Here is a 1,131,279-nt window from a genome sequence, read left to right on the forward strand (position 1 = left end):
ACATGCTGCAACTAAAGATCCTGCATCCCACAACAAATACTGAAGATCCTGCATGCCTCAGCTAAGACCCAGTGCTGCCAAATTAAAAAAGTGAATGGAAGAGGAGACAAATTGAGGAGAGATTGCATTTGACCAGAATAGAATAATAAGGAGATAACATCAGAGGTGTAAATTCTGAAATTCCTCATTCTTGGTATTTATTACTCATTTATTTAAGAAGAAATTGCTTCTACGAGTTTAGTATGCCATTGACAAATAAATGGCCATGTTGCACTTTTTCCAAACTCAAGAAAGATGAGATAAATTTGAAGTCTTATATTTAAAAGTCCTTGTTAACATTGACATTGGCTTTAAAAGATGGCTTAATACTGAAAACGTTGGAGTTGCAGTAATTCTGGATTTGTTCAGCTTCAAATTAAAATTTATTTTCAAATATTTATTCTCACATTTCATCAGCTGAGCTGGAACTGAAACTCAGTAACATCATACAGGGAAGTAGTTGGAAATCCTAGATTTATGACCGAAGATATCATTAACCCTATCTTCAAAGTATCTCGAAATGTTCTCATTAAACGAATTAATTTTGTCTTTCTTCCAAGTATTGGCCGTCAGTCATTAGGTATAGCATGAATTAGAATAATTAGCAACTATATTTGTATTTTACTCAGAAGTTTTAAGGTTTTTTTTTAGTGAAAGTTGGTAGGTGAGTCTTGCTATTCTTTGCTGTTTTATTGGTTAAATGTTTCAGTGGTGGTCTCTTCACATGTTTGACTAGCCTACACCCATACCCATGAAGAAAGGTTATCGTTGTTTAGTTGCTAAGTCCTGCCTAACTCTTTGTGACACCATGAACTGTAGCCCGCCAGGCTCCTCCATCCATGGGATTTCTCAGGCAAGAACACTGGAGTGGGTTGTCGTTTCCTTCTCCAGGGGATCTTCCCAACCCAGGGATCAAACCCACATCTCCCGCATCTCCTGCATTCGCAGGTGGATTGTTTACCACTGAGCCCATGGAGAAAGCCAGAGCTGCCTTAACACTGGTCTACAGAAAGCACATTCTCCTTTAGTGAGCAGTTGAGTTGACCTGTCATCTGTTTGGCACCACTGTTTAGAAGTGAAGGACCTAGTAAGGCCTGCAGGAACCAGGACGGATTTTAGTTTTTAGGAAAATGTGATCGGAAAGCATAAGGGAATCAACCCATCTATAGAGGCTTGCAGACCTATTTTTCTTCACTGTCTAGATAGTCAGACCTGAGTGTGGCCATCTTCCTTAGGCTAAAGTAACCTAACTAAAGACTCCTAACACAAAGTTTCTGCTCCCAGGGGTTTACATTTGATAGAGAAGACAAAGCAATCCGTAAGAAACATAAAAACAGAATTCCCTGGCAATCCAGTGACTGTGCTGTCACTGCTGAGGCCTCAGGTTCATTCCCTGATTTGGGAACTAAGATCCCACAAGCCACGCAGCACAGCTCCAAAAAAAGAACAGGACAGTACGCTTACTAATTTTAAAAAATTGCAAGATCTAGGATTAAATTGGTAGGTGGAATTAGACCATGAAGATTACTCCAAAGGAGGAAAAGTGTGACTTGGGACAAAAAGTCGAGTTGTGTCTGTAGGACAACTTCGATGCGGGATTCGAAACTGGAAAAGTCAAGACCACAGTGTCGTACGTGGAATGGGCATAACAAAGCAAGCTTGGGGTTAAACAGTAAGAGGTGGGCTATAGCAAGAGCCCATAGGACAGGGTGGAAAGCTGTGGGGCCTAGTCTGAAGTGTGCATGATTTTCAAATATCTGTTTATTCAGGGTCAGAAACAATGGAGGGCTTCCCTGGTGGCTCAGTGGTGAAGAACCCATCTGCCAGTGCAGGAGATACGAGTTTAATCTCTGACCTGGGAAGATCCCGCATGCCGGAGAGAAACGAACGATTGAGCCTGTGTTCTGGAGCCCGGAACCGCAACTTCTGAGCCCACGTGCTGCAACTACTGAGGCCCATGCACCCTAGAGCCTGTGCTCAGCAAAAAGAGATGCCAACACAGTGAGAAGCCCGAGCTCCAAAACTAGAGAGTAGCCCCTACTCCTCGCGACTAGAGAAAAGCCTGCTCAGCGATGAAGACTCAGCACAGCCAAAAAGTAAATAAAGTTATTTTAAAAAGAAAGAAAAGAAACAACTGGAGGGCTGTTTTATTTATTTTTTTCCCATTTTCTCATTTTAGCCTCTGGAGAGTTCAACTTCATAGATTTCTGATAGAACCTGATAGGGTTAAAACAAAACCCTCCCAGGTGATTCTGATTGCAGTCACCTAGCCATTCAGCTGTTCCCGGGTTAGGGATCACTGAACTGGATGATGTCCAAGTGTCTTGGGAGATCACTGAAGGACTGTATAAAGCTGTGATAGGCTGTAGTTAACAGGTGTGGAAAATTGTGGCTCTATGTCACAATAGAACAGTGTGGGGATGGGGAGCAGCTGGGAGTAAGCAACAAGAAGGCTGCTTGTTCATGAGTAAGGAAACAAGGGCCTTGGCTGTGGGGACAAGCAAGAAAAATAAGCTCATACCTTGTTATGAAGGGAACCACTAGATAGCACAAAGGACTGTTAGGTCTTTTTTTTTTTTTTTTTTTTAAGGACTGTTAGGTCTTAATGTTCAGGCTATTTTGAAATCTCTGACCAACTTTCAAATATGAGTTGACCTGGGAAAAAAATTACTGAAATATTTTAGCTTTGTCTAATAGTCCTTGTTTTAAAAAGAGAAAATACGATGAGCAGCTTTTGGTTCAGTATGTACATTCCACAGCATACATGATTATATCATTAAGTCACCCAGTTTTTTGAACAAAAGCTGCTGGGGTGGGGACATGTGTCATTTCCTGCCCTTCCCAGAGCTAGAGCTGGTTATTGCTAGGTTTATTACAGTTTGCTCTGAGCCAGGAGAAAGTCTTCAGCTCCCAGAAATATCCCCACCAGATGCTTCTCTAATTTTCCTTGCAGAGGAATGTGTAGGTGAAGTCATGGAGGCAGAGAAACTTACAGTATATATGAAGGTGAGTCCAAATATGTGCTCAAATACAATGTAATCCAACACAAAAATTTCTGCTGGCCTCTGTGGAAGACACACATGCACATACAATTTAGTCAGAAATATCTTGCACAGTCCCACCCAAAACACCGAGGCTGCTCTTATTTTCATATCCTTAGACTCCTCAAGAGAGTATGTGATTCTTGTTGCAGCTAATATACACTTACCACCACAACCATCACCAAAAAAAAAAAAAAAAACTGTCACGAAAACCACTCTAGACCAAACTTCTCTTGAAACTCTAACTCAGAGTAAATAGGAGGAAGAAGCAAGGGCTTTCTGTGTTTGCTTTAGGTCTGCCTCCTAGACAATATTTTGTTCACTGCCTGTCTACCTTTATTGGACAAATCTTTACTGCACACAGCTCTTGGAGTCTCAGTTCTGTTCTTTGGGTGCCTCCAATTCTGAAATGTGGAATCTCCTCTGAGATTTGATCAAATCAAACAGTGGGAGAGTGTAGGAAAAGAGCAAATTAGCCAAGACGGCGGTGGTCAGGCTCTCTTGACCCACACCCTCTCGCTCTTGCCCCACGTTTTGTAAATAATGATTGTGTAACAGTTGAGATCACTTATAGCACTGAGCATGCACATCACGAGGTACTGGCTTGGCCACGGGCTACGCTTGTTCTGTAAGCATATATAAGCTTCACCTGAAACCCCCTCAGGGCTACATTATAGCTGCATTATGGTGGTGAGGCTGCCTTTCAGCTGTGTCTGCTGGGTCAGCCTTGGGAAGAGAGAATACAGCGTGTCTGCTGCTATGGCTGCCGTGCCAGTCAGGAGAGAATAAATGTGTTCGCAGGTCTTACAGTTCCTTGCACTTTCTTCCAGTTTCCCTGCTCAAGCTTACCTACCCTGGGTTCAATGAACAGAGTGCACAGTGAGATATAACGAGACAATCGGCGTAGTTGGCAGGGTAAGTGAGACAGAGTGAAAGGAGGTGAAGGACAAGCAGTATTTCAACCCCTTGGTGAACAATAATGTTTAAATATGAGCTTGGAAAATGCCTGAAAATAGACTGATTTGGTGTGAGTGAATGTAAATCATGAAAATGTCCAGTTTCTTACAATAACAGATAACCAACCCTCCAAAACACTTAAAAAAAAAAAAAAAAACCCACGGTATGTTTTGGCTGTGCTGCACAGCCTGTGGGATCTTAGTTCCTCCAGCAGGGATTGAACCCACACTCTTTGCATTGAAAGCTGGGAATCTTAATCACTGGACTACCAGAGAAAGCCTGAAACATTCTTGAGGACATTCGCATCAAAAGCATGAGCCCAGGGACTTGTGGGCCAGCGACTGAGACTCCACGCTGTAAATTCAGGGGACCTGGGTCTGATCCCTGGTCAGTGCACTAGATCCCAAGTACTGCAACTAAGACCTGGCACCATCAAATATTTTTTTTTTTTCCAGTGGGTTTTGTCATACATTGATATGAATCAGCCATGGATTTACACGTCTTCCCCATCCCAATCCCCGCTCCCACCTCCCTCTCCACCCAATTCCTCTCGAAACATCCCACCCTCGCCTTCTCCCACAGAGTTCAAAAGTCTGTTCTGTACTTCTGTGTCTCTTTTTCTGTTTTGCATATAGGGTTATCGTTACCATCTTTCTAAATTCCATATATATGTGTTAGTATGCTGTAATGTTCTTTATCTTTCTGGCTTACTTCACTCTGTATAAGGGGCTCCAGCTTCATCCATCTCATTAGGACTGGTTCAAATGAATTCTTTTTAATGGCTGAGTAATATTCCATGGTGTATATGTACCACAGCTTCCTTATCCATTCATCTGCTGATGGGCATCTAGGTTGCTTCCATGTCCTGGCTATTATAAACAGTGCTGCGATGAACATTGGGGTGCACGTGTCTCTTTCAGATCTGGTTTCCTCAGTGTGTATGCCCAGAAGTGGGATTGCTGGGTCATATGGCAGTTCTATTTCCAGTTTTTTAAGAAATCTCCGCACTGTTCTCCATAGTGGCTGTACTAGTTTGCATTCCCACCAACAGTGTAAGAGGGTTCCCTTTTCTCCACACCCTCTCCAGCATTAATTGCTTGTAGACTTTTGGATAGCAGCCATCCTGACTGGCGTGTAATGGTACCTCATTGTGGTTTTGATTTGCATTTCTCTGATCATGAGTGATGTTGAGCATCTTTTCATGTGTTTGTTAGCCATCTGTATGTCTTCTTTGGAGAAATGTCTGTTTAGTTCTTTGGCCCATTTTTTGATTGGGTCATTTATTTTTCTGGAATTGAGCTTCAGGAGTTGCTTGTATATTTTTGAGATTAATCCTTTGTCTGTTTCTTCATTTGCTATTATTTTCTCCCAATCTGAGGGCTGTCTTTTCACCTTACTTATAGTTTCCTTTGTAGTGCAAAAGCTTTTAAGTTTCATTAGGTCCCATTTGTTTAGTTTTGCTTTTATTTCCAATATTCTGGGAGGTGGGTCATAGAGGATCTTGCTGTGATTTATGTCAGAGAGTGTTTTGCCTATGTTCTCCTCTAGGAGTTTTATAGTTTCTGGTCTGACATTTAGATCTTTAATCCATTTTGAGTTTATTTTTGTGTATGGTGTTAGAAAGTGTTCTAGTTTCATTCTTTTACAAGTGGTTGACCAGTTTTCCCAGCACCACTTGTTAAAGAGGTTGTCTTTTTTCCATTGTATATCCTTGCCTCCTTTGTCGAAGATAAGGTGTCCATAGGTTCGTGGATGTATCTCTGGGCTTTCTATTCTGTTCCATTGATCTATATTTCTGTCTTTGTGCCAGTACCATACTGTCTTGATGACTGTGGCTTTGTAGTAGAGTCTGAAGTCAGGCAGGTTGATTCCTCCAGTTCCATTCTTCTTTCTCAAGATTACTTTGGCTATTCGAGGTTTTTTGTATTTCCATACAAATTGTGAAATTCTTTGGTCTAGTTCTGTGAAAAATACCGTTGGTAGCTTGATAGGGATTGCATTGAATCTATAGACTGCTTTGGGTAGAATAGCCATTTTGACAATATTGATTCTTCCAATCCATGAACACGGTATGTTTCTCCATCTGTTTGTGTCCTCTTTGATTTCTTTCATCAGTGTTTTATAGTTTTCTATGTATAGGTCTTTTGTTTCTTTAGGTAGATATACTCCTAAGTATTTTATTCTTTTTGTTGCAATGGTGAATGGTATTTTTCCCTTAATTTCTCTTTCTGTTTTTTCATTGTTAGTATATAGGAATGCAAGGGATTTCTGTGTGTTAATTTTATATCCTGCAACTTTACTATATTCATTGATTAGCTCTAGTAATTTTCTGGTAGAGTCTTTAGGGTTTTCTATGTAGAGGATCATGCCATCTGCAAACAGCGAGAGTTTCACTTCTTCTTTTCCTATCTGGATTCCTTTTACTTCTTTTTCTGCTCTGATTACTGTGGCCAGAACTTCCAACACTATGTTGAATAGTAGTGGTGAGAGTGGGCACCCTTGTCTTGTTCCTGATTTCAGGGGAAATGCTTTCAATTTTTCACCATTGAGGTGATGCTTGCTGTGGGTTTGTCATATATAGCTTTTATTATGTTGAGGTATGTTCCTTCTATTCCTGCTTTTTGGAGAGTTTTAATCATAAATGAGTGTTGAATTTTGTCAAAGGCTTTCTCTGCATCTATTGAGATGATCATATGGTTTTTATCTTTCAATTTGTTAATGTGGTGTATTACATTGATTGATTTGCGGATATTAAAGAATCCTTGCATTCCTGGGATAAAGCCCACTTGGTCATGGTGTATGATTTTTTTAATATGTTGTTGGATTCTGTTTGCTAGAATTTTGTTAAGGATTTTTGCATCTATGTTCATCAGTGATATTGGCCTGTAGTTTTCTTTTTTTGTGGCATCTTTGTCTGGTTTTGGAATTAGGGTGATGGTGGCCTCATAGAATGAGTTTGGAAGCTTACCTTCATCTGCAATTTTCTGGAAGAGTAAGATAGGTGTTAGCTCTTCTCTAAATTTTTGGTAGAATTCAGCTGTGAAGCCATCTGGTCCTGGGCTTTTGTTTGCTGGAAGATTTTTGATTACAGTTTTGATTTCCTTGCTTGTGATGGGTCTGTTAAGATCTTCTATTTCTTCCTGGTTCAGTTTTGGAAAGTTATACTTTTCTAAGAATTTGTCCATTTCATCCAAGTTGTCCATTTTATTGGCATAGAGCTGCTGGTAGTAGTCTCTTATGATCCTTTGTATTTCAGTGTTGTCTGTGGTGATCTCTCCATTTTCATTTCTAATTTTGTTAATTTGGTTCTTCTCCCTTTGTTTCTTAATGAGTCTTGCTAATGGTTTGTCAATTTTGTTTATTTTTTCAAAAAACCAGCTTTTAGCTTTGTTGATTTTTGCTTTGTTCTCTTTAGTTTCTTTTGCATTTATTTCTGCCCTGATTTTTAAGATTTCTTTCCTTCTGCTAACCCTGGGGTTCTTCATTTCTTCCTTCTCTAATTGCTTTAGGTGTAGAGTTAGGTTATTTATTTGGTTTTTTTCTTGTTTCTTGATGTAAGCCTGTAATGCTATGAACCTTCCCCTTAGCACTGCTTTTACAGTGTCCCATAGGTTTTGGGTTGTTGTGTTTTCATTTTCATTCATTTCTATACATATTTTGATTTCTTTTTTGATTTCTTCTATGATTTGTTGGTTATTCAGAAGCGTGTTATTTAGCCTCCATATGTTTGAAGTTTTAACAATTTTTTTCCTGTAATTGAGATCTAATCTTACTGCACTGTGGTCAGAAAAGATGACTGGAATGATTTCAATTTTTTTGAATTTTCCAAGACCAGATTTATGGCCCAGGATGTGATCTATTCTGGAGAAGGTTCCGTGTGCACTTGAGAAAAAGGTGAAGTTGATTGTTTTGGGGTGAAATGTCCTATAGATATCAATTAGGTCTAGCTGGTCCATTGTGTCATTTAAGGTTTGTGTTTCCTTGTTAATTTTCTGTTTAGTTGATCTATCCATAGTTGTGAGTGGGGTATTAAAGTCTCCCACTATTATTGTGTTACTATTAATTTCCTCTTTCATACTCGTTAGTGTTTGCCGCACATATTGCGGTGCTCCTATGTTGGGTGCATATATATTTATAATTGTTATATCTTCTTCTTTGATTGATCCTTTGATCATTATGTAGTGTCCTTCTTTGTCTCTTTTCACATCCTTTATTTGAAAGTCTATTTTATCTGATATGAGTATTGCGACTCCTGCTTTCTTTTGGTCTCCGTTTGCATGAAATATTTTTTTCCAGCCCTTCACTTTTAGTCTGTATGTGTCTCTTGTTTTGAGGTGGGTCTCTTGTAGACAGCATATATAGGGGTCTTGTTTTTGTATCCATTCAGCCAAACTTTGTCTTTTGGTTGGGGCATTCAACCCATTTACATTTAGGGTAATTATTGATAGGTGTGGTCCCGTTGCCATTTACTTTGTTGTTTTGGGTTCACGTTTATACAACCTTTCTGCATTTCCTGTCTAGAGAAGATCCTTTAGCATTTGTTGAAGAGCTGCTTTGGTGGTGCCAATTCTGTGAATCTTTGTAGGTGACTGGGCTACGGAGAACACTCTGGGAACAGACAGCTGCGTAGATCTGTCTCTCTCCTCTTGAGTCCCCCTTTTTCTCCTCCTGCTCATCTCTATCTCCCTCCTCCCTCTCCTCTTCTTCATGTAACTCTGTGAACCTCTCTGGGTGTCCCTAATGGGGGAGAATCTTTTAGCCATTAACCTAGAAGTTTTCTTATCAGGGCTGTATAGTTGGAGAAGTCCTGAGACTACAGGAAGAATAAAACTGAAATCCAGAGGCAGGAGACTTAAGCCCAAAACCTGAGAACACCAGAAAACTCCTGACTACATGGAACTTTAAGTAATAAGTGACTGTCCAAAAGCCTTCATACCTACACTGAAACCAACCACCTCCCAAGAGCCAATAAGTTTTAGAGCAAGACATACCACGCAAATTCTCCAGCAACGCAGGAACATAGCCCTGAACATCAACATACAGGCTGCCCAAGGTCACACCTAACACATAGACCCATCTCAAAACTCATTACTGGGCACTCCATTGCTCTCCAAAAGAAGAAATCAAGTTCCACGCACCAGAACACTGACGCAAGCTTCCCTAACCAGGAAACCTTGACAAGCCAATTGTCTAACCCCACCCACTGGGTTAATCCTCCACAATAAAAAGGAACCACAGACCTCCAGAATACAGAAAGCCCACTCCAGACACAGCAATCTAAACAAGATGAAAAGGCAAAGAAATACCCAACAGGTAAAGGAACATGAAAAATGCCCACCAAGTCAAACAAAAGAGGAGGAGATAGGGAATCTACCTGAAAAAGAATTTAGAATAATGATAATAAAAATGATCCAAAATCTTGAAAACAAAATGAAGTTACAGATAAATAGCCTGGAAACAAAGATTGAAAAGATACAAGAAATGTTTAATAAAGACCTAGAAGAAATAAAAAAGAGTCAATTAAAAATGAATAATGCAATGAATGAGATCAAAAACACTTTGGAGGGAACCAAGAGTAGAATAACGGAGGCAGAAGATAGGATAAGTGAGGTAGAAGATAAAATGGTGGAAATAAATGAAGCAGAGAGGAAAAAAGAAAAAAAGGATCAAAAGAAATGAGGACAACCTCAGGGACCTCTGGGACACTATGAAACGCCCCAACATTCGAATCATAGGAGTTCCAGAAGAAGAAGACAAAAAGAAAGGCCATGAGAAAATACTAGAGGAGATAATAGCTGAAAACTTCCCTAAAATGGGGAAGGAAATAGCCACCCAAGTCCAAGAAACCCAGAGAGTCCCAAACAGGATAAACCCAAGGCGAAACACCCCAAGACACATATTAATCAAATTAACAAAGATCAAACACAAAGAACAAATATTAAAAGCAGCAAGGGAAAAACAACAAATAACACACAAAGGGATTCCCATAAGGATAACAGCTGATCTATCAATAGAAACCCTCCAGGCCAGAAGGGAATGGCAGGACGTACTGAAAGTAATGAAAGAGAATAACCTACAACCTAGATTACTGTATCCAGCAAGGATCTCATTCAGATATGAAGGAGAATTCAAAAGCTTTACAGATCAGCAAAAGCTGAGAGAATTCAGCACCACCAAATATTTTTTTAAAAAAAGAGTATGAGCACATTCTAGTTTGTATTAGTTCCCCTAGCCTCTGTTGGCATCTTTCTTTGAACTCTCTACTAGTACTGATGGTAGAAGAAAGAGATTCTGAGGTCAGAGTATCACAGGGTGAATCCAGGATGCATGGCTTATGAATGGCATAAGCCACTGTTAAATTTGTTAAATGGGGACAATAGTAGCAGATATCCAACAGGATTGTTGGAAGGATTGAGTTTTAAATGTGTAAAGTGCTTAAAATGGTGCCCTGCATTGATAAGCATTTGATCATGTTAGCTTTTTTTTTTGCTATTACTATTAAAAAAAAGAAAAGGATACCCTCCTTATGGCCTTGTCAGAGCTTTCCAGTTAGATTGAGGTCTAACATAACATTTGAGGTGAATTACCAGCTCCCCAGAACGGAACACAAAAGCAACTAATGAATTACCAGGCTCTTATTGATTTATCTGTTAATACATCTATTCCTGGGCCTTCTGAGCCTTAAGACCTCCTCTAGGAGTTTGTTCTTGAACACCAAGCAGAGTTTTGAGCAATTCTTCCACGTGTTCAGAAGGTGTATTTGACCTAATATGGTATTTGGCAATTGAGATACTCTCCAGTTCACTATCTTGTAAAAGTTATACTGAACAAGAATAGATATGTTTTCAGTTTTCCGAAAAATTATGCCCCATGGCTAAAACTTATGTTATTCTTGAATTATTTAAAGAGGACTTCAAGCACCAGGCTGTTCGTCTTTTCAAACCACTAGGTATAGGGAATGAATGAGGTTATAAGGTGAGGCACATGGTAGGTTAGGCACTCTTCTCAAAGAGTTTGTTATAAGATCATAGGATAAAATACCTTAGAATGAAAGGTACTATAGGAAACTATGTAGGAATTCCTTGGTGGTCCAGTGGTTAGGATTCTGTTCTTTCACTGCAGAGAGCCTGCGTTCAACCCCTGGGTCAGGGAAATAAGATCCCACAAGCTGCACAGTGTGGCCAAAAACAAACTATGAGATGTTCTTTATTCATTGTCCACCCAGTAGCAATTCCTTCTTCCAAAGAAAATGACATTTTACTCTAGAATCTACCCATCTTCCATACTCAGTTCCAGGATAGTACTAAATGGCCTGAAGATAATCCCATCGTCTTTGCTTGTGATTGGTTCAGAAATGACCAGGTGATACATTTTGGACCACCAAGATAAGAGGAAAGAATAGCTAGAGGCTTCTGGTAATGATTGACCTTAATTTTTCTATGAGAGGTCCCAAGGTGATCTCCTTTTTTCTTTCTGAAAGTGCTTCTATAAACACAAAAGCCTTACTAATGATTTTATGCCTTAAGCTACCACTGAATGTCAGAATGGCCCCCAGAAAGAACCTGGGCCCCTCATAGTATTGGTGACCTTTTGTTGAATCAACCCTGAAGCCTAACCTGCCTTTCTTTGGACTTCCAGTTAGGTGAACCGATCCATTTCCTTAATGTTTAAGCCAGTTTGAGTTGGGTTTCCTGTTAATTAAAGCCAAAAACATCTTGAGTGCCAAGATAATCTTACTATCATTGTTATTATATCATCATGTTAGAAAAAAGTAATATACAAAATTACATACCATGATTGGAATTATAAGGTTGTTAAAAGAAATTGGAAGGACATATACCTGTGGGTGAATTTTTTTTTGGTTCCTATGAACATATACTTTATTTTATAATACGATCCCGAATAATGTACACAGGGAAGAAAATACACAAGAAGTAAGATTAGATTACAAAATGGTGGTTAAGGTTTTGGAATCTTGACATTTTCCCCTCGTCTCTATTTTCCAATGTTTTTATAATATGCTTATGATGTTAGTTTTATATTAAAAATGTTTTATAGTTTCACTGAAACTTAAAAAGTTTTAAACTTTTTCTCTTGTTTCCCTCTTTCCTGCATGCACAGTGTTCCTTTTCTCAGTTTGTAATTAAATATTTATTAGTGTGATTAATTGATTAATGCTTGTTCTCAGCTAAGCTCAAATGCAGTACTCTTGCTTATCAATGTCTTGTATTCCCAGTACCTGTCATATGATAGAAACTAAATTTAAAAAACTGTTTTGGGGGAGTGAGGCTCACAAAGGAGAGGGTATATATGTATGTAATTATGACTGATTCACATCGACGTGCGGAGGAGACCACCGTGACACTGTAAAGCAATTATCCTCCAATAATAATAATAAAGTCTTGACTAGTGAATAAATGAAAGACAGAATCAGTCGGTCTAAGCATTGCTTTTGATATATTTTCAGTTAAAGAGTCAGACTTATTCTCAGCACTAAAAACCATCAACTCTGGTGGTTATTGTCTTAAATACTACATTTTAAGAAGAAAATAGGACAAAAAGAAAAGACTCTCAGTCTGGAGCCTGGAATCTAAATTCTTTTAATAAGCATCTCAGATGATTCTGAATCAGATGGTCTAGGACCATATCTTGGAAAACATGCTGTGCGTGTGTGTGTGTGCGTGCACACACACGTGTGCTCAGTCGTGTTCAACTCTTTTCGACCCCACGGGCTAAAGCCCGCCAGACTCCTCTGTCCATGGAATTTTCGAAGCAAAAATATTGGAGTGGGTTGCCATTTCCTGTTCCAGGGGGATCTTCCAGACTCGGGGATCAAACCCAACTCTCTTGCGTCTCTGGCACTGGCAGGCGGATTCTTTACCACTGTGCCACCTTTTGGAGTCTGAGTGTTCACATCATTCATCGTCATCCAGCTTCCAAGAAAATCATGCTGAACTCATTGGGCCTATTTAATGTGAATCAGTCTTTATTCCGCACTTGTGTGGTGCATTAACAAATTCAACATACAAGATAGCATTACATATTGTAGGTTAGCATTACAGCATTATGCAGTTTCACACAATTCATGTTAGCTTTTTCGATTTTTTTCTTTTTTTTTTAATTTGACACATTTATTTTTGAGTTTCATTTTTACAAGAGAAGACACAAGGTAAAGAAAGACGACCACATTGGAGAAGGATCATGGTGAGGGCAATGTCACTATTGTGGCCATAATAAAAGCTTTCCAAGAAAAAGGACTTGCATCGTTCCCTCTCCTGAGCAAGCCGCCCCTGTCCCATGAACCAGTTCTATCTGTTCTCATATCCCGAGCACCGCTCCTAAACGTGTACATCTTGGCTGTGCTCCACTGAGATGAACTGAAGGAAGGACTAACTCATAAAGGGACTTTTTGTTATTAAGAAAAGCTCTTTTCTTCCCAAAGGAATCAAGATATCAGCAGAGAAGGACTGACTCTTGGAAAATCAGAAGTGACCATTCCCTAACCTATTCCTGATCATGAGTGCCTAGTGCAAAAGCTAGAATGTGACTCTCTTGTCTTTCCACTGACTCTTAGGAGTAGGCATTCCTCCTCCACCCTTATCAGTTAGCTCTGGGAGGAACAAATATGAAAGCCGAAGTCAGCTAAGAAACTTTGGGATGGCTGAGTCAAGGGCACAATGGATCAGGCCTGAGGTAGGAGGGAGGAACCTGGTACTGTCTGCCTCTTTGCCTTTTTCTGAGAAAGACACCGAGGCAGTTCCTAGGCTACAGAACTATGGGTCCCTCTCCTGCCACCTCCACCCACTGCTCAGTAGATGCAAAGAATAAAGCTACAAGGAGATGGGTAAGAGAGGAGTCGGGTGAGGCTGTTTTCCCAGACTTATGTCAGGAGGAGCTACAGAGGCACACACAGCAGGGCAAAGTCCACACTCTCTCCACCTGTGGCTTCGCATTGTTTCTGGGAAGGAAACAAAAGCGGGTTGCTCAGCAGTCTCTGATCTTTAGACATTAAGGCGATGAAGAGGAACCATTTAAAATTTTTCCTAATGGGGCTTCAGAATGCTCCTGTCAGATTTACATTAAACTATCTCAAAATGCATTTTTAGAAAACAAAAATTATTTTTGTCTACGTATGATACAGTATTTACATTCCATGGAGTCTTGGATAGAAACCGGTGATGTGAACCCAGCTGATGGTGAGATTGTGAGTCAGATTCTGGGGGCTGGGGGATGACAGGGACAAGAACAGAGAGTAGGCTCTGTGCCTGCTCAGAACTGCTCTGCATTGTCAAGAATCCAGGTTAAAGAAAAAAAAAGAATGGGGTTGGGGGATCAGGGGACAGATTGGTTTTAAATCCACAAGAGTTATGGAACGGCAGAGGCAACATCACCACTCTCTCCATAGAGACTCAGTTTTTCAACTCTCTTCTCAGAAGCAAGTCAGATAGTGATGTTCTTGTATGAATGTGAAATTTCTGTCTCTACTAATCTTTCAGGCCTTGGTTCAAGCTGCTGCTTACCTGAGTTCCTCTTCAGGCTGGCAAAAATATCTACTGCCTATCCAGGCTTACTTATCATCCATGAAGTCTCTGCCATCTGAAAAGTCTCAACTCTAGAGACATGGCTGGACTAGGGATAAGGAGACGTCAACTCTAAAAAAGAGGCTGAATCTCTCTCAAGCTCTACTGTCCACTGGCAGATGGAGGACTAAGCTCTGTGGTTTCCCCATGCCTTCATTGTACTTTGAGATTCAGGAGTCCTAAGAACTAAGCACTTTGTTTACAGGGAAAGGATGCTCTGAAAAATCCAAGTTATCTTTATTACTAATTTGTCATGTGCTCATTTTACTCATTTAGTTATTTTTCAGGGCCATTATTGAAAAATTTGAGGAGAAAGAATAATTTCTGAAGGTCCTTTTCCTTATGAAGTAAAACTAACCTCACGTAAACTACTTGAGAAGACTCTAAAGCTTCTCAGTGGTCAGCATTTCTGGAAAAACAAAGGCCAGTCTAACCTTTCAAACCACAGATGATTCCTAACACATCAGCCAACAAATGGCTATCCTTCCAAACACAGCTACAAAGGGCGAGGCACTCATCTCATTTTCCTTGTCGTCATACCTGCATTTGGGATCAGCTAGATACAGTCAATGGTACTATCCTGTAGCTGAATTTGAAGTCCCAAAGCTCTTTCTAGAGAAGTCATCTAGTTTTGTAAACCCAGATTCTACCTAAAAGTCTGATGCCTTCGCGTAACTGATTACATATTAATCAAAGAGAGCTTTTTACCCCTTTCCAGCAGAAGCGCTGACAGCAAACATACCTCATTTCTCAAACACTCCTGCAAACCCTGCCTTATCCATTCCACCTCTGTATCTTCGCCTACTGCAGACCTCTGGTCCTTAAGCTCAAAGAGCGGAAATGAAAGTGGTAATAGGGGGGAAAGATAGGAATGATGAAAACATGAGGTTTTACAAGAGCAGAAAGATTCTTCCACAGAGGTGGGGCGTGAGAATAACTCTCCAGAGAAGCCCAATAAAAAGAGACCAATTTCAGGTAATCAGCAAATACAATTCGGCACAAGACACAATTTTCATGGATTAAAATCTGTACCTTGATATTGGCAGTTAGGCTAATTTCTTCAGTTTGTATTAGACATGCAAGTATAAGGTTACATTGTTATATATAGACTTTTAGAGGTCTTTCCCTCTCTTTTTTTCCCCATTTGAAAAAAAAAAAAAAAAAGGATTTCCGAGTGCCTTGCAAAGGAGAAAAATCATCATTGCTAAGAACTGAACTGCAGCTGTGGTCATGTGGGGTGTTCTCTGTGGGGTTTGTGGTGTAAGAAATTTTCTTCTACAACTAAAATGAGGTTTTGAGTCCGCTCCTCTGGGTCCTCTCTCCCCCCGCCATGTCCCCGCCCAGCCTGGCCCCAGGGTTAGAGGCGAGGAGAGGATTAGTACTCGCTCAGACTGTGCCACTTGGCCACGGGCTTGCGGGGGCTCTCGCACACCTCTCTCCAGTGTTCGGCACCGCTGGCGGTGACACTGTGCGCCCCCAGGATCAGCCTGCCCACCACCTCGTTCTTGGTGGTGCGATCGAAGTCGATGACCAGGAACTCGATGCTGATGTCGGGCAGGAGGTCGGTGGGGATGTCGTAGATGAAAGATTCGTTGAAGACTGGGTTCAAAGTGCACTTCTTCACGTGGGTTTTCTTCTTGGCAATGCGCTTTCTGCCGTAGTAGACGTTCACCTTGACATAAGGATCTGGGGCCCCCAAAGAAAAAAGGGAGACAGGCCTATGACACAGTCCTCTCCTATACAATGTCAGGGAGGAGGGGCTTCTGCTGTTCATCCCCTTGATGTCCCCTCTCTCACCTCGTGTGGTCTTTGGTGGGTGCACACCCAGTGTACATTGACTGTGTGCACATCTGCCCGCCTGGACAAGGGGTCAAGGAAACCAGGCAGACGAGGAACAGGAAAACTGCCTCGAATCAGGGCTGAAGAAACGCCGTGACACCAAGAAGCATTTTCAGGGGGGCAGAGGGACTACCAAAAGCTGCAGGCTTTCTGAGAAGTCTCAGCTGGAGCAAGAGCACAGAGGCTGGTGTGCATACCCCTGTGAATACCTCGCCAAAGGTAGAGGCCATTTGCTTACCCAAACACCTCCCTGGTGACATTCATCAGGAAGAGAATGTAGACAGAGAAAGGAATGGGTAGAGGGTGAGAGGTGCCAGGGGTCCTGAAAGGTGGGCGGGGGGAGGCGTCTGGATCACAGGCAAGGGGCGGCGGTGCGGGGAGGGCAGACAGGCAGAGATGGGTTGAAGTAAATAGCTGCTACCTGAGAGGCCGGTGATGTCCATCTTCGGCAGGTGTCTGGCTTTGAGAACCACCACCGTCATTCTCTGCGCCACAGGCTGGTATGACAGAGACACCTGGAGCTCGCCTCTGCTCATGCACTTCTGTGGAGGAGAACCAGAAGGTGAGAAGCCCAGCCGAGGGGGCAGGCCACGCCACAGAGAGTGCGCAGGGCGAAGGAGATGTTCTCCTCACAGTCCTGAGAGTAAACAGGGGCTTCCTGGTGGTCCGGTGGTTAAGATGCCACACTTCCACTGCAGGGGTGGGGGTGGGTTCGATCCCTGGTCAGGGAACTAAGATACCGCATGCCACATGGCGTGGCCCAAAATAAAATTAAAAAAAAATCTTATCGTAAATAAAATCCTTTGCATGGAGAGGCAGCACAGCACAGACTCTGCAGCCACTCTGGCCTGGATTCAAATCCTGACTCTACTGCTTATCTGTCTGAGCTGGGACAAGGTCAGCCCGACTTGACCTCTCTGGATTTCTGCTTCCTCTTCTGTAAGATGGATATGAAAACAGTAGCAACTTCCCAGAACTAGGAAGAGGATTCGGTAAATTAGTGTGTACCAGAGACACGTACTCTCTCCTGTTCTCTCATTTGGTTCTTGTGATAAAGTTTTGAAGGGAGATAGGAAACTCTCATTTGAGTCTTAACTTTGTCACTTACTCACCAGCTGGCCCCGGGCAAGTACCTGGACTTTCTAGAGCCTGTGGCTCCATTTCACAAGGTGAATATCCATACCTGCTTTGCCTGCCCCAGTGCGTGACCTTCAGAGTGTCTTCTCTGGCCGCCCTGGATGCCCATATCTTTGTTTCCCCACCTTGAAATGTTATGCTAGGCTCTATTTTGAGCTTGGAAACAAGACAAAACAAAACAAAAACTCTAGTCCTCCAAGAACATTTTAAATAACATTTGAATACTAATTACATGCCAGGTGCTGGGAATTCAGAGCTAACAGGACTCAGTCATTGTTCCCAAGGATGCAGTAGAAGATTCAGAGATGTAAACAAACATGTTTACTTGTCAGGAGAGTGAGAAGCCTTGGAATTCCCTGGTGGTCCAGTGGTTAGGTCCGGGCTATCACTATTGAGGGCCTGGGTTCAATCCCTGATCACCGGACTAAGATCCCACAAGCTGCACAGTGAGACCAAAATAAATGCTTCAGTGCTGCTGGGAGATGAAGGGGAGGTTTTGCCAGCTGACATCAGGGCTGAGCTCCTGGGGGGTGAGAAAGAGACACTGAGGCAATGGGCAGAGTGAAGATCCTGCATGGCAGGGCTGGTCTGGGGCTGAAAGGGTAGGCTATGTTCAGAGAATGGGGAGTGGTGAATGTACCTGATGTTGGAGTGCTGACAGGAGGGATGGGCCAGGAACCTGGAGAGGTGGGTTAGGTGGGGGTGAAGGGCATGGAGTGCGGGGGGGGAGTAAGCTAACCAAACAGCAGAGCCAGCAGCAGCAGTCAGGCGAAGAGGAGGTCTGTAAGCATAGGAGCGACTTCTGTAAGCATGATGTTACTGCTGTTGTTATTAATAATCATATTATTCTAGTTAAAGCTGAGGAAGGAACTAAAGACAAAAGTCAGAAAACTTGGTGAAGAGGCTGCTCCCAAAGGCTAGGGAAGAGAGGGTGAGGGCTGCAACCAGGACTGTGGCAGAGGAGACGGACCTGGGACAGGTTTCAGAAAGAACTGTCAGGATTTTCTGGGTGGGGGCGGCTAACTGGATATAAATATAGGGGAGAGGGAAGAGAGGAGCGACTGTTTCTTGTGTTTCTTAGGAAGTGGGGATGAGGCTGGGATAAAGAAAACAAAATGTGGCAGCACAGGAGGAATTTAGGACATAATAAGTTAAATTTGAGACAAAAAATTTTGAGACCTAACCATTCCTCCACTATCAAATTTTATTCCTTATACTCTTCATAGCCCCAAAGGAAGGTCATCAACTCGACTTCTTAGATTGAACAAAAATAGACCAAACTTACCACCAGCCTTACAAATGCCACATACCCACCAAAATGACTTGCTGTGCATTAAGTGCCAGGCAATCTGCTAGCAGCTAGGGCTGAAAAGATGCACCCCTACCCTCCAGAAGCTCACAGGCTAGTGCTTGCTCAGGAAAGAACAGCAGTAAATGATTTAATTAGCTCATCAGTGAAAAACAAAGGAAAAACCCTAATAGCTTATGCTTTGATTGATTATAAGTCGTCACCTCAAGGAATGAACTGTGATAATATTTCCACTTGGTTTAAAAAATTTCTTGAGGCTATGTTTCATACCAGGAGCATATGGAAATGTCTTTCATAGGGTACTGAACGTGACTAAACTTTAAACGTAGCCATTAGCTTTTGGGATTGAAGTACAAAAGAAAATAGGCTTTAGAAATGATTTTCATGGTTTCCTCTGCTAGATGAAGCCCTACATCTTTTCCTTACCCAAAACATACTGTCGGCTCTTGACTATGTCCACAGGACGCACTCTGAGCCAGTTTAAAATCACAGGCTGGTTGCTCCTGCCAATCAGTATACTTCTGGGTCGCTTCCTTTGACATAAGTCAGAACACAGAGAATGTGCACTCATTTTTACTATCAGTCACAGCCCAAAGGCATCAGGAAAGTAATCCCTCAGGAAAAAGAAAATACCTTCCAAAATGTTCAGAACTAAACTGCTCAATACAGTAGCTGGTAGCTACATGTATCTATTTAAATTTTAATTCATTAACATTAAGTAAAATTAAAATGTTAATTCCTCAGTCACACTGGCCATATTTCAAGTGTTCAGTGTTCACACGTGGCCAGTGGCTATCATGTTAGATACATGCAGATATAGAACATTTCCATCATCATAGAACGTTCCAGTGAACAGTGCTGATCTATCTAGAAAGAACTTTTGGATTATTTGGGTCACTGCTCCCCTCCATTTCCATGAATAATGAAATGTTAACTAGTTTTGATATCTACATCTGGGACCATCCTTGAATATTGGTATCTAAATATTAAAAATACAATCTTTTTTTTTAATACAATCTTTAAATATAATCTAATTTTATATACAGAAGAAGGTTGGGGAGGGTAAAAAGGAAATTTTGATTTAAAAAATAAAGTTTATTTGTAAAAATAACATCAATTACAAGATGATACTTAAGTTTTCTGATTATTTAAAACTGTTTAAAAAAAAACAAACTGTTTCCTAAATCATCCATTATAGCAGCATAATCACCCTAATCAAAGTCCCGTGTGCCTTCCCTAGTTCTTTGGGAAAGTGGACAACTTCTGGTCACCTTCACAATCCTTTCCTCCCCTAAAATCACTCCTCTGGCAACTGTTCTCCATCTGACCCACCCTCCCCTCTCACCTTTGACCATTTTACATATGCAGAATGCCCATCGTCATTCAGCTGCCCCTTTGGGATGCCCAAGTCTGCCGCCACAACACCACCTGAATGCCATTCTATTCTGCATTGAAGGCCAGAGTTTCAAGTCCCCCCTCCCGCCTCCCCTTCTCTTTCCACCCAATTCCCATTCCAAGCGGCATTGTCAATGGCTCTTTCTCAAGGGCTCTTTGTCAAGGGCTGGGAGCGAACTGTTTCCCAGCCCCTTCGCCTAGTGAGGTAAAGACCCTGTTGCGGGGTGGGCGAGCAGAGGGACAAGGGGGAGAAAGGGTTTTATCCATGCCTGACAGAGCTGGGAGGCTTTGCTCTCAAGAGTGCAGGATCTTTTCTCAGTCCGTGGAAAACAGGAACAAGGGCAATGGTCCTAAAGAAGACGTTAGGCTGAAGGAAATACTTAGGCGAAGGATAAGTCTATTTCTTATAATTAGCAGAGCCCCTACGGAATGACTTTTTCTAGCCAGAGCATCTTTGCAAAGCGGAGGATTCATGCATCCTCAATAAACCTTTATAGGGACTAGAAGTTCTCAGTGCTACCTCCACATAAATCACAGCCATGAGAAAACAAAAGAAAAAAAGCCTGAACATTCAACCACATCCCTCCTTGTCTTCTCTCCAATACACATACACAGCAACTTCCTTTTTTGGTGTGTATGATTTTATTTTTCTATAGCAAATTTCTTTATTGTTTATGGAAAACTGACATTCCTGTTCTTTCTTTCTTTTCACTCCCTTTTGACTAGCCTGGATGACCTCCAAGGTCTCTTGTAAATCTGAGATTTTAAGAATCCTCTCATTCCCATGACCACTGTCCCAGGTCATGAACACCAATCTGGCAGTAGAAAGACAGGAAATGGTTTGGGAAACAATGACATGAAGAAATTAGGAGGAGTCTAACAACTCTCTATTATCCACCCTGTAAATCACTTCTTTCCCACTGTCTCTTCTTTAACCCCAGCCCTCTCTCAATCACTTCCCTTCTCCTTGTGGGGGGTGTATTATGGAAATGTAAATTCACTTTCTTTCTTTCTGAATAAAATACTAGGGGGAAAAAGCTGCCACTAAAGGAAAAAAAAAATCCAGTTCCAAAGTCCAACTCAGAGAGTTTGGGGGTTTGGAGTTTATGCTGTAAACTTCTTTCACTAATAGTCAAGTGTTAATTTTTAATGCTTCTTATCTTTCTGTATATTCATAAGAGCTGAGAATGCTCTCCAAAGTGACCCCATTAGCCTTCATGATCCAGCCAAGACGGAGACTGAGACCCAGAGAAGGTAACTGCATACCCAGAATTAGGCAGTGAAATGGACAGAATCAAAAATCATGACCAGTCCTGGCTTCTTTCAACTGGATTGCACTGCAATAGCGGAAAGGACAAAGCTGAATTTTCTGCTAAAGGTCAGGAAGTGCAGTTAGGGGTTGGGGATTGTCTAGAGAAGTGCAGTTCTCACCAGTCTCCACCCAGGAAACTTTGATCCCATTACTATAAAGGGATACCCTACCCAGATCAGGAAAAGACTCTTTACAGTGTGGACTCTTCCAAAGCAGCTCTAGCTGATGAGCCAAGGGGAGACCCAGAAAGAGCAGACTATTGGCTACAGTAGGGAGGATTTAAGGTGGACATTTGGAGGCTGCACTGCTAGGGAATCAGGGGTACAAATGACTAGGGAGATGACAGCCATGACCCAGGATGAAACATAGCCCTGCCCACTGGCACTGGTTGGGGAAAACAGGCTTAGGAAGCCTGGGAGGCTACAGGTCTCTGGGTGTCCTGTCTGGGGCCTCATCCAGGGAATGTGTTGCTCAGGATCCCACCCTGGCTTATCCCTTCTGAAGGGAGTTAATAAAGTGGAAAGAAGCTTGGCTGTCGCCAAGAGCCCCTGGCAGTTTAGCAAATGCCATTGTCTATGCTCCGTGCCCAGTGTCCTGGATTTGAGGCTTGTTTTGTTCCCAGCCAAAATCAGTCCCTCTCCTTGCCAGTGTGTCTTCCCAGCTGCAGCCTGGCACAGAGCCATCCTCCACACTCCGCCGTGGGCTGAGTGCATGAGCCGTGTGGAGGAGTCCAGCTAGCTGGTGGCTTTACCCAGGCTAGTACTCCAGGGAAGGCTGTGCTGAGAAGAACTGCCCGGTAGGAGAGCTGAATGAAGGCAGTGGGTAGGGTACTGGAGCTGCTATAATGGGGAGTCAGGAGTCAGGGGAGCGGGCTGGTAGAATCTGGAGGAAAAGAAATGGAGGGAGAAGGGAGGGGATGCAGGGAGATGAAACCGGTCACTGCTGCAGCTTCTGTGTAGGCCTTCTGACTCCAACCTCAGAGGATGCGAGAAGTCCTGCTGTGTTGGACTCAGAGGTGTCTCATTGTATCCTGGCAAGGGACCAGTGTTCATGCCCTGACCAAACACCTCTAATATTCTCTAAAGTGTTCAGACCTCTCCTGGCCCTTGTGAGCTAAGCGTGCCACGTGGCAACAGCGGTTCTCTGGGCAGTGGCATGGCTGGGCTGGCTGCAGTGGGGCAGGCAGAGATGGTGCAGGAGCAGAGATGGTGAGAACACAGCGCCGGGGGAAGGGCTCCCTGCCTCCCCTCCCCAGCCTGGCGCGGCACAGCGCCCTGCAGCAACGGCCAAACCTGCTTCCCTGGAGCTCACTGCCCGCTCAGCCCTGCTGGCCTGGGAGCCTCCGTACATTCCTGAGCCTCCTGCCTCCCCACTGAGTCCAGCACGGGTTTGCAGCCGGAGAAGGCAGTAACAGAGAAGGAAGGTACCTGCAGGCAGGGTTCTTTCTGGAAAACGTGCAGGTGTTTTTAGTGACCCTGATATCCTTTCCAAACCTTCTACCATCTTCTCCACTGATCTAGCCTTCCTTGTCTTCCTTTATCAAAACAAAATGTAAATATCGTAAAAAAAAAAAAAAAAAGTAAATATCTACAAATCACATATCTCTCCCAGGGATCAAACTTTAATAATTATAATCCTGGTTAACATTTATGAGAGTTTACTATGGGCTAGGGACTATGCAAATGCATCATTTTAATTCCTTATAAGAAACAGAGACTTAGAGAATTTTTTTTTTTTTTAGACTTAGAGAATTTAAGCAGCTTGCCCAAGGTCACTGGTAGAATTTAGATTCAAACTCAGGTCTGACTTCAAAGTCCCTGCTGTGCTATGCTTAGTCTCTCAGTTGTGTCCGACTCTTTGTGACTCCACGGACTGTAGCCTGCCAGGCTCCTTTGTCCATAGGATTCTCTAGGCAAGAATACTGGAGTGGGTTGCTCTGCCTTCCTCCAAAGGATCTTCCCAACCCAGGGATCGAACACAGGTCACCCGCATTGCAGGTGGATTCTTTACCATCTGAGCTACCAGGGAAGCCCAAGAATACTGGAGTGGGTAGCCTATCCCTTCTCCAGGGGAACTTTTCAACCCAAAAATTGTACCGGGGTCTCCTGCATTGCAGGCAGATTCTTTACCAGCTGAGCTACCAGGGAAGTCCCAAAGTCCTTGCTATCAATTCCTTATGTTAAATCCTGAAAAAGGAATGAAACTCTTAAGTGTAAAATTTTAACAACCTCTTTCATAGCACACTCACTATATGATAAATGCCAAGATTTCTTTTTTGTCTTTCTCCTCCACTAAGTAAAAGCTACATGAAGGCAATAAGATGCCAGGTATATTATTCCATTTGATCCTCATAACCCATAAGGAAGGCAATATTATCAGTTCCATTTTACAGATGGGGAAATAGAAGTTGAGAAGAGTTAAGTAACTCACTTACATCATACCCCTGGAAAGTGGTGAGCTGGAAGGTGAAGCCAGGCAGTCAGATAAGAGCCCTCCTGCCAAACCACAGAACTGCATTGCCTCCCCAGTTGAGAATGAAACGAATGAACTAGTGTGGCTGGGAACACAATTCTTGCATCCCTGAGAGAATTCAAGAACCAATGCGAGCCCAGTGGAGAGAAGGCAGGATGGAGGGCTCTCATGCCCCTCTTAATGCAAACAGGGATGAGAGGAGGAACGGGGAGAGAAGTATCTGTGGCAAAGGTTTCAGCCTGCGTAAGGGGCCTGAAAGGTAAAGCAGCTGTATGCTATGAATGCTAAGTTGTTTCAGTCATGTCCGACTCTTTGTGACTCCATGGCCTGGGACCCACCAGGCTCTTCTGTCCATGGGATTTTCCAGGCAAGAATACTGGAGTGGGTAGCCATTTCCTCCTCCAGGGGCTCTTCCTGACCCAGGGATCGAACCCGTGTCTCTTACATCTCCTGCACTGGTAGGTGGGTTCTTTACCACTAGCAATACCAGGGAAAGCCAAAGCAGTTGATGAAGCTGCATTTATAAAATGGTTGTTAAAAGTCACACAGATGCAAGCTTACTTATATCTCTAGATTTGGGCTGGGAAGGGGAAGCTGAGGGGAAAATTACTGAACTACTTCCATAGTTTCTCAGTTGTAAGGAATAAGTTCACAAGAGGAAGATCACACATTTTGGAGAAGAAATTGGCTCCCATCTGTCTGAAATGATGAGGTCTAGGACTGGAGGGTCAGCCTGCTCCAAGCAAGCTGGATGCAGCATCAGGACGTCAACCACTAAGAGCAATTTCAGAAGGCGTTCGCCCTTTTCTCTTCAGGAAGTTGCTTCTTGGAGGAGGCCTAACCTGCCAGGCTCTGTGTCTTACTTTGACCACTGCTCAATCTTAACATACAAGAGCTTCCTCTCTACAGCCCGTCCTTGCCATCCATCCCACTTCTCCCTCCCATTCATCCCCTTCTCTCCCCCAACCTACCATCCCTCCCCAACAACTCCTCCTCCTCACCTGGATGTTCCTTTTGATGATGTCCCTGGTCAGCTGTACCTTGCCCGTGCTGGGGTCCACCCCTGCCAGCGGCACCATGACCTCCCCAATGACGTCATCCCGGGAGAAGCGGTCAAAGCTGAGGACGAGGAAGTGCAGGACCAGGTCTTGCAGCTGGCTGTATGGGATGCCATAGAAGGTGAAGGTTTCATCAAACACAGGGTCCAGGGTCTTCCGCAGCACCCTGGTCTTCACCCGGTGCCGTTTGTCGGGAAGGATGGTCATTTTGATGTAGGGGTCAGAGCCCTGGGTCTGGTCGTCCATCACGGGCAGCCCATGAGCCTCCTGGATTGTCACCACCAGGGCTTTTTTCGGGAAGTTATAGTCCACTGAGAAGGTGAGGGATCCGAGCATGACATCCTCCTCTGGAGAGGATGGAGAAGTGGTTTTGCTTTCCCCGGGGGTCAGGCTTGCAATGGGGCTCCTCAGTTCTTCCCCATAGTCCATTTTGATGGGTAATTGGTCTACACAAGATCCAGAGCTAGGTCCCTTAGGACTCTTGTCTTGGCCCAGCAGGCCAGCCTCTGCTGCATCTACCAACAGGTTCCCACGTCCACCTTCCCTCCCGGGGCCGTCTTTGTCTCTCCGCACTTTGATGATCTTCTTCTTGTTGCTGAGGGTTTCTGGGTATATGCTGATGCCTTTGAGCATGTGAATGAACTTGTATGGTGGGTTCTTGTGCTTCTTCTCTGCCTGCTGGTGGCAGCACGTCCAGACAAAGACGGTCACGGAGACACACACCACCAGCACAGAGGCCCCGATAAGGCCGGCGACCACCGGTGACACATCTGAAAGTGGAGACCAAAGATGTGTCAAGGCGGGCGGACCTCAGCCTCTGCCAGAGCACCCCTGCATGGTGCCTCTGGCTGGAGCCAAGCTAATCTGCAACTTACCCTTCTTCAAGGCAAAACTTGCTCATCTAGGCTTATGAACTTCTCCCCTCTCTTAGAGATGCCCTCACCCATCCCTCCAACCCATCCATGGCTCTTTCTTTCCATCAACCTGGATGAAATACTTATCTTCTCTAGAAAGCCTCCCCTGCAGTGCCCCACCTGACTGCCTGTTCTTTTCTTGGCCTTGCCTCTGCACTTATGGACTTGGTTTGTTCATATTGATTTGTGTTTCACATAAAGTGGCCCTGTAAGTGTAATAGGTCACCCTTCTACATAGGAACCATTCACCTCAACTGTTCCACAAGGGCATGAGCTGTGTCTGGTTTCAGGAGGATATTCCACAGCATCCAGCACAGGGTTTGCCACAGTGGGTTTGTGCGGACTGACTGATAGGTAGGGTGGGAGGATGTGGAATTGACTTTGGATGGTTTTGGTAGGGTGCCCAAGGGTGATAAAAGTAGGTGAGTGGTAAGAAGCAGAACTGTGGGCCTAAGTCCTTATTTGAAATATGTTTCAAATTTCAGCTCCCAGGTATTTAAAATACTTGTATTTTAATGTAAAATACAAATATTTAAAAATAAAACACAAGTATTTTAAATAGGAAGAGATAGGGACCATGGAACATGTCAGACCTTGTCACCTTCCTAGTAAGGTCTTCCCTGACCACCCTATTTAAAAATGTAACCTTTTCCACCCTTGAGACCTACCCTTCTGGCCCCGCTTAATTTTCTCTAAATGACATGACATGAGTTCTCTCACAAATACACACACACACACATATACACAAGAATATATACAAACACTCACATATAACTGTATTAGTTATTGTCTATCTTCACTATAACGTAAGTTTCCTAAGGACAGGGATCTTGTTTGTTTGTGTGCTGTGCTGAATCACTCAGCCATGTCCAACACTTTGTGACCCCACTGACTATAACCCACCAGGCTTCTCTGTCGATGGAACTCTCCAGGCAAGAATACTGGAGTGGGTTCCCCTGCCCTTCTCCAAGGCGTCTTCCCAATCTTCTGGGGTTGAACCCAGTCTTCTGAATTGCAGGTGGATTTTTTACCTTTTGAGCCACAGGGGAGCCTTTTGTTCATTTCGTTCCTTTCTATATCCCCAGCACTAAAAACACCTAGGAGGTACTTAATATTTGTTAAGTAAACAAATAACTAAGGAGAAAGAGGTTTTTTTCCTTCCCTTCTCTAGTCTTGTCTTTTCCTGCACAAATTGGGCCCCCCCCCCCCCCGCCCCCCGACTTAGATAATTAGGTTTGGGGATTTCTTCTCCCTTAAATGCACTGAAGCTAAATTGGGCTTAGGCCTTAAAGATCTAGATAAGGCCTATAGTTATCCATACTATGCATTAGGGTAAGTCTCAAGTAGGGCAGGAGGAACTTAGGAAATAAATGTGATTGTTGCATATTCTAGATTTTTCCTAGAACGTCCTTCTATCAGGCATATGCCTGGCCTGCTGCCTCACTGCAGGCTTTTGTTCAAACCTCATTTTATCAGAAAACATTTCCTGTCTGTTCCAAGTAAGATAGTATCCCCACTACTCTGATTTATTTCTCTTTGTAGCACTTATTACCTCTGGCATATATTTACTTGTCAGTCTTCTCTTACTAGGTAATTTAATAAGAATAGTGACTGGCTGTTTTGTTCACTGCTACAGTCCCAGGTCCTAGAACCACGTGGTACATAGTAAGTGTTCAGTGAACAAATGAGTTTGTGAATTCAAAACAGCTTCCACTTTAGGAGTTTGGGATTAATAGATAACAAACTACTATTTAAAAAATAGATAAACAGCAAGGTTCTACTGTATAGCACAGGAAACTATGTTCAATATACTATAATAAACCATAATGAAAAAGAATATATACACACACATATATATATAATTAAATTATTGCTGTACATAAGAAACTAATACAACATTATAAATCAATGATACCTCAATAAAAAAATTAAAAAAAAAACAACCCAGTTTCCACAGATTGGAGAAAGAGGATGAGGTCAATATGACTACATATAACAGGGATAAATGTAAAATTCTATTTAGCCTTCAAAACCTATTGATAGGAAATAGGAGACCTTACTTGACAAATCTGAGTAGAAACAACTTAGTAGTTTAAGTGATAACAAGCTTGGAGTATACCTAGGCTGACATACTATCAGTACAATGTTTAGATAACAGAGGGGCAGTAAAATTTCATCTGCTCTGCTCATGACACATATGAAGTGCTCTATCTATTTCTGACAAGAATAAAAATTGCTGTTTTTGTGTGCCAGTATGATACCCCTGCCAGACACTGTGTTAGAGCTTCCTCAATCTGACTCAAATAACTCACTGAATAGGTCCCATTAATAGCCCAGTTTTACAACTGAGGAAGCTGGGGATTCAAATCTACCCTAGACCACATAGAAGCAAATGACAGTGATGAGATTTAAACCCTGGTTTATCTGACACCAGAATGTCTCTACATTATGGATAAGCAGGATAGAAGAGGACCTAGAAACCATATTAAATGAGGAGAAACTTAAGGAACTGAAGCTGAAGGGTCTGGGAATAACAACTTTCTTTAATTACTTAAGGTACTTTACTGGAAGAAGGTCTGATCTGATTTTACTTTGGAGGGCAGGTCTGATAACAATGCATACAGGCTACAAGAAGACAGATAAATTGAAAGAACTGAATTATTGTTAGAACTGCCTCTCGATGGCCCAGATTGTTTCCAGAGGCAGTGACTCTCTGAAGATTTTCGGAGACTGGATCACCTTGGTCAGATATATTCTAAAAGGAATTTTCTTAACAAGGATTGGAATCAACATCTCTGAAATTCTCTCTGCCTCAAATATTCAAAGTTCTATGAATGTTGGGACCAGGTAAGAAAAGAAGTGGTTACATTTTGAAATAATATCGATGACTAAATCCATTTAACAAAAAGTATATCAAGGTGACTGTGTCCATGGCCATACTGAATAATAATAGCATTTATTTTCAGAATATCAGGTGAAATAAAAACTGTTAGGCAGAGGTTTCACATAATGGGAGCAGCCTTGACTGTAAGCTCCTTAAGAGAAGGCAGAAATTACATTCTATTTAGCTTTGAATCCCCGAGTCTCTTGCATCTAACAAGAGCTCAGTAAATATTTGCTTGAACAATTGACTGGGTTCAACTGTAAATCAGAATGGGCACAATCTGAAAAATTGGCTCTCCATTCACCTATGAGAGACTTTCCTGAAAACTGTTTGCTACTGATTCATAACACTGAATATTATCTCTACAAGAAGAGAAAAGCAAGAAACTACCAGGACAGGAATATTTTTGAGAATGATTTGAAAGGGAGTCTAAAGTTCAGGGTTGAGAGACATCTGAGTGATCCTTTTGGCTCTACCATAAATTTACTCTATGATCTTGAGAGATCCCACTGCTGCTTACTATGCCTCAACTTTTACTGCTAGAAAGCAGTGGATCAGTAAAAGAGAAGATGAAGGATGCTTATCTTTCAGGAGGGTAGAGAAGGAAAAAGAGACAGACAGATGAATGGTTAGATAGCATCACCAACACAATGGACATGAATCTGAGCAAACTCCAGGAGATAGCAAAGGACAAGGAAGCCTGGCGTGCTACAGTCCATGGGGTCGCAAAGAGTTGGACATGACTGAGCGACTGAGAAACAACACAATGCCTCCACCTTCCCTTCCTTTCCCACCTTCGCTCTACTTTCTTCTTCATTTTAGTATCTGTTAATCCCTACGTCTCTCCCCTACACCCAAGGCAGTAAACTAGAAAAATCAGAGATGTTGAAACTCAGGACCCTCTGTCTAGTTTTAGTCAAAAGCTTAGTGGGAAAAGTAAGTTAGAACTAAAGGCTGAAGTGAGTGTTTTCAAGTTGTTGTAAATTGCAGTGACCTATGCTGCTTGCTCCTTTTGTCCTCCGAGATCAAAGATAATTAATTGAGTGTTGGCTTGGAGTATCTCACAAGGGCTATGGAGTTTGAAATGAAGTACTCTATGAGATGTGAAAAAAGTCAGAAGTTCTACAGGGAGTTCTCGGCGGAGACCTTCCATATGGATCTGACAATCTATAAGACACATCTGGGTTTGTCCAGCTCTCTCAGCCTCTGACCAGACATGCTTATTGACACTTCCTTTGCAAAAATAGCCTTTCCTGGTCAAGTAGGCCAGCGTGACACAGTGAAATAAGAGTGAATTTTGCCATCAACTGGAAATTGGTTTAAATCCTAACACTAGCCTAACTAGTTTGACTTTGTCTCCCTTAGCCTTGGTCTCCTCATCTAGCAAATATATATATATATATTTTTTTATATACATATAAAATAATGAATACACTAGAGGGTATTTATATGTCTTTTAGTATGTAAAAGATGGATATAATTTCTTTTGTCCACTAATATTTCCTCTAAATGACATCACTATATTATGCTCTACAACAACTGGTTGTAGACAACTGATTTTCAAGGAATCTGGAGCTGCAATTAGAGAAAAGAATATAATGGAAAGGAGGCATAAGAAGAAAAAGAAAGAGCAAGAAGAAAATCACGGAGTACTCATGTGATCGGAAAAGGGACATCAATTTTGGAAATTTAGGACTCAAATAATAAAAATGCAGATGAAGTGGAAGAAAAATATAATCAAGATTTATCCTTGGGGAATCAGTGTGAACCAGTAGTAAATGGGTGTGATCTGTTGTCTGTATACTTTCTCTGATCTGATGTCTTCTTCCTGACATTGAAGGGATAGAGCAGGCTGGGTTCTGTTAATTTCCATAAACCTTCTAGTAGGGAGTGAGAAAAGCCATTTCCTAGTTGGATGTGACCCCACCCTAAACACTGGAGTCTGGATGCTTAAACCTTCTGGATTGTCTGAGACATAGAGTCTCTTAAGGGAATTGAAGGAACCCAAGGCTGACAGCAACTCTCACCCGCTTCTCCCATCCAAACTGGGATAGGACTTAGGCAGAAGCAGGGCAATTCATTTTTCTTTGGGGGCCAGGAAAACAGCACAGGAAGTTTGCTATCTCAGCACATTTTGGAGGAATCCCCCAGAGGTAAAACTTGCATCTCGAGCTTTTCTTTCGCATCTGCTTCCCTATTTTCCACCCCACTCTCTGCTCCAGGGAGTGTAACTGATCTTGGAGCCTGTAGGGTTGGGTCTGGGACCAGCCGCTCGAGATGACGTAATGCTTTCTCTGGTACACAAAGCGGCCTCCCCCGGGCTCGGCCTCTTGCGCCCCTCCCCCTCCGGCCCGGATCGGGCCCCCGCCAGCACCAGCGCGGGTGAGTCCCCCTTTTTGAAAAGCCAGCCTAGGGAAACAGGGAACAAAGGCCTGAGAAGAAGAGCCTAGGCGCTGCCAGGAGGCCCAGAAATAGACATCACGTCATCCCCCAGCCCAGCAGCGCCAAGCGCCATTTGGTAGCATCGGACGGACCCCACCATTACGATGCAGAACAGACACGGCAGGGCTCACGTTTCCTCCCAGCCCCAGCATCCAGCTGACCGGCCTCAGGAGTGGCTTCCTTTTTGCTCTCCACCCCCGCACCCCTCTTTCCCCAGAGGCCGCCGCCTCCCCTGGCTGCCTGCCACACAGCCCACGGTCTCCAAGCTGCCATCTTGATGCCCCATCCCCCTTGCCACCCCCCTCCCCCGCAGCCCTGAGCAGTGGGAGGGGGAGGAAGGGGCACCGCCCTGCGTGCCCCAAGGGGGAGGGCTCGGCCTGCCTCACCTCTCCTCCCCCCGAAGGAGGGACTCACGTCCTTCGCAGGCTCTCTGTTTCCCACCTCCAGCGGCACTGACTGTGCACCGTCCAAGGTTTTCGCATCCTGGACGTCCCCACCCTCGGTGTGACTCCGGCCTGCTCAGGTCCTGCAGCCCATGGCTCAGGTTCGGACGCTGTCCACTGCCCGCGATACCACCACCGTGGGCCCGATTCTACCCACCACCACAGGCCCGATTCTAGAGGGACTGGCACTTGAAGGCCTTGATCTGGGCTGCACGCTCTGCCCAGCCGCTGAGCTCCCTTGGCTTGGCAACGGTTTCACCTACCCCAGGCTTAGTTTGCCAGATTTCTACTTACCAAAGCTAGGTCGGATGTTGGTGATCTCAGCCATGTCGTAATCAGAGGCTATTGCTATAAATGCTTTTGCAATGGTCAGACAAGTCTGGGACCTCCGGTAAGTACCGGAGGCCGCCTCTGCAGAGAGCTAGGTCAGGGGAGGGGGAAGGTATCTGGTGGATGCCTCCTGCGACGGTCTGGTCCCTGGTTGACAGCTGCGGTCGCCTCTTAAGATGCTCCAGGGATGCTCTGAGCTAAGGATGCAGGTGCAGCCAGACTGGTCCTGATGCGAGGTAGGCCCCGCCTTCCTCCGAACGGCCCTCGGCAGAAGACTCCGCCTCTGTCCGAAAAGTTCCGGAAGGCAAGCCCCGCCCCTTTCCGGAAGATCCCTGGGAGGGGACCCCTCCCGTTGCCAAATTTTCAAGAGAATGAGACCCCGCCTACTGATGGGCTTGTGGGTCTGTAAAGCGAAAACCCCGATGCCTGACTAAGGAGAAGTTGTATAAGATTCTTTAGATCTTGTGATTCCGATTCCCCAGGCTTAATATAGCAGCAGAATGTTCTGGGCGACAGGGAGGTAGGATTTTGAAAAAATAAAATTATATATTGCCTGCTTTTCAGTATCAATTACCATTATTGTTTTGCATTTCTGAGACCACTAAATATTATTATGGAAACTTTCTTAAACTTCAGAAGCTCTGATTGAAGACCAAACCTGGTGACGGTTGCACAACCCTGAAAGTTTACTGAAAATAATTGAATTGTATAAGTAAAACCTCTTTGGTGGCTCAGACGGTAAAGAATCTGCCTGCAACGCGGGAGACCCAGGGAAGAGCTGACTCATTGGAAAAGACCCTGATGCTGTTAAACATTGAGGGCAAGAGGAGAAGGGGGCGACAGAGGATGAGATAGTTGATGGCATCACTGTCTCACTGGACATGAGTTTGAGCAAACTCAGGAAGATAGGGAAGGACAGAGAAGCCTGGCGTGCTGCAGTTCATGGGGTCGCAAAGAGTTGGACACGACTTAGCAACTGAAGAACAATAAGTAGGAGGGATTCTGTGATGTGTAAATTGAAGCTTCTTTCTTTTAAAAACTAATGAAGGTTGCCAATAATTAATCGGTGTTGGATATTTCCCTTCTAAAAGCTTCAAATGCATAGAACAGCTTAGATGAGAAAGAGATAGCAAACCAACAGGCCTGTGTATTGTGTAGTTTCAAAAAGCAGAACACAAATGAAAAGCCAAGCTTCTAGAGACATCTTTGGAATGGAAGAGGTAGTGTGATTCACATTAGAGTCAGACTGCTGGCGGTTATCTCCATGATTATATCAACTTCACCATTTTGAGCTGTGGATCCTTTTATTTTGTAGATTCTGTTTACAGACAAAATCAAGTCAAATAAATTACTTAAATATATAAATGTTGGTGGTTCATCTGTAAAGTGAGAGAGTTGAATGTACTTTTCTAGTTTTGACCTTCTGTCCTTCTAGGAAAGAGAAAAGAGAACATCAAAGCACATATATTGAATTTATTGGCCTTCGACTATGCCCCAAGTACCTCCCTGGACACCGGATTACTGCATCAGAAGCGAGAGTCAGGATACCTGATTCCATCTGATAGCTGTGTATCTTTGTAAAAATCATCTACCCAGCTGAGCCTAAAATGTGTCCTGTATAAACCGGAAGGTATAATAGCCATTGTCCCATAGAATTTATTGTAAAGATTAAAAACAAAAACAAAAACAAAAACAAAAAGCCACCTTTGATAACGTAAGTGAAAGCATTTTGTAAGGAGTGTATTATACAGATAAGAATAATTACTATGGATTGAATTCAAGACTACCTTCACTTTATTCAGGAAACTGCACTATTTGTAACCCAGGATTTCTCTTTCTTAAATTTTATGAATTCTCCATTTCCTTGGTTGCATATTCCAGGTGTCTTGTAGTGAGTACTGTCAACTTAAACCACTGAACCTTAAACTCCCAGCGTTGTTTTGAGTAGGATAGCTCAGTGGACAGAGAAAGCAAGCTAGTGCCTTTAAATATTTTTGCCAACAACGGAAGTACTCGCGCTTTCGCTTCATTGTGCCCTAAAATAGAATGGCGCCTGGGCTGGGAGCGTGCTCCTTGACACCCCGACGCGGCGCACCGCGACCCGGGGACGCGTTAGTAAGTGGCTGCCGTTGTCTGACTTCCGGTGATGAGGAAGCTGAGCTTCCGCGGGAGCCGGCCGGCTGGTGAGGGCGCGGGCTGTGTCCTGTAGGGCGGGAAGAGGCAGTGTGGAGCGGACGTCCGGGCGAAGGATGTTCAGCCTGAGGCGGTCGGGTCTGAGGGCTGGTGCGGGGTGCGTGACAGACGTTGGGGAGTGAAGACGTCTAGCTGGGAGTGGGGACTGAGTCAGCGCTAGGCGCTGAGTTGAAAAGCGCAGTTTGTACCACTTTGTGAAATGTTTGCCCAGGAGGGGTTCGCGCTGGGGCTGCCTCCGTGTTTGCATTCATTCACCCTGCTGGTTTGACTGCAGTTCCCGAAGAGGGGGCCTCTTTAAACCTCTTTTGTGTTTGAAGTGCCTGAGCTGATCTCTACCGGCTACTGACTGAATTGTAGCTGCCTTTCTTCTTTTCATCCCCTGCCCCCCCAAGCCCCGCCTTTTTGGACCTCAGTGATTTATCTGCAATATGACTTGCCTAAACTAATGCCACGATCCTTAATTCTCCCTTACCATTCCCTTATCAGAGGAATCTTTACTTGTTAATTCAACTGTGATTATCAAGATATGGACAAAAGTTCATTTGGTCTGGGCTGGGGAATCTCTCCCAGTGTCCTGGAGAAACGGAATTAAAGCAGTTTAAAACTAACCTTATAGTTCAAGCTGTCAGAGAGCACTTTTATGTTGCCGTCCTCTAGTCCAGGTTTTCATCTACTGCCTCGGTAGATGGGCATTCAGGCCTTACTTGAACATTGTTAATGATAAAGAACTCACTGTAACACAAGGCAGCATGTTCTATTCTTGGACCTATCTTATTGAGAATGAAGTTTTTTGGGGGTAGTTTTCATATAATGCTCTTGGTCCAACCTGCATAGAGTATGCACAAAACAGGAAATTCACACACTCATTCATTCATTCAGGGAACAGTAGTTACTGATTGTCTCCAATAGGGCAGATATTGCTGAGTACTAGGGGTACTCACTGAAAGAGTCTTTTCCCTCAAAAAGCACATAGTTTGTGGGGGGCTGGTGGGAAAGAGCCAAGAAGCAATCATAAAAGTGGTACGTACAAAAAAAGAGGTTTGCAAATAGATGCTGTAAGAACATATGAGAAGATAACCTCCACTTTAGGTTAGTGTTGCCATTAAAGTGTGATAATTGGAATTGAAGTCAGCTGTTCAGAAATAACATAGTATACACAAAAATTAGGAATCTCTCTTGTTTTCAATACAAAATTTTTGTTAATATAGTCTAACCTTTTTAAACAACCACACTTTGCTTTTGGATTCTTTTTGTTAAGGGAAATACCTGTTTATAAAAGCAACAATGGCAAACATTTATTGATCTAATAAATGACGGAAGTGCTATTTTTATTTCATTTTGAAGAAATGAAATTCAGGTAAAGTAACTTATGCAAGGTCACAAAGCTTACTTGGGAAACAAATACAGATGGTTTGACTCTACAGTTTGCTCTCAACATCACGCTATCCTACCTCCCTGATGGTAATAGTAATAGCTAACAGTTACTAATCATTTACTATTTAATTCTTATAACAACTCCATAAGGTTAGACAAATTATTATCTTTTATAGTTGAGGAAACCAGAATTTGGATAGGTGAAGTCACTCAGGCAAGATAACACACTGATCAGTAATAGAGTTAGGATTTGAACTCACGCATTCTGTCTCTCACTTCCCACCTAATGGGAGATTGCATTTGGTGTGAAGTACAGTGTTCATGTTTGAAATTGAATAAGTAAAAGTATATCTGAGGGAATTTATTACCATTAATTAATAGGAAGGTGATAAGAACTTGCCTTTATCCTTTCAGGATGGAACAAAAGTGGGACTTGGAAAATGTTGCCCTGTAAGAAGAGAAGAACTACGTTGACAGAGTCCCCACAACATCAGGGCAGCCAGGAGGAAGATGACTTAGACCTTCAGTCAGCTGTTAAACCAGAATCTGACCAAGTTAAAGACCTGGGGTCAGTGTCCCTGTCCTGGAGTCCAAGTCATGGCAGAGCAGCTGACCTTGAAGTGCAGGTTGCCAGAATTCAGCTTGGTATGGAGGACCCATCTTTGAGCTCTAGGATGCTCACCGACAGCACAAATGTTGCAGTTCTGGAAGCTGTGGATGTGGCCATCTCTCAGGGAATCACCCTACCTTCCTTGGAGTCTTCCCAGCCTGTAAATACACACATTGGTAAAGGAAAACTTCAGGCCACTAGCTCAAGGAGAGGGAAGAAAATTACACTCAGACCTGGGTCGGTTACTCAAGAAGACAGAGGCGATCATCCTATCCCAAGGGAACTTTTTTCAGAAAAGCCTAGTGAAGAAGTCAAGGAAGAAGGAGGTAAGACATGGAAGATCTTTGGCTTACATTTACCTTGTTAGTACCAGCTTGTCATTGCACTCCCTGCAGTGCCTTTACAAAATAGCATTTCTGAAAGGGGATGCTGGTTGGGTTTGGAATTGGAGCCTTATCTTTGTAAGGGTCAGCACTGAACATTATGAATGGGTAGAAACTTTCTTCTCCCCTCCATTTCCTTGATCATCTTCCGTATTCTTTCCTTTTTTTTTTTTTTTTAAGATTTCTTTATTTGTTTGGTTGTGGTGTGTCTTTGTTGCTGCACACGGGCTTTCTTTCGTTGCAGAGAGTGGGGGCTGTTCTCATTGTCATGTGCAGGCTTCTCACTGCAGTGGCTTCTCTTACTGTGGAGCAGGGCTCTAGGTGTAGTCAGTAGTTGTAGCACACAGGCTTAGTTGCCACGCAGCTTGAGGGATCTTCCTAGAGAAGGGATCAGGAACCGGTGTCCCTTGCATTGCAAAGTGGATTCTTAACCACTGGACCACCAGGGAGGCCCTCTTTCCTTCCTTTTTATCTTTTCATCATTTCTGTAGGGATGAACTATGTATGGCCTACTGATATTTGGTGGCTGTTTATGAAGTGGGCCTTGAGGAGGGGCAGCAGCTATAAGGGAGAGACGACTGCCTATGGCATTTGGTAAGGCTCTCCAGAGATGCCATAACCCTTAGGCCCTGAAGGATGAATTGTGACTTGATGGAATGGTGGCATGGAGTTTTCTTAGCTGAAGAACAGTCTGAGCAGAGGCAGGAGAGATAGTGAAAGATGACTTCAGAGTGTTAGAGTGTGTTTAGATTGTGATGGGTTTTTTTTGGGGGGGGGGCGCTTTGTTTTTTATGCTTGAATGTTTGAACTTTCCCTGAAGGTTATAGCTCACTAATAAACAAAAGAAGCAGAAGGCATACTTCTGACCTCAGAACGCTTATAATGTAGTTGGGAAGAGACACAAGCACCTAATTCATTTGGTGCAGTTTAAGACAATATGTGATTGAATGGAAGTGAGGTACAGGTAATTAGGATTTTTGAAACTGGATCTTGGTGGATTGATAGAATTTGATGGTTTAGGGTAAAGGAGTGGAAATAGAATAGCATTTTCTACAAACATGTAAAAGTGCTGTGTTTGTATGGGAGTGTAACATGGTTTCAAATAGAATAAATTCAGATTACTATACAGAGTCATGCTGTTATGCCTTTGAGACCTTGTAAAGTATTGATGTAGGATGTTGGTGGTAAGGATAGAGAAGAAAGGGTATGTCTTAGAGACATTAGAAAGAAAGAATTAATATTACTCAGAGACTGATAACATTTAATTTGTCTGGGTTGGGGGATGTGAAGCATGCCTTCGTGGGGAGGTATTTGAGGGGTTAAAATGAGTTCAACTTTAGATATGGGGAGTGTGAGGTGACATTGGGCCATTAAGGAAAAATAGAAAACTGAGATTGAAGTTTGATAAGAGGTAGAACTAAAAAAGTTTTGATTGTGGTTCTTCTCATGGAAAGGAACATGGCAGAAGGTGATAGAGAAGGGAAAACTTGAGAAGTATCAATAATAGTGAAAGTCAAGGAGGCAGGAGAGTTTTAAGTGCAGGTACTTTATATAAAACTTAGTGACAAAGGAGATACATTGATACCTGAGAAAAATATTACATTTAAAGGTTGATCATTGAGAGTAGATTTAGGAGAGATTTTGGGAAAAGGAAATCAAATGATGAAATTAAAGAGGGAAGGATGAAAGTCCCAGTGATAATTTGTGCAGTGGAGTGGAAATGGAAATAGCTAGTCTTTCAACCACATGACTTAAATTTTATCCTTGGCTGTGGTGTGTTTGTGACATGAAGACCAGAAGGAATGGAAGAAAATGCAGAATTAAAGGGCTAGAGATTAAAAAAAAAAAGTGCTAGAGACAGAAAGTGAAACTAAGTAGGGGTTCAAGGGGGTTTAATTGTCAGTGAATATCCAAGAATAGATAAAAAATATCAAATGTAGATAAAATAAACATGTTTGTTTTAGTATTATCAGTAATACTACTACCCCTCATTAATCTGGATAATTGAAAGTTGATTATCCCACCTTGTAATACTTCTGTTAGCTGTATGTACAAGTAATGCCACCATCTCAGTGGCTCTGTGGTGAAGAAAATCTGCCTGCCAGTGCAGGAGATGCGGGTTTGGACCCTGGGTCAGAAAGATCTCCTGGAGAAGGACATGGAAACCCACTCCAGTATTTTCGCCTGGGAAATTCCATGGACAGAGGAGCCTAGTGGGCTACAATCCATGGGGTTGCAAAAGAGGTGGGACACAGCTTAGTGACTAAGCAAATAATACCAGTCAAAGAAGTACATTTTGACTCCCTTTTACCACCACCCCATCCCCAACTCCCCCCCCACCCCAGCGAAGTAACATTTTTTGGTCAAATAGACATAATAGACATGTCACATAAAAAGCAGAAAGGAAGAAAGAAGAAAGATTGAAAATTCATATATGTGCATTTTGGAAAAGATTGAAAAGTTGAAAGAAAAAATAAAAATCACTCATAATCTTACTACTCAGAGTGAAAGTGAAAGTTGCTCAGTTGTGTCTGACTCTTTGCAACCCCATGGATAGTCCATGGAATTCTCCAGGCTAGAAATACTGGAGTGGGTAGCTGTTTCCTTCTCCAGGGGATATTCCCAACCCAGGGATCAAACCCAGGTCTCTCGCATTGCAGGCAGATTCTTTCCCAGCTGAGCCATCAGGGAAGCCCAAGAATACTGGAGTGGGTAACCTATCCCTTCTCCAGGGATTTTCCCAACCCAGGAATCGAACTGGTGTCTCCTGCATTAGCAGGTGAATTCTTTACCAGCTGAGCTACCAGGAAAGCCACAGAGTAGTTGCTGTTATACTTTAGTGCCTATTCTTTTTGTTGTTTTGCTTTCGTTTAAGTAACATTTTGGTTTTTTGATTATGATTATGTGGGGAAAAAAGCAGAAAAACATTTAGGTAATTCTGAAGTATCAGCATTGTGTTACAATTGATATACATTGTTAAATTATGTTTCTAAAAAAAAATATGTTTCTAGGCTGCAGGTGTTAGTGATTAAACCTTTCTCTGGATTGGTGTTTATTCTCACAGAATTTTAATTGTTCTTTTAAAATTGATTTACATACCCTAATTTCTCCTTGAGTCTTTTTTTCTCCTTTCTTTGCCTTCTAAAAATGATTAACTTAGGTGGATTTCAGCTTACAATCAGTTGGTTTTTACAGTTTTCAGCTAATTATTTTCATGTTACCAATTTGAAGCTGTTAGGCTAGCAGTAAGCAAATTACTTCTTGGATTGATCCCTTGATCATTATGTAGTGTCCTTCCTTATCTCTTGTAATATTCTTTAAGGTCTCTCTATGAGAATTACTATGGAATGTCTTTTCCCACCCTCTCACATTCAGTCTATATGTGTCTCTAGGTCTGAAGAGGGTCTCTTGTATTCAGCATGTATATAGGTCTTGTTCCTGTATCCATTCAGGAGTCTGTGTCTTTTGGTTGGAACGTTTTATCCATTTACATTTAAAGTAATTATTGATACATATGTTCTTGTTGACATTTTCTTAATTGTTTTGGATTTGTTTTTGTAGGTCTTTTCCTTCTCTTGTGTTTCTTGTCTATAGTAGTCCCTTTAACATTTGTTGTAAAGCTGGTTTGGTGGTGCTAAATTCTCTTTTAACTTTTACTTGTCTGTAAAGCTTTTGACTTCTCCATCAATATTGAATGAGATCCTTGCCAGGTAGGGTAATCTTGGTTGTAGGTTTTTCACATTCAGTACTTCAGATATAGCCTGCCATTCCCTTCTGGCCTGCAGAGTTTCTGCTGAAAGATCAGCTGTTAATCGTATGGGGTTTCCCTTGTGTGTTGTTGTTGTTCAGTTGCTAAGTTGTGTCTGACTGTTTGTGACCCCACAGACTGCAGCATGTCAGGCTGCCCTGACCTTCACTATCTCCTGGAGTTTACTCAAACTCATGTCCATTGAGTAGGTGATGCCATCCAACCATTTCATCCTCTGTCTCCCCCTTTTCCTCCTGCCGTCAATCTTTCCCAGCATCAGGGTCTTTTCCAATGTGGCCAAAGTATTGCAGCTTCATCTTCAGCATCTGTTCTTCCAATGAATATTCAGGATTGATTTCCCTCAGGATTGACTAGTTTGATCTTCTTGCTGCCCAAGGGTCTCCAAGAGTCTTCTCCAGCACCACCGTTCGAAAGCATCAATTTTTTGGTCTCAGCTTTCTTCATGCAGCTTTCTTCATGGTCCAACTTTCACATCCATACATGACTACTGGAAAAACCATAGTTTTAACTATACAGACTTTTGTTGGCAAAGTAATGTCTCTGCTTTTTAATATGCTTTCTAGGTTTGTCATCGCTTTTCTTCCAAGGAGCATCTTTTAATTTCATGGCTGCCGTCACCGTCTGCAGTGATTTTGGAGCCCATGAAAATAAAATCTGTCACTATTTCCACATTTTCCCCGTCTATTTGCCATGAAGTGATGGGACTGGATGCCATGATCTTTGTTTTCTGAATGTTGAGTTTTAAGCCAGGCTTTTTCACTCTTCTTTCACCCTTACCAAGAGGCTGTTTAGTTCCTCTGCTTTCTGCCATTACAGTGGCATTATCTGCATATCTGAGGTTGTTGATCTTTCTCCCGGCAGTCTTGGTTTCAGTTTGTGAGTTATCCAGCCAAGCGTTTCACATGATATACTCTGCCTATAAGTTAAATAAGCAGGGTGACAATATACAGCCTTGATGAACTCCTTCTCCAATTTATTTATTGCTTTTCACTTGCTGCTTTTAATATTTTTTCTTTGTTTTTATTTTTTCTTAGTTTTGTTAGTATGTGTCTTGGCTCGTTTCTCCTTGGGCTTATCGTAAATGAGATTCTCTGTGCTTCTTGGACTTGATTGACTATTTTTGACCATGTTAGGAAAGTTTTCAACTATGATCTCTTCAAAAAATTTCTCAGACCCTTTTTCTCCTCTTCTTCTGGGATCTCTATAATTCGACTGTTGTGTTTAGTATTGTTCCAGAGGTCTCTGAGACTATCCTCAATTTTTTTCATTCTTTTTCCTTTATTCTGCTTTTCAGCAGTTATTTCCGCCATTCTATCTTCTAGCTCACTTATCTGTTTTCTACCTTAATTATTTGAGTATTGATTTTTTTCTAGAGAATTTTTAATTTCAGTAATTGTATTGTCTGTCCCTGTTTATTTTTTAATTTCTTCTAGGTCCTTGTTAAATGTGCTCATTGATTCTGTCATTTTTTCCATTCTGCTTTCAAGGTTTTGGCTCATCTTTACTATCATTACTCTGAATTCTTTTTCAGGTAGTTTGGCTATTTCCTCTTCATTTATTTGGTCTTGTGAGTTTTTACTTTGTTCCTTCATTTGCACAGTATTTCTCTATCTTTTCACTTTTTGGTAAGTTACTGTACTTGTTCGTTTTGGTTTGTGTTGTGTTCCTCCTTCGTTTTGGTTTCTGCCCTCAGTGGATGAGATTGGTCCAGTGGGTTGTGTAGGCTTCATGTTGGGAGAGACTTGTTCGAAGGAAGGAAGGAACTTAGGTTAGTAAGGAGAATAGGTGAGATGAATCAGCTATGGGAAATGAATTGTACACTGGCAGTGAGGGAAAAAAAGAAAGGCTAAGTTGTGTAAAAACTGCAGAATAGGGAGTTCCCTGGTGTTCCACTGGTTAGAAATCTTTGCTTTCACTGCTGTGGGCCTGGGTTCAATTCCTGGTCAGGGAGCTATGATATTGCAAACCTCCTGGCATGGTCAAAAAATAAATAAAAGATAGAATCTTCAGAATAAGTGTGCTATATTGGAATAGATTCTTATGGGGCTGAACATCTTAAATATTCTTTACAGAGATGAGTTCACGGTTGGGAAAAAGTGTCTGAAACATTTTCTTTTCCTAGAGAAGGCAAATGATGACAATCCAGAATATAATTTCCTGGAAGAACTTGATGAACCAGATGCAAAGGATTTCTGCACTGACCAGGCAGTAAGAATCACCAGTGAGTCTGTGTTTATTATGAGTCGTGCTCTTGACTTTTCCACATCTACTTTTGTTTACTTTGCAGATTTTTGAGGGTGAAGCTTGTAGCCCACTTAGATTAAGACATTTAAGTTTCCCCTACCATTTATTTCTATAATTCTTTAAATTTACATATATATTCAGGAATCCTTTCAGTTACTCATTTATACACCCCACAGTCACATATTGAGTCCAGTATTTGGCAGCGATTGTACCGAAATGAGTAAGACATGGCCTCTGCCTGTAGGATGTCAGCTTAGCAGGGGGATACAGACAGAAACAGCTACAGTACACAGTGATAGGAGCTATAATAGCTTGTGTATAAGGTACCCTGGTGGCCTAGAAAAGGGTATATAGTGTCCTATGTATACTATGGCTTAGGGAATGATTCACAAAATGAGATGTTTCATCTTAGTTTAGAAGGAGCAATAAGAAATTTTTGGCAAATGGGGCCAGAGAAGGATATTGCAAATAGAAGAATGTCTGCAGACCATGAAATTATGAAACAACAATACATGTGTTTCAAAAATAGTAAGTTTGATTTAGTTGTCTGAGTGAGTGATGATAGAAAAGTTAAGCAGTGTTCAGGTCTTGGAGAATCTTAGATTTGATTTTTGATCTGTCAAAAAGGAGAGATCAAAGAGTTTTAAGCAGGAAATCAGTAGGAACTGACTTGGATTCTAGAAACATCACTTTGATTTAATGCCAGTTTAATTTATTGATGTGGTAGGTAAAGAGAGCAAGATTGGAGGCATGGGAAACAGATAACTTGGCTTGAGTCATTTTAAAAAAAATTATCCCATTGCTAGTTTGCCAATAATGGATAACATGTTTCAGGAACTGTTGATTTGTATCCCCTGTCCTGGGATAGGTAACACCACATGGTGCAGGTAAAACGTTGGCTGTTGACAAGGTTATGAAGAAAGCTTTATCAGTATGCCAAAGTGTTCATTATGTACCTAAACAATGCAAGTCTTTGTCCAAAGAGAATTATGTGAGCGCAGTCCTTTAGGACTTATGTTTTGTTTTGTGCTTTAGTTCATCTTTCATCTCAGTTTTGAGATTAGACTGCCTTTTTTTTATGAAGGTCTTCCATTTATTTTGGCATGTTGTGACAGTTAAGGTTAGAGGAAGAATCAAACAAAAAGTGTAGAAAGAAAAGGCTGGAGGATTCTTGCAATAAAGTAAACCAGAGAAAAGGAAATGTTATTAAGAAAATCATAAGGAAGACAACTACATTTGTAATACTGTATTTATTGATACTCTAAGTTTATGTTGTCTGTTTACAGGATAAATCATCTGTCATATTAATATTGTCTTATATGATACAGAACAGTGTAGGCATATGTGTCAACTGGACATGAAAAATGAAAAGATGATGTGATAAAGAAATTCGTATTTATTTACTGGTATAAGGATTCATGCATTGATAATGAAGAAGCAACACTATGATGGCTTGGTGGTAGCCTAGTGTAATTGATAGGATTGCTTCATAGTACCCTGGCCTATGGATGAATGAATTGTTACAGAAATTTTATGGCATACAGTATTATAGTCCTTAAAAAAACTAAGATCATGGCATCAGGTCCCATCACTTCATGGCAAACAGGAGGGGGAAAAGTGGAAGCAGTGACAGATTTTAGTTTCTTGGGCTCCAAAATCACTGCGGATGGTGACTGCAGCTATAAAATTAAAAGATGTTTGCTCCTTAAAAGGAAAGCTATGACAAACCTGGACAGCATATTAAAAAGCAGAGACAGTGCTTTGCTGACAAAGGTTCGTATAGTTAAAGCTATGGTGTTTTCAGTAGTCATGTATGTTTGTGAGAGTTGGACCATAAAGAAGAGTGGGCATTGAAAAATTGATGCTTTTGAACTGTAGTGCTGAAGAAGACTCTTGAGAGTCTCTTGGATGGCAAGGAGATCAACCCAGTCAACCTTAAAGGAAATCGACCCTGAATATTCATTGGAAGGTCTGTTGCTGAAGCTGAAGCTTCAATACTTTGGCCTCCTGATGCAAAGAGCCAACTCTTTGGAAAAGACCCTGATGCTGGGAGAAATTGAAGGCAAAAGAAGAAAGGGACAGAGAGGATGGCATGGTTAGATAGCATCACCACTCAGTGGACATGAGTTTTAGCAAACTCTGGGAGATAGCAGAGGACAGGGAAACCTGGCCTGCTGCAGTCTGTGGGGTTGCAAAGACTCAGACATGACTTAATGACTGAACAAAAGTAACATTTAGTCAATATTCATGTACAGGATTGTAAACATTGTTACATTTTAAAAAATATGAGAGGCTGATACAAGGTTTCTCTGATTACAAGAGAGAGGCATACTATACGTAATGTAACTCTTTGAAAGCAAAGTTATACATCAGTAATAAAGCTAACACATTGTTAATTTTATATTAAATATCACTTTATGTAAGGGTAGGCTATTCATTTCAGTATGTCTTGCACATGATGTTCTAATACTTAGGCAATGATAATGATGATGACACAAAAACATCTTATACAGTTCTTGCCATACAGTTATTAGATTTTCACAGAAAGACACACATATATACACAACAGGTAAGTTTATTAACTGTTGGCATGGTGACTATTTACTGTTAATTAAGTAGAAGTGGATCATGAAAAATGCCTTTATCCTCCTTGTCTTCACATTGAATCAGCTGAAGAGGAAGAGGAGAAAGAAGGGGGGTTGGTCTTGCTGTTGCAGGGGTGGTGAGACAGAAAAGGTGGTGGAGGCTGATGAGGAAGCAGAGAATGTGACATTGTGGAAATACATTGTAATTTTTGTCTGACTTTTTTGCTTTTTCATTTCTCTAAAAATGTTTCTGTGTGGTACCAATCCATCTCCCACCATGTGCTTTGGTTTCAGAGTGTGTAACATGAAGTCTCCATGTAAAAGAAATGAAAAAAGAGTCTTGAATAATCAGAACTCTTCTGCCAGATTGTCTTATATTAGTTTGTCTTATATCAGTGCTCATTGGCACTGGTTTGGAAGCACTCATCTCCATCAAGTCATCTTCTGTTAATTCCTGTGGTGTGGTGTCTGTTAGCTCTTGAATTTCTCTAAGATCCAAAACTTGAATCTCTTTACCCCCATCTCTTTGGGGCCATATTCACAATCTCTTTCATGATTTCCTTGATTGGCTCTGTCGTAAATCCTGTGAATTCATGCATGGCTTCTGAACACGGTTTTCTCCAGTGGGGATTTGTTGTTGCAGGTTTGATGGCTTTCTTGGCTTTTTCCCTAACAGTGTTGCCATCTTCCATAGTGTAATCCTTCCTCCAGACTTACGTGATGTTCTCTCCATAGGGGCACTTGTGTATTGGTGATAATCCTTTCCATAGAATATCATGTGTAGGCTGATTCATGTCAATGTATGGCAAAAACCACTACAATATTGTAAAGTAATTAGCCTCCAACTAATAAAAACAAATAAAAAAAAAAAGAATATCATGTGTAATGCACCTTTAAGGTCCTTATGACCCCTGATCTCAAGGTTGAATTGGAGACAGGCTTGGAGGCAAGTAGACCACTAGATGCCTTCAGTGTTGAATTCATGGGGTTCTGGGTTGCCAGGGGCACTGTCTGGTATGAAAAGAAGCTTAAAAAATAAGGTATTTCCTGACTTCAGGGACAAAGCATTGATAGAACCAATTCAGAGAAAGGGCCTTCTTTTTTTTTTTAATATCCAAAGACTGGTAGCTTCTGTTTTATCTTTTCCTTTCAAGGCTCTGGGGCGAGCAGCTTAATAGAGAAGGGCAGTCCTGGTCATAAATCTGACTGCATTTTCACAGAACAGTAGACTTAGTCTCTCCCTTCCTGCCTTAAATCCTGGTTCTTGCTTCTCTTTCTTACTAATTAATGTCCTTTGTGGCTTTTTTTCCCCTCCTCCAGATTAGGGCATTTTCATCTGCACTAAAAACCGATCAGGCAGATACTCCTTCTCCTCAATGATTTTCTTAATGCCATCTGGGAACTTGTCTGCTGCCTCTGCATTAGCAGAGGCTGCTTCTCCTGATATCTTGACAGTTTTTAAGCCAAACCTCTTTCTAAAATTATCAAACCATCCTTTGTTGGCATTAAATTCTCTAGCCTTATGTTCTTCACCTTCCTTTTGCTTTAAATTGTATAATGACTTTGCTGTTTCTCAAATCGTCTCAGATAGATATGTCTTTCTTATAGCAATCCTCCACCCACTTAAAAGTTGCATTCTCTTTTTTTTTTTCATTTTAACAGTTTTTAATGAAAGCTGTAGACAAGATGACTTTATTCCTGCGTCTTCTCAATTGTTTCTTCCTTATATTTGCCCTTGTCCTTTCCTACTTGATAAAAAAGTATTTTGCAAAAAGCGCTAGGTTTTTGCACCTGCTTGCATAGCTTCAGCTATGGCTTCATGAATTTCCTTTTCTTTTTTACAAAGGTCCTTAAACTGGCTTCGTTTATCTTGAAGTGGTAGGAAATCACAGCTGCAGACTGCAGTCTCTGGTACCTATCAAGCAATTCAGTGTTCTCTTGTAATGTCATGACTGTGCTTCTTGGGAGCACTTCCCAGCATCACTAGTGGCACTTCGTATGGGTCCCATGGTTGTTATTCAGGGTCTGTGGTATTGTGCTAAACTTGATGAAGAATACTCAAGAACTGTAAGAGACCACTTTTTACTATAGTATGCAATCACAGAGTTTGGCAAGCTTCCCGTGGTTACATATGTTTTCTTCCCACGTAAGCATTTTCATGGCCTCTCTGATGTGGCCTTTGAATCTTTTTGGGGAACAGATGACAGGGAGTTCATCAATTCTGCAGATAGCGTGTCCTACTCTCAAACACCTCCTCAGTTAACGTTTTCCTTATTGAACTTGAATCTATCTTTTATATTTCTCTTTTTGTCCATTGTTGCCAAGAATGTGATTTACCCCCAAATGTGCATAGTATGTTTCTTTTCCTACATTTTTTTCTTTACTGTGCCAAACATACCAAGTTTCTTTAGTTCTCTACATTTCAGACTTTCCACACTTCAACTCCCAAGTTAACCTTCTTCTGGATTCTAGCCTTTGTTTTTAAGAAAATTTCTCCCTCATTACATTTTATTATGAAACTTTTCAAACATATGGAAAAGTTGAAAGAATTGTACAGTGGACACCCATATTCTCACCACCTACTTTCTATAGTTAACTTTTTATATATTAATTATGCAGCTCTTCACTTATTTCTCTATCCATCTCCTAATCTTTTTTTTTTTTTAAAGCATTTCATAGTGAGTTGTAGATATCTAAACATTTCATCATGTGTATCATGAATTAGGGGCTTCCCAGGTGGTGCTTGTGGTAAAGAACCCACCTGCCCATGCAAGAGACATAAGATACCACAGGTTCAATCCTTCGGGAAGATCCCCTGGAGAAGGGAATGGCAACCCATTCCATTATTCTTGCCTGGAGAATCCCATGGAAAGAGAAACCTGGCGGGCCACAATCCATTGGTTTGCGAAGAATCAGACACGACTGAAGCTACTTAGCCCACATGCATCATGAATTAGAACTGAATATTTGTTTACAGTTTTTCTTTTTAGGTATGTTTATACACATTATTGTATAGAAATCTTAAGTGTACTATTCAGTGAGGTTTGATGAGTGAAACCCCTAACAAGATAGATATTTATCACCCCTAAAGTACCTACTGGCCCCTCAAGATCAGTTCCCTGACCATTCTCTCAGGTGCAACCACAGTTCTGTTTTTTTCTATCACAGATTAGGTGGTTGCCTGTTTTAAAACTTCGTGTAAATGGAATCATGTAGTATGTGTTGTGTTGTGTAAGGCTTCTTTCACTTAGCATGTTTCTGAGATTCATGTGTATTGCTTGTATTATTTAATTTCTTCCTTTTTATTGCTGAGTTGGATTCCAGTGTAGAAATATACCAATTTGTTTATTTTTCATCAATCCCCAGTTGTTGATGGACACCTAATTCTTTCTAATTTCTGGCTGTCTTGAATAAAGATAGCTCTGAACTCTCTTGTTTTTTTTTAATTTATTTTTTAATTGAAGGATAATTGCTTTACAGAACCTTGTTGTTTTCTGTCTGACATCAACATGAATCAGCCATAGCTGTGCATTTGTTCCCTCCCTCCCGAACCTCCCTCCCATCTCCCTCCCCATCCCACCCTTCTAGGTTGATACAAAGCCCCTGTTTGAGTTCCCTGAGACATACAGCAAACTCCCGTTGGTTATCAATTTTACGTATGGTGATGTAAGTTTCCCTGTTACTCTCTCCATACATCTCACCCTTTCCTCCCCTCTCCCCTTGTCTATAAGTCTGTTCTCTATGTCTGTTTCTTCATTGCTCCCTTGCAAATAAATTCATCAGTACCATCTTTCTAGATTCCATATATATGCTTTAGTATACTATATTTAACTTTCTCTTTCTGACTTCACTCTGTATGATAGGCTCTAGGTCCATCCACCTCATTAGAACTGACTCAAATGTGTTCCTTTTTATGGCTGAGTAATATTCCATTGTGTATATGTTCTCTTGTTAGTTTTGTGAACAAATGTTTCATTTCCTTTGGTCAGCTCTCTAGGGAGGAATCACTGGTCATACAGTAGCTGTATATTCTGAGAAATTGCCTTTTTCCAAAGGTCTTTTATATTCTTTTTAGAGTTCCAATTGATTCATATCCTCATAAACATTTGGATTTTAGCTTTTTAATGCCCTCTTAAGAAGGGCTTTTATAGAAATGATCACAGTCCTCTAGAATTGATCTGAAGGCCAACCAAAAAAATTGAGGCCTTTTTCAGATTAATTGTTTTTAAGCCATGTTACCTTTTTGTGCACTTAATAAACTGATTTTTGAAAATCCTAAATGTATGACTTGTTTATCCCTGTTCCATTTCATCCAGTTAATTTGAGAAAACCTAGAATTTCGAATCTGTCATTGGTTGGTTTGGTGATTCCTTTCAGCTTTGTATCATTTACAAATTTGATAAGTGTGTTTTCTGGGTGTTTTCGGTTGTTAATAGCATTGCTGGTCCAAAGATAGAGTCCTTTGACACATTACTGGAGACTTCTCTCTTGACTCCATTCAGTAGGATAGGCCAGCAGACTATGAATTTATCTCATAAAATCATGTAGGACTTCCCTGGTGGTCCAGTGGTCGAGAATCCACTTACCAGTACAGGGGACATGGGTTCAGTCCCTGTTGCGGGAAGATTCCACATGCATTGGGGCAACTAAGCTCATGCGCCGCAACTGCTGAGCCAGTTCCCTCAAGCCTGTGCTCTGCAACAGGGGAAGCCACTGCAGTGAGAAGCCCATGCCACCACAAACTAGAGAGTACCCCCTGTTCTCCGCAACTAGAGGAAGTCCGCACACAGCAACAAAGACCAGGGTGACCACAAATAATAAATAAATTAAAAAAAAATTGCCTACCTTATGTTTTTGTTTGTTTTCCCTCTAGAATTTAAGCTTCATTCATGAGAGTTTCTGTCATATGTCTGAGCATCTAGAACAGGGATTAAGGCATATAGTTGTTGTTCAATAAATGTTTTCAAATGAATGAGTGAATCATGGATATTAATACATTTGAGGATTTTGTCAAAAGCCTTGCTAAAAATAACTCTCTTTGTTTTCCTGGAATTCCCTGTATTGCAAAATGAAACAAGTGTGTGCCAACAACATACTATTTGGCTTTTTTGCAGAAAAGGACATGAATGAACTGATGGAAGAGTCGTTTGAAACTGTGAGTAGTGATCTTTGAACGAGAACTCTGGACACGAAAGATGGATTCTCCAGCAAGCTCTGTCCTTTGGTCTCAGGGCCTCTCTCTCCAGAACAGTGGTCTGACCAGGTCTGACCAAGCCATTCTCCTGTCAGTCCACCCAGGAGAGAATATAGTGACAGGAGAATTTTGGTAACTAATGAACTTTGAATATCCATATCTTAGTAATGTTTTCCTTATGAGCTTTTACATAGCATCTTCAACTGTCATATCCTTAAAGATTGCAAACTAATTATAATTTCTTTTTTCATAAATTTCTCTCTTGAAAGATAATCTGATCATTTTGAGTTATCCATGCTCTGTCTTTACCATTACAAGTTGACCAAGTGAGAAAGTTTTTTTCTGGCATGAAAATTATGCCATGTGCTGGACTGGTTGAGCTCAGAAGTGAGAAGGGATCCAATGCAAGTTCTTTCTGTGTGCCAGCATTATTAAAGTCCTATAAACCAGTCTGCATTTTCCCCTGTCACTGTTGGAGTGACTTTTTTTTTATTTTTTATTTTTTTGGTGTTGGAGTGACTTTTCCATGCCCATTCCCCAAGAAAATCCTTCTTTTCCTTTGCTGTCAGTTTCAAGATGAGATGGGATTCTCCAGCATGGAAGATGATGGCCCAGAAGAGGAGGGACGTGTGGCTGAGCCTCGGCCTAACTTTAACACCCCTCAAGCCTTACGGTAGGCTAACCAAAGACCTTGAGACCTGGAGTAGAGGAAAAATGTATGTCTGAGAATGTTTGGAGAAGTTTTGGTTAACAGTTTCTCATCCCTGACTACCTCCTGTTACTGATATAAGGACGCTGAGCTCCATGGGGGTGTTGGGTGTGAAGTGAATAATTCTCCTTCTTATGGGGCAGTGCAGCTCCAGACCAAGCTGTATCTGTTTGGGAATGGAGGAAAAGCAGTATCTGGCATCCACAGCAGCTTCTCCAGGTGAGTGGTGCTGGAGAGGTGTGTAGGACTCTGCGTGGCCAGCCACAGAAGCTACCCCAAAATTTAATATCCACTGTGTCCCTTTTGTTCTTCTGTTTGCTGTTAACATCTAGTAAAAGTTAATGAACCTTTGTTATTCTCCAGGGCATTAATTGAGCAAACCATGAAGCGCCTGCAGTAATGCCCTGGAGTCTCAAAAGTGTATACTGCCCTTTTCACATGAATTAGCCCTTCTGTTGTCCCATCTAGAAAGTAGAGCTGTTGTCCCATCTAGAAAGTAGAGGCTTTAATCCCCCCCCCCCCATATTTGTGTTGAGTTTGCAGAGTTCATCCGTACTTTGTTGTTACCCACTCTCAGTAGCAGCATACTATCATTAGGTCCTGGCTAGATGTCAGGGCATGGTTTGTGCCGTGGGTAGAAAAAAGCAAACTCCAGGACTCATAGCCTTTAATTAGTCCTGTGCTTTCCCTTGACAGCATTACCTAACTAGAGAGCTTAGGATCCACCTGAGAGCTAGACCTTCAGGTAACGTGCAACTTACTGAAAAAGGCTAGGTATACTAACCAATGCGTAAAAGTCAGGAGTATCAGTCATCAATTCAGTCAGTTCAGTCACTCAGTCATGTCCAACTCTTTGTGACCCCATGGACTGCAACATGCCAGGTTTCCCTGTCCTTTACCAGCTCCCTGAGTTTGCTCAAACTCATGTCCATCAAGTCGGTGATGCCATCCAACCATCTCATCCTCTGTCGTCCCCTTCTCCTCCTGCCTTCAGTCTTTCCCAGCATCAGGGTCTTTTCCACTGAGTCAATTTCTTGCATCAGGTGGCCAAAGTATTGGAGTTTCAGCTTCAGCATCAGTTCTTCCAATGAATATTCACTCATATTCCATTATAATAAATACCATAATATAACCACAACAGAAATCTCAAGAGTTCCTTCCCCCCCCCCCGACTTTGTTGAGTTTTAATTGATAGATAAGTTCTCAAACATTGAAAGTACACCGCGTGATGATTTGATATACATTATGTATTACAAAAGGATTTTACCCATGAAGTTAATGAATACTTCTGTCACGTCACGTATTTACCGTTTTTCTTTTTTTGAGAACATTTTCAAGGTTTCTTAGAGTTTTTTTCTTTTTTCAATTTTATTTTTATTGATTTCTTTTTAACACCAAAAACATTTTCTATTGTGATATAGCCGATTAACAGTGTTGAGATAGTTTCAGGTAAACAATGAAGGGACTCAGCCTTACATATACATGTATCCATTCTCCCCCAAAGTCCCCTCCCATCCAGGCTGGCACATAACTTTGAACAGAGTTCCATGTGCTGTACAATAGGTTTTTGTTGGTTATCCATTTTACATATAGCAGTGTATACATGACCGTCCCAAATTCCTTAACTATCCCTTACCCCCCAGCAACCATGAGTTCCTATTTAAAGTCTGTGAGTCTCTTTCTGGTTTTGTTTTTTTTTTTTTTCATTTATTTTTATTAGTTGGAGGCTAATTACTTTACAATATTGTAGTGGGTTTTGTCATACATTGACATGAATCAGCCATGGAATTACATGTATTCCCCATCCCGATCCCCCCTCCCACCTCCCTCTCCACCCGATTCCTCTGGGTCTTCCCAGTGCACCAGGCCCGAGCACTTGTCTCATGCATCCAACCTGGGCTGGTGATCTGTTTCACCATAGATAATATACATGTTTTGATGCTTTTCTCTCGAAACATCCCACCCTCGCCTTCTCCAACAGAGTCCAAAAGTCTGTTCTGTACATCTGTGTCTCTTTTTCTGTTTTGCATATAGGATTATCATTACCATCTTTCTAAATTCCATATATATGTGTTAGTATCCTGTAATGTTCTTTATCTTTCTGGCTTACTTCACTCTGTATAATGGGCTCCAGTTTCATCCGTCTCATTAGAACTGATTCAAATGAATTCTTTTTTTTTTTTTTTCCTTCAAATGAATTCTTTTTAACGGCTGAGTAATATTCCATGGTGTATATGTACCACAGCTTCCTTATCCATTCGTCTGCTGATGGGCATCTAGGTTGCTTCCATGTCCTGGCTCTCTTTCTGTTTTGTAAGTAAGTTCATTTGTATCATTTCTTTTTAGATTCCAAATATAAGGCATGTCACATGATATTTTGGGGAAGGCAATGGCACCCCACTCCAGTACTCTTGCCTGGAAAATCCCATGGACGGAGGAGCCTGGTAGGCTGCAGTCCATGGGGTCGCCAAGAGTCGGACACGACTGAGCGACTTTACTTTCACATTTCACTTTCGTGCATTGGAGAAGGAAATGGCAACCCACTCCAGTTTTCTTGCCTGGAGAGTCCCAGGGACGGGGGAGCCTGGTGGGCTGCCATCTATGGGGTCACACAGAGTCGGACAGGACTGAAGTGACTTAGCAGCAGCAGCAGCACATGATATTTCTCCTTCTCTGTCTAACTTACTTCACTCAGTGTGATACTCTAGGTCCATTCATGTTACAGCAAATGGCTTTGTTTCATTCTTTTGAATAATATTCCATTCTCTGTATATATGTATATATGTAGGTATATACATATGTATGTATGTATATACACACATGTATGTATATGTATTTGTGTGTGTGTGTGTGTGTGTGTGTGTGTGTACCCCTCATCTTCCCCTGAAGGAGGGCATGACAACCCACTTCAGTATTCTTGCCTGCAGAATCCCCAAGGACAAAGGAGCCTGGTGGGCTACAGTCGATGGGGTCACAGAGAGTCGGCCATGACCCAGGACAGCAGCAGACCACAGCTTCTTTATCCGTCCCTCTTTCAGTGGACATTTAGGTTGCCTCCACGTCTTGGCCGTGGTAAACAGAGCTGCAGTGAACATTGCGGTGCATGCATCTTTGGGGGCCATGTTTTTCTCTGGGTATATGCCCAGGAGTGGGATTGCAGGGTCACATGGTAGCTCTGTTTTTATTTTTTAAAGAACTTCCATACTGTTCCTTAGAGTTTGTATTTGACCCACTTACTTCACACCATGTTTCATAGAAAAAAATTCTAGTGTAGCAGAATAGAATCTGAGCACCTATTATCATGGGATTTGATCAGTAGACCTATTTCATTTCCACTACACACCTCTGTGTGTCAATTTTTAAAATTTCGGAATTACATAACTACTTAAAAAATTCTTATTCAGTTCAGTTACCTTCTGGTATTCTGCTTAGGCTGCTGCTGCTTTTCTTTTAGCTGGAAATACAAACCTAGCTTATTATTTGATTATAAGTAAAATATCACATGGAAAGTAGGTTACTTGTGCTCCCCTTATCAACTGTCCATCGAGATAATGCTTCTTAGAATCAGGTACAGCTCTTTTTGCATTATACTTTTTTTCCTGCTTCTGTTCTTGTTCCTCTGCTAGGTATGCAGATACTCAAAAGAGTTTTCAGTTCTCAGTAAAATTGTACAGAGGACAGTCCTATGTCTATAGATTTTCATCCTGGGCCTGCCCATACTTGCAATAAATACTGTTAAAGGAAACATAATGTGTATCCCCAGGGGCTGTTGGAACAAAGTTATGATCATTTAACTATTGTACAATCTAGAGGATTTATTGAATTAGGATAACCTGCTAGTCATAGCTGCTTGAGCAGTTTGTATGCTGATTTCATAGAGTAGCGATTTTTGCTTAATCACTTGAGTGTTTTCCTCTGTGTCTACCTCAGAACTAGCATTTGGAGTCTTACTTCAGCCCCTGACAGTCTCTATCTGTCTCTTACAAAGTGGGGGTGGGAGGGTAGCGATAGAAAGCTTGGAGGAGGAATTTAGAGGGCTATTTTCATGGAGATGAGTAGGGTCATACTTGAACCACCTTCTCACTATTCATCTAAGCTGCCATGTGCTCTAGGGCTTCCCAGGTGGCACTAGTGGTAGAGAACCCGCCAGCCAATGCAGGAGACTGCAAGAAATGTGGGTTCAATCCACATTTCAGGAAGATCCCCTGGAGTTAGGAAATGGCAACCCACTCCAGTATTCTTGCCTGAGAAATCCCATGGATAGAGGAGCCCTGTGGGCTACAATCTGTTGGGTTGCAAAGAGACAGGATGGAAGTGACTTAGCATGCATGTAAGCACCATATGTTTTAGTTTATGCCCTTTCTACTCCATGCTAGAAGGTCTTTGAGTTTTTATGAAAGGAAGTCAGGGCAGCCTGAATGACTAGGAGGTGGAGAACAGGAAAAGCTAGACCTGGGGTGGGAGTAACAGCTAGCTTAGAGAACAGAGGCTGTGCTTTGGGAAGATTCTGTATCACCATTAAGAATAAGCCCCAGATTAATGTAACTGTCAGCGGGATGCAAAAATCGTGGGTTCCCATTAGCTCCTTGGCTGCTTTGTTATCCAGACATTACCCTATGTTTAGATTTTAGTTTAATTTCACCTTCATTAGTATATTACTTAGAGTACTGATTGTAGGAGAATGGCAAGGGGATGATTCAGAACTATCTTATCTGAATCTATTTTGGGAGAAGATTTGGGTAGGCTAGGAGTTTGCCTCTTGGCTAAAGTGAGACTTGAGGATTAGCAGTAGATGGAAGTTGCTCAGACTGGCTTAGCCCATGGTAGGAAGGAACTGGATGTGTTTTGGATCCGTGAAAATATTCAAATCCAGCCATCTCCCTGTGGGGGATAGGTTTGAGGAACCACTGGCCAACTTACTAAATGAGCAATATCACACCATGAAGGAGCTACTTGAACAGCTGAAGATGAAAAAATCTTCAGCCAAACAGCAGCAGGAAGTAGAGAGGGTTAAACCCCAGAGGGAAAAGGTTCATCAGACTGATTCTAGACCCAGCACAGAGGAAGAGGCTCCAGCAGCAGATGCAGCAGGTAAGACTTTTTTTGGTAATGTTAATATTGGATCATCTTCATCTTTTGAGATGAAGCCAAAAATTAGCAGCTTGTGAAAGTCAGAAATAGGTGTCTTGGTAACCATTGAAACCACAGGACCACAGCATCTTCATGTCAGTCAGGACCTTGAAAAGTCACCATGTTCATGTCTTTATGGCTCAGATAAGAATGCATGTAAAAGGACTTTCCTGGTGGTCTAGTGGTTAAGACTCCAAACTTCCAATTCGGGGGGCACAAATTCTATCCCTGGTTCGGAACTAAGATCCTGCATGCTGCACAGCATAGCCTGAAAAATAAATGAAAAAGAATGCTGTAAAATTTCAAAGAATCTTTAGTAATCCCTTCTGAATTGAACAGTCTTACGCCAGAGTAGTTTTTGTTCTTTGTAATCTCAGTTCCTCTGCTTTGAGGTTAAACTGCCTTTGATTCTGTCATTTTGCTGAAGTAGAGCATATCTGAGAAAAAAATTCATACTGGCATAACTTTGTTGTTCTCATAGTCTCCCTAGAAAGTGAAATGTGTTTGATAAAGTCACTGACATTGGTCTTCTGGGTTTCTGAGATGACAACATCATAACATGTCACACTGTATTATTTTCTTTCCCTTCCCAGCATGTTCAACTCATGACACAAATTCACCTTCTCACCAGTTCCAACCCCAGTCTCAGTTCGCAGGCCAGTACCACCAGGATATTTCTTGTAAGGTTTCAGATACTCCTAAATCTGAAGAATTGTGTATTCAATTAGTTAGGAATCACAGATACCAAGTCATCATGAGCTATATTAATTCTTCTCTCCTGCAAGTTTTGGTAAATATTTGTATGGCTTCCTATGCTTGCTGAGAAAACATAAGTTACTGCTTCCCAGGAAAGGACAGAGTGCGTATTCAATTTTCTAAAGACAGTTCCTCTTACCTTTTTATTGGGTGCTCTTCCTACCTGTAGTTCCACCCATCTTAGGCTTTTGATACTTCTCTTCTTTTTATTGAATTCATTATTTATTAAGCTTGATATCATTGTTTTATGTATAAAATTAATTTTGCTTGTGGCATTTTGAAATATTTTGGAGGAAAGGCTTTTAATTTCAAAATTTTGGGAATTCCCTGGTGGTCCAGTAGTGTTGGATTCGTCACTTTCACTGTCAGGGCCCAGCTTCATTCCCTTATTGGGGAGCTAAATAAGATCCCATGAGCAGCAGGGAATGGGCAAAAAATTCACATTTTAAAATCTGAACTTAAAAAAAAAAATCTGAACTTTGGGGCAGCAATAAGGATATTCTTTGCCTGTTGGGTAAGTCTCTGGAGTCTGAGTTGACTCATAATCAAATCTTCCTTGGATAGTCAATGGAGTATGTTTCTCTCTTATTGTGTTCAGAGGATCACGAGCAATACTTTATTCTGAGTGTTATTCAGAGAAACAAATAAAAAAATTATTTATTAATTTTTTAAGTAATGGCGCTCACTCTTGAGAATTTTAATTCCATCTGGGGAGCTAGAACATACATCCAAAAGGCTGAGGAACACTCAGACTGAGAATAAAACAGGAATAAATTAGTGTATCAGAGATCCTCAAATATCTGAAGATTTAGTAGAAGAGCTCTCTTAATGGAAAAATGTTAATTATGAAAGATATGATGATTTTAACCAATTTTATCCTATTGTAGGAAGGACAGTTTTTCTCTCAGAGTCTAAGAGCTACTGGTATCAATTGTCTGGAACTCACATCTCCTTTGTGTCCTGTTTTCTCAGAAAGAGCTGGGAACCTTTGCTCAAAGCTCCATCGCCCTCCATCATCAGTTCAACCCCAACTTGTTCAGACCTTGTTCCAACCCTGTAACCTGATGGGAGCTATGCAGCTCATTGAAGACGTCAGCACACAAATCAGCGTTGACTCAAGTCCTCGTAAAACTGTCATGAAGACTGGTAGGGAACAGAAGGGTCCACTTTATAAGTTTTTATTTGCAGTGTGAGTTGGGTGTCTTACCCCACAGATCATTTCCTAGGGATAATTTCCTAGGGTTGGAAGAGACGGGTATTTGTAATTTCTTTCTTCTCTCTTTTATCCTCCCTGTGTGTTCATTACCTAAGTTCTAGAACTAGGTAATAATACTGGGGTTTAAGTAGATGATAGAGTCAGTGAACAGGACAGGGAAGTGGGAGGTAGAGATGTGGGACTCATTGCTAATAATTGGACTTAAATAGATATGAGGGTAAGTATCAGGAGTCAGGTCAAGACCACCGATATCAGATAAAGATGGAAGTCAAGTGGTAAAGTGAGGTTATATTTAGGATTTTACTGTCTTCTTCATTAACATCATTTTATTTCCCATAATAATTATAGTGGTGTCTCCATTTTGAGTGAAACATTGATTTGGGAGTTAGGAACAAAGTAAAAATGTTGTGCATTTGCCATGTTCAATAGTTTAAAGACATCTTCAGGTTTGGTTTCTACTTTCATTGTTTTTTTTTTTTTTTTTTTTTTTTTTTGTGAAAATATTTCCTGTTCCCTTAAATCAAATATTTACTTCTCATTTCTTCCTGGTTTAACACATTAATTGTGGTTTGCTCTGGATTTGGACTTTGGTCTTCATTTTAACTCCCACTCTTATAATTTAATTGAATATAAGTACATTATGTCACAGACACTGATCTCAAACTGCGTTATTAGTTATATGTTGGTAATGAAAACTTAACACCAGACTACAGTTATGACTTGGGCTTCCCAGGTGGCTCTGTGGTAAAAGAATCCACCTGCCAATGCAAGAGACGCAGGAGACACGGGTTCGATCCCTGACTCGGGAAGACCCCCTATAGAAGGAAATGGGAACCCACTTCAAGGATTCTTGCCTGGAGAATCACATGGACAGAGGAGCCTGACGGACTACAGTTGATAGGGTTGCAAAGAGTTGGACACAACAGAGTACGCATGTGGTTATAACTTACATATATAGTGACCTGTGTTTTTCTTCTGGGGATGTAAAGATTACATTTACAAAAGGAAAAATATGACTATAGAGGTGCTTATCTCTGAAAAGGCAGAAGTGCCTGGAATTGGGAGGCTTAGACAGCAAGACAGAAACAAATGAGACTGAATTGTCTCATTCTCTTTCTGATTTTTTTGTCCCAACCTCAGGAAGAATCTGGGAGAACTTAATGAAAGTTAAGTAAGAATAAGTGAAATTTGGAATACCAGAGTTGTGAGGGAGATTAAGGAAGTTGGAGTCTTATCCTGGAAGAAAGAAAACATTGTTGAAGTTCACTTACCTTTCAAGGATTTAAAAGGGAAAGGAGGTAAAAATTTTTTGACCATAGAGTATCTGCCAGGTGTTACTTGGCACTTTATAAGTGTTTATGTTATTTAGTGTGTTAAGTGTTCCACACAGGAAAGAAAAAGACAATCAACTTTTAATAACGTTGAATGGGACTCCTTTTAGGTACATGTTAGGCTGAGAATGATTGTGCAAACTTTGGGGAGAGGGGTATGTGGGTGGATACACACGTTATTTAGGGTCAGCTCTCTCTAAATGCCAAAATGCATTCAGAAGCTTTTGTGAAGTCCTCTTTTGTTCTGGAATTTCATTTACAATGAATTTTCTTCTTACAGCCTATAGATTGCCCTATTTGCCAAAGCAAGTGGCTTGGATCCTAGCCACAAGCAAGGTTTTCATGTATCCAGAGCTACTTCCAGTGTGTTCTCTGAAGGCCAAGAATCCCCAGGTTAAGAATTTCTTCACCAAGGCAGAGGACAGGTAAGGACTTAGTGTAGCAGAGAAGAAAATCAGAAGATTTGTGTAATAAGAAATGGAAACAAAAGACAAAGAAAAGCCGTGTAGATGGACACAGTTCTATAGTATTTTCCTGTTCCAGCAGTGCTCTTTTTAGGGATTACCTATACATTTTGGAAACATTTTATGTTGTAATTTGTGTTTTGTTTATCATACAAACTAATCTGACAATACTGTTGGAGGAAAATTTTAAAGAAAAAACATTTGTATCCATTATCCTCACCAGCCCAAAGACAATGAGTTTTTCTTTTTTATTTCATACATAATTATTGGCAATTTGAGTTTAATTTTGTTTTGCTTTTTTTAAGCTTAACTTCTTGAAATTGTTTTTCTATGTGCCATAGTGTAACATTGTCTTTTTTTTTTTTTGTCTCTGTATATTGTCCTTCCAGGCAGTGTTAATGGCCCTATCATAGTCCTTTTATTTGCCTCTTTTCCCTCCTTCTGTTGTTTGGCTGTTCTAAGTGAGGCTTCACCAAGGATCTCTGTGTATAGAACTTTTGAAACTCTTTGAGTTTATCTCTTTGGGTAAATTCTCAAGAGTGAGATTATTTGATAAAGGTTTGCCATCAGCAAATATGTATACAGGTAACTAATTGAGTATGTTATGTTGGGAGGTACTGTTGGTGTGGATTTAATATGTTTAACATGGTGCCCAATATTCATTTTATATTTGTTTTATTAGAGCCATTCTCCTTCCCTCAAACTTTGTTTTTATGATTGCTATAAAACACATCATGTTGTGACATTTATTAGCAATTTATGCCTGGTTTTGCCTCTTATCACTTGATGGGAACACCTCACTGAGTCTTACTTGCATAGTACTTCTTAGCATTCAGTGAATATCTGAAATTTTCTATTGAGTTTCCATTAACTTGTACAAGAATTAGCTGTAAAAAATCTGGGTTGCAGAATGTGGAGTTCGTCTGGGAGGCTTTTCAGCAGGATGGACTGTCAAGTGAGATTGAGTGTCCCCGCCCCCTTCTGTTTGTTGGCTTTAGGCCTGAAGCACTTTGAAGGGACGGAGTTTCCCAAGCCTCTGATCAGCAAGTACCTTCTCACTTGCAAGACTGCCCACCAGCTGACAGTGAGAATCAAGAACCTCACAATGAACAGAACTCCTGACAACATCCTTAAAGTAAGTGCTCCCTGCACGTTCCGCCGGGCACCTTGGCTGAGTGCAGTCATTCTTGTCTTTTTCTCAGATTCAGTGAATAGCCTTTTATCTAACGCTAGTCCCTCCTAACTGCACACTAGCCCTCTTTTCCTTTCTAAGGTCATTGATCTATTCTTTTTGTATGGAGTATCATCTTCTTCCCCTGTCATGGATATTTTTGCTAAATGTAAAACTGTTCAAATGTAAAAATACTCCTCAAATTTGTTTTCCTTTAGTTATTTATTCTCTTCTTCCACTCTAACCTTCTTCAAAGGGTAGGCAACAATCCACTTATATCCTTCTGAATTCTTTTAATTTAGATGTTTATATCAAAGTTATAAAGTATACTTTATATACTTTATAAAGGGGTCCCCAGCCCCCAGACCACAGACTGGTACTGGTCCATAGCCTGTTGGTAACTGGCTACACAGCAAGAGGTGAATGGCAGGCTAGTAAGCTAAGTTTCCTCTGTATTTACTGCCATTCCCTGTTGCTTGTATTAATGCCTGAACTCCACCTCCTGTCAGATCAGTGGTGGCATTAGATTCTCATATGAGTATGAACCCTATTGTGAACTGTGCGTGTGAGGGATCTAGGTTGCCACCTTCTTATGAGAATCATCCTAAAACCATCCCTTGGGTCTCCTCACCCCCATCCTGTGGAAAAACTGCCTTCCACAGAATTGGTCTGGTGCCAAAAAGGTCAGGGACTACTGCTGTAAAGAGTTAAATACCTCTGTGAGTCTTGTCATGAAAAGCAATCATTTTTCTCCCTATTTCCTGCTAGGCAAGATTTCTGCAGGGATGGTACATTTACCTCTAATCTAGGATCTAGGTAGAATGCTTAGAATTGCTATCACTTGACTTTTCAGATTTGCGCCTTCTCTATTAAACTGAAACCATGGAAGATGAAGACAGTTCTCTCCACACTCTCTCACTGCTTCACCGCAGTTGTATCACAGTATAAGTTGGATTTTTTCCAGAGTTTACATTATAAACAGTATGTAAAAACTCCTGACAGCTGATCCATGTAGTGTATCATGATTACTTTGCTTTTCCTGCTGAATATTTTGTTTCTCCTGGAGTTAATAATTGCATTTTTGGAGGGTGAGTGGGACTTGGTTTTATTATGTATCTATTATCAGTTTAACATTGAAGTCTGCTTAAGTTTTATAAATCTCTTTTCAGTGTGTTCAGGTATTTTAGGGTCTCGGCTGTCACCTTCATCGTCCGGAAGAAGTCCTTCCCAGGGCGCTCTGATCCGGCTCCACTCTGCCCATGCTGCTCTCTTGGCTTGCTGCACTAATGTCTTTGGCTTTTTCTTCACGATTTTCCTGGGGTTTTGTTTCACCTCTTACTTGTGTTGGATCCTCTTATTTCTGTCTTTTTTTATTTTTTGTTAATAATTTTATTTATTTATTTTTTGGCTCTGCTGGGTCTTGGTTGCTATGTGGGCTTTTCTCCAGTTGCAGCGGGCAGGGGGATACGCTCTCGTTGCGGTGGCGTCCCTTCTCGCTGAGCACGGGCTCTGGGGTGTGCGAACTTTCATGCTGGCAGTTCAGGGGCTCAGGATTTGCAGTTCCCATTCTCTGGAGCACAGGTTTAGTTGCTCTGTGGCGTGTGGGATCTTCCCGGATCAGGGATTGAACCTGTGTCTGTGTCTCCTGCATTGGTAAGTGGATTCTTAACACTGAGTCACCAGGAAAGCCCTCTTTTTTTTTTAAAAGAAAAGAGTTGTTTTTGACTGAGCTGGGTCTTTGTTTTGTGCAGATTTTCTCTAGTTTTGGAGGGCAGGTGCTTCCCTTTAGTTGTGGTATATGGGTTTCTCTGACACGGTTTCCACTGTTTCCCCATCTATTGCCCGTGAAGTGATGGGACCAGATGCCATGATCTTAGTTTTCTGAATGTTGAGCTTTAAGCCAATTTTTTCACTCTCCTCTTTAACTTTCATCAAGAGGCTTTTTAGTTCCTCTTCACTTTCTGCCATAAGGGTGGTGTCATCTGCATATCTGAGATTATTGATATTTCTCCCAGCAATCTTGACTCCAGCTTGTGCTTCATCTAGCCCAGCATTTCTCATGATGTACTCTGCATATAAGTTAAATAAGCAGGGTGACAATATACAGCCTTGATGTACTCCTTTTCCTATCTGGAACCAGTCTGCTGTTCCATGTCCAGTTCTAACTGTTGCTTCCTGACATGCATATAGGTTTCTCAAGAGGCAGGTCAGATGGTCTGGTATGCCCATCTCTTTCAGAATTTTCCACAGTTTATTGTGATCCACACAGTCAAAGGCTTTGGCGTAGTCAATAAAGCAGAAATATTCGTTTTTCGGGAACACTCTTGCTTTTTCGATGATCCATAGGATGTTGGCAATTTGATCTCTGGTTCCTCTGCCTTTTCTAAAATCAGCTTGAACATCTGGAAGTTCACAGTTCACATATTGCTGAAGCCTGGCTTGGAGAATTTTGAGCATTACTTTACTAGCGTGTGAGATGAGTGCAATTGTGCAGTAGTTTGAGCATTCTTTGGCATTGCCTTTCTTTGGGATTGGAATGAAAACGGACCTTTTCCAGTCCTGTGGCCACTGCTGACTTTTCCAAATTTGCTGGCATATTGAGTGCAGCACTTTCACAGCATCATCCTTTAGGACTTGAAATAGCTTAACTGGAATTCCATCACTTCCACTAGCTTTGTTCATAGTGATGCTTCCTAAGGCCCACTTGACTTCACAGTCCAGGATGTCTGGCTCTAGGTGAGTGATCACACCATCGTGAGTATCTGGATCATGAAGATCTTTTTTGTACAGTTCTTCTGTGTCTTCTTGCCACCTCTTCTTAATATCTTCTGCTTCTGTTAGGTCCATACCATTTCTGTCCTTTATTGAGCCCATCTTTGCATGAAATGTTCCCTTGGTATCTCTAATTTTCTTGAAGAGATCTCTAGTCTTTCCCATTCTGTTGCTTTACTCTATTTCTTTGCATTGATCGCTGAGGAAGGCTTTCTTATCTCTCCTTGCTATTCTTTGGGACTCTGCATTCAAATGGGAATATCTTTCCTTTTCTCCTTTGCTTTTCATGTCTCTTCTTTTCACAGCTATTTGTAAGGCCTCCTCAGACAAGCATTTTGCCTTTTTGCATTTCTTTTCCATGGGGATGGTCTTGATCCCTGTCTCCTGTACAATGTCACGAACCTCCGTCCATAGTTCATCAGGCACTCTGTCTATCAGATCTAGTCCCTTAAATCTATTTCTCACTTCCACTGTATAGTCATAAGGGATTTGATTTAGGTTATACCTGAATGGTCTAGTGGTTTTCCCTACTTTCTTCAGTTTAAGTCTGAATTTGGCAATAAGGAGTTCATGATCTGAGCCACAGTCAGCTCCCGGTCTTGTTTTTGCTGACTATATAGAGCTTCTCCATCTTTGGCTGCAAAGAATATAATCAATCTGATTTCGGTGTTGACCATCTGGTGATGTCCATGTGTAGAGTCTTCTCTTGTGTTGTTGGAAGAGGGTGTTTGCTATGACCAGTGTGTTCTCTTGGCAAAACTCTACTAGCCTTTACCCTGCTTCATTCCGTACTCCAAGGCCAAATTTGCCTGTTACTCCAGGTGTTTCTTGACTTCCTACTTTTGTATTGCAATCCCTTATAATGAAAAGCACATCTTTTTTGGATATTAGTTCTAAAAGGTCTTGTAGGTCTTGTTAGAACTGTTCAACTTCAGCTTCTTCAGCGTTACTGGTTGGGGCATAGGCTTGGATTACTGTGATATTGAATGGTTTGCCTTGGAAACGAACAGAGATCATTCTGTCGTTTTTGAGATTGGATCCAAGTATTGCATTTCAGACTCCTTTGTTGACTATGATGGCTACTCCATTTCTTCTAAGGGATTCCTGCCCACAGTAGTAGATATAATGGTCATTGGAGTTAATTTCACCCATTCCAGTCCATTTTAGTTCGCTGATTCCTAGAATGTTGACATTCACTCTTGCCATCTTCTGTTTGACCACTTCCAATTTGCCTTGATTCATGGACCTAACATTCCAGGTTCCTATGCAATATTGCTCTTTACAGCATTGGACCTTGCTTCTATCACCAGTCATATCCACAACGCGGTATTGTTTTTGCTTTGGCTCTATCCCTTCATTCTTTCTGGAGTTATTTCTCCACTGATCTCCAGTAGCATATTGGGCACCTACCGACCTAGGGAGTTCCTTTTCCAGTATCCTATCATTTTGCTTTTTCATACTGTTCATGGGGTTCTCAAGGCAAGAACACTGAAGTGGTTTGCCATTCCCTTCTCCACTGGACCACATTCTGTCAGACCTCTCCACCATGACCCGTCTGTCTTAGGTGGTCCCACACAATATGGCTTAGTTTCATTGAGTTCGACAAGACTGTGGTCCGTGTGATCAGTGTCAGACTTTATTTTTTTGGCCTCCAAAATCACTGCAGATGGTGATTGCAGCCATGAAATTAAAAGACTCTTACTCCTTGGAAGGAAAGTTATGACCAACCTAGATAGCATATTAAAAAGCAGAGACATTACTTTGCCAACAAAAGTCCATCTAGTCAAGGCTATGGTTTTTCCAGTGGTCATGTATGGATGTGAGAGTTGGACTGTGAAGAAAACTGAGCACTGAAGAATTGATGCTTTTGAACTGTGGTGTTGGAGAAGACTCTTGAGAGTCCCTTGGACTGCAAGGAGATCCAACCAGTCCATCCTAAAGCAGATCAGTCCTGGGTGCTCATTGGAAGGACTGATGCTGAAGCTGAAACTCCAATACTTTGGCCACCTCATGTGAAGAGTTGACTCATTGAAAAAGACCCTGATGCTGGGAGGGATTGGGGGCAGGAGGAGAAGGGAACGACAGAGGATGAGATGGTTGGATGGCATCACTGACGCGATGGACATGTGTTTGAGTAAACTCCAGGGGTTTGTGATGGACAGGGAGGCCTGGCATGTTGCGATTCTTGGGTTTGCAAAGAGTCGGACACGACTGAGCGACTGAACTGAACTGAACTGATGGGTTTCTCATTGCGATGGCCTCTCTTGTTGTGGAGTACGGGCTCTAGGCTGCTCAGGCTTCAGTAGTTGCAGTGTATTGGCTCTGGAACACGAACTCAGTAGTTTTGGTGAATGGGCTTAGTTGCCCTGTGACATGTGGAATCTTCCAGAAGTAGGGATCATACCTGTGTCTTCTGCACTGTCAGGCAGGTTCTTAACCTTTGGACCACCAGGGAAGTCCAGATCCTCTTATTTCTTTAACCCCACATCTCTTTTCCCTTGTTTTAGTGGAGCACATCCTAGTCGCATTCTGAGGTTGAGTGCTTGAGAAACAAATTTTTAGATTTAAACTGCTTGTATTCATCGTGTATTATGACATGACATGACCCATATTATAATTTCCTAGTTTGCTATTGTACTGTATACCTGTTTTGTATATATAACTATTGTTACTGTGTAACAAGTGTACATAAGACCTGTCTATGAATCTATATTTACTCAAAATTAAAAGTTTGAACTATGTCTGTATGTCTGTTCTCCCACATCAGTGGGTCTAACATTCTAGGTTGAAAATCACTTTTATCAGAACACTTTAAGGACTCCATTTTCTTCTAGTTTCTAGCACTGGCTCTTTAGAAATTTGATGCCCTTTTGACTACTGAACCTTTTTATGATACGTGATTTTTTCTCTCCCTCCGGCAGTACGTAGGATTTTTCCTGTTTCTTCAGTGTTTTGAAATTTCAAGATAATATGCCTTACTATGTGTCTAGTTTTACTAATTACGCCAGGTACTTGATAAACTTTACTTCAGAAAATTATAGGTTCTGGTTTTAAAACTCCTATACTCCTATCTACTGTGATACTAGGACTTTTATCTCGGGCTGCTCTCTCGTGAACTCTGCCCTTAAATGTCCGTGTTACATAGTAGTTTTGCAGCATGGGGTCTCCCCCAGATTCATGATTGTTGGTGTTCTGTCTCTTCATGATTTTCAGATCTGTGTCTTTGGCCCAGATTTCTCTTCAGAGGTCCAGAGTAGTGAAGTCAACTGTTTCTAGGAATTCTTGGCTCAGTTGCCTCACTGACTCCTCAGACTGAACTGTATGTTGCTCTGCAGCCTCCGATTGTTGCCACTGCTACCACCACCAACAGCTAACTCCCCTCCCCCAATTACACTTTATTGGATCTGTTCTTTGTGTACGACATTACTGACTAGACATTTTCTCGAGCTATAAACCTAGGAGTTGTCCTTGACTCCTGCTGGATCCTTACCATCTGTCTGTCTGTCACTAAGTCCTCGGCATTCTTCCTCTGTTTCCTGCTCTGTTGCCTGTGGCCTTGGTTGAGCACCTGAACTAAGTTGCACCTACATTAATGTAGTATTTTTCTAACAAGTGTCTCTGATTCAGGCTCCACTGATTCCATCCTTCACATTGCTGCCACAGCCACCTTTATTCCTTTAGCGTAGAGTGGAGACGGCTTGGCATGTGCAGAAGGCCTCTCCTGTTTGCCTCTGACAATTCTTTGACGGTAACCAGACTGACCTCTTTGTGTTCTTTAAACACATTTGTGATTTTGAAAATGAAGTATATTTTGTCCTCCCTTGCTTCATTTAGCAAACTCTGTTTCTTTAAGGTTTATTTGTAGTTGGACCTAGTCCAGAAAAATCTTAAATTTCTATGTTTGAGTTCTGTGTCATTTTTTGTGCCCATCTGTAACCTTTCTTTTTTTTTTTTTTAAGGGAGACTGGAGTTGCTTTTTTATTGACTTGGTCGTGGGTTTTGCAGTAGAGCCCCTTTGGGTTTAAGAGCATTCTGCTGCTTCCTTTTTTCTTCCTGCAACTTCTCCTGCTGTCTGAGCTGCCATGCCTGTAATCCAGCATCCATTTCCTGTGACAGCAGTACAACTCGTCTCGCAAACTTTTCCCTTTGGGCTTTTCTTCGAAGCTGGCCTTTCATTGGAGGAGCAGGGCGGCCATCGGAGTCGCCACTGGCTGCCTGCCCGAGCCGCGGCGCCGCAGTGCAGTCTCCGGACACCTGTAGAGAGCAGTATACCCAAAGCAGCCATGCTGAGGCGCAGGAGCCGGAAGTACTGTAACCTTTCTTACATAGAATGTTATTAGTGGTTTCTTTCTTTTTTAAAAAAAATTTTGGCATCATGGGTCTTTGTGCAGGCTTGATCAGTAGTTGTGATGTGCAGGTGTAGTTGCCCTGAGGCATGTGAGATCTTAGTTCCCTGAGCAGGCATTGAACCCTAGTCCCCTGCATTGGAAGGCGGATCGTTCATCACTGGGCCACCTCATCGTTGGTTTCTACTTGACTGTCTCTTCCACTGTGAGCTCCTTGAGAGCAGGAACTGCCTCCTTATTTGTATGCTTGGCTTGTAGCACAGTGCCTAGTGCTTATTGTCAGGGTAAGCTCAGTTCCCCTCTTCATTCACTCTTAAAAGTGAGCTGTCTCAGTCTCTCTGTTCTTCTTTCCTTCCCTCCCAAAGTTCCTTGCACCATTATTTGCCTAAAAGGAAGCTTCCATGTGGCCAGGATAAGGATTAATAAGGCACTTCCATTTGCAGGAACAAATTTTAGGTGAGATGATTCTGACCATCTGCTTCCTTTTCTCTGTGACCTAAACTTTTCCCTTCTGGTGACCAGAATGGAGCTTATCAGAAAATACTAAGTAGTAATAAAATATTTATTAATTGGAGATTAGCTTAATTTGAAATGCAGAGCAGTCACTATATGCTGTTTGTGTATATATATATATGTATGTGTGTGTGTGTGTGTGTGTCTCAGACCACGGCCCACCACACTTCCCCAACTGATGAATGCAGTGTTTCTGGAAGGAATGTGACTCATGCTTTATTTCTTCACACTCAGTGTTATAAGAAGACCAAACAGCTGCCCATCTTAGTGAAGTGCTGTGAAGAGATCCAGCCGCATCAGTGGAAGCCGCCTGTAGAGAGGGAGGAGCACCGGCTTCCGTTCTGGTTAAAGGTACAGCCCTCCTCCTCGGTGTGTCGGGAGCAGAAGGTCACCATGAGCCCGGCAAGAACATCAAGGAAGGGCTGCTTTCCATCTCTGCTGCTTTAGCTGTAGAACTAGGACTTAAGAAATCTTCAGTCACCTTTCCTCTCCTATTTCTCCACCCCACTTCACCCTGATGATTCTCTAACCTTTTGAAAATAGTGGTTAACATGATAGTTTCTTAAAGGAAATTCAGAGGGGAGTTTCTAGAGTAAAAAATCAGGATGTAGTCTTTTTAGAAATATGTGTTATCCTGCAAAAAAAATCCTTCTTAAAAAGATGTCTTGAGACTGTCCTGGAAAGGCACATAATATCTAGAAAACCCAGTTATTTTTTTATTTTTCTCTGATTCTGGCATGGGCTAGATCTGAGTGTTCTTATTCCCAATAGGCCATCTACCGTCCATCCAGGAGGAACTGCGGCACATAGCTGGTGGTGTCAGAGAGGTAGGAAATGTGACCGGAACCACTGAGATCAACTCAGACCCAGGCCTGGGAAAAGGCAGCTCAGAACTGGAGAGTGAAACTCGGTATCCACTGCTACTGCCTGAGGGTGTAGTCCTGAAGCTGAAGCCAGTTGCCAACCGTTTTTCTAGGAATGCCTGGAGACAGAAGCCGCTGTCAGCCCTGAAACCTCTCCTTATCAGACCCAGCCCCTGTTTCCTGCCTAGCTTCAGCTCTGAGATAGACACCAGCTAAGTCATCTCACTCAGAAGCCCCTCCAAGCAAAATGGTGGTCCGGATTCCTCCCCTGATCCAGCCAGCCACGGTCTTACAGGCAGTGCCAGGTGGCCCTCCTCTGGGGGCCCCCGGGGGGGACAGTTTTGAGTCTCCAGCAGCACTGCCAGCTGCAGCTGCTGAGGCCAGGACCAGCTTCCCTCTGCCTGAGCCGCAGACCCTGCTGTCCTCCGCCCCTGTGCCGAAGCTAATGCTGCCTTCACTTGCTTCTTCGAAGTTTCGAAAGCCATGTGTGAAACGGAGAGCCTCCAAGAGAAAGGGACCCAAGGCCTCTCTCTGTCTGAAGCCTGCCCCTCTCATCCACCCTGCGCCCGTGTTCTTCACTGTTCCCGCCGCGACCGTGAAGGTTGTGAGCCTCGGCAGCGGCTGCAACATGGTGCAGCCCGTCAGTGCAGCGGTGGCCCGGAGTCCTCAGACCATCCCCATCACCACCCTGCTGGTTAACCCTACTGCCTTCCCCTGTGCGTTGAACCAGCCCCTTGTGGCCTCCTCCATGCCCCCCTTAATTGTCTCTGGCCCCTCTGTGAATCTCTCTGTACCATCCACCCCTGAAGATAAAGCCCCCGTGAATGTGGACACAGGTTGTCCTTTGGCTGAGGGGAAAAATGCCTTTCCAGGCCTCGAACCCAAACTAGAACCTCGGGAACCGTCTCCTGTCTGTGCTGCTGTCTTCCCCAAAGAGGAGCACAGCCCAGGGCCTCTAGCTACAGACAGAGCGTGCCAGGAGCAGCTGTCGGAGAGCAGTGCCTGTGGCTGGACCACTGTGAAAACGGAGGAGGGGAGGCAGGCCCCTGAACCCCTGCCTCAGGGCTTCCGGGAATCTCTGCACACTTGCCCTGAGGATTTAGAGGAGATCGTTAAGACGGAACCTAAAGACCCTGGGGAGGACATCTATGGTAGATCCCTGGATCAAGATATCCATTATGAAGTCAAAGAACCCTGGGGAACTGGACACTGGCTTCCCAAGTGAGGAGTCAAGAGGGTCTAGAGAGGTGAAGGAACAGGCCTACAAGAGGAGGAGGAGTCATCCAGCTATTGCTGCTGCTGCTGCTAAGTCACTTCAGTCGTGTCCGACTGTGTGCGACCCCATAGATGGCAGCCCACCAGGCTCCCCCGTCTCTGGGATTCTCCAGGCAAAAACACTGGAGTGGGTTGCCATTTCCTCTCCAATGCATGAAAGTGAAAAGTGAAAGTGAAGTTGCTCAGTCGTGTCCGACTCTTTGCGACCCCATGGACTGCAGCGCGCCAGGCTCCTCCGTCCATGAGATTTTCCAGGCAAGAGTACTGGAGTGGGGTGCCATTGCCTTCTCTGATCCAGCTATTAGGTTGGTGCAAAACTAATTGCACTTTCATATTGTTGAACTTCGCTATTTGATATTGGAATACATTCTTAAATAAATGTGTGTATTTTTATACATCATTTTAACCTGAATTTCTTGTTTTATGTTTTTTGCTAATGACATTACTTGCTGTGGATTTTATGTTTATTTTAGACTAGGAAATGATGTTAGTCAAAAAGCAAATTGTTATTTGAGTTTGAAATGGGTTGTAAAGCAGTGGCGACAACTCACAACATCAACAATGCATTTGGCCCAGGAATTAATGAATGTACAGTGCAGTGGTGATTCAAGAAGTTTTGCAAAGGAGATGAGAGCTTTGAAGATGAGAAGGTAGTGGCTAGCCATCAGAAGTTGACAACAACCAGTGGAGAGCAATCACTGAAGCTAATCTTAGAGCTATAGGAGAAGTTACCAAAGAATTCAACGTCAGTCATTCTATAGTTGTATGACATTTGAAGCAAATTGGAACAGTGAAAAGCTCAGTAAGTGGGTATCTCATGAACTGACCACAAATCAAAAATATTGTCATTTTGAAGTGTCGCCTTCTCTTACTGTGTGCAACAACAATGAACCATTCCTCGATTGGACTGTGACATGTAATGAAAAGTGGATTTTATATGACAACCGATGAGGACCAGCTCAGTGGTTGGACTAAGAAGAAGCTCCCAAACACTGCCCAGAGCTAAAATTGCACCCAAAAAAGGCCATGGTCACTGTTTGGTGGTCTGTTGCCCATCTGATCCGCTACAGCTTTCTGAATCCTGACGAAACTGTTACATCTGAGAAGTATGCTCATCAAATCAGCGTGATGCACCAAAAACTGCAATGCCTGCAGTCAGCATAGTTCAACAGGGCCCAATTCTTCTCCATGACAGTGCCTGACCGCACATCGAACAACCAACCCTTCAAAAGCTGAACGAATTGAGCTATGAAGTTTTGCCTCATATGCCATATTCCCCTAACTTCTCACCAACCGATTGCCACTTTTTCAAGCATCTCAATAACGCTTTTGGCAGGAAAAATGCTTCCATAACCAGCAGGAGGCACAAAATGCTTTCTAAGAGTTCTACTCCTGAAGGATGAATTGTTATGCTACAGGAATAAACAAACATATTTGTCATTGGCAAAAATGTGTTGATTTTAATAGTTCATATTTTGATTAATAAAGGTGTGTTTGAGCCTAGTTATAATCATTTACAATTTACAGTCTGAAACCACAATTACTTTCTCATTAACCTAATAAAATCCTTTCAGCTTCTCATGAGCCTCCTGATGTAGGAAATTCAAGAGATGTAACCAAAAGGTCCCCAAGGGATACTTCATCCTCCACTGACCCTGAAATGGTAGCCCCCCAAGGAAGGTGGTGCTTCCTTCCCCAAGGAAGCCTGAAGACTTATCCAGAGTTGATGGTCAGTCAGTGGGACCCAGCTGGGCCAGAAACTGCAGGGAGAAGGATGGGCCAGAGGAAGAAGAGGACTTTGACGACCTTACCCAGGATGAGGAAGACGAGATGTCATCAGCTTCTAAGGAATCTGTGCTCTCTGTCCCAGAACTCCAGGCGAGACTTCAGCAATATTCTTCAATATTTTGTGGATTCAGTAGTAGATTTAATTTATTGATAGGCCACTTGCTTGCTTTTTGCACTAGAGATAGTCCTAAAATCATTTTTGTCTTTGGTGAGAGGAGAGAGAAAGAGTTAAGTGTTTCTTATTATATTTGATTTAAACTCATTTACATTAAATTGAATCACCTGAGCACAATGTAAATAACCACAAAAAAGAAAAAGGATCATAAGCATGGACCCTGGCAAAGGACAATTATCTTCAGGGAGATGTTTCAAAACACATCTGCTCAGGAATTCCCTGATGGCCCAGTGATTAGGACTTGCCGCTTTCACTGCTGGAGCCTGGCATCAGTCCCTGGTCAGGGAACTTACATCTCTTAAGCTGCACAGCGTGGCCAAAAAAAATGAAAAGAAGAGGAGAGAAAAAAAAAAAAAAAACAAACCTCCAAAATCCCCGGGAAAAAAACCCATTGTCTTCCAACCTCCCTCACCAATTAATTAACCTCAGTTCCTTCTGAAACACTCTATAAGCAGCCCATGGTGAGCCCTTATATCCCTCATGCATACTGTTTGGGGGTTTTTCAGGAAACAATGGAGAAACTGACTTGGTTCACAGCTGAAAAGTACATGAGTCAGGAGGGTGAGTCTGAGGAAGAGAACTCCCAGAAGACAACTCAGCCTGAGAAAGAAGAGTAGGAAGAGGCAGAAAGTATGGAAATCCTGCAGAAAGAGGATGAAATGATGGATGAAGCCATTGGAGACCTTGCCAAGAAGCCACCTGTTAGCTGTGCCTCCCCGAAGGCCGCTCCAGAAGTGGAGACCAGCAGGACCCCACTGGGTGAGTAGGACAGGCCTGAGTGGGGACAGGTCTCAGGAGGCCTCATTGACTCAGGGACATGTGCAGAGTGACAGGCTTATAAAACAGGTTCCAGTTTCTAGAAGAAACTGCCAGTCTCCCTACTCCCAAATAGATGTTTAACCTGCTGCCATTGCAGAGAAGAGATTCTCAGAAATTAAAAATTTGTCTCTCATCAGCTGCTAGATTTCTACTCTGTTCATGCAGGGTTTTCTACTGGTTCTTAATTCATCAGTCATATATGAGGCCAAGAGCAATGTTTATTTCAGAAAGTACTGCTTGTTCCTCACCAGGACATAGTTCTTTGAGAGCCCAGCATCAGACCACACTTAGACTTCTGTGTTCAATATGCAGTAGCTAAGCATCTAATTATTATCCCAGTTAATGCAGTCATGCTGTTGACTCTCCATAGAGCTGACTTGACAGGGACAGATGTCACCTATCGTAGCATTTTTCCAGCAGCTTTTCTGCCAATTTACTATGTAGTTTTGAATAGGACTTGGATGGGGGTGGGGTGCCGCTGGTGGGTTGGGGAGAGCAGAGGGCGCAGGTACAGAAAAACAGCTGTATGCTAAGGAGAGAGCATCAAAGCTGCAGGAAAGGGCCGGAGTAATCATCGCGCTCGCAGCAAGCGGGGCAGTCGGGCCCGGGCCAGCAAGGACACCGCCAAGCTGCTGTTACTGTATGATGAGGACATCCTCGAGCGAGATCCACTCCGGGAGCAGAAGGATTTGGCCTTTGCTCAGGCTTATCTGAGCAGGGTAGGCAAATGCTGCTTCCTGTTCCTACCAGCCCCTCCGTTTTTAAAATGAAGTCTGCCTTTCAGGCTGCACAGTAGCCTTCTGTGCTTCTACCTTTATTTTCCTGGAAATACCAAAAGAACTGTGAGTGAAACCACAAGGACACCAAGTTTAGTCATCAACAGATTTATTGTTACTGCCCAGGCATACCACCCCTCTGTTGCCCCAGAAGTGAGGAAAGGTGATAGCCACCATCATCAGTGTGAGGGTGGGCTAATAAAGACTTTAACTGAGCCCTTGGCTGGAGAAAATAGACATTTGGTACACTGACCAGAAAGTGGACCTCAGTGATCTTCAGAGTCATGAACCAGCCTGTTTGTGGCAGCGGTCCCTATCTCATTCTTTTGGTAACCACCTGGTTCCTTTATACTCCCAGCAAAGTGGAGTCCTAGCAGTGATTGTCATGGTTTTTCTTGTCTCCTGATATTTTACTAACATTCCTAATTTACGTATTATTTACCCTCAGATGATACCATGCTGAAATATATGTACCAAGCACTCCTTATCTATTTCAACATGGAGGTGAAAACCAGGGAGGAGAGGTCCAGGCTGTGAGCTAGAGAAAAGTTTACCTGATTTTGCAGGTAGCACTGTGGTCCCTGGAAAATGGAAATTTTTCCACTCCTCACTGTCAGAAAAAGAGCTCTGCCCTGCTCATGGCCCTGTGGCTTCCATTAATCATCAGATCTAGGACCTGTCAGAGGAGTAGCCTCTGACGGATTATCTGGAGCTCTTTAACAGTAACTCTTCCTCCTTCTCCCATCGTTTCTTGGGGCCCAATGAAAGGGGACTGGATGATTGAAAGTCCTCTCATATAGGTCCGAGAAGCCCTGCAGCACATCCCTGGCAAGTATGAAGACTTCCTTCAGGTCATCTATGAGTTTGAGTCAAGCACTCAGAGGCAGACAGCTGTGGATCTCTACAAGAGCCTGCAAATTCTGCTCCAAGACTGGCCTCAGCTGTTGAAGGACTTTGCTGCTTTCCTGTTACCTGAGCAAGCACTGGCCAGTGGATTAGTAAGTAGAGAGGGGGGCAAAGACCACACACTAGGATCCCTGGGTCAGAGCAAGACTAGGCTTGGGTAGTGTTGATCAGGACTGTTCCAGACGCCTGGCTGTTTCCATAGATAGCTTTCCCTTAGTCCAGGGTCACAAGAGCCTCCTCCTTTTCAAGGGATGGTCTCCCCAACTCCTGTTATCTCCATATAGAGTGAAGGGTTTGACCTTTGTTGCCAGTGGAGACCTTAGGTACATCGTAACTCTGCACCTCACTGTTGCAAAATAGGCTTTTGTTCAACAAATATTTATTAAGTACCTGCTGTTTCAGGCAGAGTTCTAGGTATTGGAATGTAGTAATTATAAAATAATAAAATCCTTGCCTTCATGGAGCTTATATTCTCATGGGGAAAGTCAAGTAGTAAACAGAATATTGTATATTGAAAAAATATATATATTATAAAAATGATAAAATATATAAACAGTAAAAATATATCTTGCTTTATAGTGATTATGTTGCAGTTTTATACACAGTGGTCTGGGAAGGCCACTATGGTTAGGTAACATTTGAAATGTTTGAGAATAAGTGTTTGAACTTGAAGCATATCCCAGTAGTTCTGATTTTCTTGTCATGATGGGTAAACACAGGAATAAAGGATATGATATTAAACTGATAGTCTTTAAACAGTTAAATGGTGATCAGATGATTATACATAATTTTCTGTATTATTATGAGGATCAAATGAGTATATATGTGAGAATTCTCTGTAGACTGTGAAATGTGTCTGATTGCACAGTTCTGGAAACAGTAAGCAACTTGAGATATATAACTCTGGAATCTTTGATTTCCATTTTAGTTTTCTTGTGTTCACAGACCCCAGAAACCCAAGGTGGATAGATGCTAGGGTCTTAAGAAAGATCTCACAAGGAATTCTCTGGTGGTCCAGTTGTTAGGACTTGACACTTTCACTGCTGGGTCCCAGGTTTGATCCCTGGTTGGGGAACTAAGATACCACAAGCTGCCTGGTGAGGCCAAAAAAACAAAGATCTCATCTTTGTAAACCAGAGCCTGTAACCAGGAAAGGTTAATTTTGGCTTCATGCTTGATCTATGACTTTAACCCTTGTTTTTGCTATTTTTGTTATTATAAGCATATGTAACGGTCTGCCTCAGAGAACCCTGTCCCATCTGCCTGACTCTTAAACAAAAATACCTTTGTTTAGCTCACAGAGAGATAATCTGACCCTGCCCACCTGTGAATGACTGTAAGGAAGAACTAATACCTCGCCCTGCCTGAGGCTTGCCATTCTAGGAGATACTTGCAAGAATTAAATGATCTTCTTACTTTGTTTCCTCATCTCACTCATCTCTGATTCATAGAAGAACCTGGCAGCATACCCTGACAAGATGGTTATTTTGAGATTATTAGTCTGCCATCTTCTTGGTCAGCTGACTTTCCAAATAAAGTTGTAGCCTTTGCCTGAACACCTCATACCTTGGATTTATTGGCCTCTCATGTGGCAAGCAGAGAGATCTTGGACTAACAAATTTAGCAAGCCAGTCCAGAAGCCTTGCTGATCGTGGCTAGCCAGCCCCTATCAAGGAGAATTGAGATAAGGCCCAAAGTAGCTGCCAGAACCATTTGTTTTGAGGACCTCTATTTTGAGGTTCCCTGAAATGGTGCCAACTGCCCCAGTGCTTGGCAGTTGAGACAAGGAACCAAAAAACTGCATTTTTAGGCTAAATCTACCCAACTTGATACCTGGTTCATTTGTTTGTGGTTTTGTGTGCCCTTTTTGTGTTATGAGTTGATGACCTCAGTTTTGTAGGGTAGATTGCTTTGGTTTGCACACCAGGAACATATTCCCCCCTCAATTTGTGCTTTTTCCTCTTTGATACAAGCCAGTTTGATTGGGGTACCCTGTTGTGGTGGGATGTGGTGGACCACTTCAGTTGGAACCAGTTCATTGGGAACTAGTTCTTCTGGGGGTAAGCCTACCCTAATTGGAACTAGTTCATTTTTGTAGGGGCTTCACAGGTGGCGCTTGTGGTAAAGAACCCACCTACCAATGCAGGAGATGTAAGAGAAATGGGTTCGATCCCTGGATTGGGAAGGTCCCCTGGTGAAGGAAATGGCAACCCACTCCAGTATTCTTGCCTGGAGAATCCCATGGACAGAGGAGCCTGGTGAACCATCAGTCCATGGAGTTGTAAAGAGTCAGACATGACTGAAATGACTGACTTACCCTACATTTTTGTAGGGTAAATTTATTTACCAGAATTGACAACCCATTCATCTGTCCATCAATGCAATTTGTGCTGTTTGTGTTGAAATTTGCCTATGTCTTTTGTGTTTTAGTGTTATCAATTTTAAAGAATGGGAAATATTTCATCTCTCTTGAAGGAAAACTCTTTGGGGTGCATATATTACAATCAAACAGTTAGAAGTGCCTTGCAAAGGAGAGGAACACTCTGATAATGAACAACTCCGAGGATTCCCTTGGACTTGAGATGTCCAATTTGAATTTCCCCTACAGGAGCCCCAGGTAAATTTGTCAGTGGGGAGCTTCAGCTCCAGTTTGGGGAGCTTCCCCCGTGAAGGAAAACTGACCTTTTGGAGGAAGATCATAGGTCTAATGGGTCTGGGAAGTCACATTATAGTGACTTTCTGACTGGCTAGGTTTTGTTTTTTTTCTGGTTTCTTTGGTCACGCACAGATATCTGGTACTAACGGTTTCCTCAAAGGCTTCTTTTAAAATTTCTTGCTTCTTTCTCTTGGAACCCTCTGCGAACAGGTGAATAGCTATGGAAGCAATTGAGGAACTCTGGCCTGGCTTACTCTTCTGTGTATTCCAAAGGTCCACCACGCAGTGTGCCCCAGTAGCTGCCGCCCAGGAGATGAGGGCTCTCTTTTCCTCTTCCTCCCTTGAGCTAAGGACCAGACCAATTAATATCATGTGGTTACGGGTCAGACACTTAAAAGCCATTAGGGAGTCTGCCGCTTGAAGATTCCATGATAGGATAAGTGGGATGTGGATCGGATCAGACAGTTGATGTCCGCCCCCAGCAAGACAGCTTCCAAGCAACTCAGGAACATATTGGTTCAAGCAAAACACTGACCCCATTTCCCCCTAGCTGCCACTTTTCTGGCAAGATTACAAGGCAGATTCCTTAGCATGTCTTCCCTGTTGCCTTTGTCTTTTTCCCCTTCAGTCTAGATAGATTTTCAGGAGCATGGGTGTTAACTTCTGGGCCTTCCTGAGAGGCCTTCTACCCCTAGGCTAGAGGAGGAGGAATGAAGCTTTTTAGCATGGGTGAATGGCTATGTCAGTCCTTTGGTTTCGTTGGGGTGGCCACTCAATTCTTTCCGGAAAGGAGAGGAAAACAAAGTTTTCCTAGGAAGAACTTGCCTATATCTTTGAGATGCAAATTTTAAAATGGGGAAATAAAAATCAGCTTATCCAAGGCAAACAAATCTTAAATGCTTTTTCTGCAAATATTTAGCTGTCTAGTCAAGTGAGCTTGAATTGTTCCATCTGTAAGAAAGCCAACTTCTAATCCAACCTCTTTGTAAACTGATGGGTTTTACACTGCTGTACCTGACTCAGGATTGAAATCTTCAAATTAGAACTGAGGCCTCGTGTGTCTGTATGTGTCTTTGTCTTTGGGTAAGATTGCCACGGTTGATATGTAAAAGAGCTCTATGTGACTGGCTTAAACAAAAGTTAATACTTACAAACCAAACGATTCTAAATACAAGAGAAATTAAGCTACATAAATTTCAGTTTCATGTGAATTGGGAAATATTCAATATTAAATTAGTACCTAGTATTCATGTTTAAGTCAGTTGATCTGATAGGCATGTCTTGAGTTATCAACATTAAATATAATAATAAGTATAATACTTTCAGTGTGCCTAGGTTTAATATAAGCTAAATAAGCAAATTTGTCAGCAAGGATAATAACTCAATGTAAAGAAACTTTTGAAAAAAATACATAAATAAGTGTTTTTGAGTGAACCTTTAGAAATATATGTTTTAGATCTCTCCAGATATTCTACAACTTAAAAGTTAAAATTGTACTAAAATAAAGTGATGAAAGGTTTATGAAAAATGGACCCCAAGGGGGTACTTCACTGGTAGTCTAGCAGATAAGACTCTGCTCTTTATGCAGGGGGCCCAGGTTTGATCCCTGGTCAGGGAGCTAGATCCCATATGCCGCAACTAAGACCTAGTGCAGCCTAAATAAATAAACAAAATATTTTTTAAAAATGGACCCCCCAGATGGTTTTATACACTACCGGTCAGGATTGACTAAGTTTAAAACAAGTTTAATGGAGTAAATGACTGAAGTGATTTAGCACACACAATGGAGTAAATAGACTTGTAAAGTAAGCTGGTACAAAACGTAAATCTGACTTTTCTCTCTGTTAAGACAGGTTTCTGAAGATGCTAAACTGACTTTGATAACAGATTTTCAGTTTATATACCTTTTAAGTAATCTATATTTGCTGTTGAAATCTTTTATTGTCACTTTGGCCGAGTTTCACAGTGACCTATGGTCCCATTTGTATTTTAAAATGTCTTTTTAGCTGTTCCTTTGACTGGGCTTCCCAAGTCAAATTATAACAAAGTTCCTAATTTTGGGGTGCTTCAAAGGGCCCGTTAGGTGACCAAGGGGAGATACTTAAACTAATTAGTTTCTCTTGGTCTATTAAAGTACAAGGGATGTGTTTTCAAATGGGTAATAAACTTTTAAGTTATATGGTAAATGGTACAGATATTCTAGAGATTGTATGGAGTTCCTGAGAATCTGATGTATCCTGGTAGATTGTTGTCAGTCAGAATTGTAGTTATTTTCTGAAAGTGTTGTGTCACAGCAGTGGTTGGACTGCTTTGTTAATTGCATTGTAATCAAATTTCAGCTATGCTTTTTTTAAGGTTTCTTTGTGGGCAGTTATGCTTTCACAGTAATGCCTTTGCAAAAATGTCTCCTCAAGATTTGTAAAAAGAACTTTAAATACAAGTTTCTGATTTTCAGACCATAATGCTGCACTGAAGAAAGAAATTGATGAATTCTAATGGGAAACCTGATGACTTTACAAAGCTGTTAACAAAAAAGATTAGTTATGTAAGACTGAGTAAACTGGTAAATATGGTTGTAATTTTTATGGTTTCTATCTAAAAGGATTATTGGTTTAAATATGTGTTCTCCAGGTATATGAAAAACTTTCTCCGTAAACTAATTATGACTTACAGTAACTTGGTAAATTGTACCTTTTATGAGAGAAATTGAAATACTTACCTTTTCCTGTCTGGTTGATCCTGCCAGTAGCATATGCTTGTCTCAAAGATTAAGCCAGGTATGTATAGGTACACACTGCCAGTATAGTGAAACAGCTAATAGCTCATTGAATCAGTTATGACTGCTTTGGTCTTTCAGTTATTGTAACTGGATTACAAAGTTATGCTAATCATTGTTTAAATTTGTTCTTTGTTTTCAAACCATGCTTTTTGTCTTCTGACTGCACTGTCATTGTCATTGTTACTAGCTGCATTATTTATATTCTGTCTAATTTATAAGACTGTTATCTCTTGCAGTAGCCAATGTGTAAATCAGGCCTCCAACAAAACTTCTATGACTAAACACTGTTTAAGGAATAATTATAATAGTGTGATTCTGGGCATGGGAAGAAGCAACAAGAGAAAATGTTTCCTGGATAATATTAATAGTTAGACAGGATCCAGAGAATTTTAATTTTTGATGGGGCCTGGTCCAAAATTTAACACCCAGAGTGACATACCAAGTATTTTTGCCTGATCTAGGATGTGCCTCCCAGCACCATGGGACAAAATTTGATTATGAAGTGCCTCCCAAATATTGATCCAGTTCCTGACCAAGAGGGGAGAATCTGAGAAATGGAGTATTTCCCACAATCAATGATTACAACACTTCAGCGTGAGCCAGTGAGCCCCAAGGAAGGGAAATCAGACTGCAATCACTCCCTATGGTGAATTCTGAGGAAACTCTGAGACTGTAGGATTATAGGCCCCAGATAGCTGAAATGCATATATATATATATATATATACATACATATATATATATACGTAAATGATTTAATGAGCCCTGACTCTTGGCGTCTTCCCATGGCTAGAAAAGCACTAAATTTGTTAACTTGAGATGCTGCCCCTTGGGTTTAAGTTTAGTATTTCTAAGTCTATAGGTGTAAGGTGGACACTTTTCCAGGAGGAATAAAGACAGACAAATCTCAACATCTGGAGCCCTGGCACTGATGGCAGACACTCCCAGAGAGATCCATCTGACAAAAAGAATAGTTGTCACCTGCTTTTCCCACAAGATTGTGGGATGGACATTGACAGTGGGGAATTCTAATCAGGAAGTGTTAATTTTGACTCCATGCTGGATCTATTTCTTTGACTGTAACCTTTGTTTTTCCTGGTTTTGTTATTATAAACATATATAGTGGCCTGCCTCAGAGAACCTTGCCCCTTCTGCCTGACCCTTAAGCTAAAGTGCCTTTGTTTAGCTCACAAAGAGATACTCTAACTCTGCCTGAGGCTTGCCATTCTAGAAGATATTTACAAGAATTAAATGGTCTTTTTACTTTGTTTCCTTATCTCCCCCATCTCTGATTCCTAAAAGAACCTGGCATGCCTGCCAAGAAGGTTATTTTGAGACATTAGTCTGCCATCTTGGTCAGCTGGCTTTCCGAATAAAGGCATATCCCTTACCTGAACACCTCCTCCCTTGGGTTTATTGGCCTCTCATGTGGTGCAGAGCAAGCTTAGACTCAGTAACAAGCCTTGTCATTAGAGCCCTCAAGTCCCGGTCAAGCTGTATAGATGACTCCTCTTTTGCCCTCTTTCCACTCTGGTTGTTTGAAGAGCAGCAGGCTTTTGAGAAGAGTCACAAGTTTCTTCAGCAACTGGAAATTTACTTTGCAGAGAACCCCTCACACCACCAAAAGACCATCAAGGCAGGCCCTCCAGAACTGTGCAGACTGCTTTCCCCAGGAGATCACTGAGGTAATCTGTCTTGTCCTGCTTCCCTTCCAGGGGCCCTGTCTTACCTCTAGACTGGGCAATCACCATCCATGACCCCCTGTACCCTCCAGTTCCTTTCTTCTCCTGGGGGCCCGCTCCATCCTCTAGGGTTCCCCTCCCTCTGGGCCCCCCTCAGCACTCCAGGCCAACCCACCTGCCTTCTGGGGACACAATTCTGTCCTCTAGGGTTCCCTCTGTCCTCCAAGGTCATCTCTGAGGGCACCCTCTGCCCACGAATGTCCTGGAGGTGTAGGAGGGAGGGGAAACTGTTCGGGGCTGGCTGGGGAAGGGTCCCCATGGGTGTGGAGGTGAAGAGAATCCATGTGGTGTCCCCCCACCTATAGCCCCGGGAATCCTGGGGACCCCATGCCTTATCCTCTGCACCCTAAAGCCAGAGGCACTTAAGAGGCCCCCTTGGCTGGATGAAGCCAGGGCTGCCCCTCACCCTCACCCAGCCTTTTCTGGAGGCTTGGGCTTGAATTAGAATCCCACCCCCACCTAAATCCCACCTTCACCTAAATACTGCCACTGTCTAGCCCTTCCATACCTAAGTCCAACCCTTCACAACCAAGGTTTTTTCTACCTTTTTGTTTTGTTTTTACTGTTTCCCAGTGGAGTTTGACTTTATTCTCTAGTGTAAATATGTATTCTTATTTTTTCTACTATTTCTGTTAGTTTTCTAAACTTATTCTATTATTTTTTTAACGCTTGTTATTATTCTGCTCACTCTTATTTTTCTCATTTTTTATTTATTTGTGTGTATGTGTGTGTATATATATATATTTTTTTTCTTCTCTTTGTTATTGGAGTCCAGTTTTACCCTTCAGTGGTTATCTTATTCTTTGTTATTGTTCTGCCTCCATCCCCCCCCACTTTTTTTTCCTCTTTCTCTCTTTTTTCTCCTCCACACTCCACAGTCTGTGGGATCCTGGTTCACAGGGCCAGATATCAGGCCTTAGCCCCTGAGGCAGGAGTACTGAGTCCAAATTGTTGGAATAACTGAAGATGTCAGGCCCCAAGGAATATTAATCAGAGTGAGACATCACATAGGCTCACATATCAACACCAAGACCTGGCTCTACCCAACTGCCTGCAAACTCCATGCTGGGAACCTCAGGCGAAACAATAATAAGACAGGAACACAGTCCCACCCATAAAAAAAAAACAAAAAACTAAACACGGAAAGACCAAAAAAATATGTTACAGATGAAGGAGCAAGGTAAATAAACTACAAGACCAAATTAATGAAGAGGAAATAGGCAATCCATCTGAAAAACAATTTAGAATAATGATAGTAAAAAATTTTCAAAATATTGAAAAAAGAATTGATAAAATGCAAGAAACGTTTGACACATTTAACAAAGACCTAGAAGAAATAAAGAATAACCAGTGACAACACAATCACTAAAAATTAAACATGCTCTAGAAGGAATTAATGGAACTACTGAGGCAGAAGAATGAGTAAGTGAGTTGGAAGATAGAATGATAAAAATAACTGCCAAAGAGCAGAAAAAAAAATGAAAAGATTTGAAGACAGTTTCAGAGATCTCCGTGACAATATTAAACACAAACATTTGAATTATAGGGATCCCAGAAGAAGAAGCATCTTCCCTGGTGGCTCAGATGGTAAAGAATCTGCCTGCAATGTGGAAGACCTGGGTTTGATTCCTGGGTTGGGAAGATCTCCTGGAGGAGGGTATAGCAATCCACTTCGGTATTCTTGCCTGGGGAAACCCCATGGACAGAGAAGCCTGGCAGGCTACAGTCCATGGGGTCACAAAGGGTTGGACACAACTGAGTGATTAAGCACAGCACAGAAAAAGAAGAGAAAAACACATGAGAAAATATTTCAGAAGATTATAGTCAAAAAATTCCCTAACATGGGAAAGGAAATAGCCACCAAAATTCAGGAAGCCCAGAGAGTCCTATTTAGGATAAGCCAAAAGAAAAATACACCAAGACACATATTAATCAAACCAACAAAGACTAAACACAAAGAAAAAACATGAAAAGCAAAAATTAACATGCAAAAGAATCCACATAAAGCCAACAGCTGATTTTTCAAGAGAAACACTGCAGGCCAGAAAGGAGTGGCAGGATATCTTTAAAGTCATGAAAGAAAAAAACCTACAACCCAGATTACTCTACCCAGTAAGGATCTCATTCAGATTTAATGGTGAAAATTAAAAGCCTTATAGACAAACAAAGTCTAACAGAATTGAGCACCACCCAAGCAGCCTTACAACAAATGCTAAAGGAACTTCTCCAGCAGGAAACACAAGAAAGAGACTCACAAAAACAAACTCTAAACAAGAAAATGGCAGTAGGAACATACATATCAATAATTACCTTAAATGTAAACGGTCCTTAGCACTGTGGACTTGGTTTGCTTATACTGATTTGTGTTTCACATAAAGCAGCCCGGTAAGTGTTATAGGTCACCCTTCTATGTGGGAACCCATTTACCTCAACTGTTACATAAGGCCATGACCTGTGTCTGGTTTCAGGAGGATGTTCCACAGAAGGTCAGAGACATCAAGGGAACATTTCATGCAAGGATGGGCATGATAAAGGACAGAAATGGTAAGGATCTAACAGAAGTAGAATAGATTAAGAAGGGGTGGCAGGAATACATAGAAGAACTATATTTTAAAAGGTCTTAATGACCTGCATCACCACAACGATGTGGTCACTCACCTAGAGCGAGACATCCCGGAGTGTGAAATCAAGTGGTCCTTAGGAAGCATTACTGCAAACAAAAACTAGTAGAGGTGATGGAATTCCAGCTGAGCTATTTAAAATCCTAAAAGATGATGCTATTAAAGTGTTGTACTCAATATATTAGTAAATTTGGAAAACTCAGCAGTGGCCACTGAACTGGAAAAGGTCAGTTTTCATTCCAGTCCCAAAGAACAACAATGTTCAGCAAGGCCAAAGAATGTTCCAACTGTCATACAGTTGCACTCATTTCACATACTAGTAGGTTATGCTCAAAATTCTTCAAGCTAGGGTTCAAGCTAGGCTTCAGCAGTACATGAACTGAGAACTTCCAGGAGTACAAGCTGGGTTTAGATAAGGCAGAGGAATCAGAGATCAAATTGCCAACATTTGTTGGATCATAGAGAAAGCAAGAAATTCGAGAATAACATCTACTTCTGCTTCATTGACTATGCTAAAGCCTTTGTGTGGATCACAACAAACTGGAAAATTCTTAAATAGATCGGGAATACCAGACCACCTTACTGTCTCCTGAGAAACCTGTATGCAGGTCAAGAAGCAACAGATAGAACAACAGACTGGTTCAACAAGGCTGTATATTGTCACCCTGTTTATTTAACTGATATGCAGAGTACATCATGTGAAATGCCAGGCTGGATGAATCACAAGCTGTAATCGTGATTGCTGGGAGAAATATCAACAACCTCAGATATGCAGATGATACCACTCTTATGGCAGAAAGTGAAGAAGAACTAAAAAGGCTCTTTACTTATTTATTTTTGGTTGCACTGGGTCTTCATTGCTGTGTGCAGGCTTTCTCTAGTTGCGGCAAGCAGGTACAACTCTCTAGCTGCTGTGTGCGGGCTTCTTATTGCAGTGGCTTCTCTTGTAGAGCAGGGGCTCTAGGGCAGCATGGTCAGTAACTGTGGCCCATGGGCTTCGTTGCCCCTTGGCATATGGACTCTTCCCACACCAGGGATTCAACTCATGTCCCCTGCATTGACAGGCAGATTCTCAACTACTGTACCACCAGGGAAGTCCTAAAAAGGCTCTTGATGAAGGTGAAAGAGGGGAGTGAAAAAGCTAGCTTAAAACTCAACATTCAGAAAACTAATATCATGGCATCTGGTCTGATTATTTCATGGCAAATAGATGGGGAAAAAGTGGAAACAGTGACAGAGTTTCTTTTCTTGGGCTCCAAAATCACTGCGCACATTGACTGAGCCATGAAATTAAAGCTGCTTGCTCCCTGGAAGGAAAGTTAATGACAAACCTGGACAGCACATTAAAAAACAGAGACATTATATTGCTGACAAAGGTCTGCCTAGTCAAAGCTATAGTGTTTTTGGTAATCATGTACAGATGTGAGAGACCATATAGAAGGCTGAGCACTGAAGAATTGATGTTTTCAAGTTTTGGTGCTGGAGAAGATTCCTGAGGGTCCCTTGGACTACAAGATCAAACTAGTCAATCCTGAAAGAAATCAACCCTGAATATTCATTGAAAGGACTGATTATAAAGCTGAAGCTCCAATATTTTGGCCACCTAATGTGAAGAGCCCACTCATTGGAAAAGACCCTGATGCTGGGAAAGTTGGAAGGCAAAAGGAGAAGAGGGAGGCAGAGGATGAGATGGTTAGATGCCATCACTGGCTTAATGTACATGAATTTGAGCAGACTCCAGGAGATAGGACAGGGAAGCTTGGCATGCTGCAGTCCATGGGATCACAAAGAGTAGGACATGACTTGGTGATAGATGAAGAAGAACAAGAAACCATAATGAAAAATTATATATATATACGTGTATATATTTCATTTAATTTGCTGTACATAAGAAACTAACAAAACACTAAGTCAACTATACCTCAATAAAATTTTTTTAAAAATTCCAGCTTCTGCAGATTGAAAACAGGATGAGGTCAATATGATTACATATAACAGGGATAAATGTAAAATTCTATTTGACCTTCAAAACCTATTGATGGGCAATAGGAGACCTCACTTGATGAGTCTGAGTAAAAATAACTTAGTTGTTTAGGTCAAAACAAGCTAAAAAAAAACAAACAAAAAAAACCAAGCTTGGAGTATACCTAGGCTAATGCTGACTTATACTGTCAGTGCAAGGTCCAAATCACAGAAAGGGTAATATAATTTCATCTGCCCTGGTCATGACACATAGGAAGTTCTCTATTTCTGATAAAAACAAAAATTCCTGTTTTTTTGTATTCTTCTGCCAGGCATGTTTTAGAGCATTCTCTAAGGAAAAAGAAAAGCCATTTCCTAGTTGGATTGTGGTCCCACCTTAAACACTGGAGTCTGGATGCTCAGACCTTCTGGATTATCTGAGACATAGAATCTCTTAAGGGAAATGAAAGAACCCTCTCTCACCCGCTTCTCCCATCCAAACTGGGATAGGACTTGAGGCAGAAGCAGGGCAATTCATTTTTCTTTGGGGGCCAGGAAAACAGCACAGGAAGTTTGCTATCTCAGCACATTTTGGAGGAATCCCCCAGAGGAAAAACTTGCATCTCGAGCTTTTCTTTCGCATCTGCTTCCCTATTTTCCACCCCACTCTCTGCTCCAGGGAGTGTAACTGATCTTGGAGCCTGTAGGGTTGGGTCTGGGACCAGCCGCTCGAGATGACGTAATGCTTTCTCTGGTACACAAAGCGGCCTCCCCCGGGCTCGGCCTCTTGCGCCCCTCCCCCTCCGGCCCGGATCGGGCCCCCGCCAGCACCAGCGCGGGTGAGTCCCCCTTTTTGAAAAGCCAGCCTAGGGAAACAGGGAACAAAGGCCTGAGAAGAAGAGCCTAGGCGCTGCCAGGAGGCCCAGAAATAGACATCACGTCATCCCCCAGCCCAGCAGCGCCAAGCGCCATTTGGTAGCATCGGACGGACCCCACCATTACGATGCAGAACAGACACGGCAGGGCTCACGTTTCCTCCCAGCCCCAGCATCCAGCTGACCGGCCTCAGGAGTGGCTTCCTTTTTGCTCTCCACCCCCGCACCCCTCTTTCCCCAGAGGCCGCCGCCTCCCCTGGCTGCCTGCCACACAGCCCACGGTCTCCAAGCTGCCATCTTGATGCCCCATCCCCCTTGCCACCCCCCTCCCCCGCAGCCCTGAGCAGTGGGAGGGGGAGGAAGGGGCACCGCCCTGCGTGCCCCAAGGGGGAGGGCTCGGCCTGCCTCACCTCTCCTCCCCCCGAAGGAGGGACTCACGTCCTTCGCAGGCTCTCTGTTTCCCACCTCCAGCGGCACTGACTGTGCACCGTCCAAGGTTTTCGCATCCTGGACGTCCCCACCCTCGGTGTGACTCCGGCCTGCTCAGGTCCTGCAGCCCATGGCTCAGGTTCGGACGCTGTCCACTGCCCGCGATACCACCACCGTGGGCCCGATTCTACCCACCACCACAGGCCCGATTCTAGAGGGACTGGCACTTGAAGGCCTTGATCTGGGCTGCACGCTCTGCCCAGCCGCTGAGCTCCCTTGGCTTGGCAACGGTTTCACCTACCCCAGGCTTAGTTTGCCAGATTTCTACTTACCAAAGCTAGGTCGGATGTTGGTGATCTCAGCCATGTCGTAATCAGAGGCTATTGCTATAAATGCTTATGCAATGGTCAGACAAGTCTGGGGCCTCCAGTGGGTACGGAGGCCGCCGCTGCAGAGTATTAGGTTAGGGAGGGGGAAGGTATCTGGTGGATGCCTCCTGCGACGGTCTGGTCCCTGGTTGACAGCTGCGGTCGCCTCTTAAGATGCTCCAGGGATGCTCTGAGCTAAGGATGCAGGTGCAGCCAGACTGGTCCTGACGCCAGGAGGACCAGGCATCCTCCTGGTCCTTCATCCTCCTGATGAAGGAGGTAGGCCCCTCCTTCCTCCGAACGGCCTTAGGCAAAAGACTCCGCCTCTGTCCGAAAAGTTCCGGAAGGCAAGCTCCGCCCTTTTCCGGAGGATCCCTGGGAGGGCATCCCTTCCATCGCCAAGATTTCGAGAGAATGAGACCCCACCTATTTAGGGCTTGTGGGTCTATAAGGTGAAATCCTCAAGGCTTGATGAAGGAGAAGTGTATGTACTTTATCATATGAGATCCTCTAGCTCTTGTAATTCGGATTCCCCAGGCTTAATATAGCAGCAGAATGTTCTGGGCGAGGGGAAAGCAGGATTTTGCAAAAATAAAATTCTGTATTTCCTGCATTTGAAATATCAATTGCATTATTGTTATGCATTTCTGAGACCACTAAATGTTATTATTGAAATGTTTTTAAACTTTAAAAGCTGTGATTAAAGACCAAACCTGGTGACGGTTGCACAACGCTGAAAATTAACTGAAAATAATTGAATTGTATAAGTAAAATGGATGGATTCTGTGATGTGTAAACTGAAGCTGCTTTTAAAAAAAGACTAATGAAGAGTACCAAAGTTAATCATTGTTGAAAGTTTCAGGTGCTGAGAACTGCTTAGGCGAAAGAAAGCGCACAGGAGAGAGAGCAAACCAACGGATCTACAGGACAGAAACTAAACTGGAAGCTTCTAGAGACTTCCTTGGAATTTGAAAGAATTAGGATGATTCTCGGTTAGAGTCACTATTGGTGGTTATCTCCATGATTACATCAAGTTCGCCATTTTTGGCTGTGGATACTTTCATCCCGCTTCAATTCTGTTTACAGACAGGATCAGGTCAAGTAAAGTATTCAAATTTGTTGTATTTGTTGGTGGTTCACCTGTAACAAGAGCGACATGAATGTATTTTTCCAGCTTTGACATTCTGTACTTCTAGAAAAGAGGAAAGAACATGGTTTTAGGAGTTATTCATTCAAAACACATGTATTGAATTTATTGGCCTTTGTCTGTGTTCCAGGCACCTTCCTGGAAACCGGATTAATACATTAGAACCTGGAGTCAGGATATCTGATTCCATCTGATAGTTGTGCATCTTCGTGAAATCACCTACACAGCTGAGCCAAAATTTTGTCTTGTTTAAACCAGGAGGTATAATAATAGCCATTGTCCCATAGAATTTATTGTGATGATTGAAAATAATCACCTGTGATAAGTGAAAGCATTTTATAAGCAGAGTATTATACAGATATTAATAATTACTGTGGGTTGAATTAAAGACTTATTGTTGTTCAATCAGTTGTGTCCGACTCTTTGCGACCCCACGGACCACAGCATTCTGGCTTCCCTGTCCTTCATTATCTCCCAGAGTTTGCTCAAACTCATATCCATTGAGTCAATGATGCCATCCAACCATCTTATCCTCTGTTGCCCCCTTCTCCTCATGCTCTCAAATCTTTTGTAGCATCAGGGTCTTTTCCAGTGTGTCGGCTCTTCCCATCAGGTGGCCAAAGTACTGGAGCATCAGGTTCATATCAGTTCTTCCAATGAATATTCAGGATTGATTTCTTTTGGGACTGACTGGTTTGATCTCCTTGTAGTCCAAGGGACTCTCAAGAGTCTTCTCCAGTGCCACCATTCAAAAGCGTCAATACTTCAGCGCTTATCCTTCTTTATGGTCCAACTCTCACATCCATACATGGCTACTGGAAAAGCCATAGCTTTGACTATATGGATCTTTGTCAGCAAAGTAATGTCTCCGCTTTTTAATATGCTGTCTAGGTTTGTCATATCTTTTCTTCCAAGGAGCAAGAGTCTTTTAATTTCATAACTGTAGTTACTGCCCACAGTAATTTTGGAGCCCAAGAAAAATTCTGTCACTGTTTCCATTTTTTCCCATCTGTTTTCCATGAAGTGATGGGACTGGATGCCTTGATTTTAGTTTCTTGAATGTTGAGTTTTTTTTCTTTTCTTTTTCTTTTTTTTTTTTTTTTTAATTCTGAGCTCAGATCAAGTGTAGAAACCTTCATAGTTATATAAAGTTCTGCAGTAAAAACTTTTCATCATTGCTCAGAACTGATCAGCCTTTCATACATGTACACCCACAACCCTCACTTACCCATCAATAAGCCCCTTAATTATCCAGTCACCTTTATACACACACACCCAAACACACACACACCCAAACACACACACCCCTTGTTTTAAATTATTTTGCTTCTCAGAACTACAGAGATCATGCATCAGGTACACCGGGTGGTCGTCTGATGCTCAGATTTGGCTACTTTCATCACTGATCCACTTTAGTAAGAGCAGATCTCAGAGAAGAATGTTGAGTTTTGAGTCAGTTTTTTCACTCTCCTATTCCACTTTCATCAAGAAGCTCCTTATCCACAGCAAGCCTGCCACACTTGCCCCAATAAAGGCAATTCCAACCTCAAAAAAAAAAAAAAAAAGAAGAAGAAAAAAGCTTTTTGGCACTTTAGTACTTCTTCCCTTTCTGCCGTTAGGATAGTGTCATCAGCATATCTGAGGTTATTGATATTTCACCTGGCAATCTTGATTGTAGCTTGTGCTTCATTCAGCCTGGCATTTAGCATGACATACTCTGCATATAAGTTAAATAAGCAGGGTAACAATATACAGCCTTGATGTACTGCTTTCCCAATTGTGAATCAGTCTGTTGTTCCTTGTTTGGTTCTAACTGTTGCTTCTTGACCTGCATACAGGTTTGTTAGGAGACAGGTAAGGTGGTCGGGTATTCCGCATCTCTTTAACAATTTTCCGGTTTGTTGTGATCCAGACAGTCAAAGGCTTTGGTGTAATCAATGAAGCAGAAGTAGATGTTTTTCTGAAATTCCTTACTTTTTGCTTTATTCAGGAAACTGTACTATTTGTAACCCAAGAATTCTTTCTGAAATTTCATGAATTCTCCATTTTCTTGGGTCCCCTATTCCAGGTGTTTTGCGGCGAGAAGGACTGTCAACTTAAACCACTGAACCTTAATACCCAGTTTTGCTTTGAGCAGGATTGCTCCGTGGACAGAGACAGACAGGTATTTCCTTTAAACTTTTTTGCCCACAACGGAAGTACTATCCTTTTGGCTTCATTGTGCCCTGAAATAGAATGGCGTCTGAGATTAGCGCATGCTCCTTGACTCCCTGACGCGGCGTACCGCGACCCGGGGGCGAGCACGTCAGTCGCTGCCGTTGACTGACTTCCGGTGATACCGAAGCTGAGTTTCCGCGGGATCCGGCTGGCTGGTGAGGGTACTGGGTCGAGTGCGGTGGGGCGGGAACAGGCAGCTTGGAACTGTACGTTCGGACGAAGGATGTCCAGGCTGAGGCGGTTTGGTCTAGGGCTGGTGAGGATTGCTTGACAGAGGTAGGGAAGTGAAGGTGTCTATCTGGGAGTGGAGACTTGGGCCAGCGTTCCGCGTTGAGGTGAAAAGAGCAGTTAGGACCCCTTTGTGAAATCTTTTTCCAGAGGAGGGGTCCGCTCCATGTTTGCCTCCGGATTTGCCTTCATTCATGCTGTTGGTTTGATTGCAGTTCCCAGAGATTGGGCGGAACCTCTGTTGTATTTGTTGTTCCTGAGCTGATCCCTGCGTGCTACTGACTTTGAATAGTAGCTGTATTTCTTTTTTTCATTCCCCCTCGCCACCCCACCTTTTTTTTGACCTCAGTAATTTATCTGAAATGTAAGACTTGCCTGAACTAATGCCACTACCCTAATTCTCCCTCAGCTTTCCCTTTTCAGAGGAATCCTTACTTGTTTATTGAAGTTTAATTATCAAGTTACGGACAAAAGTTGGTTTGGCCTGTGCTGGGGAATTAAAGTGGTTTAAAACTAACTTTATAGTTCAGACTCTTAGAAAGTACTTTATGTTGCCATCCTCTAGTCCAGGTTTTCACCTGGTGTCTGGTAGATGGGTGTTCAGGCCTTACTTGAACATTATTAGTGATGAAGAACTCACTGTATCAATCACAAGGCTGTGTATTCTATTCTTGGACCTAGCTCAAAAACCTGAGAATAAAGGTTTTTTGGGTAGAAAGGTGCAGTTAGTTTCCATATAATGCTCTTGGTCAAGCCTGCATAGAATATGCACAAAACAGGAAGTTCACACACCCATTCATTTGGGGAACAGTTATTGAGTGTCTGCAGTAGGGCAGATATTGCTGAGTATTAGTAGAATTCCTTGAAAGAATCTTTTCCATCATAAAGCACATTGTGGGGAGGGTGATGTGAGAGACAAGAAGTAATGGTAAAAGTGGTAAGTATGAAAAAAAGAGGTTTGCAAATAGTTTCTAAGAACAAATGAGAAGATACCTCCACTTTAGGATAGTGTTGCCATTAAAATATGATAATTTGAATTGAAGCCAAGAGTCCAGAATTTTCATAGAAAACAGTTTTTGATAAAAAAAGTATATTACTAATTTTGTAGATGCAACTTTTGTTTTCAGTACAGAATTTCTGTTAGTATAGTTTCACCGTTTTACATATCCACGCTTTTTTTTGGATTGTTTCTGTTGATGGAAATACCTGTGTATGTAACCAACAATTGCAATCATTTACTGATCTAATAAATTACTGTCTAATTTCATAGATGCAACTTTTATTTCACTGTAAAGCAAACAAACAGATTCAAGCTAAATAATTCATACAAAGTCACAAGACTAGAGAGAAGTCTACTTGGGAAGCAAATGCTGGTAGTTTGACTCCACAGTGTACTCTCAGCATCATGCTGTTCTCCCTCCCTGATGGTAATAATGATAACTAACACTTATTAATTGCTTACTATTTAATCCATATAACAACGCCATAAGTTTAGAAAAATATTTTTTACAGTTGAGGAAACCGAAGTTTGGAGAGGTCACTCAGGCAGGATAACACACTAACCAGTAAGAGAGTTAGGATTCGAATTCTGCTTTTCTAACCTGTCTCTCACTGTCCACCTAATGGGAGATTGTGCATTTGGTGTAGTATACAGTGTTCATGATTGAACATGAATAAGTGAAAATATGTTTGAGGAGATGTTATTACCTTTAATAAGAAGGTGATAAGAACTTGCCTTTATCCTTTCAGGATGGAACAAAAGTGGGACTTGGAAAATGTTGCCCTGTAAGAAGAGAAGAACTACGTTGACAGAGTCCCCACAACATCAGGGCAGCCAGGAGGAAGATGACTTAGACCTTCAGTCAGCTGTTAAACCAGAATCTGACCAAGTTAAAGACCTGGGGTCAGTGTCCCTGTCCTGGAGTCCAAGTCATGGCAGAGCAGCTGACCTTGACGTGCAGGATGCAGGAATTCAGCTTGGTATGGAGGACCCATCTTTGAGCTCTAGGATGCTCACCGACAATACAAATGTTGCAGTTCTGGAAGCTGTGGATGTGGCCATCTCTCAGGAAATCACCCTACCTTCCTTGGAGTCTTCTCAGCCTGTAAATACACACATTGGTAAAGGAAAACTTCAGGCCACTAGCTCAAGGAGAGGGAAGAAAATTACACTCAGACCTGGGTCAGTTACTCAAGAAGACAGAGGTGATCATCCTATTGCTAAGGAGCCTTTTTCAGAAGAGCCTGGTGAAGAAGTCAAGGAAGGAGGAGGTAAGACATGGAAAATCTTCAGGTTACATTTTCTTTGTCAGTACAAGCTTGTCATTGCCTTTGCACTTGTCATTGCACTCCCTGCAGTGCCTTTACAAAATAGCATTTCTGAAAGGGGATGCTGGTTGGGTTTGGAATTGGAGCCTTATCTTTGTAAGGGTCAGCACTGAACATTATGAATGGGTAGAAACTTTCTTCTCCCCTCCCATTTCCTTGATCATCTTCCTTATTCTTTTCTTTCCTTTCTCTTGCCTTTTCATTATTTCTGGAGGGATGAACTGTGTATGTCCTTTTGTGATTTGATGGCTATTTATGGAGTGGACCTTGAGAGATTACTGACTTTGCCATTTGGATAGGCTCTCCAGAAATGCCATAACCCTTAGGACTTGAAGGATGAGTATGGTTTGATAGAGTGATGGCATGGAGTATCTTAGGCCATGAAGAGTCTGGCAGAAGTGGAAGCAGAAGAGGTATGGGTGATCACTTGAGTGGTAGATTGTATTTGGCTTGTGAAGGGCTTTTTTTTTTTTAAATTTTTGGCTGCACTGGGTCTTTGTTTCTGCGAGCAGGCTTTCTCTATTTGCAGTGAGAGGGGGCTACTCTTTGTTGTGGTGCAAAAACTTCTCATTGCTTTGGCTTCTCTTGTTGCAGAACATGGGCTCTAGGTGAATGGGCTTTAGTAGTTTTGCCACAGGGGCTTAGTTACCCTGTGGTATGTGGGGTTTTCCTGGACCAAGGGTCAAACCCATGTCCCCTGCATTGGCGAGTGGATTCTTAACCAAAGGACCACCAGAGAAGTCCCAGAAGGCTTTGCTTTTCATGCTTTAAACTTTTCCTGAAGGTTATATCCAGTTAGTAAATACAAGAAGCAGAAGGCATGGTTCTGATCTCAGAAAGCTCTTCTAGTCTAGTTGGGAAGACAAGACACGAGCACATAATTCCTTTGGAACAGCTTAAGACAATATGTGGTTAAGTGCTAGTGTGGTACAAGTAATTAGGATTTTTAAAATTGGCATTTAGTGGATTGAGAAGATTTGATAGGTTGGGGTGAAGGAGTGGAAGTAGAATAGCATTTTCTACAAATACATGAAAGTGCTGTGTTTGTGAGGAAGGAAAGCAGGGTTTCAGATAGAAATGATAGATCCAGATTACTACACAGAGCCATGCTGTTATGCTATTGAGACCTTATAAAGTATTGCTGTAGGATGTTGGCAGTAAGGATAGAGAAGAAAGGTATATCTTAGACATGTTGTGACTTAATTGCTAAGTTGTGTTCAACTCTTAGCGACCCTATGGACTATAGCCTGCCAGGCTGCTTTGTCCATGGGATTTCCCAGGCAGGAACACTGGAGTGGGTTGCCATTTTCTTCTCCAGGGGATCTTCCTGGCCGAGAGAGCCAACCTGCATCTTTTGCATTGGCAGGGGTTTCTTTACCAGGGAAGCACAGAGACATTACAGAGGAAGAATTAATATTTCTCAGAGACTGATACCATTTAAGATATCTGGGTTGGGGCATGGTGAAGCATGCTTTCCTGGGAAAGGTATTTGAAAGGTTTAATGAGTTTAGCTTTAAATATGTGGAGTGTGAGATGACTTTGGGGCCATCAAGGAAAAATGGAAAACTGAGATTAAAGTTTGGTAAGAGGTATGATTAGAGAAGTTTTCATTGTTGTTCTTCATAGAAAGGAACATGGAAGAAGATGACAGAGAAGGGAAATCTGGAGAAGTATCAGTAGTGAAAGTCAAGGAGGGTAGGGAGTTTTAAAAACAGATACTTCATTTAAATTTAGTGACAAAGGAGATATAATGATGCATGAGAAAATACTACATTTAAAAAAAATTTTATGAACCTGAGTCTGCTGCATTGGCAGGCCAATTTTACCACTCAGCCACCAGGGAAGTCTAAGAAAATACCTCATTTGAGGGTTGATGATTTTTAAGAGTAGATTTAGGAGTTTTGGGAAAAGGAAATTGAATGATGGCATTAATGAGGGAAGGATGAAAGTCCCAGTGATAATTTGTGCAGTGGAGTGGAATTGGAAATAGACAGAGGGCAGCAAAACTGTTGAATATTTTCCTTGGCTTGGTTGTATTTGTGACCTGAAGGCAGGAAGAGATGGAGGAAGATGTGGGATTAAAGCACTAGAGGAGGAATGTAAAATTAAGCAGGAGTTTAAAGTCTGACCTGTTGAAGAGTGGAGGGTAGAGTTTTTACTTTTTAGTATAACAACATAGCCAACTGCTGAGTATTCATGACCCCGAATTGACAGTTGTTAAGATTTTGTTGCATTTTCTTTTAGTATTTATTTATTTGTTTGGCTGTGTTGGGTCTTAGTTGTGGCGTGTGGGACAGTTTTTGCATTATGCGGGCTATTTTGTTGCGGTGCATGGACTCTGCAACTTTGTCGTGAGGTCTCAGTAGCTGTGGCACACAGGCTCAGTTGCTCTGTGGCCTGTGGAAATCTTAGTTCCCCTACAAGGGATCGGGCCTACATCTCCTGCATTGCAAGGCAGATTCTTAACCACTGGACCCACCAGGGAGATCTCTAGAGTTGTCTTTAATGGTAAGTTATAAATGTTCAAGTGTAGGTACAGTAAAACATTTTTTAGAGTTTATCTGTAATACTGTTAATACTACTCCTCATTAAGCTGGGTCGGAATTCCCTAGTAGCTCAAATGGTAAATAATCTGCCTGCAATGCGGGAGACCTGGGTTCAATCCCTGGATCAGGAATATCCTTGGAGAAGGGAATGGCTACCCACTCCAGTATTCTTGCCTGGAGAATTCCATGGACAGAGGAGCCTGGAGGGCTACAGTCCATGGGGTCCCAAAGAGTCAGACAAGACTGAGTGACTTTTACTACCACCACTACTACCTTAAGCTGGGTAAATGAAAGTTGATTCTCCCACCATATAATATATCAATTAGCCATGTATACAAGTAATGCCAATAAAAGAAGTACGTTAGGACTCCTGACTCCTTTCTCCCCCGAAGTAACTTTTTTTTGCCAAATAGACATGTCACATGAAAAGCAGGAAGAAAAAAGGGATATTGTAAATTCATATATGTATATACATTTTGGAAAATATTGGAAAATTGAAAGAAGAAAATAATCACCCATAAGTTTACTACTCATAGTAATTACTGTTATAATTTAGTGCATATCTTTTTGTTGTTTTGCTTTATTTAACATTTTGGTTTTTTGATTATCAAAATAAAAAAAAAGAAAAAACATCTAGGGGAAAAAAGCAGAAAAACATCTAGGCTATTTGGAAGTATCAGCATTGTGTTACAATTGATACATATTTTAAAATTGTCTCTAGACTGCAAGTGCTAGTGATTAGACCTTTCCCGGTAATGGTGTTTATTCTCTAGAATTTTAATTGTTCTTTTAAAATTGATTTAATTTTTCCTTTGTCTTTTTTCCCCTTTCTTTGCCTTCAAAAATGATTAACTTAGGCAGATTTCAACTTATAATTAGTTGGTTTTTACAGTTTTCAGCTAATTATTTTCATATTAATTTGAAGTTTCTAGGCTGGCGGTAAATGAGCTAGAGCCATGCTCTGTAATAAGGCTTTTCCTTCTCTGTCTCTTATCCTTCTTGACTTCTCTTTCTAAGGTCTTCGGTATCTAGCACATTGAGAGAGGAAAGGAAGAGTGGGATCCTGAGGAGTTCTGTGAGAAGGGAGTTAAATTGAGAAGCACTGTGATGGGATCAGGGAGAAAAGTAATGCAGAGAAAAGGAACTTTTCCTCTATGTAGAGTATGTTGCAGCTGATTAACTGTAGGGGCAGTTTTGGAGTCATTCCAGATGTTTGAGGTGGAAAAAGTATTATTGGAAGCTCTATCTACCAAACTGAACTTTTGTATTTTGGTTAGATGTAAAGGTTCTGGTATGTTTGTTTTAAAAAATCATTTGTGTCAGTTCAGTTTTTAAATATTAGACATTAATTCTAAAAATTGTTAAAGATTGCTGATTAATGAGAAAGCTCTACTGTGTTACTGATTGAAGTTCCTCCCTCTTACAAGACATTTGCCTGAGAGGAACTTTTGATTTGTTGGATTTAGGATTCAACTCCTTGTACAGTCCCTGTTAAAGCCACAGTTTTTAACCTTTTTGACACTGTGAAGTAATCACGACTCCAGAAGTAAAGGAAATAAGATTAACAGTAAATAGAATTAAGGATTGAGTCATGCTTTAGTTGAAAGTAAAGGCTTTTTTTTTCTTTGTTGGAGGGAAGTGTCCTCCCATTTAAAATCTTGTTTATGTCAGTTGAAGCTGCCAATGTTGATGGGATAGCAGTCTAAACAAGTACTATCTATTTTGAATGGAGTTCAGTATTAATAACAAATAACTTGATCTTTTTTTGAAAAAAAAAAAAAAAATTTTTTTTGACTGTGTAGTACACAAACGTGAGAAAAAGTTCCTAAATCCAGAAAGTGCACAGGGAGGAGTTAGGCACCCTCTCACTTCGTCCTCTTATTTTCCAAGTCGTCTTCTCAGAAGCAATCACTGTTCAACAGCGCCTTGTGTGTATTCTACAGATCTGTGCACACACAGTCCTGGATATATTCTTTTCCCTATGAAATCAGATTTTAATGTTTGCTTTTGCTATTGCGTGAATGTTTCTTTGTCTTTTTAATGTCCCTCATGGAGAAAGGACAGAAAGGTAGCACTTATTAAGAGTTGACTTGAGGAGGGAATTCTTTGGCTGTTCGGCGGTTAGAACTCCGTGCTCTCACTGCCAGGTCTCCGAGTTCATTGCTGATTGGGAAGCTAAGATCCCGCAAGCTGTGAGGCTTGACCAAAAAGACCAAAAAGAGCTGAGGTGAGGAAAGGAAAAAGTTGCATAATGAACTGTGTAACCATGTGTTTACAGTGTTATGGTGATTTTTACTCTAATGCTCCGTAAGATTGATTTACAGAGTCAGAAAGTTTAGGACATTTTTTATATATGTATCATTTATAGTTGACATATAATCATTGATATATATTAGATATGTATAGTTGATACATGTATCGTTTATAGTTGATTAAATGTGGTATTAATGATCATCTATACAAAATGTCGCTTTGTCATCAGGAGCACATTCCCTGTCCTACAATTATGAATATGATTTTTTCATGGGGAAAAAGTGCATAGCTCAAAAAATATATTAGAACTAGAAAGATCTTAGCAATTACTTAGTTCAGTTCCCTGACATTAAGGGTGAGTAAATAGCACCTGAGCTTTGATTTCAGTATTTTTCTTAGGACACTGTCTTTAAGAGAGAGGAATGCCTGTGTAGTAAATGCATCATTATTGAAGTAATCTAACTACAAAGGACTTTATAACAAGATGCTGATTTCTACGACAGAGTATAATGGAGAATGGACAAAATGTTGAGCAGTATTTGTGATTCTTTCAGGAAAATCTCAAATGCATTCTGGAGGGGAGATGCCTACTTTGCCATCAGACAGCCACTCTGCAAAACCTGCAGCCTCACCTAGGAAATCATCTCAGCCAGATGTCTGTGCCTCTCCTCAAGAAAAGCCACTCAGGACTCTAGCTCACCAAGCTGAGGAAGAGACAGAGGATGGTGGACTCTTTATTCCAATGGGTAGGCTTTCTTTTCTTTTCTTTTAATTAAAAAGCCCCCCTCTTTATTGAACTATAATAGGCCGAAAACTGCAAATATTTCAAGATACCCAAGTTCACTGAACTTTCAAAGGTTGAATACACCCATATAACCAGCAACCAGATCAAGAAATAGAGTATTACCAGTACCCAGAAGTCCTTCCTTTCAGTTATCACTGACACCTCATGCATGGGTAACATTATCTTGACTTCAAAGCAGCATAGATTAGTTCCCCTGTTTTGTACATTATATGAATGGAATCTTATGAATGTATGTTTTTTGACTGCCTTTTCCATTCAACATTATGTTTAAATGAAATTGGTCCACATTGTTGCATGTGCTTGCATTTTCATTGCTGTATAGTATTCCATTGTTAGAATATTCTACATTTTCTTTATTCATTCAACTCTTCAAAAAATTTTTTTTCTTTCTTTCTTTATGGTTGCACTGCATCTTTGCTGGTGTTCAGGCTTTCTCTAGTTTTTGTCAGAGGGGGCTGCTCTTCGTTTTGGGCTTCTCACTGTGGTGGCTTCTCGTGTGGCGGAGCACAGACTCTAGGTGTGCAGGCTTAGTTGTCCACCAGACATGGAATCTTCCCAGACCAGGGATCCAACCTGTGTCCCCGGCATTGGCAGGTAGATTCCTAGCCACTGTACCATGAGGGAAGCCCCCTATTCATTCAACTCTTAATGAGTATTTGAATAGTTTCCAGTTGTAGGCTACTCTGATTGGTGCTGCTGTGAACATTGTACTAGAAATCTTTTGGTAAACATTGGTGCCTGATATTTGTTGGGTGGAACTGCTAGGTCATAGAATTAGGCCTCCTAAAAGAAAAGAAAAAGAATTAGGCCTCCTTCAAGTTTTTTTGAAATATATTTTTATTGTGAAATATAACATATACAGACAAATGAGTAAAGACTTCTTTATTTAGCATAACAAACAGTTTTAAAGTGAACACTTCTGATTTCTTTTTCTTGTTGCAAGTAATAGACCTCCATTGCTGTGTAAATTAGAAGCTGTTAATAGTAGATATCCATGTCTTGTTTCTGAACTTGGGTGAAGGTGTTCAGTATTCCTATTTATGTATAATGATAGTGATAAGCTTTTTATGGATATATTATTGTATCAGATTACAGAAAATTTTTCCTGGTTTTCTGAGCATTTTATCCCATATTGAATTGTGTTAAATGTTCTTTAAAATGGAGAAGGCAATGGCACCTCACTCCAATACTCTTGCCTGGAAAATCCCATGGACGGAGGAGCCTGGTAGGCTGCAGTCCATGGGGTCGCTAAAAGTCAGACACGACTGAGCGACTTCACTTTCACTTTTCACTTTCATGCATTGGAGAAAGAAATGGCAACCCACTCCAGTGTTCTTGCCTGGAGAATCCCAGGGATGGGAGCCTGGTGGTCTGCCGTCTATGGGGTTGCACAGGGTCGGACACGACTGAAGCGACTTAGCAGCAGCAGCAGCAGCAGCTCTTTAAAAATCTCTGTTAAGATGATCATATGGTTTTTCTCCTTTATTTTTTATTTTTGTTGTTTTTGCAGCTGGTCTGCACAGCATGCAGAATCTTATTTCCCTGATCAGGGATCAGACTCTTTCTCCCTGCAGTGGAAGTGCTGAATCTTAACCACTGGACTGCCAGGGAATTCCCTCCCTTATTCTGTTAATGTGGAGAGTTACATAGATTCTTTTTAAATGTTGAGGTTTATTGAAATGTAATTTCCTTTTTTTAACTAAAAATTTATCTTTAATTTTTTAAATTTTTGGCTGTGCTGGGTCTTCTTTGCTGCTCTCGGACTTTCTTTTTGTTGAGGCATGAGGGCTTCTCACTGTGGCGGCTTCTCTTCTGTTGTGGAGCACAGGCTCCAGGCACTTGAGCTTCAGTAGTTGAGGTCGGCAGGCTCTAGAGCATGGGCTCAGTAGTCGTGGTACAAAGGCTTAGTTGCTTCATGGCTTGTGGAATCTTCCCAGACCAGGGATCAAACCCATGTCCCCCACACTGACAGGTGGATTCTTAACCACTGGACCACTAGGGAAGTCTGAAGTAGGATTTCAATACAATAAAATTTTTTCAGTGAGTTTTGAGAAGTGTATATATTTGTGTAACTACTACTACAGTCAATATATGGAACATTTCTCTCACTCCAAAAGTTCCTTCATCCCCCTTTGCAGTCCTTCATTCTTAGCCTTTGGGAACCACTGATCTCAATTTTTTTCTTATAATCTTGTGTTTTCTACAATGTTATACATTGGAGAAGAAAATGGCAATCCATTCCAGTATTCTTACCTGGAAAATCCCATAGAGACATGAGCCTGGTGGGCTACAGTCTATGGGGTCACAAAGAGTTGACATGACTGAAGTGACTTAGCACACACAGTGGTATGTATAGATGTTATATAGTATGTATGGAACCTTTTGCATCTGGTATCTTTTTGAATTTTTATTGAAGTATAGTTGATTTATAGTACTGTGTGCATCTGGTATCTTTCACTTTGTGTAATGCTTTTGAGGTTAATTCATGTTTGTTCTTCTTCATCGCTGAGTAGTATTCTATTGCATAGGTGTACCACAGTTTATCTGTTCATCAGTTGATGGACATTTTGGTTCTTTCTCGTTTATACTTGTTACAATTAAAGCTACTGTAAACCTTCACATACAGTTCTTTGATAGAAATAAGTTTTTGTTTTTCTTGGGAAAATGACTGTGAGTGACTTTGCTGGGTCTTACAATGAGTCTATGTTTAACTTTATATGAACCTGCTAAATTGTTTTCCAGAGTAGCTGTACCATTTTACATTCCCAACAGGAATGTATGAGATTTACAGTTGGTCCACATCCTTTTTCACATAGATGCAGAAGTAATTTAATGGGGAAATAAATCTTTCCTTGTGAGCAGTTAACATACTTTTTAATTCTGTCTCTTCTACTGGGTGTATTTCCTTATGGTTTAACTTGCATTTTCCCAATGAATAATGATAGAAAGCATATTTTCATGTTTTTATTGGCCATTTGTAGATACTTTTTGGTGAAATGTTTGTTTATTATTCTGTTGTTTGCCAATATTCCATTTGTAATTACTACATATTTTGCACAAGATACTTTGAAACTATGCATATATTCTTATTTCTCCTCAAACTTAACCCCCCCTAGTTTTAGCCGCTATTGATCACCTGCAGCAGTTACTGTGTTGTTCTAAAGGTGATTTTTATTTCTGTCATTCCTTTTACGTTTAATAATTGCAATTTTTCTGTAAAGAAGAACAGCCTCTTCTCCCTCATTTATTTATTCAGTTTTTATATGAGTGTGGACTCATGCATATTTGTTTCATTATTTGAATTACAGTGCCATTTATCATGATTTATTTTGCCTGAATTGTTAAGAGTGTTAGCCATGGGGAGCTACTTCAGGTTTTACTTTTATGGCTTATGCTTTCCTATTGTGTCAAGGAACATTTGCTTAATCCAAGGCTATGAAGGCTTCTTTCCTGTTTTCTTCTAGAAGTTGTAGTTTTACACATTGCATTCAGGTGTATATGCTCCATTTTGAGTTAATTTTTATATAATGTGTGAGGTATATTTGAGATTCTTTTTTTGCTTATGGATGTCCAATTGTTTCAGTGCTATTTGTTGAAAAGATTTCTTTCCCCATTAAATTACTTCTGCATCTATGTGAAAAAGTCATTTGGCAATTTTGTGTGAGTCTTTCCTGGACTCTCTGTTCTATTCTGTTGATCTATGTATTAATATTTAAGCTTTCACCAATATCACACAGTCTTGAAATCAGGTAGTCATAAATCTTCCAACCTTTTTTTTTTTTTAATACATTAGGCTATTCTAGGTACTTTGCATTTCCATATAAATTTTAGAATTGACTTGTCATTTTCTTCAAAAATATTCTCTATGCTATTGATTGATAATGAATCTATGAATCCATTTGGGAAAATTGCCATTTTTTTGGCCATACTGTGGGTCATGCAGGATCTTAGTTCCCCGACCAGGGATTGAATCTGTGCCTTCTTCATTGAGAACACAGAGTCTTAATCACTGGACCACCAGGAAGTGCTAGGAAAGTTGCCATCCTAACAATACTGAGTCGACTAATCTGTGAATAAGTTATCACTGTAGTGAGAGTGGTCATCTTTTCCTTTGTTCCTGATCTCTTACAGGAAATGCACTCAGTTTTCACCACTAAGCTGTAGGACGTTGGTCTATAGCTATTGTTTATCAGACTGAGGAAGTTATCTACTTACTATTCCTGGTTGCGGAGAGTTTTTATCATGACTTGATGTTGGATTTTATGAAAAGTTTTTTCTGCATCTCTTGAGATTATCTTTTGTTTTAGTCTGTTGATGTGAATTATCTTGATTGATTTTCAAATTTCAGAGCATTTTTGCATGGCAGGGAGAAATCAACTCTTGATCATGATATAGGTGTTTTTTTTTTTTAATTGCAGGATTTGATTTGCTAATATTTTGTTAAGGATTTATGTGTCTGGTCTGTAGTTTTCTTGTAATGTCTTTGGTTTTGGTATTAGGGTAATGCTGACCTCATACAATGAGTTGGAAAGTGTTCTTTCCTCTTCTGTGTGTTTTTTTGTTTTTGTTTGTTTTTCGAAGAGTTTGTGAATTGATTTTATTTCTTCTTTAAATGTTTTATTGAATGCACCAATGAAGCCATCTGGACCAGGAGTTTTCTTTGTAGGATGTTTTTAACTATGAATTCAATTTCTTTAACAGATAAAGGGCTATTTAATTATATATTTGTTCTTGAATGAGCTTTGACAGTTGGTGTCTTTCAAGGTATTTGTTCCATCTAAGTTGTTGAATTTATTGGTACAAAGTTTTTCATAATATTACTTTGTCGTCTTTATTTTGTTTAAGGTTTATTTATTTCTTTATTTTCTGGCAGTGCTGGGTCTTTGTTGCTGCTTTTGAGTTTTCTGTAGTTGCAGTGAGCAGGGGCTCCTCTAGATGTGGTGCCTGGGCTCCTCATTGCAGTGGCTTCTCTTGTGGAGCACGGGCCCCAGGCGGGTGCATGGACTTCAGTAGTTGCAGCGCGTGGGCGCAGTGGTTGCAGCTCATAGGCCCCAGGGCACGGGCTCAGTCATTGTGGCTCATGGGCTTGTTGCCGAGGCATGTGGGATCTTCCTGGACCAGGGATCAAATCTGTGTCCCCTGCGTTGGCAGGCACATGTTTAACCACTTTTGTCATCTTTTTAATGTCTGCAGGATCTATGATGGTATCTGTTCTTTTATTCCTGATGCTGTTAATTTATATCTTTCTCTTAATCACTCTAGCTAGAAGTTTTTCAAAGAACAAGGTTTTGGTTTCATTAATTTCTCTACTTTTCTGTTTTCTATTTCACTGGTTTTTGCTGTTGTCTACTATTTTATTGTTTCCTTATTTTGGGTTTAATTTGGTCTTTTTCTAGTTTCATAAAGTGGTAGCTTAGGTCACTGATTTGAAACTTTTCTAATACTACTACAGGATGTATCAGTTTTCCTTTTAAACAACAGAAATTTATTTTCTCACAGTTCTGGAGCCTGGGAAGTCCAGTATTAGGTGCTGGTAAATTCAGTTTTCATGAGAACTTTCTTCTTTTGACAGCTGCCTTCTTGTTATAACTTCACACCACCTTTTCCTTGGTGCGTGTGTGTGAGAGAGGGAGTGAGCTTTCTGATATCACTTCTTATAAGGACACTCATCCTGTGGGATCATAGATTCCCACTCATTTAACTTGTGGACTCATTTAACTTTAATTACTTCCTTAGAAGACACATTTCCAAATATAGCCATACTGGGGGTAAGGCTTTCAGAGTATGAATTTTGTGGGGGACACACACATTCGAATTTTCTGTACAGGATTGGAGACAGGGAAGCCTGGCATGCTGCAGTCCATGAGCTTGCAGAGTCGGACACAACTGAGCGACTGAACTGAACTAAACTGGAGTACTATTCTGTGTTGTTTTAGAACCTGATTTTGTTAAAGTAATTTTTATAGTTACAGAGTACCATAAGGCTTATAATAGTAAAACAAAAATCCACTGGGACTTTTTAGGAGTGTGTTCTTTCATTTTCAAATATTTGAAGACTTTCCAGTTATTTTTTTGTTACTGATTTCTAATTTAATTCCCTTGAATTCACATTGCACTTTGTATGATTTTAGTACTTTTATATTTATTGAGGTTAATTTTGTGGCCCCAATATAATGTTTATTGGTAGCTCCTCCCTATGTATCTGAGAAGAATATGTATTCTTTTGTTTTGAGATACACTGTTTTATAAATGTCATTAGGTCAAGTTGATTGATAGCACTGTTCAGGTCTTCTCTATTTTTACTGATTTTCTTTTGGTCTATTCTGACAGTTATTGAGAAAGGCATATTGAAGTCTCCAACTTTAATTGTATATTTGTCTATATTTCCTTTCAGTTTTGTCAGTTTTAGCTCTACATGTTTTATTTATTTATATTAATTTTTTTTTTTTTTTTTTACTTATTTATCATGTTTTGGCCATACCGCATGGCATTTAGGATCTTAGTTCCTGTACCCCCTGCTCTAGAAGTGCAGTCTTAACCACTGGACCACCAGGGAAGTTCCTAGCTCTCATATTTTATTTTTTTAAATTAATTTATTTTAATTGGAGGATAATTACTTAACAGTATTGTGATGATTTTTGCCATACATCAACCAACATGAATCAGTCACAGTTTACATGTGTCCCCCATTCTGAAACCCCCTCCTTCTCCTCCCTCCGCATCCTATCCCTCTGGGTTGTCCCAGAGTACTGGCTTTGGGTGCCCTGCTTCATGCATTGAACTTGCACTGGTCATCTGTTTTACATATGGTAATATACATGTTTCAGTGCTATTCTCTTGAATTATGCCACCCTTACCCTCTCCCACTGAGTCCGAAAGTCTGTTCTTTGTATCTGTGTCTCCTATGCTGCCCTGCATGTAGGATCCTACTATTTTTCTAAGTTCTGTATATATGCTTTAATATACAGTATTTGTCTTTCTTTTTCTCATTTACTTCATTCATTATATATAATAGGCTCCAGTTTCATTCACCTCATTAGGACTGACTCAAATGCATCCCTTTTTATAGCTGAGTAATATTCCATGGTATGTATATACAACAGCTTCCTTCTCCATTCATCTGCCAGTGGACATCTAGGTTGCTTCCATGTCCTAACTATTGTAAATGATACTGCAGTGAACATTGGGGTACATGTGTCTTTTTCAATTCTGGTTTCCTCTGGGTGTATGCCCAGCAGTGGGATTGTGGGGTCCAATGGCAGTTCTGTTTCCAGTTTTTTAAGGAATCTGGACCGGCTACAATGTCTCCTGCCCCTGGGTGGGTGGATGTGCCAGGGCCCCCAGTGGGGAAGGGCGGGGTTGCCCCCTTGTTCTTCCGCGCCTCCATGGTGGCTCACAGTGCGCTCATGCACCGAGCGTGGGCAGTCGGCCGTCCTCGCCGGGGGCGGGGCAGGTCCCGTGGGCCCCTGGCATCGCCTTCCTTACCCCTTCCTCACCTTGTGGGTTTCTGCCGCGGCCACATGGGGTGTGTTGCTCCACACCCCGCGTCCTGCACGCCCGGCCCTTTGTGTTCCCCTAGGGCTTCCCTGATAGCTCAGCTGGTAAAGAAGCTGCCTTCACTGCAGGAGACCCCGGTTGGATTCCTGAGTCGGGAAGATCCGCTGCAGAAGGGATAGGATACCCACCTCAGTATTCTTGAACGTCCTTTGTGGCTCATTTGGTAAAGAATCTTTCTGCAATGCGGGAGACCTGGGTTTGATCCCTGGGTTGGAAAGATCTCCTGGAGAAGGGGAAGGCTACCCACTCCAGTATTCTGGCCTGGAGAATTCCATGGGGTCACAGAGAGTCGGATATGACGGAGTGACTTTAGCTTTCACTTTCCACACTATTCTCTGTAGTGGCTGTACCAGTTTGCATTCTCACCAACAGTGTAAGATTCCCTTTCTCCACACCCTCTCCAGCATTTATTTTCTGTAGACTTTTTGAAGATGGCCATTCTGACTGTGGCTCAGATCATGAACTATTTATTGCCAAGTTCAGACTTAGAAGAAAAGTGGGGAAAACCACTAGACCATTCAGGTATGACCTAAATCAAATCCCTTATGATTATACAGTGGAAGTGAGAAATAGATTTAAGGGACTAGATCTGATAGAGTGCCTGATGAACTATGGATGGAGGTTTGTGACATTGTTCAGGAGACAGGGATTAAGACCATCCCCAAGAAAAAGAAATGCAAAAAAGCAAAATGGCTGTCTGAGGAGGCCTTACAAATAGCTGTGAAAAGAAGAGACATGAAAAGCAAAGGAGAAAAGGAAAGATATACCATTTGAATGCACAGTTCCAAAGAATAGCAAGGAGAGAATAAGAAAGCCTTCCTCAGTGATCAGTGCAAAGAAATAGAGTAAAGCAACAGAATGGGAAAGACTAGAGATCTCTTCAAGAAAATTAGAGATACCAAGGGAACATTTCATGCAAAATGGGCTCAATAAAGGACAGAAATGGTATGGACCTAATAGAAGCAGAAGATATTAAGAAGAGGTGGCAAGAAGACACAGAAGAACTGTACAAAAAAGATCTTCATGATCCAGATATTCACGATGGTGTGATCACTCACCTAGAGCCAGACATCCTGGAATGTGCAGTCAAGTGGGCCTCAGGAAGCTTCACTACGAACAAAGCTAGTGGAGGTGATGGAATTCCAGTTGAGCTATTTCAAATCCTAAAGGATGATGCTGTGAATGTGCTGCACTCAATATGCCAGCAAATTTGGAAAAGTCAGCAGTGGCCACAGGACTGGAAAAGGTCCGTTTTCATTCCAATCCCAAAGAAAGGCAATGCCAAAGAATCCTCAAACTACTACACAATTGCAGTCATCTCACACGCTAGTAAAGTAATGCTCAAAATTCTCCAAGCCAGGCTTCAGCAATACGTGAACCAAGAACTTCCAGATGTTCCAGCTGGTTTTAGAAAAGGCAGAAGAATCAGAGATCAAATTGCCAACATCCACTGGATCATAAAAAAAGCAAGAGAATTCCATAAAAACAGGAATTTCTGCTTTATTGACTATGCCAAAGCCTTTGACTGTGTGGATCACAATAAACTGTGGAAAATTCTGAAAGAGATGGGAATACCAGACCACCTGACCTGCCTCTTGAGAAACCTATATGCATGTCAGGAAGCAACAGTTAGAACTGGACATGGAACAGCAGACTGGTTCCAAATAGGAAAAGGAGTGCATCAAGGCTGTGTATTGTCACCCTGCTTATTTAACTTATATGCAGAGTACATCATGAGAAATGCTGGGCTGGAAGAAGCACAAGCTGGAGTCAAGATTGCTGGGAGAAATATCAATAATCTCACATATGCAGATAACACACCCTTATGGCAGAAAGTGAAGAACTAATGAGCCTCTTGATGAAAGTGAAAGAGAAGTGAAAAAGTTGGCTTAAAGATCATCATTCAGAAAACTAAGATCATGGCACCTGGTCCCATCACTTCATGGGAAATAGATGGGGAAACAGTGGAAATTGGCAGACTTTATTTTTTTGGGCTCCAAAATCACTGCAGATGGTGATTGCAGTCATGAAATTAAAAGACGCTTACTCCTTGGAAGGAAAGTTTTGACCAACCTAGACAGCATATTAAAAAGCAGAGACATTACTTTGTCAAGAAAGGTCAGTCTGGTCAAGGTTATGGTTTTTCCAGTAGTCATGTATGGATATGAGAGTTGGACTATAGAGAAAGCTGAGTGCCGAAGAATTGATGCTTTTGAACTGTGGTGTTGGAGAAGACTCTTGAGAGTCTCTTGGACTGCAAGGAGATCAAACCAGTCCATCCTAAAGGAGATCAGTCCTGGGTGTTCGTTGGAAGGATTGATATTGAAGCTGAAACTCCAATACTTTGACCACCTGATTTGAAGAGCTGACTCATCGGAAAAGACCCTGATGCTGGGAAAGATTGAGGGCAGGAGGAGAAGAGGACGACAGAAGATGAGATGGTTGGATGGCATCACTGACTCAATGGGCATGAGTTTGGGTAAACTCTGGGAGTTGGTGATGGACAGGGAGGCTTGGCGTGCTGTGGTTTTTGGGGTCACAGAGAGTTGGACGTGAATGAGCAACTGCACTGAACTGAACTGATTCTGACTGGCATGAGATGATAACTTCATTGTAGTTTTGATTTGCATTTCTCTAATAATGAGTGAAGTTGAACATCATTTCATGTGTTTATTAGCCATCTGTAAATCTCTTTTGGAGAAATGTCTGTGTAGTTCTTTCGCCCACTTTTTTATTGGGTTGTTTTTCCGATATTGAGCTGCATGAGGTGCTTGTATATTTTGGGGATTATTAATTCCCCTGGTGGCTCAGATGGTAAAGCATCTGCCTACAATGCAGTAGACTCGGGTTCAGTCCCTGGGTTGGGAGGATCTCCTGGAGAAGGAAATGGCAACCCACTCCAGTATTTTGCCTGGTAAGTCCCATAGATGGAGGAACCTGGTTGACTACAGTCCATGGAGTCGCAAAGAGTTGGACCCGACTGTGCGACTTCACTTTCATTTTCACTTTCTTTGTCAGTTTTTCTGTTTGCTGTTATTTTCTCCCATTCTGAAGGCTGTCTTTTCACCTTGGTTATAGTTTCCTTCCTTGTGCAAAAGCTTTAAAGTTTAATTAGGTTCCGTTTATTTATTTTTGTTTTTATTTCTATTACTCTGCAAGGTGGGTCATAGAGGATCTTGCAGTGATTTATGTCAGGGAATGTTCTGCCTGTGTTTTCCTCTAAGAGTTTTATAGTTTCTGGTCTTTCATTTAGGTCTTTAATCCATTTTGAGTTTATTTTTGTGTATGGCGTTAGAAAGTGTAATAGTTTCATTGTTTTATATGTAGTTGATCAGTTTTCCCAGCACCACTTGGAGAAGAGACTGTCTTTTCTCCATTGTATATTTTTGTCTCCTTTGTCAAAGATAAGGTGTCCATAGGTGCATGGATTTATCTCTGGAGTTTTTATTTTGTTCTGTTGATCTATATTTCTGTCTTTGTGCCAGTACCATACTTGCTTGATTACTGTAGATTTGTGGTATAGTCTGAAGTCAGGAAGGTTGATTCCTCCAGTTCATTCTTCTTTCTCAAGATTGCTTTGGCTATTTGAGGTCTTTTGTGTTTCATACAATTGTGAAATTATTTGTTCTAGTTCTGTGAAAAATACTGCTGGTAGTTTGATAGGGATTGTGTTGAATCTATAGATTGCTTAGGGTAGTATACTCATTTTCACTGTATTGATTCTTCCAATCCAAGACATGGTGTATTTCTCCATCTATTTGTGTCATCTTTGATTTCTTTCATCAGTGTTTTATAGTTTTTTATATACAAGTCTTTTGTTTCTTTAGGTGAATTTATTCCTAAATATTTTATTCTTTCTGTTGCAATGGTGAATGGGATTGTTTCCTTAATTTCTCTTTCTGATTTTTCATTGTTAGTATATAGGAATGCAGTGGATTTCTGTGTATTAATTTTATATCCTGCAATTTTACTATATTCATTGATTAGCTCTAATAATTTTCTGGTGGCATCTTTAGGGTTTTCTATGTAGAGAATCATGTCATTTGTACGCTAAGAGTTTTACTTCTTTTGCAGTCTGGGTTCTTTTTATTTATTTTTCTTCTCTGATTGCTGTGGCTAATCTAAAAACCTCCAGCAAAAAAAAGCCCAGGACCAGATGGCTTCACAGATAGCTCTATTCTTTGGTAGAGTTTGGTGAACTCTACCAAAAATTTAGAGAAGAGCTAACACCTATCCTACTCAAAGTCTTCAAAAAAATTGCAGAAGGAAAATCCCCAAACTCATTCTATGAGGCCAACAATACCCTGATACCAAAACCAGACAAAGATGCCACAAAATAAAACTACAAGCCAGTATCACTGATGAACATAGATACAAAAGTTCTCAATGATATTCTGGCAAATAGAATCCAACAACGTATTAAAAAGACCATGCATTGTATATTATCTATGGTGAAACAGATCACCAGCCCAGGTGGGATGCATGAGACAAGTGCTCGGGCCTGGTGCACTGGGAAGACCCAGAGGAATCGGGTGGAGAGGGAGGTGGGAGGGGGGATCGGGATGGGGAATACATGTAACTCTATGGCTGATTCATATCAATGTATGAGAAAACCCACTGAAATGTTGTGAAGTAATTAGCCTCCAACTAATTAAAAAAAATTATACATAAAAAAAATAAAAAAATAAAAAAAATTAAAAGACCATGCATTATGACCAAGTGGGCTTTATTCCAGGGATGCAAGGATTCTTCAGTATTTGCAAATCAGTCAATGTGATATACCATGTTAGCAAATTGAAAGATAAAAACCATATGATTACTGAATAGATGCAGAGAAAGCCTTTCACGAAATTCAACACCCATTTATGTAAAAATGCTCCAGAAAGTAGGCATAGAAGGAATATTTCAACACAATAAAAGCCATATCTGACAAACTCACAACAAACATCCTCAGTGGAGAAAAATTGAAAGCATTTCCTCTAAAATCAGAAACAAGACAAGGGTGCCCACTCTTACCACTACTATTCAATATAGCTTTCATATTTTAAAACTCTGTTTTCATGTACATATGCCTAATAACATACATTGATTGTTTTGGGTGTTTTTTTAGTATTCATTTATTTGGCTGCACCCAAGTCTTAGTTGAGACATGCAGGATCTTTAATTGTGGCATGCAAACTCTGAGTTGCTGCACTGTGGGTTCTAGTTCTCTGACCAGGGACTGAACCCATTCCCTGTATTGGGAGGACAGAGTCTTAGCCATTGGACCACTAGGAAAGTCCCTACATTGATTGGGTTCTGAAGTTAAAGCAAATTAGCATTTCATGGATAAACCTGTTTGGTCATGATGTATTAGATTTTCTAATATACTGAGGTTTTTGTGTCTTTGTTTATGGAAGATATTGGTTTTAATTTTCTTTTCTTTTTCATGTGTTGGTATTAGGATTATGCTGACCTTATAAAATGAGTTGGGAAATTTTTCATCAGTATGTATTCTCTGGAAGAGTTTATAGAAGACTGGTGTTATTTCTTTCTTAAATGTTTTGTAAGAATTAACCAAGAAAGCTAGCTAGACCTGGAGTTTTGTCAAAAGGCTTTTAAGTTTTGGATTAAATTCTTTAATGGTTATAGGATTATTTAGATTTCCTGTTTCTTTTTGTTTCCATTTTGGTAAGTTGTGTTTTTCAAGGAGTTTATACATTTTCTCTGAATTGTCAAATATGTTGATACAAAGTTGTTTGTAATACTCATTTTGGAATGTCTTTAAGATTTTTATTGAGGTCATCTTTTTATTTCTAATTTTAGTGAAGTCCTCTTTTTGTGTCTTATTTTTTTGTTGATAAGTTTGCTAGCAGTTTATCAGTCTTTTTAAAGAACCAACTTTTTTGCTTTCTTTTTAATTTTTTATTTGGAGTATAGTTGATTAACAGTGTTAATTCAGATGTACAACAAACTGATTCAGTTATACATGTACAAGTATCTGTTCTTTTTCAAATTCTTTTCCCATTGAGGTTTTTATGCAATATTGAGCAAAGTTCCTTATGCCATACAGTAGGTCTTTGTTGGTTATCTTTTTTTTTTTTTTTTTGGTCACACTGTGTATAGAATGTGAGATCTTTGTACCCTGACCAGGGATTGAACCTGTGCCCACTGTAGTGGAAGTGTGGAGTCTTAACTACTGGACCACCAAGGAAGACCCTATCCATTAAAACATTTTTTTTTTTTAATTTACTTACTTGACTGCACTGGGTCTTAGTTGTGGCATGTGGAATTTTTTTTTTTCAAGTTTTAGTTTTATGTTGGAACATAGCAAGTTAACAGTATTGTAGTAGTTTCAGGTGGACAGCAGAGGAGCTCAGCCATACATACACATATATCCATTCTCCTGTGGCGTCTTTGATCTTTGTTGCAGCATGCAGGATCTTTTAGTGTGGCATGTGACATGTGGTCAGTTCCCTGACCAGGGATTGAACCAGGGCACCCTGCATGGAGAGTGTGAAGTCTTAGTCGCTGAACTGCCAGGGAAGTCCCCATCCATTTAAAACATAGCAATGTGTACATATCAGTCCCAAATTCCTTAACTATACCTCCCCTCCACCTTCCCCCACTGGTAACCATAAGTTCATGTTCATCTGTATTGTTTTTGTTTTGTTTTAATTGCACATACAAGAAATGTCATAAGATGTTTGTCTTTCTTTGTCTGGTTTGCTTCACTCAGTTTGACACTCTCTAGTTCCACCCTTATTGCTGCAAATGGCATTATTTCATTTTTTTGTAATGGGTGAGTAATATTCCATTGTATGTATGTTCCATATCTTCCTTATTCATTCGTCTGTCATGGACATTTAGGTTGCTTCCATGTCTTGGCTTTTGTAAACAGTGCTGCAATGGAAATTGGGGTGTATGAATCCTTTTGGACCATGTTTCTCTCTGTATATATGCCCAAGAGTGGGATCACATTGGGAGGCAGATTCTTTAACTACCGAGAGAAGTCCAGTTTTGTCTTCTTTTATTTTTCTTTCATATGTTGCTCTATATATTAACAATATACAGTCTTTGAAATTACTATAGTCTATCTTAAATTAGTACTTTTACCACGTCAAACAGTGTAAGAACTTTGCAACAATTTTATTCCATGTATCTGTTTCTGCCTTTTGTGTTGATACTGTATTTTACTTCTTCATTTGTTTTAAACCCCATGATACTTGTTTTTTTTCTTTTTCATTGAAGATTTATCTGTTTGTTCTTGGTTGTGCTGGGTCTTCGTTGGTGCGCCGGCTGTTCTCTGGTTATGGCGAGTGGGGACTACTTCACAGTTAGAGTGTGTGGGTTTCTCATTGTGGTGGCTTGTTGAGGGGCGCGGACTCTGGGGTCCTCAGGCTTCGGTAGTTGCACTCCCAGGCTCTAGAGCACAGGCTCAATAGTTGTGGCACATGGGTTTGGTTACTCTGAGACATGTGGGATCGTCCCGGACCAGGGATTGAACCTGTATCTCCTGCATTGTCAGTTGGATTCTCTACCACTGAGTCACCAGGGAAGCTTCTGAAAACCAGTGGGTTTTCACTTTTTATCTCTTTAAGATTGTAGAGTTACTTGAATCTGAGATTTGATATTTTCTCAGTTAAAAAAATCCTTGTCAGTATTTTTAAAATATCATTTCTATCCTTCTTTTCTTCTGGTATTCCAGTTATACATATGTTAGATTTTTTTCACCATGTCCTGTATATATTTGTTTTTCTCTATATTCTTTTCTTTTTTCCTTCATGCATCAGTTTCTGGTGTTCTGTAGTCTAGTTCGCTAGTTCTTTGTTTTACTGTGTCTACTTTATTTAATTTTTCATGCCAATTTAGCACTGGATTCTGTGTTTCTGGTGAAACTCTCCATCTTTCCTTTATTTTCTTGAATGTATTAATCATAATTATTTAAAAATCCCTTTTCCTGCATCTGACTCACCCACAGTTCGTTCTTGTTTTTACTGTCACCTGTCACCCTCCTCCACCCCCTGGTGTTTTGGCCTTTTGGTTCTGTTTTTACTATGCTGTAATTTTCAATTGGATAGTGGACAATGTGGCTGAAAAATTCTAGAGGCTTTGGTGTTGTTATCTTTCTCCAGAGATGATTATGTTTTCCTCAAGCAGGCAGCTAATTTTGGAGGGTGAATAAAATTCAGCCTAGTGTTTGTTTTATGCTATATTAAGACTTCTTTGTTTCAACTTTCTACTTATTTCTAGATGGTGCCCTGTATTTCTAGTGGGTGGCTCCTCTGGGGTTTCATCACTTAGTCCAGCAAGAGTGCTGCCTTCAGCTTGGATTCTCCTTGTGTGATTCCCTTTTCTGAAGGATGACAGCGCCTTAAATCATGTGTGTAGGGGTTGTTATCCAGTGCCTTCAGACGTTGTATATATTTTATTCTGCTTTAATGTGATTTTATAGATTTATATAATTCCACAGTTGTTTTTGGCACGAAGGTTTCATCTGATAAAAAAATACATTGTTGTGGCCAGAATCAGAAGTCCTGGCTGTGTGACAGGGCTGTTAAGCAGCTTTTTTCATATACCAGAGCAGCTTTGGTGATGCAGGTATTACAGAACTCACCCATATTTTTATTGAAATCATCCACTTTACAGTACATTTACAGTGTAGATTTACTTTCAATTTATTGCTTACCTCATTAAATCTGCTCCTTAGTGAATACCTTGTTTTTTAGCCACATCCCACCTTTTTCATAAAAGGAAAAACTAGATTTCCTTCTTTATTCTAGTCTGATTTTTATGGAGCAGCTTCCTTTTAAAATTTTTTTAATTTCAGTTTTTTTAAAATTCTTAGAGTCAGTGGTATCCCAGTATTTTAAAAGTAAAATAAAAGGTTAGTTCTGAAACAGAGTAAGAAGTAATTGGATTATCTGTTCTTTCTTGGATTGTCTGTGCAGTGTATTGGAATGTATTAAATTTTCCTTATAGACTCACATTCTCTATTAAACTCAGCCTTAAAACCAGAAATCAGAGGAGAAATATGTGTGATGTGATTTAGGAGGATGTAGTTGATTGGGATGGTTTTACCCCACATTCATTACTTCGATTTTTGTAAGATAATTGTTCTAAATGGGAGTTACGGTTAACTCCAATGCTTTTTCCATTAAAAAATATTTTCTGTAGTAAATTTTATTATTTCCATTTTAATCCTGTAATAACTTTCTTCTCAGTTCTTTTAATTTGTTTTCTGATTTGTCTTTATTGTATTTTTATTGGGGTTAATAAATGTTTTTCAGTGTGTATTTTAAAGCAGTATTTCTCAAAATGTGGTCTGAAAACCAGTGCTAGTTGAGAACTGTTTGTTACTGGTTTGAAACAAATAATTCATGGAAACAGAGTAAAACTTTAAAAATTTGGCATTCATAACATTGTAAAAATTGTAACATTTGACAGTATGGCTATATTCTTATTTTATAAAAATGTGAGTCTACAGTGGATTCGCCACAGAGAGTTTGAGAAGCACTGTTTTAAAGGATAATGTGATTACTCATCAGCTGTCTATATATAATTTTATAAATTTTTAGCTGCTTCCATTGTAAATTTTCTTTTTTTGGTCTTCTATGAACTTTGGTTACATTTTTTAGGTTAAATTTTGTAGTGAAGATTTTTAGTTATTAGGTTACTTTTTAGCTAATAACATACTTTATTATTTCTAGTATAATAGTTTTAACACAAGTAATAGTTTTAACTTGTGTCTTTCAAACTTTTTTCTCCTGAGTTAGTTTTGCAGTTGACAGTGTTACTAAGAACTGGTAGGTTATGAATATGAAACTGAATCAAAACTTCCTCAGGTGTCAGAAATCCTTTTCTTGTTCTGCAACTACTGGGCCTTTGTTTAAGTGCTGATGAAATGAGGAGGGAAAGGTGGATCACAGAAACCAGGAACTGGCTAGATTGGCCTGCATGAGAAAGGATGCAAGAGGGCCAGGAAGAGCAAAGAGGAGATTTAAGAGTGGTGAGAGAGAGAGGAGTTTCGGAGTTTATGGAGAAAAGAGATAAATGAGGTGAGAAGAAAGACTTTGGGAAAAAATACAAAGGTTTTAGAAAGTTTTGTTGTGTATTATGCTACATGATTCCCCTTTTGCTGCTTTCTCAAATGACCATCAGTAAAGAGCTTTGTCACTTTATCACTTCTGATGCATTCTAGAGTTTTATATTTCTTTTGCATCTATCACTGTGTTGGGATGTACCTCAGGATAGTCCATTTTAGTTTGTTACACAAATATAAGGTGTGTATGTTTGAATTCTACCTTTCGTTTCTTAAAAATCATTACCAATTTTTTTCTATATTACTAAAAATTCTTTGTAGTCATTTTTAACTTGTCCACTCCACCCCACCCCCCAGGCTCACGTAAAAGGGCCTGATCCCAGTGTTCGGGAGATGTTTCTAACTGACCTTCATGCCAAGGCAGCAACAAAAGCCTCTTGAAAGATGAGGGGGAGGTGGGTGGCATGCATGCATGCATGAAGTCCATTCTCTCCATTCAACATATGGTTTTTTTTTTTTCATATGGTTGTTTTTAATGGCTCAGTTACAGTCCAGTATATGGGTGTACCACTTCACTTAACTGTTCTTTTTTCATATTGCCTTTGCACACAAAAAGTGGTACCTGCCTTTTCAGTAAAGAATGAATGAAAAAAAAAAATGAATGAATGTTGTTTACTGTCAACCCACAAGCCACTGTAGCCACAGCACACTCCTCACCCCAAGGGTGTGCCCTGAGGGGAATTCAGGATAGAGAAAAAAGGATATTGGCCCTAGATAATTAAGATGCATAGCTAATAACTCCAGTGAACCGACAACTCTTGCATCTTCCTTTACATAGAAAAGCACTAAAATCATTAACTTGAGATGTCATTTTTTGCAGTTAGCAGTAATCTTTTGATGTTCAATTACATATCTTTTTGTTCCAGCAAAAACTTAAGTATATCCTGGCTTCTCCTTTACCTCTATGGTGCAGCTCCTCAGAACCATCTGAGAGGCTGTCTTCAAGGCTTTAGTCCTCAGTAAGGATAATAAACATAACTTGCAACTTTCAGGTTGTGTGTTTCTCTTCAGTTGGTGTTTAGGTGTTTTCCAGGTTTTTGCATAAGTAATTGATGTTGAAATAAATAACTTAATTAGTCTTTACGTGTGTTGTTTTCAGTTGCTCAGTTGTGTCCAACTCTTTGCGACCCCAGGGACTGCAGCATGCCAGGCTTCCCTGTCCTTCACCATCTCCCAGAGTTTGCTCAATAATTACATATGTAGTTATTTCCTTAAGAAGAATTATTGATAGAATGTTATGAGCATTTACCAAATTCTTCATATATATTCATAAGTGAAGAAGCAGTTGTTTGAAGTTACTAATTTTCATAGAATAAATATTGCCAGAGTGCAGCTTGCAGGTCGTAAAACCTTTTTAAACCAAGAAGATTGTCTTGATGTTAATTTTCTCTAATCCCTTGTTTTATTTCGGTAGTAGACCAAAATGTTTCAGAGAAATGAGCACCTCATTTTGGTATTGTGTGATAATCTACCTCAAGATTTACGAGAATTCTACAAGCCAGTCTTCAACAGTATGTGAACCACGAACTTCCAGATGTTCAGGCTGGATTTGGAAAAGGCAGAGGAACCAGAGATCAAATTGCCAACATCCGTTGTATCATAAAAAAGCAAGAGAGTTCTAGAAAAACATCTGCTTTAATGACTGCGCCAAAGCCTTTGACTGTATGGATAACAACAAACTATGGGAAATTCTTAAAGAGATGGGAATACTAGACTATTTTACCTGCCTCCTGAGAAATTTGTAGGGCGGTCAAGAAGCAACAGTTCGAACTGGACATGGAACAACAGACTGGTTCCAAATGGGGGAAGGAGTATGTCAGGACTAATATTGTCACCCTGCTTATTTAACTTATATGCAGAGTACATCATATGAAATGCTGGGCTGGATGAAGCACAAGCTGGAATGAAGATTGCTGGGAGAAATATCAATAACCTCAGATATGCAGATGACACACCTTTATGGCAGAAAGTGAAGAAGAACTAAAGAGCCTTTTGATGAAAGTGAAAGAGGAGAGTGAAAAAGTTGGCTTAAAGCTCATCATTCAGAATACTAAGATCATGGCATCCGGTCCCATCACTTCATCATGGCAAATAGATAGGGAAACAATGGAAACAGTGACAGGCTTTATTTTCTTGGGCTCCAAAATCACTGCAGATGGTGACTGCAGCCATGAAATTAAAAGATGCTTTCTCCTTGGAAGAAAAGCTATGACCAACCTAGACAGCATATTAAAAAGCAGAGACATTACTTTGCCAAAAAGGTCCGTCTAGTCAAAACTGTGATTTTTCCAGTAGTCATGTATGGATGTGAGAGTTGGACCATAAAGAAAGCTGAGGGCTGAAGAATTAATGCTTTTGAACTGTGGTGTTGGAGAAGACTCTTGAGAGTCCCTTGGACTGCAAGGAGATCAAACCAGTCCATCCTAAAGGAGATCAGTCCTGGGTGTTCTCTGGAGGGACTGGTGTTGAAGCTGAAGCTCCAGTACTTTGGCCACCTGATTTGAAAAGTTGACTCATTGGAAAAGACCCTGATGCTGGGAAAGATTGAAGGCAGGAGGAGAAGGGGATGACAGAGGAGAAGATGGTTGGATGGCGTCACCAACTCGATAGACAAGAGTTTCAGCAAGCTTTGGGAGTTGGTGATGGACAGGGAAGCCTGGCGTGCTGCAGTCCATGGGGTCGCAAAGAGTTGTGCATGACTGAGCAACTGAACTAAATAATCAAGAGGCTTTTCCTTTTATCTGGTTATATATGTGCTCCTTTCTTGTAGAATAGAGGTACTTCATCTCCTCCCCCCTTTTTAATATGATTCAGAATGGATGTTTTTATTGGTTTACTCCTTGTTTTTCTGTTTTCTAAACTCAGTAATATAATAATAATAATAATGATAAATTATGTTTATATAATATTTCATGGGTTATAAGGCACTTTGATAGGTATTATTTCACTTAATCTGCATGGCATCACTGATGGGAAGATATCTGTATTTTACAAAAGAAAAAAATTAAGAATCTGTTGCCAAGGTAACCCAGTTAAGTTGTAGATTTGAGACTTAAGCCTTGGATTTCTGATGTATTACCTGGGCAGTATAGAGTAATAATTAAGACAGTTCTAGAGCTAAAGTGCTTGGCCTCGGAACGTGGCTTTGTCATTATTAGCTCTTGGGGAAGTTTCTTAATCTTTCTGCCTCAGTTTCTTCCTCTGTACAGTGGGGAAAAGAACAGTCCCTACCTCGTATGGTTGTCATGAGGAGTAAGTGAAGTAATGTGTATGAAGTGTGTAGAAGAATGCCTGACCTGATAGGAGTATTCAGGGAATGCTAGGTGTTACTACTGTGTTATCACCGCCTCTGCCATTCTCACCACTGTTCCACCCTAGGCTTCTTTGGTTTCCAGGACCAGACAGCTGGAAGGTGGTTTTTCTTTCACTGCTGACTTCTTGGGTTGTGTTCTGGGAGCAGTTGCCTTGGTATTCTGGTGATGTTCTTGGTTTATTTGCAGAAGAGCATGACAGTGAAGAAAATGAGAAAAGGCGAAAAAAGAAAAAGGGTACCAAGAGGAAAAGAGATGGAAGGGATCAAGAAGAAAGGACTTTGTCTTGTGACCTGAAGCTGGATGACATGCTTGACCGCACCTTAGAGGACGGCGCTAAGCAGCACAACTTGACCGCAGTCAACGTGCGAAACATCCTTCATGTGAGTACGACCGGAGCAGTAGTGTAATGGGAACACAGCTCTTTCACAGGAAGCAAGTAGAAATAATTAGGAAGGTTTGCAGTCTTGGTATGTTAATTACTGATTTTATGAGTTCCTGGTGGTAAAATATTCTACATTTCAAGGTAGCTTTCTCTTTGCATTTGGCACAAGTTTGAAATGTGAACACACGTGAAAGAGCTTAATTGGGAGGACAAACTGTTCCTCAGCTTCCTTCCACTGATTTGATTGTTTCTTGTTTAGCAGATTGAAAGATAATGGGAGATGATAATGTTCAAGTTGGATTTACTCTTGTGGGTGGATGTGTCTGAAAAGATGCCCAGTTAACAGTTTACAGTACTTTGCATTCATAAGCAAATTCTCTTCTTTGCTATGTAGAAGTACAACTGTTTATAAGACTGCTGTTGTTTATTACTGTTTCTCTTAAGCAGATAGTTAACTGGAGAATTTTTTTTTTTTTTTATGTGCGCCATTCCTGTTAGTGTCAGCTAACGAGGTTGATGCATTTGCTTACTGCATTGTTGAACGCTGTGTGCTTCTCCAAAATGTGCTTCTTTGCTTTCAGTTGCCTTGCTTTACCCTGATCTGAAGCCATTTGAGTATCTAGCTCTCATTTATCCTCTACATATATCTAGCAGAGTTATATAGAGATGAGTATTATCTGGATAATACATCTTTGTTTCATAAAGTGACATTTCCTTTCCCCAGGAAGTAATCACAAATGAACATGTGGTAGCTATGATGAAAGCAGCCATCAGTGAGACGGAAGATATGCCAATGTTTGTGAGTAGTTCTTGTTCTTTGAATGTCATGAGACAGAGCTATCTGTAAATTGGCAAAGTATAGGAAGGAGGTCATTTGGAAGTTTGTAAATAATGTAACAGTTAGGGACAAACTCAGTCACTCCATGATTTTTATTGACTATTTTCTTCTCATTTTCCTTCTTAGGAGCCCAAAATGACACGCTCTAAACTGAAAGAAGTGGTGGAAAAAGGAGTGGTGGGTGTTCTGTTTTTTCTTTGTTGTATATTTAGCTTTGTTAATATTATCTAATTCCAGGTTATTTGTAGGGCAATTATTATGATCTAGGTTTTCCTCCTTAAAGAAATAGTTGTAAAAGGCAAATAGACATGTGGAGATGGAATATATGACATTATTTTTTTTTTTAATTCTTTTTTTTTTTTTTCATTTATTTTTATTAGTTGGAGGCTAATTACTTTACAATATTGTAGTGGTTTTTTCATACATTGGTATGAATCAGCCATGGATTTACATGTATTCCCCATCCCGAGCACTTCCAAAAAAGCAACTGAAACAAAAATAAACTATGACGATAATGTCATATATTTCAAAATATATGACATTATCGTCATAGTTTATTTTTGTTTCAGTTGCTTTTTTGGAAGTGCTAGGTAGATAACTTTTGGAGTATTTGAAAGCAGTGAGCGAGGACAGTCTTTCTATTTGTGGCGTGAGAGATGTGGCAGAGTGATTAAGGTAGTATATTTCAAATTGAGTTTCAGGGACAGTTTTATCACGACCACCCTAGTATGGGTCCCTCATGAGTGCTTACTGAAAAATGCAGATTTGGGGGCTCACCTCAGACTGAAGAATCGGGACCCATGGGTAGGGCCTGGGAATATGCATTGTTGAATACTAAGGTATGAGAGCCACTTGAAGATTTCTAAAGCATTCTGATGCAGCACAGCAAGCTCTTTGATGCTGGGGACTGTGTTTTCTTCTGCTTCACAAGCACGTGTCCGGCTTGTGCTGACCTTTTGTGACAAGGCAGGAGGTAGTCCTGAGGGAGTCCATTCTGTCTCTGATAGTAAGGAAGATTTGCCTCCTGGACCCAAAATACCTATTATAGTTTTTGTCTGTCTGTCTGATTCTGTTGCCCTGTAGAGGAAATTATCTGCTCCTCTTTCATATGACCTTTCCTCTAGTTGAAGAGTATTAGTATATCTTCTTAAAACATTCTTTTCTTGCTAAATGTCCCCCAATTAAAAAAAAATTTTTTTTTTGGCCATGTTGCACAGCACATAGGATCTTAGTTCCCTAACCAGAGATCGAACCTGAGGCCTCTGCATTGGAAGGTGGATTCTTAACCACTGGACCACAAAGGGAAGTCTCATGCATTGGCTTTTTTTGAGAATCACATCATATATATGTGTATATATATATATATCTGTCTAATTGACTAACTCTGGTTGCATAAAGTGAAATTTCATCTTTGGGAAAGTAATTACAAATGAACATGTGGTAGCTATGATGAAAGCAGCCATCAGTGATACAGAAGTTATATGAAGTCTGCCTGACATAGAATATAATTAACATTAATTCTGTATTTGACTTGGGGAAAAAAAACAAAAGGATATCCAAATCAGGCTCTAGATTATGTTTACCACCCATGTATATTTGCATAGAAGGTGGACATCCCAAGACTGTGGTTTATGTGGGGAGCAAGGTTTAAAGTCCATTTCTCTTGCTTTTTAATGCTTAGTAGACTGACTCCTTCCTGATGAATTTGGCAGTAGGGAAATCTGTTGGTTTAAAAACAAACATGATTGCCTGGGAAATCCCATGGATAGAGGAGCCTGGAGGGCTACAGTCCCTGGGGTCACAAAGAGTTGGACATAACCCAGCAACTAAACAACATAAACAAGACTCTGATTTTAAAACTCTTGACTGTAGGCATCCGGTCTAAAAAATCTTTATGCAAGTGTCCTAGGAATCAGGTATAAGAATGTGTATTGAAGCATTTTTTGAAATAATAATAAATTAGAAACAACATAATTGTACATAAATGAAGAAATTGTTGAGTTAGTACATGTCAGCTCTTACCATGCAATACTCTGCAGCAAATAAAAACAGGTTTATAGTGTGGACATGAAAATACTTGTAAGACAAAGTGCTATGGAAAACAAGTTGCACGATAATATTTAATTGCAGTCTCCTATTTACATACATATGGTTTTACGTACATATGGAACTTGTTTACATATGTATGGCATATGTGTGTCTGTGCGTGTCTAGAAAAACATTTGTAATAATGCATATCAAGCTGTTGATGGTTTCCTTTGCCCAAGGCACTAGGATTGGAAGAGGAGGAATGAAAAAAGGGCTTTATATTATTTACTCCATTTACTTCTAGGTTATTTGATCTTTTTATAATCATGTTTTTGTGGATGACAAGTAATTTTCTTTATCACAGAAAACTTGGAAAATGCAAATATATAATCTCTAATACTGTAAAAAAATAAAAAATAAAAACAAACATGAGACGAACTATGGACCTGAATCACATTACTCCCTTCACCCTATATTGGGCCTACACAGAGCTAGCTGAATAGCTACAACATAGCAGGGCTGAGAAGATATGGAGGACCTAAGGATTCTTGTAGAGACAAAACCTAATGACCTACTGGAGTTTGTTCATGATGATTTTGTTTGGGTCACCATGAGATGGTCAAGAAATTATACAGTCCAATTATACACTCTAATGGCATTTTCTCAGGAGATTTTAAAGGATTTAAAGGATTCTTTAAAAAACTCCCCCCCCACCAACTCTATTCTTTAAAAATTAAGAAAAAGTTAAAAGAATTTTAGAGTGACATTTTGTCATATTTGCTTTATGTGTATATATATCTATTTTTTTTCCTGTACTGTTTTGAAAAGAAGTTGTGTGCAAATTGATACTTCACCCCTAAATCCTTCCCTAAGAACTTTCAATGGCTGGCTGTTTGGAAGCATACTTATGGTAGCTTTATGTAATTGATTAAGAAAAATTACAATTTATGTGATTGATTGTTAATTGATACAAATGGCTGCTATTGCCTATAGTATCATAGATTTGTGTACTGTGGTTGTTTTCACATTTATTATTCTATGTGAACCCAAGCTATAATATAAAGTAGGCAAGACAGACACTTTGTTCATTTATGGGTAATACAGATTATTATTAGGTTTAGGACAGAAATGCTAATGGTGGGAAAAGATTTGTCTCTCCTTTTCTTCTGCCAAGCTCTGACAAATACTTGAGAGTATAGATCAGTACCCCTACATCACTGTAGTTACGTGTGAGTCCCATGGTTCCTCGTGATGGTAGAGAAGTAAAAATGAGAAACAGTCCATTTAGTTAAGAGAACTTACCTATTTATATTCTTTGTTGGTAGGTAATTCCAACATGGAATATTTCACCAATTAAGAAGGCCAATGAAATTAAGGTAAATTTGGAAGAGGTAATTCTGTTCTTCTCAAGAAAGACTTCATCAGTCTCAAAACCCTTTTATTTGTTAACTTTTTTTGGACCTATATATTTAGTTAAATTTCAGCTTTGGCTTTTTCCATTCTATTACTCTTGGGCTTGACTCTCATGCTAGAAATTAAAAATTGTTTTTTAAAGTTTATTTATTTATTATTTTATTTTTGGCTGTGCTGGTTCTTTGCTGCGAGGGCTTTTCTTGAGTTGCGGAGAGCGAGGGCTCCTCTCCAGTTGTGGTGCACAGGCTTCTCATTGCAGTGGCTTCTCTGGTTGAGGAGCCCAGGTTCTAGAGCTCAGGCTCAATAGTTGTGGTGCACAGGGTGTGGGATCTTCCTGGATCAGAGATCGAATCTGTGTCTCCTGCATTGATTGGCAGGGGGATTCTTTACCACTGAGCCACAAGGGAAGCGCCTAGAAATTTTTTTTAACTCCTGACTTAACTGCTTGCTTTAGCTGCTTATGCTCTTAGGATTTCTTTTTACCTGCTCTGTTTTCTCCCCTTTACTTTCCAAGTACATATGATTCATATTTTCTAATCAATTTATTTTATTTGTTTCTATAATTATGTAGCCGCCTCAGTTTGTGGATATCCACCTTGAAGATGATGATTCGTCAGATGAAGAGTACCAGCCAGATGATGAAGAAGAAGATGAGACTGCTGAAGAGGTCAGTGGTTACCTGTGTGAGTGTTAGTTGGTAATATAGAAAATTTTTGGTTCCACAAGGCAGACTGTACTTTGCTTCCTGAGTAATATCACTTGTTCTATACAGAGGGTTGAAATAGTACTTTTTCAACTCCTTTCTTTACATAAATCTAAGACTATGACTCCTTTTCGTATTCCCTTGAGTTTTTTCATGTCTTGTATTATGAAATATAATACACATACAATGTGTAGAACTGTACATAGGATAAAACAAAACTATATAGCTTGAATAACTATAAAACTAATCCTCATTAAACTTCCTTAAAGTCATTAAATGTAATGTTGCCAGACACCTCTTATCACAATCACTTCTCTTCCCCTACAAATAACCACTATCTTGACTTTTTGGTAGTTACTTCCTTGCTTGACTTGGGTTCCATCCCTGGGTTGGGAAGATCCCCTGGAGAAGGGAAAGACTACCCACTTCAGTATTCTGGCCTGGAGAATTCCATGGACTATACAGCCCATGGGGTTGCAAAGAGTCGGACACGACTGAGCAACTTTCACTTCATTTCCTTGCTTATCTTTATAGTTATATCACCTAAATATACAGCTCTACCACACTATGTTCAGTTTTTTATTGTTTCTGAAACTTATTTATGTAAATGGAACCATTAGTGTATATATTCTTTTGTGGGGCCTTTTTAAAGTTTGATTCAACACAAGTCATTTGAGATTTTATGTTTGTTTGTGGCTGTAGTTTTTTCATTTTCATTATAGCTATGTAACAAGTCTATTTTTTAATGTGTTCTTTGACTTGTTTGTTAAAGGATTTTAAATCAGTGCCTTACAGTTTTGCAGAGGTTATGACACTGATGAGTATAGTGATCAGATCCCTGTTTCTACTTCAGAAAATTAAGCTTCTATTTAAATTTTATTCTTTTACTCTGACTAATTCAGTGATTGATATTTTATTATTCATTCTATTGAGATACCTCAGACTCAGTAGAATGAGGTAGGGGCATAAATATGAAAGTGAACTGGATTTGTTTTGTAGAGTTTATTGGAAAGTGATGTGGAAAGCACCGCTTCATCTCCACGTGGGGCAAAGAAATCCCGATTGAGGCAGTCTTCTGAGATGACTGAAACAGATGAGGAGAGTGGCATATTATCAGAGGTAAATCCATACCATGCTAATAAGATAAATTAGAAATACTGTATAAGTAGATTATTTAACTGTATAAATAGATAGTTTATCCATGGTGATTCTGAGCTGTCACCTTTTGCCAAACATGATTCAAGATCAGTAACCATGCCATTATCTTCCTTGTATTTGTGACTAGTTATAACTGAATTTCCAAGTCCCTTAAGTCAGTGAAGGGTTAAGAGAAAACTGGAACTCAGTGACAGGCAGAGAGATTTTTTGAGTTTTTGTTAAGGGTCCAAATATGAGTGACTGGCAGGGTTTCTTTTCTTCCACCCTTCTCTCTTTTGTATGTGTTTTCTAATATTCTAAAGCCATTTTATTTTATTTCCCATTTTCAGTAACCTAAGTAGCATCCTGTTGGCTTCAATGGAAATAGGATGAAACCTGTTAGATTAATTTACTTGACAATGTCTTTATTTTTTTCTTTACCTCTGTCTGGCTGGGAAGAGAAAAATCGCTAGCATGTGGAAGATGTGCTTCTCTCTTCCTGCTTCTTTTTTTCCTTCCACTTTTCCTCCCCTTCCCCCTTTCATTTTTTAACATAGTTGCCTCTTTCAATTAGGCTGAGAAAGTCACCGCACCTGCCATCAGACACATCAGTGCTGAGGTAGTGCCCATGGGGCCTCCGCCCCCACCAAAGCCCAAACAGACCAGGGATAGTACTTTCATGGAGAAGCTGCATGCAGTAGATGAAGAGCTGGCTTCCAGTCCGGTCTGCATGGATTCTTTCCAGGTGAATGTAACTCTAAATTGCTGAGAAAGCAAATGGAGTAATCAAATTGGGAAGGGAGAACGGAAGATATTAAATTCTGATATAATAAGTTCGTGTCATGAAATTATAGGTCTTTGGTACTATTTGGTTTGTACTATTTTAAGTGAGAATTGAGAATGGCAGTTCCTAAGGAAGGGATAAAGGTATGTGACAGAGCATTTTTCAAAAAAAAATTATTTGTCTGCACTGTATCTTCGTTGTAGCATGTGGAATCTTTAGATGCAACATGCAGACTCTTAGTTGTGATGTGTGGGATCTAGTTCCCTGACCAGGGATTGAACCTGGCCTCCGGCATTGGTAGTGTGGAGTCTTAGCCACTAGACGACCAAAGAAGTCCCACAGGGAGAATTTTTAAATGTGGAACATAGAAACAGCCTTCAGCCGGATTCCTCAAAATTAAACTTTACCAGAGTTTCTTTAATATCTTCTCCTTCTTTCTCTTTGTACACATATTTTTTTTTTCTGAGTCACTTGGGAGTGTGCTGCAGTAATGATGCTCTTTTACCCCTAAATACCTTAGTGTATATTTCCTAAAAATGAGCACATTTGATTATGAAAATAAGGATGTATAATATTTTATATAAAATCTATTAAAGTTCTTATTTGGATTTTACCAATTGTCCCAATAGTCTTTTGTATAAAGCCAAAGAAGAACAATTTTTTTGTGATCCAGGATCCAGTTTAGAATTCCATATTGTATTTAGTTGTCTCGTGTCTTAAGACATTTTTAATTGGGAGCATTTTCTCAGTCTTTCTTTGTCTTTCATAACCTTGACATTTTTGAACCTTGTGAAGAAATTATTTAGCAGACTATTCCTCTATTTTGACTTTTCTAATAGTTCCTCATAATTTGATTCAGGTGATATAATTTTGGCACAGATATCCCAGAAGTGATGTGTCCTTTTCAGTGCATCATATCAGGAGGCACATGACTTTTGTCATGTTAAATTTGATCATATGGTTAAGGTGGTGTCTGCTTTTTTTCCCCTTGCTGTAAAAATGTTATTTTTCCATTTTAAAATCAATTAATATGTATTTTTTTTGAGGTAAAACATCTTTTACCCGCTTATTTTAGCATCCATTGCTTATTCTTTTCATCCACTTATTTTAGCATCCATTGCTTATTCTTTTCATCCACTTATTTTAGCATCCATTGCTTATTCTTGATTGAAACAGTCATTACTATGGTTATTGTCAAACGGTCACTTTCTAAATCCCATCATTAGCTAGTTCTCTGTTTTGATAAGTTTAAGCATGAACTTTATTTATTTATAAAACTTTATTTCATATTGGAGTATAGCCAATTGACAATGTTGGGATAGCTTCAGATGCCCCAGGTAGTTCCTTTTAATGTTTAGGTTTTCCCCAATAGTCTTGCCAGTCAATGAAAAATATGTCTGTCTTAAAATTTAAAAACAGAATATTGAATAAAACAGCTCTGAAAGGACCATTTAATTTTTTAAATTTTTATTAAAAAAAAAAAATTTTTTTTTGGCTGAGTTGAGTGGCATGCAGGATCTTAGTTTACCAACCAGAGGTTAAACCCATGCCCCCTGCAGTGAAAGTGCAGAGTTTTGTTTTTTTTTTCTAGTATTCATCTTATATATTTTATTTTTATTTTTTTTTTTTACACTTTTTTTTTTCATTTATTTTTATTAGTTGGAGGCTAATTACTACAATATTGTAGTGGTTTTTGTCATACATTGACATGAATCAGCCATGGATTTACATGGGATGGGGAATACATGAAAGTGCAGTTTTATAACCACTGGACTGCCAGGGAGGTCCAAAGGGTCACTTAATTTGATCACCCTGCTTTGGAGTGAATGAGTAACAGTGTTGGGATATAATAGTTTTTATGTAATAATTTATTCATACACATACTGAATGACTGAAGGTAGGGAATAACAGTGTACGAGACAGAAAAGGTCTTTCCTCTTGGACCTTATAGTCTGTTGGAAAGAGATAAACTGTAAATGCATAAATTATTTCAGAGATGGGTAAGAAATGAACTAACTAAAAGCAAAGAAATAAGGTAGTGCCTTATGGCAGAAAGTGAAGAGGAACTAAAAACCCTCTTGATGAAAGTGAAAGAGGAGAGTGGAAAAGTTGGCTTAAAGCTCAGCATTCAGAAAACTAAGATTATGGCATCTGGTCCCATCACTTCATGGGAAATAGATGGGGAAACAGTGGAAACAATGTCAGACTTTATTTTTTTTGGCTCCAAAATCACTGCAGATGGTGACTGCAGACATGAAATTAAAAGATGCTTATTCCTTGGAAAGAAAGTTATGACCAACCTAGATAGTATATTAAAAAGCAGAGACATTACTTTGCCAACAAAGGTCCATCTAGTCAAGGCTATGGTTTTTCCAGTGGTCATGTATGGATGTGAGAGTTGGACTGTGAAGAAAGCTGAGCACCGAAAAATTGATGCTTTTGAACTGTGGTGTTGGAGAAGACTCATGAGAGTCCCTTGGACTGCAAGGAGATCCAACCAGTCCATCCTAAAGCAGATCAGTCCTGGGTGTTCATTGGAAGGGCTGATGCTGAAGCTGAAACTCCAATACTTTGGCCACTTCATGTGAAGAGTTGACTCATTGGAAAAGACCCTGATGCTGGGAGGGATTGGGGGCAGGAGGAGAAGGGGACGACAGAGGATGAGATGTTTGGATGGCATCACTGACTCGATGGACATGAGTTTGGGTAAACTCCAGGAGTTGGTGATGGACAGGGAGGCCTGGAGTGTTGCGATTCATGGGGTTGCGAAGAGTCAGACACGACTGAGTGACTGGACTGAACTGAACTGATTGTGGTGCTGTACATAGGATGATCAAAAAAGTCCTCCTTGAGGAGGGCACATTTGAGCTGAGATCTAAATAAGCAGGAGGCAGGCATCCAAAAGATCTGGGAACATTTAAAAACGCTTTTTTATGATATTTTCCGATTTAATGTTAAAAATGTCCCTTTGGCTAAGATGTGGGAAACGAACTATAGGAGAGCAAGAGAGGAAACAGAAATCTGTTGGGATATTATTGCAGTAGTCTAGGGAGAACTTTTTAAATTGATCTACAAATTCAGTACAACCCCTTTCCAAATGTGAGCTGCTTATTTTGCAGAAATTGACAAGCTAATCCTAAAATTCACATGGAAATGCAGGGGACCCAGAATAGCCAAAACAGTCTTGAAAAAGAAAATAGTTGGAAGTCTGTACTTAGTGATTTCAAAACTTATTACAAAGTTACTATAATCAAGACAGTCTTGTACTGGCATAAGAATAGACATATAGACCAGTGGAACAGAATTGAGTGTAAAAATTAACTCTGAAGACTTCCCTGGTAGTCGGTCAAGAGTGCACCTGCCATTGCAGGGTAACAAGACTCAATCCCTGGTCTGGGAAAATTCCATACTCTGCAGGGCAGCTAAGCCTGTGCGCCATAGCTGCTAAAGCCCACATGCTCTAGAGTCCACTTGCTGCAACTACTGAAGCCTTCATACCTTCAAGCCTGTCCTCCACAAAAAGAGAAGCCATCACAATGAAGAGCCCACGCACCACAACTGGAGAGTAGCCCCCGATTACCGCAGCTAGAGAAAGCCCTTGTACAGCAGTGAAGACCCAGTACAGACAAAAAATAAAGGAAAAAAAATTTAATTAAAAAAAAAAGAAAACAACCCTCTTAATTTGTAGTCAGTTAATCTTTTAGGACTTGCCTGGTGGCTCAAACAAGGAGTCTGCCTGCAGTCCGGAAGACCTGGATTCGATCCCTGAGTCAGGACGATCCCTTGGAGAAGGAAATTGCAACTCACTCCAGTATTCAAGCTTGGAAAATTCCAAGGACAGAGGAGCCTGGCGGGCTATAGTCCATGGCGTTGCAAAGAGGCGGACACGACTGAGCGACTTCACTTTGAACTTTTTAATCTTTAACAAGTGTGCCAAGACCAATTAATGGGGAAAGAATAGTCTTTCAACAAATGGTGCTACAGTAACTGGAAATAAGTTCGTTTGTGTCTTTTTTTTTTTATTATTCCATGTATGGGTAATATCATATGTTACTTGTCTTTCTCCACCTGCCTTGATTTACTTAGTATGTCCATCCATGTTGTTGCAAATGGCATTATTTCATTCTTCTTAAAAATATACTGTGAGTATCTTTTAAAATATATATATATATTTACTTGGCTGCATCAGGTCTCAGTTGTAGAACATAGGATCTTTGTTGCATCATGCAGGATCTTTCACTGTGGCACACGAGCTCTCTAGTTGTGGCATGTACGCTCAGCAGTTGTGGGGTGTGAGCTAAGTTGCTCCACTGGGATCTTAGTTCCCAGACCAGGGATAGAACTTGATTCCCTTGCATTGTAAAGCAGATTTTTAACTACTGGACCACTGAGGAAGCACCCATTACTTCATTCTTTTTTTTCTAATGTTTTATTTTTTTAATTTTTTGGCTGCACCATGCAGCATATGGGGTTTTAGTTCCCTAGCCAGGGATTGAACCTGTGGCCCCTGCAGTAGAAGCCTGGAGTCTTAACCACTGGACCACCAGGGAAGTACGCATTATTATTATTATTTTTTTAATGGCTGAGTAACATTCCTTTGCGTATATGTACCACATCTTCTTTATCCATTCATTTGTCAGTGGACATTTAGGTTGCTTCCGTGTCTTGGCTGTTGTAAACAGTGCTGCAGTGAACATGGGGGTGCATATATCCTTTTGAATCTTACTTACAAACCAGAAACAGACTCACAGTCTTAGAAGCAAACTGACAGTTACCAGGGGGAAGAGTAGGAGAGAGGGCTAGATTGGGAGTTTGGGATTGACAGGTACAGACTGCTGTATTTCAAACAGGTGACTAACAGGGACCTACTGTATAGCAGCAGGGAACTCTGCTTGGTATTCTGTAATAACCTAAATGAGAAAAGAATTTGGAAAAACAGTAGAAAATAAACAAAATACAATTGGTGCTGCAACAACTGAAAATTCATATGTGACAGTATGAAGTTTGATTTTACCTCAAACCACACTCAAAAGTTAAAATAGATAACTCACCTAAATTTAAGAGCTAAAACAGTGAAACTGTTACAAGAAAACAGAGTAAATCTTTGTGACCTTTGATTTGACCTTTGATTACAATACTGTAATAAGTAATGAACCTCTTATAACTCAACCATAAAAAGACAACCCAATTAAACAATGGGGAAAAATATGGATAGACATTTCTCAATTCCTTTCCTTTTTTCCTCAATAAAAAAGAATGAAGTACTGATACATGCTACAGGATGGATGAACTTTGAAAACAGGCTAAATGAAAGCAGCCAGAGACAAAAGGCCTCATATTGTATGATTCCTTTTACATAAAATTTCCATCATAAGCAAATTCATAGAGTCAGAAAGATTAGTAATTATTAGAAACTGGGATCAGGGAAGAATGGGGGGCATCTGCTAGGAAAAATGGAGTTTCTTTTGGGGGTGATGAAAATGTTTTAGAATTAGATAGTGGTGGTGCTCACTCAAGTGTAAAACCTACACAATTATGCACTTTAAAAGAGTGAGTTTTATGGTATGTAAATTTTATCTTAAGGACAATAACATCAAGTTTTCTGTTCTTTTTTTGTTGGTGGTGGTGTTGAAATTTTGGTTTTAAAACTGATGTCATTATAAGATACAAGGATATATTATACAACATGGGGAATATAGCCAGTATTTTATAATAACTATAAATGGAATATAACCTTTAAAAAAGAGAGAGACTGGTACTACCACCACTAACAAAAAACAAGAAAAAATAAAAAAACAATTGATGTCATTGTCCTTAATGTTTTCGAAGAATAATAAACCCAAATGATTTAGAGAAGAGACCTTATGGTTTAAGCTAAGAAGAGAAGCACATAGGATGTGATGAAGTTTGGAGAAACTGAAAGTGTTAGGCATCCAGTGATAGATTTTTGTTTCCTTCTCCATTGTCTAGCCCATGGATGATAGTCTGATTGCTTTCCGAACTCGCTCTAAGATGCCACTGAAAGATGTTCCCTTGGGGCAGCTAGAAGCAGAGCTCCGAGCTCCAGACATCACCCCAGACATGTATGACCCCAATACAGCGGACGATGAGGACTGGAAGATGTGGCTGGGAGGACTTATGAATGATGATGTGGGGAATGAAGGTAACTGCTTTTGTTTGCATTTACTGTCCTCTCTGTCCATGGTCTCTATGGTAAAATTTTCATTAGTTAAAATCTTAAGGGATGTTTTCAGTTGATTTAATTTTGTATTTAACAATATACTCTAAATCAGTAGTTAAGTCCCCCCTCCCTTTTTTCTGTTAAAAGAGTCTTGGGGAATCTTTTGATTGCTAAGATTCTGCCTCTGAAACATAAATGTACATATAATTTTATATATGATTGCATGAGAGCACATTGTTTTACTCAAAGACTATCGTGTTAGTTAAGATTCTTCCTGATGCAAGTGGAAGAATCCTAACTCTCAGCTTGCTGAAGGGCAAATGAAACCAGACTTTGGAAAGGGCAGAAAAACCTGCAGTGGAATTGAGGCTCTGTTTAGACCCACTTTCTCTCTCTACAGCTGTTATCTCTACTTCTTTTTGTCAGTCAACTCTATTCTTAAACCTACTTTTCTACAAGGCTGGAAATATGATCATAAGTACACCATTCACTTCTTGTTTTGTTCCCACATCAGAAGAAAACTCCCCTACAGGCTCCAGTTTGAAAAGTCCAGAGGAGCAACTCTGATTGGTTTGGTTTGATCACATACCCACTGTCTTGGGGTTGCATGGTTTTGATAGGAAGACTGTTTAAGCATGGAGGCCTGTGATTGGCAGCACCTCATAAACAATGTGGTTGGGATAAGCAGTTACTCAAAAGAAGTGATAGTGTTTCCAGAAATAGGGAAGGAGAATTGATTAGACACAAGAAACGTTGACTACAGTCATACGTGGTGTGAGAATCTTTGCTGCAACCCTTATTTGTTTTAGAATATAAGTAAAAGTTCTGTCTTTAAAACAGTGAAATAAAGATTGTTAAAATTGTTTTTGGTGATTTTTTTTAAGTGTACTATAATGAAAATCAGGTATCACTCATCATTTTGTGCAGTGTTTCTGTAAATGTAGAGGAAATGAGAGATTGCCTTAGTTTGTAGTGATTTCCAGATGATTCCTTTACCCCTTTGAGAATGTGCCACTCCCCGGAAAAATGTCCACATCTACATACATGAAGCTTTTTTATGTCACTTTTTTTGGGGAGATTTATAATTTTCTTGAAGTTCATTTATTGACACTTCCTTTTTCTATCAACCCATCTCAAAGTTCAAGGCTCACAAGGCTCAAAAACCTCTGCAGAAAGGAATGAACAGGGACAAAGATAATTCTATCCATTTTATAAAAGTCTCAGAAATTCATTGTGTTACTTTGTGTTTCAGAATCCGTGTGTTACAATGCTAGAATTAGAACCCAGTTTAGTTTTCTAGGAACATGTCTCAAAGAAGTCTCAGGGGGCATGAACGCATTTTTTAAATGCATATGATACTTCATAAGCAAGCTCTGCATTTTATCCTTAGACCTAAGCTAAGACAAAATATCGATAGAGATTACGTCTCGTGGGTTTATTAGTGGCTTTATTAGTTCAGCAGCTTTGGTGCCTTAATTGTTAACACCTTGGTTGAAAGAGCTGAGATCCTGGCTATTGCGGAGGAAAGGCCAGACTGGGTTGGCTGTCAGGATTTTGGGAGCTTAGACAGTGTTTCTCAGAGTTAGTGTCTAGAATTTGAATCCGAATCAGAGTGGGTAAGGATGTTTGTGTTGGATGGTGTTAAGATGTAAATTCCATTCCAGGGCCTTGCCCTGTACCTACTGAATCAGAATCTCTAATGGGTATTGTCTAGGGATCTAATTCTCGTGTATCCTAAAGGTTGGAAACCACTGGCATGGGAGGAATAGAAGAGTATGATGAGGGTCAATTGAGGAAATGGAATAATGGTTAGTGGGGAGGGTGAAAATCTTTTCTTTAAAACAGAATTGTTTTGTTTCCTTAGTAGGATCTATTTCAAAAAGGGAATATGAAGCCAGTGACTGGGGTAGATTTAGAAACCACATCTACCAGCTGAGTTTATTGAGTGCTGGTAAATAGGAAGTAATGCTAGATATAGATCATAGATCAGCCATATGCTGGTTTATTTTTGTAGTATTATGTGGTTATTTTCATATATTCCTAGTACCATCTGCTCTTCATATTATTAAGAGTCTCATTTGCAAAAAATAATTTAAGAGGTCTGCTAAAGGAGTTGGTACACCAAATTGAGATCAGCTGGGTAGATGCTGACATTGGGTGTTAATATCAGTCAACAAAGTAATTAGACCCAGAGGTTAGGTTCCACAATCAAGGTACTAAAAGCCAAGCAGAACTCAGAAGAAACCTTCCCAAGTGATTTTTCAGCATGTTTACCAAATGAATTCTCTGAGAATATTGGCTGGCCCACTTGTATGATACAACCAGAAGCCTTCTTTGTAGATCTTGCACCTAAACAGATGGGGGTCCAAACGTGTGTACAGTATCCATTTGATATAGGCTTTCTCCGGAACTTAAGTTATTCAGCAGCACTTGTAAAGAATCTGCTCTAAAGAGGCTTACATAGAAAGTACTGTAGAGATTAGGAAGACAGGATTCCATTCCTAAGGATTTAAAACATTTTTATTGGGGAGATGACCTATAGATGGGTGAAAAAGACTTCACATTTAAATAACTATATACAAACAATGCAGATTTATATATTGTAAACATAATAAATGTTGAATGAAGAATATCACGTTAGCTAACACAACATTGTAAGCTAATTATACTCCAATAAAAATGTAAAAAAAAGATTATCAGGTTAGATTGGGGTTTGTCAATACAGATTTTTCAGTGATGGTGAATCAAAGATGTGTGTGTATATATTTTTATTTTTAATGAAAGATACTCATTTGTTGTGAAAAATGAAAACATTACGGAAGGGCACAAAGTGAAAAGGACCAGTTCTGTTCTTCAGTTTTTGTTAATTCTTTCTAACTATTTTCTGTGTATCCAATCAAGCACATATTTATCTTTTTTTCCATGAAAGGCATCATACTATACATGTCATCCTGCATCTGCAACTTGCTTCTTTCACTTAATATAATTTAGAGATCTTTCTATTGTAATGTATACAGATCTCCCTCTTCTATTTAATGGCTGTACAGTGGTAAGGTGTTTTTGTTTTAATTCAGTTCCTCAGTTGTGCTAGCCACATTTCAGGTTCTCAGTTGCCTCATGTGATTACTGTTGTACAATGCATATGTATTAGAACATTTCCAACCTTGCAGAAAGTTCTGTTAGATGATGCTTATCTAAAGTTGTCTTGGGAAAAATTTCACCTTAATATAACAATTCTGTATTTTATTGGCTCCTTCACAATTTGTATTTAGCAGCCTGTAGGGAAAGAGCAACGGAGAAGGCGATGGCATCCCACTCCAGTGCTCTTGCCTGGAAAATCCCATGGATGGAAGAGCCTGGTAGGCTGCTGTCCTTGGGGTCGCTAAGAGTCGGACATGACTGAGCGACTTCACTTTCACTTTTCACTTTCATGCATTGGAGAAGGAAATGGCAACCCACTCCAGTGTTCTTGCCTGGAGAATCCCAGGGACGGGGGAGCCTGGTGGGCTGCCGTCTGTGGGGTCGCGCAGTCGGACACGACTGACGCGACTCAGCAACAGCAGCAGCAGGGAAGGAGCAAATCGGCCAAGATGGTGGTGGGCAGGCTCCCTTGCCCCACAGCCTCTTGCTCTCGCCCCACGTTTTGTAAATGTATGGTTATGTAACAGCTGAGATCACTTAAAGCACTGTGCGTCACAATGTACCTTCTTGGTCATGGGCCACTTTTGTTCTGTAAACACATAAAAACTGCCCCTGAAAAGCCCTTGAGGCTGCATTATGGCTGTGTGTCAGCTGCGTCAACCACGAGAGGGTACAGCGTGCCTGCTGCTTCGGCTGCTGTGCCAGCCTGGAGGGAACAAACAGTCTGCAGTTCCTATGACTCCTTGAGTTTTCTGCCGGCTTCCCTGCTTGCGCCTTGCCTACCCTGGGTTCAGAGAACAGTGTGCACAGTGAGGAACAGCAAGACAACTGGCGTAGTTGACAGGATACCCAGGAGGTAGAGGAGCCTGAGGCGCCAACACATAACATGTGTTACCAGGTGGCCGCAGTTCTCTTCGTGTGGAACCTGATGGAAGACTGGGAAGCGGTGGGTAGTTCACCAGATAACACTGAAAAGGCATGACAGGTGGTGAGTTCCCGTTTGCCTGACAAGGCGGCTGGCACCGTGGGGTGGATTTTCCTAACTGCCCTGAAGGTGAATATGGATAGTGCCCTCTGTGATGCCACGCAAGTGTGCCAGTTGCAGAGACAAGAAGAGTTGGAACCTTGCGTATGTACGCTGAAACAAGAGATGCATGGCCTTGAGGAGGAACCCAGTGCCTCGGACTATGAAGTAATGAGGGACGATGATGATGAACATTGTGAGACCTTTGGTCCCCACTTGGCAGCAAGGCCCTATTTACAGCAGAAAGTGAAACATGAGCACCCTGTGGCCCAGGGGGAGCATCCTCAAGGGGCCCCCAGGGTGACTGAGTTCACAAGATATCACCCATATACACAGGTGGAGTTGGTCGACTTGGGTAAGCAGTTTCAGCAAAAGCAAGGAGAACCCTTGGCAGCATAGCTTTTGTGACTCTGGGACACAGGAGTGTTTGATATCCTTTGTTCCGGGGACAAAATAGAACAGTTGGCATGTATAACCACTCACCCCTCATTGAGACAAAGGTTGCAGAATGCTAGGTGACTCATGCAGGGGGTGCCTAACCAAACACATACCCTGATAGAATGGATTAATGCCGCCATCCACACCATGTGGATGAAGGCAGGAGAACTCCCAGACACTAGCTATGGAGGCAGCTGCAACTGGAGCAGCAGTTTACCAGGTGTGAGAAGCACCCAGAGCAAGAGATACAAGCAGTTACATGAACTCATGATGTGAGCTGTAATCCTGAAGATAAAGGTTCGTGATTGAGCTGTGAACGCCACAGAAATCCCATCTCTGAAGGGGTGGGCCTGCCTCCTGTGGGAGGATTTTGTGAGTCCTTACTGAGAGAAGTAGAGGGAGAGCATACAAGACACCAGTTTGAAAGTGTGAAGAGCCTGAAGCGGGCCCTAGCTGGCAGGGGCCGCTTTTGGGTTACACAGATGCAAATGTGGGCTGATTTGTGTGAAGGTATACTGTAATAGCTATGTCCTGTCTTTAGATCTAGCTGTGTCCTCTCTCGCAGATTTAGAACAGGGTACTGTGAAGGCTGTGTCCTAGATTTAGAACAGGGTACTGTGAAGGATGTGTGCTATGATGTGTTACTAACTTCTGACTCTGTTGCAGATTTGGAAGTGTGAAAGCATTTGGAAGGAATCATGTGGGTGGGCTGTGAATGCTGCAGAAATCCCTCTTTGAATGGGTGGGCCTGGTGCCTGTGGGTGGTTTTGCAGGTCCTTAGTAAAAAGCCCTGCAGGGGTGGAGTTGCCCCTGCCGAGGCTTTCCTGCAGTCTCACAAGGGCAGGTGGTGGGCTGGCGATGGAAGATAAAGGCACTCCATATGCAGTGGGTGGCTCTTCTAGCCCCGTGAGGGCAAGGACTGCAACATGAGTTCCAGGTGATACTGGGCGTTGGGTTTTGCTCTGCTTTGGGGATGTAACTGTTTGTTGTAGCATCCGCTGCTGTTGTAGAATGTGGGTTCGTGGGTCTTTGTTACCTCACCAAGGGAGTATCGTGGAAGATGGACTGCATGTGGATTGTGAGGCGAGAGACCCTGAAGGGGTGGAATGTCAGGAAAGAGCAGATTAGCCAAGATGCTGATGGTCAGGCTTTCTTGCCCCACGGCCTCTCACTCTCGCCTCATGTTTTATAAACACACGATCAGGTAGCAGCTGAGATCATTTATAGCACTGTGCATGTATGTCAGATGTACCCACTTGGCCATGGGCCACTTTTGTTCTGTAAACATATGAAAACTCCACCTGAAAAGCCCTTGAGGCCGCGTTATGGCTGTGTGTTGACTGGGTCAGCCACGAAAGAATATAGCGTGTCTGCAGTTCCTATGACTCCTTGAGTTTTCTTCCAGCTTCCCCGCTTGTGCCTTGCCAACAGTGTGAGAACAGTGAGACAGAATCTAGAAGACATGATAGCATCAACATTAGAGAAAATTATGAGGGAGAAAAATATCCATATTTCTGTATTCTTATATAACAAATGTTTAGTATTTTTTGTGTATTTTTAGTTATTTCTGAGTCTTATTGTAGGGATATAACTTTTCATGTTTATGAGTATTATATGAGTATCGTGTTGTACTTTTGTCATGTATATATTGATCATGTATATAATGCTTAAATTCTGCATGTATCTTCTATCTTAATTATAGTCATTCCTTAATTATTGTGAATTAGGGTTTTTTTTAATTTTACTGTCAATGCCTTTGTATAAAGAATTTTGCAAAATAATTTTATTTTAATGAGATGCACTACTCTAAGTGAGTTTACTGAGATAAATTATATGTTCACTTTTTTGCCTTTGGCTGCATTTTGAGAACTTTAAGTCTTGTTTGGAGGAAGGAAGGAACTTAGCTTAGTGGGGAGAATAGGTGAGATGAGTCAGCTGTGGGAAATGATCTATACACAGGCACTGAAGAAAAAAAGAATAAGTAGTTTAAAAACTTCGGAATAGGTAGTTCTCTGGCAGTCCACTGGTTAGGACTCTGCTTTCACTGCCAAGGGCCTGGGTTCAATTCCTGGTCAGGCAACTAAGATCCTGCAAGCCACATGGTGTGGCCGAAAAAATAAGTAAAAAAATTAAAAACTTCAGAATAAATATGCTTTATTGGAATAGATTTCCTATGGTGCTGAACATCTTAAATATTCTTTAGAGATATGAGTTTACAGTTGAATAAGTGTCTGAAACTTTTTTTTCCTAGATGAAGCAGATGATGATGATGATCCGGAATATAATTTCCTGGAAGACCTCGATGAACCAGATACAGAGGATTTCCGCACTGACCGGGCAGTAAGAATCACCAGTGAGTCTGTGTGTGTTATGAGTCCTGCTTTTAAAGACTTCTCCACATCTAGCTTTGTTTACTTTGCAGAGTTTTGAGGTTGAAGCAGCCCACTCAAGACATTTAAGCTTCCTCTGCCTATTTATTTGTATAATTCTTTACATTTAGCATCTATATTCAGGAATCCTATCAACTTCGCACAGTCATGTATTGAGTCCAGTATTTGGCAGCGATTGTACCAAAATGAGTAAGACATGACCTCTGCCTGGAGGATGTCAGCTTAGTAGGGGGATACAGACAGAAACAGAGTACAAAATGATAGGTGCACTCTAATAATAGCTTATGTATTGGTGGCCTAAAAGAGGGTATAGTGTCCTGTGTACATTATGGCTTAGGGAAAGACTCAGAAAATGACTCACCTGAGCTCAGAAGGAGCAGTAAGAAGGCTTTGGTGAATGGGGGCAGAGGGATGTCGTGAATAGAAGAGTGTTTGCAGAGCATGAAATTATGAGACAGCAATACATGTGTTTTGAAAATAGTAAGTAGTTTGATTTAGTTATCTGAGTTGTGGTAGAAAGTTAAGCAATGTTCAGTTTATGGAGAACCTTAGATTTGATTTTTAATCTGTCAAAAAAGAAAGGTCAGAAAGTTTTAAGCAGGAAATCAGTAGAAACTGATTTGGATTTTAGAAATAATATTTTGATTTAATGCCAGTTTAATGTATTGATTTTGGTGGGTAAAGAGAGCAAGATTGGAGGCATAGGAAATAATAACTTGGCTTGAGTCATTTTTTTAAAGAAATTATTCCATTGCTAGTTTGCCAATAATGGATAACATGTTTCAGGAACTGTTGATTTGTATTGAGTGTGTGCCAGTCCCTGTACTTGGATAATATCCACCGTATGGTGAAGGTAAAATGTTGGCTCTTGACAAGGTTATGCAGAAAGATTTATCAGTATCCAAAATGTTCATTACCTACCTAAATAATGTAGGTCTTTGTGCAGAGAGAATTATGTAAGCACAATCCTTTAGATGTTCTGTTTTGTTGCTTTAGTTAATCTTTCATATTGTTTTTGAGATTAGAGTACCGTTTTCTTTATGAAGGTCTTCTATTTATTTTGGTATCTTATGACAGTTAAGGTTAGAAGAAGCCTTGAAAGGAAAGCACCAAGAATCAAAAAGAAAGTGTAGAAAAAAAAGGCTTGAGGATTTAGATTTTGAGAAAACTGTGTAGGATTGTCTAGGAAAGTATGAGAAAAACCAGGAAAGTCTTGTGTTTCAGAAACAAGGGAAGAGTCAAGAAGGAGTGACTGGTCCACAGTGTCATGTGCTGGTGGTTATGAAGCATTATTTGCTTGAAGCAGAAAAGTAGGAGATTGCATTTCAGTTTAGTTCTCATCCTGGAATACGTTTGCCTTCCCCTTTTGTTTGTCTGTTACTTTCTTCAGTTGACCTTGAAGAACTTGGGGGCTAGGGGTGCTAAACCAATGTGCAGTGAAAAATCTCACTGGAAGTTTTGACTGTCCCTAAACTTAACTACTAGTAGCCTACTGTTGAAGGTTTAGCAATTAATAATTGATTAACATGTATTTTGTATGTAATGTGTTTTATGTACTATATTCTTACAATAAAGTAAGCTAGAGAAAAGAAAATGTTATTAAGAAAATCACAAGGAAGACAACATACATTTTTATACTACTGTTTTATCCATACCTCCTAATGTAAGTTTGTGTTAATCTGTTTACAAGATGAATTATCTGTCAGTAGTATTATCTCACATGACACAGAATACTGTAGACGTACATGTCACAAGCACTGGATATGAAAAATGAAAAGATAATGTGAAAAAGAAATTCATGTTTATTTACTGGTATAAAGATTCATGTATTGATAATGAAGAAACAACACTGACAGCTTGATGATAGCCTAGTGTAACTGATAGAATTGCTTCACAGTACTCTTGCCTAGAGATAAATGAATTGTTACAGAAATTTTATGGCATACAGTATTACAGTCATTAAAAAATTAAGATGATGGCATCAGGTCCCATCATTTTATGGCAAACAGAAGGCGCAAAAGTGGAAGCAGTGACAGACTTTATTTTCTTGGGCTCCAGAATCACTGCGGACAGTGACTGCAGCTATGAAGTTAAAAGATGTTTGCTCCTTGAAAAGAAAGCTATGACAAACCTAGATAGCATATTAAAATGCAGAGACATTGCTTTGCCGACAAAGGTCCATACAGTTAAAGCTAATGAAGAAGCAGCAATATGATGGCATGGTGTAATTGATAAAATTGCTTCACAGTACCCTGCCTATGCACTGATGAAAGAATTGTTACAAAATTTTTATGGCATACAATAATATTATACATAATATTACATAATACATAATATTACAGTCATTAAAAAAAACTTAAGATCCTGCCATCCACTCCCAATGACTTTATGGCAAATAGAAGGGGAAAAAGTGGAAGCAGTAACATTTGTTTTTTTGGGCTTCAAAATCGCTGCAGATGGTGACTGCAGCCATGAAATTAAAAGACATTTGCCCCTTGGGAGACAAAGTATTAAAAAGCAGAGACATCACTTTGCCGGCAAAAGTCCATATAGTCAAAGTGTTTCCAGTATTCATGTATAGATGTCAGAGTTGGACCGTAAAGAAGGCCATGTGCCGAAGAATTGATGATTTTGAACTGTTGGGACTGAATGGAGATCCAACCAGTCAATTCTAAAGGAAATCAACCCTGAATATTCATTGGAAGGACTGATGCTGAAATTGAAGTGCCAGTACTTTGGCCACCTGCTGTGAAGAGCTGACTCATTGGAAAAGACCCTGATACTGGGAAAGATTGAGGGCAGAAGGAGAAAGGAGCAGCAGAGAATGAGATGATTAGATAGCAGTGGACATGAATTGGAGCCATCTCTTGGAGATAGTGGAGGACAGTGGAGCCTGAGGTGGTGCAATCCTTGGGGTTGCAAAGAGTTTGATATGACTTAGCACCTGAACAACAACATTACAGTCATATTCATGAAAAGGATTGGAAACACTGTTAAATTTTTTATAATTGTGATAGATTGATACAGGGTTTCTCTAATTACAAGAGAGAGGCATACTGTATGATAATGTAATTCTTTGAAAGTGTAATTATAGTGAAGTGAAATGAAGACGCTCAGTCGTGTCCGACTCTGCGACCCCATGGACTGTAGCCCACCAGGCTCCTCCATCTGTAGGATTGTCCAGGCAAGAGTAATGGAGTGGGTTGCCATTTCCTTCTCCAGGGGATCTTCCCAACTCAGGGATTGAACCTGGGTCTCCTGCATTGCAGGCAGATTCTTTACTGTCTGAGCAACCAGGGAAACCCTAGCACATAGTTAATTTTATGTTATATCACTCACTTTATGCCTATGTAAGGATAGGTTATCCATTTCAATACAAGTCTTGCACAAGATTTTCTAATACTTGGGCAATGATAATGATGATGACACAAAAACATCTCATACACTTCTTGCCATACAATTATTAAATTTTCACACAAAGGCAAACACATCCACCACAGATAAATTTATTAACTGTTGGCATGATGACTGTTCACTATTCATTAAGTCATAGTGGATCTTCATAAAGGCCTTCATCTTCTTTGTCTTCACATTGAATCAGCTGAGGAGGAAGAGGAGAAAGAAGGGGGTTTGGTTTTGCTCTCCCACGGGTGGCAGAAGCAGAAGAGGTGGTGGAGGAGGAAAGGGTGGCCGAGAGTATAACTTCATGGAAATACATTTATAATTTCTGTCTGACTTTTTGCCTTTTCATTTCTCCTAATATGTTTCTGTATGGTCCAATCCCTCTCCCCACTACATGCTTTGGTTTCAGAGTCTATATATCATGAAGGCTTCATGTAAAAGAAATCAAAAGGAGTCTTGAATAATCAGAACTCTTCTGCCAGATTGTCTAATATCAGTTTGTTTTCTGACACAGCTTCTCCTCTGTCTTCTTGCTCATGGTCTGGCACTGGTCTGGAAGCACTCATCTCCATCAGGTCATCTTTTGTTAATTCTTCTGGTGTGCTGTCTGTTAGCTCTTGAATTTCTCTAAGATCCAAAAGTTGAAACTTTACCCCCATATTTTTGGGCTATATTCACAATCTCTTTCATGATTTCCTCGATTGGCTCTGTTGTAAATCCTGTGGATTCATGTATGACATCTGAACACGGTTTTCTCCAGTGGGGATTTATTGTTTCAGGTTTGATGGCTTTCTTGGGTTTTTCTTTAACAGCGATGGCATCTTCAGTAGTGCAGTCCTTCCTCCAGACTTACATTCTCTTCAGCGAGGACTCTTCTCTAGCATTTATAATCCTTTCCATAGAGTATCATGTATAATGAGGCTTAAAGATCCTTATGACTGCTGATCTCAAGGCTGAATTAGATACGTGTTCGGAGACGAGTTGACCCCTTAAGACACCTTCAGTGTTGAATTCACTGGGTTCTGGGTGGCCAGGGGCATTGTCCAGTATCAAAAGAAGCTTAAAAAAACAGGTATTTCCTGACTTCAGGGACAAAGCATTGATGAAACCAATCCAGAGAAAGGGCCTTCTTTTTTTTATATCTAAAGACTGGTAACTCCTGTTCTATCATTTTCTTTCAAGGGTCTGGGGGTGAGCAGCTTTATAGAGAAGGATAGTCTTGGTCATAAACCTGACTGCATTTTCACAGAACAGTAGACTTAGCCTCTCCCTTCCTGCCTTAAATCCTGGTGTTTGCTTTTCTTTCTTACTAGTTAATGTCCTTTGTGGCTTTTCCCCCCGCCTCTTCCAGATTAGGGCATTTTCATCTGCACTAAAAACCTGTTCAGGCAGATATTCCTTCTCAGTGATTTTCTTAATGCCATCTGGGAACTTGCCTGCTGTCTCTGCATTAGCAGAGGCTGCTTCTCCTGTTATCTTGAAAGTTTTTAAGCCAAACATCTTTCTAAAATTATCAATCCATCCTTTGTTGGCATTAAATTCTCCAGCCTCAGATACTTCACCTTCCTTTTGCTTTGAATTGTTATATAATGACTTTATTTTTTTCTCAAATCATATTAGATAGGCATGCCTTTCTTATAGTAATCGTGCACTCACATAAAAGCTGCCTTTTCAGTATGAGATAAAAAGGTGTTTTCTGTAAAGCACAAGGTTTTTGTACCTGCTGGCATAGCTGCAGCTATGGCTTCATGAATTTCCTTTTCTTTTTTATAATGGTCCTTACACTGGCTTCATTTGTCTTGAAATGGTGGGAAATCACAGCTGTAGATCACAGTCTCTGGTACATATCAGGCAATTTAGCGTTTTCTTGTAATGTCATGACTGTGCTTCTGCACTTCAGCTAGCAACAGGAGGTAACTATGAAATTATTGCAGAAGTACAGTGTATGCCACAGTTAATTTTATGCAGTTATGATTTCATACTGAATCTTTATGTTTGTATTTCCCTGAGTGGCACTTTGTGTGGTCTGTGTTTGCATAGGTTTTGATAAATTTTAACTTTTAGAGTCAATTTGTGTATATTTTAATGATAGTTAATGATAAAGTAGACTAGTATCTACATGTAGTTTATGTGTTCATGACATACCTAACTTTCTCTTAAATGTTTTGTATCCTAGACTGTGGTTTGTCTGAGAGTGTTTTCGAATTGTTGCACACCCCCTTCCATTTTTCCAATAAATTTATTGAAAAAACTCTGCATATAAGTGGACCCATGTAGTTCAATTCCATGTTGTTTAAGAGTCAGCTGTAATTTCTCAGTGAGATCCACCTCATTGAGGATTGACTTTCTTGCTTTGTATTCCATATGATTTTATATGTCCTTTTAAATGCTCATCTGTCTCATAATTGCTTATTTATATCTTGTCTTCTCTGCTAGACTGTGAGTTTCTCATGAATTTTGTATTATTTATTGCCTTTGAGCAAGTGTTTTTCATGGTGCTGACAATATTTGCTGAAGAATAGACTTTTCTGGGATGCCTGAATGGAGGGTCCTCCTTTCTAGTCATAGCGTTCTGTGATTGTAAGTAAAAACTGGGATAGAATTTTAATTTTGTTTCTACCCCTTGTTGTCTTATGTTATCATGTTTAATTACAGTCCTTTTAAGAGGACTTATGTGGATGATAAAAATTTAAAAACAAAGAAGCTTAGAATCACAGAGTCTGGAATGCTTCTGTGATTATGTATGTTTTCCTCCCATGTAAGCATTTGTTCATAGCTTTTCTGATGTGACCTTTCAATCTGTTCAGGAACCTCTGGTGACAGGGAGTTCATCAATTCTGCAGATGCTGTGTCCTTCTCTTGAACACCTCCTCAATTAACATTTTCCTTACTAAACCTAAATCATTTATATTTCTGTTTTTCCTTTGTTCCTAAAAAATGTTACTTACTACCAAGTGTACATAGTATACTGTTTCTTTTCCTACATTTTTTCTTTACTATGCCAAACATACCAAGTTTCTTCAGTTCTCTAAGTGTCAGACTTTCCACACTTCAACACCCAAATTGCCTTCCTCTGGATATTAGCCTTTATTTTTAAGAAAATTTCTCCCACAATACATGTTTGTTTTTTTTTTTAATTTAATTTATTTATTTTTTCATTTATTTTCATTAGTTGGAGGCTAATTACTTTACAGTATTGTAGTGGTTTTTGCCATACATTGACATGAATCAACCATGGATTTACATGTGTTCCCCATCCCGATCCCCCCTCCCGCCTCCCTCCCCATCCCATCCCTCTGGTTTTTTATGAAACTTTTCAAACATGTGGACACCCATATACCCGGGCTTCCCCAGTGGCTCAGCAGTAAAGAATCTGTCTGCAGTACAGGAGTTGCAGGAGATAGGGTTCAGTCCCTGGGTTGGGAAGATCCCCTGGAAGAGGGCGTGGCAACCCACTGTAGTATTCTTGCCTGGAGAATCCGATGGATGGAGGATCCTGATGGGCTACAGTCCATAGGGTTGCAAAGAGTTGGACACAACTGAAGCGACTTAGCACACACACACGCACCCATATACCCACCGCCTAGCTTCTGCAGTTAAGTTTTCATATATTAATTATGCAGCTCTCCATCTATTTCTCTATCCATCTTTTAATCCTTTTTTTTTAAGCATTTCGTAGTGAGTTGTGGATATCTAAACATTTCAGCATGCACATCATTAATTAGAACTCAGTATTGTTTACAGATTTTAGGTAAATGTATACATACTGCAGTATAGAAATCTTTAGTGTACCATTCAGTGAGGTTTGTCGTGCCTCTTTGTTAGGGGGTGTACTCAACCCCTAGGAAGATAGAGATTCATCACCCCAAAAAGCACCTACTTGTCCCTCCAGATCAGTCCCCACATCATCCTCCCTGGTGAAATCACTTCTGTTTTCTTGTATCATAGATTAGACTTGCCTCTTTTAAAACTTCATGTAAATGGAATCATAGTATGTGTTATGTATTCTATGTATGTAATGTTATGTAATTCTATGTAATCATAGTATTCTGTTATGTAAAGCATCTTTCACTTAGCATGATGTTTCTAAGATTCATGAATATTGCTTATATTACTTAATTTCCTTCCTTTTTATCGCTGAATAGGATTCCAGTGTATAAATATACCAATTTGTTTATTTGTCATCAATCCCCAGGTGTTGATAGACTCCTGGGTTCTTTCTAATTTCTAGCTATCTTGAATAAAGATAGCTCTGAGCTTTCTTTAAAAGTTTTGTGGACAAATGTTTCATATATTTTGGGTCAGCTCTCTAGGGAAGGAATCATTGGTCATAAAGTAGATCTATACTTAGTTTTCTGTGAAATTGCCAGACGTTTTTTCAAAGTGTCTTTCCTTGTACATTGTTTCTAGAGTTCCAGTTGCTGCACATCCTCACCAACATTTAGATTTTATTTTTTTAATGTGCTCTTGAGAAGGGCTTTTACAGTGATGATCCTACTCTGCTGTGATTCAGTGATATGCTTGCCTTCTTGGTCACAAGCACTGTTTTGGAGCCATTGTGTCATATTGATCTTTGTGTGCACTTAAGAAACTGATTTTTCAAAATCCTAAATGTAAGAGTTTAAATTTATCCCTATTATATTTCATCCAATTAATTTGAGAAAATTAGAACTCTGAATCTGTCATCTGTTGGTCTGGTGATCCCTTTTAGCTTTATATTATTTGTAGATTTGATAAGTGTGTTTTAGGTTGTGGATGGGATTGCTGAATAGTTCAGGCCCATAGATAGAGTCCTTTGACACAGTACTGGAGACTTCTGTCTTGATTCCGTTCAGTAGGATAGACCAACAGACTATGAATTTATCTCATTATAAAATCATCTAGCTTACATTTTTGTTTGTTTTCTCACTAGAATTTAAGCTTCATGAGAGTAAGTTTCTGTCATGTATCTGAGCATCCAGAACAGAGATTAAGGCATATAGTTGTTCAATAAATGTTTTTAAATGAATGAGTGAATGATGGATATTAATACATATGAAGATTTTTGTCAAAAGCCTTGCTGAAAAAAGCTTTCTTTGTCTTCTTGACATTCCCTGTATTGCAAAATGAAATAAACATGTGGCAACAACATACTGTTTGGCTTTTTTGCAGAAAAGGAAGTGAATGAACTGATGGAAGAGCTGTTTGAAACTGTGAGTAATGGTCTTTGAATGAGAACTCTGGATACTGAAGCTCTGGATTCTATACTAAAGAACTTTGGATTCTAAAGCAAGCTCTGTCCTTTGGTCTCAGGGCCCCTCTCTCCCGAACAGTGGTCTGACCAACCCATTCTCCTTTTAGTCCACCCAGGAGAGAATGTAATGACAGGAGATTTTGGTAGCTAATAAACTTTGTTTATCCATATCTTAGTAAAGTTTTCCTTAAGCTTTTAGATAGCCTCTTCAACTATCACATGGTACATCCTTAAAGATTTCAAACTAATTTTAGATTATTCTGAGCACAGATCATTCCCTTTCTTGTACATTTCTTTCTTGAAAGATAATCTGATCATTTTGAGTTAACTGTGGTGTGTCTTTACCACTACAAGGTGATAGACTGAGAAACTTTTTTTCTGGCATAAAGATGTGTGAAACTGTGTGAGCCTAGAAGTGAGAGAGATTCCAATGCAAGCTCTTTCTGTGTCCTGTAAAGCAGTCTTCATTTTCCCCTGTCACTGCTGAAGTGACTTTTACATGCCCATTCCCCAAGAAAATCCTTCTTTTCCTTTGCCCTCAGTTTCAAGACGAGATGGGATTCTCCAACATGGAAGATGACGGCCCAGAAGAGGAGGAACGTGTGGCTGAGCCTCGGCCTAACTTTAACACCCCTCAAGCCTTACGGTAGGCTAACCAAAGACCTTGAGACCTGGAGTAGAGGAAAAGTGTATGTCTGAGAGGGAGTTTTGAGAAGTTTTGGTTAATAATTTCCCATCCCTGACTACCTGCTGTTACTGATATAAGAATGCTGAGCTCCATGGGGGTGTTGGATGTGAAGTGAATAATTCTCCTCCTTATGGGGCAGTGCAGCTCTAGACCAAGCTGTATCTGTTTGGGAAGGGAGAAAAAGCAGTAGCTGGCATCCACAGCAGCTTCTCCAGGTGAGTGGTGCTGGAGAGGTGTGTAGGACTCTGCGTGGCCAGCCACAGAAGCTACCCCCAAATTTAATATCCACTATGTCCTCTTTGTTCTTCTGTTTGCTGTTAACATCTAGTAAAAGTTAATGAACCTTTGTTAGTCTCCAGGGCATTAATTGAGCAAACCATGAAGCACCTTCAGTAATGTCCTGGAGTCTGAAATATGTTTACTGTCCTCTTCACATGAATTAGCCCTTCTGTTGTCCCACCCAGAAGGTAGACGCTTTAATTTTTCCCCCTATATTTGTGATGAGTTTGCAGATTTCATCTGTACTTTATTGTTATCCATTCTGAGTAGCAGCATACTGTCATTAGGTACTGGCTAGATGTCAGGGTATGGTTTGTGCCATGGGTAGAACAAAGCAAAACTCCAGGACTCATAGCCTTTAATTAGTCCCGTGGTTTAACTAGAGAGCTCTGGAACCACCTGAAAGCTAGACCTTCAGGTAATGTGCGATTTAGTGAAAAAGACAAGGTATACTAACCAATGCGTGAAAGTCAGAAGTATCAGCCATTATCCATTACATTAAATACCATAATATAACCACAAAAGAAGTCTCAAGAGTTCCTTTTTCCCCCTCAGGTTTGTTGAGTTATAATTGGCAACTAAGGTTGTAAAGCATTGAAAGTGCACAGCGTGATGATTTGATATACATATCAATTGCAGAGGATTTCCCCAATGAAGTTAATTAATACTTCTGTCACCTTACATATTTACCTCTTTTTTTTGGAGAACATTTTCAGGATATCTTACTGGTATTTTGACCACTTCTCCCAACATTTCATAGAAAAAAATCCTAGTGTAGCAGAATAGAACCTGAGCACTTTTTATCATGGGATTTGATCAGTAAACATATTTCATTTCACTAGTCACCTCTGTGTATGAACTTTTAAAATTTGGGAATTACATAACTACTTAAAAATTCTTATTCCAGTTCAGTTACCTTCTGATATTCAGTTGCTCTGCTTGGGCGGATGCTGCTTTTTTCAGCTGGAAATGCAAACCTAGCTTAATATTTGACTAAATAAAATATCACATGGAAAGTACATTAACTGTGCTCTACTTATTAACTGTCCATCCAAGTAATTCTTACTAAAATCAGGTGCAGGCTCTTTTTCATTATCTAGCTTTTTTCCTGCTTCTGTTCTTCTGTTCCTCTGCTAGTTATGCAGATAATCCAGAGTTTTCAGTTCTCAGTAAAACTGTACAGAGGACAATTTCATTCTTTAGATTTTCACCGTGTGCCTGCCCATACTTGCAGTAAATACTGTAAAAGGCCTCCAACTAAAAAAAAAAAAAAAAAAATACTGTAAAAGGAAACATAATTTTTATCCTCAGAGGCTATTGAAAAAAATATATTATCATTTAGCTATTGCTACAATCTAGAGGATTTTTTGAATTACAATAACCTGCTGGTCATAGCTGCTTGAGCAGGTTGTATCCTGGTTTCATAGAATAGCAGCCTGAGTGTCTTATTCTGTCTCTCCCTCAGAACTAGCATTTGGATTCTTACTTTGGCCCCCAACAGAGTCTCTCTCTCTCTCTCAGGAAGTGGGGGTGAGAGGGTAGCAATTGAAAGCTTGGAGGAGGAATTTATTTACGGGGCTAATGCTTGGTAGGGTAATGCTTGAACCACCTTCTCACTATTTATCTAAGTTGCCATGTGCTTTAGGGCTTCCCAGGTGGCACTAGTGGTAAAGAACTGCCAGGCAATACAGGAGACGCAAGAAACGTGGGTTCAATCCATGTTTTAGGAAGAGCCCCTGGAGTTAGGAAATGGCAACCCACTCCAGTATCATTGCCTGAGAAATCCCATGCATAGAGGAGCCTTGTGGGCTACAATCTATAGGGTCGCAAAGAGTCAGACAGGACTGAAGTGACTTAGCATGCATGTAGGCACCGTATGTTTTAGTTTATGCCTTTTCTACTCCATGCGAGAAAGTCTTTCCGTTTTTAAGAAAGGAAGTCAGGGTAGCCTGAATGGATAGGAGCTGGAGAACAGGAGAAACTGGACCTGGGGTCCAGTTTGGGAGTAGCAGCTAGCTTAGAGAACAGATGTGCTTTGGGAAGATTCTGTATCACCATTAAGAATAAGTCCCAGATTAATGTAACTGTCAGTGGGATGCAAAAATCATGGATTCCCATTAGCTCCTTGGCTGCTTTGTTATCCAGACATTACCCTATGTTTAGATTTTAGTTTAATTTCACCTTCATTAGTATATTACTTAGAGTACTGATTGTAGGAGAATAGGTGGGGGATGAGTCAGAACCATCTTATTTGAATCTGTGCTAACCACTATGGGAGAAGATTTGGGTAGGCTTGGAGTTTGCCTCTTGGCTAAAGTGAGACTTGAGGATTAGCAGTAGATGGACGTTGCTCAGACTGGCTTAGCCCATGGTAGGAAGGAACTGGATGTGTTTTGGATCCGTGAAAATATTCAAATCCAGTGATCTCCCTGTGGGGGATAGGTTTGAGGAACCACTGGCCAACTTACTAAATGAGCAACATCGCACCGTGAAGGAGCTACTTGAACAGCTGAAGATGAAAAAATCTTCAGCCAAACAGCAGCAGGAAGTAGAGAGGGTTAATAAACCCCAGAGGGAGAAGGTTCATCAGACTCTGATTCTAGACCCAGCACAGAGGAAGAGGCTCCAGCAGCAGATGCAGCAGGTAAGACTCTTCTTGGTAATGTTAATATTGGATCATCTTCATGTTTTGAGATGAAGCCAAAAATTAGCAGCTTGTGAAAGTCAGAAATAGATGTCTTGGTAACCATTGAAACCACAGGACCACAGCATCTTCATGTCAGTTAGGACCTTGAAAGGCCACCATGTTCATGTCTTTATGGCTCAGGTCAGAATGCATATCAGGACTCTGATAGTTTTCAGAATGATAGATTTCAAAGAATCTTTAGTAATCCTTTCTGAATTTCACAGCTTAACTGCCAGAGTAGTTGTTTTTTTTTTTTTCTTTTATAATCTTAGTCCCTCTAGTTTGAAGTTAAATTTCCCCTGGTTTTGTCAGTTTGTTCAGGTGGAACACATCTGAGAAAAAACATTTATACCAAGATACTATGTTGTTCTCATAGTCTCTCTGCAGAGTAAAACATGTAGGATAAAGTCACTAACATCTTGGTAAGGTCTTCTGGGTTTCTGAGATGACAATATCATAACATGTCACACTGTATTATTTTCTTTCCCTCCTCAGCATGTTCAGCTCTTGACGCAAATTCACCTTCTCACCAGTTCCAACCCCAATCTCAGTTCGGAGGCCAGTACCACCAGGATATTTCTTGTAAGGTTTCAGATATCCCTAATCTAAAGAATTGTGTATGCAATTAGTTAGGAAGTCATTTCTCACAGATGTTGACTCATCATAAGCTACATTTATTCTTCTCTCCTGTTTGTATTGGTAGATATTCATATGATTTCCTGTGTTTGCTGTGAAAACATAAGTTACTGCTTCCCAGGAAAGGACAGAGAGTGTATTCAATTGTCTCTGACTGTTTCTCTTAGGCCTTTTTATTGGGTGCTCTTTTCCGCACCTGTAGATCTTCCCATCTTAGGCTTTTGTACTTCTCTTCTTTTTATTGAATTCATTATTTATTAAGCTTGATATCATTGTTTTATGTATAAAATTAATTTTGCTCATGGCATTTTGGAATATTTTGGAGGAAGGGCTTTTAATTTCAAATTTTTAGGAATTCCTTGGCAGTCCAGTGGTGTAGGATTCATTGCTTTCACTGTTGGGGCCCAGGTTCATTCCCTTATTGGGGAGCTAAATAAGATCCGGTGAGCAACAGGGAATGACCAAGGAAAAGTCACATTTTAAAATCTGAACTTTGGGGCAATAATAGCGATATTCTTTGCCTCTTGGGTAATTCTCTCTGGAATCTGAGGTGCTTCATTGTTAGAACATCCTTGGATAATCAGCAGATTATGTTTCCTTCTTACTGTGTTCAGGGAATCATGAGAAATACTTTGTTCTAGGTGTTATTCAGAGAAACAAATGAACTATTATTATTATTATTATTATTTTTTTAAGTAATGGCGCTCACTCTTGAGGATTTTAATTCCAGCTGGGGAGCTAGAACATACATCCAAAAGGCTGAGGACCCCTGAGACTGAGAGTAAAACAGGAACAAGTTAATGTGTCACAGATGCCTAAACATCTGAGGACTCATCAGAAGAGCAGTCTTGATGGAAAAACGTTAATTAGGAAAGTCCTTTTGATGATTTTTATCTGTTTTTATCCTATTGTAGGAAGGACAGTTTTTCTCTTAGAGGCTAAGGGATACTGGTATTATTTGTCTGGAACTTAGATGTCCTTTGTGTCATGTTTTCCCAGAAAGAGCTGGGAACCTTTGCTCAAAGCTCCATCGCCCTCCATCATCAGTTCAACCCCAAGTTTCAGACCTTGTTCCAACCCTGTAACCTGATGGGAGCCATGAAGCTTATTGAAGACTTCAGCACACATGTCAGCGTTGACTGGAGTCCTCGTAAAACTGTCAAGAAGACTGGTAGGGACAGATGGGTCTGCTGTTTTACTGGCAGTGCGAGGTGTTCGTCTTACCCCACAGATCATTTCCTGGGGATAATTTCCTAGGGTTGGAGGAGACAGGGTATTTGTAGTTTCTTCCTTCTCTCTCTTATCCTTCCTGTGTGTTCATTACCTAAATTCTAGAACTAGGTAATAATACTTGGGTTTAAGTAGAGGATGGAGTCAGTGAACAGGACAGGGATGTGGGAGGCAGAGATGTGGCACTCATTGCTAATAATTGGACTTAAATAGATATGAGGGTAAGTATTAGGAGTCAGGTCAAGACAGACTGGTATCAAGATAAAGATGGAAGTCAAGTGGTAAAGTCAGGTTGTGTTTATTAGGTTTTTACTCTCTTCTTCATTAAGATCATTTTATTTCCCATGATTATAGTAGTATTTCCAATTATGTTGACTTGGGAGTTAGGAACAAAGTAAAAATGTTGTACATTTGCCTGTTCAGTATTTTAAAGAAATTTCCAGGTTTGATTTCTACCATTCATTGGTTTAGTATTTTTAAGTAAATATTTGCCATTCCGTTAAATGAAATATTTGTTTCTGATTTGTTCCTAGTTTAGCAAATTAGTTGTGGTTTGGTCTGGGTTTGGATTTGTCTTTAGATTTGATTTTAAATCCCTGACTCTTACAATTCAATAGAATATAGTTGAATTTAAGGGCATTATGTGATAGACACAGACTACTTTTTTAGTTATATGTTGGTAATGAAAACTTAACACCAGACTACAGTTATAACTTGGGCTTTGAAGGTGGGTCTGTGGTAAAGATCAGCCTGCCAGTGGAGATGCAGGTTCAGTTCCTGGGTCGAGAAGATCTCCTGGAGTGGGAAATGGCAACCCATTCCAGTATTCTTGTGTTGGAGAATCCTTTGATGAGAGGAGCCTAGCGGGCTACAGTGATAGGATTGCAAAGAGTTGGATGCAACTGAATGTGTGTGCATAGTTATAAGTTACCTGTGTAGTGTCTTGTGTTTTTCTTCTGGGGATATAAAAATAACATTTCTGCAAGCAGAAATATGGCTCTAGAGGTATTTATTTCTGGAAAGACAGAAATGCCTGGAATTGAGAGGCTTAGACAGCAAGATAGAAATGAATGAGACTGAATAGTCTCATCCTCTTTATGGTTTTTTTTGTTCCCAACCTCATGAGGAATCTGGGAGAATTTAATGAAAGTTAAGTAAGAATCAGATAAAAATTTGGAATACCAGATTTGTGAGGGAGATTAAAGAAGTTGGAATCTTATCCTGGAAGAATGCGTTGTTGAAGGTCACTTTTCCTTCAAGGATTTAAAGGGGGAGGAGGTAAAAATTTTTTGAGCATACACTATCTGCCAGGTATTACTTGGTACTTTATAAGTGTTTTTGTTACTTAGTGTGTTAAGTGTTCCACATAGGAAGCAAAAAGACAATCAATTTTTAACTTTTAGGTACATGTTAGGCTGAGAATGATTGTGGAGACTTTTGGGAGGTGTGTGTGTGTGTGTGGAAGGGCATCACGTTAGGTAGGGTTGGCTCTCTTTAAATGCCAAGATGCATTCGGAAGCTTTTGTGAAGCCCTCTTTTGTTCTGGAGTTTCATTTATTATGCATTTTTTTCTTATAGCCTGTAAATTGCCCTGTTTGCCAAAGCAAGTGGCTTGGATCCTAGCCACTAGCAAGGTTTTCATGTATCCAGAGTTACTTCCAGTGTGTTCTCTGAAGGCCAAGAATCCCCAGGATAAGATTTTCTTCACCAAAGCAGAAGACAAGTAAGGATTTACTGGGTGGGGATAAAAGTACAAAATACACTGAGAAGACCTGTATAATAAGGAATGGACACAAAGGAAAGCAGTGTAGATGGACATAGGTCTGTAGTATGTGCGTGTTCCAGCAGTGCCAAATACAGCTCTTTTTAGGGGATGACATACACGTTTTGGAAACATTTTAAGTTGTTTTTTGTCTTTTACAGTAAAAAATAACCTCATAATCCTGTTAGTGGATAATTTTCAAGGAAAACATTTTTATCCATTATCCTGACAACCCTTACATAATAATTTTTCTCTCTGTATTTCTTATGTAACTGTTGGCAATTTAAGTATAATTTTGTTTGCTTTTTTTAACTTAATATATTCATGACCTTTTTTTCTGCATTCCATGCTGTAGCATTGTCTTTTTTTTTTTGTCTCTGTATATTGTCCTTTCAGGCAGTATTAACGGCCCTATCATAGTCCTTTTGTTTGCCGCTTTTCCCTCCCTCTCTTGTTTAGCTGTTCTAAATGAGGCTTCACCAAGGATCTTTGTGCACAGGGCTTTTGAAACTCTTTGAGTTTTTATCACTTTGGGTAAATTCTCAAGAGTGAGGTTATTCGATAACAGTTATAAACACTTTCCTGGCTCTTGATGTGTGTTTCCCCACTGCCATCAGCAAATATGTATACAGGTAACTGTAATTGAGTATGTTATGTTGTGAGACTTAGTGTTGGTGTGGACTTAATATGTCTAACATGGTGCCCAATATTCATTTTATATTTGTTTTATTAGGGCCATCCTCCTTCCCTCAAACTTTGTTTGTATTGTTACTGTAAAGCACATCATGTTGTGACATTTATTAGTGATTTACGCTTGGTTTTCCCTCTTCTCACTTGATGGGAACTCCTTATTGAGTCTTATTCTCATAGTCCTTCTTAGTACTCAGTAATTATCTGAAATTTTCTGTTAAGTTTCCATTAATGTGTACAAGACTTAGATGTAGAAGTAGGTTGTAGGGTGGGGAGTTTGTCTGGGAGGCTTTTCAGCAGGATGGACTGTCAAGCGAGATTGAGTGTCCCCACCCGCTTCTCAGTTTGTTGGCTTTAGGACTGAAGCACTTTGAAGGGACGGAGTTTCCCAAGCCTCTGATCAGCAAGTACCTTCTCACTTGCAAGACTGCCCACCAGCTGACAGTGAGAATCAAGAACCTCAACATGAACAGAGCTCCTGACAACATCATTAAAGTAAGTGCTCCCTGCACACTCCACTGGGCACCTTGGCTGAGTGCAGCCTTTCCTTTTCTTTTTCTCAGTCTCAGTGAATAGCCTTTTATCTAACGCTAGTCCCTCCTAACTGCCCACTAGCCCTCTTTCCTTTCCAGTGACATTGATCTATTATTTTCCTATGGAGTACCATCTTCATCTGTTATGGATATTTCCGCTAAATTGTTCAAATGTAAAAATACTTATCAAATTTGTTTTCCTCTAGCTATTCATTTTTTTTTTCCCACTCTAAACCTTCTTCAAAGAGTAGGCAACAGTCCACTTATATCCTTCTTAATTCTTTATACTTGGACATTTATATCAAAATTATAAAGTATACTTTAAAGTGGGGGTCCCCAGTCCACAGACTGATACTGGTCCATAGCCTGTTAGGAACCGGGCTGCACAGCAGGAGGTGAATGGCAGGCTAGAGAGCTAAGCTTCATCTGTATTTATAGCTGTTCTCCATTGCTCACATACTGCCTGAGCTCCACCTCCTGTCGCATCAGCGGTGGTCGTAGATTCTCAAAGGAGCACAAACCCCACTGTGAACCGCATGCACAGGAGGGTCTCAGTTGCCAGCTTCTTATGAGAATCATCCTAAAACCGTCCCATGGGTCCCCCACCGACATCCTTCCACAGAATTGGTCCCTGGTGCCAGAAAGGTTGGGGACCACTGCTCTAAAGAGTAAAAAAATCTCTGTGAATCTTATCATGAAAAACAATCATTTTTCTCCCTATTTCCTGCTTAGCAAGGTTTCTGCAGGGATGGTCCATTTACCTCTATATCTAGGATCTAGGTAGCATGCTTAGAATTGCTACCAGTTGATTTTTTGGATTTAGGCCTTCTCTGTTAAACTGAAATCATGAAAGATGAAGACAGTTCTCTCCACACTCTCTCACTGCTTCACCTCAGTTATATCACAGTATAAGTTGGATTTTTTTCCAGAGTTATTATAAGCAGTATGTAAAAACTCCTCACAGCTGAGCCGGGTAGTGTATCGTGATTACTTTGCTTTTCCTGCTGAATATTTTGTTTCTTTTGGAGAAATGATTGCATTTTTGGAGGGTGAGTGGAACTTGGTTTTTTTATGTATTTATTACCAGTTTAACATTAACGTTTATTTAAGTTTTATAAATCTCTTTTCAGCGTTTTCAGGTATTTTAGGTTCTCTGCTGTCACCTTCATCTTCCTGAAGAAGTCCCCAGAGCGCTCTGATCCTGCTCCACTTTACCCATGCTGCTCTCTTGGCTTGCTGCACTAATAATGTGTTCTCTGGCTTTTTCTTCACGATTTTCCTGGGGTTTCATTTCACCTCTTACTTGTGTTGGATCTTCTTCTTTCTTTCTTTAAAAATATTTTTAATTTATTTTTTGGCTATGCTGGTTCTTCGTTGCTTCACAGGCTTTTCTCTAGTTGTGCAGAGTTGGGGCTACCCTGCAGTTGTGGTGTGTGGGCTTCTCACTGCAGTGGCTTTTCTTGTTTTAGGTCATGAACTGCAGGCCATGCGGGCTTCAGTAGTTTTAGCACGCGGGCTCAGAAGCATTGGCATGGGACTAGTTGCCCTGCAGCATGTGGAATGTTCTAGGAGTAGAGATTGAACCTGTGTCCCCTGCATTGTCTGGTGGGTTCTTAGCCTCTGGACCATCAGGGAAGTCCGGATCCTCTTATTTCTGAATCCCACAACTTTTTGGCCTTGTTTTAGTGGAGCACATCCTATCTTTGAGAAAAAAATTTTTAGATTTATATTGCTTGTGTTCATGGTGTATCATGACATGACTTGACCAATGCAGTTTCCTAGTTTGGCTATTGTGCTGTATACCTAGTTTTTATATATAACTATTGTTACTTTGTAACAAATGTACATAAGACCTGTCAATGACACTATAATTATTCAAAATTAAAAGTATGAAATATGTCTTTGTTCTTTTCTCCCACTTCAGTGGGTTTAACATTCTAGGTTGAAAATCACTTTGGTCAGAACAATTTAAGGACTCCATTTTCTTCTAGTTTCTAGGACTGGCTCTTTCGAAAGTTGATGTTCTTTTGACTTTTGAACCTTTATATGACACGTGTTTTTTTCTCTTCCTCTAGGAGTACATAGGATTTTCTTTTTTCTCCAGTGTTTTGAAATTCATGATAATATACCTTGCTAGGTGTCTGGTCTTACTAATTATGCCAGGTACTTGATAAACTTTAGTTTGGAAACTCACAGGTTCCAGTGTTGGGAAATGTCCTTGAGTTTTGCATTGCTGGTTTCCTCCCCTTCTTTTGGTCTGCTGTCTCCTTCTGTGGCTCAGTGGTCAGATGGTAGACCCCTCGGGCTGGTCTTCTCATCTTATCTTTCTTCTTTTCTCCCATCCCTCTGTCTTCTTGCTGTATTTTCTGGGATATTATTTCATCTTTTTTTTCTAACCCTTCTGCTGAGGTGAGTCGTTACTTCTTCTGTCATAATATCTGATAGCTTTTCTTGTTGTTTAGAATATTCTTTAATAGCCGGTTGCAGAGGCCTGTGGGTTATCTCTCCTTTTAGACTTTTATCTTTAAAAATTTCCTATCTGTTATTTTCATGGGGATTCAAGAGGGAATAGAGACAAATGGATGTGTTTAATCTGCCTGTTTGTTTGTTTTCTTTTATAATTTACTTATTTATTTTTCTGTGCTAGGTCTTTGTTGCTGTGTGAGCTGTTCTGTAGGTTGTGTTGAGTGGGGGCTACTCTAGTTGCTACACACAGGCTTCTCATTGCGGTGGCTTCTCTTGTGGAGCACAGGCTCTCGGGAATGCAGGCTTCAGTAGTTGCTGCTATTGGCCTCTAGAGCACAGGGTCAGTAGTTGTGGTGATGGGCTTAGTTGCCTTGAGGCATGTGGGATCTTAATTCCCTGAGCAGGGATTGAACCTAGTCCCCTGCACTGGAAGGTTGATCCTTCACCAGTTGACCACCAGGGAAGTCCCTCATCATTGATTTGTACTTGACTGTCTCTTCCACTACCTGTGAGCTCCTTGAGAGCAGGGATTGCCTCCTTGTTTGTATGCTCGGCTTGTAACACAGTGCCTAGTGCTTATTGTTATTGTAAGCTCACTCTGAAAATGGAACTGTCAGTCTTTCTGTTCTTTCTTTCCCTTCCAGTATTCCTTGCACCATTATTTGCTTAAAAGGAAGCTTCCATGTCGTCAGGATAAGGATTAATGAGGCACTCCCATTGCAACTGCTGAGAGGAGCAAATTTTCCATGACTCTAACCATCCGCTTCCTTTTCTCTATGACCTAAACTTTTCTGGTGACAAGAATAGAGCTTATTAGAAGATACTAAGTAATGATAAAATATTTATTAATTGGAGATTAGCTTAATTTGAAATACAGAGCAGTCAGTATATGCTATTTGCGTGTGTGTATATGTTTCTCAGACTGCTGCCCACCACACTCCCCAACCTGATGAGAGCAGTTTCTAGAAGAAATGTGACTTTTCCTTTATTTATTTCTTCACACTCAGTTTTATAAGAAGACCAAACAGCTGCCCATCTTAATGAAGTGCTGTGAAGAGATCCAGCCGCATCAGTGGAAGCCGCCTGTAGAGAGGGAGGAGCACCGGCTTCCGTTCTGGTTAAAGGTACAGCCCTCCTCCTCGGTGTGTCGGGAGCAGAAGGTCACCATGAGCCCGGCAAGAACATCAAGGAAGGGCTGCTTTCCATCCCTGCTGCTTTAGCTGTAGAACTAGGACTTAAGAAATCTTCAGTCACCTTTCCTCTCCTATTTCTCCACCTCCCTCCCTCCCCCACCGGTGATTCTCTAACCTTTTAAAAATAGTGGTTAAAATGATAGTTTCTTAAAGGAAATTCAGGGAGTTTCTAGAGTATAAAATTGGGATATAGTCTTCTTAGAAATATCTGCTATTCTGCAGAAAAATCCTTCTTAAAAGATGTCTTAAGACTGTCCTGTAAAGGCACCTAATATCTGCTGCCAAGTCACTTTAGTCGTGTCCGACTCTGTGCGACCCATAGACGGCAGCCCACCAGGCTCCCCCGTCCCTGGGATTCTCCAGGCAAAAATACTGGAGTGGGTTGCCATTTCCTTCTCCAGTGCATGAAAGTGAAAAGTGAAAGTGAAGTCACTTAGTCATGTCCGACTCTCAGCAATCCCACGGACTGCCTACCAGGTTCCTCCGTCCATGGGATTTTCCAGGCAAGAGTACTGGAGTAGGGTGCCATTGCCTTCTCCACCTAATATCTAGAAAGCCCAATTATTTTTACCTAATTCTGGCATGGGGTATATCTGAGTGTTCTTATTCCCATTAGGCCAGTCTGCCGTCCATCCAGGAGGAACTGCGGCACATAGCTGGTGGTGCCAGAGAGGCAGGAAATGTGACTGGAACCACTGAGATCAACTCAGACCCAGGCCTGGGAAAAGGCAGCTCGGAACTGGAGAGTGAAACTCGGTATCCACTGCTACTGCCCAAGGGTGTAGTCCTGAAGCTGAAGCCAGTTGCCAACCGTTTTTCTAGGAAGGCTTGGAGACAGAAGCGGTCCTCCACCCTGAAGCCCTTTTTTTTCGGACCCAGCCCCTCTCTCCAGCCTAGCTCCAGCTCTGGGAAGACACCGGCTAGATCAGCTCACTCAGAAGCCCCTCCAAGCAAAATGGTGGTCCGGATTCCTCCCCTGATCCAGCCAGCCACGGTCTTACAGGCAGTGCCAGGTGGCCCTCCTCTGGGGGCCCCCGGGGGGGACAGTTTTGAGTCTCCAGCAGCACTGCCAGCTGCAGCTGCTGAGGCCAGGACCAGCTTCCCTCTGCCTGAGCCGCAGACCCTGCTGTCCTCCGCCCCTGTGCCGAAGCTAATGCTGCCTTCACTTGCTTCTTCGAAGTTTCGAAAGCCATGTGTGAAACGGAGAGCCTCCAAGAGAAAGGGACCCAAGGCCTCTCTCTGTCTGAAGCCTGCCCCTCTCATCCACCCTGCGCCCGTGTTCTTCACTGTTCCCGCCGCGACCGTGAAGGTTGTGAGCCTCGGCAGCGGCTGCAACATGGTGCAGCCCGTCAGTGCAGCGGTGGCCCGGAGTCCTCAGACCATCCCCATCACCACCCTGCTGGTTAACCCTACTGCCTTCCCCTGTGCGTTGAACCAGCCCCTTGTGGCCTCCTCCATCCCCCCCTTAATTGTCTCTGGCCCCTCTGTGAATCTCTCTGTACCATCCACCCCTGAAGATAAAGCCCCCGTGAATGTGGACACAGGTTGTCCTTTGGCTGAGGGGAAAAATGCCTTTCCAGGCCTCGAACCCAAACTAGAACCTCGGGAACCGTCTCCTGTCTGTGCTGCTGTCTTCCCCAAAGAGGAGCACAGCCCAGGGCCTCCAGCTACAGACAGAGCGTGCCAGGAGCAGCTGTCGGAGAGCAGTGCCTGTGGCTGGACCACTGTGAAAACGGAGGAGGGGAGGCAGGCCCCTGAACCCCTGCCTCAGGGCTTCCGGGAATCTCTGCACACTTGCCCTGAGGATTTAGAGGAAATCGTTAAGACGGAACCTAAAGATCCTGGGCAGGACACCTGTGGTGGATCCCTGGAGCAGGACAGCCATGATGAAATCAAAGAAGAACACTCTGTGGAGTTGGACACTGGCTTCCCAAGTGGGGAGTCAAGTGGGCCTAGAGAGGGGAAGAAACAGACAGGCCTACAACAGGAGGAGGAGAGGAGTCAAGCAGCTCAAACCCTTTCGGCTTCTCAAGAGCCTCCTGGGGAAGGAAACTCAGGAGATGTGAGCAAAGGGTCCCCAAGGGACGCTTCCTTCTCCACTGACCCTGAAATGGTGCTTAGCAGCCCCCTGGGGAAGCCCGAAGACCTATCCAGCGTTGATGGTCAGTCAGTGGGGACCCCAGCAGGACCAGAAACTGCAGGAGAGAAGGATGGGCCAGAGGAAGAGGAAGAAGAGGACTTTGATGACCTTACCCAGGATGAGGAAGACGAGATGTCATCAGCCTCTGAGGAATCTGTACTTTCTGTCCCAGAACTCCAGGTGAGAGTTGGGCACTCTTCTCCAATATTTTGTGGATTCAGTAATAGATTTAATTTATTGATAGGCCACCGGCTTGCTTTTTGCACTAGAGATAGTTGTAAAATCATTTTTGACTTTTGAATGTATTACTGAGCATAGTTTGGGGGTTGAGGTGAGAGGAGAGGGAAAGAGTTAAATGTTACATATTATATTTGATTTAAACTCATTTAAACATTAAATTGAATCTCCTGAGCACAATTTAAATGACTAAAAAAAGAAAAAGGATCATAAGTATGGACCCTGGCAAAGGAAAATTACCTTCAGGGGAGACCTTTCAAATCTACTCAGGGACTCCCTGGTGTCCAGTGGTTAGGACTGGGTGCTTTCACTGCTCGGAACTGGGTTCGATTTCTGGTCAGGAAACTGTTGACTGAAAAATTAATCACAACCTCAAAGTAGAGAGTTATTTTATTTGGTGGGAATGTTAAGGATTCTGAGCTTGGGAGGCAGCATCTCAGTTCTCTGAGAAAACTGTTCTGAAGAAGCAGGAGGGGGAGTCAGGCTAGATACAGTTTGCAACAAAGAGGGTAGGAAATCTAAACATCAAAGATTATTATTAAGTAGTAAGGAGAACCAGATATCAAGTCAAGTTAAGGAATTTAGTGTTCTTCTATGTGTGGCAAGATGGAGCCTCTGGGCTCACTGAATTCATTGCTTTCATATGCACCTGACCTATCCGGGACCAAATCCTGTTTCCTGTCACCTTAAAGGGTGGCAAGGATGGTGGTTGGCTGCTCTTGCATGACACCCAGTCCCCTCCAGTTCCTCACCAGTCACCGGGCATTGGCATCTTCTGGATCGTAGGCCTTGTGTTCACTTTTAGAGCCCTCATTCACATTAGGAGGCCATGAATCACCGATAGCTGTGACATTTTTTGTCCCCCGGTACGGCAAAAAATATTTCATTTCACAGAACTAACATCCTTCAAGCTGTACAGTGTGGCCAAAAAACAAAACCAAAAAACCCCAATAACCCCTAAAACCCATCCGCTTCTCACTCTCCCTCACCAGTTGATTAGCCACAGTTCCTTCTGAAAAACTCTGTGCAGTCAGCCGGTGGTGAGCTATTACAGCCCTCATGCACACTCTTTGGGGGGGGTTTGCAGGAAACAATGGAGAAACTGACTTGGCTTGCATCTGAAAGGCGCATGAGTCAGGAGGGTGAGTCTGAGGAAGAGAACTCCCAGGAAGAGAATTCTGAGCCTGAGGAAGAAGAGGAAGAAGAAGCAGAAGGAATGGAAAACCTGCAGAAGGAGGATGAAATGATGGATGAAGCCATCGGAGACCCTGCCGAGAAGCCTCCTGCCACCTTTGCCTCCCCAAAGGCTGCTCCAGAAGTGGAGACCAGCAGGACCCCACCAGGTAAGTAGGATGGGTCTGAGTGGGGGCGGGTCTCAGGAGGCCTCATTGACTCAGGGACATGTGCAGAGTGGCTAGCTTATAAAACAGGTGCCAGTTCCCAGAAGAAATCCTTTGGATCCCACCTGCCAGTCACCCTTCTCCCAAATAGATGTTTTAACCTGCTGCCGTTGCAGAGAAGAGATGCTCAGAAATTTAAAATTTGACTCTGCTATCAGCATATCAGCTGCTAGATTTGTACTCTGTTTATGCAGGTTTTTATACTGGTTCTTAATTCACATGTTATGTATTAGGTCAAGAGCTAGGTTTATTTCAAAAAGTGCTGCTTGTTCCTCACCAGGACATAATCCCTGAGAGCCCAGCATCAGACCACACTCACTCTTTAGACTTCTGTTTTCAATATGTAGTAGCTAAGCAGCTCATTATCATCCCAGTTGATGCAGTCATCAACAGTTGATGCTTTTCTCCCAGATTACTATGTAATGATGATTAGGGGAGTTGATGGGGAGGGTGCATTTGATGAGTTGGGAAGAGCAGAGGTTGCAGGGATAGAGAAACAGTTGTTTTCATGTGTATCCTAAGGAGAGAGCATCAAAGCTGCAGGAAAGGGCCGGAGTAATCATCGCGCTCGCAGCAAGCGGGGCAGTCGGGCCCGGGCCAGCAAGGACACCGCCAAGCTGCTGTTACTGTATGATGAGGACATCCTCGAGCGAGATCCACTCCGGGAGCAGAAGGATTTGGCCTTTGCTCAGGCTTATCTGAGCAGGGTAGGCAAATGCTGCTTCCTGTTCCTACCAGCCCCTCTGTTTTTAAAATGAAGTCTGCCTTTCAGGCTGCACAGTAGCCTTCTGTGCTTCTACCTTTGTTTTCCTGGAAATACCAAAAGAACTGTGTGAGTGAAACCACAAGGACACTGAGTTCAGTTTTCGGCCGATTTATTATTCCTGCCCAGCATACTACCCCTCTGTTGCCCTGAAGCCGGGGAAAGGTGATTTCACCATCATCCCTGAAAGAGTAGATTGATAAGGACCTTACCTGAGCCTTTGGCTTTGGAGGAACAACATGTGGTACACTGACCAGAAAGTGGACCTCAGTGATCTTTAGAGTCATGAACCTGCGTGTTTTTCGCAGTGGTCCCTATCTCATTCTTTTGGTAACCACCTAATTCTTTATACCCCCAGCAAGTGGAGTTCTAGCAATAATAATCATGGGTTTTCTTATTCCTGATATTTTCCTAACATTCCTAATTTATGTATTATTTACCCTCAATGATACCATGCTGAAATATATGTACCAAGCACTCCTTATCTATTTCAACATGGAGGTGAAACCTGGAAGGAGAGGTCCAGGCTGTGAGCTAGAGAAAAGTTTACCTGGTTTTGCAGGTAGCACTGTGGTCCCTGGAAAATAGAAATTTTTCCACTCCTCACTGTCAGAAAAAGAGCTCTGCCTTGCTCATGGCCCTGTGGCTTCCATTAATCATCAGATCTTAGGACCTGTCAGAGGAATAACCTCTGACGGATAATCTGGAGCTCTTTAACAGTAACTCTTCCTCCTTCTCCCATCGTTTCTTGGGGCCCAATGAAAGGGGATTGGATGATTGAAAGTCCTCTCATATAGGTCCGAGAAGCCCTGCAGCACATCCCTGGCAAGTATGAAGACTTCCTTCAGGTCATCTATGAGTTTGAGTCAAGCACTCAGAGGCAGACAGCTGTGGATCTCTACAAGAGCCTGCAAATTCTGCTCCAAGACTGGCCTCAGCTGTTGAAGGACTTTGCTGCTTTCCTGTTACCTGAGCAAGCACTGGCCTGTGGATTAGTAAGTAGAGAGGGGGGCAAAGACCACACACTAGGATCCCTGGGTCAGAGCAAGACTAGGCTTGGGTAGTGTTGATCAGGACTGTTCCAGACGCCTGGCTGTTTCTGTAGATAGCTTTCCCTTAGTCCCGGGTCACAAGAGCCTCCTCCTTTTCAAGGGATGGTCTTCTCAGCTCCTGTTCTCTCCTTTTCTTTCCATGTAGAGTGAAGGGTTTGACCTTTGTTGCCAGTGGAGACCTTAGGTACATCATAACCCTTTGCTCCTCACTGTTGCAAAACAGGCTTTCCTTCAACAAATATTTACTGAGAAACTGGTGTTTTAGGCAGAGTTCTAGATATTAGAAATGTAATAATTATAAAACTAAAATCCTTGCCTTCATGGAGCCTATATTCTCATGGGGAAAGTCAGGTGTTATATATGTTATAAAAGTGATAAAAGATATAAACAGTAAAGTATATTGAATGCTTTATAGTGATAATGTTGCAGTTGTTTTTTTTTTTTTTTTTTTTTTGTAAATGTTGCAGTTTTATACACAGTAGTCTGGGAAGGCCCCGGTGGCTACATAACATTTGAAATATTGGAGAATAAGTGTCTGAACTTGAGGGATATCCCAGTAGTTCTGGGTTTCTTGTCACAGGAATAATGGATATAATATTATTATATTATTGTTTTCATATTGTTATTATATTAGCCTGATAGTCTTAAAGCAGTTAAATGGTCATGGGATGATTATACATAATTTTTTCTTTATCATTATGAGGATCAAATGAATACATATGTGAAAATACTTTGTAACCTGGCATGTGTCTGATCTCTCAGTCTCTGAAAACTGTAAGCAACTTGAGATACATAACTCTTAAATCTTTCATTTACATCTTAGTTTTCTTGAGTTGGTAGACCCCAGTAACCCAAGGTAGATAGATGCTAGGGTCTTAAAACAAAAAAAAAAGATCTTACAGGGAATTCCCTGGCAGTCCAGTGGTTAGGGCTTGGTACTTTCACTGCTGGGGCCCAGGTTCAATTCCTGATTGGAGAACTAAGATCCACAAACTTTGTGGTGAGGCCAAAAAAAAAAAGATATCACCGTTGTAAACCAGAGCCTTGTCATCCCCTATGCCTCCAGCACATTTTTCCTGGGTTTTACGCTTAGAGCCCTCAAGTCCTTCTCAGGCTGCATAGATGACTCCTCTTTTGCCCTCTTTCCACTCTGGTAGTTTGAAGAGCAGCAGGCTTTTGAGAAGAGTCGCAAGTTTCTTCGGCAGCTGGAAATTTGCTTTGCAGAGAACCCCTCACACCACCAGAAGATCATCAAGGTCCTCCAGAGCTGTGCAGACTGCTTGCCCCAGGAGATCACTGAGGTATTCTGTCCTGTCCTGCTTCCCTTCCATTGTCATCTTGGCCTTTGGCCTTTCATTCTCCCTTTCTAAGCAATCCTCTGGCTTCTGAGCAATGGACTTCTGGAGGGGATGAAGATGGCAAGGGGTTTTTAGGCTTACCTAAGGCATAAAACTTGTGGCTCAGACGGTAAAGCGTCTGCCTACAATGCGGGAGACCTGGGTTCGATCCCTGGGTCAGGAAGATCCCCTGGAGAAGGAAATGGCAACCCACTCCAGTACTCTTGCCTGGAAAATCCCATGGACGGAGGAGCCTGGTAGGCTGCAGTCCATGGGGTCGCTAAGAGTCGGACATGAGTGAGCGACTTCACTTTCACTTTTCACTTTCATGCATTGGAGAAGGAAAAAGCAACTCACTCCAGTGTTCTTGCCTGGAGAATCCCAGGGATGGGGGAGCCTGGTGGGCTGCCGTCTGTGGGGTCGCCCAGAGTCAGACACGACTGAAGTGACTTAGTAGCAGTAAGAGCAAAGAATCTGAAAAAGTATATATGTATATGTGTGTGTGTGTGTGTGTGTGTATGTGTGTGTGTATGTATATGTATGTATGTGTGTGTATATATATGTATGTGCATGTATATGTATGTGTGTATATATGTATATGTGTGTATATGTGTATATGTATGTATATGTGTATATGTATATATGTGTGTATATGTATGTGTGTGTATATATGTATATGTGTGTATGGGTGCGTGTGTGTATGTATGTGTGTATATGTGTGTGTATGTGTGTGTGTGTGTATGTGTGTGTGTGTGTGTGTGTGTGTGCTGGACACCTGAAACTAACACAATGTTGACCATACTGTGAATCAACTGTATACATCAGTTAAAAAAGTAATAATTCAGGCATACCTCAGAGACATTGCAGGTTCAATTCCAGACCATCATAGTACAGTAAATATTGCAGTAAAGTGAGTCACATGAATTTTTTGGTTACCTAGTGCATGTAAAAATTATGTGTACACGATGAAGTGAAGTGCGTGTGTGCTCAGTGAAGTATGTGTATCTGACTCTTGGCGATCCCATGGACTGTAGCCCACCATACTCCTCTTTCCATGGAATTTTCCAGGCAGGAATACTGGAATGGGATGCCATTTCCTACTCCAGGGGTTCTTCCCAACCCAGGGATTGAACCCACATCTCTTGCGTCTCCTGCACTGGCAGGCAGATTCTTTACCCACAGTGCCACCAGGGAAGCCCAACCATAGTTTATTAAGGATGCAGTAGCATTATGCTTTAAAAAATGTACATATGTTAATTAAAAAATGTTCACAATTTGTAAATCAAGTATATTTCAACTTTCAAAAAATGCTAGGGAATTCCCTGGTGGTCCAGTGGTTAAGACTCCAAGCTTCCATTTCACAGGGTACAGGTTTAATCCCTGGTCAGGGAACTCAGATCTTGAATTCTACACAGAACAGCGGAAAAAAAATGTCAGTCAGCATCCAAGTCTTTAGCAAGTTGTCATCTTTTTGTTGCTGGGGGGTCTTGCCTCAGCATTGTTGGTGCTGACTGATCAGGTAGTGGTTGCTGAAGATTAGAGTCGATGTGGCAACTTTTTTTCTTTCTTTCTTTAAAAAATATTTATTTGCCTGCACCAGGTCTTAGTTGTGGCATGTGGGATCTAGTTTCCTGACCGCCGATCAAAGCTGGACCCCTTGCATTGGGAGTGTGGAACCTAAGCCACTGGACGACCAGGGAAGTCCCCATAATTTCCTAAAACAATGAAGTCTGCCCCATTGATGGGCTCTTCCTTTCATGAATGATTTCTCTGTAGCATTTTATTTACAGTAAAACTTTCAGAATTGGAGTCAATCTTCTCAAACCTTGCCATTGCCTTATCAACTAAGTTTATGTAATGTTCTAAATCCTTTGTTGCCATTTCAACAATCTTCATAGCAACAGCTTCACCAGGAGTAGATTCCATTTCAAGAAACCTCTCTTTGCTCATCTGCAAGAAGTAACTTCTTATCCGTTCAGGTCTTATGTGGGATTGCAGCAATTTAATCCCATCCTCAGGCTCCACATCTGTTTTTAATCCTCATGCTGTTTCTGTCACATCTGCTGTTACTTCCTCCATTGAAATCTTGAACTCCCTCAAAGTCATCTGTGAGTGTTGAAATCAACTTCTTCCAAATTCCTGTTAATGTTGATTATTTGGACCTCTTCCTGTGAACCACAAATGTTCTTAATGGTATCTAGAATGGTGAATCTTTTCCAGAAGGTTTTCAGTTTTCTCTCCCCGGATCCATTGGAGGAGGAATCACTATCTGTGTTGGCTGTAGCCTTATGAAATGTATTTCTGAAGTATTGAGTCTTGAAGTTAGAAATGACTCCTTGATCCATGGGCTGCATGATGGTTCTTTTGCTAGCAGGCACGAAAACATTAATCTCCTTGTACATCTCCATCAGAGCTCTTGGGTGACCAGATGTATGGTCAGTGAGCAATAATGTTCTCAAAGGATTGTTTCCTGAGTAGTAGGTCTCAGCAGTGGGCTTCAGATGTTCAGTAAATCATGTTGTCCACAGATGTGCTGTCATCCAGGCTTTGTTGTTCCATTTAAACCAGCAGAAGCAGAGTAGATTCAGCATAGTTTGGAAGGACTGTAGGATTTTTGGAATGGTAAATGAGCATTGGTTTCAAGTTAAAGTCACCAGCTATGTTAGCCCCTAATCAAAGAGTCAGCCTGTCCTTTGAAGCTTATAAGTCAGGCATGACTTTTCCTGTCTAGTTATGAAAATCATAGATGGCATCTTCTTCCAATAAAAGTCTTTTTCTACACTGAAAATCTGTTGTTAGTGTAGCCATCTTTATTAGTTATCTTAGACCTTCTGGATAACTTGCTGTAGCTTTTACATTAGCACTTGCTGTTTTATCCTACACTTTCATGTTGTAGAGATGGCTTCTTTCTTTTTTTTTTGGCTTCTTTCTTTAAACTCTGTGAATCACTTTTTCTAGCTTCAAAATTTGCTTCTGCAGGTTTCTTCACCTGTCTCAGCCTTCATAAAACTGAAGAGAATTAGGGTTTGGGGGCTTCCCAGGTGGCTCTGTGGTAAAGAATTCACCTGCCAAGCATGAGAGTCACAGGCGACTCTGTTTCCACCTTTGTGTCAGGAAGGTCCCCTGGAGAAACAAATGGCAACCCACTCCTGTATTCTTGCCTGGGATATTCCATTGGACAGAGGAGCCTGGCGGGCTACAGTCAGTCCTTGGGGTGGCCAAGAGTCGGACATGGACTGAGCAACTAAACGACAAGGCCTTTTTCTGGTATAGGCTTGACTTAATGGAATGTTGTCACTGATTTGATCTTCTGGTTTGATCTTAGACCACAAAACTTTCTCCATATCAGCAAGAAAGCTGTTTTGCTTTCTTATCATTTGTGTATTCATTGGAATAGCACTTTTAACTTCCTTCAAGAACTTTTCCTTCGCGTTCATGGCTGTTTGGCACAAGAGGCCTAGTTTTCAATCTGCCTTGGCTTTAGGTGTGCCTTCCTCACTAAGCTTGATCATTTGTTGCTTTTGACTTAAAGTGAGAGGTGCGCATCTATATCTTTCCCTTGAACACTTAGAGCCTTTATAGGTCCAAAGTATTCAAGTGAAATTGGCTTAATTTCAATATTGGTGTCTCAGGGAATAGAGAGGCCCAAGGAGAGGGAGACAGATGGCGGAACTGTCCGTCAGTGGAGTAATCAGAACACGTACACCTTTAAGTCCGCTGTCTCTTTTGGGTGAGATGCGTGGTGCTCCCAAGCAATTATAGTAGTAACATCGAAGATCGATGATCACATATCGCCGCTATAGACATAATAAACAATTCTGTAATATTGTGGGAAGTATCAGAATGGGACACAGAGACACAAAATGAACAGATGATGTTGGAAAATTGGTGCTGATAGACTTGCTTGACCCAGGGTTGCAATGAACCTTCAGTTTGTAAAAAAAAAAAAAAAAGAAAAAGCAAAATTCTGTATCTGAGGTGTGATAAAGCAAAGACACTAAATCAAGGTATGCCTATACTCCTGTGTAGGCAAGCAAGGAGGGAGAGGGAGTTTAGGAGTTCTTAATCAAAGAGTATCTTCTGTGTGTCTCCCAGTTGATAAGGAAAGTAGCCCTCAGAAGTATATGCGATTGATTTGGAATGGTGGTCTAGAGAGGCTCTAGAGACTTCATCTTTCCTTCTGCCACTCTCCCCAGCTCAAGACACAGATGTGGCAGCTCCTCAAGGGCCACGACCACCTACAGGATGAGTTCTCCATCTTCTTTGACCATCTGCGCCCAGCAGCTAGCCGGATGGGTGACTTTGAAGAGATCAATTGGACCGAGGAGAAGGAGTATGAGGTACAGGCCTTGAGGCTGCAGTGGGGGTGTGAAGGGGGAAGGTCATATGTAGGAGGGACATCTGCCCAGAGTCTTTGTTGAGTGGCACCAACTCCTCCCCAGTTTGATGGCTTTGAAGAAGTGGCATTGCCTGATGTGGAAGAGGAAGAGGAACCTCCCAAGATACCCACAGCCTCAAAGAACAAAAGAAGAAAAGAGATTGGGGTCCAAAATCACGATAAGGTACGCTAGGTTGTTGGGGGTTATCCTGATTCAAGCCTTGCATTTTCTGTCTGAGTGGTTCTCTGGTGTAGGGTGGCGCTAAGCCTCTGTGATCTGCGGCAGCCGTGGAGCAGGAGCCACAGGTCAGGTCAGGCTGCTGTGCCGCACACCCTGAGCCCACGGGAAGAACAGTGCAGTGGCTGAGGAGGTCCCAGCCTTGTTAACTCGTTAGAAGGATCTGTTTCTCTTGCTCAGAGATACTTCTCTTGCCCTTGGGTCTTCTTCCTTTCTGTTCTTGTGAAAAAATAGAACCAGGATTCCTCATTTTAGTAATGACAACAACTGACACCTAGCCGTATTCCAAAGCATCACGTATCTCTTATATTTTACATGGGTTGTTCAGCTAATTCTCATGGTCACCCTGTGAAAAGATTGTTTTGTTTGCGTTTTACAGAAGAGGAAACTGAAGTGCAAAGAGGGGCTGTTCCCAGGGCCTCATGTTAGTCAGGGACGAGTTGGTTGGCCCCAGAGCCCACCTATGCTCACTGCTCTCTGTTGTCTTCAGGAAGTAGTCTTTTAGTCACTGTCCCTTTGCTGCATGTCTTGTACTCTTTCTTGGGGAAAACCACTTCTTAGTACCTGAATGACCTTAGGCAATTTATTTAATCTTTGTTTCAGTTTCTGCATTGTTAACGGGGGTAATAATGGTACTTATGTCTTGGGTTTATTGAACAGAGAGTATCATTGAGTGAGCCTTCCATATGTACAAAGCCCTCTCTCAAGGGGATTGGAAGAGAGGGGAGAGCTCCAGGCACAGGGCAACAGAGACAGAGGCGGACGAGTGAGTAGATCGAAGCCCGCAACGGAGCTCTCCGTGACTTAGCCTGACGGCACCACTTAAATGTGTCCTGAAACGTCTGGGCGACTGGGGTCTGTCAGCCTGTGGGTCATTTACAGATTGTTTCAGGGATGCATAGTAGGCTTTAATTGAGTTTGGCCAATTGTCTCCCCAGGCAGTGTGAAGAAATGGTATATAATAAAAGAGAAAGGAAGTTGGGGAGGGGGTCAGGGGGCGGACTTGTTCAGATGGCTCACAATTGGCTCCCTCCTGGTACCAGAAATGTTTGACAGCTAACCAAGCCCAGGTGTCTCCTAGGAGGCTGAGTGGCCAGATGGGGCCAAGGACTGTGCCTGTTCCTGCCATGAGGGAGGTCCTGACTCCAAGATGAAGAAGAGCAAAAGGAGAAGTTGTAGCCACTGCAGCAGCAAGGTGAGGAGAGAACTGGTACCCAGGGGTTTCAGAGTTGCTGGGGCCAGCCCCAGGTTGCTCTGCTGTTTGGGTATTGTTACCCCAGATCTGTGCATTATTGAATTCCTAAAAAGATTACACGTGAATAAATAACACGCTGTATACATACTCATTAGTGTGTGTATGCAAAATAAATAGAATCTTTAAAAATATATGTAACAGATTTTGCTTTTTAAAGGTAATCTTTTAGGTAAAGTTTTGAAATAGGGAAAAATACCAACCAGTTCATATATTTTCCCTCTAAGATTTTCTTTTTTTAAATGAAACAAACGTGTGTGAGGAAAACAGCCGAAAGGTAGTGCTGCTTCTCTAGGCTTGGTTGCCAGCAAAAATACAGTCCTTGGTTGGAGGAGGAGTGGTAGAATGCAGCACTCTATTTTGGGCCCTTTAAAACCCTTGGAGCAGGCATGCATGTTGCTTGACTTGCTGAGCATCGTGCAGGGCTTCTTCCTGTGGTCAGCCCCCAAGACAAAAGAGGTCAGGAGACCCTTGACCCAGAAGGCCATCCCTGCAGGTCTGTGACAGCAAACCCTACAAGAGCAAGGAGCCCCATGAGTTGGTGGGCAGCAGTCCCCACCGAGAGGCCAGTCTTACGCCTGGTGCTAAGGAAGCTGGGCAGGGCAAGGACGTGATGGAGGAGGAAGCCCCAGAAGAGCGAGAAAGCATTGAGGCAGCCCAGAGCAGGACTGGCAGGAGTACCAGGAAGGGAGAGGTGCCTGTTGCAGGTGAGTGACCCGACTGCCAGCCCAGCCTTTCTCCCTTTATTTCTGTCTCATTCTCACGTGCTTCACGCAGGGACGTCTTTGAGCCTGGATAACATTGGTCTTTTCAGGGATAGACTACCACCTCTTTTACTAATAAACCAGTAGGAAACTCTTCTCCTGTCTAGCCTTAATTTTCTCTCCTGTGGCCTCAGTCCTCTTGTAGAATTAAGAGTGCATAACATCCGCATGATCCAGCATTTTCTTCTTGTGTTCCCATTCCTGAACCCCTTCTCCTTATCTGCAGATCCTCTATGATCTGTATTCTAAAGACTCAGCCATTCTCAGCTTTGGCAACGGACTTTATATCTTTATATAAACAACTCTAGCCCCTACCCTTGCCTCACTCTTGTACATCAGAACTTTGTCACAGTAGTTTGCCAGAGTGACCCCATGGTAATTTGTAGTCCTTAGATGCAGTGTGACCCTTAGGTCCTTATTTTCCTCCTAAATAGGATTGGCAGCGGGGAGCACTTTGCCATCCCCTAAAGAAGTGACTTTTACAGACCAGCTCCTCCTTGATGGCCTGCCACCACCCTGCTCACCAGAGCCTCCTCAGCTTCCCTCCACAGCTGGAACTGTGCTGTGCACTGTCAGGAGTAACCAGGCTGAGCCTGCAGCTCTCCCCTGCCCCAGGGCATCCCCCGGACCTCAGGATGAGGGGGAGGGCCACAAGCCAGGGGCTGAGCTGGAACAATCCATGCTGGCCTGGGATGCCTCCGAAACTGAGAAATTGCCTGGAACTGTCGAACCCCCTGCCTCTTTTCTGAGTCCTGTTTCCTCAAGGACTGGAGACTTCGGGAGAAGACAGGTGCCTGGGAAACCAGACACAGAAGAGAGCTGGCTGCCTTCCAGCAGAGCTGGGGCAACCACAGCAGACAGGGTGTCCCCTCTCCATGGAGCTTCTTCAGCAGGAGTTGACACTTCAGAGACTTCTCCTAAAGTCCCTAGAGGAGGTTTGGCTAAAGACAGTGGACTACAGGGCAAGGGTCCAGCAGGGGAGCTGCAGACGAAGGCCACAGAAGCTACAGTATGTGCCAACAACAGCAAGGTCAGCTCCACTGGGGAAAAGGTGGTCCTGTGGACAAGGTAGGTGCGGACAGAGGATGTATGTGTGTTTGGAAAGCGCGTGGAACACACCAGGTTACTGATTGAGATTAATCGCCATGTGTGGATTCCAGGGAAGCTGACCGGGTGATCCTGACCATGTGCCAGGAGCAAGGAGCACAGCCGCAGACTTTCAGTGTCATCTCCCAGCAGCTGGGAAATAAGACCCCTACTGAGGTAAGCAGGGTGAGCCTTGCTAGAGCTTCAAGCCCTAGAGGAACCAAGGAAAGGGTTTGGCAAGAAGAGGACAGTTGGCCAACCAAGATATGATTGGGGATTGTAAGTTCTGCCCTGAGTAAGACCTGGACTTGTCAGCATGGATAGTAGTGGCTCTAGAAGCGAAAGGGCATTTTTGAGGGAGAAGCCCCAGATTGCATTTTAGTTTTTAGAAGGAATGTGACTTTGAGTGGTGTTTAGTCTCTTGACCCGAGTTTCCTTATCTGTAAGGAGGACTCAACCCTCACAGCCTGTGTGCAACAAATCAGATGGTTCATGTTGGTGTATCATATAGCTTGCTTGAGTGAGCGCATGCCATGTCGCTTCAGTTGTATCAGACTCTTCACAACCCCATGGACTGTAGCCTACCAGGTTCCTCTGTCCGTGGGATTCTGCAGGCAATAAGTGGGTTGCCATCCCCTTCTCCAGGGATCTTTCTGACCCAGGGATCAAACCTGTGTCTCCTGCACTGGCAGGCGGGTTGAAATGTTAATGTGTTACTAACTTAAGAAGAGTGAAGTTAGGCCCCTCACTCTCCTCCTAGGTTTCCCATCGTTTTCGAGAACTCATGCAGCTCTTCCACACAGCCTGTGAGGCCAGCTCTGAGGACGAGGACGACGCGACCAGTACCAGCAATACAGACCAGCTGTCTGACCACGGGGACCTTCTGTCTGAGGAAGAGCTGGATGAGTGAGACCTGGAGTGTGAGGGTGTCATCTGAGCATTGAGCCCACCAGGCACCCTGGTGATCAGGGAGAGGGTGGGGTGCTGCACCTCGCTTTTGCAGCTGTTGAGTTCAGTATGCGGAGCTGGAGGAACAGGGGCCAGGGACAGTGACAAAGGCAGGCTGGGGGTCGCACGGTCCTGCCACCCTGTGCATCTTTTACGAAGACCTTAGAAATAGTTGTAAAGAGCATTGAGGGAGAGTGGGTCGCAGTTCCTTTTCTGTGTTGTACTTTTTTCTGTCTGATGGTACATATTTATTGTTGTGTGATTTGATCACAGTGTTTCTAAATGTAATAAATGCGTGTGTTGGTGTAGCCAGTCCCAAGACACTGAGCTCCTGCACCCAGCAGTTTTTATTGTAAACAAGTCCTTTCCTTTTCTTGGAGCTTTAGTCCATGAGCCTGTCGTTGCCACTCTCGTAGCACTGGGCCAGGTCTCGCAGATCCTGCAGTGTCTCCTCTAGGTCATCCTGTTCCACTCCAGCGTCCATGAAGCTGGCCCAGCGTCGCAGGTCAAGTTTGGAGAGATCTTTGGCCAAATCTCCCAGGGCCCGGTTCAAGGAGGAAGAGGAGCAGAGGGCCCCGAGCACTGGGATGCTCTCCACCGCTGCGGAGAGGGAGGATGGGAGCTGTCCTACCCTGGGGCTCTATCGCTCACACGGGGAGGCCTGGGCCTCTGGCAGACTTGACTGTAGTCAACTATACAGCGTCCTGTCCCCTCTGTACACCAGCAACTAGGGGAAGAACCCTTCTCTGAGGAACCACAGAGTGCATAAAGGAGTGTTGCCCAGTACTTTCATTCATGAAGGGATACTGTAAAAGTTTCTCATGCTTGAAAACCTCTGGGTTTTCTTCACCTGCTACATACCTGTCCCTGCTGGAGGAGCATCGAGTAGCAAACCGTGCTGGCTGAGGCGTGAGGAGAAGAGGTAGGGGTAAGGAGGGACTGCCTTGCAGGGAGTCAGCAGCAGATGGGAAGAGCTGTGGGGGCGAGAGCACAGCAGCTGAGTGAGAGAAAGTCAAGGGAGGTCTGAGGTCTGGGAGGAGAGGAGCAAGCATTCTACTGACCTCCTGACTCTAGGCTGCTGCTGCTGCAAATACTGGGCCAAGACTTCTTCCCCAGTGGTGCACGTGTGGAGCGGGGAGGGCAGAGGTGTCCCGGGGGTGAGCTGACTGCCAGAACAAAGCCAAAAGCACCTTTAAACTGTGGCAGCATGAATGAGAAACTAGGACTTAGGTTCTCAGGCCATCAGCTTGATCAGGATGCTCAGAGTCTGTTTTACCAATAAGTGGGGCAGAGGGAAGGCGAGCAGGGCAGTGCCATTAGGCTGTCCGGAGGTATCCGGGAGAAAAGCATGTGAAACGGAAGTCTGACAAGGGCTCCTGAGGACCACCTGTCCTTACCTGGTGTGGCGTGCTCTGTCTAGACCCCTCAGCACCACCGACTGGGCAAAGCAGCATGTCCCAGAAGGGTCCCCACATGCAGACAGTGGGGTCCATGGGGTGGCCTGTCCAAGCTGCATTAGGGTATCAGGGAGGGACTGGCTTGGAACTAAGGGGAAGGGGATAGTTGCTCCTGCTGTCACCACCTAAAGGTAAGAAAGAAATCAAGTTACAGAGCCTTTCTCAGCTCTGACCCAGCTCTTCACAAAGCTTCATACCTTTTTCCCAGAGAAGTTCAGCATATCAGCCAGATGAACCATGGAAACTGGTGAGGACCGTAGGCGATAAGGAACAGTGACTGTGTCCAGGGCTGTAGCTAGGATGGCACCACAGTGGACGGGCAGAGCGGCCTGTAAAGAGGATAAGAAGAAAAGCACTTGGCCTTTTGGGTGTAGAAAAGAGGCTGTGTCGGCGGTAGTAACGGCAGAGATGTCTGTGTGCTTTGGGACAGAGCAGGGGTGTGTTTGGCCCCGGGCTGGACAGGCATAGGACAGTGTCATCTAAGAGGCCACATCAGGGCCGAGTTCAAGATGAGGCTTCAAAATAGATCCAGTAGCAGATAAAGGCTGATTTGGGGGGCGGGGGTGTCTGTGTGTGTGATGTCCTTTCATTAGCTATAAGTCAGAACAAGAGCATCGAGTCTTACGTCATACTGCAGGAGAGGGAAGCTGACGGGCGGCTCAGGTCGCAGCCCCAGGCTCCCACCCAAGGATAAGGGGCAGACCAGAGAGCTGTGAGCAGACAGGTGTACCAAACCGAAAGCTGTGTTTAACAGACGGTAGATGTTTTTTTGCAGCTCCTGGTGAAAGAAATGAGGGCAGTTTGATTTAACCAATGTTCTCACTGGGCATTCCTTCATTTCTCCATGGGGCTCTTCCTCCCACACCCTGGAAGAACTACTCACCCCAAGGCGGTACGGACCAGGGAGCAGGCCCCAGGTGATTATTCCCCGCCCTGAATACTCGTCTTGTAGCAACTCCGCAGCCTTGGCGCCCAGCCCAGAGAAGCCATCGTGCAGGTCACACAGAATCTGGAAGCCCTGGAGAGAGGTGAAAAGTGAAAGTGGCAGGATGAGGGATGTTTCTATACAGTGCCCGCCGTGCCCCTCAGCTACCTGCAGGTAGTCACACTCCTCCACGTAGAAATGCAGCCTGTCCTCCAGCTCTTCCAGGTACTTGGGTTCCTTCAGGATGCTCTCCCCTTGGCCAAAAGCCTCCAGGCGGCCTGCTTCCCTGCCGTGCAAAACCACAGTCTGGGACTTACAAGACTCCCCCCACTTTCATCTTTCTGCCTATGATCTTGTTTTGGAGGAGGGCAGGGAAGATGGTCTCAAGAGCCTCATCCAGCACTGCTGGGGACCCAAATTCTTGCCTTACAGCCTCTAGCTCCCCACCCCACCACCACCACGCCTCGTACCCATCATGGTTGTATTTGTGAATCATACAGATGCTCCGGGGGTGGAGATGGACTCTGAGGAAGTCTGACCAGACTCTGATACTGCCCTCTGTGGGCATAACTGGTTTTGGAGTTCTAGCGTTGGTGAATGGTGGGGGACCTGAAGAAAAAAAGGCAGTGTGCCTTTGTGTTCCTGCACCGCCCAGTCCCCACTCTGCAGTCCCTGGAGAAGTCTCACCTTTGCCATTGGGAATTGATTTGACCCTCCAGGTACCATCACTACTCAGCACTCCCTGGGAGGGATGAGAAAATCTACATTTAGGTCCAGGCAGTCTAGAGGCGAACACTGATTTATTCTCCCTTTTTTTTTTTTGCTGGCCACACCCTGTAAACCTCCTTCATGTTCTCGTAGTAGTCACAGTCCTTCAGGAGGAAAAAAGTGCTTTTTCTTAAAATACCATTCTAGGGCACTGAGGGTGACCAAAATTCTCTTTTTCTCTGCCCCAGTGGAGGTGCACTGGTTGTAGCACTGGGCTTACAAGTTCAGGACAGAGGTCCTCACCTCTGCGCTCAGAAGGTCCTGGAGATAAGGGTTCTTGGGATAGAGTTCCTCTGTGTGTGTGGTGAGCTTCCCTTGCCTGAAAGAAAGTGGAAATTGATCATAGTGGCAGCTTCCTTGAGTTCTCCACCTTCCTGTGCTCCTTCCCAACTCCTCTCCAAAATCACAAATACCATGCTATTGCAGCATCTAGCTGTTTGTCCCTGTAGAGTCCACCTTCTTGCTTTAGGGAGCTCAGACTACCTGTACAAAAATAATAAGCAATTAGGTAAATCCCAGCCCCTCCCGTCCTGCAGCTAACCTTCCACTGATCACCTGATAACCTGCCGACACCCTCACTCCAGCACTTGGCCTTTCCAAGCTTTCTTGTAATATACATGGGCTAGAAAAAACCCTTGCATAGGAAAATTTGGATTCCATCCTTCATTTCCCAGCTTAGTCATTAGCTGTGGAACCTGGGCAAAGACCACAACCAGCGGTTCTACGGGAGCGCCACAGCTGAGCATCTCGCTGTCCAGGGACAAGAAGCCCATTCCAGAGATAGCTCTTGAATGGAATAGTTTTCCTTTTTTGCGTCCCCTCAGGTGTCGGCATACTGTGGTTAGCTCTCCCTATGGCTCCTCATCTCTAGTCCCACAGGCTAGTACAGTAGGAGTCAAGGATCTTGACGCGAACCGCTGCTAGAAACTCCACACGCGAAAGGGAACTCGGGTAACTGGCCGACCCGGGCCACCACCTAACCCTTCAGATCCATGAGGATGAGTCTCGGCGTGTAGGTCTCTTGGCCATGTAACGTCCGGCCGGTCCTGTACAGGACGTCGGGGCACAGCTCTCCCGGCGGCTCTTTGGCATCGTTCGGCCTGCACAACGCAGCATCCTGAGGAGGCACAGAGGAAGGACTGGACTCGGGCGGCGAGAGGAACAGGCCAGAAGCAAGGACTTCTGGAGACCCGGAAAACTCAGCTGAGGCGGCCAAAAGACCTTACCTGCTGGTTCCACCAGTGCGCTCCCACGAAACCCGCAAAATGTCCCAACTGCAAAGTGAGGACCTCCCGGGCCCCGCCCGCCATGCCGCGCGGCTCCGCTGAGTAGAACGGCCGCTCCCTGCCCACCGTTGCTCCTTGCGGATTGGCTCAGCGGGATGTGGGTGGGGCCTCACCCCCGGGGTCCTATTGGTGCATAAACACATCCTTTCCCATAGGATAAAAGATTCGTTGGCTTTAAAGACCCCGCTTATCATACCCCGCCTCTTCCTAGCGTGGACCAGTCCTGCTTACCAGTTGTCGTCCAGGGGCGGGGCCCCGCGGCGTTTGCCGGAAGTGGTAGGCAGGCGTGCTCCAGCGCCATGCTGAAGCGTTTTTGGTTCGGAGTTCTCTGCGTCTCACGTGGGGTCTCTGGCGTTGCTCACTGAAGATTCTCATACATACTCCTTGCGGCTCTTGCAGCTGTTGTTTTTTCTTTCAGAGGATACTTAATGCTGGCTAATAGCGCCTCAGGCAAAAAATAAAACCTTGCCAGAAAACAGACTCCTGGAGGACGAAATGGTAACCCACTCCAGTATTCTTGCCCCTGGGAAACCCCATGAAGAGAGGATCCTTGCGGGTTACAGTGCAAAGGGTCGCAAAGAGTGAGACATGACAGAGCACAGCACAGGAAATAGACGCTTACTTAAAGCCTCACATGGCGTTTTCTTCTCTCCAAAAGTCATAGCCTTCCTGACTTCTGACCTAGTGACTGACTCTCTCGCTCTATTATCTGTCTGTTATGTAAGTCAATCGGAGTACGTATTCTTTTGCGTTTGCCTTTTGCTCAGTATTGTTAAATTCTTCCCTGTTGTTGCATATACTTAGCGTAGTTCATTTTCATTGCTTCAGAATTCCATCTTACGATTATACCTCAAGTGATTCTCTGCAGATAATAGACTTTGAAGTTGTTTCCAATTTGGGACTAGTAGGTGCAGCGGTTAACATTCTTGTGCATGTGGACATGCACACATTTCTGTTGCGTAAATACCTAGGAGTGTAATTGTTGGGTCATGAGGATGGATATTTTTGGATACGGTAAATAATAAACGTCTCTAACTTTACAGTTTCACCAGCAGTATAGAGAGTTTTCAGGTGATGTTCCATAACCTTGCCAACATTAAACAATTTTTGTCATTATCATTGATTTTATTTTCTTGAGTATTGGTGAGATTGAGAGTATCTTTTTGTATGTTCATCACCTTTAGAATAGTCAGTTTTGTGAGGTATAGAGCATGTTCAAGTCTCTTGCTCGTGTTTCTTTTGGGTTGTCTCACCTGTTTGTAGGGTAAGTATTTGGTTCTGTTGAAAATATCTTCTCCCACCGAATTATATTAACTCTTCCACTATGTCAGTTTTTGTTTTTTTTTAGGCTATGTTATTAATACATACTACTTTATATTTCCTGATGGATTGAAATTTCCACCATTACAAACTATCCCTCTTTTTCTCAAATAATGCTGTTTTACCTTAATACCTGTTTTGTTAGTAATACAGATGAACCAGCTTTCTTTTGGTTAGTGTTTGCCTTGTATAATTTTTTTTCACTTATAACTTTAATTTGTATTTTGAAGACAGTATAGGCCAGAAGCAAACACCAAGATGGGAGTATACATATATGTGCCTTGTCAGGGAAATGCCTGTGTGGAAACATCTCAGGGAACCAGAGGAGGCTGGGAGTCTCAGGCCTTGAGGAAGGTATGAACCAAATGAACAGTAGAGTGAAGGAAGAAGTGTGCAGTTTTTTTTTTTTTTAACCCTTATTGAGGTGTTATTTATATACATTAAATGATTTGAGGTGTCATTTATATCCATTTTAAGTGTTTGATTTTGTAAATACAGAGCTGTGCAGTTATTACCATAATTCAGTTTTAAATAATTTACATCATCCCCAAAAGATTCTTCCTGTGTGATTACAGGTAAGCTCTGTTCCTACCCCTAACACCAGGCAACCACTATAGTCTACTTTTGCCTTTATAGATCTGCCATTTCTGGACGTTTCATATAATTATACAAAGCTGATCTTTTGTGCTTGGAGTCTCAGCATAAGGTTTTTGAGTTCCTATGTTGTAGCATGTGTTAGTATTTTGCTCATTTTTGGTAATCCATTTTTAAGTTGATGAATAGTTGGATTATTTTCACTTTTTAGCTGTTATGAATAATGTTACTATGAATAGTCTCATGCTGCTTGAACACAACTCTTGTGTGGACATATTTTCATTTCTTGAGGGTAAATACTTAGGGGTGAAATTGCTGGCTCATGGGACAACTTCATGCTTAACATTTTTAGGAACTGCCAAACTGTTTTCCAAAGTTATATTTCCATTTTATATTGGCACTTGAAATGTTAGAGGGTTCTTTTTTTTTTTTTTTCCCCCTCCGGTGTGGTGTGGTTTGTGGGATCTTAGTTCCCTGACCAGGGATTGAACCTGGGCCTGCAGCAGTGAGAGCATGGATTCCTAACCCCTGGACTGTCAGGGAATCCTGATCAACGGTTCCTTTTTCTTCACATCCTTCCCACCACTTAGTTGTTTTCTGATTTGTGGATATTCTAGTGGGTATGAAATCGTATTTTATTGTGGTTTTAATTTGCTCCTAAATCACTAGCGATGTTGAACATCTTTTCATTGTCTTGTCAGCTACTGATATGTCTTCTTTAGAGAAATGTCTATTCAAATTATTTATTTATCTTCTTATTAATGAGGGAATTGTTTTTTATATATTCTGGGTAAAGTCCTTTATCAGACATATGATTTACAGATAATGGCTCGATCTGTGGCTTGTCTTTTCATTTTCCCAGTGAAAATAAGTTTTAAAATCTTGATAAAATCCAATTTATAAAATTGGATTTGTATAGCTCACATCTTCACATGGAAGAAATATTTGCCTAATTTTTATATAAATCACCGCTTCAGATGAAAGAAATATGTGCCTAATTCAAAGTCATAAAGATTTCTTCATGTTTTCTTTTAAATGTTTTATATTTTACTTTTTATATTAGGTCTATAATCTATTTTGGATGTCTAATGTGAGGTAACAGGCAAAATTCATTTTTTTGCATGTACATATCCAATTATGTCTTTATGTCTTGAAAATCAATTGACCATAAATATAAGGGTTTGTTTCTGGACTCTCAGTTTTGTTCCATTGTCTTCCTTATGCTAGTGCCTTTGACTGTGTGGATCACAATAAACTGGAAAATTCTGAAAGAGATTGAAATACCAGACCACCGAACCTGCCTCTTGAGAAACTTGTATGCAGGTCAGGAAGCAACAGTTAGAGCTGGACATGGAACAACAGACTGGTTCCAAATAGGAAAAGGAGTACGTCAGGGCTGTATATTGTCACCCTGATTATTTAACTTATATGTAGAGTACATCATGAGAAACGCTGGGCTGGAAGAAGCACAAGCTGGAGTCAAGATTCCCGGGAGAAATATCAATAACTTCAGATATGCAGATGACACCACCCTTATGGCAGAAAGTGAAGAACTAAAGAGCCTCTTGATGAAAGTGAAAGAGGAGAGTGAAAAAGTTGGCTTAAAACTCAACATTCAGAAAACTAAGATCATGGCATCCGGTCCCATCACTTCAAGGCAAATAGATGGGGAAACAGTGGAAACAGTGGCTGACTTTATTTTTTTGGGTTCCAAAATCACTGCAGATGGTGTTTGCAGTCATGAAATTAAAAGATGCTTACTCCTTGGAAGGAAAGTTATGACCAACCTAGACAGCATATTAAAAAGCAGAGACATTACTTTGCCAACATAGGTCTGTCTAGTCAAGGTTATGGTTTTTCCAGTGGTCATGTAGGGATGTGCGAGTTGGACCATAAAGAAAGCAGAGCACCGAAGAATCGATGCTTTTGAACTGTGGTGTTGGAGAAGACTCTTTAGAGTCCCTTGGACTGCAAGGAGATCCAACCAGTCAATTTTAAGGGAAATCAGTCCTTAATATTCATTGAAAGGACTGATGTTGAAGCTGAAACTCCAGCTGATTCGAAGAGCTGACTCATTTGAGAAGACCCTGATGCTGGGAAAGATTGAGGGCAGGAGGAGAAGGGGATGACAGAGGATGAGATGGTTGGATGGCATCACCAATTCAATGGGCATGAGTTTGGGTAAACTCCGGGAGTTGGTGATGGACAGGGATGCCTGGCATGCTTCGGTTCATGGGGTCGCAAAGAGTTGGACATGACTGAGCGACTGAACTGAACTGATGCTAGTGGCACTTCATCTAAATTACTATACCTTTTTAAAAAAATTATTTGGCTGCATCAGGTGTTAGTTGCAGCTTGTGGGCTTCTCTCTAGTTGTGGCGTGTGGGTAGTTGCTGCTTCTCAGTAGTTGCTGCATGTGAGTTTAGGATGGCATGTGGGATCCTAGTTCCTCAACCAGGCATCAAACTCGTGTCCTCTGCATTGGAAGGCAGATTGTTAACTCCTGGACCACCAGGGACGTCCTTTAATTACTGTAGCTTTTCTTTTTTAACTGGAGGATAATTGCTTTATAATGTTGTATATTACATTCTGAAAATAGGAAAAGTCCTCCTGCTTTGGTCATTTGAAAAATCATTTTGGTTTTATTTCTGTATCAACTTTAGATTGGTTTGTCAATTTTTGCAGAAAAGCCTACTGAAATTTTAATGTTGATTGTATTGAATTTTTGGTTCAGTTTGGGGGAGAATTAATGTCTTAACACTACAGAGACTTGCAGTCTATGACCATGGACTCTCTTTTCATTAATTTAGATTTTTAAAAATTTCCTCAGTAATATTTTATAGTTTCTGGTGTATGTCTTGCACTTCTTTTGTTCAGGTTGCCAAGTACTTTATTTTCCTGTATTTTTGGAACAGAATTAATTAATTTCATTTTTGGATTTTTCATTGCTAGTATAGAGAAATACAATTGGTTTTTGTATAGTAATGTTGTAGTATTGTGACTCTGTTGAACTTGTTTTTGGTTCTAGTAGATGTTAGTTCTAGGAGTATGTTACCTGAACATAAAGATAGTATTGCTTCTTACTTTTGATTCTAATTCAATCCACTTGAGTGATGAAAAGCCCCCAGAGACCAGCTGTGCAGCAGGCCTAGCATGGAGGCAGTAAAACTTGGGCCTTAAGGATCAGGTCTGCAGTAGAAGGATCTTAAGAAGCAAAGGGGACTTGATAGGGTAGATGATAGAGTATTTGGAAAAAGATGATTTCGTATTTAACATTGCAAAAGTAATGAAGCAATTCTTCAGTAAGGATTTTGTACATAAATGATAGTATACCATTCCACATTCATCAAAGGGAATGAAGCATATTGATTATGAGCTTGGCCTTCCAATGATGAAAGCATTCCCTGGCCTCATGTGCAGTGAAGGATCAGGCTTGCAGTCGGTTCCTGACCAGTAACCATCTGGTAAGGGGAAGCGTAGTGACCTCTTGCTTTTTTGGGAGGGAAGGGAAAGTCCTGGAGTTTTTAGGGGCTAGCTGCCATTGTCAGGATAGGCTGTATTGTCAGTGTTCTAGTAGCCCTGCTGACTTTATCACAACAGCCTCCCCCCAGCCCCGCCCCGGGCGGTTAGGATGTGGTCAGTGGCTGCTGACCTTGTAACACTGTACGTCTTGGAGGTCCTGTGTGCTACCTATTTCCTTTTCTTTTTCTTTATATATTTATGGCTGTGCTGGGTCTTCATTGCTGTCTCTAGTTGCAGTGCATGAGCTTCTCCTGTTGCAGAGCAGGGGCTCTAGAGCGTGGGCCCAGTAGTTGTGATGCACTGGCCTAGTTGCCCCTCAGCGTGTATAATCTTCCTAGACCTGGGATGGACCCTGTGCCCTCTGCATTGGCAGGCGGATTCTTAACAACCACCAGATCACCAGGGAATTCCTTCCTTTTCTTTTTAAATTCCTTAGAGCAGGCATTGGATTTATAATTAAAATTGACAATTTCCAAGATATGCAGAAACAGCAAGGTATAAAAGAGTACACTACTGTGTTAAAAAAAATTTTTTTTTTAGAATTTTTTTCTCTAGAACTTGGTTGCTTCTAGGGAGCTGAGAGGAAATAAACCTGATATTTCATGAAATGTTTTTGTATGGTTTAAACTTTGTAACCCATTGTTGTTGTTCAGTTGCTATGTCATGCCTGATTCTTTGCGACCCCATGGACTGCAACATGCCAGACTTCCCTGTCCTTCACTTTACCTCCCGGAGTTTGCTCAAACTCATGTTCACTGAGTCAGTGATGCTGTGTAATCATCTCATCCTCTGCCGCCCCCTTCTCCTCTTGACCGTAATCTTTCCCAGGATTAGGGTCTTTGGCAAAAAGACATAGTGAAGCCAGTGAATGACATTAAGGGAACTGCATGGTGTGCTGTTTAGAAAGCCCACTGAGGCAGCCTGGTGAAAGATGGACTGGAGGGAGTAACCAGGAGTAGTTAGGAGCAGAGAAACAAATGAGCAAATGATAATAGTAACTCAAACAAGAAGTGGTGGGGTTATGTAATAAGGATGGAGAGGAGGAAGTGTGTTTGAGCTATCAGTCAGAGAAGCAGAACCATATTATTCAATAAAAAGGATCTGTTAAATGGATTCAGGGTTTCCAGTTGTGGCAGCTAGTTAAACAGTGTGTGTAAGGGTGCTTTCTGATGCTCTAACAGTCTAGCTAAACTGGGGGTTGGTCAGGGATGGAGTTTCATTTTTGATAGGGAATCCTTGAAGAGGTGGTTTAGGGTAGGGATAGGGACAGCTGGCTGTCTAGTGAAAAATGCGGATATACATTCAGACTCTCTCATGGTAATAGTTCAGATAAAGCATTAATAAAATCCAGGTTATAAATGGTAGCTACCTATCATTTAATGCAGACCCACTATGTGTGAGACACGTGACATATGTGATTTAATTCTCACAAAATCCCTGAAAGTTTAGCATTATTATTACCTTTACATAAGGTGAAACAGAGATAAGGTAAAATTAGAGAAGGAAATAGGGTAAGACAGATAGCTAATAAGTGGCTGGCTATGTCACTTCAGTCATGTTTGACTCTGTGTGCCCCATGGACGGTAGCCCTCCAGGTTCTTCTGTCCATGGGATTCTTCAGGCAAGAATATCGGAGTGGGTTGCTGTTCTCTTCTCCAGGGGATCTTCTCAACCCAAGGATCAAACTGATGTGTCTTAAATCTAACCTGCAGGTGGCAAGGTTTCGTGGTAAACCTGCATTTACCACTAGCGCCACCTGGGAAAGTCCAAAAAGGGGGAATCAAACTTCTGACTCTATAACCAGCCACCTGGACCTGGTGAGAGAATCAGACTCTTCTGAAATTGATGTGAATCTGTTTTCTCAAATCTCAGAACGATGGTAACAGATAATACTATTCTATTAACGTAGGATTAAAGATGTTAATTCATTACATATGGTGTATGCTGTATGGCAGTGGTCCCCAACCTTTTTGGCACCAGGGGCCAGTTTCACAGAAGACAGTATTTCCACGCTGGAAGAAGGGGAGGGAGGATAGATTTGGGGCGATTCATGCACATTAGAATCCACTGTGCACTTTATCTATCTGTGGCCATGCTGGGCCTTTGTTGCTGTGCACCGGCTTTCTCTAGCTGCGGTCAGTGTGGGCCACTCTTCATGGGGGCGCGAGGGCTTCTCATTGCAGTGGCTTCTCCTGTTGCAGAGCACAGGTTCTAGGTGCTTCGGCTTCAGTAGTTGTGGCTCTTGGGCTCTAGAGTGCGGGCTCAGTAGTTGTGACGTCCGGGCTTAGTCGCCCAGTGGCATGTTGGATCCGGTCAAGGGACAAGGGATTGAACCGGTGTCCTGCAAACTACAAGGTAGATTCTTAACCCCTGCACCACCAGGGAAGCCCTATTGTGCACTTTATTAGTATCACATCAGCTCCACCTCAGATCATCAGGCATTAGATCCTTACAGTTGGGGACCCCTGCTCTGGGGGTTTAGAACTTCTTTCAGGAAGCTGTAGAAAGGGGCTGTACTATACAAAGCTGCCAGACTCAGCTGGAATTTGAGGAGATTTCTCAGGGACCATGATAAGAGTAAACAGGAAGTGAATGGTCTGGGAGAGAGAAGTCAAGCTGTGGGCCCCAATCTCATAAACTGAATAAAGACTGGAAAATTTCTGTAGAATTTAGTCTCTTCAGACCCTCAACAAGCAGAATGCCAAAGAAATTCAATTTGGCCAATTCCAAATAGGCTCTTTCCATCTTATAACAACAGTTTAAGAAACATACTTAATTTTTAAGAAAAAGCTACATGATTATTTAAAATGTGAAAACCACATCTAATAAACTGGTGTTGGTTTCAGGACATCTTGTTGCCATCATAGTCCGATTACAAGGAACCCACGACAACAAAGGCTGGAGCTGACTGCAGTCCTGTGGGCCGCTCTTGTGTCCTGGGGGGCCTCCCACCTGACTGGTCCATTAGAGAAACACCCACTGTCTTCCGTGCACTTTGTGACCATGGCCTAGAGGTAGGCACACAGCCGCTCCAGCAGCCCGGGATTCCTATTGCTTAGGAACAGCAGCTCCTTCTTCCCTTCTTCTGTATGAGCTAAAATAGAATCAAACATAGATACTTGGCAGATTTCTCCTGCAGCATTGTTACTCAGCAAAATCTACAGTCAGAGGCTTATCCAAGTTATATTCTGATGTAATTAATACTCCCACGACCTCACTTCTAGACCCTTTATTCAGCCCCCCTACCCAAGTATTATTTTTTCTATGCATAATTTTCTTTTCTGTCTGTTCCTCCGACCAGCATCTAACCCTCCCTCTGTTCCAAAACTATACTCTGGACTTGAAGACCTCTTGAGAAATCTCACCATTGTGCCTCCTAACTCATCATGCTGCAGTGACTTCATACACTCCCCCTTATTCCTCTAATAACCTATCCCATTTGCAGCTAATTCTCTATTATCTAGTGATAGAACAACCTTTCTTTTTCCTCTACGCCCTACTCCACACACCCCCAGAACTAAGGCCAAGGATAAAATGAGCAGCTAGAACACTTTCATACACAAATACTAGGACAGGTATAGCAAGGCTTTGGTCTGGTGCTGGAGTAACTTCTCACACGGTTTCAGTTATTCTGTGGTGTCCCAGCACATAAGCCTCTCAATGCGGGTTTCTGAATGCTGAGTAAGTGCCACACCGAGAGCTGGCAGCAACCAGCACCTGGAAACTGCCAGTGGCTGCGCTTGGCCCGACCACCTTATTCCAGAATAATACAAGAAGTTTAGGGAGAGATATAATGTCTCATATAAATTCAACTTTAACCACCCTCCAACCTCACACTTTCTTTACCATCTAATCAGCCAGGAAGAGGTCAAGATAGAAGGGAAAAAAGCTGAAAAACAAGTTATAGGCTGCTCCTGAGGGAAGAAGAGATCAAGGGTCTGACTCAGTGGGGTTCTTCTGTGAGAGGAAAAAATTAAGCAACTGACCTTTCTCATGTTGAAGCCAATTGTTCTCCAAATAATACTGAATACAACCTTCAAATTCCTTTGGGTTATAGTTGGAAACCAGGATGGGAATAAAGGGATCCAGGGTATCAAATCCTTCCTGGAGAAGAAAAAGGATAAAGAAACAGTATTCATTAAGTGACAAATTGGTGTTTAAACACTTTTGAGGGCAAGGGCTTTGCTTTTGTTCTGTTCTATTCTACCTGATTTCACATTCTCTGGGCCTGGTTACTGTTGTTCTACCTGGCCACACACAGTATGTTTAAAAAAGAGAGAATGCTTGAGACAGGGGGGCAAGGGGGCGCCACTTATCTGAGAGTATAATGCATAAACATATACGTCTGCAACTTTTTGCAATTCTAACTTCGTCAACAATAGTTTTGATACTTCATATACTCCAAAACAAAAAAAATAAAGTGACAAGGATGGGGGGAAAAGATCCTGAATGGCATATAAACCAAAACAAATGAATCAAATTGTATTTTAAAGTTCAAACATAACACTGAAGGGAGAAGGGAGCTAACAGAAACTTGACTTGTGAACAGAGCATTTGAACTAAAGACTGGCTCCTGTCTGACTCTTTGCAGCCCCATGGGCTGTGCAGTCCCTGGAATTCTGCAGGCCAGAATACTAGAGTGGGTAGCCTTTCCCTTCTCCAGGGGATCTTCCTACGATCAAACCTGGGTCTCCCCCATTGTAGGCAGATTCTTTACCAGATGAGCCATGAGGGAAGCCCAGGAATACTGGAGTGGGTAGCCTATCCCTTCTCCAGCGGATCTTCCCAACCCAGGAATCAAACTGAGGTCTCCCGCATTGCAGGGGGATTCTTTACCAACTGAGCTATCAGGGGAGCCCAAAGACCCTTAGGCTAAAGATAAAAACTGCACTAAAACTTAGTGAAACTAAATAAAAGGAAAAAAAAAATTTGCGCTCTAATGTCTGGCAAGGAATGTCTCCTTGCCAGTCAGGGCCAAGACCCAGGCTTGCTGAGAGCAGAGGCCCTCCCAGTCCCCAGGCTGATCTTAAGAGGAGGCTGCAGAAAGCTGGGCAGCCACCATCAAGAAGGCCCTGCCAGGGGCCAGAACTCCTTTGCCAGTGTAGATTCCTCAAGTCGGGACTGTAAAACTAAACCAGTTGCACGTTTTTTTTTTAAAACAGCTTTTTTTTCCCCAAAAATGCTTTGTAGTTGTGTGTGCAGCACTTTGTCCTGATATGTGTGCTGTACAATAAGAACCAACCCTGATATATTTTTTGGGGAAAAAAACAAACCCACTTCTTACTTATAGAGAGGCAAGGGTTAGCAGTTCTGAAATTACTTTTACTATAATCTAAGATTGAGCTAATATGTAAATACACTGTGAATGAGAGCAGAGTTCTTACTACTGGAGATGAGGTTTTCAAATATAGAAAGCGGGAAGGATATAATGAATGCTGTGATGCTAGCCTGGAATTACAAGTATGAGACTTCTGGTTTTTTTAATACAGAGAAACAGACACAGACGTGTGTGCTTATGTATATAGAAACACGTGTATACAGAACATATACACATATAGGTATGTATGTATATATGAATAGTGTATACATCTACTTACTGACTCTGCTAGAGGGCCTAGAAGAAGTGATACCCACATCCTAGTAGCAGTAAGTATACCCAGCACTCAAGTCTTGGTTTCTAAATACCATTCTCCTCCAAAATGAACCAAAGCTCCTTGAAGAAATGGCTGATTTTAGCACAGGAGCATGGAAAATACAAGATGAATCTGGAACATATTCTTGTGCCTAAGGTAAAAGAAGTGCTTAGAAAAGATGGGGACAGAGGAGGAACGGTATGGAGAAAAATGATGACGACATGCTCAAGGGACACAGAAGCCAAGACAGCTTCAAGGGTACCTACTGGCCAAGTCTGGGATAACTTAAGCACCAAAATAAATAATGATAGTCAAGGTTTGTGTGTGCATGTTCAGTCGTGTCCGACTCTTTGCGACTCCATGGACTGTAGCCTGCCAGTCTCCTCTGTCCATGGAATTTCACAGGCAAGAATACTGGAGTGAGTTACCATTTTCTCCTCCAAGGGATCTTCCTGACCCAGGAATTGAACATATGTCTCTTGTGTCTCCTGGATTGGTAGGCAGATTCTTTACCACTGTGCCACTTTTAGAATCCATTAAATAAGAATCCACATTCTTATGTGTAGCAACAAATATATAAATATATAATGCAGAAAGGAAAATTCTTAAATATAAGAGAGGGTCAACTGATACATTTAGTAGTAATGATGGAGCTAGAAAATATCCATCTTGTAACTGTCATGCAATTTAGGGCAAAATCACTAATGAAAACTAAAACTGCTAAAGGGAAGCTTGAGAAATAAAGTCTCAAAGTATATCTTCATGAGATATTTATTCATTACGAAAGGAAAAGAGTAACTTTGCTAAAGAGAAATCAAGTGGACAGCATCTTAATAACCAAGTGTTCAAAGTTTATACTGCCAGTAACAGGAGAAATAAGCTTTATGTGCTTTCAGATATTATGCACTGAGAAGACACAATATAACTTTTAACATCCCATATACTCAAGAAAAACACATCAGACAAACCCATAAAATAACCCAACATAAGATAAATAACATATACTCTTCAAAAACAGAGATATAAATATGAAGGTTATAAAAGATAGGATCTGCACCAGATTAAAGGAGACTAAAGAGACATGACAGTAAGTACAATGCATTATCCAGGGCTTTCTTTCCCTGTAAAGAATACTAGAAAACTGGCAAAATCAGAATATATTATATAGATAACAGTCAATGCTAATTTTCTGATTTTGGTAATTGGGATGTGGTTATACATTAGAGTATCTTTGATTTTAGAAAACATGCATATAACGAGGGCTTCCCTGATAGCTTAGGTGGTAAAGAATCCACCTGCAATGCAGGAAACCCTAGTTCAATTCCTGGGTCAGGAAGATCCCCTGGAGAAAGGCTAGGCTACCCACCCCAGTATTCTGGGACTTCCCTTGTGGCTCAGCTAGTAAAGAATCTGCCTCCAATGCAGGAGACCCAGGTTCGATCCCTGGGTTGGGAAGATCCCCTGGAGAAGGGAATGGCTACCCATTCCAGTATTCTGGCCTGGAGAATTCCATGGACTGCACAGCCCACGGGGTTGCAAAGAGTTGGACACAACTGAGAGACTTTCACTTTCACTTTCAAGAGAGAAAAGAGGGCATCATATCTCAGGTTACTATCACATAATTCAGGAAAAAAAAAAGATGGAAAGAGTAAAGCAAACATGGTAAAGTGTTAACATTTCAGAAATCTAGTTAAAGTGCAGAGGAATATGATTTTTTTCCAAGTCTGAAATTATGTCCAAATATATATATGTGTGTATCTTCAGACAGAATGACTAAGGTAAACAAACTTTCCAGTGATCGGACCTTTCCCAGCAACTCCTGGGGCAGATAGGCTTTCCGGGGCTTAAAGAGAGACCCAGTCTGGCTCACAGTCAACACAATGGCACCTCCTTGCTGAAAGAAAGGAGAAAAAGCTGAATTTCAGCAAGACAGAAAAATGCATTTTAATCATCTGCAGATTTTTTTTTGGCCATATAGAACAGTTAAATGGCAATTAAATTATTAATTTGCGATTTGACTCTGACAATAAATTGCTACATGATCTTAAATTTATCAAAATCCTCTCCAAAGTTGGTAAGAAATAAAAACACCTTGAACAAATGCACTAAAGTGAAATTATGCCAATATTTAAAAAAAAATGGTTTTGATTAAGTGTACTCCAGTCAAGTGGTGAGATAAGCCAAATTACAGACATTAAATAAGATAGAAGAACTTTCTGTCCATGTAATTAGAGACTGGTAAATATCAACAATGAAGCAATCAAACATCTTTAAAATGAAAATACATTTTTTTTTTTTCTGAAATGTGTTAGGCATTGCATGTACTTACCCAATCATTTTTCACCATTTTCCTCAGGTTGTAAATAAGGGCTAGTTCTTCTGGGGCAATCTGCGTATTGGTCAATGTGTGAGAGGGAGGAGAGAGGAAGAGAAGAGAACGTTGCTTGTTTACTTAGATGCTCTTCTGAGACAGCTGCATTGACAACAACCAAAAAATCCTCAACTGGGATTTCTCTGGTGGTCCAGTGGTTAGGACTCCGTGCTCTCACTGCCAGGGGTCCAAGTTCAGTCCTTGATTGGGGAATTAAGATCTCAGAAGCCATGCAGCATGGCCAAAAAACAACAAACTACATAACCGTGTACCTGGAGGTACAACTCTGGGATAAGCTACGTGGCCACTGGCCCTCAAACTGCCATGCTTCTGGAAATTAAAACAGTGGAAAAAATAACCACTGCCCCAAACCACTTATTTCCTTGATGCTTCTGATCGTCTCTGCTTAGAATAGGGAACATAATTTTGAAAAGAGAATAGAGAAAATTGTGAAAAGGAAACACAGCTTTTGCTGTCATGCTCTTGGTGTTCAGTGGATGACAGAACATGGCATCACCTTGTCCTTCTGATACATTTTCACTACACATTTCATATATTCCAAAAGCAAGAAAATACGCTGCCTGGTTTAAAAGGCTATTTCCCAGCCTACGTATATAATGATTCCTGAAATCAGAGAAACCAAAATAGAGAAACTTAGTGTTCCTACCAGGCTTTTATCTTCTCTTTTCAGTGTGGTCCTTCCCCAGAGAGCATTGACTCCATCCACTGCTACCAGGAGGCGAAAAATACCCTGAGAACTTTGCCTCTTTAGCTCTTTAAGCACAATCCCAACTGCATCTGTGGCATTCCTCACTCGCATTATGCCCTGTGGGGGAAGAGAGACAGTGGACTGCAGTTCTACAAGAGGCTGTCTCTGGTTATCCTAGAGTATATGTTCAGTCTTTTTTTAATACCTGTTCAACTACTTCTGCCAGAGGACTGCCTTTCTCAGTGCTTTCTCGCTTATTCCAGACATACGTGTCTTGAACTTTTATCTAAAAATAAAACAAAGACCCAAAAAGGCCATTTAGCCTGATGATGAACCCATCCCTAGCTAGGAAGGTAGGGTAGGAGGTTAAGATTATTAGTAGTCAGCTTTGATCTATTTTTCAAGCCGAGTAAGAGACCTCAGCAGGAAGTGAATGCTTTCTAGCCCATTTCAGCCTGGAGAAAAAAGAAACACAAGAAAAAACATAAGGGATTCTGATTAAAAAGGCCCAGGAAAAAGCCTTGCTATCTGCATTTTTAACAAGCTCCTAGGTGATTCTGACTTACATCAGAGTCGAAAACCCCTAGCCTAGAGACTGTGAACAAGAATCACTACAAAATAATTTTACGAATGTTTCTGGTTCCTAAAAGATCTAATCTGGAAAAAGTTATGTAGTTGAAATGTACGTTAGAGGATTTTAGGCTGTCACCTTGGAAAAGTCAAAGAATCTATCTGGACTTCCTTTTGCTACACACCGGATGCAGACAGCTTATTGCTGCCTCTATTTCCCATGCATAAAAGAGTTTCAGGGTATGGACTCGCTGTGAATAAATGTATCAAAGAAATAAAAAATGGTATAGTTATCCCAACTACAATATTAGTTCACCATAGTTTGCTGGTACTTAGGGCACAAAGAAGATAAAATCTTAAGGGCTGTCCAGCACCAAACTTCTGGGAATCTAGTCACCTGACTCAAGAAACGCTCATTTGCAGTTTTGAAATTCTTCAGCCAGATTGAAGCCTCTAAAGGTTGGTCAAAGCGCTGTTTGTTGTAGGTGGACTGCAGAAGATCCCGGCAGTTTTTGACCCAAAGATGAGCTAATCAAAAGGCAAAAGAAGACAAACTAGGTAGGAACTGACTGTAATCAACTCAAAATACTCCATGCCTCTTTCTGTTACAGGAGATGACTTTAGATTCCCATATATATTTCTTAAAGCCTTCCTGCTTCAGAGGTTTATTTTTTGATCTAGTCCATCATAAATATTATCACTATACACAATACACAAACAAATGGACTAAAGGTCATCTTAGCTTCTTGGCAGTGTTAGTTAGAATATGTCGATGCAAACAACACTGAACAAGACAAGGAGAGACAGGGACTTCCCTGATGGTCCAGTGATTAAGAATCTATCTACCTGCCAATGCAGGGGACATGCGTTTGACCCCTGGTCTGGGCAAGATTCCACATGCTGCAGAGCAACTAAGCTCATCCTCTGTAACTACTGAGTCTGCACACTGCAACAAGAGAGGCCACTGCAATGAGAAGCCCATGTACTGTAACGAAAAGTAGCCTCTGCTCGCTGCAACTAGAGAAAGCCTACACACAGCAACGAAGACCCAGGGCAATCAAAAATAAATAAAATTCTGTATTAAAGAAACAAAACAAGGAGAGATATGTTAAGTGTGAGAGGTTAATTTCTAAAATTCATGCTGACAGCCCAGAATGCTGACAAGCAGTGAAGGCTCTGTGGGTCTCAAAGTTGTTAGCTGATGGCATAAAGCCTGTGGTGAACACAAAGGTGGGAGTTGATGCTCATGGGCATTAGGTAACTACCAGAGGACTGCTGGGCCAAAATACTTCATTCTTATTATCAAAAGGTTCCCGAACTAGCTCACACCAATCTGCCTCTGGAGCAGAGACCTCTCCCTTAGTTGTCAGAGCCCTGCCAGAAAACTGAAGTCACAGTGCCACCACAGGAACAGAGTGACTAACCCAACACAGTGAGGGGAGGACGTTCTTACCATCTGGAATATGCAGTATCAGCCAGTCTTGTTTTGCACAGAAATGAATAATATGGCAAAGACTGAGGGTTTTTCCTGTTCCCTTCTCGCCATCTAAAGCACTCGCTGTTAAAGAAAACACTACCAAAAGGGATACTCCCGCTGTCAACAAATAAAGCATTTCTTCTTTCCAACGTTTGAGGGAGGAAAGCACTGGCTCAGACAGCCCAGGCAAGTAGGAAAGGATACAGAGGACGTATCGTACAGCTGGATGAGCAAAATTGGTGTTTTTCAGGTAATGCAGAAGCTCGAGGGCTGGTTTCCTTACCATCAGGCAAGCTTCATTGAATGTCTTCACCTAACAAGATGGGAAAAGAGGGAGGAAAGGGTGGGGCTGGAACTTCTAGCCAGTTTTTGGTAATATACACTGAGCCTAATACAGCAACCATAGAATCAAACTGCCTACTTCTCATTTGTTCAGTTAAAGGATGGTGGTATTGAATTTGAAAATTTAACCATGTAATTTAGCTAAAAATTAAAACATATCATCCCACACCAAGCACATAACAGTCAGCTTTTGATTATTTCTGTAAATGAAGCATTAGTTGATTGAAATTTACAAATAATTGTGACGTCTCATAACATAACTATGCAAACTACTTAAGGCTGATACAAATATTACAAGTGTGTAAAATGCTGAACAAGGTATCTGATACATGGTAATCATCAAATAAATGTTAATTCTTTAAAATTTATTTTTATCTAGTTCTTACTGTAACCACCTAGACTTTTCCCTGAACTATATATGTACCAGCTCAGGTTTGCCCCAGCTATGAGGCCATACGTGACAATACCAGCATGTGGATATATCAGAGAACTAACATACAAAATTAATTCCTTTTTTAAAAAAATTAATCTCCTTTTTGCCACCAGGAATAGTTCGGTGGAAAAATTTGGGAAGCAGTGATATGTGTGAAAATGGTTTGCAAATAAAGTATTTAATAATATGTATTGATAAAAATAAATAGCTAACAAATACTACTCACAAGTATGTCAGATAAGGGTTAAAATAATGTTGTTGTTGTCGTTTTTAAATCCTAACCAAACAACTGGATTAGAAAAGGACTTTGACATGTTAAGTTCAAACCTAACAGAAAGTGAAAACTTCAAAAACATGATACAGATATTAAAACAGAAATGCCGTTATTAGGCAATATGACAGTACTAAATACACAGACAATAGTGAGGGGGTTGGCTTTTTACGGAAATGGAAGCTATGGAAAGAAAGTATGCGTAATTCCCTCCAAAGCACTGGTGGGTAAGCCATTCTGAAAGCAACCTAGGATAAAGTTAGACCCTCAGAACCATGTTAGAGATTGCACTATGAATGTCTTGGAACAGTTTAAAGTAATGATTTCTTCTAATTGTGTCCTATTTCCAAACAACAAAATTGTTGATGAGAGTCTATGCTTGAGAATTAGCTCCTTTACTGGTGTCTCATCTGATTTCTTGAAATAAAGCACACTGAAGAAATGACATCCTCTGACTTCTAAATATCACCTGCACATTCAAGTTTGATAATAAGAAGGAATAATTTCTGAAACTGAAAATAATTGAGCAGGAATTAGCCAGAGAACCAGTTTTGCCAATAAACCCTGCTTCCAGTTAATTGAATTCTTTCACTGGCTATTAAGGCAACCCAAGATCACATTCTTTGGGTTGACGTTATGACTACAAAACTATATTTTCTGAAAACCCATAAGACTGAAGAACAATGAGTGATGCATATCTAATTCATATATTGTTTCTGACTCATGAATACGTTTTTGTTTTTCTACACATATTAACTATTTTCAGGATATTTTGCTAAAGCAAATATTAAGCTAATTTTTAACAATTTTTGAAGGCTGAAGTTCGTAGAAATCTGTTGGTAACACAAGAAAAAAGAGTGGGGTATTATTTATTTACTTAAGAATATTTTGCCTGGCTTCGAAAAGGATTTAAATTGGTTAACTTCAGACCTGCTTAAAGTAATAATAGTAACAGCACTATTCACAAAAGATAATCAATAGCTGAATTTATCTTTTTGAAGATTCAAATTAAATCTTGTAGTTTTCTACTCATTTAATTCTACGCCTCTGCCATCAACGCCTTGTGCCACAAGCCCCCTCCAAAACCCTCCCGTTGTGAGCACCTGCATTGCAAAGCGAGGAGGCAGGCCGTGGGGGAACACGGTCTTCAGCTCTTGGACAGATATGCTGTAGTGCCGACCCACATGCTGCTCCCCGTGCTTGGCCTAGGAAATGAAAATGCAAACAAGTATAACGGAGAGTGACAAAGACTTTAAAAAAGCGTCAAGGGCTTTCTAGACTCTACTGAGGAAACAGTTCTCAGAACTGGAAAAGATATTCTATTCTTTCATATCTTATCTTAGACAAAAATGTTCATTGTTGTCCCCAAATCCACAGTGCATATGTTGAACATAAAGCTTATATTGGCCCGAATGATGCAGTCAGTTGCTCAGCAACATAAACCCTAGATGTGGAGGGAGCAGAGACAATTCTTGCCATCTGGATTCTTCTGTGCTGTGTATAGAGATTCTCCAATCACGTGACAAGATCATCTGCATGCCACTGTTGCCATAGAAACCCCAGAGGAACTGGCAGATAAAGGGACTACAATTACAGGGAAAAGCTGAAAGGCACTTCAATGACTTCATTCACTTATCCTATTTCATTTTGTGCTTGTGAAAGTAGATGAACGCTAGAGACATAAATACAACACACCCTGCTGAGATGGTGTTTTGGGTAATGAGTTATGTTTTTTCCATTCCACATGTGCAGCATATGTTAAGATGCGGCAACTCAGAGGGCAAGGGTAGGAACAAAAAGGGAGAGAAAAACTATTGGTTCCCTTCACATTTAGGCACAGATCACACAACTAATTTCATTTATAAGAGGCAACAATAATACTGAGGAATGAGAAGTAAGTGTTTAGCCTAATGGGACCTGAAGTAGAAAATGCAACCAGATGGATTACTAGGAAGACTGTGTTCTGGACCTGCCCTGCTATGTGATCCTGGGCATGTAAGTTGATTTCTTAGGATTCTCCAAACCAGGGTTGGTAAACTATGACTGGCTATCCATTTTCATAAATAAAGTTCTACTGGAGCACAGCCATTGGTTTATGGCAGAGCTAAGTAGCTGTAACAGAGATCACTAAGTAGCTGTAACAGAGATCACTCTAAAATATTTATTATCTGGTCCCTGAAGGAAAAGTTTGCCAACCCATCATTCAGTAAGATCAATAATAACTACTAAATTTAACTTCTAAGATATTGAGTATTTAAGTGTTTACTAGGTACCCACTCTATATATAACAAAACTGATAGCATGAAGTGAGTTCAATGACAGACATTAAATCAGAACAGATACAGACTGATCTGCCTGAGTTGTATTACTAGAGTGTCAGACAGGGATGGGGAAGATGAAGGTTCCAGAATGCTGTCTCAGGTACATTGTCTGACTGTATGTAAATCTGCTTACCTTCCTTTGGTTTCAGTTTTCCTGATATATAAAACAATGGCAAACAAATTATAAGCCCTGAAAAAAATCCATACACATATTAGCAACTCACCGGATTGTTCTCAAGGGTGCGGGAAATAGCTCTGGGACTCTCATTTGGAACCTGGTTATTCAGATGAGCAACAAGGCACTGGGGTGCCTGGGTCCCTAAGTGCAAAAAACGTCCAGGGTCCAACTATAAAAGAAACCGTTTTAGTTTTAAATTATTAGGCTTTTTATGCTTGCTGAGGTTTAAAGCCATATCTGCAACGGGGAAAATATTACCAACATGCATTTTAGTTTTATGTAAAACAGAACCTTGTTATTATTTATAATTCTCTAAGTCCAATCACATTATTCATACTCTGAATCTGTTCCAGCTGGTGCTGCTATGTCTGGGCACTGTCCCACATGGAAACAATTCCATTAGAGACTATTCAGGAGTATAGCTCAGCCATTAACAACTAGACTCAGGAAATTTCTTTTAATGCTCTTGCCCAAAGTAATGAATGGTGGCCAGTATTGTACAATTCCCAGCTGTCTAGTAATCCTAGTCACCTCAGTTATTAGGGGATTAGTGCAATGTTCCTATTTGTCAGGTATAATTACACTTCCTGCAACAATGTGCTGGCTAGCTTTGCCCTGAAATAAAGAATCTTTCATTAAGGACGAGTAATGAGGGAGTGTGTAAAGCATCCAGCTAAGTGAAAATAAACTGCTCTACAGGCAAGTTGGTGAACTGCACATGGAAACCTCAAAACTGGGGGAAGGCTGGGAAGAGGATGCAATTTCAGGAGATAAATCTAAGAAAAAGCTAACTGGAGAACTCCTGAGCTGAGTTAGGATAACAGGCATTGTTTACAAGCAAAGAGATGCCAGTTACAAGAGAAAGATTAGAGTATGGATCCAGCAGAGTCAGGAGGACAGGGATGTGAGAGATGGTTATATTAAGGGAGTTTCTTGCTAGGTCATTAGGTAATATGAAAGCTGCCTGTATTTATATTCAGTCTCTCTAAGCAGCTGCATGAATGCAGAAAATGTATATTATTTTTATACTACCTTTTGTAACACTTTTATCCATTTGTAAGACCTTTAACTCTGTAACAGCTTTTTAACTAGTATCTTTGAATCTTTCACAGTCCAAAAGATTTGTCCTCCAGAACAGGTTTCACCTTCAGCTAATGAAAACGTTGGGATGATTCTCTATTTCTGTTAAAATAAGTCTCAAAGTCCTTAACATGATAATTAAGGCCACTGCTGTAAGTTCAACCTACCTTTCTAGTCCCACCCCTTTATAAAGTCTATACTCTAGCCAGCCAACTGTGCTAAAACATGTTATTCAGTTTTATGCCTTTATAATTCTGCTCATTCTACTTCATCTTCCCTCTCTCCCTATTTAAATCTTACTCATCCTTTAAGACTCATCTCAAATGTCATATCCTTTGTGAAGATTTGCCAGACACCTCCAGGCAAAAGCAATTATCTTTCCCTCTCTATTGATAGCACTTTCTTTGTACTGCATGCATTTTTACTCTACCTGTAACTACGTTCATGGTTTTCATTAACTGAGTACCTAAAAAATGCTAGGCAACACATATACACATTATTTTTGAGCCAAGAATCCTAGAAGATAGGTAGAGTACTACACTGTTTTATTATGAGGGAAATCATGGTTCAGGGAAGTTAGATAACTTTGTCTAAAGTCACTGAGTTGAGAGGTTTTGAAACCAGAATCCAAATCCAAGTCTGTCTGACTCGAAAGTCTTTACCTTTATTCATCTTACATGTAAGTTTGTCTCCCATTTTAGGCCACACACACTTGGAAGAGAAGGGACTAGGTATTGTACATCTTTGTATCTACTTCTCTGGGAATCTAATGCACCAAAAATGCTTCATGCTTGTGCCCTGGAATAAAAAATCTTTCTCAGAGACACGTGACGGGGGAGTACAGAAACCATCAAGCTAAGTGAGACTAAACCGCACTACACTACAACTTGGTGAACTGCACATATAAACCTCTGAACCAGAATTCGCATACATTAATATTGAGTTGGCCAAAAGGTTCGTTCTGGTTTTTCTATAACATCTTATGGAAATTTTTTGGTCAACCAAATATAAAGTAATAGAGTAAAGTAATACAGTTGCTGCAATTTTGAGGATGCAGAGACAGCAATGTTTATCACATATCTAAATACTCTAATCTCCCAGCTTCCTTTGCAGATAGATTGGGGTCACATAATGTGTTCTGCTAATAAGCTCTAAATGGAAATAACTTGGGTCACTTCTAGTCAGGAAGCTAAGAATGGGTAAAAATTCCCTTTTTCTTCTGCTGTGGCAAACTTAAATCTACAATGTGAGATCAGTTCAGTTCAGTCACTCAGTCATGTCCAACTCTTTGCAATCTCATTAACGTAGCCTGCCAGGCTCCTCTGTCCACAGAATTCTCCAGGTAAGCATATTGGAGTGGGTTGCCATTTCCTACTCCAGGGGATCTTCCTGACCCAGGGACTGAACCCAGGTCTCCCACTTTGAGAACAGATTCTTTACCATCTGAGCCATTAGGGAAGCCCCCATATCTGCTTATAAACCAATTTTTATTTTTTGGCTGCAGCGCAGAACATGTGGAATCTTAGTTCCCCGACCAGGGATTGAGCCTGTGCCTCCTGCAGTGGAAGTTCAGAGTCCTAACCACTGGACAGCCAGGGAATTCCCTGCCAGTAACCGTTTCGGAAATATAGCAACAGCAAGAACAAAACAAAGCACAGACACAAAACACACAAAAAATACACAAAAAACAATATCAAGTGCTGAGTTAAGCCAATGAGAATTCAAGGTCTGTTACCTCAACGTAGCATCTGAACAATGCACCTTACTATTGATAAAATTTTTTCAGTTCTACTGCAGAGAAAACATGTCTCCAAATAAAGTAGCATTCAAATGGAAAATTATATTCAAGGACCACAAGGTGGTGCTATTTCTACAAGAAACCTATGACATTTTAGTTAAGTGTTTTTTTGCAGCAAATCAAAAGCTAACAAAATGGACTCCTTACTCCTTAGTGTGATACATGGCATCACCTAGCTAACCTCTCATTTCCAGGGTAAACCACCACCTGTACAACTGCTTCTGCACTGTTCCAGAATGAAAACCATGCAGTTCTTCAAAGAACAGCATTCATGAGCCAATAAAGGTTACTCTAAACCAATCTACAAAAAGCATAAAAATTTTCTGACATTCCTCTGCAGTTTGGACTCAAGACTTTCTTGTCTGCTATTAAGGAAGAAGAAATTGTAGCCTTTTAATATAATTAGTTGGGGCTAGAGTCCATCCATTTGTTGATTTTTCCTTTCATTTTCATTTTGTTTTATAAAAAGGGGTTATTTTATGCATATAGGTTTGTCATGAATCTCTGGGGAAAAGATGACTCCCATAAGAAGAAGGACTCCTTTTTAATGAAATCTAATCTGCAATTAAATGATCAGATGGGAGTGACTAAGCCCTTCTGCTCAGTGCTCATCCTTCAGGGTTTAGCTCTTTAGGATTTCCTCTGGATCCTACTAATCCAGTTAGGTGCCTTCACCATACTATGACAAAATCATTTAATCATGATTCTGCTACTGGATTTTGAGGTCTCAAAGAAAAACATGGGCCATAAAATGCAATACAGCAGAGTGGTTAAGGTCATAGCCTTTTAAGTCAGACAGACCCGCTATCTAGTCTGGGCTTGACAACTTCACACCATGTTACCTCAGGCAAGTTACTTAGCCATTCTAATCCTCAATTTCTGCCTCTGTGAAACAAAGATATTATGTACCTTAGGGTTGATCATGAAGATTAAGAGAAATAAAGCACTTAGCACAGTGTCTGGCACATAATGAATGCCCAACAAACAGCAACAGTTATTAGTGAGATGAGTCATCTAGAATCCCGAGCATCTGCCTTATGGAATGTGCTGAAAAATTATTTGCTAATTAGAAGACAGAATGAAGTAAAGTAACAGAATTGTCTTTCTTACATATGACTGTTATTTAATCAACTATCAGAAATTGGCAACTTATTTTTTTTTCCATACTTCATTAAGGGATGATAACTCAACTAGAGAATAATAAAAATTAATAAAGATGACTGTGCTTAAGCTTATTTATCTACTAAAAAATGTTAATTCTCCTATGATAGGATAAAATTCCATGGACAACTATTCAACTATTACTGGATTTTTAGGGCAGTTAGGAGCGAAGTGTATGGCAGAGAAAAGGAATTGTGAATGCTTTTTTATTGAGTGGTCAGTCAGCTCAAGTTCACCAGAGCATTTTATTCTGGATACAATCAATTTAGAAAGGAAATCCACCTAATTAAAGACAGTTTGCACAAAGCATTTAAGTCAGTTAGGACTCACCTTATGGACCCTGGAGACAAGCCTTGTCATTCCTTTCAGCATTATCCCTGTGCTTAAAAAAAAAAAAGTGAAAAGGTAAGCCACAACGGAGAAAAGATATCTGCACAATGGGTTAGTACCTAGAATAAAGAATGCCTAGACATTGATTAAAAAATGATCAGAGGCCATGAACAGACATTTCACAGAAAAAGGAATACAAATGGCTAGTAAATCCATGAAAAGAGTTTCACCCTGATGACAAATCAGAGAAATATAAATTAAAACCACTACAAAGAGATTTCCACAATCATATTGAGAAAAATAAAAAGGACAACAGCAAATGCTGAAGAGATTGTGGAGCATTGGGAACTTTCCTATACTGTCAATGGAATCATAAATACAAATATCTTAGAAAACAAATTTGAAATTATCTATAAAGTTGAAAATGTACATAACTATGGCCCAGGTATTCTACTCTGTATTTATTTTAGAAAAACACATATATAGGTACACTGAAAAATATGTATTACAATGTTTATAGTAACAGAATATGAATAATCAAAAACTGTAAAAAGCACAAATGTCCACTGATACAAAAGAGTGTATAAAGAGAGATACAGTCATACAATGGAATACCATAAAAAATAAACTGCAGTTACATGTATGGCATAGATGGATCTCAAAACTAATACTGAGGGCACACTGTAATATATAACATGATATAATTCATATGAAACTCAAAAACATAAATCCTCTTTGGGGAATACACTTATATGTAGTAGAGCATGATAAACACATATTTAGAATAGTATTTACTCTTAGGGAAGAGATAAAGGGACAAGATTGGGGAAGGGCACACAAATTATAATGATCTACTTCAAATGATGGATAATGAATATATGAGCATTTCCTTTTTTATTTTTATGCCATATGTGTTATGTTTATTCATTTGTATGCTGGAAGTATTTAACAGAAAAACCTTAATCATGTGAAGTAAAAAACTGTTTAAGATACTTAAATGCAACTCTCAATATTGACTAGTAGATAACAAAGTTGCACTCATTTATTCAACAGCTACAGAGCACCTGTTATATGCCAGGGCCTGTGAATAAGATGGTGAACAAAGCTGTTATGGTCCCTGACCCAAAAGAGCTTATAGTACAGTTAAGAGATGACATAAATGCCTATGAGTTTTATTTCCTTTTAGTTCTCAAATTTATTTTTTCTCTTTTAGAAACAGTTTACTTTCCATCAACCTCTTTCCATTTTAGCTTGTGGAAGAACACCTTAAGACTACTCAGTGGTCGTTCCTACATCTTCAGGGGCCTGAGCAGTGGGAGCTGCACAGTGGTCTTCAGGTGCAGGCTCAGCACTCCAGGCTTCAGCAGGAAACTGCCGAACAGGCACCCACAGCACGTGCACGCCTTCAGACCAGTCTGCCACCTCAGGTTAAGCAGCAAAGAACTTAGGAGCTGACGGGGTCTATTCACTGTAAAATTCCTCCTTGGTCACAGCCTTCTCAGCTGCCTCCTGCTCTTCTTTTTCAGTCTCTTCAGGATCTTTGTAAAAGCAGAGATCAGGCATGACTTCCCATCGGTGTTCACAGGAGATGGTGCCATGAATGCGCAGAACTTCCCCAGGTGAGTATCCACCACATCAGACCCACCAAGTCAGCTTTCTTGTTGCATGGGATGACAACGTCCACTCTCCTCTCCTCTCTGCACAGAGTCTGTGTTACACAGAGCAACGGTGGGCAGGTGAACGCAAGAGGTCTCTGTGAGCAGCTGTAACCACCAGAAATTTAGGCTCCTGGAAGGCTGCCCAGATCTAGTTAGTGAGGTTCTGGGAGAGAAGTGGCCAGCAATAGGAGTGTCTCCAGGAGCAGCAGCAAACTTCAGCACAGCTTCCTGGAGGATATGACACTCACATCAGCTGGACCTTCAATGGCAACAACGGCACGACCTGCCAACAGAAGTTCCTCCCAGGTTTTCAGATTTATGATGTAGATGCCATTACTTTTCCTTTTGTAGATATACTGTTCCATTTGGGAGTCAAGCGTGGGTTCCAGCTGCAAGAAATTTAAGGATGTCCTCCCCCTTCATCTGCAGGACATAACGTATTCTAGACATTGTGAAAGCTTCCCTTTAAATTAAAATGGGAATCCAGAACATGCTGTATGGATCCTTGTCTGGGCAGTGTAGAAAAGTTAACTTTTTAGTAAAGATGCCAAAGCATGCCTTAATTCAGTCATTCCAAAACGTGTGACGCGCTTCTACATGCCCACATCATACAGAGCATTCAGTGGTGAACAAGACTGGCATGGTCTCTACTGGCCTGCTTCCTGTTTACATGTGGGATTCCAGGCTCCTTTGCTGTGTTTCAAAACCAAAAGTTCTAGAGCAGCAGCTCACAAAACGAGTTTGGTGAAACTAGTCATAAAATGCATCAATGTTCTCTGGCCAAAGAAACTTGAGAATGCTATATAGTTATTCACTTCTTGAATAATTACAATATATGTCTATATTTGCATATTTTAAAGCTTTGGGGAAAACTATAGTAAAGAGGAGGGGCTTCCATGGTGGTTCAGTGGTAAAGAACCTGCCTGCCAATGCAGGAGATGTGGGTTGGATTCCTGGGTAGGAAAAGTCCCATGTAGAAGGAAATGGCAACCCACTCCAGTCTTCTTGACTGGAGAATGCCATGGACAGAGGAACCTGGTAAGCTACAGTCCATAGGGTTCCAAAGAGTTGGATTTGACTCAGTGACTAAAACAAAATAAAAAAAAATAGCAAAGAGAATTTTTTTCCCCTAAGGTGCCCTGGGTCTTCGTTGTGGTGTGCAGGTTTTCTCTGTCTGCAGCCCAAGGGGGTTCTCTTGCTGTGGAGACAAGAATGTGCGGGCGCGACAGTTGCAGCCTGTGGGCTTAGTTGCCCCAAGATCCTAGTTCCTCGACCAAGGATCAAACCTGCACCCCCTGCACTGGAGGGTGGACTCAACCACTGGGTCACCAGGGAAGTGCCCAAAATCTTTTTAATCCAAATTTACTTGGTCTTAGAACCCTTGGAACTCCACAAAACACTATTAATTACATTCTCCTGGATGTGAGTGGAAGGGTTGCTGCTGTGGAATAATCATATGCCCAGGCCTGAAGATGAATTCGACTAGGCCACAGGCAGAGCTGAGGTACCCTCTGTTCCCCAGTCTCCTTAGCTCTGCCTTCAATGCCTCCACTGCTGCTCACCACCGCCCAGTGCCCACCAACACCATCACCACGCGCTACCTAATCCAACTGCGCAGGAAAGAGCTGCAGCAAATGATTACACGCCCCGCCCCAATTAAACACCCCGGGCACCGAGACTGATAGTTTCCCCGGGTGGCAACATCTCATGTGTTGTCAACTTTTTGCTGAAGGAATCAAGTGTGTCTTACACGATTCTACTGGGAAAGGACTCCTGGAAATTTATACCTGGTGTCCTCCAGAACTTGCCCAATGTGTCTTCTTCCCGTACTGATTTTGATATATTATCTTTTTGCTGTAATAAGTCATAGCTGTAAGTACAACTATATGCTGACCTCTGAGTCCTTCTAAGGAATCACAGAACCTGGGGGTACTTCTGGCAACCACCAACACAACAACCCAGTGCCCAAAACTACCCAGCACTGATTTCCACCTGATACAACCATTACCTGGCACCTAATACCACCATCTCTGACCAGCTCAATTTTCTTAACTTCAGTTCTCATTCCTTCCCTATTTCAATTACCTCAACTCCCTGCCTCCCATCTGTGACAACCAACCTCCATACCAATTCTAACCCTCCATGTCAGCTGATTTCCAACCCTAAGCCCCCCACCCAACGTCAACTTTTCCAATTCCCAAACTACTTATGACCCAGTGTCACTCCAACAGTATCTAGCCTACTCAACCTTGCTCCTTGTTTCTTCTCAATGTGCCCTGGTACCACCACTAATGTGAGACATCCGTGGGCTGCAGCTCTGCAGGGAGGTTGGGTCCTAGAAAGAGTGGTGACATAATCCTGAGGGTAGTACTTTCTCCATGTATGCCTGTGGTCACTGAGGCCATTACTCTGGCTATGTTTTAGAAATTATGGGAAATGCTGGTCAGGAAAATGTGACCAGCTTTCCATCTTTTACCCAGTCATCTTGTATCTTACTAGCCTCCATCCTTGAACTTCTCCAATCCATCCTTTCCACTGAAGTCTTGCTCTTAAAACCCTTCAATATTTTTCTACCGCTTTTAAAGGTAAAGGACACGGACACACACACACACACACACACACACACACACACACACACGGCTTATATAAGAATGAGAGAAGATATTTTAAGGAAAAAAGGAGGGTGAATCTCAAAAGTATAATCTCAAAGCAGACAATCCAGACTAAACCACATTTTCCAAGTCCTATAAAATACCTTTAAGTAAAAAAAAAAACCCCAAAATCAAATGGACAGGCCAAATGAAAGCAGAAAGAATAGAATATGTGCTCACTCTACATTCCAGTTCAGTTCGGTCATTCATTTGTGTCTGACTCTTTGTGACTCCATGGACTGCAGCACACCAGGCTTCCCTGTCTATCACCAATTCCCGGAGCTTGCTCAAACTCATGCCTATTGAGTCGGTGATGCCATCCAACCATCTCATCCTCTTTCGTCCCCTTCTCCTCCTGCCTTCAATCTTTCCCAGCATCAGGGTCTTTTCCAATGAGTCAATTCTTCACATCAGATGGCCAAAGACTGGAGTTTCAGCTTCAGCATCAGTCCTTTCAAAGAATATTAAGGACTGATTTCCTTTAAGATTGACTGGTTGGATCTCCTTGCAGTCCAAGGGATTCTCAAGAGTCTTCTCCAACACCACAGTTCAAAAGCATCAATTCTTTGGTGCTCAGTTTTCTTTATGGTCCAACTCTCACATCCATACATGACCACTGAAAAACCCTAGCCTTGACTAGATGGACCTCTGTCAGCAAGGTAATGTCTCTGCTTTTTAATATGCTCTCTAGCTTGGTCATACCTTTTCTTCCAAGGAGCAAGTGTCTTTTAATTTCATGGCTGTGGTTACCATCTGCAGTGATTCTGGAGCTCAAGAAAATAAAGTCTCTCACTGTTTCCCCATCTATTTGCCATGAAGTGATGGGGCCAGATGCCATGATCTTCATTTTTTGAATGTTGAGTTTTAAGCCAACTATTTCACTCTCCTCTTTCACTTTTATCAACATGCTCTTTAGTTCCTCTTCGCTTTGAGCCATAAGGGTGGTGTCATCTGCATATCTGAGGTTATTGATGTTTCTCCTGGCAATCTTGATTTCAGCTTGTGCTTCATCCAGCCCAGCATTTCTCATGATGTACTGGCATACAAGTTAAATAAGCAATACACAGTCTTAACATACTCCTTTCCCAATCTGGAACCAGCCTGTTGTTCCAAGTCCTTTTCTAACTGTTGCTTCTTGACCTGCATACAGGTTTCCCAGGAGGCAGGTATGGGTGGTGTGGTATTCCCACCTTTTAAAGAATTTTTCACAGTTTGTTGTGATCCACACAGTCAAAGGCTTTAGTGTAGTCAATGAAGTAGTAGTAGATGTTTTTCTGGAATTCTCTTGCTTTTTCTATTTGATCTCTGGTCCCTCTGCCTTTTCTAAATCCAGCTTGAACATCTGGAAATTCTCAGTTCATGTATTGCTGAAGCTAAGCATGGAGAATTTTGAGCATTACTTTGCTAGCGTGTGAGATGAGTGCAATTGTGCAGTAGTTTGAGCATTCTTTGGCATTGCCTTTCTTTGGAATTGGAATGAAAACCGACCTTTTCCAGTCCTGTGGCCACTGCTGCGTTTTCCAAATTTGCTGGCATATTGAGTGCAGCACTTAAAAGCTGTTAGGATTTGAATTAGCTCAGCTGGAATTCCATCACCTCCACTAGCTTTGTTCATAGTGATGCTTCCTAAGGCCCACTTGACTTCACACTCCAGGATGTCTGGCTCTAGTGATCACACCATCGTGGTTATCTGGGTCATTGAGATCTTTTTTGTATAGTTCTGTGTATTCTTGCCACCTCTTCTTAATATCTTCTGCTTCTGTTAGATCCATACCATAGCTGTCCTTTATTGTGCCCATCTTTGCATGAAATGTTCCTTTGGTATCTCTAATTTTCTTGAAGAGATCTCTCGTCTTTCCCATTCTATTGCTTTCCTCTATTTCTTTGCACTGATCACTTATTAAGGCTTTCTGATCTCTCCTTGCTATTCTTTGAAACTCTGCATTCAAATGGGTATATCTTCTTTCCTTTTCTTCTTCGCCTTTAGCTTCTCTTCTTTTCTCAGTGCTTTGTAAGGCCTCCTCAGACAACCATTTTGCCTTTTTGCATTTCTTTTTCTTGGAGACTTTTTTCTTTTGATCACCGCCTCCTATGCAATGTTACAAACCTAGGTCCACAGTTCTTCAGGCACTCTGTTTATCAGATCTAATCCCTTGAATCTACATTCCAAGATAAATACAAATCAGGACACTTAAAAAAAAAAAAAAAGGCTCAAAGGCACTAATACTATGAGAAAACTTAGTAAAGATTTCTCCTTTCAGTTTTTTCATATCCTTTGAGTGCTGATTTGCAGAGCACAAGTTAATCACATTGTTACTGGAAGGCAGATAAAGGACCGGTTTCCTGATGGTATAAGGAAAAGAGTTATGGAGATGAATGGTGTGACTGCTGCACAATAATGTGAATGTAAAACAGCATGGAACTGTACCCTTAAAAATCGTTATGATGAAAAATAAATGGTTATAATGGTAAAGTTTATTTTATATACATTTTACCGCAATAAAAAGTAGGAAAAAAAACCATAAGAAGACTGAAGGTGAAAATTAAAGATAAATAATTACTGCAAGTTTTCTAGGAAGTAAAGATGGAGGAAAAGTTTCCCAATGACGTCATTGAGATGCGTCTCTGATACGGCTCCACTGCCGTCACCCTGAGACTCTGCCCACTGTCTGTTTCTACTGTTCTAGGTGGAAAAGTCCTTCTTCCAGTCCTAGTCATGCATGCTTTGTTTAAGGGGTGGATAAAACAAGCAAATCCCAGAGATAAATAATTATAGAGTCTTTAAATAACTTGGAGCCTTTTCAGGTATACTTGGAAGGAACATTTACTCACTACTTTATTGAAAGTTCTGTCACTCTTTTGATGAAACTTTTTGGATAGTGCTAGGATCCTCTTTTTTAAAAAAAGTGTTCTCACATAGGCCAAATGTATACTGAAAATGAAATCAGAAAAAGCCTGTACCAAACTTACAAAGCTCTCCCAAAGATTATGTACTAACACTTCAGTGGTCACAAAAATGATTTTTTAAAGTAAGCATTTACCATTGAGACATTGGTAGATTCACATGCAGTTGAAATAAGTAATACATGTTCCATGTATCCTTGTGGCTCAGATGGTAAAGAATCTGCCTGCAATCCGGTAGACCCAGGTTTGATCCCTGGATCAGGAAGATTCCCTGGAGAAAGGAATGGCAACCCACTCCAATATTCTTGCCTGGGAAATCCCATGGACAGAGAAACCAGGCAGGCTACAGTCCAGGAGGTCCCAAAGAGTCAGACTGGACTGAGTATCTAACACAACAACAATGGATCCTTTACCCAGTCTCTTCCAATGGTAACATCTTGCTAAACTATAGTACAATATAGTACCAAGACACTGACATTAACACAGTCAAAACACAAAACATTTCCATCACTTTAAGGATCCCTCACATAGCCCTTACATAGCCTCTTGCACCTCCCTTTCACAACCTTCCCATTCCTTAACCATGACAACAACTAGTCTGTTCTGTTTCTATAATTTTGTCATTTCAAGAATGTTACATATATGAAATCATACTATATGCAACCTTTTACTATCAGCTTTTTCCAGTCACCATAATTTTCTGGAGATTCATCTGGGCTGTGTGTTACATGTATCAATAGTTCCTTCTTTTTTAAAAACTTTTTTTTTGGCCATGCTATGCAGCTTGTGGGATCTTGTGCTGCATTTGGTATCTTAATTCCCTGACCAGGGATCAAACTCATGCCCCAATAGTTTGTTCTTTTAATTCTGAGTACAATTCCATGGTATGAATGTTTATTCATAAACTGTTTGTTCATCCACTGAAGGTCCAGGTTTTGGCTATTATAAATAAACTGCAATTAAACATTTGTTTACAGGTTTTTGTGTAAAGATAATCATAAATTCTTAAGGTTAAGGTGATCTACTTCATACAGAGCTCATTCAGAATTGAATTAATACTACAATGATCTTATTCTCAGTTTTTCTTTTTTTCCAGAAACAGGCACTGTATTAAGCAATTTATAAGCACTGTCTGACAACACAGTCCTATGAAGTAGACACGATTAAGTACACATGAAAACAGGGATGGACAGACTAACTTGCTGAAGGTATATAGCCTAGAAGTGACAGTTCTAGCATTCAAATCCATGTGTGATTCTGCATTCTTTCCCATTAGCCACTGTATTGTCAATTATCAAGTGCCTGAACATTGCCACTGATGGGGAACTCACTAAGCAGTCCATATGGTTTTCAGCTTTTATGGAAAGTTCTTTCACAGTCTGAGGTAAAATGTCTCCTTGTAGCTTTCAATCCACTATCCCAGTCTTTCTGTTTGGTTTTACAAGCCACCTTTCACACAATAAATTGAAGATAGTTATGTCCCCTATTTTATCTTTCCCTGGGTAAATGTTTTCAGTTTCTCAAAGCAATCATCATACTAGTCCTTTACAGTACTCACCAATACTCTTCAGGTATCACATACTGTTTCTAGATTTTATATTTTCAAGAGTAATTATTTTGTTATTCTGTAACACCAGTGTTTCACTGAGAACACGGTTCACCAATATCATCAGTTCTTTCTTTTTTAAACAAATATTCCTAAGTCCTAGTGTTAGTCACTCAGTTGTGTCCGACTCTCACCCTAGGGACTGTAGCCTGCCAGATTCCTCTGTCCGTGGGATTTTCTAGGCAAGAATACTGGAGAGGGTTGCCATTTCCTTCTCCAGGGGATCTTCCTGACCCAGGGATTGAACCTGGGTCTCCTGACTGCAGGCAGAAGATTCTTTACCATCTGAGCCACCAGTGGTTATGAAACAAATATTATTATCTAGCAAAATCCCAGCAGCCTTTTAATGGAAATTGTCAAGCTGATCTCAAAATTCATATGAAAATACAATGAACTCAGAATAGCCTATAAAACCTTGAAAAAAAAAGAAAAGTTGGAGGGCTTACATTCCTGATTTCGAAAGTTATGGTAGGAGCATATGCCTATAGATCTTATGTCTGACCTATATGCCTACAGATAAATGGAACAGAGTTGAGAATTCAGTAATAAACTCTTACACCACAGTCAGCTGATTTTTAACATGAGTGCCAAGAAAATCCAATGGGAGCAAGAACAGTCTTCAAGAAATGGTGGGACAGCAGAATATCCACATGTAAAAGAAAGAAATTACCACTCCTACCTCACATCACATACAAAAATTAACTCAAAATAGATTACAGACCTAAATGGAAGTGCTAAAACTATAAAACTCTTAGAAGAAAATACAGGAGTAAATCTCTGGGACTTTGGATTATGCAATGGTTTCTTAATGATGCCAAAAGCTCAAATAACAAAAATAAAAATAGATACTTGGACTTCATCAAAATTAAAAATTTCTGCTTCAAAGGATACTATCAAGACAGATAATTCCTCAGCAGTTCAGTGGTTAGGAATCAGTGCTTTCATAGCCAGAGCCAGGTTTGATCTCTGGTGGGGGAATCAGCCAAAAAAAAAAAAAAGAGAGAAAAGAAACAAACAAAACACAACAAAACAAAGAAAGTAAAAAACCCACAGAATGCCAGAAAAATTTGCAAATTATGTATCTGATAAAGATATATCTGATTATATATCTGTATATCCATATACAGAGAACTTAGCAATAAAAAGAAAACATAACTCAAAAATGGTCTAAGGTCTTAAACAGTTGTTTCTCCAAAGAAGATATATAATGACCATTAAGCACATGAAAGGACTCTCAACACCACTAGGAAAATGCAAATCAGAAACACAATGTGATACAGGATTTCCCTGGTCCAGTGTAAAAAGTGTAAAAAGCCACCTTGCAATGCAGGGAGCATGGGTTCCATCCCCGTCAGCGCACTAAAATCCCCCATGGCTCGGAGCAACTAAGCCTGCGCACCACTACTCCAGAGCCCATGTGCTACAACAAAAGATCCCATGCGACTAAGAACCAAGGCAGCCAAAGAAATTTTGTTGTTGTTCAGTTGCTCAGTTGCATCAGACTCTTTGCAACTCCATGGACTGTAGCACACCAGGCTATCCTGTCCTTCACTATCTCCCAGAATTTGCTGAAATTTGTGTCCCTTGAGTTGATGATGCCATGCAAACATCTCATCCTCTGTTGCCCCTTTCTCCTCCTGCCCTCAATCTTTCGTAGCATCAGAGTCTTTTCCAATGAGTCAGTTCTTTGCATCAGATGGCCAAAATACTGGAGTTTCAGCTTCAGCATCAGTCCTTCCAATGAATATCAGGGTTGATTTCCTTTAGGATTAACTGCTTTGATCTCCCTGCAGTTCAAGGGACTCTCAAGAGTCTTCTCCAGCACCACAATTCAAAAGCATCAATACTCATAAAGAAGTGCTCAGCCTTCTTTATGGTCCAACTCTCATATCCGTACATGACTACTGGAGAACCCGTAGCTTTGACTATACGGACCTTTGTTGACAAAGTAATGTCTGCTTTTTAATACACTGTCTAGGTTGTCACAGCTTTTCTTCCAAGGAGCAAGTGTCTTTTAATTTTAAATAATTAAAAAAAAACACAATGTGATACTACTTCACACTCACAAGGATAGCTAAAATCAAAAAGAACAGACAATAACAAGCATTGAGGAGGATGCAGAAAAACTGGAATCCTCATACATGCTAGGATTGTAAAATGGCTGGCACTTTGGCAAACTGTTAGTCATTTTCTCAAAAGTTTTAACATGGATTTACCAAATAACCTAGCAATCCTTCCCCAAGAGAAAAGAAAACATTTGCACACATAACCATTTGTGTGGAAATGCTCACAGCTGCATCATTCATAATAGCCAAAATTTAGAAACAATCCAAATGTCCATTAACTGATAAACAGATGCGGTGTAGTCATTCAATGGAACATTATTCAGTAAATAAAAAGAAATAAAGCTCTGATACATGTTACAACATGGATGAACCTTTAAACAAAAGGAATGAAGTCTGTCACAAAAGATCATATGTAGTATACTTCTAATTATATGAAATGTTCACAACAGGCAAACCTCCTGAGACAGAAAATTAGATGAGTGACTGCCAGAGCTGGGAGAGGGAAGAATGGAGACGGATGACTGGTGGGTACTCCTGGGGCAATAAAAATGCTCTAAAACTAGACAGTAGCAATGTTCATGCAACTTTGTGAATATACTAAAAACTGACTGAACTGTACACTTTAAAGACACTGAGTTTAACTGTACGTGAATTACAGTATGTCAACCTCAATAAAGCTATTAAAAAATATTGTTTTAGCCATATTAAAACAACCAAAAACAGAAGCTAAGATGCAGTGATTACTATATGCCAGACAATGTACTAATATATATTATATGCTTTATGTTATTTTAGCATCACAGCAGCCTCTGAAGCATTTTATCAGCGGCTGCTGCTGAACAAACTACCCCAAAACTCAGTGGCTTAAAATAATAACTATTATCACTCAGAAGTCTACAGCTACAAGCTGGTTACTTCTCTTGCTCTGGACCAGATCTGGCTATCTTTGAAGTACTTCCTCATGCATCTGAGGTTGGTCTCAACTAGGATGACTGATTCTACTCAGCTTCTTTGCAGAGTGGCCTGGACTTGTCACAGCAGTAGCAAAGGTTCAAGACAACTAAAACACTTTAGATCCCTTCAAACCTGGCTCAGACCAGTAAAGACTGTTGCATTCTATTGCAGACCATGATAGGCCAACTAGATCAGGGTTCAATCCCTGGGTTGGGAAGATCCCCCGAAGTAGGAAATGGCACCCCACTCCCATATTCTTGCCTGGAAAATTCCATGGGCAGAGGAGCCTGCCGGGCTACAGTTGACAGGACTGCAAAGAGTCGGACTCGACTGAATGCACATGGACAGTTATGGAAGTTACAGGTATGGTGTCCTGTGTTTTTAGTCCATGGGGCTGCCAGGAGTCGGACATGACTGAGCAACCTAGCACACGCATATAGTCCAGGTTGGAGTCAAATGGTAGGAAGGAGACTTTACCACTTTATGGGAGGGTCTGTAAAATTAGACCACAGGGTCGCAAAGAGTAGGACACAACTGAGTGACTTTCATTTTCACTTTTGCTGCAAAATTACAATTCTTCTAACAAGTGGAAACCACTGTACTGTTAAAAAATGGAGAAGCTTGGATCTAAATATGGTTATTGGAATTGAAAGTAAATATTCCTCATCACTATACCATTTTTCTTCCTATGTAGCCTCAACACTTTATTTGTGCAGCTATTTGTTGATTTTGACCTTAGTTAAGAATAACTGAATTATTAAAATTGTTTGTTTTGTAACTTTTTTGTCAATATTATCTATATTAATAGAAGTTTTTGAAACTTCACAATTTTATACATTTAGTTATAAAGTTAATCAATGAGAACTAAAAGTTGTTTTGTTGTTGCTTAGTCACTAAGTCATTCATGTCTGACTCTTTTGTAACCCTGAATAGTAGCCCGCCAGGCTCCTCTGTCCATGGGATTTCCCAGGCAAGAATACTGGAGTGGGTTGCCCTTTCCTTCTCCAGGGGATCTTCCTGACCCAGGGATCGAACCTGTGTCTCCTGCTTGGCAGGCAGATTCTTTACCACTAAGCCACCTGGGAAGCCCAAAATTGTTTTGATAAAATTCCAAACCAGAAATTATTGAATAGAGTTGCAGTTTTCATATCAGTTTCAGCATCAGATGAAATTTGACTTTATTTTGTATGCATAATATTAGAAATCTTGAGTCACACAGGTAGTTTCAAGGGATAAACATTTGTAATAGTTTTTTAGTTTTTATTTTTAAAAACTTTGGGCCAAAAGAACAGCAAAGATAGTACAAAGAGTTTCCTTACACCCTTCATCCAACTTCTCCTAATATTAACATCTTACATGCCCTTAGCACAATTATCAAAATTAAGAAATTACTATTTGTTACAATACTATTAACTAAACCATGAACTTTATTTGGATTTTGCAAACTTTTTTGATAGTGTACTCTTTCTGTTATAGGTTCCAATTCAGGATCCTACATATGGAGATTTGAATGTTTTTCTGAAATCTACCACCAACATATTACCTATCCTTTAAAAATTGTGTGAGAATTATAAATTTAAAAATATATCCTCAGCTATTTCATTCAAGTAACAATTTAATACGATACAGTTATCTGAAGAGTTCTGTAGCATAGCCTAGGTCACTAGTTCTCAATGTTGGCTGCACATTAGAATCACCTGAGTATAATTAAAACTCTGCTGCCCAGATTGTATCTCAGACCAGTTAAAACACAATGTCTGGTAGTGAGATTCAGACAGGTATTTCATAAGTATCAGAGTTACCTAACTGATTCCAACGTGCAGCTAAGAGTGAGAACCACTGCAAAGATGTCGATGGTTAAGGGAATTTCAACCCATTTAAGAACAGGTAGTCTCTGGGTATGGTTATATAACCAATTCAGCATTCAGTACATATTTCTCCAAAAAGCCATGAAATTATCAAATGTCTTATATTAATGAAGATATTATATATATAAAATGGCATTATTTTGGTTTACTATTCAAGGAATTCTGACAAAAGACAATATGTTAGTCTGCCATAACTTTTTCTCTATTGAAATTAGACTGATTTCCCAATGATCAGTAATTCTTTTTCATTCATGTATTTATTATTTTTTGGCCATGTCATGTAGCATGTGGGATCTCAGTTCCCCGACCAGGGATAGGGATTCAATCTGCGACCCCTGCATTAAGAATGTGGAATCCTAACCTCTGGGCCACTGGGGAAGTCCTAGGAATCTTTTTTCTAAACCGGCACCTTTGCCCCCGTGAAACATCTGTCAATGTCCGGGAGGGGTTTGGATGTCAGAACTTCGGGGAGAGATGCTACTGGCTTCCAGTGAGTAGAGAGGCCAGGGTTTCTGTTAAACATTCTGCAATGCACAGGAGACACTCCCACAACAAAGAATTATCCCAGCCCCAAATTTCAGCAGTTCCAAGGTTGAGAGACAGTTTTCTAAATCTTGAGTCCTGTAGGAAAAATTTGGTTCTTGTAGATTATTCACTGCAACACTGTTTCTAATACTGCAAGAATGGAAAGAGCCTAATTCAGCAGATAAGCGGCATATCCATACAATGGAATACTATGCAGCTGTTTAGAAACAAAACAATCCCAGAAGCTCTCTCCATATTAATGAGGAAAAAATCTCTAATATATATTAAGTGAAAAACAAAACAAAAACAAAATGCAGAACAATATATACAGCAAGTTATAATTTATGTAAAAAGGGGAAAATCTATCCAATTTGTTAGCAAAAAGGTGAATATTTTGAAGGATATACAAAAATTGATAATCCTATTTGCCTTCAGGGAAAGGAAATGGTTTCTTGTGGGGGCAGGAAGAGAGACAGTAGTGCCTTTTATACTTTTTGACCTCTGAACCATGTTGCTGTCACCCAGGGAGAAAGTAAATTTAAAAAAAAAATTAAATCAACAAACGCCTAATGAATCCTTTAAGTTAACAAATAGCTTTTCTGTATGAATTACATTACTCTGTTTAGAAAAATCCTGCTGCATCCAATTGTGTTAGGCTGAGGTTAAAGATAATAAACAGTGGGGCCCCATCCCAGCAACACATCTCAATCTACCCTAGCAAGGTTTGGTAAACCCTCAGGTTTCTCACAAGGGTACTTTTCATGTAACATTCTTCACAGGAAAAATAACATTGTTTCAAGCTTGTAAAAACATCTCCCCCCCTCCCCTTTACTCTGTAAGCGGAAGTTTCCTATCTGTAAATCAAGAGCAAGGACTATAGTAGTGTTTTCCAGACATTTTCCCTTCCTTTGGTAATGTAACATTTACCAAGCTAAGAGCAATTTAAAATACCAACATATAAAAAATATACAAGGGCTGTACTGGGAAAAACGGGAATAAGGAACATCTGCTTTGATGTTCACTTTCTTCCAGTACAGAGAAAAACATCTAGGGTTCACAAAACAAAACAAAACAACCTTCAGCAACCACAATAGCAACAGCTAACATTTACTAAACATTTTCTGTAGATCAGGCACTGGTCTGAGTGCTTTATGTAAATTAACTCTGTATATTTTCAAAACAATTCTATGACGTAAATATTATCTCCAACTTACAGAGTGGCAAGTATGGCAGAATAGTTAAAAACATGGACTCAAAAATAACTTCTTTTAAAAAAAGAATCTAACTTCTAGGATTTGAAAGGGGGCTCTCCTACTCAATAGTTGTGTGACCTTAAACAAGTTACTTAAACTTTGTGTTGTCTGTTTCCTCATTTCTAAAATGGAGAAAATGGTAGTATTTACATACAGGATTCTTAAAAGGATTAAATTACTTAAAAAAAAAAAAAATTGGTTATTACTATGACTAGTTTCTACCCAAGTTTGCACAGCTACCAAGTAAAAGAGTTAGGCTTTGAACCCAGGCAGTGAGGAGTGTACACTTCTACTTTGCTAAAAGGCAATTACCTGAAACATGAGTTTAAAATCATGGTACCCAAACAAAAATTGCAGAGTTCTTCCCTTGGTAAATAGAAAATTGTTTATGGACTAATAATATATATATATATATATATATATACACACACACACACATATATATGTAACTAATCATATAAGAGTTTGAAGCTCTATATTTTTATAGTATTTACCATAACTTGTCAAATGTAAAGTTAACCCTGATGATGCTCCAGTAGGTTGTATCTTTAAATGTTTGAAACTCTGCCTTGGAATGTGGGGAACTCGGATTCAATCCCTGGTCAGGGAACTAAGATCCCACACATCTTCGGGTAGCCTGTGAGCTGAAACTAGAGAGCCGGTGTGTGACAACTAAGACCAGACGAAGCCAAATAAATAAATATTTTTTAAAAAGTGTACGCTGAAAAGCTTTTCCTGCTAATCTGCACTCCGCTGTTCCCTGCTGCAACATCCCGGCAAGGAAGCATCATGAGATAAATGTTTAATGACTTCTATTCTAGTGGGGAAATCTGAGCTCAGCCTAGCTAAGTCTGCCGCTGTACAGACAGCATAGAGCCCAGCTGTCTATTTACAGCGTGAGGACGGATGCCAGAGGCAGAGCAGTAGGGAAACACTGGAAACCTAGGCAGTTTTGCTGAGGGCCTCTCACTGTGCTTAAGGAAAACTTTCAGTTAAATCTTACCCTCTTTTAAATTAAAGTACAAAACCACCATCCAAGGCAAAGTACTCTGGAGGTAGTCGTGATTTGGCCCCCTTTCTGTGTTTCCTATTGCTGCTGTAACAAATTATCACAAACCTGGTAATAATAATAATAAAACAACGTAAATTTGTCATCTAGAGTTCTGTGGTTTAGAAGTCCAAAATCAAAGTGTCAGCAGGACGGTGTTCTTTCTGGGTGCTCTTGTAGAGAATCTCTTTTCTTGACTTCTCTAGGTTTTAGAGGTTGCCCTTCATCTTCAAAGTCTGCCTGCAGCAGCTGGTCAAGTCTATGTCCTACTGCATCACTCTGACACTGACTCTTTGGTCCTCCTCTTCCATCTTTCAAGAACTCTTGTAATTGCAGCAGGGTTACCAGATAATTCAGGGTAATCTCCCTATTTTCAGGTTAGCTGATTAGTATCCTTAATTTTCTTTTGCCATGTAACATAACACATTTACTGCTTCCAGGGATTACAACACAGACATCTTTGGGGGAACCATTACTGTTTGCCATGCTTTCCTTGGTTCAAATAATTCAAGGTTCATTCATTCAATAAGGTCATTTTATTGAGCACTTAATATATTTTAGTCTCTGGTAGGCACCCAGGGCATACATAAAAGAATTGAATACTATCTTATCTGTCTATACTTAATGGGCAATTCATGAAGTGCAGTTACCAGAAGTTAGTTAAAGGCAGAGACTATAAGTAACTCTCTTTATATACAAGTGTAGTGGAATTGTATTAGAAGTGTTTTTTCTTTGTAGCATATGCAATTATGTTGCTAAAGAGAAATTTGCTGTGAAGGCAATGTGATATAGTGAAAAAAGTTACTTTTTTTAAGAGCCAGGCAAACTAAAGTCTAAAGATAGTTATCTGATTTTTTTGAGCCTCCGGCTTCTCATCTGTAAAACGGGGATAATATGATCTATTTCAAAGTGTTGTTTATTTTAAGAATGAAACAGGAACGCAAGTTCTCCTGGCATAGTATTTCACAATACTATTCACAAAAATTGCTAATTTTCTTTCCCTTCTAATATTTTAAGTATCTAAAATTCATTTCAATATTTCCATGACTTGCTTTACACTAAACTACCAAAGAATATAAAAGAAATGTTAGATATAGTCCCTGACAACAAATTTAAAATGCTTTTGGTAGAGCAACACACTTGCGTACATGGCACAATTAAAAAAGATCAACAGCTCCTAAACAGCTCCCTGAAAAAGTTGGGACTTAAGGTTAGGAAAAGCAAATATAGTGAGGTAACTGAGGCGAATTTCCCTTTAAAAACAAAACAAAACAAAACAAAACAAAGCAAGCAAACAAAACCAGACCCATATATTGAAATACGGTAAGGAGGAAATTTAGGAGTGTCTAACTTTAGAGCTTGAATGGCCTTGGAGATTAATCTAGTACAGTGATTTTCAAACTGTTCCCAGATCTCTAGAAGTCCACAGATGTGAAAGAAAAGGGAAACCTAAGTGGATCCCTTGCCTCATGTATTCAGCTTTGCCTACAAGGTGAAACAAAAGATTACTACAAGAGAGCTTTGGAATTATCTGTGACTTTTAATAGTCCATATTTCTTTTGAATTCAATCAAGAAAAAGTAAATGTTCATGCAGAGTTTTGAGACACAAGTATCAGTAACTATGGAAATCTGACAGACCTAGATTTGCATTGTTTTATTAACGATTTGGGAGAATAGGACACAAACTACCAATTACATCCACAAACCTTATCAACATCACCGTGAACGATAACATAACACTGCACTTTCCCTGTACCTAGGAGTTAATTAGACTCTACACATATTATTTCATCGCACATCAACCCTGAAGGCAGATTAGGGGCTCACTAATTTCTATGCTCAATTTTTCGTTTCTTGTTGATAAAGAACTAAGAAAAATAATTTTCTGAAGGACACACAAGACACGGCAGATACGAGTCCAGACCTGAACTTGATATATATGGTATCCTTATTCTCTAACCAGGCTGCCTAATGGGGTTTGAAAACATTTCATCCATTCATCATCCACCCACGAGAAATGCGTAAAAATGCACAAAAAACGTCATCGCATATAAACAGTAGGGTGAAATTCGAGAAATTTAAGCTGGGTTTAAAAAAAAAAAAAGAAAAAGTCGACCATTGAGTGGGTTCTTTCCTGGGTTCTAGGTCCGCCAACACAGAGCCCAAAGGGAAGCCCCCTAAGGACGGTCGCCCGCCCCACTGGTCTCACTCCCTACCTCATGAAGGTTCGGAACCCGCTCCTTTCCCTCATGGGTACAACCCCCGAGCCGGTCCATTTCCTCACCGAGTCACAAACCAGCGCTCCCCGCCCGGCAAACGGCAGACACTGTCAAGCGCTGTCTCCACGCCGCGCGTCCCGCAGCGGAGAAGCAAGCTCGCGTCGCGAGGCAGGAAGCTGCTCAATGCGCAGCCGCCGCGGCCTCCAACCACCCGCCAGCGGAGGGGCGCTAGGCCGCCCCCGACCCGTTCTCCGCGGCCAGGGCAAGGCCAGACAAGGAAGCCGCGGCGCCGCCAGCGAGGTAAATAGCCACAGGCCTCTCTCCGTCACTCGCGGTAATTCGCGTCCTAACGGCAAGCTCTGCCCACTTCGCCTGTCGTTTTCTCCCCCGCTCCTGCAGCCGACGGGAATGGAACAGGCCCGCGGGGGGGATTGTGGGAGGCGCACGCGTGAGGGGTGGAGGGTATGTCGGGGGGGCTGGAGGAGGGGGAGGCCGCGGCGGCCGCGGCGGCGGTTGGTGGCAGTGGGGGCGGGGAAGGGGGGAGGAGAGGAGAGGAGGTGGAGGAGGAGGCTTGGGCTCGCGCTGCTGAAGGTACGCGTGAGGGCCCGCGCCAGAGCTGGCTTGACAGGGGCCGAGGGGAAGGGGAGGACTGTGCCAGAAGGCGCCCCGGAGGGAGTGCGTACTGGCTGGCGGGCGCGCGAGGCGGCCGAAGGCGGTGGTTGGTGGGAGCAGCGAGCGACGAGCCCAGATACACTCTGGCGCGTGCGGGCGGGCGTGCGCGCTCCGCCGCCCGAGTCGGGTGAGGGGGGAGGACGAAGGGGGAAAACGCGAGGAGGGAGGAGTGGGAGGTGGGGGGGCACGAGGCGCCCTTCGCTCCCTCCCTCCCAAGGAGCTGCCGCCGCCGCCGCTCTGCCGCCGCCGCTCCCGCCGCCATTTTGGGTTCGCTTTGCGGAGGGGGAGAAGATCCCCGTCTCGGTTGCGGGACCCGCCTCCCCTCAGTTTCCCCCGCTTAGCCCCACGCCTTTCCCCTCTCCTCTCTCGCATTTCCGTCAGTCCGCTCACCCGCTGGCCGCCTCCTGACAAGCGGGAGGGATCCGCTGTGGACCAAGGGAAGCGGAGGAGCCTGGTGGCGGCCGCCCCCTCTTCCCCACTTCCCTGCACTCTCATCTCCCTCGGCCTCGGCCTCTGACACGGTGAGTAGAACCGTCTGGGGAGGCCTTTGGGCCTAAGTACTTCCTCAGCGACTCAGTCCTTGGCTTCCTGGGAGCTACTGTCATCTCCCGGACCTGGACCTCCGGGAGAGCGGTGGTAAGGATGGGGGAGGGGAGAGCAGGGAAGGGGATCCTGAGCTTACCGGGAAGTCCCTTCTGGCGGGGGTGAAGGGGTGTCCCTGACAGGCGGGCTCCTGCCTTGGGGGAGGGGGCGGGAAAGTAAGCGAGTGGAGGCGGAGTCGGCTGTGCCCCTGACAGGTTAGTTAGTGTCTTGTGGAGGAAGGATTGGAGCATCCCCCATAGTCCTGTTTGTTTCGTTTAAGGGATAAAAGTGGCAGGAGGGAAGATTTTCCGTACGGTCAGATCTGTGGTGTCTCTGACATGCTGAACTGCAGGTAGGGACGACAGATTGATCTCAGTTTCGTAAGTTTAATAAATGTTACTCGTTGCTTTGGGCATTGAAAGACATGTTTTTGGTCTAGAAGACAGATGGTCTGTTGGTGTATAGCGGCTGTGTTTGTGTGAGTATACAAGGAAGGAAAGTGTTCCGGAAGAGTTTGCTTGTATTTTTACAAGTGTAATGGAGTTCCCCTTATACCAGCTTATTTTTAAAATAAAGCTTGGGATGTTCCTTGCTGGTTGATATGTTTGTGTATTTTAGGGTTTGGGATTGCCTTAATACAAGCAAAGAGAAGTCATGGCAGTATTTTGGGAATATAGCATGTAAGTGGTGGGGTCAGGAATAGGAGAAACTTATCATAGTCAGCTATTCTTAAGAATAGTTTGTTGCTCAGAATAGAGTGAATTGTTTAGATGTGAAGGCCCAGAACATCTTTACTTGAATAATGTACTGTGAGTGTATAAAGAATGGATGGAGTTTTTGTTGACCTGACTTCGTAATAGAATATTAACACTTCGTAATAGAATAAAGCTTTTATATTGTTCAGAATGCTCTTTCAATTTGTTTGTAATCATAAATAAATCTCTGTGGAAATGGTGGGATGAGTGTTTCCTCCCATTTTACAAAATAGGAAATTGAGGCATAAAGACATCATTTTTTCAAGGTCATATTAAATTGGTGACAAACTTGGGGCTATAATAGATACTTTCGACTCCTAGTTCAGTAGTATATTCATCGTACCATGACATCTCAGGAGATCTTTGTCAGGCAGATCTGAGTTTATTGGAAAGATAGGGGCATATTGAATGGTATTTGGTAGAGATCAGTTGTGCCAGACAGAACATAGGTTGTCTTTGCCAGGTTGGCCTGTGAGAGAGGGGTATTCCATGAGGATATTACTTTTTGTTTACGGAGGAAGCAGAGCGTTTCTGACACTTGAGTTTGTTTATTTGAGGGAGGGATATTTAACTGGTAACATAGAAGCAGGGTGGGGGCTGACAGCTTAACTTTAAGGGAGAAAGGATCTTTCATTCATTCAACAAATGTTTACTGAGTAACTACTCAATAAATGGTCCCTGCCTTGGGGTGAGAATAATCAAGGTGACCCTATTGAAGCAGGTCCAGTACATTTGTCTTGACAGTGATAAATACTGAGGCAGTGATACATATTGAGTCGAGTGAGGCAGACAGGTCAGTGTGGAGTTGAAACTAGAAAACCTTCCTCAAAAGTATACTCAGTTTGGAGGGAATTTAGATCTTCCAGACGTTTTACTGTGGAAGGATACAAGTGTGTTTAAGCATCTAATAGGGTGCCCAGTTTGTGGTAGAGTGTGCTGCCTTTTGCATTTTCTTTTGGCATTTCCCAGTAAACTGTTTTTGGGATCTGGAATTGTCAATATATGTGCCTGTGAATATTGGAACTTTTTGGCTGTGCTGAAGAAATTCTTCGAAAGACTAATTTTGTGGTAAGGATCCCCTGTCTGAACATGAGAGAATACTTGAGTTAAGGCAACTTAACTGTATTTCTCTGGAAAATAGAGTGTTTTTGATTTGCTGGATTAATGGTTCTTAGAAGTTTTTTGGGAGACCACTTATTCTTCTGAGAATGTGATGAAGAAACCTTCACTGTAGATAATGATGGGCATGAGCACAATCATACAAATTATGCATACAGTTTTCAGAAACTTAAATTGTAATGAAGTAGAGCCAATTTATATTTAAGTCTCATTTAAAAGTCTTTTTTTAAAAATAGTTTTGTTTGGGAGTGGAGACGTTGGTATGAGTTTAAGATGAAAGATTTTTTGACAGCATGCTGACAGTAAGAACTTTAAGATCTTTTTTATTCTATTTGTTTTATTTTCTATTCTTTGTAGATTGATTTCTGCAGTGTTAAAACATGATTTTAATTAGGTGATCAGAGAATGTGATATAACACAAATGTTTCTAGATTTATTCTTTCTCATAATTATTTGTATTCTCAAACTCATTGCTTTCCAGTTTTGCATTGGGACTGAGGAGTTTTGAAGCTTATTTCTTGGAGTTTATCTTAGTTATAACAAATGTTATTGAGTTGTTTTTATGCAGGGGACACTAAGGCCTTTGTCCTTGAAGCTATTCTAATTCAGTTGAAGTTATGAATTGCATGTTAGTGGGAACCTTTAAAAGGGCAAGGTGGAGGGAAGCATATTTCTAGAAATTGATATTTCATGACTTAATTGCCTAAGAGGTTTTGCTGTTATTCTTAGGAAGTTACAAAGTCTTCACATTCTGTATGCAGCTTTGCACTTAAAAAATGTGTTTTGGTATCATTTGATGTTTTGAGATGAAGGAACTCTGGCTTGAAAAGGATGCATATGTTGGTGGCATTTCTTATCTTGTTTTGGATGTATTTCTGTAGAGGGTTTACATAAAAAGGTCTTAATGTCATTTTTGGATATGCATGTATCTAGAAAACACTCTGCTGTGATTTGAAAGACTACCCCTGAATCTAGTACTGAAAATTAAAAATGATTACTGAATTTTTTAAAGGAAAAAAAAAAAAACAAACTCAGGTGTTTTAATGGTACAGACTACAGGATTCAGTAAGATAATGGAAAGATCTTAAGAAAAATGATCTGATTGTCTCTATTGTCATGTCCTCTGGGTAAGAAGTCATGTAAATTTGTGAAAAGCTTATTTTTTCTAATTTTTAACTTGGGTAGTAGGTTCCTACATTAAAAAAAATAACATGTCATTTATATGTGTGTGTGTAGTGTGTCTATATCTTTGCATATGGATAACATATGTATATAGTCTCCTCTATGTATGAGATACTTCACAATTTAAAAAAACAACTATTGCAATAATTACAAAAAATACACAGGATCTTTAAGGATCAAGAATAGAGTGATTTTCATGTCCTGTTCTTGGGTTGTATTCTAAGATATGAAGCATAACTTCCGTATATCTTGCTCAGTACTGTATCTTTATAGTATTAGAGGTACCACTTGAGGTTTTATTCTAAGTCTGTCATGCCTTTATGAATAAAGACTTTGGACACATTCAGTCCTGCCTAAAATAATCTGCCTGCACATGGTGGGAAAGTTTTACCATGTGTGTAGGTGATGAGTCTCCAATAAATAATTTCGTATTTTTTTTTCAGTTATGCATGTTGATTTAAGTCTCTTAAAGATAATATATTCCCTTATATTACCACAGTGCAATCCACTGTGAGGTCTACTTTGTGCCAGCCTTTCCAGAAGCATGAGCTAGCTTAACCCTGGCTATCATAAGAGAGGGAAATGAAAGTAGTTTTTAAGCTATTTTTTTTTTTCTTAGTGTCTATCTTTAAACTACTTGTAATTTATTCTTTCATTTGGAATGGTTAGATTTTCATGCTTATGATTTGTTATCTGAGTTAATAACTGTCATTTCATGTTTTAGAAACCACTTTCTTAGTGACTCTCTGATTGGGTGTGTTGATGGCAGTGTGATGTTGACACAACATAATAAATTATGGCTTTAAGCAATAATGAAATTTAGCTAATAATCTTATTGCTGTTTCAGAGTTATATTTCCTTCATTGAACTTGTAACTTTTTTTATGTTTGAAGAATATATACAATTTTAGTTTTAGCATTAATTGTTTTTGCTTTCCATAGTTTTTAATCATTTACTCTCGGGTATTTGCAAGTTGATGACAAGAGTTTTTATTTTTTTTCCATTTAATTTTGTTCTTTTTTTGAAGTGTGGAAAATTTCTAACCTAGAGAGCAATGAAATAAGTAACATGAAGTTCTCATGTATTCAACATCCAGCTTCAAAAGTTATCCAAACTCAGTTATCACACTGTATCCGTATCAGCTAGCCTCTCTTCCTCCTCCCTTCCTTTATTTTGAAACAGGTCTTTCAGATATTATATCATTTGATCCATAAATACAGTGTATACACTATTTTCACTTTTAAATGGGGAATTATTTTCCCTTAGTTAGGTTTATATAATTTTTTAAACAAACTGTCTGATGATAGTTGGAATTAAACTTTTCATACTGAATATTTACAGTCTGTATTACTTGTCAGTAGGGATTCCTCTGCAACATAAGAAATGAACTGAATAGAACTTTACTCAATTGCCTTTAGATGTTTGTATTGTAAAATGCAGTTGGTTCCTGTGTTTCCTAGAAAAGTGTATCAGCTTTTTTTTCAAACACACAGTGAGAAGTAACATCTCTTAGTTTCTTCAGTTTTTTTTAGTCATAGTGACAAGTTGCTGAAAACATTTTCCAGATCCTTTTAGTTTCTCTTATTTTCTAGCTAGACCCAGTTATCACAAAGAAATCAGATGATACTGATGATGTTGAACAGGAGCTGAAACTGGTCTAAAATCAACATGCTTTTTAAAGAGAATGAAATACACCTTGTTTTGAGTTTTGAAATTCCATTTGTGACCATTTGAAAATACATGTCATTGCTTAAACTGCTAAAAATAAACCATGCTACAGAGCATGATGAATAGAAATATGATAGAAAAAAAAAAAAGAAATATGATAGAAAAAGAAGGTAAATCCTATTCGAGTTGTGAAGAAGAAACAGAGAATAGAGATTTGAAGTGATTGCTAGTTAAGTACAATATAGGTGTATATCCTTTTTTTCCAGAAAAGGCTGACAGATGAATGTGAATTCCATCATTAATGAAAGTTTGGTTAAGTTATCTTCTAATTCTGCAATAAATAAATCATAAATCTTTGACTTAAACTTGTTTTACATTTTTTTCCCTATCTTTTCCACAGTTGATACCAGACCACTCCTCTCATTCAGTTTTATTTGTCCTAAGATCACAAGTGGACACTGTCTGATTATAAAGTAGCTATATCATGGCTTCTTGGTGTAAATGACATTGAGAATGTGATGGAGACATTCCTTATGATAAAAGTTTCATAAATTCAGCACTGATGAAAATGAAAGCCCTACAGTTTAAGGACAAACATGTGAAGCCTAACAGAATTTAATGGAGAGAACTTAAAAGATTGTCTTTGAAAGAAAAACTGCCAGTTCTGACATTTGAGAAAATGGGGAAGTGAATTAAGCATGTATAATCATTATTGAATGAACATTGTTTTATATATATATATATATATATATATGTTATATATATATTTGAGGGTACAAAGATAGGGAGATAAGAATTTCAAATAAGTAGAGATTCTATGTGTACAATTGATAACTAAATAATAACACAGATTGGAAAGTTAAAGCTTAGATGCAGAAGCATATAAAGATGCAGACGCAAGAAGAAAGAAGAGGACTCACCTTGAAACTGAAATTAGTTAGAGGTTTAAGTTAATTTTATTTTTCTGTGTGTGTTTAAGGGGGAAAAAACCCTCAAATAAATGTCGAACAAGATCAGAGTTTAATTTTTTCTGAATAGTATTTTTTCTGTTCATTCATTCATTCTTCATTCAGCCAACTAACATTTTTTCAGTACTTACACCATTCCTATTTCTGTGATTAGGTGTTGGGAAAAAAACTAGAAATTTTTTTTTTTTGGTTTGTTTTTTCTTTGAGGAGAGTTGTGAATCTAGTAAGAGGAACATCATGTTAATAAACATATTATATGATGTAATACCTTTCTTTCTCCGAGGTAGAGAGCAGAGCATTTTTAAGTCTGTGGGGAGAAAGGAAAGGCTAGGGATGGCTTCTGATCGGTGTGAAGAGACAGGTTTTAAAGGATAAATACGAGTTATTCAGAAGGGTATAGTGAGGGCATTCTAGGTAGAGAAAGATCATCTGCAAGGATATGAAGTGAATATAACAACAGAATGAGTTCAGGAGACTGTAATTTGAATCAGTATAGTACTTTCTACCATTCTCCTGTGATTTCCAGTGACTTCAGTACTATATAAGGTTGGCCTTTGTGCTTAGAGATCATAAAAAAAATAAAGATGAAACTATGTTCAATATACTCTACTTAGAGAAAATAGTGTATTGTTACAGTTCAAGGTAATTTTAACAAAGATTAAAATCAAGAAAATCATTCTTTTTAGTTAGTTTTTTTTTAATTGGAATATAATTGCTTTAAAATGTTCTGTTAGACAGGAACATGAATCAGCCATATGTATACATATATCCCTTCCCTCTTGAACCTCCCTCCCCACCCCTCTGGGACATCAGAGAACAGGAAGCTGAGTTCCCTGTGTTAAAAGGCAGCTTCCCGCTAGCTATCTGCTTTACACATGGTAGTGGATATGTTAATACTACTGTCTCAATTCGTCACCCCTTCTTTCACCCTCTGTGTCCACAATTCTCTTCTCTATGTCTGCACCTCTATTCTTGCCCTGTCAATAGGTTCTTCAGTACCATTTTTCTAGATTCTGTATGTATATATTAATATACAATATTATATATTGTATGTAACTATATATATGTATATGTATTGTAATATATATGTATATTGGTTTTTCTCTTTTGGACTTAGAAAATTTTTACTAGAATACACCCCATTCCTCCAGCATGTTAGTTAATCAAGCCTTGTCTATAACAGGTATCCAGCCAAATAAAATAATAATTGCTTTTCATAATAATGAACAAATCTGCCAGTCTCCACACTGGTATATTTCTCCTTCATTTGTTGAAAATTTCAAATAGTGATTAAGATTGTGGACTCTTAAAATCAGATTGAGGGATTTCCCTGTGGTCCAGTGGTTCAGACTGTGTGCTTCCACTGAAGGTGACATGGGTTGGATCCCTGGTCAGGGAACTAAGATGCTGCAGCTGTGCAGTGCTAACAAAAAACTTATTTGTAACTTTTCTCAAAATAATTACGGTCTTTGGTTTCCTTGACTGTAAAATGATAATTGTTGTTTAGTCACTAAGTCGTGTCTGATTCTTTTTTGACCCCATGGACAGTTGCCCCCCAGGCTCCTCTGTCCAAGGGAGTTCCCAGGCAGAATACTGGAGTGGTATTTCCTTCACCAGGGGATCTTCCCAGTCCAGGGATTGAACCCACGTCTCCTGCATTGCACTTAGATTCTTGACCCCTGAGCCACCAGGGAACCTCAAAATGGTAATAATACTTCTGCTAAAGTTTGTTGGAGGATTGTATGAGATAATATGTGTAAATGCTTAGCGTAATTTGTGTCATGTAGCAGGTACAAAATACACATTTGCTGTTAATTTCTCTTCTTCATTTCCTGAAAAGAGAAATTTTTTGAGGAAAACAAATGACTTTCTTTATGCATATTTTCTATAGGAGGTAAGAATATGAAAAATACATTTGTGAAAGTGTATATAAACATACACTTATTTACATACATACATATTTTTTCCTAATTCTTGGTTTATCTTATTTTCCTCAAATGTGAACTCTACTTTTGTATTAATTTCAGGCTAGGCTTTTGCATTTGGCTTTATTTACTTGGCTGCCTTATATCTTAGTTGTGGCATGCGAAATGTTCAATCTTCATTGTGGCATGGAGGATCTTTAGTTGTGGCATGCGGGATCTTTTTTTTTTAGTTGCGGCATGCAGAATCTTTAGTTGCGGCATGTGGGATCTATTAATAGTTCCCTGACAAGGGATGGAACCCAGGCTCCCTGCGTTGGGAGCATGGAGTCTTAACCACTGGACCACCAGGAAAGTCTCCTGCTTGGCTTCATCTTACCTTCTTCAAGGATTTGTTTCTAAAGTGAATAAGAATATATATTATTGTGTGAATATTTTGGGGTGGAGAACCTTAAGTCTTTGTACAGTGTTGGCTTTAGTTATGATAGTTCTCTTTTTAAAGCTGATCAATATTTCCTTTTATTTTTTAGGAGCCCTTTGTAGTCTTCTAAAGCAGAACCCATCTGTTTTATTAAATCACCTCATTTGATTGAGAAAAAAGACCAACATATAGTCATTGAGTGATTATTATGTGCCAGGCACTAGGATTCAGTGACAAACAAGGTTCTTGGGCATTTTTCTTTTCATTTTCTAGGACATAATCTTTCAGTATTGATGTAACATATTGCTATCATCATATTACATGTGGTTCAAGCAAAACTTGTTCTTAAGATATAATAGAGATCTCTGAAGAAATGTCTTGGGATGTGCTATTTTATGCCAGAGCAAATCAATTCTAGGAAGAAAATCCCTTAACTTTTGAGGAATCTATATTGTCTCCTATGTTTTATACAGGGAGTCTGTTGGGCAGTTAGTCAACTCCTCTGCTCAGAGTCAAATAAAAAACAGCTTTTTGCTTCCTGTGCCTTCCAACAGAAGGCATTCAACAAGTATTGATTGTATATATTTGGCCTTCTGTATCCATGGGTTCTGCATCTGCAGTTTTAACCAATCACAGATCATCAACATTTGGGGGGAAAGAAATTCCAGAAAGTTCCAAAAAGCAAACATGAATTCGCCTCATGCCATCAGCTATTTATATAGTGATTATATTGTAGTATTTATAGCTATTTACATAGCATTCACATTGTATTGTGAATGTACTGTAAGTAATCTAGAGATGTGTTGAAGTGTAGAGGAGGACATGCTCAGGTTATATGCAAATACTGTGCCATTTTGTATAAGGGAGTTGAGTATCCCTTGGGTTTTGGTATCTGTGAGAGGTCTTGAAACCAGCCACCTGCAGGTACCAAGAGAGGACTAAACTTTATGCCAATACTGTATTAAGCCACCCATTCTAGTATCCTTGCCTGGAGGATCCGTGGATAGAGGAGCCTGGCTGTAGGGTTGCACAGAGTTGGACATGACTGAAGCAACTTAGCGCATGCTTAAGCCCAGGGCTTACAGCAGCGAGTGATGGTCAAAAATCACCGCCTCGTGGTGCCCACTTTCTAGTGAGTAGTGAGATCATTGTATAAGTAGATGTGATCTTATGGCATTTTGTGATAAGTGTTGTAAGAGAAATGTAAACAAGGTAAGAGGGTGAATGTTAGGTAGTTTAGAGAAGTCCTTTGAGCTAATAGTGTTTGAACAGAAATGGGAACGATGCAAAGGACCCCATGAATCTGTCTGAGGCATAAGTGCTGAGGCAGTAGTGTGTGTGGTGTGTTTAAGAAATAGGAATGAGATAGAACAGAGTGAACAATGTGGGGAAGAATAATAAAAAATAAGGAGAAGAGGTAGCCAGGGCCTAGATAATGTAGGGACTTTTAAGACTTGACTAAGTGTTTAGGTTTTATTCTGGATTTGATTGGAAGCTATTGAAAGGTTTTGAGTGGGGAGGTGACTTGGTCTAATATATACACTTTGAAAGGCAAGAGTGATGCAGTAGAGTGGTAAGTTATATGGCAGTTATAGTATTTGAGTCAAGAGATGGTTTGGAGTTGAACCTAAAGTGTGATCAAGAAGATGGGTTTAAGATATATTTTGAAGACAGTAGTGATGATAATCTGTGTTGGATGTGTGATCTGAGTAAAAGAGTAAGTCGAGAATGACTCCGAAGATGGCCTTAACAGTTGGATGCCAAGTACTGAGACGAGGAACACTGGCAGAAGCAAGTTACAGGAGTGCAGATGTTAAAAGAGTTTGGTTTGGATATATTGGCTTTGAGTTATCTATTAAATGTTTCCAGTGGAGATACATTGAGTAGGCAGTTGGATATATAAATCTTGAGGTTGGGATAAGTGTAAATTTGGGACTTGATCAGTGTAGAAATGCTTATTTACAGCCATGGGACTTCCTGAGATTACCTGGATAGTGAGTGCAAATAGAGAAGAGATGTTCTTGTATTGAGTTGTGGCATATTCTTGACACTTAGTAAAATTGCCAGGGTTGAAAGAATATTTTGATACTGTAATTTTAGGAATAATACTTTCCTAACTAAGAAAACCTAGCAAGTAATAACTAGTCAAGACATAGAGACAAAAATAAAATGGTTGAGAAACAAATTGCCATTCTTTTACCTGTTAAATAGCTCTTTGTGTTGCAGAGCTCAGAACACTCACTTTATGTGAAATTAAGGGCAGGAATGCCTGTTTCTACTTGATTACTCTGAAAAGATGGCCAGGATGGTTATTAGTTTCCTAGATGTCCATTGTGAGAGGCAACATAAGGTTAAACAAACAAGTACAAGTTTATAAAATAATGAATGAGGTATCAAAAGATGTTAAGGTTCTTACTCATTAATATGATACCCCTTTCTAGCTTTGAAAACTTACAGAGTTAGAGTGAGATCAAGCGGTCTGCTAATTTCTTATTTAACTTGTCATTGGGCATTGTTAGACCTTCCTTTTTTTTTTTTTAGACCTTCCTTTTAAGAAGCTGGTTTTTCATCTGTGAACTTAGTCAACATCCTAGAATACATATATGTAACTATTAGGGGCTTAATACCATTTAGGTTGACTTACTGCATTTTGCAGGTTTTTCTGGATGTGGGTGAGGATCTATTTAAATGTATTTGAGGTGTCAGAAATTGGAAGGAATAGAAATAAAAGGTGATAAAAGCAATCACAGTCTATAGATTTTGTTGTTGATAATTTGAAAACCTGTCAGAAATCCTCTTAGCTAATGCATGAAACATATTCTCTTGCTTGAGCATATGACTTCACACTTGCCAATCTACCTCTACCATTAGGAAAATGAAGGGCCCATCTGTTGAATTGGCACTATGCCTAAAAGACTGCTAGTGTTGGACTCTGTCAGTTCAGGAAAAGGTATTAATTCCAGAACATTCAGGGGAAACTTTTCTAGTAACAACATATCCCCTAGGGTTTATTTGATTGCTTGTTGGCTGTTTTATAGAAAGCACCTGAGAATTAAGGATCCATAATTTCTTTTTTCCTAAGTCAGAAACATCATTTGTATGTATTTGAGACCCAATTCTCTTCCATATAAATGGCATCCTTAAGAAACATTACCAAAAATTTCCAGATAGTTAGAAGCATTCTTATTAAGTAGAATTGAGATGTTTAAAAAAGTAGTATGATTTGGGATTCAGATAAGCCCCAAAAAACATTTCTAGGTGAATCCGTTCCACACAAATCCGGAAACTGTACTTACTGAGACTTAGAACTAGGTGATTAAAAATGGTGACCTCCAAGTTTCATGGGCATCCATTTTGTACCTTACCTGCGAAGCTGGCCTTAAAAACAGAGGATCATAACTCTCTTGGTGGTGGTGGTGGTGGTGGTGGTGGTGATGGTGGTAGTGGTCATGGACCCCATTTAGAGCGTAATGAAACCTTTCTAACCTTTCCCCAAAAGTGCACATAGGCACATAAGATTTTTGGCATGTAATTTTGGGGGGTTCTTGTGCAATTTTAATTGTAGGCCATTATACTTTGTTTCATAAGAATCTTAATTATGAATTGTTATGTAACAATAGTTGCATTCTTTGCCTGTTCTTTCAATAGGGGTTGCATTTAAAGATGGAAATAAACTCATATGGTATCATGGTTGGATGGTGGTTTAAGTAAATCTTTGCCGGACTGTCTGTTATCTGTCCACTTTCCTTTTCTCTTCACCATTTTGGTAATGCAATAATTTCTGAAGAATGACTAGTTAAAGCAACATGCCAGTGTTAGAATGGCAGGCTGGATTTAAGAAAAGCAAGTGTCCAAAATTGGTAAAATGGCAGCAAAGTGATAACCATCTATCTGTGCCCTACCCTGGATGGCTTCCACCTAAGTTCCCTAGCTATATCCCACACACTCTGAAATGCATGCAGTTTCTGAATCCAGACCTGACCGTGTGTCTTGACAGGACATACTCTTTAGCACTGTTAGGATCCTGCCTACTTCTTTAGTTTTGTGTCTCATTGGGCCTCTTACCCTTGTGCTTCAGCTGTTTGGAACTGTCAGTCATTCCCACACACAATTCGTTTATATCTCCATGACTTTCATGTTCCTCCCAGTGCCTGGCTGCTTAGAGAACACCTACCCAACTTCTGAGACAAAGTTCAAGTTGATGCTCTGAAGCTTTACCTGGCCATCTCCCCTCTTTTGGTGAACAGTATGCACTCATTTCTCTTTGGCATATACCTAGGAGTGGAATTGCTGGGCCACAGGGTAAGCATATTTTTATTTTTAGTAAATACAGTCAAACAGTTTTCCAAGTTTTATTGTATGACTTTATAACTTTATCAGGCTCGACATCTTCCCCAGTTTTTAGTGTTGCCATTCTTTTTAATTTTAGCCATTTTGGTGGGTAATAGTATTTCATTGGTATTGCTTTGCATTTCACTGGTGAGGTTGAGCATCTTTTCATGTGTGTGTTGGACATTTGGGCATCCTCTTGTGAAGTCCTGCTCTTAATGTATATTCTGAATGCAATTCCTTTCTCAGATCTGTGCATTGCAAATACCATCCCATGTGTGGCTTCCGTTTTCACCCTCTTGGTAGTGTCTTTTGATGAACAAAAGTTCTTATTTTTCGTAAAGTCCAATTTGTTTTCTTTTTCTGTTCTAGATTGAAGAAGCATATAGTTGCGGGTAGAAGGAAATGGAGAATTACTTAATAGGCATAAAGTTTCAGTCAAGCAAGATGAATAAACTCTAGAGATTTATTGTACAGATTGTACATATAGTCAATAATAGTGTACACTTAAAAATTTGATAGATCTCATATTGTGTTCTTACCACAATAAGACAAAATAAAAGATAAAAGAGGTGTGTTCTTGGTGGTAGTCTTGAATGGAAACAAAAAGGAGAGAATTATATTAAGAAAGTAGCACTTCAGAAATTTCCCTAAAGGTCCAATGGTTAAGACTCTGTGCTTCCAGTGTGCAAGGTGCAGATTCAATCCCTGGTTGGGAAGTAGGATCTCACATGCCTTGTGACAGAGCCAAAAAAGAAAATAGCTAGTCGGTATTAAGATAATAGAGTTAGAAAGTCCATCCAAAAGCTACTGGGTTAGATTTCTCGATTTTCTGTTTATATGAACAAGACCTGAGAGGTGTGTGCGTATGGTAGTGATGGTGGTGGTTTAGTTGCTAAGTCGTGTCTGACTCTTGGCAACCCTGTGGACTGTAGCCTGCCAGGCTTCTCTGTCCATGGGTTTTTCCAGGCAAGAATACTATATATGGTAGCTATGTATATTTCAGTATATTTCAGATTTTTAAAAAATATGTTTTTGTTGGATTTGTGCTTAATTATAAAACTAATAAACTCTGTAATAGGTCAAGGAAAAAATATTTTTAAGTAATTTTTTTCCCTGTTTACTTTCAAACCTTTTTCCCTAAAGGTAACCAGTGCTCTCAATTGGTGTATAATCATCCATTCATATTTGTTTCTTTGTGCATACAAATACATATGTTTTTTTTCTACCCTTTACAAATATGAGATCATGCTTGCATTTTTACTTAAAAATAGCACATGTGGCTGTATATTTGTGTGTGTGTGTGTGTGTATATATTTAACTGTGTGTGGCACATCAAGGACTGCTATAATAGCCTTTCATTGGTGCTTTTATTTTTCTGTGATAGAAAATACTACTTTCCAAACTGATGGTGGCCACTAGTGTCCCTTTCCCACCTTGCCAGTATTAGTTGATATCAGTCTTAAATTTCAACCAAAGTAATGAGTGAAAAATACCTTGTCTTAGTTCGCATCTTCCTGAGTACCAATGAGGTAGGTCATCTTTTGATGTCAATTGTTTGTGCATATCTCCTGTATATCTTTTCTTTTGTTTTAGCTTGTAGAGATGACTTTGTGTGTTAGAGATATTAATCCTTTTTCATATTTTTATATCTTCTCCCAATTTGTCTTTGATTTTATTTACATTTTATGTTACAGGTATATAATGCTTTTATATAATCAAATCTGTCCGTATTTTCCTTTGTGGTTTCTAGTTTCCTGATTTGCTTTAAGGTTTCACAACCATAGGCTGCAGAAATAGTCACACTCTTCAAGTACTTTTATTTTTACATATAACTCTTAAATGTATGAGGAAATTATTCTTGTGTTTAAAGTGAGGAATGGATCTTTGTTTTCTCCAAATGGATAGCTAATTAAGTCAACATGCAGCAAACGTATATCAAATAAAGTAACTTCGTGCCATATTGAAATGTTAACTCGGAAAGATTTTTTACAGGGACTTCCTGGTGGTTCAGTGGTAAGACTCCACAATCCCAATGCAGGGGGCCTAGATTTGATCACTGGTCAAGGAATTAGATCGCACAGGTCACAGCTAAAGAACCTACATGCTGCAACAAAAATTGAAGATCCTGTGTGCTGCAACTAAGATCCATTGCAACCAAAAAATAAATGTTCTATATGAGCCTGTAAATTTTTTTTTTTTTTAAGTTTTTACAGGATCGCCACTAGTGTATTGTTTTTATGCAAAGCAGGAAGGGAATCCCTTCCATAAGACCCTTTATTTTGATCTGCCAGAAAAATGTTAATTCAGCTTTATTGAGGTATAATTTATTGAGGTACTGTACAATTCACTAATTTGAAACACACAATTCAGTGATTTAGTATATTCACATAGTTCTACACCCATCTCCACTATCTATTTAAGAACATTCATCTTGGTACCCACTAGCAGTCTCTTTCCAGTGCAGGTATTCCCCATTTACCCTAGCCCTAATTACCAGGGCTGTCAGTCCACTAATCTACTTTCTTTCTGTATGGATTTGTTTTTTTTGGACATTTCATACAAATGGAACGTACAGTGTTTCCTGTTGCTGGCTTCCTTCATTTAACACAGTGTTTTCAAACTTGATCTATGTTATAACAGGGATCAGTATATCTGGCCTTCAGTATCCTTGGGTTTCACATCCTCACATTCAACTGTGGATTGAAAATGGGCGGGAAAAAGTCCAGAAAGTTCCCAAAACCAGAATTTGAATTTTCTGCATGCAGCTATTTACACAGCATTCATGATATATTTACAACTATTTATATAGCACTTACTCTGTGTAAGGAATGAGAAGCAATTTAGAGGTGATTTAAATGCATGTAGGTTATATGAAAATACTTTGCCATTTTATATAAAGGGCATCAGTATCTTTGGATTTTGGTATCTGGGGGGGAGGTTTGAAGCCAATCCTCTACCTATACTGAGGGATGACTGTATGCTATTTTTTAGATGAATAACATTTCATTGTATGGATAATGTTGCTGTGAACAGTTATGTAGAAGTTTTTGTGTAGATAAATATTTTCATTTCTCTTGGGCGCACACACACACACACACACACACACACACCCCTAAGAGTGAAATTGCAAGGTTATGTACACACACACACACACACACACCCCTAAGAGTGAAATTGCAAGGTTATGTGGTAACTCTGTTTAGCGCGCGCGCACACACACACACACACACACTTGCAAGGTTATGTGGTAACTGTTTAGCGCGCGCGCACACACACACACACACACACACACACACCCCTAAGAGTGAAATTGCAAGGTTATGTGGTAACTCTGTTTAGCGCACACACACACACACACACACACACCCCCAAGAGTGAAATTGCAAGGTTATGTGGTAACTCTGTTTAGCGCGCACACACACACACACACACACACACAAACCCCCTAAGAGTGAAATTGCAAGGTTATGTGGTAACTCTGTTTAGCGCGCACACACACACACACACACACACCCCCCCAAGAGTGAAATTGCAAGGTTATGTGGTAACTCTGTTTAGCGCACACACACACACACACACACACACACACACACACACCCCTAAGAGTGAAATTGCAAGGTTATGTGGTAACTCTGTTTAGCGCACACACACACACACACACACACACACACACACACACACACACACACCCCCAAGAGTGAAATTGCAAGGTTATGTGGTAACTCTGTTTAGCGCACACACACACACACACACACACACACACACACACACACCCCTAAGAGTGAAATTGCAAGGTTATGTGGTAACTCTGTTTAGCGCGCGCGCACGCGCACACACGCACACACGCACACACACACACACACACACACACCCCTAAGAGTGAAATTGCAAGGTTATGTGGTAACTCTGTTTAGCGCGCACACACACACACACACACACACACCCCCTAAGAGTGAAATTGCAAGGTTATGTGGTAACTCTGTTTAGCGCGCACACACACACACACACACACACACCCCCAAGAGTGAAATTGCAAGGTTATGTGGTAACTCTGTTTAGCGCACACACACACACACACACACACCCCTAAGAGTGAAATTGCAAGGTTATGTGGTAACTCTGTTTAGCGCGCACACACACACACACACACACACACACACCCCCAAGAGTGAAATTGCAAGGTTATGTGGTAACTCTGTTTAGCGCGCACACACACACACACACACACACACACACACACACACCCCTAAGAGTGAAATTGCAAGGTTATGTGGTAACTCTGTTTAGCGCGCGCGCGCACACACACACACACACACACACACACACACACACCCCTAAGAGTGAAATTGCAAGGTTATGTGGTAACTCTGTTTAGCGCGCGCGCGCACACACACACACACACACACACACACACACACACCCCTAAGAGTGAAATTGCAAGGTTATGTGGTAACTCTGTTTAGCGCACACACACACACACACACACACACACACACACACACACACACCCCCAAGAGTGAAATTGCAAGGTTATGTGGTAACTCTGTTTAGCGCACACACACACACACACACACACACACACACACACACACACACACCCCCAAGAGTGAAATTGCAAGGTTATGTGGTAACTCTGTTTAGCGCACACACACACACACACACACACACACACACACCCTAAGAGTGAAATTGCAAGGTTATGTGGTAACTCTGTTTAGCGCGCGCGCACACACACGCACGCACGCACACACACACACACACACACACCCTAAGAGTGAAATTGCAAGGTTATGTGGTAACTATGTTTAGCGCGCGCACACACACACACACCCCCAAGAGTGAAATTGCAAGGTTATGTGGTAACTCTGTTTAGTGCACACACACACACACACACACACACCCCTAAGAGTGAAATTGCAAGGTTATGTGGTAACTCTGTTTAGCGCGCACACACACACACACACACACACACACACACACACACCCCCCCCCCAAGAGTGAAATTGCAAGGTTATGTGGTAACTCTGTTTAGCGCGCGCACACACACACACACACACACACACACACACACACACACACCTCTAAGAGTGAAATTGCAAGGTTATGTGGTAACTCTGTTTAGCGCGCACACACACACACACACACACCCCCTCTAAGAGTGAAATTGCAAGGTTATGTGGTAACTCTGTTTAGCGCGCACACACACACACACACACACACACACACACCCCTAAGAGTGAAATTGCAAGGTTATGTGGTAACTCTGTTTAGCCTTTTGAGTAACTGCCAGACTGTTTTCCAAAGCCACTGCACCATTTTACATTCCGACTCCAATTTTTCCACAGAAAAGTTTTATGAAAAACAAATGTAAGATATTTACAAAGTAAATGGTGCCCTCTTGGAAGTGACTCTTGTTTAGTGTATAACCAAGTGGATTGGCCCTAAATTGACAGCCTTTAATCCTGGTCAAAGTGTAATAATTCGTTAATGAGCAAATCTTTCTGATGTTAACTGGTACTGCCCTCCTGTTGCTATTCTAGAATTCCCTAGGGATAGAGATCACTGTCCCTGCACATTCCTTGCAATCATGGACCCATCTCTCCTTTCTTAAAAACAGAATAGAAGTTATATATATTTGATCTTTGTTAACTTTATTAGGAAGAACTAAAGTAAGCTTTGATTAGATTATCTTCCTGACAGGCAGTTGATGAGTATAATTTTTTCCTCAGGATTAGCTTTGGGAATTCTTTCTGTGTGTATTTTACTTTTGTGGCTTACTAATTATAATTTACATCTGCTATTTCACTTTCCTGTTCTAAGTTTCTGCAGTAATTTGTTGGTATAATATAGTATTTCTTTGGTCATGAGAGACATTCTTTCCTCCCCGCTTAATGTTTCTGAAATTAGGAAATAACACAGCTGATAATTACATTTAATGTGGTAGTAGTTTATAAAAAATTTTCCCCTAGAAATGTGGTCATTGATTCGTGAAACCTCTTAGCATCAGTAGCATCTTGGAATTTAAGAAATATCTACAGTACATAAATATAAAAATAGCTAGATTTATTGCTCAATTGTAGTGTGTTAGGAATTGCTGGTGATTGTCCCTGTCTTTTAAATGAAGGGTTGTTCTGTAGTTGAGTAAAAAAGCTTAGTTTGTCCAGCTTTGTAGTTTATCTTGTGTAAATGATTTAGGAACACAGTTCAAATTTTGTTGGTATCTTCATGAAGATATTTTAGTTCTTTATGATTTCAGTGACTTATGTAATGTTCGTGATTCAGTGGTTTAATGTAAAATGTCTTAAACCAGTTAGGACACTGCTTATGCTTTTACTGGTAATATACATAATGCTTAATTTTAGTTGTTAAAACAGTGTGAGAAGATTGAATAGTGTCTAAAGACAATTAAAATACCAATTCTTTAGTATTTTGATTTTCATTTTATCTATTTTCTCTATACATGATTAAAATACAGTTATATGCACATTTGCTTATTCAGTCACTAGGTATTTATTGACTATCTCTTATGGTCCAGGCACTTTACTAAGGATAAAGCAGTGATAAGGCAGACAGGATTCTTATTATTATGAAGCAAATGGTCTCATGTAGAATATGGATATTAAGCATGTAGCTTACTAGTATAAGTTGCTGCAGGACTTACAGTATGCTATATGACCCTCTAAAAGGGAGATCCCCCTGGTCTAGAGGTTTAGGAAGTGTCTGCCTGATGAACTGACCTTTAAGTTGAGATGGAAAGGATGAGTGGTAGTCGACCTAGAAGGGAGTGGAAGAGAGTTCTAGGCAGAGAGAACTATGTGTCCTTCTAGAGGGAGGAAGACAGACACATTTGGGAAACTGAAAAGTTCTTAGAACACTTAGAACTGTTTCTATGTCATACATATATTACTGCTTTCGAGGGATATATTTCGAGGAGCATTTGCTCCTGCTCTGCTCACAGAAGAATGAGAAATGATGTGGTTAGAGTTAGGTAGAGGAAGATAATAATAACAAAAAAGTAAACACTGTGTGTGTTAGAAGTACTTTTGTAAGTACTTCTCATAGACTAGTTCATTGAACCCCAAAAACAGTTTCTGTTCACAGATGAGACAACAAGGCATGGAGTGCCTTGCCCAAAATTAATCTACTAGAACCTGGGATCTGAGCCTGTGCATTCTGGATCCAGTTTGTGTCCTTAAATACTGTACCATATTGAAAATCTAAGTTATAAATTATGTTTAGGATTAGGGACTTTTATATCCAAAGGTCAACATGAAAACTTCAAAGATTTTAAGCTGAGAAATGACATAATTAGATTATTTTTAGAAATCTTTCTGACTGTATCTTGGGGAAAAGACTGATGGAGAGCAAGATGAATATACAAAGAAGTTAGAAAGCCAGTATTATATTTTGGGTCAGAATTTTTTTTTGGACAAGTCAGTGGCAGTGGAATTAGAATTATATGTAGTCAAAAATTATTTATATGGTTTTCACAAGTTTTAGTTGTTAGGTTGAGGAGTCAAGGATGATCTCCACGTTTCTGGTAGTACTGTGATTACTTAGCCAATGTGATATATTCTAAAAAATATTATGGTCATCTATAAGAATTTTAAAGAGCATGAAACCCAAGACAGATTAAAATGCATGATGAACTATAAATTTGTAAAAGCCTCATATAGTTAATTTGTATCTGGTTTTGAATGTTGAGATATAAAGTAATGATTACAGTCTCTTAACTGTTTAGTAAAGACCACAGAGGAACATGAAAATTTATTATAGATGACTCAAGCAAGATTTTACTTATTTTAAGCTAAAAATCAGCAAACATTGTTTAGTATACAGTGTGGTAATTTTAAATGTGTACATATCTAAAAAGGGAAAAGAATATTGTTTTTACGTATTAAGGAAAGTTAATAAGATAAATTACTTTTCTTTCCAAGTTAAAACAAAAACTTATAAAATGCCTTTTACTTTATATTCATATGTTATAGTAGCTTCCCTGATGGCTCACTTCGTAAAGAGTTTGCCTGTAATACAGGAAACTGAGGTTCGATCCCTGGAGAAGGAAATGGCAATCCGCTCTAGTATTCTTGCCTGGGAAATCCCATGGACAGAGGAGCCTGGCTGGCCACAGTCCAAAGGGTCATAAGAGTTGGACATGACTTAGTGACTAAACCACTACCACTGTATATATCATGTATATATATTTTTATCTGCCTGCTTGATCTTTCTATGTAAATGTTTCACAGGCATCTAAGATTTAAGATATTTATTACTGAACTCTTGATCTCACTTTTCTCATCCTGGCAAACAGTTTATAGAATGTTAGCCCCATGAGGGCAGGATTTTTGTTATGTTTTTTTGCAAGGTTATACAGATTTTTGTTACATAGTGAGCACTTAGTAAATATTTGTTGAAGGAGTGTCTAAATGATATACCACCAAAGAATTCTCTAGTTGCTTAAGTCTTCATATTTCCTTTCCCTCTCCTCCTCCTCCTTATTGACAAATCATTTCAGTTAATACCTCTAAAATATCTCTTAATTCATAAATTTTAAAAAAGTTTTCAGTGCTACTGCCTTAATATGTCAATTTTATGATTGTTATTTCATAATCAACTCTTGCTGTCTTTCTAATTATTATTCCATAGCAACCAGAGGCGTTTTCTTACAATGTAAATTGTATCTTGTTACTCCCTACTCAGAGCCTTTCTTTGCATTCCATATCTTTCACGCAGACTAAAAAGGCCTTCTGCAAGCTATTTTTACTTATCTTTCCATTTTCGTTTTGTACTGTTCTCCCTTTGGTTTACCTTTACAATATCAGGGAGTTTTTACACACACCATTCCCCTATTTTTGGATTATTTTGCCTGGCTAATCCCTGCTCATACTGGGTTTCAGTTTATAGTTACATGCTTTTCTAAGATGTATTTCCCATCCTTCCAAGTTTCCTTGATATACTACTTCAAATAGTAGTACCTTCATGTTTATTAGAAGTTAAATACATTTATATGATTAGTCATTCATTGGTCTTCACCTCTAAAATTTAAGGTTCATGACACCAAGGACCATATTTGTATTACTTATGACTATCTACTGTAGATGTCACAATCCTTAAAACACGTTTAGAGACTCTGAAAATATTTATTGAATGGATGAAGGATTTATTGAGATTAAGAATTATGAATCCATAAAGGAAATGATAGAATGGTTAGAGAGGTATTTGGAGAGCCAGTAGAATGTGTGATCTTAACAGCCAGATGAGAGTTTCAAATAGCAAATGTAGCAGAGAGGAGTGATAAGATCAGGACTAAACATGATCTTTGAAGAAGGAAATGGCAACCCATTCCAGTATTCCTGCCTGGAGAATTCTGTGGACAGAGGAGCTTGACAGGCTGTGTGGTCCATGCGGTCGCCAAGAGTCGGACACGACTAAGTGACTTAACATTAAACATGATCTTTGGGAGGCAGTATAACATAGTGTTTAAGTTGAGCCAGACAGACCTAGACTCTACCTTTTAATGACTATTAACAAAGAGTCGGATACAACTGAAGTGACTTAGCACACAAACAGGCACACCTGTTTTTTCATCTCTTAAAAAGAGGGTAATAATAGTAACTGCCTCATAGTTGATTGTGAGGCTTAAATAAAATAATCTATATAAAATTTATAGCATAGTGCTTTGCATGTATTGAGAGTTTGGTGAAATTTAGGTATTTTTATTATTTTTAAATTGCTAATGCTAAGCCCACTGTAAGGACTCAATATTTGTAGTACTTAGAAAATATTTTTAGTACTTAGAAAATATATATAGCTGACCCTTGAACAAAATGGGGATTAGGGGCCTACCCCTCCAAGTGGTCAAAAATCCACAGAGTTGGCACTTTGTATATGCAGTTCCTCCACATCTGTGGATTCAGCCAACTGTAAATCACATTTATAGTTGTATACTGTACTGTAGTATATACTGTTGAAAAAAATCTTTAAGTAGACCTGTGCAGTTCAAACTCTTGTTTAAGGGTCACCTGTAATTAGTAATTTTCTAAAAACTTTGTTCACAGATAAAATGATCTGGGAAAAGGAACTTCATGCATATATTTAATGTTGTTTCTTGAATTTGGGCTAGACGTTTTGGGATTGTTTCAGTGGTGTGAAAATATAAACCCCAACGTTGCATATTAGATGAATGTTGAATTTGCCTCTTTGAGCATGAATGAAGACATTCTAGCATTCTTAATTCTCTGTTTCTCCTTGAAACTGTGTTTTAAATTGAATATATTATAGTAAGAACCAAAATAAATTGTGTAACAATATGGAATCCTTGCCCTGAGATGGAAAACCTAGGTTGTATAGATACATCTTTCCAAAAGCTGAAAAAATATGATTCACAAAGAACATTGCTTTAAAAGTTCAAAAACAACATTCTGGCAGCTGTTGTAGGGACTGCTTTTCAAGCAGTTTACGTTTAGCAGATAAAAAGCATTCTTTGTTGTGCAGTATCTTCAGAACTTGGATTTGTTTTTACTAGACACACTTAAATTTGGTATGTGGAGTTTGCCAGTCATGATTTTCCAGTCTTCCTAAATGGATTCACAAAATATGCCCTTAGGATTTTCTTTTTTCCTCCTTGATGAAGTTAAGGAAACATAATATCTCTCTATTCTTACATACATTTCTAGGGTAGTGGTCAGTATTTTCAAATTAAATTTCTTTTCCATTTATTGCTGTTCTGTTAATAACACCAGTTATTATGTCACTTGGTTTCAGTTTTTTCTGTTTTTAAAATGAACAGAGTCATGTTCTCCAAACCCTTCTCTGGAATGTTTTGGAAATAAGTGCTGGTAAAAAATGCTTTTGAGTTCTTTGGAAGAAATACAGGAATTCTACTTTATATTTGTAAATGTACGTTAAAACTTCTGGTATTCTTTCATTATGAAGATTAAAAAATGTTGGGAAATTTTAAAATGTGTATACTTTTGAGTAGTGAGTGTAAAAGCAGTTGTTTTTGAATAACTTATTATTTATTTTTATTTCTAAAAGAATTTCTTTTTATAACTAACAGTAAGATATTTGGCAGGCCCATCAGTTCACCATTAGTAACACGAAACCCTGGATTGGCATTAGAATTTAAGAAATAAGAAAGAAAGAGGAGGGGGAAGAATAGAAAAGGAACAAGTTGAAGCCAATAAGATGTAACCCACATAAGGCATGGAATTAATTGAAATATTTATTGAACACTACCTATGTGCCAGGTACTGTTGTTGATGCTGGAATACTCCATTGAACTAAACTGACAAAAATCTATTTCCATGTGGACTTTACATTCCAAAGGAAGGGTGTAGACAATAAATAAATACATTGTACACCAGATGGTGAGAAAAGCGCAGGAGAAATAAAACAGGATAGAGTGTGAGAAGATGTGGGCTGGGTGTTTTCTGTTTTATAGGCAAAGACATAATAGAAATGACAGTGCAAATCATTCAGTGATCTGGGGAAAGGGTGTTCTGGTCAGGTAGAATAAGTGCAAAGACCCTGAGTTAGGAGTATTTTGTCTTTCAAAAACAGAAGAATTACTTGTGTCCCCACCTCCTTGGAATTAAACAGGAAAATTGGTAGGAGAAGAGGGAGTAGAGGAAGAGAAGTAGAGGAGATTGTAGGGCATTTAGACCATTGTGAGGACTCAAAGATTTTGCTTAGAGTGAGATGGGAAGTCATTGAAAGGATTTTTCAGTGGAGGAGTGGCATGGTATGATACAGCCTTTAAAGGGATTACTATGCTGTTGAAAAGGCTCTAAAGAGATACAAAGGCTGAAGCAAGGAGCCAGTTAGGATGTTACTGAATAGTCCAGGTCCGATATTATCAGTTGGATTTGATACGTAGCTGTCGAATTAGTGAGAAATAGGTTCTGCATGATTTTGAAGGTGGTGATGGTGGTGGTTTAGTCACTAAGTCGTGTCCAACTCTTGTGACCTCATGGACTGTAGCCTGCCAGGCTCCTCTGTCTGTGGGGATTCTCCAGGCAAGAATACTGAAGTGGGTCACCATTTCCTTCTCCAGGGAATTTGAAGGTAAAGTAGGCTTTTCTGACCAAGTGGACATATGGGGCATTTAAAAAAAGAAGGAATCACAGATGATTAAAATTTTTTGGTCTTAATATTTCTGGTTGGAGTTGCATTTATTGAGATGAGTAAACCTGTGGGAAGAACAGATTTGAGGGGCTCAGAAAAGGCAAATTGACTTTGAACGTGTTAAGCTTGAAGTACCTAATTATTAATTATATAGTCAGTGTGTCAAGTAGCATTTAGATAATATGCATTTAGAGTTCCAGAAGGAGTCTCAGCTGGTCTCTATCTGAAGATAGAAATTTTGGATCATCCATGTTAGATGGAATTTAAATTTAAAAGACTGGGTTTCCCTGGTGCCTCAATGATAAAGAATCCCTCTACAACACAGGAGACACGGATTCAATCCCTGAGTCAGGAAGATCCCCTGGAGAAGGAAATGGCAACCCACTCCAGTATTCTTGCCTGGGAAATCCCATGGACAGAGGAGCCTGGAAGGCTATAGTCCATCAGATGGAAAGAGTCGGGCATGACTTACTGACTAAACCACTACCACCAAATTCAGTAGACTGAATCTGGTGATTTAAGAACTGAATGTAAATAGAAAAGAAAAGGCATACCCTGGGACACTCCAGTGTTTAGAGTTAAGGGAGAAAAGGAAGAACTGGCAACAAAGACTCCTTAATCACACACTTTATTAATTGTGCATTAAAGTATATGCCTGTTCACAGAAATTGTGGTAATTAAGACCAAAATGGATTCAGATCAGGTCAGGTCACATTTTCTCACTTAGAGTATTATGAAAAAACTTTTAATTTTTTCAGAGTTCTGAATTTCAGAATGTGAACACATCATTAACACAGATATTAAGAGGAGGTGGCAAGAATACACAGAAGAACTGTACAAAAAAGATCTTCACGACCCAGATAATCACGATGACGTGATCACTCACCTAGAGCCAGACATCCTGGAATGTGAAGTCAAGTGGGCCTTAGGAAGCATCACTACAAGCAAAGCTAGTGGAGGTGATGGAATTCCAGTTGAGCTATTTCAAATCCTAAAAGATGATGTTGTGAAAGGCTGCTCTCAGTATGCCAGCAGATTTGGAAAACTCAGCAGTGGCCACAGGACTGGAAAAGGTCAGTTTTCATTTCAATCCCAAAGAAAGGCAATGCCACAGAATGTTCAAACTACAGCACAATTGCACTCATCTCACACGCTAGTAAAGTAATGCTCAAAATTCTCCAAGCCAGGCTTCAGCAGTATGTGAATTGTGAACTTCCAGATGTTCCAGCTGGTTTCAGAAAAGTCAGAGGAACCAGCGGTCAAATTTCCAACATCTGCTGGATCATCGAAAAAGCAAGAGAGTTCCAGAGAAACATCTATTTCTGCTTTATTGACTACGCCAAAGCCTTTGACTGTGTGGATCACAATAAACTGTGGAAAATTCTGAAAGAGATGGGCATACCAGACCACCTGACCTGCCTCTTGAGAAATCTGTATGCAGGTCAGGAAGCAACAGTTAGAACTGGACATAGAACAACAGACTGGTTCCAAATAGGAAAAGGAGTACGTCATGGCTGTATATTGTCACTGAGCTTATTTAACTTATATGCAGAGTACATCATGGGAAACGCTGGGCTAGATGAAGCACAAGCTGAAATTAGATTGCTGGGAGAAATATCAATAACCTCAATTATGCAGATGACACCACCCTTAGGGCAGAAAGTGAAGAAGAACTAAAGAACCTCTTGATGAAAGTGAAAGAGGAGAGTGAAAAAACTGGCTTAAAGCTCAACATTCAGAAAACTAACATCATGGCATCCGGTCCCATCACTTCATGGCAAATAGATGGGGAAACAGTGGCTGATTTAATTTTTCTGGGCTCCAAAATCACTGCAGATGGTGATTGCAGCCATGAAATTAAAAGACTCTTACTCCTTGGAAGGAAAGTTATGACCAACCTAGACAGCATGTTAAAAAGCAGAGACATTACTTTTTTAACAAAGGTCCGTCTAGTCAAGGCTATGGTTTTTCCAGTGGTCATGTATGAATGTGAGAGTTGGACTATAAGGAAAGCTGAGCGCCGAAGAATTGATGCTTTTGAACTGTGGTGTTGGAGAAGACCCTTAAGAGTCCCTTGCAAGGAGATCTAACCAGTTCATCCTAAAGGAGATCAGTCCTGGGTGTTCATTGGAAGGACTGATGCTGAAACTGAAACTCCAGTACTTTGGCCACCTGATGCGAAGAGCTGACTCATTTGAAAAGACCCTGATGCTGGGAGGGATTGGGGACAGGAGGAGAAGGGAACAACAGAGGATGAGATGGTTGGATGGCACCACTGACTCAATGGAGATGAGTTTGAGTAGACTCCGGGAGTTGGTGATGGACAGGGAGGCTTGGCGTGCTGTGGTCCATGGGGTGACAAAGAGTTGGACATGACTGAGCGACTGAACTGAACACATCATGGAAAAAATAGAAAGCACACAGCACTGAAGAGAAGTGAACACGTTATGTTAGGGACAGTAAAAAAACCAAAAAGCAGAATTGACTAAATCATAGAGGGTGTGTTTTAGGAAGTAAGAATAGACAAGTTTGAATAGTTAGAGCCAGATTATGAAGAACCTTAAATGCCATTGTGAAGTGTTAATATATGAAATAGTAGACAGCAAGAATTGTCATATGTAAATGTCTTGAAAATTACTCTTTCAACTGTTTGTGTGAATGAATAGAATAGGAACACACTTCATTCAGTTGCCAGTATTTGTTGAGTAACTACTTAAAATGCTGCTAGTACTACTAATAAAATTGTTGGCACCTTCTATTGAGCCTTGCTATAATAGGCCAGTCATTGGGCTATGCATTCTTTTTACATTTCTTGTGTGTGTTTTAAAAGTTATATCATACGATATTTGCTTTGAAAGTCCTACAATCTCATTGGAAAGAAAAGTCTTAAGGCACATAGTTTAAACTATAAAATATTCTACTTCATGTGCTAAATCGCTTCAATTGTGTCCAACTCTTTGCAACCCTGTGGACTGTAGCCCACCAGGCTCCTCTGTTCATGGGATTTTCCAGGCAAGGATACTGGAATGGGTTGCCATGCCCTCCTCCTGGGGATCTTTCAAACCCTGGGATCTAGCCTGGGTTTGTTTCCTGCTTTGGCAGGCAGGTTCTTTACCAGTCACACCACTTGGGGAGCCCATTCTACTTCATAAATAGAACTTTCTAAGGGATGTGAAGTGAAAGTCACTCACTCGTGTCTGACTCCTTGTGACCCCATGGACTGTAGTCTGCTAGGCTCCTCTGTCCATGGAATTCTCCAGCACAGAACATTGGAGTGGGTAGCCATTCCCTTCTTCCCAACCCAGGGATCGAACCCAGGTCTCTCTCATTGCAGATTGATTTTTTACCATCTGAGCCACCAGGGAAGCCCCTTCTAAGGGATAGGATGTTCTTTTTCTCACCCAGATGCAAGTTTTGAATCATATATTCAGATTCATGCTTGAAAGAAAAACTAGTTTGTCAGTCCTCAAGAATAGTGAATTACTTTGGTTTTATATTCAGTAGTCATTAGATTATATAGTAATATGGTTTCTTGAGAGTCTTTTTTTAGAAGGGGTTGCCGTGTGTAGATTATTCAGATTCTCTGGTAAGGTGTACCAGCTATTGTAAAACAATAAATCTGCATTCTGGGTTTTTTGTTTTTTTGCATTCTTGTTTTAAAATATTTTATGGATTTGGGAGATTGAATTGTAACAACTGACTGTTTGCTATTAGGAAAACTTTTGAAAATATACTCCTGGATTTTAGAATTTTTATAGCAGTTCTAAATAATTTATACAGTTATTTAATGTTTGTCTTTCTCACTAGGTATAATGCTTATAAATTTAGGAACTGGATTTGTTTTTTCCAATACTTTAATTTCCAGGGTGTTGCCCAGTGCCTGGCATATGACAGTTGTTTAGAAATATTTTTTAAGGAATGAATTCATGTGTATATGGATTCAGAGTTGAATAGTAAACCAGCATTAGAGATAATTCCAGCCCAAGAATCTTAACCTGGAAAACTTACCACTTCTTAATAAATAAGATTGGAGTGCTGAAACTAGCCCAAAATATGATTCTTTACCTTGAATGAAATTGATTTTAACTAAAATGTAAGAAATACATTACTTTGAAACTGAGGCATGTTGAAATATATATTATTTTTATCTTAGACTGTGTTTGCTTGACTGTCAGTTGCAAAAGCTTGTTGGTTGAATTTTAACAGTGGTTCTTAAACATTGATTTGCACCATACTATTGCAGCTTGTTTATAATATCTGGAGAATAATAGATGTATTCTGAAATATAAATTTATTTGTAACTAAGGGAATTTAACCATTTTGAACTGCATTTTGATCCGTTTTAACTGCGATTTTGGGTTCTTCCTGTCGTTCTTATCTCCTCTCTATACCCATTTCTTGTGTTAATCAATAATTGCCTCTGTTCTGATAAATTTTTGTTATGGTCTATCCTGCAGAGAAAGAGATGCTGGTTGCAAGTTTTGGAGAACCCTGTTTTTTATGGAACTCAATTCTATAAAATTTTCAAAAGATTCCTTGGCAATAACATACACTTGTGATGGACCTTAGAAATACTGCTATGTTAGGATTGGGTTCTGATTCCGAAGGATTTTCAAGAAAGAGTCCCTCTGTCATCAGTACGGGCACACTGGTCAGCAAGAGAGAAGTAGAGCTAGAGAACAACACAAAGGAAGAAGAAGACCTTCGCAAGTGGAATCGGGAAAGAAACATTGAAGCAGGGAAGGATGATGGTTTAACTGATGCACAGCAACAGTTTTCAGTGAAAGAAACAAACTTTACAGAAGGAAATTTAAAATTGAAAATTGGCCTTCAGGCTAAGAGAACTAAAAAACCTCCAAAGAACTTGGAGAACTATGTATGTCGACCTGCCATAAAAACAACTATCAAGCACCCAAGGAAAGCACTTAAAAGTGGGAAGATGACAGATGAAAAGAATGAACACTGTCCTTCAAAACGGGTAAGTAGAAGTCCTGACAATATATGATCATTAACACTATTTGGACTGATACTAATTTTTATTGAACCTACGTACATATTTCAGGAATTTTTATTTTAATCTTTATGTTATTTCTACATAGTCTATTTTGGGAGCCTCAAACAGATTTTGAGGCTTGTAAGAGATGCAGGTCATAGTATAACTATGCATGTATTTGAATTTGTAAAATTATGGCAAATATTTTAAATGGGTATATCCAGATTGCTGCTCCTACATGGCCAAGTGAAAGGAATATTGAATTTTTAGTTAGAAAACCTAGACTTGAATCTTGCCCTCATACTTACTAACAATATGATGATAGACAAATTATTAATAATAGAGAAGAAACTGACACTCAAAGATACTAAATGATTATACCACCTACCTTTCAGGATGGTTCTATTCTTGCTGACCTCGAGAATTTTCTAAAGATGAATTCGAAAAGTTTTTTATCTGGACCTTTTTATGTGAAACAGTGTTAGAGCTTGTTTTGCACAGCTGATTTTTAAAGGGCTTCATGATGATTGTCTTTAGTAATCTTTCTATAATATTTTTTAAAATAGTGCTAATGATGAGGTTTTGTACCAAAAAGATTGCACCCACAATATGTACTTATTTTTAATGTTTAAGTAGTTTATATCCTGCTTATATTGTTTATAGCAGAATATGGTTTTTGGTTCCTGAGGAAAGCTATCTGTATACTCACAAAATTGTTGGTAATGAGTATGTGCTTATTCTTCCAACAGTTACTTTAAAATAGTATGTTGACTATGTTACTACCCTCTAAATTAGTTCTTCATAAATAATGGGAAGAGCATGAATCACGGAGTCAGAAACAAATTCAAATCCTGGCTTAATAACTGCACACTTACTGAGCTGTGTTTTTTCATTTATAACATGGAACTGTTTATGCCTATAGTAAATGGATATATAAAGAATTAAATTTCGATAAACAAGACTTGGAAACAACCCAGGTGCCCATCAACAAACAGTTGACTTAAGAAGATGTGGTGTCTGTATATATGTGCATATATGTTATGTATATGGAATATTAGCCATAAAAAGAATGAAATATTGCCATTTGCATGGATAGACCTAGAGAATATTATAGTTATAAATATATTATAGTTAGTAAAATAAGTCAGAGAAAGACAAATATTGTATGATATTACTTAAATGTGGACTCTAAAAATAATGTAAATGAATCTTTATAGAAAACAGAAACAGACTTACAGAAAACAAATTTATGGTTATCAAAGGGGAGAAAGGGATGGAAAGACAAATTAGGAGTATAATCAAGAATTGTACATGAAGTAGATATGCAGTATGGATTTACTGTGTAGAGCAGGAAATTATGTTCAGTACGTTATGATAACCTATAATGGAATGTAATCTGAAAAAAACGCTGAATCCCTTTGCTATACACCTCAAATGAACACAATATTGTAATTCAGCTTTACTTCAATTTTAAAAAATAATTACATTTGTATATAGTATTTAATATGAGGTAAATTCTTGTAAGTGTTCTATTCTCCCTTTTTACAGCCTAAGATATGGCTATATAACCTGGGATCTCTGGAAAGATTTGTTTTTTTATGGTTGCTCTCGGACTATGATAATCTGTGAAGAATTTTGTGTTCATTTTGATGCATTTTTACATAGCTCTTAGCAGCTTTACCAAGGGTTTCATGACTCCAAAGAGACTGAGCCTCAGTGGCTCAGGAGAGAAAGCTAGACTGTTGTGAGGCATGTTGGTAGTCTAAGAAAGCTTGTGGAGCGGAGGTGGGGGGAGAGGGAGTTGTTTTATTTATTTTAAAGCGAGGCTTTACCAAAACAACCAAAACATTTCCCCCCCGATTCTTCAGAAGTAGTTGGGTTTTTGTTAGTGCTGATGTTAAAGCATTTTTAGGCCTTAGATTTCTAGTAGAAACATAGAAATACAGATCATATATTTTATTTCTTAATAGAAGTTTTCTTTTGGCAGTGTTCAGAGGGCAAAAATAATTGCCCTGTGAAAAAATGTTTTGCTAGAATGATTGCTGTTTATGTAAATTTTTTTTTTTTTTGGCTGTGCTGGCTCTTCATTGCTGCGCACGGGCCTCTCATTGTGGTGGCTTCTCTTGTTGCAGAGCTGGGGCTCTAGGGCCCATGGGCTGCAACAGTTGTGGCACCTGGGCTCAGTAGTCATGGCACCTGGGCTTCTAGAGCACAGGCGCAATAATTGTGGCACATGGCCTGCATTGACAGGTGGATTCTTTACCATTGACCACCAGAGAAGCCCAGTTTATATAATGGCAAAATATAATGGTTCAGTACCTTAAGTGAAATTTTCCCTTTCTCAAATTATGTGACATACCGTTAAATTTACAGTAGTTGACGCATGGACCCTATTATTTAGAGCAATCCAAATGTGTCATTTACTTTTTTAAAAAATTTAATCCAAAATTTAGGAATTGTCACATTAATAACTAAAGTTTAAAGTTTAGTTCATTCCTTTGAGAAGTATTAGATACTTTCTGTATCTTTTAGTTAAAGTTGTAGAAGTTATAGATTTTAAGGGTCCTATTTTTTTAAATGTATTTTCCCCCAGTTTTATTGTGACAAGATTTGACATATAGCACAGTGTACAGTTTAATATGTATTTGGTTTATTTTTAATTACTTTTGAGATTTATCTTTCTATATTACATTTTGGCAAAATTAAAACATTTTGTAATGTTCAGTGTTGGCAAGAACATAGGGGAAACAAGCACTCTCAGGCACTGTTGGTGGAGAGTGTATTGATACTGTATTTTTTCAGAGCAGGTTGCTTGTATCTGTGACAATTTAAAATGGACAGTTCCTTGATTCCACAGTGTCACTTCTAAGAAACTATCTTACAGAATACTTGCAAGTGTGTAGCAAGATACATGTGTAAAGTATTTATTAGCAGTATAGATTCCTGATACTTTCTTAGTGGTTCTGACTCAATATGTCAGGGTATTTTTAAAAATGTCTTTATTGAGGTATAATTCATGTATCATACCATCCACCCATTTAAACTGTACAGTTTGTGGTTTTATTATTGATATATAACATTATTAATTTTTAAAAGCTGTAAAGTATGTTAATATAGAATTTGCCATTTTGGTCATTTTTAAGTGTAAATTCAGTGTCACTAACTCCATTCACAGTGTTGTGCAGCCCTCGCTGTCTCTTTCCAAAGCCATCTCATCGTACCAAATAGAAACTCTGTAACCATTAAAAATAATAACTCTGTATTGTTACAGAGCCTGCTCCCCCAATCTCTGGTGATTGATAATCTACTTCTGCCTCTATGAAATTGTCTTTTCTAGGTACCTCGTATAAATGGAATCATGCAGTATTTGTCCTTTTGTCTCTGGCTTATTTCACTAGCATAATGTCTTCAAGTTCATCCATTTGTAGCATGTACCAGAACTTCTTCATTTTTGTGGTTGAATAATATTCCATGTACATTTATGCCCCATTTTGTTTAAAATTCATCATCTGTGGATACTTGGTTTGCTTCCGCGTTTTGGCTATGGGAAAACATGCTACAGTGAACACTGGTGTACAAACATGTTTGAATTCCTGTGTTCCATTTCTTTGGGTACTAAGGAGTAGAATTGTTGGATCCTGTGATGTCTTTGAGGAACTGCCAGACTGTTTTCCATAGCAACTATACCATTTCATAGTCCCACCAGCAGTGCATGGGGGTTTCAGTTACTCCAAATCCTCATCAGTACTTGTTATTTTCTCTGTGTGTTTGTGTGTAGTATGTGGTTTTTAAATAATAGCCACTCTAAAGTAAAGAGTATGAAGTTGTATCTCACTGTGGTTTTCCTTCCTTTTCCCTGATGACTAATGATGTTGAGCATCTTTTCTTGAGCTTATTTGATTTGTATATATTTCTTCTTTGGAGAAATGTCTGTTTAAATCTCTTGACTATCTTTGAATTGTGGATTTTTTGTTGTTGTTGCTGAGTTTTCAGGGTTCTAGATACATTCTGTATATGACTTGCTAATATTCTTCTACTGTGCTGTTGAGTTGTCTTTTTCACTATCTTGATAGTGTCCTCTTATGCACAACTGTTTTCAATTTTGATGAACTCTAATTCGTCTATTTTTTCTTCTATTGCCTGTGCTTTGGTGTCATAGCCAAGATATCTCTACCAAATCTAGCATCATAAGGATTTTTCCCCTATGTTGTCTTCTAAAGGTTTTACAGTCCTATCTCTTATGTTTCAGTCTTTGAGAGATTTTCAGGTACCTGTCTCACCCTGAACTTGCTCTCAATTGATTACTATAGCAAAGAATACAGAAAACTGTTGCAAATTTAATGTCTAAGAGTATGGATAGTGCAGCTTTGATCAGTATTACACTTCTGTGATTCAGACTTTAAAAGGCAAAAAAGGAAACAAACATTATTACCATCAATATACCTCTCTTCCTTCTTTTTAGGCAATCATGTGATAACCCCCATATAACACCTAACTAAGCAGAACATTTCTTAATCACAATGAAGAAAACTGTTCTGTATAATGAAGTTGTCTTACTTGGAAAAAAAAAAGTTGTTTGGAACCAAAATTGCTGCAAAGAAAGTTTTAGGAGTTTCTAACTCCAACATCAGTGCCTTTGATAGCTACCACAAATGTATATGTATGTATACAAACAAATACATGGAATCCCACCCTCCCCATTTAAAAATATAATTGGTACCATACTGTACACACTTTTCTTCATCATTCATTTTTCCACTTATATGGCATATTAGTATATTCTGGAGGATTTTCCTGTACAAAAACTAAGAGAGCTTCTTTAGCCCTTTGAAATATGGTTAATAAGTGTTTTTTTTTCCAGTTTGTCATTTGGCTTTAGATCTTGCTTATTGTTTATTTTGCCATGCAGAAATATTTAGTTTTTTAAAGAATTTAATTAATAAATCTTTCCTTTTATGGCTTTGAGAATTTGACATATCACTAAAAAGGCCTTCACTTCAAGTTTATTAAAGTTCTTATATATTTTAATGTTTCATCTTTCATTATTATTATTTTTGGCCATGCCACAGAGCTTGCAGGACCTTAGTTTCCCAACCAGGGATCAGACCAGGATCTATAGCAGTGAATGCTTAAGTTGTAACCACTAAACCATTGGGGAATTCCCTAGTGTTTCATTTTAAATATATAAATATTTGATCCATTTGAAATTTACTATGATATATGAGTTGTGGATCGAACCTTATCTTTTTCCAAATAGCTACAGGTTGTCCCAATACTTTAAGAATGTTTTTTTTTGTCCTCAGAATTGAGACACTACCTTTATCGTACACTGAATTTCTGTGTGTACTTGGGTCTGGTCTGATTTCCCGCTTTGTGTCATTGTTCTCTATTTGCCAGCATGATAGTTTTAATTATTATGTTTTATATCTGGTAGGGCTAATCCTTCCTCATTATTCATGTTTTAGAGTGTTCCTTGCATTATTGCATATTGGTTTATAAACTTTATGTGATTTTAATAAAAACAATTTTTTTCTAGAACTTGTTCACTCGATTACAAAGTTCATATTTCGTTCTTTTATTTTTTTAATCTGTGGAACCTATTTGGTAGATGAGTAGCTCAGCTGGTAAAGAATAAGCCTGCAATGCAGGAGACCCTGGTTCAATTCCTGGGTTGGGAAGATTCCCTGGAGAAGGGAAAAACTGCCCACTCCAGTGTTCCGGCTAGGAGAATTCCATGGACTATACTGTCCATGGAGTCGCAAAGAGTCGGGCATGACTGAGCAACTTCCAGTTCACTTCACTTCTTTGAGAAACTCTGAATTTGCTTTGCCAAGATTTAAGGTGTTCAGATGGGCTCCTGAGACCCTCCCCCCAGCAAAAGGCTGCCTGCGTGCAACTCATTCTGCTGGGGGTGGAGCTAGAGGGTGTATGCTAGACCTTGGACTGGCAAATAGATGCCTGGTGGTGGGGGGGGGCGGGTGTCAGTGTGCCAGAGTTTCTTCCCCAACAACAACTGAATTTTTAAAATATCTGAAATATCTTCCTGGTGGCTCAGACAGTAAAGAATCTGCCTCCAATGCAGGAAACATAGGTTCGATCCCTGAGTCGGGAAGATCCCCTGGAGAACGAAATGGCAACCCACTCCAGTACTCTTGCCTGGAGAATCCCTTGGACAGAGGAACCTGGTGGACTATAGTCCATGGGGTCACAGAGTCACTGAGCGACCTTCCCCCCCCCCCCCCCACTCTAACACCTCTTCTTTTTTTGGACCTTTGGAGATTTTCCTTACTTCCTAAGAAGAACTAAAGAGCCTCTTGATGAAAGTGAAAAAGTTTGCTTAAAGCTCAACATTAAGAAAACTAAGATCATGGCATCTGGTCCCATCACTTCCTGGAAGATAGATGGGGAAACAGTGGCTGACTTTATTTTTCTGTGCTCCAAAATCACTGCAGATGGTGATTGCAGCTATGAAATTAAAAGACTCTTACTCCTTGGAAGGAAAGTTATGACCAACCTAGATAGCATATTAAAAAGCAGAGACATAACTTTGCCAACAAAGGTCCGTCTAGTCAAGGCTGTGGTTTTTCCAGTGGTCATGTATGGGTGTGAGAGTTGGACTACAAAGAAATCTGAGCTCCGAAGAATTGATGCTTTTGAACTGTGGTGTTGGAGAAGACTCTTGAGAGTCCCTTGGACTGCAAGGAGATCCAACCAGTCCATCCTAAAGGAGATCAGTCCTGGGTGTTCATTGGAAGGACTGATGCTGAAGCTGAAACTCCAATACTTTGGCCACCTGATGCGAAGAGCTGACTCATTTGAAAAGACCCTGATGCTGGGAAAGATTGAGGGCAGGAGGAGAAGGGAACGACAGAGAATGAGATGGTTGGATGGCATCACCGACTCGATGGACATGGGTTTGGGTGGACTCCGGAAGTTGGTGATGGACAGGGAGGCCTGGTGTGCTGCAGTTCATGGGGTCACAAAGAGTCGGATACGATTGAGTGACTGAACTGAAGAGGCCACAGTGCAACAACCATGGTATATTATTGCTGAATTGAATTATTTTGTTTTGGTAAACATATTTATGGTGTTTAGCCTGCCATATGGCTAGACTGGAAATCACATGATTGTTTTATAAGAAATATATTGATTATTAAATGTATAATAGATCTTCCTGTCTCATTTTTGTTTGTTTATAGTGGAAAGAAATGTTTTCTTTTGAATTTCATATAAAAGTTTGGGTTTGGCTGTCTTGTTACTTTATGTAGTGTCTGTGTCATCTCCTAAGTTGTCAGAATGGTATAGTCATGCTTCTGTTGCAGTATTTTAGAAAGTAAAAGTAGAGGTAGAAGTCATAATATTTACTTGTATTTATCACACACTAACTTAAAAGGAAAAGAGGCAATGGTACATTCCTTTTTAGTATTTAAACAAAATTCCAGCTTTGGAATTGTGCAGCATAGCTAGTTATATGTGATCTTAGCTTACTTAGGATACTAAATTGAAACATGCTGTTTTGTAACAAATGAAAAATAACTAAAATACTTATTTCCTGTAGCAAGTGATTGAAACTTGTGTGAGAGAAAAGGGATTGGGGGGATATTTCATACCACTGTATACTGATTTTATGTGTGTGTGTGCACATGTGCACTTAGTCATGTCTGATTGTTTGTGACCTGATGAACTGTAGCCCACCATGCTCCTTTGTCCATGGGATTTTCTTCTTACCAGTACTGGAGTTGGTTGCCGTTTCCTCCTCCAGGGGATCTTCCGAACTAGGGATTGAACTGAGTCTCCTGCATTGCAGGTGAATTCTTTACTGCTGAGCCACTGGGGAAGCCCTCATTATAAATTAGGTCAAATAAGATTGAGATTTGGTGTTAAGTTTTTGTTATTGAATAGTTTATTTGATGTCATTTTACCATAGTTGAGTGGATTGAATGAGCAAAGTGAATTACAAACAAAATTTACAGCTGTAATTATAATTTCCCTGCCAAAAGATACTTTTTTGCTTGGAAAAGAAACGACTATGCTGACTCAATAGATTATTTAAGAAACAGTACATTGTAGATATAATTTTGAATTTCACTGATGTAATTTTTATGGAGACGTATTAAAACCCTCATTGAATCCAGGTATTCTAATTAGGGCTTATTGGCCTAAGATTTTTAATGTAGTTTCTTTAGTAAGAAAATATGCAGATAATATTGACAGTTATCTCTATTCTTGCTCTGTCCTTGGTTAATTTGCCTAGTAGTCTTTACATTGTTTCACACAGATTCCAATTGTTTATTTATATATTTGACTGTGCCAAGTCTTAGTTGCAGCACACAGGATCATTAGTTGGGGCATACAGGATCTTTAGTTGCAGCATGTGAACTCTTAATGGCGCATATAGGATCTAGTTGCCTGACCAGGGTCCCCTGTGTGGGAAACAGGGAGTCCTAGCCACTGGACCCCCAGAGAAATCCAGTAGTTTCTTTAAATTATGCCATATATTAGATTAGCTTGGTTTTGGATAAAATGTGTATATTTTTAATTGTATACAATTCTAACACTATTGAATTTCCTCTTTTAAAGTGTGTAGTTCACCCATTATACAGAGTGCAGTAAGCCAGAAAGATAAAGAACATTACAGCATACTAACACATATATATGGAATTTAGAAAGATGGTAATGATAACCCTATATGCAAAACAGAAAAAGAGACACAGATGTACAGAACAGACTTTTGGACTCTGTGGGAGAAGGCAAGGGTGGGATGTTTTGAGAGAACAGCATCGAAACATGTGTATTATCTATGGTGAAACAGATCACCAGCCCAGGTGGGATGCATGAGACAAGTGCTCGGGCCTGGTGCACTGGGAAGACCCAGAGGAATCAGGTAGAGAGGGAGGTGGGAGGGGGGATCGGGATGGAGAATACATGTAATTCCATGGCTGATTCATGTCAATGTATGACAAAACCCACTACAATATTGTAAAGTAATTAGCCTCCAACTAATAAAAATAATGTTCAGTGGTTTTTTAGTATATCCCCTTATATATTAGCTACATACAAAGGTGTGCAACCATCACCACTAATTTCAGAACATTTTCATTACCTTAAATATGTGTTTTAATTTGGCTATTACATTTTAGAAAACTGATCACAGGGCTAATGTTTTTACTTTCTACTTCACAAAGGAGGGTCAAATTTTGTATCCCTTAATTTTGAGCATAATCTCTAATGTAGGCTTATAGCAATGTTTTATTTATTCCTCCATAAAATATTTGATTACCTGCCCTGTGCAGTAAATAAGTAATTATGATATAGTATAATAACTTACAACAAAGTTAGTGGAGGTGATGAAATTCCAGCTGAGCTACTGAAATCCTAGAAGATGATGCTGTTAAAAAGTGCTGCACTCAATATGTCAGCAAATTTGGAAAACTCAGCAGTGGCCACAGGACTGGAAAAGATCAGTTTTCATTCCAATCTCAAAGAAGAGCAACACCAAAGAATGTTCAGACTACTGTACAGTTGCATTCATATCACATGCTAGTAAGGTTATGCTCAAAATCCTTAAAGCTAGGCTTCAGCAGTATATGATTCAAGAACTTCCAGATGTACAAGATGGGTTTAAAAAAGGCATAGGAACCAGAGATCAAATTGCCAACATTCATTGGATCATGGAGAAAGCAAAGGAACTCCAGAAACACATCTACTTTTGTTTTATTGACTACACTAAAGCCTTTTGACTGTGTGGATCACAACAAACTCTGGAAAATTCTTAAAGAGATGAGAGTATCAGACCACCTTACTTGTCTCCTGAGAAACCTGTATGTGGGTCAAGAAACAAAGTTAGAATCTTACATAGAACAACTGACTGGTTCGAAATTGGGAAAGGAGTATGACAAGGCTGTGTGTTGCACTTTGCTTACTTTTGTACAGAGTACATCTTGCCAGATGCAGGGCTGGGTGAATCATAAGCTGGAATCAAAATTGTTGGGAGAAATATCAACAACCTCAGATATGCAGATGATACCACTCTAATGGCAGAAACTGAGAGGAAAAAAGAGCCTCTTGATGAAGGTGAAAGAGGAGAGTGAAAAAACTGGCTTAAAACTCAACATTAAAAAAACTAAGGTCATGGAATCCAGTCCCATCACTTCATGGCAAAAAGATGGGGAATAAGTGGAAACCGTGACAGACTTTATTTTCTTGGGTTCTAAAAATCACTGTTAACAGTAACTACAGTCATGGAATTAAGATACGCTTGCTCCTTGGAAGGAAAGCAATGACAAACTTGGACAGTGTATTAAAAAGCAAAGACATCACTTTGCCATCAAAGGTCCATATACTGTATTTTTTCCAGTAGTCATGTATGGGTGTGAAAGTTGGACCATAAAGAAGGCTGAGTGCCAGAGAATTGATACTTTTGATCTGTGCTGTTGGAGAAAACTCTTGAGAGCCCCTTGGACTTCAAGGAGACCAAACCAGTCAGTTCTACAGGAAATCAGTCCTGAATATTCATTGGAAGGACTGATGCTGAAGCTTCAATGCTTTAGCCACCTGATGTGAAAAGCTGACTCACTGGCAAAGACCCTGATGTTGGGAAAGATTGAGGGCAAGAGAAGGGGGCAGTAGAACGTGAGATGGTTAGATAGTATCACTGACTTAATGGACATGAAGTTGAGCAAACTCCTGTAGAGAGTGAAGTATAAGGAAACCTGGTATACCGCAGTCCGTGGAGTCGCAAAGTGTCAGGCGTAACTTAGTGACTGATCAACAACAACAAATGGTAACTTCCATCATAGAAATACATATAAAGTGTTTATAGGACTGTTTGGAGAAGGTAATGAGCAGGAGAGTATGCATGGAAAGCTTTACAGTGGAACTTATATTTAAAATTAGATGTTGACATTTTTGTTAGCATTTGCTAGACAAATTCTAATTTGAGGACAAAGTAAATGGTAAAGGGTAAAGGTCAATTTAGCGTGTCTCCTAGATGTTTATGAATTGTGCTGTCAAAGAATTTGACAGACCTTTAGTGTAGGGGGGCACTAAGAAAATAATAAAGAATGGAGGACAAGTGGGGAACTTAACAACTCTTTGTATTGAACTCAGAAGTTAAAATTGCTTTTTTGAAAAGTTTTTCTATTTGAGAAATTTAGGATTACTTGTAGTAAGTAAGAACCCTACCATTTGTAACTGTAAGATTAAATCTTACCAAAGACATAGTACCTGAATTTTATTTTCTAAATCTGTTAATAGCTGACTACCTTGGTCTTCATGCATACTTAGTCACTTCAGTCGTATCCAACTTTTTGCAACTTTTTGGACTGTAGCCCACCACCAGGTTCCTTTGTCCATGGAATTCTCCAGGCAAGAATACTGGGGTGGGTTGCCATGCCCTCCTCCAGGGCATCTTCCCGACCCAGGGATCAAACCTGTGTCTCATGTCTTCTGCATTGGCAGGCGGGTTCTTTATCATTAGCACCACTTGGTCTTCATGCAGGAGTGAAAGTCAAGCAGGAATAATATTGAGGCAGGTTTGTAGACTTTCTTGAGAGCACAAAACTGCAACAGCAGGGTAGAGAGGGAGGTGGGAGAGGGGATCGGGATGGGGAATACGTGTAAATCCATGGCTGATTCATGTCAATGTATGACCAAAACCACTATCATATTGTAAAGTAATTAGCCTCCAACTAATAAATGGAAAAAAGAAAAAAGAAAAAAAACTGCAACAGCAGATGGCATTAGAGATCAGGTTTAAGGATGAGTTGCAAGGATTTAAGTGTTAAGGGGGGAAGGGAAATGAGGTGCAAAGATTTAACTGTTAAGAGGGGAAGGGAAATGAGGTGAATTGGGGATTCAGAGTATAGCTGGCAAAGTTCAATATGACCCTTGGGCGTTGCTGGTCTGTTTAAAGGTATATCTGTAGTTTTTTAAAACCAACTATTTAAAAAATCTAGCAATTAAGAATTCTCTTCCAAGAAGAAAAGGAAATTTGTGTTGTATATCTAATAACTCCTTCTCCCCCAACTAAAAAAAAGGTAGAAAAATATGACAGTGGCATACGGTGGTCTATTTGATAGCCTTAGCTTCTTTATTTTAACTATCACTTTGCACCAACAAGTGCCTAATGTTAGATGTTAAGAGTGGTATATCTGACTGTGTAAAGATTTACCTGGGAAAAGGGGCAGTAGTTTGCATGTTAACTGTGGCTTCTTGGATATAAATATGAGTCTTTCTTCAAACTGGATTTATGGTGTTCCTAAGGCTTTGGTTTCTCCAAAATCTATTTTCTAAAGAGGGAATACGTATTAGCAAAAGAAGATAATGTCTCAAAGATGTCAGAAATAAGTAGTGTTAAAGGGAAATAGTAATGAGAGCCCACTCTTTAAACAGAATAGGTTCTGAACTATTAAATTTGATCTTTTTTTCCTCTTTATTTTTTAACGGTCAAGTTCTGATCTATGTGTATTTTACCTTCATTTTTGGAAAACATTTCAAAGTTGATTTGCAAGTCAAGAATTTGTAATAAAGGCTCCTCTGTTAAGAAGTTGGAGTTTAGGAGATGTGCAAAAGCATTTTGACAAAAATTCACAGATGGTAGATATATACATTACAATATTTTAACTGTTTTTAGCCAAGCTACATAGAATTACTAACATCTGAGTAGGTATGTGAAAGTAAAAAGACAATCCCAGAATTCAGTAGTAACTTTCACAGTAAAAACGGTGAAAGAAGATAGACCTGAACCCCCACCTTTTCATTTTCTGTCTTAATTGCTAAGTATGATTATCCTGTAGTTCCTTGTCTAGTCCTTGATTGCATGGATAGGGAGCTACAGAAGACTGCTGAAGAAATCACGGGTTCTGAAAATTAAAAGCCAAAGGCAGGGGAGCTTGGTAACTTTTCTTTTTAAACTGTTTGTTAAGTATGACTGTTAGGAATTCTCAAAGAAGTGGAAAATCTCCTAGGCATTCTTGGTGACATGTTTTTCTTCTCTTTCAGCCTTGAAGTAAATTGTCTAAGATAAAGATGAGAAATTAGAAAAGTAAGTTTAAGATTACTAAGTTCCTAAATAAAAAGAAAAAAAGTTTCAGTATACAATAGAGAGAAGAAGTAGGATGATGGAGTGGAAAGACTCAGCTCAGATGTCACCTAGCTCTTTGAAATGTTACCTGAACCTTCCCAGGCAGAGTTGGTTACTCTAACTTCTGTGCTTCCATTGCATATATTTCTCTGTTTTTAACATAAATCACATTATATTGTAATTATTAATTTGTCTTTTACTAGTGAATGCTCCTTAATTGTTAAGGTGACCTTTTTAGTTTTTGCATTTCATGATCAACACAGAACATGCTTTAAAAATAGTTCAATAAAATTATAGACTGTGGGTTTATCTATAAGCATAAAACAAATACTGCCACCACCACCAAAAATACTGCCATTAAGATCCAGCTTGGGGATAAGAGAATTTGTTTGCCTACCCCTAAGATAGTGCTTATTCATGTAACTTTCATAAGTGAATTACTCATAAATATTTTCTCTTCTTTCATTTACTTAAAGTATGTACATATTAAAACTTATTAGGTTCTATTGTGATTAATACAGTCAATAGGTCATTAATTTTAAGAAGTCAGTATTATTGGTAGTAATGCTTGCAACTGTGGCTGTTTCATGAATTTCCTGGTAAGGCACAGCTTTGGTAACTACTCTTCTAGTAGGTCAAACAAAAAGTTTTCTTTGTTTTGTCACAGCACAGAGAGGTGAGCTAAGTTGTCTATGTTATCTCCATTTAAAAACAACCCCCCACATTAGGCTCTTAGTTTAAGAAAATATTTTTAGTAGTCAAATACCTTTTGAATGCATCTGACATATCTTAGTGACTCACCCAGTAAAAGGTGGTACCAGATTGTTATCAACCAAGGGCTCTTGTGCCCAGGCAGCAACACTAGGGGGTGTTAGCATCAGAGTAAGAATTTATTTGCAGGGCACCAAGCAAGGAGAATGAGCAGCTCATGAACTTTCTTCTGATTGTTTGGTGCTAAGGTAACAGGGTAATGTTTCAGGAATGTCAACCATCTGGTTATAATCAGGCTAGGGTCTGTGTGCTGTGCCCAGCATGTAGTCACCATCTTCCACCTGGGTAGGAGTCTTAGTTTCTACAGAATGCTCAAAGATATACACCAGATCGTTAGTTATGTCCCTTCAGGAGAAACCTTGAGATCCCTGTGACACTACTGCCCTAATGGTTAACTGCTTGAGCCTACTGTTTGGAACTCCTTGAAGGCCTAGAAGCTTTTTTTTTTTTCTTCCTACAAACAAGAAACAGGAACACAGAGGTGCTTTTGTACCCAGGAATGCTCCACTGGGTCCTGGTTGGTTTCATTATCTTCTTTTCTTTGATACTTCTCAATCCTGAGAACAGGGGCAGGACAAGAAAAGAAATAAAGCTTTAGATTGAGAGGTTAGTCATAAACCCTATATGAAGCTGGTTTTAGGGAAAGTTTGTCTCCAGATGAACCCCAGGTGAAACTTTTATTCTTATTGCTATCTGGTTTATGTTTACCCAGTGCTTTTTTTTTTTTTTACCAATTTTTTTGTATTTAGGCTCCTTAGTTCTTATCAGTGAATTCAAGAAGTGAATTGCTAAGTAGAAGATGGTCACATTCTTCTTACTTGTAACTTGTGAGCTGAGTGCCATCTATGAGTATAGTCTTTCTTATATCAACTTATGGGAAGCTTCAGAATACAAGTCCACATTATCCCACTGTTAACTTTTCCATTGCCATGTTCTTGTTATAAAGGTTATTCAAGCAGGAATACCTTATGGTATATAAGTATCTCCAGGTTCTGCTTTGAATGGAATTCTGTTTTCTTACCTTCATACTGATTGTTTGCTTTGAAAGCTGCTTGAGCTAGAATTACTTTGTAGTAGAGAGGAGAATGGTTGGCATAGATCCTAGCTTCTCCAGGGCAGAGGCTATTATGCAGATTTCCCCAGTTCGTCACATTTCAATAAAGCCTTCTTTTCTCCCTTTAACACACACAAAATAGACTGTTAAGGGGGCAGCCAAGATCTGCCCTAAGCCTTGAAGATAAAATAAGGTCGGTGCCACTCTTTTCCCAAAATACCATCAATTGTAGAAGCTCCCATCAATGCTCCCATAAATGGAGGGGAAAAGCAGATCCCTTCTATTGCACAGTGCAGCCTCTGCTATAAATGTACCAAGAAGATTAAAACTACCATAATTAGTTTCCTCAGGCTCAGCTTCAGTTCTTGCTTTCATTATATAGTTGGAACTTCTTTAATCAGCGTTGCTTTTGGCTGATTGAGCAGTTTACTTTCTTTTAAAGTGTAGCATGTTAGGGCTATCTGCTTGAGTCTGTATTGTGGTTTGTTTTAATGGAATACATAATAGGATATGCTAAATGTGAAAAATATTTCTCATTTCATTGTTGATTTTGCTAATGGAAACAGTCATTATTGAAACAAATTGATAGAAGGCATAACTTGCTTAGTCCCAGAGAATTAAGCCTGAATATCATCATATTCACTCACTAATTCACATACTGCTTTTTATGGTTGTCTATTCATATCTTAATTTCATTTTAATGACTGTATATCATGCCAGAGGTGTTTACATACAGACTGCTCCATAAGTATATGTTGCTAGTAAATTCTGAGGTACAGCAGCTTAGAAGTGAAGATTTTTGGATTATATCAGAATTAACGGCCCTATATGAGGAGATAATAAACCTGGAGCTTTTATGAAACTTTGTGAATAGGGAGAAAAGGTTGAATACATGATGAAAAAAGGTGTTTTTTTTTTTCCTCCTGACGTCACTTAGTGAGTGTAAACCACTGAAGGCATTTTTTCTGAATTGTTCCTCTTTCCCAGTTAGTTATATAGGGATTTATGGGGAGAAATCTTGAGAGAAAGAGTATAGATTGATTTATATGTGTGCTGTGGTAGTGATTTTATTGATTTTACACTTCAGGAGTAAACTGGGTATAAAGAATTTAAAGACTTCTTTTCCTCTGCTGTTAATACCTAGGACAGATTGGTGTCTTCTGTTTGTTGCTTAAGTTATATTCAATAGCAGAAAGAGCCTCTACATATCATTATTAATATTCTTTTATTATAGTATTCTCTGAAGGAATTAAACTTCCTCTAGTAGTATATGTTGGTTGACTTTTTAATGGGAGCGATATAGTATAATAAAAATGAGCAGGTGCAACCACCTAATTAATGGTTATGTAATTTAAGAAAAACCCATAGTGGTCTGCTTTTGAAAAGAAAAACTTGTGTGATATTATATTAAAATACTTGATATAATTATCTGTATGTTAAATTTTCTTTAATTTTCTTTTGAAACTTCCCCCCAACCCCCATTCTCAGATGTTTTGGTTCTCTCTTTGATTGTATGCCACAAACTGAACCTTTGCACATTTATTGAAGATGTTTTCTCAATATTTTTATAAGTGGACTTAAGATTCTTCCCTTACTTACAGTTCTTATTTTTAACATAATTTTGCAAGTAATTTCCATTCCATACAGTCACTTGGGAAAAACTGTCCGTAAACATTTTTCTTTATTTTTAGCGATTGTCCTAGAGTTTGCAATATATGTTTACAACTAATTTAATTAACCTTGAAATATGACTGTTTTGCTTTACAGATACCTTGTAATAATAAAATAGCACAAATTCCTCCCTTCCTTTCCTTGTCTCTTGTATCATTATGGTCATTCATTTCATTGTAAATAAAGATACACATTCACATCATCATACTTTATTGAATACATTGTTGCTATTATTATTGTAAATAAACTTATCTATTAAGATTAGATAAAAATAAGAAAACTAAGGAATTCCCTGGTGGTCCTATGGTTAGGATTCTGCACTTCTACTGCAGGGAACACAATCCCTGATAGGGGAACTAAGATTTCCCCACGCCTCTCAGTGCCACTAAAAAAAAGAATAAAAAAAATAAAGTTTTTATTTTACTTTCACTTCTTCTCTCGTGGTCTTTTATTCTTTATATAGATTCAAGTTTCTGACCTATTAGCATCTTCCTTCTCTCTAAAGAACTTCTTTTAATTTGCAAGACATGTATACTAAAAACAAATTCCCTCAAATTTCTGTCAGAGAAAGTCTTTGTTTCTTCTTTATTTTTAAAGAATAATTTCACAGGTTACAGAATTCTAGGTGTTAGTTTTCTTTTTCCTTCTAACACTGTGAATATTTTAGTCCACTCTCTTCTTGCTTACACAGTGTCTGAGGAGAAGTTGGATACAATTTTTATTTTTGCTTATCTGGAGTTAAGAGGACAGTTTTTTATATTTTGGTTAGCCTGTACCTCTAGATGGTGAACTGGGACTTCTCTGGGGGGTCAGTGGTTAGGAAACCGCCCTGCAGTAGAGGGGACGCAAGCTCAGCCCCTGGCTGGGGAGCTGAGATGACACGTGCTGCAAAGCACCTCGAGAGCCCACAAGCTCTGGAACCTGAGTGCCACAACTCGAGAATCTGTGCGAAGCAATGGAAGATCGTACATGATACAGTGAAGACCCCACATGCTGCAGCTAAGACCCGATGCAGACAAATATTTAAAACAAAAAACCCAAATACTTCTTGGTGCCCCCTCCCTTCTTAGAGCAGGATGGCTAGAGTGTGCTAGAGTTGGATATTTCCTCCCACCAGGTCGATTAGGCTTTGATAAATCCCAGCAGGTTAAGCTCTGGTTAATAGTTTCTCCTGAGGGCAGACATTGTTAGAATGGCCTGGCATATTTCAAAACGGTTCCTTTCCCCCTCTGCAGGAATTAAGAGGGAATTTTTGTCATTGTGCCAACCTAGTGGAGATCCAGAAGATAAAACTCTTAAAAGTTTGTGGGAATCACAATAATTGAGTTCTGGAGTTTTCAACTCTCAAACCTAGTAAACATTGAGCCTCCAGCAGTTTGTCACTTTAGAGTTCCGGTTTCCCTACCCTAGCACTCACTTGCTCCACCAGGGTTTCTGCTCTGGTAAATGATTCTCCATCAGTCACTTCAGTTTTGGGGCCTGTAGTTTACTCTGTGACCTCACTTCTGTTACGGATACAATTGTTTATTCTTTCCATTTAACTTTTCACATGTTGTTGGGATAGAATGTTAACCTCCATACTTCTCCATAAATGATTTTTTTTTTTAAACCTATTCGATTTTTTAAAAATATATATTTCATTTATTTATTTAGGCTGCTCCAAGTCTTAGTTGTGGCATGTGGGATCTAGTTCCCTGACCAGGGATTGAACCTGGACCCCCTACATTAAGAGCACAGCCTTATCCACAGGACTTCCAGGGAAAAGTGAAAGTCACTCAGTTGTTTCTGATTCTTTGTGACCCCATGGACTATACAGTCCATGGAATTCTTGAGGCCAGAATACTGGAGTGGGTAGCTGTTCTCTCCTCCAGGGGCTCTTCCCACTCCAGGGATTGAACCCAGGTCCCATACATTGCAGGCAGATTCTTTACCAGCTGAGCCACAAAGGAAGCCCAAGAATACTGGTGTGGGTAGCCTAGCCCTTCTCTAATGGATCTTCCCGACCCAGGAATCAAACCGGGATCTCCTGCATTACATGCAGATTCTTTACCAACTGAGCTATCAGGGAAGTCCCTCCATAACTCTTTGATCAACAAACATTGTAATAGGAGTGTGTATGCATGCATGCTCAGTTGATTCAGTCATGTCCAACGCTTTGCGACCCCATGGACTGTATACCATCGGGGTCCTCTGTCCATGGGATTCTCCAGGCAAGAATACTGGAGTGGGTTGCTGTGCCCTCCTCCAGGGCATCTTCCTGGCCTGGGCATTGAACCTGCATTGAGGGCAGATTCTTCACCCACTGAGCCACCTGGAAAGCCCAGAAGTGTTATAATTGGTTTGTAAGAAGATGAAATCGTGAATTTCCATTTATATCTCAGCTTTCATTGCATGCAGAGTAGTTTCAAAATCTTCCATGTACTAAAATGATAGGAGGATCTTTCTGGCACATATCATGTGTAAACGAATATATAAACTCCTAAGGCACATTATTGTTTTAGTGGATTCCAGTAAACTACTTTGAATAAGTTTTCCTATGTTGATATTGTTATCTATAGAGTGTAACTTTAAAGCTTTCCTTTGCTCAAGTGCTCTTTTTTTAACATGTAATAAGGCTGTCCTTTCCTGCTTCATTAAGTACATGACAAGTTAATTTCAGAATCTCTTAATATAGCAAGAATGATGAAAATAGCCTACTGTATTTCTGTTTACAGACTAGCTCTGTAACTGAAATTCTGTGCTGTAATTCTCTAAACACACAACTTGAGGATTTGAACAAAACGTCCTATTCTTGGTTCCAAAATCTTATGAGCACATAACCTTCACTATGTTTGTTTGTTGTAAGTACCAATTAAATAATAATTTAAACTATCTTTTCCTTTTTTTGACTTCCCCGTGAAGTCCCCTGAACCACCAGAGAAGTCCCAGTTTATAGTCTATAGAATTTTGCGTTGGGTACAAATTTTTTTTAATGGAAATTCTGTTGTTTTGGTTTGTGAGTTGCAGATACCTTTCATTCAATGATCAAAACAATTTTAATTTTATCATCCTGTGCTGTCAAGTATGTCTGATGTGTGAAGTACAGAAGTAGCATATTTAATTATGTCATTAACATTTTGTTCTGAGCGGAGTGAGATTTTAGGAACAAGTTTTTCAAGAAAATGTTTTCTCAAAAGGAACTGAGCAAATCTCAAAAATTTTTTGTCATCAACTTAGAGGTTATTGGTAATTTGTAGAAGCACTTCTGAAAGCTTATTCATATATTAGGATTCATGAATCGTCTCCATAAAGACATTTTTTTTAAGGTTAAAAAAAATATTTATTGGCTGCACTGGGTTTTCTTCACTGCAGCATGCAGGTTCTTTAATTGCAGCATGCAGGATTTTTTTTCTAGTTGAGGCATATGGGATAGTTCCCTGACCAGTGTTGGAACCCAGGCTCCTGTGTTGGAACACAAAGTCTTAGCCAACTGGACCACTGGTAAAATCCCCATATAGACAGTGTAAGGCTTTTTTTTTTTTTCTTTTCATGGAATGAGAATAACCCTTGTTTTAGATATTTAGTTCTCCTCTAACATTTTCCTCTTTTTATACTATTTACTATGTCCAGATTAAAGTTGAATTATAATGAATAAAGGTGATTTATTTTGGAGTTTATCTCATGAAATTTTGAGCTAAATAGACATTTTTCTTTTAATTAATTTTCACACAATGTAAAGAGTTCCCAAAGAGGAATTTTCTTGAAAGATTCAAGGATTGCTAAGAGTTAAATATTTCACTTAAAGGCTAGTATTAATATGTTTAATGTTGTTTAGCTTAGTGTGCTAAAATTTTAGGAAGATTAGAATTATGACCTAAATGTAATTCTTATTGTTCTCTTATATGATTATTTAAGTATTTTTTCATGATCTTTTATTTATTGATTGATTATACCATGTGGCATGTGGAATCTTAGCTCCTGAACCAAAGATCAGCCCCGTGCCCCCTACAGTGCTGGAAGAATGAAGTCTTAACCACTGGAACACCGGGGAAGTCCCCATGATATCTTTTAAAAGGAGATTTTTTTTTTTTATTTTTATAACTTTTTTCATGTCTCCTTGTTTGTAGGTTACCCTTTAATTAGATTCTGTGAATATATTTACAGAGGTTTTATGTATTTTTCTTAATTCTCTTGTACTTCTTGGCAATCACTCATAATATTGGCAAAATATGAAATCCCTTATTTAAAAAACACATATACTTTCTTTTACTAGTGATTTTGAACATTTTTTTCTTGTTCTGTTAATCAGTTCTCTTTGAATTGTCTGCCCATATATTTCCTTGTGTTTTATTTTGAGATATTGGAGGGCTTTTTTTTTATTTTTTAAACTACATCTGAGTCTTTTCCTTTATATATATATATCTTGTTATTAATACCTTTCTCCAAGAAAGATTACCTCAAGATAGAGAAGAACTAAAAATTTGCCTACAATATTCTAAGCCCATTCAAGGTGTGGAGTTGGGACTGGGATTCCTCAAGGTCTGTACCCTCAGTGACCTGGCTCTTAAGAATGGCTCAGAATTGGACATGAAAAACAAGAAAGTTATTTATCATGAAAAGCAACAGGAGGTAGACACAGCTAACAGCAGGATTAAATTTTGCAGGAACTTCAAATAATATATTTGTTGGATAAAGAATATAAAGTAAATTTATTTGAAATGCTTAAAGACTTAAAGAAGAATAAGCCTTTAAAAAATGACCAGGCAGATTTTCAAAAAGAGGCCAATGTCATATATTTTCCAGATATGTAAAACTGTATTTTCTTGATGAAAAATGCATTCATTGACATTTAAAACTCAGTGAATAAGCATCTAATTTAGACACAGCTGTGGAGAGAATAGTAATCCAGAAAATAGCATTGAGAAAATACCACTGTGGGCTTCCGAGATGGCTCAGTGGTAAAGAATCTGCCTGCCAAGCAGGGGACACGGATTCGATCCCTGGGTTGGAAAGATCCCCTAGAGAAGGAAATGGTTGCCCAGTATTCTTACCTGGGAGATCCCATATACACAGGAGCCTGATGGACTCCAGCTACGATTCATGGGGTTGCAAAGAGTCAGAGACAACTGAGCAAGTAAACAACCACAACCAGTTACCTTATAAAAAGGATGAAGGGTGAAACAACTGTACACGAGCTTGGGAGACAGAGGCGTGTAAAAGCACCCAAGGAGACAGACAGAAGAAAAAGACCAGCTGTATAGAAGTGAGATTAGCAGCATCACATGTGAAACAGTGGGAGAGGGAGAACAAAATGGAAATGAACAAGATCCAAAAGGTTGGGAGTGTGATATATATGAAAAAAAGAAGAAATACAATATATGCATAACTGATATCTTTAAAGAAGAAGGCAGAAATTTTAAACTGTATCAGTAAAGCATAGAGCCTCTTTGTGAGCCAGGTGAAAGGATCAAATTACCTCCTGAGGATAAAATTCAAGATGTTCTCAAACATCAAAATCCAGAACCAAAGAACAGTGGGGCAAAATCCATAATGTCCTTAAACTGGACGGTTTCATCTATACCAAAATGATAATGACAGACATTTTTGAACATCTCATTCTTCAGGAAATTTTAGAAAGCAACCTTCAATCTTTTTGTTAGCCACAAAGGAATGTAACATGCTTAGTTGCTCAGTTGTGTCCAACTCTTTACGACCCCATGGACTGTAGTCTGCCAGGCTCTTCTGTCCATGGGGATTCTCCAGGCAAGAATAATGCAGTGGGATGCCATGCGCTCCTTCAGGGGATCTTCCCAACCCAGGGATTGAACCCAGGTTTCCCGCATTGCAGACAAATTCTTTACCAGCTGAGTCACCAGGGAAACACAATGTGGAAATGAGAGAGAAAATGCAAGTCATTTTAGTATATACTGATCTCTTCATTTAATATAGTAGGAGTCAGACAATGTCACTTGTTAAAACTGATACTGTAAGAAACTGGTGTCGTAAAAAAATTATATATATATGTCTAATTGGATAGTGAGGCGGCAACAGGAAGAGAATGCTGATTTAATCACTGCTAATAGTGTCAGCAAATATTGAAGGCTAAGTATATTAAAGTTACTATTTTATACTTCTCTGGAGCACAAGTATACATGTCTCAGACTTTTTAATGTAACAGAAAAATAAGCACATATGTGCCGTTTAAACAAAATGCCAGTCTATGAAAGGTCAAAGTAAAAAATACGGTATAACTGATTCACTTTATAGAAACTAACAACATTGTAAATCACTTGTACTCCTATAAAAAAATTTTTTTTAAGTAACAGTATATGATGATGTGCTATTAGTCTATCAGGGACAAATATCACAGGCCAAGTAGTTTAAAATCATGAATTTTATTTTATCATTTACTGTTTCTGATGAAGGCTTTTTTCCTGGCTTAGGGACAACCGATTTTTCACTGTGTCCTCCCATGGCCAAGTGCAGGTGTCTGCAACCTCCAGGCCACAGACCCGTTACCTCCTGTCTCATTGGCAGCATTAGATTAGAGATAAAGCGCACAAAAAATGGAATGCGCTTGAATTATCCAGAAACCATCCCCCCTGCCCCCCCACCCCGACTCCTGGTGCCAAAATGGTTGGGGACCACTGGCCAAGTGCAGTGAAAGAGATACCTGGGCTCTCTTGCTTGTAAAAGGAAATCATTTTCATTGGATTAGGGCCCCAACTTTATGACCTCATTTAACGTTAAGTAAAGGCCTCCTTAAAGTCCCTATCTCTAAGTTCAGTCACATGAGCATTAGGACTTTGACATTTGAATTCGGGGTTATACAATTCAGTCTTATAACAGGTGGACACTCCCAAAAATTGCACATGTGGTAAACTACCACAAGAAGTAAAAAATAATATCTTCTAATGACAATGCAGAAAAACTAAATTAGTAAAACCAGATAGTGAAAAATTTTATGGTCGTGAACTTAACTAAATCTCAGAATTTCAAGAAAATTAACAAAATAACTCTTAAATTTTTTATTTATTTTTATATTTTTATTTATGTTTTATTTGCTACGTGTTTTTGGCTGTGCTGAGTTTTTGTTGCTGCACAGGCTTTTCTCTGCTTGGGGCAAGTGGGGGCTATTCAGTTGTAGTGTGCAGGCTTCTCATTGTGGTGGCTTCTGGTTGCAGAGCATAGGTTTTAGGGTGCTTGGGCTTCAGTGGTTTTGGCTCCTCGGCTCTAGAGCTCAGGCTCAGTAGTTGTGGCACGTGGGCTTAGTTGCTTTGTGGCATGTGAAATCTTCCTGGACCAGGGATCAAACCCGTCTCCTGCTTTGTCAGGCAGGTTCTTTACCACTGAGCCACCAGGGAAGTCCAACAAAATAACTTTTTATTTTCATGGAAAGCTGTAGTAAAAGGAGCAATACCTTTAAATATTAAAAGAAAATAATAAAAATAAATGGAATAAATCATCCCTCTCTGTAGTTGCCAAGAGAACAGAATCATCCTGAGAAAAGAAGACTGAGAAACCTGAAGGCATAGGTGAACTAGTAGACAGAGGCAGTAATTATCCAAATGGTGGTTCCTCTGGGGAGAAATGAAACATATTCAGCAAGTCTAACCCAGAAATAAAGAAAAATTAGGGAAAACAATATATAAAATATGTAGTGGTAAAAATCTTAATAATTCCAGATACAGTAGAAGTTAAAAGAAAACTGTAAAAAAATGTCTGCTTAATTATATATGCAAGTAAATGTGAAAAGGAAAAGTGATCTTTGGAAAAAAGATATCTGAGTTCAGAAATCAGAACATTTTAACTGACCAATCACCATAAGTATATTAGAGAAGACCCTCAAAAAGCTACTACCCTTGTTAAAAAATGCTGGTCTTAGGTGACTTTGGTTTAATTCTATAAAATCTTTAGGAAAAGATAGTTTCAAAATTAAGTTAAACATTTCAGAGCATAAAAAAGGGAATGTGAGTATAAAATTAATCCTAAAGATTCTTTGGCCGGGAGCTGACTGTGGCTCAGATCATGAACTCCTTATTTCAAAATTCAGACTTAAATTGAAGAAAGTAGGGAAAACCACTAGGCCATTCAGGTATGACCTAAATCAAATCCTTTACGATTATACAGTGGAAGTAACAAATAGATTCAAGGGATTAGGTGTGATAGAGTGCCTGAAGAACTATGGATGGAAGTTTGTAACACTGTATAGGAGGCGGTGATCAAAACCAGCCCCAAGAAAAAGAAATGCAAAAAGGCAAAATGGTTGTCTGAGGAGGCCTTACAAATAGCTGAGAAAAGAAAAGAAGCGAAAGGCAAAGGAGAAAAGGAAAGAAATACCCATTTGAATGCAGAATTCCAAAGAATAACAAGGAGAGATAAAGCCTTCCTGTGTGATCAATGCAGAGAAATAGAGGAAAACAATAGGATAGAGAAGACTGGAGATGTCTTCAAGAAAGTTAGAAATACCAAGGGAACATTTCATGCAAGGATGGGCACAATAAAGGACAGAAATGGTAAGGACCTAACAGAAGCAGAAGATATTACAAAGAGGTGTCAAGAATACAGAGAAGAACTATACAAAAATTATCTTAATGACCCAGGTAACCTATGATGGTGTGATCACTCAACTAGAGCCAGGCATCTTAGAGTGTGAAGTCAAGTGGGCGTTAGGAAGCAACTCTGACCAAAGCTAGTGGAAGTGATGAAATTCTAGCTGAGCTATTTCAGAATAATCCTAAAAGCTGATGCTGTTAAAGTGCTGTACTTAATGTGCCAGCGAATTTGGAAAAACTCAGCAGTGGCCACAGAACTGGAAAAGGTTAGTTTTCATTCCAGGCCCAAAGAATGGCAATGCCAAAGAATGTTCAAACTACCACACAATTGAACTCACTTCACGTGCTAGCAAGGTAATGCTCAAAATCCTTCAAGCTAGGCTTCAACAGCATGTGAACCGAGAACTTCCAGATGTATAAACTGGATTTAGAAAAGGCAGAGGAGCCAGAGATAATATTACCAACATCCGTTGGATCATAGAAAAAGCAAGAGAATTCCAGAAAAGCATCTACTTCTGCTTCATTGATGACGCCAAAGCCTTTGACTGTGTGGATCACAACAAACTGTGGAAAATTCTTTAAAGAGATAGTAATACCAGACCACCTTATTCTGTCTCCTGTGAAACCCATATGCAGGTCAAGAAGCAACAGTTCAGACCTTACATGGAACAACTGGTTTAATATCGCAGATCCTTTCCAACCTTAGTCATTTGTCTTCTTTTATGCTCTGATTTTCTCCACAGCACATTTCACTATCTGATATTCTGAATGTTTTACCTTTTTATTGCCTCTTGCCATTCTCATGCATTAGAATGAAATTTCTGTATTGAAGGGAAGTTTTTTATCATTGCTGTTATTCCTAGCATTTAAACAGTAGGTACTTTAAAACTATTTGTTGAAAAACTGAATTTCTGATGAAGCAAGAGTTCAAGATTATATAGTAAATAAAATCAGTAGTGTTTTTGAATACCATCAGTTTAGAGTTAAGAAATGTAACAAAAAATTTATTCACAGAAATAACATTATTTATAAAATATTCAGACATAAACTTGACAGCAAGTGTTTAGGGGCTATATGAATAAAATTATCAATATCTAGTAACACCAATAAGCTTGACTAAATAGATAAATTTACTTTAGTTCTTGTGGAGCCAAAGTTAATGTTGAGATATCTTTTCTCCTAATTTAATATATAAAATTAATGCCACTTGGAATTTTTCAACGTTTTATATGAACCTCAAGGTCATCTAGAAGTATACATATACAGAAATAACCAGGAAGACTTATGAAAATGTTCTAAAAAGTAATGGTTATGGCTGTACAATTCTGTGAATATACCAAAAACTTGAATTTGTGCTCAGAAAGGGTAAGTTTTATGTTATGTGAATTATATCTCAAAGTGTTAAATAACCAAGGAATTCCTATAGGATTACAAGAAGTCAAATATTTTTTTAAGTATTCAAACATATTGTAAAGTTATAGTGTCAACATATTATTGTATTAATGGCTCAGGAATAAACATAAATGTGAAAGTAAAGTCACTCAGTCGTGTCTGACCCTTTGCGACCCCATGGCCTGTAGCCTACCAGGCTCCTCTGTCCATGGGATTTTCCAGGTAAGAGTACTGGAATGGTTTGCCATTTCCTTCTCCAGAACATAAATGTAAATGAAGAGAACAGTATGAATATTATCTATAGTGAAACAGATCACCAGCCCAGGTGGGATGCATGAGACAAGTGCTCGGGCCTGGTGCACTGGGAAGACCCAGAAGTATCGGGTGGAGAGGGAGGTGGGAGTGGGGATCGGGATGGGTAATACATGTAACTCCATGGCTGATTCATGTCAATGTATGACAATACCCACTGCAATGTTGTGAAGTAATTAGCCTCCAACTAATAAAACTAAATGAAAAAAAAAAATGTAAATGAAGCAAAATGGAGAGTTTAGACCCAAATATAAATAAAAATATGTGATAAATGTATTTTAAGCCAGTGTATATGAAATGAGAAATGGCAAAACTGTTAGAACAATAGACAAAGCCTTTTCAGGTATAAGTTGTTTCCCTACCATAGATTATGTTTTAAAAATCCAAAATAGACAAGTAATTTAAAAGTAAGAATGAAACCATAAAAGCATTCATTGAAAATATGGTGAAGATTGTCATCAGTAGGAGGATATGATCGTGTCAGTTATGCTATGAAAACCAAACTATAAAGCTAAAGAGACTATTTTATCCAGTATAATGGTTAAGAGCTTTAGCTCTGAAATCAGACTATGTTTAAAGGATATTTTAATCACTTAATGATTAAGTGACTTTGGTTAGGTGACCTAGTTTCTAAACTATGTTCCCTTGTTTAAAAGTAAATAAATTTAATGAGGATAATTGCATTAACCACATCATATGGTTGGATCAAATGACAGATTATGTGTGGTAGTTAGTACAGTTTTTCATATGTTTTTGAATACATTGAACTTCTTTTTAAGAAAAACAATAGGAAGTAGAAAGACAGCCAGTAAACTGAGAGAGAAATGTGCAACATCAGAGAAACAATTATTATTTCAAGAATATTAAAGGCTCTTCTAAATGTGCTGTGCTTAGTCGCTCAGTCGTGTCCAACTCTGCGACCCCAAGGACTGCAGCCCACCAGGCTCTTCTGTCCATGGGATTCTCCAGGCAAGAATACTGGAGTGGGTTGCCATTTCCTTCTCCAGCTCTTCTAAATAAGAAATGATAAACTCCACAATTTAGAAAAATGACATAGGTCAAGAACTTAATCAGCTATTACACTGCTGAAAAAATATACAAGAACTACAAAATCACATAACAAAAAATGTCTTGTTCAGAATACCAGGCAGTAAGTGAAATGTAAATAGAAATGCTTCAAAAGTGTATCTTAAACAGGTTGTGAAATCTTAAACACTGATAATGAGAGTAAAAAAAAAATATTTTCTTTACATTCAGCACATTGACATTTCACAAAAAGAAAACTCACATAGCTTAATGTGAAAATATTACAAGCCATATAAGAATACAAACCAACAGTAGAAAAAAAAAGAGTCAGTAGATGAGTATAGCCCTCACAACCAAAGAGCTGGAAATATTGAAACCATCTGAAAGATTTTGAAATGGTTTTTGGGCAAAAGGATAACCATTTGATAAAAACAGGACAATAAGAAGTGGATTTGAAATGAACCAAATAGTAATTAATGTAATGACATTTGAAATGAAAACTCAGTGAGTGTATTGGAACAGTAAATGAGAGAATATTGTTTTCTGGAGATAGATATAACCAAATCACCCAATTGTCAAGGTTTGGGAACATTAAGATTGACATGAATACTGTTAGTCTGATGTTTAATTCAAACTTGTCAGAAGCAAGGTTGTTAGTTGTTAATGCTTCTGCCATAAAGAATATCATAAGTCATAAGATATTATCTTGGGCTACAGATGTAGTGTTTTATAATACTCTGAATTTTTATAATAAACTTTTTTCCATTAAAAAAGTCTTGATACAGGGCTGTCCTGTTTGTATAATTATTAATTGTATATATCTTTTGCTATGACAAACCTAGACAGCATATTAAAAAGCAGAGACAGGTGTCCGGATTATAGAAATGTATAAAATAAAAAAAAAAAAAAAAAGCAGAGACATTACTTTGCCGACAAAGGTTCGTCTAGTCAAAGCTATGGTTTTTCCAGTAGTCATGTATGGATGTGAGAGATAGACCATAAAGAAGGCTGAGCACCAAAGAATTGATGCTTTTGACTTGTGGTGTTGGGGAAGACTCTTGAGAGTCCCTTGGACTGCAAGGAGATCCAACCAGTCCATCCTAAAGGAAATCAGTCCTGAATATTCATTGGAGGGACTGATGCTGAAGCTGAAGCTCCCAATACTTTGGCCACCTGATTTGAAGAGCAGACTCATTAGAATAGACCCTGATGCTGGGAAAGATTGAAGGCAGGAGGAGAAGGGGACAACACAGAACAAAATGGTTGGATGACATCACCAGCTCAATGGCCATGAGTTTGAGCAAGCTCTGGGAGATGGTGAAGGACAGGGAAGCCTGATGTGCTGCAGTCCATAGGGTTGCAGAGTCGGAGACACCTGAGCAACTAAACAGCAACAACAGATACACCCTTCAACCAAGCAGTTCCACTTTTCGAAGTTAATCTGAAGGAAATAATTGGATGAATAGACAGATTTATATAATTAGATGTTCATCATCATATTACTTACAATAACAAATAGGCAAGGGACTTTCCTGGTGGTCTAATGGTTGAGAATCTACTTGCCAATGCAGCAGACAAAGGTTCTGTCCCTGATCTGGGAAGATTCCCCCATGCTGTGAAGCAGCTAAGCCCTTGTGCCACAACTATTGAGCCAGTGTTTAGCCTGCGAGCCACAACTGCTGAGCCCGAGCTCCTAGAGCCTGTGGTCCACAGCAAGAGAACTTACCTCAGCGAGAAGCCTGTGCACTGCAGTAAAGAGTAGCCCCCGCTTGCTGCAACTAGAGAGTGCCCACATGGAGCAACAAAGACCCAGCGCAGCCATGAATAAATAAATCTTTTTGGGGGAAAAAAGTGTTAGAAGAAGAATTTAAATTAAAAAATAAATAGCCAAAAATTGTTTAAAAAGTAGCCAGTGTGAGTTTGATTTTATTAATTTTGAACTATTATGAAACCATTAAATTGATAGACTGACTCTTGATTTATTTGCATAGAAAGGCATCTTCCTTGCTTTGTTCCAGTGGGATATGAAACCATAATCATTTTTGGTCCCATTTTTAAGAAAGAATGTACATGTGTTTATTTGAGTATATCATGAAGTATCTGAAATGTAAAATTGTTTATCTGTGGATGGTAGTATTTATACTTTCTCTTTTCTAATGAGAATACTTTTATCTTTGTTTTCAAGTTGAAAAAAATTATATGCTGGAAATTATATTTTGATACAGTATCTTTTTCATTGGCAAATAATATACTCTTAAAAATGATATCTCTTACCCTTATCAATCCAGTTCAGTCGCTCAGTCTGACTCTTTGTGACCCAATGAATTGGCAGCATGCCAGGCCTCCCTGTCCATCACCAACTCCCGAAGTTTACCCACACTCATGTCCATTGAAAGGTTGTCATTTTAAGAGATTCTTAGAATTGTCAGAGAGTAATACCCAGTACCAAATGTAGTTTTCAACATATTATTCTTTCTCACTCAGTTTCAGTGTCAGTATTTGGAAGAAAAAACTCTTTGAAAACAAATTATCTGTGTTTTCTGTTTTATTTTTATTTTTCCCTTCTTTAGTCATAGACCTTTACTGATAGCTACTGTGAAATACTAACTAGTTTAGGATGATTTTAATTAATCTGAGACATTTATTTCTGACAAAGGTGAAAAACCAGATTTCAATATAGTCTTTTAGCAGTTTACGAGAACTGGATTTTTTTACTTTTCTTTTAGGCAGAATTTTTAAAATATCTTATTGAGGTGTAACATAAATGTAACAACTCAGTGAATTTTCACAAAGTCAGCCACCCCTTGTAACCAGTATTCAGTTTAACAAATAAAACTTTACCAGCACCCACTAAGATCTTATGCTTCTTTCTCATTACTACCCCACAGGAGGGGTAATCATTTTCCTGACTTTTATTATCATAATTAGTTGTACCTCTTTGTGAACTTAATATTCAGTATAAATAGAGTTATAGAGTACATAGTTTTATTCTTATTCTGTATCCTTTCAGTCTTGTTTGTGAACATTATCTGTGCATAGTCATAGTTTGTTCATAACAGATTTTTAAAGGTAAGTTATAGCATTTTCAGATACAAATATATTTAAAAATACTTAATAAAGCCTTTTATTAAGCCTTTAATTTTTAAGTTTTAAAAAGTAACTGTAAAAGTACAAAATAGAAATATGGTTTTTTTAATAAGATGGAAAGAAAATGTGCTTCTTTAATTATAAGCTTAATATAATTCAGTTGTATATGAGACTGTCAACAAAGCCAGTTTCCTTTTGGGCAAAATTATGAGAGTCCAGTCCAAAACAAGATAGTTCTCTTAATTCTGAGTTAGTCAAATATTGGTCATATTGTATTTCTTCCCTCATAGATTTTCATTACATTTTAGTTTATTCTTCCAGATATGTACATATTAATATAGCCATATTCCTTTATCCCTTTCTTATACAGAAGGTTTTCTTATAACAACTGTTGAAATTGTTGCTTTTCTCTTTAATAATACATATTCTAGATCATTCCATAGCTGTGTATCGATATTTCCTTTTTTCCCCCCTGTTTTTTGACACTCCATTGTATAATATATTTTGATTTATTTAGCCAGCCCCCTGTAGGTAATTATTTAGACTTATTTTCAGATTTTGCTATTAAAATAGTGTTACATTTTTAGCCTTTTGCAAACATTAGATTTTTGCCAGCGTGTCTTGGGTGTACCACTGTGTCTTCTGACCTAAAAGTGGGCATAGGAATTAATTAATGTGTGGTACTTTTCTAGCTACAGAATTATACCATTTTTTTTATACAGCACTTTTCCATATATACATGGATTCGGTTTTGAGTTTTCTATCCTGGTCCATTGGATCTTTTGTCTTTTCGTGCACTGTACTATTTTTGTGATAGAGGCTTAAAAAAAAGTTAACATTTGATACAGTTATCCCCTTCTTTTTAGATTTTGCTCGGTATTCTTGCTTATGTATTTTTCCTAGTGAATGTTAGTAACTTTTCTTATTCCTGAGAGACTCTTGTTTGATGTTTTATTAGGATCATATAAATCTGTAAATTTGCTTAGGGAAAACTGTCATCTTTATGTCTTCCTATCCACACACACAGTATGTCTTTACCTTTGTTCAAGTCTTTCATTTGTCATTTATACCTCAATTCTAAAAAATCTTTGCTGAAACATGAAAATAATCTTTGTTGTCCAAAAGTAAAGCATATTGTTGTGTGAAGTGATAAATTCATTTGTAAAGTATATAGTGAGGATTCATGACTTTTATATCAATTTATATTATGATTTAAAAGTTGCTTCCAACTCTTAAGATTTTATATAAAAACACATTCTAAAGAAAACATGAATATATTGTCTTTTCTTCTCACATGAAGAGAGAACTTGACTGTTCATTCAAGATTATAATAAAGAATGTGTTAAAGGAGTGAAAGTTAAGTCAGAGATTGACCTGTATTGGTTTGAAATCATTTAAATCAATTAAAGAGATAAGCAGTGAACCATTGTTTTGAATGAGGACCATGGGATATTGTTGCTAACAATATCTATCTTTTCAAAAACTAATTCATATGGTAATGTATATTTAGTCCATCTAAAGTTAGGTGAAAGTAGACTGTTAATTTGCCTTTTTAAAATAATGTAAAAAAATATCAGGGATATTTCCAGTAGTATATATGTTCATGTGGTTGAAAGTCAAGAAAGACTGCATCTTGATAGCCTCTGATATAGTAGTAGAGGAAGTAATATACTGTGACATTAGTGTAACATTAGTTAGGTAGGTTTTTTTTTAAAAAAGCACTACTGCCTATCTTATATCTGATGTGTGATCATCTAGTTCTATTGTAATGCTAAACTAAAATGGTATATAAGGTTTACTGTCTCTGAAACCCTTTTCTTATTCAAATTTTAGGATCCTTCAAAGTTGTACAAGAAATCAGGTGATGTTGCAGCCATTGAATGCCAGTCTGAAGAAACCCTCCATCTTCATTCACAGGGAGAAAACAATCCTTTGTCTAAGAAGCTTTCTCCAGCACACTCAGAAATGACAGATTACATTAATGCAACATCATCTACTCTTATTGGTAGCCGGGATCCTGATTTAAAGGACAGGGCATTACTTAATGGAGGAACAAGTGTAACGGAGAAGTTGGCACAGCTCATTGCAACTTGTCCTCCCTCCAAGTCTTCCAAGACAAAACCGAAGAAGTTAGGAACTGGCACTACTGCAGGATTGGTTAGCAAGGATTTGATCAGGAAAGCAGGTGTTGGCTCTGTAGCTGGAATAATACATAAAGACTTAATAAAAAAACCAACTATCAGCACAGCGGTTGGGTTGGTAACTAAAGATCCTGGGAAAAAGCCAGTGTTTAATGCAACAGTAGGATTGGTCAATAAGGACTCGGTGAAAAAACTAGGAACTGGCACTACAGCAGTTTTCATTAATAAAGACTTAGGCAAAAAGCCAGGGACGATCACTACAGTAGGACTGCTGAGCAAAGACACAGGAAAGAAGCTCGGAATTGGCATTGTTCCAGGTTTAGTGAGTAAGGAGCCTGGGAAGAAACTGGGACTCGGCACTGTGGTTGGACTAGTTAACAAAGACTTGGGCAAGAAATTGGGTTCAACTGTTGGCCTAGTGGCCAAGGACTGTGCAAAGAAGATTGTAGCAAATTCAACAATGGGATTAGTTAATAAGGACATTGGGAAGAAACTAGTGAGTTGTCCTATGACAGGATTGGTCAATAAAGATGCCATAAACCTTAAAGCGGAAGCACTGCTCCCCACTCAGGAACCACTTAAGGCTTCTTGTAGTACAAACATCAGTAGTCATGAAAGTCAGGAACTTTCTGAATCCCTGAAAGACAGTGCCACCAGCAAAACTTTTGAGAAGACTGTCACACGGCAGAGTAAAGAAAGCATATTGGATAAGTTCTCAGTTCGAAAGGAAATCATTAATTTGGAGAAAGAAATGTTTAATGAAGGAACATGTATTCAGCAAGACAGTTTCTCATCCGGTGAAAGGGGGTCTTATGAAACCTCAAAGCATGAAAAGCAACCTCCTGTATATTGCACTTCTCCAGACTTTCAAATGGGAGTTGCTTCTGATGCATCTACAGCAAAATCCCCTTTTAGTGCAGTAGGAGAAAGCAATCTCCCTTCCCCATCACCTACTGTGTCTGTTAATCCTTTAACCAGAAGTCCCCCTGAAACTTCTTCACAGATGACTTCTAATCCGTTACTTTTAAGTCCTACCACAGAACTAATGGAAGAAATTTCTGAGTCTGTTGGAAAGAACCAATTTACTTCTGAAGGTACCCATCTGAACATTGGTCACAGGTCTATGGGTCATAGCATGAATATTGAATGTAAAGGGATTGATAAAGAGCTAAATGATTCTAAAACTACACATATAGATATTTCAAGAATAAACTCTTCTCTGGGAAAAAAGCCAAGTTTGACTTCTGAATCCAGTATTCATACAATTACCCCTTCAGTGGTTAACTTCACTAGTTTATTTAGTAACAAGCCCTTTCTAAAACTTGGTGCAGTATCTGCATCTGACAAACACTGCCAAGTTGCTGAAAGCCTAAGCACTCCTTTGCAGTCCAAACCCTTAAAAAAAAGAAAAGGAAGAAAACCTCGGTGGACTAAAGTGGTGGCAAGAAGCACATGCCGGTCTCCAAAAGGGCTAGAATTAGAAAGATCAGAGCTTTTTAAAAATGTTACATGTAGTTCACTATCAAATAGTAATTCCGAGCCAGCAAAGTTTATGAAAAACATTGGACCATCTTCATTTGTAGATCATGACTTCCTTAAACGCCGATTGCCAAAGTTGAGCAAATCTACAACTCCTTCTCTTGCTCTCTTAACTGATAGTGAAAAACCATCTCATAAGTCTTTTGCTACTCACAAACTATCCTCCAGTATGTGTGTCTCTAGTGACCTTTTGTCTGATATTTATAAGCCCAAAAGAGGAAGACCTAAGTCTAAGGAGATGCCTCAACTGGAGGGCCCACCTAAAAGAACTTTAAAAATCCCTGCTTCCAAAGTCTTTTCTTTGCAGTCTAAGGAAGAACAAGAACCCCCAATTTTACAGCCAGAAATTGAAATTCCTTCTTTCAAACAGAGTCTGTCTGTGTCTCCTTTTCCAAAAAAGAGAGGCAGACCCAAGAGGCAAATGAGGTCACCAGTCAAGATGAAGCCACCTGTGCTATCCGTGGCTCCATTTGTTGCCACTGAAAGTCCAAGCAAGCTTGAATCTGAAAGTGATAACCATAGAAGTAGCAGTGATTTCTTTGAGAGTGAGGATCAACTTCAAGATCCAGATGATCTAGATGACAGTCATAGGCCAACTGTCTGTAGTATGAGTGACCTTGAGATGGAACCAGATAAAAAAATTACCAAGAGAAACAATGGACAATTAATGAAAACAATTATCCGCAAAATAAATAAAATGAAGACTTTAAAGAGAAAGAAACTGTTGAATCAAATTCTTTCAAGCTCTGTAGAATCAAGTAATAAAGGGAAAGTGCAATCCAAACTCCATAATACAGTGTCAAGTCTTGCCGCTACTTTTGGCTCTAAATTGGGCCAACAGATAAATGTCAGCAAGAAAGGAACCATTTACATAGGAAAGAGGAGAGGTCGAAAACCAAAAACTGTCTTAAATGGCATTCTTTCTGGTAGCCCTACCAGCCTTGCTGTTCTTGAACAAACAGCTCAGCAGGCAGCTGGATCAGCATTAGGACAGATTCTTCCCCCTTTGCTGCCTTCATCTGCTAGTAGTTCTGAGATTCTTCCATCACCTATTTGCTCTCAGTCTTCTGGGACTAGTGGAGGTCAGAGCCCTGTAAGTAGTGATGCAGGCTTTGTTGAACCCAGTTCAGTGCCATATTTGCATTTACACTCCAGGCAGGGCAGTATGATTCAGACTCTTGCAATGAAGAAGGCCTCAAAGGGGAGGAGGCGGTTATCTCCTCCTACTTTGTTGCCAAATTCTCCTTCACACTTGAGTGAACTCACATCTCTGAAAGAAGCTACTCCTTCGCCTATTAGTGAGTCTCATAGTGATGAAACCATTCCCAGTGATAGTGGAATTGGAACAGATAATAACAGCACATCAGACCGGGCAGAGAAATTTTGTGGGCAAAAAAAGAGGAGGCATTCTTTTGAGCATGTTTCTCTGATTCCCCCTGAAACCTCTACAGTCCTAAGCAGTCTTAAAGAAAAACATAAACATAAATGCAAGCGCAGGAATCATGATTACCTCAGCTATGACAAAATGAAAAGGCAAAAACGAAAACGGAAAAAGAAATACCCCCAACTCCGAAATAGACAGGATCCAGACTTCATTGCAGATCTGGAGGAATTAATAAGTCGCCTAAGTGAAATTCGAATCACTCATCGAAGTCATCATTTTATTCCCCGAGACCTTCTGCCAACTATTTTTCGGATCAACTTTAATAGTTTCTATACACATCCTTCTTTCCCCTTAGACCCTTTGCACTACATTCGAAAACCCGACTTAAAAAAGAAGAGAGGGAGACCCCCTAAGATGAGGGAGGCAATGGCTGAAATGCCTTTTATGCACAGCCTTAGTTTTCCTCTCTCTAGTACTGGATTCTATCCTTCTTATGGCATGCCTTACTCTCCCTCACCCCTTACAGCTGCTCCCATAGGATTAGGTTACTATGGAAGGTATCCCCCCACTCTTTATCCACCTCCTCCATCTCCTTCTTTCACCACTCCACTTCCACCTCCTTCCTATATGCATGCTGGTCATTTACTTCTCAATCCCACCAAATACCATAAGAAAAAGCATAAGTTACTTCGACAGGAGGCCTTTCTTACAACCAGCAGGACTCCCCTCCTTTCCATGAGTACTTACCCTAGTGTCCCGCCTGAGATGGCCTATGGTTGGATGGTTGAGCACAAACACAGGCACCGTCACAAACACAGAGAACATCGTTCTTCTGAGCAGCCACAGGTTTCCATGGACGCTGGCTCTTCCAGATCTGTTCTAGAATCCTTGAAGCGCTATCGATTTGGAAAGGACACTGTTGGAGAACGTTATAAACATAAGGAAAAGCACCGGTGTCATATGTCCTGCCCTCATCTCTCTCCTTCAAAAAGTTTAATAAACAGAGAAGAACAGTGGGTCCACCGGGAGCCTTCAGAATCTAGTCCATTGGCCTTGGGATTGCAGACACCTTTACAGATTGACTGTTCAGAAAGTTCTCCAAGTTTATCCCTTGGAGGATTCACTCCCAACTCTGATCCAGCCAGCAGTGATGAACACACAAACCTTTTCACAAGTGCAATAGGGAGCTGCAGAGTTTCAAACCCTAACTCCAGTGGCCGGAAGAAATTAACTGACAGCCCTGGACTGTTTTCTGCACAGGACACTTCACTAAATCGGCCTCACAGAAAGGAACCACTGCCTTCCAGCGAAAGGGCAGTACAGACCTTAACAGGTAAGAGGTTTATTTTGTTGCCTGTTGTTTGTGTTAGAGAAATGGTGTATTTTGCCTACTGGTTGCCTGGTACATGTACATGAGCTTTGAATAGCTCTAATGTTTTTGTTGTTGTTTTCATAAATTTATTTTGAAATGTTATCTTCCACCATTTTGTTTTCAGTAGATGTGAGAAGTAAGATAAGGCGTGTCTTTGAGTTAATTCTTAATTTTGAGAAGAGAGATCATTATCAACGAGATAGTACTCAACTTTTGGAAGTCAGGAAAAATTGCTTTCTTATGCAAAAAGGCCGTTACAGTTTCTTTAGGGAGATACGGCTTTACAATGTTGTGGCTCTCTGTTAACAGCTTTGCAGGATTTTTAATATATACTGTTTTTTTTTTCCTTTTAAGTATAATTGATTTACAGTGTTGTGGCTATCTGTTAATAACTTTGCAGGATTTTTAATATATACTAATTCAATTTATAAGTGTTTCTATGTTATACGAAGAATATGTTGTTAAGTCTGTACGTCTCATAATAAAAATCTAAGCATTCAAAACTATGAATTTTCCAGCATTCCCTGGGATCCAATGGTTAGGACTCTATGCTTTCACTGCTGTGGACCCAGGTTTAATCACTGTAACAAGCCATTGCAGTAGGGCCAAAAACAAAATAATCAAGTTTGTAAAATTTAACTGAATACTTAACAGGACTTCATTTTCAGAGTACCTTTAGATATCTTCATAAAAGCTGCTTTAGTTGAGTAAAATGACATGAAGCAAATTTAGATAATGCATTTGTAATGTCTAAAAAGTGTCTTGAGAATTGAAAAGAATATAGAAAACAAGAAAAAGGAAGCATTGCCTATTCATCTATAAGATATCTCTAAGTCAGGAGTTTTTTATCAAAGATCTCAACTTTGCCAGTTGATAAATTAACTCCAGAAAGTTCATGAAACCTCTGATGTTGTAAGTAAAGTTACGTGTATGTGCTGTGTGTGCTGTGCTTAAGTCATGTCTGACTCTTTGCAACCCTGTGGACTGTAGCCCGCCAGGCTCCTCTGTCTATGGGATTCTCCAGGCAAGAATGCTGGAGTGGATAGCCATTCCCTTCTCCAGGGGATCTTCCCAGTCCAGGGATTGAACCCCAGGTCTCCTGCATTGCAGGCTGTCCTTTACCATCTGAGCCACCAGGGAAGCCACCAGGAAGTATATGTATGCTTGTGTGTATTTTTCAGGAGAATATCCATACATTTGATCAGATTCTCAAGGTAAACCCTCTAAGCCTCAATATCTCTTCTATAAAATGGAATTAGTAGTGTTATTATTAGAAGCAGTAAGTGTGATTATAGTATTTATTAAAATGATTTGCACATAGTAAACACACAGATGTTAATATTATTCCTCCAAAAGATTAAAAGCTTGTGCATTAGAGGAAATGATAAAGCCCTCAAAGAGAAGAGTTTTTGTTCCTGAGTTTAATTATTTGTGAACTTTTGAAAAATAGAAGCTACCTTGATAGAGAAGCTGAGTGTTCTTTAGTTTTTAATAGTGTAATAAGGAGGGAAAAAAATCCTAAACTCTAGGTTCATTCAACATCTTTTTTGATAAAAATTAATCAACAGCAGCTAATGAATATCTGATGTCTGCCAGATATTGTACTTTGTGGACCTTTGTAACGTAATAGGGAATAAGGCACACAGGTTCATTGTTCTCATTGAACTTAATATTGGAGGAGATAGGTAATAAACAATAAAAGCTACAAATTAAATGTCATAAAAATTGTGACAGTTTATAAATACACACACACACACATATATATATGTATATTTTTTAAGAAAGTCCAGGGTTCTATGTAGGTATGAAATGGGGGCCTAACTCAGGAAGCCTTCCCTGAGAAAATGACCCTAGACTCTTACTTGAATGAAGGATGAACAGTAGTTATCTAGGTGAACAGAATTCCCCTTATTCATCTATTCGTTCATTCATTTATTTATTGAATTGCAAAACATCTAGCATTCTTCCAGTCACTTTTGTATAGTAGAGGGTAAAGACTTGATACCTTGCCTCATTAACTTTCAGCTTGGTGAGAGAGGACAAACTGTAGAGTGGTAAACACACAAATAATGGCATAATTAATTTAAAAAATGCTGTCAATTAATGTAACAACATTAGAGTAAATAAGGGGAGAGGGGTACCTATTTTAGATGGAGTAATTAGTTATAGCCCAGGGATGAAAATTTAATGTTAAGGGGTATGAAACCACCAAGCTTTTCAAGCTGAGGATTGAGTGAAGACCACATTTGAAGATCTTAAAATGTTAAGGAGCTTAGACATTAGAAGAAGTAGGGTAGATAGAGGTCAGAAGGTTCATTGTGGTAGGAGAGGGAATACAAACAGAATGGTGAGAGAGTTGTGAAAGAAAGAAGCCAGGGTGTATGTTAAAGATTTTGATTTTATAAAAACCAAAGCAAAAAAAGCAAGTTTTGATTTTAGATTTGCATTTTTGAAGATCATTCTAGCTCATGTGTGAACACTGAATTATAAATGTAAAAATAGTTATAGGGAAACCAATCAGTGGACAATTGCAGTAACCTACATAAAATGGTATTTAGACAAGGGTGTTGGCAGACTCCTTCATGAATATTTGAGAGGTTCGTGCATTGTCCTGATATAGAGTAGACTAGAAGAGGAGGAATTTTGAGAGAGCACAGGTTTGCTTTTTAATATTTATAAACCTTGAAATGCCTTTATAAAATTCAAATGGTGATGTTGAGTGGGCATTTGGGTATCTAGTTCTGGAGCTCAAGAGAGATGTTTGGGCTAGAGATAAGGGCATTTCACTCTGAGGTTTTGAAAAACGTTGGTGATATTATTCACTAAAGATAAAGGGGTATCTGGAAATGATACACTTTGGAACAGACTCTCAAAACCTATTAAACTTTGTAAACAGAGCACTAAGAAAAGCAATAATTCTGGAAAATACCAACAGCAGGTAAAAATATGTGTTAAATTGTTCAATAAGTAATGAAATACTACAGTAAACATAGGACTTTTAAGAAAGATGAAAATAGCCTGATAGAAGCAGATATAAAGAAGGGTTAAAGCTGCTCAATGTAGTTAACATGTTAGTCACTCAGTCATGTCCAACTATTTGTGACCACATGGATTGTAGCCCACCAGGCTCCTCTGTCCATGGAATTCTCCAGGCAAGAATGTTGGAGTGGGTTGCCATGCCCTCTGCCAGGGGATCTTCCCAACCCAGGGATCGAACCCAAGTCTCCCACATTGCAAGACAGATTCTGAGGTCTGAGCCACCAGGGAAGCCCAGTGTATATCACAAATATAAATTGATGCCAGAGAGTTGGTTCTGGTTTATTGTCCTTATTTGTTTCTTTTGCATTAAGATTGAGGGAAACATACAATAAGCATTTGTAGGAATATCTGTGACCAGTTGTTCCCAAAAGGATGCATGGACATTCTGAACAAAACTACATTGCTCAACGGTTTACTGCATTTAGTTTGTGTTCATGTAGTCTTCGTTTAGCTGCTAATCCTGTGTTTCAAAACATTAATGTACTTTGAAAAATCATGTATGTACTCATACAACTTCTTTGTCATTCTGGAGCTGTTTAATGCTGTAGAAACACTGTAACAAAACAGACTATATATCTATGAATCCTCTGATCTGTTTATCGGCATGTCATCATGAGAAATTTCCCTACAGAGAATACAGAGTGAGAAAAAAAGAGCGCCTTGGGTATCTTTGAACAATTTAATTATTTAAAGTAGTGGTTAAAAACCATCGACCTTTGGTTTGTATATGACCCATTGTAGTGATTTCTATAGTTTTTTTTTTTAATGCTGAAATTTTAAAATCTGGAGATTTCACATAACTGTTCAGAGTTCTACTTTTCTTTGAAAAGAAATCAGAACATCTGACAACACTTAATCCATATTTCCTGGATGACATTAAGGTTGGGTCTCAATAATGGCAACCCCTTCCCTCTCCCCAGGTCTTTAGTCGGGGCATGCAGTCTTCAATTTGCCTCAGTCTTGACAGTTTCCTGATGTGTGTTTTATCTAACCCAGTTCAACTATTTAAGTGGTTTATCTGGCTCCAAGGGATATTAAAGCTGTGGCCCCTAATTTAAGAGTTGTGAGAAGACGCTTATAACAAGTGGGGAAATTGAGGTGAAAGTGAAGTGAAACGACAGGTTAGTTTGTTAAATATGTCCAGTATATCACCTTCATGAGCAATAAAGTCACGCGAGAGGACATTTATTGGGGTTAGAGTGGAAAGGATGGATCCACATCTGGCTTCAGGGACCTTAGGGACTGAGATAGCAGGGAAATGTAACATATGCAGAAATATCTGCTTAATGAATAAGAAGCTGTCTTATTTCCTTCCTTTAAAAAAATAAAAACATATTAAGACCTCTGTGAAGAGTGAAAAAGCTGTCTTAAAAACTCAACATTCAGAAAACTAAGATCATGTCATCTGGTCCCATCACTTCATGGCAAATAGATGGGGAAACAGCAGAAACAGTGAGAAACTTTATTATATTTCTGGGCTCTGAAATCACTGCATATGGTGACTGCAGCCATGAAATTAAAAACACTTGCTACTTGGAAGAAAAGCTATGACCAACCTAGATAGCATATTAAAAAGCAGAGACATTACTTTGCCAACAAAGGTCCATCTAGTCAAGGCTATGGTTTTTCCAGTAGTCATGTATGGATGTGAGAGTTGGACAGTCTCTCACAATCTGATCAATTCTCTGTCACCAACTGGGTTTCCTCTAATTTGGATCAATTCTGATACTAATCACCTTGAGTTAGAGAAGACCCTATAAGTTAAGAGCAAAGATTTTTTTTTGAAGACTGCCCCCACTTAAGATGCCAGCTGCAAGTTTCAGTGTCACCAATCCACCCACACTTCTGCCCTATCTGCCACAAGTTTAGGTCTTACCACAACCCTTCATTAAAAAAAAAACACCTGAAATGAGTTATTTATTTTATTTTTGGCTACATTGGGTCTTCATTACTGCACGTGGGCTTTCTCTAGTTGCTGTGATTGGGGACTACTCTCTAGTTGCAGTATGCAGACTTCTCATTGCAGTGGCTTCTCTTGTTGCAGCTCCCAGGCTCTAGAGTGCTTAGGCTTCAGTGGTCGTGGCACAGGGACTTAGCTGCTCCATAGCATGTGGGATCTGCCTGGACCTGGAATCAAACCTATGTCTCCTGCATTGGCAGACAGATTCTTAACCACTGGACCACCAGGAAAGTCCTAAGGCCTCAGTTTTGATAATTTGGTGAAATGGCTCACAGGACTCACTGAAACCACTGAAATTACAATTGCAGTTTTATTATAAAGGATACAGATCCGGAATTGAAGAGATGAATAGGGCAATAGCTGGTGTGGAGAAGGGGACACAGAGTTCCCATACCCTCTTTCTGGAACATGGGTGTGTCATCCTCCCGGTAGATCATTATGTTCGCCAACCAAGAAACTTCACAAGGCCTATGGGTTCAGAATTTTGATTGGGATTTCATTATAAAGGCATGATTGATTAAATCATTGACCATATGTTTGCATTCAGTCTCTAATCCACCTCCATCCTCTGCAGGTTGGGCTTACCCAGAGTTTCAACTGTCTAATCTTGTGGTTGGTCTCTAATGACCAGCCTCCATCCTGAAGGAAGCTTAGGGTTCACCTTAAGTCACCTCTTAGACATAGCAAAGACACTACTATCAGGAAATTCCAAGATTTTTTTTTGAAGTTTTGTGCCAGGAATCAGAGTCAGAGATCCCGTGTATTCTTCATTCTATCACAAGTCTAATTTAAATTCTTTTGTTAATTGATCTGTACCTTGGAATCTCTCTTCTTCATAGTTACTCTTTAGTTAAGTGGGTAAAAATGTGTCTTGATCTACCAACAGGGTTTTTTTTTTCCTCAGGAGGCTAAAGAATGAATAGGAAGTAATAGGGAAATGTGGGCATATAAAATTCTTACAGCTTTGACAGACATGAAATTCTTAACAGACATGAAAATTGGCTTACCTGTTCACAGAAAACCAGCTGAGAAAAAGATTTTTAATTAAGGAAAATAATAAAGAAAAAATGCTAAATCATGGCGTATCTTCTAATTTGATCACTGAAAGTCAGAATTTGTTTTATTTAGGCAAAGCTTAAGAACTTGGTTTTTTTTTTCTTTCTTTTATTTTTTATTTTTATTTTTTTCACTTATTTTTATTAGTTGGAGGCTAATTACTTTACAATATTGTGTGGGTTTGTACAGATGTACAGAACAGACTTTTGGACTCTGTGGGAGAAGGCGAGGGTGGGATGTTTTGAGAGAACAGCATCGAAACATGTATATTATCTATAGTGAAACAGATCACCAGCCCAGGTTGGATGCATGAGACAAGTGCTTGGGCCTGGTGCACTGGGAAGACTCAGAGGGATTGGGTAGAGAGGGAGGTGGGAGGGGGGATCGGGATGGGGAATACAAGAACTTGGTTTTTTAATCTTAACTATTATGATAGCTGTCCGTTCAGCAGTTATTTTGTGTCTATTGTTTGCCAGATACAGAGAATACAAACAAAAGGAATAAGATATAATTTCTGCCTTCAGAGAATTTATAGTTCATTGGAGTATATGAACATGTATACAAATAGTAATTGATAACTCCTAAAATTGAGGTACTCACAGCATATTTTAGGGTGCAGAGAAGAGAAGTACTCACTTAAAAGGAGCCAGGAAGATATTTTGAGTTTATTGTTTAAAGAATAAAGGGTAAAGACTATTTTTCATAGAGAAGTAAGCTTTGGAGGATTTTGGAGACGTGATTCTGTACTTAAGTAACTGAAAATAGTCTGATATGAGACCAGGAAATGTGTTTGGAAAGACAGAGCCTCTTGTTTATGTAGGATACCAAAGAGTTTGGAGTTTACCTTATAGGCAGTGGGAAATTAAGGGTTTTAAAGTAGAATGATTTGCTAAGATCATATGGATAGCACTTTGATAGATAGATTAGAGAAAGATCAGGTAGACCAGTTTGGATATTGTCTCAGTGAAATATTATGGGGGCCTGAACTAAGGTAGTGATAGAGAAAACAACATTCAGAAGAAATAGATTTTATAATTTTGTTTGTTTATTGTTGACTGGGTCTTTGTTGCTGCATGTGGGCTTTCTCTAGTGGCGAGCGAGAGCTACTCTCTGGTTGTGGTATGCTGGCTTCTAGTTGAGGAACATGGGCTCTAGAGCACAGGCTGTGTCGTTGTGCTGCATGAACTTAGTTGCCCTCAGCATATGGAATCCTCCCCAACCAGGGATCAAATCCATGTCCCCTGCATTGGCAGGTGAATTTCCAACCACTGGACCACCAGGGAAGTCCAGAAATAGATTTTTTAAAGTTGTAAAGAAAAGAAAGATTGAAGATTTTAGAATGTCTGTAAGATACCTCTCTCAGGCAGTTGGTTGAATGGTGATGTGGTTAAAAGAAAATATTAGTTGTTCAGTTATGTCCGACTCTCCAACCCCATGGACTGTAGCTGTCCAGTCTCTTCTGTCCATGGAATTCTCCAGGCAAGAATACTGGAGTAGGTAGCCATTCCCTTCTCCAGGGGATCTTCCAGACCCAGGGATCGAACCTGGGTTTCCTGCATTACAGGCAGATTCTTTACCATCTGAGCCACCAGGGAAGCCTAAAAAGGTGGTATGCAAAAGGAGACTGGAGATGGAAAATGGATTTGAGTTTCTTGCTGTTTAGTGGGATATATGAATCTGTAGCTCAAAAGAGAAATCAAACCTGAAGGTAAAGTTTTAGATCCGTGGTTGTTTAAGCAAAGAAATTAAGAGCAGGAATGATAAAGTTCAGGGTGAACACACTGGGTTTCCTAAGGGGGTTTTGTTCTAAGGAGTGTCAGGTGCTGATCATTCAGATAAGGACTGGAAGGAGACAGTTTGCTTTAGCAGATTATCTTCTGTAATCTGAGAGCAATTTCCATAGTGACAATTGTTAGATTTCTGGAGGTTAAGGAATGAATGGGAAATAATAGGGAAATGTGGGCAGTTAAAATTCTTACAGCTTTAAACATTGTAGCAGTCTTGATTGGTTTATTGTTTACTCTTTCCTTATAATTTTGTATTCTGTGAAGGAAATAACTGCATCTTCTCGATGTGTAATTGTCTCTGTCAAATAGTTTTCCTTCTTAAAGTATAAAAAGAGCATAACTAAACTGCATGTAATCTTAAATTGATCTTCTCGGTCATCAGTTTGATAATTTTTCCATACATAACTTGGAGATAGATTCATTATACATAAATTGCTTTCCTGTTAAAATGTCTAAAAACTATTTACGACGTATTCCGGAATGGTCAGTTAGCTTTGGGACATTATTATCCTGAAACAGCTGTCCAGTGCCCAAAGCTGGAACAGTTTAAGCAACAAAATAATGACATTATGCAATTATAACCTAAGGAATAAGGTAAATGTTCATGAGTCCGTGCTGATAGAAATGATTGATTAAGTAAATAAATAGAAAGTGAAAGTGATTTTTCTCAGTTGTGTCCAACTCTTTGGGACCCCAGGGACTGTAGTCCAACCGGGCTCCTCTGTCCATGGGGATTTTCCAAGCAAGAATACTGGAGTGGTTCATCATTACAGAAGTATTCCAAATAATGTATGTAGACTATTCCCCTCAAGAAGGTAAAAATTAACTCCTGAATATGAGCTGAACTTCGTGACTTAATTCCCAAGAACAGATTATGGAAAGGGAAAAGTAGTAATTTTACAGTGAAGACCCATAGCAGACAGACAGCACTTTAAACTGAGTGAAAGTATAATTTCACCAATGATAAGTCATGATGGTAACATGTATCCTCTGATATAATGTGATAGAAGGGAACTTCATTCCTGTGTTACTCTGTGCAAAAACCCTTAATCTCAATGTAAACATACAAAAACATCAAAAAAACAAAGAGCAGGAGTGGAAATATTCCACTCCTGTACAAAATACTTGGCCAGTACTCCTCAAGAGTATCAAAGACCTGGAAAAACAAGGAAAGATTGAGGCAGCCGTCACAGATCAGAGAACATTAAGGAGACTTGATAACTAAATACAGTGATATCCAGATTAAAATCTGGAACATGAGAAGAACATGAGTGGAAAAATTATTCCAATGTCAATTTCATAGTTTTGACAAATATAAGTAAAACATTAACATTAAGGAGAGTTGAGTGTAAAAGACATATGATAACTGACTTTGTAACTTTTCTGTAAGCTTAAATTTATTCCAAAACAATGTTTAGTTTTGTTTTTTTTTAAAGTAGTGATTGTCAAATGAAGCCAATCTCTAACTGATTAAGGAAAAAATAAAAAATATTCTTTACTGTTTGTGTTGAGTAGATTTATCATAAGGGTTAGTTAAAATAAAACAGGCCTATTTGATCATTTATGTTGAATAAATCAGATCAGGGCACAGGCAGAAATGATAGATACACAGTCTGGAACACGGCATTTAACCTTTCCTTGTTTTCATAGTAGGGAATCAAACTGATTTAATCACTTCAGCAGTTTTGAACTAAACAAATCTCAGAAAGCTTTGAAAAGAAAACTAGTTATTTTATAAATGATAGCTTAGTTTTTAATTTTTATGCTGTTCTATTAATACACTTATATAGTAACAGTCTAAAATCAGCTTGATGCAAATAAACTTGTAGTAAAATTATACTCTTAAATGTGGCCAGGTTTCTGGTTTCACCCAGTTGTTGATAACTAATTCTGTTTATTTAAGTATCTTTGTTAAGTAGACATGAAATAGGACTGGTGAGGAAGTTTCTGACTGGAGTGTCAGACACTATCAGTGCTTTTCAGCATTTTCACTTCATAGCTAACTGCATGTGCTAGAACCTGCAGTCTGTTCAGTTCAGTTCAGTCGCTCAGTCGTGTCCGACTCTGCGACCCCATGAACCGCAGCACGCCAGGCCTCCCTGTCCATCACCAACTCCCAGAGTTTACCCAGACTCATGTCCGTTGAGTCTGTGACGCCATCTAACCATCTCATCCTCTGTCGTCCCCTTCTCCTCCTGCCTTCAATCGTTCCCAACATCAGGGTCTTCTCAAATCTTTTTGTTTGGAAAAAGTTTATTTACTATAGTAGAAGCATAATGGTTGAAGCACGGTATATTGAGTCTTACTTTCTTTTTAACTGAATGTGAGCATTGATCAGAATTTTCTGATTTCTTACAATTTCTCTAGGGTGATGTATAAGATATACTTGTAAGTGAAGTGTGAACATGTGGCGATGAAATCAGAAAATTTATTGTGGTGATTAGTACAGTTCTGGGAATTTCCAGAGGAATTCCATTTCAGTGAATTATCTGATTTGGACACTGAGAAATAACCTAATTGGAAGGAGAAAAACACGGACTTTTTAGCATAAAAATCGCCAGCACAGACTCTGAATCATTGTTGTACTGCATTTAATTGATGAGTCAGATGAAATGTATTGCTTTCAGTAAATAAATTTCCCACAATTGGAAACAGCTGTTTTTATTGTGGAACCAGTTCTTATCTCAGCATTCAGCTCATTCAGAAGAAGCTTCCGGGATTCTTATGGTCTGTGAACCATACTGAAGGATTCAGAACTTGAATCTGGAAACAAGAAGACTTGATCAGAGGTTTCCACATGGTTGATATTTTATGTTCATATTCTTCTCCTATGGTGTCCATTTTAGTTGTAACCAGTTTTGATTCAGTCACCATTTAACGAACATTACCAATAGTCTTGACTTATAAATAATAAAAGAAGAGGAATTTCTTAAAATTCAAATTTTGGGACATGCTTTAGTTTTGGTGGGAAGGAGCAATTTAAATTTTAGAAATTACTTTTTAATGTGTTATTTTAAAATAAATTTATAGTTATCTATGGACTAATTACTGCACAGTGTCCAAGTGTAGCGTGGTTAATCTATTTTTCCATAGTTTACCCAAGGATACGTATAGCATTAGAAACCTGAAACAGTTTGCTTATTCAAACTATTCCCTAGTTACTGTCAACAGAGTATAACCAATACTCATACTAGGTTGTTAAAGTTTTAATAGTAGATTTAGACTAAAGAAATGCCTGTTTTATCCAACCAGCTGTCGGTTTCATTCACTGTGTTCTTTTGCTAGCTTACATTTGGAAGTTGCTTGTTTTTTAGCCTAGGACATTCAAGGCTTCAGTGAAGTAATTACGTTGAATCTTTTTTCCAATGTTTTGTGATATCTTCCACCTCTCCTGCACACTGTATCAGTAGGAATTTTTTCTATTTATGCAGATATCTTTGCCTGTATGACTCTATCCTCACACTCGGGCATCTGTAAATGTAGTTATTTCTTTTTTATCTTAGATTTGTTTCAGTTTCTCCTCTGTAGACATCAGTCAAGATCTCTTGTGACCAGTCAACTTGAGAACAGCTTCTTGGTTTCCACACGTTTTTGTGTATAATATAAAGATTTCCAGATTCTTAACCCCTTTTAAATGTAGGTATGTTCTTTTTTGCTTTCTTAAGTTTCGACATTCTTATCCATGGTTTCATCTTATGACTTTGCTATAAAAGTACCATCTTTTTTGTCTAATTTGGTGCAGATGTTTCCCCCAAACCTGTCTTTGTCTTTAAAAGTTCATCCAATAATGGTCAGATAAAAACCCAGAGATTCCATAGTCAAAACCACTTGCAAGGCTTCCTCACATTTCCAAGTTTTTTTTTTTAATTCTTAATTTCCTTATTATTATCCCAATTAACAGTATTGTCTCTCTTCAGTTTCCTTCCTTAGTAGTAGTCCACCTTCTTTTTTACATGAATGTCTCAACTGACGGAAAAGAATTTACTTGTAGTCTTCACCTTACATTTATGTTAAATTCCAGTTTTATTTACATACTACTTCTATGATTTATCTTTAATTTCTCTTTCCTTCATTTATATGTATAGAATTCCTAAATATATTTCTGAAGCTGTTATCAGAGTGATGAGATGCTCAGTAGGGTTTCTACCAAATAGTGAATTGAGGAATTCCTATTAATATTCTCTGCTTGCTTCTGAAGTAATGAGAAATGAGAACTCATTTCCGTGAGAATTCTCCGATATTTAGAATTATATGTCTTCTCCGTGTGTATTCTTTGAGGAAGTATCAGATTTTCATGAATTGGAATACAAACAGACCTCCTGTCTTGTGAGGAGTGGAGAGTCTTCACTTATCCCTCCTGGCAGATCTAAAATGACCGCTGATGCTAAAGCCATACCACCCTGAATGTGCCCAATCTCGTCTCATCATGAAATGACCCCTGATGACACATGAACAAATATTCGTCACAGGATGGAGATGATAACAGAGCAGTAACTCCTTTTAGGAATCAGCCGTGATTTAGAAGAACCAAAAAGCCAAACAATAGAAGCAGAAAACTACTTTCTCCACTGGTACAGAGCTGAACAGAGAACCAAACACTTTCTGGTTCTGACTCATCCGTTGAGCACATCTTATTTTATTGATAGAATCCCAAACCTGGAGAAGCTATGATGAAGAGTCAGTGAATTAGGAGATACACTTCAGAGGAGCTTTTTCCAACCTTATGATTACCCACCAGCCCTGGAGTTACCTATCTTAATAGTAATTCTTAATTAGAGGTACTTATTTTACAAGTACTTCTTTATGTTGAAGATAGATGCTTGATATTCTCCAATAGTTCTGGTTCCTAATTGGATGTAAGGCTCTGTCCCTCTTTAATTTTAATGTTGAGTGGTTGTCTATGCATATCAGTGACATCATTAAGTATTTAGAGTCTAAAAGTTCTATGATAAACCTAAGGAGCCAATTAGTATAACATCGGTCAAAGCCTTCTGAACTTTTTACATTATCTCATTTTGGAACTCACAACAGCCATGTCAGTTAAGAATCCTTTATTAAATGCACATTCCAGTGTGTTTACTTGCCTAGATCTTGTTTTTCAATTCATAGCAGTGCCAGGAGTCAAACTAAGGATACTGTGCTCCATAGTTCATGTACTTAACACTGCTACACTCAACTCGACATTGCATTCTGAAACATAAATATGTTGGTCTCTTGAAATGAGCATACTCATTCTCTGGGCATTGTCTTGTTCTCCCCTATGCACCCAATTGCATAATGGCACTTATAAAACAGTGTGTTTCTGGTAGTATTAGAGAACATGTTTTATGATTTCTGTTATTAGGCCAGTTTTAACATGTTTTTGAAAGTCTTTAACAGGTTGTTATTTAGCTCTTTCAAATAAGTTTATATCATCATTTTCTAGTCTTAAACTTGATTGCTTTACACCATTAGTTAATGTTTTTTTCCGTCAGGTATCCACACCCTCCTCTTCTGACTCCTCCTGTAAGCAATGTTTTTGAGTGAAATGAAGGTCTAGATCAGCTGATTATCAAGCCCTAGAGATCTGTATCTTCAGGGATACAACTTTATTCCCCCTTAAATATGAAAAATTATGAGGAACAGCTCTACTTTATATGAACAGGGAATTCAGACTTTTTAACATGAAAATTGAGGATCTTCCTGGATGAAGTTTTATTCCAGTTTCCTATTATATCCTAAAAATAGGCTGCTGGCCTCCATTACTTTCAGGAAATGAAAAATGGCTCCAAAGCTAAGTGAGCTAAGCCATCTCTCTCTCAATTGTTTCAGTTTCTCAGGAATTGCTGTACAAAGCTGCCAATAACGGTCTCCGGGGATCTGACCCCCATTCCACCTCCCACTGCCTCCTCTGCAGCTCCAGATGCCACCAAAAGAAGGAGCTTTGAAGAAAGTGCCTGTACCCTCTTTTACCCTGAGGTGGGTGAGGCCAGGCAGGGTGATTCTCAGGATATCCTGATGATCAAAGGTATAGTTGAAGCCTTCATCAAGACTTTCTTGAAGATGACCAAGAAATTTGGGAAACGTTGCCAAATAGCCTAGAAACTGAAGACGGAGCTCAAGAATGGATGGCTCAAATGCCACCTGAAGTGTAATACATGATAGCATACAAGACCCTAAATAAGCTCCTTGAGGGCAGAAACTATTACACTGTTTTTACTATCTCTCCCTTGCCCACCTCTACAATGTCTAGGATAGTGCCAAACATATAAACTATACTCAATAAATGTAAGTTTGTAACTGAGAGAGAAGACTTTATAGAAAGTGCTCTCCAATCCCTTCTTTCCCTAGTGCTTAATCTAAGATTGTTTGCCCATTCATCAGGAGAATAATGATAAAGAGAGTTCAGTGATGTCTCAAGCTTCTTGGCCACTGTTGTCTTCTGTCTTGGCTGTGTGTCTGAGTAGGAAATACTTATCTGTCCTGTCCAGTATAGGAATTTTTCAGTATTAATGCTTAAATTTATGTCTTTGCTGATGCCTGGGCTTTTACTTTTTAGATATTTTATTGTAATAGTTTAGCTCTTTAATGGAAATCTTATCTGAACCACATTCTAGGGGGATTTATTGTATTGTTGGTTTTTAAAAATCCCTTTGTATCTGTTTTTAAGATTCAACAATAAACAGACTTGCTTCTTAATTATAGCTTAACAGTAGTCATCACTGTGTTTCCAAAGTGGGATATTCTATCATAACATCAATTTCCCCCAAATGTAACTTGTTACTCTTGAATGGCAACACATCATCTTATATCTCACCAGAGCAATGCTAAAAAAGCCTGCTTGAAAGAATATTTATAGTGATGTGATTTAAGACACTGAGTGATTAAAACAAAGTTCATGGTTTACTGTTTTTCTTCCAGAAACAGAAATATTAGAAACTTAGCTCCATTGAGTTCTTCTATCCCCACGTTGTCCTGTTTGTCAGTCATTTAGTCATTTCAATAAGGAGTTAATTCTGATTTAGAAACAGATCTTTAAAAAAATCTCATCTTCAGATATTTAATTTCTTGTACATTTTGAGCCTCCAGTTATGTGTACGACTTTGTTTTTTTAAGTTAAAAGTGAACATTTCAGACTGCTACTAGTTTTTTGACAAACAGTTGGTCATTATGTATTCTCAGCAGGTGGCTTTTTTAGGGTATAAAAAGTCCAGTATCAGAACCAAGTATATTTTATTCAGGAAAATAATCTTTCCTGAATGACATACTGTCTCTTGAGTAAGAGTTTTGTAAATTATGCTGCATTTATTTGAGGTTTTTGATAAGAGTATGAGACTTTTTTTTTTTTTAAAGGAAATGGAGTTTCTTTATCTTCATGAACTTTTATGTGTATAACCAAGGAACCTTAAGTGTAAGTGATAAAAGAGGTTTAGTCTGTTGCATAGATAATCACAAATTCCTTCTGAATGATCTCTGAGGATTATATGGCATGTGTGGATTTGAGGTTCAGCTCTTTTAATTTTCATCTCTGATTCCATTAAGTAAAATGCTCAGGTTGGACCTGCTTTTCTCGCATCAGTTGTTCTTAATTAATTGCACTGTAGTTTTGTCAGTTTATACGATGAATTTGAGTCAATAATCAGGAACAGAGTTGATCAGATTATTGCTAGTGATTTTTATTGCTAAATATCTTAATAATATGTTTGATAGTGGTAATACATAAAAACTAAATCATATGTTTTTTCATCCTTCCACTATAACTAGTTTTTCCTCTGTTAATGTAAATTACGTATATGAGACCTGTGAAATTCTGTGTGCAACATCCAGTGTGATTTCTCCTTCGAGTAATGTACTCTTACTGTCAACTTGAAAGTCATATTATTACAGAGAATTGCAGTGGCAACAGCTAAAATATTACAGTTCTAACACAGAACGGTTTCACATTATTTCTGGACTTGGATTTTCCTATGATTTCTATCTTTTCCTGTCTCTCCAGGTTCCCAGCCAGCCTCAGATAAGTCTTCCCAGCGACCATCAGAGAGCACAAACTGTAGCCCTACACGAAAGAGGTCTTCATCTGAGAGTACTTCTTCAACAGGTAAGTGCTATTGTTTTAATAGACTCTTAAGATAATTTCCCAACTGTCACTTGTGAACAGACTTGCAAAAAAAAAAAAAAAATATATATATATATATATATATTTTGGCCTTGCCTTTCTATGTAGCATGAGAGGACTCAGTTTCCTGACCAGGGATTGAACCTCTAGCCAAATCCTAACCTGCTAGACCACCAGGGCAATGGCACCCCAGTCCAGTACTCTTGCCTGGAAAATCTCATGGACGGAGGAGCCTGGTAGGCTGCGGTCCATGGGGTCGCTAAGAATCAGACACGACTGAGCGACTTCACTTCCACTTTTCACTTTCATGCGTTGGAGAAGGAAATGGCAACCCACTCCAGTGTTCTTGCCTGGAGAATCCCAGGGATGGGGGAGCCTGGTGGACTGCCATCTATGGGGTCGCACAGAGTTGGACATGACTGATCTGTCCAGGGAACTCCCTTACAATAGATTTACACTATAGACTGCAATTTAAATTGGCTCGCAGTATTATACTATAGAAAAAACAAGTAAATGGTCCTGCAATATGAGAATAATAATGTATATTGTAAAATAGGGCTTCTCTGGTGGCTCAGATGGTGAAGAATCCGCCTGCAATGCAGGAGACCCGTGTTCGATCCCTTGGTTGGGAAGATCCCTTTGAGAAGGGAATGGCTACCCAGTCCAGTATTCTTGTCTGAAGAATCCCATGAGAGGGAGCCTGTCTGGCTAGTCCATGGGAACACAAAGAGTCAAAGCTGAGCGACTAAGCACCCACACATTGAAACAATAAAACAGTAGTCCCCTTTTATGACCAATTAAGCATACTCCGAGAGATATAGTGATTTTATTTTTTTCTTCTAGTTTTATTGAGATATAATATACACTGTATAAGGTGTACAACCTAATGATTTTACTTACTTATATCACGAAAGAGTCACCACAATAAGTTTAGTGAACATCCATCATCTCATACAGATACAAAATAAGAGACATTTTTTTCCTTGTGATGATAACTCTTAGGATTTACTCTCTTAACAACTTTAATATATAACATACAGCAGTGCTAATTTTACTTATGTTGTGTATTGCATCCTTAGTATTTAATTTATCGTATAACTGAAAGTTTGTAGAGGTATAGTGATTTTGATGTAGTTTAGAAGGAATAATTCAAAATGAATAGTTACAAAGATAGGCATACACAAAAATAGAGATTTTGAAAGTGGAATTGAGATAATGGGGTATGTAATATAACAGGGACTGTAGATTGGAGCTATCTAATAAAGACAGATATATATAAAGTTGTTTAGTAAAGTGATGGTTTCCAGTAGCATTTACACATCTTTGAGATTTGTAAAACAATTTGAGGTTGTAAGAAGAACCTCTATTAATGTTTATTTCAAATCAACCATTAAAAATTGTCATTTATGTATTTTAATATATATAACCTCTTCCTAGGGCTTCACTAGTGGCTCAGACAGTGAAGAATCTCCCTGTAATATGGGAGACCAGAGTTTAGTCCCTGGGTTAGGAAGATCCCCTGGAGAAGGGCATGGCAACCCACTCCAGTATTCTTGACTGGAAAATTCCACAGTCAGAGGAGCCTGGCAGGCTGTTGTCTGTGGGCTCTCAAAGAGTTGGACATGACTGAGCAACTAACATTACAGTAACCTCTTCATACAGTATAACATATCTCTATACTTTATACAGTATACAGATTGTGCTCTCAGTTCTCTTCTTACTGATAGTATGTGTGTTTACCAAAAAAAAAAAAGTAGAGAATGATATATGTCTTCTACCTTTTTAGAGGATTGGAGAGTAGGAAATCATGGAGTTTTTTAAAATTAATTTTTAAGTCGGAGGATAACGGCCTCACTGTGTTGTGTTAGTCTCTGCTGTACATCGACAGGCATCAGCTGTGAGTACACACACACCCCTCTCTGTGGAGCGTCCCCCCTGCCCATCCCCCGCCCCCCCTTAGGCCACCTGGAGCACCGCGCTGGGCTCCCTGTGCCATGCAGCACTTCCCACTGTTTCACACATGGTGTGTGTGTACGTCAGTGCTGCTCTCTTAGTCTGCCCCGCGCTCTGTCACCCGCTCTCTCCACAGGTCTGTTCTCTACATTTGCATCTCTATTAGTAGGGAATCATTTTTAATTTATCAGTATTATCAGGCAAAATGGGGAGTCTCATTCCCAGCAATGGGGGTAATATATGTAAAGGGGAGAGCTGTAAGTTTAAAAAATTAAGGAGCCAGTGTGGTTGGAATACAGACAGCAACTGAATATGAAGTTGGAGAGGTATGTGAGGACCAGTCATGTAGAGTCTTATTGATAACACTTAGAAGCCTTTGAAAGTTTTAGCAAGGAAGTGACATATTGTTTCTTAGCTTTCTGTCCATGTGGTTTTGCTTAGCAGATCATTTAATGATGTATGATTGTGATGCATGGTGGTGTCCGACTCTTTACGACCCTATGGACTGTAGCCCACCAGGCTTTTCTGTCCATGGGACTCTCCAGGGAGGAATACTGGAGTGGGTTGCTATTTCCTTCTCCAGGCATCTTCCCAACTCAGGGATTGAACCTGCATCTCTTCTGTCTCCTGCACTGGAAGGCGGGTTCTTTACCACTAGCACCAACATCAGAAAATTTCATTTCTTCATCAGCATAAGGCCTCAGTGTCAAATTGTATCAATATGGTATTTAATTTTTATTTGATGGTTATCTTCACCATATTTGAAGTTTTTATTAGTACCATAGTGCCAAAGATACAGTGGAGTTGAAATAGCAATGATAGTTTTGTCTCTCATAGTACTTTGTGGTTTATACTACTTGGGCGAGACTTTTAAACTCTTTCACAATGAGTGACTACTTTTGATGGGATCAGCCTAGACCAGGGTTCAGCAAACCACAACCTATGGACTAAATGTTGTCCAAGGCCTCTTTATTGTGCAGTCTTCAAGCTAAGAATTGATTTTACATTTTTAAAGGGTTTTTTTGTTTTCTTAAAGGGAAAGAAAAAAGTGTAATATGTGCGAGAAATTGTGTGTGTCCTCAAAAGTCTAAAATATTTACTATCTTTTTAAAGAAGAGGTTTGCCAACTCCCAAAGAAAAAAATGAATTAGATTTCAATAAGAGACACACCTATGAAGAAAATCACCAAAATGTTTTATTTTAGTAAATAATATTTAGGGTTACCATATGTATAAAGCACTGGGGATACAAGCATGAATAAAATAAGGTTCCTGCCCTCAAGGATTCAGACATATTCACCAATTAAAAAGTATTAAGTTTTGTAACAGGCCAGTATACAAACTGTTATGACACACAGAGGTACGCAACTACTAACCACTGACGTACTGAAATTATGACCTGTATGCTACTATAATTTAAGGAGACGGGTGGGACAAGGACATGAAGTTGTGAAAGAAATAATGGGTTTTATTAGATATGATGTATTTACTTATGTGACAGAATTGAGATATTTTTATAGATGGAGTTGGGAGCTATCAAAGGATTTTGAACAAGGAAGATGAAAAGTATTTGATGTATTGTATCAACCAGAATAAGCTAGCTTTTGCAGTGCTTAAAAAAAAAAAAAAAATCCCAAAATTTCAGTGACTTAAAACAACAAAGACATTTTTTGTTCATGCTATATGACCATGATGGTTCTGCTCCATGTTATCTCTAGTAGCAAGTCTGATGGAGCAGCTTCTATGTATCTGGAGTGTTACTTGTCTTATGAAAGAGAGTGAAGGACCATAGTAATGCACTAACTAGCTTTTAAAAGTTCTGTCCAGAGGTAATATACGTTAATTCTCATATTTCAGTGCCAAAGCAAGTGACATTGGTTAAGTCTTATGTCAAAGAAGTATGGGAAGTATAATCCTACCAAGGGAGGAGCAAGCAGATATTTATGAATAATAATATAGTGTGCCACATGTGCATTTTAGAAAAATGCATAACGTTACAGTATGGAGAATGAACTGTTGAGTGAGAAATGTGTAGAGACAGTAGATAATGGCTTTTGGTTTGGATATATTAAACTGCCTTTGGGTTATTGAGATAGAAATGTTAGCCATTTGGAAGGTGTGGTTTATAGTTTATGATGCCTGTGGTAGAGGTACGGATCTAGCAGTGTGTATATAAACTTAAATCTGTCAGTGAATGAGGTTGCCCAGAGAGAAAGTGTAATTTGAAAAGATGACAGAGTTGGAGATTTAAGATACGTTAGATTTGAGAAGAAAGTGGATGAAAAGATGTCAGTGAATGCCATAAAATTTTAAATAGTTTTTTTAATATAAAAAATAAAGAGGACATGTCATAGAAGCCTCTTAATGTCAGATGTCATATGGAAATCAAGAAAGATGTAGACAGAAAGTGTGAAATGATTGTGGAAAAGATTTTTAGAAAAACAGGTGTAAAGTGAGAGCAGTTTGGAGGCTTTAGGTGAGGAAAGGAGACTATTGGAATTCAGGTTACATTGAAATAAATTAGAGCTCTTTATTTCCACCAGTGTGGTAGATTAGATGTGCAGAGTAAGCAATCTTCTTGATGCCTGAAACTAAGTAAAATGTGGGAAACATTTCTGAATACCTTGCTTAACTTTGAAATAAGTAAATAGAAAACCAGAAATGTCCAGAAAGCTTGATTCAACAAAAACAAATAGCATTAGAGGTCTTTGACACCTACTTGAGTCCTGGTTATATTGAGCCTGCTTATTGGAGCACATTCAGTTAATAAGAGACAAAGAACAAAGCCTAGGGCTCTAGCAGACAGAGGTTTCCATCAGATTTCCCTTCATGAATGTGTAACACCCTAATGGTGACTCCAGTGTAAGATCAGATAGAAACAAATCTATCACAGAAGTTGGATCCTTATTTCACTTTTATCTTTGGGTAAAGCGGAAAAAAGAGTTCCTGAACACAAGCTCACACTCACCTTCTGTGTTTCATGCAGATGTATATTGCCTGTGAGACAAAGAAAAAGTTGAATAAAATTTTGTTGTAGATTGGTAGCGCCTCCAGTTGCCTTGCAGAGCCAAAGGCGAGTTTAACTTGTCTTCATCATAAAGCTGAGTTTCTTTTTTGATTAGGGTATCCTTGATCTTGATTTATCTGGCATTCTCATTTACTCCAGCAACACAGGAATGCCAGCCTTTATCTTGCAATTGAAAGGCAGATGAATCAACCAGAACTATGTATATTCAATTTCTCCAACTTAACATTTTAAAAAGGAAGACAGCAAAATCGAAACACTTTAACAATGTATCATTACAGCATTTGGCATCAATCAAAAATTAATAGACATGCCAAGAAGCAAGAAAATATGACTAAATAGAATATGGAATAATAGTCAGTGGGAACTGGCACAGAAATACTATGTGATGGAATTAACAGACAAGTAAGTACATTAAAATAGCTATCCTTGAGGATTTAAAGGAAAACATGAATATAGTGAATAGTGAAAATGGAAGCTATTTTTAAAATCCAAGGTTAACTTCTTTAGATGATAAATATCTGAAGTGAAAATTTCATTGAATGGGATAACAGCAGATTAGACACTCCAGAAGAAAAATTCTTTGAACTTGGAACAATACTATTAAAATCTATCTAAAATGAAGTGTAGGGACTTCCCTGTTTGTTCAGTAGTTAAGAGTACACCCTCCCAATGCAGGGGACGCAGGACGCAGGTTGGATCCCTAGTCGGGAAACTAAGATTTCACATGCCTTGTGGCAACTAAGCCCACGCACTGCAATTAGAGAAAGCCCAAATGCCATGACAAACTCCCAGCACAGCCAAAATTTTTTTAAAAAATAATAAAAATAAAGTGTAAATGCGGGATAAGAAGACTGATATAAAATGAACACGGTTTTATTAACTTGTGGTACAATATCAGGAAGGCCAACATACATAGGATCTGAGTCTTACAAGGAGGGAGTTAGGTATAAAAAACATCTGAAAAATAATCTTCCATAATTAATTAATAGCTTAATGAACGTTGTAAACCCATAGGTCCATGAAGTTCCACAAATCCTAACCAGGAAGATAGTGAAATGATGTCTTTAAAATGCTGACAGGGAAGGAAAAAAGAAAACCAAACCTATCAATTTAAAATTCTTGAACCAGAAAAATACCCTTCACAAATGAAGGCAAAATAAACATTATCAGAAAAACAAAGTTAAAGAATTTGTTGTCAGCAGATTTACAGTACTAGAAATGTTCTTCACACAGAAAAATCATGCTAGTTGGAAACATGGCTTTACCAAAGAATTGAAGCATTCCAGGAATTTTCAACAAGTAAATAGACAACACCCTTTTCTCATATTCTTTTGAAGTTCATGTGAAATTATACCAAGATATTATCATACTCTGGGCTGTAAAACTTCTTAATAAACTTTAAAAGATTGAAATCATAGTATATATTTTAAGAACACAGTGAAATTGAATTAGAATTCAGTAACATAAGGTATCTTGACATTCCCCCCCAAAAAGTGAAAATTTAGCAACACACCTCTTTTTAAAACAAAATATTCATGTATTTATGACTTTGCTGTTTCTTTGTTGCTTCATGAGCTTTTTCTGTAGTTGCCGCAGCTGGGGCTACTCTCCTTGCAGTGCACAGGTTTCTCATCACTTCTTGTTGTGGAGAATGGGTTCTAGGAGCACAGGCTTTAGTAGTTGCGGTTTATGAGCTTGGTATTTGTGGCACATGGCTTAGTTACTCTGCGTTGTGTGGGATCTTCCTGGACTGGGGATCAAACCTATGTCTCTTGCATTGGCAGGTGGATTATTTACCACTGAGCCACCAGGGAAGCCCAACAACACACTTCTAAATACCCCATAAGTCAAAGAGGAAATCACAGATAAAATTTTTTTAAATTTGTTTAAATGTTTTGTTTGTTTGTTTGACTATGATGGGTCTTTGTTGCTGCACAAAGGCTTTCTCTAGTTTTAGTGAGCAGGGACTACTCTTCATTGTGCTGCACGGCTTCTCCTTGTGGTGACTTCTCTTGTTGTAGAGCACAGGCTATAGGTGGGTAAGTTTCAGTAGTTAGACTCATAGACTTAGCTATCCCTCGCCATGTGGAATCTTTCCAGACCAAGGATTGAACCTGTGTCTCCTGCATTCAGAGGCAGATTCTTATCCACTGTACCATCAGGGAAGTCCAGAAATATCTTTTAAATTGAATGAAAATGATAATACATAAAAATTTATGGGGTATAGCTAAGTCTGTCTTCTTAGCTTTAACAGCATAGAAAATTTACTGAAAGCTTATACTGGTTTACTGGGTATACATTCTTTTTTAAATTATTTTTTTATTGAAGGGTAATTGCTTTACAGAATTTTGTTGTTTTCTGTCAAACCTCAACATGAATCAGCCATACGTATACATATATCCCCTCCCTTTTGAACCTCCCTCCCATCTCCACATGCTGGCCTGTGAGGAGAGAGAGTCTATAGTGATGGCTCCACCCCCTACACATGACTCAGCAGTATCACCTTGCTTCCATGGCTGCCGGGCTTTCCTCCACAGGCATTTCCCACCACAGTCTCCTCCATCACATCCCCTCAATCCATCTCTCCGCAGTCAACAGCAACCCTCGTCTGGGATTGCTCCGCAATCCCTAAACTCCAGCTCCCAGCCGCTGTGCTTTCCAGGGGACCTGCTTCCCTGTCTGGGGTATGTATGGCTGCAGCAAGGACTTTCTGATTCTCATTCCACAGGTGTGAATGAGAACAGCCACAGATCAGCTGTTTCACTCCCAGCCTTAGATGTTTCTCCTCTGACTCAGACAGTTGCCCTGATGTGGGGGTCAGACCCCTGCTTCAGTTCCCCCACACGCCACGGGCACCTCCAGTCCTACTAACACTCCTGTTTATCCCCCTAGTTCCTTCCTCCTCCTGAGTTTTGCCTGGTTCTATATATTTTCCTTTGGTCAGGTACTCTTATAGCTGGTGTTCTGCATGCACTTCTGTGTCTGAAGGTGTATTCCTTATCTGAAAATCTTTTTAAAAAATGTGAACTCTAGCCAAAAGGATTAAGAAAAAAGAAACTGAGTTAACAGCATCAAGAATGAAAAAAAAGGATATCACTGCAGTTGCTACATGCCACAGGAGGATAATAAGGGAGCATAATGAACAGTGTTTTGCCAATAAATTTGATAAAAAGAGAAAAACCATTAACAAACTCAGGAACAAATAGCCTAAATAGCCTCATATCTATTTAATAAATTCAACCTATAGTTTAAAACCTTTCTACAATGAAAATTCAAGACCCAAATAGTTTTAATCATGAACATTCAAGGAAAAGAATACCAGTTATACAAAAACTATTCCAGAAAGTAGAAACATTTTCCCAACGTATTTTATGAGGCCACCGTTACCCTGATTCTGAAACCAAGCAACACACACATTACCAGAAAACTATAGACCATGTTTCTATGCATGAATGCAAATGATACAAAATATTATCAAATTGAATCCAGTATGTTGAATGATTAGCATACCATGTCCACATGAGTTTATTCCAGAAATGCAAGTTTGGATTAACATTAGAAAATAGATTATGAAATTAACAGCTTACTGTTAATAAAATCACAATTGTCTAAGTACCTAAAGAGAAAACATTTGACAAAATCTGACATCCACTTGAAAAGCACCAATTCTTTCACATATTAATCAAACTAACAAAAATTAAACACAAAAGCTATTAAAAGTAAGGAGAATTTAGCACCACCATACCAGCTGTACAACAAATGTTTCTCTAGGCAGGAAACACAAGAGAAGGAAAAGGCCTACAAAAACAAACTCAAAACAATTAAGAAAATGCCAGTAGGGATGTATATAGCAATAATTACTTTAAGAAGAAGTCATAAATGATGAAAAGACAGCCGTGAGAATGGGAGAAAATAATTGCAAATGAAGCACCTGACATAGGATTAATCTTCAGAATACACAAGCAGCTCAGGCAGCTCAACATCATGAAAACAACCCAATCAAAAAATGGACAGAAGACCTAAACAGGCATTTCTCCAAAGAAGACATTCAAATGTCTAATAAATACATGAAAAAACACTCAACACCTTGCATTAGAGAAATGCAAATCAAAACTACAATGAAGTATCCCCTCACACCAGTCAGAATGGCTGGCCATCATCAAAAAATCTACAAACGATAAATGCTAGAGAGGATGTAGAGAAAAGGGAACCCTCTTGCACTGTTGATGGAAAAGTAAATTGATACAGACAATATGGAGAACATTATGGAGATTTCTTACAAATAGGAACAAAACTACCATGTGACCCACTACTGGGCATATACCCTGAGACAGTCATAATTGAAAAAGACACATATGCCCACAATGTCCATTTCAGCACTGTTTACAGTAACCAGGACATGGAAGCAACCTAGATGCCCATCAAGAGATGAATGGATAAACAAGATGTGGTACATATATACAATTAAATATTACTCAGACATAAAAAGCAATGAATTTGAGTCAGTTCTAGTGAGGGGGATGAACCTAGAGCCTCTTATACACAGTGAAGTCAGAGAAAAATAAATAGTTTATTAACGCATATATATGGAATCTAGAAAAATGGTACTGATGAATCAGCCTATTTGCAGGACAGGAATAGACACTTAGACATAAAGAACATACTTATGGACACAGGGGGAAGGAGAGAGTAGGACGAATTGAAAAAGAGTATCACTGAAATATATACAATACCAATGTAAAATATATAGCTAATGGGAAGTTGCTCTATAGCGTAGAGAGCTCATCCTGGTGCTCTGTGACAGACTAGTAAGGTGGGATGTGGCGGCGGAAAAAAGGAGGGAGTTTTAAGAGGGAGGGGACATGTGTATACCTGTGGCTGATTCATGCTGAAGTGTGGCAGAAACCAGCACAACATTGTACAGCAATTATTCTCCAATTAAAAATAAAATTTTAAAAAATGCCCACCCCAAAACCCCAGTTCTTAGGAATAAAAGGCATACAGGTAAGACAGGAAGAAGAAAAAAATTCTATTTACAGATGATTTGATGCATAGGAAAATTTCTAAGAAATCTGTCAGAAAAAAGCTACTATACCTAGTAAATGAGTTTAAGAGAGATATATAAGCTAAACATAAAATGTATTTCTGTGTACCAGCAATGAATAATTAGCAGTTGAAATGTAAGCAAAATATGGTTTACAATTGTATTAAAAGTTACAAATATATAAGATCTATATGATAAAAAGTATGAAGCATTATTAACAATGGTTAAAAGATTAAATAGATATTCTAGATTAATCATTTGTTGGGAGGAATCAGTATTGTTAAAATGTCACTTCTGTCAAAATTAAGTGATAGATTTAATGGAATCTCAATCAGAATTCCAGCTGGCTTTTTAAAATATAAAGTTCCAAGCTCTATAATTTATATAGATACATAAAATATCTTAAAAGGTAAAACATGTATGCTCTTTTTGAGAACAAAATTAGAAGACTTCTACTAACCAATACAAAGACGTACTATAAATTATTCAAGACTGTTTTTGGTGAAAGGATATATAGATCTTTCAATGCAACAGAATAGACACTGGAAAAATAGACATTCCCATAGATTTTTTAAATTGATTTTCTGCACATATACCGTATTTTTGTGGAGCAGGGATAATCTTTTGTACCAAATGGTGTTGGAACTGCTGGATATACTTATGGAATAAAAAGATCGTTGACCTTATACCATATGTAGAATTTAACTTGAAATAGAATATATACCTGTATGTAGTTTCTCCAACTATAGTACTTTCAGAAGTACACTTAGTAGGAAATCTTTATGACCTTGGGGTATTCAAAGATTTCTTAAGTAGGATAAAAAGCACGAACTATTAGAGCAAAAAAGAAAAAAAAATTAGATAAACTGAGCTTCATCAACTTTTTAAACTTTTGCTCTTCTAAAGACATTTAGAAAATGAAAAACACACAGAAGTAAAAAGAATTTCTAACTATGCATGGTAATGGTGATGATTATGCAGTATATACAAATACCAAATCATTATTACTCTTGTACATGTGAAACTAATATATGTCCTATGTCAATTATATCTCAATAAAATTTAAAAAAATAAAAATAAAAAACAAACCAGTGAAGGTACCCAATGAAAATAATGGGGAAATTTTTTGAATAGCATCATTTCAAAAGACTGCTTATGAGTTGCAGTGAAGCACATGAAAATACTTGATGAGACACAAGGGCTCTGCTCGTGACTCAGATGGTAAAGAATTTGCCTACAACGTGGGAGACCTGGGTTTGATCCCTGGGTTGGAAAGATCACCTGGAGCAGGGCATGGCAACCCACTCCAGTATTCTTGCATGGAGAATCACCATGGACAGAGGAGCCTGGCAGTCCATGGGGTCACAAAGAGTCAGACATGACTGAGCGACTAAGCACACATGAAAGTACGCTCACTTATTAGGAAAATGCAATTAAATTCTTAGTGAGATATTGTTTCATATATATTAGATTGATTAAAGTTAAAAGGGGCTTCCCTGGTAGCTCAGTTGGTAATGAATCTGCCTGCAGTACAGGAGACCCAGGTTCAATCTGAAGGTTGGCAAGACCCCTGGAGAAGGGAATGGCAGCCCACTCCAGTATTCTTGCCTGGAAAATTCCATGGACAGAGGAGCCTGGTGGGCTAGAGTCCATGGGGTCAGAAAGAAAAATATCTCAATGACCCAGTTAACCACGATGGTGTGATCACCCTTGTTGTAGAACTAAGATTCTGCATGTCATGCAGTGTGGCCAGAAGTAAAATATAGCATGCCCAGCATAATGTCCTAGATGAAGCAGACTCCCAAAACAAAACAAACAAACAAACAAAAAACAGAGAGGATTTCCCTGAATCCATCTGCAAATGCAGGAAACAAAAGTTCAATTCCTAAAAAAAAAAAAAAAGTTCAATTCCTGATTTGGGAAGACTCCACATTTCACAAGATAGCTAAACCCATGCACCACAACTACTGGACTCATGCTCTGGAACCCACAAGTCACAAGTACTGTGTTCACATGCTGCAACTTTTGAAGCCCAGCTTCTAAAGGTTGTGTCCTGCAACCAGAGAAACCATGGCAATGAGAAGGCTGAGCACTGTAACAAAGAGTAGCTCCCCCTCGCCACAACTAGAGAAAGCCCTTGAAAAGTAAGGAAGACTCAGCACAGCCAAAAATAAATTAAGAAAAAAAAACAAAACTGAGAATTGGCAGGCTAGAATTTGGTAAGATGGAATCAATTTATAAAGTAAGGTGTGAGGTAGCCCTAGGTGAGTGGCTCAGGAATGAAATTCCAAACAGTATACCCATTTTAAGATTCTGTTTTAAATTTATTCTTAAGAATTAAAAACCTTTGGTATTTCTGGGCAGTTGATGATAGGAAAGAGCAGACAAAAATAATTTTCGGGATTTTGAACCCAGGAATTATTCTTATACTTTCTTGCAGTGTGGAAGCTGGGTTCCAAGGGCATGTGTCCTGAGAGAGACCCAGGTGAAAGCTGTGTTCCTTTTCTAGCATAACCTTAGAAATCACCACATTCATATTTCCATCAAATTCTGTTAGCTAGAAGCAACTTACTAAGGGCAGCTCATATTCATGGAAGGGGAATTAGATACTCTCAACTTGGTATGAGAAGCATCAGAGGAGTGTATACATGTTTTAATAGCCCTGCAAGCAGTTTAGGGCAGGGAGATAAGATTAACTTGGTCTTGAGTTGTTATAGTAGTATGAAGAAAAGTAGATAGGGTCAAGAAATCACACTAACATAAGACAAAAGTTTATGGCTTGTGGGGAGCATAAGTTAGATGATTTTGTCTGAGCTTAGATCAGATGATCCCAGCCACATGATTGGTTCTCAGTATATATAATCTTGAATAGTTGGCTTTATGGTATCATTCACTGAGAAAAGTAATCAGAAGGATTACTTTGAAACTATGAGAATGAACATTTCCCCAGTGGGGAAGTAGGTCTAAAAGGTAAATGACAAGTAATTAGGATTGAGGATCTCTAAAGTTAATTCAGTCACAAGTAACTGGAAGGTAATCGAAGTATGTTATCATAAAAACGGTGGAGGCAAGATTTTAAAGAGTGGTGATATAAAACATAGCTGAAAGCAGGAAACTTGCCCAAAGCTCTTTGATAGTCTCATCCACCAGATAGAGGGCAGTCAGACGAAGCAAGAAGAACTGAGTCCCACAACCTCCAAAACAAAAACCACAGTTATAGAAAGTTAAAGTGAAAAGGCAGAGAATTATGTCCCAGATGAAGGACTGTGATAAAACCCTAGAAAAACAACTAAATGAAGTGGAGATAGGCAACCTTCCAGAAAAGGGGTCAGATTAATGATAATGGAGATAATCCAGGACCTCTGAGGGAAAAAAGGAGAAGACATAAGAGATGTTTAACAAAGACCTAGAAGAACCATAGAACAAACAGACAGAGATGAACAATACACAGGAAGAAATCAATAACAGAATAATTGAAGCAGAAGAACAAAGTGACCTGGAATACAGAATGGTAGAAATCAGTGCCACAAAACAGAATATAAGAAAAGGAATAAAGAGAAATGAAGATAGCCTAAGAGACCTCTTAGGCTATTAAGTTAAGTTCACCAACATTTGCATTAGAGGGGTCCTTGAAGGAGAAGAGAGAGAGAAAGGACCCAAGAAAATATTTAAAGAGACCTAAATAGACATTTTTCCAAAGAAGACATATACATGGCCAAGAGGCACATGGAAAGGTGCTCCACATTCTTAAGTATTAAGAGAAATGCAAGTCAAAACTACACCAGTTAGAATGACCATCATTTAAAAAAAAAAAATCTATAAACAACAAATGCTGGAGACAGTCTGGAGAGAAGGGAACCCACTTGTAATGTTACTGGGAATGAAAATTGGTATAGCCACTGTGGAGAACAATATGGAGGATTGTTAAGAAGCTAAAAATAGAGCTACACTATGACCCTGGAATCCCATTTCTGGTCATACACCCAGAGAAAAACATTGTCCAAAAGGATACACACACTCCAGTGTTCATTGCACCACTGTTTACAGTATCCAAGACATGGAAGCAATCTAAATGTCCACCAACAGAGAAATGGATAAAGAAGATGTACATATATACAATGGAATATTACTCAGCCATTACAGAGAATGAAATAATGTCATTTGCAGCAACATGGATGGACCTAGAGATTGTCATACAGAGTGAAGTTAAGTCAGAAGGAGAATTAGTATATGACATTCCTTACATATGAAATCTTAAATGATTGTAAGAAATGAACTTAACAGAACTCACAGACATAGAGAAGGAACTTATGGTTGGGGGGCTTACGACTGGGGAAAGAGATAGCTTGGGAGTTTGAAATGGACACAACACTACTGTATTTTGAATGGATGACCAACAAGGACCTACAGTATAGCGAACAAGTGAGTGAGTGAGTATTAGTCGCTCAGTCATGTCCAGCTCTTTGCAACCCCATGGACTTGCTTGCCAGGCTTCTCTGTCCATGGCATTCTCCAGGCAAGAATATTGGAGTGAGTTGCCATGTCTTTCTCCAGGGAATCTTCCCAACCCAGGGATCAAACTTGGGTCTCCTGTATTGCAAGCAGATTCTTTACCAACTGAGCCATGAGGGAGGCCCATATAATGCACATGGAACTCTGCTTAAAGTTATGTGGCTGTGTGGATGGGTGGGGAGTTTGGGGGAGAACAGATACACGTATATGTATGGCTGAGTCCCTTTACCATTTAGCTGAAACTATCACAGCATTGTTAATCAGCTGTACCCTCAATAGAAAATAAAAAGTTTTCTAAAAAAAAATACAGCTAAAAGTTTGACATTTTAAAAATACTGAATTTAAATGAGGCAATTGGATATATTTGAAGGAAGATGTTGGTAATTTGAGAAAAATTTCCTTGTAGTCTGATGAGATTGTAATCTAGAGTGGCTAGAATTTGTAAAGGAATAACTAAAATAGTATCACATTTTAAAATGATATAGATTAGAAATCCATTGATTAACTTTGAAGAAGTGTAACCGGTGATCACTTATAGTAAACTCGGCATCTTGGGAAATGACCTATTATTTTTATAACATTGTAACACTAATATAGCTTGCCAGAGGAAATTGAAAATGTCCCACATTATTTATAGTCTTCAAAAGTTGCTGTAGACACCAAACAAATACCACCAAATTGTTGGGGTCTCTAAGGTAAGGTTTATCTAAGACCATTTGTTTTTTGCTTTTGCTTTTTATTGAAGTATATTTGATTTACAATGTTGCATTAGTTTCAGACGTACAACAAAGTGATTCAGTTAATCTGGTAATCCCAAACTCCTAATTTATTCCTCCTCCCCACTTTGGTGAAGACAATGGCACTCCACTCCAGTACTCTTGCCTAGAAAATTCCATGGACGGAGGAACCTGGTGGGCTGCAGTCCATGGGGTTGCTAAGAGTCAGGCACGACTGAGCGACTTCACTTTCACTTTTCACTTTCATGCATTGGAGAAGGAAATGGCAACTCACTCCAGTGTTCTTGCCTGGAGAATCCCAGGGACGGGGGAGCCTGATGGGCTGCCGTCTATGGGGTCGCACAGAGTCGGACACGACTGAAGCGACTTAGCAGCAGCAGCAGCCCCACTTTGGTAACCATAAGCTTATTTTATAGGTAAGATGACTTGTTTTCAAATCTTACCATCAACATGTATTCTTTCTAAAATAGTTTTTAGAGATGTTTTCTATCATAATTTTAAACCTTTTCCCAAGAAGAGAATTTCTTTTATTCCTTTGCACTTTTAAAACATTGTCAGAAAAAGCACTGAACTATCTAGGTGGCGCTATTGGTAAAGAACCCACCTGCCAATGCAAGAGGCGCAAGAGTCTCGGATTTGATCCCTGGGTCAAGAAGATCCATCCTCTTGATGAGTAATTGGCAACCCACTCCAGTATTCTTGCCTGGAAAATCCCATGGACAGAGGAGCCTGACGGGCTATAAGTCCATGGGGTCGCAAAGAGTTTGGACACAACTGAACACACACTGTTGTATTATAGAAACATCATATGTATTTAAAGTTTTAGTTCTTTATTCAATATTTAGCTGTCATATCTCTTAACTGAACTTTTGTTTTTAAAGAAATAAATTCTAGGGACTTCCCTGGTGGTCCAGTGGTTAGGAATCCACCTTCCAGTGCAGGGGACCTGGGTTCAAACCCTGGTTGGAGAACTAAGATCCCACATGCCATGGGGATCTAACTAAACCTGTGTACCACAACTAGTGAAATGCCCGAGCACTGCAGCAAAGACGCAGTGCAGCCAAAATAGTAGTAATAAAGAAAGAAACTCTTCTTTCTGCTCCTCATCTCAGAGTAAGAATTGGTTTTTTACCCATGTATTATTAGGGAACCATGGGCCAACTTTGAATTTACTGTGGTTATTGTAATACCTTATTCAGGAACCTTGCCCGTGAAAGACAAATGCGTATGATATTATGATATTTAATCTTGCTGTGAATAATACGGTGGTATTCCTTATCTTTTATCTTCTATAAAGTTATTTGAGTAACTAGCTGTGTTCAGTTTTTATCACATGTGATTTGTTGTCTTATTTAGTGAATGGAGTTCCCTCTCGAAGTCCAAGATTGGTTTCTTCTGGGGATGACTCTGTGGATAGTCTGCTTCAGCGAATGGTACAACATGAGGACCAAGAGCCCCTGGAGAAAAATATTGATGCTGTGATTGCATCTGCTTCTGTGCCACCTTCCTCCAGTCCAGGCCACAGCCTCAGCAAGGAGCGAACCCTAGGAAAACCAGACAGCCTTCTAGTGCCTGCAGCCCCCAGTGACTCTTGCAGTAGTAGCCTCTCACTCCTTTCTGAAAAGTTGCCAAGCAGCCATTCTCCCCATCATATTAAGAGAAGTGTGGTAGAAGCTATGCAGCGCCAAGCTCGGAAAATGTGCAATTATGACAAAATCTTGGCCACCAAGAAAAACCTGGACCATGTCAATAAAATTTTAAAAGCCAAAAAACTTCAAAGACAGGCCAGGACAGGGAATAACTTTGTTAAACGCAGACCAGGTCGACCTCGGAAATGTCCTCTCCAGGCTGTGGTATCAATGCAAGCATTCCAAGCTGCCCAATTTGTTGATTCAGAATTAAATGAAGGCGAAGACGGAACAGCCCTGCACCTTGGTCCTGATACAGTTACAGATGTTATTGAAGCTGTTGTTCAGAGTGTAAACCTGAATCCAGACCATAAAAAGGGATTGAAGAGGAAAAGTTGGCTGTTGGAAGAACAGACCAAGAAAAAGCAGAAGCCATTCCCAGAGGAAGAAGAGGAGGAGAATGCTAAAAGGTAATTCCTCATTTAAGGTTTTATTTGTGTAGCGGAAACTAGCTTATGTACAAATTTAACATATCTTTGCAGTTGAATTGTTCAGTTGATCTAGTAACCTTTCACTACAAAAGACCTGTTCTGTTCTAAGTGTTCTTACTTCTGGTTGTCAAAATTATGAATAATTAACAAGAAAGGGGAAATGTAACAATGTAGCCAAGGCGCTCACTATACAGATGAGGAAATCAAGACCCAGAAAGATTATGTTGTATAACTATGTGAGCAGAATTATTTTTACTGTCAGACTATCTTATCTCCTCTAAGCTCTAAACTTGTCATCCCTGTCATCAAATACATTTTCTAAGTCTTCGTGCATGTTAGATTGTTTTTTAATGGCTTCTTTTTTATATTTTTACTTTTTCCTGAAAGATGTAGGGCAGAAAGTCAGAAATTACCCCCTGGAAAGATCATTTAATCCTTTTGTTATATATCCAATCAGATTCTTTCCCTGAAGATTATTTGATTTTGTTTTGTTTTTTGGTCTTGCCACGCAGTGTATGTTATCAAACCTGTGCCCCCTGCAGAGAAAGTGTGGAGTTTTAACCACCGGACCACTGTTTACAGAGGTTTTTTTGTAGCTCTCTATGCATACATCTATAAAAAAAACTTTCTTATAGAGATTTAAACTTTTTTCCTGAGAGAATATGTAGTTATAAATAAATCTGTGAAACTAGAAGTGTACTGATTCAAGAGTTTTAATTATCTTTTCACATAATCTCATTTCTTTTCAAATCCTATTCTTTTCATGGATAAGACTATTAACAGTATATTGTGGGTTTTTTTACTCTTCTTGATGCATTTACAAATACGTACATATACAAGGCTGTTCTATGTAAATGATAACTTTTTATATATCTTGAAGATCTTGTAATTTAGTATATATAGTATCATATTACTGCATGCTAAGAATATGTAATAATTTAATTATTCTTCAAAGGATTATATATTACTTTTTTACATACAGGTCTTAAATCAGTTGAAATTTACTCTTGTATAAGGTATGAGTTAGTGCTGTGTTTATTACCAGTTATTTATCAAGATTGCATATAATATGTTGTTTCTATAAGTTATATTCCCAATGGATTTTTGTAGTTTTTTAAATTAAAGTATTAAAAGTATTTAGAGCTGAATGAATACTGTGCTACCTATGGAAACTTTGAGATGTATCAAAAGAGGTACCTAGAGGGATATTTATAGCCAGTAATGCTTATGTTATTTTCAAGAATGCTGAAGATTTATGAATGAAGATATTACTGAACAAAACTGGTATCTGATTGCCTTTACACAGTAAAGTCAAACTACTGACAGAGAGTTGTGGTAAAGGAAAGTGCAGCATTGATTATAGAGTGCCAGGCAAGAAGTTCAGGACAACTAGTGCTTAAAAAACCTGAACTCCCTGGTTGGTTTTAGGAGAACATGTTTAAAGACAAGGTGATGGAAGAGCATCCTAGGGATATGATCAGCTCATGCACAGGAGGTTACGTTATCAGTCCTTAGGAGCCAGGAGGTCTGTGGTGTTCAGGATCATCAAGAAGTTAATTTGTTTCATTTGATGGTCGTTTTACCATCTGTAAAACAACTTCAGGAAATGTGCATCAGATGCTATTTTCTACATAAGTTTAGAGAAAACTATGTAAGGGAGGGGTCTGTCCTGGGAATGCCCCACAAGCTCTTGCTTGGTTACAGAGAGTCCAATTAAGAAATCAGAAAAATTAGAATAATTTCCAAAATGTGACAGAGATAAAACATATACATTAAATTAACAAAATAATACTAAGTTATAGTAGAGAGAATCCCCGAAGACCAACATTAGTAATACTAATGATAATTAATAAAATATATAAACTTCTGATAAGGTTGATCAATAAGAAAAAAAGGGAATAATAAAATTAGGAACTAAAAAGGAGTTAAACTATATGTGAGAGATTAAAATATGACTACTATAAGAACTTTATGCCTAGAAAATTACAAAACTCAGTTTTAGATATAGAATGGGTGAATATATAGAAAGAGCATTGGTAATATTCCATGTTCTTTCCCAGTTATACCCCACTTCCTTGCCAGTAGCTATAATCAGTCTTCTGATTTATACCTTTTTTTATACCATTTAAGTATTCAATGCTAGACAATACATTGATACTTTAGTTTATCCTTCCTGAACTTCACTGAAATGGAATTACATAGAATATATGCTTTTGTGCCATTCCTTTTTTGCTTAACATATAAATGTAAAACCATCTCTGTTTTTGCATGTAGCTGCAGTTACCTCTTTTTTGTTGTTATGTGTTATCCACTGTTTGTGTATAATATAGGTTTTCTGTAAATTATTAAAATATAGGTGATCCATCAACTTCTGCTGCACAGCAGAGTGACTCAGTTATGCATATATGTGTGTGGGTATATTTATGTATATATTCTTTCTCGTTTTCTTTTCCGTATTGTTTTATCACAGGATATTGAATATAGTTCCCTGTGGTATACAGTAGGACCTTGTTATTCATCCATCCTATATATATTAGTTTGCCGTTGCTAATCCCAGATTCCCAATCCTTTCCTTTTCCATCCTTCCTCCCTCTTGGCAACCACAAATCTGTTCTCTATGCTGTGAATTTTTCTATTTCATAGATAGGTTCATCTGTGTCATATTTTAGAGTCCATGTATAAGTGATATCATACGGTATTTGTCTTTCTCTTTATGACTTACTTCATTGAGTATGATAATCTCTAGATCTATCCATGTTGCTGCAAAATGTAGAGTTTTCTGTTTCACTGTTGGGTTATTTTCAGCTTGGCACTGTTATCCAAAACTATTACTCTTAACATTCCTCTAATGTTCACTGCTGGATAGGATACTAATTTCTCTAGGGTATATACCTAGGAGTGAAGTAAAACACCTGATTTGCCCTAAGACTTATCGATTTTAAGCTATGGTTTATTGAGCCAGGGGCATCCCTGGTTGCTCAGTGGTAAAGAATCTGCCTGCAAAGCAGGAGATGCAGGTAACTCAGGTTCAGTTCTTTGAGTTGAGAAGATCCACTGGAGAAGGAAATGGCAACCCACTCCGATATTCTTGACTGGGAAATCCCATGGACAGAGGAGCCTGGGGGGCTACACCCGTGGGGTCACAAAGAGTCAGGACACAGCTTAGCGACTAAACAACAGTGTTGAACTAGCATATAACTGGGTATAGAACTAGGTAAGAGAAACAAGATCCACACATGCAAGCTTGTTCATATGACAGAGGTAACCCTACATATCAATAAAGAAAGAAAACAATATTCAATAAATGGTGCCCCCAAAGTTTTTATTTTTATTATTTATACTTTTTTATTGGAGTATAGTTGCTTGATAGTGTTGTGTGCTTCCAAATATTACATTGCATAAGAATGGGAATGAAATTGGATTCTGCCTTTTTTTTTTTTAAGTTAATTGTTTAAATTTGCCTGTTGCTGCACATGGGTTTTCTCTAGCTGCGATGAGCGGCAGCTACTCTCTAGTTGGAGTGTGAAGGCTTCTTATTCCATTGGCTTCTCTTGTTACAGAGCACAGGCTCTAGGGTGTGCAAGCTTCAGTAATTGTGGTGTGTGGACTCAGTAGTTGCAGCATGTGGGCTCCAGACCTCGTGCTCAGTAGTGGTGCTGCGTGGACTTAGGCTGTCCTGGTGCGTGTGGGATCTTCCTGGGTCAGAGGCTGAACCCGTGTGCCCTGCATTGGCAGGCAGATTGTCAACAGCCGGACCCCCAGGGAAATCCTGGATTTTGTCTTGATCCATGTATACAAATCAGTTCCCAGTTGGTTAAATAAATACATAGCATAAAAAGTAAACCTTCTAATTTTAAAAGTTAATACAGAATGAGGAAAACTTCATGACCTTCTTTGTTTGAAAGGATTTTATGAACAAGATGTCAAAAGCAGTAAGCATACAGGTAAATACTTATAATACTGTATTATATTAAAATTAAGAATTTGTTTATCAGACATCATCCACGTTAACATATGAATACTTTCTACCAACTTGGAGAGGAAATTTATAACACAATTTATAAGTTTTGGTATCCAGAATAAGTAACCAAAAGAATGTTTCAAATCAAGTCAGTATAATCTAGCAATTACCTTTTAAATAACTTAGAAAAACTCTTGCCCAGCTATCACCAGAAAGCATTTTTTGTAAAGGTGTAGCAAGATTTATTATAATATATAGAAACTGGAAATATCCCAGGTTAACAGGAAAAGGAGTAAGTATATAGTAGTTTTTCATGCAATGGACTATATGATATGGTAATAAAAATTAATGAATTATAACTGAAATGTAATGATAATAAATGATCTTAGAAACAAGAGTTTAAGTGAAACAAGACCCTAAAAATTATATACTAACTGATACTGTTTTTATAAAGCATAAAAACCTATGAAAAATAAACAACATATTGTGTTACTGTAGATAAATATATCATAAAACCTTTTTTTATTTTATTTTATTTTTATTTTTTGGCCATGCCATGCAGCTTATGTGATCTTAGTTTCCCCATCAAGGATTAAACCTTGACCAGACCAAGGGAGCCTCAGTGCCAAGTCATAACCACTGGACTGCTAGGGAATTCCCATAAAGCCATATTTTCAAATACCTTACCTGTCTTCTTTCTCTTTTCTTTCCTGAAGAATTCTTAAAGCCATTAAGTAAGTATCCATCTGGGATGTGGAAACCATGGTGATCCTGAGCTGGATGTTGGAGCCTTAATGATGTGAAGACTTGGGTTATGGGATGAGGGAAAGAGAAAATCATCCCAACCTAAGTTGTCAAAGCCCTCGTGGGATGAAAAGGACACTCATTTGTAATGAGAGTGCCCAATATGGAGTATTATGGACCAGTTAGGTTAGATGTCCATCCTAGAACTCCTTAATAAGAATTTTAAAAATTCTATTTGTATTTTCATTTCCATCATAAGCCCCCAAGGTGATTCTGATATATTTGGTCTATAGATAGAACTTGGGAAAACATGGCACTTGAAGAATTTATCTATGTAGAATATATATAGACACATGTAAGCAGGAAAGCAGATAACATTTTTGAATGAAGAAAGAAGAAGCATAAGGTAAGATGAAAGAAGTAAAAATGAATCTGTCTGATAAAGAGAATCAGTTCAGTTCAGTTCAGTCGCTCAGTCGTGTCCGACTCTTTGTGACCCCATGAACCGCAGCATGCCAGGCCTCCCTGTCCATCACTAACTCCTGGAGTCCACCCAAACCCATGTCCATTGTGTCTGTGATGCCATCCAACCATCTCATCCTCTGTTGTCCCCTTCTTCTCCTGCCCTCAATCTTTCCCAGCATCAGGGTCTTTTCAAATCAGTCAACTCTCTGCATCAGGTGGCCGAAGTATTGGAATATAAGGAGAATAGGAAAACATAAATAATAAAATATGAAATCTGTCCATCTGTCTCATGACCAAGTAAGATTTCTCCCAGGTATATAAAACTTGTTCGACATTCAAAAATCAATTAATGTGATTCATTACATTAATGAGTAAAGAAGAAACATCACATGGTCATATCAGTAAACGCAGAAAATTTTTCTATAAAAATCTAACATGTTCATGATTATAACCTAGAAATCTAGGAATAAAAAGAAACTACCTCAACCTAATAAAAGCTGTATGTAAAAAACCCAAAGCTGAAAACTTCAGTGGTAAAAGACACAGCTTTTCCATTGTTATTAATAACTAGGAAAGGAAGTGAAGAGAAAGTTGCTCAGTCATGTCCGACTCTTTGCGACTGCATGGACTATACAGTCCATGGAATTCTCCAGGCCAGAATAGTGGAGTGGGTAGCCTTTCCCTTCTCCAGGGGATCTTTGCAACCCAGGGATCAAACCCAGGTCTCCTGCATTGCAGGCAGCTTCTTTACCAGCTGAGCCACAAGGGAAGCCCAAGAATACTGGAGTGGGTAGCCTATCCCTTCTCCAGCAAATCTTCTCAATTCAGGAATGGAACTGGGGTCTCCTGCATTGCAAGTGGATTCTTTACCGACTGAGCTATGTGGGAAGCCCCCAAAGAAAGGAGGCCCACTTCAATTCAACATTGTGTTGAAATTCCTAACCAGAGCAGTTAGGCAAGAAAAAGAAAAGTCAGCCTGTGTTTGGGGGTTGAAAGACTTAAGATATCAGTGCTACCCAAAGTGATCTACAGATTCATTGCAGTCTCTGTCAAAATCCCAATGATGTTTTGTGTTAAATAGAAAAATCCATCCTAAAATTCATGAGGAATCTCAAGGGAGTCCAAATAGCCAAAACAATCTTAAAGAAAAGAACAGTGTTGGAGGACTCATAAATGTTTTTCTTTTATTGTCCATTTTCATCATCTAGGACCTTTCACTCTGATGTTATATTTAAGTGATGAGAGCAGACATTTGTCCTACCCTTTATATTGTGGAAACTGTATTCAGCCTTGCACTATTAAGTGAGTGGCAAAAAGGAAATCTAGAAAATTCCCTGGTGTGTCATTGTTTTGGTCCCAAGGGGCCCAGCCAGTCTGTATGCTTATGTTTATTTTATAAATATAATTTCCAAGGATTTTAGTTTTGCTTAATGGGAGGATAGGTAGAAGTGTCTATTTCATCCTTGCCTCGTTCTGTATTCACCTTAATTTTTAAAGGTGTTTTTGATTGATTTAAAATTCTCTTTTGACAGGCTCCACCCTTCCCCTCCTTTTAGCAATTATAGATGTTTTTTCATTGCCTTCTAGCTTGCATTATTTGAGACATGAAATCTGCATTCATTCTTATATTTTGTCACAATATAGATTGTGCATTTTTTCTCTTACTCCTTTTATTTTCTTTGTCAATACTTTCCAACAAGTTTATTATGATATGCCATACTTGTTTTGGCTTATATTGCTTATGGTTTGTTTAACTTCCTGGAACTTTGGGCTCTTTTTATCAAATTTAGAATATTTTGGTCATCGCTCTTTTATTTTTTCATTTTGAATTTTTTAGTATTATAAATGTCACATTATTGTGTGTCTGTTTTTGCTCTTTTTTATAGGTTTGATTTTATTTTGGTAGTCAGTTAAATTACTTGTGGATAGGTTTGGATTCTTTTGAAGATAATTTTTAAGCTTTATTAGGACTGGCTTTTACTCCAGAGATAGTTGTCATATAAAGATGGATAATGTTACCTTCTGGGATCTCTATTGAATGCCCACAGTGTTGGGCAGTGTCTTTCAGTCTCCCGAGTGGATTCTGAGTATCTGTCATCATGTGTGAGCTCTGGAAATTGTTTGGGTTGTAATACTCTGGTGGTTCTTTGTCCAGCCTTATGGAATTTCACCTTGCACATATACAAACCTAGTACTGATAGATAGTGTACTAAAGAAGACCCTCACACAGATTTCTAAAGTTGTTTTTCTCCTTTACTCTCTTCACTCCAGTACTCTGCCTCATGAATTCTAACTATCTCAACCCCTCCATAGTCTGATCTCTCTTTTCAGCTCATTAAGTTGGCCATTCTCTGCTTTGGGTCTACTCTCTCCACCTCAGTTGTTCTTATAAAGGCAGATTATCTCTTTCTATTTTTTTTTTTTTTCCAATTTTCTCAGTAATCACAGTGCTGCAGTACAATGTCTGATAATTGTTTCATAAACTTTCTCCAGGTTTATAGTAGTTTGCTGTGTTTCTATTAGTTTCTATCAGGAGGACAAATCTGGTATCTATTACTCCACCATGACCAGATGAGAAAGTCCCCATCTCTCTCTTTTTTTTTTTTTTAATTGCTGTGATGTTTTTTTAAATAGATAATCATTTGTAGGGGGAAAAAAATTCACCATAAAATTATCTTTAAACTTCTCTTTCTAGCTTTACTGAAGCAGCAGTTGAGATTCCCAGTCCTCCTGAAACCCCAGCCAAACCTCCCGAACCTGAAAGTACCTTGCAGCCTGTGCTTTCTCTCATCCCAAGAGAGAAGAAGGCCCCACGTCCCCCAAAGAAGAAGTATCAGAAAGCAGGGCTGTATTCTGATGTTTACAAAACTACAGAGTAAGTAGTGGTACCTGTCAGTCGACATCCTTTGAAGACCTGTTATTCTTCCATGTTTTAAATAATACTTTGAATATCAAGGGAAAAAAAAAAACCCAATACAAATGTAATATACACAAATACAAATCTCATCACCAGTACCTCAGTGTTCACTGTACTCATGATATGTTTTGGGGGGCTAATTATTTTCCCTGATCTTTTATCTTCTCTCTGCCTTTCTAGATTATATTTCTATAGTTTGGATTCTAATGGTGCCTTTTTTGTTAACTGAAAATAAGACAGAGAGCATGTATCTAAAAATAATCTTGATGATTTTCTACACTCATTCCTCATTTGATTCCTCACTTGTTAAATGCTTTCTGTGTTCCAAACTATTTGCCAGAGGAGTAAAATACTCCTTACTTTTAAGAATTTCATATTCCCTTGGGAAAGTACAGCTTAATAAGTCCTCTGAGAATTTTTAAAAACCCAAAGAGCTATCAACTAACTATATCATTGAGTAAGAAGTGGTTCACAGGGGTATAGATAGCAGAGTTTGGTTTTGGAGGTTCAACAGTAGTCTGCAAGATGGAATAGGGCATTCCAGTTAGATAGAATATCATGTACCAAGGCACATACTAGGATTCAGAAATTTTTCGTATATTAGAACGACTCAGAAGTTCACTTTTTCTGAAATGTAGTGGTGTGGAAAGTAAGCATTGTGAGATAGGGACCACAAAACCATGGACTTTACTGACTCAAGATATTTATCCCACTAAGCTACATGGAATTTAAAATGCTGTTTTTTAAAAAAGGAAGTGAAAAGTGCAACTTTGTGTTTTAAGATAACTCTGGCTACAGAGTGGAAAAATGAATGAGGGAGTTACTAATGGCAGAAATTGACAGTAATTGTCAAAGGTCATGAGGTCTGAATTTAGTCAAGAAAGGAATGAAACTGAAAGAGGAACGGTTATGTTTTAGAGATACATCTGACTTGATGTGGTTAAAGTGATCAACATGTAAACTACAGTGCTTTATTTTGCATTGAAATGACCTTTCATTAATTTGTCATCAAGATAGATATCACATAAACTCTTTGAGTCCATTTCTGCTGCTTGTGTTGTGAAAATGTTTTATTAGTTAAGCTTAGTTTCAGCAGCCAATGATAGGAAATCCTCATAAATAATCAAGACTTTTTAAAGATAAACATTTCTTTTCCTTTAGTTTATAAGAAGTTGTGAAGTACACAGTTCAGAGTTAACATGCTATCTTCACAGTATCTTCAGGGACCTAGACTCCTTTTATTCTGTTCTTCCATTTCAGCACAAAGCTTGCGTTCCTATGGTTACATTTTGTTCCAGGATAACTATCATAAAGTCTTCATTGCAGAAAGTATAAAAGAGGAAAGGGAGTAAAAAACATGTACCTTCTTTGTAAGGAAGCATTGTGAACTGAATGTGTCTGCCTCAAATTTAATATATTGAATCCCTAATCCCTAGTGTGGGGATATTTGGAGATGGGGGCTTTGGGAAGTAATCAGATCATGTGGTGGAGCCCTCCTGAATGAGATTAACACCCTTATAAAGAGAACATTGAGAGAGATGATTTCTTTCTCTACCATGTGAGAGTACAACAAGAAAGCAGTATCTGCAAGCCACGGAAGAAGGCCCTCACTTAGAACTGAACCCTGATCTTGGACTTCCCATCCTCCAGAACAGTGGAGATAACATTTTGTTATTTAGACTAGCAAATCTATTGGTAATTCGATATAGCAGCTAATCTAAGAAAGGAAACTTCAAAACCTTATAGTTACTGACCAAAATATAGACGTGTAACCACACTTCAGCCGCAGGGAAGGCCAAGAAGTAAATGGTCATTGTTTCAGATGACAGTGCAGAAAAAAAATTAGCGTTCTGTCCTTACAAATAAGAAAATGAAAATATATTTTGGGAAGATTTTACACAGTTATGGCTTTAAAGCAGTGTTTTTGCTGAAGAGAAAAGCAGATATGTGTGAAATTTTTTGCTAAAATTTAAGTCGTACTTTTTTACTAATGTGCTTTTCCTGGATTAAATTCTGAAAAATGGGAGATTAATAATAAAATCAGTCTATGCCTCAAAATACCAGTATCATCAACTACATCAGTGTTTTAAAATGTCTCTAGTCAGGCAAAAGTTTCTCACTCTGGAAAGGACCTCATTTATGTTAGAACTAGTTCTTCATCTCATATAAATAAATAGTAAGAAAATGGTTTATTTTGGATTTTTTTTTTAAAACATTGATCCAGTAATACATGTGTGCATTCTTAAAAGCTACAAAGCCAGTATATTCTTGTAGGCTGGCTGTTTTTTATTGGTAGCAGTTAGGATGTAGGTTATTTGTTTTGAAAAAAATAAACAATTATTTAGAACAGTTTTAGGTTCACAACAGAATTGTTGGAAAGTACAGAGATATTGCATTTATCCCCTCTCCTTATGCATGCACAGCATCCCCACAATGGACATCCTACACCACAGTGGTACCTTTATGACATGACAGTCAATGAACTTCTATTGACACAGTATCACTCAAAGTTTGTAGTAGACATTTGGGTTCATTTTTGATGTTGTACATTCTATGGTTTTGGTAAATGTATAATGACAGGTATGTACCATTGTAGTAGCACAGAATGGTTTTGCTGCCCTAAAAGTCCTCCATGCTTGAGAAATTTGGTTTTTTTGGTCACAGAATGAGACAAGACATTTCCAAGTTTATTCTTTTTTGTATAAATCATTATTGGTTTTAAAAAGTTGTGAGGGGAGAGTGTGAGTCAATTAGAATTGAATCAAGATAAGACCACACTATCAGTATGGAAGATGAATTACATGAGGAAATATTAGAAGGAAGAAGACTATTAGGATGTAAGAAGACTATTAGGAAGCAGGTTATACTCTGTGGTTTTCCAAGATAGATTTGATGTGATAGCAGTGGCTAGATGTTGGAAAAGGTGGACTCTTGAAATTTTTTGACATTAAAATTGAAATGAATTAAACACTGGTTGGTTGGTAGGGAGTAAAGGACTGGGCTAGAGTCAGTGATAATCCCAGTGTTTTGTTTTGTATTCCTGGGTGTGTGATGATGTCATTAATATTACTGGATGAAAGTGGTATAGCCAGTATTCCTTGGATTAAGTGAGCCTCTGTTACCATGAACATGACTATGTACATGTACATATATAGGCACCAAAAAATGTCTTTGCTTAAAGCTAGTCAAATTATTTTATAGTCCCTGAGGTTAGAAGTCTGAATTGAATCTCTCTAGGCTAAAGTCAAGGTGTTAGCACAGCTGTGTTCATTTTAGTGGCTCTAGGGTAGAATTCTTTCTCTTCCCTTTCCAGAATCAAGAGGCTACTCGAATTCCTCAGCTTGGGGCCACTTCTGTCTTCAGAACCAGCAACAGTGACATTGAGATCATTGAGGTTCAGTCCTCACATTGAATCACTTCAGCCTTGGTTCTGTTTTCACTTTTTTTTTTTTTTCCCACTGACTCTACCTTATTTATATTCCTCTTCCATTTATAAGAGCTCTTGTGATTAAGTTGGGCCTACCCAGATAATCCAGAATAATCTCCCTATCTTAAAGTCAACAGATTAGAAACCTTAATTATATCTACATATTCCCAGCTTCTGGGAATTTTTATTTGAGGAGAAGGTTGTATATTTTTGTACCTGCTATACACTTCTAGCTTATAGGATTTGGAATGGGTTACAGGGTTTTCACTTCTTATTTTTTATATGTCTTTTATATATCTTGTAGTTGTAAAAATGCTGTATTACTTTCGGAATTTAAGTTTTATCTAATAGGGATTTTAAAGAATATGAAATACCAGATATACTTCAGGTGAATTGGAGAGTGAACTTTGGAGCGTACATTATGGTAAAATAGCTTAATGTCAAACATTAACACTACTTTGTTTTGTTTTGTTTTTTTTTATTAGTTGGAGGCTAATTACTTCACAACATTTCAGTGGGTTTTGTCATACATTGATATGAATCAGCCATGGATTTAACACTACTTTGAAAGGGAGCTTTTGCTTCTTTTGTTGGGGGAGGATTCTGCTTTTAGTTCAATCACTGTCACGTAATGTTTTGGGCAGACTGCTTAGTTTCCCTGGGAATGGTAAAAATGAAACTTGATATATAAAGTGAAGCTATTGAACTACATAGTTCATATCTTAAGACTATCCTGACTCAAAAATTGTGACTTCTGTGTTTTATAAAAATAAAACATATGCTTTCATATGCTTTCTTTGATTTATAGGCTCCTTTTGAGTACTAAATCTGTTATAGGATATAGTATAACTGTAACTTTCAGGCTTACAGAACATTGCATGGGAATTAATATATATGTAAAACATAGATGTATTTATTAAATATTAAGACTATAATAAAAAAGACTATAATATTTATATTATGTGTATAATACATAATGTTTACACTTAGCTGTCATTTCCTCAAAACAATATGTATCTTTGGAAATAAAATGAAAGCATGGTACCATTTTATATATGATATATTATTTAAATTTTTAGAATGCTTTCATATTAAATCTGTGGGAAACAGTAAAGTAGATGGTTACTATCTACTGTTTAAGAAACTGACACAGAAAAGTTAAAGAACTCAAGTTTACAGAATTTATCATCAAAATAATTATTGGGATCTTTAATGCCTAGAGGTTCCACCACTCTTATTTCACCAGTAAATCATGCTGCTTTTCAGAAAATGAGGTTCAAGGAGTCCTGGATTAAAGTTTCTTGTAATAGATAATCTCATGGTTACAGTTGGATTAAATACCAGAATATGATTCATTTTCCCCTGAAATTCTTTAGGAACATTCTAGGTCTAAATTCAGCTTAAATAGGAGTACAGACTGGATGAATGCACACCTCACGCCATTCCTATTTAGTATCAATAGAAAGGCGTGCCTGTGTGCTTAGTCGTGTCTGACTTTTTTACTGCCTCATGGATTGTGGCCCACCAGGCTCCTCTGTCCATGGAATTTTCCAAGTAGCAGTGCTGGAGTGGGTTGACATTTCCTCCTCCAGGGGATCTTCCCAACCCAGGCATCAAACCTGTGGCTCCTGCATTGGCAGGCAAATAGCCACTGAGACACCTGGGAAGCCGTGGAATAGCAATAGTTTTGAATTTTTATTGTTAATTAATAAACTTTTTTTAGAGCAGTTTTATGCAAAATAGAGCGGAGAGTACAAAGATTCCCATATATCGCTTGCCCCCATCCACACTCAGCTTCCCTCATTTCAGCTAGACCTAATCCTTCATTTGACAGATGAGAAAACTGAAGCTAATAAAAGGCTAAATGATTTGCTGGAGTCCCCCAGATCATTTTTAACAAAACAAGGTAAAAATTTCAGTATATCTGATTTTATCTTAATCACTAAGAAAGCAAAAATAATGGGTGTTTGTTTGTTGAGGTATAATTGAACCACAAAATTGTATTGGCTTCAGCTATACAACATGATTAGGTATTTGTGAACCTGCAAAATAATCACATAAGTGTTGTTAAATGTCTGTCACCATTGTTGTGTCCGACTCTTCAACCTCATGGACTGTAGCACGCCAGGCTTCCCCGTCCATCACCAACTCCCAGAGCTTGGTCAGACTCATGTCCATCGAGTTGGTGATGCCATCCAACCTCTCATCCTCTGTCGTTCCCTTCTCCTCTTGCCTTCAGTCTTTCCCAGCATCAGGGTCTTTTCTAATGAGTCAGTTCTTCACATCAGGTAGCCAAAGTATTGGATCTTCAGCTTCAGCAACTGTCTTTCCAGTGAATATTCAGGATTGATTTATTTTAGGATTGACTGGTTTAATATCCTTGCAGACTGAATAATAGTCCATTATTTATTTGTGTGTGTGTGTATATATATATATATATATATATCTCACATTCATCTCTCAGGAGACACTTAGGTTGTTTCCTTATCTTGGCTGTTCTAAATAACACTGTAGTGAACATGAAAGTACAGGTGATCTTTTCAAGATAGTTTTTTTTGCTTGCTTCGGATTAATACCCAGAAGTAGAATTGTTAGGTCATTGGTAGTTCTAGAATTAATTTTTTGAAGAACATCCTTACTGCTTTCCATAGTGGCTGTGCCAGTTTACATTCCTACCAGCAATGTGCAAGGATTCCCTTTTCTTTGTCTTTTTGATAATAACCATCCTGACAGTTTGAAGGTGATAGCTCATTGTTGTTTTGATTCGCATTTCCCAGCTAGTGAACATACTGTAATGTACCTATTGGTCTTCTGTATGTCTTCTTTGGAAAAATGTCTATTCAGATCATCTGCCCATTTTTAAATAAGATTGTTTATTTATTTTTGCTCTTGAGTTGTGTGAGTCCTTTATAAACTTTGTGTACTAACCCCTTATCAGATATAATTTGCAAATATTTCCTACCGTTAAATAGCGTGCCTTTTAGTCTAGCTTGCGGCTTCCTGTGCTGTGCAGAAGCTTTTTAGTTTATCTTGGCTTTTGAAGACGCCTTTGCTTCGGGTATCAAAGCCAAAAAAAAAATCATAATCAGGAAATGTTCCAAGTGAAAGTTTTTAAAACAAAAGTAGCTTCATGTTTAAGATTTTTAATTAACTGTATGGTGGTTAAGTATACATGTCATAAAATTTACTATTTTAATCATTTTAAGTGCACCATTCACTACCATTAAGTGCATTACCTTGTTATGCAAACATCACCACTGTCTACCTGCAGAACTTTTTCATCATCTCAAACTGAATGGTTTTATTTCTAAAATATGAATACTAGTATGGTTTCCCAGATGGCTCAGTGGTAAAGAATCCGCCTGCCAGTGCAGGAGCCACAGGAGCACTCCGTCCGAAAGATTCTGTGGAGTACTTAAGTGTGATGATATATGCAAAATGACTGGTATACAGTAGACACTCAAGAGTAAATCTTAGCTGTTTCTTCTGCATCTCACTCTTCCAAACAGTTGTTTCATATCTCCTAGAGGATGTTTTCTATCCTCTTTTTTTTAAGTAAACAATTTTACTGAGGTATAATTCACGTATACAGTTAGCCTATTTCAATGGTACAAGTCATCAGTTTTTGGTATATTACATTATTAATTTTTTTAAATCTGAAATACTTACAAAAGGTGTCATTTTAGCCATTCTTAAGGTTATATTTCAGTGGCATTCATTCACGGTGTTGTGTAACATAACCACTATTTTCAAAATTTTTTCATTACCCTAAATAGAAACTCTTTAATAGTTAAACAAAAACTTCCACTCCTACTAAAACTCTCCTCAGCCCATCATAATGTCTCATGTACTTTCAGTCTCTATAATTTGCCTCATCTGGATGCCCCATGTTAGTGGAAACATACACAATATTTGTGCTTTTGGGTCTGGGTTATTTTATTTAACATAATGTCTCTAACTTTCATTTATGTCATAGCATATATCAGAACTTCATTCCTTTTTATGGCTGAGTAATAATACTCCATTATACATACATACCACATTTTGTTTATTCATCTGTTGGTGAGCACTTTGGTTATTTCTATCTTTTGGCTGTCGTGAACAGTGCTGCAGTGAACACTGGCATTCGTTTATCTGTTCAGGTTCCTGTTTTCAGTCCTTCATGTATAAACTTAGGGGTAAAATTGCTAGATCATATGGTGATTTTATATTTAGCTTTTTAAAGAACCACCAAACTTTTCCACAGTGGCTGTATTGCACCATTGAGTGTTCATCATACAGTTAATTTACTGATTTGCAATCTTTCTACTCTGTTAATTTGTTTTCACATATAAATTTTCCTCTTAGCACTGCTTTTTCTGCACCACATAAGTTTTGTTTTGTCCTGTTTTTGTTTTCATTCATTTCAAAGTGTTTTCCAATTTCCCTTTTGATTTTTTTATTTGATCCAGTTGCTTACAAGTATGTTGTTTAGTTTCTCATGTAAGTGAATTTTTCAGTTTTATTTCATACTAGTTTCATTCCTTTGTGATCAGAAAAGATATTCTGTATGGTTTTAATAATTTTTGATTTATTGAGTTCTTTTGTAACCTAACATGGTCTTCCTGAAGAATCTTCAGTGTGCACTTGAGAAAACTATGTGATCTTTTGTTGTTAGGTGGAATGTTGTTTCTGTTTCCGTTAGATCCTGTTGGTTTATAATGTTGTTCTAATATTTATTGGTCTTATATGTGGTTGTTCTAATATTTATTGAAATTGATAAGTTGAAATTTGCCAACTGTTATTGTACAGGTGTCCATTTCTCTCAAATTCTGTCCATGTTTCCTTCATATATTTTGGATCCTCTGGTGTTTGGTGGATTTTTTTAATATATAATTGTTATAGCTTCATGGTGAATGGGCTCTCTTGTCAATATTTAATGTTCTTCATTGTCCTTGGTAACGTTTTTTTACTTCTCTTATTTTTTGTTCCTATCTTTGGATCTAAAGTGAATCTCTTATATATAGCATGTATGTAGTTGGATCATGCTTTCTATTCATTTTGTTCCTCTGTACCTTTGATTGGAAAGTCTCATCTATTTACATTTAAAGTAGTTACTAATAAAGAAAGATTTATGCTTGTCATTTTATTTGTTTTCCATATGTCTTACAGCTTTTTGTCCCTCATTTCCTCCATTACTGCCTTCTTTTGTACTTAGCTGATCTTGTAGTTACCTGTTTGACTCCCTTCTCAGTCTGTTTTGTGTATATTCTGTAGCTGTTTTGGGCTTCCCTGGTGGCTCAGATGGTAAAGAATCTGCCTGTAATGCAGGTAACCCAGGTTCAGTCCCTGAGTTGACAAGACCCCCTGGAGAAGGGAATGGCAACCGACGCCAGTATTCTTGCCTGGAGAATTCCATGGACAGAGGAGCCTGGTGAGTCCATGAGGTCTCAAAGAGTCGTACACGACTGAGCGACTAACACTTCACTTATCGCTATTTTGTCTTGGTTACCATGGAGATTACATATAACTTCCTAAAGATATAAATTTGTAATTTGAATTGATACCAACTTAACTTCAGTCACATGCAAAAATACTATTCCTATAAAAAGCTCTATGCCTCATTTTATATTATTGACATTACAGATTACATCTTTATTCATTTTGTACCCTAAAACACATATATAATTATTTTTTATGGATTTATCTTTTAAATCCTGTTTTCTATACTCTCTTTCTCTGCAGTCACCCATCATGATTAAACTATAAGAAGAGCCTCTAGCTTCTTTTGTCCTAGGAAAAATCTTTTTTTTTTTTTTTTTTTGGCACCACGACATGTGGTATCTTAGTTTCCCCACCAGGGATTGAACTTGTGCCCCTGCATTGGAAGTGCAGAGTCTTAACCACTGCACCATCAGGGACGTCCTCAGAGTCTTTTTTTTTCCTTTGGCTGCACTGGGTCTTCGTTGCTGCGTGTGGACTTTCTCTAGTCAGGGGCTACTCTTGGTTGCAGTGCTCAGGCTCTGCTGCAGAGCGTGGCTCTGGAGCACACAGGCTGCTGTGGAGCACGCAGTAGTTTTGCACACAGTACAGTCTGGAGCACACAGCAGTGGCGCACAGGCTGCATTGCTCCCTGGGACATGGGGTCTTTCCAGAGCAGGAATTGAACTCATGTCTCCTGCATTGGCAGGCAGTTTCTTAACCACTGTACCACCAGAGAAGACCCCTAAAAGTCATTTTATGATGAGAATACTAATAATAAATAAAGATTGCATTAACAGAGCTGATAAAGAACTCTCCACATGTGATTTAGCTCCTGATGTAGGGTAAAACATACCAGATCATCACTGTTTAGTCTTAGGAATTATCATGATTTATGAAAGTTCAGTCTGCCACTTAGAAATGGAGAAGCATTGGAATGGAGTCCATAACCACATTTATATTCTGTCCTGTTTTTTATAGAAGCTTGCATGTGTTTACGTGCTCAGTCGTGTCCCAACTCTTTGCAATCCCATGGACTGAAGCCATCAGGCTCCTCTGTCCATGGAATTTCCTAGGCAAGAAAACTGGAGTTGGTTACCATTTCCTCCTCTAGGGGTTCTTCCCACCCCAGGGATTGACCTCGAATCTCCTGTATATCTTGCATTGGCAGATGGATTCTTTACCTCTTGAGCCACCTCGTTATGTACAAATATGTTTGTTGCTGGCATTGATTGAATAGGCAACAGCTGTTGTTCTAGCTCCCTCTAGTGATAATACATTCCTGATGGACTTCTAATAACATGATTTACTATACTCTAATAAAAAATAAGATTTAAGATACTTCAAAAATTATATCCCATTCATACAATGGAATATTATGTAGCCTTAAAAAAAGAAGGAATTTTGACACCTCCTACAATATGGATGAATTTTAAAAGTATTCTTTCAGGTGAAGAGCCAGTCACATTTGACTACTCTAGGTACCTGTCTTTCCACTTACGACAGGTACCTAGACTAGTCAAATGCATGGAAACAGAATGGAGAATGGTGGTTACCAGGGGCTGGTGGCAGGTAATGTTCAGTGGGTACATAGATTCAGTCTTAGAAGATGGAGTGTTCTCTGGATAGATAACAGTGATGGTTGTATAAAGTATAACTGTGAATGTACTTAATACCACTGAGCTATACACTTAAGATTTGTTAAAATGGGAAATTTTACGTTATATATATTTTACCAGGAAAACTTTGCAGGAAATCCATTACCTCAACTTGTGAGATATTCCTCCAATCTGTTCTTTAGACTGGAAAATTATATAGCCTTCCCTTAGGAAATGTGTGTCTCAAGCTCTAAATGCCATCAGAATTCATGGAAGAGATAGGAAAACACAATTTTGTGATGAAAGTTGGAAATTAACATGTCTTAAAGTGTAGAAATTACAAAGTACATCATCATTGCTATAGCAATGATAGTATTGTAAACTAGAAATTTGGAAAGTGAAGTAATACTTTTTAAAAATACTTAATACACATGTAGTTATTTCTTTCTCTGTAAAAACACAGTATTAGCATTTTCCAACCTGAGCATATCTTAGAAATTACCTAATTTACCTCCCTTAAGACCTCGATCAGTAAATCTTGCATGCAGTGATACTATCTTCCCAGGTTAATCTGTTGGGGTTTTTTTTTCCCCCCACAATGGTTTTTGTTTGTTTTGAAAATACTCAAATCTCTGGCAAAACTAACACCTGTATACCTTACCCAAATTTATCGACATTTTGCCACATTTGCTTTATGTCTGTCTATACACACATACACATTTTTGCAGAGGAAAAAATTTTTGTCCCTTGAAAATTTTGAAAGTAAGTTGCAGACATTCAGCCCTCTGCATTTTAGCAATTAACCCCTTCAACTAGGATACTTTCCTAACTGATCACAACACCATTATCATATCTTAGAAAATAAATAATATATCAGTAATATCATTAATATACAAACCACATTTATATTTTCCCAGTTGTCCTAAAAGTCTTTTATTTCAGTTTATTCTGTTTTCTTTTAATCTAGAATCCAAACAGTTAACATTTGTTACATGAGATTGGCTATGTCTATTATTTTATTCTAGAATGTTCCCCATCTTTTGTTTTTTATGTAGTTGATGCTTTTTGAGAAACTTAAGCTTATTTTATAGAATGTGCTACATTCCACAATTTTTAAATTATTTCTTCATAATTAGATTTAGGTTAAATCTTGATGTGAATATTACATATGTGACATTTTTAGTGATGCCATATTGGATCATTTGGTTAAGGTGGTATCCACCAGATCTCTCCAACATAAAGATACATTTTTATTATTGTAAATTAGTAAGTAAACCATGGGTGATATTTAAAGCTGTGACTTGTTCTCTAGCAGTCTTTTTTTTTTTTTTTAATCTAATATTTTAGCATCCGTTATGATCATTGCCTAAACTGCTGAGTACATTTTTAGTTGCTACCTGGTAATTTTCTAACTCTGTCATTTCTTCAGCACATATTAGCTGGTACTTTTCTCTGAACATGAGCTTTGGCTTTTCCTCCTCTTGCACTCTCTCTGTTTTTCTTCTCTTTTGAATATCATATGGACTCATAAAATTTCTAATATATTAATATCATAATCTATTGCCATCATTTTGTGGAGAAATGCTCGAATTTCCCATATTTTTTCACAGGAGACACTTTGGCTGGATCTTGTTTCTTTTAAACCTAACCTTATTCATCTTTGCGCATTTCCCTACTTTCTTTTTTTTTTTTCTTTTTAGTTCTACCACTTTATTGCTACCAACCCATTTCCCTCCACCCTCGTGCACACATGCTCAGTCATGTAATCCCATGGACTTCAGCCCTCCAGACTCCTCCGTCCATGGACTTTTCCAGGCAAGAATACTGGAGTGGGTTGCCATTTCCTTCTCCATCCCTACTTTCTGTGACAGAAAGGTATCATTCACCCAGGTCCTTTTGTTTTGCTTTGGTTGTTTGTTTTTTACTTCTTTGCTGCTGCTTTTTCAGATTTACCTTGTACTTTCCTTGCCTCAGATTCTGCATCAATTATTTGACTCAAGATATTCTGGTTTCTTTTAATTAGAATTATTATTTGGAAATCAAAATCTGGGTACTTGACATGTTGTTTGCTGCTAGGTTGTCATTGTTATTGAGGTGTAGCAATGCTTTTAGGCTTGTTCAGAACCACCAAATAAGTATATATTATGTACACATATACATGTATTAATTTTTTATTACTGTGTAACAAATTGCTACAATCTTAGCAGCTCAGAACATTACCCATTTATTAACTCACAGATTCCCTGGAATTTCAGGAGTCTAGACATTTCTGCTCTGTCTTAAAAAGGGAATCAAGATAGCAACCAAATCTTTGATCTCATCTGAGACTTGAGATTCTTATCTAGGCTCTCTTTTATTTTATTGGAGTTGTGGAATTCAGTGGTGGTTTGCTTCTTTTAAGCTACTAATAGAGACAAAGTCTGCTTCTTCAAGTCTCTGAGTTCAAGGAAAGGCTAAGCATTTATTGAGATATATTTCATTAACAGTTCACCCATTACAGCATCTGTTCAGTAACGTTTAGTATATCCACAGAGTTGTACATCCATCACCACAGTCAGTTTCAGGACAATTTTGTTATCCCAGAAAGAAACCCCACATTCTATGTTGATTAACCCCTAATTTCCTCATTCCTCCCAGGTTTAGGCAACAACTCTTCTTCGTGTCCCTGTTGTTGTTGTTCAGTCACTAAGTCACGTCCTGCTCTTTGCAACCCCATCCTCTGCAGCATGCCAGGCTTTTCTGACCTTCACTATCTCCCTGAGTTTACTCTAACTCATGTCCATTGAGATAGTGATGCCATCCAACCATCTCATCCTCTGTTGCCCCCTTTTCTTGCCCTCAATCTTTGCCAGGATCAGGATCTTCAGTGAGTCAGTTCTTTGCATAAAGTGGCCAAAGTATTGGAGTTTCAGCTTCAAGATCAGTCCTTCCAATGACTATTCAGGGCTGATTTCCTTTAGGACTGACTGGTTTGATCTCCTTGTAGCTCACAGGACTCCAAGAGTCTTCTCCAGTACCACAGTTGAAAAGCATCAGTTCTCTGGTGCTCAGCTTTCTTTATGGTCCAATTCTCATATCCATACGTGATACTAGAAAAACCATGGCTTTTGGCTACAGACCTTTGTTGGCAAAGTGATGTCTCTGCTTTTTTAATGTTTGTCATAGTGATTCTTCCAAGGAGCAAGTGTCTTTTAATTTCGTGGCTACAGTCACAATCCACATTGATTTTGGAGCCCAAGAGATGAAATCTTTCCCCCCACCTTGTTTTTAAGTGTTAATATATAAGTGTTCCTTATATATTAAGGAGATTTGTCATTTTATAAATTGCAAATATTTTTTGTCGGTTTTTTAGTTTGTTATTTCTCTTTTGTACCTATTGACTTTATGTCTGTTATTATCCCAGTAGCATACTGTGTTGAACACTGAAGTACGATGCCTCTAAGTTTGGCTATTCTGGCTTCTTCCAACTCTGTTTGGCTAATTCTCAGTTCCTTGCTTTTTCCATATGAATTTTAAGATTACCTTGTTGACTTCTGCAAAAAAGACAGCTGGAATTTTGACCCCCCAAAAAATGTATAGATTAACCGGGGGAGGGGTATATCTTAACAATATTAAGATTCTGATCCATGAACACAGGATGTCTTTCTAGTTACTCAGTTCTTTTAAAATTTCTTTTAACAATGGTTTTCAATATGTAAGTCTTGTACTTCTTTTGTTAAACATATTCCTAAGCATTTTTATTCTTTCAGTGTTATTGTAAATGGAATTTTAAAATCCATATATGTATGTTTATTGCTCATATACAGAAATACACTTGATTTTTGTATATTGATCTTACATGGTGCAAGTCTCGCTGAACTCACTAAACAGTCCTAATAATCTTTTTTTTTATTACAATATTATCTTTATTACAATGGTTTGAACTGAACTAGCAGTATCTTCAAGATATACCTGTATATTTTTTGTGAGATGCCTATTCATATCATTGCACATTTTAAAAAATTTGTTTTTTAATTGAAGGATAATTGCTTTACAGAATTTTGTTGTTTTCTGTCAAACCTCAGCGTGAATCAGCCATAGGTGTACATACGCCCCCTCCCATCCCCTCCCCACCCCACCCCTCTAAGTTGACACAGAGCCCCTGTTTGAGTTCCCTGAGCCGTAAGGCAGATCCCCACTGGCTGTCTGTTTTACATATGGTAATGTAAGTTTCCATGTTATTCTTTCCATACAGCTCACCCTCTCCTCCCCTCTCCCCATGCCTGTAAGTCTATTCTCTATGTCTGTTTCTCCATGGCTGCCCTGTAAATAAATTCTTCAGTACCATTTTTCTAGATTCCATATATATGCGTTAGAATATGATGTTTAACAGTCCTAATAGTCTTTTTATGGATTCTATGGTTTGACTCTGAAGTTTGCATATGAAGATAACTTTTATTATGCACTATGCTCAGTCGCTCAGTTCTGTCCGACTCTGCAGCCCCATGAACTGTAGCCCACCGGGCTCTTCTGTCCGTGGAATTCTCCAGGCAAGAATACTGGAATGGGTTGCCATGCCCTCCTCCAGGGGATTTTCCCAAGCCAGGGATCAAACCCAGGTCCCCTGCACTGCAGGCGGATTCTTTACCAGCCGAGACACTGGGGAAGCCTCATTTATTCATACACAGGCCCGTTTTCATGGAGTCAAGTTTTGTTTTCTCTTTGTTTGTATCGTGCCTCTGGTTTTGGATCATTATAAGAAAGGCTGTCCCATATCCAGGTTTTAAACACAGTAAAAAATTCAGCCCTGTTTTCTTCCAGTAATTGTTGAATTTACATTTTCACATCTAAATTCCCTGATTTATTCAGAATTTTTCTGGTATGCAGTATAAGGCTAAGGTACAATCATTGGCTATTCTGAAGAAAGTTCAGTTCAGTTCAGTCGCTCAGTCGTGTCCGACTCTTTGCGACCCCAGGAATCGCAGCACGCCAGGCTTCACTGTCCATCACCAACTCCCAGAGTTTACTCAAACTCATGCCCATTGAGTCAGTGATGCCATCCAGCCGTCTCATCTTCTGTCGTCCCCTTCTCCTCCTGCCCCCAATCCCTCCCAGCATCAGGGTCTTTTCCAATGAGTCAACTCTTCGCATGAGGTGGCCAAAGTATTGGAGTTTGAGCTTCAGCATCAGTCCTTCCAATGAACACCCAGGACTGATCTCCTTTAGGATGGTCTGGTTGAATCTCCTTGCAGTCCAAGGGACTCTCAAGAGTCTTTTCCAACACCACAGTTCAAAAGCATCAATTTTTCTCCTCTCAGCTTTCTTTATAGTCCAACTCTCACATCCATACATGACCACTGGAAAAACCATAGCCTTGACTAGATGGACCTTTGTTGGCAAAGTAATGTCTCTGCTTTTTAACATGCTATCTAGGTTGGTCATAACTTTCCTTCCAAGGAGCAAGCGTCTTTTTTTTTTTTCCATTTATTTTTATTAGTTGGAGGCTAATTACTTTACAATATTGTAGTGGTTTTTGCCATACATTGACATGAATCAGCCATGCATTTACATGTATTTCCCATCCTGATCCGCCTTCCCACCTCCCTCTCCACCCGATTCCTCTGGGTCTTCCCAGTGCACCAGGCCCGAGCACTTGTATCATGCATCCAGCCTGGGCTGCTGATCTGTTTCCCCTTAGATAATATACATGTTTTGATGCTGTTCTCTCGAAACATCCCACCCTCGCCTTCCCCCACAGAGTTCAAAATTCTGTTCTGTACATCTGTGTCTCTTTTTCTGTTTTGCATATAGGGTTATCGTTACCATCTTTTTAAATTCCATATATATGCGTTAGTATACTGTATTGGTCTTTATCTTTCTGGCTTACTTCACTCTGTATAATGGGCTCCAGTTTCATCTATCTCATTAGAACTGATTCAAATGAATTCTTTTTAACGGTTGAGTAATATTCCATGGTGTATATGTACCACAGCTTCCTTATCCATTCGTCTGCTGATGGGCATCTAGGTTGCTTCCATGTCCTGGCTATTATAAACAGTGCTGCGATGAACATTGGGGTGCACGTGTCTCTTTCAGATCTGGTTTCCTCAGTGTGTATGCCCAGAAGTGGGATTGCTGGATCATATGGAAGTTCTAATTCCAGTTTTTTAATTTCATGGCTGCAGTCACCATCCGCAGTGATTTTGGAGCCCAAAAAAATAAAGTCTGACACTTTCTACTGTCTCCCCATCTATTTCCCATGAGGTGATGGGACCAGATACCATTATCTTAGTTTTCTGAATGTTAAGCTTTAAGCCAACTTTTTCACTCTCCTCTTTCACTTTCATCAAGAGGCTTTTCAGTTCTTCTTCACTTTCTGCCATAGGGTGGTGTCATCTGCATATCTGAGGTTATTGATATTTCTCCCAGCAATCTTGATTCCAGCTTGTGCTTCTTCCAGCCCAGTATTTCTCATGATGTACTCTGCATAGAAGTTAAATAAGCAGGGTGGCAATATACAGCCTTGACATACTCCTTTTCCTATTTGGAACCAGTCTGTTGTTCCATGTCCAGTTCTAACTGTTGCTTCCTGACCTGCATACAGGTTTCTCAAGAGGCAGGTCAGGTGGTCTGGTATTCCCATCTCTTGAAGAATTTTCCAGTTTATTGTGATCCACACAGTCAAAGGCTTTGGCATAGTCAATAAAGCAGAAGTAGATGTTTTTCTGGAACTCTTGCTTTTTCGATGATCCAGCGGATATTGGCAATTTGATCTCTGGTTCCTCTGCCTTTTCTAAAACCAGCTTGAACATCTGGAAGTTCTTGGTTCACGTATTGCTGAAGCCTGGCTTGGAGAATTTTGAGCATTACTTTACTAGCATGTGAGATGAGTGCAATTGTGCGGTAGTTTGAGCATTCTTTGGGATTGCCTTTCTTAGGGATTGAATGAAAATTGACCTTTTCCAGTCCAGTTAATCCTTACCAAATGCCCACTTTATACAAATCACTTTACTAAGCACTTTACATATATTATCTCTTAATCTGTTCAACTCCCTTGTGAAAGACCATATACAGTTATTGAAGAAGCTAAGCCTCAAAGAGATTAAACAGTTTTTCCAGTGTTACACAGCTAAGAAGTGGCATGTTGTTATTTCATTGCTAGGTCATGTCTGACTCTTTGCAACCTCATGGACTATAGCTCGCCTGGCTCCTCTTTCCTTGGAATTTCCCAGACAAGAATAGTGGAGTGGGTTGCCTTTTCCTTCTCCAGCAGATCCTCCCAGCCCAGGGATTGAACCTGGGTCTCACTCACTGCGACTTCCCTGGTGGCTCAGATGGTAAAGTGTCTGCCTGCAATGCAGGAGACCTGGGTTCAATCCCTGGGTCGGGAAAATCTCCTGGAGATCTTATTTTTCTGACTTCACTCTGTATGACAGATTCTGGCTTCATCCACATCACTATTTTTGACCAATTTTGTTCTTTTTATGGCTGAGTCATATTCCTTTGTACATATGTACCACAGCTTCTTTATCCTTTCACCTGTCATTGGACATGTAGGTTCCTTCCATGTCCTAACTATTGCAAATATTGCTTCAGTGAATATTGGGGTACATGTATGTTTTTGAATTACGATTTTCTCAGGGTATATGGGATTGCCAGGTCATATGATAGTTTTATTCCTAGTTTAAAGAAATTTACTCTTATTAAACATTAAGTTTTTGCTACCAAAGTATATTAATTTATTGTAAAAATTGTTTAATATTTCCAAAGGCACAACATATATTTTTTATTTATCTTACACATGGTGGATGATGACTTAAAGAAGATTGCAAGATTTTACAAAAGCACTAATATGGTTCACCCATGTTCATCAGATGTTGATTACTGATACATTTCTTTCTCTACCTCTCTCCCTGCCTCCCATCTTTCCCTCTTATATACACACAGACATATTTTTTCTCAGTTTTTTAAATAAAAAGTTACATTTTAACCAATGACTCAGAAATATTTCAGAATGTATAGTTCCTATGAACCAGGAAATTTTCTTCAGAATCTTAACATCACTACACTACTAACATCACTACACTACTAATATACAGTTCATAATCAAATTTCACTAATCTTGTCAATTACGTCCTTTATAACAGTTGCTTTCTGTTGTGATTCAGGCTCCAGTATATAATTATGCATAGCATTTACTGGCCATGTCTCTTTATTCTCCTTTAATTTGGAGTACTTCTCCAGCCTTTGTCTTTTATCATACTGACATTTTTTTTAAGAGTGTAGAGGAATTGCTTCATAGTGGATTCTTAAATTTGATGTTTCTTCTTGAATAGATTTAAGTTGTGTAATTTTGTCAGGAATACCACAGAAGCAGTGTTTTCTTCTCAGTGAATCAAATCAGGAAACACATGATGTCATTGTGTAATTGATGATATTAAATAACTGATAGTTCACTGAGACATCAATCCAGATTATTTTATGATAACTTAGGGCAGAGTTTTCCCTACAAAATGATAAGTAATATTGGAGGAGATGCTTTAAAAAATTTTTAATATCTTATTCCTTATCAGACTTTCACCCAATAGTTTTAGCATCTATTATTGATTCTTTCCAGAATGAGTAGTCATTTTGATATTACTATAAAATGGTTATATTATAAATCTATCATTTTGTACATCTATTAATTGGAATTTTTCTATAAGGAAGAACATCCTCTTCAGTCTTATCAGTATGAACTCACAAATTCTTATTTAATAGGTTATAATCCAGTACTGTTGTTACTCATTTTCTTGCTCAAATTGTCCCAGATTTGACCAACGACAGCCCATTCCAAGTTTGGTCCCATCATTTTTACTAACACTTCCTTACTCTCTGGCACTCTTTCAAGAAACCAGATAAACAATGATGAGTGGGTAAGAGAAGAAAATATTTTGAATGGAGACATGAAAAAGCAAAGTTCTAATTTTAGATTCTAGGTGATGGACATAAGGATTTTTTCTTGGGTACAGTTATTTTAAACTCCATCTGTGTGTGGAAAGGCTTACCAGAAAAAAAGCTGGCAGGGAATCAATAGAACTGGTAGGAACTATATCATGTGTCTTGTGTATTTGAGCAAATGAGTAATTATGCTGCTGATGCTATTGGAAACCGTGCTCTTTGAAGAAAGAGGAGAACTATAGAATGAGGGAAGATGATGAATAGCCATGTGGCATTGGATTAGAATATAGTATAAATTTATATATTTCTAATTTCTAAATTTTACACACCAGTACTTTTTAATTGAGATATAGTTGACATATAACATTATGTTAGTTTCAGGTGTACACCATAATGATTTATATGTACAGTGTGAAATAATCACAGTAAGTCTAGTTATCATCTATAGTTACACCACACATAGTTACAGATTTTTTTTTCTTGTGATGAGAACATTTAGGATCCACTCTTAGCAAAATTCAAATATGCAATACAGTATCATTAACTATAGTTACCATACTACATGACATCCACAGGAATTATTTATTTTATAATTAGGAGTTTGTACCTTTTGCCCAACTTCACCGTTTCATCCTTCCCCATCCTGCACTTCTGACAACCGTCAGTCTGTTCTCTGTGTCTATAGTTTTTGTGTTGTTTTTGTTTTGGTCTTGTGTTGTTGTTGATAAATTCTACATGTAGGTGAGATCATGTGGTGTTTGTCTTTCTGACATTTCATATAGTGTAATGCCCTCAGGGTGCATCTGTGTTGTCTCAATGACAGAATTTCCTTCTTTTTAATGACTAAGTAATACTCTGTTCATCTGTGTGTCTGTTTTTTATGCCAGTACCATACTGTTCTGGTTAATTTAGCTTTGTAATATAGTTTGAAATCAGGAAGTGTGATGCCTTGAGCTTTGCTCTTCTTTTCTTTTTTAGCTTTGTTCTTCTTTCTCAGAAATCATTTTAGCTGTTCAGGGTCTTTTATGGTTCCATACAAATCCTGCAAATAGGATTGTTCTATTTCTATGAAAAATGCCATTGTAATTTTTATTTTTATTGCATTGAATCTGTAGTATTTGGGTAGTTATGGGTATTTTAACAGTATTAATACTTCCAGTCCATGAGCATGAATAGCTTCTCACTTATTTGTATTTTTTTCTATTTCTTTCATCAGCATGTTATAGTTTTCAGCATACAGGTCTTTCACCTCCTTGGTTAAATTTATTCCTAGGTATTTTATTATTTTCAATGCTACTACAAATACAGTGGTTTTCTTAGCTTCTCTTTCTGATAGTTATTAATATATAGATGCACAGCTGATTGTTGAATTTTGATTTTACTAAACTTATCATTTCTGACTTTTTTTGATGGAGTCTCTGGGGTTTTTTACATATCATCTGCAAATAGAGACAGTTTTATTTCTTCCTTTTTATATTTGGATGGCTTTTATTTCTTTGTCTTGCCTAACTACTCTGACTATAACCTCAAGTGGTATGTTGAATGAAAACAGTGAGTGTAGGCATTTTTGTCTTATTCCTGATCTTAGAAGAAAAGCTGTTTGATTCTTTCATAATTGAATATGATGCTAGTTGTGGACTTGTCGTCAGTGTTCTTTATTATGTTGAGGTATTTTCCTTTACCCACTTTATTGAGTGTTTTTGTTGTAAATGGATGTTGAACTTTTTCAAATGGTTTTTCTTCATCTGAAGAGATGATCATAGGCTTTTATCCTTTATGTAGTTGTTCTGGTATAGTACATTGATTTTACAGATGTTAGACCATTCTTGCATCCCTGGAATAAATTCTACTTCATCATAAAATATAGTCCTTTTAACATATTATTGAATTTAGTTTGTTAATGTTTCATTAAGGATAGTTGCATCACTTTTCATCAGAGTTATTAGCCTATAATATTGTTTTCTTGTAGTGTCCTTACATCGTTTTGGTATCAGGGTAATACTGACCTCATAAAATGTGTTGAGTCGTTCTTTCCTTCTCTTCTGTTTTTTGGAAGTGTTTCAGAAGATTTATATTAATTCTTCTATGTTGTTTGGTAGAATTCACCAGTGAAGCCAGCTGTTTTAGTGATTTTTGTTGCTTTTGTTAGGAGGATTTAACTGATTCAATCTCCTTACTAGTAATCAGGCTGTTCAGATTTTCTCTTTTTTCACGATTCAGTCTTGGTAGTAAGATATGTGTTTCCAGGAATTCATCTGTTTCTTTTAAGTTGTCCTATTTATTGGCATATAATTGTTTGCAGTAGTATCATACAATCTTTTGTGTTTCTGCAGTATCTTTGTAATATCTCCTTTTTTATTTTATTTTATTTGGGTTTTCTCTTTTTTGGTTGAGTCTAGCTAAAGCTTTGTTCTATTTATAATTTCAAAAAGTCCATTCTTAGTTTCATTGACCTTTTCTTTTGTCATTTTAGTGTGTATTTCATTTATTTCCAATCTGATCTTTGTTACTTTTTTCCTTCTTTGGTCTTAGTATTTATTTAATTCCTTCAGTTGTAAAGTTAGGGTGTTTATTTGAGATTTTTCTTGGTTTGTTAATGTAGGCATTTAATTGCTGTGAACATCCCTCTTAGAACTGCTTTTGTGGCATCCCACAAGTTTTGGTACATTGCTTTTTGATTTGTTTCAAGATTTGTGTTTTTCATTAATATTTATTATTTATTTATTTGGCTGCACTGGGTCTTAGTTGTGGCGTACAGACCCTTAGTTGTGGCCTGTGGGGTCTAGTTTCCCAAGCAGGGATTGAACATGGGCCCCCTGCTTTGGCAGTGCAGAGTCTTAGCCACTGAGCTACCAGAGAAATCCCTCAAAATTTGCTTTACATATCTCTTTGATTTCTTCACTGACACTTTGGTTGTTCAGTAGCACTGTTGTTTAATCTCCACATATTTGTAAATTTTCTAGTTTTCTTCTTCTAATTAACTTGTTCTTTAGTACTGTTATGGTGGGAAAGATGCTTGATATTACTTCATCCTTCTTAAATTTTTTAAGATTTTTGTGGCCTAACATATGGTCTGTCCTGGGGAATATTCCATGTACACTTGAGAATAATATGTATCTTGTTGCTTTGGTGTTGGAATATTTTGTATATATGTTAAGTCCACCTTCTGCTGTGCTTAGTCGCTCAGTCGTGTATGTCTCTTTGTGACCCCTTGGACTCTAGCCTATCAGGATCCTCTGTCCATAGGGATTCTCCAGGCAAAAATACTAGAGTTGGTTGCCATGCCCTCCTCCCGGGAATCTTCCAAACCCTGGGATCAAACCCTGGTCTCCCATATTACAACTGGATTCCTTTACCATCTGAGCTATGAGGGAAGCCCTAGGTCCACCTTAGGTGTTTAATTAGAAGTCCACCCCTTGCCTACAGAAGGAAATGGCAACCCATTCCAGTATTCTTGTATGGAAAATCCCATGGACAGAGGAGCCTGGCGGGCTCCAGTCCATGGGGTCACAGAATTGGACACAACTGAGTGACTTCACTTCTTCATATGTGTAATCTTTAGGGTTTTCTAGATATAAGATCATGTTGTCAGTGAATAGGAATAATTTTACTTCTTCCTTTCTAATTTGAATGTCTATTTCTTTTTCTTGCCTACTTGCTCTACCTAGAACCTCTAGTATAATATTTACTAGAAGTGGCAAAAGTGGACATTATTTGTAATTCTAGGGGGAAAACTTTTAGTCTTTCGCCACGGAATATGTTGTTAGTTGTGGGTTTTTCATATATGGCTTTTATCATAGTGAGTTTCCTTGTATTTCTTGTTCATTAAGTGTTTCTATTGTAGAAAGATGTGGAATTTTGTTATTCTTTTATTGCATCAATTGAGATGATTTGGGGGGTTTTTCCTTCATTCTGTTAAGGTGACATACCACACTGATTAATTTTTGTCTATTGACCCATTCTAAAATTCCAGGAATAAATCCCACTTGGTCATAGTATATAAACCTTTTAATGTACAACTTTGGTTTGCTTGTATTTTGTTCAAGATTTCTGTATCAGTATTTGTAAAGGATATTTGTAATTTTCTTGTAGTGTCTTTTTGCATGTCTTTCGTATCTGTGTAAAAGTTTACAAAATATGTTCTGAATGCCAAAAAAAAAAAAAATCCACCCCTTGAGGCTACAGCTATGAAATAATAAGCCTTTTTCTTGGAAGGGTTGGACGTTTCTGTCTGCTGTCTCTTCTCTCTGCCCTGGGGGAGGAAGAGGGGTAGTTAGGTAAAAACTGTTTCTCTGTTTGTAACACTTCCCAACCCGGGATTCAAACTGTGTCTCCTGCATCAATAGGCAGATTCTTTACCATTGCCCCACATGGGAAGCCCCTCAGTTGCCTCTCAGTCATGGCTTTCTCTCGCCGGCTTCTCCCCTGACAGGCATGACTTTCTAAGATGTGCTTGTGAGTATCCTCCTCCCAGGCTCTGTCTGGTGCATCATCCACTCTTCCCTCCATGTCTTCACTTTCTTTTGGAGGAGTTTTTTCTTGTGAAGGGCTTCCCTCATGGCTCAGAAGGTGAGGAGTCTGCCTGCAATGCAGGAGACCCAGATTCTATGCCTGGGTCAGAGGGATCCCCTGAAGAGTGGAATGGCAACCCACTCTAATATTCTTGCCTGGAGAATCCCATAGACAGGGCCTTGTGGGCTACAGTCCACAGGGTCACAAAGAGTCGGACATGACTCAGCGATCAACATTTCATTTTTTCATTTCAGTGAGCCTGTGATCAGAGGCTCTGCCACCCGTGAGAGCTAGGTGATTAAGGGATGTTCCCTGGTTGGCAGCTGCCAAAACCAGGGCTCCAGTCATGTGCACAAGGTCCTTTGCAGGGGATACAATTGACCTGGAGTGAAACAGGGATAATACAAAGAAGGCACTTAACAGTCTCCGCAGTCTTTGGAGAGTATTTTAGTCTGCCCCTCCCCGCCAAGATTTGTGTTACATTAGATGCCTGACCCTCAGTTCAGACATATAAGATAATTAAATGGCCCCTTACACAGAAAGCTGGATTTAGGAAAGGCAGAGGAACCAGAGATCAAATTGCCAACATCCGTTGGATCATCGAAAAAGCAAGAGTTCCAGAAAAACATCTACTTCTGCTTTATTGACTATGCCAAAGCCTTCGACTGTGTGGATCACAACAAACTGTGGAAAATTCTTCAAGAGATGGGAATACCAGACCACCTGACCTGCCTCTTGAGAAACCTGTATGCAAGTCAGGAAGCAACAGTTAGAACTGGACATGGAACAACAGACTAGTTCCAGGAAAGGAGTACATCAAGGCTGTATATTGTCACCCTGCTTATTTAACTTCTATGCAGAGTACATCATGCGAAACGCTGGGCTGGATGTAGCACAAGCTGGAATCAAGATTGCTGGGAGAAATACCAGTAACCTCAGATATGCAGATGACACCACCCTTATGGCAGAAAGTGAAGAAGAACTAAAGAACCTCTTGATGAAAATGAAAGTGGAGAGTGAAAAAGTTGGCTTAAAGCTCAACATTCAGAAAACTAAAATCATGGCATCTGGTCCCATCACTTCATGGCAAATGGATGGGGAAACAGTGGAAACAGTGACAGAGTTTATTTTGGGGGGCTCCAAAATCACTGCAGGTGGTGACTACAGCCATGAAATTAAAAGATGCTTGCTCCTTGGAAGAAAAGCTGTGACCAACCTAGATAGCATGTTAAAAAGCAGAGACATTACTTTGCCAACAAAGGTCCATCTAGTCAAGGCTATGGTTTTTCCAGTAGTCATGTATGGATGTGAGAGTTGGACTATAAAGAAAGCTGAGCACCGAAGAATTGATGCTGTTGAACTGTGGTGTTGGAGAAGACTCATGAGAGTCCCTTGGACTGCATGGAGATCCAACCGGTCCATCTTAAAGGAAATCAGTCCTGAATATTCACTGGAAGGACTGATGCTAAAGCTGAAACTCCAATACTTTAGTTTTAGTTTGGCTACCGGATGCAAAGAACTGACTCATTTGAGAAGACCCTGATGCTGGAAAAGATTGAAGGCGGAAGGAGAAGGAGACGAAAGAGGGTGAGATGGTTGGGATGGCATCACTGACTCAATGGACATGAGTCTGAGTAAACTCTGGGGGTTGGTGATGGACACGGAGGCCTCGTGTGCTGCAGTCCATGGGGTTGCAAAGAGTTGGACACAACTGAGCGACTGAACTGAACTGAACTACACAGAAGAACTTGAGTGTGCCCTGGGAGATTTGCCACAGTGAATCCATGCAAACTCTTTAAGAAATGTTTCTCAGTTTGTGTCTCATGGATAGAAGCCCCATTGGCTTTCAGAACTAGATGTTTTGGGGGCCCATGTCTCACTCATGTCCAGGTCTTAATAGTTGGGTAGCCTGGTATGGGGTTCAAATCCTCTTCTCCTTGGGGAGAAGCTTATATTTGTGAGTGCCTTCCTACGTGTGGGTTGTTGTTCCATGAGTGAGATTTTCTGTAAGATGTGCAACCTCTCCTCATTTTGATGTGATTTTTTTCTTGTTAGCCCAATGTGTACAAGTTGCTGAGCTACTTTTAGGCTTCTTGAAGAGGGAATTTTTCTTCATGTAGCTGCAGGTTCCATGTGTATCTGGAAGGAGGTGAGTTCAGGATCTTCTTCATCTGCATCATGAACCAATATCCCTACATACATTGTTTGCTTTCTTGTCTATTTATTATTGAATCATAAGAAATTTCCATTTTTCTCCAGCTCTGTTAGCTGAAGGAACCTAGAAAGTGATATCCCACCAGTCATGAGCATACTTAGTGTATACAGTTTGGTTTCTAAATACCATTTCCCACTAAGAGAAACTAAGCTATGGAGAAATGGCTGATTGAGGGATGGGTCAGGGAAAGCACAAGATGAGCCTGAAACATTGTGTTTATACCAGTTTTGCTGCAAGTTGGTAATGGAAATAATGTTTCACTGAAATGATAAATAGCCAAATTAACCTGTATTCTACGAAAGGGCATCCCACTACAGTATTCTTAACCTGGAAAATTCCATGGACAGAAGAGCCCAGTGGGCTACTGTCCATGGGGTCACAAAGAGTTGGACATGAGCATGCATGTGCACACACATGCAAAAATGTAAACTTCAAATTGCACTTCTGCCACATAAAAAAATTAACCCAAAATGAATTAGACATAATTGTGAAGCTTAAAACTGTAAAAGTTTTAAATAAGACAAGGGAGAAAATATTTATGACCTTGGGTTAGGCAAAGATTTCTTACAACAGAAAAAGCACAGTCCATAAAAGAAAAAGATTGATAAATGGATCATTTTTAAAATTAAGAATTTTGGCACTTTAAAAAACAGTTACAAGAATTAAAAGGTAAGCCACAGACTGGGAAGAAGTACTTGCAGATTTCCTATATGATAAAGGAGTTGTATACAGAAATATTATAAGGTCTCAAAACTTAATGATAAGCAGAAAAAAACTTTTAATCAATCAATTAAAAATGAGCAAGATTTAGATAGCACCTCACCAAAGAAGATTTATGGGTATCAATAAGCACATAAAAGAAGTTCAACATCATTAATCATTAGGAAAGTGAAAATTAAAGTCACAGTGAGATACCACTACCTACCTGTCAGAATAACTAAAAAAAAATTAATTGCTAATGTCAAATACTGATAAGGATTCAGAATAACTTCAACTTTTATACCTTGCTGATGGGAGTGCAAAATGGTACAACCACTTTTGAAAACAAATAGTGTCTTATATTCTTAAATATATCTTATCGTAGGACACAGCAGTCGCACTCCATTTCATTTATCCATGTTAAATAAAGTACATGTTCACACAAAAACCTGTACTTGAATAGTTATAGCAGCTTTATTCATAATCTCTACAAACTGGAAATGCAATTTCTAAACAGATAGACAAACTGGTATATCATATAATGGGCTTCCCTGCTGGCTCAGATGGTAAAGAATCTTGTCTGCAACGCAAGAGACCTCGGTTCGATCCCTGCATTGGGAAGATCCTCTGGAAAACTGAATGGCAACCCACTCCAGTATTCTTACCTGGAGAATTTCATGGACAGAGGAGTCTGGCGGGCTACAGTCAATGGAATTGCAGAGTCAGACACAACTGAGCAACTAACACTTTCATGACAGAATATTACACAGCATTATACAGTGAAGAACTACTGACAGAGTGAACAGCATGAGTGACTCTCAAATGCAGTGTGCTAAATGAAAGAAGGCTACCTACTGTAAAGTTCCATTTATGTGATACTCTTGAAAAGGAAAGGCCACGGGACTAAAGAAGAGGGCCTGGAGTTGGGAAATGGGTTTGGCTATAAAGAGGCATAAAGAAATTTTGCAGAATGATGAAACTGTTTTATATCTTGATTGTAACATGACTTATGCATTAGTCAAAACTTGTAGAACTCACCAAAAAGGATGATTTTTTTTTTTTTTTTACTGTTTGTAAATAATACATTAATTTAAAAAGTGTGCTGAGGAGGGGGCAAAAAACATGTATTCTGATTTTGTGGTATACTTCATGCTAAGTTTCTTTTCTACCTTGAATCCAAGTGAAAGAATTTACAATGACAGTATTTTATTTCTTAAAAATCATCTATAAATCCAGATAATTTTTTGCCTCAGAACTCTTTTGTTGCCTTTTTGTTCATAATTCTCATATAAGTGATAGGTTCATAATTTTCATATATAAATGACTATTCACATGGGTAGCTAAATTTGTAAATTGTATTATGACGAGTGGGGCTTCCCAGGTGGCATGGTGGTAAAAAATCCACCTACCAATGCAGAAGATGCAAGAGATGCTAGTTCAATTCCTGTCCAGGAAGATACCCTGAAGTAGGAAATGGCAACACATTGCAGTATTCTTGCTTGGAAAATCCCATGGACAGAGGAGCCTGATGGTTACAGTCCACAGAGTATCAAAGAGTGGGACACGACTGGGCAACAGAGCACACACACACATTATGATAAGCATAGCTTTTGATTTCTTAGCTTTTCAGTGTTTATATTTAGGAATATATAGTTGATTTCCCATTTTTAATCTTTTTCCATTTTGTCTTTGATGAACAGTCTACTCTGCTTGACTTTGTTTTGTGTTTTAACATCTTAGTGATACTATCTTTAGCTAATGTAACAAAGGTTGTAGAATCCTGTTCAGAATTTTAGTGGCTGTCTATTCACTGAGAATATAGTGCAGGTTGCTAGGTTAAAGCTTTCATTTGCTTTTTGAATTCCAACTACACTGTGGAAGCTACCTTTGTCACCAAATGACTTAAAACTAGTGCATGTTCTAACCTATGAATTTCCAAGTTGTTTCTCCACCATTTACTGTGAATGATGTCTGATAATCCATTAGCATTTAAAACTTATTCGGAGTCACTTCTATAATAAACCAGCAACAACAACAAGAAAAACAATATTATTAACCCTATATGCAAAACAGAAAAAGAGACACAGATGTACAGAATAGACTTTTAGACTCTGTGGGAGAAGGTGAGGGTGGGATGTTCTGAGAGAATAGCATTGAAACAAGTATACTATCAAGGATGAAACAGATCACCAGCCCAGGTTGGATGCATGAGACAAGTGCTCAGGGCTGGTGCACTGGGAAGACCCAGAGGGATGGGATGGAGAGGGAGGCGGGAGGGGGGATCGGGAACGGGAACACATGTAAATCCATGGCTGATTCATGTCGATGTATGGCAAAAACCACTACAATATTGTAAAGTAATTAGCCTCCAACTAATAAAAATAAATGGGAAAAAAAAAAAGAAAAAGAAAAACAACATTAATGAAGCTTATCTTTGTTATAGGAAGACCAGAGACAAAAAATACACACACATATATATGTGTGTGTGTACACATACATATATAATTCCATTAAAAGTTTTGCAAGTGGGATCCAGGTATTAAAATAAATATTCTTGTGCCAGTACCATACTGTCATGATGACTATGGCTTTGTAGTATAGTCTGAAGCCTGATTTCTCCACCTCTGTATTTCTTTTTCAGTAATGCTTTGGCTAGTCATGATCTTTTTTTTTTTTTTTTTATCCTGACTTCACGTTTTAACATTTTTGGATTTTCTTTTCTTTTCGTTTTTTTTTTTTTTTTAATTAGTTGGAGGCTAATTACTTCACAGCATTTCAGTGGGTTTTGTCATACATTGATATGAATCAGCCATAGAGTTACATGTATTCCCCATCCCGATCCCCTCTCCCACCTCCCTCTCCACCCGATTCCTCTGGGTCTTCCCAGTGCACCAGGCCCGAGCACTTGTCTCATGCATCTCACCTGGGCTGGTGATCTGTTTCACCATAGATAATATACATGCTGTTCTTTCCAAACATCCCACCCTCACCTTCTCCCACAGAGTTCAAAAGTCTGTTCTGTACTTCTGTGTCTCTTTTTCTGTTTTGCATATAGGGTTATCGTTACCATCTTTCTAAATTCCATATATATGTGTTAGTATGCTGTAATGTTCTTTATCTTTCTGGCTTACTTCACTCTGTATAATGGGCTCCAGTTTCATCCATCTCATTAGAACTGATTCAAATGAATTCTTTTTAACAGCTGAGTAATATTCCATGGTGTATATGTACCACAGCTTCCTTATCCATTCATCTGCTGATGGGCATCTAGGTTGCTTCCATGTCCTTGCTATTACAAACAGTGCTGCGATGAACATTGGGGTGCACGTGTCTCTTTCAGATCTGGTTTCCTCAGTGTGTATGCCCAGAAGTGGGATTGCTGGGTCATATGGCAGTTCTATTTCCAGTTTTTTAAGAAATCTCCACACTGTTTTCCATAGTGGCTGTACTAGTTTGCATTCCCACCAACAGTGTGAAAGGGTTCCCTTTTCTCCACACCCTCTCCAGCATTTATTGCTTGTAGACTTTTGGATAGCAGCCATCCTGACTGGCGTGTAATGGTACCTCATTGTGGTTTTGATTTGCATTTCTCTAATAATGAGTGATGTTGAGCATCTTTTCTTGTGTTTGTTAGCCATCTGTATGTCTTCTTTGGAGAAATGTCTGTTTAGTTCTTTGGCCCATTTTTTGATTGGGTCATTTATTTTTCTGGAATTGAGCTTCAGGAGTTGCTTGTATATTTTTGAGATTAATCCTTTGTCTGTTTCTTCATTTGCTATTATTTTCTCCCAAGCTGAAGGCTGTCTTTTCACCTTACTTATAGTTTCCTTTGTAGTGCAAAAGCTTTTAAGTTTCATTAGGTCCCATTTGTTTAGTTTTGCTTTTATTTCCAATATTCTGGGAGGTGGGTCATAGAGGATCTTGCTGTGATTTATGTCAGAGAGTGTTTTGCCTATGTTCTCCTCTAGGAGTTTTATAGTTTCTGGTCTTATATTTAGATCTTTAATCCATTTTGAGTTTATTTTTGTGTATGGTGTTAGAAAGTGTTCCAGTTTCATTCTTTTACAAGTGGTTGACCAGTTTTCCCAGCACCACTTGTTAAAGAGGTTGTCTTTTTTCCATTGTATATCCTTGCCTCCTTTGTCAAAGATAAGGTGTCCATAGGTTCGTGGATTTATCTCTGGGCTTTCTATTTTGTTCCATTGGTCTATATTTCTGTCTTTGTGCCAGTACCATACTGTCTTGATGACTGTGGCTTTGTAGTAGAGTCTGAAGTCAGGCAGATTGATTCCTCCAGTTCCATTCTTCTTTCTCAAGATTACTTTGGCTATTCGAGGTTTTTTGTATTTCCATACAAATTGTGAAATTCTTTGTTCTAGTTCTGTGAAAAATACCGTTGGTAGCTTGATAGGGATTGCATTGAATCTATAGATTGCTTTGGGTAGAATAGCCATTTTGACAATATTGATTCTTCCAATCCATATTCATGGTCTTGTTTCCATTTAAATTGTAAAATTTTTTGTTCTAATTCTGTGAAACATGCCACTGGTAATTTGACAGGGATTGCATTGAATCTATAGCTTACACTGGGTAGTCATTTTCACAATATTTATTCTTCCAGTCCAAGAATATGGTATATCTGTTTGTGTCATCTTTTATTTCTTCTTTGGAGAAATGTCTGTTTAGATCTTCTCATTTTTTGACTAGGTTGTTTGGTTTTTTGTTATTGAGTTGTATGAGCTCTCTGCATATTTTGGCAAGTTTTGTATCATGCTACCTTAAATGTTCTAGTAGTTGTTGTGTGGAGTCTTTATATAAGATATATCATGTCATCTGCATCTAATGAAAATTTTACCTCCCTACCAATTTGAATACCTTTTCTTTCTCTTATCTGATTGCTGTTGCTAAGATATCAAATACTATGTTGAAGAAAAGTGGTAAGAGTGGGCATCTTTGTCTTGTTACAAATTTTAGTGGCAAGGCTTTCAGCTTTTCACTGTCAAGCATTATATTGAATGTAGGCTTGTCATAAATAACTTTTATTGTGTTGATATGTTCCCTCTGTACCAACTTCGGTAAGAGTTTTTATCATGACTGGATGTTGAATTTTATTGAATGCTTTTTCTGCATCTTATCAATGATCATGTGGTTTTTGTCTTTTAGAGATGATGTGATATATCACATTGATTATGTACCATCCTTATGACTTTGGAATGAATCCAGGTTGATCTTGTTGTGTAATCTTTTTTATGTGCTATTGGATTAAGTATCATTACTTTGATGTAATGGCCTTTAAGTCTAGTTTTATTTACATATATTGATTAATATACAATGGAAAAATCTCCTGTAGTATGATTTCAGCAGCTTGAGCGACATGCTTCTAAGGCTTCAGAACCTGCTATTGTTTGGAAACCTTTACAAAAGTTTTAATTTACTTTTGTATCAAAAGTGTTTTATTGTCCTTATAAACTCACCTACCAAGGTGAGAAATCAAAAGCCTTCCAACTTTCCTCTATCAAATTTCACATGAAGGACCTATAACGGTTGGAAAAACCTCTTACTCTAAAACCCTCATATTTCTCAATGATCCTGACCTGCCAAGAGAGACATTACTTAACTCTCTTTAAATTTTAGGATTCATTTTTAGTTCCTCTTCACTTTCTGCCATTAGGATGGTATCATCTGCATTTCTGATGTTATTGATATTTCTCCCAGCAGTTTTGATTCCAGGTTGTGATTCCTCCAGCCTAGCATTTCGCATGATGAACTCCGGGTATAACTATAACAAGCAGGGTGACAATATACAGCTTTGATGTACTCCTTTCCCAATTTTGAACCAGTCTGTTGTTCCATGTCCAGTTCTAACTGTTGCTTCTTGACCTGCATACAGGTTTCTCAGGAGGTAGGTAAGGTAGCCTGGTGTTCGCATCTCTTGAAGAATTTTCCATGGATAGCTGTGATCTACACAGTCAAACGCTTTAGTATAGTCAGTGAAGCAGAAGTAGATGTTTTTCTGGAATTCTCTTACTTTTTCTGTGATCCAACAGATGTTGGAAATTTGATCTCTGATTCTTCTGCTTTTTACATCTGGAGGTAAAAGCTTGTGCATTGGGAAGTTCTTGATTCACGTACTGTTGAAACCTTGTTTGAAGGATTTTGAGCATTACCTTGCTAGCATGTGAAATGAGTGTAATTATATGGTAGTTTGAACATCCTTTGGCATTGCCCTTCTTTGAGATTGTAATGAAAACTGACCTTTTCCAGTTCTGTGGCCACTGCTGAGTTTTCCAAATTTGTTGGCATATTGAGTGCAGCACTTTAACAGCATCATCTTTTAGGATTTGAAATAGCTCAGCTAGAATGCCATCACTTCCACTAGCTTTGTTCATAGTAATTCCTAAGGCTCATTTGACTTTACACTCCAGGATATCTGGCTCCAGGTGAGTGACCACACTATCATGGTTATCTGCATCATTAAGACCTTTTTTGTACAGTTCTTTTGTGTGTTCTTGCAACCTCTTCTAAATATCTTTTGCTTTTGTAAAGCAGTTATCTTCAAATAAAAATAGGAAGAAAGGGGGAAAAAAATAATGGAAGTCTCCATAAAATCCTAATAGTATAGAGTTCAGCGAGCTTCCAGGTTGCTAAGCAGTTGAAAGTACAAGGAGAATGATACACCCAGAGAGGTTAGGGCTGTCACATATTAATCAGACCTGAGAGAAGAGGTAATGGGGACCTCCAGTTTGTAGGATATAACTTATGGGTAACCTGGGAACTTAATGTTTTCAACTGACATCTGAAATAGAGTGAAGGCAGTCTTTTGGGACTGAGCCCTTCACCTGTGGGATTTAACAGTGTCTCTAGGTGGATAGTGTTAGAATTGAGTTAATTTTAGGACACCCACCTGGTGTAAAGAGAATTTGTTGGTGTGTTGAAAAACTTCCACACACATGATGACCAGAGGTGTCAGCAGTCATGTTCTGTGTAAAAGGAGGTACGCAGAAAGAAACAGCAGGGAAGCACTGGGTGTTTGCTGCATAAAAGGAAAATGGGTTCTTTTTCTGAAGAGGAGCATAAAAAGCACTTTACATTATACATGCAGGCGTATCACAGAGATACTGCAGGTTTGGTTCCAAACCACTGCGATCAAGTGAATGTTGCAGTGAAGGGAGTCACCCGGAGGCTCTGCTTTCCCAGTGCGCATAGAAGTTATGTTCCCACTGTGGTGTGGTCTGTCAAGTGTGTGGCAGCGTTACGTCTTTTTTAAACATATGTGCCTGAATTAAAAGTATTGTCAAAAAAATCCACCATCATCTGAGTCTTCAACAGGTTGTAATCTTTTTGCTGTCAGAGAGTCTTGCCTTTATGTTGACAGCTGCTGACTGATCAGGGTGGTGGCTGCTGAAGTTTGGAGCAGTTGAGGCAATTTCTGAAGACAAAGCAGCAGTGCAGTTTGCTACATCTTTGTTCCTTTTACAAATGATTTCTCTGCAGCATGCAGTACTCTTTTTTTTTTTTTTCATGCAATGACATTTTACCCACAGAACTTCTTTCGAAATAGGAGTCAATCCTCTCAAATCCTGCCACTGCCTTAGTAACTAAATTTATGTAATATTCTAATTTGAGCAAAATCTTCACAGCATATTCACCAGGAGTAGATTCCATCTCAAGAAGCCACTTTTCTTTTCTCATCCGTGAGAAGCAGCTCATCTGTGAAAATTGTGTAAGATTGCAATTCAGTCACGCCTTCAGGTCCCCCTTCTAATTCTAATTCTTTTGCTGTTTATACCACATCTGCAGTACACTACCTACAGTGACGTCTTGAACCCCTCAAAGTCATCCATGAGGATTGGATATGTCTTCCAAACTTCTATTAATGTTGACATTTTGACCTCCTCCTGTGAACCGTGAATGTTCTTAATGAGATCTAGAGTCTTTTCCAGAAGGTTTTCAGTTTCTTTTGCCAAGTTCCATCAGAGGATCACTGTCTGTGTAGTTGTAGCCTTATGAAATGTATTCCTTAAATGATAAGACTTGAATGTGGAAATCGCTCCTTGATTAGTGGGAAATCTCATTGATCCCAACATCCATAGGATATTGCGCTAGCAGGCATTAAAATAATAATCTCATTGTGTATCTCCATCATGGCTCTTAGGTTCAGTTCAGTTCAGCTGCTCAGTTGTGTCCAACTCTTTGTGACCCCATGGACTGCAGCATGCTAGGCCTCCCTGTCCATCACCAACTCCCAGAGTTTACTCAGACTCATGTCCATTGAGTCGGTGACGCCATCCAACCATCTCATTCTCTGTCGTCGCCTTCTCCTTCCGCCTTCAATCTTTTCCAGCATCAGGGTCTTTTCAAATGAGTCAGTTCTTTGCATCAGGTGGCCAAAGTACTGGAGTTTCAGCTTCAGAATCAGTCCTTCTAATGAATATTCAGAACTGATTTCCTTTAGGGTGGACTGGTTGGATCTCCTTGCGGTCCAAGGGACTCTCAAAAGTCTTCTCCAAAAAAAAAAAGGAGTCTTCTCCAACACCACAGTTCAAAAGCATCAATTCTTCGGTGCTCAGCTTTCTTTATAGTCCAACTCTCACATCCATACATGACTACTGGGAAAAACAGCTTTGACTAGATGGACCTTTGTTGGCAAAGTAATGTCTCTGCTTTTTAACATGCTATCGAGGTTGGTCATAGCTTTTCTTCCAAGAAGCAAGCATCTTTTAATTTCATGGCTGCAGTCACCATCTGCAGTGATTTTGGAGCCCCGCAAAATAAACTCTGTCACTGTTTCCACTGTTTCCCCATCCATTTGCCATGAAGCGATGGGACCAGATGTCATGATCTTAGTTTTCTGAATGTTGAGCTTTAAGCCAACTTCTTCCCTCTCCACTTTCACTTTCATCAAGAGGCTCTTTAGTTCTTCTTCACTTTCTGCCATAGGGTGGTGTCACCTACATATCTGAGGTTATTGATATTTCTCCCAGCAGTCTTGATTCTAGCTTATGCTTCATCCAGCCCAGCATTTCGCATGATGTACTCTGCATATAAGTTAAATAAGCACGGTAACAGTATACAGCCTTGACATACTCCTTTCCCTCTTTAGAACCAGTCTGTTGTTCCATGTCCAGTTCTAACTGCTGTTTCTTGACCTGCATACAGATTTCTCAAAAGGTAGGTCAGGTGGTCTGGTATTCCCATCTCTGGAAGAATTTTCCACAGTTTGTTGTGATCCACACAGTCGAAGGCTTTGGCATAGTCAATAAAGCAGAAGTAGATGTTTTTCTGGAACTCTCTTGCTTTTTGATGATCCAACGGATGGTGGCAATTTGATCTCTGGTTCCTCTGCCTTTTGTGAAACCAGCTTGAACATCTGGAAGTTCACAGTTCACATACTGTTGAAGCCTGGCTTGGAAAATTTTGAGCATTACTTTAAACTGATAGTGGCACACAAATAAATACCACAGAAAATGCCAGGAATGTTCAGAATCCCCAAGACAAATGGACAGAAACTACTAAATTCTCTCTGTTAATATCATGGAGCAGAAGCAGAGTATTTAAAACAGAGCGCCTTCTGTGTTGTAACCAACAGGGAAATAAATAGTTACGTCTAAATTAGAACCAAATTCAGACTTGACTAAGAACTAGGAAAACAGTTTCTCACATGATTATCTTATCCATGATGATGTCATTCGTCTTAGATATCAGCATTGCAAAATCAGGGAATCAGTTTGATTCTTTTAGGGAGTCTGTAACTGATGGGATGTATTCAAGGTTTTGGTTGGGATCTTCTAGTGGCTCAGGTGGTAAAGAATCTGCCTGCAGTACAGGAGACACAGGTTCTGTCCCTGGGTTGGGAAGATTTCCTGAAGAAGGGAGTGGCTACCCACTCCAGTGTTCTTGCCTGGACAGGAGCCTAGCTAGCTACAGTCCATGGGGTCACAAAGAGTCATACACAACTGATGCACTAACAGTATCACTTTTTTTTTTTTTCAAATGAAGGTTTCATTTATTTGAAGGAGTAAAACTTTGAAGGTGACCCTGACGTTATGTGTGTGTGTGTGTGTGTGTGTGTGTGTGTGGTTTTGTTTGTTAACTTCAGGTTGCCAAGTATTCTGTTTCACAACTACTGCCCCTTGTATGCTTGCTTACCCTTTTGGCACCAGGGTAAGATACTAGTTTTGCTTCCATTCCTGTGTTAGCTAAAAGAAAGCTTTTATGTTATCTGTTTAATTGGTTTGGTTAAATTTTAAATCTAATAAAGTGTAAACCAAATTTTCTTTCATACAGAGTGCTTAGTTCTAGACACAGTTGTTTTCCTGATCTTTTTTGACTTTGACAGTAAAGAAATACAGGTTTTGGTTGGTTAGAAAATTCATATTTCTGGTCACAAATCACTTCTTGGGTCATTTTTTAAAATGAGAAAAGTGATCTTTAGATATAAATAGAACAGTCTAGTATCTTTCCTTTCCTTCTTTGTAACTGTTCCCCAAACTTTTTACCACTGCCTTTAAACTTCATATGACCTAGTTTCTAACTTCACCTGGACTGCTTCAGTCTCCTTTTATTTCTTCTAATGCTCCAATCTCATTTAAACTTTCATCTTATACCAGCTATTTCCTCTGCCTGATTTTCCTTTATTTTCCAGATCCTCTCCTGAGTGTCAGTAACATTTACATTTTAGCTTAATGTTACTTCCTCAGAAAAGCCTTCCCAAATAACTTGCTGTTCATCACATTTTAATTATTTGCCTAGCATTTATTATTTTCTGGGTTTTTTTCCTCAGGGTTATTAGTTTTTCTTGTTTCCTTTTTGTATGCCTACCCAGGTAAACTGTCTTATTCCCCACTCTTTCTCAGCACTTGGAACAAGGCCTGGACTTAATGAGTGTTCAGTAATTGTTGAATAAATAAATGAAGGATTCACTGAAAAGAACCAGTCTGCTAATAAGAACTTTGGGTTCTTCAAATAACTTAATATTTGGACCTCAGTTTTCTCATCTGCAAAATGTGTATATTCACATACCTAGTTGTTACAAGATAGAATAGACTAGACTTGTTTGGAGAAAGTTAGTATGTCATAACTCATGAAAGAAATATATTCACCTTGCCTTATTTACTGGAACTTTGAGCCAAGATAAAATCAGAGTCGACTGAATGAGGCCCTCTTCTTTATTTCATTTTCTTTTTTCTCCCTTCTTTTCTTCCTTTCCTTTTTATTATCTGCTTGAGATTTTTATCTCACAACAAACATTAGGAACACTGACCCAGTAAGATGAGTGGAAGAAGTAAAAAATGATGAAGCATGATAGAATAAAATAATAAGAATAGTAATTGAATAGGAGTTTAGCAAGTAACTGAGGTTTTCATCTTGAATCTCTTTACCAGCTAGTCAGCAGATCAGCTTTGTAGACCATCAGTTTTCAAATCTGTCAAACATTTCTTGCCTACTTCACGGGATTGACATGAATAATAATATCTGAAAGTACTTTATAAACCATTAAGCAAATGCACAGCAGTCATTATGATCATATCTGAAATTTAGGTTCCTTCTGCAGAACTGTTGGAGAATGCTAATGAGGCTCTTTCTTAGGTATAATTACTATAAGGCAATTCCAAAAATTTAGATTTTAAAAATATATGAAAGTGCTTAGTAACTCTCGCGACAAAAAGTATACATTAAAATTGAAGTCATTGTTAAAACAAATACTCCCCCCCCCCCACAATTTTATTTACAAACCAGGTATGTATATAAATCATCTATTTTTGACATGTAGAACAAGTCAGACAGAATAGTTTCTTGCACATAAACCATTTGTTACCACTTATTTTCTTTGTCCCTAATTAGGAGATTCACATGAAATGACTAGTTTGGGTTCAAAATTATAGGAGGAAAAAAAATACATTTGTTTTGTAGGTAAACTTTTAAAAATTATCACTCTAAATTGTGAATTTGGAATTTTTGCTGCTTTATGAAATTCAGTGGACATGAACTTAGGCAAACTCCAGGAGATGGTAAGAGACAGGGAGAACTGGCATGCTGCAGTTCATGAGGTCTCAGAGTCAGACATGACTTAGTGCCTGAACAGTGGCAACAACAACATTTTGTTAACTATTTTTGCATAAATTACTGTGAAGCCAAGTGCATTCTTTATTATATTAAATAAAGGTGATTTTTAATTCAAAATAGCATTGCATTCTCTTTTTTTTTCCTCTCTCTCTCATTTAAATTTTACTCATTTATTTATTTTTGGCTGTGCTGGGTTTTCATTGCTGTGAGGGCTTTTCTCTAGTTGCAACGAGTAGGGGCTACTCTTGTTGCAGTGCACAGGCTTCTCAGGGCAGGGTCTTTTCTTTCTCGGAACGCAGAGTGTAGGACCTGCGGGCCTCAGCAGTTTTGGTGTATAGGCCCTGTAGTTTAGGTCCCTAGGCTTTAGAGTGCAAGCTCAACAGTTGTAGCATATGGGCTTAGTTGCTTCACAGCGTGTGGAATCTTTCTGGATCAGGGATCAAACCATGTCTCCTGCCTTGGCAGGTGGATTTTTTACCACTGAGCCACCAGGGAAGCCCAGTATTGCATTTTCTTAAATTGAGTATGGTTGACCTACAACCCTCTGTTAGTTGCAGCTGTGCAACATAGTGATTCAGTGTTTCTACAAATGATTAATTACCACTAAAACAAATGCTTGATAGAGTGATTTTTTTTTCCTGTATTTTTCAATTCTCTTGCCTTTGACTATTTTCCATTCTTTTCTAATCACAGCCCAAAGAGCCGACTGATCCAATTAAAGAAAGAGAAGCTGGAATATACTCCAGGAGAACATGAATATGGATTATTCCCAGCCCCCATTCATGTTGGTGAGTACTCAGTATACACAATATATTTCCAAAAAGAAATGGTATTTCTTGAGTTTAGGTGAAATGTAATTAATGTCTTTGTGTTCTGATTATTTCTGTATCTCTAGGAGGTCAAGTCTTTACCTTTTAATTTGTATTCACTCTGAAGAATTTTGAAAACTCTTTTGCTTTCTAGGGGTCAAAATAACATAAATCTTATTCACTGAAGTGTCAATAGCAACACTATCTGTAGCATTTGATTCTCTAAGTGAGTCCTCTAGGAAAACCCAACTATTTCATTACTTCAGTTTCTAATTATTTCTGTGTTCAAAGGGAGATGACTTGTGGATATGTAATAATCAAAGGGGAAAGACCCACTGCTTTTTTGATCATTTATATTCTTGAAAATTTTATCTTTCTGTTTATTTTTGAAGCAAATGTCAAGTCTTTGTTTAGCATTCCAATAATAATACCTTCCAGAATCTTACCAAATAAGTAAAGTATACCTGGAAGTCATCCTGGATTTCTTTCATTCTTTCAACTCGTCATCCATTCCATCCCCAAGTTCTGTTATTTTCATCCTTGAATATATCCTGCTTCTATTCAAATCCCATTGCTGTTATTCAGGTCTGTGCCACTATTATCTTTTGCTTGGGCCTTCTAACAGATCTGTCTACTTTCATTCTTACTCTCTTCCAATCCACTCTCTACTCAGTAAAAAGAAAAGTCATTTTATAATTTAAATCATCTTTAAAACCTCTCAGTGGCTCACCATTAAACTGTAAACTCCTTATCCCAACACTTGGGAATGATCTGGTTCCTGACTACCTCATTATTCTGCCTCTGCTGTTTCCCAGATTTCCTTTATTCACTGTATTATGTCATGCTGGTCTTCTTTCAGATTCTAGACCATTCCAAGCTCTTTATAGCCAAAAGATTGTTTTGCTTATTATTACCTTTACCCAAAAAGATCTTTCCACAGTGAATTTCTTCTCATCCTTTGAGTACAGGCTAAATGTCAGTACCAGCTTAAATATTATTTTCTTTAAAATTGTTTTCCTGATTGTCTTACCATATAGGATTCTTCCCTCTATATCAGTTCTGTATCACGGCACCCTGTTTATTTTTCTATCATCTTTAATTGCTGTTTTTATTTACTCATTTACTAATCTGTCTCCTCCACTAGATTATAAGCTTCAGGAGCACAGGATCATTTGTGTTTCTTTTTCTCCTTTCATTTTCCAGTATGTGGTGCCTAATAGAAGGTTAATAAATATTGGATATACAAATGAAAGAAAAGAAGGAGAAATCAGAATAAGTTAAATGTAAGAAGAGAATTTTTTTTTTCAAGAACAACTTAATTGTGTAGTAAGATGTTGATCCTGTACTATTAGTATCTTCTTCACCGGTGACTCTCTTGACTGTGGTGCTCTTCTCTGTGTTATGATTATTTAGTTCCTTTTTTCTCCCCAGAAGGCCCAGCACCAGCAATGTATTTAAAGCAGCAAGGATAGACAAGTTATGCAATAAAGATTAGTTTGCTTCAGTTATTCTGTATTGGGTGGCTAGAGAATAGTTTAACTACAACATAGCGTTACAAGCATACCTTTCCACCTTTCGGGCGCCTGGATCAGGAAAATTCTCTGGAATAAGAAATGGCTAACCCCTCCAGCATTCTTGCCTGGAAAATTCCATAGACAGAGGAGTCCGTGGGATCGCAAAGAGTCGGACACGGCCGAGTGACTGAGCACAGCACACACCACATTACAGGGTTTGATTCTCAGCTAGATAACTGTACCGTGCTTACTTAAGAGAGGTGAGAGGAAGTTCCGTATTCTTTGGGCTTACTACCAAAGTTCTTTTGAAGGAGCCTTTTGCTTTTAGTAGTGAAATCATGACAGTGGAAGAAGATTCTCAGCAGATTTATCTATTTCCTAGACTGCTAGTGATAAACAGGCTTTGAAAATAAGAGGTAATTCCATGTAAAAGAAAACATGACCATTTTGGTCTTACTGGTTTTCCTCTGGATGGGAAGTTAGCTAACTGATAACTCATGTTTTGGAAAGAAGTTCTAACTTTTCAGGGGGTGATAGAGTCAGTTAGCTCCAAGGGAGATGAGATGAATGATGGGTAGGCCAATATTAAGTCAGATATCTGGCATAAATAGTGTTTAAGAGGTCCAGAATGGAAATAAGTTAATTTATTTATTAATAAATTAATAATTTATTTAATTAATTTAAAGATTTTCACTCTAAATCCCCACTTCAGTCTCTCACTAAGACTAATCTGTACTCAGTGGTCTAAAATTAAGTAAATAATGGGAAAGCCTAACCAAGTAGTGGGCTTTTTTCCTGTGAAACAAGATTTAACATCAGGCTGTTACAGGACTGAATTTTTTTTTTTTTTTTTTTGTGGACAGTGTTGTTTTGTTGTTCAGATAATTTAAGATTAGGATACAGGATGAGGCCTGTCAGCTGTTTGAAACAGGTCACTTCCAGTATCATGTAAACAAAGAGCATGACTTTGAGTCAGCCAGTCCTACATTCATCTCTGTCTTTGCCATATTAGTTATCTGAATAAAATAGTTAAATAAAATAAAAATGCACCCTGTCATCAATGGAGTAAGTGGAAAATAATATTTTAAAAAATTTTTTAATGAAATCAGGTTTCCTTATCTCTTCAGAGAATTGAATTTCAAAGAAATTTTACTTTTTATGATGAGTACTCATTTATCAAAATGTATATTTTACCTTCACATATTTAGTCAATTCATTGTTTGCAACAGTTCTACAATAAGTTCAATAAGGCAAGCATGATCTTTTCAGCACATGGTTTCTATGATAGCTGGATATACCCATACAGAAGGATAAAATAACTCAAAATGGATCATCAACCTAAAAATACAAGAGCTAAAATTATAAAACAGTAAATTTTTGTGACCTTGCATTAGGTAATAATTTTCTTAAATGTCTGACACCAAAATCATGTACAATAAAAGGGAAAAAACACAAATTAAACTATGTTAATATTTAAAATTTTGTACTTCAAAGAACACCACCAGAAAACTAAAACAACCCACCAAAAGGGAGAAACATTTTCAAATAAGAGGCTTGTATCCAAAATCCCATATATATAAAGAACTGTTATAACTCAATAATAAAAAGACAAACAGTACAATTTTTAAGTGAATAAATTATTTGAATTGATATTTTCCCCCCAAAAAAGATGGAAATGGTCAATAAGCATATGAAAAGATGTTCCACATCATTAGTCATTAGGAAAATGGAATTGAAAACCATAACAAGGGACTTCCCTGGTGGTCCAGTGGTTAAGAATGTGCCTTCTAATGCAGAGGACTCCAGTTTGATCCCTGGTCAGGGAAGTAAGATCCCACATGCCAAGGGCCCACTAAGCCTATCTGCTACAACTGAGAGAAGCCTAATGCTTGCCCAGCAGAAGATCCCCTGTGCTGTGACTCAGGCCCAATGCAGCCAAATAAATAATAAATAAATATTTTTTAAAAAAACCATAACAAGATATCACTTCACACTCACAGAAATGGCTTTAATTAAAAGATTTATGATAATGTGAAGAAACTGGAACCCTCATACATTGCTGTGAGAACATGAAATGGTATAACCTCTTTGGAAAACATTTTAATAATCAATCAAGTTAATGACAGATTTAATATAAGACCTAGCAATTCTGTTGCTTAGGTATGTACCCAAAAAATTGAAGATATATGTCCAGAGACCTCCCTGGCAGTCCAGTGGTTGGGACTGCGCTTCCACTACAGGGGACCCAGGTTCCATCCCTGGTCTGCGAACTGGGGTCCTGCATGCCACGCACATAAGCAATATGTGATGTACACAATGTAATACTGTTGGGCAATAACAAAAAATTTAGTTCAGAGACATGTGCCATATAAAATCCCATGTCTAGGTTTGAATTGAAAATCATGTCATTCCAAGAACCAGGGAGATTGCAAACTGAATTTTAAAAGGCATCAATGTATGCCATTACCAAGATAATAGAATAATCTGACAACTATTTTACAGTAGTTATAATTTGTAAAAAACACTTCAGACAATTATAAACATACTTAAAACATAAAAAGATAGAGCCTTGACAAAGAAATGAAAGATAGGAAAAACAAGTAGAAATTTTAGAATAAAAATATGCAGTAACTGAAATACAATGCTCAGGGATAGATTCAGCAACAAAATGAAGATACACAGGGAACAATCAGTGAACTAGATGATGTAATATTACCCAGTCTGAACAAAAGAAAAAATAGACATTAGGAGAGATAGGCTGTGGGACCATGACAAAAGAGCTCATATCTATATTTTTGGAGTTCTGGGAGGAGATAAGAAGATAGAGATGAAAAAGTGCTTGGGTAAATAAATGGCTTGAAAGCTTTCCACATTTGGCAGAAGACATATAAACCTTCTGATTCAAGAAGATGAGCAACCCCAAACAGAATATATGCAAAAGAAATCCAGGCTAAGACACATCAAACTTCAGCATGCTAAAGACAAAACAGTTTTAAAACAATGAGAGAAATGGCTCTTATGCATAGGTGTAAATCAAATCAAATGACAGTGGATTTCTCATTTGAATTCATGTATATGGCACATTTTTCAAGTACCGAAAGAGAAACTGTCAAACCAAAATCCTATACCCACTGAAAATATCCCTCCAAGAATTAAGAGAAGCAAAGGCTTCTTAGGTGAAGGTTAACTAAAACAGTTTGCTGCCAGCAAACTTACCCTGTGAGTAAAGGAAGTTCTCTAAAAGGAAAGAAAGAAACAACCTTGGAACATCAGTAAGGCAGAAAGATCCAGTCAGCAAAACTATGGGTATTTACAATAGGCTTTCTTTCCTTCTTCTTTTGAATTGAAAGACTTCCCTGACAATCCATTGTTTAAGAACCCATGCTTCCACTGCAGGGGACACAGGTTCCATCCGTGGTCAGGGAACTAAGATCCTGCCTCCCAGGTGGTGCAGCAAAAAAAAAAAAAAATTAAAAATAGAACTTCCATGTAATCCAGCAATTTCACTTCTGGGAATGTATCCAAAGAAAATGAAAACAGTTACTTGGAAAGATGCATGCACACACATGTTCATAGCAGCATTATTTACAACAGCCAAGATATGAAAACCACCAAAGTGTCCATCAAAGCAGGAATGGATAAAAGAGTTGTTGTATGTATATCATACTATAATACGCGCATGTGCACATGTAAACACAATGGAATATTATTAATTCAGCCATAAAAATGAGGAAATCGTGCAGTTTGCAACTATGTGGTGGGCCTTGAGGGCATTGTGCTAAGTGAAATAAGTCAGACAAATACTGTATGATCTCACTTATATGTGGAATCTTAAAGTATTTGTGTGTGTGTGTAATAGAAAAGGGGATCAGATTATGTGTGGTTACCGGAGTGGAAGGGTTGTGGGAAGAGGAGGCGGGTAAGAGATCAAAAGGTACAAACTCCTAGTTACAAGATAAGTAAGAACTAGGGATATAATCAACAACATGGTAACTATAGTTAACACTGCTGTATGTATGAAATTGTACGAGAGTAAATCCTGAGTTCTCATTGCAAGGAAAAAATGTTTTCCTTTTTTTTTTTTCTTTCTCCATTTATTGTCTTTGTAAGAGATAATGATGCTAACTCAATGCATAGCTGTAGTCATTTCACAACATACGTAACTCAAGCCATTATGCTATACACCTTAAACTTATACAGTGATATATCTAAATTATATCTCAAATGAAACTAGAGGAATATTAATTAATGAACCAAGCCAAAAAAAAAGAAAAAGATTGTGCTTAGGAAGAAGAGAATTCAAGAAACTTAGGAAAGATGATAATATTGCTTCGTGGAGTTAAAAGAAAACAATTGGTGGAGTACCTCAAAACTTAAGCCATGGAATATATCTTTTCATTTCATTAAAAAATTTAAGACCTGCTCTTTGATCAGGCAGTTTTCTAGATGCTTGGGATACATCAGTAAACAAAATAGTAAAGATCCTTGTCTCTGTGGAGCTGACATTCTTCCAAAGGGGAGATAGAAATCTTTCTTTCTGTCTTTCTGAATCTCACCTGTTTTTCCTCAGGCGGATAAAACTGAAAACTTGAATCCTTGTATTTTGTTTAGTGAAATTTAAACAGTTTCATCTTGTATCTTTTATCATTGTTTATAACCCCTTTGGTGGCACACATTTCACTCAAACACTACCACTGCAACTTTTCTTTGGATGGTATTGGGACCATTTTCATAGAATAACAAAGGAAAAGTGAATAATTCTAATCTACTTATAGAGCGATATTATAACCCAATACTCAGATTTATATATAAATGAGCTGAACTTTTTCTGAAGGTCAGTACCTTATTTAGGGGACAAAAAAGGCTAAATTTTTGTCAGATTTTAAGGTATCTTGAAAAGAGGTAGAGCCATTATTACCTCTCTCCTTTTTATTGAATAGCTCCCTCTCCTTTGGTTTCCTTGTTTGCCTAGCTACTTGATTAACAATAGAATGCTTTTGTGAAATATTCTTCCTCCTTTTGTTCGTATCTTTTTCATATTAGAATTGGTTTTATAAAAGAAATCATCATGGACCTTTCCCTTTTAGATTTCAAGGTCAACACAATCTCCTGTCATCTCTTCCTTGAAATGACTTTTTTGGCCCACAAAATGAGTTTTATTTCAAAGGGAAAAAGTAAAGGATTTCTTTGCTCCTTTCCTAATAGTCAGTGGCAGGATTTGAGATCTCAAGGTTCCAGTATACAATAAGAAAAATCCACAAAAGATATGATTTCATCTAATTTTCAGGTGAAAGTGATTTTTTTTTTCCATTTAAAAAATGAGGATTAGTTAAAACAGTATTTTTTCCAAATGATGAACTCCTGAATACGTTTTTCTAAGGTATCATCTCCAGCAGAATTTGACAAGGATCTTTTTAGGTGAGTCTCACATATTAAAAATGAATTACCTGGCTCTGGTTTCAAACATATTAGAGGAAAGGAAAGACTGTCTCATCATTTTTTTCCCTAATTCTTAGTATATGGATTAGAGAAAACTGAAGGTGAAAGTCGCTCAGTCGTGTCTGACTCCTTGCAACCCCATGGACTATATAGTCCATAGAATTCTCTAGGCCAGAATACTAGAGTATCCTAGTATCCCCTTTCCCTTCTCCAGGGGATCTTTCCAACCCAGGGATCAAAGAGAAATACAAATAATACCAAGAAAGGCAACATATAACATCTGTGGAGCTGTTTCTAGGAAAACTGAAAATGTTGGACAGTGGGGAAAATTGTGTTTTTAAAGTTAGTTGAAGTATGGGACTTCCCTGGCTGTTAAGACCCTATGCTTCCACTATAGAGGGCGTGGGTTTGATCCCTCATTAGGGAACTAAGACCCCCACGTGCTGTGTGGCCAAAAAAAACTGACGTGAATAATGGATGCTTCCTTTCTGGAAGGAGAAAAGTATTCTTTTTAAATATTCAGAACTTACTGTCCGCTCCTTCATACTTTTACAACCTCTTCTCTACAGAAAACACACTAAGAAAAGAGTTAACCCTTTACATCAAGGGGTTTGTCCTGTCTTCTCAGAGCCAATTTTGACTTGCTAAAAAATTATATTTGTTTGATTGTTGTTAGAAGCAGTACATACTCATAAAAATTCCTAATGTAGAAAGATATGAATTGAAAGATAAAGTTCCCCTTCCCAGAAACATACTAGTTTAGCATATACCCTTTCAAACTCTTTCATATATATTTATATAGCTATTTTTTCCTGATACTTTGTTACCAAATTCTTCAGCATACAGAAATTTGAAGGAACTGAACACAAAATATCCCATCACAAAAAAAAACCATCACCTAGATTTTATCATTAATATTTGCCTGATTTATCATGTATTTATCCATCTGTTGTTCCATCCTGTTTTTGGATACACTGCAAAGTAAACTGCAGGCATTGATATACTTCCAGCTAAATAATTCATCATAATGTCAGAATCAAGATCTCAGTATTTGTTTATAGGGTTTTTCTTTTTATTTGAATTTACCCTTGATAGAATCCACCAATCTTAAATGTACTTTTGCTCGATTTTTAAATTTTTTCATACTCCTCTATAATCCAGACCTTTCTCAAAAACATTATCATCATTCCAGAAAGTTCCTTTGTGCCCTTTCCTAGTCAGTCCCCACCATATATAGTCATTTAATGGATTTTTTTTTTTTTTTAAAGTCAGCCCCTGTTCTAATATTCTTCTGCAACTTGGAAAATAAGTTTTCACATGAGTAAATATATACCTCGCTTCATTTAACAGCTGCACATTCATTATTTAAATATACCAAAGTTTACTTCCTTGTTGTGCTTCTTATTACAGACTTTGTAGTTATACATTCACCTTTGGTTTGTCAAGATATGGACTCCAATCTTCTACCAACTGTAACCTCAGACAGCAGCTTGTTATATTAACCTCCATAAGTTATTTCTCCTTAGATAGAACTATAATCCATATTGCTCTGTCATCAGATTTATCAGATGAATAAATTCACTGCATGTTATTACATGTTAACAAATAATATTTTTATTGAAAATCAGTTCAGTTCAGTCACTCAGTCGTGTCCAACTCTTTGCGACCCCATGCACCACAGCATGCCAGACCTCATTGTCTATCACCAACTCCCAGAATCCACCCAACCCCATGACCATTGAGTCTGTGATGCCATCCAACCATCTCATTGTCTGTCGTCCCCTTCTCCTGCCCTCGATCTTTCCCAGCATCAGGGTCTTTTCAAATGAGTCAGTTCTTCGCATCAGGTGGCCAAAGTATTGGAGTTTCACCATCAACATCAGTCCTTCGAATGAACACCCGGGACTGATCTCCTTTAGGATGGACTGGTTGGATCTCCTTGCAGTCTAAGCAACTCTCAAGAGTCTTCTCCAACACCACAGTTCAAAAGCATCAATTTTTCGGCGCTCAGCTTTCTTTATAGTCCAACTCTCACATCCATACATGACTGCTGGAAAAACCATAGCCTTGACTAGACAGACCTTTGTTGGCAAAGTAATGTCTGCTTTTTAACATGCTATCTAGGTTGGGCATAACTTTGCTTCCAAGGAGTAAGTGTCTTTTAATTTCGTGGCTGTAATCATCATCCGCAGTGATTTTGGAGCCCAAAAAAATAAAGTCAGCCACTGTTTCCACTGTTTCCCCATCTATTTGCCATGAAGTGATAGGACGGGATACCATGATCTTAGTTTTCTGAATGTTGAGCTTTAAGCCAACTTTTTCACTCTCCTCTTTCACTTTCATCAAGAGGCTCTTTAGTTCTTCACTCTCTGCCATAAAGATGGTGTCATCTGCATATCTGAGGTTATTGATATTTCTCCCGGCAATCTTGATTCCAAATAACTCCCCCCTATTTTTTTGAGGGCAAGTTTATTATGTTTTCGTCTTAGTCTGAATGTGGTAATAACTTTCCTCAAAAATTTTTAATGAGAAAAGTGACTTTATTTTACATTTTTGTAAATCTCCTTGATGTCTGGCTAATATAGGACAGTTGAATTTTCTAATCTGTTTTTGCATTCTATTTGTTGTGCTGTTATTATGGTTTAAATATATGAAGAAATCTGACCTCACATGGGTAAAAAGTTGTGAAAGAGAGGAAGATTTAATAATTTCACATAATTGTAGATATTCTTTGATATTATAGCAACAATTCCTTAACTTTCTACTTAACATTCTAAGGAACACTGTTCCTTAACATTCTACTGCTGGAGTATGAAATCAATGGATTTTTTGTATTGTTGCCTTAAAATCCATTGGTCTCTCTTCTAAGTTAAATGGATTTTTACCCATGTATGATTTTTATCACTTCATGCATTAGATGTTGGAAAATATTAGTTCACTGAATTATATTGCTCTTCCATTTCCTGTATGTATCCATAACAATTCATATTTGTGAATTGCCACTTGTTTCATGAGAAAAACTTAAGTATTGGAAAACAGAATCTCATAATTAGTAGACACAAGTTTTGCAAAATTCCAGTGTTCACTTCAAACTAAAATTTTATCATTGGAAACATATTTTCAGTTGGAGTTCTTGAAGTAACAAGTTCACTGGATTTATTTTCAGTTCCTGGGTTAGAATAACCATTGTCTGTCAGTTCTTTTAAGTAAAAATGTCATTCTATGAAAAAAGCCAACTAGTTCAGCATTGGGTCATGCAGAATAAAGATTTTGGTTTGTGGGTCAAGATTTAATATTTTTCCTACTTTATCAAAAGCATTCTTAGATAATGCAGTAATAGTTCATTTCTGCTGGTTTCATTGTAATAGAGATTTGTGCCACATGCCTTGATTCATACTAAAACTACAGTTTTACCCACTATTCCTTTTACCCCATTAGTACAAATGTCAGCGTAATGAAAACACATATAATATTTTAGTTGTGTTACCAAAATAGTTTTGACCTCTCGGATCCCTTGGGGTAAGCAGAGCACACTTTGAGAACTGCTGGTCTGGAGACCATGATAAAACACATCCAGGTAACAAGGAAAAGTCTAAATCCTGCAAGAAGTGAGTCCAGCATCATAGTGCTTCATGAAGAAAAAAATCATATAGAGTAAAGAAGTTGGGGGCAGGGTGCCTCTTTATGGTAGAAAAGGGCTTTGAAACTGGCTATAAAAAGTAGTAGTATTTCAGTAGGTAGGAAGAAAAATGTTAACAGATCATAAATTTACATGTAAATACTCTTGAGTTATTTAAATTCAGAGTTTCCTATTTTGGAAAAATTTTATACTTCTTTTGTAGTTAGCCTTAAATTATGTACAATAATGTAAAAAAGATAAAAGATGCTCTGGTTAGTGATTTTAATGATTGACCAATTCTTAATATTTAGTTTGCTTCATATTGATGACTTATTTTGCAGTAAATTTGCTATGCTAGTTGTTTTATGTAAGCTAAAATTAAAACATATCTTTAGCATATACCGCATGGAGCACAGTGGAAAAGAATAGCAAAAATTAAAAATTGGTGATGGAAAATTCATAAAATTTCACATGAAATGTTTATTTTTTTTACTCGGTGCATGTTAAAGCTTGTGGCTCTTTGACCCTTTGTTTAAAATAAATATTGAAATGGATAGTATTGTTTTGTTTCAGGAAAATATCTAAGGCAAAAGAGAATTGATTTTCAGCTTCCCTATGACATTCTTTGGCAGTGGAAACATAATCAGGTATGAGCCTATCTTACCATATTTCATTCTTAAGTGCTAAATGGGGGAGAGGGAGATGCAAGTCTTTTTCTCTGCCTCCTTGTTACGCTCTCATCTTAGGAAATACAGAGAAGTGTCCCTGTGAAGGTCAGAGACTAAGAAAAATGAATTTGCATCCATATTTAATATGACCTATTTGCCTTTACTCATAACTTCAAAATAGCAGTAAGTTCCTGCTTCCTTAGGAAACCTTCAGTTATTATTCTGGACTTTTATTTTGGTAGCAAAGATTCTGTTCTGTAAGAATCCTGTTTGATGCAGGTCTCAAGAGAATTTAGATGTACTGCCAGCAGCATTAAGAAATTTCAGGCTTTATTTTTGTTGGCTCCTTCCCATCAGTTTGGAATTTATTTTTCACATACAAAAGAGAATCTTCTACCAAAGGAAAGAGGGAAAATATTTAATACTTTTGTACTTTTAAATATATTGGGAACTAAAACTGGGAAGGTGCTGTTTTTCTTTCTTACTTACCTAATTGAAAGTTTCCCCCAGTAATTTTTATATTTAGCAAAGGCCCCCGGAATCCATATTGGGAGCTACCATTGGGAAATAGAAGTAGTCATGCAAATGAGGTAAATAAGCTCCTGAGTTTTGCCAAAATTCCACCAAAGTTTAATTTTGGAAAGCCAAAAGCAATGAACATTCCCATCTGCATTCTCTTCTCTGTTGGTCTTTCCTGAATTTTAAGAGGGTCAGTATATTAGATATTTATCTCAGAGAGTTCATAACAATAAAGGAGATAGTGTTTTGACTCACTGTACCCACTGAAAAATGATGGTGGGATTATTCTTATAGATTAGTACACTCTAGCTTAAACATCTTAAACCAAGCTCCTGTTTGTTTTTTGGTAGTGTCTTCTATAGTAAAACACTGACAGACTGACTAATACATTTTTTTCCTAATGCATTCTTTATTGCAGTATGAGAACACCATTATCCTGCCTGCCATCTCCCCTTTGTTCACTGAATTAATTGCCTTAATTAAAATGTAAAATGTGTTTTCCTACAACACTCACCCTGAAAAAGCTGGATACTTATCTTTTTTATATCATATACCTACCCTACCCTTCTGAACAAGCCCTGTGCAAGTTTTCCTTTCTTTTCATAGAGGGAGATAAAATCTTAATTTATCCAAATGAATAGCTTTAATCTGCAGTGTGGTAGTCATTTAAATCTGTCCAATAACTTGCTGAAGAAACATCTAGCAAAAAATGCATTTTCTTTAATCTACTTATGATTGCTTCTGTTGAATATAGTTCTCTTACCCTGATCTGGTAGTCACCTTTTATTCCAGGGTAAAAAGTGATCACACCTCAAATGTATCCAACCCAGAAAGTAAGTGTTTCCATATGGGCAGAGTACATGGATCATTTCTTTATTTTTAGTGATTTATACTGTTTTCTGGCATTTGAAGTTGAATGCTATATCGGGATTTTTCTGTTTTTTCTTCTAGCTGTACAAGAAACCAGATGTCCCACTATATAAAAAAATTCGTTCAAGTGAGTAAAGTGGGAGCTGTTTTTTCTGCCTCCATACGATCAATGTTCTCAGCCTGGCACTTAAAAAATTACTCTATATGTTCACAAACTATTCTTTGCTGTCTTCTCTCAAGATGTCTACGTTGATGTCAAACCCCTTTCTGGTTATGAGGCTACTACTTGTAACTGTAAGAAGCCAGATGATGACACCAAAAAGGGCTGTGTGGATGACTGCCTCAATAGGTACTGTACTAAACTAATTCTGTAAGCACAGGCTTTAAGATCTGTAAGACACTTCATTTAGGGGAATTCCGTGGTGGTCCACTGTTTAAAACTATGTGTTTTCACTGTCAGGGGCCTGGGTTCAATCCTTAGTTGGGGAACTAAGATTCCACAAGCCACATGGTGTAGCCGGGGAAAAAAAGACTTCATTTAAAGGAAAAGGTTAAGTAGACTCTTTGATTTCCTCTCAAGAAATCAAAAATGATATATGAAACCTAACTGATGGACTCGGTCTGCTTGGGCTGCTATAACAAACTATCGTAGACTTAAATAGAAATATATTTCTCACAGATCTGGAGGCTGGGAAGTCCATGGTAAAATTGTCAGCAGATTGAATGTCTAGTGAATTCCTAGCTTATAGACAGATGCTTTCACCCTGTATACTCACATGGCCTCTCCTCAGTGCATGCTCATGGTATAAAGATACTTCTCTCTCTTCCTCTTCCTAGAAGGCCACTAATCCTGTTATGAGGGTTTCTCTGGTGGCCCAGTGGTAAAGAATCCACCTGTCAATTCAGGAGCTACAGGAGAGGCGAGTTTGATCCCTTGGTCAGGTAGATCCCCTGAAAAAGGAAATAGCAACCCACTCCAGTATTCTTGCCTGGGAAATCCCATGAACAGAGGAGCCTGATGGGCTATGGCATTGCAGAAGAGTCAGACAGGACTGAGAGATTAAACAACAATAATCCCATCACGAGGCTCCCACCTTCATCACCTAATAAAACCTATTCACCTCCCAAAGCCCCTGCTTCCAAATAGCATCACAGTGAAGGCTGGGTCTTCAACTGAATTTTGAGGGGACATATTCAGCCCAAAATGGGCTCAATAGAGTAACAGGAAACAACGTCATCTAGAGTGTTATGTACTCAGGTTTAAATCCTCTTACTGCTATGAGACCTAAGGAAAGTTCTTTAACCTCTCTAATAAAAATAATACTAGTAGACGGTCATGATACATTTGGGTGGAAACTAAGTTGATAGACATTAGGGTATAGCAGATATATTAATACACATGATGATTGAGTCAGTGATGCTAATGAGAGATAGTAAGGCTGTTGTCAGAGACAGGAAGTGTGAGTTCTCAATGAGATTGAGATTTCAAAATGAAAATGTCTAATTGAGACAAAGGATTCTATCTCTATTAACCTTAGCAGATATGTAGCAAAGGAGAATTAACGAACTTCCCGTCAGTGTTCCTTGTTCTAGATAGCTTTCCTAGACAAAGATAGCTGCTTCTCCAATCTTGATCTCTAGTCAGCTGTCCTGTGGGCTGAGGAAAATCGGTGTTTTTGCTTTAATGTGCCACCTGGGAAATTCTACCTTACCTACATCACTGTAAATTTTCATCTTGTCATTGTACATACATAAATTGTACATAGTAGTAGCTTGGTTATTTAGGTAGTCGATGTTTTATGCAGATTTTTTTCACTCAGGTATTTTCTGTATGTGCTTTTATGTATCATTGTAATCCATAAGCTCATCCTTTTTAGATTGATGTCACAGCTTGCCATTCTTCTGTTGTTCATTATTCAAGTTACTTTTAATATTTTGCTATTAAAAATGATACTACTATGAAACTGTGTAACTTCCTTTTTTTAACCCTTAGAGTATATTCTCAAAAGGAGAAAAATACCTGTATAAATTATAAGAACATACATATGTATACATATATACATGTATATATATGTAATTCTTATATATACTTTCTAATAGCGCTCATAAAATACTGAGTTACTTTTTGGTATCACCACCAATGTATATTTATTTCCCCTTAGCTCCACCTCCTTTAGTTACTGACATTTAACTTTATTTCTAGTGCTTTAGTATTTCATTGGTTTACTATTTCAGAGTATCATATGTCCTTAAAGTTGTTTAAATGTGCATCTCTTTAGATGCTAACATTTCTGTGCTTTTTTATATGATATTTTATTTATTGTCTATGAAATTAATATAGCTGCCTCATTGCTTATTTTCTTTCTTTCTTTCAATAGTTCAGGAAGTTGTTGTTGTTCTTTAATTGCTTAGTCGTGTCTGACTGTTTTGTGATCCCATGGACTGTAGGCCACCAGGTTCCTCTGTCCATGGGATTTCCCAGGTAAGAATACTGTCATGGGTTTCCCTCTCCTTCTCCAGGGGTTGGGTCCTTCCCAACCCAGGGATGGAACCAGAGTCTCCTGCATTGGCAGGAGGATTCTTTAACACTGAGGCACCATGGAAGCCCTCATATATTAGTATAGAAATAAATATGTTAGTGTTTGCCCAGGATGCTGAGTGGACAATTAATTTATTAATTTGCAAGAAGCATCAGTGTTTGCAACTTGACTTGGATATTTTCAGTATTACTAACTTTTGAATTTAGACATTATTACCTTGTTAATAACTTTGTTACCAATCTAACCTTATTAAAATAAAAATTAATTTTATGCATTTTTTTGGCTGTGCTGGGTCTTAGTTGCAACATACGGGATCTTTTAGTTGCAGCACATAGGCTCTTAGTTGCAGGATGTGGAATCTTTTTAGTTGCACCATGAGAAAACTCATTTGCAGCATGTGGGATCTAGTTCCCTGACCAGGGATCAATCCCGGGCCCCCTGCATGGGGAGTGTAGAGTGTTAATCTCTAGACCAGTAAAGAAGTCCCTTTGAATTCATTTTTTAAATTCCTATTTAAAAAAATGGGTTCATATAGATGGTATGTGGTGTTAATTGACATGTAATTATTCCTTTTCTTTCTAGAATGATCTTTGCTGAGTGTTCCCCCAACACTTGCCCCTGTGGCGAGCAGTGCTGTAACCAGAGGATACAGCGGCATGAGTGGGTGCAATGTCTAGAACGATTTCGAGCTGAAGAAAAAGGTTGGGGAATCAGAACCAAAGAACCCCTAAAAGCTGGGCAGTTCATCATTGAATACCTAGGAGAGGTTGTCAGTGAGCAGGAGTTCAGGTACAGTGGTAAAGCATACTCCAGTAAAATGGCAGAGGTACCAGATTAGAATGGAAAATGAAATATTTGAAATTTACTTTCAACTTTTAATCATTAACTGGGTTTTAATCATTTCTCTCCTCTTTAGGAACAGGATGATTGAGCAGTATCATAATCACAGTGACCACTATTGTCTGAACTTGGATAGTGGGATGGTGATTGACAGTTACCGTATGGGAAATGAGGCCCGATTCATCAATCACAGCTGTGACCCAAATTGTGAAATGCAGAAATGGTAAGAAAACAAGGGAAGGTGAAACCCAGCAGAGCAGAAAGCATTGAGGACATCCTGAGATTGATCTTAATAGTCAGCTTATACAAAGCAGCTCAGGCAATTCTCTGTTATGACATATCCTCCCCGGTAGAGAGTAAGCTCATACTGTTTCTTCACACTTCAACCTTACTACTCCCAGAAGAATGTAATATTTATTTGTGTGTGTGTGTGTGTGTGTGTGTGTGTGTATACATATATGATAATACCTACTATTTATTGACTGCTTACTGTGTACCAAGCACTGCTACATGGTTCTCATATCCATGCATTTAGCATGTTTATCACATCCTCACTGGATTTGTCACAATGATAAGTAAAAATACGTGAGATAGATTAGAATCTAATTGAGAATGAAAAAAATACATCAAATATAATCTCACCTTTTGAAATGGCCCACACTCTGTCTCTAGAGTGTGTTGTTGTTGTTGATTAGTTGCTAAGTTGTGTCCAACTCCTTTGCAACCCAATGGACTATAGCCCGCCAAGCTCCTCTGTCCATGGTATTTAAAAAATAAAATTAAAAGAAAAAGAATAATTCAGAAAAGATAACACGATAGGGGAGGATTCTAAAAAAATGAGAGAGTAGGAAGCAACAAGAATCTATCTCCCTTTAGACAGTTGCACTAGCAGAATCTGTCTGATAGAACTCTTTGGAACTCTGGAGTCTGTTGAAGGCTTGTAACATCCAGGAGATGTTTTAGATGGTCAGTTGTGGTTCATTTCAGTCAATTTGAGCTCTTAACACAGTAGCAGCTACTCATCCCTACCCCCAGCCACATGGCAGGCAGCTGTGCAAGTACTCCCGGAATAGCTCACATACACCTTGCAGATGTTAGGGCAGATAAAAGGGGCCCCTTTCTCCAAATACTGAATATCTGTACTCTTATTGCTGATGCTGATCACAGAGGTGCACACAAAGAAGCAGGGAGCCACTGTTGTACCTCCCATTGTTGCACGTCCCTCTCCCTCCAGCTGTAGTGACTTTCAGGAGATTTTAAGGTGCCCTCTTTTGCCCACCTTCATTTTTCACTTTTTGTCTTTTAGGACAGAAATTAAAGACTAAGACATGCCAAAACAACTACATATATTGCGGAATATAGTCAGTGACTACACATATCCAAGGGAAGGATCAGAAAAGACATAAGACACTAGGTTTACACTTGAGGCTGATCCTTGAAACAGAAAAATAATAATAACAAAAAACAGCAAATAGGAAAGGGGAGAATCTAATTCCCAAGTTACCACATTACTTGATTCAGATGTCCAGTGTTCAGAAAAATCACAAGGAATATAAAGACACTAGAAAATATGGCCCATTCAGAGAAAAAAAAAATAATTAAAATAATAGTAATAATTCAGTAGAATCAGTCCCTAAAATGGGCTAATGGCAGACACATAAGACAAAGACTTTTCAACAATTGCCCTGATGACGCTCAAAGAACTAAAGGAAATTGTCATGAAAAAGTTTCGTGAGAAAGTCATGAAACTGATATGAAAAAAATGGAAATATCAATAAAGAGATAGAAAACCTAAAAAGAAACCAGAAAGGAATTCTGGAACTGAAGAAGTACAATAATTGAAATGAAAAATTTACTAGATGGATTCAGAGGCAGGTTTGGACAGGCAAGAGAAACAATCAGTGAACTCAAAGATGAGGTGAAGTGAAAATCACTCGGTCACGTCTGGATCTTTGCAACCCCATGGACTATGCAGTCCATGAAATTCTCCACGCCAGAATACTGGAGAGGGTAGCCGTTCCCTTCTCCAGGGATCTTCCCAACCCAGGGATCAAACCCAGGTCTCGCACACCACAGGCAAATTCTTTACCCACTGAGCCACCAGGGAAGCCCAAGAATACTGGAATAGGTAGCCTATCCCTTCTCCAGCAGATCTTCCCGACCCAGGAATTGAACTGGGGTCTCCTGCATTGCAGGCAGATTCTTTACCAGCTGAGCTACCAGAGCAGCCCATAGGACACTCTGAATTATCAAGCCTGAGAAAAAGATAAAGATTGAAGAAGAGAGAGCTCTAAGTGGCCTTTGGGATACCATCGAGCAGAATATGTATTGTGGATGTCCCAGAGGGAGAAAACAGAAAGAAGCAAGAGAAAATATTTGAAGAAATAATGGTTGAAAAGTTAACTGAATTTCATGAAAGATGTGAGTATAAATACCCAGGGTACTTAACAAACTCCAAGTAAGATGAACTCAAAATGAGACACATACCAAGACATGTTAAAATCAAACTTTCAAAATATAAAGAGCAAGTCTTGGAATCAGCCCAAGACAAGCAAATCATTACATACAGTGACATTTTGGAGGCCAGAAGACAGTGGGCCAGTATATGTAGTGTGCTAAAAGAACATGTCTACCAGGATTCCTATATGTGGCAAAGCTATCCTTCAGAAGTGAGGAGGAAATAAAAACATTCCCAAATAAAAGATGAGGGACTTTTTGAGTGTTAGAACTACCCTGCAGAAATGCTCAACAGTCTCCTCCAAGGTGAACTTACAGGACACCAGATAGTACTTCCATGCCATATGGAGAAATAAAGATCTTAATAAAGGTAAATGCATGAGCAGTTATAAAAGCTAGAATTAGGAGACGGAAATGGCAACCCACTCCAGTATCCTTGCCTGGAAAATCTCATGGACAGAGGAGCCTGGTGGGCTGCAGTCCATGGGGTCGCAAAGAGTCGGGCATGACTGAGCGACTAACACTAGAGATCTCAATCATAGCATCTCATTTTCAGAGGAGCCTGTCCTGAATTTCTTGACCAGATTAACCCACATTCCCTCCACCCAGCCACACACACAGTACCCCCTTTCATATTCCTCTCTGTCATAGTTCTTATCAGAGCTGCACTTTCAGTTTCCTTTAAGGTTGTTTAATACTCTCTCTCAACCTTGTATGGCCTATGAATTACTTCAGAGCTGGGACTTAAGCTGGGTTTTGCTTATCATGATATCCCTTCTATCTACCCTGATGCCTTAATAAACATTTTGGAAGGAAGAGATGACACTCCAAAAAATAATAATAATAATAAAAGCTGGAATTAATTTGACAGTGTTTTGTAGCTGTAGTTTTTTTTCTACACAGTTTAGGAAACTAATGCCCTTAGTGGAGTTGTTAGTTTATTTTTTTGTGCACATAATATAAAAAGATGTAATTTTGTGACATCTGGAAGGAGTAGAAATGGCTGTAAAGGAGTAGTGGTTTTTTATGTTATTTAAGTTAAGCTACTATAAATAAAATTATAGTTTTATAACTTAAGGATGTTCAGTGTAATCCTCATGTTAACCACAAATGCAATAGCTACAGACATGTACAAAAAGAAATTCAGGAAGAATGTAAACATTTCACTCCAAAAAATTAACTAAACACAATAGGAAGCAGGAATTCAGGCAACGAGGGACAGAAACCTCTAGGGTATATAGAAAATAAATTGTGTAGTGACAAGTAATTCCTTATCAGTAATTAATTTAAAGGTAAATGGATTAAACTCAAAAAAAGAGAATGGGATTCAGCATCATTTATGATTTAAAAAACTCTCTACAAAGTGGGTAAAAGAATGTATCTCAGCATAATAAAGGGTGACTGTGACAACCAACAGGTGAAAAATTGAAAGGTTTTCCTCTGGAATCAAGAACAAAACCAAAACAAGGATGTCCACTCCTACCACTTCTATTCAACATAATACTGCAAGTTTTACCCAGATGAGGTAGGCAAGAAAAAAAATTAAGTAAAAGGCATCCAATTGAAAAGCAACAAGTAAAACTGTCTCTATTTGCAAAATTTGCAAATAGTATTACATATAGAAAAATACTATATATATTACATGTATAATATAGAAAATTACATATAGAAAAAGTAATGTTTGCAAATAGTATTACATACAGAAAACTCTAGCAATTCCCATCAGAAAACTTTGTAGAACTGAAGATTTAGTGAAGTTTCAAGACACAAAATCAAAATATAAAAATCAGTTGCATTTTCATACATGAATAACTATCAGAAGTTAAAAAACAATCCTTTTGCAATAGCATCAAAAAGAATAAAATACCTAGGAATAAATTTAGCCAAGGAAGTAAAAGACCTGTACACCGATAACTGTAAGCTGCTGATGAGAGCTTACAGGAGACATAAATAAATGAAAAGATACTCTGTGCTCATGGATTTGAAGAGTTATTACTGCTTAAATGTTTGTACTTACCAAAGCATCCTACAAATTCAGTACAGTAAAAATAAAATTCCAATGGCACTTTTCTCAGAAGTAGAATAATCCTAAAACTTAGGTGGAATCACAAAAAATCTCAAATAGTCAAAACAATCTTGACAAAACAAAGCTGAAGGCATCACACATCCTGGTTTCAAACTATATTACAAAGCTATAGTAATCAAAACAGTATGATACTGGCAGAAAAACAGATACAAAGATGAATGGAAAAGAATAGAGAGACCAGAAATAAACCCATGCATGTATGGCCAATTGATTTTTGGCAGAGGAGCCAAGAGTATACAATAGGGAAAGGGCAGTCTCTTCAGTAAAGGGTGTGGGAAAACTGGACAGCCATATGCAAAAGAATGAAATTGGATCACTGTCTTTCAACATAAATAGAAATCAACTTAAAGACTTGAATGTAAGACCTAAAACCATGAAATTCCTAGGAAAAAACAGAGGATAAGCTCTTTGTCATCAATTTTTACAGTGATTTGTTTGTTTGTTTGTTTTAACACCAGAAGCAGGGCATTAAAAGCAGAAATGAACAAGTGAGACTGGTCAAACTAAAATGTTTCTGTACAACAATGGAAACCATAAACAAAATGAAAAAGCAGCCTACAGCATGGGAGAAAATATTAGCAAATCTAGTAAGGTGTTAGTATTCAAAATATATAAGGAAAGCATATGTCAATAGCAAAAAAAGTCCAATTAAATATAGGTGGAAAATCTGAATATCCTTTAAAAGCAGACATACAGATGACCAACAGGTACATTAAAAGGTGCTTAATGTCACACTAACCATCAGGGAAATACAAGTCAAAACCACAATGAGATACCACCTCACACCTATTAGAATGTCTATTCTCAAACAGATAAGAAGTAATAAATGTTAGTGAGAATGTAAAAAAAAAAAGTGGGGGGAACCCTTGTGCACTGTTGGTGGGAATTAAAATTGGTACAGCCACTGTCAAAAACCATATGGAGGTCCTTGGAAAATTAAAAAGAGAAGTGCCATACAATCCAGCAATGCCATTTCTGGGTATTTATCTGAAGGAAAAGAAAAACACTAACTCAAAATGATTATCTGTATCCCATGTTCATTATAGCATTTATAATAGCTGAGACATGGAAACAACCTAAGTATTCATCAGTGGATAAAAAAAATGTGGTCTGTAACTACAGTGCAGTATTTAGCAACAAAAATGCAGGAAACACTGCCATTTGTAACAAAACAAATTGCCTTGTTATGTTAAATGAGACAAAGAGAAAGACTAGTTCCATATGATCTCACTTGTATAGAATCTTTTGGGAAAAAAACTCATAGATACAAATTGGTAGTTGCCAGATGTAAGGGTTTGCAAGCTTGGGAAAAATAGGTGAAGGTGGTCCAAATAAATAACAGCTGAGGATGTAATGTACAGCCTGGTGACTATAGTTAATAATGCTACATTGTATATTTGAAACTTGCTTAGAGAACGAATCTTAAAAATCTTATCACAAGAAAATAATTTGATACTATGCTTGGTGATGGATGTTAACTAGAGGCATTGTGGTGATCATTTTGCAATATATACATGCAATGAATCATTATGTTACACCTAAAACTAATATAGTATTTTATGTCAATTATGTCTTAATTTTTTTTTTTTTAAAGATTGGCAGAATAGATTACAAGCACATGATCCTGAGGCTTCCCTGGTGGTCCAGTGGTTAAGAACTCACCTTGTAGTACAGGAGTTGCAGGTTTGATCCCTGATCAGGGAAGTAAGATCCCACATGCTGCTGGGCAGCTAAGCCCACTCACCGCAACTAGTGAGCTCGCGTGCCACAACAAAAGATTCCATGTGCTACAACAAAGACCCAATGCAGCCTAATTAATTAATTCAAAAAATACATCATCCAGCTGTATACTGTGTATATAAGAGACTCACTTAAGATCCAAAGACACAATCAGGTTGAAAGTGAAAGGATGGAAGAAGAAATTCCATGTCAGTAGATGGCCAAAAGAGAGTGGGAGTGGCTAAAAGAGACTTTAAACCCATAAAGGTTAAAAGAGACAAAGAAGGACATATGTTTCTTAAAAAGATTCAGCAAGAAGATATAACAGTTGTAAACATTTACACACATGACAGAACTTCAAAATATATGAAGCAAAAACTGACAGAGTTGGAGAAATAATTCTGCAGTAACAATTGGGAGACTTCAACTCCCCACTCAGTAATGAAAAGATCAACCAGAGAGGTAAGTAAGGAATAGAGAACTTACATAATTAACCAACTAGATCTAAAAAAAAATACCAAGACCCCACCCAACAACAACAGCATTTATATTCTTCTCAAGTGCACATGGGACATTTTGTTAGGCAGAAATTAAGTCTCAGTAGATTTTTGTATTTTTTGGCCATGCCACACAGCGTGCAGCATCTTAGTTCCCAGACCAGGGATTGAACCCACACCCCGTGCATTAGCAGTGCAAAGTCTTAACCACTGAACCAAAACCGGGACACTGAGACACTGATTTTTTTTTTTTTTCTTTTAGGCCACACTGCATGGTTTGTGGGATCTTAACTCCCCAACCAGGTCAATAGGTTTTTATTTATTTATATTTTTGGCTATGCTCGGTCTTCATTGCTACGGGCTTTTCTCTAGTTTTGGTGCGCAGGAGCTACTCTCTAGTAGCAGGCTTCTCATTGTGGTGGCTTTGCTTCTTGTGGAACATGAGCTCTAGGGTGTGCAGGCTTCAGTAGTTGTGACATGTAGGCTCAGTAGTTGTGGCTCATGGGCTCTAGAGCCCAGGCTCAGTAGTTGTGGCTCATGGGGTTAATTGCTCCACGTCATGTGGGATCTTCCTGGATCGGAGATTGAACCCATGTCTCCTGCTTTGGCATGTGGATTCTTTAGATATTATAGAAGTTATCTTCTCTAACCACAACAGATGGAAGTTAGAAAATCAGTAAGATAAAGGAAACTGGAAAATTCATGAAACTTGAGAAAGTCACAAACTTTTAAACAACCAGTTGGTCGGAGAAGAAATTACAAGGGAAATTATTAAATACTTAGAAATGAATGAAAATAACTTAAAGTACCAAAAACCTATGGGATGCAGCAATAGCAGCACTATGTGGGAAATTCATAGCTATAAATGCTTACATTAAAAAACAAGAAAGAGCTCAAATTAGCAACCTAACTTTACAACTTAGAGTGGAAGTATTAGTTGCTCATTTGTGTCCGACTCTTCGTGACCCCATGGATGCCAGGCTCCTCTGTCCATGAAATTCTCCAGGCAAGAATACTAGAGTGGGATCCATTTCCTTCTCCAGGGGATCTTCCCAACCCAGGGATTGAACCTGGGTCCCCTGCATTACAGGCAGATTCTTTACCATCTGAGCCACCAGGGAAGCCTACTTTACAACTTAATGACCTAGAAAAAGAGCAAACTAAAGTTAGGGCTGGAGAAAACCATGGACAGAGAAACCTGGCGGGCTACAATCTGTAGGATCACAAAGAGTTGGAGACTACTGAAGCGGCTTAGCACATGCACAACACAAATCTAAAGTTAGCAAAAGGAAGGAAATAATAAAGATGAGAATGAGAACAGAGATAAATAAAATAGAAAAAACAATAGAGAAAATCAGTGAAACCAAAAGTTGGTTCTTCAAAAAGATAAAATTAACAAACCTTTAGCTACAGGGATGAAGAAGAAAGGATTCAAATTACTAAACTCAGAAATGAAATGAAAGTGGGGACATTACTACCAATTCTACAGAAATGAAAAGGATTAAAAGAGAATACTATGAACAGATGTACACCAAAAAATCTGATAACCTAGTTGAGATGGACAAATTTCTAGAAACAACAAAACCTACTACAACTAAATCATGAAGAAATAAAAAATATGAATAAACCTGTAACTAACAAATATATTGAATCAGTAATCACAAATCTCCCAACAAAGAAAAGCCCTCGACTTGATGGTTTTACTGGTGAATTCTATCAAATTAGTACCAACTCAACTTTTTTTGAAAAATTGAAGAGAAGGAAACACCTCCTGATTTACTTTATGAAGCAAGCATAACCCTGATACCAAAGCTTAGCAGACTCCCCAAGAAAACTACAGACCAATACCTGTCATGAACATTGATGCAAAAATCCTCAGCAAAATACTAGCAAGCAATTCACCAGCATATTAAAAGAATTATGGACAGTGACTCTGGAATTTCATCCTGGAAGGCAAGGATTGTTAAACATAGGAAAATTGGTCAGTGCGATACACTACATCAGGAAAGTAAAGGAGAAAAGAAGTCACATGGTCATCTCAATTGATGGAGGAAAAAAGCATTTGACAAAATTCAACTCCCTTTTCATGATAAAGATACTCAACAAAATAGGAATAGGACTGCCTTAACATAATGAAAGCCATATATGAAAACTCACAGCCAACATAATACTCAGTGGTGAAAGACTAAGCTTTTCCTCTAAGATCAAGAACAGGACAAGGATGCCCACGTTCACCACTTTTATGTGTAACAATTTTGGAAGCTCAAACCAGAAAAAATTAGACAAGAAAGAGATATAAAAGGCATCCAAATTGGAAATGAGAATAAAATTATCTTTGCATATTGTATGGTCTTCTGCAGTTGCATTTGTATATACAAACATTGAGCATTTTGAAAAGGAAATTACAAAAACAGTTCCATTTGCAGTATCATGAAAAAAGAATGAAGTACTTAAAATTAACTTAATGAGGTGAAAGAATGGTGCAATGAAAGCTATAAAACATTGTTAAAGACATAAATGAATGGTAACACATCTCATGTTCATAGATAAGAAGATTTGATTTTATTAAAATGGCAGTATTGCCCAAAGTGATCTAGAGTCAGTGTAATTCCTATCAAAATCCCCATGACATTTTTTTTCCAGAAATAGAAAACTTATCTGAAAATTCATATGGACTCTCAAAGGACCCCCAGATAACCAAAACAATCCTAAAAAAAAGCAGAAGTGGAGGACTCACACTTTTTTATTTGAAAACTTACTACAAAGTTAGAGGAATCAAAACAGTATGTACGGTGTAGGCATGGAGACAGGCATATAGACCCATTAAATAGAGTAAAGAACCTTGAAACAAACCCCTGCATATATGGACAAGTGATCATTTACAAGTGTGCCAAAACTGTATAGTGAAAAAGGGATACTCTTTTCAGTAAAAGATGCCAGGAATACTCAGTATCCACCTGCAGAAGTATGAAGTTGGCCCCTTACCAAACACTGTTCAAAAATTAATCCAAACCAATCAAGAACCTAAATGTAAGGCCTAAAGCAATAAAACTTGAAGAAGACATAGAACAAAAACTTCACAACACTGGACTTGGAAATAATTTTTTGGGTATGACACCGAAGGCACAGGTAACCAAAGAAAAAATAAATTGAACTTCATAAAAAAAAATCAAAAGACACTATACACAGAATCAAAAGGCTGCCCACAGAATGGGAGAAAATATTTGCAAGTCATATATATCTGATAAGGTATTAGTATCAAGAATATATAGAGAACCCCTGAAACTCAACAACAAAAAAACAATTCAGAATGCACAGAGAACTTGAATATATTAATATGTTTCTCCAAAGAAAATATGCAGATGGCCAATGAATAACTAGAAAGATACTCAAAATGACTGATCATTAAGGATATGCAAATCAAAACCATAAGATACTACCTCACACCCTCAGAACGGCTACTGTGGAAATGACAGAAAACAATAAGTATTGACAAGGATATTAAGAAATAGGAACCCTTGTGCTCTATTGGGAATATAAAAATGATATATCTGCAGTGGAAAGGGTAGGGACGTTCCTCAACAAATTAAAAATACTCTATAATCCAGCAGTCCAACTTCTGAGTGTATATCCAAAAGAAAGGTTCTCAAAGAGATATCTGCACCCCCATATTTTAGTAACATTATTCATAGTAGCTAAAATGTGGAAGAACCCAGGTGTCCATAATGGATGAAGGGATAAGGAAAATCTGGTTTTTACATACAATAAAATTCAGCCTTTAAAAAGAAGGAAGTTTTGCAATGTTCTACAACATGGATAGACCTTGAGGACATTATGCTAGGTGAAATAATTCAGTCACAAAAAGACAAATACTACTGTGTGATTCCACTTACATGAGATATTTAAAAGTAGTTAGAATCATAGAGACAATAGAGTAGTGGTTGTCTGAGGCTGGAGGAAGGAGAGTTTGAAAGTTATTGTTTAATAGGGACAGAGTTTCCGTTTTACAGGACAAAAAGATGGGATTGCACGGTGGAGTTAACTATACGACAACATGGATGCTCTTTTTTGTTTCCTTTTTCTTCTTCTTTTGGCCACACCTCACAGCATGTGGGATCTTAGTTAGCCGATCAGGAATTGAACCTGTGCCCCCTGCAGTGGAAGCATGTAGTCTTGACCACTAGACCACTAAGGATGTCCAGTGTAGATGTTTTTAATACCACTGAACTGTACATTTTTAAGTGGTTAAGGTTATAAACTTTGTTACATGTGTTTTAACCAGTTAAAGAAAAATAGGCTCATATGAACAACATTCTATAAGAGTATCCACTGTCACCACTTCTCTTCCACTTCATAAAACATTAGTCACCTAGAATAAACTTAATGAAAGTTTGTAGGACATCAGTACTGAAGACCACCAAATATTATTGGGGAAAAAGACCACCTAAATTAACAGAGAAATACACCATGTTTATGGATTATAAATCTCAATATTTTTGAGATGTCAGTTCTTACCAGGTTGATCTATAAATTCAAATTAAATTTTTATGGAAATTGACAGGCTGATTCCAAAGCATACATCTGATTGTGAAGGACCTTAAAAAGGTAAGATGATCTTGAAGAAAAAAATTTAAGGACTTAAACTACTAATTTCAAGACTTACTGTAGAGGTACAGTAATTAAAAGAGTAGGTGTTTGCTTGGGCTAGATTAATAGACAAATGGAATAGCGTAGGGAGCTTCCTAGGTGGCTTAGTGGTAAAGAATTCTCTGCCAATGCAGGAGATGCAAGAGACACAGGTTTGATCCTTGGGTCAGGAAGATCCCCTGGCGGAAGAAATGGCAACCCACTCCAATATTCTTGCCTGGAAAATCCCATAAACAGAGGAGCTTGGTGGGCTACAGTCCATAGGATCACAAAGAGTCAGACATGACTGAGCACACATAGCAGCAGCAGGAATAGAGAGTCCAGATAAAGACACACAAATGCACTGTCGCCTAATTTTATGACTTAGGTTCCACTGCAAGTCAGGTAGGAAAGGATGGATTTTTAATAAGTGGTTCAGAGTCATAGGCTCCTGCGTCAGTACACACACAAAAATTTAGATGACTCTTAGACCTAAATATCACCATCGCAACAATCATATTTCTGTAAGCAACATGGGCGAATATTTATTAAATTTACTTTTTATTGAAGTATAATTGAATTACAGTGTTGTGTTAATTACTGCTCTACAGCTTAGTGACTCAGTTATACATACATATATTTTTTCTTTTCCGTTATGGTTTATCACAGGATATTGAATATAGTTCCCTGTGCTATATAGTTAGGACCTTGTTGTTCATCCATTCTATATAAATCAGTTTGTATCTCCTAATCCCAAACTCTCAATCCAGTCCTCTGTACTCCCCTCCACCTTGGCAACCACCAGTCTATTCTCTATGTCCCTGATTCTGTTTCTGTTGCATAGATAGATTCATTTGTGTTGTATTTTAGATTCCATATATCCATAGATGATATCATACGGTATTTGTCTTTCTCTTTCTGACTTCTTTCATTTAGTATGATAACCTCTGGTTGCATCCATGTTGCTGCAAATGGCATTATTTGATTCTTTTTTAGAGCCGAATAGTATTCCTGTGTGTGTGTGTGTGTGTGTGTGTGTGTGTACACACACTACATCTTCTTTACCCATTTATCTATCAGTGGACATTTAGGTTGCTGCCATGTTTTGGTTATTGTAGATAGTGGTGCTATGAACATAGGGGTGTATGTATCTTTTTGAATTATAGTTTTGTCTGGATATATGCACAGGAGTGGAATTGCTTAATCATGTGGTAATTAGTTTTCAGAGGAACCTCCATACTGTTTTCCACAGTGGCTTCACCAACTTATATTCCCACCAACAGTGGAAGAGGGTTCCCTTTTCACATGGGAGAATATTTTCATATACTTGAAATAGATAAAATTATCTTAAAATAGCTATAAATAGCACTAAAGATAAAAGAACTGATAAAATTAACGATTTCTGTTCATCCAAAGGAAACTTGAGTGTAAAAGCACACCATACACTGCAAAAGGGGTGTTTACAATGTGTTTATCTGACAAAGAACTTACTTCTGGATGAAATTTAGAATCTGTGAATCAGTAAGAAAAAGACAATCCAATTTTTTAAAAAGGTAATAGACATGTCAGAAGAATATAAAAGTGGTCAGTAATCAAAAGGTGCTTAATATCTTTAGTCATCAGAGAGGAATACTAATTAAGCCATATTAAAATTCAAAGTGTTAACAAGGGTATAGCACAACGTGAATGGTCTGTTTTGTTACTGCTGGTGGAACTGTAAATTGGTATGACAACTTACAAAAGATGTTTGTACCTGCCAAAGCTAATAAACACATCTAGTAACCTAGCAACCCTACTCATAAATATATCCCCAACATAAATGAGTGTTTATATTAAAAAGACAGATGCAAAAAAATAAAGAAGACATGTGCAAGAATATGCACAGAAATTTTTTTTTAAGGCTGTGCCATGCAGCTTGTGGGATCTCAGTTTCCTGACCAAAGATTAAACCCAGGCCATAGCAGTGAAAGCCCAGAATCCTAACCGCTAGGCAACCAGGGAATTCCCCAGGAATTTTTTTTTTAATAATAGCTAAAAACTGAAAATAGTCCATTGTTTATCAGCATTAAAATAGATGGGTAAATTTTGCTTAATTCATATAATGGAATACTACACAGCAGTAGAAAGGTATACTACAATAGAGTGCAACATTGAGTCAAAGAAGGTAGGCATATTTGTACATAATATTGTATATTCTGTATGATTCCATTTAATTGAAGTTTAAAACAGATGAAACTATAGTCTCTATGGAGATAGAGATTAGAATGGTGGCAATTCTTTGGGGGAGGGCACTGACTGGGAAAGGTTACACAAGTGTAGAGATACATAAAATTCAACAAACTATACATTTAAAATTTTGTATTCTGGTAAGTTATGCCTCCCCCATGTTTTAAATAGAATATATTTTAGTATAGGATCAAATTTTAAATGTTATGGAATGGAACAAGGGTCAGCAATCTTGGAATGTGGCTGTGTGCCAATAAAAATTTAGAAAGACCTGGGGGGAGTTTGTCTGCCTCCATAGTTTCCCAACCACTGATAATAGACTAAAAATAAATAAATGGGACCTAATCAAACTTACAAGCTCTTGCACAGCAAAGGAAGCCATAAACAAAATGAAAAGACAACCTAGGAACTGAGAGAAAATATTTGCAACTGATGCAACCAGCAAGGGCTTCATTTCCAAAATATATACACAGCTCATATAACTCAATTACAAACAAAAAAAAATCAGTTGGGCAGAAGAACTAAATATACATTGCTCCAAAGAAGATGTACAGATGACCAATAAGCATTTGAAAAGATGCTCAACATTGCTAATTATTGAAGAAATGCAAATCAAAACCACAACAAGGTATCACCTCACACTGGTCAGAATGGCCATCATTAAAAGGTCTACCAGTATCAAATGCTGGAGAGGGTGTGGAGGAAAGGAAACCCTCTTATTCTGTTGGTAGACATGTAAATTAATGCAGCCACTATGGAAAACAGTATGGAGGTTCCTTAATAAACTAAAAGTAGAGTTGCCATATGATCCAGCAGTCCCACTCCTGGACATATACCTAGAGAAAACACTTAATTCAAAAATGTATGCACCTTACTGTTCATAACAGCATTATTTACAGTAACTAAGACATGGAAGCCATCTAAGTGTTCATCAAGAGATCAGTGGAATTTGCAGGGCAGCAGTGGAGACACAGGTACAGAGAACAGGTTTGTGGACCCAGCAGGGGAAGAAGAGGATAGGACGAATGGAGAAAGTGGCATGGAAATGTATACACCACCATATGTAAGATAGATCGCTAGTGGGAATATGCTGTATGACTCACGGAGCTCAAACCAGTGCTGTGACAACCTAGAGGTGTGGGGTGGGGTGGGAGGGAGGTTCAAGGGATGGGACATGTATACCTACGGCTGGTTCATGTTGATGTATGGCAGAAACCAACGCAATATTGTAAAGCAGTTATCCTTCAAAATAAATAAATAATAATAAATAAATTTAAGATGAATGAATAAAGATGCGTGCTTATATACGCTGTGTGTGTGTGTGTGTGTGTGTATGCTACTCAGACCTAAAAAAGAATGAAATAATGCCATTTGCAGCAACATGGATGGACTTAAGAGATTATAATACTAAGTGAAGTTTAAGTCAGAGGAAGAAAGAAAAATACCACATGATATCACTTATATGTGGAATCTGCGCTTCCCTGATGGCTTAGATGGTAAAGAATCTGCCTGCAATGCAGGAGACTGGGTTTGATCCCTGGGTCAGGAAGATCCCCTAGAGAAGGGAATGGCAACCCACTCTAGGATTCTTGTCTGGAGAATTCCATGAACAGAGGAGCCTGGCGGGTTACAGTCCATGGAGTCGCAGAGTCGGACACTACTGAGCAACTTACACCTTCACTTTTGTGTGTGGCATCTAAAATATACAAATGAACTTATTTATAAAACAAAAACAGACCCGCAGGCATAGAGAATCTTACAATTTTCAAAGGGGATAGGGATGGGGAAGGATAAAATAGGACTTACGGATTTGCAACTATAAACTACTATATATAAAATAGATAAACAGGGCTTCCCTGGTGGCTCACTGGTAGAGAATCTGCCTACCAATGTAGGAGGTACGGGTTTCATCCGACTCAAGAAGATCCCACTTGCCATGGAACAGCTAAGCCTGAGAGAAACAACTGCTGGAGCCCACACACCCTAGAGCCGTGCTCCACAGAAAGATAACGCCACTGCAATGAGAAGCCCTCGCACCACAACCCCTGTTCACCACAGCTAGAAGAAAGCCTGTGCAGCAACAAAGACCCAGCAGAGCCAGAAATAATTAAATAAACAACAAAATCCTACTGTATCGTACAGGGAACTATATTCCGTATCCTGTGATAAACTATAATGGAAAAGAAAATGAGAAAAAGCACTCAGTAAATGTTAGCTAAAATTATATGTTAACTCTATAAAGCATCTAGAACAGTATATGATACCTTATTAATAAAGCAGGTAAACTAGAACAAAAGAGACACTTGTGTACAGGTTAGAAAGGTAGGGATCAGTAGAAACTAGAAGATTTTTATGGGTCATCCATAGGAAATAATTGTAATTTGTTTAGTAAGTAAACTAATGCCCTTTGTTAAAAGGACTTCGAATACCAAGCAAGAAAAGTTTGACCTTTGACAGCAGAAAGCATGTTTTCCAGAAAACTGGTTTAGGACTATTTGTCAGTATTATACAGACTAGATCGAAGGAGAGATTAAAGATTCAGTGACTGGCCAGGAAACTTGAGTGATTGGATACAGAAACAGAGGCAAATTTGAAATCAGTATACCAGCCTTTCTGGTTCTCAGGCGTGGTATTATGAATCTCTGCCTTTAACTCTTGTCCCTTTCTCTATAGGTCTGTTAATGGAGTGTACCGGATTGGACTATATGCTCTTAAAGATATGCCAGCTGGTACTGAACTCACTTATGATTACAACTTTCATTCCTTCAATGTTGAAAAACAGGTAAGAATGATAAATTCAAGAGGGAGTTTGAACTTTATAATAGTACTCTATATAACATGAGCCTTCAGTGAACATTACTGATTTGTAGCCACTAAGAAATACATTGGAAAAGATTCACTCTTTGTTTCACTTACGTAGGATACATATGTCACAGTTATTCTTTCAGAATAACTGCTGAGTTATTCTGCTCAGTTATTTTTTGTCTCCAGTCAGTTCTTAATTTTTCTCGTGAAGTTTTTCCAAAATTTAATCTTTCCTTTCTACTACAGTGGAAACCATTTGTATTTATTTTACTCACAATGAGTTGTGTTCCTCTGTATGAAAATTTCTTGATTCAAACTTATTATTGGGTGTCCAGATACGCAGGCATTCTATTTAAACTTTTAGATTAGACTACAGACTAAAAGCATTATTCTCTTTCCCTTCAAAGCAACTGTGTAAGTGCGGCTTTGAGAAATGTCGAGGAATCATTGGGGGCAAGAGTCAACGCATGAATGGACTCACCAGCAACAAAAGTAGCCAACCAATGACCACACATAAAAAGTCTGGACGGTCAAAAGAGAAAAGGAAGTCTAAGCACAAGCTGAAGAAAAGGGTAAATAATAATCTCATGGTTTTCTCCAAATATCTGCATATAGGCAATTACTGAAATAAGAGATGTACCAGAGGGTGGCATCTTTAGAGTGGTTTTCATATTCTTTGAGGTGATTTATGATGTTTCGTGTTTTTCCTACAATCTAATCCATCTGTTTTTTAGAGAGGCCACCTCTCTGAGGAACCCAGTGAAAACATCAACACTCCAACAAGGTTGACCCCTCAATTACAAATGAAGCCAATGTCCAATCGGGAGAGGTAAAAAGAAAATTTTCTTATCTGAACTCTTTAAATTATGTGACTTGCTTGACAGTTTAAAAATTATTAAACATGTATATAGTTGAGACATTTGTTTTTTGCAGGAAGACCTTAAACAAGCATTCAGGCTGAACTTGGGTGGAGGAAGGAACTAATTTCTAACTGAAATTTAACTTTTTATTAAAATGTGACTGAAGGCCAAAGAAGAAGATGTATGTGTGTATATATAGTAGTTGCAGTTTCTATGAATTTGTCACCAATATTTGCACTTTCATATCATGTTATAGGCATTACAGATAACTCAAAATATCGTTCACACTCATCTCTACCTTAAAATTACTGTGGTCATTAAACCCACCACTAGATCTTGTTATGTGTTAAAAATTAATGTTCATTTCTGTATCACAACTTCAGGGTTTTTGTTTAATATTCTGCAAACTGTATCTCAGTTTATTCAGTTTCTTTTTAATCCTGTATACTAAAAGTTTCTTAAAATTTTAAATACTTTTAGTTAACATCATTGAGAGGATTACATGTGCTTCACCAGACTGCCAAAGGAATGCATGGCACAGAAGAGCTTAAGAATCCCTGTTTTGTTGATAAATTAACAGCAATAAAAAGGATCTTTAGTAGTCATCTTTGCTTTTCCCTGTATTGAGATATTTGTCCATGTCTGAAGTAAGAGAAACAAATATGTGTGTCCTGTTTTTCAAATTGTCTTGGGACATTTCCTGCATCCTCCCTGACTATGTATTCCAGTATCTTAGCAAGTTCATCCTTATCTATAACTTTACTATAATTTTAGCCCCTTTCATCCTATTTCACTTTGAAACATAAAAATTTTACATTTCAGTAAAAGAGAGAAGTCCAGTGGTCTCTTCTTTAGCTGCATAGCAGCTTAGGGAGCTTTTTAAAACTCCTTACGCCCAGGCCACACTTCACACCACTTACATCAGAATTTTCAGAAGTGGAACCCAGGTATCAATAGTTTGTACAACTCCCCAAGTGATCTCAATGTGCAGCTAAAGTCAGGAACTATAAAATTAGTCTAGCCTCCCTTTACTGAGGCTCATAGTTTGAGACTTAAGGTCCCATCTGTTTACATGTGTGTTAGAGTGAAAATCAAATTATGGAATCATCAAAATTCTGTAAAGTTAATCAAGGTGCATATAACTCATTTAAGTTTAGAGATCCATGCAGTAGCAGTGTACCTAACATGGTTTGCCCAGTGCCTATCCATCTTAAATATCTTTACCTACATCTGACAGTCCAGTTCTCCTTGTTACAGCTGACCCTAAGCCTATACTTCATCTTGGCAAATTCCTTTAGAATTCTACAAATACTGCATAAAGCTGTACCTTCAAGTCAGCATGCTTCAGTTGCCAAAATTGTTGCAGCTTTTAGGTGGTGTTTGTCAGATATTTGTAAATATTATAGAGAAATGTTTTGTGTTATGTGAAAAAAATCAAGATGCAAAACTGAATAATGTTTCTCCATATGTAGTTCTCCTTAAAATAGCTGATTTCACTGATAAGCATTTATATCATCATACCAGCAGCTTACATAGAGTAAACTACTAGTTAATATTCATTGGATGGATGAATAAAGGAGCTCCTTTCTTCCTTCCTTATAGAAACTTTGTATTAAAGCATCATGTGTTCCTGGTCCGAAACTGGGAGAAGATTCGGCAGAAACAGGAGGAAGTAAAGCACACCAGTGATAATATTCATTCAGCATCATTATATACCCGTTGGAATGGCATCTGCCGAGATGATGGGAACATCAAGTCTGGTAAGGACCAGGAGACATTCTTATTAGTTTTCAGGTATCAGTCAACCATAACCTGTCCATCCCAACACTTAACTTCTTTGTCTCTACTCTAAGGAATAGGAAGAAACCCCTTCCACCAGCCTTCCAGACATCACCTACAGTCTTATAATTACTAGATATAATGGATCCTTTGTGTTTAGGATCCTTTCCTACCTAGAAAATAACTTGCAGACAGGATAAACGGTGATGCCAAATGCAGGAGAAAATGACATCAGTGTTAATTTCAGTACTTTGTACTTTTCAATACATTCAGATCAGCGTTATACAGAGATGTTCAGATTTTCTTTTTCTGACTTTCATGAGTGAATAATGTACCAGTACTCCAGAGTTCAGATCTGTTATGCAGAACAGACCTTAAGCAGAAAATTTTACACATCCAAGCATCCTTTCTAACTGAAAATTAAGTATTAAAAGCTCATGCTCTTTTTTTTTTTTTTCCCACACCACCCTTCGGCTTGAGGGATCTTAGTTCCCCATCCGAACAGGGATCAAACCTCATGCCTTCCTCAGTGAAAGCACAGAGTCCCAACCACTGGACCACAAGGGAATTCCCCTCATACTGTTCATTTACTCTTTCTTTCCCTCAAAAAGAAGCAAGGAATTCCTGGTGGTCCAGTGGTTAGGACTTGGTGTTTTCACGGCCAGGGCCCAGGTTTAATCCAAGTTCAGAGAACTAAGATCCTGCAAGCAGCACAAGATACCAGGGAAAAAAAGTAGAAGCTGTCTGCATGGTATATGAGGCAACATGTTGAGTGGGGACTAGATCGATTTAGGAATTTGCCCAAAATCTTATATCTTCTCAGTGATTTGATTAGCACAAATTCTGTGAACTTACTTTCCAATTAGTTCAAGTCTTCTGAAAATAACAGCAGTTATTTCCTGAGTATTTATTATAGGTCAGGCACTGAGCTAAAACATATTAAAGGGTTATTCCATTTAATCTACACAGATTACCTCTCAAGGGAAGTACAGACATTGTGCTTACTTTACTGTACTTTGCAGATACAGTTTTCTACAAATTAAAAGTTTTGTGGCAACCCTGTTTGGAGCAGTCTACAGTGCCATTTTTCCAAGAGCATTCTGTCCCTTTGTATCCTCACAGTATTTCAAACTTTTTCATTATTTGTTACAGTGATTTGTGATTAGTGATCATTGATGTTACTATTGTAATGGCTTAGTGGCACCTCAAACCATGAACTTAATAAATGTTGTGTGTGTTCTGACTGCTCTGGCTGGCTAGCCTTTCTCTGCTACCCTCCACCCAACCACACCCCATCTCCTGGCTCTCTCCCTATCTTCGGGCTTCCCTAACATCTAAGATACAATAGTATTGAAATTAGGCCAACTAATAACCCTGCAGTGGGCCCTAAGTGTTCAAGTGAAAGAAGAGTTGCACGTCTCTCACTTTAAATCAAAAGCTAGAAATTTTTTAAAAAGCTGGAAATGATTAAGCTTAGTGAAGAAGGCATGCCTAAGCCAAGACATGCTAAAAGCTAGGTCTCTTGCACCAGTTAGCCAAGTTGTCAATACAAAGGAAAAGTTGTTGAAGGAAATTGAAAGTGCCACTCCAGTGAACACACAAATGATAAGAAAGTTGAACTGCCCTATTTTGGGTTTTTCTGTTGTTGGTTTTTTGGTTTTTTCTTTTTTTTTATTGAAGGATAATTGCTTTACAAAATTTTATGCTCTATTGTTGATACGGAGAAAGTTTGAGTGGTCTGGATAGAAAGTCAAACCAGCCACTACATCCTCTTAAGCCAAAGCCTAATCCAGAACTGTCGTCAGTTCTATGAAGGCCTAGAGATGTGGCGAAGCTGCAGAAGAAAAGACTGAAGCTGGTAGAGGTTAGTTCATGAGGTTTAAGGAAAACTCTATAACATCAAAGTACAAGGTGAAGCAGCCAGTTCTGATGTAGAAGCTACAGAAAGTTATCCAGAAGATATGGCTAAGATCATTAACAAAGGTGGCTACACTAAACAACAGATTTTCTGTGTAGATGAAATAGCCTAATACTGAAAGATGCCATCTACTTTGCCTCTGCTGTTTTAAAGAAATGAAGTGAAAGTCGCTTGGTAGTGTCCGACTCTTTGCGACCCCACGGACTACAGTCCATGGAATTCTCCAGGCCAGAATACTGGAGTTGGTGGCCTTTCCCTTCTCCAGGGGATCTTCCCAACCCAGGGATCAAACCCAGGTCTCCCACATTGCAGGTGGATTCTTTACCAACTGAGCCACAACAGAATCTAAACAATAGCACATCTGTTACAAAGTGGTTTACTGAATATTTTAAGCCCTCAATTGAGACCTACTACTCAAGAAAAATTATTTCCTTTCAAAATACCACTGCTCATTGACAATGTACCTGATCACCCGAGAGCTCTGATGGAGGAGTGCAATGAGATTAATACTGTTTTCATGCCTGCAAGTGCAGCATCCACTCTGCAACCTGTGGATTGAGCAGTAATTTCCATATTCAAGTTTTATCATCTAAGAAATACATTTCATAAGGCTACAGCTGCACAGATACTGAACCTCTGATGGATCTGGGCAAAGAAAATTGAAAACCTGGAAAAGATTCTAGAGCCCATTAAGAATATTCGTGGTTCACAGGAAGAGGTCAAAATATCAACATTAATAGGAGTTTGGAAGTCATGTCCAAACCTCATGGATGATTTTGAGGGGATCAAGACTTCAGTGTAGGAAGTAAACTGCAGATGTGGTAGAAACAGCAAGAGAACTAGAATTAGAAGGGGGACCTGAAGGTGTGACTGAACTGCTGCAGTATTGTGGTAAAATTTTCATGGATGAGGAGTTCCTTCTTAGGGATGAGCAAAAGAAAGTGACTTCTTGAGATGGAGTCTACTCCTGGTGAAGATGCTGTGAAGATTTTGCTGAAATGGCACAAAGGATTTAGAATATTACATAAGCTTAGTTACTAAGGCAGGGGCAGCAACAGGGTTTGAAAAGGTTGACTCCAATTTTGAAGTAAGTTCTATGGATAAAATGTTATCAAAGAGCATTGCATGAAGAAAAAAGAGTATTGCATGCTGCAGAGAAATCATTTATAAAAGAAAGAGCCAAAGATGTGGCAAACTGCATTGCTGTCTTGTCTTCAGAAATTGCCTCAGCCACCCCATCCTTCAGTAGCCACCACCCTGATCAGTCAGCAGCTATCAATGTCAAGTCAACAACCTCCACCAGCAAAAAGATTATAACTTGCTGAAGACTCAGGTAATGTTTAGCATTTTTTGGCAATAAAGTATTTTTTAATTAAGGTATATATGTTGGTTTTTTAGACATAATGCTATTGCACACTTAATAGACTACAGTATAAAGACTTTTTTCACATGCATTAGGAAACAAAAATCTCTGTGTGACTCTTTTTTTGCAGTATTCACATTACTGTAGTGTTCTGTAACCAAATCTGCAGTATCTCTGAAGTACCTGAACTACCACTATTCTCATTTTATAGTTGAGAAGCTAAGACACAGAGTTTAAGTATCTTTCCCCAAACCAGACAGTAAGTAGTGAGACCAGAATTCAAAAGCAGACACACATATCTGAAACCCAGACTTGGAACTACTATACTCTGTTGCATCTGGCCATTAGTAAGATCCCTCTAAATTGTAGGATTTGTCTCTCTAGTAAACCTGGTGTTTTCTTATTTTTCTTTAAGGAGGAAAGAACAAACTCCATAACCAGTAATCTGCTTAGTCACTTCAAGGAAAATAGAGAAAATAGCAGGAATCCATTACAGAAGAGAAAGCCACATAGAGCTCCTCTTTTCCTGAAACTAATTTTTACTGTATCCTTGCAGATGTCTTCATGACCCAGTTCTCTGCCCTGCAGACTGCTCGATCTGTTCGAACAAGACGGTTGGCGGCAGCAGAGGAAAACATTGAAGTAGCTCGGGCAGCTCGCCTAGCCCAGATCTTCAAAGAGATCTGTGATGGCATAATCTCTTATAAAGGTACCCCAAATTCTTTCTTATGAGCTTTTTAAAAAAATTATATCACTTTCTTCACCTGAGATATCCAAGACCAGGAGCGCATGACAGTTCAGGACTGTGAACCAGGTTTACTTGGTGCTCCCCTTGTCAGAGTGCGGACCTAGAGGGCTGATCCCAGCCTTCAGGGCTTGTTAGTGCTCCCCTTGTCAGAGTGCGGACCTAGAGGGCTGATCCCAGCCTTCAGGGCTTGTTAGTGCTCCCCTTGTCAGAGTGCGGACCTAGAGGGCTGATCCCAGCCTTCAGGGCTTGTTAGTGCTCCCCTTGTCAGAGTGCGGACCTAGAGGGCTGATCCCAGCCTTCAGGGCTTGTTAGTGCTCCCCTTGTCAGAGTGCGGACCTAGAGGGCTGATCCCAGCCTTCAGGGCTTGTTAGTGCTCCCCTTGTCAGAGTGCGGACCTAGAGGGCTGATCCCAGCCTTCAGGGCTTGTTAGTGCTCCCCTTGTCAGAGTGCGGACCTAGAGGGCTGATCCCAGCCTTCAGGGCTTGTTAGTGCTCCCCTTGTCAGAGTGCGGAACTAGAGGGCTGATCCCAGTCTTCAGGGTTTGTTGTCTCTGAATCCTTGGCTGTTAATAGGTTAATTTTTTGTATTTATTGGAATGTTATCATAGTTAAGCACTATGTTTAAAAATCACATATTTTAGCTGTAGGATAGAAGTAGGTCTTTCTCTTGAATATAATTTTCCTGAATGAGGTGATGAATTAGCAATTTAAGAAAAAGGTATTAAAAATGTATGACATCAGTGGTTCTTATCTGTCAATCGTCTGATTGACAGATATCTTTGAGAATAAAGTTGTGGACTCCTATCCCAGAAAAATATTATATACCTAATTTTTCATATATTTTGGAGGGTTCACAGGCCCTTTCTACATTAAGGAAAGGATATAAAGTTACAAGTAAATTACTTTTGAAGCATTTTCATGCAAACATTTACCCCACTCTTTTCCTTTTCTAAAATACATCTCTTGGGAAAAAAAAAAAATACATCTCTTGGATTTGTGTTAGGAGAGAGGGTGGAGAAGGGGAGAGTTTTCAGTTTAGGTCCGTAGTTTGGTAATGCACATGACTTTTTCTAACCACGAAATTTGTAGATATTTAAAATGAGAAATTTTATTCTGCTTTTGCCTTCAACTTTTTCCTGTTTTTTTTAATAATTGAAGTATAATTGATGTACAATATTATGTAAGTTACAGAAGTACAGTACAGAGATTCATAATTTTTAGAGGTTATACTCCATTTATAGTTATAGAATATTGGCTATATTCTTCTGTAGTACAATATATCCTTGTTGCTCACTTTATACATAATATTTTGTATGTCTTAATCTGCTGCCCCTATATTACCCCTCCCCCATTCCCTCTCCTTACTGGTAATCACTAATTTCTTCTCTGTATCTCTGAGTCTTTTGTTATGGTTGTTAAAATCAGCCATCAACTTTTGCTTCCTTCCTTCCCTAAATTCTGAAGAATTTGGGTTTCTTTCTCTTTTCTTTCTCTGTCTACTATTTATCTTCATATTTTAGTGGTTTTTTTGCCATTTATTAACCTCAGCATAGAGGAAAGGGCAGACCAACCTATCCTAATATGTAAAGTTTTGTGACACCTGGTCCCTTTACACTCCCTAAAGATCACACTCTGTATTCTCAACCAGCCCTATCTGATCTAATATGAAATTGCAGTAGATGTATCTGTATGTCATTATATTCTAGGCATGAAACAATAGGCTTTTTCTCTCTGTGTAGTGAGTTATTAGAACGTAAGAGAGCAAGTGAGAAGCAGCCCCACAATATGAATTTTATTTTTGTAATACAGACCAACTGTTGCAAGAAGATGGATTCCAGAATATATTTACAGTACTGAATTATTCATTATCTGGAATCTAGTTGAATCCAAACCAATATTAACTGTGGGCAAATAGTAAGAACTGAAAAACATTTTTTGAATGTAGTTGAGTAGGAATTTGCCTTAAGCATCCTAGCTGCTGCGTTAAGTTCCCATATCTCATTTTTCTTAGAAAGTTTTCAGTACCCAGCTAATGCTATTTTACATTTCAAGTATATATATATATATATATATATATATATATATACACACGTAAACACACTTAAACACACACACTGTATCTTTCATATTCCAGGTAATCCTGAATGCAGCTTCTGATCTCTGCCTTTAACTACCCACATTGCTGAAAAGTCTTTTCATTTTTCACTGATCTCCAAAAAAAAACTTAGATTTTTTTTTTTTTTTTCCTAACTTTAAATTTTGGGGATTCTACTTTTTCAGTTAGGAGTTAATACCTGCCTCCCTGTAGAGTCAGTCCATCTACTAAACCTTGCATTTTTTTGCAGATTCTTCCCGACAATCACTGGCAGCACCACTTTTGAACCTACCCCCGAAGAAAAAGTAAGTTCACATATGTGGGAACTGTCTGAGTTTTTAGAAAAGTCCTAAGTGTACCAGACTGACACCCTGGCTTTATGTTCCAGGAATGCTGATTATTATGAGAAGATCTCTGATCCTCTAGATCTTTCCACCATAGAGAAGCAGATCCTCATTGGTTATTATAAGACAGTGGAGGCTTTTGATGCTGACATGCTCAAGGTCTTTCGGAATGCGGAGGTATTTTTCACTGACTTCAAACACAGATTTAAGAAGTTTGTTCTGAAGAGATCTACTCTACAAGTTTAAGATTTTTACCCTCTTCTCCTAGCATCCTTCATATTTCTGATTAAGAAAGGCAACAATTTTTATCAAGTACCCTTAGGGTAAATTCTGCTTACTTGAAGTGCCTTGCTGTGTGCCTGCTAAGTCACTTCAGTCTTGTCTGACTCTTTGCAACCCCATGGACTGTAGCCCACTAGGCTCCTCTGTTCATGGGATTCTCTAGGCAAGAATCCTGGAGTAGGTTGCCATAGGGTTATAGTTTTCTAAATATTGGAGCTATAGTAAATGGAGATAATATGACTAGAATGAAAGGTTAAATCATAGTCCCAAAACAATTTTTGTAAAAACTTAGTTTCGTATTGAACCTTTACATTTACGTAGTAGACATTTTGCTACATTTAAGTCGTATCTGTAGGCTCTACTCAATAAGTATATGTGAAATACACAGAAACATATATAGGCAAATAAATATATATCTTAAGGATGAATCGGCATATAGTACACTAATATATTGTAGAATAGGTGAAGCTCATTTGAGGAGAGGTGGGCTTGAATTGATATAAAGAAGAAGATGTAGAATATTGTATGATACGTAGAGGATATTATTCAGTGATTTTGAAATACCTTGGAGAGGTGTTTGAAGGTCAAAAGAGACTACTAGATGACAGAGGAATTGAGACTGAAGAAATGAGAGAAAGACAGATGGGAGAAGAATTGGAGCAGTCTTGAATTGTGACATGCTTTCTCCTGAACCCAGCTTCCAAATATATTTAGACTTGTAGCTTTGTGTCCTTAGTATCTATAAGACAAAGGTAAATGGAGAGATTTTCCACATTATTCTTGTGGTACTTAATCATGTTCCATGGTACTTAATCATGTTCCATAATTATCCTTGTGGACAGTAAGGTCTGTGACAGGAGTTGAATGACAGAGCAGTGAGCAAATGGGAAAATTACCATGCAGATTCTAATTTTAATTAATTTTAGTTGAATTTAAGTTGTTTTCAATTTTCTGGCACCTATATTTGATGGTATTAAAAATGTATTAACCAAATGGGAAGATAAAGAAAATCCTGCCACCTCTTCAGTTATCTTTTTAAGCCAAACATGATTTCTTTCTCCTGCTTTCTTCAGAAGTACTACGGGCGTAAATCCCCAGTTGGAAGAGATGTTTGCCGCCTACGAAAAGCCTATTACAATGCCCGGCATGAGGCATCAGCCCAAATTGATGAGATTGTGGGAGAGACAGCAAGTGAGGCAGACAGCAGTGAGACCTCAGTCTCTGAGAAGGAGAATGGGCATGAGAAGGACGACGATGTTATCCGCTGTATCTGTGGCCTCTACAAGGATGAAGGCCTCATGATCCAGTGTGACAAGTGCATGGTGAGGGTCGAGAGGTGAAGCAGAGGCCTTGTCCTCATGAGTGTGGTGACTGTGTTCAGAGCGTCAGCCCCTGCCTCTTTTGCCTTTGCTTGGCAGGCTATTTATGAACTTTAACTCTGCCTCAGTTTCTGTTACCCCTTACTCTTCACCATATTGTCCTTCTCCTTTTTTCTCTTTCTCTTTCATTTTTTCTTCCCCTTCTTTTTCCTACCTCCTGTTCTATGTGCCTACTTTCCACTGCATACTTCTGATGTAGTCTGGATCAATAAGAATGATAATATTTAAGGTAGTGCTTTACCTGAAAAACACTAGGGGTACTACAGTCAATATAGCATTAATGTAAATGGAATTCAGTATATAGAGCTCCTGATGAAGGAGTCAAGGCCTGGATTTGAGCCCTAGTATCCCCATTTGATACATCTGAACTCATTACCTTATGTAAAATGGAACTATGAGTAACGCATAGGATTGTTAGGAGAATATAATCAGATAAGAATCAGTAAAAACATTTGGTAACTGTAAAGCCTTCCACAGTGGCTGTATTGTTGATGCATATTACTTTGTAAGTAATAGCTTGGTACTGTATTCATTCATCCTTCTGTTCTCTATCCATCTCCTTATTTTGTTTGCCCAGATTCATGTATTATAAATAGTTTGTATACCTATGTTCAGATAAGTCCTCATTCTTCTTTCCTCCTACTTTACCATTTAGCTCTAATTTCTTACTTAACTCCTTAACCCTTAGTTCCTGTTTTACTTTACCCTGTCCTGTTGCTTTTCTTTATTTTTTGTTTTGCTGCAGCTTGCAAGATCTTAGTTCCCCAACCAGGGATTGAACCCAGGCCATGGCAGTGAAAGTGCCGACTCCTAACCACTGAACTGCCAGGGAACTCCCGCAGATTTTTTTTATTCTTAGTCCCCAAGACTTCTCTCAGTGAGTCTTAACTCCCTACATACACACACACTTCTTTTTTTTTCTGCAGGTATGGCAGCACTGTGACTGTATGGGAGTGAACTCAGATGTGGAGCACTACCTTTGTGAGCAGTGTGACCCGAGGCCTGTGGACAGAGTAAGTTGCCTCCTGATAATACTCTAATCTAAAAGTGGGAGAAGTGGCACATGGTATTTTATCTGCCCTGCTCCTAATGCACTGAATTTCCTTTGATAAGTTATTCAGCCTCCCTAGCCTTTCTTACAGTTTCTTACACTTTACATTGAAGGTAATAATTCTGCCCTTCCTTTTCTCAGGAGTGGGACAAAAGGAAGAATACTTAGAAATCTATGGAAGAAATGATACTGTATAAAAACCGTGGTTTTTATAAACACTGTCTACTATCCATAAAAGAAGTAGCTTACAAAGTTTAGAACTTGTGTACTCTAAATATCACTTATTTTAAGCAGCATTTAAGGAAAAGAGCTCTGGACTCAGAGTCTGGAAAAAGTTAGTCTCAGCCCCATGTTTTGTTTTGTTTTGGCCATGCTGGGTCATTGTAGCTACATACGGGCTTTCTCTAGTTGCAGCAAGCAGGGGCTCCTCTTTCGCTGGTGTGCAGACTTCTCATTGCAGTAGCTTCTCTTGTTGGCTTCTCTTGTCTGGCTCTAGGGCATGCGGGCTTCAGTAGTTGCAGCTTTTTGGCTCTAGAGTGCAGGCTGAACAGTTGTAGAGCTCAGGCTTAGTTGTTCCACAGCATGTGGAATCTTCCTGGAGCAGGGAGCAAACCCGTGTCCCCTGTGTTGGCAGGAGGATTCTTAACCACTGGACCACCAGGGAAGTCGTTAAGCCCATTTTTTAAGAGAGTAGGTAGGTTGGGTAACTTGCCCAGTTATTAAATGGGTTTTTTTCTTGGCTCTGCCATGTTTATATGTGTGCTCTTCTATAAAAGGAGATATTTAGGCAATATTTCTTAATAGTGGTGCTGTTGTCATTTTGAGTGGACCGCTCTTCAATGTTGTGAGGTTTACATTGCAGAATGTTAGGCTTTCTTGGCCCTTGGGCACTAAGTCCTAGTATAGCTTCCTCCAGTCACTGTGACAAAGTCCCCCTTCACACATTTTCAGATGCACTTTAGATGGCACAGAGCAACTACAGAATTAGTGCTCCATAGGGTATAGTTGGGGATATTTAGTCTGTCAAGTTTGTCCTCTGTGTTCACATTTTCAAGTTTAAAAACTCTTGATTGCAGTCACCTTTTTTAATATCTGTGCTGTATTGAAATGACTAAGCAGTAAGTCTTAATTGGTTGGAGATTCTAGGTTTTAGTTCTTTTTCTCTTAAATAGAGAGGCTGGAAATAGTAGTCACAGCCCTTATCTCTTGGCTTTCTGCTCTTACCAGGAGGTACCCATGATCCCTCGGCCCCACTACACGCAACCTGGTTGTGTCTACTTCATCTGTTTGCTCCGAGATGACCTGCTGCTTCGTCAAGGTGCATACACAGAAGCTGACTCTACTTGCCAAAGCTGACCTTTCTGAACAGTAGGGAGTATCTGCTGTCTGCATAATAGTCCTTGTCTCCATATGACCTTTAACAGCAATAGAATATAGGTTTTTTTATATCCTCAAGTTACTTAGGCTTACATACATCTATCTCCACCAAATAATATTTAAGGTAGTGTTTTAAAAACTGAAAAACATTATGCTAAAAATAAATTGGAGAGACCAGAGTGTTACAAAGCTAGTTTCAGGACTGGGAAAGACACACAGCATTCCAAGAGGTAGACCACCTCCCTCATGTCATTCTCATGGTCTCAAATTGATTACCATCACTATTATACTGCTGGTTGTAGTTATGTATTTCTTGTTTTAGATTTTAAGTTCTTTGTATTTAGACCTTGGTTCACACTAGTGAATACCTAACATAATTCATACAGGAATCATTTTAACCTTCTGCTGTGTTCTGTGCCTTCTGTGTCTTTAATCTTCTCCTGTGCCTTCCTAGGTGACTGTGTATATCTGATGAGGGATAGTCGGCGCACCCCTGATGGCCACCCTGTCCGTCAGTCCTATCGACTGTTATCTCACATTAATCGAGATAAACTTGACATATTCCGCATTGAGAAGCTTTGGAAAAATGAAAAGTATGTGTTGAGGTCCTATCTCTTTTCTTCAAGCTGTACCCTACTAGAGCAGTGCTGGATATTCACTACAATCTTGATAATTTAACTTCTCCCTTCTCTTTTTTTTTTTTTTAAAAAGAGAGGAACGGTTTGCCTTTGGTCACCATTATTTTCGTCCCCATGAAACCCACCACTCTCCATCCCGTCGGTTTTATCACAATGAACTATTTCGAGTGCCACTTTATGAGATCATTCCCTTGGAGGCTGTAGTGGGGACCTGCTGTGTACTGGATCTTTATACATACTGTAAAGGTAAGTGATTTGCACTACCTAAAAAATGAGCTCCTGGCTGCCATTCATTGATCCATCCATATAGTCTCTCTCTGATAAAAGATTGTCCAAGGGTGGCTTTGAAGCTTCAGAGAGCTATATAAAGTTTTTTCTTCCTTTTACCTAGTGCTTGGTACTCAATAAATGTTAATTTTCCTTTTAATTCATCTTTTTCATAATGTGTATTTAGCACTCTATTAATACTTGTGGGAAGATAAGTTATTAGGGTCGTGCAAACATAATTGTGGTTTTGGACTTTGACTTTTAAATCATTATAACTAGGTTCACAAAATAGGAACTATAACAGTCAACACATTTTTGCCAACAAGAAGTAAGTTTGTTTATTCCTATAGCATAAAAATCTATGCTTCAGGATTCAACAAACTCTCGGAAAGCATTTTCTGCCTCTTGCTGGTTGTGGAAGCATTTTCCCTGCAAAAAATTGTTGAGATGCTTAAAGAAGAGTAGTTGGTTGGCACGAGGTCAGGTGAATATGGTAGATGAGGCAAAACTTCATAGCCCAGTTTGTTCAACTTTTGAAGCATTGGCTGTGCAATGTGCAGTCCGACATTGTGGAGAATCGGGCCCTTTCTGTTGACCAATGCTAGCTTCAGGCATTGCAGTTTTCAGTGCATCTTATCACTTTGCTGAGCATACTTCTCAGATATAATGGTTTCACCAGGATTCAGAAGGCTATAGTGGATCGGACCAGCATCAGACCACCAGACAAGTGACTGTGACCTTATTTTGGTGCAAGTTTGGCTTTGGGAAGTGCTTTGGAGCTTTTTCTTGATCCAGTCACTTAGCTGGTTGTCCCCAGTTGTCATATAAAGTCCACTTTTCATCACAACATCATAATCTGATAGAGAAGTGTTTTGTTGTTGCACAGAATAAGAGAAGACAGCACTCCAGAACAACAGTTGTTTTGATGGGCAGTGAGCTTGTGAGGCACCTGCTTATCCAGCTGTTCACCTTTCCAGTTTGCTGCAAATGCCCGGCAACCATAGAATGGTCGACATTGCGTTCTTTGACAGCTTCTCATGTAGTTGTAAGAGGATCAGCTTCGATGATTCCTCTGACTTGGTTGTTGTCAACTTCCACTGGCTCACCGCGCTCCTCATTTTTAAAGCTCTCATCTAAAAAAAAAGTAATAATAATAATAAAGCTCTCATCTCCTTTACAAAACTTCTGAACCACCACTGCACTGTACATTTGTTAGCAATTCCTGGGCCAAATGTGTTATTGATGTTGCAAGTTGTCTCTGCTGTTTTATGACCAATTTTGAATTTGAATAAGAAAATTGCTTAAATTTCCTTTTTTGTCTAACATCACTTCACTAGTGTAAAATAAACAGCAAGTAATGTCATTAGCAAAAAAAAAACATAAAGCAAGAAATGTGAATTAAAATGATATATAACATAACCACATTTCAGAATGTATTTCAGTATCAAACAGCAAAGTTCAACAATGCAAAAACTACAGTTACTTTTGCACCCACCCTAATACTCTTTCCCCCCAATTCCAAAATCCTTACGGCCGTCATCAACTCGCTACATTAAACAAACAAAAAAAGCACAACAGTTTCATAAGGTTTGTGGCTAACAGTAGAATCAATCTAATTTCAGATTCCAGTTTCAACAGTTTTTACCTGTGTGCCCTTGGGCAAGTTATTTAACCTCCTGAAAACAGGGATTAGTATCTATTTTAGAGAGTTTTGTAAAGATTAAATGAAATAATCTACAAAATCACTAAGCCACAGTAAAACTCACTATATGTTAGTTATCATTAGAAGCAGAGTTTAGTTTCCTAGGTCTTTCTCTTAGCATCACAGCAAAATAGTCCAGAAGAATTCCTTGCAAAAACTAAGTGCTTGAAGCTCCATGCTACTGATGACTCCTCCATCCCCTACTTTATATAAAATGTTCATTACCAATGTGCTTCCCTCATTTGAAGTGTCTTTCTTTTCTTATAACTTCCCCATAATGTGCTGTTTTTCCCCTGAAATGTTCTCTCAAAAATTCCTGCAGCACTCAGTGTATGTTTCTGGTTTCTTTCCATCCTGTCGAATGCCCTTTGACTCTTTGATTCCCTTTCCCCTTTCTTTGACACCAGTGTCTCCTTTCTTCTGCAATCACCAAATGCTTGCTTGTTCCCCCTCTCAAAACAGCTACCATGTTTCCCTGTTAGGAAGTCTCCCTTCTCTCCCACTGGTATGTGATGGGCAGCTCAGGGTGAGGGAAGGGAAAATAGGGGGAGTGTTCTTTAACAGTGTTTGGCCTCATAGGGAGACCCAAAGGAGTGAAGGAGCAAGATGTGTACATCTGTGATTATCGGCTTGACAAGTCAGCACACCTGTTTTACAAGATCCACCGGAACCGCTATCCTGTCTGCACCAAACCATATGCCTTTGATCACTTCCCCAAGAAGCTCACTCCAAAAAGAGATTTCTCAGTAAGTCTCCTTCTCTCTTCACTATATGTGTCAGGACAGTCTAGTTCATGCATGGAATTCACAGAGTGAGAATTTTCAAGTGGCTCTCTGCTTCTTCACCCCGTTTCTATCCCAAACTGGAAAACTCCCTCTCTGTGGATGTTTGAACAGGAAAAATACATTTATTCCCATTTCCTGGCAAGGGCTATGCCTCAGGGAATTGTTATTATATTTTAGATAGGTTTTCCTCTTTTTTTCTCTCTTATACCTCTTTACCATCTTTGCCCTTGAGCCCCATTTTGTAGTTTTTTGGTTTCTCACACCCATAATTTTGAGAAACAAAAAGAAAATAACATTGAGAAACCTTTGGTGAAAATAAGTTAGTGCTTTTTATCCTTGGATTTAAAATATAAGACATTATTATCACTATATAAAATTTTAGAAGTACAGAACCATTAAGAAGTAAAAATTGTTTATTATCCTACTACACAGAAAGTAACTGCTGTTTTCATTTTCAGCCCTTTTCCTATGTGTTTGTTTTGTTTTGTTCTGTTTTTTTCAAATTGTTGTGAACATATTCCTCCAGTTATTTTGTGCCATTTGTTATCATTTCATAAAGTTCATAAAGTTCTGGTTATCCATCTATTTGCTACAATGAAACCCTGGACTAAACTCCTCATCCATGAGTCTTTTTTTCAGTGGGCCTGTCGGAATTCAGAGTTGTCATCCTAGAATGCTTAGAAATAGTCTAACCAGAACACAAACCTTTATGTCCCTATTTTTCCTAGTATTATTTTTGGATTTCTGTGGATCATATTTCTTTTATATTCTCTCCCGCCCACCACCGGGCCCTGCCTGTCATTCTTTGGTCTTGCTTGCTCAATCAGCAGCTCACTGTCAGCTTTGAAACTCCAACCTTAACTTCTCAGAAGTTGGGATGGGACAAAAGGAATTGTGACCCTTTCCCTTCTACTGTCATTCTAGGCTTATAAAAGTCTAAAAAAAAAACAAAAAAAAAACCATTGTGTCCTACATATTACTAGAAGGACTGAACTTCTGACCTTAAAACACAGTCCTCCAACTTGTAAAGGATTTAGCCCAGCAATGCCTTTTTTTTTCCTTTACTTCCTTGCCTCCCCACCTCCTTTATCCTGAGTTAGCCCCAGATCATCTGATTCAGCTTTGCCAGCATTTGCAATACACTTACCAACTGACCACTTCAATGTCTTCTCTGCAGCCTCATTATGTCCCAGACAACTACAAGAGGAACGGAGGGCGGTGAGTCCCACTGGGGGGATGTGATGAACCAGTAGCTTGAATGGAGCTAGAGAAGAGCCACTTACCCATTCAGCCCCAGCCCTAGGATTGAGACGGCTCTGACAGAGTAGCCCAATATAGTGCCAAGAATAATATGGAAGAACTGCACTTCGGTGGTTGTGGACTCATTATGGAGCCTTATTTGGGGCAGGGAGGGAAATTTGTAAGATCAGAGAAAGAAAATGATTTGGAACAGAACTCTTGACATATTTGGAAAAATCTTTTAAGTTTCTGAAAGCTTTCCCTATTACCTCAAGGTGTATCAACTCTTAGGTCTTCAAGGAACAGAAGTAGCTAGAAGTGCATGGTTTTAGCTGAGCAGTTTGGACTCATAGTTTTTATTTGTGCTTGTTTTGTACACAAGAGGGGTATTCTGGTGGAGGGAGGACCACACCCTGTAGCATGTGGGATCGTAGTTCCCCAGTCAGGGGCTGAACCCATGCCCCCTGCAGTTGCGAGTGCAGAGGCTTAGCCGCTGGAGCACCAGAGAAGTCCCAAGAGGGGCGTTGTCAGAGAGCACCGGGGGCTTCGCTCAGTTTCCTTTCCTACTGAGTGGCAGTGTGACAGTCACTTTGCCTGTATCAATAGCTTTTTTTTTTTTTAGGAAATCAAATATATTTCTTTTTTTTTTCAAATATATTTCTTAAAAAAAACATAATAGATGAGAGAAATTTAAGAAAAGTAAAAACTATTTAAATGCTTATTGTAGTTGAACTATTGGTATCACAAGTTTGTGCCATACTTCTGTGTACTCATGAAGCAGTCAGAACTAGCTCAGCATTTTACCAGCTCTGGTCTATATTATGGATTCCTGAAAGAATTTATAAATAGAAATTAAATTTCAGAGAAGGTTGGTGATTTTTTCAAAAAATAGTAAAATGAAGACCATAGGGACTTCTCTACTGGCCCAGTGGCTAAGACTCTGACCTCACAATACATGTAGCCCAGATTCAATCCCTGGTCAGGGAACTAGATCCCACATGCCGCAGTGAAGATCCTGTGTGCCACAACTAAGACCCAGTGCAGCCAAATAAATAAATTAAAATAAACATTTAAAAAATAATAAAATGAAGACCATAGCCAAGTTTCTTACATCTTGAGCCAACCCTCTAACAGCTAGCCTACAAGATCCAGAGGTCTTTACCCTTCATTCCCTTTCCATCCCCAAGTGCCCTGCTTAGCCTTCCTCTCTAAATTCATATATCCTTCTGGCAGATCATCCTGGAAGTCTGAGCGCTCAAAGCCACCCCTGAAAGACCTGGGCCAGGAGGATGATGCTCTGCCCTTGATTGAAGAGGTTCTGGCCAGTCAGGAGCAAGCAGCCAATGAGATGCCCAGCCTGGAAGAGCCAGAACGGGAGGGAACCACTGCTGAAAACACCGAGAGTGAAAAAAAAACAGAGGAAAGTAGTCAAGAACCGCAAGTAACCTGTACCCCTGAGGAGCGACGGCATAATCAACGGGAACGACTCAACCAGATCTTGCTCCATCTCCTTGAAAAAATCCCTGGGAAAAATGGTAAGGAAAATCAGGCTCCTACCTAGGGTTTAAGATAAATGCGATATTAGCAGAGAGGGAATGAAAAAGAGCAACTTCTGATTATTTGCCTAGAATGGAAAATATTCTTTAAATGGCACAGTTTTTTCATGGGCCTGGTTTTTTCCTGGGCCTGTTCTTAAATTCCTCTTGGGAATGAAACTGGGAGGTGAAAGGATCTCCTCACTGGAGGGTAGCTTATTTCAGTTTGGCCTGGAGGAAGGCCTAAATTGCTGGTGGGTTGGCAAAGAATCCATTGAACTCCTGTGATTTCCTGAGAGCTCAAATCTGGAATAAGGAGTGGGACGGTAGAGTTTGATGAGCCTCCTTGGTTCTGTTTTCAGCCATCGATGTGACCTACTTGCTGGAAGAAGGATCAGGCAGAAAACTTCGAAGGCGTACTTTGTTTATCCCAGAAAACAGCTTTCGGAAGTGAACCTCAAAGAATGAGAACATCAAGCATCTGGGATCCAGTGGAGCCTACAGTCCTGCCTCCTGTTCTCTGAGTGCAGACAGGGGTGGGAAGGGTCCGTCCAGCAAGGGGAATGGGGCCATGTCGTTGACATTAGGTACTTAGTAAACCTTGGAGCTAGTGGAGAGGAAGAGGAAGGGGATCTGTCCAGACAGTTCAGCTTAACTTGTTTTCCTCTCCATTGCTTCACCCTGAGGGTTAATAATGTAGGGTGGAGGGCAGAGCACATTGGGGATGACCAGAATCTTTTGGTACTTTATAGCACTTGCCCCTCCCCTCAGCTTGGGTTTCTCTGTGTCATCCTCTGATCTTGCAGGCACTGCTAAGAAGCTGCTTCCTATACCCAGGTATAACTCAGACTCCAAAGGGACAGGGCCAGGATCCCCACCCCTACCCTGTCTGTCCTCTATAGGCTCCAAGAGCTACCCCTAGAGACCTAAAACACAAACAGTAGCTGGGCCTTGTTCCAGATCCCTGACTAGGAAAAGTATCTCTCGCCTCTTTTCCCCAACCAGGTCAAAGTAAAATGTGAGTTGACAACTCAAAGCACTTGTAACTGCTGCCCCCTCCCTACCTCTACTATCCCAAATGGAATCATGGAATAGGGAAGGCCCCCATGGGGTCAGAAGGGCACAGTCCTTATTGTAATTATTTTTGTTTTCACCTTCATAACCTGCCGACCGTATGTTTTTCTAACGAGAAGGCCAGGCCCCCGCCAGCACACGTGCTGTTTATGCGCTGTGGTTCTTGTGTGTCTGCTGTGCTGTGCGAATGGAGACTCATTTCAAAGAAAATTCATTTTAAAACCTGCGTAAAAATGAACTCTAACCACCCCCCAACAAAAGTCACTACATAAACTGTTGAGCAGTATTCACCTATCAGAGTATTTGTTGTGAGTGTAGATTATCAATTGAAAACACTACTTCTTGTTTTACTTGTACAGTTTTCAATGTCCATCTCTTAAAGAGACAGTGTGTCCTCCCTGCCCCTAGTCCCATCTTCCTTCACCTTCCTGATGACTTCATCTTCAGGAGGGATATCCAGGGTGTCACCTTCCTTCCCATTCACTTGACCAGGAGTTACCAGATAAATTGTCTCTTTAAAAATAAAACTTAAAAAGCTTTGCTTTGTTGTCTTCTCAGACATACATATGCATATATGTTTTAGATGTTCTTATAAGAGAAAAGATGGTTTTTAAATGTGCCAAGTTGTGTGTTGTATATATATATGTATGTATATATATATATATATATATCTGCTGCGTGATTAGTAAGCAATACAATAGTTAAACATTTCCCCATTACTTTTTCTAATATTGGACCAATGCTGTCCTAATTGTACATTTCCTCTTAGGATGACGACGCTCTGACTTGTTTAGGTAGAAACATTGACCACCTTCCATTCCATTGAATTTTTCTTTTTCTCCTTTCTGTGTCAATCTTGAGGGAAAAAAAAAAAAGTAAAAGAGACAGGGGATGCCAAAGATCCCCTTGAACAGAGAAAAAGCAGAATAAATATTTTATTAAAGAAAAAAGAGAATTAAGAAAATAGTTTGGAGTATTTTCTTACTGTAGAGAAGCACTGTACATTACTAAGAGACCTGGGTATAAGATACTCACGTGTGGAGCTGGGAAAATCGCATGTCCAAGCCCGATTGAGTGGTTTCTTTTGGTTTTCATTGCAGGGAGCCGGGTGGGAGGGAGGTGGGAATAGGGGCACTTTGGGGGTCTCCTTTTAGTCAAAGCAGGAAAATGACAAGAAAGAGATTAAAATTCAATATTTCCTTTAATAGTGTTAAACACTAAAATTTTAAAAAAGTCTCAAAAAAAGAAAAAATAAAAAAAAAAACTTTGTAAAATGCGAGAACAGAAGCAAAAGACACTACGCTCTGTCATTTTATCTTTCTTTTGTTGAAAGACTAAAAACTGAAATGTTTTTTAGACAATCAAATGTTAGGTAAGTGCAAAAACTTGTTTTTTCTTACTGGTGTAGAAATTAATGCCTTTTTTTATTTTTCGGTTATTTTATAATAACAAAAGAACCCCCTAGCTGCCAGGTGGGTTTTGGTGTTTGAAATGCGGGGCAAAGCACTACATCACTGCAAATAGATACAGAGTTAGTCTGCATGTCTGTAGGCTGTGTGATTGCGGAAAATATAAATGCTGCTAATATATTTCCTTTTTACAAAAGCATATCTAAATAGATGATTGTTTTGATGTTAATCTTTGTAAATTATGTATTACCAATTTTAACATTGGATGTAATTGCATAAAAAGCTTGCATCTCAATCCTTGAAAGTCTAGTATTAAATGGAAAAAACTTTTCCTAACTACTGAGTGGTGAGCTTGCTATTTTTTTCCTCTTTCCTATCCTCCATTTATATTCCCAGGATCTTCCTCATCCTGTTTCCAAAGAGATCTGCTTGAAACCACAGCAGCAGCATCCTAGGCCCCACATGGGCACTCCAACCACTGTTGACTGTTGGATAAAACCTTTTCCTCAGCACTTACAGCCTTTTTGGTCTGGGCCAAGCCTAACCAATCAACATAATAACACACCCTTATAACACACAGAATCTACTGCTCATTAACAACCTCTAAGGTTGGCAGTAAGTTTAGACTACAATTTCTAGGCCACTATGTTAGACTGTTTCCATTGTAAGCAATGTACATGTATTCATTTATTTCATCTTCATAACAGCCCTTTTGGTAGGTACCAAAACCAAATTTTACAGATGAGGAAACTGGAGCAACAGAGAGGTTAAGTAACTCACCCAAGATCTTATAGCTAGTTAATCCTCATAATAGTCCCCTGTAGTTATTATTCCCGTTTTCGTAGAAGTAAAAACTGAACCTCGGGAAGGTTAAGTAAACTTGCCAGATCATCTAGAACTAGTGTTGGAGCCAGAACTCCAAAATCTTTTAAGTTCATCCGCAAATAGCAAAGTTGTCAGAAATAGCCAAAGCCTGCCCCTACTAAGGAAGATAAATCTATTCCTGCCAACTGAAAGACCTAACAAACTCTTGTCCTAGACAGGAATCAGACATTTAATCTTTGAGTTCATCTAGAATACAGTTGCTCAGAAGCCTTAAGACAGTTGACTACAAGAGCTCAGTCTCTACTCCTGCAAGAACTTTGGGTTTATCCCACTATTACATAAACAGTCTATCCATGGCTGCAAAAACAATACCGTAGCAGTTAATTTAAGGTTTCTTTAATCTTTATTTAACCTTTAATATCCCTTTAACATCTACGTAAAGCTATTCTGTTTGGATAATATATAATGATAATATCATAGAACTAATTTTATATCAATCTGTGTCCTATCTCAAGATGTTTTGTTACCTGATAACCATTAGGCTCCAGCTGCCAATATCACCAGGTCTCATTGATGCTCTGACAATATTGTTCTAGGACTCCTCCCACTTTTGAGGATTACCCACTATAAAACCAAGCACATAGGGATAAGAGTCAGAAAAAAGGAGAGGGCAGGTTGAATCATAGGAAATGAAAGCTGTGTACAAGAAAAGGGTTTCTGAAACTTTAGAATCATGCCCACCCCACCACATACACCAAAGATCTCACTTTAAGAAATACTGGTCCCAAAGTCATAGTCTTCCATATCTACTGTCTTATAACTTAAAATATTATAAAAATAAAACTTCTTTTGCAGTAGTAGTTTGCAATTGAAGAAGCTTCATAAACTTGAGTACTCCCACTCTTAAGAATATATTGAACAACTAGTAATTCTCAGAGGCAGTCAGAATCCAGTTTGATAAAACATCACCTTAGAAAACACCTGAAATGGAAACTGAGGTCTAAAGCTGAGAGGACCGCCAAACACAAAAAGCAAAATTAAAGCAAGGAGCAGATGAATATCGTAAATGGCCAGGAATAGGAAACATTAAATCTTGGAAAATGGCAAAAGTATGACACAGCTGAGTCTAACCAACCCTACCCCTGAGTATTTCCAAAGCGTCAGCTCTTATTTTCTCAAGTCCTTTCTCCTAACAGCAGCCCATTGTGCTTTTAACCAAGTTTGCAAAGATGAAGGAAAATTTAAAATGTTCTTCTGTTTCACCTCAGTTTCACCAGTTCTCAGCTGCCCCCTAACCTTCCTATTGACTGATTATAGCTTTCTATTCTTCTAACCTTTTAGTAATTCTCCTGTAGGCAATCATTTGTAGTGATTTCTATCCCCATCCTCCAGGCTCTAGAGCATTTAGCTATTCTCATTTCAGAAGACTGAAAGGAAACTCATTAACTCCTAAGAAAGTAATAGACATCAAGTTATTATGCTTTTTCCTAAAATTATATCACCACAGAATGGCGATATTAAATAGAGGGGGAAAAAGTGTCCCTTTTTAACACCTTTAATCTTTCCCATCACCTCAGCTATGAAGCTTGTAAGTACAATTTCAGGGACTGTCTTCCCAGCTCTCCCATATCTACTCAGCCTCCTACTATATCAGTCTAAGCAAAGCAATCAAGTCTCAGACTAGAGATGTGCTTCAGTGAGTCAGGCACCAATCAGGGGCTACCTTTCAAGGAGCAGAACTAGACCCAGCTAGGAAGGAAGCATCTCCCTTGGGTTCCCCATGACACAGCCTCCCTCCCCTCCCCCATAGCCTATGTCCTGAAACCCACAGTGACAGACACATTCAACTCCCACTCTTTATTGGGACAAAGGAGGAAGGAGACAGACCAACACCACAGGCTCCCCCACCAGGGGTGTCCAGACTTCAGCACCTAGTCCAGCATGAGTACATCATAAATACAGGCAACGTGGGATGGGTGAGGTGGGGGAAGGTTCCATACACAGGAAGAAGACTATAGAGGCCCTTCAAGTCTTGGAAACAGGCATATATAGAGGTGCAGTCCACTTATGGAGGAAGAAGATAGAGGAGGGGCTAGATTTCCATTTTGCAGAATACAGGTTGGAAAGAGGAAAGAGATGGCATGGAGGGAAATTCCTTTTTATACATGTTGGAAGAGCAGATTTCACCTTATAGATGGGTACAGGAGGGAAGGAAGAAAGTTTATTTTAGATATTAGCAGAAATGGCTATGGGAGGAAAGTGTCATTTTGCAGACAGGGAAAGTACTTTAGGGACAGTCAGTATACATGGGTGAGTATTCACAGGCCATTCCATTCCCAGGTGACAGAGGGAGAGAGAGGTGCAGGAAAGGAAAAGGTGCTAGGCCTAGAGAACAAGGGAGGTATACCCCACGGGTACCAGCCCCTCCGCTCCATCCCTCCCACAGCGGAGCCAGTCCTCATCCACAGTGGCGATGACACGCAGCACTTCCCCTCGCTGGAAGCTCAGCTGGTCAGGTCCTGCAGCAGTGTGGTCACAGAGAGCCCGGACTGCCCTGTGAGGAGCCAGAGGGAGATGCTGGGATGAAGTGAGGTGGGGGTGCCTGTCGCCAGCCTCACCTCCCCACCACTTTGGTATGTATGTCTCTGTTGATTCAGCTCAGTAGACATCAGCTGGGCTCTGGGAGAGACATGGGGACCACGTCTCTTCAACATGTTGATTTGTTTGGGGCCCCAGCCTCTCCTAAGCTCCAGACCCACTCTTTCGCTCCTTATTGTAATTGGCACTTCTCTGGTGCTTCATATTCAACTTACACAAACTAAATGACTCATCTTAACTTTCCAAACTAGTCCCTCCTCTTAGGTCCCCTATAGTGGTAAATGGCATCACCTATACAGTTATTCCTAGTAAAAAAACAAGGGATCTCAGTCTCTACATCCAATCAATCAGCAAAACCTGTTTGATGTTGGTTTCTCCCACCACTCCATTTATCTTCAACTTCACTGTCATTGTCTTAGTTTAGGCCTCTATACTCTCTGGACCACTGGCATATAATCTAACTGGTCTGCCTGAATCCTGACCACCCTCTCCATTCTCCACACAGCAGTAGAGATCCTTCTAAAACTTACCATCCCTGGGCTTAAGACCCTTTAATGGCTCCCACTGCCTTGGAGTGATACCCAGCTTCCTTCACTGGTCTACTGACACCTCTGACCTCCCCATCACCACTGCCAGGATCCTTCACTCCAGCCACAACCAATCATGTACTCATAGTTCCTCACTTACCACACTTTGACTTCTCCACCTTTGCATCCTGTTCCTTCTGCAAGATGCAAAGCCCGCACCATCACTAGGCTTCTCTGACTCCCCAGACCTGGGGAAGAAGCCCTGTCTGTATGGCTTCAAAAGACTATCTTCCTTTCCCAGAGTCTTTAGCACACAAAATTGTAAGTGCTCATTTATTAACTGGTATCCCCACTGGACTATAAGCTTCTTGAGGGCAGAGATTCCAACAGGTTTCCCTTCGCATTCCCTCCTCCAGTATAATGCTAAGCACATAGTATGTACTTGAAAAGTACTTGAATGGAAGATCAAGAAACCTGATTCAGGGGTTTCCCTGATAACTCAGTGGTAAAGAGTTCCCCTGCCAATGCATCCTTTTTGATGCTTTCCACCCCTGATCCGAGGAGATCCCTCATGCCACGGAGCAGCTAAGCCCATGCACCACAACTTTTGGGCCTGTGCTCTAGAGCCCAGGAGTCACAACTACTGAAGCTGTTGCATCCTAGAGCCCGTGCTCCGCAACAAGAGAAGCCAGGGCACTGAGAAGCCTGTGCACCACAACTAGAGAGTAGCCCCAGCTCGCCACAACTAGAGAAAAGCCTGAGCAGCAACGAAGATGCAGAACAGCCAAAAAAAAAAAAAAGAAGCCAAATTCAATGGATTGAGAACCTAAAAGAAGCCAGACCCTAAAGATGACCAGCCCCTGGTGCCAAATTAGAAGGCCCCACTAAAGGGAAGCCCAGTCCCCCAGGGGACACACACGCGTTCATTCGTACACTCGTACAGGTACAGTAATAAAACTGACCGGTAACTGGACAGCTTTTATGTGACTAATGCCTTTATAAAATCACGTTTAGTCTTCACAACAACCATAAGAAAAATATAAAGTATCTTTTTACAGAAAAAGAAACTAAAGGTTCAGAGAAACTAGTATCACAGTAATAATAAACAGCAAAGATGCAATGCAAACCAAGCACTGTCTGACCTTACATCACCTCCCATCCACATTGTGAAGACAGAAAAACCCACACATGGAACATAACATGTGCACACCAGTGCTTTCTCCCTGCCCCTCCTTACCTGTGGGTCTGCACCATGCTGGGTTCCGAGACCTCAAGCTCCTTAGGAGATGAGGGAGCCTCAGGAGGTGCCGCCCGCTTCACCAGAGCCAACACACTCACTGTCGGGGGCAACCAGCTGGATGGTCTCCTGGAGGAAAGGATGCAGGATCACAGAGGTCACCCCACCTCCATAAAAAGAACCAAGTATCTGGGACTTTGGAGGGAGGGAGAGGCTGAGGGACCCAACTGCGGTTCAAGAGGTCAGGAGTTGGTCACTGCTGAGGGCAGAGTGACCGGCATGGGACACAGTTACCTTTAAGGTGATTAGGGAGGTGACAATGAAGGTCTACCACACCAAAAGCCACAAAGGGACCTACAGAACCAGCAGGCTTAGCTCCAGAGGGTCACTAAAGAGTACCTGAAGCCATTAAGGGGCCACCAATGGTCAAACCCTGGAGCAGGAGTCCGCAAATATTTCCTTTTTTTCTAAAGAGCCAGAAAGTACTTTTGGCTTTGAGAGCCAAGAGGAAAAATGGACAATATCATGCAGGTATTTAATAACTGTTAAAAAGTTCATGACTTGAGAATATAACCATCATGGCTGTAGAAAAGCCAGGCTGTCAACCTCGGACCTAAAGGATCCCTACTGAGTTTCAAACTAAGAGTGACTGAGGGAGTTCCCTGGTGGTCCAAAGGCTAGGACTCTGCCTTCACTGCCAGGGCCTGAGCGCAATCCCTGGTCAGGATCCTGCCAGCACCCAGTGCACCAAAAACAAACCAATTGGGCTGACTGAGGGCTCTGAGATGGGGTCAGAGGTCATGGAGGGGGCCAGGGACCCCATTACCTGGACTTAGGGGCTCCACTCTCAGTTTCTGCGAGGCCCCCAGGCACTCCAAACAGTCTCCCCAGCCACACGCCTCGGCCTGGTGCTGCTTCCTCCGTGTGCAGGGACCTCTCCGGTGCGGCCTCAGCTGCAGGCCGGGTGCGCCTGGATCCCCACCGGGGAAGAGGCAAGCCCTCGGTGCTGCCAGACGCATAGACCCGGGAGGCCTGGGTCAGCTGCTCCCACCAGCTGCAGGGGCTGGGAGAGCTTGAGGGGGCCGAAGGGCCTGGAGGGGCCTCCCCAGAAGCCCCCCGGAGGCTCTGGGCCAGCCGACCCCCCCAGTGCAGCACAGCTTGCACAGTCTGCTGCAGGGCTGGAGGCGAGCCTGGGGGCGGTGGGGCCTGAGGCGGTCCCAGGGGCAGGTGGTGGTGGTGTTCAAAGAGCAGGTCCAGGTGGAAGGTGAGCACCGACAATGGCTGCAGCAGGAGCAGCAGCTCCGTGGACAAGGAGGGGCAGCCAGCCCGGGCCAGGGAGAAGAAACCAGTGGGCAGGTACAGGAGGGACAGCAGGCCTGGGGAAGAGCAGGCTAACATCAGCCCCTGCTCTGGGCCTCGTCCAAGGGCTTCAGCTGGCCAGTCAACAAACACCCTCCTGGGCCTCGCTCTAACTGGGCACTGGGGCAGAGAGAGGGGGACTCAGCAGGATACAGGGCTGCCACATCCCTGCTGTGGAACCACCGCCTAGAGAGGGGTGTGGCAACAAGTAAGCATGCAGGCTGCATCGATTCAGTCGTGCCCCTTTGCAACTCCATGGACCATAGCCCGCCAGGCTCCTCTGTCCATGATTCTCCAGGCAAGAATACTGGAGAGGACTGTTGTCCCCTCCTTCAGGGGATCTTCCCAACCCAGGGATCAAATCATCTCCTGGGTCTCCTGCATTGGCAGGCAGATTCTTTACCTTTAGTGCCACTTGGGATGCCCAGTGGCAAGTATATAAGTAACAAAAATGAGGACTTGAGGGCCATGGGAGCAAAATGGGTGAGTGGGGTAGGGAATGGGGATGGAGCCTCACTGAAGAAGGACCCAAAGGATGAATGAAAGTTAATGAGGGGGCAGGAGGAGCAGGAAGCCCTACTCAAGGAGGAGGCACAGCAAAAGTAGGGCTCTGGGGCAGGAAGAACTGAAAAGGAGACTGTTGACCAGGGAAAGCCCCAGACCTGAAGGCAAAGGCCAGATAACCAAGTCTTTGGAGGTTATAGTGAGGATTAGGGTCATTCCTCCTATTAATAAGACTCCTTAAAAGAGTTCTAAGCAGGACATTCCTGGTGGTGCAGTAGGTAAGAATCCACCTGCCAATGCAGGGGACACAGGTTCCATCCCCTGTCTGGGAAGATTCCACATGCCACGAGGTAGATAAACCCATGTGTCCCAACTACTAAAGCCCAAGCACCCTAGAGCCTGTGCTCTGCAACAAGAGAAGCCACCACAATGAGAAGCCCACTCACAGCAATGAAGCATAGCCCCCGCTTGCTGTAACTAGAGAAAGCAGCACAAAACAATGAACACCCAATGCAGCCAAATAAATAGTAAATTAATTTCTCAAAAAGAGTTCCAAACAGAAGAGTAGTAAGATTGGAGATCTGGATCAAGAGCATTCTGGCATCAGGAGGAACCATCAGAAGAGATCCCTTTTCCCACTTCCCCTAGTCTAGCAAGCCCATCCTCTCCCATTTGAGCCTCTGACCTGCATCTTCCTGGAGACTGGAAAACCACAGCTCCAACTGCTTAGTGCTGGGGGAGAGAGGGGGGAATAGAAGTCAGGGACACCAGCCCCTGTGGGTGGAGGATGGGAAATAAGACTAGGACAGGGAAGGCCTTCTCTGGGGACACGGGACACCCACCATATGTCCCACCCAGGACACCCCTGCAGTCCCCAGGCTGTGGGAGGGACACCAGAAAGAAGGCCACTCACTTGAGGAGGCCCAGGATGAAGGCGTGGAAGCGGCTACGGCTGCTTCTCAGCGGGGCCAGACGGCTGACCTGGCTATACAGGGTGCCGAGGGAACGAGTGCTGGAGCCTGAAGACACAGGGCGCTGTCAGCCAGCCCCCAGCCCTGCCCTCCGCCCAGTCCCACACTCGCCCCCTTCACCTGGCTTCACAGACGCCTCCACCACACTCCAGGGGCTGCTCCGCCGCTGCCCAGTGATGAGGTCTTTCCGGAAAGGCTTCAGCCCGTCGGCCACCAGGGCATGGAGGGCCGGACAGAGGGTGGTCAGTACCAGGTGCCCCACGTCTGGGCTCAGACGGCTATCCCCCAACTGGGCCTGGAGGCGGCGCAATGGGCATGGGTCCAGGGATACCTCCAGCCTTCCCCTGCGCCCTCAGAGCTACATGCCCCTCCTCACCCCCCAACACCCTCCCTACAGGCAACTTCACCTTCTGAACCAAGTTCCGGGCGGCCCCAAAGTGCGAGATGATTTTATCCACTGAAGCACTAACAGCTATCAGGAGACCTGGGAGGGGGACGGGGAAAGAGAAAGAAGCGTCAAAGCCCCTTGTCTCTTCCCAGGCAAACGGTGAGGGACTCGGAGAGGCCAGTTCACACAATTTGACCCTGAGAGAGGAGGGCCTAAGTGAGGGGAAGTTGATTTCCAAACCAAGGGTCAAAAGTCAAGGTGTCCTACCTTTTTTTTGCTCCTGCAGCTGGCCAGTCCCACTCTGGGCTTCTGCCATCCACAGTCGCTGGGCCCCGGGGACGCCGGCGAACGACCAGGAACTACGGACTGGGATAAAGCAAGAACGCACTGACACCAGGAGTCACCCTCCAAGGACTCCAGGCTTTCGCAAGGGTCATCTCCTATGGGTCTAGACACCCCAGCCCCTGAAGTCTTGGGAAAGGGAGCCTAGGGCTGCGGGGAGCACAGGGCAACTCCCGGAGTGGAAGCCTGCTCGTATCTCAGTACTGCCGCCCTGCCCCCCACTTCTCGGTTTCCATTTCCCTTCCTCACGGCCCAGCTCCCACTCCTCGATCCCGGAAGTCCCAGCGTGGGGCAGCCTGGCTCACCTCCCTCCCGCCTGCCAGGCCGGGCCCTGAAAGGCGGGAGATGACAGGCAGGGGAGGGAGGGGCAGCCTTGTGCCCGCCACTACCCCCACACCCTGGCGGGCGGGGCGGGGCGAGGGGGGACGTCAGGTCCGCGGGGACCCAGGGAGCACGTGGGGAGCCTGGACCAATGGAAAGACAGACAGACGGGAATGGGAGGGGAGACGGAGGGAGAGCAGACCCAAGGATTGGGAGGCTGGAAGGCGCCGGAAAGGGGAGACCTGGGTCCTGCGCCAGCTAGGCGGAGGGCCCCTCGCTGCAACCCACTGGGGCTGGTCCCAAGGGGAAGGAGTGACCAGAATCCCCTTTGGCCAATGAGCTGAGCGAACTTCACCCTTCACCCTTCCCGTACAAGGTGGGGGTCAGGCTCGAACTGCACTGGCCAGGGAATTCCACAGAGGGTGTGACCCAAGGTCCTTAACAATGGACTTGCTGGGACCCCCTTAAGCTGTGTGTGGAAGCCGGCTAAGCCTGTATCCACTATGTCCCGGCCACGCAGGTGGGAAAGCAGCAAACTTCACCCAGCACGGGGAGTTAGCAAGGCCAGACTCCCCAGGACCAATGATCTTGGAATCGCCCAGGTCGAAGGGCTGGACCCAGCCGGGTAACCCGGGAAAAATCTAAAGCAAAGGTCTGGCCGAGGATGGGTGGGGCTTTGAAGTGGGCGGGGCAGCCCCGCCTGAGGCGTGGCCCGCGGGACCGGACCCCATCCGTCTTACGTAGCCTGGGCGGAGGCGGTGGGCTCCTGGTCCAGCGAGGGGCCTTCGGCGGACGAGGTGGCCGTGGCAGCGGAGGGGCGGGTACCTGGCGGGGTGGGGAAGCCACGGGGGGGAAGGTGCTACTTCTGGGAAAGAGCGGGGACAGCAGCAGTGCCAGCTCAGGGCTGGCCAGGCAGGGAAGGTCCCCCCTAGCCGGAGGCGAATAGGCCCCCACCGGGGACAGGCGGACGGGCAGCAGCTGCTCCTCCGGGGTACTCGGTGCCCCCAGGAGCCGCAGCCCAGGGCCTGGCCAGCTGGCCAGAGGCGCCAGGAGCAGAGACCCAGCTGCGGCCGCGCTCCCACCCTGCAACAGGGGGCGCCCGTCAGCCGAGAACCGAAAAACCAGGGGCCGAGGGAGCAGGAGGGGACCGGCTGCAGGCGGGATTGGCGGGGCAGATGCGGAGGGGAAGGAGGCCAGCGGGATGGGCAGCCAGGCAAGGAGGGGCGGGAGAAAGAGGGAGCAAAGAGTTAGTCCCGTAACCCAAGGACCCACCCAGTTTCCCTTTCCCGGAGCGCTCCCGGTAGCAGGGGACGGGAAGGATGGGTGGGATGGGTCACACAGAATGGAGGGGAGACAGGGGGTCGGGTCGGAAGCTTTGGAGGTGTGGGGAGGCCGAAGGCCAGCCCTCCTCTCGCCGCCTCCTATGGCCACCTACCTTCAGTGCCAGCCTGAGGACCTGGCTGCTCCGGCTCCTTTGAAGCTGGGGCCTCCTCACCAACAGCTGGGCTGCCCACCCTGCCCTCCTCGGGCTGCCCCTCTGCTATAGGCTGCAGCCCAGGTCGGTTCTTCTTCCTCCGGGGAGGGACGGGTGGCGGTGGGGGCCGAGGTGGGACCAATGCCCAGCCAGCTGGGGGGTCTCGGGGCGGGACTGGTGGGGGCGGAGCCCGGCTTCGGGACCGGAGTTCCTTGAAGGTGGTGACTTCCCGGGGAGGCGCCTGGGAGCTGCCGAGCGACCCTGTGGGGGGCAGCTCGGTGTCCGGAGAGAAGACGATGAGCCAGTCACTGCGGTCTTTCTTGGCCTGCGGCACGAGGGGCAGCCCTGGGCCCCGCTTGCGCTTCTGGGCCAGCTCGTGGAAGGACGTGATTGTCCGGTGGGGCACCGGCTCTTCGCTGACGTCACTTCTCCATCCCCCATCAATTTTCCCTGCATCAGTTTTCGAACCAGAATCAGTTATTCCTGTATTGGTTTTCCAACTGGAGTCGAATTTTCCAGGTTCAGTTTTCCAACATTCAATAGTATTCCCATTGACTTTCCAACCGGAGTTATTGTTCTCCGTGATTTTCCAGCTAGCATCAGTTGCCTCTTTGTCAATTTTCCAAATGGGGTTGATTTTCCAACTGGGTTCGGTTTTCCCAGCATCGATTTTCTCATCAACCTCTGGGAGGTCAGATGTAGGGAGGTCCTGCTCCTCGGCCTCCTCCTCTTCCTCTAGCCCTGGGGAAGGGAGGTCCTGGCCAGTGGTCAGGGCATTACAATTGGAGTCCAGGCCTGGACCGGATGGAGAGGAAGCTTCAGAGCAGGAATCCGGAGAGCAACAAAAGCTGTCTGGGGAGCAGGTGCCTGGGCCTGCAGAAGCCAGGGGGGAGCCTTGCTCCAGGGGAACGATGCTGGGCTGAGGGTGGACATCCTCGTTGCCAGGGAGGTCCCTGGAGTAGACTGAGATGGGGGACTCATCGGGGCTAAGATCTGAGCAGGAGCTGAGAGAGGAGGAACAGCCGGGGTCTGAGGGAGAGGCAGCCCCCTCCTCCTCCTGTGCTAGGTCCTGCCGGTTTTCTAGGCCTGGCGCATGCTCCTGGCAACATCGGCAGGGCACGGCTGGGCTGTTGGAATTGGCGTCCACCAAGGTCCCACTGCAGGGGCCCCGGCTCTCCTTGCCCCCAGTGTCCCCTGGGGGCGGGGATGTGCTCAAGGGCCCCTCCCGGAGCTCCGGACGGCGGGACAAATGCAAGCCTAGAGAGACATGCTGGAGGTGGATGTGGTTGAGGTTGCAGAGTAAAGCCCTCTGAGGGGACAGCATGGTGCCGGCGGCGACAGGATGGCCTCTAGGGAATGAGGAGGATCAGGCCTTTCACATCCACTTGCCTGGCAACCGCAGATGCAGCCCTAGAAGAGAGGGATAGTGAAACCCAGCCAGCGAGGGTGCGGGCCGCGGGAAGGACACCAAGGTGACTTAGGTGCTGGGGCAGGCTTGGAAGGGCGCCTTGGACAATATTTAAATGAGATGCAAATAGACATCGAATGGCTATTAGTTTCCGCTGCAGTGTTTGCAGGTGGAGTCGAATGTAAACCCCCCCCCTCCCCGAGAATGGGGCGGGGAGGGTCAGAGAATGCGGCTGCGCCCTCGATCTCCTTGGAGGTGCAGAGGCTTGTAAAAGGATGGGGCCCAAAAGGGACCCTGGGTCCTCTCTGCTGCAATCTGCCTGCCCCTCACTCCCAGGGGAAGGGGTCGAGAGGCCCCGCCCAGATGATCTGAAATGGGGCGGGGGGAGGTGCGTCCGGCTGGTTGAAGCAGGAAAGGGGCAGGCGTGGGGGAAAGGACCGAGCTGCAGGAGCAACCGTCAGCCTGTCAACTCCACCGGGCAGGCCGGCCGGCACGGACCTCGGCTCCGGGCTCCGGGCTCCGGGCTCCGGGCTCCAGCCTACAGCCGCGGTGCACCTTCACCCTGCTGCGAACACCAGCATGTCTGTCCCATTCTCTCTGCACTTGTCTGTATGGTGCAGCGCCAACCCACCCCTTCTCTATTCATTTTTTACTGCTCCCCTCTCCTGCCCCACCCCGCGAGCCCCAATCCATCCATCCACACCCGCAGGCCAAGCCATCCTCACCAGGGTCTTCCTGCAGCCGCTCCGGCGTCTGGAGCCGCGTCGGGCTCCGCGGCTGCGGTCCCCGCCCAGCCCGCACAGACTGGAGGGGAGGGGCGCTGGGAAGACCCGCCAGCGCTGCGCAGCCGCGCCCCTTCACGCATGGGCGTGGCGAGTCTCAGACCCAGCCCCCAGCGCTTGACGCTTTTGCCTGTGTCACCCACCCGGACCCAGCTCAATGGCTTTTGATGCATCCTAAGGTCCCACTGCAGGGACCTTTGAGTCCCAAGGGGGTCCTGAAACCAAAGCCTGAGGTTCCGGCTTCCATGCAACTGGCCCCCACCCTGCCCATTCTGGACAAAGCTGCGCCCCTGGCTGACACAAGCAGAAACGGAAGAACCACAGGTTAGACGTTAATTTATTGAGAAGCCTCCCTTCCCCACCTTCACAGACTCTAGGTCACTTTTTCCGCTTGTAGATCTTTTGTGCTAACCCCAGGAAAATGGCTGGGGGCAGGGGCGCAGCATACTGCTCGATGAGACCCATAATGTGGCTGTAACTGTCTTCCTCGTATTGCATGTACACAGCCGACAGATTCATCTCCTCGTAGAGCGCCTTCACCCGGGCCACCTTCTCAGCCTCCTTCTGCCCATAGTTCTCCTGAAGGGTCGGGGGTAGGAAAACGGGCTTATTAGCCTTCCCCCAGCACCTCTAGGTCCCCTCCACTCCTGCATCCAGGTATTCCAGAACCTCTCCAATGCCATTCATTCATTCATTCCATTCCTGCCTCCAGTTTCAAGGGTCTCTGAGTAGCTAAGATCTCGAACTCCCCACTCCCCCCCCCCACCCCCCCGCCATACCAAATGCTCAGTCAGTGGGGTTCAGGCCTCAGCTTCCTCTACCCCAGGGTTTCTCAACCCTTGGCCCACTTGAAATTTCTGGCAGATAGCTCTTTGTGGGAAGCTACTGTATGTGTGGTATTTGGCAGCATCTCTGGCTTCTACCCACCAGGGATCCCAGTGGCATAGGCACACACACACACACCAAGTTATGATGACAAAAAAAAGTCTCCTGACACTGTCAAATGCCAGGGTGAGTGGGTGTGAGTGTGTGGCAAATCACCCCCACTGAAAAACCACTGCTCTTTCCCCTACTCCACAGCTTGGGGGTCCACAGCACACCCTAGGGCACCTGCAGGATTTGGCGCTGCTCTGGAGAGGCCCGCTGCAAACACTGAACCACCAGCCAGCTGCACTTGTTGTCCTGGATGTCCGTGCCGATCTTACCCGTCACGCTGGGGTCCCCAAAGAGATCAAGGTAATCATCCTGGGCAGAGGGGGTGCAGAAAAGGAGGAATGAAGAGGCTGTAAGGCAGGGAAAGAGCAAAGCTGGAGCCTGTTTCCTGCCAGTGCCCCATGCCTTCTTACCTGAATCTGAAAGAACTCTCCCATCTCCAGCAGGATCTTCTTGGCATTGGCATGCTCCTTCTCCCCATTAATGCCCGCCTACAGTGAAAAGGGGGTTAACAAATCATACATCAGAGGTGCCTGCATCTTCCTGGCTGCTTCCTCCCACAAAGAGGGTCTTGCCCCAGTACAGCCCCCCAAGTTTTCTCTCCTTTCAGACATCCTTGGCTTCCCTGATAAAGGAAGTCCTGGCTGACGGTTCACCTTCTATCCCACTGATTTTAGCTATGGGTCTTCTTGCAAGTCACAGCAGAGGTGAGTCCATTTTGGAGGCCCTCAGACTCTTCTCTCACAAGGCTCAGTCCCTGAGTCGCTCTGATCCTGCTTCCTAATCTTTTTACCATTTCCAAATTCTTTCACTATGGAAAGGAAACTTGGAGAAGGTCAGCATAGATAGTTAATCCCACTGATTGCCTTTGAATCTAGTCTTCTCCCTCAGCCTGAATTATCTCCTCCCCACTCCTACTACTGTACACAGATGGAGAATTCATTGTTCCCCCTAGATGGGCTGTCCACTTTCATGTAAACCACTCGGCTCTTTTTATAATTAGTCCCACGGGTGGGGATTTTATCCTTATCTCTTATAGCTGAGGAAACAGACTCAGCAAGATTAAGTAACTTGCTCATGATCACTCAGCCATTCATAGTGGGGGCATGTCTGCTCCGTGGCCTCCTTAATGAAAGGCCCATATGAGCAGGGCAGCAAGGGATGAAGAGGCTCACTCACCATATACATGGCAGCAGCTACAGGAAGGTAAAAGGAGTAGAAAGCTGTCTTGTACTTGACAATAGACTTATACCTGAGTGCAGGGAGAAGAGAAACTCCTTAGAAGGGTTATGCATCCACCCACCCCACCCCACCCCCGCCCTCCCTCTCACTGTCCAGATATGGTTCCCATGGTCCTTCACCTCTTTTCTGTGAATCTGCCAAGATCCACGTTGTGCTGGGGGGCTGTGATGAGGTCCAAGGTCTGCCCGATCTCAGTTTGATAAGAACTCTAAGGAGCAGGAAGATGGCCTGTGAACTGGGCTTTCTCCAGGGCGGGAGAACTCTGAAATCTTGGGCCCTACATCCCATAGCAGTTGATAATTAGGTGGTCAGAAAGACAGGAGGAAGAGAGAGAGCTCCCGAACTCAAGGCCCACACAGTCACACACATGCCCTTTACCACTCCTTTCAATCACACAGACACAGGGAAGCTGCCCCACCACCTGCCCCAACCCCCTCCCTCAATTACTTCCCCTTCCAGGCAAACCTGGGTATCACCCTAAAACAAGAATGTCCCATAGAAGACAGTGAGCATGGCATATCTGGACAAGAATGTCCCATAGAGGCCAAGGCCACGTGGGAGCCCTAGTCTGCAGCGCACCTGCAGGAAGAGCTCGATTAGGTCCAGGTAATAGGGCTGCTCCCGACAGTACAGCTTCAACAGGCGGTAGATGGATGATTCCAGAAGGAAAGCATCATTGATGGCATCCAAACCTATGCCTGGCTGTCAGGGACACAGAAAAATAAGCAATCAACTTCTGGCCTAGACTCATACCAAGAACCTGTAACACCTCCTCCATAGGCTCCATGTGACCCTTTCCCAGTAGTCTGTTGCCATGCCCACCGCTACCTTCCCACCTACTTACCTTCTGATACCAGCAGGTCTGCCCCCGTCGGGTGAGGGATGAGTCCATAATGTCATCTGACACCAGGAAGAAGGCTTGGAGCTAGGAGGATGGAAAGTGGAATGAGTTCCAGGGCTCCTTATGATTGTTCCTTCTACCAGCAACAGAGATGCTGCTTTTAAGAATCACTGAACAGGGAAGGTAGGTCAGGATGAGGCCAAGGACTGTTTTTTTTTTTTGGCCACATTGTGTGGCATGTGGGATCCTAGTTCCCCGACCAGGGATTGAACCCATGCCCCCTGCATTGAGAGCATGAAATCTCAACCACTGCACTGCCAGGGAAGTTCACTGAGGACTTTTAATCTAGGCTGTAAGACTTTGGAAAATTGTATGACTTCTTTGGCTCAGGCTTCCCAACTATAAAAAGGGACAAAAAACTCCCTTGTTTTCAGAGTAAGAGACATAACAGATCTCCAGACAATCCCTGGTATCAGGGAGATGATGAAATATCTTCATATACTGTACTCCTCCCTGGCGAAAAGCTTCGGGGAGGGTTCCAAGAAAGCTTTCTTTATGCAGTGTGACTTTACACAACTTCAGGAACAAGAAAGACCAGTTCCTGCATTCTCTCCGGACACTGCTTACCCACTCCAGCAAACAGGAACAAAACCCCACCTCAGGAAGCTTACTTTGGAGCCCGGGTCTAATAGGGTGGAACTGAAGTCTGACTCCTGGTAACTTTCACCCATGGCTCTTAAACATCCTCAAAGGGCTTCCTCTGCTGAGTGCCAGCTTACTGGAAAGTACCAGACTATGCTGGCTCCCTGCAGGACTGTGAACTACCTTGAGGCAGGGACGAGGTATTTGACTGCATGGCATTCGCAAAGCCCAGCACAGTGCTGGTCCATAAATGTTGTCTAAGAAATACATGTGAGAGTGAACCACCGTAACTTCTCCCAGGGATACTTCTAGCAGCCAGGCTACACATTCTGGCTCCCTCAAACAGCTTGTGAAGACATGGTTTGTTGTTGTTTTTTTTTTCTTTTTGGCTGCACCACATGGCTTGTGGGATCTTAGTTCCTCGAACAGGGGCTGAATCTGGGCCCTACTTCAGTAGTGAAAGTGCTGCACCCTAACCACTGAACCACGGATAGGAATTCCTTGAAGACACGGTTTATAAACCTTCACCCCACCCTGATCCCTGTGTGCGTCCCAGTGGATCTGCATGGCCCAGAGGAAGTGCCCACCACTACCCACCAGCTCAGCTGTGTACAGTGCAGACAGGGCTGTTGTCGTTCCAGGCCAAGTCCCCGGGGAAAGAGGCCTCCATCTGCACCTTTCCCTCTGACCTCGCCCTGGAGTGGGGCCTAGGCTCTCCACAGCGGGGCACACACTTTATTTCCAATGTGTCCATGTGGAGTGGCATTGTCCCTGAAGCCACGGCCCCACTGCCTCCCCTGAGTGGCTACAAGGGCCAGCTGGTTTCAACCAGCACCACTCAACCAAGATGGTCTCTGAAGGGCATTCATTCCTTGGCCTCCTTCAATCTCCTCTGCCCCTCAATTGCATTTTCTATTTATTAGGAAAACATTAAATCTACAGGGATTTTACCACAGTACTGGGTTGGGTTTTTTTAGTAATCTCCCCAGGTATGCGTTACAGTGGGGAGTAAGGAGAAACACACCACATTACCCATTCTGCATCCTTACCAAAATGTCTACCCTATTTCCTCTAGATACTAATCAGACTGGGCTGTGAGCCACTCTATCAAATAATTGGCCTAGACTTTAAAAAAGTCCATTATGATGGAGGAAGTTTCTAAAGACTGAAGAAAAACTAACAAATGCAATGCATCACTTCTGCTTGGATCCTAGATGTTTAAAAATAAAAAAACACCTTATAGTAGATAATTGGGGAAGAAATATGAATATTTAAATATGGAATATATGTTAGATAATATTATATCAATGTTAACTATCATGATTGTTGCTCTGATTTGAATGCTTCCCCCCAAAATTCCTATGTTGAAATCCTAACCTTCAAAGATATTGGTATTAGAAGGTGGACCCTTTGGGAGGTGCTCAGATCATGAGGGTGGAAGCCTCATGCAAGGGATTAGTGCCCTTATAAAGGAGACCTCCAAGAGCTCCCTTGCCCCTTCCACTTGAGGACGTAGCAAGAAGATGCTGGCTATGAATCAGGAAGAGAAGTCTGACTCCTGGTAAGACCCAGTCATGTGGGTGCCTTAATCTTGGACATCCCAACCTTCAGAGCTGTAAGAGATAAATTTCTGTTGTTTATAAGTTACCCAGTCACTGGTATTTTGTTGTTCAGTCGCTAGGTCGTGTCCGACTCTTTGCAGCCCCATGGATTGCAGCACGCCAGGCTTCCTTGTCCCTCACTACCTCTCACAGTTTGCCCAAGTTCATGTCCATTGAATCGGTGACGTTATCCAACCACCTTATTTTGTTATAGCAGCCCAAATAGACTACGACAGATGTGAAAATGGTATTGTGGTTATATAGGCATATGTCCTTGTTTTTAGGAGGTAAATGCTGAAATAGAAAAGTAAGAGGCTGAAGGAGATGTGGTAGAAGTGGAAGGAAGATAAAAGCAGAGATTATAACAAAAATCATCCAAAACAATGGTGGACTGCTCAAATGGGATCTTAGGGGAAATGGTCACAGTACAGCTGCATTTAAGGAAAACATGGGAATTCCCTGGAAGTCCAGTAACCACTGAGTCCAGGACTCAGCATTTTCACTACCAGGACCAAGGGTCATCCCTCGTCAGGAAACTAAGATCCCACAGGAAGCACGGTTTGGTCAAAACAAACCAACCCAACCCCACAGTGCAGCTAAGGTTAGTAACAACTGATTTTACCAGGTGAACTGCTGGGCCCCCCACAGCTCTGCCCTTATCCTCCTGCCCTTCACTCCTTGCCTGCTGTCTGTGGCTATGGGCTCCTCAGCACCACCGATCCCTAGAAGGGCACCTCTGTCACCGGGGCCCCATCCTCAGTGAGGCCATCATCCTTTTACCCCCTTGGAGGCAAATCCCTACTGTATAGCCCCATCTCCCTTACAAGCTCTAGGTTGGAAATTCCACCACCTGCAGGACAGACAGTTCCACATGATCTGCTCACACCAAGAGCAGCATGGCCAGTGCTGAGCTCATCACACCCTCCCGCAGGCCAGTCTCTCCTCTCCGCAGGCCAGGATCACCCATCATTCACCTAACCCACAGCATCTTCCCTCCTGGGCTCATCTCCCCACTCCTCAGGGCCTAGCACTCCCCAACTCCAGAACCTAGTCCCCCAGGAAGCCTAAAATGGAGACATTAGGCCAGGTCAGCAAACCATATACCTTCAAGAGCCAACTGAGTTTGGAGACAGGAAGACTAGAGCAAAACAGAGACAGACCCACCCAAGAGAGTCCATCTCCAGTCTTGGGGAAGCGGCTTCAATTCAACTTCGGCCAACTGTTGCTATATGGGACTCTGGACACATATCTAGCAATTTCTCATGTGATACAAGACATCTGGGGTTTCATGTGAAATCTCTTCTTTTGTTAGATTTAGGGAACTTAATTTTAAAATATTTTCAAAAACTACCAATAGGCTTCCAGTTTTCAATCTCTGCCATAGAATAATCTTCTAGAACTATCTCACTTTCGTGGCTGTCGTCTGCTCAGAAGAGCAAGCTGACAACTTCATGGCCAGTTCCAAGGTGCAGGCCCACCACTAGAGTACAGGTCAAACCTGTACCTACTGGTAAAAGAGCCTCCCCACATTTGTTAACCCTTATTCACTAAGTTTGGCCCCAGCACACCAGGGGCACAGAAACAGTGGAGAAGCCGAGTTTCAGGCCCATCCCTCCTGTCCCACCCCATCCCACCCAGGGCTCCCCCACTCTAGTAAACCTCGTCTTTGCCTGCTGTTCCCCATCCTTCTCACCAGTTCCACACACCAGCCCACCGTCAGGGCCCGCTGGAGACTGTCAGCATCTTGTTTCCTGGGCTCCACAAGCTCCCGGAATGTTACCACCACCGTCAAACCCCGATTGTACTTGCCTCCAATGGCATTGTACTCCAGGACCTGGGGAAAGAGCAGAGGGGCAAGGTATCAGGAGCAGCTATTCTGAGATTTCTCCTTGTTTTCGCCCACTGGCGACCAGGGAACCTAACTTTATCCTCCTCAATCCCAACCCCTCCTCCAGGCAGCCTCTGAACTACTACTCTCTCGGCTTCTTCCAAGTTGTGGAGCACAGCTGGAAGTTCCCCAGTCCCCAGGCTCTCTCTGTGTTGTCTTCTTCAGAACACTGCAAGGCTCCATACTGGAGATTAAAATCTGCTCCCAAACCCAGACAGGGCTTGAACCCGGGGAAAATGCTCGTGCATACCAAGGGAATGGCTAGCTCAGGTCTCTCCCATCCCCAGTTCTCCTAACTTCCTCTTCACAGCCCATTCCTCCTTTCTCAGCCACCTCCTCTGAGCCCCCCTCCACAGTTGAGCCTATCTGCAAATAAAAAGCCTCTCACTTAACTAAGACAAGCCCCCTCCTCCCCAAGTTAACCAGAGGACAGCTTGGAGGGGACTTAGGTTGGGGGGACCATCCGCTACTCCTTCAATGGCATCACCTCCTGCTGGGGCTTCTCATTTTGCCTTCTGCTGCCCTGTTGTCAACCAGATGGAATTCATTGGGAAGAGACTTCCCTTTTTAATCTCCATCCCAGTACAGACTTCCTTTTCCTTAGTTTCCCTCAGACAAATGAGACAGGATTTACAAAAAGAATTACTAGATACTCCAAAAGAATAAGGCAACTTAGGTTATCTCAACAAACAGTTCCTGCCCTAGAGGAGGGGTTTCTGATGGAACACTAGCTTCACTCAGCCCCACCTCAGACTGCCTCCTCCCTTCCTCCCAGGTTCCTGCCAGGGTGGCCCCTTATGATTTCTGGACACCTAATTCCCTGTCTCAACAAAATCAAAGACCTACCCGGTTCAAGGCCTTCACCCCCAGGGCCCTCCACACCTATGCAAAGCAGTATATCTGGCCTACCAGAACCACAAAGCTGGATTGATTGGACCTGCCCGGGCTCCACCCCCTCCAGAATGGACCCAGAGTCTCTCAGATAAAAGTCTGTTCCCATATCTGTCAAAAGTCACTCCAGAGCCAGAAAGAGACCCCACACATGCACAGAGATTGCAAAGGTTCACCCTCTCAAGTTGTAAATTCCTCACCTCCTTGAGTCGGGTAATGGCATCGCCTGTCTCTGGGTGCCCAATGTCCTCCTCAGTCAGCACCTTGACAATCTGGGAGAAGTGCTGGATGAAATTCTGCCTTTCTTGGGTGTAAGCATCCAATTTCTGGTCTCCATTCATTCTGAGGGAGGAGTAAAATGCTCTGACAAGAGGGAGGACAAGTCAGAAACCTAATCAGCTGCTCCCCTCCCCAAGGCCCCTCACCCCTGCCAAACTCACCGAGGCTCCTCTGTCCGCGCTTGCCACCAGCAGCGGGCACTGTGCCAGGCCCCCAGGACTGGGCACCTGTGCCCCAGGGTGGGTCGCCGCAGGGGACCCAGCAACCTGTCCTGGGGCACCCAGCAGGGGGCTGGCAGCAAGAAGACCCCCACAGATCTCAGCCAGCGGGACAGGGGCAGCATGGGGGGTGGCATAGGGAGGGGGCATTGAGCACTCCCTGCAGGGGCAAGCACCAGAGGCAGATGCACGCTGTCAGCTCCCCAAGTCACCCTCCAACCTTTCACCTCTGTACCCAGAATGCCCCACTCTCTTCTGGGCTAAGCAGGAAGGCATTTACAGAAAGAAACACAGGGAATAAAAAGTATGGCTGGGTAACCGAGACTCAGCTGATCACACTTAAAATAAGAAGGCTAGGACTCAAAGCCACCTAACATTACCCGGTTGAGGAACCGTCAAGCCTCCACCAGGGAGCCTCTGGAATTGCTACACTCTTGCTTTCTTCCTCCAAATTCTGGAGCACAGACAAGAATCCAGAGTAAAGGACCTCAGGACCGGGGGCTGGGAGGATCTTTAAATCACCTTCTTTTATAGAGGCCAAACTGAGGCTCTAGGAGGTAGGAGGATACCCGGGGAGTGGCAGCGCCAAATCTAGAACCCAGGTCTCCCTCGGTAGGCAGGGAGAGGGGAGCGCCGGCTTTGAGATGTGAAAGCAGAACCCCTGGGTACTATGGACATGTAGTCTGGGGTTCTGGGACTGGACCCTCACAGAGCCAGGACTGCTGACAGCCTCGGAGCAAAACTGGGTGGGTGGGTAGGGTTCGCAGCGGAAGAGCAAAGCAGGGTGCAGTTATACTGGGATTCCAGGACAGCACATGGCAGAGTTCGGGAGTTTCTGCACATCCACGGTGTCAGCCAGTCGGTCCCACCAACTCCCCAAACGGGGGAACACCGACACAACAGACTTGACCTCCTGTGCCTTAAAGTTGCGCTACAGAGGTAAGACCGAGTTTGTACCCCTGCCTCCGGCCCCAGCCCTCGACCTCTCTCACCTGTTCCCGGATGCCGGTTGCAGATCCAGATTGTTGGAGTGGTACTCCTAAAAGCTGGACCGCTCGGCGCTCGGGTCGCTGGATCTAGTAGTTCTCGACCTCCTTTCACTATAGGCAGCAATGCGTCACTAGACTACAATTCCCGAAATGCCACAGGAGGGGCAACGATTACGCGATCTAGCGCGGGCGGGCTGGGCGAAAACGAGCCACATTGATTGGCTACTTCCTCTCGTATGAGCATGAGGCCCTGTAACCAACAGCCAATGGAAGGGCTGCCCCCCCGGGACCTAAAGCTAAGAGGGCTGGAGTGGGCGGAAGATGGGGTGAGGTTGCAGGGAGTCGTAGTGAAAGAGAGACAGGTTTGGAATCCCTTGAACTCAGGCTCTCAGTCATTGTTTACTACTCAAATTGTCATTATTTTCCTGTGCAGTTGAGTCGCACTTTACTAAAACCCCAGGGGCACCAACATGGCTACTTAACTGGTTGTCTAACTTGGGCAAATCATACAACTTCTGAGCTTCAATAGACTTCTTTGAAACTCTCTTCCTTTATTTGTTAAATTAGGATAACACCGTGGTATAAAGTATATGAAGTGCTTTAAGTGCTCAACAAAGCGAAGACTCAGGCAGAAATCAGAACCCTTATCCCTACACACACGTACACACACACAGTTTACCCACCCACCATGGGTAACACACACATACACACAGTTTACCCACCCACCATGGGTAACACACACACACACACCTTTTACCAGCCACCATGGGTAACACACACACACACACACACAGTTTACCCACCATGGGTAACACACACACCCCGTATACACACACCCCTTAAACACACACAGACTTTACACATACACACACACCCGTTACCCACCCACCATGGGTAATTATATAAAAACTGAAACCATAAAATAGAAGATAGCATAAGGGTAAGCCTTCATATTTGGATTTGGCAATAGATTCCTAAATGTGACACCAAAAGCATATGCAATGACAACAACAACAAAAAGGCAAATCAGACTTCATCAAAGTTAAGAATGTTTGTATATTAAAGAGCACTATCATGACAGGAAAAAAACACTACAAAACGGAAGAAAATATTTGCAAATCATATACTGCATAAGGATTCAACATTCCAGGATATATAAAGAATTTCTAAGATTCCACAAAAAAAACACAACCAACCCAATTAGAAAATGGCGAAGGACTTAAGTAGACATTTCTCCAAAGAAACTGCACAAATGGCCAATAAGCACTTGAAAAGAGTCTCAATACCATTAGTTATTGCTGCTGCTAAGTTACTTCAGTCGTGTCCGACTCTGTGCTACCCCATAGATGGCAGCCCACCAGGCTCCCCTGTCCCTGGGATTCTCCAGGCAAGAACACTGGAGTGGGTTGCCATTTCCTTCTCCAGTGAATGAAAGTGAAGTCGCTCAGTCATGTCCGACTCTTAGCGACCTCATGGACTGCAGCCTACCAGGCTCCTCCATCCATGGGATATTCCAGGCAAGAGTACTGGAGTGGGGTGCCATTGCCTTCTCCGACCATTGGTCATTAGGTAAATGCAAATCAAAACCATAATGCGATACTACTTTACACATTAAACTAGCTATAGAAAAAAAAAAAACCTGAAAATAACAAACATCAGTGAGGACAGAGAAATTTGAATCCCCATAAATTGCTAGTGGGAATGTAAGGTGGTACAGTTGCTAACAAAAGCAGTTTAATGGTTCCTCAAAATGTTAAACAGAGAATTACCATATGACCCAGAAATGCCCCTCCTAGGTATATACCCAAAAGAAAATAGAGATACAAACAAACTTGTATGCTTGTGTTCATTGCAGCATTATTCATAACAGCCAAAAGGTGGAAGCAACCCAAGGGTCCATCAACAGATGAGTGGATAAACAAAATGTGGTATACATTGATACATAAATGGATTATTATTGAGCCTTAAAAAGGGAGGAAATTTTGACACATGATACCACATGGATGAATCTTGAAGGCATTGTGCTAAGTGAAACAAGTCAGACACAAAGGAAAAAATATTGTATTATTTCCCTTACTTATACTTATGATTCCACTAGAGTAATCAAATTCATAGAGACAGGAAGTAGAATGGTGGCTACCAGAAACCGGGGAGAGGGAAAAATAGGAAATTATTATTTACTGGGTACAGCATTTCATCCTATTGAGATTTTACAAGTTCTTGAAATGGGTAGTGATGATTGTTGCACAACAGTGTGAATATACTTAATGCCACTTAACTGTATACTTAAAAATGGTTTAAAATGATAAATTTTATGTTAAGTATATTTTATGACAATAAAACTTATTGTACCTACCTGGAGTAGGACTAGGGAGCAGTCTAGGAAAACATCATTACATAGTAAACTACAACCCCAGTAAGGAGGGTGTGACATTGCTAACTTTCGGCAGGGTTGTGTTGCTAGGCCAGCCTGCCTTCACCTTGAGACAGGACTCTGTAAGGAAAAAAGCAGAACCTCAAAAGAAATTAGAGATCAGGTCAACAGAATCTCAGGTGCTAGGAAATTCCTCAGAGAAAGACACAAAGCTTTGGCCTTTGACCAAAGGAAAGTCTTATTTCACTTTCCTCATCCTATACCATGATGTTCCCCACACCCAAATCATCCCACCATTCCCTTCTCAGCCCCACACAGCTGGCCAGGCATACCTATATCATTGTAGGTCCACATGAAATAAGGTCATTGAGGAGAAATTCCCTAGAGTGCACTTTGTAGCAGGTGGAGCTCCTAGAAGGCCAGGAGGAAGATGGCTAGAAAGTTGAGATCAATGCTAAGGGGGAGGGGACTGGGAAGGGATGGGGTGCGGGGTTAGCAGATGTAAGCTATTATATATAGAATAGATAAACAACAAAGCCCTACATATGGCACAGAGAACTATATTCAGTATTATATGATGAACCATAATGGAAAAGAATATTTTTAAAAGGTGTATTATATATATATATATTATATATATCATATATAAATGTAAAAGTGAATCATTTTGTTGTACAGCAGAAATTATCACATTGTAAATCAACTATAATTCAAAAAAAGAAAGGGAAAAAAAGAGAATGGAGACCAAAAACAAAACAATACAAAATATGGACTTCCTAGGCAATCCAGTGGCTAAGACTCCACGCTTCCACTGTAGGGGGCAGGGGCCCGACCACTGGTCTGGCCTGGGAGGATTCCACATACTGAAGGGCAACTAAGCCCATGTGCCACAACTACTGAGCCCGCACTCTGGAGCCCATGCCTCGGAGCAAGGGAAGCCATTGCAATGAGCAGCCCCCACTCGCTGCAACTAGAGAAAGCCCATGTGCAGCAACAAAGATTGAGTGCAGCCAAAGATAAAAACAATTAAAATTAAATTTTTTAAAACTAAAAAAAAAAAAGAATCCAGAAAGTGGAGACAAGGGCCCAGGGTGAGACAGTCCCTGATAGGCAGCCTGGCTCTTTGAGATGTGCAAAGCCTTCTTCCCTTTTTTCTTCTCTACACAAACACTTTATTTATGGAATAGCTATTAAGTCACTGGCGTTTGAAATCTGCACTTCCACGTATATTTTATCTCACTGAACCCTCCCCTGTAAGATTTCCCCCTTAATGTGAGGACTTCAGTCAAAGCTTTCCAGCCCAAGAGTGACAGAGCCACATCCAGAATGTGATTCATCTACCTTTAAGTCTGCACATCTCAACACAGACACCTCTGAGGAGCCTGTGGATCCTTCCCAGAGCCATGTCTTCCTTCTGTCACCACCTCCTGTCAAGGCTCTGGGTCGCTGCTCTCCTGCTCTGCTCCTTGCCTGGTGGGGTGAGGAGGGGGAAGCATTAACAAAGGATACAGCAGTCCAGGAAGCAAGGAATAACTTCAGGAAGAAGTAGGAGGCTCACTGGGCCCTGTGGAGGCTGGATCAAGGACCCTTCAAGAAGGGGCACAGCCTGCTAAACGATGTGCTGAAGGAGGAGTGAGAACTCCTGGAGAAAGTCCCATTGAATTCCCACCTGGCTTGTCTTCTGTGGTCTGATGGGAGTCAGGTATCAGGGACCAGCTAACTCACCCCGAGAGAGAAGAGCATTGAAACAGGCCAGGGGACTTCCTTGGTGGTCCAGTGGTTAAGAATCCACCTGCCAATGCAGGGGATACAAGTTCAATCTCTGGTCCAGGAAGATCCCACATGCCTTGGGGTTGCCCACGCTCCACCACAAGAGAAGCCACAGCAATGAGAAGCCTGCACAAGGAAGACTAGCCCCCACTCACCCCAACTAGAGAAAACCCACGTGCAGCAATGAAGACCCAGTGCAGCCAAAAATAAATAAATGTTATTTTTTAAAAAGAAAGAAATAGGCCAGGAAGGGAAGCCAATTCCAGGCTCGTCTTCCCTGTTCTTGCCAGCTAAAGTGGAACTCCCGGAGTCTAAGTGCCGCCCGGGTGCAAGCCGTGATTCTACCCGAACTAGCTGAGTGAACTTCAACAAGCCCTGTGACATCTCTGAGCGGGTTCCAAACTGCTAATTGAGGATATCAGTGTCATTCATGTCATCTGTTTTTGTTATTAATGACTCAGAGGATAAATGTGTGTCTCATCTAATTAGCTTATAGAGCAGAGTTGAGAACCAAGAGTGGGAAGTAAGGAAAAGCTCTTATAAGCATTCAAGTCCATTTAAGTCCAAGGAACAGTCAAGTACAAATTGGCACTTGCCAAGAGCATTTGCCAGTGATTGAACAACAATAAAGGCATTTGCCATCTGCCTTTGAGGAGACTGAACTCTGTGCTGCTGCAGGTGCCAACCTTCAACACCCCCTGAGGGGGATTCAGTGTGGAGACTGAGGTATCTGTACTCCAGGGAAACATTTGAAACAGGTCTTGAGATTATCCCAATCCTTGCATCTCCTTATATGTAGAAAAGAACTAAATCCCTTCATGGTGGCACCAGCTCTTCGTGACTAGCTGAAAGCCTTTTATAAAAAAAAAAGTGCTTGATTGCACTGAACTCCCGCTTCACCAAAATCTTATATATTGACCCTCCCCCACCTGCTTCTTTGGAGCAGTCTCTCAGAGCTATCGGAGGTGCTGTCTCCTGGGCTGCAGTCCCCCCAAATGAAACTTACCTCGCAACTCTCACGTTGTTCATCTTTTTTAGCTTACAGAATTATTAATTCGCTCTCATTGCAAACTCCAGGTTCAGGAAAGCGGGGATGAGACCTGGGATTGAAGGAAACAAGATTGATGGGAGAGGCCATGTCTCCCAGAACTAAAGCCTCTAATTTCCCTATATCCAGTCTAGGACCTCCCAGAGTGACCTTCCTAACAGAACCCTGGGGAAATCAGGAAGAGAGCCCCTAGCCTCTCTGTTGTTCACTCGCTCAGTCGTGTCCAACTCTTTGAGACCCCATGGACTGCAGCACACCAGGCTTTCCTGTCCTTCACCATCTCCCAGAGTTTGCTCAAACTCATGTCCGTTGAGTCAGTGATGCTATCCAACCATCTCATTCTCTGTTGTCCCCTTCTCCTCCTGCCTTCAATCTTTCCCAGCAGTAAGGTCTCCTCCAATGAATCAGCTCTTCACAGCAGCTGACCAAAGTATTGGAGCTTCAGCATCAGTCCTTCCAATGAATATTCATGATTGATTTCCTTTAGAATTGACTGGTTTGATCTCCTTAATATCCAAGGGACTCTCAAGAGTCTTCTCCAGCACCACAGTTTAAAGGCATCAATTCTTTGGCACTTAGCCTTTTTTATTGTCCATCTGTACATGACTACTGGAAAAACTAATAGCTTTGAATATACAGACCTTTGTAGGTAAAGTAATGTTTCTACAAGAATTTCTAGAACTAACATCAAAAAAAAAATGTCCTTTTCATCATAGGAGACTGGAATGCAGAAATAGGAAGTAAAGAGATAATTGGAGTAACAGGCAAGTTTGGCCATGGAGTACAAAATGAAGCAGGACAAAGGCTAACAGAGTTTTGCCAAGAGAATGTGCTGGTCATAGCAAACACCCTCTTCCAACAACACAAGTGACGACTCTACAGAAGGACATCACCAGATGGACAATACCGAAATCAGATTGATCATATTCTTTGTAGCTGAAGATGGAGAAGCTCTATACAGTCAACAAAAACAAGACCAGGATCTGACTGTGGCTCAGATCAGTTCAGTTCAGTTCAGTCGCTCAGTCGTGTCCGACTCTTTGCGACCCCGTGAACCGCAGCACACCAGGCCTCCCTGTCCATCACCAACTCCCGGAGTTGACTCAAACCCATGTCCATCGAGTCGGTGATGCCATCCAACCATCTCATCCTCTGTCGTTCCCTTCTCCTCCTGCCCTCAATCTTTCCCAGCATCAGCGTCTTTTCCAATGAGTCAGCTCTCCACATCAGGTGGCCAAAGTATTGGAGTTTCAGCATCAACATCAGTCCTACCAATGAACACCCAGGTCTGATCTCCTTTAGGATGGACTAGTTGGATCTCCTTGCAGTCCAAGGGACTCTCAAGAGTCTTCTCCAACACCACAGTTCAAAAGCATCAATTCTTCGGCGCTCAGCTCTCTTTATGGTCCAACTCTCACATCCATATATGACCACTGGAAAAACCATAGCCTTGACTAGATGGACCTTTGTTGACAAAGTAATGTCTCTGTTTTTTAATATGCTGTCTAGATTGGTCATAACTGTCCTTTCAAGGAGTAAGTGTCTTTTAATTTCACGGCTGCAATCACCATCTGCAGTGATTTTGAAGTCCAGAAAAATAAAGTCAGCCACTGTTTTCACTGTTTTCCCATCTATTTGCCATGAAGTGTTGGGACTGGATGCCATGATCCTAGTTTTCTGAATGTTGAGCCTTAAGCCAATTTTTTCACTCTCCTCTTTCACTTTCATCAAGAGGCTCTTTAGTTCTTCCTCACTTTCTGCCATAAGGGTGGTGTCACCTGCATATCTGAGGTTATTGGTATTTCACCCAGAAATCTTGATTCCAGCTTGTGCTTCCTCCAGCCCAGCGTTTCTCATGATGTACTCTGCATATAAGTTAAATAAGCAGGGTGACAATATACAGCCTTGATGTACTCCTTTTCCCATTTGGAACCAGTCTGTTGTTCCATGTCCAGTTCTAACTGTTGCTTCCTGACCTGCATACAGGTTTCTCAAGAGGCAGGTTAGGTGGTCTGGTATTCCCATCTCTTTCAGAATTTTCCAGAGTTTATTGAGATCCACACGATCAAAGGCTTTGGCAGCAGAAATAGATGTTTTTCTGGAATTCTCTTGCTTTTTTTATGATCCAGCAGATGTTGACAATTCGATCTCTGGTTCCTCTGCCTTTTCTGAAACCAGCTTGAACATCTGGAAGTTCACGGTTCACGTATTGTTGAAGCCTGGCTTGGAGAATTTTGAGCATTACTTTACTAGTGTGTGAGATGAGTGCAATTGTGTGGTAGTTTGAGCATTCTTTGGCATTGCCTTTCTTTGGGATTGGAATGAAAACTGACCTTTTCCAGTCCTGTGGCCACTGCTGAGTTTTCTAAATTTGCTGGCATATTGAGTGCAGCACTTTCACAGCATCATCTTTCAGGATTTGAAATAGCTCAACTGGAATTCCATCACCTCCACTAGCTTTGTTTGTAGAGATGCTTCGTAAGGCCCACTTGACTTCACAGTCCAGGATGTCTGGCTCTAGGTGAGTGATCGCACTATCGTGATTATCTGGGTGGTGAAGATCTTTTTCGTACAGCTCATCTGTGTGTTCTTGCCACTTCTTCTTAATATCTTCTGCTTCTGTTAGGTCCCTACCATTTCTGTCCTTTATTGAGCCCATCTTTGCATGAAATGTTCCCTTGGTATCTCTAATTTTCTTAAAGAGATCTCTAGTCTTTCCCATTCTATTGTTTTCCTCTATTTCTTTGCATTGATCACTGAGGAAGGCTTTCTTATCTCTCCTTGCTATTCTTTGGAACTCTGCATTCAAATGGGTATATCTTTCCTTTTCTCCTTTGCTTTTCGCTTCCCTTCTTTTCACAGCTATTTGTAAGGCCTCCTCAGACAGATATTTTGCTTTTTTGCATTTCTTTTTCTTGGGGATGGTCTTGATTCCTGTCTCCTGTACAATGTCATGAACCTCCATCCATAGTTCATCAGGCACTCTGTCTATCAGATCTAGTCTCTTAATCTACTTCTCACTTCATGAACTCCTTATTGCAAAATTCAGACTTAAATTGAAGAACGTAGGGAAAACCACTAGGCCATTCAGGTAGGACCTAAATCAAATCCCTTATGATTATACAGTGGAAGTGACAAATAGATTCAAGGCATTAGATCTGATAGACAGAGTGCCTGAAAAACTATGGACAGAAGTTCGTAACATTGTACAGGAGGCAGTGATCAAAACCATCTCTAAGAAAAAGAAATGGAAAAATACAGAATGGCTGTCTGAAGAGGCCTCACAAATAGCTGAGAAAAGAAGAGAAGCAAAAGGCAAAGGAGAAAAGAAAAGATATACCCATCTGAATGCAGAGTTTCAAAGAATAGCAAGGAAGGATAAGAAAGTCTATTTAAGTGAATATTGCCAAGAAATAGAGGACAATAATAGAATGGGCTCTCCTAGGCCCAGCCTAACCCCCGCTGGGAAACACTTAGCAGGTCCAAGGCCAAGGCCAAGGTCTCCTAAATGGCACTAGGACCCTAGGAAAAGAGAAAGTGTCAGAGCCACCCCTGCCCCAGTCATCAGGAAGTCTCAAGTACTCAGACAGAACACAGCTTTGCAGTCAAGCAGCCCTGGGTTCAAACCCTGCTTTCAATCTTCACTAGTTGTATGGTTTAGGATTTATTATCTAAATTCTGTGAAGGTTATTTTTCTCCTCCTTCAATTGGAGGTAATATGTATCTCACAGTTTGGCAGCAGCCCTTCTTCCTCATGTGGCTGAGAGCAAATGCTCCAGCTTTCAGCTGCATTATGCCTGGGGTGAGCTCGGAGACCACAAGAAGACAGAGATAGCTAACTCAGTAAGGGGAGGTCTCCTAAAGGACTTAGATTTGTTTTTCGTAATAAGAGACCACAGACTTGAGTTGGTCAAAAATTTGGACACTAGGGCTGTATTGGCATAGCTGTTATATGGAGTTGGCCAAAAAGTTCACTCAGGTTTTTCTTCTTTTTAAAAAGTTTATTTTTACTTATTTATTTGCTGCATCAGGTCTTGTGCATCATACAAGACCTTTCATGGTGGTGCACGGACTCTCTAGTGTGGCACGCTCTCTAGTCTGGCACATTCTCTAGTGTGGCACGCTCTCTAGTCTGGCACATTCTCTAGTGTGGCACGCTCTCTAGTGTGGCACACTCTCTAGTCTGGCACGCTCTCTAGTGTGGCACATTCTCTAGTCTGGCACGCTCTCTAGTGTGGCACGCTCTCTAGTGTGGCACGCTCTCTAGTCTGGAACATTCTCTAGTCTGGCATGCTCTCTAGTGTGGCACGCTCTCTAGTGTGGCACACTCTCTAGTACGGCACGCTCTCTAGTCTGGAACATTCTCTAGTCTGGCATGCTCTCTAGTCTGGCACACTCTCTAGTCTGGCACGCTCTCTAGTCTGGCACACAGGCTCTAGAGCGCCCAGGCCCAGCAGTCACAGTGTGCAGGCTTAGTTTCTCAGTGGCATGTAGAATCTTAGGTCCCCGACCAGGGATAGAACCTGCGTCCTCTGCATTGCAAGGCAGATTCCTAACCACTGGACCACCTGGGAAGTACCCTCATTTGGGTTTTTCTTTAACAGCTTGTGGAAAAACCTGAACAAATTTTTGACCAACTCAAGTTTATGGTCTCTTGTTACAAAAAACAAATCTAAGTCCCCTAGGAGACCTTCCCTAACTGGGTTAGCTATCTCTGTCTTCCTGTGGTCCTGGAGCTCACCCCAGGCATAACTCCGATCACTGAATATAGTCAGCACCTGAATTCTTGTCTGTCTCCTCCACTGCGTGGAACTTCTGCAGGACAGGCACACTTCTTTGTTGTTGTCCCCAGAGCACAACACAGGATCTGCCCCAACAATAAACTTACATGGAATTTATTCTGATTTTTTTTTATAACATACACTAACAAGTTTGAGAAATACTGTATTCTAATAAACCCTCAGGTAACTGTCACTCAGATTTCACAATTGCCAACATTCTGTTCATCTGATTTTATTAAACTACTTCCCTCTTCTTCTCCCTCTACAAACCACCTTTCTTTGCTGGAATATTTTTAATCAAATCCCCAACATTAATATTATCATACCAACAAACTTTTCCAGATGTATTTCTAATACATAAGGAATTTTTTAACACAACACACAAAATTAATGGTAATTCTTTAATATTGCCTAGTGCCCAATCCATGTTCAGATTTCCTGAATAGTCTCCAAGGTATCCTTTGCAATTGGTTTGATCGAATCAGAATCCAAATCAGGTATACCCATTGCATTTGGTTGGTATGTGTATAAAGTCATTTTAAAATAAACACTTCCTCCTTCACCCCCTTATCCATGCTATCTAATTGTTGATGAAATCAGGTCATTTGCTTGTAGAATTGCCTATATCTGGATTTGGCTGATGGCATCCTCAAGTCTTTGTTTAATTCTTGCCTCTATTTCCTATAAATTAGTTAGGTTGGAGGCTTCATTAGACTCAGAATTCTTCTGAGGCATATACTCATTCCTGTTCTATTCTATCTCGAGGCACACAGGTCTTTTGCCCCACTTTTATTAGTGCCAAACCTAATGGTTTCAGTAGCTCTTGATGTGTGTTTTAAATTTAACTGAATGGAAGTAGGAGACAAGAAAGCCTATCTAATGATGCTGGAGAGCTGGTGAAATCTAGATGGTTGAATAGGAATTTGATTTATCAGAGAAAATAGGGCAGGTATAGGGAAACATGTGTGCAAAGGCAAGACCCTGAGAGGAAGTGCAAGGATTCTGGCATGGGCAGAGGAATGGGGAACTGGAAGATACAGTTAGAAGTGATCGGGGTCCAGACAGTAAAGGCTTTTACATGCCCTGAGGAATCAGTGATGTCCTTGATCAGAGCAGGCAGATCAGACCTGATTTTTAGACAACTCTGGCTGCAGTAGGAGGCTCCCATGCAGATGGGGACCTACCAGTGATGAGACTCCAGGCAGGAGAAATCTGGGCAATTAATGAGCAGAAGCAGGCCACAGTCCCTGGGAGTAAGGGTGCATTTGGAAAACGTTTGGAATTGAGAGATTTGGTTGGCTGATGTTAGTTGTGGGTGGTGAGAGTCCCCCAGTTTCACTAAGATGCAGAGAGAGAGCTGAGGGGGCAGTGTAGGATGGGGTGAGGGTAAGGGGTATAAAAGAGGTTGCTTAGCGGCAGCAGAAGGTGCAGGGTGGAGAGGGTCTGACCAGTCGAGTGTGGCCTCTTCCATGGTGGTAAGAGGTGAACTGTTGGATGTGAGGGTCTGCAGCCCAGGAGAGCGGCTGGGGCTGGCTGGACCCTTCTGAGTCACATGGACAGCTGGGCCCCCTCATTCATCAAAGTTATTTACTGAGCACCTACCAGGCACTAGGAGTAAAGCAGAGGACAAAACAGACAAAATTCCTTTCTTCCTGGAACTCTCTAGGTGGGGTGAAGCGAAAGTCACACAGTCGTGTCTGACTCTGAGATCCCATGGACTACAGCCTGCCTGGATCCTCTGTCCATGGAATTCTCCAGGCAAGAGTACTGGAGTGGGTTGCCATGCCCCCCTCCAGTGGATCTTCCCGACAAAGGGATCGAACCTGGGTCTCCTGCATTGCAGGCAGATTTTTTACCAAATGAGCCACTAGGGAAGCCCCTAGGTGGGATGGGAACACAGTTAACAAGTGACATGTATAAAAGTTGAGGAGGGAAAGAGAGCAAAGCAGGAAAGGGGAGACTGCAGTGTTAAGTGAGTGATCAGAGAAGGCCTCACTGGTAAGGCGACACATGAAAAGAAATCAGAAAGAAGTAATAAGCAAGGTGGGCTTCCCGGGTGGTTAGTGGTAAAGAATCCACCTGCCAATGCAGGAGAAATAAGAGCTGCGGGTTCTATCCGTGGGTCGGGAAGATCTCCCGGAGGAGGACATGGCAACCCACTCCAGTATTATTGCCTGCCGAATACCACGGACAGAGGAGCCTGGCGGGCTACAGTCTGTGGGGTCACAAAGAGTCGGACACGGCTGAGCGACCGAGCACAAGAGGGGGACGGAGAGGGAGCAAGGCCTTGTGAGGACTTTGGCTTTTACTCCGAGAGTGGTGGGGCTCATCAGCGGTAAGCCGAGCGTTCTTTTCTCAGCCTCCACCTCCTCCTCCCCAAACCTCAAAGTACGGCTCTTCCACTCACCCATGTTCCCACCAGCGTGGACCCTCTGCCCCGCCGCAAATGCAACATGAGACCTAGGCCAAATAGGACAGGCCTTCACAAAAGGCTCCAGGAGGAGGAGGCAAAGACCTGGGCCCATACACCCATGTTCATAGCAGCATTATTCCCAATAGTCGAAAGACAGCAACAACCCAAGAGCACATCAACAGAGGAATGGATAAACAGTGTGATATATACATACGATGGAATATCATTCGGCCTTAAAAAGGAAGGGAAATCTGACGCATGAAACCATGTGGATGAATCTTGAAGGCGTTGTACTAAGCGAAGTAAGCCAGGCACAAAAGAAAAAATAATGTATGAGTCCACGTATAGGGGGTATCTAGAATAGTCAGTTCATACAGCCGGAAAGTGGAATAGTTGTTGCCAGGAATTGGAAAGAGGGAAGAGCAGGGAGTTACTGTTTATTTGGTATAGTTTTTCTGTTTGAGTTGATGAAAAAGTTTGGGGAATAAAGGGTAGTGGTTGCCCAACATTGTGAATGTACTTAAAACCACTGAATTACATGTCTCAAAATGGTTAAAACAGTAAATTTTATCTTATGTATATTTTTCCACATCTTTTTTTCAAAAGAAAAAGGAGACCTGGGCCCAGATTGGCCTCTGCCTGTAACTCCTCTCTGGCTAGTATCCTCCCATGCAAATGAGGGATTCCATGGATGGACTTCAGGGAATCCCTTACAAAATCTGTAAGCAAAATCGACGCCTCTCTTCAGATGCAAGAAGCCTAAGATCTACTTTAAGTGGGAAAAAAATAATGTTCAGAGTAGAATGGGTAGTATCATACTGCCACTTAAATAAAAAAAGGAACAACTAGGGACTTCTCTGGTGGTGCAGTGGATAAAAATCTGCCTGCCAGTGCAGGGAACATGGTTCAATCTACTGAGCCCATGTGCTAGTGTCCAAGAGCCCCAACTACTGAAGCATGTTGGCCTAGAGCTGTGCTCCTCAACAAGAGAAGCCACCTCAATGCATACTGGGAGAGGCCTGCATACTGGGAGAAGAGTAGCCCCTGCTCCCCACAACTGGAGAAAGACCCAGTGCAGCCAAAAATAATTAACAAAAAAATTAATAAATTAATTGATTTTTTAAAGGGGGAACAATTATATATTGTTTGTACCTGCATCCATCTATTTCTTGGAGAACACATCTATTTCTGGTAACCTGCTGGGGGGAACTCAGTGGCTGGACAAGGAGTTGGAGGAAGAAACTCTTGACCTATACTCTCTATCTTTGAATTTTAACATTGTGTAAATATCTAAACAAATAAACCTAAACAGGACTTCCCTGGTAGCTCAGTGGTAAAGAATCCGCCTGCCAGTGCAGGAGACACAGGTTCGATCCCTGATCCGGGAAGATCCCATATGCTGCCCAGCAACTTAAGCCCGTGGGCCACAACTATTGAGCCTGTGCTCTGGAACCAGGCAGCCACGGACTAGTGAGCCCACGTGCTGCAACTACTGAAGTCCGGGCGCCCAAGAGCCGGCGCTCCGCAACAAGAGAAAGCCACTGCAACCAGAAGCTTGCTCACCGCAAGGAGAGAAAACCCCGCGGGGAGCATCCAACACCCAGAACAGCCAAAAATAAATAAAACAAAAATAAACCTAAATACATTCTGGGCGAATTCGATGGCACTTCCGGAAATAGAGGCAGGGCCCCACCCCCGATACTCTGCTGACTACAGAGGCAGAGAAGTCATCACGTTTGCCCGAGAACAAGAGCAGTATCTCCGCGCTCTCTGTTCGGCAGTGCTCGCAGCAAGTCCCCGGACGCTATCGCGTGGAGAGCTCCGGAAGGTTTATTATCTCGGTTTGCAGATGACGAAACCGAGGCGGAGAGAGTCTCCGCCTCACCTTGGCTCCGGGTGGGGACAGGGGAGCGGGCCAGGGACCTCCTTCTCCCAGGGGCCCCAGCCTCGCCCTTGTGCCTGGCGGGCGGCTCGCGCGCGCCCCTCGCAGGCCTGCCGGGAGCCTTGTATCGGATGAGGTGGGCGGTGTTCTCTGGTTGGCAGAATAAAGGCACCTTGGGCTGGGGACAAAGCCTAGACACTCGTGTGTGTGTGTGTGTGTGTGTGTGTGTGTGTGTGTAAGAAAAAGTGTGTGAGGTTCCAGTGTGTCTGAATCTTTGTGACTGAATCTTTGTGAGTCTGCTGTATGCGTGTGCGCCGGCGGTGTGTTGACTCTGTGTTAGAGTTGGGGGTGTGTGTGCATGGGTGAAATGGGGGTGTTTGTGTACATGTGTGCTCATGTGTCCAGCGCAGGGCAATCTATGTCCTTGACAATACTGCTCTGGTATCACCTCTGTGAAACCACCCTGACCTCCCTGGCCAGCATCACTCAGTCTCTCTCCTGGTGCCCTCGTCCTGGACACAGCTCCATCACCCCGCCTGACACACATCCTTTATTAAACCTTACTGCTAACATCCCTGTCCCTCTCCTGTCTGGGCAGGGAGCCGAAGTCTGCACGGGACAGGGCACATGATGGCCCATCATGTGTGCATGTTTGATGTCACATGAGAGGCCTGTGTATGTTGGAAGGTGTCAGGGGGTGGGGAAGGGTCCCATCTGACAAAGTTAAGTACATTCACTCTGTTTGGATGCTGGGGGGCCTATAGTCCTTCTCCCAGATTTCTCACCCACAGGCCTCCTACTCAGAGCTGCCCAACCCCATGACAAAGGGCAGGCCATCTCTCATGTGGTTACTTATGGACCCAGGGTCAGCCAGACTGCTTTTCCTCTGTGGCCTGATTTTAGGGCAAGGCATCTGTCCATCAGCTGGATAGGACAGGGGCTGCCTTGGGACACTAGTCCCCACCTCCTGTTGGCCGCTTGGGACTTGGATCTCTGGGATTCTTGTCCTCCCAACTGGTCCTGGAGTCAGTTCGAAATTGCCAGATCAAACTTAATGTCTCTCTCCAACCCCCAAGCACAAGGCCTGAATTCTCAGTCCCTGAGGTCTATTATGTTATGTTCACTCTAGTAACAGCTGTTGTGCATTTTTATTTGTTCTGTCTTCTGTAGATAGAGCCTAGGTCTCCAGGATCATTCCCCCTGTTAAGGAGAAATCCTTCCTCCTGTTTATCTTCTTTCTTTTCCAATCAAGGTCTGAAGCTTCTCCCCTTCTCTTCCAGAAACAGTGCTGAAAGGGAAGAAATAGAGCTTAAATGGTTACACTACTCAGACTCCAGAACTATGCTCTCTGGAGTGGTTGGCCCAGCTCCACCAGTGGCAAGATTTTTAGCTCCAGGCAAGTGTGTCAGATCAAAGTCTTTCTCAAATTGGATAATTCAAGGACTGTTTCATAAAAGGATTATGTGCAAAGGTATGGGCAGAGTATTGGTGAACCACAAGGAATAGTGGGTGCATTACCCCCAAGCTAGTAGCAGTGGCTTAGTTACCGCCCTCAGGGGCCCAGGAGATGGAGGGAGCATGGTTCCTAGAATCTGGAGAGAGAGGGGCCCCCCAGAAAGCAGACGGCAGGTGCTGTGATCTACAGCAACCCCACAGAGGGAGGGCAGGGACACACCCAGACTCACTCTCCTCTAACTCATCTCCTGTCAGTGCCATTCTCCAGCCAACCCCTACAGAAGTCACGGGACAAGGCCCTCAGCCTCCTGGCTGCAGAGCAGAGTGGAAAGGCTAAAGAAAGGATATGGAGTGGCAACAGAAGTAATCCAACACACCCTGCTAGCCTGAGTTCCCTCATCGGTAAAACAGGCTATTTAGGGGAATTCCCTGGCAGTCCAGTGGTTAGGACTCTGATTTCACTGCTAGGGCCTGGGTTCAATCCCTGGTCACAGAAATAAGATCCCACAAGCCACACGTGCAGCCAAATTAACTTAAAATGAAACAAACCGGGCTATTAGTCCCATCTTGCCTCTAGATTGTCATGATGATAAAAGGTGAGGATGTGTATGAGGCCTTGCATGTTGTACCAGCACATGCTGTGTGCTCAGTGAACAGATCCAATGGCCTGCCTGTTGATTTTAATGATGAAGTGACATGGCAAACTTGTGTGCCTCCTAAGTCGATTCAGTCGTGTCCAACTCTGTGACCCTATGGACTGTAGTGGCCAGGCTCTTCTGTCCATGAGATTCTCCAGGCAAGAAGACTGAAATGCGTTGCCATGCCCTCTTCCAGGGGATCTTCCTGACCCAGGGATCGAACCCACGTCTCTTATGTTCCCTTCATTGGCAGGCGGGTTCCTATCTAAAACAGAGACCTTGAATATTTTCCACTGCAAATCTCTCTCCCCTTCCTTACCTGAGTGCCATGCTTTTGGGTCTGGAAGCCTTGCTCTGCCTCTCCCCACATGGCACCATCATTCCATTCTGTCTGCTCTTCTCCAAAATACATCTCAGATCTGGTTCCCACTCTCCATCTTCACTGCCACTTTGCTAGTCCTCCCACCTCGATTTCCCCTAAAACTCCTCACTGGTCCTCCTTCATCTACTGTCTGGTCTCTAAAGCGTCAGTAGATTGCCAGCCTCCTGGATGAGCCCACTGCCCTCCAAGGCCCTGCTTCTGTCTCCAGTTTCACAGGGACTATGCTCCTCTCCTCTCTCTGCAGCTTGCCCTCGCTAGCACCAGGCTTTTCCTTCCTCAGAGTCTTGGCATATGTTATTTCCAACCCCACAGAAAACTCCTTGTGCCAAATTGTCCCCACTGGTTCTTTCTCCTCCTCCAAATCTCAGCTTAAATATGATCACTGCAGGGACTTCCCTGGTGGTCCAGTGGTTAAGATTCCATGCTTCCAGTGCAGGGGGCCCAGGTTCGATCTCTGGTCAGGGAACTAGATCCTGCATGCTGCAGCTAAGACCTGGCATGGCCAAATAAAGAAATGCCGTTAAAAATATATGATCACATCAAAGTGGCTTTCCCCAACCACCTCATCTAAAACACTTCCCCTTCTCCTCACAGGCTTCTCTGTTCCAGCACCATGATGCATTTCTTCATAGAATTTACAAAGTATGTAGTTATATATTTATTTGCTTAACACTTGTTTATAGTCTGTCTTATCACCATACTAAAAATGCCATAGAAGGGCACGGGCTCTATTTTGCTTACCACTGCATCCTCAGGACCTGGCATAGAGTAAGTGCTCAATAAATATTGCAAATGGTCATTGAGCAGACAGGAGCCAATGTGATAATGACAATGATGCTATCAGAGCCCTTCTAGAGAATCTCACTGCGTGATCAAAATGTTCCTCATCCCCTTTCTTCAACCTCCAGTCCCTACCCTAGATCCCCTGCTTCCTAGATCCATCTAGGGCTAACTTCAGCAAAGTACAAAGGGACCATGGTGAAAGTGAAAGTTGCTCAGTTGTGTCTGACTCTCTGTGATCCTCCCATGGACTACACAGTTCATGGAATTCTCCAGGCCAGAATACTGGAGTGAGTAGCCATTTCCTTCTCCAGGGGATCTTCCCAACCCAGGGATCGAACCCAGGTCTCCCGCATTGCAGGTGGATTCTTTACCAGCTGAGCTACCAGGGAAGCCCCTCAAAGGGACCATATTACTGGCAAAAAAAAAAAAAATCTCTATTCAGGTTGATGACCAGACAGAATGGATGAATTAAAAATTTATCAGGAAAAATGGATGGCAGAAGGGCGGAATGCCAGAAGACAGGGGCAGAGAGCCAGCAGGTCCAGGGGACGGACTCTGCATGGGGGTAGGGGTGACCCACTGGGTGTGCCCCTTTTCTTTTTTCTGGCTCCTTTTGATAAGACCAGCAGTTTTGTTATCCTCTCCCCGTTCTCTCTCCACAGTCCGGGAGGCTGCAGCTCCGAATTTTGAAGCATGTCAGGGCAGGAGAACATGCCCCCCAATTGGCTCTGGTCATGGCTTTCTAAGTCCCAACGGGATTTATTGAAGTCCATCCTGACTGGGGCTCCAGGAGGTAAGAAGGGGCACCAGATGCCATTGAAGAGAAGGGGAGAAATGCTGCTGGCTAGGAGGTATTTGGGGAGGATCTGTGTTCAGAGTCTCCTCCATGTTAATTTATAGACCCTGGTCTGGGCCTCTTCTCCCAACCCCAATAGGCAGGGCAGAGGGGAGCTTGCAGCCTGGGAGCCAAGGGGCATTCTCATGACTGCTGGACTCTGGCCCCTGGTGCACAGGACTTCCAGTGAGAGGGGAGGCACTGGTGACACTTTAACCAGGATACAGAGCTGATTCCCCGCCCAGCCGGCCTCCTGCCTCCAACCATTAACAGTAGAGAGCAGATCCCCGGAGACAGACAGGTGTGCATGGAAGGTGTGGCTGGTACTGGGGGTCCTCTTCCTCTGAGCTGGGCTGGGGCAAGCTACAGAGACTTCAGGACCTGGAGTAGCACTGAAGGGGCTGAGGAAACTCAAAGGAGGGAGTGGGAGGCCAGTCAATTGTCAGGGGATGGAGGGAAGAAGACAGGAACCTTAGGAAGGGGAACTGGGTGTTTCTCGGCCTGGAAATGAAGGGCCACTGTGGACTAGATATCAAGGGGGGCTGAGGCCGAGAGAAGTCAGCAGCTAAAGGGCAAGAAGTCTGAGGTTATGAGGGACCAGATAGCTAGGTGATCAAGAATTTGAGCCTGGAGTTAGTCAGACCTAAATGGGAATCTTATCTCTGTTCATTAGAAGCTATACAACCTTGGGCAACTGATTTAACCTTTCTCAGCCTCTGTTTCCTTACCTAGAAGATGGGGCTAATTACAGAGCATATAGCAGTACCTGCTTACTAGCATCCTGGTGGCTAAATAAGATAATGTATGCACAATGCCCAGCTCATAAGACTCAACAAAAACTGGAGAACTGAGGGAAGGAATAGAAAGCGTGCTGAGATGAAAGGATGGGGACCAGAGGCAGGTGCCCATGCAGCCCCTTTCTACTGCAGGACCAGCGGGGTACCTGCGGCGGGCTAGTGTAGCCCAGATGACCCAGGAGCTGGGCAATTCCTTCTTCCAGCGGCAGCAGCTGCCAGCCGCTATGGCAGACACCTTCTTGGAACATCTGTGCCTGCTGGACATCGACTCTGAGCCTGTGGTCCCTCGCAGTACCGGCATCATTGCCACCATCGGTAAGCACCCCCACCCCCCCTGCAGCGTCACATGGCCTCGTGTGTGTTTCTCAAGGTGCTGCCTCATCTTTTGTGTTCTTTGAGGCTTCTCCTTGTTTGACTGAGGGATAAATAAATAAATATATATTTAAAAAATTTATTTATTTACGGCTGCACGGGGTCATTGCTGCAAGAGGGCTTTCTCTGATTGCGGAGGGCAGAGGCTACTCTCTAGTTCTGGTGTGCAGGCTCCTCACTGCGGTGGTTTCTTCTGTAGAGCATGGGCTCTAGGACAAGTGGGCTCCGTCTCTGTGGCTTGGAGTCTCTAGAACAAGGCTCGGCAGTCGTGCTGCATAGGCTGAGTTACCCTGAAACATTTGGAATCTTCCTGGATCAGGAGTCAAACCAGAGTCCCCTGCATTGCAAGGGAGATTCTTAACCACTGGACAACTTCAGAAGCCCAACAAATATTTGTTGAGTGCTTGGTAGATAAGCTTCTGGGTCCTGGGAGTAGGTCAGTGAAATGAAATAAACAGACAGGGACTTCTCTGATTAGGATTCCATGCTTCCACTGCAGAGGGCCCAGGTTCTGTACCTAGCTGGGGAAGTAGATTTCACCTGCACAGCATAGCCAAATAAGTAAAAATAATTATTTTTTTAAAAAGAGACTCCCCTGGTGGTCCAGTGGCTAAGACTCCATGCTCCCAACACAGGAAGCCCAGGTTCAATCCCTGGTCAAGAAACTAGAACCCACATGCCACAACTAAGACCCAGCATAACCAAATAAATAAATATTAAAAAGAAAAAACAGACAAAGATCCCTACTCTTGGGGAGCTGACAATCTAGCTGGGTGGGGCAATAGTAAATATAATAAGTTATTTACAAAATAAGGAAAGTAGTATATTAGAAACTGATAAGTACTATGGAAAAACTTTTTTAAAAAATCAAGCATGAGAATGGGCATTAAAATGCAAGGGCAGGAGAGAGGCTGTAGTCCTAATAGGGAGTCAGGGTAGCCATGGTTGAGAAAATTAGACCTGAGCGAAGACTTGAGGGGGATGAGAAAACGAGCCATGCAGATGTCTAAGGGAAGAGAGTTCTAGACAAAGGGAATAGTCAGTGCCAAGGCCCTAAGTCAAGGAGGCTGGAAACCATCAAGGGGAAGAGCAGCAAAAATGAAGAGATTGGAGGAAGGGGAAGATCATGGAGGGTTTAGTAGGCCATTTTTAGAATCTGAGTTGAGTTTCACTCCAAGTGCAGTGCGAAGCTGAAACCACTGTAGTTTTGAGCAGGAGTTACATGCTGTTACTTGGGTCTTAACAGAACTGCCCTGGCTGCTATATTGAAAGTAGACTGGGGTTGGGGATGGGGGTGAGCGCAGAAGCTGCTCTGGCAGTATCTCTGGTTTTGACCAGGTGGTGGCTGTGGAGCTGCTGAAGGGACAATATTCTGAATGTATTTTGAAGGTTGAGCCAACAGGATATGATGGATTGGATATGGGTGGGGGTGGGGGTGAAAAAGGAGTCAAGGACTAGTCCCAGTGTTTTGGTGTGAGGAGCTAGAAGAACCCATTATCAACTGAGCAGGAGAGACTGTGGTGGAAAGGTTTAGAGGAGAGATCAGTTCAGTTTGGGGCTTGTTGAGTTTGATTACACATATTAGACACACAAGTGTGGTATAGAGTAGGCAATCAGATACACAACTCTGGTTTTGGGAGAGGGGTCTAAACTGGAGATGTAAATTTGGAAGTTGTTGATGGTGTGTAAAGCCATGAGACTAGTTGAGACTACCAAGGGAGTGAAAGTAAAATGAGAGAAGAGGAGTGGTCATCTAATGGGAGCTAAGGCTGAAAGGGAGCAGCCAGTGAGGTAGAACTAAACCAGGAGAGGCTGGTGTTCTGGAGGCCAAGCCAAGAATGCATGTCAAAGATGTGTGTCAAATACTGCTGACAGACCAGCCAAGATGAGGACTAACCACTAGATTTAGCAACAACACAGAGGTTGTTGACTAGAGATCTCTTCAAGAAAATTAGAGATACTAAGGGAACATTTCATACAAAGATGGGCTCAATAAAGGACAGAAATGGTAGGGACCTAACAGAAGCAGAAGATATTAAGAAGAGGTGGCAAGAATTTTGTACAGAAGAACTGTACAAAAAAGATCTTCACGACCCAGATAATCACGATGATGTGATCACTCAGCTAGAGCCAGACATCCTGGACTGTGAAGTCAAGTGGGCCTTACGAAGCATCTCTACAAACAAAGCTAGTGGAGGTGATGGAATTCCAGTTGACCTGTTTCAAATTCTGAAAGATGATGCTGTGAAAGTGCTGCACTCAGTATGCCAGCAAATTTAGAAAACTCAGCAGTGCCCACAGGACTGGAAAAGGTCAGTTTTCATTCCAATCCCAAAGAAAGGCAATGCCAAAGAATGCTCAAACTACCGCACAATTGCACTCATCTCACACGCTAGTAAAGTAATGCTTAAAATTCTCCAAGCCAGGCTTTAGCAATACGTGAACCGTGAACTTCCAGATGTTCAAGCTGGTTTTAGAAAAGGCAGAGGAGCCAGAGATCACATTGCCAACATCCGCTAAATCATCAAAAAAGCTAGAGAGTTCCAGAAAAACATCTATTTCTGCTTTATTGACTATGCCAAAGCCTTTGATTGTGTGGATCACAATAAACTGTGGAAAATTCTGAAAGACATGGGAATACCAGACCACCTAACCTGCCTCTTGAGAAACCTGTATGCAGGTCAGGAAGCAACAGTTAGAACTGGACATGGAACAACAGACTGGCTCCAAATGGGAAAAGGAGTACGTCAAGGCTGTATATTGTCACCCTGCTTATTTAACTTATATGCAGAGTACATCATGAGAAACGCTGGGCTGGAGGAAGCACAAGCTGGAATCAAGATTTCTGGGTGAAATACCAATAACCTCACATATGCAGATGACACCACCCTTATGGCAGAAAGTGAAGAAGAACTAAAGAGCCTCTTGATGAAAGTGAAAGAGGAGAGTGAAAAAGTTGGCTTAAGGCTCAACATTCAGAAAACTAGGATCATGGCATCCGGTTCCATCACTTCATGGCAAATAGACAGGGAAACAGTGAAAACAGTGGCTGACTTTATTTTTCTGGACTCCAAAATCACTGCAGATGGTGACTGCAGCCATGAAATTAAAAGACACTTACTCCTTGGTAGGAAAGTTATGACCAACCTAGACAGCATATTAAAAAGCAGAGGCATTACTTTGCCAACAAAGACCCGTCTAGTCAAGGCTATGGTTTTTCCAGTGGTCATGTATGGATGTGAGAGTTGGATTATAAAGAAAGCTGAGCGCCGAAGAATTGATGCTTTTGAACTGTGGTGTTGGAGAAGACTCTTGAGAGCCCCTTGGATTGCAAGGAGATCCAACCAGTCCATCCTAAAGGAGATCAGTCCTGGAAGGACTGATGTTGATGCTGAAACTCCAATACTTCGGCCACCTGATGCGAAGAGCTGACTCATTGGAAAAGACCCTGATGCTGGGAAAGATTGAGGGCAGGAGGAGAAGGGGACGACAGAGGATGAGATGGTTGGATGGCATCACCGACTCGACGGACATGGGTTTGAGTAAACTCCGGGAGTTGGTGATGGACGGGGAGGCCTGGCGTGCTGTGGTTCATGGGGTGGCAAAGAGTTGGACAAGACTGAGCGACAGAACTGAACTGAACTGACAGAGGTTGTTGGTGACCTTGACAAGAACAGATGTAATGGAGAGTGGTTACACGGAGAATAGGGCGAGGGGATACAGAGATAACTCTTGTCATGAATTTTGCTGTGCTGGTGAGCAAAGGAATAGGGCTGTGTAGCTAGAGGGGGAACTGAAATTAGGAGAATTTGTTGTTGTTGGATGAAATAACACCAGGCTTACATGCTGATGGGAGTGATCTAACAGAAAAGGAAAACATTGATGACATAGAGAACTGGGGGAACTGCTGAATCTGTTTTTGATCAGGTGAGAAGGAGACCCAGTACACAGTGGAAGAACTGGCTTTGGGAGGGACTGGAGAGGCTGGTCAGCTGGGTCTCAGTTACTCAGCTGTCCTACCAGCAGGAAAGCAATGGAACTCAACTCTCCTCAGTCCAACAGGAAGGAGGCTCCAAAGCGTGGCACCCATCCCCTTCTCATTCACTGGGGTTTCCCCCACACTGCAGCACATAACATCAAGGACAGCACTGTCGCCTCAGGCCTGGCTGAGCCCACCCTTCTAGGGCCTTGCAGTGCAAGGAGGCGGGTCTTAGCTGGAGAGGTGAACGTGGTTTCCGATCTGTGTGCAGGGGTGGGGTCAGGGGACAAAGATCGGGTGACAGGACTTCTGCGGCCTGGGGAGGCCCCGAGGGTGATGATGGGTTCGGTCGTCACTCAGGTTTGGTGAGAAAGTTGTCTGAATCGGATCTCTGGTTCCAGGGCCGGCATCTCGCTCCGTGGAGCGCCTCAAGGAGATGATCAGGGCCGGGATGAACATCGCGAGACTCAACTTCTCCCACGGCTCCCACGAGGTTCAGGGCGGGGACACGGGGAGACGGGTGGGGCTAGAGGATGCCCCGAGGTCCCGGCCAGCTTCCCCTGAAATCCTCGCTTTGTTCTGGTCCCTAGTACCATGCTGAGTCCATCGCTAACGTCCGTGAGGCGGTGGAGAGCTTTGCAGATTCTCCGCTCAGCTACCGACCCGTGGCTATCGCTCTGGACACCAAGGGACCAGAGATACGCACTGGGATCCTGCAAGCGGTGAGAGAGGACCCGCGACCCGCCCTGTTTTGGGGCCGGCGAAGAGGGCGGTGCGGCGTGAAGGAAGTTGTCCGTAGGGCGGAGCATTGGGAGGGGCGGGCCCTGACCGCCGCAGGCCGAACTCAGCTTTCCTCTGGCCCCGCCCCTAGGGCCCGGCGTCAGAAGTGGAGATAGTGAAGGGCTCCCAGGTGCTGGTGACGGTGGATCCAGAGCTCCGGACGCGCGGGGACGCGAACACCGTGTGGGTGGACTACCCCAATATAGTCCGAGTCGTGCCGGTGGGGGGCCGCATCTACATTGACGACGGGCTCATCTCCCTAGTGGTCAAGGAAATCGGTGCGCACGAGCCTCCTGTCCTGGTCCTGCGCAGTGGGCCCTCTTCCTTTCGGTCCCGCCTTCGCCCTTCACTCCCACCAAACCTTCCCGAGCCCCTGGCATCCAGACTCCTGGGCTGCCCTGGGCTGGGGCTGGATTGGCGGGTTAGAAGTTTCTTCCACAGACGTCCACCCTGCGCTATTCGGTGCAGAGCCCAGGCTGAGCGTGAAGAAACAAATAAGACATCATTCCGTTTTCTTGCGGGTCCAAGCCCGGTGTCCCCACTGCTGTGACTATGCCCCCGGCCTCACCCCTAACCTAGGCGGACTCTTTCCATACCCGCAGGTCCAAAGGGGCTAAAGACCGAAGTGGAGAACGGTGGTGTCCTGGGCAGTCGGAAGGGCGTGAACTTGCCAGGCGCCAAGGTGGACCTGCCTGGGCTGTCGGAGCAAGATATCCAGGACCTGCGCTTCGGGGTGGAGCATGGCGTGGACATCGTCTTTGCCTCTTTCGTGCGGAAAGCCAGCGACGTGGCTGCCGTCCGGGCTGCTCTGGGGCCGGAAGGACAGGGCATCAAGATCGTTAGCAAAATCGAGAACCACGAGGGCGTAAAGAAGTGAGACTTGGTCTTTGTTCCCATCAGGCCCTACGCATCCCCATCTTCCTCCTCTTTCCCTGCCTGCCTCTCTCTGGCTTCTCTTGGGTCTGTCCCAGCCCTGACTTCCCCAACCGCCCAGGTTTGATGAAATCCTGGAGGTGAGCGACGGCATTATGGTGGCACGGGGTGACCTGGGCATTGAGATCCCAGCCGAGAAGGTTTTCCTGGCTCAGAAGATGATGATCGGCCGTTGCAACTTGGCGGGAAAGCCCGTTGTCTGTGCTACACAGGTCTGCCACGAGCCCTGGGGGCAGGGCCCTCTATGAGTCTGGGGACACCGAGGGTGAATACGCACACCTTAGGTCTCTAGCATGTTTTGCTGTCCAATGTTTGACCCTCAAACAACAAAGCTAGGAAGACCTACTGACCCCCGTTTTCAGATGAGGAAACAGAGCAGCCAGGATCACACAGTTTGTGAGTGTGACTCTGGTTTTCAGGGCCCTCTGAGTGTGGATGTCAGAGATGTAGGCAGGGCAGGGTCCCCAGTCAGATATGACTCCTACAGCTCTGACCGCAAGATATCCCCAGATGCTGGAGAGCATGATCACTAAGCCCCGGCCAACTCGGGCAGAGACGAGTGATGTGGCCAACGCCGTGCTGGATGGGGCAGACTGCATCATGCTGTCGGGGGAGACTGCCAAAGGCAACTTTCCTGTGGAGGCTGTAAAGATGCAGCATGCGGTAGGAGCTCAGAGTGCAAGGCAAATGGGCTGGAAAACCACCCCCCTTCCAGATCCCAATACCCTTGCCCAGCCTGACTTCCTGGTGCCCACAGATTGCCCGGGAGGCAGAGGCTGCCGTGTACCACCGGCAGCTCTTTGAGGAGCTCCGCCGGGCGGTACCGCTGAGCCGGGATCCCACGGAGGTCACCGCTATTGGTGCTGTGGAGGCTGCCTTCAAGTGCTGTGCTGCTGCCATCATCGTGCTGACCACAAGTGGCCGGTGAGGAGAACACTGGGAACACAGCAGGACACAGCTTTGGGCCCAGGGCAGGCTGGGATGGGCCCCAAGCGTGGCTTTTGTCTCATCATCAGAGATCTTTCTGGGATAAGAAGAGAAGCAGCTATGGGAGCTGGAAGCCTAGAGAGACAGATCTTGGAGCACACCGGGAATTGTGCCTCTCTCCTCAAGGGTTTGGGAGGGCAAGGTGGCATCACTGGGTGCACTGACTTCCAGGCCATCTGGGCTCCCAGGGCTCAGAAACAGGTCCTCTGCATTGAGCCCACAAAGCTTTGCAATGCTGGGGTATTACAGAAGGCTCCAGAAGGTTTGAATTCAAATCTTTGCTCTGAAACTTAGCTATGACATCTTGGGTAGGTCACCCAGGTTCTATAATCCTCCTCCATTTGCTCATGGGGTTATGAGGATTAACAAGAAACATTTTTTAAGTTAAATACTATATAAAGATGCATTCCCAGAAGAGTTTCTGTTTTTCAAAGAGGTTTCTCCTTATTATCTCATTTGATTTTTTTTTTAGTCATCTCATAGTTTCCCCATGTGGTCAAAAAGGCAGGTATTCCCATATCCACTTTATGGGTGAGAAAACTAAAGCCCAGAAAAAATGTGATGACTTACCTAGGGTCACACAGCTTATTGGTGGCACCTGGAACCTGAACCCAGCACTCTTCCAATATTCTGGGCTGACCTTGTCTGCCTCCTTCAGTTCAGCCCAGCTTCTGTCTCGGTACCGACCTCGGGCAGCGGTCATTGCCGTCACCCGCTCTGCTCAGGCCGCCCGCCAGGCCCACCTGTGCAGAGGAGTCTTCCCTGTGCTCTACTGTGAACCTCCAGAGAACATCTGGGCCGATGATGTGGACCGCCGGGTCCAATTTGGCATCGAAAGTGGTGAGCCCCCTAGCTTCCTCCCACCCTCCCCTGGATTTGTATCCTGAGTCCTCCACCCTCACTTCCTACACTCACCCAAAGGGTCTTGCCTCTCTCCTCTGGTCCCAGGTTTTCTCTGTGAGATTCACTAAGACTGAGATACTTGAGTCTCCAGGGGTGGGGGGAACATGCTGAGAGAGGGCAGAGGGAGCGAGGGCAGGGACCAGGGCCATCCCTAAGCAGTTGGCACAGCTGCTGCCTCCACCAGATGGCTAGAGCTGGGCATGACACAAGGAGCAAGAGATGAGAGGAGAAAGAGGGACCCAGGGTCCTGCAGCTGCAACTGAAATTGAATGGACAGTTGCTATGCTCATACCCCGGGCTTCCCTGGTAGCTCAGCTGGTAAAGAATGTGCCTGCAATGCAGGAGACCCTGGTTTGATTCCTGGGTGGGGAAGATCCCCTGAAGAAGAGATAGGCTACCCACCCCAGTATTCTTGGGCTTCCCTGGTGTCTCAGACAGTAAAGAATCTGCCTGCAGTGCGGGAGACGCGGATTTGATCTCTGGATTGGGAAAATCCCCTGGAGGAGGAAATGGCAACCCACTCCAGTATTCTTGCCTGGAGAATCCCCATGGACAGAGGAGCCTGGCAGGCTACAGTCCCTAGGGGTCTCAAAGAGTTGACATGACTGAGTGCCTAAGCACAGCACATGCTCATACTCCACCTCTTTCTGTCTGCACAGCCACGCAGGTGGATAGACTTGCTACTTAGCGACACGCCCATGCCACCCCATGCGCACAGCTGCAGCTCTCACCACCTACAGTGGTCACATTCCCTGCGGTGCCACCTGCGGGACACACCGTACAGTTTGCTTCAGGCCCCTCCTTCCTTACTGGGTGGCCTTGAGGAAGGCGGTGAAGGGTGGTGGCTGGTTCTCATTACAGGTCTGGCCCGGGTCCCTCAGTAGCTGATTATCGTCTTCTCTCCTTCCTCCTCTCCAGGAAAGCTCCGTGGCTTCCTCCATTCTGGGGACTTGGTGATTGTGGTGACAGGCTGGCGACCAGGCTCCGGCTATACCAACATCATGCGGGTGCTGAGTGTAACTTGAGGTGCCCCTCCTCCTCTGACTAAGCCAGCCCTGGACCCATCCCTCTCCACTCCCTCCTGCAGCCCCACATCTAAGTCTTCTCTACTCCCAGTCCTCCCTACCCCAGGCCACATCTGCCATCCAGCTCCTTTCCAGGGCACCCCCTCCCTTTTCCTATTTCACGCAGGCCTGGGTAGTCTGTATCCAATTAAGCACCGGCCATCCAACAGCACTGATGGTATATTCCCTGCATCTAATGCTCTCAACTGCTCCCTAAGATGCTCTGAGCCTTTAATCCCAGCTCAACTGCTTAATTCTATTCCCCCAGGTTTCCCATAGCTGAGGGGGGAGGGGAGGGGAGCAGGGTAATCATGGCCACAGTCTCCACAAAATCTCCTCTTAAAAATCATCTCCCAAGGAGAGTGTCACCTCTTTCTTCATTGTGACCGGAAGCTAGGGGAGATGGAAGCTGGGGAGCACCGGAGCCAGGCGGGCACAGTTCATTAGTGTCTCACCCCACCTCGAGGCTTACAGGCCACTCCCCATTTGCTCTCACATCCATCTCATGCTTTACTGGGTCAGGTGTTGGGTCTCCTCCTGCGCCCTGAAATGCCCACTTTGTTCCCACACACAAACCAGGAGCCAAAACAAGTGTCTCTATTTTCTTTTTAAACCCAGATGTTTGGAAGCCATATAAAACTTCTCCCATACACGCAGAACCCCAGAACTCCCCGCCTAGGAGAAAAGGAGTGTTAGGGTCCTGGCCCTACATTCTTTGATGCTGGAGAGTAGCTGTGGGGACAGAGGGGTGGGCTACAGGATTCTCTTGTCCCTGAGAAGACAGAGGTACTGGCTAGCCTGCCCTTCCCTAGGCTTGGATACCTCGGGCCCTCCCCTTGCTCCTGCACCAACAGCAACCTCAACAGGAAAGGAAAAGAACTAAAAATAAGAACAGTCCTTCTCCCCATCTCAGGTGGCCCTTCCTGGTCCCACCTCGATAGGGAGGGTGTTCAAGTATTGCTGCTGATGGGAGTTGCACAGGACCACAAGAGCTGGAATGGAGGGCCCTGCCCGTTCCTTTTTCCCTCCTAGGAGGGGAGGGCAGGGATGGATAAAGGAATGGGTAAATAAAGTGAGTTGATAAAAAATAAAATTAGCAAATGAAGGAATAAACTATTAAATGAATAAATAAGGGAGGGAGGAAAGAAACAAAATGCCATCTAGGGATTCAGCCACTTGCCCCTAGCTGGGGGGACCTAGCCTGGCACACTAAAGAAGGGGTGTCAGCAATCCCATAGCTTCAGGGGGCCATCACCCGGACAAGGGCTCAGAAGGAGGAGGCTCCCAGTTTACAGAAAGGTAGTGCTACCACAGAGACAGAAAGCACAGGGAACTCGGCAGGAGATGGGTTCCCACTCGGGATATAGACGGGGAGGGTCCACGCATGGCAGTAGAGCTGGGTGCCCACGCCAGGGGCCTGAGACATTTGCTGACAGCCATGAGGGCACGGGTAGTTGGCAGTGCCCAGCTACGCTAGCCGGACAGGAAGATTAACCATGCCAGGCAGAACCTGAAAGGTCATGGACAGGAAAACAGAAACATCTAGTTACTTGGCAGTGATGGTGATGGCAGGTACTTGTGCTTAGTAAGATGGGCTCATGGGCTTGGGCCTGCACCTGGGAGGACCGTGGCTATGGGAATACCCTCCTCAGAGGACTTGGAGTCGCTTCTACTTGGCAGTGAAGACATACAGCGCCTGGCGTAGTGCCTTGAACATGGTAGGCGCTAAGAACCTTTGATGAATGGGTGAATGGATTAGGATGGGTGTTACGCTACAGGGTGCCTGAGCTGAGGACAGAGACCATCTTCTTGGTACTAAGGGGAGATAGTCCCATAGGGCAGTGTTTCAGGTCCCCTCGGTATCCCCAAGAGGTGTCTGCCCTCAGGCGTATGCTACTGCACCCAAGAGCTTACCTAAAGGTTTCACATGTTGGCAGATAGCTGGGGGCCCCGGGGAGTAGCTGGCTCAGGCACTGGTGGCCTGGGGGGCTGGGCTGTCCCTGGAGGCTTGGTCAGGAGCCCTGAAGGGGGCAGGCGTTCACTTCCTGAGCCCTGACGCCCAGGAGAGCCATCACCTGCTGCCCTCTGAGGCAGAGAAGGTTGGGAGGCTGAGAGCGGGCGGCCCCGAGGTCCTAGTCGCCGTCCACCCCCTCCTGGGGGAGGCCCCAGCAGTGACACCTGTGAGCGCCCAGCCCGGGATAGGCTGGCATGGAGGGTTCGGGCAGGTGGGGCCGGCAGGCGAGAGGTGGATGCCCAAGGCCCCCGGGCTAGAGGCCCAGCTCGGACAGGCACCAGGGGGGACGCTGGGGAGCCTGCTCCTGCTGATCTTCGAGCAGAGCGAGCAAGGAGGGTGACTGGAGAGTCGGGCGAGAGGGGAAGAGGGCCCCGCTGGTGCGTCAAGGCAATGGCCACATTGGAGGTCACGGCGGCTGCTTGCAGGGGCGCGTGCACTAGTGGCTCCCACAGCACCGGCTTTCCACTGAGCCGAGCTCCTGTGCTGGGCGCCAGGCCCCGAACACCCCGAGCCATATCCCTGTCGTGTTGTACCAAGTGCTGCTCCATGATGCCCCCACTGCTGCCCGGACTTGGCTCAGAGCGCTTCCGCTGCAGTATGGAATTCTTCTTGCCTAGAAATTACCCCAGGAGGAAGGAGTTAAGGATAGGGGAGGAATTCAAGATGAAGGCTGGATATCAAAAGTATGAGGGTAACAAGATGGAGTCAAGGGACACCAGCGGGGTGAAGGTAGGGGATGGGGATCAAGTGTGTGGAGATGGAGTTGGGAGATGAGGATTGGAGGAAGAGGGTTAGGGGATGAGAGTATGTCTCTCTCAGAGATGGTGAGGATCAGGGACTGGTACTCAAGGAAGGAGGACTCAATGCTTGGGAACTTGGGGCGATAGCTCCAGTGTTCAGAGATGCTGAGTTATAGGGACAGTGAGCCAGTTGAAAGCCCCACTGGGAGGCATCTGCTGGGACTCGGGTCCCCTGGGGTGTGCTAAGGCACTGGAGCCTGGGCCCTGGGATCCTGGGGACTCCTTGCTGTGGACAAGGGTGAGGGCACGGCCTGGACCTCACCGATACGGCGCAGCCGATCCATGGCCACAGTCTCGAAGGCCCGGCGCATCATCGGGAACTCCTCCAGCACGGCGTTGAAGTGGTCCACGCTGAGTGAGTACAAGCGGCAGTAGGTGTCAGCGCGCACGCTGGCTGTGCGGCGGCCCCGAGTCAGCAGGCAGATCTCTGACCAAGTTGGGAGGAGGCCTTCAGGATCACTGCAGCACTCCCTCGCCCTGGGCCTGCAGCAGCTGACCCAGATTCCTCAGGCTCCTCCCTAGATGGGAGCAACTAATGACTACCCACCCACCCAGAGGCCCTGAGTGCTCCAAGCACTCTCGCTCTCCCGCATAATTGCTGTCCTTCTGCCTCTGTCCAAATTAAAGCTGATAAACAGGCAGGTCTTGCTGCAGTCCTAGTTATTCCACTTCACTTTAATTCCCACCCCAACTCCATGGCTTTAGCCCAAGACATAGCCCTAGGGCAGTCCCTTTCTTCCCTCCCCTTTGAAAGAACACCAAGACAACCCAAAAGGAGAAAAGCAGTGCCAAAGGGCAAAGTGGGGATGTTGGAAGGTGGTGGGTGATTTGGGGGCTGAGAGACTATGAGTCTCAAACCCTTTTGGGTGATTTGGGGATAAACCCTTTTTGGCAGCAGCCAGGAGAACTGTGGGACTGCCACGGACTGGGTCCCTGATTCTCCCACCAAGGCATTCCCCCAGGGAGCCACAAAGCTCCAGGCCCTGGGATAGCACTGCTTTATTCCCATCTTTCCCTCATCTTGTGGCATCCCTGGGTCTCACCAGCCAAGAGATTTTCAACCTGGCCGTGCCCTGGAATCTCTTAGGAAGCCTTTAAAATTACAGAACTCTAAACCCCAGACCCAGAGATTCTAACTGAATGGGCCTGGGGAGGGGCTGGAACTCTGCGGTGCTGGAGCACAGCCAGGTGAAGACCCAGATCCAGGGGAGCAGCTGCCCTCCTTTCTCTGCCCCAGACCCCCGACCCACCCACCCTGAGGCCTGCTGACCCCCAAAGTAGGATCCGTCAGTGAGGCGGGTGTCCCGGGCGCCACGTGCCAGCACACTGAGCAGCCCATGCTGGATGAAGTACATCTTCCTGCCCACGGAGCCCTCACGCACCACGAGGTCCCCCGGCTGGAAGACCTCAAAGCGTAGCTTGGTGAGTACAGCTGTGACGAAGCTGGGGTCGGCATGGGCAAACAGCGGCATGTGGGCCACGAGGCCCCGGCAGGTGAAGTTAATGATCTCCTGGGCAGGGGAGGGGCCTGTCAGGCTGGCTGTGCCCCCTGCCCCGAGGTGCCCCCATCGAGCTCATCTGTCTCCAGAAGCCCCACCCCTGGGGTCATGATCTGCCAAAGGATGGGGATGCTTCAGTCGGCCTGGGACTATCTCTAAGCTCCTGCCCTCAGAGCTTTCCCATGAGCCCTTGCAGGACCACACCCCACCCCACCCCAACAAAGATTCCTGCAGCCTGTCCTCATGTATACTTTACCCCTCAAAGATCATTAAGGAAGACCTTAACTCCTAAAAGTGCTCCAAAGGCCTGAACTCCCATGGGGCCCTCTGCAGGCCCCACTTGCCGAAGGGGCCCCAGCTGACTAATAGTCCCCACCCTAGAGGTAATCCCAGAAGCCCAGGTCCTTGAAGAGCCTCCCTCCAGGGCCCCGCCCAGTCCCACCTCCCGAAGTGGCTCGCTCAGCTCTCCAAGGATGCTTTCCTCATCGAACATCTTGCCCTGGTAGCGGTGCTCATAGTACTCGTGAATGCGCTGCCGTGTGTCAGCCGGCAACTTGTGGAAGGACATGTACTGCTCCACCTGCTTGTACTGGAGAGCCAGCCAATGGCCAGCAGGCAAGAAAACACAGAGATACATATGGAGCCAGAACAGTGTGTGGGGCGGGGGGGGGCGGTGTGGAGGAACGTCATAGACGTGGGCCACACCCAGAGGGTAGAAACATGGAGACAAAAGGATATATGAAAGAGGGTGGATACAGGGAGGACAACAGAGCACAGTCACAGGAAAGCCCAGACATGGAGGAGTCCAAGGACAGGTGCATTGGTACAAAGAAAAGGTACACACAGGGGACAAATGGATATGGGGCAAGGCAGGACACAGAGAACCAACAAGGACATGCATCAGAATGGGCTCCAAGTGGAGCCAGCCTCCAGCACCCCTCCCCTTCCTTTTCCTGCCCCTGCTGACCTTCTCCTGGTACTGACGCCGGGAGGAGTCCAGGGACTGGATGAGGGCGGTGGCATGACCGATGAACATGGCGTAGCACGTGGCACCCACGATCATGCTGAGCATGGTGAGCCAGACGTCGGGCATGCCTACAGGTGCCTGCTGCCCGTAGCCAATGCAGAGCATGTGGCTCATGGCCTTGAACAGGGCGTGGGAATACTGGCGGCCCCATGAGTGGTTCTGGGGGGCAGAGTGTATTGCAGAGCTGGGCACAGACCACTCAGAACCTCATTCTTCTCCCGCTCCCCACTTTCTCCTTCAGTCCTTCTGTCTGCCCCCTTCTACTTCAACCTGCCTGCCAAGGGAGGCACTTAGGTTTGGTTCTGGAGGACCCTGCGGCAGAAGGGGCCTCTTTTATAGCATGGGAGCTGCAGCTTCTCCCTAGGTTTCCTTCCCCATATGCTCCCTCCAATACAGGTACTTCTTCTGGGCCTCTTTCCTCTCACCTCCCCACCTCCTCACTTCCGTCCTCTCATGGTCATCTCTCCACCGTCTCCCACTTGCCCCCTGTGTTTATCCCTCCTCCTCAGGGAGAAGAGACCCTGGAAGGCCTGGGAAAGGTGGAGCTGTGGGGAGTTCTCACCACCATGTGGTTGATGGAGACCCAGCAGTCAGGAGGGAAGTCTTGCAGCATGGGGACCAGGAACTGCAGACAGCCATCCCAGTGGCACAGCAGCAGCATCATCCCGATGAGGTTGAAAATTCGAACCACAGCACTGGCCAGGTCATAGGTCATGTGAAAGATCTGAGGAGTCCGAGGAGGGGCTGTTGTAGGCAGGAACCTCTCTCTGCCAGGACTTTTCCAGGCCTGGCCTTGCAGATTCTCTCTTCAAATTTCTCTCTGGCCCTAGCCCCCGTGAATGTTCAGACTGTGGCTATAAAACAGCATATATAGCTAAGACAAAGGAGGTTGTATTACTACTCTCATCTCATAGATAGGAAAACTGATGCAAATCATGTGCTCCAAATCACAGCAAGTGCCACGGCAGAAACTCAAAAAGGTCTACTGCACAAGCTGCCAAAGTATAGCCTGGGAAAGGGGAGAGAGGGCAATTCACAGTGTAACAGCCCCAGGGCGTATATAAGGATTAGTGCCAGAAGCTCTCTTCCCTTCCAATAATAATAATAATAAGTAATCTACTGAGAACTTACTGTGCCAGGCACTTACTACATGCTTTATAGGTATTAACTTCTTTAACCCTTACAACCTTATCATATTAAGTATATTTAACATTTTCATTTTATAGACAAGGAAACCAGGTCTCATATAGTAAATAGTAAAATTGGGATCTGACCACAAGCAATGCGACTGCCGAGTTCACACTCTGAACCACTAAATTCTACTGTTGTCCTGAAGCTGAAACTCCAGCCTTCCCCACGCTCTACAATTATTAGCTCCTCTTCTATACCTTCCTCCTGGAGTCTAACTAACCTTCCAGTGTTTGTCCAGCAACTGTGCTCCATTCTCCTGCACCACCATCCTCGCATCCTACAAATCCCATCCCCGAACACTCATTCTGTCCCTGTTTCTCCCCCACCAAACTGGAGACACCCCTCCCTCGAGAGCCCCACTCATCTGCCCCACCCCAGAAAGTTTCCAGGAGCCCCACTCATATTGCTGTCTGGAGAAGTCTGCAAGCCCCCCCTGCCCACCTCCCCACCCCACCTCCTCCCACTGGTGTATGTAGCGGATGAGGCGGGAGAGGCGGAGCAGCCGCAGCAGGCTGAGGATCTTGGTGAAACGCACGATGCGCAGGGCCCGCGCTGTTTTGTAGACCTCAGCATCCAGTCGTGGCTCCAGCTCCACCACCAGAAAGATGTAATCCACAGGAATAGAGGAGATGAGGTCAACCAGGAACCAGGTGCGCAGGTAGCGTGTGCGGATGGCCCGCGGTGCCAGCAGGATCTCAGCACCCTCCTCTACCACGATGCCCGTGCGGAAGTTGAGCACCAGATCCATCAGGAAGAAAGTGTCAGAGAGGACGTTGAAGACAATCCAAGGTGGAGAGTTCTCTTCCTTGAAGAAGGTGATGCCCACGGGTAGCACAATGAGGTTCCCCACCATCAGCAGGAGCATGATCAGGTCCCAGTAAAACCTAAGGTAGGGGTGGGATGGGAAGTAAGACCATGATGAGAGTCAGCCACTAAACTAAGGGCAGAGAGTCTCAGCCAAAAGTGGACAAGGATACGGAACAACGGAATGACCATTTACAGCTAATGGGAGTGTAAACTGGGACCACATTTGGAAAAATAGTTTGGAATTATCTAGTAAAGTCAAACATTTGCATTCCCTGCAACTTGGTAATTCTATTCCTAGGTATATACACATTCAAGGGAAAGATTCCAGGAGATATATACAGGTATAACAGCATTAAATCTGGAAATAATCCAAATACCCATCAGTAGAAAAATGTAGATAAATAAGATAAACACAGTAGATAAATACACCACTGTCTTGGAATATTATACAACTGTGAAGTCACCCAACTGCAGCCTACATTCCACAGTACGAATGAATCTTACAGATTTAATGTCAAGAAACCAAAGGATACACACTGTAGGATTCCACACATACAAAGTTCAAAAATAGATCAAACTAAACTGCATTATTTAGGGATTCACAGAAAAGTAGTAAAACTGTAAAGAAAAGGAAGGAAATAAGTATCACAAAAGTTTGGGTTTGGAAAAGGAATGTGAGAGCAGCATGGAGCCTTCTGGGGTATCCCCAATGTAGTTTCTCTTGACCTAGACAGTTGTTACATATGAGCTTGTTTTACAGTTGCTCCTTCAAATACACAAATGTGTGTATACACACACACACACACATATATACATCCTGGTATATACTATACTATTTATATATATGCCTTATATATTTACTATATCTCTACTATATATATTAATATATATACCTACTAAATATACCCCTAATATGCACATATATATTCTTTATGTAGTATATATATTATGTGTATATAATCTATGTCACTATTACTAAATATTTTTTTAAGTTAAAAAAAGATAAATATCCTTTGCTGATCTCACAGGGCTGTTAAAAAATATGCACTGATATGGATGTGGATGGATGTGACAGTGTTGTACAAGACTAGTTGGTGTTATGACTCACCCACCCTTTATCCCCAGATTTCTGAAAGAGACTGCTGCTTTACCCATCTCCAGCTCTCTGCCCATTCCTAGTTTAGGACTGAAAACCTTCCCTGGCTTTCCCAACCCCAACCCTCCTTCCCAACACAGTTGGACTCATAGTTCCTGTTTTTCTGCTGGGATCTGTTTCCCAGAGTGGGGATGGTCTGTCCTGCCTCCTGTTTGAACTAGCTTTTCAGATGTACCCTTCCCCTCTTCACAGCACTTCGGCAGGGCTGCACACACAGAGAAGCTCCACAGCAGATCCTGAGACAGCAAAGCTTGAAGCTCTGCACTCCTTTCCTCCCCTAACCTCCCTGTGCACACTGAGACTTTGGTTGAGCCCAAGCAAGGGCATGGTCAGGGGAGAGCCATACTGCTGTGTGGAAGCTGTGAAAAGAAGAGGTCATTCAAAGAAGATCGTTGGACAATCTGAAGGTCCCAATCAGATATGGCAGTTTCAACTTCAGGACACACCTAGTTGCAGCATCAACCGAGGACCCAGCCCCTTCTGACTCTGACTGAAAAAAATCAATCCTTTCAGCCCCTGGATGAAGCTTGGTGGTCCCCAAGCCCAGGCCTCCAGGAAGCCCTGTGTGATTTCAATCAACAGCAAACCCTGGATCTCCTCTTCTTCTCTTTCCTGGCCACTGGAGAAATCCTGTACTGTAAGCTGGGAGAGGAGAGGGAAAGAGGGTTTGCCTTGCCATAGAACATCTTCACAGCCTGACTCACAGGCAGTCACAAGCCTGGCGGGTGATACAGGAGAGAGGATGGAGAAGAAGCACAATAATAACGGGGATACATGGTTTATGGGGATACATTTGAGAGTGAAATAGGGGGGGGGAGGGAGATGTACAGCAGACTAGAAAAGGTGCACTTATAGGGTGATGTTGAGACAGTAAAAAAGAGGGAAGTGAAAGGAACAATGAAAGAAAGAAGAACATTAAGGGAGTGTGTATGTCTGTGGATTAAAATGACGTCTAGGTTTCCAATGGTGTTTCCAGGCTCCTGATTCACACCTCATCCTCTCTGCTCATTTAGCTCCCCAGGATAGGTGCTTTGCACGTATCCTTGCCTCATCCAAAAGCTGCCCTTCATTTCCTCCAAGGACAGGGTTGCTCTCCTCCCCTAGCGACCTTGATGTAGAGGTACAGCCTGATGGGGACTATGGAATGGCCCCACCCCCACTCTTCATCCCTTCTCTCTGGTAGTCACCTAGGCGGTGTCACATGGGCAGTGGACTTGCCCCTCCGTTGCTGCCTCAAATCACTCTGAGTCCAGGCCCTAGCCCGCCGAATCCCATTTTCAGCACCAGGGACAGCGATCAGAGCGGCTGTCTGGACACTCCCTTTCTTCCCTTCCCTGGCATCCCTATTTTTTTGGGAGCCTGCCCTGCTGAACTAGGCAGGTACTGGGGGTAGAAATGGGGACAGAGGGGACAGCTCGGTTTCTCCTTTAGGCTGACCCTGAGCTTCGGAACATGACGAAATTTCCCAGATCCCCAGCAAGCAGAACTGGAGGAGACAACAGTCCCTAATTTCAGTATTCCCCTTGGTCCAGGTGGGGTGTCGGGTTTTTGAAATGGGAAACCCAGGTCTCTGGTGTCCGCTTGTCCCTTCCAGCGCCCCTAGTCTGAAAAGTCACCGAGAACCTCCGGCTGGGGATCCTTCACCCAAGGATTAGGTTGGGGGAAGTGACTCTGTCGGCCCACCAGGGGACCCCTGGGCCGGAAATGAAGTGTCCGTGGAGGGTGGGGCGGGCCCGGCTCCCGTGTCGCGGCCTTGGGGGTGGAAGCTGTGTCCCCTGCCCACCCTGCCGGACCCCCAGTACCGGAAGTCGCTGTACGGGTGGATGATCCAGGCCCCCGCTGACTTGACCCGCTCCTGCTCGATTTCCACTGCTTTGTGGCTGCCGAACACGCGAAGGGAGAACTTGTTGACCGTGGGCTGGAGCAGGGTCCCGAGATGCCTCCTCTTGGGCTCGGGCCCGGGCCTGGACCCAGGGATCGGACCCGAGGCTGTGGTTGTAGATGCCGGGGCAGCAGGAGGCGCAGCCTCCAGCCCAGGGGTCGCCCCGTCGTTGGCCCCAGTCGTTGGCCGCTGCTCCGCCTCCATGACGCCCGTCAGCTTACACGTTTGGCCTCCTAGACCCTGCTGCGGCCATTCGGGACCCCTCGACCCCTCCCGGAGTCGGAGCGGGAGCAGCCGGCGGGCTCGGAGCGGAGGCGTAGTCGGCTGGGAACTGCCAGAGCGCCGGGCGGAGGGGGTGTGTGCGACAGACTCCGAGGGCGGCGGGCGGGTCGCGCTGCGCCCCCTGGCGACAGCCGGTGGGCAGGGCGGGCGGAGGCGGGGTCGACCGAGAGCCATCTCGGAAAGAGGTGGGACCAATGTAGTCCGTAACCCGAGGGACACTGAAGCAGGCGTGGCTTAGCCACTGTGGGCCGTCCTCCAAGTATAGGAAGAGAAGGAGGGGAAACGGTGCCAAAGCCAACAGAGAGGGCGTGGTCTAGGGCTGAAGGGCTTTTATCCACTGAGCGCCAGGGAGGCGGAGCCGCCCGCAAGTGGCGGGAAAACCGGACGCTGGTTGTAGCTCGTGAGGCTTGGGAGGGCGAGGAATCGGGAACCATTGGAAGAGATGGGGAATGGCTTTTGAGCTTCCTCTTATCCACTCTGCCTTACGGACTTCCTGCATTTCACTTTTTTTTTCCCTCTCACTCTCCTAGGCATACTCATTTCCTCTGACGTCTTCATATTACTCCCTCTAGTATTTCATTTCCAAACTCATCTGCCAGCCCTCACCAAGAACTCTGCCAGTCACTGCGTGGACGCTGAGGATACAAGGATGAACAAAAAGTCCTGTCCATAAAGCCAGCGCTTGTCTATGCTTTCAGACAGGACAGGTAAATTACAGTGCTATGTGATGGAAAGGGCTGTAAATTCTCTTTTGGGGGCGGGGTGCTGTGCTGGGCAGCTTGCAGGATCTTGGTTTCCTGACCAGGGATTAAACTTGGGCCTTTGGCAGTGAAGGTGCAGAGTCCTAACCACTGGATTGGCAGGGAATTCCCTAAAAGTTATTAAATATCTCAAATTCTTCCCCTTATCTCCACTTCTTGTCACTGCCTTATTTCAAGTGCTCAGAATTTGTTCACCTAGATTATTTCAGATGCCTCTTAAGGGGTCTCTAAACTCTCTCGGGGCAGTTAGTTTTCCACAGTCTGCCAGAGTTACCTTCCTAAATCCAAATGTAGCTTTATCACTTGCTTAATGTCCTTCAACGTCCCCATCTTCTATGGGATTACAGTTAAACTCCTTAGAATGACATACAAGGCCCTGTAAAATCTGGACCTAGTTTTAACAACCTCTCTTCTGATAGTTCCTCTCTTGAAAGCCAGGACTCCAATTCTGTTTAAATGCTTTGTTCTGCTTTGTCTCTAGACCTTTGTATTTTCTCTGCCTGGTCTTCTCCAATTCACTTTTCAACAAGTTGGTTCAGATGTCATCTCCTCTAGGAAACCTAGATTTGCATTTATAACTCTTTTCAAGCTAGGGTCTAGTCTACAGCTTTCCTACAGTGACCAGGGCACCACTGTTCATAACAGCTCTTGTCACAAGGCTGCCATTATTTTATGGAAGAGAAGGTCTTTCTCTTCCATTAGACTATGGAGCTCTGAAACAGGAGCCTTACACCTGACACAATGCTAAACACAAAGTGGACACTTAGTAAATAGTTGTTGAATGAAAAAGGGAAAGTGTTCATGGAAGAGGAAGTGAACTACACTTCCTCCTCACCTCTTCATTACCCTTCCTCATCTATTTTAGGAACTTTTTCTAAACTATTTCTGGCCAACTGATGTAAGCTCCATCTGATTATCTTCCATCCTGGCTCCCCTCTGATATTTCTTTACTTGAATATAGTTATCCTCAGGTTATTCTTTTCATTTCCCTTATTATTACTCAATTCCTTCTATAGCGTCTTTAACTCACCTAGTTTTTCTCAACGCCTCCTTCTTTTTCCTTTTTATTTTTTAATTCAGTAAATTTACACTTCTCATATATTATGTGTAAGTACGTAACATAAAGTTCTCAAATTTTCCCTTCTTTGGCACTCGATTCTCCATCACTCCATTTTTCAAACCTTACCTCCAAGGCGATGACCCGCCCCTCTCCCAAAAGTGCATAGCTTTTGTTCAAGAGGAAAGGTGGGAGCCCTCTTTTCTGTGGTTAGGTTGCCGAACGGTTTTTTAAGAACTGAATATTTAGAGGCTATGCTGGAGAATCACACCGCATCACAAGCCTCAAAAGGTTAGCAGAGCGGCGACATCCCGTAAACGACAAGCCCTCTTTTCAACCTTCAAACTTAACAAAACAAGACATAGAAGTCTCATGAAATAGGTAAAAGATTGAGGTAAGCTACGGAAGACACTAAGTGGGGCAGCTCGGCCCGGTAATCCCCGGCGACTCTATCCCCGCCCCATGAACTTCCGCCCCCAGCAACTCCTCGCTCCAAAGGGCCGACGGCAGCGAGCTACGCGAGGACGCGCAGGCGTGCGCGGTCCTGGGGGGGCGGAGCCCGGGGGTAGCTGGGAATCGACGCAGGACGTACGACTGTGCGTACGTGCTCGCTCGCGGTGGCGGCGGCGGATCGGAGAGGCCAGAGCCGGAGACCGAGCTGGGATCGGGCCCCGGGCGGGGGCGGTGCGAGCGGCGCCAAGCGAATCCTGGGGGCGGGGACCGAGCCGGGGCGGGAGGGACTGGAGCGGAGCCCGGGAACTAGGCGGGAGGTCCCAGGGTCTCGGGTTGGGGGAGGTGGAGCCGCACTTCGTCGCCGCGGGGGTGCCGGGACTCCGGCCGCAGTGCCGCCGCCATCACGGACTTCCTGTGGGACAAGCGCACGGGCCTCGCCGCCAGAACGGTGAGCGCGCGGGCTGGCGGGCCGCGGGGCCGCGCGGAAAGATGGCGGCGACCGTGGGGCGGGCGGAGAGAAGATTGGATTGGGGGCCAGGGGCCCGGGCGAGATGAGGAGAGGGGTTCTCCTAATCAGCCCCCATTTCTAGGGGCTGAAACCTGGAAGGTGGCAGAGGTGCAGGGTAGGAAGATGAGATGGAAGGTCGACCTACCTTAGATGTATTTTGGGAAGACCAGTAGGGAAGTTGGGAGAGATCAAACTAGGAGGAGTGATGGAGTGCTAATAGGAGTGGTTTCAGAGATGAGAAAGAGCAGAATATCAAAGTTGGACCAGAGCTGGAGACGGGGGAAGAAACCGTCGTGTCACTTAGAGGATATGGAGAGAGTTTGACTTCAGGAGTGAGTTCTGGATTTTCTAAGTGAGAAAGGGGAAAAAATAGATAAAGAAGTTGAGAAAGGCTGTAAGCTGGAGATACCTGGGGGATGGGGAGAAGGAAAGCCTGTGAGAGACTTTGGTGGTAGCGTGTATGCGGTCAGATGACATTTGTGTGGCTGTGCTAAGCACAGTTGGATTACCTGGGAGAGTGGTGTGCTTGCATCTTCTTGGTTGTGTTAAGCACTCTGGGCCAGGAATGAATCGAATGCCACCCTCTTTCTCAATTTGAGAATAGCTCAAAATGAGGGCCAGATGTTGGAGTCTATTAGGTGCGGAGCCTTTTCCGCACCTAATGCTGCCACCCCCACCCACCCAACAAGACTTCTATCCTTGCTATCTTTGGATCTATCTCATTCTGTCCTCCTAGTCTCGTCTTCCCTGATTGTGACAGTGATTTCTCTCTCATTCTTTCCTTGAAGGAAAAAAAGAGTTTGTGCATCATGCCATTTCAATCCAGTCACTGAAAAGTGGCCAACTTTTAGTTTACTGGTGCTGATATTAATTAAAAATCAGTTATTCTGTTCTTAGTAAGCACAAAAGAGGGGAGGCTGGATGTGAAGCTGGCTGCAGCCTGGAGCCTCATGTATTGCATTAAAACTATAGGAGATTTGGCCAGTGATGTGAGAAATGATTAAGATAGTTCAAAGGGCAAGACCCAGATTCCTGAAACTTATATTTGGTTTACACAACTGTATGTGGAAACCTGGGAAACTGGATTCCTGCCCTCAGGACGTGAATGGCCTATTTGGGAAGATAATCTACACTTTGAGTAATTGTAAAACATTTGTGATAATATTGTGTAGTAAATCACTATTCCCTTTGAATTGTGAGGAACTCAGAATGCCACAGATCTACCATAGATACCAGCTGAGGATGAATTGTTGCAGTCTTCATGAGTTGCACAGTCTCTCCTGTAATGAGCTGTGGCCCAGACCTGAGTGTCTTCATGAGACCTTGTTTGAGGAAAATCAGAATAGAGCAGTGAGCTGAGTATGAGGAAGATTTCCTAAAGTTTTCAGCCAGAGTTAGTATACTACTCTATTAAGGAGAAATTGTAAGCCCAGAGGAAGACTGAGGAGTTGTGAGTGGTTTAAAAAAAAAAAGTAGAAATTGAAGAGCAGAAAACAGCATTTCTAGGGCAGCCAGTCCTTGGAGAGGATTTCTGGAAACTCAGATCTTGCCCCTACTATTTCTCCTTTCCCTTTTCTTACAGATGCCTCATCCTCGAAGGTACCACTCTTCAGAGAGAGGCAGCCGGGGGAGTTACCATGAGCACTATCGGAGCCGAAAGCATAAGAGACGAAGAAGCCGCTCCTGGTCAAGCAGCAGTGACCGTACGCGGCGGCGCCGACGGGAAGACAGTTACCATGTCCGTTCCCGGAGGTGAGGCTTCAGGAAGGAAAACTCAAATTAGACCCAGTCACTTATTTGTTTATTCAACGAAGAGTTATCAGTTTCAACCTAAGTAGCTAATATTATGTGATGCTCAAAATGGGTAACAAGTTAACCCATTTACACTGTGGAGTTAAAGAGTGTTATCATAGAGGAAGTATGTTTGAAAGGGGCTAGGGAAGCCTCCGCCAGGTTTGATTGCAGTGGGGCAAGATATATAGATCAGGGAAAACTTCTCAGAGAACTTGGCATCTAAGCTTGTCTGATGACAAGAGAAGTGTTGTAGGCAAAGGGAAAGCAAATGCAAAGGACTAGGAACTTGAGGTGGCTTATCAGTTAATTGATAAAACAGTTAGGTCTCCATGGTTTTAATAAGTTAGCCGCATGTTCAGTGGGAGGGATGGGTTAAGGATAGTTTGGAGCAAAACTGCATGTCAGTCAGAAATGGCTTGAGAAACAGCTCTTCATGCCTTTGCGTCCCTGGAGGGGAGGAGGAGGCCCTCAGGGGGAGTTGTCCTGCAGATGTCTTTTTAGAGGTTATAGTGATGTGCAAATGTGGGGATCCTCCTCTGTACTGAGTTACTTCACTGCCCTGACTCTTGTTCCTCTCAGAGTGGCTTGAGTGTGTGAGGACTACTTTCTCGCGTTACTCCTTTTCCTCAGTGAGGGGGGACCTTGTTAAATGGTGTGGCAAGGACTGTGACCTGAACAGATGCACCTGATTAGGGTGTTTGTTGTCCAACAGCAGCTATGACGATCGTTCATCTGATCGGAGGGCCTATGACCGGCGATACTGTGGCAGCTACAGGCGCAACGACTACAGCCGAGATCGGGGAGAAGCCTACTATGACACAGACTACCGGCATTCCTACGAGTACCATCGGGAGAACAGCAGTTACCGCAGCCAGCGCAGCAGCCGTAGGAAGCACCGCCGGCGGAGGCGGCGCAGCCGGACGTTCAGCCGTTCATCTTCGGTGAGTGCTGGCCCAGGCCCTTCCTCTCCCCACTCTTCTTCAGCCCTCTGGGACCCCGGTAAGTGAGCAGCATTGGGGCATGAACACTGAGGTTGGCGCTGAGTCTGCTCGCCTGGAAGCTCTCCAACTCTTGGAGGGCCCTGAATCTGCTTTGGAGGTGAATGGGCACAGAGCTTTTGTGAACCCCCGTGCCCTCCCTGGCATGCTGGGCTTATTGTGTTGGGAGCAGCTCTTCCACCCCCAAGAGGCCTCCGTTTTCTAATGGGGACCTTGCTTGTGAACAGCCTTTCTCCCGCAAGCCCTGGACTCTGGCCCCCTTAGCAGGTGGGCTTGGGTGGGAACAATGGGAGACCTGTGCCTGCCTGGAAGGGCACCGTGTAGAGCATGGGGTTGTGGGTGACATTGGCAACGACACCACTTCTCCGCTCTGCCCGTACCTCTCCCCGTTCCCATTTTGGGTTTGGGGACTTGGGATTATGCGCCGCTCTCTCTTCTCACCCCGATCCGCCTTACTGCATCTGACGTGTTCCCTTCCACTGTCCCCCATCATCGTCTGTCCCCCCTGGCTGGGCGCCTGTGACCGGTGACCCCTCCACCACCCACCCCGCCTCCCTCCGGCCCCCGCTCCGACACCTGGCTTGCTCCGACCCCCCCCGCCCCCCGACAGCAGCACAGCAGCCGGAGAGCCAAGAGTGTAGAGGACGACGCTGAGGGCCACCTCATCTACCACGTCGGGGACTGGCTACAAGAGCGATGTACAAGCCAAATCGTAACAATCCTATAGCCTGTAATGGTCCCATAGCCATCCTAACGTCCTGAGCCAACCCAAGTCACAGCCTCTTTTGCCTTTTCTCAGTGGTGTTGTTTATCTGGGTGGTTTGAGTTGCTGTTGAGAATTGACCTCTGCTGTCCACTCCCAGCTCTCATGGCCCCTGGGTTAAAGGTGGTGGGAATCACGCAGGGGTTTTCTTCCCCTGTGACCATCTGTATCTGTTCCCCCTTCCTTCATCTCCTCACCCCAGATTGCTGTACCCTTTTTTCTTCAAACTGAACTCATTCCCCACCCTTTCTCCCCCTCTCTCCCCCACCCTGCTTTTTTTCATTTCAGATGAAATTGTAAGCACCTTGGGAGAGGGGACCTTCGGCCGAGTTGTGCAGTGTGTTGACCATCGCAGGTAAACGTCAGCCCGCTCCAGACTCCACACCTGCTAGCCATAAAGAGGTAGTGAGGGTTGTCTGGGGCTTTTTTTTTTTTGTTAATGAGCCAAAGATAGGATTTCTTAATCCCCAGGCAGCCCTGTTCATTCTGAGATATTCTTGAGACTCCAGCAAAAGCCTTTCCTGCCATCCTGTAGGGGTGGGGCTCGGGTTGCCCTGAAGATCATTAAAAATGTGGAAAAGTACAAAGAAGCAGCTCGACTCGAAATCAATGTGCTGGAGAAAATCAATGAGAAGGACCCTGACAACAAGAAGTAAGCAGTGCTGGAGTATGTGGGGTGTCTTGAGAGGCTACACCTCAAGACGGGAAAACCTTCCCAACATGGACTAGACAGGCACAGGAGTTGTAGACTGTCTCATCTTTTGTTTATCATTGTAGAGTAGTAGAACATTACTATTATTGAAAGGAAGGAAGGGAGGGTCTGTGACATTCTGTAATCCATTCCCCTTGTTTTGGGGGCAGTTAGATTGCTCTGCAGTTGAGCTCTAACACAGCATGACCTTTGTAGGAATGTGCCCTGGAAATGGCCCTGAGTCTGACAATCAACATTTTTCATCAAAAAAGTACTTGAGTGCTCGCTTCGGCAGCACATATACTAAAATTGGAACGATACAGAGAAGATTAGCATGGACCCTGCGCAAGGATGACACGCAAATTCGTGAAGCATTCCATAAAAAAAAAAAAAAAAAAGTACTTGAGCTTTTAATAGAACTAGAACTACGCTAATGAAGTTGCAGGTGTTTATGTATAGTTTTTCTGTTCACACACATTGCATAATCAAAATGTAAAATTTAAGAGTATTACTCAAAGACATAAGTAGGTGTAAACATGGGCCCAGTGATGGCTGATGGTGAGTGAATTTCAAGAGCAGGAGCTGGGGTCATGTTGACGGAGTGGCAGTCTGACAATTCAGGGTCCACACTGGAGCCTGGCACTCAGCAGCTCCTATTTAACTGTTTGAAGTATTGCGGGAAAATGGTTTGAAGTTTAGCAAGTAGTACTTCTCTTCCTGGGTCTGCCAGAAAGGCCATTCTGTAGTTGAACTGAATTTTCTTGGTGATAATAACTGGCATGTTTTTATCCAAGTATGTGCAATCAGCAGCAGTAGTCCTCCTTTCTTGGAGGGGTGGTGGACAGATGGGAGCTCATCACACACACCCCTTCCCGCCTCTTTTCCCAGCCTCTGTGTCCAGATGTTTGACTGGTTTGACTACCATGGCCACATGTGTATCTCCTTTGAGCTTCTGGGCCTTAGCACCTTCGATTTCCTCAAAGACAACAACTACCTGCCCTACCCCGTCCATCAAGTGCGCCACATGGCCTTCCAGCTGTGCCAGGCCGTCAAGTGTGAGTGGGGTGGGCCACGGCGGACTCTGGGGCAGCCCCTTCCTCCACGGGACCTCTTCTGTCTCACTCGTGCATTGGTGAAGCCCCTAAACAGTCGACTTGATAATCTGCAGTTCTTCTATTCACTGTCGTGTTGGCGTCTCTTCCTCTTCTGACTTAACTCTTTCACTGATGTCCTCACCATCGCTGATTGCTTCTCCTCCACATTCAACCTAGCAGGAGCTAGAAGAAAAAGTATTTGAAGTCAGAGCTCTTAGTTACCTCTTTTCTCCTTCACTCCCCTCCTTTGGGAAAGTCAGGCGCTAAGCACGAGGAGACAGAAAGACTTCTCAGGCTGGAGGTTTACTTGCCTGAGCCGAGGTGCTCTCTGCTCTCAGCAAGCCAGGTGGGAGCAGGGAGTCGTGCAGCCAAGTGCCAGGGTGAGAATTCAGACCAGTACTTACTTCCTCCTCAGTCATCAGAATAATACAGTTTCACAGAATTAAATTCACAGGAGTCAGACAGACATATGTTAAAGCACAAAAATACAACTCATAGGGACTTCTGTGATAGTCCACTGGTTAAGACTCCACACTCTGTTGCAGGGTTCAGCCCTTGGTTAGGGAAGTAAGATCCCTGCATATCATGAGGTGTGACCAGGGGAAGGAAAAAACCATAGCAAGCCATCTGTATACATTGGTTGAGAAATACATATATAACTTATGTTAAGCGTAGAGCTTGTTAGAGTAGGCATTTCATTTGGAAGTAGAGCAGAAAGCAGCCAAGTGCTTCTGGACCTGCCTCCTCACCAGCTTTGAGCTAGGTGACCAAGCTTGGGGTTAGCTGGTAGTAGTTAGTTCTGGCCACCTGGACCAACCCTGACCTGGCCTTCTCCTCTGCAGTCCTCCATGATAACAAGCTGACACATACGGACCTCAAGCCTGAAAATATTCTGTTTGTGAATTCGGACTATGAGCTCACCTACAACCTAGAGAAGGTAAGGTGGACAGGGTCCTTGGCCAGTGAGCACAGTTGGTCATTGCCACTTTGCCTTTCTCTTAGCCCTTTTGTCCTCCCTTTTACTTCTTTCTCCCACGTTTTCTGCTCTGGCTCTGAAAAAAAAAAACAGAATACCAAAATAGATGGAAAGTGAGAGATCTAAGATTTAGCTTCAAAGAGAATTTAGAAGCAGAACTTCAGTTAACTTTCTTGTACAGTGAAAATGCTTACAAGGTTCTTGGTTTGGTTTCTTCTCTTCTCTGTAAGGAAAGCTTAGCTCTGTTGACATTGGAGATCATCGGGATCTCAGCTAAGGAAGCTATTCCTCACTTTGCTATTTACTATATATTATCAGAAAACTGTATACCAGTCACTTAGGTATACTCTCCAGATGCATGCTATTCTATGGTTACTCCTAAATCCTCTTCCTCCCCCATTCCTAAAGTACTCTGCTGGCTATGGGGGAGGCTGTAAAAGCAGAAGACATGTGTGGGAGCAGGCAGGAGGTCAGAGTTGGTTTTTTAAGGCTCAGAAGCACTTTAGAGAATAGCAGTAGAATCTTGGTCTGTTTTTTCTCGGTCTCGATGCAGAGGTTCATGTTTTTCCTGCTTTGCCTCCTAGAAGCGAGATGAGCGCAGTGTGAAGAGCACAGCGGTGCGGGTAGTGGACTTTGGCAGTGCCACCTTTGACCATGAGCACCATAGTACCATTGTCTCCACCCGCCATTATCGAGCACCAGAGGTCATTCTTGGTAAGAGGGGGAAGGACGAGATTGTCCAAGTATGTGAGGTGGTGTGGTGGTGAGGGGGGCCCCTGAGCCTCATAATACCTTTCCTTCCCATCCCTACCTAGAGTTGGGCTGGTCTCAGCCTTGTGATGTGTGGAGTATAGGCTGTATCATCTTCGAATACTATGTTGGCTTCACCCTCTTCCAAGTAAGTGGTTGGGTGTCTTAAAAGACCACTAGGCGTTCTTCTACCTGATTTCCTTGTCTGCTGAGAAACTGCCTGCTCACTCCTCCACATTGGTTAGCTTCCTAGCAGCTAGATCCCAGCATCCCTTCTCAGTCCCTTGCTCAGTTCTGTCTTTGTTTCCCAGACCCATGACAACAGAGAGCATCTAGCCATGATGGAAAGGATCTTGGGTCCTATCCCTTCCAGGATGATCCGAAAGACAAGGTGAACCTGTAGTGGGAGGGATGTAACCCTTCTCCTTTTCTCTCCACAAAATTGGTCTCTATCACATGTTCTTTTTTCTTCAACACCTGCCTTCCCCTCAGCTACTCTCAGATGGGAGAATAAGGGAAATTAATCCCATAACAAGAGGAACTTCCTGATTCCTCAACTTCCCCCTTCCCCTCTAGGAAGCAGAAATATTTTTATCGGGGTCGCCTGGATTGGGATGAGAACACATCAGCGGGGCGCTACGTTCGAGAAAACTGCAAACCACTTCGGGTGAGCCGGGCTGGGAGTGAGCAGTGCCCACCCCCCAGAGGTCCCCTCCTTAAGGTGTTTTGCCCCATGAATGCCTTTCACAAGCAAAGAGTTAGGAAACAAGGAGAGGAAAACTGAAGACATCTTTTGTTGATAGGAGAGAAAGAGGGAGTGGTTTTTATGGAAGGAATGAGGTTAGACAGCCATTTATTTCTTGAGCCAACCAGAGAAAACAATAAACTGCCTTTGAAGAGCTTACATTTTATTGAGCTAAAGAAGATTCATAAAGAAGTTGTCAAGGATATATAAGTAGAACTTTGAGAGAGTATGAAGGAATAATTGTGCTAGTGGGAAGGCAGGTTGAGCTGTAACATCAGAAATGGCCCTGGTGTGGTCCTAGTCAAGTAGCATCATATGGTCACAAGCAGAGCCTTGGTCCTTCAGGATTGAAAGCTAGGGCCTTGAAGAAGGCAGGGCTTATAAGGCATCGTGCCTCACTTTTTTCCTGCCCTCCACCACCAGCGGTATTTGACCTCAGAGGCAGAGGAACACCACCAGCTCTTCGATCTGATTGAAAGCATGCTAGAGTATGAACCTGCCAAGCGGCTGACCTTGGGCGAAGCCCTTCAACACCCTTTCTTCGCCCGCCTTCGGGCTGAGCCACCTAACGCCAAGTTGTGGGACTCCAGTCGAGATATCAGTCGGTGACGATCTGTCCCTGGGCACCCCTGTGTCTCTAACAGCAGTGGGTGTCCAGTCCAGGACACTGGTGCTTTTTTATACAAGAGAACAGAGCCGGAGCTCATTCCTTCCTCCTGGCTCCCTATGTACCTGTGAATATGTGAAATAGTGTAAATATGAAAGAACTTGTACCACCGCTTCAACCCCTGCCTTGTACATAATGCTACTCCATCTCACACTCTTCCCACCCTCACCTGCCCCTTCAACAGTTGAGTTGGATCTGGGCAGAATGAGGTAACCAGAAGGCATCTACACCATGTTTTATAAGGAATTTTGTACAGTCTTTGTGAAATAAAATGATGTGCTTCACCCGACCCCCATCCCTGGAGTTTGAGGTTTGGAGATGCTGGGGTGGTGGGATGATTAGATTGTCAATGAAGGGAATCCCATTTTACCCTTCAAAATTAACCTCAGGCTGGCTGCCAGTTTATCTGAGCGATGGGTGGGTAACATCTGGCCGTAAGAAAGGGTTATAAAGTTAGCACTTATCTGATCTGGAATAATGAGGTTTGGGAAAGAGGTTCGGTTAGTATAGCTGTTAGGCTGGGCCCCAGGGTAGAGTCAGAAATTCAGATAAAAAACTTCCTGAACTGGGCTCCTGGGATACCGCCGCCACTGGTCGGAGGACTCCCATCATACTTCTCTTTCGAAGGCTAGGACGGATCGGGATTCTGACGCGAGGCCTACTGGGAGGTGTAGTTCGTTAATCGAAGGAAGTCACGTGGGGAAGGGGCGGTACTTGGCTACTGAGACCGAGCTAGAGGCGTCACGTGGGGCACTTCCTTCTTTTCCTTTATCCGAGACGCAGGCGCAACTCGCTGCTGCTGCGGGGATCCTTGTGACCCTTCCGGTCGGTACAGCCAATCCGTGCACAGGGAAGCGGGGCGGACCGAGAAGAGCGGAGCCGAGGGAGCTCTGAGAGCCGCGGCCGCCGCCACTGCCGCGGCAGGGGCGTGGAGGGCAGGGGGCGGCCCAAGCCGAAGTTGCAAACATGGCTCAAAGCAGAGACGGTGGAAACCCCTTCGCCGAGTCCGGCGAGCTTGACAACCCCTTTCAGGTGACTTGCGCCGGCCTCTTATAGGCGACTGGGGTGGTTTCTCGGATCTAGAGGGTCGGGCTAACTTGTATTCCTGTTCGTGACACTTGATCCGAGGAAGGGCTGCCACGTGGGTGTGACGACGACTCCAAACCAGTGAGCATCCTTGGGGGGCGGGCCCTGCCCCTTAAGGAGCTGGAACTGGTAGTGTGGGGTGAAAGGTTGGGGGCAGATATATTGGGACAACAGCGTGGCCCCAAGCTGCAGTTCTTGGAGCCACAGCAATTGAGAAGAGGCCCCTATGAGTTCCCGCAGAGGCACCAGGTGCCAACTGAGCCGCAGATCTCTGCCCACAGGACCCAGCTGTGATCCAGCATCGACCCAGCACGCACTATGCTACTCTTGACGTCTACAACCCTTTTGAGACCCGGGAGGTGAGATTCTGGAGAGCACAGGAAGGCCGGGAAGGGTAGGGTATGCCAACAAGCCTGTGTTGAGGTCCAGGGGACTTTTCTGCACGCAAAAGAAGGAAGAAGCACAGTGATCTTGGCTCTCTGAAAGAGGCCAGTCTGCCATGGGATGCCTAACCCATCTAAAGACATCAAGGCCAGAGATCTGTCAATTTGAGCTCTAAATGTCAGTCTTGGGATTATCTGGATTCTATCAGGGCCTGATGAAGACCCTGTCTGGGGAGGCTTTTTTAAGATGAAAAGGGATGGGCTTGGAGTTGAGAAAACAAAAGGATGCTTGAAAAGTGAAAGTGAAGTCGCTCAGTCATATCTGACTCTTTTGTGACCCCCATGGACTGTAGCCTACCAGGCTCCTCCCATGGGATTTTCCAGGCAAGAGTACTGGAGTGGGTTGCCATTTCCTTCTCCAGAGGATCTTCCCCACCCAGGGATCGAACCTAGGTCTCCCGCATTGTAGGAAGACGCTTTACTGTCTGAGCCACCAGAGAAGTCAAAGTATGCTTAGGTACACAATTAGAAAGCAAGGGATGAAAAAGACTAGACCTGTTTGTCTCACTGGAATAGAAAAGTGTTAAGAGTTTTTAGAAAGTTTAAGGAGGTTGATTTGGTAGATGAGTGCTTTGAATCTTGGCTGAGGAACTTGATGTGAGGGTAGCTGCAAGTTGTTAGAGAGTTCTATGATATAAACACAATAACTAGCTTTCTAATAACTGGGGGAAGGGCTGCCACTTTAGGTAATGAGTTTTAGGTCTAAAAGTATTCAAGTAGACTCTAGCCTCCTGTGTTATGGGGGACTAGATGATGCTTAAGGTCTTTTCCAAACTCAACAGCCACCACCAAGCTATGAGCCTCCTGCCCCTGTTCCGATAGCTCCACCCTCAGCTCCACCCTTGCAGTCCTCAAGAAAACTCAGCCCCACAGAACCCAAGAACTATGGCTCCTACAGCTCCCAGGTAGGGGGGTGTATAGGGAGGGGTTTGGGGAGGGGGCATCCCTGGGGTTCAGGACTCACATCTCCGTCTGCTCTTACTGGGCAGGCTTCAACTGCAGCAGCCACAGCTGAGCTGCTAAAGAAACAGGAGGAGCTCAACCGAAAGGCAGAGGAATTGGACCGAAGGGAGCGAGAACTCCAGCATGCTGCCCTGGGCGGCACAGCTAGTAAGTGGATCCTTGATAGGGTGGCAGAGGGCATCTGACAGCTTTGAAGTCTCAAAAAAGGAGCTCAGAGCATGGGCACTGGAGCCAGACTGCAGAGTTTGAATTTGGGTGCAGTGGCTTATTAAGGATGAGCTCTTAGGCAAGTTACTTAATCTTGAATGCTTTGGTTTCCTTACTTGTAAAATGAGAGTAATGTTTGTACCTGTTTAACTGGATTGTTGTGAGGTTAAACAAAGTTATCTATATAAATCCTGGGCATAGCGGTTAGCAGTTGTAAGCCATAGTAAACAAAAGTCATAATAAACACTACTAATATAATTTTTGCTATTTGCCCTTGTCTTCTTGAACTCTCGAATTGGAAATAGAGAATCCATGGGTAAAAGGAAGGGGGAGTGATTTTTTGGTCTCTGTCTCACTTGTGGGACCCTCCGGCTCTTTTTCTGCCTTACAGCTCGACAGAACAATTGGCCCCCTCTACCTTCTTTTTGCCCAGTTCAGCCCTGCTTTTTCCAGGACATCTCCATGGAGATCCCCCAAGAATTTCAGAAGACAGTATCCACCATGTACTACCTCTGGATGTGTGAGTAGTCAGAAACCTTTTTGAAGGAAAAGTATAGATAGTAAGTTGTACATCATTCCTTTTCCTGGAGCTCACTCGCCCAGAACTAGATACTTTGAATGAAGTATCATTGAAGGCTCATTTCTCTGGCAATTTCCCTGGATTACTCCTTTTACAGTACTCAGAACTTCTTCTCCAGTCTTCTGGCAAATGTATGTTCTTGCTCTTTCCCTCTTCCCCTTGTCCATATGCTTAAATGTATGCTGGATCCTTTTAAAAGTCTTTGCAAACACGATGACACATGGTTGAGATTTGCTGGTTCTGTCTCCCCTGTTGAGGATCCTGTGAAGGAGGAAACTGCCTTCCTATCCTTACTCTGCCACATTTGGTGAGGGTTGTGGGGCAGGTTTCTCGGAGAAGGGGCTCTCACTGACCCATCATCCTGTCCCTCTGACCCTTAGGCAGCACTCTGGCTCTTCTCTTGAATTTTCTTGCCTGCCTAGCCAGCTTCTGTGTGGAGACCAGCAATGGCTCAGGCTTTGGGCTCTCTATCCTCTGGATCCTCCTCTTCACTCCCTGCTCCTTCGTCTGCTGGTATCGCCCCATGTACAAGGCTTTCCGGTAAGAAGGGGCAGTGGGGATGATGGCAGGGAGGGGACTTGGAGAAGCCCCTTTCTGCTCCTACAACCCTGATTCTTTGCCTACACTTCCCATTTTTTTTATCTTTGCAGGAGTGACAGTTCATTCAATTTCTTCGTTTTCTTCTTCATTTTCTTCGTCCAGGATGTTCTGTTTGTCCTCCAGGCCATTGGCATCCCAGGTTGGGGGTTCAGGTCTGTGAGACTGCCGTTTACCCTCACCCCTTCCTCCCACTCCTTTTGATCAAGTCAGCATTGGGTACTGGCATAGGAGTTGTTCAGAAAAAGGAACTGTGGTTTTAATCCTTGGGAGATGCTAATTTAATAGGGGTACAGGACATTCTCCATGATAGAGAGCTCAGACAGTACTGTCAACAGACATAGATTAAGGGAAAGATGGCTGGACATGCTCAGTCTGAGGAGGCTTCTTGGAGGAGGCATGTGTAATGTTGAAGAGGAAGCATCCTCAACAGAAAGATCTGTTTGGAGTGAGGATGTCTGAAAGAGCTTGGAGAGCTAGGATGGTTCAGAAGCTGAGATTAAACTAGTTTGGGAATGTAGTGCATGGCAAATCGCCAGACCCACAGGGAAACGGCCCCTGGTTTGGAGACATGACCAGTGGAGAAGCTGGAAGGACTGGGACCTAGCTGTGAGCAGTCCTCCTCACTTGCATGTATTTCCTCCTCCTCACAGTGGCTGGATCTCTGCCCTGGTGGTGCTGAAGGTCAACACAGCCGTAGCGGTGCTCATGCTGCTGGTTGCTCTGTTCTTCACTGGCATCGCTGTGCTGGGAATTGTTATGCTGAAGCGGGTGAGGGGCTGTAGGTGGGGCCTGGAGAGTGATATCACCCGTCCCTGGGGACTTGGCTGGAACATTCAGGAGCAACTGGGGAGGGCCAGGCAGATGGAAGGATTCTCAGCTAATGGACCTGGGAGGTGGGGGGGGGGGGGGGGGTGCTGGCTTGTAGGGGTAGGTGTGCGTGTGTGTTGGTAGGGAGCCAAGAAGGAAAAGCTAGAGCTACAGGCTGGTGAGTGGTCGTGATGGTATTAGACTGGAGTGGGATTAACAGTGGCTGGAACATGCTGTAAAGTCTGTGCTTTCTACTTGCAGATCCACTCTTTGTATCGCCGCACAGGGGCCAGCTTTCAGAAGGCCCAGCAAGAGTTTGCAGCTGGTGTCTTCTCCAACCCTGCGGTACGAACCGCAGCTGCCAACGCAGCCGCTGGGGCTGCAGAAAATGCCTTCCGGGCCCCATGACCCCTAACTGGGATGCCCTGGCCCGGCCACTTGAGGGAGGCAACTAGCCCCCATCCCTGAGGTCTCTGGGACTTTGAGACATCACTGTTTGATGTCTCCACTCTAGTACCCCCAATCATACAGCCATGACTGCTGAACCTGACTTAAGGGTGTGGGGAGCCCAGTGTGACCCAGTCACTGCTTCCCTCCCACCCCTCGATCAGGCCACACTGCTGCCACAACCACACACCCCGACCCGCTTCCCTCTGCTGTGCCAAGGCTGTTGCTTCGGTTATTTAAATAAAAAGAAAGTGGAACTGGAACACAAATCCCCGTTTCTGGAATTTTAATAGGAACTAGGTCTTACAGAAGATAGAGTGGAGGCGACTGGGAGTGGAAGGTGAATTGTGGACCCTGGAGGGAAGGTCGGACCTGGCCTCAGTGTAAATGGAGAGCTGTGGCGGCGGGACAGCAGAGCCCACTGGCTGGCGCAGGAAGTGGGAGGGAAGTCCACGGTTGGGTGTGGAATCGCGGAGCTGCCAGGGAACTCAGCTCTCCACCCCGCTCCTTTAATGACTTTCTCCTTTAAGAAAGAGCCGCTACCTCTGCTGGGAACGGAGCGGCCGAGGGGCGTGAGAGGCTGGGCGGGGCCCAAGTAGGCGCCGAAAGCTTTAGCTCGGGCCCTGCGGGGGCCGGAGCTCCTCGCCAGACCTGCGGCGGCGGCCAGCTCGCCCGGCCACCCTGCCGTCCGCTCCCTCCCTTCCCCTCCCCCCACGTGCCTCCCCCTTCCTCTCCCACTCCCTCTCCCCCAGGGTCTCCGACTGGGACTACAACTCCCGGGGTGCACCGCGCTGGCCCTCGTACCACGCCCCTCCTCCCGCACCAGCTCATCCCCCATCCCCCGTCTCCAGTCCCGGACCTGCTGCAGCCTGAGCTAGGGGAGCAGGAGCGTGGTGGGGAGGGGAGTGGGGCTGGCGACCCAGGAGACTGTGGCGCCGCAGCCTCTCCCCACCAGGCGGCCGCGGATCCAACTGGACACTCTGAAGGCACACCGACCGCGCCTCTAGAGTCACCCCACGCCGACCCTCCCCTCTTCTCTAGACTTCTTTCCCATCCTTCTCGCCTTTTACCCTTCCCACCCTTCCCGGTTCCGGAACGCCGCCCTCTCTTCACTCCCGGACCGGCCCTTTTCGGCGCCCCTCTTCCCTAGGGAGATGCGATGAGCCGGTGCCCCCGCGTCCTCATCGCCGTCGCGGGCACGGTGCCCGTCCAGTGCCCGGGGTGGGGAGGGAGCACTCCGCGGCCCCTCCGTAAGGCCCCCCCCTTGGACTCCCCCCCAGCTGGAGTCCCTGGGCCATGCCCCAGGGGACCCAGCCAGGGGGTGGGCTCTAGAGGGAGGGGGGTGGAGAGGAGGAAGGACGGGGCCTTGGGCGCCTCTGAGATGCTCCCAAGCGCCAGGGGGGGCCGAGCAAGGCTCAGGCAACCGGGCGGCAGGCATGATGCCCTCGCCTAGCGATTCCAGCCGCTCGCTGACTAGCCGGCCTAGCACCCGGGGCCTTACACACCTCCGCCTCCACCGACCCTGGCTACAGGCCCTGCTCACGCTGGGGCTGGCTCAGGTGCTCCTGGGCATCCTGGTGGTCACCTTCAGCATGGTGGCCTCCTCCATCACCACCACCGAGAGCGTCAAGAGATCCTGCCCGTCTTGGGCTGGGTTCTCGGTGAGTTGGGCTCACAGTTGTTGGGTGGGGGAGGCTCCTTGGGCCCCACCCCTCAACACCAGCTGCCAGTCCAAATCCTGGCCTCTCCTGGTCCTCCTACTCCTTACAGAGTTGGGTACACCCTGTGGTGCGGGGCTCACCCAGGTGCCTCCCCTTCATGCCGAACCTGTGCCCGCTTTATCCCCAGCTGGCGTTTTCCGGGGTTGTTGGCATCGTTTCTTGGAAGCGGCCATTCACTCTAGTGGTAGGTGCCAGGGTCTGATGCCCACTGGGAAGCAGGTGCCTAGCACCTGAGGGGATGCCCATTTATGCCCCCAAGAAGGGAACTGACTCTTCCATTCATGTTGACAGGCACGCATGCCTGTGAGTGAGGGGGCTCCGTTTGCGGTAGAGGGTATTTGGGGGCCCCAGCCCTGAGTCTGTGCCCTCTGCTCCCCAGATCTCCTTCTTCTCTTTGCTCTCCGTGCTCTGCGTCATGCTCAGCATGGCTGGCTCCGTTCTCTCCTGTAAAAACGCTCAGCTGGCCCGAGACTTCCAAGACTGCGACTTGGTGAGATTTGAGGAAGGAGAGCCTGAGTGCGCTAGCTGGGGGAGGTGTGCGGAACACCTCGGCTTGTCCGGATTCAGGCTGCCTCACGCTCTCCACTCCCACTCAGGACGGAAAGGTCTGTGTGTGCTGCCCCTCTGTTCGTCTTCTCCGGCCCTGTCCAGAGTCGGGGCAGGAACTGAAAATTGCTCCTAACTCCACCTGTGATGAAGCCCGAGGGGCCCTCAAGGTGAGCATGCACCCCCATCTCCGCTGTTCCTTTCTCTCCTACCATCTTCTTGGCTCCCACTTTTCTGTCTCCTCCTGAGTCCTCACAGGCCCTGAATATGCAGGACTTACTCCACCCTAGGTTCCTCTCACATTCCTCTCTCTTGCCTTCCCCAGAACTTACTCTTCAGCGTCTGTGGGCTCACCATCTCTGCTGCCATAATATGTACCCTCTCTGCCATTGTCTGCTGCATCCAGATCTTCTCCCTGGACCTTGTGCACACGGTGAGTAGGAAGCTAGGGTCAAGGCCAAGAAGGTAGGCTGGGGGCAGGGGTGTGTGTGCTGGGACTGGTCTTGGGGGGGTGGGGGTGGGGATGGCTGCAGCGCTGGCTTTTGAGCACCAGGGGCTGTGGCTCACCTAATAGGCATGTTGATTGTAGGAATATTTAAGAGGTCCACTGGAGGGTAAGGAGGGGAATCACTGGGAGTAACAGAAGTGTGTGATGTCAGCCCCAGGGCATTGGAGATGGGACTAAAAGTTGGGCGGAGTCCAGAAGGTCTTAGATGAGGGCAGGGATAACGGGTTGATGTTCTGGCGGGGACAGAACAGAGAGTGATTCTGGGTGCAGAAGAGTCCATAAAGAGGAGGAATTTCTAGATGGGCAGGGTAGGAGGTGAAGGTCCTCAGCTGGGGCAGTTGGAAGAGGAACCTGTTCTGGCAAAGGAAGGGGCCAGAACTGAGCTTCTTGGAGGGGGCGGGGTCAGAAAATGTAGAGGAGAGAGGAATTTGGGAATCAAGGAGCTGTATTCCCAGAATCCAAGCTTGCCGACCTGCTTGCTCCCCAGCAGTTGGCCCCTGAACGCTCAGTCTCAGGCCCTCTGGGGCCTTTGGGCTGTACCTCCTCGCCCCCTGACCCTCTCCTGCACACCATGCTGGACCTGGAGGAATTTGTACCGCCTGTGCCCCCACCGCCCTACTACCCCCCAGAGTACACCTGCAGCTCGGAAACAGATGCGCAGAGGTGAGGCCAGGCAGCCCTATTGGGGGAACTAAGGAAGGAGACTGGGGCTGGGACCAGATTGGTGGGGAGGGATCTTTTCAGAATAGTTCTTTTCCAGGCTTTGACCCTTTCCCTCCTTCTGCCAGCATCACCTACAATGGCTCCATGGACAGCCCAGTGCCCTTGTACCCTACTGATTGCCCCCCTTCTTATGAGGCCGTCATGGGGCTACGAGGAGACAGTCAGGTGAGAGCAGGGCTTGGTGCAGGCTGGGGAGTCCAAGATAGAGCCTGAAAATCTGAGTGAGCTGCTGGTACTGGATAAAGAATACTAGTTCTCGTGATCTGAAGCACTGGCACCTCCACTGTCATCTTTGATCTGCCTGAGAGGGTAGTGAGGTGGGTGGGGTAAGAACTGTTATTTCCATTTTACAGACGTGGAAACTGAGGCCCACATAAGTGACTTGGACAGAGTGACAAAGCTGGACTGGAATCTAGGTCTCCAGAGCTCTGTCAAGCCTATGGGGTGGCCCTATCGGTGTGCAGGGCTGGACGCTTGACCCTTGTGTTTTCTGCAGGCCACTCTCTTTGATCCTCAGCTGCATGATGGCGCCTGCATCTGCGAGCGAGTGGCCTCCATTGTAGATGGTGAGCAGGAAGTGGGGGGGTGGACAAGGACTGGGACGCCTGGGATAGCGGAGCCGGTGGGGGGCGGGGCAGAAAGGGAGAGAGTTGGTGGTTGAGTGACAAGCCAGGGCTGCGTTTTCCTGGAATCCTGTCTCCTCTGAGGCTTGCCCAGAGGAAGGGGCACTGCGGGGACCTGGCCAGGCTGATGCTAGCCAGCGCCCCCTTCTGCCCGCAGTGTCCATGGACAGCGGGTCTCTGGTGCTCTCAGCCATCGGTGACCTGCCCGGGGGCTCCAGCCCGTCCGAGGACTCGTGCCTGCTGGAGTTGCAGGGCTCCGTGCGCTCCGTTGACTACGTGCTCTTCCGCTCGATTCAGCGCAGCCGTGCTGGCTACTGCCTCAGCCTGGACTGCGGCCTTCGGGGCCCCTTCGAGGACAGCCCCCTTCCCCGGCGGCCCCCGAGGGCTGCCCGCTCCTACTCCTGCTCTGCCCCCGAAGCCCCGCCCCCACTGGGTGCCCCCACGGCGGCCCGCAGCTGCCACCGGCTGGAGGGCTGGCCGCCTTGGGTGGGACCCTGCTTCCCCGAGCTGAGGCGGCGGGTCCCCCGGGGAGGCAGCCGGCCAGCTGCCGCCCCTTCCCCCCGAGCCCCAGCTCGCCGCTTCAGCGATAGCTCAGGTTCCCTCACCCCGCCGGGGCACCGGCCTCCTCACCCGGCTCCCCGGCCACCACTGCTGCTGCCACGGTCCCACAGTGACCCGGGCATCACCACCTCCAGCAACACCGGTGAGCCCCCACAGGGTTCAGGAGAGGGTAGGCACTGGGAGTGAGAGGGCCAGTGATGCCCACCAGGATTTGGGACACTACTGGGGTCTCTGAGAAGGCAGAAATTCTGATTCACACCTGCATCAGACACTTACATCACCTGTGAAAAACACACCAGCCAGTAGCTTAGTGGTTAAAAAAAGAGATTTGGTTGTTGGAACCCAGTCTCACAGGCCCCAGCCTCGGTAACTTACCTACTCTTTCCAAGCCTCAGTTTCTCACCTATAAAATGGGTATAATAACAGTACCTCACTGTACATACTGTGGCGTTACTGAGAAGAGATGCAGGTCAAATGCTTCCGCCCTGGCACAGAACATGCTTGTCATTACCATCTGTGCCAGGCACTGGGGAGGATGCAGCAGAGGGTGATGGCGCCTTAGTCCCTGATATGGTGGACCGTTCCATCTAGCTGCTGGCAGACATGGGCAGCGACAATGCCCCCTTGGTTGGGAGTGGGCTGTAGGAGCTGGGTACGCTGTAGGCTTGGGTTCTCAGGAGGGCGGTGAGATGGGTGGGGGTGTCTACTACGCACTCCCAACTCAGTCCGTGTTTCTCTCCTCTCCCCTGCAGCTGAATTCAGGGACCTTTATACCAAAGTGCTTGAGGAAGAAGCTGCTTCCGTTTCCTCTGCAGATACAGGTTAGGCGTATTGTTGGTGCCCAGGGGGCGGGGGATAGGGCAGTGCTGCCTGGCCTTTTTTGCACCTTCCATTCCACCCACCCTCCCTCTCTCTTTCTCCAGGGCTCTGCTCTGAAGCCTGCCTCTTCCGTCTAGCCCATTGCCCTTCCCCCAAGTTGCTCCGTGCCCGCTCAGCAGAGAAGCGGCGCCCTGTGCCCACCTTCCAGAAGGTCCCCCTGCCCTCGGGCCCTGCACCTGCCCACTCCCTGGGGGACCTGAAGGGCAGCTGGCCAGGCCGGGGCCTGGTCACCCGTTTCCTCCAGATGTCCAGGAAGGCCCCAGATCCCAGTGGGAATGGAGCCCATGGGCATAAGCAGGTAGAGTCAGGAGAGCCAAGGAAGACACCCAGGAAAGCCTGGAACTTCGCGTTGGGGGCCACACTGATGCTCTCTCCTGTGGCCCCATCTAGGTGCCCCGGAGCCCCTGGGGCCGGCCAGGCCGAGAGAGCCTTCACCTTCGCAGCTGCGGCGACCTGAGCTCCGGCTCCTCCCTGAGGCGTCTCCTGTCGGGCCGTAGGCTGGAGCGTGCTACCCGTCCCCACAGCCTCAGCCTCAATGGGGGCAGCCGGGAGACTGGGCTCTGACCCGGGCGCCCCCAACCCTGAACAGATCCAGATGAGTGCTGGGGCCACAGCAGCCCCCAGCACCCTCTTGCTCTGGCTGACACAGAGAGAAACCTGCTGAACAGTCCCAGAAGTATCCGTTTCCCTCCTACCTCTAGGGGCTCCTGCTGCTTGCCTCTGCCTTCTGGCCTGGGAGAGCTCCTGTCCTCTGCTGCATGGGTGTTCAGGCTCCGGGGGGACATGCCTGTGCTTCTGGTGCTGGAGGAGGAAAATAAAGTCCAGTTCCTCCAGCGTGACCGTAACTCTGATTCACCAGGGGTTGTGGCCAGGGCACAGGCATGTCCCGGGTGTTTAAGCATAGGGGGCTGTATGCCTGTGCAATGGGGTGGTGAGGCATGAAGGGTCAGAAAAATCAGGCTGGCCTCTCAGCTCTACCACCTCTAACTGCATGACCTTGGGCAAGTTATTTAACCTCAACTGCCTGATCCATAGACCATTGTGAGGACGAAAGTTTGTAAAGCTCTTAACACACTAAGTAAGCCTTCAATAAATTTCAGTTTTTCCCTTCTCTTCTGGGTCATTCTTTATCACCATTGAGATTTGTGCTAGCATCTCTCTTAGTTATGAAAACTTTCAAGACACCGATATCTATTTCCAGCTACCACACAGTATCTCTGCCCCTTTTCATAGCCAAACATTTTTTGTCTTCCTTCCTTCTACTCAAACATCCATTCTCTCCTTACCCATTCCCATCAGGTTCCTTCCCCTCTCTCTCCCCAGGCACTGCTCTTGAAACAAATTTTTCAGTAACCAAGTATCAGACTCAGTGGCTGTTTCTCTGCTTGCATGCATTTCACTTGACTTCTGATAATCATTTAACCCACCTAATTAGCATCTTATGGCAGAAAGTGAAGAGGAACTAAAAAGCCTCTTGATGAAAGTGAAAGAGGAGAGTGAAAAAGTTGGCTTAAAGCTCAACATTCAGAAAACTAAGATCATGGCATCTGGTCCCATCACTTAATGGCAAATAGATGGGGAAACAGTGGAAACAGTGTCAGACTTTATTTTGGGGGGCTCTAAAATCACTGCAGATGGTGATTGCAGCCATGAAATTAAAAGATGCTTACTCCTTGGAAGGAAAGTTATGACCAACTTAGATAGCATATTAAAAAGCAGAGACATTACTTTGCCAACAAAGGTCCGTCTAGTCAAGGCTATGATTTTTCCAGTGGTCATGTATGGATGTGAGAGTTGGACTGTGAAAAAAGCTGAGCGCCGAAAAATTGATGCTTTTGAACTGTGTTGTTGGAGAAGACTCATGAGAGTCCCTTGGACTGCAAGGAGATCCAACCAGTCCATCCTAAAGGAGATCAGTCCCGGGTGTTCACTGGAAGGACTGATGCTGAAGCTGAAACTCCAATACTTTGGCCACCTCATGGGAAGAGTTGACTCACTGGAGAAGACCCTGATGCTGGGAGGGATTGGGGGCAGGAGGAGAAGGGGACAACAGAGGATGAGATGGCTGGATGGCATCACCAACTTGATGGGTATGAGTTTGAGTAAACTCTGGGAGTTCGTGATGGACAGGGAAGCCTGGTGTGCTGCGATTCATGGGGTTGCAGAGTCAGACATGACTGAGCGACTGAACTGAACTGAATCAGCATCTTTTCTCTTGAATTTTCCCCTTTCTTGTCTTTCAAGACATCATGTTGTTGTTTAGTTGCTAAGCTGTGTTTGATTCTTTTGAGACCCCCATGGACTGTAGCCCACCAGGCTCCTCTGTCCATGGGTCTTCACAGCCAAGAATACTGGAGTGGGTTGCCATTTCCTTCTCCAGGGGATCTTCCCAAACCAGGGATGGAACCTGAGTCTCCTGCATTGGCGGGCAGATTCTTTACCACTGAGCCACCAGGGAAGCCCAGAGACATCATACTCTTCTGTATTTCCTCCTACTTTGCTGTCATGGTATCATTTGTCAGCATTCACACCTCTGCCTATCCGATTAACACTGGAGGGCCCCAGGGCTCTCCCGTCAGCTCTCTTCTTTTTCCAAGTTCTACCACTTTATTGCTACCAACCCATTTCCCTCCACCCTTGTGCACACATGCTCAGTCATGTAATCCCATGGACTTCAGCCCGCCAGACTCCTCTGTCCATGGACTTTTCCAGGCAAGAATACCAGAGTGGGTTGCCATTTCCTTCTCCGGCTCTCTTCTTTTTTCTACCTCCACTTTGTCTATAGGTGGCCCTACAAGATCCATGGCTTTCACAGCCATCTATGTGTTCATGGATAATTCTCTACCTCTCCATGAGCTCCAACCTCCAATGTGACATCTCTCCTCGGATATGTAATGGGTGTCTCAGACTCAACATGGCCACAATGGAGCTCTTGATTCCAACCCTTGTGCCTGTTCCTCTCCAAACATTCTTCTCTTAATACATGGTACCACCACTCACCCCGCTGCACTTTCCATAAGCATAGGAATTACCATCATTTCTTTTTTCTCATCTGGCATGTCCAGTCTTACCCTGAATTCTTCCATGTCTCACCAGCTACCTAGCCCTAGTCACAACCCTCTCTCCTTGCCTCTTAATTGATCTATTTCCATTCTTCCCACAATCCACTCTCCAGTCAGCAAAGTGATAATAAATCATGTCATATTAAAGTTCTGCCTAAATGTAATAGCTTTCCATTGTATTTAGAATAATCTCCAAACTCCTTATGAAACTATGGTCAGGTACAACCTGGTCCACTCTGCTTCACTCCAACTGCCACTGCACAAGAGACTTTGCGCCAGCTAGCTCTTCACCAACACGATACTCTGCCCTATCGCTGTTGCTTTCACCTAATTCGAGAGTCTTAGTTCAATATTCATTTTCTCGTTGAGCACTTCGCATTCTATCATACCGCCCTGTTGTTTTCAACACTTAATTGCTATCTAAAATTATCTTGTTTGTGTCGACCCATAGAATGCAAACTCCTATGAGCAGGGAGTTGCTCATTGCACGTGGTCTAACACTTAGTAGGTCCTCAACAAACTCATTAAGTTACTAAAAGCGTGAGGTCTTGTAAACAGCTTCGGGACCCTATGACTTTGGGGACTGTCGCGGGGCCCTACAGGAGAGAGGGGGTAGGGAGGGGGCACTGCCCATAGATGGCGTCAGGCTGCAAGGCTTCTTGAATAATTCACCATCATAACAACCCAGCTTCAGGGAAAGAGGGTTAGGGCGCGGCCAGAACGACAAAATGAGATAGAAGGGAGTGGAGACTGGGGTTCCCAACGGGGCAATTTCTGAGCACTAAATGTTCCTTATCCCGAGACTCCCAAAGGAGGAAACTCAAGAGTACAGCTCAGCTTCCAGTGACCCGGACTCACTGAGGGAGAGCAACCTCCCCCACCCACTAGGGTGTGGGGGCGAGTATATACGGAGGCGCATGCGCGCTTCTCGCTTCCCGCGCCCTCTTTCCAAACAGACCCCCGAATACGCTTGCGCCGTCTGTGGGCTAAGGCTGGTCAGAGGAAACAGTCCGTCCCCAGCACTACCAATAAGACATGCGGAAAGTGCCTGCGCCCCGCCTCCTGACGAGTACGGGTCTCCCTTCCCGAGCGAGGCCCGGGTCCCGCCCAGCCGGCCCTGCGCGCCTTGCGGCTGCGCGTGGTGAGGTGCGCCCCGTCTCCGCCGAGCCCTGTTCTCCAGCCCCGCCTACCAGCTTTACAGGCTGCCCTGGGATTTCCTTTCGCCTCCGGTTGGGGCTGCTGTTTCGCTTCGCCGACGGTAGGCGTAATGGATTTTGCACTGCTTAGGATCTTAACTCTCCCTTCCCTGCATCTGCAGCGCACCTTCTTATCAGCACTGTTATCATTAATTGTAGGGATGGTCGTGTTTTACTAATGAGGAAGAGGGGGGAAATCTTCAGATCCTCTTCTACCCACTTGCATTTTTGAGGGCTGGCATGGGGGAAAGATCTGTAGAATTTATCCCTTCTTCAATCCTCCTACAAACGTTCAGTGAGCATAGCACTAGCGCCGGTGCTGTGCTACCTGCTGGCGAAACACACTGACCTCTGCTCTGTTCGGCTTTCGTGTGGACGGATCAACAGACAAAGGAGTTAGGCCACTGGGAGCTATAATTGACATTAAGTCATTTTTACAATTAACTGCAACGAACAAGAGCTACAAAGGAGATGTGAGATTTGTGAGCTTGTGTTACAGGAGGGGGTGTGTGTGTGAGAAAGAGAATTTCTTAGACATAACGACAGGAGCTGAGATCTGAAAGAAAGATGAATAGGCATTAACTAGGCCTGGAGGTGAAGAGGGGTGCAAACTGAAGAAGAGCCTTTGTGAGGATTCTGAGGAGAAAGGATAGAGAACAAGGGGGCCAGTCCATGGCAGGCTGTAATTAGAGATTGGTCTCCGTGCCTTGGCACTTACCGCTTACAGTCTGATTTCTACACAGCAGCCAAAGTGATCTTTTAAAAATATAGACCTGATGGTGGCACTTCCCTGCACCAAACTGGCCAGTGAATTTCCATCTTGGAATAAAATGCAGACTCCTCACAGTGGCCACGAAGGCCTTACGGGATCTGAGCCCCAACCTTTTTCTCTAAATTCAGTTCCCACCACTCTCCCCCTCACTCCCTTTGTCCAGCACTCCCTACCCCTTTATTTTGTTTCATAGTGCTCATGGCCATATGAAGTTCTGTGTTTATTGTCTACCATCCCCGCTAGAAGATAAGCTCCACCGGGTCAGGGACTTTATCATCTTATTCATTACTGTGTCTAGAACAGTGCCTGGCCCATAGTCGATGCCCAATTATTATTTGTCAAATATGTGCATTGGGGAGCACATAGCAGGGCTGCCCTGCCCATTTAGGGGTGTCGGGAAAATGGTACTGATGGTAGAGACATTAAGGCTGAGGACTTACTGATGAAAAATAGTATTTATTCTTTTTTTTTTTCCATTTATTTTTATTAGTTGGAGGCTACTTACTTTACTTTTTTTTTTTTTTTTTAAGAGAGAAGAGAAAATATCCTAGCTCAAAGCAGAGGTAAGATGGAACGTGGCCTGTTAGGCAAAATGTGATTGGAGCATATAGTCCACGTGGAGAGATGAGAAATGAAGCTAGAACTAAGATGCCAGGTCCTGTAAGCCCTCTTACAAGGCAGTATGGAGCCATTGAAGGATTTTAGGAGGGAGAGTGGTAGCTTCAGTGTTTGTATTTGAGTTACACCATTGAATGCTTCTTGAAGAATGGATTGGAGGAGAAAAGTAGAGTGTAGGAGGTCAAGTGAGAGGTGTTTCAGTAGTTGACAAGAGAAATGATAGGAAGAAGGATTCGGGGAGAGGACAGAGTCAGGCACAAGCCTCAGGTTCTTCGAGGAAGAGGTTCTGTTCATGGGGAAAGAGAACACAGGAGGATGAGTGGGTTTGGCTGGAGGAGATGATGCCCTCATGATGGTGCTGCTGAAGTGTCTGTGAGACTCCCACCAGGAAAGGTCTGGAGGGTAGAGTCATCACAGAGTCCATCTCAAGAGGAGGATTGGGATTGGAGGTGCAGATTTTGGAACCAAAAACAGCTAGAAGATAATCAAAGCCATGGGTTTTTTTTGGAGAGAGCATGATGAATGAGAAGAGAAGGTCTAGGACAAAACCCTAAGGAACAGACAGAGGAGGTGAAACCTGCAAAGAAGGAAGAGGACCTCCAGAGCAGCAGCGTGCGAAGTCATAAGAACAAAAGAGAGTGCTTCTGGAACAGAGGGGCCTTGTGTCAGCTGAGGTAAAAAGTACAGTCAGATAAGTGCTTGGGTACTTGGTTGCTCAGTTGTGTCTGACTCTGGACTGTAGCCCGCCAGGCTCCTCTGTCCATCGGGATTCTCCAAGGCAAGAATACTGGAGTGGGTTGCCCTCCTCCAGGGGATCTTCCCAACCCAGGTCTCGAAACCAGGTCTCTCTCTCGCATTGCAGGCGGATTCTTTACCGTCTGAACCACCAGGGACTCCCTGGGCTGGGCATTATTCACTGGACTTGCAACAGTGACCTTGGCAAGAGTAGTTTTGGGGAACCAAGAGGATCCAGCTTCAGCCCATGCAACGTAAGAAATGGAGAGAGGACTCACCAAGTGTAGCGACTCATCCCAGAGGTTTGGCTGTGAGTAACATTACACGCATTGTTGCATGAGGTTCTCATAACAACCCGTGAGGCAAGAGGTTTGGTGATGAGGAAACTGAAGCTCCAAGAAGTCAAGTAACTTCCCAGTATCTCAGTTCTAGTAAGGAATGAAGCAAGGGTTTTAATCCTGTATAATCACTAGGGTGTCCATGTCAAAACACCCTTCCCCTTCCTTATTGCCTCCTCTTGAGGGAGGGAACTGGTGACAGCCGGAGGGAACAGGGGTGGGGGTAAAGGCCTGGGACCGAAGACTCCTTCCACTGCACCTGGAGGAAAGAAACAAAGGCTAGATAACAATAACAATAATAATTCCAGCCATCCATATGGAGTTTTACAGTTCACAAGGACCACCTTCTCATACCTTTTTATCTGCAATGAGACTCGTGACAGCCTTGCATGGGAGGCTCGGGGCAGTAAGGAATGTGTGAGCAGGCTCACAGTTGTTCAGCATTTGAATCATACTTCCTGTTGCCTCAACCAAATCCCCTCAATTAAGTCTCATTCTGGCTCTAATAGTCCTCTTCAGAGTTAGCTTCATTCTTCTGGACGTTCACCACTCTTTTGCCTCAGATCACACCAAAGACATTCTCTGAAACACTGACAAGCAGGACCTTAAACAGCGAATGCGGTTAGTAACTTAACCCATTCATTCATTCAGTAAACCCGAGCTCCAATTCTGTGCTTCTCTCTTGAGGAAAAAAGTTTTAGGTTTCAGAGAAATAGGAACTGTGAAATTTGCCCTGTGGCCATTTAGAAACTTACAGAAGGGACTTTCCTGGTGGTACAGTGGATAGAAGTCTGCCTGCCAATACAGGAAACACAGGTTCGATCCCTGCTCTGGGAAGATGCCACATGCCATGGAGCAGCTAAAGTCCATGTGCCGCAACTATTGAAGCCTGCAAGCTCTAGGGTCTGCGAGCTGCAAGCACTGAGCCCGTGTGCTGTGACTACTGAAGCCCACACACCTAAACTGGTGCTCTGCAGCAAGAGAAGCCATCACAATAAGAAGCCTGTGCAACTGCAACAGAGTAGCCTCCACTCACCACAACTAGAGGAAGCCCATATGCAGCAACAAAGACCCAGTGCAACCATAAATAAATAAATAGATAAATAATTGTTTGAAAAAGAAACTTACTGAAGACTAAAAATATACTACTGAAATGTCAGGAAGACTGTAGAACATGATGACTAAGAGCTGCTTGGGCTTCAGAGTAGGAAAGAGCTGAATTTAGGCTTGACTCTGCCACTTACTTAATCTCTCTGAGTCAGTTTTCCCCATAACATGGGGTTGTCAGGCTAATGCATGTAGTAAGCACTCATGAAAGATTAGCTATTGGTATCTTGAGAAAAATTATAGGAAAGCATATGAGGTACAAACACTTTCCATTTGCACTGGACTTTACAGGTATGCTATGGTATTGTTTAAGAGTTGGTTAATGAAACCAGCTATTGCCATCATCTTTTGGCAACATGTTAAATTATATATCAGATCATCAGTTGTACACATTAAACTTATACAATGTTAAAAAAAAATAAAATAAACTTACACAATGTTACATCTCAGTGGCAGTCGCTGTTTAGTCGCTAAGTTGTCTCCACCTCTTCTTACCCCATAGACTGTAGCCCACCAGGCTCCTCTGTGCGTGGGGTTCTCCAGGCAAGAATATTGGAGTGGGTTGCCATTTCCTTCTCCAGGGGATCTTCCCAACCCAGGAATCTAACCCAGGTGTCCTGCATTGCAGGCAGATTCTTTAATGACTGAGGTAGAGATATAAAAAATTTTATCTCGATAGAGCTGAAAAAAGTTTGTTGATCAGATAAATCTGGAGATGAAACTGCTGCTGCTGCTAGGTCGCTTCAGTCGTGTCCAACTCTGTGTGACCCCATAGATGGCAGCCCACCAGGCTGCCATCCCTGGGATTCTCCAGGCAAGAACACTGGAGTGGGTTGCCATTTTCTTCTCCAATGCATGAGAGTGAAAAGTGAAAGTGAAGTTGCTCAGTCGTGTCCGACTCTTCACGACCCCATGGACTATAGCCCACCAGGCTCCTCTGCCCATGGGATTTTCCAGGCAAGAGTACTGGAGTGGGTTGCCATTGCCTTCTCCAGGAGATGAAGCTACAACCTCGTAATTAAGGGGCAGAAGGGTCTCACTGGAGGAAGAAATCATTTGGTGTCAGCAATCAGTAAGAGTGGTGTTTCTTCAGATCAGAAACCAGAGCTGAAAGGACAGATTAAAAGTTGACTGGTAAGGTTTATCCATTCACTTATCTCTTAAGTATTTTTTGAGTCTTCCTCTGCCATACATGACATGAAATTGTCTCTCTTTGACCATGGAGGAGGCACCGTCCTTGGGGAATTGACTTGAGACCTATAGAATAAGGAGCCTGTGACATGGTGCTTGCCAGGCTCCAAGGCTGGAGTTTGCTATTTGAGCCAAGGGTTGGCTGAAGTGAGATCAGAACTTCTGTGCTGGGTCAGCCAAACTATTTTTGTGCTTCAACTTCTCACTTATATTTATTTCCCTGTTGCCCTCCCTTGATGTTTAGCTAAGTCTTTTAAAAGTGCTGTGCAAAGGGAAATGAGGAACACATTTGTGGCCACCTAGTACGTCCATAGTGACTACTGCAGCCTGGGCATTTGAGGTGACTCCCCTAGGGCAGTGGGTCTCACTTGTCCCCTAGAAGGCATTTTGGAAATGTGTCTTTAGTGGAGACCATGATTAGGAGCAATTGACTTTTCTAGTAGTCATGTACAAATGTGAGAGTTGGACCAAAACAGAGGCTGAACGCCAAAGAATTGATGCTTTCAAATTGTGGTGTTGGAGAAGACTCTTGAGAGTCCCTTGGACTGCAAAGAGATCAAACCAGTCAATCCTAAAGGAAATCAGTCCTGACTATTCATTGGAAGGACTGATGCTGAAGCTGAAGCTGAAGCTCCAATACTTTGGCCACCTGATACGAAGAACTGACTCATTGGAAAAGACCCTGGTGCTGGGAAAGATTGAAGGCAGGAGGAGAAGGGGACGGAAGAGGGGGAGACAGTTGGATGGCATCACCAACTCGATGGACTTGAGTTTGAGCAAGTTCCAGGAGTTGGTGATGGACAGGGAAGCCTGGTATGCTGCAGTCCATGGAATCGCAAAGAGTTGGACACAGCTAAGCGACTGAACAACAACCATTAGGAGCACTTTGAGAATTTAGTGGAAGGAGGACAGGAAAGGTAGACTATAACATGTGGGACAGCCCTGCACAGAGAACTATCTCTCATTCTACTTATGGAATGTTCTGTTCAATAATATATGCAAATATAAGATCAAATATAAATCAGCAAGACATTATTATATAATAATGCAGAAAAGTTTTAGAAGTTTTGTTGTTGTTGAAAAGCCCAATAACTTAGGCGAAGATAATTATGAAGGAAGAAGTTAAATACATTGTCTTGAAATTATTGCATCTGTCTACTCAGCATATTAGAGCATTTCCAACTATGTAATATATTTAGTTGTAAAGAGTTTCAGTGTGGTAGTATCCCTACCAAAACAATGAACCAACTGCAAATATGTAATGAAATTTTTTTTACTGGCTTCATTGAGGTTTAATTTATATACTATAAAAGTTTCTCCTTTTAAGTGTACAGTTCAATGATTTTGAGTAAATTTATAGAATTTTGCAATTTCGATTCCCACACCAGCCGCAGGAAAGCACTAATCTGTTTTCTGTCTCTCTAGATTTGGCTGTTGTAGAATTTCATATAAATGGAATCATGTAATGTGTGGTCTTTTTGTCTGGCTTCTTTGACTTGCCATGATGTTTTTGAGGTACATTCATGTCATAGCATGTATCGGTATTTTGTTCCTTTTTATCATTGAATACTATTCCATTTAATGAAATACCACAGTTTGTGTATTTATTCACCAGCTGATAGACATTTGGTTTGTTTCCATAAATAACGCTGCTGTAAATATGCATGTACAAGTCTTTGTGTGGATAAATATTTTCTTTTCAGTAGCTACCTAGAAGTGGAGTTGCTGGGTCAAATGGTAACTCTGTTTAACATTTTGAGAAACTGCCAAACTGTTTTCCAAAGTGGCTGCACCATTTTACATTCCCACAGTAACATGTGAGCGTTCTAATTTCTCCACATTCTTGCCAACACTTGTCATTGTGTCTTTTTGATCACAGCCATCCTAATGTATATTAAGTGGTGTCTCATAGTGGTTTTGATTTGCATTTCCCTAATGATAAATGTTGTCAAGCATCTGTTTGTGTTCTTGTTGGACATTTGTATGTTACCTTTGAATACGTATCTCTTCAAGTCCTTTGCCCATTTTTTAATTGGGTTATCTTCTTCTTATTGAGTTGTAAGAGTTCTCTGTATGCTTTGGATACTAGGCCCTTACCAGAGATGTGATTTGAAAACATTTTATCCCATTCTGTGGGTTTTCTTTTCACTTTCTTGATGGCATCCTTTGAAACACAAACATTTTTCATTTTGATGAAGTCCAATTTATCTTTTTCTTCTATTGTTTGTATTTGAGAATCATAAATAAGAAACCATTGTCTAATGAGACTTTGGACTTAAGCTATAATGAGATGGGAGTTTGGGGGACCTTGAGAGGAAGTAAGAGTATTTACCTGTGGGAGAGACATGCCTTATTGGAGAACAGAGGGTGGACTATGGAAGATTGCCTCCTAGATGGCCCCTAAATGATCCCCACCACCTGGTGTTCATGCCTTTATTTAGCCCCTGTGTCCCACACACATCTCTTTAGAAGACCTGTGTAGGGACTTTGCTGGTGGTTCAGTGGTTAAGACTGTGTGTTCCTAATGCAGGGGCAGCAGTGTTGTTTCCTGGTCAGGAAACTAAGATCGCACATGCCACACAGGTGTGACCAAAAAAATAAATAAAGCAATTATCCTTCAATTGGGCTTCCCTTGTGGCTCAGCTGGTAAAGAATCCTCCTGCAATGTAGGAGACCTGGGTTCGACCCCTGGGTTGGGAAGATCCCCTGAAGAAGGGAAGGGCTACCCACTCCAGTATTCTGGCCTGGAGAATTCCATGGACTGTGTAGTCCATGGGGTCGCAAACAGTTGGACATGACTGAGCGACTTTCACTTTATCCTTCAATTAAAAAAAATTAAAAAATTTTAAATATATATATTAATAAAAAGATGACTGTTACCCAATAGGATATTGTAAAAATGATAATGTGTGGCTCCTGAGGCTAGGACATTGTCGCTTCTGCCTTACTCTCTCATAGACCACTCACTGGGGAGGAATCTAGCTGCCATGATGTGTGAGGACACTCAAGCAGCCCTATGAATTATTCCACGTGGTGGGAAGCTGAGGCCTTCTGCCAACAGCCAGCCCCAGTTTATTGCTTATGTTACGCGATGAATGTGTTAGGCTTCCCTGGTGATGCAGACAGTTTACAGTCTGCAGTGTGGGAGACCCGGGTTCGATCCCTGGGTCGGGAAGATCCCCTAGAGAAGGGAATGGCAACTCTTAATATTCTTGCCTGGAGAATCCCATGGACAGGGGAGCCTGACGGGCTACAGTCCATGGGATTGCAAAGACTCCACATGACTGAGTGACTAACACTTTCACTTTCACTTAACTTGGAAGCAGAGCCTCAGCCCAGTCGAGCCTACTGCAGATGACAGCAGCCCTGACCAATGTCTTGGCAATAATCTTTTGAGAAACCTCAAGTGTGAACCATCCAGATAAGCCACTCCTGCATTCCTTTCCCACAGAAACTGTGAGATAACAAATGTTTATTGTTGCCTAAAACAAAGAAAAAGAAACCACTGGCTAATCTTCCTTATTCCAGAAATGTTACAGTTTTAGCTCTTATATTTAAGTCTGTGATTCATTTTGCTTTGATTTTTGATTATGGGGTGAGGTAAGGGTCTAAGTTTATCTTTTTTGCACATGATATCCAGTCATGTCAGCACCATTTGTTGAAAAGAAATTCCTTACTGAATTGCCAAGGCTTAGAATCAAATAGTAAATTTGTTAAGACTTGTGGAATGCATTGAATCTTATTCATAAAGACTGACTTTTAAGCATTTTTATTTATCATGTATTTTATATTTTTACAGCATAATAGTAATTACATTTTAAAAAATTACATGAAAATTACACTCTGAAATTATTAATTCATGGGCTGTTTTTCCTTCTGTTAAATCCTAATTTATTACATTTAGGTTAGTACATATCTGACTGTCCTAGAATATCTTGTAGATAATCCTTCCTAAGCATTTATTTATTGAAAACATATTTTCCTATTAAAAAAAGGTCCCATTATCTTTCCTTTATATTCCAAGTAAGGTAACAATATTTAGTCTCTTAAATTATGTGTGTAGGTAAGTCATAGTATCTATACCTTTATTTCAGGATAGTAGAGTATGTGAGGAAATACTTTTTATGAAAAAGGGGTGTTCAGGCTATTGGGCTGAGATTTCCCGTGATAGAGAGTGAGGCTCAGGAACGGAGGCAGATCTGCCCCTCCCCAACTGAAAACCAATCCAGCTTCCTCAACCCGGGAATCCTGGATTCTGTTTCTTTATCGACCAGTTATCCCCGGACCAATGCCTTTGAAGAACACAGATCCAGAAGTGGTGCCACGTAGCCAGCACTTTGGAAGCCAACTTGGGCTTCATTTTTACCAGATAGAACACACCATGGAAAACACGGGACAATTTTAAAACAATACAAAGCAACACTGCCGACCAGCACAGCAGCTTTTGAAAATAACCAGCAGCATTTGGCACACCAGGAGGCACTCACCTCCAGGTGTGATGTGTGTCATCGGACGCTGGGTATGAATCTGTTATCAAACGCAAGTCTGTGTGCTCAGTGCAAGTGAGGCCAGACAAGACCAAAACGTCAGAGTTTGGAGCAAAGAGAGGTTTCCTGCAGGGCCATGCAAAGTTGCTTATGCCTTAAAAACCCCCAACTCCCAGAAAGCTTTCAGCCAAGCCCTTTTATAGGGAAGGGTGGGGAGTCGTGGTTAGTTGTTGCAAACTTCTTGGTGTCAGATCATTTGTTCTTAAGGTCAGGTCATAGTCAGGTCACCATGTTGCTGTAAACCTCCGCCAGAGCAAATATTATTCTCTGTTCTGACAAAGGGCAAAGTGCTAATGCTCAACTTCCGCCCAGGCTAAGAGGAGGGGACCCTACGCAGGCCCCTTTCTCTGCCTGGGAGCACTGGTCCAGCACCAAGGCTGTGTCCTTCCACCAGTGCCCAGGCCCTGCTGAAGAGGCAGATCGCAGCTGGTGGCACACTCCGGGGCCGGTCCCCAGAGCCTGCCCAGCCGTCATCACTGAGGGAGCCAGGCGCCCAGGACCCAGCCAGCCCTCGGGCTTTTCATTTAAACCAGAGCAAATCATTCGTGTAGGATCAGTGGGAATACGTGTTGTAGCAAATGCCATTCAGGTTAGTTTCCAGCTCGCAGCAGTTGCCCTTCTTTGAGAAAAGCTCCAACCACAGAGGTGGACCTGAGGTCATGATGGGCAGTATCATTGCAGCTTAACCCTGACCTCTGCCACCTCCTAGGGGGTAGACAGCTGATCTCAGCTGTATCAGTTTTTGAAATGTGAACAGAGAGACTGAAGCTGGTTGAAGCTTTATTAAGTGCATGGCACTTAATGGCAGTGCCATGGAGCTCTGGAGCTCTGCGGGACGCAGCCCTCAGCCTGTCCCTAGACCCCCCAGCACACTCGCCGGCCCCTAATAGAAGGCCTCTCACCTCTCACCCACTCTCTGCCTTGAGGACCGCTGCCCAGTTGAGAGTTGGCAGCCATAGGGTCCCATGCCCCGCCCCTTATTACAAATCCAGGTCCCACCACTGTGTAGTCAAGGGACTTAGGGCAATTTCATGACCATTTAGAGTTTTAAGTTCCTCATCTCTAAAGTGGGGAAAAAATTAGTATCTGCCTCATGAGAATGAAATGAGACAATGAACATAAAGCAGCATAGAATAAGTACTCAATAAATACTAGCCCTTATAATAACCAACTTTATTAAGAAGATAAAATACAAAAGCCTCAAGGGCAAATCACCTTGATAGAAATGAAACAAAAGACTCAACAAAGTCTCTGCCTGCAAAGGGAAACAGGCAAGGGAGAGGGACTTTAGAGCCAGCAGAGCAGGTAAGGGCAAACATAGTATGTGCTTAGTAAATATTGGTGGAACAAGTGAACTCAAGGGAAGTAAGATATTGGATGTCACCTGCTCTCCTCCCCAGAACAAGTCATGTGCAGCATTTCCTTGAGAAGCAGGAAGTCTGAATGGGGCAGATTTGACATCATGATGGTGGTTCAATTAAACAGAACAATTTGGCACCTACCCAGAAGCCAGGCCTTCTGCTTGAATGAGTAAGAACTCATTTGTGGAATTCCAGGCTCCTTATGTAAACTCAGCCCTACCTTGTTGTAGTATTTGGTACCGGTTTTCATTAGCATAGTGGTGAGCCCCTGCCTGTCACATGGGAGACCGGGTTCGATTCCCCCAGGGAAGGCAACACGCCCTTTTTGGGCTTCCCGGATGGCACTAGTCATAAAGAACCTGCCTGCCAATGCAGGAGACATAAGAGACGAGGGTTCGATCCCTGGGTCAGGAAGATCCTCTGGAGGAGAAAATGGCCACTTTGCCTAGAAAAATCCCTTGGACAGAGGAGCCTGGCAGGATACAAACTATGGGGTCACAAAGACTGAAGTGACTTAGTAGTGTGGTAGGCGTTATCATACTGACACTTTACAACAATTCTGTGCGATGGGAGTTATCACTTCCCTTTTATAGATGAGAAACAGAGGATTAGAGTGATTAAGTCGTTTGTTGTTCAGTCACCAAGTCATGTCTGACTCTTGGCCACCCCATGGACTGCAGCAGGCCAGGCCTCTCTGTCCCTCACCATCTCCCAGAGTTCGCTCAAGTTCATGTCCATTGAATCGGTGATGCCATCCAACCACCTCATCCTCTGTTGTCCTCTTCTCCTTTTGCCTTCAGCCTTTACCGGTGTGAGGGTCTTTTTCAGTGAGTTGGCTGTTCACATCAGGTGGCCAAAGTATTGGAGCTTCAGCTTCAGCATCAGTCCTTCCTGTTTATTGAAGGTCAAACAGCCAGTAAATAGTAGAGCCAAGATTCAGACCAAGCTCCTCTCACCGAGACTATAGCTCCTGACAGGCTACAGCCACGGAGTCGTGAAGATTTGGACACGACTGAGTGATTAAGCACACATACACACATAGCTCCTCTAGGGTTATGGGAACCTAGAAGAAGAAATGGTCAATTTTCCCTGGAGTTTATTTGGAAACACTTCACTGAGATAATTAAAACAAAACAAAAAAAAGACAAAACAGACAAGTGGTTCCCGAGGGTCTATTGTGTACCAGGCACTGTGCTTATCTTACTGATTGTAGTAATGACCTTGTGAGGTGGTGGCATTTAACAGATGGGGAGATTTAACTGATGAGGAAATAGGCTCGGGAAGCTAGAGTCAGTCAGGTCTTAAATGTGTATGTCACTCCCACTAAATCTGTGATGTGGCCCATGAGGCAACACAAGCTCCTTCTCACATCCACTGAGGATACAGCTTTGTACCACACTTTCCAGTTTCTGAACTGCTTTACACAACCTCTCTGCCCTGTGAGAAAGGAAAAACAGTTCCTTCTCATCTGTGTCTGCTGATGAAACAAGAGAGGCCTGGAGGTACCAGCCCCCTGCTCAGGGCCCATCCTCCCTGCACTTCTCTGGTAATACTCCTTACCCCTCACCCCTTCTCCATGAAGCCCTGTATGAAGGGGCTCTGTGCACAGCTGTTACCAATTTTTTCCTTATCTATAAGCATCTGTGTGTCTGACTCCCCTGCTTATGAGCCTCTATAGGGCAAAGATTGCTTAATCATCGCTCAGGATTTTGCCCTCGGTATTTTTGTACCATGATCCTCTTTTATTAGTATTAACCATTCTCAGCATAACTTTAAAATATTTTCCTTAAGAAGGCAGTGTGCCTGCTGTGGTTCCCATCCTTTGGGATTCGGGAACCTCTACCCAATCCTTCATTCAGATCTTTCATCTAGATTCTTCCTAAAACTGTCATCCGTACATGCCTTCTAGAATTTCATAGGATGTATAAGACCTCAGGAAGCCAGTCAGTCGCCCTTTACAAGTATGGTTGCAGTTGCCTCACTTCCTGGGTCATGTGACACTCCCATGGTCTCACGTGACTCGCTCCATTATGCCGGAATTAACCCGCAGAGCTAATCTGGTGTGTGTAGCTATCACAGGCCCCTGCATCCCTGTTTTTAGTTGATCCTCTATCCCTCCGGAGTTTGGGAACCCCAACGTCTTCTTGCCTGGTGATGGAGCTTTCAAGTCCTTCCAGAGAGGTGAGTGGGGACAAGGCTTCTAATTGGTCTTGTCATGTACTTTCTGGAATTCTGGCTAACCGGGCTCTGGAATTCAATCAATGACAGGCTCTCCTTGAAGCAGGTCATCATGCCTTTTTGATGGAGGGAAGGTGGGATCGAAGGAGAAATGGTTGGGAAGAGGGGCGCAGGAGGGTCCTGCTTGGGGTGGGCAGAGAGCTGTTACTAGCAGAGGGCTTGGAGGGAGGGCTGGATTCAGGTGTCTGGGCTGTGTTCCATTCTGTTTAAGGTGGGAGACTATAGGCAGTCGAGATCTGCAGGAGAGCAGGAGAGGTGGCGAGGGGCTTGCCTTCTAGCCTCTCCTCACTGTGTTCTCAGGGGTGTCCTGTGCCTCGGGGCAGAGCAGAAATCATGGCTGCCAGCCTCATGGGATTACTTCTACTTCACACAGTGTCGTGGGTATCAGGTAAGTGAGTCAGAGAGAAGGGAAGGAGCCCCCAGGCCCCCTTCTGCCATTTGGTCTTTGGCAGTCTCCGGCATACTGGTGGTGGACTTAAGTAGATGCTCAATAAATCCTTTTGTATGACTGAGAGCAACAGTGGGGTGGGGGTACAGCAAGATAATTCTTTAAAATATTTATTTATTATTTACTTGTCTGAGTTGGGTCTTTGTTGTGGCATGTGGGATCTAGTTTCCTGACCAAGGATCAAACCCCTTCCCCTTGCATTGGGAGCTCAGACTCTTAGCCACTGGACCGCCAGAGAGGCCCAAGAATTTTTGAAACCAGTATTTAGTCTTTTTTGCAACTAGTATGTCCCTGCTCCTCATCTTCATCCTTCAGCCCTTGCCTCTCGTGTGCTCCCTTCCTGCCAGGTGCCCACCCCTGCAGCCCTAAAAGCTTTGGCTACAGCTCCGTGGTGTGTGTCTGCAATGCTACATACTGTGATTCTCTTGACCCCTTGACCCTGCCTGACCCTGGCAACTTCAGCCGCTTTGAGAGCACACGCAGCGGGCGCCGAATGGAGCTGAGTCTGGGGACCTTCCAGGCCAATCGCACAGGCACAGGTAACCACCCCTTACCCAGGCTGTGGTCCTTCTGGAGCCCAGTGGTGCCAGCGATCAGCATGGAGTTTCTCCCCTGTGCACTGACGCCTTTTATTCCCTGCGGATGTCCCCAGGGTTGCTGTTGACCCTGCAGCCAGATCAGAAGTTCCAGAAAGTGAAGGGATTTGGAGGGGCCATGACAGATGCTGCTGCCCTCAACATCCTTGCCCTGTCACCTGCTGCACGGAATCTGCTACTCAAATCGTACTTCTCTGAAGAAGGTGAGGAGGAAAGGGACAGGATGACATAATGCAGTTGACACTCTGACCTTTCCTTTGACCCTGACATCCACCCATCCCTGACATCTGGGTCTCTGTTAATGCCCAGGGGAAAAAAATTGTCCTATCCATCCGCTGAGTGCCAGGGGCCTCCAGCTCAGATAGTCTGCCCTTCACCCTGCACCCAGGTTCTCTTTGGCCCTGACTCAGGAATTTCTGCAGGAATTGAATACAACATCATCCGGGTCCCCATGGCCAGCTGTGATTTCTCCATCCGCACCTATACCTATGACGACAGCCCTGATGACTTCCAGTTGCTCAACTTCAGCCTTCCAGAGGAAGATGTCAAGCTCAAGGTGGGCACTCTGGCTGCCTCAGGCCCCAGCAGCAGTGATGCCTGGTGGTTGAGGGGCCTCAGGCTAGAGCAGTCTGCAGAGAGACATAGAACTTGCCCCTGCCCTCGCTTGGGATGGGAGGGTAGAGGCTGATGGCTAGGCCAGATACACTGGTTGGGCCAGTCTGTTTATCTTCCAACTCTGGGTGTCTCTCCTCACCACCTTTGTTTCCAGATACCACTGATTCACCAAGCTCTGGAGTTGGCCAACCGCTCCGTCTCACTCTTTGCCAGTCCCTGGACATCACCCACTTGGCTCAAGACCAATGGGGCTGTGAATGGGAAGGGGACACTCAAGGGCCAGCCAGGGAATCTCTACCACAAGACCTGGGCCAGATACTTTGTCAAGTAAGGAAACAGCAGGGCCATCGGGTCTGGACCAGCCTCCCCTCTCAAACACCCTGGTCTGTGTCCCAACCCTTGACCTGTCTGGCTGCCAGATCTCAGATCACCTTTCTACCTTCTGGGCCTTTCAGGCTTAGGCCCCTCGGTTTTCCCCATTCAGTCCGACCTCCTAGTCCCCAGGGTCCTGGTCCCCTTTCTTGGCCGTGATCCCTCACCCCCTTTCCCTTGCCAGGTTCCTGGATGCCTACGCTGAGCACAAGTTACGGTTCTGGGCAGTGACAGCCGAGAACGAGCCTACTGCAGGGCTGCTTAGCGGGTACCCCTTCCAGTGCTTGGGTTTCACTCCTGAGCACCAGCGAGACTTCATTGCCCGCGACCTGGGTCCCATCCTCGCCAACAGTACACACCGCGACGTCCGACTGCTCATGCTGGATGACCAGCGCTTGCTATTGCCTCGCTGGGCCCAGGTGGTAAGGACCAGGACTCCCGTAGGTACCTGGTTGTTTGGATGCTCAGTTGTGTCTGACTCTTTTTTGACCCCGTGGACTATAGCCCTCCAGGCTCCTCTGTCCATGGGCTTTCCCAGGCAAGAATACCAGAGTGAGTTGCCATTTCCTTCCCCAAGGGATCTTCCCGACCCAGGGATTGAACCTATATCTCCTTCTTGGCAGGCAGATTCTTTACCACTGAGCTACCTGGGAAGCCCTTAGTACCCTAGTGACCCCAAATCCAGCAGCCAGATGATTCGCTCCCGAACAGAGTGCCTTCCCTGCCCCAACTTTTGATTCCTAGAGTATCCTGGCTGGGGCCAGGTGCTCAGGTGGCACTCCTGGGATGCTGGGGGTGACCCCCCTCTGGATCTCCAGAGCCCCAAGAATCTTCCAGGTTGTCACTTTAACCCCCTCTAAGTTGTGTTCATCCTGCGCCCACCTCTCAGGTTCTAGTGCCTCTTCCAGATCCCTTGTGTAGGGCCCAGGCTCCATGGCTGTCTCCCCAGTAGCCCTTCCCTTTCTCTGTACAGGTGCTGGCAGACCCAGAAGCAGCTAAGTATGTTCATGGCATCGCTGTGCATTGGTACCTGGACTTCCTGGCTCCAGCAAAAGCCACCCTGGGGGAGACGCACCGCCTGTTCCCCAACACCATGCTCTTTGCCTCAGAGGCCTGTGTGGGCTCCAAGTTCTGGGAGCAGAGCGTGCGGCTGGGATCCTGGGATCGAGGGATGCAGTACAGTCACAGCATCATCACAGTGAGTCACCTCAGTCTCTCCTTCCACACAGCAGACCACCTTGGACCCCTCATTAATCTCACCAGAGGCTGACAGGGGCCCTGCTCTCCAGCTTTTCCCCAGCTCGCTTCTCTTTGGGGCAAAGTTTGGGGATTTCATGATGCCCTCTATTGTCTTCCCTTCAGAGATCTGTGCACCCCATCACCTTGTTCTGAATGCTTGAGCGGTTGTATCTGCCTCAGGTTTCTCAGTTTCTCTGGTGATGCCTCTGTCCTCAAAACCCCTCCCTCCTTAGATTTTTAGTTTTTGGCTGTGCTGGGTCCTCGTTGCCTCTCGGGCTTTCTCTCATTGCTGCAAGCAAAGGCTACCCTCTAGCCTTTGTGCACAGGCTTCTCATTGCAGTGGCTTTTCTTGTTGTGGAGCACAGGCTCTAGGCGTGCCAGCTTCAGTAGTTGTGGTGCATGGGCTTAGCTGCCCCACGGCACGTGGAATCTCCCTGGGTCAAGGAAGGAACCTATGTCCCCTCCATTGGCAGGAGGATACTTAACCCCTGGACTACCAGGGAAGTCCCCTCCTTAGACGTTAAGGATATAAACACTCCCCTCCCAGGGCCCGGGCCCCACAGCCCACCTCCCTCATGTGACGCTTCACTGTACTCACTGGGGGCCCAGTGTGGAGCTCCGTCTCTGCCCTGTTCCTGCCCTAGAACCTACTCTACCACGTGGTCGGCTGGACTGACTGGAACCTCGCCCTAAACCCTGAAGGGGGACCCAACTGGGTGCGCAACTTTGTTGATAGCCCCATCATTGTGGATATCACCAAGGACACATTTTACAAACAGCCTATGTTTTACCATCTTGGCCACTTCAGGTGAGTGGAAGGTGGGCAGTCCCACTCCATGCCAGGCCTGGCATCTCCTGCACTGGGCTTGTATCACCCACTGTGAGGGAGCAGGAAGGTGTGGGGAGTGGGAACCTTGGGAGGCTCGCATCTGTCCCTTTTGCACCGTATAGGTAGGAAGTGACTAGATGGCATTTGAGACAGACAATTCCTGAATGCCTGATGCTGAGGCTAGGAGGCAGGAGGGCAGGGCATACCTAACTGCATGGCTGGAGGCCTGGAGAGTTAGGGCAGATCTTAGGAATGGTTCTGGGGGCCAGTGTGGGGGTGGGCAGGGTGGTGTAGATGGTAGGGAAGGTGACTTCTCAAGTGAGAGACTGATGGAAGCTACCCTCAGGGCTGGGGTCCCTGACAATGCCTGTTCCCACTTCAGCAAGTTCATCCCTGAGGGCTCGCAGAGAGTGGGGCTGGCTGCCAGTGAGAAGAGTGACTTGGACACGGTGGCACTGTTACGTCCTGACGGCGCTGCAGTTGTGGTCGTGCTGAACCGGTGAGAGCAGCGGGGCCTGGGGCCTGGGGACTGGGATGAAGACGAGACAGTGAGCTTGGCGGGATCACACACTCCACTTCTCCTCCCTGCCTCTTCCAGCTCCTCTAAGGATGTGCCTCTCACCATCAAGGATCCCGCCGTGGGCTTCATGGAAATTGTCTCACCTGGCTACTCCATTCACACCTACCTGTGGCGTCGCCAGTGATGGAGCTGATACCCACGCTTGTGCCTGGGCTCAGCATGGACATTAAAGGGACACGGTCAGCCCACATGCCGTCTGTGGCTACAGAGGGTACAGCAGGACCAGGGGGAGCTTAAGTGACGTAAGCCCAGAGGCAGTGGTTTGGGTGACTCATTCTCCCCTCTAGTTGGTGCCAGGGGCTGGAGGCCCCTAGGGAAAGGATCGGGAAGCCCCAGTGGTCCTCCACCCCCGTGCTTCTGTGAGCGTGTGCTATGCACTGGTTGCCTGTGGAAACTGGGCCTGGGCCCAGGGTGAGCTCACTGTCTGTACAAACAGGGGTGGGGGGTGGGGTGGATGGAGAGAGAGGTTAAGGAAAGGAAGAGACGAGGAAAGCTGGACCCAAAACTGGGAACTGTTTGTCTTTCTTGGAGATGCAGAACCAGGCCTATGCAGATGTCAGCACCAAGGCACAGGCCATGAAAGAAGCCAAGCACCAGAGGGTAGACTCAAGCACCAGATGGCCCCCCTGGTACCAGCTAGGAAAAATGGCAGCTTCTTAAAAGACAGAATGTCTGATCTCAGTCCATGTGAGCAGTTTTATTTCAGGGGGGGTGGCACCCCATTTCCACCATACCAACAATGGGGAAACATAGGAGCCTCTGGAATGCATGACAGTAGAAAAATCAGTCCCGAGAGCATGAGGACAAATCATTCCTCTTCATCCTCCTCAGCCATGCCCAGGGCCTGGGTGCCTGGGCCCCGGGCAGATGGTGCCCGCTGGATGGAGACAATGCCGCTGAGTAAGGCGTAGCCGGCCATGGCTGCCAGCCCCGCCAACACGGTTAGGATCTGGTTCCGGCGCCGGTACGGCTCCTCCTCAGTCTCTGGGTTCGCTGGTGTCTGGCGTGGAGGTGGTGCCTCAGCTGAGGGGAGAGGAAAGGAGGTGGATGGGAGGCTGGTTCCTGGATCCCTGCCCACTCTCCCCAGGACTAGCACCCCCACCTTCCCACCCATCCGCCCCTTACCTCCTTCCCAGGGGAAGTATAGGCTGAGGATGTGGGTGCAATAGGCACAGAGATTGTGCAGCCCCCGCAGGTGGGCCTGCAGCTTCCCACTGGGCAGCTTCGCCTGTTGCAGCAGGGCCAGGTAGCTGAAGACGAAGGCATCCAGGGAGGCGGGGCTGCAGCAGAGAGAGAAGAGTGGGATGGAGAAGGGGAGAGGTGGGGTCAGAGGAAGAGTCGGCCCTGGGAAGATAGGCTCTGGGCAGCGGGGGACCACCGGGGGAGAAGAGGACACACGGCTCTGGTCCTGGTGTGGGGAAAGTGCCCCAGGTGGCGCCAGCCTGGCCTTGAATGGGACTCTATCCCAGGGCTGCATAAAGGGCACATTGAGTGCCCCACAGCTCAGCAGGCCTGTCCTGGGCCTGGCAGCCCTCCCACCCTCCTGTACCACTGAGGCGGCTCCGGCCCCACACACAGCCCTACCTTCACCAGACCCAGTGTCTGTGCTGAGCACCTCCTGTCCAGAGCTTGAGCCCCCACCCTAGCCCCTGTGGCTACATTTGAACCTGTATCTTCTTCCAAGCCACCTATGACTCCCCTAGAGTGAGACTCACGCATCTCCAAAGAAGAATTTCTGAGAGCCCAGGCGCTGAGAGAGAAGAGTCAGGCATTCTCGGGCCTCCTGGTATAGCTATGGGGAGGATACAAGGTCGGCTCGCGGCTGCGGGGTGGGTACCACCTCCCCTCCCAGGCACTCGCCCCCTCCGCCATCATCCTGGCGGCTCCTGTCATACAACACCCTCCTGTCCCAGAGGTACCTCCTTCTCCAGCTCCTCCTCATCCTCAGGCCTGTGCTCCCCACACAGCAGCTGCAGCCGTTCCATGTACTGCCGCTGCATGCGGCCAGGCAGGAAGAAGTTGAGGGGAAAAGGCATAGCCTCTGCATACCACTTCCGGGTCACTTCTACATAGTTCTTGGCGTCTACCCAAAAAGTATGTATCTGCATTGGGTATGTAGGAAGGAAGAGGCTGGTCTGAGCCATTGTACCTGCCTGACCCAGGGTGGGATTCTGGTTCCCATGCTGGGTGTGTGTGTGTGTGTCTGTGTGTTTCTCTGTAGGCCTGGGCACTTACCAGCACTGGGAGCAGCTTCTCCTCCAGCAAAGACATGAAAGCCAAGGTGTCTGCTCCTTGCCGGGCTGACAGGTCATAATCAGCATTGTACTTCTGTGGAGGAAATGTCCACTGTGAGAAGTGGATGCTGGGGGACTGCAGGGACACTTCCTCAAGGAGGGAGGCCTCTTGTCTGGCACCACCCACCTTGACCTCTGAGCGCAGCAGAGGTAGAGCAAGGAGCTTTTCTTGCGGAGGCCCCCTCGCCTGGGCCCAGTCAGTAGCCTGTTGCTGTTGGCGGAAAGCCTGGACCTTGGAGCCTGCTGGCCGTCAAGGTCCCGCGCCCACTGGGGGGAGGAAGGAAGGCCCAGCCACAAACCAGGAGCAGCTCCCAGAGTTTCCACGGAAAGCTGGCGGGATGCCTGCTGACGGCAACTTTCTAACAGTAACTTCCCCAATCCAGACACCACAAAACTAGCAGAGCAGAGCTCAGATGCAAGTTGGGCCTTAATCAATGCCTCAGGAACTAGGGGACGCCATCCTCATGCTCCTGGGACCCAGTGAACCCATGTCGAGGGCTCCCTGGCTTGTTCTCTCAATGCTCAGCTCTTGGCCGTTTCTTGTTTCATTCCATGGTCCAGGCGCCACCACCACACACACATTCCAGCCATACCCCCAGGTCTCAGCCTGCCACACCTTCCTAGGTTCAGTGTCTGCTCCTCAGCACCCTCTTCCACATCCTGAGTAAACTTTGTCCCCAAGTAACCTCTTGAGTGTGATCATTAAACCTCTCTGAGCCTCATTCTCCTCCATGGAATAGGGGTAATAATCTTTCTCTCAATATGGCTGTGGTAGGAGAAAACTAGAAACAGGGAAAGCTGTGCTCATATATAAGGAAACAGTGGCCCAGTCCCGCCAGGAGTTTTGGCTTTTACCTGGATCCCTTCTCTCCATTCCTCTCAAGCCTCCATTAATTCCCCAGTTCCTCCACCTTTGGGAAAGTAGAAATGAATAAGAGGGGTCTACTTCTGACAGTATGTTCCCTTTTGGAACCAGACCATGAAAGCTGGAAGAGCCCTGAGAAAGTATCCTGGCTAAGCCCCTGGTCTTACAAATAAGCTCACAGCTCTGAGAGATTAAGCAATTTGCCCAAGGTGGTCACATAGCCAATGACAGAGTGAAAAGCACAGCCTGGGCCTCTCTAGTCCTCTCATAATGCTCTTTCAACTTTCCTATCGTGGTACTTGGCCTTGTCCATCCTGAGCCCCGTATTATAAAGCCTGACCTGGTCCCTGAAAAGAGCAATGGCCCTTAGAAATCCCTCTCTGATCCCATCTTCCACCCCACCCCCACACTGGTCTCATCTTTGAGGGCTTCATCTGTTATTTCCTACTCTCCTTTCCCTTTCCACTCTCCTTTTCCTTCAACAGCCTGTTCATCTCTCCCTCCCTGCCCAGCAGGCAAAAGGCATTGTGCCTCCAGCTGTCTCGACAGTGGCCTAGTTGAATTTCTAGCCTACTGCATCACAGCAACATGTCTGTGTCACCTCCAGGAGACTACATGTCCCTTGAAGCCCTGGGTCACCTGCATCCGGTTTGGCATACATTTGGTACTCAATAAATGTGTGTGGCACTGAACTGACTCAACTTCTCTCACTGGCAGTCACCCTACCCAAACCACCTACCTCTTTTCGAAGGTGGGTGATGATCTTGTGTGGTACTGAGATGACCTCTCCATGACTGGTCCGAAGGGCAGGCAGAGTTCCTGACATTGAGAAAGAAGTATGTCCACCAGACCCTTAGCCACCTATCCACACATAGCCACAACACATCCTTGTCTGTCACTTGCACTTCCCCTTGTACACTCCCTTCCTCACCCCCCAGAATACTGGGTACCTGAAGGACTCCGCCAGGGGTTGGTGATCTTGTGCACCTTGAGTGGGGCACCAGTAAATCTGGCATAGGTCTGCAGGAAAGGAAGCAGAAGGCAGAGAGGCCAAGGACATGGCCCACACAGGGGAATCAAGGCAAGAAATAACATTTATTGAATACCTTCTGTGCTATGCTCTACACTGAGGGATTGCTTCACACGAAAAAGGTAGACATTATTGCTCCCAATTTACAACAGGCAAACACAGGGCTTAGAGACCTTGTGGACATGTCCCTGATTACAAATCAGCCAGGAAAACCCTTCCTTCTTACATCCTCTCCTGCCATCTACCTGGTGAACACCTCAGCCTCACTTGGAAGCACTGGCCATTCCTTCTTGGGCAGTCTGTTTGGTCTGTTCCTACTTATACTTTAGCATCTGAACATTTTATTACACTTGTTTGCTGATGTTTCTAACTTTATGTAAACAATTCCAGGGGAGGGACCAAATGCTATTCATCTTTGGATGCCAATGTTTGGTATCTGGAAGAGGCCTAATACCTTGAAATGAGTAGAGTGAAAATGAAAGTGAGTGAATGAGTCAAACTAGTTATAGTGTGACTCCAAAGCTCTTTCTACAGAGCCTTAGCTGTGGATGGGCCTTTTGGTTCAGTAAACAATAACCTCAGTAAATGGCGTTGAGTGAGGAGGAGGAAGAGGAGATTGAGGAGAAGGCAGTAACGCCAAGCCGGAGAACCTTGAGATCATCCAGCCTTTGTAAACCTCCGGATGAAGAAACGGCGCCCAAAGAGAAGGGACCGCCCCAAGGTCACAGAGTCAGTAAATGGATGTTTAAGAACTAAAATTCATCTTCTGAACCCCCGACCAGGCCTCTTTCCATTGCTAAACAAAACCTAGGCTACCAAGGCACCGTACAGAGTTCTTACCGGCCAGGCACTCTCTTTGATTGCCTCAGTTTACCCCACTGTGCCCGTACTGAGGCGCCCTGGCAAAATTCGGATGACCGGCTAGTCCGGCCCCCTCCCCAGTCCTCCAGGGCGCAGCAGAGAGCGCCGGCGCCACCCCTCACCAGCACGGCCAGACTGTCCAGGTCCACTGACGGCAGCCCCCAGCCCCCTGACCAGCAGAACAGCTCCATGGGCGCCGCCATCTTGCCTGCCCTCTGTCCCGGAAGCACCTCCCCCTGCGCTTCAGCCCTCCACTGTGTGGATCCGCCCCCCTCCCTTTCGGCAGATCGTGGTCGGGACCCAGGGGAGGCTGTCAGGAGGGCGCGGCTTGTCCAGGCCCGAGAGGCGGCTTGAAAACGGCGTGGGGCGGAGCCGAGGGCTTCTGGGGAGGGCGGCCGCCGCCTGATTCAGAGGTGCCTCCCGAAGGGGGGAAGGATCCTCAGCCCTCCACGCCTTGGAGAATCAGGGCACCCCGATGGAGGGGAGCCCTGAACACCCGAGGACGCGGTGGGAGCAGGAGAAGGGGATTTTGTGCTCCATGACGGGTTCTGGGGGCTCTCGCAAATCTGCAAGACGTCTGGGCTGTTCTGGGGCCCCTCAGGGCTCGGCCCCCGAGCGGGGGCTGCGGGGGGGGGTCCCCCGAGCCGCATGTTTTCCACAGCGCGTTATGTTTGGAACCAGCCCCGCGCCTCTTGTTGCCATGGAAACAAAACAGGGGCGGTGGCGGCGGCCGGAGCGAGGCCGGGCTGGGGCCTGTGTGTGTGGGGGGAGGGGAGGTGGGGCTCGCGGGCTGTTGCCTTGGTAACGGGAACTGAGGCGCCCCTCCACCTCATCCGGGTCACGGCCTGTCCGCCAGTACCCCTCAGTGTTCCCAGTCTAGCCCCCGGCCCCTGGCCGGTCCTCTGGTCTACTTCTGTCCTTGGTGTCCCTTTCCTCTTTCCTGATTTCTTCACTCCAGCCTCACTGACCACTGTTTTAGGCTCTCCCTCCAGTTCCCACCGGACGCTTCCCGATTCCAAGCTTTCCTAGGAGTGAGGGGAAGATGGAGGCAGAAGCACAAGTCATGGGACCCCCTCCAATCCCCCATCCTGATGAAAAGCACTTGCTCTATCCGAGTAGCAAACTTCATTCCATACGGACATCCCCTGGGCACTATAGCAAGCTAGTTTCGGCCACTCCCTTGGAATTCTCTCATGCCAGCTGTGGAATAATGCCCACTGTCTGACACTACCTCTGCCAAGGGTTCCTGCCTTCCCCAACTGTGGCTTCCAGAAAACAGTAGCATTTGGTAGCAGCCCCCAACAGCGAGATGCCTGGAGATGCGGAGAAAGGGAGGCACCTGGGGGAGAGCACCATCAGGGAGCGGCAGGAGGTTAGGAGGCCTCCAGGACGCTTCCCCGTGCCCCTGATTCCCGGGGCTGGGGATGTCTCCAGGGTGATTGGCAGCTCTTTGTTTCAGCCCCCCCTCACCGCCTGCCGGCCCCCCCCCCCCCCCTTCAACTCCCCCTTCCAGTCCCTCCGCCCCCCGCTCCTGCTCTCCGCCTAGCCTTTTCCCCTCCCAGCCGCCTGCCTGCCAGGGGTAGTGAGCCGGCTGAGCGGCATGGAGACACAGGAACTTCGGGGGGCCCTGGCTCTTCTCCTCCTTTGCACTTTCGCGTCTGCCAGTCAGGACCTGCAGGGTAAGCCTGTACCAATCCTCTTAGCCCCTTCTCTGCCTCCTCCCCATTTGCCCCCAGCCGACTAGCTGGGGAACATGTGGGCAAAAGGAGAGGGGAGAGTCCTGAAATTGAATCGGAGGGAAGAGTTGATGAAATTATGGCCCTGTGGGGGAGGAGTTGACACTAGAAAGTGGTGGATGAGTGGGAGCTGGCCAGGGCAGAGGACTCAGGGGCTGGATGCTAGCTCCGGTTGCCTGGCTGGGTTGGTGTCTGAGCATCCCCAGGCACCCCAGGGTCTGGGAGAGCAGCTCAAAGGTGGGCTTCTTCCACCCCTGGGTGCCTGGCTGCCTAAGTACAGGATGGGGGTGGGGAGCAAGAGGTCTGGGCTCTCCTGGAGGTCTGGTGGTGGGATGGGCCTGTGGGTGTGGGAGAGGTAGTTGGAGCAGATGACACAGGCACAGATTCTTTACTGGCTGGAAGGGAAACCACAGATTGGCCAGGACACAGGAGGCAGAGGAGCTGGGTCCTACGTTCCTGTGGGAGAGAGCCAGACAGTAGGAGGGTCACAGCCTTCAGTGGGCAGCTGTTCTCATCTAGACCGAGTGCGCTGAACCCCCAGGATGGGAGGAGGGGCACTGGAGTGTGGGATGAGCCAAACCCAGCGGTGCAAAGAGAAACCGCCTCCCCGTTTCTGTGCTGTGGGCACCAGGTGCTTCTCCTGCCGGAGATCAGCACAGTGACTCCTTTGCGCCACCTGGTGGGAGCATCTCAAGTTTGTGGGGTTCTGTTTCTATATTTTCAAGTGAGCCTCAGGCCAGCTGGTTCCCAGAGTGGCAGTAAGGGAGGCCCAATGCCTTGTCCTCTGATAGCAACAAGGGTTGGATTTCAAGGGGTAGTGAACACTATGGGGTGGGGATAACGGATGCCCCACCCCTGAAGGCTCATAGGAGAGGGCAGGCCTTAGCATTTGACAGGGCTCTGACCTTGATCATCCCTGCCTGGCCAGTGATCGACCTGCTGACGGTGGGCGAGTCCCGGCAGATGATAGCTGTGGTGGAGAAGATCCGGACCGCCCTGCTCACCACTGGGGACATCTATCTCTTGTCCACCTTCCGCCTGCCCCCCAAGCAGGGTGGTGTCCTTTTTGGCCTCTACTCTCGCCAGGACAACACACGATGGCTGGAGGCCTCTGTCGTCGGCAAGATCAACAAAGGTGACTGGTGGGCATCTCCTGTCCTGCAATGATGACCCCTTTGAGCACCCTTCCTCATCCCCATTCTCAGAGCCCTCTTAATGCTCCTTGGGCTCCACTGGGGACTGAGGACCCATCAGGCTATGTCCAAGCACCAGGGGCACCTGGTGCCTAGGAGGGGCCTCAGGAGGCCAGGCACCCAAGAAATGGGATGAGGCATCTGTGGGTGTGGCGAGTTGTATGTGGGATGTCTGAGGGGAGGGGAGGCTTGTCTGTGCCCCAGCAGTGGTATAGAGGTCTCTTAGATCCCTGGAACAGTTCAGGGGGTACGGAACCGGTTGCCATCCTAGCAGGGGATAGAGTGGCCTCATGTAATCAGATGGCATGATAGAGTGGTAATGGATAGATAGGTCGATCTGATAACACTGAAGGTTAGAGGACAGAGTGCTCCGATGACACTGAAGACTAAGAAAGTCCTAGTCGTTGCATCAATTTGAAAAACATTTTTCATGTACCTATTATGTACAAGGTATTGAGAGATAGCTGAGTAAGCACTGACAGCCCTAGAGATGTGGTATTCAGAAGAACTGATCCAAGGCTCAGCTGGGAGACAGGGGACGGGGGACAGTGCGCATACTGACCTCCCCTTCTGGGCAGTGCTGGTGCGGTACCAGCGGGAGGATGGCAAAGTGCATGCAGTGAACCTCCAGCAAGCAGGCCTGGCTGACGGGCGCACACACACGGCTCTCCTGCGACTCCGAGGTCCGTCCAAACCCAGCCCTGCCCTGCAGCTCTATGTGGACTGCAAACTGGGTGACCAGCATGCTGGACTTCCGGCACTGGCCCCCATTCCTCCAGCAGAGGTCAGTGGGCTGGAGATTAGGACTGGACAGAAGGCTTATTTGAGAATGCAGGTGAGCAGAAAAGGAAGACCCTCTGAGTGTCGGTGAACAGTTTGCAGCGGTGGGAGGAGGAGTTGGTAGGTCCTCCCCCATGACAATGTTTCTCTCCCCCCCAGGGCTTCGTGGAATCCATGAAAATGATTCTGGGTGGGTCCATGGCCCGGGTTGGAGCCCTGAGTGAGTGTCCATTCCAGGGAGACGAGTCCATCCACAGTGCAGGTAACACATGCTTCTGTGAGCTGGCATCCTGGCCCCCAGCCCTGTCATCTTTGATACTTTCCATCCTCTTGATCTTTCTTCCCCTTAACACCAGTTCTTTTGGCTCACCTATTCCTCATCTATTCCTGGGACTTCTTGACTCCGTTACCCCAAATCTCCTTCACCTCTGACTCTGTGATCTCCAAATAATACATTTCCAGGAGGCACAGGTCAACAAAATCTCCATTAAGGTCATCCTGCCTATCAGGGTGGCCAGAAAAATAGAAGAATCCAAAAAAAAAAAAAGAGTATAACTCTGAAGACCTTTGAGTGGGAGTAAGGAAGGTAGTGGCTTGGTCTTTCTTGGTTGACTAAGCTAAGGGTCTTTTTTAGTTCCCACTGGCATCTATCACCTACCAGCAGTTTCCCTAAGCATTTCTCATCTGCCTGGTCTCTCTGACAAGGATACTCAGAGGTTCTTAAGTAAATAAAATGTCCACTTCTCCTAGATATTTCAAAGAGCTCTTGTGGTAGAAGCTTGAGAGGGAGGAAATGGAATGTATTGGGGCCCTGGCCCTGCATTAGGTCACCTCTCACTTGGATTCCTTCTGCCACAACCATGCCTAGGAACAGGAGGATCTGGGTCTTGACTGTGAGGCAGCTCCCTTAGAGGGACCCTCATCCAGTGGAAGGAGCTGGTGGGGCTGGCCCATCACCACTGCCCTCCTACTATTCATACTACATCTTTATTTCAAGGCACCAGCCCTTTTCTTCCTTCTCCTCAACCAGCCAGGCCCCTCCTCACATCTCCACCCTCTGTGTTTTCTTGTCCTCTCTAGTGACCAACGCACTCCACTCCATCCTAGGTGAGTAGGCCATGCCAAGATGAAGGGGCATGAGGGTGGGGAGGAGATACAGCAGCCTGAAATGAAGTCCTTTTCAGCCAGGAATGGGGTGGGATTTAAAGCTGGGGGGTGGGCAATGGTGGCAGCACCGGCTTATTACCCAGAGAGGGGTCAGGGCTGGTGCCCCAGTTCTGAGCCTTTCTGCATCCTGCACCCTGACAGGGGAGCAGACCAAGGCCTTGGTCACCCAGCTCACCCTCTTCAACCAGATCCTGGTGGAACTGCGGGATGACATCCGAGACCAGGTTTATTGGGCCGGTGAAGGGTGGTGCTGATTCTGGGTGGGGTGGCAGGTGCCAAGAGCTGACTCCTGCCCATCCTTCTGTCTACCAGGTGAAAGAAATGTCCCTGATCCGAAACACCATCATGGAGTGTCAGGTGTGCGGTGAGTGGGAGAGTAGGGGAGGGCTCCACATGGCATCAGTATGCTCCGTACCCCCAGGGCTTTAGCCTCCACTTCTGGTGAACTAAATGGTGACCTCTGGTGGCTTTGACTGTGTCCAAACCCACCCCCCAGGCTTCCACGAACAGCGTTCCCACTGCAGCCCCAACCCCTGCTTCCGAGGCGTGGACTGCATGGAAGTGTACGAGTACCCCGGCTACCGCTGTGGGCCCTGCCCTCCTGGCCTGCAGGGCAACGGCACCCACTGCACAGACATCAATGAGGTGAAGAGGGCCCTTTCTGGAAGGGCATAGAAAGCTGGGGTGAGGGACTTAGCAGAGGCCCAAGAAGGTGGGGTGAATGTTGGTCAGAAGCAGAGGAACCTGGGGTTGGAGACCAAAAAAGACAGGGGAGAAGGGAAGGAGACAGGTCTGGGACAAAGACTCCAAGGTCACGCAGGGAAGGAGCTGGGAGCTCGGCAGGGGCATTGTGAGAGGGCCGGCCAGAGGAGACCCACAGGAGGCCAGGGTGGGATCAGAGAACGATGATGTTGGGGGAGAGGAGGCCTGCAAACAGGGAGACCAGGAGCAGTGGTCCTGGGGTCACAGGCAGGGACCTGACCCCTTCTTTCTCATCTGATCCCCAGTGTGCTCATGCGGACCCTTGTTTCCCGGGCTCCAGCTGCATCAACACCATGCCTGGCTTCCACTGTGAGGCCTGTCCCCGAGGCTACAAAGGCACACGTGTGTCTGGTGTGGGCATTGACTATGCCCGGGCCAGCAAACAGGTCAGGGTGGGCAGAGTACGTGGACAAGAGACCTGGGCCTTGCAGGGATGGGCGCTACAGGGTTGGATGTCGAGCCCTTGGGATAAATGGGATGAGGCTCCTGGCTTACCTGCCAGCTTTGCCTTGGTTTTGGGTCTGGGCTTCATGTCTGTGTTCACAGATAAGGCCATACAAGTGCTCTCTTCTATACCTGAGGAGACCCAGAGTAAGTCTGGTTCTACCCCAAGTCTGCTCCTTCAGGTCTGCAACGATGTTGATGAATGCAATGATGGCAACAACGGTGGCTGTGACCCGAACTCCGTCTGCACCAACACTGTGGTGAGCTGGACACTCTGCATGCACGGGTGTGGGACAGTGCAACCCCCTCAGATTTCCTGCTCCCCTCCTCCTTTCCACCCAGGACGTTATGCATGGTAGGTGTTCCATGGAATTCTGATTATGCCTCTTACTAGCCTTTAGCAAGTTATTTACCTTTACTGAGTTTCAGCATCCTCCCTTGAAAAACAGGGCTCTTACTCTCCTTGAAAGGTTGTCAGGAGAACTAAAGGAGATAAGTGATAGACCTGGACTGTCATCTGTGAGGGTCCCTCCTAGGTGCCTCGAGAGATGGGGATAATGTTGGTCGTGGTGGGCTGACCCTCCTCCCTGAGACACTGCCTGCCTCCCTCCTCCTAGGGCTCTTTCAAGTGTGGTCCATGTCGCTTGGGCTTTGTGGGTAACCAGAGCCAAGGCTGCTCCCCGGCCCGGACCTGCCACAGCCCGGCGCACAGCCCTTGCCACGTGCACGCTCACTGTCTCTTTGAGCGCAACGGTGCAGTGTCCTGCTCGGTGAGCGAGGCCTAGGGTTCAGAAGCAACAGGGGATCTGGGGAAAGGGGTCGGGCTCAGGACCACGTCTGGGGACTGGCATGGGGGCTTGCATGGGAAAGGGAGGTGGGCCTGGGCCCAGAAACTGGTTGGTAAGAAGAGAGCCTGAAGAAGGTGGGGTGTGGGGAGCCAACCCAGAGCACTAACTCCCACCCTGGGTGTCACCCCAGTGTAACGTGGGCTGGGCCGGGAATGGGAATGTGTGTGGCCCGGACACGGACATCGATGGCTACCCGGACCAGGCACTGCCCTGCATGGACAACAACAAACACTGCAAGCAGGTGCAGGGGACAGGCGGGCGAGTGAGGGCAGGGCGCCCCAGGCTGGGACAGAACAGAACTCACCCGCCCACTTCCTCTCCCTGACCTTTAGGACAACTGCCTTCTGACACCCAACTCTGGGCAGGAAGATGCTGACAACGATGGCGTGGGGGACCAGTGTGACGATGACGCTGACGGGGATGGCATCAAGAATGTTGAGGTGGCTCCTAGACGTCCTGCCCCTTCCAGCTCCTCGGCAACTCTGTTGCCTTATCCCATAACCCTGTCCCCCTTGGCCACCGGCAGCTCCCAAGGAAGGGCCCCAGAGCTCCACATTAGGGAGGCATAAGCCTGGTACCCAGAATGAGGTGGACTACATGGGAAGTTGGGTGGGTGGGATTGCGCCACACCAGTGGACCATCACAGGAGTGGCGACTGTAGACCAGGGTGCAGGGACAAGGATGATGCAAGGTGGCCAGTGGTTCAAGGGAGGCCTGACTCTGCCTCCCACCCCAGGACAACTGCCGGCTGTTCCCCAACAAGGACCAGCAAAACTCAGATACAGATTCATTTGGTGATGCCTGTGACAACTGCCCCAACGTTCCCAACAATGACCAGAAAGACACAGATGGCAACGGGGAAGGGGATGCCTGTGACAACGACGTAGATGGCGACGGTGCAGGCCTGGGGCTGGGGGGTGGCTGGGAACCCCATGAAGAGTCCGGATAGGGTAGCAATGAAGTGGGGAGGCTGAGAATTCTGGAAGGGTGATGCTTGGGGAAAGTCAGACTGGGTGAGAGGTTACCTGTGGCAGATGTCAGTGGGCATATGAAGGAGGATGTGGGGCTAGGCTGGGAGTGGGCAAAAGGATGAGACAAGCTCCAGGCAGATTTCCTGACCCGCTGTCCTCTGGGTGGGAGACAAAGCCCAGGACTTTCACCAACCCAGAAGATAAGAGTGTGACTGTTCTAGTGGTAATCCTGTGTGACCCCCATTATATTCCAGGCATCCCTAATGGATTGGATAACTGCCCTAAAGTCCCCAACCCCCTGCAGACAGACAGGGATGAGGATGGGGTGGGAGATGCTTGCGACAGCTGCCCTGAAATGAGCAATCCCACCCAGGTACAGGGGAATGGATAGGGCAGGGAAGGGGTGGGTGACTGGTGGACGAAGCCCAGCCCTTTGGACGGGAAGTGGTCAGGTCACCCTCTTTAGAATTCTCAAAAGGAGATGGTGAGAGCAGGTCCCTCTCTCTCAGACAGATGCAGACAGTGACCTGGTGGGAGATGTCTGTGACACCAATGAAGACAGGTAGGGTTTGGGCCAAGAGATGGAAATTTAGGGGATACTTTACCTTCCTCTAGTATGTTCTCAATCCCCTCTAGGGTCCAACTTTAACTCTCCACTACTGTTGAGCAGGAGGCGGTGCCCATAGTCTACCTCCCATTCCTACTGCTGAACCTCCACCTCATCTGGCTGACTGCAAGGGGTCTGGCTGAATGGAGGGTATACCCCAGAGAGATTCCTAAGCAGAAGAGTGGGGAAGGATGCGGTACCTTTAAAAGCCTTTATTTGGTGCCTGTTCTTCTGGACAGTGATGGGGATGGACATCAGGACACCAAGGACAACTGCCCACAGCTGCCCAACAGCTCCCAGCTGGACTCAGACAACGACGGACTTGGAGATGAGTGTGATGGAGACGATGACAATGATGGTGTTCCGGATTACGTGCCTCCTGGTCCTGATAACTGTCGCCTGGTACCCAATCCCAATCAGAAGGACTCAGATGGTAAGGCTGGGGTCGCCAGAGGACTGGACAGCTGTGGGGTTTGTTCAAGGAGAGGTGGCAAGCCTTGCTGGGGAGAGGGTGGCACCTCAAGGCCTGAGGTGGTAGTCTTGGCTAGTGGCAGTGGCCAGGGCCTCGCTGAGCACCTGGCTTCATCCTGCCCAGGCAATGGCGTTGGTGATGTGTGTGAGGATGACTTTGACAATGATGCAGTGGTCGACCCCCTGGATGTGTGTCCTGAAAGTGCAGAGGTAACCCTCACGGATTTTCGTGCCTATCAGACCGTGGTCCTGGATCCTGAGGGTGATGCTCAGATTGACCCCAACTGGGTCGTGCTCAACCAGGTACTAGGGCAGTGAGCGGGGTGGGTGCTGTCAGACCTGACTAGTAGGCAGAGTCTAGGGAGGGCAGCACACTGGAACCAGGACTTTTGTCTTTACTGCACACCACCAGGGCATGGAAATTGTTCAGACCATGAACAGTGACCCCGGCCTGGCAGTTGGTATGTAAGGGGCACCCAATTCAGCAATTTCAATAATTTCCCAATGGAGGGGTCCTACAGGCAGAGGATGGGCCACTGCCTTCCCTCGGGCATCCCATCCCACCCCCACCCACAATGGGTGTTAGCAGCTTTGCTACCCCTGCCCCTGATCCCATCTCCCCTCCCACCCACCCCTAGGATATACAGCCTTCAACGGTGTGGACTTTGAAGGCACCTTCCATGTGAACACTGTGACCGATGACGACTACGCAGGCTTTCTCTTCAGCTATCAGGACAGCGGCCGCTTCTACGTGGTCATGTGGAAGCAAACAGAGCAGACCTACTGGCAGGCCACGCCTTTCCGGGCTGTTGCCCAGCCAGGGCTGCAGCTCAAGGTCCCACAGCTGCCCAGATTCCCTAGTCCAGGGCCCTTTCCCAAGGCCTCCCCCACCGACCCTGGGGCCTCCCCCACCGCCTGAGCCGGGGGAAGCCTCTTACCCAGACATCTGGCCTGGAGGTGGGCTCCCTGGGGCTCCAGAATATTCTCCTGACTCCCTTTTCCACCTGCACTTACCAGCCTGTTGTCTTCCCTTGCTCTGGTACTGTGGTTGACCCACTGTCTTTGCTGATGCCCCGTAGGCAGTGACATCAGTGTCTGGCCCAGGTGAGCACCTCAGGAACGCCTTGTGGCATACAGGCAATACTCCTGATCAGGTACGACTGCTGTGGACTGATCCACGAAATGTGGGCTGGCGTGACAAGACCTCCTACCGCTGGCAGCTGCTGCACCGGCCTCAAGTTGGCTATATTCGGTGAGGGGAGGGGCCGAGCCCTCCCAAGAGACCCCAGGCCCAGCCTTTCCTTCCTTGCCAGCTGGGATTCACCAGTGTCTTCCCCTGCACTCACTGCTGTGGTGCCATGGGCCTGGACTGGAACCACCTCTGTCTACCTCCCCTCTCACCACAGACTAGTTGCCCTGGCCCCGCTTGTTTCTTAACATCAGGTAGCCTGGGCTCTGGTGCTGCTAAGGACCTATAAACAATGTTAGGCAAGTCCTTCTTTTGCCGTGCTGTAAAATGAAGGTGTATCTGGGAGCCTCCAAAGGCCAGGCCAGTCTGTGGAGAGGCACATCAATCCACCTCATCACTAGTCCAGCCCAGAACCTGCCTCATCAGAGTCTGACTGGAAGGGATCATCATTTACAGAAGAGCCAACGGAAGCCCAGACCCCGCACTGGCACCTCTTAGTAGCCAGGCTGAGGCCTCTCAGTTCAGCTCTTGGTCCACAACTTTGCATTTCCTAGTCGGTGGGGATGACAGGGAAGGGAGGGGAAATGGCCCAGAGCCCAGAGTGCAGGGACTTGGGTTGGTTCCCCTTTAAGGTGCCTGGGGCTGCGGGGCGCCAGGGCAGGGGATGGTGGGGGTGGACTAGAGCCTGGGAAGCGGGTGACTTCACCCCCCAGCCCATTGTACTCATCGTCATGGCAACCCAATCCTCGCTCGGAATGCGGCTGGTGCTTTGAGATGCAAAGGGGGCTGGACAAAGAGCCAGGGGCCCCAGGCCTGAGAAAAGCACCCTTCCTTCCCCCCTTTCCTTCCTCCCTTTTCCCCACCTCCCTTCTCTCTCAGGCCCGGTGAGCCCTAGGGGGGTTGGGGATGAACAGGGCTGGGTCACGGTGGCGCAGTGCCCACTAGCACCTAGCACCAATGAACACTCCTATCCCGGACAGGGTGAAGCTATACGAGGGTCCCCAGCTAGTGGCCGATTCTGGGGTGATCATTGACACATCCATGAGAGGGGGGCGTCTTGGTGTATTCTGCTTCTCCCAAGAAAACATCATTTGGTCCAATCTCCAGTATCGATGCAATGGTGAGGCTCTAGACGGAGATCAGCCTGACCTCTTGTGCCCTCAAGGGAGAGTCACATCTTCTGACCTTAATCATATCTCCTTTCTCAGACACAGTGCCCGAGGACTTTGAGCCATTCCGGAGGCAGCTGCTTCAGGGAAGAGTGTGAAGAGGTGGCCACTGGATTCAGAATCCTGATTTTAGACCCTCGGGCCTTGGGGTCCATCCTGGAGTCTAATTTACAGCCCCTCAGCTAAACACCGACCCTCCTCTGGCACCCACCACGAGTTCAGCCCCAGAGGGGTGGTGACCCCACTGTTCAGGAGATGGGAAGTTTTCAAGGGGGTATTTCTCAGGCACTAACCCCAGGAAAGATAACAGCGCATTGCCATAAAGTTTCAGTTCTTTTCTAAGCCAGTGCAGTTACTTATTTTAGGGATTTTCCGGGGCAGGGAGAGGACTAGTAGAATGTAAGTTAGAGATCTAGAGGGAGTTTGGTGAGAAAGGTGTGGACAGGGACTAGATGGAGGACGGGGGTTAGGTGAAGGATGGGGTGCTGGTCAGAGGATGGCTAAAGTTCTCCCAGCCCCACTTACTCACGGTGGCAGTGGCGACACTCCAGTCTAAGAGCAGCCGGGATCGACAGCCAGGAGGGCTGAGGCTGCCCCGTTCGGGGTGAGGGGGAGGCCGGGGGGCCGAGGGGGCCGGAGGCCGGGACGAGTGCAATATTGGCGGGGGAAAGAACAACACTGCACCGCGTCCCGTCCCTCCCGCCCGCCCGGGGCCCGGAATCCCGCTCTCCACCGCTGGAAGCTGGACCAGCCCGAGAACCCAGGACGCGTTGGGGAGTTGGGTTCACCTTGGAGGCCAGAGAGACTTGGAGCCCGGAAGAGGGTGAAGGGGGTGGTAAGGGGAGGGAAAAAGGGAAAAGGAGACCGCGATATCCCGGAAGGCCGCTTTCCGACGCCCAGGCGTTGCGCGCGCTTGCTCTTTAAATACTCAGACTGCTAGGCGCGGAGCCGTCGCCATGGTGACGCGTGTCCCAGCAACCGAACTGAATGGCTATTGCCTGGCAACGCCCGGGGTTGAAGTTTTGGGGCCGCCCACCTAGCTACTCGCGCTTTCTCTAGCCTGAGGGGGCGGGGGCTTCCCCGCCTCTTCGGCCAGCTCCCCGGCGCGATGACGTAACGCCCCCAGTCCCGAGCCCGCCCCCGGGTCCCGCGGCTGCACAAAGCCGCGCCAAGTCGGCGGAGCAGCGCGGGCCTGCGAGCTGTGGTCCTGCTCTCCGGCTTCCCTCCAATCCCGCCGCACCGAAGTGTTCTTAAAGTTCATTTCGCAATCCGTGTTCTTTGGGGCTAACAATTGTTTCCTAATGCGGACGTAATTGCTTCTGTCGGTCTAGACTGCAATCCAGGACCTCCGGAGGGGGCCCGATAAACTCCACGTGCGCCGCTGTGGCCCCAAACACTCCTCGGTCCCACATGTTTCTGCCCTTCAAAATATAACTTGGTCTTCCCAAATCACGCACCCTCATATACTGTTTTGCACCACCCCGGCCACCTTGTGCGTACCTGCCCCAAACGCCACTCTGCTCTCCAAAGGACAGTTTCGTGCCCCTCAATACCATCTGTCGCCCCACCTATTCTCTGCTTCCTAAATGCGTAACTAATCTGCCCCATTCCGCCTCCCACATTCCGATGTCCTCGCCCAAATACCTGGGTGCCCCTTCCACATAACTCAGGACCCCACCCACTTAGCGCCATTTCCTCCAGACGGCGCCGCGACAGGTCTGAGTCCCCTCCTAAAACCCCCAGCCCCTCCATCGATGATACAGTGTGTTCCTCCCCTTCTCTGTCCAAGCCACTGCCTCTCCTGGCCAGGGCCTGCTCTGCCCAGTCTCTCTCTGCCCCCACTTCGGCAGTGCCACCCAGCCTCCTCTCCCCAGACCCGGGGAGCCCCTCAGCCCTCTCGGGCAGGCCGGGTGAAGCTCTCGGTGACCGCTAGAGGGCGGGAGAGCCCGGCCAGAGAGCCGCCGCTACCTGGTGGATTCGGGGAAAGGAAAGACCCTAGGGTTTGGTGGAATTTCGTATTTCTCTAAGTGGAAATTTCTTCCCCCGCCCCCTTCTAGAGATAAAGTCAAGGAAGGAACTTGGGCTGCTGGAAAGTCTTTCAGGGGCGGGGACTGTGGGTTTCGGGGTAGAACCGTGTGTGGAACTGGACAGGGAGACGTCAGAAGGGTGGGGCTATTCTGGGAAGTAGTGGGGGGAAGGGGTCCAAAACTAGCACCGAGTTTACTCATTGGCGAGCCTTCCCCTCCTTTCTCAGCCCCCAGAGTGGGACTCCAAGCGACCCAGTGAGAATGGAACAATGGTGTGGAGGACCCACAATGCCGGCCTTGGGCTAAGACTTTGACCTAGTCCAATTTCTCTGTTACTTTCCTCACCAAGGCTGTTGTCCTGAGGCTAAAATAGGACCATGGGGACCCAGGTCAGGTTCCAGACTTCCTCCACCACCTTCTGGAGCCAGGGAGTGGTTGGTGAAAGGGGGGAGGCCAGTCAGAAAACAAACAGGTTGTCAGAGAGTTGAGTGATTGAAGCCCACATACCTTATTTAAGGGGCCAGAAATGGCTGGGGAGGAGGAGGAAGAGGTTGGAGGTAGGGAAGGGGGGGGGTGGAGCTTTGTCACCTGTCACCTGCTCTGGCTGAGCCTAGGGCGGGCGGGGGACCGGTATAAAGCAGCCGGTGCCTGTGTCCGCTCCACCTCGTGGGCAGCTCCGGCCTGAGTTTGTTCTGTCCCCTCCCCACCACTTCGGCACCACCATGACACCGGACATCCAGGCCCCTTTCCTCTTTCTGCTGCTGTTGCTCCCAGTGCTTACAGGTGAGGGGCACAAGGTGGGGAGGGGACTGCCCTGCTCCTGTGGTCTTCCCAACTTTCTGTGGGTTTTGCTTCCTGGGAGATGGCATCCAAGAGGCAGAAGTTGCAGACAGGGGTGGCCTAGTCTTTGCCAGAAGAAAGAATAAAGGAGTGAGGCTAAGGAAAACCTGAGAAGAGACCCCCCACACACACACCTGGAGGAGAGTGGGTGCCAGGAGCAGGCGTATGTCCTGAAGAGAAGTCTGGAGGGGTTGGGGGTGGAATCAGGAGAGGAAAATCCTAGGAGTGGAAAAGCCCACAGTCCAGGAGCAGACAGATATGGGAAGAGAGAGGTAGGTTGCCAGCAGGGAAGGAGAAAGCTGACTCAGGGGCCCACTCCCCAAATCCTCCTGGCATGACTTCCCCAGATGCCAGAGAATGTATTTTCTCCTTATGCTGATTTGTCCCCCAACCATACTCTGTAACCTTGATTTCTTACAGCTGCCAATGGCACTACCGTAACAACCTCTGACCCCAGCAGATCTATACAGGCTTCCAGTACACAAGGCAGCCCAACGTCCAGCCCCACTAAAGAAACTTCTTGGAGCACAGCCACCACCTCACTCACAGCCAGCAGCCCCAACCCCAGCCCGACTGCCTCTCCAGGCCACGATGATGCCTCATCTCTGACCAGCAGCCCTGCCCCAAGCCCGGCTGCCTCTCCAGGCCATGACAGTGCCTTGACTTCAGCCAGCAGCCCTGCCCCAAGCCTGGCCGCCGCTCCCAGCCACGACAGCACCTCGACTCCAACCGGCAGCCCTGCCCCAAGCCCGGCCGCCTCTCCAGGCCACGACGGCGCCTCGACTTCAGCCGGCAGCCCTGCCCCAAGCCCGGCCGCCTCTTCAGGCCACGACGGCGCCTCGACTCCGACCGGCAGCCCTGCCCCAAGCCCGGCTGCCTCTCCCGGCCACGACGGCGCCTCGACTCCGACTGGCAGCCCTGCCCCAAGCCCGGCAGCCTCTCCAGGCCACGACAGTGCTGACGGCGCCTCGACTCCGACCGGCAGCCCTGCCCCAAGCCCGGCCGCCTCTCCCGGCCACGACGGCGCCTCGACTCCGACCGGCAGCCCTGCCCCAAGCCCGGCCGCCTCTCCCGGCCACGACGGCGCCTCGACTCCGACCGGCAGCCCTGCCCCAAGCCCGGCCGCCTCTCCCGGCCACGACGGCGCCTCGACTCCGACCGGCAGCCCTGCCCCAAGCCCGGCCGCCTCTCCCGGCCACGACGGCGCCTCGACTCCGACCGGCAGCCCTGCCCCAAGCCCGGCCGCCTCTCCAGGCCACGACAGTGCCTTGACTTCAGCCAGCAGCCCTGCCCCAAGCCCGGCCACCTCTCCAGGCCACGACGGCGCCTCGACTCCGACCGGCAGCCCTGCCCCAAGCCCGGCCACCTCTCCAGGCCACGACAGTGCCTTGACTTCAGCCAGCAGCACTGCCCCAAGCCCGGCCACCTCTCCAGGCCACGACGGCGCCTTGACTCCGACCGGCAGCCCTGCCCCAAGCCCGGCCACCTCTCCAGGCCACGACAGTGCCTTGACTTCAGCCAGCAGCACTGCCCCAAGCCCGGCCACCTCTCCAGGCCACGACGGCGCCTCGACTCTGACCGGCAGCCCTGCCCCAAGCCCGGCCGCCTCTCCAGGCCACGACAGTGCCTTGACTTCAGCCAGCAGCACTGCCCCAAGCCCGGCCACCTCTCCAGGCCACGACGGCGCCTCGACTCCGACCGGCAGCCCTGCCCCAACCCCAACTGCCTCTTCAGGCCGTGACAGTGTCCCATCCCTGACCAGCAGCCCTGCCCCAGGCCCTACGGCCTCTCCAGGTCACCACGGCGCCTCGTCCCCAACCAGCAGCGACACCTCATCCGTGACCACCAGCTCTGCCTCGAGCTCCATGGTCACTTCAGCACACAAGGGCACCTCATCCGGGGCTACCATGACCCCAGTCAGCAAGGCCACTCCATCCTCAGTTCCCAGCTCTGAAACTGCTCCCTCTGCTGCCAGCCACATTACCAGGACAGCTGCCAGCAGCACTAGCCCCCAACAGTTACCTGTTAGGGTCTTCCTGTTCTCCCTGTCTTTTCGCATTACAAACCTCCAGTTTAACTCTTCCCTGGAAGATCCCCAAACCGGCTACTACCAGGAGCTGCAGAGACGCATTTTGGACTTGGTGAGTAGCTGCCTTTCCTCTAACATGCACCCCCCCACCCCCAAAGCAGCCTTCAGAACTCTTTGAGTTGCTTGCATCGAATCTTAGTCCTTTCTCTCTCCCCCCAGTTTTCGCAGATTTATAAACAGAGGGAGAGGGATTTTCTGGGCCTCTCAGAGATCAAGTTCAGGTACAGTTCTGGGTGTGGACTCTGCGGGACTGGCGGGTGTTGTCATGACTGTGGGGAGGATGTACTGACCCAGAAACTGGGACCCATGGCTGAGTTCCCCATTTCTTTGTAACCAGGCCAGGATCTGTGGTGGCAGAATTAACTCTGGCCTTCGGAGAGAATACCACTGCCGAATGGGTGAAGACACAGCTCAGTCAGCTTGAAGCACAGGCAGTCAAATATAACCTGACCATCACTGAAGTTAGTGGTGAGTCCACTTCCCCAGCTGTGAGCCAGCACCGCCCTGCCCGGGACCCTCTCTCTCCAGCATCTGGGTCCCTGCTTTCTCTCTTGGAGCTGGTAGGGGGAGAGTCACCTCCTTTGGGAGACCACTCTGACCACTGCTTTTCCTTTCAGTGCGTGATGCCCTGTCTCCTTCCTCTGCCCAGTCTGGGTCTGGGGTGCCCGCTTGGGGCATCGCCCTGCTGGTGCTGGTCTGTGTTCTGGTGGCGCTGGCCATCATCTATCTCATTGCCCTGGTAAGTGCTCAATCCCCAGCCCTGACCAGAGTCCCCCTGCTGGAAGGAACCTCATGGCCCCCACAACCTCCTGTCTGCCCAGGTTGTGTGTCAGTGTGGACAAAAGAAATGTGAGCAGCTGGACATCTTTCCAACCCTGGATGCCTACCATCCTATGAGCGAGTACTCCACCTACCACACCCATGGGCGCTATGTGCCCCCTGGCAGTACCAAACGGAGCCCCTATGAGGAGGTGAGGGTGGGGGCAGTGCGGTGAGGCTTTGGGCAGTGGTTCTGAAAGGGTACTGGGAAAACCTAAAGAACTTAGAAGAGGTGATGTGAAATAAGCAGTGAGGGACTGACAAGGCTGGGGTGGAGGTCAGAGGGGTCCTGTGGGAAAGGCTTAGAGAAGAAGGGGGGTCTCAGGAGGGTGTGCCCCCCACAACTAGCACCCCCAGAAGAGCATTCACTGCTCGGCTGAACTGGGATGCCCAGAGGTGACATGAATAGGGCACTGTACCCAGGGGAGCCCTTCTTGGAAGGAGCCCCTTGCCCCAGCTTTTCTCCTAAGAATGGAGGGTAGATTGGGAAAGGCTGATGGGGAGGGGGGGGTCTCTGAATTGGGAAAGAAGTCTCACCAAGCCAGGTGAGCCTGGGTGCAAGGTGGGGAGGCACAGACCCCCTCTTCCTTCTTTCTGCCTTTCCCTCCATGACCTAGTAAATAATTACTTTGCCAACTGGGGCTGAAAGGCCACTCCAAGTGGGGGAAGGGAGAGTTTCCTTTTCCTGACTTTTCCTCTGCCTGGGGACTTCCTTCTTCCAGTTTTGCAGAAACGCGTACACCTCCTTGGACTGAAGGAGCAGAGAACGGAGGGAGAAAGGGGCAAGAGGGGGAAGCAGGGGGTGCTGAGAGCCAAGGGGAGGGAGTGAACAGGAGCTGGAGGAGGAGGGGGAGTGGCCCTGTTTACAGTCATCTGGCTGGTGGTGGTGACCAGCAGGTGCTCTCTCTGGATTAACCCTTTGAAAGCTAGTCAGGCTCCTGGACCATTCACCCCATCCTGCAGTGCCATCCAGGGACCCCGGGGAGGAAGGTTGTCCCAGGAAAGCCTCTGCCGCTCATCCCAGTCTCTTCTGCCCCTACCTAGGTTTCTGCAGGCAACGGTGGCAGCAACCTCTCTTATACAAACCTGGCAGCCACTTCTGCCAACTTGTAGGGACATGTTGTCTGCTGAGAGTCCAGCCAGTACTGGCCGCCTCCCTGGAATTCTTCACTTCTGAGGACCCCCGCCCCCAACTCTGTTCTGGGCTAGTGAGCTGGGCATTCAGATGGGCTGCTCACAGCCTCCCTCACAGGACCCACCAAGTCTCCTAACCCATCTTAGCCCTGGTGAAGCCTGCCTGAGCCCCTGGGGACATGCCAGAGACAGCGGCTCCCAGGAGGATTGCCTGGAATGCTTGGAGATGGGAGTGGGAACGTGAACATGGCTGAATAAAATGTGGGCCTCCTCTGAGTCCACTACCAGCTTCTGATCTGTTGTCTGTGACCTGTGGATGGGTGAGGGGCAGTCAAAATGTGTGTGTGTTGGGGGGAGGTCTGGCAGAGACGCTGGGAGAGGAGGGGAAGGGAAGAAGGGCAGAGGAGCGGGGTTCATTTGAGAAGCAGGAGGCTGGAGAGATGACATTGGAGTGCAGGCGGACAGACTCCTGTCACCTCTCCTGCATGGCTGGCAGCACATGAGGAAGGAGGAAACAAAAGCCCGAGGCTCCAGCAGCCAGCATGACCCAGCTCTGCCCGCCCGAGAGCTGGGCTCGCCCCATCCCCGGGCCTGGATTTCACTCCCGCGCCCTTCTCTCCCCTTGGCATGGTGCCCTCAGGTGGCTCTATTCTTAGCTGTCCGGGTGTGAAGTAAGTCCTAAGGCAGCAAAGTCAACAGGGCCATGATAAGGTCCGTGTCAGATCCAGGGCCTGGCGCCAGACTGCCCCACCTGCCTACTGGCTCTGGGGTCTATCACCTAGTAGCCCAGGAATAGGGAAATAGTTCTGGTTCTGATGTCAGAGACTTCCCAGATGGCTCAGTGGTTAAGAACCAGCCTGCCAATGTAGGAGATACAAGACTCAGGTTCAATCCCTGGGTTGGGAAAATCCCCTGGAGAAGGAAATGGCAACCCACTCCAGTATTCTTGCCTAGAAAATTTCATGGACGGAGGAGGAGCCTGGCGGGCTACAGTCCTTGGGGACACAGAGTCAAACATGACTGAGCACGCACCCACTTCCTGACTGATGCACTGATGCCAAAAGCTCAGCTTCTCTGTACACCGGGACTGAATCGAATCTCTGAGACAGAGTTTTAGGTGAAGTAGAAAAGAATAGCTTTATTGTGTTGCCCGGTGAAGGCGGCCACAGTGGGCTAATGCCCTCAAAACCATATGTCCCAAGTTGGAGAAGATTTACAGTAATTGCTCAAAGAGCATGTGATCAGCTCATGGACATTTTTCTGATGGGTTGGTGGTGAGGTAGCTGGAATTCAGCATCATCAGCCTTCAGGACCAGCTGCTCTGGGGTCTACATATCATCTTTAACTTTTCCCACCTGCAGGGGATATCAGTTTCTACAAAACAGCTCAAAGATATTGCGAATATCCATTGATAGGGAAACAGGGTGTTGCTCAAGGCTGTTCTTGACTGTTTGTTTCTCTCTGGTTTCCCATTCCCTCCTTTCCCTAATTAACAACTGCTTGAATCTGCCCCTTGGAACTCAGGGAAGGTCATGGAGGCTGAATGAAGGCTGTTTCCTATAATCCAAGAAATGGGGGAACACAGAAAGGCCTTGTGCCAGAAGCCCCTGATCTCTCTGGGTCCAGGCAAGGGGACGGCACCCTAAGTCGCATTCCTGCAGGGCTCCACCCAGACACCCCATGGGGGTGGTGGTGGTGGGAGGGTGAGCATCCGATGCAAGCAGCCACCAGAGCGATGTGCCCCCTGGCGGCCACGGTCGGTTTGGACTTGGGCTGGGCACAGGTGTGGCAGAAAACTGGGGAGCACAGGGCTTGAGGACCTCCTTCCCTCAGGCATCAGCTCCACCGTGCATCCCTGCTCTGAGAAATAGCAGGGAACCCTCCATCCCCTTGGCCTGCCACATCCAGCACAGAAGCTAAGAGGAATGGGCTCCGGGAAGGCAGACATCACAGGAAGGCCTGGCATCACAGTTTATTGTTTATAAACCATGAAAATAACAGCTGTTGCTTGGCACAGGCCTAGCAGTGCTCACCGCAGGGGGGCAGCAGCAGGCACCAGAGGCCTTGCCAGGCCCAACCCAGTGGGGACACTCAACCTCAGCTGGGACCCCAAGGGAGACTTGGCACGTTGGCATGGGTGCGGGACAGGTTAAAGCATGCAAGGGGGCGAAGAGGGGGATAAAAGGCATGCGGCTGGGGGTACAGGGACCCAAATAAATAAAGCAGGATGAGAGGGTCCCTTTCCCTCACCAAAGAGTGAGGGCACTGTCCAGCCAAAAAGCCGCTCCGCCCCAAGGCTGCAGTTCAGCACGGATGGGGCAGGGAGCTTGGCAGGGCGGAGGGCAGAGCTGGTGAGCAAGCCCAGTGTTCCGGGTGCCTTCCCTCCCAACCAGCCTAGGGGGGGAGCACAGGGCAGGGGTGGGGCAGGGGCTCTCTCCATGATTCGGGCAAGATGCCAAGGGCAGCGCATGGGGCAGAGACGTGGTGGGGGCGGGAACCTGGATTAACAGGCAATAGGGAGAATGGGGGACATCCAGAGAGGTGAGCAGAGGAGAGTCCCTTGGTCAAGAAAGGCCGTGGGAAGACAGATAGGGGACGGGACAGGACCACGCAGGAGGAAGAGCTGGAGGGAGAAGCTACCAGAGAGAGAACCCAGCTTCCAGAGGCCCCGCAGAGGCCCGGGAGGGTCAGTCCAGCTTGGCGAAGCCCCCAATGGTGACCTTCCTCTCAGGCTTGGTGCCCACGGGCTCCTGTAGCTGTACTGTGCCACCCCCGATGAAGCAAAAGGCAGGGCACACAGGGCCCGAGCAGTCCAGGGGGCACTCCAGGAGCCCTCGGAAGGACACGGCATCCAGGAATGAAACGCGACCCCGCTCGTAGTCCAGGCAGATGCCCAGGCGGGGCGGCAGGGGCACCGTGCAGCTGGCCGCCGGGCCGTCCCTCCCGGTCAGCCCTGCGTTCGAGCTGGCCCCGGCCCCCAGCAGGATCTTGCCCATGCCGATGGTCAGGAAAGCGAAGGGCGGTGACGCCTCCACGGTGGCGTCCTCGGCACCGCTGTCGTGTCCACTGTCCGGGTCGTACCTGCAGGAATGGGTGTTGGGTAGGTGGTACCCAAGGGCTGAGATGTTGGGAGGATGGAATGTCGGAAGCAAGCAGTTCCAAGGACTGATTTGGGGGCATTGAGAAGAGAGCACATTGAAGAGACAGGGGTTATAATATAGGGCTGGGGGTTTGGTTTGGTGAGAATGGGGAAAGGCAAGCACATTGGCCAGAGGGGTGGGGGAAGGGGAGAAAAGACAGGGTATCGCTCACGCACGCTGAAGAAAGGCAGTGCTTCCCATGCAGGCAAGTGGTGAAGAAAATGGTGCTGGGATACTGTGCTGGGAGCGGATTTTGAGGGTTAGAGAATCTTGGAAGGATGAGGGGTTAGCGGTGTGGAGAGGGGGGAGCAGAGAAAACATGCTGGGAAGGGGGATGTTGGGAGAGAGATGAAGGCGGGTCAGTGTCTTAGATGAAGGATGTTGCAGGGGTGCAGGTTGGGGATCAGAAGTTTAGGAGGGAACTGATGTTGAAGAGAAGGCACTTCTGAAGAAATGGGGTATTGGATAGAGTGCTGAGGAGGAAGAAGAGCATGTGTGGGTGGGTGAAAAATAGGATGTTGGGGATGAGAGGGTATGAAGATGGAAAGTTTAAGGGAAGAATTTGAGGAGGCTGAGAAAAGGTGTGGGTGAAGGAAGTCCTGGAGAGAAAAAGCTTTGTGGTAAAAAGATGCTGCAAAAGGGGTGTGAGGGAGAAAGGACATGGAGACTTGGCGAGATGGTATGTTAGCCTGAGTGCCAGATGGAGGGACATGGAGATGGCTTCCTTTTCTATTGTCCCTTTCCCCAGTCACTCCAAAGATCAACCTCCAAAACGCTTTCACTGAGCCCACATTTCTCCTGACCACAGTGCCTCCAGCCTGGCTCACATTACTTCCTCCTGATCTTCCAGCTCCATCCCCGCAAGTGTGTGCTCCCCTTGTCACCCCACCGTGTTCCCAGCTCCCCCACCCAGATCCCCAGAACCCCATACCTCCCAGAGGGGCCTGACCTGGGGCTGATCACATCGGGGGCACCCTGGAAGCTTTCCTGAAGCTTGCTCTCCAGCCCGACGCCCACCTTGACCAAGTAGGAGGCTGGGTCCACGGCGCAGGCCCAGTAGCTGCGGCCCTGGGTCACAGCCACATCGCCCAGGACCACGTCCACGCTCAGGTGGCAGCCTGTCAGCAGCCGCTCGGCAGCCAGCAGCAGGGGCAGCCCTGGGACACTCCTCACCGCTCGCTGGTCCTTGCTGATGGCCAGCCGCTCACGGCTTGTGCCCCAGCGGCCATCCAGGAAGAAGTGCAGGACTGGAGGAGGGGAGGGTTGAGACAGAAGGAAGGACTTCAGGGACAGACACCGGCACTGGGGACCTCGAGGTGTCAGCACGAGACGCCGGGAGATTTCAGAACACGGGACAAGTTGCCAAGGGATGGGCAGGGGGCTCTTGGGAACAGGGTCTGGAAAACTGGAATGGGGAGCATAAGGGAAGAAGAAAGGGCATCCCAAGTGGGCATTAAAACTCTCCAGGAAGAGTTTCAGTGATGACTAGTGGGCATGGAAACCAGTCTCCCAGACCCAGCTGACTCGCTCTCGCTGCCTCCTCTATTACGCCTATCCTCCAGAGCCTCCGCTAGTTTCTGGAGAGTCACTTGACCAACATTTATTGAGCCCTTGCGTTGTCCTGTGCTTAGTCAGTTGTGTCGGACTCTTTGTGACCCCATTGACTATAGCCCACCAGGCTCCTCTGACCATGGAATTCTCCAGGCAAGAATACTGGAGTGGCGTGAAAAAGAAAAAAAAAAAACAAAGAATACTGGAGTGGGTTGCCATGCCCTCCTCCAGGAAATCTGCCCAACCCAGGTTTCGAACCCAGGTCTCCCGCATTGCAGGCAGATTCTTTACCATCTGAGTCATCAGGGAAGCCCTATTGAGCCCTTACCATCAGCCAAAACTCGGCTAAGACTTTACACATTAGCAAGTCACTTAATTCTCACAACAAGGCTATGGGGTAGGTGTTACTATCCCTACAGAGGAGGAACTGCAGGTTCAGAGAGGGTGACTAACTCACCCAAAGCCACACAACTGGCAAGAGGCAGAGCTAGGGATTTGAACCCAGGCAGTCTGGCTCCAGAGCTAGTGAGGATGACCCACTGTGTTGCGCGGTCTCTCTGGGGCCCACCCAGCAGCAGTGGTCCGTGCCCGGGTCCCGGCACCCAGGGCCCACTCACCGGGCGCGGGCGGCGTGTGCAGGTGCACGTCCTCACTGTACTCGCCGTAGCCGGCCTTGTTGCAGCCGCGGACACGCAGCACATACACAGAGCCCGTGTCGGGGTTCTCCAGCAGGGCGCTGGTCCCCCTCACCTCCTCCCGCCGCTGCCAGCGGGTGGGGCCTGGCTGGGCCGGCACGTCGGTGCGCCGGAACTCAATGGTGTAGTGCCAGGCAGGCGGTGAGTGGGGGGGCAGCCGCCAGCAGAGGAAGATCTGGTCGTAGGCAAAGGTGCGCTGGGTGTCGATGACCGGAGCCTCGGGCACTGTTGGGAGAGACAGCGGGGGTCAGTCACGGCCTGGCCATGGGCCTGGTGTGGAGGGTGGGCGGGAAAAGGGAAAGCAGCGGGAGCCGGGGGGGTGAGTGCGAGTGAGAGGGATCTGGGAAGACACCTGTCTGGGCCCTGGGCGTGGGAAAAGGAGAGGCAGGTGGCCTGATGCCAGTCCTGGGCTGCCACTCCCTCGATCTGGGCCTCAGTTTCCTCCTCTGTCAAATGAAGGTATGAGATCACATGTTGTCCTTTCTTTCTATGACCCTTTTTAGTCTATGAATATAGAGGAGCCCCAGGGAAAGACAGGTAACGGCCACTGGAGCCCACCCAGGCAAGAAGGCGCTGAACAGGGAGAGGAAACTGAGTGCAAGGGAGATAGATGCAAGGAGATGCAGCAAGGCAGAAAATGGGGACAGAGGGCAAGCCCGAGCATCATGGCCCAGGACAAGGTCAGGGGAAGAGAAGGAAAGCCTGGAGGGCAAAGGTCATAAGGGCCAAAGGTCAGGAAGGCAAGAATTAAAGCGTCAGAGAGACAGAGGGCACTGGCCAGGGAAGAGGATGGTGGAGGTGGTCTGGTCAGGGCAGGAAAGAGAAGGAAGCCATGGGTGGGGAGCCGGGCTGCGTGGGGGGGCAGGGCAGGGCAGGGGACCTGGCAGAGGGGGCAGGACCCCCAGGGCAGGGCCGCTGACTTGCCTGGGGTGCTCCGGAGCAGAGTCCGCGGTGGCCACAGCCTACAAACAAAGAGAGGGAGAAGCAGCGCTGAGCGCGGTGGGACGGGGTGGCCGGGTGGGCTAGGTGGGCAGGACGGCTGGCCAGGCCGGCTGGGAGGCTTGGGAGTTCGTTCCCCGGTGGGCACTGCCCCCCGGGCCCGCTGCTGGGGAAGAAGGGAGGAAGGCTCTAATTGGACATGGGGCCTGGCCATCTCCTCACCTCGCAGGAAATTAAGCTCTGTCAGCAGCTTCATCTCACGCCCCACATCCAGCTGGCAATGGCGGAAGGAGGAGCTGGCAGCTGGCCGGAATGTCTGGAGGGCCTCTGTGGCTCGGGAAATCCTGGGATGGGGGCAGGCAAGGGTCAGACTTCCCTGTAGCTCAGACGGTAAAGAATCTGCCCGCAGTGCAGAAGACCTGGGTTCCATCCCTGGGTCGGGAAGATCCTCTGGAGAAGGGAATGACAATCCACTCCAGTATTCTTGCCTGGAGAATCCCAAGGACAGAGGAGCCTGGCAGGCTACAGTCTGTGGTGTCACAAAGAGTCGGACATGACTGAGCGACCAATACTACCAAGGGTCAGGCTCTGCTGTCTGGGCCGCCGCCCTTCCCCTTGATTCTGCCGTGTCTGGCCCTAGAACCTTGATATCGGCTATGGGTCTCTTCCCTGTCCCTCTGGGCAAGAGCTGGTATCCATTTGGCCTGGTGAAAAGTCCTCAGGGCCCAGCTCTCCACCGGGCAGGACTCGCGACACTGCCTGATACATGGGCTACACCCATGATGTCCCTACCCTGCGGGAGCCTGTGACCCTCTGCCATGACCCCTGAGTACCTGTTGTGCAGTTGTTTGGCTGCTTGCACAAAGCAAGGCTGGTCTGTTTCCTTAAGAACCTCCTGAGCGTAGCCCACCAGACCTGAGCCGTCCAGCAGGCTCCGGTGCTCCTGGATCTGGGCGCTGAGACGGGCCAGCCGTTCCTGCTGACACTCCTCAATGGCCTGAAGCAGTGACGCCCGCTTCTCCTCCAGCACAGCCCCCAGCCCCCGCACCAGCTGGGACACCTCCTCCTTGGCCTGCTGACCACTCACCTGTCCAGAGAGCAACATTGACTGCCTCCTTCTTGAAGGCTGCATCTGTTCCAGCCTCCTGGGGCACCACACCATGGCTAGGATCACAAAGGATCTGGGGAAATCCTACCTACCCATTCGAATGGGACCAGGCTCATGGCTCCATGGGTCTCCTGTACACCCACATAGGCTCAACTCCTGACCATTTGTGCTAATCTTCCTGGAGGCCCACACCATGCTCCTGACTCCTTGAGGACTCCCCCAAATAAAAGAGGCCATGACTACACTAATGTCCAACTGGACCGCACTAACGTCCACCAGCATCTGTGCCATCCTCATCGCCCTTCCCCATGTCAGCTGATTCAAGCAGTCTGGCAAAAGGTATCAGAGCCATCGCCTCACCCTCCTTGGTCCAAGGATGTGTGCCATCCCCAGGAGGCAGCTGAGCCTGAGGGCATCTGAGCTCCATCCCTGGGGCTTTTCAAGCTCTCCCTCTCCAGGGTGATAGACACCCTGTCTCTACTGTAGCCTTGGGTACCGCCTGGCCTTGGGCACTGCCGTTTCTGATGACCTGGTTGAACCAGAGCCTTGACACATCCACGGACCCCACGTGGGCTCCCTGAGTTTGCAACCAGGGGACTGGGGTGTGCCCGTCTCCACCCTCTTCCTGCTCCCACTGCCGGGCAGGGCCCAGGGCCCCCTCCATGTCCCCCCCCCCTCACCTCCGTGTGCCTCACGGTCTCCTCCAGCTCACAGATCTGGGTCTGCACTGTGTCCTGGTTCCCCAGGATGTATGTCAGGCTCTTTGTCAGCTTGTCCTGAGGGGGAAGGAAAGAGGTGGGCATCACAGCTGGCCCTGAAGAAGCCAGCAGCTCAGAGGAGGCATGAGAGGGTGAGTGTGGGTTAGTCCTGATGTGGAATGAGGCAGGGTCCTCACCTTGAGGGCCTGGTAGGCACTGAGCACGGGTGTGATTTTGTGGCCGCTGTGGGTGCGCCGCACGCGGCAGAGCTGGCACACCAGTCGTTGGCATGTCTTGCAGTAATGGGTCACCTCTTCTTTGTGATCTGGACACATTAGTCCCTAGGGGCAGAAACAGCAAGGAAATAGTCAGCCAATGGCGCGAGTAAGGGTGCTGACCTTCCACAGGGCAGTTCGGGCCCTTCCTCCCCTGGGCTGGCCCCAAGCCGGTGGAGGGGAGTTCAGATGTTGTGCTCCATGGTGCCACCTGGTGGTAGACCCTGGCAATCAAGGAGCGCCTTTCCTGCAACCCCCAGGTGTTAGCCTTGCTCCTCCCTTCCTTTACATGTGGTAATAACAACAATGGTGATAATCTCAGCCTGTGGTTAATAATTAGCCGTGTTTATCTGGTTTACTGCTGCAGCCCCAACACCTGGAATAGCACCAGGCACACAGGTCCTTGATAAATATTTGTTCAATGAATGAATAGGTAACAGACCTTTTCAGTGTATATAAATAACTTTCACAAACATTATCTCAGGGATCCTGCCATCAACCCTGCAGGTATGGAGACTGCAGGGCAGATATATTACAAGCCTCATTCAGCAGATGAGACAGAGGCTCAAAGATGTTCAAAGATTTGTCCAAAAAAAAAAAAAAAAAAGATTTGTCCAGTGCCTTTACTGTTATAGAGAAAGGAGCTTGGCAAGGGCAACCCTGTGGCCACCTCCTCTTGGAAGCCCAGTGCTGGGCGCGCCCTCCCCCCCAGCAACACCATGCCCTCCCCCGCTTCCCAGGCCCTCAAAGGCCGGCTTACCTTGGGGCGAAAGGAGAGGGTGGGCAGGGTGGGTTCATGCTGGGCCTTCTGGGTGCCCCAGGGATGGAAGAGCTTGAAGCACTCATTGCAGAAGGTGGCGCGGCACTCGGTACAGCCCTTGGTGGCCTCTAGTGGCGGGGGCTTGCATAGCTGGCACAGGATGGCGCCGCCCACACTCACACTCTGGCGGTACCGCTCCACCACACGCTCCAGGGTCAGGTTCCGGAAAAGCCCTGCCAAGCCCCGCTCCCCCAGCTCCACATCACCCTGGCAGGCTGGGCACGGGAACATGATCACCTGGGGGTGCAGAGCACCTCGCTTCCGCCCGGGGTATGTCCCAAAGCCTGTGGATGGGCCAGGAAGTAGGGAGGTGAAAATTACAGCTGGCTCAGGGTGGGGGAAGTCTGTTCAATTAAAGAATTAATTTTTATTGTGCCAGAGCTCAGCTCTTAGCAGAGCCTGGATGGGCAGCACCCCATGAAAAACAGACAGGTGCCCCTGGCCAGGGATGGACCCCTTCCATCTTCCTGATGGACATCCCAGCATCCCCATCCCAAACCCATGGGTGCCAGCCCCACCTGACTTAAGCAGCCGGTCCAAGCGGTCTGGTTTGGGGAGAGTTCTGCGGGAGAGGCGAGGGCTTCGGGTGGATGGGGTGGAGGCAGGAGAAGTGGGCTCAGAGCTGGGGTCCCCACCATGGCCTACGTAGCCCTGCTGGCCCAGCACCTCCCGGGCGCAGGCCTGGCACACGCTGTGGGTGCACGGCAGCACCAGCGGCTGCTTGTACATTTCTTGACACACGGGGCACAGCAGCTCCTTCTCCATGTTCTTCATGCTCGTCTGTGGAGGGACCAGGAGGCTGGATCAGAGCTTGGACACCTGGGTCTATCTCAACCGGCACCTCAACTGCATTTAAAGACCTAAGGGTTCTTGGAAATGAGGAAGAAAAACTGCAAGGGACCCGACAAGCTATGGATTTGCCCCTAGCATCAGCCTTGGCCTGGTTCGCAGGCCTTCCAACTCCCTGTCTCCAGCATGCTCCCCTCCTGCAGAGCTACATACCTAAGGAGGAGAGATGGCTGGAGCTCAGGTCTCCTCCAGTCTCAAGCCCCACCCCCTTGACTGTCCCAGTCTCAGCCGGACCTACAGCCGCTCTCACCTGGCCTTTGCCCCCATCCCCCCATCTCTCGGCAGCCTGCCCCCAGCACATATCTCAAGGACACCGCCCATTCTGCAGCTCGGTGCAGAGCGCCCCCCCAACACCCCCCCCCCCCCGCTTCTCTGGCACCCCCCTTCCCCTCCTCCCCCGCGTGACTTCTTATAACCAGGCTCTCTCCATCCTCCTGCTCACCCTGTCTGTCCTCCTGCGGTGGCTCCGGCCTGCAGCCGCCTTCGCCTTCATTGCCCATCACTAACCCATCTGGCTCCTCCTAACCCATACCATTTTGCCCCCCACCACCCGGCTCTCCTGCTCCCATCCCAGGCATAACCCGGCCTGTCGCAACCCCTCCCAAGGTAGGGTAGAAATGAGCGCGCCGCCTATTTGCCCCCTCCCCACCGGAAGTACCCCTCCCTTTTTCGGTGGCGGGGGTCCTCAGGCTATGCCCCACCCCCACACCTCACCTTGGTCCCTCTCTTCGCAGCCATCCCGGTCAGGGGCGCAGCTGACACAAAGGAGGGAGGGACAGGGAGGGAGGGGGAAGGAAGTGGTGGGGGGGAGCAGGGTTGGCACCGCCCCTGGGAGAGCCGGGCACGGGTTGCCATGACAACCGCAGGCTCGGAGGCAGCCCTGAGTGGGGGTGCGGTGGGGTGGGGTCTCGCGAAGGGGTCCAATTTGGGAACTGCACCGTGGGGCGGCTCCTTCCTCGCCCCCGACCTGTTCTCAGTTTTCTTGGAAAATACCCAATCTCACTCACGCCCCCTCCTCATAGCATAGCCCCGTTGCCCTGCAACCCCACCCTCGGTGCACGGTTGGAGGCTACCCCAAGCCACCCGCTGTATGCAGGCAGCTCCATGTTCCTTACACCCCATCAGATGGACGCCTTCACGGCATTCACCTCCGGGCTGCCCCCGGGATTACCCTCTCATACCTGCATCCCGATCCTCCCAGTCCTTTCTGCCATCGACAACCCCCTGTCTACATCCCAGCATCTTGCGGGACCCCCACCTGTTCGAGGTCCCGGCCTGCCCCGGACCCCTATACTCCCCCTCCCCTTCCCCTCGACCCCACCTTAACTCACACTGATGCGGACCAGTGCATCCATGATAGAAGTGAAGGTCTGCATATCCTCACCCTCAGCCATGGCCCTAGCATGCCCGCCCGCCCCCGGGTGCCCGATCCCGGCTGCGGCTGCGAACCCCGGGCTTAATGCAGGAGCCCGGTGGGGATGTGGGGAGGGGTGAGGGTGAGATGTCACTGCGCATGCTCCAGGGACCAGCTTCTAACAGCGCCCGTCGGGGTAGGAGGTGGGAAATAGTTTTCCCCACGTGGTTCTCGGAAGGCGGTCGGGTAGAGGGGCAGTAGTTAGGTAACGTGGAACGGTATTTGAGGGGGAGCCATTTCTTATGTTCGAATTCTTCATTGGCTTCTAATCTTGCTCAAAGAAAGCAGAAGGATCGTTTTAGAGAAAGATAGACTCCAGGATGGAAGGACTAGATTTTGGTTTGGGCAAGAGTCCACAGGAGATATCAAGGCAGTGTTCATGGGCGGGGCGGGGGGGGGGGGGTGGTGGTGTTAGTTTTGAAGAACAAGCTGACATAATTGACAAAGAAGAAAGAAGCAGTCCATGGGCCCCGTGATTTGAAGAGTTAAGTGCAGCTTGCACCGAGAGGCAGCAGATGCTCTGGGTGCGGGGAAGAGCCGGGGACCAGGGTGGTGGCCAAGGATGCTCCTGGACGCAGTATTTCCTCCCTGCCGGAAGAGGGCGCTGCATTCAGGCGCTGAGGGGGAGAAAGAGGAAGGCGTAAGGGAGAAACAAGGCCACGTTAGGGCCTGACGCATGCGCACAGCCAACCGTCCCCCGGTTCGGCTCTCCTCCTAGACAGAAGCGCGCATTGGACCCAGGGCAGGGCATGATGGGTAACGGGACCAACGGGATCCCCTCTACCCCCGCAACCCGGGCGGACTAGTGGGGGGTCGGAGTTGGGCGGACCAGCTTTCCTCGTCCTCTGCCCACAGAGCTGACGTGTCCTGGGTTCCAGGCGATGAGCATTTCCACGGGGCGGGAGGGTTCGGGGCGTCCAGAGGTGAGGGATTCCTGGGGGGTCGCCGCGACGTGTGGGGACTTGGGGAGGGTGGCTGCAGTCCCCGGAGGGCTTGGAAGTGACCGGGCTCTCGAACTCCCGGACCTGCTGAATCTGCCTGCGGCTCCTGCAGGGAGGGCTGGGCCTGACTCTCCGTCTCTTCTCTCCCCCCCTCCAGTGGTGGGTACAGGCACGTCGCTGGCGCTTTCCTCCCTCCTGTCCCTGCTGCTCTTCGCTGGGATGCAGATGTATAGTCGCCAGCTGGCCTCCACCGAATGGCTCACCATCCAGGGCGGCCTGCTTGGTTCCGGCCTTTTCGTCTTCTCTCTCACTGTATCCTCTCTGCGGGGGAGTGGGCAGAGCTGTTTGAGGGTTGGAAGGGTGGAGGGTCACGCAGGCTTGTACCCTTCCCGTGAACCCACACATCTCAGCCCCCATGGCACGACCGACGCCTTAACTCCCTCAACCCAGGCCTTCAATAATCTGGAGAATCTTGTCTTTGGCAAAGGATTCCAAGCAAAGATCTTCCCTGAGAGTAAGTGAAGACTGGAGGTTGAGTATTTGAACCCTTTCTTGTAACCCTCACCTCTGATCTCCTCCAACACTGTGCTGAACTTCCAGGTGCTTAGACAGGAAAGGTTGTTGAGGAGGAGGAACCGTGTGTACTGTCTGAAAACAGATGACACTTTTGGATCCAGTACTTTTTACTCCTGGAACTGGAACTAGGAGAAAGGGGCTTCCGAAAGCAAGAAACTCATTTACTTTCTGGCCAGTTTCCGGGGAAGGTTTGAGGGCACAGGCAGGTCTGGGCCTGTAATGAATATATCCGAGGAGGGTGTTCTTTGTTTCCACCAGAAAAAAGAAGGGCCAAATTGAGGGGTTCCAAGGTGACATGAACCCAATACTAGTGAATTGTATTTGTTTGAGATGATTGTGAAGAGCCTAAAGTATTAGATACACCAGCTTACTGTGTCAGCAGGAATCCTCACCAAAGTAAACTGTTAGATTGTTTTCCATTTGAAAGGATCCTTGTTATTGCTCATGTAAGCAAGAATTGATGATTTAGTTACGTATGGAGAATTAAGTTCATAAAGCAAATTAGGCGTCAAGGCCAGATCACCTAAGGATGCCACATGCCCCAAATTGATAGCAGATGCCATCTCCTGTGAAGCCTTCACCTGTCACTGTGGCCCTTATTTCTTCACCTTCCTTACCTCTTGCCCTCTTCACCTGGCCCCTGTGCAGGCTTCCAAAGCTCCTTCCATACAGCAGCTTCAGAACATCTCTCTGTTAGCTTTTGTTTTTGTGTGTATTGTCTTCATTTGCTTCTGAAAGAAGCCTGTCGTGGGGCAAGCGGCTTGGCCCTCTTCACCTGCCCTCCTCAGCTGGGCAGGTGGGATTGCCCTTGCTATCTGCCCTCCCACCTTCTCCAGTCCTACTCTAGCTTTCTGGAGACCCTTTTCTGCCTCCATGCGTGTGTGTGTCCAGACACTCTGCTCTCCACTTTATGTCCAGGGAGTGAGGCCCTCTTCCAGCACTGGCCAGCCAGTTTAGTGAATTGATCCCCTTTGGCTGGCTTCTGTTGAAATGGCCGTGGCCCTCTTCCTCAAATGCAAGCAAGCCTTACCCTTCAGACTCTGCTATCATCTTTCCTTTTTACTGGAGGCAAGCCAGGATAGGGAAGTTAGGTGATATTTGGGGCAGAGCTGGAAATAAGAATGCATCTCGTACTTCCATGTCCTGTGTATCAATAAGGCCATCTTATGTCCTCCTGCTGTCATGCTTTACCTCTCCAAGCAGGTCCCCCAAGATTCAGAGAGCCCCAGATTTCTCCTAGACCCTACATATGAATGCCTGGTGTTTCCGTTCTGACCACCACCCTCTTTGTCACCTCTTGCCTCCCCAGTTCTCCTCTGCCTCCTGTTGGCTCTCTTTGCATCAGGTCTCATCCACAGAGTCTGTGTCACCACTTGGTAAGTGCCTGACAGCTGGATAAGGGGTATAGCATCCTGCCCTTTGGCACTTGACCCTCCTGTGATGGTTCCAGACTTCCCCATACCTCCCTCCCCCTCTGTTCTCCCTCCTGTTCCCTTCCGCATTTTCCTACACCTGAGCCTAGATTCTTTCCCTCATGCTGGTGTCTGCTCTAGGAGGCACCCAGCTGGCAGGTTGCCCACTAATGCCATGACTATTTTTCTTCACCCTGTAGCTTCATCTTCTCCATGGTTGGTCTGTACTACATCAACAAGATCTCTTCCACTCTGTACCAGGCAACAGCTCCAGTCCTCACACCAGCCAAGGTTACGGGCAAGGGCAAAAAGAGAAATTGACCCTGAATGTCTAATAAAGTTGATTCTTTGTAGCTCTGAGCTGTGATATGCTGTGGGCCTCTCCTGCCCATGCGTGTACATGGGTGTGTGCAGAATGCTGGGGCAGATGGGTACCTGCTGCTTTCAGTCCTTGGGGATGGAGGAGCTTTCCTTCCTCCAAGGTTCATTTTTACCAACTGTTTATTGAGTGCCGTCAGTGCCAGGCACTTTGCCAGGCACTGGAGTGGCATCTGCTTGTGTAAGAGTCTCGTAGAAGAAAAGCGTGAGAATGATCTGCAGTCTTGCCCTTTGGGAAAAGAGGTGAAGACTGCAATGCAGGAAGGCCTGCTCATCGGAGCTGGAATAGATCTTGAAACAGAGGAGTAAAGGAGGGAAAGGCCCCTCACCCCTGCGTCTCTCCATGGGGTTCCGTTTACACCTCTGGGGGCTTTGTTACTCCAGCTCTCCACCCTGAGTAAAGGAGCCCTCTGGCCCTTCTGCTCCAAGTCTGCAGGTGGGGATTCCCTACTGATGTTGCCCTCCTAAACCTATGTGTTCTCCAGCATCGACGCATGCCTGTGTTTAGAAAGACTCCCAGGTTGATCACTGTCTCTATCCTCTTTGGTCTGGGTGCCTTCATTTTTTTCCTGTCTTGTAACCAAAGGACTAGGAAACATCTTAAGTTTTAATAATAGCAAAGTATATAAAACGATAGGGACAAGGCCACCAACCTTGGAGCCAGCCTTAATGGAAGTGAGGGAATGTGACGTCTCAGGTCTTACTTTGTCCATGCTGTGCCATGAGGAGTGCCTCTCTGACCAGAGTGTCTGTCCTTTGGAGCACCTAGGCACCCTCCCTCTTGGGTGGTGTGGGCTTTAGGGTGCTTACTGTGCCTTGGTCAGCTTGATATTCTCCACAAAGCCTGATGATGGGCAGTGAGGACTAGAGGGTTGGTTGAATGAAAGAACCGGCCCTCCTGGAACAGAAAATTCAATACATGGGATGTGCCTGAGTTAGGGAATGAGACCCAATGAAGGTGAAGAAGTGAGTCAAAGGAACTCTGGTCCAGGATTAGACATCCCCACCCTCCCCATTTGTTGCCAGAATCCAGACCCTTTCACCTCTGTCTCTAGGCTCAGGGAATACTATGCAGTTTGCCCAGGTTACCCGCAGAGGGCGCCACGAGCTCATGTCTTCCTCCAGGAGACTGGCAACACTCACCTGCAAGTTGGCATTGAGGGCTTAGAGCTTAGAGAGTTCCTGCTGGGTCTTAGGGTTCTTGCTGAGTCTCTCCAATGGAAGCCAACTTTTGGAGGACATGAAAGACTGGCTAAAACCTGAATCAAGTCTCCTTGCTCCTGGCTATGAGTGGAGGCAAAGACAGTTCAGTGGAGACCAGAGCCTTCCTGAGAAGGAATGGTAGCCCTAGGCTTTGACTTACCTAGTGATGGTTGGGGGGCGGGGGGGGGGAGGGGGGGAAGGGCGGTGGTTACCATATGTGAGACCCTTGGGGAGAAGAAATGGTGCCCCAAAAGGGTCCTGGACCTGCAGGAAGCTGAGTTAGTTCTAGGCCTCAGTCTGTCAAACCTTGGCTTTCTCCTGTCCTGGAGTGGGCAGAAGGCCAGGTGCCAGCCCAGGTGAGCACCGACACGGTGGGGAATCCGACCACCTGGGGGCATCATACCTTCAAAGATGAGAGCTGGGGCCAGGTTACTGGAGGTTGGGGAGAAGCCCAAGCAGGTGCCAGGACAATGCCAAGGGATCTGGGCACCTGCCGCCACCCACTGCATAGGCCTCAGGGACAGTATGTGGCTAGGAATAATGATCCCTTCCTCGGGGAATGGGTGCATTTATCAGGCAGGCTGGCGCCGACATCAGCTCTCCACCTAGCCTGTCCCTGGGGTGCCTTGCCGGCTGACCTACCAATTAACCCTAGCAGGGGTATCCCAGCCATCTAACGCTGTCATTAAATAAGGGGGCGTGAGGCCGTCAGAGCTTCTGGAAATCTGAAGGTGAGAAGGGCAAAGGTGCTAACCTCTTGGCCCCAGGACTCCTGGGGCTCTGCTCCACCCTGGAGGCTGGAGGCCTCAGGCAGAGGGGGCAGTCCGCCCCTGGAGGGCCGGGGGAAGCCAGATGTTTCCTCCTGCTCCCTCACACGTGGCCCTGACACCCGCTGCCTGCTCCGGAAACAGGAGTAAATAACACGGGGTGGGCTTCTGTCCCAGAGATGGACTGCTTCGGGCAGGAGGTGATGCCACCTAAGAAGAGGGCAGTGGGAAGGTGAGATGAGGGGGCTGCCCTGCCCGGGCAGAGGCTGGACCCCCCCAGGACTGGCACGGGCAGGAGGGGACGCCTGGCATTTAGGCCATGTCGGGGGTCAGCAGGGAAGGGTGCGCCCAGGGCAGGCAGGGAGGGGGAGTCTGCGCCAGGCCTTGGCTCCAGCTCTTTCCGGACCTCATTGTCCTTGGTGAGAACAGGACGGGGCCCTGTTCCCACTGCCCAGCCCCCCCAGCTCTGCTCCCCAGGGAAGGATGTTGGGAAACAAGAGAGAACCAGAGACTGGGAGAGACAGAGCTGCGGCGAGACACAGAGACAGACACAAAGGGGAAATCAGTCAGAAGTATTGAGACTGACGGCAGCTTGAGGGAGCCCTGGGCACTGTGGGAACCCGGCGGGAATGGGAAGCCGGAGGCCCTGTGCGCACCGCGCCTTGACGTCGGGTCACTCACAGGGCTGCCTCCTAAGCAGACAATAGCCGGAACCCTTGTGCGGGCACAGTTAGTGGCACTTAATGGCTTCACCTCAGGTACATTTCTTTGCCTCCCTGCCAGCAGGCTGGAAGTTTCTCAGGGAGCAAGGCCAAGATCCTGCTCCCAAATCCCACCTCCCCCCTCCCTGGGGGCTAAGAGCAAACCGGCCACCATAGGTTGTAGGTGCTATTTGGTTGAGCTCCTGCCCTGGCAGAGAGAGAAGCCGCCTAACTGGCTCTAGAATTGGGCACCACGTCACCTCGGGTGGAGGGCAAAGTGCAAAATGCCTGCCCTGGGGCAGGAAGCAGAGTTTAGAGCTGCGCGCACCCGCGCCCCCTCCCCCTTTCCCTGAGCCATGAGGAGCCGGCCATTCCCACCCCAGCCTCTGCATCCCTGGGCACATGGGGTGGGCCTCCTTCCTTCCAGCTCTTCCAGGATCTCCTACCTGGGCCCACATTTCTCAGCAACCACGCCCCCATCAGACAGGTCCTCTGCAAGACAGACAAGTCCAGGTCCCTTCTGTCTACTGAGGTTCCAGATACACTTCAAATGGAAGGAAAAACAGAGGCAGGTTTGAAATATGTACACTTAACAAATGAACACTTAAGACAAAATTATGATACAATATACTCATGCTAGTCACAAGGTCATTACAGGGTTTTTAGAAATGTTTCCTTCACAGGGAACTGCAGGCCTGACTTTATAATGTAACATTCTATGATAATGGGCATATCAGAGTTACTGGGATTCTTTCTACTTTTGTATGTACTTGAAAATTCCATAATACAAGTTAAATCTTGTGTATTGTATCCTTCTTTCTGTTCTGTGGGAGAGTGAGAGTGTGGGAGACTGTCTGAAACCACACCTAGAAATAACATCCGAAGCCTAAATTTGAGGCCTTGTGTGACAATGAGACCTGAGCCAAATGGTCTGTGAGGCCCTTATGGTCTGTGAGGAGCCCTTCTCTGAGAATTCCCCTCACCTCAAATAAGCTGGAACGTTCCCCCACTTTTAGGCTGAAGCCACACCATCAGGGGGGACTGAAAAGTGAGATTCTCCTCCACAAGTCAAGGCCCCACAGAAAAATCTTCCCCACACCCCTGTTCTGGGTCAAGGGTTGCCACGAGGGCTGACGGCCTCCTTCAGAGCAATTTCTGGATTGAGGTGCCTGTACACTTGTGTGGGGGTCTAGGCTCACCCTCCAGGGGGACCCCTCCCCTTCCTGCTCTCAGCCCCGAGCCCCCATCTCCAGCCCTTGCGTGTAAATGCTCACTGGTGTCTGACCCTTTGCGACCCCACAGACTATAGCCTACCAGACTCTTCTCCTGGCAAGAATACTGGAGTGGGTTGCCATTTCCTTCACCAGGGGATCTTCCCGACCCAGGGGTTAAACCTGAGTCTCCTGCGTCTTCTGCATTGCAGGCAGATTCTTTACCATGGAGCCTCGGGCAAAACCCCTGTGATGGAGGCCTTTTTTCTGACGCAGACAGCTACAGGTTCTGGACATCTGTGGTACAGTAGGAAAGAATCCAGGTCTTGAAATCAGACAGACCTGAGTTCTAGTTCCGCTCTGACGCCAGGTGAAGGTCCTTGTGCAACTGAGTGTTTTTCATACACATTAAGTTCCTCACCTGGAAAATCTGCTTCAGATTGTGGTAAAGAGGATTGGAATTAAATAACAACGTGTGGAAGAGCCTAGCATAGCACTCAACCCACTAGGCATTTGACAAACGTCATTTTTGTCCCTTACATGATAGCAACCACGACCTTTTCAGTCAGCATGGTGCTTTGCAGATATTCTCAATTTCATCACTTACACCAACCTTATGAGATTGATATTCTTACTGTGTAGTTAACTTTATATGTCAACCCGGTTGGGCCACATTGCCTGGATATTGGGTCAAACATTACTCTGGATGTTCTTTTTTTGGGGGGCGTGCCACGTGGCATGTGAGATCTTAGTTCCCTGACCGGGGATTGAACCTGTGCCCCCTGCCATAGAAAGGCGGAGTTCTAACCACTGCACTGCTGGGGAATTCTCACTCTGGATGTTTCTTGAGGGTGTTTTTGAATAAGATTTACACTTAAAATAAGAGTAAAGCAGATTGCCCTCCATAATGTGGTTGGCCCTCATCCAATGCACTGAAGGACCACGTCGAACAAAAGACTGACCTCCCCAGAGAAGGGGGGAATTCAGCAGCAGATAACCCCAGGACCTGAGCTGCTCTGGTCTGCTGGATGCTCTTGCTGGTCTGTGGTCACGTGGCCTGGGACCTGGCCCTTTCCCCACTGTTCCCAGCTCTGGTCAGGATGAAGTCAAGACAGAGGAAGATCTTGCAGGTTTTGGGTTTGCCAGCCTCTACAACCCCGTGAACCAAGACCTTAGAATAAATGTCACACATGTATCTTCTACTGGTTCTGGTTCTCTGGAGAATTCTGATACACCTGTTTTAGTGGAATTAAATGGGGTAAAATGAAAGAGAGGCTAAAATAACCTGCTCAGTATTTTAAGGGAAGGCAGAGCTGGAGTTGAAGTTCAGGTCCAGTGATATTTGTCATGATGCTTAACCAGCGTAGTTACAACACAGCGCCTGACCCCCACTGCCTCTGACCGCATCGCCTCACACTCTTCCCCACGCTCATCCGTTCCACCCCAAGCCCTTGTGTGTCTCCTGTGACACCTCGTGGCCTTTGCACATGCTGTTCCCACTGCCTAGAACAGCTGTCTGGCAGTGATCTACACTTCTCTCTGCATCCTTGGTCTCATTCAGGTCTCCATGCAAACGTTTCCCTTTCAGAGATGCCCTTCTGACCCTGCTATATAATATGGTACACTGAGATCCTTTAGCCCCTCACTTAGCTATATTTTTCTTCACAGAATTCCTCACTATTTGATATATTCAATAGGTGTTTCCTGTCCATCTCCCATCATTTTATTGAAGCAGTTTGTTTTCACTGCAGGCTTCATTGAAAGCAGAGATTTTGTCCATTTTTAGTCACTAGAATACTGCTTGATGTATAGTATAGGAGGTGCTCAATACATGCTTGTTAAAAGAATCAAGAATCCAGGATTTCCCTGGTGGTCCAGTGGTAAGACACCAAGCTCCCAATGCAGGGGACCTGGATTTGATTCCTGATCAGGGAACTAGATTCCATATGCTGCAAAGAAGACCTGGTGGAACCAAGTAAGCAAAAAGAAATTAAAAAAAAAAAAAAAGAATCAAGAACCCTACTAGGCATACACCATTGTCACACTGTGAGCTCTTTGCTGAGATTCAGCTTCCAGATTACATTATGTCCAAGCTGCTGGATCCTCAGAATGTCTCTCTCAGCTGCCAGCCCTGTGTTCCTCCTCCCTCAGGCCATCATCTTTTCCCATCTTGGTCTCCTCTGATTCGCCTGACTCACTCCATTCCCTTCTCCAATCAGCAGCACCATCTCTGACCCATCATTTCCCCTGAAAGCTTGACTGTAATTTCGTCTGTATGTTTTTTTGTTGATTGCATGTGTGTCTGTCCTGTCATTCTGATGGAGCTGCAGGTGCCCTGGGGACACTGATGGAATCAACACAACCTAATCACCCGGAAACTTCCTCAAGGACCCAGTAATCACCATGGCACCTGTGGGCATCCAGAAAGCTCGGCTGCCTGACACACACCACCACCTCCCACTCCTCTACTGGGGGAAGCTGCTGACCTGAGGGACCAACCCCAACACAAACACTCTCAAGGGGTCTTTCTTAGGTAGCCTGACCCTGGCCAGCTTTTCCAGCCTCACCTCCTGCCACTCTTCCATGAAGCAGTCATTGTGCCAGAGGTGGACACAGAGGATTACTCACTATGAACTCAAGCCTCCCAGCCTTTGTTCAGGCTTTCTCTCTGCTTTGTACATTCCACCCCCAGCCCCTACCTGAAGTCTCTGTCTCATATTTCCCGTATCACCTCGGGCTTCAGGGCCTCTTTTATAGAGGCTCAGGCCTTCCCCCCAAACAGTCAATCCCTTCCTCTATATTGCATGTAATTTTGCTTATTCTCCCATTTTCAGTGTACTTTAGCATAAAGGTTCCAGATTTACATCTCTGGAATTTATGACTCTCTGAAACTAAAGCTTGCCAAAGGAGAAAACTCCAAAAAACATGAGAAAACTGAACCTCAGAGAGGTTAAACTACTTGCCCAAAGTCACATAGCTAAGTAAAGGAAAGAGTCAGAAGCCAACCTCAGGACTTCTGGACTCCAAAAGCTCAAACTTTTAGCCCCCAAGCTGCACTGCCTTTCCTATTGTCAACTTAAAAAACAGTCACAACCTAAAAGTTGAGAGTTATGTTTTATTCGGTGAGAATTTTTAGGACTTCAAGCCCAGGAGACAGAATCTCAAGTAACCCTGAGAGAACTGCTCTGAGGAGGCAGGGGAGGAGTCAGGTTACATAGATATTTGCAACAAAGGGCAGGTATTCTGAACATCAAAATTATTTCCTGTGAATTAAAGAAAACCAGATACCTCAAGTGAAGGAATTTAGTGCTTTTCTACATATGGGAGGATGCAAGAGTCTGGGATCACTGAAATCATTCCTTTCATACGCATCTCAGCTATCTGGGGCCAGCATCCTGTGTTTTTCACATCCTGAGTTCCTCAGAGCTTGCTGCATGGAGTGGCTGCAGCCTGATGTCTGCTGAATCACAGGTATTTTCCTTCTTCGGTGCCCTAGGGGCTCAGAAATTAACATTTGGAGGGCTTGCATTGCTGATGACTGTGACGTCCTTGTTTACTGATATGGCAGGAAATTATTCCATTTCTCAATACACTGCAATAATCACTTGTATTTGTGACCTGCTGTGACTGCAGAAGAGTGATGATCTGCAAAAAGATTGAAGAGAGAGGAGCTGGACCATAAGAATCTGCTGGCTGTTGTCCACTGCTATACAAAGCCAAAGACCCTGTGTCTAGCAGATGGGAGTCTCTGCAGTAGTTATATTTCCTGGGATCAGGAGAGCTGGGCCAGTTTTCCTGGAGACTATCAAATGCTAACCTGTCCTTCCTTCTGCTGCCCATCCTACGTTTATGGAAGCCCTCTGGGTTTCCCACATTGCGCTTGGTCCTAGAGTTACAATGTTCCTAGGCAGGCCAAGCAAAGAAACAAAACACCTATAGCTCAACATGGTAAGTGCCATCTATGAAAGAGAGTCTGTGGAGGCTCAGAAGAGCAAAACAGGGTCAAGGTGCAGGAAGGCTGCTTGGAGTGAAGGAGGAAACGGACAGAACAGGCTCCATCTTGAAAGCAGGACTCCATCTTGGGCTGGACTGTGGACTTTGAGCTACATGCCCAGTGTCTATGGAAACGACATACCAACTGGAAAATCAGACCCCCCCCCCCTCCCTCCACTTGATGGGAGAGCCTCAGGGCTCCGTCTCCTAAAAGAATACCCTATTATCTGTGTAACCAAATAGAATCGTAAATTCTATTATGCTTATTGGGGTATGACCACAGGCCTATTGATAATTGTCCACTGTTAACTACCTAGGCTTAAGGCATATGATTTACAGGTTAACTTTGTATCTTTCTTTTCATTTGTTCAGACTAGTTTCAGGGAATTTGGGGAGGTGGGTTTGGGCACGTACACTCAGGGTATATAAGGTTTTCACAAAAAACTGGTCGGGGTCCTCGGCTAAGAGTAGACTCTGCCTTGGGCCCGCAGGTGTAATAAACTGCACTCCACTATCTGCACTGTCCTGGGAGTCAGTTTGTTTCCCGGAAACCGTGGCTATAACAGGAGGACATGATCTTGAGCTGGACATCCGAGAAATATATAGCCATGAAATATGTATGCCAACCATGGCATATCTAGTGTTTCACTTTTCACATTGTTTTGTTTAATGCACTGGGAATTTATTTTAGTGTAAGATGTTAGGTTGAAATCTCACTTATTTTTCAAATGCTAAAGTGTTAGTCACTCAGTCTTGTCTGACTCTTTGCAACCCCATGGACTGTAGCCCATCAGCCTTCTCTGTCTATGGGATTTCCCAGGCAAGAATACTGGAGTGAGATCCCATTTCCTTCTCCAGGGGATTTTCCTGACTCAGGGATAGAACCCGAGGCTCCCGCACTGCCTGCCATCAGATTCTTTACCATCTGAATCACCAGGGAGGCCCTTCAAATGCTAAGCTTGTGGCAAGTGTTTTCCAAATAATTCATGTTTCCTCACTTGAGATGCCATTTCTGTCATATGCTGAAATGGTATATGTTTGATCTGTTTTTTTTCACTTTAAAAAAGATATTTAGTTTATTTTTGGCTGTTCTGGATCCTCACTGTTGCACGTGGGCTTTCTCTAGTTGCGGTGAGCGGGGGATACTCTTTACTGAGGTGCTTGGGCTTCTTTGGTGCTTCTCTTGTTGTGGGGCACAGGCTATAGGTGCTCGGGCTCAGTAGTTGCGGCACAGGCTTTAGTTGACCTGCGGCATGTGGGATCTTCCCAGATTAGGGATCAATCTGGGAATTAGGTGGATTCTTAACCACTGGGCCACAAGGAAAGCCCATTTCCTCACTTTTTATTTTGTTCCATTGATCTAGGTTGCTGTTATTTAGTTGCGTCTGACTCTTTTGTGACCCCATGGACTGTAGCCCTCCAGGGTCCTCAGTCCATGGGATTTCCCAGGCAAGAATACTGGAATGGGTTGCCATTTCCTTCTCCAGAGGATCTTCTGGCCCAGGGATCGGACTCATGTCTCCTGCATTGGCAGATGGATCTTTACCCCTGAGCCACCAGAGAAGCCCCTTGATCTAGGTAAGAAGATGAGCTACCATAGTGGCAAAGTTAGTAGGCTCTATGGTCTGATTATCTGGGGCGTGCCTCAGTTTCTTCATTTGTGAAATGGAGATAATAATAGTACCTACTTCATAGGGTAGCTGTGAAGATTGAGTGAGATTATGCATATAAAGTACTTATTAGAGTGCCTGGCACAGAGTAATCAATCAATGAATGTCAGCTGCTATGACGATACTATCTGCCCATTCCTATACCAGTACTAAGGAAGATGAAATTACTAAGCACAAAGTTTTGAGTCAGTTGGAACAGTCTGCTACTTACTACCTGTATGACCTCAGGCAAGTTACTTACCTTTTACCTTCTCTGCTTTGGTTTCCTCATTCATACCTGGGGATATATTAATAAAGTACCTATTGCAGCCTGTTGTGAAAATCAAACATGCAATGTCACATAGAACGTGATACATAATAGCCCCTCAATGAATGTTTAATCTTCTGCTGATTATTATTATGACATTATAATTTATTATCTGTTTTCATGTGTTGTAAGGCAAGCTTCTTCTCATTATCTTTACCCTCCCAAATTTTCTGGGGTGTGGCAATCTTCCAGGGCCAGGTCTACTATGGGTGAACAAGACAGAATTTCTGGATCTGCAAGGCTGATGCCTGCCTCTTGAACTGTGTTGAAAGTCAGTATGACTAGTGAGGTCATGAGTGGGTAACCAGTAGGATTTGGGGAAGAATGGAGAAGGGAGTTGGGGTGGGCCTTTGAAGCTCATATGGCAGGTTTCTGAAAATATTTTAATTTTGCCTTAATTTTTACTTTAACAAAGGAATTTGCATAGTTTAAAAGGCCATCTAGTTCTATAAGATAGTCAGTGAGAAATAACAGGGACTTCTCTGGGGGGCCAGGGGCTAAGACTACAATCTCATAATGCAGAGGGCCTGGATTTAGTTCCTGGTCAGGGAACTAGATCCCATGTGCCACAACTAAGACTCAGCACAGCCAAATAAATCAATAAATATCTTTAAAAAATAAAGGAAAGAAAAATAACAGTCCCTGCTCCGTTTTCCTACCTTTATACATACACTCCTCCGTAAACCACTCTCAAGTTTCTAAGATGCTTTTCTATTGTACTTCCTTCTATGTTTCTAAATAACATGCTCATGCTATTATTTCTTTTTTTATATTTTAGGTATAATCAATCAATTGCCTGCCAAGGAAAATGAGGATATAGTTCTCTCTAATCCTGATTCCTCATTTACTCCCCCCCCCACCCTCTCAATTGAAATATATTCCAAATTTTAGTTAAATCAATGCTTGTGTTTACATTATTATGGCTGTGAAAATATTCTACACACTGAGTTATGTAGTGTTTGTACTAAGACTCTGTGAATCTGTAAAAACTGATTTTATTAATTAACCTTGGGAACATGGGGCTGAGAAACTTCATTCTCTAAAATCATACAGTCACAACTTTTCTATTTGAAATCAAAGAGTGAGAATGGGACATATCCTACTCTTGCGGGAGGTTTAACCCATGTTGATTATTTTGATACAGAGAAGCAGCTTCAATTTCCAACCTAGGTGCAAAGCTTCAGATATTGGGGTTTTGGACATATCATTCCACATTTATCTTAATTATGTAGTTATCTATTACATAATTATCTAAAATTATTTAACTTAACTTTGTAGTTTTCCAAGTGGACCCGCAGTTTACTTCTCAGTCCAAGCTGTCGTTAACTCTTTCACTTAAATCTGTGCTTACCTTGAACCTATCAAAATACTACTTCATTTAAATATCATCTGAACTCAACTGTTTCCCATATTCTGTAATGATTTGGCTTTTTCCTTTGTTTGATGAGCTGCTCCACAGTTCCTCTGGTTTGTGTTCTCTCTTGTAGCAGCAAGTGAATAAACCCAACTGTCCAATTACAGTTATGTTCTTAGTGGTCTTTATCAGACAGGCTTTTATAATTCTCTTTCTTTCCTTTTATAACTCTCTGTTTTCCCTGAAGTTGATAATTCCCTGACTTTTTTTTTTCCTTTTTCTTAATATTTATTCATTTATTTGGCTGCACTGGGTCTTAGTTGCAGCAAATGGACTCTAGTTTCCTGACCAGGGATCTAACCTGAGGCCCCCTGCAGCGGGAGCACAGAGTCTTAGCCACTGGACTACCAGGGAACTCCCTGCCTGACATTTTCTTTTACTTGGTTTTCTATACACCTGCCATGAATTCATCCCCCAAATTCTGAAAGCTGTATATACACCTTCTCTTAATACCCTAAACACATCAGGTGATTGCTCTGTCCCCACAAGTGTTTTCCCTTAAAGACACCTTCCTGGAGCACTTCGTCCTCTGGCTCCAAGTCCTACTGCTTGCTCCTTTGAATTTCTCTTTTAAAGTATGACAACTTCTGTTCTAACACCGATCTCAGAGCACCACGTTTAGTTGTCAGTGCATCTGTTTTCTTGATTCCTGCTTTCTTCCCTCCACCAGAGAAGGGGCCATTCTTGACATCTCTATTTCTCCAAAGTCTAAGGTGATGCTCAAGAAACGTTCCACTGAGTGAATGAATAAAAAAGCGTAAATAAGTGAATGAATGAATGAGTGGAATTTTTGTGCAAAAGAAGCTTATTTAAGAGGAATGATATTACATTCCCACCTTGTTGCAAGACTTAAGGGTGTCTTTAGGTTGTCTACAAGCCCCACGCCAGCTTTGAGCGGGGTCTCAAGGGAGAGATGCAGCACTGAAAGCTCTTCCGGCCCAGGTTGCAGCTACAGGAGCAGAGCCTGCTGAGTGCAGCCTAGGTCAAGGCCGTGGCCGGGCACCCCTCGAGGACTACAACTCCCAGAAGGCAGCGCGGCGGCGAAGCGCGAGCCGCGGAGGATTCCGGAAGCTGACGTCGGCGCTGTGTGGAGCCGGGAAGACGCCGGGCGGGTAGGTAAGTGTAGGTGAAGGGCCGATTGGGGAGGGCGGGAGCGTTGGGGCAGTGTCCCTGAGGTTAGGTGGTATGGAGGGTGGGTGAGGGAGAAGGACAGGGAGTGGTCTCGGGTGAAGAGCAGGTCGTGGGGTGTCAGGGACCTCGAGCTCTGCTTCCTCTTCCCGCAGTGTCCATGACGAAATTAGCGCAGTGGCTGTGGGGGCTGGCGCTCCTGGGCTCCACCTGGGCGGCCCTGACCATGGGAGCCCTGGGCCTGGAGCTGCCTTCGTCTTTCCGGGAGGTCCTGTGGCCACTGCCCGCCTACTTGCTGGTATCTGCCGGCTGCTATGCCCTGGGCACCGTGGGCTACCGCGTCGCTACTTTCCACGACTGCGAGGACGCCGCCCGCGAGCTGCAGAGCCAGATCCAAGAAGCCAGAGCCGACTTGACCCGCAGGGGACTGCGCTTCTGACACTCTAACCCCGATTCCCTCCCGGACAGCCTGTTCTCCCATTCCCCATTAAAGGGCCAGTTTATTTTCTAAGCTTGTTTGGTTTGAGTATGGATGCTGGGAACAGATGTGTACTAACTGTTGAGAGAGGCTCCTTGAGGCTCTCTCACAGCCTTTATCTTTTGCATTTTGCTGGTGCTTCTTCCTTTTTGCTCTGAAGGAGGCACAGACCCCCTTTCTCAAGATCTCTCAATGGAAAAATCATTTCACTTTCCTGGTCTTTTTAGCCCTGTTAGGAGAGATTTCTTGAAGTCTGTTCTTCATAACACCCAAGCTCTGTTCTTTTTTAAAGCCTTCTTAGGTCTTTCCAATTTCTTGGTTCTTCCAGATACCTTTTCTGAGCTAACCCTACCAGTCCAAGAGCAACTGTGAATCAGACAGTGCCCCTCTACCCTTTACCCAACCAGGTGGATTGATTATCCCTGAATAGAGAAGGAGCCTTGATGGGCAGGGGTAGGGAACAGTTTATTTTAAGGCACATTCTAAAGATTTCCCCCCCACCTCCAAAGTTAAAAAATAAAATCTTGAAAAAAAAAAAATGAATTCCTCTCCCAGGTTCCATCCAATCTTCTAACTAAAGTTTTTTCTTTAGTCTCCAGATTCTCAAAGCATTCTTTTCCTTTACCACAAACCACTGCTCCTGTGGAGCTAACCAGCAGGAGCGGCTGAAACAAGGAAGTTTCTTTGGTAATAGGTTGGCATTATAGGTGCCCAGTGGTCAGGTGAACTCCCTCAGGTTTGTAGAAGCCGACAGTTCCTGTCTCCCTCCTGGGGAGTACTTCCAAAAAAGCCAGAAGCGAATGAAGCTGGTGAGAATTCCTGGAAGGTTGGGCACCTGAAATCACAAGGACTGCTATGAGGAACTGATTTTCCACCTCATACACACCTGTCACCCTGCCCTTGTTTTGCTTACCACAATGTAGGGATCTTTTAGTCGAAACCCATAGAGTGTCCAGGAGGCAGAGGTGAGGAGGGTGGCAATGGTGAGTGAAAAGGAGAGACGCTGGGTTGATTTAGTACGAATGACCTTGGTCTGTGGGAAAGGATGAAAGACACTCCTAACCAGGCACATGGTAAATCTCCCACTTTGCCCAGAATTTCCTCAAAAAAAAAAAAAAAAACACAACAAAACATCAAACAGCCCCCACGATCTTCTGTTACCCAACCTTTCCCTCCTGCCTCCCACTCACCCAGCTCTACTGCCCTGTCTCCTTCCAGCATTTGGGTCTTCCCTTCCTCTGGACTGAAAGCTACAGTCTCTGTCCGTGGGAGATTTATCTCCCTTACCTCCCCGGACACCCCCACTCACCAAGTCAGCTAGTGGTGAGAGGTACATACTGATGGTGAAGACACTGCAGAAGAGGCCCAGGTGCTGAAGCCGCATCTCGGGGTCGGGCACCAGGAGCCAAAAGTAGGCAAAACCCAGGACAAGGACCGCCAGCAGGGTTGTAGTCTGAAGGAGCACGGCACGCTACAGAAGAGAGTAGCCATACTTCTGGATGTGCCAGGAGCCCTCTGACTCTGCTGCTGGAATTAATTCATCCCACCTTCACCCGTGCTCCAGTGGGGGAGTCAGCCTTTGCCTAAGCCTCCAGTATAGCACTTGCCACAGCCTCTTTCCCACCAGTGACTCCAGCATGGGTCTGATCTACCCAAACCCTGGAGGTTTCTAGGAGAGAGAAAGGTATCTTTTTAGGGGTGAGCTTGCTACAGAGTTGGAGCTTAATGCTTGTGTGAATGGGGTAGCAGAGCTAATCATCTCACTCGCAGCCACTGGCACTGACTTTGAAGGAACTGTGGAGACAAAAATCTCTTTTCACTCTGTTGGGCAGCAAGGCACTTTCAGGCTTGGCAGAGCTATCAGCTTTGCCAGAATGGGGACAATATGTGAATCTCACAAGGCTGACGTTATGGCGGAAGGAGGACTGCAAGGCTGCAGGGGTCTTCCAGGAAATGGTGGCAGTGCCAGCCTGTTATAGTCTTCTAGGAAAAGCAGTGTTTGCCTTGCCAGCAAGGCAGGGCAGGGCGTGCAGCAGAGGAAGGGCCTCTACCTTCCGATGGCAGTAGTGCAGGTACACCAAGATATACAGAGTCTGAAGCACAGCACCCACGGCGTTGACGGTGATTAGCGTCCAGTTTCCCTTCAAGGCCCCATAACTCAGCCAGCTCAGGTTGCTGCAGGGTGCAGGGGAGGGACATTGTCCCACGGGGTTGAGTGTGAACGGGGTGGGGGGGGGAACCCAAGGGGCCTCGTCCACATTCCTCCTCACCCCTCCCCAGCCTCCCTCAGACAGCCTTTCCCCCCAGCAGGCATCGCCCCCTCTCACTTGACATCCGTGGTGAGAAAGGGCAGGAACTGGACATTGTCCACGCTCCGGGTCATCCGCATGTGTTTGAGGTCCGAGCTGTAACGGGGCCCCGAAGGCAGGGGGAGAGGTGGAAAGGGAGAGCCAGGCTGCTGGGGAGTCGAAATCCCCGATGCCTGTCATCCTTCCCGGACAACCGCAGACCCCCAGCCCTACCCTCAACTCCCTAGCCTTCTCTCTCAGGTCAAATGACCAGCCTCGCCCTTGTACCCCGTTCCCCTCGACCCAATTCCACTTTGACCCTAGGTTCCAGATGTAACCTGACAGAGCGGCCACGTCTCTGTCCCCTCTCTCTCCTTTCCTGACTTCCTGTCCTGCCCCAGCCCAGCCCGTCCGCTCTCTCACAGGCCGGTGGAGAACATGCCGAGGGTGAAGAGCACGCAAGCTCCAGAAAGAAGCGAGTCGGCCAATCCGCCCGCCTCCATCCCTCCCCGAGTCGCAGATCCCGCTCTCCGCGCCCGGGGCCAGCTAGTAGGATCCGGAGCCCCCAACGCCGGAGCCCCGCCCCTTCGCGCCCCTGGCTCCGCCCCTGCGCGCTCGGCGGTCCCCCCGGAAACTGAACCGGAACCTGGCCCACCCCTAGAACGTCAAGCCCGAGCTCGGGCCCCGCCTCTCCGAGGGCCTGTCCCGACCCTGCGCAGCGTTTAGGGTCTTCACGTTGCTTTCTCTTTTCCGTGAGGCCCACTTTCTAAGGCTCCGCGGGTTTGTCCCGGCATCAGCCGCTCCACACTCTCTGCTTACTCTTTGGATCACCTAGACCCCCAGCCTCAACTTTTTCCCTCTGGCCCGCGAGCCTACGTGGTGGAACTCCAAACAAAAGCTTGCTAGGTAGACTTCAACACGCTTCCGATGCAGGACCCCAGCTCACAGCTTCAAGTTGGCCAGAGTTTGGGAGATTTTCCCGTTTGCTGAAGCCTCTTTCCGGTTTCTTCCCTAAATAACTGGAACTGCCAGGAATCACCGAGTCTTTGTGAAATGCCCTCCCCCTGCAGCCAACACTGCCAACTTTCTGTGACTTGGCGAATCCACTGGCCAAGTGTTTCACTGACCCCCACCCAGTCCAACCAGCTTGCTGCTGGGAACTTTCCCTCCCAGCCTCCCACACGTCTTTGCTGGTGGGGCCGTGAGGCGGGCCGCATGCCTCAGCTGGCGTTCCAAGCCGCTGCCTTGACTCACCCAACAGCGTTTGAGTACCTGAAGAGTAAGTATGCCGAAGCCCAGCGCTGAGAGGGAGGGGGTTGGGCAGCGGTTGGACACAAGGACCTTCCAGAGTGGGGTGCAGCCTGGAACTGCTGTAGGGAGCACTCTTGTTCTGGACAATTCTCAGAGGAGGAAACACCCACCCTTATGGGCTGGTAAAAGGCATTATTTCTAGAGAGAGGAGAAAAAATTCAAACCCCCTTGCTACTGATATAGTGCAGAGCCTGGCAAGTAGCAGGACTCAGTGGTCATAAATTAGGAAGGAGGGGCAGAAAACCATGTCCAAAAAAACAAACACATTCCTTTATTTTGAGACAAAGAACACTGTATAAAAAAAAAACTCCAGTTGTAGAAATCAGCATAGACACACATCAAGTTCATATACATTCCGTACTTGTGGGCCCTGCCCTTCAGGCTACAGACTAGGCGTAGACTGCACGTGGGCACTGCCCTTACAGTTACACTCTTAAGAACAGGTTGGCACAGCCCCCCTGCTGGTGCAGCTCTGCGGAGTGATGTCCCAGGATGAGAGAGGATGCAGCGTCTGACTACAGACCTCCCTGTGGCAGCTCCACAGAGGCAAGTCCTGGAGGAGATGCTGGGTCAACCCAAGCAAGCATGCTGCTTCTCCTGTCCCTGGCTCCCAAGCAGGAAACTGTCTCTTGCTCTTCCTTCAGAGCCATCCTGGCTCTCCATGGGAGGGGCATCTTTGCCAAGCTCAGTGTCCATCTTGTGACCTCAAGCCCCATCCAGTTCGGCTCCCACGGTGCCCTTCTTAGGAGGCCATGTCCGTCTAGCTTGTTTCTTTGGCTTAAGGGCAGGAATGGAGGGGAAAGGACTGTCTCCACTTCTTTGTCTATCCCTCTGACGTGGAGGTGGGAATGGCACTGTCAGGCTTTCTGACCTCCTTAGGGTTGAAACCCTTAACATCGACCCGTTTTGAGGCTGCTGGGTGGCAGCTTGAGCATGTGGTAGGAGTGGTTCCCAGGACTGGGGCCTTGGGAGGGGCCCCAGGTAGGTGAGGGAGGCCCGCCTGCCTCCTCAGCCTGGCTCCAGTCCTTACAATAGATGTGGCGCACACCCTCACGGGATTTGCAGCAGCAGGAATGGCAGGAGCAGCACAGCCCAGGCCAGTGGGAAGAGGCGAGGGGCGGCGCTGTGACCGATGCTGTGCAGAACCTGCACCTCCGGGTCATCTGCAAGATGAGAGGGCAAAGGCCTCCACGGTGAGTGGCCCTACTGCTGGCACTGGCCCTCAGTCCAGCAAGGTTTCCCCTGCCCCTGCCTGGCAAAGGAGTCACTTTTTATACCCAGCCTCTTCAAGCAGACCCTGTTTTGTGCCCCAGGCCCAATTTGCTCCAGCCACCTACCTGCTGGAAGTCTCTTCTCTTGTGCATTGGCATGGGCCTGAGGGCTGCGAGCTGAAAGATAAGGGTGGTCATAGGTCAAGTAACTTGGTACACACAGGAGGCAAAGGAATGGGAGTGCTGACTGGACTGGGCAACGGGACTTCCCAACCATCCCAGATCTCTAGACCTGGCCCAGGACAGGATGGAGGAAGAAGGCCCACAGGACCCTGACACTCACTGATTTTGCCATCGATGAAAACCTTCAACTTCAAGCAGCGGTCTTCCTGGTGGTGCATGGGTTTGGCTACAAAATAAATCCAGAGAGTTTTAAGGAAGGGAAACTTTGTTGGAAGAAAATATTAAGTACAAATGCCTCTGGCCCTGCTTTCTCGGTCCCTACTCATTTTAATCCCTCTCTTCCCTCTAATCTTTGATTCTCACCTTCCCCACTTGCCCAGAAAGTTTTTGCCCACTTTCTGCCCCAAGTTCAGTCCAAACTCCCATTCTTGGGAATAACCCTTGACTTTGGAAGTGATGATAAAAAGAATATAGACACTGTCCCTTCCCCACAGTCCGTTCTCCACTCCTCCCAGCCTGAAGTTGGGGTGACCTGCACAATATGCTCCCCTTCCCCAGCCACTATGTCCTTGCTTTCCCTAAGCCCCCCGATAGGGTGAGGCCTGGATCCAGTCTACACAAAGTTGATCTTACAGTTCCTAAAATCTGCCCTCAGGATAAAGTCCTTAGCACTTCTTGGGTCCCCATGCCCTAACCTGTGTACTTCTCCAGGCTCCTATCTCCCCACTTCCAAGTGTCCCTCCTGCTCCAGTCTGTCTGAACCATTTGGAGTTCCCTGAGGATGTCATGCTGTCTCTGTACATGACCTCTTGTTTGGCCAGCTCCTCTACTTGCCCTAAGCTCTTGGGTCATCTTCCCCAGAAAGCCTTCTGTGAGGTGCACCCCACTCCCCCAGACTGGCAGGTATTCAAGTCATTTTCTCAGGGCCCCTGAGCTCATAGCTACCATATCCCCCTGTTCTAGTGGTATTAATAGATGTATGTCCCTTTATAGATTCTGGAGGACAGAGACCGTGCAGTGTTCTATTTATTTATCTCTGTGACTATAGTGCCAAGCAGAGTGCCCAGGACACAGTAGAAACTCACTCTGCATTTGTAATGGGAATGAATAAAAACAGAATTCAGGATTGGAAGGGGCAGTCTGCTGCTTGCCTCCCCACTAGGCATGTACTGAAGCGTGTACGTCATGTCAGGTGTGTCCCCGAGTAGTGGACCTGTGTGCATGCCTCCCGGGCACTCACAGATGTAGTAGTAGCTGTGTCCCTCTTTGAAATCCTTGCTCAGGGTAAAACCTGTGAAGCGGTGGAACTTCTCAGACAGCTTCTCCGGGCCATGCTTGGCCTTGGGATTGTTGCAGAACCAGCGGACGTGGTCCTTGGATTGGGGTTGGCACAGCTGGTACTGCTCGTGCTCCACCAGGTACAGTGTGTACTGCTCCATGGCCGCGTCTGCCACAGAGTTATCCTCGTAATGAGGACAGATGATGTCCAGGTAGTCATCTAGCCGCACATGTATTGTGTAGTCCTCATTCCAAAACCTGGACATGCGCAAAGGTGGAGAAAGTGGGTGGTCACTCAGAAGCCAGGCCAGAGCCTTTGAGCTTCCAAATATTTACATGACCCCTCACATTTCATACTGGACCCTACCCCAAAGATTTCTTAAAAAGTCTTAACTCCCAGTATTTACTGATCTTGATCTCTTAAATATCTTTCCACTATCTCCAAACATTCCCCCCACCATCATTGTCTGCCACTAATCCTCTAAATAGCATCCACTTAGTATCTTTCAGGTACCAAAGCACTTCCGATAACCTCCCTGATATTTACCCAAGGACGGGCTTCTAAATATTTCCTCAGCTCACTCTTCTACTTATCAATATTTCTCCAACTCTGTTCTACCACTTGTTCCTTTAAATGCTGTTAGACCTCAATCTGAGACCCTATTGGCCTATTCAGTAATCAAAATCCACGTAACCTTTTCTCTTTCCCATGCTAGTGCTTGACACCCAATAATCTGTTTTCACTTTTCTTACTCCTCTCATTTTCCCCTTGACCCACTGAGTATATCTCATATTGTTCAACTTAACTTTTCTCCCAATACCCAGGACATCCAGGCCCACAGATAATGCCCAGTCCTTTTAAGTTAAATTGCTTTCATCAATTTTTCTGGTCCCCTCAAATCCGCCCCCCCTTCTCAAATCAGTGCTCAGCTCTCCTGGTCCACTTCTCTCAAAGCACCCCAAAACCTCTCTTGTCCTTTTATCTCCAAAAGCCATACATTCACCTCCTGTGAAATGAGCCCTAGAGAAGGCCCTCCTTCCCAAGGTGGAGCCAGCTCCCCTCCCCCAGCCCATTCCCCCCAGGCTCCTCAGGCTCCAGCCTGACTGCCCACCGGCCCCTCCCCCGCCCAGCTCTAGACACCTGGCTCCAGTCTGGGTGGGGTCCTAGTAGGGGGAAAAGTGCCTCCCCACCTCCCTCTCCCAAGCCGGTCAGCTTCTCTGAATCCCCCCAAGCACTGCCAGCGAGAGACTCAGCAGAGTTGGCTGCCAACTTGCTTCAAACCAAAGCCAGGGGCAGGGGTGTGGGGGCGGGGCGGGGGTTAGGCCAAGAGGCCTCTGAGGTGGGCACCCACGGCCCAGTCAGCATGACCCTTAAGAGGCCTGGCCCAACAGGAGCATGCTAGCGCACTGGCTTACCAAGGCCCTTCCCCCACTCTGGGGAAAAGAGAGAGAGAGAGAGAGAGAGGAGCAGAGAGAGGCTTTTAAAATTCCTCTGTGGAGAGATAAACATAGAAGCCATTTCAGAACAGGTATTTCAGCTCTGGGCCTGGCGTCTTTCCTCCATTCCCGTGACGGGCACTGACTCATTCCTCATCTGCCTCTGCCACCCGCCCCAGATTTCATGAGAACCTGTGAAAATGTCCCTCATCAAATGTGCTCAGCCCCCAGGACCCCAGGACGGCCCGGTGCCCACCTCAGACAAAGGGAGCTGACAGGTCTGAATCAGAGGGGATGTTCCTGTCCCTGGAATACTAGGGCCAGCGTACAGTTCAGGCGGCACTGCCCTTCTTCCCACGCTGCCCCCTGCCTGGGGCCTGGAGATCCCAGGGCTGATGCCCACTGCCCTGAGTCACCCATGCCAGCCTCACACCCGCCCAGCTCACTGCCACCTCATCTTTGCCCTCAGGCTGGGCCTGGCTTGGCTGCTTGTGGACTCCACTCTGGGCTGGCTTCCCTTTAGTCCTGGGCATAGTAGTGTGTGTGTGTCCAGATGGACAGGGCAGACGCTGTGTTGGGTGGGTGCACCCATCACCCTCCTCCTGGGGGTACAATCTGCTCCACTTAGCACTCCTTTGACTCTTGCTTGCTATCTGGGAAAGGCGGGCAGCGGCGTCAGGGAAGGCGGGGAGGGGGGGGCAAGGAAGAGGCTCCTTCCTGAAAGAAAGGAAACCTGGGAGCTTGGGAACGGAAAAGGCCAGGGTCCTCCCCCTACTCACGGCTTCCTGTCCCCTCCTCCTCCTTCAGCCAACACCTGGCATGGGCATAAACAGGGACTTTGCTCTCTCCCTCTAGGATAAGATTGGGTCAAAGAAGCAAAGAACAGACAGCAAGGAGTGAGGTGAGGGAGGGCCGACTACAGTCCTATCAGACAGCGGCTGATGGGCAAGAGGGCATTGCCCCCTTGGCTTGGCAGGTAGCTGTCTGTTCCCTCCCTCCCCAACAGACCCCCCCACCAGGCAATGCTGCCACAAGGTCAGAGGAAACTGGCACAATCTATTTCTCAAGGGGAGTGGCGGGGTAGGCCTGCTAGGGCTGGGGGTGGCCCAGCCGAGTGGAGTGTTTTTCCCTGACCCCAAGTTGCCCAGCTCTCCTCTCCTTACTCCACCCTACCCACCTCTCCTGTTTTCCCACAAATACTGTTCCCCTAACTTCAGAAAACTCAAGAACAAAGAGTCCGATGGGAACTTCTTCCTCCCAGTACCATTTGCCTCACAGCCCTAAATCTGCCCAGGAGAAATTAACTCCTTCCTGCCCAGAGCCCTTTGTAACCCTTTTAACCCCTTCCTGTCCTCCAGAACCATCCCCATGACCTCTGTCTCTCCCCTTCTTTTCAGTTTTACTACCTGAACCTCAGATACAGGTGACTCCTTCAAGCCTACCCACACACAACATATGCCTCACTCCTGCCACCTCAGAAGACCCTTGGGGGGGGGGGGGTGTTCCAGGGACACCTTAAAATCAGAATAAACACTGAATTCAGGCAAGCCCAGGTTCCTCCTGAAGAGTCTTTCCAGGATTACTGTAGGAATTCTTCTTACTCTGGATGTCAAGACCTGTCAGTGTAGGTAAATGCCCAAATACACAGAGGCGTTTGTGGTAGAAGGGCTTAGAACAAGAGCCCTGAAGGTCAGAGAGAGTGGCCCTGCCAGAGGCAGGAGGTGTTCAGCATCCAAAGGATCGACAGTCTAAAGGGTGTAGAGTAACAGACAAGTTACAGCTCAGTTTAGCTCAAGCAGACAGATCTCTTACTACACAGACACTCCTAAGACATGGGAGCAGACTGATCATCAAAAGAGCCTTCCTCACCCTTCCAGTTAATCCCTCTTGGCTTCCCCCTTTCATACGTCCAGTCTCCTCCTCTGGTTATGGCGGGTGCAAAGCAGAGCTTGTACCCACCACCAATGAATGAAAGGGAATGCAAATGGGCATACACTCAAGGCCAATTGACAATTGTAAGTCATATAACAGCAGGCTGTGTTGTTTATGTCTTCTCATAATTTGGTCTGTTACACTTAGATGTAGAATATTCATGAGCTCTTACTGGGCTCCTAACTGCCTAAGGTTACTTGGAGAAACCCCTGTGGTTATTTTGTATCCACTGTGTGCCTAGGGCGCATGTGCAGGCGTTGAAAGGTCTCTGTGGTTTTTTTGTAGCACATCAGTGAGCTCTCCTGGGTGTGTCCGGGATGGATTTTAGAGATCAGCTTGCATCCCTTTCAGCGAGGCCTCCCATTGTTGCTCATGTCTAACTTCCCACCTAACAGAAGTAACAGCTGTAGCAGAGGGAAGGAAAAGAGGGGCAGAGACCGTACGGTGCAAGCAGATGCGGGCAGGGCCCTGCCCTGGGGTGCAACTCTCGGTTATGGGCGAGAAGAAAATCTATGGGAGCCCTCCCGCCGCTGGTCACCTCCCCAAGACTCAGGTTAGGGGCCGGGCGGGACAGTTAACCTGGAGGGGGGAGCGGTGCCAACCGGGCGTCCAGGCTGTCGGCCGGTGACTCGGGCTTACTTGGGGTTTGAACTGTTCCAGAAGACGGTGTGGCGGTCAGCAGCGGCCAGACTGCAGCACAGACCCAAGAGAGAGGCCCAGAGGAACTCCATAGCGCGGGGCCTGGCCAGGCCGGGCGGGGACGAAGGGCTCCTCCGAGTCTGGGTTCCCGCAGGGTTTCTCGGCAGCGCAGTCAGCACCGCGCTCGCAGCTCTGGCCCCTCCGCTTCGCGACTCCGCCTTTTGGGCCGGCGCCGCCCGACACCCCGCCCCGCCCCCGCCCCCGCCCCCGCCCCCGCCCGGCGCGCGGCTGCCCGGGGCCTGGGGGCTGGGGAGGTGGAGGAGGGGAGGGCAGGGGGAGGGGAGCGGAGCGCGCACCTCCGCCCGGTAAATCTGTTCGGCGTTGTGTTTGCTCACTCGTGGGTCCGCGTGCAGCTTTGTGGGTCTGTGTCCCGGGCGCAGTCGCGTGCGGGAGAAGGGAACGCATTCCACATGCGGGTCTGCCGACTCGCGGGTGCCGGGCCTGGCTGGCCGCGCCGCGCGCCGATCTTGGTGGGTGCGAGGTTGTGGACAGGTCCCGCGCCTTTCCCGAGCCTTGTAACGCCCGGGCTTGGGTGCCCGCGTTCCCACACTTTCCTCCTACCCACCCCCTTCCCGGACTCTGCTCGGCTGCCCCTCCCCACACACGAGGCTGTTTGTTTTTGTTGGGTTTGTCAATGTTGTCTTTGTTCGGGAGATTGTGTCATCGCCTAGATGCCGGGAATAAAGTACGACCCTGTGTGTGATCAAGTGTGTAACGTGTGCGGCTAGGGCTAAGGGCGCCTCTGACCGTCAGTGCCTGTGAGAGGGGGGGACATGGGATCGTGGGCCCCCGAGGGGGTGCGCTCTTGTTTCTAGGGCTCCAAAGGGCACTAATGACCTGTGTGTGTGTGTGTGTGTGTGTGTGTGTGTGTGTGTGTGCCAACACGTGTGTACCGTGCGAACAGAGTTTGAATATGGACTGTGAGAATCTCGGCCTGAAGGGCGACAAACCGAAACCACACATGTGCATCTGGCGTGTGTAAATACGTGTGAGAGCGCGCAGGCGTGAAAGCATTTGTGAGTAGTATCACAGCCGCGTGTGGGGAAGCGTGTGAAACTTTGACGAACGCATGCTAATGTCTGTGAACAGTGTGTGAAGAGGAGGGGGAAACGTGCACTGGCGAGCCGGGGCTGCGGGCTGAAGGCCCGGAAGGGGTGCTTGTGCGCGGCGTCCCAGGCCGGGCGGCGGCTGTGTCTGGCCCAGTTTGGGCTGGGTCTTCCAGTCCGTCGGGCCCCAGTATCCAACTCGGCCCCCTCCCCCCGAGCCGTGTAAACAAACCCGCTGGAATTCGCCTCTCGGGGCTCCTCTCTCCGCCGGGGTCTGCTGCCGTCTGGAGCGGGGGGTTGGGGGGTGGGTGTCTGCCTCCCAGCTCTCGGGGCGGAGAGGGCGGGCAGGTGTTTGATTAGGGGTGTGTGTATATGTGTGAGAGAGAGAGAGAGAGAGAATCTGGAGCTGGAGGTCCCAATGCTGTGTGCCCGCGTGCCTTTCGTGGTTCCTGTGTGCGACTGTGTGACTCTTTGTATGCCCGCTCAGAGTTGATTTTGCGAGTCTGTGTGCACCCTTGGCCAGCTCTTCCACGCGGCTGCGCAAAGCGGGAAGCTGCAGACCCGCCCCCCCCCCCCATCTCTTTCCCCCCACCCCGAGAAGCTCGGGCCGAGCTTCCCCAGTTCCCAAGCTGTTTCATCCTCTTCTTTTGCGGCCAGGCCTGGCCACAACGCCTGTAATTACGGAGGCGGGGGAGGGGGGCCGGGACGCCGCGGCTAGTCCGGCGCTGACCCCTGCCGGGGAGGAGCCTGGGCTTGAGGGAGGGCTCGGGCGGGTCCCACCCCGCGTGGGGCTCAGGCTGCTAGAGGCCCGACTCGTTTCGATTCGCCGCGCGTAGGATAAATATTTACCCCCGCGCGGATTAGGTATTTGGCCGGGTAACCCTACGGCCAGGTCCGGCCAGGCTTTGCGCAAGGCCCCCACCCCCTCGCACACACCTGCCCCAGGCGACGTGTCCCGCCACGCGTTTATCCCAGGTGCAGCCGCCCCTCCCGCCGGGGCCGAAGTCTACCCGCCGACCAGCCCAGGGCAGTGCACCTCACGCGCGTTTTGCTCACTTGGGAGGACACCTGGGTGTCGTCCACCCACGTGTCCCCGGCGAGATACCCCACCCTCCTGCTCTTGTCCCTTAGGCTCGAAGCCCCACGAGGGCAGGGGTTTTTGCTTGTTCACTGCTGTATTGCCAGTGCCTGGCACAGCACCTAGCACACGTAGTAGGCAGTCAAGAAATATTTGTTGAGTAAGTGAAATCAGTATTCAGTGTTACTTCTGCAAGACGTACTGCTCTGAAAAGAAACCAGAAGGGTTAGAGAAGGAAGGGGTGATGGTGGTTCTTCAGAGAGGGTGGTCCACAACTGCCCCCTGGAGGAGACGGTTTGGGGGCACATCCCCCCTCCCGTTTTTTTGACCGCCGGGATTTCTGGGCGGGAACGTGTGGGGTCCCTGGGCTGCGCCGCTCAGACCGGGCAGGTTCGGGCTCGCTCGGCCCAGCCCGGCGGGGCCACGTCCGTTCCCGCCCTGCCTGCGTCTAGGACTGGAGCAACCCGGGGGAGAAGAGGTGGGGGGAAATTATGGGCACACGAACGGAACACGGAGCTCTCTTTTCCCAGGTTGGCACTGCCCCCCAGCATTCTCTCTTAAGGCTTGGAGCTCATCACTCTTCTATCCCTAGGTTTGTGCGTACGGGGGTCTTTCATGCGAATTAATGGGGCGCCTCTAGATCCTGGCTGTTGTGATGAACACCGAGGATAAGGGTGCGTTTAGGATAAAACCCCTGTCCTTGGTTAGTCCTTAGGCCAGTAGGGGAAACAGACAAGCCACCTTTTAGCAACAAACTTGCTAAGTGGAAAAGCCGAGATTGCAGAGCCACAATGCGCATTCGCGCTGCCTGGACACTCCGAGAGCCGCTGCGACACCTGGTGGACTGGGAGGAGAGTTGCAGGCACTGAGCGATCCAGACCGAGACAGCAGAAGGGACTTTGGCTCAGAGACCCACCTGCAGACCAAGTTAGCCCTGTGCCCTCCCTCGTCGCAGCCCCCAGCCTGCCCAGGCAGGTCTAGTCTTGGTTCTTGCTTTGGGTTACCTCTCACCACAAAGTCGTGAGCCTGTGTTGGCTCTCAGCACCGCCACCCTCAGGCGAACATCTGGGCTCAGTGGCGGGAGCTGTCTGAGGTGTCTGTCTGTCTGCCCGCCTGTCTGGGAAATTCCCCTTATGAATCCTTTCTGGGAATTCCTCAAGGACAAGATTAACTCTCTGAGTGCAATGGGGGAGGCCTGGCCTCTGGAGGGAGGTGCTGTCCACCTGTGGGGGCACCGTTGGCCTGGAGGTACCATTTCCAGTGTGGAACAGGCAGAGCTACTTGATTGCTACTCCCTTGCTGAGCGCCCTGTGGTTTGGGGTGGGGAAGGACAAAGCCACAAGGCCCTGGGGCACAGCTAACCTGGCGCAACCTCTAAGAGCATCACTGGGCAGTGGGGTGATGGGGAGGGTGCAGGGAAGGTGATCCTGAGCTTGGAGCAGCCTCTGCTCCACTCCCCACATCATTAAAAAAAACAAAGTGTATGTTTCCCATTTTACTAGTGATATGTGTGTGTTTTTCAAAAGTTGAAAAAGAGAACAGGAGAGTAAGGGGAGCTACCGGCTACTGTGAATATCTTCAACCCTTCCCTGCCAGCCTTTAGTCTGTGAGCTTTTGTTTCTTTGTCTTTAGGTATTGTGTTAAATATGATTCACTTCTATTGTGTAATGCTTTTTCTGCCCTTTAACTTTATGACAGAATATTTTCGTGTATAACCTCTTTGTAAAAAGTATTTTTAACCACAGCATAGTGTTTCTTTGAATGGTTCAGAGATTGCTGTTGTAATGGGGCAGAGTAGAGATAAATAAACACATTCCCACTTTCAAGTACTCCTCAGCCACTGAGCAATTGAGTTGATTGTTTCCTAGAACTTGCAAATAACTCTGTGGTTAACTTTCTTTCAACAAGTTCTTATGGCACATCTGCTCTGGACCAGGCTCTGCATTGGGGCTGAATCCTTAGTGGAGGACAATAGGCGAGGGCCCTCCTCTACTGGAGTTTGCAGTTTCAGATGATACCTGGGCATATGATTATCTAGATTTTGGAGAATTTCATGGATATGTGTGTGTGCTATGTCGCTTCAGTTATGTCTGACTCTATACAACCCTATGGACTGCAGCCTTCCAGGCTCCTCTCTCCATGGGATTCTCCAGGCAAGAGTATCAGAGTGGGTTGCTGTGCCCGCCTCCAGGGCATCTTCCCAACCCAGGGATCGAACTCTTGGAAAATACTTTGGATATTACCAAATCAAAGCCAGATTCTTTTGGCTACTAGTCTAGTTCTCTTAACTGAGGGCCAGAACCTAATGGATCTGTCTCTCCTCCACATCCAACTCAAAAGGGGCCAAACTCTGTGGGAGAAGATGGAATTCTCCCCTTGGGAGTCCCCTGCAGGGAAAAGGAGGTTGGGCAGGATGGGGAATGGGAGGGAGACTGGAGGAGTAGTGTTAAGGAAGATAGGACCGTAATTTCTGCCTAGAAAGCAACAGGAAGTTTTTTTTTTTTTTTAATGCTGTCTCTTCCACCAAAAATTAATTAGTCACTTACATCAACTTCTGTACTGGGAAGTCCTGGGGGCTCTGAAACATATCCTTGTCCTAAAGGAATCTAATCTACTTGCAGATATATACTGAGAATATAAAATAAGGATTATAGTAGAGGTATAGATGGAACAACAGGCTGTGGGTTCACAGAGGAAGGATGTTTCTTTGAGGTCAGGAGTGCTTCACAAGGAAGGGGATGTATATGTTTTTTCCTCTGCCTGCCTTTGAGTCTTTGCCAACCAGGCTGACTCTGGAGGAGATATTTGCAATGGGTTTTGAAAGATAAGTAGGCATTCACATTCAGGGATAAGGGAACAAGAAGCACAAATAGAGAGTTGAGAGTTGAGCAGTGAATACTCTGGTAAAGCTAAAATTTCAGAACCGGTCTGGGGCAGTGTGGCAGGAGATGAAAGCAGAAAGTGGTTTGGGGCCATGTTGCCAAGGGCCTTGAATGCCATGCCCAGGCTCTTGAAATTATTCTGTAGTCCATAGATGCTTACTTAGGTAGGAAACACAATCAGACTTGTATTTTAGGAAACTCACTGCAGGTAACAGAAGGTGGGTGGAAGAGGAAGCCCAGAGGCAGTGGTGCTGGTTAGGCCTGAGCTGCAGGAGTGCCGGAGGAGTGAGGAGGGACAGAGAGGGCAGAGCAGAGGACAGACTCAACAGGGCCGGGTGAGCCACAGGCAGAGACAGGGAGGAGTCTGGGGTGGCCTGGGGGGTGGAAGGGCCGCTGACATACAGGACATGGAGGCCAGGGGCAGACCCAGGAGGGACAGATGAAGGGGAACGTTTTGGCCATTTTATCTTTAGGAGTGATTTCGGCTGCATAACAGAACGCCCAACTTCTAGTGGTTTAAACAAGAGGTTTTGGGACTTCTCTGCAGGTCCAGTGGTTAGAATTTGGCGCTTTCACTGCCACGGCCCAGATTCGATCTCTGATCCAGAAACTAAGATTCCACAAGCTGCATGGTGTGGCCAAAAATAATAATAAAAAGACGGTTTATGTTTTCCCCACACCAAAGTCTTCTGATGTGGGTCAGCAGCTCAACTGTGTCATCAAAGACCCAATGTTCTCTGCCTCTCTGCTCTGCCGTCTTCATGACTCTGGTTGCAGGATGACTATATTAGAGCTACATTCGAGCTACAGGAGCTACAGGATGAAGGGCTGGGAGCAAGAGAGTTTCTCCTCCTAAGGAGCTCTTTTTATCTGTTAAGAAAATCTGTCCTAGCAGCTTTCTAGACAACTTACTCTCAGGGGACAGAGCTGTGTCCATGACTACACCAGCATCTGTGAAGGGGAAGCGACTGTTCTGAAGGGCTGGGGCTGAGCCTGGGGCCCCCTCCCCCAGATGGAATCTGCTCTGTTCCCCAAAGAAACAGGGGTCTCGTTAGCCTAGGAGCAGGGATGAGCCCTGAACAGTGCCTGCGCAGACATGTCGCATTTGAGTGGTCAGTGGAATTTCCAGATGGAGGTATCTAAGGGCAGCAGTGGGGGATGGGAGCCAGAAATCCTTGCCCTGTGATTTTAACTGGAAAGAAATTCTTCCTTCCCAGCTACTCAGCCTGGGTTCTCTAGGGTAGAAAAGCCAGGTGAGGGTGGGCAGGAAGACATTTACCCCCAAGGCAGCTGATGATAAACCTCATTTCTACTCCTCTGCCCACCTATACCTCCTTTCTCCCCAGTCTTTCACTATAACATAGTGTAAAAGCAGTTTAGACACTTTTATTTCAGAGGTATTACTTTTTTTCCCCCAGAGGTATTATTATTTTTTTTTTTTCAGAGGTATTATTTTTATGTAACTTTTTTTTTCTAATTATGGAAGAAATACATGATCAATGCAGAAAACTTGGAGAAGCACAAATGAAAAACAAAATCACTCATAGAAGTTAAATCTTAGGAGCAAGCACACTTCACAGTTCTTTTCCCCATGGCTCTGGAAATTTTTATAGTAAATATCTTCGAGAGGTTATAGTTTAATGCCCATGTGACGGCCAGCTCAGAACCCCTTACATTTGTGTAACATTTTATGATCTTCCAGTGTTTTCAGCTGTGTATTTTATCACGTACTATTTCACCTTTATAGACTCCTACACATTTTGAGGTGGGCAAAGGCCATCACTGACTAGTTGAGGAAACTGAGGCTCGGAAAGATGATGGTATTCAGCATCCAGAGGGTAGGGGTAGCCTCTGTAGGGCTGGGGTTCACACCACCTTATTCCTTCCCCACACCTGTCCTGGGTATAAAGGAAAGGCCCTGGGCCCAAAGTGCTGAATTTGCTGTGGGCAAATGGAGGGGAGTGTGTATGGAGAAAGGAAAGGAAGAGAGTGGAGGGGGCAGCTCGTTCCCTCCCTAGAGCCCTTGAGAGAGACGGGGGAGAGGGAGGTGAGAGGGGAGGGGCCTGGGTCAGGCTGATGAGATGAGTCTTCCAGGGCTGCAGCCTGCCCTGGCCTGTCCCTGCAGGCAGTAGATGTCCAGATAATGGCTCACTTTCCACTTCACCAAACATTTTTTGAGGTCAGGTGTTTGTTTATTAGGTACTCTGTTAGGCACTGCAGGGGCTTCCGAGGTAGCTCAGTGGTAAAGAACTCACCTGCCAATGCAGGAGACACTGAAGATGTGGGTTTGATCTCTCAGCCGGAAGATCCCCTGGAGAAGGGAATGGCTCACCCCTCCAGTATTCTTGCCTGGAGAATCCCATGGACAGAGGAGCCGGGTGGGCTACAGTCCATGGGGTGGTGAAGAGTCAGACACGACTGAGCGACTAAGCGCAGGGGCACTGCAGGGAAAGCTGGATCAGGCGACCTGTGAGCAGGAGAGAGAGCTGGGTCTGAGGCCTAGCTGTGAAAACTTGGAAAGGATGTTTGATGACACAGAGGCTCCATTGTTTTCATCTGTAAGATGGGGGCAAGACTACTTTTTTCCCCTGGAATTATTATTTGGATCAAAGAAAATAACAGCTGTGCTGGTGCTAAGCCTGGGGGACCAGACTGTCAGTAAGGACTGGTGTGTGTTTTTCTTTACCTGGGCTGACTGGGGAGAAATGTGCTGTGAAGAAATGGGGGTGAAGAGGGGGAGGCTTCAGGATCCATGAAAGGCAAGAGGGGAGGAGTCTTAGGAACACAAATATTTGTTCTGCCAGGCAGTACTTGATAAATGCCCAAGGGACACAGCAGCCAAGAGCCCTGAGGTGCAGGGGGGCAGAGGTGAATGGGGGAAAAATCCTTTTGAGGGTTCCCAGGTAGAGATGATGGGCAAGGGCGTTCCATGCCCAGGGAGACAGTACGGGCCTCTCTCCCCTGACCTGCAGGGGCAAGGGGAAGGAGACGGGGAGAGACTCTGTCCCCTTCCGTGTTCTTTATTGCTCCCCGGCTCCATCTGGTCCCCTCACTGACTGTGGGTCACACTGCTGGGTCCTAGGGATCCTGAGCTGGGTCTTAAGGAGGTGTAGGGATTGATGAATGATGGGGGAAAGGCACACAGCGTGGAAGGGTGACACAGCTTGGGGTTGGGCACAGGGAAGGGGACCAGAACCACCCAGAGAGGAGGGGCAGGAGTGGGCAAATCGCAGGAATACAGGCGGAAGTGGTGAACGCCTCAGGGTGTGCTTCTGGTGCCCTCTGACCCAGTGCCGTGTGGCTGAAGAAAGAGCTCCTCACGTGGGCGTGAGTCCCCATGTGGGGGGGTGTCTGAACAGACATCCTGGAGGAGGCCCTTTGGCGGTGTGGCTCACAGGGAAACTGCGTTTTTGTTTTTATTTTTTTAAATGGCAGACCAAGAAATTGAGTTGTTTTTTTTTTTTTTTAATTGAGATTTTAATCATACAAGACTCAGATCTAGAACTTGGAACTCAGAAATACCTCCAATTCAGTGTCTGTTCTCCAAGCTGAGACAGTCCTATGCCCCATTTTGACAGGAAGTTATCACAGTCATAGTTGCCTAGTGAAGCTCAGTCATGTCTGACTCTTTGCGACCCCATGGACTGTAGCCTACCAGGCTTCTCAGTCCATGGGATTTTCCAGGCAAGAGTACTGGAGTGGGTTGCCATTTCCTTCTCCAGGGGGAAACTGCGTTTAACTGGACTGAGGACAGCCCAGACCGGGCTGGAGCAGGCGAACCCAGTATGGCCTCAGAGACGAGCGGAGGGGGTTGTATTTCCTTGGGGAATCCACCCTAGCCTGAGGGAAGGCAGAGAGAGAGGGGAGGTTTGGAGACCTGAGAGTGGATAGTGGGCAGGTTGCCCTGGGAGTAATAACATCAGCTCGCGTTTATGAACATGTTTTCCATCCCAGGCTCATTGGAAGCACTTTGTGTACATTAAACCCTTACACCTCACAATCCTCATAAGAGATCAGGAGTATTATCCCTTCACTTTACAAATGAGCGAAAGGGAAAGCACAGAGAAGTTCATCACTTCCCCAAGGTCACACAGCTAATGAGCGGTGAAGCCGAAATCTGAAACAAGGCAGTCAGGCCGGTGAGTCCTGATTTACCCACTGCACCGTACCATCCCACTGTTTCTAGAGAGAGGCCACTAGTGCAGCCCACTGGGGGCATAGAGAGAAGCAGGGCCATTCCGGAAATTATCTCTACATGACGTAGCAGCTGTTTGGAGGCGGCAGAAAGATGGAGTTGTTAGTTCAGCCTGTGGAGCTCAGGTGAGAGGCAGGGCCATGAAAGCCTCCAGATAAAATCCTTGCTCTCCCAGTCTTTTCTGTTAGAGCTCGGTCAATCAGGTGCTTCAACCCAGGGCTCTTGCTATGTATAAAGGAAGGACCCAGAGATGTGAGGAGTTAGAATTCATTTCTTCTTAGGCCCTTCCTTTGATCCTGGCTGCAGTTCTCTACGCTGGGCTGCCCCATGTACCTTGATCCCTGCCCATCTCCCAAGGAAGGTTCCCAGCCTTTCTGTCCATTGTGTGAACTACTGGAATTCCTTCCAATAAGTCATTTTTTTCTGCTTTAAGTACAGTCAGTTTTTGTCACTGGCAAGCCAGAACCTGGATGGGTACAGAGCGAGTTGATGATGATAACAAGGTATAGAGCCTGGGAGACTAGAAGGGTCATTTGCAGATGTGTGCTTTGGGGGAATTTCTGTTTCAGGAGGTTGAGTTTACAGTGCTTGGAAAAGCCTGGAGAATGGATTGAGAAGAAGTTTCTTACTAGGGACTGAGCCTGAGGACAGTGCTTTGAGCTAGAAGTGTGGTGATGAAGCAGAGAATTAGGGTTTGAAGCCCTGGAATTGATGTGAGAGAGAGAGTGGGGAGCTGACTTGAACAGTGCCTGCAGGGGGCCAGGCAGGAATCATGAAAGAGTGAGGGAGCCCAGGTGTATTTGTCAGGAAGGCCAAATGCAGGCTTCAGGCGAGCATCCCATCACCATAGTCATCCCCAAAGAAGGAGAACGTCTTTAATGTTTCAATAAGAGCCCAAGGAGAACTCGCATTGTCTTCCTGGGGTCACATTCCCACCCCCGGACCAAGCCCTGTGGCTGGGGGCTGCTGTGCTGGGACAGGCCCGGACAGGCTTGAGACATTGGCTGGCTAACAGACCTGGGAGGTGGACTGAGGATGAAGTGGGGGGTCCCACAGGAAAACTGGGCCTCTGTTCCCAGAAGGGGAAATGGAAGCGGGGCAAGCACACAGGCAGATGTCCTCAAGAGGAGCTGGGTGGCCTGAGAGGTTTTCAGAATGGAGGGAAGGATCTTTTTTGGATGGAGAAATCTGGGCCCAGTTATAGATAAAGAGAAGAAAACTACTGGAGAGGGCCTGGAAATACATTGTGGAAACTGAAGAAGCAGGCCCCAGGAAGGATGTGTGGGGATGGGGTTCAGGAGGGAGGGTAGGAGTCCGTCTTGGCCAAAGGAGGAACAGCTATTTGTGAGTGGAGGCAGGTAGGGAGATGACAGTGGGAAGAGGCTGAGAGGTATTGGAAGGAAGTCGTGAGATCCTGTCCCCAGGCCTCACCTAGGCTAAGAGCTTGGGCTTTGGAGGTTGATTATAGAGATTCAAATTCTAACTCTGACACTTAGAAGGATGTGACCCTGGTGCCTCAGTTTCCTCTTTTAATTCAATGAGGATGATAACAGGGCCCACCCAAAGAATCACAGAGAGGATTAAATGAGATAATGTATGCAAAGTACTGAGAAAAGCTGGTGTGTCTGGCATACGGAAAAACCTCAGGATTAGCTATTATGATGGTAATTATTATGATTTTTATTACAGAGGGCTCACAGTGACAGTAATGAATTCCAACACAACTGGCTCTGGCTCCTATCTGCTGACATAGGACCTCCAGCCCCCTGCCAAGTCCCCCTCAAATATTGCTGATGGTCCCCACAGGGCGTTGCACGTGGGCTCATCATCGTGTCTGTGCGCGCTGCGCTGCAGATGTTCTGCTGGGTGCAGGGTTTTTCTGCTGGTAGGGTGTGGGGCGGCAGGCATCTCCCTCTCCTCTCCCGTGTCACCTCTGTCAGGGGATCCGGACGGTCCCTGAGAAAGGCCGCTGGCGTTTCCACATGATGTCATTTGATGAGTCAGTTCTTCAGTTTCCATTCTGCAACTGCTTCTGTCTACGAGGCCCGGCAGGCTTCCCTGGGGCTGGGCTGAGGATGGTTGGCATGTTCGCCACCTTGCCATACGCCTCTCTGAGGACAACAGCCTTGCCTCGGAGCCTCTGGGGAGCTTGTTCAGCCCCTCCAGCAAGGGCCCTCCTGTGAGGTGCTCTCTCCCGGCTGCTTGGTGATTGCTAGCCCCAGTGCACACACAAGGCTCTTGGTGAGTGACCTGCTGCAGCCCCTCCTGCCACAGCAGCCCGGCCCAGCCCCTCAGCAGAAAGCTCAGGCAAAGAGATCTGCCCCAGGCCAGGGCAGCCAAGGATAATGGTGAGGGGGCTGAGGAGGCAGCTGTCAATCCCCAGCACCAGGCAGAGCTGGGCCCCTGGCAAGGCAGGTGGGGGGTAGGCCCTCTCTCCAATTCTCTGCTCAGCTTAGTCACCAAAGGCCTGGAATCAGCCCCAAGGCACCAAACGCCCTTTGTTGTTGTTGTTCAGTCACTAATTGTCTGTGTCAGAAGCACACCAGGCTTCCCTGTCCATCACTATCTTCCTTATCAAAGGCCCTTATCAAACCCAGTTATCTGTCTTCTACCCCCACCCTTCTACTAGGCAAGGACCAGACCTCCTCCTCCCTCCACCTAGTCTCTATCTCTTCCCACACTCCTGTTTTAAACAGAACTCTCTCCTCCTTGTCCTTCCAAAAAAGAAAAAGAAAAAAAAAAAAAATCCCCGTGTGTCATTAGATGCACCTGGATCCTCTGTAGAATTGGAGAAGGGAAGGGTGCTGGGAGGGAGGCAGTACCTGACACCACCCAGTCAGTGACAGTGCCCCTCGGGAAAATGTTAACTTTCAGCTCAGTTTAGTTGCTCTTTGCGACCGCATGGACTGCAGCACGCCAGGCTTCCCTGTCCATCACCAGCTCCTGGAGCCTGCTCAAACTCATGTCCATCGAGTCGGTGATGCCATCCAACCATCTCATGCTCTGACGTCCCCTTCTCCTCCTGCCTTCAATCTTTCCCAGCATCGGGGTCTTTTCCAATGAATCAAGGTCTTTTCTAATTGACTTTAGAACCAGTGAGTAATCTACAAGGACAGAAAACAGCTCAGTGGTTTCCTGGGATGGGGACGAGGGGCAGGGCTGGGGATACTGACTGGAAGAGAGGCATGAAGGAACTCTCTTGGGAGATAGAAATGTTCTTTATCTTGACTGGGTGGTGATTACAGGGGTGTACATTTGTTGAGAAAGTCAATCATATGACTATTATTGTGTGCAAATTATACTTCTCTAAAGGTGATTAAAAGGGCTTCTCTGCTGGCTCAGTGGTAAAGAATCCACTTGCCAATGCAGGGGTTGTTGGTTTGATCCCTGGGTTGGAAAGATCCCCTGGGGAAGGAAATGGCAATGCACTCCCATATTCTGGCTGGGGTAATCCCATGGACAGAGGAACCTGGCAGGCTACAGTCCATGGGGTTGCAGAGAGTCAGACATGATTGAGTGACTGAATAAAGACAACAACAGGGTGATTAAAAAATACAAGAAATAACAGCCAAGTTAACTGGAGACTCTGGTTTGTGAACCAGTGAGAGGGACAGTGAATGAAGCAGCCAAGGGGGCTTCCTGAGGGTCTTCTGCAGATAAAGACACTGGGCCAGAAGCTGGGGGGCTGAGCGGGTCCATCTCAGCCAGCATCCTTCAGGTGCCCCAGTCCCTGCAAAGGTCCTTTCCTTTGTCCACAGCCACCCTCATTCCAGAACTGTCCAACTCATGGTAGGAAACTATAGCCTCGAGAAGTTTCCTCATAAGTCTAACCCAGGAGCCTGACAAATAGTTTTGTCCTGGGATGCTTGTGTGGCTCATGTCCTGAACAAGGAACGCTGCTTCTGTCCCATCGGCTGCCGGGAGTGCCTATAAAATAAACACGACTGAAAAAGCCAGTGTTCACAGAAGACACAGATGAAATGAAAAAAAGAAAAATCAAAATAAACAAAACCCCCTACACCCACCCTGCGCCTCACATAGAACAAGCAAGATCCCCGAGCTGGGTGGGATGTAGAGCAGGCCTGTTTGGGGTGATGTTTATACAAGGGGCTTGGTTCCTCCCTCGGGCGAGTAAAGCAAGTTGTAAAATTTGAAGGCACATTTTAAAATTGTTTAAAATCCTCCAAATGTGTTTCCTGTCTGGCACTGTGTATGGGGACTCGGTAATATGTGTGCCTGTGTGGCCCGGAGTATGTGTTAACGAGGGAGTTTAGAGGTAGTGATGCCGAGGAGCCAACGAGAATCAGGGGCAAGAAAGGAGTCTGTTGTTGGCCAGGGTATGTGTTCCTCGAGATGGAATGTGTGTAAAGGGCCCGGGGACCCGGGAGGGTGGTTTAGTCTGGGAAATTAGCATCTTTTTTAAAAAACCACCCTGCTTGTACATCATTAGTTAAAGGCCTATAGGGGTAATCATGCAGGTATGTGATTTTTTTACTTCTGACGCGAGTAGGTGTGATGATATTTGACAACATAGAATAATTAGAATGTCGCCATACATATTTTGATCAATTAGATGACGATCAGTCCTCCTGCACACCATGGCCTTCTACCTTTGCTTAAGCTGTTCCCTCTGCCTGGATGCCTTCACCAGCTGTCAGAGTCCTAGTCATCCTTCCCAGCTGGCTCGGTACCACCTCCCCACAGTGTGAATTAATCACTCCCTCTTCTAGGCCCCCATGACATTTTGTCTTTTACAATGTTTACTTCGTTCCTTCCTTTCTGAAATTTAGCTGAATATGTGTCCGTTCCCTGTCACACATCCTTGGAGGGCCAGAACTGACTTGGCTCTCAGAGTCTTCCTTGCAGTCTGTGCCCAGAGTGGGCTCTCGGATAATGTTTGCGGAATTAAGCTGCATGTTTTTTTTTTGTTTTTTTTTTAAAGAAGATTACTTTGCAGCAGATAAAGACCCTGCATTGGCACAGAACTAATTGGGTAAAAGCCATCACACTTTAGGATATCTTTATTTCATACCCTTTGAACTTTGCCTCATTTAGAGTGTTGCTGTAATTACACCGCATATAGAATCAGTGGAATTCAAAATCTGATTTGAAGAAAATGTGGTATTAGGTTATTGTAGTTCTGATATATAACGTTTATCTTCTTAGGGATTCAGTCCTTTGTTTTGGGATAGCTTTTGTGGGAGGGCAAGATGACCTGTGGTAAATTTGTCTTTATAATGAAATTTCCTGGCATCTGATTGATGAAGGATGGTGACACTCTGGCAACTGGGCACCGTTCCCTGCTGTGGTTTCTGGGATGGATAACATGGAACTCAAGACTGAGAATGGAAAAAACACATGATTCGTATGAATAATTGAAAGGCACCCCAAATGTATCCTGGTTAAACAGAAATGTTAAAGGGCGGGGCAATCTGTAAGCCTAGCTGCTGTATTCAGCTCTCAAAAAAAAAAAAAAAAAAAAAAATTACAAAAAACAAAAATTGAAGGTTCCTGAGTGTTCAGAAGTGAGGCTGTGTTGGAACAGAGCTGGAACAGATGCGTGGGGTGGGCTCTCTCATGAAGGTGGGTATTCACGCTTTTTTCCTTTGCTTCCTGGCTGCCCCCTGGGAGGATGTGGTGCTTGCAAAGAGACAGGTGCTTAGGAGCCAGGCAGATGGGGTGGGGATTTAAGGGGTCTCAAGTCTCAGTTCTTGAGTCTTGAGTCTCTGTTCCCTCATCTGCAGCCGTAATAGAATCTGCCTGCAATTCAGGAGACCTAGGTTCGATCCCTGAGTCAGGAAGATCCCCTGGAGGAGGGAATGGCTACCCACTTCAGTGTTCTTTCCTGGAGAATTCCGTGGAGAGAGGTGGGCAACAGTCCATGGGGTCACAAAGAGTCAGACATGACCAAGTGACTAACACTTTCACTTTCTTTACGAGAGTTTGGGGTACTCCTGTAAATTGCCCAGCACAGCACCTGGCAGATGTAAATATATGTGTGGCAGTTCTTCCACTTAACTTGTGGGGGATCCCCCATCTTCTTCTTCCAGCCCATCTATGCTACCTTTTCTTCCAGATTAAGTTTATCCGATTTAGCAAATAAAAACGGGGCATGCCCAATTAAATTGGAATTTCAGATAAACGATGAAGAATATTTTAGTATAAGTATGTCCTGTGTAATATTTGGGACATACATACACTCAGAAAATATTCATTGCTTATCTGAAATTCCAGTTCAACTGGGGGTTCTGTAGTTTGTCTGACATCTCTATGTCAGGTTGCAATTTCCTTTGCAAAGTCTCCAGGGTCAACTTAGTAAGCCCCACCCTTTGAACTCCTGTAAACTTTCATGACTTTGATATTTGTTTGACATCTAGGAAACAGTACCACTTTTACTTATTATCAGTAATAACAGTGACCTCTTGCTGAGCATCTATGTCAGGCATGTAGGGTTACACAATCTGCCAGATTAGCCCTCACACTAACCTTGCATGGCTGGAATTAGCATCATCAGAGAGGCCCAAGGAGCATGAATACCACCCAGCTGGTACACAGTGGCATCATGCTTTCAGTCCACGTGGGCAGGAATGAAGCCATGCCCACACTGCTGCTCCCCAGGTTTCTGCCAATGCCTGGCCCACAGCGGAAGCTGCCCACATTTATTGTTATGGATGATGGTGCTCCAAAGGAGCACCAACCAGTATCAGAATTGATTTGGGGCTGGACTCCCCTGCAAGTCCAGTGGTTGACTCCATGTTTCCTTCCACTGGAGGGGGTGTGGGTTTGATCCCTGCTTGGGGAACTAAGATTTCCAAGAGCCACGCCAAAAAAAGAGTCCTAAACAACATCAAGGTAGAGACATGGGTTTTCAGACAAGATCAAGGGAGTTTCTAGACTTCTAGAAACATCTAAAGTGCTGTTTGCTTTAGTGTGTGGATAACTTAGCATTGTTCGTTCCAATACTGTGAAACTTATCACCAAGCAAAGTCCTCTCTGACACCACCTGCCGTAGAGCGTGGTATAGGATGCTTAGTGTCTACACAGCATGTGGCAGAGACCTGGGGCTGGCCAGGACCAAGGGCACCCATACTCCTCTGGGATTTTTGTTTTTGGTTTAAGCTCAGGAAGCAACTATAGGAAGCTATGGTCCTTTTTGCAAAGATGTTAGGCATAACAAAGCAGCTATTTCCAATATCCAATCTCCACGGGTGTTCTTCATCCAGATGCAGACAATCTGGGAGTGGGGGTGAGGGTAGATAGATTTATGATCACCAAATGGAAATGCAGCTCTTTTGTGGTTTGGACCTCAATTATCATATTAATGTTACTTCCTTGCTTGTGCTCCAAAGTTAGACAAATGCATCATGGTCAAGCACATTTTGTTCCCAGGGTAGAAAGAAGTGACTGATGAGCGTGAATGGTTATAGCTGTGAATACATCTGAGCAAGGGGGTGGACCTTCACCTTCATAGGCTGGCTGCTTCTTTCTTCTTATTCCCCTTTTGTCTATTTTTATTCCCATTCTAACATATGTATTCTGGGGAGCTGCTTTTTTTTATATATATAATTTTTTAACACCAAAAATATTTTGTATTGGGGTATAGCTGATTAAGAATGTTGTGACAGTTTCAGGTGAATAGTGAAGGGACTCAGTGATACACATACATGTATCCATTCTCCCCCAAACTCCTCTCCCATCCAGGCTGGCACATAACATTGAACAGAGTTCCATGTTGGGGAACTCTCTTATAAGGGGATGGGAGAGTGAAGGTACCAATCTTTCCTCACGATTACCAAAGAGTAGGTATCATCTCCATACTGGAGTGGGAAGAAAGTGAAAGTGTTCGCTCAGTCGAGTCTTTGCCACCCCGTGGACTCTAGCCCACCAGGCTCTTCTGTCCATGGAATTCTCCAGGCAAGAATACTAGAGTGGGTTGCCATTCCCTTCTCCAAGGGATCTTCCTGACCAGGGATCGAACCCGGGTCTCCTATATTGCAACCAGATTCTTTACCCTCTGAGCCACCAGAGTGGGGATGGGGGAGGTTAACGGCCTTTCCAGTCTGGCAAATCTGTAGATGGTGGAGCTGGGACTGGAACTCAGTCTGTCTGACCTTGAATCCTCAGCTTTTCCTGTAGTGATGCACAAATTCTGTCCTTCAAAAAGACTTGGGGAGACATGGGTTAATCACACATGTCTATTTCTTAAAACCATACTAGAATGACTATGAATCATTATGTAATAATAATAACGTAGCTCCTCCAAGTATGAGAGGTTTAGCACATTTTGGAAGATGAGCAGCAGGTGAAGGAGTGGGAACTGATTTTTTGAGAAATGAAAAAGTTCTAAGGTGGGTGCCTGCAGAATGAACTCTTGCCAAAGGGTTTTGGAAGAGTATGGCATCTCTCAAGGCACAGTCTGACCCAGGGCTGGTAATGGAGATGGGTTTAGGGAAGGGGGCCCTAGGGCAGTTAGGCACCCAGCTCTTTCCTGCATCCTCAGAAGTGAAACAACTCTACCTCTGCAAGCTCTACCCATAGACCACCAGGGAATCCCTACTCACACATTTATATCTAACCCATATCTCATCTTAATCATCACACTTGCAGATCTACTGCTTATGTGACATCTCCATCAGGACATCTGATTGGCATCCCATACTCTTGGGATGGCCAAAACACACTCTTGATTTCTACCCCCAAACCCATTCCTCACCTAGCAACTCCTTCCTCAGCAATGGCACCACCTAATTGCCAAAACCAAAACAAAGTGAAACAGGAGTTGTCTTTGACTGTCCTCTCTCTCATCCAGTCCTCATCGAATCTTGTCAGGTCTGCCTTCCAGAATCTGACCTCAACCACTTGGGCAGGGCCACCATCACCTCTCACCTGGATCTAGGTAACAGCCTCCCCTCTGGGCTCCCAGCTTCCACTCTCACTCCTGTAATCCTATTCTGTACTTGACCACCAAGAGATCCTTTTCAATATAAATTTTATCCTGGGCTCCCCTGGCCAAACTCTCCTGTGGCTCCCAGTCAAACTGTACAATTCAGATTCTCACTGTGGTCTATCAACCTCTTCATTATCTGGCCCCTGACTCCCTCCTCCATCTTATCTCAGACTGTTTTCCTCCTTACTCACCATTGTCCAGCCACACTGGCTTTCTTGATGCTCTTTGACCTCCTTAACTATACTGTTGCCTCAGAGAATTTGTACTTTGAATGTCAGGCTGGAAAACTTTTCCCCAAGATATACACTTAGTCAGTCATGTTGCCTCCATTGAGATGTCTTTTATGATAACAAGCCTGCATGAGCTAGAAAGGTCACGTACATGCACTCCTACTCATCTTCATCCTTTGCTTTATTTTTCTACATAGCACCTGTCATTATTTGACATTTACATACACACATATATGTATTCATACTTAAAACAGGCTTAATATATTTATTGCATATATATATATGGATCTTCCCTGGATTGGGAAGATCCGCTGGAGAAGGAAATAGCAACTCAACTCCAGTATTCATGCCTGGGAAATCCCATGGACAGAGGAGCCTGGCGGACTACAGTTCATGGGGTCACAAAGAGTCAGACATGACTTAGCGACTGAGGCGGCATGTATATATTTTTATATATATATATATATATATATATATATATATATTCTTTTCTGTTTATGTTTCTTCTCAGTAGATCTTCAGTTTCATGAGTCAAGGACTCTTTCCCCTACTATAGGGAACATTGCTGGGAAGATAGGACTTGAAAAAATAATCTAGCCTTAGGAACACCAGGCAAAAATAGGTAAAAGGAGCACATGAATAAAAATAATCTGTGTATTGAATGATGCAACCCCTTGCCTCTTTCCTTACCTGCTTCCTGAAAGCTAAGGTTGCACTCCCAGGAACAAAATTAGACCATTCTTTTCTGGAAAAACTCCCAGAGAATGGTCCCAAAGAAAAGGCTAACCTTTCAGAAAAGATAAGAAAGCCTCTACTTAGGGCTGTTAGTCACTCAGTTGTGTCTGACTCTTCGTGACCCCATGAACTGTAGCCCTCCAGGCTCCTCTGTTCCTAGGATTTCCCAGGCAAGAATACTGGAGCGGCTTGCCATTCTCTTCTTCAGAGGATTTTCCTGACCCAGAGATCAAACCAAGTCTCCTGCACTGCAGGCAGATTCTTTACCATCTGAACCACCAGGGAAGCTCTAGATGTACTCCTTTCCCTCCCCCTTTGCTTCTGTCCTTCACTCCTTCCATTTCCCCCTCCCTTTCTTCCTTCTACAAATCTTTGTTGAGCATCTACTAGGTGCCAGACAATCTTCTAGGTGCTCTATCTGTAAACAAAGCTAATATAGACTGTCAACTACGAATTGGCACTTGCCATGGGCACTTGCCATCTCCCTCTACAAGGATTAAATCATGTACTGCTGCAGCTGCTGACCTTCAACACCTGCTGAAAAGAGTTCAGGGTGGAGAGCAGAAATGAGGCACTCTGCTGGTGTGGGTGGTGGAGGGGAGGGGGACTGGCAAGACAGGTCTTCAGATAGTTTGATATTTTCAGGAGCCAGTTTTATGAGCCCAGTTTTGGTATCTCCCCATATCTAGAAAAGCAATAAAATCCTTCATGGTGATGATTGTTCCTCGTGACTAGAAAAAGCTTCACAAGACTAGTAGAAAAAAAAAAGACTAGTAGAAACCTTCTGGAAAAATATGTGCTTGATTCCATGTACTCTCCCTTCACCAAAATCACATATATACTGACTTTTCCCCTCCGCTGCCTCTTTGGAGAAGTTTCTAAGGGCTAATCTGAGGTGCTGTCCAGGCTGCAGTCCTCATTTTGCCCCAAATAAAAGTTATCTCACAACACTCACATTGTGCTTTTTTTTTTTTTAGGTCAACAAGATCTTTGCCTTGAAGATCTAGTATTCTGTTGGGGTACAATCAGGACCCAGCTAGTACATCAGATTTTTTTTGTGCCTCATGCTGAAGTATGAATGGATATCCAAGGATCAGCAGACATTTGAGGAGGGATCCGATGGGAAATAGACAGAGAAAAAGCACATGTTGTTGTTCAGTTGCTTAGTTGTGTCCGACTCTTTGTAACCCCATGGACTACAGCGTGCCAGGCTTCCCTGTCCTTCACCATCTCCCAGAGCTTGTTCAAACTCATGTCCATTGAGTCAGTGATGCCATCCAACCATCTCATCCTCTGTGGTCCCCTTCTTGTCCTGCCTCCAATCTTTCCCAGCACCAGGGTCTTCTCCAATGAGTCGGCTCTTCGCATCAGGTGGTCAAAGTATTGGAGCTTCAGCTTCAGCATCAGTCCTTCCAATGAATATTCAGGACTGATTTCCTTTACGATTGACTGGTTTGATCTCTTTGCTGTCCAAGAGACTCTCAAGAGTCTTCCCCAACACCACAGTTCAAAAACATCAATTCTGAAAACAAAAAACATCAATTCTTTGGCGCTCAGCCTTCTTTATGGTTCAACTCTCACATCCATACATGACTACTGGAAAAACCATAGCTTTGACTGGATGGATAGTATGAAAGGATAGCCAAGGGTCAGCAGGCATTTGAAGAGGGATCCAATGGGAAAAAGAAAGTGGTAAAGCACATAGAGAAAAAGAAATCACAAAGAAAATAAGAAATCTTTCAAAAATGGTAACTAATATTTTTTGAGAAGAGAAGAGTCACAAAATAACAAGATTATATTAAAAAGCAATTAGAAATTTAATCATAAATTAGATATAAATTAGTGAAAACAATTAGCCAAAGGAATGGAAAGTCTAGTTGAGGAAATCTCTTAAGAAGCAGAAGAAAACAAGGCATTGGGCAGTAGGGGAGGAAATATAAAAATTAGGGCAACAGGAGAATAATGTATCCAACTAATAAGAGAAAGGAGATGGGAGGAAGCTATCAAAGAAATAATGGGGACTTCCCAGGTGGAGCTAGTGATAAAGAATCCACCTGCCAATGCAGGAGACCCAAGAGACGTAGGTTCTATCCCTGGGTCAGGAAGATCCTCTAGAGTAGAAAATGGCAACTTGCTTCAGTATTCTTGCCTGGAAAATTCCATGGAGAGAGGAACCTGATGGGCTAGTCCATGGGGCCGCAGACAGTCAGATGCGACTGAGCACATTCTATCAAAGAAATAATACTAGAAACTTTATAAGAACCAAAATTTTAGAAAACTGAAAGCGTTAATCTCTCAGTCACATGGGACTCTCTGCGACCACATGGACTGTAGCCCGTCAGGCTCCTCTGTCCATGGGATTCTCCAGGCAAGAATACTGGAATGGGTTGCCATGCCCTCCTCCAGGGGATCTTCCTGACCCAGGGATCAAACTGCATTGCAGGCAGATTCTTTACCATCTGAGCCACCAGGGAAGCCCCAAAATTTTAGAGGGAGAGTGGTAAAAGATTTGCATTCACACAAAGAATCAGGAATTAGTCTTAGATTTCTCGTAGCAATGCTAGAAACTAGGAGACCTTGATATCCTAAGGGAAAATGTTTCCCTAAGATTCTACTCCAGGCAAACTAGCAATTAGGGATGGGATTAGGATAACAAGCACTTCAAGACACATAAAGCAAAACAAATGTTTCTCAGGAAGTTCTTGGAAATATGTCCACAAAGAAGAAGTAAACAGAACAGGACGTGGGATCCAGGAAACAGGGCTCTAACACAGGAAAAGGGGGAAGGGAATTCCCAGACTGTCAGTGAAGGTAAGCTCCAAGGTGTAGCTGTGAAGCAGAACCAAGGGCCAGCCAACCCGGATTAGAGGAGGAGAGTGAAGGACTCCAGAAGGCAGTCTCCAAGAAAAAGGGTGCTGCCAAGCTAGCAGGCGAGTTTGACCACATTGAGAGGAAGATGGTTTGGGGATAAGTGAGTAATTAGAAAAAGAAAATAAAAATTACCCCCCAGACAATATTTTAAATTTATGTTCATTTTTTAACAAGTCGTACATTCACATGGAGGAAAAATCAAAATGATATAAAAAGCAAAATAAATGGGCTTCCCTGGTGGCGCAGGCAGATAAGAATCTGCCTGCCAACACAGAAGACCTGGGTTCAATCCCTAATCAGGGAAGATCCCACATGACACAGAGAAGGTAAGTCCGTTTGCCACAACTACTAAGCCTATGCTCTAGAGCCCAGGAGCCACAAGTATTGAGCCCATGTGCCGCAACTAGTGAAGCCTGTGTGCCTGAGAGCCCATCCTCTGCAACAAGAGAAGCCACTGCAGTGAGAAGCCCTTGCACTGCAACTAGAGAAAAGCCCTCCCATCAATGAAGTCACAGCACAGCCAAAAAAAAAAAAAAAGCAAAATAAGTGACTTTATGCACATGGTTTCCTCCCAAATAAGCAACCATATTACGTTAACTTCTCACAGACACTTCGGATTTTTTTTTTTTTTTAATTATGATAAAAAAAACACATGAAGAATCTGCCTGCAGTGCAAGAGACACAGAAGATGTGGGTTCAATCCCTGGGTCAGGAAGATTCCCTGGAGAAGGAAATGGTAACCCACTCCAGTATTCTTGCCTGGAAAATTCCATGGGCAGAGGAGCCTGGCAGGCTATAGCCCATGGGGCGGCAGAGACACAACTGAGTGACTGAGCATGCACAAAAAAAGAAAATTATTATCATAATCATTTTCAATTGTACAGTTCAGTATGTTAATTATATTCATATTAAGTTCCAGTAGTTTTTAATAAGGTAGGTGTCAATATGAATAGACTGTTACTTTATTTAATTTTTTTGGGTGCAGCGTGGCATGTTGGATATTAATTCCATGAACCTGCGCTCCCTGCGTTGGAAGGTGGAGTTTTAACTACTAGACACTGGGGAAGTCCTGATACTATCTTATTTTTTAAAAAACTCTAAAAAAAAAAAAATACTCTATATACATTGTTCTACATTTTGCTATTTTCATTTTCCATTATATCCTGGAGATCTTTCTGTGGAAAGCTTCCTCATTCTTTTGTCAAGTGGCTTAGTGTTCCATTGTGTGGGTGTACAGTAGTTTATTTGACCAGCTCTCTTTAGAAAGACGCTTGTTTTTTTTCTAGTACTTTACTGTTGTAAATAAATGCCACAATGAATAACTATACACATACATCGTTTCAAGTGTGTGCTGCTATAGCTGCAGGACAAATTCCCTGAAGTGGGGCTGCTGGGTGAAAGGGTAAATGCATTTGTAATTTTGCTTGATATCTCTAAATCCCGCTCCATGTGAGCTGTGCTGTTTGCCTTCCCACTGGCAATATATGAAAATGCCTGTTCCCTGAAGCCTCATTCACAGACTGTGTTGTAAACTCTTGGATTTTTGCCAAGCTGATAAATGAGAAATGCTATCTCAATGTAGTTTTAATTTTCATTTATCTTATGTGTGAGATTGAGCATCTTTTTAATAATTTAAGAGCCATTTGCATTTGTTTTCTGTGAAATATTTATGTTCTCTGGCCATTTCTCTACTGGGCTGTTGGTCTTTCCAGATAATTATTAACTACAAAGAAAATAAAAAGTTTTTGAAGAAATAAGAATGGACCATAGTATATTACTTGGCTCAATTGTGACTAATTACTACAGTTTCATAACTATCTAAATATCTAGCATCTATCTAAATGCTAAATATTGAATTAACTTTAAGTTTGGATTTAATGATATTGGGAAAGTAGCAGCAACGTGCATGTGTTCCTGCGCTGAGGGGAAAGACAGAGAGAAATAAATTTCACCTTCCAGAGGAGAAAGTCATAGAGAAAGATTAAAAAAAAAAAAAAGAGCGAGCAAACAGCAGTACTAGTTAAATCAGATTGTTTGGAAATATGAAGGTAAATATCAGAGAAAGCAACTAGAAATTTTGAGGGTGGTTGCCTCTGGGAGTAGGGACTGGGAATTAGGGAGGAGTGTGACAGGGGCTATTGTTTTTCAACAAAGTTATTTAGTCCTGTTTGACTTTCTAAACTACGTAATGCATTCCTGTGATAAGACAAAATTAATTATACACAATTAAAATAGGTGGTGTGTACATTACACTATAAAGCCTCCCCCTTTTCAGTAGAAAGATACAATGGACTGTGATACACAGGAGTGTTTATGCTGGTTATTGCAGCCAGAGGGGTTAAAGGAGACTGAAGAAGACCCAAGAAGCAAACAAAGTAATGTTTACAGCGAAGTCTCAACTGATGCTGAAGCTGAAACTCCAATATTTTGGCCACCTGATGTGAAGAACTGACTCGTTGGAAAAGACTCTGATGCTGGGAAAGATTGAAGGCAGGAGGAGAAGGGGACGACAGAGGATGAGATGGTTGAATGGCGTCACCAACTCGATGGACATGAGTTTGAGCAAGCTTTGGGAGTTGGTGATGGACAGGGAAGCCTGGCGGAGAAGGCAATGGCACCCCACTCCAGTACTCTTGCCTGGGAAAGCCCATGGACGGAGGAGCCTGGTGGGCTGCAGTCCATGGGGTTGCTAAGTGTCCGACACGACTGAGCGACCTCACTTTCACTTTTCACTTTCACGCACTGGAGAAGGAAATGGCAACCCACTCCAGTGTTCTTGCCTGGAGAATCCCAGGGACGGGGGAGCCTGGTGGGCTGCCGTCTATGGGGTCACACAGAGTCGGACACGACTGAAGCGACTTAGCAGCAGCAGCAGCAGGCCTGGAGTGCTGCAGACCATGGGGTCGCAAAGAATCGGACGGGACTGAGTGACTGAACTGACTGACTGATTCCCCCAAAGTCAGAGCAGTGTGCTCAGTCGCCAAATTGTGTCTGACTTTTTTTGACCCCATGGACTGTAGCCCACAAGGCTCCTCTGTCCATGGGATTTTCCAGGCAAGAATACTGGAGTGGGTTGCCATTTCCTTCTCAGGGGATCTTCCCAACCCAGAGATCAAACTCATATCTCCCAAATTTCTGCATTGGCAGGAATTTACTACTGAGCCACCAGGGAAGCCCTCCAAAGTCATAGGCCAACTTCTGTTTCCATCCACAGTGAGATAATAGGGACTATCCTCTACTTTCCTGCATGAAACGCCTGAAAAATGGACAAACCATATGAAATAATGATATTCAGACAATGGACAACAGACAGAATAGGATGGTGATCCCTGAGAGACAGAAAACAAACAGGATGAACTCTAAGATTTCCCAAGATTACTGCCTAAAGAGAATTTCCAGGCAGTGATGTGTGTGTGTGGCGGGGGGCATCCAGGCTCAGCCTGGTGATCTCCCAGAGTTGAGGAGAGGGAGCTGGGAATCTGGGGAGGCCGCAGTTCAGAGGGCAGGACACTGAAGAGGAGAGAGCTGCATGGAGACAGGGTTCCGGAGATCCGCAGAGCATTCGCTCCAGGCCTTCGGCTGTGTGCTGAGCAGTGTACGCATGCAGGGGTAGAACCATAGGAAAGGTGGCCATCCCTTGAGCTCAGACAATGCCAGGCATACTTGTGTTCCTGTTAACAGAACCAGACTTGGGTCTGCTTGCCTACGCAATGTAAAGCCAGTTTTTTGACACCACGTCAAGCAAGCAAGGAGTCCAGGCATCTAGTTCTTAAAAGACCTGCACTCCTGGGTGCTTTTCAGAGAAAAGTTTTTCAAGACAGGGTGAGGGAGGGTGGTTTTATAGTACGTGATCAACTCATGGACATTCTTCTGCTTGGTGGGTGGTGAGGTAATCTGGAGTCAACATCATGAACCTTCTGGTTCCAACTGGTCTGGGACGGCATATAGTTAACATCTTCCACCTGTGGGGCTTTCAGTATCTGCAAAACAGCTCAAAGGATATGGCTCAAAATATTGTCTATAGCCCTAGAGGAGGAACTAAAAGTCCTGAACTTCATTTAATGGCTAAACTATTATTATTTTATCTTGCTTGACTGTTTTCCTTTGTTTCTACATTTCCTCGCTTCTCTGGTTAAATTTATCCCTTGGAACTCGGGGAAGGCCTAGGAGGCTAATGTTTTTCTACGAACAAGAAGTCAAGTGGAGCATGTGGGGCAGGGTTTGTCCTGGGCAAGCTCCAAAGAGTCCTGTGTGGTGATAGTACCACCAGCCAACGTGAACAGAATGCCTAACAGTTACCATTCTGTGCCAGGTTTATTTATTGCCTCTCAGCTCTAAATTGATTCTTCATTTCCTGCTCTGGGACAGTAGAGATGAACTCTTTAAATATATTTTGTTGTTTCAAAATTATTTTTTCTTCCAGTTTTGAGGTATAATTGACATACAGCATTGTATAAGTTTAAGGTATATAGCATAATGATTTGACTTAGATACATTATGAAATGATGGTCACCATGAGTTTAGTGAACTTCCACCATCTCATACAGGTACAAACTAAAAAAAAAAAGAAAGAAAGAAAAATATTTTTAACTAAAAAAAAAAAAGAAAAGAAAAATATTTTTTCCTTATGATAAGAACTCTTAGGATTTACTGTCTTAACAACTTTCATATATAATATATAGCAGTATTAATCAGATTAATCATCTTGTACATGATATCCCTAATACTTACTTGTCTCATAACTGGAAGTTTGTAACTTTTGACTGCTTTCATCCAGTTCTCCCTCTCCTCACCCCACCTCTGGTAACCACAAATATGATCTCTTTCTCTACTAGTTAGTTTCTTTTTGAAGTATATTGACCTACAACACTAAGTCAGTTCCCGGTGCTATTAGGGAAATTAGAATGGAGGTAGTCTTGTTCAGGTTTCAGAAGTAGGGGAGCAGGCCACTGACTGACTTCTGACCTTGACTGGGCCCTGCCTGGAATACATACCTGCCTGCAAGCACGCCAATTATTATCAGCAAGTCAAGCAGCCCTTTAGATAAGAAAGGGTGTGGGTCTTAGAGTTTCTTAAGCTCCTGGAGACCTACTCAGTCCCCCAGGGCCTAAGGAATCTTATGACTCACAAGGTGAAACAAAGTTAAAAAAAGGACTTCCCTGGTGGCAGAGTGGATAAGAATCTGCCTGCCAACGCAGGGGACAGGGGTTCATTCTCTGGTTTGGGAAGATTCCACATACCATGGAGCAACTACGTTTGCATGCCACAACTACTGAGCCTGTGCTCCAGAGCCTTGGTGCTGCAACTACTGAAGCCGATGCACCTGGAGCCCGTGCTCTGCAACAAGAGAAGCCCCTGCAATGAGAAGCCTGTATGCTGCAATGAAGCGTAGCCCATACTCACCACACCAGAGAAAAGTCCTAATGCAGCGAGGAAGACCCAGCACAATCCAAAACAAAAAATACTCAAAATGTTTTAAAAAAGAAAACATGTTGCCTAGAAAAAAAAAAGTTAAAGGCTAATCAGAGCTGCATTTTTATGATGCAGGGAAGGCAGGTTCGATCCTTGGTTAGGGAACTAAGATCCTACGTACTGTGGAGCAACTAAACCTGTGTGCTGCAACTAGAGAACCCATATATTGCAGTGAAGGCACCACATGATGCAGTGAAGATCCTGCATGCTGCAACTAAGACCTGATGTGACCAAATTAATTAATTAATTTTAAAAAGTGAAACTTTTGGCAAATCAGGTGCATAATACAGTGATTTGATATTTCTTTTTTGGTTAAGATGTACTTATTTTTGGCTATGCTGGGTCTTCATTGCTGCCCATAGGCCTTGCCTCTAGTTGTGTTGATGGGGGGCTACTCTGATTGCAGCGCATGGGATTCTCCACCAGGGAAGCCCTGATATTTCTACACAGTCCACAATGATCACCTTTGCTTTGGGCATGATGCTGTGTGTGTGTGCCTGTATTCAATCATGTCCAGCTCTTTGCCACCCTGGGGATTGTAGCCTGCCAGGCTCCTCTGTCCATGGAATTTTCCAGGCAAAAATACTGGAGTGGGTTGCCATTTCCTCTTCCAGAGGATCTTCCCGACCCAGGGATTGAACCCACATCTTCTGTGTCTCCTGCATTGGTGGGTAGGTTCTTTACCACTGCGCCACCTGGGAACCTTGGGCATGATGTTAAGCTTTGTCAGTGGAGGAGCTGGAGAGACAATGCAGGAGGAAGAATTTTTCCTTCTGGATTCTGGTGTGCTGTCTCCACAGGTTTCTGTAGTTAATGCAGCTTCTCAGATGCAGCTGGGGGAGGGCTCATCCTTGGAAACTTTCTCTCAGCCCTAGAAGTAGTGGCTGTTCCTGGTATCTTCTATTCTCATGTGCCTTTAGAGTTCCATTTATTTCTTCCTAGCGAATGTCTTGTTAGTTATGTTCCTTTGCATGGGTGTCAGGTAGACTTCTCAGAAGAGTATTGCCTCAGTGACCAGGCCAAATTAGCCCAAATGAAATGCTGTTTTGGTCTTGCCAAATGGCACTTAAAAGCACGTTTTAAAAGATCAATCTGTTTTCAAGTAACTTAGCTGTGTCCCTGAATGAGGCTCAAAAATATTCAAAGCAATTTAAAAAAAAAAAAGTCCAGTACCAAACATCATAAAATTCAGTGTCTGACATCCAACTGATAATTACCACACATGCAAAGAAGAGGGGAAATAAGACCCAAAATGAGAAAAATCAACCAACCAAAGTAGATCCAGAAATGACACAGATGACAGAATTAGTAGTCAAAGGATTCTAAGTATTATTAAATATATTCCATGTGTTTGGGAAGATGAAGAAACACAGAAATGTGATAAGGATAGATATGAAAGAGATAAAATTAGACATCAATTGAACTTCTGGAAATGAAAATTACAATGGGATGAAAAATATACTGGATGAAATATATATATATATATATATTTTTTTTTTTTTTAGCTAAGAAATGGATTTATTCAGATTCAGAGAGATGCACATTCCACAGAGTATGGGTCATTGCAAAGGGTGAGTGTAGCCTGGATGGAATTTAAAGCAGATTAGACACCACAGGGAGAAGGCAATGGCACCCCACTCCAGTACTCTTGCCTGGAAAATCCCATGGAGGAGCCTGGTAGGCCGCAGTCCATGAGGTCGCTAAGAGTCGGGACACGACTGAGCGAATTCACTTTCACTTTTCACTTTCATGCGCTGGAGAAGGAAATGGCAATCTACTCCAGTGTTCTTGCCTGGAGAATCCCAGGGACGGGGGAGCCTGGTGGGCTGCTGTCTATGGGGTCGCACAGAGTCGGACACGACTGAAGTGACTTAGCAGCAGCAGCAGACACCACAGAGTAAAGCTGGGTGAACTTGAAGACTTAGCAATAGAAAGTAGCTAAAATGAAACACAGAGAGGAAAAGAAGACAAAGAAGGAGAGGAGGAAGCAGTAGTTGTAGAAGCAGTGATCAGAGAGCCCTGGAATAATATCAAGTAGCACATACACCTGTTTGAAGAGCCAGAAAAGTGGGGAGAGGGGTGACAGAAAAATATTTGAAGAAATAATGGTCAAGAGATTTTGCATTTTTGACAAAAACTATAAATGCATATATCTAAGAATCTCAACAAACCCATAAGAAATATGAGAGCACATCATAATCTGCCTAATCACTGCTGAACACCACTGATGAAGAGAAAATCTTAAGAGCAGCTAGAGCAAAAAAACATATTAAGAGGAAAAAGAGAAGCAGACTTCTCATCAGAAACAACACAAACCTGAGACAATGGAGCAATGTCTTTAAAATTCTAAAAGATAAAGTTGTCAACTGAGAATTCAGGGGAGATGTCTTTCTAAACTGAGGGGAAAAAAGATGCATTCAGACATTCAAAAGCTGAAAGAATTCATCATCAGCAGACCTGCACTATAAGAAAAAATTTAAAGTCCTTCAAGCAGAAGAAAAATGATACCAGATGGAAATCTCTGTCTACACAAAGGAATGAAGAGCTCCAGAAATGATAAATATATGGGTAAATATAAAAGACATTTTCTTGCTTTAAATTTCTCTTTAAATGATGGTGGAGGGATTAAAACAAAAATATTAATATGGGTGGGATTTATGGGATATGTAGAAGAAATAAAGCTCAGGACAACAACAGCACAGGTTGGGAGGTGGGAAACAGGCAAAAGTGAGGTGCTTATATGATAAATAAAGTGCACTATAAATAAAGTGGTCTAATATTACTTAACGAAGATAGTCTATGATATAGTAAAGATGTACTCTGTAATCCTAGAGGAACCATGCAAAAAACAAACAAACAAAAAAACCCAACGTTTTAAAGTATCACTTAATAAGATAATAAAGAAGATAAAACGGAATCACGGGTCACAGGCATCCACAGGGCCTCGCTGGCTGCCCGTTCTGCAGACTGAGCTCTTGGGTTGGGTTCCTCATGCCAGAGGGGCGGGAGGAGAGGGGTGTCCCACTGAGCCTCCAGGTGTTTAGGACAAAATAAGTACTGTCAAAAAAGAGCTTTCTCTCCTGCCACCTTCTGGCAGTAAATCCAGCCTATTTTTAACTCAGGCCTCTGCTTAAGTGCTTTTGGCTAAAAGAGAACCTGCCACTTCTGGCTCCCCCCGCTGTCCCCAGCCCCCGGAGGCTCGCGGGCTGCTGAGATACGCCCAGCTGCCCCGCCACTGGTCCTCACTTGCTGCAGGTGTCGCTGCCAACACCCACGGCAGGCGGCCCCTCAGCCCCGGCGCAGATGTGCGAGAAGAACCTCTAGGGGGCGCCATGCACGCGGAGATGATGGCAACAGAGCCCACGGGGTAGTCCTGGGAGGGAATGGGACGCAAACTCGTGCTGGAGAGGGGCGTGTGTGCGTGTGCGTGCGTGTACGTGTGTGCGCGTGTGCTCGTGTGCGTGCATATGTGCGTGTGTGCATGTGTGTGTGCGCGCGCACGCATGCTGCGTGTGCGCGTGGGCGCATGTGCATGTGTGTGCGTGCGTGCGTGTGTTTGCGTGTATGCACGCGCGCGTGCGTGTGTGCGTGTGCATGCATGTGTGTGCGCGTGTGTGCACGCGCGCACCGCACATAAAGACGCTCTGTGTGAAAAGGATGTGCTCCGCTGCGAATGTGAGTGTTTTTGTGACTGCTTATGCTATGAAACGTAAACAACAGCCTCTGCCCTTTGGGTAGCCGCCCCCTCTGCCTGGCCTGTCTTCCCTCCTAGTCCGCCAGCCAACTCCCACATGCTAGCTGGCAATCTGCCACCCATCCCTCAAGCCTCTTGTCTCCCCAAAAGCCTTCTCTGACAGGCCCTGCCTACAGGCCCGGCCAAATGGCCCTTTCACTCTGGGTTGTACACCAGGGTGGAGGGTTTATACATTGTATACCTTACAGGGCCAGGGTGTGCTTAGGCCTCAAGAAGTGAGGAATGCTCCCAAGGTCGGCTGTGAGCCCTTCCTAGGGGTCAGACCAGGTCTTGGCAGGCCTCAGTACACAGGTGCCAGGGTCACCCTCCAGGCTTGCTCTGGGGCGTCTGTGCCCAGAGAGGTGGATGTGGGGACATGGCCCCACAGAGTGGGACAGGCTCTGTTGGCCCATCCCCATGTTGGTCCCCCAGGCTCAGAGTCTGGTTTGTGTGTGTGTGTGTCTGTGTATGTGTGTGTGTGCAAGGATGTCTGTGGTGTGCAGAGGGGGGTCCGTTTCACTGCTGTCTCCTTGTTGAGCAGCCTATGACAGGGCTGGGGGTGTCACTCAGGGCCCCCTGGGAGGAGCTGTGCTGGGCATCTGTGTCTCTGTACATACGGAAGTGGGTGAGAAGCCCCTCACTCTGTGTCTGCGAGTGTCCCAGGACCTTGGGGTCCTGGGGTTTGTTTTTGTGTCCCGTGTGGCTCTTGACACGACCTGTGGGTTCCAGAGGGTGTGAATGTGGCACTGCTCCCCCCCCTAGATTTTCCCGGGCTCCAGACTTGGTCCAGTCGGTTTGGCTGCTTCCCTTCCCGGCAGGAAACACTGTTTAGTTGGGACCGTCAGAGTGGTCTGTGTTGGCAACTGTCATCTGTCGGATCCCGGTCCTCAAATGTGTCACCCTGTGTGACCCTGGACGCACTTGCGGTTTGAGAGCCCGGGAGCCCCTCCCCCTGTGTGGGCTTGAGTTCGCCGAGTGTGTTAGACAGTGTGACCTTCCTGTGTGCGCTGGGTGCCTGTGAAGGGCGGGCGTGTGACTTGGAAGTGTGTTGAGCACACAAGCCTGAATGTGTGCGGAAGTGTGGAGTGTGTGTCCGGGGTCTGCTCAGGGGGCAGGGCAGAGGTGGGGGTGCCGCTGGGCCTGCAGGGCCCGGGGAGGCCCCTTCCACTTCAGCTGTGTAAACAAAGGCCCTGCCTTCCTTTCTGAGGCCCCGTCTGGGCTGTCATCCCCCCACCGCCACCCCTCCTGGAGCAGGGAATTTCATTGACTGCGTGGGGTCACCAGGTTGTGAAGTTATATGACTGGGTGTGAACTGAAGTGTACAAATGTGTGTGAGCCTGAACGCAAGGCCAGAGCGTCCCCCCTGGCCAGCAGCAGACTCTCAGGGGCAGGTCAGGGGACTCTAGGCCACTTGGACTGAGCTCTCTCAGGCCCCAAGGTCGGTTCATCCACGGTTTTATAGCCAAGTACAGTAACAGCCCCGTAATGACCCGTGGCCAGACGCTGCAGGGAAAGCCAAGAGTGTGATGCTGGCCTTCTGGAGGAGGGGCCGTATTTGCCCCTCCTCTCTTCAACCTCTGTGGAAACCGGAGCCCAGGCCTCCCCAGCTCACATCTCAGGTAGCATCACTGGCTTCTGCCTGCAGCTGCTCTTCCTGCTCTGGACCCATGGTGTCCTGGCTGGCTCGGCCCTAGCACACCTGGACTGTTCTCTGTGTCAGCGTCACACTTGCCAGTCGGACATTGGGGTGAGCCACCCAGCCTGTGGGTCCCCGGCACTTCCCACCTCTGTCCCTCCTGCTAGCCCTCGCCCCTACCTAGCTCATGGCCTTCATCCACCCCTGTGACCCCCATCCAAGTCTGTATCTCCTGGTCCTAGCTCATGTCCCTCCATTTCAACCTCTGTCCCAGCCCAGCCCGTGTCACCACCACATCTACCCCATGACCCATGTCCCCCTGCTCAGCCTATGCTCCTGGGTTTGCCAACTGGGCAGAACAAGGAGGGTAAGGGAGACCACTGAAGGTTTTGGAGCTGAGTAGCTCTAAGCTGGACAGGTGTGGACGGGGCTCAAGTCCTCTTTCAACCCCAAAGCTTCTAGAACTGAAGGGAGGGAGAGAAGGGGGTCAGGGGTCAGGGAAATTCTGAGATGAAGGATGGGTGGGGAGGTCTCCACCCTGCCCCAGGCTCCAAAGCATGCTGAGCCCAAAGCACCTCCCCCCAGTGCAGACCTCAGGCCCCCCTCAAGAGCCAACACCCACCCTTGCAGGCCCCCAACCCCAGGGACAAGGCTTTGAGCCCAGCCTGGATTGCCAATGGCCCTGCTGACCTCGCATCCAGAAGAGGAGGATGTGGCCAGCTCTCTAACCTCGCTCCTCCAGCCAAAATCTGTGTAGAGTTGTTAGTTGTGGCTGCTGTTTCTCACCCTGGGGAGGGTAGGAAGGAAAGGATGTGTGAGCGTCTCTGTCTGTCCGTGTCCTGGGATGTCCCTTTGAGGACCCTCTGGGAATCCCGGCATGTGTTGATATGACCCCTCTTGAGGCACACTAGACCTCAAGGGGGAGAGGACCCTGCCGGGGCGGGGGGTAGGGGTGGGGGTGGTGCCCTGCCGTCTGGAGCTGGCTTTGCTGGTCTAAAGCCAGCACAGCTCACTACATTGAACTTCCCTGGCCTTAGGGCCCTGTTCTTCGGGGGTGTGGACAGGACACCAGCAGTATGTCAGGTCCCAGGGACACCAACTGGTAGCCATCTGTAGGATTTAGGGGCATCCCAGGTGCTGGGGTGTGGCAGCAGGAAGGAAGTGCCTTAGCCTGGCTTCCCCTTGTCCTGCTGTTGTCCTTCCCCTCCCCCCCAGTATCCTGCTCAGTCCTGTAGCCAAACTGTCCATGTGGTTCTGCGCACTCCTTTCATGCTTTATCTTCTCCATCAGCAGGTATTGAGTCTGCATCTGGCCCCTTTCCTGCCTGCCTGCCACCCCTGCCCTCATTCGCACCTCCAGCCTGTGCTTTCAGGCTGGCCCACCACGGGCTGCATCTCACCTCGGCCTGGGCCAGGACGTGCTGGGCTATGCAGATCTTCAGGCCCCAAGGCAGGCTCAGGGTCATGGTATCTGGGCATCTAAGCGCTGAGTCCTCACCCCACTCCCTCTTACTTGCTCTGGAAACTAAAGCCTTGCCTGAAGGGTATCCCAGCAGCATCCCAGAGCTTCCTGAAGCCCCAGCCTGGGGGGAAATGAAAAGAGATATTGCTGTGTGTGGTGCTTCCTCCTTAATCCCTGCCTGTGGGGATTTAAGAGGTTTCAAAGACCAGGCTCCGATTCCTGGGAAGATGCAGATCTTCTCTTCCGGGGCATCACAGCCTGGTAGGACAAATGGGGGCTCAGGACGCCTGAGTTCCAGTCCTGGGTCTGCCATGGATATCGAAGTGACTGTGGGCAAGTCACTTGCCCTCTCAGAGCCTCAGTTTTTATGTATGTAAAATGTGGGCTTCAGATTGGCTCCTCCAGTCCAGGTCTGAGGTCCTTTGATGTCTTTCCCCAAGAACTCTGAGTGACTTTGGTGGATGAGGTGGCAGGAGGCAATCAGGATTTGTGGGGAAGGGCTCCAGGTGGTGGTTCGGGGTCCAATGTTCAGAGCACAGTGACAGGCAGATCCACTTTGAATGCCAACCTTGAGGGACATGGCCTCTCAGACCCTCAAGTTTTCTCATCCGTGCTATTGGGGGAGCAAGACTTCCAAGGGAGCGGTGCACGCAATGCATGTAAAGCAATGGGCAGTGTGCCGGGGCCATAGTGGGCACTGAGTGAGTGAAAGCTGGCTTGCTCTAGCTCCCGCTCCACCGACTGGCCTTTTTACAGCCTTCTCATTCTTAGACTTTTTATTTTTTAATTTAATTTTTGTTTATTTATTTGACTGCTCCAGGTCTTAGCTGCAGCACGTGGGATCTTGAGTTGTGGCATGAAGGATTTAGTACTTCAACCAGGGATCGAACCTGGGCCCCTTGCACTGGCAACACAGAGTCTTAGCCACTGGACCACGAGGCAAGTCCCCCAGTAGGGCCCCAGCTATGTGGTATCTCCTCCTCCTGTGTCCCCAGGGTAGGGTGTGGTTGTTCCTATAGCCTCCTGGCATTTACCAGTGTAACACCTGGTTGTATGTGTGTGTGTTACTGATTCCTCTTCACCTGTCATCACACACATATAACCCATGCTGAGTTATGAGCTTGAGGCTAAAAACTATGTCTTCTTTGTGTCCTCAGTCCCCAGGATAGGGCCTAGCACTCAGCAGGCGCCAATAAATGTCTATTGAATCCATGAACAACTGGATAGATGAGCCTAACTTTTCATGTCTTGTCTTCACATCAGGAGCCTCAGACTACTGCGCTGACCTTCTCTGGTCCTTTCCCCACCTGCCCTCCCACCCCCGTCCCCCCAGCTCTGCTGGTGGAAAATCTACCCACTCTCCAGGGTCCAGTTGAAATTCCATTTCCTGTGTTGTATGAGTACAGAGGGGGAGGAGACACAGTCCCTGCTGCCCAGAGACTCACAATGCAGCTGGTAAGGGCCCCAGGACACACAGGAGGGGCGCTCGCCCAGGACCAGCCTGCCCACACAGTGCCCTGGTTGGGATGGAGTCACAGCTAGACAACGAAGAAAAAGGCACCCGCTCTCAGGCCAGGGAGCTTGGCTGGGCAAGGGACGCCTGAATATATTTTAGCCCCTATCAGCAACCCCTCACTGCCCTCCCAATGTGCCCACCTGAACAACCCTGACCTCACTTAGCTTGGGAGGGGCTGTGACCTTTGACTGCTTCCACCGTGGTCCCATCTTTTTTATTATTATTATTTTGCCACACCACACAGCGTGTGGGATCCTATTTCCCTGAACAGGGATTGAACTCACGCCTCCTGCATTGGAATGCAGATTCTTATGCAATGGAATGCATTCCCTGGACTGCCAGGGAAGGCCCTGTCCCATCTTTCACCTTCTGTCCCCCCCTCCTCTCCTGATGGACGCAGGAGGCTGTAGTTATGTGCGGCCTCAGCACCAGCAAACTCTCAGCCTTTTGGCCATAATGTTTTCTGTTTGTTTTTGTTGTTTAATATTCATTTCTTTATTTTTGGCTGCACTGGGACTTCATTCCCGTGTGCGGGCTTTCTCTAGTTGCAACGAGAGGGGGCTAGTCTCTAGTTGTGCGTGGGCTTTTCATTGCAGTGGCTTCTCTTGTTTGCAAAGCATGGACTCTATAGAGTGCGGGCCCAGTAGTTGTGGTGCACGGGCTCAGATGCCCCATGGCACATGGAATCTTCCTGGACCATAGATCAAACCCATATCCCCTGCATTAGCAGGTGGATTCTTAACCACTGGACCACCAGGGAAGTCTAGCCATAACGTTTTAAACAGAAAAAAAAAAAAATTGCAAAGGATTATAAAGGAAACCAATTATATTGAAACACAGTTATCAAAACATCTACATTTTTTGGTATAGTAATATATATGCTTCTTTATTAACACATTAAAAACAAGATCTAACAGCTACGGTTATTTCAAAGTAGTGATGAGAGTAAATGATACTTTGCGATATCTTCAAAAACTCTAACACATTCTGAACACATCTGTGATTTCTGTTGGTTACAAAGTCACAGGCACTCTTAAAACTACTGTGGCTTATTGCCCGTACATAGGAGAATGGTAAATTCCAGTTACAGGTGAGTGAAAGTAAAGATATAATTTTTTCCTATCTAGTTTCACAACCCCCTGAAATCCATAGACCCCAGTCAAGAACTTCTGGTTACAGAATAGAATGGGAAGGAAAGGAGAAAACCATCATCATTGAGCCTTATATTCCCTCCACCATTTAATCTTTACACCAATCCTGGGAGAGATGTATTATAACCTAGATTTTCTGATGAGATACTTGCAGCTCAGAGAGGTTGAGCGTGTTGCCCAAAGTCATCCAGGCCCTGCTCAGAAGCCTTTATTGCTCCTCCACACAGAGGTGTCTCCTTAGGGGAGATGAGCTACAGAACAAGATGTTCAGTTGACCTTTTGGCCCTAGAGTCCTGTCTCCTCCCCAGGCCTTATGACCTGTGGGGTTTATTTAACCAGTGTACAGAAGAGTGATGGCCCCTGGAAATCACACACACTCAGTTATTTTTATCTCCAGTTTATTTTTTTTAGACTAAGAGCAGAGTATGAAAGTCACAGCCAAAGCACTTGAAAAAGGCCCAGGAGGATGGGTGGGGACCACAGAGGATGGGCAGGGCAAGGTCCTGGGAGCTGGGTCCTGGCTCAGGGCTGGAGGGGAGGGGGCATTGTTGTCTCATGGTCTCCAAAAGTGTCTGTGCGTTGCATAGGTCCTGTCTTCACAGAAGACAAAAGAGGGGCCAGGGGGTCCCCCATGGGGGGGGGCCTAGCCTGGTGGGGAAGGGGTCTGAAGCTGGAGGGGGAAGTCAAGGAAGGTCAGGGGGTTAAGGAGGGGGAGGGATTCTGTCCGTCTGTACATTATATATAGAGATATAGAGTCTGTACATGCCTGCCTGGCACCCCAATGCCCACCCCTTGTCACCCTTGTCCACTGTCGGCGGCCCCCACAGCGGTGTCTGCTTGTAAACTTGGATTCAATCCAAACCACAGTCCTGGGAGTGGGAGTGGGAGGAGGACGTGCTTATTGCTGTAAACAGGGGAGGGGCAGCCGGCGGAGCCACCCTCTCACCCATCTAGTCCCCTCCCGGTGTTCTGGCCCTGGAAGAGAGTGACTGGGGGTGTCTCCCACACTTCGATTTGCTCTCTCTGGGGCACATTTGCCTCTTGGTGGGGGTGGGGGGGACAAAGGGGAGGGCACCAGGGGTCACAGAAAGGTACCAGGGGGCAGGGAGTCCTGAGCACTGCCCTTCACAGCTCCCGGGTTTGGTACCAAACATTACCAGAGCCACAAGGCCACTTGGGACCCATGGCTGTGCCTGTGCCTGGCCCACTACAGTGCCCTACTTGGTGGGGAGGGGACAGAAGGGGTGAGCACAGATGTATGGTGCAGACCCCACTTCCAGCCATCGGAGGAGGGGTCTAGGCCCCACGGCTAGGCTTCCCTGGAGAGGCCAAAGGCTCCCTGCTCTGTCCCAGCCCCGTCCCATCTCTCCCCTCCAAGGGAGGGGGCAGAGCTAGGAGGCCAAGAGTGTCATCAGGAAGAAGGCGATGCCCACCGCCAGGGGCAGATGTTCCCGCTTGGGGCTGGTACCGCTGATGCTCTTCTCAAGCTTGGGCACCTGGGGGTTCTCTCCCTCAAAGTCTTCTGTGGATAGATGAAGAGACAGACTGGTGAGAGCCGGGCTGCGCGCTGGGGCGGGAACACGCGGCAGCGGTAGCAGCAGTGGAGCGGGGGACGTGACCACCACGGGGGTGGGAAGGATCGGTGCCCCCGGGGGAAAGACATGCAAGAGGAGCAGGCACCGGGGAGGGGGCTGCGGTTCCAGCAGTGGCCACCAGAGGGCGCTGCGCAGACTCACCCAGCACGTTGATCTTCACATTGGGGCCCATGGTGAACTGGGGGAGAGTGGGGACCGGCTTCTCCCCGGAGTGCGATGCTGCGGGGTGGGGTGCGGGTGGGGAGAGAGGAGGGGAGAGTCAGGGCCAGGATCCCCTCCCCCTGCTACAGCTGGGGAGCGAGTCCCCCTCGCCTGTGCCCTCCACCTCCACCCCCAGGAAGCCAGGGGAGCCCCAAAGCAGGGGAGCCAAGGATGGGGTGGCGGCTGGGAGCCGATTATACTCACTGGAGGCGCAGCAGACGAACACCTTCATCCTCAGACACTTCCAGTGCAGGTTGTGGGTAGGCGTGGCTGGGGAGGAGACTGGGCCTGAGTCGCTTTTTCTCCAGATGTTCTACCCCGTGCCCTCCTCGCTCAGAAACTCGCCTCACTCCCTCCAAACGGACCCTCTTGCGCAGTGTCTTTCAGGACCTCCTCCACCCTTTGGGCATTGGTCGTGGTGGCTCTGCCGTTAGCCCTAGAAGCCCCTGGGGTCCTATCCCTCAATAAACAGTGAACCCCGAGGTCCCGCCTCTGAAATGTCCCTCACAGAAACAGTGACTCTGTGACCTTTGGGAATGCCACTAAACCTCTTTTCTTAGCCTCACGACCCTGAGCTGGAACCCTGAGGGCCCCAGCTCCCACGCCTCATCCCGGGGTATCACTCGGAGAGACAGAGACCTAGTGCCTGCAGCGTTGGCCCCGCCCCGGCCCGCCTCCAGGCCGTCACTTACAGATGTAGTAGTACTCGTGGCCGGCGTGGAACTCGTAGCCCAGAGAGAAGGCGCTGTAGCGCTGGAACTTCTCCGAGAACTTGATGGGGCTGTGGGGGGCGTGCGGTCGGTTGCACTCCCAGCGCTTGGAGCCTTGGCTGGCGTTGCAGGTGCGGTAGCCGTCCCGGCTCACCATATACAGCACGTACTGCTCCGCCCCGCCTCCGGGCCCTGGCCCCGCCCCGGGGCCCACCCCTGAGCTGTTGTAGTGCGGGCAGTAAATATCCAGATAATCGTTCACGTTCACCTGCACCGTGTAGCCCTCTCGCCGCAGGCTGTGGGGGGAAGGAAGCGGGTCAGAGAGAAGAAACCCAAAGCCAACCCACTTTCCACCTCACCTCTCCGCAGACCTTCCCTAGGGTCCTTAGAGTCTCCAGGTTTTCCTTCTGAGCTTCCCTTCCTTTCTGTCCCTTTCTCTGTCCCCAGGGCCCTAGTGCCTCCAATCCCCGCACTATCTTTCCAGGCCCACTCCTGGTTCTGCCCTTCTCCTGGTAGCCACCAGAGGGTAGCAAAGACGCAGGGAAGCCCAGCCGGCCTCCAAAGGAAAAGAGGCGGGGGAGAAGGGTGGAGGGAAGAAGGGAACGTATGCTTTGGTTACCACAGAAACGGCGCAGGTCCCTGCGACTCCCAGACCCAGGCCCGGATTTCCTCCGTCCATCCCCCGTAATTCACTAGTGGGGAGGAGGGATAGAAGGAATGGAAGTGTGAAAGTGGGAGGGATTCCTTGGAGGGATGCGCACCCTCCATCGCCTCTCCCAGCATGCTTTCCTGATGCTGCCAGTCCACCCCCAAGGCGAGTCCGACAAGACCTGCCCTCACAGACATATGTATGCAGGCTTCATGCATATACATACACAAGTTCTGTGGCACACACACAAATATGTCCACCACCCACTCACAGGCAGCGTACACATAGAAAAACTAGGTGATATATGTGCTGGACTGGCATGCCAGGATTGGTTGACACCAGCAATCTTCAGCTCTTTCCCTGCCCTTCCTATACAGACACACACACTGGCACATGCTTTCTGTACAGTATGTGTCTGGCCTCTGTGCCTTGAGTCTCACCGACCTCCACCCTGAGGGTACGGACAACCAGGTCTCCGATAATATGACACCCCAGGACTTCCCTGGTGGCTCAGATGGTAAAGAATCTGCCTGCAGTGCAGGAGAGCCAGGTTTGATCCCTGGGTTGGGAAGATCCCCTGGAGGAGGGAATGGCTACCCAGTCCAGTATTCTTGCCTGGAGAATTCCATGGACAGAGGAGCCTGGTAGGCTACAGTCTATAGGTTGCAAAGAGTCTGACACGACGGAGAGACTAACACATATACCAGGGTGACACAACAGATTAGGGAGCTAAGGGACTCAACACCAAGGCTCCATGTGGCGGCAGGCCAAAACTGGTATCTCGATAGCCCTCTCTCCTCAACCTGGACACTAACTCCCCCTTAATGATGCTGAACAGAGCAGTGGGCACAGTGCCCAGACAAGATGGCTGTGCCTCTTACTTCCCTGATCCTTCTATGGGCAGAGAAGCAGATGCTGGGTCCCTTGTAATCCCCACCTGCCTTGCTAGTTATCATCAAAGTGTTGGTCTTAATGCTCTCTCCATGGTGGTACTGAGTGGTGTGGGGATGGGAGAAACATCTGAATGGAGAAAGAAACTCGGAGAAGTAGGCAGGAGTTTCCCTTAATTTTCTTCGCATAGGAATGCACACATCTTGGCAGTGAGAGGGGCGTATAGTGGACACAGGAAGGCATGGGTTACTTGGCAAAATGTCAAACCACTGGGGTCTCTGGTTCCTGGGAACTCCCTGAGGGGAGAGACTCGCTCCCCTTGTCACCAGGCACCTCCCAGTTCCACAAACAGTAATTAGATCCATTAGGGAAACGAGCTCGGAGGCCTTTGGATGGGGTGGGGACTTGAGGGTCCTCCCCACCTCAGCCTACATCCTTGGCCTTGCCTGTGCCACCCCCTCCCCAAACACTCCCTTTCAAGCCTAGCAGTAAGGAAGACAGGTAAGAGCAGGTGTTTGAGCACCCCAGTAAGAATGGGCTCAGCCTCCTTGAGTCATCAAGAATGCCACCAGCCCCACTCGGTTCCCATGGGAGTGATGGGTCACTCTGGCTCCTCCCTGGCCCTGGCACCCAGGTGGGCAGGAGTCTCGGCCTGGGGCACTGGGAGCAGGAAAACGGGTTAGACCAGGCCTAGCTCCCAGCTGCCACCCCAGGTTTACCTCTCTATCCACAAGCTCAAAGTCTAGTGTTCCTCCCCCACAGGCTTTGAGGAGGGGGCCACCAGTGCCAGGCCCGGAGCAGCGGCACAGCCACTCTGGGGCCTCTGTCCTTGAGCCTCACCTGGGTTTGCAGGCCTGAAGTAGTGCCTCCCTAGGGCACTGCATGGTTTTCCGGCAACATACCAGGTTCCAGAATGGAGGACGCCAAAGCCAGAGCTATTCCTATAGGCACTTCAGTTTCCTCAACACACAGGGGACTAGCCTTATAGAAAGGCTGCTGGGCGACCACAACTGAAGAGAAGCCTCCTCTTATCCGTCCCTGGGCTGAGTGGTGTGAACAGCCCCTGAAATGCCCCTACCCTCCCTGCTGGGCATGTGGGAGAAAGAACTGCTTGGGGAATGACTGTGCCCAGGTGGTAGCTGGTGGACAGGGGGCAAAAGGCTGGCTGCCAGGAAAACCCAGCCACAACTCCTGGGAGACCTGAGGTGTCTGCTTGGCTTGGGCGCTTTAATTGAATCTGTCATCCTCCCAGTTTTGGCAGTAAAGAGGGAGGTGCCGCTAGGCCCCAGCTTAGCTTCACAGCTAACCCCTCCCTAACCTAGAGCCACACCCCGCCCCACCCCGCCCCCGCGGGAGAGGAGGGCAGGCTGGGCTCTGGGGACTGGGTCGTGCCTGCCCCTTCACACAGTTCTCTACTCTTCCTCACTTCATCTCCTACTAGCCTCCCACTTCTCTCGCAGAAAGGCGAGGGTCAACACACCCCACCGGAGGGGGTGCCCCCTCACCCCGTTATTTCATCTTTTCCGGCTTTCGCCGCCCCGGGTGCACATTCCGACCCCTCTCTCTCACTCCTTCAGTGCCATGTCTGCCCGAGCCTCGTGGGGTGGGCGGCGGGGGAACCGGGGAGGAGCAAACCTCTCCCCCCGGGGCAATTAGGGGCTGGTAAACAGGGTGTCTAACAAGACCAGGGAGTAAGGAAAGGATCCCAAGAGATCCTGAACTTGTTAAATCCCTGCCCCCCACCTCTAAACGCCAAGATGCAGAGCTACGGAAGTGAAGGAGGGATAAAGACACCGGACCCCTGTTCTCCTCTCTAGCGCGCGCCCCCGAGGCTGCGCGCCACTCACCCCGGCAGGCGAGGCCGGACCACGTGTGCGCGGCGTGGGGTCCGCGCGCCGGGGCTGGGATGGGTGGTTGGCGAGAACGCTCGCGGGGCGGGGCGTGCACGCTGACACCCCCGCACCCCTCCGGCATCCTGGGCCTCTGCGCCCCGCCGGACTGGGTCTCGCCAGCTCGGGAGTCGGCTCCGGGCTCCTCTGGCCGGCGTCGGGTGGGAGAAAATCAGCGCGCCCCACATCCCCGCCCCTCCTCCCTGCGACAGCGGCGGCGGCGGCGGCGGCGGCGAAGGTTTATTGATCTGCAGCGGCGGAGAAGCGCGAGAGACTCGCCGAAAGCGAGACACAGAAATGGAGTGAGAGGGAGACGAGAGGGGGGATGGACAGAGGCTGGATTCACCGCGAGGTGAAAGGGAGTGAGACAGTGAGAAAGAGAGGAATCCAGAAACCGAGAAAGCGATGTTAGAATGAGACGGGAGAGAGGCCTGAAGAAAGGGAGAGCCATAGAGGCCGCTCCAGAGAGGCCCACAGACAGCAAAGACGGAGACGGGGACGCAAAGGAGAATATCAGGGACAGGCAGCCGGTTCAGGGCAGAGACTCGGTGACAGGAAGAAAAGAGAGAGAAGGACCAACAGGGACGTAGTAGAGCCTCAATATTTGTTGAATGAACGTATGAATGAAAGAGAGATAAGCAACAGAAACATTCAAGAGATAAAAAGACAGGTAGGGAGACAGCTACAGAAAGATATTCTGACTCTTCTTGAGGTAGGGGCGAATGCCAGCACCCTTGTACAGTTCTGCAAAGCAATGAAGCACAGACCCGGGCGCTTCCATTTGGCCACTGGCCGGTCCCGCCCCCCGCCATTCAATTCCGGGCTCATGGGACCCCTCGACCTCACACTCTCATGCTTTCTTCCAGTAAGGTTCCCCCACGCTCGGTTTCTGGGCCAGACTGGGAACAGGTCTCCTCTATTCCAGAGGACCAAACGCAGGGGCTGAGTGCGGGATAGGGGCAAGATCACGGTCGCTGTGCAGGGTCCTGCCCCCAGGTCTGTCAAAGAGGCCACCGCACGTGTCCCACCAGTACCCTCCCACGTGACCCTCCAGGAGGCGGGGTCGCAAGACCCTCTGCACGTGACCCCAGGGGGCAGAGACCCTTGGCACGTGATGGGGGGGTGGGAGCCAGGAGCCCAGCTCACGTGACCGGGGGGAGGGGACGCGGGAGCCTGTGGCTCGGCCCGGCCCCGCCCCCAGCTCCCTGGCCCTCTCCACTCCCGGCTCCGGAGCACGTCGCTCTCACGATTTATGGGGCCGCGGCTGCCGCAGTGAGGGAGCCGGGGAGCCCGGGCGCAGCGGCAACAAAGGCGGAGGAAGCGAGGCGGGGGCGGCGGCGGCCTCCCGGCCCGGTACGCGCCCCCTCCCATCTCTACCGGTCCAGACCTGCGGAGGAGCAGGGGAGACAGAAAGGAGGCTCTCGGAACCTGGGCTCCCCCACCCCCTCCCAGGGCTTTCACCTGCGCCCAGGTGTATGCGGGGGAGGGGAAGCTGATCAACAACATCCCCCCTTCACCCCTACGCACGCCATTCCCGCATCCCCTGGCTCCGGCTTATCCTAAGAACGTGAGGGTGCCCTGACCGTGGTGGGGAACCCGGAGCCCCTCACCTGCGTGCTCTCCACTCCCTGCCAGACTCTAGCGGGGCGGGGGGGAGACGTGTGAGTCTGGGGGAGGGAACGAGCTAGATAGAGAGGGGAGTCAGCCCCTAGCGGCCCCCGGAGTTCTCCGAGTCCCGCTGGGGGGGGGGGGGGCCGTATCCCCACCCCCGAGGTTTCCATGGGAAGCGAGAGGGGGGCGTCGTTGCCTCATCCCCACCCCCAGTCTGACACTCCGGGCGCGAGGAGGGAGAGAGGGGGAGGCGCAGAGCCCCAAACAACAAAGAGCAGGAGCCGCGAGCGGCAGCCCCTCCCCCGGGAGGTTGGGGGTCGCGGCCGTCCGGCCCTCCCGGTCCCCTCTCGAGGGGCCTCGCCATTTGCTCCCGAGTCGCCCCCTGGGATGGGGAGCCAGAGACAGTGCCGCCGCCGCCGCCTGGGCAGGTGTGACAGTGACCCCCGTGTCCCCAGGGATCCCCCCAACACACAGACACACACGGAGGCGGCAGGGGTGATACACACGGCGGCTCGGCGGGGAGGAGAAGACAAGGGCAGCAAGGACTGAGCAGAATGAGAAACTGGCCCCGCAGCCGGCACCCAGCCGCCGCTCCACACACCCCGGGAAACCGCACGGCCGCCCTGACACCCGCCCAGACCGCGGCGGCGCCGACAGCCACCCTAGCCCAGACGCGGCCGGCCACGCGGACAGCGACCGCAGCCCCCTCCTCGACCCGTCGCCCGCTTCCACCCCCAGACGATCGCCGACGCAGACACACAAATCACACACTCAGACACACACGCACACTGACAGCCGCGCACGCCCGCTCACACTTGGAGCCACACGCTGTCCCCAGCCCGGGCGTGTGTGTGTGTGTGTGACACGCCGACATCTCCTTGCCTTCCTTCCTTTCGCCGGTACCCCACGTTCCTATCCTTTCCAAGCAGCACCTCCAGAGCCCCCCAACTTGGCGACCCAGCCCCAGCTCATCCCAGCCCCGCTTATCCATACTACCAGGGTAATCCATTCACCTTCCTTCTGAGGAGGTGCTCGCCCGGACTCCTTGCCTCAGCTTTGGACCCCACTTGTTAAAGCGGGAGTCATGCCCAGAACCCCTAGAAACGCTCGCCACTGAAAACAGGTCATCCCTGGGCTCCCCAAGTGCGGCGGCCTATCCCCAGCATGCTGGGGCTCCCAAACCCCAGGCCGGCCGAAGGGGGTGAAGATGGGGGGACTGTCGAGTTGGGGGGTAAGCTATTCCAGAGGCGGGTGTGGAGAGAAGCCAAGGTGGGGTGGGGTGTTCCCAAGCTGCCTCCTCCGCTCGGCCCAAGCCCTGGTTACTCTACCTTAACAGCCTCTTTCAGACACCCGCTGAGTTTCATAGACGCCCACAGAGTGTGTCCCCCTCTCCCTCGCCTTCTAGCCCCCAACTGTGGTTTCCCAGGACTGCCACCCCAGGTTCCCCCAGGACTTCCCAGGCCTCCCCCTCTCACTGACGCGGGACGCATGGGCTCCCTGGGCCCCCGACTCACTGCTGGTTGGAGCTGTTCCAGTACACCGCATGCCGGTTTCCCAGCGCCCCCCCGGGCCCCTGGGCCAGCAGCGGCAGCAGCGGCACGGGCACGAGCAGCAGCAGCAGCAGCAGCGGAGCCGCCGCCATCCCCGGAGCCGCCGCCGCCGCCGCCCCCCGACTGAGCCCCGCGCTCCCGGCTTCTCGCTTCCCAGCTCCCTGCTGCCGCCGCCGCCGGCCCCCGAGCCTTAGGCCACGCCCCCAGCCCTTCCCTCCGCCCTCCCGGGCGCGCCCCCAAGGCCCCGCCCCTGGCGCGCTCTTGTCAGGCCCCGCCCCGCTCGGGCCCGGAGCGCGCGCGGCGCGTGGGAGGTGAGAACCGTGCTGCCCCCTTGGGAACACCCGGAGCGCTCGTCGCCTCTCCCTCGTAGGTTTAATTTGCTACCGCCGGTCCCGTATCTTCTGCTCCCCAGTGTGGAGAAGAAGACTGGGGAGGCCAAGACAGGGATCTCAATCTCTTGTCAACATTCATTTCTGGGATGGGAGACTTGAGAAGAAGCTTGGGGTCCAGGATCCTTTAATAAGTAAAACTAGACCTCCCTCCTTTCTGAACAGTCAGGTCCTCTGCTCCCTTCACATGCCTCTTCCCATGTGCCTGAGGAGCCAGATGGGGTCTAGAGGGTGGCTGAGCAGCCCTTAGCTGCCACCAAGGACCTTACTGCTGTTGCCCTGAACCCCCCAGCTGAGCAGGAGGCTTGTTTTTCTTGGAGGTAGTGTAGAGGAGCTTGGCTGGAGAGTGTCAAGGCTGGGTGCTGGGAGGGCCTTCAGCAGTCCAGGGCCCAAGGCAGAGAAGGGACTGAGGAGAGTCAGCTAGAGCCAAACCGGCTTTCCTGGGACACTGACAAAGGATTCTTCACTCACTCGCAACCAGAGACCCCTTCCAGTACAGCCAGTGGTGTCCCTAGGCATTCTCACTCCTACTGGCGAAGACGTTGGTGAGAGCGCGTGCAGGCAGAGCACCTTGTACTCCAGTTCTCACCGCAGTCATTGTCCTCACAGTGATACCCAAGCACAGACATTACATCCACACATTCAGAAGAGGCACAGACACGCAGAAGCAGAGAACACAGAAACACAGGCGTTTGACACAGGCATATAGACACACAGATAACCCCTCAGAGACATACAGGTATAGGTGCCACTAGGTACCTGGAGATCTGTAGCAACACAGAGATTCAGTACACAGAGACGTTGGGGCACACACCCCTAGACACACACACAGTGACACACACAAGCCCATGCACACCCTCTGACATACACACAGTTCTGCACTCTCCTCTCTTGTCCTATGAATTAGAAATTCAGGGAAAGAAAAATTTAGAATCCAGAAAGTGTTAGTCACTCAGTTGTGTCCGACTCTCTGTGACCCCTCGCCAGGCTCCTCTGTCCATGGGATTCTCCAGACAAGAATACCAGAGTGAGTGGCCATCCCTCTCCAGGGAATCTTCCTGACCCAGGAATTGAACCCTCATCTCCCACATTGCAGGCAGATTCTTTACCATCTGAGCCACCTGGACGACCTCAGAGATTGAGGGTCTCAAATCCAGACCTAGGGATTGTCCACCCCTTATCTCCTTTTGTTGGGGAGGCTCAGATTAAGAGTGATCAGGAGGACCAGGTCTCAGACCAGACTCTCAGAACCCAGTCCAACCACCTGAGCCCAGGGTGACAGGAATGATGTGCTTTTCTTCTTACTGCAGGAGAGAGAGCATACAAGCACCCCTTATCTGCTTATTGTTGGCAGGACAGGGGTCCTGACCACAATTTGGCCTCAGATGCTGGGTTTGGGGGAGGGGCAGTACCATCCAGAAAAAGCCCGGTGCCTAGCTGCTGTCAGGAGAGAGCAGGCTGTGTCCTCCCTGGGCTCTTCTCCTCCCCAGGAGATCTCTTCTCCCTTCTCAGGAGCCAGAAAATAAATTAGACCCCTTGGGGTGGGAATGGGGGACATTGCAAACATCTCTCCCTCCCCTCAGACACCTCAGCCCGAGGGAGATTTGTTTCACCCAAATGATGCTGACCTGCCTACTCCAGGTGCCACGCATCCCAGCCTCCTCCCCGCCTACCCACATTCCTGTTCTGCAGAAGAAGCATCTCTCTGTAGGTCCCACAGTTGGCAGAGAGGCTGCCCGTATTCATAGGGAGTGGGAGCTTGCTGGTTTGGCCTAGGACTTTAAATTCCATTTTAGAAGCCCTGTTTATAGAATCTGGGTCCCACTTAAGGATTTGGGCTCTTTTCCATAGGACTCAGATACTCCTCCTTAGAATCTAGCACACTCCCTCCCAGCCCCCCAATAATAACTGAGCTCTCTTCTCTAGAATTTGGAGCCCTCTCTTCTGGATATAAGCAGCTCTCTCTATGGGGTCTAAACCTCTGGCTTTTAAGTTCTGAGACACTCTCTGTAAAGCCTAGGCCTCTGACCATGGGATCTGGTGCTCTATCTATCTAGGCCTCTAAATCAGCTGCTGGCTGATTTGGGCTTTTGTGTGAATTAGCAAAACCACCCCTCTCTGCAGACCCAGTCCTTAGGGCGCATCTCTTGGCAAGTGGTACCTTTGTGCAAAAACAAAGGTGCCGCTCCTTTCAGTGGGATGTGGCCCCATGTGTCTCCCCATCTTAGTGAGGGAGCTTGGACTGATCATCTCTACTACTCCTTGGGGGCCTCCTTTGTGCCAAGCACAAAGAGCACACCCATATGTGGCAGTTCTGAATATAGGATATGTGCTTCCAGCTGTAATTCTTAGGCCTGTCGATAGGTCTCTATTGATGGGGTCTGGGCATCTCTAGGGATTGGGTCTCTGTGTATAAGATCCGGGCCACTGTCCACAAGCTGGGATCTGATCTGAAGCCTATGCCTCTTTATGTGACATCTGGGTCATTGAAGGACCCAGGCCTCCATCAATGGGGCGTAGGGCCTCTGTTTATAACTGTGACTCAGATCTTTCCTATGACCCACAATAAGATGTATATTTTGCATTTGCCATACAATAGACACACACACATTCACATATAATTGAAATAACAAGTTTCGTGAAACAATACTTACCCTTATTACAGAGGCTACACTTTGATATTTTTTCTTCTGTTCTACTCTTAAAAAAACAAAAATGCGAAGCTCGTTCAGTCCAAGAAAATTGATTCCTTGATTGTATAACCCCTAATGGGTTACAATCTACAGTTTGAAACGCTCTAAGGCCTGGGCCGTGACTGACACCTCTCTGTTGGGTGAGGGCCTCTGTGAAAGCTGAGGTTCTCTCCATGGGGCTGATCCTCTCTCTCTAGGGCCTTGGGCCTCTTTCTCCTCTTCTGCAGGCTCTGCCTACATTTCCCTCTGCCCACATTTCCCTCTGCCCCTCAGCTTGCCAGGACACTGCTGGCTGCCATGTTCTCTCCAGCGGCACTGAGATCAGGCCCCTGGGAGTTCTCTGAGTGTGGTGCCTCACCCTGCCGCCCACCCCCCCACTCCCGCCCCCTGGGGCCAAGGAAGCCGGGAGCTGAACAGGTCCGGGGCAGAGGGAGTACTCAGGCTGTGTGGCCCAAGGCGGCTCCTGGGACAACGGGTGGCAACCACAGAGCCGAGCTGTGTTCAATAAATCATGGAGGCTAGGGCCTGGGGGAGGGGGAGGCCAGGAGGGAAGGGGGGCCGTGGATAAATAATTCATTAAACAAACAAACAAGGAGCCTGTAAAAGGGAGGATGGGGCACGCGTGTGAGCAGGAGAGGCAGCCGCCAGCTCCAGACATGAAATATTCACAGGTTCCACACCTTGCCTAGGGCCCATGCGTGTGTCCTGGTGCAGGCAGCCTGTCGGCATGGTCCTAACATGGGACCCTGGGTGCCAACAAGGAGCGGGATGTATGTGTCTTCTGACTTCAAGTGTGATGTGTGTGTCAGCGTGGCTACATGGTTCGCTAATGCCCTTGAGTTGACATGGAACAGCACACATGACTGACAGTAGGGAAGCTGGTTCACAGGACACGGGAAATTAGGATTCAGGGCTTGATGGGTGGGGTCAGAGCATCATAACCTCTGATTCTAGTCATGCCTTGAACCCTCAAATGAGTCCAGCAAGCTAAGAACCCTGAAGTGGAGAGGCATCTCTGGGATGTTATACTGGAGGTCTGAGTGCGTCCTCTGAATGTGCTTCTTTCTAGAAAAGCTGAGAGGGAGGCAGTTGGGCTTGGCAGTTAACAGGATGGGATTGGGTTCAAATTCCATTTCCACCATTCACGGACTGAGCTGGTCACCTCAGTTCTCTGAGACTGTTTCCTTATCTGTAAACTGGGGATAATAACACCCTTCCTCGAAGAGCTGGTTGTTATGAGGATAAAGATCCGTGTCTGGGAAGCAAGCACTGGGCACAGAATTTAGAACCCACAAGGTGCTTGATTGATGGAGGCCTCATCATTATTATTATCCCGAGGTCTGCCAACCTAGACTAGCTCCAGACTCTCTTTTTCATCTTTCTTCCCAGCCATTTCCAAACTTCTTTAATAGCTGTCATAGTGGGAGAGGTGACCTTGGGCTTGGGGAATAGTGATGGGATAGGAAAAGCTCAGATAGAATGAGGGGGAGTAGAAGTTACAGCCAAAGAGACGTTCACATCCTTGAGAGTGTGAAAAGAGAGGTCCTTGACCTTCTCCTCGGACGGACCCCAGAGCCTCTCTTTAGCCCCTAAATCTCTCCTTCAATCCACAGTCTCTTCTCTTTCCTGCCACCAAAATTGAGTTTCCTAGTAAGTGGCTGCAAGGGGACAGAAGGAACTGGGGTAGAATCTCAGAGGAGCACTGCAGTCCTCACCTCACCCTTCCCCAGGCCAGTCCCCACTGCCATAGCTCTAGCCTCTACCCTCTGCCTACTGTTTGAGCACTTCCCTGGCAAAGATGGCTGTGTCTGGGCAAAACCCAGAGAAGTGGCACCCCATAGTGGGTGGGGAGAATCCAGGCTGGAGAGAGCTGAAGAGGGCCAGGGTGGAGTACCTAGGGCCTCTTAGTAGGCCCTAGCATTCCCCAGCCCTCTCGTGTCCCCTGGAAAGGATCCGCTCCCAGTGGGAGAGAGCCAGCAGACAGGTCTGAGCTGGCCTGCTCCTCCACAGACAGAGGAAGAACAGGCTGGGGGAGGGGGCCTGAGATCTTGGTGGGGAGTGGTGGCTATAACCCCCACATCTCCTATGGGGAGCTGGGGCAGAAGGCACTGTGGCTTGGGCACAGCTTACCATAGCCTGGGGGCCCAGCCCTTGTCTCCCTTGGCTAGCCTGCTGCTACTTGGGGTGTCAAGGGTCTGGGCCCCCAGGTGTGAAGGTGGTGCCTGCCCACCTCTTCCCAGAGAGCCAACACTGGCTCTCCACTTCCCCTCCCCTGGGCTGGGCAGGTTCAGGCTAATCTGCACCAGAGCTTCACGGCAAACATTGATCTGTAATAAAACCACAATGTGTGTTCGGGAGAAGGGATTCCAGACACAGAAAAATCCAGACACATACACACTCACACAGATACACATGGATGCAAAACATACAGCTCTGAGGAGCGCAGACACCAGCAATCCTGAAAACACAGCTAAACATGGACCTCTACGCTGAATCAAAAGCATGATTAGCTCTACATGTACCCTCCATGCCATAAACTTTGTCCTTCAAAACCCAAGCCTTCTCTGACAGTTCATTTTCCCTCTGTTCCCATAGCACATTCTGCACAGCTCCATAACTGCATTTGCACTTGGCATTGTAATTATTTCTTGGCCAGTTTTTCTCCTCAAGTAATCTGAAGATTCCTTAAGGGAAGGGATCCTGACTTAGGCAAGTGTATATCCTCAGCATCTAGCATGAAGCCTGGTATTTATAGGCATAGGTGAGGTGCTTAATAAATAATTGTTGAATTGATGGACAGAATAATAAATGGATTCTGATAGTGAGACACCCATGCTGAGAATCCCTCAGAAGCACACAGCATAACTAGTACAAGCTACTCAGGCCTCTGGTCCTGCCTTCTTGTCTCCAGCTCCCCTGACCTTACTGCCTCTTAGCTTCCTCAAAGGCCCTCCTTTTTCCCTCTTTGCTCAGTGTGAGACCATGAATTTGAGTACCACCTGAGGGCTGGTAGGCAAGGTAAGGGTTAATGACACCTCATTAGTGCTTAATTGGAGGAAGGAAGCTGCCCTGGCACCAGACAGGTGGGCAGGCCTGCCCCTCAGCTGGAAGCAGGCATCCCGAGTTCCAGCACCCTGCCGGGCATGTGGGTGATTTGGCCCTGGAGACCCTCAACTCAGCCCAGGGCACCTCCCCCCACCATTTGCTTTGCCAATGTAGTCTCCAGGCAGTACAGACCAGCCCTCCCCATCTGTCACCAAACGTCCAGAGGGAGAGGCAGACTTCTTATCCTTTCTCCTTTAGCTAGGCTGTGCCCTCTCCCTCCCCTGGAGAGACTGGAGGCTGGGAGGAGAGGTAGGGTAAGGAACTGGACCACTGAGAGGTAGATTAGAGAGTCAGTGAGGGATAGATTTGGGATACAGACAAGCGACAGAGCTGGGGATGTGGAGATGTCTGCCCAATTTGACCTTAAATGAAGAGAATGCAAATGAGATGCAGACGATATGCAGATGAACGCGAGGATCTCAGAATTAACATTCCGGGTGGCATAAGCTCTGTACCCAGGACCCCCACGCTTTTGCCAATACTCCCCTCCTAACCGTCCTGGGCTGAGTGAGTAAAAGGATCTCAAGAAAAATAAGAGCTTGATTGGGCTAGGACTGCAGGACCTGGGAAACAGGGCTCTGCTCTCGCCTCCCCGCCCCCAACCCAAGCACCACCCAAGCTGCCATTGAAGCACAAGCAAAGACCACTCTCCACGTTACGCTCGGACGCACCGTCGGTTGCTATGGGGACCCCCTCCACGTCCAGGCCTGAACCAATGGGCATCACCACTGATGACCTCATGCCCCAGGCCCAAGGATTCTATTGGTTATTTGGAAGTCAGCGTGCCCCTCTCCAACTGCGTCACCGCTGGGGATCCCCCGACGACCCCAGCTGGTGTGGCCGACTGAAAGAAGAACGCGCTGGGAGCTCACAACTTGGCGAATGAATGAGTAAGGAAAGGAAGGAATTAGTGAAAGGGAAGAAGAAAAAACGGTGGGGTTACATTAAAAAGACCAAAACTTTAGGGTTTAGCCTCTGGTGGAAGACTTGAAACCCCAGAAAGTGGGGAGCAGGATCGAGGTCGGAGACTGGGGCTCTCGGGTTCTCGGAACAGCGACAAAGCTTGATGCGAAGATGAGGGGTTTTTGCATCATTCTGGTGAGACTAGGGCAAGCCCAGCAAATTGAGGGCCCCACCCTCGGCCATCTAGCGCCGGTGAGTTTAGGGGAGATCGGTGACGCCTCAAAACCTGCAGGTCCGCCGAGCCTCCTGGAACCACGCCCGGGAACACGCCTCGAGGACTTCTCATGGGTAGGGCCCAGTGCCGGAAGACCGCCCAGCGTCTTCGTCCTGTCTAGGCCCCATGAGCGGACTTGGCCCTCGCTTTCCTTGGAGACGCTCCCCGCAACTGAATCAGTTGTCCACACAGGGCCCAGGCTGGGCGGAAAGCGAGTGTAGGGAGGGGCTGGCTCGAGGCCTGCGGCCGGCGGGCCTGCGTCTTCCCCGCCTCCTCTCCCTCCCCAGCCCAAGTGCGTGGCGGCCCAGGTGTCCACCCTCACACCTGCAGGGAGCCAGGAGCCGGCGAGGGCCTGCCTGTGTCTGTGTCAAGTGTGCGCGTCTGCCTGAGAGAGAGGGCGTGTGTCTTGAGTGTGGGGAAAGCCGGTTTGGCCCCGCGTCTCTTTCGCACATGCGTTATCAGCGGCGAGATCCGCGCGCCGGCTACAGGCTCGGGAGCGAGCGCGCCGGGCTGGGTCCGCGAAGGGAGGGTGCCTGCGGTCGCTGGGAGCAGGATGAGAAGCCCGCAGTCCTTAATGCTGGTCTAACCAGTCATCCCCGGCCTGCGCCGCCTCTGGCTTCACTGGAGAGGGGCGGAGGTAGCAGTACAGTCGGTTTCCACGGCGACAGATAGACACCCTTCAGGTTGGCAGTAGAGACTGAACTCGAACACAGGACCGAAGACCGAGCCCATAGCTCAGGCTTCAGCTCAGACTTCACCCTCTTCACTCTGGCCCCTCGCCCCCGCTAAGAATCGTGTTTTGGGGTGAGGGCCCTGACACGAATACGCAAGCACATGCACCTACAGATATGGCATTTTATGAAAGTGGCCTTGAATCAGGGGGCGGGTCAACTCATGTAGGTGCTGCCCTCCGCCCCAGGCCTCAGCCAGAGCAATGGAAACAACCCAGAGGGACGGGGTGTGAGCCAGGTGTGCAAAGGGGTGGGGCAGGGGCTCGAAAACCTCCAGCATTTCGGCCTGGTCATCAGTCTCTGGACCTCTAGCACCCTCCGCCCGCCGCCCCCCCCCCCCCCCCCACGCGCATGTTCACACGCCGCCTCTTGCCGCCGCAGCCCCGCCGAGCTAATCAGCACAACATCCACCTATCGATCGTTGGCTGGGTGCCAGGCGGGCCGGCACCGTGCCAGGGGAAGCTGTGGGGCACCGGGGCGGGTAGAGCATAGCACCGGGGGAAGGGGCACCCCTTCTTTGGCTCCCCCCAGGTCACTGGTCAGTCTTGGGAGGGGGGCGTCATAGCTTTGCCTGCCAGAGGTGATAGAGACAGAGTGGGGCTGAGAGCTCCCCTCCTCGGCCCCACCCCCTCCTCCTTATAAAAGCGAAGAACAAAGAGGCCGCTGGGGAAGGAGGCTTTGATCTGACCCCACCTTCTCAGTTCTAGGCCAGGCACCGCCCAGGCTGCCCTTACGGAGTGGGGGGACACCCAGCTCTCAGGGACCCAGGCATTCTGAAACCCAGATGCTCTTTCTACTACCCCTTGCCTTTGCCCCAACATCCTGCTCGGTGCTGCCAGAGCTTGAGCAGTGCCCCGAGTGTGTGTGTGGGGGCTATCAGGAGCACCTGTCCCCTCCCCAGCCCAGGAAACCAGCTAGAGAGGTGGTAAAGGGTGCCAAGGTCCACAGCTGCTGCTGGCACCCACCCCACACTGCCCAGAGGGGTGCCCACTGAGGCCTGGCATGGATGGCTTGGGCACAGCTGGCATGGGGGTCAGGCCAAGCCACACTGAGAGCAGAGACTTCAGGGAGCTCCGCTGCTGTGCCACCCCCCACCCTGCACCCCGCTCCCCCCCACTCCCCTCCAGGGCCCAGTGTCAGGCAAGGAGCTAGAGGGCAGAGGGCAGTAGGTTGGAAAAAGCAACAAAAAGATGGGTAGTTGGTTTATTGAAGTCCAGACACTTACAAAAATATACACTGGCATGAAATTCAACCTCATGCTAAGTCCGTCTTCACAGAAGACAAGTGAGTGATCCTCTGGGGAGGCGAGGTGCTGCCCCAGGGAAGAGGCCCACAGGGCACTGGGGACAGATGGCAGGCCTGGGCTTCTTGCCTGACCTGGTCCAGCAATCCGCCTGTCCCCAGGTCTTCGCCTTGGCCCCCAGCAGACTCCAGCATGCCATCCCATCAAGTCCCTGCCTTCCTGGGGGCAGGGATTTGAACATCAAAGCCGCTGATGGAGACCTTATGTTTGTCTCGCCTCTGCTCCAAGGTGCCCAGGGCTGTCTGCTGTCTGTGGCTCCTCTTCAGCCTGTGATGAGGAGGCCAGTACCTGGAAGGGTCACCTCAGACCTCCCCCATCACTCTTTCATCTTGTCTGTCTGGCTTGGCACTCCCAGCTCAGGTAGGGGGCAGGGGCCCCTCTCCAAGGAGTCTTAGGAGGGCTCTGGTTCCTGGGGGTGGCAGGAAGGGTCCGCTTGGCTCAGAGAACTCTCAGGAGTCGCAGAATTGGAAACAGCAGCAGCAGCAAGAGACAGAGGGGACTGGGAGTGGCCCCTCCTTGCCACCCTGACGTGCCACTCTCTCCATGGCTCCCAACAGGATGGGCTGACTCAGGCTCTGTGAGGGGGAGGGGGTAGCACTGATGGGTCCTCCTGCTTCGGCAGCCTCCTTCTTGCTCTGCCCGTTAGTTGTTCACTCCCACCCCTTGCTTCAGGGTCTCCCGAACTAGCCAATCCCTCCCATAATCTACCACCTCTAAGCCCCAACTTGCAGGTCTCCTCCCAGGTGCCATTAGAGGCCACCAGTTCAGTGAAGGCCTTGGAGGGCCTTGCACCGGAGATGCCATTCCCACTGTGCAGCGGAGGCTCCCACACGCTAAAGGGGGAAGAAGAGGCCCCCCAGAGTCTAATGCTCCCAGATTCTTCCCACTGCTCCCCCCATTCCCAAGGGCGCCACACTAGCCAGAAGGGTTGCTCCCCTGCCCCAACCCACTCACTGTCCTCCTTGCAGCAGATAGACACCTGGAGCCTCAAGCATTGGCCAGGACTCCCCGGAGTTGGCACTGCTGGGTGGTGGGAAATTGGGAGGAAGAAGTTAGCATGGGCTAGTTTGCATGCTTCAGAGTCACTTTAAAACCCTCCCAGCTTCTCCTCTCTCCAGTTCTCTGGAAAACTTTTCCTTATTGTGGGGCTACATCTAGACGCCCACCTGTGTTCCTCCTCATGTCCCCTTGCCCGGCTCCTCTTCCTTGCCCTGTGTCTCTATCAGCTCACTCTAGATATCCCCCTACCATGTTCTGGACCCTTGCCCACTCCCCCCTCCTAGCCTGCCTTCCTTTCCTTTCCCCACCCCTCAGGCTCTCTGCCTTGACTGCTGGCAATGGCAGGTAGCCCCACTCCCCTCCCTGCCTTCCCCAGGAGGTGGCCAGGGTGCCCATCCTCACTCACAGATGTAGTAGTAGGTCTCTCCAGGCAAGAACTCCATGCCAAGGGAGAAGGGTGTGAAGCGCTGAATCTTCTCTGGAAATCGAACAGGGCCAAAGGGAGCGAAGGGGTGGGAGCACTCCCAGCGCTTGAAGGCACCGGGCCCTTCAGCCCGGCAGGCCTTGTAGCCCGCCCAGTCCACTACGTATAATGCGAATGTCTCGGGGCCCTCAGGGGGCCCTGGACTCTCATAGTGTGGGCAGATGATGTCTAGGTAATCCTTGAAGCCCAGCTCCACCACAGCGTCTCCTCGAAGCAGCCTGCAGGCATAAGGTAGTTGAGGGCAGAGGGGCTCCTTGGCACAGCACACCAGGGGCACAAGGATCAAAGATACCCCTTCCCAATGGTCCCTGCCAGCCAGTCCCCCACCCACTGGAGTGGGAGCAGCTTCGGAAGGTCTTTGAGTTCCCCAGACTGACAACTCTTGAGAGACAAAGAGAGTGCAAGAAATGGATGAGGTAACAGATGCACAGTTTCAGAGAGGTTAAGGGACTGCAGGGCCTACAACCACAAGGCTCAAATGTGAGAAGGCCACTCCCAAACCCTAGCTTTTGGGTGGGAGCTGCCACCCCTCTCTAGCTCTGATGCCCAACACAAGGCCTTGGTGTAGCACCTGTGCTTGACAGATGTTAGGTGGATGGCTGCAGTGAAGAAGCCGAGGCACAGAGGCGAAGGGCACGGATCTGGGCCCACAGTGCAGTCACACACCAGAGATGGAGACTGGGAACAGTATCCTCTTTAACTGATTCACAAAGAGGAAGGCTGGCTTTTTAAGATGTCAATTCAATGCCGAAAGAATGCCATAGTAAGAAAGAAAGAAAAAGAGTGGATGGTGGGAACCTCCCCTCCCCCTCGTTTTTTTGCCAGGACAACAAAGTGCCAGACTTGGAGCCCCCTCCACGTATCTCCCAATCTGTGGCCTCCTCGGGACTCCCTTCGACATCTTGGGAGACACCCGGGGGGGAGCCACTATGGGTGGGAAGACCTAGGACACGTCAACCCCTCCAGCATCAAGTAAAGCATGAACTACTCCCACCCCATGCTCATCATACACAGAGCCCAACTTGACTTATGAAAGGTCCCCAACTCTCTCTCAATGGGTGGTCTCAAGACCACGTGCATCTGGAGTTGTGATTAGGAATGCAGATTCCTGGGCTCAGCTCAGACCTGCTGGAACACAAGATGGGCCTTTGTTTAGTTCCGCGGCATCCCTAGTGCCTGGAAAAGTGTCATGCACAAGGAAAATGCTTAATAAATATTTGGGAATGGAATGAATGAGTCAGAAACCTCAGGGTTAGGGGGTAGGAACCTGAATTTTTAACCAATTTTCCAAGTCATTCAGAGGCACTGGTCTGGAACACAGAGAGGAATTCAGAGGTGGAAGACAACAGCAGCTCTCACCACACAGCATTGGTATTGTAATGACCTCTTCTGAAGCCTGCTCACCCAGAGGCCCTTGGGGATCCCAAAGGGCAGAGCCTAGGTCTTATTTCTAACCCCCAGCGCCCTAGCACAAGTCCGGGCACACCGTACACGCTTAATAAATGTTAGTGACTGAACAAATGAACAGAGTCACAGATTGTTTTAAGTAGAAAATCAGAAAGGAAAACATGGAGAAAGCAGAGAGAGGCAAGGAGAATTGGGGAGGAGCATGGAAACAAGAAAAAAACATCCGGGTTCCAAGGCAGGCAGATCAGGAGACAGAAAATAGTAGTTTATATCTGTACAGCCTTTACCTCCTGGACTCACATGACCTCAGTCTACCTGACTTCCCAGGGTACCAGACATTATTACCCCATTTTACAGATGAGATAACTGAGGTTAGGGAGGTCAGATGACTTGCCTAAAAGTGACTCAACTCTAGAAGGGCAGGGCCGAGACTGCATAGAAATAGAAGGACTAATAATGACTGAGATGAAAGCGTTCTAGAATGAGCTCAGGAGAAAAAGCGAGCGCCAAAGGGGAGGCCAAGCCAGCAGGAGAGTAACCCTCTTTCACAAGAGTAACCAACCCCCCTCCGGCACCCCGCAAGTCCGCTCGCCCCAGCTTCGGCCGGCCGGAGGAAGGCTGGGGATCCCCAAGACAGAAGCGAGGGGGGCGGGGCTCGGAGTGCAGGCTGAGGTTCCCCCAGCTCCCGGCTCTGAGACCCCAACGACTGCCTTCGGGGCTGGGGTCCTCCGCTCGTCTCCAACGCGTGCTGGCGAGCACAGGGGACCCCAGGCGCGCCTCGCCCCTCCCTCCTCCCCCGCCGGCTCAAACAAAGGATCCCCGGCGCGCGGCCGGGTCCAGGCGGCGCCGCGCACAGAGCGAGTGTCGTGCGCGCGCCCGGCCCGGGAGCGTGCAGGCCCGGCTCGCCGCCCGCCGGTTTCGGCCCGGCTACCTGGGGTTACTGGAGTTCCAGTAGACCGCAAGGCGGAGGCCACAGCCCCCTCGGAGAGGGGAGCTGAGGAGCACGGCCCAGAGGACAGTCTGCAGCAGGGGCTGCAGCCGCATCGCCCCCTAGGTCTGGTGTGGTCTGGCCCGGCCCGTCCCGGTCCGCTTCGCAGTCGCGGCGAGAAAGGTACAAAGTGCAGAGGAGGTTGGGGTGGGGCTTGCGAGAAGGGGGGTGGGGTGCAGAGACTCACAGGCCACGCCCCTGGATAACTTTTCACCAATGGGGTCGCGTCTCCGCCTCTTTATTCAAAGCCAACTCTTGTTAACCTTCTGGGCGCCGCAGCGCTCTCCAGCTTCGGCAAGCTGTTGCTGAGGTTGGGCCCGTTTCAAGGGGGTGGCAAGGAGGGACATAGTCCCCTGTCTAGGAGTTGTTTTAGAGAGGTCGTGTCTTTCGTGCTGTGTTAGTACAGGGTGCTTCCCTGGTGGTTCAGGGGTAAAGAATCCGCCTGCAGTGAGGGAGACGCGGGTTCGATCCCTAGGTTGGGATGATCCCCTGGAGAAGGAAATGACAACCCACTCCAGTATTCTTGCTGGGATAATCCCATGGACAGAGGAACCTGGCGGGCTACAGTCCATGGGGGTCGCAAAGAGTCGGACTGAGAGACTAAACAAAAACAACAATATAGTGTGTGTGTGTGTGTGTTCAATTGCTCAGTCGTGTCTGACTCTTTGTGACCCCATGGACTGTAACCCGCCAGGTTCTTCTGTTCTTGGGATTATATCGGCAAGAATACTGGAGTGGGTTGTCATTTCCTTCTCCAGGGGATCATCCCGACCCAGGGATTGAACTCGCGTCTCTTGCGTCCCCTGCTTTGGCAAGTGGATTCTTTAACACAGCACCACCTGGAAAGCCATAATTCAGGGTAGAAAGCCTTATTAAATCTTTGGAAGATTTAAATATGGGCCCACGCCTCTCACCCAGAAAGAGGCAAGTGAGGCGCGGGGGCAAGGATCCATGAAGTTTGTCCAGCCATCGTAGGCACATTGCTCCTTTTTCTTTGCACGTCTAGAGATACAGCGAGAGGAAGGGACAAATCGCCTCCCGGGGACCCCTCACCCCACCCTTTACAGAGCCTCAAGTGGCAAGCTTGATGCTTACCTTGGGATTGGCAACTGTCCCTTTCCACCCCACACCTTCGTTCTGGGAGAACGAAGGCCACAGTCTCCAAGACGAAGTAATGAGGTGGTTGCGGGCCGGTACAAAGCACCTTTGTTCCCCAACCCTCAGGTGGGGTGGGGGAGGGGGGGGCCAGGTGTGCGGCCTTGGAACCGTGGGAGCCGCTGCCCCGCCCTGCCCCAGCTCCGGGGCTCTGAGAACATCAGCCAGTTCCATTTTTCCCAGCCACTGGTCAGAGGGTGGGGAAGGCGAGTCCAACAGCTTGACGGGTTTGTCAATGGCCGCCGCTAAAGGGCCGCGCAGCGTTGGCGGTGAGAACTTGGCGACTGGGGGTGGTAGAGGGCATACAGCGCCCTTTGTGGTACTGGATTATGCAGAGAGACATCACAGGCTAGGCAGAAACAAGCCGCGAGCATCCCAGGGATCCTCTCACCCAACCTGGGACTCTCGCCCTCCCTATCCTGTCTTCGTCTGAGGCGGCAGCGTCTCCTGGCGGCCAGACCTGGAATCGCAACAGGGGAGACCCTCCTTCCCGAAGCAGACAAACTTGAAGGCGTGCTCCCAAGACCTCACTTTTATTGTAAGTCAGCAGACAGGCTGTGCGAACTTCCTTCAGCTCCGTCCAGCTCCCAGACCCTCCCCAACCCCCAGATGCCGCGGAGTGGGCCGGTCCCCAGAGTGCTGTTTGACAGCAAGTGGAGGTACCCGGTGTCTTAAGACTCCTGCTCCACAGCGTCCAGGCTCCGGCTCCTTCAGTCACCGTCGGGGGCTTCAGGGGTCAGGTCTGCCTATTGACGTCCTAAGTCCAGGCTGGAGGCAGCAGAACCTCAGGAGAAGTTAGAGGTAGAGCGAGGACGCTGCTGGGGGCGGCGGCGCAGGCCTGGGATGTGGAAAGCCAAGAAAAAAGGTCAGAGGTGCTGTTTTCCCAGACCACTCGCCCAATCCACCCATCCTCCGCGCCTCTCCTCTCCTCTCCTACCTGGAGGGTACCACTGGGGGCGAGATTCCAGCTCCAGGGCGAGGCAGGTCACCAGAAGGGCGCCGGCCGTGAGGGTCAGCAGGCAGTGGCTTTCTCGGGGGTGGGGGCTTGGTGGGCCCCTGTGGCTGAGAGAGAGAAGGCCAGCTTGGGAGAGCGTATCATGTTGTTCACCTCTGACGCACTGATGCTGGGGAGCACCAGCTTGAGAGGTGGCATCATAGGTCACCTGTGTCTCCAAACGAACCTGTCACCATTAAAGATGCCACTGGGGTATGTGGCCTCAGGCACAGAGGGCGTCTTGCCACCAGCACCACAGCCCTGGGTGGGGGGAGAGGCTGTGCCCTTCTCTCCCCCCACGGTTACCTTTGGGCGCCTCACCACCGGGTCAGCGGGCAGAGGGCGGGTGGGGGGATTGGGTCGGTCTGCCAGCTCAGCCTGAACAGAGAGAGGGGCGGTGACTATGAGAGCACAGCCAGGGGCAGTGGACATGCGACGGGTCGCCCCAGGGGTTCAGGTCAACATGCAAAGTCAGCCAGGGGGCAGGAGAGAACTGGGACATGCGCATGGGGCTTGAGTGCATGCCAGGAGAGGCCTCAGGGGAGAGAGGTGTGGGTCACTGGGGGGTGTCCCTGGCCAACTGCAGTCCCGCCACTGACCACTAGATGGTGGTAGAAACCAAGGCAGACGGCTCACCCTTTGCTGCTTCTGGGGCTCAGAGTGTCTGAAGGCTGAGGGCACCCTGGTCCCCTAATGACGAGTGCTACTGGCAGGGAACAGGGATGAGAGCTGCGGTTGGGCACCAAGCCTCCCACCTGCCCTGGGCCAGGGCCGGGCCTGGCCCAGATTTACCTGGAGTCTCTTGGGCACAGGGTCAGGAGGCAGCGGCCTGGAAGGAGGGGCCGGGAAGCCAAGAGCACTAGCCTGCTGAGAGAGCAGGAGGAGCAGACAGGCAGGGGGCGGGGAGGGAGCAGAGAGACAGATGTGGGCAGAGAGGTGTTAGTGCTCAGGGATGGGCAGCCAGGGCCCCAGGGGCAGTGGGGGCTGTACATGCATGCAGTTATTCAATTGCATGCAGAGAGGGTGACAAGTGGTGGAGTAGGCATGCAGACCACCTCCACACACGCACTTCTGTCATCAGATCCAGGGGGCTCAGGGCTGAGGCACTCACCAGCCCTTCTACACTTGGCGGCCTGGGCCTCATCAAGTCCTGGCACACTGAAGCCCACTCTGAGCACCCCCTCGTGCCCTCCTGGGGCACCACTGCTGGGAGCACAGGGAGACCCACCTTTGAAAGCCACGGGCTTGGCCAGCTCGCAGAGCTCAGCACTCCTTCCTCTAGGTGATTGCCCCGCCCCAGTCCAGACTGGACTGTTTCTCAGCCTGCAGCCAGGGGAGGTGCGGGGAGGGCTGGCCCTGACTCCAATGACTGACTCATGGGCGATGCAAGTCTTTCTCTGAGTCCAGAGCCTTGGACACCCCCACCCAAGCTGGATTCCTGCCTGGGTTGGGGGCCCTCTCTGCTCTGGCATACAGACTTACCTTGGCACCTGGCATCAGCAGGGCCCTCTGTGGGGGTCCTGGGCGTTCTGGGGGACCAGACTGGGCTGCCCTGAGCATGGAGAAAGGCAAGGAGGGTGAGGACCCAGCCTCAGACCATTTTGTGCCCATAGGAAGCCCTTGAATGGGGTTAATTCTTTGTGGCCCCTTGGAGCATGGTTTAGGCCAAATCAGAGGTGAGGAGGGGAAGCTGATCAGCCTGACGGATGGCCCCACTTATCCAGCCCTGGGGCTCCTGGAGAGAAATGGTCCTAGCACCGCAGTTGCCCCATCTGGATCTACACGTGAGGTGAAGAGTTATGGGGCACAAGTAGGGAAGGGGGTGGTATGGGGTGTGGTCTGGGGGCTGCCCAGGGGGTGGGGACAGGGCTTCAGGGCTGTGGTCCTTAACAGAGATGTTGAGAGAGTTGGTAACAGGGAGGCTGGTACCTGTATTGGCAGCTGGGTCCTTTGAGCTGGCAGAGTCGTTGGCGCAGGCGGGCACGGTGCCAGTAGCTGGCACCAAGGAGCACCAGGACCAGCAACAACAGGAGGCTGAGGGGCAGCCCTGTGGTCAGGGAGCTGGTTGCTGTGGGTGAGATCAGGTGATCAGTGAAGTGAAAGGGTCAGGGGTCACAGGGAGGCAAGGAACCAGCAGTGAAGGGATCAGGAAAAGAGGGGTGATGAAGGACGCCCTCTCAGCTGCCCCTGCGCCCCACGCCATGCTACCTCTGATGTGGGTGGTGCAGTCTGGGGGTGCCCAGCCGTCCTCACAGTGGCAGCGCCTGTTGCTGTCACAGACCTAGGATGCACAGGTTGGACAGTGAGGAGCTGGGCCCTCTGGGGCCATGTTTCCCTGTCCCCAGCTTTTCAGGATCTCAGATGTCCACAGCTGGGCATGCTGAGGATGAGGAGGTAGAAGGTGCCACCGCTCTGGAGAGGGGGACTCGATCGGCACCAGCAGCAGAGGAAATTAGATTGAACTCACACTGTGAGTGCCTTCTATCTGCCGGCCACTGTGCCAGAAGCTAGTGTTGTACTCACCTCGTGTGCCCCAGGAAGTGGGTACTACTATTATGCCCATTAGTTAGATGAGGAACTGAGCTCAGAGAGGTTAATAATGTGCCGGGGGTCCCACAATTAAGACATGGTAGAGTGAGGATTAGAACCCAGGTGTGTCTGTTTGCAAAGCCCACCATTATTTTCCTTCCCAGAGGCTCCCTGCTCCCCCTTCATCTCCCGCCATGCCAGCTCACCCCATGCCCATGGCATCTCCTTCGACATTCCTGTGCTCCCAGGACCTCTACTGGCTGGCACTGCTGCTCAACACACACCTGCCCAGTGGGGAGAGAAGAGCAAAGATCACCCTCTCACACGCTTTACTGGCACTGGGAGGCCGAGGCCCAGCACACTTTTACAGATGGGGACACCAAGGCTCACAGGACCACAGGACTCTGCTCCATCTGAAGTGAGAATCTGAACTCCCCTCAGAGCCTGCACTGTTTGCACTGGTGGCTAATGAGGCCTGGGCACTGCTCACAGCAGTTCAGACATCCTTCCCCACCTGGCCCTGCCCACCGAGGCTACTCACCAGGCCAGGGCCACAGGCTGTGCCAGGCAGAGTCAAGAGGGGCTGGGCCACGTCGTTGCCCAGGTCCAGGTGTACCCAGCTGCAGTTCAACTTCAGCTGGGTCCCGTTGGCTTCCAGCATCTCCCAGCGAAGATCCCGGGCTGAGCCCAGCAGAGGCTGGGCCCTCCCGCCCTGGCACTGGAGTTGCCCGCACATGGCATCTCTGGGGTGAGGGAGGAGGTACAGGGTCAGTGTGGTGGAGCCAAGATGCCCACAGGCCTAGAGGAGGAGCCAGGTTCCCTCACTTACCGAGGGGCACAGGACACATAACTGCCATCAGGGTTGCGCCCACAGCTCCCAAAGGCGTCCCCTCTAGTATTGGCAGTAAGGAGGCAGAGCGGTGCGGCGGGCTTGGCCCCAGGCCCCCAGAGAGCCTGGCACTGCTGGGCATAGGAGGCACAACGTCCTAGCATGCACACAGCCTGTCCGCCAGCACATGGCTCACCGTCCCCCATGCTGACATCTGGGGGGCACTGGGAGCTGTCTCCGGGGCAGAACTCGGGTAAGTCGCATTCACCTCTGGTGGGGCGACACTTCCAGCCAGCTGGACGCAGCTGTGGAGGGTGGGTGAATGTCAGTGTGGGGTTGGGGGCAAATCCAGCCAGGCCCTGGGAGTTAGGATGACCTTTTCCACCCTGGCCCCTGGCAGGTGGGCTCTGGGTGGCCGGTCCAGTCTGGGCCCACCTGGCAATTGTGACAACAGAGTCCATCAGATGCGCACTGGGCCCCTGGCCTCAGCTGGCAGGTGAAGTAGTCACAGCAGGGATCAGTGCAGTCCTGTGGGGAAGGGCACAGAAGGCCAGGCATCAGAGCGGGCTGGCCTGGGACCCTACACCAACTGCCCCCTGGAGCCTGAACCCTAGGCCTGTGCACGGCGGATGAGAGCTAGAGCTGGACAGCCTGCCTGCTGTCCCCACAGACAGGCAGGTGGGGAGCGGGGCTCTGGGGGCTTAGAGACAGCCTATGAGCCAGGGTGAGGGCACAGCTCTGGGGGAGGGGCTTACATCTGGGAAGCCACAGTCACACTGCTCGCCGGGCTCCACTAACATATTTCCGCAGACACTGGCCATAGAAGGCAGATCGGACAGCCGTTCAAAGAGGCAGCTGCCCATTCCACCCAGGAGGGCTTTCTCCAGGGCCTGTCGGCTGCAGTTGCTGAAGTTCAAGCCTGGCAGGAAGCTGGGGATGACAGCAAGGAGGTTGGGGCTGCGGACCTCCCCCTGCCCCCTTCCCTCTCCATCCTGCAGTTACTCACTCTGTGGAGGCCTCCATGATGCAGCTCTTGGCTGGGGCTGGACCCGGACAGGGGCAGCTATTCCCAGGGGAGTCATGGCCCAGGCCCAGGCTGTGTCCCAGCTCATGGGCTATTGAGGAGGCGACTCCCAGGATGCTCGTGGAGTGGTCCTGTCATTGGGGAGGGGATAGCCCAGGTCGCGCACCAGCCTGATTGCTCCTGTTCTCTCTTCATCTGACCTCTTGGACCCTGAGCAGGTCCCGCCTCCCTCCTTAAGTGCTTCTAAACCAGGAGGAGAGCCCAGGCCTGGGTGGTAGGAAACCTGGGCTCTAGCTCAGCTCTGTTCCCCATATCTCACTGTATGGCCCTGGGAGAGCACCAAGGTCCTTTGGGCCTCAGCTGTCCCCCACTCCCCCAAGAAATGGGCAGAGCTTCTAGGTGAAGATGTGATGAGCTGGCCATAGGCGAGGGGCACCTTCCATGCACCCCTGCCCTCTATACCCTCAGCTTGGGGTTGGTAACTCTGCTGGGGGTTTCAGTGAATATATGGTACCACAGCTGTAGGACTTGGATGGGGAATGGGGAGGCGATGTGGACATAGCTCACCATGTTCACACCTCCTGAAAACTCAGGAGAACAGATGGAGTTCTGAATGGCCATGCCCACCGTGGGCCCAGAGAATGAAGTGGCGCTGTGGGATTGAGAGGTCAAAGGTTAGGGCTCCAAAGTAAAAGTGGCCAGAGCTTCAGGCCCTCAGGGAGGGAGTTGGGGTATGAAATTGGCCAGGCCAAGGGAGAGCCAGACCCTGCTGGCTGATCCTGGGGGGGTGTCTTACGTCACCAGCTGGGCACTGTCGTGGGGCAACCGAGGCAGCAGGTTTGTCCGGCGCCAGTGGAGGAAGCTGTCTAACGTGAGACCTGGGTTCTGGCTTATCTCTATCAGGTCGTGCTGGGTCCAGGCCTCCAGGCCCACTAGTGCCACCCGGACATTCATAGGCCTGAAGAACTGGAAGAGAACTGGGACTCAGGAGAGGGGTTCTCAAGGTTGGGGGCCATCAGGATGCTGTCGGGCCTGATACTCACTGTGTCCAGGAGGAGGGCCACTTCCAGGGTGCGGTTCAGTAGGCTCTGGAAGTCCCGGTGCCTCTGGACCTGCGGGTCAAGAGAGGTGACCAGGAAAGGCAGCATGGCTGGCAGAGGTCAGGGGAGGGCAGCCAGGGGCCGGCCAGCTCACCTCAGAATGGTCAGCCACAATCACCAGCTCAACAATCTTGGTCTCTGTCACCACGTCCCGCCTCCACTGTGGACAAGAGGAAGGAGCATCAGACACACCCACCGGTCACCACCCGCAGCCACGCCCAACTGGCTAGCCTGTGTCCACACCCACCCTGTGTGGTCAAAGTGAAGAGAGTGAAGAGTCCATTTTACAGAGAACCACGGAGAACCTGGGAGGCCGGGGACTTGCCCAAGTGGACTAAGAATAGGTTATGAAGCTGGGAGTAGAGCCCTACTTTTCTGGCTTCAAATTCAGTGCTTTTTCCAAATTAGGGAAAAAAAAAAAAAAAAGCTGACACCATCAAATACTTAACATATGCCAGACAGATTGGAGTTCTAAGCATTTACATACATATATATATGTATGTAGATACATTTAATCTTCACAGTAATCCTATAAGGTAAGTAGTTCCATTACCCTCATTGAATAAATTGAGTTCTTACTGCTTGATGATCAGTAACTATGTATTTGCTATATCCAAGTGAGAGCTTTCTGCATTTGGATCATAAGACAGATGAAGGGTTTGAGTCAAGTGCCTGCATCCAAATCCTGGAAATACCATGTATTAGTTGAATGGCCTTGACCAAGTCACTTAACCTCTTAGAGCCAGTTTTCTCACTAAAACAGAGCTATGGATAGCACCTACCCCCCAGGGTTGCTGGGGTGAGTGAAGGAGTTAATGTTTACAAAGTGCCTGGTACTGCGAAATCGCTCCATGAGCAGGAACTGTCGTTACTATGAGCCAATAGTTCTGAGGGCCAGGGGGCCAACCCTGGGGACAACAGAAGCCCAGCCCTCCTGCCTTTCCTCCTCACCCGGTGAGTGTGACGCTGTCCCAGGGGGTGCTCCGGTAGAGCCTGAGTGAGCACAGATGCAGGCCAGCTCAGGGCACAAGTGTGGCGTGGCAGGAGGAGGTCTTGGATCCGGGAGATGACTGGGGGACCCTGAAGGTCCCCAGGCCCCAGCTCCACGGAGTAGCTTCTCTCTGGGGACAGGATCACTAAGCCCCTATGCAAAGATGCGGGAAGTCAGAAAGCTTACCAGCTCTGTACCTCGTTTACCCTCACTCTCTCCACTTGCATGGATTAGACCCCTTGTACCTGAGCCCAGAGCAGGTGCAGAGAGAGACCCAGGAGTGGGCCTGGCCATGCACTCTCCCCTCGTAGCAGCAGTTCTCCTACAGCAGAGAAACATGAGTGCTGACCTGAAGGCCAGGCCAGATCTGAGCCAGGAGGATAGCTTGTTGGTGAGGATATGCAGTGTCCTCCCATCCTCTAGGGATGGCACCTTCCAGTTGCCCCTTCCCTTATCCCCTCGGGCCAGAAACAGGGCACAAGATGGCCTGACTCACCAGAGTATGTCCCTCACTGACCACCCGGGTGCCATCAGGCTGGTACCACACCAGGGTTGGGCGGCCTGAGACTAGCTCCCTGCGGAATGAAGAAAAAGGAGGGCAGGGTCAGCTGCCTCTTAGGATGGTGCAGTGACAGCTTGAGGCCTGGAGAGGGTAGAGGGGCTGCTAGGGGCTAGGCAATCCCCCCGACCTTCCTGCTTCCCCTCGAGTAGCAGAGTATGGTGGTTGGGCCATAGACTGGCTACAAACCCAGGCTATCTGGGTTCCAATCTAGTTTTTAGCACCCACCAGCTGTGTGACCTTGGGGGAGTTATTTAACGTCTCTGTGCCTTGACTTCTTCACCTATGAGGCCAATAATGATACATAATAGTATCTACTTGATAGAGGTTGTTATGAAGATTTAGTGCGTTCAGGCTCTTAGTACCTAAGTACCACATCATAGTACCACCTCGCAGATGCTGTGAGTTGTTAGTCGTGTTATTAGTAACATTACTGCTATCATTATTACCTATTCTGCAGCAGCTCCAGGATATGACTCTCACCATCCAGTTCCAGTTTGATCCGCAAAGCCTCAGGCAGACTGGTCTGTGGGCACCAGAGGGCATGTCACCTCCCTGGCCCTGTCTGTAACTCCTATCTTCTCTAACCAGAAAACCTCAGGCCCTTAGGAGAGCACCGACGATTAGATCATTGGTGGGGGGATCCCGAGGGAGGGGCCAGGAAGCCCTGCCTGGCCTGGGGCATTGTTCTGGGGGGTTGTGTGGGGAGGTCAAGGAAGGTATCTGAGCCGCCCCTTCTCGGCTTCCTGCCCAGAGAGGAAGCATCATGGAGGGCCCAGTGCAGGCCCCAGCCCTTCCTCTGACTCAGCTTTAGAATTGGGAGGGGAGGGTGTCTGGTGGGGCCCGACCCTCTCCAAGTCCCCCCACTGAGAGAGCCGACCACAGGAGACCAAGAGAGCAAGTTTGGCCCCAGTGGAGATGGACGACTTGGGTGGGGCTGAGGCAGACAGATGTGTGTGTAGACGGGAGAGGGAGATAAGTGAAGCCAGGTGCTGGGGTGGGCAGGGAGAGGCAGCAGGCCCAGGATGGCCATGCTGCTGCGAAGTGCACTCACCCGCTCTCAGCCTGCCTCTGCCTGGAGACACCTGGTTACTCAGGGTGGTGGGGGGTGCGAACGTATTTCTTTGAGGGGAGAGAGAGGCTCACCTGAAGCACTGCTGCTTGGCTGAGCGTGAGGTTGTCCCGAAGGATCCGGGGCTCCAGAGGTCCTTTCTGGGCCCTCTCTGGCCTCACTTGTGTCTCCTCAGTGACACCTGCAGGGTTCCCAGGACACCCCAAAAGAGTGCTGAGAGAATCAGCACCAGGGCTGGAGGTGGCTGCTGCCCTCTGACCCACCTGGCTCCCAACCCATCAAGGCCCTTCTCTGCTTGAAGGGCTCCTACACTGCATTCTGGGACTTCAGGGAGAATACTAGAGGGTGGGGGCTTCTCTCCAGTTTTTTCCTTTCATCCCACCAACCCATCCACAAGTCCCCAGAGAAAGAAGTTCAGCATGCCCAGCCTGTTGTCCTTCCCTGTCCCCCTCAGACCAATCCCAGGTTCTCACAGGGACCCTCCCCCTGTTCCCACTCCCTCCCAACCCCCTCCTCCCCAGGAACGCCCCCTCTCAGGACTGGGCGAAGCCTTGTGGCCCAGTGCCCACTCACCCTCCCTTTCCTCACATCAGAGATGCTGGGAACGCCCATTTCTGGGTGAGCATTGCAAACACCCCCCTCCCTAAATACCCCTCATGCCCAGTTAGGCACACCCGCTCCCCAAGCCTCTGCTTCCTCCCGGAGTCCCCCCCTCCCAAGTGGCCCTCTCTCCTCCGGACACTCCACCCCCGCCTGCCCTCTCGGCCCCCAGCCCAAGACAGCAGCGGGAAGTGAAAGTTCCAAGGAGGGGTTGGTGTCCCAGCTTCTTTCCTGGCCAACTCTCCCATTCCTGGCTCCTCCCGGGCCCCCTCCCGCTCGGCGAGCTTTCTGGTGGGATCAGCACCAGATTGAGGGGTGCCGGCCTCTCAGGCCTGGGATGAGGGGCCAGGAAGTATCCTCTTCGCCAAACCCTAGGAGCCGTGCCTACTCGGCGCCCTGGCACCGGGTGGAACGATCAGCTAGGCCCCAGAGGAGCGAAGACGTCAGTCCCGGGGAGCAGAGCCCCACTACCGCGATCCTGAGGGGGTGCTGGGCCAGGCCCCGGGGTGCCCGGTCCCGGAGCCTGAAAGTGTCCGCGGGGACCCTGCAGAGGATGACCAGCCAGGGGCGCCGGCATCCCTCCACTTTCCCTCCCCACTCCATCGCCCCGTCGCCGGGTCCTCGGCCCAGAACATCAGACGAGGGCAGGCTGTGCTCTGAATGGGGTCTCTCGGGGTCTCCGGCCGACCCCAGGACCCCAGGGTCTCCCGACTTCCCCGCGCGTCCTCCCAGGGCGACCCCCGGCCCACTTCTGGCCAGGCACTCACCTATATCTGGGAGCGGCCGGGAGGGCAGTGGGCTGCCCGCGCCCAGGAGCCCCAGGGCCCAGAGCAGCGCCAGGCGCATGGCAGCGCCGCCCGGGGCCGGGCGAGGGCAGCAGGTGCTGGGCCGGGCGCCGAGGAGCCGCGGCTGCCGGGTCGGCTTCTCGCACCTCGCAGCCAGGCGCAGCCACAGGCCCCTCCCAGGCTCCTCCCACACGGCCAGAGTCAGGCCCCGCCCCGAGGCCCCGCCCCTGGAAGGGCTCCACCCCCACAGCGCGCCGGGTTCCAAAGAAGTGTGGATCCAGTCCTTGACTCCGACTGCCGCACTGCTCATCCTGCTCTGCACAGCCACTTCAGGCTGCTTGCAGGATGGGAGCCAAGGCCCGGTCCGACCGGCTTGGGAGTCGCGCCTCCACCCGGCCCTGGGTCAGGACGCCTTCGTAGCAGCTTCACTGCCCTCCGCTCTCACGACCGCAGCCGGGCTCTGCCGGATCAGGTGGGCTGGTTCTCCCGACTGCCTAGGTCACCCTCCGGTACCGGACGCCTGCGAAGCGCGGGCAGCAGGAGTGTATGAAGCATTTTATTAAACGGGAAGGAGCGGATGGGAGAGCGAGCAAGACGCCCCTTCACTCCGCGTAGGTAGCATCATCGTTGCTGTCGCTGTAGGCGGAGGAGGAGAGCTCCTCGCGGGGTGTGCAGGCCGGGCACCGCTGCCGCATGTCATTCCAGCAGGAGCGGCAGTACACTGCCTCGCAGTTCGGTGTAGGGCACACGTAGGACTCGGGCGTCTCGGGTGCTTGGCACACCACGCATCGGCGGCGCAGCAAGGGGCGCAAGAGCGGGCAGCTGCGGTGCAGGATGTCAACCAGATGGCGGCGCTGTTGAGAAACAAGGCGGGTTTAGAGCCGGTTGGGGAGCAGGCGAGAAAGATGGGGAGGTGGAGAACAGCGCTTCTTTTTGGAGAAGCGCTTCTTATCTGAAGTCTCAAGACCTGACTATGCCCATATGTTGGAGGAAGCTGGACTTGGCAAAGAAGGGCCCTGGAGGGCAAGGGTTCTATGGATGTCGGTCCTAGAGAGCTTCCCTCACTTCATGATGGAGAGTGAGAGGATGCAGCCGGTAACAGCCACAACCATCATCACATGTACTCTCCGGTAAATCGTAAATCGTCTTATTTGATTCTCACCGTGAGGCTGAGAAGTGGGTAGGGCAGATAAGACTATCACTACCGTGTTCTCCTACTTTACAGATGAGAAAGCTGAATCTCATAAATGTTAAATGACTTTCCCAAAGGCACAGACTGAACAGTAAAACCTGTCTGGATCCGGGTACCCTGATTCCAAATTACAAGCCTGGCTCATTATGCTCCCTCTGTCTCCCAACCTCTCTCCACACATTTTCCAGGAATTCTCAGGCCACCTTATCAGGTCACTCTTTGCTCAAGAAACTCCAGGGGCCCCACTGCCTGCCAAGCAAAGGCAGGACTCCTGGCCTTGGCCTTCTGAGCCTTCCACAATTTGGTCCCTTTCTAGCCTCTGCTCCAACTTACCTCTCCCTGAACTTTACATGTTCTGTGCTGGTTCCTCCTTAGACTTCAAGCCCTGCACTTGGTTGGCATTTCCTTTGGACTCTGAGTCCTTGCACATTCTGCTTCCTCAACTGGGAATGAATGCCCTTCACATTTCCATCTGCCCATCAAAATCCAGTTAACTCCATGATCTGGTCATGGAATCACATTATGTTCATTTTGAATGAGTTTCTTAGGACATCTGGATCAAGACGTTGGACTAGAAGGACATGGAGCTCACCTCCTCTCATAGTATCAGTATGTTCATCAGACATTCATCCAGCCTCTACTGCATGTCATGGGAGTTGGGGGAGGGGGGTCTAGGAGCTAGAGGAAAAATTTAAGCAAATATGGTCTCTCACTTTTATGAGCTTTTTAAGGGCTGATTAAATAAGAGTAACTGCTCCTTGTGTTTTTAAATGATATTGGGCCCTGTACCAAGAAACTAGGGGGGCTTCCCTGGTGGCTCAGACGGTAAAGCATCTGTCTGCAATGCAGGAGACCCAGGTTCGATCCCTGGGTCAGGAAGATCCCCTGGAGAAGGAAATGGCAGCCCACTTCAGTACTCTTGCCTGGAAAATCCCATGGACAGAGGAGCCTGGTAGGCTACAGTCCATGTGGTCGCAAAGAGTTGGACATGACTGAGCGATGTCACTTTCACCATCACTTTCACCAAGAAACTGTAAGTAAATTAATTCAATCCAAACAATAACTATGTAAGGCAGATCTCTTTTCAGCTGAAAAAAACTGATGGCTTGGAGAGGTGATCATTTTCAGACAATGACAACTAACACATATATACATATAACTTGCTATGCACCTGCACTGTGATTAAATGAGTGAAACTCACTTAATCCTTTCTACAAATAGATGGAGTAGTTAAGTCCATTTTACAGAAGGGAAAAAACCAAGACTCAGCATTTAAGTCAGTGCTCAAGATCACACAATTGTCACAGTAATAAGAGGAGAGGCCAGGATTCAAACCTAGGCTCTCTAGGGATTTCCCTGGTGGTCCAGTGGCTAAGACTCCAAATGCAGGAGGCCTGGGTTCCACCTCTGGTCAGGGAACTAGATCCCACCTGCTGCAACTAAGACTTCACATACCGCAACTAAAGATGCTGCATGCCACGACTAAGACCTGGCACAGCCAAATAAGTAAATAATATCTTTTTTTTAAAAAAGATATCTTTATATTAAAAAAAAAAAAAAAGAATCTCTCTGGCACCAGAGCCTCACACCTGACCACCACTCTATTACTGATCTCTAGTGAGCAGGCTTCATAGAGTTGTCCAACCTCCCCATTCTGCAGAGGGAAAAACTGAGGTCCAGTGAAGACCATGGCCAAGGTTACAAAGCTTAATGAGGGGGTGTGGACTGAAGCCTGGTTCTGCTGACTGTGTGCCCTTTCTGTACACCACATGCCTCTTCATGAGACCTCCCTGATCCCCAGTCCACCTGAGTCCCCTTGCCTATGCCACCTCCTCACACCCTCCACACCTCCCACCCCCCTGTGCTGGAATGGCATTGAGCTTCTAATCTGAAGTCCTCTCAGAAGAACCTGTGTCTTTGCCTTGGGCCCCTTGTTTCTGATGAACCCGTCTTGCTTTTCTTTGACCCAACTATATAAAATCTGATTCCTCCTTTTTGCCCGCTTCTCTATGGTCCAGGTGTCCCTGGTGGCTTAGTTGGTAAAGAATTCACCTGCAATGCAGGAGACCCCGGTTCGATTCCTGGGTCAGGAAGATTCCCTGGAGAAGGGATAGGTTACCCACTCCAGTATTCTTGGGCTTCCCTGGTGGCTCAGATAGTAAAGAATCTGCCTGCAATTCAGGAGACCTGTGTTTGATCCCTGGGTTGGGAAGATCCCCTGGAGGAGGGCATGGCAACCCATTCCGGTATTCTTGCCTGGAGAATTCCATGTATAGAGCAGCCTGGCAGGCTACAGTCCATGGGGTTGCAAAGAGTCAGACATGGCTGAGTGACCACGCACAGCACAGCCCTGTGGTCCACTTAGGATCTCAGGCTGGGCTGAATACTGGATACAGATATGGACACAGCCTTGACCTCCAGGCACTGGATGACCAAGGCCTTTGCATGCCCGCCATCAGAACTCACTGAGCATCAGTAGACTTGGGACCTTGGTAGGGGCTGGAGGGACTAAGGGGAGATGCCCCCCACTCCAGTTCTTAGACCCAGAGGCGCAGGCCTGGACTCACTGGAGCCCTCTGCTGTCTTGCCCGCCTCAGGATGGTAGCCCTCCTCAGCTGGGTGAAGGCTGCTCTCTTCCTCAGGAGGTCATTATAGAGGAACAGGGTCCGCTTCTTTTCTCGCTGGGGCCAAGGAGACAGCACAGAGGAGAAAGACATCCCCCGAGGTGGGGCTGATGGGGAGCTGGGTGCAGGCCAGTGTGTGCGCACCCCGGGGTGGAGAGTTGTGGGGGGCACACCTTGGGGAAGTAGAAGGCTGTGATGACCCTCCGGAGCCGGTAGCCGAAAGCCTGGAGCAGGCAGAGACACACTAGGAGGCCACTTGGTAGTGCGGCTTTCAAATAGGCCCTGGTGCTCAGGGGCACGGGCTGGGGCAGGCAGGCTGGGGGGAGGAGGTGGGCCTGTCAGGGGTATGGCCCGGGCCGGCTGGCCGCAACTCTGCACTGAATTCCCCACGTTCATGAGGTGTGGGTTAGGTCTCTGATTACCCTGTTATCTTTCTGCCTGCCCCTCACCCTGCAGAGCTTTGTTGCAGTATGGTAGTCATTAGGCCCAGGAAGCTATTTGTTCAACACGGCACAGACGTAGACATTTTCCATCATGGCAGAAAGTTCTATTGAACGGCATTGCTCCAGAGGGCTGGGACTTTGGGGGACCCTCTGGACTCCTCTGACCCAAACCTGTCATCCTCCAATCCTTCAAGCTTGACCTGATGTTTCCTACTCTGATTCTCCAATGCAAACACACCGACCCCCATTTCACCATAGCCAAGGCCCGGTCCCCTAACTCTTTGTCTTGGAAACACCCCGCCTGCCTCCTCTCCCCTGGCCCCCAGCCAGCAACTCCTCGGATCCAAACTTTCGGCATCACTCACGCATGTTGTTTGAGTCCACCACTATCTCAGAGGAGGTGTTCAGGGCTCCGATGGTATTCCGAAGAAGCCGGGCAAGCATGGAGTCTCCCCCGACTTTCACTTCCAGTTTATGACTGCCTGATGCCAGGATAGGGGTCGTGGTGTGTATGGGGAGTGGGGGAGTCAGGAGAGAGTTGGAGTTATGGAGATGAGGCAGGATGGGGACTGGATGGAGGGGAGAGGTCAAGGCATAGCAATACTTCTCAACTGCACAGGACTTTCCATCCCTTCACTGATTACTAATGCCTCCTCTTGACAGATACAAAGGGGAGTGGAAACTGAGGCTCCCAGTGACAGCTGTCAAGTTGCAGGGCTGATATTTGACCCTAAGGTGGGCAGGTAGGGGCTGAGAAGCAGAAGGAAATGACAGAACTGGAAGAACTGGGGACTTCCTCTGTGGTCCGGTGGTTAAGAATCTGCCTTCCAGCTCACGGTTCCATCCCTGGTTGAGAACCCAAGCTCCCACATGCCGCGAGGGAACTAAGCCTGGGAGCCACAGCTGCTGAGCCCGTGCTCTGGAAGCCATGCGCCACAACTAGAGAGAAGCCCATGAGCCACAGCTAAGACCTAACGCAGCCAAATGAAAGAAATTTTTTAAAAATTGGAAAAATTGGGGTGGGGTGGCTGTGCAAGGGTGGGAGTTCTCCAGGGGGTTGTCTCCTTGGGCCTGGAGCCTGGAGCGGGGGCTGGGCTCACTGCGGAAGGAGTACTGCACGAAGGAGTGGTGGCGGATAGTGTCGAAGATGGAGTAGAGAGCCCAGTCCAGGCCACAGAGCAGCAGCAGCAGCAGCAGCACGGGCAGTGTCTCCATGAGCTCCCTTAACTGGCCAGGGAGCAGGAGGGGCGGAGCTGGGCAGTGCCACTGAGCCCCCTCTGCCCTCCACCCCTCAGACCCCTGCCTCTAGTAGGATCTGGGGTCCTGCCTCCATGCCATCCTCACCACATTTCTCATTTCTGCGGCCTGGATCGTGGGGTCCCAGGGGAAGATGACGGTTTTCTTCTCGGCTTTGCGGAGTGGCAGCAGCGTCTGCTTGCCCTGGGAAAAACGTCCCCACGGTGAGAAACGCTGAGCACCCTCTCCTCTTCCCCTCTGCCCTCCTGGAGCAGGACACCACCCAGAGAACGGGACAGGGCACTCTTGGGCAAGGCTGCGCACACTCACTAGCTTCTTTCTGCGTTCATCGATCTGACAGAAGTAGGTACTGATATAGATGTTGTCGAAGCGGATGTCCCTGTTATAGCTGTCCATGTAGGAGAAGCACCTGTGGATGAGAGTGTCTCCTTCGCCTCCAGGTTTACCCACCCCCAACCACGGGCTTCCCTGATGTGGTCAGTCAGCCCACCGCCCTGCACGCACCAAGCACCGTCTGTGTCCTAGGAGGAGAAAGCCCTGCCCTGCCCTCCAGCAGCCCCGCAGTCCCATGAAAAACATGCACATACATACTGCTGAGACAGAACAGAGAGGAGGACGGGAGGGAGGGTTGTGTAAGTGCATGTGTGTGCCTGGGAGGTAGGGGAAGGTTTCCCAGGCATGGAACTTTCAGGAAGAATAGCAAGCAGAGGAAACATTAGGAGCAAAGGATGGAGACAAGGAAAATCCCTCAAGGATGCAGAAATCGCCCGATCCACTGACTCCCACGTTCACCTCTCAAGCCCCTGCCTCTTGGCTGAGCCCTCAAAACATCTCCTGGGAGCTCACTTGAAGCAAACCTCATTTCAACCATCATTTCCCTTCTCCACTGATACACCCCTGAGTAAAGCGATATTTTCTGTGTGAGCGTGTGTGCACGGGCAGACGTAGCTTTTCTGTGTATCTCTCAAAGTCCCACATAATGCTTCAGTTTCCTGAGGAAAAATGTTAATTGTTGGAAATGTGTTTAAAACTGTAAAAGTACATTAAATAAGCTCTGTAAACTGTGAAACATGATTTCCAATGCTATTGGTTCTGGGACCCTGTAAAAATCCACTTCTTTGCCTTTCAGAGAGAAGTGTCTATAAATGCAAAGAAAGACTGTGGGCGCCCCCTTGTGGGGAGACCTACCACTGCTGGGTCTGGGCCTCCGGAGCCGGGTCTCCATCCCTCCCCACCTCAGCCCCTTCAATGAGTGACCTCACCCAGGTTGAAAGCCTGGAAGTGGCTTTTGACTCTGTACCTCCTTCCTTCCCTCTGCAAGCTGGCTCTGCACCTTCCCCCACCTCCCTCCATTTCAGGCCAACTTCCTGCCACGCCCCCGCCCACCTCCGTTCCAGCCTGGCTCCCTAACCTCTGACCCACCTTGGCCTCCCTGCCTCCAGGCTGCTCCAGTACAGCCTGCAACCTTGCCACTGGGGGGCGGTTCAGGGCCCTTCCGCAGGGATTTCCAGACTGTTCTGACTATGCCGGGTCCTCAACCACAGCCTCTGCCGTCCACATCCCACAAATGCTGAATTCCTGACCCAAGAGAAGACTTTTCCTCTTCTTGGCCGAGGCTCCCCATCTGCAGCCTTTTGAAGCTCAGTTATGGCCCTTTCAGGGGCACTTCCTCAGCTCCCGTATCTGTCCATAGTACAGCCTTTGAATCATCTCTGTCTTGTGGACGCCTCTCCTACTTCCCCTCAACCATGAGCGTCTTGAGGGCAGAACTATGGCTCATTCATCTCTGTTCTCCCACAGGACTCTGGACACACACATAAACACTCACTTGCAGTCTAGGCCCCGCAAACAGGGGCAGAAGGAGCAGGAGCCCCTGTGGCCTCCCTTGTCCAGCCCCTGCCCATCTCAGGCAGTGGGGCTAGAGACAGGAAACAGAGGGTCCAGAGGTCGGCAGGGAAGCAGAGTGAGGCCCAGGGCAGCCCAGCTGGACGCCAGGCTGGGTGGGGTTGAGGACTTTGGTCCAAATGGAGGGAAAGTAGCTGCCAACACAGCAGGCGGGAGAAAATGAAAGCAGAATTGGACGATAAAAATGGCACAAAGTCAGAGCCAAGGGGAATATGAAGGGCAAGAAAAAAAAAATCAAAAGTCAAAGCTAAAAGTTAAAAAAAAAAAAAAAAGAAGTCAGCGTTGGGATAAAGGCCGGAAGGAGGTAGATAAATGAAGACGGTCGCCCTTTTAAGGTGGTGGGAACATGGGGTAACGTTTCTTCTGACAAAATGTCCACATTTCCTTTAACTTTGTGTAAACAACGAACCCAGCTTTGTGAAAAGGCAAAGTCAAAGGCGCAGAGCGTTCAGATTCAGTCGGAGGAGGGCTCTGCAGCTCCATTCCTAGGGCCTCCCTCGGGGCACGGCCAGCAGGAGGCCGGGGCTCCCGGGCAGAGGCTGAGGACTCACGCATGCAGGACCAGCAGGAAGGTGCAGGAGAGCAGCACGTGCAGCAGCCCCAGGGTCCACTCGAGCTGGGCCTCCTGGCGTCTGACGTAGTCCCGCACCTCGCTGCTCACGTGTTTCCAGCTCGTGTTGAGGCCCAGCACCCCAGCCCGCTTCTCCTCCTGGTGGGCGGCACAGGTGCCGCCTCAGAGGCCCAGACCCAGCTTCCCAGACTCCTTGTGGCTTCTCTTCCCCCCGGGATGCTTCACTCATGCTCTCCTCCTCCCAGGAACTTCAGGGCTGCCTCTGCCTCCTGTTCGCCGCCCTCCTTGACAACAGTCTTGCTCCTCTGCACCTCTGTGAGCTGACACCCTCTCACAGCTGGCTGACCCTTCCCACAGGCTGGACACCCTCCCCCTCCCTGTCATCCAGGGCCTCCACCAGTCCGCACCCCGTCCCCTCCCTCACCAGCCACCTCTCCTGCGTCCTCGCCCGCTCTTCCTCGCATCCTGTTCCTGTGCCCTCCTCCCCCCACTCCCTAACCCCCACCTCTCACTGCCCATTTCTTACCTTGAGGTTAATAGTTGCTGAAAATTCCCCCTCCAGGCCATGAATAGACTGGTTGAGGGAGTCATAGGTCTGCCCAAAGTTGCCTTCCACTGGGATGCGACCGCGGCACCAAACTTCCATCACTGGTGGGGGGCAGTGGGGCCGGGTCAGGGGGCCTCCAGTCCTCCCTTCCCGTGATCCTCTTCATCCTACTGCTTTTGTCTCTCTGCCCGTGACTTTCTTTCTTTCTTTTCATTTTTTGGTGCGACTTATGGAATCTTAGTTCCCAGGCCAGGGATTGAACCTTGGCTCTTGGCAGTGACAGCCTGGAGTCCTAACCATTGGAGTCTTAACCACTGGACTAAAAGGGGATTCCCTGCCCATGGCTTTCTACCACCTTGAGTTTTTCCCTTCTTCGCTCCCCTTGAATTCTTCCCCCATTTTTTTCACCTGTCTATGACCGTACCAAACACTAATTATGATAGCCAACACATAACAGAGCATTTCCTCTGTGTGCCGGCTCTGTCAGCTGCTTCACATGTATCATCTCCTTAAATCCTCAAGACCCCTAATGGGATAAGTACTATCATGATGTCCATCTTTCAGATGAAGAGACAAAGCGGGAACTTACCTGAGTCACAAATCTAGTCAGCTGGAGGCGCTGGGCCCTAAGGATGCCGTGTCCTCAGAGCCCAAAGCCTCCCCTCCTGACTGCCTTCCTGCCTGACACCTTCCCAGGGTCCCCCAGGACTCAGATCCCTAGCCCTGGTGCTCCCCATCCTCCTGCCTCACCCTTGTGCTCACCCTTGGCAATGCTGCAGAAGAACTTGAACTTCATGGGCAGGCAGAGTAGGTGGTTGAGGAGGGGCACCCAGATGCGCTGCATACAAGCTCCATGCTTCTGGTCAAACCAGCGGCGGCAGCTGAACATGGCCTTGTTCACCACATCTGCAGGAAGGGCCAATGGGGGTCTGAGGTCCCCACACCCTGAGCCAACGCCCAGGCCCCTGCCTGCCCAGGGACCCCCACTCACAGGAGCAGCGCAGCTTAGTCTTCAGCTCATACATCTTCTGTGTAGACAGGTGGTGTCTGAAGGCTGAGGCAAGGGGGGCTGCTCCACCTGGGGCTGTCTCTGAGCCCTCGGCATCCTTGGGTGAGAATCCGCTCTCACTGTTCACCTGGGCATCCAGTTCCTCAAAGGAGTTGGTGATGTTCTGAGTCTCGACTTTCAGTGAATCTTTGCTGCTCTGGGGTTGGAGGGAGGAAAGGGGTCCGGCATGGCAACTTGGAGCTTCTGTGCCCAACAGCCTGTTCGTCCCCATCAGCCCAGCCTTGGGCTCTTACCTCCAGCTATAAGGAGCTGAGACCTGGAGATGGGCTCTCATCTCAGATTCTCCACTGTTTGTAGTCCTTGGGAGCCCTCTCCCCTCCCCAGGGGCCTCTGCTCTACTCACCTCCCATGCTCCCAGCTCCTCCCAAGGCCTCCTGTTCCGGATCCTTGCTAGTCAAGGAGGGTTCCCCAGGCCCTTGACTTTACCCCTCACCGCTACTCTCTCAGGCCACTGTGTCATCTCCACTGTCCCAACTCCGAAGCCCCGAGGTCCTTGTCTTCCCAATGCTTCAACTTTCCAATTTTTCCAGACCCCAATCTTCAGTCTTCCAGTACCCTATTCCCTCATGCCCTGACTCTCAAAGATTCCCAACTCCTCAAGGCCAGGGCCCCCAATTTCCTGACATTCTAGCTCAGCTGCCCAGAACACTACCTACTTGGGTGTTTGGGAATGTGTGTGGGATGTGTCCCAGTGGTTGGGGGGTAGGAGCTCTTCCGCCATTTAATGCCCAGAGACCCGGGCACATCCTGCAATGTTTGGGAACAGTTCTGCCCCAAATGCCAGTACCACTCGCCCTGTTGTGTAACTATAAGTCCAGGGTCCCAGCTCTCAGCTCAGGTCATCTAGGCCCTGTGAGGAGAGGGACCCCTAGACCCTGCCGTGTAGGGTCCTGACCAGCAAGTCCTTGAACACCGCCCGCAGGGGGGCTGTGGAGACACGCCAAGCTGTGCGGGTGTTGTTGATCTGCAGCTCCACCGTGCAGCCGAGCGATGCTATCACCTCGTTGAGGTTGTGCCGCAGATTGGCCACTGGTCCTGGGGGAAGATGCCCTGGTAGATTACCTCCCTCTAGAGCCAATTAACTTTCTTCAGCCCATCCTGAGCTCCCACTCTGCGGGCGGTGACCACCTTCTAGAACTGTACATTGATGGGGCCCAGAAGCTGGTGAAAGGTCATCTCATTCAACCCCTGATTTTTTTTTTTTTTTTTCCTTTTGTAAATGAAGGAGGCTCAGAGACTCAGAGGAACTCTCTCAGGGGATACACAAGTCAGAACAGCTGGGATTAGACCCGCCACTCTTTGCTCTTCAACAAGCCTGGCTCTCAATGGATAGCCCATCAAGAGTCATTGCTTCAGTGTCACTAACTGGTACCCAGGGGCACACACTCACCCTCATAGATGGCAGCCAAGGCATATCCCAGTACAAAGAGCCTGCCCTCTTTGCCCAGCATCTTGGGTATTAGCAGAAGGCTGGCACAGCGAATGTGAGGCGAGGTCCCCCAGCCTACGACCCCCAAGCCTGTCAGGAGAGCCCAGGAAGTGGTGGGGCAGAGTAAGGAAGCTGCCTCCCCCACCAAGTTTAGCAGAGCACCCACCTCCCACAACTCCTTTCTAGAACCATCACCACACTGCCCTTGTCCCATTCACTCTGGCTCTGATAGGCCTTCAGGCCACTCATGCATTCATCTACCGAACAGCCGTTTATAGAGTTTGACTGTGTGCCAGCCTCCGGACGGGCTTGGAGAGGAGGCCGGAGACTGAAAAGCCAGGGTCAGTGATTGACTTGGTGCGTATATACGAGTGTGTGTATTTGTGTTAGGGGAGGGGGCCAACACTTTCCCTTTCCAGGCTGGACTCCCAGGTACCCTAGGTACTGAGGGGGCAGAGAAAGCAAGAGGTGAATTCTGGAAACAGGCACTGGTGCTCAGAGCAGTCGGAAGAGAGGTCACAGCCACCTCGATATTTCCTGCGCTCTGACACCTACAGCTCTGTCCCTAATTTTAGCCTTTAGTCGTCTACCTCCTGGTGTGTTTCAGCAGTTTCACATGTGTCTCCCTGTGGTCTCTGCAGGGAGACAGTGAGCTCCTTGAAGCTCATAATCCAGGGAGAGACACAGACGGGTAAACAAATGACTGCAACACCCGGTGCTAAGTGCGCGGGGAGCTGCTGTGGAGAGCTGTGGGAGCCCAGGAGGGAGCAGGCGTTTCTGCGGGGAGGGTGGGGCTGGGAAGGCCGGACACAGGAGGTGATGTGACAGCTGGGCCTGGACGGTGAGTAAGTGCTGCGAGGCATTCCAAGCCAAAGGAGTAACACAAACTGGTCAGGGAACCTAGAAGGTTCCTGTGTGGCTGGAGTGTTCTCCCAAAGTTGGTCAAGGCAGAGCCCTAGTCCGTACCCTCCTCTCCCTCTGCTCGGCCCTCACGGGGTCCCCAGTGTCTCTCATGGGAGCTGCCTCGTCCCTTACTTCCTCTCTTGCTAGCCTAGATTTCAATTTTCATGAGGCAGCCGGAGTGATCTTACAAAAACAAAAATCGGATCATGGTCCCTGCTGTGCTTGAAACCATTGCAATGACGTCCCATCTCTGCTTGGGATCAAATCTGGACTCCTCTAACACGATCACCAGACTCTCCTGATCTGGCCCCTTCCCACCTTCTGAAGTGATCTCATCCTATTCAGCCCTTCGCCCACCACGTCCGCCCACACTGGCCTTGTTGCTGTTTCTGGAATTTGCCAAGCTCCCGCGTCCTCTCAGGTCTTTACCCTGGCTGTTCCCCCTGCCAGGAGCACTCCTCCCCCTAGTCTTCACCTGGCCGGCTCTACCTTGTCATACAGGTTTGCTGCAAACCCTGCCGGGTGCCACCCATGGTTTGTTCTCCCTTCTTCCTTGCTAACACAACTTGGGTTTTGTTCCAGGGCAATGGCCTGTCCCTATCCTGGCCCCTGGGGGTAAATCTGGATCCGTCTAACCCAAGCATGCTATAGTAGGACATCGAAAGGGGAGTGATTCTGTGGTCTTGGCCTTTTGGCCAAGACTCAAGCTGAGGATGATAGTTGACAAATAGTCACCCTACTTTCTGAGGGTGATTGTTGACCGAGGGCTGCTCTGCCTTCTAAAGAGAGCCTCATGGAGTTTGCTATCTGGGCATTCCCAAAAGAGCAAAACTGGTGTCTCACCCCTCTACCCCAACCAGCCTAGACAAAGACAGGGCCAGAAATCGGAATTATCTGGAAGTGGAGGGAAGTGGTTAGAGCAGGCAGACATAGGAGAGGCTGTGGGGAGGATGGGTGTTCACTTCCTCATGGCAAGTGACAGACTCCGAGAGCACCCTTCTGAGGCTGGTGTTGCAAGAAGGGGAACCCGGCTTACCCCTCCCAACTGGACACCCGCTGAGCTGCAGAGCCTGGCAGGGCCACCCCAGGGCTGCCCCAGAGCACAGAGGCAGGAGCGTTCAGAGGTCAGCAGGGCCTCCCAGGAGTATGGGGGAAATGTGCACAGGGAGAGTGGTGCTTCTCATCATGACGGGGAGGGGGTGACTTCAAGGGGTCCTGTGTTCCCCCTTTGGGAGGGCAAGGACGTTTCCTTTGGGACATATAGAGGGCATGTTAAGTCGCCCCCATCATCCAGACTCCCTGCGACCCCATGGACTGTAGCCCGCCAGGCTCCTCTGTCCGTGGTGTTCTGCAGGCATGAATACTGGAGTGGGTTGCCATGCCCTCCTTCAGGGGATCTTCCCAACCCAGGGATCGAAACTGCATCTCTTATGTCTCCTGCATTGGCAGGCAGGTTCTTTACCACTAGCGCCACCTGGGAAACAGAGAGGGCAGCAGGCCTCAAAGCCATCCGTGGGGTCCCATCTCAGAGGGCTGCCTGTTCAAGGGGAGGCATCCAAAAATAAGGGTCTGCAGGTGGCCTGTAGGAACTACAGGGAGCTTCGTTCAAGGTCAGTCAAATAGAACTGCCCTCAGCAGGAAACTGGGCCCAGCACGGTCCACACAGAGCCTCCAGCCAGACCATGAACAGGGCCCCCTGAGACGGCCAGGGTGTGAGGGAGTGCCACACAGAGGCGGGGGAATTCTAACAGTATCGATGACTTCAGACTTTTGTCCCTTTTCCTCTAATTCTTCTAATCCCCTTTCTGACATCAGAAGAGCCAGAAAGGGAAGGAAGTGGAGAAAAAAAGTGGGTGAGCAGGCTGTGCCTCTTGTCCGCCGCAGGACCCCACTCCACGATCAGGCCTGCGCTTCGGGGCAAGGGCGTGGTCAGAAGGGAAGATGTTTGAGAATGATGTGAGATTGAAATCTTGACGTAGACAGGACTGGACCTTTTAAGCCCCGAAAATGGTCATAATTACTGAAGCAAGACTAGATCTTCTAGATGAAAATCACCAGAAAGCTAAGGGTCTGTGTGAGAGGTCATCAGTAGGGAGAGATGTTGGAAAACAGTGGCCAGAGAGAAAGTAGTTTCCTGTTGGAGCCCCATAGAAGGAGTTGATTCAGTGAGCTTGGGATGATGCCACGTCCGTGCCCCGTGCTTGGGAGAGGGTTAGAAAGGACACATGTTCTGACAAAAGAGGTGTGGGGGAAGTCGGCTGGGGGGTTACAGGAAGTTCTTTGTTCTTATAGGAGACACGAGGAAGGAATGCTCTGATCTTTTGATATTGTCATATGGGGACATGGTGTCTGGATTTGCTGCAGCCATTTGGTGACCTGAAGAGGAATGATCTACAGGCCAAAAATGGCAGAGAAAAAAGTCAAAAGGAAGCTTGGTCCTTGGTGGGTTTACTGAGCTGCCAAATTATCCAAATTCCAAAACTACTCTACCTTGAAACTTGTTAAATGAGATGATAAATTTCCTCTATGGTTAAACCACTTTTAGGTGGGTTTTCTGTTCCTGTGTCTCAACACCTCTTGATGCAAGGTCTCCCTTCACATGTCACCTTCTCTAAGAAGCCTTCCCTGACTACTCCCCAGCTAATTCCGAATCCCTTTCTATCACATTCCCCTGGTTTACGTTTTTCATACCACTTGTAACCATCCAAAATGCTCTTGTCTATTTCTTCATTTATTGTCTAACTCTTTCCACTAGAATGTAAACTTGAAAGAGAATGTAAAAAAAAAAAAAGAAAAAGAATGTAAACTCTGAAAAAACTGGGTGTGTGTGGGGGGAATAGTTAAAAGGAATTAAGAGGTACAAGCCTCCAGTTATATAATAAATAAGTCAGAGATATATAACAAGGAATTTGGTCAATAGGAAATATGGCCAATATTTTACAATAACTTTAAATGGAGTATAATCTATAAGGATGCTGAATCAAAATGTTGTACACCTGAAACTAATATAACATTTCAAATTAACTATACTTCAATTAAAAACAACATGTTCAATAATATTGTAAAAACTTTGTACGGGGAAAGATGGTTCTTAGACTTATTGTGGTGATCATTTTATAATGTATGCAAGTGTCAAATCACTATATCGTACACCTGAAATTAACATAATATTGTACATCAACTATGTTAATTAAAAAGAGAAATCATTATAAATTTACAGCAGTTACTGCACATACATATATATACACAGAGGTATGCACTATATACCATAATGTATGTATGTGTATGTAATGCATGTTATATATATTATAAACTCTAGGGGTCTAAAATTTAAAAAATGAGCTGAGTGCTTGTCAACCTTGTTCACTGCTGAATGAATCCTCAGAAGGTGCTCAGTTAGTGCTAAATGAATGAGTGAATGAGTGAATTGAATTTATCAGAAGCAGCAGGAAACAAGATCAGAGAAGTCAGGAGAGATAGGGATTATGAATGGTTTTGGGGTTTATCATGGGGGCTAATCTCTGGAGGAGGAAATGGCAACCCATTCCAGTATTCTTGCCTGGAGAATCCCATGGACCGAGAAGCCTGGCAGGCTACAGTCTGTGGGGTTGTGAAGAGTCGGACGTGACTGATCACACACATAGGGGTTAATAGGGAGGCCCTCAGACTGGGGAGACTCTTGTGGGCAAGGACTGTGTCTTCTGTAGACTGGGGCCTCTTCCCTCTGATCTCCCTTCAAAATCCAAGACGAGGCTGAAATTACAAGGGACACTTGGGAACAGAAGAAACAAGAGGAGATTCCTTCCTGGGCACCCAGGGCTGTGCTGCATCCCTGCGCTTAGCCCAGCACTAACCCACCAAGCTGTACAACGTCACCATCTTCTGATCTTCATAGATGTTCATAGGGTTCACCAGAAGCTGAAAGAGACCTAAAGATACAGGGTTCAGCCAAAGGTCAAAAGGTGCGCCCCACCTCTGACCTCTGCTCCGTACTCACCTATGGCCAGGAGCCCTCCGGTGCCTGCCCCCAGCAGGAAAGCACTGACGGGAAACTCACCCGGCTGGCGCCATAGGAATTGGTTACAGGATCTGGGCAGCCCCCAGTTCAGGAACCCCTGCACCGCTGAGGGGTCAAAAGGTTTAGCCCAGCAGGGCCAACATACCACTCTTCTGGCTGGGACATGATTCATTCAGATTAGGGGTGGCAGAGGGGTGGAGGCTGGGGGAACCTGGATGAGGGTGGCCGGAACTCGGGGGACCCTGGGGAAGTGGTGCAGACACGAGGGAGAGAAGAAGAAAGGCCAGAGGAGGGCGGCGCTGGATGAGCAGGGTGGAGGCTCGGGGCCCCCAAAGTGGGGGAAGGGGCGGGAGTCCTGGAGGAGAGACTGGATGAGAGGAGTGGGGGCCAGGAGCTGCTGGAAGTCACTGGGAAGGGCCGGGGTCTCTGGTGACTGACTCACTGGTGTGGGGTAGCTTCCTTGGCCCTTTTGCTCCATTTTGATGAGGTCTGATGGCCATGAGTCTGCTATGGGGAACTCTCTCTCATCCCAGAAAGCTCCTCGAGGATGTCTTTGGATCAGAGGTTTGGCTTCTGTCTCCTCCGCCTCACCCACAGCCTGTCTGAGGGCTGTGTCTTTTAATCCCTCAGCTATGAAATGATAGAGACCTACCTATCCCTTGGCAACTAGATAAAGAATTCCAAGACACACACGGTAAAAGCCCTCCGGAACCTTAGAATATGGTGAGAAATTCTAGGGCCTTTAAAGAGCCACAGAACCCGGTGGGCCTCACCTGGAGACAGACAAACATTTGGTTGCCTCAGCCATGTCCAAGGTCACGAAGGATGCCGTGCACCCCTTGGAGGCAGAGGAGCCCAGCAGGGCGCGGGCTGTGGTCCGCAGCACGGGGGCCTTTATCCTGGGCTTGTCCCTGGCCACAGCCTATGGGCTCCTGGCGCTGCTGGTGGAAGGGCACAGCCCCTGGGGCTGCCTGGTGGGCACCCTCACTTTGGCCGCTTTCCTTAGTCTGGGCATGGGATTCTCCCGCCAGGTCCGGGTCACTGTCCTCCTGCTGCTGCCCCAGGCCTTCTCCAGTGAGTTTGGCGCCCAATGCAGGGGGTGGGCCTGGTGGAGGGGCTGGGGCAGGAGGGATCCTGTGGAAAAGGGCGGTTGAAGGAGGCCCTGCTGGCTTCCGTACGGCACTTGTACATGCTGCCATGGGCAAGGCTGCTGGCTTGGTTCCCATGGTGCTCTCTCCCCAGAGCAGGGCCGGACACTGCTGTTGGTGGCTGCCTTTGGGTTGGTGTTACAAGGGCCTTGTGCCAACACCCTGCGCAACTTCACCCAGGCCAGCGAGGCTGTGGCCTGTGGGGCAGAACTGGCCCTGAACCAGACCGCCAAAGTGCTAGAGAGGGCCAAGCAGCCCCTTGTCAGTAAGGCCGCCCACCTCCATGGGCCCCCGAGCTCCCCTCAGCCTGCACCTTCACAGTCCTCTGGCTCCATTCCTCTCTGTTGGTCCAGGGCCTTAACCTCAAAGCATCCAGCAGGACCCCCTGACCCTCACTCTCTGGCCCGTTCCGCTGCCAGATGGACTATCTCCCAGACCCCAGCATCAGGGCAGCTCCCCTGCTCCACTCCCTACTCCAGGGCAATGGTTAGAACCAGCCGCTAGAGGAGGAGACCCAACCGGACCCCTGTCCCTGCCTCTCAGGTGCTCTGAACAAGATCAAAGCCATTGCCCAGAGAGCCAAGCAGGTGGCTGACCGGGTCCGAAAGTTCTTCCGGTCAATCATGGATGGCGTGAAGCACGTAGGTCAGCACGTTAGCATGTCTGTTTTGTGGGGCCAGGATTTACCCAGTCTCCTCACCCTCACCCCCATCCAGGGCTTCTTGGGCCCTGCCAGAGTGCTGACTAGGCCCCACTGGATAAAGCACAGCCCGGCCCCTGACCACGGGCCTTTCCGGCTCTGGGTGCTGCCCTTGTGTTTCCCCCAACCCCCCTGAGAAGATGCTGCAGGACTCCTGGGTACCAGCCCCGCAGCCATTTCCAGCCAGGGCCCTGCGGAACGTGTGGTATTGGCTCCTGCACATCGGCGATGTGTGCAACTCGGAGCTGGGCAACCCCTACTTGAAGTGTGCTCGGGTCTTTGATGACGCCAAGGACAGCTGCATGAAGGTCATACCACAAGCCTACCACCTGTGCTTCGTCCTCATGCCCTTCAAGCTGATGCTCTGTGGACTTGCCAGTGGTGAGAGAATATGGACTTACTGGCAGGAAGGGGGGCCCGGCAAATGTAGGGATCAGTTGGGTGAGGGACCAATAGTGTAATAGTAGTGTGTGTGTGTGTGTTTAGTTGTGTCTGACTCTGCGACCCCATGGACTGTAGCCCTCCAGGCTCCTCTGTCCATGGGATTTCCCAGGCAAGAACACTGGAGTGGGTTGCCGTTTCCTTCTCCAGGGGCTCTTCCTGATCCAGGGGTCAAATCCATGTCTCCTGCCTTGGCAGGTGAATTCTTTATCATTGGGCCACCTGGGAAGCCCCCTTCCAGGGGACTAATGGGGGGCAATAAATATGGGACCAACAAGGATGCTGGGCACCATGCAGGATTAGAGGGGGCAGGTAGGGGGAAAACCAATGTGGAGGGTGGGGTAGTAAGGAGAAGCCAAAAGGTTTTGAGCTGATGTGGAGGCCAGCAGGAACAGTGAAAAGCTGGGGGGCCCTGTGAGAGCAAGGTCTCTGGAGATTGGAGAGACAGGCCGCGTCTCCCTGCCCCTCCTGACCCTCAGCCTTGGCTCTCAGTGGTCCAGGTGTTCTGCATCATCCCTGGGTATATCCAGACCTTCCTGCGAGAGACCATCAGCACCCGTAAGTGATCCCCACCTAGCCCTACCCATGCGGTGCTCCTCGGAGGCCTCCCTCCCTCATCCCGGCATGTGCCAGCCCAGGAGTGCTCCCCATCCGCAGATGAGAATTCAGGAAAAGACCTCCAGAGGTTACCCAGGCCAATGTCCATGCCGTACAGATTAGAAAATTGGGGCCCAGTGAAGAGAGGGTGCTTCATCAAAGCCTGACTTGAGAGCAGGAGCTGGGGAGAGAAGTGGGGCCCCCTGCAGCCGAGGCAGGTCGCTGCGATGTTCCTTATGAAGGCAGAAGCCTGATGCTAAGCGTGCATTGGCCATGGCATAGACTGTGGAGGCTCTGTCCCCTCCTCAGTCCACTGTAGGTCCCAACACTGGGGGTTTCTAGCTGACCTGGGAGCCATGGGACCTCTGGGCTGGCCAGGCCCCTCCAGGGTGCAGCCCTGCCCCCTTGTAACTCTCCTTGCTTGCATCTCCCCTGGACACGGGGCCTCAGCTGTGAGGAATTTGATTAACCGAGTGCGTCAAGAGTTTGAGTTCAACATGACAGCCACCCATTACTTCTCTGTGGATCTCAACGCCTCTCGGAGCCTGTCCCAGGTAGCTCTGGACCTCTGTGAAGCCGTCAGCATGAAGCTGTACCGCGTCCGAGAGGCCTTGGCTCTGATGGGCTACACCACACCTCTGCTGCTCCTGCTTCTTTACCTCCAGTGAGAGGCTGGAGGGCCCCTCCAATGTAGGGGTGGGAGCTAGGGCTGTTGGGGGCCAGTTTGTCCCCATGGCATCCTGGGAGGCTGGAATTCGTGGGCAGGGGTGAGAGTGGGGAGTGTGGTACCCTGGGATGTCTGGTTGGGGCTGCTGAAGAGCCTCACATGTGTCCCACCAGAGCCCTGTATTACCGATACGGTTACCTGAACTGGGACAATTTCGACAACATCTACATCACCAGCCGATTCCTGCGCATGGAGGCTGTCCGCTCCAGGGCGGGATTGCCCACGGTGCTGCCGCTCACTGCCCATGAGGCCAGACACTACATCCAGCCAGGCAAGGCCCTGAAGACCCGGAGATAGGGTCTCTGAGGGGGGCCAGGGCTCCCTCCAACCCTAGTGCTCTGCCCAGAAGTGCTGGGCACAGGCCTGGCTCAGGGCAGGCCGGAGATGGGGGACGACAGAGAAGAAGGAAATTTCAGGCTCAGGAGGTGGGGGAGATACAACCCTGTCCTTGGGAAGTTTCAGCCTAAAAGGGGGGGAGGGGGAGGGGTCTCAAAGCATGCAGACAAAGAGAAGAGGGGCAGGTGATGCTTCTGGGAGCACCCTGGATGTCAAGACAGAGGGAAGGATGGGTGGGGAGTGGATGTGGAGCAAGGGAAGTGAAGCTCTGGAGGCTTTTGGAGGTGGTGAGCAAGAACGTGCATGCGCGCTGATATGGAGGTGATGCAGCCAGTGGGGAGGTGGGGAGCAGTGCTGTCTCTGAAGTGGGGGGCAGGGAACCACATAAGTGTACCAGGGATGCCTTAGAAGGGGGGATTCCTGGAGACTGAAAACAGACCACCAGGTCAAGGTGGAGATACTACGTGTGTATCTCGAGCCATGGAGGCCCTGCCCAGGAAGAGTGCTTCCTTCCCACTCTTGCACAGGGGTCCTCACAGCTTCTGCATCTTCCAGGTGAGCAGACGGGAAAAGCCTGATGAGGGGCAGGAGCTGCCTCCAGGAGGGAGGTCTCTGTAGGAGCTGGGGTCTGGTGGGTAGGAGAACTGCAGAGCGTCCTCTTGACCAGGCTTCCCCCACGCAGGCTCCATCTTACTGTCCCGGTGGGAGCAGATTTTTTGCATCCTGGCGATCTTCCACCTTGTCCGGCACCTCCTGCTCGTGTTGTTCCTGGTCTTCCTGGACTATGCCGTCTTCTGGGTCCTGGACCTGGCTCGGTACCACCTGCAGGGGGAGATTGTGGCCCGAAGTGAGTGCCCAAACTTCCCTAGCTTCCTCAGTCCTGGGGGATGGCCTGAATGTCCCCCTGTCACTGCTACTTACCAGCCCCTGACATTGCCCCTCCTCCAACCCCATCCTCTGCCTGGTAACCCCTGTGCCCAGTTCAAGATTACACCATAACACAGCAGAGGAAAACGCAAACTCTAAAGTCAGACTGGCCTGGGGTCAAATCTCAGTAGTGTCCTTTACCAGATGGTGACCTTGAGCAGTTTGCTCAACCTCCCAGACCTTCAGTTGCCTCATCTGAACCATGAGACAGTAATGGTAGCAGCCTCTCTGGGTGGCTCTGCATAGATGAGACCACATGTGTGAGTGCCTGGTGGACCTTGGATTGACAGAGTGCCACAAACCACAGAACAGAATTAATCTAATCATTTATGCCAGAGGCCCAACAGAAAAAGTAAAAAAAATAAACAAACTTGAAACAATCGATAAAGCCCTTAGTTCAATACCTGCTTGGAGGAGGGCAGGGCAACCCACTCCAGTGTTCTTGCCTAGAGAATTCCATGGACAGAGGAGCCTGGAGAGCTACACACTCCATGGGGTCACAAAGAGTCGGACACGACTGAAGTGACTGAGCATGCATCAATACTTGCTACACAGTCAGTGCTTCACAAATGCTTTATTTTTGAAAAATTTTTAAAAATTTGATTGAAATACAGTTGACTTACAATGTTTTAACTTCTGCTGTACGGCAAAGAGATTCAGTTATATATAAATATACATATATATATTCCTTTTCATATTCTTTTCTATTATGATTTATCACAGGATATTGATTATAGTTCCCTGTGCCACATAGTAGGACCTTGTTTATCCATCCTATATATAATAGCTTGCATCTGCTAATCCCACACTCCCAAACCTCCCCTCCCCCAACAAATGCTTTAAAATAAATGTTTCTGGGTGGTCATGGAGTCTGGGCATGAACTCACAGGCTATCAAGTTCATTTCAGATCTGTGGCCTGAGAAGGCAGACCAGGTAGGTACCAGTGCCAGCCAGCTCTGGACCATGGAGCCAGGCCTAGTTTCTAGGAGCTGATGTTGGGGCCTGGAGCACCATGAGGGTGCCTGGGGCCTCCAGGGGGGCCATCTCTATGCTTCGTACCACCCACTTGCACCCTCCAGAAGGTGTGGTCTTTTGTGCATGGTGGAGTGGGCAGCTTCCAAGAACATCCCTCACACAGTGTCTTGGTATCCAGGCCCTGTGTTCATATCCATAACCGTGGAAGGCACTGGCTCCACGGGGAAGATTTACCGTGACCTAGTGTCGGCATTCGATGTCCTCCAGCAAGGCAACATCACCATCCTGTCCCGACGCTGCCGTCTGCATCCCTCAGAGCCGGACTCCACCGGTTACATAGTCATCGGTATCCACACCTCTGAGGGCGCTGGGGGGACAGACACAATTAAGGGCATGAGGGGCACAGTCCGCTGAGGGTGAGTGTGCCTGGCACCTGGTGCCCCCCAGCAGCAGCTTACTGGATCTGCTGTGCCCCCAGGCATCATGTATGGCCTTTGCTTCTTTGTTACTTTGTTCGGCAACTATGTCAGTCGGCTGCGGCGGCTCATCTGTGCCTCCTACTACCCATCTCGGGAGCAGGTGAGGGGGCCGAGGCCAGTTCCTGCTCACCCCAGGGGGCTAAGCTCCTGGCTGTCTGTCTTGGTATGGGGGAGTTCAGAAGCCTTCTGCAGCCCAGCTCTCTCCCTCTGGTTGAACCCCAAAGCAAATGACCTGGACCGCAGAAGGGAGAAATGGTACCTCTTGAGATAAATCTTGCTTCTGAAGTTTTGTTAAAATCCTGGGGAAGGGGACTTCCCTGGTGGTCCAGGGTGGCTTCTTCCCTGGTGACTCAGACTCCACGCTCCCAATTCAGGAGGCCCAGGTTTGATTCTGTTCAGGGAACTAGACCCCACATGCCAAAACTAAGGATCTGGTGCAGCCAAATAAACAAATAATTTAAAAACAAAACAAACAAACAAACAAACAAACCCTGGGGGGCAGGAGCCATGCTGATGTTGAGGTAGGAATGAAAACCTGCCATTTGTTTACTTACTCATAACTCAGTGAGCACCTACTGTATGCCAGTCACCATGCCGGCAGCCTCAAGGATGCAGAGATGAACCAGACACAGTCTCGAGGCAGGTTGGACAGGGTTTTAACAAGACCGTTACAATGAAAAAACTGTTTTTAGGAAATTTCCTGGCCATCCAGTGATTAAGACTCTGAGCTCCCACTGCAGGGGGGCGAGAGGGTGAGGGTGCGATCCCTGGTTGGAGAATTAAGACCCCACAAACCGTGGAGCACAGCCAGAGAAAAGAGAAAGAAAAAAGTGTTTTTATTAAGGAATAAATAAATTGCTATGGAAACCCAGAGGAGGGGATGGGTGAGTCCACCTAGGGAAGCCCTGAAGTCTATTGAGTCAAGCCTACAAGGAGTCATAGGAAATGGACAGAAGGTAAAGGTAAGGGGTAAGGGTGAGTGCAGAGGGCATTCCAGGCAGACAGGATCAAGGGGACGCCATCTGTGACTTCCCTTCCACCAGGAGAGGATCTCCTACCTCTACAATGTACTTCTGAGCCGCCGAACCAAGCTGCTGGCTGCCCTGCATCGATCAGTGAGGAGACGGGCAGCTGACTACGGCCACATGAGCATCCTCCATGTGCTGGCTGGACGGTAAGCCCACGGTCTTTTATGGGAAGTGGAGTGAGAGGGAGTAGAAAAAGAGCCAGAGGTCAGAATGGATCACTATCCTTCCCAGGTGTCCAGAGATTTGGTTGAAGAAGGTGCTTATTCATGAATGGATTAGGGATGAGACTTTGTAGGGGTGGGGAGTCAAAGGAGGAGGAGGACAGGAAGAAGGGAGGTTCTTGCTATGGGTCGGAGGGATGGAGGTTAGACTGTAGGGAGACCCACCTTTGATTTGGAGGGTGATACTGGAGAGGATGAGGGTTAGTTAGGCCAGCTGGCTGGCCTGCTTTTTAAAAAATTAATTAATTAAAAAATTGTAATATAGTTGGTTTACAATAATGTGTTAATTTCTGCTGTACTATATAGCAAAGTGATTCAGCCATCCACACATATACACTCTTTTAAAAAAAATATTCTTTTTTTTGTTATGGTTTATCACGGAATGCAGAATATGGTTCCCTGTATTATACAGTAGGACTTTGTTATTTACCATTCTATATATACTAGTTTGCATCTGCTAACCCCAAACTCCCACTCCATCGCTCCCTTCCCCCTCCCCCTTGGAAACCACAAGTCTGTTATCCATGTCTGTGAGTCTGTTCTCCATGTCTGTGAGTCTGTTTCATAAAAGTTCATCTGTGTCATATGTTAGAGTCCACAAATAAGCATTATCATACAGTATTTATCTTTCTGTTTCTGACTTCATTTGGTATGAGAATCTCTAGGTCCATCCATGTCGCTGCAAATGGCATTACTTCACTCTTTTCCTGGCTGAGTCGTATTCCACAGTATAAATGTGCCATATCTTCTTTATCCATTAATCTGTCCACGGACATTTAGGCTGTTTCCACGTCTTGGCTATTGTGAATAGTGCTGCTGTGAACAGAGGGGTGTACGCATCTTTTTGAATTATATTTTTGTCCAGATATATTGAGCCGACCTACTTAGTGTCTGGGACCCCTCTCCTCAGGTGTTCCTGCCTGGTTCCATTTATCAGACACTTCAGCCAGCGTCAGACCTACTGCCTGGGCTGTGGGCAGCCCCAGGACGAGGGGGACACAGAGAATTCGGTGGCCTGCAGTACCCCAGGCTGCAGAGGTGAGAGTTCTGGGGAGGATGCCTCTCTGCTGGGGCTCTCAGCATTTGTATATGACAATCAGCTTTTATGGACTTCTGTACCTCACCTTTTGTACCCCTCCCTTCGTTATGACGCATGTCCTCATTTACACAGAACCCTCAGGTAGCTCATTTCCTCTGTGTGCCTTAATCCTCCAGTGCAAGTAGAATGCCTATGCAAGTGGTATTGCAGCAGTTCCCCAGACTGCATGGTGTGATGAATGGTCTCCCCCTTGGGTGGAGTTGGGGAGGCAAGGGCTGAAAGCTCAGGAGCACAGTGCCGGGGTGGGGGTGGGGAACAAGTTCAATTTCTCCCCTCCTGGCCTCCTCCAGGTCTCTTCTGTCTCACCTGCTTCCGTCTCCTGGACAACACCTGCTCCGTGTGTGCGTCTCCCCTCTCCTACCAGGAGGGGCTGGACCTAGAGCTGTGAGTCTCAGGAGACATGGGCTGGCTGGAGACTGTGGGGGCAGTGGGGGCAGCCCCCCCTCCTGCAGGACTTCTGTGGGCTACTGAGATGGGAGGCTTCTCCAGGGACTCCAGTGATGAGGAGGGCCCCCGCCTGTGGCTGGCTGCCGCCCACCGAAAGAGTCCTGAGCAGGAGGTGCTCCTGCGGCAGCAGCTCCAGGAAGCGCTGGGCAGGACCCTCTCATCGGATTCCACGTCGTCGGAATCCAGGTGAGCAGCAAACTTCAGGAGTGGGGGCTGGGAGTGGGGGCTGGGAGGCCTAAGCATGTTCAGTCACATTTATCAAGGATTTCTTGGGTGCCTGGCCCTCTGCTAGAGCTGGAGAGATAAAAGAGGTGGGGGAGGGAGGTCTGCCCCGTGCCTGCCGTGTCAGCACCCCTGCCCTGGGGTGAGTGGGGGAGAGAGGCATCAAGTAGGTAAGTGACAATGTAGAGAGCGCCCCAAGTGAGGAGTGAAGCAGGCTCTGGGAAGCACAGAGGACAGAACACCCAGTTTGGGATGGAGGGATATTAATGAAGGCTTCATGAAAGAAGTCAAAAAAATAGGTGGGTCTGATTTTCACTCAGAGAGCCAAGTATATCAAATGCTGTGAGATTATCCAGTAGGATGAAGACTGGAAGCCAGAGGGTTTGTTAGGCTGAGGTGTGCAAGAGAACATTCCAGGGGGAGGCTTGTGTGAGTCTGGAGAATAGGGGACACTTAGAGGTGGGGGAGGGTCAGGGAGGGGTGTATTTGTGGCTGGGTGGAGACAGCAGAGCATACTGGGAGATGAGGTTGGCCATCAAGGCGGGGAGAGGTGGGAGAGGGCCTCAGTTTACCATCTGAAGATCCTCAGTCAGAAAGTGATGTGTTCGTGTTTGTCTTTTGGGACAATAAGCTAAGAAGGCAGAGTGGAGGCAGGGTGGGAACAGGGAGACCAGAGAGGAGGCTGTCTTAGCTCAGGAAAAGTTGGTGATGGCCTCAGGATTGAGGTGCTGAGAATGACAGAGAGCTTGTGTTTGGAACTGGGTGGTGTTAGGACAAGAGGAGAAACAGGTTCTGCAGAAAGAATGGCCCAGTTCTAGACCTTTCAGGTATCTGTAGGGAATCCACTGGGAATGCCCAGAGGACAGTTAGAAAAGGGCAGGGCTCTGGGCCAGAGGTATCTTTTGGGGGGTTGTTGACTTGGAGACTGTGAGAGAGATGAGCTGGATCACCTGGTGGAGGGCAGGGCAACAGAGGAGGGGGCAGGGACAGGACCCTGAGGGGCTCCTTCACAAACCAAGGAGGGGAGAGGCTCATCAACAGAGAGCCAAGCAACAGAAAGCCAGATCCAATGCTGTGAGATGATCAAGTAGGATGAGGCCTAAAGACTGGCCAAAACCAGTCATCGTGGGTTGAGGGGGGTGACTGGTAGAGAGGACTCAGAAACAGGGTACATGGCTCTGTGTCACTGTTGCAAGAAGTTTGGGAATTCTTTTTTTTTTTTTTTTTTTAATATAACTGCTGTAGTTTAAAAAAGGAAGCTTGATGGTAAAGAGGAGCGAGTTAGCTTCATAGAACAAGAAAGTAGCTTGAAGGGAACCTAAAAGATTTTTCTTTATCCAATAAAAAGCTTTTTCTTTACCCAAGTATGGGGAGATTTGAGGATTTCAGAGATGAAAAAAGTGTTGAAGAGTGAGAGATGCCGGAGAGATGGGATCTAGGGCCAGGTGAACAGGGTGGCCTCAAATAGGACCGGGCTCGCCCGAGGCAGGAGGGGAGAGGGCATGTTCCTCCCATCAGAGCTGAGCCTGCTCCAGTCTGGTGGCCTTGCTTTTCTCAGGGTGAGGGGGTGGGGGTGGGGACTGGGGGTGGGGATAGGAGGCATGCACACCTGCTGAAACAGTAGAGAATGGGGCTGGGAGTGGAATAAAGGTTTCAAGGAGTGGGTGGTGGAGGTTGAAATGCTTGCCTTGGGGAGTGTGCAAAGGAGCCAACTGGGGAGGTTAAGAGATTTCCAGGGAGCGTTAAAGGCTGAGATGAAGTTGAAAATCATCACGTGTAATGACAGACTCCAGCGTGCTTGGTTACCTGGTTTTCTCAAGCAAATGTGGTAGCCATGAATGGGCTTCCAAGGTTGAAGGCTTTTTCTGGGCCGGTCAGGAGATGATGGGGTGAGAATTGGGGTGCTTTAATCAGAGTATCTGACTGGGGAAGAAAAAGGGGTTGAGACCCCAGAGGGCAGTCCAAGGTCTATGTGTTGCTGGGGTGTTAAAGCCGAGGCCAGGAGGGATGCAGACAATGGGCCAGGCCCAGAAAGAATCCGGGGGATAAATCCAGAGAGTGGCCAAGATTGAGGGTGATGTCCGAGTAGGAGCAGAGAGGAAGGTCATTATGGCCAAGGAGGTTGAGGATTGGGAGGCCAGTGTGTTGGAAGAGTCTGCCCACCAGCGAGAAGGCAGCTGGGCCACAAGAGCAGCTCAAGTCTGGTACCAGCACCCTGGATGGGTATGGCAGGATGTCGGCAGGGCCTGGGGAGATAGGCACAGCCTGGGAGTGTAGCTTCCATGGCAGCCAGGGGCTTTGCAATATGCCAGAGGCATGCCAAGTCTGAGAAAGACAAGCAACCTCCACTTGGGAGGACTGAAAACTGTCCAGTGGTTACATTCCAGTGTGAATAGGGCACCGGAAGTTAGTAATGAATTCAGAGGTTGAAGGGGAAGGAAAGTTTTATTTTGAGCGGTTCCAGAGGGCTCAATGAAGTTAAAAGCCGGGCAGCCAGGGAGGATCACTACAGCCTTGAGTGAGTATTATTTCCAAGGTCACTACTAGTTCTGCCCTTGCAAAGCACATGACCTTGGGCACATCATTGCCCACTCATCTCTCAGCCTAAAGTCAGAAGATATCTACAGACACATGCTGCCTTGCGTTGGAGGGGCCTGTGAGAGCCACAGTGGCTGGAAAATAACAGGAGCCAAATCTGAATAGACAGGGCAGGGGCAGGAGGCAGGAAGTCACCTGTGAAAACAGAATACTGGTGACTGGGCCACCCTCTTCCTCTCCTCACTAGTGACCTGGATGAGGAAAAGGGGCCTCAGGAGAGAAGGCACAGGTAGCCACCCCCACCTGAGGCCCAGTCTGTCAGCATCTCCCTCAGCCCCACTGACCACCTCAGAAATCCTCTGCCCTCAAAGCAGCCCCTCCTCTGCTTCAGAACCTGCAGTCCCTCTGTCTCTCATTTCCCTCTCCTCCCCATCCCTCCCACTTACCTCCAAAATAAAGAAACCAAAGGTGGACACAAGTGTGAATCTTAAATTATTATTATTTCTTCCTGTCGCTTACACCCGAGGTGGGGGGCAAGGGAAGGGGAGGGGAACAGGAGAGGGGGGATCGCCTCCCCCCTTAAGGCACTGAGTGGAGAAGCCGCAAGGGGGGAGGGGGGAGGCCACATTGTCCTCACTCCCTGGGGCTGGGCCCCGGGTCTCCTCAGCCCTGGGCTCCCCCATCACCTGAAATGCAAAGATGAGGCCCAGAGCAACCTGACCTCCCCCTACCCCAATATATTACATCATCACTTTTTAAATAGAGACAAGGACTGGTCCCGCTACCCCCTCCCTGTGACCCCCCCCATTATCGGGGGTACCTGGGCAGCTGTGCAAATGGGCATGGGGGTGCATGGGAGGGAGGGAGAGCACCGGGCCCCTTTTAAGGAGGGGGGGGCCGCCAGGCCAGGGAGGGGAAATAGTGCAAGGCAGAGCCCAGGCCCGAGCGGGGTCCAGCACCCAGCGAGGAAGGGGGGGGTGGGTGGGGAGATACCCCCACCCGCAGCAGAATTGGGTAGTTAAAAATCTGAAACTAGATTTCAACAAGACCAACAGAAAAGGCTATGTACAGAACAGGGGTGGATTCAATCCTAAGGGAAGAGTGAGGGAATTATTCTCCCCACCCCAACAGGGAGCCCTGGCAGGCAAGGGTCTGAGGGTAGGAGTCCTTTCCCACAGGGCCGCAGCCCACTTTCCCTGGGGGCGGGCGAGCAGTTCCGCGCCCCGGCCTTGGCAAGGGGCCGCGGCTCACCCGCTGGGGCGGTGGAGGTGGAGAAGACGGCTCCCTGGCAGTGGCCGCCAGGGGCGCTCGCCCGCGCCGGGCACAGCCGCCAGATGGCGCCGGCTGGCCCGTTCTCCGCCAGGCTCCCCCCCAGCCCCTCACCGGGTCCCACACCCTGCACCGCGCCAGCCCGGGGGCGGCGTGAGTCAGGGGCGGCAGCGGTGGTGGCGGCGGCTCGCACCTGGGCGGGGAGGAGGCGGGGAGGAGGAGAAGAGGGTAGGACACCGCCCGGCCCGCCCTGCCCTCTGGCCCCGGGGAGGGAGCGGCGGGAACAAGACATTCCCTGCCCGGGGACGCGGGAGGGGAGGGCAGGGGAGGAGAACCGGCAGCGGCTCCCCTGGCTGGGCGGGGCCCTCCCGCTGCCCCCAGGGGCGGGCGAGCCAATCAGGCCACCCCGCCCCCTTCTCCAGGACCCCATGACTCAGCGCTGGGAGAAGGGCGGAGGGGGACTGGGATGGCTCCTTCCTTACAGGCCCAGTCCCCGTCTTTCAAGCTTTTACCTTGCTTTCCCCCACTTACCCTTCCTTTGCCGCCCCCCTTTGCATAATTCACTGCCAGGAAAAGGGAACAGAAACCAGGAAGGAGGGGTCTCGAAAGGGAGGGGCAGTCCTTCACCCCCTTACACAGCCAAAACCCCAAGGGGCATGGGGGCAGGGTAAGGCTTTGGTCCCAAGCCCCCCACCCCCTAGAAACCCGCATAGCCGAAGAGGGACCCCACAAATCAGAAATACATTATTGCTTCTACTCCCCAGGAGCAGCTGGGGACAGGGACCCCACCTTTACAATGGAGCTGTAAATATATACATAATATCATATGTATCACTCCTTGGGAGAGCACCCCAATCTGGGGAGACTCTGCCCCAAAACCTTCTCGGCTTGGAACTGGAATGAGGGCTCTGAGGGAAGGAGCCTATTTCCAATGCCAGGGAGACTCAGTGCCTGAATCCCCAGCGCCGTCTCTGCTGTATACACTCCCATTGCTTGGCATGGGCCTCCCCAGTCCCCGTGCTGCTCCAACTCGGCCACTCGTCCCTCTTTAAGAGGTGTCCATGGCACCTTCAGCCTGAGGTGTGGTGGGTGCCCCCTCCTCCTCCTCGTCATCAGGGGGCCCTGGGGTGGAGTCTGGGGGCCCGGTAGGGGCGGATGTCTCCCAGAATCGAGCCAGAGACAGGCGGAAGGTGTCCAAGTGGCCGTTGGAGAGGTCGAGGCCGGCAGGGGACGAGGTGGCGGCGGAGGGCGGGGGGTAGTGAGGGGGCGCATCGTCCTTGCGGCGCCGCCGGGTGCGCACCTCTAGGCAGTTCTGGCCCTTGAGGTGGCGCTGCAGGTGGTCCTCCTTGGCGAAAGCCTTGTGGCACAGGTGGCACTCGTAGGGCCGGTCCCCTGTGTGCAGGTGCATGTGGTTCTTGAGGTCGTAGCTGTGCAGGAAGCGGGCCGGGCAGTGTGAGCACGAGTAGGGGCGCTCTCCGGTGTGCTTCCGCATGTGGATCTTCAGCTTGTCATTCCTGGGCGGGCGGGGGAGGGCGAAGGGAGCGGGTCAGCCGGGGTCCCAGGTCGTCCGGGCCAGGTTCCCCGGCCTTGTCCACTCCTGTCCTCTAGCGCTCCTTGCCCTATTTCTGCTACGGGAGACCCTTGCTGACTTAGCCCCAGGTTAACCACCTGCCTCCAGCACAGTCCGATCTTTAAGGACCCACACCCACCTTCCCTGACTTTCTTTGTCTCGGTCTCTCTCCCCAGCCTGGGGACCACCCCACAGACCCTCCAGGATCACCTCCCTCCACAAGCCCTTTCTCCCTCGCGCCACCCCCCCACATGGCCCCTGCTGGGCCTCTTCCCCCTGGTGCTCACCGGGTGAAACGGACGCCGCAGACTTCGCAAGCGAAGGGCTTCTCACCCGTATGGGTCCTCATGTGGCGTGGCAGTTTGCCCGCCCCGTGGATGATCTTGTGGCAGACGGGGCACTCCTGGGGCATCTGGGAACGGCGTTTGCGCACCAGCTTGTCCTGGCTGTCCAGGCCCGCTGGCAGGGTGTCCTGGTGCAGGGAGCTGAGGTAGGCCATCAGGTCAGGATCGATGGCATCCTCGTCTGAGCCCAGCTCCTCTGGGGACAGCGGGGGCCCGCCGCCCTGTGCCAGCCCGTAGGGCGGGGGGTACACCAGCTCCTCCTCTTCTTCCTCACCCTCGTAGGCCTCGTAGCTCAGGGGCCTCTCGGGGGGTGAGGCAGTCCCTGTGGGCGGGCTGTAGCTGTCCCCTGGCCCGCTGCCCCCGCTGCTGCCCACTCTGCCCGCCTCCTCCTCCTCCTCGTAGGTTAAGGGCTGGGTGGGCACGTCGGGCACCAGGTGGTTGGCCCGGGCCCCCTTGGTCTGCAGGAAAGCTTTGCGGGGCTTGCGGCTGCGGCGGGCAACAGGCCGAGGCGGCGGCGGTGGCAGCGGCGGGAGGGGAGCCTGTGGAGGGCTGTCATCACCATTGGGGACTCCCGAAGCTGAGGCGGTGGCTGTACAGGCGAAGGCTTCCAGGTACTGCCGCGCGCGCTCACAGTCGTCCTCGTCCGGGCTGGGCGCCTCTAGTCCGCTGCCCTGCAGAATCTCCATGCAGGCTGCGATGACACAGGGGATCTCCAGCAGCCGTGCGGCCTGCAGTACTGCCGGCATGTTGGCGCTGCTGGTGGTCAGGGTGGCTGTGTAGGCAAACTCGAGCAGGGCACCCAGTGCCTCCGGCCCCACAAAGTCCAACTCACACACGCCGGCCCCTGCACCCCCGGCAGCTGTCCCACCGCCCCCAGCGCCTGAGAGCGCGCCCCCACCACCCTCGGTGAAGAGCTTCTTGAAGTAGTGGCTGCAGGCAGCCAGCACAGCCCGGTGGGTGCGGTACTCCAGGCCCTGCGTCCGGATGGTGAGGTCACAGAGGTGGCCCAGCTGGCGCTGCTCATTGAGGCAGCTCAGGAGCTCACTGCTGTGGTCTGGGAATGGAATCCCGATCAGGTCATCCTCAGGGCTCCCCATCTTCTCCTGCGGAGCGAAGGAAAAGGGGAGGTTAGGAGCGCTCAGCCCTGCCAGGGGGCCCAGAGAGGGGATACCAACACTGGCCATGAGTCTAGGCCCTTCAGGTACTTTACACCCATTTCATCTTCCACGACCTTCTAAAGTAACAATTATCTATTTCACAGACAGGAACCTGAGGTGCAGACAGGTGAAGTGACTTTCTATATTAAGTGTGGAACAGGTTCAAAGCCAGGCGGCCGGCCGAGCCATGTTCCTAACCACTGTGCATCATTCTGCCTCAGTGAGCACGGGAGCTCTGCCTTTCTGGCCTTTCCTAGAGACCCATCTGCTTCACCTGCCCCGTTCCCATCCCTTTGGAAGAAGCACTGGTCTGGGAGAAAAGATGCCTGTGTTCTGGTTCAGGCTTCATGAAGAACTGGCTGAAGGACTCTGGGTGCCTCTTGCAGCTAGCCTCAGGCATCTGAAAAGTGGGGTCACAGTCTCTGTGATGGAACCTCCTCTCAACCCAGAGAGAGGGCAATGAGAGAGTTCAGATTCACATTGGGCCAAGGTCTGTTCAAGGCAAGGTCAGGTCCTTTAGCTCACATTATCTCCCTACGGCATTTGGTGCACTATAAAACACTAGGCAAACTTGGGAGGTGGCTCCCCAGGACCCCACCTCCTCCTTCCCCACCCACTAAAAGTTCATCTCCCCTTCTAGATCTCCCCCTTGTAGAGGCCAAAAGGGAAACACAGCTCCCAGCATACCTCCCCCCACATCCTCCCCTCCCCCATGGGGCCAAGGAGCAGCCACCCTTTGCTGGGGTGTCGCTGGTGCTGGCGCGGGTGCTTCCTGCCCCGCACCGATAAGCATCGTCCCCGCCCCTCCCCCCCTGCCAATAGGCCAAGTTCCAGTCCTACCCCTCCTCCACTGGGCTACCACCACCACCCCTCCCTCTCCATTCCTGGCCAGTCAGGAGAGTCTCTCCTCTCCAGAGGACCTTCTTCCACCCTCTGTGCTATCCTCCCCAAGGCACAGCCACGGAAGGCGCAGCACTTCGGCAGTCCCAAGGCTGGTGCAGGGAGGCGGGTGGCAGAGTGAGTCTGGCCTGGAAGCGAGGAGATCAGCTTCTAATCCTGACTCTGCTACTATCTTGCCAAATGACCTTGGCCAAGTCATTTCTCTCTGTGCTTCAGTCTCCTCATGGTACACAAGGAGTGGGTGGGGATGAAAGCCGCAGGGGCTCAGCCCTTCCACGCTGACATTTGGTGGTCTGGATCAACTGGAGACAGAGTTGAGGCCTGAAAAGAGCTGGGCTCTGCAGTCATCCAGGCTTGAGTTTGAATCCTCACTCTAAGGCTGATTAGCTCTGTGATCCTTAAACAAGTTTAATCTCTGAACCTTCTTTTCCATCTATAACATGGGATAATTCCACCTGACTCCTAGGACTGTGATGAAGGTTAAATGAGCCTGTGGGTGGCACAATGCCTAACATATAGTAGGGACTCAATAAAAGTTCTGGCCTTGGGAGGGAGAAACCAACCCTCACCCGGAGGCAGACTGCACTATACAGATGGTCTCTGCTGGGAGAAAGGTCTGTCTCCCTCTGTCAAATCACCCAGGGGGAGTCCAGTTACTACTAGCTACATGACCTTGAACCAGTCACTTTCTTTCCTGTTTCCTCATCTGCAAAATTAAAGACTGACCTGGATGATCCCTAGGGCAAGTCCCACTGACAGTTTGTCAGTGTCTTCTCTGCCACTCCCAACAACTGCTCAGTTTCGGCCACTGATGGGGAAGGGTTTTGAGGGGGTCGGAGGAGTCGAGGGCTACAGGTTTCCTTTTGAGGACACAAGAACTGCATTGTCTCTGCCTGCCTCCCCGTCTTCACTATAGCATCCGGACGCCTGCGTGGAAGCCTTGAGTGAGCAGCACCCATGTGCTGGCTCATAAGCCACAGTCAGACACCCTCAGATAGCCCACCCCTTCCCACCTTAAGTCCCCAAAACACCTCTCCCTGGGGCCCAAGCAGTCTGGGAGCACTCCCAGTTGCCTTGGGTTTCCCCACCTTGTACTTTACAAATAATTCAAGTGGCAAATGGCCCCCGGACCTAGGAGCAAACAGTACCAGGTGGGCAGCGGCAGTGGCCACTCAGGTGGCAGCGGGCACCCTCCTGGGCCCAGGTGAATCCTGACTCTCCTGGGGGTGGGGTGGGGCTGTCCTCGCTGTCCATTGGCCCGGAGCTGTGCACCCGCAGGCACGTGGCTCACCCTCTCGTCCCTCTCCCTTCTTCCCTCCACACCCCACCCATTCCCGCGGCTTAAGCCCGCCTCCCTTCTCCCACCCCAGGGCCATCTCCGTGGCAACTTGGTGTGGCAGGGTTGCTGATTGGCTGACCCTGCTGTCAGGTCACAGGCTCAGGCTGGTTCATGATGCAGATCACACCGGGCTTGGGCAAGGGTGGGTGTTTAACTCCGAGGGCCTAGCTCCAAAGCCCACGGCCATGCGGTAGCAATGAAGGAAGAGAGAGGCAGAGGACCCATTTGGGAAGGGGAGGTGTTCCTACGGGTCTCTAGCTTCTGGGAAACTCCCCTAGCCCTTACCCAGGGCTCTGGCACCCATGCTAACTTAGGTGCCACCTGGAGCTAGGCTGGTGCCAACCAGGCCAAGGGGGCACTCCAGGCCCCATCATCTGGGAGGGCTTGATGGGGACGAACTCCCCCCTTCTTTCTGCCAGGGTGGGGCACTGATGCCAGGGTGCCCACCCCAACTTGGGCACCCTTCCCACCTCTGTATCCCAGAGGGCCCAGCCCCCCGACGCCCATGAGGACGGCCCATCCCCACCCAGCCTGGCATGCCCCCTCTTGCTAAGACCTTGTGGGCATGGGTGTGTGTGGTGGTTGGTGGGGGGGCAGCTGTGCCAGGGAGCCAGGCAAGGTCTGTTTGCCTGGTAGGGGGAAGAACTGGGGGCCCCGCCCCACCTCTCCCCCCTTTCCCGTCACCCCCCCCCCCCAGGGCTCCCCTCACTGTCAGGCCTGCTAGACCGGCCAAGCCGGTGGGCAGCTCTCTTGAAACTGGGCCCTGAGTCAAGCTTGCCCCATCTTTGGTGGGGGAAGACTTTGGGGATAGAAAAGTATGGGGGGGGCGGCAAAGGAGGGAGCCCCTATCACCTACCCCTCAGTGCCCAAAGGCACCTCCCAAGGTGTGTCCACCACCAAGAAACCAAAAGGTAGAGGGCACTGGCCCTGGCACGGGAGGGAAAAGGAGGCTGAAAGTCTTTCCAGGTGCTGACCTCAGGCAGTGTCCAGTGAAGGGCTGGGGGATACCAGGGCCAACACTGCCGGCTTGAGCCAGCTGCAGAGCTGGGATACGAGGCCCTGAATGGGGCAGCTGAGTAAAGCTGGCCCCCCTTCCCCACACCCTGGGGATTAGGGGAGTGAGGCTTAGTGTGGGGGGCAGCAGGCGGAAACAGGATTAGCGGCGGAGAAAATAGATATGGGCCTGAGACTCAGGCACACAGAGCCCCCTCCACCTTAGGCTCAGAGGCCCCCACCTCCGGGCTCTGCCAGAGAGCCCGAGAGGGACCTGGCCAGCTTCTCCAGGTGTAGCAGCTTGGGGTGAGGATGAGGGCCAGGCTGTGATGCCTCCTGCCAGGGTGATGGAGAGGCCTGACGCTCTTCCCACCTTGGCTGGCCACCCTTCCCCTTACTTCTTTCTCCTTTCTCCCCCCCAACCCCCACCCCAACTCCAGCCTCAGGTTCTCTTCCTGTTTTTTTGGAGCGAAGTTTGCACGAAGCCAGGGCTTTGGCCTGTGGCTGGACCAGGGCGGGGGTGGGGAAATAGGACAGCCAGTCCAAAGTCCTCAGGGACCCAGGAATCCTAGCTCCCCAGCTTCTTCCACCCTTTCTTAGGGCCTCTGGGGCCCAGGGGCTGAAGCCATCTGGACTGCCCAGTTGGAAAGGCAGGGTGAGGGGTGGAGGTGAATCCCCTGGAGGACTGGAAGGACTTCGAAGGAGAGGCCCTCGGCCCAGGATGCCCCAGACATGTATGGAGCCTTTCCCTCCCCACCCAGCCCCTCCAAGCTAGTACATGCCTTCCCCATCCCCCATATGTCGCTTCCCCCTCCTAACCTCACCACCCCCAGCACTCACACTTCCTGGGGGCCGAGGCGGAGAAGAGAGACCGCAAGCCACGAAGGGGGAAGGAGGCAAGGGGAGTTGGCTGCTTCCCGGTGCTGTGGGGGTTAAGCCTCTCCTCCCTCAAAATCCCCAATTCCTGGTGCTTTAGCTCTTGACAGGAGGGAGACCTCAGTGTTCCCCCACACTTTCTTTCCATGACACCTGCCCTAGTCCACAGCCTCTGAGATCGCATCAGGGGAAATCTGAGGGAGATAAAAGATGGCGGGGGAAGGAATGGGGGCAACTCCGTCTTCCCTAGTCTTCTCCTCTTTTGCTTTGGGGACCCCTGCCCTCAGCCCCTCTCCACTCTTGGCCCCTTGCCTTGGCCTCTTCCTGCCTTCTCGGACCCTTGTGTCCCCTCTCCGCGACCCATCCTTTGCTTTCCTCCCTTCAGCCCTTGTAAGGTTCCTGCTTCCTCTCTACTGCGTCCTTAAGTCCCCAGGTCTCCAAGGCACCATCCCTACCTCTCCTTTCTTTTGGCTTTTGGTTCTCTCGCTCAGGCCTCTCCCACTTCCTCCATTTCGCCCTACTCCAAGCATCCCTTCTCTTCTCCCCAGGCCGATGGATGGATGCGGGTGGAGAGGGGCAGAAGAATTAAATTAGGAAACCGGGCCTGCCCTCCAAGGCCTGGTCTTGCCATGAGATGGTTGCATTTGGGCACCCACGACCCCGTTCTGGATGAAGCACAGGACCAAAATCGGGGGGACAGTTAGTGAAGATGGGTGGGGGGGTGTACAGTGAGAGCGGATGTGGGGTAGGGTGGGGGGGACAGCCCAGGCCTCTCTGCCCGTCAGAGTTTCCAGCCCTGGAGCAGCTGGAGTTTCCCCAGAGGCTGCCCACCCAAGGCCAGGCAACCATGCGCCTGGACAGACCCTGGCCATCAGTGCTCCCAGCAGGGGTCTGCCGGAGCAGCGCCAGATCCCCTTAGGGCCTGAGGAGACCCACAAGGTGCCAGGGTCTGCCCTGTGCCCACCCCCTCCCCCCCTAGCCTAGCGTCCCCGGCTGCGTAACCGAGCCGGCTGGTAACCCCACACCCGCCAAGCCGCCGGCAGAAACCTGAGCCCCCCAGCCCCAGAGGACACCCCAGCCCAATCCCCGGAGCCCGGCTCCCTGCCAGCCTGTCCAACCTCCTGTCCTGGCCCAGCAGCCCCTCGGCTCCCGTAGGCCCCTTCTCCTGCTCTCCTGTCCTCCTATGTCCCTCGGACACACAGGCTTCCCCACACTCCAGCCCCTCAGCCCCTCAGTTCCCTAAACCACCCCCTGTGAAAATTTGGACACCCTCTTCCTAGCCTGTTTTTCAGTCCCTCTCTGACCCTTGGCCAATTCTAGGCCTCCAAGCCTCCCCTGGGGCCTGATCTCCCAAGCCAGAGCGGGGCCTACTCACCTGAACGCTGAGGGGCCTTGCCGGCAACTCCTCCTGGCCCCTGGGGGGAACAGGTTGGGAGGGGTGGGGGAGGGCCTGGCTGGGGGGGAGGCAGGGTGGCTGTTCCCCGCTCCAGCTCCCTCCTTCAAAGGGGCCGCCCACGACTTGGCCCAGCCCCTCCCCCCTACAGCCTTAACCCTCTGGGTGCTGTCCCCCCTCCCCCCAGATGGAGGGAGGGGTTACCAGAGGCCTGGCAGCGTGGGAGAGGGCCTAGAGTCTCTGCCTGTGGTGCCCGAAGCCCCAGCTATACCCACCCCCGCCTGTCCTGACTCAGTCCTAAAAGGGGAAAAAGGTGAGCGGTAGGAAAGGTAGGAGCTGGGACAGTCCAGGAGGACAGAGGTGAGGAGGAGCAATGGGAGAGGCTGCTGGAGGTGGGACCAGGAGAAGGAAGAAGGGAGGGGAGGGGACAGGAGGCGGCAGTGGCCAGAAGAGGGAGGAGGGGACGCCTGGACAGTCAGTGCCAGGGGTGACAGGTGCCCAGGTCCCAGCCCCTCAGGGCATGTGGATGAACAGGGGGCCACAGGGAGGCCCTTCAGACCCCCAGTGGGCCCCTCAGCACCCTTGGGAGCTGGCCGAATTCTCCCCACCCCGTACTGGGCTGGGGCCCTCAGGGGCTGGGCAAGGCAGCACCCCGCCCTCCCCATGCCTCACCCCAAACCCACTCACATACCACAGTTCCTCGCCCGGGCGCCAGCCCCTGCCAACCAGGCCAGGGGGCAGCACTTGTGCCAGCCCCCAATGGCCAGGGGGGTCAGGGGGATAGAGCTGGCCTGAGGTGGGGTGGACAGATGGGGGGAGCTGTGGGCACCGAAAGAGGAAGGAGCCGAGAGGGGGCATCTGCTGGGAAGCGCCTAGCCCCACCCCTTGCGTAAGCTGCTGCCACCCTGGCCGGTTGGGTGGGACCCGCCTGGGCCTGAGGGGCAACTCAGGAGGGCTCTGAGCCCAGAGGAGGGTGGGCCACAAAGTTCCACTTAAACAACTCTGGGGGTCCCTTATTCCTATAACGAGGTGGGCCCTAGGTCCCCCAGCCACTAGGCCATCCCATGTCCTGCTGGGCTAGGAGGGGGGACCACAGAAATGCCCCCTAAAATATCCCCTCCCCTTTCCCCCCAACAGCTGCTGGCTCAATGCCGCTGGCCTGCTGCCCCTCACCAGCTCCCGGCCCGGTTGGCACCTACCCACCAGGATGCTGGCAGTCCTGCCCTCCTCTCCCTCCTACCCCCCTGGCTCCCAGCGCCCCATGCCAACTGTGGGCCTGGGGTGGGGGAGGGTCACCCCTGTGCCTTGGTGCCAGCTAGGCGGGCCCAGGCCCCTAGGTCCTACAGATAAGGCCCAAGACCCTGTTCTCAAGCCATCTCCTCAAGAGGCAGTACACGGGTTAGGGCCTACACGAAGAGTCCAAGCGGGCTATGGACAGCTTGATGAACAGTTATTGAAGGCTCTACTCCCCAAGATAGGGCCAGTGTCTCTCCCTGCCGCCAGGTGCCGGTCTCCCGGCATCCCCCTGCCCAACCATTTGCTTGGGCACCAGAGTCCCTGCTATTCCTGATCGCCCTGGTGCCCGCAGCCTGCCAGGGAGTGGGGTGGGGCTGCTCTCTGCCCTTTGATCCCTGTAAAGGGAGGGAACCAGCCTAGAGGGCACGGGGCAGGGAGGGAGTTCATGGGGCCCCTCCATTCCACCCCTGCCAGGGGCAGCAGGGCAGGGTGTGGGCATCTCTTGGGTGGAGTCCTAAGGTGAGAATGGGTAGCATGTCTCAGCTGGGGGTGGGGTGGGGGGGTGGATGACAATCATGGATACATGGTGTCATGGGGGAACAAGGTGATGAGGACAAGCTGGGGGGGGGATCCAGAGGGTCCCCATGTTCCAAGTCATCCCAGTCCACTTTTAGTCCCATCAAGAAAAATTCCAACTTAACCAAACTGAGAGATCAAGGAGGACTACAACTCCCAGTATGCACCACAATTGCTTTGCATGTACCTTGGGAGTTGTAGTTCCCTTGAGAAGCCCTGTGCTCTGGTCTTCCCCAGAGCCTCGCTGCTGATGGGGTGGGGACAGCAGAGCAGGGGATGGGAGGTGGTCATGAATCTCCAGGGGGGCTGTGTTTAGAAGAGGTAAAAGGCAGGAGGTCTATGATTGGGGGAGAGGACCCCTGCTCCCAGGCAAAGCGGGAGGAAAGGAGGAAGGAAGGAGGAGAGGATGTCTGTTGAAAGGGGCATATGGGTGGGGAGGAGCTGGTGGGGGGGGCGGTGGAAACAGGAAGGAAACTGAAGCCAGAGACATGAGGTCGAAAGCAAGGGCCTGGTGGAGCCCCACTCCGAGGCCGGCAGGGACTGGGAAGGCGTTTCCCCCTGCCGGGCCTCGGGACCATTCTGGTGGCCTAGGGAGGCCTAAGAGAAATTAGTGATGTCAAGTAAAAAGTCAGTTGGCATGTTTGTGGGGGTCACTGGCTCCATTTACCTGCCACCAGCCCTCTTTTGTCTGGGGCACCGTCAGCCCCTGGATCTGGCACGAGTATTTCTGGCTGGAGAGCTCTGAAAGCTGACTCGGCTCTGTGATGCTAGCAAGCAGAGGAAGGGGTTGGGGAAGACTAGGGCCAGGCCTGATGGGTAGTATGGTGGAGCGATATATATATAGGGTTAGGCCCAGGGGTGAGATCAAGAAATTGTGCTCATAAATGTGTATTCCACCCTCTAGGGCTGAGGCCCTGGCAACTGGGAGGCCCCAGTGAAGAGAGGGCTAAGATGCTAAGGAAGGCCACTAGCCTCCCACCCACCCCAGGCTGTGGGACAGAATGAAGAGGGAACCATTTTCTGGTGTCCCTGTGGAATTTGCTAAAGGTAGCCTTTCCCCTTGTGTCCGGTAGCCTGTGAACATTAAAGGTGGCAACTCAGGGGACCAGATGGCAGCTGGGTGCCTTTACCAAGTGGCGGTGGAAGTCAGAAGTGGGCAGAGGCTCTGCTTCCAGGCCACTTTCCGTAGGCTCCCCAAGGTTCTGGGACAGATGTTTATAGGCCCCAGCCAAGACTCGCCAAGACCTGGGTCTGCCTGGGTGGGGGATCATTCTTGCCTCTCCAGGATCTGTGATGGTGGACAACAGTAGCTCTAACCCCTTCCCCCTAGTCCCCCAGGCCAGCCTTGGCGCCTGGCCGCCTGTGTGTTGGCAGGACTGGTGGTGGTGGGGGGGCGGCGAGGCAACTTCAAACTGTCCGGGCAAAACGTCAAGTTTACTCACGAGTTTACTCAGCAGAAGGAGGGGGAAGAGGCCAGGGCGGGCACACCCCATGCCAGGGTCCTATCCTTCTGCCCGTCCCCACCTTCCTCCCCCACCCTCCTCTTCAGCCCTAGGCCAAAACAGGCACAGGCCCTAAGGCCTGGTAGCAGGGCAGTCTTAACTCTCTGAAGGTCAGGGAGCCAAGCAGACTGGAGGCAGGAAGCCCCGAAGCAGTCCCAGAGGCTTCTATCAGAGGGCAATGCCCTGCCTGGAGCCCAGTCACTACCCGTCTTGGGACCTCGGCTTTGGGCCAGAACTGGGTCTCTTAGCCACCAAGAAGGAGGCAGTACAGGCCAGGCCTCCTCTATCTGAGCAGTCCCCTGGGTAGTGACTTCTGACCCCAAATGCCCAGTCCTAGGCTGTGCCCTAGGCAGCATGATGCCATCTGGGCAGCCATAGGATCAGGGGCTGGTTCTCTCGGCCCTGGCTTGGGATGGGGGGCCAGCACCCTAGCTGACCTACTTCCCTTTCCTCCCCACCTGCTTTCATTCTCCGCTTCTCTCCCCCAGTCTTCACTGTCCCCACCCCAGAGGCGCTCCGCCCCCCCATGCCCGCTGGGCCCCCTCCCCCACCCTTCCCCAGGGTGCCAAGTGCAAGCACACAAAGGCCCGATGGTGCATTGTTAGCCCAGCCCCCGCTGCCCGCCGCGCCCTCCCAGGGCGGGCACCAGGCCAAGGAGGAGCTGGGGGCCCTGGGTGCCAGGGGGCACCATGGGGAAGGGGAAGAGGTCAGCACCTGTCTCCCAGTCACTGGGGTCCCTGTCAGCCAGAGCTGAGCAGGGATGAGAGTGCCCAAGAGGAGCAGGCCTCCTTGACACCTGAGCCCAGTGGGCACTGCCTGCTTTCTTCCCCAGAGCCCCTTTTGGGTGGTATTAACCCCTTCCTGACCCCTGTACTAAGGTTGGGGGGGTGTGGTACCCAAGGGAGGGGACAGTGTCTGGGGGTGCCAGCAGGCTGCGTCGTGCCTACAGCAACCATGTAACAGAGGCACGCTGGGGGAGCCGGGGTCCCGGGGGCCAGGGCCAGGCGGCACTGACAGAGATTTCTTCTTGTTTCATCAGCTGCTCCAGGGGGAGCCCCCTGCCCTTCTCCCCAGTCACCACTAAGGAGGAATACTAACTGCTACCCAAACCCAGTCACAAATATGCCCCTCTCCAGTCCAGCACAACACTCCATATGCCCACTCTCTCTGCCCAACCTGATGCCCACTCCATGCCAGCTCTCCCAGCAGTGCCAGACGGGTACAGGGGTGACCAAACCAGTTGGTGTGTGTGGGGGGAGCAGGAGGCAACCCCATAATCCTCCAGGCCTCACCCCCCCTACACACATGCACCATCAGGGAAGAGAGAGCTCCCATCCCAGTTTAACCCCTCACTGCCCAATCTGGCTCCCCCTGCGCCTTGATAAACTGTCTCCCTCCTCCAGGAATAAGTTGAGGGAAGCGGGAATAGCTGCGCTGACTCATTCTCATTCTTAGCTGCAGCTCGGGGTCTTCACTGCATTCGGGTGGGGGTCAATTCAAGAACGCCTTCCACCTGGCCCGGAAGCCAGGACAGCCTGCTGGTCTCCCCCTCTCCCCAGCACCCACTTCCGGTGTCCCAAACTAGGTCAGCAGCGCTCGTTTCCTGTGGGTCAGCTAGCACCCGCGCCTCTGCCCCTCCCCTGCTCCGGACCCAGGCTCCCTGCCCCCCCCCCCCCCCAGGGCGCCCCGAGGTCTCACCACGTCTCAGCCGCCCTTTGATACGTGGGGGTTGTGCGGGGCGGGGGGCAGGGGACCCGCCCTCTCTCCAAACACCAGCAGGGCCGGGGCGCCTGGGCAGGCACGTGTCCGGGCACAACCCGCTGCCCACGCCGCCCCCCCACTCCCGGCCCCCCCTCGCTCTGGCCGGGACACGTCGCTCTCTTACTTCGGGTGGGGTGGGAGGAGAGAGAGAAAACTGGAAATTGAAAGCAGCGCCCCCCACCCCTTTGAATGGCAGCCCTCTGCCAGCCTCGCTCAGACTAGGTCCTACAACAACACAGTAGCGACCCCCACTCCGGGTAGGGGCAGGTGCGCCAGCGCCGGTGGGGGACGGACGATAGGTGGAATTCTTCCTAGTCGCCCACACTCGCTCTTGGGTTCTGGGGGCAGGAGCTGGCTTTGAAAAGGTGGCGGCGGTACTGGAGCCCAAACGAAGAGAGAGGGATTGAGGGGCGGCGGAGAGAGGGGTCGTTCTGTATCGCTCGGAGGTTGTCGCTGAGCCCCACTACCGGCGAGAGAGCGCGGCTGTGGAAGCGCAAGAAACCAAATAGTCCAGCCGGTAACTTTCCCCCAAGCCGCGGCTCCTCCTGTGCTCCCCCCACCCCCCATGCAACTGGCCCGAGTCCAACCCACCGCGCCAGGGGGCGCGGAGGAGGTGGGGGGAGCGTTGTCCTAGTTAGAGTCCGTCAGCGTTTCCATTCCCTCAACTCGGTCGGGTCGGGGGTCTACCTCTAAAGTCACGAAGGAGACTAGGGGAGCGCTTGGCGCCGCCTCGCCCTCTCTCCATCCCGGAGCCGCCAGTCTGTCTGATCCCAGAAGTGCAGAGAAAGTTTCTGGGGACCCTCCGCCCTGGGTTGGGGGAGGCTGTAGTTCCTTCTCTATCTTTCCTCCCCGTTCAAATCAATTCCCAAGACCCGGAGTGTTCGGAAGGCACAGGAAAGGGGAGTGGTGGGAATCTGGTCTGCATGCGCGCGTGTGTGTGGGGGGTCCCACTTACAGGACAGACGAAGGACACTGCAGTAATCTCGAGTATGGGGGACCCCTAGCCAGGAGGCAAAAGTGGGGTACACTCACCTCTCCGCCTTTGGGTCCGCTGGCTGGAGCTGCTGAGGCTCCGGGTGTGGGGAGAAGCGCGTCCCCCGCCAGGCCCGGGGGCTTGGGGCCCTGCTCCGGTCCTGGTCAGAAGGCCGCGGTCAGTGGCTCGCCGCTCTCTGCTGGGGGGCTCCTCCTCCGCAGCCCTCTGCCTCCTCCTGCCGCCCGCCCCCCCCTTGGCCGCCGAGAACCGTACATTCACCTGGCTCCCACCCGCCCCCCCCCTCAGGGCCCGCCTCACCTGTCCTGCTGTCTCACCTGTCCTCCTGCTTGCTTTCCCCCCATCCCTCCCCTCCCTCCCCCCGCCCCCTGCCACCCCCCAAACTCCCCCTCCCAACCCTTAGCAACACCCTCTGTCACTTCCTGGTTTTTCACCCGCCCCCCCAGGCCCCCCTCCCTCCGCCCAATAAGGACATAAACTTCAACCCCTTGGTCCAGCCAGTCTCTGCAGGGCGCAGATGGATCCCTCCCTCCTTTTTCGCTCTTTTCTTCCAAGCTCTTACTTTGCACTCTGAGCTTTTCCCACCCTCCTCTTTTCCCTCCTTCTTTCCTTGTCTCTTTCTCCCTTCACCTGCCGCGGTCCCTTTCCCCCTCCCTTTCCTCTTTCTCTCTTTCTAGCCCCTATCTCTCCCAGTCCACCTTAACTCGAGCTCCGCCCTCGACCCCCATCCAGCCCTCTGCCGCTACCCCGCCCCGCCCCCTGCACTCCACCGCCCTGCCCGCCCATTGGCCTGAACACCCGCCCATCCCAAGTGGGTCCCGCCTTGCGTTGGGCCAGGGAGGGGGCGGAGCCGAGGGGGCTGGCCTGAAACCTGGAGGAGGGGAAGAGGAGGGGGCAGTGTCCGCAGCGGCCGGGGAACCGAGCACCCCCGAGAAGGGCTCTCACTCCTCTAAGAGGGGCTTCCGTAGGGTCAGCACCTCGGGAGGGAAGGGTATGAGGAGATCGAAAATAGGCTAGGTGGGGGTGAGGCAGGGACTTAGGGGGTTGAGGGAGGGGGTCCCGTGAGGGGCTATAATCAGGTCAGGGCCCCTGGAGGTAGGGGGAGGGGAGCCACCCGGCCATCAACTTCAGCTCCTATGCCCCACCCCCACCCCCCTTAGAAGGAGCGGGGGAGTTGGGGCTGCAGGCACCCTGCCTCCCTCCCCACGCGTGACGGCGCCCCGCGGGGAGGGAACGGCGCCCTGGGCAAGCAGCCTCTGCGCTCCAGCCGGTGCCCGCTGCGGCCTTGGCATTGTCGAAGGGGAGGGGCCAGGTCCATGAGGGGGGAGGGGGGGAGGAACGCTCAAGCTTCTGCTCCCCGCCTCCATCCCGCTGTGCCGTAAGTGGAGAAACTGAGTCTCCGCGGAGAGACATCTGGACTTGGATTCGCTCAGAGACCCAGAAGGCGAGGGAGACCTGAGTGTTTTACGATGTATATGTAGGTTTAGGAGGGTCGAGATACGTGCTTCAGTGCCCCCCAACTGAGGAAGGTAGCCCGTTTGGGACGCTTCCAATTGGGCCTGCGGCGCTACATACCCCAAAGAGCCCCTCCCACTAGTGTAAAACTGATTCAAATCCGGCTATCGCGGGCCAGGTTCCGCTCCCCGCGGCCTGCCGGGCCGAACCGGGTCGAGCTCGCTTTCTCCAACCCCAGCCCCCTCCGCAGGGGGCCTCCCTCCCTTTTCAGCAGGTGGCTCCGCGGGACACCAGCTCAACCTGTTGGACCACAATAGGCGGCGCCAGGGGGGCCCTGGCCCTCACCCGGGCTGACCCGGGATCCCCGCGCAGGGGGAGGGGCGGAGTGCTGGTCCCTCCCTCCCTCTCCCGCCGGCCGTGACTCAGCCTCGGGGCCGCTGCCCTGCTCCCCAGCCAGGGGCGGAAAGTGTGAGGCGCCCCTGAGGGCCTAGGCCAAACCAAACAGCCCCCCACCCCAGACATTATCTCACTGTAGAATTGGGGGGGCTCTAAGAAGGAGGGGGTAGCAGCAGCAGGAACGGGGCGCTCACGATAGGTAATCCGCTCCGGGTTTTCTTATCGTCCCTGTCCCCCATGGGTCCCGAGGCTGGTCACTGCTCCGGGTTTTCTTCTCGGCCCCGCCGGACAGATTCTGGTTCGTCAGGGCCCGGAGCCGGTGGCGTCCAGGCCAGGGTTTTCCCCTCCCTCCTCCAGCTCGGGGTCGCGCTAGACTGGAGAAGGGCAGTGCCAGGGGCAAGGCGACAGTGCCAGAAGCACAAGTGAAATGGAGAGGGGGCTGCTTCGGGCTGGAGAGGGCATGGAAAGTGGCTCGGGAGGTTAGAGCCAGAGCCTCTAGAAGCAACAGAAAGGAAGGCGCCTTGGCATCAGCTCTTAGGTATAGAAAAACGAAAGGCGGCCTCGCCGTGTCCCCCGTTTCTTTGGCTCGTGCCAGGCGTCTTGTTGGACCCTACCTGGATCTTTCAGCAGCCGGAATGCATTTCCCACTTGAGTCTGGACAGTCCTGGAACTTCCTGTTAGTTTTTAGTGACCACCTACCCCCCCCCCCCCCCCCATTCTCGGCTCCCTTCCTCGCTCAGAAGTCAGAGGGTGGACCCCCAACTTGAAATTCCCGCCTAACCCCCAACTCCAAGCCTTACCTCGCCAAACAACTGTGTCTATTTCAGCCAAGAAAAGCTGACTGGGGGCCCTGCCCCCTCCCACGACACCCCAGAGGCCTACCACCACCCCTGCCCAGGCACTAGGCCTGTACTAGAACTGGGAACTGGAGGACAGGCGTGGGATCTCCAAGGGGCTTCTTGGGGATCTGGGCGCTTCCAAGATCCACACTGTCAGACAGAAATTTTCAGGCAACCAACTAGACCTAAATTTGGGGGGGCAAATTGGCAGGAGGTCTGTAAATACCCGGAGGATGAAGTGGTTGACCAAAGAGAAGGATGAATGTCCAGGCCTGCCGGGAGTTAACCCCTTTTAAGAAGAACTGCACACCTGGGGCTGGGGGCGGCGATTCGGAGTGACAGGCCCGAAGTCCGGGCCATGTGCGCCAAGGAGCAGCTGCAGAGGAGCTGGATACTTGCAGAGCCCGGAGAAGAGAGTACTTCTGACGGAAAGAAAGGCAAAGCTGTGAGCGGGCGGGGTCCTGAGAGAGTGGGTCTAGGGGCCTGTTTTGGAATGTGGAGGGGCTGAGCTGGAAGCGGAGCTTCAGCTTGCGCCGGGCGCCCACCTCTTCCCCACTCTCCGCCTTCCCCAGGCTGCCTCCGCTTCCCTCGAAAAACCCGCCGCCCAGGAAACCGCTGGGGGCGCTCAGACCGCAGCCCCGGCGCCCCCACCGTGACCGCCCAACCCACCTGAAGGGACCGTGGCTGCCAGGGTTGCCCCCCTCCCGCCGACTCCCCCCACACCTGCGGGCTGCTCTATTTATAACTCGGCGCCTATTCCGGGCCTCTGGGCGGGAGCGCGCTGCCGCGCAGCGCTAATCGTCGCCGGGATCTCTGCGCCCCCCAGGGCAGGGGGAGATAAATTTAGCCTCAGGAAGCTCGGGGGAACATTTTCCAAAACTCCACATCCCAGAGAAGGCGAAACAGAACCCCCTTGCCCTCCGCTTCCTCCCGCCAGCCGCCAGGCGGCGCAGATCCCCCGGCTTCTCGAGCCGGGTCGTTGCTTTGAAGCTGGGGTAGGCTAAGGATTGAGAACGAACGACGTAAGAACACGAAGGGGCGCAGGTCAGAGGGGCCAGAGAATGGCCAGAAAAATGGATATGGCTCTAAGGCTGGCAAAGACGGGAGTAGATAGCTTCAGCTGGGAGTAACTGAGAAAGGACTTCTGCCTTTTGAAGGGGAAATAACTCTTGTGCAAACGAGATGCAAATAGGGATGCAAATAAGAGCCTATGCCCTTGGAGGCCGGCGCTCTGGCGCCAGTGAAACAACTGCCACACTGCCTTCTGCCCGCCTTTCAGTGTTGCTGGGAAAACGTGGGACTCTCCCAAGAGCATCACTATAATATCTAGTTAATTGCGCACGGCTCCTCAGACCACTTTTATCGACTCCTCTCCACCTATTTTCTAAACACCATTGAGGGTCATGTCCGACGTAATCAGCTGGGAATCCCGGTTATGAGGCCGGTTTTCCTCCGCATGCTGTCCTATTTGGGGAGTCCCTTCCAGTTCTGCCAGTTCAGTTCTTCGAGTTCCGACAAGGAAACTGAGAGTGAGTGAGGAAAACTGACTCACCCAAAGCACCAGTGCAGGTAACAAAGCCGGTACTGGTAAAACGCTTCCTAGGTGGCGCAGTGGTAAGGAACCCGCCTGCCAATGCAGGAGAAGCCAGAGACGTGGGGTCCATCCCTGGGTCGGGAAGATCCTCTGGAGTGGGAAATGGCAACCCACTCCAGTATTCTTGCCTGGAAAATTCCATGGACAAAGGAGCCTAGCAGGTTACAGTCCATAGCTTCTCAAAGAATCAGACAGGACTGAGCACCCACCTTTCCCTTTTACCTTTTCAGTTCTGCCTGGTCTCCTTCGGCACTTTACCAGCCTAGTCCCCTCCCCCTTGTTGCCACTAGGCGGTCCCGGGGCGAGGAGGGGTAGATGAGCTCTTACCCATTCCTCCCAGTCTTGGTGCCTCCATATCTTCTTTTATCCCTCCCCTCATCCCTCTCCAGTGAGTTCTGGAGAGAGCGGTTTGGACATTCAAAACCAGAGCTTATTCTAGATGGGAAGAGAACACTACAGGGAAACTGCCATCTTTTACTTTTCCTTCTAGACCAGTGGGGAGGTGTAGTCTGGGAACCGTCTCCTGGCTCTGTGGCTTACATGAAAAGGGCATAGCTGGGGCTCCCAAATGCCCCCGGCAGGAAATGAAGAACAAGGGGAGCTTAGGGTTGAGGTCAAGCAGGAGAGCATGCAGTGGGTGTAGAATAGGGTTGATTGTCCCCTCCACCATTTCGCTTTCCTGGCCCTGCCTCCCAGGCCACTTAGACCACCATCCCAAGCACATGTTCAGAAGAGGAAGGCAGGCTAATTGAGAGAGGCTCTGAATTTGAGATGAAAAAAATCTGGGTTCACCAAATGACTACCGTACTGCAGAGTACTGTTTGTGTGACTTTGGAGGGGTCACCTCAGCTCTCCGGGCTTGTTCCTTCATGTAAAGATATGATAATTACTGTTGTCCTGCCTACTTTTGAAGTGGACTTTTGTAAGGCTCAGAGCACTCTTTAGCTGAACCGGGCTTTCGGCACACACCGTGCCGAAAGCCCGGTTCGTGAGGTTTCTGTTATCCTCCCCATCTCCCTCCAGTCTCTGCACTCTCAGAGTTCTGACACTCTTTCCAGCTCTGACACTCTCCCTGGGCTACTGGCAGTCCCTGCTTGTCTCCCTCCTTCAGTTCCTACCAGGGGCCACAGCCCTGGGCCCTGCCTTCCTCCACCTACCACTTCCCCAGCGGCCCTGGCCAGACGTCCTCTCCCCTGGCAAAGTCAGAAGCCTCAGACTTTAGGATCCACCTCCAGCACTGCTGCAGCTTGCGGGGAGTGAGGTCTAAGAAAGGAAAAGGAGGCAGACTTTTCCAGCTCGAGTGAGGGGAGGGCTGGAGCCCGCCAAGCAGGGTGCAGGCTACAATGGGGAAAGGGAACTCCAAATTCAGAGGCAAAGGTGAATTCTTTATCCACCTCTACACTAACCTCTGGTGCTTCCCTGGTGGCTCAGACGGCAAAGCGTCTGCCTACAATGCGGGAGACCAGGGTTCAATCCCTGCGTCGGGAAGATCTCCTAGAGAAGGAAATGGCAACCCACTCCAGTATTCTTGCCTGGAAAGTCCCATGGATGGAGGAACCTGGTAGGCTACAGTCCATGGACTCGCAAAGAGTCGGACAAAACTGAGTGACTTCACTCACTCACTTTCACCACTAACCTCTCTCTGGATGGATTCAGGACCTTCTTACTGCTGTGCCCTGGGGCCCTGGAGACACCAGGGAAGAACGATGACCTGCATTTTGTGGATGCGGGGCTGCCTGGGTGGGTTAAGAAATAACCTTGATTTGGAGTACTATAGAGTACCATGCTACCAGAAAAAAGAATGGACAGGCTGTAAATATACTGGTATGAAGTCCTTTACAAGGTATGTGAAGCAAAAACAGCAAGGTGCAGAGCAGGGTGTAGAGTATGTTATTAACTAGAAGGACAAGTATATGCAGAATGCAGCCACTTCTGTCCACTGCTATGGCTGTAAGCTTGCTATAAGCCACCAACACATCTGGCCCCAATTGTGCCCATTACCTCCTAAGAGGTCTCTGCTGTTCTACCCTTTGTCCCCTAAAGGCTAATCTCAACCCAGCACCAGTGTGAACCTTTTAAATAAAAAAATCAGTTCATGCTCAACTGCCTACAACAGTTCCTTATTTCACTCAGCATAAAATCTCAAGTTGTTACCATGGCTTACTAGGCTTGCTTCAACTCCCATCCCTAGCTCAACTTTCTCTTTTTCCATAGCACCTATCACCTAATAACATCAATGTGCTTGTTTTTATGTTTATATTTTCTGTCTCTACCCACCAGCACGTAAACTTCAAAAGTACAGGGATCTATTTTGTTCACTGCTGTATTCAAAGCAGCCAGAATGGCATATAGCAGATGCTCAATAATATATGTTAAATGAATGAATGAACCTTTTGCCATTTGCAACAGCATGGTTGAACCTGGAGAGTATTATGCTTAATGAAATAAGTCAGAGAGAGAAAGACAAATATGGTATGTTATCAGTCACATGTGGAATCTAAAAAACAAAACAAATGAATATAAGATATAGAGAACAAACTAGTGGTTACTAGTGGAGAGGGAAGGGGGAGGGACAGGATCGATGGGATTAAGAGGTACAAACTACTATGTATAAAATAAATAAGCTACAAGTATCTTTTGTACAGCACAGGGAATATAGCCAATATTTTATAATGAGTATAATCTATAAAAAATTTGAATCACTATGCTGTACACCTGAAACTAATATAATATTGTAAGTCAACTATACACCAATTTAAAGAACTTAAAAAAAAATGCTGTCCAAGAAACGGGTCACCATGGTTACCTCTGGCAAGGGAAGCTAGGGGATAGGTGCTAGGCGATAAAGAATTATCAGAGTTCTTTACTCTAGGCATATATTACTTTGACAAGCAAAGAAAAAGAAAACAAGCCCAGAGGAAAAGGAGTTAACTAAGAAGTCTGAGGAAGCGCTGGTCCCTGGCAGTGGGAGAAGGTGGCATACACCACCTCCAGGCCAGTGTCCCAGGATAGAAAGCGGGAAAGGCAGAACTGGGCCCCAGAGAATGCTGGGTAGAGATCCGAGGGATGCTTTGGCTGCCTCTGAGGTTGTGGGGGGTCTGAGTGGGCATGTCAGTAGGCAGGAGCAAGACGATGTAAATAACTGGTGTGTACTGACCCCAGGGAGTGATTCAGGGAGAGCATGTGTTGGTGGCTGCCAAGGGGAAGCAGAGTCAGTTCTGCTCATTCTGGCTGTGTCCTGTGCATTGTCGTAAGCCCGCAGGACAGCTTTCCCTTGCAGCTGTGTGTGTGAGCTAGAGGAGCAGGGCCTGCTCTCTGTAAGCTGGGAACTAGTACCAGCTCAGTGATTTCCCCAAGATCTTCAGGGGCAGGGAGCTGGCCAGATCAGGTCTTCTATTTAGGTTCCCAGCCTTACATGGAGGGCCTCAGAGAAGAACCCACCCAAGCTAGACTCCTCCCTTTCTACAAGTTGGGAGGAACCTGGCCTTTCCACCCAACGCCCTCCCCACCCAGGCACCAGTGAGTCAGGAAACCTGGCTTTCAGTCTTTCTATCCAGGACAACCTCCTTTCCTCCCTGGCTCCAGACTCTTCCGGTGCTGACTTTTTCTGATTCCCCTGTAGACATTTAGAACTTTCGGTCTCAAGGCCTATTTATTATACATATAGTTCAGTGATTCTCAAACAGAGAGACTGGGGGCAGGCCATTCCTGGTATTGGGAGGGTATGGTAAGATCAGCCATCTGGGCCAGCAGGCTCCCCGAGCCAGACTTGGAGGAGCGCCAGGTCTGCTGCAGTCTGACTGGGGTCCTAGCCAGCGGGCCAAGCCCCTGTGCACCAGAGGTGCGCTGGTGGTGGGGGCTGGGAACAGAGGCCCAGAGACGAGGCAGGTCTGACAGATGGCACAAACTTGAAACAGGATAGCACTTCACTCGTTGTTTGTGGCCCATCCTTGGTCAAGCACAGCTGGCCCTGGGAGTCTTGATGGATGCTGGACTGGGTGCTAGAAAAAGAAGAACGGGAAGCTGAGAGGCAGGTTCTGCCACAGAAGTTGCAGCCGTGCCTCCTGTCTGTCTGCCCTACCCTGCCCACCTGAGCGATGCCGGCCATGGTGCCCGTGGAGTGGAGGCAGGTCTCTGCCACCGTTAATCCAGCAGCTCCTTAATACACCAGCAGCAGAGGAGGATGTAGACCATTTCCTTCAGGGTCCGCTGCAGGCCCTCCCACCCTGTGCCCATCTTCATGATGGGAACCCGAAGTCCAGTGTCTCGCAGGACCCCTCCGAGGGAGAAGGGCAGGGCCTGGGCTAGGGGCTGTGTCCGGGGCTGCATGTGGGCTGCAGCTATGGAAGGGTGTGGGAGCTGCATCCAGTGCCTTTTATCAACATTGTCCCCACCCCCTTCAGACCTCATGACTGTGGGCACAAGGGCCCCAGGGTCTAGCACAGGGAAGGTTCTGGGCCGGAGAATGGGCTGAGTCAGCCCCTGTGCCCAGGGATGCTGGGATGGGGTTAGTAGGAGGGCCCGGCCACTCCATCTTTCATCCTCCACGGCCAGGCCAGCTCAGCTTCCCTTCTTCCAGCCTGGGTCCTGAAACCCTGGGTCCACTGCCTAGTTGTCCCTCCCCCCTCCCCCCAGGGTTGGCACTGCTCCCTGCTTCCGCCCTCTAGCAGGCTCCTGATGAGACTGGCACTGAAAATCATCAGTGAGAGCTCCTTCCCAGCCTGCGCTGCCCCCCCCCCCCCCATCCCCCTTAGAGTGAGCACTGGGGGCTCCGAGCTGCCAGGGCCTGGCTTCTTTTTGCTTCTCCCATTCCCTGAAGCAGGAAGACAAAGGCACAGCCAGAGCCACAGGCACAGGAGAGGTGGTTTATTGACAGGTTAGACCCCAGGACGGCCTCCTTCCTTCCCGCCTTGAAAAGGGCAGGAGTGGGAGGTCATGTGCGGGAGTTCCGCTCCTCGTCTTCATTCTCAAGCAGGTAGGCTGGACGGTAGGTGGGCTGTCCTCCTGGGCTCAGGCACTTCAGGGCTGGGTTCCGTACCGTGTTCTCCCGGCTTCCCAGTGACGTGTAGCTGGGTGGGGGGTGGGGTGGGGGTGGTGGAGAGTATGGTGGGTTTCTGATGGGCTTGGTGTTTCCAATCCCACACCCTCATGTCTTCCACATGCCCGTCCCGTTCCCCCAACACCTTACCCTCGGTCATACAGGATACAGTAGGGGACAAACAGTTGGCGCAGGAAGTCCCAGATGTCTCTGTAGGTCCAGTCCTGGGAGGCCAGAGTCAGAGCAGACTCACAAATACTCCCCCTCTAACATCTATCCTCATCCCCCTGGGAAAGGGCCTATCCCGGCTCTTCCGCTCCCCTAGCCTCTGAGGGAGGACCTGCTACTAAACTCTCTGGTACATCTTGCTCTGTGTACGCCAATCAATGAGAGAAACCATCCTGTCCCCTCCCCATTCTCAATCCAACCTCCACTGACATGTAATTTCCAGGAGGAAAGGGAGAGGCTGTTCAAGGCTATTTGTGTAAGCTTGTGCTGTCCAGTAGAACTATCTGCAATGATGGAAATGGTCTATATCTATACTGTCTAACATGGTAGTCATTTGACATAAGGCTAGTACAACGTACAACTAAGGAACAGAAGTTTGAATTGTATTTAATTAAAAAATTGAGATATAATTCACAAGCCATGATATTCATCTTTTTAAAGTATACAATTCAATTTTTTAAAGCAATATGTATTTCATTTCAATTAATTACAATTCAAGTGTAAATAAATGGCTCACGGCTACCATATTGGACAGCACAGGTCTAAGACACTGTTTGGTCCACAATGCTTGCCGTTGAATTAGTGCTCAATAAAACCTGATCAAAAGGCTGAATGAACAAATACCACTGCCTCCCTTGGATGATGGGCCATTTCATCTAAGCCCCAGGGTCTAACCCTCCCACCCCAGGAAGCCAGGGTGCAATGACTGATAGGGGACAGGAGACTGAAGGTGGTAAACCCCCTTCCCCATACCAGGAGCGGGTTGATGCGCATGAATGAAGGCCAGCCTGGGTCGGTGGGGCTGAAGGGGCAGAGGCTGCAGGAGTAGGGGTCAGTGCGGCGGGTGCCCATCAGCACCGCCTCAAGCTGGGGGTGCCGCGCCTGCAGCTCACTCAGGGCCTGCTTCATGTCTCCCTCAGCCTCCAGCACCTGCAGATTGTACCTGAGGAAGAGCGCCGGGAGTCAGGAGTGGGCCCTGCCAAGCCCCTCTGGGATCCCAAATCTCCAAGGCCCCTGGTACCTCTTGATGGTGTCCTGTAGAAACTGCTCCAGCTCAGGGAAAGGGGAGATGCTGCGGATATACAGGATCTGGAGGGGCTCCTGAGCATCAGGGCACTTCCTGGGGAGGGGACAGGATCCATTGGCTTGCCAGGATGGGCAGGGAAATGCTCCCCAGAGAGCTTGCTCTGTTCCCTTTGGCCACTGGGATAGACACCCTCTCCTCCTCCCTTTTCCTCATCCTTCTCATCTGAAGGGAAGAACCCATTTCCTCTGGCAAGCCCACTCTGATCTCTCAAATCTGGAGCCCATACTCGTTTCTAGTATGTAGGCCTTACCTCCCCAACAGGACTGTGACCTCCCTGTGGTTGGGGAAGGTGGCTCGCACATCCATACCCAGGGCCAGGCAGGTGTCAGATGCTCAATAAATATGGGGAGGAACGGAACTGAGAGGTCACTGTGGCTACCACCCTGCCAAGCCCCACCCAGACACCCCCCTTCCTTCCTGCTTCTTAGGATGGGGAACTAGCAAATGGGGCAGCTCTATCTCTGGGGTCTGCCTCCAGGGGGTGAGCTCACCTCTGCACTGCGGCGTGGAAGAGGTGTAGGAGGGCAGTGCAGTCCTTGCCCCCGTTGAAGCCTATGCAGAGCTGGGTGAGGCTGTATCGAGCCAGGGCAGTCTCAATGGTCTGGAGGGCGCCTGCCACCTTCTCCCCCAGAGAAGACCCTGCCAGGCAGGCAGGGAAGAGGGCATCAGTTAGATACATATGGCTGTCAAAGGGCAGGGGTGGCCAAGCTGCCCTTGCTTAAGCCCCTCTCTATCTTCCCAGTGTTCAATTCCTTCATCTGCCCCCTGCCCGCCATTTAGCCATACCTCACGGTATTCTTCACCTCAGTGTATTCCCTCTGGGGGTCCTGGTTTCTTTTCATTCTCCTAAAGCTCATGCTGTTTCCTTTCCTCTTACACACTGTTTCCTCTTGCTCATCTCCTGGTCTAACCAAATTCTTCTTGCGTGTGTGTGTGCTAAGTCGCTTCAGTTGTGTCTGACTCTTTGTGACCCTACGGACTGTATCCCGCCAGGCTCCTCTGTCCACTGGATTCTCCAGGCAAGAATATTGGAGTGGATTGCTATGCTCTCCTCCAGGGGATCTTCCTGACCTAGGGATCGAACCTGCGTCTCTTAAGTCTTCTGCATTGGCAGGGGGGTTCTTTACCACTAGCGCCAAGTGAAAATCCTCCTTATCACTCAGCTTATATGTCAGTCACCCAGGGAAGCCTTCTCTGACCCCAGATCAAGGCTAATCTCCCTGCTGTGGAAACCCCCTCATCACTGGCCCCTCATGCACAATTACCTTTTTAACATCCCCCTCTCCTGTTAAATAAAACTACTTGTCCAGAGCAAGGGTACCTCTGTCCTGTTGAGCTAAACCCCCAACACCCAGCACAATGTTGCTGAAAGGAGGTACTCAATTGATATTTATTGGAAGAATGAATGAATCTGCTGTAGCTATCTTCTACCTTCTCTTGGATCTGCGGCAAGCCTCCAACAGCCCACCACTCCTAAGACCTAGGGTGGCACCAGTGGTCTGGTGCCTTCTGCCCCTTCCCCAGAAGGCCCCTACCTGACTCAGTGAGTTTGTACACGGCCTCACCGGCCTGCTCCACGGCATTGGGCACGTAGGGGACCACTGATCCCTGGGGCAGACGGGCGGTCAGGTAGGCCAGGCATTCCTCCAGGGGCCCTTCTTCCTCCGAGTCCAGTGTCAGCTTCACCTGATAGTAGTTGCTGCCCCAGTCAGGGTAGGAACCCAGGCCAAGCCTGCGCCCAAAATGGGCCTGGGCCTCAGCCAGAATGGGGGCGATAGAGGCCTCGTTAGCTGCCACATACATTTCCCGCAAGTGGAACTGAACAGCTGTGTTTTGGAACAGCCCCTTCAGCCCTTCCAGCACCCGACGCAGCAGCTCCGGAATTCCCGGGAAGAGGTAGACATTTCGGACGGAGACTAGTGGGAATCGGAAGGGGTGGCCAGTGCGAGGATCTGTGCCATAATGCAGGCGGGCAGAGGCGGGCACCCGCGACAGTTTCTCCCAGCCCGCCCCTCCTAGGGCCTTGATGGCTGCTTCCAGCTCAGGGTGTGGCTTGAGCTCGTCCCCAAAGGCCTGGGCCACCGCCTCAAAGGTCACATCATCATGTGTGGGGCCGATGCCCCCTGCTGTGAGGACGTGGGTGAAACGGCTGGAGAAAGCTGTGACCTCAGCTGCGATGGTGGCTACCTCGTCGGGTACCACGGAGACTCGGCACACCTGGACCCCCAGGGAACGCAGTGTCCGGCACAGAAAGTAGGTGTTGGTGTCTTGAGTGTGTCCCTGGGAGATTGGGGGTGGGGAAGATGAGCGTGTCAGTGCTGTGGGGATGCAGGGCAAAGGAGGAAGGATCAAGCTGCAACTGCCTGCTGACGGAGCACTCTGCTCTTTGGGGGACACCCACTTCCAGCAGCCCACAAGCCCACACTGGGCCCAAGAGTGGGAAAATCCATGTGAATGGAGTCAGGGGTAATGTGATCCACCTTGGGCTTCCATCTCTGTGTCTGGACCTTGACCTCCTCTTTGCTTATTGATTCAATTATCAATTTTATGTGGACCACTCATCCACTTCCTCATCAACCCTGACAGTTTCAGGCCCCTGGCCCCAAGTGCTTAAGGGCATCTTCAGATTCCTGGCCATTGTCACTTTGGTCAGTGGCATCCTCAGACACTGTCTGCAGCCTGCCAGGCCCTTCATGCTGTCAATTCTACTTCTGAAATGTCTCTCCATCTGCTCTCTTCTTTGTTCCTACTGCCACCAAACAGGTCCTTGGCACTTTTCACCTGGATGGTGGCAACAGACCCCTGGCCAGGCTCCCAGTGTCCTGCCACAGCACTCTGCCCTAGGCCTCCACAGCAACCTTCCTAACATGTCACTGTGATTGTGTCACTCTTGGCTGAAAAGTCACTTGTTATTTCCAACCATATACAGAATAAAGTTCAAATTCCTTTGCAGAATATTCAAGGCTGTGTGTCTATGGTGTGTATGCACTCTTCTTTTCTAGCCCCATCTCCTTCTATTTCTCTACAGAGTTTAGTGGTTAAGGTTTGGCTCTGGTGTAAATGTGACTCAAGTTGGAATCCCACCTACCACTTACCAGCTGTTCAGGGAAAGCTTCTCAACCTTTCTCAAGCCTCAGTCTCTATCTATTAATTGAGATTTGTAATAGAAGTACCCACATCATAAGGATAAGGATTAGGAAAATCATATATGTGATGTAATACAAGCACACTGCCAGGCCCTAGTAAGCACTCAATATTACTATTACAAACCTGATGCCCACCATGACCTCTAGTGAGACTTCCCTGATGATTCAGAAGAGATTTCCCCCTTCTAGTACTTTCCTTTTATCTCTCCTGAATGCTTTGGATCATTTCTCCAAATAGGTTGGACATAACTCTGAAATAATACATGCACCTGTACCTCCTATACATGCTGGACTCCTTGTCATTTCTGTAAAGGTCCTCCTCCCCCTACCATACTGCTTGGCAGTTTGTAGGGACTTTGCTACAAGTTTTTCAACAGAGTAATTTAAAAAATAAGGGTCACTTTTCCTCCAATATCTTGGACTCATTCCAGGGCCCTACTGCAGCAAGAGGGCTCCCACCCTGGTTCACCCTCCCTCAACAGAACGTGGAGAAAGCTCCCAAGGACCGAAGAATGCTACCCTCCCCCCCCCTGCCCTGTCCCAGACACACCTTGAGGATCTCATCTCCAACAATGATGATGCCCGCTGTCACGTTGCGCCCTGGCGGAGGTTCAGAGGCCCTAGACGCCATGGTCCTGCCTTCTCTGCCCCTCTGGAAGGCCCTCCAGTAGCCACCCAGACCCCCAAATAGGGGTCGCAAGCACTGGGGGCCCGCCAGGTCTACACGGCACTGGGGGTCATAGCTTGGGAACAGGGATTCCGGGGTGGAGGGAACCTGGAGGAGCCAGAAAGGACAATGGGGAAGAGGAGGAGTGCATAGTTTTCCTCATCAGGCCCTTGACAATCGACTCCTTTATCCCTGTCCGTTTAGTAAACGTGTTGTTAAACTCTAGCCCATACCTTTTTTAATGTCTTCTATGCTCCGTCCTAGTCTCCTTAAAATGTTCTTCTCTCCCGAACCTACCAGTTAAAAATGTCTTCTGTCTGCAGCGCTCGGTTCTTCTAGGGTCGGCTCTATCCAGGGCATCTGCACTTTTATATGTCTCTTCTCTTTGGGGCACCTGTCCCTTTAAATGTCTACCTTATTCTGGGCCTTGGCCCCTTTAAATGAGTTCCCTCCTTCCACCACCGACCAGAACTCAGCAGCCTTCTTCTGCAGTCTTCCACACCCTTTCTAGCCCAGAATCCTGTCTTTTCCCGCCACGCTTCAGACTGCTGAGCTCTTCCAGGTTCTCACCTGCCTCTTGCCCCTTCACCGGGTCTTTCCCTCTCTCCTTTCCTCCTGTCTCGGGGCAGCTTCCGTACTCAGAGTCCCGCCTCAGACTGACACTCACCTCATACTAATTGGTTATTTTGGCCGTCGCTCAGACAACTTCTATGGGTCCATTGGTGTAGTCGACTATCGCTCGCGAGCCTTAGCCAGAGGGCGGGAGTAGTGCTGGGTTGTTATTGGAGACAACCACGTGGCCGCCCTCATCCGGAAGCGAGGGGGCTGGGCCTTAGTCGGGGGGCGGGGCTTTTCTCTCAGGAAAGAACCTGAGGAGTGGAAGGAGCCGAGGGGGCTGAAGGGTCTCTAAGGTGTTTGTGGTGCTCCCCTCTGGTGCTGGAAGTAAAGAGATGCTTGACTCTAACCTCCGCTCAGTGTTGATTCTTGCGTGCACATACTATCTGTTATTCATGAACCGCGACTCTGAGGGGTCAGGGGCTGGCACTGGTGTCAAAGGGGATTTTACACTGTTAGCAAGTGGAAGTTGGACGGACACCAAGAAAAATTGTCAGGATTGCCTGTGAGCTAATGAGATCCTGGTGGTGAGCTTTTATTGTGTGGAACTTTCATTTGTCTCTCTTATAAACGATAAAGCTAATTACTTCAAATTTTTGACAACGAAATCTTGCCCCACCTTGTTCCAGATGGTGCTTTAAACAACCTCTCCCAGTTAATTGGTCTTGTAGGTACAAGTGAGGGCAGAGACAAAGGGAGGGCCACATGTCCACTTTGGATTCTCAGCTTCCACTTATTTTACTTGTCTCTGGTCTAAAAATACTTAATACTCCTACTAATCTTCTGGGGGCCTTTTTAATATGCTGATTAAATCTACAGGGTTCTGGCCGTTTGGGTGGGGCCAGAGATCTGCATTTAACAAACCCTCCTGTCATCCTGATGCCATTGCTTTTTGTAGTAAAGGTCTAAAATTTCATGTGGAGAACTACTGAACCACGCCTGCCTCATTTTACTCTCCTAAAACCCTTCTAAGAGAGATATGCCCATTTTACAGATGGGCAACAGGCTCAAATAGGTGACGAGATGCCACATAAAAACCACAAAAACACTACAGTTAATAATAGAGTCAGGCTTCCAGAACCTTCAATAAGCCCAGTTTTGTTTTGTTTTTCCAATTAAGGGAGTCTCAGCTCTAAAAAAACAAACTTGGGCTTTCCTAATGGCATAAGCCATATGCTACAGTATCTTTCTTAATAATCATGGTGATATTTGACAAGCCCCTCCCTAAAATGCCTCCTCCCTACCCCTCAACATCAGCTCTGAGTCTTTTAGTGGGTTCTCAAACTTAAGTGTGCACCAGAATCACCTAGAGAGCTTGTTGAAATGTCACTGTGTCCAACCAACCCTCAGAGTTTGATTCAGTAGGCCTAGGGTGGAGTCCAAGAATGAGCACTTCTAAGGAGTTTTCAGGTGATATTGACGCTTCTGGACCAGGGACCACACCTCTACTGCTGACTACTACCGCTCTAGGAATAAATGAGTGAAAAATAAGAGAAAGTGGGAAGATTAATCTCCCTTACTTAGCACTACTATTAAAAGTAGAAGGTAAGCTATTATTTGGCAAAATGTTTCTTAAATAGTCACAGTTTACAACCGTTTTCTCAAAGCTCAGTGCAGTAACTACCTGTTTAAGAATGCTTGAAATCCCCTTATCCAGGCCATACCCCAGACCAATTAAGTCAACTTCCCTGGAAATGACTCCCATGATTCCAATGTTTGGCCAAAGTGAGAACTACTGAAAACACTCCCAAACCACTCTGTGGAGTGAACAGGCCATAGGTGTGCTGGAGCCTTAGGCTGGTCAGGAAGTGGAGTATACTAGCAGCTTGTGACCCTACGGACTATAGCCCGCCAGGCTCTTCTATCCATGGAATTCTCCAGGCAAGAACAGAATACTGGAGTGGGTAGCCATTCCCTTCTCCAGAGGATCTTCCCAACCCAGGGGTCGAATTTGGGTCTCCTGCATTGCAGGAAGATTTTTTACCGTCTGAACCACCAGAGAGGCCCCAAAAACCCTTGTGTGCCCTTCAAAAAAATCAGACTATGTTAATGGCAGTACCTGACCATAGAAAACAACTGATCTGTTTTGATGAGATGATGTTGTCCCTATATAACCTCTCTTAGGCCTGCAGTTAGAGTGAAATATATTTCAGTAGATATTTGAAAGCAAAGTCTACTTAAAGTAGATTACAAACCAGTTACTTGAATGTTGAAACAAACCTCAATGTCAACAAAGAGCCGAGCTTCATTATCTTACTGAAGGGCATATAACTAGAACCATGATAGTGAGGGTGATGCCCTGAGAGAAGGGGGGAAAAAAAACTTTAACAATTAGAGAATTAGATTATAAAAACTTTCTCTTTAATCAAGGCTTTTAACATGGAACAGATTTCTTGGAATAAAATGGAAAGTTTCCAATATACTGAAACATAAATCAACATACACACAACACCTGGCAGGAAAAAAACCAAAACAGCCAAGTTTACACAATCCCTGTAATAGCTGTGGTCTTATTCTCAGATGCTTTCTCCATCTGTCAAGCGTGTTCTGCTGGATTCAGAGCTCACGTAGATTTTGGGGGTCACACTTAGCTGAGGCTGCAACCCAGAGAGCACTCACTCATCCAGCTGGGCTGTGGTCCTTCCTGTCAGTTCTGCTCAAGAAGCAAAGCAGTCACCAGCACATTCAGTGTATTGAAAATCCTTTAAGTATCAAAGTGAGAAACAAGAAGGCAACACAATAATGTCATCAGGAAGATGTTAGCAAGTGAGGACAGCTGTGTAAAGCTTGAGGCTGAAAAGTGGCTCCTCAGCTTCATTTCTTTGGTTTCTTGGGCAGTGGCCGCCGGAACAGCAAGATGTGAGGTTCTGAAAGAGTGAGTGAGATCTAAAGAGTAAGTAAAATCACACCATCCTATGCACAACCTACAGTGTATCCCACTCCCACTTCCCAGCTATCACCACTTAGATCTTTGTAATTAAATGAAGATTTAAGCATACGGCCTTAGAAGCAGACCCAGAAGCCTGGCTTGTGTGCCAAGCACAGAATTGTTAATATCGTTTCTCTTGCTAAGTTTCTATAGCCCCAGGGTGTCCTTTATTAGTTTTGCCTGGTGGTTTGGTGTCTGGTGCCTTATCGAGAAATATACTTTCCTTTGTTTATTTGGAACACACCTCAAAATTCACTTTCTGATGGAGAATGAAGAAGAGGCCATAACCTCTACACCAGGATATATGTGGCCTTTAAATATATAGATATATATGTATATATATTCTCTGACTGAATTAGAGATTAAAGGAGTTTTGTTTTTTTCTTTTCCCCTCCAGTGACAGGTTGTATCTGAACCTCCCAGATACTTTATTTCTTACTTTTGGTCACTCCTGTTTTTCTAGATTGCTCGTGAGTTAAGAAACCAGTAAATCATCCCCGCCTATCATTCCTTCATTTCCTTGGTCCTACATGGTTGCTTTCTGCCATTGCACTGACCTGGTTCATGGATCATATAATGGACCCATCCCTGACTCTGCTGAACACCAAGATTCCTCCATTCAGATTCAGACATCAAATGAGTTTTAGGGACCAGCTTGGCTATGTCCTTGGGCAACATGACATGCCTGTAATAGAAACATGGGAAGGTGGGAAATTTGTATCAGTACTGGGTACAATCTATCAGATGAGGGGGCCAGCAGGTAAGGCCAAGACAGACAAGAGAAACCAGTTTGTAATGGCAGGGAGTTTATAAAATCTTACTGTAGTGCAAAGGCAGCTAGAAATAAAGCCCAAGTTATGGGCCAAGTTACATAAATTCTCACGAAAGGATATTAGAAGGTACTTATTAATGAATAACACCCATGAATGAGTGCCAAAATCCCAGGAACTGATGATACATTACAGTCCTCTAGTTGATTACTCTTAAATAATTTAACAGGAACCCCAGACATACACACATAGTGTTAATAATTAAAGGTGGTTCTGAACAGGGTTGTAAGTAAGGGAGAAAAGTGATTTCAGAGAGGAAAGGCCTATCAGGGAGTGCTGTGTGGAAGAGCCAGAACATAAAATCAAATATATGGAGAAGGAAATGGTAACCCACTCCAGTATTCTTGCTTGGGGAATTCCATGGACAGAGGAGCCTATCGGGCTATAATCCATGGGGTCGCAAAGAGTTGGACACGACTTAGTGACTAAACAACAACAAAGATATCTATTTATACATTTATACTTATATAAATTTCTTTGGCCTATGTATAAAAATGTCCATAATCCCCTCCCTTATTTTTAAGTTTTACAATTTACAACTTTACAAAAACCTGAAGGCAAACAAATTTTTCTCATAATCCATTTGGTTACTAAATCTGAGATGACCTGAATTTATCTGCTGGTGAAATAAAGGCTTTTTTACCCGCCCCCGCCCCCAAGAATGAAATAGAAAAAGCTTATCTTTTAAAATCTATCCTCAGTTACATTTTTCAACTCTGAAAGGATGTGCCCGGAGACTTCTTTGGGGGGAGACTCCATGCTTTCCTAACCAAGGATAAGTCTCCTTTTATAGCAAAGAAATTACTACTTGAATTGGGGTGACCCAGACTTGATTATGTTCAGTGAAACTGTATTGAGTGCTCTCTCTGTGCTAAGTAAAAGGGACTCCACCCCTCCAGCCCCCCGAGGGTCAATTCTAGTCTAAATGTCTGAAAACAGCTTACATCCTAACAAGCCCCTGGCATAAAGACTGGCTTCTAGGACTATTTAGACCAAAAAAAAGAAAAACCCAAACCTTTCCTTAAATTAAATATCACTGCCAAGACTTACGTCCTTCAGAGGATGAAACTAGTGATGTCTCCCTAGCCCTGCAAAGACATTTTAAGCACATAATTTTAGTTAGCCTAGTTCAGATGTAGAGAAAAACAGCTGAGAAAAAGAAAGTTAATTGGGTCCAAACCAGGGTTGGAGTGTTTTGTTTTGTTTTGGTCTGGATCGTAGTTGCAGCATGTGGGACCTAGTTCCCTGACCAGGGATTGAACCCAGGTCCCCTGCATTGGGAATTTGGCGTCTTAGCCACTGGACCACCAGTGAGATCCCAGAGCCAGGCTATTTGTCAGCATACACCAAGTTCTCCAGAAGGCTCAGAGCCCTGCACTAGGCTGAAGAAACACAAGAAAATCAAGCCTCCAGTTGTTTTAACTATTAACGCTTACTATAGATTAGTGGAGTGCCAACATTTGTAAAATTCTTTGTCTTGCCTTATTTTCTAATCTAGAATTATGGACTTAGGGTTTATCGAATGCAAACTCTGTACGGAGTCCTTTCTTTATAATGCTTGGTAAATCCTACATGCTTCCACCACAACCTACATGAACATAGCTCTATCATACCAATTATCTTCTTTCTGAAGCCTGTCAGTATTTCCACATATTTTTTAGGTCTGTTGAAAGCAGGGACCATGGCTTATCCGTGTACTTTAGCAGAACACCTGAAACCTATAAACACTCCATAATTGTTTCCCAAGTAGATGCCCTTCAAACATTTGACGGTAATCTCTTAGGGCCATATTAAGTCTTTCCTCAGTGTTCCTGGTCAGTTTTATTCCATTCCAGTTCCTCGAAGCCCCTCTTCCTAAAACAAATCAGACAACCACGCCCCTTTCCCATGGATTAATAAGCAATACCCAGGCTCTCTTAGAACTCCCCGCACTTCGAAGACTCGAGGAAAATTCAAGCTTCGCCTTTGCCACCTTCTCCCATAAGGCTCTACGGTGTGGCTGTAATACAAGCAGTCTCAAGAAGGCAAGTTCAGTTTACTGAACTGAGGTGAGAGAATGGTCCAGAAACCCACAAAGCTGAGGGTGGTCAGTATTCTAACATTCGAACACTCTAACCACGACCACCCACGCCTCCTTCCAAATTCGCTATCACTTCAGGGTTTTTATTTTTGATTGCCCCCTACCTTTCGCGCATGCGCTTTACACTCAACACACCCATTCCCGTTAATCTCCCGCGCATGCGCTAACTCTGCTGTTTCAGTCCCCGTTACCAAATTCTCGTGCCCTCAGTTGTCAAAACTCACGACCTTGATATTGCCCCCGCGCCGGCACTAACCGGTACTCGAACTCCTCGTCGTCGTATTTGTCCGAATAGTAAATTTGTTTGTGCGACATGATCACTCTGCCTGAGGACCTTCAGCCCCGCGCCGCCAACCTCCGAACAACTCCCAGCAGCACGCGCTCCCACCCTCTTTGGCCTCGCTTTCAAACACGCCGCCTGCGCTTTCTATTGGTCCCTCTGACGGAAGGCGGGACAACCCCACCTTCAAGCCTCCGATTGGCTTAGATTTGCTTCTACTCAAGTCCTTATTGGAATGAACATTGCTCAAGAATTGGCGTGAGTAAAAAATAGGCCTTTTATTGGCTATCACTGCCCATGTGCGCGTCCTCGCGCTGCCATTGGTTGATTCGGGAAAGTGGGACGGGTGAAGGAGGGACAATGAGGTAGAGGGTCAGGGGTTAGTGAGGCCGGAAGTGAGTGCAATAAAGTTTCTCCAGGGAGGCTGGGCCCGGGGAGAAAGTTGGAGCGGCGACCTGAGGAGGCAGTGGCGTGATCCGGAACCAAATCGGCCCGCGGTGCGGTGCGGAGACTCCATGAAGCCCTGGTGAGTTGGGACATTTTTCTCCTTAGGTGACCCACTCCTCCACCCCGGAACCCCTCTCCCGGGACCCTACTTCCGGTCTTCTTTTACAAGTCCCGCCCCCTGCGACCCCCTCCCCGGAAGTCCCACCTCCCAACTTCAGGGGGCTCTCCGAACCCCGACTTATTTTCTGTTTATTGTCCCCAATCCTACCCTGTCGTCCAACTTTCCTGGAAGTCCCACCCCCAGACATGCTTCCAAACCCCTGCGTTAGTCCTTCCGATTCCCCGAAACCCCGCCTCCTCGAGACGATTCTCCGCTAACCCCTGTCTGTCAAAAGCCTAGCTCCCAAAAGGGCAGAACCCTGCTACTCAAAGAACTATTCGAATTCGTGAGGCCACGCCTCCCTAAGGGTTCCGCCCCTTTAGAAGCCTCGCCCCTTCCTTAATCCACGTCGGATCGTCCAGAAGCCTCGCCTCCTGGGAGTCTCCGGTGCACGCGTCTAGAGGGGCCACGCCCCTTCAGGAGCGTTATCCCGGTTGGACCCTTGTCATCGCCTCAGGAGCTTTGTCTTCAATCCCAGAAACTTCACCTGCTTGCGCTTCCTCGTTCCTTTTCTCTTTGGGGCCCTTGGCTTAGTTTTCCTGAGCTCTTAAGCTCAAACTGGGTAGGAAGTCAAAAGTTCCCATCTCTGACTCTGAGGAGTAAGAGATTAGAGGCAGCCCCTTTCCTCTCCCTTAGCCCGTTCCAAGGGTGGACCTACTTGAAGGGGCTGGACTTGGGGTTTGGCACGAGAGTGGGAGGGAGACTTGCTCATAGATTCCCTGCCCCACTCCCTGAGTTTCCCTTCCCAGGACCGACTCCACCCCAGAAACAGCTGTTTGTCTCATACCTGTACGACGGGAGCTGGGTAGGGCCGTGAATTTGTCGATGTGTGACATGTGGGTGTGACAGAAGAGAAAGTTTTCTACCACCTGAAGACGGTGGCTTGGAATGGGTGTAGGTAACAGTGTCCTTTTTGCTGTTTGATTTTTTTTTTTTTTTTTTTTTTTTTTAAGGGACTCTAAAGGCCCCACCACTTCTCTGGCTCTTCCCCTCCCCCAAACAGAGTTCTAGTCTGGGCATTTCTCCTGGTCCTGCTTGCCCAGCCTTCCCTGCTGGAAACATTCCTGAGGCTTTCGCCATTTCCTGCTACTTTCCGCCTATCTTGCCTCCTCCTCCCTGCTGGGCTGAGAAGCCACATGCAACTTCTTCCCCACACCCAGTCGTTCAGATTCCCAGTTGCAATCTCCTTTCTTCCTCTGTAAATTTAAAGAGCCCTACTTCCTCTCTCTTTTCTAACCATGCCCGCACCTGTTGGTCATTCCTTGTCTCTGGATTCTGCAGGCACCCGCAGAATGCCCACCTCTAAAGATGAGGATATCCTGGTGTGTGTTTGTATGTGTGTAGGGGGGACGGTGAGGCTTTGGCAGAATACTTTCCTCATTCTCTCTGTTTCTGAGTTCTGAGGCCTTAGGAAACAGAGTGATAAGATTTTCTTCTCAGGAGTGGTGCATGGAGTGGTAAAGCTCTCCTGGGTTGAGGACTATGGGGGCGGTGATAAGCACAGTATCTAACATGTTTTAATTGTCAGGGTTGTTAGTCACTGTAATCACGATAATTTGCATTTTTAAAAATATTCTGAAGTAAATTTAAAGACAGGCAATTCCGAGGTGAGCCTGGTGAGGGTATATGTGTCTTTTACTACTACTTTTTTTTGGTTGCTTTCTAACTTCCTCTGTGGCCCCCTGGAGCAGAGCTGTGGCAGGATGCTGTGGGTGGAAGGAATGAGTTTGGGACTGTTCCCTGTGTCCAGCCTCAATCCTCTTCTGGCACCCCTTTCTCATGAGCACAGATTTGTCTTCTGCCCCTCTGTCCCTTCCTGGCCACTTCTCTTGGAGAACTGTTGCACTGCCCCATCTCCTCCGGCCAGACTCTGCCCTTGGTATGAGGGGCATCATGCTCCGTGGTGGATACCTGCACTTTCCCTGGTCACTACTAAGGAGGAGGGGTATGTGTTCACCTGCAGGTCTAGGGATCTGACCTTAGTGTCAATGCCCTGGCCACGCCCCACCCCTTCTACCCTTGACAGCTTATTTGCCGTAAAAGAGGGGGGCAGAAGAGTACTTGGCTTGGGCCTCTGCTCCTTGGCATGGTAGGCACCATGCACAGAGAACAAGCCTCCACCAAACTGTCCTCTGCTCCAGCTCCTGCCTGGTGGTTCCCTGACGTGCCACCAGGTTGGACTTTATTCCTCTTACTTTAACAGCTTTGCCTTTCCTCTTAGCCCCTCCCTGCATCCACTGGGACCATGTCCTTCCTTTTCCCATTTCTTTAGCTCCCTCCACAGCTGTGATAGCCAAGGAGGCTAATGGCCCAGGCTCCCTGGGGCCACCACCCCTCTGTGGGGCAGTGGTGGGGGGTGGCTGGGGCTGGAGGCTGAGGGAATTTGAGTGTTCAACCAGGACAGGAAGGGAATTGCTGAGCTCAGGGATCCCCTCCCTTTCCCACCTCCAGCTGCCTCTGTTTCCTCCCTCAGCCTACCCCCCAACCCCCACCGCCCTCCCTCAGCTTCCTGCTCCCTTTGGCCTGCCCTGTCTGGTCTGGATTGATCCAGACCTCCTCTTATCGCCCTCCTTTCCTCCTCACTCCTCCATCCTTCCCTCCCACTCCCACTTTACTCCTCCCCCAATTACTTGTTGTTTGTACCGTAGGGTGGGGGGATCAGGCAGGGGGGCATGGATCGCTCTGCCCAGCAGCGAGAGTTCTGGGTTGGGGCAGTGTTGGGGGCTCAGCCCCTCAGAGCCTGTGAGTCAGCACTGTCCTCGGGATTGGTCTCTCCCCTTAGCTCCCCGCCCCTGGGGAGGAGCCAGGCAGCTCTAGGTCCAGCCTGTTCTCCTCTCAGCCTGAGAAGAGGCTCCACGCTGGGCGGGGATGGGGCCTGAAACTGTCTGGGTCTGAGCCGGGGAAGCCAGAGCTACTTGTCCCTCTCCCTCCCCAGGACCCTTGAGATCCCTGGGCCATAGAGGTCCGATCAGGCTAAGGGCCTGGGATGCCCCCTGCCTGGCCCCCTTGCCCTGACTGGCAGGGGGGCCAGGCTGGGCAGCAGCCTCCCTCTCACTCCAGCCATGGATCTCCTGCCCCCCAAGCCCAAGTACAACCCACTTCGGAATGAGTCTCTGTCATCGCTGGAGGAGGGGGCTTCAGGGTCCACCCCACCGGAGGAGCTGCCATCCCCATCAGCCTCATCCCTGGGGCCCATGCTACCACCTTTGCCTGGGGACGACAGTCCCACTACCCTGTGCTCCTTCTTCCCCCGGATGAGCAACCTGAAGCTGGCCAACCCAGCTGGGGGGCGCCCGGGGCCCAAGGGGGAGCCAGGAAGGGCAAACGAGGATGGGGAGGGGATCGTAGGGGCAGCCATGCTGGACTCAGGCCCCCTGCCCCTCCTCCAGGACATGAACAAGCTGAGTGGAGGCGGCGGGCGCAGGACTCGGGTGGAAGGGGGCCAGCTGGGGGGCGAGGAGTGGACTCGCCACGGGAGCTTTGTCAATAAGCCCACCCGGGGCTGGCTGCATCCCAACGACAAAGTCATGGGACCCGGGGTTTCCTACTTGGTTCGGGTGAGTGAACGTCCTCCCTCCCACTCCCTCGCGGACCTCTCCAGTTCCTCTGCTTTACTAATCTCTCTCCTTTCCCCTGCTCTTCCCCAGCACTCCCTTGGTTCTGGTGTCCTGTTTCTTAAACCTTTCTTGCCCCTTCTCCAATTCTCTAGCCTTTTCCCTTCCAGCTCTGTCTGGGGCCCCTTCCTTCTTGTGACTCCCCTACCCCCACCCCGCCAGGCTTAGCACAAAGCCCAGCACAAGCCCTTAGTAAGTGTCGGCATGAGTGACTCTTGACTATCCCCTCCGGTCTCCTCCCCGCTTTCTGGAGAGTCACTCCATCCCACCCAATGCCCATCACTCCTCCCAGATTCTCTTCCCAAGCTAGGCATGAGGTCTGCCTAGCTTGCCCTTCTCTCTTTGCCCCTCTTGTCCTGCATGTTGTGGGATATATCCATGGGCAGTGGGCAGAACTTCTTCATCTTTACTTCCCTGAGGGACCAAGGAAGGAGAAGTCCTAGGGCCCTTTGTGAAGAGGTGGGGGGAGGTGGCTTACCGGTGTCCTGTCCCTCCCCTCAGTACATGGGCTGTGTGGAGGTCCTGCAGTCAATGCGCGCCCTCGACTTCAACACCCGGACTCAGGTCACCAGGTTAGTGGGGGTTGGGGGAGGAGGGTGGCAGTCCCAGGATTCACGAGGGGTGGGGAGAATGGGTCACTTGGTGGTGGTGATGGCTTATCTTTGGGTGGTAAAGAGGGTTGAGAGAAAGTTAGGGAAATGAGTCTAAGTCTTAATGTAAAGGGGCAACTCTGACCTGGCTCCTTCTTATTATCCAGCCCCGGGAATTGTGGGGGAGGTGGCAGAGGCAGCTGGCAGCTAGAGCTGGAGTGGAAGATGGGGGTAGATGGAAGGTTGCTGCTGCCTTTGGGAAGGGGTTGGGACATTTGGTAGCTGGAAGGGGGTGGGGCCAGACCCATTGAGGCCCTAACCCAATCAGCCAGGAAGCGGCCTCTCAGTGTCATCAAATATTAAAGGCCCTTAATTCAATCCACCACGACAAAGAGCCTGGAGTGCCCCTGGAGTCTGGCCTGGCCTTCCCCTCCCCCAGCACTGTGGCAGTCCCAGCCGAGTGGGAGGCAGGCTCTGGGTCTGAGTATCCCTCTTTCCCCAGGGAGGCCATCAGTCTGGTGTGTGAGGCTGTGCCGGGTGCTAAGGGGGCAACAAGGAGGAGAAAGGTACCTGGGGTCGGTGGGGCTAGGGATGCTGGGAGATGTGGAGGAGCAGGGGGAAGGCTAGTATGGGGCAGGTGGGGAGAAGTCCGGAAGGCAGGAGTGTGGGGGTTTCCTGGTGTGGGGGGCCCCCCAGCTTCTGAGACCCTTGGGCCCTTCCCTAGCCCTGTAGCCGTCCACTCAGCTCCATTCTGGGGAGGAGTAACCTGAAATTTGCTGGAATGCCAATCACTCTGACCGTCTCCACCAGCAGCCTCAACCTCATGGCCGCAGACTGCAAACAGGTTGGTGGGGTGAGGCGGCAGGGGGGTGGCAAGAAACATCTATGGGAGGGCTAAACGAGAACTTGGTTATGAGGGCAAGGCACTGGTAGAGAAGGCCTGGGAGCAGTAGAACAGTAGGGAAGGCAGAGATGAGGAGAACATGCGTTGAGAAGCCAGAAGGATGAGACTGGGACACCAGGGTCTTGGGCCAGTGGTGGGTGGTGCCCAGTGGACTCTGAGGCTGCCTGATGCCCATCATTCCCTTCCTTCTCCATCCTCTGCTCTAACCCTCAGATCATCGCCAACCACCACATGCAGTCCATCTCGTTTGCATCCGGCGGGGACCCGGTGAGTTGGGGAATGGAGCTCAGGTGGTGGGAGGAGAGTAAGGGGCTAGGGATTGGGAGGACACTGGCAAGAGAAGCAAGCCTGCTAGGACTGAGGCAGTGTCTGAGAAAGACTGGGCTTGAAGGGGTCAGGAGTGGTGTGGGGCTGTACAGTTTAGTTAACTGGCCTCTTCTGACTCTTTCCACCCCAGGACACAGCCGAATATGTCGCCTATGTTGCCAAAGACCCAGTGAATCAGAGAGGTGAGGTGTGAATGGGGAGCACTGGGTGGGGCTGGCTGTCCAAGGGGCAGGTGAGCAGGACCCAGGGGGCCCTCATGCCAAGGACAGAGGCCGAGGGCCCCGTCTGCGCCTCCTCCCAGCCACACAGTCCCCCCACCGCCCAGCTCCCTAATAGCCTCTGCTGCGCCCCCAGCCTGCCACATCCTGGAGTGTCCCGAAGGGCTCGCTCAGGACGTCATCAGCACCATCGGCCAGGCCTTCGAGCTGCGCTTCAAACAGTACCTCAGGAACCCGCCCAGGCTCGTTACCCCCCATGACAGGTGCGTGGGCGAGGCGGTGGGGGGGTGGGCAGCCCCCTCCTGGGGGCCCCAGGCCAGAACTGGAAAAGGAGGCCTGCTCTTCCCACACTCCAGCTCAGAAAAGGGCAGGGAAGGAAATAACCTGAGTGCCCCTGCTTCCTGCTATTCTTAAGTTTCCTGTGGCCGGCAGGAAGGTGTTCCGTGGCCCTGCCCGCTGCAGGGCCAGCTCTTCCCGTCGGGTGCCCGTGGCGGAGCTGCAGTGCAGGACATCCAGCTCTTCCCTGGCTAGATGGGCTTCTCTTTTCCCAGCCGTCTCGTTTCTGGTCTGTCCTTTTGTGCTTCTCTCCGTATGTAGTTTAGTTCTTCACATTCTTGCCTCTAGAAGCCATCGAGAATTTGGGTGAGGGAGGATGGCTCTTTCCTGAGATGGTCACATTTCCCACCTCAGACCAGTAGGATTGAGTGTTTAGAGGAGGTGTTATAATATTCTGGAGCACCCCCTCCCTGGTCCTTGGTGCTCCCGCTCCCTCTTGGGAGACCGCATGACGACCAAGGGCATGATGTTAAGGCCAAATCTGACTTAACATTCTGCTCCACCAGTAGTAGTGCTTGTTCAGTCGCTAAGTTGTGTCCAGCTCTTTGTGACCCCATGGACTGCAGCACGCCAGGCTTCCCTGTCCTCCACTGTCTCCCGAAGTTCGCTCAAACTCATATCCATCTAGTTGGTGATGCCATCCGACCATTTCTTAGTTGTGTGACCAAAATCTTTTTATCCCTGATGATCATTTTCCTCACCTAAAAAACTGGAGAAGGAAACAGTATCTGCTTTATCAGTTGTCCAGGGAATGAAATGATTATATGTGAAACACCCAGCCTCAGGCCTACCCCTCAGGGAATGCCCAATATGTGACCGCTATTCTGATCTCCCTCCGTCCTCCCATCCATGCTCCTTTCTCCCTCCTGTCTCTCTCAGGATGGCTGGCTTTGATGGCTCAGCTTGGGATGAGGAGGAGGAAGAGCCCCCTGACCATCAGTACTATAATGACTTCCCGGGGAAGGAACCACCTCTTGGGGGTGTGGTGGACATGAGGCTTCGGGAAGGAGCCCTCCCAGGGGCTGCTCGACCCACTCCACCCAGTGCTCAGACCCCCAGCCACCTGGGAGCCACGCTGGTAAGTTGCTTGGATGGAGGCGGGCGGGGCTTGGATGGGAGCAGCTGGTTAGGGCCTCTGGCCTCACTCTGTCTTGGTCCCTTCAGCCTGTGGGGCAGCCTGCTGGGGGAGACCCAGAAGCCCGCAAACAGATGCCGCCCCCACCACCCTGCTCAGGTATGAAGGGAACTGAGGGGGCAGAGCGGGGACTGAGAAGCGGGGGGCGGGGGTGGCACTCTAAAGCCTCCGTTTCCTCAGCAGGCAGAGAGCTCTTTGATGACCCCTCCTATGTCAACGTCCAGAACCTAGACAAGGCCCGGCAAGCAGGGGCTGGGGCCGGGCCCCCCAATCCTGCCATCAATGGCAGTGCACCCCGAGACCTCTTTGACATGAGTGAGTGTGCCTGTCGCCTTTCTGTGTCTCTGTCTTCCCACTTGGTTCCTCCTCTTCTCCTGCCTCTCTGCTCTTTCCTTCTTGGCCTCCCCTCCCTAAAGGCCTGGGTCCTGAGCATAGGGTTGTGTCAGCTGCCTCTCCTAGCCCTCTCTCTGTATCCCCAGAGCCCTTTGAAGATGCCTTGCGAATGCCTCCACCTCCCCAGTCAATAGCCATGGCTGAGCAGCTCCGAGGGGAGCCCTGGTTCCACGGGAAGCTGAGCCGGCGAGAGGCCGAGGCACTGCTACAAGTCAACGGGGACTTCCTGGTGCGGGAAAGCACGACCACGCCGGGCCAGTACGTGCTCACCGGCCTGCAGAGTGGGCAGCCAAAGCACCTGCTCCTGGTGGACCCTGAGGGTGTGGTGAGTGTGGCAGGGGTGTAGGTGAGCACGGCAGAAAGGAAGGTCCAGTATCCTACCTGTGGCTCTGTTCCTGCCTCACTGCTTCCTAGACTTTTGTCTGCTGGGCACCTCTGTCTGGGCCTACCCTGTTCTCAAGGTGTCTGGCATCTCCCTCGTCTAGTGGTTTAGGGTTCCTTCCCTTCTCACATCCCTCACCTGAGCTGTATTCCCTTCAGTCCTTGCCAGTCCCCAAACCTTATGCCCTCGAGAGCTAGAAAGTGGTCATCTTACTAGTCCCTCTTTTGACAAATAAGGAAACCATCCTTCAGAAGTTGTAGTGCTCTTTGTCAGATGTCTGGAGGCTAAATATCCCAAAACTTTTCACAAGATGAGCCAGGGGCCTCCCCAGCTCCTCCAGACTCAGGGATCAGACCAGAGTCCTGTCTCCTGTCTGCACTGCCTCCTGCCCCTCATAACTTTGGTCTTGTTTCTACAGCAATCTCAGCCTCCTTTGCGTGTCTCTTTTTGTACTATGTATCCTCTTCTGAGACATATCACCTTCCTCCAGGTCAAGGAAGGAGTAGCTAGCCTTCAGTTTCACGACTTCTGGGCTGATGTCTGTTCTGCCTTTTCCCAGTTCACTGACTTGCCCATTCCCACAGCTGTCTCCAGCTTCTCTTTCTAGAGAAGCCTCAATGATCAGGACCGAGGGCCCTCCCTCTGCTGCCATCTTTTTCTCCTGCCTCAACCCTCTTGAATATCACAGCTTCCTCGGCCTTGGAAATAGGCTTTATCTGACCCTTCACCTGAATTGACCTTTTCCTTTCCCACTCCCCAGGTTCGGACAAAGGATCACCGCTTTGAAAGTGTCAGTCACCTCATCAGCTACCACATGGACAATCACTTGCCCATCATCTCTGCGGGCAGCGAACTGTGTCTCCAGCAGCCTGTGGAGCGGAAACTGTGACCTGTCCCAGTGCTCTCTCTCAGAAGATGCCCTGCGGTCCCTTCCACCCTGTTCCCTGACTCTTAGGACCTCACTTGGGAGTGTTCATGGGCTTGGCCTTGTGTAGGACGGGATACTGTGGACACTGGGTTCAGCATGCAGCTGAGAGAGAGGGTTTGAGTCAGGAACCAGGGGTAGGGTCCTGCTTCTCCCCAGACCTCACCAAAGTATTAATGTACAGAGTGGCCTCCTTCCCTGGGCCTTGCCTGTGCCAACTCGATACCCCCTTCCCCAAGGTGGGTGCTGGAGGCCTGGGCAGGATGCCTCCTGGTGATGGAAGATGTTCTGTGGTGATAGGCCCTGCGGAGCAATCACCCTTCCAGGGAAGGGGAACTGAATCATACCTTTCGTCTACCCCTGGGCTCAGGGTACCCCAGACTCCTCTCAACAACCCTCCCTCCCAGCGTTTAAACTTTGTGCCTTTGACCATCTCCTAGGTCTGAAGATATTTTATGCAAAGAGTTCTTGGGCCCCTGAAGTCAAGGATGGGGGTGCTGACAGCTTCTTGGCTTCTGGGACCCGGGCCTGTCCTTGCTCAGCACCTCCTTCAGTTCAGGTGGGGCAAACAGGCGGGAGTAGCAGCTGCCCCTCTTCCTGGGATATGCAGCCCTTAGAGACTGCTTCAGAGCCCCGCTCTCAGCCAGGGGGAGATGGGCCCCTCCTTGCTCAGTGCCTCCTGGCCGGGGCCCCTCACCCAGGGCTCTGTATATACATTTCGTAAGCCCACCCCTCCCATGTTGCATGCATGTTATACTCTACAGCCAAAGTTCAGCCCTTCCTCCTGGCCTCTGTCCTGCCTCCCCCTGCAGGGGTGGTGGGGGGATGACGGAGCTGTCATCCCAGCAGGAATTTGTAGAGGTGGGAACAGGGGCATTGAGACTTTAAAGCAGTAGACAATCCCCAGATACCATCGGTAGGTTTGGAACTGCGTTTATTTTTTATTTTATATGCGTATATTTTAGGGCTGTAGATTTACTTTCCTAATTTGATTTCCATAGCTTATTCCTGAGCACAAAATGATAATAATCGATGACATTTATACATCACCTCTTTGACTTTTTCAAAGCCCTTTTACGACTATTGGCATTTTCCTCACCCCGGCCTGTGGGGCAGTTGGAACCGGTAGCATTATCTTTTCTACCAGAGAGACCCAAAGAAGTGGAGTGTAAGCTAGGACTAGAGAAACTTGGCCCTCCCACCGCGAGGCGGGGAGGAAGTTTGGCTGTTAGTTTCACACGAGGCAGGGGGTCGCGGTTATTGAATCCCTTCTCCCTTCTCCAGGCCGCGCCCTGCAGCAGCAACAGAGGAGCCGGTCCTGCTCTGTCTTTAGGCCTTGTAGATAAGGGAGAATGGACTATCTAAATCCTTGCCTCCCTTTTTTTCTTTTCTTTTTTTTTTTGGATGTTTTCACGGGTCTCACTTATACCAAAGGGAAAAGAATCATTAAAGTCCATATTTCTTCTACCTCGGCCTCTAGGTCTCTGTCTCAGCTTATTGTTAGCTCTGGGCGCCCCCCACGGCAGGAGGGGAGGCAGGAGGCCGGACTCGGACGCGGCCTCACCTGGACTCGCTTGGGTCGGGCTCGAGTGAGAACTTAGGGATTCGCGTAGGAGGGTGCGGCGCGGTGGGGCGTGCGGGGCCACCATCCCAGGGGATGTTCGTGTCTGCAGCGGGGACCGAGGCGGGGTGGGATCGCGGACGGCATGACCCCAGGCGGCTCGGGCCAGCGTGCACCCCTGCGGGGGCCCCTCGGCCCGGGATGGTACGGCCCAGCCGCAGGGCCTCGGCTGCCGTCTTCCCTAGCCAGCCGGCGCGCAGCGCTCCCGGGCTGGAGACGGCCTCCCCCAGGCTTGCACCTTGGTACGGCCCAACCCGCCCAGCGCTCGGGGGAGGGTCTGGCCCGGGCCTCGCTCCCCCTCCTCGCCGAGCGCAGTGGTGGCTGCCACGCCGAATTCCGCTTCCTGTGGCTGCGGCCGCTGGCGGGCGGTGAGGCCGGGAGAGCGTGCAGTTGGCACCGCGGCTCCGCACCCCCGCCTCGCCGCACCTCGGGCTTGCTGCCGCGCGGGGGCCTGCGCCGCCCCTGCCTTCCCTTCTGGGCCATGGTGCAACCCCAGGGCGCGTCTGTCCCCCGCCGCTGCTGACCCGGGTCCCCCACTCCATGGCCGCCTCGGCGCCGCCCCCACCGGACAAGCTGGAGGGAGGTGGCGGCCCCGCACCGCCCCCTGCGCCGCCCAGCACCGGGAGAAAACAGGGCAAGGCCGGTGAGAACGCGGAGGGGGCTGGGGCTGGCGAGGCTCAGAACTCTCGGACCTTGGAGGGAGGGCTGGTGGGCTGGGGAGGTGGCGGTTCTCAGGCTGAGGGCCCCGAAGAGGGGAGGCTCAGTGGAAAGGATAGGTGGGTGAAGCCCTCCAGGAGTTGGGGACGAGGGGTCATGACTGCCGATCCTAGAGTTTGGGGCACCTGGAATGAAGGAGCCACTTGGGAGTCTGAGGCTATCGAGAGATGGGGACGTCTCTCATTTAAAGGAAAAGGCAGCTGAGAGTGCAGCATCCCATTTATTCTTCATAGTGTACCTTTGTTAGTATTTAACAAAGTAGATACTAAGTAAATAAACAAGAGTATAGTGAAGTTAGGAGAGTCTCCTGGATCATCATGGTTGGGAGAAAGGATGTTGGGGAAACCTCAGGGAAACTTGTTTGTGTCTGCCTTCTACTACCTTTCCAGGTCTGCAAATGAAGAGCCCAGAAAAGAAGCGAAGGAAGTCAAATACTCAGGTGAATGGTGGTTGGTTGTGGGGGTAATTTCTGGTAGCCCCTTCGGGTTCTCTGTTCTGCCACCCCGATGTCTTCATCTTGCATCAGCTGCAGGGAGAAGAGAAAGTTGTCTTTCTTATTCCTTTTCTGGTCCTTTCCTTCAGCTTTATAACATTTTGGGAGTAGGGTGGGGATGAGATGATTTGACCAGAGATTTTATCAGCGGGGATTAGAGTCGTCCTCTCCCCTTTTTGTCCTGCTCTGGTTCCCCCACGATGATAACAGCTATCACTTGCTGAACCTTTTCTAAGTACCAGGGATTGTGCTAAAAGGCTTCCACAGTTTTGGGAGATAGGCATTGTCACAGTTTTACAGATGAGAAACCTGAGGCTTAACCATGTTCCATGCCTGCTCCAGGGCTTTGAGGTTACTCAGTGTCAGAACGAGGATTCCAGTTTAGTTCTGCCTGTTTTCAAAACAGTGACTGCACCTTGCAGGTTGTGCTCTCCATTCTGTTTTGTTGTTACACTCTAAGATCCATCTGAACTGGCCGGGACCAGCCTCTAAAACTGTGTACTGTGTTTCTGGTGCTCTCTTGGTTTAGCTCTGGGTCTCCCTCCATGATCCTCTTTCCCTCATCTTTTTCCCCCAGGGCCCTGCGTACTCGCACCTGACGGAGTTTGCACCACCCCCAACTCCCATGGTGGACCACCTGGTTGCATCCAACCCTTTTGAGGATGACTTCGGAGCCCCTAAGGTGGGGGGCGCAGCCCCTCCATTCCTTGGCAGTCCCGTCCCCTTTGGGGGCTTCCGTGTCCAGGGGGGCATGGCAGGTCAGGTACCCCCAGGATATGGCACTGGGGGTGGAGGAGGTCCTCAGCCTCTTCGTCGACAGCCACCCCCTTTCCCTCCCAGCCCCATGGGCCCTGCTTTCAACATGCCCCCCCAGGGCCCTGGCTATCCACCCCCAGGTAACATGAATTTTCCCAGCCAACCCTTCAACCAGCCTCTGGGTCAGAACTTTAGCCCACCTGGTGGGCAGATGATGCCAGGCCCAGTGGGGGGATTTGGCCCCATGATCTCACCCACCATGGGACAACCTCCCAGAGGGGAGCTGGGCCCCCCTTCTCTCCCCCAACGCTTTGCCCAGCCAGGGGCCCCTTTTGGCCCTTCTCCTCTCCAGAGACCTGGTCAGGGGCTCCCCAGCTTGCCTCCCAACACAAGTCCCTTCCCTGGTCCGGACCCTGGCTTTCCTGGCCCTGGTGGTGAGGATGGGGGGAAGCCTTTAAATCCTCCTGCGCCCACTGCTTTTCCCCAGGAGCCCCACTCGGGCTCCCCGGCTGCTGCTGTTAATGGGAATCAGCCCAGTTTTCCTCCAAACAGCAGTGGGCGGGGTGGGGGCACTCCAGATGCAAACAGCCTGGCACCCCCTGGAAAGGCAGGTGGGGGCTCAGGACCCCAGCCTCCCCCAGGCCTGGTGTATCCATGTGGTGCCTGTCGGAGTGAGGTGAATGACGACCAAGATGCCATTCTCTGTGAGGCCTCCTGCCAGAAGTGGTTCCACCGTGAGTGCACGGGCATGACTGAGAGCGCCTATGGGCTGCTGACCACCGAGGCCTCTGCTGTCTGGGCCTGCGATCTCTGCCTCAAGACCAAGGAGATTCAGTCTGTCTACATCCGCGAGGGCATGGGGCAGCTGGTGGCCGCTAACGATGGGTGATGCTGGCGAGGGGCCCAGGGAAGTGCACATGTTCCTCCCTGCTCTTCCAGGGTGATTGCCTTCTTGTCTGGCTCTTGGTCCTGGTTTCCATCGGCTTCCCATCCCCATGGGGCAGAAACCCAGTGGCTCCTGGGGGCAGAAAAAGGAACTGAGGTGGGCAGGCAGAAGAGCCTGTATCTCTCACTCGTGTGGAAACTTACGCATTGAGATCTACAGAGGTTCAGGAAACCAAAGCCCTCCCAAGCAGAGCCACTTTTGGTGGCTATCTCTGGAAACCTAGGGGTATGGCTGCAAGAGGAAAGAGGCTGGAGGAAGATCCGAAGGGCAGGGGTGTCCCCTCTACAGATGATGGATGCCCCCAACACCTGTGCCTAACATGCCTCTCTAGCTCCACAGCTCCAGCCTTAGTGTTTGGAGTCCAGTATTAAAGGTTTCTGGCCAGAAGAGTTGGGGTCTCTTCCCATCTCTGCGGTAGCCCTTTCATGGGCTCTGGGAGATAGCTTTAGGGAATAAATGGAGATTTTCCCCTTTTCCTACCTTCCCCTTGTCTCCTTCACCTGTCCAACTCGTCCCCCTTCAGAAACCAAATAGCTTGAAGAAGCAGGAGAGTACGTGGCTATGGCAGTTCTTGGTGATCTGGGGCTTGGAGACAGTAGGTAAGATGCTGTCAGGACATATCTCCCTCATACCAAAGTCACTGGTCCTTTCTCAGCCTCTCTTGTGCTTTTTCCCTAATGACCATGTTTTTGCCAAAAATTGGGATGTGTGGTCTGACAGACCAGAATATTTGACATTCGGACTGTCCTGGAAGCCCAGATTCTGTGGTTATACACCCCTCCTCTCCGCCTAAGCGCTGGTCTTGAACTTCTGGCCTCGAGTTCCCTGCCTTGCTGGAAGGAAAGCTTGAAAAGGCGCAGAGCCCTTATACCTCATTTTTTCTCCTGATAAAAGGATTCCTGTCAGAGCCTGTGGGGAGTCTGGAGGACCCTCATTGCTGCGGTACTAGAATGCAGTCCAGAGCCTGGATGGTTTTGCTCCCCTCTCTTCCTGCTGTTCTATCTTCTCTGGCCTGGTGATCGAGCTGTTCTCATCCTTCTCAGCCAAAATCCGTGCCAGGGCGTTATTTTTTATGTTTTAAGCACTGCCTGCCAGAGATGGGCCTGGGGCCCCACAAGGAGCCCCTCACAGCTGCACGCTTTTCCCTACAGCTCTTCCCTACAGCTCCCGCACACATTCCTCAAGTTGGGTGGGGAAGGCAGGCTAGGGGTGTGGCCCTGAGAGGGGCTGGTGGTCCTCTGCCCCCACTTCTCCTGGGACCTTATACGTGTGAAGAGAAGACAGGTATACTGCAGAACTCTTGCCTTCCCTGGGTGGAGCATGCAGCCTTCCCGGCTGTGCGACAGAAGGGAGTGGCCTCTGGGCTTCTCTTCCAGTGTTCCTGCCATCCAACAGCAGAGATGGCAACCCCCTCACTGCTCAACTTTGTGTTGTGTTTGTGGTTCTGTTTGCCCCTCTTTTTATCTGTTGATGTTTTTGTGGTCTCCCCCCCTCACCCGCCCTGCATTTTGTAAGATGGCTCCTGGCCAGGGATGGGGTGGGGGGCGGTGTCTGGTCAGTCCCTCCCTCTCATGCCACTGCTTTTTGGAAGAAAGGGGGGCGGCAGAGATGGGAAAGTTTTGTATGGTTGGATTAATAAAATGACTTGGAAGATCCACACCCGGACTCCTTGGTGTTGGTGTGCACAAGGTTGGAATGAGTCAGTCACTGCTGGTGAGGATGGTTGGGGGGTGAGGACAGGGAACCCCCAGGGTCTCTGGAAGTGGCGATAGCAGGAAGAGTCAGGCCCCTGACCTGACCTAATACAAGCTGTGGAGCCTGGGGAGGCCTCTTTGCTCCACCGCTCCCTGTTTCCCTGCTGTGAGAAACAAGTTTCCTTTCTGAGCACATTCCTGGGCCAGGCCTAAAGCCAAGCAGGATCTTCGGCTCCAAGGCTTCAGGGTGACAATTGCCATTGGTGCTTCTCGGTGTAATGCCCCACTCCCACTCCTGAGTTAGGGGGTCAAGTGTAGCTTCAGGGATGGGGGAAGAGGCTGCCCTGGTCTAGCATTTTAGGATGCTTTAAAGCCCCCCACCCACCGCCCCCTTTAAAAAAAAGAATAGTGGCATCCTGAAACAATCAGCGCCAGGATGAGGATAGGGACAACCCCCACTTTGCCACTCTCCTCCCCCATCCTGCAGCTGTCTCTTGTCTATCCTGGGACCAACCTGGCTCCTTGTCCCGGACATGCCACCCCCTTGCCTTTCAGTTCTGGGTCTTCCCTTCAGAAATTGTTTAGCCACTGGAAAGGGAGGGGAGGTGACCCCCAGTTGAGTTTGCTGGAACCCCGGTGTCCCACCGGCAGGTAAGCCCAGGTTTAGGGGCTCTGCAGGCGCCCCGCACCCCCGCGGCTCTCAAGTCTAGCTGTTATTGGCCAAAAGTTTCCGCCCCCTCAGGGAAGTTGACTTTCCATTGGTCAGCTCTCAGTCACGTGACCTTCCTTTCTTGCGGCTCTAAGAGCCGGAGAGGCAGCAACAAGTTCAGCTGAAGACTGAAGCAAGAGCTGGGTCAGGTAATGCCCTAGCGGGGCAGGGGCAACAAAAATCCCCAGGAGAGCAAGGATAGAGGAGAGGAAGGGTAGAACGTTGAAGGGTTGAGCTCCACCCAGGATCGATAGAGCTGTTTGTCATTTCTGGCCCGGGAGGGAGGGGGATCATGGGCGGCCGTTTCCAAAACAGGAACTTGCTCTGGGTCTCCCAGACAAGTTTTTGTAGTTTTATTTTAGAGGTTTGGGGGAACAGCTCTTAGAGGGGTTGAAATTAGCTGGACGAAACTTTCCCAGTGGCAGAGCTCCCCCTTTAGCTGTCTTTTGGAAATAGCACAAGTCCTTGACAATCCTTACAGGATGTTTTTGTTGAATCTTGCCTGAAAAAAGGAGAGGGAGTAGTGAGGAGGGGGTGGAGGTGGGTGTTCTCCCAAGAGGTTGATGAGAAGAAAGAGATCTGAAAGCAGCAGGGAAGGGTGGGAATTAGACAGCAGAAAGAACTTCCTAATAAGGCAGTGAGATGCTGGCCTGGGGGGAACAGGGAGAACTTATGGGATCTTCAGTGAATCCAACCGAGAGAGAGGTAACAACCAGGGTTTGGAACCCTGAGTGCAGAGGTTCCGGACTGTATTCTGTTTGGGTCTCAGAAGTGTTTGTCTTGTTGACCCAAATACCGTTTCTGGTTTCCATGGAGACAGTGGGTCTGACATCACCCTGGTTGCCATAGTGCCTGCTTCTGGAGGACCTGAGCAGGCTATACACAGCCAGGGGTAAACAGGGACTTCAGCCCAAGCTGCTGCCACTTCCTTCCTGCTGCCACCTGTTAAGAGTCACACGCAGCAACTGGGGATGGGGAGATGATGACAGAGTGGCGGGGGTGGGGCCTGAGACCAGAAGGCAGCACAGTAATGATTCTGTGGATGCCGTAGAAGCTGGCCAGGGGTGTCCTGCTGGACTGTGGTGTGGGGAAGTCATTGCAGCCTTTCTTCTGTCTCCTTGTGGGATGAGTGCCTGTCTCTGGGAGGCAGTGTGTAGGACTCCCACGGTGTGTCCTGCTGAAAGGGGGAAGTGTAGTGGTTTCCCAAAGTAGAACTGCCTCGCTTCTTCCCCAGCCTTACTTCCTCTCCCCAGGATTTCCTTTCAGGATCCTTTTCCACTTACCATCCTTCTAGCCCCTCAGCAAGCAGTCATGTAGCCTCTAAAGGATCACAGCCCAAGACCAGGGGCTCAGCTCATCTACCCCTCAGCTTTATGCCAGGTCCCAGTTGCCAGCCTGGGGCGATAGTGTTGGTCACGGAGGGAGGGGTAGGTCCTTCTCTTCTTATCCTGCTTTGTGTCAGGCTTTTGACGCTGGAGCAATCTCCCACCCCTACTCCACCATGTCAGAGCAGATTAGCAGGAAATAGGGCCACAGCCCTGGTTACTGTCCATGCTTTGCAAATGACAAAGTGCTTTCTGTATTCGTGATTGTTGCCACAAATCCCTTTTCCTAGTCACCTTCAAGTTTCCTCAGATGAAACGCTGGAGTTTGCTGAGAAGGGAAACGAGAATGGAGAGTGACAAGGACATTTACTAGAGGCACATTCAGATGGATGTAAGCTGTGCCATTGCTCTCAACCCTGGCTGCATGTGAGACTCATTTGGGAGATTTTTCGGAGCCTGAGCCTGATCCTTGAACTCAGTTATATCAGAATCTTAGGTGATTGATTCCATTGTGTAGCCAGTGAACAGGACCCCAAACTAAACCATACAGAGGACTTAATGGTGGGTGATGGGTTGGTGGGAGACTTGGGGCTGATGAAGACCATCGACTTTTCTCTTCCAGGCCCTGGGGGAGGAGGTGGGATTGTGAGGGAGCCTGGGGAGGTGAAAGGAGGGCCAGATTGTTCCTCACTCTTCTCACTTGCTATTCATTGCTGGCAAGCCAAGTCAGCCAGTTTTCGGGCCTTCGTTTTCCCTGACTATAACATGAGAGAGTTGGCCTGGATTTTTCCCAGAGCTTTTCCAGCCCTGTGCTTCTCTGACCTTTCAAGGTCAGTTCTATTTCCCAGTTTCCCAAGGGCTCTTTTAGTCCCTGGGAAAGGCAAACTTGACTGCAGCTGTTGGTAGGTTCTGATTTGCAAGGCAAATACTGCCCAGAAGAATTCGGATCTTGGGGTCAGAAGGACTGGAACCGGGCTGATTCTGGAAGTGACTGCCCAGCCCTCACACTTGGAACCCAGCTGAGGCTGCTGTCTGTATCCCACCTCCCCCAAAGGGAGCTGGGGTCCCTAAGAGAGCCTTTCTCTGCAGGTGGCAGCCTCAGCAGCTGCGGGAACCTCAGCAGTGATGGCCTCCTGCCCAGACTCGGACAATAGCTGGGTGCTTGCCGGCTCAGAGGTAGGAAGAGCAGGCCTGGGAACCATGTGGAATGGGGGTTCTGGCTGGGCTGGGCTACTTTCTGGGTCTGTCCCCCTTCCTTGCTCCTGGTGATCACACATGTCACCTCCTACCGGCTGTGAGAGGAACTCCAGGGACAGGGAGAATACGATCAGGCCCCAGGAGTCAGGAGTTGGGACTTGGATCGTGACTTGAAAGAAGGGAATTGTTGGGGTAAGCTATGAGAAGCAGAGGAGAAATTCTGGTGGGGAGATCAGCATTAGCAAAGGTCCTGAGGCAGCAATAGAGGAGCTGTGCTGGGGGAGACTGAGGAGGTCCATTGGAGGAGGTGGAGACATGGGCCAGATGGTGTTGAAGTGAGGTTGTGTCAGAGCCTGCGAGCCGCCGGAAGAGGTCTATAGGGCCTGGCTCAGGCATTCCGGCCTCCCCTTGATGGAAAATAGTGGGCAGGCTCTGAGCCGGAGGGGGTCAGGACCATCGCTGCGGTGGGCAGAGGGTGCAGCCACTATGGGGGCTGTGTGGGAACAGGGGAGAGCGTTTTGAAGGTCCTACACTCCAGGTTGTAGTTGGTGGGACGAGAACGCAGTGGGCTCTTGTGCCCCAAAGCCGCTGAGAAGGGGGCTGGCAGGATGGGGGATGGAGTGGCTGGAGGCTTTGTCAAGGACTTGGTATGTTCGTCCCACAGGGAGGGAGGTAGCTGAGGAGTTTGAGTTAGAGTTAGGGTTTGGGTGGCCTTGAAAACTGGTGGGGAGTGAAGGAGCTGCCCTCAGTGAGATGCTGGAGCAGGACCCATGGGCTGGGGCTGGCTGGCAGAGCGGACGACCCCGCGCTCCAAGCCAGAGCCCTGGCTGCCTCTGCAGACAGCTGGGGGAATCGGACCAGCTGTTTCCCCTCGGTGTCCTCCCTTTAATGAGGTGGAGTCGTGTTTCTTGCCTTGTAGGAGGGACTGTGAGAAAAAGGTGACTTGAAAATTGTAAAGAGGGACTTCCCTGGCGGTCCAGTGGTTAAGACTTTGCCTTCCAACGCAGGGGGTACAGGTTAGATCCCTGTTCCAGAAGCTGAGATTTCCACATGCCTTGGGGCCAAAAAACCCAAACAGAAAACAGAAACCGTATTGTAACAAATTCAATAAAGACTTTTAAAATGGTACACATTAAAAAAATCTTTTTTAAAAAAAGAATCCTGTAAAGAAACGTATTAAGGTCAAGAATTATTCTTGGAAGTTTAGCGAGAGCCATGGATGGGATGAGCAGGCCGTGGGCCTGCTGAGGGGGCGTTTGCAGAAAAAGGAGAGGCTGAGGCTGTAGACGGATGGGCTGAGAGCACCCTGGGAGACAGGCTGGCTGTGGCTGGGGTGAGGTGGGCTTCCATTAGCTCCTGGGAGAGGGGTGTGCAGGGAGCGGGAAAGGCCAGAAAAGTTTGGAAGATGGAGCAGGTGGCCCCTTATGAGGAGAACTGGGGAAGCCCGTGGGGGATGGGACTGTGATCCTTAGGCTCCAGGGGACTTTGTTCTCTTGCCAGTTACTGAGTTGGTCACTTGTGGGGAGGGAGACCCAGGCTGTAGCTAGCTTCTCTGGGGAGGTGGTGGTGGGGTGCCAGGTTTGTACAGTGGTCCAGTGCCTTGGGCCAGTGGTACATTTTTTTTAATTAGCTTAATGTCTGATTGAATAACTTAATTCTTTTTTTTTTTTTCAACTCCATGTCTTCCCATTCACCATACAGACCAGGCAGAGTGCCTGCCCAGGCTGTATGTGGGGTGGGTTGACTCTGACTCCTGTTTCTATACTGTCAGTGTAAGAACACAGCCTGTACCAAGTACCAGGAGGCTGAAGTTAATTAATTTTTAACCTAATCCTGTAAATATAGGATTCCTTTAAAAATAACATATACTTGTTTTTTTTTTTGCTGTGCTGGGTCTTAGTTGTGGCATGCGGGATCTAGTTTCCTGACCAGGGAACAAACCCTGGCCCCCTGCATTGGGAACGCTGAGTCTTAGCCACCGGACCACCAGGAAAGTCCCCAGGGGTGCGTCTTCACTTCACAGAAATTTGGCCTCTAAAAGTTCCTCAGAGCAGCAAGTGAAGTTAGGGAATGGCTGAACATTGTGTCGAGCAGAGATGTCACAGTGCCAGCTGACCCTTGCCCCCTCCCCACTTTGGAGCAGCCACTACTGAGTGTATTATGTATTCGTAAGATGTGGGCTGGGATCCCTGAATGCTGTGGCTGGTCTCAGGCACCCCAGGAGAGCACCCCGTGCTCTTGGCTTCGTCCTGCTGTCCTTCCTCTAAAGCAGCCCTTCTGCTTGCACCCCTGCCCCCAGAGCCTGCCTGTGGAGACCTTGGGCCCTGAATCTGGGATGGACGCAGAATCTGAGAGAGCTCCCCGGGCCCCTCGGAGCCCCTCCAAGGCAGCTGCTGAGGAATCAGCTGGGACCTTGGATGGAGGAGGTAACGGGGCCCTGCTGAGGGGGGCGGTGCAGTCACCTGTCCCCCCGTGTTCTGGGGTTTCCCAGTTTCCTCAGGGAGAGGGAGGCCAGTTGGTCTTATTCCCAGCATTGATCTCAGTTTAAAACCTTCCTTTATCCCATCCTGGCTTTCTCCTGTCCCTTCCTGCCTGGTCGTGGCCTGTGGGAGCCGGGGAGCTGTATAGTATGTTCAACTGGGAGGGGGGCCGTGGTGTTTTTCCTGAGTCTTCTCTCCTACCACAGAGACTGTGTCCCAGAGTGAGAGCTCCCAATCTGGGCCCATCCTGTCAGAGGAGGCTGAGGCCAAGGTGAGGACCTTCCCCGGGGGAAGGGTAGGAAGTGGGGAGGGCCAGGGGACGTGGGAAGCGCTCATAGCTGTGTCTGCAGCAGGGTGTCCTGGAAGGGGATGACCCTGGAATGGAGACCCCCGGCCCAGGAGACACAGAGGCCCGGGGAGACTTGGAGGAGACCCCTGAGGTGGTAGGCCTGGAACCGGACTCACAGGACCTGGAGGATCAGAGCCCCCCCCGCAGCCTGCCTTCATCCCCCAACACAGGTGAGAGTCCTCCTTGTTTCCCCTGTCACTATCCTTCTAGAAGGTGTTGGGTGGGAATAGATAGACATCACTGCCGAGCACAGCTCCGGTCCAGGTCCTAGGACTCGGCATCTTGGAGCCTTCCTTAAGCTGTGTCTGTGAGTCCTCACCACCGTCACCCCTGGGGACACTCAGGTGTAGGTTAAGTCACATGGCTGATAAGTGGCAGGGCCTGGGTCTGATCAGCTCTTTCCTCTCTACTGTGGGGCCTCCTCTTTACTCGCCTCTAGATTTGGCTCTCATTCTGAGTCCCTCCCATGAGTCAGCTCTGGGAAGGCAGGCTGGCTTCACAGCCTGTGTAAGAGGTGGACGAGGCTGAGCCAAGGGGCAAGTCAGACTTGTGAGGGTGCAAAGGTGGTGTGATTAAGGGGCCCCCTCAGGAACGGGGGAGGGTGGTTTAGTCAGGGGACAGGTCGAGGGGAAGGGGGAGGCAGGGACAGTTGGGGAACAGGTTCACACCGGAGGTGACATTTGAGTGGAAGCTTGAGCAAAGAGTGGACTTTTGGTAGGTAGGGTAGGAGGAGGACAACATGCAGGCCAAGGCTGTAGCATCAACAAAGGGCTGGGTTCCCCTGTCCTGTACTGAGGAGGCTGCGTCCAAGGCCGGTGGCAGGAGAAGTGTGCGGATGCATCTCTGTTGAGGGGTGACAGGGTGGAGGGGGAGGCGGGGTCTGGGGCCATTTAGGGGGCAACTGCAGTCAGATGAAGCTGAGGAAGACCTGAACTGAGGCAGAAAGGGGCATGTGCCGCTGAGACGGCGTGTTGTCAAACTGTGCATGGGAGGTAAAGAGGGAGGGCTGAGGTTGGCTCGGTGGAGCAGTGGCATCTTGCCCTGCATTGAGGGTGGCGCCAGGAGATAACCAGCTTGGAGAGCAGTGTGTTGAGTGGTTGGTCCCCAGGGACAGCCAGGTGGACGTGACCAGGAGGTGGTCAGACATCTGGGCCTGGAGCTTCTAGGGAGGCCAGTCGGGAGCTACAGATGAGGGACTCAATCCGCTCTGGGGGGAAGCCGGCGGGGTAGGTGAGAGTGGGTGACTGTGTGTGCGGTGAGAAGAGCAGAAAAGCAGAAATGGTGCCAGGGAGACCTCTGCCTCTAGGACCGGGAGCAGCCAGGCACTGAAAGGAGACACTGAGAGGACGTGGCCAGGTTTCTGACAGAACCAGGGCAGGAGGCACAGGTGGGAGCAGGGGGCGCTTTTAGGATGAAAGTTGCTCTTGTATCTTGTCTGGAGTAGAAAGGACTGGTCTTCAGTCTGGGCAGGGGTAGTCACTGATGCCCAAGCACGTGTGGGCAGGGTCTCCATGTACTCCCTCTGTGATCACGGCTGGGGGTCTCCTGTGTTTGCCTCTGGTTCTGGTACTGGTCTGTCTGTCTGTCCGTCTCTCCAGTTGCTTTACTGCCCTGTCCCCCTCCCTCCCCCCAGCTCAGATCAGGGAGGAGGCCCACCGCTCCAGCAGCGAGGAGGACGACACCGATGTGGATGTGGAGGGTCTGCGGAGACGGCGGGGCCGGGAGCCCGGCACTCCTCAGCCCGCGGCCACCCTGGGTGTGGAGAGCCAGGGCCAGGGCGAAGGTGCAGGCGGGGAGCTGGGCATCTCCCTCAACATGTGTCTCCTCGGGGCCCTGGTTCTGCTGGGCCTGGGGATCCTCCTCTTTGGTGAGTGGTCCCTCCCCCACTGGCACCTAGAGCCTCTGCTCTGGCACCTCTTGCAGCACTCTGACCCCATTCTGCCCCTGCCTCTGTCTCCATTTCAGGTGGCCTCTCAGAGTCTGAAAGTGGTGAGTGAGGATGGGCCGTGACCGGTTTGTGTCTGTCCCCTTCCAGCCCTTCGGGAGGCTGATGGGGGCAGTTCCCTGGGTCAGGAGTAGGGATGCTGGGGGCTGTACAGTTTTTGCTCAGATACAGGCCTTATGTCAGCTATTCGGGGTGACCCTTGACCTTTTACCTTGCTGGACCCCTCAGCCCTAGGGCGAGGTCCAGGGCAGGACAGCGACTGTGTGTGTGTTGGGGGGGCAGGGAGGGGGAGGAGGAGAGGGCGCTATGTGCCTGGAGGCCAGTTTCAGGATTCCACTTTCCCACAGGGCCCCTGGAGGGAGTAGACCTGCAGGTCTTGCCAGATCCGGAGTCTGATGCTGAGATGCTGGAGGCTGCGGGGGATGGGCAGGCATGTGTGACTGTCTCCCTCTGTGCCAGGGATCTGGTGGGGGCTGTCTGGGTTGTGGGGCTGGGCTGGGGTGACTGGCTCCTTTGCCCTTGTGTGTGTGTGTGTGTGTGTATGTATGTTAGTCACTCAGTCGTGTCTGACTTTTTGCAACCCCATGGACTGTAGCCCACTAGGCTCCTATGTCCATGAAATTCTCCAGGAAAAAATGCTGGAGTGAGTAGCCATTCCCTTCTCTTGGGGATCTTCCCAACCCAGGGATCGAACCTGGGTCTCCCACACTGCAGGCAGTTTCTTTACTGACTGAGCCACCTTTGCCCTCAGGATGGACTACAGCAGCTACAGACCTCAGAGCTCCTGGACAGTGTCCCCAGCCTGCAGAACATGGCCCTTCTGCTGGATAAGCTGGCCAAGGAGAACCAGGACATCCGACTACTGCAGGCCCAGCTGCAGGTGGGCACAAGCAGGATGGGGTGGGCTACACACCCTCCCTAGGCCACGTGTCTGTCTGTCCAGTTTCCTCCCCCCAGAGAAGTTTCCTGTGTTCACCCACATACCCTGACCCCCTCCCTTTCCCACTAGAGTCCAGTCATCTTCCTTGTTTTGTTCCTGTCCTGCATGCTAAGGGTTAGGCCAGGACTGGCATATCTGCTTCACGTGGCATGCCACCTCTGCTTGATTGGCATGGTCTACCTGGAGCCTTGTGTGGAGAAGGATTTGAAGAACATGCCAAGACTCAGTGGGAAAGAAGTGCTGTGATCAGTTAATAATATCTGTTTTGGGTATGGGAGGTGGAAATAGGGCAATGAGAGCCATATCTTGGCTCTCTTTAGGTGAATTAAAGAAGTGTGGGCTTATAAACAGACAGAGCTAAGGTAGAATTTGGGGATCCCAGGGTCTGGTGAAGGGTGCAGATGGGCTGGGAGATGAAAACCAAATCCTCTGAGTCTCTCAGGCCATAAAGGCTATGATGGAATAGAATTAGGGTAGCAGGCACTGGACCTATCCTTGACGACTCCCTGGGCCCTCTATCCCTACTCCCACTCCAGGCCCAGAAGGAAGAGCTTCAGAGCCTGATGCATCAGCCCAAAGGGCTAGAAGAGGAGAATGCCCGGCTCCGAGGGGCCCTCCAGCAGGGCGAGGCCTCCCAGCGGGCCCTGGAGTCAGAGCTGCAGCAGCTGCGGGCCCAGCTTCAGGGACTGGAGGCTGACTGCGTCCAGGGTGCAGATGGGCTGTGTCTCCATTGGGGCAGAGGCCCGCAGGCTGGCAAGGTCACCAAGGAGCAAGGCGCTACAGGGCCGGAGCCAAGCCCTGGATTCCTGGAGCAAAAGAAACAGCTAGAGGCCGAGGCCCAGGCATTAAGGCAAGAGTTGGAGCGGCAGCGGCGGCTGCTGGGGTCTGTGCAGCAGGACCTGGAACGGAGCTTGAGGGATGCGGGCCGAGGGCATCCAGCCCAGGCTGGCCTGGCTGAGTTGGGTCACAGGCTGGCCCAGAAGCTGCGGGGCCTGGAGGACTGGGGCCAGCGCCCTGGGGTCCCTGCCAATGTCTCAGAGGCCTGGCATCAGAAGCCTCACTTCCAGAATTTCAGGGAGCGGAGTGGGAAGGAAAAGTGGTGGGATAGGCAAGGGGACTGGAAGACCGAGCACCGGAAACATAAGAAGGAGGTATCTGGCCGGGAGAAGAGCTGGCGGGGTGAGGAGGACAGGGAGCGGGCGGGGAGGTGGAAGGAGGGCAAGCCAAGGGTGGAGGAGTGGGCCAGCAAGAAGGATGGCAAGCGACAGCGTTCCAAGGAGCCCCCCAGGAAAAGTGGGAGCTCCCACCCCTCCGGAGAAAGGCAGAAACACCCTCGATGGAAGGAAGGAGCTAAAGACAGGCATGACCCCCTGCCACTCTGGGCAGAGCTGTCCAAGCACAAGTACCAGGCACCCCAGGGCTGTTCAGGTGTCCATGAGTGTGCCCGGCAGGAGGGCCTGGCCTTCTTTGGCATAGAGCTAGCCCCCGTGCAGCAACAGGAGCTGGCCTCTCTGCTGAGGACGTACCTGGCACGACTGCCTTGGGCCGGGCCACTGACCAAGGAGCTGCCCCTCTCTCCCACTTACTTCGGTGAGGATGGTATCTTCCGCCACGACCGCCTCCGCTTCCGTGACTTTGTAGACGCCTTGGAGGACAGCCTGGAGGAGGTGGCAGTGAGACAAACAGGTGATGACGACGAGGTGGATGACTTTGAGGATTTCATCTTCAGCCACTTCTTTGGAGACAAAGCACTGAAGAAGAGGTGGGCAGCTGTGGGGGAGTTGGGTCAGTGGGACAGAGCAGGGGGCAGGAGGTGATGGTGGGGTGGGGTGTCTGTGTGTGTGTGAAGGATTCAGGGCCCTGAGTTGGGGGTGTTCCGTTTGAGATTTCGCCTCCTGAGGGCAGAAAGCTGAGCCTGTGCTCAGCCCAGAGTGGTCCTGGGGAGTCTTCTTTTGGGCTAGAGTTTTTTTCCTCCCAAGTTGCCCTGTGCTGTCCATACTTGTGTGGTCTGGGGGGTAAGAGAGATTGCTTCCCGTCTCCCCAGCTGGGGCCTTGTCCTGGGACACCAGGTCTGGCCACACTCCCCTCCCCCCAGTCTGATGGACGGTGGCTGCCCGTGTCACCTGCCTAGGGGGAACAGGGTCCCCTCTCAGGGGGCCGTCTTCTCATCACATGACGTTGTTCTCTAAGGCCTCTTCCTGCCTCCACTCCCTGCCCCACTACAGGTCTGGGAAGGACAAACATTTGCAGAACTCCAGAGTTGTGGGGCCCAGGGAGGAGCACAGCCCCCACCGCCGGGGCTGAGGCCCCGCGTTATCTATCCCCTGGGAACCGTTAAACTGCCACCTCCCTCGGCTCGGTTGGTGTCATTGGATGTCCTTCACAGAGAAGAGTGGAGATCACTGAGCCCTGCACTGATACCACTTCTGCTACAAAAAGGCCTTAGCTGGAGCTGCTTTGCTGTCTATGCAAATGAATGCAAATTCTTAGGGCCTTGACCCTTGCAGCCGGATTGTGAAGGGGGGATGGGAGACAAGCCTGTTTTTTAGGAGGGTAGGGTGGGAGTAAGAGGTATGGGGCAATTCAGATTTTGAAGCCAGAGAGCTGGTGCGTGTGTGTGTGTGTGTGTGTGTGTGTGTCTGTGTGTCTGTAGGGGGGCCCCTTGGCTGCACACACTGACCCGTGCACCCTGGGATTCTATTCGCCCGGCTGGCTGAAGGCCCAGCATGAAGGCTTTCCCTGGGGTTTTGTTAGATTTGGAAGGAGCTATCCCTAGGGAATCGAAGTCCCCTTTTTAGCCTTGCTCCTCACGTGGCCTCACCTCTGCTTGTGAACTGTAGACTCAGATTCCAATAAAATTCTGTAGGAGCTGTGACATTGGGTGGAGGCTCTGTCGCTTAGGGCTGTTTCTAAGCACAGGGGAAGCCCACACCCATCACCTCATAGGCACTGGTACTCACCTTCTCCCCTCCCCGTCACCTCACCCTCCCCGCAAACCTCAGGCCCTCTGGGCTGGAACTCCCCATTTTGCTTACAGCTGTCTTGGCTGCATCCCTGGGAGATGTAGAAATATGCAAGTGGGTTTTGGGCTCAAATCCAGGTTGAGTGATTTTGGGCAAATCAATCCCTGGGAACCTTGGGTTTCTAATCCCCAAAAAGGGAGATTGAAGGGCTGGGGACTCTTCGAGCAGGATTGTAAATAAATCAATGTAAACAAAATATGTGTCCAATATTTGGCCCTCAGAAGTGATTTCACTCCGTTTAGAGTGTGGAGGAGGGGATCCCCGCCCCCACCTCACAGCACAGGCTTCTGCATTGGGTGGGGGGGGGGGGGGGTTAGGGGACCACTAGGTGGCGCCCTGGCTCCACATTTGCTCCAGACCTCACCTGCCTCACTACTAAGCGCCCCGAATCTTGGACCCCAATCCCACTGACTTGGGCCACTCTCTGGCTACTTCTCCCAGGAAGACCCAGATTCCCCCAGGCTTCTCTTTAGAAAGTCCTTCCTGACTGGGCTTCTTGCTTGGCCTGGAAATCCCCTTGGGGGGACAGAATGAATGTGTGACTTCAGGCCAGGTCCAAGGAGTTGTTAGAGCTGAGGTGTGTGAGTCCCTCAGTTGCGTCTAACTCTATGCCCCATAGACTGTAACCCTCCAGGATCCTCTTGTCCATGGGATTTCCCAGGCAAGAATACCAGAGTGGGTTGCCATTTCCTTCTCCAGGGGATCTTCCTGACCCAGGGATCGAACCCAGGTCTCTCACATTGCAGGCAGACTCTTTACTGTCTGAGCCGCCTGGGAAGCCCAGGGTTCTGCCCAAAAGGGGACTGTAATTGTTAACAAGTGCTTCTGTAACACTACAACTGATGGGTTGCTCACTGTTAAAGGACTTTAAGGGTGCTAGCTTATTTAATTCAGGTATGGATGTGAGAGTTGGACTATACAGAAAGCCGAGCGCCGAAGAATTGATGCTTTTGGACTGTGGTGTTGGCGAAGACTCTTGAGAGTCCCTTGGACTGCAAGGAGATCTACCAGTCAATCCTAAAGGAAATCGGTCCTGAATACTCATTGGAAGGACTGATGCTGAAGCTGAAACTCCAATACTTTGGCCACCTGATAGGAAGAACCGACTCATTGGGAAAGACCCTGATGCTGGGGAAGATTGAAGGCAGGAGAAGGGGACAACAGAGGAAGAGATGGTTGGATGGCATCATCAACGCGATGGACATGAGTTTGGGTTCCTGGAGTTAGTGATGGACAGGGAAGTCTGGAGTGCTGCAGTCCACAGGGTTGCAAAGAGTCATACATGACTGAGTGACTGAACTGAACTGAATTCTAATTGGATGGGGTGAGGCAGGGTGCGGATGGAACAAGGTCCACTCATTCAGCAAACATTTACACTCTATTGTGTACCAGAGGCAGTGTGGTACTGAGAATACAGAGGCATGTTAAGGAGTTTATAGTTCTGTGGAGCCCACTTTCTGCAGCCCGAGGGATTGCAGTTAGACCTAAGGAAGAACTTCCTCCTAGGCAGAGGGCCAATGAAAAGGGGCTTTAGGAAAGAAGTTTTCTAGAGTGGGGATCGGGAGGAGCAAGTACAGTCTAGCCTGGGGTCTGGATTTGGCATCCTGGCTCTGTGGACCATCATACACCTGAGGAAGCCTCTTTTACTTGGTTCACATTTACTTGCCTTCTGCAGGTGTCAGAACTTAAACTTCTTGGAGAGGGAGGCAGGCTAGGTAGGAGGTATGATTCCGTGTCCCAGGAGGGAGAATGTGTTTAGGGAGGGGACACAAACTGGCCCCCTGGGTTCCCAGAGGGTGTGGGCTGCCTGGGGTTTCTCAGTTTCGTTTCTAGGGCCCATATCCTTCGTTTGCATAACGAACTCTCAAGGAGGCTAGGAAGTTCCCCCAAGCCCCCTCCTCTTTCTGAGCCACTCAGGAAGTAGATATGCTGAGCTGGAGGTTTCTGAAACTGCTGAATCAGGAAGAAAAGGCCACGAACCCAGGGGGTAGGTTGGGGAGGGGCCAGGACACGAAGGACATTGGCCATTCTGATTACCCTGTCTCAGGTGCCCCCCGTCAGTGATCCTCCTGCCCATTGTAGGTCACTATGCCACTCCATCACACCCATGCCCCTACAGCAGTGCTGGTAAAGAGTGGGGACCCTCAGTCTCAGGTCATAGGGTGCTCGCTGGTCACAGGCACAGCATGTGGAGACAAGCCAAGGGAGGCTGGAGCTGTGGGGACAGAGCTCCCTCCCCACAGGGCCGGGGACAGCTTTTGACCATGCAGGAGGGTAGACCCACTGGACTCTGCCACACGACCTTGCTTGGCCCCCAGGTCTGGCCTGGGCCCTTCCAGTTTAAGCATTTGGGATTTTAAGCACTTGGCTTTTCTGCCTTTTCCTCTGGGAACTCCCCCAGCTAAGTGCTCAGCTCCGGCGTGTGGGGGAAATCACTAGAGTCGGGGGTGGCCCTCCTTGGCTTTCCCCTCTCAAGTGGAAAAATTTTGCTTCCTTTGACCATCCCCCAACTTCATTTCCCTGTGGTCCCCCAACCTGCCATTCCTCCTTCCCACCCCTGCCCCTCATTCTTCAGCCTCAGCTCCTTTCCCGCCCTCAGCTGCACCTTCTCTCATCATGCCCCCTCCAGCCCTAACCTCCTCCAGGATCCTCCCCATCTCTTCCTGCTTCCCTGGGTCCTCCAGGCCCCAGTTTTACCCCTGCCTTTTACTCCCACCCATACTGGGGAGTGGGGGCATGGGGTGGTGGTCACCTTCAGGCCTGCCCCACCCTATAAGCTCCTTGAAGGCCAGAGGCCTGTGTTCCTTTTGAGAACCACTCCCAGCCCTCTCTGCTGGGCCCCTGAACAGATGCTGGATTGGCAGGCTGTTGCCATGGGAACCTCCCAGGGCCACTGGTGCAGGGACATCTCCTCCTCTCGTCTGTTCCGAGTCATAGATACTCCTGGTCCCTCCACACTTCACCTGCTCACAGAGGGTCTAGCAGGAACTCTGCAGGGTGGGGTGTGTGTGTGGGTTATTGGCCTAAACCCCAACCATATCAGGTCCCTCCTCTCTGCTTTCACCAGTCAGTGGTCAGAGCCACAGAAACCCCCTAGTAGTAATTCTTGGGGGTTGTCCGAGTTCCCTATCCCTCCCCTGTGGGCCTTCCCTCAAGGTTGCTGCCCATCCCTTTGGTAGCCCTTGGCTTCTGGAATAGGCCCTGCCCATATAGAACCAAAGCAGGCCCCTTCCCCGCTCACCTGGTCTTTATCCGGGGCCAGGTGGAGACCCAGCCCAGGTCTCTTCTAACTAGACCGGTGGCCTGGGCAAACTTTCAGTCTCCGGTCTCCACAACTGCCTGCCTCATCACTGAAGTGAGCCTGTGGATCCCCCTCATGAGTTGTTGTGATGATGGAATGAGTCATCCAAAGACAAAGGAAAAGGCTTTTCAAACTGTAGAGTGCTGTCAAAAGTTTTAGTTATTTTTATTTTACTTAGCCTCTAAGGGGGAAGTTGAGGCCTCTGTGAACTACAGATATGGGAGCAGAGGGTGTTGGTTCCCAGACCGTGTAGTAGGAGCTGACAGGGGAAAGATGCCAGCTGACACTCAAGACCGAACACTGTGCTCCGTGCTGGGGGGAGACCACAGTCTTTGCCCCTGAGGCTAACCAAATGAGTTTATTACCAGGCAGAGAGTTTTTGCTTTTTTTAATAGTTTATGTTTTTAAATTTTAAATAAGAATATTTATTTTTAATTGATTGATGATTGCTTTACAATATTGGTTTGATATCTGTTGTACATCAACATGGATTAACCATAGGTGTCCCCTCCGTCTTGAACCTCCCTCCCGCCTCCCATCCCTCTAGATTGCTAGGGAGCCCCAGTTGGAGTTCCCTGAGTCATAGAGCAAATTCCCACTGACTATGTATTTACATATGTTAGTGTAATACCAAGCAGAGTTTTTTTTTTTTTCCAAGCAGAGTTTTAAAAGTACTCTCTTATCGGTGCCAGGAAGGTGAAGAGGAAGGAGGGGGTGGTGTTTTTTTTTTGGGGGGGTGCTGTGCTCTGTGACATGTGGGATCCTAGTCCCTTGGCCAGGAATTGAACCTCACTTCCCACAGTGGAAGCATGGAGTCTTAACTACTGGACCACCAGGGAAGTCCCGGGAAGGGGTGGCCTTTGAGCTGGACCTTGAAGATAATAAGGATAGATGATGGGGAGGGGATTTCAGACGAGGCAGAGGTGAGGCCTTAGGGGAGGGTGGAACAACCCTCCCCTCTGTGGTCAGATGGTGTTAAGTTCATGTTCCTGTAAGGGAACAAGTTCTCCCATGGGCCTGCTTGCAAGTCTGAGCGGGAGCGCCACTACAGGAAATGGGGAGAGGTGTGAGGGGCAGGGGGCATGGAAAGGGAAGACACAGGGTGCAGGGCAGCTGGCAGGTGGAAGGGTGGACTAGAAAGAGGTGAAATCACAGGTAGGTAGGAGGTGTCAGCCAGCAGCTCAGGAGGAAGATGATGCAGGCCTGATTTAGAGCAGGGAGTTAGAAAGGCCTGGCCTTGGACGGGACAAGGACAAGGGGGAGGGAGGAGCCAAGGACACACGGAGCTTCCCAGCCTCGTGACAGTTGGATGACTGCAGCCTCACAGGATACCAGGAAAGAAGGAGGAAAGTCTGGAACTGGTTTTGTAGGGGGTGGGGCGGGGTGAGGTGTGTGGAGTAGGGATGGAGGGGGGAGGGGGCTGGGGACGGGGGAGGGGGAGCTGGTGGGCTTGACTGCTTAGGATGCGGGACAGGGATAGGGCCAGTCTTCCAGCAGGTCACCCTACTGCTCCACCAAGTTGTATGCGCCTGCCTCCCAGTCCTTGTGTCCCTCCTACCCCCTGCCCACCCCCGAATTCCTTTCCAGGGCAGGGCCCCTTTGGAGAACTTCTTACCAGTCAGTACACTTATCTTTACAGGGCCTGAGGGGAGGCACCCGGCAGAGGGGAGTGCGTCCACTGAGGTCACCACTGAGCCCTTCACTGCAGTCAAAGTGAAAGGTCATCGTGCAGGGCCCATGGGCAGAAACCTGAAGCCGTGCATTGTGGAGAGGGAGGTAGGTGTTAGATGGCCCCCTTGAGAAGCTCAATCCCCTGTGGGCCAAACAGACCTGCCAGAAATGCTTGCTTATCTGGAATGCAGCCTTGGGGCCTTGGGGAGGCAGCTTTCTTTGTAGGGATGGCCCAGTGCAGGAACCTTGGCATGAGGAACAGGCCACCCCTCTCATCTCCATGGGCCATGGACTTTCAGAGACCTTCTCTGCCTTTTATCTCACTGAGAAGTAGGCCTTAAAGAAGGTGAGACCACGAATCTCTCATTTTTATACAGACGAAGAACTGAGAGGGAGGGAGGAGTTGACTTGCCTAAGGTCCTATGATAGCTGGACAGTGACAGTGGAAGACTGGCCCCTAAGAAGCCCTTAGGATGCCAGGGGAAATTTGAAATGTCCGGTACCACGGCTTTCCACGCCCCTCCCCCAGAGCTGACTCAGGGGTTGCAAGAAATAGCTGAGCTCCCATCTGTGGGTCCCTTTTGGGCTTCCCCAGTGGCTGAGTGGTAAAGAATCCACCTGCAACTCAGTCCTTGAGTTGGGAAGATCCCTTGGAGGAGGGCGTGGCGACACACTCAGTATTCTTGCCTGGAGAATCCCATGGACAGAGGAGCACCTGGCGGGCTGCAATTCACAGGGCTGCAAAGTGTCGGACAAGACTGAAGTGACTGAGCATGCGTGCACTCTGGGTCCCTTTAGCTGACTCCTCCTCCCTGGGCCTGTGTGCCCCCGACTTCAGCTACCTGGCCCTGGAGGCATTTCCTCTCTGGCTCCCAGCTGCCACCTGCCTGGCCCCAGCATGTGGGTAGGAGAAGGCCAGTCCTGGAAGGACCGTCATGAGCACTGGTCCCACCTCTTTTGTTGTTCAGAGGTGAAAACTGAGGGCCAGAGAGGGAAGTGACTTGTCCAAGGTCGCAAATCTTGCTAGGGACAGAATGGAGACCAGAGCCCAGGGCTGCTGACTCCTAAGAGTCCCCTGTTCCTCTTACCTCCACTCCTCTCTCTGGTTCTTCACCCTTGGAATTTAGGCTCTGAGGTGAGGTCTGGAGAAGCAGCTTGCTGCAAGACAGATCTTCCTCTGCTACCACTGAGCAGTGACTTCACGCCTGGTTCCTTCTGCAGCGATGCCTGCAGCAGTGGCCACAGGGGGGCAGCCGCGGGAGAGACAGGAGGCTGGCCAAGGATGGGCTGGGAGGCAGAGAGGGGACCCCTGGAGCTGCCCTGGAACCAGAACAACTGAATGTGGGGCTTATGAGGTCTCAACCTTGAGGATACCCACAAATGGCCTTGTAGCCTCAAGAGTAAATCCAGGCTCCCCACCTCTTTGCGTCAGAGCTCCCATTAATATGCTCGTTCATTTATTCATCAGTCACTTATGGAGCGCTCATACCCTGGGCCTGGCCCTGGGCTGTTACTTGATATTCTTTCCAAGAACCTGGTGAGTGTTCAATCTCCTTTTGAAAAGAAATATCAAACTTTATCACTAACATTGTTAAATAACAGTCCCCAAAGGGGAAAGGTAGGGGGGGAGGGATAAATTAGAAGTCTGGGAGTAACATATACACACCACTGTATATAAAATAGGTAACCAACAAGGACCTACTGTATAGTAGGGAACTCTACTCAATATTCCATAATAACTTATACAGGAAAAAGAATCTGAAAAAGAATAGATACATATATATGTATAACTAAATAACTTGGCTGTACACTGGAAACTAACACAACAGTGTAAATTAACTACAATATATAATTAAAAAAAAGAAAATAAATATTGGCCTTTATCACTAAGGTTGTTAAATGACAGATGAAATCTATAAATCACATTGGGAATTCCCTGGTGGTCCAGTGGCTAAGACTCTGTGCTCCTGATACAGGGGGGCTGGGTTCGATCCCTGGTTGGGGAACTAGATCCCACATGCCACAACTAAGACTCTATGCAGCCAAATAAATAAAAATAAATGTTTAAAAAAAAAAAAAAAGAAATCTATAAATCACTAATCATTTTGCCTGCCCCATGCGGCTTGTGGGACCTCAGTTCCTGAGCCAGGGATTGAACCTGGGCCACTGCAGTGAAAGCCTGGAATTCTAACCCCCAGGCCAGCAGGAGCTCCCCTCAATTGCTCTTTTGTAGTCTGTCCCTCAGCTCCACGGTTTACATTCACCACAAAATAATCTAATGGAAAAACAAAATCATGCCTCAAAATCACAAATCTTTATTTAAAAAAAAAATAAAACTCAGACTTCCGTGGTGGTCTAGTGGTTAGGAACCCATCTGCCAATGCAGGGGACATGGGTTCGATCTCTGGTCTGGGAAGATTCTGCACGCTGCGGAGCAGCTGACCCTGTGTGCCTCAGCTACTAAACCCACGCTCTAGAGCCTTCGAGCCACAACAAGAGAAGCCACTTCAAGGAGAAACCCATGCACTGCAACTGGAAAGTAGGCCCTGCTCGTGGTAACAAGAGGAAGCCTGAGGACAGCGACTAAGCCCCAGTGCAACAACAGCAAAAAAGACCCCAAACAAACTACCCCCACAGAAACCAAAAGGAAACTCTGTTCTCTTATTGTGTTCAATGTTTACATGTAGCCACCATCCTTGAGTACATTAGTTAAATTTTTGGAGACTGTTTCTTTTGAAGATGGGAGGATACTTGCTTTGCCCACATTATTATTATTTTAATTTTTAACATGTATCAGAATTTAATTCTTTTTTCCTCAAGCCACCTATTATTCTTTGTTTCATAGATTTTATGATTTTTCCAAAGCTTAAAAAAATTGGAGTATAATTGCTTCACAAAATTGCATTAGTTTCTGCTGCACAATGAAGTGAATCAGCTATGTGTATGCATGTATCCCCTCCCTCTTGAACCTCACATCCCACCCCCATCCCACCCCTCTAGGTCATCACAAAGCAGCAACCTGAGCTCCCCTGTTACACAGCAGCTTCCCCCAGCTATCTATTTTGCATACTGTAGTGTAAACAAGTCAGTTCTACTCCTGTGATTCGTCTCACCCTCCTCTTCCCTCCTTAGAATTTTATCCTTTTTAAAGGCTGAATGAGATTCCATTGTAAGTATATATCACATTTAGTTTATTCATTCATCTGTTTGGGTTTTTTTTGTTGTTGTTGTTGTTTGTTTGTTTTTTGGCTTCACCAAGAGGGGTATAGGATTTTAATTCCTTGACCAGGGATTGAACCTGGGCCCCAGCTCTGAGATGCCAGTTCCTAACCATTGGACCACCAGGGAATTCCCTCATTTACCCATTCATTTGTTGATGGACATCTGAATTGTTTTCATCTTTTGATGACTGCGACTAGTGCTGATATGAATGTGAATTTTATATCTGTTCGAACTACGTTCCAATCTGTTGGTTACATACCCAAAAAGTGGAATTGCTCATCATATGGTCATTCTTTCATTTACTTTTTAAATAGTGCTTTGCCTACATTACAGATATGGTAAGAATATGAAGTTAAAAGTATTTACAGTCTATAGTAGATGCTCTTTGAATGCTAGAAGCATGCCTTTTTATATATTAATATACAGATTGCTCAGATTTTATCTTGGCTGTACAATATTCATTGAATTGCGCCTCAGTTTTCTCAGCCATAAAACTGAAGGTAAAATCTCTACCTTATAGTGATGTAAATGATTTGTGGACCAGCGATTGAACAGGAGACTCCAACTCTCTGCTGGTCTGCTGGAGGGGATGCACTGTCCAGTGGATGGATGACCCTCTGGGAACTCCCTGGGCGAGCAACCTCTCACCTCCAGGGACCACTTTGGCTTGCGGCATTTCTTAAAGCTAGAGAACCTACAAAGTCAGAGCTGGGTTCATCCTCACTGGGTTCTTAAAAATTTGGGGGGAGGGGGTTCACGAGAGGAGTGGGACCCTAAGTGTCAGATTCTTCAGTTGTTTGTTTTTTACTTTTTTTAGACTTTTCCTTCTAAAAATTTTATTTATTTATATTTATTTTGGCTGCACTGGGTCTTTGTCATGGTGCTCTGGCTTGCTCTAGGTGCGGCACACAGGGGCTTCTCTTGTGGCACACGGGCTCAGTAGGGCGTACTTAGTTGCCCCGTGGCATGTGAGATCTTAACTTCCCTGACCAGCGATCAAACCTGAGTTGCTTGCATTGCAAAGCAGATTCTTAACCCCTGGGCCAACAGGGACGTTCCTCCAGTTGTGTTTAAGTTGTTTGGCCCCTTCTCTCTGCTGTGGGATCCCAGGGTGGGGGGCAATGTATGATAATCTTTTTGGTAAATGAGAACATGGGCAAATCTCTGAGTTATAAGGAGCCTCGGTCGTCTCATTTTTAAGTCAGGACAGTACTGTTTACATCACATGATTGAGGTCTGACACAGAGTAAATACTCAGCCGTTGTTGTTCAGTCACTCGGTCATGTCCTTGTGACCCCACGGACTGCGGCATGCCAGGCTTCCTGTCCTTCACTATTTCCTGGAGCTTGCTCAAACTCATGTCCGTTCAGTTTATGATGCCATCCAAACATCTCATCCTCTGTCGCCTCCTTCTCCTGCTCTCAATCTTTCCCAGCATCAGGGGCTTTTCCAGTGAGTCCGCTCTTTGCATCAGATGCTCAATAGATATTAATTATTGGCTATCTGAGGGGAGAGAAGTAAGTTGACAGTTATGGTGTGGTGTAAGGTGCTGTGTAGGGGAGCGGTGCTGTGTTTAGTCACTCAGTCGTGTCCGACTCTTTGCGACCCCATGGACTATGGCCTGCCAGGCTCCTCTGTCCATAGGGATTCTCCAGGCAAGAATACTGGAGTGGTTGCCATGCCCTCCTCCACAGGATTTTCCCAACCCAGGGAGCAAGCCCAGGTCTCCCTAATTACAGGTGGATTCTTTACCGTCTGAGCCACAGAGCAGAGGGTATATCAGGAGCATAGAAAACAGATGCGTGTAAGTCAGATGGGATAGGGGGTCAGGGACGGCTCACTGGAAGAGGCAAGACAAGCTAAGTGTTGAAGTACAAGTTGGACTCTGTTTCATGACAAAAAAATGGGAAGAGTGTTTCAGGCAGAGGGAATAACATTTATTAATATAAGGATGCATAGAGACATTTCCAGGTTATATCAGAGCATCCTGCAAGTGCTAATTTATATAAATTTCCCCTCGCCAATTCTGGAATGAAGGCTCTCATGCTCCATGTTTAAGCTGTCTTGAAATTGCCTCCCATGAGAATCAAGGCTGTTTGAGAAAAGGCTCTGTTTGGTTTACTGTTGTGTCTCTAGCAGTTCCTGGCACGTTTTAGAACTTTATTTATTTATTTTTTTCATTTTAGAACTTTAATACACGTTGAATGAATGCACAGATGTCTCTTCCAACAGCTTCTTATAGACTCAGACTTCCCCTCCTATCTTTCCCTCTCATACTATTTTCTTACAACCCCAGGGGACTTCCCTAGTGGTCCAGCAGCTAAGACTCCATGCTCCCAACACAGGGGGTGCAAGTTCGCTCTCTGTTCAGGGAACTAGATCCCACATGCTGTAACTAAGACCTGGTGGAGCAAAAAAATAAATGAATAAGGATTGAAAAAAAAAGTCCAAACAAAACAAACAAGCCCATCCCATTCTGTCCTGCATCTGCTAGGCTCCACTGCCCCTGAAATGGTGGTCATCAAACACACGAGGACCGATTCACAAGTCACATCTACACTGACCACACCAGCAGAGGGGGATGCTTGGGTCAGTTGGACAATGACCATGGGAGAATAAACTGGAACCAGAGCACAGAGCCGAAGTAAGGGTAACTCATGGTGTTGCTGAGCCAGGACGGCATCTGGTTCCACTGTGGGACAGGCTCGCCCTCGAGGGGCAGACCGTGGTACCCCCTGCTCAGGGCTCCCTCTGCCTGGGCAAGGTTGGAGGGGTACTGACAAGCCCAGCTCTTCCCTCTTCTAGGCTCTGCAAACTGTAAGAGCCACTCCCCTGCAGGCTTATCCTGTTTCTGAGTATGTTAAAACAATGAGCAGGTGACCTTCAAATAGGCCTTCCTCCCAAGCTTTGGGTCAGTTGAGACAAACTTCTCTTTGTTTATTATTATTAAAAAAATTTTTTTTATTTGGCTGCACTGGGTTTTAGCTGTTGCGGAGTCACTCAGTCATGTCCGGCTCTTTGCAACCCCGTGGACTGCAGCACGCCGCCAGGCGTCCCTGTCCTTCACCATCTCCTGGAGCTTGCTCAAACTCATGTCCATTGAGTCAATGATGCCATCCAACCATCTCATCCTCTGTCATCCCCTTCTCCTCCTGTCCTCAATCTTTCCCAGCATCAGGGTCTTTTCTAATGAGCTGGCTCTTCGAATTAGGTGGCCAAAGTATTGGAGCTTCAGCTTCAGCATCAGTCCTTCTAATGAATATTCAGGACTGGTTTCCTTTAGGATTGACTGGTTTGCTCTCTTTGCAGTCTAAGAGACTCTCAGGAGGATCTTAGTTACAGCCTGTGAACCCTTAGTTGTGGCATGTGGGATCTAGTTCCCTGACCGGGGATGGAACCCTGGGTTCCCTGCATTGGGAGTGTGGAGTCTTAACCACTGAACCACCAGGGAAATCCCAAAGTTAAAGGGAAAGTGTTAGTCATTCAGTCGTGTTTGACTCTTTGCAACCCCATGGACTAATAACCTGCCAGGCTCCTCTGGGTTGGGAAGATCCCCTGGAGAAGGGAATGGCAACCCACTCTAGTCTTGTAGCCTGGAGAATTCCATGGACAGAGGGAAGTCCCAAAGCTCTCTTTAAATTGTCCACTCCTTTAGTGAGAGGTGACTCTCAGAGGTTCCTGTGTTCCTGAGTTCTGGGAGTACTCTTCTGTTTTCTGAGGCTGGCACTGGCTTCCTCAGGCATCCCTTCGGAACTGCCATCATGAGGCAGTGTCACCTAGAGTCTCTGGCTTCCAGTCTCAGTCCCCAGGAACTCTGGCCACTCCCTTCTGGCGTCTGCTCCTGTCAGACACTCCTACTCCTTCGGTCTTTCCTGCCTCACCCTTGGCAGCAGCCTGGCCTTTAGCCCAGCCTGTTCTACCCTAAAAATTGTGCAGTCCTACACATTTGTGCAGTCCTGGACAGATTAGGAAAGCTTTCTACACATATTCATGTATTCCATGTTCCCTTTGGTTGTTGAAGGAAGGAGGAGCAGATGTTACATAACATGAAGTTTCATGGGCTCTGGGAGGGAAGCACTCCTTTGGGGAGCACGTGGGCAAGTGACCTTGGAGGGTAGGGTGGATGGGTGTGGGAATTTGCAGGTTGAATGGTTTCTGATGATGACAAGGCCCAGGGTGTGCCCATGAGAGCTGGTATCCTGAGGAAGAGAGGAAGAAAAAGACTTTGGATGTCCGAGGCCAAGGCTTTGAGCTGTTGGGGTGTTGGATGGGCTGGCCAACAGACAGTGAAGTCACCAAGAAGGATGATGGGAATCCAGTGGAAAAGAAGACAGGGAGCCAATGGCTGAGACTCAGGATGTGAGAATGATCGCCAGCATTGGTGGTTGTCAACAATGAGGGGAAGAGGGCAGTTCAGGCAGGTGGCATGAGTTTTAGAGGAGCCACAGTTTTCTAAGAAGCGGGGGAGGAACGGCTCGGAAGATGAAATGGAGTGGGAGGAAGGCTACAGACACAAGTTTATGGATGCTTAGCTCTGAGGCTGCCCCTGGGAGGGTAGTAGGGGACAGTGAGTTTCCGCCAAGGCAGGGAGCAGGAGGGAGCCACTGAGAAGAGACTGGGGTTTGGGGGATACATTCTAATCACTGGGCCTTCCAGGGAGCTTCCTTCTGGGAAGGGTTGGGGGGAAGGAGCAGGGGCGTGGTTGGGTCAGGTGAGGGAGGAGACTCTGGGAGGTCTGACTTCTCAGGGGTGACTCAGGAGGGCAGGAGCATGAGTGCAGTTAATCCTTTTTAGTCTCTGCTGGCAGAGGTGGGCCTGGTGCTTTTGGTGAACTCCCAGAGAAACTTGTTGAAGGTGACCTGGGAAATCTGATCCTGCATTGGATCGTAAACTCTGAAACTGAGACTTCCCTGGTGGTCCAAGACTAAGACTCAGCTCCCAATGCAGGGGGTCCAGGTTCCATCCCTGGTCAGGGAACTACATCCCACATGCCACAACACAGGCTCAGTGCAGCCAAATTAGTAAGTAAATATCAAAAAGAAAAATGAACTCTGAACTCACACATGGCTCAGAATAAATAACAACTCCATATTTGAAATCTTTCTTGTTTACTTATTTATTTTTGGCTGCTCTGGGTCACTGCTGTGCCAGGGCCTTCACTAGTTGCAGCAAGCAGCGTGGGCTACTCTGTTGCCACGCACAGTCTTCTCATTGTGGTGGTTTCTCTTGTTGCAGAGCACAGGCTCTAGGTGTGAGGGCTTCTGTAGTTGTAGCACTCTGCCTCAGTAGTTGCAGAGTGCAGGCTCTAGGGCTTTTAATGGTTGTGGCACACAAGCTCAGTAGTTGTGGCTTGTGGGCATAAGAGCGTAGTTGCTGTGTGGCATGTGGAATCTTCCTGGACCAGGGATTGAACCTATGTCCCCAGAATTGGCAGGCAGATTCTTATGCACTGCGCCACCAGGGAAGTCCAATGATTCCATATTTAGGTTGTTCAGTTGCTCAGTTGTGTCCAACTCTTTTCGACCCCATGGACTGTAGCATAGCAGGCTTCCCCGTCCTTCACCATCTCCTGGAGCTTGCTCAAACTTCTGTCATTAAGTTGGTGATACCATCCAACCATCTCATCCTGTTGTCCTCATCTCCTCCTGACTTCAGTCTTTCCCAGCATCAAGGTCTTTTCCAATGAGTCAGCTCTTCGCATCTGGCACTTAATAATAAATGAAGCATTTTTATTGTATTTTATCATATATTTTCCTCATTTCCTTCTTAACACAACCCTGTGAGATGGGAACTCACAGTGACTTGCTGAAGGTCACATTCCGACCAAGTGCTAGGATGCCAAAGCTGGGATTACAATTCCACTGTAGGCTTCCTTCGAAGTGCATGCAAATGTGCAGTGCTTTCAGAGTTTCTTACAAGAAAAAAAAAAAAAAAAAAAAACCTTCCCAAAGTCCATTCTTTTTGTATCTTACCACTGATCATTTTATTTTCCTTAGCTGCTTCTGTGCCATCTTTTCCATGTTCAGAGAATTAACGGTTTCTCCCAAAGGAGATCTTCACACCTCACTTCTCTTTACATGATAGCATGTAAAACAGAAGCAGTAATGGGTTGCAGGCTGTTTTGACAAATTCAAGAGATACAGGGCAGCGAGCCATAGCTAAAGACAACTCCACTTCCTTAACTGGGGCTGGCTGGAAGCTGCTGTGGGCAGAGTCAGAGCTGAGAATTCAGGGTAGAGACAGATCACTGCCCCTTATTTTGCCCCTTGAACTCCTGGTTGAGAGCTGGACTCCAGATGAAACTAGATAATCTAGTCCAGGAGTGGCTTCAAAGAGCCTTTTAAACTTACTTTATTCCAAGCTCTCTGGCTTCAGAAAACTTTTGGAGAGGAAGCCGCGGCTAGAAAACCGACGTGAGTTTTCTTTCCTGGCTTAAGGGGTCAAACTGCAGTAGCCTCGCTGACTATAAAACCCATTTAACAATAAAATAAAGCATATTTGACTAAGTCCCTCCCCCCAGCAGACGTCACAAAACACGCCCCTCGCGTCCTCGCCTTATTTCACATCCAGAAACACCTATTTTTCACTGTGGGGGGCATATACGGATTTGCTTTAGCACATGCATTAAAATGCACAGATAAACAGGTAGTTCTGAAAGCTTTCGCAATATGAAAAAGTTTATTCTTTTTTGGGTGTGTTATTAGGATTGTGTGGAAGGCAGTGTGAGGTTCACTTAGGAAATTTTAAGACGTCACCACCCTCGGAAGATAATAGTTGCGTCCAACTCCCGCCTCCCCAGTTGTCACGCGTGTCAGCTTAGAAGGCGGGGCCGTGACGTCATGTGGTGGGCGGGTTGGACTGTTCCAAATGAGTTCTGGTAGGGGAGCTTCTTTAAGGGAGAAGGCTGCCCTAGGAATTAACATTCTTTCTCTCCATATTCCACTTGCGCAGGCTTTAATTTAAAGCCACGGAAGCACATGTACGGGCTGTCTGTCCTCTCCACGGCCATGAAGAAGACGGGGAGGGGCGGAACCCCTCCTTGTTGCCGCTCCACCGAGTGGCCGCGTCCATTCTGTGCCGGTGGTCGGATTTAAGGAGTAGGGAAGTTAGCTTTAGGGATCGCAGAGCGTAGTGACCCCCATGGCCCGGCTCGGAGGCGTACCGGGGCTGGTGCTGCTGTTCAGCGGGAAGAGGAAATCCGGGAAGGACTTCGTGACCGAGGCGCTTCAGAGCAGGTGTCCGTGGGGTGGGGAAGGAGGAGGACCGCGAGACCCCGAATCACGTGACACGAGCGGTGTGTTGGGGTGTGATGGAGTGAGCTTTGGAGTTGGGGTCCTCAGGTTGCAGGGCAGAAGGAGCACTGGGTGGCCAGAAGTGGAGGATTGTCACCGTCAGGAAAAACAGCAGTATACACACGCCCACCTCAAAGAACCAGGCGGCCTCCTCTCCAAAGAGAGGTGGTAAGCTCTAGATCTTTCGAGGAGTATTAGTAACAGTTGCTACCAAAGCGCTTTTTATACACCATTCCTAATCCTCCAGACAGTATTGCGAGGTAATGTACAGAAGAAGAAACTGAGTCACAAATAAAGGATTTGCCTCAGACCACACCCCAATTGTATCTGACTCCACAGACAAATCCTTACCTAGCACTCCACCTCGTTGATGGGATTTATTGAGCCTTTATTGTATGCCAGATACTGTTGTTAGGTACTGTGTGGTAATTTTAGTCAGTATCTTCATTTTGCACATGCAGAAAAGTAGACTCTGAAAAGTTCAAAAGGCAAACAACACCCAAACCTGCCAGGAACACAAAGTAATTGGTAGATCCAGGACTCAAATCCACCTTTTGTCTAGCTCTAAGGAATGGGTTCTTTTTGCTTTTCCCCATTGCTTCTTTAATACTTTTTTTGTTCAAGTTTTTTTTTTTTTTGGCCTCAGCCTGCATGCTTGTGAGACTTGGTTCCCCAGTCAGGGATCGAATCCCGGCCCTTAGCAGTGAAAGCATGAAGTCTTAGCCCCTGGGCCACCAGGGAATTTCAGCAGGTTTTCTCCCAAAGGAAGATGTTCTGTGTGGGAGCATTTTTTCTGGGAGAGCACAGAAACCAGAGAAGGTGGAGTGGGGCTTCTCTCCTGTTGAAGGCCAGTGTGTTGAGGGTGGTAGGAGGCTGCTTTTGGTCACCATGGGGAGTCTAAGAGGTTGTAGAAAATCCAAGGCAGAGTTCGCCACCTGAATCTTTCACCACTAAGTATCTGCAACCTTTTCCCAAGTTACATTTCTCCACCCAGCACATCAATTAATTTGTGGTCAGAAGCACAGACTCGGGAATTTGACTGCTGGGATTCAAATCCTGACTCACCACTTTATTCGAGTATGATCTTGTCCAAATTTCTATGCATTCTGTTCCTCAGTTTTGTCATCCGTGAGTTGGAGACAATAGGGTGAGTGTAAGGATTAAATGAGATGATGTACACGAAGGGCCTAGAACAACTCTTAGCACCTAGTTACAGGCATGGCTTCCCAGGTGGCTCAGTGATAAAGAATCTGCCTGCTAATTCAGGAGACACAGGACACGCTGGGCTTTGATCCCTGGGTCTGGAAGATCCCTGGAGTAGAAAATGGCAACCCACTCCAGTATTCTTGCCTGAAAAATCCCAAAGACAGAGGAGCCTATTGGGCTACAATACTTGGGGTCGCAAAGAGTTAGACAAGACTTAGCAACTGAACACGCCTGCACAGCCCTGGGACTAAATGTTGTCTTTTATTTTTATTTTACCAATGTGTGTGTGTGTGTGTGTGTGTGCTCAGGTGTGTCCGACTCTCCAGCACTCTGTAGCCTGACAGGCTCCTCTGTCCATGGAATTTTCCAGGCAAGAATACTGGAGTGGGTTGCCATTTTCTACTCTAGGGGATCTTCCTGAACCAGGGATCGAACCCACGTCTCCTGCGTTGACAGGCAGATTCTTTACCACTGCGCCACCTAGGATGCATTTTACAATATTGGCTTTGTTACTAATACTTGACTTGCAGTAGTCCTTTGGGTGAGTCAGTTTTCCTCCCTCAACCTCAGTTTCCTCACCTGAAACATGGAAATAAGAACACCCACCTCACCATGTCAGTGTTGAAGTGAATCTGTGAGCACCTCACGGTCAGGGCAGAAGTCATGTATCTTTTTTTTTGGCCATGTGGCAGGCAGGATCTTAGTTCCCTGACAAGGAATTGAACCTGTGCCCCCTGCAGAGGAAGCATGAAGTCTTAACCACTGGACCAGTAGTGAAGTCCCAGAAATCGCATATCTTATTCATATTTGTATCACCTGGATCCAAATATAGTACCAAGCAGATGGTTGGTTGAGTAAATTGAGCAAGTGAATGAATGAGTTGTTTATGTGTGTGATCCAAGTCTTTTAAGACTGAGATACCCCTGGCTATGAGAGAACAAGTCCAGGAGCCCAGCAGTAACCAAATCCAGCCAGAATATTCCTGGGATCTTCACACTGTAATTATACTTTTATTTGTCTTGTTAGTTTCAGGGCTTTTTCACATTTGAGTTTCATGTTAATCCTGTGGAGACAGAACAGACACTGTTAGCCCATTTTACAGATGAGGAGAGCAGGGAAGTTGAGACCTGACAAGGTTATATAGGTACTCACAGCTGACATGGGGCTTCACTCTTCTGGGGCCTGGAAACCCTAGGTTAATGGGGTTTGGCTCTCCCTGTCTCACAGGCTAGGGGCTGACGTGTGTGCTGTCCTCCGGCTCTCTGGTCCACTCAAGGAGCAGTACGCTCAGGTAGGTGGCAGCTCTGTGGCACCTGGTGGGTTGGAAGGAGCCAGCTCCCAAGCTTTGGTTGCTGTGCTGTTGCTTGAGTCACTAGCAGGGTCCCTATGACCCCCTGCTGGCAGGATGGCACACAGCTCTCCACTTTCTATAGGTGGACCTATAGGGTGGCATTTTCCATTTAAGTTTCTTTCCCATTGGCCTTACTCACATCAGGCCACCTCCCTAGAGGATGTTCAGGAAAATGTGTCCAGAAAAGGCTTTAGATGTGAGTTGACAGCTCTGATGCTGTGTTATTGGTAACAGTCTGTCCCCTTATTCAAAAAATATGACACAGATCAACTCCTCCTGCCCTCTCTAAAGTTGGCCTGCCACAACCCATGGAATTCTCCCCTTAGAAATTTAACCACATGAGTTGTCAAGTTACATTGCTAAGTGAAAAAAGTAGGATGTAGAACAGTGTATAGAGAATACTGCTGTTGCTAAGTCGCTTCAGTTGTGTCCAACTCTTTGTGACCCTATAGACTATAGCCCTCCAGGCTCCCATGTCTATGGGATTTTCCAGGCAAGGATGCTGGAGTGGATTGCTATGCCCTCCTTCAGGTGATCTTCTAGACCCAGGAATGGAATCTATATCTCTTACATCTCCTGCATTGGCAGACAGGTTCTTTACCACTAGTGCCACCTGGGAACACTGTAGAGAATGCTGCATTTGTATAAACATGGGGAAAATTGTCAACATATTTGCTCATATATTCAGCCATTCAACAGATACATATGGAGCGCATTCAGCACCATTCTGGATGCTTGGGTTGTGTAAAAGCCTGGGCAGGATACATAAGAGACTGGACCACTGGCTGCCTCCAGGAGGGGAGCTGTGTGGCTGGGGAACAGAGATCGGAGATGTTTCACTGTAAACAGTGTTTATTTTTTGAGTTTTGAACCATGTAGATTAAAAACAAAATAGGACTGTAAAAAATATTTTGAACCATGTAGATTAAAAAAAAATAGAACTGTAAAAAATAAACAGAAATTTCAGAACCTTAGATTTTAAAAAGGGAACTGGAAGTTGGGATCAGCTCCCCACACCATGAAGAGCCTGCTGTTCGCTTGCATTTCTGTCCTTGACCTCTAGGTGCGTTATTCTTGTGCTTATGGTTCCTTGGTCGGCTGGCCTGTGTCTGGACCGCTGAGTCCACACAAAATGAATCTGTTCCCTGAGCCACTGGTCTTCTCCCACCAGCACAACAGACCCATTTGTAGGATGGCAGCCTGGGGGGCCCTGGGATAACAGAGTCAGTGATTTTAAAAAACTTTTCCTAGTGGAAACCTTTCACAAATGAAATTGGATGCAGAGATTCTTTGTATCCAATAGATAGACTGGGAGCAAGATTTTGAGTGAGGGGGAGGCACTCAGCCTTCCCCAGTGGGGCTTGACACTTCCAAACCCCAGGGCTCAGAGGAACAGTTTAAATACCATTGGTCTGCTTCCAGACTTCCCAAATTAGGCCCCATTCCAGACTGATGAGCCAGGCTGGAGGGTGGGGTAGGGTCGGTGGGCAGGATTTGGCATTTCTAAAACCCCAGTAAGAGACTGATAGGCCAGCCTGCCCCTGCTGTTTTTAAGTCCAGCACCACTTCATCCCTTACACCCATTACAAAACAGATTCAAAATGAAATGTTAACGCACTGATTTCTTCAGTTGTAGTGGGGAATATAATTGACAGGCCGACCGTAATACCCCTGGGAGCTAACCTCCCATGGTAAAGAGTATGTGGGAAACTAGTTTATAAATGGGAGATGGCTGTTGGCCTCACCTTGGAACAAGGTGGTAGTCGGTGATTTGACTGGCTGGGCCACAGCCCCCTCAGTTTGCCTGTGAAGAAACTGAGTCTTTGGGGAGAGGGTCTTGCTGCAGTGAACGCCAGGGGAGCTGACCCCTGAACCCTCCCATTCCAGGGCCCTCTGATGGACCCTGTTGCTTGTCAATGTCCCTGGAGAAAGGGAGGCCCACCTGGAAGCAGCTTCCCAGGGCCTCAGAGCTGCCCCTCCTGCCTCAGGGTTCCAGGAGCGCCCGGAGCCAAACCTAGTGAGGCTGACTCAGCAAAGGTGCCTGGAATTGGGAGTGAGGAAGCGGATTGGGGGAGGGGAGAGAGACAGGGAAGCCAGGTCTCCTGGGCTTTGGGATGGGGACAGACAATGCCAGAAGGGGTAGTGGAAGGATACGGAGTGCGATGTTTTCAGACTTCCCACTTCTGGGTGAAGGCTAAGCCTATGTGCCCAAGCGAGGCAAACTAATTTCAGGACTAGTTTAAGCCAGAAATAATTGGGAAGGTAGAACTGTTGCAGAAGAGAAAACCACATCATACATTTAAAGGCAAGCCAAAACAGTTTCTGGATTACCTCAAGGCTCTTCTTCCATCTGTCTGCCAGTGTTTGGGATTTCTCAGTTTCCAGGCCCCTTTCCCTTGCAGGCCTCTGTCCTGGTGGCAACCTCATCAGTCCTTGCAGCAGCCTTCAGGGAGGGCGGGTCAAGGTGGGGGTGGCGGGGCACCCTCCTTCTGTTTTAGGGGAGACCAGCGAGGTTGAGAGGCTGGTGGCATAAACAGAATGTGCTTTGGGCAGGAGCACGGCTTGGACTTCCAGAGACTCCTGGATGCCAGCACCTACAAGGAGGCCTATCGGAGGGACATGATCCGCTGGGGCGAGGAGAAGCGCCAGGCTGACCCAGGCTTCTTCTGCAGGAAGATTGTGGAGGGTGTCTGCCAGCCTGTCTGGGTGAGTGGGCTCTATGGTGGCATTGAGAAATCTGTTTCCCCAGCCCTCCGCCCCTCCCCAGATATGTCCCTTTCTCTCTCTCCACGGCCACCTCCCTGGCCCAAGGCCCCGCTGTCTCTCACCCAGACAGTTGGAATAGCCCCCACACTGGTCCCTGCTTCGGCTCTTGTCCCTTGTGATCCATTCATCACACAGCAGCCAGAGTGACCTTTTAAAAACACAAACCAAGTCATGTTTGGAACCCTTTGTCCTACCGTTCTGATGGACGAATTGAAATCCTTAACATGAACTTCTGGGCCTTGAATGATCGGCTCCTGCTGCCCTTCTAGCCTCCTTGTTCCTTCAGCTGCAGCAACATTGGCTTTCTCTCTGTTCCTCAAATAAATCAACCTCCTTCTGGAATCAGCGCCTCCGCCCGTGTCCTTCTACCTGCCTGGAGCGCTCTTCCTTTCCCTCTTCACCTGGTTCAGTCCAGCTCAGCTTCCATGGTACTTCCATGGGGAAGCCTTCCCTGATACCCAGGTCCTAACTGATGCTCCCTCTCAGGTGCTCCTGTAGCTTCTTACCCTTTTCCGTCCTCATTCTTTCTGGCAGCCAGTGGTACCTTCTTGTACCAGGACTGGTTCCAGGTGATGTGGGGATATATCATGTGAAAATCTGGAGTCCCTACTCTCAGGATACATACATTGTCGCTGGGGGCAGAAGGAGTTAGGCCCTAAATAAATATAGAGTATGTGGAGGTAACTACTAAGGGGCAAAAGAAAGCAGGCCACAGCGATGAGGAGGCCCTGGTTGCTGCTTTGTTAAGGGTATCGGGGAAGGCCTCACTGACAGGATGACATTTGAGCAGGACCTAGGAAGTAAGGGGTGACCTAGATGGATTTTTGTGGGTGAGGGTTGAGTGGCAGGAGGTGAGGTCAAGTCATGCAGGTTCTTTGGAAGAGCCTGGAGTTTGCTTTGAGTGAGGTGGGGACTCTGGAGGGTTTTGAGCAGAGGAGAGGCATAATGTGATCTTGTTTTTAAAAAATTTATTTTAAAGATGATCTAGGATTTAAGAGGCTCTTCCTGGCTGTTGGGAGGAGGGCAAGAGTGGAAGCAGAGAGGCCAGGCGGAGGATCTTTCCACAGGACAGCAAAGTGGCCGTGGCTTGACTTGAGTGGCAGGGGAGTGGAGAGGGGTGCATTCTGCACAGATTTTGAACATAGAACCAGTAGGGTTTCCTGATGTGATGGCTCTAGGGTGGAAGGACAGGAGACAAGTCCAAGGATTTTGTTCTGAGCAGTTGGACAGCTGGAGTTGTCATTTTCTGAGACACAGGGATGATGTGGCAGAAAAGTTTGGGGAGAAAGCCAGGAGTTTGGTTTCACAGTGTTAAGGTCCAGGTGCAAGTTGATACGTGCTGTGATTGCATGGTAATTAGTGAAGCTGTTGGCTTAGAGTGTGAGCTCCCTGAGGGCAAGTACCAGGTCTGCTTACAGCTCTACTCCAAGAGACTAACACAGTGCCAGGCACACGGTAGGTGTTTGACACGTGTGTGTTAGTCAGTCAGTCGTGTCTGACTCTTTGCGACCCCAAGGACTGTATGCTGCTAGACTCCTCTGTCTATGGGTTTCTTCAAGCAAGAATGCTGGAGTGAGTATTTTTCCCTTCATAGTATTGGTTTAGTAATTGGCTGAGTGAACATGCCCGCAGCTTGGACAAGAACATCTGGCCTCTTTATTCACTGATTCATTCATTCATTGACTACATGCTCCTGAATGCTCCATGTGGGTCAGGTGGTGCTATGGGCCAGGGACAGAGTAGTGAGTGAGACACAGTCCTTCCCCTCATGGAGCTCCTCTACAGAGCATGGGTCAGACAGTCAACACACACAGAGATAGTGATGGTTTCATGAATGCTTAGTGGTCAGAGAATAAACAGCATGTCAGAATTGAGAGGGACAGGAAGGGAGCCAGGATGGTAGGGCCAGCCTGTCCAAGGAGGTGACATTTGAGCAGAAACCTCTCTGAAGTGAGGGAGCCAGGGAGAAGGAAGTGCAAAAGCCCTGAGGAGGAGACGTGGTTAGGATGTTTAAGAAAGGGCAAGGTTGTCAGTTGGATGCAGCAGAATGAATGAAAGGAAGGTGACAGGAAATAGGTGTCAGATTTTAAAGGGCCTTGTAAGCTGGGGTGAGAGCTTTGGATTTTATTAAAATGATGGTAAGTCTTGGAGGGACTTAGGGCAGGGGACAGACAAGGTCACATTTCCATTTTAAAAGGTGTTGGGGGCAGGGACTGATTAAGGTATCTTTGTTTCTGGCCTGGGTTTGTTCATCTGTAAAACGACTCCCTGATCTGATTTCAGAGCCTGAGGCCTCTTCAGCTCAGCAATGATGACCGTAGCACACAGCGTGGTCAGAGCAGGCCTCAGGCTGCATGGATCAGGGAGGGATGCCTGAAGGGAGGAGCGGATGTCCCTTCCAGCTGGTTGGGTGATCTTAGGGAATGGGGCTACACTCGTCTGGGCTCTGTAGTCTGCCTCCTGCTTATTGGGAATGGGGCCAGTTCTCCCTCTCTCCCCTTTAGCCTGTGTCCGGTCCTGCTGCTTTCTGCACCGTGTCCTGTTGGTCACTGGTTTATGTCCTTTCCCTGTAGCTGGTGAGTGATACACGGAGGGTGTCTGACATCCAGTGGTTTCAGGAGGCCTATGGGGCTGTGACACAGACGGTCCGTGTGGTGGCCACAGAGGAGAGCCGGCAGCAGCGGGGCTGGGTGTTTACACCAGGTGAGCTGCTCACAACCTCTGCCCCAGGGCTCAGCATGCGGGCCAGCTGGCCCACTGTAGACCAGGCCGCCCCCTCCCACGTTCTCCGTCTTCTGCTGTCTCCCTGGCAGGCTGGGGGGTGTGAGCAGGGGGTTATAGAAAGGAGTCTGAGGTCTGGGGCTCAGGCATGCCTCCAGATTAAAAAGTGGAGTTGAGTAGAGGATGCTGTCCTTGGGGTAAAGGTTTCCCTGTGACCTTGGCCTGGTTCCCTTACCTGGGATGTCTTCTCTAGGCCAGTGGGCTTCTGGAGGTCTGGCTGGGACCCCTCTGCGGTCCTTCACCTTTGCGTTCCAGCCTGGAGGGGGCTCTGACAGTGGGTCAGAGGGCAGGCCTGACAAACCTCACTCCTGTTTGATTAACACAGTGGGGGAGGGGGAGCGGAAGCTCTCCTAGATGGCTCTGGTGCTGCCAGCCCAGGACCTGCTCTGTGACAGTTCAGGGGCACAGCTCAGGTGTCTTCCCTGCCCCGGGTCACTGTGACCTGGGGGATCAGGGGGTCTGACTCTTCCTAAATGAGGTGAGTAGCTTCCTAATGGCAACCCGCTCTAGTATTCTTGCCTGGAGAATCCCATGGACAGAGAAGCCTGGTAGGCTACAGTCCATGGGGTCGCACAGAGTCATGACTGAGTGTCTAAGCACACTCATCTCCTGGGCACTCACTCTGGCCTGGGCTAAGCGCTTTGAACATATTATCTCACTTTATAGTCCCGGTGGACCCACCAGGTGGATGCCCTTACTACCATCCTCGCTGTCAGATGAGAATGGCGCATGCCGCCTCCCAAGGGGCCTGAATCAGCGCTGTCAGGATCGAAATTGACATGACCAGCTTTACATAAAATGAAAACAAAATTACCGTTTGGATTGTCTGTGGTTTGAGATGGCAGTGACAAGTGAAGACGTCAGTGGGACCCTCTGCGGGGCCCAGGTGGCTGTGGGCTGCTGAATCTGATGTCCCGGTGTTTCGGGGTACGGGAGTGCCCACTGGGGTGAGTGGTGCTTAGCTCTGAGGGGCTGAGGAGCAGCCCGTTCAAAAGGGTGGCTCCTCGTGGGGCCAGCAGGCCTCGATGCCCTGTGTTTATTGGGAGGGATGCGCCTGACTTTGCCATATACCTCTCCGCAGGGGTGGACGACGCTGAGTCAGAGTGTGGCCTGGACAACTTCGGGACCTTCGATTGGGTCATTGAGAACCATGGGGATGAGCAGCGCCTGGAGGAGCAGTTGGAGCACCTGGTAGAATTTGTCCACTCCAGACTTTAGCCGGCAGGTTCTCGGAGCAAGCTGGGGGCTGCTGGGGTGAGGGTGGGCTGACTGTGACGGACATGAGGTTACTGATGCTGGCCAAGGTTGGGGAACAGACAGAGGGCCTGGGTCAAGCTTTCTGGGGGCTGATAGATGTCAGGCAAGTTAAGAAACCGCCAGGGACCTCATTTCGTCATGAAAAGGACAGCCCTACCTCTTTACGAGGAGGCTTAAAGGACAGAGGGAGGGAGTTGGCTGTGTTTGAAGCAGAAGCGTCACCATCTCCACAGGCACCAGGCCTGTCAGCCGGGGGTGGCCGTGACTCCCTGACTGGATGTTCTCAGCCCCTTGTTCTGAGCAGGAGCCTGGGGCTCCCCAGTGTGGATATATTAAACCTGTCTGGAGCACTTGCTCAGAATTGGACATCTCTCTGTTTCCCAGATGACAGCTCAGCTTGCATGGGGCTCCATAGTGTCTGGGTTGACGTGGTGGCTCTGGGTTCTTGCTCTGTCTCCTCCCTGGGCTGGAGTATATCCTGCAGAGACTGACCTTGATCTGGGCCACTTGGGTAACAGGCCTGTGTATGTCTGAGGCAGGATTGGAGTCTGAGGGTCTCGTCTTCTGGGATGGCCTCAAGAGAGGCTCAGTGTTCCACAGAAAGTGCCACCAGCAGGTACGCAGAAGGGCTGGGGTGTCATAGAAAGCCAGAGGCACCAGAGCTGGATGGCCTTTGGTAACCATTGAGAGGCCCTGGGCAAGTCATGTAACCTCAGCTTTCCCATAGAAGTCCTTGGACTTGACCCTACTTATTTATAGAGCCTTATACGTGTGTGTGTGTGCCAAGTCACTTCAGTCATGTCCAACTCTTTGCGACCCCTTGGACTGTGACCTTCCAGGCTCCTCTGTCCATGGAATTCTCTAAGCAAGGATACTGGAGTGGCTTGCCATGCCCTCCTGTAGGGGATCTTCCCACCCAGGGATCAAACTTGCATCTCTATGTCTCTTGCATTGGCAGGCAGGTTCTTTACCACTGGTGCCACTTGGGAAGCCCATAGAGCCTTATGCTGCTGCTGCTGCTAAGTCGCTTCAGTCGTGTCCGACTCTGTGCGACCCCATAGATGGCAGCCCACCAGGCTCCGCCGCCCCTGGGATTCTCCAGGCAAGAACACTGGAGTGGGTTGCCATTTCCTTCTCCAATGCATGAAAGTGAGAAGTGAAAGTGAAGTCGCTCAGTCATGTCCAACTCTTAGCAACCCCATGGACTGCAGCCCACCAGGCTCCTCCATCCATGGGATTTCCCAGGCAAGAGTACTGGAGTCGGTTGCCATTGCCTTCTCCAATAGAGCCTTATACAGTATCTAAATTTCTTCCAGATTCTTCACAACCACTCTGTGAAATATTCGAGGAGGACATTTTCATCTGCATTTAGCAGATGCCAAGGACTCAAGAGAAGTAAACAGCCTGTCCAGGGTAAAGGATTAGTAAATGTTGGCACTCTGGCCAGAACACAGGCCGCCTGACTCCTGACCGGGCCCCTCGGCCATGTCCCTTTGGGGTATGGTGCAAAGCTGCACGGCCATCCTGGCCATCCTACTGCGTAGCCTCAGCCCGCCACCTCTCTGGCACTGACTTTGTTCTCCTATAAATTCTGATGGTTCACGCTGATAAGGGGACAACCAAGGAAATTCCAGCGGTTTCACTGTGACTCACACTGAACTCTGCACATTCCTGCCCACATCTCCCCCCTAGATCACCTCATCCTGAGACTAGTCCCCTGGCTCTCCCACAGGTCTGAAGGCTGTGGACTCCTCTGTGTCCCCTAACCCCTGGCTGATTGGTCCCCAGGTTATGTTAATCTGCCCTGTCTGTGTGCCTGGCACACAGTGAGGCCAGACAAGACCAAAATGTCAGAGTTGGGAGCAGAGAGAGGTTCACTGCAGGGCCACGCAAGGAGACGGGTGGCTTCTGCCTTAAAAGACCCCCAACTCCCGGAAAGCTTTCAGCAAAGCCCTTTTATAGGAAAGGGGGGTGGCGTGGTTAGTTGTTGCAGGCTTCTTGGCGTCAGATCCTTTGTTCTTAAGGTCAGGTCATGGTCCGGTCACAATGTTGCTGGAAGGCTCCACCAAAACAAATGTTATTCTCTGTTCTGACAACGAAGGGCAAAGTCCTACGGCTCAACTTTTGCCCTCTGAGGCCCAGGCTAAGAGGAGGAGTCCCTGGGCTGGCTGGTTACTCTGCCCCAGAGCACTGGTCCAGCACCCAGTCTCTGTCCTTCTACCAGTGCCCAGGCCCTGCTGAAGAGGCAGATCTTAGCTGGTGGCACACTCAGGGGCAGGGCCCCAGAGCCTGCCCAACTGTCATCACTGAGGGAGCCAGGCACCCAGCACCCAGCCAGCCCTCGGGCTTTTCATTTAAACTGGAGTGAATCATTTGGTTGGGATCAGTAGGAATACATGTTGTAGCAAATGCCCATCATGTTAGTTCCCAGCTCACAGCAGTTGCCATTCTTTGAGAACAGCTCCACCCATAGGGGTGGACCTGAAGTCATAATGGGCAGTGGCCTTGCAACTTAACCCTGACCTCTGCCACCTTCTAGAGGGTAGACAGCTGATCTCAGCTGTATCAGTTTTTGAAGTGTGAATGGAGACCCTGAAGCTGGTTGAAGCTGTGACCTTAATGGCATTGCCATGCACTCCAGTTGCTGAGGCCTCTGTGGGTGTTGACCCACGGAGATCGGCACCACCATTAGACCCAGAGGGGTATGGAGGAGAGGGCGCAGCGGCTTCAAGGCCTGGGCCTGGCCAGCACATGGCCTTGGCGAGGGCTCTGGAGCTCTGCGAGACACAGCCCTCTGCCTTTCCCCGGGCCCCCCAGCGCACCCACCAGCTCTGAGGCTAGAGAGCCTGTATAGCCCCGGAGAGAAGGCCGAGACCCGCCTCTCATCTACCCTGCCGTGAGGACCACTGCCAGGCTGACTGTTGGCGGAGTGGCACCTCTAACCACAGCGCTAAGGGTCTGGAACTCATCGCCGGGCACCCGCCCTGCCCCGCCCCGCCCCGTCACATGTCTTCCCTCTGGGATTCTCACTGGAAGGTAAACTCCCTCATGGTCGGGCTGTGTCTATCTTGTAGTTGTAGTCCCGTCTCCTAGAGCTGTGGGTCCACAGTGGGCATCAGAAAATGGATGTAATTGGAGGCAGGGCGAGGCAGGACTGTAGGAGTCACACTAGGTGGAATCCTGTGGGTAGTCATTTTGTGCATTGGATGTTTCCTCACCTCCCAGCAGAGGCTCTGATCCAGCCCCACTACCTGGGCCTGGAACCTCTGCTTCCTGCTGGTATTGAGGCTGCTGGAGTCCTTTCCAACACAGACTGTGCTGGCCTCCTTTGGCCTCCCCTTAGCTCCGCTCTTTGTGAGGGCTTCCCTGATAGCTCACTTGGTAAAGAATCTGCCTGCAATGCAGGAGAGCCTGGTTCGATTCCTCAGTAGGGAAGATCTGCTGGAGAAGGGATAGGCTACCCACTCCAGTATTCTTGGGCTTCCCTTGTGGCTTAGCTGATGAAGAGTCTGCCTGTAGTGCGGGAGACCTGAGTTTGATCCCTGGGTTGGGAAGGTCCTCTGGAAAAGGGAAAGGCTGCCCACTTCAGTATTCTGGCCTGGAGAATTCCATGGACTATACAGTTGCAAAGAGTCAGACACGACTGAGCGACTTTAACTTCACTTGTGAGGTCATTTCCCCCTCAGTGTTGTACCAGACTAAGAGATGACTGATTTGTTTTTCTTTCTTTCTCATTTTAGTGAGCTGTAATTGACATATAACATTTATAAGTTTAAGGTGTACATGTGATGTTTTGATTCATATATCTATTATGAAATAATTACCACAAAATTGGTGAAGAACCAACTCACTGGAAAACATCCTGCTGCTGGGAAAGATTGCAGGCAGGAAGAGAAGGGGGCAGGGGATGAGATGGTTGGATGTCATCACTGGCTCAGTGGACATGAGTTTGAGCAAACCCCGGGAGATAGTGAAGGACAGGGAAGCCTGGCGTGCTGTAGTCCACGGGGTCACAAAGAGTTGGACATGACTGAACAACAACACCTCTGTCACCTCACATAACTGTCATTTGCTTTGGGTGGTGGTAAGGACATTTAGCAACTTCCAAGTATATAATACAGTATTGCTAAGTGCAGTGACTGTGGTACATTAGATCTCCAGAACTTGCTCACCTCGTAACTGAAAGTTTGTAACCTCTAACCAACATCTCTGCATTTCTCCAACTCCCAGCCCCTGGCAGCCAGCATTTTACTCTTGTTTCTGAGTTCAGTTTTTTTAGATCCTACATGTAAGTGAGATCATGAAGTATTGATCTTTCTTTGTCTGCCTCTTTCACTTAGCATAATGCCCTCAAAGTTCATCCGTGTTGCTGCCAAAGGTGGGTTTCCCTCTTTTTTTTTTTTTGGTTAAAAATATTCCATTCTGTGTAAACCTAGCACATCTTCTTAATCCATTCATTCGTTGATGGACAATTGGGTTGTTTCCATGTCTTGGCTAGTGTGAATAATGCTACAATAAACATGGGGATGCAGAGATCTCTTTGAAATAGTTGTTTTCTTTCCTTCAGATGTCTGCCCAGCAGTGGAATTGCCCTATGGTCACTGATTGTTGTTAATTAAGTTTAAACACCAAGGAGGCAGGGATGAAGCAGAGAAGGGGATGTGGGGTTGGTGGTTCTCATATGTCCCTTGTAGGAGTGCTGACCTGGTTCTTGGCTCGGAGTGTTTGGAAGTCACAGGATGTGACTTGGGAAGCCAGCAAGTCTACTCCCCATCCTTTGACAGGTTGGCCCTGATGCCTTTTAACATGGGAGGACCCAGTGGCTAACTAGAGTCACTTCTGCTGGACTTGAAGATTCTCTGCACTTTAAAAAAAACCCTGAAATTTCTCTAAATATCAAAATCAGTAATAACCCTGAGTTTTAATACCCTATGTTATGATGAGAGTTTTAACTCCTTTTGTTTTAAGACAGTCTCCCCACTTTCCTAATCTTTGTTAATTTTGTGTATGGTTATGATCTCAGAGTATTGCTGTTAAGTTATTTTTAATATTATATATATGTTCTTTTAATAATCATTTGTATCACTAACATTCTCTTAAAATTTTATTATTCTGCTTCTAAACTGCTGAATGGAGGTGTAATTGTCATGTAATAACTGCACATTTAAAGTGCACAATTTGGCAAGTTTTGATATTTGTATATGCCCATGATCACAATTATGATGGTTATATCCAGGACTTCCCTGAAGGTCCAGTGGCTAAGACTCCGAGCTCCCAATGCAGGGGGCTTGGGTTTGATCCCTGGTCAGGGAACTAGATCCCGTATACCACAGCTGAGAGTTCTCATGCTGCAGCTGAAGATCCCAGATGCTATAACGAAGATCTGGGATCCTGTGTGCAACTAAGACTGGTGCAGCCAAATAAATATTTTTTTTAAAAAAATGGACGTATCCATCACCCTCAAAAACTTCACCATGTCTACCCTCCCTCTCCCAACCCTTGTTCCCAGGCAACCACTGATTTGCTTTCTGTCTCTATAGATTAGTTGTCATTTTCAGTAACTGTATAAATGAGCTATACACTGTATAGTCTTTTTTGGTCTGATTTCTTTTTCTCAGCATAAGTTTTGAGCTCAGTCTACATCACTGCAGATGCATGTGGATAGTTTGTTTCTTTTTATTGCTGTTGTGTGGTGTGAATATACCACCACTGTCTATTCATTCACCTGTTGAACATTTGGGTTGTTTCCAGTGTTTGGATATAACAAATAAAGAAGCTATGAACATTCATGTAACATTTTTGTGTGTGGATATGTATTTTCATTTCTCTTGGATAGATACGTTCTTAACTTTTAAAGAAGCCATCACATTGGTTTCCAAAGTGGTTGTACAACATGCTCCCCAGTACTGAATGAGATTTCCAGTTGCTTCTTGTCCTCACCAATACTTGGTATGGTCAGTCTTTTTAATTTTACTTATTCTAATAGGTATATAGTGGAATCTCTTTAACATTTTATTTGCATTTCTCTAAGATTAATTTGATACAAATCCTATGTTCAATTTTGATAAAAATCTCTCAGCAAACTGGGAATAAAATGGAACATCCTCTACCTGAAAAAGAACATCTACAAAAGCCCCATAGCTAACAGCATACTTCATAGTGAAATACTAAATGCTTTCACTCTAAGACTGGGAAATGAGGCAGGGTTGTCCACTCTTATTACCTATTCAACATCATATTGAAGAGTCTAGTCTGTAATAAGAAAAAGAAAAGGCATCTGGATTGAGGGGGGGGAGTGTGAAAATATTCACATATGACATGATCTTTTATATAGAAAATTTGTGGGAGTCTCTAAAAAAACTACTAGAATTGATAAGTGAGTTCAAGATTTCAAGATATAAGATCAATGGATAAAAATAAATTGTATTTCTATTTATAAGCAAGAAGCAAAAATTAAAATAGGGCTTCACTGGTCCAGTGGTTAAGAATCTGTCTGCCAATTCAGGAGACAGAGATTCAATCCCTGGTCCAGGAAGATTCTACATGCCTTGGGGCAGCTAAACATGTGTGCCACAACTACTGAGCCTGAGCTCTAGAGCCTGTCTGTGCTCTGCAACAAGAGAAACGACTGCAATGTGAAGCCCTCACACCACAATGAAGAGGAACACCTGATCTCTACAACGAGAAAAGGCCCACAAAGTAATGAGGACCCAGTGCAGCCAAAACATAAATAAAAATAAAAAATTAAATCTTAGAAAGTTAAATGATGCAAATTAACTATAGCATAAAAAACATGGAATAGAGGTAAATCTGGTAAAAGATATGCAAAATCTGTACCCTGAAATCTGTAAAGCATTGCTGAGAGAAATTAAAGATGACCTAAAAAGCAGAGATTATGCCATATTCATAGATTATAAGACTCAAGATATTCATTTTTATTGCAACATCGTTATATACAGTGAAAGGTACTGACTTTAAGTGTACAATTCAAGTTTTGACAAATGTGCATACCTGTTTAATAAAAGTCCTTTATAAAATAGAGATGTTTTCTTCACTCTAGTTTTCTTTTTAATCTTTCCTAGGAAGTCAACCCCTGTCCTCCCAGAAACAACTGTTGTTTTAATTTCTTTAACCATATGTTAATTCTTTCACCATATATTTTGCCTGTTCTGGAATTTCATATAAATGGCTAACATCCAGTGTTAAAACACATTTACAGCAATTATTTATTATTTTTAAAATTAATTTTTATTGGCATATAGTTGCTTTACAATGTCGTGTTAGTTCTGCTGCACCGCAAAGCGCATCAGCTACATATATATCCATGTATCCTCTCTGTTTTGGATTTCTTTCCCATTTAGTTCACCACAGAGCACTGGGTAGAGTTCCCTGAGCTATACCGTGGATTCTCATTAGTTTTTTGTACATGGTATCAATAGTGTATATATGTTGATCCTAATATTTATTATTTATTGGCCATGCCATGCAGCTTATGGGATCTTAGTTCCCTGACCAGGGATTGAACCTGGGCCCTGGCAGTGAAAGTGGAGTCCTAACCAGTGGACTGCCAGGGAAATTCCCCAAGAATAATTTATGTTTTAGACTTAACTGGTTTACTGCACACTTCCAAGTTTTTCATGTTACCTCAACTTCCCCATTTTTGAATTTTGTATTTTACTTCCTCTCCAGATGGTTAATTGCCTTCAAATACTTTTTTCAAAAAGGGCATGTGGGTGGTATAATTTTCTGAACCCCTGTGAATGAGAGAATGACATTCTGTTGCCTCTACACGTGGACAGTGACTTGGCTGGCTTAGGATTCATGACCTGGTTCCACTGTTGGCTAGTGTTTAATGTTGAGGAGTCTGAGGTCACCTTGAGTTTTGTTCCTTTGAAGGTAACCTTTTGCTGTCTGGATGCTTTTTTTTTTTTTTCTTGGCCTTCACTTTTGAAATTCAAATCTGGCATTCTCCAAGGCAGAACATGGACATATTTCAAGAGAAAAAAGTTGGTGCTCATTGTTCCCTGTAAAGCATTATTGAGAAATGAGATGGAAATTTAAACATGTCTCATATATCCAAGAGCCAGCCTGAAGGATCCCCCTCAACAGAGAGGTTGTCTCTCTCAGTGTCTTTACTTTGAGTGGCTGGACTCCACAATGGCAAATTCTCATCCCCTGAAAGTGGATTTTGGTTTTGGAAACAGCCAAAGGAAATTTGGTGATAAATTCTGCTGAGAGGAATGAGGTGAGAGATATACTTTTTGGCTAGAATAAATAATGCCTATAGTTCAGTTCAGTTCAGTCAGTCGTATCTGACTCTTTGTGACCCCATGGACTGCAGCATGCCAGGCCTCCTTGTCCATCACCAACTCCCGGAGTTTACTCAAACTCATGTCCGTTGAGTCGGTGATGCCATCCAACCATCTCATCTTCTGTTGTCCCCTTCTCCTCCCGCCTTCAATCTTTCCCAGCATCAGGATCTTTTCCAATGAGTCAGTTCTTTGCATCAGGTGGCCAAAGTATTGGAGTTTCAGCTTCAACATCAGTCCTTCCAGTGAATATTCAGGACTGATTTCCTTTAGGATGGATTGGTTGGATCTCCTTGCAGTCCAAGGGACTCTCAAGAGTCTTCTCCAACACCACAGTTCAAAAGCATCAATTCTTTGGCGCTCAGCTTTCTGTATAGTTCAATTCTCACAGCCATACATGACTACTGGAAAAGCCATAGCTTGACTAGATGGACCTTTGTTGGCTCTGCTTTTTAATAAATAAATAAAATGTCTTTGCTTTTTAATATGCTGTCTAGGTTGGTCATAATTTTTCTTCTAAGGTGTAAGTGTCTTTTAATTTCATGGCTGCAGTCAGCATCTGCAGTGATTTTGGAGCCCAAAATAAAGTCTGTCACTGTTTCCACTGTTTCCCTATCTATTTGCCATGAAGTGATGGGACCAGATGCCATGATCTTAGTTTTCTGAATGTTGAGTTTTAAGCCAACTTTTCACTCTTCTCTTTCATCAAGAGGCTCTTTAGTTCTTCTTAGCTTTCTGTCATAAGGGTGGTGTCATCTGCATATCTAAGGTTATTGATATTTCTCCTGGCAATCTTGATTCCAGCTTGTGCTTCATCCAGCCCAGCATTTCCCATGACGTACTCTGCATGTAAGTTAAATAAGCAGGGTGACAACATACAGCCTTGATGTACTCCTTTCTCAATTTGGAATCAGTCTGTTGTTCCATGTCCAGTTCTAACTGTTGACTCCTGATCTTCATACAGATTTCTGAAGAGGCAGGTCAGGTGGTATGGTATTCCCATCTCTTTAAGAATCTTCCACAGTTTGTCGTGATCGACACAGTTAAAGGCTTTGGCATGGTCATTAAAGCAGAAATAGATGTCTTTCTGGAACTCTTGCTTTTTCAATGATCCAACGGATGTTAGCAATTTAATCTCTGATTCAAAAAAAAAAAAAAAAAAATCTCTGATTCCTCTGCCTTTTCTAAATCCAGCTTGAACATCTGGAAGTTTACAGTTCATGTACTGTTGAAGCCTGGCTTGGAGAATTTTGAGCATTACTTTACTAGTGTGTGAGATGAGTGCAATTGTGCGGTAGTTTGAGCGTTCTTTGGCATTGCCTTTCTTTGGGATTGGAATGAAAACTGACCTTTTCCAGTCCTGTGGCCACTGCTGAGTTTTCCAAATTTGCTGGCAGATTGAGTGCAGTACTTTCATAGCATCATCTTTCAGGATTTGAGATAGCTCAACTGGAATTCCATCACCTCCACCAGCTTTGTTCATAGTGATGCTTCCTAAGGCCCACTTGACTTCGCATTCCAGGATGTCTGTCTCTAGGTTAGTGATCATACCATCGTGATTATCTGGGTCATGAAGATCTTTTTTGTATAGTTCTTCTGTGTATTCTTGCCACCTCTTCTTAATATCTTCTGCTTCTGTTAGGTCCATACCATTTCTGTCCTTTATTGTGCCCACCTTTGCATGAAATGTTCCCTTGGTATCTCTAATTTTGTTGAAGAGATCTCTAGTCTTTCCCATTCTGTTGTTTTCCTCTATTTCTTTGCACTGATCACTGAGGAAGGCTTTCTTATCTCTCCTTGCTATTCTTTGGAACTCTGCATTCAAATGGATATATCTTTCCTTTTCTCCTTTGCTTTTCACTTCTTTTCACAGCTATTTGTAAGGCCTCTTCAGACAGCCATTTTGTTTTTTTGCATTTCTTTTTCTTGGGGATGGTCTTGGTCCCTGTCTCCTGTACAATGTCACAAACCTCCATCCATAGTTCTTCAGGCACTCTGTCTATCAGATCTAATCCCTTGAATCTATTTCTCACTTCCACTGTATAATTGTAAGGGATTTGATTTAGGTCATACCTGAATGATCTAGTGGTTTTACCTACTTTCTTCAATTTAAGTCTGAATTTGCCAATAAGGAGTTCATGATCTGAGCCACAGTCAGCTCCTGGTCTTGTTTTGCTGACTGTATAGAACTTCTCCATCTTTGGCTGGAAAGAATATAATCAATCTGATTTCGGTGTTGACCATCTGGTGATGTCCATATGTAAAGTTTTCTCGTGTTGTTGGAAGAGGGTGTTTACTATGACCAGTGCATTCTCTTGGCAAAACTCTATTAGCCTTTGCCCTACCTATAGTAGATCAACTTTAAAACTTCCTCAAAGCCAATTCAAGAGAGAAACTTAAAAAAATTGTCTTATCATCCATCCCTCTGTACCTTTGCATATGCCATTCCCTCTGCCTACAGTGCCCTTCCCTGTGGCTGGCAACTAGGAATCAGGCTGCTCCACTCCCGGAGTGTCCTGTTGTATATGCTCTCTCGCTCCTCTACCATCCTGTGAGCCATTCAGGAAAGTTTTGTTTGTTTTGTTTTCTTTGGTTTTGAATTTTTGGTGCCTGACAAACAATACATGTTTGTGGAAATGGAAAAGTTTTTTTTTTGGCCACAACAATGTGGCGTGCAGGATCTTCCCTGACCAGGGATTGAACTTGTGCCCTCCTACATTGGAAGCGCAAAGTCTTAACCACTAGACTGCCAAGGAAGTCCTGAAAATGTTTTATGAGTGTTAGGAAGGAATATAACCTCCCAAGCTTACTGTCTTGAATTAGTCAACAGTCATTTGCATGTATAAAGTTGTGGTGAGTGTGTTTGAAGCAACAGCACATGGACTCCTGTTGCACTGCTCTTATTTATGAACAGTGGTGTGCTGGCAAATATTGAAAGCTTGGCTCTCTGGGGTGGGAAAAAAGCCCTCTTTGATGGGCTTTTACATTTCTGAGATGTAAATACTCCTGCTATAGCTGATTTCAACCTGCTGTTGCTGCTGCTAAGTTGCGTCAGTCGTGTCCGACTCTGTGCGACCCCATAGATGGTAGCCCACCAGGCTCCACTGTCCCTGGGATTCTCCAGGCAAAGATACTGGAGTGGGTTGCCATTTCCTTCTCCAATGATTTCAAGCTACTAAACACAATATTAACTGGCTAGCAAAATTCCTGAATATTTAAAAATGAGCTCTTGCAAGCTCACTCCAGTACACGGTACATCATGAAAATTCTACACCGCTTTTGTTTTTTCACCATTACCCAGTTTGTTTGGGTGACTTTTTTGCTGTTTATACAGCACATGTCTCTGTATTGTATATTTTATCTCTTGCATCAATCCAATTATTACTCTTATCCTCAGAGACTAAGAGACTTCTCCAAGGTGGCAAAGCTTTCCTGTCTGTTCCTGGGTTTGGGCTTTCTGTCTGGAGCTTGCTGCCAGCACCACGAGGGGCTGGAGAGATGTGTGCTTTGCCCAGTGTTCTGTTTGCTGGTGTTGCGGTGAGCTTCTGGAAGGACCCAGGGATCTGTTCTTGGCCCAGGATATACCTGTCAGTAACCAGACTGTGATGAAACCTGGCCTTTGTTATGTTCCCTTGTGACCTGATGAACAGGTGACAAGGAGGCAAATTTATTATATTTTGGATGAACAGCTGTCACTTCCATGACCTAATTCAGGATCTGGACGGTGCCTCATTGTCTGACAGGTGAATGAAGTGATGAGCTCCCCTTAACAGTTTAGAGTGTTAGCCTGTTTCTTCTAGGTGGGTTCGGGGAGAGTCCCGCCGGGAGTTGTGTTCCTCGGGAGCCTCGACTGAGGGCGGTGAGGGCTCCCCCAGGAGGTGAGAGGTGGACCTGCCGCCTATTCCTGCTTGGCTTCCCTGGTGGTTCAGATGGTAAAGAATCTACCTGCAATTCAGGAGACCTGCGTTCAATCCCTGAGTTGGGAAGATCCCCTGGAGGAGGGCATGGCAACCCACTCCAGTATTCTTGCCTGGAGAATTCTGTGGACAGAGGAGCCTGGCGGGCTGCAGTCCATGGGGTTGCAAAGAGTTGGACACGACTGAGCGAGTTATAATCTCTGACTCAAATGAGGCCCAGTTTCAGGGCCTGTGAAGGGTCTGTGTTGGGGACTGTGTGAGGCTCTCTGAGGATGACCACCATATGTGATGTCATAGAAAGCAAGTGTTACAATGGGCCTCAGTGATCTAGCTTCAGACCCTTCGCTTACAGATGAGGAGACTGAGGGGAAGTGCTTTGCTCAAGGTCATACGGCAGTCCTGGCAATGCCAGGCCCAAGCCCCAGGGCTCCTGACTCCCCACCCAGGACTCATCCCCTGCCTTTTGTGTTCCCGAGGGTGCACGAGTCTTGTGCCCTTTATCAGAGGCTGGCAGAGAAAGCCCAGCTTGAGCTCTTGGGAGCTCAGCTTGCTTCTTGGGTTTTTCCAGACTTCCCTGAGGAGGCCGGGCCACCTGTCTACACCACCTGGCATGTTCTGTTTAGGTGAATCAAGCTGTACCAGGACGAGGAGGCCGCAGAGGCCGCTTCCCAGGAGGGAACACTCGTGGCGTGCAAGGGACAAGGAGGGGAGAGATGAGTGTACACCCGGACCTGCCTTCTTCAGAGGTTGGGGCTGGGGTTCTGAAGGCAGAGGGCCCTGCCCAGCACCACGGCTGCTTTCCAGCTGGGCGTAGACAGTGTCTCCAGGTGGAGACATTCCCAGCAATGTCCCTGTGTCGTGACAACTCTGGTGAATTTCCAGGCACACCCAGGCCTGAGCCAGCAGTACTGTTGGCACATCAGGTCTCCGTATGCCGTGGCTGGCTGGTCCTACAAGATGGTTTGGAGGCTCCAGGACAGCTGGCCTGGGTTGGACATCCTTGTTCTAGCCGATCTGCAATGTTCCAGGAACTACGCTAAATCCTATTGAGTATTGGCCAAGCAAGCCAGGAAGGGCAGGGAGTCCAGACCTTGGATGTGTTTGGCAGAGTCATTCTCAACACCTGCCCTCTGTGAGGTGTGGAGGGGGAGGCACCAGGGAGGCCAGTGGCTCAGATTGTGCCCCGGCGGGGGAGGGGCGCGGGGAGGACATTAGCAGGGGCATCAGGCTTCACAGTTTTCGCGTGTGTTTTTGCGTATTATTTCATTCCATTCTCGCAGTCTCCCTATTATTGTTTCCATTTTAAAATTGAAAAAAGAGGGACACAGAAAGGTGAGTGACTTTGCTCAGCACGGTCTGTCATCAGGTTTGAACCCTACCTGTTCTTATCCAGCTGTGGAACCTTGAGCTGGTTGGGTCACTTTCTGAGCTTTGATTCCCAGCTTTGCTACTCACTGCAGAGGTTGTGCAGGTAGCACTGTGCTTGGCTTACCCCTCAGGACCTCAGTTCCTGAGACTTTTTCCTTTCTCCCCTCCCCCCAAACCACACAGCCAGTAGCCCATGAGTTGGGCCTGGAATTGAGCTTCTATTCCATTTTTAGTTGTTTTTTCCCCCCCCTCTACCTTTCCCTTTGGTATGTGTAAGCTAAACTTTCCTTTTTTGGAAAGGGAATTCTTACTAAGATACAAAGGAAAACACAGGACTTCCCCGGGTGGTCCAGTGGTTGAGACTCCACACTCCCAATGCAGGGGCTTAGGTTCAGTCCCTGGTTGGGGAACTAGATCCTGCATGCTGCAACTAAGAGCCTGCATGTGGCCACTAAGATGTGGCACAGACCAAAAAAAAAAAAGAAAAGAGGGAGAAAAATATCAGGCTGGCTTCCCTGGGGCTCACCAACACCTACCTCTGGTCCTTTATTCCCTCTCTCCCTTTCCTCCCTCCCTCCCTTTGTTCCTTCCGCAAGTGCAGACTCTGACTTGCAAGGGCCCCCTGGCAGGTTCTCCAGGGTCCTTAGACCTTCCCAGAAGCTTCTCCCACCTGCACTGGGACTGGGCCCTCACGGTGGGCTCACTAGTGGGTGGTCTGAGCCCACCTTGAACCTGGAGGGGATGCTCAACTCGAATCAGTCCTGGAGAAGGCTCAGCTGTGCTCTTTGTTTTCTCTGGGGCCCTGAGCAGCTTCTCAGCACACCCCCGGATGCCGACCCCTTCCCACTCTGGCTGGGAGACTATGGAGGTTTTTCAGTTGATAACCCACACATCTGGGAGGACCACACTCAGGATGGTACTGGACATACAAGCAGAAGTCAGGTGCAGTTCAGGGCTTGTTCAGACCAGATTTCCCTCTGTCAGTCCTTCTTCAGAGGCCTTGCTTTCATGACATCGATGGGACTAAACATGATCAGCTTAAAAAAAAAAAGTCAGTTATTTTCAGCTTCCATTAAGCCAAGCTGGTATAGGCTCTCTCCTTCCTTCTTCTTCCTTTCCTCTCTCTGTCCCTCCCTCCCTTTCTTTCACAGTTTCTGATGGTCACTGATTTAGTCACTGCAGCAGTTCCCTCCCTCCCCACCACCCGCTGGCAAGGGTTATGGATTTTATTCAGTACACAATGTACACAGTTGTTTTGGTCCCAGGATATAGTGACCTGTGGAGGCTGTACTTGTAATTAGGTAATTGTTTTATTTGATTCTGTTTTGTTTTGTTTTGTTGCTAAATATCTCAGGCAGGCCCTGTTCCTATGGCTTCAACCCCATCCCTTGAATAACTGTGCTATGCTCTGCTCTCCAGCCACCCTGACCTTCTGGAGACTGGTTCTTGGAATCACCAGGTCTCGCTCATTTCTGTGTCTTTGAGTGCTCTGTACCCTCTGCCTGGAACACCACTGCTCTTGTTGTTCTCTTGGCTCCCTTCCTCCTCTGGCCTTGGTTCTTAGCTTCTGTGTCGCTTTCTCCCCAGGTGCTTCCTCCCCAAGGTGAGATGTCCTTGCTCTGGAATTCCATATCCCCTTCTGTCTAGCCTTCCCACACTGTGTGAAGGCCTGCTTCCTCTTGCTCCCTGCTGCTCTCTGAGCTCTGTGAGGGCAAGTCCAGGTCCTTCTGACTTTTGTAACTCCCAGCATTCAGTAAAGTACCCATCACAGAGTAGGGGGTGGTGAAGAAAGTGAAAGTGTTAGTTGCTTGTGTCTGACTCTGTGCAACCCTATAGACTGTAGCCCGCCAGGCTTCTCTGTGCATGGAGTTCTCCAGGCAAGAATACTGGTGTGGGTAGCCATTCCCTTCTCCAGGGGATCTTCCCAACCCAGGGATTGAACCTGGGTCTCCTGCACTGCAGGCAGATTCTTTACAGTCTGAGCTACCAGGGAAGCCCAATATTGTCAAATAAGTGAATGAGAGAGTGAACCAGGAGGTACTGAGAGTTGGTCAGGAGGTATTTATTATGAACATGAAAATGACTGGGCTCTTGGGCATACGGGCCCTTTAGCTCAGATGCCAGACACAGTGGCGGTTGGGCCATGCTGGCCTTTGTTTCCCAGGCTGGGGAGGTGACAGCAGCCACAGTGGCTGAGCCCCAACCTGGGTCCTCTCTTCCTCCCTCAACTCCATCCTTCTCCTTCTGTCCCACCTGCTTTGGTGGTGGAGGGCCTGTCCCTGGTTCTCTGCAGTGATTCACTCCCCGCTAGTGGTCCATCCCTCCATCTAGGACTTGGCTGCATCAATTAACTCCTTTCTGTTGGATTTCCCAGTGTCTCCATCTGCGCCTGTCCTAAAACAGCTTCCGTTCTGTCTACTGACCCCTCAATTACCATCTCAGTTTTCTGTTCCTTTTACTCCTTCACACCCTACAATTGGACCTCCGCTCCCATCTCTTCTGAAACGGCTTCTTACAGGTCACCCACCATGGACACATGTCTTCAGTTCTCACTCTGGGCCTGGCTGCATCTGTGGAGACGACCACCCACTCCCTCTCTCTTGAATTCACTTTTCTTGGTTCTCCTGCCTCTTCTGCTCCTGCCTTTTCTATTTCTGACTCCTCCTCTCCTCTTGTCCTAGAAATACAGGTGTTCTTCAGGCCCTTGCCTTCTGTTCTCTCTCTTCCCTCCCTCCCTTGGTGAGCTCATCTTCATGTGGATGACTCCCAAATATTCTTGCTTCGCTACACATGCCACTAGTTATACTCAAACCAGCCTTGTCATAAACTCTCCAAGTCTGCTCCTTGCCTTCCGTGTTCCATTGCTCAAACTATAGCACGGTGCTCAGGCTGAGACCAATCTCTCAGACTTTTGAAACCTCGATGAAAAACTCGCCGGAAAGGTCACAAGAAGTTTCGGTTTTTAGAAGTGATGACTTCAATTCTCTTTTTGGAGCAGGCAGTTCCTTTGTTTCAGAAAAATTGCCCAAAGCAGTCCCTTCATTATATGCGTGTAAAGTAAGCATTTACCCATTGTTCTCAGGGAGACGTGAAGTCATGGGGTCCTTGAGTGCATTCCCAGCTGCCCAGTCATTCTGTTTGGTAATAGCAACTCATGCATGTAGTTGAGTCAGAGCTCTGCCTCTGAGACTTTCTTACTTTCAGGGGTGGTGGTTGGGGTGGGTGGTGGTTGGGGTGGGTGGTGGTTGGGGTGGGTGGTGGTTGGGGTGGGTGGTGGGGAGTTGTGGGGAGAAGTATTTCTTGAATCTTTGTGAATATGGGGGACCCTGAGCAGCAGACTGCTGTTTGTTCTTCAGTGTTGAGTGTTCTTGTCGGGCCAGCAGCCCGTGGGGCATCCAGAGCCGAGTAAAGACCGACTGGCAGGATCCATGGTCCCCGCACCTCGCCGGGAGGAGAGACTGAAGCCAGAGCAGTCTGGCCCTGGTGATCCCACCTGGATTGGATGGGCTGCAGGTCCTCTATGTGTGTGACTGTGGTGTCACTTCCTCACTAGGCTAAAGGCAGCCTGAGGGCGGGGACTCTGCATCTGGCCTGTGAAGTAATGAATGGATAAATACTGTGTTCTGCTGTCCCTGGGGTCATAGAGCAGGAGCACCCTCTCTTGGTAGGTTGGGGTTTCTCCCAAGGGCCCATCATCCCGGGAAGCAGATGCTCCTGACTAAGGAAGGCAGATATCTGCCTGGTTATGGGGGAGTCATCTTTTTTCCCTCTGCAGGTGGGCTGGGAGTGCATTATGGAGGGCCTGTGGGCCCCGGAAGTGGCCCCTTCTCTGGTAGCTGGGGTTGTTTATCCTCTCTCTGTATGCTTGTCTTCCATCACCCTCAGAAAGAGTCTGAAGGCACAGCCAGTGGGCCTGCCCGTCGGGTTTGTGGGGCTGGGGTGAGAGGCCTACATAATATTACATGGCCAAATACTTAAAAGTTATAAGGAAAACAAACTGTTTTCTTTATAAATAATAAAACACTTTCTAACCTTCTACTTTGACAAATGTAACTTTATAACAACAAACCTAGGAAATAATGTAACTCAAAGTTGGCAACATAATCAAAACTGATTGAATTTAATTTTGTGCATGTCCGGGTGTTCTGTTAATGGGCCAGAGATGACTGGGTAAGTAATAAAGATAAATATCATTCATAAATTATTATATAATTTCCATGGAATTGATTTTTCTTGTCTTTATTTTAATAAAACCACTAATTATATTGATTTGATCAAGATTTTCCCTAGTTTGTGTGCTGTTGATAGCAATGAACTAAAGGATAAAAATACAAAGAACACTTTCCAAAAAGTACGGACCTTGAATTGTTTCATTAATTCAATGTAAACTGAAACAAATGTAAAACAGTATAAAGTGAAAATTAATTACCATATATTTTCAAAGAAATCCCTTTTCTTCCAAAAATCATCTATTAAAATGCACACTAGTTTAAATAGAAAAGTATAAAAATGTAAAGCAAATATTTCAAATAAAGCTGATGACTTAAACTTTTATTTTATGAAAATTCAGTTAAATCTTTTTTTCCTTTGGCTACACCTTGACTTGTGGGATCTTAGTGCCCTGACCTGGGATTGAACCCAGGCCACACAGTGAAAGCTTGGAATCCTAACCACTAGGCCATCAATTGAATCTTATTACATGCTTTTATAAGCATAAAACTATTTCCTTCTCTAGTATTCAGCATTCTTCTGGTGGCCAATGTAAAGAATCAGTGCCAAGCTGTATGCATTTCCATCTAGACCTCCACATTTACAAATCGAGGAGTAATACGAATGATTTAATATTGAAAATATTTCTCAAAAAATCACATGTAAGAGTTGCGAATACTTTGCTCATTCCTGAATACTCTATGATTGTAGCAGGAAGTGAAGCAAGAACATCAACACCCCCTTCCTGGGAAAGGAGGTAGTGTCACATGATCTGAAAGGAAGGATTTGGCAAATGGATTACTTCTTTTCATTTACTGAGGACTTCCTCAGGACTATCTTCCTGGCCCTCTAAAGCAGGTTCATCTCCAGCACTGGCTGCACCATGGCCCACACCTTGTCCTGGCCCCGGGCTTAGTTGTCTTCGACGGGAAGCCATGGGGCGAGAGACACAGAAGAATGTGGGTCACAACAGAGGATGTTTAGGGTTGTACCCTGCACTGTGCGTGCCCTGAGCTACGCTTTTGAGTGAGGGAGGTGTCTGTGTGTGTCTGTATGTATGTTTATTATTAACAGCTGTATTCTAACAGTACTGACATACCATACCACTCGCCCATTTCAAATGAATAGGCCAGTGGTTTTTAGTATGTTCACAGAGTTGTGCAACCATTACCACCAATTCAGAGTATCTTATTTTTTTATCAACTACTAAAGAAATGCTGCACCCATGAGCTGTCACCTGTCCTTCTCCCCTCGCCCAAGTCCCTGGCAACTACTGGTCTACATCCTTCTGTATGAATTTGCCTATTCTGGACATTAAATATAAACAGTATCATAACATGTGCCTTTTTGTGATTGACTTTTTTTACTTAGCATAATGTTTTCAAGGCTTGTCCAAGCTGAAGCATGTATCAGCACATCATTCCTTTCTGTGCCTGAATGAGATTCCAGTTTTGGAGAGACCACATTTTGTTTACCCAGTTTCCTGTTGATGGACATTTGGACTGTTTCCACTTTTTGTGGCTATTGTGAATAATGCCGCAGTGAGCATTCATGTACAAGCTTTTGTGTGGATATGTTTCTGTTCTCTTGGAGATATACTTAAGAGGGAATGGAATTGCTGAGTCACTCGTGTTCTTTAACAATATTTCTGTGTATGCGTATGTGTTTGGGTATATGCATGTGTGTGTGTGTGTGTGTGTGTGTGCACGCGCATGCAGGAGGTCCCAGGACAGGGCTCCTTGGCCTTGGTCTAAGAATGGTGCTGGCAGCCTAGTTTCTGTAGTGCAGTGGGGAACGAAAGCAGAGGTTTTTGTCACACTGGTGCTGGGCGGCTAGAAAGGCATATAGGGCCAGAGTGGTAGCAGTCAGTCAATTGCAGTTTGGGTAATTTACATGAAATGTGGTCGACCTTATTTTGTGGTCCCAGTGTGGTGGGGTGTTACCCTCCTGGTTTAGGTCCATTGCACTCCTCATCATCCAGGCTTACAATCTGTGACTCTTGTCTCATCAATAGCTCTCATGCCTGGCCTCTTCTCTGTACTCCCTCTGCCACTGTCCTAGTTCAACTGCCTGCCATTTATTACCTCTTGATTGCCTTCGGTATTTTCTGGTCACTGGCTTCCCTGGTGGCTCAGTGGTAGAGAATCTGCCTGCCAATGCAGGCAGATGTAAGAGACGCGGGTTCGATCCCTGGGTCAGGAAGACCCTCTGGAGGAGGGCACGGCATTTTTGCTGGGAGAATCCCCATGGACAGAGGAGCCTGGCGGGTTGCAGTCCATAGGGTTGCACGGAGTTGGACACGACTGAAGCGGTTTAGCACACATACACGTATGCCAGTGCAGGAGACACGGGTTTGATCCCTGGGCGGGGACGATCCCATATGCTGCAGAGCAACTAAGTCTGTGCGCCACAACTACTGAGCCTGTGCTCTAGAGTCTGTGAGCTTCACCTACTGAGTCCAGGCGCCCTAGAGCCATATATCGGAACTACTGAGCCCGAGCGCGGCAACCACTGAAGCCTGCACATCGAGAGCCTGTGCTCAGCCACGAGAGAAGCCACAGCAATGAGAAGCCTGTGCACCACACCTAGAGTATCCTGAGCAGCAGTGAAGATCCAGCACAGCCAAAAATAAAAAATAAATAAAGTAGAAAATTTCCGGTCACAGAAATAATGTATGGATATACAAGCCCAACACATTGCAGAAATATAAAATCTAAAAAGTAGAACCTCCCTGCATACAGAATCCCCTCAAAATAACGGTCACAAACAGTTTAGTGCATTCTCTTCCAACATTTTTATACACATATTAACATATTTTATTTCTTTTTAAAAACAAAAATAGGATAGTATTGTGTACGTGGCTCATTCTGCAACTTGTTTTTCTCCCCTATTGGACTATATTAGATGTCTTTTCTAGAAAATACGTATAAATCTGCCTCATTCTTTTAAGTCTATTGTGCAGTTATACAATAGTTTATGTAACGAGTTCCCTATTTATGGACATTTGAGTTATTGCCAAGTTTCTGCCATGATAAATAGTGCTGCAGTGTTTTTGTATACATTTCTCTTTATGCATTTGTGGGAGTTTGTCTGCAGGATAAACATCCAGAAGTGAAAATGTTGGGTCAGAGAACACAGACATTTAATATTTTAAATAGATACTACCAAAGTTGCCTCTAGAAACATTTGTTGTTGTTCAGTCGCTCAGTTGTGTCTGACTCTTTGCGACCCCATGGACTGCAGCATGCCAGGCTTCCCTGTCCCTCACGATCTTCCAGAGGTTGCTCAAACTCATGTCCATTGAGTTGGTGATGCCATCCAACCATCTCATCCTCTGTTACCCCCTTCTTCTCCTGCCCTCAATCTTTCCCAGCAGCAGGGTCTTTTCTAATGAGTTGGCTCTTCGCATCAGGTGGCCAAAGTACTGGGGCTTCAGCTTCAGCATCAGTCCTTCCAATGAATCAGGGTTGATTTCCTTTAGGATTGACAGGTTTGACCTCCTTGCTGTACAAGGGACTCTCAAAAGTCTTTTCCAGCACCACAGTTCGAAGGCATCAATTCTTCAGTGTTCAGCCTTTTTTTATTGTCCAGCTCTAACATCTGTACATGACTACTGGGAAAATCATAGCTTTGACTATATGGACCTTTGTAGCAAAGTAATGTCTCTGCTTTTTAATACACTGTCTAGGTTTGTCATAGCTTTCCTTTCAAAGAGCCAGCGTCTTTTAATTTCATGGCTCCAGTCACCATCCACAGTGATTTTGAAATCCAAGAAAATAAAGTCCGTCACTGTTTCCATTCTTTCCCCATCTATTTGCTATGAAGTGATGGGACCGGATGCCATGATCTTTGTTTTTTGAAGCATTACATAGTTTATAGTGTCATTCTCAGTTCATGAGAATGCTGGTTTTCCTGCCCCTGCCAGCCCTGGATATTTTTGACTGTTGCCTTTTATCAATCTTGGCAGCATGTCCTCTTGCCTCCCCTGTGGCATCAGTTTCCTAAAGCCCCCTCTACTCCCAGCTTCTCTCCTTTTGCATGTCAATCTTCCATTACCTAGTTTTAATAATGACCTTGACAACTTAAAAAACCCGTCTAAAAGATTGAAATAGGCTTGTCCAGGACACCTTTATTCAGCCAATCGACACATAGTCATTGCCTATTAGTCAGGTGCCAGGCACTGTCTAAGCGCAGCACTGAATGAGCACGATAAGGCCTCTGCTGTTGTGGAGTTTAGTTCTTGTAGTGGAGGACGGGTCACAAAGGAAGAAGCAGAAAATGATCGAGCACTTAGTCTGCGTGTGAGGTCGCTTCAACCTTAGGGACTGTAGCCCACCAGGCTCCTCTGTCCATGCGATTCTCCAGGCAAGAATCCTGAAGTGGGTAGACACTCCCTTCTTCAAGGGATCTTCCCAACCCAGGGATCGAACTCGCGTCTCTTATGTCTCCTGCATCAGCAGGTGGGTTCTTTACCACTAGCACCACCTGGGAAGCCCAACAGTCAGTTTACTTACTAGACAGTTAAGTGTTATTCTGAGAAGTAATACAGGGAGACATGATGGTTACTGGGAGGTTGGTTGAGGTTGAATGGTCAAGAAAAGAACTTCTGAGGAAAAAAAACACATAAACCGAGCTCTGAAGGACAAGAGCCAAGATTGGGGAGGAGTCTGCTAGGCAGTGGGAGCACCACGTGCAAAGGCCAGAAAGGAGGAAGGAGCTTGGCTTCTCAGGGGGGACGCTGAGAGAGGATGATGGACGATTGGGTGGAGTGTGGATTGCTGCCACCGCCCTACAGTTTTGTTGTGGAGGGGGAGGAAAGCTTGGGGCGAGCACCTGGAAGGGGACATGAGATTGTGGGAAGATTTTTACGGACACGAGATGCTGAAGCGTGCTTACATGCCGATGGGTGGCTTTGGTAGAAGAGAAGCTTGTGATGCAGGTATGAGGGCCTGGGCAGGAGCCATGGCCTTGAGGAGCAGGGGAGGGTGGAATCAAGGCACCTGGATGGACCTAGGACATTATCCCTCCTCACGGGAGGTACGCAGACAGGTGGTCTTGATGTGAGGAGGCCAGTGGTTTGTGGTAAGGAGAGGAGGGGGTTCCTATCAGATTGCACCAGGTTTTTCCCCAGGAAGTATAAAGCAAGGTCATTGGCGTGGTGGTGGTATGAAGCGGCAGGGGTGTGAGGAGAATGTAGGAGGTGTGAAGAGTGAGGGGAGGAGAGTGTATATCACTTTGGAGTCTGGGGAAATGTCATTCTGAGGAGGCAGACGGGGCTCACTGAGCATGCGGGTGCCCATTTGAAATGAAAAAAAAAATTTATTTGGCTGCGCTGGGTCTTTTGTGGCAGCATGGGGAATCTTCCAGTTGCAGCATGCGAACTCTTAGTTGCCACATGTGGATGTGGAGTCTAGTTCCCTGATCGGGGATCAAACCTGGGCCCCCTGTCTTGGGAGTGTGGAGTCTTAGCGACTGGACCACCGGGAACGTCCCCCCGTCTGAGCTTGACTTACAGCTGTGCCCAGCTGTTGACTCGGAGGGAATCCTTCTGTTCTTCCAGGCCCAGCAGTCCCACTCCTAGCTTTGCTCGCTCACCTCCTTAGTTGGGAGCATGAGGCAGGAAGCCAGGTGAATTCTGCACCTGAGAGCTGGCAGGAGGAGGCAGGCGAGGCGGGAGGGCCAGCAGTGGAGGAAAGACAAGCAGGCCCATGCCCCCAGCTCAGGAAGGCAGTGACCCTGGGCAGCGGCAGGAGCCCTGGCAGGGCTGGAGGCTAATTTTAGAAGGCCTCCAGGTTCCATTGTTCCGGGTGAAGCTGGGCAGGAGAGGTGGTGGCTTGGGGCGGTGATACCAGTGTGGGAAAGGAAGCGAGGCTTCGTGTGAGAAGGATGGAAACTCTGAGGGTGGTGTGCAGGTTTCGGCCCTTGGGGACGTTCTGCCCCGGTTCCCACGGGCAGGTAGGAAGTCACCCCTCCCCTGACTCCTTTCTGCCGTGGGTAGCTTTTCCATCGTCCTGCTGAGCACGTGGTCGGCTAGAACCCTCAGCTCCCACGCCCATCCAGCACTGTTGTCCCCCGGCCAGCTCTCAGGCCGGTGGAGGGTAAATGCCAGTCCATCAGAGGAGCACAGTGACTCTGTGCGACTGTCCCCACTGCTGGTGAGGCAGCTAGGTCCGCTTTACATGGAGGGATTTGAGGCCCAGATGCAGCCAGTGACTGCCCAATGTCTCAATTTGGTAGCTGCGCCCTGTCAAGATCTACCAGCTGGTGGTTTAGTCACTGTTGTGTCTGACTCTTGCAACCCCATGGACTGTAGCCCGCCAGGCTCCTCTGTCCATGGGGTTCTCCAGGCAAGAATCCTGGAGTGGGTTGCCATTTCTTTCTCCAGGGGATCTTCCCGACCCAGGAATTGAAGCTGGGTCTCCTGCACTGCAAGCAGGTTCTTTACTGACTGAGCTATGAGGGAAGGCATGATCTACCGGGGGCTTCCTAGATTTCTGGAAGGACAGAATACTGTTGTTGCCCTGGTGAGGTTGGCTGCTGTTCGCACAGCAGACTGTAGGCACAGTGGAGTTGCTTTTCTGAGAATTCGTCTAAGAAGAGAGGCAGTGCAGGGGTCCAAGGACGGGCCCCCACCAGGAGCTAGCTGCGTGACCTTGAGCAAGCCATTTAATCTCTGGGAGACCCCAGGTCCTCATCTGCTAGGTGGGGCCCAGAATCCCTGGCTGGTTCTCAGCTCGGATGAGATAACATGCTGGAAAGCACTGCGCAAGAAGGAACTCTTATCAACATGAAGCTGTAAGGCCACATCAAAGGCTGGATTTTTATCTCAGCCCAAGGGGAAAAGGCTTGCTTCTCAAAAAGGAAAAAGGATTCATTATAATTATGTGAGGGTTTCATGACTAGGTGGATCTTGTTGTTAAAGTCTCATGACTGAAGGGCACGCAGGGGAGAGGGATGAGGCGTGCCCAGGCTAGGAAAATTCCAGACCCCGTTGGTCTCCAAGGTCCTCTCGAGGTGGAGAGCTCTTACAGGTAGGGAAAGCCATTCAAGAAGGCCACTTGCATGATTTAGAATTCTGAAGATGACTTGATAGCTGGGTATGTTCTTTGTTGCTTAATAGGTTTTTTCCAGTTAATTCTCCTGGGTTCTTTCCATTTCCTGGGCAGGAGGAGTCGGCTTTAATATATCCCCACTGGCAGTAAGCTGCTGCATGGTGAACGGAGGTGAGAAGGTGCCGATTCGAGGGGGAGAGAGGACTTAGCTTCAGGGTTGGAGGGACATCAGGCTGTCCCCAAGGTGACAGATTCAGCTGATCATTCTTACTTCTCTTGTTACCTGGCAAAAACCTGCTTAGCCTATAAATCAAAGGTCAAATGATGTCCCCTCTGGGAAGACTTCCCCAGTATTATCAGACAAAATTAATGAGCTCTCTTCTATGCTCCTATATCAATAAGGTTGCTTTTAAGATGCAAGTAAGAGGAAATTCCATTCAAATGAACTTAAATAATAAAGAGAATTTATTATCTAGATGCCTAAGAAGAACCTAGCTTCAGGCATGGGTTGATCAGGACTCCAGCTCTTTTCGTCATTTGTTCTCTAGATTCTAGCCCCTTCAGATGTGTTGGCTTTGTTTTCAGATTGACTTCTCTCAAGGAGTCAAGATGGCAGCCACCAGCGATAAAGACTACATTCATCCTTCTTGACTTAAGGGCAGAAAGAGAGAATGTGTTCTTCCCTAGCCATAGAGCAAAAGCCTTAAGCCCCACTGTGGTTAGACTGACCTGAAGTGGATAAGAGAATCCACGCACCAGTTAATAGTATAGCTTCTCTTACTGAATCAGTCAGTGTGTGGTACAAACAATGAAATTATGCCAGGCAGATCACCTTGGAACTGGAGTGAGAGCAATCTCATCCAAGCACGTGGCTCCTACAAAGTAGGAGTGGGGTGGTTCCCAGAGGGAGAGTTTTTAGGACAGAGATGAGGGCAATTATTGCCGGGAATGTAACCAACTAATGCCCACTATACTCCCACGGCACTTGGCATTCTGTACTAAAATCGGGTGCATTTTGTTAGGCTCTCCAATTCCCCTTAGTTATGTTGAAGTTCAGTTTATAATTTTTTCTTTTATAGACCGTGCTTTTACTATTGTATCTATTGATCTATAGATTCAACACAATCCCAATCAAAACCCCAGTCTGACCCAAGGTCACAAAGATTTTCTCCTATGTTCTCTTCTAGAAGTTTTATAAATTTAGGTTTTACATTTAAGCCTATGATCCATTTTAAGTTGATTTCTGTATGTAGTGTGAGGTATAGACTGTTAGATTTTTTTTTTTGCATATAGATATCCAGTTGTTCTGGCATCATTTATTGAAAAGACTATCTTTTCTCTACTGAACTGCCTTTCCACACTTGTTGAAAATCAGTAGTACACATATGAGTGTGTGCTAAGTCACTTCAGTCGTGTCCGACTCTGTCTGACCGTACGGATTGTAGCCCACCAGGCTCCTCTGTCCATAGGATTCTCCAGGCAAGAATACTGGAGTGTGTTGCCATGCCTTTCTCAAGCGGATCTTCCCCACCCAGGGATCAAACCTGAGTCTCCTGCATTGGCAGGCAGGTTCTTTAACCACTAGCACCACTGGGGAAGCCCTGTGTACACGTATGTTTAGGAATTTCTATTCCTTTCAGTTGATTTATTTGTCTAGTTTTAAAAGCAAACTCCACACTGTCTTAATTATTTTAGCTAGATAATTAGTCTTCAAATCAGGTAGTGTAAATCCTCCAACTTTGTTTTTTCAAGGTTTTTTCAGCTCCTCAAGGTCCTTTGCTTTTCCACATACATAAACTTTAGAATAAACTCGTAAATATCTATAAAAAAGCTGGCTGGGGTTTTGATTGGGATTGCACTGAATCCCACAGACACTTTGGGAGAATTGGCATTTTAACATCCTTGAGTTTCTGATCCATCACTGTGGTATATATCTCTCCACTTATTTAGATCTTTAATTCTTCTCAGCCATGTTTTGTAATTTTTAGTGCACAGATGTTGCATGTCTTTGACCAGATCTACCCCTATGTCATAGTTTTAAAACTACTAAAATTGTCATTTATTTTGTTGTCATTACTTATTTATTGCTAATAAGTAGAAATACAATTGAGTTTTGTATATTGATCTTGTATCCTGCAACTTCATTGAATTCACTTAGCATTTCCAGTAGCTTTTTTAGAGAACTTCATCAAATTTTCTCCATAGATGATTATGTCATCTCTGAATAGAGACAGTGTTTTTTGTTTTTTGCTTTGTTTTGTTTAGTCACTAAGTCATGTCTGACTCTTTTGAGACCCTCTAGACTATAGCCTGCCAGGCTCTTTTGTCCATGGGATTTTTCCCAGGCAAGAATGGTGGAATGTGTTGCCATTTCCTCCTCCAGGGGATCTTCCTGACCCAGGGATAGAACCCATATCTCCTGTGTCTCCTGCATTGCAGGTGGATTCTTTATCGCTGAGCTACCAGGGAAGCCCAAGGCAGTTTCACGTCTTTCTAATATGGATGTCTTTTATTTCTTATCTTGTTGTGCTGGCTAGAAACTTCAGTACCATCATCAGAATAGGTGATGAGTTTGGATGTCACCCATTCCCAGTCTTGGGCAGAAAGCCCTTAGACTTTAACCATTATGTATGCTGTTAACCATAGTTATTTTTGTAGATGCCTTTTATCAGAATGAGGAGGTTTGTTCTATTACTGGTTCGCTGAAGGTTTTTAATCAGGAATGTGTGTTGGATTTCATCAAATACCTTTGCCACATCTAAAAGTATCTTTTTTTCTTTTTAAGTTGGTTATTAATAACTAGGGGATTATATTGATTGATTTTCAAATGTTAGACCAACTTTGCCTTTGTTGGCTAAATCTCACTTGATTGTGGTATTTTATCCTTTATATATATACATATATATATATTCTTTTCATATATAGCAAAATTCGATTTGCTAAATTTTGGTTTAGAATTTTTGTATCTATGTTTATGAGGAATTTTGGCCTTGTTTTCTTTTAATGCCTTTGTCTTGTTTTGGTATCAGAGTAATTCTAGCCTCATAGAATGAGTTAGGAGTACTTCTTCCTCTTATTATCTGAAAGAGTTTGTGTAAAATTGGTATTATTTCTTCCTTGTATACTTGGTAGAATTCATCAGTCAAGACACGCAGGGCTGGGGTTTCTTTGTGGGAAGATTTTAAGCAAGGAAATTTCCTTAATAAATATAGGATTATTCACATTATCTATTTCTTTCTGTATGAATTTTGGTAGTTTGCGTCTTTCAAGCAATTTGTCCATTTCATTTAAGTTGTCAAATTTATTGGCATAGAGTTGTTTTCAATATTTCCTCATTATTTTCTTAATACCTAAGAATGTGGAGGTTTGTTACTTTCTCAGTCCTGATGTCGATGAATTTTTGTCTTTCCTCTTTTTCCTGATTGATTTGGCTAGAGATTCATCAGTTTTTAAAAAGAACATTTTACCAGTTTATTTAAGGATATACAGAGATACACAGGGCAATGTCTGGGAGGGTCCTGAGCACCGGAGTTTCTGTCCCTGTGGAGCTGGGGACCATTGTGCTACCTCCGTGTGGGTGTGTTCACCAACCTGCAAGCTCCCCGAACCCCGTGCTATTGGGATTTTATGGAGGCTTCCTCGTGTCGGCATGATCAATTTTAATTAACTCCATTTCTAGCCTCTCTCCCCTCTCTGGAGGATGAGGAGTAGGACTGAAAACTTCAGGCTTCTAATCACAGCTTGGTATTTCTGATAACTAGCTGTTATCCTGGAGTCAAGAGATTCATCAATTTCATTAATGTTCTCAAAGATGCAACTTTTGGTTTGATAGATTTTTTTCCCTTAATTTTTTTAGGTTTTCTATTTCATTGATTTCCACTGATATTCCTTTCTTTCATTTGCTTAGGTTTTTAATTTTCTCTTCTTTTCTTAACTTTTTCTTTTAAAATATGGAATGCTTTCACCAATTTGCCTGTCATCCTTACCCAGGGGCCATGATAATCTTCCCTGTATTGTTCCTGCATTGGCAGGCAGATTCTATTCCACTAGCGTCACCTGGGAAGCCCTGTATGGTTTCAATTTTAGTATATGTGCTGCTGAAGGGAGCACCCCAACTTCTTAACATTAAAGCTAAAGTCATTTGTTTGAGATCCTTATTCTTTAAAAAAAATTTTTTTGGCTGTACCTTGCAGGACCTTGGTTCTCTGACCAGGGATTGGATCCACACATCCTGCAGTGGAAGTGCAAAATCTTAACCACTGCACGATTCTTTATTTTTTTCTAATACAGGTATTTGGTGCTATAACTTTTAAGTATTGTTTCGTGGCAAATTATAATTTGTCTGTTTTCTTTTCATCCAAAATACTTTCTATTGTCCCTTTTGATTTCTTCTTTGACCCATGGATTATTTGGAGGTGTGTTACATGGTTTCCAAATGGTTGAGGATATTGCTGAGATCTTTCTGTAATTTTTTTTGCATTTTTTATTTTGTACTGGGGTACAGCCGATTAACAATGTTGTGATAGTTTCAGGTGAACAGCCAAGGGACTAAGCCATACATATACATGTATCCATTCTCCGCCAAACCCAGCTCCCATCTAGGCTGCCACATAACATTGAGCAGAGTTCCATGTGCTATACAATAAGTCCTTGTTGGTTATCCATTTGAAATATCTCTGTGTGTACATGACCATCCCAAACTCTCTAACTATCCCTACCAGCCCCCATCTCTTGCAACCATAAGTTCATTTTCTAACTCTGTGAGTTTTTTTTTTTTTTTGTTTTGTAAGTAAGTTTATTTGTATCATTTCTTTTTAGATCCCACACATAAGGGATATCATATGATATTTCCCCTTCTCTGTCTGACTTCTGTCATTGATTTCTAAGTTAGTTTCATTATGGCCAGAGAATATTTTTATGTGACTTAAATTCTTTGAGACTTGCTTTATGACTCTGGATATAGTTTGTCTTGGTAAATGTTCTATGTGCACTTGAAAATAATATGTGTTCTACTATTGTTGTGTGGAGGGTTCTGTAAATGTCAATTAGGTCAACTTGGTTGATTGTACTGTTTAAGGCATTTACGTCCTAACTGGATTTTTGTTTGTCCTCTTTATTTTTGTCTCTTTCCCCTTTTTTTCTGTCTAGTTTTGGATTAATCAGTATTTTAAGTAATTCCATTTTCTCTAATTTTTTTGCTTATTCACATAGTTACCAGTTTTGATATTCTTCATTCCTTTGTGTAGATATACATATATATATATATATACACACATATATATATGTTATCATTTTCCTTCCATATGATAGACTTCCTTTAACATATATAGCTATAGTTCAGGTCTCCTTTTGATGAAACTTTTTAGGTTTTGTATGTCTGAAAACATCTTTGTTTTATCTTCATTTTGAAGATATTTTCACTGGGTATAGAACTCATAGTCTATGGTGCTTTTCTTCTTTTAAAAAATATATATCTATTTATCTTTATGTACTTTGGCTGTGTTAGGTCTTAGTTGCGGCACGTAGGATCTGCACTGCATCACGTGGGGTCTTTTGTTGCGGTCCACGGGTCCTCTAGCTGTGGCTCACGGATCCTCTAGCTGTGGCTCACGGATCCTCTAGCTCAGCCTCAGTAGTTGCAGCTCATGGGCTCAGTTGCTCCTCAGCATGTGGGATCTTAAGTTTCCCCACCAGGGACTGGACTTGCGTCCCTACCAGGGAAGTCCGATAGTGCTTTTCTTTTACCACTTTAAAGATGTCGTTTAATAGTTCTCTGCTTGAATTATTTATGACAGGAAGTCTGCTATTACACTATCATTTTTCTTCTGGATATAATATCTCTGGTTGCTTTTAAGATTTTCTCTTTAGTCCTCTCTGATATTGACATCTCTGAGCATCACCCTTTCTTTTACCACATAATTTATTTATTTATTTTTGGTCATGCTGGGTCTACCTCATGTGCCCGGGCTTTCTTTAGTTGCAGTGAGCGGGGGCTACTCTTGGTTGCAGTGCTCAGGCTTCTCATTGCGGTGGCTTCTCTTGTTGGGGAGCGCAGGCTCTAGGGGTATGGGTTTCAGTAGTTGCAGCATACAACCTCAGTAGTTGTGGTGTACTGGCTTTTCATTGCTCTGTGGCATGTGGAATCGTCCCAGACCAGGGATCAAACCCATGTCCCCTGCAGTGGCAGGCGGATTCCTATCCACTGTACCACCAGGGAAGTCTTCTGAGCATCAACCATTCATTCCAAGTGCTTGACAAATCATTTCTGAATTGCACACCTGCTGGCCTCTCTCTTGAGCTCCAGGCCCATTTAACACGTGCATTTGGTTTGGCTCATAGATACCCAGATTTCAACATTTCAACATATCAAGGTGTATCATCACCTTGCCCTGATCTCTTCTTCATCCTGCATTCCTTATCTTAGAGAATTTACCTTCACTGAGCTGCTCAAGACAGGAATTTGGGAATGACCCTCTTCTCCATCTTAATCTATTGACTACCAAAATTGTCACCTTGTCAATCCTATCTTCAAATGCCTCTCTAATTTTCCTCTTTCCCTCCTTTCTCTTCTCACTGCCTCAGCCTAGGCCCTTATCAGCTTCCTGGATTACTGCAGCAGCCTCCAAATTGATCTTCTTGCCTCCAACCTTGATACCATGCCATCCTTTCTCCATACAGGAGCCAAAGTGTACTTTTTTTCTTTTTTTAAAATAAGGTCACTCTCCTGTTTAAATCCTTTGATGCTCTCCATTCCCTTATCAAACTACCTCTCTTGGTTGTAAAAATCCTTCAGTCTATCTCCTGCTTAATTCTTTAGCCATCTCTCAAAGTGTTCTTGCACTCAGGTGAACCCAAGCCATCTGGGATTATTTTCAGTTTCTGCAAAACCATCCTCCAAAGCTTTATCTCTGCCTAAAGTGAGAATCTCTTCACTCCAGCCCCTGGTTGGCTCACCTTCAGGACTCGGCTTAAGCTTTACCATTCCTGGGAAATGACCCCAGCCCCACCCATTTTTCAGGGGTTGATCCAGGGGCCTCATCTGTGTCTACTGTCACAGCTCCTAGCTCTATGCTATAATTGTCACTTAACAATTTAAAAAATTAATTACTTAATTTGACCGCATTGGGTCTTCGTTGTGGCATGTGAGATTTTTCACTGTGGCACACAGGCTTTAGTTGTGGTGCCTGGGGCTTAGTTGTTCCATGGGACATGGGATCTTATTTCCCTGACCAGGAAATGAACTCATGTCCCCTGCACTGGAAGGCAGATTCTTAACCCCTGGACCAGCAGGGAAGTCTCTTACTTAATTTTTATAGAATTTCTGTGCTCCAGGCCCTAAGTTACCTGGCACCCACTCTTTGGAGTTTCTGTTTTAGTGGGAGTTGGGGTGGAAGGCTCCAGCACTAAGTACATAGTCTCTGGTTAGAGTTGAGCTAGTGCCAGGGAAGCTAGGACAGGGTATTAATGGAATGAATAACAGAGAACCAGCCTTAGCCTAGGTATCAGGGATGGCTTCCCTGAGGAAGCGATGGCTGCATGGGAACTCTAGGGATGGGGAGGGGTTGGTGATCAGGGAAGGAAGACGGTGGGAAGGAGTGTTGGTGGTATTCTAGGCAGAGGAACATCACAGGCACCCTGAGTGGTGAGGTCACCTGGCTCTTTGTGGAGCTGGAGGAAGCCAGTGTGGTGGGTGTGTGGGAGCAGGTGGGGAGAGATGAAGGGTGCTGCAAGGGAGGAGAGTGAGGTCAGCCCCCCTTGGACCATGGGGCTGCATTAAAGAGGACTTTGGCTTTCATCCCAAGGGCCCTGGGAAGCCATTATGGGCTTTTAAGCAGAGAAGCAGGGCTTCCGTGGTGGCTTAGCAGTAAAGAATGCACCTGCAATGCAGGAGCTGCAAGAGATGTGGGTTCGATCCCTGGGTCAGGAAGATCCCCTGGAGGAGGGCATGGCAACCCATCCCAGTATCCTTGCCTGGAGAATTCCAGGGACAGAGGAGCCTGGCGGGCTATAGTCCATGGGGTCTCAAAGAGTCAGACATGACTGAAGCGAATCAGCGTGCATGCAAGCAGTGGAGCAATATGATCAGATTGGCATTTGCAAAAGATTTCTCTGCTGCCCTGTGCAGGGTGGGTGTGAAGGTTGGGGGGGGGGGGGTTAACAGTCAGACCAGTCAGGAGGTGTTGGGGTCATGGCTTGGACTGGAGAGGTGGAGAGGAAAATAGGAAGATGTTGTAAGGCATTTATGAGCTTGGGTAGGCAGGATCAGAAGCAGGAACTGAGGATGGCTCTCAGCATCTGGAGGGGGAGTGTGGGTGGTGGTGATGGGCCTTTCTCCACCTGAGATGAGGAATACGGGACAAGGGGATGGTTTTGGGATCGCAAAACAAGAGCCAGTCTGGGACAAGAGGGTGAGTTCCTTAAGGACGGACTCATCTGTTATTCACCTTAAATTCTTGGTATTAGGCTCAGCAGGGGCCCGAGGACTGTGCATGCAGTGAACAACAGGACAGACCTCTCAGGCCTGCTGACCTGCGTTGCTGCTCCTTGGATGACAGGGAAAGCCCTGTTATGTTCTTTCTCACTCAGCAGGTTATCTGCCCAAACAGACTGCTCTGGCGGTTACCCCGGATGAGAGCGGAGAGGCTCACGTGGGTAGGAGCGGGTGGGTGTGTGGGTGTGACAGCACGTGAGGGACACTGGGAGTCGGGGGAGCTTTGTACTCAGCATCTCATCACCATCCGTTTCCTTTACTGCTCAGCTGGGGGCAGGGTCCGGCTGCTGCAGGGCAGTGCTGCGGACCAAGGACTTGGAACACTCCCTGCTGCTAACATAGACCAGTCCCAGATTTCCCCAGAGGCTTGGGGCTCTGTTTTGCGGTCAGGGAGTATAACACACAGAAGGCTGAGATGCTGCCAAGGCATCTAAGCACAGTTTATATACCACCCCCCCCACCCATCTATGCACCATTCATTCATTCATTCATTCACCCACTGTGTGCCAGGATCTGGGCTCCAGGGGTATCACGGCAACCTGGCCCCGGCCCCCTAGGCTCATACACTTCACCTGCATCCATACACTAGTGGTGCACCATCATCATGGTCACCTTTAGGGCCGGTTAGTGGCTTCCAGAGCACATTATTCTTGCTTCCACCTAAGCTGGCCGAGATGCAGCACTTCCGGAATCCATAGATGATGCTGTTATTAGAAGCTTTACCTCTAACCACACATACGTACTTGCTGGAAGTTCAGAGCAGTGATGCTGATAATGGCCAGAAACAGACAAGTACCCCCAAATAGTGAATGACTGAGCAAACTATAGACATAAGATGGGAGAGGAAGACTAACAAAAACACCAAGTAGGTAGGATTATACTTATTTGCAGTATGATGGAATTTAATGTGTTGGTGAGATTTCCTTTTACGAAATAAACAGAACAGAAATACAGATAGAAAGTCAGATACATACTAATTACAGCCACTCTAAAACCTATGTACATACACCACAATCTCAATTTTATAAGGAAAACAATGCATCGCAGAAGACTGGAATATGCCAAATATTAACAACGTCTGATTCAGATAGAGAGTATATACATGATTTTTTGGCTTCTTTATTGTCTTCTATTCTTTCCAAACCTTTCATGATGAGAAAGCTTTTCCTATGAAAATTCAGAAAAGTAAATAAATGAAAACACTGGAACTTTCCTGTGTCTACACATTGGCATAGATCAGTGATCTACTCCCAGGGATGTAAGAAGAGCTTGGTGATCCCTGAATTCTGTTGTTCATGTTTGCTGATATTTGACAGCTGGACTCGGTGGGTGCTAAGCACTCTTTGGCTCTAATGTTCTGGGATTAAATTTGATTCCACACAAGTTGAGAATCTCACCATCCAGTCAGGGAAGCAGACTTATTTATTTATTCATTCATTAACTCAGCAAATATTTATGGCATTTCTGCTATGTTTGTGGCATTGCCCAGTTGCTGGGGAACATAAATGTATAATTACAATGCCGTGTGAGAAGTGCTTCAAGAGAATTCCTTTTCAGAGTGTTAGGGGGCACGTAGCAGGGGAAGCAGCTGACCCTTTGAGGGGTGTAAAGGGTCATGGAAGGAGGCTTATCTGAATAAGGTCTTGAGGGGTGAATAAGTTCTTTAGGCAGCAACTAGAGGGAAACAGAGCTTTTGCTAAGTTGAGAGTTATTCCTGGAGAGGGTATGTGGGAAGATGGAATACACAGATTGTTTATAGACACTTGTCCTCATCCCAGCCACAGAAACCAGGATAAGAAGTGAGTTCAGATGTCAGAGCTCACAAAGTAAGAATAACTCTTTTGAGTCCTGGCTGTTTCTTCTTCCACCTTTACTAGGAGTCAGGCATATTCAAGGCCTCTTTGAATAATGACCCCTCGACCCTTCAGCACAGCCTCGTTCAGGAACTGGAAACATCTGGATCCTGCTGGCTAGAAAAACATTGTGTGACCCCTGGATTTCTGTCCTCGTGCAGAAAGCAAAGCCAGCTATAAGAAGATGACCTCAGGCTGAAAATTCCAACCAGTAAACAAGAATCCTTGAAAAAGTGATCATTGGACATCTCCTGTCTGCCTAGTTCTGTGGCTTTTCTTTCTTCCCTTCTTTTCCCAGCTTCTTATCTCCCTTTCCTCCTTTCTCTCTCCTTTGTCACATCTACTTTCCTCCCTTTCTCTTTTCCGTCTCTCGTTAGTCTCTTGATCTCACTCTCTGCCTCCTGTTTCTCTGAGTGTTTTTGTCTCTCTCGCTTTGCATATTTTCTCTTTCTCTTTTCCCTTATCTCTTGCCTGTCTTCAGGTCAGGGTTTTCTCCATTGAAAGGGGCCCTGGCCTGCCTTTGAGGGGCTTTGGAGAGCAGAGTTGGTGGGCTACTCTGAGCTTGTTTGGCCTTCTTAGACAAGCATCTCTTTTTAAGGAGTCTGAATTTAGAGCGTGACCACATAAAGAGCCCTTTCATTCTGGCTCTCCTATATCCCTACTTGAGCTGAGACATTTCCAGACAGATAATCATCAGGCTTCCTACAGGAAATTAAAGACCTTGGTGCTGTGTGGCTGCTTGCCTCACCTGTGTGGCCCGTTAAGTTTCACAAAAGTCTTCGCTGCTCTGTTATGTGACAGAACACATCTCTGATAAGATTTCTTTTCCAAATCTCTCTAATGAAGGCGGTTGTGTGTGTCTTCTAGATAAGCAAGCTCACAATAAGGCCAGCAGTTCTCATTTTGGTGCAAGCTGGCGCCTCGCCCCTTTTCATCTGAGTCACAGGGATGCTGAGTTGGTGCATGTCCTAAGGTCCACCACACTCAGGGCAAGCGTCCTTATAATGACGTACATTTGGATCTTTGGCTAGCTTGCAGATGCAGTACTTGCCTCATGTCTTTCATGAATCCCCACTTTGTCCACACCCTCTGGTCAGCACCTTCCTTACAGGATAACAGGTCCTGGTCTAGACAACATGGTAATCCTACTCCCATGGGATTTGTCAGTGATTGGCTTAGGTCTGAGCATGCAACCCATTTTTTTTTTTTTTTTTTTCATGCAACCCATTTTTAACCAGTGAGAAGTGAAGGAAAACCTAGGGACTGCTGGGAGTTTTTCTCATTATTAAAAAGAAATCCAAGGGACTTCCCTGGTGTTCCACTTTCCTGGTGGTCCCTGCTAAAATTCCTGGCTCCTAATGCAGGGTGCTCAGGTTCGATCCCTGGTCAGGAAACTAAATCCTACATGCTGCAACTAAGAATTCTCATGCTGCAACAAAAGTCGAAGATACTGCATGCGGCAACTAAGACCTGAAGCAGCCAAGTAAATTAATAAATATTTTTTTTTAAAAAAAGAGATCCAAGACAAGAGTGCTTCCTTTACTTGTCTCCACACTTTGAAGTGTAATGGTGGGATGCCTGGAGGTGCTGCAGCCGTCTTGTGACCATGAGGGAGTGGCCAACACGCAGAAGATAGAGCAGAAAGTCAGAAAGAACATGTTCATGGTGACACACACCATCAAATTAATGGCCCTTGAAACTGTCCTACTTTTGGAGTTAATGTGTGGGATAATAAATGTCCTTTTTTCTTTTTTGCCATGTGGCTTGTAGGACCTTAGTTCCCCAAGCAGGGACTGAATCTGGGCCGTAGCAGTGAAAGCTCCAAGTCCTAACCCCTTGGACAATCAGGGAACTCCCTAAATGTCTTTGTTTGTAAACTCTCTTGAGTTAGGGTTTCTTTACTGGCAGCTGAAGGTATCTTAGCAAATATAGACAGGGAGGTCCAAGACGGGCCCACTGTGTCTTATGGGGGAAGCGTGAGTTCGCTGAGAGAGGGGTGGCGTGGGGAAATGAGCCTTGGGGTGAGCCTTGAGGTCAGTTGGCTCTGCGCTAGAGCACCAGCTTTGTTGCTCCTGCCTGTGACAATCACGGGCAAATTACTTAACCTCCCTGAGTTGTAGTTTCCTTGGCTCAGAATGAGTATTGAGTACCACATGGGTGCTCAATGATTGTCAGTTCTCTTCCACTAGATATGTTTCTCTTCCAGTTATTTTTAAAGGGACCAGGAGGGGCCAGGCGCAGAGAGTTATTTAATGGCATTTCAGTGCTAGGGGGAGTTTATACAGAGACCGTTCTGAGTCCTTTCCCACAGTTGCTCCAAGTACAAATCACATTTCTAATGCCAGCAAGAGCGCTGAGGGGGAGGCAAATACACCCAATTCTCAATTCTCCATGGTGATGAGGGACGTGGATAATTGAAAACAGCAGATAATCCCCGAACCTGCTTTGAGTCACTGACTTCCACCACCTCCCCCACCATCACTTTTCTGGTACAGCTGACAAACTGCCACAAGGATGCCCATCTCTCCTCTCTTCTGGTGCATCACTTGGCAAAGCTGCTTCAGTACAGTCAAGGCCAGGGTGATGGGAGAAGCAAGGGGACTGACACCTCCCCCGCCCTCCGCCCCAGCCAAGAACAACTCAGAAGCTGCGTGACTAAGCTTGCCTTGGAGTTGGGCTCTGTCTACGCTTGGGCTAGTTTGACTTCAGTTTCTCCAAGCTCCTCCAGGTGGAAATGAGCCCCACAGATGCAGGTTCTTCACCTCTGATGGGCCCCCATTCAGGCCAGACAGGGCAAAACTACATGTACGCTTAGAGATCCTCCCCTTGTGTCATCATTTCTTACAGCCAAGGGTGACTTTCCTCCTCCCAAGCAATGGCATGAACTAAAATGCATTAGATGCCTTGAATTTAGAGCTTTTGGATTTTTGAAGAAAGATTTAGGCTGTGTTGGGTTTTAGCTGTGGCACGTGGGATCTTTCATTGCAGCGTGAGGGCTCTCTAGTTGTGGAGCACAGGCTTAATTGCCCCAAGGTCTTCCCTGGTGGCTCAGATGGTAAAGAATCCTCCTGCAATGCAGGAGACCCGGGGTTCCATCCCTGGCTTGGGAAGATCCCCTGGAGAAGGGAATACTTTAGTATTCTTGTCTGGAGAATTCCCTAGATAGAGGAGCCTACAGTTGCAAAGAGTTGGACACAACTGAGCGATAAAGCACACACATGGGAAACGAAGTATTAAGTGCAATTGCAAAGTCACTCATTTCCCATCTTCCACTACATGCGAGATCTTTGTTCCCTGACTAGGGATTGAACCCACATCCCCCTGCATTAGAAGGTGGATTCCTAACCACTGGACCACCAGGGAAGTCCCCTAGAGCTTTTGGATTCTTTAACCAGGTGACAGAACCCTCTTATTTACCAAAGCCTCCTTTCCGTCAGTGAAACACCTTCATATGAAAAGGATGAAAATTGAGGCAAGAAAGATGAACATTTGAGTACCTATCCCACGCTGTCTCTGTGCTAAGCACTACGTATCTTTTGCTTCATGGGGAGACCAGATCTTTCCAGTGAAAACTTGTCTAGCCTGAAGTAGGAGATACTGGCTGCTTGCTTATCTCTGGTAACCTATTCTGGAAAATTCCTGCTTTGCTACCAATAACACAAAAATAAATCTTCTCCTGTCCTAGACCTGGGGTTCAGGTCTCTCAGGCTCTCTTGCAATCTTGTTCTTTTTCTCTACTCTAAAAATTTGATTGGATGAGATCTATGGGTCTAAGAGAACTGGGCAAACTGAAATTTCTTGGCTGGGGGGTTGCTAGCCTTCTTGGCCTTTATTGGGAGATACAGAAGTGCCCCATTGGCCGGAATCAAGGCTCAGAGCGCTGGAAGCAGCTTTGATAAGATCTAGGGGACCTTCAGGGCAGGCTCTCATCCCTCTGTCTCTTCTTTCCCTTCTGTGTAGTTTAGAAGCTCTCTAATGGAAGTGACAAGAAGTAAGTAGGAAGCCACTGGCCTTTCTCACCCTCTGCAGCTCGCATCTGCCAGTTCCTGGAGCTACCAGGAGGCTTAATCACTAGGTTTGCAGGAGGAAAAAGCTATTATGTTAAGAAAGACAATTAGTGCTCACCAGGCCTCCCCAGAGCTCCCGTGGGCCACAGGGATTGCCAGAGACGGTACTTGTCATACAGTCAGTGCTGGGAACATAGTTTCAGAGCAATCAGAGGAGGCAAGGTTTCCTAAATTGTGGGGAAAACTCCCCAGTTAGAATAATGGCTTATTTTTGGCACATACTCTTTCTGAGAGGGCTTCACCAGTGGCTCATGGTAAAGAATCCACCTGCAATGCAGGAGACACAGGAGACAATGGGTTTGATTCCTGGGTCAGGAAGATCCCCGGAGGAGGAACTGGCAACCTGCTGCAGTATACTTGCCTAGAGCGTGCTGTGGACAGAGGAGCCTGGTGGGCTACAGTCCGTCAGGTCGAAAAGGTTTGAACAGAACTAAGGGGCTGGGCAGCAGCAGCAGCAGCAGCTTGCTGAGATGTACGGCTGCATCTCATTTCCCTTCTGTGCGTGCCTTCAAACACCAGATGGGAAAACAGCCAAGATGAGCGTGCTGGGCCTTGAGCCTGCAACTCAGTTACTTGATCTTGGGCAAGTCCCCTAGGCCTCTTGTTTCTCTTTGTTTTAAAACTTTATTTACTTTATTTTGGCTGCCCTGGGTCTTCATTGCTGCGTGTGGACTTTCCCTGGTTGTGGCAAGCAGGTGTGCTCGGATTTCTCACTGCGGTGGCTTCTCTTGTTGCAGAGCGCAGGCTCCAGAGCCTGCAGGATCAGTAGTTGTGGTGCATGGGCTTTGTTGCCCTGAGGCATGTGGGATCTTAGCTCCTGGAGGGATTGAAACGGTGTCCCCTGCATTGCCAGGCAGATTCTTAACCACTGGGGCACCCTCTTGTTACTCTGTATGATGGGGATGACAGAAACTGCCTAGAAGAGGATCACCAGGTCAGTGAGAAGTTGATTGCACGATGCCTGGGGCTTGGTGAAAGTGAAAGTGTTAGTTGCTCAGTCACATAGGACACTTTGTGACCCCATGGACTGTAGCCCACCAGGCTCCTCTGTTCATGGAATTCTCCAGGCAAGAATACTGGAGTGGGTAGCCATTTCATCTCTAGGGGATCTTCCTCATCCAGGTCTCCCGCATTGCAGGCAGAATCTTTACCATCTCAGCTATCAGGCTTGGTAGGTGCCCCCAAACTGTTTCTAGAATTGGTTTCTGAACTATGGTTCAGGCTTGGTATTGTGGCAATGGAAGGAGTATCCTTGTGCAGCCTACATGCCCTTTCTCCCCATCCAATGATGGGCAGCCTGGAAATCCAGAACGAAAATGTTCTCTTTTCTCTTGACCCTCCTGAGGGTCAACCGAGCTCATTATCAGGAAGAGAAGATTTCCAAGGTGGAGGGCAGAGGCCAGGACAGAAAGGACCAGTCTGGCAGCCCACCTGATCTCATGGGGGTGTCCTATATGAGGTCTCCCTACTTCTTTGGCGTCTTTCCTTTTATTAGAAAAACCTACCAGAGGCTCTGGAGCAGAAAGCGGAGTGCCAGGCTGGGTTGTGGTTCCCATCAAGGGGGAATTTGTCACTGCACCAAGTGTCCAGCCAGCAGTGGTTGGGCCTCCTCCTGTCCGGCACTGTAGACCCTCAGATTCTAGCTCCAGCGTGTGATAAGGGTTATCTTTGAGTGACCCTCACTCCAGGGTGGGGGGTTATTTGTGGTTCTCCTGAGGTGCAGGATGGAGTTCCACTTGTTATAAAGTCAGCATTGGAGAGAGTCACTGCTGGTATGTGAGCCCAGCTGGTTGTCCTGCACCCATTTCCTGGGGTGACCTCGTGGTCTTGTTTTCAAGGTAAGTCTTGGAATTTCCATTACAGGTCTGGGGGAGAAACAGCTTTTCTGTTCTACTTCATTGTATTTAATGGCTGAAATTGAAAATGAGAGAAATAGTGTAAATGTGGGGATTTGGAAAAGCTTTTGATCCCTCCCTTAATCAATCTTTTTCAACCTTTAAAAAAATATATATGTATAGACACATGTATATACATATATATGTGTATGTGTATGTATGTATGTAGATCTCTATCTGTATCATCTATATCTATCTCAAGGATAACTGGGGGTATAGATAGGGCTTCCCTGGTTCATTCACATGCTTCTTCTAGGATATGGGAAGGTTTTGTTTTTTTTTTAAGTGGTGTTCAGGGCACAGCTTCACTCTCCTCTTTTGCCGTTGCTGCTGCTGCTGCTAAGTCGCTTCAGTTGTATCTGACTCTGTGCGACCCCATAGACAGCAGCCCACCAGACTGCCCCGTCCCTGGGATTCTCCAGGCAAGAATACTGGAGTGGGTTGCCATTTCCTTCTCCAATGCATGAAGGTGAAAAGTGAAAGTGAAGTCGCTCAGTCATGTCTGACTCTTCGCAACCCCGTGGACTGCAGCCTGCCAGGCTCCTCTGTCCATGGGATTTTCCAGGCAAGAACACTGGAGTGGGGTGCCAGTGCCTTCTCCGAATTCTGTCATTTGAGTGGTATTATTTGTATATCTGGGGTTGTTGATATTTCTCCTGGCAATCTTGATACCACTCTAATGGCAGAAAGCCAGGAAGAAATAAAGAATCTTTTGATGAGGGTAAAAGAGGAGAGTGAAAAAGCTGGCTTAAAACTCAACATTCAAGAAACTAAGATCATGGCATCTGGTCCCATCACTTCATGGCAAATAGAAGAGGAAAAAGTGGAAGCAGTGACAGATTTTATTTTCTTGGGCTCCAAAATCACTGTGGATGGTGACTGCAGCCATGAAATTAAAAGACACTTGTTCTTTGGATGGAAAGTTATGACAAGCCTAGACAATGTATTAAAAAAAGCAGAGACATCACTTTGCTGAAAAAGGTCCTTATAGTCAAAACTATGGTTTTTTTCCCAGTGGTCAAGTATGGATGTGAGATTTGGACCATAACGAAGGCTAAGCACTGAAGAACTGATACTTTCAAATTGTGCTGGAGAAGATTCTTGAGAGTCCCTTGGACAGCAACACCAAACCAGTCAATCCTAAAGGTAATCAGTACTGATATTCATCTGAAGGACTGAGGCTGAAGCTGAAGCTCCAATACTTTGGCCACCCAATGTGAAGAAATGACACATTGGAAAAGACCCTAATGCTGGAAAAGCTTGAAGGCAGGAGGAAAAGGGGACGACAGAGGATGAGAAGGTTGGATAGCATCACTGACTCAGTGGACATGAGTTTGAGCAAACTCCGAGAAATACTGAAGGACAGGGAAGCCTGGTGTGCCACAATCCATGGGGTCACAAAGAGTCAGACACAACTTATTGACTGAACAACAATCTTGATTCCAGCTTGTGATTCATTCACCCCAGCATTTTGCATGATGTACTTTGCATGTAAGTTAAATAAGCAAGGTGACAATATATAGCCTTGTCGTACTCCTTTCCCAATCTGGAACCAGTCAGTTATTCCCTATCCTGTTCTTTAAAGGTTCCTTGTGGCCACTGGGGGTGCTGGAGGATGAAACTGGCTGTCCTTCCAACCAAAAGCACGTGGCTTTTGGTTGAAAACAGAGAAAGGATGTTCCACTTTGAACTCTCCTGTTCAGTTGAACCTGAGTCCATAACTGTATGGAATCTCGCTCGTGGTCTTGGTGACCTGCTCTGATGTGTAGATGGGCAGCCATGGGATGGACATGCAGAGTGGCGACAGTGTTCTGATTTCATGGTGGAGAGCCCAATGCCGGAAAAGAGCTCTAGTCTCAGGATGGGGACAGGAATAGCAGCGGTGGTATCCCGATCTCTCAGAGGGCACGTTCACAGAGGTGATATGCTCTGGTTCTCATGGCAGGGACAGGATTCGAGGTGACAGTTCTCCCGTCACCTGTGGGATCCTAATGGGTGGGTGGCAGTGCCAGCTCTGTTCCCATGGTGGGGAAACTAGCACTGCTGATGATGCTTTGACCTCTTGGGGAGGATAAATGAAGGGGGTTGTGTGGCAGGGGGGAGTTGGGATGCCTCTGCCCATGGGGCAGCAGGGGTCCAGGAGTTGAGCTCAGAGAAGCTCCTGGACTCATGTTGGTTCTTGTTGGACTCATGTAAGAGCAAGAAGGCTGTCAAGGTCTTTCCTGCAGACACTGCTCACGCACACAGCTGTGGGGCCTTGCCTCTCCCCCTTCCTTTCAGAATCCTGCTTGAGAGACTCTGGCCACAGTGATTAAGTGTCCAATTTGATGGGGATCCTGTTGAGACCCTAATGCTTTTCTAATTCTGGCTAAATCAACATTGGTTTTGTCGATCTACCTACACAGGTTGAGCTTGTTGCTTCCAATTTCAAGTGATTTCCATCTCGTCACTCTGTCCTTCCCCTTTAGCCTGTCTAATCCCTGGGTTCTTCCAGCTGCCTGGTACCTCCTGCGAGGCTTCCTGCTGCCTCTGAGGCTTGGCAATTAGAAACAGGCTCCAGCAGGGAGGGCGGCTACGGGATTATTATTGAGGAGGGAGAGCCTGAGCGCAGTGTCCATAGCAACCCTCCAGTGTTCACCTTTACCGGGAGAGGAGGAAGGCAAGGGAAGGCAGGGAGGCAGCGAGATGCCTGCCCTCTTGCATTATTCATATCAAAGTGCTGGGTGCAGAAGGCCTTGGCTGTTGACTTTGCCCTGTGCAGGCGGTGTGGGGACAGGGGACTTTTCCCCATCTCGTAGCAGCGACTTGGAGTGGAGCTTGGGTATGGGGTGGAGGCGGTAAGAAAGCAGGCTTCCCAGGTGGTGCTGGTTAAAGAACAATGCGAGAGATGCAGGTTCGATCTCTGGTTCCTTCCAGCCCTCTCAGTTGGTGATTTCATGCTGGCTTCCTTAGGAAGATAATAGTGGTAATATATTCTTTTCCGATGATGCAACAGCTCAAGGAACCTGCCAAATAGGAGCTACTTCTTCAAAATGTTCACAGAGGTGAATCCTGGCACTGAATGTAGTTCCTGGGTCTCCAAGGAAGGAGGCAGAAGGTTAAGGGTGTGGTTCTGTTTGGGGATCTCCCTCCTAGCTTCCTAAGGGGCCTGGAGTGCAGTGCTATGTGTATGTGCCTCCAGCAGAGGTCGCCACACTCCTCACAAACCCGCCACTGGTTTCTGTGCCCCAGGTCGGTGACGGGTGAGCACAGGCTGTGGCCTCAATCTCAAAGCCAGAGCTGGGGTGGGAGCCTCCAGGACCTTCCTGCTTGAGCCGCCTCTGGTCAACTGGAGTCTGGGGAAGGGCTGATGTCACCAGTTGGCTCGGAAGCCTGGGGCCCAAGTCACCAGCCAGCCTCTGGGGGCCTGTTCTCCACTCTCGACCCGAGCTGTAGGAGGGCCATTCATCCAAGGCTACAGAGTGCCTGGGGCCCTGGGCTGCCCTGGTTCTCGGCCTTCTCTTTGGCAGCTCAGGTGCCAGTTCTGAGCTTGGGAAACTGTTAGAGGTAATTTTTTTTTTTCTCCTCTGAGCCTTTTGGGACTGAGACCAGGAAATGGACTTAATCAGTAAATTTTAATTGAGAGCATGAGCTGTGCTAGGTACGGGGGATTCAGCAGTGGATAAAATAGACAGAAATTCCACCTTCAGGAAGCTGAATGTCTAGTTGGTGACAGAGGGGAGGATGCCATGACCTACATTGCAGTGTGGGGCTGGGAGTGGATACACCTTTCTCTCCACCGGCAGTGGTGTGCTCTCTCCACTGACTTAGCCCTGAGTAGACTGGCCTTTGGACCTGCCCTGACTCTAGGGATGAGGCTCAGATGCTGAACCCTGGCCAAACAGGTCTCCATGGGCTCCACCCCAGCCACCAAGGTCCACCAAGGTCCTTGCACTTTCCCAGTCCACCTATGTATTGCTTTGCAGTTTGCAAAGTGTGTGCCCCTATCCTAGCTCCCTGTGAGCCTGGCCAGGCAGCATGGAGACAAGATGTTGGTGTCCTGTACCCATTATCTTACGCATTCTTTCCAGAGATCATATCAGCACCCTTTATTTGACCTCTGTGCATGCTAAGTTGCTTCAGTTGTGTCTGATTCTTTGCGACCCCATGGACTGTAGCCCGCCAGGTTCCTCTGTCCATGGGATTCTCCAGGAAAGAAGACAAGGGTTGCCATGCCCTCCTCCAGGGAATCCTCCCGACTCAGGGATCAACCCGTGTCTCTTATGTCTCCTGCATTGGCAGATGAGTTCTTTACCACTAGCACCACCTAGGAAGCCCCAAAGACCTTTAACTCATCTAAAAAACATTCCCATCCAGACTGACTCATTTGGCCAGAACAGCAAGTTCTCACACCAAAGCCATGGAGAAGGGGTCAGGAGAAGCACTAAAAAATGTGTCTTGATTTTCACAAGACAACTGTGGAGGGAGGCATGACTGGATCCAGGTTTATGGGCTCAGAGTGGTGCCGTGTGGTCGCCGGCGGCTCTAAAGCAGACACACTGGACTCCCAGCCTGAGGCTCCTCTGGCTCCGCTGCCTGCCTGCTCACTCTGTCTTCTCTCCACGTCCAGAGCCAGCCTCGCTGGCCACACAGTTTTTGGAGCAGAATCGTCACCCTTCCTTCACCCTTCTCCGTGATGCTGCTTTTACGAAACTTCCCCAGGTCCTTTTGTCAGAGGGGGTTTCATGGAGAACCTGGCTAGAAGTGGGGGGGGGGGGGGCAGGAGGAATTGTCCTCTGGAAGGGGACGAAGCCCAGTGGCAGTGACTGAGTGGAGAGGTGACTTGCAAGTGGATGGTCCAGTTTGGCTCAAGGCATGACCTCTTGCCTTCTTTGAGAACAAGAGCAAGCCAGTTGCCTTCCCTGGAACTTAACTCAGCTTCCCCAACTGTAGAACGGGGCTACTAATTCAACCCCACTGGCTTGTTGGGACCACATATGCACAGAGCAGACTTTCAGTGAACGCACCAGGGCATGAGATGTTAAGCTGTACATCTCTTTTGTATCGAGATCCATGCAAAGCACAAAAGTTTCAGTGTTTCTTCAGCAAAGCAGGATCCTGGAGGAGATGGTATATGCTGCCGTAGGTGGCTAAGAGCAGCTGGTGGGTGCCCTGGAAGCAGGTAGGGGTATGCTGTGGTCTTGCCTCACTCTTTCTGCCATGGCTTGGGGGAGGGTGAGTAGGCTTGAGTTAGGAGAGCCCTCGTCCGGGGTCTGGATGTTCAGGGACTCAGAGGAACGCATGGATGAGGGATCTACACTTACAGATCGGAGTTCACGGTGGCCAGGGGTGCAGGTAAGGGGTAAGCATTGTGTCCAGGGTCAAAGTGCCCTGAACTCTCACTCAGGCATCAATTCACTCACTCACTTCCCGATTCAACACACAGTCTGGGTGCGAGGTGAAGTGCAGTGTTGTGTGTGTGTTCTGCAATTCACACTACAGGCTCCTGTCACCGAGCTGCTTATGGGTGTAAATTAAAATCAGGGGAGGAAAGACATGTATACAGACGACTCCAATACAAGGCAAGGGGTGAAAAGTATCCCCAGAGAGACAAATAAAGTGCTAAGAGAATTCAGAAGAGGGAGATGGTGTCAAACTAGGGGGGAGAAGCTAGGAGGGGGTGTCTGGGAAGGCTTTGGGTGGAGGCAGAACTGTGCTTCCCTTAAATTCTAGTGGGATTGGACACCGAGTGAGGGCTGGAGTGGCATTCCAGGCATCACGAATGGGGAACGTGAAAGAGCATGAGTCTGGGGTCAGAAGGATCCAGGTTCAAGTCCATGACTAACTAATAAACTTGAGCGAGTCACTTCAGCCTTTCTACATTTTAGTTTATGGGGGTGAGAGTGTAAAGGCTGGAATGATAGAATCTTCCTGGCCTGCTTTCCAGGGCTGCCAGGAAGTGCAAACTTTATGTGAAAGCAGTTGGAAAACTATAAAGTGCTATGAAAGCGCAGGAGCTGTTTTTATTTTTAAAGCATTAATTGATTCAGCAACAAAACTCCTAGGTAAGAACACAGTAATGACTGAACCTGGATGGGCTATACAGCAGTTCAGCTCAAAGCTGTCTCTAACCCAATCATCCAGGGTCTGAGGAAGTGTGGTTGATCTTTATACTTTCATTCCTGGAAGGTTAAGGAAAGCCCTTAACCACCACAAACTTTCTAAAAAATCCCACTATTGTCTGTTGTTGTAGATTATCTGAACTCCATCCATCCACCTATTTATCTGTTCAGCCAGCCATCCAGCCAATTTACCAGTCTATCCACCCACCCATTCACCTATCTATCCATCCATCCAGTAAACCTATAGCGAGTACATCCGTGGCCAGATACCCTGCTCATTGTTGGGGATACAGAAGAAAATTAGACCCCTTCTCTGTGCTCAAGAACTCTACAGCTTAGTGAGAAAGACAGCCATATAAATCATATATCATTACTCTTTTTAAACCCATTTTCAGTTCTATGTTTTTGGGGGTAACAAATTCCAGAGACCACAGATTATGGGATTTTAAGGCTGAGTGGTCTTAGAACTCTCTTCTATCACACTCATTTTACTGATGGGGAAATTGTGATTATTGTTTGTTGCAGAAAGCAATATGGCTTCCTCTTATTTGCCTCCAAATGACCTCTCCAAGCTTTCAAGTTCAGTTCAGTTCAGTTCAGTGAATCTTTATTAAACATCTATTATGTGCCAGGCTCTGGGCAAGAGCTGCAGGTGTGGCAGTGAAGAAGATGCCATCCCTGCCATCAGGGATGTCACAGTCTAGGGACAAAAGGACATACAGAGAGATAATAGCTCTAGTGCTTGATAAAGACGGGGATAGAGGTGAGCACAGGGTACTGAACATACAGGAGAAGGGCCCCTGCTCTGAATATGGGGAGCTTGGGAGAGGCTTCCTGGAAAGAAGTCCTGTGAGCCATATCTTGAAGGGCAAAAAGCAATGTGTTAGATGAAGATGTCCTGGAAAGGCATGCTGGGCAGAAGGAACAGCGTGGGCAAAGGCATGGAGGTAGAAATAGCATGGCTTATTGGAGAAACTCCCCTGGAGTAGGAAATGGCATTCCACTCCAATATTCTTGCCTACAAAATCCCATGGACAGAGGGCCCTAGCAGACTACAGTCCACAGGGTTGCAAAGAGTTGTACACTCCTTGAGTGACTGACTATATACTGGAGAAACCATATATGGTGTTGGGACTTAAAGAGGGAAGTGGTGAGGGATGAATGTGGAGAGGAGGGCAGGGGAAAAATGATAGCACATCTGAGGTGGAGATGGTATGGCCAAAGGCCACCTTTACCTTCCTGGGTTTGGTGAGTATGTCCTTGCTTACTTTCTCTGTCCTCTCTGGGCTAAGAAACTCCAGCACATTCCCTTGGCCTTCCTCTTTACAGTCTTAGTCACTTAGTTGTGCCCAACTCTTTGTGACCCATTGGACTGTAACCCACCAGGTTCCTCTGTCCATGGGATTTTTCAGGCAAGAATACCAGAGTGGGGTGCCATTTCCTTCTCCAGGGGATCTTCCTGACCCAGTGTCTCCTGCATTGCAGGTGGATTCTTTACCTGCTAAGCCATCGGGGAAGCCCCTTTCGGTCTTAAGAAGCCTAATTCGTGTGAAGGATGAGCCTGTCCTTCAAGGTGTGGGTTTGGATGCGCAGGAAAAGTCAGCCTTGATTTGCAAGATTTGCCAGTTCCTATGGTATAAACATTTCCAACAGCAAGGATTTCAAGCTATCAGTGCAACATCACTGGTCATGGAGTTGAGAAGAGATATACACTGTTGGGTTTTATAAGCCAGTACCAGCCAACTCCAGCATAGCTTCTGGGCTGCATGTGTGGTATGAAGAGGCAGCCTACTCCTACTGACTTGCATGATGTAGGGACCCTTATCACTCCCATTTTATAGACTGGGAAGCTGAGGGTCAGAAGGTGGTTGTCCTGCCTGTGATCACATAGCCACTGCCTGACAGAGAGGGGCAGCCTGGGCAGCCTGACTCGAGAGCCTGAGCTCTAACCATGATATTGCTCTCTTCCCATTCCAACAGGGTGGGTGTATCGAAGTGTGTGAGCTGCATCAGTGGCATTAGCCTTCAAGTTCCAGCCCATTTCCAGATGAATCTCCAGTTGACATTTGGCTCTGTATAGTTAGTTCTCCCATCTGCCAGGTGTTTCTCACCCCCATCCATGCTAGAAGGACATACTCTCACAGTCCCCGTTGGATCCACCGGGCACAGCCAGGGAGCCTGGAAGCAGGAGGGGATCCAGAAAGGTCAGCTGAGACAGAAGACAGATCATGGTGGTGGAGTGGGCACAGAAATGCCTAGACCTGGAGTCTCTCCCTAAAAATTGGTTTTTCACAGCCCAGATGCTGTGTCTAGCACTGAGAAGCAATAGTAACAGCACATTTCTGCTACTCACGACACAGTAATGGTAATTTGTTATGAAATCATTAAGCCTAAGTATATGATCTGGAGCCTTGAACAAAACAGGTGGCTCTGTTTGGGGATGGAAGGAGGGAAACCAAGAAGACAGAAGGAAAGGAGAGGGCATGCTCGAGGGAGTGAGGTGTGGGAGGGGTACTGGTGGGCTGGCATGGTTGTGGGAAAACACATAAGACCCCAGGCTTGTGTCTGAGCCCGTGTTATGACTTGCAGTGGCGGGGAGGGGGGGGGCAGGGCGGTGTTACCATGTCATCAATAATAATAACACTTCTCAAGATATTGTCTATAGTTGTGATTATTGAGATTTCAGGGATTGTGGCTTACAAGTAACACTTAACTCTCAATCATTAGGGCTGATAGGGGATTGGAGAGGTGAGAACTGGCATAGGAAGGGTACTCTGGGCTCTTTTGATGGGAGCTCTGCCCCTTCCTGACCTGGCTACTTGCTGCTCACCATTCAGAACTGCTTTAAAACTTCACTGTGTGTGCATGTTTATGGACCAGTGAGTGCACACCTATGTATATATGTGCACCTGCATACATGTATCTGTGTGTGTGTATGTGTGCACGGCTCACCTACTCTTCCCCCTTCCTACCAGGAAAGCAGCTAGACAGAGGCCAAGGGGTGATGGGGGAACCAAGAGCCAGGTAGGAAGACATCGCCTTCCTAAAACCCCAGGTATGCCTGGGGAATCCCAGGCCCCCTCTTCACTCATCTCTAAGTCAGTTGCAGTTAGAAATGGAGATGAATTCAGCAGGGTCCCATTTTTTTGGAACTCCCTTTGCACACAGTGGGAGCTTAATAAATACTTGATGATGGTTCTGAACCTGGGAAGCCAGCAGCTGTTCCCAGCTCTGACTCTCAGAGCTCCATGGAACAGGTCAGGTGGGGAGCAACCACGGGGGTCTTCAGTCTTCCTGCCAGACCCTCCCGTGACTCCAAGTCCACATGCAGCCATAGTCCATTTCACACATCCTGCTTTGGGGAGGCCAGTTCTTCCTCCACAATTTCTATCTGGCTCTTTCCCACTTGTCATCTAAGCCACATTTATGGAGCCACCACTTTGCACAGAGCATCATAGTGGAAAGGCATCCTGGGAGATGGTATAGGGGCTGTGGGTTCAGACTGACCTGGGTTCAGATTCTATTACCCTTAATTACAAATGGGGTAACATCTGGCAAGTTACTTATCTGTGCTTGAGTGGTTTTTTAAAAAAACGGTTTTCATCTGTAGAAGGAGAATAATGACATAATTTTCATAGGGTTATTGTGAGGCCTAGAAATAACAGATGCTCCTGCACACATATTGCAGGCAGTTCAGTATTTACCTGGGGTCAGAAGGATGTGACCTTTGCTTCTGTGACCTTGAAGTTGTTACTCAGTATCTCTGAGCATCAGTTTGTGAAATGGAAACACGATGCCCGCCTCCTTGGGTATTTGGAGGCTGTAGCTGGATAATAGGTGTGAAATAAGCTATCGTAGACCCTGATCATTGATAACTCTTCCTGTTTCTTGCCGCCGCATCACGGTGCACAGTTCCCCTTCGAACGAGGACCTCCGCTCCTCTTCGCCACCGCCCTGCGTGCGCATACATCCCGTATCGCCGTGGGCTGACGGGTTTCTGCCATACCTGTCAGAGGAAAAGAGGGCAGCTGCTCAGCTCCCGGGTGGGGAGCGGAAACTACAGTTCCCAGCCCTCGCTGCGCCACCGCCGGGGCTGGGAGCGGAGCGCGGCAGGCCCCTCCTCCGGGGAGGAGCCTATGCGGGGGGCGGAGTTAGGAGGTGGTTGGAGAGTTAAGCCAAGCCAATGAGACCAGCTGCTAATAAGTGGGCTTGGCTTACCCTATAACAGTGGCAGGAGGAGGAGAGCAAAGCTATTGAGCCAGCGAGGAGTGAAGCTGAGCCTGGCCTCACACGCTCCTAGAGGACCACCTCCTGAGACAGAGTTCTTTTTCCCCCTTCTTCTTCTTTCTCCAAGCTCCCCTCCTGCCCTCCCTCCCTGCCCAGTACCATGCGTTCTTGAGTGGCAGCGTCTGGACTCCAGGCAGCCCCAGAGAACCGGAGCAAGCCAAAGAGAGAGGACTGGAGCCAAGACACTCTGGTCGGGGAGCTTGGATGCCTGGCTTTCTTTGAGGACATCTTTGGAACGAGGGTGGCTTTGGGGTGGGGGATTGTGCTGCAGGCAATACAGCCCGGCCCCAAGATGGACACTTCTGGGCACTTCCATGACTCCGGGGTGGGGGACCTGGATGAAGACCCCAAGTGCCCCTGTCCATCCTCCGGGGATGAGCAGCAGCAGCAGCAGCAGCCGCCGCCGCCACCGCCGCCAGCACCACCAGCAGCCCCCCAGCAGCCCCCAGGACCCCCGTTGCAGCCTCAGCCTCCGCAGCTTCAGCAGCAGCAGCAGCAGCAGCCACCGCATCCCCTATCTCAGCTCACCCAACTCCAGAGCCAGCCTGTCCATCCCGGCCTGCTACACTCCTCTCCCACTGCTTTCAGGGGCCCCCCTTCATCCAACTCCACCGCCATCCTCCACCCTTCCTCCAGGCAAGGCAGCCAGCTCAATCTCAATGACCACTTGCTTGGCCACTCTCCAAGTTCCACAGCCACAAGTGGGCCTGGTGGAGGCGGCAGGCACCGGCAGGCCAGCCCCCTGGTGCACCGGCGGGACAGCAACCCCTTCACGGAGATCGCCATGAGTTCCTGCAAGTACAGCGGGGGGGTCATGAAGCCCCTTAGCCGCCTCAGCGCCTCCCGGAGGAACCTCATTGAGGCTGAGCCCGAGGGCCAACCCCTCCAGCTCTTCAGCCCCAGCAACCCCCCGGAGATCATCATCTCCTCCCGGGAGGACAATCATGCCCACCAGACCTTGCTCCATCACCCCAATGCCACCCACAACCACCAGCATGCCGGTACCACCGCCAGCAGCACCACCTTCCCCAAAGCCAACAAGCGGAAAAACCAAAACATTGGCTATAAGCTGGGACACAGGAGGGCCCTGTTTGAAAAGAGGAAGCGACTGAGTGACTATGCTCTGATTTTTGGGATGTTTGGAATTGTTGTTATGGTGATAGAGACCGAGCTCTCTTGGGGTTTGTACTCAAAGGTAGGGGCTGCAGTTTCTCTTTATACCTTTGAACAAAAGGAATATGTAGGTAGCAAAAGAGAGAGAGAGAGAGTGGGGGAGAGAGAGAGAGAGATTGGGGGAGTGAGAGATGGTGGTGGTGGGGAGAGGTGTTTGCTCAATTATATCGAACACTTAACTTCCCATGGTTTTCCTGCTTAATCCCGGGAGAATTCATTCCTTGCTTCCCTTGGAGGGGGGACATCCCCACACACTGTGTCTAATTTGCAGACTCTGTGTTAGGGAGGATTAAAGAATCCCTTCTGAGAAATCATCTTTCCTCCTGGCTCACTCGTACTAAAGCATAACCCAGCAGCTTAACGCACCAATTAATTACACTCTGCCTTGATGTGCTTGCCAGTTCCTGTGACTTCCCTCCTCTCCTCCCCTCCCTGCTCCACTCCATTTTCCCGAGGATAAAAAAGAAATAAATGTCTGGGTGGGGGGTGGGGATTCCATGCCAGTCCCCTCTCTGTCTTCTCCCTCTCTTCCCAAGTTTCCATTTCCCTCCTCCTCCCTGAGAGACTTAGGGCAAAATAGAAAAGCACCGGTGATTTGGCGTCTCCTGGGGTGAGGAGGGGCATGGGGTAAAAATACAGGCGGAGGAAATCAGCGGTCCTTTCCCTCAGGAAAGAGGACTCAGAATAAACCTGCTGCTGCCTCGTAAACACCCCCTGATAAAAATGGCTACAGGTGTTACCCGGGCAGAGCAGATGGGCGCCGCCTTGGCATCAGCGGCGGTGGTGGGGGGCGGAGTGCCTCTCCTTGGGATGGAATGACAGGGTTTCCCGGGCGTCCCCGAGAGCCCGCGCCCCCGGCTCAGCCCCAGTTCTCCCCTCCCACCCCAACTCCTTCTTCTCGGGGATAAATAAGGATGAGTGTGTTCGCGAGAGTGTGAGTGCGCGCCCCGATGGAGAACGGCGGCGGCGGCGGCACCGGCTTTAGCGGGGGAGCTGGCCCCGCTGCTCCAGCCTCTGTCCAGTCCCCAGGCGGAGGAGGGGGCTTCCCTCCCCTAGCGGGCTTGGAAATCGCGTCCTTCAAGGGAGTGGGGCTTGAGGAAGGTGGATTTCTGTCAAAGCTCTGCTTGCTGGGAGCCCTCCTGCTGCGAGCTTGAAGGCTTGGAGACCTGGGGAGTCATTGGGCAAGTGGATTTTTTTTTCCCCACTCTACCCTTCACCCGCAGTTTACTTGTTGGGGTGTGTGTGTGTGTGTGTGTGTGTGTGTGTGTGTGTGTGTGTGTGTGCGCTTGCTTGTTGCTTGGATTTCTCTACTTATTTGTCATTTTGGGCAGGGGATGGCTAGGCTGGCCAGCGGGTAGCTGGGAGGGGCTCAGCTGTTGGGGGTTTCAAATAGAGCTTGTTTCAGGCTGGGCACAGCTGCTGTGAGACTGTCACATTCCTTGTTGAAATCCAGTCACAAAAACCTGGGAGGTGCTGATCGGATTTCCCCCATTCCCAGCCTCTCGCTCGCTCTCTGAGCTGGGGATGGCTAGATCTGCCTGCTCTAGAAAGGGGTGGGGCAGACCTGTCAGACGGCCTGAAGAGCCAGAATGAAGACTTCCAGGGGGAAGGTCCTGGCTGCTCAGAGGGCATTGCCCCAGCTCTGGGCAGTTCCCGGAAGTCGCCTTCGTCTCTGGAGGTCTAGGATTTGAGCCCCTCAGTGAGCTGGAGCAAGCGGGGTTTCCCCTGGAATCGCAGCTCACTTAGTCATTCCCTGTAATGAGCCTCTGAGTCTGCAGGTCTTTCTGCTTGCTGCCTTCTCCCGCTGGGCGCTCCAGGAGAAGGGGCCACTGGCTTCGGCAGGCCCGGCAGCCACCCTGGGCACAACCCCAGCCCCCTCCAGGCTCCCCCTGGGGACCAGGAGCCCTTGCTGGGGGAAACTGATGCAGGCCCAAGTGCTGGGGGGGTGGGGAGAAGGGGCAAAACCAGTACCCTCTCTTTTAGTGAACCCCTGAGCTCTTAGGGGACTGGCTCTTCCTTGAGACAGCTCCCAGTGTGGGATCTGTCTGTGCACATTTGTCCTGATGGGGTGGGAGGGTTGCTGCTGGAGCAGGTGGCTCCCTTCTGGAGTATTCAGGGAAAGGGGCTTTCCCGGAGCCCGAGAAAGCAGACGCTGGGGCAAAGGAAAGTTGAGGTGATCCAAGAGGCTGGGCTTTGCCTAATATTAAACTGATGACCCTCTGGCTGATGGATGCATGGAGGGGAGCAGCAACCCAGAAAGTCTTGCTTGCCTCAGCTAATGAGGTGGCCACTTCCTGTGCACCTTGCGGTTGGTCTTGGTGTGCTGAGCAGGGCTCACTTTCACCTGCTCACCAGCCCTCCCATCCTCTCTCCAACCAGGCTCTGAGTCATTATGGAACAAGTATTTTCTGGGTGTCTGTGTCAGGCCCTATGGGCCTAGTAGGGGGTTAGGGCAGTTATTGTCTCTCCTCTCCTGGAGGCAAATAGGATTGTTTTAAAGAAGCAGAGCAGAGTCTGAGTCCCAGCTCTGCCACCTCCAGTGTATGATCCTGGACAATCCATGTAGCTTCTTTGAGCCTGTCTCCCTAGCTGTCAAGTGGGGAGAGCGGGATGCTCCATGAAGGACCTATTGCTATTTTTTTTTTTTTTTTTGGACCTATTGCTATTGTTATTGATGATGGGAGGAAAAAAGATGTCTTTATCCTCTGTTATTTAGCTCTGGCTTCGGAATTAGTTGGGGCCTTGATACGCTTGGAACCAAGACTTGTCAGTGGAGTGAGAAGTTGCATCTTGGAGGGGAGAACTTTGGAGAATGGGCTGGGTCTTCTGATTCACAGGCATGCATGTTAAGTCGCCTCAGTCGTGTCTGACTCTTGTGACGCTATGAACTGTAGCCCACCTATGTCCTCTGTCCATGGGATTCCCCAGGCAAGAATACTGGTTCTCTTCCAGCGGATCTTCCTGACTGAGGGATCAAACCCTAGTCTCTTATGTCTCCTGCATTGGCAGACAGGTTCTTTACCACTATTGCAACCTGGGAAGCCTGGAAACCACCTATAGCATGGGTCTGTTGCAGGGGAGGTGAACCTTTGTTCCTCAGTCTTGCAGAGAAAACAGATTCTATTGTGATGAGAGGGTTTAGGTCAGAATGAAGAATCACCAGCTGGGGGAACTCAGAGACAGTCAGTGACCCTGGGGACAGATGGCTGACAGCCTCTTTTGCTGGAGAACTCTGTGTCTGGTTGGTTTGCTGACTGGTGTGGAAGCAGGAGGATGGACAGATTGGATTATTCTGTCCTGATGGTGACAGTTCCCACTCAAAGGCCCTGGGGAGAGGGACACACTTTCTTTTCCCTAAGTGATGAAGATTGCTAACCTTGTGTTTGAGCTGCCGCTTTCTGTAGTTTTCTGCTCTTTTTCATGGGGCTGTGGCCTTTATGTTTGCCTGTCTCTGGCTGCTATCTGTTACTGGGGGAGGAATTCACCACAGAGGCCTGGCTCTCTTGAGAAGAAACAGCTTGACCCCTGAACATAGTCAGTTCATGCTAAAGGGCGACAGCGCAAGGAAGTAAAAGAAATCAGGATGGAATGGTCTTCGGCCTCCCTCTCGCAAGCCGCAGGTGATGATGGAAAGGGAAGGTGGGCTGAGGTAACAGGAGAGCTGTTTGTGATCACACCCGGGCCGCGGCTCCTGATGGTTATTCCCAAACCAAACGAGGGCGAGGTGTTTTCTTTACGGGTGGATTCACCCTTGAGGACTTGGCCCGCGGTGGGGCCGGGTCTAGAAGTCCTGTTGAGGAAGGAGTCTTAGTCTTAGTATACTGCCTTAGTGCTGGTCAGGGTTAAGGAATGAGGCTGTGGGGGTCCGCCTTGGCATGCCTTATTTTCCTGCAGAGCCGGTCTGAGCCACACCTGCTCTGGCATCATACACTGCCTGTTGTGCTCTTTCGGGCAGAGCTGGGGGCTTGGTGGCTGCCCCCTCCCCACCTTGCCATCCTGCTGGTGCCTGAGCTGGTGCTTCCGTCCAGCGGGGGCGTCATCAGTGGCCTTGTGTCTCAGTGGCCTCCGGTATTGGGCAGTGGGCTCAGCCCCGGGGAGGCTGGGAAATGCTGGGGCAGCAGAGTGCCTGTTTTGCACAACCTCAAACCACTTCCCCACCCCCGGCCTCACAATCTGAGTTTCACCTCCCAGGCAGAGCCCATCCTCTGCCCACTCATGCCCTGCTCCTGCCGTCCCCCCCCCCCAGCTTCCTGCCTCTCTGCTCTTCCTCTCCCCTGGGGGCCTTGTTGCTGGGATCATCCAGGCCACGAGTGGAGGCGTGGGTATACTGGGCTTCCCCGGGCTGCCCTGTCTACTCCCATGTGTGGCTTCCTTTCTTCAGGCCGCCTCGTGGGAGGCCAGCCTGAGAAAGGCAGGCTTCTCTGCACACCCTAGGGAGCTCGGTCCCCTGGCTGTTCACCCTTCCAAGAGAGTGGGGTCCTTTAGGGCCAACTGGTAGCTCTTCGGTGACCTCACAGAGGTCTACCCCCAGCCTCCAGCTGGAATAATTGAGTGGGTTCACTGGTCCTAGCTCTTCTGTTCTCCTGCCCTCCCTGTCGTGGAGGGCTTGTTTGCAGACCAGCAGCTGATGCTGGGTGCTGAATGAATGATCTACACCTCCTGCCAGACCCAGGAGCCGCCCTGGGGTAGGAGGGTGACTGTGGGGTGATGTCCTGGTGTTTGGGAGCAGATGCTGCAGGGTACTCATGTCTGTGGTTTCCAGCATGTTGGGAAGGTAGGAAAAGGTCAGATTCCTCTCCCTGGAACCTCCCTATGGGACAGGGAGCAGAAGGCAGGAGACTTTTTTTTTTTTTTTAATTATTTATTTGGCTGCACCGGGTCTTAGTTGCAGCATGTGGGATCTAGTTCCCTGACCAGGGATCGAACCCGTGCCCTCTCCATTGGCAGCACAGAGTCTTAGCCACTGGACCACCAGGGAAGTCCCAGGAGACTCTTTATAAGCAATTGGCTGGAGGCAGGCACCCGGGGAGCCAGCCACCCAGGCCCGAGGCATATGTTTTATGATCACAGGTCACACCCAGTGTCTTGGCCCAAGGAGGTCAAGAGAGACTCTGGGAGCGTGAAAGTGAGCCTGTTCTCCCACCCAGGGTGGTGGTGACTCTATTTATAACCTTGGTGGACAGTCTGCAAATGAGTCAAACGTTTGTAACCCACAGAAGGGACAGCTAACTTTTATATAGGCTGCTCTTTTGCGTGTCATGACACTATTTATAACTGTCCCGGGGGAAAGACTTCATAACACATCCGGACTTCCTTTCCCCACAGGCAGCGCTCCCTGCTGCTCTGGCCCTGGCATCATCGCTGGGGCATTTATCGGCTGCATGGGCTCGTTATAAGCCTGGTGCGTGGCCTTGTATTTCCCTTACTTAGCTTGCAGGAAGGGGGATTTGTGGGGCCAGGGTCCACAAAGATCTGCTCTAAAACATAGACGGTAAAGAAAAACAAAATGAAAAGAAATTGGAGTAACCTCTGTTGAAGCTGAGGCCTGGATGGAGATATAAAATCAGAACTGAGAGCTTTGGCTTTGTTGCAGTTATTTGTAAGCACATTTGGGGGAGAAAATGAGTATGTGAGAGGGAGAGAGAGGGAGTGAGGAGAGAGAGAGAGAGAAGGGGTGGTGAGGGGCGGCTGTGTACTGATTAAATACTGCCTTCCTCAGCTCAGTGGCAGGCGGACCAGCACATTCATTCATTTGTAGCTGTTTTTCTTCTCTTTCTTTCAAAACCCCAAAGAGGGAGAGAGAAAGAAGAAAGCCTCCTAGTCCTCTTTAGATAATGAGGGTGGGGAATTCTAAGACTGCACTGTTCTTAGGAGCTGTGGGGAGGAAAATTCTAGTGCCTTTTTTTCTGGTGAGGAAAGTCTGGAGGAGGCTGTTGGGTTTTGGGGTGCCCCCTCCCCTCCCCTGTCATTCCACCCCCAGGAGCTCAGCTGGGATCCGAGAGAGCAAGGGTGGAAGGGGGAGCTGGGGGCAGGGACCACCCTGCTTCGTCTCTGGGCCTGACCCTGCAGGGGCCATGAATGCTGGGTGACAGGAGTGGGGAGGCAGGGGACATTCATGCCACACTGGGTAACCTTCTACTGGAGAGTCCTGGAGGTAGGGGGTGGTCACAGCCTCCTGCGTAGATGATGTCACGGGGCCAAGCGGACACTGCTGGTGAGTAGCAGGACTGGATTAAGAACCCAGGGCCATTAGACTCCGAAGTTTAGGCCTTTCTGCTTGCCTGCCTGCTGCTGGAGAAATTGCTTATCATTCTTAAGAGACCAGCCAAGGTTTATGGGCCTGAGAGCTGTGATGCAAAATGTGGGAATGGGAGGAACTTTACCAAGGGCCGAGAAGTGGCTTGATGGAGGGTGGGTACCAGTACAGCCACCCAGAGGACACAGTGTGGGCAAGACGGCGAGGGAGCGGGGTCCTGGAGGCAGCCTCAGTCCAGGGTGACATGTGGACAGGTCCACGGTCTGTCCTCCGCTGCCTCCTCACTCGGAGGCCCGGTGATACTGCTCTGGGGCGATGCTGGCAAAGCCGAGAGGGCAGAGGTGTGGGGATTACAGGAAGAATAGCAGTGTATCCTGCAAGGGCCTGGACCAGGGGGGCTCCTGCCACAGCTCTGCAGAGCTCACCCTCCACTCCCTGGGAGTCAGCAGGACACGGTCGTGCGTGGTTGCCTGGCCTCCGGGCCCTCCTTTCCTCTTCCCCAGCTCTGACTTCAGGGCTCCTTATTGGAGTGACCCGTGTCGGCTCAGCATCTTACGTCTCACAAGGTATTTCCATGTTTGTTCCTCAGGATCCCCACCTCCGCCCCGGGGGTCGTTTCAGTCTGCAGTATCTCACAGATGAGAAAGCTGAGCTGTAGGGGGGTTAAGTGGCTAACTCCTGGTGCCCATGTGAGGAGAGATGGGTCTAGAATGAAAGCTCAGGTCCCTAATACCCTACTCATCTCTCTGTTCCAAACCCCACCACAGACCTCTTCTGGGGATTTGAGTGAGGGAAACTTCAAGGGCTTCCCCACCCCTGCTTCTAGAACTTTCTTCTGCATCCGTGAGTCCCAGTTTCCTACTTATTTAGCTCTCGTCAGCAGCAGTTAGTGTTCAAGGAAGGCCTATCTTTGCTTTAAAGGAGCACTGTAGAGGTCCCTCCACCTCTTGCTTCTGGCATGCTGTGTGGCCTTTGTCAAGTCCCTTCACCTCTCTGGGTCTCTGATTTTCCAGCTTAAAAATGAGGGCTGAACTCGGATGCTGAGCTTCTTTCCTGCTCCAAAACTTTCCGATTGCACTGAACATACATTTGTCCTGGCTTTATCACCAAGATGCCAAACCATAGTCTTCCAGCTCCTGTTCTCAAGGGGTGCTGGGCCTGCACCCAGGCGCGATCCACCCAGGCTGGGCTGCGGTTTCTGCCAGTGGTGTTGGGAGTGCTGAGAAAGGATGCAGTCATTTGGGATGTTGGGGGGCTCCCTGTAGGAGGTGGGATGGCCCCTGAAGGGTTAGACAGACCAAGATGGCAGGGTCACGGGCAGTGGGCCTTTCTGAGAGTGAGAACGTTGGCAGCCAGGGTGGCGGGTGCAGAGTCGGGAGGGAACAGAGCAGGGGCGGCGTGGAGGTATCCCCCATGTGGTGTCCACGGCGCAGGTAGGGAGGAAAGGAAAATCTGGGGTTTAATATCTAGTTGATGACTGTAATTGCCAGGGGCTTGAGTGCTGAAGATCCGCAGCTCTTCTTAGAGGTGATACCAGTTGGCCAGAGGTGGCCTGGCATGGCAGTTGCGGCCGTGGGCTCTGGGCTCGCATCTAGACTCAGCAACCTCCTAGTGGTGGGTCCTCAGGGAGTTTCCTGAACCTGGGGCCAGTTTCTCAGATGTTCAGAGAGAATCAGGCCTGCCCATAGCATACATGGTACCCAGGTCAGAGCTGGGCATACTCTAAGCCCCGACGTTCACCAGTGGTTGCTTTTGTGAGAGCGGTGTTTAAAAGATGCTACTGTTAGCCCAGAGTCCCCACCACCCTGAGAGCCATGGGGGGGTTGGGGGTGCGGATGCACACATCACCCTCCACCCAGGTGGCTGTAGAAAGGGGCTCTGGAAGGGGCGAACACTTGTGGAAATGCTGCCTTCTCATGAAATCGAACGACTTCGCTTGGGGTCCTGTTTCTGACTGGGTCCCTGTGGGTAAGTCTGTAGAAGAGGGAAGCAGGCTGTCCCCTGGAAGGTGGGGCTGCAGCGGTGGCCCGGCTTGGGCTTCTGGAGCCTTCTAACCTCATGGGACCCAGTTATTCTACACTCAGCGTCAGCAGTCTGTGGCCTGGGCACAACTCATTGGGTGTGGACCTGCAAACTGGACAGGTGGAGAGAGATCAAAAATAAGCTCAGGGAGCCAGGCCAGAGGCTGAGAGGACTGAAGGAAGGTCACGGGGACACGCAATGACCAGGCAGAATGAGACTGAGAGCATGGGGTGACAGGGATAGGGCCAGCCAGGAAGCCTTTCTGGGATAGAGCTGGGCAAGAAAAGAAAGGCTTTCCTGATGTGTCTTCAAGGGAACACAGCTCTTTTTCCTCCAACACTTGCAATGGGGGTACCTTCTTGAATCCAAAGGTCGTAGGGGCTTGTGAATCAATCTCCCTAAAAAAAAATTCTCTCTACCCTTTCTGCTCTGCGTGCGTGCTAACTCACTTCAGTCATGTCCGACTCTTTACGACTCTATGGACTGTAGCCCGCCAGGGTCCTCTGTCCATGTGATTATCTAGGCAAGAATACTGGAGTGGGTTGCCATGCCTTCCTCTAGAGGATCTTCCCGAACCAGGGATTGAACCTGCGTCTCTTACATCCCCTGCATTGGGAGGTGGGTTCTTTACCACTAGCGCCACCTGGGAAGCCCCCTTTCTGCTCTGGCAGGTGGTAACTCTCCCACCCAGGCGTCAAGGAGCAGAAAGAGCAGTTGGGTCAGGGAGGGATGTACCAGGGGATTGGGGCTTGCCCTGCGTGGAAGCCATTTTTTTTTCAATAGGCCTGGTCGCAAGGTAACCAGAGTTGTATTCTGAGCAGAGCCGTGTTAACACTAAATGAACAACATGCAAATGATGTGTGAAATAATATGCAAATTGGCATCTGTTATTTTTGAGGCAGCGTGTTGGGCATTTTTCTTAAAGGACAGGCATTGTGCTCAGTGTCAAGTGAACAGGAAACTGTCTTACGGGACGCTCCCCTAGTAGCTGAATGGGCTGGTACCTGCCCCTCAGGATTCACGAGCACCAGACTGGCCAGCCAGCATCTTCAGGAATCATTGGTGTTTAGCTTGAGCTGATAGACTGAAAAGCCCAGGAAGCTGGGGGTCGTGGCCAGGGCCCCCTGGCAGACAAGGAAGGGGAGGAGGCAGGTGATCTGGCTGATTGTGGGCAGCCGGGGAGAGACTGCTCCAGGGGCTAACGCTGATTGGCCATAAGGCCAGTGACTCACAGTCTCTGAGCCTCAGTTTCCCCATCTGTAAATGGAGAGAGTGGCGTTCGCCAGCCCAGTGAGAACTAAACGTGATAATGGTTGGGTAAGTGGCCAGCCCAGTGGCTGACACATCCCGAGCTGCCAACAAATGGCAGTTCTTCCTAACGCCTCTGCCTGAGTTGGCACCTGCCCGCATCCTCGCACGGTTCCACCAGCAGGGATTTTTGCACAGCCTTTTCTCCCTTTTAAGAAGATTTCTGATTTTAACAAATTGGGGCTTAGCCATTTTCTCTCTCTTCTGGCTTCCATCGGGGAGGATGTTGGCTTGCTCAGCTGGTCCCCAAATAGCTCCCACAAGTGGGGATGCCCAGAGCCACGGACAGAGGTGATGTCACCTTCCTCCAGGATGAGGGCTTGGGCTGGGCATGTTGCTGTGGGTTGGGCTACTGCCTGTGGAGGGGCTCAGAGCTGGATGGCATTGACAGGTTGACCCGGAGAGGCCTCCTCTGGGGACAGCCGCTGGCGTATCTGACCTGGTGTGGTACCATAGCTCCCTGAAGGGCCAAGCTCCATGGACCCACCATGTGTGTGCCAGCCTGCATGACATGGCCCCTGTACAGGCCTCCCACCTGTGTGAGGAAAGGGCAAAGACCATCCTCCTCTTTACAGGACCCCAAGGCCCAGAGAAGTTATGTAAGTTGTCCGAGGCCACTCAGCATTGTGAGTGGAATCCAGGAATTCTGCGGTTTAGTCCCACTGAACACTCGCTATATGGCAGGCCCTATTCTAGTTTCCAGGAATGCAAAGGTCTGTGCCCTTAAGGATGCAAATCAGCTATAGGGGTGTCTCCTCAGTGAAATGTGTTACTCTCTGCATTCTCTTTCTAGAAGGGTTCAGACTTTCAACACAGACCTGGATTCAAATCCTGGTCATGTGCTATTGAACTGTGTCACCTTGAGCAGTGGTCTCTTTATCTGGAAAGAGGGATTATAATTCCTTTTGCTGAGGGTGGAGGTGGAGGATTCAACTTGGCACAGACCTGGCTATTAGGGACTCTTTTGTCTACACTGCTCCATGGCAAACTTTGCCATGCTGTTTCTTTTGAGAGTTCAGGGGCCATGGGATTGTAGAAACCCTTTAGGGTTGGGCCCATGACTCCCTACCCTTCCTGCTCTGGGCTGGATTAAGCATTCAGCTCTGTCAAGACGCTCTCCCCTGCTCCTGAGGGGCTAATGATGCTGAGCAGGGTGGGAGGACGTTTTGGTACAAGAAGCCAGACTGTGTGCCAGCGATGGAGAGATCCCTCAAGAGTAAAATGAAATTGATGTGAGTAGAGAGCAAGTTCAGGATGGAGCTTGAGTCATGAGGGTTTCCTCGAGGGTGGAGGGGACCATCTATGATGCATCTGTTCTCAGCAGCTCAGCAGAATGCCCCGCTCTTACAAAATGGAAACTTCTTTCCGCTTTCATAAAAATGACTCCAAAGCAACACTCTTAGTCAGGAGTGTAAAAAGGAGCAGATGGAGGAGTAGAGGAAAATGAACATATACCAGGGCCTACTGTGTGCTTTTATACACCTCCTCTCATCTAATCCTCGCAACAATCCTTGTTTTACAGATGACTGACCCAAGGCTCAGAGAGGTTGGTGACTTGCTCAGGATCTTACAGCCAGGAAGCGGTGGTCTTGGGTCTCGAACCCAAGAGTGGCAAAATGCAGGCCTTGTGTGGCAGACATGTTTTTGCAGATCACCTCCTGGCCCGGGGCTCTTTCAAGCCAAAGAGCTGTTCTTGTTCTCTCCACCCTTGCCCGCTGTCACTGTCTTTCCAGTCTCCTCGGAGCCTCAGTGGATGATTTGAGCTCTGGAGGAAGGGGTGGAGGGGAGGAGAGAGAAGGGGAGGATGTCAGCTTGGACACAGGGGTCTGTTGAACCTTCAAGAGGCCTGGGCACGTTGCCAGGGAAGACTGGGCTCTGGGGTGGAGGATGGCCCCTGCGGGCTCTGGCAACAATCATGCTTTGGTGTTCTTGTCCCAGCTCTGCAGCTGCCCGGCTGTGCAACCTAGGTGACAAAGTTGACCTCTGTGAACCTCAGTCTTCAGCTCTGTGAATAGGGATGACGATGTGGGTCATGAGGAGCCAATGAGATGAGATCCAGTGCCGAACTCATGGTAAAGGGCTGGGGCAATGCCAGCTGGTTTTTATCATTAATTTTCTCATTGTACAACCTGAAAACTCCAAACACAGACGTAGTCTCCAAAGCCCAGAGGACTAGATAGAGTTCCTGACCTTGTAGACCCTTCCTGGCTGGACCATCTGTGGCTGGCCTGGCCAGCAGGCATCTCCCTGGGCCCATCCCATTTCATGAACAGTCCAGTGCCCCCCTGCCCCCCCACCCCCATCTCCCCACCCTTGGTCCCACTCCCAGTTTATCCCAGGACCAACCCCACCCCAGCTTCACAGGCCCTTGGTCTTTTGTGAGTAACTCGACTCATGAGGCTTGACAGGTGCCAGGTTGGCTCTGGGAGTTCAGCACTTAAGACATGGAGCTCCAGGTTGGTGGGGGAGGCCGGTGGTGAACCAGTCATGACAGGTATGGTGGGAGTTTGGTAGGAGACAGGACCACACACATTTGGGTCCTTGATTTGACCCATAAAGCTGAGACTGAGTCTCCCATTCCTTCTGCCTGTTCCCCTGCCCTCTCTCCCCGCAGGTCTGTCTCACCTCACTGCTCTCATCTGCCCTTGTATCCGGCTCCCAGCCGCCCGCTGCCTCCTCTCTGTGGCAGCAGAGCCTGGTGTTACGAGAGCAGGCTTTCGCATGACAGATCTGCATTTGAACTCCCTACTGCCTGTGTGACTTTGGGCAAGCTGATCCAATGCTTTGATTCTCTCTCCTTAGAGGTTCAGCTTAACCCTATTTCTGGGGGCAGTTGTGAGGATTCAATGAGGCACCCTGGTATATAAAGCATATGACATGGATTTTGGCCCTTGTTGAGCACCAGTGAAGCCTGTGGGTGAAGAGAAAGGTCCTGGACTAGGAGGGAGAAAACTTAAAACTTGGTTTCTGGGCCTCTGTTTTGTCATCTGGAAAATGGGAGAAGTGAGGTTGATGATAATTTTTCATTTGGCCACTTTAAGGGAGGAAGGTCATGAGGACCAGATGGAATTAAGGAGTGAAGGGGAAGAAAGCTGTGATGCCTTGCGTGGAGTGGTGCTTGGCTGCTCATGTTTTGGGGTTGGGGAGGTATGCTGGGGAGGTTTTATCTGCCTACCCAGGAGTGAAAACCTGCGAAGGCATTGTGGCTAAGTGGATTTTCTCACTATCAGGAGACAGCTGAGAGACAGACCCTTCTGGCTAGCCTCCCTGCCTGCTGCCTCCTCCCTGCAGGCCAGCCCTTGGCATGGGGCCTTTTCGGCTCCTGAACCCTCCTAGCAGCAGGGATTTAATTACTATAATGTAAGTAGCCGTGGCTCAAGGCCTTCTGGCGGAGGGGAAACAGATTTGTCTTCTCACTGGGAGAATAAAAATCGATAGGAAGGAAAGGCAATGTACCTTCCCCTGGAGTGTGGGGCTGATGCGCGGCTTTCTTGGAGGTGTGGGGAGAGCGGCCTGCATGGCAGTGGGCAAGACACAGGGTCTGGTTCAAGGACCTTTGCTTCTGGCTTTTGTCTTCAGTGCGTGACTCAGCTGAGCTGCCTCTGTTTCCCCAGTCACATGTCAAGCCCCTCCTGCGTGCCTTGCACCGCCCTTTAGAAATTTCTAGCCGAGTAAGGAGCCCAAAAAGAAAAGTAAATAACTTTATTGATTCAGTAAATAGTTATTGAACAGGGTTGTTCTAGGTACCATAGCTATAGTAGAAAGAAGCCAAGGAGATAAAAACCCTGGCCTCTGGAACTTACATTTTAGTAGGTAAAACTGATAATACACTATATGTTAATTATACTTTATGTTAGATGGCAATAAATGATGTGAAGAAAAAGAAAGCTGAGATGGGAGGGCTGGGAGTTCTGAACGAGTTGTAATCTTAAATACATTGGACGGTCTCACTGAGAAGGTGACAATTGATGGGAGATCTTTAGGAGGTGAGGGAGGGAGCCCCGGCGGGATAGGAAAGAGCAGTTTGAAGACACTGGGTGAGCAGTCATGCCTCAGACATTGTCTGAGCAGCTCTGACCAGTACTAATATAGTACAAGCCACATCTGGAATTTCAGATTGTCCAGTCGCTATATTAGAGAATGGAAAAAGAGAAATGTGAAATTAATGCTAATGGTACTTTCTGTTTATCCCAGTGTAGTAAAAAGTATTACCATTTCAATGTGTCATCCATGCAAAAGATGATTGAGATAGTTTAGATTCTGTTCTTCCTGCTAAGTCTCTGAAATCTGGAGTGTTGTGTATCTTACAGCACATTTCAACTGAACGCGAAATTTTCATTGGAGATACCTGATCTGTATTCAGAGTTCATAAAATTCACAGAAAAGTAGATGCACATACTCAGATTGCAGCAAATATATTTAAAAGTTTTCCAATAGATGCATGGAGTGTCATTTTTAGAATAGGTTATTGAAGATGAAATGCATTAAGTTCTTCTGCACTCGCCACATTGCAGGGCTGCAGTGGACATGTGGCCAGCTGCTGCTCTGTTAGTGCGGGTCTTGTGCAGTGAGGCTGAGTTGGGGAGTGACGGGGGCGTGGAGGAAGCATGAAGGGTGTGAGGTCAGAGAGGAGGCGGGTCTGACTACGGGGCTTTGCAGGCCATGGTGAGTTTGACTTCCACCCTGGGTTAAATGGGAGCAGATGGAGGGCTTTGAGAGAAGTAACAGACTCTGACTTACATTTCAATAGGGTGGCTCTGGCTGCAGTGATGGGAGCAGATGAGGGGGCGGGGGCAAAGGTACCCAGTTAAGAAGCTGCAGTCACAGTCCAGATGAGGGGTGGTGGTGCTTCAGGAGCAGGCCGTAGCAGTGAGATGGTGAGAAGTGGTTAACTCCTTGGCATTTTTGCAAGGAAGGCATTCCTGATGAACTAGATGCAGGGGTATGATAGTGGGGGAGGTGATGGAGAAAGGGAAGGTCAAGGATGAGGCCAAGATTTTGGCCCAAGGCTCAGTGGACACGAATTTGAGTAAACTCCAGGAGATAGTGGAGGACAGAACAGACTTTCATGCTGCAGCCCATGGGGTCACAGAGAGTCGGATATGACTTTTAGCGACTGAACAACAATATATAAGGATGGAATTTCCATTAATCACAGTGGAGAAGACTGTGAGAGAAGCAGTTTGGGGGAGAAGATGGGAGTTTGGGATTTGACTTGCTAGATCTGAAATGTGTCAGTTTCAATATACTGTGGATAGCATGGGCCCTGAGGTTGTGGGAGGTCAGAGGCCTGGGGCGTGGAAGTCTTCTGCCCAAACCCCTGCACCATGACGGATCATTCCCCTCCCATTCCCAGAGGCAGTTCGTGGCACAGCTGAATTTTAAAAACATTCAAATAAATTCTCCGTGCCTCCAGCACCATCGATGCTTACTTCCTGAAGGTCACTGGAAGTTGCTAGGGTCTTCCGAGTCAGAGTCATATTTCAAGGTCACATCTCCCTGCTCCTGGCTGATCCCAGAACAGTGTGATGAATAAAAAAAGAGTCATATGTGGTCAAGAGCTCTCCCAGCATGCTGGGAAGGCCAATTTTATGGGAAGTTACTAAAACAATACAAGACTCTGAAGCCACACATTCCTAATTTCCCGGCACTGGAACTCTGTAGGAATGTGGGGGAAGGGATTAATTAGGGGTGGAGAAGGGGAGACACGTACTCCAGGTCTCTCAGCCAGGGAGGAGGGCCTGGCCTCTGGGAACCCCCAGCCTCATGTTCACCAGCCATGTGACTGCGTGCCAAGGGCTCTTAGGGACCGTGCCAGGCGTGGTCACACCTGTTCCTTTTCCAGCTAGGAGGAGGGTTGGGAAAGAGGGTTAGAGTGACTTGGAAGGGCTTCTCCCAGTCCTACTGGTGTCCAGCCCTGGGACCTGGGCCTGGAGAGTGAGGGTCCTGGGACCTGTGGACAGAGGCCACGCCATCCTGGCAGACTAGGCCTGCAGGGCATGGGTCTTTTGACTCAGGTCCAAATCCAGAAACTGACCATTATTCGGTGAAACTTCAGTGATTTGATCTTTGAGTCTGTTAGTGCATCTGTTGAGTGGGGGTGATGATGCCTGCCTGGGCAGCTTTGTGGAGTGATGTTAATGAATGACCTTAGTGCTGAGATGTGACACTTAGTAAATATTGATATTTAGTAAATGTTGATTCTCCTCTTCCTTCCACGGATATAAGAATTGCCTGTGGAGAGGCCAGCTCTGCCCTTGGAATGGAGGGAGATGGTGCAGAGGGTAGTGGTGTTGGAGTGAGGATGCCCAGTTAGCACTGAGAGTAAAAGAGAAGGAAGCACCTGTCTGAATGGGAGAGAGTGAGGACGAGGGGCGGGGAGTCTCCTCCCCCATGAGGGAGGAGAGGTTGGGGTCTCACCCTGTGCCTTTAGATCGAAGCTGTTGAGTGGGGTGACTTTGCTCCCCAGAGGAACACTTGGCCATGTCTGTAGACATTTTTGGTCATCATGACTAGGGGAAGGCTGTTACAGATGTCTCATGGGTAGAGACCAGGGATGCTGGTAAACATCTTACAGCACACAGGGCAGTCCCCACAACAAAGAATTACCCGGCCCCAGTGTCAGGAGCACCGGGGCGGGGAAACCCTGCTTCAGATGACTCATTCTCACAGGCTTCTTGTGAGGAGGCATGAGAAGATGGATGAGACTGCTTTATCAGCTGGAGTGTGCCACTCTCTCCCCACACCCTTTTCTCAGGGGCAGCCCCGTGTCATGAAGGGCTCTGGACCAGGACTCAGAAGACCTGAGTTAAAGGCCCGACTCGGTAGACTGTGTCCTTGTGCTTGGTCTCCGTGTCCCTCACCCTTGCAGGCCTCACGTGTAATTGGGACGGGGTGTCTCCACAGCGGTGGGCTGTGGTGTGGACCCCTTGGGAGCCTGTGTGGGGAAGGCGCTCCATCAGCTGGGCTGTGCTGGCAAACGAGGGTTTGGAACCCCCCACCAGGATTGGAACCTTTCCACATTTGCCTTTCCGTGAGTGATCCTTTAGGAAAGGGGAGTCCAGGAGTGCCTCTCTGCCCCTACAGGACCACGTGGCTGCTCCCCCAAGGCCTGCTCCATCTTGCTTCTTGTTTTGTGTGTTCCCGAACAGGTGGAGCTGAAGTCTTCTTTTGGGAAGATGGAATTTGCAGGGAAATGCGGGGTTATTGTTTCTGTGCCGTGTGAGTGGGAGACAGAGCCGGTTGAGTGGCAGATTCCCTGGCAGGGGAGAGTCAGCTGAGTGTGCCAGCCTGGGCATGGCTAGAATCCCTTTGGGGTGAGTGGGCCAGGATCCCCCGGTAGTCCCCTTGGAAGACTGTTTGTTCTGAGCTCAAGACTGACCGCAGGGGAAGACAGGCCCCGCTGATGGGGAGGATCCACATTGATGAGTGGAATCTCTGAGGGTGTTCCGGGCAGACTTTCCCCGAGGTCCGTTGGTGTGCCAGGCATAGGCCCCAGAAGTGTTGGGGGACAAAGAGGTAGACAAAATGTGCTTGGGGCAGGTGGGTGGGTGGGTGGCCAGGCTGCCACGACTCTGAGGAGCGGCAGACTGTGACAAGGGCCCTGATAAGGTGGGGCATTACACTGAGGGCATGCCAGGAACCTCTCACATCTGGGGGCGTCTTAGAGGGAGTGGGGGTGCAGGCTTCGTAGGTAGGGAGGGCTTCATGAGGCGAAAGGGAAAGAGTGTTCTGAGCTGATGGCACAGTGTGGGCAGAGGCCCAAAGTGGGAGCGTGCCCGGTGTTCTCAGGGAAGGACAAAGGAGGTCGGTTTTCCTGGAAGTGCTGGGAAGAGAGGACTGGGGACGGACATGGAAGCTGCCCGTGGGGCTCACGCACCAGGCTGAGCACCAGGCCGAAGAGGCTGCACTTCTCTCTGAAGGCACGGGGAGCCATGGGAGGTGTCTGAGCAGAGGAGGGGCGTGATCAAGCCCCAGCAGAGGATGGGTTGTTTCTAAAAGGAGGGAGCTTGAAGCTGGGAGGCTGGTTAGAAGGTTATTGCAATAGTTCTACAGAAGAGGTGAGGGCTTGAGCCAGACTGAAGGCAAAGACGGGGGGGGGGGGGGGGGGCGGGGGGGAGGTGTGTTCACTTAGCATACTTAGTGTTAGTCGCTCAGTCATGTCCAACTCTCTGGGACCCCGCAGACTGTAGCCTGCCAGGCTCCTCTGTCTGTGGGATTCTCCAGGCAAGAATACTGGAGTGGGTTGCCATTTCTTCTCCAGGGGATCTTCCCGACCCAGGGATTGAACCCAGGTTGCCCTCCTTGCAGGCAGATTCTTACCGTCTGAGCCACCAGGGCTGCTTCACATTTCTCCACCCTGGATGTTGTGTGTGAGGGTCATGGCGAGCACTGGGCCCTATTCCTCTTATTGCTCTGCTCAAAACCAGCGGCTTCTTGGAGGGTGGGAAACCGTGAGCCTTGAAGCAGCCCGCCAGTCCCAGGGGGCAGGGTGGCACAGAGCCCGCACCAGCCACCCTGGCTGGGGGGCTTTCCTTCTGGAACCCACAGGGCTCAGCCCTGGCCTCCTGCCAAGCCCGAGGGAGATGGAACACACCCTCTTCCTGCTTGTTTTCAAAGACAGGGGAGGGATCATGGCAGCGGGCCGCAGCCAGCTCCGCCTGGGCTCACATCACCGCTCGGGTGCTGACAGGCTGTGCTCGTGGGCAAGTTGCCCGGTCTCCCTGAACCTCAGCCTGTGCAAGTGTGAAATGGGGGTCACGGTGCTCAGGCCCCGGGGTGTTGTGAGAGAGGATTAATAAGGACACAGGTGTAAAGTTCTTAGCTCAGTACATGGCCACGATTTCAATTTACAAGACACGGTGACAGACTGGCATGACGGGGCGGGGAGAGCAGGGCCCTGTGGCCTGTGATGGAGATGGAGTCCTGGGAAGTGGTTGGCATGATGAGTTCTGTCTTAAGGGTGTCACCTCTGAGGGGCTGGTCTCGGGGGCATTCGAGGGGGGTATCCTGCAGGAATTGGGTGATGCTGGGATCTTCCAGCTGTGGGGTTCACAGGAACTACCCTGACTAGTTGGCTTGGAGTCAGCTTTTCAGAACCCCAGTGTCACTGTAGGTGGTCCCAGTATGAGGCTTGGGAGCTGGTCCTCAGCGCCTCCCTCCCAGAGACTGGCTCCACCTCTGCCCAGGGTCCCGCTGGGTCTTGGCCCAGCACAGGCTCCAGAGAGGAGGAGCCCTGCATTTGGGATCAGTGATCTGATGCCCGCCCTGGCTCTGCCCCTTCCCTGTCAGGGTGACCTGGGCAGTTGTGTGGGCTCTCAGGGTAGGGGTCAGCTTCCTCATCCACGATGTGGGGGTGATTGTGGGAGGATCCGTGAACTGAGGTCTGGGGAAACCTCCCGCGGGTGCCTGGCCGATTAGAGCTCTCAGCAAACATTTGGTGAATGAATGAAGGCAAGCCTGGGTGGGAGGCAGAAAGGGATGTTGAGGGGTAGCCCTGAGGAGAGGCCAGGGAGTAGGGTGGATAGCGAGGGGATGGGCTCGATCCCAGCTCAACTCCTGGCTTTGCCACTTGCTTTCAGGATGTCTACCTCATTACTGCCGTGTGTGGGTGGTAGGGATAGGAGGTTGGGCTTGGGGGCCACCCTCATGCCCACCTCACCACGTAGCGATGGATCTGTAGGGATAAATGGCACCAGGGAAACATGCAGAGTACCCATGCATTCCTCCTTCAGGAAGCACGGTAGGCAGTTAGCGCAAAGTTGCCCCCAAAGGGTGCTCCCCAAATGCTTTTATTTCCCCAGTTGTGGCAGTGCAGAGAGCAGGGGGCCTTCTGAAGGCAGGTGTTCTTACTGCCCTGGCTGCAGGTCATGTATTCTTCTGCTCTTTCCTCTTCAGAAATGTGAGCCAGCTCTGTAGACACTGGCTTCAGCCACCCAAGGGCAGTGGCGGACCACGGCCTGGGAGGGACTGCGGGGGAGCCATCTGCTCCTGTGCCCACGATGAGGGGGTATACTGTGTGGAGAATGTAAAAAAAATACGTAAGAATAAATAAAACCAACTAGAAGTCATTTTATTACCACCACGCGTGTGCTCTTAATAAGGTCGGTGATCAACTCCTCCCCCCCAGGGCCAGAGGCTGTTCCCCGCTACCCCCCACCACCTCCCTGGTATGCTCTGCCCAGTGGCCCTCCAGAAAAGAGCCTCAGAGCTGTCGGTGGCAGGAGAGGAGCTCACGGAGCCCTGGCAGAGGAAGCAGAGGTGGTCTGGAGAGTAAGGCATTTATGATGGTAGTGGCAGCGTGGATTTGGGGCCCAGGAGACCTCACCAGGAAGTGAGGGGAGAAGGGGGTGGGGAGATGTGGGCAGTGGAGGCGCCTGCTGTGAGCTCAGGCTGGGGAGGCACTGTCCAGGCCCTTTGGTTGTGGGCAAGGCGAGGAGTGTTCCATCTCCCTCGGGCCCAGCAGGAGGCCAGCGCTGAGCTCCGTGGGTTCCAGAAGGAAACCCCCCAGCCCGGTGGCTGGTGCTAGCTGGTGCGGGCGTGTGCCACCCTGCTCTATGGGACTGGCGGGTTGCTGCCCATCCTCTAAGGAGGGGCTGGTCCTTTAACCGGGGAGGGGAGGAGTCGGAGCTACCCTGGGGGCTCAGGGAGCCGGAGGGGTTTGGAGAAGGCAGGAGACACACTGGGATTAACAGTTCTCCACCTGGCAGAACAGGGATGTGCATGAGAGTCAGAATGAGCGCTTTTAGGGTTTAATGACCATGACTGAACAGGTTTCCTTGCAGGGTTGAGGGAGGGGCCCATGGGGAAGGATTGTGGGAGTGTCTCTCCAGACTGCGGAGGCTCAGTGGATGTTCAAGGGGGGAAAGCTTGTCTCTGGGGCTAGCTGAGGCACAGGGGTCTGTGACTGAGGTCTGGCAGGGCTTGGCCCCCTTTCTCCCTGAACTCCTTCTGAGGGATTGGCAAGGCCCTGGTCTGTTTTGGAACCAGATACCTCCGGCCCCTGCTGCATCTGAAGCAGATGTGTGTTCCTCCAGATGGACCTCTGTGGTCCTGAGTTGGTGGGGCCCCTGCAGTGAGAACAGAGACCTCTGGGACTTGGGGGCGTGAGGGTCCCTCTTTTGGATCTGCTTCCCAAAGCAGGTCCACCTGGTTCCAGTTGGAGCCTGTTTGGAACCCATGAGTGGGCTGATGTGTGGCTGTCTGGGGCGTGTGGGGCTGAGCAACCAAGCTAAGCCTAGCCCACAGGCATTTCCCGGAAACTCACGGCACCATCGCAGTGTTGCCTGGGTGTTGAGGAGTTGACAGGAGGTAGTGTAGGAACAGCGGACAGGTGTAATCTGGGTGTTGACTCTGAACAGTTGGTCCCAAGCGCCAGAAGAGCTGTGTTGAGGAGGATCCTGAGGTGCAGTCTGAGTTTGGTGGGAAGAGTCCTGTGATTGATTCATGATGCCTATACCGGGCAAGGAAGGATGGCAAGGTGGCAAGTGGTAAGGTATTTGCCCTCTCTGGTATGGTGGAAAGACAGCCTATGTTTGATTTTAGGTGAGTAACTTTTACCTCTCCGGGTCCTTTATCTCTAAAATGGGAGTAACATGTGGCACTTCCAACTTGATACCGTATTGTGGGGACTGAGAGAGTGGAGTGAAAGCACTGGATGAAACATAAACAGCGACACAGGTGCAGAGTGGGGTTTTGTTGTTATTCAATCACCCTGGACTCCCAAATGGCCTAATAATAATACTGTCTGCAGTCACTGGACCAGACCACATCATGGTCTGATGGCTGATGGGTACCTGGCACCCACACCTTTTATCCCCTCTTGGTCAAAGTATCAACAAAGTGTTTGGTCATGTGTCCAGTTGGGGGTCACTCATTTCTCTCACTGACCCTCTCCCCAACTTAAGATTTAGAGACTGTTTTCATGTTTAATAAGGAAAGGACAGAAAAATCTCTCTCCCCTTGACTCTTACACTCCATTAAAGATAGCAAAATTGCTTTATAAAGTCTGAAAGCCTGACAAGAGCACATACTAATAACGCATGAATTATGCAAATCTGTGTAGTCACTTGATTTGCATAATGGAGGGGCTGTCAGAGGGCTGGGGAGGGGAGAGGGTGGGGTGAAGGCACCAGCCCAGATCTGTGTGTAGCGGGGGACACCCGTTCTCTCCTCCTTCCGCAGAGGGTGACTGTTCCTCAGCCTTCCCCTGCTGGCCCTGCATCTGCCCCTCTCCCGCCTGGCTGCACGGCCATCCCGCCCCTTCACAGGGGTGTCACCGAGGCAGGGGCACGCCGCCCCGTGCTCCCTCTCAAGTGGAACTGGCTTCATTAAATCTCACAGCAGCCCCTCCCCGTACAGACAGCTTTCCCCGGGAAGTCCCCCGGGTCATTATTTCTCCAAACTGTTTTGTCTCTCAGAGGTCACAGACTCCGTTAAGTGCCGTCTGGAACTGTAACCACGGCCAAGTGCCTTTTTTTCCGGCTCTCTGGGAAGTGAGGGTGAGGAGGCATCTGGAGAGGAGAGCTCACCTGGCCTCCTTGGTTTCTGATCATTGCTTGGAAAGGTTTGGTCCCCTGGCTGTCAAGCGGGCTCCATCTTCTGCTTTTCCCCCCGCCCGCCCCAAGCCCTTGCTAATCTTTGACTTCAGCTTTGATGAGGGCTGAGGTTGGAGCTGGGGGTACTTGAGGCCTGGCTCCTGTGGGTGCTGCCTGGGAAGCCTGGGCAGCTGGGGCTGCCCAGACTAAAGGGGTGTAAGGCAGCAGCTGCAGAGGTGGGAAGGTGGGAGGGGCTGGGCTGTTTGCTTTTCCAGAAAGCACAGGCACTTCCCTTTCTGGGTAAGGGGGATGTTCTGTCTGGTGGCTGCAGGCACCAGCCCTGGATGGGGAAGGGGCAGGTGTATCTAGCTTTTGGAAAGGCTGCGCAGCCTGTGAAGGCTCCCGAACAGGCTGGCATTCAGCTCAGCTCAGCATACTTATTAGGTGTCTCGCTCTGTAGGCCAGGGCTTGTGTTAAGTACTAGAACCATGGAGATAAAACAAGTACTTGCAGTTCTTACTGAGCTGATGAAGAAGCAGATCAACCCCATGTTTTTGGGTCTGAGGACTTCCCAGGTCTCCTCTCACCTGCTGGCTCTCCAGGGCTCCCGCCCTTTCCCGGCTGGGCGTGCCCGGCTTAGCACCCGAGGTCCTGTATGATGCACCCACACATGTACACCCTTGCCACATTTCCCCCACACTTGGCCGTCCTCTTGGGATCCTCTTAGGCCAGGGCTTTGTTCTGGAGAGAACCTAAGTGGAATTGTCAGATGAAGAAGAAGCAGAACGTCCTAATCACATTACTCCTTGAGAGGTCTCTCGCACACACTCAGCCCGCTCTCTCCAGCCCCGCCTGCCCCTGGGGTCTGCTCCTGCCGGGGGCTGGGGGATACTCTTGAGCAAGAGAGCAGGGCATGGGAGGTAGATCTGAAAGATTTGCTGCAGGAAGTCTGGAGTGAGGGGGGCTCCGTATTGGATCAGGGGTGTGAACTGGAATCCTGACTCCATCACCTATAAGCTATATGATATTTTTTTGAGTGTCAATTTACCTCATTAAGAAGATGGGGGTTTCTGAACCATTTTTTTGGTTCAGAAAGGGACTTAATATTTTTGAGTGTCAATTTCCCTTATTAAGAAATTGGGGGTTTCTGAACCAACAACATTCTGTTAAGCAATTATTCTTCAATTAAAAAATTAATTTGAAATTAAAAAAAAGAAAATGGGGGTAATAGTACCTTTGTGCTTCCTAAACTTTGCTGCATTTTGGAATCACCTGGGGATCTTTGTTATTGTTTAGTGACTACATCGTGTCTAATTCTTGCGACCCCATGGATTGTAGCCCGCCAGGCTCCTCTGTCCATGGGATTTCCCAGGCAAGAATACTATTTCCTTTTCCAGAGGATCTTCCTGACCCAGGGATCAAACCTGTGTCTCTGGCATCTCAGGTGGATTTTTGCCACTGAGCCACCAGGGAAACCCTTGGGGCTCTTTAAATAATGCTGTATGCTTTGTCGCTCAGTTGTGTCTGACTCTTAGTGACCCCATGGACTGTAGCCCACCGTGTCTGATTTCCAGCTTTTGACCTTCTGATTTTGTTGGTTTGGGGTGTCACCTGCTATCAGGAAAACTCCCCAGTTGATACCAGGCTGCAAAGTTGGAAACCTCTCCTCGTAGAGAGGAGGACTAAAGGAGGTGACGAAAACACTTGGGAAAGACTTGATCAATGGAGGTGATTATTTTTTAATTCAGTTTCCTGCCTCTTACTCCATTTATTGTGGGATCTAAGGGAGAAGGAGGGTTTTCATCTCTACTCCATACTGAGTTTGCCCTGAGTGCAGGCCTTGCATGGCCGTCAGTGGCCCTTCTTTTTACTAGAAAAGCCTCTCCCTTCCCCTCTCACTGTCTCTGCAGCCCTGGGACAGGCCGATGGCTGCCTGACAGTCTCCAGGGAGTTCGTGATCAGACCAGGATGCCTGAGATGGGATCCAGAAGGAGCTGGGGGTTGATGGTACCTGACCCGGCCTCCATGAACCTCCCTAGTGACTTAGGGGATGGAAAGGCTGGTCCACACACAGGCCTTTGGGAGACAGAGGCCCGAGAAGCTGGCACGTGGGACACTTGAGTCTGGATGTGGTGGTCTGCTGTGGGGTGGGGGTGGGCTCAGGGGAGGGTGTCGGTGGGCACAGAGTCGGGGAGGAGCCTCTTCCTTGATCCCCTGACTCTGCTCCTGGGCACATCTGGAGGCTCGGCAGACCTGAGGCGGAGGCTATGAAGGAAGACACATTTCTCTGGATTCCTCAGCTATTCTGACAGGAAGTTGTGCATCACCGGGGCTGACAGGAAGGAAATGGCTCTGCTATTTGGAGAGAAATAGAGAATTCTGACTGGGGCTGAGGAAGAAGGTGTTGGCTTATAGAAGCCGTTTTGTTCCGATATAGGAACTCTTTTCTCCCCTCAGGCGATGGCTCCCTGTTTATTTTCCTCTAAATGACAAAGATTGAGTTTAGCTAATGAGAAGCTGAGAGAGGGAAGTGAGAAGGGGTCCTGTGAGATTTCAGGAGGTGGTGAACCTTCGCAGGACGTGCGTCCTTCTGCTTTTAATCAGCGTTTCTTACCCGGCTTCCTGCTTCGGAGCTGCAAGGCGACGAAGCGTTTTGTGATCACACACACACCACTCTCTCCTCCATCCACAAACCGTACCTTGGCACATGCCTTTGATTTCTATTTCTTTTTACCACCCACAAAAAACACAGTGAGTCTTTTAATAGCACAAGGCCTTTTGAATCGCTAACCAATCGGTCGCCAAATCTGTCCAAAGTGCGCTCAGAATAGACGCTTTTAATAAAAGAGATTCTCTTTAAGCCAGGGTAAACCTGTGAAATTTGTACATTTCTTTGAGAGCATCTCTACAAATTTTACAATATTGAAATTGCCACCCAGTGACCTTTCAGAAAGTACTAGATAAATTACAAGAGACAAATAGACCAACAGGAGAAGTATAATTTCCAGTGCATTGCCTACCAGGTTCTCAGGTGGAGTTTTAGAAATCCCTTGCTCCCTGGGCACCCTTCCCTTTGGCTTGTGGTGGCCTCTGCCTGCCTGCTTCTCTCCCTGCCCACTTGGATGTCCTTGGAGACGTTTGCAGCTCTTAAGGCAGCTCTGGTATGTGGCTCCCAGCCCCTTGTCCCGTCTGTGTTTGCCTTTGTGCTCCACCATTCAAAATGCTTCCACTGGTGGCCAGAGCCCCCAGAAATGCTCTTCAGGGAGACTAGAGGCTGCTTTGAAAGGCTCGGTTGTTCTCCTGACTGGGTGTGCCCCAGCCACGTGGGCGGTGAGAACCGGGCTGGTGTTCAAACCTGGCCACCCTCCCTGTGGAGCAATCTCTGCGTCCAGCTCAGCCCTGGGTCACCTGAGTGTGGACTGTCCACTTTGTGGATTTCCCTGCCCCCGGCCCCAGGTCAGGTCCCCGCTGTCATCTCTCCACAGTGGGCACCTTCCTTCCCTACCAGTTGGTGGTGCTCAGGAGATGTAAACCAGGTGAAGTATGCTGTTCATGCTCTGGGCAGGGAAAATGGAATTTGGAAGGCAAATGGTTTATCAAGTCACATCACTTAGAGCCTCTGAGGGGTCTTCTGGGGACTCACTGCTCCTTTGGGCTCTGGGATCCATTCCACCTGCAGGGCAGGTACCCAGATATTTGCAGCCAGGATGGGGGCAGTGCTACACAGCTGGGTCCTGCTGCCAGGGGGCTGCTAATTGCATGGTCCTTGATGGCAATGGCCACATATTGACATGCTCAGTTCATGGGTAAGTGAACTCAGCAACCGGGCAGTTATTTGCCATCACTCTTCAGTGACCTTTGTTCGCATCAGCTGGAAGCATCACTTGGGGCCCCTGGATCTCAGGGGCTGCGTTCCCCACAGACATACAATCTCACATGACTTTTGGTTGTGGTGGGACCCCACCACCCTCCCACATGAGGAGAAAGGATGCTCAGAGAGAAAGCTGGGGGTTACTGAGTATTCTGAGTGCTGCTGGCCCTTCTGGAGGTTAAGTAACTTCACAAGGAACATAAACAAGGCGCTATCAATGCTGCCCAGGGGTTCACTCACTCCTTAATTTGATAGTTAATTCTGCAAACATTAGTGAAGCTTTTCTCACATACTGGGCACTATGCTAGGTGCTGGGGGTCGGGGAGAAACTGGAGGATAAAAGACTTGGTTCCCACACTTACAGAGCTCACAGCCTGGTAAACAGATGCTTAGTGCACTTAGATTGTCTCCCAGAGAGGCCTGGTGTCCAGAAGAGAGCACAGAAGAGGAGGTGGCCCAGCAGAGTGGGGCAGTGGGAGTAGTGAGAGTGTCCTTGGGTCTGGGTTGACTAGGAATGAGATAGGCCAAGAGAGGAAGGTCGCTCCTGGTCCAGGAAGCATGTGCAAAGGTCCAGAGATGTGAGAGTGCAGAACACACATTGGAGTGTAACTAGAGATTCAGTGTGGCTGGTGTCTATGATATGATGGGACAGGAGAGGTAGGCAATGATCAGATAATGCAGGTGCCTTGCTTAAGGGGTTCATCTCTATCCTAGAGGCTGTGGGGAGCCACAGAAGGGATTTAGGCAGAGGTGTGGCCCAATTTGTGTGTTTTTAAAAAATTTCATTCTTTAAAAAAAATTTTATTATTGAAGTATAGTTGATGTATAATATTATGTAAGTTACAGATGTGCAATAGAGTGATTCACAATTTTTAAAGGTTATGCCTCAATTATAGTTATTATAAAATATTGGCTAGATTCTCCATTTTGTACAATGTATCTTTGTAGCTTATTTTATACATAGTAGCTTGTAACTCTTAATCCTCTTTCCCCATACTGCCCTTCCCGTTTCCCTCTCTCCACTGGTAACCACTAGTTTGTTCTCTATATTTGTGAATCTGCTTCTTTTATGCTATATTCACGAGTTGTACTTTTTTAGATCCCACATGTAAGTGATATTGTACAGTACTTGTTTTTTCTGTCTGACTTATTTCACCAAGCATAATATCCTCCAAGTCCATCCATATTGCTGCAAATGGTGAAGTTTCACTCTTTTTAATGGCTGAGTAGTATTCCATTATGTATGTGTACCACATGTTCTTTATCCATTCATCTGATGATGGACACTTAGGTTGCTACCATATCTTGGCTATTGTAAATAATGCTGCTGTGAACATTGGGTTGCACGTATCTTTCTGAATTAGTGTTTTTTCTTAAGATATATGCTCAGGAGTGGAATAGCTGGGTCATATAGTAGTTCTATTTTTAGTTTTTTAAGAAAACTTCATACTTTTCTTCACAGTGGCTGCACCAATTTACTTTCCTACCAATAGTGTACAGAGGTTCCCTTTTCTCCACATCTTCACCAACATTTGTTATTTGTAGACCTTCTGCCATTCTGACAAGTATGAGGTGAAAAATCTCATTGTGGTTTTGATTTGCACTTCCCTGATGATTAGGGATGTCGGGCATCTTTTCATGTATCTGTTGGCCATCTGCATTTCCTCTTTGGAAAAATGTCTATTCAGTTCTGCCCATTTTTTTGATAGAGTTGTTTTTGTGGACATTAAGTTGTATGAACTGTTTCTATATGTTGTATTTTAACTCTTTATCAGTCATATCATTTGCAATATTTTCTCCTATTCAGCACAATTTATGTTTTACATTAACTGCTGTGGAATCTATATGGTGTAGCAAACGGAGCCCTGAAGTAGGGAGTCTAGGGAGCTAAATTCTAGTTCTGGACCTAGCAGCTGATTGACCTCAGCCAGGTCTGGCCCCAGTGTTCTGGTTTGTAAGATGATGTTGTTCAGTCACTCAGTCATGTCCAACTCTTTGTGACCCTTTGGACTGCAGCACGCCAGGCTTCCCTGTCCTTCACTATCTCCTGGAGCTTGCTCAAACTCATGTCCATTGAGTTGGTGATGCCGTCCAGCCATCTCATCCTCTGTCGCCTTCTCCTCCTGCCCTCCATCTTTCCCAACATCAGGGTCTTTTCCAATGAGTCAGCTCTTCACATCAAGAGAAGACGCCAAGACCTGTCTGAACTCTGACATTCTCTGCACCCAAGACCTTGTCTCGTTTTGGCGTCCGCACCTTTTGTTCTGCGCTTGTCCATCCAGCTCTGGTCGCCTGACACATGTCTCCTGGCTGTCCCACCATGTTCAGCAGCTGGTGGCAGCTGGAGGGAGAGGGGCGAGTTCTTCAGGAAGAACACGCCCTCCTGACCCCAGAGCTCACTGGCCGCCTGGCCTTTTCCACCCCTGCAGGAGCAGCTTCTCTTTCCCCCGCCGCAGCCCACCTGGCTCCCCATGGCTCACAGTCCTGGGCCCAGCGGGGTTTCCTCAGTGAAGCAATTCATTCCCCTGGGCCTAACCATCCCCCCTCCTCCCTCCTAACCTCCCCCCCCGCCCCCCACCTCCCGCCGCCAATCCACCTGGCCCCAAGTGACAAGAGGCAGCTGATTCCGAGTCCCCGCCCGGAAGCCAGGACATCTGCGTGGAGAGATGTCAGTGCCTTTGGCCTGTGTAATCTTTTCCCTTTGCTCTGACCGAGGTTTTAAAAGCTTAGTAAGTCATCAACCTCAGTGGTTGTCTGGGAGCACCAGCATTCGATCTTCCTGCCTAGGGACCCCTGAGCCACTTCTGCAGGAGAATTGAAAACTGCTGTGGCTGGAAAGACAGGTTTTCCTCACAAGCCTCATTTGTTCCACTACGTTTGCAGGGTTATTGCTCCTGGTCCTAGAACTTCTCCAGGGTGAGGAGCTGGGAGAAGAGCTTGGCTGGGACTTCTGTTTTCCTAGGTCTCTGATCACAGCTGTTACATTTAAAGGCTTAAACCATGGGTTCTAAACAAATAAATATCTGTTTAGTTAGTGGAATGAGGAAATTAAAAGTGAGTCAGATTCCATCCCCCCGCCCCCCATTTCTAAGTGTTATTTACTACCTGAATGATCAGACCTGCAATGGAATCATTTTGCTTGATTCTCCTGGGGAATTTGACATGGTCTTTCATTCATTCTATTCACTCATTCATTCATTCTTTTGAGTATTTATTGAGCATCCATTACTATGTGCCAGGCCCTGTGTGAAGTAATGAGGACAGAGAGACAAATAGGACCCAGACCCTGCCGTGAAGCAGCCCGGAGTCTGGAGTGACCATGCAGTGAGAGCCTAGGGGCTCCAGCACAATGAGTTCCGTGCAGACCGAGAACTCTAGCCGACAGTCTTAACCCTGTTTGTGGAAAACAGGGAAACAGAAGTCATGCAAGAGGAAAGAAATGTGAGTGCAGAGAGTGAGATGAGGGCAGAGGAGAGAGAGAGATGGAAGAAAGGAAGCAGCAAACTCTCCCACGAGAGAGACGCTGCAGACGGCCCTCCAGTTCCTTGAGGCAGCTCATGGCCATGGGCAGCAAGAGCCCAGCAAGGGGGAAACCGCCCTGCCCCGCCCCGCTCTGCTCCCTCTCAGCTCGGCGCTGGCAAGCTGGGTCATAGGCAGGCACTTCCAGCTTGGTGCCTCAGTTCCCCTATCTGTAAAATGGGGCTTTGCACTGGGGGGTCTTAGAGATCATTGAACTAGCATGCTGTAACCAGTGCAAGGCAGAGTAGATACAGGAAGGAGCACAAATAAACACCCTGGAAGTAGAAGGCAGTGTTTGTCTGGCTTCTCCCATCTCAACACTGAGATACCCTTAGGTGTCTGAGGCCTGTGGGTGTCCTGCCATTCCCCTGCTAGCAAGAGGTTACTTCCAGCAACTCCCTCCGCTGACTAGTGGAAGAAGGAAGGTTCTGGGTCTCCATATTTGTATATTTTTCTGGTGTGGACATTTTTTTCTTGGCATTTCTTTTTCTTTCTGATGGTAAGGTCACTTGAATTGCTCCAGGTACAGTGTGAGTCTGCAGAGTGGGCCTGCAGCATGTGATTCGTTGGACAGGCTCCTTGGCAGGCCTGCCTCCAGCTGCCTGCAGAGGCTGTCCTGAACGCCTCAGTGTGAGGCCAGGTCAGACTACTGAAGCCCCAGGGTCACATTCTGGAGGGCTCCAGTGCAGGTCACGCTCATTGATTGCTAAACAAAACAGTGTTTTGGCAACACAAGGTTATTAGTAGGAGAATTGGGCTTCCTAGCTGGGTGACCTTGGGTAATTGCTTAAATACTCTGAGCCTCGGTTTTCCCATCTGTGAAATGGGAGTGACTCTCCCTATCTCCCGGAGATCCAGTAAGAAACTGCAAGAACGTGCTTTGTAAATTGGGAAGCCCTAAACTGACACCCATGACACAATGATTCAATAGCAAATATATTCTGATATTCAGCCTTCTGCATGGTTGTAGCCTCTTCTGTGCTAGTAATTCAAGCCACAGAGGGTTAAGGCAGCTAGGCACATGACTGAGATTGTCCGTAATTGATAGAATAGACCTGAGAAGAGTGACATATAATTGCAGTTAATCCATGCACTGTGACACTGACACTGCCCTGCTGAAAACTATCTACTAATAATTGCTTTGATCTAGAAAAATGATGCCAGTCCATGAGCCTGGGAGCAGGGACCCTGGCCAAGGGTCTGCTAATGGCAGCACTGAGCCCAACCGCTGCCACTGGACAAGGTGGGGGGGGGGGGTGGCTAGGAGACATGGGAGCAGGATGGCAGGGAGGGGCCCCCAATTCTCTGAGACCCTATGGCAGGAAGTGCTACGTATGTAATCATGTGATTCACTAAATAGGGATGTTTTTGAGAGCATGACATTAATAATTGCTGTTCATATCAATAACTATGCCAGACAATAGGCATAAACTGGTCTCCCCAGAGAAAACCTGCATATATATATATATATATATATATATATATATATATATGGTCACTGTGTGCACAGACAGTTTGGAGCTTCGGGAACTGTTAGGTGGTAGAGCATTTCCAAAGTCACTATTTGGTCTTCACAATAACTGTGGAAGGAAGAAAGGGTTTTTTACTCATTTAATGGATATCAAAGATAGAATGAACGTGCTCGAGTGTTCTTGCCTGGAAAATCCCACGGACAGAGGTGCCTGGTGGACTATAGTTCATGGGGGTCGCAGAGAGTTGGGCATGACTGACTGAGCACAAAGATGGGGCTGGAGCTAAACCAGTCCAGTTGGGGTCTTTGGCCTGGCCTGCTCGGTGGCTGAGCACATGCGGGTAGAGGACAGCTGGCCAGGATCAGGAAGCTCTGGGGCTGGGGAAACACATGGTGCGCAGAGGGAGAGACCCTGCAGCTTGGGCTTCAGAAGAGTCGAGTGACCACACCCATGGGGCATGCAGGGCGCAGATGCCAACAGGGACTTTGCTTGGGTCTTCTCCAGTCCTGAGCTCAGAATCAGAAGACTCTGCCCCTCATTAATCACATGATCTCAGCTATTTGTGTGATTGTTGTGGGCCCCAGTTTCCTCTTTTTTCGAATGGGAACAATAATTCCTTGTCATAAGGATTAGGTGAGACCCTGTGTGAAAACCTGTGGCCTCAGAGACTGACATGCCATTGGTACTCAGTAAATCCGTGCAGAGTCAGAATCTGGAGAGAATTCCCAGGAGCAGTACGCTTTACAGCAGCAGTCCCCAACCTTTTCAGCACTAGGGACCAGTTTCATGGAAGACAGTTTTTTCCATGGACCAGGGGTAGGGGGATGGTTTCGGGATGACTCAAGCACACTACATTTACTGTGCACTTTACTTCTATTATTACATCAGCTCCACCTCAGATCATCAGGCACTAGATCCTGGAGGTGGGGGACCTGTGCTTTAGGGCACCATGAGGATCCTTCTACCTTGAAGCAGTTCTGACTTGGACCAGGTAGAGTAGATGTACTCCAGCCTTGAAATCAGGGCTGCTTCCAGCTCTTGCAGGGAGGAGGTGGATAAGAGAAATACAGGAGGGAATTGAGAGTTTTCTGACTCCCCTAAGCTGTGATTATTTCCTGTATCCACTGTGTGGGGTGGGGGCTGCATCCAAGGAAGGCTCAGGCCTTGTGATTCCCTGGAAGTTCTGAACACACGAGCGGCCCATGTTGGCTGGCTGCTTTGGCCATTTAGGCTCAAGGATAAGCTTGCTCGGACATGAGCAGGAGTTACGGCTCCTGGGGTGCCCTGTTACTGGAATTGATGGCAGCTCAGAGCCAAAGGTAGGCAGGTTGGCAACAGTTTGGTGCCGGAGAGCTAGTGAGTGAGAAAGAGTGATAAAAATGCCACATCCGGCCTATTAATAGTCCGTGTTTGGTCTCCACCACTTCTATCAACATCGTCCATCACATCTAAACAATTGAAAAGCCTGTGCCAAGCGCCTAGGAGTTAACAACTCATGGCTGTGCTGAATTTCTGAAAAAACAGTATTTCCACTTCTTATGCAGTTCTGAAATGCCAATTGTTCCATGCCAACTGGTTATTTTTCCAGACCATTTCCCTTTATTTATGTTTAAGCTTTTCGAGTTTTAAGCAAGAAGATAGAGAACCTGGACTAGGTGATTATTATTTCTCCTGATTTACCCTTGAATGAGCCATAGAAGAAATGTCCCTTCCCCAAACATGAACTGAGTATGTGCAGAGGGGTGGGAGAGGAATCAGAGAGGGGTCCCACCCCTTGTAGGGGTGTGTGGCTGATGGGCAGGCAGGATGGGGACGTGGCAAAAATACCAGCCCAGCCCTCAGAAGACTTAGGGCAAGATAAGCCTTTCCTGTTACCTGGTGTGGGGTCTTGACTGGGGGCAGAGCCCCTCGCTGGGCCCCCATTTCCTTGCCTATAAAGTGGGGTGGTTAGACTAGACCGCTGAGGGGGCCCCTTCCCACTGAGTCTGTGCGTTGAGTGGAGGACTTGCTGTCTCACGTTTATTGGCAAGAGCCTGGGTGTGGAAGTGGAAGGAGGATGATGCTGTCCTTGGGCTGCTGCTCCGGGAAGCCTGGAAATGTGGCAGGGGAAACACAGGACAGGGCTGTTCCTTATCCGGGAAGCTCCAGCCTTCAGAGATGTCTGTGCAGCCTGCCAGGCGGTTGTTTTTCTCACCATATGTGATTTCTGGGCATCTTAAAATTTTCACTTGGCCCAAACATTGCCAGGCTCAGGGGTTGGCTGTGCTGCGTGTGGGGATTGAAGTGGGCTTGCATCTGGGTACCAGGCTGGGAGTAGGCAGAGAATTGTGCTGTGGAAACCTCTGATGAGGTTGGAAGGTGTTGCTGGGATCATGGTGTTGCTTCTGCTGCTGCAGCAGCCTCTGGTGCAGACAGAGCCAGGGGCTGAAGGGTGAAAAGATGGAAGAGAATTGTGGGGGGTGATGAAGCTGAGAGATGAAGGGTGGGGGTAGTCTGTGGCTGTCAGGTGGTAGGAATTCTTATTTCAAAGACTACCCATCTGAAGAGGTTCAGTTTACCCAGTTCATTGGGTAAACTGGTTGACCACAGCTCTTGCAGAGACTCCAGGAGTCTGGTGCATCTCCTGGGGCTGGATGGAGAGAGAGAAGCCCAGGCCTGGGTCAGACCTGGCCTGGTCTGGTTTGGTTCTCACTGGGAATCCAGTGTGCACACAGAACCTTCTGCAGAGCAAGGTGATTCCTGTTGTTTTCTTGGTTTGGGAGCCACATAGGTTTTAATAAGAGGGGAAAAAATGACTTCAAAGCAAGCCATCCAGAAAGCAGTTATTTGTCTCCAACTTTCTAGAACATTAAGAAAAGGGGTCCCCTGCCACCTGGAGGAACTATGGGGTTGATGGTCTTGGTGAGGGTAGCACTGGATATTTGCAAGGAGAAGCCCCTCTCACAGTGATGGCAAACCAAGCAGCTTTCTGGTAGGGCTCTGCCACAGCTGTGGGGGTGAAGTAAGCTTAAGTGGTTCTCTGTAACGGGGGACCCCCAGGCTGCCAGGATGCATGTTGGGACTAGGACAAGAGACCTTCAGTGTGTGCTTCTCCTGAGATGAAGGCAGGGATTGGGACCTTCGAATGAGATGCGTAGTGACAGGTGTGCATTCATCAAAGCTGGAGAAGGTTGTATGGGGCTTTCTGACACCATAAGAGTGATGTAATTGCTGACTGGCCAAGAGCATGCACATTCCACAAGCACAGGAGGATGAAAGGTAATCAGGAGCAGATTGTTTATTGGAGAAGGAAATAAAGTGGCTAGCTGAGAGGTTTGGAGGTGACTTCCAGGGTAGGAATCCAGGCTTTTGGAAGACAGATAAGTTTAGAGCTCTTGTATCTTCAGAAACGGGGCGGGTAGCAGGGATAGCTACCTTGTGAGCCTAAGCCTGGGAGCGCCTAAACCAGCTTCTAAGCTTTGTTTCAACACAGGCTGGTGTTTGATAGGGGCTGAGCTGGCCTCACTGGGCCTCAGTGTCCTCATGCAGAATGAAGGTGGGGACAAGTTGATTTCCAGGGGTGCCTCCAGGTCTGGTACTTGTATTTTTATTGGTATTTGTCTTGGGGAGGGGCTTGCTTTTTGAGGACTTTTGCATAGGCACATATGATACCAAGATCAGAGTGAGGCTTTACAGAGGCATTTGTTTGTTTAGCTTTACTGGGGGCTAAGCACCTCAGAAAGCTGAAGCCAGGTCTGTGAAAAAGTCAGAGCCTTTCCAACATAGAATAGATTGCCTTGATAGGAAGTGAGTTCCCCGTCCCTGGAGGCAATCAAGCAGAGACTGAATGACCATATGCCAGGAATCTTATGGAGATTCATGAGCTGTTTAGGAGAGTCACGAGCCATTTAACTAGATGGCGTTTACATTTCCTTTTAACTCTAAGGAATGCCACTGCTTATGCATATGATTGTTCCACAGCATTTCCTCAAGACAGTGATGGGAGCCCCAGCCTTCTGGGCTTCTTTCTTGTGCCCCTGGAGGAGCAGTTCTCATCTCTGGCCTGCACATTTGCATCACTGAAATGTTCTTTGAAATGTCAGTGTCCAGGCTTCACCTGCAGAGGTTTGATTCAATTGTTCTGGGGTGGAGATCAAGGTCCCTCTGTGCTGTTGGTGCCTGGTGGGCACCCTTCCCCCCTGAATTCTCTCTGATCAGGTGAGGAGACTCAATGCCACCCCCCAACTCCCGGTTTCATTCTGCCTTGGTATTGAGCTCAAAAGTCTAACCTTTCAACATTCATTCACCCAACAAACTTTTGTAAAGTGCTTACTTCCTGTTGGAAGTCCTAATAGGTCAGTTCTTGACTATTTCAGGAGCAACCAGCCCCAAACTGCCCTAAGAGAGACCTCATTATGTGTATTTTGATGTCCCACACTTAGCACAGTGCCTGGCACATGGCAAGTATGTAATAAAAATTTTGATTGAATTGCATGGAACCTTTGCCAATATTGTAAGTGGGGCAGGAAAATAAATTATAAGTAGGCATGCAGTAGAGAATTCATGATATGCCAGTTCCCCTCTGCTCAGACCTTATAAAGGAAACCATCTCCTTAATTGGAATTATGTTTGTGGCCCTAGGGATGACCCATCTGACTTGATATTTTGGTAGTGTGGTCTTCCAAATGACCTTTTTGTCCTTTCTCGGGGCATTGCACGGCAGGAGAGCCGAGGCTTGGAGAGGATGGTTTCCTCTTAATTGGTGTCCCGGTCATCGTGCTGGCTTCAGTAACCATTACCAGGCCACCGTCTGCTCAGACCCAATGCCCTTGTATTAGCTGCACGGTGTCCCTCAGCTATCAGATTTCATTTCCTTCTGGGAGTGACAACTCGGAGGGCTACAGAGAAACGCCCCAGGCCAACCTGACTTTACGAGTTTTATTTTGAGGCCTTTGGGGTCCTTCTTTGCACAAGAGTTTTCTGCCTGACTCCCCACTGCAGGCCTGGTCTGGGCTGCACTTACAACGATGATGCAGACCCCCGGACCTGACCTCAGGTTGCTCATATTCTGTCATGGTAGTAAGTGACCGAGGTTTAATGGTGACATGACTGGGGCCGCCTCAGAGAGCCGTGAGGTTGGGGATTAGTCCTGCCTGGGAAGGCTGGGCTGGAAAGGGTGATGTTCTGATGATCGGTGGGCATCCTATATGTCATAAGACTCTCTGGGTGGAGAGAGCCCAGACCTTGAGGTCTGGCTTCGGCCCGGGTTAGAATCTGATCGTCACTTCATCTTCACTTGGGGATGGTGGGCAAGCGACAGAGCCTCCCTGGGATTGTCCTGAGATCTAAAGCCATCACACCAGTGCCTGGCCATGCTAAGCACACAGTAGATGCTGGCTGTCACTTTAATTTTTTACATGTAAATAGTTAACTACAGAATGATGTTCAATTGTATGGAGATCCCAGTTTGTTTATGTGTCTCCGATTGATAGACATCTGAAATGTTCTCTGATTGATAGATGTTTGATATGTTCTCTGATTGATAGACATTTGAAATGTTCCAGTTTGGGGCCATTATGTTTTTTATTTATTTGTGTTTCGGCTGTTCTGTCAGGCATACGGGATCTTAGTGCCCTGATCAAGAATTGAACCTGTGCCCCCTGCAGTGGAAGCATGGTCTTAACCACTGGACCACCAGGGAAATCCTATGGCTGTTATTTTGATTGTTTATTAGTTTTCATGTATTTGGAAGCTCAGGATGGAAGTGTCTACCTGCTTGACACATCTCAAAATATTCCCCCCTTCATTCAAATATTCGAGTTTCAACTAATACTTATTGACCTACTGTGTGTAGGACAATGTCCGAGGCACCAGGATGTAGAAGTGGACAAATGAAATTGAAAAATACTACCCTTCTGGGGCTTCCATCTTGGTGGTGAGCGACAGCCCCTGGGACCTGGTAAAGACGCATACTCACCTACACAGAGGGCTCAGGAAGGTGGGAAGGTGCCTGCAGCTTGGTCTCCACTACCCAGGCTGATGCTTAGCCCTGGTGGGCTTCCAGCAGGAAATGGCCTCTTGCTCTCCTTGTCTGCACAGAGAGCCTGCATGCTCAGAAAAAAGCATCTTTGGGGAGAAGGCACTCTCTGAAGCCTCCTTTGGTCTCTGGTTAGTCTGTAATCCTCACCTCACATTCAGGATGTAAGGAGCCACTTGTATGTCTTCTGTCTCAGCATGGGTCTTCTGCCCATCTCTTCCAGGCCCTATGCACCTGCCCGTCATCTGTCAGGTGGTTTCAGCCTCAGCAGCCCGGGGCTGAATGGGTTTTGCAAGTACCCAGCACGGGGCCTGGGCATAGTTAAGTGCTCCATAAATATTTATAATGTGAATGAATGAGTGAATGAATGTTTGCCCCGCTGCACCAAAGCTGTCTTTCTGAAAGGCCTGGGGGGTGGGGGGGGCATCTTTGTATATTGTTGCAAACCTCAAATGCTGATGATATTGGAGGGGTATTCTGCAGCCCCTCCCTGACCCACAACTGAGACACAGCTGACTTTCCCCGCATTGACGTCTGTGTAGTGAGAGAAATGGTGCTTGGCTACAAGAGAATGTGAGCTTTTCTTTCTGTGAAGAAAGAATGAGTTTTTTCATATGCATTATTTTGCTGTATTCTCCAATACTAATGAGAGTTGATCCTGTTAGATCTGGCTTGCAGAGAAGGAAACAGAGAGAGATTAAGTGACTGGTCCAGTGGCACATAGTGAGCAGCAGAGATATGACTTGAATTCTGGCTTTTTGGTTTCAATCCCATGTTATTTAGAAAAAGACAATGGTAATTTTCTTTGTTAGCCATCCTGTTCTATTTGAGGAGAAGTTGGCATGAGTGAGTTTTGTTGCTGACTGTTTCACAGTCACAATTTTATCATGTATAGCAATGCTTGAGAAAAGGGGAAAAAAGGAAAAAATGTTGGGAGTGTCCCTGTGACCTACGTACATTTCATGGCCAGTGCCATCAGCCAGTAGGCTTCAGGGACTATTTGGTCCAAGAGTCTCATTTTACTGGGGGGTATTGAGGTCTAGAAGAGTGATGCAGCCTGTCCAAAGCCAGGCATTTATCACGGAGGTGGCTGAGACCTCCTGGGTCCTCTGATGGCAAGCCCAGGGCCCAGCTCAAGACTTCTTGGTTATGAAGCACCCTGGGTTCTTGGCACTTCTCTCTTCTCAGGCCTGTCAGAGGCCCAAGTGCCCTCTGAGGCCCCCAGGGTCCACCTTCCCATCCCATCATGCAGCTTTGCCTGTTTTCCTTATTCTAAATTTAGACATCCAAGGATGCAGAGGGTCTGAGTGATTCCACTCTGGGCCATGAGTGACCAAAATCAGATTCTGGTGGGAACCAGGCGGGGCAGTCACTCTGCAGATGCCAGGAAGAGCCAGGGGTGTATTTAAATGAGGCGGCTTAACCCGGGATGATGAGCCTGAGCTAAGAGATGAGCATTAGAGTGAAAGGTGTGGAGGGTGAATGAGAATAAGAGATCATGAGGAGGCAGGAGAAAAGCAGAGGAAGAAGGAAGTCAGGGGTTTGATTCTGGCATGAAAGCACCAGGTTGAGGAAAGAAGCCGAGTCTCAGCAGAGAACATCAACCAAGAATACAGTCTTCCCAGCCAGTGGACGAGGGGCTGGATTTTAATTTGCATAGTATTAATTAGCAAGAGTGTCCAATTAGGACAGCCATTTTAGGGCCACAGTATTAAGCTGATGCTGAAATGTTAATCAGTTTTGGAGCTTCTCCATGAAATTGAAGGAAAAGTTGACCTTATTAAGCAGAAAAGAGTTCTAAATCAATTATTTCCCAAATCGAATGCATAAAATGTAGATCTTAATTCAGGAGATACAAACTTTAGATGGTTTCGCCTCTTCCCCTTTGGGGATTCCAGCCAGTAACAGAGATCATGCATAGGCCTCATGTGTACATATGCGTACTCATTCCTGGGGGAAGGCACCTCTACGTTTGTTACCTGACACATTTCACTTGTTTTCAGTGCCCTTCCAGGACTCTGCTTGCAAGTATGGTTTTCTGTTATTTTCAAATGTTCCAACAATAAAACACATTTAGGACTTGAAAGTCTCTGGGAAGATCTACCGTAATCATTACAATTCTGGCTTGTCTTTGGAAGTTACAAGGCAGGCGGGGAGAACAGTTTATACGGCTGGCTCAGGAGCCAGGAACACACTCCATCACACTCCGCACAGCCTCAGGGGAGGAAGGGCTGGAGCAGTTCTGAGAAGGTTCACTGCAGAAACTGGAGGCTGGAAAGGTCTGACCAGCAGGGCAGGTGGGGTGTTGATGCATGGACAGAGCACGGGACCTGAAGGCAGATGATCTGGAATAAGTCCTGCCTCCATTTTTGGCCATATCTTTGGACAAATTAGGTGACTTCTCAAAGTCTCAGTTTCCTCCTCTGTAAAAGGGGGTTGACGATGCCCACCATGCATGGCAGGCCCCTACAGCAGTGCTTTACAACAGATTGTTGTCATCAATGAGAAGTCATAGATCTGTGAAGGGCTGGTTCTTGTCTTGGAGCAGAACAGGGACCACGCAGATGGGGGCATCTTGTAGGAATGTAGTTCACCCTCCTTCCCTGCTAGGAATCCCCTCTACAGCACCCTGATGGCTGTAGCCAGCCTCTACTAGGATGACACAAACTCAGCATCTCACATGGGAGTCTAGTTCATTTTGAAGGCATGGGGGGAGCATGGTATTTAGAAAAATCTGATGTATAGCTAAAATCTGGGCTAGTTGAAATCTGGGCTAGTTGTATGACCTTGGAGAAGTCACATTGTCTCTATGACTCTCAGTTTACAAAAATTATTTATATTTTTGGTTGTATTAGGTCTTTGTTGCTGCATGTGGGATTTCTCTAGTGGTAGAGAGCAGAGTCTACTCTTTGTTGCAATCCTGGGGCTTCTCACTGCCGTGGCCTCTATAATTGCAGAGCCTGGGCTCTAGGCGTGTGGGCTTCAGTAGTTGTGGCAGATAGGTTCAACTAAGCATAGGCTTAGTTGCTCCACAGCATGTAGAATCTTCCTGGACCAGGGATCCAATTTATGTCCCCTGCATTGGCAGGCAGATTCATATCCATTGCACCATCAGGGAAGTCCCTCAGTTTTCTTTTTAATCAGTAAAATGGAGACATTATGACCTCATCTGTAGGGTAAGGATGCAAAGTAATTTGTGAAGAAGGCATAGTCTGGGACCTGGTATGTAGTTGACACTTAATAAACATTAGGTCAAGATAAAAGCACTATTATTAAAAAGTTTCAAGAAGCACTCATTAAGCACCTGTTGTACTCAGAGCATCAGAGGTAATACAGTTGAGTACCCTGACACTTAATAGAATCATACTATATATTTTCAGTCATTTTTACATTAAAAATAATTGGAAATATATACATAGTTTGGGGTCTGGATTTATCACTTGATATTGAATCATGAACCTTTCCTGACGTCTTCAAATATTCCCTACAAAAGTGGCTTTAAGTGAGAACATAGTGTTCAATCACTGGCTAGTCTCCAATTTGCTTACCCACTCTAATATTTGGGAGCATTTAGGAATAAATGGCTTTGAAAAAACAACTCTCATCTGTTGAGATATGATTTGTAAGCATTCTTGTGTATTAAGGATTATTCCTCTATTGTTTAAAAGTTCTGAGTTGCAGGGGAGAAGGGTTGATCAGTTGGGGTAATCACAGGGCTTGTGTATGTATGTACACACACCTATTTGGCCCCCACTCACTGCCATCTAAGGGCCAAACGGACTTATCGGGCTGGGAGGGAGTACTATGATCAACTCAGCCCCGTCCCGCAGGCCCTCAAAGCCCTACAGGTGCTTGGGTTTGCTTCCAGAGTTATTTCGCCTCCGTGAGAGGAATCTTCCACATGCCCAGCACAAGCTGCCAGGCCTGAGCTACTGGAAGGGGACCTTCTAGCTCCTTATCCATGGACTTTGCCTTAGTTTTTGGCCCCCTCCTTTTTTTTTTTTTTTTTTATCTCTTTATGGCATGTGGCAGCTAGCCAGCCCTGATGGCTGCCATCGTCCAAAGAACCATATCAATTTCAAGCTTATTTGGAGATCAGACAGCAAAGAAAAGATAATTCAGCATTTTAACAAATAGAAAACATTTCTAGTCCAGCTGACTTCTTTGACATATTTTTGGCTATTAAAAATTGTTGATGGTTTATTTTTTATTGACATGTGCTAGAGACTGCAAAGAAATCTGTAAAGTAGCGCTCATTCCCGCTGATCCAGTGCACATTCATCCCCTCATGGGGCTGGAGCTGGCCAACGAGGTTTCACTGGCCAAAACCAAGAAGAAGGTGGAGTTGCCTTTTACGTAAAGGCTTTGAGTTTTAGAACAAAAGGAAGAGGCTCAAAGGAGAGGAGACAGCATCTGGCCTCTTTCCCTTTATTTCTTCCTCTAAAAATGATGGAAATAGACTTGGATTCTGATTTCGGTTAATTTCTGCCAAAAGAAATTAATTAGAGTTTGAAATATGCAGCTGATCCCAAATCCTTCCCTGGGGAGGTGTGATGCTCCCCAGATGTCTTCAGACCCCTTTGAGAAGAAAGTGATGGTCATTTCTGGCTCGAAAACATTATGATCTGTTCCCAGTTGATTTCTGAAGGGGAAGTGGCCTTATCCTCAAAGTCTGAGTGTCCCTGAATTCACCACCTGCTCTTCAGCCCCACTAGGTCTTGTGGTTTGGATGGTGTTTCAGGCACCCAATAGTGCTTTCAAAGATTGGAACCTTCCAAAGGGTTGAAATTGTGTTCTGTTTTGTCCTGGGCCCTTAATTGGAACGGCATAGTACTCCTCGAGATATCTCTGTGCCTGTGTGCTGAGTAAATGATTGCAGGCTGCTCTTCATTAAGTATAGAACATACAAGAGGCTGAATGAAAAGTGGCTTATAATTAGACCATCATCTGCGAAGAGCAAAATGGACATCTTTCCCTGCAGCTGGATGGTCCTACATAGTATAGAAAGTTGGGGTCTGTGTATAAGCCAGTTTGGAAGCTTCTGGTAGGCAGGGGATCTCTGTAAATATCCTGTAGTGTCTAGCACACTGTTGGACACCTAGCAGGTGCTCAAGAAATGAGAAGTGGTTGAAATTGTCATGAAATAATGAGCTCTGGCATGGGTTCTCCCTTGGGTTCCCAGCACTAAGTGGGCCCCAGAACTGTATCAGATAGATGAATGGTAGATTGGCAGACACCAGGGAGAGCTGCTCTCTTTCCATCTCAGCATGCAAAGGGTGGTTGAGAACACAAACTTGGGCATCTGGGAATCCTGGGCTCAAATCCAAGCCCTCCACTGACTGCAGTGGCTGCCCCATATTGGACCCCTCCCCCTCTAATGCTGGAGATCTCAGGTACCCCTCCCTCTGTCTCCGAAAGCTTGTTTTCTTGGACAGTGATGTCTCCCCCCTCTCTCCTGGAGGTAGCACGTGGTAATTAATTATATCCCACCTTTGAGACCTGGAGGAGGAGATGGGGACACACTCCAGTATTCTTGCCTGGAGAATCCCATGGACCGAGGAGCCTGGGGGGCTATACAGTCTATAGTGTCGCAAGGAATCAAACATGACTGAAGTGACTTAGGATGCACTCACGCACCTTTGAGACACTTTCCATTATTATCTTAAGTTGTCATTTGGGTCTGTGTAAATGGACACTTCTCACATTTTTATTGTTTCCTACCAAAGAGTGGGCTGAGCACTTGTGGGCGGTGAGTCAGAAGCCTTGGCTTTGAACCCTGGCCCAAGCCATTCGCCCCTCTGAGCCTTCACCTGTAGCATCTATACAGTTGGGTGAAAGACCAAGGGCTGTCCTGAGGATGGATGAGAACAAGATGTGAAACCACCTTGAAAACAGTAAGTTGCTTTGTAGACACCAGGCATTTTATGATTCTGGAGCACAGGGACTGTTTCTCATGTGGCCGGCGTCTCTCAGGATGCATGGGGCTACAACACCGAGCTTGGAAGTACTGCTGGCTCTCTGCTACCTTTGTTCAGGGCTGTGTTGCCGCCTTCCTCCGGGACTGGGAACCACCTCTGCTCCCTGGCTTCCAAATGCCCAGGAGGTACCAGCCCTGCAGAGAAGGTGAGGTAAATGACCTCACAGGGCCGGGTACCGGGCTAGGCACCTTACATATTGTTATTCAGTTGCTCAGTCGTGTCTGACTCTGCGACCCCATGGATTTGCAGCATGCCAGGCTTCCCTGTCCTTCACCGTCTCCTGGAATTTGCTCAAGCTCATGTCCATTGATTTGGTGATGCCATCCAACCATCTCATCCTCTGTCATCCCCTTCTCCTCCTGCCTTCACTCTCATAGAGTGCCTTTATCTTTCACAGCAGCCCTGAGAGGTAGGTACTGCTATTATCCCCATCTGATGCCGGAAGCCCCTGAGTGCAGAGGCAGAGAGAGCAGCCCGAGATCACATGGCTAGTAAGTGGCTGTGTCCGGGGTTGGATCCAGTGGGCCGGTCTGGAGCGCTTGCCGCTAACCATGTGGGTCCCCTAAGCTGCCCTGAGGCTGGAGGACTGCAGCAGAGGCCACATGACCCACGTGCCTCCCCCAGCCTCAGCTGAAGGGACCCCCAGGGCCCTTCTCCTGCCCAGGAACCTCGCTGCACTCCTGTGCTCGGCCCCTTCCCTCTCCAGGAATTCTTCCACTGCCCTCTCTTCCTTCTGCACCCTCGGCCTAAAACGGGAGAGCCACCACCAGGACGTTCTCATTCATTCCTGAAAGAACTCTGCATTGTCAGGATGGAAGGGACCTTGGAATCCTCTGGTTCAGGTTTGTTAAGAGGAAAGAGAGGCCGAAGCTGGCACAGTATTGATGTCCAAACCAGATAATAGCAGCACAGAGAAGAATTATGTTCATATGACTTATGAGCATGAAGGCAAAAATTCTAAACAACACATCAGCAAACTGGATCTAGCCATGTATAACAAACATAATACATCATGCCCAAGCAGAGTTCATCCCAGGAATGCAAATATGATTTAACCCTAGAAAACAGAGGCTCAGAGGGCAGCTGCGGAGACTGAGCCAGCCCAGGGCCCAGCCCAAGGTGCTTTCGGGGATCTGGTTACCTTTGTGCTGTATCCTGCTCCTGGGAGGTGCTGGTGACAGTCTTTCCTTTGTTATCACTGCCCCTCACCACTTTATGTAGCCTCAGAGTGAAATGTTCTGTCCTGGATTTTTTCTAATCCTCTCTTTCCATTTCTCCTGCAGGATTCCATGTTTTCGTTGGCCCTGAAATGCCTTATCAGTCTGTCTACCATCATCCTTTTGGGTTTGATCATCGCCTATCACACACGTGAAGTCCAGGTAGGTGCCCTTGCCCACATCCCTTCATGCCGGGGTCGTTCCTCTGCTCGAGGCTGAGCCTGCCCCCCGCCCCCTCAGGAACTAGCTGGGGAATCTCACCAGACAGTATGCGAGATTGTGGCTCTTCTCTTTTGATTTGGGCCCTCATGGGAGAGGTAATGGTGACGCTGCTCTGGGGCTTTAGAACCATTGTGATTATCCCAGAGGCAAACATGGCTTCATGTTTTGGGGACAGTCCTGCTCAGAGTCTTCATTCTGCACTGCTTTACTGTAGGACTGACTTTGCTCTTTCTATCTCTTGCTGGATCTTTTCTGAGTGTGAGCCATTGAATCTCCCAGGTGAAGCAGACCTTCCTCCTATGCCCTTGCATGCATGTGCCTGTGTGTACACACACACAAACACAGACACTGCACCAGATAACACTAGGGGTCTGATGGTGAGTTTACAGCTTCCTGGACTGTGCAGGAAGGAGTCATTTTCTAGATAGAATAGAATCTTCTGTGGTCGAGGAGGCCTCTGTTTCTTGCTGCCAGGAGTCACTTGGTACCCAGAGAAATATTGGCCTGGCCTCTGGGGTGTGCTCCAGTTTGGCTGCTATAAGGAGGACGGTTTGACCTGGGCTGGGAAGGGCAGGCAGGAGTGAGCAGGTCGGAGGCATCTTCTCCTGACAATGGGTCTCCCGCGTCACCAGGCCCTTCGGGCTGACCTGTTGTGCTGGGGCCCTGGGTGGTGGTTCTATGGTATCCAGATGTTTTTTCTCACTTGCATGCACATCTGAATATAACCCTGTCCTTTGGCTGGAGGAGCACAGATAGATCTACATCTGGGCAGCAGGCGAGAAATTGACAAAGACCAGAACTCAGAGTTGGGAAAGCTGGGGCCGAGACTCGGCCATGACCTCTTCTCACAGCAGGTCTCTGGCCAGCCCTGTCACCTCTCTGGACTGGAACGTGTGAACTTTTCTTTGTCTGGAACATGGGGCTTTTTATTCCACTGTTTATGAGTTGTTGTAAGGATGAATGGGTAGTGTATGAGAGGGCTCTGTGAACTTTAAAACACTTCAAATATCGTACCTCTTGTCACCCAGCATTTCTGGACTGAGTGGCTGCACAGGCAGAGATGGGTGAACATCTTCTGCTCCTGGGAGGGTGGTCTGCTCTCCCGTTGCGTGTCGGGGGCCACTGCAGCTGGCCCGGGGGAGGGAGCCTTGTCTCCAGGCCACCTTGGCTCCACTCTGTTGATGACCAGAGGACACTCATTGAGAAGGTGGGGACTTGTTAGTCTCCGGAGGGGTCACAGGTGCAGGGACAGAGCTTGTGCTGTGAAGGCTGAGAGTCCCAGACACCACCCAGCGGGTTCCTTTGTGGGGTCCAACCTGGACAAGGCGGGTGGGCTCTAACCCCAGGAAGAAGCCAGGAGTACAGGCAGGAGAAATGGGCAGGAATGGGAGACAAGCCCGGGAGTCACAGTCAGGGCTCCCGGCCAGGTTCACCCCACCCCAAACCAGCTGTGGGACCCAGGTGTTTCCTTAGTTCCTCTGAGCCCCTGCACCCTCATCTGGAGGCATCTATACTACACTATATCACCTTGACCTGTGCAGAGGGGTCACACAGGCCAGAGAAAAAGGCAGAGTAGTGAAGCTCAGCTGTGATCCAGGCTCGGGGAGGGGGGAAAGGAGCTGGTCTCAGCCTCACACCCACACAGTGGGTCCACTCGGCTTGACTGCTGCTATTTCTACTCCAGGCCTTGGAACTAGAAGAGCCAGGTGTCCCTTCTCTGATTCTCTTGGGGTACTGCCCTGCCATCCCCAGGGCTGGCAGCCTTAGCTCTGACCCCACCCAGCTGCGGTTGTGATGTCAGTTCTGGCCAGGTGGTGGGGCCAGCACCTGGCTGGGCTCACTGTCCTTTCTCACCTCACAGCTAGTCTCTGCTTCGCCCTCATTATGGGCACCAGAGGATGCTATGTTGGTTATTTGTCTTGGCCTGACACTCAAAGTTAAGAGCAATGAAGTGAAATCAGTGAAGGCATTGAATCCTGGCTTAGACGCCTGAATGCCCTTGGGCCAAGAACACCTTATAACAACTTCTCTGGGCCTTGGTTTCCCCATGTGAAGTATGGAAGTCATACCATCCACCTTGCTGAACTTGTAAGAGGGTGGGTCCCTTTCCTGTGACCTCTGTCCCACTGCTCCCAGCTGGGCCTCATCTTACAAGCTGTGCCCACCAGATGGTCACTGTCAGGACCACCTGGTGCTGGTAAGTGGTTGAATTTCCTCTCTACCCTGCCTGCACGCTCAGCTCCCACCACCTAGTCCGTCATCCTACTGGCCTACCAACACGTGGGTTGTCACCAGAACGTGGCTCCCTCTGTGCCTCTTACCTGTCCAGTGAAGTTCTTTCTTCTGGAAAGTTCTAGTGGGACCTTCTTTTGCCAGAGAGAATTTGGAATGGTTTGAGCCCAGACAGCAGGGCCTTCATACGTACTCACCTGACCATATTGTAGTTTTCTGTTCTGTGTCCTTTTCCCCAGCCTCAGGGACAATGATGTTGTGAATCTGTGTATTTCCAGGGACCAACAGCGTGTGACAGAGAGCCGGTGTCTGCAGGGGATGTTTTGAATGAAAGGGTGTTGTATTCGAGATGTCTGATTTCCAAAGTCGTTTTGACCATTACTTAGCCCTGTGGTCTTGGGCCTCAGTTTCCACATCTGTTCACTGGGGATCCTAAGCCCGCCACACCCCAATTCTGTAATTCTCTGATTAAGGTCTAGTGCCAGCCAGCTGGGGGATGTGCCTCCTGAGAGTGAGTGGAGGGAGGGTAATCCCAGGCATGACTGCTTATCCAGAGGGGCTGCTTGGATAACCTCTTCTGTAGGGAGAGGCCAGCCGCTGCTCATCTGTTGAGAAGCAGGGCAGGGACAGGGTGGGTGAGGTCAGGGGCTTGTGTCAACGATATGCTTGCCACTTCCTTATCCACACCAGTTGCTGGCCACTTGGCTCAATTGTAGCAGGAACCGGATGGCCGTGTTTCCACCTCCCCCCAGCCCTGCCCCAGTTGCTCACACCCAGGCCCCTGGCGCCCGCCCAGCACACACACAAGACCAGGAGTGCTTTCTGGAATAGGATTCCTCTTTGTTATATGCACAACTTGCGTTTTTGAGAAAGAAGGATTCTGAAACATTATTGGGAACCTCTCAACCAAGCTCTGGCTTCAAGTCCTGCACTGAGGCTTGGAAGGTTCTTAGAGACGATGGCGTGTACCCCTCACCGGTGCAGGAGGCTCCCCCTCTGTGGGCCAGCCTGTCACAGGGAGTCATGGCCTCTTGGGGGAGGCTGTTCCTGACTGGGCATTGTGAGTTTAGAAAGTCTGGCCCTCCAACTGAGAGGAAACGGGCCTCTCTGGAACGTCCACTCAGCCAGACTCTGTTCGGGGGCAAGGAAAAGAGGCCCCTAAGTTTCCCATGAGGCAGCCCCTATCATCTGAGGATGATGTCTTGGAGCACAGGGGCTTAAAGACCCAGGCGTCTGTTCTCCTCAGGCTAATGTGTCCCAAAAAGAAATGAAAAGCAAAATACACTGGGTTTTGTGTTGTGCATCAAAACTTTGAAAACCGCACTCTCCTGTGGGGAGTCCATTTATTCGTGTGGTTTGGTGATCACCTGCACCTCCCAGATTGGCTGCCAGCCTCCTCTCCCCCCATTGCACAATCACATTTTAGGGGCCACTGGCATGTCCCTGACTCGACTGGTCGTAAAGCTCGGAATTCTTCCCTCCCTCCCTTTCTCTCTCTTTCTTTTTTCTTTCATTTGAAGTATAGTTGATTTACAATATTGTGTTAATTTCTGCAAAGTGATTCAGCTGTATATATATATTCTTTTTAAGATTCTTTTCCACTGTGATTTATAACAGGATATTGAATATATTTCCCTATATAGCTATACAGTAGGTCTTTATTGTCTATTTTATATGTAGTGGTGTGTATCTGTTAATTCCAAACTCCTAATTTATTCCCCCTTTGATAAGCATACATTTGTTTTCTATGTCTGTGAGTCTGTTTTTGTTTTATAAATAAGTTCTCCTTTTTTTTACTGTCCTCAGTCATGTTCAATTCTTTGTGACCCCACTGACTATAACCTGCTAGGCTCCTCTGTCCAGGAGGAGGTTTTCCAGGCAAGAACACTGGAGTGGGTTGCCATTTCCTACTCCATGGGGTCTTCCTGACCCAGGGATGGAAGCTGCGTCTCTTGCATCTGCTGCATTGGCAGGCGGATTCTTTACCACTAGCCTCCCATAAGTTCATTTGTGTCATATTTTAGATTCCACATGTAAGTGATATTGTATTTTATTTGTCTTTATCTTTCTGACTTACTTCACTTAGTATGATAATCTCTGGGTCCATCTATGTTGCTGCAATGGCATTATTTCGTTCTTTTTAATGGCTAATTAGTATTCCATTGTGTATATACATAATACAATATCTTCTTTATCCATTCATTTGTTAACGGACACTTAGGTTGCTCCCATGTCTTGGCTATTGTGAATAGTGCCACTGTGAACATTGGGGTGCACATATCTTTTTGAATTAGTTTTCATCTTTTCTGGATAGATGCCCAGGAGTAGAATTGCTGGATCATATGGCAACTCTATTTTTAGTTTTCGAAGGAACCTCCTTTCTGTTTTCCATAGTGGCTGCACCAATTTACATTCCCACCAACAGTGTGGGAGGTTTCCCTTTTCTCCACACTGTCTCCAGCATTTATTATTTGTAGACTTTTTGATGATGGCCATTCTGACTAGTGAAACACCGAATGCTTTATCGCTCCCCTGTATCCTCCCTCCTCTTCCCTTCTTATCCATCTAGCTGTTCATTCATTCAGTGTATACCTAACGAGGGCCTACTCTGGGCAGATCCTGAGACAGGCACCCAGTTCTCTGTGCTGGAAACCTTCAAATCACTTTTGCTTCTGCAAGGAGTTGTCACTGTTGAGTGAATCCATGGCCCTAATTAATGTCTTTAGTGACATCCTGAGAGGCAGGATAGCAGGAGGCTGAGAACACAGATTTCTTAGTAGTTCAACGTGGGTTCAAATCATGTTCTTTGTCACACTGCAGTATGTATGGTAGCCTTTAGGAAGCTACTGACTCTCCCTTAGTCTATTTCCTTTCTGGAAAATGATACTAACAATATCCACCACAGGGTTATTGTACAGATCAAATTAGATAATATGTGCAAAACATCTTAGCTTCAATGAGGATGTGTTTGCAGGGCTGACAGCAATGGAGAGGATATCCCAGGCAGAGGTCTCAAAATATCCAGAGTGTCTGAGACGGGAAACTGCAGAGTACATTCAGAATGCCTCGAGGACAATGTTCTGGGCAGTGGGGCGGGTCCACTCGGGAGCATGGCAGTACCAGCGGGAACTCATCTGTCTTGCTGAAGGGTTTTAGAACTGTCCTGTGGGCAGCAGGGAGCACCATGGAAGGGGTTTAAGTTAGGGAAACAGATGATCAGATTTGCATTTTTGCTGCAGCATGGCAAATGTTGCAAGGGCCAATTTCAGAGGCAGAGAGCCTAATTGGAAGCATGTTTCCACGGTCGAAATGAGGGATGGTGACACCCTGAGTCAGGGCAAGACAAGAGCTGGGACAGGAGAGACTGTGCCTAAGAGATGCTGAGCAAGTAGAATTGACCAGGCTTGCTCACCTGTTAGGTTGGAGGAACTATCTGTGGAAAATGAGGAGTCCAGCCGTTTCTTGGGTAACTCAGTGGTTGGGAGTGCCATTCATTATGGTTGAAACCACAGAAAGAGGTTGAGGTGGGAAATGATGACCAGGTCAGTTTGGGACATGTCCATGTTGAGGTGGGGGGGAGGGTGGGCATCCAGCTGCCTCCAGGATAGTGATAAAGAGGATAGGCCTGGTGGGAAGGGGGCAGTGGGATGAGAGGAGGAGGGGGACAGACCCCCAGAAGGACGTCATCGAGTGAGAAGTGGGAGGAGGCAGATAAACCCACAAAGGAGAAGGAAACAGTCAGGGAGGTCAGAGGAGACCCCAGGGGAGGGAGTCAGGAAGCCGGGACAGGGAAAGAAGGGTCAGTTTTGTCACAAGGGGTCAAGGAGTTGGGGACTACACTGGTCCTTTGCATTTTCTGTGGGAAGGTCATTGTGCCCTTTATCAGCCCTGTCACTGGGAGTGGCAGTCACGGGCAGGGGAAGGGGAAGGGAGGACCAAGTAGGAGGTGAGACAGTGGAGACACTGAATACTGGTCAGTCTTCTGAGAAGTCTGGCAGAGTGGCAGCTGGGGAGGACACAGGGAGGAGGGAGAGCTGTTGGTCTGCGCATGTGACCTGGAGAGACGGCATGCGTCTGTCAGCTCTCAGGAAGGAGCCAGTGGAGAGGGAGAGGAAATACCCAGCAGCCAGGTTCTGGTCTGGGTGCCCCAGGGAGGAAGTGCCCTGGCTTAGGGCCTGGGGGGACGGGGTGGGGGATGGAGCGGGTGGAAAGTGCACACGTACATCTGGAGGTGTGGAGCCGAGCCTTGGTGTCCTCAGTGAAGCTACAGGGGCAGGAAGCTGCAGGACAGTGCCTGGCACGTAGCGGGACTCAGTTAATGTTTGTCAAATTAAAATGGGGGGACTGCTGTGAGCCTAGCATAGGACACAGGCAGTGGCAGATTTCTCATCATCCAGTGCGGCTGGGAACTTTAGAGATCATTAATTTCAGCCTGTGATTATTGGCCATATTCAGCGTAAAAAGCAGCAGTCGGATCACAATCTGCTGTTGGCCCCCAGAGCCTTCTAGTCTGTTTCAGGTCTGACAGAAACAGAACAACAGTGACAAGATACAGGTCTTCAACCTCATGAATCTGAAACACAAGAGACCAATAAAAGGGGAGACTTTTAAGTTATGTGTAAATGTGGATATTTTTATGAAGTAGCCATAGAGTTCTCAGCTTACAGGGAGATTACTTCAAATTGTAGGACATAAATTATTTTCAAGAGACAGCTCATGTTACAGAAAGGCTCACATGCCCTGGCACGATGGTCCCGTAGGTTGGAGTACCCTCCTGGGCACGTGAAACCTGCTGTCACAGGGATGTGGGCATCTGGAACACAGGAGGTGTCACTGGTTCATATGCTTTGGGCCTGTGTGTGCTCACTCAGTCATGTCCGACTCTGTGACTCCACGGACTGTAGCCCACCAGGCTCCTCTGTCCATGGGATTTTCCAGGCAGGAATATTGGAGCTGATTGCTATTTCCTTCTCCAGGGAATCTTCCCGGCCCAGGGATCGAACCCGAACCTCCTGTGACTCTGGTATTGTCAGGCAGATTCTTTACCACTGAGTCACTGGGAATTCTGATGCTTTAGGGGTCCACTGCTAAATGAGGTAGGTAGGAGTGTCTTCCCTTCAGGGAATGGACTGAAGGTTCAGGCTGAGTCTTGCTCTGTGCCCTTACTCTCCCTTCTTATAGAAGAAATTGGGCTCAAGTCACATCTTATCTGTTAGGTGAGGACTACTGAATGTCAGGCATGGAGGATCCAGAACTAACTGAGACCAGGTCCCTGACTTTGGAAGCTGCTTGTCCTAGACTTTGATCCACTGGGACCCAGGCTGATAAGCTTTGAGGTGTGAGGCGTGTGTGTGAATCAGGTGGCCACAGAGGGCTGGGAACCTCTCACAGGGAGATGAAATTTTAACTAAGCAGTGTATTCACCAGGAGCAGAGTCCTGTGTATGTCTGGGATAAAGTTGGCCTGGAGCATTTCAGGGGCATTAAAGAGGAGAGAAAGGATTGTCTGTCTGTCTTCCAGGGGAGAAGGGAGCTGCCTCACCCTGGTGGGGCTGGGATCCCTGTCCTTGCGAGCCCCTGACAGACATTTCCTAATGGTGTCTCTAGCTGGTTGACTGATGGGTTTGAATGGCCTTCACTGGGGCTCATGGATGGGCCAGTGGCCAAGGTCCTCCTTTAGAGCTGAACAGATAGATTGGGGATCCTGAAGCCCCTGGATAGCCCCTCAGCCTGCTTGGTCTGAGGACATGAGCTCCTTCAGAACCTTAGGATTTGACTGGAATGTTCTGGATAGTGGCTTCCTCTGCTGAGCTCACGTCCATTTCTTGCCCTATGCCAACAAACACTACCCGGACAGATGGCTGCACATGAGGGAGACTGGAAATGGGGACTGTGTCCAGAGGACGGTGCCTGGCTTCCCACCGACCTGCCTGCACCTGGACGGCTGAAAGGGAAGGAGGAAAGAGGGGCCAGGGCTGCTCAGTCCGAACACCACGAGTCCTTGTCAGACTACCCTTCAAAGACAGAAAGCTGAGAGGATGATGCATTAGCAGCCCCCTTGGTGATGACGATGTCACCTCTCATCTTGTCTAGTGCTGTGTATTTTTTGGAGTGTTGTCATGTATATCGTCAGACCTCTTGCCTGCCTGACTTCACCCCTTTGACTTTTAGGTTTTTACCTCCTCCAGGAAGCTTTCTGGCTGCCCCCACTCCCCGGGCAAGGTGCCCCTTCTAGAAGTTGGCTGGGTTCTGACCCGGACACTGTTTCTCACCTGTGTCTGCTCTGACCCGGACACTGTTTCTCACCTGTGTCTGCTCTGACCACAGGTCCGTGATGGTGGGGACTGACTGGGATTCTCTGCTCTGTGCCACAGCCAAGAGTACCCGGCACACGGCAGGGATTCGATAAGTGGAACCAAATGAATGAACAACAAGCCCAGGGGGCAGACGGGTAGATTGATTCTTCCCTTGGTCCATAGAAGACCAAGCTGAGTCTCTTTAAGACTGGGAGGCTGGCCTGAGTCCCTGGCTTGTGCATCATAAGGGGTCCAGGGTCTTGGCAGGCTGCCCCCTGTGAGCTGGGCTGGCCAGGCCCACTGTGACCCTCTGCATCACCCTCTTGTCCCTTCTTGTCCCCTCTCATCACAGGCTTTGGTCCCAGAGCCTCTTCACACTCAGATCTGCAGCTGGCCATGGATTGCCATGGTTACCACTCCAGCCTTGGCAGTCTCTGTGTGACATTTTGGTTTTATTTGCTAAATATTTGAACACTTGGCTTTAACTCTTTCTGCCCCAGAGAGGGCTTTCCTGCCATGTTGCCCTTCCTTAGGGGTGGTGGCCTCCCGCTGCCATCTCGGGGTCCCCCAGAGCCCAAGGGCAGTGTGCCTAGGGAGCAGCAAGGCTGTTTCTCAGCTGCCTGTGTTGACTTTCTGTTTTGGCAGTTGGAAATGTCATCCTGTGTCATGCTTCTTGACAGGGCGTGTGCTACGTCTGTTAACAGGTGTGAAAACCATTGCCCTGGGCATGTTCAGACTTGCCCCAGCCTGGAGGGCCAGTCCCAGACTTCCAGAGGCAGCTGCCTGCAGCTCCACTGACTTCCAGGCAGTCACCTCCTGCCAAGTCCTCCGGAAGCTTCCTCAGCTCCAGGACTCCAGGATGTCAGAGATGTCCTCTTCCCTTGACCCTGGCAGGGGGACAGAGGGGAAACTGGTTTTGGGAGGAGTCGTTGTTTGTAAATGGGGAGGTGGTGTCACCCCACCTCCCACTCCTCTTCCCCTGCTGGTTCAAGACGAGATAGTGCCTGGGAGGCTGAATGCACCCAGCTGTGCGTTACCTTGGAAACCACACACCTAGCCTTGGGAAAAAGGAGGGCCGAGCCATACTTCTCAAGAAGCTCCCGCTATAATTCAGGGATACAAGAGATCACTGTCCCAACACAGACAGCTAATGAGTGACCGGGTGGAGAAAAATAGCCCAAGTGCCTGCCCTATCCAAGGCACTTTCTCCCAGCAAGCCTCTGCCCCCTTTACTCAGTGCGAGGGGCCTGGTCTGTCTGGGATACTGATCACAGTGTGAGCTTGGGTAGGCTACTTCTGTCTCTACCCGAGTTTTGTCACCTATAGAGTAGGCAGATTAGATCAGATGATCTCTGGGGCCTCTGATTGTATCCAGTATTCCATGTTGGAAGGATGCTCATGATAAAGAGAGAAAAGTGTAGACAGAGTGGCTATGAATGTTTTTTTGTTTTTTAAAAATATTTATCTTTATTTATTTATTTGGCTGCACCAGGTCTTAGTTGCGGAATGGGAGATCTTCGGTCTTCTGAAGATTAAGAGCTGCCTCATGCAAGCTCTTAATTGTGGCATGCAGGATCTAGTTCCCCACTAGGGATTGAATCTGGGTCCCCTGCATTGGGAGCTCAGAGTCTTAGCCACTGGACCACTAGGGAAGTCCCTGAATGGTTTTTGATAGCAAGAACTCATAAAGTTTGCATTCAGGAGGCCCTTGTGTGGGACTGTCCAAGCAACCTGTCCCTTCTGCTAACTGCCTCCCTTTTCTGTCCAGAAAGGGAGCTGGCTATCCCCTTAATATAGCCTTGAACTTGAAATAGCAAACAATCAGAAGGACAGTTCTTTGGCTCCAACATACTTAAGTTTAAAGGTGACTCCTCTTAAATCTCTTACAAATATAATCTGGTCAGACATCTTAAAGCTTTTAGGATAATTAAAGTCAGTGACCGAATTCCCTTCCTCAGCACTCAGTTCCAACCTCCTTCCATGAATACAAACTCCCACTTCTTCAAAGTCACTGGGGAGCAAATGTTCAACTTAATAGAATATTCTATTTCCCTGTGAGTGCAGATGTGCACTGTCCATGACTTTTTCAGAATTAATTCATTGTATTTTGTATGGTTCTTTTTAAAATATTTATTTATGTATTTGACTATGGTGGGTCTTAGTTGCAGCATGCAGGATCCTTTAGTTGTGGCACGTGGGATCCAGTTCCCGCACCAGGGATAGAACCCTGGGCCCACTGTATTGGGAGCTTGGAGTCTTAGCTGTGGACCATCAGGGAAGTCCCTCTGCTACTTTTGTACTGTTGTTGTCACTGTTTTCAAATGATGATCTCTTCAGTTCTACATCAGGGATGAGCGTCAGATCCCCTGTGCCACGTTCTGGACCCTGCAGGCTAGGGAACCCCACTGCCTGGGGATGTGTGTTTGGAAAGCACCACGGGGTCCCAGGGCTTCCTCCCGATTAAGACACATCTTGCTCAGTTATGAGCTCCATGAGGGCCATGCTTTCTCGTAACCGCCTTCGTGGCTGTTCCTGCTGTGCTGATAAAGGGGGCTGTACGTAGTAGGAGTGCAGTGATTCTAAATCTGAGCTAAAGATAATTGACTCTCTGAGGGTTTGGGAAATTGGAAGGCATGGTAGAATTTTTACTGTTTGGAGACTTCATTGCATTATACGACCAAGAAAATGCTGATAATTCTAGTCTCTGTTCAGCAGGAACCTGGTAAAATGACATCTTTTTGTTTTTAAGAGAATAGATGGCAAAATCACCACTACTCAAATTCTCCCAAACCTAATAATTGGAAAAGAGATGAAATGTGCTGAGTTTATCTTGGAATTAAAGAATTCAATACAATTCAATCCAGCAGAATTCCGTTTCCTCTGAACATATCACTGGTACAAACCTGATGGGTATGTGGGAGGGACCCTGGGCCCCGGTTGTAACTTTGTCATTAAAATTTTTTTTAGTTGTTGTAAATGGATATATAAAATTTACCATTTTAGCTGTTTTTAAGTGTACAGTTCAGTCAGTGGGAGTAAGTTCATCTATGTTGTGCAGCCATCACCACTGTGCATCTTCAGAACTGACTTTGTCAGTTTTTTTTTTTAAGATTTTTTGTTAACGTAGACCATTTTTAAAGTTTTTATTGAATTTGTTACAATTTTTTTTTCTGTTTTAGGTTTTGGTTTGTTGGCCATGAGGCATGTGGGATCTTAACTCTCAGACAAGGGTTTGAACCTGTACCCATTGCATTGGAAGGCGAAGTCTTAACTGCTGGCCTACTACGGAAGTCCTGACTTTGTCACTTTTATGTAACCTCCAGGCACCTGATGGCTCATGGGTGTGTGGGCTCCCCCTCTGAGTCTGGGGGACTTTTTTCACATACGCATCTCCTACCAGCATACCTGCCTCACTGTGTCAGTCCCTGAAATGACCTTCACCCCATCCCTTATATCACAGGCCCAGGTTCTGATTCCAAGTTTAGATTTGAAAAAAGGTTTGTAAGCCCACAAATGACAAGAATGCCAGGCTCTATTTGTTGATCTCTTATGTGCCAGAAATTGTGTCCTTTATGATCTCAATGGATCCTCAGGTCATTCCTATGAGGTGAATTCTGTTACTATCCCTGCTTTATAGATAGGACAGCTGAGGTCTAAGAAGGTAAGTGACGTGGTCAAAGTCATGTGGCTGGTGAGAGGCAGAGCTGGACTCAAGTGAACTATCTCCAGGCCCATTACGTTGTCTCTAGGCCTGTTTATCTCTCATTACGTGAGAGCTCCATCCTCGGTCTGTCTCTCCTGCCCCTAGTTCCTGCAGGGTGAGAAGGCAGCTTGAAATTTGGGCTTGGCCATGGGGACTCCTCTCCAAAAAAGGGCAAGAGCGAGCATGACAAAGCCCAGGGCAGAGCAACAACCCAGACTCTATTGGTCCAACCCTGCAGCAGCACCCCAGGCCCTTAGCCCCAGTTCCAGTTCCAGGAACCCAGCCTCTGCTCTGCCCTATGGTGGCCCCTCTGCCTGTTAGAAACCCCTTCCCTTGGGAGGGGAATTTGGGGGAGAATGGATACATCTATGAGGCTTCCCAGGTGGCGCTAGTGGTAAATAACCTGCCTGCCAAAGCAGGAGGCATGAGACCTGGGTTTGATCCCTGGGTTGGGAAGATCCCCTGGAGGAGGGCTTGGCAGCCCACTCCAGTATTCTTGCCTGGAGAATCCCATGGGCAGAGGAGCCTGGCGGGCTACAGTCCATGGGGTCACAAAGAGCCCGACACAACTGAAGCAACTTTGCACGCACGCACAGATACGTGTGTATGTGTGGCAAGTCCCTCCACTGTTCATCTAAAACTATGCCCCAATACCAAACAAAGAGTTAAAGAAAGAAAGAAATCCCTTCCTTATCCTAATTCCCCTCTTGTCCTCCCCTTGGGTCCCAGGCCTACCCCAAGAATGAGGTCCAGCACCCTCAGGGAGCTAGGGGCTGCCAATTCTAAGTGGCATTCCATCAAGACTGGATGATGCTTTGGTTTCCCTGCTTTCCCTCCTGATCCCTGCTTGGCTGGAGCCTTCTTTGAAGCTCTGGCTGCCTGGCTGGGTGCCCTATTGGGTCTTGCTCTTTTTTGTCCTTCCCCAGCCTCCACCCTCTAAGAGACTGGCTCCTACTTCTCTGCTAGCCGCTTGGCCCTCAGGGCTTCCTTGACAGGTCAGCTGCAATGTGGGAGACCTGGGATAGATCTGTGGGTTGGGAAGCTCTCCTGGAGAAGGGGACAGCTACCTACTCCAGTGTTCTGGCCTGGAGAATTCCATGGACTGTATAGTCTATGGGGTCCGCAGAGTCGGACACTACTGAGCGACTTTCACTCTCACTTTCTGGCCCTCTGGACTAGTCAGCGCCTATCTGGGCTGTGTCTGGCCTTCCCTTTGGACACTGAGCCTTTGGCTGCCAGTGTCCTGGGTGCATCAGGTGTCAGCAGCCTTCTCAGTTTCCCAACCCCTCCTTCCTCCTCTTTCCAACATCCCTGTGGGAAGGGGTCAACAGTTTCACACTGAAGCCCCCCGGATTGGACACAGGACTTCCCATTGTCCTCTCCTGCCCATATAAAACATCCCTTGCTTCCCTGGCACTCATAAGAGCCCTGTCTCCATCCTGCCCACTGCATGGCCCAGTGCCCTTGCTCTGCACCTGCCCAGGGATTGTGAGTTGCTCAGGACAGAGGACCGCCATTCATTCCATTACTACAGCCAAAGACAACCAGTGCCCCTGAGACTGGGACAGTAGCCCATTAGTCCACATTGAATGGAATGTTTGCTAAAACCCTCTGTCTTCTACACAGAGCTGCCAAGCCAAGCCACAGGCCTCCACCCCCTTGTCCCCAAGCTCCCACCCTTGCTTGTCCAGTTGGCTTTTGGGGACGAGAGCTGTGCCTGTCGTTTGCATCTGTGCCTTTTCCCACCATTCATTTGGTTTCAGCCAACTCTAGTCTATCTGGGTCTTTTAGCATCTCACTCAGCAGCCTGTGTGGGGGGCCCTCCTGGCTTCATATCTTCTCACATTTGATAAGCTTGACTGTGATAGCTTCATGCAAGCCATTGATACAAATGTGGCACCAGAAATGGAATCTGGGGAAGTAAACTTCCTTTTGTTGAATGAAAGGCAGGCGGTATAGAGAAGAAGAAATTCAAGGCTCTGCAAATCTTTCTCATTCTAAACATTTTGTGGCCTCCCCCTAGGCTATGGCTTTATGCGCCCTCCTACCCCACTTCACCCAGAAGCCCAGCCTGCGTGCACATTGTCATGTTTACTGAGTGGTGCTCCGGTGTGGGACGGGAGTCAGGGGCTGCGCAGTGGACCCTGCCTCTGTGCCCCTCACCGTCTGTGAATGAAAGGGCGAGGTAGGTGTTTGGCCACCTGGCAGGCTTGGGTCGTCACAACGCTGTCCCAGCAGCCTGCATCATAGGAGAGTGTTGCCCGGACTCCAACATTCCTAAAGCCACTCTCGGCTGCAGCAGCTGGACTTGGCCGTGACTGCTGACCAGTGGCTGCATTGGCCACAGGCACAACCAGAGATCAGTGAGCAACCACGGTGGAGCCATCCGCCAGGTGCAGAGTGGCCGCAGCCTCTGAGCTCAACACCCCTCGGCTGCTCCTTGGTGGGGGAGGTGGGTGAGCCCCTGACGCTGGTCCTCTGTGTGTGTGCCCACACACCCTGCCCCTTGCAACCCTCAGGTCCCCCTTTTGTGTAACCAGGGTGGGGAGCTAAGTGCTCTCCAAGGCGCCTCTCAGCTCTCCCTTGTGCCTCTTGCCAGAATGTACTAGAATCCTTGTTGATTTGAGAGCAAAGAGAAATGACCACTTTCGGGTGTGTGTGTGTGGAATGAGCGGGGGCAGGGGGAGGGCAGGGCCATATTTGTCTTCCTGCTGCTGTTAGAAATAGCAGCCACTCTCCGCCTCCCTTGAGGACTGGACAAAAGGTGATTAATTCATCTGACACAGAGCTATTGAAGGTCTGTTATGAGCCTGGCACCACGTGGACGGCAAGGCCCCTGCCCTAAGCAGGCTTGTGATCTAATGGGGAGATAAGCCCTCAGGTACTCACTGCCTGGGGTGCCAAGTGCTGGGGGCTGAGCTGCGAGTACGGGTGTGGGTACACCGGGGCCTTCCCCAGGGGGTGGAAATGAGGCTGCTGCCTCTGGGGCCTTTGGGTTGGGCCTTGAAGGCTGGGTGCAGTTTCTGCAGATGCAGGCGGGGTGAGGTGCTTGAGGGAAAGAGACCTGCTGGAGAAGATGAGGAGAGTGGGGAAAACTCAGAGTTTCTGGGAAATGGGAAGGATGCAGCTGGCCACAAAGGCAGTGGTTGGAAGTGAGAACAAATGGAAAGGCTGAGGGACTTCCCTGGAGGCTCAGCAGTGGAGAGTCCATCTGCCAATGCAGGAGATGCGGGTTTGATCACCGGGCCGGGAAGTGGTTGAAATGCAAAGGCTTCTCATTGCAGTGACTACTCTTGTTTGCGGAGCACTGGATCTGGGGTGCTTGAGCTTCGGTAGCTATGGCATACCGACTGAGTGGTTGCAACTCCCGGGCTCTAGATCACAGGCTCAGGAGCTGTGGCACACGGGCTCCGAGGCATGTAGGATCTTCCTGGCCACTGCTTGTCGAAAGGCCTGCATAGCAATGAAGAAAAAGTAAGTAAGATTATTAAGAAAAAAAAAAAAAGGCTGGACCCAGAACCTGGCAAGCAGGATCAGGAGAGATGAGGCATCCTTGTCTACAGTGGTAGCAGTCCTTGAGTGTTTATCAGAAAGGGCTCACAGATCTGGTGGGGGCGGTGGGGAAGGAAGCCAGACAATTGATCCCCATGTTGCATCAGCAGAGCATTTTGTGTAAGATTGAGAAGCCACCAGTAGTCAGCGTTAAGACCAGAGGTGGGGCTGGGGGTGGGAGGACTGGTGGAGGGAGGACTAGTGGAGATTTGGGTGGAAGCCCACCCCTTCTGCAAGCTTAAGCACCTGCTGACTTTAAGGCACACCACTGGGCTTGAGGAAATGATGAAGCGCTCCTTCCTTGCGGGATCTTTAGACATAAAGATGACAGCTACCTGGTAAGCGCGTGTTCGAGACGGAGAGGAATGGAAAAATACCCCTCCAGAACCTGGGGTTCTGTGATCTCATTGACGGAACACGCCCCCACCGGGAGCCAGGGCCTCTTGGGGAGCCGGTTTGTCTTGTTCTGTCAGGTCTTTTTAGATGCTTAACTGCACTGATGAGATTTACAAGAACCTCAGGATTTTACAGTTTCACTCTTATTGTCCCCTAATCCATCCTCTTCCTAAATATACACAGCTCCCCAGCAGCCTCCCTCAGGCAGGGAGTTCGCGTCCTTCCTCTGCCTGCGGGATTGGAGAGGGGGTGTGGCGGGCACGGCCACCCTCCTGGAGTGCTGGCAGGGCGGGCTCCTGTCCCCAAGGCCCAGCTTGTCCCCTGCAGGAGCGGTGACATCACCTGAGGCTGATGTGGGAGCTTCTCAGTTTGTAGTGAGTTTGAAAGGTGCAAACGCCAGGGAAGTGCAGGAGGAGACACGCTGCCTGAGGCTTGTAAAGGAGCCCTGACTTCAGACAGGCACCCACTCCTGCCCCTGTTGGCTTATCCTGGAAGAGCCTGTCACAGTCTCCCTGCCTCTGTGCCACTTTTTCCCCTTCTTCTCAGTTTCCTTTCAAACCTCTTATCAGCATCATCTAAGCCTGTCTCGTTCCACCTTCTCTTCCATCTTCTCTGGCTCTCCTTTCTGGCTCGTTTCAACCTTTCCTGCCCTTTGTATCTAAACGTGGGATGCCTGTCACTGTGGGCTGGCTTCATGGGTGTGTGTGGCTTTCAGGCTGAATGGACAGGGCTGAATTGACAGCCGATACTGCCTGGCTCTGGAAAAAGAGAGGACAATGAGGGACAGGATCTCTTCTAGCCGAGAACATTCTGATCTGGGTGTCGTTTCAGGATAAATTTAGTTCCAAGGGCTGGTGCAACATTCTAATTTGGTGGGAGTCCTTGGGCGCCCATGGTGGGGAGGGAACAGGCCTCTTCTCACCGGCCTGGTCCATTTCAGGGGGCCACGTGAAATCCAGGTTTGTGATCATTACGTAGAATTGCAATTGTGGCCATCCCACGCTGACACAAGATTGATTCATCTGGGGTGAAATTTCCTTCAAGCCCCTTCTAGCTTGTGGGTTTTGAAGCTTCTACATTTTCATGGCTGGCCCACTTCAAGGTATAAATACCGATTAACAGTCTGTACTAGTTGTGTTCTCATGCTCCCCGGATTAAATCAATAATGACTAAAATATTAATTGGACCTTTATGAAAAGAAAATGAGATATGGTACAGAGTGGAGACTTCTAAAGTTGGAATCAAAAGTTTGAATCTCATGATGTTCTGATGCTAGCTCTGATGCTAATGGGTGACCTCAGGAGACGCACTGAACTTCCCCGAGTATGTTTTCTCCTCTGTAGGATGAGATCACAGTGGCCACAAGGAGGGTCATGAGCATCAGCTACAAGAGTTAGGGAAAGGGCCCATGAGAGCCTGGCGCAAACAAGGGGCTTGACAGAGATTTAATTTTAGACCCTGCTTGTCAAACCCAACCCTCTGCTCTTGGCCTGGTGGTCCAGCTCTTGCCTGCTGTTGGCAACTGTTGAGGTGCTGGACACCTTTAGTCCTTTAAAATAAGTCTCCGAGGCCCTTGCTGACCATTCCCACGATGCTTTCTTAGCTGGTGGTCAGGAAGACTCCCTGGGGGCCTCTCTTCGCCAACCTCTCCCCTTCTCCCCTCCCTCGCCCCATTTCCTGTTGATTCTCATGAACAGAGTCAGGAAGCAGAAACACTGGTCCGTGCTGTGTTAATGGGTACTACAGGGCTCCAGGGAGCCTCTTGCTCTGTCCAAGAAAGACAGGCTGGTTCCTACCAGCGTGGGCCCAAGGTCACAGAGCCTCCTACTGACACCCGGGGACTGGAGCCACTCAGCCATCTCCGGAGCTGGGAGTGGATCCAGGGATGATGGGTAGAGAGTGGGTAGCCCTGTGACAGGTGCATGGAATGCAGGAGGTAGCAGCTCCCTGATAAGATGGTGATGGTAAAAGTGATCATGCGTGCATGCGAGCATGCTCGGTCATGTCTGACTCTTTGCAACCCCGTGAACTGTGGCCCACCAGGCTTCTCTGTCCATGGAAGTTTCCAGACAAGAATATTGGAGTGGCTTGCCATTTCCTACTCCAGGGGATCTTCCCCACCCAGGGACTGAACTCTTGTCTCCTGTGTCTCCTGCATTGGCAAATGGATTCTTTACCACTGAGCCACCTGGGATGCCCATAAAAGTGATCATTGCAACTAAAAATTACGAAGTGCTAAGAGTCATGTTACAAGTTTTTCAGCATTTATCTCATTTAATTTTCATATTCTTCCCAATTTACTCCCATTCATCCTGTATTAGTTTCTGATGGCTGCTATAACAAATCACCACAAACTTAGTGGCTTAAAACAGCACCAATTTATCATCTTATAGTGCTGGAGTCTAAAATGAGTTTTATTAAACTAAAATCAACGTGTGTCAGCAAGTCTGCATTTTCCAGAGGCTCTGGGGAGAAATTGTTTCCTGTCTTTTCCAGCTTCTAGAAGTTGTCTGCCCTTCCATCTTCACATGGAAGGTTTTCTCACATGGTATCACTTTAACACTGACTCTTCTGGTCTCCCTCTTCCACTTTTAAGGACCCTTCTGATTACTCTGTATCTACCCGGATGATCCAGGATAATCTCCATATTTTAAAGTCAACTGATTAGCCATCATAATCCATCTGCTCCCTTAATTCTGCTTTGCCATGTACCATACTCACAGGTTCTAGCGATGAGGATGTGGACTTTTGGGGGAGCCATTATTCTGCCTACCACAATCCCCTATTTGTAGATAAGGAAACTGAGGCTTGGCTGTTACATAACATTCCCAAAGTCATGCAGCCGGTAAGTGGCAAGGTTGGAATTTGAATTGGAGCTGCATGATCTAAAACCTGTTTTCATTTTAAAGGGCTTCCAGTGAAAACAGAGAAAACACACATCCCTAGAATGGCCCCAAACAGTCAACCACAGTGAGGGACGGGCAGATGGAAGGGACATGCCCCGTCTGAAGCCCCCAGCACCGTTTTAGCTCAGGATGGAAGAACAGACTGCTCTGTGAATAACACTGCATAAACTGAACCAGCGGTCCTCAAACTTGACTGAGTGTTGGAATCACCCAGGGAACTTTAAAATAATGCTGGTGCCTCCAGTCCCACCCCCAGAGATTGGGATTTAATGCTCTGGGGAGGCACTGAGTGTAGGGGTTTTTCCAAGCTCCCCAGGTGAATCTAAAACACAGCAGGATGTGGGAATCATTGCTTTGGGCATGCCCTCCATAATTATGTCAGTCTCTTGTAACCACGCCCAGGGCACACCCCTCCCACCCCCAGCACTTTGCTCTGGGGCCCTTGCCCAGAATAGCCGTGTCTCCCTTGTTTCTTCCTGGCAGCCTCCCTTGCACCCTGGCTATGTATAAAGCCACATCCTCTGTGCACAGAGGAACTTCCGCTGGGGAACAAGGCATACTTTCCTTCTGCGTCTCTTGTATGGCTCTTGTGTGGCTCTGCGTCTCCTTCTGTATGGCCATCTGTGGAATTGAATTTTATTAATTTCCCCATTGCACATGTTATACTTCTCTAAAGGGTCCCTCCAAGAAAATACAATAAACTGATTCTTAGGGACTCTGCATCCGTTCAACTTGAGAGGTGGGGATTAGAGATCAGACTCTGAAACCAGGCTTCCCTGGTGGTTCAGAGGTAAAGAGCCTGTCTGCAGTGTGGGAGACCTGGGTTTGATCCCTGGGTTGGGAAGATCCCCAGGAGAAGGAAATGGAAGCCCATGCCAATACTCTTGCCTGGAAATCCCATGAACAGAGGAGCCTGGTAGGCTACAGTCCCTGGGGTTGCAAAGAGTCAGATATGACTGAGAGACTTCACTGTCACTTTTAAACCAGACTGCCTGGGTTCAAATCCCAGCCCTGCCAGTTCCTGCTGTGAACTTGGAGTGAGTTATTCTGTCTCTCTTTGCCTCAATTTCCTCTGTTTAAAAAAATAAGGATAACAATAGTACTTATCTATAGCTAGGTTGGAGTGCAAATTAATGGTTTTATCTATATAACAGCGATTAACAAGAAGGGTGTCTGGCACATAGGAAGACTATATATAGGTATTTGCTAGTATTACTACCCCTGATCCTGCCATCACTACTGTTCTCTTAACCTGGCTCTGTGGGATTCAATTACAGTCAACAAACACTGAAGACCTACTCTGTGCCAGGACAGGAAAGAAGTGTTCCTGACCCTCAGATAATTCCTGGTCTTGGGAGGGAGTGAGGAGAAGGAGTCAAACAGGTGGGCAACTTGTTGTAATACAGTGTGAAAAGTTTGAACCGAATTGCTAGGGATGATAAAGACAGGGATATCCCTGATATGGGGATTCAATGGGGGCCACAGATGGGCAGGTGTGTTGTGAATTCTAAGCTTTTGTTCCATGGGCTTTTGTTCCTACCAGCTACACTTGCAAAGTCGTGGTCTGTAAAAACTTTCTGTAAACTATTCTGTGAATTGTAAATTCAGATAAATCATGCTAGTGTTTGCTAGTGAATGCATTAATATGTCCCAATTCCTGCTGAGGATGCCCCTTGATGGGAGAACCTGGCCCTGAAGAAAGGGTTACCATCCCAGGTTGCAGGTGTTAGTCTAAGGAGGGTGTCATGCAAATGAAAGTGTGGGCGTGGGAGTGGGGAGGGGGTGTGGGGGTAAGGGTGGGGAGGGCAATAGCAGAAATTAATGTGGAGTTCAGAGTTGCTGGGAAACCCCTAGACTTGGACCTTAACACCCCCAAGGAGAGGGACAGCAGGTGCCCAGATGGGAAGCTGGGTTCGTGGGGAAGGAGAGGGTGCAGCCAGGCTCTTTGGAGAGGAGCCCTCCTATCCCTTCGGAGCCAAGCGGCCGGTGGCTCCACCCACACCCTCTCCTGGCTCAGGGCCCCCTTTCTGGATGCTGGCGCTTGTTGTTGGCAGGCAGCTACAGCATATCTGCCAGTTGTGGGAACAGCTGTGCACGGACAAGGGTCCGAGTTGTCCCCAGCATGTTCCCATCCCCGCCTGGGTGAACAAACATGCTTAGAAACAGGACTCAGCACTCCTTGGGTTCGAGCTGTAAAATAGGCACTCAGAGGCCTGTCTGCCTGTTGAGGACAGTGGGGTGAATGCTTGATAGGCTTGTGGGTTTTCTGGTTTTGAAAAAAAGTCACCTGTCTTGGGCAGACAGATGTTCATGAGTATGTTTATGAGGGCTTTGCCCAAGCCAATCATGATACTAGATCCTTACCAAAATGACAGGCATCAATTTGGACCCACAACTCAGGTTGTTACTATCAGAAAATTTCGACCCCACCTCTGTTGGGGCAGCCTGCTCCACACTGCCAACCTTTAACCGTTCAGCTGCAGCCTGGGTGTGACTTGTGGCAAAATGTTTGCAGTAGTCTGGGGCACTTTCCTAATCCATCCGTGTGCCTTACAGGTGGTCAGATGTGTCCCTTGTTGTTCCTTGGCCACTGGAGTCTCTAGAAACCTGTGTAGGGAAGAAGAGCCCTAGGGCTCATTGGTGGGGAGACCCAGGGGGATTTCGGAGCTACTTCCCAGGGCCTGGCCAGGGCCCAAAGCCCAGTGCGGTACAGCCAGGCAGAGGCCGTGGGACGGGAGGGCTCCACCCCAGCAAGAGGCATTTCACGCCCTTGGTGAGCTGGGACAGAGGGCAGAGTCGTGACTCATCTTGTGCAACATGATAAGGACCCTCACAAAGTCAGGCAGTCTCTCCCTCCCATCTGGTCAGAGCAACTGCTTGAAAAGCTTAGAGAATAAGGCCTCGGAAGAAGCCTCCAAGGGACACCAGAGGAAACTGGTGGGGCCGCTGGGACGGTCATGGTGCACACGTGAGCCTGAGGCAGCAGGTGAGGCCCTGCAGGCCAACACAGGTTTCCTGGGGTTGAGTCTGATAACCTAGTAGTGGCTGGAGTGTTGCAATAGATGGATCCTATTTTTTTTCTGTAATATTCTAAATACTTTGTTTTGCCCTATCTTCTAGGGTTATGAATGGTAGTATGCACTGGTAGTCTTCCTAAAACCTGACTCTGAACAGATTCTCTTCTCTTCACACATTCTTACCCTTTGGTGACTTCTAGATGGATTGGAACCCCTAAACCTGGGTCTCAAGACCTCACAGTGTGGCTGGGCTCCCTGCTGCCTGGGTCCTGCCCCAGGCTGGCTGCCCGTGGTTACTGAACACGGCTCAGATCTCAGCTGCCCCTATCCCTGCGTTTATGCAGACTCTGCTCCTTCCTGGCTGGAGAGTGAACTCCTGGACATGGGGAAGTGTCCTGTGCTTCTCCGTGCAGGTTTGGGTGAACACTGCCTGTTCGCACTGACCAGACCAGGATACGCATCGATGGTTAGTGCCTCTCCTGCCGAGACACAAGTGGGTCTGGTATAGACCCAGCTCTGCCTCTTATTAGCTACATAATCTTGGGCTGGAGGTTTAGCTCTCTGCCTCAGTTTCCTTGTCTACAGGCAGAACCATATTATTATCTTCCTTAAGGGGCTGCTGTGACCATCAGATGAAATAACGCACAGAAAGTCCTTGGCAGAATATCTGGTTCAGGGTACAAGTCCAGTGGTGACTGCTATTAGTTTTGTTGCTATTTTAACTTCATCCTTCCTGCAGGGTGAGCCTCTGGTGACAGTAGGTGCTAATAATCAGAGGATTAATGAACAAGTGAGTGAATGTTGAGCTATGTTCTTATTTTTTGAAAAATGTTATTTATTTCTTATTTTTGGCTGCGCTGGGTCTTTGTTGCTATGCACAGGCTTTCTCTAGTTGCGGTGAGCCGGGGTTACACTCTAATTGCAGTGCACCGGCTTCTCACTGCGGTGGCTTTTCTTATTGCAAAGCATGGGCTCTAGGTTCACAGGCTTCAGTAGTCGCAGCGCACAGGCTTAGTTGCTCTGCAGCATGTGGGATCTTCCTGGACCAGGGATCGAACCTGTGTCCCCTGCATCGGAAGGTAGATTCTCAGCCACTGGACCACCAGGGAAGTCCCGAGCTCTGTTCTCATTCCCCTGCTCTTGGGGCTGTAGCTCCTTCCCATTTTGGTGCCCATGTGCCTTCCCCTTGCACTCAGCCGTCATGAGCATTCTCAGAGCACCCGGGCGCTGATGGAAGCAAACAGCACCAGAGGTCAAGTTCTTCCCTCTTGGATTGCACATCCCCTTGGGGTGTCAGCTCTTCAGTCTCTGCTCAGGGACCGTTTCCAGGTCCAGCAGCTGTTGGCTGGAGATGCCAACCCTGGAAGCAGCTGTACCTCCACCATCTCCCTTGTCCTCCCCTTGGATTTTTTGCTCTCACTTTAGCAGGCAAGTGCACTTAAAAATAAGTGGCAAGAGCTACGTTTGTTTCAAGTGTAAGATATGTCACTCTCAGAAACAGATTTTGTTCTTGCTGTATAAAAGATAAGAAATAGCTATCTAGTTAAGGAACTTTTTGGGCCAGCTCTCCTTTCGGGGGGTGGGAGCGAGCGTCCTTTGTCCTTTCGGCGTAGGCTCCCGGGAAGAATGAGTGTACCCGCTTCAGAGCTGTCAGCGCAGCCACACGGTGCTGGGCTTTTCTCATTGATCTATTTCCCTCCAGTGAATGGGTTCTACAGAAGCAGCAGAGAGATTTTCCCCTAATGATTGTGGATAGAAAAGAATAAAAAGTGACTCTGGGGGTATCTTGGGACCTTAACTGTCATTGCATGCTGACACTTCATTTCAGAATGTAAAGGGCCTTCTCCCATTTTGCCAAGATAAATGGTTCTCTTTGGTCAGGGATAGTGAGCAAAGAAGCAGGGCTTTCCAGGTAAAGTTGAAGGGCCTCCTCTGCGAGGGGTGAGGGTCTTCCCCGCCCCTTCTCCTGGTATCCCCCAGAATCTCAAAGAAAGGACGCTGGAGGCTGGAATCCACTGACCAGGTTGGGCCCAGGACAGCTCTGTGGATAGCATTTTTTTTTTTTTTAATAATTTTATTATTTATTTATTCTTGGCTATGCTGGGTCTTTGTTGCTGCAAGGGCTTCTCTCTAGTTGTGGTTCATGGGCTTCTCTCATTGCAGTGGCTTCTCTTGTTGTGGAACCCCAGGCCTAGGGTGCAGGGGCTTCAGTAGTTGTGGTGTGTGGGCTCAGGAGCTGCAGTTCCCAGGCTCCAGAGCACAGGCTCAATTGTTGTGGTGCACGTTCTGAGGCATCTGGGATCTTCCCAGATCAGGGATCAAACCCATGTCTCCTGACAGGTGGATTCTTTACCACTGAGCCACCAGAGAAGCCTGAGTCTTTTTTTAAAAAATTAATTAATTTGGTTGCGTCTGGTTCTTAGGCCCCGTAGTTGTGGCATGGGCTTAAGTTGCCCTGAGGCATGTGGGATCTTCGTTCCCTGACCAGGGATTAAACCTGTGTCCCAGCATTGTGAGGCGGATTCTTAACCACCCTACCACCAGGGAAGTTCCGACAGAATCTTACTCTGTTTCCTCCTCACAGGTGTCTCTTGGTGAAGCCTGGAGTCTAGGGGAGGAATAATTGCTTACAGGGCCCTTGGGAAGAGCCCTTCTCAGACTGACTGGCATTGCAGCTGGTGTCCAGGAAGGAGGTTCCCGGCTTGGTCTGCCCAGGGCTGGGTGATGTCTGCTTTCCCTATGGATCACGCGTCCCAGTCAGTTATAACAAGGCCAGCTCTGGAGCTCTGCCCCGGGCAGAACAGCCCCTAGCCCTGAGTGCTCATCTCCTGGGTCAGGGTTTGGGTCCCCTGAGCCAGCTCTGACTTCCTTGTCTGTGCCCTGTATTCGAGCAGCAGCTCTGTAAGGACAGAGGGAGTGGAGCTGTGCTGTACCAACACCACAAAGGGCCCTGCGCTAGAGGGAATGCCTGTAATACCCACCTCTGATTGAATGGATGGACAAATAAGAGAGCTGACAGCTCTTTCTCTGGCAGGGGAGGTGGTCACTCATGATTCCAGGCAGTGGCGTGATCTGCTCTTGGAACGGTCAGGGGACAGGGAAGGGGAAAAGGCCCTCCTTTCATTTCAGAGTGATCTCTTTATATGGTCCGTTCTGTACGAACACAACCTATGAAGCTGTCCAAAATAGCAGGATGACAATGATGACTTTGACCCATCTAGTGAAGTCAAAGTCCCTTACATTACTCTGCAAAGCTGTTTCCCACATACAGTTCACATGCCTAGACTGGCATTTAGCCTCTGTTTACAGATGAGGCAGTTGAAGGGCCACATGTCAAGGTGTGCCCAGGACTGTCCGGACTGTAAACAGCAGGAATACCATCTCCTGATCTGGGGTGCCGAGCCGTGGATACCCCAGCACTCAAACCCATTTTAAGTCCTGCTGCAGAAGTGATTTCATGACCCTTCCCAGGTCCTGCTTTCTGCTGCCTGATCCGTTGAGGGATGAGGGCATCAGGCCGACTGGAAACTCCAGGTCAGGACCCACTCATTGTCAGCCACAAGTCTCCCTGTCCTGGGGCACTTGTATGTTTCAGAGGGAAGCAGTGGAGGCTCTCATTGCCCTCAGTAGGATCCAAGCCCTTCCACCTGCCACTCTTTACAGCATTTACAGCTGAATTCCTACATGACCCTATGCAGGGATGGGGACGTGACCCAGGGCAGCGTCACTTTATGAGTATGTGGGTTCCAGAAGCAGGTCAGCCTGTCAGTAGTCTCTAGAGACTCTGGCTGCACTGTCTGGATGGTTCACAGGGGTTGTCCTCAGAAGCCCCCAGCCAAAACACAGTAAATGCCTGACACTAATGTGTATTCACTCATTGGGTGACTGTGATCTTGAACCTTTGACCTAATCCCAGAGATTGACCTGATCTGTTTGGTGTCAGTGCTGGCTGAGACTGGAGAGCACTCACCTCTTTTCATCTCAGTTTGATCATATTCTAAGTACTGTATTGGAATGAATCGTTGTATACAGCATGCTCGTCATTCAGTTGCCAAATCACGTCCAACTCTTCACAACCCCATGCCAGGTTTCCCTGTCATGTGTATGTGTTAATAGTATATTAATACAATAAATGTCAGTGTCATATAATTAAATGTTAATTTATCCCAGTAACCTCACCAGTCTGCCCAGGGTATGGCGAGGTAGTGAGGATGGATGTCTAGAAAGACCAGGATGGGAATTTTATCTCCACCACTTCTTATCTTCGTGACCTCAGACAAGTACATTGCCTCTCTAAGCCCCAGGCTCCTCATCCGCAAAGTGGGTACAGTATCAGCTCCTGCTCATTGAGTTTTCGTGAGGATAAACCTGGAGAGTGCTTGTGATGTGCTTAGCCCTGCGTCTACTTCACCCTTAGGAAATGCTCTGTAAGTGTTAGGACATTTCAGTGCTCTTATTATTCCATTAGTGTAAACAATGTTTCCTCTAGAGGCTGCTCTTGAATTAGTTGTATCTTCTTGCCATAAATTATACTTGGGGTATATCCTGAGTAACAGTCCCGGAAAAGAGGACCAAGGTTTAAACTCCATCAGGTTCTTCAGTGTGGGAGACTTGGAATCACAAAGCTTAACTTTGTTACTTTCTGCTTCCCAGGGAGTGTTACTAGCATGCTCTCCTGGTCTGTGAGTGGGGATAATGGTATCAGTTCATCCTATGGTGAGGACCAGAGAAGCTAGCGATGCCAAAGTCCCTGGCTTAGGGTCTGGTGCATTTCCATGCCTGCCTGCCTTCCTTCCTATGTTTTCAAACCAGGCCTGAGACTAAGAGATGAGTGTTGGTGAGTCCTCTGGGCCTGATGTTTGGCAGCAAAGGAGTGGGGTTAGGGTGGCTGTTGGCTGTTGCCAATGCTCATTTCTACCTAGGAATTGCACTTGGGCCTCCCCGGGTCAATTTGTGTGGCATTTGTAGAGCTGAGGGCCCAGTGATGGAGCTGGCTTTTCCCTTGGTCCTTTTCAGTTCAGAGCCCATGTGAAGAATCAGAGACAGTTAGGGCCAGGAATGCTGCAGAGGGCCTTAGAGATCATCTTTAGACCATCATCTTCCTCATCATACAGATGAAGAATCTGAGGGCCTACAGGTGAAGAGACTCACGTATTCCACACAAAAAGCTACAGAGATTTGTTCTGGGTCACAGGTGGGCTCGTGGCTCCATGCCTCTGGGCTTTCCAGGTGTCTGGGTCACACTGACTACTATTCCTCGAACATCTACCGTGGGCCAGGCACCATGTTCCCCAGTTAAACTCATTTACCCCAAATTTAAAGAATGTCTACATTTTTCCAGGCATGGGGGATATCATGAATGATAATAGTGAATGAGACAGGTACAGTCCCCACCCTCATTGAACTTCCGGTCTAGTGGGCAGGAACAGGGTCAGGCAATCACAGATGAGGCATCAGATAGGTGAGTGTGAATGCAGGTGAGCGCAACGCACAAAATGGGCAATGATAGAGAATGATGCAAAGGGACATAACTTATTGTTGGGGTTTCAAGAAAGACATCTTTAAGATGATGGTTTGGTGCTGTGATTTATTTCTGTTCATATGATCTCTTTTCTGTTTGCACTACCATATTATCTCCCTAGGAAAGTGAGGCTTAGATGGATTAATTAACTTACCCAGGATGATACACCTGGTCAGTGGAGGAGCCAGAATTTGACTCCTACTCTGTCATACTCCAGAGTCCAAGTTCTTTCCACCTTCTGTGCTAGTCTCCAGGAATGAGGACACCCCTGCCCTACAAGTTCTTAGTAATATGAAGATCATTGATATGAGCATTAAACCCCTTACCCTGCCAAGGCAAGGCTCTCTCTGCCTCCTGTTCCAGGAGAAGGATGAGGTGGACTATCCAGGTGGCCTTTCCCCCTCCTTTCCCAGGACTGGCCTCATTGAGAGTGATATGACACTGTCCCTGGGCCAGCTTTTTTAGGTCACAATTTGTCCCAGGCTCTTTATGAAGTCAGGCAGAGCATTCCTTGTTTCCACAGGCAAACCAGGCTGATACACTTGTGTCCCAGCTCCCAAATGCCTTTTTCATTTCCCCCTTACTGATTGTTTCAATTCCACTAGCCTCACTGGAAAAACTCTTTCATTCATCACAAAAGCAAACCACACAGTTAAAAGCCATATCCTGTCCCCTGGGCAAAGCCTGTTTTCCTGCCCCATGATTGACACGTACCCAGGAGCACCCTGCGCACCTGTGATTGTGTGCACTTCAACCCCTGGGACCGTTATGCTGGGCTGGGGGTGGTGGAGGGGCTAGGTCCTCCCCTAGCGCTCTTGGCTTCAGACAGTTCTGAGCCTGCCGCTTTACGGATGTAATCGGTGCTTGAATCATGACTTGTCTCCCAAACCGCAAATCTGCAACTGGCTCAGAACAATCTGTGCATCTAAATCTTTCAATCAATTAAAAATTACATTGAGACATCTATGTATGCATGAAAGCATATCTGTCTATCATCTATTTAACTATTCATCCATCCATCCATCCATGGTCGGGTGTCAGGCACCGCGCTGGGCTGATGGGAAATACAGAAATGTGTGATTTGCCAACTCTGTGGACTGTAATTCAAGGAAGACAGGCTAATAACTAAGAGCTGTGCAGACTAGGGAAAGAGCAAAGGAATCAGATATGGAGTGGAGACCAGGATAAGGCTGGGCTTTCATGAGTTTATGATCTCTCTGTCTTTGCTGTTTATTGTCTGAGATAAAATGCTGTTTTAAAAAAAAGAAAAAACTTCTAATTTTGTATTGGGGTATAACTGATTAACAATGTTGAGAGAGTTTCGGTGAACAGCAAAGGGACCCATCAATACATATACATGTATCCATTCTCCCCCAGACTCCCCTCCCAATCCAGATAAAATGCCTTTTGATTGCAGGGTTCACTGTCTCCACTCATCTCCTCACACTGGTCTCAGGTGGAGTGTTAGGGCAGCCTCCAACTAGTTCCCCTGTCTCCTTGCCCACCCTCCCTCACCCCACCCCACCCACATTGCTGCTGAGGAATCCAGTAGCCACGTCTGACCTTGCCCTTGTCTGAACACCTTCAGAAGCTCCTCACTGTCCTTTGAGTGCAGTCTAGACTCCCCAGCCTGGCATACCTCTGGGAGTGGCCATGTCCTCTCTGCAGCCACGTCTGTGCCATTTCTTCTTCAGATGCTGTGCCAGTCCCCCTGGGTTGTTCTGTATCCCCACTCTTCCACATCTCTGGGCCTTAGCACATGCCACCGCTCCTCCTGAGGGCCCTTCTCCACCTCGGCTGATAGGTGAATACCTACTCGTCTCTAGCCTGAGCTGCTCCAGGCTGGGGGGGGCCTCCCTGACCTCCCTGATAGGAGCTGCTGTCCCCCTTTCAGTGACCCCTTTTCAATCCCAGGCACACAGACCTCCTTTATTGTGCCTCTTGTGCCAACCAGTTGTCTCTTTTAAAAATTATTTATTTATTTGCTTTTGGCGGTGTCAGTTCTTAGTGGCGGCACTTGGGACCTTTGTTCAACATGCAGGATTTTCACTGCAGTCTCCTCTCTAGTCGCAGGACAAGCGCTCAGTAGTTGCCGTGCAGAGACTTAGTTGCCCCACGGCATGTGGGATCTTAGTTCCTGGATCAGGGGTCGAACTGGAGTCCCCTGCATTGCAAGGCATATTCTTAACCACTGGACCATCAGGGAAGTCCCCACCCAGTCCTCTGGTTACATGATGGTCTCTCTTAGTGAGTTCTGAAGAGTATCTGGGCCCAGCTGCTCTGAGTTCTCTATGCCTCATACAGTGTCTGACAGAAGACCTGTCTCATGAAATGTTTGGCAAATGAGTGAATTATCTACAGCTTCCACTGACCTGTCAGATGTGAACTGGAGAGGTCGCCATCAAAGAAGCCTTCTCTTCAGGCTGTGGTCAGCAGGCAGGGACCTACCTCTGTCCCAGCAGAGGCGCCTCTGCTGTCTGCTCTATTTTGTCCTCCTATGTTTAACAAATGCTTTCTTTCAGCTGGCCAGCCTACTAAGGGTGGCCGGGTTCTTTCCTCAGAAGCCAGTTAAGGAGGACATGGCTTCTCAGACCACAATCTAGTGCTAGAACTTCCTTTTTTGTTTAACCAAGAGCTGCACAAGTAGCCTGAGACCACAAAGACTGGGACTTGGGCATTGTGGGTCCCCTGCTCTCTAGGATGCCATTTTCTCACAAGACTCCTTTAGCAGTGTTTCAGAGAACATTCTGGAAAAATGTGAATGACCAAAGGTGATACCTGCCTTAGTAACTTAGATATAGGCTTATGGAAATATCCAGCTGTGGGAAATCCAGCCACGACCACTAACTGGGAAGAAATGGCCTGCCTTATTCCACAGGGTACTTGGCCTCACAGACTGGGCAGGGAATAGCTGTCTAGCAAGTCAATAAACAAGCCCGCCTGCCTCCTCAGAGCAGGGCTGGCCAACACATGACAGGCATACCACTGGGATCCCATCTACACCCAGAGCAGACATGATTAATGGATCCCAGGGTCCTTTCTAGATGAGCTCAAATGTCTGCCCAGAGTTCTTCTCACTGAGCGCTCTGGGCAGACATCGCCAACCGTTCACTGGGAGCTGGCCTCAGAGAAGAGCCTGTTGTCCCTCCCGCACTCGTGCTTCCTCCGACCTGCTGCTGCTTGATGCTTGAGGCCAGGTTCATGTGTAAGGTGCTCCTGTGACTCTGTGATTCAACCAGGGACCATGTGCTTGTCCTTACTGGGCCCAACAATTGTCTCTTCTCCGCAGTCCAGGTCTTTTCTCCTCTTAGAGAGTCTCTGACCTCATCAAGAGGACCCAGTTCCTCCCCCTAAAAACTGGTCTTGCAGGAAAGGCCTGTGGAACCACTTACATGGAGGACCAAAGAGAGTCTCTTCCACGTGGTGTGAGCTCTCTTAAGGTATACTTCAGTTTTTCATCCTTCAAGTATTTATTAAATACCTAGTATCAAGAGCAGGCCCTGAGGTAAACAATGGAGATTGAAACAAGTATGACCTCTGCCCTCAAGTAGCTTACAGTCTTAGATCAGACTCTAGTAAGACAATTGCACAAAGAAGTAAAATTGCAGCTGTAGTAAGTGTTGAGTGCCTAGGATTGACTCAGTTGATGGGAGGATGAATAGGCTCTAACTTGGCAGAGAGAAGAAAAGAGCATTCCATGCGAAGGGAACAGCATTGCCCAAAGGTTCTATGTCAGGTAGGAGAAGATGAGCATGAACTCCTGAAAGATGACTTGAAATGCAGACAGCAAGGGGCCTGAAATACAAATGGAGGCTTGAAGTGGAGAGAGCAAGGTGGTTGAAGTGGAGTGAAATGCAAATGCAGGCTGTGGAGGAGGGACCCAATCCCTCGGCGCCCTGCAGGCCCTGAGAAGATGGCTTGTCTTCATTTCACACAACAGGAAACTGGTGGGCGGAACCACTGATTCTGTGCCTTTAGCGCCTGGGACAGTGCCATGCACTAGTCTGAGGAATGGATAGATCCCGTCAGTGAGGGATGAAGGGATCCACGGGCGGAAGGATTGAGCCTGGTGAGGGCATGAGGGATGCTCTGTGGGTACTTACAAACCCTGGAACCGATGCATTGACGCATCACCCTCCCCCCACTGCAATGCTGGTCCTGGGGGTCTGGTGTAGGTTGGGATTTTAGCTTCTGGTCTTTGGCATCTCTTGACCAAGTCAGCTAAGTTACTGCTCTGGCCATTCTCATTGGTCACTGCAGGCATTTTGTGTTCTATTTCTGCCTTTTAACAAAACAGTTGAATAATAGTCCCTAGCATCCAGAATAAATTAATATTGATTTGTTGTTTTCCTTTTTATTAAAAGTATCATTAATGATCTATTGAGAATTTGAGGCTTACAGTAATAACCATCGTTATTAAGGTAGTTCTTTTATGTGGTTTTTAACTTGCAAATTGGGTGTGTCAGTTCCCAAGCTTGGTGGCTTTCATAGGCTGGATTGGGATCTGCCTCCTTAATCTCCCAACCATGCTCCCCATCTGCTTTAATATACAGGGAGGGAAATCCAGGTACGAGCTTTTTTCATGTTAGTCTCTCTCCGAGGACATGCGCCCGAGAAACAGGGCCAGTGCTTCTGGCCCTGGGCCTTGGCCATGGGCAGGAGGAACCAGGCGGTTGCAAATTCAACACACCCCTCCCTTTGCAACTTGCCAACTTTTCGCTTACTGGTTTGCATGTCTGGCACCTCACTTGGCACATGATTTATTACAGCTTTTAAATATCCCTTTCTTTCTGGATTGAACTGTCCATATCCATTTGGAATGGGAAGGCTGGCTTCTAAGTGTTTGTGGTGAGAATGTTTCTGGGTGTGATGGTTTTAGGTTAGGGGCTTCCTGTTCTTAGTGCTGAACCAAGGATCATGGCCCAGGAACCACCCTTGATCTGGCTGGAAATCAAGAAGATGGGGAGGGACACCCCAGCAGCCTCCTGAGACCTGGCTAAAGAGGGTGCACACGCAGAGAAAACCCTTTAGTCTTGCTAGTACCTTTGAGGATAGAAAAACATCACACGTCTACCTGGATCTCAGACAGGGGAAGATAGATCCACCTTAACAGACTGGAAAGAGCTTCAGAATCCATGCAGGACTTTCTCTCCTGGATGGATGGATAGGTTGGATTCCATTTTGAAAGCACTTCCCTGGGGAGGGAGGGGGAGGTTTTCGCTAACATAATATCTCTCTCTCTTCTTCTGCAAGGTTTGACAATCTCCCTAACCAAATTTCCTCTTGCTAGAGTTAAAGCCTCTTAGGGACCAGTTAAACTGGAATAAAGGATGGCTATAACAAGCAAATTCCCTTTCCTTTTAGAGAGGACTCTGTCTCATGGATATTACCTGAAGAAACTCATCAGTTTGTTATTACAATACCATTCTGGAATTATAATTGGGGAAGGCTGCAGAAATCCCTGTGAAAATCTTCCATGCTCTGTGTGGTGAGGGCAAGCCCTACCGGTTTCCTGTGGAACATTCTGGCCCCTATTGTTACCCTATATTTATAGATCGGGCTCCACTAAGAGCCCATTGCCTTCTGTCGCTGGTTGAAAGGCTGTTTAATACAATCCCAACTCAAGGAGGAGGATTTTCTGTGGTTGTGGGAGCTTGGCAGAGAGAGGGCCACAGAGGGAGGGGAGCACCCTGGGGTGCTTCATGAGTCACCTGACCTCTGCAAAGGGGCACCCATTAGCAACATGAGGGCCTTTTGTTTCCTTTCAAGATTCCCACAATGAGCACCACCCATTTTTACCACAACGGTGACAAGATTTATTCTCCAGCTCATCTGCCTCCACCTACTCTCAGTTCTGAAGCCTCAGTGGTTTCACCCTCCACTGATTATGACACAGGTGCCACCTGCTATTCTGGCTTGAATTTTCTTGCAATCACGTTGTTTTCTGTGTTGTCCCTCTAGCTCAGTGGAAGGATGCTTTTATGAACCAGATATCATCAGCAGGTTGGCAGGTGAGGTGATTTCTGAGGGTCTGGCAGGATGCCCAAAAGGGATGCAGGTCAGCTCTTGGAGTTTGGTTCTTACCCCTGAATTTATGCAAACAGTAGAGAAGTTTGTTTTTTTTTTAATCATCAGTATCTTACAACCCCATTCATTTGGCAGCAGAGGGATATAACAGTTGAAAAGCCTGGATACTTTTAGCCAAGGGAGCAGCATGGAGGCACTCTTGAGTTAGAGGGGGCTCAGCTTATTTGTAACATTGACATCAGAGTCCCTGGATCCCTTTTGAGATTCCTTTCAAATGGGCGAGAGACCCTCAGTCTTCACCACAACGCATCTGGGTTTATATTCATCCTATCTGCCTCCATTCATTCCCAATTCTCAGTGCTTTTACTGCTTTTGTTTTTAACCAAGCTTGGGGTAGTTGTTTAACCATCATTGTGGGACTTCTGGAAATACCAGCTCACAGCTGGGGAGGGCAGTAACATCATCCACTGAACCCACAGGCAGTCTTGTGTTTAGCCCGTTCTGTGCACAGATATGATCCCTTCCCTGCAAGGACTCTCAGTTTAGAGCAAGGATCATTTTTTTAAAAAGTAGTAAAGTACACATGGGCTTCCCAGGTGGCTCAGGGGTAAGGAATCTGCCTGCCAATGCAGAAGACTCAGGTTGACTCCCTGGATGGGGAAGATCCCTTAGAGAAGGAAATGACAACCCACTCCAGTAGTCTTGCCTGGGAAATCCCATGGACAGAGGAGCCTGACAGTCTACATACAGTTCATGGGGTTGCCAAAAGTTGGACACAACTTAGCAGCTAAACAAATAAAAAAATTACATATGGCTTAAAATTTGCCGTCCCAACCACTTCTAAGAGAACAGTTCAATAGTGTTAAGTGCATTCACACTGTTGTGCTGCCAACCTCCTGAGTGCTCTTCATCTTGCAGAACAGAAACTTTGCACCCACTGAACAGGACCCCCCCTACCACCACCACCACTAGCCCCTGGCAACCACCACCCTTCTTTTAGTCTGTATGAATTTCACTATTCTGGAATTGTACAGTATTTATCTTTTTACAACTGGCTTATTTCACTTAGCATTATGTCCTCAAATTGCATCCATGTTGTAGCATATATCAAAATATCCTTCCTTTTCAAGGCTGAATAATGTTCCACTGTATAATATGTTGCTTGTCTATTTATCCATCAGTAGACACTCTTGGTTATGATGAACAATGCTGCTATGATCATGGGTGTGCAAATACTTCTTTGAGACCTTGCTTTGAAGAACAAGCATTCTTAAACTGGAGTTCATAAACTCCCAGAGACTATCTGCAAAATGTGATGTGTAAATGCATCTTATTCTGGGAAAGGCAATTCCATAGCTGTCATCAGGTTTACAGTGGGGTTAAGATGTCAAAAGGGTTCAATCTAGAAGGGAACAGGAGCACCCCCTGCTTCAAAACCCCCTGAGCTCACAATATACCAAATCACTTTGCCACTTACCTGAAATCACTTTACTCTACACCTGAATCACTTTGCTATGCATCTGAATTACTTTGCTCTACACCTGAAACTAACACAGTATTATAAATCAAATTTACTTCAATAAAAATACATATTAAAAAACTTAGAAAATCCTCTGAGCTCTCTAGAAGTAGGTACAGGAGGGCAGGAGCAAGTTGTCCCCGTCTTATTATGTGCTGTGCCATTTCCTACCTGAGCAAACCTTGGCAGCTCATTTGACTTCTTGGAGCCTTAGTCTCACAATCTGTAAAATAGGAATAATGACAACATCCTCCCAGAAATTGTTAGTTAGATGAACATAGTGCAGTGGTTACAAGCATGGAGTGATAGGCTGAATTGTTGTTGTTGAGTCTCTATGTCGTGTCAGACTCTTTGCGACCCCATGGACTGTAGCACGCCAGGCTGCCCTCTCCTCCACTATCTCCCAGTGTTTGCTCAAACTCATGTCCATTGAGTCAGTGATGCTATGATGCTATGTAACCACCTCTTCCTCTGCTGCCCCCTTCTCCTTTTGCCTTCAATCTTTCCCAGTATTGGGGTCTTTTCCAATGAGTTGGCTCTTTGCATCAGGTGGCCAAAGTATTGGAGCTTCAGCTTCAGCAGCAGTCCTTCTGTTAGGTAGTTAGAATAGGAAAACGGAGTCCAGAATGGCGGTGGCTAAAAGACAAGGAAGGGAAAAGCCCGCGAAAATAGAACAAAGGAAGGTCTGGGGACTATAGTGAGGACCTCAGGTAAAACAGACAGCACTCCTGGCTAGCCCAGTTTACATAGGGCAGGCCCAGGGGGAGGAGAAAAAACATATAAAAAGAAGAGCCAAAGTTGGGCTGGGGGGCCTTTCTTCTCTTCGAGTGTTTTGGGTCAGCATGCTCTCAGCCTTGAGGATGTATTTTCCTTTACTTTTTAAATAAAACTGAGCTGTAACATGGAGCTGTAACACTGGACTGTTGCTTCAAATTTTTTTTTGTGACGAGACAGAACCGAGGAAATGACAAACTTCCCCGACACTTTCGGTGAATATTCAGGCTTGATTTCCTTTAGGATTGACTGGTTTGATCTCCTTTAGTACTGACTGGTTTGATCTTCTTGATAGGTTGAATAATGGTTCCCTAAAATATCCAGGCCATAGTCCCTGGAATTGATGACTATTACCTTATATGGCAAAAGGGACCTTGCAGATGTGATCAAATTTGGGATCTTAAGATGAGGAGATACCCCAGATTTTCTTTTGGGATACTAAATATATATAAAATCACAAGTGTCCTTATAAAAGAGAGGCAGAGGGAAATTTAACTACAGAAGAGGAAGTGACAACTGAAGCCAGAGGTTGGAGACCTGGAGGGAAGAGTCTGTGAGATGCAAAGAAATGGACTCTCCCCTAGGACCCCCAAAAGGAGCCAGCCTTGCTCAATGACCTTGACTTTCATCCGCTGAGACTGATTTCAGACTTCTGGCTTCCAGAACTGGAAGAGAATAAATTTGTGTTGTTTTAAAGTCACTAATTTTGTGGTAATTTGTTACAGTGGCAATAAAAACTAGTAGGTATGGACTCTGGAGCCAGACTGTGTGAGTCCCTCCAGGCTCCATCATTTCCCAGCTATGTGACCTTGGGCTGATCTCTTTGATTTCCCACATAGCTTACAAAACCTTAGTTCCCCAGGGGGGGAGATTGAACTCTGGTCACCTGGGTAGAAACAAGGAATTCTGTCTTCTAGACCATGGGGGCTGTTGAATAGAATCTAAATCCCTAGTCCTTGTCTGCCTTGAAAGGAAGAATCAGACAAGAAGAACATATAGGGGAAAGAAAAGCCTGCATTAGAAAAGCAGAGTATATACAGAAAGACCATGAGGGAACTCAAAGAGAGAGTCATGAGAGTCACCCCTTTGGGAAGTTTAAATCCTTTACAAGGGGTAAGTAGTCTTCCAGGTCTTTGTCTTCTCCTTGGCCAGTTGTCTTGTTTTGACCCCATGGCTACTCTGGCTCAGGATACTCCCTTAGGTGTGCACACACCCCTCCATCAAGATGGATTTCATTCCAATGGCATCTGGGAGGGACAATGGCAAGACTTACTATGGTCTGGCGTGCCCTGCCTTTTTGACCCTCTGAAATCTATTTGCGCATGTGTAGTGTCTCCCTTGCCCTAAGGATGGGAAATATGTGACCTCTTGATCTCTTAACAGGGTTTAGCGCCTCTCTGTTCCTGCCATAAAAGTGTCCAGTGTCCGGTTATCCACCCTATTCCTGTTGTTGTTTCTTATATCGAAGTGCAGATCTCAAAATGTAGACAGGAGTCTGGTCATAAATATGTAGCCTGGAGCCCATCTGTCTCTTGCCTCAGGAAATGTAGACAGGGGGCTGGTAGTAAATGTCCAGCCTGGAGCCCATCTTTTTCTTGCCCCCGGAAGTGTGAACAGGAGGCCAGTTGTAAATGTCTAGCCTGGAGCCCATCTATTTCCCGCCTCAACTTAATCTCATCAGGCCTCAACTTCCTCATCTTTGAATGGGATAATAATAGGACTCACCGCATAGGGTTGTTATGAGGCTAAAGGAATTCAATACTGTAAAGCGTGGAGAACAGTGCCTGGAGCCTGGTAAGTAATGTGCATGCATTTGTTCAATAAAATACCTACAAAGCCTGTAGACGCTCCTGGTTGACAGGAGGTCATCGGACAGTGCCAACTGACAGTGGTTTGGCGGGTTTGGTGTGCTCTGCAGAGCCCATTGAAGAAAACCAGCGAGTGTGTGGTGCCTTCCGGAGAGACCATCAGCCGGTTTGGTTCATGGGCAGCATGGATGCCTGCAGGGTGAACGTGAGCTCTCTGCCACAGTGACGGCCCCACCCACTGTGCTTTCCAGTCTTCCTTGAAACATTAATAGTTGTTACTCTAATAGCTGGTCAAATAAGTTGAAGAAACAACATTTCAAGGTTAACTGGCTTTCCTTTCTTTGGAAATTCTCGAACGTTTAATATACAGATGAATCTAGTGAATCTCCATGAGGCGTTTCCCAAACGTGGGCCACTGGACCCCTTTTCATGGCACTTCCTACAGAACTAGGGTCTTACAGAACTCACTTCAGAACAAGTCTAGAAGCCTGGGGCTTCCATAAAGGTGAGAGAGTGGAGGATAGACAACCTGAGATGGAGTATCAGGTCCTATCTGCCTGACCTGAGAACAACCTAGAAAATATAGCTGCTGCTGTCGCTGTACAGACATACACCGGACATCATAAAGAATTACAGACAGACCCACTCTTGTCACTTTCAGGGCCTGGGGCTAGCCTTGAATGGGGGTACCCAAGCACCCCATCCCTAGCATGCCTCCTCCCCCCACTCCCCCAGCTCACTCATCAGTACCCTGAGGACTCATGTGGACACCTTAGCACTCAGGTCCAGGCTCCATCCAACCCCCCTCTCAACTGCCCCTTGGCTACCTCTCAGGCCTAGGGCCGCATCTATAAGCAGCCGTGGCCTGCCTGCCAGAGGACAGATGGGGGAAGAGGCAGTGAGGGCGCTAGAAGCCAGCTCAGATAGCGAATTCAGACACCTGGACCTCTGAAGGGTGGTTTACAAGGTGGGGGTGGATGGGGCACTTGGCATCTGTGGGCTCCTGTCTCCGTGGGATGTGGTGTGACCAGAGGAGGCATGGGGCATGGCCTCTATTTGGGGTGGCCCAGAGCAGGAGCCGGCGGGAGTCTGGGTGCAGGGCGACACCAGGTGTGGGCACTGACACGGCAGTGTCACAGGATCCGAGCTGCAGGTAGGGCTCTTCCTCTGCTCCTGTCACCAAGCTGAGCCCCTCCATAGCCTTGTCCTTGGTAGTGTCTGGTGATTTCTAAGCTCCCAGCTGGGCAGACACTTGCATCCTAATCTCCGCTGTAACCCAGGGGGCCCAGCTGTGCACCTGGCACCCTGTGGCCACATCCCCAGTGACTTCGCCACCAGCGGTCACCCATGCCCCTACCCCCATGAATGGAGGAAACAGTGGAGCTCAATTCATGCTATGAATTGTGGGAGGAGGGCCGCTTCTTCCCACAGGAAGCCCGGGCCTCTGCCCATGGTGCGCGCTCGGGGCAGGCTGCTGACTAACAAGGCTTTCAAGGCCTGCAATGTTAACGTGCCTAAGAGGTGGGCCTTGAGATAAGTGCCTTTGTTAATTTTTGTACATGAGAAATATTTTTCACAGGGTGGTTTAGTCAGAAGAGCTATGGAACAGGTAATGAAATTGGCCTTGTGAGAGGAGCCCGGGTATTAACACTGTTCGGTAGGTCTTGTTCACAGTGTCCTAGTTGTCGGGGGAGGCTCCTAGGGGCCTGGAAGCTCTGTGTGGAAAATTACAGAGCAGCCAAGCCTCAGGGATTGTGTTCCCTCCAAGAATGGCCATGCTTAAAACATCCCTACGAGGCTCAACTAGTGGCTTCCCCCAGGCCAGTTCTTATTAAAAAAACACTTTATTGGGTTTTCAAAATTACCAAAGCTTGTTTTAACACAGAAGAATGTCATAATTATTAAAGGGAAAAAAGATCAATAGTTTCCCTGACTCCCACCCCCTTACCTCCTTGGAAGTGTTAGCATTAACAATTAGGCAATTAATTAGAGGGCTTTTACCATGTTTTCGTGTGTGTGTCCATATACAAAAATATATCAATATGTATAAAAGAAAAGACTATAGGGGAATTGTTGTTTTCATATGTTGATATTCGCTTTTTTTTTAAAGAGGAATCACATTCACTCATTATGCTGCAATTTTCTCTTTTGACTTAATATCACAAACATTTTCTAAAGTCCATACAAATAGATCCACTTCATTTAAAAAAAAAAACAGCTACATAATGTTCCACAGTGTGAGTATCATAATTCATTCAGCTGTTTCTCTGTTGTGTATTCAGGCCGTTTCCAGGTTTGGTTTCTAATTATTAGTACGTCTAATAGCAGTTCTTATTAGCAGTTTTCTTATAAATATTCTTTAGTTTCTCTATCTTGCACATATGTTGCAAAAGACTATTTTACCTTGGGAGAATTATAGAAATGGTGGACAATGAAAATGGTTTTCTTTACCATCACACTGATAGAGTTTTGAAACCTTAACTTGTCACACTTTCAGAATATTTGCCCCCAGTCACACATTCATTTGGACAGCCTGCATCTGCTGAGCTCTGGCGTGGCCTGGGGGTGGGACAGTCCTCAAGAAGACAGCCTGTCCTCAAAGAGCCATGTGTCAGCATAAGTGCCGGTGTAGACAGGCAGATAGACCAGAGCATCTGTGAGGCAGCTCGCTGGGAGGGCTAGAGGATTAACAGAAGACAGTGTGGATGGACTCTGGGTTCAGATCCCGCCACTACCACTCACTTGATATTGTGGCCTTGGGGAAGATGGCTCATCTGTAAACTAGGGAAGATAGTAGGACTTCCTTATTTATTTATGGTGGCACTGGGTCTTCGTTGCTGTGCTTGGGCTTTCTCTGGTTGCAGGACTTACTGCAGTGGCTTCCCTTATTGCAGAGCACAGGCTCTAGACATGCTGGTTTCAGTAGTTGCAGCTCACAGCCTTAGTTGCCCCATAGCAAGTGAAATCTTCTAGGACCAGGGATTGAAGCCATGTCCCCTGCATTGGCAGGCAGATTCTTAACCACTGGACCAGCGGGGAAGTCTGACTTTTCTCATGGGGCTGTTGTGAGGACAAAGAGGGTTAATGTAAAGAAAAGTACTTTGGACCAAGCCAGCAAGTCAGAAGCCCCAAGAGGCTGCAGTTGCAGTTTGCAGCAGCCTGCCTCTCTGTGGGGAGATTGGGAAAGCTCCTGTGAGTGTGGACATTTCAGTTGGTTCTTGAAGATGAGCTGAAGGGCATTTTTGTCTGTTGGGGAAAACAAGCACTCCCCACCCACCACTAACACCTGGTCCTGACCTGGTTCTTCGGCACCCCAGGTGGTTGAAAGATTCAGAAGCCTCTTCATTTGCAGTTACAAAAACGCCCTCTGAGCCAGGGTTAGAGAGTTTCTCCCCAGTGGTAAACAGGTTCGCGTTACAGTGGAGCTGGGTCTGGCAGCCCCAGTGATAATGCTGTTACCCCAAAAACATTCAGTAGGATCGGTTCATGTGTCAGAACGAAATGGAAACTTATCAGAAACTTCCTGTTGAGAAAATGATTCTTCTCACCCCAGACTTAGCAGACACTCAGAAACCTTCTAACTCCCCAATCTGCTAAGGCGGGTAGAGACCCAGAAATACCCCCCAACCTGGTCTGAGTGGGCAAGCACGTGGGGTCCACCCCCCTCACATAGCCCAGAACCAGGATATAGTGGTCAAGATTATAGCCTTTGGAACCTGTCTTCCTGGCTCTAGAGCCTATGTGTGCTCCTTATTAACTGTATGCGTGCATGCTTATTTGCTTAAGTTGTGTCCAACTCTTTGCAGACCCTATGGACTATAGCCTGCTGGGCTCCTCTGTCCTCTTGCCTGGGGATTTCCAGGCAAGAATACTGAGTGGGTTGCCATGCCTTCCTCCAGGGGATCTTCCCCACAGAGAGCAAACCCATATCTCCTGTGTCTCCTACATTGCAGGCAGATTCTTTACCCACTGAGCCTACGGGAAAGCCCCTATTAACTGTTTGGCCTTCAACAAATTACTTAATCTCTTTTAGCCTCAATTTCCCTTTCTGTGTAATCGGAATAGTAATACCTATCCCAGAGCCCTATTAAAGATTCAGGCATGATCTCACTCAGATCATGCCTGTAAAACATACAGCATACGGCTTGGTACACAATGAGGCTGCAATATCTGATGTCTGGTATTATGGTTGTTGATGGAGATGGCCATCCTGCCTCTCCCCACCTCCCCTGAAATTGGGGCTAGCACACCAGACGTTCTGACCATCCTTCCCAGATGCTATTTGAGAACTGGTTCTGTGATGGCATAGGGCACACGGACTGGGAGATTCCCAAGGGAGGCACCTAACCCTGCCTGGGTTGGGAAGAGGCCAGCTAAGATGTGTGGAAAAGATGCTTGATCTGGGCTTTCAAGAATGAGAAGGAAGGATTTCTCTGGTGATCCAGTGAAGACTCTGTGCTCCCAATACCGGGGGCCCGGGTTCTATCCCTGGTCAGGGAACTAGATCCCACATGCTATAACTAACAGTTTGCATTCCACAACTGAAGATTCCACATGTTGCAACTAAAAAAAAAAGCTCCTGCACGTCACAATGAAGATTGAAGATCCCACATGTGGCAACTAAGACCCGGTGCAGCCAAATAAATAAATATTTTTTAAAAGTTATATTTAAAAAAGAATGAGAAGGAGCTCCCTGGTGAAGAGGTTGAGAAGAGAGAACAGCTTGTACAGAACTTCCAGGAACAGAAGTTTGAAGATCACGAGTAACTTGGTTTGGCTGGAATGAGATGCTGGGTTTGTGGTAGGCAATAGCTGGGACCATGTGGGGAAGGGCCCTTTTGCCAAGTACAACTGGGAGGTTGAACTTGATTCTGAATACTCTGGGGAGCCATTGAAAGGCTCCAAGAAGAGAAATAACACAGTTTGGTTTGCATTTTAGACCATTTGCTCTGGTAGTAGGGTGGAGGATGGATGGGGTAGGCCATGGCCAATCTAACCCAAGCATTATCTAGGGTTATCTTGTCCTTACTGCTTCTAATTGAATTGGACATGAACTCCCACCCCAAACAAGGAGGGGACCAGTGTCTCTCCACAGGTCTCTGGGGATTCTTAGGAATTTTCATTTCTCTCACTAGCTACTTTGATGCCACACTCCTGGCTTCTGCTGAATTTTTCAGTTTCATCCTGCACATAGTGACCCCTGTAGGCATTGAGTCACCTCCTGGTTGGTCCTTTCATTCCTACAGGACCCATGATCAAGGTCAGATGTCTCTGTGGGTAGGGGGGAAGGGGGAGGGCCTGATGCTGCTGGTGGCACAAACACCATGGCATTGAACTTTGTGTAGCGTTGTATTTAAAGTCTCATGACTGTTGCTGCTTCAGTGGGGAGTGCTTCTCAGTGAGTGCTATTCTCCCTGCTGGCTCAGGACTGGCCCCAAGGAAATGAACGCAGGAATGAAGTAAATGTCTTACTTCCACAGAGACCAATGTGGACTGCTAATCACAGGGTGGGTTTCCCAAGGTGGTGCAGACCTACCCTATTTCTATTGTGTATTGATTCTGTGGTCAGTGAAGGTTCTTGTGAGAAATGAATATTTCAAACAGTGGGCCTGAGTTTTCTTTAGAATAAAATAAACTAAAGCCCAAACTGCTAGTCCCCAACACAAGAGGGTCCTCCTTGGTGGATGGGCAGGTGAAAGGCACATGGAATGCAGGGCCCTGGGCAGTTGATTTAACCTTTCCGGGTTAGTCTCTCCATCTGTAAAATGGGTATAATATTACTTCTTTACAGGAAGATTGTGAAGTTGCAATGAGGTAGTGTGTGCAAAATCACTTGACTTGGCCTGTGGTTGGGCTTTGGGGTGATTTGGACACATGAGGACACTACTGTGAACTGAGTTGTATCCCCTTCAAAATCCATATGTTGAAGCAGTAACCCTCAATGTAACTATATTTGGAGAAAGGGTTTCAGGAGGTATAACAGTAGCCCGATCATATAGGACTGTGGCCTTATAAGAAGAGAGATCTCTCTCTTGCACACGCTCTCTCTGCCATGTGAGAACACATGGAGAGACTGTCTACAAGTCAGGAAGAGAGCCCTCACCAGAACCCAGCTATGCTGACTACTTGGATCTCAGACTTCCAGCCCCCAGAACTGTGAGAAATGGACAATTCTGTTGCTTAAGCCATCCAGTCTGTGGTACTTTATTATGGCGGCCCAAGCTGACGGATACAGATATATATTTACCCTGTGTGCAGTCTGTCTTCAGAAATTGGTGATGGTGTGCACACAGCCCTGAGGAGGGTGGGCTTGGGGTCTCTCTGCCCCTCCATCAGCTCCTACCCCAGCCTCCCAGCTCCCAGTGATCTGGGCCCTGCCACCTACTTGGCCTCATCTGGTACCATCCCTCTCACTTGTTTCCCAGATTGGCCTTCATTTTTTCATTTCTCAAACTCTCTTAGCTCTGTTCTGCCTTGGGCCTTTGCACATGCTGTCCCCTTTGCCTACAGAGCTTACCTGTGTAGGGTTTACCTTTCATTCAGAGGTTCAGTCCTCAGAGAGCCCTGCCTGGACTGTCTGCCCAACATAGCACCACTTCTACCCAGACTGCTCTTGTTTCTTCCAAGCAGGCATCATGTACTGAAGTTAAATGATTTATCTGTTTCTTATCTGTGTTTCTCCACTAGAATGTAAGCTCCATGAGGACAGAGGTCTTGTTTACTTAGTCTTGCTATGTCCCCAGAGCTTAACATGGTGACTGTCGCATAATAGGGACTCAGCCCATACGGAATGAAAGAAGTCTGAAACAAATCAATGGATCTGGGAAAAACTCCATGCCTGTGCGTCTACCATCTCTTGCAGTAGACCCAAAGCACCTTGATATCCAGTACCACACGTTATTCCTCATTGTAACTAGAGGTCATCTGGTCCAGCCAAAGGTATTCCAACTGAAGGGTTATATGGAGGGGTATGGGCCACCACACAGAGCTAGGTGGAGGAAGGGGTAAATGAATTGGCCTTTGAATGCTCTTTCCTACCCTTTCAACCAGAAGAGTTGTGAGTTTATGTTTCCCATATTGGGCTTTTATGAAAAATCTTATTGGAAAAAAGCAGCTCCACAGCTAGGAGAAGAGGGAAAACCACAAATTGGATCCAACCCTTCATGTTACAGATGAAGAATTTGAGGACCAGAGAGGGAAAGGGCCTTGCCCACGCACAGATGGTCAGTGGCAGAACACTCTATCCCCAGTGGTGCTGTGGTCAGGCACCATTCTTGTTAACAGTTCTTGTTATTTGAGTGAAAAATACTGGCTTTCTCAAATGCTATAATTTGGCTTTCACTGTCTAAGAAAATGGGGATAAGAAAGGGCTTATAGGGGACTTCTCTGGTGGTTCAATGCTTAAGAATCCACCTTGAATGCAGGGGATATGAGTTCAGTCCCTGGCTGGGGAACTAAAATCCCACATGCATGCATGCTGAGTCGCTTTGGTAATGTCCAGCTCTTTGTGACTGTATGGGCTGTAGCCTGTTAGGCTCCTCTGTCCATGGGATTCTCCAGGCAAGAATACTGGAGTGGGTTACCGTGCCCTTCTCCAGGGAATCTTCCTGACCCAGGAATCTAACCCATGTCTCCTGTGTCTCCTGCATTGCAGGCTGATTCTTTACCACTAGACCCACCTAGGAAGCCTAAGATTCCACATGGGGTAGAGAAACAGCCTGTGCACCACAATTAGAGAGTCTGTGAAGTGAAAAGTGAAAGTCATTCAGTCGTGTCCGACTCTTTGCAACCCCGTGGGTTGTAGCCCGCCTGGCTCCTCTGTCCATGGGATTCTCCAGGCCAGAATACTGGAGTGGGTAGCTGTTCCCTTCTCCAGGGGATCTTCCCAACCCAGGGATTGAACCCAGCTCTCCCGCATTGCAGGCGGATTCTTTGCTGTCTGAGCCACCAGGAAAGTCCAAGAACACTGGAGTGGGTAGCCTATCCCTTTTCCAGGGGATCTTTCTGACCCAGGAATCGAACCAGGATCTCCCGCATTGCAGGTGGATTCTTTGGTGCACCGCAACAAAAGATCTCATGTGACACAACAAGATCCTGTGTGCCTCAACTAGGACCCAGTGCAGCTGAATAAATAAAGATTTACAAAAGACAAGTATAATTACCAAAAAAAAAGAAAAAGAAAGAAAGGGCTTATGGTCACTACTGACGGTCCCAAAGAAACTTCAGGCTCAAAAGTCCCTGTGGGGTCTCATGCCCACTGCAGGAGGCCAACAGTGAACTCTGCCAGGGACACCCAGGAGAACTCTGGCCAGGCCAAAGAGTCACCACAGGACATTACACATGAGCCAGGAAGTCACAGCAGTTTCTGAAGGAGAAGGTTTCTTCTTAGAAAAACACAGAGCTGGTGAGCATGGACCCTGACCCTCTGAGAGCCTTGATGGTAGAATGATGGACTTTTGTGACAGTCCCCTTACTTGCTGACTTCTTTTCTACCTTCCCTTCTTTTCCTTCCTCCTTTTCTTCAGCCACTTCCACAGAGCATTTGCTGCCTGGAAATTTATGTTAACCATTACTGCAAACCCAGGCGTTCATTTCATCACTGGCAATCAGCTCTTGTCCTTGGGGAAACCTAATTAGGTATTACAGGACTTTTGATGTCGTTTCCATGGAAACCTCCATAGTAATGGTGTACATGCAGAATATATGCTCCAGGGAGTTTGGAAAAAATACATATATATTATTACTGGATTTTAAGAAAATCTTAATTTTTTTCCTCTTGCTTTTTTCCTGCATATATATTTTTTAAATCATGGAAATTTTCCCTGGAGTTTTTCTCCCACAGAGAAAACAGTAGAGAATACAAAGGGCCTTTTCCATCTTCTCTCCTTTAATTAAAAAAAATTCATAGTTGTACAAGAATGAAAGTTTTTTTGGATCGGTCAGAAAATGTCTAAGCAGGATCTCCCCTAATAGCTGAGAACATTTTGAGAAAAGATATTTCTTAAATAACTTGAAAGGCTTCAAGTCTTTCAAAATAGAATGGGGAAATGAGCAAATTCAATGAATCTATTCCAGACGTATTTACACTAAAAAAATAAAAGGCAGGTCCCCTGGTGCAGTTTCCTCTGTTAGGTTGATAGTGGGGGTTTCAGGACATCTCCTTGTCTCCCTGTCAAGACAGCCTGTTCCCAGCCCTGCAGCTAACACATGGTGGGCTCCAGAGATTGTACGTGAACTGACCTCTCCTGGGTGACCAGATGGCCCTTCAGAGTTGACTCCCATACAGAGCTAGTGAATCATATGATTGCTCTATGAGAAACTCCAATGAGGGAAGCGTGCGGGCCTGGTCTGACTGAGGTGGGGATGCACATGGAAGGTGCAGAGAGAGAGCCTGTTAAGCACCCATGTGCCACAGCTAAATTCAAAGGTTCTGGAGAACCCGTCAATTACTGAACTGTTTTCTTTGACACCTCTAATTGACCACTCAAGGATGGAATGTCCACAATGACCTCTTTGGTAGCTGCCAGCAGATCAATTTACCCCTCAAATTTGCTTAGAAGATTCACCATTCCCAAGAGTCCCTGCAGTTTTTCTCTTCCACACCCAATAAATTCTGTTTTGCCTTTGTTCCTTGATTCAGTCTGCCAGTTGACTTCCACACATATGAGAAACACGTTGCACACAAAATAACTCAACTGCTTGCAAATTAATTTTTAAAATGCTTTGAGTTTTCTTTGATATATGAAATGATGTGTCCTCTAGGTGGGGTAGGGGTCAGGGAGGCTGGCATGGCCCTTGATCATGATCCCCTCTTCATCCAGTTGCCCAGTTATTGAGATAGACTGGCCAGCCCTGTCTGATTAACCATGCTGGCTAGGAGGGTGGGAGTAGAAGTTCCTTCTACGGGCTGTGGCCTGAGAAGCTGAAAGGGAAATGTTGGACATGGCAGGGAAATCACCCAACTTCTAGCATGTGTGTTAAGTGAAGGCATGAGTTAGATTTGCTTATGTATTAGTTTTGTTGCATGATGAAGCACACCCCATATTAATGACTTAATAATCATTTAGCTCACAACTGTGTGGGTCAGCAGTCGGGGCAGGGCTCAGCATGGTAGTTCTGCTGCTGCCCTCACCGGGGGTGAGCTTCTGTCATGCAGCTTGTCAAGAAAAACCTCACTCTTATGTCTGGCAGCTGTGTTGGCGTAGGTTGGAGTGACAGGGAATGTGGGGCCCAGTATTACAGCAAACCCTGCTGCACTGACCTACTTCAAAGGTCACATTCTATGTCATATTCTCTAATACCCCACTGGCCAAAGCCAGGCAAATGGCCAGCTTCAGATTCAAGGGCTTGAGAAATGGACTGTACTTCTTACTGGAAAGAGAAGCAAAGTCACACATGAAGAAGCAGACAAAAGGAATGGGAGGAATCAGTGGTATTGTGGTAGTACAACACCAGGTTTGTCTAATACAGGCCTTCCAAGCAGTACTAAATCCCTGTCTTGCCGAAGAAACTTTCCACAATGGCCCCTTATCATGTCTCTTGTATGCTGGAGTTACTTGAGATCGTGAGCTGATTCATGGGACATGTGTCTGATTCACATTTATATCACCACAGTTTTCTCACCTAGTTGATTCTAAAAAGAATCTTAAAAGAATTGAGGTATAACTGACAAATAAAATAGTATATATTTAAAGTGTACAATGAGGTGATTTGATATAAGTATACATTGTGAAGTGATTACCACAGTCAAGTTAATTAACACATCTACTACCTCACATTGTTCCCTTTTTTTAAATTTAAGAACACTTAAGATCTGTTCTCTTAGCAAATTTCAAGTACTAGTTGGTTCTTCCTAATTATTTTATTGAATTGTGGTGAGTTGAATTGAATTGGTTCTCCTTTCTTTCTAATTACAAGCTCCTTGAAGGCAAGTTTGGAATTGCTCTGTCACATAAAATCTCCCTCCCAAAGCTCTTGGAATTACACCAACTGGCTGAAAAATCCCACAGGCTCTTAGAACTGGTTAAGTGGCAGAGAATCAAGTCTGGAGGCAGCTCTGTTCAGGATAGTATCTGGGGTAAGAGCAGGACTTGCAGATGACCCCAGGTCCTGGCACCAAAGCATTCCATTTTCAGGCTGGCCAAACCCCAAAGGAGTGGAATCACTGTTGGAGGCTAAAGAGGCGGTGAGACTCAGCAGTTTGGAGAATGTGGCATTCCCTCCTCACTCAGGAGAAACCTGGGCAAGGTCAGGAAGGAAGAATGTTTGTCACAGAGCTGAGTCTTCTGCTCTGTGGCAGGTGAGAGCAGACTTGCCCCCTGCCCCCACAGGGCCCCCTGGCACCCCATGCCAGATCCTGTCCATGTTGCATCAGAACTCTTCCAGAATTTATCAGGGCGACCAGTCAGACTGCTCTAGAGCTAGGTCTGGGTGACTGAGACCTAACAAGAGGGGAGGACAGTCCTATGCCAGAGTCACCCTCCCCTCTCTGGTCCAGCACTGCTCCAGTACTTTCTAAGGCTTGGAGATCACCTGGGACCCTTTATTCCAGATTGGACCACCCCCTGGGAATAGGAGGGTGTCCTTCTCATGGCGTAAGGTAACTCATCAGGTACGCCATTAGTCAGAGGCTTAGCAATGAGTTTTCTAAACGAATTTCCATTCTGGGTGGTTAACAAGGGCCACTGTCCACCTGTCCTTTTCTTCACATGACATAATCATTCACCCACACACTTCTTTATTCAGTAAAATTCTATTGACTGTACCAGGACCATCCTGGCCCTTGGAGAAAGGTGAGATGAGCCAGCCATGAGTCCTGTCCTCAGGGAGCTCATGCGCCTCGAGACCACACATGAGGTCTGCATAGAACAAGGGCTCAGAATAGAGCACAGAAGGACTTCCCTGGTGGTCCAGTGGTGAAGAGTCTGCCTGCCAATGCAGGGTACACAGGTTCGATCCCTTGCCTGGGAAGATTTCCACATGCTGCAGAGCAACAAAGCCCATGTGCCACAACTAACTGAAGCCAGTGTGCCTAGAGCCTGTGATCTGAAACAAGAGAAGCCACCGCAATAAGCCTGCGCGCCACAATGAAGAGTAGCCCTCACTTGCTGCAACTAGAGAAAAGCCTATGTGAAGACCCAGCACAACCAGGAATAAATGATAAATTAAAAATTAAAAAAAAACAACAACAGGGCACAGAATAAGGGATCTTCAGAGTGGAAGGCGCTTCAGGGCTCATCCAACATATCCGCCTATTCCTCAGAGGAGGAAATCAAACCCAAGATGGGGGAGTCTAGTCATCCAGGGTCAAACAGTCAACAGTAGTTATTCATTCACTACACAAGAATTTACCCAACACCTATATGTGCTAAGAGCTGGGCCGGCACTAGAGATTCCACAGCAGACAAACAAGGCAGATATGGCCCCCCATCCCTTTTTGGGTCACAATCCGGGTTACATTTTGGGGTTACCCAAGGAAACTTAAGAAAATTCCCAATGCCAAAGCCTCATGCCTAGAGTTTCAGATTTACTCGGTCTAGGGTGGGCTGGAGTGTGGGTCTTTTAAACAAGCTTTCCAAGTGATTCTTGCAGACAGATCAAGAAACACTGCTCTGGACAGTGGGGGGAGAGGTGGGGAAGAGATAGATAAAAACCAAGTTGTTGTTGTTCAATAGCTAAATTGTGTCCAACTTTTTGCGACCCCTTGCACTACAGCATTCTAGGCTCCCCTGTCCTTCACTATCTCCTGGAGTTTGCTCAGATTCCTGTCCATTGAGTTGATGATGCTATCTAACCATCTCATCCTCTGCTGCCCCCTTCTCCTTTTGCCCTCAATCTTTCCCAGCATAAGGGTCTTTTCCAATGAGTTGGCTCTTGGCATCAAGTGGCCCAAGTGTTGGAGCTTCAGCTTCAGTCCTTCCAATGAATACTCAGGGTTCCAAGTAAAGATTAATGAATACATAACTGAGACTTGTGACTTGTAAGGAATGAACAGGATGCTGAGTGAGGATGTGGCAGGGTGGGTACTGTTACCTGCTTGAGTCTGAAAGGAGGGAGGCTACACTTGAAGAGTTGTGGTTCCAGGGGTCAGACGGGAGCAGGAACAAGGGTGTCCTCCTATGGGACAGCAAAGGACTCTTCTGGGCCGTACTGCCCACCCTGCTGACTGACAGACCCCTGCACTGGAGCCCTGTCTAGCAGAAGCTCTTGATCTTCAGCCTGGACTATATCCCCATGGGCCCGCATACATACTGTCTCTCAGTGCCTCACAGGGATTAATAATCCCTCACGTTTTGAGAGTACAGGTGTCCCTTGGTATCCACAGGGGATTGGTTCCAGTAAACTCTGTGGACACCAAAATCCAAGTCCCTTATATAAAATGGTATAGAACCCTCAGCCCTCTGCATCCACAGTTCATCTGTGGATATCGATGGCCGACTGTAGTTCGTAAAGAATGTTCTCTTGTATTATCTGTATTACTGGATCCTAATGCTAATCCAAAGAGATGGACAGAGTCAAGGTTCATAGTCTTAGGACAGAGATGTGGAAATAGGCATAGAGAGGTGATGGGGCTTGCCTGTGATCACACAGCTAGTGTTTGGATGTGTGAGGCTTCAGTCCAGCTCACCAGCCTCCAACTCTACTACTGCATGTTGTCCCCCTACCCAAGCTTGTGCCAGGAAACTGAAGCAGAAGCAGGTCATGTGGGAGGCAGGTGGGGACACCACCCTGGTGCCAGCCCCTTCTCATCAAGCTGGGCAGAACTGCCGGCCTGCCGCCACTTGAACATGGGTGGTGTATACTCTCATTCTTCATCAGGGAATCCAAGGAACCTGCGACTCTGCCCAGAGTGAACCCAGTTACTATAGTAACCTGATGCAGTTCTTTCTTATAGGGCGGATGGTTTTCATTTTGTATTTGAAGAGTTTGGCCAGGCAGTCACATTGCCATGGCTTGGCCTGTCGGTGGCAGTTAGGAGCAGAGGGAATCCTTTGAGCAGCCTCTGCTGCTGCTGCTGCTGCTAAGTCGCTTCAGTCATGTCCGACTCTGTGTGACCCCATAGACGGCAGCCCACCAGGCTCCCCCGTCCCTGGGATTCTCCTCTAGTCCCTCTAATTGATGGTGCAAACCTGTGTCTGCAAAAAACCCCAGCTCAGCTGCACTGGGGAGGGAGTGGGAGTCTCAGCTGGTGCTGGGCTGGGTCCTCTCTCTCGTTTAGAGATCATACCTTTCCAATTACAGCTGCCCAGGCTGAGGTGGGCCCCTCGGCCCCCTTGCTCCCATAGTGCCTTCTATTAATAGTTCCCCTCCACGAGCCTCATCACAGGAGCCATGCTCAGAGCTGTTTCACTGCATCTTGAATGCCCAGCCCCCTGGCAGATAGAGGGACTCCAGCATGTTTGTTGAATGAATGAATGAATGACCTTTTGTAGTTTATGAAGCCCTTTTATACCCGTTATCTCCCCCATTCCGTGTCACAGCTGTATGAGGTCCCGGGGCAGGAGGCAGGGTGAACTGTGGTCCAGCAGGGTGAGAGTGCGGCTTGCACAGGCTGCCTCCCCTCCGTGCGCACTCCTATAGCTGCACTTGCCTCTTCACAGCCGGCTGAGTAGCCTGGTACTTGCTCCTTGTGGCAGGCCAAATGGCACAGGCAGACCCTAAAAGCAGGGCAGCCAGGAGACCCCTCATCCAAGTCCTATGACTACATTGATTCACCTTGAATTTGGGTCACAGATCCCTTGATGGGCCCTTTTTACCCTCAGAGGTCTCAGGCATGGTGTCACGGTCTTCTTTTCTGCATCCTCGGTTGTTAGGATGGTGACCTGTCAGGGTGGCAGTGAAGGAAGGAGAAGAGAAAAGTGCTTGGTGACTAACTTCAAAATACAACAATTTTTTTAAAAAGTTACCAACAACAACAACAAAAGACAGCAGAAGGTTCCTTTGGCCCCGACTGTAGAGGAAACAGCAGGACAGACAGAGGAAAGGGCCTCTACATCCCTAAACAACCTGTGAAGTGGAGCAAAGTGATGGGGGGTTGGTGAGGAAGTCTTAGCTCAGCCTTTGACCAGCATGCCTAATCCACGCTGACCCAACCTCTCTGTGATTCCCGCCATGCTGAAGGTTACATCAAACTTTTCCAGGTTAAATCAAACTTCTGCCTCCCAACCCTGGCCCCAACATTCATTTCTTTCTAAGGCAGCTGAGTTTCTTTCTGGCCACGAATCTTTCCTGGGACTCGTGGGCTGCTCCTCTGGCCAGGTTGTACTACTGCATGTGGAGCATGGGCTCGTGCTAAGCTGGGGGACCCTGCCCCTGCCCCCCCCCCCCCCTTTATGGGCCAGCTTAAGCAGCCATGCAAAGAATTGCTCTGCGCGGCCCTGGAGCCGGCAGCGTGTGGGGCTGTGTGATGGGCAAACCAAGACAGAGCAAGCTGGAGAGGCAAGGCCCAGCACCGAGAGGGGATGGCGTGGGATAAGCACTTCCATCACTTCTCAGAACTGAGGTGCACGCCTGTCCAGGAGGCCCCCAAGTCCAACAGAGGCCCCTGGTCTCAGGCCTCACCCTCTAAGAATCAGGACCTTCGAATGTCCAAACTGGATCTCAGAGCCTCTCATTTTGCAGCGGAGATTGAGGCCACGGAAGGGAAGGACGTGAGGCTCCCTTGCACGGGGAACTCCGCAGTGAGACCTCCTTGAGAACAAGCCAGGGCTTTCCTGGTGTGTGAACCCAGCGCTGAGCCCAGGCTGGGCGCACAGCAGGTGCTCAGCGAAGACTTCTTTCAGCTGCTTTGCCCGTCTTCCCTGCTGTGACTGTGAGAATCTCAGCTTTGTAGAAAGAAGGTGTGGACTGGAAGGGAGCTTAGACATCCCCGAGCCCAACCCTCATTTCCAGAAAGAGACCCCATGGATTAATAATGCTAAAAATAGCAATAACTAATACTTACAGAGCTGGTGCTAGGCAGGATTCCCCACACTTCTTATATATTAGCCCACTGCAGCTTCACAGCCACCTCTATGCAGCAGGTGTTACTCTCATTGTCCCCAGAGGGGGAAACTGAGGCACAGAGAGGCTCAGTAACTGGCTCGAGGTCACAGAGCTGGTTAGTGTAGGGATCAGGATCCAGATCCAGGCAGTCTGGCTCCGGGGCCCTCACCACTAACACCCTGGCTAGCCCCCGTGAGTTCACTCATTGAGGAAACAGAGCCTTTTCATCTCCACGTCCCCCTCAGGGCTCAGCTCAGGGCCTGGCAGGGGCCCAGGGAACTGTTCAGTATAAGTGAGCTGTGCGTCTTCTTAGTCATGGCGCAGCCAGGGTAGGGGTCCCTCAGAGCTGGAAGGAACCCTGGGGAGCAATTTACAGAAATGGAGGCCCAGAGATTGACGTGTCTTAGCCAGGTCTCCTGACTCCCCCTCCAGGGCTCCCTTCACCCAAGCGAGGTCTCCAAAGAGGGCCCCGGGGTGGATCAGCTGCCCCATCCTCCCTTACCCCCACTGTGTGCTTCCCTCCTGGTGCGCTCACAGGCTTTCTGCTCCCACAGCTCTTCGTGATTGACAATGGTGCGGACGACTGGCGGATAGCCATGACCTACGAGCGCATTCTCTACATCAGCCTGGAGATGCTGGTGTGCGCCATCCACCCCATTCCTGGCGAGTACAAGTTCTTCTGGACGGCACGCCTGGCCTTCTCCTACACACCCTCGCGGGCGGAGGCCGACGTGGACATCATCCTGTCCATCCCCATGTTCCTGCGTCTGTACCTGATCGCCCGCGTCATGCTACTGCATAGCAAGCTCTTCACTGACGCCTCGTCCCGCAGCATCGGGGCCCTCAACAAGATTAACTTCAACACCCGCTTCGTCATGAAGACCCTCATGACCATCTGCCCGGGCACTGTGTTGCTGGTGTTCAGCATCTCACTGTGGATCATCGCGGCCTGGACCGTCCGTGTCTGTGAAAGGTATTCCCGTGGGTCCGGTTCTGCACTCACCTGGGGCCTCCCGGCACACTGCTCATGCTGGGATGAGGGCAGGGAGGAGGAGCAGGGAGGCCCAGATGTATGTGGTCTGATGGAAGAAACAGGCATGTACCCAAACACCTCAGGAGAAAATGGGAAAGGGGAGGACCAAGTTGGGGCTGAATATGAGCTGCAACATTGAAACATTGGAACCAAGGTAAGCTGGGAAAAATGCATATATAATCTTCCTCATTTCTTGTTCTTTGTAAACCAATATATCTCAAAGCATCCTGGTTATATCGTTACTCCTTTCTCACGTATAACACTTTATGATTTCTGTGTTACCTCTCCCTCTTGGAGTTAAAGGATGCTCAATAGCATTTTAAAGGCTCTGAGAAGTCCTGCAGTAATGAAACTAGTTTAATTTTCTTAAGTCCAGATTTTCTCAAGCATATTCACCCATAAGTGCTTTTCCTGGTACATTACTATTGATGCCTCACTACTCAAAAATTTGGTCCACAGACCCATCAGCATCACTGGGAACTTGTTAAAAAGCAGAATCTCAGGCTTCACCCCAGAACTACTGAATAGAATTTTCACTTTAACAACTTCGCTTGTGATTTGTATGCACCCTGACATTTGAGAAGTACTGCACTGATGAACTGTACTTTGGGAACTGTTGTTTTAGGAGGCTGGTGGCGGGGCAATGACTCAGAAGTGACAGGTAGGAGAGGAGGGGGTGATGGCCTAATAGAGATCAGAGGCTCTAGGGCATCATGCCAGAGCCTCAGAACTATCATCATTGAGGCTCAAGGTTGGTCCATGGTTACCCCCTTCCACAGTCATTGCCAAGCTGCCCGTTCTGACTCCTCTCCCTTTCAAGATGGTTCTGGACGTTCATTTTTCTCTGATTTTGTATGTGGAGTCTGAACATGGAGGTTAAAAACCTGGATTCTGCTCCTGTGTAGCCGTGAGATCTTGAACAAGTCACTTCACATCTCTGAGCCTCGGTGTCCTCATTTTAAAATGAGGATCACTTGAGATAGAAGGGAAGATCTATATTCACTTGAGAGAGGTAATTTTTAGTACACTGGGAGGCCTGGTCACGCATCCTGTGTAATTTACTCAGATCCTGTAGTCATCCTTTATTCATCATCACTTAAAATTGTATTATCGAATATTCCATGCACCAGAGAAAACAAGCAAGAGAATTCTGGAGGAGAGTTGGTCTAAAAACATCTCAGGTGTGCACTGAACCACATTTCCCACCTATTTTGAAAATGTTCTGTATGCAGACAGTTCTTTCAGATGTTTGGTCAGCAGACACACAGTCAAAAAAAGAGGCCATTCTGCTACAGCCGGGCAGGGGCCCCTTCATATGGCAGGGTCAGTTTCTCAGAACCAGTACCAAGCTGGGACACATTTCTTACACATGAAGCCCGAAGGACACACGATACCCGTGTATTCAGAACCCCATCATTACTCAACAGCTGACATTATAACATCTGTTCTAAGTAGGACCATACTTCACCAGGCTTCATGAACCTTCTCCGGTAAGCAGACACTCTTTCTACAGTGGAGAAAGCATATGTTTGGGTTCCAAGCCCAAAATCCTCTTAGTTGAGCAATATGGTGCCACTTTACCTCTCTGGGCCTCAGTTTTCTCATCTTCAAGCTGGAATTAATAATACCAACTCTTTAGGATTTGTTGTTGGAGCCAGGTAAGATAACACATGTGAAATATATTCCATAATAGTGATAGTGACAATAAATAATAATAACAGAGATCTCTTGATAACTCTTGGGAGTCTTGTGGCTGCTTTTTAATAATTAGAACAAGCCTACTATAGGTAGACCTAGGCTCTTCTTGTTTTCCTTTGTAATTGATCAGAGCTGAGTCTTCTAGCAATAATAATAATTGAATTTACATAGCCCTTTAAGGTGTTTGAAATCTTTCATGTTCTCAAATCGATCCTGTTTGGTGTGTATCATCACCCCATTGTCTCAGATGAGCAAACATGGAAAAAAGTACCAGCAAGTGAGTTTCATTGTTTATTGAACCTGTCAGAAGTATGGGTGATGCTTTTTTATTGGAAGATAAGCCTGCTTCAGAATGTGTAGCTTTCGAAATACTCTGTTGCGCTGGATGACCCTCCATGGCCTCCACGCTGGGACTGGGTTGACCTGGCCCCCATCAGCCCATGGGCCTCTGTCTGCAGAGATGACTGACATGCCCAGCTGAAGCCCAAGACAAGGGCACAGAGAAGCAATGAGCAAATCAAAGGTCCTCCTAAAGTTTCCCCTTCTCTTGTGAAAAGGCCCTTTGACCAGGAGGCGTCTGCTTAGATCTCACATGAGGTGTATTAAAACACATGTTGTCATCACCCCTGTTTCTTGGGCACTTTCCCTGTGCCAGTTCTGTGTGAACTAATTCACTGCCCACTCCATTTGCCCTCACAGTAGACCTGTGAGTGTGCACTGTGACTGTCTCATTTCAGAGTGGAGGAAACTGATGTAAAGTAACTGGCCCGAGGAGCCCGGACACATGGAGCCGGAATCTGAACTTGCTTCTGACTCTGAACTTTATATTTGTCTCACCAGCCCAGGCCAAATGCTGCACTTACAAGGAAACTGTGGCCTAAACTCTCCTGGCAACATTCCCGATCCGAGCGTCTTAAAGCCACTGAGACTGACGCTTAAATCCCAGTCTGGCTGTTTTGCCTGCCTCCGATGTCTGTGCTCTTAACCATTTTGTCACCCTGTTTTCAGGGCCACCTTCACGTTAATTTCCAACATATCCGAGTGTAGGCAGTGGATGCTGTGGTGGGCCACCCAGGGGTCCCCTCTCCACCCAGGCTCTCATTACCTCAGCTGGGGCTGTTGGCCATGGCAGAATTGCTCTGGATGAAGGCAGCTGCCTTAGCCAGGGTCAAGCCTCCTGCCCAGGGCAGCAAGCATCCAGTGACTTGTCAGTGTAGGAGTTTAAAGGCCCAGCCCCTCTATCCCCTGCAGGATAGCTCTGCAGGGCCTTGCTGGTTTCAGGACTCCTGCGGGATCACGTGATACTGGAACCTCTCCCCCTCCCCCGTCCTCCATCCCTCAGGCCCCACCAGTCTTGATCCTAAGTGTAGGCCCAGCAAACCTGCACTCACATCTCAGCGTCTCAATGACTTTCCCAGGCATCTGACCTATGGAGCTGTGAAAGCAAAGATGAACAAGTATATTTTTTTCCTAATCAGGCAAAGCACTGCTTTTACAAAGACCAAGCAATTTCTTTTAGAACCAAGCCCAAATGAGCATTGCCCTTCCTCAATGTCAAATAATAAGCAAGACTGGCAGAGACAGGAATTAGTCAGCCAGAAACTGGAGGCAGGGGCTGCTGTGGAGGCCCCGAGCCTCGGCCAGGGTGGGAGGACAGTGTGGACAAGATGGTCTTGATTGCTCTCAGCCTGATGGAATGACAGTTCTGTCACCTGAGACAGCAGAGAGGGTAAAGGACTTGCCCAAGGTCACATAGCAGCATGACAGGTTCTCGAAAAAACTCTCCTCTGCTGATACCCAGAGCGGGGCTTGTTCACACTGCAGGTGGGTTTCATCAGCCCGGATGCATCTCTAGCTGTGTACACACACTTCTGAAGTTGCTATGGAAATCCCTCCTCAGCAAGCCTCATTTGAAAAGACATTTCTCATAGCTGGGGTTGGCTTTTATGTGACAATAAAGGTTTTTCACAGTTCCTCCTTCCAAGGGGGAGAGGGAATTGGTGATTACCCAGAGCAGCCTGCTATCAGGAGGGCAGTGCCTGGTTGCTGGGAGGGCAGCGTCAACAGCAGGTTTGTTTTCCCTGGACCCCGCCGCGGCATTACATCATGGGTTCCGAGGCTGACAGTTGTTGCACTCGGCATTCTCTGGGATTCTCCTGGCCATGTGCCTGCCTCCCACAGGCTTCCCAGAGCCCATGCGAGGAACCTCCTCATTAAGCACTGTCACACGCCGAGCAGCCTAGCTGGTGGAGAGACCGTCGGAGGCCCCAGGCCTAAAGGCCACCAGGTGAGGCAGGGGGCTTCCTTTTCAGGGGGCACACCCCGAAAGAAGTCTACCAGCTCACATATGGGTGCTGATCTTTCCAGGAGAAGCAACAGGGCCTCCCATGACACTGACAGAGTGAGCCGAGGCTTGTGATCCCTAGCCAAGCTTAGTAAATGACCTCCTAGCCTCTTGGATGGAATCCCTTTGGTCTCCTCTCTCCTGAGGCCCCAGGCTGTGTCAGTACCTCAGGACTTCCAGCCTATCCACAAGTCCTTGGTGATGATGGTATGAATTTCCATCTATGTCTGTACATTGGCATTTTTGTGAGAAATTTAATTCTGGAGACCTGGCTGCTAGAACAGGAGAAAAACCATGAATGGCCATTCTTTCTCTCATTAAAACAGAGCCACCCCTCCCATCACAAGGAAGATAAGAAGAGGCTTCCAAGCTATAGAACAATTCATAATAAATATCCATAGAGCAGGGGGAGGGTGATGCTCAGAAAAATTGCACTATCAGGGGTCCATGATTTTAGAGGTTGCAAACCACTGGTTTGGAGAGTGAGAAGACTGGTTAGTAAGGATAGGAAATTATCTGTCACATTGGATGAATGTGACAGATTCACATTCACATCTGCTAGACCCAAAACCCTGCCCTCTAGCTGGAGAAAGGGGAACTCAGCCTCCTTTAGGGTAGAGGAGCAGCCTGGGGCCATCCTGCTGCTAGTGCCAGGTCTGGACAGATCACTCCTCATTCAAAGTTGGATTCCTAGCAATGGGCAGTGGAGTGGGGAGGAGTAAGGAGGGGAAGGAAAGTAGGGAGAAGGGAAGGGGAATCCTATATGAGGCCTTTGAAGCAAATCTGCAGCGTTAAGAGGAAAATAATTCTCAACATGCAGAAGACTGTTTGCTTATGAGGAACAAAAAGCAACATTTGAAGATTCTTGGGTATCCCTTATAGGGTGCAAGAAGGTGATCATCATAGAGAAGAGTGGGCAGACAGGAAATGAAAATGTATCTAGTTCACATAAGCCTAGAGTTCACAGCAAAGGACAACTGTTTTAGCAAAAAGAAAATCTACATCAGGGTGCTGAATTTTTTTTTTAATGCAGAATGTGAAGGACAAAGTTAAAGGTTCTCTCTGAAAGTAGAAGACAAGAACAAAGAGATGAGAGAAGAGGGTGAATAGGACAGAATTAGAAGCTGCAGAGTCAAGGCTAAATCCTAGCACTAGAGTTATTTTGGAGGAAGAAACCATAATAAATTAGATAAAAGCATAATCAAGGACATACATGAAGAAAACTTTTCCAGATTTGGGTGGCCAGAGGGGTGGTGAGGAGGTTAAGATTAGTCAGATCAAACAGGTTCCTGTTTTCCAGCTAGAATAGGGGGAAAAATTTTTTTTTCTGGAAAATTTACTGAATTATAGGGTTAAACATAAGGAAATCAACCCTGAATATTCATTGGAAGGACTGATGCTGAAGCAAAAGTTCCAATACTTTGGTTACCTGATGCAAAGAACTGATTCATTGGAAAAGACCCCAATGCTGGGAAAGATTGAAGGCAGGAGAAGGGGACAACAGGGGATGAGATAGTTAGGTAGCACCACCGACTCAATGGACATGAACTTGAGGAAAGTCCAGGAGATAGTGAAGGACAGGGAAGCCTGGTGTGCTGCAGTTGATGAGGTCCCAAAGAGTCAGACACAACTTAGCGGCTGAACAACAACAAGGTATGCAATCCGAGATGCACATAGGCAACACGGAGCAGACTTCTCCTTAGGAACCCTGAATTCTAGGAGACATTGGGGCATTAGTGTCATTTACATGAGGGAACAAATGGGTCATTCTTGGAGTTTTGTGGGCTTAGAAGGTTACAACCTACATTTTGCAGGGAGCTTGTATATTAGTTGACCCAGGGATGAATCGTAGTTAGGATCTTAACAATGGAACAGTATGAAAGAAAGACAGGAGGACAGGACTGAAGCCAGGTAAACATGAGATCCAGACTACATTTAAACATGACCATGTAGCCAAATTCTAATGTCAAAGAAAGAGTAGATTCTGGAAAGAGTAAATGTATGCAATAAAATAATTCAATAATAGTGAGAGGGTTCCTAACCCACAGATTAAAAAGGTGAGAAAAGTCTAGAAAGGTTTGATTAATACATGCTAAATTCATCATCTTAAGTAGAAGAGAATTTTAAAAGCCTTATCTCTCAATTTTAATAATTAGAGAAATATAGTTTAAATCATTTTTTAAAGCTAAAGGTAACCACAGGTAGAATTTTATAAGTCTAATGATGATAACAGTAGCGTCAGTCAGGTATTGTTTTGCTTCATCCAGACCACAGCTCCATGAGGCATGGGGACTATTGTTATCTTCATCCTGCATGGGAGGAAATTGAGGCACAGGGAAGTTACGGTTTTGCAATGCGGCTTGGGTCATGGAACCAGGGGTCTGCAGACCTGAGACCCCCCAACCTCCTGTTAGAATCTCGCTTTTTCCTACCAAGAGAAGGTGCATTTTCCACATTCCTGGATGAGTAACACAAACATCATCAAAGACAGAAAAATAAAGGAAGCAGGAAGGAAAAATTGAAAAACAGCATGAAAAAAGATGAAAGGAGACCAAACTTAAAATTTGTCACAATCAACAGAATTGAATTTAACTCCCCAATTAGAAGACAATGTCCCTTACTTAGATAAAATTTAATAGCAAAACTTAATGTTATGCTGTTTACAAAAGAGGTACCTTAAATAGAAAGGTCCAGATAAATAAATGAATGGCAAAGATGTATTAGGTGAGTACAAACCAAAGGGCAATTGAGTAGAAATTTTCATTTTAAATGAAATCGAATTCAAAGCCAAAATCATTAAATGGTACAAAGGAAGCATTTAATCTGGATAAATGCATTATACACAGTAACACTGTGAACTTTTATGCAAAAATAAATAAGGAGATAGAGAATCTGAGTTTTTAATGTTTTAATTGACTGATAAATTTTGAACTTTGTAGCCTATAAACAAATAATACAATTTTAAAGCATCCATTGAACATTTACAAAAATTGATCAACTTCTTGGCCACACATCTCAAAACATCAGAAAAAAATTTCAGGCATATTCTCTAACTTCAAGGCCATAAAACTTCAACTAAAAGGAAACTTTGGGGCAGCAGGGTTTTGAAAGCAATCTCCTCAATTACAACTTGTTCAAAAGAGAATTATTCAAACTACCACTGAAGACTATTTTAAAAATTACAACTCTATAAATCAAAACTCGGGATGTGCCCAAAGTTGTGCTCAGATGAAAAATACCCTTAAAGTTTTACACTGAGAAAAAGAACCATGAAAGTAAATTAAATTCATTAGGAGAACAAAAAGGCTCAGGAGAACAAATTAGTTTTATAACAAAGACAGGAATTAATGAATTTAAAAACAGAATTAGTAAATCTCAAAGGTATCAATGTTTAGCAAGTCTAACCAAGAAAAAAAGAAAACACAAAACAAGAAATTTTAAAGCAGAATGCCTACTGATTCTGAGGATAATTTAATAAATAAAAGAGAATAGCTTAACTTTTTTTTGAAATCAAAGACCTTTGAGAAAGACTTTCTCCACCAGATATTATTAATAAAATGTATTATAAAACTAAGGTAGTTAAGTCTCTCTGGCATTGCTGAAAAATCAGTAATGACAGATCAATGAAACCTAAGGGAAACCTTCAAAATAAACCCTAGTATGTGAGAACTCAATATTTGAGGGAAAAAACCAATTAGGAAGCAATAGATTATTCCATACATGTTAATGGAAAGATTGGATACTTGGATGAAAAATCAAATTAGAATCCCACCTCTCACCAAAATAAATTCCAGGTGGATCAAAGAGTCAGATATAAAAAGAAACCATGAACAAACTCCAGAAAACAAAGTGAATATTTAATCAATCCTGAGATGGGAGAGAATTGTTAAGCATAAAATCTTAGAAGAAAATAAATGTGAAGGAAAACACTGGAGTATCTCATTACATTATACATACAATTTTGGATTTCTGTTCTTCAAAAAAATAAACTTATTTAAAAGGCAAATGTTATACTAGGAAAAATATTGGCAGCAAACATGACAAGAGGTAAATATCTCTATTGTACAAAGCAATCTTAGTTACCAATCAGAAAAACTCATCTTCTCAGTTAAAAAAAAAAAAAAAAAGCTAAAAATAAAAACACAGCCACAAAGAAAGAAATACAAATAGCCAATAAAATGAAAAACACAGCCTCTCAAATCAAAGAATTGCAAATGAAAACTACAAGGGGAATTGCTTTTTCTTCTCTGGAACTGACAAAATTTTAAATAAATGTAATTCAGTGCTGAAGAAAGTTGTTATTGTTGGTGGTAGAGTGGGTGGGTTGTTTCTCTCATACTGATGGCAAGAAGGAAAATTAGCACCACCTTTCTGGAAAACAATTTAACAGTATGTCAAGGGAGCCTTTACAAGTTCATAACTTTAACCCAGGAATTCTCCTTCTAGGAAGCTATTCTAATGAAATAATCAATTTATGTCAAGGTCCTTCAGATGCATTCTACAATAGTGGAGAATCAGAAACCAAGTAAGTGTCCAGGATTTAAGCAATTAAATAAATCATAGCACATCCATATGATGGGTAATTAGGCAACAATTTTTTTTGAAAAAACCCATCCTTTGAAGACTATAATAAAGTAGGAAAAAGTCATGATGTAATATTTTTTGAAAGGATCATACAAAAGTATTATATAGGATGTTACCAATTAAAAATAGATCTCTAGCACACATAGAAAATGCTTGGAAAATACATATATTGTTTTCTGTGGGATGTTACATGTGATTTTTTGGGTTGCAGTTTACTTGCAATGAGAATGCACGACAATATGTGTGTGTGTGTGTTTTAATGTAAAGAGGGATCATTTTGTTTTTTCTCCCTCCACAGAGTCCCTCTTCTCATCTTCCACAGAAACTCACATGTTGTATCAACAGGGCTTGAAAGTAAAGTTGAATGGCTCACTCAGTTTTTACACGTAATTTTCTCAGAGAAGCACAATAAAAGTTCCTTCCTAAAGGGCTCCTCTTCAGATCTAGCAGGCACTGGCCTCAGTGGACAAGGTAACCGAACGACGTAAGGCTAGGCTGGGGTCCTCCCTCCCCCAGGCAGGGGTGACACTTACAGCCCCTCTGTGGCCGCGGGGTGACCACGGGAGGACCTAGAACCAGTGTCCAAGCAGGTGGAGGTCTGCAGGTTAGGTGTGATGCCAGGCCAGGCTGGCATTAGCTCTTCAGACCGGGTCTGGGTGGGTCAGGCCCTGGGGGCCCAGCGATGACGCGGGAGCGCCCCATCCAGTCGAGAGAAACCGCCAGCCTGCAGGTGCTTCCTGCAAGGTCGAGGCCTTTGGAGCAGGCTCGTGCAGGGGGCGCGGGGCGGGCGGGGGCGGGGTGGTGGGCGGGGCTTCAGGGCAGGGGCGGGCTTCGGGGAGGAGTCAGTCGGCTGCTCCGGGCACTGCCAGAGTTCAGGTTCAACCCTGCTGTGGCGCCCGCGCCCAGAGACACAGGAATAAACTTGAGGACTGGTCCTCTGTCCCAGCGTTGCCTCTCATTCCTGGTTCTTGCAGAGTCCCATTCTTATTTCCTGTGCATGTTTTGCATTTCCCCCCATCCTTACTGGCTCACAGACCACTTGCTCTTTCTCTGTTATTTCTGATTCAAAACTTCTTTCCTCTTTCTTATTGGCAGTGTTTTTGTGCTCTTTGACAATTTAGCGTGGCAATTGTTAATTTGTGACTGGTTTATTTGTACTTTTATTTACATTAAATAACATTCACAAATGATAAGTAATGAATGACACCTCTTAGGGGAATCAAGAAATGAGGAAAATGCCCCCCAAAATTAGCATTCTGAAGCACTAAGTTTGGGACATTGTGTGTGCAAAGTGAACTCTGTTGTACAGAGAAACCATTCTATTTTAACAGTCAAGTCAATCTCCAAATTCCTCCTGCCTCTGTTACACTAAACACTAGGTTTCCCTAAACTCTCTCACTGGGAGGTGCTGTGGTCGGTCGCTTCTGTTGTGTCCGAATCTTTGTGATCCAATGGGCTGTAGCCCACCAGACTCCTCTGTCCATGGGCTTCTCCAGGCAAGAATACTGGAGTGGGTTGCCATGCCCTCCTCCAAGGGATCTTCCCCACCCAGGGATCGAACCAGTATCTTCTTCATCTCCTACATAGCAGGCGGATTCTTTACTGCTGAGCCACTGGGGAAGCCTGGTGCTGAGAGGTGGCCAGTGCCTTTTTGCCTCCAGGATTTTTGCCTTAGGGTGGATCCAGATAAGGACGGGGCTCTTTCTCCAGCTGGAGAGAATCATTCAACCTTTCTCAGCCAGGATCTGAGAATCAAGCCCTACAGAAAAGAGCTGAAATGACCATCTTTCTGATACCACCCAGAACGGTACACAGTTAGTACCATCCTTGATGTATAAGAGGGAAGTTGCTTGTTTTTTTTATCATAGATGCCTAAGGGGACCCAGTCTTCTCTTCCCAGGACCAAATGAAAAAGGCTGCACCACTAGGAGGAGACAATGCCAAAAATCTTACAAGGGTGGGAATCCTTGGAGGGAGCCAAGGTGAGGAAAAGGGAGGGGTTCCTGTAAGCTGCGTCAGCCACATCTATTTGTGGGCTGACATTTGTCAAGACAGGAAATCTACATTCTGTCAACTTTTCCATTTTTCAACTTTGGGGTGGTTTTGTTTGCCCCTGGCGATCCCATGGTGCCCTGCATCTCAGTGCAGGCCCCCATCAGCAAGGGATGGGACCTCATCGCACAGACCTTCTCCATGTGTTCAGTGGCCTGGCACACGTCATGTGCACTCCTTGCCACCCTGTGCTCTCCACCCCCCTCCACCGTGGGCATGGCTGATGCCGCCCAGGCTAGTGTGAAACCCTGCATTCCTGCTCTCATAGCATAGCTGCTGGGGGATTTTTTTTTCATGAGATGTTCTCCTTCCACTTAATAGAGTTTCCTCCATCCCCTGAGACTTGGCTCCAGCCTCCCAGAGGCTGAGCTGGAAGGGAATATGGGTGAGATATGCTACACTCCAAGTGGCACCTCATTGAACATCCCCAGCCCCACTCCACCTCCCAACCCACCTGGATGCCTACTTTCTAGCTCTGCACACTGCCCAAGAGTTTCCCTGGCAACCACCGTCCCCTGGTGGCTTGGGAATAGTGGCCCTGGGAACCCACCAACCCTATCACACCTGGTTCTTTTGTTTTCCCAAGAAGTTCATGGGATCTGCCTGCCAATAAAGCCCCCAGACAGGCACGGACATGCTGAGAAGGGCCAGATGGGCTCAACACCCCCACAATAGAGGGGGCACAGAGTCTAGTGAGTAAAACTCCCTTTGAAAATGTTAAACATGTTTCAGCTGAGCCAATACATGCAGTGACACAGTGGTGACAGTGCTCAGAGGCTGGTTACAGCCTGAACTCAGGGTTAAAAGGCAGTTTGGCTTTTGGTTCCACCATCGACCTTGGACATTATACGTGTACTTAATCTCTCTAGAGTCACACTGCCTCTACTGACCATGCTCTGGGACAGGGAACTCATCACTCTAAAAGACCATTCATTCAACAAACTCATGGTTGCCAGGGCAGGGGGAAGGATGAAGGGGAAGAGATAGTTAGGGGGCTTGGAATGGACATGTAAACACTGCTCTTTTTACAATGGGTAACTAACAAGGTCCTACTGTCTTACAGGGAACTCTGCTCAATGTTATGTAGCAGTTTGGATGAGAGGGGAGTTTGGAGGAGAATGGATACATGTATATGTATGGCTGAGTCCCTTTACTGTCCACCTGAAACTATCACAACATTGTTAATTGACTATATTCCAATATAAAATAAAAAGTTAAATAACTATTCAATCCAATCTGCGAACAACTCTGACTTAGAACTATCTTCCTAATCTTTGTTCAAATTAAATTCCTTGCAGTTTCTGACTTGGGTCCTAACACTGTCTTCTGTAGCCACACAAAAATTCAAGCAACATAGGCTGGTGGTTAAACCATTGCCTTTTAGGCAGATACAGGCTTGGGGTCTTGCTCCACCTCTTAAGCAGCATGACCTTGAGCAAGCTAGCCTCAGGACATCCAGGAAATGGGATAATTCACAAAAAGCCCTTAGCACAAAGCAAAGTATTTAGCACATGCTGAGTACCCAGTGAAGCAGGCTTGTCTTCCCTCTTCCACTGTGCATGTGCACGTCACGTCTGACGTGCTTCAGTCACGTCTGACTCTATGCGACCTCATGGACTGTAGCTCACCAGGATCCTCTGTCCCTAACATTCTCTAGGCAAGAATACTGGAGTGGGTTGCCCATACCCTCCTCCAGGGGATCTTCCCCACCCAGGGATCGAACCTGAGTCTCCTTTCTCTCTCGCATTGCAGGCAGATTCTTTACCTCTGAGCCACTGGGGAAGCCCCTTAAATATTTGAGAATTCAGGTTTCATCTTCTTCAATCTAAAGGTCTCTGATCCTTCAACAAGTCCTCACAGGACTCTGTCCTGATCAGACTCCACTCTCTTGCTCACCCTCCTCCTTGTTCATCAATGTCTCCACCAGTTGGAGGTCCCAGACTGAACACAGTGCCCCAAGGATTAGGCAACCTCCCATTTTCTCACCATTATTTTTTAATGCAGCTTGAGAGTGGCCCATAGCAAGGGCAAGCATCTCCCAGAACAAGCAAAATGACCTGGAATTAGGGAGCGAGAGGCAGAGCACATCTCTGTTTAGGTGTAGCACTCTGGACAATCCTATCCTATAGCCCCACACCCTGTTTTGTTAATATTCCCTGAGTTCAACTGCACAGGCCCTGCCTAATCTGTGCCTTGTCACCAGCACCCCCACACCACTCGGCCCGCCGCCTGACTGAGCCACAGCTGAGTTCAGGCCAGGGGGTGTTAAGCCAAGCGGAGAACCAGGTAGGACTCAAGTGTCAAGAGGCTCATGTCCTGTTTCCAGGACATGACTCATTTCTTACCATCCATCGGATCTCAGCTGAAACAACTTCTCTGGAGAGACCTTCCAAGCAGGTCCCACCTGAGTAGGTTTCCTCTCCAATCCCATTACTTAAAAAAAAAAATCATTGCAACCATGTTTCTTTTAATACCTTCAACAGTATGTGCCATAGATTTGTAAGTATATGCTTGGTCTGGAGTTGTTACTGGTCTCCATGGACATCCCTAGCAAGGTGCTGGGGATCTGGTCTGGGAGCCCATTTCTCTGCCTTAGTTTTCCTGCTGATAAAAGCAGTGGTTTATCAGACCCGTGCAGATCTTTAAACAGGGAATGCCCAAATGTTGAGCTCATTCCCTCCACCCTCTGCTCTCTGGACCATTTCATACTGGTCTTCCCCACTCCCTTCTTTCCTCCATCAGATTTGCTTCCTAAATGACATTCTCCACCCCAGAGAATGCATCCACTTTCTCAAGAATGCATCCTCACCTCCTAAGTCTAAACATTGAGCCAAGTCTGTCCCCTGAGCTATAACGCTCAATTATGAATCACTTGCTGAGTAACAATAATGTTAATGGTTATCGAGCCCTACAGTTCACCAGGCATTGTGTTAGCCATTAAATATACCTTAGAGAGTAAAACACACATATAAGCCTACATGGGATTTATAGTCTACCAGGGAAGACCGTGTAGAACAATAACAACTCAAGACACATGTATGTACTTTCAAATCTATGGTACATACTGTTGAAGGTGTTAAGATAAACAAGGTTGCAATGATTTTTAAGTAATGGGGTTGGAGAGGAAGCCTATTCAGGTGGGACCTGCTTGGAAGGTCTCTCCACAGAGAGGTTATGTTTCAGCTAAGATCTAGAGGATGGGAAGGAACGAGTCATTTATAGACCAAGGGGGTGAGCTTTCCAAGAAGAGGGAACAGTGTGTACAAAGGTCCTGAGCTGGCAAAGAGCATGGTTGTGGAGTGGCTGGAAGGAGAGTGATATGGATGGGCATGTGACTGTGCAAGGCCTGAGCTGCAGAGGGGACTCCAGGGGCCGTGTTAAGGGGTCAAAGGCAAGTGCAGTGGGAGGCCTCTGAAAATTTTAAGTCAGAAAGCAATACAACCTCATTCATTCTAAGACTATCACTCTGCACCTTGAGGAGAATAAATTGGAAATGGGCAAGAAAACTACTAGGAGGAAGAGTTAGAAGGCCATTGCACAGACCAGACAAAAGAAAATGGTGACTTAGAAGCGTGGTGGCGGCAGAGTCTAGTCCTTGAATACCTCCTGTGTACCTGGCCAAGACCGAATGTCCCATGTATTAAGCCTCTGTTCAAAGTCATCATTGTTGCTGTTTAGTCACTAAGTTGTGTCCGACTCTTTGCAACCCCCTACTGCAGCACGCAGGCTTCCACGCCCTTCACTATCTCCCAGAGTTTGCTCAAACTCATGTCCATTGAATCAGTAATGCCATCCAACCATCTTGTCCTCTGTCACCCCCTTCTCCTCCTGCCTTCAATCTTTCCCAGTATCAGGGTCTCTTCCAATGAGTCGGTTCTTCACATCAGGTGGCCAAAGTATTGGAGCTTCAGCGTCAGCATCAGTCCTTCCAGACTCATCATGCTGCCCCTCATTTCCCTCTGCTTTTCTGTTTCTATCTTCTTTTTCTCAAGAACTTTTCCAGTTAGTATTAGTTTTTGGCTGTAAATCACAGGGAACCCAAACAAATAGCAGCTTGAACAAAATAGAAGTTTCTTTCTTATGCAAAAGAAGACTGGGAAAGGGTCAATAAGAAGCAGGTGTGGTGCTTCATGGCATTAGCAACCCAGGCTTCTTCTGCCTTGTTGTCCTGCCAGCCTTGGTATATGGCTTCTTCCTCATAGTTCAAGAAGGCTGCCAGAGTTCTGGCTAGTCCATCTATGTTCTAGCCAGCAGGAGGGAGGAAGGGACAAAATAATTGTGCTTTTTTTCTCTAAAGACATTTCTTAAAAGCAACACATGTCATTTCCATTCACATTCATTGGTCATTCACATGGCTGGGAAAATGTAGTCTTTATTGTTGGCAGCCATTACTCATTCCTGGACTCTTTTACCAGTGAAGAAGGGGAGAAGGACTATTGGGGCAAAACTATCTCATAGGCTCAAAACTGCTCAAAATCTTTGTGCCTATGCCCACCCCCATTCGGCCCTTATTCAGACCTTAAGCCCTATGGTTCTTACACTGTAATGTCTCAGACTCAGCTCCTCCTGCTGCCTTCCTGACACAGATCCCAGTCATCTTATACTGAACTGTAGAAGTAGCTTCTCTGACCTCAAATTATACTATCACTAGATACATTCTTTTACCCCAAAAGTCCTGCAGTTTCTCCCTTTAGAAGGTTATGTCATTCCTTGTTTTACTGTTCAAGGTCTTCTATAGTTTACCCACACTAGAACCCATTTGGTTCAATTTCAGTAACATTAGCAATGATTGTAATGCGTGGGTGCTAAGTCGCTTCAGTCGTATCTGACTCTTTGCAACCCTATGGACCTAACCCTCCAGGCTCCTCTGTCCATGGGATTCTCTAGGTAAGAATACTGGAGTGGGTTGCCATTTCCTTCTCTAGGGGATCTTCCCAACCTAGGGATATAACCTGGGTCTCTTAGGTCTCCTGCATTGGCAGGTGGGTTTTCTACCACTAGCGCCCAGGAAGCCAATGGTTATAACACCACCTCATATTTCTAAATGTAAGCTTTCATTGCCTACAAAATGGAAAGCAGTGACACCTGAAGTCAGAAAACCCTGGCTCACAGCCTAACACAGGGCACCAGCTGTGTGACCTTGGGCAAGCCACTTGTGTGTGTGTGTGTATGCTCAATCATGTCTAACTCTTTGGTACCCCATGGACTTTAGCCCACCAGGCTCCTCTGTCCATGGAATTTCCCAAGCAAGAATACTGGAGTGGGTTGCCTTTTCCTATTCCAGGGGATCTACACAACCCAGGGGTCAAACTCACATCTCTTGCGTCTCCTGCATTGGCAGGTGAATTCTTTACCACTAGCACCACCTGGGAAGCCAGGCAAGTCATTTACCCTCTATTAAACAAGACAAGTGCCTATGAGTGTAGATGGTTCTTGGGGAACACTGGATCTTTTCCTTTGCTGAGCCTTGTTCTTCTGATCTGTAGGTTGGAGATATAAGTCTGTCTCACCTACTTCCTGTATAAGTGTGAAATTCAAATAAGAGAAGGCACAAAAAGCTGGGGAACACATAAAATCCAGGACTCTTGCTCTTCTGCTTCTCCCAACGACCCAGAGAAGTAAGCAGGCAGAATAGAGTCCAGAGACCCTGTTTAGTGGATTAGAACATGGCGACTCAATGAGGCTCGGTGATTCATCCTGTCCCCAACTCATAGGGCAGAAGTGGCCTGGGACCCCGGGATCCTGACTGCCTGCTGTCAGGTTCTTGGGTTATTTGTTGAATTAGGGAGTTGTCTTCTGTGATTGTGTTGGGGCCAAAGGAGAAAAAGCAAAATGTGCAAAGTGAATTAACTTTTATTTTCAGTTGGGACTCTGAAGTCAACTTATCATTTGTTTAAGGGCATGCTATCTGCTACCTAGATGGAAATTATGATTGGTGCTGTAGAAAAACACACAGCAACTTTTAGTGGGAAGCCACTTCCTGTTAGCAGGTACAGGTGGAAATGGCCCATCATCTTTGAATGCCGTGATGTCAGTTTTTAGGGGGTGGTGAAGGCGGGGTTGGAGACTGGCTAGATGTTTTCTGAGAAAGTACATGTCAAAATTAATAAAGTAAACAGCTGTATTGTCAAACTTACAAAGTAAATGTGAATACAGTTAACTGGGTAGTAGCTTTGTAATTATTTTGTCAAGTTTAACATATGAAATTGCTCCCACTTAGTTACCAGCATTCTTAATTTGTTTTGTTCTTGTTTATAATTTAAACTGTGGATTTTATTTAGGGAGTAAATGTGTCTTGAGGCTTTTCATTATTGCAGAAATTAGACTATATCCTCCTGAGTTTGCCAGACTGTTGCTGCGGCCAAATTAGGCAAAGCCGGAGGGCTGGTGAGACTGAGCCAGGGTCTCGGAAGTCTAGTTAAGGATGACCTCAAGCCTGAGGAAGGAGGAGAGCCATCATTTGTTGAGTCCTGGATTCTTGCATTCGTCATCCCATTTAACCATCCCAAGAATCTTTTATGGTGTTGTCTCCATTGCACTGATAGAAAAACTGAATCCAAGGGCAGTGGTAACCCACCACCATTGTGTGAGGGTGCTTATTAATTGCCTCTCACCCAGCAGATGGTAAGTGTTTAAGAGAGTGTTTTCTGGAATACCCAGCACTTGTAGGAGGTTAGGCTTTATTATTATTTGTTTGTTTTTTTGGCCGTGCCATACGGAATATGAGATCTTAGTTCCCTAACCAGTGATTGAATCCACACCCCCTGCAGTGGGAGTGCAGTGTCTTAACTGCTGGACTGCCAGGAAAGTCCTGGTTAGGTATTATTATTATTATTTTTTTGGTAGGCATTATTTTTTAATAAGTCAGGGACACTATCCTCTTCTTCATGGCTTTTCATTCTATGCACTTTCTCCTTGTGTCCTGCACTCTGTGAGGTAGGTGGGGCAGGAGTAATTTTTCCATCTCAGAAGCGAAGGAATGGAGGCTTTGAGAGGTATGTGAGGCAGAATCTCACTGCTGGCCCAGGGATCCTGCCTGGAGAGGGAGGGTCCTCTGCCTGGGGCACTCCCGTGCTGATGGCCCACATCTCCTCTGAGGTCCCCTTGGCAGCCGGGGAGCCATCCAGCCTGAGCATCCCCTGGGCTTGGCTTTCCCTGATCCACTCAGTGTTTGAGATTTCTGAGCCCAAGTTCACTTAAGCTAACAAGCGCATGACCTTGTATTTGGGTGAGGGGGTGATGATGATGCCTATGGAGATCTTCCTTTTAGGAAATAATCATATTTCTTGGAAAGTCTGCAGAAAATCATGCCATTGCTTGAGGGTATTTCATAAAATGATTCATCAAAGTAGAAGCTAATAGATAAGTGTTTGCCTAAGGAATCATCATCATTATCATTAGCATCATCCTCCTTATCAACAACCTCAGCTCTAATCATGACAGATTTTACCAAAAATAAAACAAAGGAGTCCTTTTGAGGACCTGACCCACGGAGGGCTCTCCTCCATGGCGCCTTCTCTGTCTGTCTCCCTCATTTCAGTGAGTCAGTTTTTCCTCCCCATCTGTTTGCTGTTTGGCACTTTATACAACTGTCTGGGCTCTTTCATTTTGCTTCTGCGGTTGCTCAGCTCCAACGTGTTCCCTCCTGACGCTTCCCCTTTGTTCTGGCAGGCTCCTCTCATCTGCCGGTTTCCAGCCCTATGAAGTGTCAGAGGTGGGTTGTAGTTTTCAGGCAGCATTTTGTTGCCTGGCAACATGTAACAAGCATCTTCTGTGATGGCTGCATCCTGTAAAATAGAGCCAGGGCTGGGCCGCTGGGATGGAGCAGGCTCGGGGGGCCTCTCCAGGGTGGTGGGGGAGGAAGAGCGGGGAGAAAGACAGGCAGGCAGGCTCAGGTGACTCGGAGTGTAACCTTTCTGACTCTTCTATAACAGCGGGGGTGCCAACTCACCCTCTCCAGTTCTGTCTCAGGAATCACAGGTGTTCAGTGGTCAGAAGTCCTGGGTAGGAGCCATCAGAGGTTCTGTTTGATTTGGTGGCCACCTGCTATGGCTGACCGAGGGGTGGCCAGCTGGATCTGGGTGGAGGTTGCTGGATGGTTTCCACTTGAGCCAAGCTCTTAGTTCATCTTGTTCCCCATGGGTTGTAAAAGGCCTCCCTCCTGTCTGTGAAGATAACTGGCTTCTATATCTGCAGTCAGCCCAGCCACATGCTCCCCAGAGACTGGGTGGAGGTTGAGTGGGGGTAGAGTGTCATCAGAGAAACACCTACCTTAGAACTGGAAAAATCCTCACATTTTGCATGAAGAAATCGAGGTCCAGAGAAGGGAAGCAACTTGTCTGGATCACACAAGTTGGAGAGCATCCAAACTCCCTGTTGAGTGGCTCTCTCCTGGGGCTGACTGTCGGGTGAATGACAGGCTGAATGATGAGTACCTTGTGGAGGAGGAAGAGGCAGCACAGTGAGGAGAAGCCTAGTGTACTTGGGCCCAGCACACTCCCCTCCAGCCTCCATTTCCTTACCTGGAAAGAATGAGGTTTGTGGGGCTAGAGGCAGCCCCAAGTCTCAGTGACTCCCAGAGACAAAGCCTACCCAACAGGCAAAGCACCTCCTGCCCAGGTGTTTGGTGGTACGTCCATGGTTGTTTTCTCCCTTCCTTAGAAAGGCCCAGAGGTTGGGAGCCCTGGGCCTCTGGTTAATGCTCCCTAGAAGAATCCCATTCTGCCAGCAAAACCCCTCAGCACAGCCACGTTGTGTTCCTGAGGATACTTGTCACCATCAGGCCCATTTAGGAAATCTGTGTGTTTCTAAAATGGCCTCATAGGGCATCAGAGATGCAAGCTGCAGCTGCCCACTCCTCTACCTGGCCAGCTCTCCAACCTGTGTTGGGGGCTGCAGAGCCCCCTGCTGTCTCAGAGGAGCAGATGGAGCTCCCAAGGGCGCTGCTGATAGCACATGGGATTTTATACCACCCTCTCCAGGTCCTGCAAGTGAGAAGAAACTCCAGATGGGTCATCTCTCTTCTGCCTTGCTCCTTCTCTTTCCCCAGCAAGAATCTCTCAGTTCAGGAGGCAGAAAAAAAAAAGAATTTGGGATGCTCTGGGCTCTTCTTCTCCAGCTGGATCCCTTCATTCTGTTCCTGGGGCCACAGAGATGAGCAAGGAGGCCCCAGCACAGGAGCCTTTCCTTCCAGCTGCTGCTCTTGTAGACCTTGGGGGCGTGCCAGCTCTGAAGATTTACAAGTTCCTCTAGCAAGAAAGTGCCCCGTGGGGCATGGGCTGGGGTGTGCGGGTGCTGACTGTCTCCATTCCCTTTTCCACATAAGTCCTGAGCTTCAGAACTAGACTTCTTTCTGATGTGTTCTAGGATCTTCCAGTTAATCATATGAGCCAAGGTCTGGGTGCTTTGGCTGAGGCCCTGGCAGGCCTGGACCAGCCCCTGAGAGCCTGTCACTCATCGCGTGGCCAAAGCCCGCCCCCGGAAGTCAGTCCAAGGATGTGTGCCATCTGGACGCCCAAGCTTGCGGGAAGAGGTTAGAGGCAGCCCCACAGCCAGTCTCCGCACATGGGTTTGGTCGCCTCTGCCGAGTTAGGATTCTTCCCACTCACCTCCTTGGCATCCCCTCTTCTCCGTGGCGGGGGAAGCTGCCCAGCCGGAGCCCCCACGTCCTGCCCTGGAATCCCCACTGCTCTGGGAAACAGTAACAAGAAAACGCCCTCCCAGGGTATTTCTTCCATGCGGCTTCTCTTTGTTCTTGGTCACAGGGCAGCCCCCACCTCCCTCCCACTCTAACGCTGCCCGGGTGAGACTGTAGCTCTGGGCCCTCCTCAGCATCGCGTCGCCTGGGGAGCTGCCTGCCTTGGATTCTCTGGGAAGGCAGAACGGAGGGGAGAGAGACACCCTTCTTCCCGTTGAGGCGCTAGCTGGGACCGCGGCCTACGCGGCACTGCCCTCCAGGGGGCGCCACTCACACTGACCGCGGTGTGGACGCGCTGCCCGCACTGCGCAGCGCACGGCCTCCGCTGCTGTCACAGGGCGGGCCTGGCTCGGCCGCTCCCTCGCGAAGTTGGCTCATTGTAACATAGATCCAGGGTCAGACACCCAAGAAAGGGCGCATTCCCAGCAATCTCTCCTATCGCCCTCCTGGGCCTTCACTTCAGAGGCATGTGAGTGCTCAGTTGCTTCCGTGTCCTAAGCATCCTAGACTCTTCCATGCTAAGAGTAGTGTCCGACTCCGTGAGCCCCTATGGAGTGTAGCCCACCAGACTCCTCTGTCCATGGAATTCTCCAGGCAAGAATATGGAGTGGGTTGCCATGCCCTCCTCCAGGGGATCTGCCCAACCCAGGGATTGAACCTGCGTCTCGCAGGCAAGTTCTTTACCACTTAGCGCCACCTAAAGGTGTAATAGTGTCAAAGATGGGGCTGAGGAATCAGCCAGACCCAAGCTCACACGTAGATGGTTTTATTTTGTGCAAGTTCCCTCATCTGGCTGAACCTGAGTTTCCAACTCAGGAAAACAGGAAAAGACAATTGCAAACCTTGTTATTGTGAGAATTAAGTGAGATGATACACAGAAAGGTTTGGCCCACATGGTACCTGGCTGTCATTTGACAAATGATGATGACTGTTACTTTTTAAAATAGGATTATATATCCAGTCCTACCCACTTCATAGAGTTAGCCCCAGAAATAAAAGGAGATGAGAAATAGATCATCACTAAGGTCTTTGATGAAATATCTTGCAAGAATCCCAGCCACTGTTATTCTTGTCTCCACATATAAAACACTAAGAGCCATGAAGCCTCTTTGCTTCCGAATGACACTCTGTGATTGATGTTGGGAAAAGGTTCAACTAGGAGAGAAAAAACTCCCAGGTGGAAGACCATGGCCCAGGAAGGAGGAATTGAATGAAAACCAAAGACAGCAGCTATGAGAGACCAGAGGCTCACGGAGGGGAGATGAGATGAGATCAGGTTTAAGCATCACCTCCCCTGGACCGCTGTTTACTCACTGCCTCCTTCCGCCAATTCTCAGAGCTTCCTCCTAGTGCCTGACCACTGGGGCTGGCTCGGACCGTGGAAAAGGGCAAGCCCCAGGAGCAAGCACACAATTAGATCCTGCAGTGGGAGGGACAGAGAGGACCATGGGGCTGAGGGTGCTCTGCAGCAGGGGCTCGATCCCGGAAGGCTTTCTGGAGGAGGTGATTTTCTGAGCCTGAGGGTACTCCAACCAGAGGGACCAGCACAAGCAGAGCTTAGAGGTGTTGGGAGCATAGGGTAGGAGAGGAAGTAAATAGTTGCTTGCCAGGGGGTCAGTGAGAGGTTGTGGCTGTACTCAAGGTTAGAGTGGTGGGCAGGGGCCAGGCCAGTCTAAGGAGTTTGGATTTAATCCTCTATCATAGACAACAGTAACCAACTTTATTTATTTACTTTTTTCTTTTATTCCAATAACGCAGGAACAATGGTTTTGAGATACCTGACTTCTGCTGTGGGTGTGCCATGGGTTATAAATCATTTCTGCCAGCCTAGCTGGAGTCCCAGCCCTTCCTTTCTGTTGGAGAAAGCAAATCAGGGTATAAGACAGCGAGAGTGATGTTATCATAGCGACAACCTTGAAACTACATTGTAAATCCTTCTCAAATGTCAACTCTTCAACTACTATTAGTCCTGGAGAGGTTGTTGGTGTGTCAAAGTGTATCTCCACACTGGGAATGCCCGAGGTATTCTCCACACTGAGGCTGAAGAATAGCCCACCACCCCCCCCCCCATTCTAGACTAGTGGGGAGCCCCTGGTGGGTTTTGGGTGGAGGAGAGTCCTTTGTTTTGGAAAGACTTCCCTGGCTCCAATGTGTGAGGGGAGCACAGGATGACTGTGAGTCAAGGAGACTAGCTGGGAGATTGCTGCCATGATGGACATGGGACAGGATGCCACCTCTGTAGCAGCAGCGGAGGTGGGGGCTGGGATGGGAGTGAGGAACAGATTTGAAAGAACTAGAGGAGGTACTTCCCTGGTGGTCCAGTGGTTAAGACTCTGTGTTCCCAAGAGCAGGGAGCATGGGCTGGTTGGGGAACTAAGATTCTGCATACTGCATGTTGTGGCCAAAAAGGAGAAAGAACTAAAGGAGCCCAAATGGACATTCCAACTCACTGGATGGGGCGTGATGGTGGAAGAACTCTGCAAACACTCCAGCGTCCTGGAGTAGCCAGGTGGTGTTATTGCCCACAGATAGGAGATGCAGGAGGAAGAGGATGGATCTGGAAGGATCTGGGCACAGGGAGGGGCAGGTGATGAGCAGGGTTCAGGGTAAGCTGAATTAATTTACCTGCTGTCCCCTGGATGTGTCCGATGTTGGCAGGTGGATCCACAGGTTGGATGGTCAGAGGGGAGGTTTGCATTGGTTTCAGAGGCCTGGGAGAGCTTTCTAGATGGCGCTAGTGGTAAATAATCCACCTACTGGTGCAGGAGACACAGGAGATGTGGGTTCAATGCCTGGGTTGGAAGATGCCCCGGAGTAGGGAATGGCAACCCACTCCAGTATTCTTACCTGGGAAATTCCATGGACAGAGAAGCCTGGTGGGCTATAGTCCGTGGCGCTGCACAGGCTGGACATGACTAGGCAACTGGGCACACACACAGACACACACAGAGGCCTGGGGTGGCAGCTGAAACCACGAGGAGGCACACAGCCGCTGGAAGAGCAGAGGGCGGTGGTCTCCGGGCCCGGGGAGGACAAGGACATGTGGTCTTATTCTGGTGCAGTCCTCCCCACTTCATCCCAGGAGTCTGACTCTGCGGGGGCTTCCCAGAGCAGGGACTCCGAGCTGTTTCATCTCCTGATATTGGTATCTGACCACCCAGTAGGTACAGGATATAACTTGCTGGATAAGCAAAACCAAACTGAGGCGAAGAAAGACTGGTAGCCTCACAGGGACTGTCAACTTGTTGGAGGCAGAAGCCCCCCTCCCTTTGTGGGGAGGCTTTCCTCACAAGGAGAGGGTGAGGAAGAGATTGAGCCAGGGAGAGGAGCGGAGAGGGGAGAGACAGAGGGATGTGAGGGAGGTGTTTCAAAGGAGGAAGGAGAGAAAGTGGGTGAGAGAGAAGACAGACAAATAGGCAGTGGAAAGAAAGACAGAGAAGGGGAAGAAGGGAAACAAGCGCCCAGGGAGCCAGTGACGGTGAGGCCAGTGGAGTCTGCGTGTTCATGCTGCTCTGCTCCTCAAGGCCCAGCGCTGGTGCTTGGAGACAGCACCCTCTATCCGCCCTGCCTCTCCCTCCGTGTCCTCCCGGCTCCTCACCTGGAGCACCCCCACCCCGCCCTGCACTCCAGCCTCACCCCTGCTCATCCTATCCTGGGTGGCTTGGGGTAAAGGTTGCATCCTCAGAGGGTGTCCCTGCTTAGCACAACCCATGCTGCGTGTCAACATGTGTCTCAATTCTAAGTCAGCCTTTTCTAGCTTTTGTGTTGCTGGGTGTCAGCCTCCTTCACTGGACTGTAAGTTCCCTGAAGTTGGTGCCAAGGCACATAGTAAGGGCTCACTGACAGTTGTTGACTGAATGAACTCTCTTGGTGAGCCCCAGTGCCTGCCAGATGCTGCTCAGGGTCTTATATTTGTTATCTCACCTAACCATCAGCATGATCCCATGGGAGATGTTTTACATTTTGTTTTATGGAAGGAAAGCCCAAGACATGGAGAGATGAGCTCCTTACCCAGGTCATACAGAGAACAGATGGCAAGGCTGGGGTCTGAACTTTCATCCCTTCTCCGCCACACTACCTCCAAAGAGCGTGGAAGACACGCTTCCCATGGGAACAGTGCTTCTTCCAAACATATTGTTTTTCTCCATTTTCATGCATTTTATTAAACATTTCCAAATCAGGAAACATGGAAATATTTTTTAATAAGAAGAAAGAAAACATTGCAAATAGAGAAACTGACTCAGAAACCTTTGCCAGATGAACCATCTGGTTTTTAATTTAATAACCATTCAAAGAGGTTGACAGTAGTCCCCTTTGCAGAGAAAATGGACTATGGAAGAAATGGCAGCTGGCCTCCCTCAAATGCTGCAACCATTTGCAAAATGGGGAAGTCGAACAAAACTTCTCAGCCAAACACGGGGAGGGAGAGACCCCAGAGAAGACTAACACACCCCAAGAAAGCTGAGCTAATGTTCTTGTTCAGACTTCCCCTTAGAGAGGCTGCACCCAGATGTATGACACCAGCCAGATGTCCCAAGTCTCCCAATTTGGCGAAAGTCTCTGAGGAAAGCTACCAGAGAGACGTGCATGCCACCACCTCTGAGAGAGAAAGCCATGCCCGCTATGTTCACAGAAAAACCACGAGCCACTTCTGTTTGGTGACACGCCACAACTTGTTTGTTGGAGTTGTCTGTTTTGGTGGTGATGGTTTTCTTCCCTTTTAAAAATAACCAGAGGCTTTGCACCCATGCTGTGAGTTCTTGGGGCTGGAAATAAAAGACTGGATTTAGATTTGCCTTGGAAAGATTCAGGGCTGTCGCCTTGAATTACCTGGTGGAGGGAAACATCCTTACTTTCCTAAATTCAAAGCCAACTCTAAAAAATAGGGCATTGACTATAGAAATGAGACGGATGAGGGAGTGACTTCATGAATGCTTGAGCCATCAGACACGTGGTCCAGGAGGCTGATGGTTAGCCCTGGGCCTCCAGAGCCATTTATTTCATATTATAAGATGTTTAGAAGGGAAATTGTTTTTAAGAAAAGAAAAAACTTTTTTTTGGGGGGGGGGGGTCTTGATGTGAATTCACCTATAGCTAGAATAATGGAGTAACCCTAAAGTCACCATAATAAGCCATTTACTGTGCAGCTGACTTTGAATTTCAGTGAAACTCTTTCATGTACCTCAAGCATTTCTCAAAGCCTCCTAAACAAAGGCTCATAATATGCTTAAAAATGGCAGTTTTCTCCCCAAGGCTGGAATCAAATGCCCTTGCAAGCTGGTATTCTAACAGTTACTGACAGTCAATTCACACAAAAATAAGCCAAACATATATCATGTCAGGGGGTGATATTCACTTGGAGAAAAGTGACACAGGAGAGGAAGGTGGGGTTTGGTGGGGTTGGGGCAGCAGTAGTTGTAATAGATTAGGCAGGGAGCACCTTCCTGAGAAGTTGACTTTGAGCAAAAGCCTGCAATTAATTGAGGTGAGAGCCTTCCAGATACAAGGAATGGCAGGGATCCAAACTCTGAGATGGAGTAAAGCTGGGCTACAGAAGGAGCTGTGCAGACAGCAGATGGCTGGAACAGAGTGAGTGAGGGGGCAGTCCCTAGGATATGGGGTCAGAGAGGTCCCAGTGCTGTGGGGGAGGGTTCTTGAGACACATGCAGACTTCGGCTGTTGGTCTGAGGGATACAGGTGACATGGTCTGTCATACTGTTTTGCAAGCACCACTCTAGTTGCTGTTAGTGGGTGGTGAGTGGGGGTTATATAGGCAGAAGCAGGGAAATCAGTTAGGTGACTACTGCAGTGGTCCAGGTGAGAAGGTAGGCCTGGACCAGATGGTGGCAGCAACGGTGGCGGGGGCTGGTCATATTCTGGACATATATTGAAGGTGAGGTAGATAGGATTTGATAGTGATAAGGGATTGACACCATGCAGAAGGGCTGTGGTCAACCCACAGCAGTGGGACGAGGATGAGTGAAAGGAGAACCTGGGAGGAATGAATGACTATTTTCCTATGGGGCAGTGTCTGCTGCCTCTTCTCCGTGTCCCCTTGTGGCTGCCCTTGTCACTAGGACAGAACCCCAGGTGGGAGATGCTCCAGGTGGGAGGCTCTCCAAGAAGCAGTCACATCCTTTCATGTGTATCACATGTTCCAGTGGACAAAGCCCTTCTACATTCACTCCTTGCCACAATCTTGTGAGATAGTCAGGGCAGACATTCTTACACCCTGATTCCCTAAAGAAGAAAGAGATTCTGAGATAGTAATTTGTTCAAGGTCACAAAGCCATTAGGCCATGAAAGGTGGTCCTTCAGCTCCAGATCCTGCATTCTTTCAGCTAAGGCAAAGCCAGACTCGTACACACAAGAAGGCACAACAATAGCCAACATTTTTAGTGCAGCTGTGTGCCCAGGCACTGTTCTAATGGTTTAGAAATATCAGCTCATTTAATCCTAAAGGTAAGTCTGTGCCAGTTGGTACAAGTATTGTTATTGTTGTTCAGTTGCTAAGTCATGTCTGACCCTTTGCCACCCCATGAATTACAGCATGCCAGGCTTTCTGTCCATCACTATCTCCCTGAGTTTGCTCAGACTCATTTCCATTGAGTCAGTGATGCCATCCAACCATCTCATCCTCTGTCGCCCCCTTCTCCTCTTGCCCTCAGTCTTTCCCAGCATCAGGGTCTTTTCCAATGAATCAGCTCTTTGCATCAGGTGGCCAAAGTATTGGAGCTTCAGCTTCAGCATCAGTCCCTCCAATGAATATTCAGTGTTGATTTCCTTTAGGATGGACTGGTTTGATCTCCTTCCTGTCCAAGCAACTCTCAAGAGTCTTCTCCAATGCCACAGTGTGAAAGTGTTAGTTCTTCTGTGCTCAGCCTCCCAGATAGCCCAGGTGTTAAAGAATCTGCCTGCAATGCAGGAGACCCCAGTTTGATCCCTGGATTGGAAAAATCCACTGGAGAAGGAATAGACTACCCACTCCAGTATTCTTGGGCTTCCCTTGTGGGTCAGCTGGTAAAGAATCCACCTGCAATGTGGGAGACTTGAGTTTGATCCCTGGGTTGAGAAGATCCCCTGGAGAAGGGAAAGGCTACCTACTCCAGCATTCTGGCCTGGAGAATTTCATGGACTGTATAGACCATGGGGTTGCAAAGGGTTGGATACGACTGAGCGACTTTTCACTTTCACTTTCAGCCTTCTTTATGGTCCAACTCTCATATCCATACATGACTGCTGGAAACACCATAGCTTTAACTACATGGACCTTAGTTGGCAAAGTGATATCTCTCCTTTTTAATACACTGTCTAGGTTTGTCATAGCTATTCTTCCAGGGAGCAAGTGTCTTTTATCCCCTTTTATAGATAGGAAAACTGAGGACAAGGTCATGCAGATACTACAGAGTAAAACCCAGACTCAAACATAGTTGATTCACCGTGACACCTAACAGTGGTCCACACCAGTGGTCTCCTACCCGAGACAGTGTGTGGGCAGCACACGGAGAGTGCAGAAGCTGAGTGGTGTGGGGTTAGAGACAGAGAGCCCACATTGACTTGGGATGGGTTTTGAGCTGCTTCTTTAAAGGTCACTTACAAGGGATCAGTGAAGACATGGCAGGCAATACAGAAGCAGGAAAGGTATGAGGCGAGCTTGGAGCACAGCAACATTGAAGAGGAGGCCAGGATAAGAAGCCAAGAAGGATGGTCAGAACAGGAGGAAAGCAGGAGAAAAGTCATTGAAGATGCCAAGAGGACTGTTCTGAGGAGGGACGTGCCAACAGGATCCAAGGCCACCAAAGGGTTGAGTCAGGTACATGTTAGGTTTTTCACTGGAGAACTGAATAAGCAGAGGGTCTACTGCTTGGGGCTAGGGTCTAACTGTACAAAGCTGGGGAATACTAGAAGATGAAGACAAAGAATCTTGTCTTCGAGATTTGATTTGATTCCTGAAAATTTCCAACAAACAAACCAGATCCAGCATAAACAACTAGAGGTATCAAATCGCTAAGATCCATGTGAAAAGAGCTAGGTCACAGCTACTGTCAAGAAGCTGAGTTCTTAAGAATAGTGAGAACCAACTCCAAGCCCAGGGAATTTCGCAGCCACTTTCACAAAAGTTTTTCTGTCAGAGAGAACAGCTGAAGTCACTTTAACGTGCGTCACTGAATTACTAAAGCAACTTAACTCTCACAAGGGGACAGGAAAAGCAAGAAGCGGGCCATATTCATTCCACAAATATTTACTAAGCACCTTTTATGTGTTAGGCTCTGAGAAGGTACCTAGAAAATGCTATGAAGAGGTAACTCCAGGGTTGGACAAAAAGGCCAATGTAACAGAGTAGAGAACCTAGAAATAGCTTCACTTTCACAAATAATCTATATGACAGAGGTAACATTCTCAGTGGAGAAAGGATGAACTGCTCATTAAGTGGATTTGGGATAGTCAGACATGACTGAAGTGACTTAGCAGCAGCAGCATATAAAAAAAAAATGAAGTTGTATCCCTATCTCACAGCATACATAAAATCAATTCTAGGTGAACCGAAGACAAATATGAAAGTCAAAATTTAGAAACATTTAAAAGAAAGTCTTAAAACTGCAGATAGGAAAGGATTTCTTTAACAAATTATACAAGTCACTAATTATAAATTAAAATGATCGTAAATTCAGCTACAGTAAAATTTAAAACTTCTGTTCATCAAAATACTATAAAGAAAAAAAAAATACTATAAAGAAAGTAAAAAGACCTGGCACAAACTGGGAGGACATATTTGCAACATATAAACTGACAAAGTTTTTATATAGAATACATGAAGAACTCATAATGAATTAGAAAAAAAGACAAAAATAAAACAATAGAAAAATGAACAATAGTCATGAATAGTACTGTACAGAAGAGGAAATATGAGTGACCAATAAACTTATAAATTGACATTCAGATTTCATCAGGAAAGTGTAAAGTAAAAGCATGATGCAATACCAGTTTACCCATTAGTTTGGCAAAAATTAAAGTCAGATGATGATGTGTTGATAAAGACATGGAGTTACAGGAACACGTATCCACTCCTGGTAGAAGCCTAATTTTTACTGTGTTTTGGAAAATAACCTGACGTTTTCAAATGACATTAAATATGTACAAACCAGTAAATCCACTCTTAAGTAAGTGTCCCAGAGAAACTCTTAAACAACCAGGAGCTGTGATTAAGAATGTTTATAGCGGTATTGGCCATTAGAGGAAAAACCTAGGAACCACCCATGTGGCCATCGATAGGTGAATGAATAAGTGATGGTGTAGTAATATGATGAAACGCCGTACAGTAGTGAGAATACATTATAGTCACAAATATCAACATATATGTTGAGTGGGAAAAAGCAATTCAGAGAAAAGTTCATTGTGTTAGTTATCTGTGTGCATGAAATTGCGTCAGTCAGGTCTGACTCTTTACGACTCTATGGATGGTTGCCTGCCAGGCTCCTCTGTCCTTGGGATTCTGTAGGCAAGAATACCAGAGTGGGTTGCCATGCCCTCCTACAGGGGATCTTCCCAACCTAGGGATTGAACTCGCATCTCTTTCATCTCCTGCATTGGCAGGTGTGTCTTTTATCATTAGTGCCACCTGGAAGCCCCATTTGTTATCTACGACTGTGAAACAAATTGCCCCGTAACTTACCAGCTTAACACAGCAAACATTTGCACTCTCATAGTTGCTATGTGTCAGAAATTCAGGGACGTCTTAAACGGGTACCTCCGGCTCAAGGTCTCTCATGAGATTGTGGTTCACGCCTGTGGTCTCACCTCAAGGCTTGACTAAAGGGGTTTCTGTTTCCAAGCTCACTCATGTGGTTGTGGGCAGGCTGAGGTCCCCCACCACATGTGTGGCTTCTCCCAATGGAGAGTATTCAAAAGAGATCAAGGTAGAGATCTCCCAGACAGAAGCCCCAGTCTTCTCATAACCAAACCTTAGACGTGACAGCCATATTCTGCCATGTTCTATTCCTTAGAAACAAGTTACTAGGTCCAGTCCACACTTAAAAGGAGGGGATTACAAAAGTGTGTGAATACCCCAGGAGAAGGAATACTGGGGGTCATTTTAGAGGCTGCCTATAGACTCTTACAGTATGATTTCATTTTATGAAATTTAGAGATAAGCGAAACTAAATTATATATTGTTTAGGTAGGTATACATACCTAAGTAGAAGCACTGAGAGGAGTTTGGGATTAACATATACACACTTCTATATATAAAATAGATAACAAACAAGGATCTACTGTATAGCACAGGGAACTATGCTAAATATTTTATAATAACCTATAAGGGAAAAGTAACTGAAAAAGAACATACATATTATGAATATATATATATATATATATATATATATATATATATATTCATGATATATATGACTGAATCACTTTGCTGTGCATCTGAAATGAACACAACATTGTAAATCTACTACACTTCAATTAAATTTAAAAATTTTTTTAAAAATGTAAAGGAAAACCACTGTGAAGAAAAGCAAGAACATGATAAACATGAAATTCAGGATGTTGGTGATCTCTGGGGAGATTTGGGAGGCTGAAGGTGGAAAGAACACAAAAGGAGGAGCAACAGGACAGTGAGTTCAAGGATGCTTATTTTATTTTTAGGCTTCGTAATGATTTTATGTTATGTATATTTATGTTTTTTTCCTTAGGTTTAGTTTTATTTTGATATTATGGAAGTTACAGCTGCATGCACTTAGACTCAGTTGTTCTGTGGTATGCGCTACCCAATGTTATGCCCGATGTCCGAATCCCCGAGCGGGAAGAGAGAGAAGGCTTCCAAGACAATGCAACTCGCAAAAAGGGAAGTTTATTACTGTCTCGAGCCAGGGCCTTCTGCCACCAACATCACAGTGGTGCAGGGTCAGAAAGCGCCGAGCTCAAGCTTGTTACACAAATTTATGAGATATGCAAAAGCGGTTAGTAACTGGCTTAAGCGGATTGGTTACATGTTTGCAAAGCAATTCTATCCGTACAGACTTTCACGGGCTTTTCAGCTCTCCCTTTGTTCTTACTGGGCGCATATTGATTGGCTGGCTCCAGGTTACTTGATGGGGGTAGGGAATCTTACCATTTCGGGGGAAGCTAAAACTTAGGTCCAGGCCGCCCGTCATGGTATTAACCCTGGCAGCCTCACACCCTCCACCAGTTTTTCCCATTTATACTTCTCCAAGAGTAGCTACATTTACCTCCTTTTGCTAATTAATTGTAAAATTTACCTACATGTTTCTTCATGACATGCTCATATTGCTGCTTTTTTTTGGTGCTCCAGTTTCAGCATCATCTATCCACTTCCCACAGTGGAAGATAAGGATTTAGCACCCTCTCCTCCCCTCCAACTCTTCCTGTATCCCACCCCCCATCCTCCTTTCATCTTTATATCACTATGTTGGTTAGATCAGTAATCAGTATTTACATTACTCAGCCAACGCTAATTTGACTCTATTCAGAGCTAAGCCTTGTAGTAAAGGACAACTTTTCCTTTCCTGCAGAACTTTTTTGTTTTTCCGAGTTAATTATCATGTTTGTTCATTTGCTTAGTTTGCTGTGTATTTATCACTAATTTTACTTGAGACTCTGGCGGTTGTTTACATTTCTTCTCAGTATGTTCGGGCCCTGCAGGTTTTCTATCAATTTTGTCTTCTTGGAGAAATACCTCCCAGAGTCATCTGACCTGTTCCTGTCTGGACAGGTTGTTCTTCATGCCTGGGGCGTGACCGTCACCCAAGGACCTCTAGGTACTGTCCCCCTGGGCCTGTCTCCTCTGTGGATCCCCAATTTTCTCCATCTCAGGGCTTCCTCCTGGGTGTACTCTGTTTGGGTGATGCTTGCCCTCCTGTGGCTTCAGAAGAAAGGGGGCTGAGGACACAAATCTTTGAAAGCCTTGGCTGGTTTGGAGATCATTTTCCTTCAGAATTTTGAAACCTTTATTCCATGGCCTTCTAGCTTCCAGTGTTTCTGTGAAAAAGTCCAAAGTCACTCTGACATCTGATTCTTGTGTTTGACCTCTCTTTCTCTGGAAGCTCCGTAGCATCTTTCCTTTTCCCCCTGGTGTTCTGAAATTTCACATAATCTGTCTTGCTGTGAGTCTATTTCCATCCACTATGCTGGGAACAGTGGGCCCTTGATCTAGAAACGTGTGTCCTTCAGCTCTGGGAAATCTTTTAATGATATCTTTAATGATTACTTCTTGCCCTCTTTTCCTTCTTTCACCTCCTCCTTTTTTTTTTTTTTTTTTTTGCCAGTTCTCTGTTTCTGAAACTTAGTGTTTGAATTGGTAGACTAATTCACTAATTTTCTCCTATTTTCCTCTCTTTCTCTTTTTCTGCCTTTTGGGAGACTCCCTCTATTTATCTTCCAGCCCTGTAGGAGGACTTTTTTGGTATACACCATCCTTGTCTCATGGGTTCAATATCTCATTTATCTCTCTTAAGATATTAATCACAGGATTTATCTCAAGAGTTCTTCTCTGTTAATTGTCTGTGATCCAGAGTCCTGTTTCTTTGTTTGTTTAATTGACTGATTTGGTCTGTGTGTTTAATATTTGAGACCTTCCTCAGATGTCTGGGGATTCCTGGTTGTCCACTTATATTTAAAAGCAGGGAACTAAAACTGAGAGTTGTGGAGGGATAAGCTGTGTTGTGCTTCGTCACTCAGTCATGTCTGACTCTTTGTGACCCCGTGGACCATAGCCCACCAGGCTCCTCTGTCCATGGGATTCTCCAGGCAAGAATACTGGAGTGGGTTACCATGCCCTCCTCCAGGGGCTCTTCCCAACCCAGGGATCGAAACCAGGTCTCCCGCATTGCAGGCAGATTCTTTACCATCTGAGCCACCGGGGAAGCCCAAAAATACTGGAGTGGGTAGCCTATCCCTCCTCCTGGGGACCTTCCCAACCCAGGAATCGAACTGAGATCTTCTGCATTGCAGGTGGATTCTTTACTAGCTGAGGGAAGCCCAGAGGGATATGAGGAGGAAGCAAAAATAGCATCTACCATCTTTACCCAGTCATACAATCTTCCATATCTATCATTTATTTCAAAATATTAAAAATGAAAAAACCATAATCCACACTCTAATGATAAATTAATAACATACTAACCCTAAAAACATGCCCACAGCATTTCCTCTTTAGCCCTTAAGGAAAAACTTGGGACTCTTTTCTCAAAAAAATTCTCTATCGCAAAAAATATCATGAGATTAGTATGTGAATTTGTGACAAGTGTAAACCACTCTAAAATTGTGAATAGATTTGGAAACAATTTCTCCCTCCTCTCCACTCCCACAGTCCTGAATCAGCAGCCCCGCTCTCTCACTCATCGCTTCCTGCTTGGTGACTTGCCTGTGTGTTTTATCTCCATGACAATGCTCCAAGCCACAGGAAAGTAGGATGCATGTCCGGTTCACATCTTCTAAAGCCCCTGTCAGGAGGGAGATCTTCAAAGTTGGACAAACAATGAATGAATAACATCCTCAAGATCTCCCTTTCCTCTTCTCAGCACGCATAGTTAACACTAGAGGGTTTTAAATGGTGAATGAAAAAGAAACCCACAAGAACATAAAGAGAATTTAGAGAAAAATAAAGCAGGAAATCAAACCTCAACTTTAAAAAGAGAGACAGATAACTGGTTGCTGTTATTTAATTCCACTTTGAGGTCTAATCTCTTTACCTCGGAGTCCACCCACATGTGAATAGGATGGGCCTGAGGGCAGCCAAGCAGTTTGGGAACACTAGTTTAAGCAAAGAAAGGAGTACTTTGGAAACCCACATGCACAGCCCATAAGTCAATCAGCCAATTAAGTCCACAAAGGACAGGCGGCAAATTAAGTCCAGACCCCATGGTTTGGCTTTCAAGTTTCTCCGTTGCCTCTCCCTGGGCACCTGCAAACTCCCTGTCTGGGGCCTGCCTTCTTTAATCAGCCTTGCATGTAGCTGCTAGAATCATTCTCAGATACCAAGTATCCCATATCCCTTCTTTGTCCTGGGCTGACAGATTTCTTTCATCCCTGCATCAGATACCAAGACATCTTCATCCCTCCCTTCATCTACTTCTCCTTTACTGGGACCCTCCATCCACTGCACTTGTAAATCCCTGCCACTGTATTTTTCTGTACATTTTTTCTCAGACTGATAACACTTAACCACTCTCAGCAATAACAGTAATTGCTGACATTTAGTGTGCACTTACTCTGAGCTGGGCACTGTGCTAATATTGCTGGAGGGTTGTTTTCCTTAATCCTCCCATCAGCAGATAAAGAAACTAGGTCACAGAGAGGTTAAGTCATTTGCCCACAGCCATTGAGCTACTTAAGGTAGAGCTGGGGCTTGAAGCCAGGTGAGCTAATCTCAAGACCACCGGCTCACCTCCCTTCTATGCACTGCCTTGATGTCACCATCCTCAGACCTGACCCCTTCCAGGAAATGTCTGATGAACGGAAGACTCTGACTCTGCAACATGTTTGCACGTTGCTGGCTTGTGGCATGGAGCCATCTTTAAGTCTTCACCCTTCTATGCCCCTACATTCAATCTGTCACTGAGTCTTGCCACTTCACAGCCTCCAAAGTGCATCCCTGGAAGGAAGGAGTCCCCACCAACACCTCAGCACAGGCCCTGAGAGCCAGGGTCGCCACCATTCTTCCCGGCCAAAGAGCAGCAGGCTGTGAGTGGAGGGGACTACATCAGCCCGAGGGCCTGGCAGAGCCCCAGGGCTCTGCAGAAAGGGAGGGAAAGAGTGGCTGCCCGTCCAAGGCCACGTGAGACCTGGGATGGGGCTGGAGCACTGGGGCAGGCCACACTCCATCCTGGGGATCAGATTTGGACACCATCAGCCTATGCCACTCCCGTATAGCCAGGTGAGCAGACGCAGGCCCAGCCCTGGGGAGATGAGGCCAACTGGGAGGAGTAGGCAGCCAGGGTGCCCTTAGGGTAGCAGCAGAGTGTCACGGGGGAGCCAGCAGAGCAGGTAGGGGAGGGGAGGGAAAGCATCTTCTCAGCTGAGCTTTGGGGAGGGGATGTCTGCTCTTCAGGTATCCCCCTGGAGTTCTGGGCATGCTCTCATGCACACAGCTATGAAAGGCTAAAATCACCCTCCTCTGACTGCTGGTAGAGGCCTCAAGTTGGGGCTGAACAGCCCCCTAATAATGTGCTCACCGGGGTCTGCTCGGGCCAGGCTCAGGTGTGCGATGAAGGCTGCCGCTTGCACCTCCAACCTGGCTTTGCCATTTGCTCCCCACCTGGCTAGTCCACCCCAGGGCTGCATCTTTTTAAACATCCTGTTCACCACCCACAGACCACTCATTCCAGTGGGCCATGTCATCTTGTCATTTGGCTGCTCAAGGACCTGGAATCATTTCCAAGGCCTCTAAGGCCAAATCCAAGCCTCTTACCCTGGAATTCAAGGCAATCAAATCAGACCCTTTGTCTCCACGGTTACCTCATCACCTGCTACTGGAGCCCCCGTGTCCTCATGTTGGTAAAACTTCCTTATCCTTCCCCCAGGCACACAGCAGTCGTTTCCACCTCTCTGGTGCCGAGGGAAGAGTGAAAAGAGCATGGGCTTTACTTTGGTTATATCCTGTGTGTTTTGGGGCAAGGCACTCAATGTCTCTATGCTTCCAGTTGCTTACCTGTAAAAATACATTACAAGATGTTGTGAGAATTAGAGTGTTTGTATACAAAATACTAGCCACAGGGTAGGTTGTACTGTGTGGCTCCCACTAATACAGTGTGAGTCAATAAATGTGCTAAGTAGCTTCAACCAACTCTTTGCAACCTCATGGACTGTAGCCTGCCAGGCTCCTCTGTCCATAGAATTTTCCAGGCAAGGATACCAAAGTGGGTTGCCATGCCCTCCTCCAGAGGATCTTCCCGACCCAGGGATCGAAGCTGCGTCTCCTGCATTGGGAGGCGGGTTCTTTACCACTAGCGCCACCTGGGAAGCCCCATGAGTCAATAAATGAAATCCATATTACTGTGCTTTCACCACTCACATGCCCTCCACCTCCTCTCTCACTGTCAGACTTCTCCCGGCTTTTAGGCTCCTCTCCAGATGCATCTGTATCTGCAGCCTTTCCAGCACACCTGACTTGGGGTGGGGGTAAGGGAAAGAAGAACATTTGCCAGTTGCCCACTGGGCGCCAGGCCATGTGGGGGACGTGGAGAGTGCTGACGTGGCAGCGGATACTCTCTGAGGGTCTCCTGTACTCAGCCCCATCCCAAGCTTGTCATGTAAGCCTTGTTGGTAACTCAGTTCTGTGGATTAAGGCTCCTAAATGACTTTCGGCTCTATCCAACCAGGATGGTTTGGTCTCCCTGGCCATATCTCACTTTTCCCATCCAGTGGCCTCCAAGAGGCTGATGGTAAGAGTTTATCCAGGAGTGATGTCTGTGTCATTCAGGCTTATTCTGTTAGAGAACATTTTGAGAAAAACACCCACCTTCATTCATCTGCCCTGCCGCCCCAGGTGCAGCCAGGCCTACCTGCTACACTCACGTTGGGCCCTAGCTTTTCGTAAAGGTACTATGCCCTCTGCCCAGAACACCCTTCCCCTGGTCTGCCTGGAAAGCTGCAGCCTCTGACCAACCCTCCTACATTGGGGTCAAGGTCATTGTCCTTTCCCTCTGGCCCTCCAGGTGCCTCGTCCTTACTCTTCCTCAAATGTCTACATGCTTAAAATGGACCCTTCCCCTGGGCTGAGAAGCCTAAGGGCAGAGCCTATATCCTATTCATCTTTCTGTTTCAGTACTTGACACAGATCCTGGCGCACAGCGGGCCTTGGTGTTTGGGGATGAAGGGAGGGAGGTGAGGGATGGGGTGGGATGGGGTGGAATGGGTATCGGGCAGAGGGAATGGTGGGGATATGTTTCCAGCTAGTTCCTCCGAGGGCAGGACGGCCACGAGCCTCCATCCAGCTCAGAAGAGGAGGCCATGCCTCCGCGGAGACTCTGGAAACTTCCCTGGAAACAGGTCCGAGAGAACCCCAGCTGCCGCAGCCTCCCTCCAGACACCAGGGAGGTGCCAGTCTTTGGGCTCCATCAGCCTTCTTACGGGAAATTGCTAAATGCATTTGGTGATTTTTTTTGACATTTTCCCTGTTCAGGAGCTTGTGATTTCAGATTAATCACATCCACATACATTTAGACTGTCAGCTTGGAAGGGAAAATCTAAATTTTATTACTGCATGATTTCATCCAAAGCTATTTTACCAAAAAGGACGTCTGCAATATGGTGCAAATCATGACAAAACATTTTACCGCCGGGACCAAGCTCGTGGTGGGGGGTTGGGGTGGGGGGATGGACAGAGAGCTGCAGGCAGGACCTGGATGGGCAGAGCCTCAGCAGCTTCCGTCTCCTGGAGAGATCTGGGTGCCGCTATCGCTGCTCTCTCTGCCTCAGCAAAATGTCCTTCTTTGTCCGATGTCCCCAGAACCCTGGAATGGCAGCTGCACTAACTCCTGTCTTCCCCCCCTCCCCCGGCAGGTACCATGACCAGCAGGATGTAACTAGTAACTTTCTGGGTGCCATGTGGCTCATCTCTATCACATTCCTTTCCATTGGTTATGGGGACATGGTGCCCCACACGTACTGTGGGAAAGGTGTCTGTCTGCTCACGGGCATCATGGTGAGTACCTGCCGCCGCCCATTACCCTTCCCCACCCGCAGAACGCCGCTAGGAGTGATCCCTTTATGGCAGGCGCAGGGGGCCTTCCTTGTCTGGGCTCGGGGCCAGCTGCTAGTTAACGGGCCAGCATGTGTGTCTGTGCACGTAGAAAGACAGATGTGACATCTGTACGGCTTCTCGCTTTTTCATTTCCTTGTCTGAGATAGGAAGAGGTCCTGGTTTCTGAACAGTTAACGGTCTCCTCACAGACCCCTAGAAATGGGCTGGGTGAAGCTGGCCATGAGTGTTACCCTCCACTCCCATCAGCGCCTGCAGTTAATTGTCCTCTTTCCTGTCCCCTGGGCCCCACAGACCTTGGCGCCACATCTGATAAAGTATAGCTAGAACTCACGGCGGCAAGTGCTCCGAGCCGACCATGAGAGACCTAGGTCCTAGCCTGGGTTGGCCACTGGTTCAGTCCCAGTTTGATGACATGGCCCTGGGCCAACTCTTGGCTTCTGTGTCTAACTGTTGCGGCGCTGGGCTCCGAGTGCCGGTTCCCTCCCAGTGCTGGCACCCGGCTAGCCTGTGACAGCATCCCCATCCCTCCCCAGGTGCCCAGCAGCTGTGCTGCCTCCTCCCAAGGTGTATTTTTCTGCCCCATCACCCTGCCATCCCCAGCCTGACACACACTCGTGCCCACCACATGGCCGCACAGTATGGAGTATGGGAGGGCAGTGGGTAGGGAGTTTCAGACCAGAGTCTGAATGCCCGTAGCTGGACCTCAGTGTGGACCCAGGCAGGGCACTTAGCCTGCTGGACCTCAGCATTCTCCAGTACAAAGTGCAGACGGGAGGCCTGCTCCGCCCTCCTCCCTGGCTGGTGATGGGGATAGACTGCAGTGCTTTATGTTACCACGCTCTGTCAGCAACAGGGAGCTGCACCCGCCTTCAGGGCTGGCAAGTCCTCAGCGTCCCTACCCCCACTGCTCCTTCACCGGCCGGTTGGGATGAGGGCTTCTCGCTGCTCTCCTAGCTTTCTGACCAGGACAGACAACCGGGCCCTTTGACCTCCTTCCCAAGAGCATAGAGTAAACACGCAGGGTCCTCTTTTCAGAAGAGGAAACTCAGGGTCAGAGAAGATGCAGGAATCTGAGGCTGTGTGTTGGAGCGGGGTGGGGAGGTGTTGGTGGGGATGGGGGGGGCGGCGGGCGGACAGGAGGCCTGAAGCTTATTCCTAGGTCTCACTGGTGGGTCACGGCAGCCCACCCCGAGGAGTCCTCTCTGCACCCCTGTCATCAAAATCCTTCCAGGGCTCCCTCAAATTTCAGCCATCACCCCCGTTTCTCCAGGAGGAAACAAAAGACCCTCCTTCCGGAAGGGAAATGACTCCATCCCGCAGTGGGCGGGGGTTTAGCTCCTCACTAGCCTGGAGGCCTCCTGGGACTGACAGCAGCCAGTTGCTCAGAGCAGCGGAGGCCGTGGGGTCGGAGGCCTGGGCCGTGGGGCAGGAGGGCTCCGGCGTTGCTGCGTCGGGACTGGACACCGTCCTCTCCTTTTCTGACTGAAACCCAAGGCAGGCACTTATTAGTGGGTCCTGGGCAGGAGTTAATGACAGGCGGCTTAGCGCCGGGCTTGGGATAAACCATGGGTAAGTGTAAGGGCTCAGAACAAATACCTCTCGTGGGTTGGTAGGAGTCTGCCTGGCACAGCTCCAGCTGTCACCAGGAAACCAGGGAATGAGTCTTCCTCCCAGAAAAGAATGAAATGCCGCCCGAAGACCAAAGCTTTCCTGTCTCAGAGCTGCTCCTGGGGCGCCAGCTATGTGCCTCAGAACCGGCTCTCGGTCTGGCCTGCACGGAGCCCAGCTGCTGATAGGTGAACGGCCCTGCTGGGAGCCGCCGTTATTTTTAAATACCAACCATTCTCCCTCTCAGCATGGCGCTATGCCCCGGCCAAGAAGCCAGAGCCTGGGAGCCATCATTTCCCTGGCTTCCTAACTCCCGCATCTCTGGGCTTCTGCTCCGGCATAGCTGGGCAGTGGGCCAGCTGGACCCTGGTCCCTCCCTGCCTTTTCCTGGGGTGTGGTCTTCGCACCCACTTTTGCTCCAGGGGCTTCAGCAGCTGCTTGGAAGAAAGTGTTTGTTCCTTGAGGAGAAAGGTGTGATCAAAGTGGAGAGAATAAATGGTTGAGGAGGAACTCATACCCACCCCCTCTATTAAAAATACAGCACCTGCCTTTCATCTTCTTTTTCTGCATCAACCCTGCTGCATATATACCTATCTATACACAGGGACAGGGAGCTTCCCTCCACTTGTGTTTTTACCCAAATTAAAATCAGCTGCCTCCCTCTGGGGTCAGCCACAGTGGGGAAACCTGGTGGCATTTTTTTTTTCTTACAAATGGTACTTTTCTAGCTGAGTCACTCCTTTCCAGGGTTTCACATGGCTTAGAATCCCTTCCTCCCATCCCCCAGTCTCCCAACACTTTGTACCTCTCCTGATTATTATTGCAAGTGCCTTTACGAAAGGTAGGGCTTCCTGTTTGGTTACCATGGACACCACACAGGCCAAGGCAAGGCCTAGTGGGAAGGGAAAGGAAGAATTTGTGTGTGCAGGCTGTAAATAGTCTTAATCATTGTTTTCTCTTGGCAATCCCAGTAACGGTGTAATTATCAACCATTAAGCAGGGTATATAATTGTCTGAACAACTTGACATTGTTGGCACAGGCCTGGTGTGTTTGAGAGATTTCACCCACTAAAGCAGATATATCAAAGTCCAGCATCTTTCCATAAAGAATTTTATGATGACAGTTATAAGGCAGAGAGAAAGCTGACAATATTTAGTATCCAGAATGGGCCTCAGAAGGCTTTCTGGTTCTGCAGGCATCTGGAAGACTTTTGGGACCCCAAGACTGATTGGTAGGAATCCCATTTCAATATATATTTTCTAAAGCTGGACTCATCAGGAAAGACCCTGATGCAGGGAAAGATTGAAGGCAAGAGGAGAAGGGGACGACAGAGGATGAGATGATTGTATAGCATCACCGATTCAATGGACACGAGTTTGAGCAATCTCTGAGTGATGGTGAAGGACCCGGAAACCTGGCATGCTGCAGTTCATGGGGTTGCAAAGCATCGGACACGACTGAGCAACTGAACGACAGAGCTGGCCCCACTCTGTGGACCCTTTAAGAGTTAGGGACAGACAGACAAAAGATTCCAGGATATGTGCTGGGGACACTGAGCTTTCCCCCTAAGATTTCATGCAAGAGGCTTCTTTGAACTGCAAAAGGAAAGGGATGATGAAGTAAAAGGTGGCACAAATTGAGTCATTTGGGGAGGAGGTAAAGTAGAGGGCTCAGCAAGACATCTGGTTAATGTCAGTTTTAGAAGATGAGCTTCTCCCTGAAACACCTTGGTTTCAAACCAATTGATGTTATTTTAGTTGTTACATGGAATCTGTTGCAGAAACAGAATCCAACTGTAAATCCTCCAGGCTTCCCTCCTCCATTTGTCACTTTCATTTATGTTTTATTTTATTTTATGCTTCTTTAGTTAAGAACACCTCATACTCTTCCCCTTGGGATACTTATTTTTCGAGAGTCTAAGGTTTTCCAGCTGGAAAATGTTTCTTGGAAACAAGAAGTAGGAGGACCAGTGTGAAGGAGACTGGGTCTCTGGTTTGGGTCCAAATCTATGGATGAGTTAGGCGTGTTGACCCCAGGCCAGCCACTCCTTTCTCTGTTCACTCCTGCGCTCCTGCTCAGTATGTACCTTGGAAAGTACGACCTCATTAGAGGACCCTGTCCCCTCCCACCACTCTCCCATGGAAATAGTGTTGGATAGAGAAGATCCAGGGAATCCAGTTGGTGTTGACCAGGATTCAGGACTTGGCACATCTGAAGGCAAAAATCTGAGTCATGGATTTGCTCCACAGTCTGATCCAGTGAAAGTCACACCAGCAGCTGCTTACCCTCTTTGGTCCCACTCTGTCCTCGCCTCAAATTTCCCCCTCTGCCCACCAGCCATTTCTGAGATTCCACGTGAGGACAGCTAGGACAGCAGGAGTGCTCACACGCCCAAATCAGCCAAGGCCTTGGCAATTGTCTCTTAAAATCAACCCACATCCCTGCCACATGACATGAGCCTTCTTAAACTGTTAACATGGCCCTATCAGGCTGATAAACTCACCTAAGTAAAAAGGCCCATTGTCCCCAAATAAAGCAGAAGTAATCATTGAAAGTGAAGTGAAGTGAAAGTGAAAGTCGCCGATCAGTCGTGTCTGACTTTTTCCGACCCCATGGACTGTATAGTCCATGGAATTCTCCAGGCCAGAATACTGGAGTGGGTAGCCTTTCCCTTCTCCAGGGGATCTTCCCAACCCACGGATGGAACCCAGGTCTCCCGCATCACAGGTGGATTCTTTACCGGCTGAGCCTCAAGGGAAACCCAAGAATACTAGAGTGAGCTATCAGGGAAGCCTGAAGTAATCATTATACCACTTAAAAGTAAAGACAGCAGGAGGTGGGAGGGGATCCTGCTGTCTTTATTTCCTTCATTTCCTCTAAAGAGCCAAAGTTGACCATTAACTTCTGACCCAAGTCTTAGGCTCCTTGTTCTTCCTGCCTTTCACCCAATTCCCATGAGCCCATCCCTCTGCCCTATTCCTTTCTATTTTCTTTCCTATTTTCACTTCTTCCTTTCCTCTTCTGCTCTCTGTCCCATGCTGTTGAGGAAGCAGCACAACCTGTTGCCTATCTCAGTCTCTGCCCCAACTCTCTCTCTCTCTACATCTTCCCTTCCTTCTTCCTTCTCTCTCTCCCTTCCTCCCTCCCTCTCTTCCTTTCTCTCTCTCACACACAGGAGAGGACCAATCTGGATTCCAGCACCTGGCACACCACTTTCTGAAGGTTGCTGGTGTCTGACCCCATCTTTGCAAGGTTGCCTCTTAATGGGAATAACCAGATTAGGTTTCATCATTGGCTACTTCCCTAATCCGTCCAGATGATGGATTTTTCTAAAAGAAAAGCGAAGTTGAAAGTATCTACTGCTATCTATTTGAGTTAGAATTAGGGGTTAAGAACAAAGCATCCTTCTGGGAAATATCCACAAGGAAGTCTTGACCTCTTTAAGTTGAAGGAAACTAAGAAATGTCATCTAGTCCAACCTCCTGCCTCCATGCAGAAATGTGTCTTAATCACATAAGACAGGTGGTTCCTTAATTAGAACACTCTAGCTTCTCTTTGCCCACTCCAGTGTTCTTGCCTGGAGAATCCCGGGGACGGCGGAGCCTGGTGGGCTGCCGTCTATGGGGTCGCGCAGAGTCGGACCCCACTGAAGCGACTTAGCAGCAGCAGCTTCTCTTTAGAACCCCTCTGCATTCAGCAGGCTCGGTTGTGAGCCATGGCAGGAACCATGGAGCAATCCATCTAGCACCTGAAACTTTGGGATTGTGGATGGTTGATTGCTTTAATGAAATTCCCCAAGCGGCAAGACAGGCAAGGAGACTCCTTCAGGCTAATTCTTCCCCCAGCTCTCAGGGATGATTTAAGTAGAGTTTCCCTGGACCCGGGGAGATGAGGGAGCCTGGAGTCAGGGGAGAACCCTCTACATCTGATGTTCTGTTTTTAACACTATGATATATCCCTCTTTTTGGGCGTTTAGCCCAAAGTACTTTTGGAACTCCATACAAAAGAGGGGGATTATATACTTGGTCTGGTTGAGGGGAAATGGATCACACATCTTCCCGCTAGAAGAGCTTTTTAAGCTATTTTTTGCTTTTAGAAGCCTGGCTCAATTGATGACACCTACAGACCAGGCTGTCCAACTGCCCATACCTATCCTTTGAAAACTGGGCACAGAGTCTCCTGCAAGTCACTGATGCCAAGAAAACAGGGCTGTCCCTGAACAAGAAAGGAAAATGAGGTCAGAAAAAGGAAGGTTCACACAGACTCCGTTCTTTTCAGTTTGTTGTGCTAGAAATGGGTCGCTGACCAAATGTACCAAGAAACAGGAGATTGTTTTCATGAGAACCCTTCTAAAAAAGCTAGGGAAAAATATTGCCAACTTCAGCTTTGCCAAAACCTCACACCAACTAGCCTTTCCCAATCTGTGGCAAAGGAAAGAAAGTGATTATGAGGGAGAGAGTAGGGGACTGATCTGTCACATGCATGCTGCCCAACTCTGATACAGCTGATAGTATCTTTGAAAACAGTCTTTATGACTTCCTACACATTCTGTTAGACTGCATGAGTCCTAAAGGTTCTTGATGGATTCCTTGAATCCTGGGACTTCAATTGCTAAACTGAACTCTGTGGCACCTATAATTACCGTTTGGCGTCTAGAGCGTCAGACTGCTGACTTTCCTGAACTCATCATCTTTCCATGAGTAGAGGTCAGGGCAGTGCAGGGCCCCACGTGCAGGAGAAAGGCAATGGTCCCCAAGAGGCATGTGCTCTCTTCCAGGAACCAGGCCAGAGTAGGGCTATCACTGCTGCCTGCAGGAGAAGCAGGGCAGGAGCAGTTCTCTCTTGCCATCCCTAGCACCCCCACCCTGTCCCCCAAGTCAAGATGCACAGAGAAGAGGACTTCAAGGTCCTTCAGGAAAATATTGGGATGAGTCCCTTTCTGCTCATTTCTCACACAGTCAAGCATGTGCCCAGAGGATTAGGAGAGAGAAAGTGAGTCTTCAGGAACCTGCCTCTTTTATTCTCCCTCCCTGGGCTCCCCTGGAATAGACCTTCCAGAGCAGAGTGGGAACACTGCTCTGGAAAATACTGAGCACCTTCTGCACATTCCTTTAAAATCCCGGGTTGAGGCAGGTATCTTTAAAATCTCTGCAAGATGGTGAATTTTGGAGCCTCCTGGTGAAAATAAGAAGGAACTGATATCTTGTGCTGAGTCATAGGCTAGAACTCCTGTGAAAAGACCCAACCGAGGAGCAAGCGCAGTCATTGAGCACATAGACTCTATCCAACTGGGGTTGCCCTGGAAAGCAGTCTCAGGGGAGGGGAGATGCTTTGCCTCTTTATTAGATTCTTTTCAGGAAAACTGTCCTCCGCCGGCAGATGATCCATCCAGACTGCATGGCTGGCTGTCTTTCCTCCTGCCCTCCCCAGTCCACCCTGCTCTAGACTGGCAGTGGGGCTGGGGTATGGGTGAGGAAGAGGGAGCGTGTGTGCTGGATTTTCTGTCTTCCCTGCTTAGCTTGGCAGGTGACCGAGTGATTGTTCAGTATTTTATATGACCCCAAGCCTCAGCCCCATCGAGTACCCTGCTCCATGAGGAAGTGGCCAGCTCTAGGAAGGCTCATGTCCCAGAGGTCAACACCTTCGTGGGTGTGGGGATCAGGGTCTTGCTGGGTTTTGGGACTTAGCCTTGACTAGCCAGAGCTCAGGTCTCCACCCCACTCCCAGAACCCCTCAGTGGGCCCGGGGCACGTGGGGTCTTATGCGTGAGCCCTGCTTCATTAATGATGTGCTCTCTCCCCGGTCCTCTTGCCCCCCACAGGGTGCTGGCTGCACTGCCCTGGTGGTGGCCGTGGTGGCCCGGAAGCTGGAACTCACCAAAGCGGAGAAGCACGTTCACAACTTCATGATGGACACTCAGCTCACCAAACGGGTAAAACACCACTGCCCATGTCTTAAAGGGGGACGTAAGACCCACCTAGGAGCTAGTCAGAAAGTAGCCACAACAGGTTAGGGCTGCACCTTTCAGTGGAGGGTTGGGGGAGCCCCAGACACATGCAAACAGCTGGTGCAGAATGGCCACAATGCCTCAACGCTGCAGGCTCCTGTCTTTTCTTAAATCACTGTGTATGGTTCAGGCAACCAAATAATTTCCCTGATAATTAAATCTATAGCCTACAATGATGTAACCTACTCCCTTGCCTAATGGTACCAAGTAAATCACCCAGCATGAGATGTTTTGGTTTCTGCTTAAATATTTTCATGATTCTCATTAGCAAGGGCAGTAGAAAGTCTTTAAAATGATATTGGAAATGTATCTAAATTCAACCCCTAAAAAAAAATCATTACAGACAATCACTCCTAAATAATGTTCATCAAAATATCATCATCCAATTTTCCCCTTTTGGGTTTTCCAAATAGTGTTTCTCCCTTGTGTCCTTAGGGAAGTGGGTAAGGAGGGTTAAAAACTGATTAAGCAGGAATGGGGGAGATCATTTAGCTGCTAAAAATCTGACATCCCACTGGATTGTCAGAAAAGAAAAGGCCCCTTTAGAAGAGACAGAAGCAAGCCTTCCAGGATAAGAGCAGGCCAAATGAGCAAGGCAGGAGCTGTTTATTTAATGACAGCTTTTATGGAAAATTCTTTAGAGCTGCAGGCTGAACGAAGGTCAGGAATATGATTTCCTGCAAAAACTCTCCTCTTTCCGAAGTGAGAGAGGAGCAAAAACCTGTGCTGGGGTCTTGGCCACCCTAGCAAGTCTTTCTCATTTAGGATTAAAGTGGGGCTGGGAGACCCATGGGCAGCCAGATTTTGATTGGGGATTTTGAAAGCTGGAGAAAATATTCAGTGATGAATGTTGTGGCACAGTAAAAATGTGTTCGAAATAGACACAAAGCCAGGAAGGGAGGAAAAAAAGAGAGGGAGAGTGATGGGGCGGGGGGGGGGGGGGGGGGGGCGTGCTCGGGAGGGGGGCAGTGGGGGAGGGGGAAGTTGCCAAGGCCTCTCCAGTTTCTCAGCAGAGTCCTTTATGGTGTTTGATTGTTTGGTCTTTGATTACATGTATTGGATTCTTTAACAAGCCTTTTTAAAGATGTTAAGAAGAAAACGTACAGGCAGATATTCTTCTGTGATTGACATACAGATGGTTATATATGGCGCATTGTGGCACTGAGCTGTCTGTGGTACAAAAGAAAGCTCAATCTGTAGCGTCAAGATGGCAGCATTGAGGGCTGTACCCGTGGTCGGCCAGCCGGGTTCCCTCCAAGGCCCTACAACCCAGCTGCTTTCCTTCAGCCCCCTACTGTGCATGTAGAAGTCATGCTAGGCATTGAGCAAATTATCAAAGTTATTGGGGAAAAAAATAATCAGTGGTGTCTGACTCTTTGCTACCCCAGGGACTATAGCCTGCGAGACTCCTCTGTCCATGGAATTCTCCAGGCAAGCATACTGGAGTGGGTAGCCATTTCCTTCTCCAGGGGATCTTCCCGAGCCAGGGATCGAACCCAGGTCTTCTGCATTGCAGGCAGATTCTTTACTGTCTGAGCCGCAAATATATTTCCCTCTATTCTCCTGGAACATGTAGTGCGGGAGTCAAGGACAAGGGTATTTGGCCCCCAAAACCTTCTCAGAAGCTGTTTCTCAGAGCACAGACATTAACAGCCTCGCTGTTCATTCTATCTGCTTTTGAAACCAAGGATATACTTTGTATTTCACGTTATTCCTTTGTCCTCTTCATTTTTCACCCTTTGAATCAGACACTAGAGGAAAATAAAGTTGAAGAAAGCCGGCTCCCTCCTATGACGAGAAAATAAACAATTTTTCCGCACTATGATTGTAGAAGATGAGGTTGTGGTGGCTAATTTCAGTCTTTCTTTCAAACATATTCTCTAAAATCCTTCTCAAATCTACTTTTTGAAAAGTAGGACTGAAAACAAAATCAACAAATATTTGTTGCCCATCTATGAGTACAAGGCACCTTTTTAATCGAATAACATCTCACTTGTCTGAGAACACTTAAATCTGTTGAAACCTTCCTTTAATGTCTAATATCTCTTTCCCAGAGAAACAACCAACACGAAAGGGATGGTTCTCACACAGAGAGGATTCTCAAAACTGGCAGGACTGGAAAGGTTCTTTTACATAACCTTGACTGAAAGGACACTGGCTGTGAGCTTGGCCTGCTCTGGCTTTAGTTCCCCTTCACCTGGTCTCAGAGAAGCCCACCTTCCTTTGCCTGGTGATGCCTCATCCATCCTCCGTCTTCTCCAAATGGCCCTCTGTGTCCAGACGGAGTGGCTCATGGGTCAAACAGATGCTAAGCTTAGTCTACTCATAAGATCTCAGTGAATTCACAGAGAAAGATCTGATCGTAGGAGGAGCTCATTGGGGCATAATTACAAACCTCCCAGGAGTGGACAATTAGCAGATTTAACAAATAAAAGCCATCTCTTACAAGTACACACAGCCTTAATTCTTCAAACATCTAAGCAAAAAATGAAAAAGAGGAATTCTAACCTATTAATCATTAAAATACTCAAATTGTTCTAGTCTTTATTGGTAATAAAGTCTTGAGCCCAGCCTTTACCATTAGAGTCACACTATTTTTATTCATTTATTTCCCAGGGAGGCAGGGGCAGGTAGGGTGGTGGTCTGATAGCACAGGGTCCAAACTAAGTTTCTGGTTTTCTGAGTCACGTGACTTTTCTTATCTCACTTGTATAACTTGTCGACCCTGGCGGCAACATCATTTCTGTATTTAATGCAGTCAGATCTTCCCACATGGACTTGGCAGTGTTACTGCCATTGTTAATCTCGAATTACAATTTATTGCTAAACTCTGGGCTACTAGATAATATATATGTAAATTACACACAGAGAGACTATAAAAAAGATACTAGATCCTCATCTTTTCTCCCATGCAACACTACACATCCCTGTGTCTCTATTTTATGCAATGAAACACATCCATTGCAGCTGGATACCACACCCTGTGTTCTGGGAACACCGAGATGAATAGGAGATAGTCCCTGCCCTCATACTTACTGCCTATCCTCAAAGAGCACCTCTCCTTTCTAAAGAGCAAGGTAGCTGCCCATGTACACACTTGGCTTAAGAGGTACCAGAAGATGTTCTGTTTGCCACGCCCACTCTCCACATCAAATCTGCAGATACCTCCATGGTGTGCTGCCACTGGCTGAGGAACCCTTTCCATGAAGGGTTCCTGCCTCAAATACTTCATCCAAGTTCATTTCCCCCTGCAATCAATGGGTAAGACAAAAACCCAAACCTGTATCTTCCTAACATTAGTGTCTTTTCCTGACATCCCTATTAATGACATCATCATTCTTCCAGTCTCCAAGTCTGAAAATTTAGCAGCATCTCTGACTCCTCTCTGCCCTGGTACCCACAGGGCTCCAAACAGCTTCGGAGTCTGATTCCACCTGGCCAAACCAGCCTCTCCAGGTCCTCTGCCCACCATACTTCAAGCCACCATCTCAATCTTGTGCCATTTCAGTTGCTTGCTACCTTCTCATCTCACCTGGACCTCCCTTGCCCAAGTCATCCTGTACTTTATCCTTGTGACTCTTCTTAGATGCTGAGACTTAGCTCTGCACATGCCACCAACCTGCTCAAAAACCTTTCTTAGCCCCCCAGAACCTACTGATCAGTGCTAAAGAAAACTTTTCTTTAATTACAAGCATGTATCAAAGTTTTATCACAATCCTGCTGGGGGAAAAAATGTTTTTTTTCCAGCAGGCTAATTCAAAGGTTTACTCATAGAAGGGGTCTTTTATTGGAAGAAACAATAGTAGTCATTGTTATACTGGGTACAGAAAATCTAGCTAAAGGACACTAGATTCCTGGCTGACAGCTGGTAGGACCCACAAGTAGATTCCCAGAACAGGTCTTAATCTTTTATGAATTTGTCAGATGATCAATTGAGCAGTTATCAGGAACGCTAATTGTCCCCAGAAGGGAATTATAAATTATATCACCCACTAAAGTTCTGTCTCAGACAGATTGGGTACAGTTTTTCTTTAACAATAGTCATAGGAACATTGAGTTTTTGAGCTGGAAGGTTCTTAGGGATGAGCCTCTCAGGCCCAGAGATAGGCGAGGGGGCCCCCCAGCCATATGCAGTGAGTTGGGTCCCAGCCAGGGCTGCCGTTTGTTCTCAGGCTGGTAGGCAGCTCTCCAGCCATAACCCAGTGGGTTTCCCAGAACAGTTAGTTCCTTGGAATTCAGAATAGTGGTGAGGGTCCCAGGTCTGCTGGAAGAAAAAGCCAGTTTACCTCCAAAAAAGCCGAGCATCACATTAATAGCATTATGGAACTAGCCTCCTGAATCCACAGATTCAGGACCATGTTGCTCTGGGGAAAGACCAGACGCCAGCTTCCAAGGTGGAAGCACAGCCCTGCCTGCTCCCAGCCCCAGTGTCCTGCCAGCCACAGGAGCCCCATTTCTTATTCAGCGAGAGCTTCTGAGCGAGGCAGGCGGAGGAGCCTGAAAAGGGAATGTGGAACAAGATGGGGGAGGAAGGAGGGACAGTGTAAGGAGGGAAAGGAGAGAGATGGCGGCCGCAGGAAGCCAGCAGCTAGTGTGGTTGTGGGCTGGAGAGTCAGGGTGGCGGATGGAGAAGAGGGGATGTCTGGGCATGACGGACAACTTCAGTGGAGCGTCTGAAGACAGGCCTGACCTGAGGGCTCTCAGACTGTGATATTACCATCCCTTCAGGTTTATTCATCTACATTCAACCTCTAGAACTTCTTGAAGTTGTCCAAGTCACACCTTCTTGCCAGGCCTGATCTGCCCTCCTCCCTTCCTCCTTTCCCCACTTCTCCATCCTCCAGGAGCAAACACCCTCACCCTGGGATGGAGTGCTGGCAGCATTGTGGGCACGCTAGTATTTCTTCTCTGGGGGATCACCAGTAGGGCTCCTGGAATTACTCTCCCAGGACTCCGTGGCTGCTGGAAGCATGGGGAGGCAGGCAAGAAGGGTTGCTTCTCCTCCTGCCTCACATGTTCCTCCTGCAACAACCAGCCCCTCTCCCGCATAACACAGAGGAGCAGATTACCCTGCAGAGAGGCGGCCAGAGCAAGTCATGGACATGTATGATACAGCCAAGAGGTCAAAGAACAGGCATATGTGTTCTGTGTTTTCTTTCGCTGGAGGTGGAGGAAGAAGCTGACATTTGTTGCAGGGGAAGAGCATCAGTAAGGCACCAGGTACTAAGGTGCTGGACAGCCAGGCTCTGTGCTAAGTGTTTGAAGTACATTCTCATTGAATCAACCCTGCAATCCCGTTTCACAGGTCAGAACTTAACATTACTCTGTAGCACCCTTCTCTGCTGCAGCTACAGGGCATGCTGGCCACACAGGATTAGAAGCTCCCTGAGGGCAGAAAGGTTATTGGTTTGTGCCTCCCAGGATTCTCACTTCCTCGAACAGTGTCAGCCCCATCTTTGGGGTGTGGTAAATGATTTGGGAAAGAATGAATAAGAAAATTGAGTCTCAGAGAGAGCCTTCCCAACGGGTCCGAAGTGAAGGTGGTCATTCATTCATCCCCTTGTGAGGTTTTTCCGAGGGCCAGTGGAGCAACGTAAACATAAAGTGTTGAGCACAGAGCCGGGCACATAGGAAGCACTCGGTGGATGTTAGCTGTCAGTACTGTATGCAAGATCTTAGTTGTACAACTTTCTTGCCCAGGCCCATCAATCTTTGAGCCCTCCCTGAAGTACATAAGTCACTGAGCCTTTTCTCTGGCCACCATCAGAGTGAAAGCACACAGATTTGGGGAGAGAATGAATGGACCCACAGAAACAATTAGCTCATGTGCTATGGATTTGGGATGGAACAGCCAGTCTTCCATGCACAAACAGCCCTCTTCTAACTATTCCTGAGTCCATCAGATCATGGCCAAGCTTACCCAGACCTTCCCAGTTCCCTGACCCACCCACTCTCACCCCCAAGAGTATCTTTGGGCCCTGATGCCCCTGCCCATCAGGAGAGCTCAGTAGGTACCCAAACCCCCATCCTGAAACAGTGCTTGGGAACCCTGTGGCGCTCAGTGAATCCCAGGAGGTGCACACGACCTCTACGTTTCCCACTCCAGTGATGCCCAAAGCAATCAGCCAGGTGAATTGGAGGGAGAACCTGGTCACAATAGCATTTACTGTCGACTTGGGAAAGCACAGTGCAGTTAAAAGCCTATTTCTTCTTCTCTTGCAGATATTGATCTACTTAGCTTTGTGCCAGGCTGTTTGCTGACAATTAATTCAGAGTCAGCACCAAGGCTCGCATTTAACATCGCTTTCCCGAATACGCGGGGGCCTCCTGTTCAAACCCATAAAGATGCTGTGACTGCTTCACTCAGCTACCCAGGCTGTGCTGTGGTTTTAGCACCTTATATTTGGGCTGAAGTTAAGTGCAGGACCCGGACTCCCTGTTCTGTCATATTGCTGAGTGAGGGCTGTGATGATTAAAAACAAATCTAATGTCCTTTCCAGTTCCTTGATCCTGGAAAACAGGAAATAATTTTGTTTGCATAGAGATGACATCTTGTCAGGTCTTTCTTCAGACCACATGAAAACCTTATGCTCTTTTTGGACCTGGGTCTTGTTTTGACTCTGCCATTAGCTAACTGTGGGCTTCTGATCCTCACATCCTATCTCTGAAATTGCCATTTCCTCATATTCTCAGCGGGGATTTGGGCCAGATGATGATAACTAACATCTTTATGGTACTTTATGGTTTCTATAACACTTAAATTCACATTGACTCAGTTTGCCATTTATAACTTTAAGGTCTTGGTCTGTGTCTCTGTTTCTTCATCTGTAAAATGGGGATAATATGAGTACCTGCCTGAGAGGGTTGTTGTGAAGATTAAATGCATTTGCACATATGTAATCTGGTGCCCGGTAAATGTTCACTCAGCACCATCAGCTCCATGGTAATTGCCTCCTAGGGGCCTCAAAACAACCCTTAAGGTAAGAATTTATTTTTCCCATCTTATGGATAATTAAGCACTTACTCCTAAACTGGCAGAACAAGGATTTACTGCAGGTTTTCCAATTTCGAGTACTGGTTCCCCACCAACACAGAGACCATTGTTAGGGGCTCATCCACACTGATGTTCCGTGCCTTTATCAGTGTTCCAGGGATGAGACTTGAATAGCTGGGGCTCTGCCAGTCACCCTAAATGCTGGGGCAGGGTTTTCCCTCCTAGTCTTCTGGGAGGCTCTCCTTGGAGGCTATACGCCTAGGAAAACTGAAGAAACCACCTGTCAAGTTGCTCTCTTCCTACAGAAGGGCGGTGAGAGGATGCCCTCCACAGAGAGAGGGCCTTCCCTTCTATGCTGCCTCTTTTGCCAGGAGGCTGACATCCACTCTAGCCCCTGGACAGAACCCCCGTGATGACCCCCTCTGCTTCCTCTCCACTTCTCACCTGGACACTCACCGTTTCCAGCTTCTACTCACCACCACCTGCTTCCTCTCAGGCAAGAAAGTGCCAGAGGTGGGCAATTAAGTCATTTAAAACCATTTTCATGGTAGAATTTTACTGAGCAGAAAAGCAGTATTTATGTCACTTAGACATTTCTGAGAAGACCTAGCTGTTCTTTTAGAACATCACTTCAGCGCCAATGAAAAATATAATCCAGGCTTCGTAATAAATTTTTAAAACACACACACAAAAGTTATCAGCCTACAAAACAATGTTTCCTGGGCCTTCCCACACGTCTCAGTATTTTAACAACGTCCCATCTGTTGATGTCAGTCTGAAGAAGCAGGCCTGTACTCTCCAATTTTATTAAAATCTTTTCTGGCTAGTAACCTGATTTCTACTAGGCTGGCCTACTTACTTCCAGGCCCTGGGCCTATGGGCCTGTGCCAATGTGCATGGCTGATAGAAATGGGAACAGTTCATCAAAAATCTGTTTAGCTTGTGCTTAATAAGAAATGTTTCCTCTTGCTCTTGTTACTAATTGCTGAAGATGTCTGTGTTTGGATTAAAACTTTGTCCCCTGCCATCTGGATGCCATTGATATGTCTCAGTTCTATCGTGAGCTGGATGATATCAGTGGTTTCCATGTCAACAGATGACAGCATCATATGTGGAAATGTGTGATTGCAGTGCAGAGAAGGAGCCAGCCTGCGGAAGGAAGCGGCTCTGGTTTCACACCAAAATATCTTCACTGATTTGCAGACCCTTCTTGGAAATGATGTCAGTTTTATGCCAATTATACTTATATGTAAAGGTGCAGTGTAACTGTTTTGGGCCATTTGGGAAAGGAAATAATGGACTTGTTGATACCTAGAGCTCCATTTGGTGGGAAAGATTTCCTCAAAGAGGCCTGGTAAAATCTCCAGCTGAAGTGAAATAAGTCAGACAGAGAAAGACAAACACCGTATGATTATCACTTACACATGGAATCTAAAAAAGACAACAAACTAGTGAACATAACCAAAAAAAGCAGACTCACAGATAAAGAGAACAAATTAGTGGTCCCCAGTGGGGAGGCAGGAGGGGTGACGTAGGGGCCGGGGAGTGGAGATACAGACTACTGAGGGTAAGACAGGCTCAGGGATATATAGGGCAACATGGGGAGTATAACTAATATTTTGTAATAACTGTAAGTGGAAAGTAACCTTTACATTTTTAAAAATAAATTTTAGTTAAATTTTAAACAATTTTAAAATAAATACAATCTCTAGCTGATAGGAAATCTGTTTACTCTCGGAATCCAAGAAATGTACCATGTACACTAAATAAAAACCCCATGTAGAGCATGGAACTCTGCATCCGAGGGCAGCAGTGGTACATATTTATCTATTCAAAGTGTACCCCAGGCCTCCAGGTCTCGGTAAGGCAGCCTATCTAAATATAGCAACGGCAGTGGAGAGGCAGTCCCAAAATAATTAAGAAAGAGAAAGAGGCACTCCTCAACTTCAGCCTCCAGTCTACCGTGTCCAATACAGGATTAATGAGAGATGAATTTTCATCATCCTTTCTAAGAGTTCACGATTTGATGAAGGAAAAAGATCATTGCAGACTCATTTCCTTGCCAAATCGACTCTATCGGCAGACCCCCCCCCCCTCCCCAAAACATGTCATGTGAACCTAGGAAAACTCACCTGATAGTAACCTGCTTATTTACTTTTCCTTAGATCAAGAATGCTGCAGCCAATGTCCTTCGGGAAACGTGGCTAATCTATAAACACACGAAGCTGCTAAAGAAGATTGACCACGCCAAAGTCAGGAAGCACCAGAGAAAGTTTCTCCAGGCTATCCACCAGTGAGTAAGCCAGGGCGGCCAGGCCACCAGACGACCAAGTGAGAAGTGGTGGGCGCCCCAGAGCCCCACCGGAATCTTCTCATATACTTAGAGGAGCGGGAGAAATCTCCACTCAACAAGCACAGGGGGTGGTGAACTGGATCCAGATCAGTCTGTTTATTCATTTGTTGCACCTGCCACTGCAAGACATTGGACAGGCTGCCATGGAAGGCAAAAATTAGATAAGAGCCTCAGGGAGCTCTCAGAGTCTACATACACACACATACATCACATTACAACTGGAAGCAGAACAAATTGTGATTAGCGCTTTCTATAAGCTGCTGCTGCTGCTAGGTCACTTCAGTCGTGTCCGACTCTGTGTGACCCCATAGACGGCAGCCCACCGTCCATGGGATTTTCCAGGCAAGAGTACTGGAGTGGGGTGCCATTGCCTTCTCCATTTCTGTAAGCTAAGTATTTTAAAAAATATAGTGGATTTTTCAAAGTAGAGGATGAAAACATTTAGTCTGACCTGGAAGTTTCAGGAAACCCTGAAAGGCTGAGCATAAGACCTTAAAGGTGGAAGGCACAGCCTTGATAAAGGCATGGAAGCTGGGACACAATCTGAGAGTGGTGGGCAAGCTATAGTGACTAGAGGCAAGCACGCATGGAGATGAGTTTGCTTACTTGAGGACCTGCCAAGCCCTTGATTCTGGTCAGTTGTCACCCACGTTTGTGGTCCTGGGCTGGGTTCCAAAACCAGATGGATTGACATGGATGTGGAATCAGCTGGTGGGGCTGAACCCAGCATGCACTTGAAGAGTATGACTCTTACGACTCTTTCCCACAGACTGAGGAGCGTCAAGATGGAGCAGAGGAAGCTGAGTGACCAAGCCAACACCCTGGTGGACCTTTCCAAGGTGAGTGGCAGAATCCAAAGACCCCATAAAGGGTTCTCAGACGCTGGCCTTTCATCTCCTCAGGTGTGGCTGTGAAGAAGTGGCCATGGCTAAACTGGACAGAGCAGGACCAGGAAAGTTAAGGCCACTTCCTCCTCCCTTAAAAAATAATCTAAGTTCAAGTCCTTGACATTTGCAAGCTACTAGTGTGTGTTATTGACTTTGAAAACCTGGCATGTGTTTCTTCGATTCTATCGCTCAGGTCAGGCTTTGCTGGGAATTGATTGACTGGCTGCTGAGTCTGTTTAGTGTGTTGCTTGATTCGCTGGACGCTGAGTTTGCACAGGGTGAAGCAGAATGACAAGACCAAACAGTGATGATGGCGATGCTGCTTGTCTAGGCCACACTTAGAAGGATCCTTCTGATTTGTGGTTATAATTGTAAGCTCATTTTCCTGCATCCTTCAGTCCTTACGACTCGGCTTTTCTGGCCCCCGGTCAGGAGGAGGGGGGTGGTGCATATCTTTCTACCTCACGAAGATGCCAAAGAAGAGAGCCCTCCTTTCAGAGCCCTACAATCGTTCTGCATTTCTGGCCCTGAACTGCCGCAAATACTGTAAAGAAACTCGCTCCTTTTGCGAATCTCTGGAGAGAAAGAAGCGGAGGCTGCACCGCTGGCAGAGCTGAGTGTGGGCGCCACTGAAGAAAGGACCTGACCCCTCCTCAGCTCCTCCTCCTCATTGCCTCTGGATAGAAATTGTATGTCAAGTGTATAGCCCAGGGCCAGGCTGGTAGAACATTCCAGCAGATGTCAATTATCATCACGGAACACGTTCCCTGAGTAAGCAAGAGAAACTCCCTCAGGCAAATTAAACCCCCTTTGAAAAGAGGGTGTAATCAGAGAAATTGCCAGTTCCTGGGCCACATGCAGTGCCCTGTTCAATGAAGGGATCAGGCCAGAGAAAGGATCTCCCAAGCTTGGGAGGACTTTAATCAGGGAATGTGTGGCTGGCATGGGTTGGGAGAAGCCCACAGGCCTGTTTGTCTTTGCAGGGGGTGCTGAGGTAGACTGAGGTTTCCTGCGAGCCTGGAGGAGGCAAGGATGTGAATGGGATGCCCGAATGCAGAAGGGAACCCCTCACCAGGGTCTAGCGTGCATTGCTCAACACTCCTGGCTTCTAGTATCAGAAACCCTTTGGAAGTAGGTTTAAAAATGTAGGTGTTTAAGAATACAAGGAAGTCTCATTCCAGGCAGAACCTCAGGGCAGGCATGTGGTCAGACTTCAGGAAGGAACTAACTAGAAGTGGACCTCACCCCAGGAAATAGGTGCCCACCCTCTCTCCTCTCTGGTGTTCAAGTGCCTACATCAGTTCTCTCTCTCTTCCTCTCCCACATCTCCTGACAACTTTCTATGCCCCTTGTCTCCATGGCAGGCCCCTATCCAGAGTCCATGTTCTAGTTCTAGCCACAGGCAAAGACAAATTGACTGGCCTCCTATTGGTCTTAATTCTAAATTCTCAAAAGGGATGAGCTGACTGGCTAGTTTGGGTCACATGTCTACCCTCGGACCAATCTCCTGAAGCCAGGAGGAGGGTCAGGTAAGGCAAACATTGCTGGGAAACCCACGCTGGGGGATGCAGGAATGGTCCACCAAGCCCCAAGATATTTCTTTAACAAGTAGCCATATTTCTGCCTTCTCTGTCACCTGGCAAGACACTCTGTGGCTGGAGTTCTCCTGGAAATAGTGGACACCCTGGGCTTTCAAGCCTTCATTTCTTCATGTCAGTCACTGCTTATCACAGAGATGGGGCCCCCTGCAGAGCAGACTGGGTGAAGCAAACTCCATGAATTGGAAAGAGGCTCACAGAAACTGGGTGGGGAAACTAAACCATCAATAACTGGAAAGAAAGGGTGTGGAGGAAAGGGTTAAGGGAAGGTGTCTGCTGGGCTGCAGGGGTGGTGTGAACTCTGCCACACTTCATCTTTCCTCCCAGGAGGCTCAGCCAAGGTCCTGGCAGCAGCCTAGCATCTTTCACACTGGTCTGCATTCCCCCCTGGCATCTTGTCGCCAAGCAACAAAACAGGGGAGACAATAATAACACGGTGTTCTCTCCTTTTCTCTCTGTGCTTCGTCCGCCCAGCTCACCACTTCCCACCCCTGTCCTGCGGTCCTCTCGAGATTAAGAAAAGAGCATGTAGCCTCCAAATAACACTTGCTCTATGGAAGAGCTCTCTTGTAGGGTGGCAGAGCTTGGGGGCCTGGGAGGGGTGTGTGTGCTGGGGCTCTTTATACCTAGCTTCATTGTCTTCCATTGAGATGTAAAAATTCTTCCTCACATCTGAGGCTCAACTGATCAGATAAGGTGACATCTGTGAAAATGCTCCGAAAACTATAATGGTTCTGCACGTGGTAGTTCTGATTAGAAAGCTATATGAGGAAGCCAAGATCCCAAGGAACAAAGAGACCATCCCAAGTTTGGTCTGTTGGCGAGCTGCCACGCTGGGGCAGAGACCCAGGGGCCCAGACTCAGTCCAGAGCTCGTCAGAGTGCCCCTGCAGGCAAATCCATTTAAGGTTTTGTACATTCTGGGAAGAACATGCACCTTGAGGAGCTTCTGTGAATGTTAATTAATGAAGGAAGCACTGCCACCCCTAAACTCACCCTCTCCTCCGAGAGGGCCACAGTGGAGTCCTGCCCTGGAGAAGATACAGCTGCCTCATTCCTTCTGGGGCTGCAGCCAATTTCCTGGGGGGAAGGTATCATGCGTACGTGCTTAGTTGCTCAGTCATGTCCAACTCTGCAACTCCATGGACTATAGCCCTCCAGGCTCTTCTGTTCATGAGGTCTCCCATGCAAGAATACCGGAAGGGGGTGCCATTTCCTCCTCCAGGGGATCTTCCTGATGCAGGGACTGAACCCACATCTCCTGCACCTCCTGCATTGGCAGGGGGTCTCTTTACCATGTGCCACCAGGGAAACCCTGGGAAGGTATCACTACATTCTCAACCCCCCTTCTCCTATCTCCCCTCTGGCTTCTCACATTTTGCCACCTCTCTTTTTTTCATTCGCCTCACTTCCTACTCCCTTGGCCCCTGCCTGCCCCCATGGTTTCTGCATCTTCCTGGGGTAACTTGAAATTTCAGGTGAAACAGGATCAGAGTGTCACTGGCAAATGACCAGAGCCACAGCGCCTGCAGGTGAGGGCTGGAGGGTACAAAGAAGCCGCAAACCCTTGCAGCCACAGAAACACCCGACAATATGTTCCTGAAGTCTCCCAAGAATCTTGCTCCCAAGTCTGATAGCATTTGTTAATTTGCAGGGAGAAATGTGACTGTCATGTTGATAAAGTCCCTGCAGACCAACCCAGGAAGCCAAATTACAACCCAAACGTTGCCTGATAAGAGTAGAGTCAGAACCTTGGTGGTATTGAATGGAACAGAAGTGGTTTCATTTCAATTAAATGAATTGAACTTGAGGGATCATTAGATGTATAGTAGGCAGGACTTTGTACTGGTGAGAAGGGGGCCAGGAGAGGATGGTGCCCAGGTTTCAGGTGGGAACAGCTTGAGTGAATGGCCTCTCCTGGAGATAAGGAGCGCTGGCAGAGAATGGAGGGAGAGCGGAAGACGGAGCACTTGGCATGAGTTGCATTTGTTTAGTACTCTGCTGACCTGGTTTATACTTCAGGCTCGAGAAGACAAGTTTATTACTCTCAAGTTGTATTTTATTTGCAGTTCCCTGGAGGTACCCCATGTTTGCTTTCCTGCTCTCAAGACCTCGTTCAGGGTTCATTCACAAAAACTTACTGAGCACCTGCTCTCCAGAGGCGGGCCCTGGGCTGGGCCCCCACGGGACTCTTTTCTCCTTTCCTTCAGCCACTCAGGTCTCAGCGGGAAACACTGGGAAATCTTCTAGTTATATGGAAATAACTTGTGGTACAAGAGGTCTTCTCCCATCAGTTAAATTTTTACATTGGCTGAAGAATGGAAGGGCAGAGGTTTCTCCCTGAGACAGCACTTCATTCATTCATTAGTTCTACAAACAGCTTTTGGTGCTGACCATGTGCAACAGACCCCCTTGCTAGGCACATCTGTGAATATTTACTCATCAAAAAATGTTAGCTGAGCATCTCCTATATGCCAGATACTATTTTAAGTCCTTGGGACACGTCAGTGAACACAACAGGCAAAGGTCCCCGCCCTGGAGGGGATTTCCTTCTAGTGGGAGAGGACAGACAACAACAATATGCAAAATAAACTGCAGATAGTTAGTGTATTAGAAGACAGCATCAAAGAAAGGAGAGCATTGAGCAGGGTTAGTGGGTCAGGAGTGGAGTGCGGACAAGATGCCTTATTAACAAGGGCGTGGGGGAGGGGAGGGGATTTTTTTTTTTTTAATTGGCGTCTACTTGCTTTACAATGTTGTGTTAATTTCTGCTGTACAGCAACGTGAATTAGTCATATGTATACATATATCCCCTCCCTTTAGAGCCCCCCTCCTGCCCCCATCCCACCCCTCTAGGTCATCACAGAGCACCGATATGAGGTGTGCTATAGAGCAGCTTCCCACTGGCTATCTGCTTTAAGCATGGTAGTATATATATGTCAGTGCTACTCTCTCAATTGGTCTCACCCTTTCCTTCTGTGGGGAGGTGATTTTTCAGGGAGGTTTAGAGGAGGTGAAGCTGTTGGCCATGGGATGTGTATGGGGTGAGTACTGGTGATGGGCGGGTCCCTGGGACACTGGGAGATAGCAGGAGAGCAGGATGTTTACTGGGGGGCAGTGTTAGGACCGTACCTGTCAGAGAGAGGGGGAGGGAGAACGTGGCAGAAAGAGTCTGAAACGTGATACGGTAGGCAAAGTCCTCGACCGGCCCATGGGAGTTCCCAAGGTGGACTGGCCCTTCAGGGGTGTCCCAGATTGAGGCAATGTCCCTTCTTGACCAGGAAGGAGAGGCGCTATAATCTCTGCAAGGCGGCTCCCTTTCACTGCAACCCAGGCCAGAGTGAGTTTCCTCAGATAATCGTACATTCTGAGTGCTGTGTTGAAAGTGAGCGGAGGGCGGAGCAATGACTTCATTACTATGTGTAGTTATTATTAACTTCTATTTTGTAAGGAAACCGAGGTTCAGAGAGTTTAAGGGACCTGAGGGAAGGCACATTGTTAGTGAGCAGCATACAGGTACTTGAACCCTGGCCTACCAATGAGCAGTCTATTGCATTGTCCACTCCCTGCCTCAGAGCGTCTCTTTTTAACCAGTATGTGTCACTGCTGTGAGCTGAGAGGTTGGATGCAGTAAGAAACAGAGGATACATTAGGGACTTGTTCTATTTCAGAAGTGCTGCTTCTTTTCCATCCTACCCATTTTCTAATATATTTTTATAGGTAATATGCATTGTTTTTTGTAATAAAACAATAACAACATAAAAACCACATGTGCCACTGTGCCATGTCTTTAAGAAAGTAAACGGCTTCTCCGTCCTTGGCCAGAGGAGACCCAGCCAATGTGGAAGCTGGTCCCTGGAGAGTGGTCTTTCCACTGTCATCTGGAAGAGTATCTCATGTTTCTCATCACAGATTCCCCTGTGATGACCTGTTGTCTTCCCATCTCTCACCTCTCCATCTCCCCAAACAGATGCAGAATGTCATGTATGACCTGATCACAGAGCTCAATGATCGGAGCGAAGACCTGGAGAAACAGATCGGCAGCCTGGAGTCTAAGCTGGAGCACCTCACCGCCAGCTTCAACTCCCTGCCCCTGCTCATCGCCGACACCTTGCGTCAGCAGCAGCAGCAGCTCCTGTCTGCCCTCATGGAGGCCCGGGGCGTCAGCGTGGCGGTGGGCACCACCCACACCCCACTCTCCGACAGCCCGATTGGGGTCAGCTCCACCTCCTTCCCGACCCCATACACGAGTTCAAGCAGTTGCTAAATAAAACTCCCCACTCCAGAAGCATTACCCATAGGTCTTAAGATGCAAATCAACTCTCTCCTGGTCACTTTGCCATCAAGGAACATTTCAGACCAGGGATCGTAAAGAAGAGACACCGAGCTAATTAACTAACTCATGTTCATTCAGCGTGCTTGGTTTGATATGCCTTGAAACCAGAAATCTAATCTCTGTTTAGGTGCCTCTACTTGGGAGCAGGAAGAGGAGATGACAGGAAGCGACGCCTCTGGCAGGGCCCTTGCTGCAGAGTTGGTGGAGAACAGAAATCCACGTTCAATCTCAGGTCTTCACGTGGGGAGGGGTGGGGGGTCAGATGCACTGAAGGAGCCAACAGTGAAGCCAGCCTGGAGGTGGGTCCCGCTGCGGGGAGGGTGTGGTATCAGGCTTGGGAGATGGGTTCCTCACCCCTGGGGTCCTCCAGCCCACCACTTTCCTTTCCTTTTGTCTAAGGAAGCCCCCAGAGGACAAAAGTAAGAGAGAGCTGCCCAGAGCTTGCCAAAACAGATGTTCTTTCCTCCCATCCCTTACACAGTCATAAAATTTAGACTGAAAGAAAAATTGATGAATAAAAAGCCAGACTCTCCATTCAATATTAATACTCATATAAACCCATGTATTTGCAAGCGTGTGCATGCACACACAGACACACACACATCCCACATTCAACCCAGGTCTTGTCTTGTTTGCACTTGACCCAAGCAAAGAGGGAGCTGGTACCTTACTCTGCACACAGTAGACACTCTCTAAACGTACATTGAGTTGGTCTGAATCTGGGTGTGGGTGCTGTCAGTTCAGTGGGTTTGCCAGTGTTGCCACATTCTGAGCTTCACTGAAGATGCAGGTCCCTTCAAATACAAAACAGGGTACACCATGCTTGCTCTGAGATGAATGACAAGCCAAAATTGGCATTCTGGAGAGATAAGCAGCCTTCTAAAAATAACAACTCCTGCAGAGTTTTTATCTTGTATCCAAACAAGCTGTGTTCCACAGGAGTGCATGATCAGGTGTATGGATGTGAGGGCAGGGGACCAGGATCTGTGCACGCATGCACACACATGTGTGAATAGGTGCAACCCCAGGACACCTTTGTGAATAGAAGTGTTGTCTGGGGGGTTGTTCAGTGATATTTATCCAGTGACAGTTTTCCAGCCCCAGATGTTAAGAGCACAAAGGTGTCAAGGGCCTTACATGAGAGCTGGGAGGAGAAGTGAGGATGAGTGACCCAGGTGGTCCCTTCTATGTGACCTAAAACCTTGTCAAAGTGCAAGGTTTTGAAGATAAAGGGAGCCCTTAGGGAACGTTGTGGGTAAGATAAGGTGACATAGATTTGTCAGTAGCTTACTCCTATTGTGCCACGTTTATCTTGGTGCAAAAATTATTGTAATACTTCTCCAACTTCAAGAGGCTTCAGAAACATCCAGATCCAGTGTATAACAGAAATTGTGAGCACAGGGCATCTGGATGCAAGATATTTTTCTCATACCATCATCTAACTATACATAACGCTTGTGATGTGAAAACCATCCTACTAGTCATCACATTTCTCATTCCAAGGTCTCTGACTTCTGCTTGTGGGGACTTAAATGATACTGTAGGGAATATTTCATCTATTTAGGGTAAAATGAAGGATGTCATTTGTGGTGTGGATGGTTGTCCTGTAGGGTATCACAGGACATCATCACCTTTCTGAAAGCAGAGTCTAGCTGTGGAGACTTCTACAGCTCTGGGCCTGGTCTTCTAAGGACTAGGGAATCATCAGACAGCAAAAGGTAGACAACCCTAGGAAGCCCACTCTTTCAAGAAGATCTGGTCTCTTGTTAAATTTCTTCTTTTATCTTTTTTTTTTTTTTCTGCTATTGCTCTTCCCCTGATGGCCTCATTTTTATCTCAATAACTCCTTTGAGCATTTTCCTTCATTGTTTTGTATACCATAGACGCCACACTTACTGCTGGCTTCTTTTTTTTACTTGTTATTTTACTTATTGATTATCTAAAAGATCCGTATCTTTTTTTATGTCCCAAGAATGGTGCTCCTGTTTTCAGTGACAGCTGAAAGTATAAACAGACAGATAAGCAGGTGAAATAACCATGTGTTTTCTTTGTGGCATTAGTTCATTTCACAGTGTGAAAAGCACTGACAGGTCAACCTGAGCATGCCAATCTCAATCATCTAAACTGCAGCCCTCAATTCTTAATTCCTACTCACTCTTCCCATTCCCCAGGTAACCCGATGATGTGTGTGTGTGTGTGCACACATGCACATGTGCATATGTAGGGATTTCATTTGAATTTCAAACAAATGGCATGCAAGATTCCACTGCTACTCCTCCTGCCAAAAAGTATGTGCAGACTTTTGTTGTCTATGGGTGGCTCTTCGTTAACCCATCACTAATGCTGTTCACTTGGGTAAATCCTAATGACCAAGCTAGCAACACAAGCAAAAAGAGTGGCTGGAGAAACTTTCCGTAACAGCAGTCACTGGTATCCTAGAAACACACGGGCGTTTGTAGTGTGACTGGACCTATTGGTAGTGCAATAGCTAAGTATGGTTTTTCTCCTTGGGAAAAGAGTACTTTTCAGAAAAAAAAAAAAAAAATGACCGAATTTGCATGTTGACCTTCCAGTGGTAAATGGGACTCTGCTTCTCTGCGCTGCTATTTCAGCTTTAGATGGGGAAGTTATCCATTCTCCTGCAAGTACAATCAACCTTTGATGACTTAGGTATGGATTATCCAGGATGTAACCCACCCATTTCCTTCCTACAGCCCATCTTTCGGCTAAGTCCACTGCGCCTCAGCATCACAGTCAGATGGGAAAGGGGGGCAGGGGGCTTTTCGTGCCACACCTTCTTGTCCTGTAATTTCAAGTTTGGTGGTAGAGGAGATTTAATTATCTACTCGAGAGTTGGCTATATGAAAAAACAATTAATTATGGTAACCTCACCCCAGTACTGAACTGATTGAGTTCTTCCCCCTCCTGGAAGTCAGACCCAGTGGCCAAGCCCCTCCTATAATCTTTCTGTTAACTCAGTGTCAGATCAAAGTATACTCTGATATCCCCTAAAATATCTAGACACTTGAATTAAAAATACAGAGCCACCCCCTCATTGCTTAAGCCATATTATAGCTTCATGTACTGTAAAGGCAGGGATGTATATGATTACCTAAGACCACTAATCTCAGTGGAATTTCAGGACAGAACATCAGTTGGTAAGTTATACCAGACTAGGGGCTTACCCCTCCTTAGATTGAAGTCCAAATGAAAATCTGCATCATTGGATCAAAGGCCACAGATGTGTGATCATCATCAATAAATGATCATAAAGTGTCTATGAACTGCTCTTGCCATCCTCATAATATGTAACTTCATGACATCATATCTCTAGAAAGGTATAATACAATGCAAAAGAGCAAGAGGGGTAAGGCCTTGAATCACCACTAACTTTGACTTCAGCAAGTACCAGTGGTGTAACAATAATCTCATAAGTGAGAAGGTATAGAGAGTGTACGCCCAAGTAAGTTCTAAAGTGTTGAGCAAGCGCAAACTGTTGTTGTATATTAAAGGCCGGGAAGAAATAATATTGAAGAAATAATGATTTTAATACATTCCCTTTGATTTTTTATAATTTCTTATGAATAAATCCTGATGGAAGAGAATAAACCTAGAGATACAGAATCAGAATAAATAAAAATCTAACATTGGATCCATATCCTTGGCCAATGAATATAACCACCTCAGACCTCAATTTCTCTATACTTAAAATGAAGATAACAATTAATATTCTTAAGTGTGAAGTATTCAATAGATTTTTAAAATGGAATCACTATTGTCAACAACACCAGCCCAAACCAACTCTGTCTAGTCTACACTTTGGTGTTGCCTCAGAATGTACTCAGTAGTTACCAAAAAGTAATTCTTACCTATTGACCTATGTGAAATTAGCAGGGAGAGAAGCATGGGATGAGCACATAGTCCCAAGACCTCTCTCCTCCTTCAGAGTGTACCTCATCAGACAGTGCACCCCAAATTAAGAATCAGTGTTTCATTCCAGAACCCATGATGTTGCTACCATCACAGGACCAAATTGAGACACTATGAAGTCATTGCACTACCAGTCGGTTACTGCCCTTTTAAAGTTACTGCTTTTAAATCGTAAACTATGTCCCCAGTTCTGCAGTCATCCCACTTCCCTCGATGTTGCTTAGAAGCAGATGAAGGCTCTGTCAGTCGTCATTTTGCTGCCCCTATTGACTCTGCACGTGTTCGGTTTCAGTACCTTAGACAGCTACCTGATGGCTTCCTGGTAGGCGGGAACAGCCTCTTCCCTTGCCATCCTTCCGCTACAGTCGGTCGGCTTAACGACACCCTGGACAGTATCCCTTCCTTCTCTACTGCCGCCAAAGTAAACACTGTGGGAACGGGATCACTGAAACCACTAAGAAAGGAATGTTACAGGGATAGCAATATTAAGTGTCTGCCTCTGGTAGTAGAATATAGGTGAGTTGCTCTTCATCCTGAAAGCTTGTGCCAAGCTGCATGAATAGAAATTAACACTAAACTCCTGTCAGACAAATAATATGTAGATTTTTACTAAAATAGACCGAAGCTTATTAAAAAGTTCTCAGTGGAATGGTATAGTAATATATACAGATAGAGAAAAAAAAAATAATAACTGTGATCTTTTTCCTTACACCATTACTGGAAATGCCCAAATATGAACTGGAGTTCCCTCTGAACAAAACCATTATCAAATCTTCAACGTATGACCTCCAAATCTAGGTGCCAAGTGCCCTGCCACAGTTGTTTACACACCTGAGAAACACGTTCTGGAAGCTGTACTCTTGGGCTTGGACCATGTGTTGAGACAAACAAAACAGACGTTGTGACCAATCAAGCTGATGGAGGAAAAGCACAAACTTCAACACCAACCTGTAGTTCAGATCCCAAAGAGATGCTGAATTTATAGCCAAAAAAAGTTTCTTTGACAAATCAAATACCGATCTGATCGGAACAGCCAACATGAAAGTTCACAGAAGAAGGACAGGGAATAAACAACATTCTCTAGCTGTATCATATTGTCTCAGTCTTTGAATCTCAACCAGGACTGATCTACCTTCATCAGACACACTTTTTAATGGCGCAACAACTCAGTATTGGTCCCAGACTCTCCATTCTGCACTGACAAGAAGAGAACAACAAAAGAGAGCAGCAGGATGTCAATGGAGGAAATATATCCATGGCGAACTCAGAAACTGATGTGTTTATATTCAGAATCAGATGAGCTTCAATATGAATTTGCATCTTGCCTCTGTACTGCTTGCTATTTTTTAATGATAGGAGAAAGTATAACAGTTTATTTTAAATATGAAATATATTGCTATATTATAAAATATATTGTAACTTTCAATTAACATTTTGTATCAAACTAGTCTTTAGCAGGCACAGTGTCAACCTGCTCTCCCAACGACTGTTTCTGAGTACACATCACTATTAGTGATTGCCTAACACCCAGAACAAGGGTCCTCAGCCTACTGAACTGCCATATTCTAATTCCCTGAGACCTGACTAATAGAGATAAAAGAACGTTATACCCCACTTAGAAGACTAATTCTACCCTAAATTCTTTCAAGCCATTTCAGAAGAGATTTTAAAAGCCATCACTCCTTTAGTAGCTGTGCAAAGCCAGTTTAATTAAAGTGCAGGCTCTTTCTATCTAAAGGCAAAGGCCCTATTACATAAATGATATGTCTCAAACTCAGCCAATCAGTTTTTCCTTTGGCAATGGCAGAATGGGGCATAAGGAAGGGTCTTGTTCTCCTGTGACACAAAAGATTCAGAATCCAAGGCGTTGTAAGTTTCTCTGCGTCAGAGTATAACTGGGATTGGAATTTCATTTCCATGGGGGCCCAGTGAGAAGCCAGCGGGCGGTTATGCTCTTCTGAGTCAGCGGTGCCCTAGAGGGAGCCAGGTTTCCACATATTTAACCACAACATGGAGCACAGCTCCTAAGGGAATGAAGGGAGGAGGCAGGACATGCAAAGAGCTGGGCTTCCTTTTCTGCTAGTTTAGCTGGGAGGAAAGAGTTTCCATCAAGATGTTTTCCTTTATCGGCAAAACTGTGACAAATTTTCTACTTCAGCAACTACGATATCAATGTCCTTCCTTCTCTGATAGAGCAGTTGGGACACATGTGTAAAATTTCTCACTTCCCTCCTTTGGCCATGGGACTCTTTGTAGATGAAAACAGGATGCATTTGGTCATAGAACGAAGGTTTCCTGGAATCAGTGGCCTCCTCCCAAGGAGGACCCTTGCTTGTTATCACATTGGTAAAATAGTGCACAGGTGCACAGCAAGTAGCATCAGGATGGATTCTTCAACTGAGGGTATCCCTTCCCTTCACAATCTCTAAAAATTCACACAGATATACTGATAGTGCAAAACAGTAGGTTTTCTCCTGGGAAAAAGGCTGGAATCCTCTCACACTTCTGTTTTATTTGAGCTTAAATATAGATAAGGCTGGGGCCTCAATGATGTTATTCATGCCATTTGAAAGAGAAATATCTAAATGCCCAGCTTCAATATGCTCATGTGGCTGAGACCTAACATGGAGACACATTTTACTTCATTTTTATTCATTAAGCTTTTTATTTTGTACTGGAGTATAGCCAGTTTACAATGCTGTGATAGTTTCAGGCGGACAGTGAAGGGACTTGGCCATACATACACATGTATCCCTTCTCTCCCAAACTCCTTCCCATCCAGTTCTCCACATAACATTGAACAGAGTTCCCTGTGCTGTAAGTTGGTCCTGGTCAGTTATCCATTTTAAATACAGCAGTGTGTACCTGAACGCACATCTTATTTTTATTGAGCTGAATTCTCTCAGTCTCTATACTGGTCCTCAGTTACATGTTTGGCTGAGCTCCAATAAAGCCATCAGAACTCCAGGGCACGTGTTTTTAGCAAGTTACTCACTCACTTGGTAATGGAAATTAGTTTATTCTCAATTTCATAATTGACTGATGAATGTACTGGTGGTAATTTATTTGTCTCATAATACTTTTCTGCTACTAAATAGAACTGTCTCTTTTGGCTTTTCCTTCTAGCTGTTCTCAGACTAAGACTTTTACATTTACAGAGAGTGTTCTGATTTTTCTACTCAAAGTTACTATTCCATCTAGAACTAAGAAAACCAATACAAATTCCTGATTTGGGGAAAATGGGACCTTTGGACAGTAATTCAGGCATATAGCTATATGCTGACAGTTGTAAGTCAAAGTGTGGTCCACAGATCGGCGGCATTAGCATCATTGGGGAACTCGTTAGAAATGCAGAATCTCGGGCCCCATCCCAGACCTACTTAATCATATTAGGCATTTTACCAACGTCCCCATGTGGTATACATATTAATTGTAAGCACTGTCCTGACCACACAGCAATGGTAAATAACATCATTACTATTCAGATAATCAAACTGTTTCTTCCTTGACCCTCATGTATAGAATTATTTGATGAAGTAAAGGTCCCATATGATCATAAAAACAAATGCACCTTAAAATTCCTCTTGAGGTCAGATAGCTCAAGTGGTATATACAAAGAAGCAGTCTTTTCCCAGTCTTATTTTAAAAGTACTCACTTCCTAGCCTTGAGCCATCTCAAAGCACCTTTTCAAGGTTTTCGTTTTAGCGAATGCTGGCAGGGCCATCAGAATATCAGGTGGTTCTTTGGGCCAGGTCCCCTGGAAGGCCACCTGGCTCCCTGCTCAGCATAATGCAGAAATAGCTGCATCTGTGTTCCTTCCTTGAGAAACTCAGCATCCCACCAGTGGGAACTCTCCTCCCTAGAGGAAACTAGCAAGAGAAGTTAGTTTAACCGTCTGGAAACATTCCTAATCTCTCTTTAAACCAAGTCTTTTATTCATTACACCAACCAGACACTCTGAGGTAAGCAAGGAAAGATGTGAATTGTGATATTGGCGCCATAAATTGATATGTACCCAGAAACAGTTATGTTCTGAATTAATGGCTTTAACCTGTTCATTGTAAAAAGTGCCTTGGACTTCAATCTAAAGAGGTCAGTATAAATATATGTGTGTGTGTGTGTGTGTGTGTGACATATGTAGGCAAATATTTACATATTTATACATACATAGGTGCACACACATATACCCTGCACATTCATATATAACATATACATACATATATAAATGCTTCATAATATATCGTATTGCTATTTGCAGCTCCATTTCTTTTGTCTGGTCCTATGTTTATTTGTTTAGTGAGACCTTTACATAGAGAGGTTCTATCCAGGACATTGATGTATTTTTTTGTTTGTTTTTTACTTTTTATTAAAAAGGTAAAGGATATAAAAAGTCAAGTGCCTGAAGGTTTTGAATGGAACTGTGGTCAACTTTCTCAGATCGTCAAAAAAGGAAATTGAATTTGCTTTTGGGAACCGTTTTTCTGTTTCAGTGGCTTTGTTTCCCTCTGCAGGACTGCCTAAGTAAAAGTGGTTACAGTGATTTTGTAATTTCATTATATTCCATTTTAACAGCAAACCTTTTGTTCACTCTAGTGCCAAGTTCTCTTAACATAGCAGAATCAGAAGGTTCTGGTCTTTATGAGCTAGGCACGGTTTTATTGTCACCTGAAAGACTAAATTGTAGGAGATGGGGCTTGGGTCAACTCAAATACTGCTTGGGTTTCTCAGGTACCTCAGAGGTAAAAATTCTGCCTGCCAACCAAGACATGGGTTCTATCCCTGGGTCAGGAAGATCTCCTAGAGAAGGAAATGGTAACCTACTCCAGTATTCTTGCCTGGGAAGTCCCATCGACAGAGGAGCCTGGCAGGCTACAGTCCAAAAAAAGTTGGACATGACTTAGAGACTAACCAAATATTGCTTCCATTTGGTAGCACTCACAGAAGGACAAGTAGGAATTTCTCTCCCTGAACCAGGTGAGAATCTGTCTAAGATGGCCAGCCAAGGGACCCCAGTGAACTTTCTAGAGCTCCTGCTCCCTGCCTTTCTACAATAATACAATCATCTGTATCGATCAGCCTGTCTACCAAAGGTCATCTCGTTCTACCATGTGACAGCTTTTAAGGGGCCCGCCTCTCTGGTTAGAAGCTCTCCAGAGTCCCAGACAGAGTCCCATGGTTTCCATGGCTCTGCTCATGAGCTCAAGAAAACACTTTACTTCTTCACATCAACTAAATCTTCTCTCCATTTCCTTGCCCAAGTGGCAATGCCCTCTTGACAGCTAGGGCCAGGCCAGAGAGGCAATGCCCATTCACGGTGTCAATCAGAAGAGACACTTCGAAATATCGGAGGGACCCAGAAGGACAACCAGTCTCTCCACCTGTCCCACTGCTGCAGCCACATTTGTGGAACTGTCATTAAGAAGGCTTGGCAGGACTTCCCTGGTGGCTCAGTGGTAAAGAATCCACCTTGTAGTGTGGGGGACATGGGTTTTATCCCTGGAAGATTCCACTTGAGTGTGCTGCCACTAAGACCCAAAGCACGCAGCCAAGTTAATTTTTTTAAAGGCTTGGCAAACCAAGTTCCCCAAATTGAAACCCCCATACCTTACTGTTCTCCCCATGATTTTTTCTGTAGCTCTAGATAAAAAGAAGAGAAAGAAAAATGCAATTTAGGTACTTTCAAAACAAGTATCTAATATTTGAGGGTCTTTTCTCAGTTAAAATATTTTCAAAAAAAAAAATCTAGCTATATTTCTGTAGCCATTCATTACTTAAAGCTCTTTCCAAAATCCCTTATTGAAGGAATGCATTTACCAACCCAGTGATTACAAAACAACAATACTTCATACTTAAAAATAATAACAACTTTCATCCAAGGACCTCAAAGGTCAATAATTTAGTTATCGCCCTGTGAGGTAGATGACAAATATTATTCCCATTATTCAGATGGGAAAATTGAGCTAGAGAAAAGCAAGCAGCAAATGACTTATCAAAGTCAGGAGTTAAGCTGAAAATACAACCTAAGACTTTTCAGCACATTTGGGAAGGACCAGAAATTAATGGCTCAAATTCTATTGCTGGCCACCTTTGGATGAAGAAGACCAAGAATGTATGTCAACCACATGCCTAGACCCAGGCTTGGAATGTAAACGGTGGGTGGGTTTGGAGGTCTGGGTGGGAGACGACATCTCTTTCTTTGTGCCAAGTGTGAGAGTTGTGCCACTGGGGGTGAGCTGAGTCTATGGCCTTCGCCACTTCCTCTTGAACTGAAGCTGGAGAGAAGGGGCATTTTAAAAATGTTCTGGTAAATGCTGATACAATATGATGGCATTAAATAAAAACAAGAAGGGAACTGACAAACACAAAACCAAAAACGCAAGCGGCTGATTTCCTTTAATTTTATCTTCTTCCTTCCCTATGTCTGCAGTTGTGAAAACAGGAATTTTTAAAGGAGGAAATCTTAATTTAGATTGGAAACAGAGCCCCCTGGAAAAAGTTACCTCTCTTCTTTAATCAAGGTCAGCATTGCCTTAGTGTTGATGGCGGTGCCTGACTCAAAAGATTGGCCCTGCCAAGAAGCGAACGTGTGAACGTGTTTAGTACCTAACCTAGTTTTAACAGCGTTGGGGAGGAAGTGAGAACTGTGCCGGAGGTAAGCGACTATTATCAATGAGGATGTATAGACACACTGATGTGTGATAAAATACGCTTGCAGCTATGTTCAAATAAAGGATCAGGCAGTTACACAGTACAGTGATTCCATTTATCTGAGCAGAGGTTCTCAGTCTTGGTTTCACACTGGAAGCACCTCAGAAGCTTTTGAAAACATTCAAGTCAGTGCCCCTGAGACCTGAGATTCAGAAGGCAGAGTCTGGGGTGGTACCCGGGGAATTTCCCTGAAGCCCCCAGGGGGTCTAAAGGGCTCTCAGAGTTGAAGGCTGATCCAGAGCTTGCTGAAGTGAGACCCCCACAGGTGTCCAGCCTGGCCAGTGGCTCCCCCAGGGATCTCTACCCTCCCGAGTTGGCAAAGAGCCATTGAGGAGGGGGCAGAAAGGGTGAGATTTGTATTAAGACGGGGATTTGCTTGAAGCTCCATTCCTTTCATCCTACCCTCGTTTCTTTCCAGTTCTGGTCCCATGAACCTGTGCTAATTTGCATTCAACTCTACACATACTGGCAAACAATGCTGCCAGGTTATTATTCACTCAGTATTTCTCTGCCTGCCTGCTGCAGCCTTCTGCTTTCTCCTGACACACAGTCTGTCTGGGGCATAATATCTTTCTTTTGCCTTAGGTCTCTATGAGGATTCGGGGAGGGCCATCCCAACATTTTTCATTAGGCGAAAAAGACTAAAATTTAAAATAACACGTTGCCCTTGCTAGCAGATGTCTTGTTAAACCTAACAAAAAAAACAGGGTAACCTGTCATGAGACACTCATGGATCCGTTCCTAACTATATTTAACCATTAAATAAAATGACTCCTATCTTAAAGAAAACTTGATCCATTATTACATTATGCATAGCTATGAAAACTGGGGGAAAGGGACATTAGAACCCCAAAGTGGGCCCAGTTCTCAGAACGGGGCAATCCTGGTAAATACGGGGCCCTCTGAGTAAGACTGCCCCCTGCAGGTAAGACAGAAATACAGCAACCAAGGGAATAGAAAACTTCACAGGCATCTGGGAAATTTGTGTCATGTCCCTTACCTGACACAGAGGAAATGGAGGGGCAAGAGAACTGATTGGCTCAAAATCAAACAGAGAACTTCTGCCTAATTGGGCAGAAACTGAACTGGAACGCTGCCACCCCATGTTGAGAAGGCCTTCTGTGCTGGTGTGGAAAGCTGAGGCCTGCCCAGAGCCTCACCACATTCTTCCTAGATTCATCCTCATAGTCAGTTATGAATTTTGCAAATGTTAGCTAAAAATAAAATGCCCTGCTTCCCCCTACACATACATGTTCACACACACACATACACCATATTATCAGTCTCTCATTGAAAACAAAGATATGCATATTGTGACTGGCTAAGTTAATTCATCATGTATTTCATATTCCAGAGACGTTGATCATTTTGTTATCTGCCTTTAGTTTAAAGAATTTCAAGCTAATACTTGCAAATCTACAAGAACCCCCGCTGGTTAGGAGACATTAAATTAGATTATTAAAATGATGCAATTTTATATCCAGAATTACAGTGGATTATGCTAATGGTGGTCAAGGTTATTAATCTTTATTCCAGTCACTACTGCAAATAGTACATGAACATTAGCCAAAATTAGCTTAATCTTTTTTTTGTAGCATGAATTTGAAATTTACACTTTATCTTTTTCCGGGGACAAGTCACACTTAATTGCATCTCTTAAAATGCAATCCTGTCCCCTAGAAAACCAAAGGTGGAAAACATGAATGCAATATGTTACCGCTGCCTACAGGCCATTTCCTCTCTACTTAGGTAAAGCTTCTTTCCAAATCTGTTCTACCTCCTACTTTCCAACACTGGGGTATCACTTAAAAGCCATCAAGTATTTCTCAAGAAAGAATACATATAGCAGTGAGGCACCCACACCCCAGTCACTCATCAAGGGAAATGTCAGGTCTTCTGTAAGCTCTTGTACACCGTGATTCAATTGCCCTTTCTTCTAACACCCTCCTCACCTCCCACCTCTTGGAATGAGAAGGTAGATACATAGCTCTGCCTGAACATCAGAAATTAGGAATCCTAACAGCTTTATACTTAAGATTTCCTAGAGAATTTTTTTCCTCAGGATGACAATGCAATGTTTACTTGACTCAGAAATGCGGGAACCTAAGATCCTATTTGGTTTTGGTTCAGATGAGAAAATAATCATCTAGTATTGCCTGAACATCCACAAGAGGGACTGACATCTTTGGTTCTCTTTGAGAAAAGTGGTGAAAGAAAGCTACAGAGGACAGTATTCATTACCTCCAGGACAATTCATTCCCTCCAATTCTCCAGCCCATGGTACATGGATTTTAATTTGGTGAATACACCCTACCCTATCTCCACTATGCATTTGGGGAGAAGTAATTCTTTTTCCAGACCCATAGAAGACCAAGGCAGGCTAGGGCAATTAGAGGAACTCATCACCCTCCCCAAAGGAGGGCACATGGCCCAAATTAAGCCAACATGAGCAAATGACTCTCAGAGTGAAGGCTTAAGCAGAAGCTATCAGAAAAACAGTCTTCCCCAGGAAGGTGTGGTGTACAGATTTTGTCAGGAACTGATGTCCCCTTTTGTTTCATGAGGGAAGAGGGTGGGGTTGTCAGGGGCCAACACAGAGAACATGAAGCCAAAACCACAGAAGGCAGAGAGGAGAGGAAGAGAGAAATGGGGGCCTCGGAGCCAACATCCTTGGAGCCACTGACTCTTCTAATTACCTGAGCTGGTAACTTTGCTTTATGATGAAGTTTGCAGGTGGATCTTCAGCCACATTCAATGTAAAGAGTCCTTGTGGAGAAGAACCAATCTTCAGTGCACGTCTGATTCCCCAGAGGAATAACCAGAATGAGAATTAAATGGAAACGCTTATTCAGTACTTCTGACATTTTAAAACTTCCCTGGTGGCTCAGACGGTAGTGTCTGCCTACAGTGCAGGAGACCAAAAGTTTAAAACACAAAAACTAAATAGGATAACAAGAAAATTGGAAATGCCAAAATTGACTCTAGAGTGTACCTTGACCATCAGGGTATAAGGGTGATGGAAGAAGGAAAGATACAGAATGAGATCCTGTTACATGAACCAACCAGGTATTCACAGAGAGAAGAGACTAAAGCAGACAGTGATTCATCAGTCAGGTTGGGGAGAGGAGTGCAGTAAAAGTGATCTGGGTTATTACTTGGAAGGGAGGTAAATATCAATAACTTCAGAGTTAGACAATTAAAATTATAATCAATTACATAGTTGAAGCAGAGTCTGTAACTTCCAAATTAGTACAGGTTGAAAAACTGAGGGAAAAAAATCAGTTCAAAAGGAGGAAAAACACAGAAAAGATGGAACAAATTGAAAGGACAAGGGACTTCCCTGGTGGTTCAGAGGCTAAGACTACATTCCTCGTACAGGGAGGCCCGGTTCAATCCCTGGTCAGAGAACTAGATCCCACAAGCTGCAAATAAGAGTTTGCATGCTGCAACTAAAAGGTCCTGCATGCCACAACAAAGATCGAAGATCCCACAACTAAGACCTTGCTCAGCCAAATAAATAAATAAATATTTTTAAAAGGACAAAACAAAATGGAATGAATATATCCAACTATTTCCATAATCACGACAAAATAATGGACTAAATGCTCTAGGCAATAGAAAAGGATTGTCAGACCAAATGTTTTTAATTACCCAGATATCAATAAATGCTATTTATAAGGGATGTATCTAAAACATAAAGAAAAATTGAACATACAAATTTTAAAAGCTACACCAAGTATATTATAACCAAAAGAAAGTGGTGTAGCTATATAAATATCATGGGGAAATATAATTTAATGTAAAAAGCATTGAGTTCACCAAGAAACTATAACAATTCTGAATTTATATATTTAGTCATTTGGCCTCAAAATACATAAAGCAAACATTTATGGAACTACAGCAAAACACAGACAAGCCCAGAATCATAGTAAGGAAATTTAACACATCTCTCTGAGTAAGTAGTAGATCAAACAGGCAAAAAAAATCTGAAAGGATATTGAAAATGTGAATGACTTAATAATCATAAAATTACATCTTTTCCTAGTACATGGAACATTAATGAAAATCAACCATTTAATGAGCCATAAACACATTTTAAGGGACATTTAAACACACTGTAAGGGTACCATACAAACAGGGGGTTTTCCCACTGGCTCAGCAGTAAAGAATCTGCCTTTAATGCAGGAGATGCAGGTTCAGTCCCTGGGTCAGGAAGATCCCCTGAAGGAGGGCATGGTAACTCACTCCAGTATTCTTACCTGGTGAGTCCCACGGAGAGAGGAGCCTGGCAGACTGCAATCCATAGGGTGGCAAAGACTTGAACATGACTGAAGTGGCTGAGCATGCACACACGCACCACACAAACATTCTCTGAGTACAATGTAATATACACTAAAGATCAGTAAGACAAAAAATTATAACCAAAAAAATGTCCTTTGGAAGTTAAGAAGCATACTTATGAATAATTCATGAGTCAAAAAATAAATCATAATGGAAATTTTCAAATATGTAAAACACAACTTTAATGAAAATACATTTCAAAATTAGTTGAATACCATTTTATTAAAGGCAGAACGAGCAAATAGAGACAAAAGCAGAAATTAAGTAGAAAATAAATATATATTAGATAAGACTTTAAAGAATCCAAAAGTTGATCCTGTGAAAAAACAATTAAAATTGATAAACCTCTAGCAAGATTGAACAAAAAGAGCCAGAGAAGGAAGGGAGGAGCAGGAGAGAGAGAGAAAACAAAGCAATCTTAGGAATGATGCTATAATCACTGAAAAGATAATAGGAGGCTATTTGGAAATAAATGGAAAAATAGATTATAGAAAAATCTACTTACCAAACTTGACTCAAAAAAATAGTTTAAAAATAGAATAATCATAAAATCATTAAAAATAAGTAAGTAAATGGTTCAGTTTTTCCCACAAAGAAAATGCCTAGCCTGGATGAATTTAGTAGCAAATTCTATCTAAAATTCAAGGAGCAAAATAATTCCAATCTTAATACACTTTTTCCAAAGCATAACAAAAAAAAGGGCTGTTCCCCAATTTATTTTATGAGGTTAGCATAGCATTAATATCAGAACCATAAGGACAGTACAGGAATGGAAAACTATAGGCCAGTTTTATTTATGACTTTAGATGCAAACATCCTAAACATACTATTATCAAACTAAATCTAGAAATAAATGGGGGAAAATACATCATAATTAAATTGTTTGTCCCAAAAATGTTTGTTTAATATTAGAAAAATAATGAAATTTGCCATATTAATAGATCAAAGGATAAAGATCATTTAATTATAATAGATTTTTTAAAAAATTAATCAGGGACTTTCCTGGTGGTCCAGTGGCCAAGACTCTACCCTTCCAATGCAGAGGGGGCCCAGGTTTGATCCTTGGTCAGGGAACTAGATCCCACATGCTGCAACTAAGAATTCACATGCCACAATTAAGAGTTCATATTGCTTATTGTTGTTTTAGTCACTAAGTTGTGTCCTACTCTTTTGAGACACAAAAGCCCACCAGGCTTCTCTGTCCATGAGGATTTCCTGGGCAGGAATACTAAAGTGAGTTGCCAGGTCCTTCTCCAGGGGATCTTCCTGAACCTGCATCTCCTGCATATGGCAGGCAGATTCTTTACCACTGAGGCACCAGGGAAGCCCTAAGGATTCGCATGCCACAACTAAAAAGATCCTGCATGCTGCTGCTAAAAGCTCCCAAGGCCCCGGGCGCAACCAAGTAAATAAATAAATAAACATTTTTAAATAGAAACTTAAAAAGAAATTAATTAATATCAACATTGGTTAATTAAAAACAAAACACTGAGAAAATTAGGCATAGAAGGTATAATATGAGTTTGAGCAAACTCCAGGAGATAGTGAAGGATAGGGGAGCCTGGTGTGCTGTGGTCCATGGGATCACAAAGCGTCAGACATCATTTAGCAACTGAACAGCAGCGATCTCTCCATGATTCATGCCTTTGTATGCCCTTCACCTCTTGAGTGTGGGCGGGACTTGTGACTTACTTGTAGCCAGTGGAAGATGGCAGAGGTGATAAGACCTCCCTCCTGTGATTATGTCCACACCATCCTAGGGGACTGCAAGGTTCTCCTGCTGACTCTGAAGAGGCAAACAGACATGTTGTCAGCCGCCCTTGGGAAGGGTTCTGTGGCAAGGATCAACTGGCCTGTCAGACCTGAGGGCAGCCAATAGTGGGTAAAAAGCCAGGACTCTCAGTCATATAAAGGAATGAACTCTGTCAACAGTGTGAATGAGCTTTGAAAACGATCCTTCCCTAGTTGAGCCTCCGGATGAGACTGCAGGCTAGCCAGCAAGATGATTTTCCCTGTGAGACTCAGCACAAATGACCCAGTTAAGCTGTGGCTGTACCCTTGACCCATGGAAACTGAAATAATAGATATGTGTTGTTTTGAACAATTTGTTGCACAGCAATAGAAAAGTAATACAAAAGGAAATTTCTTAATCCAATAAATGATATCTACAAAATGATCTCTTCCTAAAGCACACACCACACTTAATGGTGAAATCAAGATGCCTGTTATTACCACCTCTGCAGTGGAATTCCTAGCAGTGCAATATCTGTAGAAAAGAGGGAAAGGAGGAGCAGAAAGTAAAAAAATTTTGTCATTATTTGCAGCTGATATGATTGTCTGCTTGTCTACCCCAAAAATATCTGAAGACAAACTATTAGAGATAAATTAGTAAACCATTAGAGATAAGTTAATCAGACAACATGGTTGCTGGATACAAATTCAATCAATAAAAATTAATTACATGTCTATACCCTATCAATAAGCTAGGAAATGAAATTTTACAAAAGCAACCATTTATAATAGCACCCAAAAATATTAAAAATCTAGCAATAAACCAACAATATATATTAGAGTTTTAGAGAGACAATTATGAAATGTTATTAAAGGACAATAAAAAAACTTAAATGGGAAAATATTCAAGTTCAGGATTGTAAATATGTTTATTCTCCCCCAAATTAATCTACAGGTTTTTGGGTGTGTGTGAAACATGACAAATTGAATGTTAAATTGATACAGAAACAAAGAGGTCCTGATATCTCTGAAGGAGAGCAAGGTAGGAGGATTTGCCATATATCGAGAATGTTTGTCATAAAGCTCTCTTAATTAAGGTATTGTGGCCTTTGTGTAGAGAGAGAAAGACAAATTAAACAATGAAACACAAGTGAGAGCTGACAAACAAACATACATTTTTGGAAATCTGAGCTATTATAGAGATGGCCTTGTAAATCAGTTGGAAAAAATGGACTATTCACTGAAGAGCACTGAAACAGTGACTATCTAAATTCATACACAAAAATTAAAGCTGGTTGAAATAAAAACATAAAGAAAAATGTGACACTTTCAGAAGACAGTAGATATCATTCCTTAAGCAAGACTCCAAAAGCTCAAACCAAGAGAAAATGACTGACAAATCTGAGTATATTAAGACTTTCTATCCCATATTTTTTTTTAAGTGAGAAGGGAGTTACAACCTGTATGACAAAGTCACACAAACCAAAGTGGCAGGGGTGGCAGGGTGAGGAAGAAGAAAGAAACATGAATTTCACAGAAAAAGGAACCACAAATGTCCATAAACATATTGAAAATGTGGTCAGCTTCCAGTGATCAAGGAGATGCAAACAAAACCACAAGTTACAATCACAATCACTAGAGTGAAATTGAAAATCAATTCCAAAGGTTATAAGTTTGTGGGGCAACTGGAACTGTCACCCACCACTGGTGAGAGTATAAATTTGTGTAACCACTTTTGGGAAAACAATTAGTCATTACTTAGATTGGTTGAGAATGTGCATATCCAATGACCCAGTATTATTTGTAAAACAAACAAACAAAGAAAATACCACTGGAATCAACCTCAATCAGAATAGAATGAGTAAAATTATGGGGAGTCAGTCATGTGATGGAATATTATGCAGCAGTGAAAATGAAATCCGTGAACTACAACCAGGTACACCAGCAAAAATGACTCCTGGCCACATAATATTAAGAGGAAGAACAGCCCAGGAAGAATACACATTGTATGTGCCTGTGATATGATAGTCAAAACCAAGCAGAACTAAATGATATCCTTCTTAAAGATACAGACATTGGTATGTCATGGGAAAGAAAGGAGGATGGGGGATGGGATTGAAGAGGAGTGTTACAGAATTCTAAGCTTCTAAACACTTCCTATATTTCAATCCAGGTAGATAAGATACAGACGTTCATGTTATTATTCTTCTTGAACCTGTACAAAATGTATTCATACGTTCTTTTGCAGACCTGCTATGCCTCATATTTTCAAAGTTATTAATAAAGCAGCACCCAACATATGCCAGCTTTTTCCTCTGATCTAGTACAGCTGACTGGCCTTATAGGCAGTAGTACCACCTAAGGTGGGCTTTCCAGGTGGCGCTACTGGTTAAGAACATGTTTGCCAATGAAGGAGACATAAGAGATGCAGGTTTGATCCCTGGGTCAGGAAGATCCCCTGGAGGAGGGCATGGCAACCCACTTCAGTATATTTGACTGGAGAATCCCATGGACAGAGGGTTAGTCCATAGAACTGACTGCAAAGAGTCAGACACAAATGAAGCAACTTGGCATGCATGCATGCACCATCTAAGGTAAGTAGAAGGAATGACCCAACATTCAGGAAAGCAGGACAAAGCTTAAGATACACCCCCAGAAGCCTCAAATGTGGTTTCAGACTTTAGGAAACAAAAGAGATGTCCATAAATGACATCCATACTTCTTCAGTTACCAACAGAACTTTTATCCAGAGAACTTTGACCTTGAGCACATGACAGACACTCCTGAACACTAAGGAGGAAGGAGAAAGCAGTCCTTACAGGTTTTCGAAGAGGAAGAGAAGTCCTGCCAGGGATGTCTTATTTAGTCAAGAACAACATAAGGACCCAACAGCTGGATTTAGAGTCAGCGCAGCAGCAGCAGCCTGGGTTTCTTATGCTGACTTTGGTGCTTGTAGCTGGTAACCTTCTGTGAGAGGGAAGAGCTCCAAGCTTCAGTTTCCTCAACTGTAAAATGGGAACACTAATAGTACTTCTGCAGGAGAGCTGCTGTGAAAATTAAAAGCAGTGACCTATGTGAGGTCGCCTCCCACGCCACACAGGGCTATCCCAGTCTCCTGCTGCTTGTGTGGAGTCGGTTATTTTCAAGCTTGATGTTTTACCCAGGGGGAGCTGACTTACACAACCATTGCTTCTTTCCATCTAATGATGGTGTTTTCTAGCCTCCCCCGTGCCTAGATTCAACCGACTCCATCAGCATAAAATAAAGAGGGCTGGAAATCCCGACAGTGTCCCAGGGGCGGCAAATCAAGAATGCAGCTCACACTTCTCTTACTACACCCGGGAGTCTAAAGCACATTATGCGCTGTGATTAAAAAGAGGCTTGACTGCCTCCACCGCGCAATCTTGCCAATCCTCCCCATCATCAAGAAATCATAAGGACTGATAAATATCTCCTCCCAATCTCATTTCACAGAGGTCTGCAATTCTTAAGGGCATGCAGAGGGAGGCATGGATCATTCGGGAACCCCAGGGGCCATGGGAGGCAGCAGCTTCGAGTTCCTGCGGAGGAGGATGCCCCCGGAACCTCTTCCTGCCCCATCTCATCCCCGCTGTCCCCACGCCCGTCCCCCACCTCCCCGCCCGCCTCCCCTGCCCTGTTCCCGCCGCAGCTGAGTGCGCTTCTGCCTCCCTTTGCCACCTTCCACCCGGTAAGGCGCCGCGATCGATTTCAAACCCTTATCGAGCCTCCATGTCCTCTGCTGTGAAAATACTCTCTCCTTTTTCTTCCAAACGAGGTAAGTCAGTGAAATAACAGCCACTCCACAGTGCATTCAATTTTCGACTGTCTACTCTCCTCTCACCAAAAGCGCTAAGATGCTTCTAGCTAAATGAATTATAAATTGTGATCTTCCTTTTCCTGCTTATGTTTATTTTCCTTCAATATGTCAAAATTCTTGGAATCAAAAAAGCGAGCTTTTAAATAAAGACCATGTGGAGAGCAAATTAGGTTCTGCCCTGCATGGAAATTCTTCAGTCGCTCCCTGTCTGTGAGATCAAGTCTAGATCCCTTTCTAATCCTTGTCCCACTGTGACCCCAACCACCTTCCAGCCTCCTTCCCTCTCTCCCTGTCTTGTCCTTCCCCCATCGTCCCTTCCTCCCTTCTTCTGTTAGCCTGTCTCACACTCATGCACACACAGCTGGGTTTCATAAACCTGAGTTTCATATACTTGTGTTCCCTAAGGATTTACACATGCCCTCCTCCTGCCTGAAGAGCCCTTACCTCCATTTTGCCAAGAAAATTCTACTGCATCCTTCAAGACTCGCTTCCCTAAAGCCCTCTCCATCGCCCTCACTCTGAGCATACAGCCCTCGTTTGTCTAAACACCTATTGGTTTTCAACCTGCACATCAAGATCACCTGGAGAGCTCTCTAAAAATACATATTCCTGGACCTCATCCCAGACCTTCTAAGTCAGATTCTCCCCGGTGGGAACAAAACATTTCAAAGCCTCACAGGTGATGCTAACACACGGCCGTGGCTGAGAAGCTGCACTGCATAGCAGCTGAGATCCTGGGCTCTGGAACCAAATGATGTAAAGCCTGGCTCTGCTACTAACTGGCTGCCTGACCTTGGGCAAGTCACTCAGCTTCTCTATGCTCCATAAAATAGGCACGACAGTAATAATAGTGTCTACTTCACAGAGTGGTTGTGAGTTTTTAGTGAGCTAATACAGGAAAACTCCCTGGCACCGAGTCAGTGTTTAATCAGTGTTAACTATTGTTGTGTGTTTCTGGCACACACTTCAGGTAATCTTCACAATAGCCCTGAAGGATTGTTACAATTAATCATAGTTTACAATGCGGGATCTGCAGCTTAGAGAGAAAAAGAAACCTAGTGTTCATAGCCAGATCTAGGATCTAGGACCAAGCCTGCCCTTGGATCCTAAGTCAGTTCCCTTGAACCACGTGGCACTTTATGTGTGTGGCAAGCAAGTCACATTGAAATGGCCTTACCATTTGGATGAGCCACTTAACATTGGCTGTTAAATACTGTGTAGCTGGGATCCATGTCTTGGGCATCTTTGTATCCCCAACCCCTAGCACAATAAATGCCATCTAGTCGGCCCTCCATAAATATTGGCTGAAATGTGAACTAATAAAGAAGAAAAGAAAGCAGGGAGGGAGAGAATCCGTCAACAACAGTGGTCTGAGTCTCTGAGCAGCTCCCCAGGCTGGCACTGGGCCACACACCACCCTTGGGAGAATGTCTTCACAAAGATTCTCTCCTTCACAAGGAATCCGGTGGCAAGGATAGAAGTCTCCCTATTTTACAGATAAGAAAATGGAGGCAAAGAGTAGTAATGGATCATGAATCTCTTGATTTCTTATCTTTTATTTACTCTCTTCTCTGTGTATTTTAATGTAATAAGTCATTTCCAAATCATCTATGAGAACAGTACATAAATCAACTAACAAAGCTTTGTTATTTATGATTTTACCCAAGTTTACCTCCTTGAGAGAAGGGGTAGAAGTCTGAAATTCCTATTTGTTTATGTTCTCTAATTAACAGTAACATTTGTGATGCATTCGCCATGGGGGTCTACCTTTGGGAAAGCTTGAAGAATATATATTTGTTTGGGTTTTTTTAAGCACACGTGTCAAATGGAGGAGGCACATGGGTGAGCTGTGGGTCCTCCACTCACCCAGGGGGTCTCAGAGGAGTAATTGGTCAAGGGAGTAGCAGCAGAAACCGAATTTAACAAAGAAGTTGAAGTCATGTGGAAGTCATGTGACCTGAGCTCCCTCTAACCAGGAGAGCAGCAAGGCCTTCACCTGGATCTGGAAACAGAGCCTGGGATGCCCACCCCAACCAGCAGAACTGGAGCGAGGTGATGTGCCCCAGGGACCTGTGTTGGAACTTGGTAGCAAAGAATGAAGGAGCAGGAGCCAAGACCATACACCCCCCCATCAGTGCCTATGAAAGCCATGGTTCCCAGTTCCCAGAGGGTGTGTTCAGTTGCTCGGTCGTGTCCAACTCTTTATGACCCCACGGCCTGTAGCCCACCAGTCTCCTCTGTCTATGGGATTTCCCAGGCAAGAATACAGAGTGGGTTGCCATTTCCTCCTCCAGGGGATCTTCCCGACCGACCTAGGGCTCGAACCCAAGTCTCCTGCATTGGCAGGTGGATTCTTTACCACTAGTGCCACCTGGGAAGCCCTCCCAATCTTCAGACCATCAAGTAGTATTTTCAAGTATTATTTTTGCTTTGTCTGGGATAAGCTTCTCGGTTTACAGTCTTTCATTTGTAGCATTCTGTTCCTCAGAAGCCTCTGCGTTCCCGCTGTGGGCTCACACTCCCTGAGGAGTTCCACGTGTCAGGGTGAAGGGGCTGAAGGTCAGCCCTGGCCCTGTGACCCTCCTGGCGGGCTGCAGTGGCTGGGGCAGGCTGAGGGGACACTCAGGCCGTCTCCAGTCCCCCTGCTCCCAGCACCCTGCCAGGGAGCTCACTCAGTGGGAGCTCACCCACTGCTCAGCCAGCCACCCAGTGCCCCAGACAGAGGCACTTCTCTTTCCCTGGGGCTTGGTTCTGACCCTTTTGCGGGGAGGCGACAGAAGGAAACATTGGAGCAGGTTCTGAAAGTTCCTGTCACACAGATTATAGTAACCAAGTTTCCCCTTAGAAATGGTGACTCCAGGCAGCAGGTGAGACTCACCTGGGACTGGAGGGGGTCAGCATGGTGGGATTATGCCACCCAGCTTGCCCACCTCTGCCCCTCCATGATCTACTCCCAAGGCCTTTGGTGCAGCATTTTAAAGGCCGGGTTGAACAAGGCTGTTCAGTTTGAACCAGACAGGTGAGACCTGACTGCCGAGGAGAAGCAGGAGCCAAGAAGCGGCCTGGCCAATGGAAGAGACCATTTTGTTCGGCCAGACTGGCAGCCTCAGCTTGAGTTGAGGTCATCTCTCACATTCCATCCTCCTCCTCCATGTCCCACTCCTTCTCCAAAAACATTTGGAATAAACTCCACCCCTGCCTCTGAGAGATCGGGTTTAATTTTTTTCTATAAAATTGGGGGGAGTGTGTGGGGGCAAGCTATGTCTGAGTAATAAGTACAGAACTGATTCTCAATACATCATATGCTGACACATCAGGGACACAGCAATGGCTGGGACCTGTAGCCGAGTCATTAATTTGCTGATTCAATTCTGGAAGAAGCCCACCAGCTTTGACTTCCTCATTAATTTCCATAGACAAACTGCAGCCTCTATCTCCATGGGCAAGCTAATGGATTTGATAATTACTTACTTCTGCCTTATTTTCACATCCTATTCTAGTCTCAGAGTTGGAGTTTGGTGATTAAAATATCTCTAACATCAATATTTTGTTTCCAAAGACATTTGAATTTTAAACGAATAGTGCAAAGCTTCCGGTACCTTCATACACGAGTGCACCTGTTTATTTCAGTTTGGCAGTTTTCCTGATTACTTTTGTACCAGAGGAATTACAAAGATTAAGTGTTATCGCTAAACTCTTAAAAATTAAAAGTATTACACTGGTAATGGGTATTGTTCATATTTTTTGGAGCCTTATCATTCTGAGAAGGGCTTCCCTCTTAGCTCAGCTGGTGAAGAATCCGCCTGCAACACAGGAGACCTGGGTTCAATCCCTGGTCAGGAAGATCTCCTGGAGAAGGGCATGGCAACCCACTCCAGTATTCTTGCTTGGAGAATCCCCAAGGACAGAGGAGCCTGGCGGGGACAGTCCACAGTGTCACAGAGCCAAACATGACTGAGCGATTAAGCACAGCACAGCACATGATTCTGAGAAACCCCCAAAGTACAGATTCATTCCCTTTCTCTTAAAGATGGTTCGGTGAACAGAGCAAGGGTTTGGAGTCAGAATGACCAGGGTTCATATCCCAGCCCTCCACTTACTAGGATATATCAGTTATTAAGTTATTTCAACTTTTGGACCTCAGTTTTCTCATCTGCAAGATGGAGAGAGCATGTGAAACAGCTGCTGAGGATCAAGTGTGATTGTTTAAAGCAATGATTTCCTGGACCAGTGGTATCGACAGGACCTGGGAGTTTGTTAAAATGCAAATTCTCTGGCCCCACCCCAGACCTACTGAACCAGAAACTCTGGGAGTGAGGTCCAGCAATCTGTGTTTTAACCAGTGCTCCAGGTGATTCTGATGCCCACACAGGAATGAGATCCCCTAGTTTAAAGTGCAAAGCATACAGCAAGCACCCAAGAGTTCCTTTTTCCTTTTTTCTCTTTAAATAGCAACGGTTCTTTGCATCCAATGACTGCACGTGAAATGAGCTAGTGATTTCAGCCTACCTGCTCAGTCTTAACTAACACAAACCCTAGACCTAAACAGTCCTTCGAGGGTGGATGCCCACAGGCCAATAGTATCCTGTAATTCACCTCAAAGAGGTCATCTTCCATAGAGCCTACTGGGGAGAGGGTGGACAGAGAACATTCTGCATCATTCTGTGGAGGGTTTCTTCGTAGGAGCAGACTGTTTTCATTTCAAGAAGAAACCAGGTACTTTCAAATTCCCAGACAGCCAGGCCACTGGTGGGGCTGGAGCCTTGGCTAAATGCTGCCATCCTGTGGGCAGAAGCAAGACACAGTGTGTGACCACCTGGCCATCCCACCAGCACTGGCTGGGCATCTGAAACATACCAGGCCTGGACCTGGGTCCAGACCGTACAAAGGTGTGGACGCTGCAGCCCCTGCCCTGAGGAGACTGCAATGGACTAGTGAACGAGATGAGACCAGACCGGTAGGTAGGAAGCTGGCGCAGGAGCCCATAGGAGGGAGGCACTCACACATAAGTGCCTGGAAAGACTTATTTAAATACACAATCTGTTCCCTAAGGGCAGCAGAGAATTTGCAGAACTATTAATAAATTTTCACAACAAATATACGGGTTTTTTAATGAGAAACTAAAAATTAAGAGTGACTTAAAAAAATGCTATTCAGAGGCTCCACTTCTAATTATAGTCTCCTAATGGAGAAAACACGGAAGGGCTTCATTTCTCCTGATATAACAGACGTTCAGTGAGAGCTCCCATTGATAAATTGGTACTCTCATTTGTGTCTGTTCACACTGCATGATTTAAAACTCTGGAAGGATATTTCATTTTAGCACAAAATACCATCTTTTGAGCAAATGCAATTAACTTAAATTCTATATATATACCTAATTCAGTCTTTCAGATAAGTAAAAAATACTATCTACCGAAACAAGAAATTGTCAAAAAGATTTGGAAGGCAGCTTGAAAGCACTCCCAATGAACAAATTCAGAAAAATTAGGGCATCAAAATAAATAATGAAGTGACAAATTACAGCCTATTGAATAAAATAGGAAATATGACCCTGTATTGATGTACATAAGTTAAATGAATAAATAGAAAATTTGATGAAGAATAGGATATTTACATAGTTTTATAGTATCACCCTAGTTTTATAATATCACCCTATAGAATGTAAATTGGTACACAGTACAAGAAAATAGTATGAAGGTTCATCAGAAAATTAAAAATAGAACTATCATATGATCCAGCAGTCCTTCCCACTTTTGGGTACATATCCAAAGGAAACAAAATCAGTATCTTAAAGAGATAGCTGCACTCCCATGCTCATTGTAGCATTATTCACAGTAGCCAAGATGTGGAAACCGCCAGTGTCTGTTGACAGATGAATAGATAAAGAAAATGTGAACAATATATATATAGAGAGAGAAATGTGAATATATATATATATATATATATATATATATATATATAAGCTTCCCTGATGGCTCAGTGAACCCACCTGCCAATGCAGAAGATTGGGTTCGATCCCTAGGTTGGGAAGATCTCCTGGAGAGGGAAATGGCAACCCACTCCAGTATTCTTGCCTGGAGAATCCCATGGACAGAGCCTGGTGGGCTACAATCCAAGGGGTTGCAAGAGACAGCAACTAAACCACAACAACAAATACTGTTCTCCATAGTGGCTGCACCAATTTACATTCCCGCAAAAGAGTCAGACATGACTTAGTGACTAAACAGCAACAAATATATATGCAGACACACAATGGAATATTATTCAGTCTTTTTTTTTTTTTTTCAAAAAAAAGAAATCTTGTTATGTATGACAGTATGGGTCATGGATGAACCTGAAGGGCATTATGCTAAGTAAAAAAGGCCAGACACAAAAGACAAATACTGCATGATCTGATTTATATATAGAATCTAAAATAGCAGATCTTTTAGAAGCAGAGAGTAAACTGGGTTTGCATGGGGCTAAGGGGTATGGGGAAATGAGATATTGGTTCAAAGGGTACAAAGTTTTAGTTATTCACAGTAAAGAAGTTCTGGAGATCAGAAGTACAGATACTGACTATAGTTAATAATACTGTTCTAACTGGTATCTCCACCAGCCTTATCCTGTGTGGCTTGTGAAGAAGAGGATCCTTACCAGCAACCCATGTTTCATGTAAACTCTGAGAAGAAATGAATCTTGTCTTAAAAATAATAATAATAACACTATTCTATTTACAGTCCTTGAAATTTGTTGACAAGTAGATTTTTTAAAGCCTTCAAATATATAGTTTATTTTGTTTTTCTTCCAGTTTTACTGAGACATAACTGACATACCGCACTGTACCCGTTTAAGGCATACAGCATGATGACTTGACTTACATGCAACATGAAATGATTATCACAAGAAGTTTAGTAAACATCCATTATCTCATAAAGGCACAAACTTAAACATTTTTTTCTTTGTGATGAGAACTCTTAGGATTTGATCTCAACAATTTTCATATATAACACACATCAGTGTTAATTATATTTATCATGGTGTACATTACATCCCTAGTATTTATTTATCTTATAACTGGAAGTTTGTACCTTTTGACTACCTTCATCCAATTCCATCCATTTCCCCCCACCCCCCTGCTTCTGGTAACCACAAATCTGATCTCTTTTTCTATGAATTTGTTTCTTTGCTTTGTTTTTGAAGTGTAATTGACCTATAATACGTTAGTCCTTGTTACACGATTCAGTATTTCTATACATGTCAAAATGATCTTTACTGCAAATCTAGTTATATCACCATACAAGGATATAGGTATTGACTGTATTCCCCACACTGTGCATTTCATAACCATGATGCATTTATTTTGCAACTGCATGTTTCTACCTTATAATTTCCCTCACCTATTTCCTTCCTATTTCTACCCCTCCCCTTGGGCAACCACCTGTTTTTTTCTATGTGTCTGTTTCTGTTTTATGTTTATTCATTTGTTTTGTTTTTCAGATTTCACATATAAGTGAAATGATACAGTATTTGTCCTTTTCTGTTTGATTAATTTCCCTTGGCATAATAGACCCTCTAGGTCTATCCATGTTGTCACAAATGCCAAGATTTTGTTCTTTTTGTGGCTGAGTAATATTCCATTGTCTCTATATGCCATATCTTCTTTATCCATTCACCTATTTAGAGGCATTAAGTTTCCCTCCATAACTTGACTATTAAAAATGATGCTGCAACAAAAAGGTGTAGAAAATTTTCTAATTAGTGTTTTCATTTTCTTCAGATAAATACCCAGGAGTGGAATTGCTGGATCATATGGTAGTTTTATTTTTAATTTTTTGAGGCATCTCCTTCCTGTATTCCACAGTGGCTGTCCAATTTTTTTTTATTGAGGTGTAGTTTATTTACAACATCATATGTTTTATGTGTACAACATAATGATTCACAATTTTTAAAGGTTATATTCCGTTTATAGTATTAAAAGATATTGCTGTATCCTCTCTACTGTGCAATGTATTCTTGTAGCTTAATTATTTTATACACATTAGTTTGTACCTCTTAATCCTCTCTCCCTGTGTTGCCCCTTCCCCTTCCCTCTCCAACCGTAACTGCTAGTTGCTTCTCTATATCTGTGAGTCTATTTCCACCTTTTGTTAATTCACTAGATCATTTAACTTTTTAGGTTCCACATATAAGTGATATTATACAGCATGTGTCTTTCTCTGACTTATTTCACTAAGTATAACACTCTCCCAGTCCATCCATATTATTGCAAATGGCAAAATTTCATTGTTTTATAATTAGTATTCCATTGTATATGTATACAATATTCCATTGAATATTCCATTTACATTGTATGTGGAGTAAGTAGTATTACATATGTATATGTATATATAAAGTAGCATATCCATTGTATATGATATCTTCTTTATCCATTAATCTGCAGACAGATACTTACATTGCTTCTATTTCCTGGCTATTGCAAATAATGTTGCTATGAACATTGGGGTGCATGTATTTTTTCAAATTAGTGCTTTTACTTTCTTCAAGTGTATACCCAGGAATGGAATTGCTGGATCATACAGTAGTTCTAAGTGGCTGCCGTATTTATATCCCCACCAGCAACACACAAGAATTTCCGTTTTGCCACATCCTTACCAACACTTCTTGCTTGTTGTCTTTTTGATAATAGACATTCTGACTGTGTAAGGTGATATCTCATTATGGTTTTGATGTAGTTTTAAATGAGATTTTTTTTTTTTACTTTTCTTTCTGATATTTCATTGTTAGTGTAAAGAAATAAAACAGATTTCTGTATATTAATCTGATATCCTGCTAGCTTGCTGAATTCATTCGAACCATCCTTGTGAATGGTTCAAAACTCAACATTCAAAAAACTAAGACCATGGCATCCGGTCCCATCACTTCATGGCAAATACATGGGGAAAAAAGTGGAAACAGTGACAGACTTTATTTTCTTGGGCTACAAAATCACTGTGGATGGCGACTGCAGACATGAAATTAAAAGACACTTGCTTCTTGGAAGAAAAGCTATGACAAACCTAGGACAGCATATTAAAAAGCAGAGACATCACTTTGCTGACAAAGGTCCATATAGTCAAAGCTCTGGTTTTTCTAGTAGTCCTGTACAGATGTGAGAGTTGAACCATAAAGAAGGCTGAGCGCTAAAGAATTGATGCTTTCAAACTTTGGTGTTGGAGAAGACTCTTGAGAGTTCCTTGGATTTCGAGGAGATCAAACCAGTCAATCCTAAAGGAAATGAGTCCTGAATGTTCATTGGAAGGACTGATGCTAAAGCTGAAGCTTCAATACTTTGGCCACCTGATGCAAAGAGCCAAATTACTGGAAAAGACCCTGATGCTGGCAAAGATTAAAGGCAGGAGGAGAAGGGGTCAACAGAGGATGAGATGGTTGGATGGCATCACCGACTCGATAGATATGAGTTTGAGCAAGCTCCAGAAGTTGGTGATGGACAGGGAAGCCTGGCATGCTACAGTCCAAGGGGTCACAAAGAGATAGGACTGAACGACTGAGCAACATCCTTGTGACCCTGGAATGAATCCACTTGATCATGGTGTATTATCATTTTTATGTGTTGGGTTCAGCTTGCTAATATTTTGTTAAGGATTTTTTACCTATATTCATCAAAGATGTCGGCCTATTTTTTGGTAGTGTCTTTGTCTAGTTTTGGTATCAGGGTAATGGTAGCTTCTTAGAATGACTTTAGGAGTGTTTAGGAATGAGGCTAAAATTCTTGTAATCTTCAAGAGTGTCAAGGTCATGAAAATTAAGGAAAGCCTGGGGAACTGTTCCAGACTGGAAGAAAGTCAGGAGACTTAAGAACCAAATACAGGATGTTCTGAACTGGATTCTTCTGCTACAAAGATTATTATAGAGACAATCGGCAAGCCTAGAATACGCTCTGAGGGTTATTATATGGTTGTTATATATCAGTGTTAAATTTCTGATTTTGATGACTGTGTTTTGGTTATCAAGGAAAATGTCCTTATTTGTAGGACAAATACTAAATACAGAGACTAAAATATTTGAAGGTAATGGAGAAGGCAATGGCAATCCACTCAAGTACTCTTGCCTGGGAAATCCCATGGACAGAGGAGCCTGGTAGGCTACAGTCTATGGGGTCGCAAAGAGTTGGACACGACTGAGCAACTTTGCTTTCACTTTTCACTTTTATGCACTGGAGAAGGAAATGGCAACCCACTCCAGTATTCTTGCCTGGAGAGTCCCAGGGACGGGAGCCTGGTGGGCTGCCGTCTATGGGGTCGCACTGAGTCAGACATGACTTAGCAGCAGCAATGGGGGCATTGCGTAAGTTCACAACTTACTTTCCAGTGATTTGAAGGGAAGGGGCAGTTCTTTGTACTATACTTGTAACTTTTCTGTAAGTTTGTGATTTTAAAGTTATACGAAAGACTGCTTTTTAAAAAAGAATATCAGTTCTGGAGTCTGAGTCCATGGGTGTAGTTGCAGGATCTAGGACAAATTACTGAATTTCTCTGTGCCTTCATTTTCATATCTGTACAACAGTAGTATCATAATACATACCTTATGGTACTGTAGGGATTAAAGGAAAACAATAGATGTTACAGATTAATAGGGTAACAATTTAAAATAGGGATCATTTAATTTATCATCCAAACTGGGATTCTTTTCAGAGTAAAAGGGTGTCAACTGCTAATTCCTCAAAGAGATCATCAAAATCACCTGCTTATCAGCAAAGTTAGGTTTATTACTTAATCCAGCAAGGGAGACCATTACCTTAGTAGTGTCTCCCAAGGAGGCGGTTGTGGGTTCAGAAGGGTTGAAGAATTGGGCTTAAATGGGGTCTTTCAACACAGGGGCCTGAGAGGATGACTGGAACTGACCAAAATAATGATCTCATAGTTTAGAATTGGTGGATACAGGGAGGAGAGGGTTTCAAGGGAACATGGAGGAGTATACAGATGTTTCACAAGCCAGTTGAGTGATCTACTGCTGAGTGAGAAGGGGGCTATTACTCTGATGAGGACTAGCTGAGTAGTCTATGTTCAAATAAGTGGATTTTTCTAGATGTGCCTGAGATAAGCAACAATGATATTCACAGATTCCTAAGCTGGAGTATCTTTTTTTTTTTGGAGTTTCTTGAAGTTCAAGTATTGTTAATGAAGTGTTTGTTCCTAACCGTATTAAACTATGTGTAGATGGTTTCCATTCTCAGGGACAGTAACTAGACATGGCTTAGGAACAACAGGCATAAACCAGGATATCTGGTTACCCTACCTACCACTAGACCAATATCAAACCCAGATAACATAGGAATTATTACCCCCACTCAGCAGATGAGGAAATTGAGGCTTGTGGCCATTAGGAAAGACAGATTGTTGAGCCTTGACAGATGAAGGAAATCTTCCCAGAGGAGGTTAGAGTCAAGTTCAGTTCTGAATAATTATCAGGAGCTCCTTAGGTGACAAAGGGAAGAGAGGAAGAGGGTGCTGATGGGGGCAGGAGGAAGTGCACCCAGCCAAAGGAGCCAGGGCCTCCTGGGGAACTATAAGCACCTCAGCTAGGGGAGAGCTGGCGAGTGAGAGGGGAGGAGCCCTGGAGTACCTTGCTATGGAGTTTGGGCTCTGTTCTAAGGAAGATAAGCCATTGGAGGGTGGTAAGCAGGAGTGGCATGCTTACATGAGCATTTTAGAAAGTTAAACTTAATTGCAGTTGTAGAAAGATGGATTGGAAAGGAGCAACAGTTATGAGGCTGCTTCAGTAATTCAGGAGAAGAATAAGGAGGACTTCAAATAAATTTGAATTAGTGAGAGTGGGAGAGAAGTGGGCAGATGAAAGAGAAGGAAGCAGAACCAACAGGACTTAGTGTTTTGAGTAGCAGGAGGGGGCCAAAAAGAGGGAGAAGAGGAATTGCAACTGACATGATAGTGAATCATCCTATCCATGAACATGTTTCATCCTATTTTTTGAATTGTCATTCAGTAATGTTTTATAATTTTCTTCATAGAGAGACTACAGTTGTTTATCCCTATATATAACTAATACTGATTTGCTATTACAAATGGCATTTTAAAGCCTCAATTCTCGTTCTTGAGCTTATGAGCCAGAAGGCAACTGTTAACAAAATGACCTGTTTTATCATTCAGCCAGATGCCCAGCCGCTTTGGGATGCCCGCATTTAAAGGAAGAATTATACCATCCCGGGTGGCAGCCAAGTGGCCAAATAGCAGACGGAGCAGCTTGCCGGTTCCTGCCCTCAGAGAGGACAGGGCCAGGGTTCCAACCCTGCAGCAGGTGTCACCTCCCGCTACAGTCACCCGCAGGGGGAGCCCTGATCGCAACTCCCAGGCGGGCGAGAAAATCTGCCGACACCTGGCAAAGAGCAGAGCCCTGAGAAAGTCTCTCCAGGAAGCAGTGTGCCACTGGCTGAAGTGTAGTTTATCATTACTGGCAGGCAAAGAGGAAGGCCTTTGGCTTATACAGAGTTCCAAATCCATAAAGGAAACACATTACCCTTGACTATCTGAAACTGCACATTTTCACATTTCACTAATGGCGTTTTTATTTGTTATTTACCCAGGAACTAAGTAAGGAAATAAATCTACTGAATTTGCATAGAGGTGATTGGGTATACAAACAAATGGGATGTTGGTAATTGGGTGTAGAAGTTCTAACAAATGAAGAAATTTTTCAGAAATATTTCAGAGTACTATGTGGGTGATAAAGCAACATTTTGATAGAGCCCTTTTTCATTTCCAAAGCTCTTTTCTATCCATTATATCATTTGATCCTTACAACAATCGTAGGAAATAAGCAAGAAGACTATTACTTTCCTGAATTTATAGATGTAGAAACTGAGGCACTAGTGATTTCAGGACTTGCCCAAGGAGGGTTGTCATGCTGGCACCCAGCAGAGCGGGGACTCAAGGACCTGATTTCAGGCCACCACTACAATGGCCTTTGGGCTTCCCTGGCGGCTCAGTGGTAAAGAATCCTCCTGCAATGTAGGCATCACAGGAGATGTGGGTTCAGTCCCTGGGTCGGGAAGAGCCCCTGGAGGAGGACGGCATGGCAGCCCACTCCAGTATTCTTGCCAGGAGAATCCCAGGGACAGAGGAGCCTGGCGGGCTGCAGTTCACTGGGTCACAAAGAGTCGGACACAGCTGAAGCAACTAGCACAACACAGCACGCACTGCTGTTTACCTTTGCCTGTCATACAGAAATTTATTCTCAGCCACTCCAGGGAAAAATTCAACGTAAATATTTATTGGGGTAGAAAACAAGAAATAAACCAAAGAAAGACATAACTACAATTTTATGCTGACCCCCCTCCAGTATTCTCGCCTGGAGAATCCCCAAGGACAGAGGAGCCTGGCAGGCTACAGTCCATGGGGTCGCAGAGAGTTGGACATGACCGAGCACAGCGGTTACAGCTTATAGTTACGTGGGAAAGCTTATGGTGAAAGAGATTCTCTGGGTAGCTAACCTGCCACAGAGATATGAGCATGAACAAATTTATCCTCACCTGGCATTGTCGATCAATAGCATTCACTGAGCAGGGACCCTGAGCTGGCCTCTCTAAGGCCGTGGACAGCTGCCCAGGTTGAGGTTGATCGTTTCTAAATTGATGGAACTTGAACAGGTCATAGTTCCACTGCAGACTATTCTTCATTCTCTGGCTGGGAAGACAGTTATATTGTCTTCCCATATATGCTTTTATTAAATATGCCATTAGACAAGACGGGTTCTTCCACATGATAACTGTATTACTTCTGGTAGAATATAGACTAAATGGTTCTTCCTAAAGTAAAATACACTGGAGAATATTTGGTGCCAGTATCCAAATTAGCTTAAATCTTTTTTCCAAAATATTCTGACAATTCTCTAAGAAGAATTGTGGGTTTTTTAAGCCATTGGAACATTAAAAGAAATTTAACACAATAACAACTGGCTTTAATCTACACTGACTAAGTACAAGAGAGCAATGAGGGAATCATTTGAATGATGTATTGGAACCATTTGGATTAAGTGGGTTCACTTCAGATCTATAATAGGCAATGGCCATCATTATTTCTCCTGTTTTCGGTATTTTTATTTTTCTTGAAAAGTGGAGATTTCTTTACACAAAAGAATATTTTGCTTATAGATCAATCTCATCTGTATTCATTTCTTCCCTAATAATTTTTTACATACTTTTATTTATTTTACTTTATTTTTGGCTGTGCTGGGTCTTTGTTGCCATTTGGGCTTTTCTCTAGTTGCAGAGAGTGGGGGCTACTCTCTAGTTGTGGTGTGTGGCCCTCTCATTGCGGTGGCTTCTCTTGTGGAGCACAGGCTCCAGGGCGCGTGGGCTTCAGTAGTTGCGTTACACGGGCTCAGTAGCTCTGGCTCCTGGGCTCTAGGGCACAGGCTCAACAGTGATGGCACACAGACTTAGCTGCTCTGGTGCATCTTCCCAGATCAGGGATCAAACCTCTGTCTCCTGCACTGGCAGGCGGATTCTTTACCACTGAGCCACCGTGGAAGCCTCACGTCCCCTAATAATTTAAAGAATGACCCTAAAGGTAGGCTTAGGACTTACATTTTACAAGATATTTGTTTTATCTAGTGGTTACTTGTGAAGAGGGGGTTGGGGGCAAGATAGAGGTAGGGAATTAAGAGATACAAACTAGTTTATTGAGTTGGCTAAAAAGTTTGTTCAGGCTTTTCCATAACAGCTTACAGGAAAATTTGAACAAACATTTTGGCCAACTCAATACATAAAATAAATAAGCTACAAGGATATATTATATAGCACAGGGAATATAACCAATATTTTATAGCTACTATAAATGGAATATTAAAAAAAAGAAAAAATAAATAAGTGGAATATAACCTTTAAAAAATTGTAATCAGTATATTGTACACCTCTGACATACAATATTGAACATCAACTATATTTCAGTTTAAAAAATCCAAAAAACCCCATGACACTTCTGCATAAAATATTTGCATTCAAAATTATTCACGTATACACATTATAGTGAAAGTGAAAGTTGCTCAGTTGTGTCTGACTCTTTGCTACCCTATGGACTATACAGTCCATGGAATTCTCCAGGCCAGAATACTGGAGTGGGTAGCCATTCCTTTCTCCAGGGGATCTTCACAACCCAGGGATCAAGCCCAGGTCTCCTGCATTTACCAGCTGAGCCACCAGGGAAGCCCATACCTATTATATATAGACATAAAATTTAATTTGTTTTGCTTTTTAAAAAATTAAAGGGATAGGTTTGGTTAGTTAGTTGACTGGTTAGACATCAGAGATAGCTTTTAGTTTTTGAGACAATTGACTAAGTTATTCTAGATATTTAAACTTATGTTCATTAAGAAACCTCAAGTCAAACTATAAAGCACAAAACACAATACTTCAACATTTAAATGTTTTCAAAATATGTTTTGTTTAACTTTAGAGGACCTTTAAGAAACGATCTATTATCATCACTTCTTCCATTTTCATTTAAATTTTGCTCTGTTTCTATTAAATTCAAACAAAGGTCAGCATAATACTTCTTTTTTTTTTTTTTAGCATAATACTTCTATAGGTAAGGCTCCCTTGGATACAGGGAAGATGAAAAGATGAAAGGGAATTTGCTGATATCAAAAATTGAGATAACCAAGGGTGTACCTGAATTCCAGTCAATTTAGACATGCATGGATCAAAGATGTCCTCAGGGCTCCACTCTCTTCATCTTTCAGTTTTATTTATCCCTCCTTGGCTATGAAGCCAGATATCCACTCCCCAAATGACAGTGAGACGGTCTCTGGAAGGCCTCATATCCCACAATCCTAGTTTAACAACCCAGAAAAAGAAGCCACCATTAGTTCCCCCCACCCCCCCTGCAAAAGCTTAGAAAGACTGATTGTTCCCTGCTTGGTTGAGTTGCATGCCCAACTATGTACCATTCTATTAGGCAGAAGAGTGGAGGAGGGTTCTGATTGGCCAGATATAGGTCACAGAACCACATCTAGAGAGGGAAGGTAGGCCCAAACTGATTATATCAGACGGAGTCCTCACAAGAAAGAAATTCTGTACAGGAAGAGAGTCAGAAAAGACCTGAGACAGACCACAAGAGACATTCAGTTCCATACTTTATCTCTGGATGGTAGGTGTAGAGGAAAATTAATTTTTTATATTTTTATATATATGTCAGATTTTCATCTAAGACCATGTACTATTTTCATAAACAGGGAAACAGCAATGAATATAGTTTACATTTCTAAAAGTCCTATAGATATATGGAAAGATGGATTGTTAAGTGAAAAAAGTTAAATTGTCGGACAGTATCTATTGTATGATCACATTTATGGTAAAACACTTCTAAAGTACATAAGGAATGACTGTAGTACTTACCCTAGAGAGTCGTCAGGAACAGGTTATGGCAGTCTTTTGCTTTTTATTTTAGGACATTTATACTGTTGCATTTTTTCATCATGCACATGTATAGTCTTTTATAATAAATTACAAACAGTGTGGATAACAAATACTTTGCGTGCACAGGTGCGTGCGTGGATGCATGCTCAGGGGCTTCAGTCCTGTCCCATTCTTTGAGACCCTATGGACTGTAACAATAAATATAGGATGGTGTATTAGTTATCTATTGCTCTGTAACAAAGTGTCCCACAAACTAAGTGGCTAAAAACAAAATATATTTACTATGTCAGTTTCTGTGAGTTAGGAATTCAGGCATGACTTTACTGGGTCCTCTGCCTCACAGACTTACACAAGCCACATTCAAAGTGTCAGCTTACAGCTGCCATCTCACCTGAAGACTCAGCTGAGAAGGATCTGCTTGCAAGTTCACTCACATGGTGAATGTCAGGATCAATTCCTCATGAGTTTTTGCACTGAGGCCACCCACAGTTGCTTGCCATGTCTCTGAAGAATATCCCACAACATCAGAGTGAGGAAGTGAAAGGGAAGAGAGAGTACCAGCAAAAAGAGAATGTTAGCAAAACAAAAGCCATGGACCATTACTTTGCTCTATTCTATTTGCTTGTTAGGAGCAAGGCACTAGGTCCAGCCTACGCTGGAGGGGAGAAGATTATACAAGGGCACAAATACCAGAGGTAGGGAGTATTGGAGCCAGGTCAGTTGCTTCCTATGACCATTGGAATAGCCTGAACGGCTTCATGGGGGAGGAACTGGAAAGGTGCAACTTAAAAGAGTGAGAAATTCAGCAGAATGAGAGAAAAGTGGAGGGAAATATGGAAAGGAAGCACAGAAATAAAGAAGATATACGGTAGAAAAGGGGGTAAGTGTTTTCAGGGAAGGGACTAGACCATAGACCATACTATTGAAAAAAGTGAACTTTTCTTGGGAGTAACGAGGCTGGAAGAGTAAGTTAGGAACTAAACGCCAAACTAAGGAATTTTAAGTTTTTTCTCTGTAGTGACTAACCAGGCTGTTCATCAGTATCCTCACCAAAAACTTCTCTTCTGGTTTTGTCATGTTATTAATGGTTTAACTGATAGCTCGGGGGGATCATGACTTTTAGGAAAAGTATCACATCACAGTACATAATTCACAAAGTAGATAATGTGCTTATAAAAAACAGAAAGTTGGTTACGTATTTATTCTAATCTCATCATATTGCTTTGATTTCATGTTGTAGTAAATGTCAGCAGTCACATAAGGAGCCTAAAGGTTTTGGAAATACTTCTACAGGGAATGATATTGATTACAATGCTCTCAATTAAATATTTAATATACATTTGTATTCAGTAGCAGTGTTGAGAGCAGAACAAGCAACAATTTTGAAGCCAGGAAGAGAATTTTAATACCATTTGAATCTACTTTTTGAACATTTCAAAGAAAAGTTGTAATAAAAATGTGCTGAATAGAAAAGAAAAAAAAATGTGCTGAATAGATCAAGTAAGTGCAAGGACACTGAAAGGGTCATTCAATATGGCGCCATGGAAATGGTTGATAGAATCAACAAAAGTAGTTTTAGCAAAGTAGTAGGAATGGAAGCTTCAGCAAGCATTGAAGAATTAACAGGGTTCCCATTCTGGTAACATGAAAGAAAAGTTACTATTCAAAGGATAGCGAAACAAACAAAAAAACACTCCTGATTTTAAAAAAATTCCTAAAAATACTAAATAAAATATTTTTTAAAATCTCCTTATATATATATAACTGAGCAGGCAAAAAAGTAAGGGAATTCCTCAGAGGCTAAAATAAATCAAAAGCATAAAACCAGAGGGTGAATGAGCATTGAATCCAGCTCCCTTCCTAGGAGCATCTCATGACCCCCAATAACCTAGAACTGTAGTTTCATCAACCATGCTAGGAAACAGAAAGCCAAGTGTAGTGCCCTTGCAAGTTGGAAATTTGATTTTAAAAGCTTGTATAAAGCCAGTACTGTCAAAGGGCTATACTTTCTGTGAAAAGTTTGCTTCATAAAGGGAGAAGGATATAGCTCTTGAGTGGAGTAAGGTAAAATTTCCCCCAAATAATTCATAAGCAGCAAGTTGGCCCTCACAAAGATTTGGTAACCAAATTCATGCTACTGTGTGATCAAAAAACTCCAGGCCAAAAATTTAGTTCAGAGTAGTACCAAGTTTTGGAGTGTCCCTGACATAGTAACAGTTAGAACTTGACATGGAACAACAGACTGGTTCCCAATAGGAAAAGGAGTACATCAAGGCTGTATATTGTCACCCTGCTTATTTAACTTCTATGCAGAGTACATCATGAGAAATGCTGGGCTGGAGGAAGCACAAGCTGGAATCAAGATTGCTGGGAGAAATATCAATAACCTCAGATATGTAGATGATACCACCCTTATGGCAGAAAGTGAAGAAGAACTAAAGAGCCTCTTGATGAAAGTGAAAGAGGACAGTGAAAAAGTTGGCTTAAAGCTCAACATTCAGAAAACTAAGATCATGGCATCTGGTCCCATCACAACATGGCAGATAGATGGGGAAACAGTGGAAACAGTGGCTGACTTTATTTTTCTGGGCTCCAAAATCACTGCAGATGGTGATTGCAGCCATGAAATTAAAAGACGCTTACTCCTTGGAAGGAAAGTTATGACCAACCTAGACAGCATATTAAAAAGCAGAGACATTACTTTGTCAACAAAGGTCCGTTTAGTCAAGGCTATGGTTTTTCCAGTGGTCACGTTTGGATATGAGAGTTGGACTATAAAGAAAGCTGAGCACAGAAGAATTGATGCTTTTGAACTGTGGCGTTGGAGAAGACTCTTGAGAGTCCCTTGGACAGCAAGGAGATCCAACTGGCCCATCCTAAAGGAGATCAGTCCTGGGTATTCATTGGAAGGACTGATGCTGAAGCTGAAACTCCAGTACTTTGGCCACCTGATGCGAAGAGCTGACTCATTGGAAAAGACCCTGATGCTGGGAAAGATTGAGGGCAGGAGGAGAAGGGGACGACAGAGGATGAGATGGTTGGATGGCATCATTGACTTGATGGACAGGGGTTTGAGTGGACTCTGGGAGTTGGTGATGGACAGGGAGGCCTGGTGTGCTGCGATTCATGATGTCGCAAAGAGTCGGACACGACTGAGCAACTGAACTGAACTGAACTGACATAGTAAGCAGAAAGAAAAAGTGTTTCTAAGGAAAATACCCTTAATGTAGGCCTCAAATATTGCTCACAATACAATTTCAACAAACAGAAGAGCACAATAAAAATTACAGAATGTACAAGAAAACAAGACATCATATGAGAGAATCAGAAGAAAAACCTACAGCGAAATCAGACCCACAAAGATGTGTGGTATTGAAATGATCATATAAACAAAAACAAATATATTGGTAGATTTTTTTTAAAGACTTAGACACATGGGTAAGGAACAAGACTGTAAAACTGACCTTGCTATGAAAAAGTGCCAGACTGAACTTCTAGAAATAAAAAATCGGTGACATTCTAAAGAAGGGAAATTAGTTAGAAACATGGAGAGGATAAAAATAATGAGCTAAATGTCCAACTTAAGAAATTAGAAAAAGAACAATAGACTAATCAAGAGGAAAATAGCAGGAAGAAAATAATAATAATAAGTAAAGAAATAGTGAAATTGAAAACAGGATCAACATAGTCAAGGTTGATTGAAAATTTATAAACTTGAGGGAAACTGATTTAGTTTAAGATAGAGAGACAGAAAAAGAGGCACAAAGCAATACTGCCTTTTATGCATAACATTGGAAGTCACACCACAGCATTAATTCTGCCAGATTTTATTCATTAGAAGCAAGTCACTACAGCAACCCATATTCCCCTTTTATGAGAAGAGGTTTAAACATACAGACATATTTTAAAACCACTACTTGCTATATTACAGTTTCTACCTGGAACAGATAAGACCAAAAAGAAAAAAGTGAATAAAATGTGTACAGACTAGAAGGAAAGAGTCAAATCTGGTATTCACAGGACATATTATCTACATGAAAAATGCATAGAATAAAACAAATCAGTAGAATTTAAAAAGCTGAACATAAAATAAATATGCAAAAGTTAGTTGCATAATTACACACCATTAATAACTGATTAGAAAATGGACTTTTAGGAAGAGAGCATTAAAAACTGCAGCAACTGAAAAAAAAAAAGATACAGTGAAACCTGCTCACCAATACAAGTATCTCCTGATAATGCCTGATAATATCAGTAATCCAATCCTGAAAACCAGGTATTCTGCACAAAAAATCTAATCAGGGCTCATTCCCCATTATTTTAAAAGGAAAAAATTATAATGTATTAAATTTCAAACCAAACTCTCTAATCAATTTCCTAAAACTAAACACAGTAGAACACCTGTAAGTAACAGATGATAATAATAGGATAGAAAATGCTTAAACTCTCAATAATTAATATAATTGTTAACAAATAGCTGTTCTGCATGCAGCAGAATGGCTTTTTTTTAAAACCAATATCCCTATATGCACCTCCTTTGTTGACACTGGGTTTACGTCTCAAAACATCTGATTCTGATATTCTACCAACAATCCTGTGTTTGCAATGTAACTTGAGAATCCCCCTGCATGTTGTTTTGTAAAAACAATTGATGTGAGTTGGGACAAAAAATACATTTTTACCGTACAACCACAGGCCAAAAACACTGTATTTGTAATTTAATTTCTGAAACACATTCATTATAGCTATCTTAAACTCTGTGTGTGATAACTCTAATATCTGGATTTCCTGTCGACCTCTTTTTATTATTTATCTTGTGTCTGAATTTTGAGAAAGTCTTTTCTTTTTTTCCACCCTATTTTTCATTAAATGCTAAACATACTGTATGAAAATGTTTGAAGTACTGGACAATATTATCTTCTCCCAGGGAAGATGGTTTATAGGAGAGGTTAAGATAGGGGCAAACCACTTAGTACATCTAAGATTGCATTATTTCAAGCTGGATTTCAATTTCCTTGAGAGTTAGGGATCCCAATCTAAACCTGGTATGTTTACCAGGACCCTTCTCATCAGTGAGTTCTGAACTTCAGAAAGCTTCTGAACTTCCAAAAGCTCTATCCAGCTTCTTACCCTCACAGCTTTGACTTCAGAATTCAAAAATACAGTTGTTGTTGCTATTTAGTCCCTAAGTCATGGCTAACTCTTTGTGACCCCCATGGACTATAGCCCACCAGGCTCTTCTGTCCATGGCATTTCCCAAGCAAGAATACTGGAGTGGATTGCCATTTCCTTCTCCAGGCAATCTTTGTGACCCAGGGATTGAACCCACATTTCCGGCATTGGCAGGCGGCCAGGAAGCATTGGCAGGTGGACTCTACCACTGAGCCACCAGGAAAGCTAACAGTAAATACCACATGTGGGGTCAAATGTTAGTCTCTCTTCTGTGGGATTCCCTCTTCTCCAGTCTCTTCACTCTTAAATCCTTTGCTATCTCAATGGATATGCTTTCAAATAGATTTTTTTTTAAATATTTTATCCAGCTCTTCTAACTGTTCTTCACAGGAGGTTTGGTCTGATACAATCTGTTTTGAAATGTCCTTGGATGATTTTAATGTATTCTACCTAGCTCAGAGATTTTAAAAAGGGAAGTCCTTAATAACACCCAGAGGATTTCTCAAGTGTAAAATTCTGCCAATAAAAACTTTGAGAACCCACCAGAACATTAACAGAACACACTCATCTGGCTCTTGAGAAGTCCTGACACATTCAGTACCATTCCTGGCAGGGATACTGAGATGGACCATTCCAAAGACTTTTCTTTGCCTTAGCTTTTTATCTCTACCAAACTATCACAGCAAAAACATATATGCCCACAAACATCGTTTTATTCTTCCCAGTAACCTGTACCCTCTATCTGTAATTACTCCCATTGTTAGAAATTCAAATTCATGTATATACAACCTGAACTTTGAGCTTACAGAAAAGGCTCACAGAAGTAAAAATACATCTTTAAGAGGTCACAGAAAGGAAATTCTTTGGTTTGAAAGAAACTGTTTTGCATCTATCTTAGTCCCCTAGCCAGGGATTGAACTTGGGCCCCTGGGAGTGGGAGCTTGGAGTCCTAACCACTGGACTGCCAGGGAATTCTCAGAAATTGCTATTCTTGCATTTCCCTAAAGGAAGAGAGGTTTCTTCCATCTCTGTGCCTCTAAAATGCTATTCCTTCTTTTGAGAACCTTCTCCCTCTTTATTTTATACTGTATGCTCCATGTAAGATTTCCTTGGCCTCACTTTTAACCTGGGCCAGCTTTGCATAGACTCCACCCACTCTCATGCAGGTACACCCTCTATGCTAACACTACACACCTCTTCCCTCCTGGCTACCCAGTTGATGCAGAAACATCCGAAACCGGAGCGCACTGCACCGCACAAGGGGCAGGGGAGTTAACTCTCCTAACAGAAAGAGAGCAGGAATCAGTAGGGCAATTCCTGTCTTCTTTCCCCAAGACAGTTTATTAAGTAATTGAAGACATCTTTAAAATATTTTCCCAGGCAAACTTTCCTGAAGCACATTTTATGTGACTTTTTGGAGAACAGTCCCATAACATCAAGCTATCCTATTTGCACATAGTGGCAGCTAGTCTATAAACACATCCTCATATTAACTCTCCTTCTTTCTCTGTATGTAAACTCAAACAAATATTGTCTGGGTAGAATAAAATGACAATGACCAGTTTACAGAGTTAAAAAAAGAGAAAAAACAGAACCAAAAATTAGACAATAGTGCTGTATTATTCAGAAGGGGTAAGAAAAGTGCTAAACTATTCAAAAGCTCTTGTACTGTGTAGAAGAGAATGTCAACATTGTGTTTAAACTTTAGAATGCATGATAAATTTTAAGGATAACCACTAAAAAGAGAAAGCATAATTCCAAATATTTGGAAAGAAAAATATGGAATAGGAAAACAGTTCAAAAATAACTCAGTTAATCCAAAAAGAAAGAAAAGGGGGGGGGGAAGTAAGAAATAAAAAAAGCCAGAAACATAGAAAACATGGATCAAGTAGAAATCAGAATCAGTTTCAAATATATCAAGAATTACAATAAATATATATGGACAAAAATTGACAGTTACAAGACAGAGATTATCAGAATTTTTTAAAAGTCCACCTGGATTTCTGAGTACTTCTAAAGCAAAAGAACTTAGAGTGATTAAAAGTAAAAGGAATGAAAATGATATTCCAAGCAAATACTAAAAGAAAGCTAGTTTGGCCATGTTAATATCAGATAAAATATATTGAGGATAATGAGCATTACAGGGATAGAAAGGGATAACTCTATAATGATTTAAGATTTAATTACCATAACACTTCCCTGTGGCCCAGCTGGTAAAGAACCTGTCTGACAATGCAGAAGACACAAGAGATGCAGGGTTTGATCCCTGGGCAAGGAGATCCCCTGGAAAAGGAAATGGCAATCCACTCCAGTATTCTTGCCTGGAAAATTCTATGGACAGAGTGGCCTGGAGGGCTACAATCCATGGGGTTGCAAAGAGTCAGACACGGCTGAGCATACACCATAACACAGTTCTAAAAATATAAGCATCTAATAAAATACGCTCAAGATAATATAGAGTATACCGTGATGACCTAGAGGGGTGGGATGGGGGTTGGGTGGGAGGGAAGCTAAAGAAGGGAATATATGTATACATACAGCTGATTTACTTTTTCGTACTGCAGAAACTATCACAACATTGTAAAGCAATTCTACTCCAATAAAAAAAGACATATAGATTATAACTTGATAAAAACTACAGGGATAAATGGACAAATATATCATCTCTGCAGGAGATTTTTTTAAACATGTCTTTGTGTCTGATGATTCAAGCAGACCCCCCCAAAAATAAGTATCAGCAAAGATGTATATCTGAACAACAAAATTAACAAGCTTATAGTAATGGACATACATCAGTTTTGCACCCAACGGTGAGAGACTACAAATTCTTCTCAAGCACATATGAAACATTTACAAAATTAGGCCATGAGTTAAGCTATAATGTAAATAACAAATTTCAAAGAAAAGTATTACAAAACTATGTTCTAATCACAATGCAGATATTTTAGAATTTAAAATCTCCATAGATTTTGAAATAGATTTGAACATAGATTTTGAAAACATGCTTTTTAAATAACTCATGAGTCAAGGAGGAAACTATAATACAATTTTAAATACATTTTACAACTTAATAAAAACAGTATATATTAAAACTTGTAGGATATGAAAACAGTGCTTCAAGGGAAATTTATTGCCTTAAATATTTTCTACAGAAGGAGAAAGAGGCTGAAAATTAATGAACTAAGTGTATAACTTTAGTAGAAAACAAACAACAGAATAGACTCAAAGAAAGTGAACAGAATATGATAATTATAAGAGCAAAAGTAGGAACTAAAAAATAGGAAACTAAGTTACAGTAGAGAGAAGCAATAAGACCAAAAGTTGGTTCTTTGAAAAGACCAACAAAATAAACTTCTGCAATGATTTATCTGTGAAAAACAGGAAAGAAGACATAGGTAAATAATTTATCAGTCAGTTTTCAGTATAATATGCTGTGGTAACTAACAAAATCTGAAATCTCAGTGTTTATTTTTTGCTTGCTGTGTATAGCACATGTCTTCTGCATTCTCAGATCCCCAGCGGAGGACATGCCATTCTCACTGAAGAAGGAAATAAGCAAGAGAGCTAGTGGAAACACAGAATATTTTTTAAAGATTTTGGTCAGATATGAAGTCATTGTGACCAAACTCATTGTCAGTTGGGTGGATATGCATACTCCTCCCAAAAGGGGCACTTCAAATCACATGGCATTAGGTAGAAATGTGTAGTCCTCCTACAAGAAGGGGAACAAATATTTGAGGAACCATCTGTCCATCAACATATGAATGGATAAAAGAGCCACAGAAAAAGAATGAAATAATTGCAGCAACCATCTCTAGGATGGACCTAGAGATCACCATACTAAGTGAAGTAAATCAGACAGAGAATCTTATATGTGGAGTCCAAAAAAATGGTACAAATGAACTTATTTACAAAACAGATATAGAAATAGACCCACAGGCACAGAAAACAAACTTTTGCCAAAGGGAAAAGGTGGGGGAGTAAATTAGGAGTTTAAGATTAACATATACACATTGTTATATATAAAATAGATAAAACAACAGGGACTTGCTGTATAGCACAGGGAACTGTAGTCAAAATCTTGTAATAACCTATAGTGGAAAAGAATCTGAACACATACACATATATATGTATATACATACATATATTTTGTATATAAATATATATTTTATGTGTGTGTATGTGTGTGTGTATATATATATATAGTTTGTATATATACAAAAATAAAAACCCAACAACTGGCAATTGCATAAATATTAGGCTGCCAGAGAATGAATAATGGGTACACCCAGAAAATTGAATGACTTGTTACATAGCCGTGAGAATGAATGAAATGCAACTTCACTCAACAACAAGAATGAATCCTAGTAATATGGTCAACATTTGTGTTCTCCCCCAAATTCATAAGTTGAAATCCTAATGCCCAACAGAAGATATTAGGAGGTGGGGCCTTTGGCTTAACTCATGAGAGTAGAGCCCTCATGAATGGAATTCAAAGTCTTATAAAGGAGACCCCCCAGAGATCCCTAACTCCTTCTGCTATACAAGAACTCTGCCAATAGGAAAAGGGCCTTCACTGGAACATGCTGGCACCCTGACTTTCAGCCTCTAGAGCTGTGAGAAATAAATTTCTGTTTATAAATCTTTGGTATTTGTTATAGCAGCCTGAATGGACTAAGTAACTTAGGAATATGTTTGTTAAAATAAATGTCGAGAACAGTAGATGAAAGTTCAAAACTATCACACAGACACACAGACACACACACACAAACCTAATTTTAAAATATACTGTTTAATAATGCACATAAATGTGAAAAGAAATGAAAGCAATATAAAAGTTGTGTAAACACAAGTCAGGATGGAGGTTACTTCTGAGGGGAAAGCAGTGGTACAGTATGGGGCCCACTTATAAGAAGATTTAAATTATTGGTAATATTTCTTGTCTCGGTTGGGGTGGCAAAATGGCCAAGTTAAAGGTGATGTTCATTATAACATATTAAAAATACTTAATCTGAACTTTCCATCCAAGGACTACTGATTTGGGGGCATTATTAACTTATCCAGTGTAGCTGAGATCCATTTTTTTTTTTTTTTAAGATGGTATCCACCTACCATCCAGGCCTTCCGGCCTAACTACGTTATGAATGACTGAGGAGTTTAATCAAGGCCATGAGCAAAAATGTAGCATCCCAAACCCAAGTACCTATTCCGCACCATGCCTACAGCAACACCATTAACAGAACAGTAAAAACCCAAGGAAAGCAGCAACAAAATCCTAGCTTAACTAGCACGCAAACAAAAGAGAGAGAAATCACGTGGTGCTCCCTCCCACGCCCGGCGCGCCAGTGATGTCACCAATCCGCGACAGGGCCATTGATTTCAGACTGAAGATAGAGAGGGCTACGTGGTGGGGGAGGGCGGGGGGAGGGTCCGGGCGGCAGTGACTGTCTCTGGTGTCGAGTTGTGTCCCGGAGAATTACAGGACCCGGTAAGAGGTTTTTCCCTTCCCCGCCATCACTTTCTGTGGCCTGAACGCCCGGCTCCCGCCGCCGCTCCAGTGTCGAGCGCTACTGCAAGGGGGAGCGCAGGGGCGCCCGGGTGGGCTGAGGGTGGCCGCAGGGCCAGGTGGGGAGGCGGGGGTCGCGGGCAGCGGCGGGGCTCGGCAGCCTGGCGGGGAGGTGAGCGCCGGGGGCCAAGTGTTTGTGTGCGTGCTCCCGGGTGTGGGCGGCAGAGACTGCGCACGGATGCTCTGGCGATCGTGCCAGCCAGAACCGAACAGCTGGGTACCAAAGGCCCTTGTTTCCTTCTCGGCAACTCCCTCGCCCGAGGGAGAGTGACAGCAGAGAGAGGCGCCTGGGACTCGTTCCGGTCCTCTCCTTTCTGCGTCTTCAGCTCTGACTGCATAGGCCCGCGCCTCATCCCAGGGATAACATCCGCCGCCCTTGGCGTGCCTTCCACAGGGAAGGCGTAGGCGTCCGCCGTGTAGAGCCCACTGCGGGGTCACGGACACTGCGCTCCGCCTCGCTCTGGCCTTGGTGCAGGAAGCCTAGTTGCGTCACCTCCCCTTCCTTCATCTGGCTTGATTCTTGGGCCCCGCTAGAGGGTAAGCCTGCCTCAGGTGTGACGTGTTGATGTCAGAGTTTGGGAAACTTGCCTTTCAAAAAGGCCTTAGTACCTGTCACTGGATACTCAACGCAGTGTCGGGGTGTCCCAGCCTGCGGTAAGGGAGGGAACAGAGTCTAAGCTGCTAAGGGCGGAGGATGTGCACACTGAGGCCTGCACAGTGGCTGTTGTTGAGAAGGAGGCCGGATCTCTAGAAGAGGTCCCTGGGAGCGAGAAGGCAGGAGCAACAAATTGTCCAGCAAATGTGAGTGATGATGCCAGTTTGTTTCTTTACTAAAGAAAGCCTGTTCCCATCGTGTCAGAGATCCTGAAATATCTTTTCCATTATTTCATTATTTCACAGTTGGGTGTGCTTGCTGTATTGTGAGAGGCAGGGAATAGAGTGGAAAGGGGGCATGAACTTTGGGAGTCAGGTCTGCTTTGCCAGCTGTATGACAGTGACTGAGTTATTTAACCTTTCTACTCCTACTTGATCTTATCTACGAAATGAGGATAATTATATCTACCTTGCAGGGTTGTTGTCAGAATTTGAAGTCTCTAGCTATTATTAGTAAGTTCCCAGCACCCATGACTTGAACTTGCTCCCTTGCTGAAGGTTTCCCGTTGGTACAGCTGCTTGAAAAGCAGGGGAACTTTTTGCTATTCTGGATATTTGCTATTCTGCCAAATAGGATAAAGCAGAGTTGGGATTGGGGTGGGGAGACTAGAAACCCACCATCTCTCTACAGTAGACCATCAAATTTTAGAACTGGAAAAAGATTAAGCCTCACTTTATTCTCTTAATTATGCTTAGTTGCTTCATTCATGTCTGACTCTTTGCAGCCCCATAGAATGCAGCCCAACAGGCTCCTCTGTCTCAGGCAAGAGGAGGATTTCCCATGCAAGACTACTGGATTGGGTTGCCATTTCCTTCTCCATCTCTTACTTATAACTTCTCTTTATTGAGCACGTGTTACGTGTGTGACCCTGTACCAGGCTCTTTACAGACACTAATCGATTTACTCCCTCCAGCAACCCAGTGCTATAATAAGTATTATTCCCATTTTACAGGTGCAGAAGATGAGCTTAGCCAAGTTTCTCACACTGGTTAATGGCAGATCTGGAACTTGAACCCAGGCCCTCAGGCTGTGTGGGGTTGGGGCTTGTTATTTCTCAGCATCACCAACTCAGTGGACATGAATTTGAGCAAACTCCCAGAGATAGTGAAAGACTGACGTGCTGCAGTCCATGGGGTCAAAAAGAGTTGGACACGACTTGGCAACTGAACATTTCTCAATGACCTGAGTCCAGGCAATGTGAGCCTAGTGTAGTGGGGGAAGGGAGGCATAAGCAGGGTTTAGAGGGCCAGTGTTTGCTCTAAGAATAACATCTCATTGTCCAGTGATAAATAATCTTGTATTTTACATCTTGCCCAGCATTGTCCAGATGTGAACCAAGATTTGGCCTTTTCACCCAGAGAAAAAGGAAAGGCACATGGGCACACACTGCTGGGATCATAGACACACAATAGATACTTGGAAAGAAGAAAACATCTTGAGATATTGTTACTTCAGCCAGGAGTAACAATGCTTAAGACAGTTTCCTTTAAGCTAGCTATTTTTATACTATAACAGGGTGTAATGTGAGCTTCCTTCTGATTTGTGGATTTAAAGATTTGACGCTGTGATTCAGACCACAACTGGTATTATCTGTGACCAACTGATTTGAGTTTTCAAATATGTGAACCACAGGATCTGAGCTTTTGGGCTTCTGTAGTGATCTCTTGAGATACAGCAGTTTATTTTGCTATAACATCTGTTAGACTTGGACCGTAGTGAATACAGCTGCTTGAGCTAAGTTTCCTGGAGAACACTGGATGATCATTTGGTGTCAGGGATAAAGAGTTCACAATGTTAAGTTTGTCACAAAATTAAGTATTTGAGAAAGATCTGTGATGGATGTGCATTAATGTGGGAATAGTAAATGGGTTTTAAACATGATATTCCTGGTGTTTTTGATCAGCTGTTCTGTGTTGTTTCTCAGTTTGAAGATGACTTTCGGCTGTATAGTGAGTTATTAGAAACTTGGAAGATTTACATAACCCACCCATGTAGATGGTGACAAATAAACTCTCAGTTCCTCCACCAAGGAGCTCTCATTGCTGCTTCTGTACCCTCCCAGATGTCCTGAAGTTACCTATTTCATCACGTTTATCAGACTTAATGCGAGAGTTGCTTTAACATAATTTATCCTTCCTTTCCCTTTGTACCCCACCACCACCACACATAGAGTGAAGTTCTTTCCCCAGAACAGTATATACTAATCTAATTGCAAATAGCAGAAACCTAATGTAAACTAACGTAAGCAAAAAAGGATTGATTATTTAACTAGGAGGTCCAAAGGTGAACTTCAGGCATGGCTGGATCATGAGACTGAAATGATGCCGTGAAGACTCTCTTCACCCTGCCTTTCTCAGCTTCTTCTTGTTTATCGCCCTCATTCTTTTCTGCTGTTTTCTCTATTCATATTGAAAGAGGTGACTTCTGGCAGCTCCAAGCGTATGACCTTATAGCTCACTTCTAGCATTGTAAGCTAGCCATGTAGACAAGGAGCAACGGATGCCATGATTAGGCAAGTCTGTGTCACAGGCCCACTTTTGAAGGGCAGGGGTAAAACTTCTTCCATAACGACATGAGATGGGGAAGTGCAGAAGTACTAGGCAGGTGAAAACACCAAATGATTGCTTCAAGTGTGTGTGCATGCATAGGCAGTTGTGCTGACATGTGTCCTCATATCCCACTTCTCTGAGGCATTTCCAGAGTCTTCCACTAGAATGAAGCCACCTGGTTTTGTTTGTCCATCGCACATTGTTATTTTGTTATGGCATCGATCATGTTCTCTTTATCCTTACCTTGCCTTTGTATCTGCTGTTTGGGTTGTGCGTGTGTGCGTGCACACACTCACACACACTGTTTTGGCTGATTGACTTCCTTGGGTTCAGGCCATGCTTCTCTTCCCAGAAGGCCTTCTTTGACCTCCATCAATTAGGAAGTCACATAAACCCCTGAGCACAACCCCATTGTGGATTTGATCTCTGTTTGATAACTGTCTATTTTCAGGTCAGTTCTCTGCTAGACTGAGAGCCCCTTGAAGACAGATGTGCTCTGTATTTCTTACTTAGCTAAGAAATTGGCTGCATTATTTTTCTTCTTAGCACTTACAACTAATTGACATTGTATATTTGTTTGTTGCCTGTCTTCTCACTAAAACATCAGTTTCATGAAAGTAATGAGTAAAGAAATTTTTTCTTGTTTACAGCTATATCTCTAGGGTCTAGGATGGTGCCTGGCACATAGTTTGTGCTTAATAAGTGTTTATTAGATGAATAACTGAAAATCTACTCACAGGGAGAAAATGTGTTGATTAGGATTAATCAACATTAATCTACATGATAGATACAGTTGTCACTGTAAATGTCTGTAAACACAAGTATTCAGGTCCATCCCAGCAAGGCAGAACCTCTCTCCGCATGTGCATCTGAACCTGCAGGGGTGAAGGGTCAGGCCCCAAGGAACAGCCGCCTGGAAATTCCACCCTGTGAGATATCTCATCCCCCTGAAGCCCTCCTGAACTATGATGTTGTTCAGTTGCTAAGACCTGTCTGACTCTTTGAGACAGCACGCCAGACTTCCCTGTCCTTCATTGTCTCCTGGAATTTGCTCAAACTCATGTCCATTGAGTCAGTGATGCCATGCAGCCGTCTCATCCTCTATCGTCCCCTTCTCCTCCTGTCCTCAATCCTTCCCAGCATCAGTGTCTTTTCCAATCAGTTGGCCCTTCACACCAGGTGAGCCTCAGCTTCAGCATCCGTCCTTCCAATGAATATTCAGGGTTGATTTCCTTTAGGATTGACAGGTTTGATGTCCTTGCAGTCCAAGGAACTTTAAAGAGTCTTTTCGTAGTCTAAACTATGATAGGTAGGATATTAAGGCTTTTTTCCCATAGTTTGAGTCTTTTTTTTTTTTTCCCTCTTAGAGTATTTATCTTGAAAACATTTCCTTAAGCACTTACAATGAGCCAGGGAAGGTTTTAAGTCCCTTAACAATTCATTCTTTGACTGGAGTTTGGGGATCAAGGGTTGTGAACTTTAAACTTTTTTTTTTAAATACCCAAACATTCAAAAGAGGCTTAAAAAAAAATCCAAACTAGAAAATTATAAAAGAAATGAGACCCCTCTCCATCCAGCTTATCTCACCCTCCAGGGGTAGAACTACTAATAGCTTGGTTTGTATCTCCTCCCGTCCTTTTCTTGGACTTTTAAATAAAATATACTCCATCTTCTTGTCATTGTTTGGCTTTTCACCCAGATGTTCTGCATGCTCATCTGCACCTTGCCTTCTACATAGCCATCTTCAAGGTGCTTCTGCTGTGCCCAGCGCTGCTCCCCAGGGACAGCACCCTGCCTTGGGATGAGTGGCAGAGCCAGAGTGTGGGGACTTGCAGCATAGACTGCAGTCTGTCCTTCAGCACAGTGGCTGCTCAGGTGTTGGTCTTTGGCCCTCTCCCAGGGAGGGCCCAAACCCCCATCCATCTTCCTGGTGCCTTATCTTCAGGGAACCCTACTCACGCCACATGCACCCCCCAACAGAAAAAAATGGAGCAGTCTTACCCTTCTGTTTCTTCTCTTAACACACAAAAAAAAGTAGTTCTCTTACAATTAAAGGCTGGAGGTGAGAGGGCTGTTGTTTAACCCCACTCTCACTGCCAAATATCCGGGCCCCCCTTCTACCTAGCTGCAGTACCTTCTTGTCCTCATTTGCTTCCTTAAAAGTGAGTAAGACTATGGCTGAATCTTGTTGATGTACCATGCAGAAACCAATGCAACATTGCAAAGGAAAAATATATGATACTCACTAATAAAACAGTTGCTGCTGCTGCTGCTAAATCGCTTCAGTCGTATCCGACTGTGCTACCGCAGACTGCAGCCCACCAGGCTCCCCCGTCCCTGGGATTCTCCAGGCAAGAACACTGGAGTGGGTTGCCATTTCCCTCTCCAGTGCATGAAAGTGAAAAGTGAAAGTGAAGTCGCTCAGTCATGTCCAACCCCTAGCTACCCCATGGACTGCAGCCTACCAGGCTCCTCCATCCATGGGATTTCCAGGCAAGAGTACTGGAGTGGGTTGCCATTTCCTTCTCCAAATAAAACAGTTATCCTCCAATTAAAAATAAATAATTTTTTTTTAAGTGAGTACAAGTTTACACTGCAATCCGAGTTTACACTGCAATGCCTGACCATTCCCTATGCCTCCGTCTTGCCCTGCCCTCTCCAGGACTGGGTATTTTAACTGAAAGAGGAAAATCTTGGCTTACTTGAAAAACAGTGTCTCATTTTAATTTGCACTTTTGGTTCTGATTTAGTTTGAACAGTTTTTTGTTAACCATTTTTATTTCCATTCTAAAAATTCTGTTAATTTGTGATTTTGTCTATTTGCTTGTTGTCTCTAAATGATTTTGTTTATAAATTATACAAATTATCTAACAAATGAGTATGTGCTGATTATAAAAAACAAAAAACTCTTCTGTGCTGTAAATACCCTTCCAGTTGGTTGTTTGCCATCTAATTTTGGCTTTATTATTAAATGTACAAAACCTGTTTTTCATTCTTCTGTAGACAAATTTTGTCCTTTTTGATTTCTTCCTTTGCTTGTAAGCTTAAAAATATTTTTTCTTCATTCTGAGTCCTAAATGTTTGCTTTTTGGCATATGGCTAAAAAGTTAATATTTGGCTTTATTTCAGATTTTAACAAGATATTTGAAGAAAATATTGTGCAGTGTTTTAAATAAAAGCAGTTTTAATTAAATAAAGGTCTATGTTTTGTTTTAAAGATACATTAGTGTGTATGTATCATATATTTTTCCTTTTTTAAATTTAGTAGAATATCAAAGCTTACTCCACAAAACTGACTTCAAATATATGTATAATTGTCATCATTTTAATATTGTTAAGCATTTTTATAAATGGCTGCATGAGACGTGTATCCGTTGCTATTGATCTGATTTCAAGAAGCACTCTTGTTCGCAGCTTCTCAATGTAGTCAAAATGATAAATTTAGCCTCTTCCAATTCCCTCGTCTCAAAACGTCCCTAAATATCTCTTTGAGATATAATCATATACAATAAACATTTTATGAATATGATATGGTATTCACTGAATACCATTCAATAAATTTTGACAAGTACAGATACCCATTTAATTACCTCCAAATTAAGAAGATAAAGGGTTTCCATGACTGCAGCCAGTTCCCTCATGCACCTCTCTAGTTACCGCTATCCCCAGAGGCTACTGCTGTTCTGATGTCTATCATCATAGATCAGTTTTGCCTCTAAACTGTCATGTAGGTTGAACTATTCAGTATGTACTTTGTGCGTGGCTTGCAGTGAGGTTCAATCACGTTGCATGTTTCACTGTCTACTTCATGCTTGCACATTAGTTTAATTCATTCATCAGTTTGTGGACTCTGCGGTTGTTTCCAGTTTGTGGCTATCAAGGGTAAAGTTCTATGAACATTATTTTTCTTCTTTTTTTATTGTGGTGAAAAAAACACATAAAATTTACCAGATTAACCATTTTCAAGTGTACAGTTCAATGGTATATGTCTATTCACATGGCGAAACCGATCTCCAGAACTTTCTCATTTTCTTTTTTTTTTAATATATATATTAATTAATGTATTTTTTGGCCTTGTGGCTTGCAGGATCTTAGTTCCCTGACCAGGGATTGATTCTATGCTCCCTACAATGGAACCGCAGTCTTAACCACTGGACTGCCAGGGAAGTCCCAGAACTTTTTCATTTTCAAATTTAAAACTCTGCCTCCATTAAACAACTCTCCCTGTTCCCTTCTCCCTATCCCTGGTTCTATAAACATTCTTGTGTAAGTCTTTTTGTGACCATCTCTTTTCATTTGCCTTAAGTACCCAGAAGTATAGTGGCTGAGACATAGGGTATTTGCATTATTTAGCCTTAGAAGAAACTGCTAAACAGTTTTTCAAAGTGGTTGTACTGTTTCATGTTCCTTCCCACCAACAGTGTATGAGAGTTCTAGTTTCTCCATATCCTCACCATTAGATATTATGAAGGATTTTTTAAATTTTTATTTAACACAGAAGCCTGGTCTGCTGCAGTTCTTGGGGTCACAAAGAGTCACACGATTTATCGACTGAGCAACAACAGAGAAATATCTATGATGTTGTATTTTGTGATTTTATCTCATCATATCTTAATCATTTATTTACATGGCTATTCCCGTTTAGACTGAGATTCTTCAGGGCAAGGTTCACACAGTAGGTAGTTATCTTTCTCTTACCAGCTTTTTCTCTCTTACTTTGGGTGTGATAGATGCTTTATTACAAAAAACTTGAAAATTGAAGAAGCTATTAAAATGAATAAAATCTCTGGTAATCCTACCTCTCAGATATCATCGTGAACATTCTGGTGTCACGTGAAGATTCACGTGATGCTGTATTGGTCAGCCCACAGATAGGGCAGTTCCAGGGTAGGTTGGTACAGCAACTCAGCGTTGTCCCAGCCCTCTACTCTGCCATCCTCAGGGCATCATTTATTCACAGCAAGGAATTTTTGTCACAGAAAGCCCCTGACAGACTTCCTTTGTGTTTTGCTGGCCAGAGTTGTATCACATGTATCACTGGCAAGAGGGGTGGAACTGCCAAAACCGGGTTAGATTAGACTAATCACAGTCCTTTCTCTGGCTCCGGGGAGGGAGCCTGGCCTTCTCAGAGGACTGTGGACAGAACCAGGGATCTGTCAGAAAGGAGGGCAGAGTTTCAGGGTAGGCACTCAGCACTGTCTGTCACTTAGTCATGTTGTTTTTCAAAAACCTAACTGTTCTCTATTTAAATTTTATGTCTTTCCTCTTATAATGAACTAAACATCTTCCATGGCCTTCAGTTCAGTTCAGTCGCTCAGTCATGTCTGACTCTTTGTGACCCCATGAATTGCAGCACGCCAGGCCTCCCTGTCCATCACCAACTCCTGAAGTTTACTCAAACTCATGTCCATCGAGTTGGTGATGCCATTAACTCTTCATATATATGACTTTTATATATTGTATAATTTATGACTGTACCAAAATCTACTTGACCGCATCTCTAGTTTTGGACATTAAAGTTGTTTTCGGTTTTTTGCTATTGTATGCAATTCTATAGCCAGCCTAAATTTCTATACTAGATTTTGAATTATCTTCCTCAAGGTAGGTTTTTATGATTGTATTATTAGTTGTACTTATTAATAATTATTTTGCAGTATGATTACAAGATTAATAATGATTGTTGATTATTACATGATGTTATTAATATATTTAAGACTTCTGACACATATTGTCCAATTGCTTTGTTAAAAAAAAAAAAGGGCATCTTAATCTTACCACCATCTAGTAGGATACCTGTTTCTCCTCCTTTCCTTATTTTTTACTTTTCTCCTTTCTTTTTCTTTCATTCAGTCATTAATGTGTATTCTTTTGGCAGATATTTGTTGACTATCTTTGACAGTCAAAGCACTGTGCTGGGTCATGAGGGTACAAGACTAGTACTGTGAAGGACAGACAGACAAAGATCATGCAATTGTGTAACTATAGCTACTGATAAGTATTATGAAGGAAGCTTCCTAGGGTTATAGATACTATAAAGTTTATACGCCTTCTGGCATAGGGACAGGACTGGAGGAGAAAAGAGTCTACAACTCTGCTTTTCCAAGGCTGCAAGAGTGCTCTGTGGCTATTGGGCAAACAGGATGGAAGGTGCTTTTTGTGACATGAAAGGACAGGCTTGGCCGGAGAGTGGGAATCACTGACCTTGTTATAGACTTGGGCCTTTATGCCAAGAGGAACAGGTAGCCAAGAAAGGGTTAAACAAGGGAGGTGACGGTGACCTAACCATCTTTGAGAACATTTTGGAGGGGGCCAGAGTGGATTCCCAGAACCTAAGATTAGATTGTGCAGGTAGCCATGGAGTCACCCCAGCTGGCACTGGTTGTTTTTTTTTTTTTAATTGCTGATTTCATGAATGAATGAAAATGTAAGTTGTAGTATAAATGTGATTGAATATTTCCCCACGCATTTGCACTTCCTTTTTTGTGAATTGGCGTTTTGTCGACTGCAGCATTAGTGGGAACAGCATAGTGTAATGGCCAAGAACACCCGCCCCAGAGCCAAAGTGCCTGAGGGTGAATCCTGGCTCTGCCAGGTCTGACTTAGTTATCTTCAACTACTTTGGTCCCCCTCAGCTTCCCCTGCTATACCTTGGGGACAGTAACAGTGTACCTCTCTCATAAGGTAGCTGTGAAAGTTAAAAATAAACTACAGTGCTGGCACATATGAGCACTCCATATACACATGCTATCTTATTTCAGGTATATGGGCTTTATATATACATATGTACGTATTAACTCTGTCTTGTGTATAATGTGTTGTAACTGTGATTCCCTATTCATTTCCATTTTTTAATTAATATTACTTTTTAAAAACATTTTCAAACATCATGTCACTCTTTTGAAGTACAAAAATTTACCTGCAGTAAACAGATGTCAGTCTTCTCCTTTGTGATATCTTCCATTCCTGTGAAACAGGTCAAGTCATACACAAAGATTTTGTTTTTCAGTGTTTTTATTCAAAATGCTTTACAAATAATCCTTTAATCCATTTATAATTTATTTTGGTTTATTAATATCAGGCAAGGCTCTAAATCTATTCTTTACCTCCTCTGCACATTCATAGGGGATTTGATTTAAGTTGTACCTGGCTGGCCTAGTGGTTTTCCCTGCTTTTTTTAGTTTAAGCCTGAATTTGGCTATGAGAAGCTGATGATCTGAATAGGTTCAAGGGATTAGAACTTGTAAACAGTGTGCCTGAAGAACTATGGACAGGGGAGTCCATAATATTGTACAGGAGGCAGTGAACGAAATCATCCCAAAGAAAAAGAAAAGCAAGAAGGCAAAGTGGTTATCTGAGGAGATCTTACAAATAGCTAAAGAAAGAAGAGAAATGAAAAGCAAGGGAGAAAGGGAAAGATATATCCCAAAAAACGCAGATTTCCAAAGAACAGCACAGAGAGACAAGGCCTTCATCAATGATCAGTGTATAAAACTAGAAGAAAACAATGGAAGGGGAAAGACTAGAGATCTCTTCAGGAAAATAGGAGATATCAAGGGAACATTTTGCTCAAAGATGGGCACAATAAAGGACCATAAATGGTAGAGACTTAGTAGAAGCTGAAGAGATTAAGAAGAGATAGAAAGAACACACGGAAGAACTGTATAAAAAAGATCCAGATGAACCATATGACTACGATGGTGTGGTTAGCCACCCAGAGCCAGACATTCTGGAAAGTGAAGTCAAGTGGGCCTTAGGAAGCACTGCTGTTAATAAAGCTAGTGGATGTGATGAAATTCCATGCCCTCAACGTGTTACATTCAATATGTCAGCAAATCTGGAAGACCCAGCAGTGGCCACAGGACTGGAAAGGTCAATCCTCTTCCCAGTTCCCAAGAAGGTAGTACTAAAGAATGTGTTCACCATTGGACAGTTGCACTCATCTCCCATGCTAGTAAGATCATGCTTAAAATCTTAGATGCTAGGCTTCAGCATTATGCTAACCAAGAACTTCCAGATGTCCAAACTGGATTTAGAAAAGGAAGAGGAACCAGAGATCAAATTGCCAACATTTGCTGGATCATAGAGAAAGTTAGGAAATTCCAACAAAACATCTATCTCTGTTTCATCCACTATACCAAAGCCTTTGACTGTGTGGATCATAATAAACTATGGAAAGCTCTTAAAGAGATGGGAATACCAGACCATCTTACCTGTCTCCTAAGAAATCTGTATGCAGGTCAAGAAGCAACAGTTAGAACCCTGTATGAAACTAGTGATTGGTTCAAGATTGAGAAAGGAGTACTACAGGGCTGTCTGCTGGCACCCTGTTTGTTTAATCTGTACACTGAGCACATCTTGAGAAACGCTGGATTCGTTATCTGGATGGAATCAAGATAGGCGAGAGAAACATCAACAACCTCAGATATGCGGATGATACCACTCTAATGGCAGAAAGTGAAGAGGAACTAAAGAGCCTCTTGATGAGGGTGAAGGAAGAGAGTGAAAGAGCTGGTTTAAGACTAAATATTAAAAAACTAAGATCATGGCATCCGGCCCCATTACTTCATGACAAATAGAAGGGGGAAAGGTGGAAGCAGTGGCAGATTTCCCCTTCTTGGGCTCTAAAATCACTGTGGATGGTGACTGCAGCCATGAAATTAAAAGACTCTTGCTCCTTGGCAGGAAAGCTATGACAAACCTAGACAGTGTGTTGAAAAGCAAAGACATTACTCTGCCGACAAAGGTCCGTATAGTCAAAGCTATGGTCTTCCCAGTGCTCATGTATAGTTGTGAGAGCTGGAACGTAAAGAAGGTGGAGCACTGAAGAATTAATGCCTTTGAACTGTGGTGCTGGAGAAGACTCTTGAGAGTCCCTTGGACTGCAGAGAGATCAAACCAGTCAATCTTAAGGAAAATCAATCCTGAATACTCATGGAAAGGACTGATGCTGAAACTGAAACTCTAGTATTTTGGTCATCTAATGCAAACAACTGACTCATTGGAAAAGTCCCTAATGCTGGGAAAGATTGAGGGTAGAAGGAGAAGAGGGCATCAGAGGATAAGATGGCTGGATGGCATCACTGATGCAATGGACATGAACTTGGGCAAATGTTGGTTGGGAAATGGTAAGGGACAGAGAGGACTGGCATGCTGCAGTCCTTGGGGTCACAAAGCATTGGGCATGACTGGGCGACTGAACAATAACAAAGGCTTTAAGTAGATTTTTTTTTTCAAGATTAAAAAATTTTTATTTTGTATTGGTGTATAGCCGATTAACAATGTTGTGATGGTTTCAGGTGAACAGTGAAGGGAATCAGCCATACATATACATGTATCCATTGTGGCTCAGATAGTAAAGAATCTGCCTGCAATGCAGGAGACCTGGGTTAGATCCCTGGGTTGGGAAGATCCCCTGGAGAAGGAAATGGCAACCCACTCCAGTATTCTTACCTGGAGAATCCCATGGGCAGAGGAGCCTGGTGGGCTACAGTCCATGGGGGTCACAAAGAGTCAGACACGACTGAGCAGCTAAGCACAGCACATTCTCCCCCAAATCCACTTCCAGTCCAGTCTGGCACATAACACGGAGTAGAGTTCCATGTGCAGTCCTTGTTGGTTATCCATTTTGAATATAGCAGTGTGTACATGACCTTCCCAAACTCCCTAACTATCCCTTTGCCCTGGCAACCATAATTCATTTTCTAAGTCTGTGAGTCTCTTTGTTTTGTAAGTAAGTTCATTTGTATCATTTCTTTTTAGATTCCACATATAAGGGATGTCATATGATAGTTCTTCTTCTATATCTGACTTACTTAACTCAGTATGACAATCTCTAGGTCTGTCCATTTTGCTCACATGGCATTACTTCATTCTTTTTAATGGCTGAGGGATATTCCATTGTCTGTATGTATCACATCTTCTTTATCCATTCCTCTGTTGATGGACATTTAGGTTGCTTCCATGTCTTGGCTCCTGTAAACAGTGCTTCAGTGAACATTGGGGTATATATCAATGGCAACCCCACTTCAGTGTTCTTGCCTGGAAAATGTCATGGACAGAAGAGCCTAGTGGGCTACAGTCCATGTGGTCAACAAAGTCAGACACAACTTAGCAACTAAACCACCACCACCATCCCTTTGGGTCCTGTTTTTCTCCAGATATATGCCCAAGAGTGGGATTACAGGGTCATATGGTAGCTCTATTTTTAGTTTTTTAAGGAACCTCCAAACTGTTCTCCATAGTGGCTGTACCAAATTACATTCCCACCAGCAGTATAGGAGGATTAAATAGATCTTTTTTTTGTCCTAGAAAGCCTGTCAATTAGCCAAGCTCCATATATAGACTAGTTGATCTTCCCCTTGCTGTTTTTGGCTCCTGTCATGCATTGGATCTGTACACACACTGGGGTCTATTAGGAAATGTGGTTCTGCTCTGTAGCTCCATTCTGGTATTATACTAGCACTACTTTGATTTAATCAGTATGACTGTCCTCTTTTTAAAAAGTATTTTGGCTATCCTTGCTTGTTTTTTCTTGCACTTGGGCTTTAATCATTTTGTCAGGCAACCACACCTTACTGCCCCTAACCTCATTAGAATTTGCAGTAAACTGCTGCTTAATTCGGCACTAATTGGCAGTCATAAACTGCTCAGCCATCACATTTGTAACTGATGTATCCTTCTATTTAAGACAGTTATTCCTCAACAGAGTTTTGTACTTTTCCACACAGTTTCATACATTAGGCTCTTCACATTTTTTAGAATTATTCCCATATTTCCCTTCTTAATTTTAATTAAAAAATGTTTTGTCTATTTATTTGGCTGCCTCGGGTCTTAGTTGTGGCATGCAGGATCTTCCTCGCATCATGTGGGGGCTTTCATTGCAGCAGACAGACTTGAATTTTGGCGCACGTGTTCAGCAGTTGTGACATGCGGGCTCAGTAGTTGCAGCACGTGGACTTAGTTGCTCCAAAGTATGTGGAATCTTACTTCCCTAACCAGGGATTGAACCCACATCCCCTGCATTGCAGGGCGGATTTCTTAACCACTGGACCACCAGGGAAGTCTCTGTTTACCTTTTTTAAAATGTTTCATTGGCTGTTAAGAATATAGTGCTTTTCATATAAGGAAGTATTGTGTTTTGTATATTTCTCTTACATCCAACCATATTCCTTAACTGATGGTGGTCCAACGAGTTTCAATCTTCTTGTATCAACTAGGGTTATGATATTATATCTGCAAATGTTTTTCTTTCCTTTTTGGTTAATTTATCTCTTCTGTTTTGTGTTACAGAATATGCTAGGATTTTCAGAATAATGTCAAATACCATATTTCTTTGATTTTAAGACCATTAAGCATAAGAACATGCTATCAATTTAATAATAGTTTTAGAGACTACTAGTCAAAATATCCCAATATATAATTTAATATCCGTGCATATAATTCATGAGCTTCCCAGGTGGCTCAGTGGTAAAGAATCTACCTGGCAATGCAGGAGGCATGGGTTTGATCCCTCAGCTGGGAAGGTCGCCTGGAGAAGGAAAAGGCAACCCACTCCAGAATTCTTGCCTGGGAAATCCCATGGACAGAGGAGACTGGCAGGCTACAGTCCATGGGGTCACGAAAGAATCAGACATAACTTAGCAACTAAACAATAACAATATGTAATTCACATCCCAATGTCAGAAATGCTTGGAGTACATCTCAGAATGGAGGAAGTAAGATTATGGTGGTAATGGTGGCCCTCTTTATTTCTTGTTTTGTTGGGAATTCCTAATTATTCCATTTTAGATATGATACTGGCTGTTGGTTTATGATCAGTAGTCTTTGTTATATTATAGAAATAACCTCTCCTTCAAATAAAACAAAAGAAACTGTAATTCTGCTGGACAGAAATGAGAAGGCTGTACTGTTTAACTAAAAAGTGGAGATCGTGACTGTGCCTGTGTTGTCTATGCCAGCTGGTCTCTGTCCACCTTGTCCTTGAGAGCCCCCAAAAATGCAGAAATCTTGGCTGCATGGCAAATCTGTGCTAGTCCTTCACCCAGAGCTCCCTGATTTGCACAGCCTATAGAGGAGGGCGTCTTAGTTTCCGGCAGCTATGATAATGGTGGCTTACAACCATAGACATTTATTCTCTCACAGTTCTGGAGCCTAGAAATCTAAAGTCAGTAGTGTTACTGGGTTGAAATGGAAGTGTTACAGGGCAGTGCTCTCTCCAGATGCTCTCGGGGGGAATCAATCCTTGCCTCCTACAGCTTCTGGTGGCTGGCTGCATTGCTTGGCTTGTGGACACATCACTCCCATCTTCAAGGCCTGCATCTTCAAATCTCTCTCTGCCATGTCTTCACACACCTTCTCCACTGTGTGCATAGATGGAGTTTTGTTTTTTTTTTTTTTTCTGAACTTGTCAATGCTGAAGGAAATGCTTTTAAAGACATATGTTAGGAATTTTTGTTGTCCTCTCACTAAGTTGTGTCCGACTCTTTGCAACCTCAGAACAGGCTTCCTTGTCCTTCACTGTCTCCCTGAGTTTGCTCAAACTCATGCCCGTTGAGTCAGTGCTGTCATCCAACCATCCCATCCTCTGTTACCCCCTTCTTCTCTTGCCCTCAATCTAGCAAAGCCTTATTCATTCCCTTTGGGAAGAAAATTGTGGTCACCTGGAAATGGCTCTAGGTCAATTCCCAGAAAATCAATCCACTGAAATTCAGTTCCACAAAAGCCCCTCAACCTTGCCTCCTCCTACTGACCCCCAGTCTCCTCCTCAGTCTCAGCTCTTCATCTACAGGGAGTGGGCAAGCTACATTTCCTCTAATACTGTTGTGAAGGCAGAATAAAACCTGGTCAATTAAGGCTAGATGCTTAAAGAAAAAAGAAAGAAAGCAAAGGCTTTCTGCCCACTTCCCCAGGAAACACTACAAAATTCAGGGGGCAGGGGGACAGCGGCTGCCCTCAGACCTGCCTCGAACAGTACTGCACTTTGTCCCCTCTGCTTCGTACAAGCCATGGAGATGAGGACATTGCCCTTGCTGGAAGCTGGGATGAGCCCAGCCACTCATAGGCTAGGTCCTAGGGGAGAGAAAGGAGAGAAGGCAAGAATGAAAGGGAAGGTCCCCCCTTTGGACTTTGACTCAGTTCAGTTCAGTCGCTCAGTTGTGTCCAACTCTTTGAAGACCCCATGGACTGTATGGACCCCATGCTTCCCTGTCCATCACCACCTCCCAGAGCTTGCTCAGACTCATGTGCATCGAGTCAGTGATGCCATCCAACCAACTCATCCTCCGACGTCCCCTTCTCCTCCCACCTTCAATCTTTCCCAGCATCAGGGTCTTTTCAAATGAGTCAGTTCTTCTCATCAGGGAGCCAAAGGATTGGAGTTTCAGTTTTAGCATCAGTCCTTCCAGTGAATATTCAGGACTGATTTCTTTAGGATGGACTGGTTGGATCTCCTCGCAGTCCAAGGGACTCTCAAGAGTCTTCTCCAACACCACATTTCAAAAGCATCAATTCTTCAGCGCTCAGCTTTCTTTATAGTCCAACTCTCACATCCATACATGAGTACTGGAAAAACCGTAGCTTTGACTAGACAGACCTTTGTTGGCAAAGTAATGTCTCTGCTTTTTTTTTTTTTTTTTTAGTTGCTAAATTGTGTCTGACTCTTTTGAGACTCCATGGACGGTAGTCCTCCAGGCTCCTCTGTCCATGGGATTTCCCAGGCAGGGATACTGGAGTGGGTTGCCATTTCCTTCTCCATCTGCTTTTTAATATGCAGTCTAGGTTGGACATAGCTTTTCTTCCAAGGATCAAGTGTGTTTTAATTTCATGGCTGCAATCACCATCTGCAGTGATTTAGGAGCCCCCCAAAATAAAATCTGTCACTGTTTCCATTGTTTCCCCATCTACTTGTCATGAAGTGATGCATCCGGATGCCATGATCTTGGTTTTCTGAATGTTGAGTTTTAAGCCAACTTTTTCACTCTCCTCTTTCACTTTCATCAAGAGGCTCAGTTCTTCGCTTTCTGCCGTAAGGGTGGTGTCATCTGAATATCTGAGGTTATTGATATTTCTTCTGGCAGTCTTGATTTCAGCTGGTGCTTCATCCAGCCCAGCGTTTCTCATGATGTACTCTGCATATAAGTTAAATAAGCAGGGTGACAGTGTATAGCCTTGACATACCCCTTTCCTGATTTGGAACCAGTCTGTTGTTCCGTGTCCAGTTCTAACTAGACTAACAGGCTAACTTTGACTCAGCTGAACCCAAATGTGGACCAGTTGCTGAGCCTCTCTGGCTAGAGCCAGACTAGCTCTGTCGGGTCCTTCTTGCCAGACCAATCTAGCATAGAAGATGTGGTTTCAGAGTATCAGGACTTAGTGCATAAAACCACAAGCCGTGTAGTCATCTTGTGCGTGCGAAGTGTTTATGAGACTAAAGGTACATTCACACTTTAAACTTACATGTAAAATACTCAGCACAGGCATGAAAGCCATTACTATTCATGTTATTTTGGCATTATTACAAGTATTTCTTTAAAATATAGTACTTAACAAAATGCGAATAGATATTTGATAAATACTATTTTTCTTCCTTCATTTACTGGGTAACTTTGAGCAGGTAGAGGCCACTTCTGGAGACCTGTGTTTTTTCTGGGGGTACCTGCGGCGTCTCTTGCTTTCTTGTAACTTCAAAAGCTAGTCTAGTCAATACCCTTAATAGAATATACATCAGCGTAAAGACAGCTGTGGAGCACTGCTCAACCAGTTGGGCAACTTTGCTATTCTTGGGCAACTTTGCCATTCTGCCCACAGGAAGCCTCATAGGTTATCGAAGCAAGTCAAGTTATTATAGGAAGACCCTGGGAATTGTGAAAGTTATGTTGATGTGGCAGTAGCTGTCTAGTAGAATAAAAAACCCAGTGATTAAATATTGAAACAATGAAAAAAGAAGGCAATAAATGTATGCCTAGCAACTCTGTGAATTGCTTGCTACGTATTTCCTAGGAGTTAAGATAAGAACACGAGTTTATTTAGGTGCAGATCCTCTTCTAAAATAGTGTGCTAGTATTTAAAATAACTCAGTAATTCATTACTTTTTTGATAATGTGCTGCAAGTTCAGTCGCACACGTTCACAGGCAGTCCATTTTCGTTGCGGTATCTGCTGTATGAGCGAATACTGAAGGAGTTTGCAGACGTCTGCTTTACAGCAGGGAGAGAGATGATCCAACTGGATACAGCCCATATGTGCAGAGAAGTCTGGTTACGGGAAATTACAGACCAGAAAGACTGTCGTTGTAAACATGCATCCCTACACGCAGGAACGGGCTTCCCAGGTGGCTCTGGTGGTAAAGAACCCACCTGCCAGCCAGCGCAGGAGACGCAAAAGACACAGGTTTGATCCCCGAGTCGATAGTATCCCCTGGAGGAGGGCATGGTAACCCACTCCAGTATTCTTGCCTGAAGAGTCCCGTGGACAGAGGAGCCTGATGGGCTATGGTCCATAGGGTCGCGAAGAGTCATACATTACTGAAGTGACTGAGCGTGCACGCACACGGGTAGTCAGGTTAAACAGAAAATCCACAACAAGCCAAGTTAATCATTACAAAGCGAGGTTAACAGTTATATATATGTAGTTCAGAAACAAGAGTAGCAGGGTCTGGAAACAAAAACCAACCTAGTGGTCCAGATGATAACACATCCTTCCCCGTAACTGGGCAAGTCCAGGTCCCAGAGGCGCACATGGAGCCAGAACTTGTCAGTGTTATGTGGGAGCCAGATTTCTGAGGACACTGAATGGGGGGCTTTTGGAGTATTACCTAGTTTTAGACAGTAACTCTTACCACTTAGGCGGTTGTTAGCAAGTAACCTTAGGTAGTATGTTCACAGGAGGTCCTGCATTTGGGGCTACGCAGCAGATAGTCGCAAACTCCTGGTGAGGTATGCACCTGTGTTAGGAGAGCTGCATATATGTGTCCATGGAGCCTAGGTACACAGGGGAAACAGCAAGGGTGAGCACTGGTGAATTAACAGTGGCGATTTAGGGGTAGCTTTGACCATGTGTGGGCTTCACCGGTGGCTCAGATGGTAAAGAATCTGCCTGCAATGCAGGAGACCTGGGTTTGATCCCTGGGTCAGGAAGATCCCCTGGAGAAGGGAATGTCAATCCACTCTAGCATTCTTGCCTGGAGAATTCCATGGACAGAGGAGCCTGGCAGGCTACAGTCCATGGGGTCGCAAAAAGACACGACTGAGCAACTAATACTTTCACACTTGACCATGTTTGCTCATCTCTAATTTTCTGGCAATCAACACTGTGATTAAAGTGTTATTAATTAATACTTTAGGTTAATTTTTAAAAGAACTTCATCCAACTCGCCAGGCCCCTACAATAGAACAGTACAAAAACTGATGTCACCACCTCACAATCCTGTGGGAGCTGAAACAATCACTGAGGGCAAGGAGATGAAACATTTATGAATAAGACTATTTGCAGTTACTTGAGCTGCTGAGATTAAGTGACAAGCGCAGTTGTTCTTTCAAGGCATACACTGACTGTCTGTTCAGGAAACAAATTTCGCCTTCCTGCTTCCCCCGTGCATCCTGGGTTTGATTCAAAGCCACAGAGGCAACAGTGATGCAGCTTCCCTGCACAGTAGCTGTGATGAGTGCTTTTCTGGATCATTCTTGTGGAAGGGTGAGAGGCCTTGGGATTGTTTAGCTTGAAGGCAAGAGAGCAGAGGTGAGACGTAACTCATTTTACTTAAATGAAAAAGAGGAGACACTGGAGTTGCTGCAGGAAGAGTTTACTGTTTTTAACCTTTTAACATTGTGAAGTACAACACATACGTACAGAAAGGTGCATAAATCATCAGTGTTTGCCTTAATGAATTATTGGAAAGCCATGTATGTAGCCACCACCCAAGTCAAGAACTAGAATATCAGCAGCACCCAAAACATTCCTTTCCAGTCAAAACCTCTCCTTCCTGCCCTAGAGATAACCACCATCCTGTCTTTGATGCAGGGTATACTATAGTTGTTTTGCCTGGCTTGAGACTTATAAGTGGAGCCATGTCATATGTATATGGCTTCTTTCACTAATTATCATGTTTAATGATTAACCACCTTGTTGCATGTGGTTATAGTTCTTTCATTTTTGTTGCTGTATAATATTCTCTCATAGGCAGATGTCACCATTCATCCATTTTCCTTTTGAAGAACATTTGGGTGGTTTCCGGTTGGGAGCTATTATGAATAATGCAACTACCAACTTCTTATATGTGTGTCCTGGTCTAGGAGTGAAATTGCTGAATTGCGGGGTGTGTAGATTCACACCTTTCCCAGGTTTCCTGTAATAACTAGGAGCTGTTCTGCACCCTTGCTCTCACGTGCTCTCATCAGCTGGTTAATGTGCTTATTTGATAATGGACAGTAACTCACTGAGGCTTTGCTTTGCATTTCCTTAATGTGATGAGATAGAGCACTGTCTCTTCTGTGTACTGATATTTTTAATTTCCTCTTGTGACATTCCTGTGCCACTGTTTTGCCCATTGTTTTTTCTGCAGAGCAGTCTGTTATTCAGTCAACTAACCAGCTCCCTGAAGGGAATGTGGGGAGTTCCCTGCCCCGGGAGAAGACTTTACAGCTCTAAAGGCAGATATATAAACAAGTAGTTCATAACATTGTGATGATCATGTGAAACATCAGTCTCCCCCACCAGGCTGACTGTTAGCTGAAGGGGCAGGACTCTTATTTGTCTCATGTCCTTAGCGCTTAACACAGTGTCTGGCATATGTTAGGTGTTTAGAGAAGTCTCTGTTAAATGAATGAAGAATGAGGCATTTTCAGAGGATGGTGAAAGTGCTCTAGTAGGGGTAAGTGTTGAGGAAGAGAGAAGCACCAAATAAGGAACCACAAATTGCACCCCTCCCCCACCAAAAGTGGGACAAAGCTTCCCTTGGAGATAATATTTGAAGCAGATCTTGAAAGACTTCCACCAGAAGCTGTGGAGGAAGCATATTCAAGACTGGACTAGACTGCAGAAAGGCCCTGAGAGGGAAGGAGCACATACACTAGAAATGGGAAGCTGCCGGGGGAGAGGGGCGCTCACACCAGCTGGGTGAATGGAGTGAGGGGAGGTGTGAAAGGGCATCAGTGGAGACAGTGCTGTGAAGGGCCTGCCTTTAAATCTCATAAGCAGTTGTCCACTGGAAAAAAATGCACAACCTAAAAATTGAGCTCTGTGTTTTATTCAGCGGACAAAACTGAGGACTTAAGCCCAGGACACGGCCTCTCAGATAACTCTGAGAGACTGCTCCAGAGATAAGGGAGGTCCCAGGATATATAGGAGTTATTTCAACAAAGACCAGGTAGTCAGAAGATCAAGAAATTATTGTTAATTAAAGAAAACTGGATATATCCTGTGTTTTCTCATCCTGAGTTTCCTCCAGGGGCACGATGACATTGGAGGAGAGGGCTGCAGAGTTGGATGATTGGATGGTGGGTATTGTTTTTAGCCTGAGTTCCCTCAGGGCTCACTATTGGGATAGCTGTAATGTGATGACTTGATAGCTGCAACATCCTTTGCTTAACTGACATAGCAGGCAATATTTTTCATTCACACAGTGGGGATATAATTGAAATGAAATATAGAAAAAGAAATTTCTCACAGGTGAGTGGGGAAGAGAGCTGTTGAGCAGTATAACTGATCTTTTCCCAGACATCTTGGACAAAATAGAGCAGGTATATAAGGCTGATCATGAAATCAATTGACAACAAAAAATTATCTTTTTGAAAGCCGTCATGTAACATGATTGAGTGTAGAGTGATAATGAAGAGTGACTTTCTGCAGTCAGACCTGGATTTAGCAGCAGCACGGCCCCAGTGGAGCCTCCATTTCCACATCTGTAATTTGGGAATAATGCCCACCTTGCAGAGCTGTTGTGAAGATTAAGGAGATAAGGTGGGACTTCCCTGGCTGTCCAGTGGTTAAGACTCCCACTTCCACTGCAGGGGCTTGCCAATAAAATAAGGGGATGAGGCATGTAAAGGACTTCACCCTTGCCTGGATGGATGCTGAAAGGTGGGATGGTTTTATGATGTAGATCCTTAAGTCAGTTGCTGATATTATTATCTTGCTACTCCATGCTGGCTGTTATGTAGTCATGTTGATGCAGCCAAGATCTTGGCTTTGTGTGCTCACTAAAGCCAAATAAAAAATACAGAGTTTGGGGGAAGTAGAAAGGTGGCTTTAATCCTCAGCCAGTGGAAGGGAGAGCACAGTAGGCTTGTTCTTCAGGAACCGTGCCCCCCTTCCAGGAGGAATCTGGATTCTGTGGATGAGGCTCACAATTAGGGGTCAGTGATGAGGAGCAAAGGTGTAAGGGTCTTGTATTCTTCTTCTTGCACTGCCATTGGCTGCTGCCTGGTAGCCCAGTTGTTGGGTCCATAGTCTTTCTTGACTTGTACTGTAGCCTCCTTTCTGTAATGTAAAAAAAAAAAAGTGAAGAACTACAAGGAGTGGTCTGCAAAGAGAGTGCTAGAAAGGTGAGCACCAAACACAGGATGTGATTAGCATAGCGTTGAAGGATAACAGATGCAGAAGGTAGCCCCTGCAAGGTCTGAGGTACAGGATTTAGTTTACAGATCAGGTTAGTCTTGGTTATTGACTACAGATCAGAAACAGTTTAAAAAAAAAAGCACTCAGGGCAAGGGGAAAAAGACCTTTTCTGTTTTTTTTAAGTGCAACATCAGTTAATATGCTCGAGTATGGGTAAATAGGTCACAGTGAGGACAGTTAGTCACTTGAAGAGCTTTGGGCCCCCCTTCCACTTTAGAGACACGCGGTCACCTTAAAGAGGATCTGGGAGTAAGAAAACGGAGCCCTAGACTCTCCTCCAGCGCTAGGCTTCGCAGGGCGGCTTTGTTCTCAGTTCGCTTTATCCCGTGTATTCCTGAGACAGCCATGAGGGATTGACGAGCTCAGTATTTTATAGCTGTTTTCCTAAAGAAAGCGTATCTCGCCCAGTTCTCACGCAAGGAAAGGATTAAACTTGTACTCGGAACGAAACCAGACTTTCTTGGGCTCCTTTGCACAAGCCCCGCCCCTCGGCCAAACTTTCCAAAGAGGGAGGTCCGTTTGAAGAAACGAAAGTGAAATTGAACCGGAGCCATTTCCCAGCCCAGCTCCCGGCTTGAAGCTCCCGGCTCCCTGCTCCCGGGGCTTGAGTCGACTCCAGAGGCGCCCCCTGCGTCTGGGAGGCCCGCGGCCTGCCCTGGGAAAGGTCCAGCTGCGGAGGGTCGCGCTGCTGGCTGCGGGCAGGCACCGGAACATGCCTGGGGCGCGCCATGGACCCAAGACAGGTAAGCCCCCGGGGTTAGGGCCCAGAGCCGGCCGCCCGCAACCTGCTGGCCTGGGCTCATCTTATCCTCCACCCCGCCCCATCCCCTCCCGCGCCCCACGTCGCTGTTTTCCTGCTTAACATATGCGTATTGTGTGAGAGAGTGTTGTTTTCTTGCCAAGCAAAATTGCTATTCCAGGAACTCAGAAATTTATGTCATGCTTATTAACTCTGTGTTGAGTAAGACGTGGAAGAGGATTTGTGAGGGAAATGCACCTCCTCCCCCAGAGGACCAAGGCCTGAGCCCAGGTCACGACAGCCCCCCTCTGCTTTTCTGCTAGGACCCCATGGCGGCTCAGTCCCGCCTTTCCCACCTCCCGCCCCCCGCCCCCCCCCCCGCCCCCCCGCGCCCCCACCTTGGACAGCCTGATTAACGTTGAGCATCTCCTCCTTAACTTGTAGGAAAAAGTTCATAGTGGCTTGATCCATTATCTCTAAAACCTGGAAAACCCTAGTGTCCTTCAACAGGTGATTAAACAAACTGGGGTACATCCATATAGTGGAAAACTGCTCAGCCACAAAGGGCAGGAAATACTGCTGTATGCAACAGCATGGACAAATCAGATTCGTGATGCTGAGCAAAAGAAGCTGGACTTAAAACACTGCATATGAGTCCATTTAGATGACATCCTGGAAGAAAAACCTACAGGGACAGAAGACAGATCAATTGTTCACAGGAGCTGTGTGTGGAGAAAGAAGCTGTTTACAAAGTGCATAAAAAACCTTTTTGGGAAAGGGAAATGTTCTGTATCTAGATCTCAGTGGTAGGTAGAGGGGTGTGTCTGCTTTGACTCTGTATGGTCAAAACTCAGAATTATACACCAAAAAGGGTACATTTTACTGTATATAAATATACCTTAATTTTAAATACGTGTAAAGTATATGTACATGTATGTGTGTGTGCATACATATATGTATACGTGTATGTATGTTTTTCCCTTCTTTAAAAGAATTAGGGACACTTGACTTGCGGGAAAAGCATTTTTTTTTGCATACCAATACATTACCCTGTGGAGCCCATGTGGTAAAGGTGGGGGCTTCTCTCTTAACCTTAAATATGTGAGAACAGGTTAAAGGGAGACTTCACAGGGCATAGTGACTTGTCACATAGTTTGTGTAGTGCATGGGCATGAGGTTGGGTGAGGGGGGTGTTAAAGGAGTTAAGAATGATCACCGTCAGGCTTGGTTTCCTCCTTTCTTCCTGCTCTCAGTCCCATTCTGTGACTCTCCACAGGGCTGTTCCCAAGTGATGGTTTGGCTTTTAGGAGATTTTAGGGGGTATAAAGGAAAAATTAATAATCTCCCTCTAATTTTTCTCTAAAATAACTGTTGTTAACAAATTTGTGTATCCCTTCCCTTGTCTCTTTTCTCTGTGTTCTTTCTATCGTGCATACACATTCATGGTTTTTATCCCTTTTGTTTATGAAAAAAGGGATTATAGCATACATATTTGTCTACAGCTTGCTTTCTTTGTTAATTTAACATTATATCATTCCTAAATAGCTGACACGTCTTTTAAAAAACTGTGAGTATGGTTCCATAGCCTGAATGTGTCATGATTTGTTCTACTCTTCTTTAAATAGACATTCAAATATTTTACAAGTTTTGGCCAAGAAGCAGCAGTTTAGATCTAGAAAGCATTGAGCTAGAAACTGACTTCAGCCACTTTGAAACGAAGTTCTTTGACCAAGGTCACTCAAAGAGCTAATCAGAAATCCCCTGAAGTCCCCATGATTGAGGCCTGTGAGCCGAGCGCTCACTGTGCTCACAAATACCTCGGCCCTGGAGAGGGAGGGGGCTTGTGTGCAGCAAGAGGAGCAAGAAAAGCAATGATGAGGTGAAGAGGTTGCATATCTAGCGATGGCTTGTTCATGCAGATGTTGGTTCAGGAGCAGCTTTGTGCCAGGTACTATAACTGAAGTGTATGTAGTCCTTGTCCCCCAGAGGCTTACTCTCAAGTTGACTGCAGCCTCCCCCACATATTACACGGAGACTATTGAGCGTAGAGACATTAGTATAAGTTCTAGGGCACCCAATATTATTAATCACCTTTGAGATACACTACAATCTGTATGTGACTGTATGTGCCATTAAGAAAATAATCAGTAGCCAAAAAAAAAATCAGTAGCTAAGATAAAAGGTAAAGTCCATGGTGTAAGAGGTGCGGGGTAGGAGGAGTTCAAGGAGAGGAAACCCTCACAGGCTGGGGTGTGCCGGAGTCAGAAGTCTCCTGGAGAAGGTGGCATCTAGAGAGATGTGTGGGGAAAGGACCCAAGTTGTAACAGGTGAAAGGAGGGGGAGAAGCAGGGATGTTGCACGGGCATGTAGAGAGAGAGGGGGGAAGATGAGAGGCACAGTGGCAGCCCATGTGAGAGATAGTGAGGGGCTAGAACTGGGAAAAGACACATAAGAGAAAAGATAGAGGTGGTAGACAAGATAGGACTTTGCAACTACCTGATGAGATGTGGGGGACAAGGGACTAAGGTAGGCAGGCAGCAGGGATGACTCAGGTTTCCAGCCTTAATACCTAAGAGGAGAGTGCTGCCATTAACAGTAAAAAGAGCAACAGGAGAAGGGGCTGGGAGAGGGGAAAGAATTAATTTGGTTGCGAATGTGTGTCATTTGAGGTAGTGGTCAAGAATCTAAGTGAACAAATCGTCTGAGCATTTGAAAATTCAAGTCTTAAGCTTCAGCACAGGTGGCAGCTGGAGATAACAGATTTGAACACTTTTTCTTAAAAGACCGGTTAAGGTTACGGGAGTGGGTGAAGTCAACCTGGGGAAGGAAGAAGAGAGTTGTAGACAAAAACTTGGGGACTGATTGTATCTAAGGGGTGAAAGAAAGGATAGGGACAGACAGAAGGAAAAAGAACGATGAGAGATCTTTGGTGCTGTGTCACCAAGCTGTGGGAGGATTTTTTAAAAAGAGAGCTCAATCCGCATTGAGTGGGTGTATATTTGTTGTACTGAACTGACCACCAAACAGCCCTGCAGACAAATTAAAGAGGAGTAGTTTATGTGGTCTTATTAGCATGAGGTCCATACCATTTCTGTCCTTTATCGAGCCCATCTTTGAATGAAATGTTCCCTTGGTATCTCTAATTTTCTTGAAGAGATCTCTCATCTTTCCCATTCTGTTGTTTTCCTCTATTTCTTTCCATTGATCGCTGAGGAAGGCTTTTTTATCTCTCCTTGCTATTCTTTGGAACTCTGCATTTATATGGGAATATCTTTCCTTTTCTCCTTTGCTTTTCCCTTCTCTTCTTTTCACAGCTATTTGTAAGGCCTCCTCAGACAGCCATTTTGCTTTTTTGCATTTCTTTTCCATGGGGATGGTCTTGATCCCTGTCTCCTGTACAATGTCACGAACGTCCATCCATAGTTCATCAGGCACTCTGTCTATCAAATCTAGTCCCCTAAATCTATTTCTCATTTCCACTGTATAATCATAAGGGATTTGATTTAGGTCATGCCTGAATGGTCTAGTAGTTTTCCCTACTTTCTTCAATTTAAGTCTGAATTTGGCAATAAGGAGTTCATGATCTGAGAGCCACAGGCAGCTCCCGGTCTTGTTTTTGCTAACTGTATAGAGCTTCTCCATCTATGGCTGCAAAGAATATTATCAGTCTGATTTCGGTGTTGACCATCTGGTGATGTCCATGTGTAGTCTTCTCTTATGGTGTTGGAAGAGGGTGTTTCCTATGACCATTGCGTTCTCTTGCAAAACTCTATTAGCCTTTGCCCTGCTGCATTCTGTGTTCCAAGGCCAAATTTGCCTGTTACTCCAGGTGTTTCCTGACTTCCTACTTCTGTATTCCAGTCCCCTATAGTGAAAAGGAGATCTCTCTTTTGGGTGTAAGTTCTAAAAGGTCTTGTAGGTCTTCATAGAACCATTCAACTTCAGCTTCTTCAGCATTACTGGTTGGGGCATAGGCTTGGATTACAGTGATACTGAATGGTTTGCCTTGGAAATGAACAGAGATCATTCTGTCATTTTTGGGATTGCATCCAAGTACCGCATTTCAGACTGTTTTGTTGACCATGATGGCTACTCCATTTCTTCTAAGGGATTCCTGCCCACAGTAGTAGGCAAATTTGGAAAACTCAGCAGTGGCCACAGGACTGGAAAAGGCCAGTTTTCATCCCAGTCCCAAAGAAAGGCAATGCCAAAGAATGCTCGGACTACCACACAATTGCACTCATCTCACACGCTGGTAAAGTAATGCTCAAAATTCTCCAAGTCAAGCTTCAGCAATACATGAACCATGAACTTCCAGATGTTCAAGCTGGTTTTAGAAAAGGCATAGGAACCAGAGATCAAATTGCCAACATCTACTACATCATCAAAAAAGCAAGAGAGTTCCAGAAAAACATCTATTTCTACTTTATTGACTTTGCCAAAACCTTTGACTGTGTGGATCACAATAAACTGTGGAAAATTCTTCAAGAGATGGGAATACCAGACCACCTGACCTGCCTCTTGAGAAACCTGTATGCAGGTCAGGAAGCAACAGTTAGAACTGGACATGGAACAACAGACTGGTTCCAAATAGGAAAAGGAGTTCGTCAAGGCTGTATATTGTCACCCTGCTTATTTAACTTATATGCAGAGTACATCATGAGAAACGCCAGGCTGGAAGAAGCACAAGCTGGAATCAAGTTTGCCGGGAGAAATATCAATAACCTCAGATATGCAGACGACACCACCCTTATGGCAGAAAGTGAAGAGGAACTAAAAAGCCTCTTGATGAAAGTGAAGGAGGAGAGTGAAAAAGTTGGCTTAAAGCTCAGCATTCAGAAAACTAAGATCATGGCATCTTGTCCCATCACTTCATGGGAAATAGATGGGGAAACAGTGGAAACAGTGTCAGACTTTATTTTTGGGGCTCCAGAATCATTGCAGATGGTGATTGCAGCCATGAAATTAAAAGACGCTTTCTCCTTGGAAGGAAAGTTATGACCAACCTGGATAGCATATTTAAAAGCAGAGACATTACTTGGCCAACAAATGTCCGTCTAGTCAAGGCTATGGTTTTTCCAGTGGTCATGTATGGATGTGAGAGTTGGATGGTGAAGAAAGCTGAGTGCCAAAGAATTGATGCTTTTGAACTGTGGTGTTGGAGAAGACTCTTGAGAGTCCCTTGGACTGCAAGAAGATCCAACCAGTCCATCCTGAAGGAGATCAGTCCTGGGTGTTCATTGGAAAGACTGATATTGAAGCTGAAACTCCAGTACTCTGGCCACCTGATGCGAAGAGCTGACTCATTGGAAAAGACCCTAATGCTGGATGGGATTGGGGGCAGGAGGAGAAGGGGATGACAGGGGATGAGATGGCTGGATGGCATCACCAACTCAATGGACATGGGTTTGGGTGGACTCCGGGAGTTGGTGATGGACAGGGAGGCCTGGTGTGCTTCGATTCATGGGGTCGCAAAGAGTCGGACACGACTGAGCGACTGAAGTGAACTGATTAGCATGAGGCAGTATCCTTCTCCAGCACCATTTGGAAGTTTTGGAACAGAAAAAGGGGAGAGCAGGCCTTGGGTGGAGAAGGGAACTGACCCTGAGATGCAGGCTGAAGGAGGAGGTGTTTGGCTGACCCGTAGCTACAGGGGGCAGGAGTGGACGTCACGTGAGCAGCAGGTCCCACAGGGGGAGGGAGTGGATGTTGTAGAAACACAGGGAAGTTGCCGTTGGAGAAGAGCAGGAGTCAGCAAACTGCAACCCACAGCCAGCTGCAGCCCTCCCCTGGTTTTATAGAGGAAGTGCTACAGATGACCGTCCTACCGGCCCTTTACAGAAAACGTTTGCTGACCCTGGAAAAGAGTTTCAGGGTTGGAGGTTCAGTGGTCAAGTAACAGTGAGATTGAATTAGGAGCTGGACATGCCACTTGTGTGGCTGAGAAGCGGAGGTGGCCGCCGCTGGAGAGGCGCTGGGGAGCTGTGCAGCCCGTGTACTGTGAGCATGACCAGTGAGAGCGCTGAGCTCCCCTCACCGCGCCGGGGGCAGGGTGGGGGAATAGAAAGCTGAAGTTACTGAAGATGGGATGCAGCTGCCTGCGGGTCCCTGTGGCCTTCCGGAAGATCAGACAAGGAGGATGTGAGCATGAGGAAACAGAACATTTCCTAGATGTGCAGCCTTGGGGACAGGCAGCAAGGTGTTTACTGACACCCCAGCCCTGGATCCCATAAGCCCCTCCGGTGAGTAGTCCTGGTCTGTGTGGGGACAGAGTCATAGTGCTCTCTGTTCTGGTAAACGAGTGGCATTCTGAGAGAAGATGGCGTAGCTGGTGGCCTACAGAACTGGCTTCTGAAGATGTGCCATGGAAGCAGCTATTGGGAAGTAGCTAAGGGGGTATGGAATAGACACCACCAGCCCCACACATCCAGGTGGGCCTAGTGGTTTGAGTAGAAGTGCCCAGTGTCCCTTCTGAGCCTGGGCACCATACTGAAGGGTGAGAACAGTGTACCTGTTTTCTAAGAAAACTGTCCAGTTCCCCTAAAATCAAATTCTGGTTCTCCCAGGATGGCAGTGCAATTAGACGATTCTGTGAGGTCCTGCCCCCTGTCCCCAGGTGAGGAGACTTCCTCTGCTACAGCCTTGGAGGATGGGGTTCCAGTTCACCCAGTCCACTTACTTGTTTCTTCATAGTCACCCAGATGATAGATTTCAGAGAAGGGGGCTGGGCAGTGGGCCATTTCATGGTCTCCTAACTCCCTTGTCACTTTTAGGTTATTCTGTGTGTGTTTGTTTCTAAAGTAAAACATTTATTTGTTTTCTGGATTGTAAAAGGATTTTTTTTTTTTTTTTTTTTTTTGGATGAGTGGAAACAAACATTCTCAACTCCCTAAACTCCTGAGGGGAAGACAGTGCGCTCGGTTGCTGGAGAGGCTGTGCTGAGGCATCAGCACCCCCACATGCTCCCGGGAGCTCTGTGCGTCCACTGTCTGCTCCTCCATCTCTTCCCTCTGTTGGGTCCACAGGTAGTACCTGTGAGTGGGCAGGCCACCCTAGCTGGCTCACAAGCCCACATCTCACTCGGCTTCTCAGCTTATTAAGAAACAGATACAGCACCCCCACCCCCACCCCACCCCACCCCCAGCAGGCAGAAGGGACAGACTCCCCGCCGCAGTCCTAATTCTCTCTCCATCTTCTCGTTCTGCAGGGGTATTCCCTCAACAGATACCAAGCCCGCCCAGCCCAGGGCCGTGAGCACAGCAGGCACAGGCACCAGCAGCCGGAGTGGGGACCTTTTCGTGACAGTTTCCAGCTCCAGCAAATAGAGTTTCTCAAGGGGCAGCTCCCAGAAGTGCCCCTATTTGGAAAGCAGCCACCGTCATTGCCACCGTTCCCCCTTGGACTCCGGCCGAGGTTTCCAGGACCACCTGCCAGAGGCAGGCCCTTCCAGATCCGAGGTGTCCCCAGGGGCGTGCCTCTCAGAAGTCAGGTACTCCCAAGACAGTTCCAGCATCCTTCCCCACGTGGCCACTTTCGGCCATGGAGAGGTGTTGATAGGCTCTCCTCACATTTCCAGGGACTGACCATCAGCCAGGATCAGGAACGAAGGACCCTAGAGCTCTTGGATGAGCTTGGGGACGGGAAGGCCACCACAGCGCGTGATCTGGCCCGGAAGCTGCAAGCCCCAAAGAAGGACATCAACCGAGTCCTGTACTCTCTGGCAGAGCAGGGTAAGCTGCACCAAGAGGCAGGATCTCCCCCTTTGTGGAGAGCCACAGTCCCGGGTCAGGCTCAGAACCAGCCCAGCCAAGTAACAAGAGCAGACAGTCCAACCCCAGGAGCTCCCAGCCCAGACTCCAGTGTGGAAGCCGAAGACCGAAGCTCCCCATTTGGCTTGGAAGAACCTCCTGAGCCTCCCGACATGGCTGAGATCAAGGAAAAGATCTGTGACTACCTGTTCAACGTGTCCAACTCCTCTGCCCTGAACTTGGCCAAGAACATCGGCTTCACTAAGGCCCGGGATGTGAATGCTGTGCTGATTGACCTGGAAAGGCAGGGGGATGTCTGCAGACAGGGCACCACCCCTCCCATATGGCATTTGACTGACAAGAAGCGAGAGAGGATACAGATCAAGAGAAACAAGGACAGTGTTCCCGAGGCCACTCAAGCTGCTGCTGTCCTGGAGACCAGGAAAACTGCAGAGGCCCCCACCTGCAACTTACCGGCCTCAGACGCCTCTGACAGCACGGCCACCCCAGCAAAGGTGGAAAATGGGCAGGAACCCACCGTCAAGTTAAAAATCAAGCAAGAGGCCACAGAAGAGCCAGTAAAACTGAAACCACCTGTTCATGACAACGGCCCCTCCAAAACAGGGTATGTTGACTTTGAAAACGGCCAGTGGGCCACAGATGACATCCCCGATGACTTGAATAGTATCCACGCCGCACCAGGTGAGTTCCGCGCCATCATGGAGATGCCCTCCTTCTACAGTCATGGCTTGCCACGGTGCTCGCCCTACAGGAAACTGACAGAGTGCCAGCTGAAGAATCCCATCAGCGGCCTGTTAGAGTATGCCCAGTTCGCCAGTCAGACCTGTGAGTTCAACATGATAGAGCAGAGCGGACCACCCCATGAGCCTCGGTAAGAGACCACCCAGGAATTGTGCCTCAGGCTGGGGTCAGGCGCTCTTGCTCCTGACACAGTCTCGGCCGACTCGTGAGCGGTGCCGGCTGATGGCCCCTGTCTTTTCCCTCTTCCTTTCTACCTGTGGGCTGCGTCATCCTTGTTTGGCCCTTCCTCTATCTCTTGAGCAGGGAGCATAGACCTCAGCGCAGCCAGAGTCTTGGCTGAGCAAGGGGGAGGTTGGCACTCTTGGCTAAAACGAAGCTTCTTTGGAGATGATTAGCTTCCATGCAGCAGTGCCATGCCTGCCTCCTAAGGCCAGAGGTAATGAAGGCTTGATGCCCCTCCCGCCCCCTTCTGTGTGCCATCCTCCTCCACCCCGGCCCCTCCCCCCCACCAGCTGAGCTCCCCATGGGAGAGGCACGAACATCTGGCTGCACACCAGAGTAAGGGTGGGTTGTGCTGCTAAGTAGCAGTGGGTTCAAACCACCCCACCCCTCCCGCCTCCCGCTCAGCTCCCGTAGGGAAGGGATGCACGTGTAGGGTGTGCACGGCTGCCTGCCTGTTGAAGGTGGTGGTTCTAATTTTACAAGCTGCCTCCGCACAGATGGGTGGGCTAGCACTTGCTGCTGCTTCTAAGCTGTGAAATCAGAAATTACCTCACTCAGACAGCTGGCCTGGCCCGGCACCGTAGGCGCTTCCAAACCAGCAGACAGATAGAGGAAGACAGGTGGGCCCAGGAGGAGCTGCTGCAGGGCCTAGCAGAGATCAAAGATCACTAAAGCCTAGTGGCAGCCCGCCACAACTAGAGAGCACGCCGGCAGAGAGCCCCGCTAACCTTTACGTTAGCTGTAGGCTGCTGTCTGATGAGAGTAATGATTCCCAGTGGCGACCCTGCCTCCTTATCTGACCGTCTTAATGGCACTGAGATGACATTGCAGGGGAGCTGTGAGGAAGAGAGGGTGCATCCAAAAGCTGGAAGGTCAGGACGGGTGTGCTTCTGTCTGGGGTGGAGGTAGGATGGCCATCCTTTCTTCTCCCTTCGTCCCTCTCCCGAGTTGGGGCACAGCAGTGGGTTTTGTGGTTAACCTTTCTTTGGACTCCAGCTGTAAGAAACATTGATGCCATGTTCAAATATTTCAGAAGACCCAGGAAATAAGAAATTTGACCTACTTTTCTAAATGAAATCCCAGATTGAGCAAAGAGCTGAACCAATTTGAAAGCTTGAACAAAAGCGGACTAAGCTAAGTCCAGGGGCCTAGAACAAATGCTTTTTGGTTCTCTGCATAACAAGGAGATATGCCTTTCATCTCAGGCGGCAGACAAATAGAGCCGTAGGATGACTCAAAAGAAACCATGAGAGCGGTGTATCTCTGAGGGTAGGCTGGGGACGAAAACAGGTCCCCCAGAGTGGCAGGCATCTGATCCCCATAGGTGTCTGGAGAGTGTGAGACTGCGCTGGGAGAAGCCTTGGCTTTCTTTAGGAACTGCCCTTGAGGTGGCTGAGTCTACCGCCATTGCTTTAGGGTAAAGGCTCTTTGGTTGCTAACAAGACTATAATGGTGACTTTAGCTCATCACTTTTTGTACAGATTTGATCTTAATTCATTGCTAAAGGATAGTGGGTTTCCCTTGAGCTAATTTCTTATCACCTGTGACTATGTTTGCTCTAATGAGCTTGGAGAGAGAGAGTCACTGGCTGCTTTGTTTCCAAAAAAGTAGGAGCGGGCTGTGCTTGCCGAGGGACGGGAGTCCCTTGGGCTGCCATCCGTCTCCTTCACAAGTCAGCAGGCCCCTTAGCGTAGCAGGACATTCCAGGGTGAAGATCTCTTTGGAGAGGGCAGAAGGGATGGCCTAGACTCGTGTTCACACATCTAATCACTTTCCATCAAGATTTAAATTCCAAGTTGTCATCAGTGGCCGAGAGTTTCCCCCAGCTGAAGCTGGCAGCAAGAAAGTGGCCAAGCAGGATGCAGCCATGAAAGCCATGACAATTCTGCTTGAGGAAGCTAAAGCCAAGGACAGTGGAAGATCAGAAGACTCATACCACTACTCCTCAGAGAAAGAATCAGAGAAGGTAGGTGTTCTGTCCTCTGGGAGGACATCCATTCACTGTCCACATCTGTGAAGTACTAGACCATCATCTGACCCTCTTGAAACAACCTCGGCCTGCCCAACCCATTCTCTGTCTCAGAGTCAGCTTCCCGCTGTCCCCTCTCCCCTGCCTCACCAACCCACCTTTCCTCTTTTCATATTCAGCTCTCCTTCTGGTGCCCCTCCCAACCTAACTGGAATTGCAGAATTTCAGAGTTGAAAGAGGCGTTAAAATTTATTGAATCCAATCTCTTTTCTTGGCGGATACAAAATGAAACCAAGAACATTTAAGTAACTGATCTGCAAGGCCTAGAAAATCCCCACAACCCTCTTCCTTTAGAAAGCCAGCCCCAAACATGCAGTTGACCAAAAGACGTTCTCCCATCCCCATTCCCTCTGCTGTGACAGAACAACCAATGTTTTCTCAGTCTGTTTTTGTTCTTGTTTTGTTTTTGTTTTGTTTTTTTTGTCTCATTTTCTCCACAGACTGCAGAGTCCCAGACTACCACCGCTTCAGCAACATCCTTCCTTTCTGGGAAGAACCCCGTCACTACATTGCTTGAGTGTGTGCACAAGTTGGGGAGCTCCTGTGAATTCCGTCTCCTATCCAGAGAAGGCCCTGCCCATGACCCCAAGTACATCTCTTGTATCATGTATCTCTGCTGAGGTTTTCTCAAAAAAGAGAGAGATACATTTTCTTCCTTGCCTCCTCGAGGTGGCAGATTATTTCCCTGAGCAGTCACTCCTGTTTTCAGTATGGAAAATGGGGGGCCTTGAGAGCATGGTTGCTGCTTGTGGAGCAGAGAATCTGGGATTAGGAGTTCACAGGGCAAACCAGGGGCCGAGCACGAGGGAGATACATGGCTTGAAGGTTACTGGTGGTGGGACTAAGAGGTGCAAGACCCAGGTCTCCCTGAGAAGCTCTCTGCTCTGAGGCTCTGCAGACTTACATGTTCAAGAGAAGGGTTCCTGGAGGAGATGAAATTAGGTTGATGCTTTAAAATGTTGAATTAGGGGTCAGTTGGGCTGCGAGAGACTGGGGGCAGTAGGAGGGTGAAAGGCACCGGCTCTTCAAGGCAGAAGTGACTGCGTGAGCCAAGGCACAGAGGCGGTGTGTGCAAGGAGATGACAAGTCGTAAAGGGCGACAACCTGACAAAGGCTAGGTACAGCTCTTCTATCAAAACCAGTTTAATCCTCTCCTTTCGTCTCCTGTCAGGTTCCAATACTGTGTTGCAATGGGAACCCATACCTTCCCCACTGCCAGCGCCCCAAGCAAGAAGGCAGCGAAGCACATGGCTGCAGAGGAGGCCATGAAGGCCCTGCAAGGGGAGGCGACCAGCTCGGCGTCTTCTGACGACCAGGTGGGGCCATTTTCTACTCACAAGATGCAGGCTGTTTTTAGCAACTGAGTGGGGTAGGATGGCCCATAGGCCCCTCAGAGTTGCCATGAAGTGTTTACAGTTCCTCTTTGGCTGATTCTCCTTCAGCCCGGAAGTACGAACACGGAGTCATTTGATACCTTGGAATCAGTGATGCCCAACAAGGTCAGGAGGATCAGTGAGCTCGTCAGATACCTGAACACCAACCCGGTGGGAGGCCTATTGGAGTACGCCCGCTCCCACGGCTTTGCTGCTGAGTTCAAGTTGGTTGACCAGTCCGGACCTCCTCACGAGCCCAAGTGAGTGTTCCAGTCCTGGCTACAGCCTTGTGTCACAGGGTGAGACAGCCTATAATCCAGGAAAAGGAAGGATGTGTATTAGCTGTGAATGACAGGAGGGGCATGTTGAGAGAGCCCTGTCCCCAGGGCCTCTGAGAAGACACTAGATTAGCCATCTTGAGAAGATACCTACTCTTCCAGTGAGTGTGAGCCTTTTAAATTTTTTTAAACAAGTCTTAATTTTTAAAGGAATATATACACCCTTAGAAAATCATTCAGTCTGATTGAAAAGATGTGCAGTGAAAAGGTCTCATTTCCGTTTTAGACTTCTAGTTTCCTTCCCTAGACTCATATACTATTACCAGTTTCTTGAGTCGATGCACATATTAGCCTGTTTTTCTTTCTCTGTTTTTTAGAGTAAGTATATATCATCTTCTGTTCTACTTAACCGTGTGCCTCAGAGGTCATTACAAATAAGTGTGTATAGACCTACCACATAAATGCTCCATTGAATAGATATTTACAGTTTTTAAATTGCTTTACTAAATAAGAGATACAAAAGGTCATCTTAAAACAGACACTCAACTACCTACCTCATAGTTTAAGAAGGAGAATGTTATTACTGTTTGAAGCCCCACCTTGCATAATTTATCTAACCAACTTCCCATGATACTCAGGTTGGTTTTGGTCTCACTCTTAAAAGCACTCTTGCAGTGAACATCCTGCTCTGCATGTCTTTGTCTGCATGTACAAACTTGTCTCTGTTATAAATGTTCAGGAGTGGAAGTTCTGAGCCATGAGTCTTATACATTGTTTTTTAAGTTTTTTAAATAGGTAACAGATTATGCAAAATAAAAAAATATTATTCAAAAATAAAAATATAAAAAGCTCATTCTCACTTTCACCCAGCTCTTACCTACATACATACACACACATACACACCCCAACGTGTAATAACTTTGCACTATTATATATCCTTCCAGAGTGTCCATATAAATGCAAGCAGCTATATTCCCTTTCATTACACAGAAATACATATATGCATTAATTTCTAGCTTGCTTTTTACACATAAAATTATTATCTTAGAAAATTTTTCATATTACTTTGTGTTCTTTGTATATAGCTGCAAAGTATAGTGTTTCAGTGTACGGATTTATCATGATTTATTTAACCAGCCCCAGTTAATGAATACTTGGATTGTTTCCAAACTTGGTTTTATAACAAGGCTACAATGACTAACATATGTGCATTTAAAGTTTTGGTAAATTTTGCCAAATTTTCCTCCAGTGAAATTATACCAGGCTATGCTTCCACCAACAACATATAAAGAATGTCTCTTCCTCTACCTCATAAGCATTCTAAAAGGCGAAAAATTGTATCTCCGTGCAGTGCAAAGCCTAGTCCACACCAGGATATTTATTATTACTATTTACTACATTAATAGGTCAAAGGAGAAACACCACATTGTCATCTCCTGAGGTTCCAAAGAGACATATAGTAAAATTCAGCATCCACTCAGATTAAGAAAGCAAGTTGTTAAGAAAGCAGAAATTATTGAATACCTCCTTTGCATGGTAAAAAACATGTCTGAAGTCAAAAACCAGCAGCTTAATGTTAAACCCAGAACTGTTCCCATTAAAGTCAGGAAGAAGGTGTGGCTGCCAGTGTCATCACTATTTAATATCATTCCGGAATTCCTAGCTAATGCAGGCAGTTTAGAAAAAGAAGCAAGTGTAAAGAGAGGAAAGGGGAGGTAAAGTTACCACTATCTGTAGATGATTTGATAGTATGTCTGGAATATTCGTGAGAAAACTGAAGAAATACAGAGATGAAGCAGAATTTAGGAGAGCAGGGGACTATAAAATGATGTGTAAGAGTCAAGAACTTTTCTTGTATTTAGTAATAAGCAGTTAGAAAATGTAGTAGAAAATATCCTATTTGCAACTTTAGCTAAAAAGATAAGTGACTCAGGTACATTCCTAATAGGGAATATGTGAGTTCCACATTAGATAAAATGCCAAAAACCTGGGGACCATCTCCCCTATCCAGTTCACCTCCTTCACCTTGAAGAAAAGAAAAAAGGAGGTGTTAGTCGCTCAGTTGTGTCTGACTCTTTGCAGCCCCATGGACCGTAGCCTGCCATGCTCCTCTGTCCATAGAATTCTCCAGGCAAGAACCCTGGAGTGGGTAGCCATTCCCTTCTCCAGGGGATTTTCCCAACCCAGTGATCGAACCCAGGTCTCCCACATTGCAGGCAGATTCTTTCATTTCTGAGCCACCAGGGAAGCTCTGTTTATTGTACCTACAATTTCTACCTCAAATCCCTTCCTCCTCTTTCTGCCTCCAGTGTCAACACTCTCTCAGCTAAGCCATTGTCTTTTCTCACCTAAACCACGAAACAGTCTCCTGGTCTCTCTGCGTTTATTTATTCATTCAACAGATATCTATACAGGACATTGTTACTTGTTAGAACGGGAGTCAGATAAAGATAAAGATAAATAATCATATAAAGAAATGTAAGATCTTGTATTTGATAGATTATGAAGAGCTCACATTGCATGATGTGATGAGAATCTACGTGGCGTGGCTTGACTCTACAGGGAGAGGCTTCCCTGAGAAGTGACGCATGAGCGGAGACCTTAGTGCCCCCAGGTCTGCAGAGCTAGTACAGGGCTGCAGGAAGGCCAGTGTGAGTGGAGCAGACAGCACAGGGGGGGCCTGCAGCCAGATGAGACTGAAGGGGCAGCCTTGTGAGCCGTGTCATCCTGCTGCCTCAAAGCAGTAGGGAGCCAGGGAAGGGTTTTAAGTAAGGGGGATTCACTTGCTGCCCCCCACCCTGACTTTTGCCCTCTCCATGGCATTTTTCCTACTATATTTTTATACTGCCTTTTCTTTCCTACTCCAAGAAAACCAGTTCAAGCCTTTGTCTTCAGATTTCCAACAAAACCCCTTTCTCTCTCTAAACTGATGATCTTACTTAATTGAGAAATTGTTGTTGTTGTTCAGTCGTTCAGTCTTGTTTGACTCTTTGCGAGCCCGTGGACTGCAGCACACAAGGCTTCCCTGTCCTTGACCATCTCCAGAGCTTGCTTAAGCTCATGTCCATTGAGTTGGTGATGCCATTCAAGCATCTCATCCTCTGTTGTCCCCTTCTCCTCCTGCCTTCAGTCTTTCCCAGCATCAGGGTCTTTCCCAATGAGTCAGGTCTTTGCATCAGGTGGCCAAAGTATTTTAGCTTCAGCTTCAGCATCAGTCCTTCCAGTGAATATTCAGGATTAATTTCCTTTAGGGTTGACTGGTTTGATCTCCTTACCGTCCAAGGGACTCTCAAGAGTCTTCTCCAACACCATAGTTTGAAAGCATCAATTATTTGGCAGTCAGCCTTGTTTATGATCCAGCTGTCACATCCATATATGACTACTGAAAAAACCACAGCTTTGACTAGATGGACCTTTGTCGGCAAAGTAGTGTCTCTGCTTTTTAATATGCTGTCTTCCAGGGAGACATAGCTTTTCTTCCAAGGAGCAAGTGTCTTTTAATTTTATGGCTGCAGTCATTGTCTGCAGTGATTTTAGAGCCCAAGAATATAAAGTCTGTCACTGTTTCCCCATATGTTTGCCATGAAGTGATGGGACTGGATGCCATGATCTTAGTTTTTTGAATGTTATGTTTTAAGCCAGATTTTTCACTCTTCCTCTTTCACCTTCATCAAGAAGCTCTTTAGTTCCTCTTCTCTTTCTGCCATAACAGTGCTGTAATCTGCATATCTGAGGTTGTTGATATATCTCCCAGCAATCTTGATTCAAGCTTGTGTTTCATCCAGCCCGGAATTTTGCATGATATACTCTGCATATAAGTTAAAGCAGAGTGACAGTATACAGCCTTGACATACTAACTCCTATCACAGTTTTGAACCAGTCCATTGTTCCATGTCTGGGTCTAATCGTTGTTTTTGGAATTTCTTGCTTTTTCTATGATCCAGCGGATGTTGGCAATTTGATCTCTGGTTCTTCTGCCTTTTCTAAATCCAGCTTGAACATCTGCAGTTTCTCAGTTCACATACTGTTGAAGCCTAGCTTGGAGGATTTTGTGCATTACTTTGCTAACATGTGAAATGAGTGCAATTATGCGGTAGTTTGAACATTCTTTGGGATTGGAATGAAAACTGACCTTTTCCAGTCCTGTGGCCACTGCTAAGTTTGCTGGCTTATTGAGTACAGCACTTTAACAGCATCGTCTTTTAGGATTTGAAATAGCTCAGCTGAAATTCCATCACCTCCACTAGCTTTGTTTGTAGTGATGCTTCCTAAGGCCCACTTGACTTCGCACTCCAAGAATGGCTGGCTCTAGGTGAGCGATCATACCATTGTGGTTATCTGGGTCATTAAGATCTTTTTTGTATAGTTCTTCTGTGTATTCTTGCCACCTCTTCTTAATATCTTCTGCTTCTGTTAGGTCCATACCATTTCTATCCTTTACTGTGCCCATCTTTGCATGAAATGTTCCCTTGGTATCTCTAATTTTCTTGAAGAGATCTCCAGTCTTTCCCATTCTATTGTTTTCCTCTATTTCTTTGCATTGTTCACTTGGGAAGGCTTTCTTATTCTGCTTGCTATTCTTTGGAACTCTGCATTCAAATGGGTATATCTTTCCTTTCCTCATTTGCCTTTTGTTTCTCTTCTTTCTTCAGCTCTTTGTAAGGCCTCCTCAGACAACCATTTTGCCTTTTTGCATTCCTTCTTACTTGGGGGTGGTTTTGATCCCTGTCTCCTGTACATTGCTACAAAGCTCTATCCATGGTTCTTCAGGCTCTCTATCAGATCTAATCCCTTAAATCTATCTGTCACTCCCATTGTGTAATTGTAAGGGATTTGATTTAGATCATACTTGAATGGCCTAGTGGTTTTCCCTACTTTTTCAATTTAAGTCTGAATTTGGCAATAAGGAGTTCATGCTGTGAGCCACAGTCAGCTCCTGGTCTTGTTTTTGCTGGCTATATAGAGCTTCTCCATCTTCAGCTGCAAAGATTATAATCAAGATGATTTCAGTATTGACCATCTGGTGATGTCCATGTGTAGAGTCATCTCTTGTGTTGTTGGAAGAGAGCGTTTGCTGTGACTGGTGGATTCTCTTGGCAAAACTCTGTTAGCCTTTGCCCTGCTTCATTTTGTACTCCAGGGCCAAACTTGCCTGTTATTCCAGGTATCTCTTGACTTCCTACTTCTGCATTCCAGTCCCCTATGATGAAAGGAACATCTTATTTTGGTGTTAGTTCTAGAAGATCTTGTAGGTCTTCATAGACTGTTCAACTTCAGCTTCTTTGGCATTAGTGTTGGGGCATAGACTTGGATTACTGTGATATGGTTTGCCTTGGAAACGAATAGAGATCATTCTGTTGTTTTTGAGATTGCACCCAAGTAGTGCATTTTGGACTCTCTTGTTGACTATGAGGGCTACTCCATTTCTTCTAAGTGATTCTTGCCCACAGTAGTAGATATTAGCAGTAACAATCCTTACTTTCCCATCGCCAAATCCACCTTCCTCCGTGCATCTGCACATGACATCTGTACCGGTGTGCAGGAAGCATCCTCCTTCCATCCCGTGCCCTGGATCCCCTCCATCTCGTCCTGTCCTTCCATTCTCTGATGCTCTTATTATCAATTGCTCCAGAGCTCTGTTGGATCATTCCCAGTAGCCTGCACACATGCCTGTGCCCATCTGCTAAAACCCTCCCCTTGACCCCACATCTCCCTCCAGATACCACCTCATCTCTCTGCTCCCCCCACAGCCAGACCTCTAAGTATAATTGTTTATGCTCGGTGTCTTCATTGGTTGCACGTCCTTTACTCATTCCAGTTAGGCTTTTGTCCCCAGCATCCCACTGAAAGGCTGACCACTAGCCATATGTGGTCACTGAGCACTTGAAATGTGGCTGTGTGACTGAGGAACTGAATTATCAGTTGTATTGAATTTTAATTAAAGTTAGCAGCCTCATGTGGCCAGTGGCTATCATATTGGACAGTGAAGCTCTAGTGGATCCTAATTGCACAACTAAGAAACTTTGTTCTATATATTGTTGTTGTTCAGTCACTAAGTCGCATCTGACTCTGCAACCCCATGGACTGCAGCCTGCCAGGCTTCTCTGTCCTCCACTATCTCCCAGAGTTTGCTCACTTTCATGTCCATTGAATCGATGATGCTATCTAACCATCTCATCTTCTGCCTCCCCCTTCTCCTTTTGCCTTCAATCTTGTTTTTTGTGTACATATATAGGTATGTGTATATGTTTGTATGGCTATCTCTTTGTGCCTAAGAGTTCATATTCTTTTCAAATACACAGAACACTTATGAAATTCTCCTGGATCCCTCAGGTCAAGATTCTACACAGTTTGGTCCCATTCCCTCTCTTCAACATCTCTTCATGCCTCTGTGCTTTTCCTTCATAAACTTTAGCCCACTGGCTTGCACAGTCGGCATCATCAAAGAAAGGAGCAAAGGCATTCAGATGCTTATGACAAGCAAGGAATAGTGAGACACTCAGTGTGGTTGACCAGAAAGATGGATTCCTTTCACTGCCTTGATCTGACTGATAAATCCTGATATTGAAACTTTTGATCTATGCAGTTAGATTATCAAAAAAACTGGGTTTCTCTAAAGCAGGTTAGGATCTGGTTAAAAGCTGGGATTCTTGAAACCTTGTCTGGTAGCTACCCAAACTGTTTGGCTCCATCACTTCCTTCCCTCTGTGTTTGTGGAGATGCCTAGCCAGGAAGCAAGGGGAACCACAGGCCACTCCCCTCCCTCCCTAGCGGCACCACCTGCCTCCCTGCTGTGTCTCTGCCCAAGGTACACTCCCCTCCCCCTTAGTTGTCGCAAGGCCTCCAGGAATCTAAAGTGAAAGTGTAGTCGCTCAGTTGTGTCCGACTCTGTGATCCCATGGACTGTAGCCCACCAGGTTCCTCTGTCCATGGGATTCTCCAGGCAAGAATACTGGAATGGATTGCCATTTCCTTCTCCAGGGGATCTTCCAGACCCAAGGATCGAACTCGGATCTCCCGCATTGTGGGCAGACTGTCTACCGTCTGAGCCACCAGGGAATCCCCTAGAAATCTAAAAGTAACTCCTAATAAAGGTGTGGTTCCCTGATCTAAGGCCAACCTTGCTCTCAGATCTCTCCAGGTTAAGTCCTCTTGAGCTAATCAGGAAATGAATGAGGAAATGGAATTAGGTACTTAAAAAATCAGAGCATTAGAAACAGTGATCCAAGCAGGAAGAAAGTTATTCCTGTCTCATTTTTGCTTAAGTTAAAAAGGAAGTCCACATGTGGTGTTAGTATTTCTTTAAAGCCTCTCTAATACTTACTAAATTTCCTTTATGATAAAGACAGGCTTAGAGCCTTTACAATCCATAGTGTCTCGTCAGAATTTAATAACTTGATTTTATCCTGTTCAGTTTATTTATAGCCACCTTCCATGTATGGCAAGTGATCCTGATTTTTCATTTACAGTAGTGATACAAAGTGTCCTTTTAAAATGTCTTTACATTTAAAAAGAGTCAATTTAGAGAAAAATATTAAGTAAGTAATACTCAGGTGATACCTGGATATAGCGGAAACCACACTATGATTCAGGAATATTCGAAGTCTAGGAAGTGGTGCCTTAGGAACAGAGCTGTTGGGAGTGATGAGGCCACATGTCGGCCAGCCTGGCCTCCCCCTGAGCAAAACCAGCCCTTTTCTGCGGCAGCTGTCGGGGCCAGGTACATGTCTTTATTCCCTGCTTCTCATCCCCAAGGTTCGTTTACCAAGCGAAAGTTGGGGGTCGCTGGTTCCCAGCCGTCTGCGCGCACAGCAAGAAGCAAGGCAAGCAGGAAGCTGCAGATGCGGCCCTCCGCGTTTTGATTGGGGAGGACGAGAAGGCAGAGCGCATGGGTTTCACAGAGGTAACCCCAGTGACAGGGGCCAGTCTCAGAAGAACTATGCTCCTCCTCTCAAGGTCCCCAGAAGCAAAGCGAAAGACAGTTAAGCCGTCTACTTTTGGTGCTCTCTTTTTTTTGGGGGTCCTGCTAACTCCTGTCTGGGTGGAGTCAGCTCTTAAGTTGCTGTCTTGTGGACTGTCCCTCAGCTTTAATATTAGCCTCCATAGCGCTGGGATGCTAGTGCCAGAGGGGGAAAAGATGACCCGCGAGTCGAGTGGTACTCGACCTCCCCGCCCAGCCTGAAGCATGGTGGACGCAGGCGAGGCTCTGTGGCCCTGACACGGCCTCCTGTCCCCACAGCTTCCTCTCACGGGCAGCACCTTCCACGACCAGATAGCCATGCTGAGCCACCGGTGCTTCAATGCCCTCACCAACAGTTTCCAGCCCTCCTTACTCGGCCGCAAGATCCTGGCTGCCATCATCATGAAGAAAGACTCTGACGACCTAGGTGTTGTGGTCAGCCTGGGGACAGGTGAGTGGGCTCTGAAGTGTGTCCCCCAGTTCTCCATGCCCTCTGGTGACTGCACGCACCTCCTTATTCTCCTCTGTGGGTGAACTTAAGGCACAAAGAAGACTCTTGTTATATTTTAGCTACAGTTTATTCGGAGCAAGGAATGAATTCTCATATCCTAGGAAAAAGAATACAGGAGTCAGGATTGATAAATTGAGGCTATTTGTACCTTTGGGCTTTAAGAACCAACAGCCTGTATCCTATTCATCATTGTTTACCTTTGGAAATTTCACATTTGCTTTAAATGCCTTTCCAGGGAATCGCTGTGTGAAAGGAGATTCTCTGAGCCTGAAGGGGGAAACTGTCAATGACTGTCATGCAGAGATCATCTCCCGGAGAGGCTTCATCAGGTGAGCAAGATCGCAGGGTGTCGGGGCTCAGACACCACCTCATAGGCAGGTCCTCAGGCCTGCAGTGTCAGCCTTTGAACTTCTTACTGAATCAGTCCCTCTGTGACATGGCTACATCCCTCTCCTCGGCCTGCTGTTGAAGAGTGCTGTCTTTTCCCGCTAACTCCACTTCAAGCCCCTTTTAAAAAACACATGATGACCTCTTGATCTTCAGTGCTATGGGGATGAGGAGGCCTTCCGTCTCCATTTGAGGACCTACAGACAAACCCACTGTCCTGCCAGCTTTCCTCTCCCGTTCATCTTTAATTTGTGAAGGGAAAGAAGCCACAGCCTCTTGTAGTTCCTGAATCAATTTGTTCTGCCCTAAAATTGCTGTCGCTGCCTGAGCCAGAAGCTCTTGGCAGAATTGTAACTGACCTGAAAGGTTAACTTAACTGTAAGAAATGCTGAGGTCTCCCATGGAGAGTTTCCACCACCTCTTTCAACCTGAGAAACAGTGAAAGGTCTGCACCGTTAAGGCTTTTCTTTACTTGGGATCACATTATAGAAGCAACCACTTCTCAGAATCAAAGCAGTCTTCTTAACCAGACTTTCTTCTTATAGGTTTCTCTACAGCGAGTTAATGAAATACAACCCCCAGACGGCGAAGGATAGTATATTTGAACCTGCTAAAGGAGGAGAAAAGCTTCAAATAAAAAAGAGCGTGTCGTTCCATCTCTATATCAGGTCTGTACAATCTCTGTTGTCACCGGAGCCGGCCCGCCGGCTTTCCAGGACTGGGTGTCTGAATGGTCTCCTCGTCCATAATTCAGAGCTTGCCCGGTGGGCCATGCTCAACTCTTGTTTGAGGTCCACACCCCAGTGTGGAATGACTCACACTTCTACCCACTCCAGTAGCCCGTGATAGGCTTCAGAAAAAAAAAAAAAAAAACCCTTGTTTCTGCCACATGGAGCTGTTCTTGAGCCCCAGGCAACTGAAGAGATCCACGCACACAGGTGGGTGTTGACAGACGCCCCTGTCTTGCAGCACGGCCCCGTGTGGGGATGGGGCCCTCTTTGACAAGTCCTGCAGCGACCGAGCTATGGAGAGCACAGACTCCCGCCACTACCCTGTCTTCGAGAATCCCAAACAAGGCAAGCTCCGCACCAAGGTAGAGAACGGTGAGTAACACGTCCTCCATCTCCCACAGAAAGGCTCTGCAAAGCCCCAGGCCCATCACAGGGCCAGGGCACAGCTGCAGGGTTTCTGCCATCAGTGGGTGGGATACCAGGGTCTTGTCTCCAGGGAGAGGGAAGATGTAGGTCGGGGAAGGTCTATGGGAAGATCGGGATTCCATTTTGAATTAGTCTGCTGGGGGGATCTCCCGTCAAATAGGAGGCAGAGGTACCCATCTAGAGCTCAGAGGAGAGAAGTGGCTGTAAATAAAAGTTTGGGAGTTATCCTCCTACGGTTGATCTTTACGGCCATGGAAATGGATGGGATCACCTCAGGGAAGGTTGGAGAAAACGATGCAGAACAAGCCTGAGGCGTTAACAGGAGGACTCTGCGCGCCCGCTTCCCCTCCTGCCTAGTTGGCTGCTGATTCTGCCCCTTGTCTGCCAGCTCCTCCTCCTCTACTGTCCTCCCATGTCTCCTCACCGTCCCCTCACGTCCACTCCATTCCCTTCAGGCCATCCTTCTGCAGTCATCAGAGTGACCCTCAAACAGAGGTCATGTCGCTTCCCTGCTAAAAACCCTGAAGTCTAAACACAGAGCTCCTATATGACCCAGCAGTTCACTCCTAGAAACATCCCAAGAGAAATGAAAATAAACCCACACAAAAACTAACACAGACCAGCTGCCCCTTCTGTCGGCGTTGCCACTCGGGGCTGAGGAGGCTCCCGGCTGCCGCATCATCACCGCATTTGCTGCGCTGGCCCTGCGCTTTACAGCCCCGCAGAGTCTCCTTTTTTTCCTCTCATTTTTCCCCCGCAGTCTCCCGTTATGGAGACCCAGGGAGAAAAAATGAATACAGAATGTTTATAGCAGCAATGTTCATAGTAGCCCAAAAGTAGAGACATCCCCAGTGTCCATCAACTGATGAATGGATAAACAAAATGAAGTATATCCATAAAATGGGATATCATTTGATACATGCCACAACACGAAGGAACCTAGGAAACAGTGTTAAGAAGGGAAGGAAGCCAGTCACAAAAAAGATTTTGTGTTACGTGACTCCCACGTTTTCGTTTACTTGAAACATCTAGAATAGGAAAATCCATAAAGAAGGAAAGTAAATTAGGGGCCGGCTGGGCCAGCAGTGGAAGGGGCTGGAGGGAAATGGGGCATGACAGCTAATGGACAGGAGGCTTCCTTGGAGGGTGATGAAATGTTCTCACATTGATTGTGGTGATAGCTGCACAAGTCTGTGAATACACTAAAAATTTTTATGTACTCTAAACGGGCGATTGTATCTCATTAGAGTTCACTGGAAACGAAAAGCCCGCCACCCTGCTGTGGTTTCCCACCACACGAAAGCAAACTCCGCCGCTGCAGCCATGCTGGTTCTTCGTCAGGTCCCTCAACAGCTAAACCCTCTGCTGCCCCAGGGCCTTTGCTTTAGCTGAACTGTGTGTCTGAAACACTCTTTCTCAGCCGTTTCTTCTCTTCCTTCGTGTCTCAGCCCCCTGACAATCCTGTCCCAGGAGATTCCCTGACCTGTCCATTATAGCTCCCTCAAACCATCTACAATCGTTACGTGTGCATTGGCTTACTTGTCTAGTGTCTGTTCCCTTTCTGCTCCCTCACTCCCATCAACCTTCTCGGAACACAAGGATCTGATTTGGTTTTGCTCACCATTGCTTCCCGGCACCCAGCCTAGTACCCAGCACCAAGTAGCTGCTGTGAAATATTCAAAGAACAAATGAGTGAGAAGCCCCTGGCCCGAGTCTAAGGAGTAGAAAATGCCACGCCAGGGAGGGGCCTGGTCCAGCGGCCCTTGCAGGTCTAACCCAAGCCTCTCATCCAGGGGAAGGCACGATTCCGGTGGAGTCCAGTGACATTGTGCCCACGTGGGACGGCATTCGTCTGGGGGAGAGACTGCGCACCATGTCTTGCAGCGACAAGATCCTGCGCTGGAATGTGCTGGGCCTGCAGGGGGCGCTGCTGACCCACTTCCTGCAGCCTGTGTATCTCAAATCCGTCACTCTGGGTAAGGACCTGCCTTGGGAGCTGGAACCGGACTGTCATCCTGGTTCCCAGGTCCCAGCAAACGGCACACTCCGTTGCCAGGTGTTAACATGATGTCTCCCCTTTTCAAAGTATGCTCGATTCGGTGGTTTAGTAATTGATTCTGAGTGTCCCGTCTGCTGTGATGGGAAAATTGGTTTAGGCAGCAGTCTCAGTAACGACATGCCAGCCAAGTCTTTCAAGGTGAGTTAGAGAAACACAGCAGCTTAAAACTGCAGCGTCTCAGTGCCCTTCCCCTCTCAGCGCTTGGCCTTACCTGGAACCTTATATATTGCGCCTAACTGACGATCCCTGTGTGTCCTGGGCAGCCGCAGTCAGCAGGCGCTCCCTGCCTAGGGAGCTGATGCTCTGTCTGTGCCCTCACGCTCCCCACATGCCTCTTGCTTCATGGCACTGGGATGATCAGGTGTGTGCGTTTCTCCTTGTGCCCAGGTTACCTCTTCAGCCAGGGGCACCTGACCCGTGCCATTTGCTGCCGTGTGACAAGAGACGGAAGTGCATTTGAGGACGGACTCCGACATCCCTTTATTGTCAACCACCCCAAGGTGCAATAACCCAATCATTTTCCCCTTGACGTTTTCTTCTTTTCAAGTAATCCTGTTAGCAGAGCAGAAATGTACAGTGTGGGCAAGGGGAGCCTTAGTTGGTTTCCCTCTAACTTAGCCTTCCCTCCTTTTGAATGCTAAGGGCTTTCCTTCTTTGGGGGCTTCCCCAATGGCTAAGACAGGAAAGAATCTGCCTGTAAAGCAGGAGACCTGGGCTTGGTCCCTGGGTTGGAAAGATCCCCTGGAGGAGGAAATGCAACCCACTCCAGTATTCTTGCCTGGAGAATTCCATGGACAGAGGAGCCTGGCAGGCTGCAATTCATGGGGTCACAAAGAGTTGGATATGACCGAGCGATTAACACTTTCACTTTTTTCCTTCCTTTAATTTGGAATCCATTTGAATTGAGGTGGGGTTAGTACATCTGAGTCTTAGCCAAACAGAATGATAAACAAGGGGGAAAGATCGTGACCCCATCTTCCCTCTTTCCTGTGAGTCTTGAGTCCCTGCTTCAGAAGCTTTTCCCTGAAAGTTTCCATCTTCCTCCCCCTTGCTCCTGGAATTCCTAGGTTGGCCGAGTCAGTGTATACGATTCCAAAAGGCAGTCTGGGAAGACCAAGGAGACAAGTGTTAACTGGTGTTTGGCTGATGGCTATGACCTAGAAATCCTGGATGGGACCAGAGGCACCGTGGATGGGTAAGGAGCTGGGGGAGCATGGCCACCCAGCCAGCTAGCCAGACTGCCAAGGGGCGTCACACTGTCAAACACCAGAGCTTAAAAGTTGCCACCTCCCCACCCCCAGTGCCTCCACTTGTTCCATCCCAGGTGAATAATGAGTCCTTTCGTTTCCCCAGGCCACGGAACGAATTGTCCCGGGTCTCCAAAAAGAACATTTTCCTTCTATTTAAGAAGCTCTGCTCCTTCCGATACCGCAGAGATCTACTTAGACTCTCCTATGGTGAGGCCAAGAAAGCTGCCCGTGACTACGAGATAGCCAAGAACTACTTCAAAAAATGTCTGAAGGACATGGGCTACGGGAACTGGATAAGCAAGCCCCAGGAGGAGAAGAATTTTTACCTCTGCCCAGTGTAGCGTGACCCAGTGACTGACAGGTCGGGTGTTTCACACTGGGTGCGAGAGAGAGGTCGTAGCATTCCTCATCACATGGGTCAACAGGTTTTGGGTTTTATTTTCCTTTTTTTAAAAAGAATGGACCCACGGTTGGTGACACTGAGAACTTTGGGTTCCTGATATTCTACTTTTCTTTGGGAATATCAGGCCAGGTCTCGCCATCCCCCTTCTTTTTTCTCCAGCAGAGAGACAGAGACCGCAGGGCAGAGAGAAGGGGTTTGTTCTTTCTTTCCGCCCATTTCCTCTTCCGGTCTATTTCCGTTTTTTTGTTTTTTTTTTTTCCTGTTTCCTTTCCCTTTGTGTTTGCTACACTGACCTCTTGTGGTCTCAATTAGGTTCCAGTCAACCATGTGAATCATGCCAGGGACAGGATTTTTCATTTGTGAATTCTGAGGCCCCTCTGCTTCCCATCTTCCCCTTCTGAGATTCCTTCCTCGTGATTGTTAGTTTTTCCTTTTCCTCCAAGAGGGTAAAGCAGTGAACTTAAAGAATCTGGTGAAACATTTCTAAGGCCCGGAGTTGAACACTGCAGTCAGCTTGTTACCAGTGCCAAGCGTGATGAGAACCTGCAGATGATGCTCCATGATCTTGCACTTTAGCCAGCTTGGGAGGGGCCCAGCGGCAGGGAAGGCTGCTGCCCGGGAGGTGAGTCCCTTCCCCAGGCGGCAGGAAGGGCTGGGACCAGCCAGATGGGGCTAATGGAATTGCCTGAGCACTAGAAGGAGGCCTGCCCTCCAGGGGTAACAGACCACTTCCCTTGGAATGTTGCAGACATACCTTGGAATGTTGCCAAGCTCCCAGCTGCCCCTCCTAAAGCATTCCTAGGAATTTGTCCTGCTGACAGGGGCAGTAACGCTGTAGACCCCGACCAATTGGTAGGAAGAAAGCCAGGGTAGATCCTAGAGGGTAAATCGTCTCTGCTCAGATAATCATGACTTAGCAGGAATAAGGCAAAAAATCATGTTGGGTCAGACCACTGCTCCCCCCAGCGTATTTCTCGTGATGGTGACACCAAGGGAAGGTGACTAATTCATGGTAAATGGGGAGTTTTAAAAAGAATGCCATAAATGTTGATCCTCAACAGCTACAGATAACCTGTAATTGCACAGATTTGAAGTTCAGATGTCATTTTCTGTTGATTAACCGAGTGCTTTTGTTTTGCCTAATAGCTTCAGAAGGTTGTCTGCGGGCGGGTCACAGACCCAAGGTCTCCTGCCTGCTAGGGAATCTTTCTAGGGTTGACCTTGAGCAGTAACTCCAAGTGAAAGGGCAGGTTGTCCTAAAACTCTGTGAGGCAGGACTCTGGGTCTACACCTCAAGTTAACATGGACTCTTGTGGTCAGAGCCTTCGTCTCTCTGTGGAGTCTGGCTCTGGGCCTAAGCCAGCTAGATGTGCTCAAGAAAAGTACAGAGGCTCTGCCATCTCCAGACCTGAGCCTGCCTCTTTCCCTCTGGACAGTTCCTCTGTCATCTGTGAACATGCCAAACCAGTGCCCTCAGATGATTTTCCATTGTCCCCCACACCCTGCAAACTACTGACTAATTAACCCTGTCTGTCCTAGCTTGTCAACAGTGGATACACCCAGGTCCGCACATTTATTGTTGTGGCTTCTGTGCCCGCTGTGCTTTGACCAAAGTGAGAAAACGTTGTCTTTCAAATACACTAAGGATGTTTCTGCGGAACACCAAAGTGTCCCATGGAACTAGAAGGGAAGCAATGTCTGTCTTCTGAGGTGGCAGGGGCCTACCCCCCAGTCCTGTGAATCTTCCAACAGCACATGAGATCAGTCCCGCCCCAGGAGGCAGCTCAGCTCCCTGGTTCTTTGGGCTGGAGAGCATCACCTACTCACTCCTTGGCATGTCCAGCCCCTCTGGGCATTAGGACCTCCACAGAGCTCAGTCTCAGCCACCTCTTCTCAGCTGGGAGCCCGGGTACTCTCAACCTATCAGAGCCACCGCTTGCCCCAAGATCTTGTCTAGCGAACTTACAGTATTCAGTTTCTGCTATAGGACGAGAGCAAGGCTTCCCTGTACCCGTGCGTCCTCTGGAAACAAGCCTGTATTGGGCCCTGCACGGCCGCCCCCACCCATCCCCCCAGAAGAGGCGAAACTCCCACCTACCTAAAGTGTCTGCTTCCCTTTTTTGTCCAATCTTTGTTTTTATAAGCAAGGCTTTTTTTTTTTAATGATCTTTGTAGTTGATTTGTCTGAACTGTGGCTATTGTGCATTCTTTGAATAATCACTTGTAAAAAAATTTGTCGCTGCTTCAAGCTATTTCCTTTACTCATGTTGAAGGGATTTTGCTGGCTTTTGGGGTCTCGGTAGTGACTCCCAAGAGCAGAGTGGAGAAGAGCCCAAGCGTAGACTTGGGGGCCACGATGGGTGCAGTCAGTTTTATGATTCTGCTTTTATGTGTCCTTTGGTATAAGTGACTAACAATATACATTCCTCATAAATAAATAAAAAAAAAAGAATCTGAATTTTTAGAAAGCCTCGAGTCTTGGTTTCCTGGGGGACAAGAAAGTGGGGAACGGTGGGCGCTGTGGTCCTGGGATTTCCGGCAACAGCACTAGCTGGGAGTGACTCAGAACCTGGGGTGCGGGTCCCCCTTAGCCAGCAGAGAGGAGCCATCACAGAGGTGAGCTTTTGTCTCGTGCCGTGGGTGCCTCAGACAGCCTTCACTTACTTCCCCAGTTCCACACCCCCACCTGCCCCAGCAGAGCCCTCCGTCAAGTATCTTGTCCCCAAACACGCTGCGCGAGATTTCAAGGCCCAGAGTAGGAAAGTGTCCCTTGAGACAGCATCACAGACCACAGAGCAACTCCAGCTCTCTTCCAGGGGTTTCTACAGCCTTCCACCCCCAACTGTTTGCCTGCGGGGAGGTGCAGGTTGCAGCCTGGACAGACCTGACTTGGCTACTGTCTTGGGAGACAGGCCATTTGCTTTGTACTTTATAGATGGCAACTAGAATATTTCTCTGTCTTGATTTCAAAGAGGAAACGCCATTTCCCACGTTGCTGTTGGGTCAGGATATCTACAAGTCTCCTCTTTGACCTTGTAAAACAATGATACCAGAGGATAGGAAATACCTGACTGAGGCCTCCTAAGTCATAGTGAAACCTCCCTCTTCGACTAATACAGATGGAACAACAGGCCAGGAGGGCCAGCGACATGTTTTGGGGCACATTAAACTAGGGCCAGAACTCTGCACGGGTATCACTCACAATCTGTTGAAACAGTCGGACGAGCTGAACAGGTTCTACAGACAGTGAAGGACAGTGTCTCTGCCTACTGTGAGGCCTGGAGCCTCGACACCTGTCCTTTCTGTTCTCACGCATCTGGTCCCACCTGGAGGGAGATGTTTCCAGGCCTTTTAGAACACGAACCATTTTCTTCATACCTAAGGTGAGTGCAGGATATAGGACTGTCCCCCCAGCATCCAGCTCCAGGTAGGCCGGAAGGCAAGGCTGCCCCCTGGGAACATGAGGGGTTTCCTGCAGCATTTTGGTTGTTACTCACCCGGCATTTCATCTCGGCCCACCATTTAATACGGCTTCCAGGATGCGGGCCCGGGTCAAACCCATGTTCCAGGAGCAGATGTGCCTTCCACACAGCCATATCTATCACCAGGAGACCGGGCCTCACCTCTGCCCTGTCCTCCAGGGCCCCTTTTTTACAAAGGGCCTCCCCAGGAGCTATTTCTGGGCTCTGTCTACTCCAGGCCAAGCCTTATCTTTTCCATCTGATGAATGGACTTGTCAGGCCACCCATCACAATCCCTGGTTACCACTAACCTTTTCTCTAGATTTTTTAATGTCTTTAACCTCTCATGGATCCAATTTCCCCAGTATTCTCCCTTTTCCCCATATTCACCAACCCTGGGCAATGAGGATCTCCCCACCCCCACTCTCAAGGATTACAGAGAGATAAGACATCTTTGGAAACAACTTTCTTTATGAGAATCGTGAGTTCCTATTGAGTCTGGCCTGGAGTGGGCTAGACCAGTGCAAATATTCCAGGAGCAGATGGGGTGGCCAAGGCCAGTGTGGGGGAAGACAGGGACACAGCAGGTGGGTGAGGTGTCCTAATGATTCCTAGACCAACAGTCCCGTAGGAACCACGTGACTGTCAAACTGGCCTCTGAGACTTGGGATGAATACTGAAAGGTGGCTGTTTGTTCTCTGTCTAGTCGTGAGTGGCCGACTGGCCAGCATGAGTTGGCTTGTGAGGGATGCTGTGACGCCAGCCCAACTCTACCTATGAGCAGAAGGTGACAACTGGAACTGAGTCGGGAGGGGATTCAGAGAAGACCCTGATGCCCTTCACTTCCCTCCCAAGGAAGCTCTTCTTCCAGCCTCAGAGGCCATAGAGCATAGCCTCTGGGGTCAGTGTGGGATTTCAGGCCAGCACTACTTACCAGCTATTTCTTGGTCTCTTGGGCCTCATTTTTCTTCTGTCAACAGGGGCCCCTTCCCTGCAGGATTGTTGTGAGGAGTAAAAACAAGGCATCTGAAGCAGCTGGCCCGGAGCAGGCCACTGGTGCCCTGCAGCTCCCACTGGGGGTGGGAGGAGACGCAGGACAGGAGACGAAGCTGCACGCCCTCCCTCTTTCCTTAGGGGGAAACGACCCGCCCTTCCTGCACAGCCAGCCTTCCACCACAGAAATGCCAGCTGGGCGCTGCCCGTGTCTTATTTGCTTTTAAATCTGCAATAACTCGGGACCAGCTGTTCCAGTATTAGACTCCTCACTGCCAGAAGACTGCCTTCCTCCTGCTGCAGTGCCAGTCATCACAAGCAGACAGTTTTTCATGCCTTCTTTTCAGATGAAAGATGGTTCTCAGATGGCCTGTGGCCTTCCTGTCTCTGATGGAGACAATCTCAACTGTTTGCTCGCTGCCGTCCCCCAAGTCCAGCTTGCTTGGGTTTCCATCCAGCATCTCTCCCTCTCTCTTCATATGTGGGACCACCCACCCCCACCCCGCCCGTCCTGACCTGGTGCTGAGCTGGGTACCCAGTTCTCTCCAGAGATGCCCACCATGCCCCCCTTCCCCGCCCCCCACCCCCCATGGAAGGGGCCAAGAGGCATCCCCAACACCACCAAGAGGAGAGAGGACCCATGAGTGGAAGAGACTGGTTCTCCGAAGCTTCTCAATACCCTGAGGGTTCAAAGCCTGTACTGACACATGGTAACACCTTGTCTGAGCCCTCTTCCCTCCACCTCCGTCCTCCCAACGGGCAGTCCGCAAGGGCTTGCACCCAGAGATGGAGGGAATGCTACGGCCCCAGGGAACCTGCCTGGTTAACCCTTTCTTCTATACATTGATCCTTCACACCCTTGCTGCAGTCCTCAGTCAGCTGTCACCCTCAAGTCACAGATGAGGATGAACAAGTTCAGAGTTCAGAGTTTGTACAAGGTCAGGCAGCAGACAACCTCCGGGCCTGCATTTCCCTGTGTGTCGGTGGGGTTCATGGAGAGGAGTTGGACAAGCCACTCTCTAGCAGCCCCTCTGGCACTGTCGAGTAATTTCCTTGGACAAAAGTCACTTGCAGCAAGTACTGGAAGCAAGTCCAGCCAGGACAGCAGCTGATGGGGCCTCCCCAGCAGCCCTGCCCTGGCAAGGAGCCTGGGAGAGCTGGGCAGGAAGGCCTCAGGTCAGCACCTTCCCCTTCAGAGGGAGAGTTCCTTTTCAATAGTTGTTTCAGATTCTAGGATATTTCCTCAGGGCTGTGAGTTTAAGGTGGGTCCAGGGATAACACAGGCAACCGTCCATCTGCTGTTTCGAGAAGGGAGTCTCCGTAGTGCCGAGACACTCACCCCCCAAAAGAGATGTCTGCATGCCCATTCTGGCAGGTGGGGAGATGCAAACCTCATGCAGCTGCTGGCTTAATGTCTGGATGGAGTTCCTCCACAGCCAGCACGGGACCAGATCTCCTGGGAGCCTGAGCACACACCTGTGTCAGGAGGCCAGAGCCTGAGCTCAGCCCAGGAATGGGACAAATCTTTGCTGAAGGGGCTCCAGAAGGCTGTTAGGCTCACCCCAGCACTCCCTGTGTGGTATCTCTCCAGCCCCAGCTCCCCCAGACCCAGGCCCTGTTTCAGGGGGCTATTTCCTCCAGCGTAAGGGTAGGTCTGGGAGGAAGCCTGATATGACAGGTGGCTGAGCCCATGCCCACCAGCTCTGCCTGCCTCTCAGATGACCCCCCCCCCCCAAACATCTACTCTACACCAGGGGCCGTGCTGGGCTTTTTCACAGACGTCATGCCTTCCTCAAAGCAACCCCATGAAGAGGGACTTACTAGCCCCAATTTATAGATGAGCAAACTGAGGCCTAGCCAGACTTGCTCAGGATGGCTGAGAGTAAGTGGCAGGGCACCCAGAGTCTGCACTTACACTGCGTCTCCCCACCTCGGTGCCTGCAGAAGCAGGCGTCCAGCTGGACTCCAGAGAAGAGCATGGTGTGTCAGGCAGGTGCCTTAGATGCCCTTGGCAGACAGACCCCTCTGTGACCTGCTGGCTGAGCACTGAGCCCATGTTGGGACCACAAATCAGAGCCAGTCATGTGATGGGGGCTGGGCCTGATGATCCCTTAAGAGGTCTGTTTCTCTGGCTCATAGGCCGGGGGAGCCCCTGGGAGAAGCATCAGGATACAGCCTCCAGGGCATGCTCTCTGCAGTCCGCTGTGCAGACTTGTCCTTCCCAAGTTCTGCAGCAGCCTAGCTCAGGTTTGGTTGGGAGGAGGAAGGGGAGGAGCCAGAGCAGGAAGGATGGAGCCAGGAATAGAAGGACGGGAGCAGGAGCCGTGCTGATGTGGCAGAGCTCTGGCCATTCACACCCTGCTTGGCTGGCCTCCACAGCCAGCCCTCTCCTGCCCAGCCTGCTCTGCTGCGGGCAAAAGGGCTGGGTCTGCTGAAAGCTAACATCCTTAGTTTACTTACTCCAGCAAGCAGTCCGTTCAAACTGCAGGCGAGGTAGGGGGTGGGGAGGAGGGAGAGGAACAGCCTGTGAAGCTGAACTCATACAGTTTGAGAATTTAGCCTTTACGCTCCAAGTAGGTCACCCAAAGATTGGAAACTCAGAGGCACCCCTAATACCAAACCTTGCTCCCACGCCCTGGCCTGAATAAGAAAGGAAGTCTAGGGAGAATCCTTCACTGGGAGAAGGGGACCTGAGGCTGAGCACTGGGCTGCATAGAAATGAGGGGCTGTGGGGCAGGAAGTCTCCCCCAGGACTCCTACCTCAGTGCCAGGCTAACATCTGAGCAGGAACCCGGGCCACTGTGAGGCCCACCCAGTCAGCTGCTGTCCAGTTAAGCGAGGACAGACCTCAGGCCACACCCAGACCCCTCTCCCCCTCGCGTCTCCCTTCTGAGCTGCATGGTCTCAGGCCAGCCCAGCACAGCGTCGGAGCCCCTGTCCCACCCCCTGCTCCTGCACAGCCCTTTTCCATGACTTGGAGGCAGCCGATGACTTCACTCCATCCTCCACTTCTCAGCCTTCGTCCTCCAGCAGCAACACTATTGCCTGAGTTGGTCCAAAAGGAGGAGAGCCGCCAGGACACCACGCAGTTGGTCCAGCCTCCAGGTTAGTGCTGGCTGGGTGTTGGGGGAGGGGAGGCGAGGGGCTCCAGGTGAAGCGAAATGATGGGTCTGTGGGGGCAGCACCCCTCTTTCTGGTAGTTCACTCATCTCTCCTCCACCCAAAACTATTGTCCAACAGAGGGGCTGAAGGAGCATGGAGCTGGGGAGGGCCTCACTTGGAGCTGGGAGCTGAGTGGTCTGCGTGGAGGAAGGTGGCAGTGGTGTAGTTCTGGAAGAGAGGCTGCAGGAACATGCCGATCGTGCCAAAGACACAGACGAAGACAAAGATCCAAAGGAACAGGCGGTCGATCACCATGGCAACATACTTCCAGTCCTCACTCACCTGGAGAGAGGAAGGGTAGGAAACCCAGGTATCAATCACATAATACAGGAGGGGACTGGATTGGGTATAAGCAACTTCCATCACACATCACTCCTCTCCCTCCTTGACCCCAGAGTGACCATTCCAAAGTTCGGCTCCAGTCTTGCCTGCTTAAAAGCCTCCAGTGACCCCATTGCCTTCAGCAGCCACCCAAACTCCCAAGTCTAGAATCAAGAGCACCCATGACAAATATGAGCCAACATTTATCTTCTTCCAAGTCCGACTCAGACTTACCAAACTCCAGTCTGTCCTCTCAGGTCTCTGGGCCTTTGCGTTTCCTCCCAGTCTAGAATTCCAGTCCTCCCTATCTCTACTTGTGAACTCCTACACATCTTTCAAAGCCTAAATCAAAATGTCACCTCTTCTACGAAGCCTTCTCTGATCCCCCTGATCAGAATGAACCTGTTTCCTCTGGGGCTCCCTCAGCATTGCGTATGCATCTCTGTGCTGTGCTGTGCTTAGACACTCAGTCGTGTCCAACTCTTTGCAACCCCATGGACGGTAGTCCGCCAGGCTCCTCTGTCCATGGGGATTCTCCAGGCAAGAATACTGGAATGGGTTGCCACACCCTCCTCCAGAGGATCTTCCCAACCCATGGATTGAACCCAGGTCTCCAGCATTACAGGGGAGATTCTTTACCGTCTGGCCACCTGGGAGGCCCAGTATTTTTACTCCACTGTATTGTCAGTTCAATTCATATGCCTGTCCTCTCCTCCCTCCCTGACCCCCATCCCAACTTAAGCTATGAGCTTGTAAACTACAGGGGCCTGATCTGACTTATTTTTGTAATCCCAGCATCTCAAACTCAGAGTTCCAGTAAATGCGTGTTGAACTAGTGAATGAAGGGCTGCCCTGAAGGCCTCTCTCCTTATCTAACTGCCTGGGGAGCCCCTTCCAACAGCCCCAGGGTGGGAGGACTGAGTCTCAGATGCAAACAAGCCCATCCAGAAGAGAATAACCACTGTGTTTGGGAGCCAGTCACAGGGTCTGCATGAGAGCTGGCCTGCACTCAGGGCCGTTCCGCTCCCGTCTGAGTCTGGCCCTTTGCACACGTGTTCATCTGTAACCCTGGGCCTCCTGTCTCCCTGGCACCATTCTGGGCACTGGGGATGTGAGAGAGCAAGACAGACACATCCTGCAGTTCAGTCTACTGAGGGAGACGGACACAAAATGAGTAAAAATAAAAATAATTACACCCTTTTGGGTGCTTACATGGAAGCAAAGGACAGAGCAATGGAGGTGGAGATATCATTCAGGGTGTGATTTGGGGAGGCCTCTTTGAGGGAGTGACACCTTAAGCGAAGATCTGATAAGTGACAAGGAGCCAGCTGTATCAGGAATAAACTGAAGAAAGAAACAGACAAACCCAAACTGTGGTGGTGGTTTAGTTTCAAAGTCGTGTCCAACTTGCAAACTGAGGGACCTTCAACTGGCCTGGGCCCTTCAAAAATGCCTATGCCCTGAAAGGCAAAGCCTAGGAACCATTCCAGAGTGAAGCAAACTAAAGAGACAGGACAACCAAGTGCAATTCAAGATCCTGGACTGAGGTGGAGGAGATGCTACAAAGGATATTACTGAGACAATTGAAAAAATTTTTAGTATGGACTTTATATCAGATAAAGGTATTGATGCTAATTTCCTGAATTTGATCACCGAGCTTGAGTTATAGAAGACAATATCTCTGTGCTTGGGAGAGAAAAGCTGGAGTATTTGGGATAAAGGGTCACTTACTCTCAACAGAAGGGCAAAAATTAATAATAGCAATAATTTTTAAAAGGAAAAAAAAGGGCATTCCAAGCAGATGGAGCAATATGTGCAAAGGTCTTGAGGCAGGAAAGCGCTTAGCTTGCTTAGAACAAGCGTCAGATAAGCCAGTGACCTGAGCTGTGGAGAGATGACACATAGTGAGCAGGAAACATTGTCTGTTTGGATGAAGAAGCACAAGAACTGAATCAGGGAGACCATTAGAAGTCCCTACCCTAGGCCAGGCAAGAGCTGATGGAGGCCTACGGCTAGGGAGGGAGCATGGAGATGGTGAATAAAGGATGAAGCTGAGAATTATTTTGGAGGTTGAGCTCACAAGACAGGACTTCTGATGATCTGGATGGTGGGGGAGATAAGAAAGAGAGGCATCAAGGATCACTCCACGCTTCTGGTCTAAACCATTGGGTGGATGGTGATGTCATTTACTAAAAGATGGGGAGATGAGAGGAGGAGCAAGTTGGTGGTGGGGATGTAAACCAAGCACTCAGTTTTGGACATGTTAAGTCTGAGATGCCTGTGAAACATCCAAGTAGGTCATTGCATCCTCATCACCTAGCTCAGTAAATGCACATTACGTGAGTTTGCTGCAGTGGGGAAGGCAGAGGCAGAGACACAGCCAGCTGAGCCCCTGCACCTCCAGCATTCCCCGCTTGGCCCCAGCCACCTCTGAGCCTCCAGCCCCATCCTCTCTTGCCTCGGTCCCTCTCATCTTCCATCAGGACCATAACCTGCTCCCTGGCTCAAGCCCCAGCTCCTGCCCTCCCAAGGGACACTAGGCTCTGGAGCATCCCACCCCCCACAAATGATAATGCAGGAGCCTGCCCTTCCTTACTCCCCAGGCCAGAATGACTGCATCCCAGTAGAAACATGGCCAGTTATCATGGCAACAGTTGAGCCGCAGCCTGGAACCAGCCAGGTGATTAAAGAATGCTGGATGGGGCCAGCCACAACCCCAAATGCAGGGAAGTCAACCCCTCATATTCCCCCCTCCTCATCCCCTGGTTCAGTGTCCAAGGAGTCCCCTTCAGGGAGAGCCACTGCAGAAAAAGCCGGGTGTGCAGAAAGCTCTGGGCAGGTCTTGGAAGCCCTGGCCTTCACCTGCCTCCACCTCCACAAATATTTCACAAGGCCACTCCCTGAGGACTCAGAAAAGAAGGAAAAGGATATTGATTTGGGGCTCTGTCCTATTCCCAGTGGCCGGTGGAGCCACCTAACCACCCCCACCCCCTCCCATACACACTTTCTACTGCTCTCAACTTTGCCCCCAAAGCAGGGCACCCAAAGGATTCATCCTCATTTGTGCAAGGAGCTGCAGGTTAACAACATGGTCTTGGGAATACAAGCGGCAGAGAGGGTCTCCGGGGACACAGCCACAGGCCAGCTGCAAACCCACAAGGGCCTCCTCCCCTTTCTGGCCACCTTTCCAAAACTAACGACACTAAGGATGCCCCAGCGAGGCATTTCCCTCCGGATGCTAGCACTCGGGAAGCCGCAAGGTCATCCTGTACCAACCGCAGCTTAGGCGGCACCACCTCCCAGAAGCCAAAGGAGAAGAGGCTGCGCCAGCGCCCAGGCCCACAGCCCCAGGCCAGACTCGCACTGTCGGCAACCTGCACTCCGATTAGCTTTGTCTGCGGAGCTTCCGAGGGGCCCTGCAGCCCCGCATCCCATGCCCGAGTCCCTGCGCTGCACTCACGCTCTGGTCGTCGTCCTCACTCCGCATGTGATCTGCGATGAAGCGCACGCCGTCCACCGCCTCCCGGAGGCCGCAGCCACACGGTCCCCCGGAGCGCCCGGGGCCTGCTGCTGGCGCCGGCTCCGAGCCAAAGGCCCCAGCCAAGCCCTGCACCGACGCGCGGTTGACGAAGCACGTGCAGGAGTCGGCCCCCTGGGCCTCGCGGAAGAAGGCGCCGGCTCCCTCTCGCTCGCGCTGGCGCCGCCGCAGACGCAGGCGTTGGCGGGCGCAGCGGTGGCGCGGTTGCTGCATGAACAGCAGCGTGGGCAGCTTCTCCAGGAAGACGACCTTGACCCAGGGCGCCATGGTGTGCGTGGTGGGTGAACGGTGGTGCACGTTGAGCACGCACACGCTGGTGACGATGGAGAAGGTGACGAGCACCATGGTGAACATGAGGTACTTGCCGACTAGCGGCACGTCGAGGGAGGTGGGCGGCACGATCTTAGAGATGAGCAGCAGGAAGACGGTGAGCGCCAGCAGCACGGAGATGCACAGCGTCATCTTCTCACCGCAGTCAGACGGCAGATAGAAGACGAGGATGGCTAGAGAGGTGATGAGGATGCAGGGGATGATGAGATTGATGGTGTAGAAGAGTGGCTTGCGACGGATGATGAAGTCGTATGTGATGTCCACGTAAGTGGAGTCATCCGGGTTCTCGTTGCGCCGGCCGGGCAGCGCCACTATGTCCCACTCGCCGCTGGGTGTGAAGTCATCCAGGTTGGCCACGTCACTCTTGAGCACTAGGTCGATCTCAGTGCGGTCGTAGGTCCACGAGCGGAACTTCATGGTGCAGTTCTGCTGGTCAAATGGGAAGTGCTTTACCTCGATCTTGCATGCGCTCTTGTAGATGGCAGGTGGCAGCCAGAAGATGCTGCCGTCGTAGGAGACCAGGGCATTGGAATAGAAGGACACCTCGTACATGCCGTCGGCACTGCCAAGGGACAGCACAGTCAGCCCCGATTTAAGCATGCCTCCACCCCATCCATTCACCCAGCCCTGAGTGGGAAGAGAGGAAAGCCGAAGGGAGGTATGGGAAGAGGGAGATAGAAAGGAGCAGGAATTATTAAGCAAGAAGGGGATGTGGGTGGGCTGGTGGGGAGAAGAGGTGTCCTGGTCAGAGGCCTGAGGGGACGCTCTGTTACTTGTCATGCACTGTATAAGCCGGTTGGTCCAAAAGAAGGTGGAGAAGTTGGGGGAGCCAGGGAGGTCAGAGTGAGGAGCCCGGTGCAACAGAGAGGGCCAGGGGCAGGTGGGAGCAGGAGATGGTCCCTAGAGTCTAGGGACTAGTGGCTTTGGGTCTTAGAGGTAAGAGGGCTTATTGTAGGAGAGCAGATGGAACCTGGGGGAGAAACTGGGACCCCCAAGTTCTTTGATTCTTATCATTCCTCCAGGAAAGCCTATTTTTTAATCAGTTTGCACACTGGGGGCTGTCAATCCTTGTTTGTATCACACCGCAGCTCCAAACACTGGGAGTCCTAATTGACTGGGAGGGAGCTGGCCATGACCCAAGTTACCTTGGCTGTCCGCACTATACCTCACGGGTTTGGGTTTGTCTGTCTGAGTAGTGACTTGTCTGTGCCAATGAAAAGTCCCTTCTCTCCCCCAGCATGAGCTAATTTACTTTCTTCAAGACCTGAGCACTCTCAAGTTCTCCTCCAGCCTTCCCATCCCTCCAGGGTCACCTACTTGTTGTATAGGACCACATCTGGTAGCCAGATGTGTTTGGAAGGGAGCCGAACTTTCTTCATGTTGTCAAATTCCTCAGGCTTCCAGGTGAGGCGATAATCCTCCCACTCCTGGGAAAGGGAAAGAGGGAGGCAGCACCGACCTATGCCCTGGGAGGGGCTGAAGGTCAAGGACAGGGACAAGAGGAGGCCTATTTGGCTTGAGGAAGTTTTCAAAAGTCATTGCCTCGCCACCGTGACTTCTCGGCCCAGCAAAAGTGGCTTTTCATTTAATTTGCATAGCCAAGCCAAGATATTAGAATCTACATTTTGTGAATGAGAAAATGAATCTTGCAGTGTTTACCATATTCAAAGTTAACAGAGCTGGTGAGTGGAAGAACCAAGACTCATATCCAGTTATTTCAGATCCCAAGGTCTATACCTTTCTGCCTCTCTTGAGGAGATTCAAAGAGGGAAAAGCACATGCAAAAAAAAAAAAAAAGGAAGAAAGAGAAGCCCAGAGGTGTGGGCAGGAAGAGCTCTAACCTGAGTCAGCCAGACATTGGTGGTCATGATCTGCTCCCGCTCATGCTGCAGGGAAGAGAAGCTGCTGAGAAGTGCCCCCCACCACCGATCCTCAAGTCTGTGGGCCCCCTACACCACCCAGGCTCCCTCCCCCACATGCCCAAGTCTTGGGGACTCCAGAAGAATTAGTGCAAACATACTCTGGCTATGCCAATTTCAGTAGCTGGGCAGAGAGTTTGGGACCCCCACTCACCACACTAATGAGCTGGGCCAGTGATACCATGAGCTGTACTGTCACCAGCTCAGAGCCATTGGTAGCTGGGCGGATAAGTTTGTTGTAGCGGGAAGGATCCAGGAGATGCTCTACCAGCCGCTCTTCTGTGTCTGTACCCCAGACTCCTGGGCAGGGGAGTGGGGTGGGGGGCAAGAAGTAAGTACACAGCAAGGAGGGCCCACCCAGGATCCCACTGTCCCTAGGCAAGTGGGACAACCTAGGCCCAAATAGGAAGCTGTAGTTTTCCACAGCCCGTCCCTAAGAAGATAGCAAAATTCTTAGGTTGCCCCCATGGAAGCCCCTCATATAGCTTCCCACAGATCATCCCTAAGAAGACAGCAAAATTCTTAGGTTGCCCCCATGGAAGCCCCTCATAGAGAAGTCCCTCTCTGAGTCACTGACCAAGAAGCCCAGACAGTCTCCCCACAGCCTCCCACTAAAAACCTATTCTTCAAGGATCAGTGGAGACCCTGCTCTTCCTGCAAGATCTCAGAGGATCATTTCAAAATATTTGAAGTTTCTGTTTCCATGGTTTCTTCTAGAAGATATCTACAATTCAAGGAAGGTTTTAGAGGGTAGTGAAAGGAGAACAGTCATATATGTCCCACCACACAGCCTTTCTTCTCAGTTAGCACCCATCTCTGTGTACCAGTAATGTTATGCGCCTCTATATGTGACTGGCTGTGACCCCCTCCCCGAAAAGGTATTGGGTTGGAGTAGAATAATTTGGCTACCTGAGCTGTGTGGACAGGGCATATATTTCACCTCAAGTTCCACACGTACAGGAGCTCACCTCTCATGAGATTGCAGGCAGATATGGAAAGCTCCTTTGGTTGTATATTCCTTTTGTACCTGCCCCACCACACACTATCTCCTGCAACCCTGCACGAACGCACCCCCACGTCCTCAGAGACCCCTCCCTGGCCCTTAGCCTGGCAGAGCTTCTTCCCTTCTTGTCTCCTGTCCACCCTCCAAGAGAGTTGAGAAGTTGCTTGCTTCCATTTCCTGCCTTGCCCCCATGGAGTGAGCAAAATCGGGAGCCCAACATGAGGGACAGGAAATGATGGAGAACCAAGTGAGGGTGCCGAACCAGGTAGATTGTCTTGAGCTACTGGTTTACTTGAAGTTAAATAGCAATTCAGCTGCAGTCAGAGTCTCCCCTTCCTGCCACCCCAGAAATCCTGGGGAGAGCCCCTCCTTCCTTCCTCTCTGTACCCACACCCTCCCCGGCACCACTGCCCAGGTTGCCCTCTCTTCTCCGCATCACTTGGAGCAAGTCCTTCTCCCAGTTCAGCCTCCCAGGCACTTACAGCTGTCCTGGGGGTCTCTCCCCTAACTCCCAGGAGACTTCCCGCCTTAGGGATCCCTCCCTTACAAATTCGAGCCTGAGTGAGACAGAGCGTGGCGACTTGTCCTTACCTGAGCACAGTCCGAGGAGGCCAAAGCTGAGGAGCAGCGCCATGGGACCTGAGAGCCAGGCCATGCCTCTGGCATAGCTCGCCGGCTCGCCTAAACGTACCAGAGCGCGCCGCAGGCTGGAAGGCCGCGGGCGGGGCGCTGTCCGTGGTGCTGAAGCCGCTCCCGCGCCGCCCGCGCCAGGCGGGAGCGGAGCCCAGGGTGTGCGCACAGCCTTCGGTGCTGCCGTGCTAATCTCCACGGCGGTTCCCCGGGCTCCAAGAGCGAGAAGGAACCCGCTTCTCGCTTATCCCGGTCTGAGCAGGCGGAGGCTTTTCCGGCTGCTCTTCCAGGGAATACAATTGGGACGGTGAGGGGGAGGAGTCTCCGCCCCGGAGGCGGAAGCGCCAGAGCTCAGAATAAAAGGGGTCCCTGGGTGGGGTATTCTCCTGCTGGTCCTGCTTAGTTAGAGTGTGCGTGAGGAGGAAGAAGGGGGGCTCACCAGACGGTGGAGGAGTTCTGAAACCCCAAAGTTGAGGCAGGACCTGGAAGGGTCTGAAAAGGCTCAGGAAGAAAGCGCAAGTAAGACAAACAGGTCAGGACCGGGTAAGCACCCGGGACCAAGGGCCAGAATGAGGGGAGTGGGAGTCAAAAAGAGGTTCTGGGTCCCACCTTCCTTTTTTTCTCTTACCAAACCCAAATGCTCCTGCTTCCCCGGAAGGCTGAGGATGCAGCCAAGACGATGCACTTAGGCCCTTAGAGAATGAGACGGAGGACTGTAGGTTTGCTATTTCAAGAAAGCAAACAATTTGGAGTCTAGAAACAGGATCCCCTCATCTGTTCCCTTCCATACCTCCACAGAAGGCATCCAGGGGATCTAAGGTGGGGACATGTGGACATCTGAAAAGAAGGTGACCTTCAAGAGTGGAAGGGTAAGTGGCCCTTATCAATTAGCCTTTCTCACCCACCTTCTGTTCCTCTCCAGTCTTTGACTTCTGTGTGACAAGGGGGAATCAGAGGATAATTTCATAGAAACCAGCCCAAGAATGAAGCTAACACAAAGGAAAGCAAAGATGAGACAGAGAGGTGTCAAAACTCAATGACATCTTTGATCTTAAAAGCCCCGAACTTTTAACTTCTGAGCCAATAAAGGCTTTCCTTTTTTCTTAGGTGGATTTTTTTCAGTTTCAACCAAAAGATTCCTGACTAAAGCAGCCTTATCATACATCAAGGCACTGTCTTGTTCCAGCTCTGCCGACTCCTTCAACCTCCTCTGGGCCAGTACCTGCAGCCCCACACTCCTCATGGTAATGTCTTTATTTATTTATTTTTGAAATAAACCATTTCTTTTTCTTTCTTTCTTTTATTTTTAAATTTATTTGGCTGCACTGGGTCTCCATTGCTGCATGTGGGATCTTAGCTATGACATGTGGGATCTCGTTCCCTGACCAGGGATGGAACCCAGGCCCCCTGCATTGGGAGCACTAAATCTTAACTACTGGACCCATCCTCCATGCTTCAGGGCCTTTTAAACATTCAGTTCTGTTGATTCTGTTTTCACCCATTTCCTGTCAACCACTGTCTACTTTGAACACCTGGCAGAAACATTAGTTCCTTAAGGAAGCTATGACCAAAGATTAGGTCAGGTGCCCTGAGACATGTTTCCAGAGGATGATAAATGAGTAAATAAATCAATATAAGGTGGTAGCTGTCTCTCCTCCTAGATTTTGAACCAGCACAGTGCCTGGCATATTGTGAGGGTTCAACAAATAAGCCAAAGGGCTGGTACAGGACTGAAATCTTTTAACATGTAGAGAAAAATTCCTCTCTAAAAGCTCAGCCAAAAGCAATTTATATACATGTACTTAGTTCCTGGAATTGAGAAGGAAAAGCAAAACAAGTATCAGCAAAGGGCTAGAGAGGATGTGGGATGACTACAGTCTCCATAAGGTACGTGGAAAAAAAGTGAAAGTGTTAGTCGCTCAGTTGTGTCCGACTGTCTGCGACCCCATGGTCTGTCCATGGAATTCTCCAGGTAAGAATACTGGAGTGGGTTGTCATTCCCTTCTCCAGGGGATCTTCCCGACTTGGGGATAGAATTCAGGTCTCTTCCACTGCAGGCAGATTCTTTACCATCTGAGCTACCAGGGAAGCTCAAGGCATGTGGAAGTGGCCATAAATCTGCACCACAAGCTCCAGGGCATATACATGTGCAAACATGTTATCATCTCTTAAGAATTCAAGAAATCTTAGAACCAAGGAAAGAAGTGGAGAATAAAAGCCTTACGAAAAAGGGAAGGAATGTGTGTAGTCAGTCCACTTGGGAAAAGGGTCAAGGGTGGGAAGAAGACTTCCCTCCCTGCCCCCTCTGCCTTCAACAATTCAGATCAATTGTTGGATATCTACTGTTTAGTTATCAAAGATGCAGTGATCAAAAAGACTTAGTCCCAGCTACTAAGGAGATCACAGTTTGGTGGCAAAGACTTGTGACACCATGTGGTGGCTGATCTAGAAGAGTGTAAACAAGGTGCTTTGGAAGTATGGATGAGAGAGAGGTTCATAGTGCCTGAGAGCCTGGAAGGGGTAGAGATGAAAATTGAGATTTGAAAGATGAGAAAGCCAATAAGACAAAGGTGGCTAAAAGGCATTTCAAACTCCTAAAAGAGAGACACGGAGCTTTACATGTAGATAGTGCTCAGTACTTTCTTCTTTCAGTGAATGCTGGGTGATAGAAGAAGGCTGCAAAAGTCTTCTTTTATGAAAGTCTCTCTGGAGTGGTTGCTTGTCTCTGTATTGACAGACTGGAAAGTCATTTGCTTCCTTGAGGCCCTTGGTCACTCCCTGATGCTCCTTTCTGGTCAGTTCGGGCAGCCTGTTCGCCTTGGCCTCTACCTTTTCTTTTAAAATTTCTCAGCTTTTGTTCTGAGTCCTCTGAGCGCAACCACCCAGTGGTGGAGGAGAGCTGGAACACCCTTCCTGCCTCCTTCATGTCTCCACACACACCCCTCCCATATCTACCAGGAAGAGAGGACAGGCCCAGAACCACACAAGGTGATGGATACATGTAGGAGTATCAGTTCTCAGGCAAAACAGTGAACAGGCAAGGTTTTGGTGGGACACACCCAAGGCCTCTGATGGTGAGGAACACTTTTTTTGAAAGGCATTACAATGTTCAGTTCAGTCAGTTCAGTCACTCATCGTGTCTGACTCTTTGTGACCCCATGGACTGCAGCATGCCAGGCTTACTTGTCCATCACCAACTCCCAGAGCTTACTCAAACTCATGCCCATTGAGTCACTGATGCCATCCAACCATCTCATGCTCTGTCGTCCCCTTTCTCTTCCCACCTTCAATCTTTCCCAGCATCAGTGTCTTTTCCAATGAGTTAGTTCTTTGCATCAGGTGGCCAAAGTATTGGACTTTCAACTTCAGCATCAGTCCTTCCAACGAATATTCAGGACTGATTTCCTTTAGGATTGACTGGTTTGATCTCCTTGCAGTCCAAGGGACTTTCAAGAGTCTTCTCCAACACCACAGTTCAAAAGCACCAATTTTTCAGCACTCAGCTTTCTTTATAGTCCAACTCTCACATCCATACATGACTACTGGAAAAACCATAGCTATGACTAGACGGACCTTTGTTGGCAAAGTAATATCTCTGCTTCTTAATATGCTGGCTAGGTTGATCATAGCTTTTCTTCCAAGGAGCAAGCATCTTAATTTCATGGCTGCAGTCACCATCTGCTGTGATTTTGGAGCCCAAGAAAATAAAGTCTGTCACTGTTTCCATTGTTTCCCCATCTATTTGCCATGAAGTGATGGGACCTGATGCCATGATCTTAGTTTTAAGATTTTTAAGATGGTTGAGTTTTAAGCCAACTTTTTCACTCTCCTTTTTCACTTTCATCAAGAGGCTCTTTAGTTCCTCCTCGCTTTCTGTCATAAGGGTGGTGTCATCTGCGTATGTGAGGTTATTGCTATTTCTCCTGGCAATCTTGATTCCAGCTTGTGCTTCATCCAGCCTGGCATTTTGCATGATGTACTCTGCATATAAGTTAAATAAGCAGGGTGACAATATATAGCCTTGATGTACTCCTTTCCTGATTTGGAACCAGTCTGTTATTCCATGTACAGTTCTGTTGTTTCTTGACCTGCATACAGATTTCTCAGGAGGCAGGTCAGGTGGTCTGGTAATCCCATCTCTTTAAGAATTTTCCACAGTTTGTTGTGATCCACACTGTCAAAGGCTTTGGCGTAGTCAATAAAGCTGAAGTAGATGTTTTTCTGGAACTCTCGCTTTTTCGATGATCCAACGGATGTTGGCAATAACATTACAATGTTATTTCTCTATTTAAGATACTTTAAGTTTAAAACTTTATTACCAGAGTAATGCAAATCTATGAAGAGCAACTGGAAAACACAAATTAGCAAAACACAAACTAGATTCATAACATTACCTCTTAGGAAAAAAAACAATGTTTGCATTTCATATATATATATATATATCTGTATGTGTGTATATATATACATACATATATATATATATACACCCAATTATCTATATGTACTTAGATATAACTGTCTTCCCAGGTAGCATTAGTGGTAAAGAACCTGCCTGCCAATGCAAGAGATGTAACAGATTTGGGTTCAATCCCTGGGTCTGGAAGATCCCCTGAAGCAAGAAATAGCAACCCACAGCAATATTCTTGCCTGAAGAATCCCATGGACAGAGGAGCCTCGTGGGCTACAGTCCATAGGGTCACAAAGAGCTGAACACGACTGGAGCAACTTAACTTGTTCACTTAGATATACATGCAAAAAGCATATACATTATAAGTGTACAACTAGATAAAATTTCACAACATGAACACAGCCTTGTAACTCCCACCCAGATTTTCAAAAAGAGAGAATGTTAGCAATATCCAAAAGTCCCCCACTATATTCCCTGCCAGGCTTTATTCCATCTTCTTCAAAAACAGGGGGAAGGAGGAATAGAGAGTGACTCCCTAACATGTACTGCTTGAAGTTCAGGAAGTAGAGAGAAGTAATGGTTACCCAACTTTGTGAATGTAGTACATGTCACTGAACTGTACACTTTAAAATGGTTAAAATGGTAAATTTTATGTTATGGGTAATTTCTAACAATTTTTTTAATGACCAAAAAAGTAAATACTATTCTGACATAACAACATAGATTAACTTTGCCTCTGAATTTTATATAAATAGAATCTTTTGTAATTTTTTTCAATAGTGAGAATCACTATTGAATCATTATTTCAATATTGAGAATCACTATTTCAATAGTGAGAATAGTGAGCATTGTTGAATGCAGTTGTAGTTCATCATCTTCATTGCTATAGAATATTCCATTGTATAAATGCACCACTGTTTATCCATTTCACCACTGATAGGTATCTGGGTTGTTTTCTATTTCAGACTATTACAAATAACACCACTTTGAACATTCTTGTTCATGTTTTTAGTATACAAATATATGTGTTTCCATTTACTTATTAAAAAGGAGCACACGGTAAAATAGCTTTGTGACCTTCTTTTTTTAATTTAATTTCTTTATTTCGGGCTGCACCAGGAAGCTTGTGGGATCTTAGTTCCTTGGCCAGGGATTGAACCCCAGGCCCACGGCAGTGAACGCACTGAGTCCTAACCACTAGACTACCAAGGTTCCCACAGCCTTCACTTTTCATGTACTATTTCTAAAAGCTCTCTCCATGTCAATATTTGATAACTATTTTAAAATAGTTTTATGTCAATCTATTTGATCAAATATTTGATAACTATTTTTAATAGCTGCATAGTATCCCATTATGGGTAAATGTTTGCACACACCTTTAATAGTTTCCAAGTGAAAATGCTGAGTCAAAGGTTTTTTAAATTTTCTTATTATTTAATCATTTATTGCTGAAATGAGCTCCAGAAGGACTGATAATATTAGAATGACCCTGGGGCTCCAGGCTAAAGCACCTATGATCAATACCTCTACAATCTTGCCTGTGCTGACCCCTTCCTTTTCTTCTTCCCTGCCTCTCAGTCATTCCTCCTTTGCCTTAGGCCTTTCTGCCCAACCTCCTACTCTAGGACCAGTTCTTTAAAAACATCACCCCCCCCCCCCCATTTCCATCTAAGTAACTTCTCTTAGTACTTTCACACACTTTCCTGGGAGTTAATCCTGACTATTAGCTCCCTTCAAGACCTTTATCCTCCTTCATCCCTCTTATTGCATTTTTCACATTGTATTACAGTTGATTATACCTGGTTCCACTTCATCCATTACTGTGTGCTCCAAAGAGCAACTGGAAAAGGAGTACGTCAAGGCTGTATATTGTCACCCTGCTTATTTAACTTATACGCAGAGTACATCATACAAAATGCCAGGCTGGATGAAGCACAAGTTGGAATCAAAATTGCCAGGAGAAATATCAATAGCTTCACATATGCAGATGACACCACCCTTTTGGCAGAAAGCGAGGAGGAACTAAAGAGCCTCTTGATGATAGTGAAAGAGGAAAGTGAAAAAGCTGTCTTAAAACTCAACTTTCAAAAAACTAAGATCATGGCATCTGGTCCCATCACTTCATGGCGAATAGATGGGGAAACAATGGAAATAGTGACAGACTTTATGTTCTTGGGCTCCAAAATCACTGCAGATGGTGGCTGCAGCCATGAAATTAAAAGACACTTGCTCCTTGGAAGGAGAGCTATGACCAACCTAGACAGCATATTAAAAAGCAGAGACATTACTTTGCTGACAAAGGTCCATCTAGTCAAAGCTATGGTTTTTCCAGTAGTTTTGTGTGGATGTGGGAGTTGAACCATTAAGAAAGCTGAGCACCAAAGAATTGATGCTTTTAAACTGTGGTACTGGAGAAGATTTTTGAGAGTCCCTTGGACTGCAAGGAGATCAAACCAGTCAATCCTAAAGGAAATCAGTCCTGAATATTCATTGGAAGGACTGATATTGAAGCTCCAATATTTTGGCCACCTGATGTGAAAAACTGACTCATTTGAGAAGACCCTGATGCTGGGAAAGATTGAAGGTGGGAGGAGAAGGGGACGACAGAGCATGAGATGGTTGGATGGCATCAACGACTCGACAAACATGAGTTTGAGCAAACTCTGGGAGATGGTGATGGACAAGGAAGCCTGGCGTGTTACAGTCCATGGGGTCACAAAGAGTCAGACACAACTGAGTGACTGAACTGAACTGCACTGGAGCAGGAGCAAGAAACACAACAAAAATGATAAAATGCGTCACCGCTGTCATGTGAGGAGCCAGGAATCAAGGCAGGCTCTCCCCACAGGGAACTAGCTTCTTTGTCTCTGCATCCCCTGTGTTTAATACAGTTCCTGGCAAAGAGCAAGTCCTCAGGACGTGCTTGTTGAGTTGGTGACAAAATGCTACGCTTCTGGGAGCAAGTCAAAGGAGAAAACTGTTCACTCTGCTCCAAACAAGTGCATCTATTCACTCTGAAAACACATGACCTTCTGCAGAAAAAAAAAAATCTTCACAATTCATTTTCCATAGAGCAGCAGAGTGATCTTTTTTTTTAAGGCTGTGTGTGTGTGCGTGTGTGTGTGTGTGCGCACGCGCGCCATGCTGCATGTCTAGTTCCCCTACAAGGCATCAAAATCAAACCTGGGCCCACGGCAGTGAAAGCACCAAATCCTAACCACTCGACCACCATGGAATTCCCCAAAGTGATCTTTTAATATTTTAAATCAGATCATGCTACTCCCTGCTTAAAATCTTTCGTTTCCCACTGCACTTTGAATAAAACTCAGCAAATTACTGTGGTCTCTATTCTTCACTGGCCTCATCTCCTGCTCCCTCCTTCTTGTCTTTCACGAGACTCAAGGTATGCTGATCCTCTATTTAAAAAAAAAAAATGAGCTCTTACTGTGTGCACTGGACTGAGCACTTTTCATGTTTTCTCACTTAATCCTCCCAACAATCTTATAAGATAAGTACTAGTATGGTTTCCATATTACAGATGCTGAAAGAGAAGCATGGCAGGCTAAGTAACTTGCTGAAGGTCACACCTTTAGCAACTGACAGCGCTGGGGTTTGAAGCCCATGATCTCAGCCAGTATATAATGAGCTTCCTGCTTCCAGATCACACCACGTTCGTTCTCAGGGTCTTGGAGGTTGGCTGTCTCTCCTGGAATGCTCTTTGTCAGGCCCTCCCAGGCCATCCTTCTCTTCATTAGAGATCAGCTCAAACCCCACCTCCCTAGGGAGACCTTCACTGACTACTGGACTTAAAATAATCCCCAGTCATTCGCTCCCACATGACCCTACCAGTCTGATAGTCCTCTGGTTATTTTATTCATGTTTATTGTGTAACTCCTTGCACTTAGAATGTTAGTACCATGAGAACTGGGATACTGTTTGTCTACTGCTATATATTTGTGGTCTTCCCAGGTGGCACTAGTAGTAAAGAATCCACCTGCCAATGCAAGTGAATTAAGTAAAGAGATTTATTATGCAAGAAATAAATCGAACAAGGGTTCAATCCCTGGTCAGGAAGATCTCCTGGAGAAGGGCATGGCAACCCACTCTAGTATTCTTGCCTGGAGAATCCCCATGGACAGAGGAGCCTGACAGGCTACAGTCCATAGGGTCACAGAGTCAGACATGACTGAAGTGAGCAAGCAAGGAATGTACTATGTGCCCAGCACTGTAAGATGTGTTCATCATCTTACATTGCCCATTTCATCTACACTGACACAATGATCCACAGTGCAAGACAGAATGTCATACTGTTTTACAGATAAGGAAACTGCATTTCACAAAAATTAAATGACTTGCCCAGGGTCACATAGGTACCAAAGCAGAGAAGTTCAAATCTAAACCCAGTTCTGTCTGACTCCCCAGTCTGTGCTCTGCCCACTCAGCTGTGCTTCCCCACTTTATGGCCTAATTCAAAGGACAGCTGTAGCTGATTCTCCAATTAACACCCATGGCTCTGCCTCTTTCCCACACTCAGAACCCACACTCCACTGGATGTCCAGAAGATTGTCCACATCCCCCTCCCTCTACACACTCGATGTGTTTGTAACCCAACTCTCCACCTCTCCCACAAAACTTAGCTGTCCTTTGAGAAACCTTACTGTTAGTGCTACTACTATTAGTTACCCAGGCATCTAGAGCTTCTCAAAATTCTAGTGACATTTTTATCTTCCTCCATCCTAAAGCCCAAGATTTAACCCCTGTCTAGCTTACCTACACCACTGTCTCTTCCTCACCCTAATCACAAGCCTTCTTTCTGTTTCTCCAAATTGCCATGGTTCTACCTCAGTATCTCTACACATGCTGTCTCTTCTGCTCAGACAGTGTCCAGTCCTTCCTCCTTCTTTAGTTAATTCTATTATCCTTCAGATTTTAATATGTCACTTGTTCAGGAAAGCCTTCCCAGATCTCTAGTCTTACTCTTTGAGGCACTTACCACAGTTGCAATTAAGTGGTTGAATGTGTAACAAACAATTTATGAATTTATCTGACTTTCTCCCAGGCTGAATGCACGGGAAAGGTGAAGACTGAGTCTGTCTCACTCAATGCTGCATCCTCAGTGCATCACATGTCATAGGTGATTAGGACGTATTTGTTCTTCTCTATGTGAGTTTGCTTTATCAACTCTCCCTTTATCATGTCTGTGTCCACCAACAGAACGTAAGTTCCAAGGGCAGGGATTTTTTTGTTGTTGTTGTTGTTGTTGTTTTATTCACTCCTGTTCCCCAGCACCCAAGTGTTCATTAAATGAACATATCTATAACTTCCTTTCCACTTCTAAAGCCCTTGCCCTACACATATCAGCAGACACCAGACATCACTCCCCACTAGGCTTTTAGATGCCAAAGCACTCTCCTGGCCAGAGAGCTGAAATGCTGAAGACACCAGCAGAGGAAGTGACAGATCTCATCCCAGTGACTATGACTTGAGTTTCCTCCCTGGGGACTTGGGAGTCTGCAAAACCATGAGACTGTCTCATCATATTGTTTTCCTCTAATTAAAACTCTTCATAAAATATGGTTCATCAGTACCATCTTTCTAGGTTCCATATATATGCATTAGACATGCACTGATATACCATATTTGTTTTTCTCTGACTTACTTCACTCAGTATGGCAGAAATAAAACCAGTATTATAAAGGAAGTCAGGATCTTCCAAATAGCAGCATTTGTGATTTCCTTGGGTAAGGGCTGGTGTCAGCAACACGCGAAAACTTCTTGAGAAAGCATCAGAGGAAGGCAAAGAGGGGTGAGGCATGGACTTTGGAGACATGCTCAGGAACTCTGCTTACTAGCTGTAAATCCTTGGGTAATCCCTCCTTTTCCCGATTGTAAGACAGGGATAAAAATGCTTCCCTTATGTTGTTGGGAAGGAAGGGTAGTGTTTAGAAAGATTTGCAGACTACCCTGACTTAGTAAGTGTTCAATAAACGGGACTTTAAAAAAAATTGATTTTTAGTTGATTTACAATACTGTGTTAGTTTCAGATGTACAACAAAGTGATTCCGTTACACTCATCTTTTGGTGTCATATCTTTCTGACCTTTTATACAGTTCATGAGGTTCTCACCGCAAGTATACTCAGGTGGTTTGCCACTCCCTGAGGAATTGGTTTGAGGGCAAAAGAGAGGGTGTCAGAGAATAAGATGGCTGGATGCCATGACCCATGCAATGGACATGAACTCGGGCAAACTCCAGGAGATGGTGACGAACAGGGAGGCCTGGCTTGCTGCAGTCCATGGGTCACTACGAGTCAGACACACCTGGGCGACTGAACAACATGTATATATTGGGCTGGCCAAAAAGTTCGTTCAGGTTTCTCCATACAATGTTACAGAAAAACTCCAGCGAACATTTTGGCCAACCCAATTTTTTTCCCCCATCATTTTCTATTACAGGTTAACACGAGATACTGAATATACTTCAATTAACAGGAATTCTTAGCACAGCCTTTATGCTCCCAATTTGCACATTCATAAAAGTGACATGTAGCTAACTGTCCAATCTCCCAAAAGGAGATAAATCATCTTTGAATACCCGGGACCCAATTTAGCCAATGAAGGCCTTTACCAACCTCCACTGACAACATAAATGAGTAGCCCAGAACAAAGCATCAAGGTGCACAGTCAAGTTCCCACAAAGGCTAACTCATTTTAGTCCAAGTGGAAGGAGAAGGTAGCAATCTGGCCAGCTGCTCAAGCGCCAAGTTGGCTCGGTAGAACCCATCAGGCCCTACCTGGGCTAACACCTGCCCTTGGAAGAGGAACGCCAACTACGGGTGTCTGGAACCTCAGCCAGCTTTGTCCTTTGTGATAGTGCCACCTAGCGAGGCTCTGGATGCACTGCCGCCTACACCGGCTATGCCAGGACCACTGCGACAGGCCCGATAGACTTTGGACTGGGATTGTGGTCTCCTTTCATTTTATTGCCGGGTTAAAGGTTTAGACTAGTGACGTCCTCCTTCCATGACCCTGCAGAGGAAGCTTGTGTTGTCCGTCCCCGACCCACGTTCAGACCCAAAGGGACTGATAAGTGCGAAGAGTCAGCTATCGACTACCCGTCGTGCAGCATTGACCAGCGACCACTCTGCGATCTCCTAGCATCCACCCCTCGGGAGCAGGCAAAGCAAGCATTAGCATCCTCATCAAAATCACAGATGAGAAAACTCAGGGAAGGTGGCTAACCCAAGGTCACAAAACAGCCGGGATGACAACCCAAGCCTCCTGTAACCGGTTCCCTGGCTCCTTCCCCAATCACACGCCCCTCCACATTTCAGGGTGGCCCCAAGAGAACAGAGCCTCGGGGACCGTGCGCCAAGGACAGGCGGGTGGGTGCAGGATAGAGATGATACAGAGGCGACCGCAGCCCTGCCTCTTTCTTCTCCGCTCACTGAGAGCCCTGCATGTTCACCACGGCTCCGGGTGGGAGGAAGAAGGGCCCAGAGCAGGAAACACGGTCCCGCGCAGGTAGCCCCTGGGAGCACGCGGCGCCGGGTCACGTGACATGGGCTCGCCGGCGAGGGCTCTAGCACGCACGCACGCTGTACGTAAACACGCACTTAGACGCTGAAGGCGGCGAGCCCGAAGCCCCGGGTCACATGTGGAGGGTGGTTGTACAGAACAAGGGGGCGGGAAGGAGAGAGGTGTCACGTGAAGGAGGTCGGAGCAGTGAGGTCACGTGACGGGGACGGAGGCGGGGCCGCCGAAGAGGAGGAGGAGGAGGGGCGCGCGGCTTCCGGCGGTGGGGGGGGCCGGCGAGCGAGGGGGGGGCCCTGTCCCGGAGGTGGCGGCGGCGCCATCTTGGCGAAGGGGGGATCAGGAAGTGCGGACCGCGGCGGCGGCGGCGGCGGCGGCGGCGGAGCCCGGAGCGGAGGCCGGAGGCTCCCGGCCCGCCGGCCCCGGAGCGGAGCGGAGCGGAGGATGCAGCAGCCGCAGCCGCAGGGGCAGCAGCAGCCGGGGCCGGGGCAGCAGCTGGGGGGCCAGGGGGCGGCGCCGGGGGCCGGGGGCGGCCCGGGGGGGGGCCCGGGGCCGGGGCCCTGCCTGAGGCGGGAGCTGAAGCTGCTCGAGTCCATCTTCCACCGCGGCCACGAGCGCTTCCGCATTGCCAGCGCCTGCCTGGACGAGCTGAGCTGCGAGTTCCTGCTGGCTGGGGCCGGAGGGGCCGGGGCGGGGGCCGCGCCCGGACCGCATCTCCCCTCACGGGGGTCGGTGCCTGGGGATCCTGTCCGCATCCACTGCAACATCACGGTGAGGACCCCCTCGCGTGCGTGTCTCTGGGGTCCTCTTGTCTGGGACTCGGAATCACCCCACACAGCTTTTTGGTCTCGAAAGACCTGGGAGGCCGAATCCCCTCTCGGGGTTCGGCTCTTTTTCTTCAGGTTGCACTTGTTTCTGACGCTTGAGATTCTGCCATGCACCCAGAACCTCTACCCTTCATAGTCAGGGACACCCTGACATATGGCGCCTCGACTACCCCTTTCTATTACCCACCCACATCGCAAGGTTCATCATTTTGGCTCATTTTGGTTACTTCACGACTTTTCTGGACACCTGGGAATGGCCCTCTTCCCCGCGGCCCCCTCACCCCCAAGGTTCCAAGCCTCTTCATTGACTTCAGCTGGAAGGACCTGGCTTGGAATTCTGTAGATTTCAGTGATTTCCCCCTTCTCAGCAGTACCTTTCCTTTAGGACGTTGCCACCTGTGAGATCCCTGCCCAGGTGTGTCATTCAGCCCCTCTTCCTCTCTGAATTTTACCAGTGATAGTTTGCGATTCACCGACTCCTTTGCTTCCTCTCCTTTGGATTGCCTTTTACTCTGGTGTAACCTCTAACTCTCCTCCTTTTACCCCAGCTGGTAGCTGCCACTCCCATCCTGTTCCCTATGGATATCTCCAGTTGCCCTGGGTTGTTACCTTTCCTGATAATGATGGTGATGTGCAAGGGCAATCTCATTTGTTCTGAGTGGTAACAGTTCCTGTTCTCCCAGTGAGCATTTTTCCATCCTAGGTGTGCGGGGCTGGGAAGCACCTTACAGGTCTTCTACCTAGGCTATCCTCAAACATTCTGTGAATAGGGTTGGCGTCTGGTAATCTGGGAATACCTGATACTGTGTGGTATGGCACTTAACATAATTGATTCACCTAGTGTGGTAGTGTTGACCCTGCTGGGAGCACCGGGTAGCGAGCCAGGGGACAGTACTTTATCCAGGCAGGCACACTGCAAGTGGGAGTAGTCTGGAGAAAGACAGACTTGTGAATAGTGTGGCACTTGGGGGCCTGAATTCAGTTCACATGGTTCTTGTTTACTATCCCTTTCTTGTATCAAACCAGGTCAAGGTTTGGTGAGGCAAGCCTCAGCTTGGGTTGGATGGTGCCCCACCAAAACTCACGTGTTCCATTTTCCTCTCTCACTTTTTTTCATACTAAAAAGTCAAGATTGAAGGACTAGGTGTGGCTCTGTGAGCTGACGACTTGAGCATCTTTGATAATTTGTTTTCCTCCAGGATTGAGGATTAGAGCAGTGGCAGAGTTTAAGACCTTTTTAGGAGGTTCCCTTGGCGTATGTGGAAACTTCTGGGATTGATTCCTTACCTGAATTATGCTTTCAATTCCTTAAGGGTAGGTTTGCCCCCTTCTACTTGCCTTCTCAGTTGCCAGAGGCCATCTACTGTCTTTGTCCCTGGAAACAGGTTAGTTTAGAAGATTCTGAGACTCCCTGTGACCACTATAAAGAAGACCTGGTGTGAACTGGCCCCCTTGATTTGGGCAGAGGGGGAGTCTGGTCAGGCTGCATTTGGCACCACGGCTCAAGAATGCTGGGAATGTTAGCAGCGTAGGCTTCTTTCTCCCAGCCTGCCATGTGGAGCCCTACAGCCTACGCCTGGACTGAGAGGGTGGCAGGTTCCCAAAGGAGAGGTGGGGAGAAGTGGCCTTTGAGGGGTTCTGTTAGGAATGGAGTGGGAAGATTCTTCCTGCCACCCTTTTACTTTCGGGTTTTAGAGACATAATCTAGTTTTTTAATTTCTCCGTCCCTAGCTAAAATGAAAGTAATCTGTGGTCTCTGGTTTTTTTCTGCCAGTGTGATTGTGATGAGGCCATCCTTTCCTCCACTGATTGAGGAGGGTCGGAGGCCTGGGTGTTGGGTGTGGGAGAACTTAAGGTCTGGAGCTTGTTGAGGCAACACAGGAGGTAGGAAGCCATACTCACTGTCAGCACAGTTCGGCTGTGCGGCTTCTCTGATGTTTACTCTTGAAAGAAAAGGACCAGGCTTCTTGGAAAGGGTCATCACAGGGACTTTTTTCTCCTGGTCTGGGATTTGTTGGGAACCTGCCTGCTGAGCTGGGCTTGTATATGTGTTTTGGGGGAAGGGGGCAGATGGTGGAGAGCAAAGGGACTAGAAGTCTTGGGGCATGGAAGACAGGCAAAACCTAGCTTTCCCCAGGGTCTCCTGTCCTGACTGCTCTCCCTGCTCTTCCCCTCTTAGGAGTCATACCCTGCGGTGCCCCCCATCTGGTCAGTGGAGTCCGATGACCCTAACTTGGCTGCTGTCTTGGAGAGGCTGGTGGACATAAAGAAAGGGAATACTCTGGTGAGGGGGCCAAGGTGTTGAGGAGGGAGTGCATTTTCCTCCTGTGAGACCCATGCCATGAAAACATCCTGTGAAACATGTGTCTGAAAAGTGGGTGGTGCGGTAGCCTGAACACTTGAGGCAGACGTCCTAGGGGAGTTGCTTCCTGAAGCCACAGGGAGAGCCCTGCACCTGACCCAGGATTCGTCCCGTAAGCTCTTCCCCACAGCCCTGTGGTCTGTGAGTTCTAGAGAACCTGGTACCAATTCGGGGGCTGAGATAAGAGCTCACCCGTGTACCTCTCGGTATTGGGGTGGGGAAGGAGTGTTTGATGTCACTGTGATCCCCTGCCCCAGCTATTGCAGCATCTGAAGAGGATCATCTCCGACCTGTGTAAACTCTATAACCTCCCTCAGCATCCAGATGTGGAGATGCTGGATCAGCCCTTGCCAGCCGAGCAGGTGAGCACCTGAGGGGCTTTGAACCCTGTTAGGCAGAGTTACCCCCACAAACAGCACTCAGGAAATACATGTTAATTGAGGTGAACCTGCAGAAGTTTCTCTCCAGTGCTACTCCAGACATGTACACATATCATGACTCGGCCTACACATATCATGACTGCCTCTCCTCCAGATGTTCGGAATCTAGCTAAATGGGGCACCAGTAACTTCACCCCTCTGATCAAACTCTGTCCTGCGCAAGGTCATCCCTCGGGGGGTGTTTTACCCTTAGCAGTAGGTGACCATTGGGGACTGAGGCCCCGTGTTAAGATCCGAGAATGCAATTCAGTCTAGAGATGATTGACTACAGGGGTTCTTGGGGAGATTAAACGGGGATTTGTGAGTGAGGTGGCAGAAACAGCCATGTGCTTCTCTCATTGGTGGGCATGTAGTGCACTGGTAGTGAAGTCATCCCTGGACTGTCGCTTCCGCACAGTTCTGACTGGCAGGGAGGCTGGTGGCCTCATGGGCAGGTGCACAGCTTCCAGACCCAGAGGCTCAGGGGAGTAGGTCCAAGGCTACATTCCAGGAAGCCACCAAGGTCTGACCTCCATCTTTTCCCTCCCCACTGCAGTGTACACAGGAAGACGTGTCTTCAGAAGATGAAGATGAAGAGATGCCTGAGGTAGGCTTCTACCCAAGACGGTACTGGTAGGCCTTTCTTTTGGTCAGCAGCTCTGAGAGCCTGCTATGTACAGAGCTCCAGTCTAGACCTGGGGAGAGAGAAATACCAAATGAATAAAGACAGATGTACTGACCTGGGAGGGTCAGTACAGTGCCCCCCTGGGATGGGGGCAGCAGTGTAGTAGAGACGACACCCATGTCCAACCGCCGAAGATAGATAAGTGCAAATCTGTTTACACTAAATAGTCACTATGTTAACCTCGGATGGCTTTGTAGTCAGACCTGAGCTTGCATCCTCTATCTTCCAGCTCTCTTGATTGGGGGGTTTTACCTATTCTACTAAAGTACAACTTCTGCAGTTTTCTCATTTATAAAATGGGATGTTAATATCTACTACATAGGGTTGTCTTTAAATAAGGCACTGCATGTGAAAGCCTGCATTCAGTACATAAGTGCTAAATGATTGGTGATACTCTCTAAAAACAACTTGGTTAAGAACTTGAACTTCAGAGCCAGGCCAAATTTGATGTGCATCTTAGTTCTATTAAGAGTTGTATGATTTTGTGGGCATGATAACCTCACCTGGACCTTAGCGTTCTCTTCTGTAGTATGGGGGTAATGATAAAATAATGTCATGGTGGTTATAAGAACTAAATGAGCTAGTGTGTCTAGCATCTCAGCAACTAATATAATAATTAGGAAATTAGTATCACCATATTCTGCCAGAGAGAGGAGAACACGATTACTTTGTTTCTCTGCATCCTAGGTTCTGCAACTTCTGTAACTTTGTCAGGGTCTTAACCTGCACAAAGGGCGCAGGATACATGAAGCATTCTCCTGTCAGCCTGCAGACAGCCCTCCAAAGTCTGGCTGATACGGGCTCCTCCCCATGTGCAGTGAACTAGTTCCTCACTTCGAGCAGGGTGAATAGGGGCTGGTTCTGTTCTTGACCTCTGCCCTCTGCATTCTGGACCCCCTTCCTTATTTCCATTTTGGCAGTGGGTGCCTCTGCCTATCTCCTCAGTCCCTGCACTTGGGAAGGCAGGACGTTTCTCCCTTAGACCTGGAGTCCTGGGAACTCCTGGGTACAGAAGTCACCTGATGAAACATGAGCTTTGAGTCACAGTGTCAGGCCAAAGTCATTCTAGGAATTAAGGAAGAGTTTGTGCTGCCAAAGGAGAACTGTAGGGATAGTTGGGCCAGGGTAGGTCTAGGGAACAAGAAAGCCGAGTCTCTGCTTGCTTTCCCTAGACCTTTTCGTAGCCCTGCAGCTTGAGAACTGAACAGGAGAGATTTGCCTCGTCTTTTAGATTGTGAAGGGAGTGGGGCTGGGGGCTTTCCAGCAGTGGAAAGGGTATTGTACTCACTCGACTGCCAGATAGGCTGCAGCTGTCTGTCTTCCTCCACCTGCAGCTCTAAGTCATATGGGACTGGAGAAGGGAAAGGCCCTTCTCCACAATGCGTGTTGCTTGCTTTATTTTATCCCACTCCTACCCCACACATCCCCCTAGGACACAGAAGACCTAGATCACTATGAAATGAAAGAAGAAGAGCCAGCTGAGGGCAAGAAATCTGAAGATGATGGCATCGGAAAAGAAAACTTGGCCATACTAGAGAAAATTAAAAAGAACCAGAGGCAAGATTACTTAAATGTACGTGCCCTCTAGGAGAAGCTGGGCGGAGGGGTTGGCTGGTGCCGGCTGGGAGGTCGTAGGCCATCAGGTGTCAGGGTGGAAACAGCAGCCTCTTTGGCGTGGGTTATCAGTGAGCCTCATCCTTGCCCAACGCCGGGGCATACTGCCGGCCTGCCCCTCAAGCCTAGCACACGACTGTGAGATGTTCTGTCCTCTGTGTCTCCTTTGTAGGGTGCGGTATCTGGCTCGGTGCAGGCTACTGACCGGCTGATGAAGGAGCTCAGGGATATATACCGATCACAGAGTTTCAAAGGTGGTGAGTTTGCCTCACAGAGGGCTCTGAACACGGGCTTTTCAGAAAGGACATGGTGGCAGCAGCAGATACAGGGGTGCTGACCAAGTTTTTAGGCCAAGGATGGAACACCCCTCATAGTGGCTTAGATTGGATGCATGTCTATGTGGGATGAACCTGGAGCGTTTGACCTTTTTTTCTTCTCAGCCTGGGCTAGGGATCTGCATCGGGTCCCACTTACACTGGGACCATCATCTGATAACATCCTTCTTCCCTCCTTCAGGAAACTATGCAGTCGAACTCGTGAATGACAGTCTGTATGATTGGAATGTCAAACTCCTCAAGTAAGTGGGGACTGTGTGATTGGAAAGGAACTTGAGTAGTGAGTGAAGTCTCCGTGGTGGGAGTCTCCAGGGCCAGCCATCCCGGGAGCAGGTGTGGGCAGTGGCTTGGCTCTCTGCTGCTTGCCCCAGGGGCAGTGGGAGCCTCAAGGCTTCTGAGTTAGACCCAGAGCTGAGCCTAAACTGGTTGCTTCCTAGAGTTGACCAGGACAGCGCTTTGCACAACGATCTCCAGATCCTCAAAGAGAAAGAAGGAGCCGACTTCATCCTACTTAACTTTTCTTTTAAAGTAAGTCCTTCCTTTCCAGTCCCTCCCGGGCGTAGGCATCCTTTCCACCTTCCAGTACTGTAGAGGGCCCTGACCTTCCCTCCCTGATGGCTGCCTCCATCTCTCCCTCAGGATAACTTTCCCTTTGACCCGCCGTTTGTCAGGGTTGTGTCTCCAGTCCTCTCTGGAGGGTGAGTGGCCCAGCAAGGGCAGAGGGTGAGGAAGGGTTGGGGAGCTTTTGCCAGGCACAGCTAACCAACCTTTCTTCTGCAGGTATGTTCTGGGTGGAGGTGCCATCTGCATGGAACTTCTCACTAAGCAGGTGAGCCTGTCTCTCGTTCTTTGCCTGGCTGGCCTGGGCAGGGCTAGGCTGACCTTTACCCCTCACCCTCCCACCAAGGGTTGGGTGATGGGCATAAATGGCCCTTTCATTCTGCGTGGCAGGGCCTGCACCCACTGACCTGGGCAAATGGGTGATGGCTGTTCTGGGAGTGAAGGGCAGGGGCCCTTCCATGGCTGCAGCTGCTCTCTGGAGAACAAGCATCGGGTTTCTCTGGAAAGTCTGCTGACTCGTTTACTCTGCCCACATTGTTACTTAGGGCTGGAGCAGTGCCTACTCAATAGAGTCAGTGATCATGCAGATCAGTGCCACACTGGTGAAGGGAAAAGCACGAGTGCAGTTTGGAGCCAACAAAGTAAGGAGCCCAGCCCCCGACCTGGTGGGACTGTGGGAGCCGCGTATAGTCAGGGCCGCTAGGAGGCCACAGCGGGACAGAGCCGCAGCGTCAGCCCGTGGGCCTAGTGTACCTGCGTGGAGCAGAGCAGGGCCTTGGCCTCAGGCCGGCCTGAGCCTCTGGGGAGGGTGCCCGTCTGGAGGGGGAAAGCTAGGGGGTTGCACCCCGTGGGCCCCCCGGGCGGCCGGCACTTGGTCTGTCGGGAGCACGGCGCGGGGAGCTGGTCTCTGGGCGGCAGCAGGGCCACAGCGGGCTGTCCGGCGGCCTGATTGGCGGCTTCCTCCCCCCAGTCTCAGTACAGCCTGACAAGAGCGCAGCAGTCCTACAAGTCCTTGGTGCAGATCCACGAAAAGAACGGTGAGCCTGCGGCCACGGCTTGAGATGCGGACCTTTGCCAAGCCCGAGGTTTCCATCCGCCCAAACAGCAAGAACCCCTTTCGGTTTCTGAGCCTTTTCCACCTCTTAGCACAGCACCTGCCCCTCTTCTCCAAGGAATTCAGTGAGCTGGAGGGTGACGAGTGCCACCTCCTCCAGTAAGAGCAGTGGCGGGCAGGGCAGGGGTAGACTGGGCACCGCCCCACCTGCCTGCCGCCCCGGGGGCAGGCTCACCTCACTGGTGTCATCATTCTCCCTTTGCTCACAGTCTCCAAGTAGGTGGTTCCTCACCTGCCCATAGACCTTCTCTCCCTGCACCAGGAGGCCCTTTCCAGGATCTTTTCACCTTGGACCCTGGAGGTGTCTTCAGTGATTCGGGCTAGGAGGGTGGGCAAAACAGCCTCCACCTCACCATTTTCTTCCATTTCTTCGCAGGCTGGTACACACCCCCAAAGGAAGATGGCTAACCCAGGAGTGCCATTCCCTTCCTCCTTCCCCAGGCACCACTGGACCAATTACCTTTGAATGCTGTATTTGGATCTCACGCTGCCTCTGTGGTTCCCTCCCTCATTTTTCCTGGACGTGATAGCTCTGCCTATTGCAGGACAATGATGGCTATTCTAAACGCTAAGGAAAAAAAAAACAAAAAACACACACAGAACTGTTTCAAGTACTCAAGACTGACTTACAGACCAACCAACCACCTGGCTGGAACCCTTGCTAGCAGGCATTCTTATAAAAGAAACTTTCGAGCCTCCTTATATTGCTGGAAACTCAGCTGTGCTCCAGACTAGAGCCTCCTTACCTATGCTATGGATTTTTAATTTATTTTCTCTTATTTCATGTACACTGCTTTTTTTGGTTACAGTGTATGATGGATGTGTATGAAAAAAAAAATGTATCTTTGGGAAAACAATTACAGTTTGTTAATTTGAAGACGCTGGTCTTGACTCATCTTTATTTTTATTTCCGTACCTTACCCTTCCCCCATCCCCTGAATTCCTTAAGCAGTGGGGGGAGGGGTACCAGGTTCACTGTGGCTTTGGTAGCCATGAGGGGCTGCACTTCGCTGCTAACGCCAGAGAATGGTGGAGCTGAAGCACATGCCTGCTTCAGCTTGAGGGGCTCTGGAGTGACCAGACTCGTACCCCCTGGGAAGGCAGAGCTCAGCCTGCTGAACCACAAAGCAGGCTGAAATGATGACCCTTATTCTTTAAAGATTTCTAGTCACAGATGTTTTCAAATTTCTTAGAAAAATAACAAGGAGGCATACGAGGCTGCTTCACAGAACTACTTTTAAATGAACTGA

At 46.0% G+C, this 1,131,279-nt stretch overlaps 39 protein-coding genes, 3 long non-coding RNA genes, 5 other non-coding genes and 2 pseudogenes across 117 annotated transcripts; 24 read left to right on the forward strand and 25 right to left on the reverse strand.

The window, feature by feature from the left end:
• Positions 1 to 13,000: 13,000 nt before the first annotated feature.
• SYT11 (synaptotagmin 11) lies at positions 13,001 to 32,411 on the reverse strand. Of its 3 annotated transcripts, none has more exons than XM_061120595.1 (4): positions 32,117 to 32,411; positions 25,083 to 25,909; positions 16,878 to 16,998; positions 13,001 to 16,303 (listed from the first exon to the last, which is right to left on the reverse strand). In XM_061120595.1, exons 1-4 carry the CDS (start codon positions 32,148 to 32,150, stop codon positions 15,993 to 15,995), a joined length of 1,293 nt encoding a protein of 430 aa, XP_060976578.1. In that variant the 5' UTR covers positions 32,151 to 32,411; the 3' UTR covers positions 13,001 to 15,992. The 3 variants fall into 3 exon arrangements, with proteins under 3 accessions (XP_060976578.1, XP_060976577.1, XP_060976581.1); XM_061120594.1 differs by having other exon boundaries at positions 16,875 to 16,998; positions 32,117 to 32,410; XM_061120598.1 differs by lacking the exon at positions 32,117 to 32,411 and adding an exon at positions 31,766 to 32,005 and having other exon boundaries at positions 16,875 to 16,998.
• Positions 32,412 to 34,240: 1,829 nt separating this feature from the next.
• LOC133074479 (GON-4-like protein) lies at positions 34,241 to 76,977 on the forward strand. The gene is given in 23 exon segments (XM_061168412.1): positions 34,241 to 34,335; positions 36,134 to 36,655; positions 42,604 to 42,702; positions 50,425 to 50,465; positions 51,074 to 51,177; positions 54,141 to 54,168; positions 56,031 to 56,254; positions 56,256 to 56,304; positions 56,937 to 57,023; positions 58,072 to 58,134; positions 58,137 to 58,245; positions 59,927 to 60,071; positions 61,077 to 61,245; positions 69,147 to 69,309; positions 69,684 to 69,979; positions 69,981 to 70,972; positions 70,974 to 71,026; positions 71,029 to 71,064; positions 72,607 to 72,713; positions 72,716 to 72,928; positions 73,520 to 73,772; positions 74,367 to 74,551; positions 75,409 to 76,977. Coding segments are annotated over 23 exon segments (4,242 nt in total). The 5' UTR covers positions 34,241 to 34,298; the 3' UTR covers positions 75,676 to 76,977.
• LOC133040644 (large ribosomal subunit protein mL52-like) lies at positions 68,019 to 68,920 on the reverse strand (annotated as a pseudogene).
• Positions 76,978 to 89,058: 12,081 nt separating the features above from the next.
• LOC133040645 (uncharacterized) lies at positions 89,059 to 90,496 on the forward strand. Its single transcript, XR_009689019.1, has 2 exons — positions 89,059 to 89,428; positions 89,801 to 90,496. It is a non-coding gene; the product is annotated as an uncharacterized LOC133040645 (long non-coding RNA).
• Positions 90,497 to 91,200: 704 nt separating this feature from the next.
• Positions 91,201 to 91,272, reverse strand: LOC133041855 (small nucleolar RNA U2-30). The gene has a single exon (XR_009689412.1). It is a non-coding gene; the product is annotated as a small nucleolar RNA U2-30 (small nucleolar RNA).
• Positions 91,273 to 91,419: 147 nt separating this feature from the next.
• On the reverse strand, positions 91,420 to 91,499 carry LOC133041857 (small nucleolar RNA U2-19). Its single transcript, XR_009689413.1, has one exon. It is a non-coding gene; the product is annotated as a small nucleolar RNA U2-19 (small nucleolar RNA).
• Positions 91,500 to 92,173: 674 nt separating this feature from the next.
• Positions 92,174 to 178,608, forward strand: LOC133040638 (GON-4-like protein). Of its 6 annotated transcripts, none has more exons than XM_061120611.1 (32): positions 92,180 to 92,255; positions 94,286 to 94,807; positions 100,218 to 100,409; positions 121,607 to 121,800; positions 122,527 to 122,601; positions 122,767 to 122,817; positions 125,994 to 126,044; positions 126,653 to 126,748; positions 127,784 to 127,903; positions 128,496 to 128,666; positions 134,676 to 134,868; positions 141,741 to 141,842; positions 150,433 to 150,473; positions 151,057 to 151,160; positions 153,924 to 154,125; positions 154,663 to 154,749; positions 155,803 to 155,974; positions 157,612 to 157,756; positions 158,830 to 158,980; positions 162,492 to 162,608; positions 163,294 to 164,997; positions 166,142 to 166,397; positions 166,977 to 167,161; positions 168,015 to 168,212; positions 169,427 to 169,570; positions 173,803 to 173,946; positions 174,049 to 174,168; positions 175,304 to 175,417; positions 175,971 to 176,181; positions 176,724 to 177,306; positions 177,399 to 177,501; positions 178,085 to 178,608. In XM_061120611.1, the coding sequence occupies exons 2-32, from the start codon at positions 94,312 to 94,314 to the stop codon at positions 178,232 to 178,234; spliced, it is 6,672 nt and encodes a 2,223-aa protein (XP_060976594.1). In that variant the 5' UTR covers positions 92,180 to 92,255; positions 94,286 to 94,311; the 3' UTR covers positions 178,235 to 178,608. The 6 variants fall into 6 exon arrangements, with proteins under 6 accessions (XP_060976595.1, XP_060976594.1, XP_060976589.1 ...); XM_061120606.1 differs by having other exon boundaries at positions 92,181 to 92,255; positions 176,673 to 177,306; XM_061120608.1 differs by lacking the exon at positions 92,180 to 92,255 and adding an exon at positions 92,409 to 92,463 and having other exon boundaries at positions 176,673 to 177,306.
• MSTO1 (misato mitochondrial distribution and morphology regulator 1) lies at positions 178,602 to 182,823 on the reverse strand. Of its 2 annotated transcripts, XM_061120619.1 has the most exons (14): positions 182,649 to 182,823; positions 182,404 to 182,539; positions 181,836 to 181,905; positions 181,666 to 181,741; positions 181,342 to 181,396; positions 181,125 to 181,263; positions 180,823 to 180,940; positions 180,613 to 180,747; positions 180,355 to 180,507; positions 179,927 to 180,058; positions 179,670 to 179,854; positions 179,334 to 179,438; positions 179,134 to 179,246; positions 178,602 to 178,872 (listed from the first exon to the last, which is right to left on the reverse strand). In XM_061120619.1, the coding sequence occupies exons 1-14, from the start codon at positions 182,730 to 182,732 to the stop codon at positions 178,655 to 178,657; spliced, it is 1,719 nt and encodes a 572-aa protein (XP_060976602.1). In that variant the 5' UTR covers positions 182,733 to 182,823; the 3' UTR covers positions 178,602 to 178,654. The 2 variants fall into 2 exon arrangements, with proteins under 2 accessions (XP_060976602.1, XP_060976601.1); XM_061120618.1 differs by having other exon boundaries at positions 180,613 to 180,940; positions 182,649 to 182,773.
• Positions 182,824 to 190,798: 7,975 nt separating this feature from the next.
• On the reverse strand, positions 190,799 to 226,969 carry DAP3 (death associated protein 3). Of its 3 annotated transcripts, none has more exons than XM_061120626.1 (13): positions 226,926 to 226,969; positions 206,819 to 206,870; positions 202,496 to 202,618; positions 201,054 to 201,155; positions 199,109 to 199,217; positions 198,881 to 198,973; positions 197,825 to 197,955; positions 197,063 to 197,143; positions 196,816 to 196,974; positions 196,107 to 196,166; positions 195,582 to 195,671; positions 192,131 to 192,248; positions 190,799 to 191,238 (listed from the first exon to the last, which is right to left on the reverse strand). In XM_061120626.1, the coding sequence occupies exons 2-13, from the start codon at positions 206,858 to 206,860 to the stop codon at positions 191,153 to 191,155; spliced, it is 1,194 nt and encodes a 397-aa protein (XP_060976609.1). In that variant the 5' UTR covers positions 206,861 to 206,870; positions 226,926 to 226,969; the 3' UTR covers positions 190,799 to 191,152. The 3 variants fall into 3 exon arrangements, with proteins under 3 accessions (XP_060976609.1, XP_060976608.1, XP_060976607.1); XM_061120625.1 differs by lacking the exon at positions 226,926 to 226,969 and adding an exon at positions 226,634 to 226,727; XM_061120624.1 differs by lacking the exon at positions 226,926 to 226,969 and adding an exon at positions 225,569 to 225,706.
• Positions 207,476 to 209,961, reverse strand: LOC133040109 (small ribosomal subunit protein uS2-like; annotated as a pseudogene).
• Positions 226,099 to 429,408, forward strand: ASH1L (ASH1 like histone lysine methyltransferase). 7 transcript variants are annotated; one of them, XM_061120599.1, is made up of 30 exons: positions 226,613 to 226,764; positions 227,106 to 227,177; positions 239,009 to 239,162; positions 255,776 to 256,296; positions 289,076 to 293,639; positions 309,496 to 309,597; positions 326,245 to 326,986; positions 334,873 to 335,052; positions 374,684 to 374,778; positions 385,945 to 386,018; positions 387,510 to 387,555; positions 387,669 to 387,777; positions 390,551 to 390,757; positions 390,885 to 391,031; positions 407,093 to 407,201; positions 407,632 to 407,796; positions 407,959 to 408,053; positions 409,687 to 409,844; positions 413,701 to 413,853; positions 416,237 to 416,291; positions 416,375 to 416,507; positions 417,686 to 417,934; positions 418,918 to 419,004; positions 420,270 to 420,360; positions 420,874 to 421,012; positions 421,131 to 421,303; positions 423,606 to 423,772; positions 424,989 to 425,029; positions 426,284 to 426,585; positions 426,948 to 429,408. In XM_061120599.1, the coding sequence occupies exons 4-30, from the start codon at positions 255,877 to 255,879 to the stop codon at positions 427,037 to 427,039; spliced, it is 8,895 nt and encodes a 2,964-aa protein (XP_060976582.1). In that variant the 5' UTR covers positions 226,613 to 226,764; positions 227,106 to 227,177; positions 239,009 to 239,162; positions 255,776 to 255,876; the 3' UTR covers positions 427,040 to 429,408. The 7 variants fall into 7 exon arrangements, with proteins under 7 accessions (XP_060976583.1, XP_060976586.1, XP_060976587.1 ...); XM_061120600.1 differs by lacking the exons at positions 227,106 to 227,177; positions 239,009 to 239,162 and adding an exon at positions 226,099 to 226,162 and having other exon boundaries at positions 226,625 to 226,764; XM_061120602.1 differs by lacking the exon at positions 239,009 to 239,162.
• A 2,327-nt stretch (positions 429,409 to 431,735) lies between these two features.
• Positions 431,736 to 441,816, reverse strand: RUSC1 (RUN and SH3 domain containing 1). 5 transcript variants are annotated; one of them, XM_061120614.1, is made up of 11 exons: positions 441,748 to 441,816; positions 439,576 to 441,024; positions 438,881 to 439,291; positions 437,745 to 437,843; positions 437,497 to 437,573; positions 437,210 to 437,384; positions 437,032 to 437,137; positions 436,804 to 436,850; positions 435,082 to 435,631; positions 434,256 to 434,384; positions 432,476 to 433,266 (listed from the first exon to the last, which is right to left on the reverse strand). In XM_061120614.1, the coding sequence occupies exons 2-11, from the start codon at positions 440,936 to 440,938 to the stop codon at positions 433,161 to 433,163; spliced, it is 3,063 nt and encodes a 1,020-aa protein (XP_060976597.1). In that variant the 5' UTR covers positions 440,939 to 441,024; positions 441,748 to 441,816; the 3' UTR covers positions 432,476 to 433,160. The 5 variants fall into 5 exon arrangements, with proteins under 5 accessions (XP_060976596.1, XP_060976598.1, XP_060976600.1 ...); XM_061120613.1 differs by lacking the exons at positions 432,476 to 433,266; positions 441,748 to 441,816 and adding an exon at positions 431,736 to 432,447 and having other exon boundaries at positions 439,576 to 441,037; XM_061120615.1 differs by lacking the exons at positions 432,476 to 433,266; positions 438,881 to 439,291; positions 441,748 to 441,816 and adding an exon at positions 431,736 to 432,447.
• On the forward strand, positions 438,892 to 443,018 carry LOC133040646 (uncharacterized). Its single transcript, XR_009689020.1, has 3 exons — positions 438,892 to 438,937; positions 441,984 to 442,128; positions 442,885 to 443,018. It is a non-coding gene; the product is annotated as an uncharacterized LOC133040646 (long non-coding RNA).
• FDPS (farnesyl diphosphate synthase) lies at positions 442,121 to 451,456 on the reverse strand. 3 transcript variants are annotated; one of them, XM_061120622.1, is made up of 10 exons: positions 451,332 to 451,456; positions 450,043 to 450,205; positions 448,757 to 448,897; positions 444,824 to 444,904; positions 444,559 to 444,681; positions 444,099 to 444,187; positions 443,917 to 443,989; positions 443,151 to 443,228; positions 442,915 to 443,049; positions 442,121 to 442,383 (listed from the first exon to the last, which is right to left on the reverse strand). In XM_061120622.1, exons 2-10 carry the CDS (start codon positions 450,181 to 450,183, stop codon positions 442,183 to 442,185), a joined length of 1,062 nt encoding a protein of 353 aa, XP_060976605.1. In that variant the 5' UTR covers positions 450,184 to 450,205; positions 451,332 to 451,456; the 3' UTR covers positions 442,121 to 442,182. The 3 variants fall into 3 exon arrangements, with proteins under 3 accessions (XP_060976605.1, XP_060976606.1, XP_060976603.1); XM_061120623.1 differs by having other exon boundaries at positions 450,043 to 450,184; positions 451,332 to 451,453; XM_061120620.1 differs by lacking the exon at positions 451,332 to 451,456 and adding an exon at positions 450,283 to 451,325.
• An 18,076-nt stretch (positions 451,457 to 469,532) lies between these two features.
• Positions 469,533 to 479,861, forward strand: PKLR (pyruvate kinase L/R). Of its 6 annotated transcripts, none has more exons than XM_061120637.1 (11): positions 469,533 to 469,647; positions 470,619 to 470,801; positions 475,239 to 475,330; positions 475,428 to 475,559; positions 475,709 to 475,895; positions 476,220 to 476,490; positions 476,612 to 476,762; positions 477,061 to 477,213; positions 477,308 to 477,474; positions 478,196 to 478,377; positions 479,359 to 479,861. In XM_061120637.1, the coding sequence occupies exons 1-11, from the start codon at positions 469,548 to 469,550 to the stop codon at positions 479,463 to 479,465; spliced, it is 1,725 nt and encodes a 574-aa protein (XP_060976620.1). In that variant the 5' UTR covers positions 469,533 to 469,547; the 3' UTR covers positions 479,466 to 479,861. The 6 variants fall into 6 exon arrangements, with proteins under 6 accessions (XP_060976620.1, XP_060976622.1, XP_060976624.1 ...); XM_061120639.1 differs by lacking the exon at positions 469,533 to 469,647 and adding an exon at positions 469,912 to 469,990; XM_061120641.1 differs by lacking the exon at positions 469,533 to 469,647 and adding an exon at positions 469,954 to 469,990 and having other exon boundaries at positions 470,690 to 470,801.
• A 241-nt stretch (positions 479,862 to 480,102) lies between these two features.
• HCN3 (hyperpolarization activated cyclic nucleotide gated potassium channel 3) lies at positions 480,103 to 490,212 on the reverse strand. Its single transcript, XM_061120633.1, has 8 exons — positions 489,801 to 490,212; positions 486,490 to 486,919; positions 485,407 to 485,568; positions 484,785 to 485,003; positions 484,260 to 484,406; positions 483,589 to 483,829; positions 482,581 to 482,745; positions 480,103 to 482,131 (listed from the first exon to the last, which is right to left on the reverse strand). Exons 1-8 carry the CDS (start codon positions 490,082 to 490,084, stop codon positions 481,428 to 481,430), a joined length of 2,352 nt encoding a protein of 783 aa, XP_060976616.1. The 5' UTR covers positions 490,085 to 490,212; the 3' UTR covers positions 480,103 to 481,427.
• Positions 490,213 to 492,725: 2,513 nt separating this feature from the next.
• On the forward strand, positions 492,726 to 501,708 carry CLK2 (CDC like kinase 2). 4 transcript variants are annotated; one of them, XM_061120630.1, is made up of 13 exons: positions 492,726 to 492,881; positions 494,524 to 494,693; positions 495,451 to 495,676; positions 496,344 to 496,431; positions 496,785 to 496,851; positions 497,032 to 497,148; positions 498,076 to 498,242; positions 499,124 to 499,218; positions 499,842 to 499,971; positions 500,073 to 500,155; positions 500,319 to 500,398; positions 500,584 to 500,674; positions 501,176 to 501,708. In XM_061120630.1, the coding sequence occupies exons 2-13, from the start codon at positions 494,524 to 494,526 to the stop codon at positions 501,359 to 501,361; spliced, it is 1,500 nt and encodes a 499-aa protein (XP_060976613.1). In that variant the 5' UTR covers positions 492,726 to 492,881; the 3' UTR covers positions 501,362 to 501,708. The 4 variants fall into 4 exon arrangements, with proteins under 4 accessions (XP_060976613.1, XP_060976614.1, XP_060976610.1 ...); XM_061120631.1 differs by having other exon boundaries at positions 496,347 to 496,431; XM_061120627.1 differs by having other exon boundaries at positions 492,727 to 492,881; positions 495,448 to 495,676.
• On the forward strand, positions 497,467 to 497,573 carry LOC133041776 (U6 spliceosomal RNA). The gene has a single exon (XR_009689349.1). It is a non-coding gene; the product is annotated as a U6 spliceosomal RNA (small nuclear RNA).
• A 467-nt stretch (positions 501,709 to 502,175) lies between the features above and the next one.
• SCAMP3 (secretory carrier membrane protein 3) lies at positions 502,176 to 506,821 on the forward strand. The gene is made up of 9 exons (XM_061120632.1): positions 502,176 to 502,451; positions 502,787 to 502,864; positions 503,731 to 503,853; positions 503,938 to 504,058; positions 504,510 to 504,638; positions 505,079 to 505,238; positions 505,349 to 505,450; positions 505,949 to 506,066; positions 506,367 to 506,821. Exons 1-9 carry the CDS (start codon positions 502,386 to 502,388, stop codon positions 506,511 to 506,513), a joined length of 1,044 nt encoding a protein of 347 aa, XP_060976615.1. The 5' UTR covers positions 502,176 to 502,385; the 3' UTR covers positions 506,514 to 506,821.
• Positions 506,822 to 507,286: 465 nt separating this feature from the next.
• ENTREP3 (endosomal transmembrane epsin interactor 3) lies at positions 507,287 to 513,224 on the forward strand. 3 transcript variants are annotated; one of them, XM_061120634.1, is made up of 12 exons: positions 507,295 to 508,213; positions 508,401 to 508,457; positions 508,653 to 508,763; positions 508,870 to 508,989; positions 509,145 to 509,252; positions 509,815 to 509,990; positions 510,116 to 510,215; positions 510,547 to 510,616; positions 510,831 to 511,376; positions 511,987 to 512,055; positions 512,158 to 512,411; positions 512,504 to 513,224. In XM_061120634.1, the coding sequence occupies exons 1-12, from the start codon at positions 507,989 to 507,991 to the stop codon at positions 512,675 to 512,677; spliced, it is 2,010 nt and encodes a 669-aa protein (XP_060976617.1). In that variant the 5' UTR covers positions 507,295 to 507,988; the 3' UTR covers positions 512,678 to 513,224. The 3 variants fall into 3 exon arrangements, with proteins under 3 accessions (XP_060976619.1, XP_060976617.1, XP_060976618.1); XM_061120635.1 differs by having other exon boundaries at positions 507,299 to 508,213; positions 509,818 to 509,990; XM_061120636.1 differs by lacking the exon at positions 508,401 to 508,457 and having other exon boundaries at positions 507,287 to 508,213.
• Positions 513,225 to 516,363: 3,139 nt separating this feature from the next.
• On the forward strand, positions 516,364 to 534,638 carry GBA1 (glucosylceramidase beta 1). Of its 3 annotated transcripts, XM_061120644.1 has the most exons (13): positions 516,364 to 516,433; positions 517,674 to 517,706; positions 529,142 to 529,221; positions 529,579 to 529,666; positions 530,074 to 530,265; positions 530,379 to 530,525; positions 530,745 to 530,878; positions 531,092 to 531,264; positions 531,494 to 531,731; positions 532,283 to 532,507; positions 533,193 to 533,356; positions 533,760 to 533,876; positions 533,976 to 534,638. In XM_061120644.1, the coding sequence occupies exons 3-13, from the start codon at positions 529,195 to 529,197 to the stop codon at positions 534,079 to 534,081; spliced, it is 1,611 nt and encodes a 536-aa protein (XP_060976627.1). In that variant the 5' UTR covers positions 516,364 to 516,433; positions 517,674 to 517,706; positions 529,142 to 529,194; the 3' UTR covers positions 534,082 to 534,638. The 3 variants fall into 3 exon arrangements, with proteins under 3 accessions (XP_060976627.1, XP_060976628.1, XP_060976626.1); XM_061120645.1 differs by lacking the exon at positions 517,674 to 517,706 and having other exon boundaries at positions 516,415 to 516,433; XM_061120643.1 differs by lacking the exons at positions 516,364 to 516,433; positions 517,674 to 517,706 and adding an exon at positions 518,650 to 518,806.
• Positions 534,636 to 539,672, reverse strand: MTX1 (metaxin 1). The gene is given in 8 exon segments (XM_061120646.1): positions 534,636 to 534,980; positions 535,083 to 535,237; positions 535,673 to 535,749; positions 535,877 to 536,059; positions 536,193 to 536,285; positions 537,856 to 537,935; positions 538,067 to 538,136; positions 539,130 to 539,672. Coding segments are annotated over 8 exon segments (1,401 nt in total). The 5' UTR covers positions 539,658 to 539,672; the 3' UTR covers positions 534,636 to 534,765.
• An 872-nt stretch (positions 539,673 to 540,544) lies between these two features.
• On the forward strand, positions 540,545 to 550,686 carry THBS3 (thrombospondin 3). The gene is made up of 23 exons (XM_061120647.1): positions 540,545 to 540,686; positions 541,672 to 541,878; positions 542,515 to 542,771; positions 542,876 to 542,978; positions 543,797 to 543,823; positions 544,025 to 544,107; positions 544,196 to 544,247; positions 544,380 to 544,528; positions 544,891 to 545,031; positions 545,272 to 545,349; positions 545,707 to 545,859; positions 546,068 to 546,178; positions 546,270 to 546,377; positions 546,674 to 546,833; positions 547,163 to 547,281; positions 547,418 to 547,470; positions 547,755 to 547,948; positions 548,111 to 548,289; positions 548,399 to 548,447; positions 548,625 to 548,821; positions 549,066 to 549,238; positions 550,156 to 550,295; positions 550,384 to 550,686. Exons 1-23 carry the CDS (start codon positions 540,608 to 540,610, stop codon positions 550,440 to 550,442), a joined length of 2,871 nt encoding a protein of 956 aa, XP_060976630.1. The 5' UTR covers positions 540,545 to 540,607; the 3' UTR covers positions 550,443 to 550,686.
• A 2,312-nt stretch (positions 550,687 to 552,998) lies between these two features.
• MUC1 (mucin 1, cell surface associated) lies at positions 552,999 to 557,513 on the forward strand. Of its 2 annotated transcripts, XM_061119857.1 has the most exons (7): positions 552,999 to 553,154; positions 553,632 to 555,352; positions 555,460 to 555,521; positions 555,638 to 555,768; positions 555,918 to 556,039; positions 556,122 to 556,271; positions 557,164 to 557,513. In XM_061119857.1, exons 1-7 carry the CDS (start codon positions 553,094 to 553,096, stop codon positions 557,230 to 557,232), a joined length of 2,316 nt encoding a protein of 771 aa, XP_060975840.1. In that variant the 5' UTR covers positions 552,999 to 553,093; the 3' UTR covers positions 557,233 to 557,513. The 2 variants fall into 2 exon arrangements, with proteins under 2 accessions (XP_060975840.1, XP_060975841.1); XM_061119858.1 differs by lacking the exon at positions 556,122 to 556,271.
• A 1,735-nt stretch (positions 557,514 to 559,248) lies between these two features.
• Positions 559,249 to 568,767, reverse strand: TRIM46 (tripartite motif containing 46). 3 transcript variants are annotated; one of them, XM_061119860.1, is made up of 10 exons: positions 568,660 to 568,767; positions 566,998 to 567,259; positions 566,420 to 566,763; positions 565,582 to 565,725; positions 565,367 to 565,462; positions 564,412 to 564,665; positions 563,801 to 563,922; positions 562,562 to 562,864; positions 561,343 to 561,640; positions 559,249 to 560,334 (listed from the first exon to the last, which is right to left on the reverse strand). In XM_061119860.1, exons 1-10 carry the CDS (start codon positions 568,720 to 568,722, stop codon positions 559,941 to 559,943), a joined length of 2,280 nt encoding a protein of 759 aa, XP_060975843.1. In that variant the 5' UTR covers positions 568,723 to 568,767; the 3' UTR covers positions 559,249 to 559,940. The 3 variants fall into 3 exon arrangements, with proteins under 3 accessions (XP_060975843.1, XP_060975844.1, XP_060975845.1); XM_061119861.1 differs by lacking the exon at positions 568,660 to 568,767 and adding an exon at positions 568,043 to 568,133; XM_061119862.1 differs by lacking the exon at positions 561,343 to 561,640 and having other exon boundaries at positions 560,258 to 560,334.
• A 598-nt stretch (positions 568,768 to 569,365) lies between these two features.
• Positions 569,366 to 572,024, forward strand: KRTCAP2 (keratinocyte associated protein 2). The gene is made up of 5 exons (XM_061119863.1): positions 569,366 to 569,498; positions 569,841 to 569,995; positions 570,134 to 570,197; positions 571,569 to 571,635; positions 571,872 to 572,024. Exons 1-5 carry the CDS (start codon positions 569,492 to 569,494, stop codon positions 571,990 to 571,992), a joined length of 414 nt encoding a protein of 137 aa, XP_060975846.1. The 5' UTR covers positions 569,366 to 569,491; the 3' UTR covers positions 571,993 to 572,024.
• A 12,313-nt stretch (positions 572,025 to 584,337) lies between these two features.
• DPM3 (dolichyl-phosphate mannosyltransferase subunit 3, regulatory) lies at positions 584,338 to 584,954 on the forward strand. Of its 2 annotated transcripts, none has more exons than XM_061120651.1 (2): positions 584,338 to 584,431; positions 584,599 to 584,954. In XM_061120651.1, the coding sequence occupies exon 2, from the start codon at positions 584,604 to 584,606 to the stop codon at positions 584,880 to 584,882; it is 279 nt and encodes a 92-aa protein (XP_060976634.1). In that variant the 5' UTR covers positions 584,338 to 584,431; positions 584,599 to 584,603; the 3' UTR covers positions 584,883 to 584,954. The 2 variants fall into 2 exon arrangements, with proteins under 2 accessions (XP_060976634.1, XP_060976635.1); XM_061120652.1 differs by having other exon boundaries at positions 584,347 to 584,427.
• Positions 584,955 to 585,367: 413 nt separating this feature from the next.
• On the reverse strand, positions 585,368 to 587,796 carry SLC50A1 (solute carrier family 50 member 1). The gene is given in 7 exon segments (XM_061120648.1): positions 585,368 to 585,695; positions 585,697 to 585,756; positions 585,835 to 585,954; positions 586,231 to 586,392; positions 586,973 to 587,096; positions 587,249 to 587,326; positions 587,633 to 587,796. Coding segments are annotated over 7 exon segments (666 nt in total). The 5' UTR covers positions 587,713 to 587,796; the 3' UTR covers positions 585,368 to 585,653.
• Positions 587,797 to 588,768: 972 nt separating this feature from the next.
• Positions 588,769 to 595,446, reverse strand: EFNA1 (ephrin A1). Its single transcript, XM_061120650.1, has 5 exons — positions 595,201 to 595,446; positions 591,155 to 591,450; positions 590,075 to 590,140; positions 589,858 to 589,908; positions 588,769 to 589,683 (listed from the first exon to the last, which is right to left on the reverse strand). Exons 1-5 carry the CDS (start codon positions 595,290 to 595,292, stop codon positions 589,571 to 589,573), a joined length of 618 nt encoding a protein of 205 aa, XP_060976633.1. The 5' UTR covers positions 595,293 to 595,446; the 3' UTR covers positions 588,769 to 589,570.
• A 36,691-nt stretch (positions 595,447 to 632,137) lies between these two features.
• EFNA3 (ephrin A3) lies at positions 632,138 to 641,413 on the reverse strand. Its single transcript, XM_061120653.1, has 5 exons — positions 641,274 to 641,413; positions 634,702 to 635,015; positions 634,214 to 634,279; positions 633,950 to 634,027; positions 632,138 to 633,735 (listed from the first exon to the last, which is right to left on the reverse strand). The coding sequence occupies exons 1-5, from the start codon at positions 641,399 to 641,401 to the stop codon at positions 633,605 to 633,607; spliced, it is 717 nt and encodes a 238-aa protein (XP_060976636.1). The 5' UTR covers positions 641,402 to 641,413; the 3' UTR covers positions 632,138 to 633,604.
• Positions 641,414 to 650,593: 9,180 nt separating this feature from the next.
• EFNA4 (ephrin A4) lies at positions 650,594 to 654,717 on the reverse strand. Of its 2 annotated transcripts, none has more exons than XM_061120655.1 (4): positions 654,529 to 654,717; positions 652,113 to 652,408; positions 651,662 to 651,727; positions 650,594 to 651,282 (listed from the first exon to the last, which is right to left on the reverse strand). In XM_061120655.1, the coding sequence occupies exons 1-4, from the start codon at positions 654,639 to 654,641 to the stop codon at positions 651,146 to 651,148; spliced, it is 612 nt and encodes a 203-aa protein (XP_060976638.1). In that variant the 5' UTR covers positions 654,642 to 654,717; the 3' UTR covers positions 650,594 to 651,145. The 2 variants fall into 2 exon arrangements, with proteins under 2 accessions (XP_060976638.1, XP_060976637.1); XM_061120654.1 differs by having other exon boundaries at positions 651,662 to 651,730.
• Positions 654,718 to 656,259: 1,542 nt separating this feature from the next.
• ADAM15 (ADAM metallopeptidase domain 15) lies at positions 656,260 to 666,356 on the reverse strand. 7 transcript variants are annotated; one of them, XM_061120657.1, is made up of 23 exons: positions 666,206 to 666,356; positions 664,913 to 665,019; positions 664,216 to 664,292; positions 663,704 to 663,782; positions 663,453 to 663,529; positions 663,168 to 663,360; positions 662,311 to 662,376; positions 662,160 to 662,228; positions 661,913 to 662,082; positions 661,684 to 661,768; positions 661,099 to 661,247; positions 660,848 to 661,022; positions 660,528 to 660,620; positions 660,093 to 660,397; positions 659,805 to 660,006; positions 659,470 to 659,547; positions 658,943 to 659,015; positions 658,664 to 658,802; positions 658,217 to 658,286; positions 657,527 to 657,598; positions 657,041 to 657,112; positions 656,678 to 656,921; positions 656,260 to 656,578 (listed from the first exon to the last, which is right to left on the reverse strand). In XM_061120657.1, exons 1-23 carry the CDS (start codon positions 666,282 to 666,284, stop codon positions 656,526 to 656,528), a joined length of 2,727 nt encoding a protein of 908 aa, XP_060976640.1. In that variant the 5' UTR covers positions 666,285 to 666,356; the 3' UTR covers positions 656,260 to 656,525. The 7 variants fall into 7 exon arrangements, with proteins under 7 accessions (XP_060976640.1, XP_060976639.1, XP_060976643.1 ...); XM_061120656.1 differs by having other exon boundaries at positions 657,527 to 657,601; XM_061120660.1 differs by having other exon boundaries at positions 656,678 to 656,802; positions 666,206 to 666,355.
• Positions 666,357 to 666,492: 136 nt separating this feature from the next.
• Positions 666,493 to 682,681, reverse strand: DCST1 (DC-STAMP domain containing 1). Its single transcript, XM_061120664.1, has 16 exons — positions 682,624 to 682,681; positions 682,161 to 682,286; positions 682,018 to 682,092; positions 677,222 to 677,350; positions 676,727 to 676,866; positions 675,754 to 675,967; positions 675,525 to 675,668; positions 674,742 to 674,863; positions 674,196 to 674,353; positions 672,049 to 672,148; positions 671,827 to 671,922; positions 671,583 to 671,709; positions 670,848 to 670,964; positions 670,213 to 670,355; positions 669,983 to 670,096; positions 666,493 to 667,077 (listed from the first exon to the last, which is right to left on the reverse strand). Exons 1-16 carry the CDS (start codon positions 682,679 to 682,681, stop codon positions 666,826 to 666,828), a joined length of 2,115 nt encoding a protein of 704 aa, XP_060976647.1. The 3' UTR covers positions 666,493 to 666,825.
• A 306-nt stretch (positions 682,682 to 682,987) lies between these two features.
• Positions 682,988 to 694,524, forward strand: DCST2 (DC-STAMP domain containing 2). Its single transcript, XM_061120665.1, is given in 16 exon segments — positions 682,988 to 683,255; positions 683,424 to 683,594; positions 683,873 to 683,974; positions 684,213 to 684,410; positions 684,963 to 685,028; positions 685,518 to 685,731; positions 685,908 to 686,065; positions 686,813 to 686,977; positions 688,212 to 688,379; positions 688,512 to 688,612; positions 689,556 to 689,686; positions 690,672 to 690,799; positions 691,151 to 691,244; positions 691,350 to 691,493; positions 694,315 to 694,391; positions 694,394 to 694,524. Coding segments are annotated over 16 exon segments (2,316 nt in total).
• A 24-nt stretch (positions 694,525 to 694,548) lies between these two features.
• On the reverse strand, positions 694,549 to 710,383 carry ZBTB7B (zinc finger and BTB domain containing 7B). 5 transcript variants are annotated; one of them, XM_061120670.1, is made up of 5 exons: positions 710,275 to 710,383; positions 710,016 to 710,116; positions 703,891 to 703,930; positions 697,194 to 698,353; positions 694,549 to 696,850 (listed from the first exon to the last, which is right to left on the reverse strand). In XM_061120670.1, exons 4-5 carry the CDS (start codon positions 698,345 to 698,347, stop codon positions 696,385 to 696,387), a joined length of 1,620 nt encoding a protein of 539 aa, XP_060976653.1. In that variant the 5' UTR covers positions 698,348 to 698,353; positions 703,891 to 703,930; positions 710,016 to 710,116; positions 710,275 to 710,383; the 3' UTR covers positions 694,549 to 696,384. The 5 variants fall into 5 exon arrangements, with proteins under 5 accessions (XP_060976653.1, XP_060976649.1, XP_060976650.1 ...); XM_061120666.1 differs by having other exon boundaries at positions 710,292 to 710,309; XM_061120667.1 differs by lacking the exon at positions 703,891 to 703,930.
• Positions 710,384 to 717,908: 7,525 nt separating this feature from the next.
• LENEP (lens epithelial protein) lies at positions 717,909 to 718,608 on the reverse strand. The gene is made up of 2 exons (XM_061119865.1): positions 718,349 to 718,608; positions 717,909 to 718,259 (listed from the first exon to the last, which is right to left on the reverse strand). Exon 1 carries the CDS (start codon positions 718,585 to 718,587, stop codon positions 718,402 to 718,404), a length of 186 nt encoding a protein of 61 aa, XP_060975848.1. The 5' UTR covers positions 718,588 to 718,608; the 3' UTR covers positions 717,909 to 718,259; positions 718,349 to 718,401.
• A 501-nt stretch (positions 718,609 to 719,109) lies between these two features.
• FLAD1 (flavin adenine dinucleotide synthetase 1) lies at positions 719,110 to 725,069 on the reverse strand. 2 transcript variants are annotated; one of them, XM_061120673.1, is made up of 8 exons: positions 724,995 to 725,069; positions 724,308 to 724,532; positions 722,147 to 722,891; positions 721,103 to 721,250; positions 720,546 to 720,644; positions 720,278 to 720,467; positions 719,447 to 719,520; positions 719,110 to 719,327 (listed from the first exon to the last, which is right to left on the reverse strand). In XM_061120673.1, exons 2-8 carry the CDS (start codon positions 724,386 to 724,388, stop codon positions 719,192 to 719,194), a joined length of 1,473 nt encoding a protein of 490 aa, XP_060976656.1. In that variant the 5' UTR covers positions 724,389 to 724,532; positions 724,995 to 725,069; the 3' UTR covers positions 719,110 to 719,191. The 2 variants fall into 2 exon arrangements, with proteins under 2 accessions (XP_060976656.1, XP_060976655.1); XM_061120672.1 differs by having other exon boundaries at positions 724,658 to 725,056.
• A 2,309-nt stretch (positions 725,070 to 727,378) lies between these two features.
• On the reverse strand, positions 727,379 to 731,292 carry CKS1B (CDC28 protein kinase regulatory subunit 1B). Its single transcript, XM_061120682.1, has 3 exons — positions 731,135 to 731,292; positions 728,526 to 728,653; positions 727,379 to 727,906 (listed from the first exon to the last, which is right to left on the reverse strand). Exons 1-3 carry the CDS (start codon positions 731,191 to 731,193, stop codon positions 727,854 to 727,856), a joined length of 240 nt encoding a protein of 79 aa, XP_060976665.1. The 5' UTR covers positions 731,194 to 731,292; the 3' UTR covers positions 727,379 to 727,853.
• A 236-nt stretch (positions 731,293 to 731,528) lies between these two features.
• Positions 731,529 to 742,064, forward strand: SHC1 (SHC adaptor protein 1). Of its 6 annotated transcripts, none has more exons than XM_061120680.1 (14): positions 731,532 to 731,684; positions 732,515 to 732,663; positions 735,155 to 735,322; positions 735,881 to 735,951; positions 736,472 to 736,535; positions 736,694 to 736,813; positions 737,087 to 737,140; positions 737,331 to 737,382; positions 737,555 to 737,681; positions 738,634 to 738,832; positions 738,919 to 738,988; positions 739,070 to 739,204; positions 739,369 to 739,607; positions 740,425 to 742,064. In XM_061120680.1, exons 3-14 carry the CDS (start codon positions 735,158 to 735,160, stop codon positions 740,551 to 740,553), a joined length of 1,425 nt encoding a protein of 474 aa, XP_060976663.1. In that variant the 5' UTR covers positions 731,532 to 731,684; positions 732,515 to 732,663; positions 735,155 to 735,157; the 3' UTR covers positions 740,554 to 742,064. The 6 variants fall into 6 exon arrangements, with proteins under 6 accessions (XP_060976662.1, XP_060976663.1, XP_060976659.1 ...); XM_061120676.1 differs by having other exon boundaries at positions 732,515 to 732,659; XM_061120677.1 differs by having other exon boundaries at positions 731,546 to 731,684; positions 732,502 to 732,659.
• Positions 742,065 to 742,600: 536 nt separating this feature from the next.
• PYGO2 (pygopus family PHD finger 2) lies at positions 742,601 to 746,781 on the forward strand. Its single transcript, XM_061120681.1, has 3 exons — positions 742,601 to 742,853; positions 743,317 to 743,366; positions 743,998 to 746,781. Exons 1-3 carry the CDS (start codon positions 742,751 to 742,753, stop codon positions 745,063 to 745,065), a joined length of 1,221 nt encoding a protein of 406 aa, XP_060976664.1. The 5' UTR covers positions 742,601 to 742,750; the 3' UTR covers positions 745,066 to 746,781.
• Positions 746,782 to 747,601: 820 nt separating this feature from the next.
• Positions 747,602 to 758,980, forward strand: PBXIP1 (PBX homeobox interacting protein 1). 5 transcript variants are annotated; one of them, XM_061120686.1, is made up of 12 exons: positions 747,602 to 747,674; positions 749,141 to 749,346; positions 749,940 to 750,026; positions 752,347 to 752,473; positions 752,734 to 752,798; positions 752,878 to 753,046; positions 754,510 to 754,743; positions 754,842 to 754,865; positions 755,169 to 755,251; positions 755,573 to 755,701; positions 756,298 to 757,523; positions 757,987 to 758,980. In XM_061120686.1, the coding sequence occupies exons 3-12, from the start codon at positions 749,976 to 749,978 to the stop codon at positions 758,063 to 758,065; spliced, it is 2,187 nt and encodes a 728-aa protein (XP_060976669.1). In that variant the 5' UTR covers positions 747,602 to 747,674; positions 749,141 to 749,346; positions 749,940 to 749,975; the 3' UTR covers positions 758,066 to 758,980. The 5 variants fall into 5 exon arrangements, with proteins under 5 accessions (XP_060976669.1, XP_060976671.1, XP_060976666.1 ...); XM_061120688.1 differs by having other exon boundaries at positions 749,141 to 749,276; XM_061120683.1 differs by having other exon boundaries at positions 749,141 to 749,241.
• On the reverse strand, positions 751,724 to 751,854 carry LOC133041850 (small nucleolar RNA SNORA51). Its single transcript, XR_009689407.1, has one exon. It is a non-coding gene; the product is annotated as a small nucleolar RNA SNORA51 (small nucleolar RNA).
• A 14,947-nt stretch (positions 758,981 to 773,927) lies between the features above and the next one.
• PMVK (phosphomevalonate kinase) lies at positions 773,928 to 789,425 on the forward strand. 6 transcript variants are annotated; one of them, XM_061120689.1, is made up of 6 exons: positions 773,928 to 774,213; positions 776,704 to 776,767; positions 779,381 to 779,533; positions 782,167 to 782,296; positions 783,456 to 783,565; positions 784,948 to 789,425. In XM_061120689.1, exons 1-6 carry the CDS (start codon positions 774,119 to 774,121, stop codon positions 785,092 to 785,094), a joined length of 699 nt encoding a protein of 232 aa, XP_060976672.1. In that variant the 5' UTR covers positions 773,928 to 774,118; the 3' UTR covers positions 785,095 to 789,425. The 6 variants fall into 6 exon arrangements, with proteins under 6 accessions (XP_060976672.1, XP_060976675.1, XP_060976674.1 ...); XM_061120692.1 differs by having other exon boundaries at positions 773,937 to 774,213; positions 783,456 to 783,599; positions 784,948 to 785,085; XM_061120691.1 differs by having other exon boundaries at positions 773,938 to 774,213; positions 783,456 to 783,595; positions 784,948 to 785,085.
• Positions 789,426 to 812,431: 23,006 nt separating this feature from the next.
• On the reverse strand, positions 812,432 to 812,533 carry LOC133041803 (U6 spliceosomal RNA). Its single transcript, XR_009689373.1, has one exon. It is a non-coding gene; the product is annotated as a U6 spliceosomal RNA (small nuclear RNA).
• A 22,605-nt stretch (positions 812,534 to 835,138) lies between these two features.
• On the forward strand, positions 835,139 to 1,005,894 carry KCNN3 (potassium calcium-activated channel subfamily N member 3). Of its 3 annotated transcripts, XM_061120696.1 has the most exons (9): positions 835,139 to 836,375; positions 880,615 to 880,710; positions 935,059 to 935,477; positions 973,439 to 973,580; positions 981,071 to 981,181; positions 990,416 to 990,543; positions 991,373 to 991,442; positions 997,058 to 997,303; positions 997,551 to 1,005,894. In XM_061120696.1, the coding sequence occupies exons 1-9, from the start codon at positions 835,473 to 835,475 to the stop codon at positions 997,581 to 997,583; spliced, it is 2,148 nt and encodes a 715-aa protein (XP_060976679.1). In that variant the 5' UTR covers positions 835,139 to 835,472; the 3' UTR covers positions 997,584 to 1,005,894. The 3 variants fall into 3 exon arrangements, with proteins under 3 accessions (XP_060976679.1, XP_060976678.1, XP_060976681.1); XM_061120695.1 differs by having other exon boundaries at positions 997,058 to 1,005,894; XM_061120698.1 differs by lacking the exon at positions 835,139 to 836,375 and adding an exon at positions 837,313 to 837,534 and having other exon boundaries at positions 997,058 to 1,005,894.
• A 62,599-nt stretch (positions 1,005,895 to 1,068,493) lies between these two features.
• Positions 1,068,494 to 1,097,274, forward strand: ADAR (adenosine deaminase RNA specific). Of its 5 annotated transcripts, XM_061120702.1 has the most exons (16): positions 1,068,495 to 1,068,681; positions 1,075,885 to 1,076,166; positions 1,076,254 to 1,077,317; positions 1,079,192 to 1,079,375; positions 1,079,879 to 1,080,027; positions 1,080,610 to 1,080,754; positions 1,080,881 to 1,081,071; positions 1,088,845 to 1,089,070; positions 1,089,329 to 1,089,500; positions 1,089,796 to 1,089,889; positions 1,090,493 to 1,090,615; positions 1,090,917 to 1,091,050; positions 1,092,898 to 1,093,080; positions 1,093,551 to 1,093,663; positions 1,094,231 to 1,094,358; positions 1,094,517 to 1,097,274. In XM_061120702.1, exons 1-16 carry the CDS (start codon positions 1,068,667 to 1,068,669, stop codon positions 1,094,752 to 1,094,754), a joined length of 3,441 nt encoding a protein of 1,146 aa, XP_060976685.1. In that variant the 5' UTR covers positions 1,068,495 to 1,068,666; the 3' UTR covers positions 1,094,755 to 1,097,274. The 5 variants fall into 5 exon arrangements, with proteins under 5 accessions (XP_060976686.1, XP_060976685.1, XP_060976682.1 ...); XM_061120699.1 differs by having other exon boundaries at positions 1,075,885 to 1,077,317; XM_061120700.1 differs by having other exon boundaries at positions 1,075,885 to 1,077,317; positions 1,079,879 to 1,079,955.
• A 4,938-nt stretch (positions 1,097,275 to 1,102,212) lies between these two features.
• LOC133040115 (uncharacterized) lies at positions 1,102,213 to 1,117,904 on the forward strand. The gene is made up of 4 exons (XR_009688908.1): positions 1,102,213 to 1,102,375; positions 1,110,972 to 1,111,042; positions 1,111,281 to 1,111,417; positions 1,116,371 to 1,117,904. It is a non-coding gene; the product is annotated as an uncharacterized LOC133040115 (long non-coding RNA).
• On the reverse strand, positions 1,102,373 to 1,110,198 carry CHRNB2 (cholinergic receptor nicotinic beta 2 subunit). The gene is made up of 6 exons (XM_061119866.1): positions 1,110,135 to 1,110,198; positions 1,108,695 to 1,108,840; positions 1,108,463 to 1,108,507; positions 1,107,939 to 1,108,048; positions 1,106,214 to 1,107,183; positions 1,102,373 to 1,102,714 (listed from the first exon to the last, which is right to left on the reverse strand). The coding sequence occupies exons 1-6, from the start codon at positions 1,110,196 to 1,110,198 to the stop codon at positions 1,102,544 to 1,102,546; spliced, it is 1,506 nt and encodes a 501-aa protein (XP_060975849.1). The 3' UTR covers positions 1,102,373 to 1,102,543.
• Positions 1,117,905 to 1,122,500: 4,596 nt separating the features above from the next.
• UBE2Q1 (ubiquitin conjugating enzyme E2 Q1) lies at positions 1,122,501 to 1,130,906 on the forward strand. The gene is made up of 13 exons (XM_061120704.1): positions 1,122,501 to 1,122,883; positions 1,125,119 to 1,125,223; positions 1,125,559 to 1,125,663; positions 1,126,277 to 1,126,327; positions 1,127,838 to 1,127,978; positions 1,128,192 to 1,128,276; positions 1,128,536 to 1,128,596; positions 1,128,792 to 1,128,882; positions 1,128,994 to 1,129,052; positions 1,129,135 to 1,129,183; positions 1,129,461 to 1,129,556; positions 1,129,886 to 1,129,952; positions 1,130,406 to 1,130,906. Exons 1-13 carry the CDS (start codon positions 1,122,557 to 1,122,559, stop codon positions 1,130,435 to 1,130,437), a joined length of 1,269 nt encoding a protein of 422 aa, XP_060976687.1. The 5' UTR covers positions 1,122,501 to 1,122,556; the 3' UTR covers positions 1,130,438 to 1,130,906.
• Positions 1,130,907 to 1,131,279: the final 373 nt, after the last annotated feature.

Source organism: Dama dama, chromosome 20 (genome assembly GCF_033118175.1).
Source record: "Dama dama isolate Ldn47 chromosome 20, ASM3311817v1, whole genome shotgun sequence".
Taxonomy (NCBI): domain Eukaryota; kingdom Metazoa; phylum Chordata; class Mammalia; order Artiodactyla; family Cervidae; genus Dama; species Dama dama.

What these genes read in the sequence shown, in the direction of transcription:
- SYT11 (XM_061120594.1), bottom strand. Translation starts at nt 32,150, where the DNA reads ATGGCTGAGATCACCAACATCCGACCTAGCTTTG. An exon ending in TCATCAAAAGGAACATCCAG is followed by an intron (nt 16,999 to 25,082) that starts GTGAGGAGGAGG and finishes TCTCCTCCACAG; the next exon opens with AAGTGCATGAGCAGAGGCGA. An exon ending in CATCACCGGCCTCTCAGGTA is followed by an intron (nt 16,304 to 16,874) that starts GCAGCTATTTAC and finishes TGGGGGCCCCAG; the next exon opens with ATCCTTATGTCAAGGTGAAC.
- LOC133040638 (XM_061120606.1), top strand. Translation starts at nt 94,312, where the DNA reads ATGTTGCCCTGTAAGAAGAGAAGAACTACGTTGACAGAGTCCCCACAA. An exon ending in AGAGTGGCATATTATCAGAG is followed by an intron (nt 127,904 to 128,495) that starts GTAAATCCATAC and finishes TCTTTCAATTAG; the next exon opens with GCTGAGAAAGTCACCGCACC. An exon ending in CTCCTGACAACATCATTAAA is followed by an intron (nt 158,981 to 162,491) that starts GTAAGTGCTCCC and finishes CTTCACACTCAG; the next exon opens with TTTTATAAGAAGACCAAACA.
- MSTO1 (XM_061120618.1), bottom strand. Translation starts at nt 182,732, where the DNA reads ATGGCGGGCGGGGCCCGGGAGGTCCTCACTTTGCAGTTGGGACATTTT. An exon ending in CTGGTCCGTACCGCCTTGGG is followed by an intron (nt 180,508 to 180,612) that starts GTGAGTAGTTCT and finishes TTCTTTCACCAG; the next exon opens with GAGCTGCAAAAAAACATCTA. An exon ending in CAGCAGCCTAGAGTCAGGAG is followed by an intron (nt 179,247 to 179,333) that starts GTCAGTAGAATG and finishes TCGCCCCCACAG; the next exon opens with CTCTTCCCATCTGCTGCTGA.
- DAP3 (XM_061120624.1), bottom strand. Translation starts at nt 225,603, where the DNA reads ATGAGGGAAAGGAGCGGGTTCCGAACCTTCATGAG. An exon ending in AGCTGTACGATACGTCCTCT is followed by an intron (nt 198,974 to 199,108) that starts GTATCCTTTCCT and finishes CGAGTGCTTTAG; the next exon opens with ATGGCGAGAAGGGAACAGGA. An exon ending in GATACTGCATATTCCAGATG is followed by an intron (nt 197,956 to 198,880) that starts GTAAGAACGTCC and finishes CCTTTTGATTAG; the next exon opens with CTCATCTTTGGGTCAAAAAC.
- ASH1L (XM_061120600.1), top strand. Translation starts at nt 255,877, where the DNA reads ATGGACCTTAGAAATACTGCTATGTTAGGATTGGGTTCTGATTCCGAA. An exon ending in TGAGAGTACTTCTTCAACAG is followed by an intron (nt 309,598 to 326,244) that starts GTAAGTGCTATT and finishes TGTCTTATTTAG; the next exon opens with TGAATGGAGTTCCCTCTCGA. An exon ending in TCTTTATACATACTGTAAAG is followed by an intron (nt 421,304 to 423,605) that starts GTAAGTGATTTG and finishes TTGGCCTCATAG; the next exon opens with GGAGACCCAAAGGAGTGAAG.
- RUSC1 (XM_061120613.1), bottom strand. Translation starts at nt 440,938, where the DNA reads ATGCTGTCCCCTCAGAGGGCTTTACTCTGCAACCTCAACCACATCCAC. An exon ending in ACCGCCTCCGCCCAGGCTAC is followed by an intron (nt 437,844 to 438,880) that starts GTAAGACGGATG and finishes GCTTTATCCCAG; the next exon opens with TCCGTAGTTCCTGGTCGTTC. An exon ending in GCTGCAGGAGCAAAAAAAAG is followed by an intron (nt 437,574 to 437,744) that starts GTAGGACACCTT and finishes TCCCCCTCCCAG; the next exon opens with GTCTCCTGATAGCTGTTAGT.
- FDPS (XM_061120620.1), bottom strand. Translation starts at nt 450,476, where the DNA reads ATGCCACCCCCCATGCTGCCCCTGTCCCGCTGGCTGAGATCTGTGGGG. An exon ending in CCATTACCCGACTCAAGGAG is followed by an intron (nt 448,898 to 450,042) that starts GTGAGGAATTTA and finishes CTCTTTCCCCAG; the next exon opens with GTCCTGGAGTACAATGCCAT. An exon ending in TAGCTGCTGCCATGTATATG is followed by an intron (nt 443,229 to 443,916) that starts GTGAGTGAGCCT and finishes TTTTCACTGTAG; the next exon opens with GCGGGCATTAATGGGGAGAA.
- PKLR (XM_061120637.1), top strand. Translation starts at nt 469,548, where the DNA reads ATGTCAGGGCAGGAGAACATGCCCCCCAATTGGCTCTGGTCATGGCTT. An exon ending in CTGTAAAGATGCAGCATGCG is followed by an intron (nt 477,214 to 477,307) that starts GTAGGAGCTCAG and finishes TGGTGCCCACAG; the next exon opens with ATTGCCCGGGAGGCAGAGGC. An exon ending in CCAATTTGGCATCGAAAGTG is followed by an intron (nt 478,378 to 479,358) that starts GTGAGCCCCCTA and finishes CCTCCTCTCCAG; the next exon opens with GAAAGCTCCGTGGCTTCCTC.
- HCN3 (XM_061120633.1), bottom strand. Translation starts at nt 490,084, where the DNA reads ATGGAGGCGGAGCAGCGGCCAACGACTGGGGCCAACGACGGGGCGACC. An exon ending in CACCCGTACAGCGACTTCCG is followed by an intron (nt 486,920 to 489,800) that starts GTACTGGGGGTC and finishes CCCCTACCTTAG; the next exon opens with GTTTTACTGGGACCTGATCA. An exon ending in TGACGGATCCTACTTTGGGG is followed by an intron (nt 482,746 to 483,588) that starts GTCAGCAGGCCT and finishes CAACTTGGTCAG; the next exon opens with AGATCTGCCTGCTGACTCGG.
- CLK2 (XM_061120627.1), top strand. Translation starts at nt 494,524, where the DNA reads ATGCCTCATCCTCGAAGGTACCACTCTTCAGAGAGAGGCAGCCGGGGG. An exon ending in AAGGACCCTGACAACAAGAA is followed by an intron (nt 497,149 to 498,075) that starts GTAAGCAGTGCT and finishes CTCTTTTCCCAG; the next exon opens with CCTCTGTGTCCAGATGTTTG. An exon ending in GCTGTGCCAGGCCGTCAAGT is followed by an intron (nt 498,243 to 499,123) that starts GTGAGTGGGGTG and finishes TCTCCTCTGCAG; the next exon opens with TCCTCCATGATAACAAGCTG.
- SCAMP3 (XM_061120632.1), top strand. Translation starts at nt 502,386, where the DNA reads ATGGCTCAAAGCAGAGACGGTGGAAACCCCTTCGCCGAGTCCGGCGAG. An exon ending in ATCCCAGGTTGGGGGTTCAG is followed by an intron (nt 505,451 to 505,948) that starts GTCTGTGAGACT and finishes TCCTCCTCACAG; the next exon opens with TGGCTGGATCTCTGCCCTGG. An exon ending in GAATTGTTATGCTGAAGCGG is followed by an intron (nt 506,067 to 506,366) that starts GTGAGGGGCTGT and finishes TTCTACTTGCAG; the next exon opens with ATCCACTCTTTGTATCGCCG.
- ENTREP3 (XM_061120634.1), top strand. Translation starts at nt 507,989, where the DNA reads ATGATGCCCTCGCCTAGCGATTCCAGCCGCTCGCTGACTAGCCGGCCT. An exon ending in GGCTACGAGGAGACAGTCAG is followed by an intron (nt 510,216 to 510,546) that starts GTGAGAGCAGGG and finishes TGTTTTCTGCAG; the next exon opens with GCCACTCTCTTTGATCCTCA. An exon ending in AGTGGCCTCCATTGTAGATG is followed by an intron (nt 510,617 to 510,830) that starts GTGAGCAGGAAG and finishes TTCTGCCCGCAG; the next exon opens with TGTCCATGGACAGCGGGTCT.
- GBA1 (XM_061120643.1), top strand. Translation starts at nt 518,758, where the DNA reads ATGGAGAGAGGACTCACCAAGTGTAGCGACTCATCCCAGAGGTTTGGC. An exon ending in GGCCAATCGCACAGGCACAG is followed by an intron (nt 530,266 to 530,378) that starts GTAACCACCCCT and finishes GGATGTCCCCAG; the next exon opens with GGTTGCTGTTGACCCTGCAG. An exon ending in TACCATCTTGGCCACTTCAG is followed by an intron (nt 533,357 to 533,759) that starts GTGAGTGGAAGG and finishes TTCCCACTTCAG; the next exon opens with CAAGTTCATCCCTGAGGGCT.
- THBS3 (XM_061120647.1), top strand. Translation starts at nt 540,608, where the DNA reads ATGGAGACACAGGAACTTCGGGGGGCCCTGGCTCTTCTCCTCCTTTGC. An exon ending in GGGATGACATCCGAGACCAG is followed by an intron (nt 544,108 to 544,195) that starts GTTTATTGGGCC and finishes TCTGTCTACCAG; the next exon opens with GTGAAAGAAATGTCCCTGAT. An exon ending in ACTGCACAGACATCAATGAG is followed by an intron (nt 544,529 to 544,890) that starts GTGAAGAGGGCC and finishes TCTGATCCCCAG; the next exon opens with TGTGCTCATGCGGACCCTTG.
- MUC1 (XM_061119857.1), top strand. Translation starts at nt 553,094, where the DNA reads ATGACACCGGACATCCAGGCCCCTTTCCTCTTTCTGCTGCTGTTGCTC. An exon ending in AGAGACGCATTTTGGACTTG is followed by an intron (nt 555,353 to 555,459) that starts GTGAGTAGCTGC and finishes CTCTCCCCCCAG; the next exon opens with TTTTCGCAGATTTATAAACA. An exon ending in GACCATCACTGAAGTTAGTG is followed by an intron (nt 555,769 to 555,917) that starts GTGAGTCCACTT and finishes TTTTCCTTTCAG; the next exon opens with TGCGTGATGCCCTGTCTCCT.
- TRIM46 (XM_061119860.1), bottom strand. Translation starts at nt 568,722, where the DNA reads ATGGCTGAGGGTGAGGATATGCAGACCTTCACTTCTATCATGGATGCA. An exon ending in GTGCCTACCAGGCCCTCAAG is followed by an intron (nt 565,463 to 565,581) that starts GTGAGGACCCTG and finishes CTTCCCCCTCAG; the next exon opens with GACAAGCTGACAAAGAGCCT. An exon ending in AGAGCTTAATTTCCTGCGAG is followed by an intron (nt 562,865 to 563,800) that starts GTGAGGAGATGG and finishes CTCTCCCAACAG; the next exon opens with TGCCCGAGGCTCCGGTCATC.
- KRTCAP2 (XM_061119863.1), top strand. An exon ending in TTTTCGTCTTCTCTCTCACT is followed by an intron (nt 569,996 to 570,133) that starts GTATCCTCTCTG and finishes CCCTCAACCCAG; the next exon opens with GCCTTCAATAATCTGGAGAA. An exon ending in AGCAAAGATCTTCCCTGAGA is followed by an intron (nt 570,198 to 571,568) that starts GTAAGTGAAGAC and finishes TTGCCTCCCCAG; the next exon opens with TTCTCCTCTGCCTCCTGTTG.
- DPM3 (XM_061120651.1), top strand. Translation starts at nt 584,604, where the DNA reads ATGACGAAATTAGCGCAGTGGCTGTGGGGGCTGGCGCTCCTGGGCTCC.
- EFNA1 (XM_061120650.1), bottom strand. Translation starts at nt 595,292, where the DNA reads ATGGAGTTCCTCTGGGCCTCTCTCTTGGGTCTGTGCTGCAGTCTGGCC. An exon ending in TGGAACAGTTCAAACCCCAA is followed by an intron (nt 591,451 to 595,200) that starts GTAAGCCCGAGT and finishes GCGCATGTCCAG; the next exon opens with GTTTTGGAATGAGGACTACA. An exon ending in ACACAGCTACTACTACATCT is followed by an intron (nt 590,141 to 591,154) that starts GTGAGTGCCCGG and finishes TTTATTTTGTAG; the next exon opens with CCAAACCCATGCACCACCAG.
- EFNA3 (XM_061120653.1), bottom strand. Translation starts at nt 641,401, where the DNA reads ATGGCGGCGGCTCCGCTGCTGCTGCTGCTGCTGCTCGTGCCCGTGCCG. An exon ending in TGGAACAGCTCCAACCAGCA is followed by an intron (nt 635,016 to 641,273) that starts GTGAGTCGGGGG and finishes TTCCCCCCACAG; the next exon opens with CCTGCGGCGAGAGGGCTACA. An exon ending in GTTCGTCTGCTGCGCCTCCA is followed by an intron (nt 634,028 to 634,213) that starts GTGAGTATAATC and finishes CCCACCCCGCAG; the next exon opens with CATCGCACTCCGGGGAGAAG.
- EFNA4 (XM_061120654.1), bottom strand. Translation starts at nt 654,641, where the DNA reads ATGCGGCTGCAGCCCCTGCTGCAGACTGTCCTCTGGGCCGTGCTCCTC. An exon ending in TGGAACTCCAGTAACCCCAG is followed by an intron (nt 652,409 to 654,528) that starts GTAGCCGGGCCG and finishes TTATGCCTGCAG; the next exon opens with GCTGCTTCGAGGAGACGCTG. An exon ending in AGAGACCTACTACTACATCT is followed by an intron (nt 651,731 to 652,112) that starts GTGAGTGAGGAT and finishes CCCACCACCCAG; the next exon opens with CAGTGCCAACTCCGGGGAGT.
- ADAM15 (XM_061120656.1), bottom strand. Translation starts at nt 666,284, where the DNA reads ATGCGCCTGGCGCTGCTCTGGGCCCTGGGGCTCCTGGGCGCGGGCAGC. An exon ending in TATGTGTCCTGTGCCCCTCG is followed by an intron (nt 660,007 to 660,092) that starts GTAAGTGAGGGA and finishes CCCTCACCCCAG; the next exon opens with AGATGCCATGTGCGGGCAAC. An exon ending in CGGTGGTGAGGCGCCCAAAG is followed by an intron (nt 656,922 to 657,040) that starts GTAACCGTGGGG and finishes TAATGGTGACAG; the next exon opens with GTTCGTTTGGAGACACAGGT.
- DCST1 (XM_061120664.1), bottom strand. Translation starts at nt 682,681, where the DNA reads ATGGCCATCAGACCTCATCAAAATGGAGCAAAAGGGCCAAGGAAGCTA. An exon ending in GACTAAGCTGCGCTGCTCCT is followed by an intron (nt 675,669 to 675,753) that starts GTGAGTGGGGGT and finishes CCCTTCCTGCAG; the next exon opens with ATGTGGTGAACAAGGCCATG. An exon ending in CTTCTGCAGCATTGCCAAGG is followed by an intron (nt 674,864 to 675,524) that starts GTGAGCACAAGG and finishes GCCCCCCACCAG; the next exon opens with TGATGGAAGTTTGGTGCCGC.
- ZBTB7B (XM_061120667.1), bottom strand. Translation starts at nt 698,347, where the DNA reads ATGGGGAGCCCTGAGGATGACCTGATCGGGATTCCATTCCCAGACCAC. An exon ending in TGCGGCGTCCGTTTCACCCG is followed by an intron (nt 696,851 to 697,193) that starts GTGAGCACCAGG and finishes CCGCCCGCCCAG; the next exon opens with GAATGACAAGCTGAAGATCC.
- LENEP (XM_061119865.1), bottom strand. Translation starts at nt 718,587, where the DNA reads ATGCAGCCCCGGACACAGCCCCTAGCCCAGGCCCTGCCCTTCTCCCTC.
- FLAD1 (XM_061120673.1), bottom strand. Translation starts at nt 724,388, where the DNA reads ATGGCGTCTAGGGCCTCTGAACCTCCGCCAGGGCGCAACGTGACAGCG. An exon ending in TTGGAGATGAGATCCTCAAG is followed by an intron (nt 722,892 to 724,307) that starts GTGTGTCTGGGA and finishes CCAATCTCCCAG; the next exon opens with GGACACACTCAAGACACCAA. An exon ending in TTCCACGCCGCAGTGCAGAG is followed by an intron (nt 720,645 to 721,102) that starts GTGAGCTCACCC and finishes TCCCCTCCCCAG; the next exon opens with GAAGTGCCCTGATGCTCAGG.
- CKS1B (XM_061120682.1), bottom strand. Translation starts at nt 731,193, where the DNA reads ATGTCGCACAAACAAATTTACTATTCGGACAAATACGACGACGAGGAG. An exon ending in GACGAGGAGTTCGAGTACCG is followed by an intron (nt 728,654 to 731,134) that starts GTTAGTGCCGGC and finishes TTTCTATTACAG; the next exon opens with GCATGTCATGTTGCCCAAGG. An exon ending in TTATATGATCCATGAACCAG is followed by an intron (nt 727,907 to 728,525) that starts GTCAGTGCAATG and finishes TCACTCTTTCAG; the next exon opens with AACCTCACATCTTGCTGTTC.
- SHC1 (XM_061120674.1), top strand. Translation starts at nt 734,828, where the DNA reads ATGGATCTCCTGCCCCCCAAGCCCAAGTACAACCCACTTCGGAATGAG. An exon ending in TGGCCGCAGACTGCAAACAG is followed by an intron (nt 736,814 to 737,086) that starts GTTGGTGGGGTG and finishes TCTAACCCTCAG; the next exon opens with ATCATCGCCAACCACCACAT. An exon ending in CCGAGACCTCTTTGACATGA is followed by an intron (nt 739,205 to 739,368) that starts GTGAGTGTGCCT and finishes CTGTATCCCCAG; the next exon opens with AGCCCTTTGAAGATGCCTTG.
- PYGO2 (XM_061120681.1), top strand. Translation starts at nt 742,751, where the DNA reads ATGGCCGCCTCGGCGCCGCCCCCACCGGACAAGCTGGAGGGAGGTGGC. An exon ending in GAGAAAACAGGGCAAGGCCG is followed by an intron (nt 742,854 to 743,316) that starts GTGAGAACGCGG and finishes CTACCTTTCCAG; the next exon opens with GTCTGCAAATGAAGAGCCCA. An exon ending in GAAGGAAGTCAAATACTCAG is followed by an intron (nt 743,367 to 743,997) that starts GTGAATGGTGGT and finishes TTTTTCCCCCAG; the next exon opens with GGCCCTGCGTACTCGCACCT.
- PBXIP1 (XM_061120683.1), top strand. An exon ending in CAGAGGAGGCTGAGGCCAAG is followed by an intron (nt 752,799 to 752,877) that starts GTGAGGACCTTC and finishes CTGTGTCTGCAG; the next exon opens with CAGGGTGTCCTGGAAGGGGA. An exon ending in GACAAAGCACTGAAGAAGAG is followed by an intron (nt 757,524 to 757,986) that starts GTGGGCAGCTGT and finishes GCCCCACTACAG; the next exon opens with GTCTGGGAAGGACAAACATT.
- PMVK (XM_061120689.1), top strand. Translation starts at nt 774,119, where the DNA reads ATGGCCCGGCTCGGAGGCGTACCGGGGCTGGTGCTGCTGTTCAGCGGG. An exon ending in ACCGAGGCGCTTCAGAGCAG is followed by an intron (nt 774,214 to 776,703) that starts GTGTCCGTGGGG and finishes CCTGTCTCACAG; the next exon opens with GCTAGGGGCTGACGTGTGTG. An exon ending in TCAAGGAGCAGTACGCTCAG is followed by an intron (nt 776,768 to 779,380) that starts GTAGGTGGCAGC and finishes TGCTTTGGGCAG; the next exon opens with GAGCACGGCTTGGACTTCCA.
- KCNN3 (XM_061120695.1), top strand. Translation starts at nt 835,473, where the DNA reads ATGGACACTTCTGGGCACTTCCATGACTCCGGGGTGGGGGACCTGGAT. An exon ending in ACACTCAGCTCACCAAACGG is followed by an intron (nt 981,182 to 990,415) that starts GTAAAACACCAC and finishes ACTTTTCCTTAG; the next exon opens with ATCAAGAATGCTGCAGCCAA. An exon ending in CCCTGGTGGACCTTTCCAAG is followed by an intron (nt 991,443 to 997,057) that starts GTGAGTGGCAGA and finishes CTCCCCAAACAG; the next exon opens with ATGCAGAATGTCATGTATGA.
- ADAR (XM_061120699.1), top strand. An exon ending in CAGAGAAAGAATCAGAGAAG is followed by an intron (nt 1,079,376 to 1,079,878) that starts GTAGGTGTTCTG and finishes TTTTCTCCACAG; the next exon opens with ACTGCAGAGTCCCAGACTAC. An exon ending in TGTGGTCAGCCTGGGGACAG is followed by an intron (nt 1,089,501 to 1,089,795) that starts GTGAGTGGGCTC and finishes ATGCCTTTCCAG; the next exon opens with GGAATCGCTGTGTGAAAGGA.
- CHRNB2 (XM_061119866.1), bottom strand. Translation starts at nt 1,110,198, where the DNA reads ATGGCCTGGCTCTCAGGTCCCATGGCGCTGCTCCTCAGCTTTGGCCTC. An exon ending in CCTCCTCGGACTGTGCTCAG is followed by an intron (nt 1,108,841 to 1,110,134) that starts GTAAGGACAAGT and finishes TCCCCTGCCCAG; the next exon opens with GAGTCTGGGGTACAGACACA. An exon ending in GATGTGGTCCTATACAACAA is followed by an intron (nt 1,107,184 to 1,107,938) that starts GTAGGTGACCCT and finishes GTCCCTTGGCAG; the next exon opens with TGCCGACGGCATGTACGAGG.
- UBE2Q1 (XM_061120704.1), top strand. Translation starts at nt 1,122,557, where the DNA reads ATGCAGCAGCCGCAGCCGCAGGGGCAGCAGCAGCCGGGGCCGGGGCAG. An exon ending in GCATCCACTGCAACATCACG is followed by an intron (nt 1,122,884 to 1,125,118) that starts GTGAGGACCCCC and finishes TTCCCCTCTTAG; the next exon opens with GAGTCATACCCTGCGGTGCC. An exon ending in AGCCCTTGCCAGCCGAGCAG is followed by an intron (nt 1,125,664 to 1,126,276) that starts GTGAGCACCTGA and finishes TCCCCACTGCAG; the next exon opens with TGTACACAGGAAGACGTGTC.